General features: G+C 43.3%; 14 protein-coding genes, 2 non-coding genes and 3 pseudogenes across 80 annotated transcripts; 6 read left to right on the forward strand and 13 right to left on the reverse strand.

The window, feature by feature from the left end:
- Positions 1 to 10,293: 10,293 nt before the first annotated feature.
- On the reverse strand, positions 10,294 to 47,579 carry PLA2G4E (phospholipase A2 group IVE). Its single transcript, XM_034939536.3, has 20 exons — positions 47,484 to 47,579; positions 40,267 to 40,339; positions 34,305 to 34,441; positions 32,566 to 32,697; positions 31,514 to 31,554; positions 29,184 to 29,226; positions 27,692 to 27,755; positions 26,627 to 26,805; positions 26,440 to 26,523; positions 26,047 to 26,084; positions 23,657 to 23,792; positions 21,886 to 22,022; positions 19,276 to 19,498; positions 16,655 to 16,769; positions 15,949 to 16,086; positions 14,570 to 14,677; positions 13,734 to 13,937; positions 12,400 to 12,566; positions 10,996 to 11,179; positions 10,294 to 10,534 (listed from the first exon to the last, which is right to left on the reverse strand). The coding sequence occupies exons 1-20, from the start codon at positions 47,577 to 47,579 to the stop codon at positions 10,314 to 10,316; spliced, it is 2,520 nt and encodes an 839-aa protein (XP_034795427.1). The 3' UTR covers positions 10,294 to 10,313.
- Positions 47,580 to 94,070: 46,491 nt separating this feature from the next.
- PLA2G4D (phospholipase A2 group IVD) lies at positions 94,071 to 113,728 on the reverse strand. Its single transcript, XM_055098542.2, has 18 exons — positions 113,645 to 113,728; positions 112,717 to 112,848; positions 111,992 to 112,032; positions 111,594 to 111,636; positions 110,218 to 110,281; positions 109,700 to 109,836; positions 108,779 to 108,889; positions 108,297 to 108,334; positions 107,979 to 108,114; positions 107,495 to 107,631; positions 106,035 to 106,257; positions 98,758 to 98,875; positions 98,257 to 98,394; positions 97,926 to 98,033; positions 97,605 to 97,799; positions 97,199 to 97,365; positions 96,391 to 96,577; positions 94,071 to 95,427 (listed from the first exon to the last, which is right to left on the reverse strand). The coding sequence occupies exons 1-18, from the start codon at positions 113,726 to 113,728 to the stop codon at positions 95,201 to 95,203; spliced, it is 2,286 nt and encodes a 761-aa protein (XP_054954517.2). The 3' UTR covers positions 94,071 to 95,200.
- A 51,804-nt stretch (positions 113,729 to 165,532) lies between these two features.
- PLA2G4F (phospholipase A2 group IVF) lies at positions 165,533 to 183,197 on the reverse strand. Its single transcript, XM_003805612.7, has 20 exons — positions 183,000 to 183,197; positions 182,078 to 182,150; positions 180,884 to 181,020; positions 180,654 to 180,782; positions 180,183 to 180,223; positions 179,863 to 179,905; positions 179,197 to 179,263; positions 177,113 to 177,282; positions 176,878 to 176,991; positions 176,609 to 176,646; positions 176,218 to 176,353; positions 174,118 to 174,254; positions 173,616 to 173,838; positions 172,619 to 172,733; positions 172,266 to 172,403; positions 172,075 to 172,182; positions 170,931 to 171,125; positions 170,459 to 170,625; positions 169,020 to 169,206; positions 165,533 to 168,696 (listed from the first exon to the last, which is right to left on the reverse strand). The coding sequence occupies exons 1-20, from the start codon at positions 183,108 to 183,110 to the stop codon at positions 168,476 to 168,478; spliced, it is 2,550 nt and encodes an 849-aa protein (XP_003805660.1). The 5' UTR covers positions 183,111 to 183,197; the 3' UTR covers positions 165,533 to 168,475.
- Positions 183,198 to 185,269: 2,072 nt separating this feature from the next.
- Positions 185,270 to 234,981, reverse strand: VPS39 (VPS39 subunit of HOPS complex). 5 transcript variants are annotated; one of them, XM_063596567.1, is made up of 26 exons: positions 234,710 to 234,976; positions 226,565 to 226,630; positions 218,764 to 218,796; positions 218,194 to 218,258; positions 217,823 to 217,865; positions 215,809 to 215,903; positions 214,453 to 214,551; positions 213,966 to 214,058; positions 211,201 to 211,384; positions 205,157 to 205,277; positions 204,925 to 205,045; positions 200,441 to 200,570; positions 196,451 to 196,593; positions 194,136 to 194,279; positions 193,514 to 193,655; positions 193,304 to 193,390; positions 192,900 to 192,973; positions 192,459 to 192,557; positions 191,739 to 191,856; positions 191,101 to 191,229; positions 190,369 to 190,471; positions 190,093 to 190,138; positions 188,894 to 189,043; positions 188,594 to 188,728; positions 188,244 to 188,335; positions 185,270 to 187,461 (listed from the first exon to the last, which is right to left on the reverse strand). In XM_063596567.1, the coding sequence occupies exons 1-26, from the start codon at positions 234,780 to 234,782 to the stop codon at positions 187,323 to 187,325; spliced, it is 2,724 nt and encodes a 907-aa protein (XP_063452637.1). In that variant the 5' UTR covers positions 234,783 to 234,976; the 3' UTR covers positions 185,270 to 187,322. The 5 variants fall into 5 exon arrangements, with proteins under 5 accessions (XP_063452637.1, XP_063452639.1, XP_003805658.1 ...); XM_063596569.1 differs by having other exon boundaries at positions 185,270 to 187,391; positions 234,710 to 234,951; XM_003805610.5 differs by lacking the exon at positions 218,764 to 218,796 and having other exon boundaries at positions 185,270 to 187,391; positions 234,710 to 234,981.
- A 2,186-nt stretch (positions 234,982 to 237,167) lies between these two features.
- TMEM87A (transmembrane protein 87A) lies at positions 237,168 to 299,668 on the reverse strand. Of its 3 annotated transcripts, none has more exons than XM_055098323.2 (20): positions 299,525 to 299,668; positions 298,338 to 298,398; positions 294,546 to 294,631; positions 290,698 to 290,811; positions 287,796 to 287,849; positions 287,558 to 287,602; positions 270,637 to 270,754; positions 266,281 to 266,342; positions 264,082 to 264,265; positions 262,971 to 263,070; positions 259,866 to 259,959; positions 257,820 to 257,892; positions 255,337 to 255,441; positions 254,335 to 254,393; positions 253,441 to 253,544; positions 246,717 to 246,790; positions 246,236 to 246,297; positions 244,978 to 245,030; positions 244,456 to 244,486; positions 237,168 to 238,387 (listed from the first exon to the last, which is right to left on the reverse strand). In XM_055098323.2, the coding sequence occupies exons 1-20, from the start codon at positions 299,666 to 299,668 to the stop codon at positions 238,346 to 238,348; spliced, it is 1,665 nt and encodes a 554-aa protein (XP_054954298.1). In that variant the 3' UTR covers positions 237,168 to 238,345. The 3 variants fall into 3 exon arrangements, with proteins under 3 accessions (XP_054954298.1, XP_054954297.1, XP_008971477.1); XM_055098322.2 differs by having other exon boundaries at positions 244,978 to 245,033; XM_008973229.4 differs by lacking the exons at positions 237,168 to 238,387; positions 244,456 to 244,486; positions 244,978 to 245,030; ... (9 more) ...; positions 266,281 to 266,342; positions 270,637 to 270,754 and adding an exon at positions 277,563 to 285,586.
- Positions 299,468 to 444,598, forward strand: LOC100984344 (calpain-3). 21 transcript variants are annotated; one of them, XM_055098321.2, is made up of 46 exons: positions 299,529 to 300,776; positions 302,615 to 302,677; positions 304,740 to 304,848; positions 313,967 to 314,094; positions 319,007 to 319,189; positions 323,877 to 323,922; positions 332,811 to 332,877; positions 334,497 to 334,593; positions 336,562 to 336,742; positions 336,972 to 337,125; positions 354,167 to 354,402; positions 358,679 to 358,805; positions 359,744 to 359,823; positions 361,690 to 361,833; positions 362,960 to 363,056; positions 370,785 to 370,886; positions 372,023 to 372,266; positions 373,044 to 373,108; positions 375,431 to 375,507; positions 378,118 to 378,192; positions 380,463 to 380,576; positions 381,819 to 381,931; positions 383,741 to 383,844; positions 384,442 to 384,536; positions 416,841 to 416,910; positions 418,533 to 418,651; positions 420,119 to 420,252; positions 421,294 to 421,462; positions 424,969 to 425,052; positions 426,604 to 426,689; positions 429,148 to 429,225; positions 431,745 to 431,905; positions 433,893 to 434,062; positions 434,376 to 434,387; positions 435,048 to 435,256; positions 435,995 to 436,031; positions 438,187 to 438,204; positions 440,476 to 440,589; positions 441,569 to 441,646; positions 442,053 to 442,110; positions 442,197 to 442,261; positions 442,694 to 442,762; positions 442,854 to 442,932; positions 443,150 to 443,266; positions 443,553 to 443,611; positions 444,006 to 444,598. In XM_055098321.2, exons 1-46 carry the CDS (start codon positions 300,748 to 300,750, stop codon positions 444,030 to 444,032), a joined length of 4,743 nt encoding a protein of 1,580 aa, XP_054954296.2. In that variant the 5' UTR covers positions 299,529 to 300,747; the 3' UTR covers positions 444,033 to 444,598. The 21 variants fall into 21 exon arrangements, 20 of the variants coding, with proteins under 20 accessions (XP_063452642.1, XP_063452651.1, XP_054954296.2 ...); XM_063596572.1 differs by lacking the exons at positions 435,048 to 435,256; positions 435,995 to 436,031; positions 438,187 to 438,204; ... (7 more) ...; positions 443,553 to 443,611; positions 444,006 to 444,598 and adding an exon at positions 422,320 to 422,463 and having other exon boundaries at positions 299,468 to 299,714; positions 300,434 to 300,776; positions 434,376 to 435,040; XM_063596571.1 differs by lacking the exons at positions 435,048 to 435,256; positions 435,995 to 436,031; positions 438,187 to 438,204; ... (7 more) ...; positions 443,553 to 443,611; positions 444,006 to 444,598 and adding an exon at positions 422,320 to 422,463 and having other exon boundaries at positions 299,734 to 299,881; positions 300,434 to 300,776; positions 434,376 to 435,040.
- On the forward strand, positions 346,366 to 352,365 carry LOC129394046 (BCL2/adenovirus E1B 19 kDa protein-interacting protein 3-like; annotated as a pseudogene).
- Positions 444,599 to 445,104: 506 nt separating the features above from the next.
- Positions 445,105 to 524,334, reverse strand: ZNF106 (zinc finger protein 106). Of its 4 annotated transcripts, none has more exons than XM_008973214.5 (22): positions 524,164 to 524,334; positions 505,093 to 505,178; positions 498,892 to 498,953; positions 489,572 to 489,772; positions 482,381 to 484,564; positions 480,680 to 481,313; positions 479,206 to 479,275; positions 477,449 to 477,603; positions 476,809 to 476,869; positions 474,670 to 475,011; positions 471,652 to 472,171; positions 471,230 to 471,285; positions 469,848 to 469,993; positions 468,008 to 468,142; positions 460,648 to 460,764; positions 457,470 to 457,661; positions 456,632 to 456,694; positions 455,141 to 455,260; positions 454,552 to 454,623; positions 453,698 to 453,769; positions 450,101 to 450,247; positions 445,105 to 449,652 (listed from the first exon to the last, which is right to left on the reverse strand). In XM_008973214.5, exons 2-22 carry the CDS (start codon positions 505,144 to 505,146, stop codon positions 449,596 to 449,598), a joined length of 5,460 nt encoding a protein of 1,819 aa, XP_008971462.4. In that variant the 5' UTR covers positions 505,147 to 505,178; positions 524,164 to 524,334; the 3' UTR covers positions 445,105 to 449,595. The 4 variants fall into 4 exon arrangements, with proteins under 4 accessions (XP_008971462.4, XP_003805655.5, XP_034794466.3 ...); XM_003805607.6 differs by having other exon boundaries at positions 471,652 to 472,432; XM_034938575.3 differs by lacking the exons at positions 482,381 to 484,564; positions 489,572 to 489,772 and having other exon boundaries at positions 524,164 to 524,301.
- Positions 460,221 to 460,327, reverse strand: LOC112437379 (U6 spliceosomal RNA). Its single transcript, XR_003025998.1, has one exon. It is a non-coding gene; the product is annotated as a U6 spliceosomal RNA (small nuclear RNA).
- Positions 524,184 to 566,510, forward strand: SNAP23 (synaptosome associated protein 23). 10 transcript variants are annotated; one of them, XM_055098333.2, is made up of 10 exons: positions 524,184 to 524,479; positions 525,261 to 525,356; positions 526,023 to 526,107; positions 544,978 to 545,048; positions 546,420 to 546,461; positions 546,866 to 546,914; positions 548,697 to 548,814; positions 561,696 to 561,854; positions 563,117 to 563,261; positions 564,859 to 566,510. In XM_055098333.2, the coding sequence occupies exons 4-10, from the start codon at positions 544,992 to 544,994 to the stop codon at positions 564,922 to 564,924; spliced, it is 636 nt and encodes a 211-aa protein (XP_054954308.2). In that variant the 5' UTR covers positions 524,184 to 524,479; positions 525,261 to 525,356; positions 526,023 to 526,107; positions 544,978 to 544,991; the 3' UTR covers positions 564,925 to 566,510. The 10 variants fall into 10 exon arrangements, with proteins under 10 accessions (XP_054954308.2, XP_054954304.2, XP_054954305.2 ...); XM_055098330.2 differs by having other exon boundaries at positions 524,341 to 524,754; XM_055098332.2 differs by having other exon boundaries at positions 524,426 to 524,518.
- A 4,798-nt stretch (positions 566,511 to 571,308) lies between these two features.
- LRRC57 (leucine rich repeat containing 57) lies at positions 571,309 to 582,309 on the reverse strand. Of its 2 annotated transcripts, XM_008973181.5 has the most exons (6): positions 582,215 to 582,309; positions 581,873 to 581,978; positions 581,628 to 581,766; positions 580,783 to 581,051; positions 578,593 to 578,778; positions 571,309 to 577,625 (listed from the first exon to the last, which is right to left on the reverse strand). In XM_008973181.5, exons 2-6 carry the CDS (start codon positions 581,954 to 581,956, stop codon positions 577,584 to 577,586), a joined length of 720 nt encoding a protein of 239 aa, XP_008971429.1. In that variant the 5' UTR covers positions 581,957 to 581,978; positions 582,215 to 582,309; the 3' UTR covers positions 571,309 to 577,583. The 2 variants fall into 2 exon arrangements, with proteins under 2 accessions (XP_008971429.1, XP_054954300.1); XM_055098325.2 differs by lacking the exon at positions 582,215 to 582,309 and having other exon boundaries at positions 571,309 to 573,107; positions 581,873 to 581,972.
- A 39-nt stretch (positions 582,310 to 582,348) lies between these two features.
- On the forward strand, positions 582,349 to 602,858 carry HAUS2 (HAUS augmin like complex subunit 2). Of its 9 annotated transcripts, none has more exons than XR_004666488.2 (6): positions 582,356 to 582,487; positions 592,131 to 592,223; positions 593,269 to 593,338; positions 594,706 to 594,794; positions 595,193 to 595,325; positions 597,693 to 597,801. XR_004666488.2 is itself a non-coding variant. In XM_003805601.7 (6 exons), exons 1-6 carry the CDS (start codon positions 582,395 to 582,397, stop codon positions 600,742 to 600,744), a joined length of 708 nt encoding a protein of 235 aa, XP_003805649.1. In that variant the 5' UTR covers positions 582,356 to 582,394; the 3' UTR covers positions 600,745 to 602,858. The 9 variants fall into 9 exon arrangements, 8 of the variants coding, with proteins under 8 accessions (XP_034794481.1, XP_003805649.1, XP_034794478.1 ...); XM_003805601.7 differs by lacking the exon at positions 594,706 to 594,794 and adding an exon at positions 600,535 to 602,858; XM_055098326.2 differs by lacking the exons at positions 582,356 to 582,487; positions 592,131 to 592,223 and adding exons at positions 594,265 to 594,389; positions 600,535 to 602,858 and having other exon boundaries at positions 593,271 to 593,338.
- Positions 602,859 to 605,237: 2,379 nt separating this feature from the next.
- LOC100983804 (myosin regulatory light chain 12B-like) lies at positions 605,238 to 606,782 on the forward strand (annotated as a pseudogene).
- Positions 606,783 to 609,411: 2,629 nt separating this feature from the next.
- On the forward strand, positions 609,412 to 753,893 carry STARD9 (StAR related lipid transfer domain containing 9). 2 transcript variants are annotated; one of them, XM_063596570.1, is made up of 33 exons: positions 609,412 to 609,694; positions 617,276 to 617,345; positions 619,451 to 619,567; positions 667,621 to 667,737; positions 670,684 to 670,716; positions 670,803 to 670,864; positions 671,477 to 671,589; positions 683,790 to 683,859; positions 685,290 to 685,362; positions 693,914 to 693,981; positions 695,560 to 695,657; positions 696,048 to 696,257; positions 696,585 to 696,682; positions 698,161 to 698,238; positions 698,698 to 698,769; positions 702,078 to 702,257; positions 707,358 to 707,409; positions 707,744 to 707,881; positions 708,581 to 708,663; positions 708,789 to 708,892; positions 714,348 to 714,538; positions 715,030 to 715,501; positions 717,046 to 727,257; positions 727,443 to 727,640; positions 728,055 to 728,238; positions 728,658 to 728,795; positions 749,710 to 749,797; positions 749,960 to 750,081; positions 750,627 to 750,691; positions 750,873 to 751,075; positions 751,331 to 751,425; positions 751,648 to 751,806; positions 752,367 to 753,893. In XM_063596570.1, exons 1-33 carry the CDS (start codon positions 609,648 to 609,650, stop codon positions 752,466 to 752,468), a joined length of 14,112 nt encoding a protein of 4,703 aa, XP_063452640.1. In that variant the 5' UTR covers positions 609,412 to 609,647; the 3' UTR covers positions 752,469 to 753,893. The 2 variants fall into 2 exon arrangements, with proteins under 2 accessions (XP_063452640.1, XP_003805645.4); XM_003805597.6 differs by having other exon boundaries at positions 751,331 to 751,410.
- Positions 609,820 to 615,844, reverse strand: LOC100982004 (eukaryotic translation initiation factor 4E-binding protein 2). The gene is given in 4 exon segments (XM_034938593.3): positions 609,820 to 615,090; positions 615,092 to 615,145; positions 615,147 to 615,208; positions 615,211 to 615,844. Coding segments are annotated over 4 exon segments (360 nt in total). The 5' UTR covers positions 615,419 to 615,844; the 3' UTR covers positions 609,820 to 615,054.
- On the reverse strand, positions 741,583 to 741,683 carry LOC112437365 (small nucleolar RNA U13). The gene has a single exon (XR_003025986.1). It is a non-coding gene; the product is annotated as a small nucleolar RNA U13 (small nucleolar RNA).
- Positions 753,894 to 756,463: 2,570 nt separating the features above from the next.
- On the reverse strand, positions 756,464 to 770,064 carry CDAN1 (codanin 1). 7 transcript variants are annotated; one of them, XM_034938599.4, is made up of 28 exons: positions 769,923 to 770,064; positions 769,212 to 769,690; positions 768,785 to 768,991; positions 768,419 to 768,588; positions 768,170 to 768,283; positions 768,009 to 768,087; positions 767,133 to 767,253; positions 766,845 to 766,954; positions 765,990 to 766,079; positions 765,240 to 765,315; positions 764,528 to 764,733; positions 764,119 to 764,239; positions 763,833 to 763,979; positions 763,506 to 763,672; positions 763,034 to 763,121; positions 762,702 to 762,791; positions 762,474 to 762,528; positions 762,135 to 762,268; positions 761,929 to 762,032; positions 761,558 to 761,716; positions 761,110 to 761,173; positions 760,861 to 760,939; positions 760,527 to 760,675; positions 759,216 to 759,323; positions 759,004 to 759,067; positions 758,410 to 758,591; positions 758,065 to 758,172; positions 756,464 to 757,517 (listed from the first exon to the last, which is right to left on the reverse strand). In XM_034938599.4, the coding sequence occupies exons 1-28, from the start codon at positions 770,010 to 770,012 to the stop codon at positions 757,392 to 757,394; spliced, it is 3,687 nt and encodes a 1,228-aa protein (XP_034794490.1). In that variant the 5' UTR covers positions 770,013 to 770,064; the 3' UTR covers positions 756,464 to 757,391. The 7 variants fall into 7 exon arrangements, 6 of the variants coding, with proteins under 6 accessions (XP_034794490.1, XP_034794487.1, XP_034794486.1 ...); XM_034938596.4 differs by having other exon boundaries at positions 768,785 to 768,988; positions 769,923 to 770,057; XM_034938595.3 differs by having other exon boundaries at positions 768,785 to 768,988; positions 769,899 to 770,046.
- Positions 770,065 to 771,657: 1,593 nt separating this feature from the next.
- TTBK2 (tau tubulin kinase 2) lies at positions 771,658 to 950,861 on the reverse strand. Of its 11 annotated transcripts, XM_063596589.1 has the most exons (16): positions 949,599 to 950,263; positions 908,617 to 908,752; positions 902,687 to 902,834; positions 868,429 to 868,502; positions 857,994 to 858,134; positions 855,981 to 856,085; positions 845,072 to 845,137; positions 839,772 to 839,864; positions 838,698 to 838,823; positions 821,872 to 822,029; positions 810,620 to 810,836; positions 809,903 to 810,114; positions 808,012 to 808,600; positions 784,975 to 786,248; positions 784,508 to 784,626; positions 779,058 to 779,179 (listed from the first exon to the last, which is right to left on the reverse strand). In XM_063596589.1, exons 2-15 carry the CDS (start codon positions 908,683 to 908,685, stop codon positions 784,539 to 784,541), a joined length of 3,360 nt encoding a protein of 1,119 aa, XP_063452659.1. In that variant the 5' UTR covers positions 908,686 to 908,752; positions 949,599 to 950,263; the 3' UTR covers positions 779,058 to 779,179; positions 784,508 to 784,538. The 11 variants fall into 11 exon arrangements, with proteins under 11 accessions (XP_063452656.1, XP_034794491.3, XP_034794496.3 ...); XM_063596586.1 differs by lacking the exons at positions 784,508 to 784,626; positions 949,599 to 950,263 and adding an exon at positions 950,278 to 950,282 and having other exon boundaries at positions 771,658 to 779,179; XM_034938600.3 differs by lacking the exon at positions 784,508 to 784,626 and having other exon boundaries at positions 771,658 to 779,179; positions 949,599 to 950,260.
- LOC103786299 (keratin, type II cytoskeletal 8-like) lies at positions 827,914 to 836,402 on the reverse strand (annotated as a pseudogene).
- Positions 950,862 to 965,434: the final 14,573 nt, after the last annotated feature.

A 965,434-nucleotide genomic window follows, 5' to 3' on the forward strand; every position in this document is an offset into this window, starting at 1 on the left:
ATTTTTGTATTTTTAGTAGAGATGGGGTTTCACCATATTGGTAAGGCTGGTCTTGAACTCCTGACCTCAGATGATCCGCCTGCCTTGGCCTCCCAAAGTGTTGGGATTATAGGCGTGAGCCACCGCCCCCGGCCTGTTTCTTTTCTAGGTTAAAAGGATACTCACTTATCTAAGTTGAGATTGGGGGAAATAATCACCTTTTGTGTCCTTGATTGTAGCTTAGGAATATTTCTTAGTTGTTTTAGAGCATTTCTCAAGTGTGATCCATGGGGCCACCTGCATATATGCATTTATGAGCTGGGATGCTTGTTAAAATGCAGATTCCTGGTCTTCAGTCCAGACCTACTGAGTTAAAATATTGAGGAGAGATGGAGCTCAACAGATGCCCTAGGTGACTCTGATGTGGCCTAAGTCTGGGGAAACAGTACACCCTTCAGTACTTCTCCAACCTAACAGAAATGCGGATTCTGATTCGGTAGGTATGGGATGGGGCCCATGACTCTACATTTCTAACAGGCTCTCGGGTATTGCCAATGCTACCCATCCCTGGACCATACTTGGAGTATGAGAGAACAGGACTTTGCATCAAAAGATCTGGGTTTGAACCTTGACTATGTAAATTAATGGCTGTGTGATTTTAAATGTGATGAGTTACCTCTCTGCCCTAGTTTCCTTAAGAGCAAAATGGAAACTCCTTTGGAGTTGTTGTGTGGGTCACATAGTTGGAGGGAATTGTATGTAACTAGGGAAGTGAAAAGAAAGCCAAGGGAAAATAAAGTCAGACATCTGCCTTGTGTCAAAATAAAACAAAGATTGAAATGTAAAAAGAAAATGAAACCATTGCACTACTAGAAGAAGGTACAAGAGATTTATACAATTTGGGGGTGGAAAAGCCTTTCTAACCAACATTAAGGACAGAAATTATGAAAGCAAAGGCTGACATATTTGACAACAAAAGTAAAAGCTTCAATGTATTTTTTTAGAATACATAAAAACAAACGGATATAAATACAATCTTACCATATGATGCAGAAATCAGCTCCTTAGTATTTACCCAAATGAATTGAAAACTTATATCCACAGAAAAGCCTGCACATGGATGTTCATAGTGGCTTTATTCATAAGTGCCAAAAATTGGAAGCAACTAACATGTCCTTCAGTAAGTGAAAGGATAATCTGTGGTACATCCAGACAGTGGAATCTTATTCAGCACTAAAAAGAAATGAGCTATCAAGCCATAAAAAGACACAGAGGAAACTTAAATGCCTATTACTAAGTGAAAGAAGCCAATCCGAAAATGCTATGTACTGTACGATTTCATCTTTATGACATTCTGGAGAAGGCAAAATTATGGAGGAAGTAAAAAGGTCAGTAGTTTCTAGGTGTTAGGGAGAAGGAAGGAATGAACAGGCAGAGAACAGAGGATTTTTATGGCAGTGGCTCTACTTTTTATGGTACTATAATGATGGATACATGTCATTATATATTTGTCAAAACCCACAGAATGTACAACACCAAGAGTCAATGTAAGTGATAATGACTTGTGAATTTCAGATCAGTTTTAGGTTCACAGCAAAATGGCGCATAAAGTACAGAGAGTTCCCATATACCCCCACCCTCCCTGACACACAGCCTCCCCCACTATCAACATCCTGAACCAATGGAACATTCGTTACAATCAATAAACCTAACCTAAATAGATACATCACTAAATTAACTTAAAATAGAACTAGATATAAAACTAATATAAATGTAGAACTGAATGTAAAACTTAAGATTATAAAACTTCTAGTAGAAAACACGGGAGAAAATTGTTGTGAACTTGGGTTAGGGAAAGATTTCTTAGGTGACACCAAAAGCACAATCCTTAAAGGAAAAAAAAGTTGGTAAATTGGATTTCATTAAACTTGAGAACTTCTGACCTTTGAAAGTACTGTGAAGAGAATGAAAAGACAAGACAAGGCACAGAATATACTTGCAAATCACATATCTGATAAAGGACTTGTATCCAGAATATTTAAAAACTTCTTAAAACTTAATAGTAAAAACCCCAATTTTAAAAAATGGAAAAAAGATCTAAACAGATATTTTACAAAATAAGATGTATGGATGGCAAATAAGCACATGAAGACATGTTCAACATTGTTGTTTGTTAGGAGAATGCGAATTAAAACCACAGCAAGATACTACCACATACCTATTAGAATGTCTAAAATTAGGAAAGACTGATCATGCCAATCATTGATGAGGATGTGGAGCAACTGGAACTCTTACACATTGTTGGTCAGAATGTAAAATGGTACAACCACTTTGGAAAACAGTGTGGCAGTTTCTTAAAAAGTGGAACGTACACTTAACACATGACCCAGCAGGGGAGGAGCAGAGGGAAGGATTGCAAAAGGCACTGGAAAGCTTTTGGGGCTGAAGGGTTTATTCATTACCTTGATTGTGGTTATGGTTTCACCATTGTATACATATGTAAAAACTCATGAAATTATGTACGTTGGATCCTCCATATCTCTGTGTTCTGTATCCATGGATTCAATCAACCACAGATGGAAAATATTTGGGGAAAAAATGGATGGTTGCATCTGTACTGAACACATACAGACCTTTTTTCCTTTTCATTATTCCCTAAGCAATACAGTATAACAACTATTTTCATATCATCTACATTAATAATAAGTAATCTAGGTAGGATTTAAAGTATATGGGTTCCTGATGCATGGCGTTTTAAGTTTAAAAGAAAGTATGTGGAGGATGTGCTTAGGCTATATGCAAATACAATACCTTTTTTTTTTTTTTTTTTTTACAATACCATTTTATATAAGGAAGTTGAGCATCCATGGTTTTGGTATTCCCAGGGGTCCTGGACTCACGGATAAATGTACTTTAAATATGCACAGTTGATCATATGTTTATTACACCTTGATTAGTTGTTAAATATGGTCATACTTTTTGACTCAGGAATTTTTATCTTGAGGAAATTTATCCTGAGGGTAATTATACTGAGGAAATGATTAATGTAAATTTTTATCTAAGACGATGGTTGTCAGCATGGAGCTGTCTATCATCATGGAGGATTAGTTAAGCAAATTATGGGTTCCTATGTGGTTACTGAAAACTATGTCATTTGAGAAGAATATTAATGATGTGCAAAAATGCTCAGAATATATTTTTAAGTGGAAAAAGGCTAGATTACAAAAGTGAATGTACATGCAGCTGCTAGGGAAAACAATATGGAGGTTCTGCAACAATTTAAAAATAGAACTACTGGCCAGGTGCAGTGGCTCACGCCTGTAATCCCAGCACTTTGGAAGGCCAAGGCAGGCAGATCCCTTGAGGTAAGTAAGGAATTCAAGACCAGCCTGGCCAACATGGCAAAGCCCATCTCTACTAAAAACAACAAAAATTAGCCAGGCATCGTGGCGGGCACCTGTAATCCCAGCTACTCGGGAGTCTGAGGTAGGAGAATCACCTCAACCCGGGAGGTAGATAGAGGTCGCAGTAAGCTGAGATTGTGCTACTGCACTCCAGCCTGGGTGACAGAGCAAGACTGTCTCAAACAAAACAAAACAAAACAAAAACTACCATATGATTTACCAATCCCCAATTTGGGTATATATTTAAAAGAATTAAAAGCAAGCTCTCAAAGAGGTATTTGTCTACCCATGTTCACAGCAGCATCATTCCTAATAGCCAAGAGGTGGAAGCAAGCCAGTGTCCATCGATGGATGAATGGATAAACGAAATGTAACACACACACACACGCACACAGAGGAATATTATTCAGCCTTAAAATGGAAGAATATTCTGGTACATGCTACACCCTGGAACATGGATGAACCTTGAGGACATTATGCTGAGTGAAATAAGACAGTCACAAACAGCCAAATGCTGTATGATTCCACTCATATGAGGTTTCTAAAGTAGTCAAATTCACAGAAGCAGAAAGTAGAATGGTGGTTATCAGGGGCTGGAGGGAGGGGAATGGGGAGTTGTTCAATGGGTATAGAGTTTTAGTTTTGCAAAATGAAAGAGTTCTGGAGATCTGTTGCACAACAGTGTGAATATGCCTAAAACTGCTGAACTTTACACTTCAAATTATTAAAATGGTAAATGGTGTGCGTATTTTTTACCACACTTCTTTTAAAGTGGACGTACAGGATTTTTGTACTTTTGTTTTAAACAGTTTAAAGTATCTAAGAAAAAGATGGGAAGGAAAAACCCCCAAATAATAACGATGTCTGAGTTTTGGACTGGTAAATGATCTTAGTTTCCTCTTTATAAGCTGTAGCATTTTTCAAATGTTACACGGTAATCACGTTCCTGTTATAAAAGCAGAAAAAATTATCAGGAAGAAAAAAATGTACTGTCTTTAATCTTAAAAAAAAAAAGAAAAGAAGAGAAAGTCCTAAAAGCGCCTGGCCCAGAGGAGGCACTGGTCCCATCTTGCTTCGCTCCCTGCTTGCCTTCATGCAGTTGCAGCTTTCTTATTTATTATTTTTGTAGGCACATAGTAGGTGTGTATATTCATGGGGTAGCAGCAGCTTAATTTATTTTTGTGGGCACATAATAGGTGTGTATATTCATGGGGCAGTGGCAGCTTTCTTATTTATTGTTTTTGTGGGCACATAGTAGGTGTGCATATTCATGGGGCAGTGACAGCTTTTTTTCTTATTTATTTTGTTTTTGTGGGCACATAGTAGGTGTGCATATTCATGGGCAGTGGCAGCTTTATTTTATTGTTTTTGTGGGCATATAGTAGGTGTGCATATTCATGGGGCAGCGGCAGCTTTCTTATTTACTTTATTGTTTTTGTGGGCACATAGTAGGTGTGCATATTCATGGGGCAGCGGCAGCTTTCTTGTGCTTGCTCTACCCTCAATGAAGCCAGACAGTGGCAGATCCTCCCCGCCATAGTCATGTTGCATCTGTTTGCAAATCATTCTGCTCTTTGGTTTTCTTTCTTCAGACTAAACAGTCCCAATTGCAGTCACTCTTTCATCTGAATCCAGTTGTTTTTCAGGTCAAATCCTATCACAGGCAGTTCTACACGGGAATGCCATTAGTTGTTCGGAAATCTATTGTATTGAATGCATGCTTGAAATTAGGAAGCTGGTAATAATGGTCAGAAGATTTGCTCTAGACCATGTTCAGTGGTTGGCTTTAAATGGTGATCAAGTCCAGTGTTTTACCCTGAAAACTGGATTGCAGAGTGGTTAAAGGCCTGGGAGACTCGTGCTGAGACCAGAGGCAGTGCTGTGGCCTGGTGCTCTCACATGCTGATGGCCTTTCTCTGTGGCCACTCACCCAAGTCACTGCCACCACCCAGAGGAGGGGCTTATAGGACACACAGGTGGAGATGGCTAGGAGGTACTTGCAGGAAGTCTGCTAGCTGCGTATAAATTGTCCTTCTTTCGCAGCAGAACTCTGATTTTTAGGTGGGCATATTGCCACCCATGCAAAAAACCAAAACTTCCAGCCTCCCTGCAGTTAAGTGTGATGATGACACCAAGTTCTGGTTGGTGATATGTTAGCTGCAGGATGTATGGGACTTCCAGGAAGTCCCTTTAAGAAGGAGTTCAATCTTTTTTCTCCTTCCTTCTGGTGGCCTGGAATATGGGTGTGATAGCTGGAGCTCCAGGGCTTACCCTGGACCATGAAGCCAAGGACCACATAAGGGTGGATAAAGCAAAGAGCCAGAAGAAGCAGGGTCCCTGATGAATCGTAGGTGTGCCTTGAACTGCCTTCCTGTGGATGTCTTTTACATGAGTGTGTTTAAGCCACCATTTTTCAGAAATAAACATGCAATTCCTAACCAATAATCAATTTGTTACCAGAAATGGAGTCTGCCACAACGGAACCTAAAATGTGACATGTGCTCAGCAGACAAGGGGGAAGGTCAATATTAAGGATTCAAATATTGTAGCTGGAATTTAAAATATGGCTGCACAGTTCTTGACATGCCCTCCATCCAGAGATGGGTTCATTGTCCCCTCCCCTTGAATCTGGACTGGCTTGTGACTACTTCTGCCAATAGATTTCCATGGAAGTGGAGCTACGTAACTTCTGAGGCTAAGTCATAATGGGCCATGCTGCTGCCACTGTAACAGACACTCTTGGAACCCTGAGTGCCATTTAAGAAGACTGACCATCCTGAGTCCATCATGCTGGGGTCACCAAGGTGCTCTGATTGACACTCCTAGCTGGGATTGCCTTTCATCTTTCACAGACTTCCCAGCCCAGGCACCAGACACAGGAGTGAGAGTCGTTGGACGAGGGCCCTTCAGCCCAGGCTGTTCCCAGATCCCAACCATTGGAGTCCTCACCAGCAGTTCAGATCATCTGAGCTGTGGCCCCAAACATGGAGCAGTTATGCCCTTTTCAAATTCCTGACCCACAGAATCTGTGAGCATAATAAAATGGTGGTTAATTTATGCCATTATACATTGAGGGCTTTTGATGCTCAGCAGTAGATAACTGGAACAGCTGGTAATTCTTACTATGTTAAGATAAAAGTTTAGTTCTTTTTCACAGAGAAGAAGTCCAGACATAGGCAGTCCAGGACAAGTTTGGTCACTTTGTAGTCAGCAAGAACGCAGATTCCTTTATCCTCCCTGCTGCCTGGAATGTGGACATGATGGGTGGGGCTCCAGCAGCAATATTGGACCAGATGGTAATCTTGAGGATGACAGAAGAGAGCAGAAAGGAGCTTTGGTCTCTGATAATAGAGAAATAACTCTCTCTCTTGTTTAAGCCACTGTAATTTTAGATCTTCAGGTTATACGGCAAAAGCATTGCTAATAGGCACAGAATTGGAATTCATGGGTTTAGAACCAGGAGATTGGCTTGGCTAAAGCTAAAAGGTTAAGAATTTTCAAATTAGAAGCAGTAGTTGAAGTCCTGGGTATAAATGAGGTTGCTTAAGGAGAGTATAGAGTGAGAAGAGGAAAGAGCTAAGGAGCCTCGAGGAATGGCAGCAGTTAAAAGAGAGGCCAGAGGAAGGGCTCCCACCTTTCCAGGGGAAGAAACCCGAGACAGAAGGTGTTCAGTGAACACGACTTCTTCCCCTCTGTGGCTGGGTTGGGAGCCCTTCCTATGCCTCTTCTGGACACAGCTAACATGCAGCTTTCTCTTCATATCACAAGGGCTCTGTTTTACATGAGGGCCTCCCACATGGGACCAGAAGGAACCTCCTTAAAGTTTGGAATCAATTGTTAATTCTTCTTGTGGCCCCAGTGCCTACAACAGTGACTGGCATGTAATGGGCAGGCAGTAGTTATTTGCAAGCTGAACTGAATTGAACTGCTCTTGGCAAGGAAGTCCTGGGAAGGGAAGGTTTCCAGAAGGAGGGAGTGGTCTGCGGTGCAAACACTGAGAACAATCAAGTCAGATAAGGCCTTTACAAGACTGGTGGGTTTGGCTCAGTGCATCTGGCAATGAGGAGGCCATTGGTGACCTTGAGGAGAAGTGTTTTCGTGGGGAGGCAGCGGGGACAGGGTAACTGGTGTGTGGGAGCGGGTGGGGTGCTGGCTGCTCTTTTGGGAAGAAAGGGTGGAGACAAGGAGGGACGGGTTTCATTTATTTTGTCAATTTCATCATCTTCATCATAGGCAGAGAGCAGGGAACTGGGAAGGGAGCCTCCCCTGACTTCTGCAGGATACCATGTGCTTGCCCTGTCAGAGTTGATGACACTTTTGTCATTTCCTTAGCCAACTCATCATTTAACTTCTCATGTATGCATAACAATCTTTTCATGGTTTTCTCCCGAACCAAAATGTAAGTTCCTGGAAAGCAGAGACTGTTTACAGCTTGCTGTGCACAAAGTAGGTGTTTCGTTGGTGTTAACTGCCTCTGTTTCCTCTCAAGCAATGTTTCCTGAAATATACCTGAGCTTGGAACAGCATGGATCTGTACGAGCTGGTGCCCCACTAGTTGATGACGTGGCTTCATGAAAACAGAGGAGCACCTCACCACAAGAAGAGACCCTTGCAGTAGGAAACAAAGCTGCGTGAGAAGAGGTGGGATGGGATGGAAACGGCCTACTCACTCCCCCAGGAGTGGAGAGGAGGAAGCCTGGAGGGATGAGGGCAGGGTTATGCATATTTTGCAGCATCAGATAATGAAAGCAGATGAGTCAGCAGCATTCACCCACATGGCCATTTTATTCCATGCACAAATAATATGATGATTTTATAAACCTCGTTTCACAAACTTTTGATGAATCCAAGGCATGGCTGCCTTCGCCTTACGATAAACAAGTCCTGTCTGTTGCTTGGCTCACTCTTTGATACTGGAAGGAGAGTCTGTTGCAGTCAGAAAGAAAAGATGTCAAAGTGGAGGCAGCCAGTTGCTCTGGTGGAGGGGAGGGCTGGTGTCCCAGGTTAGCATTACCTGGGTGGGGACCAGTTTTGCAGGTCCAGAGCTCAGTTTATCAGTGGCTCAAGGGAGCACTGATTCATACGTTCCAAGCTCATGGGAGGGAGTGGCGTAAATCCAGGCCTCTCAAACTTTAATATGCACAGGAATCACGGGGGGCACCTGGGGATGGGAATCTCCTGAAAAATGCAGCTTCTAATTTAGTACAGCTGGGCTAAGGCCTGAGATTCCGCATTTCCAACCAGCTCCCCACTGCACTTTGAGCAGCAAGGATGTACATCGGAGGCCAATTTTTCTAAACTTTTGGTACCTGTCACCACTGGTTTCCTCACAACCCAAAGACTGCTTAGGGAGCATGGTGGCCCAGAAAGGGGACTCCGCCTTCCAGGGTTGCTGGGTTTCCTGCAGACCTCATGTCTTCCTGCCTTTCTGCTTTCACCTTCTATCAGCCTGGGCCTGTCAGTGGCTCCGGTTATGCATTTCCTTGGTTATGTTCCCAGCCTGAAGGGAGACCTGCTGACATTGGGCTTCTCTGTGTCCCAGGGTTTTCCCAGAGATTCATTAGGAAGCAATCTTAAAGGGCAGGCTTCTTCCTCTGATGGCTAACCTAGTCCTTTTTCACTAATTCTTCCCAGTTTCAGTCTCTGTGGGTGACTCTCCAAGAGTTGGAATGCACTGGTCACGGTGTTGACAACACAGATAAGAGGAATCACATTTAGAAATAAGTAATCCCATGTGGCAGCCAGAGAGATGGGCGGTAAGAGGCTGAGAGACGCTCTTGGAGCAGGGTCGTCAGTGAGCACCGACAGCTGGAGTGGGCAGCGCTGGATGCATCGCCTGCCTGGCCCCCAACCTCATTTACCCACAGCCTGCCTGACCTTGCTGAACTCCATCCCAGATCCTCATTTGGTGAACCTGGGCTATAGACTTAGGCTTTGCCTGGCATTTGTTTGGAGCTGGATGCTTGGGCATGGCTGTCTGGTCATGATGACATGGATCACCAGCCCTGGAGCTCTGGGTAGCTGGAGAGAGCCACTGAAACTGGCCACCTATTTGGCTTTGTTGTGGCAGAGACTAGCTTATTTCTAGGGCTCCATCTAGATCTTCTAGCTTCATGCTTCCTATTAATACTCCGATTCATAAAAATAAAAATCATGAAATATAATTGCCTATAAAAATAATGAGACCAGGGCCGGGTGCGTTGGCTCATGCCTGTAATCCCAGCACTTTGGGAGGCCGAGGCAGGTGGATCACCTGAGGTCAGGAGTTCGAGACCAGCCTGTACTAAAAATACAAAAAATTAGCTGGGCATGGTGGCGGGTGCCTCTAATCCCGGCCACTTGGGAGGCTGAGGCAAGAGAATTGCTTGAACCTGGGAGGCAGAGGTTGCAGTGAGCTGAGATCGCGCCATTGCACTCCAGCCTGGGCAACAGAGTGAGACTCCGTCTAAAAAAACCCAAAAATCACAAGACTAGAATTGCCTTAAATTTTGAAGTGTTTTTCCAGTGAAACGCCGAGTGCCTCTCAGGTCCTTCTGTGCATTTCCCTAGGCCCGCCACACGAGGTGGAGGACAGAGAGGGGAGGGCTGCCAGTCCTGGGCTCTGCCTCTGAGTCGAGGTTTCTGGGGGCCCAGCCTCTTCCCCAGGCTTTTCCTCTCCACAGACGTGTGGGAGCCTGTGGCTATGAGACCACCTTCTCTATAGGGAAGCACTTGAAGAAACTCTAGTGGGTATAAAACCCCAACAGGGCTCCTCTCTCTTTCTTTCTCAACTTTTTAAAATTTTTTACTTTTTGTTAGAAAGCCCAGGCCAACCTGCTCACACCCATCGCCAGAGAGCAGAGCTGGCTGCGTAGTAACCTGGTCAGCCCTGAGGGGTCCTGCACCTCTGATGGTAGAAGCTGACACAGAACAAGGGAGGCTCCCTGGGGCCTAGGAGGGACACTGGCCCTTCAGGCGCTTCTTCTTCTCCACTGCGAGCCGCAGAGCCTGGAGGAGAGTGTCCTTATTATTCAGGATGTTATACTCAGAGAGTTTCACCAGCTTGTCAAAGGTGGCCTCTGTGTATGTCAGCTCCTTGGTGGCATAGGGAGTTTTGGGACCATAAATGTCCACCTGGCCCTGCTCCAGCTCCTCAGGGCTTCGCTCTACACCTGCGGGCAGCAGGATGACTTGTTATAGACTCTGTCATGTTAGGTTGGAATGACTTGTTTCCACATCTCTCCCCAAGGCCCACCAACCTGCACTCACGGACACACACACCTGCATGAAAACCTGTACACACGCACACCCTCACACACGCACCTGCACACCTGCAAGCTCCTCAGGGCGTGGTGCAGGCTTGCCCATTGGAGGATTGCCCTAGCACCAAGCACAGTACTGGGCACATGGCTGAATGTCAGAAAATGTAGAATGACTGAAAGAATGGGGGATGACACTACCAGCCCATGGGGGTGAGGGAATGGGAGGCGCCCTTCTTTGTGGAAGCCAAGGTTGGCTCAGGCTGGAGCTGAGCCAGGCTTCCCCGTTAGTGCCCTTAGAGACTCTACAGATCTAAAGGCATTCCCAGGCCAAGGGCAGCGGGTGCTGGGAACTGAGCACAGAGGCAGCTCACCTGGTGCCTTGTATTTTCGGAAAGTGTCATTGATGAGTGGGAAGAAAGTCACGATGGGGGCATCGGGTTCCTGGGGGTTCTCCATCAGGTAGCATTCCTTGAGATTTTCATTCTCATCTGGCAGCTCGTATTTGGGGAAGGGGATGTTCTGCACAGTGCAGTACTCACAAGTTTGTTTCAGGGGCTGGAACAGCACAGAGGGCGTGTTTGAACATTAGGAGGAGTGGGAGTGGAGAAGAAGCACAGAGTTCTTAGCCCCAGCTTCCTGATTTCCCCAGCTAACAACTCAGCTCCCCAACTGCTTTGCCAGTGTATAGTATTTTGAGACTAAAGCCAGGTCAGGACAAAAGGCCCAAGGCAGTAGGTGGATGCACCTCCAGTTGCAAGCTGCTTCCCCAAGTAAAATGGACAAAAGCCCTTTCGATGGTGTTCGCATCCAAACACAGACTTGGGTGGATGTGGTGGGTAGCCTGGAAGGGCGGCTGGAACCAGGCTATACACAGCCAGAGCTGCCCAGGCCCCTGTGGGATGTGCATGGGCTTTGGAGCTGACAGTAGTACAGGGCTAGAAAAGACTCTGCAAGGGCGTCTCTAAAAGCATGATGTCGCAGGAAGAGCACTGCCTTAGAGTGGCAGAACCCCCTCAGTTCTGCCCCTCGTTCCTCCGCTCACTAGCTGTGTGATCTTAAGCAAGTCTCTCTGTGTCTTGGTTTCCTCATCCATAACACGAGAAATGATAGCAGTTGTGCCGTCTCCCTCCAAGAGCTGGTGTAAGGGCCAAACAAGATCACACGTAGGAAAGTGCATTGTTACCCATTTACAAACTTAGATTGTTTTCATTGTTGCCCTGTTGGTCTGTGTACACTTCACTTCACCTGGCTTCAGGGTAGAACTGTATACACATAGAACTTTCCAAAGTAAATTAAAAAAATAAAAACTTCTGGTTCTGACAAGTGCCCTCCTCTCCTCGCCAGGCTTCCCTCCCACCTGAGAGCACTTGAGTGTAATTCATGGAGGGTCATATACCCTGGGGGAAGGGAGAGTGTGATCATTTTGAAAATAGGATATTACAAGCTCTTGAATGGAATGGGCTCTACTAAGGTTATTTTTTAAAACTCATTTTTTGTAGCTGAAGAATTGCCAAATATGGCAAATGCTCCAAGGCAAGAGTAAAATTCGAATTTGCTAAGTCAACGTGGGCACCATGGTGTGAGAGCCAGCTGGCTGCCCGTGAGTTCTGGGCGTCTGACTTCCCATCATGACTGCTGCTTGGCTTCCTCTGATGCTCTGTGGGGGCTGTCCAGAGCATGCCTCTTCCCAGTTCACAGCGAGTGAGGCCACTGACTGCGGGGCCCATCTTAGGAGAGGCTGCAGCCCGTGCTCAGGAGGGAGGCTGCGCACTTGCCTTTGTCTGGGACCCAGCACAGTAGTTGAGGTGGATGATGAGGTCGGCTTTTCGCTCTGGCCTGAGGAGGGGCGGGTAGCTGGAGTTGACAAAGAACGCAGTGTCCAGCAGGCACAGGTGGTTCGCGGACTCAGTCAGCTGGTTTGGGAAACCATCTAGCACTGTGTCTGAAAGCCAAGCCTTCCCGTTACCAACACACCTGGTGCCCTGACAGCCAATGGACAGAGGCACCTGGGGGGACGGAGTGCCCTGTCTGGAGCATCCTTCGCCTCAGCCTGACCAGGACGCCCACTGAGTTCCAGTGCCCTCTGGGTGGCTGAGGAAGAACAGCGTTATCTTGGGCTTTTAGCTAGTCTTTTATGGGATATTGATACTTGTGGGGCATAAGGGGCTTAAGACCACCCCATAAATAGTGTAAACCCTGGGCCCTGAGTCAGCTGTCCCATTGGCCCCAGATGGTGAGGATGAGGCTTAACAGGCCAGGCTGAAGCAGCCATTTGCAGGCCATGGCCAATTAAAATATTAAGAAGGTGAAAGTCAATGCCTTAGGGCCTCAGCAGCAGAGGAGGCGGCACTGAGCTGATGCTGCAGGACCACAGTTTAAGGCCTGGCTCTGCTGCTTACCACTTGGGGGTTCCTGAGCTGGGCCATCCCTGCCCAGTTCCAAGCGGGCACCACTCACATTTTTTTTTTTTTTTTGAGACAGGGTCTTGCTCTATTGCCCAGGCTGGAGTGCAGTGGCGTGATCATGGCTCATTGCAGCCTTGACCTCCTGGGCTCAAATGATCCTTCTATCTCAGCCCCCAAGTAGCTGGGAATACAGGTGATCATCACCATGCCCAGCTAATTAAAAACAATTTTTTTTAAGAGATGGGGTCTCACCATATTGCCCAGGCTGGTCTCAAACTCCTGGACTCAAGAGATTCTCCAGCCTCGGCCTCCCAAAGTGCTGGTGTTACAGGTATGAGCCACTGTGCCTGGCACCACTCACATTAAAGGGCATCCCCAGAACACAACTGCAGAAAGTAAGACCCCCTGTTTCCCCACCTGTAACATGGGGCCAACTTCTACCTGCTAGGACTGTTGTACAGATTCTGTATAGAATTACTGTACAGATGCAGTGAGTTAAGTACCCACACCACTCCCTGCAGCCAGACCCATACAGTGTTCAAGACGACACCACCAAATGTGGAAAACACCATGGGGAGAGAGGTGCCTGGCCCAGTGAACATAGCCAGAGAAGTTTTCTTATTCTTTCTCCATGGCAGCCTTGACATCCACATCTTCCTCCTCCATATGGAGGCAGGCCTCAAGGAGTAGCCAGGTAGGGTTACCTTTCCACCTAGAGAACTGGCCATTCTGGAGGTAGTTGGTGTGCAGCTGCAGCCCAGACAGGAAGTTGTGAAACTCAGACACGAAGGACCGATGGGTAAGGATTTCTCGGAAAGAATTGGACAGCCACGACCCTGGGATCACTACCGTGGTCTCCAGGATGTTAGCATCACATTTGGGGATTTCAGGCAGGATCGGCTCATCTTCTGCAGGGGAGGGAGGGATGAAGGGCAGGTCATGAGAGGTGGAGTCTCCAGATTGCCTACGCGAAGCCCCACATGGTTGCCTGGCACCCAGGGGTGAGCACTGTAAAAGCAGCTCATACCTTCCTTGCTGGGCTCTCAAGGTCCTGGCACTGGGGTTAGGAGGATTCAGGTGAGAGACATGGAGTAAGCAGAGAGGTAGTAGAGAGGGAGGGGGAGCGAGACAGCTAAGAAGCGTCCTGGAGAGGACAGGGAGTTTCAAAGAGTGACCTGTGACTGCTATAGACCCTACTCTCCTCACTTCTCCTGGGTGCTGGGAGCCTTGCCTCCGGGCCTTGGCGCTAGTGTCACTCGCCTACAGTCACCCTCCCCTCCAGGCAGGGAAGACACTGTAGCCCCAGCTGCCCTCCCACGTCTTAGGCCATAGGTGACGATGCGGAAACATGTGGCAGGGGGCCTCATCCTCGGTTTGTGGTCCACACCCCGCCCCCCATCACCCAGCCATGAGGGAAAGCCAGGGGCCGCCCCCCATCACCCAGCCATGAGGGAAAGCCGGGGGTCACCCATCACCCAGCCATGAGGGAAAGCCGGGGTCACCCATCACCCAGCCATGAGGGAAAGCCGGGGTCACCCACCGATGTCCTGCACTTTCTCCCTTGTCCACCTGTGGAAAAACTCCTCCGAGGTGTGTGACAGGTTCCAGGCATCCAGCAGGTTCAGGGAGAAGATGCTGCTCCACAGGCCTGGGAGCCAGGGCCAGCGTGAGCAGCTCCACCCCGCAGCCCCAGGCCTCACACTGACATTTGATTCCCCACTCCCCCCACCCCCCCACCCCACGCAAGCCAGGCTGCTCCACAGGCGGGACAGACTTCAGACTTCCATGTCCTTCTCCCCTTCCCAGTGCAGCTCAACACAGTGACTGAGGGGCTCAGCTCTCAGCTCTTCTCTTCCCTCCCCTCAGTGCTGGGAGACGTAAAGGTGTATAAGGCACAGCCCCAGCAGGGATTTAATGCTGGCAAGTGCAGGCTTTGAGTTTAAGTCCAGCTGCTGTCAGTGAATACATCTAAAGCATTTAGGGCAGCACCTGGCACATGGCGAGCACTCAATAAATGCAAATGCTATTTGTTATTATGATTTTTAAATGTAGGCGTTAGACATTGACCCATTTGGAATCTCTATAAGGTGGGTTTTACTCTTAAGCCTAATTAACTAAGGAGAAGATGGAGGCTTCGACAGGTGAGGCAATTTGGCCAACTTTACACAGCTAGTGAGTGAGAAGCCAGAGTTCAGAGTTCAAGCCCACGTGTTTTGCCCACAGTTTTCTAAACCATATGCTCATCAGCATAGGTGTTCAGGGGAAGGAGAGGCCACCGTGGGCTGGGGGCTTCTGGGGGAAGAAGTGATGGGACTGAGTTGGATCTTGCAGGATGGGTTGGTTTGGGATAGACAGAAGGGGAAGGCACAGACAACTAATTTAAATAAGGGCGTGTTGGGGCTGTGAATGTGGGTCTGTTTCTGAAGAAGCCCTTTGACGGGCGCAGCTAAGACTCTGAAGGGAAGAACTCGAGTGGGTCCTGCATTTGGTGGGCCCAGCTCATGAAGAACCGAGGCGCTTAGGGTGGGAGGCTGGGCTAGGCTTCCCTGGTGACCCTGCCCCTTACCCTGCGGTCTCCCTGGACCCTCGGGTCCCAGGTCTGGGTTGGCCCCTGGAAGCAGGCACACTGCTGGCTGAAGCTAGATGGGAGTGGGTGGGAGTTACAGAAGCTTCCGTCTGAGTCTGCTGTTCCCAGTGTGGTGCTGAGCAGGCTGCAGGGAGACTGCTGGAGACCAGGAAATTGGGAGAGCCCCCAGACCAACTCTGGTCCCCAGTGACTTGGGACCTCTCCTAGGATGAGGCAATGCTGGCAAGTGCCCCGAGTGTCACATAATCAGGGGCCAACCCAGGGTGGCCCAGCAGGATGGCCCAGCACTGGGCAGCAGCCCCCTGTCATTCCGCCAGTTGCAAGGCAGTCACCTAGCATGTAGCAGATTCGAGACTCCGGGATCCTCTTCACCAGCCGCCCCATGAAGAACTCGGAGCCGAAGAGCTCGGAGGGGATGAAGGCCCCATACTTCTGGAGGCCCACCTCGTAGGGGGAGAACTCGAACCACTCTGCACATGAAGCAGCAGGACGGGGGTCAGTCTCAGGCCCGGGAGCCGTCCACACAGCCGGGCCCCCCTCCTGCCTGCAGCCACTGGCTCAGGCCTTGGAAAGCCTGGGACAGGGAGGCCGCAGTTCCCCCAAAGGACACATGGGGGCACCCTTGGCCAGCTTCTGCTGGTGTAGCAAGGGTCAGCTTTGCCATGCTTTGCAAGGAGGATGGCTCATTTGCACCTCAGAGCCTGTTGAATGGGACAAAAACTGACCCTGAAGCAGGGCAGCTCTCTCGAGTCTCTCTCTCTCTGGGCAGCGTAGAAATATCTTCCTTTCACAACCTTTGTCTTCCCCAGTGTCATTAAACACATGCCCAGGGAAGCTGCAGACAGTGCCTGCCGGCCTCACCCATGCAGCAGGGCAGATTGGGGTAGCAAAGGTGATTTCTCCAGCTGTGTGCACAGTCTGGATGTAGAGGTTGACAAAGATGAGTGGGATTGGGGGACCTGGAGGTGCTGGGTGCTTTTGCCCACCGAGAAGTCCCCCCCTCCACCCCACTTGTAAATCACCAGCCACTGGTGTTACCTCTGAAGTCCTGGTTGCTTACATCATCCTTGACATTGATGGTGAGGTAGATGGGCAGGGGGTTCTGGCCGCAGCTCAAAGCAGCACGCTGATCTGACAGTTTGCATTCATTTCTCTGTGGGGAAACAAAATGGTTAAAGAGAAGCAGCAGCCCAGAGGGTGAGGGAGGCAGTGCAGAATGAGAAGACAATCTGGACCCCCGCAGCCACTTCCTGGCTCCTGAGCTCACCGGGCTGCTGTATCGGCCCCAGCTGACACCAGTCAAATCACTCTGAAAGGGCACCAATGGCATAGGCACCACCCCCTCGGGCTGCCCACCACCAGACAGGGGCCGGGACTGGATCCGCAGTTTAGGAGTCTCTCAGAGTCCCAGGGTCTTGGTCTTAGGGGTCAGCAGATAAAGAGGAAGGGGTGGGAGAGGTTAGCACTGCCCCTCTTCTGCCCCATCGTCTTCCCTCTGCTAGAACTGGAGCAGCTCCATGTTTAGCATCTCCATTTTTAAAAAAAATCAGCTTGGCATGTTGAGCTCCCTCAATTGAGGGGTAAAAAGTTGGGGGAAAAGAAGTTTCCCTTCCTCCACTCCCCTGCCCTCCCCTCCCTCCCTCCCCTCCTCTTCCCTTCTTTTTTTTTTTTTTTTTTTTTTTTTTTAACAAAAGACTTAGGACTTGAACACTAGATGGTGGCTGAGGTCACTCTAATCCCCAGAGTGGGGAGCCTTTCAGATCAGCCCGGGCCACAGTCCACCTCCCAAAGTGAATCAGCCACTGCAAACGAGGCAGAATCAAGGTCTTAGAGGCCCAGGCTCTGACCCCAGGCCAAGCAGCTGACTCCTGGGTGATCAACCCTGGTCACCCAAGTGTGCAAAGGCTACAGAACCCGTGTGGAATGGCAAACACATGTATATGCCCAATGACATGTGGGTCTCCTTTGAAAGAAAACAGGGTCATAACTGGGCCCAGAGATCTGGGCATCACAGAGCCCACTGTCCTGGAAGTAAAGCTGCAGGCTCAGGGAAGAGCCAGTCCACATTCATTGTCAAGGTGGCCCAAGGGAAAGGGGCTCCTGTCCTGGCCAGAGCGCAAGAGCAGAGGCCTCTCAACAACAACCCTGCCCTTGCTTTCCTGGGAACCCAGCTCCTTCCCACCAAACCCCCCAGAATGCTGAGACTCCTGATGTCGGAAGACTCGGTGCTTCCTCCTCATCATATGCGGCACTCATGATTGTTACAATATTGTTGAAAATGTTAACTAGCACTTATTGATGTAATTCCCACTTAAGGAATAGTAAAGAGCAGGGCCTGAATTTCAAACCCATCCTGACTGAATCCCAAGGCCGATGCCCTTGGCCTCTGCCTGCTCTGCTTCATAGGGAGGACAGGTTAAGTGGGGGGTTATCACAGGGGCAGGGTGGGTGGGATCCATCAGAAGTGGCGAGGACCTGGGGTTGGAAGCCATGTCCGATTCCTTTCTGAATCCCCATTTGCCAGCACAGTTCCTGGCATGCAGGAGGTACTCAAGTAATTTAATTGGAGGAATGAGGGAAGATTGAAGATGAGGGTCCGGTCATTCTCAGGTGCTCAAACTGTCTGGCTTTCTGGAAGATGGAACCTACTATTATAAAAAATAATTGCTGCAATGACTTTCTGGCAAGTTCTGATTTGAATTCAGAACTCCCCGGACACCTTTGGAGTGGAGCAGGGAACCGTGGGCCTGGACAGAGGTGGGAAGCTCTCCTTTGGAGCCAGGCAACAACAAAAGTTGTTCATCTCGGCTTGTGCAACCTAAAGGGCACAGATGTCAGCTGAGCCCACCCTGATGTCCAGGATCGCAACACCCCTTGGAGATCCCTGTGCTGTGCCATGTGTCCAGGAAAAGGACCACCCTGTGCTGGGTCGCAGCTCTCACAGCAGCAGCCACCCAACACAGGCTGGTCCTCTTCTTGGGCACGTATTAGTCAGATCACTGGATCTCAGAATAGGAAGGAACCTCATTGGGCCCACTGGTGGCCATGAGAACGGGCCCTGCAGACCTCCAACTGTAGAGAGTGTTATTGACTGAGGACCCCAGCTGCTGTGCTCTGAAATCCACAGCTGAGTCTGTGCTGAGGCTACACTTCCTGTGACTGAGTGGGGCAGGGATACTGAGGCTGGCCCGTTCTGGGAGACGCGGGACTCCTGTGACAGCCAGCTTTGGCTGGAGGACCCTCCAAGGGCCTTGCAGACCACACGGTGGTCTGGGATGCTGCCGCCTGACCTTTCTTCCTCTCCCCACCCCTAGGGTCAGACTCGCTTCACGGCGTCACTGCTCTCCAGTCTTCCCCGGCTTCCTCCCCGTTTTTCCCTCACAGGTGTCTTGGCGTGGCTCTCAGAGGACGTGCTGCCCTAGGCAGGTTTGCCTCCAACACGAGGGTCTCAGTCATCCTCTAAAGGGTACACGGGAGACAATCCCACCACCTTCCTCCGTCATAGAGTCCGACACCTTATCGGTCTTCCAGCCCAAGGATACTCCCGCAGGTCTAACCTAATCCCCTGTGTGCAATGGAAGTCCTGACTCCCCTGAGGAAGAAAGAGAGCCAGGCATCAGCCAGGGCAGGGTGGGGCCCAGGAGAAGCCGAGCACCTACCTCGTCCCCCAGGCAGGTCTCTATCAGCAGGCCCCAGAAGTCTGTAAAGGTGACCCTGTAGCCTTCCTGGCTGCGCTGCCGGAGCTCCTCCTGGAATTTGCGGAGCTGGTCTGGGAACAGGGAGGGTAGCTTGTCCTTTACCACATGTCTCCGAGCCTCAAAGATAGCAGGCTCCAAGTTTTTGGAGGACCAGTCAGGGTCACGGTACAAGGTAGCCATGGTCCTGGAGAGAGACAGGTACAGCTGATAGGGCTGACCCGGCCCCTGTCTGATGAGTCCTGGACCCGGGCAGGAGGGAAGGTGGGCAGGCCATTGAGAACCCTAACCTGCCAGGAGGGGAACCTGGAGAGTAGGGGTGAGGCAGAGGCCTGGCAGACAGTGAGGAGCAGGGGAGGTGAACATTATTACTCATAATCACAAGTGCTACCAGTTCTCAAATGCCCACTGTGTGCCAGGCATAACAGTGGTTAAGATGAAGATTCTGGATCCAGATCTTTCTGGATCAAGCCAGGCTCTGTCGCTCACTAGCTGTGTGATCTTGGGCAAGCTACTTAATCACCGTTCCCTTCAGTTTTCCTGTCTGTGGAATGGGGAGAATTACAATAATTGTACCTGCTTCACAGAGTTCTGGTGAAGATTACATGAGTTAAGGTGATGTGGGGTAGCTAGAACAGTGCATGGCACAGAACAAATGCTGAGGCCCACATTTAAACCCAGGCTTGACTGATTACAGGTCCTGGCTGTTTCTACTCTGCCATGTTAATTCCTATAATTCTGATGTTGACTGAGGATTTATTTCCCTTTCTCTTCTTAACTTACATGTTGGTTGTCGGGGGGAGCAAAACAAAGAGGTGATCCCACTAGCTCAGTCTGCCTCTTCTTGGCCTGGATCCAGCTTTTCTGTGTCAGGACAGGAAAGGGCCCTTTTCATTCTGCGCCTGAGAATGACCTCCCTGGCAGTGCAGCTAGTCTGCGGCTGCACATTTAAGGAAACAGGGGCCTCCTCCCTCACAGGACTTGTTTTTGGGAAGGTGGGAGGTGGTCAGGAGACTTTTCAACAAAAAGCACCCTGCTCTCCATAAGCTTCACCCATTCATTTTATACTTTAAAAAAGCTTCCAGAAGCCATTGCAAATGAGTTTTTAAAAGAATACGACTTGTGCTTTCCCCAGGCCAGGGGACCCCACCCATCCCACGCCGGCTGGGCCTGAGTTCCTCCTGCTATCTGTCTATCGCATAGTAGTCCGGGAGGACGCAGGTGCCCCTCAACCTGCTGGAAGCAAGTTACCTTCTTAACCTACTACCGGGGGCAGCCATTTAGCATGGAGGTTAAGGATGTGGGCCCGGGACTAGGTTCAAATTCTACTCCACTGCTCATTAACTGAGTGTCCCTGGCAAATTACTCTGTTTCTCCAGCTGAAAAATAATGACAATGCCTCCCTCATAGTTTTTTGTGAGGAAGAAACAAGATGAGCCATAGGAAGCAGTGACTCTAGTGCTTAGCAAGAGGCAAACGTCTCCTTCTGTCTCACCTGGGCTGGCGCCTCTGCCCCCCGGGGGGTGTGTGGCACAGGAGCCCTTGGCTTTCCAAGGCCCATTCACATCCATTTGCTCACATGGGGGCTACCCAGAGCTCCTCCAGTATACAAGGCACAGCAAGGGACCTCAGGGCTCACAGGCCCACCAGTCACAGACAGGACACGGCCCTGCTTGATAGGCCACCCTGAACCAGGGCCACAGCAGGATTTTGATGGGCCCCACAAAAAATGTTTATATGTTTTTTATTTTTGTTTTTTTTAAAGACAAGTCCTCCCTATGTGGCCCAGCCTGGTCTTGAGCTCCTGGCCTCAAGCAAGCCTTCTGCCTCTGCCTCCCAAAGTGCTGGGATTACAGATGTGAGCCACCATACCTGGCCACATAAAAAATATTAAAATTTATATTTCATGCTGGCCACATAAAAAATATTAAAATTTATATTTCATGACTGTTGTATAAAGACAAATGTATTCATATTATTTATTAAAACATTTTCTTCAACCTATAAGTTTGTTAATGAAATGATCCTGATTTTAAAAGAAATTAACCTATTTTTGTGGGCCCCTAAAAGTACAGTGGGCCGCAGGCACTGTGCCTTCTGTGGGTAAGCTGACCTCACCCTGGCCTCCCTGTGGGGGAACCCAGTGCTCAGCCCCTGGACCTGCTCACCAGCAGAGGGTGAGAAGGAGGGAGCTCAGCTGCAGGGCCCTGCCCGTTGCATGTCCCCAGCAGTATGGGGTCATGTTCCTGGGTCCATACCACAGCCCCAGGGAAACAGTAACACCAGGAAAGGCCAGGGCATACAGTGTCTCTGGCATACTTAGTAGCGGGAGAGCATCTTACACCCACCGCATGAGGTCAGAGCTACTGTTATCCGCACTGTGCAGATACACAAGCCGAGCCTCCAAGGAGTCAAGCTGCGTGCCCAAGGCCACACCACTGCATGTGGGGCACTTCCCAGGCTTCAGGAGTCACTTTGTCTTTGGGTGGCGGGGAGGAGCTTCACCTGAGACCCCAGGCCAGCCTGTTCGTGGCTTGCCCTGGGCTCCACAGACAGTGGCTCATGTCTCCTTACCAGGTGGCCCCTGATAGACCAGTGATGTAGCTGGCACAGTCCAGGAGGTTCAGCTTCTGCAGCCCCAGCAGGTGGCCATACATGGAGGTCATGGATCTTGTTCCACCCCCAGTGGCCATGATGGCTATCAGCGGCACCTGGGGTTACACAGAGGCAGGCGGTTGGGGAAGGCTCCAGAAGCAAAGCTTGGGAGAAGACTTAGAATGATGGCAACTTTGAAAGAACAATGGAGGAGGCAGAGCTGGCTACAGAGGGCAGGGAGTGCGGCATTGAGCCACCTGACACCTGCCTTTCCACAGAGCAGTGGGTCTAGAGATAGACCTCAGCTCTACACCCAGAAGTTGGTGTCAGTGAAGGACTCTGAAGCCTAACACAGGCTTGGTAAATCACAGAAAGCTGTGGCTAGCAGAGTTCTTAGCACTGTTAGTCCAGCCCTCAGTTAACAGGTGATAAAACTGGGGTCCGAGGGTGGTGGGCAGCTTGTTCAAGAACCCTACTAATGTGCGATCCCTCAATGGGACAAACCAACATCTTCTGTAGCTGGATCTGAGGGAAGGCACCAGGCCTGGCACATGGTGCCTGCTCAGCAGGTACTGTACTGGCAAGGCCAAGAGTCAATGGACTGGCGATGTGGGAAGGAGCAGGGTTGCCAGCTCTGGGTCAACAGAGGTTTAAGAGGCCCCTGGAATGTTTCCCTAAAGATAGGGCCAGGTACAATGGCTCACACTTGTAATCCCAGCACTTTGGCGGGCCGAGGTGGGCAGATTGCTTAAGCCCAGGAGTTCAAGACCAGCCTGGGCAACATGTAGAAACCCCATCTCTACAAAAAAATGCAAAAATTAGCCAGGCATTGTGGCTCGTTCCTGGAGTCCCAGCTACTTGGGAGGCCGAAGTAAGAGGATTGCTTGAGCCTGGGAGGTGGAGGCTGCAGTGAGCTGTGATGGTGCCACTGCACTCCAGCCTGGGTGACAGAGCAAGACCCTGTCTCAAGAAAAAAAAAAAAAAAAAAAAAAAAAAAAAAGGAGGGAGGAAGGGGCTCTTTGTCAAGACTCACTCTGTCTGTTTTCCTTTGAATGGGGGCTGTAAGAACCTTCCATTGGCTAAAGTGCTATTACTATTACAAGTCCTCCTCAGGCACCCGCCAGGTCTCTGTCCTCACCTAGGGTCAGCCTCAGAAAGCAGGCGCTTGGAGGGCTTGCCTGCTGCCCAGGCGAGTGTGGGCCTTGGTCCACACAAGGGAGGCAACAGAGGGCTGTGACAGAGGCCCACCGTCTGCTCCCGTGGGAAGAAGGGGCGGCCTGGCCCTAGGAGTGCAAGTTGCTTCTCTCCAGCTCCCTAGCGCTGTTATTTCTGGGAGTGTGTTTACCTGTGCGGATTTGAGAGGAGAGACAATTGAGGAAAGAAGGACCTAAGGCCTTTTGGGTGGAGGTGTGGGGTGCAGGAGGTGGTACAGCTTAAAATGTTTTCCTGGCTGGGGTGAGGAGGGCATTTTATCCCTGAGTAAGGCTCCTTTAGCCACAGCAGGAATTCTTAGTGCTTGGGAGGAGGCGCTGGGGCTCTGTCCTTTCTCTCTCCATTTTGCTCTCCCCTTCGCTTGTGAATATAAAACAGAATCACTTCCAGCACAGCTCTCACCAGGGCGCCTGTACCTCAGCAGTAAAAGCATCCATGGAGGTGGCGCCTGGGGTAGGGCAGGGCCTGGGTTGGCTGGGAGGGCATGGTGCTGGAAGGACCAGCTGGGCCCAGGCTGGCCACATCCCTGATTACCCACCTCATCCTCCTGCAGGTCTTCCTCCAGCTGCAGCACCTGCTTCAGGGCCTTGGCCACCACAACCTTCCGCTTCTGCAGAAACTCCAGCTCTGCTGGGCACAGGCTGAAGCCCAGCCGCACGTCCAGTGTCTCAGGGCTGGAGGGAGAGAGGACCCTGTATTGGGCCTGCAGCCTCTACCTCCCTGGAGTAGACACAGCTTTAGGGTCCATTGGACCTAGGCTCAAAGCCTACTTCTGCCAGCGACCACTTCTGTGACCTTGGGTCTCCACTTTCCCATCTGTAAAGTGGGGCGAATCGTGCTGAACTCTCAGCACTGTCTTCAGCACTTAAAGAGATAACAAATGCAAAGCCCCCAAAGCCTTAGCTGGCACAATGCGAGCTGGTACTCAACAAAAGATAACTGTTGGCACTGTGTTAGGGACGCTTTGAGTCCTCTGTCTCCTCGGCCAGATCTGGAAAGTCCAGAAAATCTTCCCCCAGGTGGCTTCTCTAGCCCAGGGCCAGGCATGGGTGACAAAAGGCGCTGAGATCATTTTGCCAAATCCCTCTGAACAAGGCCCCACGGTATGGACTCTTCTGTGCTAGGTAAACAAACTCCCTGTTCCTATGGAGCTCACGTTATTCAATGAGCTCTTCCTGCTCCTAGAATAACAATTATCCTGTGTGTGTGTGCAATTGACAAAAACCATCCCATTCCTGATCTCATTGTGTCACCTCATAGTCTGCAGGCAGGTGGGGCAGGCACCTCTGTGACATGCCCAATGCTTGTCCTCTTTTTTTTTTTTTAATCACATCCCTGCCCCAAACAAGTCCAGGCTCCTGGCCTGGCATCCAAGACCCTGCCTGATCTTTCCAAGCTCACCTCAAACTACCCTCGAAACTTCTGGGTCAGGTCCCAGAGCTCCCAGAAGCAGTCCTGTTTCCGGGTCTTGGCACAGGCCCCTGCCTTCACCAGAAGTGTCTTCCTTTGCCCACCTCCAGCCTGTGCATCCTCTGAGGCCCAGCTCCCCAGTGACTCCAGATGAATGTACCTTGACCATTTCCAACTGAGCCTTGGCTCACTAACAAAGCCACATCTCCTTGAAGCCTGGGCCTAGGAGATTTCCATCATGTCTCCTCTTTGTCCAGCACAGGGCTGCAGACATGGCTGTTAGAAAATAATTCTTTCTTTGGCCTCAACAGGGAATGAATAATAATAATACAACAACAATAATAACAATAACATTAGCTGACGTTTGCTGAGCATCCCACTTGCCAGATGGATTACTGAGTACTTCACACGTGCTGTCTAGCTGGATCCTCAGAGCAACCCAGTGATGCACAGGATCCTTGTTATTCTCCCAATGTACAGATGAGGAAAACAGAGACTCAGTAAGGGCAAAGAGCTTTTCCAAGGGCAAATAGCTAATCAAACTGTCAATAGAAATCATGGCCACTTGATTTCTGACAATCAAGATTTCTGAAAATGATGTTGTTTTCAGCAGATGGTGCTGAGACATCTGGATATCCACATGCCAAAGAACGAGGTTGAGCCCCTCTTTTACACCATGTAGATTGATTACCTAAAAATTGATCATAGACCTAAATGTGAGAGCTAAAACTAAACAAGTCTTAGAAAAAAACATGGGAATATATTTTCAGGACTTTGGTCGGGCGCGGTGGCGCACGCTTGTAATCCCAGCACTTTGGGAAGCCGAGGAGGGTGGATCACTTGAGGTCAGGAGTTCGAGACCAGCTGGCCAATACGGTGAAACCCCGTCTCTACTGAAAATACAAAAATTAGCCAGGTGTAGAGGTGTGCATCTGTAATCCCAGCTACTGGGGAGGCTGAGGCAGGAGAATCGCTTAACCCAGGAGGCAGAGGTTGCAGTGAGCTGAGATCACACCACTGCACTCCAGCCTGGGCGACAGTGAGACTCCATTTCAAAATAAAATAAAATAAAATAAAAATTTCAGGACATTGGATTAGGCAATGATTTCTGGTTTCTTAGATATGACACCAAAAGCACAAGTGACAAGATAAAAAAACAAATTTCATCAAAAGTAAAGTCCTTTGTGCTTCAAAGGACACCAACAAGAATGTGAAAAGATAAGCCATAGAATAAGAGGAAATATTTGCAAATCATATATCTGACAAGGGATTTGTATCTGGCATATGTAAAGCACTCTTACAACTTAACAATAAAAAAACACAAATAACCCACATAAAAAGTGGGCAAAGGATCTAATAGAAATGTCTCCAAAGAAGATGATATGCCAGCCAGCCCATGGAAAGATGTTCAACATCATTAGCCATAGGGGAAATGCAAATCAAAACCACAGTGAGATACCACTGCACACCCACTGCTATGAATAAGTGAGAGGCACGGACAGAATGTGGGTACTATACCAGGGTGTAGACTTCATGTGTAATTCATAACTCTCACCCTGGGGAGGGAAAGATGAAAAGCTTGTCAGAGGTGACAATTCAGAGCCAAGTGATCCCAGATCCACACTGTCCACCCAGACCCCACTCAGCACACACGTGCACACACAGGCGCTCCATCCCTGCCTCTCTCTTCTGGACACAATCTCCCCACCATCTTCAACTCAGCCTCCATACACTCTTTGGACCACACTGTAGCTCATCAGTCTCCTGCCCCACAAGACTCCTCCATCCTGCCTGAGAGAGACCCTCACGAGTCACATTCTCTCTTGTACCTCCCCAGGCTCTCCCCACCTCCCTACCACAGGAGCTCCAGGGGAAGTAAGTCAGGGGCCCTTCCCAGACTCAGGCACTCACCACAGGCAGGGTCATCACCTGACCATCGGAAAGGCAGTCGAGGGGCTGGCTGATGGGGCCATTCTTGCGAGAGCAGCAGCAAAGCTGGAGGGATGGGTGGGTTCTGTGAGAGGGGCTGGGGAGCTCCTCTGGCACCCCCCACCTGCCCCAGTCCCCCACACCTCCCCCAGTGTCAGCCGCCTTGTACCCCACAGCTCCAATGACTCTTGGGCACTTCCACGTGCACCTGGGACTGGAAGTACTTGGGGTAGTGGAAGCAGGCAGCAGTTTGGAAGCAGGCAGAAGTTGGGCAGCAGGGTTCCAAGCAGGGCCGGACACGCTGGGTGTTCTCAAAGGATTCGTTCACCATCACCAGGAGGTCCTTCACTGGGAGAGAGGACAAGAGGGTGAGACCCCGGGAGCCTCTCACTACCCACCCGCAACTTGGTCCAGCAAAAAACCTATTTGGAGGTATCCAGGAGGAGTTTAGAATCACCTGGGGCACCAGTTCAAATTCCTCAGAGATTCTCAATCTATAGGGTAGGGCAGGGCCCAGGAACCTGCATTTTAATGAGGTTTATGAGGATGCAGACAAACATAGTCCCCAGAAAACCCTTTGAGATGCTGAGAAGGTCCTCAGGACCAGTCCTTGGCTCAGCTTTGCCAGAAGATGCCCCAAAGTAACCTGCCCACTGTAGAGGAGGCAGACCCTCAGCACACTGTCGCTTTTGATGTAGACGCCTCTTCGGTCTTCCCTCCCTCCCTCATGTCTGGTAGCCTTGCATGGGCAACATGGGGTGGGGTGGGGAGTAGGGTGGGGAGTAGGGTAGGGGTATGGTATTCATGGATCTCTTAGGTCTCTGCCAGCTATAAAGTGCTAGGACCCTCTGTGAGCTGTGGTCTGCCTAGAGGAAGGGGCATAGTTAGAGGGGCCCTGGGCTTCGGGTGCTGACCACCTCACTGACCCAGGCAATCTGAGGTCCTGGCATGGCACAGCACAGACAAGCATGGATAGAGGGGGCAGCACTGGGACCCCAGACCTGAGATACTCCAAGGTTATGTGGGTGCTTGGGCGAACACGCCCTTTACAGAGCAGGATGGGAGGCCAGGGGCTCATGACCCCTGGGGGTGAGATGATTCTGAGGGGTTTCAGCCGAGCTTTTGGTCCCCCTGAGCCCAGGGAAGCCCTGGACTAGGTGGCGTCTGATGCTGATGGGATTTGGAAGCAGCTCCCCCTTGTCCCTCAGTAGGCAGAAAAGGCAAAACAGCTCACTTTTCTCCCTCTTCCTCCGCCTCCTGGATTGTGCATGAACCTCCATGCAGGAGACTTGTCGAGACTGTAAAAAACAAAGGAGGGTCACAGAGTGTCTGAGCACCAGCCACCTCCTTGCTCTTCCAGGCTGAAGGGAGACGAGGGACCAGAGGATACATTCAGCATTGGTCTGACTGGGCTGATGCTGGGGAATGCAGAGTGTGTTGACCACATTTTCTGAACCCAATCAAGGCATGCCATCTCACTCAGAGATAGGATACTTGACCATGAAGCTGTCCCAGGATGTCTAGGACCCACGGTCACAGTTTACTGGGGGTCAGGTCCTCAGCTGCAGGTCGGGAATCTGACCTGAGGGAATGTTCAGCTCTGGGCTTTCAAAGTGAGGGCTTCCGACAAAATAGCCTTGTCAAGATGCTGAAGCAGATCATACTCCTTTGCCACACATTCCCAAAGACTCTTCTTTTTGAGGGAGAGGTCTCCTTGAACCCTGAGGCACTGGATGCATTTAATTAAAATAGCTGTACCAACAGCTGAAATATGAATTTTTGTTTTTGGCACAGGGTCTCACTCTGTCACCCAGGCTGGAGTGCAGTGTCATAATCACAGCTCACTGCAGCCTTGACCTCCTGGGCTCAAGCGATCCTCCCACCTCAGCCTCCTGAGTAGCTGGGACTACAGACACATGCTACCATGCCTGGCTAATTTTTGTATTTTTTTGTAGGGATGGAGTTTCACTATGTTGCCCAGACTTGTTTTGAACTCCCGGGCTCAAGTGATCCCCCGACCTCGGCCTCCCAAAGTGCTGGGATTATAGGCATGAGCCACCATGACTGGCTATGAAACAATTTTTAATACAGAAATTGTGCTTGTAGGCCAGGCACGGTAGCTCACACCTGTAATCCCAGCACTTTGGGAGGCTGAGGCTGGCAGATCGCTTGAGCTCAGGAGTTTGAAACCAGCCTGGGCAACATGTTGAAACCCCGTCTCTACAAAATACAAAATAATAGCTGGGGGTGGTGGTGTGCTTGAGCACGGGAGGCAGAGGTTGCAGTGATCCGAGATCGCAGCACTGCACTCCAGCCTGGGCGACAGAGTGAGACCTTGTCTCAAAAAAAAAAAAAAAAAAGGTAAACTGTGCTTGTAGAATTACTGGGGTTGTGGGGTACAGGACCAAGACTGAGTCTGAGAGGAGGCTGCACTTAGTGGGTTGTTTTATTGGGGAGGCTCTTAAGGGGAAGGGTCACTTTTGGGATATGAAGTGCTCGGCCATCGTGATGTCCCAGCTACCTCCTCCCTCTGTACAGAAGCCCCAGATCGTGCCCCAGTGCTGCCTGTGCCCCATTTGGCTGGCCTCGTTTAGTCTAACTCCTGCAGAGGTCAGGATAGGACAGAGACCAAGCTGGGCCCAGTGTTTTCTCCCTTGGTCCTGTTCCCCTGAGAGCAGCAGCCAGCCGTGGCCTCTGGAGCTACAGGAACCCAGGAAGATAATTACCACCAGCACGCCATTGGTGACGAGGGTCTCAGGTGGAGAGGGACTGAAAAACAAAAGGAGAACTCCTGGTCAATTCTAGCATTCTTGACTGGTTTCTTCTAATGGCGACAAAGGGAATAAATAGGGTCAATAACAAAATATCAGAGCCTTCTTTGTTCTCATAAAAAATACTAGCTTCGGAAACCTTAGCCTTATAGGTTGTCAGGGAGGAAACTGGCATACATTTGAAACAGAATGTCCAGGAAAAAAATAGATTTATAGGTTAAAAGAGTAGGAGAGTTCTATTTTTTTTAAAGGATAACTGTTTTTTATGTCTAACCAGATGCAAATGCATGGGGTTAGAAGAATAAATAGGTTGTAAGAAATGGCTGCAACCTGCCGGCTAGAGCCGACATAAACAGTTTTGGTAGTAAAAATGATCCATTCTCCATTCTGTGCTTTATCTAACTTATGCATTTAACAGTCTGACCCAGCCGAGAGGGTGAATGTTAAATGCTCTTGTGTTATAAATTTGAGAACATAAGCCTCCAAGGTTTCAATTAGCCTGGCAGAGTCCACAGCATCCCTTGTCAAAATTACGCCCAAGGTGACTGTGTCTCCAGATCAACTTTATTGTTGTTGTTGAGAAGGAGTCTCGCTCTGTTGCCCAGGCTGGAGTGCAATGGCACGGTCTGGGCTCACTGCAACCTCCACCTCCTGGGTTCAAGTGATTCTCCTGCCTCAGCCTCCTGAGTAGCTGGGATGACAGGTGCATGCTGCCATGCCCAACTAATTTTTTGTATTTTAGTAGAGACGGGGTTTCACCAGATCAACTCTTATTACCAAGCATGACATGTTTCATTTTGCAAGCCACTTTCTAATTCAGCCCAGGAGTTTTCCCCGCCCTCTAAAAATTCTGTCAAATCAAGAATTGGAGGGGAGAGCTTCGATTTTCTTCAATGTTAAGTAAATAAAGTTGATTTTAATTTGCCAATCAGCTGTTGATGGGAAGTAAGTTCCCTCACATAGTTTGAAGATCCCCTAGGCAGAGGATTCTCCAAGTGGCAGTTGAGGAGCCCTCTTGTCCTGTCTCCCACCTGTCATCCTCCTTCTGTTCCCACGCTCATCACAAGCATAGGCGGCTCAGCCCTGCCAGGTGAAGAAGAGGGAGGAGTGAGGAACAAGCTGCCCAGTTACAGGGCACTCTGCCTGGCCTGAGGCGGGGGTTGCCTTTCTTTCTTTCTTCCTTTCCTTCCTTTCCTTCCTACCTTCCCTCTTTGTTCTCTCCTTCCAGACCTCCAGCTCTCTGAGTCCTCAGCACAGTCATGTCTCCAGGATCCTGGATCGTTTACCTAATTGAAAATGAGTTGGGCTGGGCGCGGTGGCTCATGCCTGTAATCCCAGCACTTTGGGAGGCCGAGGCAGGTGGATCACCTAAGGTCAGGAGTTCGAGACCAACATGATGAAACCCCATCTCTACTAAAAATACAAGAATTAGCCTAGCATGGTGGTGTGTTCTTGTAATCACAGCTACTCGGGAGGCTGAGGGAGGAGAATCGCTTGAATCCAGGAGGTGGAGGTTGCAGTGAGCTGAGATCGCACCACTGTACTCTAGCCTGGATGACAGAGTGAGACAAAAGAAAGAAAGAAAGAAGGAAAGAAAAGGAAAGAAAGGAAAGAAAGGGAAAGAAAGAGAGAGGGAGAGAGGGAGAAAGGGAGAACAAGGGAGAACAAGGGAGGAAGGGAGGGAGGGAGGGAGGGAGGAAGGGAGGAAGGGAGGAAAGAAGGAGGGAGAAAGGGAGAGAGGAAGGGAGGAAGGGAGAAAGGAAGGCAGGCAGGCAGGCAAGAAAGAAGATTGGAAAGAACCCTGCAAGGTGGGCCTGAGCCTCCCATTGACGTGGTTCCAGAGTTGGCTGCAGAGTTGGCTGCTTGCGGCCAGGGTTGGGGTGTTTGTTCTAACAGTTCTGGTCAAGGAAGAGACCCCTGGGCTCTGACCTCTTTCTCAGCTGGGCCTCAACAAAGCCCCCATCGCCATGGTGGCAGGAACTCTTCCCAGAAGCCACCCTTGGGAATGCAGGGGGCCTGAGGCAGGCTATTTGGCCAGAGTACTAGATCTTTAAAGCAATGCTGAGGGCAGGAGAACTGGGTAAGTGCAGTGGGGCCCAGGCTCCTACACTATGGAGAAGCTCCTGGGTGATTCTGATGCACAGTGAAGAGTCAGGGTTAGTGCCAGGAGTGAGACTGGAAGAGGGTGAGGCAGCGAAAAGGCCGACCTGCCTCTGAAATGCTCGTTCCCAGAAGCTACTTGATGGCCAGGACCTTGGTGGGCCCCGGGGCCTGGGCCTACTCACCTCTCCTCCAGCAAGAACTCCACCTCCAGCTCTTCCATGCCCTGGTAGGGGAGGGAGGGAAGGCGGCTGTGAGTGGCGTGTGCACATCTCTGCTGACCAGAACCCTTTGCCACCCTGGGAGCCGCTGTGGACCTGCCTCCGTCCTTCCCCCACAGCTGCCTGCTGCCATGGAGTGTGCTTGTGGTCTCCTCTGCCAATCTCTGTCCCCAAGTCTTTGACATCAGGAGCATCACTGACAGCCCAGGGGAGGTCAGGGTGTGGAGCTGACCCCCAGCCCCAGCATGTGCATTCCTCTGCCCGAGAGCATCTCCTTTCTGTCACTTCCCTGGCTTCCCACCGCTCTCCTGCCTTCCCAAGGGACTCAGTGCCTGTGGCAAGGGAGCGCTGAGATATGCCTTCAGAAAGCCCACTCCTTCCTTCACTGAGTCCCTCACACCTCTTGCTGTGTACTGGAGGCAAGCCAGGGCCTCACTGCGCCTTACTTTCCCCACCAGAATGTAAGCTAGGTGAGGGCAGGGATGCTAGTTCCCAAGGGGACCCAGTGCCTAGAACGGTGCCGGCCCCTCACAGGCACTCAAGTGCTGGCAGAATGATTGAATTGACAGCATCCTGGGGGCTCCAGCTCTGACTGTCTCTGATCTGCAGATTTGCCCACCTTTACCCTCATCTGTCCTCTGTTCCTGGGGCCATCCCAGCAACAGGACTCTGAGGGAAGAAAAGGAGGGAAGGGAACCAAGACTTACTACCTCTGCATTGTGTTCTGTGAACACTGCTAGTTGCCTGAATTACGGTTTCTCATTTAAGTCCCACAGCAACCTTGTGTGGTAGGTATTATGATCACCATTTTGTAGATGAGGAAACAGAAACTTAGGGAGTTATTTTTACGGCATCACATAGTGAGTGACAGTGCTGGGATTTAAACCAGCAGCACCATCTTTTCTCGACTTGACTGTGTACACAGAGAAGACCCTGGGGAATGGCTTTGTGGGAACCAGCAGCAGCTATGAGGTTATCATGAAGCCGGAGTCTGAGGGCCTGGACCCTGCACCCACCTGCGGGTTGAGTGGAAACTTCACGTGGGTTTTCTTTCGGAAACAGAGCTTGGTGAGGTCATAGAGAACTGTCAGGAGATGGTCATCTGGTGTCACTGTGTCTTCATCACAGACACTCAACTCTAGCACGTTCTAGGGGAGAAGGAAGGATGCCAGTCTGGTTACCACGGTTGCATTGACCCCTTCCCAGAACGAGGGGCCTGACCTCTGTCCTAGCAAGGAGGTAGGTCTGGGGGATGGGAGACAGCCCAGAAGTCCCTGCTCAGACGTGACAGACATTTGTAGGGAAACGAATTAAGGAAGGCAAGTGTCTATTCCCTCCTTTCCAACTCCCTGAAGCCTTCTTGGCCTTCTGTTCTCACTTTCCTACTAGAGAATTTTGCCTCTTTTACAAGCTTGGTAGAGACCTGTGAAGTATGGAAGGATTTAGTTTCACCTGAGGGGAAGGATGGATGGGAAAGAGCAAGCAAGACCCCTGCCAGGATATAGAATGTGGCCAGCACTGGGCCCCTGGGCACTGAAGACAGCCCCTTTGGTGCTAGAAAATCCAGATTAGGGAATCGAACATCTAACACTCCAGGGAGTGATGTGGCAAAGCTTGTAGGGGTTCTGATAATTGGTGGGGTATATGAACTCTATCCTTTGACTCATTAGCCCCTAGTAAGTTCTCATGGATGGTCCCAAAGCAGCTACCTTGTCATCTGGCTGAACTCTGAGGTCAGTGTTCTCAGGTGACATGGACTAATCTCTGAGGCCTCTTGTTCCAAGGATCCTGGGGGATGTGGGTTGAGGCTGCCTCTTAAATACATCTAGTGGACATAAGGTGGTTCTGGAGATTCCCAACGGGATGTGATTGTTGACCTTGTAATTACTAGAAACACAAGTATGTCCCAGAACCAACCCAGCAGCTCCACAATCCAAAGGAAGCTCAAATTCTGATTTCAAGATGGGAGACTGAACCCACATCAAAATTCTCCTCCCTTACCAAACTCACATGTATGATAGAAAAGATATTTTAAAAATAATAAGTATAAAGCCCTTCTTGAAAAGATACGTCACGTAACAAAAATAAATAAGTATCCCTAAAACATGGAGGCAGTAAGGCGGAGCTGTCAAGCCTCAAGCACCTCCAGACTGGAGCTGATGCCACTATGATGAGGCCAAATTTGTTGTAAGGGATCTCTGCTGAGGCTGTCACAACTCAGGATGCTCAAAGGATAATTATCCCATGGGAGATGTGAACTCAACTTAGAGTCATCATATATCTGAAGAAGACCAATCCCATGGAACAACTCAACAAATAAAATACACACCCAAAGAAATGGAAATAATAAAGCAATATGAAAAGAATTTAAGAGGGAGAGAACCCTCTGGCTGGAATTAGACTGGCCTCAGACCTAGTGAATAGAATGGTTCTTCCACTCTGTGTATTCCCCTGCTTGGAGAAGGCTCTGGAAACACAATCTGTTTTGGATTAAGAGACACCTAGTTTCAGCAACAATTAGGACAAGAGAGACCAGGAGAAAAAGCTAGAAAGAGAAATAGACTCAGAGAGGGGCAAACATGAGACAGGCAGAAGGAAGTAGTGGGTGTGAGTGGGAAGACAGGTTTGTAGGACAAGAAGTAGGCAGAAAGGAAAACAAAGAGGCATAAGAACACAGAGGCAAAGAGAAGGACAAGTGGGCAAGAGGGGAGTAAAATGCAGACAGGGAAGACAGGTGCAGTCCTCCATGTCTCACCTTCACTCGGCTCTGGATCTGGAAGTTGAAGCTTTCATTCCACTCTGGATTTGGGCAGTTGGAGATGGTCCTTGTCCTCAGCTTCTTCTGAGAGGCAGTGGGCAGCCAGAGGCTCACAAAACAGTCTGTCTGGCTCACTGTCCAAGAAAGATAAGTGGAACCAATCCAGGTTCAGAGAGAACATGTGGAGTCAAAAGGGAACTTCAGGCAAGCCTCTTCCAGAGCCAGGCCCCATCTCAGCTCCAGTTCCTCTCCTCATTCATGGGTCTAACTTTCCAGAGACTCAGATCCCCAAGAAGTCACAGATTGCAGGCTGTGGGTCTCGCAGAGGGCGACCCAATCCCACTGGCCATTCTCATAGATACAGATGGCCTCCGGCTCTTATTAGAAGCACCCTTGTCTCTGAGCAAACACCTGCTGGTTTGGGACAAGGTATGGTCACACAGTTTTCCCTCCGCCAAGGTAAGATCTGGAAGACCAGTCCCCAAGGGTCCGGATTACTTCTTGTCTTAGCCCAGGGGACCAGGAAAACCAAAGTAGGGCCAAGCGCTCCCTCTGGGCTGAGGAGAAGTGAGGATGAGAAGGAACACTCTGCTGTGAGTCGGCCAAGAAGAAGGGCCCCAGTGGGCAAGGACTTGAGGGAAACTAGCTATTCAGCAAGATCTAGGAGCAGGAACCCCCATCTCCATATGGCTTAATGCCTCCACTGCATCCAGCCAGGCTCTTCATACCTATCCTGATCTGCAGCATCAGGTTATGGCCCAAGAAACCCTCCCCTCTGTGGCCACATACTTCTTTTTCATTCTAAATGAACAACCCAAGTGTGATGTTGCTGGATATGCTCTGGAGAAGGGACAGAGGCTTTGACCCCAACAAGCCCTCCCAAAATGACAGAAGGTCTCCTAAGTCTTCCACCTGGAGCAACAGAAGGGATAGGGTGAAAATAGTAGCCCAGACTGGCTCCCTGCTCTAGTCTACGTGGGAGGAGGGAGGCAGAGGGGCCATGACTGCCCCTGTCACTCTCCTGGCAGTTGGCGAGGGTGAGGCCCAGGGTACACACCAGATACATAGGAAATGGTGAAAGCCAGCAGTTTCCAGTGTCAGAGAGTCCTCTCGATGGTAAAGCTGGCAGGAGGATGGGAGTTCTACACTGGTAGGACTGATTCAAACTAGTTTTTAATTATTAATAGTCACTGATGAGAGTGGAGCCAGGGCTTTCTTCGCCCTGCGTTGTCACCACACTGAAAGGTTTATCAGAATCAACAGCCCTGATCTAAATCACAGGTGTTCCTAGCTTCTGATTTCATCCCTGAAGTCTGGTTAATCTTTGAGGCCTCATCATCCAGTGAATTGGAATTCACAGCCCTCCTGCTATGAAGAAAGGTGAGATGACACTCTCCTTTAGATGTCATGATAATCACTTAATCCAGACAAAAAGAATGATTGAAACCCAACAGAATCAAAAGAAAATGATGACCTCATCAACCTACTCTTCCCCTCTATGCTCAACCTGCTCTTCCTTATCATCACTCAGGTGTCCAGGCCAGAAACCAGAGTCATCCTTGACTCTCACATTCAGTTGATTTAACCCTTTGTCTCTCTCAGACCCCTCAACTTCTCATCTGCCCTGCCACTGCCCTGGTGTAGACCACCATAATCTCTGAGGCCACTTCCCAGATAGGCTTCCCATCTCCTGTCTTGCCCCACTCTAATCTTTTCTCCAAAGAGAAGCTCACAAGGAGCTTTTTAGATATGACCATGCCATTCCCCAGTTCGAGATCCTCCAGGGGCTCCCTTCTGCCCTCAGGAAGGAGTCCCAGCCACTCAAAGTGGCTGACCCTGCTCACTTCCCCAGCCTCAGTCTCATCTCTCCACCCTCCCTAATACCCCACCCCTGCTCTGTGTGTGCGAGCATGTGTATGTGTGCACACACGTACATTCACACACATTTACACACATACGCATTCACTCAAACTTACACACACGCACTCACAGTTTAGACTCCAGCCAAACACAGTCACTTGTATTCAAAACTGCCTTTGCACATGTAGCTCCCTCTGCCCAGAACACTCTTCCACTTTCACCCACCCTTCTCCTTGCTAGCCCCTTGGGACTTCAGTAGGAACCTCCTCTGGAAGCTTTCCCTGAGCACCCAAGTCTGGGCCAGGTACCCCAGAGCCCAGAGTCCTCTGTTCCTCTCCTGGGGAGCACCCCTATGCTGCTCTGCAACAACAGGTGGACTCATCTGTCTCCATCACACTGTGGCCACAGGATACAGGTACAGATACATCACTGCAGATACAGGTCAGAGGTCAGTGTGTCTCACTGCTCTGCTGATAGGGAGACTCACCAGGAACCTGCTCAGCCCTCTTGAACCCTTCCCTTGGCTTTTCCAGAACACTGGCCCCTCCCCCTGGGCCTGGACCACACCCTTCAGGTCTGTCTCCGGTACGCTGGGAGCCTGAAGGCAGGGTGCCAGCTCTATACCCACTGGTTCTGTAATGCGCTTCGCGCACATGATTTGATGGACCCTGTAAGAGCCCCTTCCCTCTAAAATTGTTTTCCTGTCATTCGTCCATGCCTAAAATTCTCCCATGAAGCCCATTAAATAAAAACTCAGTATTTTTGGCCTAAGGCTTAAATGTCTAGTTAAGATAAAGAAATATTCCTGGCAGAGACAAGATTGATCAGACACCCACATTCCAAGCATTAGTTTTTCAGTTCTTTTGCAGAGAGCTGCTTCCCCTGTCCACCCCCAGCAATGAATGGTTAGGCAACGGTGACCTGGTTCTGAGAATTTCATGGACAACGGGGATTTCCTAGGCACAGATAAGTTCTAATCCTTGTTCCTAGTGGAGTGACAGAGGGCTTGGTCATCTGAATGACATGTCTCCTTTCCTGGAATGTGGGTGGCAGAGATGACTCAATCATCTCTATAGATGTTCAGAACTTTGTCTCTCTAATACCTCTGGAGACACCTGTCTGATATCCCTTGGGGTGCTGGTTTCAGTTTTAATTTATCAAGAGAAACAAAAACTCCTGACAACTGGGAGGTTTCTAGGACTGATTGTCTCTCAGTCCTGGCCCAAGGCTCTTTCAGTTATCGAGGAGTCAGCCCTGAATCTGAGTATTCACTGCCATTTGGCCTCTTGGAAACTTTAGGAGACTCAGGCACAAGTTACAAGACTAAATGGAAGTGCTGTTTATTTTGGATTCAAACTAGAAGGAAAAAATTTGGGACAAGGGTAACCCAGGACCTAAAAGACTTCGGGATAGTCTTAATCTAACCCAGGCAAGGTAGCAACACAGCCCAGCCTGCAGCAACTGTGGAATCCAGACCAGACATGACTGGGGTTGGCACCCCGAGATGCCACATGTGCCTTCCGCCTTGTTCTTCAGGGGAAATGAGGAAAACGTAAGCAACAGGGGGGTTTCCAAAGAGGGCCAGGTATCGCCCAAAGGCAGCCTGTCTGCCTAAGGGGCATGTAGGGAAGGGAGGAGGCTTGTAGAGCCAGACCACAGCCTGTTTCTCTAGCTGCCTGCTCTTCCTCACACCCCGTCACCTGCTGAGTGACAGGTGTGGCAGGAAGAAGACAGAAGAAAGGACCCTGGACAGTGGGAAGTCTGAGCATGCAGGTGCAGGCATGCATGGGGGCATGCAGCCAGGTGACTGGAGAGGCTGGGACAGACACACCTCAAAAGGAGTTGGAGGGCTGGGCGTAGTGGCTCACGCCTGTAATCCCAGCATTTTGGGAGACTGAGACAGAGGATCACTTGAGCCCAGAAGTTCGAAACCAGCTTGGGCAACATGGTGAAACCCTGTCTCCACAAATAATTTTTTTTTTTTTTAAAGTTAGCCAGGTGTGGTGGCCCATGCCTGTAGTCCCAGCTACTTGGTAGGCTGAGATGGGAGGATCACCTGAGCCCAGGAGGTCGAGGCTGCAGTGAGATGAGATTGAGCCACTGCACTCCAGCCTGGGCAACAGAGTGAGACTCTGTCTCAAAATAAAATAAAATAAAAATAAAAAAGAAAAAGCAGAAGGGGTTGGAGGAAGGTAAGCACTGCTGTGGATATGTGGGAGCTGGGTTGTCCCAAGGATGAGGGTGAACTCTGCCCAAGAGTGGGAAAGTGTCTGAGTGACCACCGTGGCATGGACAAGAAAGGCAAGAGAGGTGGCCACGTCCTGGACCCAGAGGACACTCCCTGGATCCTCAAATCATTCACCGATAGGCTGGGAAAGACCCCAAGAAGCTTGAGGAAAAGTCCCTGGCCCTTTGGTTGGCCACTTGGCAGACACAGACCCAAACTGGAGGCTACTGGAGCCACTCCTGCTGGCGCAGGCTCTGGACACATTGCCCTCCAGAGGCTCTGTCTCTGGAATCCTGCTTGGTCCCTTTGCTGTCTCTGGGGCTCAGGGCCCTCCCACACTTATCCATTCACACTCAGCCCTGCATTGGAGTGACAGCTTCCTACAAGTTCCCAGACTCTCCGCACCTGCACTCTAGCACAAGCTGCATACAAGGCCTCAGGAAGTCATGCAATCTCTTCCTCAAGACCCCAGGTACCCCAACACTTTGAAGGCATCCAATCCCTCCTCTGCCTCACTTCCTGGTTCTCCATACCTGGCTTGTCTCCTCTCTTGCCACACTCTCCACACCTGGGACCAGACCCTACTTCCCTCTTAGGCAATCATTAACCTCTCGTTGCAAAATGGGCCTCCAGGGCCTCTCCTCAAGTTGCTGGGAGCATCGGGTAGTGTGTGGATGTCTGGCTACAGGTCAGCCAGGCAGGTGCTCAGGGGGTGTGGCTCCCCTCCCTCAGGACAGCCTCTCCCCAAGATCGGGCTCCCAAGGCCTCTGGATACTCAGGTCCTGCCCCTCTCAGACCCCAGGCTCTCTGTGCAGCCTTTCTTGGCCACTCCCAGTTCTCATTGTTCTCCTCTGCCTCTAAACTCCCTGGTGACAAGATGGGAACGCTGTTATTCTATAACTGCTTTGGACATAGATAGCTCCTCTTGTTAAAATGTACACTCAGTCTCAGGGCTCTGTGTCTTCTCTGCCCCTCTCAGGCCCTCCCTAGCCTTTCGGGATCCCTGTGTCGCTTGAGTCATTCCTGTGTGGTTACCAGTGAGCAGGGATGCTCCCCACCTGTGGGGCCTGGATATACAGCTTTTTCCCCCTTGGGGGCCAACTACCCCTCTGGATGGGGCCAGGGGTGGGCAGTGTGGGAGGGGCTTTCGGTTCTCCTGATCTCTTAAAATGCCACCCAAAGACAGGGGTGGGGAGGATTCTGCCCACTGAGATGCCTCCATTGGCCCCCGTGGCCTGGAAATGCAGCAGGCTCTGGGATGAGGGGGGAGGTTAGGGCTGCCAGGAAACAGCACTGCACAAACAGTGCTGCTAAGTCAAGCCACATCCACAGGCTGAACTGTAGAACTGAGTGCTGTGGGCTCTGACATGGTCCCCAGAGCCCAGTTTCAGATCTTTGTCTTGAGAAGGGGCTCTGGGAGTCACCTGGCAGCTGGCTCCACGATGCCTAAGTGCCTCTCCTTCCACTTCACCCCAACAGGCCCTAACCGAAAGGAGGAGCAAGGAGTGCTCCGTGTGGTCAAAGCGGGTGCTCTTGGAAATCGATTCCAGGAAGAGAGAGCGGGGAGGAGACAGAGGGCCAACAGAGCTCTTGGGTGCAGGCACAGACTGCGGGGCAGGTAGCGCCGAGGGAACAGCATGAACAAGGGGCCTGGAAGAGTGACAGAAACCCCAAAGTCTGAACTACAACTTGAGTACAGAACACACATGCGTGCACATACATGCACACACATACATGTATACACCATGCCCGTGCACGCGCACACACACACACATACACACACGGATCCACCTGACCATTTCTCCAGCCAGGGCCTCTTCCATCCAGATCTGGTAAGCAGAGGAGAAGGAGAGAAGTGAGGTGGATACTCACGCATATCAGCCTGCCGGACATTTTTCATCCGGATGACCCTCACTGTCAACAGGTGGCATGGAGACAGCCCCTCCTGTGGAAGGAGAGGACAGAGGACTCAGTCTTCAAGCATTACCCCAAGGCCATTGCTCCGGGGGAGACTTTCCCGCTATGCCTCCTCAGGCCGGCCCAGTTGCATTACAACAACCCCTAGGCTGGTTTTTTTTTTTTTTTTACAGAGTTTCACTCTTGTTGCCCAGGCTAGAGTGCCATGGCGCGATCTCAGCTCACTGCAACCTCTGCCTCCCAGGTTCCAGTGATTCTCCTGCCTCAGCCTCCCATGTAGCTGGGGTTACAGGTGCCTGCCACATACCCAGCTAATTTTTTGTGGTTTTAGTTGAGACAGGGTTTCACCACGTTGTCCAGGCTGGTCTTGAACTCCTTATGTCAGGTGATCCACCCACCTCGGCCTCCCAAAGTGCTGGGATTACAGGCATGAGCCACCACGCCTGGCTCCCCATGCTGTTTTGTCATTGTTTGCTGGGGTTTCTGTCTGCTCTTCAGCCTGGAAGCTCCAGAGAGCCTGGGACCCTGACTGGTTTTTCATCTTTGTACCTCCAGTACCTATAGCATGCTCATATCTAGAAGGTGCTAATACATGTTCATTAAGTGAGTGAATGAATGTTCCAGCCCCATGCACAGAATGAACGCCCACAGCAAGGGAGTCCTGAGGTGTTCTCCCTCTCCTTTCTTCACTGAATAGCTGCTTATTGGCACTCTCCTCCTACTGTCCCACATGCAGATATTTGCCCTTGCCCAGGCAAGATGGCAGCCTGCTTGGGAGGCAGGCACAGTGTGGCTGCGGGAAGGGGGGTGATAGACACTGATCACGCACGGTGACATCTACTCACTGGGAGACCACATGCCAGGGGCTCACCCCCACTGGTACTTACTTAGCTCCAGCCCAGGCCTTTGCATCTCCCTTGCCCTTTGGGCCTCTTCCCCAGGGTATCTCCCCCAGGTCTTTCTGGTCACTCTATTTTCCCTTCCCAGGAAACAGTCTGCCTCTCTCCACTCCACTGTTTCTCGCAAGAGGTCCTTGTGGAGTCTTGGCTGGTCTGCGATGACCTCTCTTTCCTGATGGCAAAAGCTCAAGTAGTCCTTGGTTTGATGACTGGCTCCTGTCAGATGCCTCTGCGGGTCATGATAACCCCAGGGGTCCAGAGCCCTGAGGTGTCCCCCTTCCCTAGCACCTTGTCCTAACAACTGGGGTGTGGGAACACCCCCAGCCCTGCTCACGCGGTGCTGATGGCTCCTCCTTCCGTCCTGCCCCTCTTCTAGTTCTGATCACCTCCTGGGGGCTCTGCCATCATCTCAAGCCCAGGTCCTCAAGGAACACCCAGAGCCCTCCCTGGGCTGCAGTGTCTGGGGCAGTGGCTGTGGTTCCTTAAGGCCCCACGTCCCTACCGAGCTGCCCCTGCACTCTGAGTCTCGCAGCAGCCACTACTCTACTTTATCCCTTTTGGACCCATTACTTCATTACTTTCTGCCTCCCAGAGGCCCTGAAACCACCTCTTCCAGCCGCACCAGCTTCTCTGGACCCTACAGCCACAGAGTGTCGCCGGATCATCCTTCCTGCCTACCGAGGGACCACAGCTCTCTCCCAGTGCCCCTCTGCCTGTTGCCCTTGGCCCCAGGCGTTAAGCCTGTGGGAGCCGCTCCCGTTTCACCCCTCTCCTGGCCAGCATCTCTTCCATGGGCTGTTTTCAGAGCTCAGGGCCTGTGTGCTCGCTGGTAGGGCTCCCTGCCTCTGTTGCTCTAAGAGTGCCAGCCCTCTGATTGTTCCTCTGAATGAATGAACCATCTTCTAGAGTATTATTTTTGAGCACCTACTGTGTGCCAGGCCCTATGCTAGATGCTGGGGGGTCAGGGGTGAATACGAGGCAGAGACAGAGGTTAAAGGCAACAGCGGCCAGTGGCTTTGATGGGGAGAGCAGGTCAAGCTGGCTACAGGCTGTTGCTTTCCAGGCTTGGGGCCTCTGGCTAGCTCCAGAAGCTTCCCCGCCATCAATCATGCTCCTGGACTCTGGAAACCTCTTCTGGTCCCTAGGGCCCCAAGGCTGCAGAGGTGAGGTGCGTTTCTACTCTGAGCCGGCACACCCGGGAAGGGGCAGCCTCGCGCCGATTCTCTTCAGGTGTCCTGGTTCTGTTCTTGGTTCATGCCTTTCCTGTTGGAACTCAGGACTTGAAGCCCCTTCGCTGAGAGTTTTACCCACGCTTAGAAGAGTCTTTGTTGTCGTCCATTCCCAGCCTGAGCCCACGGTAAATGCCTACCAACCGAATGTCTGTATTTATAGAAGCGTCTGAACCGGCACCCTCGACATGCGACCCTGAATGTTCTACTCCGTGTTGCCAGAATCACTTTATACCTTTTTAAGAGGATTCAATTCTTCTCTCTTTAAATACTATTGGGATTGGGGGCAGGAGAAACAAGATATGAAGAAAAAAAAAGTTTCTATAATCCCACCACTCAGAGACCATCTTTTTATCTTTACTTTTTTTTTTTTTTTTTTTTTGAGACAGGGTCTCACTCTGTTGCCTTGGCTAGGGAATCTTTTGATGCTGGTTCTTTCAGACTTTCCTGGGGCTTAATTCTTTTTTCTTTGGAGACGGAGCCTCACTCTGTCATATAGGCTGGAATGCAGTGGCGGGATATCTTGGCTCACTGCAACCTCTGCCTCCCAGGTTCAAGCAATTCTCCCTCCTCAGTCTCCTGAGTAGCTGGACTACAGGTGCTCACGACCATGCCCGGCTAATTTTTGTATTTTTAGTAGAGACGCAGTTTCACCATGTTGGCCAGGCTGGTCTCAAACTCCTGGTCTCAGGTGATTCTGCCTACCTCAGCCTCCCAAAGTGCTGGGTTTATAGGTTTGAGCCACTGTGCCTGGCCCCTGGGGCTTAATTCTGATCAGCAACAGAATGCTGATTCTGGGAAGGTCACGTTATTTAGCCCCTTTTAAGGTCTCTTCTCCTCTCCTGAACAGCTGCCTTAAAACCAGGACAAAAGTCAAACTCACAGTCAATTATAGGTCTGGAGATTTATTTTGTGAGATCAACTCTGAAATATTAAACATTTCATGGTCAATAACTTGCTCTAACAGCATTCTGTTGGGAGCCGGAGACTTGGGCCAAAAGCCATGCACACTGCTTCTCTTCTGGTGCCGGAGACACGGCTGTGGCCTTTGGCCAGACCTCCAAGGTGCACTCCTCCTTTCTCACTCTGCCTGAGTGCAGCATGCACCCTGGGCTGGCCTGGTGAGGAGGCAGGGTCAACTTTCACCAGGCAAGCAGTTTTGGCAAAACCTGTACCCACCGGCCCACTTTCTCAGAGGGCAACTAGAGTCCAAGCTGTGGAGGCTTCAGCCCAGGCAGGAGTCCATCCTGAGGGATATTCCACAGTGTTTCAGGGCTCTGAACCCAGGTCCGGTGGTCCTCTCGGCCATCACAATCCTTCTCCTGCCTCCAGGAGGGGGTGCCTGTGGCCCAGCCTGCCTCCTTCAATATCTACTCTGGCAGGGAAGGCGCAGCCACACTCTCTCTTGGGACCTCACTCCAGGTGTCCTGCCTTCCAGGACAAGTTCACTCCCATCATCTAACCTCAGTGCCTTCCAATGCAGGTGACCATTTCTTCCTGCTCTAACTCAGCAACAATAACAACTAGCATCTGCTGCGTGCCAGCCATGCGCAGGTGCCATGTACAGGTTCTCTGTATATTATCTTGCTTAATCCTTACAACCACCCCACGAAGCAGTTATTATTAGCCTCGTCTTTACAGATGGAGAGTCAGAGGCTAAGTCCTTTGACACAGGGCTCACAGCTAGAATCAGAGACATCCAATGCTACTTCCCAAGCCTGTGTTTCTCCCACTGAGATAATCTCAGTTTACTTGGCAAACAGGAAGACAAATGTTGCTTGCCTTCATCTCCTCTTCCTTGCTTTTCTTCTCTTTAAAACAGTTTTTCTGAGAGATTCTTCTTTTCACTCAGCACTCCCCCAAAGCCAAAAAATAACCACCAAACTCTGACAATTCTTCTATGGCCTGCACTCTTACTGGCTGTTTCTACCAACACATTCTAGGATATCCCTCTCTTTTTAAACATCTAGAGCACATCAGAGCCATAAGGGTCTTTGGAGAAGTTCCCATTTTCCAGTAGCCACAGATTGCTCCACTTGAGCCTTAGATCACACCCTCCAGCTCTCGAATTTTCAGGAGAGACCCAGTTTTCAGGAGACAACCACATTTTGCCAGCACAGAATTGAGACTGGGAAGGGGGTTTGAGAGACATCCCAGCCGGATCATGCTGGGAGGAAGGTGGCAGGAATATGGGACTTAGCTCTGGGGACCAGATGCATTCCAGGAACCAGGTCTATGAGAAATGGCCTTCTTGGGTTGCAATGAATGTACCTATTTTGCTTCTGATATAATCTGTTTGATCAGTGTTGCTAGAGATGAGCAAAAATTCATGGCCTGGAGGTAATTAATCTACAGTGGAAAGATGCAATCGAGCAAAGCACCGTGTCTCTGATGTGCGTGTGGGAACAAGAAACCAGGGAGGCTGTGGAACCCAAGTTTACAGGGTTGCTCATGGTGTGGTGAGGGCCAAAGCTTTAAGGACTCAGACAAACTCGTCCCTAGAACAGGATGCCCTGGCTGGGATTGGGTATCAGGGTGAAGAGTCAAAGTATTTAAGAACAGACATGATCAGGCACCATGCCAGCTGGGCTGCAGCCCTGGAGTAGGGACAGGCATTCATCCTTCATGGGGGCATTGGGAGGGCCCTGGGGTAAGGACCAGGGAGCACTTGAAGGCTTGGAGATCAAGGCAGGAACTGTTTGGCAAACAGCACAGAGGTATATTTAGCCACTTTGCCAATCAGTACAGCTGGGCCGGGGAGGACAGGCTGGACAGCAGTTTTCTGGGAAGCCAGGGGAGAGAGAGGGCCCCACTGCTCAGGCTGCCAACACACCGTCCCAGCCCCCTCCCCAGCCTGGATTCTGGGGTTGATCTTGCTAGGACTCCACTGCCCCCTGGGGACCTATGGGGGACTGGGGGACCTTGCCAGCTCATGTGGAAAAGAGGCAGCCCCTTGAATCTCAGGATTGGCTATGATGCAATCCAATGCTGCCCCTTCCCACCCCTACTTTTATAGATATGACTTTTGGCAGGGGTGGGGGTGGGGAACAAAATGCATGACACTGCTCTGGCAGGCCCAGCTGGGCTGTGCTCTAGCTGCTGTGCATATGCTCTTATCTAACCCTCCAACCACCGCCAAGGAAGGCATCATTATCCCTGCTTTACAGAGGGGAAGGCCGCGTTTAGAGAGATTACATCTCAAACAGGCTTACACTACCCAGGAGTGGCAGAGCCAGGACTTGGGTGCAGGTCTTCAGGGCGCATGCACTCCATCCACCTGGCTCTCACTATGAATGTACAGCACCAGCTAGCAGCTTGCTCCAGGCCACGTGCTGGACTAGTCAGTAGCAGAGACAGGAGGAAAAGCCTCAGCCTCCGCATTGGAGCTCTCCCTATACCCCAAGAATCTAGCCGTTACCACAAATCAGTCAAAAGAATACTTAATTACCAAAGGGCTCCCAGGGTCAGGCTCCTGGGTGGGAGTGGGGTCTGGGGAAGGGTCTGACAACCACATTTCAGAGGTGGTGGATCCGATGCCCATCGCTGGGCCAGACGTACCCTTAGCAAACCATCCCATGAAGTCTGGGGAGCCTGGAGAGAGGGGAAGATGGCACCTGGGGAGCCTGCAGGAACTCCCTCCCCAGGGCTTCTCAGGTCAGGCCAGGCAGGTGATGCCACCTCCTCCTCCCTAGAGAGCTGGGTGTACCCTTCAGTTCCTTGCAACACCTGTGTCAGAGCTTGGACTAGCCAGGTGCTGTCTTCCAGAACATGTGGGCCCTCCTTTAAGGAGACCATTGGGAGGGGACATGATGGGACCCTAATACATGTCCCAGCCACTCTGAGCAACATCCCAGACTAAGAGTCACCTGGGAGGAGCTACTATGGCTGTTTTCCTTTTTATCACCAGGCTAGTTGAGTGGTCAGGGCAAGAAATCCCGGCACCAACATGGACCCTCCAGGCCTGACAGGGGCAGATGCAGCTCATGGAGAGGCTCCTGAAGCCACATTTGGGGTCCTGGGCTCTTAGCTGCTTCACTGCCCCCTTTGAGGTAAACTCTGTCACCTCTGTGGAAGACCTGTCCTGGCCCAAGCTCTTGGAGGCTCAAAAAGATTGGCAGGAACAATAGGTGGCCAGACGCCCTTCCAGCCACCCAAGTGCTGTGGGGAAACCAGGGCACACCCCAGGAGGCAGTGTCTACCTGGCTGGGCAGCAGGGGCACTGGCCACCACCCACCATGGAGCTCCCTGACTTGGGCTTCTAGGAGACTGAACAGGGTCTTCATCTCTCCCACCAAGGGGCAAAGTACTTTCAGGGCATCACCCATGTCATTCAATGATTTAACTTGAGCCGGGGAGGTGGCCCTAGGGAAGGTAATGAGGAAGAAGTGCTGCCTTCGAGGAACCAACTAATGATTCTTCCCAAGGTGAGCCTACAGCAGATTGAAGCATTGAGGTCATCTCCCTATTGCCTAGATGGGGAAACTGAGGCAGAGTTGGTCTAGAGCCCTGGCAACCTGATCCATGAACCCAGAGGTCTCCCTGTGAGGCTGTGAGGAGTTGGATGGACCCACGAGCCTTGACTGTAAACCCAGGTGGGCAGCTTTGTGGCTGATGGCAACAGATTGACAATGCCACCAATTCTCACCATACACTACACCATACTCTTGCACAGCATAGAAGCTTAGGATGTTTGCAGGGTTAAATCCTGCTTGCCATTAGGGCAGGCCAAATGTGGATCCCCCTGGCATACTCTCTACCTTGGGTGCTAGCCTGGCCCCAGGATGGCCCCACGGCACTTCATGATGCCTTGAAAATCTTGAGGGTACTCTCAGCAGGGCCACCCAAGCAGGAGCCCTGGCCCCAACTGGGCTAAACCACTTCCCCCAGGTTTTAAGATGAGGCTGCCTGAGCCCAGGTCCTTGGGATGTCCAATGCCTACCAGCCCTCCCTGAGGCCCGTCTCCTGCTCTCAGCTCCCTGCCCCTCACTTCCTGGCCATGCCTCCCTGGCCAGGAAGCCCCAGCCACTGAGCACCCCTCCCTCACCTTCAAGGCACAGGTGGCCGAGGGCCTGCTGTCTTCTGCTTGGCATGGGTCTGGCAGGGAGTGGGAGACCCTGGCGTGCATCTGCCTCAGGAGCATCACGGCAGCTCTCCAGCTGGGTGGCAAGATCAGGAACTTATACTCTGACTCAGAGCTCCACCTTCCTGGCCACAGCTTGGCAGTAGCTGGGATTGCTCTGGGAGTGGTTTGAGTGGGTAGACAGATAGGGTGCATGGGCCTAGATCTCTTCATATCAAAGAAATCACAGGTCTTCAGGTCATAGAAATACAGGGACCTGCAGGGCTCTGGTCTTTGGGGTCAGCAGTCCGTAGCCCCCAGCCACTCAGAATGACCAGGTCTTCAAGGGCACAGTGGGTGGCAAGAAGAGGACACTGGACCCACATGACTGTAGGACTAGCCCGCCATAATTTGGGAAAGCTCTATCTCTTCAGCTTATAGAGGTCATGGCTCATAGATGCCCCTCTAGGAGGATGCGACCGTCGCTCCCAACTCCACTTCAGTTTCATGGCTTGGTACCCCAGGAGGTGTGGCCAGGGACCTTCATGGGGTCCCTGGCCACAACTCCCAAAGAGATCAGGGTCAGTGCTCCCAAAGCTAGAGTGTGAAGAAAGAAAATAATTGCCCAATACTTCGTGAGAAAGGGCCTGGGGCAACCATCCCCTGTCCTCCCTCCTGGGAGGCCAGGTGGAGAGAGGGTGTGTCCAGCCCCTGCCTGGTCTCAGGACAGCTTGGAGGATGCACCCGCCCCGCCCAGATGATTCCTATCTCTAGCCTGGTGGCTCACTGAGGGGCCTGACAAGGGCAGCTTTGCCTGCTCTGCTGCCTGACTCTGTACACTGGGAGTTTCCTGCCTGAGCTATTGCCTGGGGCCCCACAACCGGCTTTTCTGGCCCATAGATAGAAGTGCTTTTTTGAAATTGAGGATGAGATCTGAACATGGGACAGACTGGGCCTGAATGCAGGGATGGAACCCGGTTGGAGGTACCTGTGGGAACTCTTCACGTGCCTGGCCTTCCAGAAAGTGGAGGGGCCTTAGCCTGCTGCTCTCCTGGCTTCCTTCCTTGCCCTGCCCTCCCCTCCTCTGCCAAGGATGGGGACTCAGCACCACATCCCTCAGTAAACTCCACAAATTCAATTTAGTTCATGTACCTAGTAAGCATCTGCTGTATACATCCTACTGAGAGAGGAAATCCTAAGCTTGAAGTTGCTGACAGTCTGGCTGGAGAGCCAGATGCATCCAACCCCTCAGAGGCTCAGGGATCCAAGTTTCCCTGTGGTGAGAGGGGGCATCTTAGAAGGATCGATAACAAGCCTTCCTTCACACTTGTGAAGATCCGTGGTTTACAGCAGTAGTCCCCATCCTTTTTTAGTGCCAGGGACTGGTTTCACCGAAGTTAATTTTTCCGCGGGTGGGCGGGAGATGGTTTTGGGATGATTCAAGTGCCTTACATTTATTGTGCACTTTATTTCTATTATTATCATATTGTCATATATAATGAAATAATTATACAATTCACCATAATGTAGAATCAGTGGGAACCCTGAGCTTGTTTTCCTGCAACTAGATGGTCCCATCTGGGGGTTATGGGAGAGAGTGACAGATCATCAGGCATTAGATTTTCATAAGGAATGTGCAACCTAGATCCCTCGAGTATACAGTTCACAATAGGGTTTGTGCTCCTATGAGAATCTAATGCCACTGCTGATCTGACAGGAGGTGGGTTTCAGGTGGTAATACAAGTGATGGGGAGTGGCTCTAAATACAGATGAATCTTCACTCACTCGCCCACTGTTCACCACCTGCTGTGTGGCCTGGTTCCAAACAGGCCACGGACTGGTACTGGTCTGTGGCCAGGGGGTTGGGGGCCCCTGGTTTACAGAGCTCTGCCACACAACTAAGAACTGGCTAGGGAACACAGAAGATGGAAAATGGATTCCAGCTGGAGAGGGAAAGAATGGATCTGAAAAGGCCTTACAGAGGAGGTGGCATCTGAATTGGGCTTTAGACGAGGAATGGGATTTCAACAGCTAGTGAGCCTAGGCACCACTAGGAGGAAGAGAGAGGCATCCTAGGAGGAAGAAACAGCATGAACACAGGCAGGGAGGCCAGAAAGCAGGGCACGCTTATGTATGCAGGTGGTCTGGTGTCTGTGCAGTGAGTTGTGTGGGAAGAGATACTGGGGGTAGAGAGTGGAACACAGGGGTGGTAGAAATTGGGCAGAAAGAAGGAGGCTTTGTGAAAGAACAAATCTGGAAAACACCCAGGTAAGGCCCCTCTGCTCTCTGGAGGGCCAGGCACATGAAGAGGTCCCACAGATACCACCAACTTGGTTCTGGCCCTGCATTTGGACCCAGTCTGCCCTGTGTTCAGAGGTCACCCTTCATTCCATACTAGATTAGGGTCCAAATAATCATGACCCTAAAAGGCCATACTTTATATTTGGACATAGTCTCTAAGCAGTAGGGGGCTATTGATGGTTTTTGAGCAGGAGAGCTGAACTTTAAGAAGGCAAGGATGATTGATGTTGAAACAAGGGATCAATTAGGAGGTGAGATGTGAACCATCTGGGATAGGGGAAGTAGGGTGGAAAGTTAAGGGAGAGATAAGGCCAGAACAGGCCATACAAGCTAAGTCCAGGAGTTTCTGTGGCAACTCAACCCACAGCACTATACTGTCCTGAAAGTCATGGGGTCCCATCTGTCTCCCCATCCCTCCCACTCCCCCACCCTTCCCAGTCAGATAGGCCAGGTTGAGCCCCAAACACCAGGGCATTCCTCAAGGCCTCCTATTTGGCCTCTTCTCACCGAAGAAGCCCAGCCACAAACCCCCACTCCACCCTCATCCATTCTATGCGATGTGTGGAAAATCTAGGTCTCCAACCCATATGTTTCCTCACTGTCTATCAACTCCTCAAGAGCAGGGTCTCAACTCATTTTAGTTGAATTAAATCAAATTGAATAGGGGGCTGATGGGAGGTTGGTGGAAGTTTCTTCCCCCACATCCTCTGTGGTGCCTCTGTCCCAGGTGGGAGCCAGCGTGACCTTGAACTAAGTGGACTGATCTACTGGAAAGTATTTACCGACCGCCTGCTGGGTGCCCATCTCTGTGCTGACCACTCAGGTGGGGTCTGGAATAAAACAACCAAGAATGTATAATCTAGAAAGGGGAGGAAAGGGGGCAAAATTAAAGGGTAAATTGGCCAGTGTGGGCTCTAAGTGGGATGGGAGGGGAGCAGAGGACTGGGGGGGGTTGGAAGTGGACTGGGACAGTGAGTAAGGAGTGTCAGGCAAACAGTGACATCCCCACGCCAGGGTGCAGGTGCCAAAGCAGCAATCTTGGTACACAACTGCTGCTCCAAGTCAAGTGCTCTTTTGGCAGAGTTCCTTCTGTGTGGAAATTCTGAACTCGTCTCTGCGGCAAGGGGAGGGAACAGTTCCTTTCCACCCAGCACTGATGACCAGGGAGCCCCAGGATCCTCAGATCCCCTGGGCTACTTGGGCCCAGCCTTGCTGCTGTGTGCGCTGAGGCCTCCGACTCCAGGCCCGTCGCCAGGCTTGTTACCTGGCACTTCAGCTGGGGTGACCAGGCACTGCCTCTGCCAGCAGACTCTTGGCCTCAGGTAACCCAATATTGAAAAGCACATTCCTCCCAGAAGCCCAGTGGATGCCACTCCCCTGTGGGCCCAGCAAGGATGACTCCTCACTGTCCTCTTTCCAGGTGGTTCAGGGCCTTGTCCCTTCCTTCCCACCTCCTGCCAGCAGCACCTGTCTCCAGCCTCCTCTCTGCCTCCTGCAGCCTGTGAGCTTTAGAAACACTCCCTTCAACCTCTCGTTCTTCTGCTGAAAAGCACCTAACGCTTTTCCAGTCTTTGCCAACAAACTCTGGATTCCAATACCTTCCATAAACCAGGTAGGGCCCAGGAGCAGCTCTACGTATATACGGAATTTTAGCATAGAATAAAGGAAGTATGTGAAATCAGTCGTGAAACCATAAGAATTAAAGAGGAGCCAGGCGCAGTGGCTCACGCCTGTAATCCCAGCACTTTGGGAGGCTGAGGCGGGCGGATCACAAGGTCAGGAGATCGAGACCATCCTGGCTAACACAGTGAAACCCCATCTCCACTACACAAAAAATTAGCTGGGCATGATCGCGGGCACCTGTAGTCCCAGCTTCTCAGGAGGCTGAGGCAGGAGAATGGCATGAATCTGGGAGGCGGAGCTTGCAGTGAGCCAAGATTGCACCACTGCACTCCAGCCTGGGAGACAGAGTGAAACTCTGTCTCAAAAAAAAAAAAAAAAAGAAAAGAAAAGAAAGAAAGAGGAAAGAAACATGAAAGGTGACTCGCCAGTGAGACAGGTTTACTTAAGAGAAAACAAACCTGAGAGGGGCTTCTGGCCAAGTTAGGTCAGAGGCATACTCTCTTACAGACTAAGAGTTTTTAAGGATTCAGAGTGGGAGAGTTTATCAGAGGCTTGGACTGCTTCTGTGTCTCTTTGTTGTGCTTATCTGGGAGGGAGAGTTGTGTGTCTGTTCCCATACATCTTCCTGTAGCTGCAGGCATACCTCCCCCCACCCCCCACTGGAGTCTGCTTTTAGCTTCCCTATCTTAGTGCACCTGAAGGGAAAGGAATGTGCTTATTAAGGCCCAATGTTTTACTGGGACCCATTGTATGCAGGCGAAGTTTGGCAGTTCCAAGAGACGTTCCCCCTACCTCCCTCTGTGCCCAAGCTATCTTATCTGTGTTTTACTGCCTGCTCTTTCTGGCTGCTTGTAGTTAGAAGAGAAGTGATTTCCTTGAAATGCATGAGGCTAGAAAGGGAGCTGGAACTTAGAGTGGTGGTGTTTGTCTGAGATGACAGTGCTCCTGCTCTGTCAGAAAGGATGGACCATTCATTATTGGAAAAGCTAGCTTACCATTTGGAATAAAATCAAATTAACTTCACAAAATAAATTCCAGATAGCTTAAATATCTAACCATTAAAATAAAACTATATATAATTTAAAATGAAATGTGAGAGTACATTTATATAATGTTAGGTGGAGGAGGATCTTCCTAAACAAGGTATAAAACCTAGAAGCAAATAGGGAAATATTGCCAGTTTTGAATACACAGAAATTTTAAACTTCGGTAAAGCAAAAGATGCTATAAGCAGAGTTCCACCTCTACAATAGATCTCACGTTTCCCCTCTTAATAAATATTCATGCATAACAAAATCACTTTTAAAAAAAGATATAGAGGAGAGTCTTGCCCTACCAGGTACTAAGATAAATTACAAAGCCATACTAATACAAACAGTATATTATGGGAACAAAATGGAGGGAACAGAGACAGACCCCTGCTTTTCAAGGGAACTTAATATATGATAAAATTGGCACCACAAGTCAATGGGAAAAGAATAAACTGTTTAATGGGTGACATGGCAAAAGTGACTTACTATATAGAGTAAAAGAAAACAGCATTCCCATTTCATACCATATAAAAAGGCAGGCTGTAAAAAATTAACACAGGGAAAAACCAGGGAAATGCAAATTCATCAGAAATGCAAATAAAAATGAAAATGAGATTTTACTACAGCTACTAAATTGGAAAAAATTGAGTAAGTTGGATAATGGCAAGTGTTGGTAGGGATATGGAAACAGAGTCACCATCGTGCTCTGCTGTGGAAGAGGAGGCTATCAGGTCAGTGAGGACACTCTGTCATCACTTAGTCAAAGTAAGAATATCAGACAGCAATTCTGATTTGGATATAGAAAGATATGTATGAGGGTCGGGTGTGGTAGCTCATGCCTGTAATTCCAGCACTGTGAGAGGCCGAGGCGGGAGGATCATTTGAGGTCAGGAGTTCGAGACCAGCCTGGCCAACATGGTGAAACTCCATCTCTACTAAAAATACAAAAATTAGCTGGGCGTGGTGGTGGGTGCCTAGAATCCCAGCTACTCAGGAGGCTGAGGTAAAAGAACCGCTTGAACCCAGGAGACAGAGATTGCAGTGAGCTGAGATCACACCACTGCCCTCCAACCTGGGCGACAGAGCAAGACTCTATTTCAAAAAAGAAAGAAAGAAAGAAAGAAAGATGTGTATGAGGGCATTCACTCCACATCACTTACAGTATGAGAAATGTGGAACCAGCCCATGTGAGAGCATGGCTGGAAGCATGAATGGGGAGTGAAGGACGTGCAACCTGCTGCAGTCATTCAAAGCAACACACGAGACACACGCAGAACAACATGATGGGTCTGGGACACTCAGTGTTGACAGGAAGAGGCAGGAAACACTGGTAAATCTATCAAGGACATCTACAAAAACTTCAATATGGCTAGGGAATATATTCAAATAAAATACGCATTGAACACAGTAAAATGATTGCCTTTCTGCTGGGAGGGGATGGGGAAAGTTTTGTGGGTATGGGGAAATAGCAATCAATCAAGAAAGCTGGAAGGGGCCCCCCAGGGACCAGTGAGGATATTGGGCCATGTCTTGGAGTCCTCTGCACCTCAGGTGAGAAATTTTTTTCCCTCCAGCTTTTTCCCAGATGTTGCTGCCACTGCTCTTGTCTAAGCCATTATTTCCACTTAACTCCTATATCGCCTAACGGATCTCCCTGCTTCTACTTTTGCCTTCCTGTAAGCCACTCTCTACAGAAGAGCAAAAGTGATCTCCTGAAAACATAAGCGAGATTACGTGACTGGCCGGATTCAAGCCTGCCCCTCACTTCTGGTGGCTGACTTCAGACCTTCTCTGAAGGTCTGTGTGGTCGGGCTGCTCACGTTTGTCCTGCTTTTCCCTTCACACCCAAGCTCCAGCTACACTGGTCCTTCATGCCCAGGCTCCTTCCCATGTTGGGAATTTGGCCTGAAGTCCTTGACCCCACTCTGTTCATAGCTGCTCTGTCTCATCCATCACAGCCCTGCTCAAATGCCATTTTCTGTGGCAGCCCTCCTGGGCCACCCTCCATAATGTATGGGGCCTGGGCCACCCTCCACCTCTCATCTACCTACTTGCTTCTGTGTTGCTCTATTAACATAATTCATCATATGCTCACTAATCTTGTTTTCTTATTCTTTTTGCCTTTTTCCACCAGACTGTAACCCTTTTCAGGACATGGACATTGCCTGTCTTGTTCATCAGCTGGAAATACCTAATGCCCATCAGTAAAGGAATGGCTAAATTAGTTACGACACATTCACACACATTACACAGATGTCAACAGGAGCAAAGTGGCTCTCATTTATTGAATGTTTACAAAGTAGCAGGGACTGGTCTAAGTATTTTATATTGCCTGCGAAGCAGATACTATTATTATCTCATTTTAAAGAAGCAGAATTGAAACACAGAGAGGATAAGAAACTTGCTCAAGGTCACGATGGTAAGTGACAGAGGTGTGACACTAGTTAGTTTGGATTTAACCACTATGATCCCAGGTAGAAAGCTGCTGACCTGGAAAACTGAGATTCTGTACTGTGTTTTTATTTTATTTATTTATTTATTTATTTATTATTTTTTGAGACAGAGTCTCACTCTGTTGCCCAGGCTGGAGTGCAGTGGTGTAATCTCGGCTCACTGCAACCTCCACCTCCTGGGTTCAAGCGATTTTCCTGCCTCAGCCTTCTGAGTAGCTGGGATTACAGGAGTGAGCCACCATGCTGGGCTAATTTTTGTATTTTTTGTAGAGAAGGAGTTTCACCATGTGGGCCAGGCTGGTGTCAAACTCCTGACCTCAGGTGATCTGCCCACCTTGGCCTCCCAAAGTGCTGGGATTATAGGCATGAGCCACCGTGCCCAGCCTGTACTGTCTTTTTAAAAGGCTTCTTCTATGTGCCTATGTTTCTTGATAAATAAAATCCAATTTCCTAAAACAAATGTACAATGAAGAATATAATTTTCATGACATAAAGTAAAACAAGCCTTACAGCTTCTCTGGGTAAGATGAGATTAAAAAATCAACCATGGAAGTTAATATGTTGAGATGTCCCAGAACTTCTGGCCAACAAACTAGATGTGACTCTATTTCATGATGACAAGATAACAAAGTATAAACATTACAAGAAAGGACCTTCACTCCAATGTAGGTAATGTTTGTATTCTTAGTGTCATCAATGTATCTGGCTCATGAATATTTTCTGCCCTGCCTTATCTTTACAAAATATTAAGGGCCAGCTTAGTGCTTTTCTTTTCTTTTCTTTTTGAGACAGAGTCTCACTCTGTTGCCCAGACTGGAGTGCAGTGGCGCGATCTCAGCTCATTGCAACCTCTGCTTCCCAAGCTCAAGCGTGATTCTCCCATGTTAGCCTCCCGAGTAACTGGGATTACAGCCACACATCACCACGCCTAGCTAATTTTTGTATTTTTTTTTGTAGAGACAGGGTTTGCCATGTTGCCCAGGCCAGTCTCAAACACCTGGGCTCAAGCAATCTGCCCACCTCAGCGTCCCAAAGTACTGGGATTACAAGCATGAGCTACTGTGCCTGGCCCTTTTCATTCTCAAAGCACTTGTATCCACAGCTCAATATTTCTCTTCCTGCCATTAAAACTTGTGGCCTCTGGTTTCAGCTAGATGCCAGGCTTTATTTCCCTGCTCTGTACTCTCTTGCTCATACAGTGAGGTGCCAAAAGCCTTCTGCACACTGAGTTTACTCCTTATCACCCATCACTTTGGTAAGGATGACATTGTCATTGTCTCAAGACTGAGTATGGTATAGCAGTCTAGACTTTAATAGACCTGGGTTTGTACCTTCATTCTGTTACATATAAACTACGTGGACTTGGGTAAGTTTATCCCTCTAAGCCTGAGTTTCTCCATCTGTAAAGTGGGAAGCATAACAGTTTCTACCTCATGGGATGGTTGTCCAGAATAAATGAGGTAAAGGACTTAGCACATGACTGGCACGTGGCTGATTCACTATAAGTGATCCACAGTACAGTAACATCAGGGATACAAAGACATCATCGCTGCCCCAAGGACCTCCCAATTTAAGTTGGATGAGGCAGGAAGGTTACACAGATAGTTTCAGGACAATCACGTCATATATGAGAAGAGAGGTAAAAATAAGCTGCTCAGAGAGCTTGGCCACTCAGGGCTGGGGAGATCAGAAGAGGGCCTGGAGGAGGAAGAATTTGAACTTGCCCTTGAAGAAGGAAGGATATGGGCCTGACAAATGAAGAGGAGGGGAGAGGACATTTTTCTCAGGTGAGGTGGCATGAGTAAAGGAATGAAGGTTGGAGAAGGGATTAAGGAGGTTCATGGATATGGAGTGAAAGAATCACAATCTTTCTTTAGTCAGCAGTGGAACTCATGGCAGGTTTTTGAGCAGAGAGAGTTTAAGAAAGAGAGGAAACCCTGCTCCTACAGTAGAACAAGTGACTTTCAGCACTGTGTGGTTAGGGTGAGCTGGAAGGCCTTCATCAGCCATCATGGGGCTCCTGGAGCAAGTGGTAGCCTGCAAAACGCCCCAGATCAATGCCTATCCCTCTTTATCTGCAAGAAACAGCCACCAGGTTTAGTTTTCTCCAAATACACGATAAGCTCCCAGAGCAGGGCACACTTTGCATCAGGCTCTCCAACTATCACTGTGGGCCCCGAGAGGATGGAGCTCAGGAAAGAGAAATCTGCACGTTTGTGGAGGAGGAGGAGAAATTTGGAGCAGGGACTGTGTGAGAGGGAGATGGTGGGAGGCCAGGTGGCAGCCTTCATTCATTTCTTCACTTTGCCTCTGGCCATCCCCCATTAAGCTAAAACAGAGTCCTGCTCCTTCTGTGTTGAGGTGGTCTCACAGCCTTCTGCTTCCCCCTCAGCCCAAGTAACCATTCATTTGCCTCCTGTTGCTGTAGACTAGGTGTGTCTTTTCTGGACTTTCACATAAATGGAATCATGCAGTGTTTGCTCTTTTGTGTGTGGCCCCTTTCATTTAGCATAAGGCTTTTGAGATTGGTCCAGGTTTTTGTGTGTAACAAGAGTTTACTTTTTCATTGCTGTGTAGCATTCCATTGTAAAATTATTACAATTTGTTTATCCATTCATCAGTTGAAGGGCAAAATTTTTTCTTTTCTTTCTTCTTTTTGAGACAGAATGTTGTTCTGTTACCCAGGCTGGAGTACAGTGGCACAATCAGGGCTCACTGCAGCCTTGACCTCCCCGGCTCCAGTGATCCTCTCACTTCAGCCTCCTGAGTAGCTGGGACCACAGGCATTTGCCACCATGCCCAGCTAATTAAAAAAAAATTTGGTAGAGTCGGGGTCTCACTATGTTGCCCAGGCTGGTCTTGAACTTCTGGGCTCAAGAAATCCACCCGCCTCTTCTTCCCAAAGTGCTGGGATTACAGGTATGAGCCACCACACACAGTCACAAAGTTCCTTCCCTTCATGCTTAGCAATCATAAATAAAGGTGCTGTAAACATTTGCACACAGGTTTCTGCATAAATACACATTTTCATTTCTCTTGGCTAAATCCCCAGACATGAAATGGCTGGGTCTGATTGATGTTTTTACAGAGTGATGGCATGTCTGGGCTCCTCTAAAAATCCCAGCCTCCTGCACAGAGCCTCCTCTCTTTGGCGCTTTCCCATTTTTCCTCCTCTCATTTTCCTCTCTTCCTCTCCCTTCATCCTCCTCTTTCTCCCATTGGCTTCCCTTTTCCCTCCTCCATCCCACAGTCCTCTCCTGCCAAGCTCCTGGGTTCTCCCACAGAGAGGGTATTGTAACAGGCAGCCCTCATGTTTGCTTGGTCCAAGGCCAGCTGTCCAAGCACCCACAACTAGACTCTGCCAAGCTTCTTGACATCAGCTCCTGAGCCAGGGCACCTCTCGGAGACTCCCAGACTTCACAAGGAGAGGGAAGGGGAGGTCTTCTAGCAAGTTCAGCCCTGCAGTAATTTAGCAAGGCTGGGTTTCTCCTAGTTCCACTGTCTTAAGAACTGTGTCAGATGGTTCTAGTCTACCTGATATCATTTGGATGTTTGTCTCCTCCAAATCTCATGTTGAAATGTGATCCCCAATGTTGGAAGTGGAGCCTAGTGGGAAGTATTTGGGTCATGGGGATGGATTTCTCATGAATGGCTTGGTCCTTCTGGTGGTAATGAGTGAGTTCTCGCTCTGAGTTCATGCAAGATCTAGTTGTTAAAAAAGAGTTGACCTCCCAACACCTCCTTGCTTCCCCTCTTGCCACCCAACATGCTTGCTCCCCGTCAGCCTTCTGCCATGAGTAGAAGCTTCCTGAGGGCTCACCAGAAGCCAAGCAGATGCTGGTGTCATGCTTGTTTCGCCTGCAGAACCTCTTTTCTTTGTAAATTACCTAGTCTCAGATATTCCTTTATACAATGCAAAATGGACTAATATACTACTCCATTCACTGGTGCTCTGTGTTTTGACTGAATTGGGTTCCAGCCAAGTTCTAACAGAGAAAAATAATTCCCCATGGGCACCATTCAGTTCAAACCCCGGAGTCAAGGGTCCCTGCCCACCACCCCACAGGGAAGAGGAGGCAGAAGGGGCAGTGTCAGGCCTGGGAGGGGCATGAGCAGGAGATGCCTTCAGATCACGTCTTGGGTTTGACAAGGACAGCACAGCTGAGGAAGGCCTTGGCTCCCTACTGACTTTAGGTCAACGTCCATTTGCATTTAGGAAGGCAGTGTGGGGGTGGACAGAACACCGGGTGGGGAGACTTCTGTATATTTTCACCATCTCAGGTGAGTCTGAGAGGCAGCCGTGGTGTGGACCATCCAAGCAAGTGGCCTCAGAGGCCTTTCTCACTGCTGATTTCTGGGGCCTGGCTTGTTCCTTGCTGCCTGATGAGGCTATGCCATGCTTGGGCACAGAGAAGAGAATAAGGTGAGAGATTTGTGGGGTAAGACACAGACTAAAAATTGTGTTTGATGTCAGAAAGGAGGAACACAGCCAGGAAAGAGCTTTAAGTAACTAAAAATAGGCTGATATTTAGTGAGGGGACCGAGATTTGGGTTACGTGAAAACAGAATTTGTGGCCTGTCCTTGGCAGGATCCAGGGCAGGGGACTCCCCCACCCCTCCCCACTGCATGTGTGTGTGAGTGTGTGAGAAGTGCGTGAGTGTGAGAACAGGTATGTATGTGAGTATGCTGTGAGCATGTATGAGTGGTGTGTTGTGTAAGTGTGCGAGTGTGTGTTGTATGAGTGTGCTGTGTGAATATATTGTGTGAGTGTGTGTGTTGTGTGAGAGTACTTGGGAGCGGACACTCATGTGTTCTTGCCTTGACCTTTAGGAGGAAGAAGGCTCCTGAGCTCTTGCTGGAGAATAAAGTCCAGTTGCACCGAGATGGATTAAAGTCAGCAGCCCTGTGGTGCTGGGCCTGTGGTCCTGGAGTCCGGTTTCTGGCTGTCCCAGTGAGCCTTGGCCCTGCTTGCCCTGCCAGACAAGAATGAGTGCAAGTCTTGTAGCCAGTAAAGGCAAAATACCCTGGGAATTTTTTCAGTGCCATATTGTTGGTTTTAAGGTTTGAGTTAAAGAATTTTCACTGAGGAAACAGAGGAGTGGCTGAGCTGGCCCTTATGACACCAGGAGGGCTTCTGGGAGGGGCCCTGCCCAGCCTCTGCACTCTGTCTGGTTGGTGACTAGTGGGCTCCAGGGCCAGCATGGTGAGATACCAGGCACCTGGAGGAGGCATTGGGGCAAAGGACATCCTGGGTGGGTGGGGTGGGAGGGGCAGGTCCTTTGGGGTGACTCTGCAGTCCTGGTTTCTGTCATCTAGGCAGCACCTGGGTAAGGCTGAACACATGGATGATCAAGCACCAAAGGCAGAAGAGGGTCCTCTGGTCTGTGAGGAGCAGGAGAGGGACAAGAGCCACCACCTGGCACCCTCTCCCTGCTGCTGCCCCGCAGCCTGTGAAAGCAGCCCCTGGCCCTGGGTGGAGTGGGCCCTGGTGGGGATGGGCTCAGGCCTCCTGTCCTGTGTAGGGGAGCTGGCAGCATGGCAGAGACCCCTTGCCAAGGTGCAAATGACATTGCACCTCTCTCAACTGCTATTTCCCTCTCTGCACATGTATGTGTAGGGATTGGGTGGAGTGGGAGAGAGGAGTTCAAGTCCTTTTTCTGGTGATGTAGAAATTCAGAGGGAAGGACTCTGGGCTCCAAGAGCACAGACTTGACCCCCTGTAGTATCTGCCTTGTAGCCCTCAGCAACTGTTTGCTGCAAACAGTAACCAAAGACTCATTTGAAAGTAACCAAACATCCTGGTTTGTCCAAGACTAAAGGGTTTCCTGGGACTCACGACTTTTAGTGCTAAAACTGGAAAGTTCCAGGCAAACTGGGATGATCAGATCACTTATTTCTAATTTCCCTTGAAAGTATTTTTGGAAGTAGAGACATACCTGGTATGCCAGACCCAGAGTACTCCTAGGCTTTGTAATTATTTGAGGCAAAATAATTTGATTACTTTCTGATTTTATTTTGGAGAATATGAAGAAAATCTGTATGTGCTGATTCTGAGTACATAAGCCAGTCCTGAGGTTAAGGGTTGACTGTGTCTGTATGTGGGATGCTGGTATAGTGGACACATGACCCTAGAGTCCCTTTCCCCTTCCTCTGATAAGAAAGCACCGTTTTCCTTTAGGATCTTATGGAGCTGTCATCAGGGAATCATCCTCCTTTCTCAAAGGTGGGCCCCAACCAGTCTGGCCAGTCTCATTCTCATCCTCTTAGACTCAGTGATTGGTTCAGGAACAATTAAATCTCCTCCTCTGCCTCCTCCTCTTCTACGTCCTCTTTTTAAGGATTATATGAATATTGAGAAAGAGAGAGAAGAAGAGGTCAGCTTTGAGTTATTGGTGGCCATCTTTGTCACCATGTGGAAGGACTCAGCCTTAAAAAGTTGAGAGAAGGAGAAAAAAAGACAAAATCCTGAGGACATGAGCTGGACTGCTAGATCTAGCTATGCCTGAAGCCTATATGCCCCTTGGACTTCCCAGTTACATGAGACAATAAAGGCTTTTTATTTGCTTAAGCGTATTTGAAATCAGCTTTAGTTACTCTGCCACTTGCGGCTGAACAGAACTCCACACAGACTCCTGATGCGCCTGGCTGCCGCATCTGCAGGAGGGCTGTACTCTGGGCTCTGTGCAGGGGATCACAGGGGTGGTGCCTTTCACTGTCCCCTGAACTGAGTCCCTTATGCCTTTAAATTAGGGCATATGCCCCTCCAGGGCACATCTAGGGTGGGAGGCACATGTCTGAACATTTGCCTTCAGGAGCCCTCTTCTCGGAATCATGGGGGAAGAGATCTTCCAAGTTCCTTCTCTCATCTTCCTGTTCTTCTCGCCTCATTTCCAGGATTTGCTCTGATCTCTCATTTGTCCTTGACTGGAAGTCAACACTGTCATATGTCTACCCACCACTCACGTACATTACTGCCTTGGTGACATCCCCTGCATAGGGAAAGCCTCTCCCCATCCTGGGAGGAGCAACCAGCACCTGAAACATTACATTTCAACACCTGTAAACTGGGACAGATGAAAAGCATTGGTTATTGTCCATGCCTAGGGGCTAGAGAGTGAGGACTCACCCTCATTCTCCTGCTGGGGATGGGAGAGGCAACCATGCTTTCCCAGCAAGTAAGGCTCAGTTGAAGGAAGGGAAAGGCAGGCAGGATGGGGCAGGCCCAGGGGATGTTGCAAATCAGCCACAGGAAATGGAAATCATGTCATATGCAAGTCAGGATAAGAATTTGCAGATGAGCTCGGCACTTGGGCTTCAGGTTAACTTTTTAACCAAAGGTTAAAAACTATCCCTAGGAAGAGAGAGAGGGGAAGTGATTGGGTAAGGAGCACCCTGGGGCCTTTGACTCTGTCACCAATGTGATTTTTTAAAGCTGGGCAGTGGAGTCATAGGTATCCATTTTATTATTCTCTATACATTTTGTATATCGTATGTATTGCTTAATACTTTTTTAAAGCAACCTGAATTCATGTCTATCACTCCCAGGCATTTCTTTACTCTTTCTCTACCTAAGTGTGTGTTCCTGAGCTATACTTGGAATTATTTCACCTTTTTAAACTTTATATAAGCTAGGTAACATACAAATATCCATTCTGCTATAAACATGTTTTTTTCTGTACTTTATATTAGGCTTGTAAGATTCACCTATATTGGTAACAATAGATATGGTTCATTCATTTTCACAGTTGTGACCTATTCCACAACTTATGATTTTGTGTGATAGACATTTAAGCTGTTCCTAATGATGGCAGCGGCGGACCATCTGGAGCGGCCGCTGCCATCACCGGCCGCAGCAGGGAGGGTGCGGGGAGGAGGCCGACAGCCTCCTCTGCAGCCCACCGCCCTGGGGGCCGCGGCGATGGGGCTGGGCCAGGTCGCCCGCTGGCAGAGGAGCAGCGCAGCTGGGGAGCAGCGCGACTGGGGAGAGCAGGGCCCTGAAGTGGAACTGGGCCCAGGGCGGTGCTGCTCTTGCACAGGGAGCAGGAGCCCCCAGGGAGGGGGAACGGGGGATGCGCTTCTGGGGCCCGGGTCTGAAAGTGGGAGCGGTGCCGCTTTGGGGACCAGCCAGCGGGGCAGCCATTGCTGCCATCGCCGAGGGTGCCGGGTTCCTGTGCCTCGGGTGGAGGCTCTGCTCGGCGCTGCTCAGGGCCGCGTCCTCAGGTCCACCCTGCATCTGGGTGACCGTCTAGCCTGACACTCCCAAAGGCTGGGCCAGGGCCTGCCATCCACACCACCCTGGACCGCCCCTGGTTGCCAGGGCAATAGGAGGGAGCTCATAGCTGTGTCGCCCCTGCCCTGGACACTGGGCGGGGCCCAGCCAGGACCTGGAGCCCCTGCCCCAGGCTGCGAAGGAGGGGCGGATGGAGCTGCATGCTCCGCGGAGCTGGCGGGAGCCGGGAGCCGGGGAGCAGGCAACAGCCCAGGTTGGGGCTGTGGGCCTGGGCCTCTGTGTGCTCTTGGGGGCCCTGGGAGTCCCCCCGACCCCCCGGCCTTGCAGGCTTGGAAGTGCCTGCTCCCGTTGCCTGGCTTCTCCCCGCTGTCGGCGCCCATTCCGATCTCAGAGCACCGTGGGGCCGAGTCCAGGTGCTGTTGCAGCCTGGCCGGGGGTGCACATATTTGGGGCAGTGCTGGTATGCCAGCCCCCTGCCGCTTCAGCCCCCTCCAGACTTTGGGTGCCAACGAGCATGGGGTGGGGGGTGAGGCCAAGGTGGGGGACTGAGGGCAGCTCCGTGCTGGCCTGTAGATGCCCCTTGGCACCAGCAGCCTGGGCACCATAGGTGGCAGCAGAAGGCAGACAAGCTCCTGGGTAGAAGGGGGTGGGTCCCTGGTGAGGCCCCACCTTCAGGCCAGGCTGCCAGTCCTGCAGATCAGAATGGGAACTTGTGGTACCTTTTCCAGGCTCACCCATGGCTGCCCACGGACCAATGTGCATGCACTTCCTCCCCTCGAAGCCCTGGGCTCAGCCAGAGCAGAGCGGTCGTCAGGATGACCAGCTGCTGAGAGGAGCTTCCCACTCCAGGGCCTCCTCTCTGCTAGGAGTTGAACACTAGTAGGGACGCCCTGGCTGGGAAAAGAGCTACCTACTGCGGGTCTCCTCTGAGCTGTTCTATTGCTGGATAAATCTCCTCATCTTCTTGCTCACCTCCCACTTGTCTGTGTACCTTGTTCTTCCTGGTCACAGGACAAGAACTTGGTACCTGTCTAATGGCGGGTCTAAAAGAGCTATAACACAAACAGGGCTGAAACATGCCCCTTGCTCACTTCGTTGTGGGTGAAGAGAAGGAGAGAAGAGCTGCGGCCCTTCAGGGAACCCAAACCTGGGAGCTCATGGAGCCACGTCTGTGACTTTGTCTTCGGGGCCCTGTGGTTCCCGGCATCTCCAAGCTTCTGGGCACCACCACATTCCCTGGAGCCAGCTGTGGAAGCTGCTTGCAGTGCACCTGGAGCTGCCCACCTCACTGCAGCAGCTGGCATGTAGCCAGACCCCACGTTTGCTCACACACCCATTGCTGCTCCATGCAGTCTCCCTTGGCAGAGATCCAGGCTGGTAGTGTGAGCTGAGTGCAGCCTGCCAGGCTGAGTGGGCAGAACGAACCCAGCAGACCCAAGCAAAACTTGGGCAAAGGTGCCAATAGCCACAGGTTTCTGGCCAGAAAAGTGACACCCCAAAGATCCCATAACATTAAATTTTGCTGTTACTGTATTTCATCAGTTCCAAGGTACACATTTTTTCCCATTTTAAAATCTGTGAAATAAGAAATACTTTTTAAAAACTTATAATGTGTAATATTCTGATGTGTAATATCTAAGGTATTGGTATATCTTAGATCAGTGGTCCCCCACCGTTTTGGCACCAGGGACTGGTTTTGTAGAAGACAATTTTTCCATGGATGGTGGGGGCAGGGATGATTCAAGTGCTTTACATTTATTGTGCACTTTATTTCTATTATTATTACACTGTAATATATAATAAAATAATTATACAACTCGCCATAATATAGAATCAGTGGGAGCCCTGAACTTGTTTTCCTGCAACTAAATGGTCCCATTTGGGGGTGATGGGAGACAGTGACAGATCATCAGGCATTAGATTCTCATAAGGAGCGTGCAACCTAGATCCCTTGCATAGGCAGTTCACAATAGTGTTTGCACTCCTATGAGGATCTAACGGCATTGCTGATCTGACAGGAGGCAGAGCTCAGGCGCTAATGCTCACCAGCCTGCTGCTCACCTCCTGCTGTGTGGCCCAGTTCCTAGCAGGCCACAGACCAGTACTGGTACCGTGAGCTTTCTTAGAATTGACTATGGTAAGGGAGGATAAGAGGCTTGAAAGCAGTGTGCGGGCAAGGAGTACAATGCTACTGTGCACTTTCTTGTACATGTCATGTTTCTTTAGTGTCTATATTCCTAGGAGTATAAATTGCTGGGTTATGAGGGATATTATCACCAATTTTACTAGATATTACCAAAGTGTTCTCCAAAGTAATTGTTACTGATTCACACTTCCAATACTATGTATGAGAATTCCCATTGGGCTATATGATGGGGTATCATCTGACTTTTTGAGTTTTGCTAATCCAGTGGATATAAAATGGTATCTCATTGTGGTTTTCATAGGCATTTTCCTTATTATTAGGGATCGTGGGCATCTTTTCAAGATCTTTTACTTTCACTAATCCATGTTCTTGGGACTGACTTTTCATTGACTCCACCCACTTCCCCCACCCACTGCCTTCAAGCCTCTTACCCTAGTCAAATCTAAGCACCATCAACACTTATGAATATACAGCAGTAGTTATCCAAAGCTACAAGACTATTGATGCCCAAGTAATTACACTCTTGGAAACTCACACCGAGGAATACAAATGCTATCTGCTCAAAAATTTCATTTAAAATTTTTGATGGTGAAGAATTGAAAATCACATAATATGCTCAATATTGGTAGAAATATTAGTAAATAATTGCATATTTCTATGACTGAATTCTATGCAGTCTTGGAAAGAGAACTATAGAGAGAATGTACCAATATGGAAAAATACTTTTGTTAATGGTGTGATACTGGTATACTGATTAGCAGACTGATCAACAGAATAGAATGAATATCTCCAAATAGAACCAAGTATACATATATACATACGTATGTATGTGTACGTATATATATATATGAATACTTGAATTTGCATATGTATGTATATACACATATACTTGAATTTAGGATATAAGAAGACTGGATTATAAAGATAAATAAGTAAAAAATATTAATTTTTCTATAAAAATCATAGCCACAGAAGAAAACAAGATCACATGCAAAATAGCAATGAAAAATAAAATATATAAACCTAAGGAAAAATAAATAAGAAATTCACAGACACTATGTAGAAAGCTATAAAACTCTCCTAAGAGACATAAAACAGCTTGAAAAATTAAGATACATACCTTGTTCTTAAATGGGAAAATAAAATGATCAATTCTTCCTAAATTGATCTATTTATTTAGTACAATAACCAATTAAATTTCCAACCAGAAGTTTTGGGGGAACTTAACCAAAAGTTGTAAAATGTATGCAGAAAAATGAAAATGAAAAAATGTTCAGTGAATTTGTAAAACAGATAAAATTAAGGAGAGAAAACTAATTCTATCAATAAATGTACTTTAAAGCCACAGTATTTGGCCAGTTGTGGTGGCTTCTGCCTGTAATCCCAGCACTTTGGGAGGCCGAGGTGGAGGATTGCTTGAGGCCAGGAGTTCAAGACCAGTTTGGGTAACACAGTGAGACCCCCTCCACCATTCTACAAAACTTTAAAACACACACACACACGCACACACACACACACACGTACACACACACTACAGTATTTAAGGCCTAGAGCATCCAGAGACAAATCCAAGTGCATACAGGATATTTACATGTACAAATGACAACATTGCAAATTAACAGGGGAAGGACAGGTTATTTGATAAATTATGTTGAAAAAATAAGTTTTCTGAAAAAAATAATCATTTTGTCATTTGGGGAAAAATAAGCTGGTTCCATATCTCCTTGTATTAAAATAAATTCCAGATGTACTGGTATTGTTTTATCATTATTAGTGAGAAAGCAAGATATGAAATTGAGATGCAATAAAGGGAAATGAATGGATAATTCTGACTGTACAGTTTTCAGATATTAAGTTTCTCTATGTCAAAACACGTACACAATAATACAAGACTAATTTGTAAAAATGTTTACTAAACTTACGATGAAGGGTTAATTTTCCCAATAAACTAAAATCTCTTTCACATAAATACTGAAACGCAAACAACATAAAAACTGACAAAAGATACAAACAGGCAATTAATGGTAGTAATGTGTATGTCCGCAGTTCCAGAACTTCGCTGAACATTGGAATCATATGGAGATCTTTAAAAATAGTATTGTTGCCTGGCTCCCAGATACTCTGATGTAATTGGTATGGTGTATAACTTGGGCACTGGAATTTTTAGAAGCTCCTCTGATTATTCTAAAGTTCAAGAAAGGTTAGGAATCAATGGACTATGCAATAAGTCTATATAAAAGATTATTGCTAATAATTTAAAGACTAAATTAAAACAAAAAAGAGATGCCACGTTTCATTTATCAGATTGGCAAGGATAAAAAATTGATAAGACGTAGTGTTGGTGAGGGTGTGAGGAAGAGTCAGTAAAATGTTGGTGATAGGATGTAGATTAGAGCAAAGTTTTTGGAGGGCAATTTGGTAATCTTATGAATATGCAAACCTTGCACTGCCTTTGACTCAGCAACTGTATTTCTAGGAATTTATTTTACATAAACACTTGCTCAAATCCTCAGAGATATTTGATTTGGTATTATTCTCATAATATTTTATTTTTGTTGTTGTTATTTGCCTGTTTGGTTTAACGAGGGATAGGGCTTAGAAGTGGTGGATGGGTAAAAGGAAAAAAAAAAGTTGTTGATGAATGGAAATAGCAGTGCCTCCATTCCACTCGCACCCACCGATGTATCCATGGCATCTAGGCGTTGGATACTGGTGAGTGGAGCTGGGCAGCATCCTCCCTTATGAATCCAGTTGCATCCATAAATTTACATAGGAGCAGACGAGCCTCCTGGGGATGGGGAAAGAGGCTGGGACTCGGACTCCTTATTGAGGATTCAAGTTATTGCAGTGTATATAATGAACTAAAGAGACCTCCCCAGGAGACCCATTGAAGTCAGATGACAAGGAAGGACACTGGGAGTTCCAGAGAGGAAATATGCCCTAAAGAAGAGGGAAGTTTAGACCAGTGTCCTGAACTGAGTATTGGGGTTTACCTTATCAGAACCTAAGGCACAGAAATAATACTGAAACTCTTTCATGCTTATTCACTTTGCTACCATGGGTCTCTTTGAGGGGAACTGGCTCTGTGTGTGTGTGTGGAGGGACAGAGCTGCATCATTATCAACAGATACTTGGTCACCAGGTCCCTTTGCTGAGGGACCCTCCTCATTGCTCCTGACAGGGCAGATGCATTCTTTAGCCTGGGCAAATCAGCAGAGAGGCTTTTGTAAAGTTTCAAGTCAGCAGACAAATGATGGGGGTCTGTCTCACGGACGGGGACAATGGCCATGCGAATTCTCTGGGCTATTTGGAGGGAAATCTTGACTTCTCTGCCAACTTGACAAGGAGTGGAGAGGAATCATTGTAATTTGCATATCAATGACATATTTTCTAGGCTTTTGGGTGTTCATAGCACACTCCAAATGGTCATAGCATCAGAAATTGGAAACAACCTAGATGATATGATGCTATGTTATGTAGCCATTTTCAAAAATCTGGTTTTTAATAGCAGAGAAAAATTAATCACTATTCACTGATATGTAGAAATGACAAGTTTTACAATACGAGCTTAATTTTACATATATCAATATACGTATATATAAAGAAAATTTATTTCTAAATATATGTGCCTATAAAAAAGACTGGAAGGAAGTATATTAAGGGTTCAGGAAGTTATTTCTGGATGATGTTATTGGCAATGTTTATTTTCTCTATTACATTTTTCAAATTTTATAATGTCTATACTGAATACATATATTATTTATAATCAGAAGAACAATTTTGTAAAAAGAACATTATTATAAATAAAGTTGCTCTTTAAATAAAGCAAAAAATGCATTTAGAGACAGGGAAAGAAAGCTAACATTTATTTCATGCCTACCATGTCCCAGGCCACCATACCAGATATTTATATATGTCAGCTCTGTTAAAAGTATCTTCTCCCATGGCCATCCTCTGGGAGTAGCAGGAGGTGTAGCTTGAGGATGGGGTCAGGCAAACCCACCCAGGGAAGGAATTTTTTCTCAAGAGCTGGGAAGCCCTTTCTTCCTTCTACTAAGCAGCTGGCCATCTGCCCACCAACCAGATCCTTCTCTTTGCCTTGGGTGAAACATCCACTCATTGGGCAAGGAAGGGGGCAGAGCCGTGGCTCACTGAAAATGTGACTGAAGCAGATACTGGAGCCCAGGCCAGCAGGGGCTTGAAACTATAGAGCAAGGAAGGCAACTTCAGGTATGAAAAGGGCAGTCAAGCACCAGAAAGGGTTAGACTGATATTGTGCCTGACCTGATGGTGGAAATAGGGCCTTTCTGAGTGGGTAGATTTGACCTTGGTGTAAGAAAGAACTTAGTCACTTGGAAGGTAATAAGCTTCCATTCTTAGAATTATGCAAGGGGTTCCTGCCTGGAAGGTACAGAGGAGACTCCTACGCTGGGCAAGCGGGGGTGGCTCTGGAAACCTAATGATCTGTTCCAGTTTTGAGAGTCTGTTACTCTCCATCCCACCATGCCCCAGATTCAGAGGACAGCTTGCTCACCCTGTCAGCTGCTGGAAGCATGTGGGAGAGGCCTTCCGGAGGCCAGGCCCACCTTTGTTGCCTAAGAGGTAAGTGGCTCTGACGGTGGGAACTTTACTAGGCAGGGAGGAGGGAACAGGGAAGGGCCAGCCTGGCCTAGTGAGGGAAATATGTGAGGAAGGTGGGCCTGTGGGCACCCGTAGGTCAGGACCTGTGGGTGGCCATCCACTCGGCCTTTCTCAGAACCACCCCTGAAACTCATCTCGTGGGGCAAGTCTGATGCGAACATGGAGTCTCTTGTCCTGGGTGGCTCTCACCTGCTAATAGACACATCCTCACAAATGGTAGGTATTTAGGGAGCATGGTGATGGAGGATACAAAAAAAAAAAAAAAAAAAAAAAAAACAACCACAAACCAAAGAGGCCAGTGACAAAAAGCTTACAACAACAACAGAAGTTCACAGGCAAGACCCAAAGACCCATAAGACAAATGTAGAGGAAAGAGCAGGAGATCTGGAGTTAGAGAGACCCGAGTGCGTATCTTGGCTCTGGCACTTACTGGGGCAGCAGTCAGCAATTACTCTATCTCTCTGAAACTCACTCCTCACTTTCCTCATCTGTAAAATGGAGTTAATAGTACTGATTTCATAGGATTGTTGTAAAGATTATATATTATATATACATAAACACCATACATATACATCTGGCACACAGAATCTGGCATGTCATAAACCTTAATAAATTGTCATGGTTACTGTTATTCTTTTTGCTACAGGACAAATAAATTGGGAAGAACTAACCGTAAGTGTACTTGGACCGCAAAGAACCTCAAGGTTGGCATGGGCTGGAGAAGTCAGTGAAAGCTTTGTTCACTGATGACGGAGACTTTTGAGCACCTCCTAAATGCTAGGCACTGTGCTACAGGTTCCGAGTATCAAAATCAACATGGTGCCTGCTCTTGGGAAGCTTCTAGTGAAGTAGCTTTGAAAGAAAATAATTTCTAACCATCAACTGCGATAAGAATCAGGAAGGAAAGTAACAGGGTGCTATGAAAGACGGGAACGGATTCTGATTTGGGGAGACGTCAGGGATGACCTCCCAGAGGAAGCAGCCTTGAAGCTGAAACCTGTAGGAAAATCGGGGTTAGCTACATGTGGGCTGCGGGGAGAGTCCCCCAGGCTGAAGGTACAGCAGTGCAAGGCGTTGAGGAGTGGAAAAGGCTGGCGTGTTCAGAAACTGAGCACCTGTGTCTGGGGCACGGTGAGGAAGGAGTGATGAGGTCAGAGAGGCCTTGGAAGCCATGGTCAAGATTTGGGATTTTATCTTAAGAAACTGGATGCCACCGAAGGGTATTAAGCAAGGACAAAAAACCAAACACCGCATGTTCTCACTCACAGGTGAGAACTGAACAATGAGAACACTTGGACACAGGGTGGGGAACATCACACACTGGGGCCTGTTGTGGGGTGGGGGGAGGGGGGAGGGATAGCATTAGGAGATATACCTAGTGCTAAATGATGAGTTAATGGGTGCAGCACACCAACGTGGCACATGTATACATATGTAACAAACCTGCATGTTGTGCACATGTACCCTAAAACTTAAAGTATAATAAAAAAAAAAAAGAAAGGAAGTGATGTGAATGAGATCATCTGGCTGCTGGGTGGGGACAGAATTGGGCAGGACAGGGACAGGAAGATGTGTTGTAGTGGCTCAGATGGGAAGCAAATGGTCACTTGGGCCCGGGTAGGGGGCAGAGATGGAAGCAGTGGTGGACTCGAGAGGTATTTCTGAGCAGAACCTACACGGCATGGTGATAGATTAGATATGAGGGCATCCAGTGGGCTCCAGTGACCCGGCAGGTGAAGGTGTGGTACACAGGGCTGGTCTTGAAGGGGAGCCTGTCAAGATCCCACGTGGAGGCCGGTGGGGAGTCTCAGGGGGCTGAGCCTTGAGTTAGGGGCAAGGTTTGGAAAGGTGGCAGTTGGGGAAGGGAGACCCTCTACGACGGGAGGCAGCAGAACTGGGGAAAGAAGTAGGAATGAGCTTGCCTCACTCCACGTGGGTGGCACAGAGTAGGGCAAGCCCTGCTGGGAGGGAAGGGCATGAGCTGGGGGCCAAGAGTGTGAAACCGGGAGGATGGGGTGGGGTGGGGCCCCTGGAGTGGGCGGAGGCCTCTGCCTCCCATGAGATGCAAGAGATAGTAGGGAGCTGTTAGGTTCCCAGGCCAGCAGCCAGCCACCCAGGCAGCACCGGCACTCCACGGCAGGGCCAGGGGATGAAAAGGCATGAACAAGCAGCTGCAGAGCTTGCGCTTTCTGAGAGTATTTACTGACCACCTGCTCTGCGCTCAGAAAGATAACGGGATGTTTATGGAAAAAGTCTCTTGGCTCCCAGGACACCACTTTCTCATGGGTTGCTTCCAGCCTCACTGCCTGCTGCTTTGCATCTACTCTGATGGCTCTTCATCCTTGCCGGGCATCTGAAAGGTGGAAAATGGGAGAGCACGGACTTCTTCCCCTTCGCTTCTGTCTCTTTATCCTTTAGGGATGTCATCCAGCTCCATGGCTTAAAAACCTTCTACATTCTGCTTTATGATTTCAAACAGATTTCCTACTCAACTTGTCTCCTGAGTTCCAGACTTGTATTTTCAACGGCCCACCTGACATCTCTGCTTAGATGTGAATCTCAAGTTTAAAATGCCAAAGACAGAGGCACCCAGACCCCTCCACCCCAACCAATTTCTATCCTAGCTGAGTAAGGGGCATCTCTCAGTTACTAAGGCAAAAACTCACTAGGCATCTGTGATTCCTCCTTCCATATCCAGTCTGTCCCAAGTCGTGTAAATTCGACCTCCAGGAAACCCAGAATCCATCCACTCCTACTGTCCAATGCTACCACCCCTAACCAAGCCACCTCCATTTCTCTCTGGACCACAGCAAATGCCTTCTCACTTGGCCCGCACTTCCCCTCTGGCCCCCAGGAAATCCATGCTCCACAAAACAGACAAAGTGATGCAGGTAAAACATAAAACAGATCAAGTCAGTCCTCAGGTTAAAGCCCTCCATGGGCTCCCCCTGTCTTTTGGAACAAAATCAAAGCTGCTTTCTGCAGCATCCGGTCCATAAGGCCCGGACTTCACCTCCCAATGCTTTCTTCCTTGCTTCCCCTGCTCTCTGCTCTCCAGTCACCCTGGTTTTCTCCCTGTTTCTACAAAAGGTCAACCTTGTGTCTACCTCAGGGCCTTTGCACTTAGAATGTGCTCTTTCTGGAATACTTGCCATCAATCTTCTCATCATTCGGATCTTAGTTCAAATGTCACCCTCTTCTGATGTCCCCTCCCTGCTGCCTGTCACTCGCTGTCACATTTTGTCCTAATAGCACCAATATCAGAAATAGTCAGATATTTATTTACTGTCTCCCACATTGAAATGTAAGTTTCGTGAGAGCTGGATCTTGTCTGACCTGCTCAGTGCTCTCTCTCCCACTCCTAGAACAATACTAGGTGCATAGTGGGAGCTCAGTAAATATTTGTTCAATGAATGAAAAAATGCTTTGGATGTGGTCCCAGGTCTTCTTGAGGGAGTGTGACAAACCACATGAGAAGTTATCTAAGAACACAGGGCAGGAGATGGTAACTCCTCCACAGGGCAGGAGATGCGGTGATTCAAAGGTAATCTGATAAGCTGATATTTGCTTTAGGGTTACTGGATGACAATATGCTACTCAGTAATGGGAGCCTCCAACTGGCCCCAGAAAAGATGAAGGCCTGATCCATAGGGGTGGTCCGGAGGGAATCCTTCAAGGACCAAAATGGAGGGCAGATGAGGAGCTATTTGAAGACTGGTGAGTGTCTCAGTCCATTTTATGCTACTATAACAGAATATCTGAGACTGGGTAATTTACAAAGAACAGAAATCTATTTCTTTAAAATATGTTTTTGGCAGGTAGAGGTGGGGTGTCACTATGTTGACCAGGCTGAACTCCTGACCTCAAGTGATGATCCTGTCTTGGCCTCTCAAAATGCTGGGATAATGGGTGTGACCCACAGCACCTGACCAAGAACAGAGATTATTTCTTATAGCTCCAGAGGCTGGGAAGTCTAAGGTCAAGGGGTCCACATCTGGCAAGGGCCTTCTTGCTGTGTCATTCCATGGTGGAGGGCAGAAGGGCAAGAGAGCACAAGAGAGAGCAACAGGGTGCAGAACTCACTTTTATAACAATCCCACTCTCAGTGACTCACTCCCATGAAAACGACATGAATTCATCCATGAGGGCAGCAGCCTCATGACTGAATCCCCTCCCAAATGTCCCACCTCTCAACAGTGTTGCGTTAGGGATTAAGTTTCCAACACATGACCTTTGGGGGGCATATTCAGACCATAGCGGTGGGTCCTTGCAGTTCCCCCAAATCTGCCACATAAGTAATCGAAGATTCCACTGTTACCCCGTGTGCACACATTCCCCAAGCCTACATGTCCCCCATTCATACATATATACACACCCTCTTGCAGAGCTGGTGGTGACTCTTTTTATCATGTTCAGATATTTCACAAAGGTCTCAGGGAATGACCAATTGGCCAGTCTCTGAGAAATTCCATGGAAATTTGCAAGAATAAAACACCTATAAAAACTGACATTTCATCACAAAAATCCTAATAAATTTTGTTGCATACATATGCACAATAGAATATTATTTAGCCACTAAAATGATACGAAGTTTAGGTAGCAAGATAGAAAATATTCATGACTATAATTTTAGGCTAACCCCCCTCCCGGGCATAGATATGGTATAAATATTATGCCATATTGTTATGCACTGCATAATGATGGTTTGGTTAACAATGGACCACATATATGATGGTGGTCCTGTAAGATCAGAATATACTTTTTTTACTGTAGCCTCTCTATATTTAGATACATTTAGGTATGCAAATACTTACTGTGTTACAATTGCCTACAGTGTTCAGTACAGTAACAGGCTGTACAGGTTTGCAGCCTAGGAGCAAAAGGCTACACCATATAACCTAGGTGTGTAGTGAGCTATGCTACCTAGGTTTGTGTGCACACACTCTGTGATGTTTGCAAAATGATGAAATTGCCTAATGATGCATTTCTCAGAACATGTCCCTGTGGTTAAGCAACACATGACTGTAGTTATCATATTGGGTTAATGGGATTTACAATGTCTTTTTGTGGTCGTCTGTGTCCCAGTCATGTGGGCCTTTCTGCTCCCCCTCAAGCAGCTGGAGAAAGACCAGGGGGCCATGGGTACAGCCTCATATGTGCACTGTGACAGGCATGGGGATGACGGGGCGAAGGGGAGAAATCACGGTAAAGTCATAGTGATAACAATGACAGCGAGCCACATTGCTTCAACTTCATATGCCGCAGGCACTGTGCTAAACATGTTGTTTACTCCGCACATCATTTTCCCCATAGAGGGAGAAACTGAAGTTCAAAGAGGCTAAGGAGCTTGTCTGAGGTTACAGGGCTGGCAAATGACAGAGCAAGGGTTTGAAGCTGGTATAACTCCAGAGCCCGTGCTCTTCACCACTTGAATGAGGTCAATAATTTCACAAATATTAAGCCATTATGTTTTCATTGCTCCCAAAACCTTTCAGCTGCCACTTCTAGGTGTGAGTCAGGAGGCTGAAGATGCCAGGGCAGGCAAGGGCAGGCCATTAACCTCATTAGCAAGACAGCAGGGGAGACAGCTCACCCCAGTTCCCATCCCCCTCCAGCGTATCAACAGCAGGCCCAGCCGATGAGACACAGAGACTTCTAGAACGTAGGCAGACTCAGGAAGAGGAAGGGGAGAAGCACCTGCTCACCGGAGACTGGGAGACTGCAGAAGTTGAGCTCTTGTGGGAATGGTGGGATAGTGTGGGGCAGAGACATCAAGGGAAACCCTGGGGCGGGGCTCTTGACCCCTCTTCACATGTGACTCTGGGAAGTGCCACCAGCAGAGGTCCGAGCCTCCAGTCCACCTGGGTTAAGGGATGGAGGCTGAACTCACTTTTATAACAATCTCACTCTCTCAGTTACTCACTCCCATGATCATGACATGAATTCATCCATGCAGGCAGCGGCCTCATGACCAAATCCCCTCCTAAGGGTCCCACGTCTCAACACTGTTGCATTGGGGATTAAGTTTCCAACACATGAACGCTGGGGGACATACTCCCCCAGTATGGAGGATGGTCCCCCAATATGGAGGACCGGGTCATCCCCAAGCAGCCCTCAGTTACCTGTGTGATGGACGCTGTGGTAGGTATGAAGTGGGACCTTCTGGATCCAGACAAGGTGACTCCGTGGTTGGGGCTCAGGATGGACCCTCCAAGCCAGGGGCCAGACAGAAGGAGGCAGAGACCAGAGGGGTCCATAGGAGATGAGGGGACCTTGGCCAGTTCTCCCTGTAAGCCAGGCCTCGGCTGGCAGGAGGAAGCGAGGCTCACTCCCTGCAGAGCTCAGTCTGGTGCCACCGCTAAGACCATAGCAGCCAGAGGGGCAGAGGAATGCTGTCACCTCCCCAAATCACTGAGAGCCTCCCAGAAGCTCACACGCCCGCCCAGAGGAGAAACTGCACGAGGCAGACCCGGATCACCTGATAATTACCTTCAGATGCTGTTTGATTTCTGCAGCCCACTCAATTTACCAGATGGGAATTACGTATTCGCTCATAGGTGGGGTTTGCGAGGTAAGCCAGATCTATGTGTTCCCTCCAACTCTCTCTGACTTGCATGGAATTACACTTACGACCCTGCCAGGCCACTATGCTAGACTGCATGGTTTGAGAGCCTATGTGACAGGCACTCTGGCAGGGGCTTCACATGCATGGTCTTGTTCACTCAGCATCGTGTTGACAAATATCTTCCATCTCAGGTGCCCATGAAACTAGCTATGTGGCCTTGGGCAGGTTCCTTGACCTGTGTGTGCTTCAGTTTCTTCATCAAATGCAGATACTGATTCCTGCCTAGCAGTATCAGTGCATAGAATGCACTTGATAAAAGGTCACCACTGTTGTTAACAGTTCTTTTGAGCACAGAGGGAGGTAAGGACAGACAGGTGATGGCAGCAGGGTAAAGGGACTCCTCTGGAGAGAAAGAAATGAACAAAAACCACAACCTCTTAACTCTGCAGCAATGCAGGTGATCTTATTCCGAGTCAGGAAAGTGAGGGTAAAATTTAAGGGACCAGACCCCCCTCCCAGGAACACAGACATACCTCAGAGCCCCAAGGAGCCATAGGATAGAAAGGTGGGAGACCAGGAGTGTCCAGGTCCTGTGTATGCTCGAACTCACTGAAACTTCTTCCTGACCTGCTGCCTTCTTCACCCCTTTGTGGGCTCTGTGAGACAAACACATTAGTTCCCAGGCCAGGACAGCCTTCCGAGGCCTGGAGACTCATCCCAGCCTCCTCTCTGGGACTCAGGACAGGCTGTGTGGAGCTGAGGCTGGTCCTCAAAGTAAGGTGTTGTTGGAGCCTCCTGGGGTAATTTCAAGGGAGTTTTGTGTGAAAGGGAAGCAGTGCCATCAGACTCCTCCTGAAGCTAAGCCAGGATGAATTATTAAGGAGCTGAAGGAAGCCAGGGCTTAACTAAAGGAGCCCCACGTCTATCTCTGTGAATATTTCAAACCATCTGGACCTATTTTGTGGAGAGAAATTTCTTGCGCTGCCTGAAAGACAAGCAGGGAGCTAGCGTTATGCTCACATAGGACAGTTCTCCGTCAAGGGAGGCCTGCGTTTCAGGGCTGGGATCCACGCTCAGAGAAAGCTTCTTAGTGCTGCAGAGCTATTTTTAAAGTGCGAAACTCAATATGTCAGTGGGAGAGGGAGGGAGGGCTGGGGGTGAAATGGCTGAGGCCATCCAGGCCCCTGAAGGAGCCTCACTTTCCTGGGTGGGTGAAGCCACTCATTTGGCTCTTGCCTGACACCCCCAGATCTCTATTTTAAACCCTGAAAATAAATACCTAGCCTTGTGTTCAGAGCTGATGGTGGGGCCACAGGCCAGAATAGAATTTAATCATTTACTCTGGCTCTCTTTGGTTTAATAGATGCCATATCTGGCAGCTTAAAGGGGATGTGTCCTAGTTCCATGTTAAAAACAAAAATTAAAAAAAAATTAAGAACCCTTCTTTATGTTCTGTTTACAACTGTTTTTAACATACATTTGAAATGTTCATCTTCCTGTCTTTCTGTGTGCTGGCTCTGAGGCACCCAGCATCCTCTCTAGTTGGGAGTATCCCGCTGTCCCCCTCTCTTTCTGAGGCTGTGGTTTTCCAGTGGGTGTCTCTGGCCCAAATAGCCCTATCAGAAATGAAGCAACAGGCTGGGTGCAGTGGCTCATGCCTATAATCCCAGCACTTTGGGAGGCCAGGGCGAGTGGATCGCTTGAACCCAGGAGTTTGAGACCAGTCTGGGCAACTTAGCGAAATCCTGACTCTACTAAAAACACAAAAATTAGCTGGGCATGGCGATGTGTGCCTCTAGTCCCAGCTACTTGGGAGGCTGAGGTGAGAGGATCGCTTGAGCCCAAGAGGTTGAAGTTGCAGTGAGCTGAGATTGTGCCTCTGCACTCCAGCCTGGGCTCCAGAACAAGACCCTGTCTCAATCAATCAATAAACCAAGCAACAGCCAGACCCACACTTAGACTGACCAGTCATGTGTTTGGGTAGGAGATGGTTATAAAGCGTCATTTTTCCGTTTGTGCTATATAGGAAAAAATAGCTTGAATGGCAGTGCTAATAAGGATAAAAGGAGTTGACATTCGTCAAGCACAGACCTGGTTCCCTTACAAAGCAAAGGCAGTTTGGAATAAAACAATAAAAAGTAAACTTTGAAATAAAATAAATGGAAAATACATTGTAAAAATATCAGTTTGGAATTGACTTGAAGAGTTGCCAGATCTCTTCCCTGTACCACATTTCACAGTTTACAAAGCTTGTTGGTTTACGTTTTCCATTTCTTAGGGGACTTGTTCTGGAGGTCTTTACTAGAAGCCAGTGCTGGCAAGTGACTGGGGAAAAGGCAACTCTTCATGGAGGGAGTGTGCAGATGCCAGACATGGCTATAATATTTTACTTTTTATTTTGCCACAAGGGAGAAAGGAAGCTTGACATTGGAAGAAAAAAAGTTCTGTGGATGGAGATATGTAGATACAAAGGTGTTTGAAATCAAGCTTCCTTGAAGTCAAAGAGAAAGTTATGTGTTAAGACCCAGAATAATTTCTGATTCAAGGTGAACTTTTAGAATGTGAGAGGGAGACCTGGATTAGACTAAATATTGATAGGTGATGGTTTATTGTGCAATTAAAAAAAACACAAATTATCAGTTCTTTATCCAGTTTCCAGTGAGAATTACGTTCGTGAATAATCGGTGCAAAATAAAACCAACGCCAGCTAACATTTCACGTGGTAAACTTTGAAAGAATCGTATCTTGGGGATAAAAAACCAACCTGGCAAAAAAAAAAAAAAAACCCAAAAACAAACAAACAAACAAAAAAACAAAATTAGACTTGCTAAGCAATAGTAGCCACAAAAGAAAATACACGAAGGTCAAGCTATAATGGAAAACTAGTGAGGATTAGTGAGTGGAATAACCAAGTGTACCTCAGTATTCTCATTTTTCTACATCTTACCTTGATTGTAATTTAAAAAAATAAATACAGAGATCAGAATGGGGTCGTTCAAGATTTCTTTTGGTAGATGTGTTTTGTGCTTAGTCAAGGTGAAAGGATGCCCAGGCACTGCCATTCAGAGGTCTCTGCCCTGTCCAGGGCATCTGGGGGGCACCTGGAAGAGGTCTCTTCCTCATAGCTCTGCCCACCCCATCATGCAGGTGAGACCCAGAATGGACGCTGCTTTGAGGCAGCTGACCAGTGGGATCTGATCTGGAGCAGCTGGTGGTGGCCAGGGCTGAGAGCCAGGATGAGTGTGGAGGTGGTGGCACGCTGGAGAGTGAGCAGAGAGGGCAGCTTCGCTGGTAGACTGGGTGTGGGGCCCAGGCAGGGAGGAGCCAGGCTTCCTTTCCCTGTTCTTGGGACATCCTCTCTCCTGTTCTTTCTTCCTGCCCTTGAAGACCCTCCTGTTGCTTGGGTTATTTTTCTCTCCCATGGTCTGACTCCAGGACTTCTCCAAGCCAGGAACTATGGTGACAGATAGACAGGCAGACAGGGTGAGAAAGGGGACCCTCTCTGCAGACCCTCAGGAACTTAGTGCCAGGGGAGGGGGCTCTGAAATCAAGCTTCCTTGAAGTCAAAGAGAAAGTTATGTGTAAGACCCAGAATAACTTCCGATTCGAGGTGAACTTTTAGAATGTGAGAGGGAGACCTGGATTAGACTAAATATTGATAGGTGATGGTTTATTGTGCAATTGAAAAAAACACAAATTATCTGTTCTTTATCCAGTTTCCAGTGAGAATTACTTTCATGAATAATCAATGCAAAATAAAACCAACACCAGCTCACATTTCACATGGTAAACTTTGAAAGAGTCATATCTTGGGGATAAAAAACCAACCTGGCCAAAAAAAAAAAAAAAAAAAAAATTAGACTTGTGCACAGGGGCAGGAGCAGAGAGGAGCCCTCATGTCATTTCCGGATTGGTGTCAGGGAGTACCTGAATGTTTATCCTTTTAAAATGTTTCTAGGGGATGTCTCCAGGCCTTGTTGAGCTTAGTCTCCTGTAAAATTCACCTCCTACATATTAAAAATAAAAGCCAAACAAAGAATTTTAACCTCAGCTGAAATAACAGCTCCAACAAACATTCTTGCACTGAGCACCATGTGCCCGGAATCCCTCAAGGGCACCTGGCCACTGGTCCTGCCAAATTCCCCACTTCCCTGCCCAGCCAGGCCCTGGGTGGCCCCACAGTTGGCCACTCCTAGAATAGGCTCCACAGGACTATGTGTATTTTTTGTATTTGTTAGTTTTTTTTTCTTATTCAGTTCCTAAAATGGAAGATCTACAGGTGGATAGAACGCTCACTAAGTAAGTCCTCAGCTTCCAAAACCTAGAGGCACGCTATTACCCTACACATTTAGTTAAGGGAAAATGGAAAGGAGAAAAGGAGGGAGGGAAGGAGGAGACAGAGGAAAGAAAGAAAAGCAAGGCAAGGCCTGGAAAGATTTGCAGAAGTAATGACAGCTTTTTTCTTTTTTTTTTGGAGACATAGTCTCACTGTGTCACCCAGGCTGGAGTACAGTGGCATGATCTCAACTCACTGCAACCTCCAGGTTCCAGAGATTCTCCTACCTCAGGATCCCGAGTAGCTGGGATTACAGGCACATTTTTATATTTTTAGTAGAGATGGGATTTTGCCATGTTGGCCAAGCTGGTCTCGAACTCCTGACCTCAAGTGATCCGCCTGCCTGCACCTCCCAAAGTGTTGGGATCACAGGCGTGAGCCACCGCACCTGACCAGTAACGACAGCTTTTAATGGTGAAAAACAGAACAAGCTGAGAAGGCTACAGTGAGGACTGGAATGTTGGGCCCTGATGTGTGGCTTTGATGTGTATATGTTTGAGCTTCTCCCTTTTTTACATCCCTGGGGAAATTTTAACTTCATTCTGTTAAGCTTAAATGCTTTTATGAGAAGTATCCTAATTTAATAAAGTCTTATCTAGAAAACGTTTTATGAAAAATACCTAAGATGTATAATAGGGAGTAGAATAGAATCTGGTGGGTAAAGGTGGGCTGTATACATAATTTTAAAGAAAAGAAAAAGAGAAAAATGTATTTTCTGGAGCAAATTCAATTAAGCCAATTTAATTTCTTGATCTTCTTGATTATTTTTAATAGAATAATACTTAGCGATTTCCAGTTTTGCTGCTTATCTTCGTTGGGACCAAGTCTTTTCCACACACCATGAAATCATACCCTTTATGATGGGTTTTACCTTTTTCTTTGTGGCCGCTATCTCTTTACAAGTCTAATTTTTGCCAGGACAATTTTTTTATTCTTAAGATGTGGTTCTTTAAAAGTTTATCATGTGAAATTTTGGTTGGTTTCATTTTGCATTGGTTATTCACAAAAGTAATGCTCATTGCATTGGATAAAGGACTGATTATTTGTTTTTATTTTTTATTGCAAAAAGAAAACATAAAGAAAAGGCATTTTCCATGGTATGGTTAAAATGTCAGGAAGCTTTGTTACATTAAAATAGTTGTTTAAAATGTGGGAAAGCCTACAGATAGAAAAAAAACAAACAAAAAACATCCTTAGTTTCCAGGGGCAGGATCTTTAATAAGGAAGGATTTTCTCCAATTAGAGAGGCCCTTCATGGGAAGAAGAGTGGGGAGATCACATAGGGAAAGGGGCTATTGGACACACCAGAGATCTGAAGCCACACGGGAAGAACCATCCCACTGGGGCCTAAATTAAAATGTCCAGATTGGCTCTGGGCACATTTAACTAAATGTGTAGGGTAATAGTGTGCCTCTAGGTTTTGGAAGCTGAGGACTTACTTAGTGAGCGTTCTACCCACCTGTAGATCTTCCATTTTAGGAATTGAATAAGAAAAAAAAATTAACAAATGCAAAAAATACACATAGCAATTAATGTAGGTTGTTTACACATGATAATGTATGAGACCATCATAATGGTTATGGTCTCATATCATTAGGAGGACTCTATTCAAGAAAGGAGGATTTAACAGAGCATAGCTGGGGACAGTTAGTAGAAAAAATAAAATTGTTTCATGTTTGCCCCCGGAGTGAGCTGAGGCTCTTCAATGAACTGGTTCAGGTTGTAAAGGGCATGGAGTAGAGACCGTGCCTGGCAAGACCCCAGGGACAGCAGCTGCTGCCACCACCCTTAGGTACAAGCAGGATCTGCCCAAGGCACTTGCACTTACATTTCAGGGAGCAAAAGTCTACTTAATTTTGCTCTACAAAAGGGAGATGGGGCTTTATCAAAAGGAGCTGATTACCTTCAGCCCTGGATCCAGGTGTATCTCCTTCCAGGTCCATGGAAAACATACTGGGTGACATCAGGAAGACATGAGAGGCTAGGCTCAGTGCCTCTCCAGTGGTTCCTGATTCAAAAACGGATGGTGCCCACCCACCCAGGAGGTGCTGGGGTGCTGTGGGAGGGTGGGGCTCCCACAGCTCTTAAGAGTATTATTGGCAAGTTATCCAGTCTTTCTGAGCCTTAGTTTCTTCCTTGGTAAAACAGGGATAATAATGATACCGACTTTATAGAAGTGCGAGAACTAACGCCTGCCAAATAGTAGGGCACAATTAATGTTAGTGTCTTTTCTGCCCAATTGCCCAGTACAGAAAGTGTTGCTTCAGTAACCTAGGCGAATGCCAGGACTGATTCATAGGAATATCATAGATATATTCGCAACGTCTAAAATGATCTCGTTATAACAATGATCGTTTTTACAAAAATAAGATATATTGACTGTTTTGTATCCCATGAAGGTGAGGGGAGGGATTTTCCTAACTTTCCTTCCAGAACCCGCTATTAGGGTGATGGACTCAGCACCTTTCTGTCCTCCCCTACCCGTCTTAAGAGTTCCTTGTCACAGAGTCGGAAATGGGGATAGAGCTTGGCCCAAGTTAGAATTTCCACCACTCCAGGGGCAGAATGCAGAAAGAAGAGAAAAGTAGCGGGGGGCCTGGCGCAGCTGCTAATGCTGTGCAGAAACTCTTTGAGCTGCCACCCTGGCAGGGCCGGCCTTGGGGAATGTGCCTGAGGATGGTGGGTGAGCAAAGCCACCTGCCCCGGCACAGAGCCTGCGGGTTGTGCTCTGCAAAGCCCTCCCGGTTTCATTCCCAGAGACCGGGCGAGAAAGGGCAAGCCAGGCAGCAGACGCTGGGGGGCGCGTGGCCAGGCTACCCGGATCGTCCAGCGCGGCATGGAGTCTGTGTGTCCTCACCAGTGCTGCGTGACAGGAGCCGGGCACCACCGACGCCATAGGCTTGTCGGTGTCTCAGCACTGACACCGTGTGGCCCTGAGAAAAAGCAGTGAGGGGTCCGCTGAAAGCCTTGGAGACGGGAGGTTGTCCCATTTCCTTTCCTCGGGATGTTAATCAGCATCCCTGGGACTTTCCTGGTTATCGCTGATGGGAGAAGTCCAGGAGGGAAAGGAATGTGTCTGAGCTCAAAGGCTGAAGGCTTCAAGACTTAGAAGTCAATTCGATCAATAATGAGAAAGAATGTAATCTCAAGGTGAACTCCAGAGTAGGGAGTGAGTGTGTATCGTGACCTTGGGGGCTAGTCATCACCCCAGCCTAGACAAAGATGATGTAAAACACCTGCGTCAGGGTTGTGACATCCTCCTGACGTCGAGGAGCGACCGCCCCTTCCCGGATGATGTGGCTCGCACAGCTTACACTTTCTCCACCTCCGCTGGCCGTGCCTGCTTCAGTAAGTGGCCCTGCCATCCACCCAGTTGCGTAATGGATTAGTCAAGACTCTCTTAGTCATAGGTAGGAGCCAAACTGAACAAGCTGAGGCATAAAAAGCAATTTACTGCCTCACCTAGCTGGGCAAGAGGCCGAACTAACTCACAGGTTTGACACAAGGAAGATTCTGGGAAGTTGAAGAAGAACAGAACCTGGGATTGGCAGCGGCCAGGGCTGTTTGTCCTGCCCTTGTCTCCTCTGTCCCCCTTCACCCACTGGCCTCACTCTCTCTTTCTGTAGACAGCCCTCCTCCAGTGGTGGGGATACAGCCCCTGGCAGCCCAGGCTCAGCCACCCCAACATCAAGGGAGAAATTTTTTCAACAGGAATCTTTCTAATAGGGAAGGGCTCAGATGGGCTTGCTCAAGTTAGGTGTCTGCCCCCCGAGGCAATCCCCAGTGGCAAGGAGATGACACACTGAGATAGGCCAGTCCTGGTCACACCCTCTCTCCTAGGGCTGCTGGGCAGGAGTTGTCAACAGAGAAGAGTGACAGGAACACTTACTTGGCAGGCACAAATCACAGGTTGCTGTGCTCCACTATGCAGATGATGACACCCTCAGATTTTTTCTCTTTAGTAAACTCTTAAAACTAGACATATACACAGAAAACTGCATGAATTATGAGTGTGCAGTGTTTATTCACAAGAGCAAGGACATAGAATCAACCCAGGCACCCATCAAAAGTAGATTAAAGAAAATGTGGTGCATATACACCACGGAATACTACACAGCCATAAAAAAGAACAAAATCGTGTCCTTTGCAGTACCATGGATAAGGCTGGAGGCTGTTACCTTAATTGAATTAACACAGAAACAGAAAACTAAATACTACGTGTTCTCACTTGTAAGTGGCAGACACAAAGATGGGAAAAATAAACACTGGGAATTCCAAAAGCGGGGAGGGAGAGAGTGGGAGAAGGGTGGACAAACTGCCTATTGGGTACTATGTTCGCTACTTGGGTAGGGCCCAAACCTCAGTACCATGCGATATACCCATGTAACCCCAAACCTGTACATGTACCCCCAGAATCTAAAATTTGTTTTAAAAAAGAAAATAAATATGTATAGAAATAGCAGAATGTAAGATACCTTTAAGTTCACCTTTCAGAGATAACACTGATGATGTTATCACCATTTATTATTTTCTTTAAGGATCTCATTTCTATTTATTTATTTATATATATATATTTTTAGAGACAAGGTCTCACTCTGTTGCCCAGGTTGGAGTGCAGTGATGCAGTCATAGTTCACTGCAGCCTCAAACTCCTCAGTTCAAGTGATCCACCTGCTTTGGCCTCCCACAGCGCTGGAATTACAGGCATGAGCCAGCACACTCGGCCAAGAATCTCATTTTTTAGCCTCACTTTTAAAAAATAAAATAGAAAGTATACTGCATAAAGAAAAAAATGTGCAGCTTCATTAAGTTTCCCTTTTGAATACACCCATGTAACAAGCATCCTGATGGAGAAACAGAACGTCACCAGCATCCTAGAAACCTTCCTTGGCTTCCTTCCAATCATGGCACTCCTGTCTTCCAAAGGTAAATGCTATCCTGATTTCTGCTACTGTAATTAGTTTGATCAGTTTTGGCACTTTATACCAATGCAACTGTTCAATATTTTATTCTTCCATGCCTTGCTTCTTATATTCAACATTATGTTTATGAAACCCATCCATACTGTGTGTAATACAGAGTGTTTGTTTTCACGGCTGCATAATATTCCATTGCATGAATACTCCAAACATTATTTGCCCATTTTACTGTTGATAGACACCCTGGCCGTGAAGAGGAAAGTCCCAAGTGCCATTGGGCTGTGACAGTACTGTGAGAGACTTTACCTAGGCATTTATGTCTTTGAATTTTGCTTTGAATCATGTTCTTCTTTGAATATATGTGTAAATGCTGGCTGCTAATTAATATATAAGGTTGTCACATGAGTTTAAAAGCATTATTTCAGCCAAGCGCAGTGGTTCATGCTTGTAATCCCAGCACTTTGGGAAGCTAGGCAGAAGGATTGCTTGAGCCCAAGAGTTCAAGACCAGCCTAAGCAACATAGCAGGACTTCTATAAATAAGAGCGTATTTTGTGGAAAGGTTTACGGAGTGACGAGTATGCTCTGTGCTCTTGGGGACCACTACTCCAGGCAATTAATTGTCCTGGCAACACCGTCACTTGGCTACACAGCCCCCTGGTGGCAGCCACCTGAACTGCAATCTTACCTCAGAAAAAGTTAATTGCTGTTTTTCAAACCAGGCATTATAGCAAGTGTCACAACCCAGGACATAATTTATACTTAAACCAGTAATCATTTATGTGAATAAAAGTGCTCCATCTCCATGGCATTGTATCTAATCAGGATACAAGTCCATCTCTAAAATAATGATAAAAATTTTTTAAAGAACTACCATTTATCAAGTACTTCCTGTGTCTGGTACTGTGCCACACCCTTCACATACAGTATTCAGCGTCATCCCTCCAGCAGTGCTGCGGAGTGGCCATTGTTGTCACCTTTTAGAGACAAGGAAGCAGAGGCTTGCAGATGTTCAGGAATCATCTCAAGGTAAATGGAGCCAGGATGGCTTCTCCCACAATCATGATCTCCTCTGCCCCCTGCGATTGGAGGCACCTGGCTGTTCCACGCTCACTCAAGGTTCATTCCCACAGACCAGCCCCCACCCCGAGGAGGGCTGGAGTCAGAGAAGAGCTCACTTTTTCTCCTGCGGCTCTCTGCTGGGAGGCACGTACTTCTAGTTCCTCTTCCCTCGTCCATACCCACCAGGGGGACAAGCCGTTTTTCTGCTAGTAGAAGCCCGAGGCATTGTCTGGGGCACATTGTACTAGCGCCTGGGATTCATGTGGGTGTCTTCCCCGTCTTTCTGTGCCCAGGCAGTGTCAGGGTGGCCTGTCCTCCGCCCCTCCTTGGCTGCTCATGACCAGGTGGCAGGTAGAATAACCAACTTGCCCCACTTTGCCCAGGACCTTCTCCATTTTTGCACTGAAAATCTCCCATCTCAGGAACCCCCTTGGCTCCAAACAAGCTGCCTTTCCCCCTGGATCTTGGGAAAGTCAGGCCCAAATTGCACCACAGATTCAGCTGTCCTAGATCCTGTGAGAAGATGAGAAACTCGTTAGGCCTCCTGGCTTATGATGCACTGGCCAATCCAGCAAACCAGAGCTCTGCGTTGGGATTGAGGATTAACAGGTGCTTGTCCTGCCTGTGAAAACAGGCCTTGGCAGCATGTAGGGTAGTCCAGCATGTGACTTCTGCAGGCAGGTGGCCTGGATTCAGATCCTGGCTCCACCTCCTGCTGGCTCTGTGGCCTTGAGCAGGTTATTTCACCAACCTGACCTCAGAACCCAATGCTTAGCACAGCACATACCTCACTGTGGCTGTTGTGAAAATTCAATGTGAAAATGCAGATGCTTGGAAGCATTCAGCCCACAGGTCGTGCGCCACAAATGACAGCCCTTGCCATTCCCTTTGCTCCTTCAGCTGCCAAATTGCCTCCCAAGTTCTGATCCTAAGACTTACTTATTTTTAGTATGAAATGCTTCATAAATACAAAGGAATATATATCACACATTCATATATAAAATGTGAAGAGTAACAAAATATATACCAATGTACTCAAACCTCCTCTCCTTCAGCTTAAAATAGAATATTACTGACCAGTCATGGTGGTTCACACCTGTAATCCAGCAGGTTTGGGAGGCCAAGGCAGGAGAATCGCTGGAGCCCAAAAGTTTGAAACCGGCCTGGGCAAGATGGCAACACCCCACCTCTACAAAAAAATACAAAAATTAGCAGGTGGTGGGGGGTGGTGTGCACCTGTGATCCCAGCTACTTGGAAGGTTGAGGTGGGAGGATCGCTTGAGCCTGGGAGGCAGAGGTTTCAGTGAGCTGAGATCATGTTACTGCACTCTAGCCTGGGTGACAGTGAGACCTTGTCTAAAAAAAAAAAACAAAAGAAGAAGAAGAAGAAGGAGATTACCAAAGCTTTTGTATACCCCTCTAATCATAACCTTCCCTGTAATGATAATGAATCTGAATTTTGCCATTTCCTCACTTGAATGTATCATTTCTTCACTTTTTGTTATATGTTTACTACATACGTATGTATTGCTGATAACGTATTGTTATGTTTGAGATATCTGGGTCCTGATGCAAATGCAATCATACTTATTTTCTTTTTTCACTCAACATTGTGTTTTTGAGATTCATCCATGTTAATATATGAAGCTGTAGTTCATTATTTTTCCTTGCTGTACAGCATTCCACTGTTTGAATGTGTGGTCATTCATTGATCTACTCCCCTATGCAAACAGTGCCACCACAAACACTTTCATAGGTTTCCTGGTGCACGTGTGCACAAATTACTCTACAGTATCCATCTAACCCGAAAAGTCTTCACTGATGGCCCAGTGGCAATGGCCTGCCCTCTGGTTTGGTTTTCATCTTGACCAGAATTCTGAACCCAACACTCTCTGCTCCATTAAAATCTTTTTCTGTATTTTAAAGTAGGATTCAGGATTATGGGTGACAAAAAGCTCAACTCAAGTGATATCAGGCAAAAAAAAAAAAAGGTGGGGTAGAGAGAACTGTATTGGGATGAATGATGGAGCAGTTTAGAGGGGACTGGTTGAATCTTAGACTAAGCGCTGTCCACACAGCCCTGTGGATCTCTCGGTCACAGGGCTTGGCCACCCCTGTTTTCCTTCCATCCTTGGACAGACTCTTCCCTCGTCGGAAACAGATAGTGGCAGTCACTTCTGCCTGCAGTGCCCAGGTCTGAGTCCAGTGGGAGGGAGCATCCATCTCTGCAGCCTTAAAAAAGCCTCCTGGTGTGTCACTGGTCACCTGCTCATCCCTGTGCTAATCTCTGTGGCCGGAGGAACGCAGTCCATCCCTCGAATTAGGGTGCAGTCAGCCACTGCCCTAGACTTTCGGGCTGAGAGTGAAGTCAAGGGGATTTCTTCCCAGGGAAATAGGGGTACTGTTCCTAAAAGAAGGGTAATGACCACAGCGGGCCCAAAACAGTAAGTGTCATACAGGCGTGGTGGCTCACACCTGTAATCCCAGCACAAGGAAGCCAAGGTGAGCAGATTGCTTGAGGCCAGGAATTTGAGACCAACCTGAGCAAAATAGTGAGATCCTGTCTCTACAAAAAATAAAATTAGCTAGGTGGGGTAATGCACACCTGTAGTCCCAGGTACTCTGGAGGCTGAGGCAGGAGCATCACTTGCACCTAGGAGATCGAGGCTGCAGTGAGCTATGATCATGCTACTGCACTCCAGCCTGGAAAACAGAGTAAGAGTCTGTCTCTAACAAAAAACAAACAAAAAGTTAGTGTCCAACGCGCCCTGGGCTTGCTGTGTGACCTTGGATAAGAGACTTCACATCCCAAGTGCCCAAATCTTCATCATGGATGAGTGTGGCAGAGCTGAAGGTCCCTGAGATTCCATCTGACCTTGACCTCTGATTGTGTGGGCTCTGGCTGCCCTGTCACCCTCTTCCTTGCCACTCCTGTGCCCTTTAACATCATAGCTTGTCCAGTCCTCCAGATCTTTCCACTATAATGTCGAGTGCATACTTCTGGGATCATCTCTGTGAGCTCATTCCTCTTGCTAACAACATGGCTTCTCAGAGGTAGCCCACAGGACGACAGCTCCTCAAACCGCACCCTCTGCCAATACCGGGAGCCTCTCCAGAGCGCCTCATTGTGCTTGCCACCACCGGCCTTTCAGGCCACAGCCTTCGGAGTCTTCTGTGGATCTCCATCTTCCTTAAGCCCCTGAACCTGCTTTCTTATGGAATTTGGGCCTTTGTTTCCTCCTCTCAGAGTTCTTCTTGCTTGCTCACATCAATGAAGCCAGCTGCCGTATCGTGACCACCCCGTGGATAGGCCCATGTGGCAAGGAACTGAGGGTGGCCTAGGGACACATGGCCCACGAGGAGCTGACCCCTGCCAGCAGCCACATGCATGAGCCTGGAGACAGATTCCTCCCCAGCTGAGCCTCGGCGCAAGGTCAGTCTCGGCCAACACCTTGATTGCAGATGGCCAGTTAAGTCATGCCTCAATTCCTGACTCACAGAAACTGAGCTCCAGAAAACCATTGTCAAGAAACAGAGATAGTGGGCATCCTGATCTTGTTCCTTAGCTGTAAGGAAATGAATCTAGGATTTCACTTCACTATTCAGGATGACAGGTTTTGTTTTTTCATCAAATATATACTGTATTTGTCAATGCTCTGCAGAGAAACAGAACTGAGAGAGAGAGAGAGAGAGAGAGTGTGTGTGTGTGTGTGTGTGTGTGTGTGAAGCAACAGAGAGATATTTTGTTTTTGTTTTTGTTTTTCGAGATGGAGTTTTGCTGTTGTCACCCAGGCTAGAGTGCAATGGCGCAATCTCGGCTCACTGCAACCTCCACCTCCCGGGTTCAAGCAATTCTTCTGCCTCAGCCTCCCAAGCTGGGATTACAGGCACAAGCCACCATGCCCGGCTAATTTTTGTATTTTTAGTAAAGACGGGGTTTCACCATGTTGGCCAGGCTGGTCTTGTACTCCTGACCTCAGGTGACCCACCCACCTTGGCCTCTCAAAGCACTGGGATTATAGGCGTGAGCCACTGCACCCAGCCAAGACATGTATTGTAAGGAATTAGCTCAACATGGTGGAGGCTTGGTGAGTCCAGAGTCTGATGGGGCAGGTTGACATGCTGGAGACCGAGGGAGGAGTTGTAGTTGGGGTCCAATGGCACTCTGCCAACAGAATTCCTTCTTGCTGCGGAGAGGTCCGTTTTTGTTCTATTAAGGTCTTCAACTGATTGGTTGAGGCCAACCCACATGGTGGAAGATAATCTACTTTACTCAAAATCCACTAATTTATTTATAATTATTATTATTGTTATAGAGACAGGGTCTCACTTTATTGCCTACTCTGGTCTTGAACTCCTGGCTTCACGCGATCCTCTCCCCTCAGCCTCCCAAAGTGCCGAGATTACTGGTTTGAGCCACTGCATTCAGCCCCAAATCCAGCAATTTAAACGCTCACCTCCCTTCACAGAAACACCTAGAATACTTTTAAACCAAATCGCTGGGCACTGTAGCGCAGCCAATTTGACACATAAAATGAACCAGTACAGTTACCCTACATCAGGTTATGCAGATGCCCTAATTTATTAAGAGCTGTTCATAACTTCCGAGTTTGTGTTGAATTTTATCAAGCAATTACTTTTATATTATTGTTCTCATTTGTTTATACATTGTTTTTAAAAATTGTAAATTTTCTAATATAAAAGCATTCTTGCATAGTGGAGATAAATCCAACTTGATGAGGAAAAGGGAGCATCTCTCAGTTCATCTTGCTCGCCTTTCCCCCCGCCACAGCCTGTGGTGAGCAGAGGGCAGAACACCAGCCTTGTCCTGGGACTGGTGACAGACAGCCTGCTGTCTTCCTGTCTCTGAGCTGGCCCCAGGAGGGGCCCACAGGCTGCAGGAAGACCACTGTGTGATTTACATAGATGCCTTTGTGTGGGGGCCTGACAGCTGCTGGAGTCATGGTCCTCACCCGGGTCAGGGTGGGGCTGAGAGGGCCTCCGGGTGTTTGGGTAGTCAGGGGCTGGGGTGACAGCAGCTAGTGGGGGGCGGGTATATGAGACAGATAAACATCCACACTCACATGCCAGGTGGGGCTTTGAGCCTCAGCCCAGCCCACTTTCCTTGGCTGTCTGGCTGGCTTTATTGAAAGTTCGCCAAACGGAAAGGGTCTTTTTTTTTTCCTACCATGCCGGCTCACTCTCCAGAGCATCCGTGCCAGCAGTTGGCCAAACCCTGAGGTTGGGAGCACAGTCCTCCAGACCACCACATCTTCTGGGACGCCTGACCTCTGCAGCAGAGGTCACCAAACTGTCCAGTCCGAGGGAACAGTCCCCACAAGACTGTCCCAACTTCAGCCACCAGCCGCAAGTTCAGAGTCCCCAGGGCCACCTTCACTTCAGACCAGCTGGCTGCAAATTTGGGGGTGCTTACAACCACCCTCAGCTTCAGTAATTTTCTAGGGTGACTCACAGAACTCAGGAAAGCACTAACCTTATGATTACAGTTTTATGATCATGAAAAGATACAAATTAAAACCAGCCAAAGGAAGAGAGGCTTAGGGCAGAATCTGGGAGGGGTCCAGTTGCAAGCTTCCAGGGAGGCGTCCTCTCCCTTTGGGGTTTTGGACAGCATTGCCTCCTCTGGGCCGCAATGTGTGAGGATACGCACAGGGTGTTGTCCACCAGGAAAGTCTACCTGAGACTTTGGTGCCCAGAGACTTTACTGAGGCTTGATCAGATGCTGCCTGTGTGACCGACCTTTAGTCTCCAAAGCCCCCCAGCAAACAAAGACACTCCTGTCAGACAGGACATTCCAGGACCCAGAGGTCACCTCCCACTAGCCACGGGCAGAGACTGGACCTCTCTTTGGTGAGGTTAATTCTAAACTACGAATAGGGCACGTTACAAAGTCAGTGCCCAAAGACACAGAGAGGTGTGGCTGTCAGAAGCTCCAGTCCTGGATTTGCCACCTTTGAGGTTTGCAAGTTACTTAATCCCTGTGGACGCCTACCAGCCAGAGGCCAGCAGGAACAGCCCAGTAGCCAAGCAAATTTGAGTTAACTGGTACCCATTGCACTAAGAAGACTGTATACTAGGAGGCAGTGCAGAGTCTCAGTAAGTGTGTGTGTGTGTGTGTGTGTGTGTGGTGGGGGGGTGCTTATTGAAGGATTTGGGCGTTCGTAGGGTGACATTACAAAATGTTCAAGGAAGCAAAGTGTTGCTGTGGATTGGGTGCTGTCAGGGAGTGGGGCGAGTCTATAATTGAGGATCTTCACAATTTTTATCCAGGAGGTGGAAGAACGGGAGGGACGAAAAGCCTGGTAGAGAAACCGCAGTCTCTCACGTGAAACAGGAGAGGGCACTGTTTGGCCATTTTTGTGGTTTCACGGTGCCCTCATTTTTTGTCCATGCTCAGGCATATTTATGGAGTGGCCTTGATTCTGTCCTGCTGCGTCACGGGGGCGCGGTGACCCTGCCTGACACAGGTGCTCTGTGAAGTTTGTGTGCATCAGGCGGACACCAGGGACCTGCAGACAAGTCACAGGATGCTTTGTTCTGTTCCTTTCCCAACCCTGAGTTTCATCACTGATAACAAGGAGACGGTAATTCTACCTAACACATTAGGCAAATGTGAGAATTAAGGGGAATAATGTAAAATGCCCAGCATAAAATAAAACACAACAGCTAGTCAATTCCCATATCACTGTTAAAAAAATAAGAGTCCATGATAAAGGGAAAAAGTGAAGAATCAAAATAAAGCCAAATGCAGAAGAGGCACAGGGAAGGAAGCTGAGAGGGGACATCAGATGAGGGCAGTCCCTGAGCCAAGGTCTGTCCCGAAGCTCTCACTGCAACCCCCACCTGGGGCCAGGTGTGTGTGTGTATGTATGCGTGCACGCACCCTTGCATGAGGGAGGTAAGAAATGTGCTAGCAGCTGGCCGTGGTGGCTCACACCAGTAATCCCAGCACTTTGGGAGGCTGAGGCAGGAGGATGACTTGAGTTCAGGAGTTCAAGACCAGCCTGGGCAACATGGTGAGACCTCATCTCTACAAAAAACCATTTTTTAAATTTAGCCAAGTATGATGTTACATGCCTGTAGTCCCAGCTACTTGGGAGGCTGAAGTGGAAGGATCACTTGAGCCCAGGAAGTTGAGGATGCAGTGAGCCAGATTGCACCATTGAACTTGGCCTGGGTGACAGAGTGTGATGAGAGTCTGTCTCAAAAAAAAAAAAAAAAAAAGAAAGAAAAAGAAATGTGCCAGCAATAAACAAAAAGGTTTATATACCATAATCAAATGGAAACTGCCCCAGGAATGCAAAGTTGGTTTAATATCCAAAAACCAATTAATGCAATAGAGTACATTAATAAAATACACGACAAAACCACATGATCATGCCCATAGACACAGAAAAATCACTTGACAAAACCTAACACCCTTTCATCATAAAACACTCAATAAACTAGAAATAAAAGAGAACTTTCTCAACCTGATAAGGATGTCCAAGAAAAACCCACAGCTAAAATCACACTAAATGGTGAGAGACTTATGCTTTCTTGTCAGAGTCAGGAACAAGACAAGATGTCTGCTCTTGAAACGTGTGTTCATCATTGTACTGCTCAGGGCAATTGGGAAAAATAAATAAAAGGCATTCAGATCAGACAGGAAGAAGTAAAACCATCTCTATTTGGAGATGGCATGATCTGTCTACAGAAAATTCTAAGAAATCCGCAAAAGTATTAGAGCCGGTAAACAACTTCAGCAAGATTGCGGAATACAAGATCAACATTTAAAAATCCATTGTATTTCTATAAAATAGCAATGAATAATCTAAATGAAATTAAGAAAGTAACTCCACTTATCGAAAAGAATAAAATATTTAGGAATAAATTTAAACAAGTACAAGACTTGGATACGGAAAGCAGGAGGACAAAGAGGAGAAGGACAAGGAGAGGAGGAGGTGGAGGAGCAGGAAGAAGATGAGGAGGCAATGTGTTCAGGATGTCTTGTGATTCCTGAGGCCTGAAGCCACCTGTCAGGTCAGGCATCCCCTGTCCTTCCTGTCCCTACTCCTGATCTGCTGCCTCCGGCTTGCACTTCAAATCTATCCTGCTCAGGCATGGAAGTAATTGTGGTGTGAAAGTCTGTCTGGTTGGACCAGCTGTTCTACACACTGGCCTGGCGAAGTTATTTTCAACTCATCTCAAGCCAGCCATGAACGTAAGAGAGAAGTCTGTGTGTGCAGTTCCCTCTGGGCAGTGAGACCAGCTACAGAGGCCACCCAGGCCTGGGAGAGCCCAGAACTCCAACCAGGAAGGCCTGTGGCTGAGGCCAGCTACAGATCAGGTTATGCCTGCAGGCCCTGGAGGGTCCTGCAGCCTCTGAGCAACCTCAGGTCTGTGCCCTTGGAGGCCTCGCCTCTAGAGTCCGGTGCTTCAGCGCGGTCCTCAGGGCCTGCAGGATGGCACCCTCGCTGGTCTGCACGTTGTAGTCACTGAGCCGCAGCAGGTGCTCGAAGTCTTCCTCCTTGTAGGTCATGTTGGACAGGGTGTAGGGGCAGGTGGCCCCGGTGAGATCCACTTGGCCACCCTGGAGCTCTGCGGGGCTGCGCTGGACACCTGCCCAGGGGTAGGAGGGGTGTCAGGAGCAGGACGCCGGGGCTTCTACAGCCTGGCAGCGGCGCACAGGGAGGGCTGCCCCCGCTGGAGGGGCCCCTGCTTTCCTCCCAGCTCTCTGTGTCCTTTGCCCAGGAATGTAAATGTGGGTGGCAGGGTGCTCTTTGGATGGGTACTATTTGGTGGTAGAAAGTACAATTTCATATTTCATTGCCTTGTGGCGTGACACCCCTTAGGCTATTCAGGCAGCCCCACATGTCTCTACATCGCTTCGAGGCAAGGTGGAAACAGCCAGAAGGGGGAAGTCAACTGGGTTTGCGAATGGATTCTTAGAACTCACGGTGGAAGCAAGGGGGCAGCGAGAACTTGCTGAGAGATGAAGGTTCTTTAGAATTCTCAGATGTGGGCTGAGCATGTTCAGAGGAAAGCTGGGAGATCTAGAATGATGGTGGGAACTGGAAAGCTGGGAATATCGCACAAAGGCAGCAATGAGTTTTTCCCACCAGAAGGAAATAAAATTCTGACCAGTTGGTGAGAAGAGAAGATAGGAAGGAATGTGATGGGGGTTTAAATTTCGGGAACCCCTGAGGAGAGGCCCAGCTCCCTAAGAAGGGGCCCAGCCTGGGCTGGGGAAGGATGGTGGAGAGGCCGAGTCCCCCACAGAGCAGGAGAGCAGAGGAGCCCTGGGCAGCTGGGGGTACTAGGGCAAGTGGAAGGCCGCAGGAGCCTGGCATCATGACAAAGGGGACCCCTGCATAGCGACCCTGCAAACAGAGGGCCTGCAGGGATGTGGGCATCAGCAAGGAGGCCAGGGTGGGCTCCAAGGCCTGAGTGGGCCTGGATGGGCCTAGCCTGAAGCCTTCTCCTGGCAGACTCATTTCCCTTCCCTCTGCTGGGCAGCCGGGGGGCCCAGGGCAGGCCTCTGAGGGGCCAGGCAGCCTGGGTGCTCGGGAGGGGCTGCCTCACCGGGGGCTGAGTGGTCCTTGAAGGAGGCATTGACCAGCGGGAAGTGCAGCAGGATCGGGGCCTCGGGGCAGGCGGGGTCTGAGAAGAGGTGGCACTCCCTTGGCTGGTGCTGGTCCTGAGGGCTGGGTTCCACCCGGGGGAAGGGCAGCCCCCGGGCCCGGCAGTACAGCTCCGTCTGCTGCAGTGCCTGGTGGGGAGAAGGTGGCCCGGAGAGAACCAGCCCGGCCCAGGTCAATGCTGGGCCAGTTCCAGCCCACACCAGCTGCTTCAGTGTCAAGACAACAGCCTGGCTCTGTCCTGTTTGTGGTCGGGCCAAGCTGCAGAGTGACTCGGAGGGAGACCCAGGGGCAGTCCAAGGACTCTGGTGGTGTGCAATGTTGTTTGGTTAAAAGCTCTAGGTGGGGTCAGACCCACCCCCCAGCCCCCCAAAACCCCAATTCTGGATTGCTATTGCTGGACTGTTCAAATCCCAGAGCCGAGAGGGGACCCACATTGGCACAGCGTCTCAGGGGAGGTCTGGGGGATGGACATGGAGATGCTAGGGTCTCCTCTCAGCTCCGTCCAGCTGTTCTTTGGAGTAGGTGTGGGGAGGTCCCTCCCTGTTCACCTGTCCTGGGAGCCCAAGGCCCCTGCACCACCCCAGCCTTCCCACCTAAGGACCCTGGCAGGAGCCAGCAGATCAAGGCCTGACACCTCTCCTTCCCTTCGGGACCCAGGCGGTGTGGGGCAGGGGCTCAGTGGCCCTGCTGCTCGCCTCTGGAGCTTGGCCTGGCTGGGCAGAGGGGTTCCCCTGGGGTGACCAGGGTACCTCGAAGGGCGCAGATAGGGAGTAGTCGAAGGAGAGGATGAGGTCCAGCCTGCGGCCTGGCCGGAACATGGAGGGAGAGCTGGTGTTGATGAAGTAGCCGGCGTCCACCAGGCAGAGCCGGGGCTCCTGGGGGGTCAGCTGGCTGGGCATGGAGTCAAGCTGGCAGTCTGGTGGGAATCGCAGGATGGTCAGAGGCCACCACCCTGCCACAGGTCATCCATGTCCCCTTCTCTCCTCTGGGTCACTCCCTGAATGCCACCCAGCCCTTCCCCAGGACCTTCCAAGGGGATCGTCTCCAGGCCACACCCCAGAAGTGGATGCTGACCTCCTAGGCCTCAGCCAGTCCCTGCCACACCACCCAGAGGCCCAACCTTGTGACCTAGGGACCCCTGGCCACGGCCCTGACCTGCCCAGGTGGAGAAGTCTTTGTGGCTACAGTAGTCCTGGTGCAGCTGGAGGCCCTGGAGGAAGTTGGGGCTGCGGTGGTGGAGGGGCCTGCCTGTCAGGAAGCCTTTAAATGCCTGGGCCAGCGCCGTGCCTGGCTGCAGCCACGAGGCCTCCAGCCGCGAGGAGGTCCCCGAGGTGGTCAGGGGCTCCTTCTCTGAAGCCAGAGAAACAGAAATTGGTCCCTTCTTCCCCTTACTTCTTCCCCTCAGACACCACACACCGCAAGCATTCTAAAGGAACAGCGTCATCCCAGGCCCCTCAGTGCCCCTGCCCTTCCCACCTAAGGTCCTGGTCTTGTCCTTAATGTGCTGTTTCCAGGACTCCCCAGAACTGGTGAGGTCATACCAGGCATCCAGCAGGTTCAGGGAGAAAATGTTGCTCCAGATGGCTGAGGAACACCAAAAGAGGTCAGCCTCAGGCCCCAGCCAGCGGCCCCACCCTCAGGTGCTGATGGAAAATGGGAGTGGGGCGAGGGCTACCCCTACAATGCACCCCCCCCCGCCACCCCTCCACCTTGTCCTGAGGTTCTGCCCCACCTGAGCTACAGGATCCATGTCCATTCAGACACCTGGCCCAGGGCTGCCCAGGGCCTTCAGAGCCACCACCCTCACCTTCCAGAAAGCAGATCCGGGGCTCCGGGATCCTCCTCATCAGCCGTCCCATGAAGAACTCGGAGCCGAAGAGCTCAGGAGGGACGAAGGCCCCGTACTTCAGGAAACCGACCTCATAGGGGGAGAACTCAACCCACTCTAATGGGGTGGGAAGGAGAGGCAGGAGTGTGAGGGGAGTGGATTGCGGGAGCCCCCAGCTCTGGCCAAAGACACTGCCCCTGCCCCCAGCAGGCCTGAGCCCCGCTGTGCCTGGCACCAATGCAGCAGATGTGAGGAATGTGCAGTCCTGGACTGACCACACCCCTCCCAGCCCTTGGTCCACACCCTCAAGCACTACCCACTCTCAAGCACAGAGAGCTGCCCTGAGCCCCTCAGCACCACTGACCTTCCAAAACGTTGGGCAATCTGTGCAGAGCTTCCAGCATGAATTCTCTGGGGGCTGTCGGGGTGCAGAGGGTTTGGGGGGTGGAGTATGTGGGAGGGGAGTAGGTAGAACTGTACCCTTGAAGTCCAGTGTCTCCAGATTGTTCTCTTTGACATTGAGGCTCAAGTAGAGGGGCAGAGGGTTCTGACCCCGTTCCAGGGCGGCTCTCTGTCCTGACAGCTTCTGATCCATCACCTGGGGCCAGAGGGCATCAGGGCCTAAGTGAGGCTGGGAGTACCCTGGAGGCAGCGGCTCCGCCAGGACAGGGGCAGGATGGGGGACCAGGCTGGGGGTGAGGAGGCAGCTCCTCCCTTGGGGTCTGGGGACCATATGTGGGTCAGTTCCCACTCCTGCCCCTGTGTTCTGAACAGCCCTAGATGCAGGGTCGCTGGACAGGGCATGCAGGCTGTGTACTGTGAATCTCCAGCGAGGGCCATTCACAGGGACCACAATGCCAGCGGTGCTTCCAGGCCCATCTTCGTGGATTTAAGGGTGAAGTGGGTGTGGATACTGACACACAGACACAAGGACACATGCACACATCCACGTATTGCTTTGTAGAAAGGATGCAGCAATGCCCTTTTAGCATATACCGCAACCTATGCCAGGGGATGGACTGCCCCCTCTTCTAGGTTCACCTTAATGCAGTTCAAGTTTCAGCTCCTCCCAAATGCTTTCCTGACATCCTTGCCTCCCCCTCATCGTCCCTCTTCTTTCTTGCTTTGCATAACATGAGGTTGTACCCCATTGTTTATTCTTGCCTTCTGTTCTTAATTTCCTCCTCAATAGAGCTCCAAGCTCTGTCTTTGTTTTATTTTATTTTGAGACAGGGTCTCACTCTGTCACCCAGGCTGGAGTGCAGTGGTGCAATCTTGGATCACTGCAACCTCCGCCTCCCAGGCCCAAGTAATCCTCCCACCTCAGCCTCCCGAGTAGAGTAGCTGGGACTACAAGTTACACTTGGCTAATTTTTGTATTTTTTGTAGAGATGGAGTTACATCATGTTGCCCAGGCTGGTCTCAAATTCCTGAGCTCAAGCAATCCACCTGCCTTGGCGTCCCAAAGTGCTGGGATTACAGGCGTGAGGCACCATGCCTGGCCCAAGCTCTTTGATGGCAATGACTATAGCTTGCCTTTTGGGGGAGCCTCCACAGAGCCTCCCTGAATTGTAAGGGAACAGAAAGGCCTCATTCTATGCTGAGCTAGAATTGCAAATAGAGCTCTTCCCAAGCACCAGCAAGGCGAATGGTGGTGCCTGCCTGGAGCACCACCTTGGGAAGGATTCTGCCGCCAGAGCTGAGGTTGACGCTGTCAGCCCTGGGCTGTTTCTACTGGGCAGTATGTGTACCATGAATACGTCATCCTTCCTTTGGGCTCTCCAAGATGGAAGAGTGTCTAGTTCTAGAGGCTCCCAACCTGCCGCAGCAGCCCTTATCATCAGACTGACTCAGTGAACGTGTACACGTGAGAGCATGTGAAGCATGCGGACTTCTGGGTCTCCCCTGAGAATCAGCCTGTCAGAAGTCACTTTGGAGTTTGCCTTTTAAAAACCCTCAGATGATCCTGATGCCCAGCCAGGTGTGAGGATTCCTACCCAGCCTACCCAAGGAGGGTCCCTCTCCCACATCCATGGCAAAACTCAACACACCCAGTGTGTGTGTCCTCCTTGCTGGCAGCTCTTCTGTCCCTGACGAGAACACTCATGTGTCAACCACAGTCATCTTTCCACCCCATTTTCCAATGGTCCCCAGTATGAGTTATAGGGAATTTGCAGTATATCTCTAAATAGGGCTCAATCCCCTGCCACTGATGGTGGTGGTGTACGTACAAGTCAGTCCTTAGGTACAAATGTGTGTACGTGACCCCTTCTCAAAATCTTTTTATTTAGAAACTCTGTTGCTCTTTTGATACATATGACTAGGGAAAATGTGTCCTTTTACTACAGTTGCACAATTTATGCCCTAGGGAAAGTTCTGGAAAAAGGTCAGCACACCCCTCCATCTACTGAAACCCACCTGGTATATCTAATGGCTCACCAGTAAGCTGCGGCAGGACTCTCAGTCTCTAACCCCCCAGTTTCCAAGCAAGTAACCCCAACCCTGCAGAACACCATTCTGATGATTCGAGGGTCCCATGGGAAACACTGGAGCTTGGTGCAGTACCGGCAATGCAGACTAAAGGGAAGGAAAGTGTGTCAGCTCTTAGGAAAGGATAAGAGAACCACTCTGAGTTTCTCCTTGAGGAATAATAAGCAGCTTCTAAACAGTTCAGTACTTGCCAGCAAAAGACTGAGGAAAAAAGTTTCGAAGAGATGAGAGTTTGAGAAGCACTGATTATAGCTAGTGTATTTTACAAGTGGGTTTTTATAAAAACCTAATCAATATTAAAGATGTATGTAGACTAATATAGTCATTCTGAGCAAAGTTTCAGGGTATGATATTTATTAATATTAATGAAATTGTGATTTGTCATAAATGGAGTTATATATTCTGACATTGTAAGTGACTTTTGGTATTTTAGATTATTACATAATAGAGGTAATAAATACCTGTTTTTATCTAAAGTCTTTAAAAAATTAGAAATTGACACTAAAATTGCCTGAAGAAAACATTATTTTGTAAAGTCTACAATGAATGTTGGCTTTAAGAGGTAAGGTATGATAACCAGAAGAAAAAAATAATAAATTGAAAACCTTTCATATCGGGACAAAATTTTAAAAATAGCATAGGTGCTTTTGTTGAGACAGAGTCTCACTCTAAAGCCCAGGTTGGAATGCAGTGGGGTGATTACAGCTCACTGCAGCCTCAACCTCCCATGTTCAAGCTATCCTCCCACATTAGCCTCCTGAGTAGCTGGGACTACAGGTGTGCACCACCACGCCCAGATAATTTTTTAACTTTTTGTAGAGATGGGGTCTCACTATGTTGTCCAGTTTCATTTTTAAGAATATATAGGTGTCTAATAATACCACAAGCATTTCTATTTTTGTGAACAATTAAAAAAAGGTCTTCTAAAAATGTCTATAAAGCTTGCACATAAAACCGTGCATTAAGTCATTACTGGAGTATCCAATGGTAATTAAATAAAAGTCTGCTTTATAGCCTAGGATCAAACTGCGTTTTCTAGCACCTTGTAAAGTGAACTGTTAAAACAAGCTTCTCCCGTTCTATAGTAACTAATTGCTGCCACTCAGCAGGAAAGTCAGTTATTAAAACACAACACCATCAAAACTGAATATGAACTTAAACAGTAGATCCAAAGACTACATAGCACATAGTAATAAAATGAAAATATTTCTAGTAATTAAGTTGGCTTCATAAATTCAATGCCATTTCAATAAAAATCCCAACAACATTTATCGCAAAACATGACTAGGTGATTCTATCATATAATTAGAACAGCAGGCCAGTCATAGTGGCTCACACCTGTAATCCCAGCACTTTGGGAGGCTGAGGCAGGCAGATCACTCAAGGCCAGGAGTTCAAAGCAAGCCTGGCCAAAGCGGTGAAACACCATCTCTACTAAAAATACAAAAATTCGCCAGGTATGGTGGTGCATGCCTGTAGTCCCAGGTATGCGGAAGGCTGAGGCACAAGAATTGCTTGAACCCAGGAGGCAGAGGTTGCAGTGAGCCGATATTGTGCCACTGCACTCCAGCCTGGGTGACAGAGCAAGACTCTGAGGAAAGGAAGGGAGGGAGGGAGGGAGAGGGGAGGGGAGGGGAGAGGAAGAAGGAAGGAAGGAAGGAAGGAAGGAAGGAAGGAAGGAAGGAAGGAAGGAAGGAAACAGCAAAGGGGCAAGTACAGCCAAGAGAATTCTGAAGAACAATTCAAGTGGACCAGTAACTTGGCCTATCAGATACCAAGATTTATCACAAAACTTTAGTCAGTGTGCTGTTGGCATAGGGATAGAGAATCTGTCCTGTTGGAACAGAATAGGGCACTCAGGAAGAGTCACAGGAATATAAATATATGAAAAATATATGAAACCTGATACATGACGGAATTAGCAATGCAGATCAGTGGAGAAAAAATTCAATAGATGAGACTGGGAAAATTTGTTATTAATGTGAGAAAAAACAAAATTGGATCCCTATCCACATGATACCTGGAGATAAATTCTGGGTGGATTAAAGTCCTATTAGTAAGAAATAAATCTTTAAAAATTGTATAAGAATGTATAGGAAGATATTTTATAACTTTGGGGGAGTGAAAAGGAAGACTCCCCAAAACACAAACCATAAAGGAGAATGATAAATTAGATTATGTTGAAATTATGCATTAAAACCATTAGAACTGGTAAGGATTCACATCGAGAATACATAAAGAATTCCTACAAAACAATATGAAAAAGACAAATTAAACAGGAAAATGGAAAGGGGTTTGAATAGGTAATTCATGGAAGAGGAAGCCCAAATGATAAATATACTTAAAAACATCAACTGTCTTAACTAAAAATCAAAGAAATGCAAAACTATGATAAATGTTCCTTTCACACCCCATAGTTAAACAAAACTTTAAAAGTCTGCCCAAGATATAGAGAAAAAAGCAACTATTATACACTGGTAGTGGGAATGTGAATTAACACAACTCCTTTGGAGAATGGTTTGGCAAGAGCTAGGAAAGTTGAAGGTGCACAAACCCAGTGGCCCAACAATTTAACTACTGGGTATGTATCTTGGAGGCTTAGAGAATCTTTAATGCAGGTATACAAGGAGACTTGCACAAAATTGTTCATGCAAATAATATCATATTTTTCTTAAGGATATATATGTGAAAATATTGTGAACTGGAAAACCTAGAAGAAATAGATAAATTCCTGGACACATTCAACCTACCAAGATTGAACCATGAAGAAATAGAAAAGCTGAACAGACCAATAACAAGCAATGAGATTGAAGCAGTAATAAAATATCACCCATCAAAGAAAAGTCAAGGACCTGATGGCTTCACTGCTGAATTCCACCAAACATTTAAAGAACTAATACCAATTCTACTCAAACTATTCCAAAAAATTGAAGAGGAGGGAATACTTCCAAAGTCATTATCCAAGGCCAGAACTACATTGATACAAAAGCCAGATAAGGACACAAACAAAAAAAGAAAGCTACAGGCCAAGATCCCTGATGAACATAAATGCAAAAGTTCTCGACAAAATACTATCATACGAAATTCAGCAACACATCGAAAAGATTATTCACCATTGATCAAGTGGAATTCATCCCAGGAATGCAAGGATGGTTCAACATACACAAATCAATAAATGTGATACATCACATCAACAGATATAGTTGGGATCAGTGCCCTGGTTACATAATCAAAAATGCCTTCCCAAGTCTCACCTCGTTCTTACCTCTCCTAGGACCTTTGTTAGCTATTTTGTTATTACTAATCTTTGGCCCTTGTTTGATTAACCTCTTAGTAAAGTTTGTGTCTTTTAGATTACAATAGTTCCAGGTAAAGACAATGCTGGCACAAGGCTTCCAATCCATCCTGCCTACTGACCAGGAGAATTAAAATGTTCTGCCTATGGGCCCCTTAGATCAGGTATCCAGAGATTTTTACTCCTCTGTTGCTTGGCCAGGGCCTACGCCCATAACATAAGCAGGAAGCAGTTACAGAAGACAGATTTCTACCCTTCTGCAGCCCTGTTAAGATTAAGGAGGAGTGTCTAATCTCTGAGACAGGAATGAGGTAGGAGGCGGGGCTTGACTCGAACTAGATTGGAGACTGGCTGAAACAGGGAAGGGCTGAAAGCACCTTTCTGTAAGACATGCTCACCAGTATCATGACAGTTTACTCATTCCCTGGCAACAACCTGGAAGTTACCACCTTTTTCTAGAAATTTCTGAATAATCTACTCCTTAATTTGCATGTAATTAAAAATGGGTATAAATGTGACTGTGGAACTGTCCCTGAGCTGCTGCTCTGGACACACTGCTGATGGGTGGCCCTGCTCTGCAGGAGCAGTCACAGAGCTGTAACACTGTGCCCTTGATAAAGCTATTTTTTCTACCACCAGCTAACACTTGAATTTCTTCCTGGGGGACACCAAGAATCTCCATGGGTGGAACCCCAGTTTTGAGGCTCCCTTGCCCTGCAACATGATGATAAACCTAAATTCAGGATGGTGTTTGCCCCTGGGGCAGGAGTGAAATGAGACTGGGGAGGGTATACAAAGGGCTTTAACTGTATCTGTAACATTTCATTTCATAGGCTGGTTGGTAAGGTCATGCATATTCATTATGTCATTATGCTTTATTCAATGTCTTAGGTGTGAAGATTTTTATAATAAATAATAAAGATTGAGATTTGCATAATGAATATGTATAGCTAATAACAAATAAGGATGGTAGTTTCTAAGCAGTGTTGTACTTAACCAGTAAGAATAATATTTAAAGAAAAAAGTTGAAGGCAAATTCATTTTTGGTTAGTTTACATGATAATCATTCTTTTCAAATTCCTTCTATATAAATTTATTTTTATACCCATTAACGAATTTTTCTTCCTCCCCTCCCATGATAATCATACTTGATTAAACCCCTGACCCAAAGATAAAGATGAGTCCTTCTGCTACTAATATATTCCATACTTTGTCTTTTCATTGTTTCAAACGCTTTTGAAGCTTTGTTCAGATAGTTATGTGTGGTAAAACAACAGCGTGAAAAAATAGCTGATTTTAATAATTGTATCTGTGTAAAGTTCAGCAGTTAACTTACTAAGCTTTCTCTCAAGCAGCATTGTAATTTTTTTAAAAAATGTATGTTTAGTTTTGTCTTGATGCTGTTAGAATACTAAAGAAATATAATAGCTGACGTTTAATGCTTATTCTATGGTGAGGTATCACTGAGTATTCAGAACAGCTCTATGACTTAAGAACTATTCTTATCCCCATTGTACAGATCAGAAAATGGAGACACAGAGAGGTTAAGTAACTTGCCTAAGGACACACAGCTAGTAAGAGGTACTGGTGTTAGAACCCAGGCAATCTGGTTACAGAGTTTGTGCTTTTAACAGCACCCTGAAGATGAAGAAGAACAGTAAATTTCCTATTGCAGGATAAATAAAAACGGTTCTAGCAATCTTACCCATTCAAAACAAAAGCTTTGTTTGCTTAACTGACTTTGACATCGACTCATTCCCAGCTTTTGGGAGATCCAGAAATTTCTGTTTTATAGCAATTAATTAAAGAATCTGCTAACTCAGAAAGGCAGCATTCTAAGGTGAGGCAGACACTAAAACACTGGCTCTTCCACGCTGCAAGAAATACGCATGCGCATGTCAGCTGCTTGGGAGCTCTGCCTTCGCCCCCGCGGTGCACACACGCGTCTCCCCCACGTGCGCAGGCGACCTACCTGGCCGTGCAGCATGGACTCCAGCACTAGCGCCCACAGGTCCACAAAGGTCGTGGAGTGGCCCTGCTCAGCCCGCAGCTCCAGCTCCCGGCGGTAGCTCGCCAGGCGCTCTGGGGAAAAGACCTCCAGCTTGCTCTTGGCCAGGTGCTCCCGGGCGTATCTGATAGGTCCCTCCAGGTCCCTCTGCGACCACTCAGGGTCCCCGTACAGGTGGGCCATTGTCCTGGGAGAACAAGGGGACAGAACAGTAGGAGCCCGAGGCCCAGCATGGGGCGCTGCAACTCCTGCTTCCCACCCGGCAGCTTCTCCTGACACTTGGCTCCTGCCGCCAAGGCTCTGCCGATCTGGTAAATGGGTCTCAGAGCTTTCTCTCCTTCTAAATCAGCGCTGTCCAATATTAATACGATGTGAGCCACACACGGAATTTTAAATTTCCTAGTAACCACATTAAAAAGATATACAAGCCTGTAAAAATTAATTTTAATATTTTATTTAATTCGCTATATTCAAAAATATCATTTCAACAAGTAATAAATACAGTTATTGATGTAATTTCTATTTTTTTCAAACTAAGTCTTCCAAATTCACTGTGTATTTATAACACATCTCAATGTGGACTGGCTGCATTTCAAGTGGTCAATAAACAATGTGGCTAGTGGCTACCATAGTGGCTTACTGTACTGGACAGCCCAGTTCTGGACCCCACTCCCATCTTCATGGTCCTGTCCTGAAGCCTTTTCACACTCTGCTTGTCAACAGCTGTCACCTAAACTCCTCTGAGGCATTTCCTCTTCTTTTACTCCTCAAAGTCGCATTTCAATAAGACTCAAAGGAATGAATCTCTAACAGCGGGATGCTGCACCTCGTCATGCTGCGGGGTGAGGGCGTAGGGAGGTAATGCTAGCTTTAGGTAAAAATAGTATCTCGACCTCAATGTCTACACAGTCTTAAATGGACAATAAGGGAATCTACCTCGAGTGTGGTGAAGATTAAATGCAATAATAACAATGAAAGATAAAAAGAGCTACCAATTAGGAACTCCTGGCTGTGCTGGGCATTAAGTTAAGTGCTTTACTTGGGTGATCCCCCCACCCCAGTCCCACGCGGTGTGTGCTATGATTGTCCGTTTGGAGCTGCGTCAACTGAGAATCAGAGGAGATAAGTTGCTCAGTGTCAGCCAGCCAGTAAGTGGTGCTGCCCGGACTCAAATCCAGCTGCATCTGAGTCAGCTACCTCACAGCCTTTCAGTAACATCCGGAATGCACCTCCTGCGCCGCCTCGCTCACGGCAGGGCTTCTGTAAACGTCTGTTTCCTTCCTTGTGGGAAAGCTGCTTGGCGCCCATCAGATCACAATGCTCACACCTACTTGGCCTCCCCACACAAATTGTCCCTCTGGTGCCCACTCTGCCCCGCTATGGCCCCTGATTGTCTCTGCCATCCAGTCCCCCAGGATCCTCACCACGTAGAGCCAGAGATGCCACTGAAGTAGGTCACACAGTCTACGAGGCCCAGCTTCTGCAAGGCCAATAGGTGGCCGTAGAGCGAGGTCATGGCCCGGGCACCTCCTCCTGTGGCCATGATGCCCACAACGGGTACCTGGACCACACACAGACACAGGCTGGATTAACAAGGAAAGGGGCCAGCTGCCTCCTGTCTCACCCAGGGCCCCGCCCCGCTCCTTGTCTCCAGGGAAGGGACCGCATAGTTGGGTCCTGATAGAGTCAGGGTTAGAGCTGGGTCCAGCCCTCCTCTGGAAGCAATGGCTCTCAGCTCAGGATGGAGCTCCCAAGGGAGTTAGAACCACAAAGCCCACCCACGCTCCCATGTCTCCACACACATGCCCACTCTCCACTGACTGGAGTTTCTGGAGAGGCATAGGAATCAGGTACTCCCTTATGGCCAGTCCAGGATATCTGCACACACATCCCTCTGCACCCCCAGACCTCATCCTCCTGCAGGTCTCTGTCCAGCTGCAGGGCCTGCTTCAGGGACTTGGCCACCACCTGCTTCCTCCTGCTCAGGAAGGCCTGCTCCTCTGCACAGAGATTGAAGCCCAGGTGCACGGCCAGCTCCTCAGGGCTGTGGCAATGGAGGATCCAGGGGTCAGGGGACACCTGCATAGCTCAGCCACTGGCTGGCCAAGCCCACAATGAGCTGCCAAAGAAGCCCTCTCCTCCAATCTCAAGGACCACCTTTGTCCATAGCCCTCCCCTCCTGCATGCCCGCCTCTCACTGTCCCCACAGATGTGAATGTCCCTTACCAGCCCTCTGCCTTGAGCTGCAGCCTCACTCCTGGGGCCTGAAATCAAAGCCAGAGACTCTGCTCAGACCCTCCTAGACCCTAAGCGGCACATGGGTATCCCTGGGGACTTGGTCCCTTTCATCTTCATTCTTTTTTTTTTTTTTTTTTTTTGAGACAGAGTTTCACTCTTGTTGCTCAGGCTGGAGTGCAATGGTGCGATCTTGGCTCAATGCAACCTCCGCCTCCTGGGTTCAGGCGATTCTCCTGCCTCAGCCTCCTGAGTAGCTGGGATTACAGGCGTGCGCCACCACACCCGGCTAATTTTTGCATTTTTAGTAGAAATGGGGTTTCGCCATGTTGGCCAGGCTGTTCTCAAACTCCTGACTTCAGGTGATCCGCCTGCCTTGGCCTCCCAAAGTGCTGGGATTACAGGCTTGAGCCACAGAGCTCAGCCTTATCTTCATTCTTACTGGCATTTCCCATCCAGTTGAGGCCACTTACATTTGGAGCAGGAACATCCATAGTCACCTCCTTCCCAATGGTCAAGGGCCTCAGGGGCACAGTGAGGTACCCAGCTGAGTTGTCCCCATTCCAGCCATTGCTTGTGGAGCTCTGAAGGGAAAGCATCATTCATTCATTCATTCATTCAACAAATCCCTACTAAGTATCTAGACTACAATCCAGACAGACACACTCTCCCTGATAATACAGAATATTATAATATTGATAAGTATCATAATTATAATTATAAAATTATAAGAGCTAATATTTATGTAGTATGAAGGCATTGTTCTCACTGAATAGCATGTATAAATTTATAAAGACATGGGTAATGAACTGATGTTAGTAAGTGTTGTGAAGGAAATAAGTGGTGTGATATGACAGTTTCTAATGCAACCAAAGGTGGAGTGTGTGGGGTTTATTTGAGGTGGGGGTCAAGGAGGACCCTCTGAAGAGCCACCATTTGAGCTAAGATGTTGAGGAGGAGGAGGAGGAGGAGGAGGCAGCCTTGGAGGAAGCCACTTGGGGACAGGAGAGCACTTGGCATATTGGAAATGAGAGAGGAGACAAGGATGGCTGAGGCATCGTGCATGGGGGAAGTGTGGAACAAAATGAGGCGGCAGAGGTGGGCGGGTGCCAGGCTGTGCAGGGCCATGTGGGCACAGATGTCATGTCTTATTCTAAGGGTATCACTGGAGGGGCCGCTGGAGGATTCAGAGACTGATATGGTGCAGCAGCCCCATGCCCGCTCTGGCCACTGGTGGTCCTCTGTGTCTGCCAAGAGTGAGGTGCCTAACTAGGGGAGGCTGACAAGGCCACAGGGGCCTTGGCCCTGGTGGGCAGGGAAGGCAGGGAGGGGCCCGCTGCAGCTGGAGCTGCCCAAGCCTAGGATTGCAAACGAGGTCTAGAGCCAAGACCCACCCTCACGCGCCCGCTCAGCTCTGTCTCTAGGGCTGCCATGTAGTGGAAGTGGAAGGCAGAGGCTGTGCCCAGGAAGGATGTCTGTGTGTCCTCATAGGACCCCTTCAGCACCAGCTCCAGCTCCAGCTTGTCCTGATCTAGGGAGAGAGTAGGCGGGTTAGCATGAGAACAAGAGCCCGGAACCCCAGCTCGGACCTGGGACAGCAGCACCACCACCTGGATTCAGAGGATGCCTGGGAGGCTGGGCCATCGTCAACAGCATTCTGAAAAGGGCCCTTCCCAGCCCACGGGGCCCCACAACCCCCCATCCCGGACTCCTGCCTTCTGCAACATGCTCTCCCCCAGGTCAGGGGACCCTCCTGCCCAGCGGAGATGCGTGGCCCTCTGTGCCATGTGGGTGAGAAGAGAGAGGCAAGCTCTACCCTGCTGCTGGCCTCCTGCCCTGCGCAGGCTTCCCAGCAATCCTCCTCATCCCCACATCCAGGCAGAGTCCAGGCCTGGTTCTAAGCTGGTTTCACCTGCAACCACAGCGGTGCTCCCTGTGCTGTCCAGATGCACATCCAGGCATGACAGCTCTCGGGCCTGGGGAAGACCACATCATGGGCAGGGGCCTCTGCAGGGTAAGCTGAGGTCCCCTCAACCTCAACCCTCTGAGCCCCACTGTCCCAAATCCACCAAACACACAAGGAGTTGTGTGGGCTCAGGATGGGATTGGCTGCAGAGGCCCTTCATCCCATCGCCGATGCTCTGCCGCGGCTGAACCTGATATTCCCCAGCAGCCAGGAGGGCCCTGGCTCCACACCTCCCCTCCAGCTCTCCTGGCTTTGCCAAACTCCCGAAACCTCCTAGAGCGCCCAGCCCTCAGACACAGCTGTTTCTTCTCTTGCTTCCCTGTGGCTTGGAGCTGGAGGAGGTATTCTACCACAACTCCAAATAATCTAAGCAAGCCGCCCATCCATAGGAGGGTAGACGGGGCGTCAGACAAACCCTCAGAACATCTCCTGGCTGTCCTCTGTGGCCTAACTGGGGGACAATGACAAGGCCAGGCCCCCGTGGCCTTGCCAAGGGAGCCTCTGCATGCTGTCTGTGAAGCATACCAGCAGATGCCCGCCACCCACGCTCCACACAATCACTGAATTTGCCCACCTGCTGTGTGTCTCCATCACCTCCTAAGAGGCAGTGCCATCGGCTTGACTTTATTTTCATGTGTATTTTTAAAAGTAATACCCGCGCATCAAACAGCCCCTAGGAGCTTAAATGCTGGGCTCTAGGTGCCTTCGCACGTGACCCTGGACCCGCCTGCTCCCAGGTCTGGGCTGCTGGTCTGGGACACTGTGATAATCTAGCGCGTCGCCCGCTCGCCACCTTGCGGCCATTTCTGTCCACTGCAGCTTCGTGAGCCCGTGGTCAGGAGCGTTGACCAGGACTCTCCCCAGTCCCAAGGAGGAGCTGCCTGAGCCTCTGATCCTCCTAGGTTGGCAGTACACCGCCCTGGGAACTCCCTCTGAGCCTCGGTGACCTCAACGTGAACAACCGGAAGGTGGGCCTGGCCTACCTGATTTCTTCACCGCTTCCCAGGGAAGCACTCAGTCAATCCCTGGAACTATGAGTTCACCGCAGGTGACTAAACACCTTCCGGAAGCACCCCGAACAGCCGTGGGCCAGAACCTCCTCTCAGCAGAGCCCTGCCTCCCCTCTCTCTATGCGCCCCTTAGCTCCAGGCCCCTCCAAGACCCACAGCCCCAGGTGACCACCTGGCTGGAAGGCTAGGGGTGGTTTTACCACGAAGCCCTGCCCCTTCCTTGTCCCTGCTGGTCCACACCCCAGGCAGCTGCCCTCCCTCCCCAAGCGTCTGCTCTGGGGCCCCTCCCCTAAGCCTGGGGAAGGTGCTTACCACAAGGACTTTGTTGGTGATGAGGTTTTCTGGGCGATCTGACCTGGAAAAATCAAACCATGCAAAGGCAAACGCTTCCTGCATTGACCTCCCGCTCCCGCCCATGTGGGGTCTCCCTGGGTGATGCTGAGGACTCTGTAAGTCCTGGATTCGGTTCAGGGCAAGGGGAGATGCTTTACAGGAGGAGAGGGGAGGGGAGAGAGCAGGGAGAGAAAACATCGGCCTTCCTCTCTGTGTTTCCCTAAGAGAAGCCCCGCCCCACTCCAGACCTCTCTGGCAGGGGTAGGAGATGAGGGACAGTCAGGCTGGACTGACCACAGGGAGATCTGGGTCAGGGCCATTTCCTCAGACAGAGCCTGAGTCCTGAGACACTCCCTGGGCTGTGTGACATTACTCACGTTTCTTCCATCAGGAACTCCACATCCAGCTCCTCCTCTCCCTGAAATCAGAGAGGGTGAGCAAGTCATCAGCACATACCTGTGTCTTCAGAGTTGACACAGTTCTTTTACAGGTGTCATCTCATCCTCTCAAGCGGTCTCTAAGGGAGGCACGTTAGTACAATTATTTCCAATTTATGGATGAGGAAACTGAGGTATGGGGCCAGATGGGCTACCTGCCCACATTGCCCACAGCTAGTAAGTCTGCAGAGAACAGGTCTCCCTCCCTTGGAGGTCCCACAACTCTGGGCAAGACTGAAGGGGAAGACAAGGAGCACAGCCAAAGGAGGCATGATGTGCAGGACCCATATCTTTTTCTTGAGGAGGGCCCAGACGCCCGAACTCTGCCGTCCCCACCCCCAGGCTGCAGCAGGAAGGGAGGTGAGGCCTTCACAAAGCAGGCCTTGGCACCACCAGCAGGAGTGATGGATGCTGAGCTGTGTTTTGAGGGGTGGCCTTCCTGCCACAGGTGGCTAAAATTCCTCCACTGGGTGATTCAGTCTGTAACTGTAAAGTGAAGCCTTTTCCTTGCTTATTAAAATGCAAATATATCTGGAAGGGGTTTAGATTTTTCTGTGATTGAGTTCACCCCAGCAGCCTCCCAACAGGTGGGAGAAATAGCTACTTCCTCAGCTTGGAGTCGGAAGAAGTGGGGCCCACGGGGACTTCCCCACCCACCCACTCACCTGGGGACTCTGGGAGAAGGTTTTCCGGAGCAGCTTGCCAGGGAGGACTTCTGAGATGTCATAGAGAACCTTGAAGCAGATGTCATCCTCCGTGACTGAGTCCTCATCATAGATGCTAAGCTCCAGAACATTCTAGGAACCAGGAACAGCGACTTAGCATTTTACCTGCTCATAGTGAGAGTAGCTCACCTCTGTTGAGCCCTTACTTGATGTCTAGAGTCAGAGAAGATCATTATGCCCCCACACGTCTGCGCTTCAAAATAAAAAAAAACTGTAAAACTTAAATATAAGGAAATCTTATTCAATTTCAAATTTCCTCCTTCTAATTTTTGTTTTTATCAAACATAAAATTCTGAGCTGGGCATGGTGGCTCTTGCCTGTTATCCCAGCACTTTGGGAGGCTGAGGTGGGTGGATCACCTGATGTCAAGAGTTCGAGACCAGCCTGGCCAACATGGTGAAACCCCATCTCTACTAAAAATACAACAAATTATCTGGACATGGTGGTGGGTGCCTGTAATCCCAGCTACTCGGGAGGCTGAGGCAGGCGAATCGCTTGAACCTGGGAGGCGGAGGTTGCAGTGAGCCCAGGTCGCGCCATTCAACTCCAACCTGGGCAATAAGAGCAAGACTCTGTCTCAAAAACAAAACAAAACACATAAAAGTCTGTCAAATAATTCCCTCTTCCTCTCTCCCTGTCTGTGTCTCTCTCTCTCCCTGGCTTTTCTGGCTCCCTGAGGTGCACCCTAAGGTATGTGCTGGTGATCTTTCACGGTCTTCCACGCATTATCTCATCTCACCCCACAGTGACCCGATCAGGAGGGGGCTCTTACTGTCTCTGTTTCATAGCTGGGCTTCAAGAGGAACCCAGCTTGTGGGAGTCAGTCCCACAGCCAGTTGGTGAAAGGACCATGTTCATTCTTTCATACATTCCCTTGCACACAGCACAGACAGGCCAGGGCACAGAGACCCCCTACTGCTGAGAGTTTCTCTGACAGCCCCAGAGGAAGCATGCTCGACCCCAGGAACCCTTGCATGGGGGTCCAGCCTGTTCACAGGGGAGTGGCCAGGAGTCCCGGGCCTTCACCTTGACCTGACTTTGGATAAGGAAACGGAAGGCCTCATTCCACACAGGATGACTGGTGTCGGTGAGCGTCTTGGTCTTCAACTTCATTCCAGGTGCGGTCGACAGCTGTAGGATCACGTAAGGGTCGGCCTCACTCACTGCCAAGGTTAAGGAAGGCTTCGTGAGGGAGTACTCCCCACACCCCTCTCCATGAGCCATGCCAGTTTCCTACCAAGACCCTGGCGGTCACCACAGGTGACCCAGCCCAGCCCCAGGGCACTCATCTTGGCCCTTCCTATGGAATCTGGTCCTCCCTGCTCCCGACAGAGCACACAGGGCGGTTACTCACACAGGTCAGCCCAGCGCAGGTTCCGCGCCTCCAGGACCCTCACGGTGAGCTGCCAGCAGGTAGAGGCCTCCCCCTGAAGAGAAAATCAAACTCCAGAGTCCTTCCTGCATTCCCTCCCTTACGCCTGGAGCTGCAGCCTGGGCTGCCGACACCCCTCACCACTCTCCTGGTACTTGGTGGTGCTGACACCCCTGCCAGGCGTTCCGGGGACACCCTCTGGGGACCAAAGAGCCTTTGTCCACTTCTGTTTTGGGGGTCATGGTTCTGGGCTGCAGCAGTCAGGGAATAGCAGCCCACCCAGGGGTGGAATTTGTGGAACCTCTTCCCCTTCGGGAACAGAGCAACATGGGTAGTGGACAGAGCAAGGAAGTGAGGGCCAAGGAGTGGCAACCACAGAGGTTAGTTAGATGTCAGCCATTCCCAGAGCTCCCAGGGAGGGCAGCCCTTTGGCAAAACAAGGGTTACCTTTGGTGACCCTGCTGCCAGCACTGCCCACCCCTCAGCCCTTCCGGATGGGAAGCAGGCATATGACTTAAGGGAGGGTGAGCCTCAGCAGCCCAGTCCACAGGTGCTACCCTGGATCTCAGCTATCTGCACTGTAAGGGGTATGAATGAGGAAACTCCAAGAGCATCCAGCCATCACAGGGAGCAGTGGGTGCTGTGGGTGAAAGGCCATTGTGTATTAAGATGCTGATGAGGCCACATCAGCCACAGACAGCCCAGGTGTGAGGGAGAAGCAGCTGAGTGGGCAGAAGCTGGAGGAGAAGATGAGCCGAGAGTAGGTGGCAGGAGGGAAAGCAGATGGCCAGAGGGGCGTGGCTGAGGCCTGCTGGGGTCAGAGCACTGGGGGTGTCCCCACACCCTACTGCTGAGGTCCCCGGCACTGCCACGATCAGGAGGGCCCTGGAGTTTCTGTTCTTCCTGGGCCCTGCTGCACGGCTTTTTCTGGGCATCTGGCACAGGTTTCTTATAAGCCCCTTGGACGTGAGGTTACTCAAATCGGTTTGGCAGGGCAAATGGCATTTTTTCCTGTGGGCTGACCCCAAGGAAGGTTGTTGGCCTTGCATCCTCTTGGAAGGGAGCCTTCCCAGGAGGACCACCTATGAGGCACGTGGCCCCAGCAGAAAGAGCCCGTGTCCAGAGGGTCTGTTAGAACAGGGGCTGTCAGGAAGGAGCACTGCCTGTACCGGGGAGTGGGGCAGTGGGAGCCCCAGCCAGGAGGGGATCCTGCAGGGCCACAGGGTGGCAGGACCCCCAGGAGGCACCAAGCACATGAAGGCCTATGAAATGCTAACCCCAGGAGCCATGCAGTGTGGCGGCCCTGCTGAACAATCCAGAGACCACCTTCATTCCAGAAAAAAACCCGTGCTGGGGCTTCTGCCATTCAGCGGCTCTGCCACCAGGTTAGACTCCCCATTAGGTAAGTACGATCTTCGCAGACCCTATGTCCCTTCACCCGCTCCTCCCCGACCCTGAGGGATCCAAAAGCCAGTGCAGTGTTTGCACAGTGAACATTTGATATTGCATAGCTGGGAGACTGTTGTGATAAAACCAGAGCTGTTTCCTGCTTTGCGCTCTCCCGTGACCAGACCCACTTCCATGCATGTGGTTGGAAGTTCTCGGTGCCCACAAGGACTGGTCCCCGCTCTGCACAGATGCTGCTTGCTAGGGGCTGGCTCAGCACCCACGGGGACCTGACTCTCCACTCCCCACCAAAAACTGTAAAGGACCATGGGCCACAGCAAAGCCATATGCCTGGTGGCCCTGCCCCTGCATCTTTCCTCTCTGTGGTTCCATGCCAACGTCCTATCATTCCAGGCAGCTTCCCAGCAGAGCACACGTGACCTCCCCGAGCAAGGTAGATTTGTTTCTCTCTTCTTGGGGATTAACTCCAGTGGCACCAGCAACATGTCAACTCTATAAACCTTAAGCCTTATAGAGGTTGTCAGCAGCAGAGATTTCATGAACTTTGGGACATCTAGCTCCATTTCCTCCCCTCACTCAGATTCCACCACTGCCGGCCACAGGGAGGTGATGGCTGGGATGCTGGGGCCCTGCAGGGTATTGAGTTTGAATGTCCTGCTCCAAGACAAGACAGGGGAAGGGCAGAGGCAGCCCAGCCTCGCTCCCCTGCTCCCCGGGCCAGGCTGACACTCCACAGGTCCACAGCTTGTGGGCTGCTCTAAAGTCACTTGGGCTACTGAGAAGTGGCCCCAGTTACTCACTGTCTAGCCAGTCACCATCCCGGGTTTAAGCACTGTGGTTCATTTCTCCCTCCCATCACCGAGAGCTTCTCAACCTCAGAAAGCCCACCATTCCCCGGCAGGTTATTTTCCCTAGAGAAAAATCCCGATTCTCTCCACCTCTAAGATCATCGCTAACATGGAGTGCCCAGAACATGGTATGATTGGGACAATGATTACAATGACTGGTCTTTACGGGGGCTTAAAGGCAGACTCTGGAGCCAGGTTGTCTGGATTTAAACCCTGGCCCTGCCACTTACTTGCTGTGTGACCTTGGACAAGTCACTAAATTTCTCTGTGCCTCTGTTTCCTCATGTGTAGTGGAAATATTAATAGTTTTGACCTCACATAGTATTCTGAGGCTTAAAATGTTAATGCCTGCAGACTGCTTAGGAATAAAGTAAGCAGTTTTTGGGTAACTGCTATTGCTACTACTGTTTATTAAGTATTTGCCATGTTTTCAGGCACTGTGAATGTTGAAGATACCAGGATGAAATCACTTTTGTCAGACCCCGACAAATTAGGGCTGGGAACGCATGAAAGAGCAGAGCTCGTATTTACATGTCTGAGATGAGAGTTGTTTCCAAGGACTTCCTACAAACCCCACAGAAAACAGCTTCACATCCTTCATGCCAAAGTCCCTCTTTGACAGGAAGAGGGAAATGAGCAGACCCGCCCTGTTCCCTGCTAGCACCGGTGCCCTGTGGTGGGGCAATGCAGGAGGTCAGAGAGAAGAGGAGTGGAACACCTGGGCACAGGCCCTGGTCCGGGGGACTCAGTCCTGTGAATGCCGGCTGGAGGTGAGGCGGTTTCCAGTTGTGGGGCAGACTCAGGCTCCCAAATCGCTGACACTTAGGCTTTTGTTTTACCTGGGAGCTAGACCTAGAGCAGGCTGAGGGAAAAGGGGGAAGGGGTACAGCCTTCGCCAGGGAGATGAGTTGACAAGGTTCATCACTAGACATCCATTAGGACTGCAATAATTCAGATAAGATGCTCTCAGAAAACACACATGCCCAGTAACAGCATCTCCACCAATGAACTGACAACTCTGGCTTTGAGCTCTGGAACCAATGAACTCTGTTTCCAAGCAGTTTCTGTGAGCCTCCCCCTTTTTTCCGGTAAAAGCTTCCCTTTCCCCTTCCCTCACAATTGCCCTGGCGGCCTGTCATTCGACACATTCCGAGCCACAGTCATTTCTCATTCCAGAGTAAACACAACATAGAGATCATTTTCTCTCGTGTCTTTCTGTAGGGTGACAATACTGTACTAACCATATTACCTACTGTGTGGGTGGCAAGCCACCCAGGCGCTGAGGCAAGAGACCGAGGATACGAGCTGTTCCAGTATAATAAAATATAAAACAAGAATATTCATACCAGATATAGATCTTAGATACGATTATATATGAATATCATTAATCATTAGTTTGTAGCAATTACTCTTTAGTCCAATATTATAATAATCTTCGCTCTATAATCATAACCTAGGAAAAACCAGGCCATACAGAGATAGGAGTTGAGGGGACACAGTGAGAAGTGACCAGAAGACAAGAGTGTGAGCCTTCTGTTATGCCCAGACAGGGCCACCAGAAGGGCTCCTTGGTCTAGCGGTGACGCCAGCGTCTGGGAAGATGCCCGTTGCCAGGCGGACCATGGTCTAGCGGTAGCGAAAAGTGTCAAGGAAAAACACCTGCTACTTAGCAGACCGGGAAAGGGAGTCTCCCTTTCCCCGGGGGAGTTAGAGAAGACTCTACTCCTCCACCTCTTGTGGAGGGCCTGACATTAGTCAGGCTCACCCACAGTTATCCGGAGGCCTAACCATCTCTTTGTGATGCTGTGCTTCATTGGTCATGCTCCTAGTCTGCCTTCGTGTTCCATCCTGTACACCTGGCTCTGCCTTCTAGATAGCAGTAGTAAATTAGTGAAGGTACTAATAGTCTCTGATATGCAGAAATAATGGCGTAAGCTGTCTTTCTCTTTGTCTCCTCTCTCTCTCTGCCTCCGCTGCCAGGCAGGGAAGGGCCCCCTGTCCAGTGGACACATGACCCACGTGACCTTACCTATCATTGGAGATGACTCACACTCTTTACCCTGCCCCTTTTGCTTTGTATCCAATAAATAACGGCACAGCCAGACATTCAGGGCCACTACCGGTCTCTGTGCATTGGTGGTAGTGGTCCCCCGGGCCCAGCTGCCTTTTCTCTTATCTCTTTGTCTTGTGTCTTTATTTCTACACTCTCTCGTCACCACACACGGGGAGAGACCCACCGACCCTGTGGGGCTGGTCCCTACAGTACTGTAACTTTATTTATCCTCCCACAGCTTCAAAAGACAGTACTCCCATTTCCTCCCATTTTCTACATGAGGGAATTGAGGCTCAGAGAAGCTAACTTGCCCAAGATCACAGAGTTAGCAGGGACAGAGTTAGAATTCAAACTTCAAGGCCAGAGCTCACAACCCCTGTCTATTCTACCTTCCCAGGACTTTGCTTCTTTGGAAAAGCATGCAACTCTTCCCTCCTTGCCCCACGGATATCTAGGATATCTAGACACTAGATTTTCATAGATTTGTCTAATTTGACTAATAGATATTCATAGATTTGTCACAGATTTGACTAATATGATTACTGAGATAACCGACATTTTAACTGATATGAATCTTTTCCCCTGAGGGCATAGGGGCATCACATTCCCTTCTGAAAGCTCCTCCCATCTGAAATACCACCTTAATTGATGACTAAACCCGGAGGCTTCTGGAGGAAATTCGTCAGCTCAGTCACCTGTAGGATCCCCCGAATGCCTCCCTGTTGAGGGTCTCAGCCACTCTGAACCTTGCGCAGGGACCCCAGAGGCTCTGGGCCATCCTGCTTCCAGTGGAGAGGCCCAGGGCACACGTTTGCCAGGAAGTTTTGTGAGAGGCTCTGTGCTGCCCCGTGCCCATCTTGGGAGATGTGACCCAAGAGAGCTTAAGGGGGTTGGGTCTCCCCAGCTGGGGTCCAGAGTATCCTTGCCCATGATCCTGGGTGTTTGGCAGGAAGAGGGAAATGAGCAGACCCACCCTGTCGCCTGCTAGCACCAGTGCCCTGTGGTGGGGCAATGCAGGAGGTCAGAGAGAAGAGGAGTGGAACCCCTGGGCACAGCCCCAGGCCCTGCACCTCCCTCAGGCTGGGCTGAGTCTCCTGGACCGCACGGCAGGCATGTTCCAGAACAGGTCCCGGATGGCCAGCCTAGCCTGCCGGCCCAGGTCCCGCTCTGGGGCAGGTTCCAGGCCCCTGTTCCAGCAGAAATGAGGCTAGGCTAAACCGCTGCTGAAGCTTGCCAACCACAGGAACTGACTTGAAGGCTGGGGCTTGAGGACCTGGTCCTGGGGACTCAGTCCTGTGAATGCCAGCTGGAGGCGAGGTGCTTTCCAGGTGTGGGGCAGACTGAGGCTCCCAAATTGCTGACACTTAGGCTTTTGTTTTATCCAGGAGCTAGACCTAGAGCAGGCTGAGGGAAAAGGGGGAAGGGGCACAGCCTTCGCCAGGGAGATGAGTTTAAAGGGGGAAATATTCCAGAAACCTCCACAATGGGCCGTTCTGGGCTCAGGGCTCCTGATGGGACGGGTGATGGAGCCAGGGCCGCCAGCCCCTCCACTGGCCTGCATCCGTGGACTCCCCCACATCCAAATGTCCGCTGATGTCTGACTTGTGGGTGGATCCACCTGACCTCAGGCTGGGGCAACAGTGTGGTCCTCCACTGAGGGGTCCCTCTCATCTTCCCCCAGGGCCCCTTAGTGTCTGCCCTGCCCCAGGCTGAGCCTCTTCCAGGAGCACCAGTCTGGAGCTGCTTGTCTGGATCCAGCTCGGGCCTGGGTCTCAGGGCCACAGCTCTAGAAGCCCAGCGAGGTCTGCATATGAGGCAAAGGACCTCAGGACAGTGACCTTGACACACTTAGCCTCATTTCTGGCCACCACCTGGGGCACCGGGGGAGACCTCAGGAGCCAGCTCTGCTGGCCTTGGTCCCTGGCAGAGGATGAAAACCCTGGGCTTTGGAGAAACACATGACAGAGGGTGGGGGGGTGGCGAGCAGTTTGCAGGCCTCCTTGGCCTGGATGCAGCCCCACAGCTCTTGGGCCTAGTAAATACTTGGCAGTGGATGGGGATTTGGGCCCCCAGAGCTCCGGAGACACACAGGGTGATCCCAGGGCTCCAGCCAGTTCCGGGAAGTCTGCCGGCCTGTGGTGGTGGGGCTGTGGGCCTGGTGGGTCTCCTTTTGTGACACACCCAGCCACTGTGTTCTCCGATGTTGGTGGGGGGAGGTCCCTAAGGACACTGCCGTGGTCACTGGTGGTGGGGAGAGGAAGCTCTGCTGACCAGACTCACGTTTCCCAGCCCCCGCATCTACGGATGCTGCTCACCCACCCCACCCACTCTGCATCCCAAATCTCAGACTCCCTCGCCCTCTGGCCCAGTCTGAAATCACCCTGATTCCAGCTATCACACTTCCCAGAATGCACCCTGGCTCCAGGCCTGCCCTGACTGGTGCCCACATGCTCTGCAGACACTGTTACCTGGTAAGGGTGGCCAGGTGGTCCCCCAGGTGACAGGCTCTCCATGCTAGCCCTTCCAGCTTCACTCCAGGCCCAGCCCTTGCCAAGACGCTGGCTCTCTGGCTGAGTGGCAGCGACGGTCCCAGTGGGATAGGACCAGCATGAATCTGCCAACCTTCAATGAGCCACAATCCTATAAACAGGTTGGGGCTCCACCCCCAGGTCGCTCCTTCAGCCCTGCACCTGCCCCTCTTCCCAAGAGGCTGGGTCAACCAGCATCTCCAGAAACCTCTGGCAGGGCTCCAGGACCTGCAGGCAGAGCACCTCTTCCAGACCTGGAGTTTCAGGACAGAAGATGCAGCCAGGGGGAGGCAGACGAGTCCCAGGAGTGGTGGCAGGAAGCTGGTTCCCCTGAGGCTGAGGGCAGAGGATGGGGTGGGGGTAGAGCTGAGGAAACCCCCAGCTCCACTGGAGCCAGGCCAGCCTCTAGAGGAGAAGGGCTGAGCACCTGAGACTAGGCAAGGGGCCAGCCCTCTGGGCAGCTCTGTGCAGCAGGGAGTTCAGGGGATGAAAACAAGAGCAGTCGTGGTGACAGGCCCGGGCTAGTGCATCCTCCTCACCTGACCTGAGCAGGCTCCAGGGAGCAGCACAGGGGTCTGGACATTCCCCACCACAAGCCCCTCACCTCCATGCGGCGGGCCCTAAGAATTTAGGGGATTTCAATTAGACTTTGTAATAAATGTAAAAGAGACCAATCAGGAGATTCTTAGGTTATGAAAATTGTAGAAGAAAACTTTGTGAAGCCACCTCACAGCTTAAAGCATTCAGTGTACACATTAGCACTGAACGCTCTCCTAAAATGACAAGAATTCAGTCATTTTACCATCAATTCTGTATACAGTTGAACAGCGATGATGTTGTTTTTCAAAGCAAATGAAACTGAGTTAATGTTAAATTACTACAAGTGGATCTAAAATGCATTATTTCAGAGTTGGCCAAAACAGGAATCTAATGGTCTATGAACAAGTAAACATTATTTGGGTGGAAATATCTGTCATTTGCATGATATAAAATCTAATAAAAAAATGAATGCTGTGGTTGAGCGTGGCAGCTAACGCCTGTAATCCTGGCACTTTGGGAGGTCAAGGAGGGAGAGTTGCTTGAGGCCAGGAAATGGAGACCAGCCTGGGCAACATGTTGAGATCCCATCTCTACAAAAAAAATTTTCTAAATTAATGGGGCATGGTGGCATGTATCTATGGGCCCAGCTACTCAGGAGGCTGAGGTGGGAGAATTGTTTGAGCCCAGGAATTCAAGGCTGCAGTGAGCTATAATTGCACCTTTGCACTTCAGCCTGGGTGACAGAGTGATACACTGTCTCTTTAAAAAAAGGGGTGGAGGGGAAAGAAGTAAATGTATTATGTAGAAAACTACAAAGAACAAGTCATTTCAAGTGGGTCACAGACAAAGCAATACAGAATCACCCAGCTGGTGACTGGAAAGGCTGGGATTGTACTGTCTGTCCTGAAGCCCACCCACCAGAACTTCCCTGGTCCTTGGTGGCCTCCATTGTTTAGGCCCGTTTCAGAGGAATCCTGGGACCTTAGGAGTCCTGATTAACCTCCCTGCCCCTGTCATCCCCATACGCCCGCCGGGATCCGCTGGGGGAACCTAGGGAGGCAGAGCCGCAGCAACATGTTCCTTGAGGTGACCCTAGCCCCAGCGCCCCACTCCAGTACGGGAGGGCCAGACACCCCCTCACCCCCAGAAGACAGCTGGCTGTGCCCAGAGGAAGGCGTGGTGCTCAGTTTCCCCACCTGTGCAATGATGGTGTGGTAGATGCTGGGCCTGGTGAAAACTATGAAATTCCTAATTCAGAGATTCTTAATTTGGGTCTAGGGTCCATGGATGGGAATTAGGATACTTTTAACCGTCCCTGAAATTGTATACAAAATTATGTGACTATGTATGCATGTGTGAATGTTTCCAGAGAAGGGGTCTAGAACAGCACAGACCAGTATGTGACTATGTATGCATGTGTGAATGTTTCTAGAGAAGGGGTCTAGAACAGCACTGTCCAGTAGGAATGTTCTGGGAGCTCGGCAGATGTTGTATTAAACTTTCTAGTGGCCACACAAAAAGAGGTAAAATGATACAGGTGAAATTAATATATATTTAGCCCAATAATCTAAGGTATTATCAATTCAACATGTAATCAACATATAAAATTATTAAGGAGATATTTTACTTTTCTTCATACTAAGACTTCAAAATCCACTGTGTGTTTTAAGCTTGTAGCACATCTTAGTTCAGCCCAGCCCCATTTCTAGAGTCCAGCAGTTGCATGTGGCTAGAGCCTACCTTACCAGAGAGCTCAGGTCTATAGCTTTAATCAGATTCTCAAAAAGAGTTTGAAAAAGATGGAAAACCATTGCTCGATGCGTCACACGTGGATACCCCCTACTTGAAGAGAGCCGCAGGGTTCTGCATGGACGAGAGGAAATATTTAGGATGCTCCCATCACAGTTTCCATGAATTATGTGCCAAGACCTAGGGTTTTGACACATGGTGGAGACCCAAGGTGGGAAGGGGGAAGGACCCGGAGCAGGGAAGCACAGTGGCTGGCCTCGGACTGAAGTCCTAAAGATCTCCCCACTCCAACCCTCCAAGGGCTATGAATAGGGAGTTGTGAATAGGAATCAGACCAAGACAAAGGTCAGGACAAGAAGACAGAAGACAGGTAGAGGTGACCTGGAGGCAGTCAGCCTGGAACAGGGCTGGCAGGCACAGCGGGGCTGGGCTGAGGCCACATGCTGCTCACCCAGGCCACGGGTGGAGGGTCCTCAAAGGAGGGCCATGCCTAGAGAGCCCATCAGAGCAGACCTGACCTAAGCAGCCATGCTGGAGGAAGTCCTGGGCGCCATGTTTTCCACTCTCTCATCCCTCTCCCTTGCTGGGCATCCTTGCCACCACTGTCTCTTCTCAACGTTTGCTCTATACTCACAGAAAATGAACATCTATTTTTTCGTTTGGCACTCAATGCTCCTTTAATTTCCCCAGATTTTCTCTGGAAACCAGCCCTCCCCTACTCTCCTCCCCCTTGGTTTGGGTGCTGTTGACTCCACCTCCAGCTGCAAGAACACAGCATGTGGTCCAAAGCTGGCCAGTCAGTTCCTGGAATCTTTCTAACCAAGGCATTTGGTTCATTGGACTCAGGACTCTGGCTGGTGCAATCACAATAAATGCTGGTGCATGAAGTTCTAAGAAAGACACTTTGTCTTTCCTGCTGGGCAGAACTTGGGAGCATATGAAGCTGGGGCTGCTAAATGTATCCATCTTGCCACCATGAGAGGAAAATTTGTCAGGAAAATGGAGCCAGTAATAATAAACACCTATATAACTAATACTTCCTATGTGCCAGGCAGAGGCGGGTTTATTGTGCAGCTAATGATACTTAAGCTGAGTCTTCTCCTTGCACACACACATCCTTCCAAGGCTCCAGGGGAGCCCTAGCAGTAGGTTCGTGTGATCATATATTTTAGTAAAATTCACAGTAGTAAACGATTTTATCCACAATTGGTAAAGACTGCTGTCTTCCCATTCCTACCCCTCTGTTACCATTGGTGTGGCTATAGATATTTTTAGGATCTGGTTAAGGAGAGGTTGAGTTAGAGATATGTTTTATTTCAGTTTAGTGAGATGTATTTATGGGGTTTGCAGTCAGCTTCACATATAGTGAAGTCAACCTCATGTATAGTCAGCTTCACATATAGTGAAGTTCACTGTGATGTGGGTGTGTCCTTTGGTGCCAGAAGAATTGGATAGAGGAAGAGAAATGAGATCTGAAATATCCAGAGCCAGAAACCAATCTGAAAAATTCCTCTAATCCAACACACAACATTGTAAGTGGAAGACTTGGTTTTCCTTGACACCTGATCAAAACAGAAGTTCTCTCCTGAAAAGGGTGTTTCCCATCATGTCTTGATTGCATGTTTTCCTTTATTTGAGGGTAATTTTAAGAAATATTAATAGAATATGTATCGTGATTCCTGTGCTACAGCAGCTAGCACAACACCTACAACAGCTTATACACCAAAGAAGCTTGATGGAGGCTGCGGCAGATTCTGTTTTCCAATAATGGTTGCACCGATATCTCCTGTCCATGCTCTTCCAGCACCTTGCCACTCCCCATCAAAAAATAGAGGCCAACTCCCCTTCTCTTAAATCTGATGGGCTTGTGATTGGTAACTTACAGGATGTGAGAAAAATGACTGCTTGACTCCCAAGGTTAGATCATAAGGTGATGCAGCTCTCTTTTTTAATGGCTAGAACACTCCCCCTTAGAGCCCTGAGCCACCAGGCGAAACACCCAACTCCCCTGAGGCGGCCATACTGTGGGGAAGCCCAGCCATAAGGACAGGCCACCAGTGGGTGCTGGAGTCAGCAGTCCTAATCTCCAACTGGCCCAGCCCAGGCTCCAGACCCACGGACGAATGAGCCTTCCAATAATTTTAGCCCCAGTGGTTGGGTCATCCCTAGCCAGGGCCCTTTCTGAATTTCTCACACACAAAATATCTGTGAGCCTAATAGAGTGGTTGCTGTGTTATGCCATTACATTTTGGGTGATTTGTTACATAGCCATAGTAAGTAAAGCAGAGGTTTTCCTAAATTTGTAATGATCCTGAAATTTTATGTAACATTACCAGTAAAGAATTATGAAGCTGAAAGAAACAATCAATAATGAACTACTATTAACTATCAATAATTTTCTAAAAATTCCAATCAACCAGACTGGAGGAAAGATTGCTACCTATTTGCACCAAAGAAAGTGATATTACAAAATTGGTATTGTTATATAGCAAAGAAGAAATGAAAAAAAACAACTCACAAAATGGGTGTTGAACAAAAAGGCAATCAAGGTGTATTCAGGCAACCAGTGGAGGGAAAAGCATGGAGGTGTGTCTGGCAGCTGATTCACACAAATATCATGGTGTGTTTTTTTTGTTGTTTTTTATTTTTGATACGGAGTCTTGCTCTGTGGTCCAGGCTGGAGTGCAATGGCATGGTCTCAGCTCACTGCAACCTCCACGTCCTCGGTTCGAGCGATTCTCATGTCTCAGCCTCCCCAGTAGCTAGTATTTCAGGTGCGCACCACCATGCCTGACTAATTTTTGTATTTTTAGTAGAGACGGTGTTTCACCATGTTGGCAAGGCTGGTCAAGAACTCCTGGTCTCAAGTGATCCACCTGCCTCAGCCTCCCAAATTGTTGGGATTACATTTGTGAGCCACTGTGCTGAGCCCATATCAATGTATTTTTTTAAATTTTGTAATATTTTGGAATTTATCAACCTTTTAAAATTTTAATTTTTGCGTGATTTCTTTTTATCATTTACAAAGAATATTAACTTTTGTACCTAACTTTGTGTCAACTTGTATAACCTTCAGGCTCCATAATACACGCCCTTGTGTCACACTATTCAAAGCACTTTATATAGAGAACATCGTTGTTTTATCTACAATTGGTAAAGCTGGCTGTCTTCCTGTTTCTGCCTGTCTGCCGACATTGGTGTGGCTATGGATGTTTTTAGGATCTGGCTAAGGAGATCCCCCAAGCCCTGTCAGGTGAGGAACTTTTATTATCCTCATTCTACAAATGAGAACACGGAGGCAGGAGTTGGTTGATGAACTGCCCCCAGGTCACCCTGGGAGTGGAGCCCAGAGGCCACAGTACAGTCTCCTTCCAGAGGAAGTGCAGGCAAAAGGGAGCAGAGAGAGCCCTTGGATTGAGCCTTGCCTGAAGGAGTAGATCCAGTCCTGAGCATTTCACTTGGGTTCAGCACCTCCCCACCTACTTTAACCCCAGGAAAGAAGGGTTTGGTCACTCCCTTCCCTTTATCCTTGCTTAGAACAGCAATCGATGACAATGTCACAGAGAAGAGGAGGCAGCTGACTGACAGGGGTGTAGGAAGTATCAGGGCTGATGACCTGCTGAGTTTCCATTCCAGGCAAAAGCCCTGGAGCAGTTTGTGGGTCAGATGGCAAGATATGTAGCATGAGGCAGGCATGACACATGCTTCGGTGTTCTGCGCTGAGTACCATGGGAAGGCACAAGCGGGCCTGTACTCTTGCCTCATGAGGAAGTGGTTATTTACCCTGTTGACATGAGGGAAAGGACCATTTCCTGTCCAGGAGTGCTCAGGACCAAGCAGGAAAGGGACACCTCACCCCTGCCCTCATTCTAGGGCTACTGGAAAGGACAAGCCTTGCTGTAAGCAAGGGACAGGGCACCACCCAGCCAAGCCATTCATTCATCCCACAAATTGTTATTGAGTGTCTACCGTGTCCCAGACAGAGAGCCGTGAGGGTAAAAACAGGCCTGGTCCCCACCTCCAGTGTACAACCCACCTTCCACTCCATGTCTCTCAGCCAACGGGGTAAGTCAGTGTTCCAGAACCTGGGACATGACACTTCAGGCCCTGGAGTGCTGGGGCAGATATACAACGCAGAACAGAGTCTCTGGAATTTCAAGGTAAAGAGCCATGGAAGAGCTGTAAACAAATATTAGTCAGCTAATTAACTTAGTTTGGAGGCAGTGGTTGCAGGTCCATGAGCTTTGGGATAAGAAATAGAAACGTGTTTTGTTTTGTTTTTTCTCCCAAATTTTTGTTTGTTTTAATACAATTGAACATTTCATTCCCCCCCAACAGTAATCAAAGCAAACATTTTATCATTATTTTTGTCATATTATTCTTGGTATATCAAACTAAATTCCAGGAATGTAAGAAAATCTGACTTGGAAATATTATATAGAAAAAGGCTGAATTAACACATTACATTTTTTAGTTTTTCCTTGTAAGTATACATTGACATCTACTTATCCGATAACAGCACTGTGGTTTTGAGTGAGTTTGGTTTGGTTTGGTTTGCTTTCCTTCCAGAGGGAATGCAGTATGGCAGTATTATCTTTGGAACAAATTAAAAAGGTATTAGCAAATAACAGAAGAATTACTTCTACACATATATTTTCCATGGGCAATAAATAGATAAGTATATTATGAAAAAATATGCCTCAACTATGCTTTTTAAAATTTCTCGAGGTTTACTGGTTTGTTTTTCTTATTAAAATATAATGCACTATCACTACTATCTGTCCGGGGAAAAACAAACCCTGAGGTGTGAGTTTCCTCCTTCAGCCCATAAAATGATATCAAGGGTAAACTTGGATTGAGGTCACCCTGTTTGAGCCACCAGAGAGTTCTGTAGTATATCTGGTTATTTTACTAATGTATACACATTCTAGGTTATAGTCAAGATACTCATCAAATATTTTCCATGAAAGTTTTATATCCCAAACAGGTTCTTTGATGATTTATCATGCTACCATAGGAAATTTGAAGAAATTACAAATTGTGTAACAGAAATAGACATGCAATATAGAGGACAGAAAAGATACAGCTTGACCCTGGGTTTTTCCCTTAGAATAATTCCTTCCATAAATCAGACTTTATTTTCACATATAGACTCACCCTATAACTGGTCTTGGATCATGAAGTTAATGACATAGTTGGAAAAATCTAGGCCACACATTTTTGTGGTCTTTTATCACCCTAGACCACACAAAAAAAAACATTCTCCAAGTGGATGCTCGGGTTAGATTATGATGCTCTTACATTAAAAAACTGACTGAAGCTGAGAATGTAAAGCACACAACTATTTGCAGCAGCAATAGTCTTTCAAAAATAACTAAAACTTTTAAATACAAGGCATACAAAACAGACTATTAAGGAGAGTTTTCCAAACTATATCTAGAAATACAGGAAAATATGTATTGCCTCATAATAAAGTTAAATAAATATCATTTCTGAGTTCTATAAACACTATAAGAGGTTATCGTTTTATTGGAGAACCATGTTTTAAGACCTCCTGAGGTACCTGCTCCGACCTCTCCCAGAACCCCTCTGCCTCTCCTCACCAGGCCTTCTCCGTCTTGAGGGGATCTCCCCGCTCCCCACTCCGCCCTGTTGGCCTTATCCTATGATTTCTGTTTTCATAAAGCTTCCAAGCAATGGAAATGAGTATGCGCGTTTTAAATGTACTGTATTTGTCACTTTTATATTCTAGTTCATAATATTTTTTAAAAAATAAATTGAGACTTTCATACATTTTCAAAACATAAACCAAAACAAAACTGGGTTAAGCGTGAATAGGGCCCTCTAAAAGATTATTTCTGTAGGCTGGTTGATCTGAATAGAAGACACATCTTTCTCTAAACTCCAGTAGTGACCTGCTGACCACAGATTTGGCAAGAGAATCCTCAGTCCAGAAGTATGTTCAGAGTTTCATCCTAATGCTCTATTGCCAGGAGTTCTATGAAATTTTGCCCTCCTCTCCCCACATGGCACTGACTCATCTGAAAGGCAATAGGTTTCCTGTAAACACCCAACTCACCAACAGCTGCCAAGGGGGGCGACTGCGAGGTAATGATCTGCCTGCCCTGGGTTCAGGAGGGTGTGGGGTACACCTATGCCACCTGCAAGGCCCAGGGCCCCGGCCAGCCTGCTCCCTTCCTGCCCCTGAGGAGGCAGCACCTGAGCGCCCCGCCAGTGCGGAGGAGACTTCCCTTCTGTGTGCCACCCGGGGTGGCCCAGAGGGACTTGAGGTGAAGTCCAGAGCTGAGGGCCAAGCCCAGCCCTCCCCATCACACTCCCTCAGCACCAGCTATAGTTGATGACTTCCCTCACATGACAGGATTTGAAATGCATACGTGAATGTGCTTTTAATGTTTTGACCCTTCCTCCTATTCATTTCTCCCATCTTCAGCCAATGGCACCAACTGTTAAAGCTGGAGATGAGAGAAAGAAAGGGGCCCTCCTGGTCGGGTGCAGTGGCTCTCACCTGTAATCCCAGCACTTTGGGAGGCTGAGGCTGGCGGATCAACTGAGGTCAGGAGTTTGAGACCAACCTGGCCAACATGGCAAAACCCCGTCTCTACTAAAAATACAAAAAAAAATTAGCCAGGTGTGGTGGTGCATGCCTGTAATCCCAGCTACTCGGGAGGCTGAGGCAGGAGAATCTCTTGAGCCATAGAGGTGGAGGTTGCAGTGAGCCAAGATTGTGCCATTGCACTCCAACCTGGGCAACAGAGTGAGACTCTGTCTCAAAAAAAAAAAAAAAAGGGGGGGGGGGTCCCTCCTTCTGCCTCAAATCTCAGAGCCAACGTTCCAGAAACAAGGCTTAAAGGCTGACCACTGTGAGGAAAATGAAGACTTTTCTAAATTCCCAGAGTTTCCTTTTACAGACCATAAGCACAGCTTTGAAATGTGGGTCCTGTGAAGAGAGAGTCTTAGAGAAAGTGCCCACTCAGCATAGGATGAAAGGAGAAAGCCCCTGTACTTCCAGGAGGGAAGCAGGGAGAAGGACTCACATGTCTTCCCAGCCCAGCCCAAGCCCTTGGGGGTATTCTGCACGAACAAATCAGGTGGGTGAAATCCCTTAGCTGTGGGCTTAGCCCTGTCTCCACAGGCACATCCTGGGAAAAGTCACATCCCTGGACAGGAGCACTGTGTCCCGCATAGTAATGCCTGCCCATTGTGGGTGTGGGAAGTGACTGGGGAAGGGCCTAGGTAGGATGGGGGCCTGTGGTGGTGCCCTCTCATCTTCCTAGGCCCCCTTGTGTGACAGAAGGATCCAGAAGTGTTCCCAAGCTCCCACTGGGGGTGTGGAGGTAGCTCAGCTGAGAGCAAGAGGCCTGCCTGAAGCTGCCATGGGTGGGGTGAGGTAAGGCAGAAGCTGGGGATGGTCAGCTTGAGCCAGGGCCTGCCCCGACCTGGCCAGCGTGGAACGCAACAGCGGTCCCATCAGCTGTGGCTCTGGCTGTGCATACAAGCAGGAGTCCAAAGGCCTGGTCAGAACACCCCACATAGATCCTGGACTATAACCCTCCCAAGACCACTGAGGGTCCCACATGCTTAGCTGCCATCTCGGCTCCAAGGGTGGGGTAGAGAGAGCTCCAAAATGAGCATTTCCTAAGAGAAGCTGAGTTTAATCCAAAAGTGAACCTGAATTTTTTTATGTGAAGTGGGAAATTGTAATTCCTCCCAGCCTATTTGTAACCTCCTCCTTACACAACTGTCCAGAGGTCTGGGGACTAGGAAATAAGATGTCACAAGTTATGAAGCAGAAAAGGAATCTAAATGGGATATCTGGAAAGAGATTCACAGAGGAGGCATTTCTTAAGATGAGCCTTTAGAAAATGGGTTGGTGCTTACAGATTATTGCAACACCAATTTACAGTATTCTGTGCTATTTAAAAGTGGAGTACCACTATTAGGTATAAGCTGTTACTTCAGAGGTCATACAGCAGCGGCATTCAACCTTTTTGGCTATCTGTAAACCCCCTCCCCCCATATTCCCGCCTACCCTCTTCTCAGAGCCTCTCACCACACTCCATCCTAAGCCCTCTTCCTCACTCAGCTACTGCAAACCCCCATCTCCTCCATATCATATTGCCAGCCCTTCTCAAAAAAGCCTGAGTTGGGTCAGACGCGGTGGCTCACGCCTGTAATCCCAGCATTTTGGGAGACTGAGGCAGGCAGATCACCTGAGGTCAGGAGTTTGAGATCAGCTTGGCCAACATGGTGAAATCCCGTCTCTACTAAAAATACAAAAATTAGCCGGGCGTGGTAGCGCACACCTGTAATCCCAGCTGCTTGGGAGGCTGAGGCAGGAGAATCACTTGAACCCGGGAGGTGGAGGTTGCAGTGAGCCGAGATCATGCCACTGCACTCCAGCCTGGGTGACAGAGCAAGACTCTGTCTCAAAAACGAAAACAAAATCAAAAGCCTGAGTAGAGGAGGTCTCCAAAGCAGATGTTCCACCAGGCATGGGAGGGATTAGGCACCAACCACAGCCCCTTCACCAGGGCAGAGCAGCAGCCCAGAGGCAGAAGTCCTGGGAGTTCCATTCCTAGAAGCCTCAAAGAGCGGGAAGGAAATCAGCCCCTTTCATCAAGGGCTGCCCCTCTGAGGACACCCAGGGAGGACGGCACCAAGATCAGAGGTGTCAGAGCCAGGAGGACAGAGGCACAAGGCCCTAGAATCCTTTCTTTTGGCATTTAAAATATGGAATCAGAATCATCTTGAAGCCAGTATCAGTGACTCTATAATTCTATGTAAGCTGAAAATTCTTACTGAATACAACTCTCCCCTGTGTAGACAGGCAGGCAGGGCCTGCAATAAAATGTTAAACCAAACTAAGGCACATTTTGTTTTTAAAACCTCTCAAAGTTTTCCTTCATCTTTATACTTCTTTAAGCTTTAAGAAAAGAAAGAAAATTATAATCAACAAGGCAAAGCTCCTACTGCAAAAATAATGCATACTTTAAAGAATTTCTGGGCGGGGCGCAGTGGCTCACGCTTCTAATCCCAGCACTTTGGGAGGCCAAGGCAGGTGGATCACCTGAGGTCAGGAGTTGGTGACAAGCCTGGCCAACATGGTTAAACCCCATCTCTACTAAAAATACAAAAATTACCTTGGCCTGGTGGTGTGTGCCTATAATCCCAGATACTTGGGAGGCTGAGGCAGGAGAATTGCTTGAGCCCAGGAGGCGGAGATTGCAGAGAGCCGAGATCACCCCACTGCACTCCAGCCTGGGCAACAAGAGTGAAACTCCGTCTCAAAAAAGAGAGTATCTGGACCATAAATGTGGCAGTATTGAAATTAGCAAAGATCATTCTGAACAGAACATGCCATCTGTATACAATGAAATCAAAGACCAAGACAATGCTTTCTTTGATCTTAAAAGATTGCAGGCTGGATGCGGTGGCTCATGACTGTAATCCCAGCACTTTGGGGGGCTGAGGCGGGAGGATTGCTTGAGCCCAGGAGTTTGAGACCAGCCTGAGCAACATAGGAGACCTAGTCTCCACAAAAAATTTTTAAAAAATTAGCCAGGCATGGGAGTGCTCGCCTGTGGTCACAGCTACTCAGGAAGCTGAAGTGGCAGGATCACTCAAGCCCAGAAGGTCGAGTCTACAGTGAGCCGTGATTGCACCACTGCACTCTAGCCTGGGTGACAGAGTGAGAAAAAAAAAAAAATCACAACTTCTACAAAAAGATATTAAGTAAATTTTATTAAGAAGATGCCCTCAGTTTTCAAATAAGGGGTGGCCTTATTTGAAAATGAAGGACTGAGAGAAAAGTTAGAAGTTTGAAAGTTTGAAGTTAGTTTCAAGTTAGCTCTTTACCATTCCCACAGCTCATATGGATTCAGAAGAGCTTTTCTAGCAGGTAGAATTATTGGCTCTCAACTCCAAGATAACAGCTTTGACACACTCAGTTTCTTCAACAGCATACTTTTCAAAAATATCACATATGACTGTCATTCTGACCCAGCGGCGTCATGCCTGCCACCCTGACCACGCTGAGCTGCCCGCAGTAAGGCTGCTGTGTGGCTTGTGCTGCTGTTCCCACTGGTCTTTAAAAAGGGATGTTGGGGCCGGGCGCGGTGGCTCACGCCTGTAATCCCAGCACTTTGGGAGGCTGAGGCAGGCAGATCACGTGAGGTCAGGAGTTTGAGACCAGCCTGGCCAATATGGTGAAACCCTGTCTCTACTAAAAATACAAAAAATTAACCGGATGTGGTGGTGGGCACCTATAATCCAGTTACTTGGGAGACTGAGGCACGAGAATTGCTTGAACCTGGGAGGCGGAGGTTGCAGTGAGCCAGGATTGCGCCATTGCACTCCAGTCTGGGCAACAAGAATGAAACTCTGTCTCAAAAATAAATAAATAAATAAAATTTTTAAAGGCGACGGGTGGGCAGGCGGGGGGGTGTCGGGAGAAGACCGCTGGGTCAGAATGAGTCTCCTCTTCACAGCCTAAAATCTACTGACCCTAAAGAAACTCACAATATTTGGTGGATCCAAGGGGCTTGAAGGAATGACAATCAGAGGGACAGAGAAACAGACTTGCTCAGATCAAAAGATGCATCGTGAAAGAGCCAAGAATTCAGATCAGATTTACATACCCCGCCACACACACTTTCTCACAGACACTGTTTAGCTACCAGGAACAATGAACGTATTTAATGTATTTGCATGGGGTGGCAGTTGTGTACCTGGCCCAAGTTCAAAGAGCTGACTGTGGATAATTATCACGGAAACTGTGCACACCCACCAGCTGGAGCCATGCCGGGATGGGTCCGTCCCTTCACAGCCATCAGGAAGCTGATCAGAGGAGACGCTGAGTTGTGAACAGGGACAGGGGAGGCCACAGAGTCAAGGGGTGGAGAAGAAAGGATGGTGAATCAGAAAGCAAGACTAGCAACTCAAAACAAAATACCTGTACAGACATAATGTACCCTGAAAGAAGCCAGGCATAGAGGAGTGTGATTGTGTGATTCCGTGGATGCCAAGCTCTAGAACGAACACAGTTAATCAGTGGTGACAGAACTTAAAATTGTGGTTACCTTTGGTTGAGGGGTATTTTCTGGTAAGAGTCACAAGGGAATCTTCATACATGATGAAAATGTTCTGTATCTTCATCAAGGTGGTGGTTACAGGGGTAGAGACATGTAAGCATCCATCCAGCTGCACACCTACGGTCTTGTGCTTTTCTGTCTATGTTATACTCAATAACATTAAAAAAAAAAAAAAACAACCATTAAGAGTCTGCTGTTGGGGGTGGGAGCAAAGAGCTATAAGCAAACTGATTGATGGTTCAACTTCTAGGAGAGCTCAGTTACCATGAAAGGTAAAGGTGCAGATTAACCTGAAAATAGAATTAGTTGGAAGTTGGCAGAAGCGTAATAGTCCCACAAATCACCTGTCCAGCCTCAGCAGAAGGTTAAAGGTTTACTCTCTGGGGAGGAGCAAGCAGAAGACATGGGAGTTCACATACTGAAATGGGAGTCATCACCTTCAGACCTCTTTCCCCACTCAGCCCTGAGAATGCTGGCAGCCAGTCTTACACCTCCCCTGCTGCCACCACCACCAGTATCATCAGGCAAGAGAACAGAGGATCCCTTCCAGGGAAACACACCAACATAAAAGGAAAAACAAAAACAAACAAAAAACTACCAATACTAATAGGTGATTGCTGTACTCCAGAGTTCCAGATCCCTGCCTAATCAACCTACAATGAAGTTCCTATTCAGCCAGGTCAGACCATGTGCACAGAGCTTCCAGTGATCACTTTAGTGCCTCACTCTTAAATGTGACCAGACAACCTGGGATCACCAAACATTTGGAGAAATCCTCTAACATGATTAGTGATTAAAACTACAAACCAAATAAAGAGACACAGAAACAGAGACAATGCTGGAAGTATGAGAAAACTTTTTACAAAGCTGTAATTAATGTTGTTAAAATAAAAACTTCAGCCAAATTAAATGTAAAGGAGTTTAATTGAGCAATGAACAATTTGCAAATTGGGCAGCCCTCAGAATCACAGCAGATTCAGAGAGAGTCCAACGCAACCACGTGGTGGAAGAAGATTTATAGACAAAAATGGGAAGTGATGTGCAGAAATCAGAAGTGAGGTACAGAAATAGCTGAATTGGTTACAGCTCAGCATTTGCCATATTTGAACACAGTTTAAATGCCTGACAGTATGTGAGTGGTTGAGGTATGGCTGCTGGGATTGGCCAAGACCCAGCCACTGTTAAGGCACACACTCCCAAGGTAGGTTCTCAGTCTTGTCTACCTATTAGTTAGGTTGCAGTTCTCCCACAAGGACTCAAATATAGAAGTACAGAATCCTTCTCAAGCCATATTTAGTTCGCTTCAACAATGTCTTTACATGAAAAGACATAAAAAAGACGATGAAGATAAAAGATGATGGATCTTTGCAACAAAAAGGGTGGGGATGCCATGAAATGGAATGTTCAGAGTATAAAGAACCCTCGTACACTAAAAATATGATGGCAGAAATAAGTAAAATTAATGGAAGAATTAGATAATAGAGTTGGGAAATCTCCCTAGAAAAGCAAATCAAAAATTCAAAGAAATGGGTCAGGCACAGTGGCTCATATCCATAATCCCAGCTCTTTGGGAGGCTGAGGCAGGCAGATTGCTTGAGCCCAGGAGTTCTAGACCAGCCCGAACAACATGGTGAAACCCCATCTCTACAAAAAAAATACAAAAATTGGCTGGGCATGGAGGCATGTGCCTGTAGTCCCAGGTACTTGGAAGGCTGAGGTGGGTGGACTGCTTGAGCCCTGGAAGCAGAGGTTGCTGTGAGCCATGATGGTGCCACTGCACTTCAGCCTGGGTGACAGAGTGAGACCTTGCCTCAGAAAAAAAAAAAAGAAAAAGAAAAAAAAGAAAAAAAGAGAAAAAGAAATGAAAATAGGAGATAAGATAATACTATGTATTTAAAAGAGCATGCCAGGAAGCCTAATTTATTCTTTCTTCCCTGCTCCTCTCCCTTCTCCCCCTTTCCTCCCCACTCTTCTCCTCGTCCTCCCCCTTCTTCTCTTCCTCCCCCTCCTCCTCCTCCTTTTTTCTTCTTCTTCTCTTTAGCGATGTGGTATCACTTTGTTGCTCAGCTGGAATGCAGTAATATCTTCTTCTTGGGAGTTCCAGGAATGGATCAAAGAAATAATTAAAATTATCAAAGAAATAATGCAAGAAAAGATTGCAGAACCAGAAGACTCTCTAGATAAAAGGGGTTGCTGAGTACACAGAACACCCAGCAAACAAGTAAAACAAACAAACAAACAAACAAAAAACCCTCATCAAAGGATATTTCTCATTAAATTTTAGAAATCTGGAAATAAAAAGGTCACACACCAAGGACTAAAAATCATAATGGGATTGAACTTATTAACAGCAACATTGGAAGTTAGGAGACAATGGAAAAATGTCTTGAAATTTCTTACAGAAAATTATTTACAACTTAGAAGTTTTTTTCCCAATCAATCCGCTAGTCAAAAGTGAGAGTAGTGTATAGGCATATACAGAAATGCAAGGACTCAAATTTTTTTAGCCTTTCTCATGAGCTACCAGAACAGTGCTTTCTAGATATTAAAGTGCCATGGATCACCTGGGAACCTGTTACAATGCAAATTCTGGTTCAGCAGGTCTAGAGTGAGGCCTGAGCACTCTGACAAGCTCTCAAGTGACACCAGTGCTGCTGATCTGTAGACCACACGGTGAGAGTGAGGTACTAGAGGATACGTCTCACCAAAATGAAAGAATAAACCAACAAAAAGGAAGAAGTTGGAACCAGGAAATTGAGGATCCAACATAAAAGCAAGTTAATATCCAAAATGATGCTGAAGGGAGCTCCCAGGGCATTACCTAAAGGGAAAGCAGTCCAAATTGGGACATATAAGGAGATATTAAAAGGAGGAGGAAGTTGAAGAGGAGAAAATAATGAAACTGATGATTACCTGATATATCAAGAGGAGATTTATACTTCTGGTGGAGAGTTTAAAGACAAATTACTGATAGTAACATAGAAAACTAAGCTAATCAGGAAGTAAGGCAATTATTAATTCCAAGGAAAACTAGAATGACAGTAACCATATCATACTACATAATCACAATGTAAAAAATGAATATTGACCAAAAAATTATAACATAACAATATTGAGGCACTGAGAGAGGATAGAGCAAAAAAAAAAAACAAAAATTGAGCCCTCATCCTCCATAATAGGAGTCAATAAAAATCAAGAAATAATAGTATAAGCATGTTATTTAGAAATCTGGAGATAGGGCTGGGCACCGTGGCTCACAACTGTAATCCCAGCACTTTGGGAGGCTAAGGTGGGTGGATCTTGAAATCAGGAGCTCAAGACCAGCCTAGCCAACAAGGTAAAACCCCATCTCTACTAAAAATACAAAAATTAGCTGGGCGTGGAGGTGCACGCCTGTAATTCCAGCTACTTGGGAGGCTGAGACAGGAGAATCACTTGAACCCAGGAAGCGGAGCTTGCAGTGAGCCAAGATTGCGTCACTGCACTCCAGCCTGGGAGACAGAGCGAGAAAAAAAAAAAAAAAAGAAATCTGGAGATAAATACCGAAAGACACAACTAAAAGAGTCCTTAGCAGTTGCTGCTGGGTGAATAGGAGCGGGGGAGGAAGCTAATGTTTCTTCATTATAAGATTTGCAAAGCTGTTTGACTTTCTAAAAAATAATTACTTGGGCCGGGCATGGTGGCTCATGCCTGTAATCCCAGCACTTTGGGAGGCCAAGGTGAGTGGATCACCTGAGGTCAGGAGTTTGAGACCAGCCTGATCAACATGGAGAAACCTCGTCTCTACTAAAAACACAAAAATTAGCCAGGTGTGGTGGCACATGCCTGTAACCCCAGCTACTTGGGAGGTTGAGGCAGGAGAATCACTTGAACCCAGGAGGCGGAGGTTGCAGTGAGCTGAGATCATGCCATTGCACTCCAGCCTGGGCAACAAGAATGAAACTTCGTCTAAAAAAAAAAAATTACTTGATCAAAATATACATTTCAAATTAAATGAAAATTATTTGAAAATATGGCTGTTTTGTCATTAATAATAACTGATTTACAACACGTATACAACTAGTTGCCACTCCCCAGTGTTTGGGGCCTGCAAACCACAGCTCAGAGGCAGTTCATTCCCTTTAGATGCTCAATTCTAGGAGAAGCCATATGGGCAGGAAACACGTAGAGTACAGCAACGGCAAGTTCAAAAGATGCTTGTGAAACTTCCTGACATTCATCAGGTTTCTAGATGAGACAAGATCATGCTGTATCTACTTTTTTCAAAAGAGGAACTTTTCCCTCCCAGCTATATCCACCCAGTTAGCCAATGGACTAGTCAGGATTTTTTCAGTTGCAAGTACCAGAAACCAAACTCGAAATGGCTTAAGCAGAAAAGCAATTCATAGAGTCCCATAAAGCCCATGGGAAGCCCTGGGAAAAACCTAGGTTCAAATCCTACCTTCAAATCCTACCTTCAGTATTTACCACTGTGTGACTTAATTGCCTATAAAATGAATATGATAATAGTATCATTGTGGATATGAAATGAGTTAACATTTACTTAGTGCCTGGTGCATAGTGTATTAGTTCTCCCACTGCTATAAGGAAATACCCAAGACTGGGTAATTTATAAAGAAAAGAAATTTAATTGGCTCAAGATTCCACAGACTGTACAAGAAGCATGGCTGGGAAGGCATCAGGAAACTTACAATAATGGCAGAAGGCAAAGAGGAAACAGGCACGCCTTCACATGGCCAGACCAGGAGGAAGAGAGAGAAGGGAGACGTGCTACACATTTTTAAATAGCCAGATCTCCTGAGAACTCACTTATTATCATGAGAACAACAAGGAGGAAATCTGCCCCCATGATCCAATCAACTTTCACAAGGTCCCTCTTCCAACATTGGGATTATAACTGGACATGAGGTTTGAGTGAGGACACAAATCCAGACCATATCACACAGCTAACACTTAACACATATTATAACATTATTATTGCCGGGCGCAGTGGCTCATGCCTGTAGTCCCAGCAGTTTGGGAGGCCGAGGCGGGTGGATCATGAGGTCAGGAGATCAAGACCATCCTGGCTAACGCGGTGAAACCCCGTCTCTACTAAAAATACAAAAAAAAAAAATCAGCTGGGCGTGGTGGCAGGCGCCTGTGGTCCCAGCTACTTGGGAGGCTGAGGTAGGAGAATGACGTGAACCCGGGAGGCAGAGCTTGCAGTGAGCAGAGATCATGCCACTGCACTCCAGCCTGGGCGTCAGAGCGAGACTCCGTCTCAAAAAACACAAAACAAAAAAAGAACATTATTATTATAAGCTATTATTCAGGAATCACAGCAAATCTGGAGAATAAATTAAAAAGTTCATCCTGGACACATTGTAGCGTAACTGCAGAATACCAAAGATAAAGAAAAAATACTAAAAGTCCTCAGAAAAAAAGACATAAGTTGCCTTATGAAGGATAGACAGGCTGGAGCAGACTTCTCAACAGCAGTAACTAAAGCCAGAAGAAAGTAAAATATCTTCAAAATGCTGGGAGAAAAGAACCTGCCAACTGAGAATTTTATACTCAGCCAAACTATTATTTAAGAATGAGCATTACATGAATAATTTATTGGATCAACAAAAATGGAAGGTTTACCACTAAGAAACCACACCAGGCTCCTCTATAGATTTACTCCAGGAAGAAGGAAATAGAATAGGTTATTAAACATATGGTAAACCAAAATATTGACTATACAGATAATAATCATAATGATGACTAATATGGGGAATAAAAAATGAAGGAGGGAGGTAGAACACCAAACAGTGACAAGTGAAATGGGAAGATATGATAGAGCGAAGATTTTAAAGCACCTGGCCTTGTTCTGGAATAGGGTAAAGAAGTGGGTTAACTTTAAACTTTGTTAATTCAAGTAAACAGGTTAAAATTTAGAGATACTTACAAAAAGAATAAAATTAGAACATGTAAATTCCAAGATAATAAACAGGTTAAAATGTAGAGGTACTTACAAAAAGAATAAAATTAGAGCATGTAAATTCCAAGGGAATAAAGAAGGAGGGAAAAGAAAAGGAATCCAAAAGTTTTCAGGGAAAAAAAAAAAAACCTCAGAAAAAAAGAGTGAATAGAAAGCACAAAATAAGACAGCAGGCCAGCTGCAGTGGCTCACGCCTGTAATCCCAGCACTTTGGGAGCCCAAGGCAGGCGGATCACCTGAGGTCAGTAGTTCAAGACCAGCCTGGCCAACGTGGTAAAACCCCATCTATACTAAAACTACAAAAATTAGCCAGCCATCGTGGCGGGCACCCGTAATCCCAGCTATTCAGGAGGCTGAGGCAGGCAAATTGCTTGAACTCAGGAGGCAGAGGCTGCAGTGAGCTGAGATCGCGCCACTGCACTCCAGCCTGGGTGACAGAGCGAGACTCCATCTCCAAAAAAAAAAAAAAAAAAGATAACAGTAATAAATCCAAATATATCAATAATCATAATAAATGCTAATGGACTAAACTAATCCATTAAAAACTATAAATTTAATTTTCTGTATGCTTGAATTTCTCCTAATAAAAAAAATTTTAAAGAGAGATTGTCAATCTAGTGTTTTTTTTAAACTCCACCTGTGGCTGTTTGTAAGAGCACACTGAAAACATAAGAACACACAAAAAAGTTGAAAATAAGAGCCTGATAAAGATACACCAGGGAAACACTGATCATGAGAAAATTGGTGTACATATAGATAAAAGAGACTCTAATGTAAACATCATTAGGAATAAGGAGGATTGCTATGTAAAGATCAATGGAATAATTTGCCAGGAAGATATAACAGTTATCTACTTGCATGTATCTAAATAACATAGCCTTAAAATGCTCTGATTAAAACTTGACAAAATTAAAATGTCTTAAGCAAAACTTGACAAATCTACAATTCTACCTCTCTCATCAATGGATAAATAAAACATATAAAATATTATGGAGAATATAGAAGATTTGAACAAGACAGCGAACAAGCTTAATCTACAGGACATATACAGACCCCTACAAATACATATACAGGACATATACAGCCACAACATTTAGGGAATACACCTTCTTCTCAAACACAATGGAACATTTTTTACAAACATTGGTCATGAACAGGGTTTTATGATAAGTCTCAAAAATCTGAAAAAGGTACCATACAGATAACATTTCTTTTACCAAGGTGCAAATAAGGTAGAAATCAATCACAAAAGTATGCCTTACAAAATCCATGATTTGAGAATTATGATACACATTACCAAATGGAAACAGAATAAACTTACTTTTTTTAAAAAATGAGCCTTTTTTTCAGAACAGAAAAATTGTGAAGATAGTACAGTGTTTCCACAGACCCTGTGGCCAGTTTTCCTATTATTAACATCAAACATGAGTATATTTGCTACAATTAACCAATATTGATATGTTATTATTAACTAAATCCATCCCTTGTTCAGATTTCCTTAGTTTTTACCTAATGTCCTTTTCTTTTCCAAGATTCCATCTAGGATATGACATTTAGTAGTCACGTCTTAGGCTCCTCTTGGGTGTGATGGTTTCTCAGACTTCCCTTGTTTTTGATGACTTTGACAGTCTTGAGAAGTACCAGTCAGGTATTTTGTAAAATGTCCTTTGATTGAGATGTGTCTGATGTTTTCCTCATTATTAGACTAGAATCATGGTTTTGAGGGAGGAAGACCACAGAGGTAAAGGGCCATTTTCCTCACATCACATCAAGGGTACATGCTATCAATGTGCCTTATCAATGTTGCTGTTGACCTGATCACCTGGATGAGGTAATATTTGCCAATTTTCTCTACTGTAAAGTTACTTCTTCCTTTCCATTCTGTACTCTTTGGAAGCAAGTCACTAAGCGGAGCTCATACTTAAGGGGTGGGGAGTCATATTCTACCTCCTTTATTGAGGAGTATCTACATAAATTATTTGGAATTATTCTGCATGAAAGATTTGTCTCTTCTTTCCCATTGATTTATTTTATTAGTATTTATTTATATTAGTTTATTTATATTAGTATGGACTCATGGATATTTATTTTATGCTTTAGGTTGTAATCCAATACTACTTTATTTCTTTTAATTTTTTAAATTTTTTATTTTATTTAATTATTTAATTAAAAAAATTTTAAATTATTATTAATTTTTTTTTGAGACAGGAGTCTTGCTCTGTCACCCAGGCTGGAGTGCAGTGGCATGATCTCGGCTCACTGCAACCTCCGCCTCCCAGGTTCAAGTGATTCTCCCGCCTCAGCCTCCCAAATAGCTGGGATTACAGGTGTGTGCCACCACACCCAGGTAATTTTTTTTTTTTTTTTGTATTTTTAGTAGAGATGGGGTTTTACCATGTTGGCCAGGCTGGTCTTGAACTCCTGACCTCAAGTGATCCACCCGCCTTGACCTCCCAAAGTGCTGGGATTACAGGCATGAGCCACAGTGCCCAGTCAACTTTATTTATTTTTGTTGCTCAAATTGTTCCACCATTGGCCATTGGGGAGCATTTGTTCTTGCCTCCTGTGTCTCTTTTGACACGTATCTATTGTTTTGCTTTTTGAGCACCTCCTTGCTTTTTGATCACTTCCTTATTTTCTGGCACTACAAGATGCTTTAGGATCATCTTGTATACTGTTTCCACTCTAGAATAAACCATTTCTCCAAGAAACCCTGGTTCTTTCTTGTTGAAGAATGCTATTAGAAGCCAAGATCTGGGCACTGTGTGTGCTCATTGCTACTGGGGTGTCATTACTTCTAGGTTCTCTCAGCAAACAGAGCTAGGCTATTTGTGTGTGTGTGTGTGTGTGTGTAACACATATTTAATATATTATATATGTTTATATATGTATGTATATGACATATACTGATCTATGTATACACACATATCTATAATTATTTTTATATCTATCCATCAATATCTAAACTAAACATGGTATCTCTGACTCTAATCTAGCACCACATTGTTCATTCTAGTAATCCAAAAGTCTTCTGAAAAACTGAATTACTGCCTGGGTGTGATGGCTCATGCCTGTAATCCCAGCACTTTGGGAGGCCGAGGTGGGTGGATTGCCTGAGGTCAGGAGTTCGAGACCAGCCTGACTAACATCGTGAAATCCTGTATCTACTAAAAATACACACGCAAAAAAAACAGCCACGCATGGTGGCACACGCTTGTAGTCCCATCTACATAGGAGGCTGAGACAGGAGAATTGCTTGAACCCAGGAGGCGGAGGTTGCAGTGAGCTGAGATTGTGCCACTGCACTCCAGCCTGGGTGATAGAGCAAGACTCCATCTCAAAAAAAAAAAGAAAAAGAAAAAAAGAAAAACTGAATTAGTAATCCAAAATCTAACAACAATAAAAAATAAACTCAAGACCCAGATTACTTTATAGGCAAGTGTTACCAGGTAAAGACTAGACACCATTTTAAATGTGCATTTGAAAAACATCAAGACCTCAACAAATGGAAAAAATATGCCATGTTCCTTAGATAGAATCTTTATCTAAAGATATCAATTCTCTCCAAAAACAATCTCTATACTTAATGCAACTTTAAATAGAATCCCAAAAGGGTTTTTCATGAAACTTGATGAGCTGAATCAAAAATTTATATGGAAGATCAAAAAAATAGTAATAGCCAAGACAATACTAAAAGAACAGGAAGGAGGCTTGCCTTACTGTAAATTAATTACAGCAGCTGAGTCTTGGAGCAAGAACAGACACACAAATATAACAGAATATAGAGCCCAGAAACAATACCTACACACAGTTGGAAACTTGTTATATGATAAAAGTGGCAGTGTCGATCAGGGCAGAAAACATACTAGCTATTGAATGGTGCTAGGGAAAACATAAAATCAATTCAGACCCTATATTTTATTTTTTGAGACTGGGTCTGGCTCTGTCATAAGGCTGGAGTATAGTGGTGCAATCTTAGCTCACTACAACCTCCACCTCCCAGGCTCAAGTGATCCTTCCACTTCAGCCTCCTGAGTAGCTGGGACTACAGGTGCAAGCCACCACACCTGGCTAATTTTTATATGTTTTGTAGATACGAAGTTTTGCCATATTTCCCAGGCTAGGCTTGAACTCCTGAGCTCAAGCGATCCTCCCGCCTCAGTCTCCCAAAGCGCTGGGATTATAGGCATGAGCCACCGTGCCTGGCCAGGCCCTATATTTAAAAAGTAAAGATTAAAACTCTTAGAATAAAATATATGATATTTAGAACATCAAGATAAGGAAGGATTCTTTAAAAAAGAAACAAAACTCATAAATCATAAAGGAAAACTATTATTTATTCAATTATATTAAAATATAAAACTTTAAAATAAAAGACACCTTCCAGTGTGGAAAAAATAATTCACAGACTGAGGGAAGACATTTACAATATATTTAACCAAAAATGTATTAGAATAAAAAAAATATTTATATGTTTACAAATCAGAAAAAGACAAAGAACTGAATAGAAAAATGGGCAGAATATACAAACCAGCATATCACAGATGAGCAAACCAGCACAGACAAAAACACACCAAAAATATGCTGCATCTCACTAATATATGAGGAAATGCAAATTAAATCCACAGTGGGATACTATCTCGAACACATCAGATTTGCAAAAACTCAAAAGCCTTACAAGCTCCCTGAACTCAGCATTTTCCCTTCTCTTAAGTCATTCAAAGGCAACAGGAGAAAATAATAACAGAAACACAAACTCTACGTTTGATGAAATTTAAAAAAACATTTTAATCCCAATCCACAAATATATGTGGACTACTAAAAGCAATGAAGATCAAACAGGGGTGTGGAGGGAAAGGGATCAAGGATGCCTGCAACTTCTGAGCTCACAGACAACTACAGGGTGCCCATGCCAAAGGGAGGAACACACCTTAAATTGCAAAGCCAAAATAATGGATGGGGTGCATGGACTTGCGGCAGGAACTTCTCTGGAATTGATTTAGTTATGGGAAATATTGGGGGCGGGGCTGACTGACAAATCCCAGAAGCAAGACTCTTTAAGGAGAAGCTGTGTATTCCAATAGCTGCCTATCTCATTCGGCTGAGTAACGATAAAGCTAAAGGAACTCATGCACCCTGAAAGGACAGTTCCTGCTGCAGCACAAGCAGCCTATGCCCCTCCCTGAGACTCTTATTCTGAAATAGCTGGTGTCTGTAGTAGGGTTCTTCAGAGAAACAAATAGGATGTGTACATAGAGAGAAAGAGATTTATTATAAGGAAGCAGCTCACAATTATGGAGGCTGGCAAATCCAGAATCCGCAGCGTGGGCCAGCAGGCTGAAGACCCAGGAGAGCTAATGGTGCAGATGAGGTCCAAAGGCAGAGTCTGCTGCAGAACGGCCTCTTGCTTGGGGAGGTCAGTCTTTTCTCTCAGTTCAGGCCTTTAACTGATTGGATGAGGCGCACCTACATTATGCAGAGCAGTCTGCTTTACTCAGAGTTCACCAATTTAAATGTTAATCTCATCCCAAAACACCCTCCAAATTGACACATAACATTACCCATTACAGTGTCTTAGGTTTGGTTCCTTAGAAGCAGAGCCTGAGGCAGGGACTGGGGACACTTGTTGTACAGGGAGAATACTCCCAGGAGACAGGGAGAGAGGGAAGCAGGGAGGAAAAATAGCTAAACAAACACGTGGTCTCAGCTGCAGCCTCGCTTCAGTCTGGTCCCACAGGGACCTCTGCAGCACAAATTGCAAGACATGGTCCCACTTTGGAGCAAGGGGCCTGGCCTTCTGAGCCCCTCTGTCTGTCGGGGATTGACTACTGACGGCCTCAGGGTTGCAGGTATGAGTGAGGACTTAACCTCTCAGGTGCGATGGTTCATTGCATGTGCTTTCTTGGCTAGGTTATGATGCCCAGCAGTTCGGTCAAACACTAGCATAGATATTGCTATGAAGGTATTTTGTAGATGTGACTAATTTACAATAAGTTGACTTTAAGTAAAGGGCATTACCCTCAGTAATGTGGGTCGGCCTCGTTTAATCAGTTGAAAAGCATTAGAAGCAAAAACTGAGGTTTCTCAGAGAAGGAGGAATTCTGCCTAAAGACTGCAACTCTTGCCTGGGTTTCCAGCCTGCCAGCCTGCCCTACAAATTGCAGACTTGTCAGAGCCCACAGTCGCATGAGCCAGTTCTCTCCCTCTCTCATTGATATTGTTTCTCTGAAGAACCCTGAGTGATAAAGCAGGTGTGGGACTCTCATTCAGCCAAGCACAAATCTTTGGAGAAGGGGTTAGCTGAGGGCCATTAGCAACCAACCCTCTCAGCAGCCAGGCTGGTCAAAGGAAGCTGTGCAGGCCACCAACAGCATGTACTACGGTCCACCTCCCAAACCACTGAGATCCAATTGCTTCCCATATTAACTTCATTCAATCTAGGCACAGCTTTTCCAGGATTCTGGCTGGTCACAATTTGTAGGAACATTTACAGGAGAAGAGTTAGTAGAATGAACTACAGCCCACACCACCACAGTTTGTCTCAATCTGTCACTGATACTCATCATCTTCCTCCTCCACCACCCACTCTAGTTTCTCCTGCCTCTCAGCGAGCACTCCTGCTGCTCTCTGTGGCTCTCAGGAGTGGTGCTCCAGACCTTTATCTCAGAGGAGTCTGAAGCTCCAGTTATGCTTTACTCAGACCATGGTTGCTATATTTACCCATTTTTACATGCAAAATTTCACATAGAAAAAAGCAAACCCAGGATCACCTGAGTGCCAAACATATTCCTCCCTGCCCCCATCGTCCCACTGTATAGCAGCAGCTCTGTGTCTTCCTGATGATCAGATCAATTACCCCTGCTGGAGCTGTAACCCCTTCCTTTGCCTGCTGATCTACCAGCATGAGGAAGCCAAAGTGGCCAGGCTGCAGCCATAGCTGTAAGATTATTGGGACTCCTATGGCGTCCTCCGATAGAAGCATTTCCCGCTCCTGCCCCCAGGAACCAGGAGCTCTAGACCCACAGAGCCTAAAGTTTCTGTGAAGAGAAGCACAAATTTCCCAGGTGGGTCACTTAGAATAGTGATGAGCAGAGCCACTCCTACTCCTACCTCTTGGACCCTGGACCATCCATTCTACCTAGTGGGGACAAATGCACATGCAATGGCCATTGGCTTCAGATGTGTATTGCATCCTGAAGATAGCACACTATCCCCAAACTAGCTCCTCCATGCATCTTCAGGAGGCCATCTCGCCACTCTATTGGGCAATAGTTGCTGGTTGATGTCATATGCACCACACTGCCTCCTTACTCTAAGTTGCTGTTATGCAGAGTCATATGTAGATTAGACATTGTGTAAGTCACTGGATTGTCGTGCTTGCTGAGGTGCAGGAAGCCGGAAAGGTAATCCACATACAGAATGTGTGTCCATTTCAGTAAATATGAATTGTCCTTTTCAGGACAGAAGGGGTCCTGTATAATCAGCTTGCCATCAGCGGTCAGTTGAGCTCCTGGGTGCCTTATTGCAGACTCGGTGTCAGTCTTTGTAGCTGGCGGGTTCAACAATCAGCAGTGTCAGTAGCTAGGTCAGTCTTGGAATGGGGATCCTATGCTATTGGACCCCTGTACTGCCTCCATCTCTGCTCCATTTGGGAGCACAGACATTAAGATGGCTGAGGACAGGGCTGATTGACAACCACTGGACGATCCATCCCACTCATCTGGTTGTTCAGTCCTTCTGCGAGTGGTCAGCACTGTCATTAGCATAAACATGCTCACCCTTTGTGCCTACTCCCAAAAGGGCTCAGCTGCACTGCAGACTGGGCAGAATAGGCCGAGTGACAGGCCAGCCCTGGTACTGGTGACTAACAGCCTGCTGGACCTCCCTGCCCTAGTCCTGAGCTTGAGCTCTGCCGGCTGGCTCTGGGCCTGGCCCTGGAGGGGTCCACAGGTTGCAAGAAGTACCTTGTGCAATCCACACTGGAAGCCTGTCCTCACCCAGATCAGGGTGGAGCTGAGGGGGCCCTCAGGGTTTCAGGGCCTGGGTGTAACAGCAGCCAGTCAGATCAGGGTAGATACACACAGACACACACACACACACACACACATACACACACACATATTATCCCTGGGTCTCAGCCCAGCTCACTCTGGAGGCTGAAGGCACTCCTGTCAGCCCTGTATCTGGCTTCATTGGAAGTTTCCCAAATGCAAAGACTTTTTGTTGTTGTTGTTGTTGTTGTTGAACTCAGGCCCCTTACTTTCTCCACATTCATGCCTAAAACACAAGATGCTAAAAAAAAAAGCCAAGTGCTCAAAGGCATACGGTAGTATGGTGGCTAATTCTTTGGGTGTTGGAATTAAAAAAAAAAAAAAGCCCTGAGTTTGAGTTCAAGGTATGGCTTTATCACTTTTGACTTTAATGTTCTTGGATAAATAACAATTCTCTGAGCCTCAGTCTCTACATCTATAAAACATGAATAATATTACCTCCCTCACAGAATTGTGAGGATAAAGGAAAACACATATGTAAAATGTTTGACACAAAACAAGTATTCAACAGAGGCTATATAACAATATTATTAAAAACAAGAGTTTGTGATAAAATAGGGAACACAGACAGAAAACCCAAAATAAATGCAGAAGACAGAAAGAAATGGGAAACACCAAAGACCCTGTGGCATGCATGAAAATCAGACCTCCTTCAAAAGAACCTGCTGCAGGCTCATAGTGACCACCAGCCCCTGGCCACCCTCTGGAGCTATCACTGCATTCACACCAAGGCCACGCTTTCTTGAGTTACTCCTAGCCAAAGACAGAACGTGGTGGGGCACTAGTGTCTGCCCATTCCTGTGGGATATGGGACCCCTCTAATGGGCAACTATGGCTCCAGGACTCCCATCAGCCGGGCTGGAATTTTCTTAGAACTGCACTGAGTCTGAGGCCTTTCCTTCCATCGCCCCTTCCTTCCCTGTCTCCTTTCATAGGTGTCCAAATGGTATTACAATCTGAAGGCTCTCCTGCCCCTTTCCTTCCTCATTCACAGGTGTTTCCTTTAACAAGTCTCTGGCACAAATAATCCCATCTTGGCCTCTTTAGAGCACCTGAACTAACACAGGCCCCTTCCCTAATGCTGGGCTTTCTTAGAGGGAGGGTCCTGAGAGGATCTGTCCCAAATCTGTGTTGTGCACCACCTGGGTGAGGGCAGCCACAGTTCCAGGTTGACATGAAATTCTTAGATCATGGAGCTTGAATGGGAAATAGGAAGTGAGTGTCCTTGGGACATGCTATGATGCCTGATGGTTCATGTTCCTCTCTGTACCTGAAATCGCCCCTCAGATTAAGCAATCCCTGCCTCTTCCTGCCCCCACTCCCTAGGCTGGCTCCTCTGGCCTGCACTTCAAATTCATCCTGCTTGTGCATAAACATAATTAGTGTGAATGCTTTGTTTGGTTGAACCAGTATTCTATACAGGTCTGGGGAGGAGTTTATTGTTGGCTTCTCTGAAGCCATAAATGTAAAGGAGAGCTTTAGGTGGGATGTGGCTCCCTGGGAAGGGAGACAAGCTGCAGACGTGGCCCAAGCCTAGGAGAGCTGGGAAACTCCAGCCCAGGGAGGGCTGTGGCTGTGCCCACTTGCAGGTTGGGTTAAATCCCCAGCCCTTGCAGGGACAGAGTGTGGCCCTCAGGGTCCTGGGGGTTCTGGGTCAGATAAGGGTCTCTGGAGACTTCCCTCCACCCCTCATCCCAGGACCCAGTGCATCAGGGAAGTCCTCAAGGTCTGCAGCATGGCGCTGTGGCCGCACAGGTGCAACAAGTGGTCGTCAAAGTCTTTCACCTTGAACATCAGGTAGTACAGAGAATAGGGTGAGGAAAAGTCACAAAGGTGTAATTGGCTTCCCTGCCTCCAAGGAGAGAGGAGATTAAGAGCAGGTCACAGAAGGCTTCCACCCATCTAGTAAGCTGAGGTCTCAAGGTTGGGAACAAGCCAGGCTTCATGCTTGGAAACATAGAAATGTTGCATTTTCTGGATTCAGACACATGTAACCACATGTAACCAGCACTACAGTGTCATATAGAGTAGTTTCACTACCCTCAAAAGCTTCTGTGCTCTGCCTCTTCATCCCTCCCTCCCACCTAACCCTTGGCAATCACTGATTTTTTTTTTTTTTTACTGTCATTTAGTTTTTCCTTTTTCAGAAATGTCATACAATTGAAATCATACTCTGTACTCTTTTCAGACTGGCTTCTTTCACGTAGTAATACACATTAAGTTTCCTCCATGTCTTTTTCAAGGCTTGATTGCTTATTTCTTTTTAGCGCTGAATCATATTCCATTGTTTGGATGTACCCCAGCTTGCTCATCAATTCACTCACTGAAGGACAGCTTGATGTCTTCTAAGGTTTAGCAATTATAGCTAAAGCTGCTATAGACATTCATGTGCAGTCTTTGTAAAGAGATAAGTTTTCAACTCTTTTGGGTAAATATTCCAAAATGAAATGGAGAATATGTTTAGTTTTTTAAGAAACCTCCAGATTTGTATCCAAAGTGACTGAATCATTTTGCATTCCCACCATTAATGAATGGAAGTTCCTGTTGCTCCATGTCTTCGCCAGCATTTGGTGTCATTAGTGTTCTGGATCTAGTCATTCTCACAGATGTGTAGTACTATTTCATTGTTCCTTTAATTTGCATTTCCCTGATGATGTACGATACGGAGCATCTTTTCATATGCGTACCTGTCCTCTGTATTTCTTCTTTGGTGAGGTGTCTGTTAAGGTCTTTGGCCTATTTTTTAATAGGGTTGTTTTCTTTTTATCAAGTGTTAAGAGTACTTTGTATTTTGGATAACAGTCCTTTATTAGATATGTCTTTTGCAAATATTTTCTTCCAGTCTGTGGCTTCTCTTCTCATTCTCTTGGCAGTGTCATTTGAGGAGCAGAAATTTTTTTTTTGCTTTTTGTTTTTTGAGACAAAGTCTCAGTCTATTGCCCAGGCTGGAGTGCAGTGGCATGATCTCGGCCCACTGCAACCTCTGCCTCCCACGTTCAAGCAATTCTCCTGCCTCAGCCTCCCAAGTAGCTGGGATCACAGGCATGCGCCACCATGCCCAGCTAATTTTGTATTTTTAGTAGAGATGCGGTTTCACCATGTTAGCCAGGCTGGTCTCAAACTCCTGACCTCAGGTGATCCACCTGCCTCAGCCTCCCAAAGTGCTAGAATTACAGGTGTGCACCACCACGCCTGGCCAAGAAATGTTTTATTTTAATAAAATCCAGCTTATCAATTATTTCTTTCATGGATGTTGCCTTTGGTATTGTATCCAAAAAGTCATTGCCAAACCCTAAGTCATCTAGATTTTCTCCTGTTATCTTCTAAGAGTTCTATACTTTTACATTTTACATTTAAGTCTCTTATCCATTTTGAGATAATTTTTGTGAAGAGTATAAGGTCTGTGTCTAGCCATCATTTTTTTTTGTTGTTGCATGTGGATGTCCAGCTGCCCCAGCATCATTTGCTGAAAAGACTTGGCTTTATTGTATTGCCTTTGCTCCATTGTCAAAGATCGTATATTTATGTGAGTCTATTTCTGGGCTGTCATTCTGTTCCATTGATCTATTTGTCTCTGTGCTGTGTCTTCATCCCTTCCTCCCCCTTAACCTCTGTCACCAATATCACATTGTCTTGATTATCATAGCTTTATAGTTAGTCTTTAAGTTAGATAGTGTCAGTCTACCAACTTTGTTCTTCTTTAATGTAGTTTTGGCTACTCAGGGTTTCTTGCCTCCCCATACAAACTTTCGAATCAGTTTGTCAGTATCCACAAAATAGCTTGCTGGGATTTTGATTGGAAGTGCATTAAAACAATAGATCAAGTTGTGGAGAACTGACATCTTGACAATATTGCATCTTCCTAACCATGAATATGGAATATCTCTCCATTTACTTAGTTCTTCTTTAAATTTCTTTCATTGTGGTTTTATAGTTTTCCTCATACAGATGTTGTGCATATTTTTTAGCTTTATACCTAAGTATTCATTTGTGGGGGTGCTAAATAGTATTGTGTTTTTTAATTTCAAATTCCACTCATTCATTGCTGGTATATAGGAAAGTGATAGACTTTTGGATATTAAACTTGTGTCCTGCAACCTTGCCATAATTGCTTGTTCACTTGGAGTTTTTCTAGTACATGGTATGGAGCATGTGAATCCAATTTTATTTTATTTTACAAATAACTATCTGGTTATCACAATATCCTTATTTAAAAGTCATTTTCTTCTTCAGTGACTTATCATGTATAGTTTATACTAAATGTTCATATGTATTGCCATCTATTTTTATACTTTGTATTCTGTTCTGTTGGTTATGTGTCAGCAGCATATAATTTTAATTATAAGGCCTTTATCATGTTTTAATGTTTGATAAGGCTCATCCCCTGCCCCCCATTCACACCATAATTATTGCTTTTTCAAGAGATGGGGTCTCACTATATTTCCCAGGCTGATCTCAAACTCCTGGCCTCAAGCGATCCTCCCGCCTCAGCCTCCCAAAGTACTAGGATTATAGGTGTGAGCCACCGTGCCTGGCTCCTGCAAGTTTATCTGTTCATATAAACTTTACAATTAACTTCCCTAGCTTAAAAAAATAGTTATTTTTAATTGAATTACATTGGGGGAAATTGATGACTTTATGACATCAATTTCCCCCAATGTAATAAATATATACTTATTTTTATTATTATTATTTTTTGAAACAGAGTTTTGCTTTGTCACCCAGGCTAGAGTGCAGTGGCACAATCTCGGCTCACTGAAACCTCTGCCTCCCCAGGTTCAAGCAATTCTTGTGCCTCAGCCTCCTGAGTAGCTGGCCATCAGGCGCCTGCAACCACGCCCAGCTGATTTTTTGTATTTTAGTAGAGACAGGGTTTCGCCATGGTGGCCAGCCTGGTCTTGAACTCCTAAGCTCAGGCCATCGGCCCACCTCAACCTCCCAAAGTTCTGGGATTACAGGCACGAGCCACCACACCCGGCCTCTACTTACTTACTTATTTTATTATATTTATTTATTTATTTATTTATTTATTTATTTATTTTGAGATGGAGTCTCGCTCTGTCACCCAGGCTGGAGTGCAGTGGAGCAATCTTGGCTCACTGCAACTTCTGCCTCCTGGGTTCAAGTTATTCTCCTGCCTCAGCCTCCTGAGTAACTGGGATTACAAGCATGTGCCACCATGCCCAGCTAATTTTTTGTATTTTTAGTAAGACCGGGTTTCACCATGTTGGCCAGGCTGGTCTTGAACTCCTAACCTGCGCCTCCCGGGTTCAAGCAATTCTTGTGTCTCAGCCTCCCTAAGTGCTGGGATTACAGGCATGAACCACTGCATCCAGCCCATTTATTTATTTTAGATTCAGGGGGTATATGTATAGGTTTGTTACATGGGTATGTTGCATGATGCTGAGGTTTGGGCTTCTAACCCAAGTACTTCGCCCAAATGATATGGGATGGGACAGGGAAGTGCTGGTTAGAGAAAGGCAGGGTCCCTGGCGAGGGCTCCATCCCCATTTTGTGCTCAAATGTTGTGTTTCCCAAGACCACCCTGGCCTGCCACACTCCCATCCTGTGCCTATAAATACCCTGAGACACTAGCGGGCCAAGCAGCTGGATGTTGAGAGGAACTCAGCCATGGAAGAAGACACAAGCCACCTACAGATGGCAAAACTGAAAGAGCACACCATAACACACGCCCACTGGGGCTTCAGCTGTAAACATTCACCCCTAGACACTGCCATGTGGTCGGAACCCCACAACCTGTCTGTATGCTCCCCTAGAGATTTGAGCAGCGGGACACTAAGAAGCGAGCCACACCCCCATCACACGCCCTGCAGGGGGATAAGGGAACTTTTCCCATTTCACAAGTATTGAATAGGTAGTTGTTCAACCCTTGCCCCCTTCCTTTCTCCCTGCTTTTGGGATTCCTAGTGTTTATTGTTCCTATCTTTGTGTTCATGCATATCTTATGTTTAGCTCCCACTTATGAGTAAGAACATGCAGTGTTTGGCTTTCCGTTTGTGTTAGTTTGCTAAGGATAATGGCCTCCAGCTGCATCCAAGTTGCTGCGAAGGACATGATTTCATTCTTTTTTATTGCTGTGTAGTATTCCATAGCGTATATGTGCCACATTTTTCTTTACCCAATCCACCACTGATGGGCACCTGGGTTGATTCCATGTCTTTGCTATTGTGAATAGTGCTGTGATAAACATAAAAGTGCAGGTGTCTTTTTGGCAGAACAATTTATTTTCCTTTGGGTATATATCCAGTAATAGGATTGCTGGGTTAAATGGTAATTCTATTTTTACTCCTTTGAGAAATCTCCAAACTGCTTTCCACCAGGGCTGAATAAATTTGCACTCCCACCAACAGTGTATAAGCATTCCCTTTTCTCCACAACCTCACCATCATCTGTTATTTTTTGAGTTTTTAAGAATAGCCATGCTGACTGGTGTGAGATTAAACAGTGCTTGAAGGAAGTGTATAGCTCTAAATGCATATGTTAGAAAATAACCTGGGCTGGCTGTGGTGGCTCATGCCTGTAATCCTAGCATTTTGGGAGGTCAAGGTCATCAGATAGCTTGACCCCAGGAGTCTGAGACCATCCAGGGCAACATGGTGAAACCCTATCTCCACACACACACACACACACACACACACACACACACACACACACAAAAATATCTATATCTATCTATCTCTCTCTCTATATATATATATAAAAATTTAGCTGGGCGTGGTCGCGCACACCTCTAGTCCCAGCTACCCAGGAGGCTGAGGTGGATCACTTTAGCTCAGGAAGTCAAGGCTGCAGTAAGCCAAGATCATGCCACTGCACTCTAGCCTGAACGACAGAGCAAGACCCTGTCGAGGGGCGGCGGGGGGGGGGGAGAGAGAGAGAGAGAGAGGGAGGAAGAGAGAGAGGGAGGGAGGGAGGAAGAGAGGGAGAGATAGGAGGGGAGAAGAGGGGAGGGGAGGGTAGAGGCTGATAATTAATGATGTTGAGCATATTTTCATATATCTGTTAGCCATTTCACATGTCTTCTTTGCAGAAATTTCGTTCAAGTCCTTTACTCAGTTTAAAATCAGGTTATTTTTGTTGTTTTTGTTTTTTGCTATTGAGTTGCAGGATTTCCTTATATATTTTAGAAATTAACCCTTATCAGATATATGATTTACAAAGGCTTTCTCCCATTCTATAGGTTGCCTTTACATTCTGTTAATTGCTTCCTTTGCTATGCAGAAGTTTTTTAGTTTGATGTAGTCCTATTTATCTATTTTCAGTTTTGTTCCCTGTGCTTTTAGAGTCATATCCAATAAATTATTACCAATGCCAATGTCAAGAAATTTTCCCCTATAGTTTCTTTTAGGAGTTTTACAGTTTCATGTCTAACATTTAAGTCTTCAATTCATTTAATTTTTGTGTATAGTGTAAAGTAGTGTTCTAACTTCATTTTCATTTTCTCTTTTTTTGGCATGTGGATATCCAATTTTCCCAGCACATTTGTTTGAAGAGACTATATTTCCTCTCTGTCTCATTGCGTATTCTTGGTACCTTCGTCAAAGATCAATTGACCACATATACATATGTTTACTTCTGGGCTCTCTATTTTGTTCCATTGGTCTATATGCCTGTCTTTATGTATTTTTTAGAGTCAGACTCATGGAATTTATTTTTTAAGAGTCAGACTCATGGAAGCAGAGAGTACCATAGTAGTTGCAAGAGCTTAGGTGTGAGAGAAATGAGGAATTGTTGTTCAATGGGTATAAAGTTTCACTTTTGCTAGACAATTAAGTTCTGGAGATCTGCTGTACAACACAGTATTACAGTTAACGACATGGTATTGTAGAATTCAGAATTTGTTAGAGGGCAGATCTCACCTTAAGTGTTCTTACCACAAAAACAAAATAAAGCAGAAACAAAAACAAAACAAAGCAGAAACAAAAACAAAAGAACACCAGGAACTTTTTTAGGTGTTGACTGTGTTGACTTGATTGTGGTGATAGTATCACAGGTGTTTGCCTACGTCCAAACTCATCAAATTTTACATATTAAACATGTACAGTTCTTTGTACGTCAATTATACATCAATAAAGCTGCTTTTTAAGAAAGGAAACCACTGAGTTGAAATGGTCAGCTTCTGTCTTAAGAAGCTAGACAAAGAGCAAATTAAACTCAAAGTAATTAGAAGGAAGTAAAGAAGAACAAAATTCATTTAAATAGAAAATGGGAAAATAATGCATAAACAAAAGCAAAAGTTAGCTCTTCTTGAATATTTAATAAAATTGAGAAATCTCTTCACTAGACTGATCAAGCAGAGAGAAAACACAAGTGAGCAACATCAGAAATGAAAGGGGACATTACTCTTCATACTAAAATGAGAGACTTGACCTAGCTAGCCTCTGACGTCCCTTCCAGCTTAGTTCAACCTTCTCCCAGGGCTCCCTGCAACTCTATTTCCACTCGTGCTGAACTCACCAGGAAGGAATCTCCCAGTGGCTTCACCAGCTCTGCAGGAGCCACTCACTAGGCTTGTGATAAAGGGGGCCAGGGAAGGAGCCTCTAGTATGACTGTGACTTGGGATCCTCTGCAGGAAGAGCAGCCTCAGATTGCTGACCCCCTCCCTGGTTGGTAAACTAGGACCCATTGGTAGTAAGAAGGTTTGGGATGGGGAGCATTGGAGAAGGGCCGTGGAACTACAGACAGAGCTGAGAGCCCTGCACCATGAGGAAGTAGCTTCCTCCATGCCTCAGACCCCCCAGCGAGCAGGTTCCAGAACAGTCCTGGATGCCCAGGCTGCTCCCTAGCTGCTCTTTTGCCCACCTACCCCATTCCTGCAGCCTTGAGCTCCTCCAGCCTATAGTAGGGCACTTCCATCTGCTAATGGATAAAGTCCTCTGGGACACCTAGCAGGAAACACTAGAAGCTCAGGATGACACAGGCTGTGGTGGCAAATCCCTGGCTGTAACGGCACTCAGTGAAAGGCGATCTCTACCCCTGGGGCCCCAAATGCCTCTCGTTTCCAATTCCCCGGGGTCAGCTGGTTCCCACAGCAAGCCTCCTCTGAGAGCTCCAGTTGGGAACTGCTTGTCTAGACCCAGCTCAGGTCTAGATGCCCAAGGTCAAGACTTCAGTAGCCAGGTTCAGTCTGGGAAATAAGATGAGAAACCCAGGATAGTGACCCTGGTGACATGTAGGCCCCCTCTGTAGCCAGGATATGGGACCCCGAGGGAGACTTGAGAAGGCAGCCTGCCTCCAACAGTTCTCGCTCAGAGGAAGACACAGATCAGGAGCAGGGGCCATGAGGAGGCACCAAAGCCTGGATCAACAGGGGGCTTCTACTAAGTGTGAACCCTGCAGGTGCATCTGGGGAGCCTCTTGTCAGTGTGGTGAGGACAGAGAAGGGGGTTTGTATGAAGTGTGTAGCCGTGTAGCTGTTGATCATAGCAAGTGATCCAAAAATGTATGGCTGAGGATGGCCTGGCAGTCCCTTAAGCCTGTACTTCCTGCCTGTTTCCATGTGAAGGCACTCCTGGAAAGTGAAGGCATCGATGTGGTACACTGGGGTAAACAGACAAGTCTGCAGGTGGTTGGAGAATGACAGCAAGGCTCCTGTCTTCGGTTTGTGCTGCTCTAATAGAACACTGTAGTCTGGGTGATTTATACAGAACAGAAATGTATTTCTCAAGGTGTCAGTGGGTTGCGTGGTGAGGGCTGCTGTCTGCTTCCCATGTGGCATCCTATGGCTTTATCCTCCAGAAGGAAGAACACTGTGTCCTCACTTGGCAGAAGGGTCAGAAAGGGCAAACTTGCCTCCTGAATCCCTTCTGTAAGGTCACTAATCCCCATTCATGAGGGTGGAGGCCTCATGGTCTAATCACCTCCCAAAGTCCCCATCTGTTAATACTGTTGCACTGAGAACTAACTTTCAACATGAATTTTGGAGGGGACATCATGTTTCAAATCACAGCAGATTCTAACAGCCCAGGCCCTTCCAGCCACCTTGGGGGCTGAGGAGCTTGGCATCTCCCATTCAGGAATATGAGAGTACAGCTCTGGGCTTCAGGCCCCTCCTACCCTGACTCTGGCTCTACTCCAAGCCCAGCTCTTAACAAAGATACCTACCCCCTGGGTGGTGGCAGCAGCAGTCACACAGGATGGGAGCTTGAATCTCCCGATCTCAGCAAGGCAGGGATCTATGAAGGCATCCAGGCTCTACCCTCTGGGTGGCTCCACACCGAGTGCTTTTCCCTCAGCTCTTTGAGACCAGCCAGCACCACCAGGAGCCCCTGGCACAGCTCACAAAAGAAAAAGCAAAGGCCAGGCATGCACATGGGGAAACACAAAAGTAGACACCTCCCCCCAGGCCAGCAGGTGAGGGAGGGAGATGAGGCAGATCCATGGGCAAAGATGAGGAGCCAGTCCTGTGAAATGTCCCAGAAGGCCGGGTCCTCCCCCTGGCCTAGGTGAGGGTTAAGACCAGAGGACTGGTCACTCTGGCCACCACCACCCCAACCCCCACCAGTGTGGCAGCAATAAGGCCAGGTCTGAGCCAAGCTGCTCTGAATGCACCTGGCAGAAAGTGGGGAGTAATGAGGACTGAGTCACTTAGGAACAGCCAAGAGGCCACTCCTGGGCAGCTTAGCGCAATCAGCACCCTGTGTGAAATAATAACCACTTCTACTGAGGACTCCCAGTGTGCCGGCCACTGTACTTACCACGCTCCACACCTTATTTCAGTTCACCTTCACAGCAACCCGTGAGCAGGTCCCTGAGAGACTTGGGGAGGCCTGGCAGCTCTCAGGTTAAAAAGCTCCTTATCCTTGCACATGTCAGGTCCAATTAGTCCACCCTCTGATTCAGCTGGTGGAGAGGAAGAGTGGATGTCAGCTCAGATTGATGGTGCATTTGGGGATTGAAAAATACCTGAGTAAGCGGCTGGGCGCAGTGGCTCACGCCTGTAATCCCAGCAATTTGGGGGGCCAAGGTGGCCGGATCACCCGAGGTCAGGAGTTCAAGACCAGCCTGGCCAACATGGTGAAACCCCGTCTCTACTAAAAATACAAAAATTAGCAGGGTGTGGTGGCATGTGCCTGTAATCCCGGCTACTTGGGAGACTGAGGCAGGAGAAATCACTTGAACCCAGGGGGGCAGAGCTTGCAGTGAGCAGAGATCGCGCCACTGCACTCCAGCCTGGGTAACAGAGTGAGACTCCGTCTCAAAAAAAGAAAAAAAAATACATGAGTAATCAAAAAACTCAAATATTAATAGAATAAAATGTATAAAACAATTCATGCCTAAAATTTCTTCATTGTTTCAGATGTAGAATAATTTAACTTAAATCATTTCTTAAAAAGACAAATTCAGAAAATTTACTGTGTAATTGAAAATAATTTTTTAAAAATGTTGAGGGTGATCTTAGCCTGTTCTCTGTCTTTCACCTTGAAACAGAACTTTTCCTTTGTAACATTTTACTCATCCCCATCTTAGTTAGTTTGTGTTGCTATGAAAGGATACCTGAAGTTGGGTAATTTATAAAGAAAACAGGTTCATTTGGCTCATGGCTCTTCAAGGCAGGCTGTTCAAAGAGCATGGTGCCAGCATCTGCGTCTGCTTCCGGTGAGGGCCTCAGACGGCTTCCACTTGTGGCAGAGGGCAAGGGGAGCCTTTGTGTGCAGAGATCACAGAGTGAGAGAGAAAGCAAGAGATGGGGGAGGTGCCAGGCTCTTTTTAACAACCAGCTCTTGGAGGAACTAATAGAGTGAGAACTCACCCGGCCCCCAAGAAAGAGGGCAATAACCTATTCTTGAGGGATCTGGTCCCATAACCGAACACTTCCCATTAGGACCCATCTTCAACACTGGGGATTAAATTTCAATATGAGGTTTGGAGGACCCCCTATACCAAGCCCATCATATTAATAATAGAAAAGATATAAACATAGGTTAATAAATTCATAACCCATGATTCAAAGCAAGAAAGAGAACTCTTCATGAGTCAGAAACGCAGAGGCAGCCCTGAATGAAGGAGGTAAACGGGCAGCCCAATGGAACACACCGGCATGCTACCCGGCCCTCCACGCCAAGGCTGCTACTGTTACCCAGAGGCTGCAGCATCCCTTCAAGGCTGTGTGAATCCCCCAACAGCATAGCTTCAGCCTCCCCAGCCCCAAGTCCCACACTGCCACCTGCAGGCCAGCCATCATTGCCACGGCATGGCCAAGGACACGCAGCCAGGAGCCATCACAGCCTAGGGCATGCAAGGAACTCTCTCAGAGATGAGGTTACAACCAACAGTCACCAAATACATAAAGAAGGCAGCATCCATGAAAGAGAGGCAACAAAGAACCTACCCCCAAGGAATCCAGTCACAGAACAATCAGAAAAACGTGTTAAAATACATACGCTAACACATACACAGTGAAAGGAGTGAAGCCTATTCAGGAAATGAAAACACGTAGTTTTGGAAAAGATCCGCTTAGAGAACTTCAAATGAAAAATGTGATAGTCAAGTTAAACAGAAACCCCAAAAGATGAATCCAGGAGCGGACTGGACACAGAAGATTGTGTTCATGATCTGGAAAATCATGCTAAGAAAATCCCCTGGAATACAGCACAATGAAAAGATAGAATGCATAAGAGGAAAGTTTAGGGATACACAGCGTTGATTCAGATATTCCTACATCCAGTTAATATGAATTCCAGAAAGGGAGGATGAACAGCAGTTTTGATAAAATTGACAGGTAATTTCTTAGAGCTTCAAAAAGACATACATCCAAAAGTTGAAAGAGCTTACTGATAATTTTTTACCTTTACACTTTAGAAAAATAAAAATTAAACTTTTTGATTTTATTATTTTTTTTTGAGAGACAGAGTTTTGCTCTGTCACCCAGGCTGGAGTGCAGTGATGCAATCGTGGCTCACTGCAGCCTCGAACTCCTTCTGGGCTCAAGCAGTTCTCTTGCCTCAGCCTCCCAAATAGCTGGAACTAAGGTGTGCACCATCATGCTTAGCTAATTTTTTATAGAGAAGAAGTCTTGCTTTGTTGACCAGGTTTGTCTTTAACTCCTGGCTTCAAGTGATCCTCCTGCCTGGCTTCCCAAAGTGTTGGGATTACAGATGCGAGCCATAGAGCCTGGCCAAAGTTAAACTTTAAAAATCAAAGACAGGTCGGGTATGGTGACTCACACCTGTAATCCTATCACTTTGTAAGGCCGAGGTTAGAGGATTGTTTGAGCCCAGGAGTTGGACACCAGCCTGAGCAACATAGGGAGACCCTGTCTCTACAAAATTAAAAATAAAAATAAAAATAGCCAGGAATGGTGGCACATGCCTGTGGGCCCAGCTTCTTGGGAGGCTGAGGTGGGAGGATCGCTTGAGCTTAGGAGGTTGAGGCTGCAGTGAGCCATCATCTACCACTGCACTCCAGCCTGGGTGACAGAGTGAGACCTCATTTCAGAAAACAATAAATAAATAAAATAAAAGACAAAGTCCTAAAAGTTACAGACAAATGACCTGCAATGGGGACTCCAGCTGCCATCAGATTGCATATCAGCAATATCAAATGCAAGAAGGCATTAACATCTGAGCGTATGCAAGCGTGAACCAAGAATTCTATACTCTTCCAGGCTATTACTCATAAGTCAGGGCAAGAAAAGACAATTCTAGACATATAAGCACTCAGAATATTTACCATCCACACACCCTTCATTAAATATTCAATTTTGCACTCCACTAAAAAGAAAAGCAAACGCAAAAGAAAGAAAGGAGTTACAAGAAGCAATGACAAGCAACTAAATCAAGAAACTATATTGTAAAGTGGAAATAAAAATTTCTATTTTGCAGTTTTTAATACACTGGAAATAAGATTCCAGGTGATTAGTAGAATGTTTGGGTGCTTGGGGAGCGGCACATAGGGCAGGAAACAGGAAGCTACAAGCATGCCGGGATGCTTGTCTTGTTTGGGGAGAGACAATAGAGACTGGTGGACCTTTTAATGGGACTTTTAAAAAATAAAAGTTTAGGCTGGGTGCGGTGGCTCATGCCTGTAATCCCAGCACTTTGGGAGGCAGAGGTGGGTGGATCACTTGAGGTCAGGAGTTCAAGACCAGCCTGGCCAACATGGTGAAACCTGTCTCTATTAAAAATACAAAAATTAGCCAGGCATGGTGGTACACACGTGTAGTCCCAGCTACTCGGGAGGCTGAGGCAGGAGAATCACTTGAATGCGGGAGGCGGAGGTTGCAGTGAGGAAAGATCATGCCACTGCATTCCAGCCTGGGCGACAGAGTGAGACTGTCTCTGAATGAATGCATGAATGAATGAATGTTTAAGTAAGAAGACTTTTTTTTTTTTTGGAGACAGAGTCTCGCTCTGTCACCCAGGCTGGAGTGCAGTGGCGCGATCTCAGCTCACTGCAAGATCCATCTCCAGGGTTCACGCCATTCTCCTGGCTCAGCCTCCTGAGTAGCTGGGACTACAGGAACCCACCACCACGCCCGGCTAATTTTTTGTATTTTTAGTAGAGACGGGGTTTCAGTGTGTTAGCCAGGGTGGTCTCGATCTCCTGACCTCGTGATCCACCCGCCTCGGCCTCCCAAAGTGCTGGGATTACAGGCGTCAGCCACCGCACTTGGCCGTAAGAAGACTTAATGAGAGCTAAATTTGGAAATAAACCAAATTTCCATCAGCAGGGGAATGGATAAACACTGTGGGATATCCACATACATCCTAGTGAGTTATACTAAGGAAAGAACTACAGACACAGCAACAGGGATGACTCGCAAACGCAAAACATGTTGAGTGAGAGAAGCTGGACACAATGAGTCAAAAAGTCAACAAATTATAAGTCAAAAAAATTTTAAGTGGTTCAAGGTAATAATTTTTCGACTATACCATTCCATTTGTATGAAACTCTGGAAAAGACAAATCCATTGTGGGAGAAAGCCGATCAGTAGTCACCTGGGGCCAGGAGTGGGGAAACTGACTGGGACGGAACGCAAGATAACATTTTGGGTGATGGAAATGTTCCATATCGTGACTGTGGTGGTAGTTACACATGTATATAAATCAGAATTCATTGAACTGTGCACTTACTCTCTTGTACACTTACTGTACACTTAGAATGAATGTGTGCTATTGCATATAAATGATACGTCAATGAAATTGACAAGAGGAACCACCAGAATGGTGGAAATAGGATGCATAACATTCAAACCAGCAGAGGGGAAAAGAAAAAAATCAAACCAGAAAGCAGGAAGGCAGGGGAGAAACACGAAGCATGGCAAACAGAAAACAAGTGTGTCTCAAGCCCCAGGACTTGCTTTGAAACCCAGTGATGGTAAAATAAATGGAGAGGTTGGGGTGGGGAGTGAAAGGAGACCTGGGGCACGGCACAGTGTTTCCTGGTAACCAAGATGGAACTGAAAATCTATAGGCCCTTAGAGGACTTAAGGTGCCTCCAGGAAATTCTGGCAGTGCTCAGGGACCCGAAGAGAGGACAGGAGGACAAGGACAGCAGAAGCGCTGAGGCCAGAGGGAGGAAGGAAAAGCAAGAAGGGGCTTCAACGGTACCAACCCGAACTAGACGATGCACAAGCAAGGGCCACCTGGACCCTCCTGTGGAAGCCTCAGCCACCACGGTCTAGAGGAGCCCAGTGGGGGTGGTGGGATGACAAAGATGCCCTGCAGTAGACCAAGCAGAGCCAGGCCAGGCATCAGGCATTTAAAGCTCCCCAGGTGAATTCAATGTGCAGCCCAGGTGAGATCCATCACTCTGGGGTCAAAGGATAAAGAGCCACGAGGACTTGTGGATGCCAGCAAATCAGCCAGAGCCTCTCTCAAGAGCACCTGCCTGCCTCTCCCCACCCGGGGGGCCCCCCTTCTGGGTAGCTCCCCATCCCTTCTCTTCCTTACTCATATTTTCCTCCCCTTTGTCTTTTCCTCTTTCTCCAACTTCGCCTCCTTTTACCACTTACTTTGCCAAAGCTCCCCACCTAGTGTTGGTAGACTTTTAAAACAGTGGCCTTTATTACATATTTATCCAGATGGTCCCCAACTGAATGGTTTGACTTACAATTTTTTGACTTTCCAATGGGTTGAGATGTAACCTCATTGTAAGTCGAAAAGCAACTGTACATCTTTTTCAAAACCAAGACCTAAATCTTACTAAAGTAACTGGCTTTTTAACATAGTGAGTCATTCACCGCTTAATATTTCCTGTGCCTCAGCTTTCCTAATAGGAAAAAAAAATCAGTCCCCAGCCCTGACCTCTAGTGGTTAACAGCCTCCCTGACTCCCAGGACAGCCCCCTACAGACCCCTGTCCTTCATGGAGAAAATTCCAGGACTCCTTGCCCCGTTTGTTGGGTGTCCCTGTGGAGTTTTACAGGACAGAGGTGCTAGGGAAAGATAGATTCCTGCAGGGTATGCAGTGTGCCCTGCTTTTCTCCTCTGCAAGAATGGTTTCATCTGAAATGAAGGAAATTTCATTTAAACCCTCAGCTGATTACCACCACCAACTGAGCAATGTTAGCTGCATGGCCTGGGCTCAGAGAAGGCGGGGGTTACCCATGCCCACCAGCCACCTGCCAGTACCTGAGGCCCTTCTCCCAGTGCTGCACCATCCAAGGAATGGAAAGGATACTTGCTCTTCGATTTTCTGCAGGAGATTCTTGTGAATGCCGAGCTGCATCGAAGGAACCAGGGGGCCTGATATTTGAACCAGCCTCTGTCCTCATACTCAGTTGAGGCTGTGCTCCCAGGGCTGCTAGGTCACACAACTCCAAGAGACAAATTCACATCATCAGTTCATGTGAACAGGATCCCCTGAAGTTGTGCAGTGCACAACCTGTGCAGCCCTATGTGACAGGCTTGTGGCCCCCTTTTTCTCTCATGAGGGGCTCTGACAAGTTGATGAATGATGCCCCTGCTCCTGTGTTTCTACCCAGCTTCAAGGGAAACCATGCTTGTTCTTCTGGACAAATCCCTCCAACTCTGTCACCTTCAGGACCTTGAAGCTTATTTCCAGCCATCTCAGACAAGGGTTGGAAATGAGGTAAGGACTCAGATACCTCCTCACTGAGGAGCGACCCTGGCTGAGCAGTGGATGAAATGTGTACTCAGACACAGGTATGCAGTGTAAGAGCAGCTAGGGGACTGCCCAGCTCAAGTGGCCAAAGTGCAGCCCTGAGAAGCTGGAGCTGCTTGCTTTTATTCAGTGCAGGCACAATGCCAAAAGCCTGGAGCAAACACTGGAGGTAATTAACATTTATTGTTCCCCTTTCAGGGAAGGTCATGGGCGTAGATGATCAAAGGTCAGTTCCTGGTCAACAGAAGTAAACAAGCCTGTTTAAGATAAATTCCCCCACACTCCCTTGTACCTACTCCTTGCCCTCTGCCTCAGGGTTATAGAACAGCTGTCTTTAGCTATTCTCCTCCAAAGCTATGCAGAGCCTTCCAACCTTTCAGAAGGCCTGCTCCTTTCCCTATGGCTTCTCCCACCACTCTGACCAATCTCCTACACTTGTGGCCCCCTTTTTCTTCCCTTGCCTCATGAGGAGCTCTGACAAGTTGATGAATGATGTCCCTGCTCCTGTGTTTCTACCCAGCTTCAAGGGAAACCATGCTTGCTCTTCTGGACAAATCCCTCCAACTCTGTCACCTTCAGGACCCTGAAGCTTATTTCCAGCCATCTCAGATAAGGGTTGGGAATGAGGTAAAGACTCAGATCTCTCCTGAGGAGCAGACATTAAACTGGCCAGGTTACCTTCGGCCCCTCCCCTGGCTTCTTGCTCTGCGTGGCTCCCAGATTCAGTCTTGTTGGAGCCTCCCCATCCCCGGCTGAGATCCTCCCTGCACCTCTGGCCAATATCTGGGCCACAGCACTAGCCCAGCCTCCTGCCCCCTGCCCTTGATCTTGTCCCAGTCTCCTCCCAAACCTTATCTGAGCACAAGTGGCATTGCCTACACTTCTGTGTGAGAAGGTCCCCGCCCACTCTGCACAAGCCCACGTTTGCCTCCTTCACAAGCCTTGCTGGCCTGCGGGGACAGACGCTGGCCTCTGCAACCCTGGGGCTGCTGATCACATAGCTGAAGCAGAGACCTTGTTGTAAGCAACTTTCCATGTGTGTGTGTATGCCTTTTTCTTGGGAGAGGGTCTGTGGTTTATATCAGCTCTTCAAAAAGTCCACATGGGTTAAGAATCATGAAAGCATTGCATGCTTTTTTGTGGTTGGTGGGTGACGATCTGTCTCTTAGAATGTAGGTTCCCATTCATTTATCAAATATTTACTGAGCACCTACCATGTATCAACTGCTGCTCTAGGCACTGAGGATACAGCAGTGAACAAAACAGATGGTAGAATGACTTTCTAGGAGCCAGAGACAGCCTGAGGCTCTAATGGGCACTGAAGAAACACCACAGATTCTAAGTTGTGAACGCTGTGCAGTTCTGAGCTGTGAACCCTATGAAGGTTTTACTAACAAGTTATTGATGACAGCAGGCACAGCAGTGTTGATGACAATGGCCACAGCAGGAGCCAGATAAACTCCCAGATAAACCTCTCACTGCTGAACCAAGGGGAGGGGCCGTGGCCTGTGACAGGCAGCCGTGGTGAGGAGGCAGAGGAGAACTGAGGTGTCCCCACCTCATGCCAGCCCAAATAACTGGCTCCCCCAGCCCTCGCAACTCATGCCAGCTGGAGGGCTGCAGATCCCAGGCCAGGCCAAGACACAGGCTGGGCTCCAGTCACCCTTCCCCAACCTGGAAGCCAGAACTAGTCTTCTTTCCAGACTCAGGACAGGTGAGGCTTCCCAGCACAGGTGTTCCTGACAGCGTGTCTGTGTGAGAGAGCATGGAGCAGGGGGTGCAGCCAAGAGGGAGCCCCTGGGACAGGGGGCAGAAGGAACAAGGTCTCAAGTGCTGCTGCAGGCTCCTAGGCAGCTCAGCACTGGAGGCATATGCTGCAGAGGCTGTGGCCAGATGGAGAGGGCCTGGCCAGAACGGGATCTCCTCTTCACAAATCTGAGGGCTGCCCACACTAGAGAGGTTCTAGGTATTTGGAGAGTCCCTGGCGGGTCAGGGGAAATGGAGAAGAGGGAGAGTGAGAAACAAAATTTGCCAAGACCCATTGGATGCATCTGGGAAAGAGGCAAGAGCCCAGGCGAGGCTCCCTCTGCACTGCCCATGCCTTGGAGTAACCCACCTCCAGGAACTTGCACACCCTCCTGCCCCACATACAGGTGCACACCTCTCCCCCGATGAACAGATGCCCCTTCTAGACACACCCATTTAGCTCCTAGGAATGGTGAGACTATATTTGCCTGATGTGGCCACTACACACATCACCAGAGACTGTGGTCCAGGTTCGAAGAGCGAAGCCTGGGTAACTGGCAGGGAGACACGCGCACATCTCCCACCTGGAGCAGCCAGAATGGGACATCACCCCACAGGCTTTAGGGCGCTGGGAAGAGAAGGGTGATCTGGGAGGAGGCACGAGGAGACCAGAAGGCAGAAGGAGGGTTAGGATGATGGAGTCAGCAACATAGGCTGGCCATCCCCTCAGCCCCTCATTGTTCTTGATAGCAGTGCATCCAGGAGCTCGAGGTGGGGTTGGGGCTTGGGCCGCTCTGCAGGAAGTGTGGATGGATGCATCTCTGCTTTCCATCTCAGTGTAAGGAGGACAGCTGGCTTCTCGGTGCCCTCAGCCCCTGTTCTGTGTGGGTCTGAGGACCTGGGCCCTCTGAGGTCCTTCTGTGTCTGGGGTGGGCCCTGTGGCTCACCTGATTCTCTCCACACCCCGCTGTGAAATGAGTGCTGTTCTCTTCTGCCCTACATCCCCAAGAGCCCCTGGAGCGATCTACTGCCCATCTTCTCCAAAAACACACAAGGAGAGCCCTGCCCCAGTCCAAGCTGCAATTCTGCAAGAGCTTTCCGGGGCCTGGGGCACCTCGAGGCAGGTCCTGGAGAGAAAGGAAGCAGATCCTGCACAGAGTCCCCATCGCTCCTCCCTCTACAAGCCCTGACCATGAGCAGTGTGTCTCCTCTCTGTCACAGTCCTCCGCCTCCTGCCTTGGTCAGCCCCCTGCCCTCTCCCGAGCCTGGTGCCGGTCCAGAGCCAGCTGGAGGGCGCACTTCAAGGTCTCCACATTGTTCAGGACGTTGTATCGACTGAGGGCCACCAGCCGATCAAAGTCCTGGGGCTCATAGGTGAAGTTCATCATGCCATAGGGGGTGTCTGGCCTGTTGATGACAAAGTCCCCAAAGGCCTTCTCCTCAGCTGTTTGTCGCTCCACACCTGTGGGTGGGGGAAGCAGAGGAGAGGCCAGGATGGAGCCCTCTGTGGAACTGGCTGGAACAGCCCAGAAGTCTTCCTTGTGCAGGACACCTGGCTGGCTCCATGCGGGCCCTGCTTGGGCCACATCTCAGCTCTCAGACCCCCCAGGAGGGGCTGGCCCCATCTGAACGCTGAGACCCAGGGAGCAGAGGGCCACAGGGGCCAGCTCAGGCCCACCAGGAGGTGTGCTTAGTGACATTCTCCAGGGAAACCACCCTCAGAACAGCGTCCCATCACCATCCCAGGGCTCTGTGGGTCAGTCCCAGGCCTGGAGCTTCCCTTACCTGGGGCCAGGTGTGTGCGGAAGGTACGGTTAACAAGGGGGAAGTGCAGCACAATGGGGGAGCGGGGGTCCTCAGCCTTGGCAAACAGATAGCACTCACGGGCCTCCTCCATGTCCTCAGGGCCCACCTCGATGCTAGGGAAGGGGATTCCTCGGTCCAGGCAGTACTTCTCTGTCATCTTCAAGACCTGAGCAGGAGCAAGCCTCTGACTCTGCCTTTCCTCCACCCTGGCCACTCCCTGCCGCCCTGGACTCACACACACCCAGGCTTCAATGCCAGCTCTGTTTCTGACTAGCTGAGTGACTTCAGGGAGGTGACAGCTCCTTTCTGAGCTGGTTTCTCATGTGTAAAATAAAAAATTTTTAAACTTCCGGCCGGGCATGGTGGCTCATGCCTGTAATCCCAGCACTTTGGGAGGCCAAGGCTGGCAGATCATGAGGTCAAGAGATCAAGACCACCCTGGCCAACATGGTGAAACTCTGTCTCTACTAAAAATACAAAAATTAGCTGGGCATGGTGGTGTGTGCCTATAGTCCCAGCTACTCGGGAGGCTGAGGCAGGAGAATCATTTGATCCTAGGAGGCAGAGGTTGCAGCGAGCCAAGATTGCACCACTGCACTCCAGCCTGGTGACAGAGTGAGACTCCGTCTAAAAAAAAAAAAAAGCTCCTCATCCAGTGGTGTTGTGAAGATTAACAATAATCAATAATGATCAACAATCAATCATCCACTGCCTCAACAGCATTCCGCCATGGTCCTCCAGGAACCACCATGGTCTTCCCTTCTCTCACCCCTCTCTGCTCCCTATTAGAAGCTGATGTCAGTTTCACAAGGTTGACACGCGACAATTACAGAAGGTCCATGTCAGAAGAGGCTTCATCAATCCCCAGTCAATCCCAGGATCTCACTGGACCCAGGACAAAGAGGAGACCAAAGAAGGAAGGGCTGCTCCAGCAGCACCACCAGCACCCACATGGGAATGGGGGCGTCCGTCCACCACCCAGCAGAGTTGGAGGGACTTGCTGCAGGGCTTCTGCATCAGAGGGGACCCTCATGGCTCTGTTGTTACCATGGTAACAAAGGGGCCGCAGACTCAGGTCCAAGCTGGAGTGGGGAAATCTGTCATGAACGGGCAGAGTCTAGAACTGGGGGATCTTCTATGGATGAGGCTAGAAGATTCCTGGGGACCCTCTTTGGCCTCCTCTTCCCACGCCCACCATAATCTCAGCAATTCTCCTGCAACTGGGAGACCTGTGCTGCCAACAGCGTTCAGAAGGCAGCCCCCTCACACACAGAGTAGAACCCAGGCCGTCCACAAAGGGCAATCCCCACACACCCAGCCAGTCCCCCTCACCAGAGCCTTCTTTCCCCTCCTCTCCTCCCTCACCCTTTCTGTCCACTCACTGCAGGTGCTCCCCACATCCCTGCCTCCCAGCTCACCTCAAAAGGGGCTTCCAAGGAATAGTCAAAGGACAGAATGAGGTCCACTGCTCTCTGAGGCAGCAGAGCCAGTGGGAACGGAGAGTTGATGGCAAAGCCTCCGTCCACCAGGTACAGGCAGTCCTGCATGGGGGTGAGCTGGTTGGGGAAGGCGTCCGGGTGTGTGTCTGCAAGGAACCCATGTGTACGCACAGGGACAAATGCAGTTACTCTTGCTAGCAACTGCTTCTGTATTTGCATTCACATTTGCCTTCTGTCTGTAGAGTTCTCTCTGACAGCCATGGAGACTCCTGCCCCAAGCCCTTGGCCCTGCCTTCCAACTTCCAGCAGTATTTAGAGTCACTTTGCATCAGCCCATAGGCAGCAGGAGACCACACCTCAACCCCCAGCCCAAAGCCAGCACTGGCTCCAGTGAGCCAGAGGCGCAGGCAGGAAGGGAAGCCCCCCACCTCCCACCCAAGGCAGCACCCACCTTTCCAGGCCACGAACTCCCTGCCAGCCACATAGTCCTTGTGCAAGCAGAGACCCTGGGTGAAGTTAAAGCTCTGGGCGGAAGTGAAGCGGGAGGTGAATATGTCCAGCACAGCCTGGGAGAAGGGCCCCTGCGGGGTGAGGAGCCTCGTTCGCAGCCTCGAGGGGTTGTGCAGCTGAGGCTTCTGGCAGTCGTCTAGACAGGGGCGGGACAGTGAAATAGAGGGAGAAGTGGCATCCTCTTTTGCCCAGTGGTCCTTATAGTTCAGGGGTGCCCCTCCCCAACAGTGAGCCCTCCCCACATCCCTCCTCCTCCCTGACCCCACCTCCCAAGCCTCTGACCAATGCTTCATCGAACCACTTTGAAACGACTTTTTCTTTTGTATCCTCTATGTTTTGAAAACTGCCTATAGCATTGTATTTACTAAATAATAATTTATCTTCCACCCTTCCGAAAATAAAGTTTGAGTCTACAGCTTCCAATCAGAACTTCGTCCATTAAACACTGACTGAGCAATTACTATGCCCAGCACTGCACTAGGCATGAGGGCTGCGAAGGTGAATGGGACCTGCCCTGGCCCTCCCAGGTGCACGGCCTACTTGTGGGGGAAAGTCACATAAAGAGAGAATAAATGATGACAATGCTCCGGGGTAAGGACGACGACAGGGATGTGCACATGGTCCTAGGGGACCACGGTGGTAAGATTCTCGGGCATCCTGGAGGGATGGAGTGGAAAAGGGATGTCTGAGAAAACGACATCTGAGCTGAACTGAAGAACAGAGCAAAAGTGATCCAGGGGAGAAAAGCGGGAAGGGTGCTCTGCACCGTGGGGCCCCCATGAGCCATTTAAGGACCAGGCTGAAGAGGAGCCACTGAAGAGGGGCAGACAGAGTATCAACCCAATATCCAGTAGTCCTGCACCGAGTGGACCTAATTGGATCCCAGAACAGAGAACTCAGAGGTGTGGCTTGATCACACCTCTGGGCATCTAGACACCCTAAGCTAGAAGTCATTTCCTCAGGACTTCCCCAAATCCAGTGGGACAGCCAAGTCCTTCTCTGTCCCCTCCCTCATTCTTCTTGTCTCTGCCAGGGCCCTGTTGCTGGAATGTGGTGTGGGAGGGGCTCGGGGTCGCTACCCTCACCTGTGATATTCACACTGCCTCTGTACCACTCCAGGAAGCTGAGGCCCGAGCCGGCGGTCTTTAGGAAGATCTCATCCAGGCTGGTGGCAAAGGCGCTGCCCCACATACCTAAGGAGACAGTCAGGGCCCCACCCCACGTCAGGGCCTGGCCCCGGCACCTGCCTGTCCCCAGCCCTCCAGCCTCGACTCACCTTGCAGGTAACAGATCCGGGGTTCAGGCTGGAGCTGCAGCAATCGTCCCATGAAGAGTTCTGAGCCGAAGAGCTCGGTGGGAACATAAGCCCCGTACTTGGGGAAGCCAACCTCATAGGGCGTGAACTCGCACCACTCTAGGGGCCCGAGTGAAGGGAAAGTCACCAGGGGCTTCCCACCACGGTGCTTGTGCCCAAGCAGGAATCTTAGCCTTGACAATGACAGGAAGAAGCAGCAGCCCCGCTGTGCTCCAAGGTGCAACCACCTCCTCTGGGTACCCTGATCACCCTGGCCTCTCACCTCCTCCTCCCCACCTCCTCTACCTCCTTCCTTCGTCTCCACACCCAGGCACCTGCAAAATCTTCCCCACTCAAGTTGGTGCGGACGTTGACGCTGGTGTAAATGGGGTAAGGGTTCTGACCCTGGCGGACCGCCTCCTGTTGGTCAGACAGCTTGGCAGGGTTCTCCTGGGCAGGAAATAAGGGAGGCAGCTTGGCCTTTCAGGAGTTCCATTCCCCATCCCCGTGGCCTGGAGCCGGCACCCTGCAGGGCGTGGCGTGCCCACAAGAGAGGCTTTGGGTCGCCAAGGCTAGTGCCGTAAGGACAGCCCTCTGAGGGACAGGCTTCAGGCCGCAGCCAAGGGGAGCCCACTGTGGGTCTGTACAATTCCAGGGACTGTGGGAACACCCTCCCTCCTTCTTTACTATTCAAAACAGCGTATCAGAACACCAGGGAGTCAGGGTGACATGGTTAAAGGAATCCTTGAAAAGCCAGTCCAATTTCTTTAAAAAATAAATTACTAGAAAACATGTATTATTTACTTAGAAATGAGAAATCACTTGTGATATCCACCCACAACTGATCTCCACACACGGGGTGGTGGGGAGCAGCTCCGAATCTTATCGCCTGGAACTGCAGCTGGGTCTGAAGTTCCAGGAGCAGCCAGGCGGAGTGAGTTATGGCGGAATTGGCTGAGAAGTGGGTGTGGCGCTGGGCCTCACTTCCAGGTGTGGGCTGAAATCACTTTCAAAACATCCTGAGAACAACTAAAATCACTCTCTCTGGAAGGGGGGCCAAGGCATGGGTGTGTTTGAAAAGCTGTGCCGGTGATTCTAATATGCACCCAGAGCTGAGCGCTGCGGGCCAGGCTCCTCCTCCCCAGGGGTTAGGAGCTAGGGAGGCAAAATGGTACCAGCCCACCCTGGAGTCACACTCCTGGCCCCAGGGGAGCCGAGAGCTCAGGAACAGCTTTGTAAATCAGATCTTAGCCTGAGGGATGAGGCAGAAGCAAGGGGCGGGTGGAAGGAGTGGAGAGGAGCCTATGTATTTCCTTCTGGCTCTTCTCTCACCTCCTGGTACAGGAAATACTCAACAAGGAGGCCCCAGAGGTCGATGAGGGACACGCTGTGGCCACTGCGCTCCCGGACCCCCAGTTCCTGAGTGTAGTACTGTAGCCGCTCCGTGGACAAAGCTCCCATCTTACTGCTGCAGACGTGAACCTGGGCACGCTCAATGGGGCCCTGCAAGGCCACCTGGGACCAGGCTGGGTCCCTGTAGAGTGTGGAGATGCACCTGGGGATTGGAGGTGTGCCTGAGTCAGGGGCAGGAGAGCACAGCCACGGGAGAGAGGGGTGCAGAGTCTGTGAGTGGCCCTCCACCCCCACCACTTGCACTGCTGCCCTGCAAACAACCCAACTCAGAGGGGCGCTTGGGACTCAGCCTCTTCCTGCCCCTCCTAACACCCTTGGAGGCAGGATCCCAGCCCCTCAGGGACTCCTTAAGATCACCAGGTCACAACCCCACACTTTGTGGGGTCTCCTTTACCCTGTGCCCTGCCCCCACCTCACTTACCAGGTAGACCCAGAGACCCCACTCAGGTAGGTCACAGTGTCTAGAAGGCCGAGCTCCTGCAACCCTGCCAGGCTGCCGTACAGAGAAGACATGGCTCGGGTTCCACCCCCGGAACCCAACACAGCCACTACAGGCACCTGGGTACAATAATAACAAGGATAACGACTCCGACTACCACCATCATTTACGTATTACTGCCTATACATGTAGGACATTATTCTAAGAGTCTTACACGTATTATCTCATTGAATCCTCACAGCAACCCAATGAGAACCCCATTTTCGGCTGGGCACAGTGGCTCACGCCTGTAATCCCAGCACTTTGGGAGGCCGAGGCGGGCAGATCATGAGGTCAGGAGATCGAGACCACGGTGAAACCCCGTCTCTACTAAAACTACAAAAAAATTAGCCGGGCATGGTGGCGGGCACCTGTAGTCCCAGCTATCTGGAGGCTGAGGCAGGAGAATGGCGTGAACCCGGGAGGCGGAGCTTGCAGTGAGCTGAAATTTCGCCACTGTACTCCAGCCTGGGCGACAGAGCGAGACTCCGTCTCAAAAAAAAAAAAAAAAAAAAAAAAGAGAGAGAACCCCATTTTCCAGATGTTGAAACTGAGGCACGGGAAGGTTAAATAATGTGCCCAAGATCATACAGTTATTAAGTGATGAGCTCTCACACCTAAGCAGTATGGCTCCAGAGATAGCCCTTAACCATTCGACCTGGAAGATATAGACCTGGAAGGTACATCTGATTCCCCAAAATCAGCTACAGCAGGTTCCTCTCAACCGTGGCACTCTCGATATTCTTGACCAGGTAGCTCTTTGCTGTGGGGACTGTCCTGTGTGTTGTAGGATGTTTAGCAGCATTTCTGGCCCCCTCTACCCAGTAGAAGTCAGCAGCCTCCCTCCACCTCCCCTTTCCCCAGCAGCAACAATGAAATCGATCTCTACACATGGACGAATGTCCCCAGGGGTGCGGTGGGGAGGAACTAAATTGTCCCCCGTTGAGCACCACTGAGCTAAAGTGACAAAGGCCAGCAAGCAGCCTAGACCTGCCCCCAGGCACCAAAGGTGCCCAGAGGTTTTAAGGTCTCAGGATCGGAGGTGCCTGAGGGGTCAGAGTCCATGCTTTTGGTTGCTTAGCTTTCCCAGTAAGATTTCGCTCATTCCACTCTGGATTTTTGTTCTTTTCCCTGTTCTCTTTTCGTCTCCTGTCTTGAAAAAATGCTCCCTGGCCACTGCTCACAGAAGGCGCTGTCGCTTCAGAGTGCTGGATGAGACAGAGCAGACACCTAGCACAGACAGGGCATACATATTGCCCCAATGAACGATCTAGGCTTGTCAGCGCTGGGCCACAGTGACAGAGTCTCCTGAGGACTCAGGCAGCCTGGAGGAAGCTGGCAGCCTATTCCTGATCCCCTGTAAGTCCCTCTGTCAGCACGCCTTTCCTCCTGCCTCCCGGCCACAGGCTGGCTGTCTCTATACCCAGAGGATCCCAGGAACCCCCCAACCTCCACATCCCTTTGATCACGTTACGGACTCAACTGTCCCCCTCCAAATTCCTGTGTTGAAGCCCTAACCCCCAATGTGACAGTATTTGGAAACAGGGCCTACAAGGAGGTAATAAAGGTGAAGTGAGTAAGGGTAGGGCCTTCAACTGATAGGACTGGGGTCCTTAGAAGAGGAGGAGGAGACCCCAAGGCGCACGCTCTGCACACATGCACAGAGGAAGGGCCACATGAGGACACGGCGAGACAGCTCCACCAGGAAGAGGAGAGGGAACCCAGCAGAAACCAACCCTGATGATGACACCTTCATCTCGGACTTCCAGCCCCCAGAACTGAGAGAAAAGTCATTTCTGTCATTTAAGCCACCTAGTCTGTGGGGTTTTGTTACGGCAGCCCACATAGACCAAGACATCCAGCTTTGGCCAGGGCTGTTAGGCCCTAGTCCCATATGGGGTCCTAGCTCTGCCGATGGTGCCCACAGCTCAGGCCAACAGGCCAACCTCCTCTGGCCCCTCTTAGCCATGCTGGTCCTCTCAAGGGAAGAGGCTTGATTTGGTCCTAGAGGCTCTGGGGTCCAGCTCCTCCTCCATTCTGTACCTGGCCACTGTCCGGAGCCTCACTCAATCCCAGCACTTGCTGCAGGGCCTTGGACACGACCTGCTTCCTCCTGTCCAGAAACTTCTGCTCCCCGTCACAGAGGTCAAAGCCAAGGCGTAGGTCTAGGTCCCCGGAGCTGCCTCAAGTGGGGTGGGGTGGCGGTGGGGGGTTCTGGGTGACTGTCCAGTGGAGGAGAGCCTTGGGCCCAGCCCAGGTCTTTCACAGGAGCAGGTCCAAGGGATCCGCCCACCAGCACCAGAACCAGGGAGGGAAAAGTGTCATCCCCACCCCACGGCCTGAGCTTCTTGGGCAAGAGAATGGAGCACGTTGGGGTATGTCCCCGCACTTCTAGCCCAGCCCCAAGAGGCCTTCTGCCTGGAGTCCCACTCACCTCATTTCCACCTTCATGCTCAGAGCCACCTCCTGGCCCTGAAAGACACAGCAGCCCCAACCCTGAGTTCTCTGAGCAGGATTCTCCCAGGGAAATGGCTCCCCCACCTGCAGCCCCTGCGGCCCTGCGATCTCTGGCCCGATGTGGACATCATAACTGACCTCTGGACTGACCTGATCCAGCCACCCTCTTGGGTCCCTCCTCCAGACCTCTCTTGGTGGTCACAGAGAGCAGGCAGGGGTCCCTCTGGCACCCAGACAGAGCCTTACCTCCCCCAGGGCCACAGAACACTGTTCCTCCTGGCCTAGGGGCAGAGAGGAGAGCAGGATGCCCCCCTCGCCCAGCTTGCTGGTCTGAGCCTCCAGCTCCGCGCTGGGGCCACTCTGTGGAGAAGAAAACACCCAAGAAGCTCTCCAGCAGGGAAGAAAAGTCTCCCCCAATGTGGCCCTGGAATGCCGGTCTGGGCTGAGTTGGATCTACCGACCATCCTGGCGGCACACTCACCTGCACAGCCGCCAGCAGCTCCATCAGCTCCACGTGTAGCCTGGAGCTCAGCACTGGGTTCACGTGGAAGGTAAAGGTGGGTGGGAGGCCTGGCTCTGTGGGAGGCTGCAGGGGCAAGAGCTGTGGCTTCTCGTAGGCCCCAGGCACTGCCAGCTGGAGCTGCCTGGAGCCTGAGAGCAGAGGGCCCAGGTGGGTGCGCAGGTGAGGGGGTGGGTCTGTGTCTGTGCGGCTTATGCTGGCAGCGCCCCAGCAGCAACCCCTCCCTTCTCTTCCCCTAGGAAATGCCAGCTCCTATCGCCCTGCTCTCTCTTGAGCACTGCTCATAAAGAAAGCCTCCGGAAGGACTCTTGGGTCCTCTAGCCTGCCCTGGTCAGAACTGGGACTTGGGAAGGGTGGGAAGCACACAAATGCCTGGAGGGGAAGGCAGGGAGCGGGGAGGGAGAGGGGCCCTGCCCAGAGCCTGTGGGGCTGATGATTTGAGATGATTCTATGTTTATCATAAGAATGAGCAGTTTTCAGGCGGTGGTTTCCCGCTTGCCCCACTTCAGCCTCTTTACTCACTGTGTTGGAGGTTTGTGGCCCAAGAGAAAACCAGTAGGCTGCAAGTTGTTCTGGCCTTTGTTTCCAAGTGTAGAACGTTGGGAGAGGAAGGTTTGTAGAGGCGGGAGGAGGAAGAATGGGATGCGTGGGTACAGAGAGATGCACGTCCTGGAGAAGCGGCGGAGGGCTAGCCCAGACTGGAAGATGAGGCCCAGGCTGGGAGGAGTGAGGGGGTAGGCTTGTGGGCTCCGGAGCTCCCTGCCCAGCTTCCCAGCAGCTTTCTGGGGAGGAGGCCAGACCCCAGAGAGAAATGGCTGCACATGACATCCGGGCAGAAGGGGCCGCAGACAGCCTCCCAGGAGAAGTCCCAGCCCCTAACACAACATGGAAGCAACAGAGACCCAAAGTATGCGAGGACAGCAGACACTGAGGGATGAGAGGTCCAGAGAAGTCCCTGCCCTACAGCCCCTCCTTGCACTAGATGAGGCCCGGAGACTCGACATGACCAAGCATGGGGAGGGAATTCAAGAAAATAAGGAAAGTGATATTTTATTCATGCCAAGGCCTATGGACTGAGATGGAGACGTGCTATTCATAAGAAGAAACCATATAATCCGTGGTTGAGAGAAGCGGAGTGTCACCGACCTGGGTTTGACCCTGGCTCTACTACTTACTGGCTGTGTGCCCGTGAGCAAGTGTCTTCTTTGGGCCTCAGTCTCATGAATTAGAGGATACTGATTGTGCCTGCTTTACAGGGTTGTTAGGAGGATTATAAGACACATTAAAATGCTTAGCCCAGGGACTGCCTCAGAGTGAGCGCTCAGGGTTCCCTGGGCAGGACTCATCCTGCAGGCTCAGGCTGTCAGCACTGGAAGGGGCCTTCGCTGTCACACAGCCACTGCTGCTATCCCACATCTGGACTCCCCTGCCTGGGTGGCTGCCCTCTGTGGCACTGGGTTTGACAACCCCAGTTCTTCATTTCCCCTGTATTCTCATTCTGCCATGTGACTTCAGCTCCTCCCGCTAAAGAGGCCAACTATATACCCTGCCCTCCAGCTTTGAGTTCAACCCTGTTTTGGCCAATAACATGTTAGGTAGTGGCCAGGCTGTGACCAGGCTTAACAAGCGCTTACTCAGTTGGGCTTGCTCTCTTGTTCCTCTGCTGATGCCTTGAGAACATGCCCAGGCTAATGGGCTTGTCACAGGAGGCAGAGGAGAGACGCATGGCACAGGGCTGGGCCACCCCCGCCAAGCCCAGCCCAGCTGACCGCCAGTTGTGTGAGCCAAATAAATGCTGCTTGTATGCCACTGAGATCATGTGAGTGTTTGTTGTAGAGCAATAGTTGGGCGGATACAACCTCTTTGCTCGAACACTTCCAGGGACAGGTTGTTCACTGCCTCCAGTGAACAATCCATCCCATCGTTAGTTGGCTTTGAGCAATGAAAACTTTAAGAACTTCCTGCCCCAGACCCACCTCCTTGACATCAGTAGTTCCAACCCCAGGAGAGAAGGCAAAAGACCCAAGGCCGCTGAGCAGACTCACCGTACTCTCCCCGTGGGGCTGTCCCATCTCCCCGGAGTGTGCCCTGGATTCTCAGACAGGGGTGAGCCTGAGGAAAGCAGAGGCCTGTGGGAGCCAGACAGCCCACGGCCCCAGCCAGGATGGAGAGAGGGAGGAGTGCCTAGGGCAGGGTCTGGGAAACAGCCATGGCCCCAGCCAGGATGGAGGGAGGGAGGAGTTCCTGGGGCAGGGTCTGGGAAACAGCCCTCCCAGGACCTGGGCCTCGCGGGTAGGAATCTTTTACAGCAGCCCAAGGTCATACCTAGTCCCTCTCCCCAGACTCAGAGGAAGTGGGTGCTGGTGGGAAAGGGGGAGGAGTTGAGGGGCCATGACAGTGGCTGCTCCGGTGGTCTCAGCAGCCAGAGGCCCAAGTGAGTAACGTGCTGTGTGGGAGTAGGAGGCTGGGGTCCTGGGCTGTCCACCAAGTGCCTGGCAGCTTCTTGTCCTTCCCCTCTGGAGGTGCCTCCCTAGCATGTCTCCCCTCCGAGGAGGGCTTGGGTGTCCCCTCTGGAGGTGCCTCCCTAGCACGTCTCCCTTCTGAGGAGGGATTGGGTGTCCTTCAGAGGCAAGTGGGCCTGATGGGCCCCGTCACGGGTTCCTCACTGCCCCCCAGCCCAGAACAGCGCCAAGCTCGCCTTCCCCACTCACCACCAGAACCCCGTTGGTGATGACTTCAGATGCAGGCACCTGGCTGCAAAGGATGAGGAATACATGGAGAATACATCTGGCCCCATCATGATGGCCTCTACAATCATAATGTGACTGAAGCAGCGGGCAGAGCATGAGGAGCACAGCAGGGTTTGGGGTAGGGCGAGCCTGCCGCCCAACATGCAGATGGGTGTCAAGACCAGGCCATTGCCTCCAGGCCAGGCCTGCAAGGCCAGTGCAGGACATGGTGACTGGCACCTAGGAGCTGCCCTGACTCAAATCTCTGAGTCTCTGAGGGCGTTGGCTCTACCAGAACTCACCTCTTCTCCAGAACAAATTCCACCTGCAGCTCTTGTGAATCCTACATGGAGGGGGAGGGAGCACCAATTTTTTCAAGGCTCCAAAAGCCTCCAGAGCTGTTCCTGCCTGCCAGCCCTGCTTGGCTCCAGGGGCTAGAAGGGGAGACTGGCATTGTGGCTTGTCATGGACGTAGGAGGGCAGTGGTATCTCCATGGAGAACCTCATTTATTCCAAAATATGTGTCAGGTGCTGTTCTAGACATTGAGAACTCAGCTGTGACTGAGGCAACACACAGCCCTCAAGGAGCTCATATTTTGGTTTCATGCAAGGAAGATGTATTAGAGGGAGACCTTTATAGGGTCAGGGCTGCGGGGTGGAGGAAGGTCTGCCTTGGAGGCTTGACCTGTGCTGACCGGAGCCCCCTCTTTGGTGGCCCTGTGCTGGGCCTCCCCTCCTCCAGCTGGGCTCTCCGCCAGCACTGGTGGGCTCACCTGGTGGTTGAGTGGGAAGGTGTGTTTGTGAGGTTGGCCACACTTGAGGCTTCTCAGGTCAAACAGGAGCAGAGAGAGCTGGTCGCTGCCCAGGATGTCCTTGTCATAGAGGGTGAGCTCCAGGACGTTCTGGGGACAGGGCAGGCAGGAGGTCCGAGCATGAGGTAGGACAGGAGGGTAGCTGCCTGAGGAGTTCCCCTCCCGCAGCCTGGCCCCTGGCTGGCCCTCACCTTCACAGCACCATGGATCTGGTAGTGGAAGGTCTCATTCCACTCGGGGTCACTGCAGTTGGCCACTATCCTAGTCTGGGCAGGGCTTGGGGACGCCGTGGGCAGCCACAGTTGCACATAGCAGTCGGCTTTGGACACTGCAGGTAGGACAGGGAGGGGCCGGGGCCTCAAGCTCTCATTGCTGAAAAGGTTTCCTGGGGTAGGCTAGGGCAGAAGGGGAAGGAGCAGAGTGGGGAGGGGAAGCCACCCACGTGGCATGGTGGGGTGAGGAGGTGGAGGGAGAGCCTTGATGTCTTTCACTCCATCTTGATTCCACACACCTCCCATTCACCTGAACAGAAATCCTGCGGCAGCCAGTTGGAAAGATCCCATGGCAGCACAGACCATTAATTCCAGCTACTGCCTGATTCAGGCAGTAAAATCCCCTCCCTGTGTGGGCACTGGCATGGAAAGCTCCCTGAGAGCGCATGCTGACTTGTAGACACAGCGGGCCTCACACTGTCACCCAGGGCGGCACTCCCAGGCACAGGGAGGAGGCCGAGTCTGCACAGCTGTCCCCTCCAGCCCTGCCTGCCCTCACCTCCATGGTCAGCACCAGTCCCTCCACCTACTCCACACACACACACGCTCACACACACACTCTTGCACGCACACGTGTGTAGTACTCTCACACTGGCGCGCACACACGTATACACACACTCGTACTCAGTCACACACACTGGCACTCACTGTCATGTGTACAGACACACATACACAACACGCACACACACGTATACACACATACGCACTCACGTTCACACACACTCGCACTCACACATATATACACTTCCACTCACACTTGCACTCACACACTCCTACATGTGTATACACACTCGCAGTCACATTTGCACTCACACACTCGCTCACACTTGCACGCACGTATATACACACTCGTGTTCCCACACACTCGCACTCACGTTTACACCACATATACACGCACACACACGTATACACATGTACTCACACTTGCACTCACATACTTGCACAGATGCCTACATGTATACTCACACATGTATACACACATGCACTCTCACTTGTACTCACCCATGTATACGCTTACACACACACACTCTCTCTCTGTTTGCCAGTCTGACCTGAGCTCTGAGGAAGCCGCAGGGAAAGGACAGAGAGAAGGGTGGAGATGGGGTCACTCACGCAGGTCTGTGCCCCGGATGTTTGTGGCCCTCAGCACCTTCACCTGGAGGTCATAGTATGGGTAGGTTTCCCGCTGCAATAACAGAACTCCAGGGACTCAGTCAGCTAGTGTGAGCCTGGTCCCTCATCCCATTGTTCCCCTCGTCCCATCATGGAGCAGCAACCTGGCATAGGGTCACTGACGTCTCTGTGCTGGGGAGCAGGGAGACCTTGGCGGGTTCCAGGCATTGGGAGTTCAGCACCTTCGTGATGTGTCTGGACCCTGGAACCCATCCGGTCTGGGTTCAAATCTAAATCCAGCACGGACTCACTGAACTAACGATGGCTGTCACGCACCACACACCTGCAGCTCCCCTCAGACCCTCGCGCCCCCACTCTAGCTTGGGAGCAGCTGTGAGAGCTGTGCTAATGTTGTGCTTGAGAAGGTTAAATATTAAAAGAGAAAACTGTGACACCCCCTCCCTTGCTTGCTCCCTGACAGAGGCTCAAAGACTGTCTAGGAGGCAGCGAGCAGGTGAGTGGAAGCCGAGAGTCACCGGCCGGCCGGTACCGGTCTGACGAGTCACCGAGCAGATTGCAGCTGGGCTTAGGAGAGATAACATCAGCATGCTGCCTACTGGGAGGGAAGCTCTCCCCTCACAACCCCACCAGCTCCGTGGACTCTACAGCCAGGCTCGCGCATCCTTGGCGAAAGCCAACCCACCCCTGACAAGTGTCAAGTGAACTAACCCTCCATTTCCTAATCGGAGGGAGCTATTTTTAAGAGCCAAGGTCTAATTTAAGCTCTGCCAGGTCATCTAGAATAAACAGGTCCCACCCCAACTCAAAACCCAGGGCTGGGGCTGGTCTCAGTCTTCACAGGGCACTGCAGCTCCCAGGACTCCCCCAGTCCGGGTTTCCCAGGTAATCTCAGGTACGTTACCCGCCAGTGCCTCCACAGAGGGCCCCTCTTCTCTCTCTTCTGAAGCAGCACTGCCCCCAGAAGGGGCAGCATCTTGTCTGCCAGCCACCTTGGCCGGAGTGCCCAAAGCATGGCTGGGCAGCCCGGGCCCCAGCAGGGAACCCTGCCTGCGCTCCTCTGGTTGCACAAACTGCTGGCTCAGGTGTGACAGGCAGCACTGAGTTGGGAGGGTGGAGCTGCCTGCTCTGCAGAGGACTCAGGCTAGATGGCCTGCTGGAGGTGGAGTTTGACATGCTCCAGGAAGTGACTGGAGCTTAATTTCCCCAGGCAGGAGGCAGCTCAGTCCCTCTCCAAGAGACTCTTGGGGTCTCTGGTTAGCACTCTTGTTCCCAAACCCAGCGCCCTGGTTATCACTGGGCTGTTTGTGAAAAATAGACACCGGAGCTATTTCCAACAAGACCTCTAGGTGAAGCTGGCACAGCTGGCCCAGAGACCAGCTGGCAAGTGCAAATCAGGGAAGAGTCTCCTCCAGCTGTGGAAAAGGCCTGTAACTAGCCACCCTTCAAGTCCCACCTTCCCTGTGGCTCTTGAGCTGAAGCCTAGAAATCTCTGCTTCAGTGTTTCATCTGGGATCAAAGATGTTTCTCTCTTTATATATATTTTCTAATTATACTTTAAGTTCTACGGTACATGTGCACAATGTGCAGGTTTGTTACATATGTATACATGTGCCATGTTGGTGTGCTGCACCCATTAACTCGTCATTTACATTAGGTATTTCTCCTAATGCTATCCCTCCCCCATACCCCCCGCCCCCCGACATGCCCCGGTGTGTGATGTTCCCCGCCCTGTGTCTAAGTGTTCTCATTGTTCAATTCCCACCTATGAGTGAGAACATGCAGTGTTTGGTTTTCTGTCCTTGTGATAGTTTGCTCAGAATGATGGTTTCCAGCTTCATCCATGTCCCTACAAAGGACATGAACTCATCAAAGATGTTTCTAATCTCTCCTGACCACCCGCATTAATTCGCCAAACACCAAGAGCCTGGTGGGTGCCAGACCTGTGCTAGGCCCAGAAACGCAAAGGTGACAGAGGTGAGGCGGGCCCATCCACATCCTGGAGAAATTCAGTCTCATGACTCCCTGTGGCTTTGGCCCAGGCTCGCTTCCTGGGTCAGTGTACAGTGTCCAGGTACAGACAGGCATATGGGCAGGGGGTTATAAATAAGGACAGGCCAAACAACAAGTCTACCTATCCTTCAGCGACCAGATATACAGGCTTTAGCATTCTCTTTGGCCATTGTAGGCCTTAGGCTGCAGATGGATGTGATGTTCGCTCTTCTGTGGACCACAACCATCAAGGTGGCTGAGACAGGCACAGTCTCCAGGAAGAGTGAGGATCTCGGGGGCCGTGAACTGTGGGAGGGAGAGAATTTCTGTCCCTCAACTAAGATTCAGTCATCTCCACTCTTCCCAAGGCCTAGAGTCGCAGGCTGAAAAATACAACATCCAAAAAAGATGTGATTCAACTCCAAAATGAACCGAATGGGCAAGTTCAGACCAGAAACTCCCCCCCAAAAGGAATGTGTGACTGCCAGTGACCAGGCCCCAAAGAAGGGCCTGTTTCTGCTTTATTTGGATTGTGAAGCCAAGACTTGGCCTGGGCTCTAAGAAATGAGAGTCTGGCAGTTGGTGATAGCTGTGAATGTATGCAGGGGACCTGCGGATCCATACAAGAGGATAGGGCACAGAGCTAGCTGGGGGCAGAACCAGGCTGGGGCTCTAGCTCCTGACTGATGTGTCTTTCTGGCTGTACCATCCTCTTCTGGAAGTCATCGGCCCCACTGCACAATAAAGTCATTGCCCCTAGTGCCAGATGTGACAGAGACAACAAGGACTACATTTTCTCTTTGGAGTTGGCCAAAGTGAACCAACACTTCTCCACTTCCCAAACACCTCTGCGTCCCTCCATCCCAATTCCTTCATCATGGGCTGCAGGAAGAGGCACCAGGTGCTACTACATGATGGGGGAAAACACTTGGATCTCCCAGACGCCAGTGTGTCCCGCAGAATTCTGTAATGATGGATGTGTTCCGTACCTGTGCTGCTGACTCATCAGCCATGACCACACTGGCTGTACCACGTGGCATTTGTAATGCAAGTATTATATTCATTTTTTCTTGGTCACTAATTGGCTTATTCTTCTAAGTTCTTTGCTAAACTACTATCTTTTCATTGTTATTTTCATCAAACTCCATGGGAGGGGGAAATAAGAGACCCAGATAGGCTTGGTTTCTTGCTTTATTAGGTTTATTATAAGGAGCAGTGATGAGATCTTTATCAGTCCTCACTACAAAGCTTTCATCTCCAGCCTTCTCCATAGCTCTGTGGAGGGCAGAGAGTTGAGGGAAGGAAGAATGGAGCTTGGGAGCATGGGATCATGTATGTATACCAGGAAAGAAAACACACATTCTTTATTCTATTGCTTCAAACAAGGTTTGTGAGAATGGAAGATAACAAGCACAGCTGGCCAGGAAGGCAGGGCACACGTGGCAGGGCAAGTTCCTGCTATCCAGGGAGGCGGCCCAGAGCTTCCCTGCTGCTCCTGGAGGAAGCAGAGTCCAAGCTGGTCCAGACGAGGCCCCGGGCAGCACTGCTTCTGTGTGGGTATGGCCAGTCAGGACGTGGCGCCACACACTGCTCCTCCGAACTCTGGTGAAGGGCTGCCCAGCCTCACAGGCCTGAGCAGAGTCTCCCACATCTGCGAATGGGGCCAATGGCACTCACTGTCTCTTCAGGCCCCCACGGACGGCATGCCTGGGGAAGCCTAGTCTACTTACCATCAGCACGTTGATCTGTCACACAGCATGGAGCCATAGTTTACAAAGGACCACGGCATGTCAAGGACAGGCCACTAAAACTGTTGGTGCTGGGCACCATCACCCACCCTCACCACCATCAAAGACACTGGTGCAGTGAGACTTCGAGTCTGCAAAAACCCCGGGGAGGACAGGAGGCAGGGCCACTCTCCCTGTGTGTCATCAGCCTGCAGTGCCTGAAACTCCAGCCTGTGCACCTCTGGCAGGATCCCCCACACTGCTCCACAGGTTTGGCGGTGAGTTATTTTTAAACCAGCGTCCTGCTGTTCTTGCCCCCCGCGTCCCCTCTGCTGTGCCTAAACACCTCTCAGGAACACTTGGCAGCACGCCATTGTCAGTTCCAGGTCCACTCATCCCCTGCGTGTTGCCGGGACCCACCTTCCTGCGCTATCCCAGCACAACTCTCTAACCACACCATTGCTGAACAAAGCTGGGGAGTGACGGTCAGGGCAGGCTGTAAGGCAAGTGAATGGAAACTGGCTGGAAAAAGAGAAAGGGCCCAGAGCACAAAATCGCCACGCACAAAGACTAAGCCAGCCTGCCTGAGTGTCTGGTGAGCGAAGACGGAGCAGGCACCTCTGTGGGAACATCTATCTAGGGATCACGCATACCCCAGACAGGGCAGGCCCATCCTCAGAAGCTGCAGTCACACTCAGCCCGGCCTGAGGCAAGGGATGCAGGGCCTTGCCTAGGCAGAGAATGATGCTCTCCGAGGCATCTAGGCATGGAGTGTATGGCAAAGAGGGTCTATTTACAACATACCTGACAATCAACTAGCACTGTATTCCTAGAACTGAGACTTCCCCTTGCTTCTCATCTTACCTTGCTTAAATATTAGTTATTCCCAGAGTCAGGGAAGTGGGAGAGAAAGCCTGGGTAGGGCAGTGAGGGAAGTGATAAATGGTGAGAAAGAAAAGGAGACTGAAAACTAACAGGGCAGCTACTGAGGGGTGCAGGGCACGGCTACCATGGAGACGTAAAACACTACACAGAATGCGAGCCATCGGGTCCATGCGGCCAGAAGCTTGAGTGCTGTTCTCTCATGGAACTCTCCAGTGAGCCATGCTGAGCGGTCCTTGTGAAGTCATGTACTTAATAGAAAAGCCCTTGATGAACAACCCCATGGTTACAAACACTTGTGACAAGTTTCCTTGTTCAGGTGACTGGTGTGCAAAGGCAAGATGGTGCACATCCTCCTGACCAAGCAGGTACTGAATTCTCTGGAATTGCCCACAACATAATGGTATAAGGTATAACTAATCTCTTTTCCCATTAAAAAGCTGGCAATGCCAGACCATGAGTCTAATTAATTCAGAGTTGTTCCAGGGCACAAGATAGCCAGTAATGTTCAAATGGGGAGCCTTGTGGTGGTGGCAGCCAGGATTCCTAAGGCCAGGTGCTCCTTCACCTCTCTGGGAGAGCCAAGCTGTCCATCTGCTGGATCCCCAGGATGCTGGGCTCAAGTGTCAGCTGGGTTTACCTCTTTGGAACAGAAGTAGTGCACGACCACTCCATTGGGGTATCTTGCAAATGCACTGCAGGGAAGAAAATGGCTTGGGAGTGAGGACTGCTTCTAAGTGACCACTTCTCTGGCAGCGGCACGTCCTACAGAAGAGGCACATTGCTGGGGGGCCATTCCAAAAGCAGCCCACCCAAACCTCAAAGAACAGCCTGCCTGAGGGGCTCTGGATTTCTGTAGCCATCATCTCTGTCAAATAACCAAACAGAGGATGAGGTGCACACAGTTAAGAGTGCATGGGGTATTTTTTTATTATGCAAAACACACGGCATATTAAAGATGGGCAGTGCACCAGCCCAAAGCTCAGCCCTGGCTTCCTGAGAGCCAACAATGTTCATCAGAACAGCTTTCAGGCTAATTCTGAAAAGGACGGCGAGTTTGTCTTTCTAAAGAAAAATATTTGTCCAGCTACATAAGAGACAAATCACTCTCCTTTGAAGAAAAGGGGACTAACTAGAGTATATGTCTTAACACAGTATGAGTCTGGCTCAGGATCCTACTTGAGTCACAATGCAGTAGCTTGAAAGATCTTTTTCTTCCTTCACTGGATCTTCCTTATAAGAACTTTCTGCAGACCTACATCTCTTGGGCACCCACTGTATCAGGTTCTAGCTTCAAGAGGGGAAGAGTTTTATGGACAAGAATCCAACAGCTCCATACCATACATTGCAGGTCTTTAAATTCTCAAAGCCCACCCCCAACAGATAGAACAGGCTGCTCTCTGAAGGCTCAAGAACTAAAAGTTGTCAGGACAGCCAGCAGCCATGCTCTCCTTCTCTGTTAAAGGGCAGAAATCCATCCTGAGCGTTCTCCACCCCTGGGAACCTCCACAAAGCCCAGATGCCACACAGGTGTGAAGGAGGCTCACCTGTTCCCAATCTTCTTCTTACACACCATGCACACCTTCTCCTCTGTGATGATGCACTTCACCTGCTGGTGTAAAATCCGCTCTTCCTGGACCTGGAAGAACAGGGGGATTGAGGAAGAAGTTCTACAGTGTGGCACCCAGAAACAGGAGGCAGAGGCCAGCAACTGTGTCCTCTTTCAGTCGTCACAGATTATTCTGCTTAGAACATTGGCAATTCAGTGTCAGGCTGGCTACTGGATCAGCTTGAGCTGCACTGTACAGGCTCTGCCTTGGTCAGAAGGGAACATGTGGACATTGTCTCATACTGAAAGTTAAAAGCCCACCCTAGAGTTTGGAAGGCCCATACCTACCCTCAGGAATTCTGCATGGAGAAGGTTCTTGAGCACTTGATTGAACCGTTTCTTTTGTGCATTTTCTTCCAAGACCTTTTCCAGGAAGATGCGTATGTCATTGATCTGAGTGTTTGCTGGCAGAAGGTTGAGGGCCTAGGGACAGGAACAGAGATAGGGACTGGGTGAGGTGAACAGGAGTGAGAATGAAGAAATGTCTGCAGCCGTGGAGCTCTTGGACCCTAGTCCCTTTCCGCATTTCCTCTTCTCATTCGGTGCTCCCTGCAAACGCCCTCCATCTCCCTAGGAACAACTCCTGACCTTGGTGGTGTCCAGTTTGCTGTGGTGCAGCTCGAGGACCTGCAGAGCGGCCTGGAGGTTGGCTTTTGGCTCCAGTAGTTCCAGCTTGATTGGCCCCAGGCAGTGAATGCTGGGGGGCGACAGGTACATCCGAAGCAGGGACAGATACACCTGTCTCAGAGAGACATGAGCCACGTCAGGCTGGCAGCAACCCTCCCAGAACCCCCAGCACTGAGCATGCCTAACGATTCGAGGGGCTCGCCTACAGTAACAGCTATCACTGAGTATGTAAAACTGGTCATTTTCACCTTGTAAATTGGTAAGGTCAAACAGGCAACTGAAGATGTTAATTAAGGATTGCTTTTTCCCTGAGAGAAAAAACCAAATGCCTTGTATTCGTTTACCATTATGCCATTTACAAAACGCTACCACTGTAAAATAATTCAAAAAGATTCCTCATTTCCTTTGGCTTTAAAAGCTGAGACTCCATCACATTTCTGCAGGTGGGGATATCCTAAGGTGAGATGCTGCATTTCCTACTGGTGCCAGTACCACAGGCTTTCGCAACCTCAGTGCGCATTCGGGGCCAGATGATTCCTGGTTTGGGGGCTGTCCTGTGCATTGTTTAGCAGCATCTCTGGCCTCTACCCCCTGGATTCTGGCAGCACCCCTGTCCTCAGTCACAACAATCAAAAATGTCTCCAGACATTGAAAAGTCAATGTGTATTCAAGATATAGTACATCAGAACCATGACGGGTTCCCGCTCGACAGGCAGACCTCATAATTTATGACACAAATCAAGAGAGTAAAGAGACAGGAGTGCTATTAATAATCACAGGGATGACAAAGATATACGCCAGAACTACCTCATAATTTATGACACAAATCAAGAGAGTAAAGAGACAGGAGTGCTATTAATAATCACAGGGATGACAAAGATATACGCCAGAACTACCTCATAATTTATGACACAAATCAAGAGAGTAAAGAGACAGGAGTGCTATTAATAATCACAGGGATGACAAAGATATACGCCAGAACTACCCCAAGCACACCAGGATGAATGGTCCCCTGCTGTCCCTCAATACACACATGCAAGATCAGTCAGAGCCCTGACTCGTGCCCTGTCTTATTCTGCCACTCATATTATTGCCACCTCTGGTCAAACCAACGGGGAGAGGTATGCACACGTGCTCCCTGAGTCAGGGTCACTACTCACATCTTTGTTGCCATCTTTGTTTTGGTCATAGTGTTTATGGCAGTACCTGCAAGGGAGAGAGTGGTGAGAGCAGGTGGTGTGAGGGGGGCACATCTAAATGAGAGGCTGTGCGTGCAGCCTGCTCGAGCAGCCTAACCATAGCCAAAACTGGGGGCCAGGACGGAGGCAATTCTTGCTCCCGCAGTGGAGTATGGGGAGATGGCCTTCTTAACTCTCATCTCTCTGCAGGGCCTGCTTTTAGACTACTTAGGAGGTGGGATGTTGGGGCAAACTTACTCCTCAGCCATCCTTGTATCCTTCAAGATGTGAACATAAATGAAAAGAGCTTGTTCATGTTTCCCCATGCGCCCCAACAGGAGAGCTCGTTCTTCTAAGAGGCCTAGGAGGAAAAGGAATATAAGGAACCACTGCCGCCATCACGCGAGCACAAGGTGGGGGCTACGCTGTCAGAGGAGTGGACACGGGGCAATATAAAGGGAAGACAATAGGATTCTTATTGCTTGGGTTTTTCTTCAAGGAGAAAATAACTGAAGTTTAAAAAAGGGGGAGGGAGCTATTTTAGGAAGTACTTTATCCCATCTTTTTTGAGGTCACATATAAACTGGGTAAGAATATTCATTCAGCAGCCAAGTACTTAACAACCACCTACAACATGCTAGGTGGTTCAGGTAAGATGAGCAAATGCTTGCTCTCAGCTCTCATAAAGACAAATTATGCCAGATTACAAAAACTGCTGAACAATGAACTTGGCCAAGAACATGTTCTGAAGCAAAAAACAGGTTGCAACCTGGCTATCAATTAGCATGTGGTTCATACCCAGGAAGGAGACTTTTCTCAGTCACGGTACAAAAGTGAGTCTTCAGAGAGGACAAAACAGGAGCACTGGCCTGAAACGCCTAGTTTTTCCAGGCCCAACTTTTGTGGAGAGTTGGGGAACAATTAAAGGGGTGGATTAGTCTTTGCATGACCTTCGCTGAAGTGGCTTCTGGCCCTAAGCCAGACACTCACCATCAAAGGGAAAATCACAGATGAGCCGGCCTGGATCATAGTAGCTGGAAATCTCCAAGAACATGAGGAGCTTTTGCCGGTATTCTCCCAGCTCACCCTCTTCCTCTCCAGCTGGGACTGGGGTTTTGCCTTTAAGGGAAACCAAGCTCAAAATGAAAGGACACTGCCAGGTGGCAATGTAGGGTCATCAAGAAAAATGAAGGGAATGGGGTTCAAGGATGTCACCACATGACCAGAAAGGGCCTCCAGGGTGGCTTCCATGCTAACTTCTTTTAGTTCATAGTCTCTATGTGGCCCCAAAACATCAGCTTACGGTTAAAAAAATAAGCTGAATAGAGAAATACTCTGTGGGCAAACCTGTTTCTTATCAGTATAGCTGTCATCTTGCAGACAGGTCTGTTCCTTCCACCCTCCCCGAGGGATGACTCTGAGACACTCAGAGATGCCAGGACCCAGACAAGAGCTCCTGAGTCTCATGTGCCAGGCTTGTGTCACTTAGCTCCCCTGGCTCCTCTTCAGAACTTCTGCGCACCTGGGCAGAGAATAGGGTGGCCTGCTTACCCCCACCACATGTGGCACCTGGGTCTGTGCTCTCCTCTAGGGCCTGGGGCCAACCGGCTTCCTAAAAGAACTGGTACCTGCAGGGAAGGACAGGAGATACTCCTTCATCAGACCTTGCACCTTCTCACAGTATAGCTGGATCAGGCAGTTGTGGAACCGAGAGCCTGTCTCCTCCCAAACATGGATGATGTGTTCCTGAGGCAAGATGTAGGTCTTTGTCACTGGTATTCTCCAGGCTGTGACCTGGTCTCCCAGCCTCCCTCACATTTTTAAGGCCCAACAGGTCCCATCCAGATTATCCCCTAATCGGGCTGCAAAGATGACTAAGAGACAGCTCGTCTAAAGCCACCAGAAGTTTCACAATGCGACCCAGTAACGTGAGGAGCCATCTTCTCAATTACTAAACTCCATTTTACTAATTTTGTCCCATAATCCTCCAAACTCTCATAGCGACTCATGTAATTATGGTTAAATATCTGCATCCTGGTACTTAAGCCTATTTGATTGTCCTGTGGTCACTTTTGAGTTTCGCTTTGGAATTTTTTTTCCAAATGTGGCTTTGGAATTTTTTTTTCTAAACATTATTCTTTTATCCCTCTGTACTTTACCTAGATTTGGTAGGTAGCATTTCCAGCTTGGTCTACTGGGATCTTTTTCTTCAGAGGAAGCTGAAATAACCCTCATCCTTCCAATCCCCAAGTGACATAAATCCCAAATCTGAACAGCCCGATAACAGAACCACGCAGTCCTGGATCCTGGGTTTAAAGCTTTTTAGTGCAGACCAAAAAATACCTTACCAGATAAGGAATAGCCAGACCCTTAAAATTCTCTATTAAGAAGCCGAGGACTCGATCACGTGGCAGAGACTCCACTTCCGGGAGATCTTCAGTAAATATCTGTTAGAATGAACCCGAGTTCCAGCAGCAGAACCATCTGACTGCAGTTCCAGCAAACACACATGCATGTGAGCGCAGGGATCAAACAGACTTTAGGAGGGGAAGGGTACGAGAAGGCATCTGTAGGCAGTCAGCATGTCAGATGAGGCACAGGCCTCCTCATGCCTGTGCAAGGCTCTCTCTACCAACTACAGTGCTGGCTCACGCTTCCCAGTCCACCCTTTCTTCATGCACCAATGAAGACAGATGCATGAATCCACCCTCCTCTCCATCCACTGCTGTCTCAAGTGCAATAAGAACCAAGTGTGTACCAGATAAATCCAAGGGACTCCCGTGGCTCACCTTCAGGCCATCTTCTGGGAAGTCTCTCAGCACCCACACTGAGTAGGAGAAAATCAAATGCAGGTTTTCTGTGCCTAGAAGGAAAAGCAGGACTTGTCAGCAGTTGAGGCCCATCTTGCCTGTGGCACTGGGAAGGCAGGTGGGCAGGTTGCCCCAGAATTCATTTTCCTGAAAAGACAGCTCAAGCATGAGCCACTTGGGGTTGTTAGCCCTACTGGGCTGGCTCCATACCAGGGGGCTGTCACAGGCCAACCACCGAGGGACTTTTATGCCATTTGGAGGAATGAAATTGAGTGAACACAAGCACGGGAGGGAGGGGAGCAACCAACCAGAAACAGAAACAGAGGGAGACCAGGTCATTTGAACAGGAGCGCTTTCCCACCCCTTTCAAAAGGCGGACTTACCCAGATGCTGCAGATACTGCACTGTCCTCTCGTGGCCTTTCAGAGGGGAGTTGGCTTTCTTGGACTGGTCCACGAGCACCTGCAGAGCTGGCCACCAAGCCCAAGAACAAGGTCATGAGCCTTTTCCCCACGGGAGATTTGCCATATCTCAGTGGGTTTCCCCTGCCATGTACAAGAGCCCCTCCCAGATCCAAGGAACCACCCCCACACCTTTCTCGTGGAGCCCCTTCTTCTCATACAGGATGATAAGCTCACTGTACTTGTGAGCCTTCTTCAGCACGTGCTCGCTCTCCTCGATGTGGCAGTGATTGTTCTCCAGGCGTAGCAAGGGGGCCACCAGGGCCACATTTGTCTGCAGAAAGAGCAGGAGTTCAGTGGAAACTGCTTCCTGGGGAGCCCCACCCTTCCCTGGCCCAGGCCTGCTCTAGGCTGAAAGGCCAGGAATGTAGCACAAGCAAGAGAAAGCAGACAGCCCTCTTTCAGGACAGCAGGTAGAGGCTTTTAGAGCATTTATGGACCTTCGCACAATGTGTTTTAATGTTCTGTGGGGGAGAACATTTCTTGAAGGAAATACTGTCCCAGCTGACTTTGTAGCACTAACTGCAATCCGACCAGAGAAGATGAATCCACTGTACAATTGTGCATTGATATCTTGCCTTATCCTCTTAATTCCAAGAGACTCACAGACATCAGGAGAAGTCTATATGGTTTCCAGAATCAAAGACTTCACTCTTACTAATGGCAGGTCCCTCAGGGTCTAGCACTCCCTTTTACTTTCCCAGACTGTCAGGGTAACTGGGAATTGTGGCACCCGAGCCCTCAGGTAACTCACATGGAGATAGCACTTGAGCAGGGTGGTGTCGATGATTTGTAGCAGCTTCTTCTTGGATTTGATGGTGGGAGTGCCTTCCATGAGCGGGGAGGTGCTTGACTGGTGATCAGAGTCATTCAGCTTCTTTACCAATTGACTTCGTTTCTGCAAAGGTCAAAATGTGGGGTTAAGGCCAGGACTAAGTCTTCCTTTGTCATCTGAGCTACTGGGTAATTCTGAATACCTCCAATCAGCTCATGCCTATTGGCCTGATCTCACATTAGCATTCGATTTTTAGCACTGCCAAATTGCCACAGAGACAACAACAATTATTTATTGAATATTTACTACAGACCAGGCACCATGCCAAGCACTTTATATATACCATCTTAAACCTAAAACAAGTGCCGATAATATTATCCTTATTTTACAGGTGAGGAACCCAAGGCACAGGTGTCAGCTGCTACGTAAGGGGTAGGGCAGGATTCAAACTGGGGTCTGACTCCAAAGCCCATGTTCTTTTATTTTTTTTAAAATCAACCTTATTGAGGTATAACTTACAATAAAATCTAATCTTTTAAAGTGTACCATCAGATACATTTTGACAGATGTGTACATACATGTAACCACCTCAGTGAAGGAAGATAACATTTCTATCACTCCAGAAAGTTCCTCGTGCTGTTCCCAAACAATCCCACCCACTGATATGCTTTTGATCCCTGGAGATGAGTTTCTGCCTATCCTAGAACTTCATCCAGTATGTATCCTCTTGAGTCTGGCAGAGCCCATGGTCTTGCTCTGCCATCTCTCTGGCACAATATTACTGTCAGTTACTTCATGCATTCCCAGTGTCAGTGAAGAAGGCCAGGGAAGGACGTGTGCTCACCTTCCTACAGCTAAGACATTGGCAGTGGAGGGCCTTCCACAATGCCACTGGCTTTGGGAGATACTATGCCCAGGAATCTTTTTTACTTAGCACAGTGTGTGCAGTGTGTAGGCAGTGGCAAGTTTGTGTGCTCCTTGCAGGCTGCCAGCCCCAGGAGGGTACCCCTGGAGCCCAATGTCAAGGAAGGGCCGAGGCCACCCATGCCTGATCAGACCTGCAGGCACTCACTGACCCAGAGGCAGGGAGTGGAAAGCGGCATGACAATTTTTCCAGCAATACTTCTTTTTTTTTTTGAGACAGAGTCTCACTCTGTTGCCCAGGCTGAAGTGCAGTGGCGCAATCTCGGCTCACTTCCACCTCTGCCTCCTGAGTTCAAGCAATTCTCCTGCCTCAGCCTCCTGAATAGCTGGGATTACAGGCGTGGGCCACCACACCCAGCTAATTTTTGTATTTTTAGTAGAGACAGGGTTTTGCCATGTTGGCCAGGCTGGTTTCGAACTCCTGACCTCAGGTGATCTTCCTGTCTCAGCCTCCCAAAGTGCTGGGATTACAGGCATGACCCACCACACCCGGCCAACAGCAATACTTCTCAGTGCCTACCCTAGAGCATTCTGAAGACCCCTTACAAAGATCTGCAAAACACTTAAGAGGAAAAAATATCAATAAGGCTCTGATTCTGAATGGATACACAGGAAATAAACAATAGCCTTCTGTGACAGAAATCTAGGGTTAAGGGACTTTAATAGAGATGCTGGTTTTAGTGCTGACTTAAAAAATGTATCTGTCTATAACAGTAAATCATAAAAAATTTTAAATCTAAATACCTCCCTAAAAAACATGTTATATAAGGACATTTATTGATAAGGAAGTACTTTCTCAGTATATGGCTAAATTTTTAAAAAGTAAGCTATAAAACAATCTACAATTTGATATCCATTTGCAATAAATAAACCAAGAAGTAAATAAACAAAAGCTAATTCATAGATATACAAGTCTAGAAGGACAACACTAAAATGTTTCTTACATTCTGGTTGTAGAGTTATAGGTAATTTGTATTTCTGCTTTGTACTTTTTTGTGTGTGTTTTCCAAGTGGTTCCACATACAGGAGGCATTTTCCCCAAAACCATGTATGTTACAAAAAGTTTGTTTTAAAAAAACTTGTATGCTTCTATCAACTAAAATTTACTTTTTTTAGTTTCTATAACAGCTTTGTGTGAATTTACTAGGAATTGGGTGTGTTTATTTTTATCAAGATTTGGCAGAAAACCCCACCTCAATGGTACTATAAAGTTAGAAGTAGCAGAAAGAAACTTTACCCCAGGCAGACTTCCTACAGCATTAATTTACAGACTGCCTTGGCATTAGAGAAGGCCCTCAATTCCTTGCCACAAAGAAACAAGTACTGAAACTCCCAGGCAAACTCTTTCACGCACTCTGTACTATACCTACCTGTGTCAGGTAGTCAATCAGAGCTAAGTGAGCCTTCTCCAATTCAGCCCCGGAGAGCACAGGCAATGGGTTGGGATACTGCAACTGCTTTCTGTAGTCTGTGGGCAGCAGGTCAGGGTACAGGCCCATCACATGGGTGGGATCTATATGGAAGGTAAACATGATTCCTCTGGAAAGGAGCCCAACAATTTAGGGATAAAATAAAACAGGACTATTACTATAGCAAAATAAGTTCCAGACTGATTTAAAAAAAAAAAAGACTCTCAGTTCATAAACATTCAATGAGCTGTAGACTTATGATTTGAGCATTTTTTATACATATGTTAAAATTCACTAAAACATCACAAAAATGCCTGACTATATTCAAATACACACAGAGAATTAGAATTGAATATTTATCAAGCCTCTGAAAGTAGAGAATAAAAAATTTCTAAGGAAAAATACTGATATTGAAGTAGAAGAGATCAAGAGACTCAACAATAAAAAATTTAAGTCAAAAAAAGAAACATTACTAAAAAAAAAACACAACAGGCTAGGGAATATATTTGTAGTATATATGGCAAGAGGCTAATTTGTTGATTACAAGACTGGGCAGCATAGTAAGAACACATGTCTACAAAAAAATTTTAAATTTGCTAGGCATGGTGGCATGTGCCTGTGTCCAGCTACTTGAGAGGCTGAGGTGGGAGGATCGCTTGAGCCCAGGAGGTCGAGGCTGCAGTGAGCTGTGATCATGCCACTGTACTCCAGCATGGGCAAGAGTGGAGACCCTGTCTCAAAAAAATTTTTTAAAAGAGGGTAATATGTTGATTAAACAAATTCACATAAATTGGCAATAAAATGTAAGACTTCATTTGATAAATGACCAAAAGACAAGACCAACTGACAAGAGAATATAAATATGTGGGAAAATGTTCTGCTACATTAAGAATCAAAATGGTGCACATTAACAATGTCAAAGAGGTGACATTTTCCTTCTGCCTTAGAATTTATGGTGTTCTCACAGATGCTCGCAGATTTTTTTTTTTTTTTTTTTTTTTGAGACAGGGTTTTGCTCAGTGGCACAATCTTGGCTTCTTGTAGTCTTGACCTCCTGGCTCAAGTGATCCTCCTGCCTCACCTTCCCAAGTAGCTGGGACTACAGGCATGTACTACCCTGCCAGCTAATTATTTTTAAATTTTTTGTAAAGACAAGGTCTCACTATGTTGCCTAGGCTGGTCTTGAACTCCTGGGCTCAAGCAGTCCTCTTCTCTTTGGTCTCCCAAAATGCTGGGATTATAGGCATGAGCCACTGTACCTGGCCACTCCCAGATTGTAATAGCAAAATGCTGTAAGTAGCCAACATATCCCCTCACTGACTGGGGGCTGGTTATATAATTTACAGTGAATCAATGCTGTGGAACACTATGGTGTATGGTCAATTGGCACTTCCCATCCATTTCTACTCCTTTATAGTCCACAGGGGCTATAAAACTGAAAACTACTTTTATCAAACTCCCTAGCAGTCAGGGTTCTAAGTGAAAATCTGGTTCCACCCAGAAACAGGATATGAGATTTGGAAACTGAAAGTGAGATGGAAGCCTCCCTCTTCCAGCTCATGAGTGTGTGCAGCCAGACTCGGCATTTCCAGTGTCTGGTTATCAGCTCTGCCATTCTGTAGAGGCACCTGCCTGGATACAGAAGCCTGCACTCAGTCACCAGCTCTGTGGAAACTGAGGATACTACAGGGCTTAGGCTGTGGAAGCAGCAGCAACTTGCTGACCTCTGGATCACAGGGATGTGCCCACATCAATGTCCAGTAGTGGAACCCTGTCTTCTGCTCATTCAGCTCATCCAACAATCTGTGTGTCTATATGCAGTAAAATATACATGCCACAATATTTATCCTTTTAACCATTTGTAAGCATACAATTCAGTGGTATTAAATACATTCACACTGTTGTGCAACCGTCACACCATCCATCTCCAGGACTTTTCCATCATCTCAAATTGAAACTACCTTAATAATAAACAATTACTCCCTATTCTCCCTCCATTCCAACCCCTGGGAACCTCTATTTTACTTATAGTCTCCATGAATCTGCCTACTCTAGGTACTTCAGATAAGGGCAAGTTCTCTCTTCCAGGCTATGTGGAGTCTTGGTGGTAGGATAGCTCTAGGGACCTACCTTTGCCTTCAGAAGCAGAGGGGAGCCAAACCTCTTTCTCCACCCCTAGTAGAGTCTGGGGGTCAGACCATGACCTAATCCTGGCTAATCAGATCCCTTGATCTGGAGGAAATGATGCAAGGATGACAAGCAGCGTGGTACACACCAACATATATCATACATCCCATCCTATGTGCTCCTCTTAGGTAACATGACACTCCTCCATCAAGAGAGGAAGTCTGATGAGCTTCCTTGCCTTGAACCTGGCAGCACCCTTGTAAACCAACAGAATATAGGAAGAGTGAGAGTCACAAAAGACACTGAAGCTTCTGCCTAGGTCTCTTAAACACGCCTTCCGGAAAGAGCCAGCTGTTATGCATGAGGACACTCAAGCAGCTCTGAAGAGAGACCCCCTTGGACAAGAACTGAGGCCCCTGGCTCCAGCCAGCACCACTTTGTCAGCCATATGAGTGAGCCAGCTTGGAAGTGGATCTTCTAGCCCCGATTTCAAATGATGGTAGCCCAGGTGACATAAAACTGCAACTGCCTGAGAGATCTGAAGCAAGGACAGTGCAGCTGACCCCTTCCCAAACTCCGGACCAGCAAGTACTAACAGAGATGGATGATTACTGTTACTTTAAGCCATACAGTTTTGGGGAGATTTGTTACGTAGCATTAGACAGCTAATACACTAGCAGAGGGCAATTTTTATCAAGGATGCAACAACAGGGGAAGTGGCAGTGGCAATGGCTAAGAAGGTGGCTATGCTAGTGCAGGATGGCCCAGCCTGTCCTGGCTACAAACTGATCATTGTCTGGCTTCCTGTTTTGTTTCCAGCTGGGAGGGCCTCCAGAGCTCCCTTCGTTTCCATCTATTCCCCAGCCTAATCTCCCATCAATTTTATGAATTCTTTCAACTGTCATTACCCTAATATTCCAATAAACTCTGCTTAATTTATCCAGATTCTACTTAAACGATCCAGAGTTGGTCTCCATTGCTCACAACCAAGAATCTTGACTGATACAGGGAATTACCACAGTTCATTACTGGCCAAGGTTGAGGAATGGTGGAAAAAAGGCAAAGCAATGAAGAGGAGAAAAGAGGAGATGCTAGTATGATATAGAGTCAATCCAAGTATATATAGATAGATTGATCCAAATTAAGCAAAACTGGGATATACAGTTTTGAATATACAGTAATGAAATTCAATACTAATAACATCAAACACTTACAGAGCACTTGTTAAGTGCCACACACTGTTCAAAGCACTTCATATAATCCTTATAGCAGCACTCTAAGGTAAGTAGTAGTATGATCATCTCTTTTTTGCAGAGGAGAAAGCAGAAACACAGAGAGGTCCAGTAACTCTGCCAGACCTCAGGCAGACCCCAGGGTACCTGCTCCTCACCACTACACTCATGTCTAGAGGTTTCAGGACATTAAGAAAAGGAAGAGCTTCATGGCACTGCCCTGTGTTGGCTCTCAAAAATGATCTGCAGTTTAATCCAAGGACTTTGGTTTAGAACAGCATTCAATAAACACTAGCTGATCAAATACCCATTTGTTGAACTGAATGACTTTCTGCTACCTTTCTCTAATGGCAAGGGCATATCATACTGGAAAATTGGGAGTCCACATTTATTGAGAAGACCAGATTCATAGGATTAGGAGTATAGATATGTAACCACTGTGGTCACCCCACAGGATCCTGCTAGGTATGAGTATCAATTTAGCTGAGCCTAAACCTTCTCCATTCTCAGAAGTCTGTTATCATTTCTCCCCATACTTTTCAGGCTCCCCTCCTCCATTAGTCCCTTATATAAAGGCCTCACCACTTGTTACCTGTGCCAAGTTTAGCAAAGACCTGCATGGACTCATCAAAACGCTTCTGGCAGAAGAGGTTGAAGGCATACAAGTTCTTGATGTGATGAATTTGTTGCTGCTTTTCACTGTCAGAATCATCTTTCATTTCCTAATAACGGAGCAGAATATGTAAGAGTTCGCTCACTCAACAAATATTGTTCAGTATGTTCTTGATGTTAGAGAAGATGCTAGGAGCTACAGACGCCAAAGTGTACAAGACAAGGCCGGGCGCGGTGCCTCACGCTTGTAATCCCAGCACTTTGGGAGGCCGAGGCGGGCGGATCGCAAGGTCAGGAGATTGAGACCATCCTGGCTAACACGGTGAAACCCCGTCTCTACTAAAAATACAAAAAATTAGCTGGGCGTGGTGGCACGTGCCTGTAGTCCCAGCTACTCGGGAGGCTGAGGCAGGAGAATCACCTGAACCCAGGAGGTAGAGGTTGCAGTGGGCCAAGATCATGCCACTGCACTCCAGCCTGGGTGACAGAGTGAGACTCCATCTCAAAAAAAAAATAAAAAATAAAACAAAGTGTACAAGACAGCCACATGGTATCCGCCTTGCAGCCTGCCCTTACAGTCTAACTGTAATGCTAAGTAACTACGCAATTAAAACACAACAGGGTTTCTACGAGATGCCTAACCGGTAATCTTGAAAATTGTCATGGTCATGAAAAACAAGGAAAGATAAAATGTCACAGACCAGAGGACACTAAGGACACATGACAACTAAATGCAATCTGATTTCTGGATTTGATTCTGGAACAGAAAAAAGGACACTAATAGAAAAACTGGCCAATCTGAATAAAACCTAGAGTTTAGTTTAAAAACACAAAATAGGGTAAGAGTGATGACAAGCATGTGGGAGGGGTCCCCAATCCAGTCTGAGTCGGGGGTCCAGGATGGATTCCAAGAGGGACCTAAACTGAGACATAACGGATGAGTTGGGCCAGGCACGGTGGCTCATGCCTGTAATCCCAGCACCTTGGGAGGACAAGGTGGGCAGATCACCTCAGGTCAGGAGTTTGAGACCCAGCCTGGCCAACATAGTGAAACCCGTCTCTACTAAAAATACAAAAATTAGCTGGACATGGTGGTATGTGCCTGTAATCCCAGCTACTCAGGAGGCCAAGGCAGGAGAACTGCTTGAACCCAGGAGGCGGAGGTTGCAGTGAGCCAAGATCACGCCACTGTACTCCAGCTTGGGTGACAGAGCGAGACTCCATCTCAAACAAAAGGATGAGTTTGAGTTAGCTAAATGAGGCTGAGCAGATGACAGGGAGGGGAAGAGGAGCAGGTACTCCCCAGCAAAGGAGACAGCACATGTACAAGGCTTTAAAATGGCAGAGAGAGCACAGTGTACTCAAGGAATGAAAAACATCCGATGGGCCGGGCGCGGTAGCTCACGCCTGTAATCCCAGAACTTTGGGAGGCTGAAGCGGGCGGATCATGAGGTCAGGAAAGACCATCCTGGCCAACATGGTGAAACCCCGTCTCTACTAAAATACAAAAAATTAGCCGGGCGTGGTGGCGCATGCCTGTAGTCGCAGCTACTCAGGAGGCCGAGGCAGGGGAATCGCTTGAACCCGGGAGGCGGAGGTTGCAGCGAGCTGAGATTGCACCACTGCACTCCAGCCTGGCGACAGAGGAAGACTCTGTTTCGGGAAAAAAAAAAAACAAAAAGAAAAAAAAAACAGCCATCTGGCATAGCTGGCACGGTTGGGAAAGGTCCTATTCTCAGTAAAAGCTAAACAAATGCAGCTGCTATGAGCTTTGCTTCTTCCTCATAACCTATTTTCCCCTTATACCTCTTTAGCCAATCTTTATCAAATTTAGTTTTTTCTTTCAAAATGTCTCTCAATTTCCCCCTTTCCTTTCTTTTCCTATTACCGCCACACTAGTCCAAGCCATCATCAACATGTGGCTGTCCCTGGTCTCCGCTCTCCTGCTTGGTGCTTCAAAGGCTTCCAAAACCTGGTGCCAGCCTCCTTATCTAGCTGAGTCCCAAACACTTAGGCCATACCTTCTTCTCCAGTCAGGACAGGCTCCAAATGCGATAGACACAGGCCACACTTTACACTTCTTTAACTTCCTCTCCATCTGGAATGTTCCATTTCCTGCTCTTGATCCTAATCTAACATATTCTTAAACGGTCAACTCAAGTGTCCAGCCGTAGGATGCCTTTTCCAGCCCACAGCGAACTGTCCCTCTCTGACACTTGGCTCTAGGACTTATCAATGCCAAAGTTTAGTTTGTAATTTCCCTCTGAAAGTTCCATTATGTTTGCGTATCTATTTAAATAAAAGATAGGTTCTTCCTGGACTAACATGATGTCAATCAACCTTTTTTTGTCATAAAAAGGGCAGAGCACAAAGTAAGTATGAGCCTAGAAAAGAGAAGGAAAAATGGGAACCCACTTCCATTTTCTTTACCTGAGATTAAACAACCTGAACTAGGAAGATCACTGAAAAGACTCTGAGACCTTCCTGCTAAGAAAAATAGACTAAAGAGTTTCATACTGCATAACCTTTTTATCAAAAACTAAATACATTACTTCCATATGTTAAATATATGTAAAAGATTAAACATATGTATTTAATCATTAAATATATATTTTAAACGTATACTAAATATGTTTATATTTTAAATATATATGTAAAAGAGTAAGGTCATGATAAATACAAAATTTAGGATAACGATTACAACTGGAGGAGAGGCAGAGGGATGGGATGGGAAGGATTATAAAAAGTTATAAAAGTTATGGTTCTTGGGTAGGATGGTGAGTTCATGGGTATTCACTGTATTATTTTTAAAAATGAAAATAAAATAATATAGGACAATGCATGAGTAGAAAAAAAAACAGTAAGATGCTGAAATTCGGTGCTCTAAGAAAGCAATCATCTTTATGGAATATTAACTATGTCTTACTATTAAGATCAGATTTTTATTTTAAATCCAGAACATATATGTCCAAAGTAAATGTTCTTCACGAGTAGCCACCATAGGTAACTAAAAGTATCTGCATTCTAAAAAAGTGCTCTCCTTTTAGAAATAGTTTACAGGATACTCTAGAAATTCAGTTTTATTACTATTATCTTCATAAACATCTCTTCTTTAAAGTATCACTATCTGAGGCTGGGCATAGTAGTTCACATCTATAGTCCCAGCACTTTGGGAGGCTGAGACAGGAGGATCACTTGAGCTCAGGAGTTTAAGACCAGCCTGGGCAACAAAGTGAGACCCTGTCTCTACAAAAAATAAACAAATTAGCTGGGTGTGGTGGTACATGCTTGTGGTCCCAGCAACACAGGAGGCTGAGGTGGGCTGATCACTTGAGACCAGGAGGTCAAGACTGCAGTGAGCCAAGACTGCATCACTGCACTCCAGTCTGGGTGACAGAGTGAGACCCTGTCTTAAAAAAAAAAAAAAAAAAAAAAACCTCAAAAAACCCCCAAATACATAAAGTAGCAATATCTGGTTTAACAACTAGGTTAGGCTCAGAATGACTTTTGGTTGTTTCCTACAAGCAAATCCACCCCCTACAGATGACAATAATCATCACTGACGATGTTTAAAAGAACAAGACACAGACTCTGACATCAACATTGGAACAAGAGGTGGTCACTATTTTGCTGTGAACAAGATCCCTTGCAAACATTACAGTAAGCATCATAAATATAAGACTGCAGCCTGGCTGAATACAACAACTTGAAGTAGTTTCAGAATATCAAAAGAAAGCCTACTTATCCAAACATAGGAGTCTACTGTGGAAAGGAATTTTGAGGGGTCCTCTAGTTGTTGCATTCAACTTGACTATAACAGTATATTTATGATTGCTACTAAACTTTAATGTCTCCATTATCTTTAATTTTTCATGACCATACAATATATTAAATTATTTTATTCTCCCATTAATTTTTTTTTTTGTTTTTTGAGACAGAGTCTCGCTATGTCACCCAAGCTGGAGTGCAGTGGCATGATCTTGGCTCACTGCAACCTCTACCTCCTGGGTTCAAGCAATTCTCCTGCCTCAGCTTCCTGAGTGGCTGGGATTACAGGTTCCTGCCACCATGCCCAGCTAATTTTTGTATTTTTAGTGGAGACAGGGTTTTGTCATGTTGGCCAAGCTGGTCTCGAACTCCTGACCTCAGGTGATCTGCTCGCCTTGGCCTCCCAAAATGCTGGGATTACAGGCGTGAGCCACCGCTCCCGGACTCTCACCTTAATTCTACAAGGTACTATTACTAGAATTGATATTCATTCTACATTTGACAGATAAAGTGAAAAAGTAAAATCACTTAGAGTTACATAGATATTTTACGGTGGAGTCAGACCTAGTATTCAAGGCCCTGGACTTTCAGCTATGTGCTTATTCTACTAACCCAAAATAAATATGAACATTGAAACCCAAATCACCTACTTTCAAGAACAATAAGGAAGGAAGACTAGTCAGGAACAAGACTTACTGCGAGCTGCAGAGCCAATTCAAACTGCTTGTCCTGGAGAAGTTGTTGGATTTGGGTTGCCATGGGGACAGGGATGAGTCTCCAAACAAAATGATTGCTGGCCACATAGATAATGTTTGATCTGGAAGCAAGAGTAAGAATATTAGCAAAAGATCACAGGCTTTGTGATGACACAGGTGACTTTACAACTTTGGGATAATATACAGCCATAGCAAAAAAAGAAATTCCTTACCCTCCTGAGGTAATGAAACGGGGCCTTTGCAATTCAATGCTTTGGACCAGAAGCCTCGGTTCAAATGTTCGGATCTCAACATATCGAGGCAACACTGCAATGATGTAGGGAGGCTGGTGCTCTGTGAAAGAGAACATACACAGCAGTTGTTCCGGTCTAAGGCTTTGGGTTTATGGAGTGTTTCAGCTGCCCATTCTAAGATACATTTAAATGGATCTCCAAAAAGTCCCCTAGTCAAATATCAAGCCAGGATCTTACACTGTGATTCAGAAACAAAGAAAAAAAAAATTGGCCTGTAATCCCAGCAACTTGAGAGGTTGAGGTGGGAAGGTCACGTAGGCCGGAAGTTTGAGACTGACCTAGGCATCTTAGTGAGACACTGCCTCAACAAAAACATTTATTAAAAAATTAGTCAGGTGTGGTGGCACACACCTGTAGTCCCAGCTACTCAGGAGGCTGAGGTGGGAAGATCATTTAAGCCCAGGAGTTTGAGGCTGCAATGAGCCATAACTGCACCACTGCACTCCAGCATGGGTGACAGAGTGAGATCCTGACTCTAAAAAAAAGAAAAATAAAAAAAAATTGCTTTGCTTGAGTTATGATCAGAGAAATCTCTTGCACAAAAAAGACACATCAGCTGTGCTGACAGTCACCTGATCCCACTCCTGCCTTATTCCCCAAAGAACTGGATAAAAGTTTCACTTGCTCCTTTTTCATCAGTCACAAAGCCAGGCCAGACAAAGGCCAGTTGCAGCTGCCCATAACAATGCATCAGTGGGAGAACCAGGTAACAGAACCTCTTCTTTCATTCTCTTAGAAAGGTGGCGGGAGGGGGAAAGGCCGGGTGCAGTGGCTCACGCCTGTAATCCTAGCACTTTGGGAGGCTGAGGCAGGTGGATCACGAGGTCAGGAGATCGAGACCATCCTGGCTAACATGGTGAAACCCTGTCTCTACTAAAAAAAAAAAAAATACAAAAAAATTAGCCGGGCGTGGTGGCAGGCGCCTGTAGTCCCAGCTACTCGGGAGGCTGAGGCAGGAGAATGGCGTGAACCCGGAAGACGGAGCTTGCAGTGAGCCGAGATGCACCACTGCACTCCAGCCTGGGCGACAGAGCAAGACTCCATCTCAATAAATAAATAAATAAATAAAATAAAAAATAAAAAAAAAAAAGAAATAAAAAAGGTAGGGGGAAGGTAAATTCTATTTTCCCTAAAATTACTCTAAGGGAAGAGTTCCACATTTCTAGCCAATGTTGTTTCTGCTAGAGATTTTCACAGAGAAAAGGTGTGATGCTCCACCTGATGGCTGCTATGGTTTGGCTATTTTTATTCCCTCCCCATCTTATGCATTGGACACTTAATCCTCAGTGCAAAAGTGTTGGGAGGTGGGGCCTAATGGGAGGTGTTTAGGTGGTGAGGCTCCAGCCTCATCAATAGATTAATGCACTATAAAAAGGGCTTGTGGAGTGGGTTCTCTCTCTTCTGCCATGTGAGAATGCAGAGCTCATCTTTCTCTTACCCTTCTCCTTCCACCATGTGAAGGAGCATCAAGAAGGCCCTTACCAGACACCAGATGCCGGCACCCTGATCTGGGACTTCCAAGTCTCCAAAACTGTGAGGAAACAAATTTCTGGTTTTTATAAATTACCTAGTCTGTGGTATTCTGTTATAGCTGCACAAATGAACTAAGACATGGCTTAATGGTACACAGAGAAGGTGGCTGGATGGACTTCTCAGTGAAGGCATTTCTATTTGATACTTGCTGTCGAGTCTTAAAATTGTTTTCCTCTATTATATCTAAAAAAAAACCTTTCATTCATCTATCCATGACCCCAAATTTACCCTTCTGATCCAGTACAAATTATTGGGTTATACTCCTTTTCTTCACTCTTCCTCTCTCTTTTGAAAATAACTTTTAATATATCCACTATATTTTTCTGTACTTTTTGACAAGCATGTGACAGTCCAAAGCTTAAAATGCTGGATGAAGCAGAACAATTCCACACAGTGCTAAAGAAGTCAGCATGCAAAAAGCAGACTGACAAAACCATAAAATCATTGCAAATCAAGTCTTCCAATATTTGAGAAGTTGTATGGTGAAGGAGATTTAACATAAATGGAGGGAATTTAGAAAATAAGCAACACAAAACATATCTTTAAAAACACAAATCTCAGAACAAGACTGAATAAGGATCTGCTTTACCTTACACTGAACTGTAAGATAAATTTATTGTTTGTATACTATATGAAACATAATTTCACTAACTTAGAGATAATAGAAATATTTTCTATGACTATATTCTGTGCTATATCAAGAATCAGTAAAGAACTACAGTGAGATATCACCTCATACGCCTTTAGGATGGCTACTATTAAAAAAATGAAAATAACAAGTGTTGACAAGAATATGGAAAAATTGGAACCCTTGTGCACTGTTGGTGGGACTGTAAAATGGTGCGGCCGCTATGGAAAACAGTATGGTGGTTCCTCAGAAAATTAAAAATAGAATCACCATATGGTCCAGGAATCCCATTTCTGGGTACATATTCAGAACAGTTGAAAATCAGGATTTCAAGGAGATATTTGCACACACATGTTCGTAGCAGCATTATTCACAGCAGCCAATGGTGAAAGTAACCCAAGTATCCACGAACAGATGGATGGATAAACAAAATGTGGTGTATACATACAGTGGAATATTATTACTTTTTTAAGTAATTATTTTATTACCTTTTTAAGTGGAATATATATTACCTTTTTAAGGTTCAGCCTTAAAAAGGAAGGCATGAACCTTGAGGACATTATGCTAAATTAAACAAGGCAGTCACAGAAAGACAAATACTGTATGATTTCCCTTATATGAGGTATCTAGAAGATGTCAAATTCATAGAAGCAGAAAGGAGAATGGTGGCTTCAGGGACTGGAGGGAGAAGAACTGAGGAGTTGTTAATGGGTATAGAGTTTCAGTTTTGCAACATAAAAAAGTTCTGAAGATCTATTGTACCACAATGTTAACATACGTAATACCACTTAACTGTACACTTAAAAATGGTTCAGGTGGTAAATTGTATGTTATGTGTTTTTTACATTTAAAAATAAAAATGTTTTTAAAAGTAAAAAAATTAGTAAAAAGCAAACCACTAGATGCATAATTACCACATAGAAATTTAACTTCAAAATATATATTCATAAAAATAATTTCTTAGTGTGTCTAATTTGCTAATATTTCTAATTATCCTTTTTTTTTTTTTTTTGAGACAGAGTCTCTCTCTATAGGCCCGGCTGGAATGCAGTGAGTGGTGTGATCACGGCTTACTGCCGCCTCCATCTCCCAGCCTCAAGCAATCCTCCCACCTCAGCCACCCAAGTCCTGGGAATATATGTGTACAGCACGATGCCCAGCTAATTTCTTAAATGTATTTTTTGTAGAGACAGGGTCTCACTATGTTGCCCAGGCTGGTCTCAAACTCCTGGGCTCAAGCAGTCCTCCTGCCTCAGCCTCCCAATGTGCTGGGATTACAGGCATGAGTCGCTGCACTAGTTTAATTATCCATTTCCTGATAAAAAGTTTTTCCTATTATATTTGCAATTTATACTATCAATGAATAGTACAATAAAATTTCAAAGCTATGAGGGAACTCAGAAATGAGTAACTTGAGAACTAAGTTATATTTCTATCATTTTGAATGCTACTGCTATTATGCTGATATTTTTCATCTTACCAGAAAAATGAAATTAAAAGCATATTGTTTTATATTGAATTTTTTATTTTCTTTTTATGCTGGCCTCATTTTGAAAAGTTAGTACAATTTTCTTTAGTGCTAACTTGTATAACATATGTAAAATTTCTCCTTTTAAAATCTGTCTCACTTGAATACGTTCTCATTTAATTAAAAAGGTAATCTATAACAGAAACCCCTTTGGTTGTCATATCTTTTGTTGACAATAGAGATGGTCTGGATCTCTTTATATCTCCAAAAGTTGGGAGACTGGCTGGTGTACAGCAGGCATATAAATAATGACTGACCAGGATAATGATGCAATTATTCAGCAAGCATTTTCTTACACGCTGTGATGTTTCAGGCACTGTACTATGTAGTAAGGACTCAAAGTAGATCAAGACATGCATCCAGACCTCACAGAGCTCCTACAGGAACAGAGGAGACAGATCGCTCACGTGTGACAAGTTGCTGTGACAGAGATACCTGAAAGGGTTACGGAAGCACCAAGAAGTGACTAATTCTGCCTGTGGGTCAAAGGAGACCTCACAGGGCAAGTGCCTCAAAACTTTCTTCAGCAGTAAGACACAGACATGGTTTTAAGAAGCACTGATGAAGGCCCCAGGCACTAACGAAGGTTGGAAGACAGGAACTCTCATCCTGGGAAATCAGAAACACGCTTGACTTTTACATGCCTCTTAAACTCATCTGCCAAAGTTCCTCTTCTGAAGGGAAAACAAGGTCGCCTAGAACATCGGGAAAGCCTCTCATAAAGCCCCATAAGCCCCTCAAACTTGTGACTATCCATAATCCTGGGCCTTTTAAAATACTGACCTTTTGATTTCTCTTCCTTCTAGTCTACTTATCTCTAACCACAACCAGAACAATCACCCTAGAACATGATGTGTTTTTTTTTTTTTTTTTGAGACGGGAGTCTCGCTCTGTCACCCACGCTGGAGTGCAGTGGCGCAATCTCGGCTCACCGCAACTTCCCCCTCCCTTCAAGCAGTTCTCCTGCCTCAACCTCCCAAGTAGCTGGGACCACAGGCACACACTGCCACACTCAGCTAGTTTTTGTTTTTTTTTTTTCGTGTTTGAGACGGGGTTTCACCATGTTGCCCAGGCTGATTGTGAACTCCTGAGCTTAGGCAATCTGCCTGCCTCAGCCTCCCAAAGTGCTAGGATTACAGGCGTGAGCCACTGCGCCCGGCCGGAACATGATGCTTTTATCAAGACATTCTACCATTCAGGAATCTACTGGCCTCCCAGACCTTCTCACGGACATCTACCAACTGGCCCTATTTCACTGCTCTGTAATTCAGACCACCTGTATCAAGTCAGGCTCTGTAATACCCTCTCCCAAATCGGCATGTCTTTCTTTGGACTTCTACTCATTTATCGGGCTTTCTGCCTAGATTGAATGGAAATTTTTCTTCAAGCCAAGTTCCAAACTCCCTGCCTGACCTAGTCCATAGTCCAGTCTTACCTATGTAATGAAACTTCTTCCTAATTAAACAACAAACTTCCCTTTCTCTGAACTACTGAATTTTAACTCATCCAATTTAACACCTTAAGCAGTGCCTTGTTTTGTCTCTTTATCCAAGACTGTAACCCTTGTCTCCAGAGACAGGGGTCTTTAAAGACAGAAAGCATGTCAGTGCGTCCCACTTCACAGCAGTAACTATTTTAGTAATGCTCACTCTTCCGACTGAAAATAAAATGGGGCAAGAGTGGTTATATGCTTCTAGGCAATTCCATTGTGGAGAGCTGGGAACCTGAAGCAAGCATAAGAACAGAAGCACCTAATGCGTAGAATAGAGGCTGACACCTAAATCACCTAAATGTTGTCTGTGCCTCTAAGCTACAAAAAAAAAAAAAAAAAAAGCAACAATAGAAAAACCCTTCAACATGGAATTACTATATCAAAAACCCTTCAATATGGAATTACTCATACTATAGGAATACACAAGGAATTTCCACTAATTTCCAAATGTAGTCCATTTGGCAGAGGACACAATCAAAGCTCTTAAAAAAAGGAGGAAGAAAAAAACTAAGAAGTAAAAAATAGCAGTAGATAATCACTTCCTAAAATAAACATTTCTGTTTATATGTTTTCCCCCTCTGGAGTAAAACTCAGCTTCTTGCAAGAACTAGACTATCCCATTTTTAATGACCCTAAAATGTCATCTACTTATAAGAAGGGGAACTGAAAGTGAATGACACAATGTAAATCAGTCTGCTAAAGCTACGAATGGGACTCCGTTCTGCAGGAATGGCACACAACCTCAACCCAAAGTGGGAAACAGCAGCTACTGTTGGTCTCACCCATGGCCACTGGTATGTCCGTCCAGTTCAGGGCACATTTCTGTGTGCAGATCCCTTCCTCATTGAGTACCACGGTGAGATCATCCTGGCCCACAGCCACTTTTCCATCTGCCAGAGGTGCAACTAAGGGCTCCAGCTGTTTTCCTGTTGGAAAGAGCTCTTTGATGGACCCCTTTCCATCCACCTATAGGAAGAAACAGAGTGAGTCACCTAGCATTCCCCAGCCAGAGGTAGGAACACAGGAAAAATCCAGATAGAACCCGAAACCTAGAGAAGCCAATAATATTCCTTGTTTGACATAAGAAAATGTTACAGAGTTTATTATAATAACCGTTGTTATCACAATGTAAAACCCGTTCTCTAATGCAAAGGAAAGCATCTAGCCTGGCAACTGACAATGCCAGGTGCTGGCAAGAATGCACAGCAACTAGAACTCGCATTCACTGCTGGTGGGAATGCAAAATGGTGCAGCTGTTTTGTTTGTTGGTTTCTTACAAAGTTTAAGATACACTTGCCATATGCCCCTTAAAGATACACTTACCATATGCCCCAGCAATCCCATTCCCAGGCATTTGCCCAGGAATGCCAATGTATGTTTACACAAACACTTGTATGCAAATGTCTTAGATGCTTATTCAAAATTGCTAAAAATTGAAAACAACTTTTTTTTTTTTTTTTTTTTGGAGACAGTCTTGCTCTGTCGCCCAGGCTGGAGTGCAGTGGCACAATCTCAGCTCACTGCAACCTCCGCCTCCTGGGTTCAAACAATCCTCCTGCCTCAGCCTCCTGAGTAGCTGGAACTACAGGCGTGTGCCACCACGCCAGGCTAATTTTTTTTTTTGTATTTTTAGTAGAGATGGGGTTTCACCGTGTTAGCCAGGATGGTCTCAATCTCCTGACCTCGTGATCCACCCGCCACGGCCTCCCAAAGTGCTGGGATTAAAGGTGTGAGCCACTGCGCCTGGCCGAAATCAACTTTGTCCATCAACTGATGAATGGATAAACAAACACCTTGCCATAGACTACTATTCAGCCATGAAAAAGAATAAACTGTTAACACACACAACAACATGGATAAATCTCCAGTGCATTCTGCTAAGTGAAAGAAGCCAGACTCAAAAGCCTACATATTGTGTCATTCAATTTATATGACATTCTGGAAAAGGCAAAGCTATAGGAGATGAAGAACAGATGAGTGGTTACCAGAGGTCTAGGAACAGAAGGAGAGGCTGACTTCAATATGAGGGAATTTTGGGGGGTGATGGTAGTGTTGTGAATCTCGATTGTGGCATTAGTCACATAAATCTAAGCATTTGTCAAAACACAGAACTGTACACCAAAAAGAATAAATTTTACTGTATGTAAATAAGTAATTTCTGAATAGCCTGGTCCTAAAGCAAGGTTTCCCACCCTGAAGGTGATGTCAGCATCCAAAGCAGTCAGAGAACTGAGAGCCTTAAGTCCAGCTTTTGCTCAGTTCCCTTATTCCTTGTGCGCTCTCTCACCATCTGTAGGCCTACTTGCTATTGAGTCAGTGGCACAGCAGTGACTCCTCCAGGAGTCTGCAACTCTGATGCTGATAAAATTAGGATATTCAAATGACACAAAGATGGAACAAATATATTAACAAGATAACAATGGGGCCAGGCATGGTGGCTGTAATCTCAGCACTTTGGGAGGCTGAGGCAGGAGGGCTGCTTGAGCCCAGGAGTTTAAGACCAGCCTATGCAACATATTGTGACCCCATCTCTACAAAAATACAAAAAAAAAATACAAAAATTAGCTGAGCATGGTGGTAGGCATCTGGGCTACCTGGGAGGCTGAGGTGGGAGGATTGCTTGAGCCCAGGAGATGGAGGTTGCAGTGAGCCAAGATCCTGCCACTGCACTCCAGCCTGGGTGACAGAGGGGTACCCTGTCTCAAATAAAATAAAATAAAATAAAATAACCAATGAAGAGCTCAACCAGTGGAAGATAGAGAGAAAGGCTTCTAGAATTGCCATGTCTGAATTACAAGGGGTGTGAAGCTAAGAGATTTAGATTATTCAATGAAATGAACAGTGTATCAATCTTTTCTACATATAGTATGCATATTGGAGAAAAACAATGTCATGGATATTTACAACTTATGTTAAGAGAAAACACAGGTCATAAAACAATTGTATAGCATTGTATTTTTACAAATAGGATGGAAGTTCATATACCAAGAAGTTGGCAGTGACTATTTCTGAGTGGGGGGACTATGGTTGATTTGCACTTCCTTTATCTCCTGATCTATATTTTCTGTAATAAACACGTGTAAAAACACGTGGCTTTTGAAATTTAAAAAAATAGTGAGAATCACTTTTAGTACAAATATACAAAAAGATTTGACGGCAGGAGAGGAAACTCAAAGTCTTAAAAATACTTAAGTTTATACTAAAATTAGTTTAAAATTCCTAAGCACTGAAGCCTTAGGATAGCAGTCCATGATGATCCACTGGACAGAGGCAAACAGCCTTCATTATCTGTCCCAATAGTAAAATACACACTGTGGATCATCATTACGTAAAGAACTGAGCGTTGACTCTTGGACTGACTTAAGTTACAAAGATATCCTATTTGTGAAAAATGCTGAGCATGAATGATAACTACACATACAAATAACAAATCCTGTTATGCCAAAAGCTCTACTTAAAGTGGTCGCTTGACCTGGAGTTCGGAGCAGATAGATAATCATCTTCCCCAAGATAAACTAATGATATTTGCAAAATAATAAGATTTTACCCTTATTAGGTAGTAGTCTCTCTTGAAACCCACACAGATAGAATTTTCACACCACGCCATGGACTTGGGCACATCTGGCACACTAAAGTCCCCCTGAAAAAAGAGAGCAAGGATCTGAATGAAATAAATATTTTTTTAAAAAATCATGACTTTCCTGTTATTCTGCAACCTCCATTCTGCAAAACAACCCTCACCCTCATCGGGCACAATTCTACAGGCACAAGGCCAGGAAACTACCCTTAATAAAAATACAAGTCCATGAACTGGACAACGTACATTTGGAAAAGGTGAAAACCCACTTTGAAATAAACCAATCTATAAAAACACTGTAGAATCATATTACAAGTAGGCATCAACAAGCTCTCATGCACTTCATACCAGAGTATTCATTTGCGTAGAATGACAAGACTGGAGTCCTGAACTTCACTAGAACCGAGCCACTGCAGCAGCTCCCACCCAACCATGGACCAAGGAACAGTGGACTTACCTGCAATTCATGAAATTCCCTGTCCTTCCAGAAATAGAGCTGCAGCTTCTTTTTTACTGCCACACACATCCGTAACACCTCCTCACCGGTCTCTGTGTGCTGGGAGGAGACATGCAGAGCAAATGAAAATACAATGACTCTCTCTAACTGAGTGATAACTAAATTAGAGATTGTCTACCTTGAAATTGCTACTAATCTGAAAATTCCCTGTAACACAGTCATCCTGCCAGGAAAGCTGAGCAGAACACCATTCTCTAAGATGCGCTAAGCAACAAGTGACTGAGGAACACTTCCTCCCGAAGGGTTGCCAGCCAAAGACCACAGCACCAGCAAATCACATGGACATTCACAATTCAGAGGAGAAAATCCTGGGGCAGTCCTTCCCCTATATAACTCCTCCCTCCTTTTTGCTCTTAAATGTTTCTTGCTCCTGGCTGTCAATGCATGCTGGGTCAAGGGTGACCATGTGCCAGTGACATCAAGCCCACTTTTAAGCCTTTAAAGAGCAAGGAAAAGAGTATTCCTAAGCATAAAATGATGCAGTGTCAATGTAGAACATAAATGCTAAAAAATGGTAAGTTGAGTAGAGAGAGGGGTGAGGCAGATTCTGAAGAATGCAAGAATGATAAATTGGCAAAAATAAAGAGAGATATCTTTTCTGAACAACGAAAAGTCCCTAATGACAAAGACCTCAGTGATATGTTTAGAACAAGAGTCCATTTAATGTCTTATAATTATCTTCATGATATTGTTACAGTCTTGCTTTCCCAATAATGGTTTGTCCAGGATGAGAGTTTTTGTCCTCGGTTAGCTGCCTCTTGCCAATAGTATTAGATTCTCATTAACCCACGCACAGGGAATGCAAACGCTTCAACTTCACACTATGCACCAATAGAGAAATTTCTCTAACACAATTAAATATTCTCTTTGGGCCGGGTGCAGTGGCTTATGCCTGTAATCCCAGCACTTTGGGAGGCCAAGGTCACCTAAGGTCAGGAGTTCGAGACTAGCCTGGCCAACATGGTGAAACCCCATCTCTAATTTAAAAAAATACAAAAAATAGCCGGACGTGGTGGTGCACACCTGTAGTCCCAGCTACACAGGAGGCTGAGGCAAGAGAATCACTTGAGCCCAAGAGGCAGGGGTTGCAGTGAGCCGAGATCGTGCCACTACACTCTAGCCTGGGCGACAGAACAAGACTCTATCTCAGGAAAAAAATAAATAAATAAATAATCTTTGGAGTCTCTGTTGGGTATGGATCATCAGTGTCATTCTTCCCATCTAATGGTAGGAATGATGTAGGAAAGACTGTATTGATTAAAGCATAAAGCCAAATTTCATCTTGGGTAAACTTACCTGGAGGTCACAAGTAAACAGTGATGCTCCCTTTGCCTTTGAAACCGTAGTGATTTGTTGAAATGTCAATAGGTCATGGACATAAATGTTATTTTCTGTTTGGGAGGAGGTATAACATCAGGATCAATGATCATAATTCTCTAGCATAGCCACTATCGAGGCAAAAAAAGTAACTGTGTTAACATCTAGAAGAAGCAAATGGCAGATGTTGGTTGAAGATGTCCCTTCAGTTTCACTAGGATGATTCATTCTCACCTATAACCAGTACAAAGCATTTAAGAGGTCACTTGGTCTTCTAAACTTGGATATTTTCTTCCTTAAACATTTGAGCTTGGCCTGGCATGGTGGCTCACACCTGTCATCCCAGCACTTTGGGAGGCTGAGACAGGCAGATCACTTGAGGTCAAGAGTTTGAGACCAGCCTGGGTAACACAGTGAAACCCTGTCTCTACTAAAAATACAAAAATCAGCTGGGCATGGTGGTGGGTGCCTGTAATCCCAGCTACTCAGGGAGTTGAAGCAGGAGAATCCCTTGACCCAGGGGGTCAGAAGTTGCAGTGAGCCAGGGCTGCACCACTACACTCCAGCCTGGGAGACAGAGTGAGACTCCGTCTCAAAAAAAAAAAAAAAAAAAAATTGGGGCTGACTTGAGTAAAAGAGATCTTTCACTTCCAAAACACTCTTTTTTTTTTTTTTTTTTTTTTTTTTTGAGGCACGGTCTCACTCTGTTGCCCAGGCTAGAGTGCATCAACAAAAGGGGCATGATCTCAGCTCACTACAGCCTTAACCTCCTTGAGACTCAAGTGATCCTCCTACCTCAGCCTCCTGAGTAGCTAGGACTACAGGCATGCACCACCACACCTGGCTAATTTTGTTTATTTTTTGTGGAGATGAGGTCTCCCTGTGTTGCCCAGGCTGGTCTCAAACTCCTGGACTCAAGTGATCCTCCTGCCTTAGCCTCCCAAAGTGCTGGGATTACTGGTGTGAGCCACTGCACCCAGTCCAAAGCACTCTTATACTCTGTCCATTTCAAGTCTGAAATATTATGATGCAGTATTTATACAAGAAATGGCTTTCAAAGCTACTCACATTAGGAGGCTCCAATTAGAAAAGGGAAATCCCCTGTGCATTTTCTACTAACCCATGGCAATGATTTCTTTCCTAGCAAAGCAATCAAAATAATCATTTTACCTGGGCCTCATATCTAGTTTTAGTCATGAAGATTAAGTTACCTCAGATGTTTATCTGTGGACCCAGGAACAACATTTAACATGATTTTACTCTTTGGGCCCCAGGGTCAACAGCGCAAAGTGTGAGATCAGCTGCTAGTCCCCTGCATGTCCAGAAAAGGCCTCACTGGCTGCTTTCTATGAAACCATGGTTTTTCACATGAGGGCCTCAAAAGTGTAGCCCTGCTCTGTCTCTTACCTGATATCCTGCCAATCTCCACCACATATCCTTAGTCTGGCCACAATAAACAATTTGCCACAAACTGCCACATCTCAAGGCCTTTGTTCTAGTTGTTCCCTGTGTTTGTGATACGCTGCTGGCCTCTTTTCCTACTGAAAGTCTAGTTATCTACTAGACAATATAGTCCCTCCCATTACCAAGATTCCACAACACTTTTTATAAATTTTCACTGTTAACTTACCACATCGTATCGTGATTACTTCCTGTCATTTAGTCTTCATAATCAGAATGTAAGTCTCAAAGATAGCAACCATGTCTCACTGAACTTGGTATCCCGAATGTCTAGTCCAGACTTTGCATAGAATAGGCTCAATAAATATTTGATCAATGAACGAATGAATGAATAAAGTGAGACTCCTTGGAGAGAAGAGTTCGAGTCTATAGAGGATGCTGCTGCCTTTATTAACCATGTACCCTGTTATACCAGGTTTGGAACACGTCAGTTCATTGTTAAGTAACCACTATCAAATTAACCATGAAAGGATTAATTAGGTCATATCTTTTCTTGTTAGATACAGGATACAAATGCAACTCCTTTTCTTACCTAACAAGCTGACCAGAATCTTAAACTGGGAAACCACATGGATCTGGAAAATAGCAAATCATGAGACCCAATTAAACATTTCTGACAAGGTTTAGCAAATGTTCATTCAGTAACAGTACTAAAAAGGGACCACGGAGCCTATCCAGTTACAGGGATCTCACTGATTTTTCTGGGCATTATAATTTCTGTGATTATCATTTCTGCTTGTGAGAGAGAATCTCAGGCACATGATATATGAGCAGACACTCCTGCATAAATGGAAGGTCAAAGAGAAGAGGATTCAGAGTTAATAAATAACATTACCAAAGTTCTAGTCTGACAGGGTCTCATGTAAGTCAAATATTCTTGTAAGGACTGCCATCACTGCTTACCTGCTGAATCTTTTTGGAGAAGTTCTTATTGGATTTCTCTAGTGTCACTTCAAATCTGTTGCAACCTATGGAAAAGAAATAAACATTGGTAGTTCCAAATACAGGGATACATAGAAAAACCACTACTAGAAAAATACTGCTCCATACTGCTCTCATACATAAATCTTTAGAAGTTCCTGAAAGACTAAAAATCAGAGATCTAAATAGCCAGCTCTCTTACAAGCACTATAAGATGCTTTCAACTCCAATTTTAGAGCAGAGCGTTTCATGCACCTTCACTCGGCATCAGCAGAAAGGATCACACAAAGTTCACTGAAGCGGCAAGGTACTCGTGAGTCTGAAGATCTTATCTTGCAAAATCAGTACCTTGGCAAAGTGTTCCACAAGGAAGGGTGTAAAAAGTAACAGTCAAATATAAGAGCCCAAGCCATGAAACCCAGCCCAAAGCATCCTTAGATCTAGACCAACTAATTTCCAGCAACTATTCTAACTAAGTTCTGTATCACGGAGACAGAGCAAACACTCAAACCCATCTCCAGAGCTAAAGCAATTCAATGCGTCTACACTTACTGCCACTTTCAGGTGATGCTACATCTGCTGGCACTGTTACAAAAAAGTGGAAGAAAGTTATATACCATAAAAACATGTGAATTCAGCCTTGCTGGGGATGACAAAAATATTCAGCCTCAAAAGTCACCAATGAGTCAAAAAGAGAATAATTATCATCATCATCATCAGAGCAGCTATCATGAAGCAATAACTACATACTGGGTTCTGGGTTTAAAAATTTATATATTTTTTTTCTGTAAACTCACAACTACTCCCAAGAAGTAGGTATTATTATTCCAAGCTCATATTTGAGGGGCATGAGGGGTAAAGCAGTTAGGTAACAGCCAGTGAGGGAGCCTACAAGCAAATCCAGGCTGACTCTAAAGCCTGTGCTCTGAACCCACGCCCTGCTACCTGCCTTCTACTTCATGGACAGGATGCTCGCACTGCTGACCTGAGTTCTTCCCCACAGCTAGCTCTGCCCTTGCCCTCTGGAAATCAGGGAGACTCTTTGGGGCAGCCATAAGAACTCATGCCACCAAAGCTGGTCTTACTTCTTCCATGTGTCCCTCAGCAGAGGGGATAAAGAAAGGGCCCTAAAGTTGCAGGGAGTGTGCCCTGGTATTCTGCTGTTACATTTCATGAGAAAAAAAAACAATTCAGACACTTCCTACACTTGAAAGCGTCCTATTATTGCATTTAATACTTCTCTTTTCTTGTTTTTTTGTTTTGTTTTGTTTTGAGACAGAGTCTCATTCTGTTGCCCAGGCCGGAGTGCAGTAGTGCAATCTCAGCTCACTGCAACATCCACCTCCCGGGTTCAAGCAATTCTCGTGCCCTCAGCCTCTGGAGTAGCTGGGATTACAGGCATGTGCCACCATGCCCGGCTAATTTTTGTATTTTTAGTAGAGACAGGGTTTCACCATGCTGGCCAGGCTGGCCTTGAACTCTCGACCTCAGGTGATCCACCCACCTCGGCCTTCCAAAGTGCTGGGATTACAGGAGTGAGCCACTGCCCCCGGCCTATAATTCTCTTTACAAATAGAATTTTCTAAGGCAGAGATTCTTAAACTTTTTTGTCTCAAAATCTTGATAATCTTAAAAATTACTGAGGACCTCAAAGAACTTTTTTGGGGGTTATATACATGAATATTTATGTTAGAAATTTAAATACATACATTTAAAAACATGTATGTATTTAAAAATAACAATAATAACCCCATAAGTAAGAACCCACATCTGCTTCTGCATTTAATCTGTTTTGATAATTTAATTTGTTTTGGTTGAAGTATATGACAAAAAATCTGTCCTCATATAGATACATAGTTGAAAAGGGAAAAGTACTTTAATAGATTTTTCAGATTCTTCTTTGATACTACACCAACACTTAACAAATGTAATTTCTTGTAAAGCGAAATCTCACACCTGTCAATGAACTTTTCATTTCCTGTTACGTCAAAAAACATTGGTCTACCTTACACTTTGAATGTATTTTTTACTCATACATGATTTTAAAACTTCATGCATTAGTCATTTGGAAAATACTGGTTCACTGAGTTATGCAGATTTTCCAATCCAGACCTACATTTCATTATAGGATGTTAAAAAATGACACTCATTATTATCACACCCAATCTCATCAGAAAAAAACTTTAATTATGGAGAAGCTGTCACACTCAGGGGAGTGAACACAAGTTTTCCATAATTCTATTTTTTTTCTTAAAAGCTCTAACTTTATCATTCACAACAAATACTGCCAGTTGTTTACCTTAAAGTAACAGATTCCCTTTGTTCATAAAAAAAAAAAAAAGCCAAATATCTAAATGGTCTGAAAAAACCACAACCTGTCATTCTTTCAAACAAAAATAATACTCCCTGAAAAAAGTAGCCAGTTTAGCTCGTAACTCAATCACATAAGCATTTTTCCCTTGAGACAGCTATCGGACTTCACACCCTAGCACACAGCAGAAGTGCTTTATGTGTACTTCCCATTATATCATATGAGATTACTAAAAAGATATGTTGCCAAAAGTCAAAATACAATAAAAATAACTTGTACTGCCTAACCAAGAACATTTTTAAGTGAAACTAGCTTTAAAAAAAAACAAAAACAAAAACAAACTGGCCAGGTGTGGTGGCTCACGCCTGTAATCCCAGCACTTTGGGAGGCCGAGAAACCTCCCAGGTGTAGATCACCTGAGGTCAGGAGTTAAAGACCAGACTGGCCAATATGGTGAAATCCTGTCTCTACTGAAAATACAAAAATTAGCCAGGCATGGTGGTGGGCGCCTGTAATCCCAGTTACTCAGGAGGCTGAGGCATGAGAATTGCTTGAACCTGGGAGGGGGAGGTTGCAGTGAGCCGAGATTATGCCATTGCATTCCAGCTTAGAAGACAAGTGTGAAATTCCGTCTCAAAAAAAAAAAAAAAGAAAAAGAAAAGAAAAAATAAATAAATAAATAAAACCCATCACTTGAGGCAAGGAGTTTGGGGCCACCCTGGGCAAGAAGAGACACTTCATCTTTACAAGAAGTGAAAAAACTATCTGGGCATGCTGGTGCGTGCCGGTAGTCCTAGCTGCTTGAGAGGCTGAGGCGGGAGGATCGCCTGAGCCTAGGAGTTATAGGTTGCAGTGAGTCATGATTGCGCCACTGCACTCTAGTTTGAGTGACAGAATGAGACCATCTCAAAAAAACAAACAAAACCCACTGTGAGCACATGGTGAGAATTACACAATGACCATCAGTACAGCTTGGTACCACTGTTTTTCTCGTTTTTTTTTAAAAGTCTCTATTTGAAGTTAGGTACTACTGTTCTGATTTGTGTTCAGGTGCTAACCAGTTTTAATTACCATTCCTTTTGCACCATCATTGTAAATGTCAATACAGTGGAAAAAAAAAAAAAACGAAATGTTTTAGTGTTTCTGCAAACTTGGTTTTGTCCTTGTAGGTCCTCTGAAAGGATCTTGAGGATCCCCAAGGGTCTAGAGACCACACTTTCAGAACACTGCTCTAGGATGACAGCATGACTGAAATAAACCTAGAGTTGTAAAGGCCTCAGACATGAACAAATCTAAGCCCTCTCAGTTCAAAATAAGAGTAGACTGGGCTGGGCACAGTCGCTCATGCCTGTAATCCCAGCACTTTGGGAGGTCGAGGCGGGCGGATCACTTGAGGTCAGGAATTCCAGACCAGCCTGGCCAACATGGTGAAACCCTGTCTCTAAAATAGTACAAAAATTAACTGGGCATGATGGCACGCATCTGTAGTCCCGGAACTTTGGGAGGCTGAGGTGGGCAGATCACTTGAGCCCAGGAATTCAAGTCCAGCCTGGGCAATCTGGCGAAACCCCATCTCTACAAAAGATACAAAAATGGCTCAGCCCAAAATCTCCTTAAGCTGATAAGCAACTTCAGCAAAGTCTCAGGATACAAAATCAATATGCAAAAATCACAAGCATTCTTATACACCAATAACAGACAAACAGAGAGCCAAATCATGAGTGAACTCCCATTCACAATTGCTTCAAAGAGAATAAAATACCTAGGAATCCAACTTACAAGGGATGTGAAGGACCTCTTCAAGGAGAACTACAAACCACTGCTCAACGAAATAAAAGAGGACACAAATGGAAGAACATTCCATGATCATGGATAGGAAGAATCATATTGTGAAAATGGCCATACTGCCCAAGGTAATTTAGAGATTCAATGCCATCCTCATCAAGCTACTAATGACTGTCTTCACAGAATTGGAAAAAACTACTTTAAAGTTCATATGAAACCAAAAAAGAGCCCACATTGCCAAGTCAATCCTAAGCAAAAAGAACAAAGCTGGAGGCGTCACGCTGCCTGACTTCAAACTATACTACAAGGCTACAGTAACCAAAACAGCATGGTACTGGAACCAAAACAGAGATATAGACGAATGGAACAGAACAGAGGCCTCAAAAATAATACCACACATCTACAACCATCTGATCTTTGACAAACCTGACAAAAACTAGAAATGGGGAAAGGATTCCCTATTTAATAAATGGTGCTGGGAAAACTGGCTAGGCATATGTAGAAAGCTGAAACTGGATCCCTTCCTTACACCTTATACAAAAATTAATTCAAGATAGATTAAAGACTTAAACGTCAGACCTAAAACCATAAAAACCCTAGAAGAAAACCTAGGCAATACCATTCAGGACATAGGCATGGGCAAGGACTTCATGTCTAAAACACCAAAAGCAATGGCAACAAAAGCCAAAATTGACAAATGGGATCTAATTAAACTAAAGAGTTTCTTCTGCACAGCAAAAGAAACTACCATCAGAGTGAACAGGCAACCTACAGAATGGGAGAACATTTTTGCAATCTACTCATCTGACAAAGGGCTAATATCTAGAATCTACAAAGAAATCAAACTTACAAGAAAAAAACAAACAACCCTATCAAAAAATAGGCGAAGGATATGAACAGACACTTCTCAAAAGAAGACATTTATGCAGCCAACAGACACATGAAAAAATGCTCATCATCATCATCACTGGCCATCAGAGAAATGCAAATCAAAACCACAATGAGATACCATCTCACACCAGTTAGAATGGCAATCATTAAAAAGTCAGGAAACAACAGGTGCTGGAGAGGATGTAGAGAAACAGGAACGCTTTTACACTGTTGGTGGGACTGTAAACTAGTTCAACCATTGTGGAAGACAGTGTGGCAATTCCTCAAGGATCTAGAACTAGAAATACCAGTTGACCCAGCCATCCCATTACTGAGTATATACCCAAAGGATTATAAATCATGCTAGTATAAAGACACATGCACACGTATGTTTAATGCAGCACTGTTCACAAGAGCAAAGACTTGGAACCAACCCAAATGTCCATCAATGATAGACTGGATTAAGAAAATGTGGCACATACACACCATGGAATACTATGCAGCCATAAAAAAGGATGAGTTCATGTCCTTTGTAGGGACATGGGTGAAGCTGGAAACCATCATTCTCAGCAAACTACTGCAAGGACAAAAAAACCAAACACTGCATGTTCTCACTCATAGGTGGGAATTGAACAATGAGAACACTTGGACACAGGAAGGGGAACATCACACACTGGGGGCCTGTCATGGGGTGGGGGGAGGGGGGAGGGAAAGCATTAGGAGATATACCTAATGTAAATGACGAGTTAATGGGTGCAGCACACCAACATGGCACATGTATACATATGTAACAAACCTGCATGTTGTGCACTTGTACCCTAGAACTTAAAGTATAATAAAAAAAAAGTGGAAAAAAAAAACCTAAAAAAAAAAAAAGAAAAAAATCTAAGTAATGCTAAAAAAAAAAGATACAAAAATGGGTTGGGCATGGTGGTGTGTGCCTGTGGTCCCATCTACCTGGGAGGCTGAGGTGGGAGGATGGCTTGAACCCAGGAGGTTGAGGCTGCAGTGAGCCAAGATAGCGCCACTACACTCCAGCCTAGGCGACACAGCAAGACCCTGTCTCAAAAAATAAAGGAGCAGAATGAAGCCTAGAGATGTCTATTGAGGAATGTTTATACTCATATTTTAGAATCAACCAATTAAAAACACATTTATTGAATAATTACTAGGCTAGACATATCAGAGGATAAAAATGTCACTGGCTCAACTGAGCTCCAGGGAAATGACTCAGATCAGATCAGAGCCTACGATCCCTACCCCTAGTCTTTTCTTGACCCTATTATCCCCTCCCTTTCCTCAGAAAGACAGTCTACCCAAAGACCTATTTAGGCTTGAAATATCTCAAATCTGGAAACCAAATTAACCCTAGAACTAATTCACACAGGCCCAGGTCTATTTCTGGCCCACACCAGGCCAGATCTGGGCCAGAACTAAACTGTTCACCAAGAGTATAGGGAAAAATGGCATTTCTTGAAGAAAAGTTTCAAATCAGAATTTGATTTCCTAATTGTCTATATTTAATCTACCTATGGCGAAACCAAGGCCCAGGAACATTAACTAATTTGTCAAAGGTGACATGATAAAATGATCACAGGGTTCCAAGCCAGATTAACACTAATATTACCAGTTCAGGTCTATACTGTGTTGAGACTTCATTTATAAAGTCTTGTTTTCAATTTCTGATCACCACTTACATCTGAAAGCAAAGCAGAGAGTCAAAAAACAATTGTTGAATGCTGAATAAGATAAGCATTTTTAGCTTTAAAATTAAAATGTGAGCTTAATTTTAAAATTATAGACCAGGCAAATATCACAGAACGCAAATATTTTGGCTCCGAGAACTAAAAAAAGAAATTTTTTTTTGAGACAAGGTCTGTTGCTGAGGCTGGAGAGCAATGGTGTGATCATAGCTCACTGCAGCCTCAACCTCCTGGGCTCAAGCGATCCTCTCACCTCAGCCTCCAGAGCAGCTGGAATTATAAGCACGTGCCACCACATCCAGCTAATTTTTTGTAGACAGGGTGTTGCTGTGTTGCCCAGGCTGGCCTCTAACTCCTGGCCTCAATCATTCCTCCTACTTCAGTCTCCCAAAGTGCTGGGATTATAGGCATGAGCCACTTCACAGGCCATGAGAATTAAAAATTTAAAACATTAAAACAAAGATCAACAATGTACTGCTCCAGGGCCTAACTGAGGCCTTTGCATGTTTTTGTAAATAAAGTTTTATTGGAACATAGCCACACCTATTCATTACATATTGCCTACAGCTGCTTTCATGTTACAAAGGCAGAGTTAAGTAGTAACAACACTGCAAAGCCTAAAATATTTATTCTTTGGACCTTTTCAGAACAAGTTTGCTGACCCTGATTTAGAGGACAGTTGAAAAACTTAGAAACGAAATAAATTATCTATTTTGTTCTCTGGTTTCTTTTCTTACCCTGCCGCAGAAACTGACCGGGATATCTTCTCTTTCCCGAGTGCACTAGTAAGGTGCTTTTTCCCCCAGTGTTACCCTTGCTCCAGGTTCCACAAGAAAGCTCTATTTATCTTAAGCTATCTCTTAAGCTATTCACCAGAGAAATATATATTATATTGAAGGGTATGAAATTAACTGCAGATTTCTGTAGAGTGGCTCCAGGGCATAATACCTAAACACATCTATTCTCCATAAAGAGAGCACAGAAATGAAAACAAGGAAGGGCAGTGAGGTACTTTCTGCCCCAATAAAAAACACTCTTTAACAGAATACATTTCAAATACTTTAGTTATTACTCTACATTACTGACAGTCACATTTGATTAGAACTTCAGTTTTCACAGTTTCTTCGAGCCTATTATTGCATCTGCCCCAACAACTTTGTGGGGCAGAGAGTTTATAGAAAACTGATGTTGGAAAGAACTTGCTCACAGTCACGCAGCCAGGGGGAAGTGCACATGAAGGCAAACCCTGGTCCTCTCTTCTTGTTTTACCCCTCATAAGCCAACAAGATATTTTAAATCAATGTTGCCTAATTTTTTTTCCTACCACCACACCATATATACAGGAAGCTTATGCCCATTAGTAGTATTTCTTATTATTGGTAGTGAGTCTCAAAGAAAAGAGGAGGAAAACAACCACCTCCTCTTTTCTTAGAGACTCACTACCAGTAATAAGTAATTCAGTAATAAGTAAACCAGCAATTCATCCTCACCTCCCAAATGCAGGTAGGGCAATACAATTTGGAGGAGAAAAACCCTAGGCATTCTCAAGTCTTCTCCCCATTTTCCCACTGTGCTCCCTCTAACCTTCAATCTCTCTTTTAATGGTCCAGGAATAACTGATTTCACAGTTGTATACTAGCTGACTATTAAAACTTATTTTTTTGCATGAGCAATGTGCACTTACCAACGTCCTTCCGAATCCTATAGAGAAGAAGATGTCCTTGTTTGGTTCCCACAAGAAGCCATTCCTCTGGGGAAAAACAAAAACAAAAACAAAAAAAACAGCTTTGAGAAAGGTCAATCAGCTTGAGTATAACCCTATTTTTTTTAGCTGGGGCTTGTAATCAGAAATCAATGTGTCAAGAAAATGAGTTGCTTTTGATAGCAGGTGTTTTGCAAAGCTAAGGAATGTTTATACTCATGTTTGAAAATCAACCATTTAAAAACACATTTATTGAATAATTACTAGGCTAGACATATCAGAGGATAAAAATGTCCTGGCTCAATTGTTTTAATGTTAAACTAATAAAAAAGATAGAAGGGCTTTGTATTTTTAAGATTAAAGTATTATGATTTTTATTTTTTGTTATATATACTTTTATTAAGATATATATCTTTAGATATATATTTTTTAATTCTGCTAAAAAGAATATGATGAAAGTTTATAAAATCACAAAATGGAAGTACAAATGTGAAACCAGGTATCCAACCTCAGAAATAATAGCTAAGAGGCATCCTTCAAATGCTTTTACTTTCAGGAAAATAAATGACATAACATAATAAGCTTACAGAATTCATTATCTCAAAAGATAGTCTAGTAGAAAATATTTAATAACAAGTGTTGATGAGAATATAAAGAAATTAGAATCCTCATACACTGCTGGCAGGAATGTAAAATGGGAGAGCCACTTTGGAAAAGTCTAGCAGCTCCTCAAAAGGCTAAACAGAGTTACCCTGGGACCCAGCAATTCCACTCCTGGGTACACTCCCAACAGAAATGAAAACATATTCTACACAAAAACTTGTACGCAAATGTTCACAGCAGTATTATCTGTAATAGCTAAAAGATGGAAACAAACCAAATGTCCACCAACTGATGAACGGATAAACAAAATGTGGCATGTCTATATAATGGAATATTAGCTAACAATGAAAAGAAAGGAAGTATGGACCTGAAAACATGATGCTAACTGAAGGAAGCCAGACAAAAGGCCACATGATTCCATTTATATGAAATGTCCAGAGTAGGCAAATCCACAGAGGTAGAAAGATTAGTGGTTGCCCAGGGCTGGTGGGCTTGGGGGAAAATGGAAAGTAAATACTAATGAGTACTGAGTTTCTTCTGAAAGTGATGAATATGTTCTAAAATTTAATGTGGTGATAGTTGCACAACTCTGTGAATGTACTAAAAACCATTTAACTGTACACTTTTTTTTAACTTTTATTTTTTTAAGATAGGGTTCTACTCTGTTGCCCAGGCTAGAGAACAGTGGTGTGATCATGGCTCACTGCAGCCTCCACCTCCCTAGCTCAAGTGATCCTCCCACCTCAGCCTCCTGAGTGGCGAGAAATACAGGCGTGCATCACCACGTTCAGCTATTTTTTAAAAAATGTTTATAGAGATGAGGGCTCACAATATTGCCCAATCTGGTCTCCAACTCTTGACCGCAAGCAATGCCCCTTCAGCTTCCCAAAGTGTTGGGATTACAGGGGTGAGCGACTGTGCCCAGCCAAATTGTACATTTTAAAAGATGGTCTAGGCTAGTGGTTCTTAAACTTTAGTGTATCACAATTATTTGAGAGTTTGTTAAAATACAGAATGCTAGGCTCTACCCCGGAGCATCTGATTTAGTAGGTTTAAAAGTAGGCCCAGGAATTTTCATTTCTAACAACTTCCCAGATGATGCTGATGCTGGTGGTTCAAGGACCACATTTTGGGAGGCACTGGTCTAGGTAAAAAGAGGCTCAGAAAGAGTTTAAATAATTACCCTGACAGACCCATATTACATCATTCAAGGAAGGTAAGCATGTACAGATACTTCCTTAGCTTTTTGAGAACATAAAGGTCACTCATTCCTTTCATAAACTCTCTTGATTCTTGACCTCTGTAAAATAAAATCTTGGATAATGGTACAAATAGATAACTTTTATTGAGCATGTATTGTGTTCCAGGAAATGCTAAACGCATCTGTTATTTCACTAATCCTCACAACTATCCCTTGAAGTAAGTCCTTTTTTCAAATCCCCATTTTATAGATGAGGAAGTTGAGGCCTAGGGAATATATAACTTTTCCAGAGTCACACATGTGGCAAGCAGCAGAGTTGGGATCCCAACCCCAATTTGTCTTGATTCCCAACCACACGCTGTGATGTACTTACTAAGGCACCCATGTCAAAAAAATGGGTGTCAGCCAAAGGTTGTCTGAATGGCAGTAGTTATATTTATAAAAACAGGTCAGCACCTACATTCCTTATCCAAAGGATCAATAGTATTTCTCCAGGATGATGTTCTTAGTCATCCAGAAAAACAGAGTGATTCTATTTTCTTTAATTTGGGGTCTTAAAGGAAAGGCAGGTCACACACACACAAAAAAATGTTGAAATCAGAAATAACAGCAGCTCTAATGAAGGCTGGAGATTTATGCTGCAGCAGAACATGAAAAAATAAAAGAATTCATTTTGCAATATTTGTTTTGTAAAAGATACTATATTTAGAACTTTATAGATGTCATGATATCAAGCAATTTAGCAATACTAAAGTTGATTTTTAGGCCACCCACTGATATTTCAGATATAAATAAAATGAAGTGGAAATTTTTTAAAAATCCACTCAGAACATACATAAAAATCTATAACCAAAACAAAAGGCCAACATAATGTTCATCATCTTCCCCATCCTTCTCTCTCCACTCTGTCCCCCAAATCCCTGCCAGTTCCTGCTTTTCTTTATCTCTTTTAATAGCCTCAGCTTCCTCCCAAGTTGGCCAGGGTCTATCAATTTTACCTGTAATGGTACCTCATGACAGCCTCCTCCTATAGAGTCTCTCTGGGGACCCCTGTGACACCTTCAACTGGTCTCATTCACTCCATGCATTCTCTCGCATTTGCTGTCAGTTATCGTAGAGCAGATCTCTGATGCTGTCACACTGGGGCTTAAAAAATCCTGTGAAGCTACACTACCAAAATATGAAGTCAAATTCCTAAACATGACATTCAAGAGTCTATTTTCCATTTTTATTGAAATGTTTCTTGCCAATAGATTTTTTAATTTACTTTTTTTTTTCTTGTGAACCCAAACTAAGACATGCCAAAACATTTTAAAAAATCAAATGTCTAGGGGCCGGGCATGGAGGCCGAAGTGGGCGAATCACTGGAGGTCAGGAGTTTGAGACTAGCCTGGCCAACATAGTGAAACCCCGTCTCTACTAAAAAATATAAAAATTAGGCCGAGTGTGGTTGGCTCATGCCTGTAATCCCAGCACTTTGGAAGGCCAAGGCGGGCAGATCACCTGAGGTCAGGAGTTCAAGACCAGTCTGGCCAACACAGTGGAAGCCCATCTCTACTAAAAATACAAAAAAAATTAGCCAGGCATGGTGGTGTGTGTGCCTGTAATCCCAGCTACTCAGGAGACTGAGGCAAGAGAACTGCATGAACCCCGGAGGGAGAGGTTGCAGTGAGCTGAGATTGTACCACTGCACTCCAGCCTGGGTGACGGGGCAGGACTCTGTCTCAAAAAAAAAAAAAATTAGCCAGGTGTGGTGGTGAGCACCTGTAATCCCAGGTACTCGGGAGGCTGAGACAGGAGAACCACTTGAACCCCGGCGGCGGAGGTTGCAGTGAGTGGAGATTGTGTGCCATTGCACTCCAGCCTGGGTGACAAGTGTGAAATTCTGCCTCAAAAAAAAAATTAATTAATTAAAAAAATAAAATGTCTATTCTACTGGTCATAAAAGGGAATCAATCCGATGGATTAAATTCTCTGAAAACTTTTATATCAACCTGATTGATTACATGTGCCATCAGCCAGAGGACCTGTCCCATGTTAGGTCCTCCACTCTCTAGGACACGTTATTTAACAAAGCTGTGCACAACACAGAGGATGACAAGCCTGCAGAGCACGCGCAGCATGGGATGGACAGTGCCTTCTGAGACTCAATACAGTAACACACAACAGAAAGTGAGACATACTAAGCAAACACAAAACACACACATAAGCAAAGCAGTATCAGCCCTAAAAAACTCCTGACGGCCTAACCCTGAGCCACAAGGTTGGACTTAATTCCTCCTGAGAAGGAGGGCTAGGCCCTATTGCTCATAATTACCCTAATGGAGCTCCTTCCAACAGTGCAATGCAGTCCAACTTCATGTAATAAATTCCATTTCTGGCCCAATGCTGGCCACTGCAGGGAACACAAAGATGAGTAAGATAGTAGTCACTTCCCTTCATTGGGTAACATGGCAAATAACAGTACTTCTCATCTGGGCATAAGCCCCCAATTAGCTGCATTAGAATCACCTGGATTTACTAAAAATGCACATTCCTGGGCCCTGCACATGGAGATTCAGATTCAATGGTTTTGAGGTGGTACCCTGAAATTTACATTTTAAAATTTAATCTTGTTGGCTGGGCAAAGTGGCTCATGCCTGTAATCCCAGCACTTTGGGAGGCCGAGGTGGGCGGATCACCTCAGGTCAGGCATTTGAGACCAGCCTGGCCAACATGACGAAACCCCGTCTCTACTAAAACTACAAAAATAAGCCAGGTATGGTGGTGGGTGGCAGTAATCCTAGCTACTCGGGAGGCTGAGGCATGACAGTGGCTTGTACCTGGGAGGCGGAGGTTGCAGTGAGCTGAGATTGCACCACTGCACTCCAGCCTGGGCAACAGAGCGAGACTCAGTCTCAAAAAATAATAATTAAATTAAATTAAATTAAATTAAATTAAATTTTGTTATTTGTTTTTATGAAACATTTATGTAGTTCCAAAGCTAAAACGATGAAAAGTCTAGTTTCTATCATTGTCCATTTTATCCTCTCTTCTCCCTTCTGCTATGGGCATCATTTTAGTAATTTTTGACTTATCTTTCCATTGTTTCTCTGGAAAATATAGGTATGTATGTATATATAGACATACAGATACTCATATATACACGTGAAGTCTGCATTTTTTACAGGCTTTGAATATACATTCAAGTTTGAGAACCAGGCTCTAGAAGCAGACATGATTTACAGGACATGTGACCTTGGAAAAATTTCTTAAATTTTCTAAGCCTTAGGTCCTTCTTCTGTAAAATGGAGTCTTATTTTATAAAAGCCTAATACAGATTAGCATTTAACAACTGCAAGCTATTACTATTCATATTAACATTATTCATTAAATATATATTTAATGAATACCCATTGAGTCAGGAAACGTTTTAGGTACTGCAGATATAGCAATGCAGAAAACAAAGATACTGCCCTGAGGGAGCTTATATTCTAACGTGGAGTGAGAGAGGCAATAATAATTAAATATATAAAATAACAGTAGATGGTGACCCATGATTAGAAGATAAGGCTAAGAAAACAGCACATTGGTGGATGTGGCAATCTCTTTTATATAGGATACACAGGGAAGGTTTTGCTGATTTGGGTGACATTTCAGCAGAGAACTGAGTGAAATGAGGAATGAACCATATATACAAAGGCAAGTGAGTGCCAGGCCAAGGAAACAGCAAATGTAAAGGCCCTGAGGTGGGTATGTGCTTTGTGCATTGATGGAACAAGGAAGGCTGTGTGGGACTGGTACCAGAAAGGAGTGAGAGGTAAGTACACAGAAGACAGGGAAGAAACCAGGGCCTGATCATGTCAGATGTTGCCAGACAGGGTGAAAACTTTGGAACTTATTCTAGTTGTGATGTGATACCATGAGAGGGTTTTGAGCAGAGGATGGAATCAGATTTAGGTTTTCAAAGTTCACTCTACCTGGTAGATAAAAAATTGAAAATGGCACACTGGCAAATATAGGGTGATCAATGAGAAGACTACTACAGTAATTCAGGTGACAGATGATGGTGCCTTCAAGAGTAGTAATCATCAAGATAGAGAGAAATGACTGGATTTCAGATTTATTCTAGGGGTAGAACACACAAGATTTGCTGATAGATGGGATACAGTGTAAAACAGAATGAAAGAAGTCAAGAACGATTCCAAAGCTTTTGGCTTTAGTCAAAGAGGTAAATAGAAATGCCACTTGCTGAGATGTAAGATACAGGAGGACAGGCATGTTCGAGGGGAGAGGAATCAAGGACGGTTTTGGCTATGCTACTAGACATCCAAATGAAGATGCTGAAAAGGCAGCAGGATTATACAACTTTGGAGTTTAGAAAGAAATCATCCTCATCATGTTCTCTCCTGATTTCTATTTCCCAGGAGACAGAGTATGTTGTCTCTAAGACATTTACACCTCAAATATTATTTGGCCCTGTGTGACCTGCCTCTGGAAGTTCCTGGACGAACTTTCCATCCAAAGGCACAATGTAGTTAAAAAGGGGTAATGACTAGAAAGAGCAATAATTACTGCTGCTCAAATCTGGAAATAAAGCACTTTTGAAGCAGGAGGCAGTTAATGGCCTCTTGTAACCTAATATGTACCTAAGCACCTTAGGAAGCAAAGAGCATTTCTCCTGTTCGGTGGGTGATCAAGGAAGGCCAAAAGCTACCTATTGTTTCAAAACTGTGTTCCTGAAAACCACAGGTGCAAGGAATCTTTACTGTGACAAAGTGGAGTTGGTGAGAGTCTAGGAGCACTATGTGCTAATGGTCCAACAGGAGATCAGAGTCAAGGATTCTGACGAGCTAAGTCAAGTGTAGCAACAGCTGCATTAATCCCTTTCAGAAACATATGTCCTTAGCTGAGTTGGGTACCCCCTCATCCATGTTGCAATAATAGGCAGCATATGTCTCTAGTATTATAATCTGTTCACGTGTATTTGTCCCCCAATGTGTGTCCTAGGAGCACAGGCACTGTTTCTTATTCATCATTGTATTACTGTCCCAAGCAAAGAGAATGGCCCGTGTAGGCACCTAATAAGTATATCTGATGAAGCAATGGGGGAATTAATCCTTTCATGCAGTGTCAGGTCTTCCATTTAAAAACTTTTTCTCCTCCTCTATTTAAATGTTTAATGAGAGCATTTAACGACAGAAATTGGTTTTCTTGAGATGTCTGGAGAAGTAGGATTCTCCTCTTAACCCAAAGGACTAGAACTGCTTACTGTGGAGGTATGATTTTAAAGAGACCCAGAGCTGCTAAAGGAGGAAGGGTGCATATTAATATGAAAATTCTTCGTGAAAGAACCCTACAGAAGTCATGAAGAACTCTGCAAGGATGACTCGGTGACACTGTGAACAGCTGACGCACATGGTATCAGACACCACCAAGATTCCATAAGGCACATCATGGTTACCTATCTAGCTCAGTATAAGATCTGATTAAGGGATCTGAATCATATTTTTATGGTCCTTGATTTCTAGGACCTAAACATTAAGAGGAAAGTTAGAAATGATTTCCTTGGTCTTTGGCGGCTGGTATCAAACCAGTCACTCATGGATAAGAGCACAATGTTCACCGTTATCCCTGAAACCTTCATTTGTATTTCAGAGCACACAAGAGATGTCTGTCCCGGCCTTCTGCACTAGTCAATCCCAAAAGGACTATGCTAGTTTTTATGGGTTAGGTTTCAAGACAGTCTGGAAACTCTTCCGCCTACAGTTAGGTAACTTGGACACTTTGGATATAAGGTAATCAACCGCTTGGCTAGATTCAAAGGTTAGCTAACTACATGAGTTTCCTACAGGAATAAGAAATGAACGAATGATCACTAAGGGGGAAAAAAAGCATATGGTGTTAACTTGTTCAATGCCCCCAAAACCAGGGTTGACTTTCATCTAGAAAACAACACAAACATCTGGAAAACTTCAAGCCCCTGGCAGGCTGAGAACTTCTTACTGCTTTGACCCTCTAAAATGAAGTCTTCGTGGGAATCAAAATGGGCCAAAGCTGAGCACAACTAAAAAGGAAAGCTCATCCTCCCACTCTGCACAGAGAGCAAAAGCAAGGGGAACTCCCCTAAATGACTGGATCACTGGGATCACCCAAGTAGCCCCACAGACATCGATGTCTATAGCCGGTGGTCATCTCTCTGCCTTCTCTCATCCCAAGCCCCTCTCGTGTAGCATCCAACCGAAGCCCCCACGGATGGACGCCTGTCCACTTCCCCGGCCTCAGAAAAGATCCGGACCGCTCCTGTGCTGACTCCGCCTCGGCCCCGCGGCCCCTCGGCTCACCCCAGGCAGCCAGACAGTCGATTTGCAGAGGCAGCTTTTCTAGGATCGGCACTGGCTCGAAAGCGTCGTGCATGGCGGCAAGCGGAGAGTTGCCACCGCCGTCTCGCCCAGAGTGTTCCGGGCCAAGCTGGGGTCCGGAACGAGGCTGGGCTAAGGGTAGACCGGGATCCGGCCAGGAGCCCCCCGGCTACAGGTCCTTCAACAACACAGCCATCGTCAACCCCGGACTTCCTGCTAGTTAGGCCCGCCTTTTCCGCAGCCGAAGTCCCGCCCCTTCCTCCCGGTGCGCTCTCAAGGAATTGCTTTGTTGCTGAGTTGCCATCGTCACTCTGGACCCATAGCTACTCCATCCCGAGTAGCCATAGGCTTACCGTAGAAGGAACAAACTCTTAATCTTAGAACTGTTTTAGGCAGTGGGCGTGATGGTTAAAAACTCGGCCTTTGGCGTCAGACCTCAGACGGAGATCTACCAATTAGGAAATTAGCTGTGATTTAGAAAATTTAGTATTTCGATGCCATACTTTGCTAATCTGCAAAATTTTTGTAAATACCTGTGACCTAGTGTCGTGAGTGCTTAGCAACACCTGACACACACTAAGCTCTCAATAAGTGGTAGCTTTAGTATTACCATTATATCCCAATTAGTACAAGCACCTTACCTTAATGCTTTCATGGTTGTTCTAGGCCAGTGGTTCTGAAAGTGGTTCTAGACCAGCAACAGCAGCAGTAGCAGCAGCACCTGTGAACTTGTTAGAAATGCAAAGTTTCAGGCCCATTCCAGTTCTACTGAATCTGAAACTCGAAGGGAACAGCAACCTATGTTTTAATAAACCCCAAGGTGAGTCCATGCACTTAAAAGCTTGAGAACCACCATTTTAGGCTAGGGTTGTTCAGCGATAGCACTACCGGCATTTAGTACAGGATAATTTCTTGTTGGGGGAGGGGGCATGTTCTGTACAATGTAAGATGTTTAACAGCATCCCTAACCTCCACCCACCACACCAGATGCCAGTTATCTTCCCCACAGAGGTATAAAAATGTCTCTTTGCTGTATGTCCTCTGGGAGGCAAAATTACCCTGAGAACCACCATTTGAGGCCAAGGCTTTTCAAATTTAATGTGCATACAAATCACCTAGAGACATTGTTAAAATGCCTCTTTTGATTCAGTAGGACCAGAGTAAGACCCTCAGTTGAGCACCAAAAATCTCCCAGATGTTGCTGGTCCCTGGATCACATTTTGAGTAGCAAGAGTTTAGGCAAGAGATGATTCACTAACTCTTGGAAGTCAGTGAAATAAGCCTCCTTTTAATTTGATGACCACATTCCTACCAATTCAACTTTCCAAAGCTGTGTCTTACATCCTAATATTCCTTTAGGAAGGTGTCATGGCTTTTCCTCCTATAGGACCTGGGACCTGTACTGTCTGCGGTTACCTTAGTATTCCCCTTGAAGACTTAAAAAACAACAAAGTTTGGGCTGCAAGAATGATCTATATCTGGTAATTTCCCCCTAGGAAAACATCATAGGTCAAAAAATTAAGCATTTGGGTTTAAAGCAAAAATGTAAAAGAAAAAGGGTAAGTCTGTGATATGAAGTCAAAAAAACTGGTCCTGGTCATTTTATTTTTACACAATATCAGTTTCTTCATATGTAAATTAGGAATACTTGTCCCATCTTTACTAAATGCTGTTCTGATAATCAAGTGAAAAAGTACATTCAAGTAGTCAAAAACATGAAAATTGCTAAACAAATCCTGTGTTATAGCTGATTTTCACCATAGAAGCTGATCACCTTCTTAAAAATTTAGAATTACCAGCTGTTGTGCTGGAAGGTCTAGTACCTTTTCGTTCAGGCCCAAAACCCTAAGGTTTATATTGTTTTACAGATTACTGCAAAGCTATCAATTTCTTCTGAACCTAAGAAATGACACACTATATCTATTCCCAGTAATACAGAAAGCTGTAAGTAGAATTATCAGGGCCCAGGCTATAGAATTTGAACTATACACTCCTGCTTAACACAATGGGGTTTTTTTTTTCCTAGTCTCAAGTCAACATCAAAGCAGCCTAAAAAAATAATTTGACCAACTATCCTGCTGCATTACAACTATTATTCATCTGCTAAGTTTTAATATGCAATAGCAGCATGCAACAATACCACCAGCTTTTGGCTAATGACTTAGCATGAGAATATAGTCAGTTCTTCAGATTGCTGTTCCTCAGAGATACTTCCTAGGAAACTTTTTTTAAAATCACCATAGCAAAGAGTTGTAGAGAAACTACCTAAGGGTTAACACTTTCACTGCAGTATGAGTTAGTGAAGATTGTGGTCATGTGGTCATTGGTTTTAACAGAAAATAAGACAATCTAGAATAAAAGCCATAGAAAGAAATTTTTCATGAGTTTGACAGAAAGAGTCTTTAGAAAAAGTTTGAAAAAAATGAGAAAAATACATTAATTTTGTTAAATTTTTTTATATTAAAAAGTGGCATGAACTTTTTATGTAGAACAAAAATCTTGGGAAGGCAAAATTGGATAAAACCATTAAAACAGAAATAGAGTGCTTCAAATGAATCCCATCACCTTGTGATGTCCCTTATTAACAGTCTCTAAACCAATACCAGATACCAGAACAGTCCATCCTAAAGAACGAGCAGCAGTCCAGGGCCTCCACGCTACTTCATGCAATAACTGTTTAAATTAAGCCAGCAGGACCTGTTTCCTTTGTATAAGCTACAACTTCTGAAGCATTACAGTTCCTCTAGCACGGTGCTCAATCACAGCACTTGGAGCACCTCTCTGCATAAAGGCAAACAAAACATTGCCTAAGGACCCTGCAATGCCACCCTTGGAGGCTTACAAAACAGTAGTTAAAAGTTTTGGAGTGTGCACCACATTGCCAGCAATGGGATGTGTCACAATAGCAGATGTCAAAAGAGTTAAGCTAATATTTCTCTTTAAAGTACATCTGAAATAGAAAAATCTTTAATATACACCATTTGTAAACAAAATTGCACTTGATTTTGCTTTTTTAAATGATCTGAATCATACTGTAACAGTTTCTCTTTTTTTTTTTTTTTCTTTTGATCATTGATAGAACTATGGCTCCTTAACTCAGAAGGGCCCTTTTTTCTCAAAACAACCTCTGCAAGATGTAACCTTGACTTCCCAGGAAAATGAAAGGTAGTTAACAATTTCCCCCATCACCTATGTAACTCCCTAAATAAATAAAAATTACAGGCAGTTGCTCCTGGAGATTACATATTATGGTGTTGATGACAATCTTTTAGAAGACGTTAAACTTTTTAGTTTGTCAGATTTAAAAAATGAAACATTACAGAAAGTTCAGGAACAACACACTTAAGTTGCATGAACATCCATGTCAGAGTCTGGGAGGAAAGGGGGCAGCAGTGTTGTAAATAAGAAGCTCGTAGATTTTTCTCATCTTATGAACTTGTTTTCAGTAAGATGTTCTCTTTGTTCTGACACCTCTCGCCAACTCCAATGCCCAAAGATCAAGGAACAGATCAGGATGTCATTGCTTCCTTTAATCCCATGGAGCCGTACAGAAAACTGACACAGATGCTGATCTCTTCCCTGATGGTAGCCATCTTTAACTGCAAATCTTCCCATTCCTTACTCCATTTTGGACCTTTCAAAGTGTGTGATCATTCGTTCCTAGGGAAAAAAAAAAGGTTGAAGTATATTAGGTTAAAATGATCTATATTCCAAATATCTTCTATACAGACTATCCAAGCAAACATCTTCCACGAGTACTTTATGTTAATTAAATGTTTAGAGAAATGGTTCCTAAACATTTATGAAGATTTTGAACATACAGATGTCCAGACCTCACCCAAGAACAACTAAATCAAAAGCTCTAGGCTTCTGGACAGAAAATCAGCACTCAGAAGGAAATGTATAGAGTCAGTTAAGATGACTAAACAAATATTTACATAAGATTAGGCTTTAATAAAAATGTGTAGCTCCTCTAATTCAGGAATTTAACTTGAAGACCCAGTGAAGGATGAGGGCAAAGACGTGCACCTAGTTAGCACTTTGCACTTTAGAATGGTTAGGAGGGTTGATTTGTTATGTGTTTTTTACTACACTTTTTAAAAATCATGCAAAAAATAAAATTACATTTAATTTAATATAGTATTTACAGTATCCCATTTCAATTAAAATAATTAATGTACTACCCTTAAATTTCCCTTCTTAGGCAATTTTATACCTTAGAGTTAATTTTCATTTTTCTTTTGCTTCATTTGCCAAGTACCTCTCACTATTGTATCACAAACTGACAGAACTACAAATCCTTTTTGAACATAATCAATCACATCAGATAATCTATAGATGTTTCCCTTTTTCTTAAAAATATCCTTTCCGATGCTCTCTGTTCTCCACTCCATCCAAGCCTGGTGCCCAGCTGCCAACCTGAGAATTTCTTACATCATACTGGGCATTTTTCTTGTCTCTGTGTTGGACCCTTTATTTCCTAGATCCCAAGTCTTTTTCCTAGCTTCCTCATTTTTGTGGAGAACATTTTCCACTACTTTCTTCAGAAACTGCATATAGAACATCAATTATTTTACTTCTTGTGTGACTAGAAACATCTTTATTTTACCCTCATAATGATAGTTTAGTTGAGTACAGAATTCTAGGTTGAAAATGATTTTCCTCAGAATTCAAAGGCTTTGTTCTGGCTTCCAAAGATGTTGTTGAAGAGCCTTATGCCATTTTGATTCCTGGTCCATCATGTAAATTGTTTCTCCTGTAATTCATTTAAGGTCTTTTTCAGTTTTAAGGGAAAAAAAGGCCTTGGAGAAAGTGATGTCAGCAAGATGACAGAACAGGAAGCCCTGGACCCTCCTTCCCTCTACAGACACACTGATTCAATAATACATGGAAAAATTCCCTTTGTGGGAAATCCAGAAACCAGTTGAGGGTCTTCTGCACTATAGGAAAGCATGAAACCAGCTGAATCAAAGTCGGCAGAAAAACCTGAGGCACCCTCTTGCCATAATTCTTCCCTTCCCATGGACCCAGCACAGTACCACATGATAGAGAGAAAACCCTCAGCTCCCAGCTTCCTTTTGCAGAGGGAAGGAAATGACTGGAATGTACATCCAACATTCTGACTTTTCTGGAACCTGCACGAGAGACTGTTTTCTGTCTTGCCTGAGTCCGAGAGCTAAAAACAAAGGGCCCAGGTTGGAAGTTGCTGAAATCAAAGTGGAAGTTTGGACTAGCAAGCATGAGCTCACTACAGCCGCTCCCCCAGCTCAGTGCAGAGTAAGCAGGTAGAATCCCCAACATCCCCAAATCCTAGCTTTTCCCTAGGGAGGAGAGATGGACTGTGAAAATGTTCCAACTTTGTAAGAGGTTACCTGAGGGAATGGTTTCTGTAGGGAATGGTTTGAAGCACAGATGGGACCAGTATATTTTAGGTGCCTGGGGCCAGTATGAACAAAAAAAGAGCTGGGCTATGCCACTGGCTCCAGGAGACCCATGATACAGCAGATAAACACACAAGGGAGCAAGAGATTATAAATTCCCGGGGAGGGAAAAACCCAGCAAATCCCTCTGACTGGGAATACATATGCAGAAGTCCAGAAAAGACATAATACAGAGTGGGTTAGAGAGGCTATCAGAATGATTGATGAGGGTGTTCTCCTGTACAATGCCAGTCCATGAACACTGGAAAGGTAACTGTTTTTTTTCTAATGCACTGAAACCAACACAAAGAATTAAGGAAAATGGAGAATCAGCGAAACATGGCCCAAACAAAGGAAGAAGATAAATCTCTGGAAACCAACCCCAGTGAAACAGAGGTATAGGAATTATTTGAAAGAGAATGCAAAACAACTATCATGAAGATGTTCAACGAACTCAGGAGAACAATGCATGAACAAAGTAAGAATTTCAATAAAAATATACAAAACATTTTTAAAAATATGCCAAGAAACTGGATAACCTAGAACAAAATATATAATTCCTAGAAGTATACAATCTACCAAGACTGAATCATCAAGGAATAGAAAATCCGGGGCGGGGGGGGGGGGGGGACGGACACACACAACCTGGTAAGACCTACAACAAGAAGATTCCATCAGTAATCAAAAACATCCCAACAAAAAAACAGCCCAGGACCAGATGGCTTCTTTAGTTGAGTCCTACCAGGTACTTAAAGACAAAGTAACACTAATCCTTCTTAAACTCTTTCAAAAAAATTAAAGACGAAAACATTTATTTGGAAGGAACTTCCAAACTTATTCTATGAGGCCAGCATTACCCTAATGCCAAAGCCAAAGACATGACAAGAAGAGAAACGACAGGCCAATATCCCTGATGAGCAGACGCAAAAATCTTCAATGAAACAATGGAAAACAGAATTTAACGGCACGTTGAAAGAATCATATACTATGACCAAGTGGAACAAAATAGAAAGCCCAGAAATAAAACTACACATATATGGTCAACTGATCTTCGAAAAGAGAGACAACACTACACAGTGGGGAAACTGACAGTTTCCTCAACAAATGGTGCTGGAAAAACTAGATATTCACATGAGAAAGAATGAAAGTAACTCATCTTCACTATACACAAAAATCAACTCAAAATAGATTAAAGACTTAGACAAGTCAAAATAGATTAAAGAATTAGACATAAGATTTGAAACCACAAAACTCCTAGAAGACAACCTAAGTTTCTTGAAATTGGTCTTGGCAGTGATTTCTTGTCTAAGACACCAAAAGCACAAAACAAGAGCAAAACAGACGAATGGGACTACATCAAACTAAAAAGCTTCTGCACAGCAAGGGAAGCACACAACAGAATGAAAGGCAACCTACAGAATTGGAGAAAATATTTGCATACTACATACAGTCACGTATACTTCATGATAGGGATACATTCTGAGAACTGCGTCATTAGGCAATTTCATAGCTGTGTGAACTTCACAGAATATACTTACACAAATCTAGATGTTATATAGCCTACTACATACCTCGGCTATATGTATAAGCCTATTGCTCTAGGCTAAAAACCTGTACAGCATGTTACTGTACTGAATACCAAAGGCAACTGGAATACAATGGTAAGTATTTGGGTATCTAAAGTTATCTAAACATTGAAAAGGTACAGTAAAAATTCAGTATTGGCCAGGTGCGGTGGCTCACGCCTGTAATCCCAGCATTTTGGGAGGCTGAGGTGGGCGGATCATGAGGTCAGGAGACCGAGACCATCCTGGCTAACACGGTGAAACCCCGTCTCTACTAAAAAAATGCAAAAAATTTGCCGGGCGTGGTGGTGGGCGCCTGTAGTCCCAGCTACTTGGGAGGCTGAGGCAGGAGAATGGCGTGAACCCGGAGGTTCTTATGGGACCACTGTCATATATGTGGTCCGTTGCTGACTGAAATGTGGCATAGGACTGTATCTGATAAGGGTTAATATCCAAAATATATAAGAAACCCCTACAATTCAACAGCAAAAAATCAACTAACTTGATTAAAAACTGGGCCAGGGACTGGAAGAGACATTTCTCAAAAGAGGGCTTCCAAATGGCTGACAGGTATATAAAAAAAATGCTCATCATCACTAATCATCAGAGAAATACAAACCAAAACCACAAGGTGTCACATCACACCTGTTAGGATGGCCATTATCAAAAAACAAAAAATAACAAATGTGGGCAAAGAAAGAAATTGGAACCCCTGTGCATTGCTGGTGGAAATGTAAAATGGTGCAATCACTATGGAAAACAGTATGAAAGCTCCTCAAAAAAATTAAAAAATAACTACCATATAATCCAGTAATCCCACTTCTGCATATATACCTAAAAGAAATGAAGCAGGATCTCAAAGAGAAATGTGCACTCCCATGTTCACTGCAACATTATTCACAACAGCCAAGGTATGGAAATAACCCGTGTCCACTGACAGATAAATGGATGAAGATAACATGTTACATATATACAATGGAACACTTGTCAACCTTAAAAAGGAAGGAAATTCTGACATGTGCTACAACTTAGATAAATCTTGAAGACATTATGCTAAGTGAAATAAGCAAGCCACAGGAGGACAAATGCTGCATGATTCCACTTATATGAGTTATCTAAAATAGAACTCAAAGGCAGAAATAGAATGGTGGATGCCAGGCGCTGAGGGAGGGGGAAAGCAAGAGTTGCTATTCAACAGGTATAAAATTTCATTTAAATGAGATGAAAATGTTCTAGAGATCTGATGTACAACATTGTGCTTATACGTAACAATACTGTAACATACACTAAAGGAGTTAAGAGAGTAGATCTCATTGTTATGTTTTCTTACCACAAAAAAGCCTTATGTATACCTGGAAAATCTTGCACAGTGTTTTCACAGAGGAAAATATGAACAGATGGCTGAACTCAGTGCCACCAAATTACTATAGCAAACTTGCATTCCCATGAAGGGCACAATCAGGTTTCAATTAATCAGCCTTCTCTGCTTATAGCAGCTCATGGAGAGCTGAAGTACAAGGGAAGCCTTAAAGGCAAATAATTAGCAGAGGAAGACCTCAAGAGGGAGATGTGGGAACAGCAGAATATACCACAGAAAGCAAAGTGCTATGTAGATAGGTTCAAATCTGAATGGTAGAGTTCTCAATTATTTCAACACATAGAACAGCTAAGGAATTTGATTCTGTACATGCTGTGTCAAAGATCATGTCAGTGGGAAATGAACAAAACATTTTTAGCAGCCAATTCAACACAATGAATCAGAATCAGACAAAATGCTTCCAAAAGGCTTCCTGAAAAAAAACAAAACAAAAACAAACAAACAAAAACTCTAAAATGACCTAATATTCAGAACGTATCCAGAACTAGTTTCCGTGAACTCAGGCCACAATTCTTTTTCTTTTCTTTTTTTTTTTTTTTTGAGATGGGGTCTCACTCTTTTGCCCAGGCTGGAGTGGCGTGATCTCAGCTCACTGCAACCTCTGCCTCCAGGGCTCAAGTGATCCTCCCACTTCACCTCCCAAGTAGCTGAGACTACAGGTGTATGCCACCATCTCCAGCTAATTTTTGTATGTTTTGTAGAGATGGGGTTTCACCACGTTGCCCAGGCTGGTCTCAAGCTCCTGACCTCAACTGATCCTCCTGCCTAGGCCTCCCAAAGTGCTGGGATTACAGGCATGAGCCACTATACCTGGCCCACAATCCTAACATAAGACTTCATGTGAAGCCTTCTAGATTAACTGTATGGAGGCAAACTAAAAGATTAAAAACATAAATATTAGAGGTACTAATTATAATCCTTACTATCTGAAGAAGGTAGTGACAAAAATATTATTAAATAGTAGGTAACAATTTAGATTTTGTTTTGGTCTACTATATTCCTTTCTCAATATTTTTCCTTATTATTTTTGCCAATATTAGATTAGAGTTAAATTTGCATTTCTTACAGACAAAAGAACTAGATGGTGGAGAGTACTGTATTTACTACCCAATTTAAACAAAAACATTCTGAAGTCTGACCATATAACTTTGAAAGGTGAAACATGTATAGACAGATGCAAAGAAAGGAAGATTCTTGAATGTTTGAACTCTATTAGTATTTCTATTCTTATCCTTTTCAACTATATAAACTATAGTTTTCAGGCCACTACTGAGTCAAATAAAGAGAATCTCCATGAACAGACGATTCATGACTTTCTATTTAGTCACCATATACATAATTTATGCACGTGAATTGAGTACCAACCTCATCTGAATCCAGAAGGGCTGGAAGTGCTCTGCAAAGAGAGAGAAATACTAAATTGAACAATGTAAAATAAAGCCATAAATGGTTCATAAAAGACAATGGAATAATGCAATTAAAAGCTTTATAATTATCTAAGATTTGCATTTTATTAATGGCCCTTTTAGGAAAAATAAACAGCAAATTCAATAAGCAACAGTTACAGAAATTGTATAAAAAAAAAACACGTATTTTGCAATGCAACAGGACCAATGTTTCATTAAAATTATAGCCCTGGAAAGGAACTAAAAATTTCAAAAGGAGTATCCCATTCATTTTAAGATCTACTACATAGCTAAATCTTTCTAAGCAGAAATGTCATCTGAATGAATAAACCCAATTAATTTTGTTTGCGGATTATTCCTATTCTTTTAATTATTTTTCAGTATCTTGTATTTTCATGAATATAACTTGCTCATTTAAAATAATAACAAAGTAGTACTAACTTTGAAATAGGATTCTTGTGGTAATCATTCAAAAACTTACACATCTGTCACAGAAGAAGGAACATTCTCTTCTACCCACTTCAGATCATCTTCCTGCTGGGAACATACAAATACCACTCATTACTAAAATGCACCACATAATACATCTCAAGTAAGGACATGAAGGTCTTAAAACTTGTCTTTCATAATTCTGTAGTCATACATTCACAAATGGGACTGCTGACAGAAAAGTCAAATATTTTAATTTTTAAAAACATTTTTAAAAATCCCTTTGACCAACATCTCCCCAGTTCTCCCATGGCCCCTGGTAACCAGCACTCAACCCTCTGCTTCTAGGAATTCAACTTTTTTAGATTCGACGTAAGTGAGATCATGTGGTATTTGTCTTTCTGTGCCTGGCTTATTTTGCTTAACATAGTATCTTCCAGGCTTCTTCACGCTGTTGCGAATGACAAGATTTCCTTCTCTTCTGAATCTAAATAGTATTCCATTGTATATCAAAATACACATTTTCCTTATCCATTCATCTACTGATGGACATGCAGGTTGATTCTGTATCTTGGCTACTGTGATTAATGCTGCAATGAACATGACAGTGCAAGTATCTCTTTAACATACTGATTTCATTTCCTTTAGGTATATACCCAGTGACATGAATCCTGGATCATAAAGTAGTTCTATTTTTAATTTTGAGGAAGCTCCATACTATTTTCCATAATGGCTATACTAACTCACATTCCTATCAACAGTGTACAAGGGTTCCCTTTTTTCCATGTCCTTGCCAACACTTGTTATTTCTTCATTTTGATAAATGCCATTCAAACAGGTGTGAGGTGTTATCTCACTGTGGTTTTCATTTGCATTTCCCTGAGGATTAGTAATGATAAAAATTTTTTCATATACTTGTTGGCCATTTGTAGGTGTTATGTTAAGAAATGTATATTCAGGTCCATTGCCCATTTTTAAACTGGGCTATTCGTTTTCTTGCTACTGAGTTCCTTATATAAATTGGGTATTAACCCCTTAACAGATGCAATGTTTGCAAATGTTTTCTCCCACTCTGTAGGTTGTCTTTTCACTTCGTTAATTGTTTCCTTTGCTGGGCAGAAGCTTTATAGTTTGATGTACTCTCACTTCTCTATTTTTGCTTTGTTCCCTGTGCTTTTGGGGTCATATACAAAAAAAAATCATTGCCAAGACCAATGTCACAGAATTTTCCTCCTGTTTTCTTCTAGTAGTTCTACTAAGGGTTGGAAGATGGGACAAAGAACAAAGACAAATGGAAAAGTCATACTTACTGCTTTGTTAACTTTACTATTTCCATTGGGTTCTTGTTTGGTACTTCTCATTTTCATTCCTTCTGTAGAAGAAAATAAATATACACTGTTTAACTTTGTGAACAGACCAACAATGTTGGCAAAACGGATTCAGAACTTTTTCTTTTTTTAAATTTAAAGCCCCAAAGTTACTTATCATAGTTTTATTTTAAGCTTCCTAATACTTGTGAAGTATACAACAGATGCTTCTCCATCTTTATATGTAAGCTGGGAAGTTCAAAGCAAAATTTTTAGCTCACTTCTAGCAAGTAAAATGGATACTTAATGTGCAATTACTTACTGAATTTACCATGCCTTCATCTTAAGATTCACACCCTTATTTTCTTAACCCTAACTTCATCCCATACCAAATATAGGAACAACACAGTTATAAAATAATAAACAATGTACTTACAGAAAAATAATATTTAAAGTACTAATAAGAGGTGAATTTTATTATTACCAAAGCTTTCTTTCAGCATAGGCTCCTTTTGTTCATCCTCCTCCTCTTCCTCAGACAATGGTGAAAAGGCAAACCTAACAGAACCAAAGTGAACAGAAGGAAAAAATTAGAAAACTTCAAAAACTGCTATACCAGTTGCATTTTACAAAACTAATTATTGAAACTGCAATTATAGTAATTCATTAAATCAGTTTAATAATAATATTTCTTCCCCTTCAGAAAGCTCTTTATTGCCTATATTACCAAGGGAGAAGCAGGACAGTATCATATTTATGAGTGCAGGCTCAGCTGAATACTACCTGTGACATCAGACTAGTTACTTAATCTCTCTGTACCCAGTTTCCTCAACTGTAAATAAGGGGACAATAGAACATTACTCATAGGGGTGTTTTGTAAAAGTAAGTCATTACAAATAAAGTGCTTAGAACAATACCTGTCACATTCAGTAGACAGTCAACAAATGTTCATTCATAAGGATATGTATCAAATAGAGTTAAGTAAATTCTCATCTAATTTAAAATCGCAGCCTTCAAATTGGGAGTTAAGAGAAGGGAGGCCTATTCCAGGTAATTTAAAATTTCAGTTTACAAGTGGGAAGCTCAGAAGATGAAGGTCTGATCTGGTATATCTCAGATGCCTTTCCTTAACAACTTCCAAGAGATTCAGCAAAGCAGCTCCCAGACATGTAATTCCTAGAATGCTTTAGCTTTTATTTATTTGTTTTATTTTTTATTTATTTATTTATTTTTTGAGATGGAGTCTCGCTCTGTCGTCCAGGCTGGAGTGCAGTGGCATGATCTCACCTCACTGCAAGTTCCGCCTCCCGGGTTCACGCCATTCTCCTGCCTCAGCTTCCCGAATAGCTGGGACTACAGGCGCCCACCACCACGCCTGGCCAATTTTTTGCATTTTTTTATTAAAAATACAAAAATTAGCTGGGCGTGGAGGTGCACGCCTGTAATTCCAGCTACTTGGGAGGCTGAGACAGCCTCAGGTGATCCGCCTGCCTCAGCCGCCCGCCACGGCCTCCCAAAGTGCTGGGATTAAAGGTGTGAGCCACCGCGCCTGGCCGAAAACAACTTTGTCCATCAACTGATGAGAATCCCTTGACCCCGGGGAACAGAAGTTGCAGTGAGCCAAGATTGCACCACTGCACTCCAGCCTGGGCAACACAGCGAGACTCTGTCAAGAACAGAAAGGAGAGACAGAGAGAGAGAGAGAGAGAGACAGAGAAAGAGAGAAAGAGAGGAAAAGGCAACAGCATTCCTACATATTTGGAAAAGCTGTAAATATTTTTAAAAGTTGCATTCGTAAGAGTCACAAATTTAAATCAGAAGTTACAAAACATAATTCAAAGACTAAAAAATGGAGAGATGCCATACTCAAGGAATTATCAAAAATATATATATAATCTCCCTAATTTATTAATTCAATTAAGTCCCAATCAAAATCTTAATAGGTTTTCCTAGAATTAAGCAATCTAAAATTTTTATTAAAAAACAAAAGCTGGGTGTAGTGACATGTACCAGTAGTCTCAGCTACTGAGAAGGCTGAGGTAGGAGGATCCCTTGAGCCCAGAAGTTTGAGTCTAGCCTAGGCAACATAGCAAGACCCCATCTAAAATAAAAAAATTTTTTAAATAAAGGGCAAAAATTCAACACCAAAGGCTTTTTAAAAATTTTTTTGAGACAGGGTCTTGCTCTGTTGCCCAGGCTGCAGTGCAGTGGTATGACCACGGCTCACTGCAGCCTCGACATCCCAGGTTCAAGTGATCCTCCCACCTCAGCCTCCCAAGTAGCTGGGATTACAGGCATGCACTACCATGCCCAGCTAACCTAAAACAATTTTTTTTGTAGAAATGGGATCTTGCTATATTGCCAGGGGTGGTCTCAAACTCCTGGGCTCAAGCAATCCTCCCGGCCAGACCTCCCAAAGTGCTGGAATGACAGGTGTGAGCCATCAGGCCTGGCCAAATGTTTTTTTTTTTTTTTTTTGAGAAAGAGTTTCACTCGTTGTCCAGACTGGAGTGCAATGGCGCGATCTCAGCTCACAGCAACCTCCCCCTCCTGGGGTTCAAGCACTCCTGCCTCAGTCTCCCAAATAGCTGGGATTACAGGCATGTGCCATCATGCCCAACTAATTTGGTATTTTTAGTAGAGACAGGGTTTTTCTAGTTGGTCAGACTGGTCTCGAACTCCTGACCTCAGGTGATCTGTCCGCTTCAGCCTCCCAAAGTGCTGGGATTATAGGCATGAGCCATGGTGCCTGGCCCAAAGGCTATTTTTAAAAGAGCCAGGTAGTATGCAGCTGAGCCTGCACTTATAAATATGATTAGGGGTTCAGGCCCTCCAGATACCACAGTTTATCAGAAACCTAGGGTAATTCAGACAGTGTGCTACTGATGCAGGACCAGAACAGAAGAGAGTAGAGAGCCTAGAATCAAGTAATTCTTGGTGGATGAACATCTTGATTGTGATTTTTTTTTTTTTTGAGACAGAGTTTCGCTCTTGTTGCCCAGGCTGGAGTGCAATGGTGTGATCTCAGCTCGCTGCAACCTCCGCCTCCCGGGTTCAAGCAATTCTGCTGTCTCAGCCTCCCAAGTAGCTGGGATGACAGGCGCCTGCCACCACGCCTGGCTAATTTTTGTTATTTTTAGTAGAGATGAGGTTTCATCATGTTGGTCCAGCTGGTCTCGAACTCCTGACCTCAGGTTGTCCACCCGCCTCAGCCTCCCAAAGTGCTGGGATTACAGGCATGAGCCATAGCGCCCGGCCTGATTGTGAAATTTTAAAAAAGTCATTAGAGAATAATTTTTTGAAATCACCTTAGGCTAGATAAGAATTTGTCAAAATAAGATGCAAAATGTACAATCCTTGAAGGGAAAAACTACTCCATATTTCTGAGATTTTGTATGATTAAAAACAGCATAAAAAATCATAAGATTATTAACTGGCAGAAAATATATGCAATACTTAGAACAAACAAAATATTGGCATACAAAATATATCAGAAATTCCTACAAATTGGGCCTGGTATGGTGGCTCACGCCTGTAATCCCAGCGTTTTGGGAGGCCAAGGCAGGCAGATCGCTTGAGCTCAGGAGTTTATAACAAGCCTGGGCAACATGGCAAAACCCCACCTCTACAAAAAATACAAAGATTAGCCCAGTGTGGTGGTGCACACCTGTGGTCCCAGCTACTCAGGAGGCTGAGGTGGGAGGATCATTTGAGCCCAGGAGGTGGAGGTTGTAGTGGGCCAAGGTTGCTCCACTACACTCCAGCCTTGGCTTCAGAGCGAGACCCCATCTCAAAATAAATAAATTCCTACGAATCAATACATAAGTGATTGTTACAGTCTGAATGTCTGTCCCCTCCAAAACTCATGTTGAAACCTAATTCCCAGGGTGATAGTGTTGGGAGTTGGGCCTAATGGAAGGCATTTAGGTCATGAGGGCTCCACCCTCATGAATGAATTAATGCTGTTACATAAAGGGTTTTCTGGAGTGAGCTCTCCCTTTTGCCCTTCCACCTTCTGTCATGTGACGACCCAGTAAGAAGGCCCTCACCAGATGCTGACACTGCGAGCCAACAAATTTCTGTTCATTATAAACAAACAGTCTGTGGTAGTTTGTTATAGCAGCTGAAAATGGATAGAGACAATGATCAATAAGCCAATAAAAAATAAGCTAAAGATCCAACCTTAAATGCAAAAAGTAACAATATTAATTCTCATCCACCAAATCTGCAGAAATTAAATAAAATGATGGGACATAAAACAAGGGAAGAAGAAAAAACCTCTCTCATACCATTGTTGTTAAATATGCAATTTCTTTCAGGTTTTTTTTGGAAACGTAATCTGGAAATACTTTAAAAATTACAATCTACACATATCCTTCAACCTAGCAAATCCAAGCCCACTCATTAAATATTTCTTGAGCATGTGCCAGTGTGTAGTGAGAAACTAACCTTCATTGACTAATGTGAGGTGATCCCGACACCCATAACATGTCCTGTCTTTATTTGCCTGGGGACTTCGGCTGACAGTGTAACAGTATGGTTTATGATAGGGGCTTTGGGCCATGCCATATCAGCTCTGACCTCCAGAGGAAATGGTATTAGCATGACTGCCAGGAGGGGTTGGAAACTAAAAGTCAGCAACAGAGACAGTACGTGATTGAGCCCCAGTAAAAACTCTGGACATTGAAAGCTCAAATGGGTTTCCCACATTGGCAACAGTCTGTGCATACTGTCACATATTTGGCTGGGAGGAGGTAACACTGTCCAATAAAAATCTTGAGTGCTGAACATTAATGGGCTTTCCCGGACAGAAACAATGTGTTACTACATTTTTGTTGCTGGGGAAAAGAACTGACTTGATGTACTTCCTCAGAAGAGAGACCGAACACCAGGAAAGAAAATACAGATTTCCCCAGACTCTACCTGCCATCACCATTTTGTTGTAATACACCTTAACTGTGAGTATAACTGCACGCTGCAACCCATGAGGCCTTCTAGTAAATCACTGAACATCAGGATGGTCTTGAGGACCCTGACACACCTCAAACTGGAAATATCCCAAATGCCCATTAATAAGAGAATATGTTAATTTAACTGTACTACACATGTCCCATATTTATGCTATCCATGAAAATGAATGAGTTCAGTTAAACCTGTTACACTGGAAGGAATCTCCACAATGTACTGTTACAAGACTAATGTAAGATTCCATACGTGAACAGGGAAAAGACACATTATAATATGCACTTAACACTGAAGTCACGGAGAAAGGGGGCAATGTTTTAAAAGAAAAGGGGGAAAAAAAGAAGAGGGAAGGTAACGCAAAAATTTTTTAATGACTGAGGAAGGGAAAATATTTAAATACAAATATAGCTAGTGAGTAACCAGTAGATCAACAGACGGATATAAAAGAAGGGTCTCCAGAATGTAAAAGTTCTTTCTCAATAGTGTGATTTCAGATCTCCTTTATTTTCTTTCATTACTTTTCTCTATTCTGACTTTTTTTGATAAACACATATAAAGTGCATAGTTTGAAATGACAGCAAGGCCATTTTCATGGAGTAAAAGGATTTCACCTATTTTCTATTTCAATCTTTCATTGGGTCTGGTTATAAAATTAGTCATTTATACCATGCTACCCTTTTCCTTCTTTGGTGGTATGGGTGTTTAATATAAGCTCTTAACCATCTAAATGCAAATGAGGGGGGGGGGAAAGGCATAATCACAAAATAACGCTAGGCAGTTCCTAAATGACTGAAATTTGCCTATAGTTGGACAAATCAGATTTACACATACATTTTTAATTTCAAAGTTGGTTATGTAAGTTTTAATTTTACGCTTTCTATCATTACAAAGTGAGCTGGGCTGCTGGTTACAGAAATTTTCTTTCCTTCTAGACACTAGACAGGAGAGACTCAGTGTAAGTGACACAATTATATCTTCTGTTTTCTTTGAGACAGAGTCTCACTCTGTCACCCAGGCTGGAGTGCAGTGGCGCCATCTCGCCTCACTGCAACCTCCGCCTCCGGGTTCAAGCGATTCTTGTGCCTCAGCCTCTCGAGTAGCTGGGATTAGAGGTGTGCACTGCCATGCTCAGTTAATTTTTGTATTTTTAGTAGAGGTGGGGTTTTGCCATGTTGGCCAAAACCATGTTGGCTCAAACTCCTGGATTCATGTGATCTGCCCACCTTGGCCTCCCAAAGTGCTGGGATTACAGGCATGAGCCACCGTGCCTGGTTGACACAATAGATTATATATCTATCTCCCTTGTTTACTATACAAATACTTACAGTTATACTTGGTTTTATGGTGCTTCATTTTACTGTGCTTCCCAGATTTTGCAGCAACCCTATGTCAAGGAAGTCTACTGGTGCCATTTTCCAACAGTAATGTGCTCACTTTGTGTGTCAGCATTTCTTTTTTGAGAGGGAGTCTCGCTCTGTCACCTATGCTGTGCAGTGGCATGATCTCGGCTCAGTGCAACCTCTGCCTCCCAGGTTCAAGCGATTCTCCTGCCTCAGTTGCCCAAGTAGCTGGGATTACAGGCATCCACCTCCACACTCAGTTAATTTTCGTATTTTTAGTAGAGACGGGGTTCCGCCACGGTGGTCAGGCTGGTCTCGAACTCCTGACCTCAGGTGATCCAACTGCCTCGGCCTCCCAAAGTGCTGGAATTACAGGCGTGAGCCACCACGCCCAGCCCCTGTGTCGGTATTTTTTTTTTTTTTTTGGCAATAAAGGGTTTTTAAATTAACGTGCATATATTTTTTAGACATAATGCTATTGCACACATAGTAGACTACAGAATAGTGTAAACATAACTTTGATATGCACTGGAAAAAACAAAATATGTATGTAACTCAATATCTGCTTTATCATGATGGTCTGAAACCAAACTTGCAATTTATTTCCATAGTATGCCTGTGTATTTATCACAAAATGTCAGAGCTGAAAGGAACTTCATGTTGCTGGGTTTAATTCTCCCTCAGTATATAGAAAGGAAACTAAGGCCAGAGAGGTGGAGAGGCCGCATGCCAAAAATCATGAAGTTAAGAGGAGAGCTGAGATAGGAACCAAGTTCTTCTGATTCCAGGCCCAGTGTTCCTTCCACTATATGACACAGCCCTGATATTGTCCCCCAATGCACCACCCCTAATTGATGACATGGTCATCTCATGTTAGCAGAGTAAACAGAAGAGTCCAAGAACCTCTGGTTGTTTGCAGATGGTCGCCAGAGAACCATGATGACAAAGAGGATCATGGAGAACAGCAAGCGCCAGATGGCATCGTCTACCCACAGCTCCCGCCAGTCCTACAATACAGGGGAGAAGTACAACATTTATACACGTTATCTTAACCCCTTGTTCATAAAGCCTTTGGCATAGAACAAAAATCACTTATTTGTTCATTCAAGTTATGTTTACTAAGAGCCTGCTACGTGCTCAGTACTGTGGTAAGTGTGGGGAAACAAAGTGAATGAATGTAGTTTTTGCCCTTGTAGTGCTTACTGTTGTTAAAGAAAATGCATCAACGGAACAGAGTATTTGTCAAAGCTTCATCATCCCTCTGAGAAGCTTTAAGAAAGGGTTTTATACAGGGTTAAGAGAAAGTTACCTTACACAGTGTAAGAGAAAGTTACATTAGGTTGGTATACTTTATAATTTTCATTTTCATTATTTATTGAACAAAATAAGAGCCTTAGCTGCTTCTGAAGAAATTCTACTGTCACAGTCGTTGAGCTCAGATCTTAAGGATGTGGCTTCTATTCAGATTAGTATTATTTACACATATGGTACTTAATATTTAGTACTCTGGACTTCTTAAGATTTTTAGTTAAAGTAAGACTGGGTTATAGCACACTGTAGTTATAACTTACAAAATTCTCTCCCAAAACTGGGAGAATACAGTCAGAAAAAACAAACAAAAAACTACTATACCAAGCACAGAATACTTAGGGGGAGGGAAGTATCACAACCCTCAGAGTAGAGACCTAGCTCTAATTTTTTATAAGGTATATAACTTAGAAGAACCTTACCACTGTCATCAACATCATTAGTTGTTTATAAGACAGTACATTATTCATAAATGTGCTTATAACTCACCGACTGACATGTCACTATTCTGAACTTCATGGTTGTCCAGATGATAAACACAATGGATGCTAACAGTAAATGAAAAACCAGGTCAGAGTATGAATGCTGGTTTACATCCCCAATTACATTCCCCCATTTCCGGTTAAGTGGAATCCCACACACCCCAAACCCCCAAATACATCACAACTCTATCAGTTATTTTAACAAATGTATTCAATACAAATGTACTGTATACCTGCTATCAGCAAGGCTCATGATACATACTCTGGCCAATCCTTTCTCTATTTAAAGAATAATTTGGTAATAATTTTATTTGCCACCTGGCTACATCAGTAACCAGTGTGGTTGGAAAATAAGGTATTGGAAATATAGCTCTTTCCAGCATTATCAATATAATTTTTTTCTCCTTTTATCCTTAGTATAGTAATGCTAATTTTTCTTTGGCTGGTCAGATGAAAAAAAAATGGCTGATAAAATGACTGTAACACAAACAGAAGAGCTAGTTCCAATCATAAATCAGACCTCACTATTCCTGGTACAAGGGTCAGGAGGTAGGCAAATTAGCCTAGTTTGGTTACAGTCCACCTAATGTCAATTTTTTACATATGCTTGCTGACATATGTAAAAGCACTATAATAGCAATGCACCCTAAAATTCTACAACTATTTAATAAAACTAAACAAACATGTGGTAATGTCTTCTAAAAGGAGCACTCTCTGGCACTTAAGCTAACTAACCTCAAGAAAAAGAATGCCTCAAGAAAGAATGCAAATAGAAGAGGGATAAATGAAGAGCTGAAATATGAGGTTGATTTCCAGCTACTGTACATAAAATAAATGGTTCTCAACTTTTGAAAAACCATAGATCCTTCTGAGAATTTGACAAGAGCTAAGAACCCTTTTCCAAGTGAAATATACAAAACTTTCTATGCCCACCCATGGCCTTTCAGGTTAAGAATGTCCATTCTAAACAGATCACATTTGAACTCCAAGAAGAAAGTCCCAGACTTACCTGCCACTGCCAAAATAAGCGTGTTGGTGAAATGCCGATACAAAGAGAGTTTTACAATGTTCCTCCGAAGTTTTAATAGCTTCATTGTTTGAGTCAGGCTAATAAATATGTGTTTGCAGGTCAAGGAATTCAACATTCAGGAAAAAACAGTAAGCTAGCCAATTAGTTTTCAGGTTTCTTTAAGGATCTGGGGTCATGCCAATAAACTTATAGATCTCTCAGAGGCCTTATAGCTCTCTTATTCTCACTTAATCTCACAAACACATCAAGATGAATAAGAAAGTCATCATTTTATTTTCTTTTCCTTTTTTTTTGTGAGGCAAGGTCTAGCCCAGGCTAGAGTGCAGTGGCACAATCACGGCTCACTGCAGCCTTGACCACTGAAGCTCAAGCGATCCTCCCACCTCAGCCTCCCAAGCAGCTGGGACTACAGGCATGTGCCACCATGCCTGGCTAATTTTTAAATTTTTTTGTAGAGATAAGGTCTCGCTATGTTGCTCAGGCTGGTCTTAAACTCCTGACCTCAACTGATCCTCCTGCCTTGGCCTCCCAAAGTGCTGGCATTACAGGCACGAGCCACCATACCTGGCCGGAAGTCATCATTTTCAATGAGACATTAAAGAGAAGACAGAACCAGAATAAAGTAAGAATGTACAAAATCACAAGAGAAAAAATATAAAAAAGAGAAAGGAAGAGGCTTTCTAGAGAAACAAAAAAAAAGACAGAAAATAAATAGAAAGAGAAATGGCAGAAGATAAAGTGAACATGAGTAACAGGCAAGGGACAAAGAGTTAACATCATCTTCTCTCTCCCTTTAAGGTGGGTAGCTCTGTTCTCATCTGTCCAGCAAATCTAGTTGAGGGTCATAATTATACTCGTGCCTATAATCTCCCAGAGATCTACACTCAGTCCCCTCATGCCATCTTAAGGAACGTGCCATCAGTTGCCTGCACTACCCTGAATTAAGAGGACCTTACAATTGGTTGAGAAGCTCATATGGTTTGCTTCCAAAAGCAATGACTCTCCATTTTCAGAACATTATTCTCAAGTAGAAGTTGCCAGAGAAAAACAGGAGGGGAACCGGTGACTACTAAAAATGGTATCTGCTCTCACGTTCAATGTTCTTTTCTTTTTGAGACAGGGTCTCACTCTGTCACTCAGGCTGGAGTGCAGCGGTGCGATCTCGGCTCACTGCAACCTCCGCTTCCAGGGCTCAAGCAATTCTCCTGCCTCAGGCTCCCGAGCAGCTGGGACTACAGGTGCAAGCCACCATGCCTGACGAATTTTTGTATTTTTTGTAGAGATAGGGCTTCGCCATGTTGCCCAGGCTGGTCTCAAACTCCTGAGCTTAAAGCAATCTGCCCATCTCAGCCTCCCAAAGTGCTGGGGTTACAGGCATGAGCCACTGCACCTGGCTCAATTTTCAGAATGAGAAGCAGATACAAAAATAAGGGATTTGGCACTTGCTCTGCCCTTACAGAGCCTTAGCTGTTACCTAGTCATTGGGTTATCTTACTGTACAATCCATTCCCACCTCCCTCTTCTCTCAACGCTTGCAGAGGTTCACAAAACACTTGGAAAGATACTAATCTAGAAAAGCTTTGGCTATTTAGACCAAGGACACTTTAACTGAAAACTCTTATACAGCAACCCACTCAAATTCACAAAACAATTTTGTTTACATTCACAGTTTTTCAACAGTCACAATCTATCAGGTCAGTAATAATGAAAACTGCTAATAGGACCAAATATATAAAAACCAAAACAAATTCAATATAAGATAAAGTCCAAAAACTTGAATCCTTTAGCCATCAGGCCAAGCCCCTAATATATAAATTTAATTTTAAAGAGCAGGAGAAAAAGATTGCTCAAATAGAAGCTTCTTTGTTATCTGCTGGTTGACTCTGCCTGTAAATGAATCAATTATTTATTCTGAAGGGTGGAAATCTTCAAACAATTCCAAGCCAGCTTTTGAATGAGGCAAGAAAACACTCACTCCATAAGGGTTAAAACCTGCTGAACATACACAGAGTTTCAGAAAAGTCAAAGCACCTTACATAGTTTCTGAAATCAAATTTTAAGGATCAAAATCTTTTCATAAGTTTCAAAGCATTTAAGAATTGCTAGAGGCTAAAAGGCAGAGCAGGACCAGCACAGACAGTGATTCTAACACTAAATGATTAGGAACACAAACAACAAGTGCAAAATCAAGATGAAATGCTCACTTAAAAGAAAAAAGCCAAAAGATTTTATCTTGAGCTCGGTCCACAGTCACCAATTTCCAATTTGATTTTTAAAATTAAAAAAAAAAAAACAAAAAAAAATGCTTACCTGAACCCTCAGGTTGTTAAGACTTAGCATGCACTGTTCCCCACACTAAGGAGTAATCAACAAAACTGATAAAAACTCTTTGCAGAAAGATCAATGGAAACCCATCTCCAAGGGGAGAAAATGGACCGTCATCAAACAAGCCAATGAGAAGGATATCCACCAGCACAAGGCAGTGTCTAGGAAAGCCAAGGGGATAAAGGCCAAGGAAGCAAGATCAGTCTGGGCCTGCAGACAAAGAAAAAGAAGTGGTGAAAAACAGATGTCTAGAGAGGCACAGAGAAGAAACCACCACGATTCTGCATTTACATAATCACTGGAAAGTTTTTGCATTGAACTGAAAGAAAATAAAAAGAACATTTGACACCTAATCATTCTTCCCTTCTTATAAACCATCATGTAGAATATACAGCTATAAGCATTTCACATAAATTGTCATTTACAATCTCGAAACATACTGCTAAGTACGAGTTTTTCATATATAAAGATCCATGTTAACAAGTGACCATATTCCAAAAAAGTTCTAATGTTTATAAGCCCCATCCTTAATCTATCATTTCCTATTATTGCAATTTTGGCTACAAGTCTGAAAAGACTTTTCTCGTATTTAAAAAAAATTACTGCATCATATACAAAGAATTATTAATTTCTAAAATTATAATATTTTACAAATAAGAGCTCACCCCAAAATAAAATGTAAGGCAATTATCTGTCTGAAAAACTATGCTGCATGTTTCCAGGAGTTTATATAGAGTATGTTTTTTATATAACCCTAATTACCCAATCAACAGACATTACTGAAAGGATATCCATAAAATAACACAGGCGTCAATTGCTGAGAGGGCCAGGTTTACTATCAGAGTCAAGGGATAAGAAAAATACTATAGCAACAGCAGAAGAAAGAAAATGAAATTGACAGGGGGTTAAAGTTGCTAAAAGTCTAAGAGAATTACACACAGAGGACAGTGTGATTTGAAAAGCAAATGTGCATCCACAAAGTGTTTGATTTAAGAGGCAATTTATTGCAAAACATATTGAGCCGTTTTCTTGTGGGCAAAGCCAAGTTTATAGTTTTTACAATATTGAATCTAATAGGTTGCTGTGGAGTCTGACTTTTTTTAAAAAATAAGAAAATTAATTGAAATGGCCTAGAGAAGCTTACACTTCTTCGCATTAATCCAGTGGTAACATAAATTTCTTTTCTTCTCTTTTTTAAGGAAGAGGTATCACTCTGTTGCTGGAGTGTAATGGCATGATCATGGCTCACCGCAGCCTGAACTCAATCAGTCCTTCCACCTCAGCCTCCCAAGTAGCCAGAACTACAGGCGCCCACCACTGCTCCCAGCCATAAATTTCTTTATCACTTAGATTCTTTGGTTTCCTTCCCTGGCAAAGGGAATAATTATACAATTCTCAAAAATGGTGTGAAACTTCATTAGCTGCATTTTTTTTTCTTTTTTTTTTCTTTTTTTGAGACGGAGTCTTGCTCTGTCGCCCAGGCTGGAGTGCAGTGGCACGATCTTGGCTCACTGCAAGCTCCGCCTCCCGAGTTCACACCATTCTCCTGCCTCAGTCTCCCAAGTAGCTGGGACTACAGGCACCTGCCACCACGCCCAGCTAATTTTTTGTATTTTTTTTTTTTTTTTTAGTAGAGACAGGGTTTCACCATGTTAGCCAGGATGGTCTTGATCTTCTGACCTAGTGATCCGCCCGCCTCGGCCTCCCAAAATACTGGGATTACAGGCATGATTACGCACCCAGCCTCATTAGCTGCATTTTAAGGAAGTTTTTGAAACTGAAATGTTGATTAAGAAACAACAGTTACTTTAGATTAGATTAACTAGTAAGTGTATGACTCCAAAGTCTGCCATTTACACAAGAATTTCAGTCTGGATTTCAGTCTGGATTCCATCGATTAGAAAAAGAAAAAAAAATGCAAGTCTACTGCTTGGGAGGAAGAACTAAAACAATTAGCAATTTGGAGACAGGTGGAAAAGCATTCATTCCGGGCACACACTAAATTTACAAAGCTCTAATAGATTAAAAAGAGAACATGAACTATACATATATTTTGAAAATCAGAGCCCAAAAGTGACTTAAAGCAAACAGAAAGAAGCCCACAGACATTTCCAATCCACACCGTCAAGATGTAAACAATATAATTGAACTGACCACAGAAAATGAGATTAAGCAGTACTAACCCCAGTAACTCTGAGGACCCCTTCCATGCCAGAGAACAAAAGATAGAGGGCTCCTGCTACTACAACCTTATGAAGAGTGACTCCAAGGCGTGGCCTAAAGAGGAAGCAAGGAGATATTTGAGTACGTATGGGACAAATCCCGAAACAAGCTAAGTAACAGGAACTTGTGTTAATTAATATAGGCCAACAATTTAAAGCAATAAATAATATACACTTGATTCACCTAAGAGAAAAAAACTAAGACCTTATGGTCTTAAAACAAGATAGGGAACACTACAACTTAAGATCTTGTGTCTGGTTACCACATTTTAAAAAATGTTTCCTCAGAGAGTTTTGAAACATATTCACAAGTAGTATAATGCACCCTTATAAACCCTTCACCGAGGCCCAACAACCACCAACCTATGGTCAGTTCTGTCCCATGCATACCCCATCCCCTTTCCACCCTTTCATATTCTCTTGATGCAAATCCTAGACAGTATAACTTTGATATATTTCAGTATGTGTTTTTAATAAATGAGGACCTTATTTTTCTTTGGTATTTCAATGGCTACAAAAGGGCTTTTCTTTTTTTCCCCTAAAGAAACAGGGTCTCACTCTATCGCCCACGCTGAAGTGCAGTGGCCCAGTCACTGGAGCCATGAACTCCTGGGCTCAAGCGACCCTCCCGCCTCAGCCTCCTGAGTAGCTGAGGACTACAGGCACGTCCCACTACACCAGGCTAATTTTTTTTTTTTTTTGATGTTTTGTAGAGACAAGGTCTCACTGTGTTGCCCAGGCTGGTCTAGAACTCCTAGGCTTTAGCGATTCTCCTGCATTGGCCTCCCCAAGGGCTGGGATTACAGGCATGAGCCACTGTGCCTGGCCCACAAAAGAAACTTTTAAAAAACATCACCAAAATACCACCATCAAATCTAAAAATTCTAACGATTCCTTAATATAATCAAATATCCTATTACGGTTCATTAAACAGTATATTTGCAAGCTCGAAACCTAATATATGAAAAGTCTTCTGAGCAACTTCTGTTTGAAGGAGAAAAAGTCTTAACTCCTTGAGATTCAAAATCCTACACAACCAGAATCCACATGTTAACAAAATCCTTAGGTGATTCCTTAGTGTAGTGTAGTTTAAGATGTGCTGCCTTAAATCATGTCTGCATAGGCCTTACCAATATTTGTTCTTATATTTTTTGTTATACATTGGGGAAAACTCCATATGAGCAGGGAATTTTCTCCCCATTCATCTTGGAAACCTAGAATACTTCCTGGCATATAGGAGGCACTCAAATAATTGTTAAATAAATAAGTTTTAAGAATTAAAATTCCCCATATCTCTAATCCCATTTAAAGCAAAACTCCTTTAATTGAATAAACAAACTTAAAACAACTAACCTTAATCCTACTTAAAGCACTATAAAGTGATGCTATAGCATTACTTAATCCCACTTAAAGCAAAATTCCTTTAAATAATTGTCTAAACAATTATTCTAATTCCTCTCCTCTTATACTCTCTGGAACTCTCCCCAATTAGGCTTTTGTCCCTATCACTTCACCAAAACTATCACTATGACCCTCCATATAGGTAAACTCAATGGCCAATTCTCACTTGACCTATCAGGATCTCTTGACACAATCACTTCCTCCTTGAAACACATTCTTCAGTTTTCTACCCACCTCACTGGTCTCTCCTCAATTTCTTCTGCTAACTACTTCATCTTACAGACTTCTAAATAATATTAAATATTCAAGGGCCCAGCCCTTGGACCTCTTCTCTATATATACTCACTTCCTTGGTGACCAAATCCAGTCTCATAACTTTATTTATTTATTTATTTAACTTTGGAGATGGAGTCTCGTTCTGTTACCCAGGCTAGAGTGCAGTGGCATGATCTTGGCTCACTGCAATCTCCGCCTCCAGGGTTCAAGCGATTCTCTTGCCTCAGCCTTCCAAGTAGCTGGGACTACAGGTGCATGCCACCACAGCCGGCTAATTTTTTGTATTTTAGCAGACACAGGGTTTCACTGTGTTGTCCAGGCTGGTCTTGAACTCCTGACCTCAGGCAATCTGCCCGCCTTGGCCTCCCAAAGTGTGAGGATTATGGCATAAGCCACCGCGCCTGGCCCTCATGACTTTAAATAATATCTTTATCTTCATGACTCCCAAACTTTTATCTCTGCCCCAACCTCTCCCCTTTGTTTCCCCTACTTAGTTATCTAATTCAACTCCAATCTTGCCCCTGCTCCACACTTATTTCACCTAAGGTCTTCCTGAACTCAGTAAATCTTCAATTCCATCCTGCCATTTTATCAGATCAAAACAATTGGCATCATCCTTAATTCCTCTTCTCTTTCCTATCATACATCTGATCCATCAGCAAATTCCACTGGTTCCAACTTCAAAATATATATAGAATCTGATCTCAATTCAGCATCTCTTCCCTTGGGTATACATATAGCTCCCTCACCTCCTTGAAGTCTCTGCTTAAATGTCATTAAGTGAAGCCCTCCTTGATCACCCTATGTACAACTGCAAGCTCTAGCTCCTGCATTACCTGCTCCACTGCACTTTCCACTGACATATTAAAATATTTTACTCACTTAAATTTTGTCTTTGTCCCCTCCCTCCACAAATGTAAGCTCAAAATCTTCTGTTTACTTGCTATATCCCCAGGGCCTAGAACAATGCCTCAAAGAATGCCTATAGAAGACACTCCTCAATAAAAATAAAATTTTTTGGATAGAAAAATATTTTCAGACAGTTACAGCAAGAATGCGTTTCCCATAAAAAATCTAATTTGCAAAAAATATTTTGGAAGTATGGAAATATATTTGGAAGTATGGAATACATTTGGATTTGGAAGTATGGAATACATTTGGATTTGGAAGTATGGAATATATTTGGAAGTATGGAATATATTTGGAAGTATGGAAAATGAAACACATTTTCCCAACATTTACAATGCTACAAAATTTCAAATACCTTTCTTGTTTCAGAATTATTTATTTTATCAACTATTTCAGAACTACTACATTGGGAGCATGCAATACTGTTTTAATTTAATCAGCATTTTAATTTGCTCTTCCATACAGGAAGTTAATACTTACTTGACGATGCCATATCCCAGACTGACTATGATGACCAGGGTTCGAGCCAGTGAGCGTTTCACTGCTGAAAGCAGCTCTGCAAGGATCAAAGCACCCTGGACTATGAAAAAGAAGGGAAGAAATAGCACCATAATCTAGGTTTGGCAACAGGCCAGATGCCAAAACTAGACTGCTGCTTTCTACACTCTTCAGAATAAGCATTGATATTAGTACTGCTAAAATAGAGTACTTCTTCCACAGTTTTTACAGTATACAAGCTGATGCCACTCACAATCTTACTCATGTCTATGTATGGCAATCTGGGTGCACTCAACTCAGCTCCCTCCCCCACCTGCCCCCAAATTCACTAAAACTTTAACAGAATACCTCACCCTATATGGACAGTTTGTAGCATCAAGACAATTTCCCCCATTTTTAAAAACTGTGAAATACAGCTACACATAGAAAAGCACAAAACACACTCGTGTACACACTTGTTGGCATGTACAGCTTAACTTTTTTCAGATCTACTATTTTCAAGACCTTTCAAAGACCAGGGAAAATCTTATCAGTTTATCTCACAATAATAATTATGACTAAATTAAATGGTCTGACAAGAAAAAACTGAAGCAATCACAAAAAACTACAGTATAAAACAACTTGTCATTACCAGTTCACCTTACTAAAACCATAAGCACTCTCCTATTTTCTTGATATGACTATATTTTATCAGTTAGATGCACTTTCCCACCACATTTTGAGGTTTTTTAAATCAAGGTGTGTCTTACAATCAGTGACATTTTACAATTAAATTGACAGCTTTACTTTCTTTCTTAGATGTATAATGGTGCCTTTGAAATCAACGGAAATTGAGATTTGATGTTAATAATCATTCCCAAAATGGCCACTACTGTTGTGACTTTTGTGAGCATATTTCAGTAAAATTACTCTTACATCACTGAACTCATAAGATTAAAAACAAAAGTCAGAATCATAGTGATTCTGCTTAAGATACTGTAATAATTAAGTAATTGAAAAGTTAAGCCTATGTAGTGACTGCTGACCTTAGGAATATTTTCATACATCTCACCTTCCAACCACTCGAACTGGCAAAGATTTTCTGGTTACTTACCAGATTCTCCTTTGTATCGGATATTCTGAAATTCTGCATAGAAGACAGCTTTCTCAAGCATTCCCAGGAAGATGACAGCACCAATCCAAAACTGAATTCTCAGGAGATCTCTCCAGTAGCAGGCAGACCATGCCAGCCACAGAACACCAAACAGGACATATACAATACACATCACCATGAAAAACTGTTATCAAATTGGGTAAAAGATAAAAAGGAGAATTAGGGCCAAGAGCCAAGTCTGTAGATTTAGAATCAATATATACTTTTTTTTTTTTAAGAGATCGGGATTTGCTATGTTGCCTAGGATGGTCTTGAACTTCTGGTCTCAAGCGATCCTCCCATCTCTGCCTCCCAAAGTGTTGGGATTACAGGCATAAGCCACAGCGCCTGTCCTGAATCAATATACAGTCTTAACAAGTTACAAAAATATATTATACCTTCTAGTTAAGAAATAATTCTTCCTTTGGAGCTTAACACTAACTAATATGAAAGCATTAGCTTGTCTTGAGCAGAGAAGACTACATATGAACTTGTCCTCAAGAGCGAATGCTCTCATATGTGTATATATATGTGTGTGTGTGTGTGTATATATGTATGTATCACATATGTATACCATATAAAAGGTGCTTTTATACACACACACACATATATGGTATATATAGAAAGCACTCAGCCTGCTCTCCTATAGTAAAAGAGCTTTTTCTGGTCAGGCGTGGTAATTCACACCTGCAATAGTGCTTTGGGAAGCAGAGGCAGGAGGATTGCTTGAGGTCATGAGTTCAAGGCCAGTCTAGGCAACATAGCAAGACTCTGTCCCTACAAAAAATAAAAATTAGGCCAGGCATGGTGGCTCATGCCTGTAATACCAGCAATTTGGGAGGCAGAGATGGGCAGATTACTTGAGGTCAGGAGTTCAAGACCAGCCTGGCCAAAACATGGTGAAACCCCGTCTCTACTAAAAATACAAAAATTAGCCAGGCATGGTGGTGCGCACCTGTAGTCCCAGCTACTCAGGAGGCTGAGGCAGGAGAATCGCTTGAACCCAAGAGCTGGAGGTTGCAGTGAGCCGAGATCGTGCCATTCCACTCCAGTCTGGGTGACAGAGTGAGACTACATTTCAAGATAAAAAATAATAAAATAAAATAAAAATTAGCCAGGCATAGTGGCACACGCCTGTTGTCCTAGCTGCTTGGGAGGCTGAGGTGGAGGGTAGCTTCAGCCTGGAGTTTAAGGCTGCAGTGAGCCATTATCCATTATCATGCCACTGCACTCCAGCCTGGGAGACAGAGTGAGACTCTCTTTTTTTTTTTTTTTTTAAAGAAGGAGCTATTTCAGCTCACGATCTAAAATTATATAGATGAAGACAACACTGAAGAAGAAAAATGGCATGATGATTAGGATACATCTAGAGGCAAGGAAACACAACAAAATAGGAAAACTATTAAAGGGAAAGGAAGAAGAGAATAATCATGAACAAAGAAAACTGAAAATATATTAAGGATATTCTGAGACACAGATGTATGCACACATACATACATACACACACAAAATGAAGAGAAGGGAGCTTCATCATTTTGTTAATTTTTTGTTTTTGAGACAGTTTCACTCTGTCACCCAGGCTGGAGTGCAGTGGCACGATCTCAGCTCACAGCAGCCTCTGTCTCCTGGGTTCAAGCAATTCTGCTTTAGCCTCCCGAGTAGCTGGGACTACAGGCGCCTACCACCACGCCCAGCTAATTTTTGTATTTTTAGTAGAGATGGGGTTTCACCATGTTGGCCAGGCTGGTCTCAAACTCCTGACCTCAAGTGATCTGCCCACCTCAGCTTCCCAAAATGTTGGGATTACAGGCATGAGCCAGGGCACCCAGCCTCTTTTAGTTAATGTAAGTGGGATCAGAAATGATAGAGTTGTAGTAAAAAGTGCCCCACTATGCATCCTAGAGAGAATGTGAGATGATCTTTGAGGTATTTCCACAGGTCACTGACCCCTTCATTGTATGGATAAGAAAATGAGGCACACAAGGGTATACTGACTCTCTCAAAGTCCCAGTCTAATAAGAAATAAATCCAGGACTACAAGCAACATTTTCTGAATTGCATAGGAACAATTCATTAAAAAGAATACTGCCACAAAACATGGGACAATCTTTGAACCCAAAACCATCCAACACTGAGGTTAAATAATATAAAGTCACTTACAATCATCAAGGGATAGTCTTCAAGTGTGAGGTATTCATAGGGACCCTTCACTTCAACAGTCACTGCCAAAACAGAGTCCTCAGAATTAATTTACAGGATGCAGAAATTAAACAAAAATATTGCCTAATATTTGTTTAATGAAATTAGTAAGAATTTCATTGGGTCATTTACTTTTAGGCACTTCAATCCTGGTCAATATTACATTATATTTGTACAGCACTTGGAAAGTCATTAAGTGTTCTCATAGTTCATGCTGTGTCCTGCACAGGTTTCCATGCCTCCACCATAGTCTGAAGTGGGAAGGCTCTTTTGTTTCCATATTCACATCTTAAAAAAGACTAGATTGAATATTTCCTCCACACAGCCTTCTCTGGCTGCCCATCTGGAACAACTCTACACATACTCTAAATTCTAAACATACTTCATATATACTTTTCCTTACAACACATCAGTAAAATATGCCTTACAGGACTTCCTTTTTACATATTGCCATCTTCTTTGTTTTCTATCTTTCCTCACCTGTACTTTCCTATTGCTTTACTATTTTTTCATGGACTCAAATTTTCTTTTATTGCTACATTCATTTATCATTTTCGGAATGAAGGCATTGGAAAAAAACTTAAAAATTTAAATTAACTCACACAAAAAAATATACCATCCCTCATACAAGATTGAAATCTAGCTTCACAATCAGGTACCCTAGATGCTCACTCCAAAATAAAAATAACTCAAAAGTTCAGATGCTTCAAGGCAAAGCTCCATCCAATAAACATAGAATTGAACTTCCCCAAAACCTGCTAGTTAACATTTTTCGAAGAACTTGTTAATAACAAAGTGTTTAATGAGACAGATAAAGTTACAGTAATAACATAAATCTGAAAGACATATTTGCCTTAGTAAAGCAAACATTGACTAATTTTAAGATTATCTGTAATTTAAAAAACTATTTCAAGATGGACTATTTTATTATTGTATTGATAAAATAATTTGGATAAATTCTAGGCATAATTAATAAATAAAAATCTGACTTGAGTGGTGATCATCCCTAGAGACAGACTAATAACTGTTCATTCAACAAAAATTCCCTACTAGCTTCTGATATACCATTATTTAAAGTAAACTACATCCAATACTTACATGAAAAAAAGAGCATTCCATAAGAGCAATTATAAAAATTTCAGAGCAGAACGATTATTAAATCTATACCTTCCTAATTCAATAAAAGAGTAAACAAAATAATTAGTAAATACTTGGATCATATTCTTTGCTTACTCTATGCCTTGGTCAGCAAAATACAGCACATGGGCCAAATCTAGCCACCAGTTTTTTCTGTTAATAAAGTATTATTGGAACACAGCCACATCCACTCATTTACATATTGTCTACAGCTGCCTCTGCACCACCTCGCAGAGTTGGGTAGTTATAATAGAGAAAATATTTACTACCTGACTCTTTAAGAAAAAAATCTGCTACCCCTGCTCTATGCTAAAGTATACATTTACTAAGCACTTATTATTTGACAGGCCTATGGAAAACACAGCAGACAGCAACATGAGTAAGATGTTTTCTGCCATCAAATGGGTAACCACCTTGCAGGGGAGAGGGAGTTGACAAGCTACATAGAGAACTATCCCTCTCAGCCAGACTAGAAGGATAAGTAGAGAACTATCCCTCTCAGCCAGACTAGAAGGATAAGTATGTATTTTCCAGAACAAAGTAAAAAGCCTTCTAGGTAGAGGAAATAACATGAACAAAACAGCTGTGAAAATGTGTGGTATATTTAAAGAACAAATATAGTCTGAGACTGCATATAATACCATATAGTAGTGGTGTTTTGACATAAGGCAGCAAAAGGTAAACTGGGACCAGTTGTAAAGAGTTTTATAAACCTTGCGGCAAAATGTAGACATTTTATAGGCAATGGGGAGCCATTAAAGGTTTCAATGAAGGGAAGAAAAATGATAAAACTGTATTAGTGATGATGTATCTTCTCCATTCCAAAAAAAGACGGGTATTTTTAAAATGAAAAAACAAGGCCAGGTGCGGCAGCTCACACCTGTAATCCCAGCACATTGTGAGGCCAAGGCGGGCAGATTACTTGAAGTCAGGAGTTCAAGACCAGCCTGGCCAACATGGTGAAACTAAAAATACAATCTACTAAATAAAAATCCAGTAGATTTAATAATTTAGCAGATAAATAATAATTTAGTAGGTTGTAAAAACACAATCTACTAAAAATACAAAAATTAGCTAGGTGTGATGGTGCAGGCCAGTAATCCCAGCTACTTGGGAGGCTGAGGCAGCAGAATCACTTGAACCCAGGAGGCAGAGGTTGCAATGAGTCAAGATCACGCCCCTGCACTCCAGCCTGGGTGACAAGAGTGAGACTCTATCTCAAAAAGAAAAAGAAAAAAACAAAAAAGGATATAAGCTCAAAAACAAGACAGACATTTCCAAGAATCAAAACAGAAACTCAAAACAGTGCACGAGGCTGACTCCATGATCATGTTGGGCTCTTGGGCCAAAAGCAGGTTATGGTAGTTGGAAGTGCTGTCCCTATGGGATCTATGGTAGTTGGAAGTACACTACCAATGTACTACGGTAGTACATGGGATCATTGAAGCTAGTAGGTTTCAAAGAAAAAGAAGAGGGACCAGAGCCAGGCTGGATGCATGAAGAAGCTGAAGTAGGGTGGAATACAGCTTCTCTTCCAACCTTTTCAAAGAAAGAAGGTTGCAAATGAACACTGGAAACTGTGCCTTGAGACTATAATCCATTAGAAAGTCATGGGCCTAAAGAGACAGGAGGATACACATGTATGAGTGAGGGGGAGAGGGGCAGGGAGAGAGGGAGACGGAGGGAGGGAGGAGGAGGAAGAGAAAGAGAGAGAGAGAGACAGAGAGAATATGCGTGTGTGTGTCAAAACGAAGTAGTGGTATCCCAGAAGTTCAACAATGATTTAATGTTAGAAGATCAGTTAATTTAATGTATGACATTAACTTATTAAATGAGAAAGCCCATATGATCATTTAAATCGGTACAATTAAACTATTTGATAAAGCTAAGTATTCATTCTTAACATTTTTTTAAAAAAAGGAAACTATTCTCATTAAACTAGGAATAGAAAGGAACATCTTTAACCAAATGAAGAATATTTCAAAAGTTCTACAGTAAACATAGTACTTAATGGTGAAATATACCAATACAGCCAGTAAAGTCAGGAGCGAAGTAACGGTGGCTGCCATCATTGTTTCTATTCCATATTCTGCTTAAGAAAGCAGGGTAGGAAAGGGCCAGGCACGGCGGCTCACCCCTGTAATCCCAGCCCTTTGGGAGGCCAAGGCAGGCGGATCACAAGGTCAGGAGATCGAAACCATCCTGGCTAACACGGTGAAACCCCGTCTCCACTAAAAAATACAAAAAAATTAGCTGGGTGTGGTGGCGGGCGCCTGTAGTCCCAGCTACTTCGGAGACTGAGGCAGGAGAATGGCGTGAACCCAGGAGGCGGAGCTTGCAGTGAGCCGAGATTGCACCACTGCACTCTACCCTGGGCGACAGAGCGAGATTCCGTCTCAAAAATAAATAAATAAATAAATAAATAAATAAATAAATAAATAAATAAATGGAAAGCAGGGGAGGAAAGGAAATTGCAAAAACACAAAGAAGAAACAAGGGGGAAACCACAGGAAATAAGACCAGTTAGGAAGTTCTTGCAAATTCCAGGTAAAAGATGATGACTCTATGAACTAGGCAGCAACCTTGGAAAGGAGAACACTTAAATTCTTGAGACATTAAAAACTACCAATGTTAATTAATTTTTTTTTTTTTTTTTTTTTTTTTGAGAACAAGAACGAAAGTTCTTGTTGCCCAGGCTGGAGTGGAATGGCGCGATCTCGGCTCACCACAACCTCCATCTCCCGGGTTCAAGTGATTCTCCTGCCTCAGCCTCCCGAGTAGCTGGGATTACAGGCATGTGCCACCACACCGAGCTAATTTTGTATTTTTAGTAGAGACGGGGTTTCTCCATGTTGGTCAGGCTGGTCTTAAAACTCCCGACCTCATGTGATCTGCCTGCCACGGCCTCCCAAAGTGCTAGGATTACAGGCATGAGCCACTGCGCCCGGCCAATGTTAATTAATTTAAAATTTCCTTATCTCTGGCTTGGTGACCAAGTTTTGACAATTCTAGTTCAGAATACTGAAAACATGTTACTAACTAAAAATTTTAAAAGCAGGAGTGTCAAATGAAGGAAATAGAAATCTGATACCTGTAATACCTAATAAAAAAGCATATGTAAAGTACATGAATGACATAACCAGATAATAACATAACCATTAAAAAAAAAACTGAACTTACTGGTAAAAAGATTACTCAGTGAATTTTCTTTTGATGATTCCTTTGAGGATGAAATGCCAATATGTACAATAAAAATGTATGGTGCATCTTGCCAAGTTTGCAATGGTTCATGCATTGCCTAGAAAGGGAAAAGGGCATCACATCTGTAAATCTTAAGAATTAAGAGCACAAATTAATAATACAATATGCAAATTTTGCTCCAGAATGTGCCCAGAAATATGGTAAAGTCCTTCTCTTTCATTCATTGAAACATTAGGCACAACAAACCAAACAAGCCTAGTGCATAAAGTAGGCTAGATTATGAATTACTAAAAGGCAAGATACCATGTCTTGTACACAAAAATCACATTTAACATATTTTTTTAATGAGGAAATCCCCAACTAAAATCACTAACTTAATCTCTGTTTAACTAAGCCATACTAGGATACTAGTTTGTGTTTTATGCAGACATTACAAAGGAATTTAAATAATTATTTAAATCACCTTAAACAAAACTTAAGGATGGTATCGTAAAATGAATTCTAATCACCAATTCCTGAATCTAATCCCTTTGTTCAACATGCTTCCCAAGAATATCAGAATTTCTGCTGACATGGTCTCACATTTATATCAAAAATTTAACCTTGAGCTAGTCTATGTGGTAAGCAAGAGTCACTACCCCTCAAAGTCAAGGAAGACAAATTAACAGTCTCCAAGTCCTTGATTTTGAGGGGTAGTGACTCTTGCTTTGCACATAGAATAGAGTCTTCACAAACAGAAGACTAAGACACAATGATAAAGAGGAACACAGAAAATAACTGGTTTCTCCTTCCTTGGAATTGCAATTTACTACCATCTGGTCTTAAAAGGAGAAACGTTTATCCAGAGATCTCTGGGTAAGCTTCTATGATCTGTGAACCCCCCAAAATGAATAGCTGATTTTTTATGTTTATGCATTTTCCTGTGGAGCCATAGTTCTCCTCAAATGGTTAAAATATCCTACAACCAAGAAAAGGCTTAGTTCAAAAATTATATTCCATGATAAAAATCCATGTCAAACAAAGCAGACTAAACAATTCTCCAGATATCCATTTACTAGGTTATCTTAGTAAAATTTAAGAATATAAATGCCTTCCTAATTAATACACTGATTTATCTCCACCTAATAGTCTCTGACGAGACTCACGACCAATTTGTGAGAAAACTTTGCAGCTTCAAAGTTATGGGTAATACATGTCTGCTTAGCCATAATTACAAAACCTTTCCTGAACTTACTCATCAACCTATAAAATGCTGGTGTAATAACCTGCTCTATTAATTATATATGTCTTAAAACCACCTCTTACAAATTCTAAAATAAATTGATCAACTCTCATATTCCAGGATTTGAGAAAGTTTATATTTAACTCTGGAATGCAGAGATTCTGACCCTGTAAAAATAACATTTATATGCCAGATAACTCTGTTAAGCATATGACATTTATTACTTTTTTTTTTTTTTTTTTGAGGCAGAGTCTCGCTCCATCGCCCAGGCAGGAGTACAGTAGTGCAGTCTCGGCTCACTGTGACGTCCGCCTCCCGGGTTCAAGCAATTCTCCTGCCTCAGCCTCCCAAGGAGCTGGGATTATAGGCGCATGACACCACACCCAGCTAATTTTTTTTTTTTGTATTTTTGGTAGAGATGGGGTTTCGCCATGTTGGCCAGCCTGGTCTCGAACTCCTGATCTCAGGTGATCCACCCACCTTGGCCTCCCTAAGTGCTAGGATTAAGGTGTGAGCTACCACGCCCCGGCCCATTTACTACATTTTTACATCCTCACAGCAGCCCTATCAGATAGGTATTATTATTAACTCCTTTGTAAACTAAGGTAAATTTTACACAACATAAAATTCACAATTTTAATGCGTATAAATCAATGGTATGTGGTACAAGCACAATGATGTGCAAATATCACCTCTATCTAGTTCCAAAACATTTTCATCAACCGAAATGGAGACCCTGTACTCATTAAGCAGTAGCTCCCCATTTCTTCCTCCTCTCACCACTTGCAACTACTTATTTACTTCCTGTCTCCATGGAGTCATCTATTATGGTCATTTCATATAAACGTGTCTAGCTTCTCTCACTTAACATAATGTTTTCAGGGTTCATCTATATTGCTGTATGTATCAGTGCTTCATTTATTTTTTTCTTTTTGAGTTGAAGGAATTGGCAAATATTTTATTGATCATGGTTAACTGTTTTCTAAGTACTGAGATCCAAGTTTTGTTTTTTTTTTTTATACCTTAAGTTCTAGGGTACATGTGCACAACGTGCAGGTTTGTTACATAGGTATGCATGTGCCATGTTGGTTTGTTGCACCCATTAACTCGTCATTTACATTAGGTATTTCTCCTAATTGTATCCCTCACCCAGCCCCCGACCCGAGGACAGGCCCCATTGTGTGATGTTCCCCACCCTGTGTCCAAGTGTTCTCATTGTTCAATTCCCACCTATGAGTGAGAACATGTGGTGTGTGGTTTTCTGTCCTCAAGAGTTTGCTCAGAATGATGCTTTCCAGCTTCATCCATGTCCCTACAAAGGACATGAGCTCATCCTTTTTTATGGCTGCACAGTATTCCATGGTGTATATGTGCCACATTATCTTAATCCAGTCTATCATTGATGGACATTTGGGTTGGTTCCAAGTCTTTGCTATTGCAAACAGTGCTGCAATAAACATACGTGTGCATGTGTCTTTATACTAGCATGATTTATAATCATTTGGGTGTATACCCAGTAATGGGATGGCTGGGTCAACTGGTATTTCTAGTTCTAGATCCTTGAGGAATTGCCATACTGTCTTCCACAATGGCTGAACTAGTTTACACCCCCACCAACAGTGTAAAAGTGTTCCTATTTCTCCACATCCTCTCCAGCACCTGTTGTTTCCTGACTTTTTACTGATCACCATTCTAACTGGCATGAGATGGTATCTCATTGTGGTTTTGATTTGCATTTCTCTGATGACCAGTGATGATGAGCATTTTTTCATGTGTCTGTTGGCTGCATAAATGTCTTCTTCTGAAAAGTGTCTGTTCATATCCTTTGTCCACTTTTTGATGGGGTTGATTTTTTCTTGTAAATTTGTTTAAGTTCTTCGTAGATTCTGGATATTAGCCCTTTGTCGGATGGGTGAATTGTAAAAATTTTCTCCTATTCTGCAGGTTGCCTGTTCACTCTGATGGTAGTTTCTTTTGCTGTGCAGAAGCTCTTTAATTAGATCTATCTATTTTGGCTTTTGTTGCCATTGCTTTTGGTGTTTCAGTCATGAAGTCCTTCCCTATGCCTATGTCCTGAATGGTATTGCCTAGGTTTTCTTCTAGGGATTTTATGGTTTTAGGTCTAACATTTAAGTCTTTAATCCATCTTGAATTAATTTTTATATGAGGTGTAAGGAAGGGATCCAGTTTCAGTTTTCTACATATGGCTATCCAGTTTTCCCAGCACCATTTATTAAATAGGGAATCCTTTTCCCATTTCTTGTTTTTGTCAGGTTTGTCAAAGATCAGATGGTTGTAAATGTGTGGTGTTATTTCTGAGGCCTCTGTTCTGTTCCATTGGTCTATATGTCTGTTTTGGTACCAGTACCATGCTGTTTTGGTTACTGTAGCCTTGTAGTATAGTTTGAAGTCAGGTAGCATGATGCCTCCAACTTTGTTCTCTTTGCTTAGGATTGTCTTGGCAATGTGGGCTCTTTTTTGGTTCCATATGAACTTCAAAGTATTTTTTCCAATTCTGTGAAGAAAGTCATTGGTAGCTTGACGGGGATGGCATTGAATCTATAAATTACCTTGGGCAGTAAGGCCATTTTCACAATATTGATTCTTCCTATCCATGAGCACGGAATGTTCTTCCATTTGTTTGTGTCCTCTTTTATTTCTTTGAGCAGTGGTTTGTAGTTCTCCTTGAAGAGGTTCTTCACATCCCTTGTAAATTGGATTCCTAGGTATTTTATTCTCTTTGTAGCAATTGTGAATGGGACTTCACTCATGATTTGGCTGTTTGTTATTGGTGTACAGGAATGCTTGTGATTTTTGCATATTGATTTTGTATCCTGAGACTTTGCTGAAGTTGCTTATCAGCTTAAGGAGATTTTGGGCTGAGATGATGGGGTTTTCTAAATATACAATCATGTCATCTGCAAACAGGGACAATTTGACTTCCTCTTTTCCTAATTGAATACACTTTCTTTCTTTCTCTTGCCTGATTGCCCTGGCCATTACTTCCAACACTATGTTGAACAGGAGTAGTGAGAGAGGACATCCCTGTCTTCTGCCAGTTTTCAAAGGGAATGCTTCCAGTTTTTGCCCATTCAGTATGATATTGGCTGTGGGTTTGTCATAAATAGCTCTTATTATTTTGACATACGTTCCATCAATACTTAGTTTATTGAGAGTTTTTAGCATGAAGGGCTGTTGAATTTTGTCAAAGGCCTTTTCCACATCTATTGAGATAATCATGTGATTTTTTTGTCTTTGGTTCTGTTTATGTGATGGATTACGTTTATTGATTTGCATATGTTGAACCACCCTTGCATCCCAGGGATGAAGCCAACTTGATCTTGGTGGACATGCTTTTTGATGTGCTGCTGGATTCGGTTTGCAAGTATTTTATTGAGGATTTTCGCATCGATGTTCATCAGGGATAGTGGTCTAAAACTCTTTTTTTTGTTGTGTCTCTGCCAGGCTTTGGTATCAGGATGATGCTGGCCTCATAAAATGAGTTAGGGAGGATTCCCTCTTTTTCTATTGATTGGAATAGTTTCAGAAGGAATGGTACCAGCTCCTCTTTGTACCTCTGGTAGAATTCGGCTGTGAATCCATCTGGTCCTGGACTTATTTTAATTGGTAGGCTATTAATTACTGCCTCAATTTCAGAACCTGTTATTGATCTATTCAGAGATTCAACTTCTTCCTAGTTTAGTCTTGGGAGGGTCTATGTGTCCAGGAATTTATCCATTTCTTCTAGATTTTCTAGTTTATTTGTGTGGAGATGTTTATAGTATTCTCTGATGGTAGTTTGTATTTCTGTGGGATCAGTAGTGATATCCCCTTTATCATCTTTTATTGTATCTATTTGATTCTTCTCTCTTTTCTTCTTTATTAGTCTTGCTAGAGGTCTATTTGGTTGATCTTTTCAAAAAACCAGTTCCTGGATTCATTGATTCTTTTGAAAGGTTTTTTGTGTCTCTAAGTCCATCAGTTCTGCTCTCATCTTAGTTATTTCTTGTCTTCTAGTAGCTTTTGAATTTGTCTGCTCTTGCTTCTCTAGCTCTTTTAATTGTGATGTTAGGGTGTTGATTTTAGATCTTTCCTGCTTTCTCTTGTGGGCATTTAGTGCTATAAATTTCCCTCTACACACTGCTTTAAATGTGTCCCAGAGATTCTGGTATGTTGTGTCTTTGTTCTCATTGGTTTCAAAGAACATCTTTATTTCTGCTTTCATTTCGTTATTTATCCAGCAGTCATTCAGAAGCAGCTTGTTCAGTTTCCATGTATTTGTGCGGTTTTGAGTGAGCTTCTTAATGCTGAGTTCTAATTTGATTGCACTGTCGTCTGAGAGACGGTTGTGACTTCTTTTACATTTGTTGATGAGTGCTTTACTTCCAACTATGTGGTCAATTTTGGAATAAGTGTGATGTGGTGCTGAGAAGAATGTACATTCTGCTGATTTGGGGTGGAAAGTTCTGTAGATGTCTATTAGGTCTGCTCGGTGCAGAACTGAGTTCAAGTCCTGGATATCCTTGTTAACCTTCTGTCTCGTTGATCTAATATTGACAGTGGGGTGTTAAAGTCTCCCATTATTATTGTGTGCGAGTCTAAGTCTCTTTGTAGGTCTCTAAGGACTTGCTTTACGAATCTGGGTGCTCCTGTATTGGGTGCATATATATTTAGGATAGTTAGCTCTTCTTGTTGAATTGACCCCTTTACCATTATGTAATGGCCTTGTCTCTTTTGATCTTTGTTGGTTTAAAGTCTGCTTTATCAGAGACTAGAATTGCAACCCCTGCTTTTTCTTTTGCTTTCCATTTGCTTGGTAAATCTTCCTCCATCCCTTTATTTTGAACCTATGTTTGTCTCTGCACATGAGATGGGTATCCTGAATACAGCACACCAATGGGTCTTGACTCTTTATCCAATTTGCCAGTCTGTGTCTTTTAATTGGGGCATTTAGCCCGTCTACATTTAAGGTTAATATTGTTATGTGTGAATTTGATCCTGTCATTATGATACTAGTGAGTTATTTTGCCCGTTGGTTGATGCAGTTTCTTCCTAGCATCGATGGTCTTTACAATTTGGCATGTTTTTGCAGTGGCTGGTACTGGTTGTTCCTTTCCACGTTTAGTGCTTCCTTCCGGAACTCTTGTAGGGCAGGCCTGGTGGTGACAAAATCTCTCAGCATTTGCTTGTCTGTAAAGGATTTTATTTCTCCTTCACTTATGAAGCTTAGTTTGGCTGGATATGAAATTCTGGATTGAAAATTATTTAAGAATGTTGAATATTGGCCCCCACTAACAGATTCTCTGTTAGTCTGATGGCCTTCCCTTTGTGGGTAACCCGACCTTTCTCTCTGGCTGCCCTTAACATTTTTTTCCTTCATTTCAACCTTGGTGAATCTGACAATTATGTGTCTTGGGGTTGCTCTTCTTGAGGAGTATCTTTGTGGTGTTCTCTGTATTTCCTGAATTTGAATGTTGGCCTACCTTGCTAGGTGGGGGAAGTTCTCCTAGATAATATCCTGAAGAGTGTTGTCCAGCTTGGTTCCATTCTCCCCATCACTTTCAGGTACACCAATCAGATGTAGCTTTGGCCTTTTCACACAGTCCCATATTTCTTGGAGGCTTTGTTCATTTCTTTTTACTCTTTTTTTCTCTAAACTTCTCTTCTCGCTTCATTTCATTCATTTGATTTTCAATCACTGATACCCTTTCTTCCACTTGATCGAATCAGCTACTGAAGCTTATGCATGCATCACATAGTTCTTGTGCCATGGTTTTCAGCTCCATCAGGTCATTTAAGGTCTTCTCTACACTGTTTATTCTAGATAGCCATTCATCTACTCTTTTGTCAAGGTTTTTAGCTTCCTTGTGATGGGTTTGAACATCCTCCTTTAGCTCAGAGAGGTTTGTTATTACCGACCTTCTGAAGCCTACTTCTCACAACTCGTCAAATTCATTCTCTGTCCAGCTTTGTTCCGTTGCTCGCGGGGAGCTGCAATCCTTTGGAGGAGAAGAGGTGCTGTGGTTTTTAGAATTTTCAGCTTTTCTGCTCTGGTTTCTCCCCATCTTTGTGGTTTTATCTACCTTTGGTCTTTGATGTTGGTGACCTACAGATGGGGTTTTGGTGTGGATGTCCTTTTTATTGATGTTGATGCTATTCTTTTCTGTTTGTTAGTTTTCCTTCTAAGAGTCAGGTCCCTCAGCTGCAGGTCTGTTGGAGTTTGCTGGAGGTCCACTCCACACCCTGTTCGCCTGGTTATCACCAGAGGAGGCTGCAGAACAGCAAATATTGTTGCCTGATCCTTCCTCTGGAAGCTTCGTCTCAGAGGGACACCCAGCTGTATGAAGTGTCAGTTGGCCCCTACTGGGAGGTGTCTCCCAGTTAGGCTACATGGGGGTCAGGGACCCACTTGAGGAGGCAGTCTGTCCATTCTCAGAGCTCAAACACTGTGCTGGGAGAACCATTGCTCTCTTCAGAGCTGTCAGACAGGGACGTTTAAGTCTTCAGAAGTTTCTGCTGCCTTTTGCTCAGCTATGCCCTGCCCCCAGAGGTGGAGTCTACAGAGGCAGGCAGGCCTCACTGAGCTGTGGTGGGCTCCACCCAATTCGAACTTCCTGGCCGCTTTTTTACCTACTCAAGCCTCAGCAATGGCGATGCCCCTTCCCCAGCCTGGCTGCCACCTTGCAGTTCGATTTGGGACTGCTGCACTAGCAGTGAGCAAGGCTCCGTGGGCGTGGGACCCGCTGAGCCTGGTATGGAATATAATCTCCTGGTGTGCCGTTTGCTAAGACTGTTGGAAAAATGCAGTATTAAGGCGGGAGTGTCCCAATTTTCCCGGTACAGTCTGTCACAGCTTCCCTTGGCTAGGAAAGGGAAATCCCCCGACCCCTTGCGCTTCCTGGGTGAGGCGATGTCCCGCCCTGCTTCGGCTTGCCCTCCGTGGGCTGCACCCACTGTCCAACCAGTCCCAGTGAGATGAACCAGGTACCTCAGTTGGAAATGCAGAAATCACCCGTCTTCTGTGTCGATCATGCTGGGAGCTGTAGACGGAGCTGTTCCTATTTGGCCATCTTGGAATCCAGCTCCCATTCATTTTTACAGATGAATGATATTCCATTTTATGAACATACAACATTTTACTTTTTCATTCCTGCTTGTAGTTTGAGATTTGTGAGCCTCTCAATCTTTCTGAAATTCATACTTTCATCAAATTTGGGAAGTTTTTGGGCATTATTCCTTCAAATATTCTTCCCATACCTTTCTCCCTCTCTTCTCCCTCTGATGAATTCCTATTATGTGGATGTTGATACACTTGAGGGTGTCCCATAGGTCTCTCAGGCTCGTCTTCATTCTTTTTATCATTTTTATCTCTATGTTCTCCTGGTTTCCTTTAGTTTCTTCATCCATGGTTTTTTTATTTTTAGCTCTTTGAGTATATTTAAGACAGTTCACTTAAAATCTTTGGTCTGGTAAGTCTAATGCTGAGGCTTCCTCTTCAAAGCATGTATATTTTTTTAATCCTGTAAATATGCCATACGTTGTTTCTGTGCATGCTTCATAATTTTCCACTGAAAACTGAATGTTATAAAGTGGCAACTCTGGAAACCACAATCTGCCCCCTCCTTGGGGTTTGTTAGCTGGTAATAATAATATGGGTTATGTCTCTTTTGCTTAATAAGTTTTCTAAACCATTTTTGTAAAGTCTGCATTCTTAGACCTGTGTGGCTACTGGAATCTATATTCCTTTAGCTTAGTGGTCAGCTAGTGTTTTGACAAAGAGTTCTTAAACACCAGGAGCCAAAGACGAAAAAGAACAGAATATCCTCCCAATCTTTGCACCCTGGTGCAATCCTTCAATGCTTAGCTGGGCCAATTAAAGCCATTCCTTATTCTTCACTTTTTGCTTGTACAGAGCCTGAAGGTCAGCCAGAATGAAAGCTTAGGGTCATCTAAGGTCTTTTCTGATCGTATGTCCAGCCCTGAGAATATATATGGCTTTCTTCATAGCTCAATATACACAGAAGCCTTAAAAAGCCTTGTTCTCCCACAAACCTCCTTTCTGGACCCTTTCTTTCTCATGCTTGACAGTCTCTCTATTGCTTATCCCCACTGTTATCCCCTTCCCTATGCACATAATACTTCTGCATTCAAATGCTTTTGGCAAACAACCCAGGAAGCCACTCCAGCCCTGGGAACACTCTAAATTGGGGAAAACAAAGTTAAGTCCTGGCAAGGTTCCTTCAGGGAGCCTCCAGGCAGGTGAAAACACACAATGGCAAGTCTTTAAGAAAAAGGTCTGTATTAGTTCCCCTGGCACCAGCAACCTGCACCACGACTGCGGGTTGCCATCTTCCTGCCTCTGAACTGGGAAGGAGGGTATGGTAAACAAATTACAATATCACTGCACTTTCTTAATGTAATGTAGCAGCTTCTTTCTTTGTTGAACTTTTTCCTTATTAAGTTTTGGTTAGATTTCAAAGTTCTGTGAAAGTTGAATGTGATAGTTTTCATCAGCTTACTAGTTGCTTTTGTGGAGGCATGGAGACCTGGACCTCACTACTCCACAATTCTTGGTAATATCATTCCTATTAGCTCCATTTTATTATGTAAGAAACTGAAGCACAATAACATTTCCAAGGGAAATATTAAGTTGTGAAGTTGGGATTTCAAAATCTAGGACATCTGACCCGAGAGCCTGGGCTCTTAACTACCATCTCAACTATTAATTATTTTGTTCTCCATAACAAAACTATTTTTTTCTTTTTTTTTTTTTTCTCTTTTTCACAGTCTACCACTAGCTTGTGAACAGAATTGTTTTTAAAGCACTGTCTTCATGGTATGATCTCAAAATTGTAAGTGCCCTTCAAAAGAACTTTTTAACCCCATGAGTAAGGTAATTAAAGCTACAAGTGACAATCCAGTTACTGATGCTGTCAGACAGACAGCCTACAACAGTAGTTTTGTTCCCAAAACATTGTCTTTGATTAAGCACTGCATTGTCAAAAATACAATTGTTACAAAACTAAACATACTCTTACCATACAATCTAGCAATCATGCTCCTTGATAGTTACCCAAATGAGTTGAAAACTTATGTCCACATAAAAGCCTGGACACAAATGTTTACAACAGTTTTATCTATAATTGTTATAACTTGAAAGCAATCAAGATGTCCTTCAATAGATGAATGGATAAACTGTGATATATCCAAACAATGGAATATGATTCAGCACTAAAAAGAAATGAACTATCAAGCCACTAGAAGACATGGAGGAAACTTAAATGCATATTACTAAGTGAAAGAAGCCAATCTAAAGAGGTCACGTATTTGTACAATTCCAACTAGATGACATTCTGGAAAAGGCAAAACTATGAAGATAGTAAAAAGATCAGTGATTGCCAGGAGTTCAAGGGGAAGGGAGAGATGAACAGGCAGAGCACAGAGGATTTTTAGGCACTGAAACTATTCTGCATGATACTACAAAGGTGAAGATGTCTTTACACATTTATCAAAATTCGTACAATGTACAATGCAGAGTGAACCTTAAACTATAGACTTTGATAATAACATGTCAACGTGGTTCATCAATTTTAACAGTGTGCCACAGTGGTGCAGTATGTTGACAATGGGGGAGGCTAAGTGTACAGGTATAGACACAGCATGTGGGAGGTCTCTTTTTTTTTTTTTTTTTTTTTTGAGACAGAGTCTTGCTTTATTGCTTAGACTGGAGTACAGTGGCATGATCATGGCTCACTGCAGCCTTGACCTCCTGGGCTCAAGTGATCCTCACTTCAGCCTCCCCTGTAGCGGTGACTATAGGCATGCACAACCATGCTGGGTAAATTGGGGTTTTTTTTTTTTTTTTTTTTCTTTTGAGACGGAGTCTCGCTCTGTCGCCCAGGCTGGAGTGCAGTGGCGCGATCTTGGCTCGCCACAACCTCCACCTCCCAGGTTCAAGCCATTCTCCTGCCTCAGCCTCCCAAGTAGCTAGGATTACAGGCATGTGCCACCATGCACAGCTAATTTTATATTTTTAGTAGAAATGGTTTTCTCCACATTGGTCAGGTTGGTCTTGAACTCCTGACCTCAGGTGATCTGTCTGCCTGGGCCTCCTAAAGTGCTGGGATTACAGATGTGAGCCACCGCACCCAGCCAACTTTTGCTTTTTGTAGAGATAGGGTCTCAAATGTTTTCCAGGCTGCTCTTGAACTCCTGGGTTCAAGTGATCCTCCCACCTTGGCTTCTGAAGTGCTGCAATTATAGGCATAAGCCACTGCACTGGCCTCTCTGTACCTTTTACTCAATTCTGTTGTGAACCTAAAACTGCTCTAAACAATAAACTCTATTAATTTTTTAAAATTATGTTAAATGTATCACATTATTGCTTAAATCCAAAAAACTGAGTTAATCAAAATATTAAAGTGTTCTCTTTTATCAATATTTCTTAGAAGGGACATGCAGAGGACCTTTCTTCCATAAACATATAGATTTTTGTTTTTTTTTTTTTTAGATGGAGTCTTGCTCTGTTGCCCAGGCTGGAGTGCAACGGAATGATCTTGGCTCAATGTAATCTCCACCTCCTGGGTTCAAGGGATCCTCCCACCTCAGCCTCCCAAGTAGCTGGGATTATAGGCGTGCGCCACCACACCCAGCCAATTTTTTTTGTGTGTGTGTATTTTTAGTAGAGATGAGGTTTCACCATGTTTGCCAGGCTGATCTCGAACTCCTGACATCAGGTGATCCACCCACCTTGGCCTCCCAAAGTGCTGGGATCACAGGTGTGAGCCACCACACCTGGCCCATAAACATATATGTTTAATCAGAGCTTTAATGAAATAGGATGGAGGTACTGAATTTGTGAGTATCCTTTTTGCTTTTTTGAGACAGAGTCTCATTTTGTCACCCAGGCTAGAGTGCAGTGGTGCAATCATGGCTCACTACAACCTCTGCTTTTTGGGCTCAAGTGATTCTCAGGCCTCATGCACCCAAGTAGCTGGGATTACAGGTGTACCCCACCACACCAAGCTAATTTTTGCATTTTTAGTAGAGATAGGGTTTTGCCATGTTGACCAGACTGGTCTCAAACCCTGGCTTCAAGTGATTCACCCACCTTGGGCCTTAAAAAGTGCTGAGATTACCACTGAACCCAGCCTGTGAATATTCTTTAAATAGGATTATAAGGTATTTGCCTTGGACCAAATTTTCAGGAAGAAAGATCAAAAGATAGATAATTCTTTCATTTCTTTTGACTATATTTTGACTAAGTATTCCTAAATATTACTTGTGGTATTCAACAGGCTCACCTTTCAGCCAGTTTTAATCACTGTAACAAGACTCAAGCCTTGAGTAGAACTCAAAGTATGCTGTGCACAGAAGACAACTGAAGAAAGCACAAGTGCCAATATCCATATAAATGAAGGTTCACCTTTGACAATAATTTTTTTGCTGTTGTTTTTGTTTTAGAGACAAGGTATGGCTCTATCGCCTCGAGTGAAGTGGTGTGACTTTGGCTCACTGCAACCTCTGCCTCCCAGACTCAAGCCATCCTCCCACTTCAGTCTCCCAAGTAGCGGGGACTACAGGTGCATGTGCCACCTTCTGGCTAATTTTTCCATTTTTTGTAGAGACGAGGTTTCACCATATTGCCCAGGGTGGTCTCAAACTCGTGAGCTCTAGCGATCTGCCTGCTGTGGCCTCCCAAGGTGCTGGGGTTACAGGCGTGAGCCACAGCGCCTGGCTTAACAATAACTTTTTAAATACAATTTACAAGAACAAATTGTTGCTTAACTAGACAAACTGCATAAAATCTATTTTAAATGATGACAGCCATTGTTTTTGTGAGGAAAGATGGAAACTCACTGCTATGGTTTAGATATCTGTCCTCTCAAATTTCATATTGAAATTTGATCCCCAATGTTTGAGGTGAATTCTAGAGAGAGGTGTTTGGGTCATGGGAGCCAATCCCTAATGAATGGCTTGGTGCCACTGTCCTTTCAGTAATGAGTTCTCCCTCTACTGGTTCCTTGATTACTAAAAAAAAATCCCACTACCTCCTCTCCTCCTCCTGCCTCTTTCCTTCTTCCTCTCTTGCCATGTGATCTGCACACACAGGCTCCCCCCTTCACCTTCCACCATGAGTAGAAACAGCCTGAAGCCCTCACTAGAAACAGATGCCGGCACCATGCTTCTTTCATAGCCCACAGAACAGTGAGCCAAATAAACCTCTTTTCTTTGTAAATTACCCAGCTCCAGGTGTCCTTTCATAGCAACATAAACAAAGACACTCACTCTCACTTTCTTGGGGCCATAAATTGCTATGAAAAAGCACCTTTAAACTGTGCATACATGTGGATCTAGCAATTCTACCTCCAGGAATTTAGCCTAAAGATTATAAATGTACACAGAAATATAGCTAGACATTATGAACATAACTTTATCCATAATAGGGGAAATTTGGGAACAACCCCAATGTTCATCAATTGGGAGTTATTAAAATCATAATAAAATGGAACACTAAGCAGCCATAAAAAGGTGAAGTAGTATTCAATGTACCAATTTGGTAATAAAAAGAAAAAATTATACAATGGTATATAATATGATCTTATTTTGGTTAATATGCATGTGCTCTGTGTAATCACACCAAACTGCTAAAACTATTATAACATAAAATTACAAAGGATTGTTACTTTTAAGTTATAGAAATAAAAACTTATCCCAATATACAATTCTTCTGAGATCAGAAAATAAAGACTTAAAAGCAAATGTAGTTAAAATATTAATCACAACACTGCATAAAATTCCAAGATAATGAAACTCATAAATGTTCAAGAACAGATAATTGAACAAATTGCAATGTACTCATACAATAAGACACTATACAAGCATTTAAGTAACAATGCAATACAATATTTACCAAACTGACGACATGTCCATGTTATATTGCTAAGCTACAAAAAAAAGTCATACAATACATACTCTAAGATTCCCTTTTTAAAATAATATAAACATGCCCATATACAAAAGACTAGGAAGATAAATATATCACTGCATGGTATTATAGATTACTATTTTCTTCATTTATGTATATCGTCTCCATTTTCATAGTGAATATATACCTATTAGTAAGAGAAAATCCAATGAATATCTTTTTTCTTTTTTTTTTGAGGTGGAATCTCACTGGTTGCCCAGGCCGGAGTGCAGTAGCGTGATCTCAGCTCACTGCAGCCTCCACCTCCCAAGTTCACGCGATTCTCCTGCCTCAGCCTCCTGAGTAGCTTGGATTACAGGTGCCCGCCACCATGAGCAACTAATTTTTGTATTTTTAGTAAAGACAAAGTTTCACCACATTGGCCAAGCTGGTCTCGAACTCCCAACCTCAAGTCATCTGCCTACCTTGGCCTCCCAAAGTGTTGGCATTACAGGTGTGAGCCACTGCACCCAGTCCTAATGGCTATCTTTTGTTTAAAAAAATTAACAAAGACTGTCATGCCTAACTTACATTCAGTTAAAATTCTGTACAAATAAAACTAGGGTTTAGGTAGTGAGAACACTTTCAGAATGGCAGAATAAGAAGCTCTGAAAATCTACTCATCCATAAAAGCAACGAAAACACTGGCAAAAACTATCAAAATCAACTTTTGGAACTTTGGAAATTATTAAAGTCTTTCAACAATCCAAGAAATGTTTCTTCAAGAAAGGCATCTGAATCTAGGAAAGAAAAGCAAGCTTGAGATGTCTGTGTTCACCCTAATCCCATTCCTCTCTCCCAAGTTCCTTAAAACCAAAGTCCCTGAAACTGTTAACAGCTGATAAAAACAACAGCTTAGCAGCCACTAGGCAAAGGGGGTAGGGGAAGCAAACACAGAGTTTCACTCTGTTGCCTAGGCTGGAGTGCAGTGGTGTGATCTCGGCTCATTGCAGCCTCCACCTTCTGGGTTCAAGTGATTCTCCTGCTTCAGCCTCCCAAGTAGCTGGGATTACAGGCGTGCACCACCACACCTGCCTAATTTTTGTATTTTTGGTAGAGACGGGGTTTCACCATGTTGGCCAGGCTGGTGTCAAACTCCTGGCCCTCAAGTGATCTGCCCACCTAGGCCTCCCAAAGGAAAAAATACATTTGGAGGTCCCTAAAAGAATGATCACCTGAGCTGTCTGGCAAATTGCTGAAAAGCTCCATTCTCAGGGCTTGTCTTTATCTGACCTGACTCAGAGATCACCCAGTGTCAACAACCCTGTACTCAAAGCATTTGTCAAAAACATTGAACAGCAATCCTTCAAGATCACAGCTGCCTGAGGTGACCTTACCAACTGAGGCTATTAAGAGGCTGATTGGAAACTTAAAAGGAAAAATTGGAGAATGAGATGTCCATAGGAATTTTGGAAAGCTCCAAAATATTCCTGGAAATCTAGAAGGCCATATGTGCAGGGCTGTGCACACATGCCCAGGGCTGTGCACAGGTCCAGGAGAGACCTGAGGAGGCCCTAATCATTCACTGGCTGATCTTAAGGTTCTGTGCAAGCAGGAAGTAAAAGTTGAGACAGTGTGTAAACTATGAAAGAAGCCAGACACAAGGCCATGTATTATATGATTCCAGTTACATAAAATGTCCAGAAAAGGCAAATACAGAGAAAGAAAATAGATTACTGATGGTCAGAGGCTGGGGGCAGGAGAAATGGGGAGTGACTGATGAGTATGGGGCTACTTTTGGGGATGAACAATTCTGGAATTAGACAGCGATTGGTGCTTGCACAACTTGAGAATACTAAAAACCACTCAATTATATGCTTTAACAACTTTAATAACAACTTTTAGGCTGGGTGCAGTGGCTCACGCCTATAATCCTAGCACTTTGGGAGGCTGAAGTGAGACGATTACTTGAGCCTAGGAGTTCTATACCAGCCTGGGCAACATGGTGAGACCCAACCCCCACAAAACATTTTTAAAAATTAGCCAGGCATGGTGGTATGTACCTGTGGCCCCAGTTACTTGGAGTCTGAGGCAGGAGGATCACTTGAGCCCAAGACATCAAGGCTGCAGGGAGCCATGTTCATACCACTGTTCTCCAGCATGGGCAAGAGTGAGACCTTATCTCAGAAAACGAAACAAAACATAACTTCTGTAATATGTATATTATACCTTCATAAAGTTGTTATAAAACTTAAAACTTTAATCAGCTTTGTAAAAGCCATAACCCAACATTGATAGCTGTCATCCTTCCTCTAAATTTTTAACTGGCGATGTTTTGAGGAATTAATTATGAATTTGAAAATAGTATCCATACAATGCATATTTATGAAAACTTAAGGCATATTTATAGCTTTAGACCTTATTTCAATTTTTCCAAACTCTCTTTCAATTATATTTTATCACAGATAATTTTAGATGAAGTTTAAGAGTTCTTATTTTTAATAAGTTTCTTCCTGTTTACAGATATTTATGGGGGGATAATTATAAAAGCAATACAGGTGTACAGTAGAAAATTCAGAAAACACAAAGAAACTAAAAATCACTCATAGTATCATCCAGAGATCCAACCATTTTTAACATTTTGGTCTATAGCTTCCAGATTTAACTTTCTTTTCACATATTAGCATAGTATGGGAGAACAATTCAAAAATACACAAATATAAGAAAACTAAAATATGTGTTCAATGCCCCAAATCCCCAAATATACTTACGGTTTTGTCTCCAATAAAGGTAAGGTTTGTTCCATTCTCCTTAGCCTTTAAACATTAAAAAAATAATAATAATTAATTCAGAACTTCTTGTTTTTAGCTGCCCAAGTTCCTGTAGCCACTGGGGAAGCCTGCTCCCCAGGTGCAGCACTCCCTCCTTAGAGATGCAGTGAGCACAGGTATCTCCTGCACCACCAAAGTTTTTACTGCACTCTCAGAAATATATAATGAAAACAATTACCTCCTGTTTTTCTCCTAAAAGAGGCAGTCGATGCATAAAATCTCCAGAAAAGCTCTATAAAAGAAATACAAAACAAAACATTAAAGGTGTATAAATACTAGAAGAAAAGTGTAGCTCAAAATACAAAGAAATGGTTAAAACAAAACACCACACCCTAACTCGTAAATATAATAACACAGCATCAATAGACAAAACATTTCCAATTAACCACAAACAAGTGAATAAAACCCTGCTGGGAACTAGAAAATAGTATCAAACCAAAATGGCCAATCAATTTTTCTATCAGAATAATAAACATCTAAGAATGACAAAGCTTTAGATATAGGATGTATGCTTAGGATAGAAGAATCTTAGCTCATTTCCCCTCATTCTACAGATGAGTAAAATGTGGCTCAAAACTACAAAGCTTTAGACAAAGAAATAGGATTTAAACCTAATATTCTTTTTTTTTTTTTTTTTTGAGACAGAGTCTTGCTCTGTTGCACAGGCTGGAGTGCAGTGGTGTGATCTCGGCTCACTGCAAGCTCCGCCTCCCAGGTTCACGCCATTCTCCTGCCTCAGCCTCCCAAGTAGCTGGGACTACAGGTGCCCGCCACCATGCCCGGCTAATTGTTTTTGTATTTTTAGTAGAGATGGGGTTTCACCGTGTTAGCCAGGATGGTCTCAATCTCCTGACCTCATGATCCGCCCACATCGGCCTCCCGAAGTGCTGGGACTACAGGCGTGAGCCACCGTGCCCAGCCTAAACCTAATATTCTTGATGCTTAGGTCTGCTGTCCCTTCCACCATACTACATTTTTTATGCCTGTAAAAAACTACACTAATTATCTTTCTTACCAGTTATCAGTAGATGAGGCATTCTCTTTCCTGAGTAATGAGACTGTGTAATTCAACTCTGTTACATTAGACTGGAGGAGGAGAGGAAACCTTACCAATAAGCCAAGACCCTGGAAAGATTATAGCACATCTAAAAGTAGTCAGCCTCCAGCAACTAGATGCATCAGGTAGCTTTCCATAATCAAATCCAAGAAAGACCAACCAATCCTCCTAGTCTAAGGGATAAATTTGGAAAACCAACAGAAAACATACAAACTACACAACATCACATTGCTTCTAGCTTTCTCTACCATTCTTTCACCATCTTAAAGCTATTTTCTTTTCCCTCCAAGACCATAAAATCTAATTTATAATAAAAGCGGAACTCTTCCTTCAATTACCAATTACTTCATCTGCTCATCAATTATCCATTTTTTTTTTTTTTTTTTTTTGAGGCCAAGTTTCACTCTCGTCGCCCAGGCTGGAGTGCATTGACACTATGTCAGCCTCCTGGGTTCAAATGATTCTCCCACTTCAGCCTCCCGAGTAGCTGGGATTACAGGCACCCGCCACCATGCCCGGCTAATTTTTTTGTAGAGACAGGGTTTCACCATGTTGGCCAGGCTGGTCTTGAACTCCTGACCTCAGGTGATCCGCCCACCTCGGCCTCCCAAAGTGCTGGGATTACAGACCTGAGCCACCGCGTCTGGCCTCAATTACCAATGACTAAATTTGTCTTCTTAATAATAAACTTTACTTCTAGTAATTTGACAGTTCAAGGCAAGTTGCTAAATATTCCAAAATAATTTTTAAATATAGTAAGGACAAGTATAGATGATAATTACTATAACTATTTTCAACACATATAAAATTTTTCTATCAAAAAACTGAGATTACTATTTCTAAGACAACAAAATTTGATATCAGAATCTCCACTTACATGATTACATATGTGTAAGCACGAAAAATGTATGATTATTCACATCTCCCTCTTTCTACAAAATTAAGGTGTGAAATTGAACTCTAAGACAATGATGATACCCTTCTGATTTCAGATCTATAGAAGTAAATTTTAAAAACCCTGATTTTTCTGGGAACATATTAATTAGATGAGGACACCAGAGAATTAAAAATGTGACGTTTTAAATGTCCATCAACAGATGAATGGAAAAACAAAATGTGGTACATACATACAATAGAACATCATTTAGCCTTAAAAAGGAATGAAATTCTGATAATGCTATAACATGGATGAACCTTAAAAACATTATGCTAAGTGGAAGAAGTCAGACAAAAAAGAACAAAAGTTGTATGATTCTATTTATATGAGGTATCTAGAATAGTCAAATTTATGGAAAGTAGAAGAGTGGTTACCATGGTCTTGGGGTTGGAAGGTGGGGAATTTTTGTTTAATAGGTATGATGTTTCAGTTTGGGATGATAAAAGTACTAGAGATGGGGCTCAGCCCGGTGGCTCACACCTGTAATCCTGGCATTTTGGGAGGCCAAGGTGGGTGGATCACTTCAGGTCAAGAGCTCAAGACCAGCCTGGCTAACATGGTGAAATCCTGTCTCTACAGAAAATACAAAAAAAATCAGCCAGGCGTAATGGTGTGAATCTGTAGCCCTAGCCACTTGGGAGGCTGAGGTGAAAGAACTGCTTAGATCCGGGAGGTGGAGACTGCAGTGAGCCGAGATTGTGCCACTGCACTCCAGCCTGGGGGACAGAGCGAGAATCTGCCTTGGGGAAAAAAAAAGTACTGGAGATGGGTCGATGGCTGCACAGCAATGTGAATATATTTAATGCCACTGTATTATACACTTAGAAATGGTTAAAATGGTAAATTTTATGTAGTGTATATTTTACCACAATAAAAAAAATGGGGGTTTGCTTTTTACACACAAAGGAAAGTACAACCTCTCTTTGATGAGTATGTATAAGTGGCTGACTATGTACCTATCAGAACATGCTTCCACTTACTTCTGCCAAAAGAAATACTTGAGGAGTCAGAAGTGGATATAGCCAAAAATATATACATTCCAATTTTTGCCTATTCTATTTATCTCCAATCACTTTCAAAGATTACCTGTGTTTTAAAGAGTTCACTGCAGTTCTGGAACAATTTTGATGATGTTTGATATTTCCCAGACAAGCCTCTTTTTTCCTTAAGTTTTTCCAAATACAACTCTACTTCTTCTGCCTGGAAAAAGAGATAATACAGAGTAGTTAACTCACCTTCCAAAAAATAAGATACTAAGAGCACAGCACAACAAATAGTTCACCTGTAGTACAGATACAATTTTGAGTTTGCTATTTCAAAAATGAACAGCATCAGATAAAGGCTCTACATAAAAGTATCTAAGAATCAAACACTATTAGACTCAAGGACTATTAGACTCTAGTCTTTGGCTCACAGGGCATAGTTCTACTAACAATTCTGAGTAGACTGGGAAACTGCCAGAGTGTAGAGGGTTTTGTCACATTAAAATATACTTAAAAGATTTACTTGACCAAATTAACAACATCAACAAAAAGATATTCATGCTCATAAGCTAAGATAGAGCAGAAAATTGTTGCAAGCACAGAACTAGGATAATCTTCTTAAAAATGCAAATTGAGAGATACAAACAGAATGGAAAAGGTCTGAAAAATTCAACTCAGAACTATATATGTGTGTGTGTGTGTGTATATATATATATTTTTTTTTTTTAACTTTTATTTTAGGTTCCGGTATACATACGCAACTTTGTTATATAGGTAAACTGAACTCACAGGGGACTGTTTTACAGATTATTTCATCACCCAGGTACTGCCTAGTACTCAAGAGTTATTTTTTCTGATCCTCTCCCTCCTCCCACCCTCCACCCTCAAGTAGGCCCAGTGTCTGCCGTTCCCCTCTTTGTGATCATGTGTTCTCATCATTCACCTCCCACTTATAAGTGAAAACGTGGTATTTCGCTTTCTGTTCCTGTGTTAGTTTGCTAAGGTTAATGGCCTCCAGCTCCTTCTGTGTTCTTGCAAAGGAAATGATCTCATTCTTTTTTATGGCTGCATATGTATCACATTCTTTTTTATGGCCGCATATGTACCACATTTTATTTATCCAGTTTACCATTGATGAGCATTTAGGTTGATTCCATGTCTTTGCTATTGTAAATAGTGCTGCAGTGAACATATATGTGCATATGTCTTTACGGTAGAATGATTTATATTACTTTGGATATATACCCAGTAATGGGATTCCTGGGTCAAATGGTAATTCTGTTTTTAGCTCTTTGAGGAATTGCCACAGTGCTTTCCACAGTGGTTGAACTAATTTACACTCCCACTAACAATGTATAAGCATTCCCTTTTCTCCACAACTTTGCCAGCATCTATTATCCTTGACTTTTTAATAATAACCATTCTGATGTGAGATGGTATCTCATTGTGATTTTGATTTGCATTTCTCTAATAATCAATGATACTGAGCTTTTTTTTTTCATATGCTTGTTGGCTGTATATCTTCTTTTGAAAAGTGTCTGTTCATGTCCTTTACCCACTTTTCTATGGGGTTGTTTTTTGCATATAAATTTGTTTAAGTTCCTTATAGAGGCTGGATATTAGACCTTTGTTGGATGCATAGTTTGCAAATATTTTCTCCCATTCTGTAGGCTGTCTACTCTATTGATAGTTTCTTTTGCTGTGCAGAAGCTCTTAAGCTTAATTAGATCCCATTTGTCAATTTTTGCTTTTGTTGCAATTGCTTTTGGCATCTTCATCATGAAATCTTTGCCACTTCCCGTGTCCAGAATGGTATTGCCTAGGTTGTCTTCCAGGGTTTTTATCGTTTTGGGTTTTACATTTAAGTCTTTAATCTATCTTGAGTTGATTTTTGAATATGGCGTGAGGAAGGGGTCCAGTTTCAATCTGCATATGGCCAGCACGCTACCGCAACACTATCTACTAAATAGGGAGTCCTTTCCCCATTGCTTGTTTTTGTCAGCTTTGTTAAATATCAGATGGTAGTAGGTGTGCGGCCTTATTTCTGGGCTGTCTTCTCTGTTTCATTGGTCTTTGTGTCTGTTTTGGTTACTGTAGCCCTGTAGTACAGTTTGAAGTCAGGTAATGTGATGCTTCCAGCTTTGTTCTTTGAGCAATATATTTTCAACGCTCAAGTATTCTAGATTATGGCAATTCTCAAAAGTGTGGCCGTTGAACCATAGTCAAAACTATTTTCATGGCTGAGCACAATGGCTCACGCCTGTAATCCCAGCACTTTGGGAGACTGAGGCAGGTGGATCACCTGAGGTCAGGAGTTTGAGACCTGCCTGGCCAACATGGCAAAACCCCATCTTTACTAAAAATACAAAAATTAGCCAGGTGTGGTGGCAGACACCTGTAATCCCAGCTACTTGGGAGGCTGAGGCTGGAGAATCACTTGAACCCGGGAGGCAGAGGTTGCGGTGAGCTGAGATCGCGCCACTGCACTCCAGCCTGGGCGACAGAGTGAGACTCCGTCTCAAAAAAAAAAAAAAACTATTTTCATAATAATAATAGTATGCTATTTGACTTGTAATGATATTACAAAAGCAATAGTGGGTAAAACTGTTGCCCCTTATCAGGAACTAAGGCAGTGGCATTTAATTGTACTAGCAGTCATATTCTTCATAGCCACAAACTGGCAGTTTTTAATAATGCCAGTTTTATGTAAGAATATCCTAGATAAAGCAGTAAAAATTATTAATGTTATTAAATCTGGACCTTTTGAGTACCTGACTTTTTAAATAATCTAGGTGACAAAATGGAAAGTATGCAAAATACAATAAATTATTGTCTTGAGATAAAGCACTCTGCAATTGCTTTGACTTGTGAGTTAAACTAATCATTTTTTCCACGAAACACCATATTTACTTGAAAGAATGACTGAAAAACTACCATTACTCAGACTTGGTTATTTGAGAGATATTTCTCTGGAAATGGGCAACGGAGGCTGTCCCCTCAAGGAAGACAACTGACAGTATTCACTGCCAAAATAAAATTTGAGATTTCAAGCAAAAACTGGAATTTTGAAGAACTTGTATCTGCTACTATGAATTTAACGGCTTCCAAAACTTAAGAACCTACTGATGAGATGAAGAGGGCAGGGTATAGTTATAAACAATGTAATTTTTAGCTAAGTGTGAAATGAGTTAATATTTATAAAAATGTATATAATTCAGTCAACTGCTATTTTCTAAATGACCAATAAATGATGCTACAAGATCACACACAGGTAAAAGATACATTCATATCAGTGGATTTCTTATCAGAGTACAAAAAAAGTTCATTAATATTTCAGATTCCACATTGCAACTAACCGTTAAAAACTTCCACTTGTTGAGTTTTGGTATAGAATCAAAAAAGAATATCCTCAGTTATCTGAAAAGGCCATTAAAATACCATTCCTTTTCCCAACTATATATCTGTATGAGGTCATTATTTTCTACATGTACTTAAGCCAAATTATTGCAACAGACTGAGTGAAGGAGGGAATATAAGAATCCAGTGATCTTCTGTTATGCCAGATAATAAACAAATTTACAAAAATACAAAACAATCCTACTCTTCTATGTGGTTTTCTGGGAAAAAGTTATTTATATTAACATGTAATAAGTTTATTATTGCTACTTTAAAATAAATTAATAAATATTTTTATATTTTCTCAGTTGTAATTTCTAATAGCATAACCCACATGCTCAAAGGCTTTCTGGAATCCACAATAATTTTTACAAATATAAGAGTTCTGAAACCAAAAAGTTTGAGAATTGATGGTCTGCAAATTGGGAAGCATGCATTCTAGTTTCAGCTCTCCTCCTCCGTAGCTACATGATACTCTTTCCTCTATGAAATTAAGAGACTGGAACCAGATAATCACTAAGTTCCAAGAAAACTCTGTAATTTTATGTTCCTTACCTTGAAGTTATAGATTTCATTGTAACAATCAGCGCTTTTCAGATACCAGGTTATATTCAAAGACAGGTCACAAGGTTCTCCATCAACTACAAAAGAAGAAATCTTTGTTAACAAAAGATAATTCCCCAACAAAGCATTTTTCCTAAACTGTTAACCTCCATCCTATTTATTTCGTACCCTAAACTGAGATACTCAAAGACCATCCTTTCTCCAAACATAAGGTATTGAAATAATACATGCAAAAAGAGCTGGATATTAAGATAAAAGTATTGTTGTTCATAGAAAAATAGCAGGTAAGCAGTTTTTAACCTCTGGAAACTGTGGATCTATTTTTATGCCATAAAGTCTTAACTTCTGGATCTCTATTGAGAAAAACCTGGGAGTGATAAAGCACTCCTAAATTCAAGCCAGTCTTCTATTATTTAAGTATTTATTGAGCAGGCTAGGTGCGGTAGCTCACACCTATAACCCCAGAAGTTTGGGAGGCCAAGGCAGGGGGATCGCTTGAGCCCAGGAGCTCAAGACCACCCTAGGCAACATAGTGAGAACTCATCTCTACAAAAAATGATTAAAAAGCTAGGCGTGGTGGTACATGCTTGTAGTCCCAGCTACTCAGGCAAGGGAGGCAGGAGGATCACTTGAGCCCAGGAGGTCAAGTCTGCAGTGAGCCATGATGGTACCACTGCACTCCAGCCTGGGCGACAGAGCGAGACCCTGTCTCAAAAAACATAAATAAATAAATAAATAAATAAATAGCACAAGTATTACAAAGGTATAATGGCACACTGTTAGGCTAAAGAGGGAAACGAGTGGAAACAAATTATTAAGACCCTTCAAAAGGCTAGTTGAAGAGCAATAATAAAATTAGGAATGCATGTCACAGGGCAATATTCACAACTGTTAAATGGTGTTAAATGATGATATACATAATAGTTCCACTGAGAGCAAAATTGCTATCTCAGACCTTGAAAGATATCAAGATAGAACAGAAAGAGCAATGAACGAAAAGCAAACATGGCTGTGGAAGGTAGAAATAGCAAAAGCAAAGATAAGAGTATCAGATTTTTTTTTCAAAGCCTACCTTAAAAGAGGCCTCAAGGAAGCTCATGTTATCATGGAAGCTTCATAAAGCTCATTAAACACAGTTTGGAACACAGTATTCTAATGGATCAAGACATTATTCTGAAGACTTGGGAGGGTAAATCTGACTATATGACTGATTAGCTGGAGGAAGTCAGTATTCGCTTTTATCTTTGATTCTAGCTATGAAAGGAAAAATATACTAAAGACTCCCTACTTTATACAATGTGACAAAAATAAACATGACTGCATTTAGGAATCTACTTTTCGTTCATAACAAAAGACGCAACCTAATTATAAGCTTCCTTTTTTCTTTCTTTTAAACTGTTTTCTCAAACTAATTTTTAAATGACCAACACATTTTCAAAGGACTCTATTAGAATGTTCAAAAATTTGACCTGTTGGATAGAATTTATGGAAATGATAAAAAGCAATCGGGCTATGAACTATTCAAAATAATCCATACAGGGAAAGGATTAACTAAGAAAAAGCCAGTAAGAACACATCCCCCAAACAGGAAACTTGTAAGGAAATTTGGAAGCAAAAATACTGCTGTTTATGTTAAAAGACAATATTTAGAACTTTAAATGAAAGGCTTTAAGAGACAATAAAAATGGTCCCAGCTATTCCATGGAAAGCTATATACCATCCCCCAAAAAGTACAAAATCAAAGACAACTGGTAAATATGAGAAAGCACAGAAATAACAAAGAAAAAGATAATGTAAATATTAAAGTGTCTCAGGCCGGGCACGGTGGCTCACACCTGTAATCCCAGAACTTTGGGAGGCCAAGGCAGGCAGATAACTTGAGGTCGGGAGTTCGAGACCAGCCTGGCCAATATGGTGAAACCCCATCTCTGCTAAAAATACAAAAATTAGCCGGCGTGGTGGCACGCGCCTATAGTCCCAGCTACTCGGGAGGCTGAGGCAGGAGAATCGCTTGAACCCAGGAAGCAGAGGTTACAGTGAGCCGAGATCGTGCCACTGCATTCCAGCCTGGGCGTCACAGCAAAACTCCGTCTCAAAAAACAACAACAAAAAATAAAGTGCCTCAAATCCTCCAAAAACAATGAAATATAAACACTTCAAAATACGCAGTTGGGGCTGGGCATAGAGACTCATGCCTGTAAACCCAGCTACTCAGGAGGCTGAGGCAGGAGAATCGCTTGAACCTGGGAGGTGGAGGTTGCAGTAAGCCAAGATTGTACCACTGCACTCCAGTCTGGGTGACAGAGTGAGACACCATCTTAAAAAAAATGCAGTTGGTTTAACTTGGCAAAACACCACTAGATCAAACTACAAGTGAAAAAAAGACTGGACCTAATAAAAGAATAGAACAGCAAACAGGCTGTCAAGCTATTCCAAAAGACAAGGGTTACTAGGTTACCCAGTAAACCAATCTCACAAGGCCAGTGTCAGAGTAGATTTGATCTAAATCAAATGTAAGTCATTGGTCAGGAGACTGATTACATATTCATGGATACAGTATATATTCTTCAGAGAAATTCTACCTGCTGTTTTCACTCCCACTAGAATGTAAGCTCGACGAAGGAAGAACATTTTTCTATTACTTCCCCACAGTCTATGCAATAAGTAATAATTACTCACTAAACAATTGAAAAGAATAAAATTATCCAACTATGACTTAAAATTTTGCACTTCCGTGGAGACAGTATGCATAGAATCACACATCTATCATCAGGATTTTTATCCCTCATCTAGAAATAAAGCTGCCCACGATCAATCGTTCTCTAAATTAAAGCCGGTTTCAGAACTAAAAGGAAGCTTTTATTGAACACACAATGGGATACTTTAGATTCAGATACAGTCATTTTTCCACTAGACAAACTAGTTTTGTTCTACATAATCCCTATTTCTTGATAATATCTGAGCTTCCTCTTCCAAGGCAGTAAAATACTCCTTTTGTAAATAAAAGATCTACTAAATATATTCCTTCATAGCCAACGGCCTGACAAACCTAGGTCATGTTTGCAGTAAACATTTAACAAGCACACAAGAGTAAAACCTCTTTAATCCACACAGAACAGATTAAAACCATCATGCAGGGAATCAACCCCAACATAATCACAGTCATGCACTACATAACATTTCAGTAAATGAAAGACTACATATACAACGGGGATCCCATAAAATTGTAATATCGTATTTGTACTCTACTTTCCTATGTTTAGATATACAAAAACTTACCGTTGTGTTACAACCACCTATAGTATTCAGTACAGTAACATGTTATACAGGTTTATAGTCTAGGAGCAATAGGCTGTACCATACAGACTAGGCGTGTAGTGCCATCCAGTTTTAAGTATACTCTATGATGTTTGCATAATGACAAAATCACCTAAGGATGCTTTTCTCAGAAAGTATCAAATGTAAATGTAATTCGACTGAGATGTGACTGAATAGTCAATGTAGTATATACAGCATATATATTTATACATTATATATACTAATATATAATGTCTACATAGTGTATATATGCAATGTAAACACCAGAAAAAAAAGAGAAGAAAATAAAGTTCACACAAGTACTTTGAAGATGATTCAGTAAAAGGACCTTAGTAATACTAAAAATATTTATACCTAGATAATGCCAGACTATTAGATTTCAGAACTTATAAAATAGGTAATTTAAAACATTACCTATAAATTTTTAAAATTCAAATTAAAACTTCATGAAATTCAAAAACTCACACTTCAGGAAGATAGTGGTATTTCTGAAGAGGATCTTTCCAAAACTAAAATAATTTTTCCCCTGCAAACATAAAGGAAAGATAATTAGCCTCAGATGGCTTCAATTACCAAAGCATCATATAACTAAGACTGCTAGAAATTCCAACTTAACTTAAATCTTTATGGGACGTACCCCTTAATCAGTTCATTCCCTTTACTCACCAATCACTGCTCAGAATAACCAATCATTTTTTCTAATGAACTATTCTGTGTGCAAATAACTAGAGTTTTATTTTCAAATCTAAAAAGACTTAACTATTAACCATTTTAGTAACAAGTAAAAACCTAATTGAACACCTGAAAATCTTCACCACTGAACAAAAGTATAACGTTTACCATAATAAAAGCCCAAATAAGATTTGGACATTACAATCAGTGAGCAGAGCAGAATGAAACAAAAAGGCCAACGTAGGTTTAATGGGGCTTATGCTTTTCAGCATTTCCTCCCTGCATCTGGTTTTTGTCTGCTCACAGGACTATATCTGTTACTGAAATTAGGTTTAAAATGGGTAAGGGGCAGAAAGGGTCAACCCATGTAGTTAATTATCCAAATGAAAGACTAGCCTTACCACATTAAATTTTAAGTACTATTTCTTCCATTTTAACCATTCCCATGTTAAAACACATTTCTTAAATCTCTATGCTTTCTAGCCACACAGTAAAGCTTAGAATAGCCATTCCAAAGTTGAAGCGAAGTCGAACCATCTCGTAAGCAGAATTACCCAGGGACCAAGAAGTGCAGAGGAAGAAAAAGAAAGAAAGAAATGAAGACTCCTATTTACATATCTTTCTTATCCAACCCGGGGACACTGGATTCTGTGAAACATCTGAAAGATAAACAACTCTCCGTTTGTACATCAAGTTTACATCTCAAGTCAGGCACTGAAAGTTCTGTTTTTCTGATAAGAAGCCGCTCCACCACTCCTTTCTGTTGCTGAAGTGGCCCTTACATTCCCGCCAGCCTAATCACAGAAGTGCGCGGCTTTCCACTCCAGGGAGGTGGGTCCCAGTTGGCTAGCCACACAGACCATTCCAGCAACCCCACCCCTTTTGAAGAGACTTTTGCGGAACCTTCATGGACCCCTTGGGCCGCCGTAGCCCCACCCCTCGCTCCTCTAGGTTCAGACGTTAGTGAAGTGAATACTCACCGACGGTATCGGAATGTGCCATTTGGACCGGTCGGCAGCAGCTACGGTTGCCGGTCCCGCACTGAAAAACGACAGTGGTGACGGGTGAGCTCCCAGAAGCAGAAGAATGACAGGCAACACCTGAAGCCACGCAGCCGCCGCCATCTTCACAGCCGTGGAGTGCCTACCGAAAGCATTTCACCCTTTTCCGGTTCGTCCCGCCTTCTTCCGGCTCTGCTCTAAGGGCGGGATTATCCGGGTCCTGGAAACGTCGCGGGGCTTGTTTGCTGTGCGGCGTAGCGGCGTCTCTCTCAGACAGTCGTCTGTGCGCCGTGAGACTTTGGACCTACTGCGCAGGCGTCATCCGGTTGGAACCTGGTCAGCTGGGTTAGAGAGATCGCTACATGCCAGCCTGGCCTGAGTCTTTTCTGTCTCCCAGCCGTTAAAGGTTTTAGGACCAGGCAGGCACCCCGTGCAGGATTTGGCTCTCTACTTCCGCTCGCCCCAGCCCTTCATCCCTTCTAAGTCAGTGTCAGACTTTGGGGCCAGAAAGTCTGGAAAAGCCCTAAGCCTGGCTGCCCAAGTGGCGTCTAGTAGTGAGTTCTCCGGTTTGGGTGGTATTTAAGCAAAGGCTGGAATTCGGCGGTGGTGGAGTACACGCGATTCCTAGACTGGGTAGTGTAACAACCTTCAAAGGCCCCTTCTAGCCCTGAAGAGTACGATGCTGCAGTACAATCTGGCTGGAGACCTAGCCTCCAGCAAAGACCCGGCCGGCACTTCCCACTCTTAACCGAAAACGGAGACAGGGTCAGTTTTCAAAATCTGTGGCGTGACCCCGCCACTGAGATGGATCTGCAGATGCTTCGTCCCAGTCAGGGAGGCCGTCTCGGCATTTCCAGGTTCTTAACGCTCTTGGTTTTTACCCTCTAGGACTCATTGCGTACACGCCCTCACCGCCGCCCAGTTTCGGTTCCTAACAAAAGCACGTTCCTCATCAGCCACCCATAATCAAGACAAATTTGCCAAATAAATCATTGTAGAAACGCTAGTTTGGGCCTGAAAAATTCCAGGAGCAAGATACAAGATTTGTCACTCCATGAGAATCTGGAGGGGACTCCCTTCCAAGAAACTTGACGATGAAGTACTGGTTGTAATTTTAGAAAGACACCCAATCGGCTTTTTTAAAAGATCGCCCAGGGCCCTTGTCCTGAGAGCTGGGAGCTGGTCGGAGTGACAGAGAAGCCATGGAAGCAGCTGTGAAAGAGGAAATAAGGTAAAGGCCAAGTGCTTCTGTAGCGAGTGACCCCAGGGTCCCTAGAAACAGGGAATAGTGTTTTAATTGCATTTCTTATTTGCGTATTTGGTATTTGCTGACCTTTATCTTTTCTCTCAGTTCGCGGGAAGTTAGTTGATATTAATAGCCTCTCATAAAATACTTTCAGGATGGTTAAATAGGCCGGGTGCAGTGGCTCACGCAGGTAATCCCACAGCACTTTGGGAGGCCAAGGTGGGAGGATCGCTTGAGTTCAGGAGTTCGAGACCCCCTCCCCGCCCCCTCGGAGTCCCAGCTACTTGGGAGACCACTGGGAGGATGGATTTGGAGGCTGCAGTGGAGCTGTGATCTTGCCACTGCTTGGGCAACAAAGTGAGACCCTGTCTCCAAAAAAAAAGGATGGTTAAATAACATTAACAGTGGAAAAGTTGCAATCAGAACTCTTAACATGTGAATTTCAGGCATGTTGCTTTCCAAATTCATCTATAATCACCCCTTCCTATATCATCCCAGAGTTAATTCTTCGAAGCTGTAAAGAGGAAACAAAAGATTCTCCAATCTTTGTATACTTGATTAAAATAAACTGGGCCGGTTCGCTCATGCCTGTAATCCCAGCACTTTGGGAGGCCTATAGGTGGGCAGATTGCTTGAACCCAGGAGTTCAAGACCAGCCTGGGCAACATGCTGAATCCCTGTCTCTACAAAAATTTTAAAGTTAGCCAGACGTGGTGATGTGGGCCTGTAGTCCCAGCTACTCAGGAGGCTGAGGCAGGAAGATAGCCTGAGCCCAGGAGGCAGCAGTTGCAGCAAGCCAAGATCGTGCCACTTCACTCCAACGTAGGAGGCAGAGCGAGATCCTGTCTCAAAAGAAATTTTTTTAATAAATTAAAATAAACGGACAAAGACTGAGTTCAGTGAAGGACAAACAGTTTTTTAGTATGGCCAAGTATATCTGCCTGGGCTTGTTTTCATAATATTTCGACGTTTGTGTTCAGTCATAGCTTTCTACATAATCATGGACATGCTGACTACAGATGCATTCGGCCACACTAGTGCATGAAAGCCGGTGTAATTTTTTTTTTCTCCTTATAATCTGTAGTTGTTTTAATCAGATGGAGGCTAGTTTAAATACATATACTCAAACTTCAATATACATATATCTCATTCATGTTTTATCCCAGAAACAGCTCTTCTGGAAACTTGGTTTTAAAAAACATGGCCCCTAGTTTGTCACCTCATCTTAAAAAGCAAGAAATTCCCCTTCTACGTCTGTTCTGTTCTTATTCTAGCACCTTGCACCTCTATTAAAGCATTTGTCAGCTTGTATTGTGATTGCTGGTAAAACCCTAACTGATAGCTTGAACACAGTTCATATCTTCCTCAGAGCCCAGCTCTCAGGAAGAATATTCTGAAAATATTTTGTTGAATAAATCGGTGGGTGGGTTATGGTTCTTAGTTTGTCTGGTTGGTTGGTTTTGGTTTGTTCGTTTTGGGATGCTGTTTTGGTTTTCCTCCTTCAGATTTTACTTTTGCAGTCATAGCCTTCAGTCATTATTTCAAAAGAATAGGTCTCATAAGTGACAGTGATCTTTTCCCATTACTTTTGGAGTAATCCCAGAACCTGATGTTTTGTTGTTTACCTCAGAGGATTTACAAAAGGCTATTGTTCTGCAACATAATGTGCTATTATGTTACACTGTGGCCGTGACACAATTTTGCATTGCAGAATAGACTCCAAAGGTTTATTTTGCATGTTCATACTGTCGTTAGAGAAGGTACAAAAGTTGGATTCACAAGCCCTGTGTGAAATAAATTTCTCAAAATGTCTTTTTATTTAGTGTTGAAGATGAAGCTGTAGATAAAAACATTTTCAGAGACTGTAACAAGATCGCATTTTACAGGTAAGGAAAATAAATATAGTAACTAGATCAAAACATCTCTGACAGTATTTCAAAATTGATGCTTATTAAATTTTTGGAACTGATAGACTTTCCAAGGAAAGGATAATTTAATAATTAAGGAAATCATCAGACAGGAGACTCACTTTTAACTTTATACATTTACTCCTGAAGTATTTAAATTTTTCAATAAACAGCTATTTTATTTTAAAAGCCAAAATATTTTTAAACTAGTTTTAAATTTTGACGCTTTGAATAGATAATACTTTTACATGGTTCAAAAATAATATAAAGAGCTATACATTGAAAAATGTTGCTTCCACTCCTGTCCCCTTCTACCCATTCCTCATCTTGTCCCGAGTAACCAAATTTCTTCATTTCTTATTTATCCTTCCAGTATTTTTTTGTAAATACATGTATTTTTATATTACTGCTTTTCTCTTTTTTTAATCACCCCTTTTTATACCAAATAGGTTTTTTTTCCTGCTTTATAGTTTGTTCTGAGGAGAAATTCATATGAGTGCATGGAGATTGTTTCTCCTTTTTACAGCTGCATAATATTCCATGGGGTAGATATACTATTAATATAATTTATTCAGTCTGTCTCTTATTGCTAGACCCTTGGGTTGTTTTTAATCTTTTGCTAAAATAGCACTACCACAATGAAGAGCTATACATAGGTCATTTTCTACACATGCAGGTGTATTTATAGGATACCTTTCTAGGAGTGAGATTACTGGGTCAAAGAGTAAATGCATTTGAAATGTGTTAACTATTACCAGATTTCCCTCCATAGGAATTATACCATTTGTACTCCTATCAACATTATATAAGATTGCCTGGCTGGGCAAGGTGGCTCACACCTGTAATCCCAGCACTTTGGGAGGCCAAGGCAGGCGGATCACCTGAGGTTGGGAGTTTGAGACCAGCCTGACCAACATGCACAAACCCCGTCTCTACTAAAAATACAAAATTAGCCAGGCATGGTGGCGCATGCCTGTAATCCCAGCTACTTGGGAGGCTGAGGCAGGAGAATTGCTTGAACCTAGGAGGCAGAGATTGTGGTGAGCCGAGATCGTGCCATTGCACTCCAGCCTGGGCAACAAGAGTGAAACTCCGTCTAAAAAAAAAAAAGATTGCCTGTTTCTCCAGAGATACAAAAAATATGCCTTTAAAATCTTCATTTTATTTTATTTTTATTCATTTTTTGAGACGGAGTCTCCCTCTGTCACCCAGGCTGGAGTGCAGTGGCGCAATCACTGCCCACCACAACCTCCACCTCCTGGGTTCAAGCGATTCTTCTGCCTCAGCTTCCCGACTAGCTGGGATTACAGGCATGCACCACCACGCCCGGCTAATTTTTTGTATTTTTAGTAGAGAGGGGGTTTCACCATGTTGGTCAGGCTAGTCTTGAACTCCTGACCTCAGATGATCCATCCACCTCGGCCTCCCAAAGTACTGGGATTACAGGCATGAGCCACCACGCCTGGCCATAATCTTCATTTGAACAACAAAAAAAAACAGTCTTTACATGATCTTGAAACTGAAATAATCAAAAATTGTATTATACAGTATAGCTTTCTAACATATTCCCTCTCTGTTTAATAGGAAGAAAAGCGTATTATGTTAATTCTGAACAGGTATCTAGAGGGAAGTCTACAGTGAATGCCTGGTAACCTTGTTAAACCACTAGATTATATTTAATATCCACTAGAAATTATTTAGTTACTATTAAAGTCCATTTTATGGAAAGAGGGAGGGAAATTAACAAGTTCACAAATGTCATCTATGAAAATTGCCCCACCATCTCAAGAAAGACAAGATGTCATCCTTTGAGCAACGTTATAATAATCAATTGTATTAGTATTCTTACTAATACTCATCTTATTAGCATTCTAATAATAAAGTTCCTGATTAGCACTTTATTATAGTACTAATACTGTTTGTGCCCTGAAATTCACTGAATATCATAGTGAATTTTAATGACTTCCACATGATAATATAGTCTTTTGGATACTGACAATCACAAATAATTATTAAGCATCTGCATACTCCGTATCTATAGGCGTCAGAAACAGTGGCTTTCCAAGAAGTCCACCTATCAGGCATTACTGGACTCAGTCACAACAGATGAAGACAGCACCAGGTTCCAAATCATCAATGAAGCAAGTAAGGTGAGATGGAAGTATTTTCTACAGAGAATAATTTGTTTCTGTATTTATTGGGCCTGAATGAAGTAAATTTCTACAAAAGCCAATTAAAGCTATGTATGCTTCAAAAATAAACCTCTTTAGAAAAGGAATATCAGCCTTTTAGTGATTAGTGGCTTACGCCTGTAATCCCAGCACTCTGGGAGGCAGAAGCGGGCAGATTGCTCGAGCCCAGGAGTTCGAGACCAGCCTGGGTAACATGGCGAAAACCCATCTCTATAAAAAGTACAAAAAATTATCCAGGCACAGTGGTGTATGCCTGTAGTCCCAGCTACTCAGGAGGCTGAGGTGGGAGGATCTCTTGAGCCCGGGAGGTCGAGGCTGCAGTGAGCTATGATAGTGCCACTGCACTTCAGCCTGGGTGACACAGCAAGATCCTCCCTCAAAAAAGAACAAAGAAAGAAAGAAAATGAATGTCATCTTTTCGTATCTATACTAATAATATTGTAATAGGTATATGAATATAAGTATATAGATTGCCTGTGTATCAGATGTTTTCCTAAATGTCTTACAAATATTATTTCCTTTTGTTTAGTCTTCGTAACACATCTAAGAGGTACATTATATTATCCCAATTTTCAGATAAGGAAAATGAAGTCTGGAAAATCACTTGCCCAAAGTCTCACATTTAGTAACCAAAATTTTCTCCTGCATCTGTCAGACGCTGTCACCCACGTGCTTTCTAACACTATTACACAATGCCCATTTGCATGTGTAGCCTGAGCAAGGTACAAATTCAGGGTATGTCCAAATCTCAAAATGCAGGTGGGCCAGGGGGAACAGGCAAAAGGACTATGCAGTTGAAAACCCAAGTAACAAGTGTTCCCTCACCTGAGCTGCTTCACTAGAGGTTACCATAGTTTTTGCCTAGTGAGAGGGTTAGGGAAGTATATCTTAAGTGCTTTATCTCACCCGTGAAGTTGTCATGTTACTTTAGATGGGCCAGTCATAGAGGAAGCACTATGGGCTGTGCTAGGAAGTGTGACTGTGCACTACTGCCTGATGCCCTCAACCTGACCTTCACTTTCAGATCCTCCCTGCATTCTAAAGGCATCCTAAGTTTCTAAGGCCTCTGAGACCAATCTGACTTAACTGGTAATTCATATCACTGAAAGACAGTTAAGGCCATTAGGTCTGGGTCCCATAACTGCTTGTATAATAACGGCACCAACTCACTAACAAGTCCCAGTTCTGGGAAGCTGACATTCGTGGCAAAGCTGTGAACTATGTGACTACTATAGTTCCTGCCCTGCAGCGCTGTACTGATATTCGTGGGTTCTCCATAATAATTGTAAGGCCTTTAATTTAGAAATGGGTCCAAACTTTATTCCCAGACAGAAAGAACAATTGTACAGTAAGGAAAACTACCTTCATTATGGAGTTTTAGAGATTTTAGTCATATGGAATCTTCATCCATAACTTTCTTGCCCAAATTCAAAATATGAGCTAGAATCATATCAACAGTTCTGTGTTCTTTATCCCCATCCCCTGTCCTCAACTTCTACAACATAGTTATTGTGGCAGTACATTTAGCTCATCTCTCTTAGCTGCACAGATGGGGCAGTTAGCCTTTCTCCAAAATCTAGTGCTGATTCTTACACCACCCATTTTTCTGGAGTAATTTTCCTCCTTGCCTAGTGTGTTTGATACATTTGAGTTCTCAGCTCATGGTACCCCCAAAGCCATAGGTCCTCTAATGCTGATTCAGGTCTCCCTTTATATTCTTATTTATATATGTTTTTTATATATCCTTTTGTAGCCTAGTTTGGTAACTGTTCATGGAGAAAAAAATGGGGCAGCACTAATTTCCTTCCTGGAGAGCCAACCACTGTTTGCATGTGGTCTAATAGCCTGACACCCGGCCAGACCCTTCTATTCAGGGTCAGCAGAAGCAGTTGGCTCCAGGAAATGCATCAAGTCCATCAGAGGCCTTCCAGGAGTCTTTAGGCCTTGGCCAGATGTCAAGAACCTTTCTGTCACGTTTTTCTTCTCATTGTCTCATTTTCTTTCCTGTTTCCATTGTGTCTAACCTGAGAGAGTTGTAGTTGTCCATAGTCAGAGCAAGAATCCCTATCCATTCTTGAGGATGCTTAGTATATTGAGCACCTGGTCATGAAGACGTGCTGAGGTAAAGTAAATGAGGCAAAATCACCCGGAATATCAGTGGTGAGCCGAAATGAAAATTCTCAACACAGCGTGATACCAGTTTGCGGTGGACACCCACATATGCCATTTCACGTTACTGTAGATCAGTTTCTCTTTTTGGATCCTGAAAAAGTGAGGGACAACGCTCTTCAGGTCAGGTGCCAGGACCAGAGCCCAACAACTCTGGATGCCTTCAAAGGCAAAGAAACCACAGTCCAGGAGGAGACACAGGATCTCAGCACAAGACAGCACCTGGCTCAAAAGGAAGCTGAGGAGCCTGATAAACAAGGACAAATTACCTGGGACATCAGCAACGTAGCTCCCAAGACTGAGAACTTTGAGGACCTCTTGGAACAAACTCCATGCTCAGGTATTAGAAATATGAGAACCACATAGGGAATCTGCATGCCCTGATCTCAGGCAAATGTATGCAAATACATATTTCGGGAGATCACCCTGAAATTCTGCGCTGAACTCCATTTTAATGTCCTCCTTGTCATGTGGTGTTGAGATGACTAGTAGGTACATAAGGTTTCATGCCCTCTGTCAGTCTGTTAGGGACAACAAAGGTGATGGTGATCACTAATGTTGCCTGCATCTTATATGCAGCTCATTGCATAGTGAAAGAGCCTCTATTAGGCCAGGCGTGGTGGCTCACGCCTATAATCCCAGCACTTTGGGAGGCCAAAGCAGGCAGATCACTTGAGGCCAGGAGTTTGAGACCAGCTATGGCCAACATGGCAAAACCCCATCTCTACTAAAAATACAAAAATTAGCCAGGCAGGGTGATGCATGCCTGTAATCCCAGCTACTCCAAAGGCTGAGACATGAGAATCACTTGACCCTGGGAGGCAGAGGTTGCAGTGAGCCAAGATGGTGCCACTGCACTGCTGCCTGGGCAACACAGACACTGTCCAAAAAAAATTGACCTAAAACATGACAAAGACAGCATGGAAAAAGAAAATTACAGATTAACTTACTTATGAACATAAATTTAAAAATTGTGAAGGCTGTACTAATAAAGTGAATCCTTCAGGATAGTAGAAAATAATTATTGTGACCGAGAGGTTATACATATACATTGATTAAATTGCCAAGCTGCAAAAGTCTTGAGAAACAGTCTCTTTTAAATTCCTGTTTAGGCCAGGTGCAGTGGCTCATGCCTTTAATCCCAGCACTTTGGGAGGCCCAGGCAGATGGATCTCCTGAGGTCAGGGGTTTGAGACCAGACTGATCAACATGGTGAAACCCCATCTCTACTAAAAATACAAAAATAAGGCCGAGTGCGGTGGCTAACACCTATAATCCCAGCACTTTGGTAGGCTGAGGTGGGCAGATCACGAGGTCAGGAGTTCAAGACCAGCCTGACCAACATGGTAAAACCCGTCTCTACTAAAAATAACAAAAATTAGCCAGGCATGGTGGCATGTGCCTGTAGTCCCAGCTACTCAGGAGGCTGAGGCAGGAGAATTGCTTGAACCTGGCAGTCAGAGGTTGCAGTGAGCCAAGATTGTGCCACTGCACCCTCAGCCTGGGCAACACAGTGAGACTCTTGTCTCAAAAAAAAAATTTTTTAATAACAAAGAACTTCTATTAAAAATGGTTTCTGGGATAAGATGGGTGTTTCAAGGAGATTGCACATTAAGATATGGTATGAGTGTGATCTGAAGTTTTAAAATAAGCTGCATACATCCACTTATTCAGAATGATAGCTTTTTATTTCAGGTCAAGAGGGACAGCCCAGAGTCTAAGAGGATCATATTCAGCTCACAGCTGCAGTTCTCAAATTACACTGATCAGGCAGATTCTGACAAATCCAACACTCTTGGTGCCTGCCTGCCCCTACACCTTTAAAACCCTTAAAGCAGTAACTTTGGAGTTGTCAAGATTTGTTAATTTTTGAATTTCTCCCTCTCAATTCCCTTCCCCAATCTGCTCCTTAATAAACAACCAGGAAGCAGAACCAAGCTTCATTCAACATTGGGTTAGGCTGCCATAACCAAATATCACAGGCTGGGCAGCTTACACAACAGATGTTTATTTCTCGCAGTTCTGAAGGCTGTAAATTCCAAGATCAAGGTGCTAGCAGCTTCACTGTCTGGTGAGGGCTCTCTTCTTGGTTTGTAGATGGCTGCCTTCTTCTTGTGCCCTCGCATAGTGGAGAGAGAGTGTGTATACAAGCTCTCCCATCTTTTCTTATAAGGGCACTAATCCATTCCTGAGGACTTCCTCAACCTCGTTACCTCATCTAAACCTAATTACCTCCCAAGGGCTTCATCTCTGAATACCATCATATTGTGGGTTAGGGCTTTAATAGGAAATTTTGGGAAGACACCATTCAGTCCATAGCAAACATGATGTTCCAGGACATAGATCTGTTCCAAAACAAGCTAGAATGTTGACCTTTGTGTTGTGGCAAGGTCGGAACGTCCAGGCTTTGGAGAAAAGCTGGTTGCATGTTCAGATGCATAAGTTTTCTCACATAGGGTCCTAATATAGTGTTGTGCTTATTCCTGATGACAGAATAATCAGGTAGATATTTAGTAAAGAAGTTTCCAGAAAATAGAAAGTGATCAGGAAAGTGTTGACTGCTTTCGTAGAACTCAGTTGTTGTTGTTGTTGTTTTCCTACTACTATCAGTTTTCTATCTTCAGTGAAAATTTGGTCTGGATTGAGAAAGAGAGATCTAGTCTTGTGATCTAGGCAAAGGAAAATGTATGCTGTCTTGTGAGTCTGGCTTAAATAGCATTGCTAGCAAGGATGTCTGGAGCAATCTACTTTATATTGCTAATTATGATGCTTTCTCATGATATAGGTGACCATTTGGCAACACGTTTATTTTCTTTTGCAGCCTGTTTGCAAGGTTTCACCAGAGACAACACTTCCAGCAGCTTCTCCGAGGATGCAGGAATATCTCTGAGCACCTCTGTGAAGTTACCCCTTGCCTCTTCATCTAAGCCTAAAGAAAATGAAGCTTTGCCCAACCAGCCACCTTCTCAGCAGATGAGGCACAACTACCGCTTGTTAGCCAGTACTGTGTCTGCAGAAATGGCCAGGAACAGGCAGCTAATTTGGGAACTGGCCAGACAATCAGAAGCACACCTGGACAGGCCAGTTGTCCTTGGGGAACAGGCCAGTGCCCAGCGTGAGGTTGCCAGTATTCTTTGTAGAAAATCAGTGCTTGCAATAAACCAACTGGCTGCAACTGTAGAAGGGACGATTAGTGTCCTACAGCAATTTAAGGAACTATTAGACCATTCTCTGGATCCCGGGAGGTCTTGATCACAGCTGGTAGAGGTGGCCGCTCACTGTTCTATGTCTTTTAGGTTAACAGTTCTTTACATAACAGTGAAGAGTCCTGGTGCCTCAGGAAAAGCAAGATCAACCTACCAAGGAAGAGTTGATGGAGTCATAATTTTCCTACTTAACACCCACTGCAAATTTAAATATGTGTTCTAGGGCTGTTTGTTAATTCTATTATGGTCTTTACTAATTGTGATTCCCAGTTCTGGGCGAATAAAAAGTTTTTGTTTTAATGTAATTGTGATCAACACTATGCTTGAAGACATAGACAAAGCTATTTCTACCACCATGATGTTTACAAAATATCTGGTATTTTCGCCTATATGGCCATTAAAAAAACTAGATTTGTGGATAACAAACCACCAAGTTTTAATTGTTTTTATTTAATAAGGGAGAAATAAGACAGAAAAAGAGAATTAATACTCTTTTTCCCAGACTGAGAGGTGGGCTTCTAAGTAAAGGTATATGAAAAACTGAGTAGAGGCTTGTAGTACTAAAATGAACCTCCAAAATTTATTCTTTTCTCTGAGGATTTATCTCAGCTTCTCTGTGTAATTGGATATTAACACATCTTAAATTTTTTAAAGAGATGGGGTCTCACTGTGTTGCTCAGGCTGGAGTGCAGTGGTTACTCACAGGTGCAGTCATGGCACACTGTAACCTCAAACTACTAGGCTCAAGCAATCCTCTTGCCTCAGCCCCACTGAGTAGCTGGGGCTATATGCATGTACCACCCACTGGCATGTCTTAAATACTTCTAAGGGAGCAAAACACATGCTCTCTCACCTCATTTTAACTATCCATTTAAAATTATTAGATGTATGTTCATTTTACATAAATTGACCTGGCTACAATTGAGTGTAACTACTTATATTATCTAAGGATTAATACTAGATTCTCAATTTAAGCAGTCCAGCATCTCTAACTTCTTAATGTATTTTTTCATTGTCATTTCCAATCATCACTAACAGGAGGAAGAGATTTGATAGTTTATTTGTATATTATTTTATTTATAAATATCCAGCAGGTCCTAGCAAATAGGAAAGGAATATCTACAAATGTTTACTGTTTTAGGTAGAAGAATATAACAGTCATGTCCAAACTTTTTGAAAGAGCAAGGATGTAGTGGAAGGATTGGGAAAGAACTGGCAGTTAAGCCTCAGGGAAGTGGCTTTTAAACTGTCATCCACAGAGCCCTGAGGTTTCAACAGAGGTGACTTAGGACTCAATACAGGGAAGGCAGGGGACTCTAAGGTGGGACACTGAGCCATTCCCCACTGTCTTTAACCCAAGTGGCTTTACTTATTGGACTTCTGGGAGTCTGCTGATATTTAAAAAAAAGAAAGAAAGAAAAAACACATGAGCCCAGATCATAGGAGGAAATGCATACTAAGGTCTAAGGAAAGTAGAGCCTGGACCAAGAAAGCTATGTTGGTGATAATAAGAGATAAGGCACAGTGGCTCATACCTGTAATCATAGCACTCTGGGAGGCTGAGGCAGGAGGATCACTGGAGGTCAGGAGTTTGAGACCAGCCTGGTCAACATGGTGAAACCCCATCTCTATTAAAAATACAAAAATTAGCCTGGTGTGATGGCATGCACCTGTAATTCCAGCTACTCAGGAGGCTGAGGCACAAGAATCTCTTGAACCTAGGAGGCAGAGGTTGCAGTGAGCCAAGATTGCGCCACTGCACTCCAGCCTGGGTGACAAAGCAAGACTCCATCTCAAAATAAATAAATACATAAATTTAAAGAAAGAATGACTGTAAATATTGCTAAATTTCAGAGTGATTTTTGCTAAAATTAGATTGCTAAATTAAAATGAGGATTAACTCTGATTTATACATGAAGTCATTGTAGTGAAAACAGGGTTATTGCTCTCTTTTCCCCCCTGGGCTGCAGCCTCAGGAACAGAACATACAGATCAGTCTTTGGTTTAAACAAAAATTAGGTTTTTTTTTTTTTTGTAGAGAAAGCTGTTTTACTAAAAATGGGACAATCTCTGAGTGAATAACTAAATGTAAATTGTTAATCATATATAGGCAGACCACCTATATGCCCCCTGCTTAGGAAGTTCTTGCCCATTTTTGCCTACTCAAAGTCTTACTAATTCCTAAAGGCCCTGCTTAAATCTCTATTCCTCTAGAGAAATGTCCAGAACTTCTAACCCTACAGTCATCATTAATAACCCTTCTTAATCTCTTGCCTTTCTGTTTTAAAACTTATCACAGAATGCTCTGTGTTAGCTTTGCATCTCTTTTATCTCCTCCAATTTCAGCCTCCCCAAAAGTTCAATCATTGCAATAATAGATGCCAAATAAATGTTAATTGAATGGAATTTGAGAGAGCAGTGGAAACACATGTTTAAATAGTGAGAAAATACATAATCTAACAGAATTTGAACTTTGTACTTGGACATATTTCCAAATGTTAAAATTTTGATTGTACACTAAAAGTAGTTTAAATACATAAAAGAACATTAAACATGCAAGCAGTAATTACAGTATGATCACTATTGCATCATAACCCTGCCTTAGAATATCTAGAAAAGGATCCACAGCCATAGCACTGTTTACTTGTTCACTGTTCATTATCATGTTACAGTTTAACTGCCCTGATTGCTTCCCTGTTTTCGCAAGAGGCAAAGTTCCAGTAACATCATGTTTTTGGTGCTGGCTTGGTATTCTTCATATTTCTTATCTTTTACTTGCACCACATTGTACCCATTCTAAGCTATGTCACACAACTTACCGAGTTTAGCTGTCATTTAACAGACATAATAGTAACAACACAGGCACCCAGTAGTAACCAAAATTTGGCATCATACTTCGTGAGGAAATAGCAATTGACTAGTGTGGCATGGCCCACCAGTTGAAAACCATGGTCTTAAAATATTTTTCTAGGTGCTCATTTTGTAGCCTGAGTCCTGTCATTTCTGTTCTCCTAGAGCTTCTTGTTCTGTGTTTTATTTTTCAAATTCTGTATTATCTTCATGGTTCTACATTGTTTCCGTGTCCCACGGTAGGCAGAATTTTACTTAGGTTCCCCAGCCTCTTGTAAAAGTTCCCCGGGTCTATTTTCCCAGCTGTGAAAAATCGATTCCAGTTTGATTTTAGTGCACCAAGCCTCCTTTCATCCACCACTAGAGAACTCCAATGATCATCATTTTATTCTGTACTGTTTTCTCTTCTGTAGCCTGCCACCCTTCATCTTTCATCCAGCTGGAATCTAGTTACTCTGCTTTTAACAGGCAAACTCTTATTCTTAATGTATCTGTAGTTTATCATAGATACAGTAGCCACATGTCCCAATCTTCCAAGGCAAGTTTCAGTTTATGCCTGTCTTTCAGTGTAATTATTAATAGAGACTTCTTTCACTCTGAAGATCCTGGTTTGACAATTGTATGTTCACCTAGCCACAGAACACATAGAAGATATTTCTTGTTGCTGCTGTAGCTATAGCCAAGCAAGTACATACATAAACTGGGGAGCTTTTTTTTTTAATTGCCATTTTTCTCCAATTTGCTTGGCCTATCATAATTGAAACAAATACTTTCCTAATTATTGCAATTGGTGCAAAATTGGCCATCACTTGGGTAACCTGTTGAAGGTAATCTCTTGTATCTGTTTCCAGGTTCCTCTCCTGGCTGAAATTTATGGTATAGAAGGAAACATTTTCAGGCTTAAAATTAATGAAGAGACTCCTCTAAAACCCAGATTTGAAGTTCCTGATGTCCTCACAAGCAAGCCAAGCACTGTAAGGTAAGCCAAGGAGCGAGGTATTTTAGAGACACGCTTGATATATTCTTTTATCATATCTTGAGTAATAAATTTTGTTATGTGCACTTCTTATTTTGGCTGCTCAAAACTACAGTCATTTAGGTTGGTGTAAAAGTAATTGTGGTTTTTGCCATTACTTTTAATGTATTCAGTTATTTGGGGATAAGTCTATCCATTTTCCTTATTATCCATTCTGTTTTTTCTTCATCCACCATTTGATTCATCAGGATTTATTTAACGGGGAGAAGCAGAACTTTGATCCCTGCTCTCCTTCTCACAAAGAAAGTGGTTTTATTAGCCAGACTATGGGAGCAAGTAGAAGGAAAGCTACTTATTACTCACTCAGATTAGCAGCAGGGCTCCAGAGATCTAATACGCTAGCCAAACTCCCATACTTACTGTAATTTATACTATTGGACGGACTCACTTAATTAAGGTTATTCTCAGAAGTCTAACATGTAATTTTACTTAGTGTCAAGGTAAATTAATAATCAGTGTCTAGGTGAAAAACAATCTTTGGGGACTAAAGCATTTTCAAGTACCTGCAAAACTTTAATCTGTTCTCATAACACTTTCCAGTGATATTTCAACTCAGTTTTGCCGGTTGGTTTCCATTATATTGTCATATTATTTCACTAAAGGAATATCAGATTATGCCAGATGCTTTCATTTTTACTATATCATTACTGTAGTTTTATGTAGATTATTTTTTCCATGAAAATCTTATAAAAGGTCAATACATTATAATGAGAAATGAATTCAGTTATGATAGAATCATCAAAAGTTTAAAATATATCTATTCACTGAGCCACACTATATGCCAATAACTTAGTAAACATAATTTTTTTAATTTAATTTTTTCTTTTAATAGAGACAGAGTCTTGCTGTGTTACCCCAGCTGGTATCAAACTCCTGGCCTCAAATGATTCTCCCTCCTCTTCCTCCCAAAGTGTTGGGGTTATCGGCATGAGCCACCATGCCTGCCCTAAATAAGAACTTAAAAGAGACTGTTTCTCAAGGCTTTTGCAGTTTGACAATTGAATCAATGCATACATATAACCTCCTGGCCACAGTATGTTATTTTCTACTATCCTGAAGGATAGTACAGCCTTCACAATTTTTACACTTGTGTTCATAAGTAAGTTAATCTGTAATTTTCTCTTTCCGTGCTGTCTTTGCCATGTTTTAGGGTCCAGGTGATAATTCACTTGGTATGGTAAATATGATATTAATTCTGCTTCTGTACTGAGTTCTTTCTAGAGGGCCTTTGGCTACTGTAGTAACTGGAAAGCTAAAAACTACATTTCTTCATTTCCCAGACTCCCTTGTAGCCACAGGTTCTGATATAATTCAGTTTCCACCAATCAGATGCACTTAAAAAAACCTTGATTTCAGAACTGAGTTCCCCGTTTTGCTTATATGGATTTGGCACCTGTAGAGTGGCTCTAAGGCCATTAGTTAAGGCCATGATTTACACATCTCTGAATCATAGCTAAGGTGGCATGATCCTAGAGCCCAGCAGTTGTCATAGTGACTTCTGATAACTCAACTTCCTGATTCTAGCTAAGATAGAAGGTCAGTTGGCCATACAGTTACACAGTATTGTTCTAGGGGGTCATTCCTGGACATGCAGCCTGGAACCTACTACCTCAACCCTTCCCGTGATGTTGTAAGCAACAAATTATCCATATGAAGTCATTTATTTTCTGCTTAAAATAGCCAGAGTTGTTTTTGTTTTCTACAATTGAGCCTTGGTTGATAAAGTAGTTGGTATTATAAATGAATATAAGCAACAGCCTCTCAAGGATGGGAGTATGAGATTGGCTGGCTGACCTAGCTGGATTTGGAGGCAGTGAGGATGTATTTACCTATAGAGGATGGGATACTACTGTTACAGGCTGAATTGTGTTATCCCAAAATTCAGGTGTTGAGCCCTAACCTCTAGTACCTCAGAATGTGACTATATTTTGAGATAGGGTCTTTAAAGCAGTAAATAAGTTAAAATGGGATGATTAGGGTAGGCTCTAATCCATTATACCTGGGTGCCCTTGTAAGAAGAGGAGATTAGGACACAGATGCAGGCACAGAGGGACAACCACGTGAAGACATAGTGATAAGGCAGCCATCTGCAAGCCCAGGAAATAGGCCTCACAAGAAACTCAACTTTCTGACACCTTGATCTTTGACTTCTAGCCTCAAAAATTATGAGAAAATAAATTTCTGTTGTTCAAGCTACCCAGTTTCTGATATTTTCTTATGGCAGCCCTGCCAAACTAATAGAACTAATAATAGACCACAAAATTCTGTGGCAATGTTACTTAAATGACCACTGGTGGTCAACTAAAATAAAGTGGCCCATTGAAAGCAGACCAAGAGGTAGGGCCGTACTGCATTCTGATTATCATGCAGAATTCAGAGCTCTGAGGTGGCTTGGCTGCTACAACTTCACTGAAGAGTTTAAAGAAAGAAAACAATAGTCTCAGGGCTTTAAATTCTTAGCTCAAGGTATTGTCAGAAGAGTGTTAATTTTCTGTGACAATCCTAAAAGTCCTCATATCTTCTGTAGCTGCAGGTACATATAGCTGAAAATCAGATGCAGAGTTTGATATTGCGGGTCACTGAATTAGTCCATAAGTTAATTTCAGGCATTAACTGGGAAAACGTAGGACTCCTCAAAATTGAATAGCAGGCTGAGTGCAGTGGTTCACACCTGTAATCCCAATACTTTGGGAGGCCAAGGCAGGAGGATTGCTTGAGGTTAAGGGTTGTAGACCAGACTGGACAACAAAGTAAGACTGCATCTCTATAAAAAATTAAAAAACTAACCAGGCATGGTAGCACACACCTGTTGTCCTAGCTACTCAGGAGGCTGTGGTGAAAGGATCACTTGACCCCAGTGGTTTAAGGCTGCAGTTAACTATGATCGCACCACTGCACTCCAGCCTGGGTGATGGAGCAAGACCCTGTCTCTAAAAAAATAAACAATTTTTTTTAAAAATTGAATAACAATATTTGGGAAGAGTTGGGTAATTCTAAATAGTCAAACCTCAAAATTTCACTGGCCCTCCCATTTCAGCAGAAGCAACCCCTCCTATAAAGGCAGGTGAAGCTGATCCTGCCTTGCTTGGATACCCTGTATTGACCTCACCTAAAATATACATGCACGGGGATTCCAATTCTCCTGTGCCCGACCCCTACCACCCTTCACTGCCTCCAGACCCATCATCAGAGTCAGATCCCAACATGCCCAGAGAGCCAATTACAGTCAAAGCCGGGGGAGAAGGCTTGCATGCCTGAAAAATTATAAGACTATATAATGGCAAAAAAAAAAAAACTGGGAAATATGAATGGAAATGGTTTCTGAGGAATTCCTAGACCAGAAAGAAGGAACTTAATTGTAGATCAGGCTAAATTTATTGACTCAGGTACACATACCAGATAATGTAGATTTGATATGCTAGCTTGGGCAACTGAGAATGGCTCTAATTGATGGCATAGTTGGTTAATTATAATCTGAACTCAGCTATGGATTCTTCTGAATGAAGCTGAGATATCAGGAATTCCTTGGCATGGTGTAGAGGAAATGATCCACAGACTTAGAGAGATAAAGATGTTGAAGTGGATTTGTTTCATGCAACCAGCTCATCTAGCCCCTCTGGATTCTGTTCCCCACGAGAATCCAGAACATACCCCCTTCACTGAGAAACTGATGAGGGAGCACTTGGAAAGCATTGTAGTGAACATCTTCCTTTTGTGGGCTGGAGATAATGGTGGGAAATGATGCCGTTAAAATGGTCTCCCTGATTTCAGTGGAGATAATGAGACTCCAGGTAGCAGAGGCAGAGTAGAAACATTTAGTTGTCAGAGACAAGGTGAACATAATTCCATTATGTGTGGTAGGACCCATGTAGTACTCAAAATGGTTTAACACTTGGGGCAGTAAGCAATTTATGGTGGGGTGCATTAGACTGACATATATGAACTACAGTCCTACTTAATGGAATCATCAGAAGAACTCTGTCTGGGTTCAATGGATAGTGAGAGACAGCCTCTCAGCTGTCTCCAGAGTTAATTTCCAGATCCTAAGCGTGTTGCTTGAAGAGAAGGCATAGAATCCATGGAGGACTGAAAAGACATCATAAGAACACAAACTGTCTCTTTTTACCTTCCTGAAAGAGTCCTGTGAACATTTACTGGGGACACTGTGCACTGAAGAAAGGGAAATATCTAGCTTTGAGGGATTTTAAGTGCTGTGTCTGAGCTTACATAATTCTTGTGGATCTAAAACATCCTAACAGTGTACCTGTGAAATTGGAGGCTGGTGGGAATCAGGCAATAAATAGGTAAATAAAAATTTGACCTGGTTCCATCTCACTGTGGACCCAATCTGTGTTATTTCCTCAGTTTCTGAGTATGTGTTTGGAATGAGAAAGAAAAACAATAGTTAGATTTTACACACCAAAATCTAGAAAGTTACTAGACCTTCCAGACCAAGGTGATGATGATGACAACGATGATAGCTAACATTTACTGTGTGTTTTTTTTTTTAATGTGTCTGGCACTGTGTCAAGAGCTTTACACATGTGATCTCATTTAATTCTCTCCCAAAACTTTGTTGTTGCTTTTGTTATTTTCACTTTACAGATAAGGAAACCAAGACCTAGAAAAGTTGGATAACTTTGTTATCCGAAGTTATAACGTATATGATAGAGTTATGCTCAATTTAAGCTCTTTGGCATCAAAGCCAATGCTCTCATTAACTTTTCTCTGTTGCCTTATCTATGGCTATGTCATATGAATATTGATTTACTAATTAATTACTTGGAAGTACAAATCACATAGGGCCATGTAAACCTATAGCAGCTCGTTTTTCTCTTCCTGTTTTGTTTTCTAGGCTGATTTCATGCTCTGGGGACACAGGCAGTCTGATATTGGCAGATGGAAAAGGAGACCTGAAGTGCCATATCACAGCAAACCCATTCAAGGTAGACTTGGTGTCTGAAGAAGAGGTTGTGATTAGCATAAATTCCCTGGGCCAATTATACTTTGAGCATCTACAGATTCTTCACAAACAAAGGTATTCTTATGCATTACTTGACACATAAAGACCTTAACATAACCTGATTAATGAATATCGTTGCCTAAATAGATAACATAGCACCATAGAAAATTGGTTTGCCTTATTTGCTCTAGTATTGTTCTGAGAAATTTTACCTTTTCACCTGTGAAGGTGAATACAAGCTTTATGACAAAAATAATTCCCAAACTTTTGTAAATGTTACACTCTTAACATGTCCTGTGTGTAACTGATGGCATTCTCTACCCTGCACACCCTTCTATAAAAGCACTCTGTTGACCTGACAAATGTTAATGTGAACTAGCATACCTTCGTAATTTCACTTCACTCCCTTGCAATAACACAAATTACCCTAGACTTGAATAGTTGTCCAGGAATTTTCTGGGACCATCTGCTTGATCAAAGCTGTTTGTGTGGGCTGCTCACATGAATTAGGAGGTGGTGGTAAGGAGGAGATTCTTCTTCCATTCTTATGAACACTGTTTTTAAATCTTTTAGTCTATAGTTCTTTCTATTTTTATCATGATAATAAACATATTATATGATCTGCAGAAAGCATTCAACATTCATTATTCCAACATAGTCATTTTCCTGAGTTTCAACTCATTTCTGTTTTAAAATTTTGATATTAAAAATATCTCATTTTCTCATCGCAGAACTAATACTTGTTCATCATAGGCAGATTAGAAAATATTGAAAAGAAGAAAATTTAAAATCCCCATAATCTCTCCACCTACTCTCTTAGTGCCTTATGAATAGTCAAGTACTTGTTTAACTGAAAAATACTAAAAATAGCAGAACAAATGTCTGTGTACCCACTACTCATGTTCTTTATATGTAAAGCCTTTTTTCTAGCCAGGCACAGTGGCTCACGCCTGTAATCATAACACTTTTGCCGAGGTGGCAAATCAGTTGAGCCCAGGAATTTGAAGCCAGCCTGGGCAACATGGTGAAACCCTGTCCTACAAAAAATACAAAAAAATTAGCTGAGTTTAATAGCACATGCCTGTAGTCCCAGTTACTTGGGAGGCTGAGGTAGGAGGATCACTTGAGCCCAGGAGGTCAAGACTGCAGTGAGCTACGACTGTGCCACTGCACTCCAGCCTGGGCAACAGAGCAGGATTCTGTCTCAAAACAAACAAACAAAAAACGCTTTTTTTTCTTTTGTAAACCCCCATGATTTTGTTCTGTTTTCTTTTAAACATTATTTTCTTTCCTATCTAAGTTGATCCTTTTATTACTTATGTAGAAGAGGCACATGGTACAAAGGAGTATATATTAATACACATTTCTATGTAATAATAGTAAAGAATCTCCTTCCCCCTGTGTCCTCTAGCTGCCCACTTTCCATCGTTGAAAGTAATGTGTTCTGGTCGGGTGTGGTGGCTCATGCCTGTAACCCCAGCACTTTGGGAGGCCGAGGCGGGTGGATCACCTGAGGTCAGGAGTTCGAGACCAGCCTGGCCAACATGGTGAAACCCTGTCTCTAGTAAAAATACAAAAATTTAGCCAGGTATAGTGGCACATGCCTGTAGTCCCAGCTACTCAAGAGGCTGAGGCAGAAGAATCTCTTGAACCCAGGAGGTGGAGGTTGCAGTGAGCTGAGATCATACCATTGCACTCCAGCCTGGGCAGCAGAGCAAGACTCTGTCTCAAAAAAAAAAAAAAAAAAAAAAAAGTAATGTGTTTCCAGTTTTTTGTGTATCCTTTCAGAAACAATTTATGTATACACGTTTTATATATATTCTTTGACTTTTCCTTTCCTGACACAAATGGCGCCACCTTTACACATTATTCTACACCTTGCTTTTTTCTGTTAACAATGTGATAATTCTTAATTTCTTTAAAGCAGCTACATAATTTCTGTTGTATGGCTGTACCATGATTCACTGAGTAAATTCTCTATTGAGGGATTTAAAGTTGTTTCTAATCTTGTTTTACAACTAGTTAGTTTACTAATAACCTTGAATATGTGTCATTGTGCATATGTACAAGTATATTTATAGTATAGAGTCATAAAAGGATAGTTGTTGATCAGATGGTTTGTGCATTTGTAGTTTTTTTTTTTTTTTTTTTTGAGATGGAGTCTCGCTCTGTCACCCAGGCTGGAGTGCAGTGGCATGATCTTGGCTCACTGCAAGCTCTGCCTCCTGGGTTCATGCCATTCTCCCACCTTAGCCTCCCGAGTAGCTGGGACTACAGCGCCCACCACCATGCCCGGCTAATTTTGTTTTTGTATTTTTAGTAGAGATGGGATTTCACTGTGTTAGTCAGGATGATCTGGATCTCCTGACCTCGTGATCCGCCCGCCTCAGCCTCCCAAAGTGCTGCGATTGCAGGCATGAGCAACCGCGCCCCGCCTGTAGTTTTCATAGGTATTGCCAAATTGCCTTCCATAGAGGTTGTACTGGTAGCTATAGTTCCATGATTTACATTTATATTTATAATTATATTTGTGTTAGGAAAATCAGATGATCTAACTGGAAAAAATTTTAAGTTAGATTTTAACCTCATAACATTAACAAAAATCAATTGCAGATGAATAAAAATTAAACATAAAAAGACATAAAAATAGAAGAAAATATAAAACAATATTTCTGTAATTGTGAGAGTGTGACATAAACTGAAGAGCCATAAGGAAAAGATTGATGGATTTGATTACTTACACATTTTAAGCTTTGATTCTACTCAGAAAGCAACACAAGAAAAAAAAAGCTTTATTATAGACACACACACACACACACACACACACACACACACACACACGCAGCGTGAACAAAATTAAAAGTCAAGGACTTCCAGTTTCCCGTCTGGCATGTAAGGAGCTTAGAAGTCACTACTCCATCCTAACAATGACTAAGAAGCTCAACAAATCAGTTTTTGCCTTATATAGTTTGATGCTCTGTTAGACTCATACACGCATTAAAGATTGTTACGTTGAGCTGGGCACAATGGCTCATGGCTATAATACCAGCCCTTTGGGAGGCTGAGGCAGGCAGATCATCTGAGGTCAGGAGTTTGAGACCAGTCTGGCCAACATGCTGAAACCCTGTCTCTACTAAAAATACAAAAAAATTAGCTAGGCGTGGTGGCATGTGCCTGTCGTTCCAGCTACTTGGGAGGTTGAGGTGGGAGAATCACTTGAACCTGGGAGGTGGAGGTTTCAGTGAGCCGAGATCATACCATTGCTCCAGGCGGGGCAACAAGAGCAAAACTCCATCTCAAAAAAAAAAAAAAAAAAAAAAAAAAAGATTGTTATGTCTGCTTAGAGTATTGATCCCTTTATCATTATGTAATATCCCTTTTTATCCCCCCAAATTTTCCTTGCTCTGAAATCTCTTCTGTCTGAAATTAATATATCTACTCTTACTCTCTTTTGATTGGTGTTAGCATAGTATATCTTACCTTCAGAGGTAACCAGTTTACTAAATTTTGTGTTAATCACTTCCTTGGGTTTGATTTGGTTTGGTTTAGTTTAGTTTTGTATTGTTTTAAGATGGAATTTCACTCTTGTTGCCCAGGCTGGAGTGCAGTGGTGCGATCTCGGCTCACTGCAACCTCCGCCTCCCAGGTTCAAGCAATTCTCCTGCCTCAGCCTCCCAAGTAGCTGGGATTACAGGTGCCCACCACCATGTCCAGCTAATTTTTGTATTTTTAGTAGAGACAGGGTTTCACCATGTTGGCCAGGCTGGTCTCGAGCTCCTGACCTCAGGTGATCTACCCGCATCGGCCTCCCAAAGTGCCCATATTACAGGTGTGAGCTGCCGCACCCAGCCTCCTTGGGGTTTTTAATTGCATTCCCACATATGTATGAATTCCCAAACAACATATTATTTGGATTCGTCTTTTCTAAAAAAACTTTTATGTAATAAAAGTATGCTGTATATATTCTTTTGTAATGTATTTTTCACTCAAATATTTTTTTTCTTTTTCCTTTTTTTTTTTTTTGGAAGATATGGTCTCACTATGTTGCCCATTAAATGTATAAAAGTTAGCCTACATCATTCATGCTCTTAGAAATACAAACTGAAATGCATTTATTTTTTCTACAATTTTAGATTGGCAAAAACTGAAAGATTGATAAAGTCCAGCAATGTTAAGAATGTGGGGAACTGAGCACTGAAATACAACTATGGGTGGAAGAATAAATTGTCACAATCATTCTGAAAGACTGTACATTATAGTGCTGTGTTCTGGGAGTGAGGAGAGTTACACCGAGTGTAGGGAGCTATGTTCTACCTTGCTTACTTAGATTTTGTTGAAATATTATGAGCATGTTTAACATTTATAATAAAAAATGATAAAAGTATTTTTTAAAGAGTTAACAAAATACTTCTACATTAAGAAATGAAGCTATTAGATTAATGTTCATCATTACTGTCCAATTTTATAAACTCATTTTTAAATTGTTTTTTATTGTTTAAAGATGAGATCTCACTATGGTACCCAGGCTGACATCGAACTCCTGGGCTCAAGTGACCCTCTAGCCTCAGCCTCCCAAGTAGCTGGGATTATAGGCAGGCACCACTGCACCTGGCTTCATTTTTATTTTTATAATGATGTTATATTTAATACATTAAAGGATATAACTGAGGTCTCAAAAGTTGGAAATGAAAAATCTTTATCATTGAACAAAATTCTGTCAGTTTTGCCATTGAGTGAAACAACTTTATTTATGTTAAAACAGAGCTGCTAAAGAAAATGAGGAGGAGACATCAGTGGACACCTCTCAGGTAATCTAGATTGATCCATTTATTGTTATCTTTTTCACCATCATCATCATGATAGGGCATATAAGGAATTCTCTTTCTTCCTTCTACAGAAGGGTGCTTGTTAAATGATCTACTGCATATAAATAGGACCACCTGTTTCTTTGGCTCACCTTGTCATCTCGTTGATTCATTCATTCATTTATTCATTCCTTCATTCATTCATAAAAAACAGATGCTTCCTGAGTGCCTGCTTTTTGCCAGGCATTATTGCTAGGCAAGGAGAATCAGCCTTGAATAAAACAAATCCCAAACATGTTCTCATGGAAATTAGAATCTATTGGGAAAGATAGACATTGAGTAAGTAATTACAAGCATGAGGAGTGTTACAAAATGGTGCTGTAGGAGAATACAAGGGACCTGGCCAAGATGAGGGTCAGGAAAGACCTTCTGAGGGAAATAATGTTAAAGCCGAAACTGATGTATACACAAGTCAAAAAGTTGTATATACACAAGTCAAAAAGTTGGGAAAAGAATGTTCCAGGTAGAGGGAACTGCATATTCAAAGATGTGGAGGTAGGATGGAGCATATTCCATTTGAAGAAATGGAATATGTATGCAATATATATTTATTTCATCTGGACAAAGGAAAGCAAAGGGGAGGGTGGTATGTAACGAGGCTAGAAAGACACGCAGGGCAGTGCTGTGGAAAGATTTGTAATAATTATTTTATCTAACAATTATTTGTTAAGTACCTCCTATATCCCAGGCACTGTTCATGGAATTGGTGAGACATCATTGAAAAATATAAGTCCCCCATTTATCATGGAGCTTACCTTCTTCCAAGCCATGTTAACCTTTCTGAGTTTCTCCTAAGAGCAAAGGAAAACTCTGGAACGGTTCTAAGTAGCAGAGATGCATGGTCTTATTTCTATTTTTAAAAGATTGTTTTGTTGAATTGTGAAGAATGGACACTCCAGAAATCTTCTGTCTCTTCATCCCCAATCACATGTATCTTCAAAAGAGCACTTTTCACAATATTGATTCTTCCTATCCATGAGGATGGAATGTTTTATCATTTGTGTTCTCGCTTATTTCCTTGAGCCGTGGTTTGTAGTTCTCCTTGAAGAGGCCCTTCACATCCCTTGTTAGCTGTATTCCTAGGTATTTTATTCCCTTTGTAGCAATTGTGAATGGGAGTTCATTCATGATTTGGCTCTCTGATTGTCTAGTGTGGATGTAAAGGCATGCTTGTGATTTTTGCACATTGATTTTGTATCCTCAGACTTTGCTGAAGTTGCTTATCAGTTTAAGGATTTTTTGGGGGCTGAGGTGATGGGGTTTTCTAAATATAAAATCATGTCGTCTACAAACAGAGACAATTTGACTTCCTCTCTTCCTATTTGAATACTCTTTATTTCTTCCTCTTGCCTGATTGCCTTGGCCAGAACTTCCAATTACTGTGTTGAATAGGAGTGGTGAGAGAGGACATCCTTGTCTTGTGCCGGTTTTCAAAGGGAATGCTTCCAGCTTTTGCCCATTCAGTGTGATATTGGCTGTGGGTTCGTCATAAGTAGCTCTTATTATTTTGAGATATGTTCCATCAATATGTAGTTTATTGAGAGTTTTTAACATGAAGGATGTTGAATTTTATCAAAGGCCTTTCCCGCATCTATTGAGATAATCATGTGGTTTTTGTCTTTGGTTCTGTTTATGTGATGGATTACGTTTATTGATTTGCGTATGTTGAACCAGCCTTGCCCCAGAGATGAAGCTGACTTGATCGTGGTGGATAAATTTTTTGATGTGCTGCTGGATTCGGTTTGCCAGTATTTTATTGAGGATTTTCACATTGATGTTTATCAGGGATATTGGCCTGAAGTTTTCTTACTGCCCAAAATAATTTATAGATTCAATGCTATTCCCATCAAACTACCATTGACATTCTTCACAGAATTAGAAACAACTACCTTAAATTTCATATGGAATCAAAGAAGATCCCGTATAGCCAAGACAATCCTAAGCAAAAAGAACAGATCTGGAGGCATCACATTACCTGACTTCAAGCTATACTACAAGGCTACAGTAACCAAAACAGCATGGTGCTGGTACCAAAACAGACATATAGACCGGTGGAACAGAACAGAGACCTCAGAAATAACCAAATAACACCACACATCTACAACCATCTGATCTTTGAGAAACCTGACAAAAACAAGCAATGTGGAAAGGATCTCCTATTCAATAAATGGTGCTGAGAGAACTGGCTAGCCATATGCAGAAAACTGAAACTGGATCCCTTCCATATACCTTATACAAAAATTAACTCAAGATGAATTAAAGACTTAAATGTAAAACCCAAAACCATAAAAACCCTAGAAGAAAACCTAGACAATACCATTCAGGACATAGGCGTGGGCAAAGACTTCATGATGAAAGCGCCAAAAGCAAATGCAATAAAAACCAAAATTGACAGATGGTATCTAATTAAACTAAAGAGCTTCTGCACAGCAACAGAAACGATCATCAGAGTAAACAGGCAACCTACAGAATGGGTGAAAATTTTTGCAATCTACCCTAAGTGCTAATATCCAGAATTTACAAGGAACCTAAGCAAATTTACAATAAAAAAAAAACCCCATCAAAACATAGGCAAAGGATATGAACAGACACTTCTCAAAAGAAGACATTTATATGGCCAACAAACATGAAAAAAAGCTCAACATCACTGATCATCAGAGAAACGCAAATCAAAACCACGATGAGATACCATCTCACACCAGTCAGAATGATGATTATTAAAAAGTCAAAAAACAATAGATGCTGGCGAGGCTTTGGAGAAATAGGAATGCTTTTACACTCTTGGTGGAAATGTAAATTAGTCCATTGTGGAAGATGGTATAGTGAGTCCTCAAGGGTCTAGAACCAGAAATACCATTTGGCCCAGCAGTCCCATTACTTGGTATATACCCAAAGGAATATAAATCATTCTACTATAAAGACACATGCACATGTATGTTTATTGCAGCACTATTTACAATAGCAAAGACATGAAACCAACCCAAGTGCCCATCAGTGATAGACTGGATAAAGAAAATATGGGACTGGGTGTGTGGCTCATGCCTGTAATCCCAGCACTTTAGGAGGCCGAGGCAGGTGGATCACCTGAGGTTGGGAGTTCAAGACCTGCCTGACCAACATGGAGAAACCCTGTCTGTACTAAAAATACAAAATTAGCTGGGTGTGGTAGTGCATGCCTGTAATCCCAGCTACTAGGGAGGCTGAAGCAGGAGAATCACATGAACCTGGGAGGTGGAGGTTGCAGTGAGCCAAGATGATGCCATTGCACTCCAGCCTGGGCAACAAGAGCGAAACTCCATCTCACAAAAAAAGAAAGAAAGAAAGAAAGAAAATGTGGTATGCTGTGGCTGGCAAGATGGCTGAATAGGAACAGCTCCGGCCTGCAGCTGCCAGCAAGATCAACACAGAAGGCAGGTGATTTCTGAATTTCCAACTGAAGTGCCTGACTCATCTCATTGGGACTGGTTAGAGAGTGGGTGCAGCCCATGGAGGGCGAGCCGAAGCAGGGTGGGGCATTGCCTCACCCGGGAAGCACAAGGGATCAGGGAACTCCCTCCCTTAGCCAAGGGAAACCATGAGAGACTGCGCTGTGAGGAATGGTGCATTCTGGCCCAGATACTACACTTCTCCCATGGTCTTGGTAACCCACAGACCAGGAGATTCCCTCAGGTGCCTACACCACCAGGGCTGCACAAAACTGGGTGGCTGTTTGGGCAGACACCGAGCTAGCTGCAGGGGTTTTTTTTTCATACCCCAGTGGCGCCTGGAACACCAGCGAGACAGAACTCTTCACTCCCCTGGAAAGGGGACTGAAGCCAGGGAGCCAAGTGGTCTAGCTCAGTGGATCCCACCCCCACAGAACCCAGCAAGCTAAGATCCACTGAGTTGAAATTCTCACTGCCACCACAGCAGTCTGAAGTTGGCCTGGGATGCTCAATCTTGGTGGGACGAGGGGGATCCACCATCACTGAGGCTTGAGTAGGCGGTTTTCTCCTCACAGTCTAAACAGAGGCACCTGGAATTTTGAACTGGGTGGAGCCCACCACAGTTTTGCAAAGCTGCTATAGCCAGACTGCCTCTCTAGATTCCTCCTCCCTGGGCAGGGCATCTCTGAAAGAAAGGCAGCAGCCCCAATCAGGGGCTTATAGATAAAACTCCCATCTCCCTGGGACAGAGCACCTGGGGGAAGGGACAACTGTGGGTGCAGCTTCAGCAGACTTAAACATTCGTGCCTGCCAGCTCTGAAGAAAGCAGCGGGTCTCCCAGCACAGTGCTCGAGCTCTGCTAAGGGACAGACTGCCTCCTCAAGTGGGTCCCTGACCCCCATGCCTCCTGACTAGGAGACACCTCCCAGCAGGGGTTGACAGACACCTCATACAGGAGAGCTCCGGCTGGCATCTTGCGGGTGCCCCTCTGGGACTAAGCTTCCAGAGGAAGGAACAGGCAGCAATCTTTGCTGTTCTGCAGCCTCTGCTGGTAATACTCAGTCAAACAGTGTCTGGAATGGACCTCCGGCAAACTTCAGCAGACCTGCAGCAGAGGGGCCTGACTGTTAGAACGAAAACTAACACGGAAAGGAATAGCATCAACATCAACAAAAAGGACGTCCACACAAAAACCCTATCCGAAGGTCACCAGCATCAAAGAGCAAAGGTAGATAAATCCATGAAGGTGAGGAAAAACCAGCGCAAAAGGCTGAAAATTCCAAAAACCAGAACGCCTCTTCTCCTCCAAAGGATCACAGCTTCTCACCAGCAAGTGAACAAAATTGGACGGAGAATGAGTTTGACAAATTGACAGAAAGTAGGCTTCAGAAGGTGGGTAATAACAAACTCCTCCAAGCTAAAGGAGTATGTTCTAACCCAATGCAAGGAAGCTAAGAACCTTGAAAAAAGGTTAGAGGAATTGCTAACTAGAATAACCAGTTTAGAGAAGAACATAAATGACCTGATGGAGCTGAAAAACACAGCATGAGAACTTCATGAGGCATGCACAAGTATCAATAGCCAAACTGATCAAGTGGAAGAAAGGATATCAGAGATTGAAGATCAACTTAATGGAATAAAGAGTGAAGACAAGATTAGAGAAAAAAAAATCAAAAGGAATGAACAAAACCTCCAAGATATATGGGACTATGTGAAAAGGCCAAACCTACCTTTGATTGATACACCTGAAAGTGACAGGGAGAATGGAACCAAGTTGGAAAACACTCTTCAGGATATTATCCAGGAGAATTTCCCCAACATGGCAAGATGGACCAACATTCAAATTCAGGAAATACAGAGAACACCACAAAGATACTACTCCTCAAGAAGAGCAATCCCAAGACAATCATCAGCCTGACCAAAGTTGAAATGAAGGAAAAAAATGTTAAGGGCAGCCATAGAGAAAGGTCAGGTTACCCACAAAGGGAAGCCCATCAGACTAACACCGGATCTCTCTGCAGAAGCCCTACAAGCCAGAAGAGAGTGGGGGCCAATATTCAACATTCTTAAAGAAAATAATTTTCAATCCAGAATTTCATATCCAGCCAAACTAAGCTTCATAAGCAAAGGAGAAAGAAAATCCTTTACAGACAAGCAAATGCTGAGAGATTTTGTCACCACCAGGCCTTCCTTGCAAGAGCTCCTGAAGGAAGCACTAAATATGGAAAGGAAAAATCAGTCCTAGCCACTGCAAAAACATACCAAATTGTAAAGACCATTGACACAATGAAGAAACTACTTTAACTAATGGGCAAAATAACCAGCTAGTATCATAATGACAGGATCAAATTCACACATAACAATATTAACCTTAAATGTAAACGGGCTAAATATCCCAATTAAAAGACATAGACTGGCAAATTGGATAAAGAGTCAAGACCCACCAGTGTGCTGTGTTCAGGAGACCCATCTCACGTGCAGAGACACCCATAGGCTCAAAATAAAGGGAGGGAGGAATATTTACCAAGCAAAAAAAAAAAAAAAAAAGCAGGGGTTGAAATCTTAGTCTCTGATAAAACAGACTTTAAATCAACAAAGATCAAAAGAGACAAAAAAGGGCATTACATAATAGTAAAGGGATCAATGCAACAAGAAGAGCTAACTATCCTAAATATATATGCACCCCATACAGGAGCACCCAGATTCATAAAGCAAGTTCTTAGAGACCTACAAAGAGACTTAGACTTCCACACAATAATAGTGGGAGACTTTAACACCCCATTGTCAATATTAGACAGATTAACGAGACAGAAAATTAACAAGGATACTCAGGACTTGAACTCAGCACTGGACCAAGCAGACCTAATAAACATCTGCAGAACTCTCCACCCTAAATCAATAGAATGTACATTCTTCTCAGCACCACCTCGCACTTACTCTAAAATTGACCACGTAATTGGAAGTAAAACACTCCTCAGCAAATGGAAAATAACGGAAATCATAACAAACAGTCTTTCAGACCACAGTGCAATCAAATTGGAACTCAGGATTAAGAAACCTCACTCAAAACTGCACAACTACATGGAAACTGAACAACCTGCTCCTGAATGACTACTGGGTAAATGACGAAATGAAGGCAGAAATAAACAAGTTCTTTGAAACCAATGAGAACAAAAACGCAATGTACCAGAATCTCTGGGACACAGCCAAAGCAGTGTTTAGAGGGAAATTTGTAGCACTAAATGCCCATGGAATACAACTTACAAGGGATGTAAAGGACCTCTTCAAGGAGAACTACAAACCACTGCTTAAGGAAATAAGAGAGGACACAAACAAATGGAAACATTCCATGCTCATGGATAGTAAGAATCAATATTGTGAAAATGGCCATACTGCCCAAAGTGATTTATAGATTCAATGCTATCCCCATCAAGCTACCATTGACTTTCTTCACAAAATTAGAAAAAACTACTTTAAATTTCACATGGAACCAAAAAAGAGTCCATATAGCCAAGACAATCCTAAGCAGAAAGAACAAAGCTGGAGGTATCACTCTACCTGACTTCAAATTATACTACAAGGATACAGTAACCAAAACAGCATGGTACTGGTACCAAAACAGATATGTAGACCAATGGAACAGAACAGAGGCCTCAGAAATAATGCCACACATCTACAACCACCTGATCTTTGACAACCTGACAAAAGCAATGGGGAAAAGATTTCCTATTTAATAAATGGTGCTGGGAAAACTGTCTAGCCATGTGCAGAAAACTGAAACTGGACCCCTTCCTTACACCTTATACAAAAATTAACTCAAGATGAATTAAAGACTTAAACATAAGATCTAAAACCTTAAAAACCCTAGAAGAAAACCTAGGCAATACCATTCAGGACATAAGCAATGGGCAAAGACTTCATGACTAAAACATCAAAAGTAATAGCAACAAAAGCCAAAATTGACAAATGGGATCTGATTAAACTAAAGAGCTTCTGCACAGCGAAAGAAACTATCATCAGAGTGAACAAGCAACCTACAGAATGGGAGAAAATTTTTGCAATCTGTCCATCTGATAAAGGGCTAATATCCAGAATCTACAAGGAACTTAAAATTACAAGAAAAAAACAACCCCATCAAAAAGTGGACAAAGGTTATGAACAGACACCTCTCAAAAGAAGACATTTATGTGGCCAACAAACAAAAAAAGCTCATCATCACTGGTCATTAGAGAAATGCAAATCAAAACCACAATGAGATACCATCTCACACCAGTTAGAATGGCAATGATTAAAAAGTCAGGAAACAACAGATGCTGGAGAGGATGTGGAGAAATATGAATGCTTTTACACTGTTGGTGGGAGTGTAAATTAGTTCAACCATTGTGGAAGACTGTGGTGATTCCTCAAGGATCTAGAACCAGAAATACCATCGGACCCAGCCATCCCATTACTGGGTATATTTCTAAAGAATTATAAATCATTCTATAAAGACACATTCACACATATGTTTATTGCAGCACTGTTCACATTAGCAAAGACTTGGAACCAACTCAAATGCCTATCAGTGATAGACTGGATAAAGAAAATGTGGCACATACACACCATGAAATACTATGCAGCCATAAAAAAGGATGAGTTCATGTCCTTTGCAGAGACATGGATGAAGCTAGAAACCATCATTCTCAGCAAACTAACACAGGAACAGAAAACCAAACACCACATGTTCTCACTCATAAGTGGGAGTTGAACAATGAGAACACATGGACACAGGGAGGGGAACATCACACACCGGGGTCTGTTGGGGGATGGGGGGCTAGGGGAGAGATAGCATTAGGAGTAATACCTAATGTAGATGATGGGTTGATGGGTGCAGCAAACCACCACGTCTATTTTTTTTTTTTTTTTGAGACAGAGTCTCGCTGTGTCGCCCAGGCTGGAGTGCGGTGGTGTGATACTGGCTCACTGCAACCTCCACCTCCCAGGTTCAAGCAATTCTTCTGCCTCAGCCTCCTGAGTAGCTGGGACTACAGGTGCCAGCCACCACACCCGGCTAATTTTTGTATTTTTAGTAGTTCAATAGTTGCACAGCAATGTGAATGTACTTAAAGCCACTGAACCTGAACTTTACACTTGAAAATAGTTAAAATGGTAAATTTTATGTTGTGTATATTTTACCACAATTAAAAACATATTTATGTCAGCTATGGCCCATAAAGATTATTACTGACATGTATATAGAACACAGATTTGATTTGTTAAAGGTACTGACGTCGCACACTGGTCTTCTAAAAGATGAACTCACTTTCTCAGTCTTTTAAAAAAATAATCCAAATAAAATGAACTATTGTGGTAAACACATTTGTTGCAGTTTGTAAACTCAGTTTGCTCCCTTTTTTGTACCAACAGGAAAATCAAGAAGATCTGGGCCTGTGGGAAGAGAAATTTGGAAAATTTGTGGATATCAAAGCTAATGGTAAAATTGAAACTGGTATAATATTAAAACAGATCATTCTAAAAATGGCTACATAATTCTATCAAAAAGCCCCTTGATCTCTGGCACCTAAAACAGGTGACTTTAACAGAAGAACAGAAATCCCAGATCAGATTTGCTATCCTTCAGTAATGCATTGCATCAGAGAAATAGCAATTATTTGCCTTTTGTAGGAAGTGTAAAAGAAATATAGGCCACACGGAGCTTATGGTCTCATACAGGGTCATGGGTCAGCACACTGCTTGCACTGTTCATTAGATAAGACAGCTACAAATTCCACATTAAATTTTTATGAGAGCGAAGTGATGAGAAACCCAAGTTCTAGAGCCACTCCGTTGCAACATTTCAAGCCAATGGTTCTCAACCTTTTCTAGGCCTCCCCATCATTCGCATGGGTATCACATGCACATCTGTCACATTTCTCACCAGGCTTAGTGATGGAATTGGGGTAGAGGGGCGAGTTTGTCTCTTTAGGAGATATCTTTCAGGTACTTGGGGCTTATGCAGTTAGAAAAATACTCACTTTCCTCTTTCCTCCTCCCTATTCTGTAGAATAACAAACCCTTTCTAACACCTTTAAAATTCCCATTCTAGCCATCATTATCTATAGCATAGTATAATGATGAGGGCTGACAGAATGCCCCAAATTAAAAGTGGGGGCATGGGTTCTCAGGCCCTCCTTTCTGTAACATCATCATCTTTTTATCTTTTTTTTTTTTTTTTTTTTTTTTGAGGCAGGTTCTCACTCTGTCACCCAGGCTGGAGTGCAGTGGCATGATCATGGCTTACTGCACCCTTGAACTCCTGGCCTCGAGTGATGCACCTGCCTCGGCCTCCCAAAGTGCTGGGATTACAGGCATGAGCCACCATACCCGGCCATGTCATAATCTTTTTCACCTTCTCTGTAGCATCCCTTTTCCACAAGCTCCTACAAATAAGGACCATTTGATGTCAAATACTTTAACCTGAGCATAAATTAAAGTCCACGTTATACCTCCTAGTCATTTGCATTTTTCCCATAGCTCTAAAATAATTGTTAAAGACTTCGTCTTTGGTTAAAGGAAATTTATATAATCACAGAGGAGGAGTATTTTGAGGAACCAGTTATGGCCCTCCTGGTGCCCTTGACATTTGCATTCCCTGTAGGTAGTCACAGACGAGGCTGGCAGTAAGAATGATCAGGCACAAGACAATCAGTCATTTCATCTAGTGTAGACTGAAAGTGCACAATATCCTTTGCTTCCTAAAGCAAAGAAATATGTGATAAGGAAAATTTCGATTAGGAAAAAATTTAAAACTTTGTAATCATGTTTTATATAGAGACGAGATTTACTGTGAAGAGGACACAGAGAGCTTCATCACACAGCTAAGGCAACAGAACTAATACGTGACCAGAACTTTGCCTTACACATTTTTGTATCCCCACAACACCTGAATATAATATCTCACAGAGGGTCAGTACACAGCATTTGCTAATTGATGTAGGTGAGCCCAGGTCTCTCAGCCTTTAGTCTAGTCATCTCTCTGCACTCAGAATTAACTGAATCTCCTTAAGTGAGTGTTCTTTTCAGAAACAAAACTCAGTATCCTGGTCTCTACAGGCCCTTCTTCTATTGGTTTGGATTTCTCCTTGCATGGATTTGAGCATCTTTATGGGATCCCACAACATGCAGAATCACACCAACTTAAAAATACTGGGTAAGTGAAAACAAGAATTCTTATGGGAGTCTCTGGTTTCTGTATTGAGATGATCTGAAAACATTTGTGAGCTGTCTGAGCCAGTGCTAATATGTGCCAGGCCTTTTCCTCCTTTATATTGCTTGTGGATCTTTAAGAACCCTCCTTGAATGATCACTCAGAGCAGTGGTTTTCCTTTTTTTTTGAGACGGAGTCTTGCTCTGTCACCCAGGCTGGAGTGCAGTGGCACAATCTTGGCTCACTGCAAGCTCCACCTCCCGGGTTCAAGAGATTCTCCTGTCTCAGCCTCCTGAGTAGCTGAGACTACAGGCACCTGTCACCACGCCTGGCTAATTTATTTTGTATTTTTAGTAGAGACAGGGTTTTACCATGTTGGCCAGGCTGGTCTTGAACTCCTGACCTTGTGATTCACCCACCTCAGCATCCCAAAGTGCTGGTATTACAGCAGTGAGCCACCGTGCCTGGCCGGTTTTCCAGTTTTATTTATTTTTTTAATGGTAAAATTAGATAACTGTAAAAACTATAATACTGAACCTAGAAATATAGAGGAAGTAAAATTATGGAGCTGCTGTGATCAGAGTAGAGGGAAGATCTTTATCCTCGGGTTTCACTTTTACCTCTCAAGGCCTTTTGTGGAGCCTTGGGAGAATATATTGTGAAAAATCACTGACCCAGAAAAAGGCTTTTACCAAAATGGGAGAGTGAGCCAGAGAATGGAAAAATGTGGTATCTCATATCACCTTTAGTTTCCTCAGGGATATCATGTCAGGCTAACACTATTGACAAATAGATGCCCGAGGCATCAGACTAAGAGGAAACAAAACCAAAGAGAAACAGAGTCTGATAAGATTGCCAGGTTCAGGTGCTGTTTACTTTCAGGTAGGCACAGTGACAAGTCCAGCAGAAACTGTGCTGCTCTCACACTGATTTGAGCTCTGTGCTCCCACCCCCAATTCAGTTCCCCATCTTCCCCTGCTAAGCACTGTGGAAGCCTGTTGGACACAATTTTTTTTTTTTTTTTTTGAGACAGAGTCTCGCATTGTCGCCCAGGCTGGAGTGCGGTGGCGTGATCTCGGCTCACTGCAACCTCTGCCTCCCGGGTTCAAGCGATTCTCCTGCCTCAGCCTCCCTAGTAGCTGAGACTACAGGTGTGCGCCACTACGCCCAGCTAATTTTTGTATTTTTAATAGCGTCAGGCTTTCACAGTGTTGGCCAGGATGGTCTCGATCTCTTGACCTCATGATCCACCTGCTTCAGCCTCCCAAAATGCTGGGATTATAGGCATGAGCCACCGGCACCCAGCCTGGACACAATTCTTTTAACCGCAGAGAAGTACTCACAAAATTCATCAGTGGGTACTTGCTGTGTGCTTGCTATTGTGGAGTATTCATAGGAGAGAGTCCTCCACTCAAAGGATATTTAGGCTGGGCACAGTGGCTCACACCTGTAATCCCAGCACTTTGGGAGGCCGAGGTGGGTAGATCACTTGAGGTCAGGAGTTTGAGACCAGCCTTGCCAACATGGTGAAACCGCATCTCTACCAAAAAATACAAAAATTAACTGGGTATAGTGGCACGCACCTGTATTCCCCGCTACTTGGGAGGCTGAGGTGGGAGAACTGCTGAACCTGGAAGGTAGAGTTTGCAGTGAGCCAAGATCGCACCACTGCACTCCAGCCTGGGTGACAGAGTGAGACCCTATCTGGAAAAAAGAAAAAGGAGATATTTAGAAAAGATGTCTAAGATGTGATCGTATGTGCTAATGTCACAGGAAGTGGTGCCAAAGGAGTCAAGGGAAGAGGACCACGTTCACCTAAGTTGGGTCAGGAAATCTTTAGGGAAGTGGCAAGAGTTGAGCCTCCAAAGATGCATGGGACCTAAGTGTTTAGAGAGAAGAGTAGAGCTGTTCTATTTATTAATATTAATAATATATTTGTGATGGTAATTGATGATAATCTTTGTGTTTCAGTGATGGAGATGCTTACCGTCTTTATAACCTGGATGTCTATGGATACCAAATATATGATAAAATGGGCATTTATGGTTCAGTACCTTATCTCCTGGCCCACAAACTGGGCAGAACTATAGGTATTTTCTGGCTGAATGCCTCGGAAACACTGGTGGAGATCAATACAGAGCCTGCAGTAGAGGTGAGCTATTTATCATGGCTACATGTCATACTTAAAGAAGAAACTAAACCACTGCAGTGGAGTTATAGCTCTTATCTTTGTAGTGGCACTTCTCTGCCAACAAAAGCTTTACAGTGTAATCAGTGAATATCAGTAGTATCTACTAAAGGATCAGACTGTTACTTATATGTGGCTGGATGTTGCAGGTTAGAGGGAAATTTCTCAAATTTTTATTCCATTCTTTTTCCAGTACACACTGACCCAGATGGGCCCAGTTGCTGCTAAACAAAAGGTCAGATCTCGCACTCATGTGCACTGGATGTCAGAGAGTGGCATCATTGATGTTTTTCTGCTGACAGGACCTACACCTTCTGATGTCTTCAAACAGTACTCACACCTTACAGGTATTTGCACAAAGAAGTGCCAGTTTCTTGTTCTGTTATATATCCAATGTCCCATGTGTCATCACGGTAAGTTAATATTTGTTGTATACTATGTAGAGTTTATAACTTACCCAAGCATTTTAATTAGCAAGCATTTCTGTTCTCATCCTCATCCCATTCAGTTCAGTAAAACATTGCACTGGGTCTAGAATGCTCTACTGTCTAATTCCTAATACTTGCCATCTGCTTTCCTTGAAGCTTTTAGCCCCTGGGCTATCTCTACCTTTATCTCAGATGACCAGTATCCCAACTTCAACTTTTCTATGTTTTCTTCTCCATTAAAATATGCAACTGGCTTTAGCATTAGAGCATTTTATTTTAAAAGAATGCAAGCTTTTCTCTAAGATCAGAAACAAGACAAGGCATTGCATTTTCACCACTATTATTCAACATTGTACGGAATTTCTAGCCAGAGAAATTAGGCAAGAAAAATAAATAAAAGATATCAAAATTGGAAAAGAATAAATAAGATTATAGGAGATGATATGATCCTATATATAGAAAATCCCAAAGAATCCACAAAAAAATTACTAGAGGGAGGGAGGAGCCAAGATGGCCGAATAGGAACAGCTCCGGTCTACAGCTCCCAGCGTGAGCGACGCAGAAGATGGGTGATTTCTGCATTTCCATCTGAGGTACCGGGTTCATCTCACTAGGGAGTGCCAGACAGTGGGCGCAGGCCAGTGGGTGCGCGTGCCGTGCGCGAGCCGAAGCAGGGCGAGGCATTGCCTCACCTGGGAAGCGCAACGGGTCAGGGAGTTCCCTTTCCGAGTCAAAGAAAGGGGTGACGGACGCACCTGGAAAACTCGGGTCACTCCCACCCGAATATTGCGCGTTTCAGACCGGCTTAAAAAACGGCGCACCACGAGACTATATCCCACACCTGGCTCAGAGGATCCTACGCCCTCGGAATCTCGCTGATTGCTAGCACAGCAGTCTGAGATCAAACTGCAAGGCGGCAGCGAGGCTGGGGGAGGGGCGCCCGCCATTGCCCAGGCTTGCTTAGGTAAACAAAGCAGCCAGGAAGCTCGAACTGGGTGGAGCCCACCACAGCTCAAGGAGGCCTGCCTGCCTCTGTAGGCTCCACCTCTGGGGGCAGGGCACAGACAAACAAAAAGACAGCAGTAACCTCTGCAGACTTAAATGTCCCTGTCTGACAGCTTTGAAGAGAGCAGTGGTTCTCCCAGCACGCAGCTGGAGATCTGAGAACGGGCAGACTGCCTCCTCAAGTGGGTCCCTAACCCCTGACCCCCGAGCAGCCTAACTGGGAGGCACCCCCCAGCAGGGGCACACTGACACCTCACACGGCAGGGTATTCCAACAGACCTGCAGCTGAGGGTCCTGTCTGTTAGAAGGAAAACTAACAAACAGAAAGGACATCCACACCGAAAACCCATCTGTACATCACCATCATCAAAGACCAAAAGTAGATAAAACCACAAAGATGGGGAGAAAACAGAACAGAAAAACAGGAAACTCTAAAATGCAGAGCGCCTCTCCTCCTCCAAAGGAACGCAGTTCCTCACCAGCAACGGAACAAAGCTGGATGGAGAATGATTTTGACGAGCTGAGATAAGAAGGCTTCAGACGATCAAATTACTCTGAGCTACGGGAGGACATTCAAACCAAAGGCAAAGAAGTTGAAAACTTTGAAAAAAATTTAGAAGAATGTATAACTAGAATAACCAATACAGAGAAGTGCTTAAAGGAGCTGATGGAGCTGAAAACCAAGGCTCGAGAACTACGTGAAGAATGCAGAAGCCTCAGGAGCCGATGCGATCAACTGGAAGAAAGGGTATCAGCAATGGAAGATGAAATGAATGAAACGAAGCGAGAAGGGAAGTCTAGAGAAAAAAGAATAAAAAGAAATGAGCAAAGCCTCCAAGAAATATGGGACTATGTGAAAAGACCAAATCTACGTCTGATTGGTGTACCTGAAAGTGATGCGGAGAATGAAACCAAGTTGGAAAACACTCTGCAGGATATTATCCAGGAGAACTTCCCCAATCTAGCAAGGCAGGCCAACGTTCAGATTCAGGAAATACAGAGAACGCCACAAAGATACTCCTCGAGAAGAGCAACTCCAAGACACATAATTGTCAGATTCACCAAAGTTGAAATGAAGGAAAAAATGTTAAGGGCAGCCAGACAGAAAGGTCGGGTTACCCTCAAAGGGAAGCCCATCAGACTAACAGCGGATCTCTCGGCAGAAACCCTACAAGCCAGAAGAGGGTGGGGGCCAATATTCAACATTCTTAAAGAAAAGAATTTTCAACCCAGAATTTCATATCCAGCCAAACTAAGCTTCATAAGTGAAGGAGAAATAAAATACTTTACAGACAAGCAAATGCTGACTGATTTTGTCACCACCAGGCCTGCCCTAAAAGAGCTCCTGAAGGAAGCGCTAAATATGGAAAGGACCAACCGGTACCAGCCGCTGCAAAATCATGCCAAAATGTAAAGACCATCAAGACTAGGAAGAAACTGCATCAACTAACGAGCAAAATCACCAGCTAACATCATAATGACAGGATCAAATTCACACATAACAATATTAACTTTAAATGTAAATGGACTAAATTCTCCAATTAAAAGACACAGACTGGCAAGTTGGATAAAGAGTCAAGACCCATCAGTGTGCTGTATTCAGGAAACCCATCTCACGTGCAGAGACACACATAGGCTCAAAATAAAAGGATGGAGGAAGATCTACCAAGCAAATGGAAAACAAAAAAAGGCAGGGGTTGCAATCCTAGTCTCTGATAAAACAGACTTTAAACCAACAAAGATCAAAAGAGACAAAGAAGGCCATTACATAATGGTAAAGGGATCAATTCAACAAGAGGAGCTAACTATCCTAAATATTTATGCACCCAATACAGGAGCACCCAGATTGATAAAGCAAGTCCTGAGTGACCTACAAAGAGACTTAGACTCCCACACATTAATAATGGGAGACTTTAACACCCCACTGTCAACATTAGACAGATCAACGAGACAGAAAGTCAACAAGGATACCCAGGAATTGAACTCAGCTCTGCACCAAGCGGACCTAATAGACATCTACAGAACTCTCCACCCCAAATCAACAGAATATACATTTTTTTCAGCACCACACCACACCTATTCCAAAATTGACCACATAGTTGGAAGTAAAGCTCTCCTCAGCAAATGTAAAAGAACAGAAATTATAACAAACTATCTCTCAGACCACAGTGCAATCAAACTAGAACTCAGGATTAAGAATCTCACTCAAAGCCGCTCAACTACATGGAAACTGAACAACCTGCTCCTGAATGACTGCTGGGTACATAACGAAATGAAGGCAGAAATAAAGATGTTCTTTGAAACCAACGAGAACAAAGACACAACATACCAGAATCTCTGGGACGCATTCAAAGCAGTGTGCAGAGGGAAATTTATAGCACTAAATGCCCACAAGCGAAAGCAGGAAAGATCCAAAATTGACACCCTAACATCACAATTAAAAGAACTAGAAAAGCAAGAGCAAACACATTCAAAAGCTAGCAGAAGGCAAGAAATAACTAAAATCAGAGCAGAACTGAAGGAAATAGAGACACAAAAAACCCTTCAAAAAATTAATGAATCCAGGAGCTGGTTTTTTGAAAGGATCAACAAAATTGATAGACCGCTAGCAAGACTAATAAAGAAAAAAAGAGAGAAGAATCAAATAGACGCAATAAAAAATGATAAAGGGGATATCACCACCGATCCCACAGAAATACAAACTACCATCAGAGAATACTACAAACACCTCTACGCAAATAAACTAGAAAATCTAGAAGAAATGGATACATTCCTCGACACATACACTCTCCCAAGACTAAACCAGGAAGAAGTTGAATCTCTGAATAGACCAATAACAGGAGCTGAAATTGTGGCAATAATCAATAGTTTACCAACCAAAAAGAGTCCAGGACCAGATGGATTCACAGCCGAATTCTACCAGAGGTACAAGGAGGAACTGGTACCATTCCTTCTGAAACTATTCCAATCAATAGAAAAAGAGGGAATCCTCCCTAACTCATTTTATGAGGCCAGCATCATTCTGATACCAAAGCCTGGCAGAGACACAACCAAAAAAGAGAATTTTAGACCAATATCCTTGATGAACATTGATGCAAAAATCCTCAATAAAATACTGGCAAACCGAATCCAGCAGCACATCAAAAAGCTTATCCACCATGATCAAGTGGGCTTCATCCCTGGGATGCAAGGCTGGTTCAACATACGCAAATCAATAAATGTAATCCAGCATATAAACAGAGCCAAAGACAAAAACCACATGATTATCTCAATAGATGCAGAAAAAGCCTTTGACAAAATTCAACAACCCTTCATGCTAAAAACTCTCAATAAATTAGGTATTGATGGGACATATTTCAAAATAATAAGAGCTATCTATGACAAACCCACAGCCAATATCATACTGAATGGGCAAAAACTGGAAGCATTCCCTTTGAAAACTGGCACAAGACAGGGATGCCCTCTCTCACCGCTCCTATTCAACATAGTGTTGGAAGTTCTGGCCAGGGCAATCAGGCAGGAGAAGGAAATAAAGGGTATTCAATTAGGAAAAGAGGAAGTCAAATTGTCCCTGTTTGCAGACGACATGATTGTTTATCTAGAAAACCCCATCGTTTCAGCCCAAAATCTCCTTAAGCTGATAAGCAACTTCAGCAAAGTCTCAGGATACAAAATCAATGTACAAAAATCACAAGCATTCTTATACACCAACAACAGACAAACAGAGAGCCAAATCATGAGTGAACTCCCATTCACAATTGCTTCAAAGAGAATAAAATACCTAGGAATCCAACTTACAAGGGATGTGAAGCACCTCTTCAAGGAGAACTACAAACCACTGCTCAAGGAAATAAAAGAGGATACAAACAAATGGAAGAACATTCCTTGCTCATGGGTAGGAAGAATCAATATCGTGAAAATGGCCATACTGCCCAAGGTAATTTACAGATTCAATGCCATCCCCATCAAGCTACCAATGACTTTCTTCACAGAATTGGAAAAAACTACTTCAAAGTTCATATGGAACCAAAAGAGAGCCCGCATCGCCAAGTCAATCCTAAGCCAAAAGAACAAAGCTGGAGGCATCACACTACCTGACTTCAAACTATACTACAAGGCTACAGTAACCAAAACAGCATGGTACTGGTACCAAAACAGAAATATAGATCAATGGAACAGAACAGAGCCCTCAGAAATAACGCCGCTTACCTACAACTATCTGATCTTTGACAAACCTGAGAAAAACAAGCAATGGGGAAAGGATTCCCTATTTAATAAATGGTGCTGGGAAAACTGGCTAGCCATATGTAGAAAGCTGAAACTGGATCCCTTCCTTACACCTTATACAAAAATCAATTCAAGATGGATTAAAGATTTAAACGTTAGACCTAAAACCATAAAAACCCTAGAAGAAAACCTAGGCATTACCATTCAGGACATAGGCGTGGGCAAGGACTTCATGTCCAAAACACCAAAAGCAATGGCAACAAAAGACAAAATTGACAAATGGGATCTAATTAAACTAAAGAGCTTCTGCACAGCAAAAGAAACTACCATCAGAGCGAATAGGCAACCTACAACATGGGAGAAAATTTTCGCAACCTACTCATCTGACAAAGGGCTAATATCCAGAATCTACAGTGAACTCAAACAAATTTACAAGAAAAAAACAAACAACCCCATCAAAAAGTGGGCGAAGGACATGAACAGGCACTTCTCAAAAGAAGACATTTATGCAGCCAAAAAACACATGAAAAAATGCTCATCATCACTGGCCATCAGAGAAATGCAAATCAAAACCACTATGAGATATCATCTCACCCCAGTTAGAATGGCAATCATTAAAAAGTCAGGAAACAACAGGTGCTGGAGAGGATGTGGAGAAATAGGAACACTTTTACACTGTTGGTGGGACTGTAAACTAGTTCAACCATTGTGGAAGTCAGTGTGGCGATTCCTCAGGGATCTAGAACTAGAAATACCATTTGACCCAGCCATCCCATTACTGGGTATATACCCAAATGACTATAAATCATGCTGCTATAAAGACACATGCACACGTATGTTTATTGCGGCATTATTCACAATAGCAAAGACTTGGAACCAACCCAAATGTCCAACAATGATAGACTGGATTAAGAAAATGTGGCACATATACACCATGGAATACTATGCAGCCATAAAAAATGATGAGTTCATATCCTTTGTAGGGACATGGATGAAATTGGAAACCATCATTCTCAGTAAACTATCGCAAGAACAAAAAACCAAACACCGCATATTCTCACTCATAGGTGGGAATTGAACAATGAGATCACATGGACACAGGAAGGGGAATATCATACTCTGGGGACTGTGGTGGGGAGGGGGGAGGGGGGAGGGATAGCATTGGGAGATATACCTAATGCTAGATGACGAGTTAGTGGGTGCAGCGCACCAGCATGGCACATGTATACATATGTAACTAACCTGCACAATGTGCACATGTACCCTAAAACTTAAAGTATAATAAAAAATAAATAAAATTAAAAAATAAATAAATAAATAAATAAATAAATAAATAAATTACTAGAGGTAGTAAATTCAGCAAAGTTGCAGGGTACAAGATCAATATATTAATCCACTCTCACACTGCTATGAAGAAATACCTGAAACTGGGCAATTTATAAAGAAAATAAGTTTAATTGGCTCATGGTCCTGCAGGCTGTACAGGAAACATGGCTGGGGAGGCCTCAGGAAACTTAACAATTATGATGGAAGGCAAAGGGGAAGCAGGCACATCTTACCTGGTCAGAGCAGGAGGAATAAAGAGAGGGAGGAGGTGCCACACACTTTTAAACAACCAGATCTTGTGAGAAATCACTATCACAAGAACAGCAAGGGACAAATCCGCCTCCATGATCCAGTCATCTCCCACCAGGCTCCTCTTCCAACATTGGGGATTACAATTCGACATGAGATTTGGGTGGGAACACAAATCCAAACCATATCAATCAATAACGAAAAAAAAATTAGTTCTGTTTCTATATACCTGCAATGAACAATCCAAAAAAATTTAAGAAAACAGTTCCATTTACAATAATATCCAAAAGAATAAAATACCTAGGAATACACTTAACAAAGGAGGTGAAAGACTTGTACACTGAAAACTATAAAACATTCCTGATAGAAATTAAAGAATGCCTAAATATATGGAAAGACATCCCATGTTCATAGGTTGGAAGGCAATGTTAAGATGGCAGTAATACAGAAAGTGATTCACAGATTCACTGCAATCCCTATCAAAATTCCAATGGCTTCTTTTGCAGAAATGGAAAAGCTGATCTTCCATAGAATTGCACAGGGACCTGAATAGCCAAAACAATCCTTAAAAAGAGAAACAAAGTTGAAAAATTTATACTTCTTATATGATTTGGCTGTTTCCCCACCCAAATCTCATCATGAATTCCCCTGTTGTGGGAGAGACCCGGTGGGAGGTAATTGAATCATGGGGGCAGATCTTTCTCGTACTGTTCTCGTGATAGTGAATGAGTCTCATGAGATGTGATGGTTATAAAAAGGGGATTTTCCCTGCACAAGCACTCTCTTTGCCTGCTGCTATTCACAGAAGATGTGACATGCTCCTCCTTGCCTTCGGCCAGAATTGTGAGGCTTCCCCAGACATGTAGAACTGTAAGTTCCACAATTAAACTTCTTTCTTTTGTAGATTGCCCAGTCTTGGGTTTGTCTTAAGCAGAGTGAAAATCGAATACAACTTCTCAATTTCAAACTTACTTCAAAGCTATGGCAATCAAAAGAACATGCCACTGCCCAGGCACGGTGGCCCACGCCTGTAATCCCGCACTTTGGGAGGCTGAAGTGGGTGGATCACTTGAGGTCAGGAGTTTGAGACCAGCCTGACCAACATGGCGAAAACCTGTCTCTACTAAAAATACAAAAATTGGCCAGGCATGGTGGTGGGCACCTGTAATCCAGCTACTCGGGAGGCTGAGGCAGAAGAATCGATTGAACCCACAAGGCGAGGTGGAGGTTGCAGTGAGCCAAGATCATGCCACTGCACTCCAGCCTGGGTGACAAAGCAAGACTCCGTCTCAAAAAAAAAAAAAAAAAAAAGAACATGCTACTGGAATAAGGATAGACATATATATAGACCAGTGAAATAGAATTGAGAATCTAGAAGTAAACCCATATGCTTATGGCCACCCAAAACACTGGGATTACAGGCACAAGCCACAGTGCTTTGTCCATGTCACCATTATAATTTCAATAAAGGTTCATGACCATTCGATGAAGAAGAAATAGTCTCTTGAGCATATGGTGTGAGACAGTTGGATATCTACTTGCAAAAGAATGAAGTTGGACTCCTATATTCAAAAATATGTTATATGTGTATCATATACAAAAAACTAACTCAAAATGGTTCAACTATATAAGAGCTAAAACCATAAGACTCTCAGAAGAAAACAGGTAAATCTTCATGAACTTGGATTTGGCAGTGGATTCTTAGATATGACAACAAAATCATGAGCAACAATGACAAGAAACACATGTTAGAATTCACTAACATTAAAAACTTTTGTGCATCAAAGAACATAAAGTGAAAAAGCAACCTACAGAATGGGAGAAAATGTTTGCAGATTGTATATCTGGTATGGGTCTCTTATCCAGAATACTTGAAGAACTTTCTACAACTGAGCAACAAAAAGACAGGCTGAGCACTGGGCCCATATCCCTCATGCTCGTCTGCCACTGAGGGCGCATGCAGCCTCTAGACCACAACCAAACAGTGACCCAGACTGCTACAGCCACCTTCTGGCACCATATCACAGAGCAGGGACCCCAGGCTGTAGGGAAAGAGCTTGCAGGGCTCCTGGATAGAACTGTACTTTAGCAATGATAGGAAGGGGAACAGTGCTCCAACATCAGTTTCTGTTTATAATGGTGACATGCGCTGGGCACAGTGGCTCACGCCTGTAATCCCAGTGCTTTGGGAAGCCTCCAAAGTGCTTCCTTGAATTCAAGTAATCCTCTGCCTTGCTTCCCAGAGAAAGGCTGCAGTGAGCACTGTTCATGCTGCTGCTCTCCCGCCTAGGCAACAGAGCGAGACCCTATCTCTAAAAACAACAACAACAACAAAATTAATGTAATAGTGACATGGAAAAAATACAGCTGGATGCTTAAAATGAATTTGGACAGAGTAGCTCCAAAAGCTCCAAAAGCCTACCTCTTTTACAGACATTGGAGAAAAATAGCTCTCAGTCTGAGGAAGATACTGAGAAAAGGAAAGAAGTTGAAAGCATCTTGAAGAAAAACTCAGATTGGATATGGAATTGGACAAGTTGGCCAGAAAATATTCCCCACAAGGAGTTCCTCTTTAAAGCACCTGAAGCACGTAGCTACCCAGCATGGAATTTAAAGCCTGATGAGGAAAGGGGGCATTTTCTCAGCAGAATTTCCAAAGGGTTTTGCTGCTGTCTCATCTGGTGGCCATGGGATTGGGGATCTATATTGGAAGGCATCTGACAACTTCTACCAGCACCTTTTGATGAATAATTTGAATCCAGCTTTGTGCGTATAGTGGGGATTTCTATCTGAGCTTGTGACACAGCTAACTCAGGAGCTGTTATGGTCCTTGGGTGGCTGTTCCACTTGTTTTTATTTGTTCTGTAAATACTGCTTTCCTAATTTAGTAAAATGAAAGAATAGACACTAAAATCACAGTGACCTATACTTATACCTATAGAATCAGTTAATAAGGGTATCAGACTGATTAATATCTACTGTAACAATTTGGCAGTGAGTTTTCTTTGGATATTAGTATAAATATGTAAGTATCGTTTTAATATATTAGTCATGATATAGTATTTTAAAAATTATCTGTAACCTGAATTCCGTTAAAACACTTTATATTCCAAAAGAATGAATGACAGTGATATTAAAATCACTACATTAAAGGGTTTGCCCAGAATAAATATTGTGGCCTTACTTACACTACTGTGGAAAATATTATGTTTAATTTAAATAAATGCAGGTTGTCTACTAAGACTACACTTAACTATGGTAATTGTTCTTAATAAATAGAGAACAAGTTACAGCTACAAATGCCACCATACACTTCATACACCAAATTGTTCTCACTTTTGCAGCATAAGGACTTCAACCTCCAACTATTAGGTAATCAACTTGGATAATGTGTCTGTCAAAGGCACGTACTCAGTATCTTTTCCTCTTTATCACTCTGGATTGCTAAATTTAATCCTATCCTTTGTGCTCAACTTTTTTGTGCTGTTAAAATCAGCTTTATCCTAAGCATATCTGTATCTACTTTAAAAGATTGGAAATGGAAAAAAATAAATATTTGCCATATCCTTTAAAAAAAGAAAAGAAGCCATACTTTAAAAGACTAGAAATGGAAAATAAATAAATAAATCTTTACCAAATTCTTAAACAACAAAAAGATAAACAACCCAATTCTAAAATGAGCAAAGGATTTAAAGAGATAGTTCTCCAAAGAAGATAAATAAGTGAACAACAAACACATGAAAATATGCTCAGCATTGTTAGTCATTAGGAAAATGCAAATCAAAACCACAGTAAAATATCACTTCACACCCACTAGGATGGCTAAATCCAAAAAAATGGAAAAGCATAAGTGTTTACAAGGATGCAGAGAAATTGGAGCATTGCTGGTGGAAATGTAAAATGGTTCAGCCATTGCAGAAAAGTTTGGCATTTCCTCAAAAAGTTAAACATAGAATTACCATATGACTCAGTATGATGGTTAATTTTATGTGTCAATTTGACTAGGTCGTGGTACCCAGGTATTCAAACACCAGTCTAGATGTCTCTGTCAAAGTATTTTTTAATGAGATTAACATTTAAGTCAGTAAACTTTGAGGAAAGCAGATTACTCTCCATAATGAGAGTGGGCCTCATCCAGTAGTTGAAGGCCTTGGAGAAAAAGACTAAGGTTCCTGGGGAAAACAGAATGTCTCCAGCCTGCCTTCAGGCTCAAGCTGCAACATCAACTCCTCCCTGGTTTTCTAGTATGCCAGTATCTCCTGCAAAACTCAGACTTGCCAGCCCCTACAATCACACGAGCCAGTTACTTTAAATAAATAAGTATTTGTATCTCTCTCTGTGTATGTATACATATTTATAAATATATAAATATATTCAATATAAATCCTATTAATTCTGTTTCTCTGAAAAACCCTGTGTTCTCTGAAGAACCCTAACTGATACACCCAGCAATTCTACTCCTAGATATATGCACAAGGGAATTGAAAGCAGGGACTCAACAGATACATGTATGCCAATGATCACTGTAGCATTATTCACAATTGTACGGTCCAGCCCTACGGGGCTTAGTGGGTGTTGTCCCCATGTGCGGAGATGAGAGATTGTAAGAAATAAAGACACAAGACAAAGAGATAAAGAGAAAACAGCTGGGCCCGGGGGACCACTACCACCAAGACGCGGAGACTGGTAGTGGTCCTGAATGGCTGGGCGCGCTGATATTTATTGCATACAAGACAGGGGGGGCAGGGTAAGGAAGGTGAGTCGTCCAAGTGATTGATAAGGTCAAGCAAGTCACGTGATCATGGGACGGGGGCCCTTCCCTTTTAGGCAGCCGAAGCAGAGAGGGAAGGCAGCATTTTCTTCTATGCGTTTTCTTCTATGCACTTGTAAGAAAGATCAAGGACTTTAAGACTTTCACTATTTATTCTACTGCTATCTACTATGAACTTCAAAGAGAAACATGAAAGTGGACGAGGAACGTGACCATTGAAGCACAGCACTACAGGGAGGGGTTTAAGCCTCCAGATGACTGCGGGCAGACCTGGATAATATCCAGCCTCCCACAGGAAGCTGGTGGAGCAGAGTGTTCCCTAACTCCTCCAAGGAAAGGAGACCCCCTTTCACTATCTGCTAATTAACGGGGCCTTCCCAGGCACTGGTGTTACCGCTTGACCAAGGAGCCCTCAAGCGGCCCTTATGCGGGCGTGACAGAGGGATCACCTCTTGCCTTCTAGGTCACTTCTCACAATGTCCCTTGAGTACCTGACCCTATACCCGCTGGTTATTCTAGGTTATATTAGTAATGCAACAAAGAGTAATATTAAAAGCTAATGATTAATAATGTTTACGCTAATGATTGATAATTGTCCATGATCATCTCTATATCTAATTTGTATTATAACTATTCTTTATTCTAACTATTTTCTTTATTATACTGCTACAGTTTGTGCCTTCAGTCTCTTGCCTCGGCACCTGGGTAATCCTTCGCCCACACATGATAGCCAAAAGGTAGAAACAATCCAAGTGCACATCAAAGATGAACACATAAACAAAATGTGGTATATACATGTAACAGAATATTATTCAGCTATAAAAAGAAATGAAGTTCTGATACATGCTGCAACATGGATGAACCTTGAAAATATGGAAAATGAAATAAGACAGACACGAAAGAACAAGTATTATATAATCCACTTATATGAAGTAGCTATGATATGCAAATTTGTCAAGACAGAGATGAGAGGGGGCTGAGAGGTGTGAGTGATAGGGAGTTACTGCTTAATGATTACAGAGTTTCTGCTTGGGGTGATGTAAAGGTTTTAGAAATAGTGGTAATGCTTGTACTACATGGTGAATGTAATTAATGCCATTGAATTGGACACTTGGAAATGGTTAAAATGGCAAATTTTGCTATATATATTTTAACACAATTTTTAAGAATCAATAATGTAATATGCCATAAAAACCCTCATTAAATTGTGCATTTTAGATGGGTAAATTGCATGGTACGTGAATTCAGTAAAGCTGTTAAAAACAAAAGTATTACAGCATCATTTCTGCTGCATTCAGTTGTTAAAAGCAAGCTAAGTCTAGCCCATGTTCAGTTCCAATTGTGATGGGAGGAATGACAATTTATGGATATGGGCACCCATGCAGGAATAAGTGCTATCAAAGCCCACCTGCAGCTACATTCAACATTGTTATTAGTGAGAATGCTGGTTTATGATAAAGCACTTCCAAAATACTGGATCTCCCACCATGTTCAAAGACAGTAAAGATTATTTGTTGACTCCTGCTGAGGGTTTAGCTCAATCATATACCATACCCTCCTCCGTCTCCCATCCAATCTAGTTATATCACAATTTTTGGTTAAATCAATATTCAATGTTTACATTTTTCACATGCTCAAGGGTGTCTGATACTTTATCCAGTCTACTTCTTTCCCTGGAGACTTTCTTCCCTACCAGAGCTCTTCATCTTCCTCCTCCCATCTGGACCATTGTTCTCTAGGTTCCCTGCACAGCTTTCATCTCAGAACTTACCTTTGCTGTTTTCTGGTGTTGTATCCCTCCTTTCTTCAGTTCCCTGTTTTTCTCTTTTCTGGTTTATTCCCTTGCTGTGTTTATTTGTTTGTAGCATCTTCTGGTAGTTTCCTAAGAACGTTTGCATTGGAGGTACTCTTTTTGCTTCCTTGCAGGTATGAAACCATCTTTTTTCCTACCTTTACCTTTGACTGATAATTTGCCTGGCAAGACTGAATATTCTTTCTCTCAGAATTTGAAGGCATTTCTTTTACTGTCTTCTACCTTCTTGCTCCAAAACCATTCTTAATTCTATTCCTTTGTTCCTCTGTATATAATCTATCTTTTCTCTCTGAAATACCTTCTCTTTATCACTAACATTCCAAATTTCCAGTATTCTGAAATTTTGTAATAAAATCCCTTGATGGAGATCTTTTGTTTGTTTGTTTGAGTCAGGGTTTTGCTCTGTGTCCAGGTTGGAGTGCAGTGGTGTGATCATGGTTCACTGCAGCCTCAAGCTCCTGGGCTCAAGCAATCATCACACCTCAGAATCCTGAGTAGATGGGACTTAACAGGCATGTGCCACCATGCCCAACTAATTTTTTCATTTTTTATATAGGCAGGGTCTCCCTAGGTTACCCAGGCTGGTTTTAAAACCCTAGGCTCAAGGGATCCTCCCACCTCAGCTTCCCAAAGTGCTTTACAGGGATTACAGGTGTGAGCCACCGTGCCTGGCCCTAGGTCTTTTAAAATAATTATTGTTCTGGATGTTAGATGTGGACCCCTTCAATCCTGAGAATTGTGTCCTTCAGTTCTGAGAAACTGTTTTGTATTATTCCTTAGATTAATTTTTCCCTTCCTTTTTTTCTTTCTACTCTACGGATTTTATAATCTCCTTTTCCTTTTTTGCCTAGTTTTTGAGCAATTTTCTCAATTTTATCTTCTAGGCTTTCCATTTATGCTATCATGTTTCTGCTTTCAAGGAGCTCTTTCTTATCCTCTGATGGTTCCTTGGTTTTTGTTTTCATTTTATGCAAAGCAATGGCAAAACATTTATTATCCTGAAATGTGTACATCCTATTTTTTTCAAGTAGCAAATTTGCTGGTAACATAATTTATTTAACCTGTTTCAGTCAGACAAACTCATGATCAATGCTGCTCTGTATAATTTCAAGTCTGATGAGCCTCTTAAGTTTTTCATTTTTTTGTTTTTAAACAAAAAACACTCTGTTGCCCAGGCTGGAGTGCAGTGGCGTGACCATGGCTCACTGCAGCCTCTAGCTCCTGGGCTCAAGCGATTCTTCCGCTTTAGCCTCCTGAGTAGCTGGGACTGTGGGCATGTGCTACATGCCCAGCTAATTCTTTTTATTTATTTATTTTAATTTTTTTGTTGAGATGGGGTCTTGCTGTGTTGCCCAGGTTAGTCTTGAACTCCTGGTCTCAAGCAATCCTCCTGCCTTAGCCTTCCAAAGCACTGAGATCTTCTAAGTATTTTTACCCCACTTCTAAAACTTGATGAGGAATTCAAAATAGCACACCACATTAAATGACATTTATTGTTTTATAAATTGTATACAGGTTGAGTATTCCATGCTTGGGACTCTAGAGTGTTTCAGTTTTGGGATTATTTTGAATATTTTCATTAAACTTACTGGTTGAGCATCCCAATCTGAAAATCCAAAGCCCAAAATGCTCCAATGAGCATTTCCTTTGAGTGTCATGTTGGTGTTCAAAAAGTTTCAGATTTTAGAGGCCAGATGTGGTAGCTTATGACTGTAATCCCAGCACTTTGGGGAGCCAAGATGGGCGATCACCTAAGGTCAGGAGTTTGAGACCAGCTTGGTCAACATGGTGAAACCCTCTCTCTACTAAAAGTACAAAAATTAGCTGGGCATGGTGGCATGCACCTGTAGTCCCGGCTACTCGGGAGGCTGAGGCAGGAAAATCGCTTGAACCCAGAGGCGGAGGTTGCAGTGAGCTGAGATCGTGCCACTGTACTCCAGCCTGGGCGACAGAGCTAAACTCCATCTTAAAAATAAATTAATTAATTAATTTTAAAAAAAGTTTCAGATTTTAAAGTATTTCAGATTTTGGATTTTCAAATTAGGGATACTCAACCTACACTTGTTTTATGCTATCCTAGTCTTGTTTAAGGGTATAATACCTTATTTCATCTCTCTAGAGATACTAATGATAATGTTTTGATATTTACTTTGGTTCCTTGCATTGTTCCTGTTTTCTTGGAGATCCTTTTCTGTTTCCTTATTTGAGTCACTGTCTCTGATTTTGGAGACTTTGCTCAAATGTGAGTTTTGAGACACAGTCTCACTCTGTTGCCCAGGCTGGAGTACAGTGGTGCAATCTCGGCTCACTGCAACCTCCACCTCCTGGGTTCAAGCAGTTCTCCTGCCTCAGCCTCCCAAGTAGTGGGGACTACAGGTGCCCGCCACCACACCTGGATAATTTTTGTATTTTTAGTAGAGACGGGGTTTCACCGTGTTGGCCAGGCTGGTCTCAAACTCCTGACTTCAAGTGATCCACCCACCCCGGCCTCCCAAAGTGCTGGGATTACAGGTGTGAGCCACCACACGTGCCTCCATTCATATTTCATGGTGAGGCTCTGTGTGCCTAGATGAGGCTTCCACTCTAGTTTTGAGAGTGGGCATGTCTACTGGTGTTTGGGAGCAGGGTGAGCTCTTCTGTCAATAGCCTCCTCAATACCACTCTGGGGAGAGCTTCCCTGGCTTTGGCCAACAGTTACCACCCTGCTCCTGCCTGCCACCTGCCAAATTTTTGTTGAAATTACTCCACTCCCATTCTCTTTGTTTTTGTGGCTTTCTTCCTTTTTTCTTTTCTTTACTCAGATTTTAGTGTGACTTTAGGAGGGGAAGGAGATACATGCAAGTGGTTGACCAGAAGTCCTTCACGTTATCAGTAAACATTTTGATAATAATTTACTGAAACTTCTTCCCAACTTCAGTTTCTTTACCTTCAAGTGAGTCCCAATGCTGCACCCTGACTTAATTTTTCTAAAATATAGGTCTGCTAAGATTACATCTTGCCAGACTTTTGATGGCTTCTCATAAGACAAGATTCAGAATTCCTAACCTTGATTACAGGACCCTTGACAATCTGACCCTATTCAGCTTCATCTTCTACTGGTCTCTCTCACAGTGATACCCTTGAATATTTATTTTTCTGTAAGCCTGTCATGTACTTCCTTGCCTCTGTGTTTTTTCTGTTCCCTGTGCCCGGAATGCTGTATCTATTCTTCCTGTCTGGTATATTCCTACTAAGTCTACAAGGTCCAAACCAGGTTTTATCTCCTCTGTGAAGCCTTTCAAGACCCTATACTTCACCACAGGCAGAATTTATTAACCTCTCTGTGTTCTGGTAGCACTAAACTGATGCTTAACCTGGCAGTTATACCTCAGGGCAGAGCACTTTATTTACACTCCTGCCTCATTAGCCAGGTTGTCACTTCCTTAAAGGCAAGGACTGTGCTTTCTTCTCCTTGATATTCTAAGCATAAGCTCAGTGCTGAATACTCTGTAGACATTCAGGAAATGTTTATCAAATGAATAATGGTCATTGCCATGGCAGTTGACTCAGTTGTCATCTCCCTCTTTTAGGCACACAAGCCATGCCCCCTCTTTTCTCTTTGGGATACCACCAGTGCCGCTGGAACTATGAAGATGAGCAGGATGTAAAAGCAGTGGATGCAGGGTTTGATGAGCATGACATTCCTTATGATGCCATGTGGCTGGACATAGAGCACACTGAGGGCAAGAGGTACTTCACCTGGGACAAAAACAGATTCCCAAAGCCCAAGAGGATGCAAGAGCTGCTCAGGAGCAAAAAGCGTAAGGTAAAATAAGCCAACATTTCTGAACCTTTTAATTACAGAGTTTTAAAAAATGTTTTAAACTTGCCTTGGCACATCAGTGGTGGAGAAACATCTGATAAAAAATGGCTGTGAAAATAGTAGATTCAAATATAATTGTCACTGTGATAAGAGAGAAAGTGAATGGTAAAAAGGTGATGACCCCATCCATTCCTGGCTTAGTTATCTAGGTCACCATAATGAAGAAGGGGTCTAGCATTTTCAGTTCTGTTTGTTGTGGCCACCCTGTAGTAATGTGATCCCCCCACTCAAAATTTAGTTTCCATGTCTCAATTGGTGACACCACACTTGCACTAAGAGTATATTAAAATGTTTATTACTCATATAATGAGGCTTTCTGGGGAGAGCAGGGGTGGCTCCCAAGCTGGTTTGAAAATGACTTGAGAGAACTGAGAAAGGAGATTGGCTCAGCTTTTATGGTGGTTAGCAGGTGGGGACAGGGCAAGGGCTCTTGCACGCAGGCTGAGGCTTAGATAGTTTGAACCCCCTGCTGGCACCAAAGGAGGGAGCACTAGAGCTTTCTTTGTCAGCTTGTCCAGATACGGGCCGAAGGGTAAGGGGGGAGTAGCAGGGCTTGAAAATGCTTAAAAGTCAAATATCAAATATGGTATCAAATTCTTTATTACACTGTTTTTCCTGCATGCTTCCCTGGTGGACTCCACCTGTCAATCTGGCCAAGAAAAGAACAGAAATAGAAAATGGGGAGGGAGAGAAGCCACTGGAACATGTATAATGCTGCTTTCCAGCTCCAGGAGTGGTGGTGGTGGTAATAGCAATAATGAAAAGATGGAAGGAGAGAAGAAAATGGAGAGAGGAGAAGGGGGGCGAAACCCTATGTGTATCATGTGAGTGAATAAAGTCCCTCTCCTTGAAAGTAAGGTTGACTTTTCAACCCATTCCTTTGACCTCCCCACCAGGCTTTTCAGACAGCCAGAGCCCATCCAGTTAACTCCTAATTTCCCAATTAATAAATAGTTACCATATATCAAGCTGTTATGGGCTAGACAATATGATAAAACACATTATTCCATCCAGCGATGACAAAACTATAAGGTAGGTCTTGTTACCCCATATTTTAGATGAAGAAGCTGAGGCTTAGACTGGTTTCAAAATTTACACAAAGGCACACAGTGAATAAATAGCATGGCAAGAATCTGAACCATGGTCTGCCTGACTCCAGATCTTCTGTCCTTAATAAGTAGTTATTTACTGAGGCCTTGAACCTTCAAGATGCTATGGTAGTGCTGAAGGGTATACAGAGATGAGCTCCTTGTGGTCTTACAGTGAGTGAAGAAAAGGCAAGTATCCAACTACAATACAGGAAAGTAACATAAGGGCCAAAGAAAGGTCAGGGTAGGGGCAGGCCAAGAAAGAGAAGATTGTATCCTCAAGACTTAAGCAGGGCTTTGTTCCAGAGGTGCATTTTATTTTATTTATTTATTTTTTATTTAAATTTTTTTTTTGGGACAGAGTCTCACTCTGTCACCCAGGCTGTAGTGCTATGGTGCGATCTCAGCTCATTGCATCCTCCATCTCCTGGGTTCATGCAATTCTCCTGCCTCAGCCTCCTGAGTATCTAGAATTACAGGCATGTGCCACCATGGCCAGCTAATTTTTGTATTTTTAGTAGAGATGGGGTTTCACCATGTTGGCCAGGCTGGTCTTGAACTCCTGACTTCAGGTGATCCGCCCACCTGAGGCTCCCAAAGTGCTGGGGTTACAGGCGTGAGCCATCATATCTGGCCTAGAGGTGCATTTTAGATGAGCCCTGAAGCATGTCCCTAACTAATGAGTAAGCAGGGAGAGGGAAGAGGGCAATGCAGCCAGAGGAAGGAGCATTAGGGGTGTTCGGAAAGCAGTGCACAGGCAAGTTTGACAGCCAGGCATGGGAGGGTTCTAATAGTGGAGGATCTGACCAGAAAGGTTAGGACCTTTGTGTAAACTGCTTTGTATGCATTTGGAAACATTACAAGTTTTTGAATAAGGGGTTAATATCCAGAATATATAACAAATTCCTACAACTCAGCAACAACAAAAAAAAAACAGTTAAAAAGTGGGCAAAGAACTTGAATAGACATCTCTCCAAAGAAGATACACAAATAGCCAACAAGCACAAGAAAAGATGCTCAACACCAGTAATCATTAGGGAAATGCAAACCAAGACCACAGTGAAATCCTATTTTACATAATTAAGATGACTACTATTTAAAAAAAAAACAAAATAACAAGTGTTGGCAAGGATGTAGAGAAATTGGAATCTTTGTGCACCGTTGGTAGGAATGCAAAATGGTACAGCTGTTATGGAAAACAATATGATAGTTCCTCAAAAATTTAAAAATGGAATTACTGTATGATCCAGCAATTCCACTTGTGGGTATATACCCAAAGGAACTGGAAGCAGGAACCTGAAAAGATATTTATACACCCATGTTTATAGCAGCATTAGTCACAGTAGTCAAAAGGTCAAAGCAACCCAAGCTGCTTGGGTTGCAACTCCATTGACAGACGAATATGTAAACAAAATGTGGTATATACGTACAACAGAATATTATTCAGCCTTTAAAACGAAGGAAATTCTAATAGATACTACAGCATGGATGAACCTTGAGGATAAATGCTAAGTGAAATAAGCCAGTAACAAAAAGACAAATACCGTGTGATTCCACTAATTTGAAGTAATTGGAGTAGTCATATTCATAGAGACAGAAAGTATTATAGAATGGTAGTTGCTGGAGCCAGGAGGAGGGAATGAGAAATCATCATTTAATGAGTATAAAGGTTTAGTTTTGCAACATGAGAGAGTTCTGGAGATTGACTACACAACATTATGACTGTACATACTTAACAGTACTAAACTGCACACTTAAAAATGGTTAAGATAGTAAATTTTATGTTATGTGTATTTTACCACAATTTAAAAATTAAGGCTGGGTGCGGTGGCTCACACCTGTAATCCCAGCACTTTGGGAGGCCGAGGTGAGCAGATCACCTGAGGTCAGGAGTTCGAGATCAGCCTGGCCAACATAATGAAACCCTATCTCTATTAAAAATACAAAAAAAAAAAAATTAGTCCAGCATAGTGGCGGGCACCTGTAATCCCAGCTACTTGGGAGGCTGAGGCAGGAGAATCGCTGGAACCCAGGAGGCGGAGGTTGCAATGAGCCGAGATCGTGCCACTGCACTCCAGCCTGGGCGACAGAGCGAGACTCTGTCTCAAAAAACAAACAAACAAAAAAATTTAAGAAAATGTTTGAGCAATGAAGAATTAAACTTTAATATTCAGGACTGATTAGAATAGAGATGAGGAAGGAGGATTAGATGGTGTTCTGGCCAATTAAAGTGTTATTGAGGCCCTAGACTGGTGGAAGTGATGGTATTGTAAAGTCACGGAGAGATGCTAGAGACACAACGCTGTGGCTTACAACTTTTCTCAAATCTCCTTCCTAATATGCCTGCACCACTGGGCTTGGGGACTTTGTTTTTAACATGTTATTCTCTTAGTTTCTTTAATGTTTGCGTATATCAATGTTATCTGAGCGTCTAAATGTCTAGGGAGCAGGTACCCTGCCTACTTAGTTCTGTATGTATAGTATGCAGCACTCAGCATCATGGACAGATAGACACTTAATGCTATTTAAAGAACATCTATTGGTTAGGCAGCAATAATTATAAAAGAGCATCGGCCTGGTTTTTTTGTTTTTGTTTTTTTCTTTTTTAGAGATGGGGTCTTGTTCTGTCACCCAAGCTGGATTGCAGTATCATGATCATGGCTCACTGTAGCCACGACCTCCCCAGCTCAAACAGTCCTCCTGCCTCAGCCTCCTGAGTAGCTGGGACCACAGGTGGACACCACCACACCCAGCTAATTTTTAAATTTTTTTGTGGAGACAGTGTTCCACTATGTTGCCCAGGCTGGTCTCAAACTCCTGGCCTTAAGCAGTCCTCCCACCTTGGCCTCCCAATGTGTTGGGATTGCAGGTGTGAGCCGCTGTGCCTGGCCAGCATTGGCCCAGTTTTGGTATCAGTTGAAATTCTCATAAGCACATGAAAGGTTATAGGGTTTTACTGGTGTCTGAAATATTTACTTTTTGTTTTTGTTTTTGTTTTTTTGTCTGAAATATTTCAATACTAGTTGTAGTTGTTTGTAAAAATTGAACCCCCAAACTATGGCGAAAACATATACGTGAACATTTGTCTTACATAAAACTGATGAGACCTCCAAACCTTCATGTCCTGACAGCTTGTGGTCATCAGTGATCCCCACATCAAGATTGATCCTGACTACTCAGTATATGTGAAAGCCAAAGATCAGGGCTTCTTTGTGAAGAATCAGGAAGGGGAAGACTTTGAAGGGGTGTGTTGGCCAGGTATGAAATCACTTTATACACTTATTATTTCCACATGTTCTGTCCCAATTAATGAAGGCTGCATGGTCATCATTCTGCTCCCTTGTAGATGTCTCTTGCTCCTCTAGCTACATTTTAAGCATATAATTTAATGAAGAGATAGGTTTGCCTTCTTTTGTATCTTTTATAATACCTGGTACTATATGCTTTGTATGTATTTATCAATCAATAATTGAATGAATGAAAAATAAACAAGCAAACCTCAGTGGCATGCTGTTTCTCCAAGCAAACAGAGATAAAAAGTCGGGGAATAAGAAAAGCAGAGGAGGAGAAAGAAAAAAAGGGGGTCCTGCAAGCTCTCTCCTTGTGATTGCTCTTCACCCTTTTAGCCCACAGTTTTGACTTCCCAGGCTTTCATGAGTGACCTCAGCCACCCTGATGACTATGGATTCTTCATTTCAAAAGTTATTAAAAGTTATTAATTTAAAGCCTTGGTAGAAACTCCCCAAGGACAAAAGGAAAATACGTTGTTTAGAAATAAAAAGTCAGCACTATCTATCATAAATCCATGCACTGTAGAGAAACCCCGTGCCTTTCTTTTTTTCCCTTTACATCCCTTGAACACAATTCTCTGTTCTCTTTAAGAACCAAGAGATCACTGCAGGATATTTGCCATCCTTCCTTGGGCTATCTTAGGCCATCAGTGAGGGACAGGCTCTATCATGATACTTGTGCATTGGCATTCCCCTGGGCTTCTGGTATTGAAAGATCTAGTGATTGTCACTGGAGCCCAGCATTACCTTCCTTCACTTCTCAACAGACCATGCTTCTGTCAGCCAACTTTCGTGTTTATGTAAGGTGCCCATTTCCCAGCTCTCACATCTGATATCTTCTTTACAATGCATCTTACTGTGAGGACCACTGTTCTTGACAGGCTATCTACTGTTCTGCCTCCACAGGTCTCTCCTCTTACCTGGATTTCACCAATCCCAAGGTCAGAGAGTGGTATTCAAGTCTTTTTGCTTTCCCTGTTTATCAGGTTGGTTTTTATTCCTTTGTTCTTTTCTAGTTACCTGAAAGAGTGAAAGAAGTGGAAAAAGTGATTGAATAAAGCTATTCTTTTTCATTGAGTAGCTTTTGATATATAATGCTTTTATTAAAAGGCAAGTATGGCCACCACATTACAGACTCTGGGGGTGCTGGGAGAGGTGCCATATGCATAAGCAAATGCACAAAACCTGTGATTTTGACCTCTATTATAATAGACTCTATGATATATCAAAGTACTTTATAGCAGAGGTTTATTATATTTCCAAATTGCTCTATATATTTTATATAAAATTGTATTCCATAACTGTTATTTAAATATGATACATGTGAAAATATCTTACAACATATTTGTCATTAAAAGTGAAGTATGATTTTTAAATAATCTGATAAGAACCACAGAGGAAACTGGAGAGGCCACATCTGGAGAACTGTTTTCAACCAATTATGATGATATTAATGATGGCAGTGTTGATGATGATGATACCTAATGCAAATGGAGTACTTGCTGTGTGCCAAGCACTGTGCTAAGGGTGACTTCATGTGCATCATACCATTTGTCTTCATAATAACCCTCTGAAGTTGGAACTATAACTAAATCTAACCCCATAGATGAGGAAATTGAGACATAGAGAAGCTTAAAAACTTGCCAAGGTCATGCATCTAGTAAGTGGTGGAACCAAAATTTGAACTCAGGTCTGTTTGTCCCCTAAGCCCAGCTTTTAACCACTAAACTGTAGTTTCTGGCATCAAGTATTAGGGCACTAATAAACAACTTAGTACAGGGATAGACAAGCGTTGGGCCAAATCTGGCCATGCCTATTCATTTCCCTATTTGTGGCTGCTTTTGTACTACTATGGCAGAGTTGAATAATTGAAAAAGAGACCTCATGGCCTGCAAAGTTGAAAATATTTACTATCTGGACCTTTACCAAAAATGTTTGCCAATCCCTGCTTTAGATGGTTCTAAAGGAAAGATATGGTAGTTAAATATTTGGAAATCATTTACCCCCTTATACATAGAAGAACACACATGTTTAGAAATAAAGATTCAAAAAAAAAAAAAAAAAAAAACAAGCCACCTCCAGGAATTTGAGAGACTTTCTTGTGGGTGAGGTGACAGATGTATTCTGTGGGGTCTCAGAAGGTAAGCTAGGTAGGCTCTGCGAGGGGAATGTTATATACAAGGAGCAGGATTTTTGAAAAATAATAGAATGAGCTGCCTGAGGGACTCCCTGTCTTTTTACCTATTCAGTCAAACGCCAAAAGATAAGTGATTCTAGAAAAGACCAGGGATTCTACAATACCATGTTAACTAGATGACTCAACTGTCCCTTCCCACTCTAAACTGAACAATTCTGTGTAGGATACAAACTATAGATCATGTTAACAAACAGGTATATTGGCTGTCAAGTCTTTCAAAGTATTAGAGAGAAGGTAGAATCTTGTCATGTTCAGCTATAGTTGCCCTTAGTTAAGAGTTGTAGCATCTGATGAATGAGAAGGAGCCCAATTGTGAACATTCACAACCTTTCCCATAGGAGTCCTGCAGGGAGGTCTTGGAATGAATTTGCCAGGCAATATATATTTCACAGACAACACAGGGCAGCATTCTTTTATTCAGCAGCAAATATTTATTGAGGTCTGTCTATGGGCCAGGTACTATTCTAGATGTTTGGGATTTATTAATGAACAAAACAGACAAAATGTTGTTCCCTGTGGAACTTATACTCTAGCAGTGGAGCAGAGGACAGAGCATAGATAATAAACATAATTTTTAAAATGAGGTAGCAATGGTGACAGCTATTATATAGACATCATCAATGTAGGAGTGTCATGACCAAGGTTTACTTCCTAGGGATCTACGGACATCCTCTTCCTTTGGAATGACATGAATGAGCCTTCTGTCTTTAGAGGGCCAGAGCAAACCATGCAGAAGAATGCCATTCATCATGGCAATTGGGAGCACAGAGAGCTCCACAACATCTACGGTTTTTATCATGTAAGACATCCAAAAAGAATTAAACTGGGCTTGTGTGACCCACCTTTTGGCTGAAAGTCATTTGCTTTGTGATATAATGGCTATTCTCTACTGTTCATTTCTCTTTGTGTGTCTTTTCTGACAACTGCAATGAGTCTTAGGTAGTAGCCAATACAAGACTTTTTATTATTTCTCCCTTTGCTTCTTTTCTTTTCATGATGAACTTGATGAACTTTTAAATATTATGAAATTAATTATAACATAAAGCTTCTGCCTTGATAGGAGCCATTAATAAGTGGCACTCACTGGCCACTACCTCAAACTTTTATTGATGCGAGCAGTATGTAAATATGTGAAGGAAGGTAATTAAAAGAAGTGTTTTAAGATTTCACAGATATCTAAATACAGCAAATCTTATATTCACACTGGAGGAGCAATATTTAGAACACAGACACACAGCTTCAATAAGTATATTTTAAAAATGTAAAGCCTTCCTTAAGTACTTAGCTTCCTCAATAAAGGTGGTAAAATTATCTTTCATTTGCCAACTACATCCAAAAGACGTGGCAGACACTTGACCTCATGTATACCCATGGTTCTTTGTTATTTTCAAATTGTGGCTGTATTCCTGTGGCCCTCTTACCTATTGGTATTTTCCAATGGGATCTTTTGGCTAAATATAAGCATAGTTTTCAGATTGTATGTGTTTGCCTCTTTAACAGCCTGTTGCAGTAACTGTAGACTGCTTTAGTTAGTGAGCTGTCTTATATAGGTCAGGACCAGTCATTTAACCTCTCTGAAGCTCAGTTTTTCCTACCAATGAAAACTGTCTGTCTCAGAGGTTGTTACGGAGATTATATGAGAAAATTATATTAAATGCCTAGCAATAGTAAGCACCAAAGAAATGCTAGATGATTGTTTATTATTATTTCGTTGCTATTGTTAACCAAAGAAAATTTTCCATTCTTTTAATAGGGGAATTTAGAGTAATTTCATTATACCATGAAAATTATTTGATGGATTTATTTTAATATTTTCCATTTCATGCTCCTGCCTACTGTTTGCTTTTTATATGTTAGATAGCTTATTGGGGATGTCTGTACAAATCCAATCATCTCTTTGAAATTTTTCTTGTTTGGTGATATAGCAAATGGCTACTGCAGAAGGACTGATAAAACGATCTAAAGGGAAGGAGAGACCCTTTGTTCTTACACGTTCTTTCTTTGCTGGATCACAAAAGTATGGTAAGGAATGGCTCATATCAGACTTAAAAACACATTAGCAACTTTTTTTTTAACCATTTATAGAATGTGATGTTACTGTGCTGATGCCTTCCTTTTCCTTTTTTTTTTTTTTTTCATTTGTTTGTTTGAAACAGAGTCTCGCTTTGTCACCCAGGCTGGAGTGCAGTGGCACAGTCATGACTCACTGCAGCATTGACCACCTGGGCTCAAGCAATCCTCCCACCGAAGCCTCATGAGTAGCTGGGATTACAGGTGCACACCACCACACCCAGCTAATTTATATATGTATATGTATTTTTTGGTAGAGACAGGGTTTCACCATGTTGCCCAGGCTAGTCTCGAACTCCTGGACTCAAGCAATCTGCCCACCTTGGCCTCCCAAAGTGTTGTGATTACAGGTGTGAACCACCACACTCAGCTGATGCCTTCCTTTTCAATAGCCATTGGTCAGGCCTTTGATTGTAGACAGTGGTATGCCCTAAAGTGTGGATTTTGTCCTATAAGACAGAATAAACAAATTTTAGTCATTTGATACTTGTTTCTCACTGAAGAAATGGCCACTTCGTTGTTGGGAGAGTAACTTCTAAGTATTCAGTTTGCTGGGATAGTCATCTTTGGTCCTGTCTCTTTGATTTATCAAAGCCAGGGAGATACACCTCTAACACATTCCATTAACCAACTGTTCCACTTAGCAATGTGGCTTAAAATAGACCTGGCTGTTGCGTGTGGTCAGGGTCATCTATAACTGGATGCAGTTTACCAGCTAATGCAGATCTGGTTCAACTTAACAACCCTGTGGCAGGAAGGCTATTTTAAGTCCCCTGGCCTTGCATAAGCAATGGAGAGCTTAGATCCTAGTTTAAAGAATCCAGCCCTTACTATACTGTGGACATTATTAAGCCTCCCACTCCACCCCTGAAAACCTGGCCCTGTGGCATTCTGGAAAGGGCCAAAATATTACAATCTCAGGCAAAGATTCATGTACAGAGGTATTCAACACAGTGGTAGTCCTTGAAACAAAAGTAAGAAAGAAAATCTAAATACATAACAATAAGGGAATAGTTATAAAAGTATGGTATAGCAACATGATAGATTATCGTGAGGCTATTTATGTTTAAAAATTTTTTTTCTTTTTTTAATTTTCATAAGGCTATTTTAAATGGTAGCTTTAATTGCATGAAAAAATGTTTTTGATATGATAAATAAAAAAAGGAACACCTAAGTGTTTATAATATTAACCTAATTTTGTATTGATATGTATTAGATGTACATATTTTCAGGATATGTGTGATAATTTGATATGTTCATATAATCAAATCAGAGTAATTGGGATATCTATCACCTTGAATATGTATCTTTTCTTTATACTAGGAACATTTGAATTATTCTCTTTTAGCTTTTTTAAAATGCACACAATCAAGGCTAACTATAGTCACCTTACTGATCTATCAAACATCAAGTCTTATTTCTTATTTCAATTTTATAAAAGATTAATGGAAGATAGTAATTTAAATAAATAAGCAGGTAGATAGGTAGGCAGACAGTTAAATATAAGAAAATGTAATACCTTGGTGATTTTGAGTGATTTTCATCTTTTTCTTTTATCTAACTTTATTTTACAAATTGTCTACAAGTATCATTTTTAATCACAAAAAAAAGTATTTTTAATGAAAACATTTACCAGCAACAGTTAAAAAAAGATAACAGAAGATTTAAATATTAGGTTATTGTTGATCTCTTATGTTGGTCCATTGCTTAGCCTGCAGTACTCTGTGTGAAGCTATCAGCTTTGCTTCACTGTGTAGCAAGACATTACAGGAAACACTACTTTGTTAAGTCATATGCGATGATCAATAGCCATAGAGAACTTCTGACTAAACAATAGTATGAGACATGAAAATATCTGCATGTTTATGTGAGCTTTCTTTCTTGATGAGAATGTCTCCATACGGATTTCAGAATCATTATGTAAATACGTACATATCTCGCTTGAAGTCAAGAGGAAATTAGAATACTTTTTTAAAAGAACAATCCCTGGAAAATATTTTTTTTGAGCCAGGCACAGTGGCTCAAACCTGTAACCCCAGCACTTTGGGAGGCCGAGGCGGGTGGATCACCTGAGGTCAGGAGTTCAAGACTAGCCTGATCAACATGGTGAAACCCTGTCTCTACTAAAAAAAAAAAAAAAAAAAAAAAAAAATAGCTGCGTGGTAGCGCGCACCTGTAATCCCAGCTACTAGGGAGGCTGAGGCAGGAGAATCGCTTGAACCTGGGAGGCAGGGGTTGCAGTGAGCAGAGATCGTGCCATTGCACTCCAGCCTGGGCAACAAGAGCAAAACTCTGTCTCAAAAAATATATATATATATATTTTTTTTTTGGTCACGAGCAGTGGCTCATGTCTGTAATCCCAGTACTTTTCTGAGGCAGGTGGGCAGATCACTAGAGGTTAGGAGTTGGAGACCAGCCTGGGCAACATGGTGAAACCCTGTCTCTACTAAAAATACGAAAATGAGCCAGGCATAGTGGCACATGCCTGTAGTCCCAGCTATTCAGGAGGCTGAGGCAGGAGAATTTCTTGCAACTGGGAAGTGGAAGTTGCAGTGAGCCAAGATTGCACCATTGCAGTCCAGCCTGGGCCACAGAGTGAAACTCCATCTCAAAAAAAAAAAGAAGAATTTTTTTTTTTCCTGGCCGTAGGGTAGCCTAAAATTTCTATGAAAGATTAAAACAAAAATAGCTACCAAAACTATTTTGGTAGAAGATAGACAAAAATGCTTCAGGAGTAGTATATATTTCATAAAATAAGACTTTCCCTTTTATGGCTGTCTTTGGTGGTATATAATCTCTCATCACAAACTCTTAGCAACTCTTCAGTAAATAAGAACAAGAACACTGGCTTAGGCATCAGAGTGCCTGGGCTCAAATCCTGCCTCTACCACTTAATAACTGTGTAACTCTGGGTAGATTATGCATCCATTGCTTGCTATACTTCCCTCATCTATAAAATTGAGTTTATAATAGTGTTTATCTGATAGGATTGTTGTGATTATTAAGTAGGATAATACCAGCAAACTATTCGGCATAACACCTGGCTCAGTATGGGTTAAATAAATGTTAATTATTGTTATTGCTACTGTTATTATGTCTGCCCTTTAAGGCCTGTAACACTTCTCTCAAATTTTTTAGGGTTTTCTTTGGAAGCAGGGGCTGGTGGAGGTGGGAGGAAATAGGTACATAGATCAATGGAACAGAGTAGAGAATCCAGAGTATCCAACACATATGTGATCAATTGCTTTGCAACAAAGTTTCCAAGGCAATTTAATGGAGAAATTATAATTTCTTTTCAGTAAATGGTTCTGAAACAACTGGATATCTGTGTGGGGGAAAAAATGAAACTACACCCCTACCTCATACCATATTCAAAATTAAACTAAAAAATTAACTCATTTTAAAAGCTAAAAATACAACCTAACTTCTGGAAAAAACATAGAATAAAATCTTTTTTTTTTTTTTTGAGATGGAGTCTCACTCTGTTGCCCAGGCTGGAATGCAATGGCATCATCTCAGATCACTGCAACCTCCACCTCCCGGGTTCAAGTGATTCTCCTGCCTCAGCCTCCTGAGTGGCTGGGATTACAGGTGCCCACCACCACAGCTGGCTAACTTTTACATTTTTAGTAGAGACAGGGTTTCACCATGTTGGGCAGTCCGGTCTTAAACTCTTGACCTCAAGTGATCTGCCCTCCTCGGCTTCCCAAAGTGCTGGGATTACAGGCGTGAGCCACTGCACCTGGCCAGTAGAAAATCTGTATGGCTTTGAAACAGACAAACATTTCTTAGAAAGAACACAAAAAGCATGAATCATAAAAGAAAAAAATGACAAATTAGACTTTATCAAAATTTAAAAATGTCTGCCCTTTCAAAGACATTGGTAAGAAAATGAAATGGCAAGCCACCGACTGAGGAAAAAAATATTTTAAATATACATATACAGATATATCTGCCAAAATACTTGTATCCAGAATATATAAAGAACTTTTACTACTCAATAATAATAAGAAAGACAACCTACTTTAAGAGTTGGTTTTCTGAAAAAAAAAAAATAATAATAACAAAATAGATAGACTGCTAGCTAGACTAATAAAGAAGAAAAGAGAGAAAATCCAAATAAACACAATTAGGAATTACAAAGGAGAAAATCTAGGAGAAATGGATAAATTCCTGGACACATATACCCTCCTAAGACTGAACCAAGAAGAAATTGAATCCCTGAAAAGACTAATAACGAGCTCCAAAATTGAATGAGTAGTAAAAAGCCTACCAACCAAAAATAGCCCAGGACCAGACAGATTCACATCCCAGTTTTACCAGATGTACAAAGGAGAGCTGATACCATTTCTACTGACACTATTTCAAAAAATTGAGGAGGAAGGACTCCTCCCTAACTCATTCTATAATGCCAGCATCATCCTGATGCCAAAACCTGGCAGAGACACAAAAAAGAGAAAATTTCAAGCCAGTATCCTCGATGAACATTGATGCAAAAATCCTCAACAAAATACTGGCAGACTGAATTCAGCAGCACATCAAAAAGCTTATCCACCATGATCAAGAAGGCTTTATCATTGGAATGCAAGGTTGGTTTAACATACCCAAGTCAATAAATGTGATTCATCACATAAACAGAACTAAAGACAAAAACCACATGATCATCTCAATAGATGCAGAAAAAGCTTTCAATAAAATTCAGCATCCCTTCTTGTTAAAAACTCTCAGCAAACTAGGTACTGAAGGAACATACCTCAAAATAATAAGAGTCATATTTGACAAATCCACAGCCCACATCATACTAAATGGGCAAAAGCTGGAAGCATTCCCCTTGAAAACTGGCACAATACAAGGATGCCATCTGTCACCACTCCTATTCAAAATGATATTGGAAGAAGTCCTGGCCAGAGCAGTCAGGCAAGAGAAAGAAAGAAAGTGCATCCAGATAGAAAGAGAGGAAGTCAAACTATTCCTATTTGCAGATGACATGACTCTGTCTAGGAAACCCCATAGTCTCAGCCCAAAAGCTCCTTAAGCTAATAAACAACTTCAGCAAAGTCTCAGGATACAAAATCAACATATAATAATCATTAGCATTTCTATACACCAACAACAGTCAAGCCTAGAGCCAAATCAGGAGCATAGTCCCATTCACAATTGCCTCAAAAAGAAGAAAATACCTAGGAATACAGCTAACCAGCGACGTGAAAGATCTCTACAATGAGAACTACAAAATGCTGCTCAAAGAAATCAGAGATGACACAAGCAAATAGAAAAACATTCCATGCTCATGGATAGGAAAAATCAATATTGTTGAAATGGCCATACTGCCCAAAGCAATTTATAGATTCCATGCTATTCCTGTCAAACTACCAATGACATTGCTCACAAAACTAGAAAAAACTATTTTAAAATTCATATTGAACCAAAAAAAAAGAAAAAAAAAAAAAGAGCCTGAATAACCAAGGCAGTCCTAAGCAAAAAGAACAAAGCAGGAGGCAATATGCTACCCAACCTCAAACTACTACAAGGCTGCAGTAACCAAAACAACATGATACTGGCACAAAAACAGGCATGTAGACCAATGGAACAGAATAGAGGGCCCAGAAATAAGGTTGCACACCTACAACCATCTGATCTTTGACAAAGCTGACAAAAACAAGCAATGGGGAAAGGACTCCCTGTTCAATAAGTGGTGCTGGGACAACTGGCAAGCCATATGCAGAAGATTGAAACTGGACTCCTTTCATATACCGTATACAAAATTAACTCAAGATGGATTGAAGACTTAACAGTAAAACCCAAAACTATATAAAAACCCTGGAAGACAACCTAGGCATTACCATTCTGGACATGGGAATAGGCAAAGATTTCATGATGAGGATACCAAAAACAATTGCAACAAAAGCAAAATTGACAAATGGGATCTAATTAAACTAAACAGCTTCTGCACAGCTAAAGAAACTGTCAATAGAGTTAATAGACAATCTACAGAACGGGAGAAAATATTTACAAACTATGCATCTGACAAAGGTCTAATATCCAGCATCTATAAGGAACTTGAGCAAATTTAAGAGAAAAAACAAACAGCCCCATTAAAAAGTGGGCAAAGAACATGAACAGACACTTTTCAAAAGAAGACATACATGTGGCCAACAAGCATATGGAAAAAAGCTCAACATCACTGATAATAGAAAAAAGCATATCAAAACCACAATGAAATACCACCTCACACCATTCAGAATGGCTATTATTAAAAAGTGAAAAGGTAACAGATGCTGGCAAGGTTGCAGAGAAAGGACAATGCTTATACACTGCTGGTAGGAGTGTAAAATAGTTCAACCATTGTGGAAAGCAATGTGGTGTTTCCTCAAATAACTAAAAACAGAACTACCATTTGACCCAGCAATCCCATTACTAGGTATATACCCAAAGGAATACAAATCATTCTGTCATAAAGACACATGCGTGTGTATGTTTACTGCAGCACCTGTTCACAATAGCAAAGACATGGAATAAACTTAAATGCCTATCAGTGGTAAACTGGATAAAGAAAATGTGGTACGTATACACCATGGAATACTATGCAGCCATAAAAAGGAATGAGATATCTTGCCTGTGATCTGGTCTTTGATATTTTTTCTTTTTTATTAAATTTATTTTTATATATATGAATGAGATCATGCCCTGTGCAGGAACATGGATGGAGTTGGAGGCCATTATCCTTAGCAAACTAATGCAGAAACAGAAAACCAAATACCACATGTTCTCACTTAGGAGTGGGAACTAAATGATGAGAACACGTGGACACATAGAGGGGAACAACAGACACTGGGGCCTACCTGAGAATAGAGGGTGGGAAGAGGAAGAGGATCAGGAAAAATAACTAATGGGTATTAGGTTTAACATCAGGGAGACAAAATGACAAAATGATCTGTACAACAAACTCCTGTGACACACGAGTTTACCGACATAACACACCTGTGCATGTACCCCTGAACTTAAATATTTTTTTTAAATGAGCAAAAGATTTCTATAGACACTTTTCAAAAGAAGATACATGAAGAGGCTGGGCATGGTGGCTCACGCCTATAATTTCAGCACTTTGGGAAGCCAAGGCAGGTGGATCACTTGAGGCTAGGAGTTCAAGACCAGCCTGGCCAACATGGTGAAACCCCTCTCTGCTAAAAATACAAAATTTAGCCAGGAGTGATGGTGCACATTTGTAATCCCAGCTACTTGGGAGGCTGAGGCTGGAGACTCACTTGAACCCTGGGAGGCAAAGGTTGCAATGAGCCGAGATCACGGCACTGCACTCCAGCCTGGGCAAGTGAGAACATGACTCCATCTAAAAAAAAAAAAAACCACATGTATTATATGCAAGTTATATCTTAAAGTTGATTTTTCAAAGGGTTCCTCCTCTATCAGACCTAAATTATACTTAAAAAATGAGTGCAATTTCAGAATATTTTCCTAGAATGTTTGTTTTGTAGATTTTAATAACTTTTCACATTAGAAAATTGATACTTTTCATTGTAGAAAATTAGAATTTATTTATGTTAAGGCGAGAAATTGGTTTTCCTTTTCATTAAGTTGTCTTTTACAAATAAGGAATCTACATAGGAAATTGAACGCATGGGTTGATTTGTGATTTTAATACATTGTTGCTGGTGACCAAAGGTGCCGTGTGGACGGGCGACAATACAGCAGAATGGAGCAACTTGAAAATTTCTATCCCAATGTTACTCACTCTCAGCATTACTGGGATCTCTTTTTGCGGAGGTAAGATGAGTCCTTTGAGGCTTGAAGTGCAAGGAAATAAAAAATGAGGGTGTTTTCATCAAAGCTGGTTACAAATCCCTTCTCATTAGCTGTTGTGGGCAGACATAAATGTGGGAAAGAAAAAATGTGAGAAAGTGAAGAGGAGCGGATTAGAGAGGAGAGTGAAAGGCATGCCTCAGAGCTATTTCTATCTGGTCTCTGTTGAGGACATGAAATCAAGTCGTCAGAAAGGGAGCCAGAGCCATTTTCTTATCACTTCCTTCCTAGACGCTCTTGATAACTAAGTTTCTCTTCCTGACAGCTATCTTTTCTTCTTGAAAGTGAGAAAAATAGAACTACAAGGAATTTAGCAAATCAGAAAGCCTTACAGAAATTCTTTTTACTCAGCAGATTTAAAATTCTGTGGCATATTTTAACTGTACTAAAACAAAAACATATGCTCTTGAGAAAGATGAATTTAGTTAAAATAAGATTTTCCGATGGACTATCTTCCCTGCATCCTAAGAATTCTCTGTAGATGAGCGATCTCAATATGGAAGGGGCTCAAGATGGCTGCAGTTCCAGCTGCTCCTTGTTTCCTGTAGGAGTAGAAGCAAATTAATATCATTCTTTTGATGCATGTGTTTTTATTGCATTGGTCCATGTACAATACAAGGAATATGTATATACCGCTCAGTGGCCCAGCATGGAATTCTATTCTGATAATCAGAACCTCTACTTCTGATTATCTGCTTCTCTTCAGTTCTTTCTGTTTTTATCTTAGTTCAGCTGTTGCTTCCAAAGGAAATCAGTTGCCAACCACCCCCCTTCAACACACACACACACAGTTATTTAATCAGGCAGACATTTTTCAGTGTCTGGGTTACCTGGTTTGGGGAACATACAGGAATATTGATCTTGAAATAAAGCTTCTGACCTTTCGACAAGAAAGTAATATTCTAAGAGCCCATTGTCAGATCCCCAAACAGGCTGAATTATGTAGTAAGGGGGTCACCTGTTTGAGGCCACGGCTCTATCCTGTCATTTGAAGTGCATATACTGCGCTTTTCTCCTGTCGGTCTTCAAGACCTTAATTTCCCTGTGTGCATCATTTATCCAAAGCTTGGTTGCCTCACTTGGCCTTCTTTTGCTTCCAGCTGACATAGGCGGGTTCATTGGGAATCCAGAGACAGAGCTGCTAGTGCGTTGGTACCAGGCCGGAGCCTACCAGCCCTTCTTCCGTGGCCATGCCACCATGAACACCAAGCGACGAGAGCCTTGGCTCTTTGGGGAGGAACACACCCGACTCATCCGAGAAGCCATCAGAGAGCGCTATGGCCTCCTGCCATATTGGTATTCTCTGTTCTACCATGCACACGTGGCTTCCCAACCTGTCATGAGGTAAAAAAGCTTCATCCATTCAGGGACCCCAGCAACCAATCTGTAATAGAAGATCTCAGTGATTAAAGAATGCAGTAATTACAGTGATTTCAAGAGAAAGGTGAAGAAAAGCTACATGTTTAATCAAGTTTCAATAAGCTTATTGAGCAGCGCGGTGAACAGGGTGCTGGCTGTTGGGGACACAGAAGATAAAAACTGCTACTGCTTTGTGACTAAAGTGTGAATATTTGATAGGAGACAGAATAGAGATATTTCAAAGAAAAAGGAAGTGGCTTTGTAATAAAATTCATTCAGTATTTAACCTATCAGTATCTTCTCATGAAGAATAACTTATTTTGCCAGGCTTAGGCTTGAATCATATGAAAAAGAGTCTTGGCTCTTTGGCACGTTCCCATTTCCTTTGAATAGTTATAGAACTGAAAATAGGCCAGGCTTGGTGGCTCACACCTGTAATCCCAGCACTTTGGGAGGATCATCTGAGGTCTGGAGTTCGAGACCAGCCTGACCAATATGGTGAAACCCTGTCTCTAAAAATACAAAAATTAGCTGGGCATGGTGGTGTGTGCCTGTAATCCCAGCTACTTGGGAGACGGAGGCAGGAGAATCGGTTGAACCCAAGAGGTGGAGACTGCAGTGAGCCAAGATAGCACCACTGCATTCCAGCCTGGGCAACAAAGCGAGATCCATCTAAAAAAAAAAAAAAAAACTAAAAATATAAGTGATTGATTGCAATAAGATGTCTATAATGTTAAAACAATAATTTTTTTCTTTCCCCAGGCCTCTGTGGGTAGAGTTCCCTGATGAACTAAAGACTTTTGATATGGAAGATGAATACATGCTGGGTGAGCATTTCTGTTTTTTTTTTTTTTTTTGAGACGGAGTCTCACTCTGTCACCTAGGCTGGAGTGCAGAGATGCTATCTCGGCTCACTGCAACCTCCGCCTCCCGGTTTCAAGAAATTGTCTGCCTCAGCCTCCTGAGCAGCTGGGATTACAGGTGCCCACCACCATGCCCGGCTAATTTTTGTATTTTTAGTAGAGACAGGGTTTCATCATCTTGGCCAGGCTGGTCTTGAACTCCTGACCTCATGATCCACCCACCTCAGCCTCCCAAAGTGCTGGGATTACAGGCGTGAGCCACTGGGCCTGGCCAAGCATTTCTTGATTGATTACAGTCATAAAAAGTGTAATTATGTTTTTATTATATTTTCTAATATAAGAGCAATAAAAAAAGTTCCTAATTCCAAGAAAGACAAAAAATAAAAATATAGGAAATTCCTTCACCAAGATTTCTAATGCATTATTAGTAGGATCATACCTCCATTCTGTTGTGATGTAGCATTTCTCATAATATTGTTCTTGCTGACTTATTTGTGGATGTCGTTTAGGATTCTTGTTCTGGGTTCACTCCTCTAATCCTGTGAGATCACTTGGGGGAAGGGAAGTAGAAAAAAACAGCCCAGGTGGTGATAGTAAAAAACCAGAAGAGCTTATTTCGTATGCAATAATAGGGTTTTTCTTTGGTTGACCTCTTCTTTAACAAAGATTAACTATCAAATCCAGAACATAGAATTTTACCAGCTTAGTAGCAGGGCTCAAGAAGCCAGGCTAAATATACTGTTCCCCAAAGGGTGAATTTCATTTCTGAGTTCTATTTTTTTTTTTTTTTAAATGGAGCCTCATTTTGTCACCCAGGCTGGAGTGCAGTGGTGTAATCTTGGCTCACTGCAACCTCTGCCTCTGGGGCTCAAGCAATCCTCCCACCTCAGCCTCCCGAGTAGCTGGGTCACAGGCATGTGCCACTATGCCTGGCTAATTTTTTCTATTTTTAGTAGAGATGGGGTTTCGTCTTGCTGCCCAGGCTAATCTCGAACTCCTGACCTCAGGTGATCCACCCACCTCGGCCTTCCAAAGTGCTGGGATTACAGGTGTGAGCCACCAAGCCCAGCCCCATTTCTGAGTTCTTTTAAGTCTCCACTCATCATTAGGTCTCAGTTTAATAGTCACTGCCTTGGAGAAACTTCCCTGACCACTCCTGGTTTCCTTATACCTTATTCTACCTAGTAAAAATCAGCCCCTCTTATTATGTAACTTTCATTCCATTTTGTAATTTGGTCTCTTTTGGTATTTGTCTTAATTCTAATTAATTTGTAATTATTTTTTAATATTTGTTTTCACTAACTGTAAACTCCGTAAGGTCAGGAGCCATGCTTGTCTTATTGGCCACTATATCCCCAGAGCCTAGCATGGTGCCCGGCATGCAGTAGGCACTCGAAATAAGTATTTATTGAATAAAAGAGCAAAGTAGTAAGTGGGTGAATTTTACATACGTGTTGTGCCAAAGTCAAAGCCAATTTAATAATCCAGGTTGCCTTTAAGAAAACTAGAGGCCAGGCATGGTGGCTCATGCCTGTAATCCCAACACTGTGGGAGGCCGAATATGAGATCGCTTAAATTGAGGAGTTTGAGATTAGCCTGGGCAATATAGCAAGACCCTGTCTCTACAAAAAATTTAAAAATTAGCTGGGCACATTGGGTGTGTACCTGTCGTCCTAGCTACTCAGGGGCTGAGGCTGGAGGATTACATGAGCCCAGGAGTTAGAGGTTGCAGTAAGCTGTGATTGCACTGCTGCACTCCCACTTGGGGAACAGAGTGAGACCCTGTCTCCTGTCTCTAAGGAAAAAGAAAAAAGAAAAAGAAAACTGCAGCCTCTCTGATGATAACTCCAAGCAAGAGGGTCGGAGCACCCACACTGACCACACTTCTGGATAATAGTTGTGGGCTCCCCATCTTCAGCGTCACTGACAGCAAACAGTGAAGCACTTGGAAAGGAGCAATGGGGGTGCTTTGGCTACTGACACACTAGCAGTTAGACACAAAATGAGACCGATGGACTGTGTCAGAGTCCCTTCCTATAATCTCAGTATACCCAGAGTGCATTAATGACAGGCGATGACCTTTTTGAGCTCACCTCTTTGAGCGCCTGCCCTCTTTCTATCAGTGCATCTCTCTGACAAATCATTGGTTCAAGTCAGTCTCTGCCTCTCTGAAGTTCACAGCTGGGAGGTCTGTAACACCATGATAGCTAGCACTCAGTTAAAGAGAAAGGAGATTTTTAGACCTCTTATAATGATACTCAACTTTATTTCCTCTCCATTACTTAGGGAGTGCATTATTGGTTCATCCAGTCACAGAACCAAAAGCCACCACAGTTGATGTGTTTCTTCCAGGATCAAATGAGGTAAGAGTAATAATAAACAGCCACATATCTGATATGTCTCATATCTCTCATCCCTTCTTTTCTTTTAGGAAAGAGATTTCTTCATCATGTGTTTGTGAACACACCCCAGATGACTATAGCAAGTAATTATTATAATAAGTCATGACCACTGTCCTCAGAGGTCAAGAAACTTAATGGAGGAGAGGAGGGAGAAAGATGAATTGGTGAGGATTCCAAGGAGGATCAGAATGATTTTTAATCTTCACACTTTGACTAGTAAAAGTGAGTCCTGATAAACACACCGAGGCTTGGGGTAGGAAGAAATCTTCAGTCTGCTATGAGGTATCAAACTCTGGGGGAAAGCAGATATGAAGTGACTTTGCTCTTTGGTCTGGCTCTATCTGAAGCCTGAGTTTTTGGTACCAAAAGCTGGTCTCAATACACTCACTGAAGTGAGTAAAAAGTAAAAATAGTGACTCCCCTCCCAAATTCCTCTGCTCTTTTATTAGTTATTGTCACTAATTACTGTCCCAGGTATAAAATATCATCCTAGACCTGCTGGAGCCCAGGGCACAGAACCCAGGCAGGGCACTGGGGAGAGGACGGAATACCAGCGGTCTGCAGGCAGAGAGCCATGGGTAATAAGAGCAGCCTCCAGAGACAGGCCACAGATAAATCCAGAGGGGCCAGGAGAAGAGCTGGAGCAAAACTCAGGTCACCAGACTAAGGGAGAAGGGTGTGGAAGGGAGAGCAGGAAGGAGACAGACCCTAGAGAGCATCCTTGAGCACTGGAGCATGCCACAGGGTTCAGCAGGCAGGGGAAGAGCCACGCAGGTATGGAGCTGGCATGGGACTGCCAGGCCACATAGTCATGGACTGTCAAGGCAAGTGGCAAGGTAGCTGAGCCAGGCCACGCTCGCTGCTCAGTACTGTCAGGTGCTGGGCTGGCAACCCCATGAAACCACATCCAGCGCCGTGCTCTCCCTCAACATAGCTTTACGTGTTTGGTGGTGGTTTTAGTTTCTTGAGGCTTCTGTAACAAATTACCACAAACCTAGTGGCTTAAAACAACAAAACTTTATTCTCTCACAATTCTGGAGGCTTGAAGTCTGAAATCAAGGTGTCATCAGGGGTGGTTTCTTCTGGAGGCCCTGAGGGAGAATCTGTTCATGTCTCCCTGTTAGCTTCTGGAGGTTGCCAGCAACCCTGGGCTTCCTTGGTTTGTAGCCACGTCACTGCAGTCTCGCCTATCTTCACGTTGCCTTTTCCTCTGTGTGTCTCTGTCTATCTCTTATAAGGACACTTGTGGTCACATTGAAGGCCCACCTGGATAATCTGGGATAACCTTCTTGTCTCAGGATCTTTAACTTAATCAAACCTGTGACCATAGAAGGTAATATTCATTCCTTCCAGGGATTGTGACGTGAGTACATCTTTTTGAGGGGCGACGGTTCCATCTACTATGCTTGTCATTATTGACAGAACAGTAACCAGGCTTCTCTCCAGAATGTTCATGAACTATGGTCTGTTCTCTTGGTTTCTCCAGTTATTTGGAGTTCTGAAGATGAGGACTCTTTACTAAGGTTCCCCTGCCAAGTAGAAACCTGAGGAAAAGGTTAAATGCAACAACTGCTGAGTAAATGCCCTGCCAGATATTTTTGCTGAGAATTTCTCAAGTTGATTCCAGCAAAGTGGTAGGTTCCCATTAAGAGGAACTGGCTCCCTTTCCGACTTAGTCACAGAGTTTTATTCGTGATCTATCATCATTCCAAACACGTCGTTGTGAGTGTGTATTATGTTCCTTCAGCACTATTTCCTGGACTGTTCTGTGATTGTTTCTCTTGCTTCACAAACCTGCCGTATAAAGGATGTGGTAATCCCTGGAGGTGAACTTGCAAAATAGACTCCAGGGCTGCCAGAAAGTGTACTGAGCTAGAAGAAAGAAAAAGATGTTTGTTTTCATTCTGCTTCTGATGATATCTTAAGAATTTATCCCATCAAATTACTTTAGAGGCCTTATTGGTACTTCAGCAACTAAACCCCCTTGATAGATAACAACCTTATCTTTGAATTGTGCTTTGTTTAAAAAAAAAAAAAAAGATACTATAATAGTCATTCAAGTTTCCATTTTTTTCCTCCCAGATATGTTTCCTTCTCTGATGCTTCCTTTTCTCCTGCCTCTTTTGTAATTGATTTTTCTGCAATGTGCTTGTCTTCTTTGTTGTTTTTTTTTTCTTTTCTCCATCACCTCTTTCACTACTAGAAGCATTAAGTTTTTATAAGCCAAATGGACTATAAGATCCATGAGGGACAGGAACTATGTCTTTTCTGTTCAGTCGTGTATATTCAGCACCTGGCACAGTGCTGGGCACATGGTAGATTGTTCAGTCGGTAGCTTTTGGATGAATAGAAAACAAATGGCCTTTTAGTTAAATTAATCAGCCATAGTCCTTTGGGATCTTCCTAAAAGCACATATTCTTCCTAACTTCTACCCAATATATTTTTTAAGTTATATTTATTTTAGCTTTCTGGTTATTTGAAATCCAGGTAAGTGGATATTTTGCTGACTAATGAAATGGTGAGCAGAGTTGCTTATGTACTCTTTTTTACTAGACTCCGTTACTTTCTAGGTCTGGTATGACTATAAGACATTTGCTCATTGGGAAGGAGGGTGTACTGTAAAGATCCCAGTGGCCTTGGACACTGTAAGTTATTTTCAGACTACTATTTTTATCTATCGTGCTCTATTGGTCAGCTAGGGCTGCCATGACAAAATACCACAGACTGGGTGGTTTTACCCAACAGAAACTTATTTTCTCGAAGTTTTGGAGGCTGGAAGTTCCAGATCAAGGTGCCAGCCGATTCCGTTCCTGGTGAGGGACCTTTTCCTGGCCTATAGACTGCTACCTTCTTGCTGTGCCTACACATGGCAGAGAGAGATAAAGAGAAGGTGCTGTCTCAGTTTTCTTCTTAGAAGGACACTGTTCCTATTGTTTCAGGACCCCATCCTTATGACCACATTTTTAACCTTAGTTAACTCCATAAAGGCCCGATCTCCAAATATCTCAGGCTTGGGGATTCAGCATATGAATTTGGGGGAGATACAAACATTCAGTCCATAATGTGTTCCTCTGTAAAAAGAACCAAGGATGCTAGTGTTCTGCACAATAGCGCATACGCATAGAGACAGAAGGTAGGTCCGGGGGTGCCTAGTGCTGGGGCAGAGGAGGGTTAAGGAGTCATGGGGAATGACTGTAAACTGGTCCAGGGTTTCTTTTTGGGGTGATGAAAATGCTTTAAAATTGAGTGTGGTGATGGTTGCATGACTCTGAATATGCTGAAAACTGTTTAATTGTATACTTTAAATTGGTGAGTTGTATGGTATATGAATTCTATCAAAGCTGTAAAATGTGAGCAAAAAAGAGTTAAAAATCACATCTACTCTGATTTCACAGAACGAGACATCAGAGACAAACACACCTCTTCCCCGTATGTTTACATTTGTGTGTCTAAGAAGAACAAAAACACTGAAAACAGAAAACATGGTAGTCACCATATGTGCCATCTGGAATGTCATTCTACAGGATTAAGGCAAAAAACAGGAGTTTTCAGTTGTAATCCTGGGCCCAGGGGAATGCATCAGTTATGATGTTAAAATCAAAGTGGTCCATCCAGGCCATCTTGAGTTTCTAAAGGGAACTTTCTTTCTACACCTGAATTGCAACCACTGCCACACTACTACAGGCCCAAAGTAGTGTGAAGATTAATAAATAGATACTGATATTATTTTGTAAACCATCAGCAGCAATATGAACCCCATTATTTAAAAAAATAGTTTCAGATACCAACTTTCAGATCTAGAAGAGAACTTAACAATTATCTACTCTAATCCCTCACACAGGTAAAAAACCCTGAGATTCAGAGAAGTTAAATTATTTGTCCAGGAACACAGCAAACTTGTGGCAGAATTGAGACAAGCCCCCAGGTGCATTCCCTTGGGCTGGACTCCCCATTCCGGAACCTATTTCACTCTAACTTATGGCCTTGTTCTTTGAAAAAAAAAAAAAGAAGAGAGAGATTGGCCAGTGGGGGAGGGGCATATGTGGGGAGATGGAAGTGCTTCACTTCTCGGTGCCAAGGCAAGTTAAGCAGAGGTGGGACATCTGAACTACGGAGTCCTCAGTCTCAACTTCATGTATGTTCTTGTACTCTCCTGCATGCTCATTCTTGAGTCAGAGCAAAGCACAAGCCCTTCTCTGACACAGGCAGCTTCCTTACAGGAGGCGGGAAACCTACCCAGGCATTGCTACCTGGAGTGCCATTCCAGAAGACTCATAGTTATGGGCCTGTTGTTAGGGTCTCTTAAAGTACCGTTGGTAGTCTCTAATATAAGAGCAGCAGTTTCACAGATTTACCCTCAGAATTGAGTCAGTCATCCAGGTAATCCATAGAAACAGGGAGCAAGAGGGGACAGGCTGCAGTGAGTGAGGACAAAAGTCATCTGCCCAAACCAAGAAACCACCATCAGTTATACATACACACATACACAGACTTCTGGGCCCACTCACACAGACAGAAAACTTCACTCTTTAGCAGGGTTCTAGAAATAAGCATGTATATACTACACTGATAGGAAAATTTAAAATACAAAATAGGAAAAGCCACTTATAGGTTGGGCAGAAAGGAATTCATCACTTAAGAGGAAAAAACAGCAAAGACAGATGTAGATAACAAACCAATGAAGGGTGGGAAGTTTCCCTAATAATTAAAAAATGGACCATTCTTCAGCGTTAGAGCTCTTTTCCTTTTAATGCCAGGACCCCCCCATATTTGCCATCTCTGTGCCCCAAAATTTATTTTGCCTACAAATCCGTACTTGTAGAGTGTGAATTTTATAAAATGAAATATTTTTAAATTCTACCTTGAAATTTTCTTATATGAATACTGCTTCCCTGAGCATGCTGCTCTGTTACAGATTCCAGTGTTTCAGCGAGGTGGAAGTGTGATACCAATAAAGACAACTGTAGGAAAATCCACAGGCTGGATGACTGAATCCTCCTATGGACTCCGGGTTGCTCTAAGCACTAAGGTATTTGGTAAATCTGTTACCCATTTTGTTTCTACTCTTTCTTTACAGTGATAGCCTTTTGAGTGTGTGACACTACGTAAAAGTGGTGAGCTCCTGACATTTATCTAGAAATCAAGGTTTGAATTATTTCTGAATCATTGTTCAGCTTGTTTGCCTTCCTTGGAATTGTTCTTAAGGGAACTCTTGAGATCTAGAAATGACAGAAATGTTCCTCTTGGGCACTGTGAGTGTTGGTGCTCTTCAACTTGACATTGATTACTACTGGAGTGAATGCTTTTTGGGCCGTAGACAGCCTTCCCACATGGATTAGCCCTGAAACCCAGTCTCCCATAAAATGGTACCCATGTCTATGCACCATTTCAGAGATCCCAATCCCAACCAGTGATTTCTTATCAGGTAGCTCCAACAACGAAAACCCCCTTGGGCAAAGCCTGGGAGGATCCAGAAATGATGTGTCCTTTTCAGAAGATTTTTTAAGCCTAGTGAGGCCTGTAGCAGATTCCTCTCCTGTCCATTTGTTCAAACCTAGTACAGGGCCAAACACCAACCCTTACTCTTACTATATTAATACTTACTTGCATTGATATCAATATTATAAAATAATTCAGTTGTAGGGTTTTTTTTTCCCTGTCTTTTTCACTTAGGCATGTGTTCTTGGGCCAAACTATGGGCCCCAGACCCATGTGAGGCCCCAGAATAAATACAAAAGACTAGCGATCCATAGCATATCAGGCGTTGTCAATAATAGTAAACTGCCACGTGGAGTGCTGCAACATTGTTTGACATGTAAAAGGGGTCCTCCTACTAAAAATAAAAATAAAATTTAAAAAAGGAAGCAGATACCATTCTCTAAGTGGAGGGTCTTCTAAAGATAGTTGATCTCATCTATTATGTATTAATTTTTTTTAACATCGTTGTCATTCAGTGAACTTTCTTGGCCTTGCTGTCACATTCTGGTGGAGTATTTTCAGGGAATCCACTTATACCACTGAACATACTTCACAGTTTAAATTCTTTGAACAAAGCCTAACTCTTTGTGCTTCTCTTATGTGACTTTCCTATTGTTTTACTATCTACTCAGGAGTGATTGGCTATTGAATATGTTAGGTATTTGTACGACTACTTTATATAGCTTGAATTTTTCACAAACTTTTTACTCTGTTGTTACCCTTTAGGAGCTGACATTCTTTTCCTGTAAAGCTATCATATAAGCACATTCTGTCTCTGTGATTCATTCTCCAGGGTTCTTCAGTGGGTGAGTTATATCTTGATGATGGCCATTCATTCCAATACCTCCACCAGAAGCAATTTTTGCACAGGAAGTTTTCATTCTGTTCCAGTGTTCTGATCAATAGGTAATGGCAGCTAAAGAAACTGTTTGTTTTCTTAAGTAAATCACACTATCCGTTCGGCATCCTCAAATGCACAGGTATGTTTTAAGGTACTATTTAAAGAAATGAATGGTGAAGGCCGTTTCTGGAATATTTTTTTCTTTTCTTTTCTTTTTTTTTTTTGAGACAGAATCTCACTCACTGTGTCGCTCAGACTAGAGTGCAGTGGCGTGATCTCAGCTCACTGCAACCTCCACCTCCTGGGTTCAAGTGATTTCTCCTGCCTCAGCCTCCCAAGTAGCTGGAACTACAGGCATGCACAAACACACCTGGCTAATTTTTGTATTTTTAGTAGAGACAGGGTTTCACCATGTTAGCTAGGCTGGTCTCAAACTCCCGACCTCAGGTGATCCACCCACCTCAGCCTCCCAAAGTGCTGGGATTACAGGTGTGAGCCACCATGCCGGGCCCATTTCTGGAGTATTTTTCAACCTCTCTACCATGAACGATCCTCCCTTATTGTCTTCACTTTCCTTTCCCCCACTTTTTTTTTTTTGAGATGGAGTTTCACTCTTATTGCCCAGGCTGGAGTGCAGTGGCACGATCTCGGCTCACCGCAACCTCTGCCTCCGAGGTTCAAGCGAGTCTCCTGCCTCAGCCTCCCAAGTAGCTGGGATTACAGGCATGCGCCACCACACCCGGCTAATTTTGTATTTTTAGTAGAGACAGGGTTTCTCCATGTTGGTCAGCCTGGTCTCGAACTCCCGACCTCAGGTGATCTGCCCACTTGAGCCTCCCAAAGTGCTGGGATTACAGGCGTGAGCCACTGCGCCCGTCTCCCCAACTTTCTAAAAAATGAAAAAGGACTTAATTTAAGTTCCCACTAATTCCATTCATTCATCCATTCACCAGTTCACTAAATATCTGATTTATTACAATTTGATTATAATATCCAAGTCACATTTGTAACTTATGTGTTCTTCAGTTATTTTTCAAATAACTTGTTAAAAAGAGCTGATTTGGCCACCAGTTAGCTGTTCCTTGGTACACAGAGTCGTCTTTTTTTTTTTTTTTTTTGAGACAGAGTTTTACTCTTGTCACCCAGGCTGGAGTGCAGCGGCATGATCTCAGCTCACTGCAACCTCAGCCTCCCTTGTTCAAGCAATTCTCCTGCCTCAGCCTCCTGAGTAGCTGGGATTACAGACGCCCACCACCACGCCTGGCTAATTTTTTGTATTTTTTTAGTAGAGACGGGGTTTCATCATGTTGGGCAGGCTGGTCTCGAACTCCTGACCTCAGGTGATCTGCCCACGTTGGCCTCCCAAAGCGCTGGGATTACAGGTGTGAGCCACCATGTCCAGCGAGTCATCTTTTATTATTATTATTATTATTTTGAGACGGAGTCTCACTGTATCACCCAGTCTGGAGTGCAGTGGTGAGATCTCAGCTCACTGCAACCTCTACCTCCCAGGTTCGGGGGATTCCTGTGTCTCAGCCTCCCAAGTAGCTGGGACTACAGGCACCCACCACCACTCCTGGCTAATTTTTGTATTTTTAGTAGAGACGGGATTTTGCCATGTTGCCCAGGCTGGTCTTGAACTCCTGGCCTCAAGTGATCTGCCCACCTCAGCCTCCCAAAGTGCTGGGATTACAGGTGTGAGCCACCGTGCCTGGGTCTCTTATTATCTCTTCATCCTAGTAAATATGACTCCTATATGGATCATGCCTCCAAGGGACAGATGGGAGAGGAACTCACAAGGCTGGAGATGTTGAGCTGGTGGCCACTTCAAACCCCCATCCCTCTCCTTTTAATACTGTTTGTATCTATTCCAGTTCTGCTGACCAGAGGGGTCGTTATCCCAGCAAGTGTGTGGTGGAAAAGATCTTGGTCTTAGGCTTCAGGAAGGAGCCGTCTTCTGTGACTACCCACTCATCTGGTGAGAAAGCAGTCCATTCTTACCTCACCATTTGTTTTTATAAACAGAAGTATCTGCAGTAAGATGATTAGTCCCCAAACAGACATAATATGCTGAGCCTGAGTGTGTGCTTTCAGGTAGAGGTGAAATATACTAGTCTGTAGAATAAATGAGGCCATCTTGCTTCTCTTCATGAATTGATCTTTCTGCTCACTTTTAATGTTTTTCTAAGGAAACTTATTTGGGGCTTGAAATAATATCATAGCTTCTCTGAATATTTGTTTAAACTATAGCTGCCTGAAGACCTGGAGAATCCTACGCATGTGTTTGGAGTTTATGAAAGGGCAGGGTGGGACTTATATCCTTCCTTGCTTCCTAAAGTTCTTGGACAAATTTATTTGTTCCTTACAGTTTCTTTTCAACCAATCTTGTGGTCAAAACAATGAAGTTTTCCACGTTTCTAAAACTTCATGGAAGTTCATGGGTAAAAGTGCTATTAATTTGGAGTGGGGTATAAGGTTTTATGATACAATGAGAAAACATTTCAGATTTGGAGAAAAGACTTTTCCCTTCTAGAGATTCATCAAAATTTCCCTCTTTTATTGTCTTGCTATTTAGATGGTAAAGATCAGCCTGTGGCTTTTACGTTTTGTGCCAAAACATCCACCCTGAGCCTGGAGAAGCTCTCACTCAACATTGCCACTGACTGGGAGGTCCGCATCATATGACAAAGAACTGCCCCTGGTGATGTGAGCAGGGACCTGCCTGCCCCTTTCAACCTTTCCCCTCACCTTTTTTGAGATTTTTGCTGCAATCTGTTTGCCTTCCCTGAATCAAAATAATCTTTCATTCGTCACCATTGTACTAATGAACAATAGATTTCATGTTTTAAAATTTCAGATTTTACATGTTAAGATGTACTAACAATATTCCTTGTATCAAACATCTCCTTTTCTCCCTGATACATAGCCCTGAGACATTTATAGCATTCAGGAGTCTTCTATTGCTTCCATTCCTTCAGCAGGGCTGCATGGGTCTGTTTTAACGTGGGCCAAGCCTACCTGGGCAGCCCATTTGCCAGGGCTTGCCTCAGGCCATGCAGCACTGGCGCTCTGGCTGCAGCAGCTGAGTTGCTCAAGGCCATTGTCCAAGTGGACAGCAGCCTCTGGTACTCCCCCCAGTTATCTTCCACCCACGTGGACTGGGCGGAGCAGCCCTCTTCTGTGTGCACTGCATACGCTGCAGCCGTGGGAGTTATTCTCCCCTAGAGATCGACTTGGCAGCACGAAGGATTCTTTTCTCTTCATGCTTCTCAGGCTCAATAGTTTCTAATTAATCTTAAAATCCATGTCTTTTACATTGTTTTTTAAATTAAGTGCTGTTTACTAACCAAATAATATTTATAACATGAGTAAGCTATAATTAATAACAATGAAATAAATACCCATGTACCCACCACTGGACTTCAGAAGTAGAACTCATGACTGGGACTAGGATGAGGCAAGGGAGACCCTGGCCTTGGGCACAAAATGTAAGGGATGCCAAAAAATACAGTAATCCAAGTAAGTAATATTTCAATCCAATATTTTTAAAAATCAGAATTAGTGCAAAAAAAACCATGATGAACAAAATATTAAAATTTAAAATAAAGACAGGATTAGTATTACTGAGTTTTCCTTTTGTCCCAGGCTCTAATATGGCTTGGCATGGGGCAGAACATTACAACATACCAGTCGTGTCATGGTGCCCAAGGCTCCACAGACCTCAGTGGCTACCTGCTGCCTGCCACAGCATCTGTTTTAGCAGCCTCAACTCCTCAGCACTCCTCAGCACACACCTCTTCTTATCAGGCTTCCTCCACTTAGCAACTTGCTAACGGCCACCTCTGTGCCTTCTGATCCCTGGGCGCCAATATCCTCCTGCCCTTACCATCCTTCCAGGCCCAACTTAAATCCCACTTTCCCATGAAGCCTAACTGCGTGAACACCCCTACCCCCATACCCATTAGCAGTGATTTTGCCCTTCCCCGTAATGCTGTCCCACTTATAACTGTGCTCTACTTAGCATTCTCAGGGATCATACCTTAATGTTTTCAGTATGTCTGCGTTCTCCTACTAGATTGTATGTCCCTCAAGAGCATGTTCTATTTCTCTTCTATCTGACAGAGCACTATTATACCTGACTTTCAGTAACTGTTAGCTGTGATTAGTTAGCTGGTGGATTTAATTGATTAAAAAATTACAATTGAATGTATTTCCATCTGATTTACTTTTCTGGTACAAGATTCTTCCCAAAGGCAATCAACATTGTGCATTTCCTTGTGGACACATTTCATAGTATGAGTTGAGATTTGAGCTCTGCACCATATGTAAGCTCACAGAGACCTGCACAGATTCTTTGCTCCTATTTCTGTAAGTTTTGCAGTTGAGAAGAAAGGAGCAAGCTTATATTAGCTGAAGCCATGGTGCCTATCTTCAAATTTCCCTTGCCAACCTAAAATAAAACTTAGCCAGAAGACTGGGTGCTCCTCCGTAATATAAATGATAGTTTTTAATAGCATTTACAGTTGAATAAGAACTATCTTCAGGTCAACATTTATTGCACGTCTAGTCTTCCATTTAAAATATTGTTGGAGGAATGGAGCAGTAACTAGTAGAGTAAGTTAATGAGGAACTGCTCTGTTTTGACCCAAATCTATATTGAAACATTTGGCTAGAGACAAGTGGAGACAGCCTGGGTGTTTTTAATGGTTTTCTGCTCTTATTGCTTCTCACACTTTACCTACCTCTCATTTCTGAATTTGTGTACCAGAGAGCAACATGGGGCTGAGTTGGCCTACAGGTATTGTTACTTTTTTGTGGCTAATTCTTAATATGGTTTCATAGGAAACTGGATTTTATATAAGAAATTTTATTCATTTCAACAGGGTTCCTAAAAAAGCTCTAAAATGAATGCATAGTGTGTCTTTCCTTCAAGATGTAAATGTCAAGGAATGAGTTGGTAAATCAGTTTAAAAACACAAACTACCCAACAGAAAAATGTAAGTATAATCTTTCAGAGTGGCAATCTGGCAACAATATAAAAAATATTTTAATTTTAATAAAAATATGTGGGGGTCTCACTATGTTGCCCAGGCTAGTCTTGAACTCCCGGACTCAAATGATCCTCCTGCCTTGACCTCCCAAAGGGCTGGGGCTATAGGCATGAGCCACTGTGCCTGGCCTTACCTCCTCTGTTGGAACAGTTGGCAACATTGGAATGGGATCTTTTGATTACATGGTAATTTTTTTACTTTTGAGCATTGTATTAGGATCATGTAGAAGAATTTTCTTGGTTTTAAGAAAAATACAGTTCTGGAGTTTGGTCTGTGTGCAGAATTCCTTCACTTTGTCACATCCTTTTCACTATCAAGGCATCAAAATGATAAGCAGCAGAAACACAGTCAAAGCACCATAAACACTGGGAGTTGAATAGTTTTTAGCTAATTAACCACTCTGCCTGAAAGCCTTAGTAATGAGATTCCCAGGATTTCCACCTACCAAACCCTCGAAGGGCTACTCTAGACTAAAATAACTTCTCAGGCCATGGGGTAGAAAGCCATCAGCAGCTCCACTGGAAACAGGCTATCATATTAGCCACTGACAATGGAGGCCATATAGCTAGCATTCTAGGAGAAATAGCAGAGACATTGGCATCTTATATCAGATCTGCTTGTCTCATGACAAGCCTTGCTAAAGGCTATAGTGCCACACCAAGACTTGCCAGAATTAGACAGCTGCTACTGCTTTTTTTTTTTAATTGAGACAGAATCTCGCTCTGTCACCCAGGATGGAGTGCAATGGCACGATCTCGGCTAACTGCAACCTCTGCTTTCCGGGTTCAAGTGATTCTTCTGCCTCAGCATCCTGAGTAACCGGGATTACAGGCATGCGCCACCAGGCCCAGCTAATTTTTGTATTTTTAGTAGAGATAGGTTTTCACCATGTTGGCCAGGCTGACCTCGAACTCCTGACCTCATGTAATCCACCTGCCTCTGCCTCCCAAAGTGCAACAGCTGCTTCTTGACAGTTGTTTCCACCCAGGCCGACGGTATTAGATTGCTGTCCAATCAGAGCCAGGGAAAGGGGAGCCTGACTATTTACATGCAAGGATACAGAGATCTTATACCTAATTCACATCAATTAAATCTTAGTCAAGCATTTACTTCCAAGGAAATCAAGAGACCTGGAGTCTAGTTTGCTTCTACAGTGAACTGGCTGAGTGATCTTGGCCATGGCATTTGACCTCTCTGGGCTTTGTTAAAGAAAAGAGATAATCTCTAGCCTGGGTGCAGTGGCTCACGCCTGTAATCCCAGCACTTTGGGAGGCCGAGGCAGGGGTTTCACTTGAGCTCAGGAGTTCGAGACCAACCTGGCCAACGTGGTGAAGCCCCATCTCTACTAAAAATACAAAAATTAGCAGGGCATGGTGGCACATGCCTGTAATCTCAGCTGTTCAGGAGACTGAGGCAGGAGAATCACTTGAACCCAGGAGGCGGAAGTTGCAGTGAGCTAAGATTGCACCAGTGCACTCCAGCCTGGTGACAGAGAGAGACTCCATCTAAAAAAAAAAAAAGAGAGATAATCTCTAAAATTTTGTGAGTTTTCTGATACTTAACTTTCAAAATACAGCAGATATCTCAAGTTTCCTCAGTTGTAAAATGGACTTAGTGAAACTTGCAGAGTTTTTCTACAAATTTAAAATATCTTATGTGTACAGAAAGGGAAAAATAGTAACATTGCCAGGGAGAAACCCAGTAAACATCACTTTAGGCAAGTGATCAAAGTTGACATCACCTGTAATAAAACCTATCAATATCATGCGCCCCCAAATATGGTTTGAGGAGGTAGCCATGTCACATCTGTGACAGTCTTCCCCTAAATCCATAACCTCAGTCTAATCATGTGAAAAATATCAGAGAAACCCAAATTTAGGGTCATTCTACAAAAACCTGACAAGTACTCTTCAGAAGTGTCACGGTCATGAGAGACAAAGACTGTGGAATGATCAGAGACTGGAGGACACTATCTTTGCAACTCTTTTGTAAGTCTTTGCAACTCTTTTGTAAGTCTAAAATTATTTTAAAATAAAAAGTTGTTTAAAGGTCTCTGTGAAGTGGCTAGCTCCCAGTAGGCACTTAATGAATGAGAGGTATTATAATGATAAGCAAAGACATTGCTTCCATTAGTGTTAGTAATCAAAGAAATGCTTCTTGGTGGAAAAGACAGAGCCATTAGTTGGCAGTGCTGTGCAGCAGAAACCATTCCAGCCACAGATATTACATGACCGTGGGTGAAATATGTTATAAAAACTAGTTCTTTATCCTTGAAGGGGCTTCTGGGAATTGAAATGTGCAGCTGTTTATGTGTTCATTATCTGCCCTTTGTTCATGGGCTCGAGTTGGACTTCTCCCTGATAGCATTGGTTTCCACAGCTGTGCCATTGAATAAACCTTGAGTTTGGACCTGTTCATCTGAGAGAATGTTTTATCCACAACAACTGACAGAGCAAAATGAATGGCACCTTGCCCTTTCTGTGTTTGATATGCCCACCCTGCTCTGACAAGAGGCTCACTGCTGTCACACACTTCTGTTAGTTACTCACAGATGGTGCTGGCTGAGACAGCTGAGGAAAGAAAGCTCAGTGGGTATGTGGCCCAAGACAGCTCCTTCGCCTGGAGCAGATCAGCAGAGAAACTTTGATTGCACTGGCAAAGCCAGAAGTGTAAGAAATTTCTCTTTGCATAGGAAAATTTCATTCACCAGATATATAACACGTATTTATTAAGGGCCTTCTAAACCTGAGAGGGAAATGGGAACCCACTTCCCAGCTCCACGGTCTTATGGGCAAACGGGAAGTTAAATAAGCAAAAACAATACAGTGTGGGTCAGTGCTCTGAATTTCAGGGTGGGATAGAATGCTAGGCTGGGACCCAAACTTATGACAGTGGGGGAAAGAAACCCCACCTTTGCTGTCTATGCCACTGGTGACTTTGAGGGTGGAAGTCAGTCTTTTTGTTGCAGGCAGATAGGCCAGCTTCTGATTGGAGATGCTGCGTACCACATGAGCCTGGGCAGATTATACCTATTCCTGTGCTGTCCACATAGCAGATATTCAGTTAATGCCCATTGAGTGAATGCTGATTTGCGTCAGCGAGTAAATGTAGCATTCGACCTGATCTAACTCCAAAGTAATATTAAATTCAGGTCTTCTCTAACAACACCATTTATTGAGTGCTTAAGAAAATCCTGGCACTGTGTTAAATGTATTACATAAATTATTTAATTGTTACAAAAACCTAATAACAGAATGACTGTAATTGTACCTATTTTATAGGTGAGAAATCTGAGACAGAAAGGAAGAAATAACTCACCTAAAATTACACAGGCACAGCCAGTAAGGGGCCAACCTAGACTTTGAACCGAGGTGGTCAGTCACCAGAGACCACTGTCCTCTATTCTGCCTCTCCAAGACTAGTAAAAAGCCCTGGGCATTTTCTTGGAGGGACAGATGGCTAGGCTGATGGTTCCTGCAAGCCCAGACATAGAGTTCTTCAAAGCCGCAATCCCAGGGATCAGGAGGCTGATAGTACTCCCTATTTTACCTGTCACTTCCCACCTTCTTCCATAGCCTCTAATCTTGGATTATTGAGACTGGTCGCATGGGAACAGGCATGACTGCAGCCTAGGACATGCCTCCACTCTGCCATACTTGAAATGTGCTCATCTCCTTACAGCCCAGGGAGCAGCTATTGTGGGTAGAAGACAAGGTGGAGGCCAGGCAGGCACTTCCCTTCCCCAGAGCCACTTATGCTCTCATCTAAGAGCCCTGAAACCAGGTGTGACATCCCAGGGGTTGACAGACAGTCTGGTTCAGTATCTAATTCCAACTTCTGTCTCAGATGCCTGATGTGGCATGGCTGAATGAGTCAACATATAACCTGTACAGTAAGTCCTCACTTAACATCATTGATAGGTGCTTGTAAACTGTGACTTTAACCAAAACATACCGTGTGCTGTAGGGACTTAACTCTTGTTTATATCAGTTAGCCTGGTTTCACTATACAGTACATCATTTTGCTTAAAGTCACAGCTTACAAGAACCTATCGATGATGTTAAGTGAGGATTTTCTCTGCTCAGGTGCACTTTTTTTTTTTTTTAAGACGGAGTCTCATTCTGTCACCTGGGCTGGAGTGCAGTGGCGTGATCTGGGTTCACTACAACCTCTGCCTCCTGGGTTCAAGCGATTCTTCTGTCTCAGCCTCCCAAGTAGCTGGGATTACAGGCACCCGCCGCCACACCCAGCTTATTTTTGTATTTTTAGTAGAGACGGGGTTTCACTATTGTTGGCCATGCTGGTCTCGAACTCCTGATCTCATGTGATCCACCCTCCTCGGCCTCCCAAAGTGCAGAGATTAGAGACGTGAGCCACATGGCCCGGCAGGACCACTTTTTAGCAGATTCAGTCCCAGTGTTTATTTTGCGGATGGGGAGAGACAAGAGGTGGCAAGGTCAAGTATGCAGGTAGAGACAGGGATTTTCTCAAATGAGGACTCTGCTGAGTAGCATTTTCCATGCAGACATTTCCAATGAGCACTGACCCAAGAACATTCTAAAAAAGATACCAAATCTAACATTGAATAATGTTCTGATATCCTAAAATTTTAGGACTAAAAATCATGTTCTCTAAAATTCACAGAATATTTTTGTAGAATTCAGTACCTCCCGTTCACCCTAACTAGCTTTTTTGCAATATTGTTTTCCATTCATTTGATGGCCAGTAGTTGGGTGGTCTGTATAACTGCCTACTCAATAACATGTCAGCAGTTCTCAGCTTCTTTCCAGTGTTCACCTTACTCAGATACTCCCTTTTCATTTTCTGGCAACACCAGCACTTCATGGCAACAGAAATGTCCCTAGCCAGGTTCTCCTCTCTCTACCATGCAGTCTCTCTTGCTCTCATACTCACAGTGTTTCTTCACATCTATTTTTAGTTTTCCTGGCTCAAGCATCTTCAGGCCACTGAAACACAACCCTCACTCTCTTTCTCTCTCCCTCTGGCATGCATGCTGCTGGTAGGAGACCCCAGGTCAACATTGCTTCAGAAATCCTTTAGCACTCATTTCTCAGGAGAACTTATGGCTTCAGAATCACAGCTCGGTTTTTAAGATGGACATAACCTGTACGACCTTCTGATGGGCTTTCAACTTCGAACTGGATGTGGACACTTTTCTCTCAGATGACAGAATTACTCCAACTTCCCCTTTGCAGTTGCTTCCTTTCCTTGAAGATAGCTGTATCTTATTTTCTTTGAAAAGCTTTTTCTTCCAAAGCCACTTGCCATGCCGACCGTCATTAGCGCATCTGTGGCTCCAAGGACAGCGGCTGAGCCCCGGTCCCCAGGGCCAGTTCCTCACCCGGCCCAGAGCAAGGCCACCGAGGCTGGGGGTGGAAACCCAAGTGGCATCTATTCAGCCATCATCAGCCGCAATTTTCCTATTATCGGAGTGAAAGAGAAGACATTCGAGCAACTTCACAAGAAATGTCTAGAAAAGAAAGTTCTTTATGTGGACCCTGAGTTCCCACCGGATGAGACCTCTCTCTTTTATAGCCAGAAGTTCCCCATCCAGTTCGTCTGGAAGAGACCTCCGGTGAGTAGCTTCCTGCTTGCTGGCTGGGTTTTCCCCCCACGGAGGAGTCCTCCCACTCAGCACCTCCGGCAGCTCAGCTGTGCACATGGGCACTGGGGGAAGGATCCTGGCAGCAGCTCTGCTGGGCTCTGTCTTTAAGTGTGAAGCAGGGAGGAGAGGAACAGGTCTCAGATATTTCACCAAATCTCAGCAAAATCCAGAGGGAGAGCGCAGGAGATGGGGCTGATTCTTATGCTCTGGTTCTTTCTCTCTGAAAAAAAAAAAAAAAAAAAAAAATATTGCTTTTTATAAAAGTGGGTGGAACTCAGTTTAATTCATCCTGTAAAAATAAATATTCCTTTCTCAGAACAAATTCCAGACAGCCCAGATCTACCTGTTCGTTTTAAATATCTTTCATCTTTGTAAGATTATTTCAGTTTCTCTGGCTAAAATCATGATGTTATTCTTCTTTAATTTACCAGTGGCCATATCTTTCTGAAACACAGAAACTCTAGAAAGAGAAGAGTCGTAGGCAAGGAATATTTTTTCATGCATAAAATGTTGGGGTTAGAGAGAGACCTAGCAATCGCTTTTGTCCACCTACCTCACCTCATAAGTGAGGAGTCAAGGCACACTAGAGTGAAATATATCTAGTGGGCACATGACAGAGCCCGGATTAAAACTTTCTGTTTTAGGAAACTCTCCCAGCCTCTGGGTTTCATTTATAGTGATCACCAGGAGGGAAATCACATTCCCCTGGCTCACCTCTCTGATCATCCCTCCAGTGTGACTCTTGGTCTTAATTCAAGAAATATTTATTGAGCATCTACTAGTGCCAGCACTGGGCAAGCAACTGCGGGGACAGCAGTGAGTAAGAAAGACCAAACTTCCAGCTGTCTTGAACCTAGGGTCCTGAAGGGAAGATGGGCATTGAACAAGAGTGACATTGTCAGGAGACGATGTTCTGGGTGCCACGGGATCATGTGGCAAGGCGAGCTAACCTGGTCCAGGGAGACAAACCCTCCCTGAGGAAATGATGACAAGCTGAGACCCAATACTATTCATTAGCCATGGTTTTCTTTAACCTAAGGTGGGCCAGGCATGGTGGCTCACGCCTATAATCCCAGCATTTTGGGAGGCCCAGGCTGGAGGATTGCTTGAGCCCAAGAGTTCGAGACCAGCCTGGGCAACAGGGCGAAAACCTATCTCTTTTGTACTGAAAATTCAAAAAATTATCCAGGCATGGTGGCACATGCCTGTGGTCCTAGCTACTCGGAGGCTGAGGTGGGAAGATCACCTGAACTCGGGGAGTCGAGGCAGCAGTGAGCCGAGATCACGCCACTGCACTCCAGGCTGGGTGACAGGAGTGAGACTCAGTCTCAAACAACAACAATAACAACAACAAACCTGAGGTGGAGTACTAGACAACCCTGTATATTCCATAGGGGCTCTTCTTGGTTCTATGGTAAGGCCCATAACTGTCCTGAAGGCCTTCAGTTTAGAAGATAACACTGCTCTGCTATCAGAGTAGTTGGACATGTCACAACCCCCTGCTGAAATATCTTCAGTGACATCCCTCTCTTGGCCCCCACTGCCTTCAGGACAAGTCCAAACTCCTTAGCCAAGCCATAGGCCCTTCTCAGCTGGTCGCTGCCTACCTGTCCAGGCCCATCTCCATCCTCTTTCCCCAGATCCTGACACACCAGCAGTGCTTGGACATTTAGGTGCTCTGTAGTTCCAAGTCTTCTCACACAGGAGGCCTTTGCTCATGCTGTCTGTCTGCCTGACATGCCTTTTTTGTTCCTATCTGAACCTCTGCTCAGGTGTCACTTCCTTCAATCTTTCTCATGACTGATTTCCTCTCACTGAGAGCAGAGATCCTTCCTGTTCATCTTTGAGGCCCCCTCACCAAGCTCAGGCCAGTCCCATAGTGGGTACTCAGCTGATGCTGGTGAATGAAAACCCACGCCCAAGGGCCTTGACCAGTGAGACAGGATAGGGCCTGTGTTCCCAGGCAGGGAGTTCCTAAAAGCCCTTTCTTGGGCCAGACATGGTGGTTCATCCCTGTAATCCTAGCACTTTGGGAGGCAGAGGTGGGAGCATCAATTGAGCTCAGGAGTTGGAGACCAGCCTGGGCAACATAGTGAGACCCTATCTCTATAAAAAAAAGTTTAAAAAAAAAAAGCTCTTTCTCAGAATGGGGAAAATTAAAACCTACAAATACTGTTTTCAGTGAAATCATTGGTGGACTTGAGTCTTCAAGCGAGACTTACAAATTAATAAAAATTCTTTAAGGGCCTGTTATGCTCTAGGTACTAGATTGGGCAGTGTCCATGTTTGAAATGAGGGGTGCAGAAGACTTGTCTGTTCTAAATTGTGCCCCCACCACCACCATCACCAACAACAAAGATCCTGGATTTTCCACTGTTTGAGTCACTAAAGGACCAGATAACAAAGGCCACTCTTGGATAAAATGCCCACATGTTCCCCTGGGGTTAAGATCACAGGAACACTGCCCATTGGGTTCACTAGCATAAATGAGAAATATAAAATTAGAGATGGTCAGAGTTGGAATGATTCTTGGAGAGATGCTCCAGTGTCCTTGCTTTACAGGTGAAGTGATTAAGGCCCAGAAAGGGCAAATGACTTATCTACAGCCACACAAGTTGACTTGAAACTGAAAAACTGAAATGACTCCAGAACTTTCTGACTGTAAAGCACTTCTTGGAGACATCAGTTCTCCATAAACTTCTTCAGATGTAGTGACCTTTGCCAGCCCTATGCAGTCAGAAAAGACTGTGTCCTATCAGGAGAAGCACCACGCAGGCGAGTAAAGGCCTTCCTGCTTTTACTGTCTAAGGCACAGAACCTTTGGAAACCAATCTGAATTTTTTTTCAACCATCAAGTATTATTTATTATAATTACAGTGATAATGATAATAATGATAAAGGGAGAATTATTCCTGGCCAACTATAATTCTAGTTAAAATAGCATGCTGCACTTTCAGCCTTTCCCTCTTAAAAGAAAACAGGCTCTGGCCAACTGTTCCCAGCACACCTGTAATCTCCTCTCTCACTCACCAGTGCTACCTCACAGACTTTCTTCCTCTACTTGGGAGCATCATGCATTGAGTTTCCAGGGCAAACAATCTGATACCTCTAGACTTTCCTTATATGATCTATTTCTAGGATCAGAAAGCAAACAAATTATTCAACACTTCTCAACTGTTAAGGCAAGTTTTCTTGATGACAGATCCCAGGGCAGAATAGAATGGCTTCTAGAACAGGGCTTCTGGGATGCTGGTGCCCAGTATACTAGGGATAGGTTGGGGATGGGAGGGCAGGTCGTGTTTCATTCCATGGGGTGGAAGATTCAATTGCACCACACTCCTGGCCTGTCTCCTTCCCATGGTGGGTTTGTAAAGAGAACTTGACCTGTAAAGCCCAGTTCTTGGCTTCCGTCTTTCTCTGGGAAGCAAGCTGCCTGCAAGAAGCATGGCTTCTGCTCTCTGCCCTCCTTGCAGTAAGTTTTCTGGAGGCAAGTCCCCATGGGGAGTCATGCAGGAGTCCCTGGGCCACCTGGTAATATGTGGTTAACAGTAAAGATAATCGCTAATCTTGAGTGAGAACTCACCACATGCCAGTAACTAAATGCTTTCCATATGTTAATTCATTTAATCTTCACAACAATCCTGTGAGGAAGTATCATTATTGTCCCACTTTACAAAGGAGGGAACTGAGTCTCAGAGGGATTAAATAACTCGCGCCAGATCTCCCAGTTAGTGAAGGTTGGAGCTGGGATTTAAACCCACACAATCTGGTTCTAGAGCCCCAAATCTATCTAATTCTGAGATTTAGATGTCAATATCCATTTTTATTAAACAATAAATGTGGGATTTTGGACTCCCACCTGCCCTGCACTTTTGTAGTATTCCTTTATTGGCTCAAAACTCATGCATGGAAGTAAGGTGTCATTTATTGGGCCTCCTCAAGACACAACAGGCATTGAGTGACACCCCAGGGGTTGCCCCTGAAAGCAGCAGCCTCTATAAGTTGGAGATGGAATGGCACAGTGGCTAAGAGCCCAGGCTTTGAGGTCAGATAACCTAAGTTCAAGTCTGGGCCTGCTACCTAACACTTAGGTAATCTTGGTCACATACTTGCCCTCATTTTGCCACGGGTTCTGCATGTGAAAAATGGAGAACAACCATAATTGAAGAACCCATCTCTTAATTAATTGAGGATTAAATGAGTTAATGCAGGCTAAAGGCTTAAGGCCAGCACATGGTTGAGTGCTCAGTAAACATAGACTACTCTTATTACTGCCTACAAGCAGCTATGCAGTCTCTTAAAAGTGGCAACATCATAAACATTTTTCCAGCTTAATTTGTGCCTATGACCAGTCAAGATATTAACCACAGCAATGTATTTGAGTACTTCATGCCTGGTCTAAATGCATCCATCCATCTCAGCATGAGGATGTGTGTGTGAATGCTGCCCTCATGGGCAGGGGACTGCTTGTCCTTTAGGGCAATTCTAGTTATCTACATCAAATATAAAATGTACGTTTGGTTGTGAAAATCTGAGTGTATCATAGAGCCAGGAAGGAGACTACAAAAGAGGGATCACACTTGGCTGGGAAACTTGGCACCTTGCTCAGTGATTGGCTTTAAAGGCTCACTGAGACCAAGTTGGTGAGCAAGGGCTTCGTTTTTCCCATCTGCATGTGCCTCAGTCATGCCAGGTGGAGAGTTCTTAAGCTACTTCTCTCTGATCTCCTGCAATTCCCAAAGAAGGGGCAACCTAGATCCCTGCTTCTTTTGGAGGGATGAGAAGTGAAGGGCCAGTTGCAGGACCTTGTGATGAAAAGGTATCTTGTCCTCTCCTCACCCTTGGTAACTTGGGATCCCAGAATTGCTCCACGGTGCCCTGCCCTGCAGCATCAGCTCAGCTGGCCAGGGCTTCCAGCAGTGGACCCTGACAACAATGAGGTTCCTGGGCTCCTCCTGTCTCTGGTGCTAGGTGGAGTCACCTTTCTGTAAATTCCATGTTATTCCAGACCCACCCTAACCTAGAGCTTGGAGAAGGAAGGGCCCACCCTATTTAGCAGCTGGATTAACCCAGACTTCAGGTTAAACTTCCCTCCATCAGCATGGTCTCAGTGTTTCTTGGCTCTGCTAGGAGAGGTTATTTCTGCTTGGGCCTCCAGTTCACAGCCCTGAATCGGAGTCAAAACTGCATCAGTGATATACAGCCACCTCCAGCTTAACCTCCAGCTCTTTCCCTAGGAAATCCGTTCTCCCTTCCTCCACTGTCCTCCAAGCTCCTTGGGCTGATAGCTGGGCCTTGCAGTTTCTCATCGCAACCTTCTGCTTAGCTCTCTCCTCTATTTGCTGTTGGGAGTTGGGGGAGCTTGCCACCTTCCCACTTAACTCCAGATCCGGTGCCTTCTCACTTGCTGGTGGTGGCTGGAGCTCCAGCTATGGGTCTTTTCCCCTCACCTTTTCCCCTCACCTCTTTCCCTCAACTCCTGTCCCCACCTCTCTGTCATTACAGGGCCCCACCCGTTCCCAGCTCAGAGCTGGGTCTCCACTTCAGCCACATTTCTCTGGTGTTTGCCTTTCTTCCTGCCAGGTATTACTATCATACCCATATCCATCTGTGCTTTGCCCAGTAGTCCAACCTCACCCTTAGCCCCGCTCTTCTTCACTCCTGGGGCCAGCTAGTGCCCTCCACCAACACCTGGACCTGTGGACACCTCTTTCCCAGACAGACAGCAGCAGCCCCTTAGTCCTCTGAATAGATGACTTTATTCCTTGTATTCTGGTACACAGAAATCTCTTGAATTAGGCTTATTTTAAGAATGGAGTTTAGGTAAGTTTCCCAAGCTATAATTAATCATGAACCTTATTTTCCCAAGTCTAGAAGATTCTCAATACTAGTACTTTCTTGATCTTATCAGAGGGTGTCCATGGAAGGTCATGACCATCACCCAGCTGAGTGCAGTAGAAGGAAGCTTTCTAATGTAAGTTGCATCACAGTTTCAGAGATGTGAGAGAAATTCAGAAATGTGAGGGAAATTGTGAAATGTAAAACGTGAGGGAGAAAAGCATTCAGAATGGAAAAATAAGACAAAGAGTCCCTTCCCATCTAACTCACAACCCTGCCATCCCCAACCTATTCCTTTTCCCAGGCTCTTTCTTTCTTCCGTGCTGTCTATCGACATGGACCCAGCCACACCGGCTGGTTTTTGCTGCTTTCTGTATGACCTGGTCTCTTGCCCCTTCCCAAGGTCCTCATCGTCCAGGCAGAACCAACTTCTTCCTTGTGCCAGGGCTGTTACACCAGGAGAAAAAAAAGTATGACATTCTTCAGGGTAGATCTTCTTACTACTGTGGAATTATTGTCAAGTCTTTAAATTTATTTCGCCAAATGTGCTCCCTTTCTGAACCCTTAACATGGCAGAAACATCTTCTCTCTTCTCGAGGAAAACCTGTAAGAAAAAATTAGAAAGATTATTATAATTACAGAATTACAATAATCTCTGGGGTGGGGGAAGGAGAATTAAGTATGATTGTTTTCGAGGAAGAAAAGAAAGAAAAACACCTACCCGTTTACTTACAAGAGGGAGGAGAGCTAGAACTGAAAGGAAAATGGAGTGGAGGAAGCAACAGGGCTTGTGACGACCCCTAACCTGGTGTTCTTCCTCTCCACGACCCGACCCTCACAGAATTCTTTTTTTTTTTTCTTTTTTTTCTTTTTTTTCTGAGACAGGGTCTCGCTCTGTTGCCCAGGCTGGAGTGCAGTGTCTCCAGCTCAGCTCACTGCAACCTCCACCTCCCAGGTTCAACCAATCCTCCCACCTTGACCTCTCTAGTTGCTGGGACTACAGGCATGCGCCACCACGCCTGGCTAATTTTTGTATTTTTAGTAGAGATGGGGTTTCACCATATTGACCAGGCTGGTCTCAAACTCCTGACCCGAGCGATCCACCGCCTCAGCCTCCCAAAGTGCTGGGATTATAGGCATGAGGCTCTGCACCTGGCCTCCCTCACAGAATTCTTTCCAAGTGCTTGTGAAACTTCTGAGGCAAGTGACTTGGTAGAGGGTGGAGGTTCCTATTTTGGTTTACACAAGCAGGGGTGAGCCAACACTCAGAGTGTGGAAAGCACAGGAGTGTGGGGAGAGAGAAGCACACAGAAAGGAGCTGCTAGGAACCGGCTGAACTGTGGTGGGAGTGAGGAGGCTCTGCCCTCTCAGAGGCTATGGAGTGGTGTTCAAGACTAATTCACAAGGAAGCCTGGTGCCTCAGCTAACACTGGGTGGCATTCTGCTGAAGAGGAGCTGACACATACTTTTCTATTTTCATTCAATCTTCAAGTTTAAACAATCACCATCAGAACTTTCAGAAGTGTATTATATACTCCAGAACACCAGGAATATAGTATAAAAGCTGCTATTTTTAAAATACCCCAGAGATATAGGACCAAAAATGGGAACTACTTTCAGCCTTTCCAGATGGATGGCTTTCTTTCCTGATATAAAGGTTTTAAAGAGAAAAGGATGGCTCCATCTCCTTGAGTAACCTACAGCTTGTAACTTTCACAGTCTGAACACTCATCCTTATTTCTAACTAGAATGTTTCCAGGTGAAAATGTAATATATTTTCTCTGGCTGTGACCCAAAAGACAGTGAAATAGAGTCAGCTGATTTTCCCTGTATGGTAACCCTCCCTATTTTTTTCTTTTTTTTTTTAAACAGAGATAGGGGTCTCACTATGTTGTCCACACTGGACTTGAACTCCTGGGTTTAAGTGATCCTCCTGTCTCAGACTCTGAGTAGCTGGGACTACAGGCATATCCTGTTTTTGAATCATGTCATCCCTCTTTTAGTTAATTCAGATCAGTCACAAAATTGTTCCAACTTTATGCCATGGGCATGGCTTTTCCAACATGGAGGACGTCAGTGCTATAAACCTTACACAGCCAATCCTTGTTATTTGCAGATGCCATATTTGCAAATTCACCTACTCGCTAAGGTTTGTCTCCCCAAAATTAGTACTTGAGGTGTTTTTGCAGTCATTTGTGGGCATACACAGAGCTGTGAAAAATCTGAGTCACCCCACATGCCTGTTCCCAGCTCAGGTCAAACAAGGCAACACCCAGCCTTCTTGTTTCAGCTTTGATACTGTAAAGAATGTCCTTTTCATGACGTCTTTAGTGCCATGTTTTTCTCATTTCTGTGCTTTTTATTGGTGACCTCCAAGCATAGTGCTGAAATGCTGTCTAGCGTTCTAGGAGGCTGTGGTGTGCCTCATGGAGGAAATACGTGTGTCAGATAAGCTTTGTTCACACACAAGTTATAGTCAGTTGGCTGTGAGTTCAATGTTATTGAATCATCAATCAATAAACAATAATTTAATGAATCAATATTAAATAAGGTGTCTTTAAGCAGAAACATCATAAAATAAGGCTCTGTATTGATTGGTTGATGAAAATGTGACCAGAGACTCATAGGACTCTAACTCTGTAGTTCCCCTAGGAGCAATGGTTCAGTATTTACTAATACAGTGTTCTCAGCAATATTATAAAACATAACTACCAAGAATAATGAGTATTGACTGTACTTCATTTTCTCTGTATTCTTAAATATTACAGCTTGAAACAATGCTCTATTAAGAATGTGGGCTGGGCGTGGTGGCTCACACCTGCAGTCCCAGCATTTTGGGAGGCCAAGGCGGGTGGATCACTTGAGCCCAGGAGTTCAAGACCAGCTTGGGCAACATGGTGAAACCCTATCTCTACTAAAAATACAAAGATTAGCCAGGTATGGTGGTTCGTGCCTATAGTCCTAGCTGTAAGAGTTAAAAAGAAAGAGGAAAGAAACATGAAAAATGGCTCAATAAAGACAGGTTTATTTTGGAGAATAAACCTGAGAGGGGCTTCTGGCCGATTTCTGTCAGGAGTACTCTCTCTTACAGACTAAGTGTATTTAAGGGTTCAGGGTGAGAGAGCCTATCACAGGCTTGAAATGCTTCTGTGTGGAGGAGAAGTTCATTGTGGGTTTGGAATGTCTCTGGTCGGAGGGGAGGTTATCTTGGGGCTGGCTTGTCTCTGGTCAGGGAGAGAGTTTATCTTACGGTTGGAATGTTTCTGGTTGGAGATGTCATTTGTGGTTTATGGTCATACTGACATTAGCCATTAGGCTGATGCCCTTTGGGTTGGATTTAGGCAGTTTTTGATCAAGGGGCACTTTAAAATGGTGGTGCTTGTCCAAGATGGTGATGCTCCTGCTCTGTCACTAACTACTTGGGAGGCTGAGGTGGGAGGATCACTTGAGCTACGGAGGTTGAGGCTGCAGTGAGCCAAAATTGCGCCACTGCATTCCAGCCTGAGTGACACAGTAAGACCATCTCAAAAAGAAGAAAAAAAAAAAGAATGTGATCAGTATGAAGTATTGCAGCATGTTTTAATCCATTGCAGTCATTCTTCTTTTTCATGTTCAAATTGTTCCATCTTTGGACAGTAGGAGCCCCTGTATGTTGCCTGTATCATTTCATGTTGCTCCATTAATCTTTTATCCCTATCTTGTTTTCTGGCCACAACAGAATGTGCCACGCCCATCTTGTACATTTGTTGCCCCACAACTGGAATGAATCATTTCTTCAAGAAACCCAGTTCCTTTGGTCTGAAAGGGAGGGAAAGAAAGGGCATAAGATTGAGAGGACAGATGGCCACCAACTTCCTAGGACCCAGCACTTGGCCATTGCATCAGCACTTTCTTTCTTCTTTTTTTTTTTTTTTTTTTTTTTTTTTTTTGAGACAGAGTCTTTACTCTCGTTGCCCAGGCTGGAGTGCAATAGCGCGATCTTGGCTTACTGCAACCTCCATCTCCTGGGTTCAATTGATTTTCCTGCCTCAGCCTCCCAAGTAGCTGAGATTACAGGTGCCCGGCACCACGCTTGGCTAATTTTTGTATTTTTAGTAGAGATGGGGTTTCACCATGTTGGCCAGGCTGGTCTCGAACTCCTGACCTCAGGTGATCCACCTGCCTCAGCCTCCCAAGGTGCTGAGATTACGGCGTGAGCCACCGTGCCTGGTCTCACATCAGCACTTTCAAGTTGGAAGCTTTCTGTCCATACCAGACGGTCTCTTGCTCTAATGACCTCGTCCATGTGCCCCACTGCCTCTAAAATTAATACTGACTCCTGTGTATCTTCTCAGCCAGGAGTCATTTGACCTGTGTTACTCAGTTCTGAAAAGAAGAAATCCTAGGTTGGCACAAAAAAAAAAGTTACTCCATGCCAGCATGAGAAGAGAGGGAGGGGGCTGAATCACAGAAAAACCTAGGCTGTGGCAGGAAGCTCTCTGCTCCTAGTGCCTAGGACCCAGTTGTTTCTTCTCCCAGGAAAATTATATATCTTTCCAATGAAGCTGGCTCAGCGAGTGGTCTGCTTGTGATCTGCTTTAAGAGTGTTACCTTCTGTCAGACAGTTTACAGAGAAGTGAGGTCACTGTCCTAGCCACAGAGAGGAAGAGCTGGGGGCATTGTGCAGAGTGGATAAAACAGCTAGAGTTAGAACCAAACAGACCCGGTCTGAACACTGACTCGGCCACTAGCAAGTCACATAAGTAAGTCACATTTTTTAAGTTTCGCTTTTCTCTTCTGTAATGAGGATAAGGATATTCCCATCATAGGGCTGTTTTGAGTGGCATTCAGCGTCCTAGTAGGTGTGCAAGGTAAGGTAGCAATTACTATTAGCATAGGCAGCAAAGGGTAGGAGCATAACACAATGATGTTATGACTTCATAACATCAGAGCACATAACATCAGAGCACAGGCTCTGAGGTCAGGCAAACTTCATTCAAATCCCAGCTCCACCGATTAACGATGTGACCTCAGGCAAATTATTGACCATTCCGAGGTCTCAGTTTCTGCATCTGTGAGAAGAAAATGAAAATTCCTACTTTCATAGAGTTGTTGTAAGGATTAAATGAGATTCTATACATAACATAATACAATGAGTCAATAAATAATGATGATAGTAACTGAAAGGCAAAACGAGGTACCCATTTGAGAGCCAGCCTTCTGTCTACTCAACAGAGAATCATGATAGTGTCATCACGGGGGTAGGGGGGATGGGGAAGGTGCATATGTTTCAGTGAAAGTGACAATTATATAAGTAACTTTTAGGAGCAACTTCTGTTATATTCTACAAGACAGCAGCTCCTCCTTGGGGTCATTATGGGGACAGAGCTGTAGACATTATGGTGAACAAATTAAAGTGACTCAGCAGTTTAATGCTGACAATGAGAGGGGCTGGGACAGAAATGGCCAAGAAATACAAGAAAAGATGCATTTTCCTAATTATAAATAAGGCAAAGCATCTTTTTTGTACACTTGTCTATTTCTCGATCATCTGTATTTCACTGTACATGAAACACCTGCTAATGCCTTTTGCTGATTTTTCTACTGAGTTGTCTTTTTCAATTTGAATTGTAGGCATTCTTTATATATCCTGGATACTAATCCTTTCTTGGTTAGATGTGTTACAGATATCTTCTCCCACCTTGTGACTTGCCTCTTCACTCTCTTAAGAATACTTTTTTAGGCCGGGCATGGTGGCTCATGCCTGTAATCCCAGCACTTTGGGAGGCCGAGGTGGGCAGATCACCTGAGGTCAGGAGTTCGAGACCAGCCCGGCCAATATGCCGAAACCACATCTCTACTAAAAATACAAAAATTAGCTGGACATAGTGGCGGGAGCCTGTAATCCCAACTACTCGGGAGGCTGAGGCAGGAGAATCGCTTGAACCCAGGAGACAGAGGTTGCAATGAGCCAAAATCCTACTACTGCACTCTAGCCTGGGTGACAGAGCAAGACTCCATCTTAAAAAAATTTTTAAAAAATCTTAAAAATTCAAAAAAAAAGGCTGTTGGGATTTTTATTGCAGTTACATTGAATCAATATGGGAAGAATACACATCTTGACAATATTGAGTCTTCCTATCCATGAAGCAGGGATGTTTCTCCATTTAAATAGGTGTCTTTTAATAAAAGTTTTATAATTTTCTCAGTGACATCTTTAACATTTTTTTTTTCTTTGAGATGGAGTTTCGTTCTTGTTGCCCAGGCTGGAGTACAATGGTGCACTCTCGGCTCACTGCAAACATCACCTCCCAGGTTCAAGCAATTCTCCTGCCTCAGCCTCCCAAGTAGCTGGGATTATAGGCATGCACCATAATGCCTGGCTAATTTTGTATTTTTAGTAAAGACAGAATTTCACCATGTTGGTCAGGCTAGTCTCAAACTCTTGACCTCAGGTGACCCCCCACCCTTGGCCTCCCAAAGTGCTGGGATCACAGGTGTGAACCACTGCGCCCAGCCTGCCTTGAACATCTTTTGTCAGATTTATTCCTAGGCATCTTTTAACAAAAATGGTTAAACAAAAGTCACTTTTTTTGTTGTTTTTTTTGAGTCAGGGTCTCATTCTTTCACCCAGGTGGTGGCTCACACGTGTAATCCCAACACTTTGGGAGGCCGAAGCAGGCGGATTACCTGAAGTCAGGACTTCAAGACTAGCCTGGCCAACATGGTGAAACCTCGTCTCTACTAAAAATACAAAAATTAGCCAGGCATGATGGTGGGTGCCTGTAATCCCAGCTACTTGGGAGGCTGAGGCAGGAGAATCAGTTGAACCCAGGAGGCGGAGGTTGCAGTGAGCCGAGATCGTGCCACTGCACTCCAGCTTGGGTGACAGAGGGACACTCCATCTCAACAACAAAAAAAATTATTTTAAGCTATTATTTACCCTGTAATGCCAAAGTCATGGTTTCGACCAGCCACGGTGGCTCACACCTGCAATCCCAGCACTTTGGGAGGCTGAAACGGGCAGATCACCTGAGGTCAGGAGTTCAAGACCAGCCTAGCCAATATGGTGAAACCCTATCTCTATTAAAAATACAAAAATTAGCCAGGCATGGTGGTGTCTGGGTGCCTGTAATCCCAGATATTTGGGAGGCTGAGGCGGGAGAATTGCTTGAACCCAGAAGGTGGAGGTTGCAGTGAGCCGAGATCATGCCACCGCACTCCAGCCTGGGTGACAGAGCAAGACCCTATCTCAAAAATAAATAAATAAATAAGTAAAGTCATTGGTTTTCAACTTTAGTGGACATAAGACTCTCCTGGTGAGCCTATTCAAAATGCAGAGTCCCAGACCCCTACCAAATCCTCAGGTCTGGGATGGGCCCTGGGAATCTGTATTTTCAACTGGCAGACCAGATGATTCTGATGCATGAAGTTCAAAGATCACACTTTGAGAAGCACAGAGTAGACAAAGGCCATCAGGCGTTCATGAGCAGACAGGGAGACTGGGTGTCCTCCTAGCGGGCAAGCTGCCAGGCCTGAGTTTCCTCCCATGTCAGCTCCCTGCTCTTACATTAGAGCTGCCTATTTAAGCACAGTGAAAGTTGAAAAGGCTGGGCTTTCTTATGAATATAATTCCCACATGACACACATTCATCTGCTTTCCCCATCCACCACATTCTCTGCCCTAAAGGTCCTGAATTTGCAACAATGGATATCTGCTCACTGCCACTGGGACCTACTCTAACAGGGACTTCCATCTGCAGTCAAGTTACCTACCCTCTGCATCATTTTCACAGATGAGAGTCCCTAAATGACTGGTCAAGGTCTTTGAGGGGTGGGCCAGGGACATCAGCAGTGTGAAGGCGTCATTACCCCCAAACAATGGCATGGAGCAGATTCCTCCTATGCATTCAGTAGCCTGTATAGGATTAGTATATCAGAAGGCCCCATGCTATAGCCCTTTGATCACCAGTGTCAAAGGCATGAACATCTTTTGCTGAGACAAAGTAAGCCTCTCTGTAACTATAGTAATATTTTCTTTTTAGAGGAAGAATCCCAGCAAGGGGTGATGAAGGTGCCCTAAAGGTCCTCAGACCACTGCAGTCTGTCCTGAGGCTGTCCTTGGAACTATCTCTCCCCTCCCTGGCTCCCTCTCACAGAGTTGCCCCTAGACCACGGGCTCAGGGGCCTCCAGTCAAAGCTGCTGACTCTGACCATGCATGGTGCTGCTGAGGTTGGAAGAGCTATATAGGCTCCAGGCCATTCACAAGAGGATTAGGCGTGGACTGAGGGTGCAGTGGGAAAGAGGCAGCAGGGAAGGCCCAGCTCTACTCCCAGAGCATTCGCCATGCCCTACCTGCTGTCAGGATTCTTCTGTGACTGTGTGATCCAAGAGAGGGACAGGAGAAATGGAGAGGGCACCATCGCACAGCCCCTCAAGTTTGAGGGGCAGGATTTTGTTGTTCTCAAAGATGTCTGGCCCAGAAGTGCCTCTTTGAAGATTGTGTGTTCCTAGCAGGTGTTCAGGCCCTGGCCTCCCATGAGCTGAGCCACAAAACCAAGATTTAGGCCATCACATGGAAAAGGCCAAAGGTAGGGATGGAGGGGATGGGACTTCAGGAGCCAGCTCTTGGGGAACAAGAAGCCAAGTGGTCCAGAGCCTGAGGCCATGGATCCCTCCTCTGGACAATTGACTTATCAAGGGTCTCTTTATCCAAAATATCTTTCTGCTCCTTCCTGAAACTGGAGATGTTATTTTCTATTCCTGAGCTAGAGATTATTATAATACTTTATGGGTAAATATTTTTAGGGAGCTAATGCATTGTAATCGAATATCATGTCTCTCTTTTTTTTTCTTTTGAGAGAGAGACTTGCTCTGTCACCCAGGCTGGAGTGCAGTGGCTTGATTATAGCTCACTGCAGCCTCAACCCCCCAGGCCCAAACAGTGATCCCACTTCACACCTCAGCCTTCCAAGTAGCTGGGACCCCAGGCATGTGCCACCACATTTTTATTTGTTTAAATAAAAATTTACTTATTTATTTATTTATTTATAGAGATGGGGCCTCACTATGTTGCCCAGGCTGGTCTCAAACCCCTCGGCTCAAGCAGTCCTCCTGCCTAGGCCTCCCAAAGTGCTGGGACTACAGGCAAGATCCATTTCACCTGGTCTCATGTCTCTTTTTCAGAGCAGATGTTTTGGGGTGGGAGAGTAGAGTGGTTAGAAGTACTAAGGCTCACAGTTTCAGGGAGAGTTCTGTGGAAGGTGGTAAACAGTAAAGAAATGGAAGGATGGAGACCTGCCTTCTTAATCTTTCACCTAAGGCTTGTTCATTCATGCGCTGTCGCTTCTGTTTAAACAAAAAGGTCCGTGCTGAGCAGCCAGACTCCTTACGGGATGAAGCAGTTTGTGTCAGGCTACCTTATGGCGCAACCGAGAAGCCCCTTGTGTCAACTCGAGTAGGTGAAAGTGCTTGGGAGTGTGTAGCACAAGGCCCTTCTTCCTGCTTGGAGAGGCTCAGAGCTCCAAAAAGGGTTCACTGCATTTAGAGCAGGCAAGAAACTCTCTAGACCAGTAGGCTCTGAGGAGGGCATATACAGCCCAGTAGATCTGCAAGATGATCCATTGGAGTGGATGAAAAAACTATTAGAAGTATTTATATCTATTTTTTAAATAAACTGTAAATTTCAGAATGGTTTTAGATTTACAGGAAAAAATTGTGAAGATGGTACAGCGTTCTCATATACCTTGCAGCCATTTCTTCCTATTACCAACATCTTGCATTAGTACAGTACATTTGCTACAATTAAATTAGCCAGTGTTAATATATTATTATTAGCTGAAGTCCATACTTTTCCTTAGTTTTCTGTCTGATGTCCTTTTTCTGTTCCAAGATCCCACCCAAGATATGACATTACATTTAGTAGTAACGTCTCCTTAGCCTTCTCTTGGCTGTGACAGTATCTCTGCCTTCTCTGGTGTTTTATGACCTTCACAGTTTTTTAAAGAGTACTGGTCAGGTATTCTGTGACATAATGACCCTCAATTGGCATTTGCCTGCGGTTTTTCTCCTTATGGGCTTAAGGGTTTGGGGGAGGAAGACCACAGGGTAAAGTGCCGTTTTTGTCACATTATATATCAAGGATGCGGGCAATAAACATGCCTTCTCATTGTGGTGTTGACCTTGGTCATGTGGCTGAAGTAGTGCTTGTCAGGTTTCTTTACTGTGAGGTTACTTCTTCCCCTCTTTTCATACTATACTCTGGAAGCAAGACACTAAGCATAAGCCCATACTTAAGCAAGGGGGAATTGTGCTCCACCCTCTTGAGGGCAGAGGATCTGCGTCAATTATTGGGAATCATTCTGCATGGGAGCTTTGTCTATTCTCCCCATTTGTTTATTTATTCAGTCACTTGTTTATATCAATATGGACTCATGGATCTTGATTTTTAAGTCGTAATCCAATACTGCTTTATTTTGTTGCTTAGGTTGTCCCAGCTTTCTTCACTGGGAGCTCTCAGTTGGCTCCTGTGTCTATTTAACATACCCTAATTGTTTGTGGGGTTTTTTTTTCCTTGAGCACTTTCTTACTTTCTGGCACTACCAGCTCATAATGTGTATCTCCTGCCCCAATCCTAGAATCAGTCATTTCTCCAAGGAGCACTGGTTTCTTTTATTGAAAAAGGTATTAGATATCAAGATCTGGTTGCTAAGTCTGCTCATTGCTACCGGAGTGTGATTGCTTCTGTTCCTCTCAGCTTGTAGAGAAAGGAGATACGTGTGTGTACTAAGCCAGCTATATACACATATCTATAATATTTCTATGTATAACCATCTCACATATCTGTAAATATTTCTATATAAAGCCATTTGTATCTACTAAGCTAAACATGAGTTCACACTGACATAACTAAATATTTTTTGGCTTAGTGTGTTAATATAAAAGGAATATTTTTAAATTTCAAATTCCAGTTGTTCATTGCTGGTATATAGAAAACTAATTGGTGTTTATATACTAACTTGGAATCTTGCAACTGAGCTATACTCACTTATTAGTTCCCAGTGGATTTTTTTGGGTTATTTGTTTGGAATTTTCTACATAGACAATTGTGTCATCTGTAAATAAAGATAGTTTTTTTTTGTTTCCAATATTTATATCTTTCATTTCTTTTTCTTATCTTGTTGCATTAGCTAGGACTTCCAGTAGGACACTGAATAGGAGTGGTACAGGAGGACATCTTGCTTTGTTCCTAGTCTTAAGGGGAAAGCATCTAGTTTCTCACCCTTAAGTATGAAGTTAGCTGTTATTATTTTTGAAAGCGGATGATCATTACCAAGTTGAGGACATTCTCCTCTCTTCCTAGTTAGCTGAGAGGTTTTTTTAAATCGTGAATGGGTGTCAGATTTTGTCAAGGGCATTTTCTCCATCAATTAATATGGTTATATAATTGCTTTTCTTAGCCTGTTGATGTGGTAAATTACATTAATTGATTTTTGAATGTTGAACAAACCTTGTACCTCAAATAAATCCCACTTGGTCACGGTGTCTGTTTATACATTGTTGTATTTGAGTTGCTCATATTTTGTTGAGGATTTTGCGTCTATGTTCATAACAGATATTGGTCTGTAGTTTTCCTTTATTAGAGTATCTTTTACTGGCTTGCATATTAGGATAATGCTGGCCTGATAGAATGAGTTAGGAAGTGTTCCCTCTGCTTCTATTTTATGGAAGATATTGTGGAAAATTCATATTATTTCTTCCTTGAATATTTGGTAGAATTCATTAGTGAAACCATCTGGTTCTGGTGCCTTCTTTTTTGGAGGGTTATTAATTATTGACTCAATATTCTTGATAGGTATAGTGCTATTCAGATTATCTAATCCTCGAATGAATTTTGGTAGCTTTTGTCATTCAAGAAATTTGTCAATTTCACCTGTTATCAAATTTGTGAGCATGGAGCTGTCCATATATTCCCTTATTATCCCTTTAATGTCCAAAAGTTCAGTAGTGATTGCAGGAGTCTGTCCTGCAGACCCCAGCTCGTGCGACGGATGAATAACATACCAAGACACCAATATTTAGTGAAAGAGCAGCTAGGGGTCCAAGCCGCTCACAGACACTAAGGAAGGTGCTGTGAAGAGTCAGCAGCCACGGCCCTGACTAGCTAGCCCTGTGGGCATTTATTTAGCACAGTTTTAATGACAAAGGCTTTGAGTCAACACACCTGTGGGTAATTAATCTGGTTGCCCCCACCCCGGGGGGAGCTATCCTGCCATGAGTGATCAAAAGTTAGTTTTAGGACCACATGAGTAAACAAGCTCTTTAGATAAACTCCTCTACATTCCTATGTATCTGTGCCCTAAGCTATTAAGTGGATTCGGCTGCCTTCAGCCAAACACTTTATGCAAACCTCTAGGCCTTCCAAGAGAGTTTGTGTTTATATCCTATAAATTCATCTTAAAAATTTTCCCACCAGCCTGACTGAACTCCCAAAAGTGATAACCTCTCCTTCATTTTTAATATTAGTAATTTGTGTTTTTTATTTTTCTTGTTTAGCATGGCTAAAGGTTTATCAATTCTATTGATCTTTCCAAAGAACCATTTTTGTTTTCATTGACTTTCTATTGTTTTCTTGTTTTTTATTTCATTCATTTCTGCTCTGATTTTTTATTGTTTCTTTTCTTCTGCTTGCTTTAGGCTTAAATATCTCTTCTATAGTGTACTAAGATGGAATATTGCTTATTGATTTTTCTTTTCTTTCTTTTCTAACTTATGCATTTAATGCTGTAACTTTCCCTTTAAACACTGCTTTTGTTGCATCCCACAAATTTTGATGTTATATTTTTATTTTCACTTAGTTAAAAACATTTTGTAAGTTCTTTTGAAATTTCTTCTTTGACCCTTGTGTTATTTAGAACTGTGTTGTTTGGTTTCCAAATAATTTGGGATTTTTCAACTATCTTTTTGTTATTGATTTCGAGTATCATTCCACTGTGGTCTGTGAAGACACTGTAGGCTTTCTATTCTTTTAAATTGGTTGCCGGACGCAGTGGCGCACCCCTATAATCCTAGCACTTTGGGAAGCTGAAGCAGGTGGATCATGAGGTCAGGAGTTCGAGACCAGCCTGACCAACATGATGAAACCCCGTCTCTACTAAAAATACAAAAATTAGCCAGGCATGGTGGCATGCATCTGTAATCCCAGCTACTCAGGAGGCTGAGGCAGGAAAATCGCTTGAACCGGGAGGTAGAGGTTGCAGTGAGCCAAGATCGCACCACTGCACTCCAGCCTGGGTGACAGAGAGGGACTCTGTCTCAAAAAAAAAAAATTGGTTAAGGTGTGTTTTATGGCTCAGAATGTGTTCTATCTTACTGACTTGTTACCTATGAATTTGAGAAAATGGTTTGTTCTGCTATTGTTGGATGTAGAATTCTATTAATGTCAATTTGATCCAGTTGGTTGATAGTGTTGTTCAGGTCAACAATATCCTTATTGCTTTTCTGCCTGCCTGCTTGATCTATAATTACTGAAAGAGAGTGTTGACATCACCAACTATAATACTGGATTTGTCTATTTCTCCTTTCAGTTCTATCACTCTTTGCCTCATGTATTTTGACACTGTTGTTAGGTGCACACACATTTAAGATTGTATGTCTTCTTGGAAAATTGACCAGTTGACCTTTTCATCTATATGTAATGCCTCTCCTTATCTCTGATAATTGTCCTTGTTCTGAAGTCTGCTGTTTCTGAAATTAATACAACTCCAACTTTCTTTTGATTATTGTTAGCATGATATATCCTTCTTTATCTATGAGTTTTTATATTTAAAGTGGGTTTCTTGGCCAGGCTTTTGGCTCACGCCTGTAATCCCAGCACTTTGGGAGGCCAAGGCGGGCACATCACCTGAGGTCAGGAGTTTGAGACCAGCCTGGCCAACATGGTGAAACCCCATCTCTACTAAAAATACAAAATTAGCCGAGCATGATGGTGCATGCTTGTAACCGCAGCTACTCAGGATGCTGAGATGGGAGAATTGCTTGAAACCGAGAGGCGGAGACTGTGCCATTGCACTCCAGCCTGGGCGACAAGAGCGAAACTCTGTCTCAAAAAAATAAATAAATAAAGTGGGTTTCTTGCAGACAACATATAGTCGAGTCTTGTTTTTATCCACTTTCACAGCCTTTGTCTTTTAATTGGTGTATTTTGATCATTCACATGTAAGTGATTATAATATAGTTAGATTACTACCTACATGTTTATAACTGATTTCCATTTATTGCATTTGTTCTTGTCCCTGCCCCTTTTTCTGGCTTCTCTGATTTAAGTGAAAGTTTTATATTTTATCCTATTTTATCCTTTTACTTCTTCTTTTTTGTCTTTTTTTTTTTTTTTTTTTTTTTGAGACAGGGTCTGGCTTCTGTCAGCCAGGCTGGAGTGCAGTGGTATGATGTTGGCTCACTGCAACCTCTGCCTCTTGGGCTCAAGCAATCCTCCTATCTCAGCCTCCTGAGTAGCTGGGACTACAGGTGCATGCCACAATGCCAAACTAATATGTTTGTATGTGTGTGTGGGTGTGTGTGTATGTGTGTATGTATATATATGTATGTGTATATATATATGTATGTATATGTGTGTGTATATATATATATGGCCCCATTCTTCTCAGCTTCATGGAGTCTTGGCATTCCTGTGACACAGTTCAAACGGGGTCTCTCCCCCCACCTTCCCCATATATATATATATATATTTTTTTTTTTTTTTGGTAAAGATGGGGTTTTGCCATGTTGCCCAGGCTGGCCTCAAACTCCTGAGCTTAAGCAGTCTGCCCACCTTGGCCTCCCAAAGTGCTGGGATTACAGGTGTGAACCACGGCACCCGGCCTTATCTCCTCTCTTGGTGTATCAATTATATTTATTTTTTCAATTCTAGTGGTCATGCTAGAGTTTCCAATATACGTTTTCAACCAAGTCCACCCTCAAATAACACTATACCATTTAGTTTGTACTCTAGGTACTTTATAACAGAGAACAAAGTATTACCATTTCCTTCCTTTCTTTGCTTATGACATTACTGTCATTTGTTTCTCTTATCTGTATGCTATAATTGCCCAATACATTATTTTTATTATGATTTAACTAAGCTACCCTTTAGATTAAGAATTTAAAATCAAGATTTTATTTTATCTTCATTTATTTATTTCATCTCCAGTGCTCTTCCTTTCTTTATGTGGGTCCAAGTTCCTGACCTATATCATTTTTCTTCTCCCTAAAGAACTTCTTTTAACATTTCTTGCATGGCAGGTCTGCTGGCAATGAATTTCCTCTACTTTTGTTTGTCTGATTAAGCTGCAGAATAACAATATTAATAATATCACTACCAAAATAATTCCTGAAAACAGTTTACAGTCTTTCCATAGGCTTTCTTCTTTCTCCTTTCATTTAAAATGGTTTTAAATAGTTGTTCATTGCCCGAACACTATAGGCAATACATTACATACTTTACATCCTCCCTTTAATCAACATGTACTTTGTTGGGTTTTTGTTTTTTCTGAGACAGAGTCTCACTCTGTCGCCCAAGCTGGAGTGCAGTGGTGCGATCTTGGCTCACTGCAACCTCTGCCTTCAGGCTCAAGCAATTCTCCTGCCTCAGCCTCCCGAGTAGCTGGGACTACAGGCATGAGCCACCATGCCTGGCTAATTTTTGTATTTTTAGTAGAGACGAGGTTTCGTCATGTTGGCCAGGCTGGTCTCGAACTCCTGGCCTCGTGATCCGCCCACCTTAGCCTCCCAAAATGCTGTGATTACAGGTGTGAGTCATTGCACCCGGCCATCATGTAATTTTAAATCTACAAATAACGAAATACTGACTACTTATTCTCAGTCCTTATGTTAGCGTCCTATACCTGGTTGTCTGAAGGTTATTCTCTAGTATATTCCTCAGGAAGAGCTCATGGGAACAATATTCCCTGAATTCTTATGTATTAGAAAAGTTTGCCCACATCCCTTATTCTTGAAATGAATAAAGGAAGTCATATTGTATATAAATCCTTGGTTCACATTTTCTTTCCTTGAGCATCTTAAATATACTGCTCCAATTTCTTCTGGCATAAAAAGGCCTTGCTACTGGAAAGTCTGATAATAATCTAATGTTTTCCCCTTAAAAGTCACTTGTTCTTTCTCCCTAGATGTCCAAACAATGTTTTTTTTTTTTCTTTGAATCCCAGTAATTTTCTAGAATGTATATTCATGTTGGTCATTCTGGGTCAATATTCAATTTGCCCTTTCAATCAATATGTAGTATTAAATATGTGTTTTTATTTAAGGAAAGATATTTTCAAATTATAGTGGGGTTTTTTGTTTTTGTTTTTGTTTTTTTGAGACAGAGCCTCACTCTGTCGCCCAGGCTGGAATGCAGTGGCGCAATCTTGGCTCACAGCAACCTCTGCCTCCCGGGTTCAAGCAATTCTCTCACCTCAGCCTCCCAAGTAGCTGGGACTATAGGCATGCGCCACCATGTCCAACTAATCCTTTTATTTTTTATAGAGACGGGGTCTCACTATGTTGCCCAGTGGTCTCGAACTCCTGGCCTCAAATGATCCTCCCACCTTGGCCTCTCAAAGTGCTGGGATTACAGGTGTAGGCCACCACACCTGGAAAATATTATTATTTCTTATGGTTCATATTTCTTAGTATCTTCATAACATTCAAGGTTCATATTTCTTTATGGTTTTGGTTTTTGTCCTTAGGATATATTCCAAAAGGGATAGACAGCCAAAATGTTACATTTTAAGTGACTTGAAGTAATTATTTTTCTGTGAATGGTTATGCAGTTAGGTCCCTTTGCTTCGGTTTGCTTTCAGCTTTTACAGATGGCTTTTTAAAATAATTTTTTCTTTAATTTTGGCTCTTAATTATTTAAAACTTTACATGATTCCTAAGTCAAAACTATTTTTAAACAGTTATATTCAGAGTTCTACTTCCATCCCTATTTCTACCACCTTATTCCTTCCCTCCCCATATAGGTAAACGTTTTTGAAAACGATTGTTTTGGTTTATCCTTCCATTGCACTCAGAGTTGCAGATGGGACGCATGCTGTGGGGTGTAGCATAAGCAAGACTTTCCATCTACTAGGGGGATACACCCCTGAGTGCAGGAGCTTCAGCTCACTTGGGTATATTGGGTTGTTGTGATGGGGGTTGGGGGAAGGTGGAGAGAGAGACCCTGTTTGAACTGTGTCACAGGAATGCCAAGACTCCATGAAGCTGAGAAGAATGGGGCTAAAACCAGATCACTAGCCTGGCGCGGTGGCTTGCGCCTGTAATCCCAGCACTTTGGGAGGCCAAGGCTAGCAGATCACTTGAGGTCAGGAGTTCGAGACCAGCCTGGCCAACATGGCGAAACCCCATCTCTCTCTACTAAGAATATGAAAACCACCCAGGCATGGTGGCACACATCTGTAGTCCCAGCTACTCAGGAGGCTGAGGCAGGAGAATTGCTTGAACCTGGGAGGCGGAGTTTGCAGTGAGCCGAGATCGTGCCACTGTACTCCAGCCTGTGTCGCCCACTGCACTCCAGCCTGGCGACACAGTGAGACTCTGTCTCAAAAACAATACAAAACACTGAATCTATATTTTATTTATTTTTATTAATTTATTATTATTATTATTATTATTATTTTGATTCTCCTGTCTCAGCCTCCCAAGTAGCTGAGATTACCTGTCACCACGCCTGGCTAATTTTTGTATTTTTAGTAGAGACAGGGTTTCACTATGTTGGCCAGGCTGGTCTCGAACTCCTGACCTCAAGTGATCCACCCGCCTTGGCCTCCCAAAGTGCTGAGATTACAGGTGTGAGCCACCGCGCCCAGCCGACACTGCCCTAACTCTCAAGGTGCATCCTTACTCGGATAGTATGACAGTGTGGGAAGCAGCATGGGACAATGTAAAAAGGAGGCATGTTTCTGGCTTCTGCTACTTACTAGCTGTGTGTCTTTGCACGAGTTTCTTAACCTCTCTGGGCCTTAGTTTCCTTATCTGAAAAATAACAATGATAGTATTCTCTTCACAGGGCCAAATGGAATACTATCAGGAACACTACATAATGGAACTCAATAAATAATAGCTACTGCAGCCGGGCGCGGTGGCTCACATCTGTAATCCTAGCACTTTGGGAGGCCGAGGCGGGTGGATCACAAGGTCAAGAGATGGAGACCATCCTGGCCAACATGGTGAAACCGTATCTCTACTAAAGATACAAAAATTAGCTGGGCATGGTGGCGCATGCCTGTAGTCCCAGCTACTCGAGAGGATGAGGCAGGAGAATCGCTTGAACCCCGGAGGCAGAGGTTTCAGTGAGCCAAGATTGCACCAGTGCACTGCAGCCTGGCGACAGAGTGAGACTCCGTCTCAAAAAAATACCTATCTATCTATCTGTCTATCTACTGTTATTCTTACCTGGTCATTTCCTTTTTGTTTCACAGGAAATTTGCGAGAATCCCCGATTTATCATTGATGGAGCCAACAGAACTGACATCTGTCAAGGAGAGCTAGGTAGGAAAGTGCCTCAGGTCAGATCCTGCCAGATGATCAAGGGGTGATTACAAGGTGTGATCCCCTTCCAGGAGGTAAAGGGACAATCTGTGCTTGCTTCCAGTAACTTTTTGGAAGATTTTTTATAACAGTTGCTTTATGGTCGTTTATCTACATGCTGGCGATTGCTTCATTTCCTCCTACATGCCTCTTTAGCACTCTGCCATGCATCACAGGGGGTATCTGCATCCTGTGGCCTCCTCTCCAGTATCTCAAGGACACTTACATACCCCACTCAGCATGACAAAAGCCCTGCTTTTCACTGTATCGTCTTTCTTGGAAGACAGCTCTGTGACTGTGCACCAAGCATGCCCCTTGGGCATGGAGATTCTAGATACACACACAAAAGGCATCGCCAAGGAAAGCACTTGTAACTGGAACCCTTGTTTAAATTGCCCCAGCATAGCTCCATCTTAAAAGAGTCTTTCCACAAAGATGGCATCCGCCATGTGGATGAGCATCCAATTTTCTCTTTGATTGGTTAGCTTGACTGCTCCATCTGATCTTCCTCTCTCTCGACCTCTTGTTCAGAAAGTATTGTCTTTGGTGTGGACTATAAGCAAGCTCTGTGAAGTAAAATTGGAGAGAACATCAACAGAAACAATTTAAATTTGAGGAAAAGGGGGCACCTAAGACCAAAGGAATTTGGCTTATTTCATTCCAGAAGGGGAGGCTGAGAATAAATCAGATGAATATCTGGGTTCCCGCACCTGGGGGAAGGCTTCCTGCAGAGCCCTGGACATAATAATCTGGGACCTTCAAACCAATAACCTCTTTCCAAGGAAAGACTGGCTGCTTCCAAGGAGGGTAGGGGAGAGTGGCTGCAGGCAGCTCTCAGTCTCCCCTGCACACTCTCAGTTGCATTTCACTTAACCCATCCTCCTTAGAAGGCAGCTCTGTGACCAGGTACACCCCCTATTATATATATATATACACACACACACACACACACACACACAGAGAGAGAGAGAGAAAGAAAGAGAGCAAAGTGTTACCTCCAACTACATACAGTACTCTGTCAGAAAAGAAGTTCAGAGAATAAGAAAACGTCCCGAGCTCATTCTGTTGCCAGCAATGTCTTACTGCCCCCTATAGACGGGTTCCAGGGCAGCTGCCTACCTGGCCTTCCTTCTAATACAAATCATCTTGGTGGATGGTTCTCTGATGCTCAGTCTTCGCTGAAGTCAGAAGAGGAATTGGACTCACATTGCAAAGGCACAGGGCAGGGCAGATTTCCTACAGGTGTTAGGAAGAACAACCCAGTTATGATCACCTACTGCTCTGTCTCCATTGAGGCCTAAAAAGGAAGTGAGTTTATACTGCAGTTGGAGGAACTGCCTGCAGCCTTGAGGAAAATGTCTAGTCACAAGGGAGTAAGTTACCTGTTGATCATATTGTCAAGGAATTCCCGTCCAACTCTCCTTCCCTGGGTTGACACCTCTGTAAGGTCAGATCTGGAAGTAGGAGAGTGGGCACCAAGGGAGTCCCCGTTCAGGGAAGTGGAGTGGCTGGCTGGGATTGGGGCTTTTTCTTCCCAGGAGGAGCAGGAGTGCTCACGATCTGTGCCCTGTGTCTGCCTGCAGGGGACTGCTGGTTTCTCGCAGCCATTGCCTGCCTGACCCTGAACCAGCACCTTCTTTTCCGAGTCATACCCCATGATCAAAGTTTCATCGAAAACTACGCAGGGATCTTCCACTTCCAGGTGAGGTAATGAGAGTGTAGTTAAGAGGGCCAGCTGCAGGCCACCCACCGCTGGTCTCCTGGCCTTGACTTCCCAGAAGCTGGAGGAAACTTCCCACCCATCTACCCGCAGCGGCAACAGTTGGCATGGACCCCCTTAAGGCTTCAAGCCTGGGAGGAAGCAGTTGCTTATCTCTGGCTCCCTAATCCCTCCCCCACCACCTTCCACTATGTCCCAGAAAGACAGGAAGACATCCTGTTTACTGTGGGTCTATTTTTGTCTTTGCAGCTGTCTGGCTGCTGTTATTGCCTGCAGCCCTTCTCAAGTAGGTCCCTAAGATATTAGCACTGTGACACCACAGGACCCTTCAGGTTGTACAGGAACCCCTGTCCAGGGCTCCTGTATACTTCTTCCTCTCTAAGGCATGGCGGTACCAAGGCTATCACTCCTCTCTTCCAAGCCCTGGAAGAAGAGTCTGCTTAACCTGGGGATCAGGCTTCTTGTTTGCCCTAGAACTGAATCTGATGGTTCTAGAATCCATCCAGCTACTGGAAATTTTCTGGGTCCCAGTCACCTTGGCATAGAGCTGGTGCTAGAGCAGAACCAAACTGAATTCTACCTGTGAGGGTCTCGTAGGTTCTGGGATGCTGGGGAGTCAGCCTGTCTCCAGCTTCAAAGGCTCCCTCATGTCCCAGGATGACCCACATTATCAGTTCTTGCTCCCCTGGTCTTGCACCTCAGCACGGAAAGCCTCAGAAAAGGTCTGTCTCCAGGCTCAGACTCCCCCTCCTGCTGCCTTGGGAACATGGCATATTTAAAGGGTCTCAGATCTAAAGGGCCTTAAATACAAATATCACATAGATTTCTGTTCTCATTTCAATGAGGGAGAAAGTGCCATTGAAAAGGAGACTAAACCACATTTGGCCCTTTTCAGTTCAAACTGATTCATTCAAAAAAGAGCGACATCCAAACTTGAAATGATTGAACAATGTTCCTGCTACAGCTAGAATAGATTCTGGGTCACTTTGTTCCTCCATTTCAATCCTTGTTCTTCAGTTTGGCATCAAGAAATACCTAAATCAGTACAGTGCCTTCACTGCATAGTTCCCAATCCTGGCCACATTGAATCAGCTGGGGGCACCTGAGAGTGCTGACACCCAGGCCCTGCCCCAGACCTGCTGAGCAGGAGAATGAAAATCTTACATCCTAAGACACTCATGGAGCACCTACTCTACCCATTACTGGGCTGGACTCTGTGGAAGACATGAAGTATATGTAACTCACTTCCAGCTCTCAAAAAGCACCCAGTCCAGTTAGAGACAGATTCACACACCCCAAACACAAAATAGGATGAACAGGCACCCAGATGCAGAGTCCAGGAAATGATGCTGCTTTGGGATTCAAGAACCCCCTGAGGAATGTGGAGGAAGGACACATTTCCTAACAGTAATTTGAGTATGTGACTCTGTGCGTGACGCTTCTGTGCAGTTCTGGCGCTATGGAGAGTGGGTGGACGTGGTTATTGATGACTGCCTGCCAACGTACAACAATCAACTGGTTTTCACCAAGTCCAACCACCGCAATGAGTTCTGGAGCGCTCTGCTGGAGAAGGCTTATGCTAAGTAAGCAACGCTTTAGAATGTGAGGTGGGGCTAGAGGTGAGAAAGTGGGTTGCAAAATCCAGCCGAGACCTCACTCACAGGAAGAGGCATGTGCCTCTATACATGCATATGTATGGGCATGCAAGTCCAACTGTGACCCAAAGTTAGAGATCAGTTCCAGGCAACAACAGCTCTAACTAAAAACATTAAATTTAAGAGTAGAAATGAAGATTTGCATAGAAGACCTTTAGCTTTAGCTTACCATAGCGAGTTCTTTCATTGCGCCTCCATGGTGGCATTGCAAGTCTTGGATCAGAGCATTGTATCTCTGGAGCTCAGATCCCAGGGTCTTGCTTGGCTCAACCTCATGTGCTTATAGCAGATTTATAAAGTCATGTTGTCTCTCAACTTAAAAGCTCCACCCCAGATGCTAATAATGGATTTTTTAAATTTTTTTGAAACAAGGTCTCACTCTGTAATGCAGGCTGGAGTGCAGTGGTGCAGTCACGGCTCACTGCAGCATTGACCTCCTGGGTTCAAGGTGCTCCTCCCACCTCAGCCTCCCAAGTAGCTGGGACTACATGCGGGCATCACCATGCCCAGTTAATTTTTGTATTTTTTTGTAGAGACAGGGTTTTGCCATGTTGCCCAGACTGGTCTCGAACTCTTGGGCTCATGCAATCCACCAGCCTTGGCCTCCCGAAGCGCTGGGATTGCCAGTGTGAGCCACCACACCGGCAGCTGCTAATGGCTTTAATGCAGCCCTTCCTCAACGTTCAGGATGTAGTGGAAAGAGCTCTCAGGAAGTGGGGATAGCTGGGTTTCAATCCCAGTGCTTCTGGCTCTCTGTGGTCTTGGGTAGGTCACTTAGCCTCTTGAGCTCAGTTTCTTCATTATGAAGAAAGGGAATCATTGTTTCCATCCCATGAGCTCATAGGGTTAATGTGGAATTGATGAAAGAACATCACAGCATCCAAGAGGTAAAGTTCTGGTGGCAGTGGTACCTGGGTTTTGTTCCCTGGAACTCTGTGACCCCAAATTGGTCTTCATCCTCTCTCTAAGGCTCCATGGTTCCTACGAAGCTCTGAAAGGTGGGAACACCACAGAGGCCATGGAGGACTTCACAGGAGGGGTGACAGAGTTTTTTGAGATCAGGGATGCTCCTAGTGACATGTACAAGATCATGAAGAAAGCCATCGAGAGAGGCTCCCTCATGGGCTGCTCCATTGATGTAAGTCTGGGGTGTGGGGCACAGGGCGGGGAGCTCCAAGTGTCAGGAAGCCTTTTACCCAATGAAGGGCAGCATAGAGCTTTTCTGTGGGACAGAGCGAATGTTTTGTTTGAGGAAGCAGGAACTGGCTCTCAACTTTGAGGACTGGGAATTTCTCAAGGGAGAACAGTTCTTTGGGATTTTCAATAAAGACACTGGTCAAGGACATTTCAAGCCCTGGAATGTCAGTGGAAATCAGTCCAGAGGCCTGTGTCAGTGGAGGCCTCCCTTGCTGGTGCTCCTCAGTCTCAGCACGCTCCCATTAACCTGGCCACGTACTTGGCTGTGGACCTGAGCCCACCATTTCCCTAAGAAAGCCTCCCAATCACTGGGCTTTCACCACACCTCCCCGCTTGAGACGTGGGCTTTGTGTTGTTACCTGGGAGAAGCTAAGCCTGCAGCGCCTTTCAGTGCAAAGAAATGCTATGAACTGAGACAGAAGCCAAGGGTAGGGAGATGGCCGCCCATGGCCAGACCTCCTTCAGGGGGCATGCCTTCCCTGAGGGCTGCTCAGTATATTGATATGATAATCTTAGTGGTTTCCATTGGGGAGGATGGGGCCCAAGCTGAATTCCTGCCCCTTCTTCTCCCAACACGCCCGATGGACAACTTGGAAGGTCAGTTAGCACACAACACCATGGATGAACTTTTTTTTCTGTATCACTTTTCTCCGTCTTTCCTCCATTCGTGCTCTGTTGATCTCTCCTCTCTCCCTTTGTCTGTCCCACCTCTTCCTCCTCTCTCCTTCCCTTTCCACCCTTCTGTGTTTGTTCTCTCCCTCTCCTGGGTTGTTCCCTACATTCTCCGTCGGGCCTCAGGATGGCACAAACATGACCTATGGAACCTCTCCTTCTGGTCTGAACATGGGGGAGTTGATTGCACGGATGGTGAGGAATATGGATAACTCGCTGCTCCAGGACTCAGACCTCGACCCCAGAGGCTCAGATGAAAGACCAACCCGGGTGTGTACGCCTCTGATTATCAGGACTGACCATCCCTCCAACCCACATGACCCCGCCCTATTAGTGTCAGACTCCCCTCAGCAGCCAGGGCCTTACCCACACACCCCCACCTGGCACCTTCCAAGGGTCTGGGTTGAAATAACTTGCTCAGCCAAGGCTCCTGAAGAGGGTGCCAGAACCAGGATTTTGGAGGGAATCTCTGTTGGAGTTTCTGCATATTCCGTGGTCCAGGCAGTTCCTCTCATAATGAACTATCAGACAGAATTAGCAAAGATACTTGATTTATTTTGAAATATTTTTCCTTTTCTAATGTATTCATTTATTCATTCAACACTTATTTTTGAGCTCCTACTATGTTCCAGTCACTCCTCTAGCAAACAAAGCAAATTCTCTCCTCTTTTTCAATATTTGTGGAAAAAGCAAGGTCTCCCTCTTGTAGAGTTTATGTTCTAGTACTTCCATAAGTTATACCTGCTCACTGGAGAATACTGAGCCATACAGAAAAACACAGAGGAAAATTTCACTTATATTTTTCCCCATGTAAAGATAACCACTCTTAACATCAAGTATATGTCCTTCCAGGATTTCTCTATGCACACACTGAATCTATATTTTTATTTTTAAAATATTGTCATATTGTATGTACCTCTTTGCAGCCTGCTTTTTTCGGTTAGTTTGATTTTTTTTTTTTTTTGGAAACCAAGTCTCGCTCTGTTCCCTAGGCTGGAGTACAGTGGTGCCATCTCGGTTCACTGCAACCTCTGCCTCCAAAGTTAAACTAATTCTCCTGCCTCAGCCTCCCGACATAGCTGGGATTACAGGCACACACCACCACACCTGGCTAATTTTTGTATTTTTAGTAGAGACGGGGTTTCACCATGTTGGCTGGAATGGTCTTGAACTCCTGACCTCAAGTGATCCACCTGCCTCAGCCTCCCAAAGTGCTGGGATTACAGGTGTAAGCCACCACACCCGGCCTAGTTTGATATTCTTAATGTGCCCAAAGTATTCTCCTGTAACATTTTTTAATAGCTACACAATATTCAAACACGCAGATATGTTATAATTTATTTACCCAATACCCTATTATTGGAAAGTTGCGTTCTTTTTTTCTTTGTTTTGTTTTGCTACTATTCTAAAATGCTATAACGAACATCCCAATAGATACATCTTTGTATACATCCACGGTGACTTCCATAGGACAGATTCTCAGCAGTAGAATTGCTGGGTTGAATGATATGCTTAGGTAATGACAGAAGAGTCATTTCAAGCAGCTTCCCAGGTCTAGAACTAAGGATTAATGAGTCTCCCGCCCCCTCCCAGTCTACTCAGCATGATCTGGATCATGAGGACTGAGATCTGGAAGAGGCTGAGATGCCAAAAGCCCTGGCTCCACCCACACCCCTCACCCTGAAAACAGCTCTAGGAATTCCGCGGCCTAGCAAGGCTCCAGGAAGCTCCTTTTAAAGCTGTTACGTTAGTAGGCACATGGAAGCCATAGAGAGCCTATCCAGGGCTCATGGGACTTTAGTGATCCTGCCCTTCTGCCAAGGATCCCCCACGGCTGCAACTTGGAAATTTCTGCAAATGGAAGAGCTACCCCTTAGGCACGGTCATGTCTGAGCTGGGATCTCCTCGGGCCTTCTTAGAATTCTCTCCCTGGGCACTGGGACTCTTGATTTCTTGAATATTATGTTCTAGGTGGGTGTGGAGAAGGTGAGGGGATGTAAAGAAAAAGGCTAGACTTGGCCAGGCGCAGTGGCTCATGCCTGTAATCCCAGCACTTTGGGAGGCTGAGGCGGGTGGATCACCTGTGGTCAGGAGTTCGAGACCAGCCTGGCTAACATGGTGAAACCCCGTTTCTACTAAAAATACAAAAAATTAGCTGGGCATGGTGGCACGTGCCTGTAATCCCAGCTACTCGGGAGGCTGAGGCAGGAGAATCTCTGGAACACGGGAGGCAGAGGTTGCAGTGAGCCGAGATCGCGCCACTGCACTCCAGCCTGGGTGACACAGCAAGACTCTGTCTCAAAAAACAAAAAAGAAAGAAAAAAAGAAAAAGCTAGACTTACATGTGTCACTTAACCCCTTTTCTCAACCTCTTTCTCTTCCAGGAATAGTCAACCCTGGATGGCTTTAGGGGAAGGGGGATCCTGAAGCCCAGGGCAGCCTCCAACTCTACCCCTTCCTCCTTTGAAGGATACTAAGGGGTCCAGAAAGGAGGGGCAGGGGCACTGTTACCCACCCCACATCCCAGTATCCACATTGCTCTCTGATGGTCAGGACAGAGCCTTCTCAGGGAGACCAGCTTGTCTGGAGCTGTGTCTCTTGACACTCTTAAAGGGCCAGTGAAGGTCCGTTCGTGGTCGTGAGGCACACTTTCAGGGAGGAGAGTGGTCTGTGTCTTCACAGAGCCCAGAAAATGAACTAGTATGGACTTTGCCTCCAAGCAGCAGAACTTCTGTTCCCCCGCCCCTAATGGGTTCTCTGGTTACTGCTCTACAGACAATCATTCCGGTACAGTATGAGACAAGAATGGCCTGCGGGCTGGTCAGAGGTCACGCCTACTCTGTCACGGGGCTGGATGAGGTGAGCCTGGTGGGGTTTGGTGGGGCAAGGGCACCCTCCTGGGTTAACCTCCTGAAGTCAGGACTTAGCTATTGGGGCCCCTTCCCTGTCTGCAGAGCTTGCCTCCAATCAGGACATTCAGTTCAAGGTCCAAGCCACGCCTGGGAGCAGAGGGGCCTGTGAAACTGGTAGAGGTGGATCCTGCCACAGTTGGTGCATGGTTTATCTTTGCCTTTCTTGCTAAAGATGGCAATTTTTCCAACATTTCCAATGAACAAATTGAAATATCACTTAACTTTGCTTTTACAAATTTGGTTTCATGTGTTCTTGAGCTTCCTGTTCTCTCATGTTCAGATAGCTACAGTTGTCTCTGGGTAGCCACAGGGACCGGTTCCAGAAGCCCCAACGGTAACAAAATCTGCAGATGCTCAAGTCCCTTCTGTAAAATGGAGTCGTATTTGCATATAACCTACGCACATCGTCCTGTATACTTTAAGTCATCTCAGGATTACTTATGATACCTAACACAATGGAAATGCTATGTAAATAGTTATTACACTGCATTGGGTTTTTTTGGTATTATTTTCTATTGTTGTATTATTATTTTTTCTTTTTTTGAATATTTTTGATCCACGATTGGTTATATGCCGAAGCCATGGATACGAGAGGCTGACTGTTCTGTTTTGCTCCTTCTGGGACTTCTGGGTTTTCCTGGACCATGTCTGAGACAGGAACGTTGTAAGACCTGTTGCACACAGTTGGGCAGGTTGTGCCCTGTACAGAGGGATGGGCTGAGAGGGGCAGTTGCCTGCATCAGCCCACTGCAGCAGACTGGAGGAAGTCTGCTTGTTTGTAGTTCCTCAGTCAGCAGGGGCCTTTTGTCTTTCTTTCTTTCCTTCTTTTTCCTTTTTTTTTTTTTTTTTTTTTTTGAGATGGAGTCTCACTCTGTCGCCCAGGCTGGAGTGCAGTGGCACAGTCTCGGCTCACTGCAATGTCCACCTCCTGGATTCAAGCGATTCTTCTGCTTCAGCCTCCTGAGTAGCTGGGATTACAGGCGCGTGCCACCATGCCCAGCTAATTTTTGTATTTTTCGTAGAGATGGGGGTTTCTCCATGTTGATCAGGCTGGTCTCGAACTCCTAACCTCGTGATCCGCCCGCCTCGGCCTCCCAAAGTGCTGGGATTACAGGCTTGAGCTACCACGCCTGGCCAGCAGGGGCCTTTTTTCTAATTTATATGAAGACACCTAATTTATATTGTTAGCAGGGCCCCACTCTTTATGCCCCACCTCCTCCCCCGAAGCTCATAACGGCAGGATGTTCCTGAGAAAATTGCCTCTTAGAAGATAGAGAGGAGATGGCCAAGCCCTAAGTTAGGCAGACTCAGGAGGAAAGGTCTGACCCACCCCCTGCCATTCCCCAGCACACTTGTGATTAATCTCCTTGGCCAGAGCCAGGCAGAACACCCTCGCGTAAGGGATTTGCCCCCCAGCCCCGTCCCAGCCCTCAGCAAGACAGAAGATTCCCTTTCCAGACAGGCTGCAGAGCATGAGAGCTCTTTCTCTGTGCTTAAGGTCCTGTTCAAAGGTGAGAAAGTGAAGCTGGTGCGGCTGCGGAATCCCTGGGGCCAGGTGGAGTGGAACGGTTCTTGGAGTGATAGGTAGGTGAGGGGACCCCACAGGATTGGCGGTGGCGGGGAACAGGGCCCAGGACAAGGCTGTGTTGGGAACTGAGCCATGAGAGTATTGAAGATGCTTGGTATAAAATCACCCTCAAAACCAATGATCTGCAGAGAAGAGGGGCACAGGTGTTGGCTCCAGGGAAGGGCCAGGAGTGGAAGCGGGGTGCTGGGGACCCAGAGAGGTTGCTGACAACCATTGGCTGGAAAGGAAGGATTCCAGAAAGCGTGGGGAAGGTCCAGGCAGGAAAAGCGTATGAATGCAGGGTTCTGGGCTAGACAAGTGACTTCCCTTCTTGGAGTCTTGTGTTGCCTTTCCTGTGAAATGGGAACAGTATTATTAGCACTTACCTTGTGGGCTGATATGAGGAGTAAATGGGACTGTTTTTGGCAAGTGCTGAGCCATTGCTAAGATTCCCTTACCCGTGCTGTCTCTGTATAAAGGCACAAGGGCCCTTTGAAAGAATTTTACTGCTTATCATTGAAAGGAATAGACTGGGGGCAACAAAAATAACAAACATGCGAAGTTATTATGAAGGCTCCAGCACATTTGCAAAACCTCCATGGTCCCACTGGTTCCTGATTACCTCCACTGAATGAGAGGCAATTCATTACTGAATGAGCCATAAGCGCCTCTTATTTCGAGAGTGGGATGGCAGGACTCAGTAGAGGAGAAGGACCGCACCCAAGCAGCCTGGGCCCCTCGGCTCCTGTGCTTATGTACTGCTGGGTACTTCTTAGCCCAGCATGTAATTACTGGTTCGTTCAGTCATTCGTTTAGCAAATGTTTCTTGGGCACCTACTACATAGGAGGCACAGGTCAAGGCACTGGGGATATTCTGTGAACCCATAGCCTCCCTTGATACACTGTGATTAGGGGCTGATCCTCATGTCCTGACTGCCTCCTGCAGACATTCACATGCCTTCCTTCACCTATGCACGCTACACCTATCCTTACTTCCTCAGTGCTGACTTCTGCCAGGCCCTAGGCTACCCGCCTGGGGATGTAGAAATGTAGAAATGAACACAGACACTTGGGCCCTGTGCCTGTGGGTTTAAGGTCCGGGGAAGGACAGGCAAGCACACACCAATAATTGAGATGAGTGCCACAGTAAGGATCACAAAGAGGGGGCCTCTGCACCTAGTTTGGGTGGGAGGGGAGGCGTAGAGAAAGGTTACGTGGAGGGAGTGACATTGGAACTGTGCTCTGTGCTCTGGGAAGGCCCTCAGTGACTCCTCAGTTGTCTACTTCACTGGCCCAAGTCACCTGCAGGGACCCTTGCTGTATTCTCCAGCCTCAGAGCTTGGTGTGCAGCCCTGCCCTGCTTACCATGATGCTGCCATCACAGGGGCTGGAGACAAGTGGACCCAACGCTGTTCACTCAAGGAGATTCCCTTTGCTGCATCCCTCCTCCTGGTCTCAGGAATCTCCATGTCCCCTGCAGTGCTCTCTGACTGACTCCAAGTGCTTCCTCCACCCCTTACCTTTCCAGGGAGCACCCAGTTTAGTTGAATTCTCCTCAGTGAGCCTGAAACACACATGCACTTTATTGCCCCCATAGTGAGGAGAGAGAGTGTGAAAACTGCCCAGCCTTTAGAAGCACAATGCTTGGTTATTTCCCGGCACAGGAAAGGAGATGTTTACAGACTTGGCCTTTTTCCTTAGTAAATCAGAGTCTCTTATTATATGACAGACACTATGCTAACAGCTTTGCATGCATTATTGCATCTGCCCATCCCAGCCCTGTGAACAGGTGACATAATCATTTTCCTTTTGCAGTTGAGGAAGCAGAGTCTGACAGAGGTTAAGTGACCTGCCCAAGGTTGCATAGCTAGCACTATTATTAAATGGAACTCCCAGTTTGTCTATGTCCAGAACCCTTTTTTTTTTTTTTTTTTTTGAGACGGAGTCTCACTCTGCCACCCAGGCTGGAGTGCAATGGCGCGATCTTGGCTCACTGCAACCTCCGCCTCCCGGGTTCAAGTGATTCTTCTGCCTTAGCCTCCTGAGTAGCTGAGACTATAGGTGCCCGCCACCACGCCCAGCTAATTTTTGTATTTTTAATAGGACGGGGTTTCACCATATTGGCCAGGCTGGTCTCGAAATCCTGACCTTGTGATCCGCCCACCTCGGCCTCCCAAAGTGCTGGGATTACAGGTGTGAGCCATTGCGAGCGGCCCAGAACTCAATTCTTAACCTTTAAAGTATGATGAGGAGAAGGATCAAGCCCTCACCAGCCCATTTAAGGAGTTTAGGCTCAGTCTTGAGGATGTGAGAAGTCATTGCTATTGGGTTTCACACTGAGGTTAACAGGTGAAGTCAGCATTTTGGTAGTTCACAGCAGCTGCAACTCTTTGTATTTCTCTGATACCTCCTGTCCCAACCTACATCAGGCCTTCCCTTCTTCCTGCTTCCTTAATTCCTCCATTTTCCCACCAGATGGAAGGACTGGAGCTTTGTGGACAAAGATGAGAAGGCCCGTCTGCAGCACCAGGTCACTGAGGATGGAGAGTTCTGGTGAGTCCAGAACCCAGGAAGACCCAGAAGGGTAAGGGTGGGGAAGAGAGGGGAAATCTCAGACCTCAGTCCCCAGCTGAGGTTATCAGATTCCAGCCCTTGGGAGATCTGGGCTGTGTTCTCCTCCAGCCCAAGGCCCAGCAAGGATGAGGTTCTGAGAGGAGCCTTCCAGGCCACAGGGACAACTGAGCCCAGGACCAGGCCAACATGACATGGCTCTTGCCTCCTGTTGCCCCTCCGCCACACACTCTATTCCAGCCACAGGCACCCTGGCCTTAGCACAATTCTTTTCTGAGCCTAGGAAGCTCCACTTACCCTGATCTTCCAACGTCAACCTCACCCTCTCTCAGGTTGTTTCTATTCAGGCTTCAAGTCTCAGCTTAAGGAGAGCCCCCTAAGTTCCCCGAGGACTGGGATTAATTTATGATGCTCATCACCCTTAAAATTGTTTGCTTAAGCCGGGCGCGGTGGCTCACGCCTGTAATCCCAGCACTTTGGGAGGCCGAGGCGAACGGATCACGAGGTCAGGAGATTGAGAACATCTTGGCTAACACGGTGAAACCCTGTCTGTACTAAAAATACAAAAAAAAAGTAGCCGGGCGTGGCAGCGTGCGCCTGTAGTCCTAGCTGCTGGGGAGGCTGAGGCAGGAGAATCACTTGAACCTGGGAGGCAGAGGTTACAGTGAGCCCAGATTGCGCCACTGCACTCCAGCCTGGGCGACAAGAGCGACTCTGTCTTGGAAAAAAAAAAAAAAAATGTTGTCTTAGTATAATGTCAAGGGAAAGGTTTTTTGTGTTTTTATTACTTTATTTTTTATTTAAAAACTATAATAGAGACAGGCCTCGCTATATTTCTCGGGCTGGTCTCAAACTCCTGGGCTCAAGCGGTCCTCCCACCTTGGCCTCCCAAAATGCTGGCATGTGGGCCTGGGCAACATATGGGACCCCAACTCTACAAAAAATGTTAAAATTAGCCAGATGTGGTGGCGTGTGCCTGTAGTCCCAGCTACTTGGGAGGCTGAAGCAGGGGGTCACTTGAGCCCAGGAGGTTGAGGCTGCAGTGAACTATGATTGTACCACTGCAGTCCATCCTGGGCAACAGAGCAAGACACTGTCTTAAAAAAAAAGTGCTGGGATTACAGATGTAAGCCACCACACCTGGCCTTCTATTTTTTATGGATATATCATAGCTATATATATTTTGGGGGTACATATGTACCCATATTTTGGGGGTACATATGATATTTTGATACACATATACAATGTGTAATGATCAAATTAGGGTAATTGAGATACCGTCATCTCAAATATGTATCTTTGTGTTGGGAACATTACAATTCTTTTCCTCTAGTTATTTTGAAAGATATATAGGCTGGGCGTGGTGGCTTATGCCTGTAATCCCAGCACCTTGGGAGGCTGAGGCGGGCAGATCACTTGAGGTCAGAAGTTCAAGACCAGCCTGGTCAACATGGTGAAACCCCATCTCTACAAAAATACAAAAATTAGCCAGGTGTGGTGGTGTGCACCTGTAATCCCAGCTGCTCAGCTGGCTGAGGCAGGAGAATCCCTTGACCTCAGGAGGTGGAGGTTGCAGTGAGCCAAGATCATGCCACTGCACTCTAGCCTGGGCAACAGAGCGAGACTCTGTCTCAAAAAAAAAAAAAAAAAAAAAACACACACACACACACATGTATATATACACACATATATATACACACATCTGTATATATATGTGTGTGTGTATATACACACACACACTATACTATAAATTCTTGTTTAGCTATGTTTGTCTTACTGTGCTATTGAGCATTAGAGCTTTTTTTTTTTTTTGAGACAGAGTCTCACTTTGTCGCCCAGGCTGGCATACAATGGCGCAATATCGGCTCACTGCAACCTCTGCCTCCTGGGTGCAAGTGATTCTCCTGCCTCAGCCTCCCAAGTAACTAGGATTACAAGTGCCCACCATAACGCTCAGCTAATTTTTGTATTTTCAGTAGAGATGGGGTTTCACCATGTTGGCCAGGCTGTTCTCAAACTCCTAGCCTCAGGTGATCCACCTGCCTCAGCCTCCCAAAGTGCTGGGATTACAGGCGTGAGCCACAGCACCCTGGTGAGCACTAGAGCTTATTTCTTCTATCTAACTGTATTTTTGTATCCATTAGCCACCCTCTTTTCATCCTCCCCTCTCCTTCCCTTCCCACCCTCTGGTAACCACTGTCTGCTCTCTACTTCCATGACATATGCTTTGTTTTAGCTCTCACATATGAGTGAGAGCATGCGACATTTATCTTTCTGGCCCTGGCGCATTTTTGAATCATTGTTAGAAAAGATGATGGTTTGGAGTAGATACATCAGAAGTGACAGCGTTTGCCCTAAAAAGGAAAGACAGGCTCCTCTGGGACCCTGACCAAGTTCCTGTGAACTATTTTATTATTGTGCTGTGTTAGTCCTGGGGTCTTCCGTTCCCAGCCCTCCTCACCTGTTCCCATATGGGTCTCTCTCTTCTTCCAACCTCTCAGGATGTCCTATGAGGATTTCATCTACCATTTCACAAAGTTGGAGATCTGCAACCTCACGGCCGATGCTCTGCAGTCTGACAAGCTTCAGACCTGGACAGTGTCTGTGAACGAGGGCCGCTGGGTACGGGGTTGCTCTGCCGGAGGCTGCCGCAACTTCCCAGGTGGGAGATGCTCTTGATGGGGGGAGGGTCTAAGCCGAACAAGTTCCAGGCAGAAGAAGCCTAACTAGTGCTTATTAAGTCTCTCTGTTCCAGACGTCCACTATCTTATTAAACCTTCCCTGTTTTACTGAGAAGGAAACCACCATGCTGAGAAGTTTGCAATAGGGAGCTGGTAGCGACTTTGAAGCAGGAAACTGTGGGAACAATGCAGATGCTGCTTGACTTACGATGAGGTTATGTCCAGATAAGCCCATCCATCTTTGAAAATACCCTAAGTGAAAAGTGCATTTAATATGCCTAACCCACCAAACATCATAGCTTAGCCTGGCCTACCTTAAACATGCTCGGAACACTGACGTTAGCCTAAAGTTGGGCAAAATCACTTAACTCAAAGCCTATTTTACAAGAAAGTGTTGAATATCTCATGTAACTTACTTAATACTGTACTAAAAGTGAAAAACAGAATGGTTGTACGGGTACTCAAAATCCAGTTTCTACTGAATGTGCATCTCTTTCACATTGTAAAGTTAAAAAATTGTAGCCGAACCATCCTAAGTCAGGGACTGTGAGTACTGTGTCAGTAACAGTAAGGGCAGTATTGGAGAACCAAGTTAGCAGCTGCTGCAATAGTTCAAGTCAGAGATGATGAAAAGCTAGACCAAGTCAGTAGCAGCAGAGATGGAGGGGAGAGAGCAGATTTAGGGAGAGCATATTGGGTGATGTAGGGAAGGAAGAAGAATGATGTCAAGATTCCCAGTTGGGGACCTGACAACATTGCAACATAAGACACACAAGAAGATCGGGTGGGTGGCTCATGCCTATAATCCCAGCACTTTGGGAGGCAGAGCCAGGAGGATCACTTGAGCCCAGGAGTTCAAGACCAGCACAGGCAACATAGTGACACCTCATCGTTACAAAAAATAAAAAAAAAATGAGGTGGGAGGATTGCTTGAGCTCAGGAGGTTGAGGCTACAATAAACTATGATCATGCCACTGCACTCCTGCCTGGGTGACAGAGTGAGACCCTGCCTCAAAAAAAAAAAGACACACAAGATAAAAATATCAGGGTGTTGTTTGTTTTTGGTGGAGTTAATTGTGGGGTTATAGGGAAAGGAATTTAGCTTGGGACATGGAAAGTTTGAGGTTCCTGTAGAGTGTCCCAGTGAAGATTTGTAATAGAGCATCGGATGCGCATATTAGATGGCACTTGGTGATATGATAAGAACTCAAAAAATATTTGAGGAATAAAGGAAAGAAGAGGCCAGACGTGGTGGCTTATGCCTGTAATCCCAGCACTTTGGGAGGCTGAGGCAGGCGGATCACTTGTGGTCAGGAGTTCAAGACCAGCTTGGCTAACATGGTGAAAACCCATCTCTACTAAAAATACAAAAATTAACCAGGGATGGTGGTGGGTGCCTGTAATCCCAGCTACTTGGGAGGCTCAGTCAGAAGAATCGCTTGAACCCAGGAGGCGGAGGCTGCAGTGAGCTGAGATCGTGCCACTGCACTCTAGCCTGGGCAACAGAGCCAGACTCCGTCTCAAAAAAAAAAAAAGTGAGAGAGATTGAGGCTGGGATATATGGCTCAGGCATCATGCGCGTGTAGGGGGCAGTTAAAAAGCAGAAGTAAGAAAGATTGCCTAGGGAGGCAGGACGGGTGAGGTGAGAGGAGAAGAGGCCCAGGACCAGATTCTAGTCACCAACAGCGTTTAAGGGGCAGGTAAGGAAAACAAAACCATCAGCAAAGACTGAGAATGAAAGCCCAGAGAGGAAGGAAAAGCCACACATCCAATCAGTACAGCTCCATCTGAATAAAGGTAGCGCCCCCCTCCCCCAAATCATTAGACAAATGCCTGAATCGTGTTTTCTGTTGATATTTCCTAAGCACCTAGATGTAGGGAATAGAAATAAATGGCTCCCTCTGTCTCATCCCCTTCCTGCCCTCTGAGAGGCAGCTATGAATGCATGCTTCCTTTCTGGGGGTGCAGATACTTTCTGGACCAACCCTCAGTACCGTCTGAAGCTCCTGGAGGAGGACGATGACCCTGATGACTCGGAGGTGATTTGCAGCTTCCTGGTGGCCCTGATGCAGAAGAACCGGCGGAAGGACCGGAAGCTAGGGGCCAGTCTCTTCACCATTGGCTTCGCCATCTACGAGGTGTGCAGTCCTGATTGGCTCCAGCCCAGGAAACATACCTTCCCAGCGAGGAAGCTTCCAGGGGCTTCTAGAGGGGCCCTCTGGCTTCCTCAACACCCAGTGACCCACAGAGCTCCTGGTATCAGGACCACTTGTGTTTGTAACAAGCAAAAAATACCAGGGGGGGCATTAGAGAGGCAGTGGAGCGGGCCTGGCAGAACAGGTGCCTGGGGGTCAGGCTTCCGCATGCGGGCTGCAGTTGCTGGCATTGCCTTCCGCAGGCTCCTCATCCTCATTCACACCTGAAGCATCTTCCTTTCTGTTTCTTCTCAAGGTTCCCAAAGAGGTATAGCAGCAGCAGCGGCCAGCAGTTGTGTGCAGCACTACCCAGGGGGCCCCGAGTCTGTCTGTGGCTCGTCGAGAAGCTTCCTGGTTGGGTTTGTGGGCAGGACTGTGATAGGAGAGGGCCTTGCCTGTGTTATTTCCACTGCAGAGCAGGTGCCTCAGGGCATTGCATGACCCATGACTACCACCCCCAGGATGTGCACTTTCTCCCTCGCACCAGACACTCTGCACGTCACACACACGCCTTTGCACACTCACCCTCCTCCACGCTTACAGCCACACACACAGTCACACAGACGCGTTCTGAGGGTGGCTGCCCGCTTGGGATGGAGGAATCACTTCCCTCAGAACCCAGCCAAGTCCTCTAGGCCTCCTTGGGGGTCCTTCCAGCCTGAGGGGCTTCGGAGCTGAGGAGCAGCTGTTCTGGTAAGTGTCCCTGAGTGTGGGGATGACACATTTGCCATTCACTCTGAATCACAACAGAAAAGGAAGAGGAAGTGAGGTAGGGAGGCTATTTAAGCCTTGGGAGTCGGAAGTAGGGAGGTTGAAACTGTGACATGGGTGACCAGGGAGTTGGGAAGGGACCCTTGGAGGCGGCTGTGGCAGGACAGGACGTCCCTCCCGAGGGGCTCATGTGCCCTGGGCTCTCCCTGTCTCTCAGATGCATGGGAACAAGCAGCACCTGCAGAAGGACTTCTTCCTGTACAACGCCTCCAAGGCCAGGAGCAAAACCTACATCAACATGCGGGAGGTGTCCCAGCGCTTCCGCCTGCCTCCCAGCGAGTACGTCATCGTGCCCTCCACCTACGAGCCCCACCAGGAGGGGGAATTCATCCTCCGGGTCTTCTCTGAAAAGAGGAACCTCTCCGAGTGAGTGCTGGCCCAGCTTTCCCACCTGTTTCTAAAAGCTCACATGGCCCACTCCAGAGGTTGAAGGCATGAGGCAGCTAGACACGTCTCCTCCAGGGTCCTTCTGCTGCTCCTGAGCCACTGGCCACATTACCCCCATTCATTCATTCATCCATTCTGCGATATTTATTGAGCACCTACTATGTTCCAGGCACTCTCCTAGGCACTAAGGATAGAGTAGTGAAGTAAACAGAAAGAAATCCCTGCCTTCATGGAGCTTAATATTCTAACATGAGACAATAATGGATAGGAAAAACATATGTAGCATGTTAGATTTGGAGAGGCGATATGGAGCAAAAATAAAGTAGGGAAGAGGGATAGGAGGTGTTGGGGATGCTTGAAATTTTAGGTTAGCATGGCCAGGAAAGCCACATCCTGTCCCTGGCCACCACAGACGAGCTCATAGCCCCTGCCACTCTGATCTCTGTCCTTGGAAGATGCACCAGGTCCATGGGTAGGTGGCTGGGTCATGCCTTTGTGGGGCTCTGAGCAATACTAACAAGAACCTGCGTGCCTGGGCTTGGCTGTCGGGGATGGTGCTGACATGGGGCTGGTTCCTGGGGTTGGGGTGTTCCAGGGGTTCTCTAGAGGCTGGTTCTGGCTTGGCTGCCAGGAAGCCGTGCACCAGAGCAAACCCTCCACGGGCCTCCTGCTTGCTTCTGGTGACACTGAGACCCCACATGTCTGTATTCCTCACAGGGAAGTTGAAAATACCATCTCCGTGGATCGGCCAGTGGTGAGTGGTTTAGATCTTCTGTGCGAAAAGTCCAGAGGGTCCCCTTCCCTGACCATGCAGGGGACAGATGGTACAGGGGAGAATGGGCACTGGCAGAGGGAATGGGAGTCTGGGCTGTGCTGAGCAGTCCCTCCTTGGCACTGCAAATCCTACTTTGGCATGGCCAGAAGTAATCGGCCTTATGCACCGGGGGCCATTGAGGCAGTTCAGGGGCTGGGAAATATGGAAGAGGGTCCTGGAAAGGAGAAGCAATTTGAACAATCAGAGGGAGGGAACAAGGCCACAGGAAGGGATGACAAGAGCCGCAGCGAACACTGGATTCTGAGACTGGATAACGTTGGATTTCACACATAGAGAAAAGAAAGTAAGCTGGTGCTGGACCTGGTGTTGACACTTGGATCCTCCACTTACCAGCGGGGTGACCTGGACAATTTCTGTAATCCCTCTCACTCAGTTTCCTACTCAGTAAAATGGGGATGATAATGTGCCTTGCAAGGCTTTTGTGAGGCTTCATCAATGAGGTGATGTATGTGAAGTGTCTGGCACAGCATGGGCACTCAAACAGAGGTGCTTTTTCACACTTTACACCTTACAAGGTACTTTTCACATGTGTCATCGCGATACTTGCAAGGTTTCTGAGAGGTAGATGGGGTTATAATCCCTGGTGTTCAAGAAAGGAAGCAGAGGCTCAATGGGGTTGAATGACTTCTCTGAGTTCACAGAGCTCAGTAAGTGGCAGGGTTGGAACTCACATTCAGACTCTCTGACTCCAGACTTAGGTTTTTCCGCACCTCCACGCTGAGGCCAGCCCCAGGCAGTGAGAAGCCCAAAGTCCGAAGCACAGAGTGCTGTGTGTTGGGCTCTGTGTGTTGAGGAGTCTTGTGACTGCCTTGGGGCTTTGGGCTGTAGTCAGCTGACAGTCCTTTGTGCTCTGTGGGGATGACGTAGGCCAATGAGAGGACAAATGCCCCTCTGAACTGTCTTCTGGGCAGTGACAGTCATGGTCATAATCCTGACCCTGAGCCAGTGCCAGGTCTCCAAGTGCCTTCTGAATGACCACAGGCGATTGGTTTTAGTGGTAGGTGTGTGGGGATCTGTTCTGGTCATCTGGATGCTGGTCATCGGTGTGCAGTATTGATCAGGACCTGCCAACCCAAAAGTTTATGGGAGCTGGCACGTCACGTGAGTAGAGCAGGCAGGTGCAGGGGTTTTGATGTCCCTGCACTGACACGGTTGTCTGCAGTTCTCAACTGACATTTGGCTCCAGTGTCGAGGGTCAACAGGAATGTTGGGGCGTGGGGCAATCTGGAAGACACAGGGAGCAGGGCCCTTGGCTCAGCTGATAGTTGCCGCAGGGATTACAGGCCCAGGGCAGCCTGCCACAGCTGGGGCTTTTACCAAAGAAAATCTCCCTATGTTAAATGCTTGCTCAAAAATTTTAAAAAAATATTCTATAAGTCAAAATCCATTGTCAGGTCAGTTTGAGAGAGCCATGTTTTTGGTGTTGTAGTAACCAATTTCATTTTTTATTATTTATTTATTTGTCTGTTTATTTTTGAGACGGAATTTCGCTCTTGTCACCCAGGCTGGAGTGCAATGGCATGATCTCAGCTCACTGCAACCTCCGCCTCCCGGGTTCAAGCAATTCTCCTGCCTCAGCCTCCTGAGTAGCTGAGATTACAGGTGCCCACCATCACGCCTGGATAATTTTTGTATTTTTTAGTCGAGATGGGGTTTCACCATGTTGGCCAGGATAGTCCTGAACTACTGACCTCAGATAATCCGCCCACCTCAGCCTCCCAAAGTGCTGGGATTACAGGCATGAGCCAGCACACCCGGCCACCAATTTCATTTTTTAAAAAAGGAAGAAAGAAAACCTTAGCCAGAAGATCTTTTTCCTTGCCATATGCAGTAAGAGTAGATTATAAAAACAAAGTCAGAGCAGTCACTGGTGTCTGGGCATGGAGGAGAAAGAAGAATTCTCTTCTCCCTTCACCCTCCATGCCCCTTTTTGGCTCCATGTGATTCAGATTTCTGGACCCTGGAGCCCCACCCCAAGCTAAAGACCAGGATACAGGGAAGCCAAAAGCCACTGGCGGTTCTGAGAACTTACTTTTCACTTATTCTGCATTTACTGTTTCCTTTTCTTACGCAGAAAAAGAAAAAAACCAAGGTAGGTGTGTGGGTAGAGAGCATGAAGTGTGTGTACTCATGCATATGTGTGTATGTGCATGCGTGTGAAGTGTGCATGTGTGAGCTCATATGCATCCATGCACCAGACTTGCCTCTTCCTCCCCCTCCTTCCCTGAGCTTCTGCTGGGGCCGAGCGTGCAGTAATGACAACTACAATATGCTGGGGGAAGGCTACGTGCCAAGCACTCTTTTAGGTGCTTTCCATGATTAATTCCTTCCTCACAACAGCCCTATGAGATTAGTACTATAACTATCCCCATTTTCAGAGGGAGAAAAGGTACAGACTTGACTAACTTGCCCAAGGCCACACAGCTAGGGAGGGGCAGAGCCAGTACTTAGAGCCAGGCAGTGTGGGTCCAGAGTCCGTGTCCTGAACCACAAGAGGCCATCATACACCATCAGATTTGGTGCTAGCATTTCTGGTGGTGCCTGGTGGTGATGGATCCATCACAGGGGTCCTCCAGGTACTGGTGCTGGCCCAGACCAGAGCTGACACTCATCAGGCACTACCACATTCCAGGCACTGTGCTTGGGGTCAATCCCTCTCTTTCCCCCCCGCCAATTATAACAGTATCTACAAAGTAGGTGCTGTTATTTTTCCCCTTTCACAGGTGAGATAGACTCAAAGAAGTGAACTTGCCCAAGGAACAGAACTAATGAGTGGGGAAAATGGAACTGGAAACCATGTCTGTTTACTCCAAAACCTGTGTTTCTTGCCCTCTTTCTCTGGTGCCAGCCCCTACACTTCAAGGCCTGTGTTGTCCAGACCCACACTCGGGCCTGCCAGTGTGTGCCTGGCAGGGATGCTCCATGGCCACACCATATCCATCCTACACATCCCCCCTCAGACTGTGACCTCCATTTGCTCTGGGATCCCCACAAGCTTCAGCTGCTTGAGCAAGACACTGCTTAGAAGGCAGAGCAAGCCAAGGCCTCTGGGGCCTGCTGGGAGCCAAAGCTGGGGAGCCGTTTCCACGGGTCTATCTGCTTGAGCTGTCCTAGATGAGCAGCATGGAAGGGCAGTGGTGCCTGAGTCCAGGTGGGCTACTTTTCTGCTCCGAGAGGCTCTGCCTGCCCAGTTGTTCTCTGCATTGCAGCCTCAATCCCCACAGCCTTGCCTTCCCCCGGCTTTCCCTACAGGTGCACCGCATCCACAGTGTTGGCACCATGCAGCAGCCGCTCTCTGTCCTTTTCATATCCTTGTCACTTGCACGAGCATGTCTTGAAAATATTCCTTGTTTGTGTAGCATCTTAAATGTTTTTGCAGTATGATTTTGCATTCAGTATCTCATTTGATCCCCACAAGAGCCCTATGAAGAGGGAAAGCAGATTTTACCATTAAAGGATGAGTAAACTGAGGCCAGAGAGGATATTTCTTTTTTTTTTTGAGACAGAGTCTCACTCTGTCACCCAGGCTGGAGTGCAGTGGCTTGATCTTGGCTCGCTGCAAGCTCCGCCTCCCATGTTCACACCATTTTCCTGCCTCAGCCTCCCAAGTAGCTGGGACTACAGGCACCCACCACCACGCCCAGCTAATTTTTTTGTATCTTTAGCAGAGATGGGGTTTCACCCAGTTAGCCAGGATGGTCTCGATCTCCTGACCTTGTGATCTGCCTGCCTCGGCCTCCTAAAGTGCTGGGATTACAGGCGTGAGCCACTGTGCCCGGCCAGAGAGGATATTTCTTATATGAGGGGCAGGGCTGGGATTCCAGCCCAGTGTTCTGATGGCTCACCCACTGACCATGCCACTAATCCGTGTCCTTTTTCAAGCTATACTTTGCAGGGTTGTAGAGGTTCCTTTGAGGTGCCTCAGTAGCTGCCATGGTGATGTGGGGTGCTGAGGGCAAAGAGCTCTGTTCTCATTAATCAGAGAAGCTTGTGTTTTTATATACACCATGTTTCTGCAGGAAATTTAATTTGAACAGTGTTTCCATCTGGAAAAAAAAGAGTCTACAAAATACTTGACAATCACTGCACTAGATCATGCTGCTTTTAGCATTCTTAGCATTTCACATGCTGAGCTCTCAATACTCTACCATGAGGAGGGATGGAGTGGGTATGAAAAGATAAAGAACTGAAGTCACACGGCTTGTCAGTGGCAGAGATAGAGCTTGAACCGTGGTTGAAGAGCTCCCGCCTATTCCTTTCCTCTTCTCACTGGATAAAGCTGCTCCAAGAGAGGTGCTGCCTCAGTGTGCCTGTTCAGACTGTAATCCTCCCTTCCTTCCTGCCTTCTCCCTCCTCTCTCCAGCCCATCATCTTCGTTTCAGACAGAGCAAACAGCAACAAGGAGCTGGGTGTGGACCAGGAGTCAGAGGAGGGCAAAGGCAAAACAAGCCCTGATAAGCAAAAGCAGTCCCCACAGGTGTCTGGGCATGTGGCATGGGTGGGGTGGCCAGCACGCTACAGGGGCTTCCTATGCGCTTGGGATACACAGGGGCTGGAGGCTTCCCAGGAGTTTGTCTTGAACATCTGGAGGTTTGAATTTGTCCCACTGACCTTTTCTTTCGCAAGTTCCCCTGAAATTTGGGCTGCTGCTTGGGTGAATATCCCAGGATGGGGGTTCCATTCTAGGAGTGGACTGGCAGGCTGAGCCTCCCATGGAGCTGATCCAGCCAGGATACAGAGAAGGGGAGGCAAAGACTGAGACAGAACCAGCTTGAGAGCGGAGGCGCAACTCTTGTCTCCTGGTGGCCTTGAGCATTTCACAATAGGGGGATAAAGGATAGGAGCAGAAAAGTGGGGCTGACATCAGAAATGGGGTCCTCTAGAGCTCACGGGAGGGTGTTAGATTGGAGTGGGAGCTTAGTAGAGGTGAGCCTTAGAGGCAGAAGTCTCCAGACCAATCCAGGGCCCCTCTTCTATCCGGGGGAACCTCTTCTATCCAGGGCCCCTCTTCTGTCTGGGAGCCCCTCTTCTATCCGGGGCCTCATGCAGTGGGGCCTAGGGGAGGTTCTCTGAGGACTTGGCCTTGATGACAGGGTGGCTGGAGGAATCAGAACGGCCAGACCTTCTTTGACCTGCGGGCACCTTTAGTTGGAATGGTCAGGCCTGGGATGGTGGAGGGGGCTCTTGCAGGTGGGGACTGGGGTGGCGGGGAGGAGGCTGTATGGCCGCCATATCTCCTTTGGCTGGGGGCGTCAGGGCTGGAGAGGTGTGAAGAGTCCCTGAGGCCTCGATGCATCTCACTCCAGCTCACCAGGTCTGCATTTGCCCCTGTCCCCAGCTCCTGCTGCCACCTCCGGCCGTTTTAGGCACTTGGCTCCCTTGGCCCAGAGGAGCTTGCCTCACAGGCCTGTGCACCTCTGACCCCTGTGAACCAGTTTTCCTTTGTGCCTCCACAGCCACAGCCTGGCAGCTCTGACCAGGAAAGTGAGGAACAGCAACAATTCCGGAACATTTTCAAGCAGATAGCAGGAGATGTGAGTACCTCCAAGCCCAGGACGCCCACAGGTGCTTCCTTCTCTCCTGGATTAACTGCTCAGATTACCAATTATTTCGTTATTGTTTGGTAGAGGTCACTTTGGACTTCGGTGGAGCCAGGGGATGTGTGCGTAGCACACAAATCCACAAGCCCTTGAGTTTTGGACTGCCACGTCTGCTGGGGGGCTCAGAGGCCTTTTTGCTCTGAGCTGCCCACGGTGGTCCTGATAGCTGAGGTGCAGTATCTGGCCCCCTGTCTTCCTCAGAAAAGCCCCAGCTTCCCATGACATAATAGCACCGACAGGGATTTTACAAACACGGCCAGGTGGAATTTGTTTTGCAAAGTGTCTGCGCCAGGAGCTGCTGTACTCCTGAACCATGACCCTCCTCTCCCTTCCTCCTCAGGACATGGAGATCTGTGCAGATGAGCTCAAGAAGGTCCTTAACACAGTCGTGAACAAACGTGAGTTGCTCAAACCAGATGGGGGTGGGGTGGGTGGGGAGTCCCGTTGTCTCAAAGCAGCTCCTCACTCTTCTCCATCCCCCCAGACAAGGACCTGAAGACACACGGGTTCACACTGGAGTCCTGCCGTAGCATGATTGCGCTCATGGATGTATCCTTTCTGCCGCCCCTTCCCGACCCTCTGTCATCAGCCCACGGGGGCCAAGGCAACATACAGGGTGCCCAGTCAGGCAAAGGGCTCTAATTTGTGCCCAGGGAAACTTAAGGAGACCCTGATTCAGAACATCTTGGATACTCCTCTGAAAGGGGTTGTTAGAGGCGGAAGGGGAGGATGTTGGGTTGTAACTGCCCTAACCCCTGTGCTTCTCTCAGGCCTGGGATCCTGCCCAAGCAAAAGTGGTCCTTAGGAGAGCGGCTCCTGGGTTACAGAGTAGGCGCAATCTCTGACTGGTGGTGGAGTGGAGGGGAGGGTTAAATACTACAACAGGGCAGTGGGTAGGACAGCCCGGAGTCTCCTAGACCCTCCCTCCAAATCCAGGGGGATTTTGCTGTGTGCTGTGTAGCCCTGACCTCCCTCCTCCAGACAGATGGCTCTGGAAAGCTCAACCTGCAGGAGTTCCACCACCTCTGGAACAAGATTAAGGCCTGGCAGGTGGGAAGAGAAAATGAAGTGTGGGAGTCAAGAATGGGGTTGATTTGGAGATTCAGTGTGGGACCTCCATCCTCAAATTTTCTATTGCCAGAAAATTTTCAAACACTATGACACAGACCAGTCCGGCACCATCAACAGCTACGAGATGCGAAATGCAGTCAACGACGCAGGTGCTGAGAAGGAAGGGGTGGCAGGGATGTGGACCCAAGACGGTGGGAGCAGGAATGGGAGGGGACTAGGCTACTAGGGCCCCACTAGAGAAAGGAGAGGGAAAGGGCTTCTCACTTTCCCTTCCCAGGTCACAGAGGGGCCGAGAGGCAGGGAAAATAGAAGGCAGGCCCAAGGCCTCCAGCTCCACGTCCACCTCTAACATGGTCCCCTCCACAGGATTCCACCTCAACAACCAGCTCTATGACATCATTACCATGCGGTACGCAGACAAACACATGAACATCGACTTCGACAGTTTCATCTGCTGCTTCGTTAGGCTGGAGGGCATGTTCAGTAAGTGGGAGAGGGGGGCTGCCCTCTGCTCTCTTGCAGGGGCAGTTGTGGCAACAGGCATCTCACCTGATAATCTCCAGTCTGCTCCATCCAGGCTGAACAAGGGCCAGTGACCTCTTTAGGCCCAGAATGGGATGGCAAAGGGAGGGTTACTGGTGATTCTCTGCCTGCAGATCTTTGTGCTGATGAGGGACAGCACTGGGCACATGGTCCTCTGAGGGGAAGTTACAGTAGTAGAGGTGGAGTGCGCCTGTAACTGGCCTCTGGCCTGTGCATTCTTTCACAGGAGCTTTTCATGCATTTGACAAGGATGGAGATGGTATCATCAAGCTCAACGTTCTGGAGGTAAAGCATAGGCACAGCACATTCCCCCTACACATTAAAACTCAAGGTGGAGGGGTCAACGGGGCGGACTGGACCCAGGGTGTGCTCCTCATTTCCACACAGTGGTGGAGGGAAGGGATAGGAAGAGAACATGGAGGGAGGCTCAGCAGGCTCCCAGGACACATGCACTTGAGGCCCAAAAGGACCTCTGCTCCCCCAGTCACTTGATGCGGGAAAACATGCACCTTCTTAGGGAAGATCTAGGAGAAAGGAAACAGTAAGCCACTGCTTCTTGGAAAATCTTCTGGGGGTCTGACCTGCTGGGACTGTTCCCTTTCCTCTTGCCCCGTAAGATTCCTAGGGCGGGGGGGTCACTCTTTTCTGATCTACATTCTGATCTTGGGACTTCTTTCAGTGGCTGCAGCTCACCATGTATGCCTGAACCAGGCTGGCCTCATCCAAAGCCATGCAGGATCACTCAGGATTTCAGTTTCACCTTCTATTTCCAAAGCCACTTACCTCAAAGGACCCAGCAGCTACACCCCTACAGGCTTCCAGGCACCTCATCAGTCATGTTCCTCCTCCATTTTACCCCCTACCCATCCTTGATCGGTCATGCCTAGCCTGACCCTTTAGTAAAGCAATGAGGTAGGAAGAACAAACCCTTGTCCCTTTGCCATGTGGAGGAAAGTGCCTGCCTCTGGTCCAAGCCGCCTCGGTTCTGAAGCGAGTGCTCCTGCTTACCTTGCTCTAGGCTGTCTGCAGAAGCACCTGCCGGTGGCACTCAGCACCTCCTTGTGCTAGAGCCCTCCATCACCTTCACGCTGTCCCACCATGGGCCAGGAACCAAACCAGCACTGGGTTCTACCTCGTTATTATTTTAGGAGAGGCCTGCTGTGGGGTAAACTAACTCAGTGGAATAGGGCTGGTTACTTTGGGCTGTCCAACTCATAAGTTTGGCTGCATTTTGAAAAAAGCTGATCTAAATAAAGGCATGTGTATGGCTGGTCCCCTTGTGTTTTGTTGTCTCACATTTAGATATCAGCCATGCATGACTGAATGGCTTCCAATCATATACTCACCTATCACCTACAAGAGAACAATGAAAAACACACACAAAAACAAAATCTTGAATTTTGTAATCATGCCTATTGCTATTTCTTGAGCATAAGAATGGCTCAGATACTTTCCAAGACATAAAAGGAAGGCAGAGGAATAGTTGTTGCTGTAAAAGACATCAAGAATAAATGGTCATGTACAACGGGAGGGGCCGGTTACCTGAATAATGGAGTGGAGATTGAGCTATCCTAGCTCCTCTGCTCACTAACTGACCTGTCGCATGACCGTGGACAAAAGCCTGAACGCAGCTGTTTGTTTGCTAAACTTCTCTGGACCATGGCCTGCGGCATATCTATAGGCATCCTGTGTTTTCCACCCAGTTTCCTTCTTCCTCGCTAAGCCAACGTGGAAAGGGCTGGCCGTGAATATGCAGACAAGGTAACAAAAGTAAACCGTCAATTAGTAAAAGTACTTTATTTTCCTCTTGTATTTGCTTTATATCTTGCTTTACAAAGTTACGAAGTTCACAGCTTTATACCAAAATGTAAGAAGGCTATTTGCTTATAAACATTTTTGCAGTCAGGTGTCATCTGATTTCATTCTTCTAATCCATATTCAATATTTAAAAAATCAGAAACCAAGGGTGCTGGAGCAGCTCTAGGGCATATATTTCTCTTAAATAGGAGAAAGATTTTCAACAGCTTTTCCTCCTTGACCCCCTCCTTTCCCAATTTATTTGGGTCACTACCTTGAATTTAGAGTGAATCTGGGAAATGTAGTCACCAGGTAACCCAGCAGGGCCATATACTTGGGCTTGGAGGTGAGGTTAGAGGTTACTGTCTAATACAGTAGGTCTGGTTTCTATGAGGAGCTCATATCCACTTGCATAAGGAAACCTAGTCTATCCCAAATCACCTCCACCACAACTTCTATTCCTGTCTATTAGACCACTTCTCTTAAACCCGAGGAACCTGATGATTTGGGGGCAGGGATAAAACCATTATTTTATAAATGTGGCAGGTATGGCCTTCGTAATTCTAGAAGCTCCCGTTTAGGTAACAGAAACAAAATTTAGATGTAAGCATAAACTGCAGTTATTTGAGCAAACCAGAGCATATGTGCTGTTCAAATCCCACTTCACAATATACTTCAATCTCACCTCCAATGAATTCTCTTCCATAAAATAAACCATTCCACTAAGTATATACCTACTCCCACCAAATCATCCACATGCCTCATCACTAAAGTTGTCCCTTGTATAATCTACCAGAAAAAAGACAAAATAAAACCTGTGTTAAGCAAATAATCACTTAAACAGTAATAATACTGCCTCTAAATTAAAGGTAAGTCAGGAGCTGAACACTCAACTGTTAACTCTTCTGGGGAAGAAAAAAATTTTTCCCACAAAAGCAGGAGTGCAGTAGTAAGTAATGAGTTTCTCTCAGATTCAAGTAACATCAGGTCAAGATAACCTTTGCTGTTAGAGTTTTGTTCACATGGTGTGGAACTGCTTTATAAACTGAGTAGAGACATATGCCAAAATTATTTTTAACCTAATTAAAAACTTTCACAGAAAACTTGAAGTGACTGATACTTTATCACAATGAACTGCCATTTAAACACTAGCATAGGTACACAAAAAGATTTATACTATGGTTTTCTTGGCTTTAAGCCATTAGAATTAGACAAAAGCAACCGAGAGTAACATTCTAAAAGTGGCTCCAACTACTTTAAAGACATGAGTCAGTTTTTGTCAGGTCATTTCATGGTTTCCTTCCTTCACAAAGCCACTAAATGCCAGAGTCAACACAGATCCCTGAGCCAGAGCTCTTCTCTGAGGGGAAACAGGGTTATAATCAGTCACAACATTGTGGAAGACATTAAAAAAAGGCAAAGTTCTGCATAATTTTCAAGACTCTTGTAAGTAGTAACACACAGCCATAAGCAGCCAAAATGCTTATGGTCCCTTTATTTCTTAATAGAGGGCTAGAACGGTTCATTTTGGGTAACACACTAATCTGGTGTAAAAAGAATTTCATGTGTTCTTGAAACAAAGGCATACTGCCACTGCTTCAAAAAAAGCCTTTGTGAAATGAAGAAAAATATGACAAACACAGGTTCCCACACATACACATACATACAAAGGAACCTGCACACTTGCACACACACAGGCAGGTATAGGCACACAGTTCCACCAAAGCGAAGTCCAAATCAGAGTTCTTACCGATTCTACCAGTCTGTAATACTCTCAGAAGTTCCCACAACTGCCCAACACCTCACCTACCCGCTTCCTGCTGCACAAAGGCTCCTTCACGCTCATCTTTTCGATACATCGTCAGGCAGGGCAGAAGGGCACTACGCCGCAGAGCATTCAAGGCTCTCTCAGCACACTGCCAGCCAGCGTGAAAATGCGGCTTCACTACAGCCCAGAGAAAAGGGCCAGGTTTAGTCATCGATCCAAATGCATTTTCCCGGGAAATGACCATTCCCAAACCCACAGAACAGTTTGGCTTCTCTGGATATCCTTATAGGAAATAGGGGTGAGAGGTGGGAAAAGCTTCTCAATCTCATACAGAAACAGCACAAATATTTAATACACCTTTTGCAACAAGATCTTCTCTGTTCTCCATTAAGCATCATGTAGATCTCACTAGTGTGGTTAACAAAATGGCTTTCCCCAAGGACAGAAGTCAAGAGCTTGTGGGGCCATATATTATCTAGTACTAGGCCATTCATTATCTCCTAGATTAACTTTTTTTTTTTTTTTTTTTTTTTTTTTTGAGGTGGAGTTTCACTCTTGTCGCCCAGGCTGGAGTGCAGTGGTATGATCTTGGCTCACTGCAACTTCTACCACCAGGGTTCAAGTGATTCTCCTGTCTCAGCCTCCTGAGTAGCTGAGACTACAGGCACATACCACCACACCCAGCTAATTTTTGTATTTTTAATAGAGACGGGGTTTCACTATGTTGGCCAGGCTGGTCTCGAATGCCTGACCTTGAGTGATCCACCCGCCTCGGCCTCCCAAAGTGCTGGGATTACAGGTGTGAGCCACCAGGCCCGGCCTCCTAGATTAATTCTTGACATTTTTTGGATCAAGTAAGAACCACTGGAGCCTTTCCTGGAAAAAAGAACACATACTCAGTCTCACACACAATTTCTGGGGGCTCACAGACCCTCTTGAAGCCTATCCATGAACCCCCTGGTGAAGTCCCCCTGCCCGATAGCCTGAGGGAAGACGTGAGTGGATGTATGTGCACTAACAGGGGCGAAGACAGACCTGGATGCTCTGCAATCCCAGAGAGCATGAGGCACCATGTCCCAAAGCTTGGTATGTGGCCCTGGGCTCCTCCCCCTAATTTTCTCTCTCTGAAGAAGCTTTCTGAGTTGTTCTTTTTTTTTGAGACGGAGTCTCACTCTGTCACCAGGCTGGAGTGCAGTGGCGCGATCTCGGCTTACTGCAATCTCTGCCTCTCGGGTTCAAGCGATTCTCCTGCCTCAGCCTCCTGAGCAGCTGGGATTACGGGCGCCCACCACGCCCGGCTTTTTGTATTTTTAGTAGAGACGGGGTTTTGCCATGTTGGCCAGGCTGGTCTCCAACTCCTAGCCTCAGGTGATCTGCCTGCCTCAGCCTCCCAAAGTGCTGGGATTACAGGCGTGAGCCACCACGCCCGGCCACTTTCTGAGTTTTGAGGATCCAGAAACAAAAGGCTGGAAAGCAACACTTCCACAGGTTTAGTGATGAGTCCGGAGAAAATCCAAAAACAAAGCCCCACTGAGGGTTTGTGAATTTGGCTGTTCTCAGTGGCCAGGCAGAGTCTCTGCTCCACTCTTCTTTCCCAGCTAGCAGGGAAGTGAAGGCAAAGAACTGTCTCAGAAACAAGTCTCAAGGAAGTCTCCTTGAGGTCCTGAAAACTGTATTCAGATGCTTTATTCTAACCCCCTCTCCCCCACCATCTTAGGTGCTGCAGGGGGGTGGAAAACACCCCGTGAGCCCAGAGGAATACTCGATGGCTGCCATCAGTCTAGGCACAGCCATACAGTGGGAGAGATGGAGGCTGGCAACTGAACAAACCAAAAGGGTTCAAACCAACATTAGGCTTGCAGGGTCAGACACTAGAAAGGAAGATAAAGGTACACCTCCAGTTCAACAGCCTGACAGGATCTGTAGCACGTAGTGCCCAGGTTCAACAGCAGATGTAAAGGTAGACGTTAGGTCTACGCACTGCCTCACACTGAGCTTTCTATCCACATTTACAGAGGTTTACTAGGAAGTGGTGTCTGTAAGGACTTGTCACTATGTGATTTGCTTTCTGAATTCCTAAAAGATAGTCAGCAGAGCAGCCACTGTTTGTCAAAAATCTACTGTGTCCTTTAGCACTTAAAGCCAGCTCTATCTATAAAGCAAGAAAACAGTGACACACACTGCATATAATTGTTAAGAAAGAAAACTATTTGCTTCCAGTTTAAATACCCAGCTATTACAAATGGAGAAATGAAAACTGATCCTGCAAGTCTAGCACTTAAACAAACTTGTACTTAAAAGCCTGACTATAGGTTTAAACCATCATAAGAACATAAATTAAAAATTGCAAACTGAAATCAATAAAATATACATATGATTAGGGTCAAACTGGGTAACCAATTAGGATCTGTATCTTTAATAAACATCTGGAGAACGCAAGTAGCATATATCACTATATGCCATGCTGTCCCAGAGAAGTATGGTTCCTTAACATCTGTCTAAATCTATTTAAAACCTCCAGCAAGAACTTAAAAGTGTAATTTATCATCCCATAGAGCTGCCCAGACTTATGCTAGGGGTATGCCTGGCTAGTAACCACTTTCTCCTTCCTTGCTTCACAAGAAAGGGAAGAGAGTGGCCTGTGTGGGGGGCCAATGTGAAAATAGTTCAACTAATGACTTCCCAACGTGGGAGGCAAAAAACTTCATGAATCAATTTTGCTGTCATCTTCAGCATGTCGTTCAATATGTCCTGCAGCATCCTAGGAATGAAGGGAAAAGGGCCCATGAGAGAGAAGTCGATAGTAAGACAGGAGAAAGTCAAAGCCAAGGAAAGCCACGTGGGTCCATTCCACCTAGGATCCAGACAGGAAAGGCAGTTAGGAGCCAGCACTTTGCTAACTTACGTGAAACCATGTACTTAAAGGTGAGTTGTTGTCTCAGCACAAGAGCACTGTAATAAATCTCCAGGTTCAGTTACTGGATTTGAAACATCTGAAAACATTCTCTTTAGGCCCTTTCTCAAAAATGACCTAATTCTTCATTTGCAACTTCATTAAGCTACCCCCCAAATCTCTGAATCATAAAAATAAAAAACCCTAGGCCCTCCCTATATATGGCAATTCTCTCTCAATAATAAAAAAGGTTTGCTAGCCCCTGCTCTGAGCAGTCTACTGAATCCCAGGCAAACCTCAAGTCCCACTAATGTACCTGTTTGGATCCTTTCCTAGCAGTGAAAAAAGCATCGCAGTTCTTCCAGCGACATTTCAGAGTCTGGAAGTTGGGATTAGTGTGGTCGGTCAGCAAGTGTTGTTTTAAATGATCTACAACGCCAAATATCAGAGAGCAACCATGCCACTGGAGAGAAAGAAAATGAGGAGACTCGGTGAAAAAGGGTGCAGTGAACGTGAATCAGAACAGCCCCCACCTGGATCCCATAAGCACTATGGAAGTAAAAAGCCAGCCCCTTATTTCAAATTTATTCTTGGCTAGAAAAGACAACAAAGCCAAGGCAACCAAAATATCAGTATAATGAGGAACCTTGAAAATACTGGAAAAATCTTTTGATATTTTGAGAGGGAACAGCACTAATGTAGCAATTACAACTTCTTAAATCAGGAAAAGGCCAGCAAATATTTATGGGTAAATTACCATAAAATTCTGTTTAAACTGTATTTTTTGATGTTGCCATCATAAAATTGAGTTTCTATCTTAGGTTATTCAATACAAAAGGCAAATACCTTTCCTATAATACCGAAAGGGCTTTTTTTTTTTTTTTTTTTTTTTTTGAGATGGAGTTTCACTCCTGTTGCCCAGGCTGGAGTGCAGTGGCACGATCTCGGCTCACTGCAACCTCTGCCCCCTGCCCCCCGGGTTGAAGCAGTTCTGCTGCCTCGGCCTCCCAAGTAGTTGGGATTACAGGCGTGCACCACCACGCCCAGTTAATTTTGTTTTTTTTTTTTTTTTTTTTTTTTTTAGTAAAGACAGGGTTTCACCATGTTGGTCAGGCTGGTCTCAAACTCCCAACCTCAAGTGATCCGCCCATCTTGGCCTCCCAAAGTGCTGGGATTACAGGCATGAGCCACCGCACCCCGCCCAAAAGGGCTATTTTTAACAATTCTAAGAACTGTTGATGTAAATGTGAAAATAGAAATGTCTGATAAAGAAAACTACATTTGTGGAAATACTTATTGTAGAATAAATACTGTGTTTGCCATGGAAGTGCCTGACTTTACTGACAACCTTTGTCACTTGAATCTCAATTTTATGAATACCTACTTATTTTTTTAAGCTATAATTTTACTTATAAACGTGGCTTAATTTCATGTATTAGAAAGCATAAGCTAGTGTCTTATGCTTCCTAAGTGGTGGCTCAGTGGGATTACACCCTGTAATCCCAGCACTTTGGGAGGCCGAGGTGGGTGGTTCACTTCAGCCCAGGAGCTCGAGACCAGCCTGGGCAACATAGTGAGACCCTTTCTCTACCAAAAAAAAAAAAAAAAAAAAATACAGGCCAGGCATGGTGGCTCACACCTGTAATCCTAGCACTTTGGGACGCCGAGGCGGGCGGATCACCTGAGGTCAGGAGTTCAAGACCAGCCTGGCCAACATGGTGAAACCTGACTCTCCTAAAAATACAAAAATTAGCCAGGTGTGTGGCATGTGCCTGTAATCTCAGCTATCCAGGAGGCTGAGGCAGGAGAATCGCTGGAACTTGGGAGGTGGAGGCTGCAGTGAGCCAAGATTGCGCCACTGCACTCCAGCCTGGGTGACAGAGTGAGACTCTGTCTCAGAAAAAAAATAAATAATAAAAATAATACAAAAATTAGCTGGGCATAGTGGCACATGCCTGTAGTCCCAGCTACCAGGGAGGCCGAGGTAGGATGATTGCTGGAGCCTGGGAGGTTGAAGCTGCAGTGACTGTTGTGACCACACCACTGCACTCCCGCCTGAGTAACATAACAAGACCCTGTCTCAAAAAAAAAAGAAAAGAAAAACAAGGAAGCACAAAGACTCTCTGACTTGGCTTTTCCCTACAGGCTTCTTGGTAAAGTCTTGTGATTCTAATTCGAACACATGTTTATTTCTTAAAAGTAATGCAGGCCGGGCACGGTGGCTCATGCCTGTCATCCCAGCACTTTGGGAGGCCGAGGCAGGTGGTTCACAAGGTCAGGAGTTCAAGACCAGCCTGGCCAACATGGTGAAACCCTGTCTCTACTAAAAATACAAAAATTAGCCAGGTGTGGTGGCGGGCGCCTGTGTTCCCAGCTACTAGGGAGGCTGAGGCAGGAGAATCGCTTGAACCCCGGAGGCAGAGGATGCAGTGAGCCGAGATTGCGCCATTGCACTCCAGCTTGGGCAACAGAGTGAGATTTTGTCTCAAAAAAACAAAACAAAACATAACAAAACAAAAAAAGTAATGCAAAGTTAAGTTTTTCCTCTGTCAGTACTACTCCATCCTTCTCTCTATAAAGCCAGAGGTATCTTCCCCATTTCTTTCTATAGATTAACTCTATTTGTGTACTCTGGATCCTGTCGTTCAGTAGTGCCTCCTTATCCATGGTTTCACTTTCTGAGGTTTTAGTTACCTGTGGTTAACTGATCTTCAAAAATATTAATTGGAAAATTCCCAAAATAAACAATTCTTGAGTTTTAAATTGCACATTATTCTGAGCAGTGTGATGAAATCTCCTGCCATCCCACTCCATCTCGCCCAGATGTGAACTGTCCCTCTGTCCAACATATCTACGTTATATTCGCTACCGCCTGTTAGTCACTTAGCCCTCTTGATTATTACATCAAAAAAACATAGACCATATCCCCCTTGGATAAAGAGGAACTGTACTAGATTCTGCTTGCCTTCACTGAGAAAATTAAAAAGCAAAGATAGTAATATGTAAAGAGCTAAAAAGTCACTAAGCTGTGGGCAAGCGTAAAGTCGAATTTTAAAATGGAGAGTGTCAAGTTCACGCCATCAATGCTGAAAAGGATCTTAGGGTTTTAGGGAAAAGCTACCATTATTAGAACTGACGAAAAAAAAATTAAGGCTTATAAGAAATAGTGTGAAAATTTTAAGGGTTAATCATCAGTCCTAACCCCAAAATAAAAACCACACAATTCAGCCTGATGAACTAAGGTTTAGAACTTAGAAGACCTTAAATTTTTTTTATTTGCCTATTCCTCAAAAACCAATGAGGACACAAACCAAACCATTAACACTAGTAATCTCTGATGAGCGGGAGTAGAGGGGGCAGTGCCATTACCAAAATAAGCACTTCCACTTTTTTTTTTTTTTGAGACAGAGTCTCCCTGTCGCCCAGGCTGGAGTGCAGTGGCGCGATCTCAGCTCACTGAAGGCTCCGCCCCCCGGGGTTCACACCATTCTCCTGCCTCAGCCTCCCGAGTAGCTGGGACTACAGGCGCCCACTACCTCGCCCGGCTAATTTTTTGTATTTTTAGTAGAGACGGGGTTTCACTGTGTTAGCCAGGATGGTCTCGATCTCCTGACCTCGTGATCCACCCGCCTCGGCCTCCCAAAGTGCTGGGATTACAGGCGTGAGCCACCGCGCCCGGCAGCACTTCCACTTTTTATTTCATATATTTCTGTACTGTTGTTTTCTAAGCATGTATTGATTTTATAATAAAACAAAACCACCACCGAGGAGACAACCTGTGATCTACAGTGTAAGGCATAAAGTAGATGCTAAAATATAAAAATGCTACACTGATGATAATGAAGATCTATCAATTAGCCTAGGGTGAAGCAACCTCTAGAAGTCCAGTGACAGGAAGAGTTTCACTCCTTACCCAACAGCGGTAATTCTGCATCAGATTAAGCCTCACGGCCTGAATACTGCCATCATAACAGCCAGTGTAAATCTGGAGAAAGAGAGGTTTATAATATCAGACCAAAATACATACAAACTACAAAACACCCTCAAAACAAGAGTCACAAGCTCCTTGCGGCAGCTACAAGAAAACAAACACCTAAATCAAAACCAGCTCCAGAGTAGGAGAATGGGAAAGTATTTTCCAGATCTTCTAGTCTAGGTATTTTGCAGCTGTGCTCCTTAGAAAGCCACTTGGGACCAGGGCAGAGAGGAGTGGCAGGGCTCAGAGGCACCCACTTGTCCTTTATACTTTAACTGGGGTAGCCCTGGTTTCTATCGGGTGCTCTATGTTAGGCACCTGTATTTCCCTGGAAAAGAAAGGATTCTGCTACTCAGAGTCTGAAAAACATCCATTCTGGTTCAACTCCATAACTTAAAAATAAAATAAACAAGGCTTAGCAGGGTTACGTGAGTTGGTTTCTACTTTTAGATCTGCTGTAACCATGCCACACTGGCCAAATCTCCTGACTCCATTCCAGTGTTCCATTCAGATCATGTCTCTGGAAAAGGCACCACTCAATTTTTTGAAGCATCTTAAATTTACCTTCTATTAAACTGTAGTTGATACTACCATTTTTATTGTAATAATTTTGGCTATTAATAGACAATGGAATATTCAACACTGTCCCCTGGTTACTTCCCTATTATGCCAAGAGATGGGAAGGTACACTTAACAATGAGGCATATCAGAAGCAGATGTCACTTTTGGAAGTGACAAGAATTTTTTAGCAAACACATTCAAAAGCAAATATCTTACATGACAACACTCACCATGCTTTTATGGATGGTCATACACATAATCATGTCTTTGTGTCCTCCATAAACTTGTAATCGATCATGAGACTTAGGTAGAAAAAAAAAAAAGAGAGAGAATTGAAGTTATTTATACCTTGCGTTTAATAAGTACAGTCCCTAAAGGCCTTTGGCAGGTTTAAAACCACACCTGAGGCACCAAGTGGAAGCACTAGTAGCATTCTAACAGAAATATACTCTAATGGCAATTTTTCTTTTACATTCTACTACTCAAGGAGGGAGGTGGTAATTAGAAGTAATAAAATCAATTTTGTTAGAATCAGAGTTTCAAACTTGAAACTGCACACAAGGAGAACTAGACAGGTTTTAAGAGACTGGAGTTGCTCTCCAGAAATTAAGTTTTGACACCCATGACCCAGATCAAGTATCTTAGAGCAGTTTCTGAAAGCTGCAGTCCACAGGCCAGCTGTTTCATAATTATCTAGAATGCTTGTGAAAATACAGATTCCTGGGTTCCATCCCACCTTACTGTATCAAAAATCAACACTAAACCCAAATAGACAATCTCCCCAAATCATTCAAGCAAAATACTGAATCTAAATTCTACCTGTAATTCATAGACACGAACAAATTTATCCAGGCAAGCAGTCACCATCACTTTTCCTAGGATATTCACCACAGTCACTGCATGATTGTGACCTTTATAGATCCGCACGAGCTCACCAGTCTATGTCAGAAGAGAAGTAAGAGTCACCAGACTGACTTTTGAGACTCCTTCCTGGTTATAATTCTGTAATTCTAAGAGGCATAATTCTGAGGATACTGTACACATATAATTAATACAATTAATTGTATTAACTGTACAAATACAGTTAATACAACTGTATTAACTTTAATAGCAGAAGTATCCCACAATCATTTATTACATATACAAAATATATGGATTGTATCCTGATGGAAAGACTCCTATTAGTCATGGAAAGAAAGCGGCCAAAACTCTATCTGTATTTATAGCTTTCCAAGTACTTTTACTTTTTTCATTTCACTGGATCTAGACCACAAGTCTATCAGTTGGGAATTATTCTGAGGTTATGGACCAGGAACTGAGCTTCAAAAAGCTGCCTCTATGACCTGAGAACAGTCTCTCAGCTGTTTCTGTTGTTCATTTTTTTAAGAGATGGGGTCTCACAGGCTGGGCGCAGTGGCTCACACCTATAATTCCAAAACTTTGGGAGGCCGAGGTGGGCACATTACTTGAGCTCAGGAGTTCAAGACCAGCCTGGGCAACATGGCAAGACCCCATCTCTACAAAAAATATTAAAAAATTAGCCAGGCATGGAGGCTCACGCCATTAGTCCCAGCTACTTGGGGGGCTGAGGTGGGAGGATCCCTTGAGCCTAGGAGGTTGAGGCTGCAGTGAGTCAACATCGCACTACTGCACTCCAGCCTGGGTGACAAAGTGAGACCCCTATCTCAAAAAAAAAAAGAAAGAAAGAAATGGGGTCTCACTTGGTCACCCAGGGTGGAGTGCAGTGGTGCAATCATAGCTCACTGCAGCCTTGAACTCCTGGGCCCAAATAATCCTCCCACCTCAGCCTCCTGAGTAGCTGGAATTACAGGACGCACTGCCATGCCCAGCTAATTTAAAAACAAAATTTTTTTAAGAGATGGGGCCACTATTTTGCCTAGGCTGGTCTCAAACTCCTGGCCTCAAGTGATCTTCCCACCTCAGCCTTCTGAGTAGCTGGCATTACAGGTGACAGCCATTGGGCCCAGCTCTCAGCTGTTTTTACTAGTTCTATTTTAACCACATATCATATCTACTTTCTGGAAGCCTCAGCTGCTCAGTTTATTTCAAGTTTAAATGAGGCATTCAAACTAAACCTTACATAAAGCCTGTCTGTCCACCATTAAAAACTTTGATGAGGTAGAATTTCTAAGTTACACAATATTATCCAAGAGCATATGCATAGGGATGATTACGAATCCCTTCGGTGGATAAAGGGCTTAATTTAAATTGCAAGAGGTTTAAGAAAACCATCAAGCTTTAACCATTATTTTATTCACAGTTTCTTTACACAACACCAACACAGCTTACGTGAATGTTGTGGGCATGGACTGACTGATCACTGGAGCCACTGAACACGAGATCATTCACCACCTTAAAGAAAAAATTAAACAAGTCAGATTCTGTATACGGTTCTTAATTTTCTCTATAACTTGTAATACACATTGGCAAATTCTAATTTCCATCCTATTTTGAGATGAGCACGATGAACTAGGTATAAAAGTTTCTCAGATGAATTTTCTCAGCTGAAACTTACACCCCCCCTACCAAGCATGCTAATGAACTGACAATGTATTATTAGGTTTGTTACCTTTCCAGAATGATTATGAAGCAGCCTAGAAGGGCATTCGAGTATACCCACACTATAACAAAATACACTCGTTGTTTCTCAAATGAAAGTGCATCACTTGGTGATGTTGGTGTAAAGAAAAGGTTTGCAATCTCCTTGCTCTTTCCAAGGTGGTGTTTCTAAATGATGCATGAGACAACACGGGAAATGCCATTTAAAACCCTTCTTTGTTTTGTTTTGCTTTGCTTGAGTCAAGGTCTCACTCTGTTGCCCATGCTAGAGTACAGTGGCACAATCATGGCTCACAGCAGCCTCGATCTTTGGTGCTCAAGTGATTCTCCCTCCTCAGCCTCATAAGTAGTACAGGTGCACACCACAACATCCCACTAATTTTTGTATTTTTTTTGTAGAGATGGAGTTTTGCCATGTTGCCCTGGCTGGTCTCAACCTTCTGAGCTCAAGCGATCCCCCTGCCTCACCCTCCCAAAGTGCTGGGACTACAGACGTGAGCCACCCCGCCTGGCCTCAAAACCCTTCTATTTGTGCCAGACAACTCCTATTCTCTTGCACTGTACTTGCCTTCATGCAAAGAATGGTTTTGCTATGGCCCTCCAGAGTTCTGAGGAGCAGTCCATTCCGGGCATCGCGTACACTAATTGTGCAGTCATAAGACCCCACGACCAGCAGTTTTCGGGCACCTTCCTGAGCTGTAGCAAGACAGCTGACTGCCCGAGGGCCATGGCATTCAAAGATCTCAAGTCGTTTGTTGTTCTGGAAAATAAGCCAAGATTACAGCTAAGAACAACTTAGCTGGAAAACTTCAACTAACCAACATCATTACCTTGGTACAAACTCATTTCTGTCACCTGTACTCAAATTTTCATACCCACTCTGCAGCCTTAATTTATCCATCTCTGCTATTTCCCACTCCAACCCTTTTTACTGAACCTCCCCCATCCCCTGATCTGAGGAGGGCAAACGCTTACATTATAAACTCATTTATAACTTCAACCCACACCATTTCCATCCTAATTAGAAACTGGTTCTCTTTTTATGCTTTCTTTCACCACCTGTAAGTTAATAATAATGAAGGGTGAACCTTTTTTTTCAAACTCTAGTGCATATTCCCTGACACCGACTCAGGAACTATTTCTGTCATCCAAAATTTAGGCAATCTACGTGTCATGCTGTTTCCAAAAATCTCTATTTAGAATTACCTTCCTAGGTAATTTCAGTAAGTCTCAAATTCTCCACTTTTTTTTTTTTGAGACGGAGTCTCGCTCTGTCGCCCAGGCTGCAGTGCAATGGCGCCATCTCAGCTCACTCCAACCTCCGCTTCCTGGGTTCAAGTGATTCTCCTGCCGCAGCCTCCTGAGTAGCTGGGATTACAGGCGCCCACTACCACACGTGGCTAATTTTTGTATTTTTGTAAAGACAGGGTTTCACCATGTTGGCCAGGATGGTCTTGAACTCCTAACCTCAGGTGATCTGCCCGCCTCAGCCTCCCATTACAGGCGTGAGCCACCACACCTGGCCTAAATTCTCCACCTTACTATGATGTTCTTCTGGCACTTGGTTCCATGTCATCTCTCACAACATCATTTAGTAGACTATAGAAGCCTAATTATATCAGAGTGGCAGGGTCACATCCTGAATCCCAAAACATTCTTTTATCTCAGATTTTAGACTTCTTTCCTTCATCCCCCAGCCAACCCTGTTCATTAAGCCTCCCACTTCCACAAAAGTTCTTTAGGTGCATGCCTGGAGTAAGGCTCCTAAAACTAAGCAGAAAACAACAGCTGGGAGCCTACATTGCTGAGCAATGATTTCAACAGTCTTGAAGTGCTAGGGAGACAGACTGAATGGAGGTCAGGACCCAAAGGTGGACCGGCCCTGGTAAACAGTCCCGGCTCTCTGTTGTGACTCCAGAAGCACTACATTCTAAGAGTATGGGCAACCTAGGAAAAAGCCCAGCCCTCATCTTCAAAATTCACATCTATGCAGAGATTCTCAAATGTCTGTCTCTAGGACCATCTTCTCCAGGGCTTTTCAATCCTTTAAAGAACTTTTCCATTTGAATTTCTTGTCATCATCTCATCATTTTGCCTCAAGATTGTCTTGCTCCTTACTTCTGTCTACTACTTAAAAAAAAAAAAGAGAGACAGGGTCTCACTCCGTCAGCCAGTCTTGAGTACAGTGGTGTGATTATAGCTCACTGCAGCCTTGAAGTCCTGGCCCCAAGCAATCCACCTGCCTCAGCTTCCTGAGTAGCTGGGACTCCAGGCGTGTGCCACCATACTTAGCTTTTTTTTTTTTTTTTTTTTGAGAAACAGAGGTCTTGCTTTGTTGCCCAGGCTGGTCTCGAACTTCTGGGCTCAAGCAATCCTCCTACCTCAGTCTCCCAAAGTGCTGGGATTATAGGCATGAGCCACCATACCCAGCCACTTCTGTCTACTTCTGATAATCTCACGAAAGAGAAGATAATTAGGCAATTATCACGTTTTAGCCTTTAAAATATTTTAAATTTACTTTCCTCTCCATTTCTATTGCCCTAATCCAATTTAATCAGACTTAGAACTTGTCTGCATCTAAAATGCAAAAATCTTCACTAATTGCCCTTCTGTGATGTATCATATCAAACAGACCAAATCACTTGGCACTTGATTATATACATGCTAAATTCTTCTCACTTGATCTTAAGTTTCCTGTAGGCAGAAACCATGACATATTTCAATGCACACCTTCTGTTAGTTCCAGCTAGCATGCAGCCTATGAATGACACTGTAATAGTACCATTCTAACACATGGTTACAAGATGACCAGAGGATATGGTGCCACAACTAATTAGCAATCAAACCTATCAATTCTACCTCTTAGACTATATATTTCCTCCATTCCCTTCTCTTCATCCTGTTTAACCTTTTTCATGTCAGCTTCCACTACAAAACCTCCTAAATGGTCTCCCTGCCTTTGCTAATACCAATCTTTCCCAATCTTATCAACTCCAGTGACTTTTTCTAAAATATAATGGGATCATGTCTCTCATACTTTACAGCCTGTAAGATGAAGTCCAACTACCTTAACAAAGCACACAGGGCCATCAAAAACTAAACCTTATCCTGGGGCCTAGCACATAACAGATGCTCAATAAAGGCTAGGTCAACAAATGAATTTATCTCTGGGTTAGGAAAGAATGAAGCCATATGGGCATTACAGCAAACCTCTTAGTTCACCTCACAGATGGGCCGCCCTCATGAAACCCTAAACCAGTGCCAAACCACACCAATGTCATACTCAACGGAATTTAAGTTCATTTTTCTTCATTTTTTAAAAAATATGTAATGCTTCATGAATTTGCGTGTCATCCTTGTGCAGGGACCATGCTAATCTTCTCTGTATCATTCCAATTTTAGTGTATGTGCTGTCAAAGTGAGCACTTAAGTTCATTTTTTATGATGTCATTCTTAAATTGAGACAGACTAGTTTAATCCATGACTCATTATTTGGCCCCAAATCTTCAGACTTGGTTTAATTTAGTGGAGTTACATTTTGGTCCTGGAACATTTGAGTAGAAGCAGAGAGAATGGAGGATCTTGTTTCACTTACATTAGAAGATAACTGTGTTTGAGTAGTGGCTAATTCTGCTGCTTCCTCACAGAAGAAAATAGGAAAATCCCTGCCTGCTACTTCTTCCCACACATGCTCACACTATTTTCAAGTGCATGGGAAGTAAGCCTTTTCTCCTCCAACCACTAACCTTTATGTTGAAGGTGACCACAGTGCCATTTGCCAGTCCCGCATAGAGGATTCGCCATCTACTGTGGAGGCAGAGGACCCGGTCTTCCAGCTGTAACTGCTCCACACACTCTCGGCTCTGATAAAAGCACACAACCTTTAATCAGCAGAGGGTACTGGCAAATGAGATGTCAAAAACAATTCCTCCAGAAAGCAGACTTTAAAATGACTCTTATGCGGAAGAAAGTGTGACATCCTCTATTTTGTAGGGGACTATCTTAGATCTGTTTCTCCTTTGAAATATGAGGCCTAAGACTTCCAAGCTGTAGGTAATATGAAAAATAAACATAAATTCTAGTAATGTTACCCATGTTTCTAACTTAGAATGTAGAAATTCTTCAAAGGGTACTATAAGTTGGGTCTTAGCCTCTTAAATTAAGAGGTCAAATATAAAAGACAAAGTTCTATTTTGACATCTAAAGAGGAAAATCAGGATTATAGTTACATATTTGATAAATGCACTAATCAAATATGTGGTTTTCTGCACATGATTCTCTATTTCAATACCTCCCAAACGTCTCCTTCAAACTGGTGCCAGGTTAGCTGGGCTAAATTACTCAAGAGGCTTTTAAAATACATAGAACCCAAGCTCCAACCCCATCCCTGAGACTCTTAATTCAGTGGGCTCTAGAACCTGTGTTTTAAAAAATTTCCCTAGTAATTCAGATGCACATGCAGATTTAATACCCACTGTTTGATCTGACCTTCAAAAAACGATTTCTTTTTGAGACAGAGTCCTGCTGTGTCGCCCAGGCTGGAGTGCAGTGGTGCGATCTCGGCTCACTGCAAGCTCCACCTCCCGGGTTCACACCATTCTCCTGCCTCAGCCTCCCGAGTAGCTGGGACTACAGGCGCCCGCCACCACGCCCGGCTAATTTTTTGTATTTTTTTAGTAGAGACGGGGTTTCATCGTATTAGCCAGGATGGTCTCGATCTCCTGAACTCGTGATCTGTCCGCCTTGGCCTCCCTTACATGCATGAGCCACTGTGCCTGGCCAGAAAATGATTTCTACCAATTTCCTCCAACCAGATTGTACTAGCAAATCTCTTTATCTAGAACCAAGAATTGGGACAGGACATAGTAAATTCAAAATTTGTTGTTGAGGCCGGACGCAGTGGCTCATGCCTGTAATCCTACACTTTGGGAAGCCGAGGCGGGTGAATCACGAGGTCAGGAGATTGAGACCATCCTGGCTAACACGGTGAAACCCTGTTTCTACTAAAACTACAAAAATTAGCTGGGCATGGTGGTGCGTGCTTGTAGTCCCAGCTACTTGGGAGGCTGAGGCAGGAGAATTGCTTGAACCACGGAGGCAGAGGTTGCAGCGAGCAGAGATCACGTCACCACACTCCAGCCTGGGCGACACAGCGAGACCCCGTCTCAATTAAAAAAAAAAAAAAATTTGTTGTTGAATGATACTGAAGACCCAGGTGTAGCTTTTTAAGTGGGCTTGGCTGTAGATATTAAAATCAAGATGGTTACAATTGGGTAGGATGAGAAAAGCTGTGGCTTGTCAAATCCATTGATCTCCTCTCCCAACCTTCTTTCATACCTAAAAGTGTCAGTCACTTAAATTATTCAATTTCTCCCCTGAAAAAATTACAAACATAAGTGCCATATATGAAATTGTAAGATACAGCAAAAGACAGTAAATATGCCTAAATATTAAGATTCATGCTGCTTCCCGTTAATCCTATGAGATCTTTTGTAACTTTATAGGGGAAATTGAACATTACATAGCAATAAAAAAAGAACAAACTATTGGCACAAGTACCAATACAGATGAATTTTCAAACATTATGGTGAGCTAAAGCTAGACATAAAAGAACACATGTGGTACAGTTATACTGATATGACAGCCAAGCACAGAGAAAAGTAATCTATGACAGTAGTCAAAATAGTGATTAGCTTTAGAAGAAGGTTATGCCCAGGGAGGCATTTGAGGGAAGCTTCAGGGCCATGAAATGGTCTATGTTTTGATCTTTGTGGTAGTTATACAAACAAATATCTGCAGAAAAATTCATCAAGCTGTATACTTAAAATCTGTGTGCTTTACTGTATGAAGTTATGTCTCAATGTCAAAAAATGGTTACAAAATCTTTTTCACTAGTGTACGGTCCTGCTATGCCAAAGACTACACGTTAGAACCCTTAATACTGAAAAGCCTTTTAAAAGAGTTTTTGCTAATATTGTGAGTAAAAATGGTATTCCTTGTACTTTGGTTTTAATTTGCATTTATTTGCAAGATTGTATTTTTTTCAGTTATTTGTATTTCTTTTTAAGAGACTTGCTTGTTTTTTGTCAATGTATGTTTAGGGATTTATTTATGTATTTGTTTTTTGAAAGACAAGGTCTCGCTCTGCCTCCTGGCTAGAGTGCAGTGACGTGATTACTGCTCACTGCAGCCTTGACCTCCGAGGCTCAAGGAATCCTCCCACCTCAGCCTCCCGAGTAGCTGGAACTACAGGCGTGGGCCATCGCGCATGCCTAGTTAATTTTTAAATTTTTTTTGGAGAGATGAGGTCTCGCCATGTTGCCTAGGCTGTTCTTGAACTCCTGGGCTCAAGCGATCCTCCCAACTTGGCCTCCTAAAGTGTTAAGATTATAGGCATGAACCACTGCACCTGGCTATAGGAATTTAAAGGTGTAAGCCCCTTACAACATATACCAAACCTATGTTTGTCCTATCTTAAGTTACAGCTTTTCCCCCTGGTTTTATGTAAGACTATTTCTTGCCAAAATATGCTTAGAATTTTTTTTTACAAGTTTGTATAATTTTTTACAGGTTTGTACAAGTTGCCTAGCTAGGCTTGAACTCCTGGCCTCAAATGATCCTCCCACCTCAAAATCCCAAAGCACTAGAATTACAGGCATGAGCCACTGTGCCCAGCCTCTTTTTCTAGTTTCTTGGATTTTAAAGCTTTCTTCTTTTCTAATAGAAGCAATTAAAACTACGAATGTCCCTTTTAGCAGTGCTTTAGCTGCATCCTACAAATGATACGTTGAATTTTCATTTAGTTAGGTATTTTCTAATTTCCCTTGTGATTCCTTCTTTGAACCACAATGATTTAGAAGTATCTTATTTTCATCTCCCTATATTTGGGGATTTCTTAGATTTCTGTTACTGCTTTCTAATAAATGTCATTGTGGTTAGAGAACATACTCTGTATGATTTTGGTGCTTTTAAATTGATTGAAATTTATTTAATAGCCCAGCATGTGGTCCTGGTGAATGTTCTATGTGCACATTCTTGAAAAAAAAGTGTATTCTGCAATTTTGAGTGGAATGTCCTATAAATGTTAATTGGATCTTGATCGTTAACGATGTTGTACGGTTCTTTTTTTTTTTTTTGAAATGAAGTTTTTCTCTGTTGCCCAGGCTGGAGTACAGTGGCGCAATCTCAGCTCACTGCAACCTCCACCTCCCAGGTTCAAGTGATTCTCCTGCCTCAGCTTCCTGAGTAGCTGGGATTACAGGCACGTACCACCAGGCCCAGCTAATTTTTTTGTATTTTTATTTTTGTTTACTTATTTTTTGAGACGGAGTTTACTTATTTTTTTAGACGCACCACACCCAGCTAATTTTTGTATTTTTAGTAGAGATAGGTTTCACCACGTTGTTCAGGCTGGTCTCAAACTCCTGACCTCAGGTGATATGCCCACCTTGGCCTCCCAAAGTGCTGGGATTACAGGCATTAAGCCACCACAGCCAGCCTAATTTTTTTGTATTTTTAGTAGAGATGCGGTTTCGCCATGTTGGCTAGGCTGGTCTCGAACTCCTGACCTCAAGTGATCCACCCGCCTCAGCCTCCCAAAGTGCTGGGATTACAGGCATGAGCCACCACACCCGGCCAGTGTTGTACAGTTCTTGTATATCCTTCATAGTTTTTTATTTAGTAGTCTATCAATTACTGAGAAAGGGTTGTTAATGTCCCCAACTATAATTGTAAATTTGTCTACTTCTCCTTTCAGTTCTATCAGTTATTGTTTCACGTATTTTAGAGCTCTGTTATTAGGTACCTGTACTTATAATTGTTATATCTTTCGGGTGTGCTGACTCATCATTATGGGATAGCCTCCTTTCTCCAGTAGTATTCCTTGTCTTTTTCATTTTTTAAAGGGACAGCGTCTCACTCTGTCACCCAGGCTGGAGTGCAGTGGCATTGTCATAGCTCACTATAACCTCAAATTACTCAGCTCAAATGATCCTCCCACCTCAGCCTCCCAAGTAGCTAGGACTACAGGTACACATAACCATGCTTGCCTCATTTTTTTATTTTTTGTGGAGACGGGATCTCATTATGTTACCGAGGCTGGTCTGGAACTTATAGTCTCAAGTGATCCTCCCACCTCAGCCTCCCAAAGTAGGATACAGGCATGAGCTGCAGTGCCCAGTCACGTGTCTTAAAGTCTGCTTGCTCGATATTAACATAACCACTCCAGCTCTGTTACTATTTGCATAGTATATCTTCTTCCATTCTTATTCTTTTACTTTCAACCTATTTTGTCTTTACATTTAAAGTATGTCTCTTTGCCTGGGCATGGTGGTGCATGCCTGTAATCCCAGCACTGTGGGAGACCAAAGCAGGAGGACTGCTTGTGCCCAGGAGCTTTAGAATAGCCTACGCAACATAGCGAGACCCTATTTCTAAAAAAAAAAAAAAAAAATTTTAATTGGCAAACCATAGTGACATGTGCCTGTAATCCCAATTTACTCGGGAGGCTGAGGCGGAAGGATCACTTGAGCCCAGGAGTTCGAGGCTGCAATGAGTTATGATCACGCCACTGCACTCTAGCCAGGGTGACAGGCCAAGACCTTGTCTCAAAAATAAAAGTGTGTCTCTTGTAGACAACAAAGATTTTGATGCTACTTTTGTATCCAGCCAATTTCTGTCTTTTGATTTTAGTGTCAGTTCACTCACATTTCATATAATTATTAAATATGGGTAAATTTAGGTCTCCAATTTGCTATTTGCTTTCTATTTGTCTCATTTTTATTCTTCTATTTCTCCTTCTACCTTCTCTTGTATTAAGTATTTTTTTTTTATTTTTTTATTTTTTTTGAGACGGAGTCTCGCTCTTTCGCCCAGGCTGGAGTGCAGTGGCGCTATCTTGTCTCACTGCAAGCTCCGCCTCCCGGGTTCACACCATTCTCCTGCCTCAGCCTTCCGAGTAGCTGGGACTACAGGCGCCTGCCACCACACCCGGCTAATTTTTTGTATTTTTAGTAGAGACGGGGTTTCACCGTGTTAGCCAGGGTGGTCCCGATCTCCTGACCTCGTGATCCGCCCGCCTCGGCCTCCCAAAGTGTTGGGATTGCAGGCGTTAGCCACCGCGCCCAGCCTTAAGTATATTTTTAGCTCACCATTTTAATTCCTCAATTGACTTTCTAAGCTCAATTTCTTTACATTGTTCTTTTTTTTTTTTTTTTTTTTTTTTTTCTATTTTTTTTGAGACAGAGTCTTGCTCTGTCACCCAGGCTGGAGTGCAGTGGCATGATCTTGGCTGACTGAAATCTCTGCCTCCTGGGTTCAAGTGATTCTCCAGCCTCAGCCTCCCGAGTAGCTGAGATTACAGGTGTGCGTCACCACACCCGACTAATTTTCATATTTTCAGTAGAGACAGGGTTTCACCAGGTTGGCCAGGCTGGTCTCAAACTCCTGACCTCATGATCCTCTTTGCATTATTCTTTTAGTAATTACTCTAGGGCAGTATTTCTCAAAGTGCGGTCCCCAAACCATCTGCACCAGTATCACCTAATAACTTATTAGAAATGTAAATTCTTTTTGTTTTGGTTAATTTTTATGCTTTTTTGAGGCAGGTTCTTGTTCTGTCACCCAGGCTGTAGTGAAGTGACACAAGCACAGCTCACTATAACCTTGAACTCCTGGGCTCAAGCAATCCTCCCACCTCAGCCTCCCGAACAGCTAGGACTATAGGTGTGCGCCACCACACCCAGCTGATTTTTATTTTTTATAGAGACAGGGTCTTGCTATGTTGCCCAGGTTGGTCTTGAGCTCCTGGCCTCAAGCAATCCTCCTGCTCTGGCCTCCCAAAGTGCTGGGATTACAGACATGAACCATAGTACCTCGCCTAGAAATGTAAATTTGGGAGCTTGATCCCAAGCCTACTGGATCAGAAACTCTGGGAAGGGCTGCGTGTGGTGGCTCACGCTTGTAATCTCAGCACTTTGGGAGGCCAAGGTGGGAGGACTGCCTGACCTCAGGAGTTCAAAACCAGCCTGAGCAACATGGTGAGACCCTGTCCCTTAAAAAACAAAAAACAAACAAACAAAAAACACCTCTGGGAGTGGGGACCAGTAATATGTGTTTTAACAAGCTGTGCAGGTCAGTGTGATGCACACTAAAGTTGTGAGCCAGTGCCTCTAGGGATTATATTTTTAAAATTCTAACAAGCTAGTTCAAATTATTACTTATTCCCAGTAAAATATAAGATCCTTGTCCTAGCACAGCTCCATTCCCTCCCCCTTATGTTCCTGTTATCACATATATTCCACCTATGTTATAAACTTAATGATAGTCATAAATTCTGCTTCACATATCTCCATCTTTTAAAGAAATTAAAAACATATTGTATATAATTTTAAATGTAATTTTCTCATTTCTTTCAGTGCATTTAAGTTTAAAAAACTCTCAGAGGAGATGTCCATTTCTAATTCTGTAGATTTAAAAAGTTTATACATTTTGCTCTTTTTTTTTTTTTTTTCCTGAGACGGAGCTTCGCTCTTGTTGCCAAGGCTGGAGTGCAGTGGCACAATCTCAGCTCACTGCAACCTCCACCTCCTGGGTTCAAGCGATTCTCCTGCCTCAGCCTCCCAAGTAGCTGCAATTACAGGCATGCACCACCATGCCTGGCTAATTTTGTATTTTTAGTAGAGACAGGGTTTCTCCATGTTGGTCAGGCTGGTCTCAAACTCCCAACCTCAGGTGAATCCACCCGCCTCTGCCTCCCAAAGTGCTGGGATTAGAGGCGTGAGCCACTGCGCCCGGCCTACATTTTTCTCTTTATTCTATCTAGGATTAGTTTTGACATATGATATGCATAACATTTATGGCAAAGACCAAGGAAGGTATATTATTAATAGTTGGAAGTGAAAAAATACTGGTGGAGAGAGACAGAAAATATGGTTTATGTCTAAGTCTCATATCTTCCTAAGGCTACAACAATGTGCTAAACATTGTTTAGAAGCAAAAAGGAGATGGTGGGTAGAATGAAGCGTCTGCCACAGTGTCTCCACTCCACACAGTAAATACAAAGGCGACTCAATATGAACCACTTTGGATTTCTCTGGACCCACCTACCTTAACATTATAGCAGCGGATGGTATGGTCACTGGACCCGGTGTAAAGGGCAGCATTCTTCCCAGAGGTCTGAGTAACCAGGAGGCAGTTAACTTTGGAGGTATGACCCTCAAAGACACCAATACATTTCCGACTCTAAAGTTTAAGCACAGACCAGATTATTACTTATGAGATATAGGAGGATTAGATAATATATTTCCTCAACAAAAAGATGCTAAAACATTCAGTTAACTGCTGTATCCTCGTGTCTAAAACAGCACCTGGTACACAAAAGATGCTCAGTAAATGTATGTTCACCAAGTGCCTAGCAAACAGTCACAGGCAATGAGGTATCTGAAAGCATATGTTAGTTGAGCCATACCAAAAAATACTTATGGCAACACTGTAAGACAGCCAGAATTTTAATTAACGTTTAGGGCAAAGCTTTCTGACATATGAACCAAGGACCTAGCAAATCCAAACTGTAGCTAATTTCCCACAAAAGATGAGCATTTGATAAGCAGTTTGTGAGAATGCACCATGGTATTCAAAAACATGTCAGGTGCTATCACAGGTCTAGTGGTTCTGGTGTTGTTTCTTTTTTTTTTTTTTTTGACAGAGTCTCGCTCTGTCGCCCAGGCTGGAGTGCAGTGGCGCGATCTCAGCTCACTGCAAGCTCTGTCTCCTGGGTTCACGCCATTCTCCTGCCTCAGCCTCCCGAGTAGCTGGGACTACAGGTGCCCGCCACCACGCCCGGCTAATTTTTTGTATTTTTAGTAGAGATGGGGTTTCACCACGTTAGCCAGGATGGTCTCAATCTCCTGACCTCATGATCTGCCCACCTTGGCCTCCCAAAGTGCTGGGATTACAGGTGTGAGCCACTGTGCCCGGCCACTGGTGGTGTTTCTTATGGGTACATTCCAAATGTTATCTCAGTGCACATACTGAGATCTATTTAGAATGTACATATATACATACGCATACATATTTTGATATCCTGTTCCCCTAGATCTTACACTTTTACATCCTGGTAGCACTGCTTCCTTTTTTCAGTCATACGTGTTAATCCTCACATCATTAAGCTAAAGGAATCTACATACCTGTTGCCTATATAGCAAACACATTTTCCTGGTCCATCATCTAACTTTTTAATTTTCACTGACTCTAGCAATTTTAAATATTTTCATGGTGTTCATTCAGACATCATGTTCTTCAAATTTCTTAAGCCTTCATTGTTCATAAACATAATTAGTTTATTAACAAATTCAAATTCAAAACTCAAAAGTTCATTCTTTCAAGAGTAATAAGCATCAGATAATACTAAGTGTGAGGCAGCGGAAAAGTGTTGCTCTCCTTAATAACTTGAACTCTGTAATCAATCACTTGTCAGGGAAAATACCTCCTCCAGTACTTCCCCATATTCACTTCATCCCTCCTCTATTATGTAGCTGCTATGCAAGTGACCCCATTACCAACTCCAGCGTTGGGACCTGAACAGTCCAAGACCACTGGTGTAATCCCAACCCCCTTTGCCACAGGCAAAGGTGATCGTTCAGGGAATAAAACACAGGACCCTTCTGTGCTGGTGGGAGGGAAAAAGAGACTCCAGTGGCTCCTGACATTTACCCTGTAAGCAGGAGGGGAACTAGCTTTCAGGAAGAGGTGATACCAGAGAAGGCAGAGTAGTGAGACAAAAAGAAATTAAGTCCCCAGTGACCTTGCTGGGCTACTGGATTAAATGCATCTAAAGTCAATCTCAGGCTTCAGACAGCCAACAAATTCCCTTTATTGTTTAAAAAAGTATAAACTGGATTTTCCAAAACCTGCAACCAAAAACATTCTACATGTTCTATCAACTTACCACCAGATTATAAACCCGAACAGTTTTATCTGCTGAACAGGTATATAGCAAGTTCCCAAATATCTGAATTGCATTTACGGCAGCTTGGTGTCCCTCAAAGCTTCCTTCTGTGGGTTCATCATCATCTCCTGGCTCTGAAGATATTTCTGGAAAACAAGAATAGGTTTCAGAGACATGTCTGCTAGAGTCTGAAAAGATACTCAAAAATCAGAACTATTATACAGTACAGTAGCCCCTAGATTAAACCAAAAGTAGATCTCTTAAATCTTAGTTCCCCTATCAGACTACTACAATTTTCAATACCCATCTTCACTATGAAGACTGCATAATAAGCAAAGGCAGAGAAGGCCTTTCACTTAGGAAAAAGACAGATAATTATATAATGAGCTTTTGGGCCAGGCGTGGTGACTCACACCTGTAATCCCAGCACTTTGGGAGGCCAAAATGGACAGATCACCTGAGGTCAGGAGTTGGAGACCAGCCTAGCCAACATGGTGAAACCCCATCTCTACTAAAAATACAAAAATTAGCCAAGCGTGGTGGTGTGTGCCTGTAGTCCCAGTTATTTGGGGAGGCTGAGGCAAGAGAATCACTTGAACCCAGAGGCAGAGGTTGCAGTGAGTCAAGATTATACCACTGGACTCCAGCCTGGGCGACAAAGACTCCGTCTCAAAAAAAAAAAAAAAAAAGAAAAAGAGCTTTGAGTGATACTTGGAAGGTACCCAATCTCTCCCACACTTCCAAAATGTTATTTCTTTGAGTAACGTAGTATTCCTTAAGCAGTTCCTTCTGAAAGCAAATATCCTTAGAGCCAATGAAACCTTAATACTAATTAGTTGAACAGATAAGGGAGCCGGATAAGACAGATGAGAAAGGCCAGGCATGGTGGCTCACGCCTGTAATCCCAGCACTTTGGGAGGCCAAGACAGGAGGATCACTTGAGGCCAGGAGTTCGAGACCAGCCTGGCCAACATGACAAAACCCTGTCTCTACTAAAAATACAAAAAAAAAATTTGCCAGGAGTGATGGCGCGTACCTGTGGTCCCAGCTATTTGGGAGGCTGAGGCAGGAGAACTGCTTGAACCTCGGAGGTGGAAGTTGCAGTGAGTAGAGATAGCGCCACTGCACTCCAGCCCAGGTGACAGAGCAAGACTCTGTTACAATCAGTCAATCAATCAGATAGATGAGAATAAGAATGTGAAAGACCAGGATTTGAGGTTTTAAGAATATCGGAACTGTTGATCAAGGCAATCCTCTTGGTGATAAACCCCTCCCCATTCTCCTATTCTATAAATATATTTAAGTAGGTTTAAATCCTGGCTTTAATATTTACAAGGCTTTTAATTCTGTGGTTAACTTAAATAAAACTGAACAGCAAATACCTGAAGAATTCTTTGATCCTTTTATGGAGGAGATCACAGTCTGAGTTTCTGCCACACTACAAAATAATAGCAAAAGTGTTCTCAGCATCTGTGTGAACAAGGCAGGTAGTAAAAGTAAAAATTTCCTGACTCAAAGGATTTTTCTAAACAATGGACAAAGTAGCAATGATATAAGAGATTAGTTTTTCCATCTGAAATTTCTTAATGAAGGGAAATAAAAGCAGAGCGAATATTTATAACACAGTCAAAAGAGAAAGCAGAAAATCTCTACTGCTGAGCCTTAATTTTTCCATATCCACAATCCCTACTGCATTCACATAAAGTTTGGTTTTTAAAGAAATTCTGATTCATAATTTAAAATTCTATTTAAAAAAATAAAGTTGGTGAAAGTTGTTCTGACTGGACCAATACAATATTCTTACCTTACAGGGATGCCATCTTTATAGCGAGTGCCAATTTCACTGGTAGAGCTAACTTCATCACACCCAGAACGAGACGTTTCTAGTGGGTTTTGCTCTGTAGAGTTCCAAATATCCTTTTTAGATGGGCTGTCTGGTTTCTCTTCTCCTGATTCTGAAGAATCAATGGCTACTACTTCTAACTGAGGATTAGGAATTTCTAGGACTTCCAGAGACGAGTCACTATCTGGCTCATCTCTGACACTCTCCTGCTCCCTACCAGTCCTGCTGTCTTCCCAAGTGGAGGTTGTTACTTTCCCCCCTTTAATTAACTTTGCAGCTTTTACTTTCCTTACAGGTTTAACAGTCAAAACATCCTGTTCAGTGTCACTATTCTCAGGAACATGGGCAGCCCGTAGACTTTTCTTCTTCCGAAGTTTCTTCTTTTTCTTGCTTCCCCTAGTCTCAGCTGATGTCAAAGTGGATTCTGCCTGTTGTTCAGGCTGGTCAGCTGGAGAGTGGGGTTCCTTCTCCAAAGGGGTTTCTGAAGCAAAAGACAATCTTAGAAAAGAACTGGTACAGGCTTCAGACCCACTATTGCCTTTGGTTGGCTCTTCCCCTTCTTTATTTATGCTAGAAAGACCAGCTGATTGGGAAGAGGGAGAGTTTTCTCTGTTTCTGGTATTTCTTTGCTCCACAGAAAACTTCAGTTCTTGGCTAGGCTCATGGAAACTTTCTGTTGACTCTGATAAGGACAATCTAGCAGTGATGACTGGATAAACTGGACAACTGTCACTGATCTCTCCTGAATTGAGAGGAAAAAAATTATTGCATCCTTTTTGTGTCTGCTGCAATTTATCACTGACTGAAACTCTACCAAATATTTCAATGATATGTTCAGAAAACCATGACTGTTTCAGCTGGTATCTCACCCCTCAGTTTCCCATCACCTACATACACTCCTATGACAACACTTACTACCCTCTGCCTTGCGTGAATCTCACAGACACTGTGTGTCTTATTCCCTACAAAAGCTCCTTGTGGGGAGGGATTGTTTCTATCAATCTTTTTTCTTGTTTTAAATGTCCACACATTTAACATTGTGGTTTATTCTTAGTAGACACTTAAATGTCTACTTAGCTGAAGTCCTTTTACTTTTATTTCTTTGAAGTTTTCATTATCCACACCCATCCAATTTAGATACACCTTAGTAGTTAAAAAAATTTGCTGACTTAGAAATGTCAGTTTCCTTTGACTTAGTTACTTCATGTTTAGGAATTAAAAGTGATGAAATAATCACAGATGTACTCAAAGACATATACAATGCAGTGTTATACAGAATATGAAAAAAGTTAGAAAACTAAATATTCAAAAAAGATTCACCACATAAATTATTGTTTATCCAGATTATGCAACTTGTAATATAAAATACTTTAGATAAATTATTTTTACGAAAGAAAAATCGTTATATATTAAATGGAAAAAGTCAGGTTATATATGACTGCTCCTTTGTACAAGTTCTACATGTAAACACAAAAATATGATTTAAGAAAGATTGAAATAATATGTAATATGAAAAATAATAGTACCAAAATATTTCATGTAATCCATAAATATATACACCTACTATGTACCCACAAAAATTTAAAATAATTTTTAAAAATATGCTAGGGGCTGGGCAAGGTGGCTCATGTCTGTAATCCCAGCACTTTGGAAGGCCGAGGCGGTCGGACCACTTGAGGTCAGGAGTTCAAGACCAGCTTGGCCAACATGGTGAAACCCTGTCTCTATTAAAAATACATAAATTAGCTGGGCATGGTGGTGGGCGCCTATAATCCCAGCTATTCGGGAGGCTGAGACAGGACAATCACTTGAACCTGGGAGGCAGAGGTTGCCGTGAGCCAAGAGCATGCCATTGCACACCAGCCTGGGCAACAAAAAGCGAAACTGTCTCAAAAAAAAAAAAAAAAAAAAAATATATATATATATATATATACACACATATATATATATGCTAAGCCACGCGCAGTGGCTCACACCTGTAATCCGAGCACTTTGGGAGGCCAAGGTGGGTGGATCACTTGAGCCCAGGAGATCAAGACCAGCCTGGGCAACATGGTGAATCCCCATCTCTACATAAAAAAAAAAAAAAAAATACAAAAATTAGCCGGGCATGGTGGCAGGCATCTGTAGTCCTAGCTCCTCTGGAGGGTGAGACGGGAGGATCACCTGAGCCCAGGAGGTCAAGCCTGTGGTGAGCTGTGATTATGCCACCATACTCCAGCCTGAGTGTCAGAGTGAGACTCTGTCTCAATAAATAAATAAGCTATACATTTGATACTAACATCTAGATTAATATTGCAACATAGTACTGGTAGTAAAATCTAGAGTAATTTTTTAAACTTTTTGCTTTTGCTCAGGAAACCACACAATGCCAGTTTGTTGGACTTAATTTTCAAATACAGCACCACTGTGGTAATGCAAACTTCTAACAGGATTTTACATAGCTTAGACGTATTCTCAAATGATAACCAGGTAAGTGTTATTTTTTGAAAAGAGTGAAAAACCTGGCTATTTCTCAACAGCAAGTTCTTAGTAGATGATTCCAACCCCCATCATGGCCACCTGCCTCTCAAGCTTATATTAATCCTGGTTTGTATTTGAGATTATATAGACAGTAAGTGCAAAGAAATTCAGAGGATAGACCTTATTCAGAAAATTGGCTGAATTAACTTCAACCCCATTTATTTCACACGAAACAAATTTTGTACTTATCCTAATAAATGGAACCTTGTGGGTACTAATACAAAGTCAACTCTAACCCTAGATTAGAGGAAATGAAAGAAAATGACTGATATTTAAATTACATTCTCTAAAATATTTTAAAAGAATCCTCCTGTATATATGAAGAGAATTCCAGTGACAAATTAGTTGTACTTGCTCATTTTAGTTTTAATGAGCAAGTATGGCTTATATCACTCATATAAAAATGCCCCAGTCTCACTACTGGGATGCCCTTAACCCAGAGAAAAGCTTACATACTATTAGCTTCCAGTAATTCCTTGGACACATTGCAGGCAGAGCTTGGTGGCACAGCATTCACATTCTCATCTTGTTCAGGAGACATGGGCTCTTGTTTAATCTGAACTGATGAGTCTGGAGCAGGGACACTGCCATGGGTTTGGAAAGTAGGAGACGTGGTTATTTGAAGAGAGGCTCCGGTGGGTGATGGAGACACATGGGAAGATGGAGGCTCCAGAAAAAGTGGGAAAAAGGGAGTGGGCAGCAGTGCGGCATCAATGGATGTTTGAGATCTACTGTTCCTTCGTTCTCGTGTGAGGCTACAGGGAACCTGGTCTGGGTGCTCAGAAGGTTCATATGTTTCTAGAATGGGAAACATACATACATAGAAATGCAAAAACGTTATCTGAAAAGTCATTTGCGTCTGAGCCAATTTGTATTTTTAAACATTAGAAAAGAATTATAAATAAGTATATTAGTATAGTCCCTCATAATTCTCCGAAACATGGAGAATATAATCTCTACAACCACCAAGGATACAGAGAGAATAGGCATCAACATTCTTTTTTTTTTTTTTTTTTTTTTTTTGAGATAGGGTCTCGCTTTGTCACCCAGGCTGCAGTGCAGTGGTGCAAACACTGCTCACTGCAGCCTTGACCTCCTGGACTCAAGCAATTCTCCTGCCTCAGCCTCCCAAGCAGTTGGGATTATAGGCACATGCCACTATGCCCAGCCATTATTGTTATTATTTTTTTGAGACAGAGTCTCACTCTGTCGCCCAGGCTGGAGTGCAGTGGCGCAATCTCGGCTCACTGCAACCTCCACCTCCCAGGTCCAAGCGATTCTCCTGCCTCAGCGTCCTGAGTAGCTGGGATTACAGGAGCATGCCACCATGCCCAGCTAATTTTTGTATTTTTAGTAGAGATGGGGTTTCACCATGTTGGTCAGGCTGGAATTATTATTATTACTAATAATAATTATCAATAATTTTTGTATTTATTTGTAGAGACAGGGTTTCACCACATTGCCCAGGCTGGTCTCAAACTTCTGGGCTCAAGGAATCCACCTGCCTCAGACTCCCAAAGTGCTGGGATTACAGGCATGAGGCACTGTGCCTAGCAACATTCCAATTTTTCAAATTTTAAATGACTTATCCAAAGTTATATAGGCTACTAATGGAAGGGTGAAGATTTGAACCCAGGCCTTTTGATTCCTAATCAAAACTCTTTCCATAACATATTGTCTGTTGCTAAACATTTTTGGGATGCACAGTTTACAGACCTTTCTATAGAAGGAAGAAACTGGCCAGGCGTGGTGGTTCAGGCCTGTAATCCCAACCATTTGGGAGGTCGAGTTAGGAGGACTGCTTGAGCCCAGGAGTTTGGGACTATCCTGGGAAACACTGGGAGATTCCATCTCTATAAAAGCATTTTTTAATTTTTATAACTTTTTATAATTTTATATAACTTTTTATAACCTTTAAATTTTTACAATTTTAAATTATAATTTTATAAAATTAAAAGTTAAAAATTTTAATAACCAGGCATGGTGACACACGTCTGTAGTCCCAGCTACTGGGGGGAGTGAGGTGGGAAAATCGCTTGAGCCCAGGAGGTCGAGGCTGCAGTGAGCCATGATTGTGCCACTGCGCTCCAGCCTGAGTGACAGAGCAAGACACTGTCTCAAAAAAAAAACAAACAAAAAAAAGGATGAAACCAAGGAGACAGGAGAGAAATAACATGACATTTTCATGACTACTTTTCATCCCCTCAAAGAGAACAAAAAGGCCTGGTGCAGTGGCTCACTCCTGTAATCCCAGAACTTTGGGAGGCTGAGGCAGGCGGATCACCTGAGGTCAGGAGTTTGAGACCAGTCTGGCCAACATGGCAAAACCCTGTAACCCTGTCTCTACTAAAAATACAAAAATTAGCTGGGGGTGGGGTGGGCACCTGTAATTCCAGCTAATCAAATACTGAGGCACGAGTATCACTTGAACCTGGGAGGCAGAGGTTGCAGTGAGCAGAGATTGCACCACTGCACTCCAGCCTGGGAAATAGAGCAAGACTCTGTCTCCAAAAAAAAAAAAAAAAAAAAAAAGCAGAGAAAACAAAAAAGTAACACGCTATAGAGGGCCCAATCCATCAGATGCCCTCTGAATACCTTGTAATCCCTGTAGAATCTGTATTCTATGGGTCCTCAGTGCACTCATCTCCATAGTTATCTAAAAATAAAGTATTTTATTAAGCATTTTGAAATCCAACTTATAAGGTCCTCTAGGTCTCCCCATTTTTCTTCTATGTCCTGACCAAAAATCAGAGTGTCTTGACTGCTCTGTGACCCAGCCAGCCGCAGGTTTTCTCCAGCAGGCTTGAACCCTACCTGGGGCCTTGAAGATTCCCAGGAACTGATAAAAGTATCTAGGTTGTTGCCCAAAACACTGAAAGAAATTGGCCCTGGCCCTGAGCCAAATTCCTTAAACCCTCATATAAACTCCACATCCCGCCCCCTGGCTGTGGATATACCTAGGGAGAACACCCCTTTCTTGCTGACCCTTGTGGGGACTGCTGCAGCCTACTCTGTAAGTAAGCTCTCCTAATAAATGCTTTGGACTCATCACCCTGGCATTTAGTGCTTCTTTCTTTGGAATCCTAACTGTCCCCCATTAGGCACAGTCTGGGGCACTTCCCTTGTGGAAACTCCCCTGCCATTGCCTTTGGGGTGACTCCAGACATGGGTTTGGCAGCACAAAACATGATTTCAGAGATGATCCATTTTTATTAAATCCTCCACATGCCGTTACCTGCTGCTTGAGCATAAGTAGCCTCTGAACTTCCACATAAGCTGTCTGAAGGGCTGCACGGGCTTGCAGAAGATTGTTATCCATGCACTGCAATGACTTACTAAGTTCTTCCTCCCTTAAAGAAATATTCAGCAGCTGGTCAACCTGAGAACGTTCTGCCAAAAGAAACCATAAGGTTCAGGTTAATACGAGAGATTTCCCTCTCATCACACAGCTCAGAAGACTAAACTATACCCATTATTTAGGATAAGACTTTATGTTCTCCTCAGTAGGTCATTGGAAATTCATAAAACATTTAGTCAAGCACAATGATATCAAAGCTAGGAACCAAAAGTGAGAACTGCTAAGATGGAGGTGTCTCATAAGCTCCAGTGTACCATCACATCATTCTGTCTCATCTAATCACCGCCTTCTACCACCACCTTTCCAGGTGAAATCTGTCCCATGCAAACCACCTGTTCTAGGTCTCGTTTCCCATTCTTCCTTTATCTACCACTGTCTTCACACAGGACTTTTGCTTAGATTGGACTCTGGACCTAGACTGCTTGCACTCTCTTTCCAATCCATATTTAGTCTGTTAGTTGACTTAAAAATTGTTTTTATTAGAGAAGACTTCCTGAAGAAAATACAGCTTTGAAATAGTACATTTAACTTAGTTTGAATAAAATGTTCTGTGTATGTATTTACCATCATTGTGTTTGTCTGTTTCCTATTCAATATGCCAGGACCTCTCCCTTAAGCTCCACACCCACATATCCAACTACTGACTATGATATTTCTAGCTAGGTTATCTCAAAGGTCCTTTAAGTCAAAGAATCCCTGAGGGAATTCATCATCTTTATTCTCAATCTGCTCCTCTCATGGAGTTTTCTAGCTCTACATATGCTCCATCTGGTTGGCCCAGCCAGAAATGTGGGTTGTCCTTGACTCCTCCCTTATCCATCACATCCACTCACTCAAGCCTCATCCAATCACTTCCAGGACTAGCCCTTATACTAGAACTGGGTTAGAGTCAAGGAAAAGCAAGAATCACAGAAATACATCAATGAGGGAGCAATGTTAATAACTTCTTTCCATAATTCACTTTAGAAAAGCAACCAAGGAAGGGAGTGTGGAGGTGGGGCAGGGGGGAAGCAACCAAGATGCCTCAAAAACTGAAAGTGAGAGAAATGGCTATACATGACCAAGAGGGCCAACACGTTTCATCCCACTGAAAAGGCTCAAGGAAACTTCCTGGCTTTATATTGTCCAAGTGGTATACTAACCTTGGCTTACAAGTCTATGTGACATCATATATTTCTTCTACAGTTGTAACTGGATGTATTAGGAAATCAAACTTTTCTTTCCTCTTAAGCAAGGCAACAAAAATGTCCAAAAAAAGTAAATGGACAATCAGTGTTTGATAAATGACAAGCTATGCTCTGTGTCAAGCTGCACAAACGCTGAACTGCTACAAGAACCTCTTGGGGCTGGGCACGGTGGCTCACATCTATAATCCTAACACTTTGGGAGGCCAAGGTGAGAGGATCACTGGAGCCCAGGAGTTTGAGTCCAGCCTGGGCAATATAGCTAGACCCTGTCTCTACAAAAAAATAAAAAGAATTAATGTAGTGTCACATACCAGTAGTCCTAGCTACTCGGGAGGCTGAGAGAAGAGGATTGCTTGAGCCGAAGAGTTGGAGGTTACCAAAAACCCGCCCCCCCAAAAAAAACCAAAAAACACCAACTTCTTTCTTCCAAAATATTCTGCACCATACCTTTTTTTCCTTTAATTTTCCTTCTTTTATTTTTTCTCTCAAGACTTGGGAGTTCAGGAGAAGATCCATCCTGGAGGGATAAAGAAAACTGAATAAAATCCAATGTGTAAAAGCCATTATCCAAGAGGAGAAAAAGGAATCAATTCTAAGATAGCCATACACTGTTCTTCACTATTGCTACCATCTCTAACATGATCGTAGAAGTCTCACGCACGTGGTACCAACACAAACTTTAGTTGAATAAACGTATCTGATTTTAAAAAAAAGAATCCAGGGTGAAGTGCCTCCTAGCATCCTAGAGGTAGGAAAGCCCATGGAGGTCAGGCAAAGCATTTCATCTTGGTGTAGTAAGGCACAAGTAGAAGTATAGACAAAGCCAGTAAAATAAATATATCTGATTTATAACTTGGCATAGTTTCTACTTTAAATTTCAGCAAGAAAACCTTTACAACAAAAAGCTTAACAGTCCATGAGACAAACTCTTTGTCATAGGACAATCCCTCAGCTTGAAGTGTATTTTAAGTCATCCAGTAACATCCACTACATATAGCATCTAGCTCAAAGGAGCAGAATTGCAATTTGAAGCAAGTCTAAAATTCATGACCTTAACTACTATGCTTATCACCTCAGTATTAAATGAGAGAAGCCCAGCACAGTGACACATGCTTACAGTCCCCGCTACTTGGGAGGCTGAGGCAGGAGGACTGCTTGAGTCCAGGAGTTCCAGAGCAGTATGGACAACATTGTGAGACCTCATCTCTAATATAAATTTTAAAATATTATAAAATAAATAAATAAATAATGAAGAGAAGAACCCATTTTTTTTCACATTGCCAGATCCCAGACTGTATCACTACCAGCAACTCTTTCTTTTCAGAAAGGGATACTGAGAGGGTTAAGCCAATATTAGCGGCAGAAATGCCGGAAGAGCAGAAGTGGTATCAATGAAATAAAAGACTCTTAAAGGCCAGGCTGGGTAACTGAAGGACGAAGGACAGAGTTACACAGACTAAAAATATTTCTATACTCTGCTCATATATATGCACTCTAATAGTATTAAAACCATCTTAGTGTTAAGCCTATCACTCCTGAATCCAACAATCATCCATGCCCTACAAGTAGAACGCCTTTCTTCAGTAGCAGTGCAGAACGCATCTATGAAAACAGATTGGGTTACAGCTGAAGATGTGACTTATCCTTGGTCAAGTGATACAAAGAATCATTGGCTTGGACACTGGTTTTAGATATGACTTCATATTTTCCTGGTACTGTACATTCATATTAGATTACATTTAATTTAGCAGAATTACTCAGTGTAAGAAACCAGTAGGATGAAAGTAAGAACCTCACAATTCTTCTAGAAGTTGAGAGAATCACAATCCCAGATACCCAAGAAAAACAGTTGAACTTTTTTCATAAGCAACCAACTTGCCACATGGGATGTTCTACAAAAAGCAGAGGGAATTATACTCACTCCAGTGGCTCTTCGTTTCTTTCTAATACTTTGGCCATCATTTTGTTCAGCACCAGAGGTACAGCTACTATCTGTGGCTGCATCCGCTAAACTGGAGATCGCAAGGGCTGAGGATGCACTTGATGACAGACAGTTTCCCTCTCCATTACTCTCCTGGGAATTCTGATTCTCTGAAGGTGGTATAGACCTCTCCTGGCTGTTCAAGTCTTTTGCCAAATGCATCAAAGGTATTATATGGTCAGAGGATAACTGTGCACTATGTCGCCTTTGGGTAGCAACATTTTCAGCCCTTTCACCTGTTCGGAGGGAGGCAGCCCGAGGTGTCACTTCTTGTTTGAGGTGCATGGTTGCTTTCTGGCTCTGTCCAGCCCTCAATGAGTTACTAGGTAAAACCATCTGCTGGGGCTCATTTTCTTTGCCTGTACCTTCCTCACTGAAGAAGCTATACACAGAAGGAGCTCTGTCCATGATCACGCTGCTCTCAGAAAGGCTTCGCTTTCTTGCCAAGCCAGGGGACGAGGAAATGGAAACACCTTCCCACTGGAATCCTTCTAGACTGGACAGATCAGGTTCCCCATCCAAATCTAAGGCTTCTTGTTCATTTTGAACAAGGGGTACCATTTCTATGCCAAACCTTAAGGAAGAAAGAAAAAATGAAAACATAAATTGTATATGGTTGTTGGGAGGGGCATTATTTTTTAATGTGCCAGGCTCTCTCAAGCACTGAAGTTATAAAAAGTAAGGTGGCTCTTGTCTTCAAGGAGCTCACAGTCTAGTCAGTGGTACAGATATAAATATATTACGTTGTCACAAGTACCAGATTAGAGGTTTGTATACAGCTATAATAATATATTTGAGGGAGTAAAAATTGAGTTTTGTTTCATATGGAGCGCTAAATCTATAATAATACATACAGCATATAATTTTTAAAAGCGAACAAACCAAAACAACAAAAAAAACCCTTTTACTGAGCACTTACAAGTGCTTTATACTTACAATTTCAAGTGCTACTCACAAGGTGTGGGAAAGGAAAGTGGGGGGAAATAAATCCATTATTTCAACAAGTACAGAAATGCCCCTGAAGCCTGGAGAACTGTATCATCATGCAGCAGAGTTATGACTTTGAAGTAGCAAACTTACGTTGAACACTGTTTTACCATTCAGAAAAGTCTAGTACCTCAACATAAGATGAAGAGCCAAAATATTACACAAGTGCTTAATTAAGAGAAAGCATGTGGTAGTCATAAACATAATGCCCAGAGTACATACAGAAAAGTTAACTATTCGTAGGTTCTAAGTAAAAGGTAATGAGAACAGTTGTATTTAAGTTATAGCACGCATTCCAAAATTAAGATCTAGAAAAAGACACAGATCTATAGCTCTACATTTTTATGCTGTCATTTTCTACCCCTATAAAGTGACGGATTTTACCCCTGTAAAGCGATGACTTTTTTCCTACACCACCATCTTGTTTCTCAAGTAGGTGTGCTTCCATTTTAACCTGCACTCTCTGCTAGGAAATACTTTATTCCATCTGTCATAGAGTATCAGTCACTATTTGATATTAAATCAAGACATCTACAACAGATATTGTTGGCAAACATTTAATTAAATGAAACACGTAGAATTCTCTTGATCAGGGTCAAAGGGTTACTTAAAAAGAAAGTGAGGAAAAAAAAGACACCGAAAAGCAGCACACACCTGGGTAAGCCTTTGCCCAGCTCTTGCTTTTTCTTGGTTACTTGCTGAATGACCTGTTCCCAGTTGACATTTCTCCGAGATGCATTTAGAATCTGCCGTAGGGTTGGCTTGAGCCCAGACTCCTTCTCTGTCTCACTCTTTCGGTGACCGCTAATATTGCGAATGCGGCGGGCACTATTGAGGTTTGGCTCAGGAAGGTGTACTCCAGTTTTGCTCTTCAAACTAATGTGCCGGGTTAGGTCCCTCTGAAGTGAGGCAGGAAAGCCAAGCTTACTTAGTTCAGGCAGGAGAGGGCCCGAGGGCTGACTGATGTCACTTTTTTGAAGCTCTGCATCCAAGCTAGTACTCTCAAAGCCTTCTGTTTCATAAGATACATGAGATTTAATAGAGTCATCAACCTGTGCATCTTCTAGAGAGGTTTTCAAGTCTAGCAATAAGCCAGGGTGTGGACTGGCTGCAGATGTCATTTGTAATTCAGATTCTTTCTGGCGAACTGTGGGATTACATGGGGAAGTGGATAGCTCTCTAGAAGTCTTCAGGATGCGGTCATCCTCCTCTTTCTCATCAGCAGTTCGAGTGCTGCCGGATAACAATTCTGTAGTTGCAGAACCTAGGGTTCCAATTTTTGTTCCATGCTTTTCCGTGTCAGATGTCTCTCCATCACTTTCATCTTCTAGTGCGTGCACTTGAAACTCAATTTTCAAAGACCCTTTTTCAGATTCTTCTACATTTCTACTTGCTTTTGCATAGTTCCTGGTACTTTTAGAAGTGCTAAGAAGTGGATTTTGCAATGACTCATGACACTGTAGCACCTCTTTGGCCTTTCGTAAAGTATCATTTAAATTATCACCAGATTGCTTTTGAGAGCCAAATGTACTTTTATTCCCTTTTAAAACATGAGGACATGAACTACGCAGTTTGGATATGTAAGGACCATGGTTATCTTCTGCAGTGGGCTTGTTCGAGGGATTTGAGTGTTCTCCAGGGGGAAAAAAATTTGTTTTGGTGTTTTTTGAGATATTCTTTGGATCTTGCTTTTGAGACAATGATTTAGTGGCTGGACATGGAAGGAGTGGGGATTTCAATGATGGCATTTTATTTGGTGTATGCTCTTGTTCAGGTTTTTCTGCAGTGGGGCACTGTCTCACCACCTCGAAGGAAGCAGCGGAATCAGAAGAGGCCTTGTGATTAAGAGATCCAGTATGTATTTCTTTTTGTGTTTTCTGTGTTGGGGAATTAGGTGTTTCATCAGTTTGGGGCTCCTGTATTCCTGTAGTTATCAAGCTAAAATCAAAGAGAGGTTTCTCTATCATTTCTGACTTGTTACCAGTGATGTCTTTCAATCCCGACTGTAAATCCAGAGTCTTCTGAGAAGGGTAAGGCGTCCAGCGACGAGGCTTTTCCCTTACCGCACTGCCATTCTTTCCACTAACTTTGGAAGTAGCAGTGTCTGCTTGTTTAGTGGTTTGGCTTTCCAGCTGCTCAAAATTGAAGTCGAGTAAGCCTTCTGAAGGAAATTTATCACTTGTAAATCCTTCAGAAGGACCTCTATATGTGGCAACTGTACCAAGTTTGTCATTTTCTTGCCGCTGCCAATTGTATCTGTCGTGACTGTATTTGTTTGACTTATTAGATTTCTTGTTCCATAGCATAGTCATGTCTTCCATTTGACAGTTAGAATTTCTGTTTCTGCCTGGTTGAAATTTGTCTCCAGGGCCACTGTAATTCCAATTATTTGTACTACGTACACTGGATTTCCAGTTTCCGTTACTGTTGTTCATATGCCAACTGGAAAAGCCACCTGTTCCTTCAGAAAGCCAACTGGAATTCCTTCCTGTACCATTATGATTCCAATCTACTGCTCCACTATTTGAAAGCCAACCACCTCCAGAATTACTATGGTTGTGAAACCAAGTCGAGGAGCCTCCTGCAACACCCTTATGCCACCCAGAACGTCCTCTTGGTCCACCACCATTCCTCAAAGAATGTGGAAAGCTGTTTTTCCTAGTATTATTAAAGCCATCTTTTTCCCATTTCCAATCCCGCTGTGGAGGTCCACGATGATGCCATGCAGGCTGACTGTAACTCTCTCTGTCTTGGTAAGGAATTCGGTCTTCTCGTCTCCATTGGGGTCGTCTGTCATCAGAGTTTATTTCTTGGTTGCTATTGGAAGGTTCATCTTGTCTGGAAGAAAAACAGTTTTTCATTAGCGATTTAAAGGAATTCCTATGCTACCTTGAAAGGCATAACCCACCAAACTTCCCTTGTACTTTCCTCCCGTTACTTAGAATATGTAACCGAGTCTAGTTTTATATCTAATAGTGGTTGTTTTCATATCTTTAAATGATATATTTAACGGTATATTCCTCAACTTATTAATTTAAAAATTAAACATTTTAAATTATTTAAATTTCAAGTAATTACAACCATCTCCCCCATCACTCAGAAATATTAAAAATTTGGCACATTTGGCCAGGTGTGGTGGCTCACATCTATAATTCCAGTACTTTGGGAGGCCGAGGCAGGCAGATCACTTTAGGTCAGGAGTTCAAGACCAACATGGCCAACATGGAGAAACCCCATCTCTACTAAAAATACAAAAATTAGCCAGGCGTAGTGGAGCACGCCTGTAACCCCAGCTACTCGGGAGGCTGAGGAATGAGAATCACTTGAATCCAGGAGGCGGAGGTTGCAGTGAGCTGAGATCATGCCATTACACTCCAGCCTGGGTAACAGAGTGAGACTGTCTCAAAAAAACAAACAAAAATTTGGCACATTTATATTCCCTCCCTTTCTTGGTCTTGTTTTTCTTGGCATGTTCTGAGATTTTGTCCCTATCATCCAATTATTATTTTTGTATTATGCAGGTTTTTTGGAAAAAGAACAAGTATATTTTATAGCTATAGTTATCTTTTTTTTTTTTTTTTTTTTTTTTGAGGCAGAGTCTTGCACTGTTGGCCAGGCTGGAGTGCAGTGGCACAATCTCAGGTCACTGCAACCTCTGTCTCTCAGGCTCAAGCAATTCTCCTGCCTCAGACTCCCGACTAGCTGGGATTACAGGCATGCGCCACCACACCCGGCTAATTTTTGTATTTTTAGTAGAGACGGGGTTTCACCATGTTGGCCAGGCTGATCTCAAACTCCTGACCTCAGGTAATCCACCCACCGCGGCCTCCCAAAGTGCTGGGATTACAGGGCTACAGGCTTGAGCCACTGCGCCCGGCCTAGTTATCATTAGTACAATTTTATGTTTAGCTGCCCTTAATACCATGATTTTTCCAGTTGTAGGTTCTTTCTGAAAAACTCCATTTCTTAACCTATTTTAAATAAGATGATACTTTGCATGGTTATTTTTATTAATAAACACTTTGTCCAGTACCCATTCAATAACTGTTAGTGGTATAAGAAGACTTTTATGTACAGTTCCAGTTTGTGAAGGGCTTAGAACCTAGCTGAGACAGTAAGGTCACAAACAGGAGGAAAATAGCATATACCAAACAAGTAGTAACCATAATATGTGCTATAAGGAGCTTCATGAGCCAGAGGTTTTTAAAAAGAAACTATAGCTGTTTCATGTTCATGTCAGACGAGGAGTCCACAGAAACACGAATAAGCTTCAGTAAGCATCACAGCAATAGGTGTAAAAACCATTTTCTTCTACAAACTGCCTGTGGTGTGCATGGGCATGGTGCTTAGCATGTGGTAAGTGCTCAAAATACTGAGTACTGCTAGCTAAAATTTACTGAGTACCTGAGTGTCAGGCATTTAATGCTAAGCACCTTATATAGATTATCTCACTTAGTTTTTATAATCCTGAGGCAAGTATTTTTTTTTTTTTTTTGGAGATGGAGTCTCGCTTTGTTGCCCAGGCTGGAGTGCAATGGCACGATCTTGGCTCACTGCAACCTCCGCCTCTCTAGTTCAAGCGATTCTCCTGCCTCAGCCTCCTGAGTAGCTGGGATTACAGGCTCCCGCCACCACGCCTGGCTAATTTTTGTATTTTTAGTAGAGACAGGGTTCCACCATGTTGGCCAGGCTGGTCTTGAACTCCTGACCTTGTGATCCGCCCGCCTCAGCCTCCCAAAGTGCTGGGATTACAGGCATGGCATGTATTCTTATTATTCCTACTTCATAGATGAGAAATTGAGCAGTAGAGAGGTTACATAACTTGCCTAGAATAAGACAGCCAGAAAGCAGTAGAGCAGAGATTTAAACCTTGGCAGTCTGACTCCAGCCAGAGTCTATACTCTTAACCACAGGCCTTCAGAGAATCAACATCTCAAAACAAAGTTTCCACATTTAAGTTCCTTCCTCTGACCTTGACTTAAAAATCTTAAACTCAATACTGACTTTAATTGGCTTTAAAGGCTTTCAATGTCTATGATATTTTGGACACAAATTTGAACTTCTTCCTTTTTCACAAGACGGAATTTAAAAGTCTATTTAGAAGTTCAAACATCCACTCATATTACATAAATTACAATCATTTCTAAACAGGAGACTCTTTAGAAAGTAACAAGCATTATTACATGCAGTAGCAGAATTTTTTTATAACCATTAACCAAATTGCCTTTATCTTTTGATTCTATGCAATATGCAACTTCTGGCATCCAAGGAGACCACTGACTCAGCTATACTGATATGATCAGAAATGGGAGAATTGGGGGATAAATAAATCACAAAGTAGAATTCCTAGATCATCATGAATTGGCTAGATTCAGAAGATAGGAGCATTCAGCTAAACCCATAGACCAGAAAGAATAATCTAAGTTAAAAATTCATGAAGGAAAAAAGAAAAAAAAAAACCTCCTGAAGAAGTAGATGATTTTGGTCAGGTGTGGTGGCTCATGCCTGTAATCTCAGCACTTTGGGAGGCCAAGGTGGGTGGATCACTTGAGCCCAGAAGTTCGAGGCCAGCCTGGGTGACATGGCTAAACCGCATCTCTACCAAAAATAAAAATTAAAAAAAAAAAATTAGCCACACATGGTGGCGATGCATGCCTGTAGTTCCAGCTTCTCGGGAGGTTGAGGTGGGAGGACTGTTGGAGCCTAGGAAGTTGAGGCTGCAGTGAGGTGTCATCGTGCCACTGCACTCAAGCCTGGGTGACAGACTGACACCCTGTCTCAAAAAAAAAAAAGAAGTAGATGATATTATAAATAGGTCACCAAGGAGGCACATCAAAAGACTCAAAAAATAGTAACTATGATACAAATGTCTAATCTATTCTGACTTAATGTTTAATTATTTACACAGATAAAGCTAATAATGGCACTAGTATGTAAGAACAAAATAGAAGTCTCCCAGAGGCTCCAACTGCCTAAAGCAGGATAAAGTAAACTGCAACTATATTAAAAGTAATGAAAATGTCATTTGAAGGACTAAGCTACTAAATGATTTAAGAACCATGTGGTTTGAGTGTCCCGTATCTGAAATGCTTGGGACCAGAAAGGTTTTGCATTTCAAACTGCTTTGGATTTTGGAATATTTTTGCATATACATAATGGGATATTACGGGAATGGGACCCAAGTCTAAACATAAAATTCATTTATGTTTCACATACACCTTTTATACACAGTCTGATGATAATTTTAGGTAATATTTTGAATAATTTTGTAAAATGAAATGAGGTGTGGAATTTTCCACTGGTGGCATCATGTTGGCACTCAAATGTTTTGGATTTTGGTGCATTTTCAGACTTTGGATTAGGGATGCTCACCCTTTATTGATATTTTAAGATGAAGAAAGTCTCCTTCAAGGACTTGTTCAAAAAACTATTTTTTAATTTTAATTTTTTGTTGTTGTTATTACATAGATAAGGGCTTCCTATGTTGCCCAGGCTGGTCTTGAAGCCCTGGCCTCGTCTCCTCATGCACCAGGACAATAGGCCTGAGCCACCGTGCCTCCTGGGAAAAAAACTTTTAACATATAGAGTAAAAACGACTTCCTTTTTATAGTCAAGCCTCTGACTAAAAAGGAGGTACAGATCAGGTATAACTAGTATTCAAAGAAGAATCTTTAAATTTTTATTTTAGAATCTGAAATGATTCTCTTCATGTTCTGGGACTTAAAAAATTATCCCACCTCATAAGTGCTTCTCTCTCTCTTTCCCTCACATTGAAAATTTCTACCTCATTAATTAAACTCTTTTTAACAAATTTTATAATTAAACTCTTTAGACCAGAAAGCAGTAGGGTAAAAACATAAACGCCTAATACCTGAATGTATAAATGTAGGTATGAAATTATGCAGTACAAATTAGAAAATTTATATTGCTTAAATTATCTTGACACTTATCAAAAAAAATTTATTCAAGAAAGCACTGTGGTAGTCACTGGGGATTCAAAGACAAAAAGATAAATCAAATTTGGCAGAAGCACCGCATTAATTCACACCAGTCAAAAAATATTTTCCTAAGAAATGTTATCTGGCAGTAAGACTATACTATATACTATAGACTACACTGTTATTTTGGCGATACGACTATACTATATACTATACAATTTATACAATGAAGCTTATATTCTAACACCTTTCCACTGGAAAATTTAAACGCCAAATAAAAACTTATTGGTATTCAAAAGATTTGGATACTGGCCAGGTACGGTGGCTCACGCCTGTAATTCCAGCACTTTGGGAGGCTGAGGTGGGCAGATTGCTTGAGGTCAGGAGTTTGAGACCAGCCTGGCTAATGGGGTTAAACCTCGTCTCTACTAAAAATGCAAAAAAAATTAGCCAGGCATGGTGGCAGGCATCTGTAATCCCAGCTACTCAGGAGGCTGAGGCAGGAGAATTGCTTGAACCCAGAAGGCAGAGGTTACAGTGAGCCAAGATCACACCACTGCACTCCAGTCTGGGTGGGTGACAGAGTGAGACTCCATCTTAAAAAAAAAAAAAAAAAAAAGATTTGGATACCAATAAAGCCATTCTCAACATAGTTACCAACATGTCAAAAATTTCAGATATGTAGCTACAGCTTATGTAGGAACAATACTAAGTTTGCTTTTTTAAGAAGATATTACAGTAGTTCAAGAAAACATTCCATTGCCCTTTGATTAATAAGACAACAACCTCAAGTTAAACTTTATACCTAAGTTTAAATGCTATGGGCTGACCAGGACAAAGATATAAAATATATTCTCTGCTGTGTTCTGTTATAGATAGGCTTTTTTAAAAAAAATCAATTACTTACCGACTTTGTTCTTTCCTTTGTTTTATTAACTGAACGAGTTCCTTGTCAAAATAATCTTCTTCCTCTTCCTCTCCTTTTCCATCATCTTCTCTTTCCTGGGCATCAACGTTATCTTTGTGCAACTGGCCAGAAATGTGCTTTGCATATGCAGAAAGACCCACTTCTGTGACCCCGCACACTCGGCACTCATGACTAATGTCCCTAGGGAAAGAGGGAGATGAGGGACATTCAATTCTCCCCACTGGCATGGCACACTCACCGGATCTGTTATTGTTTCCTCTGAAGGACACTGCACACTTTGGCACAGTGAAAAATTAGTGCTAATTAATTTCAATGCTCCTTTCATCACTTTTAATAAGTTTGTTTATAAGTTACTTTTGAAATGAGTTTAAGATTCTTTTCCAGCAATCAAGAGGCAATAGACTTCAGATAAATGTCGTTTAGGAGGAGAAATCTTCTTGAATTGCTGTACTTAAAATCTTGTCAGAGGAAACATGGTGAAAGGGGAGGCAGGGCAGGGGGCTCAGAGCAAGCAGAAGTTGCTCTGGAGCACACCCATGGTGCCAGCTGCACTCAGAAGGCCTGGTGACAGCGCTTACATTTAATCTTCAGTCTAGAGCTTTCTTCCAGTGAAAGTTAAGGGGTGGAAACAAGAGTAGGTGGCGCAGCCAATCCCAAGTGGGTAACTAAATCGGAACAGCTGGAGCTCTGCCTGGAATGTGAGGATTCCGGACCCCAGAAGTAGTCCAGGCAAACTTTTTTGGTCTGGATGATACATGTGATCTACATTCTGCTTCAGAAGGGCTTATTTTAAAGGGAATGGAAAGCATTTCAGTTGTAGGAAGTTAACAGCTGTGCCAAGCAAATGTGTTTTCTCAAGTTTCAGAAAATGCTACAGTTGAGAGAGATGCAAAACCAGGTTTTTAGTTAAACTAGGCAGACTTTTTTGCTTTGTTTTGTTTTTTTACTTTACATACTTCATGCAAATCTCACTTAGCCAGTCTTCAGAAGCCAGTCTTGAATCAGTGTCCACAGCTGTAGCAGATCAATAATTTAACTGCTTTTTAGCTTCTGGAAAGCCCTTGACTGGGTCAGCTGACTATGCAGTCATTTATGAGAAACATCTGAACACCATAGTTACAAGACAGCAGTATCCATTCAACAATCCAAATTGGCTTAACTCTGTATCATGTGTCTTGGATTTAGACTAGTTATATTTTTGCACTTCCTATGCCAATCTATTAAAAAAAAAACCAACAACCCAAAAAGACATGCCATCTTTGTCCAGACAGAACACATACACACACGTGCACCTCTGTTCCATCTTTCCCTCACAAATACTTAACTAGACATAGGCAGAACTTACATCAACCAGAAGAGACCCTCAAAACTGGGCACTTCATTTACTAGAGGACAGTTACTGTTACAGATCACCTGAATATTCATTCAAGGAAAAAAAAAAAAAAAAAAAGGCCGGGCTTGGTGGGGCTCACGCCTGTAATCCCAGCACTTGGGGAGGCCAAGGCGGGCAGATCATGAGGTCAGCAGTTTGAGACCAGCCTGACCAAAATGGTGAAACCCCATCACTACTAAAAATACAAAAATTAGCCTGGTGTGGTGGTGTGCACCTGTATTCCCAGCTATTCGGGAGGCTGAGGCAGGAGAATCGCTTGAACCCGGGAGGCAAAGGTTGCAGTGAGCCGAGATTACACCACTGCACTCCAGCCTGGGTGATAGAGCCAGACTCCATCTCAAAAAAACAAAAGAAAAAAAAAAAACACCTTACCAAAAAACAGCTAAATTCTAGGCGTGCTGTTTTTTGGTAAGGAGTTTTCTTTTTTTTTTTTAATGAATATTCAGGTGACCTGTAACAGAAACTGTCTTCTAGTAAATACTTAGCATAGACACTCTTGTTTAGGGTGACAAAGTTTAAACACTCAAACAATGCCCAGTAAGTTTAAAAAAACAACACTGTTCCTTATTTTGTAAGGATCATGGAGAAGAGCTCAGAAAAACTGAGAAAATTTGCAAGTTTTCACTCTTTTTTGACTTTGTAACCTCAAATACTGACATTTTTAAGATTCATTTTAATGTGCTCTGACCAGGTTTCCTAAAAATATCAATACCTGATTACCCAGAATATCAATATTCTAATTCCACAGGTACTTAAATACATTATTTTTACTGAGGGTTTTCAACTGCACTTACTACATTTATACACTTAAAGAATAATCTTCGGCCAGGCGTGGTGGCTCACACCTGTAATTCCAGCACTTTGGGAGGCTGAGGCAGATGGATCACCTGAGGTCAGGAGTTTGAGACCACCCGGGCCAAACTGGTAAAACCCCGTCTCTACTAAAAATACAAAAATTAGACGGGCATGGTGGCGGGCACCTGTAATCCCAGCTACTCAAGAGGCTGAGGCAGGAGAATCGCTTGAACCCAGGAGGCAGAGGTTGTAGTGAGCTGAGATCGCACCACTGCACTCCAGCCTGGGCAACAGAGTGAGACTCCGTCTCAAAAAGAAAAGAAAAAAAGAAAAAAGAATAATCCTCAACTTTCTCCAGTTTACCAGGGATACCGATACTTTTCTCTCAAGCAATTAAATTGATGGTAGCTCATTCCAACTGAACGTTAATAACAAGCTGTTTCTCAAAGCAACACACAAAGAAGTTAATTATATAAATCTATCACAATGGGCAGCATCAGAACAGTCTGAGGACTATAACAAATCTACAATATCTCGGGCCGGGCGCGGTGGCTCACGCCTGTAATCCCAGCACTTTGGGAGGCCGAGGCGGGCGGATCACAAGGTCAGGAGATCGAGACCATCCTGGCTAACACGGTGAAACCCCGTCTCTACTAAAAATACAAAAAATTAGCCGGGCGTGGTAGCGGGCGCCTGTAGTCCCAGCTACTCGGGAGGCTGAGGCAGGAGAATGGCGTGAACCCGGGAGGCGGAGCTTGCAGTGAGCTGAGATCGCGCCGCTGCACTCCAGCCTGGGCGACAGAGCGAGACTCCGTCTCAAAAAAAAAAAAAAAAAAAAAAAATCTACAATATCTCATTTACACTATAAACATTCCAATCAACTCAATTTTCCAGTTAGAAAATCTTTTTGTTGGCCAGGCGCAGTGGTTCAAGCCTGTAATCCCAGCACTTTGGGAGGCTGAGGTGGGTGGATCACGAGGTCAGGAGTTCAAGACTAGGCTGGCCAATACGGTGAAACCCCATTTCTACTAAAAAAAAAAATACAAAAATTAGCCGGGCATGGTGGCACGCGCCTGTAATCCCAGCTACTCAGGAGGCTGAGGCAGGAGAATCGCTTGAACCTGGGAGGTGGAGGTTGCAGTGAGCCGAGATCACTCCACTGCACTCCAGCCTGGGTGACAGAGTGAGACTTGGCCTCAAAAAAAAAAAAAAGAAAATATATTTGTCTTAAAACTCTCTAAAACTATGGAAAATATCTTAGCCTACTTTTCTACCTAAAAGCTCATAGAATGCTAAACTGAATATTGCAGTACCAGGGACATCTTTCTATTGGGGACTTTAGTATAATCCCTAAAAAGTATTTTAAAATAAAATCCATGATTTTATCCTTACTTCTAAAATGCAGAGAATCTGTCTAATGCTCAAACTATCAAAACCCTTCGCTCTTAAAAGACACAACTAGAAAGCAATACTGACTTTCCAAAATATTAAGGAATGTTGTATAAAGTAGGCAGAACTTAACTGTTAAAAATAAACATCCATAATCGTAAACCCACACACCCTGCAACCCCCAAAGCACAAACATATGTTGGATTCTTAACAGTGGAACATTTTCAAACCATTTTGCAATCCTAGTGAGAAAGAATATAACCATAGTTCCAAAATTATTTGACAGAGAACAAATCAGAGACCCTGCCCAGAAGGGCATACGCAGTAAGTGCAGTATAAAAGTTAACACTAGCCAGGTGCCAACGCCTGTAATCCCAGCACTTTGGGAGGCCAAGGCGGGCAGATCACCTGAGGTCAGGAGTTCAAGACCAGCCTGACCAACATGGAGAAACCCCGTTTCTACTAAAAATACAAAATTAGCTGGGTGTGGTGGCGCATGCCTGTAATCCCAACTACTCGGGAGGCTGAGGCAGGAGAATCGCTTGAACCCGGGAGATGGAGGTTGCGGTGAGCCGAGATTGCACCATTGCACTCTAGCCTGGGCAACAAGAGCAAAACTCCGTTCAAAAAAAAAAAATTAACACTAAAAATAATTTTTCAAAAACCAAATCCCTAACATTTTTCTTATAAATAAAATCCAGTTTAAAATAGAAACTTTGCAAGAAACTTCAAAAAAAAACTTTATAAGAAACTTCAAAAAGTGTGTAGGGGTAATATGGTTACCTCCACACACATCTGCGTTTTCAGGAGATGTGGTTATACTACCCTGTTCTTTCTCTATGTAGCCACATCTTCTGAAAATTCAAGTGTGTGTGGAGTAAGCATATTACCTCTATTACCTCTGTTCTCTAGACAACAGGCATTCATGCTTCAACACAGTGTTTGGGAAACCATGTTTTAAAAGCCTAATAGCAAATTAATCTTTTAATGAGGTTACTTGATAATTGTTTATTAACAATCAGTTAAAATACTTACTATACTGTGTGAATAAATAAAATAATCATGGGGGAAATGTACAGCTTTGCTCCTTGGCTAGCAAAGGCAATAATTTTCCTTAGGGCATTTAAAGGAGGGCCTAAATTAGCTTCATCCTGTTACCACACAATTTCCTCTCATGTGTGAAACACAAAGTCTTAAGATACTCTCTCCATAAGCTTTTCTTTATTAAGCTTGCTCTAACTACCCGACAACAGCTGCTGAATAAATAAAGGTTTGTGCCTTTTTAATAGTCTCTATCTGGAGATGTTACTTACGGCCCACACATCTGAAGAAGTATATTAGGAAAAAATAGGGAAATGTTTCACATGTCCACAGCCATGAACCAAGTAAGACCAGTTACTTATTGCTTATTCAAGCTTGCTGCAAAGCCTAAGTAACACATACTTTGCAATTCTTAACCAGATCACAACCAAAAACTGTAGACACAACTATAAAGAGAAAAAGAAAGTCTCAGTGTCAGAAACCCAGCAGTTAAAAATGAAATCCAGAGGAAATAATCACAAACTCAGGATAACAGGGTAAAGAAATAATGACTGATAATTATTTGTCCCTATGGTACAAGCTGGTGAAGACCGTCCTTACAGTAAATGCTCCAAGTCAGTAAACAATTTTTGAGATTTTATGGGGTTTTCTATAATTTCGTAAGCTGTTTTTTCTTGCTGTTTGTCTTCTCTCTTATATGTAACATAATTTGTTACAGGTCAGGAACACTATATCCAATATGTGAGTAAATAAGTACTAAAGGCTATCCTCTGAAGAAAATGAGTTTGGGTGCGAAACCTGACATTCCCATTGGCAGCTCAGGGAGGCTTTTAGGGCCTTTTTCCTAATTATTTTACTGTGATCCAAATAATTTAAAATGGTAGATAAAATCTCCACAGCACAGTGTAGTTGCATGGGTGGAAAAGAACACATTACAGAACAAAACATAAATGACAATGTGGTTCGTTAAGTTAACATCACAAAACAAAATGTGTATCTATAAATATTAATGTATAGGCCAGGCGCGGTGGCTCACGCCTGTAATCCCAGCACTTTGGGAGGCCGAGGCAGGTGGATAACCTGAGGTCAGGAGTTCGAGACCAGCCTGGTCAACATGGCGAAACCCAGTTTCTACTAAAAAGAGAAAAAATTAGCCAGCATGGTTGCACGTGCCTGTAATCCCAGCTACTTGGGAGGCTCAGGCAGGAGAATCGCTTGAACCAGGGAGGCAGAGGTTGCAGTGAGCCGAGATCACACCATTGCACTCCAGCTTGGGGTCTCAATAAATAAATAAATAAGTATGTAAATACATAGAAAGAGGTCTGGATAGGATACACACCAACCATTGAGTCTCCTCTAAGAGAGAAATAGGATTTAGAGGGGAAAGGGGGGTGGAGAGAAGACTTTTACTTTTTAAACAACTTTTTATGATTCTGTATTGATTATAAACATGAGTCTTATGTGACCAGACTTGGTTTTGTTTTGACAGGGTCTCACTGCCACCCAGGCTGGAGTGCAGTGGCACAATCATAGCTCACTGCAGCCTCAAACTCCTGGGCTCAAGGGATCCTCCTGCCTCAGCCTCCTTAGTAGCTGGACTACAGGTGCAACCCACCACACCTGGCTTTTTTTTGTTTTGTTTTTTGTTATTTTTTGTAGAGACAGGGGTCCCACTATGTTGCCCAGGTTGGTCTCGAACTCCTGGGCTCAAGTGATCCTCCTGTCTTAGCCTCTCAAAGTGCTGGGATTACAGGCACGAGCACCGCGGCCGGCCCAAACTTTTAAAAATGTTTTAAATGGATGATTAGTGACGTCTGAAATAAATGAGGCATTAATCTTTGAATGCAATGGGCTTCTCTCCTACAGACTAGATTTACTGACCTCGTTTGTTTGGTTTAATGATATAGTGCATATGGGTAGGGTGGCAGGTAAGTCATCCATAATAAAATGAACTCTAGAAGGAAGTCTGTTGAAAATGGGATTTTTAAGTAAAATACTCCACATAATCAAAAGTTGACTGCATTTCATAGATTTTGAATGTTAATGACGTAGAGATCGTATATATTCAAGGTATTATGATAAGGCCTTCTGGCCATGCAGAGTGGCTCATGCCTGTAGTCCCACCACTTTGGAAGGCAGAGGTAGGAGGATCAGCTAGAGCCCAGGAATTCAAGACCACCCTGAGCAACAGAGTGGAACCCTGTCTTTACAAAAAATAAAGGCCAAATGAAAGACAGAGAGGAACCCTGTCTTTACAAAAAATAAAAGCCAAAAATAAAAGCCAAAAAGGTGTGCTGGCACACACCTGTAGTCCCAGCTACACAGTAAGCTGAGGTGGGAGGATTGTTTGAGCCCAGGAGTTCGAGGTTGCAGTCAGCTGTGATCGTGCCACGGCACCCCAGCCTGGTGACAGAGTGAGTGAGACCCTGTCTCAAAAAAGTATATATTAAAAATAATAAGGGCTCCCCATACTAAAATTGAGTGAGTGACAGTCTCCTTTATATTGCTGCTAAGACCTAACCTTCACACAATAAGAGACTGGGGGCAGGGAAAAATTCCACTAATAGGCTAAAGAGATGCTGAAAGTTTAATAACACATTAATTTGCCAACAGAATCTTAAACTGTAGGTCATAAAAAAATAAATTTCAAATGACCTAGGTTGACATCCTGATCAAAACTTGTAACTATTGGCTAGGCATGGTGGCTCACGCCTGTAATCCCAGCACTTTGGGAGGCCGAGGCGGGCAGATCACAAGGTCAGGAGTTCAAGATCAGTCTGACCAACATGGTGAAAACCTGTCTCTACTAAAATTACTAAAATTAGCCGGATGTGGTGACGCACGCCTGTAATCCCAGCTACTCAGGAGGGTGAAGCAGGAGAATCGCTTGAACCCGGGAGGCGGAGGGTTCAGTGAGCTGAGATGGCACCACTGCACTCTAACCTGGGCAACAGAGTGAGACTCCGTCTCAAAAAAAAAAAAAAAAAAAAAACACAAACTTGTAACTATTATTCATGGGATAAGATATAATTCCTATTTCCTAGGTTCCCAATGTTCCTCCATCTATCTTGTTTCCAAACTTCAAATTGACAGAAGTCAAATACATCAAAATAAATCACAAATAGACCAAAGACATGGAATATACACACATGCTACTTTTTTTTTTTTTTTTTTTGAGACAGGGTCTGGCTCTGTCACCAGGCTGGAGTGTGGTGGTGTGATCTTGGCTCACTGCAACCTCCACCTCCCAGGCTCAAGCATCCTCCCACCTCAGGCTGATGAGTAGCTGGGACTACAGGCACACACCACTATGCCCAGCTAATTTTGGGGGTTTTTTGTGGGGCAGGGGATAGAGACAGGTGATATGGTTTGGCTGTGTCCCCACCCAAATCTCACCTTGAATTGCAATAATCCTCACATGTCAAGGGTAGGGCCAGGTGGAGATAACTGAATCATAGGGGCAGTTTCCCCCATACTGTTCTCATGGTAGTGAATAAGTCTCAGGAGATCTGATGGTTTTATAAATGGGAATTCCCCTGCACAAGCTCTCTTGCCTGCTGCCATCTAAGACGTAACTCTGCTCCTCATTCACCTTCTGCCATGATTGTGAGGCCTCCCTAGCTACGTGGAACTGTGAGTCAATTAAACCTCTCTTCTTTATAAATTACCCAGTCTCGGGTATGTCTTTATTAGCAGTGTGAGAATAGACTAATACAATGGGGTTTCCCCATGTTGTCCAGGTTGGTCTTGAACTCCTGGGCTCAAGCAATCTGCCTGGCTCAGTTTTCCAAAATGCTGGGATTACAGGCATCAGCCACTGCACCTGGCCTACATTTCATTTTTTAAAGGTGTCCACTTATTAGATTTCCTTTCCTTAAACATCTCAAGCTTCAAATCACAGAATAGCATTCTTCTTTTTTTTTGAGACAGGGTCTCACTGTGTCACCCAGGCTGGAGGGCAGTGGCGCAATCACAGCTCACTGTAGCCTGGACCTACCTAAGCTCAAGTGATCCTCCCAACCTTAGCCTCCTAAATAGCTGGGACCACAGCTATTAGCTGTCACACCCACCTAATTTCTTTATTTGTAGAGACAAGGTCTTTCTACGTTGCCCAGGCTGGTCTCAAACTCCTGGGCTCAAGTAATCCTTCCACCCTGGGCTCCCAAAGTGTTGGGATTACAGGCGTGAGCCACTGCACCTGGCCAGCATTCTTAAATACATTTAAGGTTTATATTCCAATTCTGTTTATACCAATGAGATTCAGTGCTATTTAGCAGACTTTGGGATGTCTCAGACAATTCCAGCAATACTAAACGTTTATGGCATGCAATAATTTGTAACACTGCTGAAGTAAAAATACAAAATGTCCTAGTTGCAAGGCTAGCACGTAGGAATGAGAAAGCTTACTAATGAGAGAGTTAGCTCATCCCAACTCACCTTTGTTGCAATCTACTTGATAGGGCTGCTGTGAATTCACACATTTGAGATGCCCAAAGGTATCAGAGTTTATCCCTTTTGAATGCCAAAAATCTACTACACTTGGTATTAATTCTAAAAGGTTGTTCTACGCCATAAGGCAACATTTGCTTATGACGGATTACTGCAAAACAAACTGACGGGCACCATCATCACTCAGATCCACCCACATTCACAAACTTATGGAAGAGAGCCGTTCCCATACCTGCCCTTGAGGTTCTCAAGTTCCCTGTGATGCAACATGCTCCGCATGTGTTCGTCCATCTCCTTCAAAATAAAAGAAAGTAGATTAAAACTAAGCAGGATTGCTTTGAAAAAAAAAAAAAACTCCTCTGTTCCTACTCAATCAAAAATTGGGGCTCAAACTCCTTACGTCAAAATGTGTTTTTGGTTATTCTCAATTTAATACTGAAATCAGTTCCTTAATAATTAACTGTGTTTTTTTAATATATTTCATGTTTAAATAAAAAGAATTCTTAAAAAGACATATTTAAGTGGCTTTCCAAAAAGATTAGAAAGTATTATCTTTAGGAAGCAAAACACTTAAGAGTAAACTAAGTAGGTTAAATTCTATCCCATTATAAAGAATTTACTAAAGTTCATTTAAAAAAAAAAAACTTTCAAATCACTCAACTTTTCAACTATTTGGCTTCTTTTATCCACAGTTTCTCAAGAGTAAGCTACAACTCTCACTTTACCCATGTCTTGGACAGGGCCTAGCATATCGTCATCAATAAGCATTTGTTGAATGAATATAGATGGATACATCAATTCTAGATAGGAGTTACAAACATAACAGAGCCTCTCTATGCTAGATAAGAAAGTTTTAAAAAAAATACTTTGAACATAGCAGCTTAATCAATCCTTTATCTTCACTGTCCACTCCCTCACTTCCCCAGTGGATTTGTTTGGTTCCAATGAAAAGTTTGAACATTTATAGTAGGTTCCCTTCTTCCCATCCTTAGAGGGAAGAAAATATGTGGGAAAGCTGCCACTTAAAAACATGCACACGGCTGGGCACGGTGGCTCACACCTGTAATCCCAGCACTTTGGGAGGCCGAGGTGGGCAGATCACGAAGTCAGGAGATCGAGACCATCCTGGCCAACATGATGAAACCCCGTCTCTACTAAAAATACAAAAATTAGCTGGGCGTGGCGGTGCGTGCCTATAGTCCCAGCTACTCAGGAGGCTGAGGCAGGAGAATCGCTTGAACCCGGGAGGCAGAGGCTGCAGTGAGCCGAGATTGTGCCACTGTACTCCAGCCTGGCGACAGAATGAGACTCCGTCTCAAAAAAAGAAAAAAGAAAAAAACATGCACACATGTACACATACACGTACACAAAACTCAAAAAGCTATAAATGTCTATCCCTTTGTCACTCTACAGTATACACAGCCAGTATGCCATAATTAAAGAATGGCTGTTCACATATATAATAATAAAGGGCTACTACACTTGTTGTGTTATTGCTATTTACTGCATTCCGTGTGAAGTCCCTCAAACATTTTCTCACTTGAACTGCAAAATACTGCTGAGGGAGTATGATTAACTTCATGCTGAAGAATGCAGAGAAGTTAACTCGTTCATTCACCAAATATTTATCAAGTTCTTATTATATGCCAAGAATAGAGCTAGGCATTGAAGGTTAAGTGTGAAAATATTCAGTCTTGGCCGGGCACAGTGGCTCATGCCTGTAATCCCAGTATTTTGGGAGGCTGAGGCGGGCGGATCATGAGGTCAGGAGTTTGATACCAGCCTAGCTAACATGGTGAAACCCCATCTCTACTAAAAATACAAAATACAAAAAAAAAAAAAAACCACTAACTGGGCTGGTGGTGAACGCCTGTAATCCCAGCTACTTGGGAGGCTAAGGCAGGAGAATCGCTTGAACCCGGGAAGGCGGAGGTTGCAGTGAGCTGGGATCACGCCACTGCACTCCAGCCTGGGCAACAAGAGTGAGACTCTGTCTCAAAAAACAAACAAACAAACAAAATATTTAGTCTTGCCCTCTCGGAGTGACAAATAATCAAGTGGTCAAAGTGGGATTCAAACCCAGGCAGATCTGACACCAAAGCTAATGCTTCAAACACCATGTCACACTGTAAGCATTTGGTGCATTGAGATTTTTCATTATATACAGTTCATTTGTCAAAAACAATACAACACAACCCACTGTTACTTAAAGTTATCTACTATAGTGTGATAAACAGGGTTGTGATTCAAAACGCCTCTTTTTTTTTTTTTTTTTTTTTTGAGACGGAGTCTCGCTCTATCGCCTAGGCTGGAGAGCAGTGGCTCGATCTCGGCTCACGACAACCTCTGCCTCCAGGGTTTCAAGAGATTCTCCTGCCTCAGCCTCCTGAGTAGCCTCGATTACAGGCATGCGCCACTATGCCCAGCTAATTTTTTGTATTTTTAGTAGAGATGGGGTTTCACCATGTTGGCCAGGCTGGTCTCAAACTCCTGACCTCAGGTGATCCACCTGCCTCAGCCTCCCAAAGTTCTGGGATTACAGGCATGAGCCACTGTGCCCAGCCAAAACACTGCTTTTAAATGGCAATTTTACTGAAGATGACCATCGTTTCCTTCCTAGCTCTACAGATGCTTCATAAGGAGAGAGTAGGCCAGGTGCGGTGGCTCACGCCTAAAATCCCAGCACTTTGGGAGGCCTAGGTGGGTGGATCAAAAGGTCAGGAGTTGGAGACCAGCCTGACCAACATGGTGATGATACCCCGTCTCTACTAAAAGTACAAAAATTAGCCGGGCATGGCAGCGCGTGCCTGTAATCCCAGCTACTCAGAAGGCTGAGGCAGGAGAATCGCTTGAACCCAGGAGGTGGAGGTTGCAGTGAGCCAAGATCGCGCCATTGCACTCCAGCCTGGAGACAGAGCAAGACTCCATCTCAAAAAAAATAAAAAATAAAAAAATAAGGAGAGAGTAGCTTTACACATTACCTCTTCTAGCCACAACTGACTGGCCGCTAACTAAAATTAACACTTGTGGACCTGAAAACTAAGACAAGTTAGTGACAGAATAGAATGAAAATCCATTAATATACACATCTTCGGTGGGGCACGGTGGCTCACGCCTATAATCCCAGCACTTTGGGAGACGGAGGCAGGTGGATCACCTGAGGTCAGGAGTTCGAGACCAGCCTGACCAACATGGTGAAACCCCGTCTCTACTAAAAATACAAATTAGCTGGGCATGGTGGTGCATGCCTGTAATCCCAGCTACTCAGGAGGCTGAAGCAGGAGGATCACTTGAACCCAGGAGGTGGAGGTTGCAGTGAGCCGAGGTCACGCCATTGCACTCCAGCCTGGGCGACAAGAGCAAAACGCCATCTAAAAAAAAAAATCTTCTCAAGTCCTGTTATTCAATGCTTCCTGTTATTCAATTCTTCCTTGATTTAGATGCTTACCAATATGCCTAATCTCCTTTACTTGAGCTAAATTTAAGTGAGTTCTGTTCCTTACAACAAAACCATTCCTGACCAAAACAGCATTCACTGAAATGGGTTTGTCTGACAAAAAAACTGATTCTTCTTACTATAAAAATGTTATCACCCACTAATAGTTTTAATGTGACTTTTGTTTTTTTTAAAACACTTCACTAATCTTGTCCTAAATTTACATGCAAAACCTTCTCCCACCCTGCTCCAAGGAATGAATGCAAACATTGAGACAACTGAGCTTTCAAAAATCATTAGAAAAAATTCAGCCAGACAGGGTGGCTCACACCTGTAAGCCCAGTACTTTGGGAGGTCGAGGTGGAAGGATCACTTGAGCCTAGGAGTTCAAGATCAGTGTGGGCAACCTAATAAGACATCATCCCTACAAAAAAAAATTTTTAATTAAAAAATAGCTGAACGTAGTGGCACATGCCTGTAGTCCCAGCTACTCAGGAGGCTGAGACGGGAGCATCACCTGAGCCTGGGACACAGAGGTTGCAGTGAGCTGAGATGGCTCCACTGCACTCCAGCCTAGACAGCAGGGTAAGACCCTGTCTCAAAATGAAACAAAACAACAACAAAAAAAAAAAAAGAAAAAAAAGAAAGAAAGAAAAGAAAAAAGATCCACAGGCACAGGATTAAGGTAATAGCCCCAAATGCATTCCTTCTCATGTATTAGGCTTCTATTTAGGCCTTGTATATTAATCAGTACTATATTTTTAAAGGCTGGGTTGGTTGGAGGGGAGGGGGGACTCATGGTTAAACACATGTGGAAAACATTGAATAATACAAAAAATATGACCAGGTGTAGTGGCTCACACTTGAGGCCAGGAGTTCAAGACCAGCTGGGCAACATAGTAAGACTCCATCTCTATTATACACATATATTTAACTCCAGGGCTTCTCAGTATTTTATGTTAATGGGCCTCAGGATACTCAGGGATACCTTACACAGCTTTTCCCCATACTCAAGTCACTTAGAACCTTTTCTCCTTCATAGTTTATTTGGAGAAACCAGAGTTACACTAGTTTGGGAAATTGGAGACAAGCACGGCTTCAACACCCATTGTTCATAGTCCTATCTGAAAATAAGTATCAGTTATCCCTTCCAACTAACCCATTTTGTTACTTTCTTAAGTCATACCACTCACTTAAAGCAGGCCATTCCCTTGCTTTAAAAAAAAATAAAAAGGCAAAAAATAAAAATAAAAACTACAACCAGCTTTTCCTTTTTTTTAAAAAAAGGAAAATAAATAAAAACTACAATCAGCTTTTCCTAGGGCAGGAGTAGATAATTCCAGCTCTTCATTTAACTTCATTATGATCATGGAAAAGTATGAAAAGATAAAAGTATGTTTGAAACCAGAGTAGAAGAGCCAGAAAGATTTAAAATGGCAAAATCACAAAATCATGGTATCACAAGATAGGGCTGCTATTCTATGAAACTCTGATATCACAACTCTGAGCAGCAGCCTTTCCATCTCACATCTTCTCCCTACCTCTGTCCAACGTGAAAGTAGTCATAAGGAATTCTGACTTATTGACAATTTGTATAAACCTTCATCAAATTTTTAAAACTAGAAGAGCATTCTTCTATTTTTGTAAATAGTAGCAGGTATATTATTAAACATGATTTTTAAATCTCACTAATTTTTCCATCACTAACAGAAATCTAGATAGAAAAAAAATAGTATCCACCCAAGTCTACTTGGTGGATCATAATCGACCCTTCAGTCTGGCATCCAACACTGTTTATCAACTGTCTTCACTTACTTACAAATTACAGTCCTGCTATTACCAAGGCAAAACTGTTTTAATCAGATGAGCCTTCTTGCCAACTCCTAGAACTGTCATACTCCATTCTATTTGTCTCTGTACATGTTGTTCTCCTACCTAAAATATCTCTTCCTCATTTCTCTTAAACCATCATTACTCTAGACACTTTTCAAAGTTTACCACTTCCACTCACACTTCCCTGGCTAACCTAGCCCATGATCCTCCCAGTTCTCTGCATTTCCAGTGACAATCAAGAGCATCTTAAAAGCAAAGAGAATAAATTCCTCAGTATTTAAACTAGCAGCACTACTCTGAAAGCAAATGATAAAGGCAGGTAAAGGCAAAAAGTGACACAAATTGCAGCCAATTTTAGGTCCTAAAAAGATGTTTTGGCCAGGCACAGTGGCTCATGCCTGTAATCCTAGCACTTTGACAGGCCCGAGGCAGGTGAAAAACCTGTGGTCAGGAGTTCAAGACCAGCCTGGGCAACATGGTGAAACCCTGTCTCTACTAAAAATACAAAAATCAGCCACACCCGGCAGCACACGCCTGTAATCCCAGTTACTTGGGAGGCTGAGGCAGGAGACTCACTTGAACTGGGGAGGCAGAGGTTGCAGTGAGCTGAGATTGCGCCACTGCACTCCAGCCTAGGCAACACAGTTAAGTCTCCATTTCAAAAAAAAAGTTTTACTTTGAACAACATCCCCACCTTGTGGACATCTAGGATATTGTTAATACCATTTCTGCTGTGCTGCACTTCTCACAAGCATAGGCATAAACAGATTGTAGGTACATATAATAGATGCTATATCCTTAGCTAATCAAAAAGTACATGATTTTAAAATTGCAGAAAGCAGTATGACTTCAAATAACCTTGGAATTTTAAGGTATCTTCCCTATAACTGGTTACTAAATTTCTGTGTCATCTAGTTTTGAATACGCTCAAATTCTGGATGGACAGAAGTTTAATAATACAGGTACTGGCTTTAGGAGGCAGTAACGAGAAAGAAACCAGTGGAATGAGACTATGGTTTAGGAAAGAAAAGAAGCATAAATAAGACATTGTCAAAGCTTTTCCTATTAATAACATATGTCTATTAATATTAATAACATCTATTAATAACATGTCTCTCTAAAAAATAGTCATAAAGCCTCAGATTCTCCCTCTTCCATTATTACCTTTTTTGAGCTGTACACGATGTGGCATAATATGCATTTTCGTTCTCGTACCATAGTGACCAGATCTGAAGCACTCAACGTCACACCTGCAATGAGGAAGTAACATTTAGTAACCTTTTCTCCTCAGTACCTTCTTACATTCATCTTCACATAACCAAAATTACAAGTCTTATCTTCCTCACCTCCACCTTGCTCCTCCCCCAGATCTTTCCGTTTCCAGGTGCATAGGGTAAACATTTTGGGAGCCATCCTTGATCCTTCTTTTTCACCCCATATCCACCCTCATTAGGAAATTGTCAGACCTACCTTGCTATATAGCCAAATTCCAACACTTCTCACCACCCAGCACATCTATCATCCCACACGGCATTACCCTACTACTGAAACGACTCCTTCCTTCCTTCTGCTCTTGTCCTCTCACAGCTGATTCTCAAAACAGTGTTTTGAGAGTAGCCAAAGATTCTTAGAATAAGATTCTTTTAAAGTTTAATTCAGAATGGACAGGCGCAGTGGCTCACGCCTGTAATCCCAGCATTTTGGGAGGCCGACACGGGCAGATCACAAGGTCAGGAGTTAGAGACCAGCCTGGCCAACATGGTGAAACCCCGTCTCTACTCAAAATACATAAATTAGCTGGGTGTGGTGGCAGGTGCCTGTAATACCAGCTACGCAGGAGGCTAAGGCAGAATTGCTTGAACCCAGGAGCGGAGGTTGCAGTGAGCCAAGATTGCACCACGGCACTCTAGCCTGGGCGACAAAGCAAGACTCCGTCTTAAAAAAAAAAAAAAAAAAAAAAAAAAAAAAAAAAAAAAAAACAAGTTTAAGTTAGAACACATACAGGTTGAAAATTCCAAATCTAAAAATCTGAAATCTGAAATCTGAAATGATCCAAAACCGGAAACTTTTTGGGTGTCAACATGATGCTCAAAGGAAATGCCCACTGGAGCAGTTTAGATTTGGAATGTTCCGATTTGGGATGTTCAGCCAGTAAGTATGCAAATATTCCAAGATCCGAAAAAATCTGAACTCCACAACACTTTTGGTCCCAAGCATTTCGGATAAAGGAACTCAACCTGTATGTAATTCCTCTGCTCAGAATTTCCCAATGGCGTCCATCTCACTCACAGAAAACCTAGTCTTTGCCATGGCTACAATATCTGTTTCTCTCTTCCTCTCCGAATCATTCGCATGCCCTCCCGTTCTTCCTATATCATTCTAGTGCACTCGCATTCCCCTCGTTGCTATTCTTTGTTCACATCACAGATCCTCCCACCTTAGCACCTCTACATTTTCTGTTCTCTGCCTGGAATATTCTTCCTTAAAAAGTCCTTATGGTTCCCGTGGCTCATTCATTTCCATCAGGTATCTAAAATATTGCCTTATGGGAGAGGCCCTGCCTAACCCTCTACATAATATTGCACTTTCTGACACCCCACCTCTCCACATAGTTCCAGTTTTTCTATTCCCCTATTAACCTGCTTAATTTTTTATAGCACTGTGGTAGATCATGTTTCCATAGAAGGCCTCAACAATATCTGCTACCCCATGTGCTCTTTTGCAATGTGATCTTGCCACCATCCATGAAAAGGTGGATGGAGTCTGTTTCCCCTCCCTGTGAACTATTTTGATCAATAAAATGTGGCAGAAGTGATGCTGTATAACTTAAGAGGCTGGGCTTTCAGAAATCTGTACCTTCTGCCTCTGCCCACTTGTTACACTCCCTCTTGAAAGCCAGCCACCGTGCTGCGAGAAGCCAAAGCCACAGGGAAAGGCCAGGTAAAAAAAGAACTGAGGCCCCCACTGAGTACCCAAACAACAAGCAGGACCAACCGACAGCCAGAAGCATGAGCCATCTTGGGGGCTCCAGGTCCAGCCACCAATGAGAGACCCCCAAGTGAGACCAATACATACACCATCCAGATAAGCCCTCTTCAACCCAGAGAATTGTGAGACACAATACAAGAGTTGTTTTAAGCCAGGAAATTTTGGAATAGTTTATGAACAAGTGATATCTGGAACATTATCTTTTACTACCTGACATAGTATGTATTTGTTATTCTCTGTCTCTGCCAATTAAAATTTAAATTCCGTGAGAAAAAGGACTTTGCATATTTTGTTCACTAGTATAGTTCGGTCTAGCACTTAGAACAGTATATGACATATCATAAGGAATTCAAAAGTATTTGTTGATTATTCCAAATGGAACTATCCATCTTGGGTTACTAAATGTGAGTTTAGTAACTGAGCTGAGTAAATAGTAGGGTTTGAGGCCAGGCACAGTGGCTCACACCTGTAATCACAGCACTTTGGGAGGCTGAGGTGGTAGGATCACTTGAGGACAGGAGTTCAACACCAGTCTGGGCAACATAGTGTCTCTACAAAAAATGAAAGAATTCGCTGGGTACTATGGCTCATGCCTGTAATCCCAGCTACTTGGGAGGCACAGCAAGGAGGATTCCTTGAGCCCAGGAGTTTGAGGTTATAATGAGCTATGATTGTGCCACTGTACTTCACCCTGGGCAAGAGTGACGCTCTCTATTAAAAAAAAAAAAAAAAAAGAAAGAAAGAAAGAAAGAAAATACCAGGGGTTTAGATTAAGACTCAACAATGGTTTACTCTTTCATAATCCTCTAGCACTAGCACACTTTCCTCAAGTCCCTGCTAGAGATGCTCTATATGAAATTTTAAATCTACTCCCCAAGCAGCATTTTTCCTTCTTCTACAGAAAACATCAGGCTCTAATAGATCTGCTTCTTCATTTGGGGTACATTCCTTAGGAGATTTTAAAACTGCAACATAATGAGGTTACAAACTACCATAGTTTAATCTGTAACTCCTAGATAATATGGCAGAAGGATCAATGAAAGAGGCCTAAGGTTCTCCACTCCTCTGATTACTCGGCAGTTTTCTTGCCATGCAACCCACTTCATAATATTACTGAATGCCTAAATAATTTTATTCAATAACAAAGTTCAGGCCAGGCATGGTGGCTCATGCCTATAATCCCAGCACTTTGGGAGGCCAAGGTGGGTGGATAACTTGAGGTCAGGAGTTCAAGACCAGCCTGGCCAACATGTCTCTATTAAAAATACAAAAATTAGCTGGGTATGGTGGCACGTGCCTGTAATCCCAGCTACTTGGGAGGCTGAGGCAGGAGAATCGCTTGAACCCAGGAGGCAGAGGTTGCAGTGAGCCGAGATGACGCCCCTGCACTCTAGCCTGGGAGACACAGCGAGACTCTGTCTCAAAAAATAAAAATAAAAAATAAAATTCAAAACACTAAAGTAAGATTATGGGGTAAAAATATAAACACTTAAGAAACCTGAATGTCAATTAGCTACCAAAACAAAGAAATATACCTTTGTGGATAGATACAGTATTATTTATACTTTCCATATTACTAATAATCTCTTAAATCTCAAACAGAAATGTGAAGTGCTATAGCATACTACTTCTAACTGCTTTATAATGTAACATCTACTTCAACTTTAATTACTACTTACATGTGTTATTTTGTTACTTCATTCAACAAACATTTATTGAGCACTAAGCACTATTCTAAGGGTTGGAGAAATTGGTAAAGATACGTCCAGAAATGTTTTAAATTGTGCTTCCAATTATTAACCACCAAAGCAAAACAGGAACAAGAAACTTAGGAGCAATAAAGTCAGTAAAAGAGTGTGACTCTCTGGTAGAAATTATAGCAGTTACTGTGAAATTTTTATATATTTACTTGGTTGAAAACCAAGCACTAAAATACAAACTGTGCTTTTATTTGACAAAGCCAACAACATCAACCCCTAGTAAATGGATAAAAAAAATAAAGCCATACAGTATAATAGAAATACTCTATATCAACCTTTTAACCAAAGTCTCCCTCTTTTTATTTTTTCCTTTCACAAGCTCATTTCTAATCTGCATGTATTAAGAATACTCATTTTCATTTTCTTAAAAAATCAAAATATAACTGCCAGCAAAGTATTCAATCGATAAGGAAGATTTAGTATTTAAACCCTGAGGTGACATGATTCCAGGCAAAGTAACTTTAGTTTATATATTCTTAAATTGGGTAAATACATAAATTCCATTAAGCTTTCTGAAATACTGTAATTAGCCCAGTCTTCCAGATGGGAACCACTGCTCTTTTTAAAGGCCTTGACAAGGACTAGAAGCCAAGGAAATACAAACCATCCAACTCTGTGATCTCAACCAAGGTGACTGAGAAGTGACAAACTACAAGTAAGTAAATAAGGAATCCAAACCTACTGCCATCCTCACTTTAGTCACCTTACACTGGTTTTCACCATGTTGGCCAGCTGATCAAGAACTGACCTCAGGTGATCCACCAGCCTCGGCCTCCCAAAGTGCTGGGATTACAGGTGTGAGCCACCATGCCCAGCTTCATCTCATTGTTAACAGTACATTTAGTAATCTTTATCCATTTTGTATATGTATATATTCATAAAGTGGATCATCATAAAGGTCTTCATCCTCAGTCTTCACATTGAGTACACCGAGGAGGAAGCAGGGGAGGGGTTGGTCTTGCTGTCTAAGGGGTAGCAGAGGCAGAGAAAAATCTGTGTATAAGTGGACCTGCGAACCGCAAACCTGTGCAGTTCAAGGGTCAACTGTATACTTTCTCTTCCTTAAGATTTCCTTAATAATAATATCTTTTCTCTAGCTTACTTTAAGGATACAGTATACAACATATATATACTGTATATGTGTTAATTAACTCATGTTATCAGTAAGGCTGCTAGTCAACAATAAACTATTAGTAGTTAAGTTTTGGGGGAGTCAAAAGCTATAGATGGATTATTGACTTCACAGGGTATCGGTGCCCCCAACCCTTGAGCTGTTCAAGGGTCAACTGTATTTTTCTTTATCAGTCTATCTATGCGTTTGTTAATATTATTAATCTTTTCAAAGAACCAGTTTTGTCTATTGTCTTTTTCTATTTCTTAATTTCTACTGCTGTCTTTATTACCTTTCATTTTACATACATTGGGTTTATTTTGTTCTTCATTTACTAGCTTCTTAAGGTAGAACTTGAGGTCAAGTCTTTAGGCCTTTTTTCTTTTCCAATAAATATATTTAAACCCACAAACTTCTCTGTAAGCACTGCTTTAGTGGCATCCCACATTTTTTAGTACTTTTTAATAAACATTTTATTTTAGAATTGTTTTAGATTTATAGAAAAGTGGCAAAGATAAGAGATAGTATAGTTTCCATATACCCCACGTCTAGTTTCCCATATTAACATCTTTCATTTGGCCAGATCAGTAGCTCACATCTGTAATCCCAGCACTTTGGGAGGATGGCTTGAAGCCAGGAATTCAAGACCAGGCTGGTCAACACAGCAAAATTCATGTATCCACAAAAAAATTAAAAATTATCCAGGTTGCTCAGGTGTGGTGGCTCATGCCTGTAATCCCAACACTTTGGGAGGCTGAGGCAGGTGGATCACCTGAGGTCAGGAGTTCCAAGACCAGCGTGACCAACATGGTGAAACCCCATCTCTACTAAAAAGAAAAAAATTAGCTGGGCTTGATGGCAAGCATCTGTAATCCCAGCTACTCGGGAGGCTGAGGCAGGAGAGTCACTTGAACCTGAGATGTGGAGGTTGCAGTGAGCCAAAATCGGGCCACTGCACTCCAGCCTGAGCAACAAGAGTGAAAGCCTCAAAAAAAAACCAAAAAACAAAAAACAAAAAACTTACATTAGTGTGTTACATTTGTCACAATTAACAAACCAATATTGATACACTGTTATTTATTTATTTATTATTTATTTGAGACAGAGTCTCACTCTGTTGCCCAGGCTGGAGTGCAGTGGTGCTATCTCAGCTCACTGCAACCTCTGTAACCTCCGCCTGAAACTACGTCTCAAAAAAAAAAACAAAAATCTTACATCAGAATGTTACATTGGTCACAATTAACAAACCAATATTGATACATTGTTATTTATTTTATTTTTTGAGACAGAGTCTCACTCTGTTGTCCAGGCTGGAATGCAATGGCACAATCTTGGCTCACTGCAACCTCCGCCTCCTGGGTTCAAGCAATTCTCCTGCCACAGCCTCCCAAGTAGCTGGGACTACAGGCACCCGCCACCACGCCCCGCTAATTTTTGTATTTTTAGTAGAGATGGAGTTTCACAATATTGGCCAGGTTGGTCTCAAACTCCTGACCTTGTGATCCACCCGCCTCGGCCTCCCAAAGTGTTGGGATTACAGGCATGAGCAACCGTGCCCAGCCTGATACACTGTTATTATGGAAGCCATATTTTATTCAGATGTCCTCTCTTTTTTTTTTTTTTTTTTTTTTGAGACGCAGTCTTGCTCTGTCTCCCAGGCAGGAGTGGAGTCGCATGATCTCAGCTCACGGCAACCTCTGCCTCCCAAGTTCAAGCAATTCTCCTGCCTCAGCCTCCCGAGTAGCTTTACAGGCACCTGCCACCACGCCCAGCTAACTTTTGTGTTTTTAGTAGAGACGGGGTTTCACCATGTTGGCCAGGCTGGTCTGGAACTCCTGACCTCAGGCAATCTGCCCCCCTTGGCCTCTGAAAGTGCTGGGATTACAGGTGTAAGCCACCATGCCCAGCCCAGATGTCCTCATTCTTTACCTCCTACCTTTTTTCTCTTCCAGCATGTCATAGAGGATACCACATTACATTTAGTCATCATTTCTCCTTTGGCTCCCCTTGGCCATGACAGTTATCCCACAAATTTTGATGTTGTATTTTCATTATCATTCAGTTCAAAGTACTTTCTAATTTCTCTTGTAATTTCTTCTTTGACTCACAGATTATTTAGAAGATTCACTGAATTTCCAAATACTTGTGGCCTTTTACACATCTTGGTTTCTAATTTAATCTTATTAAGAGGCTAGGAGCTATGACTCACGTCTATAATCCCAGTACTTTGGGAGGCCGAGGTGGGTGGATCACCTGAGGTCAGGAGTTCGAGACCAGCCTGGCCAACATGGTGAAACCCCGTCTCTACTAAAAACACAAAAATTAGCTGGGCGTGGTGGTGGGCACCTGTAATCCCAGCTATTTGGGAGGTTGAGGCAGGAGAATCGCTTGAACCCGGGAGGCAGAGGTTGCGGTGAGCTGAGATCATGCCATTGCACTCCAGCCTAGGCTACGAGATCGAAACTGTCTCAAAAAAAAAATAATTAATAGTAATTTTATTACAGTCAAAGAACACATACTATATTATTTTAATCCTTTCAACTATACTGAGAATTACAGCCTAGCATCTGGTTTATATATACACTTGGGGAAAAAAAGTATATTCTGCAGTTGTTGTGTGGAAATCATTTATATTGATTTTTTTTTAAAGACAGGGTCTCAGCCAGGCACAGTGGCTCACGCCTGTAATCCTAGCACTTTGGGAGGCCAAGGCGGGCAGATCACCAGAGGTCAGGAGTTTGAGACCAGCGTGGCCAACATGGCAAATCCCCATCTCTACTAATAATATAAAAATTAGCCTGGTGTGGTGGCAGGAGCCTATAATTCCAGCTACTTGGGAGGCTGAGGCAGGGGAATCGCTTGAACCTGGGGAGTAGAGGTGGCAGTGAGCCGAGATAGTGCCACTTCATTCCAGCCTCAGCAAAAGGGCAAAACTCCGTCTCAATAAATAAATAAATAAATAAAAATAAAGACACAGTCCCACTCTGTCACCCAGGCTGGAGTGCCATGACACAAACATGGCTCACTGCAGCCTCACCCTCCTAGGTTCAAGCAATCTTTCCTACATCAGCCTCCCAAGTAGCTGGGACCATGGGCACATGCCACCACGCTGGGCTAATGGTTTTATTTTGAACAGATTGGGTCTCTTCATGTCAGCCAGGCTAGTCTTGAACTGCAGGGCTCAAGCAATCTTCCCACCTCGGCCTCCCAAAATCTATACTAATTTTTGTTGTTGTTATCATTGAAAGAAGAATGTTCAAATCTCTCTGATAGTGAATTGTCTATTTATTCCTTTAGTTGTATCCATTTTTGCTTCATGTATTTTGAAGCGCTGATATCAGGCACAAGCATAGTTATAACTGTTACATCTTTCTCATGAACTGACCTTTTATTGTTATGAAATGATCCCTTTAACTCTGGTGATACTTTTTATATTGAAGTCTATTTTATCTGACATAAATATAACCACTCTAGGCTTCTTATGCTACTTTGTATGATCTTTTTCCATGCATTTGCTTTTAGCCATTTTGTCTTTATGCATTAAATCAGTGTATATTTCATTAAAGTCAATGAAGTTATTAATATAGTTGAATTAGATCTACTATTTTATTATTTATAGCTCCTCTATTTTTGTTCAGTTATACCTGTTTCTGTCTTGTTTGGATTATTCACTTTCATTTTTCTACTAGTTTTTTTTTAGCAACACTTCTTTGCATGATTATATTTTCCCCCCAGTGGTTGCTTTTAGGAATTCCAACATATATCTTTACCATTATACTCTTTACTGTGTTAAAAAGTACCACTGGCCGGGCATGGTGGCTCACGCCTGAAATCCTAGCACTTTGGGAGGCCAAGGCAGGAGGATCACCTGAGTTCAGGAGTTTGAGACCAGCCTGGCCAACAAGGTGAAACCATGTCTCTACTGAAAATACAAAAATTAGCTGGGCGTGGTGGCAGGCGCCTGTACTCCCAGCTACTTGGGAGGCTAAGGCAGGAGAATCACTTGAACCCAGGAGGCAGAGGTTGCAGTGAACAGAGATGGCGCCACTGCACTCCAGCCTGAATGACAAGAATGAAACTGTCTCAAAAAAAAAAAAAGTACCACTACAGGTAATATGTAAAAACCCTGCAACCATATAGGCCCATTTACCCTCACCCATCATCCCATGCTTTATGGGATATGTTTTATATCTACCATAAGAAATGAACCCCCGGCCGGGCGCGGTGGCTCACGCCTGTAATCCCAGCACTTTGGGAGGCCGAGGCGGGCGGATCATGAGGTCAGGAGATCGAGACCATCCTGGCTAACACGGTGAAACCCCGTCTCTACTAAAAATACAAAAAATTAGCCGGGCGTGGTAGCGGGCGCCTGTAGTCCCAGCTACTCGGGAGGCTGAGGCAGGAGAATGGCGTGAACCCGGGAGGCGGAGCTTGCAGTGAGCCGAGATCGCGCCACTGCACTCCAGCCTGGGCGACAGAGCGAGACTCCGTCTCAAAAAAAAAAAGAAAAAAAAGAAATGAACCCCCAAGATGATGCTTTTTTGTGCTATAGTAATTTTTTTAAGAAATGAAAAAGAAAGTTTTAAAATATCTACCCAAATATTTACAAGTTCTAACCTTCATTGTTTTCTGAAGATTCAACTTTCCATCTGGTGTTATTTCCCTACAGCCTGAAGAAGTTCTTTTAGCATTTCTTATAGTGCAGATCTACTAGCAATGAATTATCTGACAATGTCTTTATTTCATATTGTTGGTTTTTTTTTTTTTTTTTTTTTTTTGAGACAGAGTCTTGCTCTGTCACCCAGGCTGGAGTGCAGTGTTGCCACCTCAGCTCACTGTAACCTCCACCTCCTGGGTTCTAGCGATTCTCCCGCTTCAGCCTCCCAAGTACCTGGGATTACAGGCACCAGCTAATCGTGCCTGGCTAATTTTTTTGTATTTTTAGTAGAGATGGGGTTTCACCATGTTGGCCAGGCTGGTCTCAAACTCCTGACCTCTGGTCATCACCCGCATCAACCTCCCAAAGTGTTGGGATTACAGGAGTGAGCCACTACACCCGGTCCCATATTCTTTCTTGAAGGCTATTCTGCTGAATCTGAAATTCTGGGCTGACATGTTTTTTCCTTCAGCACTTTAAAGATTCTCTATTCACTTCTGACCTCCACTGTTTCTGATGATTCGTCAGTGGTAAACAGAATTCTCTCTCTGTATCTAATGTGTTGTTTTCTTTGCTGTTTTCTAGATTTTTACTTTTGTCTGTCAATAGTTTATAAGGCACCCACCAAATTTGGGGAATTTTCAGCCATTAAATTTTTAAATATATTTTTCTTCCTCATTGTTTTTCTTCTCCCTCCCAGTTTTCAATTAAATGTGCTGGGTTTTTAAAATATTGATCCCAGGTCACTGAGGATGTATTTCTTTTTCCCTCCCACTCTTTCTTCAACTTTAATTTCAAGGATACTTTCCTCTGTCATCTCCATTCTTCCATTAAGCCCCATTCAGTTTAAATTTTTATTTCAGATATCATATTTTTCAGTTCTAGAATGTCTATTTAGTTATCTTAGTTTCACACTCATTCTTTATGAATACATTTTCCTTTATATCATTTTTATTTCCTTTACTAACGCATAGTTATAAAAGTTTAAAATCATTTCCTGCTAATCCCAACATTTAAGCATTTTAAGGTCACTCTCTAGAGTGTCATTTAGCTTGAGAATAGGTTACGTTTTCCTGCTTCTTTGTATATGAGTAGTTTTGGAATATATCCTGGATATTTTGAATGTTGTATTACAGCAACTCTGGAGTCCTTTATATTCCTCCAAAGAGTATTGACTTTTGTTTTTTTACTTTTGTTTTCATAGTATCTAACTTGGTTAACTCAAACTACAAATCTGTCTCTTAGGCAGTAGATGAAATCTCCAGTTTTTTTGTTTTTGTTTTTTTTTTTTGAGAGGGAGTCTCACTCTGTCACCCAGGCTGGAGTGCAGTGGCACGATCTTGGCTCACTGCAAGCTCCACCTCCCGGGTTCAAGCAATTCTCCTGCCTCAGCCTCCTCAGTAGCTGGGATTACAGGCATGTACCACCACGCCTGGCTAATTTTTTTGTATTTTTAGTAGAGACGGGGTTTCACCATATTGGCCAGGCTGGTCTTGAACTCCTGACCTTGTGATCCACCCACCTCAACCTCCCAAAGTGCTGGGATTACAGGCGTGAGCCACCGCGCCCGGCGAAATCCTCAGTTATTTCATCCTCAGCTGGGCTTCTTTGGAGTCTGCTCCACATATGCATAATTCAGCAGTCTGCCAAGGTTTGGGCAGAGTTTATTCACAGAGTCTGATGCTTCTCCTCTCTCTCTGCTTTCCAGGATTCTCCTCTCACTTCCCAACAGCTGTAGTTGCTTGAGCTTTACCTTCTGGTTCTTCAGGCCACAAAGACTAAAGTTTACTATTGGAATTTTAAGCACCCTACATGACATAGATCAGGGCCTGCCCTAAAGTTAGAAGACATGAAAATGGGAAATTACTCCAAGCAGTCCCATTCTTGTGTTAACTACCCTCTAGAATCTGCCTGGTTTTTTTCTAACTCTCCAGTAGATTTTACTGGTTTTATGTATTTCCATCCAGATGTAATAATAGCTGTTATCTGTGGGGGCGTTGGCCAGGAGGAGCTTACTCAGCCTATGACCAGAACAGGACTCTCATGTTTGCACTTTTGAGAGCCATCAGCCTCTTCTAATGGCTCCAAGCAATGCTCAAGCAGGACAGACTGATCAAAGAAGACATATCCTCCATCATGCGATGGAGTAGGAGGCCCTAGGTTTAGTGACAAAGTCTGCTGGGACCTGGGTGACTCTTGAATAGCAGCTGTTCATGAGGTGGCTCGGCATTCCAGCCTACCTCAATTTTATGGTGCCTCCATCTAAACATACACATACATGGTTTGCTCAACCATACACTGAAAAAACTATTCTCATGCATGCTTATGTTTTATGCCTTTGTCCCTATTAAAAGCCCTTCAAAGGCATCCAATTATGTAAGATATAAATCAAAATATTTAAAAGGTCTTACAAGGCCCGCTTGACACAACCCTTTCTGATGTGTATTACATAGGTTTGAGCTACTTTCTTGTTGATCTCTGTGATGAGACAAAATGACATTTTCAGTTCTTCCCACCTACCACACTCCTCCCACCTTAGGGCTTTTTCATATGCTGGTCCCTCTCCCTGGAAAGCTCTTACTCCTTTTCATCTAGTTAATTACTCATCCTTCAATCTCAGTCCAAATGTCAGTTGCCTAGGAAAGCACTCCCTCATCTCCCAGACTAGGTCATACCCCTCACTGTGCACTGCTCTTCTGAAACCCTATCTCTTCTTTATAACACTTATCCCAATTGTGGCTATTTCTGAGGCACACTGTAGAGCAGCAATTCTCAATCACATCAGACCCAACTCTTTTTTCCTAAAACATATCATTGTGGAAATTTTCATTCATACATAAAAATAGAAGGCTTATTATAACAATCCCCGGTGTTCTGATCAGCCAGTTTCCCCAATTGTCACCATACAATTTTTTCTTTAAAGATATTTGTACCCCCTTTTATTGTAAATATTTTGTAATAGCCTTCTTATCCTTCCTGAAATAAAATGCAGAGCTACTGTAACTTACTTACACATGTAAAACTTCAAATATCAATATAATGTGCTAACTATAATAAAAATGAAAAATTAAAGGAAAGTGAGTTATAAAGTAACACGTATATCAACATATAAATGCTCAGACATGACTATATTAGAAGAATAAAACTATAAATATGACTACTACAAAATCAGACTAATATAGACAGGCATGTGATATTGTTGATAAAAAATACCATGAATAGGCTAGGCATGGCGGCTCACGCCTGTAATCCCAGTACTTTGGGAGGCTGAGGCAGTTCAAGACCAGCTTGGCCAACATAGTGAAATACCATCTCTACTAAACACAAAAATTAGCCAGGCGTGGTGATGCGTGCCCATAGTCCCACATACTCAGGAAGCTTAGGCACGAGAATTGCTTGAACCCGGGAGGCAGAGGTTGCAGTGAGCCAAGATCATGCCACTGTACTCCAGCCTGGGTGACAGAGTGAGACTCTGTCTCAAAACAAACAAACACAAACAGCATTGCTGTCTGCAATATAATTTCCCAAAATAGTGACCAACTCAATAATCTTTCTGAACTAAAGAAAGCACAGTCCCTTGATTTACACATTAACTATGCTTCAGGCAAAAAATACTCTGTGTTGACCAGGCGCGGTAGCTCACGCCTGTAATCCCAGCACCTGGGAAGCGGAGGCGGGCGGATCACTAGAGTCCAGGAGTTCAAGACCAGTCTGGCCAACATGGCAAAACCCCGTTTCTACAAAAAAAAATTAGCTGGGCTTGCATGCCTGTAATCCCAGCTACTCAGGTGGCTGAGACACAAGAATCACTTGAACCCAGGAGGCAGAGGTTGCAGTGAGCCAAGATCATGCCACTGCACTCCAGCCTGGGGGGTCAGAGTGAGACCTTACCTCAGAAAAAAAAAAACAACAAAAAAATACTGTATGTTTATGTTAAACAAATTTGGTTTGAGGCTCAGATAATTATAAACAGATTTTTCACCTACATGAACATCTTCTGGGACATTAGAAAGTGATGCAAGATTTATGTGTTCTCACCACAAAAACTTATAAGTAATACATATGTTAATTAGTTTCATCTAGCTATTCCACAAGGTACAGCAGGTCCTCAAAAAATGCTGTTTCATTCAGTATCATGCTGTTATAACATTAATGAGAAAAAATAAATTATTTCCAGCTGAGGCCACTGTCTATGAAGACTTTGTATGTTCTCCTTATTCCTTCACGGGTTTCTTCCAGGTCTCCAGTTTCCTCCCACACCCCGAAGTAAGTGCCTGATAGGTGAACCGGGTGTCTAAACAGTCCCAGTCTCAGTGAGTGTGGGTGTGTGTGTGTGAGTACACCCTGGGATGGAATGGCGTCCTGTCCAGGGTTGGTTTCTACCTTGTAAGCTTAGCTTCTTAGGATAGGCTCTGACCACCTGAACACTGAACTGGAATAAAGACGTTGGAAAATAAAAGAATGGATAAATAAAAATTATTATAAAATAAAAGTGTGTGACGTATGCACAACAATAAACAATGTGGTACGAAAGCACCCACCTGTCATATTTGTTGATTTTTAACCACATGGTAGTAGCCAGTGCTCCTTAAAATTTTCACTTTGGAAATATTTATTCCTTGATTTAGCCCACCACCAGTGGGACTGTGGTCACCCATTGATTTGCCAAAAATTAGGCAAATATCCTATTTTTATTACTCTTTCTTTTTTTTTTTTTTTTGAGACGGAGTCTCGCTCTGTCGCCAGGCTGGAGTGTGGTGGCATGATCTGAGCTCACTGCAACCTCCACCTCCCGGGTTCAATCGATTCTCCTGCCTCAGCCTCCCGAGTAGCTGGGACTACAGGCACATGTACCACCACACCCAGCTAACTTTTGTATTTTTTAGTAGAGATAGGGTTTCACTATGTTGACCAGGATGGCTAGATCCCTTGACCTCGTGATCCGCCCACCTCAGCCTCCCAAAGTGCTGGGACTACAGGCGTGAGCCACCGCGCCCAGCCCTTCTTTTTTTTTTCTTCCAGAGACAGGGGTTTGTTCTATCACCTGGGGTAGAGTGCAGGGGCATGATCATAGCTCACTGCAGCTTTGAACTCCTGGGCTCAAGTGATCCTTCCACCTCAGCCTCCCAAGTAGCTGGGATTACAGGTATACCCTACTATACTTGGTCAATTTTTAAAAATTTTTTGTAGAGACAGGGTCGCGCTTTGAAGCCCAGGCTGATCTTGAACTCCCAGTTTCAAGTGTCCTCCACCTTGGCCTCCCAAAGTGCTAGGATTACAGTTATGAGCCACCATGCCCAGGCTACTCTTTTCTACATCTACGTATAGCTCACATTTATTTCAATGTTTAGTATTAGAAGTGTTTGGGGGTCTTCGTTTAGAAGTTTGGTGATGTTCTTGTGACCAGAAATATGCCATAGGAACTTAACTCTTTTTTATATCAATTAGCCTGTGGCAAAATTAGTTTTGTTATTATGCTGTTTTGCTTAGAGTCACAGTTTCCAAGATCCTATTGATGTTAAGTGAGGACTTGTTATATAAATATGTCAAGGCACCATATTGTACACAATAAATACATATATTTTATTGCCAATTAAAAAATTAATTTTTTTGGCCAGGCACGGTGGCTCACGCCTGTAATCCCAGCACTTTGGGAGGCTGAGGTGGGTGGATCACCAGGTCAGGCATTCGAGACCAGCCTGGCCAACATAGTGAAACCCCATCTCTACTAAAAATACAAAAAATTAGCCGGGCATGGTGGCAGGTGCCTGTAATCCCAGCTACTCGGGAGGCTGAGGCAGAAGAATCGCTTGAACCTGGGAGGCAGAGGTTGCAGTGAGCAGAGATCGTGCCATCGCACTCCAGCCTGGGCAACAAGAGTGAAACTCCATCTTTAAAAAAATAAAATAAAATAAAATAAAAAAGCTTATAGGGAAAATATGGCCTGGATGCAGTGGCAGCACACTTATAATCCTAGCACTTTGGGAGGCTGAGGCAACAGAATCACTTGAGGCCAGGAGTTCAACACCATTCTGGGCGACACAGTGACACCTCCTCTTCACACACACAAAAAATTTATTAATTAGCTGGGCATGGTGGCACGCACCTGTAGTCCCAGCTACTAAGAAGGCTGAGGTGGGAAGAGGATTGCCGGGGCCCAGGAGTTTGAGGGTGTAGTGAGCCATGATCATGCCACTGTACTTCAGCCTAGGTGACTGAGCAAGACCCTGTCTCAAAAAAAAAAAAAAAAAGCTTTTAGGAAAAATTATTACTACCCCCTCCTGTTTCCTAGCCACCGCCACTTCCAGTCAGCCACTCTTGTGAGTTTCTTATTTGTTTTCCAGAGATATTTTTCAATTTTTTTGCATGAAAATACAAAACATAAAATTTACCATCTTAACCATTTAAGTGTAGTTTAGTGGTATTAAATACATTCATAATGTTGTACAACCAACACTACCATCCGTCTCCATAACTACTTGCATCTTGCGTAACTGAAACTTTATATCCATTAAACAATAACTCATTTCCCCCTCCCTCAACCCCTAGCAACCACCATTCTATTTTCTGTCTCTATGATTTTGACTATCCTCCACAGAGGATATTCTATGCATATACGGTTGTCCCTCGATATCCATGGGGGATTGGTTCCAGGATCCCCCTCAATACCAAAATCTGAGAATGCTAAAGACCCTTACATGAAATGGCACAGTATATGCATGTAACCTACACATACCTTCCGTATACTTTAAATCATCTCTAGATTACATACAAGAGCTAATACAATGCCTACAGATAACTTCATTTATGTGGATGCAATGTAGTATGTACTCAGCATGTAGCAAATTCAAGTTTTGCTTTTCAGAAATTTGTGAATTTTTTTTCCCCAAATATTATCCATCCAAAGTTGGTAGAATCCATGGATGCAGAACCCATGGACCGATATGGAGGAACAATTGTATATGCAATACATAATATTTTTATAAAACCACAGTGGTTGCAAAATGCACACCCTCTTTTGCACCTTTTCTTTCTCACTATATGGGAGGTCACTCAATATTAGCACATATAGAGCTGGCTCATTCTTTCTAGCAAATTCATACATTTATTTAACCAATCCTTCACTGATGAAGACCTGGGAGCTTCTTGATAGTTTCTTTCAGATTAAAACATGCACAAACATGCACACACACACACACACACACACACACACACACAGACTGTAGAGTTTCCACTAGTGATTTCACATGCTAGAGGTCCAAGGAGAGCATTCATATGTAACTTGTCTGCCCAGGTGCTCTTATTCATTGGGTACACAAATTAATCCTAAACTCTCCACTAAGATACTCCCAATTACAAAACACACAATACATAGACTTCTCACTGAGCCATTCCTGGTCCCAGAACCAAGTCGTCTAGCATCTACCATTCCTCTCAACTCTTGTAGAGCAGCCTTCAGACTACACGTGCACTAATCTAGATGTACAATAATCACTATTCATAGTCTTTCCTTTTTAAATATCTTCCTTTTAATCAAAACAATTGAGGCCGGGCACTGTGGCTCACACCTGTAATCCCAGCAAGTTGGGAGGCTGAGGTGGGTGGATCACCTAAGGTCAGGAGTTCAAGACCAGCCCGGCCAACATGGTGAAACCCCGTCTCTATTAAAAATACAAAACGTTAGCCAGGCATGGTGGTGGGCACCTGTAATCCCAGCTACTCGGGAGGCTGAGACAGGAGAATCACCTGAACCCAAGAAGCGGAGGTTGCAGTGAGCTGGGATTGCGCCACTGCACTCCAGCCTGGGCGACAAAGCCAGGCTCTCTCTAAAAACACACACACACACACAAAATAGGTTCTGAACTAGCCTGATCAGATTCGTTCACACCCTCTACCTCCTGCCAGGCCATTTTTTATTATTTTTTAATTTTTTTTTTTTTGAGATGGAGTTTCGTTTTTGGAGTACAATGGCGCAATCCTGGCTCACTGCAACCTCCGCCTCCCAGGTTCAAGTGATTCTCCTGCCTCAACCTCCCAAGTAGCTGGAATTACAGGCATGCGCCATCATGCCCAGCTAATTTTGTATTTCCAGTAGAGACGGTGTTTCTCCATGTCGGTCAGCCTGGTCTCAAACTCCTGACCTCAGGTGATCCGCCCGCCTCGGCCTCCCAAAGTGCTGGGATTACAGGCGTGAGCCATCACGCCTGGCCCCTTCCAGGCCATTTTAAAGTTCTCCTCAAAAACCATCTAGTATTTCTAATTAAAGGGCTCCTACTATCTTCTAGACTCAAGAGTTAACTCTAGGCACGGCGCGGTATTTGGCAAATGTGTAGTAGATACTAAATAAATTCTAGTTGCATCTGAAAATTGTCTTTCATTATTTCATTCACGACCAAACTTGAGAACGGGGCTTAAAGCAAATTTTAAGATTTCCCATGCTATTTACAACAGTACTAAGCTCTTAATAAGCACTCAAAAGTTATCTGTGGGCCGGGCGTGGTGGCTCAAGCCTGTAATCCCAGCACTTTCAGAGGCCAAGGTGGGTGGATCACCTAAGGTCAGGAGTTGGAGACTAGCCTGGCCAACATGGTGAGACCTCGTCTCTACTAAAAATACAAAAATTAGCCGGGCGTGGTGGTGGTGCACGCCTGCAATCCCAGCTACTCGGGAGGCTGAGGCAGGAGAATCTCTTGAAACTGGAAGGCGGAGGTTGCAGTGAGCCAAGATCCCGCCACTGCACTCCAGCCTGGGCGAAAGAGCGAAACTCCGTCCTAAAAAAGATAATAATAATAAAAATAAATAAAAATACAAAAAATTAGCCAGGTATGGTGGTGGGTGCCTGTAATCCCAGCTACTGGGTAGGCTGAGGCAGGAAAATTGCTTGAATCCAGGAGGCGGAGGTTGCAGTGAGCTAAGATCGCGCCACTGCACCCCAGCCTGGCAACAAGAGCGAAACTTCGTCTCAAAAAAAAAAAAAAAAAAGAAGTTATTTGTGCTTTGAATAAACTGGATATAAACCATTATGGTGGATACAGCACTTATTTGCTAGGTAAGAGAACTTCGCTTACCTAGGATGACAGTCTCAAGTTGCTAAAAGCCACGGATATCTCAAACTTCTCAATAAGATGGCTTAATCTTACTCTCAAAGATGATTACACAACAAATTGAAAGGGGAAGAGGGTGTAAAGCATTTCCTCTCCACAATTATACACCGAGATTCGGACTAAATATTAAACGGACACAGTAAGCTCTTGTTACTATTTGTTATTAGTTGTTACTATCAAGACGCATCCCACAAGGAGAGAAACGAAAGGAGGAAAAAGAACGGAGGTTGTCAGTCGCGAGAGGTTGAAATGTGTCCCTGGCCTGAGACCTACGGGCTTTAAGGACCAGGGTCTTTGGACTCCCTGCCCAACTGGGGACGAAGGAGGTCAGTGGCTTCCCCTAAAGGTCAAGGCTTTGGAGCCACGTTTCCTTCTGGGGCTGGGAGCAGAGCTGGAACGCCCCCGCGAAAATCCGTACCCCGAAGCCAGCAGCACCGCCTGCCCATAAACCCGCGCCGGCTCTGGGAGAGTGGACCACCAGGTTGCCCCTGAGCCGCAGCCTGCAGGAGTAGAAACCCGGTGGTGTCTTGCAGCCCCACAACCTCCCTAAGGGGCAGACCACCAGGACCCTTGGGCTCCGATACGCTCAACGCAGGCCGGCCCGTCGATACTCACATTCACAGCCAACCCCTCTTACTCCATCAGGCCGCCGAGGGCCAGGCGAGGGAGCTCCCTGACGCCTCAGACGCCCCCTTCAGTTTTGGGTCCGGGAGCCTGCTCCGGACCCGCTCCCCGCCGGGCCCCGCCACAGCCGCCGCCAACGCGCAGGCGCACACCGAAGCCGTCACGCTCGCTTTTTTTTCCTTTGCCGTCCGCAGTTCTCAATAATCTAGCTTTATTTGAACACAAGAGAGTGAACAACGGACACACAGGAAGAGGTTTTTCTCAAAAAGAATGGAGGAAGAACAAAGGCAGGCCCGCTTGCGGGAGAGTCAGTACGCAGCGTTGGACGCTATGAACAGCCTCCCTGGTCCCTTTTTCATTCTCCTTGTTTCTCCTTGTTCTTTCCCGGCCTCCCTGTAGCTCCTACTCTCTTCCTTGGTGTCCCGCCATTTCCTTTAGTCAGTGGCAACTGTTGGGGCTACATTTTGAAAACACTCCTTCCTTGTAAAACTTTCTGAAGTTTAATGGAAGGTGCAAGAGCTTTAGAACAGCCAGACCTGAGTTTCAGATCTTGGACTAGCTACGAATAATTTGTGACTTTGGGTAAATTACAATTCTTCTTGGAACCTCAGGTTCTTGAGTTAAAATTAGGATAATGTTATCTCACAGGGTGTTGCTAGGATTAAATAACATAGGTCAAGTGTTTATCTATGAATGCTGCCTATCACAGAGCAGACATTCCATAATACTGACTTTATTCTTACTCATGCCTAAGGTATTTATAATATTTTTTAAGTAGAGACGGGGTTTCACCATGTTGCCCAGGCTGGTCTCAAACTCCTTGGCTCAAGTGATCTGCCTGCCTTGGCCTTCCAAAGTGCTGGGATTGCAGGTGTCAGCCACTGCGCCCAGCCTACATTTATTATTTATTTATTTATTTATTTTGAGACGGAGTCTTGCTCTGTCGTTCAGGCTCTAGTGCAGAGCCGCTCTCTTGGTTCACTGCAACCTCCACCTTCCGGGTTCAAGCGATAATCCTGCCTCAGCCTCCCAAGTAGCTGGAATTACAGACGTGCACTACCACGCCCAACTAATTTTTGTATTTTTAGTGGAGACGGGGTTTCGCCATATTGGCCAGGCAGGTCTCAAACTCCTGACTTCAAATGATCTGCCCACCTCGGCTTCCCTAAGTGCTGGGATTACAGGTATGAGCTACCGCGCCCGGCCGCCTATATTTATTATTAAACTTAGCCCATACCCATTCCCTCAGAAACCTAATTTTAGTGACTAAGACTATCAGATAAATGAAATGACATTCAGGTTGATAATTATGTGGAGTGTCCCTCCTATGTTATTGAGATTATAACATCTCTGTTTAACAAGACCTTCAACGTCTCAAATAAAAGTAAGCAGCGGTGGGGCACAGTGGCTCACGCCTGTAATCCCAGCACTTTGGGAGGCCGAGGTGGGCAGATCATGAGGTCCAGAGATCGAGACCATCCTGGCCAACATGGTGAAACCCCTTCTCTACTAAAAATACAAAAATTAGCTGGGCGTGGTGGTGCGTGCCTGTAGTCCCAGCTACTCGGAAGGCTGAGGAAGGAGAATCGCTTGAACCCGGGAGTCGGAGGTTGCAGTGAGCCGAGACCTCGCCACTGCACTCCAGCCTAGCGACAGAGCGAGACTGCGTCTCAAAAAAAAAAAAAAAAAAAGAGAGAAAAAAGAAAGGAAGCGGCTATATTAATCTCTTCTATGTAAATCCAGATTTGTTCTAGAGGTTTAGGAAACTTCCAATTCCGTGTTTGTGACATCACAAGTCCTTGAAACACTCAAGGGTTGTGGTACGCTGCTCATTCTATTCTCCTTCAAAGGCATGCAATGGAAGAACTATTTTACCCTATAAACTCTGGGCCATCATTCAAGGAAAAGCCTGTAGAAGACCACAGTCAGATATTGGTGAGTGCCAAGGTAACGCTAGATTATGGTTTCTCAACTTCGGGATTACTGACATTTTGGAACATATACTTTTTTGTCAGGGGTATCCTGTGCATTATAAGATGTTTAGCAGCAGACTGGGAGCAGTGGCTCACACATGTAATCCTGTAACTTTGGGAGGTCAAGGGAGGCAGATCGCTTGAGTCCAGGAGTTTGAGACCAGCCTGGGTGACATGGTGAAACCGTGTCTCTACAAAAAATGCAGAAATTAGCCGGCAGTGGTGGTGCACACCTGTATTCCCAGCTACTCAGGAGGCTGAGGTGGGAGGATTTGAGCTGCAAAGGTAGAGGTTGCAGTGAGCTGACATCACACCATTGCACTCCAGCCTGAGCAACAGAACAAGACCTTCTCTCTCTCTCTCTCTATATATATATATACATATATGTGTGTGCGTGTGTGTGTGTATGTATGTTTAGCAGCACTGCTGGACACGATGCTAGTAGTACCCACCCCCGTTTCCCTGTCATCACAATAAAGCATCTCCAGACATTGCCAAATATCCCCCAGAGGACAAAATCGTCCCTGGTTGAGAACCACGGAATTATATCAATGACCATCACAACCCTAAATGAACTAATGAACTCAACCATACATTTTCTCCACCTCTGCCCTCAACAAGTGACTGCTGCTTGAGAAATTTACACAGGAGGGCAGAAAATGATGAGTTCATTTTTGCCCATATTAAAAAGGCCCTAAATATTGCTTACCAGTCCTACAACATTCTTCTGTCAACTTGTTGTATTACTTTCTACAATATTCCAAATCTTCTCAGCTTTCCTTTAAACTCCCAATACCACCTCCTTTTCTATCAGAAGATGACCCCATCTTCAACTTCACAGAGAAAACAAGTCAGCAAATGAGAACTTTAACTTCCTGTTACTAAACATACAGAAACATACTTCCTCTCATAATTGGGGAAATGTCTCCTCTCTCTCTCTTTCTCCCTCCCTGCCCTCTTCCAAAACCATTATTCTCACCAGTGTTTCGAACTGCCTCTAAACTGCCTCTATTCTTACCCTTTCAATATCTTTGCCTACTGACTATCCCTTCTCTTCCTTTATTCAACCATTTTTTTCTCAGTTGAATCTTCCCTACCATGCTCAAGTTTCTCCTGTCTTAATTCTAACAAAAATCAAAAAAAACAAAAACAAAAAATCTTGATCCTTCATCATTCTCCCTCCTTCCTCCCTGTCAAGGCCAAACTTTCCAAAAGCATTCTACAACTTGTCCCCATCTCTACATCTCCCCCACCTCCAAACTACTAAGTTGTTTTTTTCAACCCCAGCATTCCAACAAACAGCTTTCACTGAGATAATCAGTGACCTCTGTGTTATGAAATTTAAAAAAACATTTCTCAGGCTTCATCTTCCTTGATCCCTTAGGAATAGACTACTTCCTCCTTGAAGTACTTTTTTTTTTTTTTTTTTTTTTGAGATGGAGTCTGGCACTGTCGCCAGTGATAGACATTATGATAGTAATGTAGCTGGGATTACAGACACCCGCCACCACACCCAGCTATTTTTTCTATTTTTTTTTTTGTGGGGGGGGCGGAATTTCACTCTTGTTGCCCAGCCTGGAGTGCAATGGCATGATCTTGGCCCACTGCAACCTCCGCCTCCCAGGTTCAAGCGATTCTCCTGCCTCAGCCTCCCGACTAGCTGGGATTACAGGCGCCTGCCACCATGCCCGGCTAATTTTTTGTATTTTTAGTAGAGATGGGGTTTCTCTATGTTGGCCAGGCTGGTCTGGAACTCCTGACCTCGTGATCTGCCCGCTTCAGCCTCCCAAAGTGCTGGGATTGATTACAGGCGTGAGCCACCATGCCTGGTGAAGCACTTTCTTTTCTTGATTTCCAGCAGTTTATTTTATTCTTAGAGGTGCATGGAAGGGTTCCTGCAGCAAATAGTTTACGATAATCCTCCATCTGCTTAAAACTCTTCAATAGCTTTCAGTGCCCATAGTACAAAGTGGTCTAAAATTCCAAGGCCTTCCAAGATCTAGCGATTGTTGGCCTTCTAAAGCTTTCTTTCCTCTACACTCGGGGATGTACGATTAGCACTAAGCCTCTAACAAGGATGAACTACTAGAAATTTCCAGAAGGCGTTATGCTGTTCTCGACATAAGCTGTTCCCCAGAGCCTGGAAAACTCTAGCTCTTTCTCTGCCGGATTTCCGGGGGAACTCCTACTTATCCTTCATGACTCAAGTCACTTCCTCCGGGAACCCTTCCAGACACCCCTAAGAATAAAACGCTTTGTTCATTATCAGCCAAAGGCGCCTCAGATTTTCTCTGTGCTATGCACTGTATTCTATCCACTATAATTTGTTTACATATCTATATCTTAGTCTAGACATATTGAAAGGCGATGAAGAGCAGGGAAAGCATTGTATTCGCTTTCTTTTCTTCAGCGTTCATCCAGCACAGTGCCTGGCATACGGTTTGCCCTCAGTAAATGTTTATTGCATGAACACCTCCCAGCTTCGGGCAGGACTGAAATCTATCCGGTTAACTAGTGAATTCCCAGACTCTCCGTCTGCGTGGCAGGGACATTTAAACCCCCAGCACCGTGATTGGCTCCAGCTGCAGGGGTGTGTCTGTGTTCGCGGCGAACGGGAAGTGAGCAGGCGCGCGGGCTCGGCGCGCGCAGGCGCGACTAGGGTGCAGCGCCAGGTCCGGTGTTGGGGTGTCCGAGTTGCGGCCGGAGAGGAGTGGCCTCACCCGCTTGGTGAGTCTCCAGGAGTGGGACGGAGGGAGCTGGCCGTGATGAAGTCTGAGACTATGTCCTGAGAAGAAAGAGTGTATCGTATTGGTTGAAAAGTTGGTGGGGTCGGGCTTAAGCGGAGGAGGGGGCGCTCTGGCCCTTACTCGGCAGATGGGCCCGGAGAGAGGACGGGAGGTGCCGGGAGAACATCGAGGGGCCAGTGGAGGAAGGGTAGCTGGATGGTGATTCTCTGGACCCTTCCTCGAAATTAAAGAGATCACTTTCCGCCCCTCACCCTTACTGTGTTGCCGTAGTTGACATTAATAGACTGCCTGTATGGTGACCACAGTGATCAGATAGCTCTGAGATAATGGCTTGAGGAAGGACTCTGAGGTTCCTGGTATTGGATAGCCCTTGCTCTCTAGAAAGGTTCAGCCTTACCTCGCGGCATTACTGCACAAATTAGAGGATCAGGAAAAGAATGAATTTCACAATTCGGGATTGGAGTGGTGGGGGGAAAATGTACTGTAAAGTGTAGTTTCATCTCGTCCTTTTTTTCTTCTTTAATCATTAGTCACCACAATGTTAGGAAAGGCAGTTGATGGTAGGAGGAAACGTAAAGACATAAAAGTGGGAGAGGAAAAAAAAGTCAAGAAGGGAGTATCATTTTGCCTTTTGCTATTTGTCATCTCCTGGAATGGAGTCTGTATTAGTCCGTTCTCACACTGCTATAAAGAAGTACCCGAGGCCGGGCTTGTGGCTCACGCCTGTAATCCCAGCACTTTGGGAGGTCGAGGAGAGAGGATCATATGAGATCAGGAGTTCGAGACCAGCCTGGCCAACATGATGAAATCCCATCTCTACTAAAAATACAAAAATTAGCCAGGCGTGGTGGTATATGCTTGTAATCCCAGCTACTCCGGAGGCTGAGGCAGGAGAATCGCTTGAACCTGGGAAACAGAGGTTGCACTGAACCGAGATCGTGCCACTGAGCTTCAGCCTGGGAGACAGAGTCAGGCTCCAACTCAAAAAAAAACAAAAAGCAAAAGAAATACTCGAGACTGGGTAATTTATAAAGGAAGGAAGTTTAATTGACTTTCAGTTCTGCATGGCTGGGGAGGCCTCAGGAAACTTACAATCATGGTGGAAGGCAAAGGAGAAGCCAAGCACCTTCTTCACAGGATGGCAGGAGACAGACAGTGAAGGGGAAAAAGCCCCTTATTAAACCAGTATCATGAGAACAGCATGGGGGAAACCACCCCCATAATCCAATTACCTCTCACCAGATTCGAGATGAGATTATGAATAGCTAAACTGTATCATTCTGCCCCTGGCCCCTTTCTTTCTTTCTTTTTTTTTTTTTGAGATGGAGTCTCACACTCTGTCACCCAGGCTGGAGTGCAGTGGCGCGATCTTGGCTTACTACAACCTCCAACACTTCAAGCGATTCTCCTGCCTCACACTCCTGAGTAGCTGCGACTACAAATGTGTGCCACCAAACCTGGCTAATTTTTTTTTTTTTTTTTTTTTTTTTTTGAGATGGGGTCTTGCTCTGTTGCTCAGGCTGGAGTGCAGTGGCGCGATCTTGGCTCACTGCGACCTCCGCCCCCCAGGGTCAAGCAATTCTTCTGCTTCAGCCTCCCAAGTAGCTGGGATTACAGGCACCTGCCACCAGGCCCGGCTAATTTTTGTATTTTTAGTAGAGATGGGGTTTTGCCATGTTGGCCAGGCTGGTCTCAAACTCCTGACCTCAGGTTATCCACCGGCCTCCGCCTCCCAAAGTGCTGGGATTATAGGCGTGAGCCACCGCGCCTGGCTAATTTTTGCATTTTTTAATAGAGACAGGGTTTCACTCTATTGGCCAGGCTGGTCTCAAACGCCTGACCTCATGATCCACCCACCTCATCCTCCCAAGGTGCTGGGATTACAGGCATGAGCCACCTGGCCCAGCTTCCCTGGCCCCTTTCAAATCTCATGTCCTCACAGTTCAAAACACAATCATGCCTTCCCAACAGGCCTCCAAAGTCTTAACTCATTCCAGTATTAACCCAAAAGTCCAAGTCCAAAGTCTCATCTAAGACAAGGCAAGTCCCTTTTGCCTAGGAGCCTGTAAAATCAAAAGCAAGTTAGTTACTTCTAAAGATGCTATGGTGGAATAGGCATTGGTAAATGCTCCCATTCCAAATGGGAGAAATTGGCCAAAACAAAGGGGCTACCGGCCCTATGCAAGTCCAAAATCCGGTGGGACAGCCATTACGTCTTAAAGCTTATTTTAATCTCCTTTGACTCCATGTCTCACATCTAGGGCACGCTGATGCCAAGGGTGGGCTCCCAAGGCCTTGAGCAGTTCTGACCCTGTGGCTTTGCAGGGTTCAGGCCCAGAGGCTGCTCTGCTGGGCTGGCATTGAGTGCCTGCGGCTTTTCCAGGTTCATAGTGTAAGCTGTTTGTAGACCTGCCATTCTGGAGTCTGGAGAATGGTGGCCCTCTTCTCACAGCTCCACTAGGCAGTGCCCCAGTGGGGATTCTGGGGGGTGGGCAGTGTCCAATCCCACGTTTCCTTTCTGCAGTGCCCTAGCAGAGGTTCTCCATGAGGTCTCTTCCACTGCAGCAGACTTTGGCCTGGACATCCAGGTATTTCCATACATCCTCTGAAATCTAGACAGAGGTTCCCAAACCTCAATTCTTGACTTCTGTGCACCTGCAGGCCCAGCTACCACTTGGAAGCTACCAAGGTTTGGGGCTTGCACCCTCTGAAGCAACAGCCCAAGCTTTACCTTGACCCCTTTTAGCCAGGAGCTGGAGCAGCTGGGACTCAGGGCCCCAAGTTCTGAGGCTGCCCACGAAACCATTTTTTCTTCCTAGGCCTCAGGTCTTGTGATGGGAGGGGCTGCCATGAAGATCTCTGATATGCCCTGGAGACATTTTTCCCATTGTTTTGGTGATTAACATTCAGCTCCTTGTTACTTACGCAAATTTCTGCAGCTGGCTTAAATTTCTTCTCTTTGCTTTATAAATTACTTGGTGGTCTCAGCTCAGTGATCCGGTGATCTGAGTGATCTCAGGAAAAGAAAGAAATATTAGCAAATAAGAGAAACACCTTACATTGCCATACTCCTTTGACAGGTCATGTGAAAGTAATTTAAGTGATCATATCACTTAGCCTGCAGCTTGAATATTTGTCTCAGGCTAGGTTTTACTTTAGGTGCTTGTAGTATGTGTTTATGCACTAGAAAGTTAGTGTTATCATAGTTCCAGCATAAGGATGACTTACTGTGCCAATAAACAGTGGAATTCCTATATGATCTTGATATTTGTTTCTTGTACACTGAATGAACTTAGGTACAATACACACAAGCCCACTTAACTAAAGGTCACATCTTTTTTTTTTTTTTTTTTGACAGAGTTTCAGTCTTGTTGCCCAGGCTGGAGTCTCGATCTAGGGTCACCTCAATCTCCGCCTCCCGGGTTCAAGCGATTCTCCTGCCTCAGCCTCCCGAGTAGCTGGGATTACAGGCATGCACCACCATGCCTGGCTAATTTTGTATTTTTAGTAGAGACGGGGTTTCTCCATGTTAGTGAGGCTGGTCTCGAGCTCCCGACCTCAGGTGATCCGCTCGCCTCAGCCTCCCAAAGTGTTGGGATTACAGGCGTGAGCCACCGCTCCCCGTCTAAGGTCACATCTTTTCTAATCATTTAGAACACAACCTAGAACCAGAAAGAAAGTAAACAAAAACAGGCCTGTACTCATGGGACAGCTGTGGAGTCTTCACCTATGAGTCATACCACCATCATAATTTTTGCCGTTTAGAGTACTGTTGTTATTTTACTTCATGTTTAATGGGTTTTTTAAAAAAACATTGCCCACTTCCAAAGTGATAATCTGTGAAATCATGGTTTTTATGTATTTTATAGCTTTTTTAGCATCCATTATAATAAATACATAACTATTAAATATATAACTCTTTCATATGTAACAGTTAAAATCATATTCTTGCTTGGCACTTTGGAAGATACTGCTTTGGGCCTAATCAGCTCATTTTTAAAATGAAGATTGAACTAAAGCTTATGGGCTTGAAAATTCTGTGATCTCTATGATGGTGTTCGTTATCATAACACAATTCTAGCGAAGTTTACTAGTTCCACCAGATGAAAGTAGATTAGGGCCGGGCAGTGGTTCATGCCTGTAATTCCACCACTTTGGGAGTCTGAGGCAGGAGGATCGCTTGAGCCCAGGAGTTTGAGACCAGCCTGGGCAACATGCCAAGACTGTCTCTACAAAAATTTTTTAAAAAACTAGCTGGGCCTGGTGCCCAGTGCCTGTGGTCCCAGCTACTCAGAAGGCTGAGGTGGAGGATCGCTTGAGCCTGGGAGGTCAAGGCTCCTGTAGATTAAAATGACAAAAAGGAAAAAGAGGATGTTTGCTCTTTGATATCAGCTGCCTTTTTTTTTTCTGAATTCAGGCTTTCCCCCGCCCCTGCCCCAATTTGGTTCCTTTATCTGCAACACTCTGGACATCTGTTTTTGAGCTATGTTTGTACTCCACATTGTGTATATATTAGCATGTATAATATTATAATGTTGCTTATCTCCAAGAGTGCTGAACTTTTTATTCCATTACTATATTTTGTTTCCAGATCTGTAGGTTGACAGACGGGCAGATGACAAGGACTGCTCTTTTTTTTCCCCCTTTTTTTTTTTTTTTTTTTTGAGACAGAGTATTACTCTTGTTGCCCAAGCTGGAGTGCAATGGTGTGATCTTGGCTCACCGCAACCTCTGCCTCCTGGGTTCAAGTGATTCTCCTGCCTCAGCCTCCTGAGTAGCTGGGATTACAGGCATGCGCCACCATGCCTGGCTAATTTTTTGTGTTTTTAGGAGAAACGAGGTTTCACCATGTTAGCCAGGCTGGTCTCAAACTCCTGACCTCAGATGATCTGCCTGCGTTGACCTCCCAAAGTGCTGGGATTACAGGCATGAGCCACCTCACCCGGCCAGGACTGCTCTTTTCTTTGCTGTGGTAGGTAGAAACTTGAAACAGAAGGATCCAGTGCCTCTAACAATTAGAGGAAGTGGATTATGGAGCCAGGAAACAAAATGTACCGTGTTTTTTTAAATAGTAAGAGTAGAAGAAGCCCATTTGTATTCATTTAGATTCACTGACATTTTGGTTTGGGTTTCAATTTAGGTTGTATTGCTACTAAAGTATTTAAATCACTGATTCCTATGTTTTTCCAGAATTCTCTCTTCTTGTTGCTTTCTGTAAGTTCTGTAACTTAGATGTAAAGTTTGTTTAAATTTATTTTGACAGTGTTTTGGAAATTGAAATTACTTTCAATGGCCTTTCAATACTTACAAAACTCAAGCCAGGTGTGGTGGTATATCTGTAGTCCCAGCTACCTGGGAGGCTGAAGTGGGAGCATCAGTTGAGGTCAGGAGTTCAAGACCAACCTAGGCAGCATAGCAAAATAAATTTCAAACTTCTTGGTATAGTATACAAAGCTCTTCACAATATGTGTTCTGTCTTGAAAGCCATCCCCTGCCCTCCATACATACACACACACATTATATTCCTGCCTCACCACTGAAGCCTTACATTGTGGCTTTTTCTTCCTTTTTGATAATTTAATTTAAAATCATAATTTTTTGGACTTGATCATACTTGGATTTTGACCCACACAAATGAGAATCAGGGTGTTTGTGTTTTTTTGTTTGTTTGTTTTTTAAGACAGTCTTGCTGTGTCACCAAGGCTGGGGTGCAGTGGCATGATCATAGCTCGCTGCAGCCTCAAACTGCTGAGCTCAAGTGATCCCCCTGCTTCAGCCTCCTGAGTAGCTGGGACTACAGGTGCACGCCACCAGGCCTGGCTGATTTTTTTGTTGTTGTTTAATTTTGTGTAGAGATGGGGGACTTGCTTTATTACCCAGGCTGGTCTCAAACTCCTGGCTTTAAGCAATCCTTTTGCTTTGGCCTCCTAATGTGCTGAGATTGTAAGCATGAGCCATCATGCCTGGCCAAAATCATGAGAGATATTTCATAATTATTATGAAAAGTTATAATAGTTTTATTGAGCACCATGTGCCAGGCACTGCTCTAAATACTGTGCTTGAATTAGCTCAATCCATGTAACAACACTTAAAGTAAGCATTATTCTCATTTAATGAGGAAACTGAAGCACAGAAAAGTTAACAGTAATCAGGATTTGAAACCATTATGCCTTCAGATATTGGGCACATAACCACTATACTATGTTGTCTTTTGTATAAGCAAGAATGCCACTCTTTTCTGTTGGGGGTATCCTTTTCCAGGGACATGAGTGCTTATATTCTCTCTCTTTTTTTTTTTTTTTTTGAGACGGAGTCTCACTCTGTCGCCTAGGCTGGAGTGCAGTGGCGCGATCTCGGCTGACTGCAAGCTCTGCCTCCCAGGTTCACGCCATTCTCCTGCCTCAGCCTCCTGAGTAGCTGGGACTACAGGCGCCCACTACCACGCCCGGCTAATTTTCTGCTTTTTAGTAGAGATGGGGTTTCACCTTGTTAGCCAGGGTGGTCTCAATCTCCTGACCTCGTGATCCACCTGCCTCAGCCTCCCAAAGTGCTGGGATTACAGGCGTGAGCCACTGCGCCCGGCAGAGTGCTTATATTCGCTGTCTGTAGCTTCTGACTCTTAATATCGGAATATTTGAAAAACTAACCAGAAAGCATCTAAGTGGCTGGGTGTGGTGTCTCACGCCTTCTGGCATTTTGGGAGTCTAAGACAGAAGGATTGCTTGAGGCCAGGAGTTCAAGACCAGCCTGGGCAACATAGTGAGCCACCCTATATCTGCCTAAATAAATAAATAAATAAATAAAGCATCTAAGTGAACTTAATCAGAGCTAAACTATGTGGATGGTTTCGGTGAATATTTCATTCAGGCAGGGTGAATCCTTGCCAATTAATCTCACCCCGTACTTGGTATCTCCCTGGCAGATACCACACTTATGCCTGCCACATTGTCTCTTACTGGGTAGATTGCCAGCTTCTGGCTCTTGAGCCCCGTTCTTATCTTTCACATAGAACATCCCCTTTCTGTTCACATAACCATTCTCATTGATAGGGTTAATAAAATTGATTACAATCAAACCTACATCTACCTCCCCAGTATTACTCCTGGGTCACTTAGAGTAGAATTGTAGAAGTTCCTAATTTGACAGGGACTTGAAGACCAGGCGTTGGACATCAAGCAATTAAGTTACCATAGGTGCTTCTGTAAAACTGAAGTTTAATTTTTTTTGTAATTAGAGTCAGGGTCTTGCTACGTTGCCCAGGTTACATTTAAACTCCTGGGCTCAGGTGATCCTCCTGCCTCAGCTTCCTGAGTAGCTGGGACTATAGGCCTGAAAATGTAATTTTGGTTTTCTTTTTGGTTCCTGATTTTTAGTGGGACTTTCCCATTTGTTAATATGATTTCTGTCTTGAATCTTGTGCTTCAGTGTACTTTGAAACCAAGCTGATTTTTGTTTGTTTTTTTTTTTGTGTTGTTGTTTTTTAAGATGGAGTCTCGCTCTGTCACTGAGGCTGGAGTGCAGCGGTGCGATCTCGGCTAACTGCAACCTCCGCCTCCCGGGTTCAAGTGATTCTCTTGCCTTAGCCTCCTGGGTAGCTGGGATTACAGGTGCCGGCCACCACGCCCGGCTAATTTTTTTTTTTTGAGATGGCGTCTCACTCCGTTGCCCAGGCTGGAGTACAGTGGCACAATCTCGACTCACTGCAACCTCTGCCTCCTGGTTCAAGTGATTTTCCTGCCTCAGCCTCCCAAGTAGCTAGGATTACAGGCACATGCCACCACGCCCGGCTAATTTTTGTATTTTTAGTAGAGACGGGGTTTTGCCATGTTGGCCAGGCTGGTCTCGAACCCATGACCTCAAGTGATCTGCCCTCCTCAGCCCCCCAAAGTGCTAGGATTACAGGTGTGAGCCACCATACCCAGCCTTTGGTATTTTTTAGTAGAGTCGGGGTTTTTCCATGTTGGCCAGTCTGGTCTCAAACTCCTGACCTCAGGTGATCCACCCACCTTGGCCTCCCAAAGTGCTGGGATTACAAATGTGAGCCACTGCGCCTGGCCTGAAACCAAGCTGTTTAGTAGATATGATTCTGTGATGTACTTAGTATATTTGCATTTGAGTTATAGACTTTGTATGGTAAAAAGAAAAGAGTTTTTAAAAAGAGAAAAAAATATGTATGTATATTTGCATAGTTTTGGGGCCTATATATAAAAATGGTTAAAGTTGTTTGTGTAGAAGGAGATAGAAAGGAAAGCCGAGAGAGGAAGTAAAAGGAGGAAGCCATCCTTAACATAAAGGAGACCCTTGCCAGGCAAAGTGGCTCATACATGTAATCCCAGCACTTTGGGAGGCTGAGCCAGGAGCATCACTTGAGCCCAGGAGTTTGAGACCAGCCTGGGCAACATAGTGAGACCCTGCATCTACAAAAAAAAAAATAATATAATAAAAGGGCCAGGTGTAGTGGTGGGCACCTGTAATCCCAGCTACTCGGGAGACTGAGGAAGGAGAATCACTTGAACCCTGGGGCAGAGGTTGCAGTGATCTAAGATTGCACCACTGCACTCCAGCCTGGGCAACAGAGCAAGACTCCGTCTCAAATAAAATAAAATAAAGTAAAATAACATAAAATAAAAAGTGAGACTCTGTCTCAAAAAAGAGGTTATATATAGCCTATACTTTATATCATCAACTTTAATATTCAAATTTAGCCTTGCAGATGGAACTATTAATATTTAGTAGCTATTACTTTCAGCTACATTTACATAAATGTGACTCATATTCAACATTGTTACTTTCCTTTTGTTTTGCCTACTATTTATTTCCACTTCAGTAAAAATATTAAAATAATGGCTAACATTGAACACCGGCCATGTGCAAGGCATTGTACTAAGTACTTTGTGTAGATCATCTCTTTTTAATCTTCACAAAAAAAACAAAACTATAAAATAGAATGTTATCCTTGTTTTACAAATACAGAAACCGAGTTTTAGTGGTGTTAGGTAATTTCCTTGGGGTCACACAACAAATACATTGTGAGGCTGGAATTTGTATGCTGGAATTCCCACTCACCCACTATGCTATCCTGCTATAAACAGAAGTTTCCTCTTGCTGCGGATGCATTGGTTACCATGGAAGTAGACTTCTATCAAGCCAAAGAGAATGCTGAACTTAAAAGTACAGTAATAAACCCTTTGAGTGTAACTCATTGAGTAGCTTTATTGTGATTAATTTTCAGAGAAGGAATAAGGCAGGAAACTAATTTGGTAGAATATTTTAGCTGCAAAGTCCTTGTTTACCAGTATAAAAAGAATTATCTTATAAAATCATTCTTTGCAAGACCCTGTGAAATTGACGGTGATTTTTTTTTTTCTTTTTTTTTCAGACAGTCTTGCTCTGTTGCCCAGGCTGGAGTGCAGTGAGTCTTGGCTCACTGCAGCCTCTGCCTCCCAGGCTCAAGCCACAGATGTGCACTACTGCACTCGGCTAATTTTTGTGTTTTCTTTTTAGTAGAGCTGGGGTTTCACCAAATTGGCCAGTCTGGTCTTGAACTACTGGCCTCAAGCGATCCGCCCACCTCTGCCTCCCACAGTGCTGGGATTACAGGCATGAGCCACCACGCCTGGCCTGATGGTGATTTAAAGTGCTCTTTCTTCATTACTTCTTGAGTAGCTCACCAGTTTTACAAATGAAGCCACATGGATCTTCCAAGGCCTTATTTAAATTCCAGGGCCTTTTTTCTGTGTATTTCTTTCCAAGAAGCTCATTTACTTTTCCTTTCTTCTTTTCTTCTCTTTTCTTTTACTTCCTTTCTGCTTGCTTTTTTTTTTTTTTTTGAGACGGAGTCTTGCTGTTGCCCAGGCTGAAGTACAGTGGCATGATCTCGGCTCACTGCGACCTTTGCCTCTTGGGTTCAAGCAACTCTCCTGTCTCAGCCTCCTGAGTAGCCGGGATTATAGGTGTGCATCACCACGCCTGGCTAATTTTTGTATTTTTAGTAGAGACGGGGTTTCACCATGTTGGCCAGGCTGGTCTTGAACTCCTGACCTTAGGTGATCTGCCCACCTTGGCCTTCCAGAGTGCTGGGATTACAGGCGTGAGCCACCGCACCTGGCCTCTTGCTTGCTTGTTTCCTTATCTCCTCCCTTCCTCCCTCCCTCCCTTCCATTTCTTTTCCTTTTTTCTTTTCTTTTCTTTTTTTTTCTTTTTTATTTTTTTTGAGACAGAGTCTTGCTCTTGTCACTCAGGCCGGAGTGTAGTGGCATGATCTCGACTAACTGCAACCTCTCCCTCCCGGGTTCAAATGATTCTCCTGCCTCAGCCTCCCGAGTAGCTGGGACTACAGGCGCCCACCACCACGCCTGGCTAATTTTTGTATTTTTAGTAGAGATGGGGTTTCACCATTTTGGCAATGGCTGGTCTTGAACTCCTGACCTTGTGATCCTCCCACCTCGGCCTCCCAAAGTGCTGGGATTATAGGCGTGAGCCACTGTGACCGGCCCATTTCTTTTCTTTCTTTGGGGTCTTGCTCTGTCAGGCAGGCTGGAGTGTAGTGGGGATCATGGCTCACTGCAGCCCTGAACTCCCAGGCTCAAGTGAACCTCCTAACTCAGTCTCCCAAGTAGCTGGGACTACAGGCACTGGTCACCACACCTGGCTATTTTTGTTGTTACTTTTTGTGGAGACAGAGTCTTGTTGTGTTGCCTAGGCTGGTCTCAAACTAGCCTCAAGCCGTTTTCCTACCTCAGCCCTCAAAAGTGCCAGAGTTACAGGCATGAGCCGCTGTGCCTAGCCAATAGACTTCTTTTCATTTTCTAAATTAATGTAGATTATTTTCAGCTTCTGAAATACTAGAAGACAGTTGAAAACCATGATTACTGTGGTCTATTTCTCCTTCAATTTAACTGTCTTCTTTGAGTCTGTAGAAGAGATAAAATTTCATGGTCTTATAGAAAGCATCTGAAATTTTGAAATGAGCCATCATATAGGATTGCTTGGCCTATTTTCTAATATTCAGCAGCTCTCATATGATCTATTGTTTGTTAAGGGGGCAGTGGATACAGTCAACAGAAAAAACTTTTTTTTTTTTTTTTTTGGAAACAGGGTCTTGCTCTGTTGCCCAGGCTAGAGCACAGTGGTGCCATCTCGGCTCACTGTACCCTCTGCCTCCCAGGTTCAAGTGATTCTTGTGCCTCAGCCTCCTGAGTAGCTGGGACTACAGGCATGCGCCCCATGCCCAGCTAATTTTTTGATTATTTGTAGAGACCGGGGTCTCACTATGTTGCCCAGGCTGGTCTTGAACTCCTGGCCTCAAGCAGTCCTCCTGCCTTGGCCTCCCAAAGTACTGGGATTACAGACGTGTGCCACCACTCCCAGCTCCAGAAAGACTCTTTATCAGAACATGAATTATACTTAATTTGCGAGTAGATCCCGACTTGAATAATCAATCTGCTCTTTACTGACACAGCCGCCTTGGGTAAGTTACCTAAACTGAGCCTTAGTTTCTCCATCTGTAAAATAGTATAATGAAGATAATGATGTAGATAAATACTTAGTAGGGTATCTGATGCCTGAGGGGTACTCAGTGAACTTTTCTTTCCTTGCCTAGGTTTAAATTAGAAAAGAAAAAGGTCAAATTAGGAGTCTTTTAGTAAGCCCAAGTGAACCATAGCATGAGAAATAGGGTGTAAAAGCACTGAGAAAAATCTTGCATTTTCCTCTGAAAGGCACACAATTAGCATAGTATAAGTTCCCAGCAGCACTGGGAAAATGACACAAGTATTTAATAGATTAGATTAAATCTGAGAAAAGTACGTTTAATGGCATCTTTGTATCAACTGATGTTTTATTTTTCATCCCACCCCACCAGTTCTCTTTTCTGTAATATTCTGGGTAACCTTTTCCTGATTCCGTAAGGAAAATGTCTGCAGAGAATAATAAATATGAGTAAGGCTATGTAGCTAATTATAGGTTACATTCTCTCTGACTCGTCTCAGCAAACTTACAAAGACCAATAAGAACTTGAGGAGTATTATTCCTTGTCTGTCTTTGTCCTTCCCCTTACAATTCTACTTTGACTCTGTTACTTTCATATACAGTTGACCCTTGAACAACATGGGCTTGAACTGCGTGGGTCCACTTATAGGTACATTTTTTTTCAGTAAATACAATCAGCCCTCCATATCAGCAGGTTCCACATCTACAACCAAATGCAGATAGAAAATATGGTATTCAGCCAGGTACGGTAGCTCATCCCTGTAATTCCAGAACTTTGGGAGGCTGAGGTGGGAGGATTGCTTAACCCCAAAAGTTTCAGAAGTTTGAGACCAGCCTGGATAACATAGTGAGACCCTGTCTCTATAAAACAGCTTAAAAATTAGCCGGGCATGATGCATGCACCTGTAGTCCCAGCTATTCAGGGGGCTAAATGGGAGGATTGCTTGAGCCTGGGAGGGCAAGGCTGTAGTGAACCTGATTGCACCACTGCTCTCCAACCTGGATGACAGAGTGAAGCCTTGCCTCAAAAAGAAAAAAAGAAAGAAAGAAAATAAAATAAAATACGGTATTCATGCATGCAAAACTCCCGTCTACAGAGGGCTGACTTTTATATCTGCAGGTTCCTCAGGGCCAATTGGTATCCACAGGCAGTCCTGAATCCAACCCTCTGAGGGACGGCCACACTAATCTTGTGCTCAAAACCCTCAAGAATACAGAGTAATCTTAGGCAGCTGCATCCTGGCGTCAGCATGCCAAACTTGGGAGTAGATATCTGTTACTTGTCTTGCGTGTTGTCTGGTCACGGAAGAAAAAAATATTAAGCAGAACTTCGAGTTCACATGGAAAGGATGTGTCCTTCAGAATGACCTCATTGCGATGTCAGGGGTGATTCCTCACGTTATCCATCTCCCAGTTATATCTGCTTTCTTTTTTCTTTTAAAGAAGGCAGCACAGAGGTCAGGAGTGCATTCACTCCTAACTCTGGAGTTTTGCTTTTTTTTTCCTAGGAAGCTAGCAAAGACTGACTTGTAATTGGCAATAATCACCTCTAGGAATAGAATTACAAAATTACATAATTTGTGATATTTGGGCTTTCTTACCCCAGAATGTCTCCCGACCCACAGGATACTATATCTGAAAACCTCACTAAGGGTGCCTTTTCCAGGCACTAATGGATTAGTGTATATTATTTTTCATATTTTCTTCTCTGTCGGGCATTGAGGAGTTAGTTACACATGACAGGAATAGATAACTTCAGAGCATTACTGCCTGGGGAGGGCAGGCTTTGGAGAGGTATCTCGGTTGGGGCTTTAGGAAGTGATGGAAAAGCATGAGGCTCCCTGGGCAGACGTGGGGTATTATAGAAAGGAGAGGTGTGCAAAAGTGTGGAGGTGAGAGGGTACAAAAAATAATCTCCATTTACTTTTTGTAGTTGCAAATAGGAAAGAGTGACAAAAGAGGAACAGTAGCATGGACATGTGTATGTATGATAAAGCTTAAGACTCAAACAATTAGCAAATTAATAAAATACCTGGTTCCTTTTATGCTTGTATCTAATGAATGATATCTTTATATCTTGATTATATCTTAGTGTGGAAACTTTTTGCCTGAAGCACAGTCTATGGCAAGCAAGATAGTAACTTAAATTTGGAACTTAAAATACTTTTTTTCATGAGCACTAATGGCTTTAATCAAGGCTCAAAATCTTTTTTTTTTTTTTTTTTAGACGGAGTCTCGCTCTGTCACCCAGGCTGGAGTGCGGTGGCACAGTCTTGGCTCACTGCAACCTCTGCCTCCCGGGTTCAAGCAATTCTCCTGCCTCAGCCTCCCGAGTAGCTGGGATTACAGGCGCTCACCACCACTCCCGGCTAATTTTTGTATTTTTAGTAGAAACGGGGTTTCACCATGTCGATCAAGCTGGCCTCGATCTCCTAATCCCGTGATCCATCTGCCTTGGCCTCCCAAAGTATTGGGATTACAGGCGTGAGCCACTGCGCCTGGCCCTCAAAATCTTAAACCATAAAACAGCTATGACAGTAGAATTATAAACAAGGCCGGGCGCGGTGGCTCAGGCCTGTAATCTCGGCACTTTGGGAGGCTGAGGTGGATAGATCACCTGAGGTCTGGAGTCCGAGATCAGCCTGGCCAACATGGTGAAACCCCATCTCTACTAAAAATACAGAAATTAGTGGGGCGTGGTGGTGCATGCCTGTAATCCCAGCTCCTTGGGAGGCTGAGGCAGGAGAATTGCTTGAACCCAGGAGGCAGAAGTTGCAGTGAGTCAGGGTTACACCACTGCACTCCAGCCTGGGCAACAGAGTGAGACTCCATCTCAAAAAAATAAAAAAAATAACATGATAGTAGTGGTTCAATTAAAAACTGAAAAGATTTAAATTTTTTTGTTTGTTTGTTTTTTGAGATAGGGTCTTTCTCTGTCACCCAGGCCGGAGTGCAGTGCCATGATCTTGACTTATTTCAGCCTCAACCTCCTGGACTCAAGCAATCCGCCCACCCCAACCTCCCCGGTAGCTGGGACTACAGGTGTGCGCCACCATGCCTGGCTAATTTTTGTATATTTGGTAGAGATGGGGTTTTGCCATGTTGCCCAGGCTGAACTCCAACTCCTGAGCTCAAGCCATCCACTCACCTCAGCCTCCCAAAGTGCTAGGATTCCAGTCATGAGCTACCACGCCCAGCCAAAAATGACTGAAAAGATTTATATGTGATCATATCATACACTTGCAATAGCAGTTTTTGGTTTGTGGCTCAGTGATTCTTTGCGAGCTTTGTGCTACTGTTACATGCAGCTTTGTTTCTAAGAGCCACGTAAATACTTTGAGAGTACACCCTGTTTTTCTACTTATTTGTTCATTCAGCTATTTTTGGAGTATCTACCATCAGATCCTATTAGGTGTTAGAGATACAAAGATAAAATCTCTGCCTTCCAAGAATTCAGTCCAGTGCATTCTTGGGGAATTAAGTTTTCTGCTTATCAAAGAGTATATCCATGGCAAGGTTTCTCACCTCAAATTGACATTTTGGGTCAGATTTTTCTTTGCTGGAGGGCTTTCCTGAAGAGTGTTGTAGGATGTTAAGCAGTTTCCCTGCCTCTACCTACTAGATGCCATTAACCAGCCCCATCACCTGGCCCAAGTTGTGACAATCAAGCAACTCCAGACATTGCCAGATTCCTGGGGTCAAATCTGTAATAAGAACCAGAGTTTATCTGTGTCATTGACCGTGAGTTTTGATAAATGAGTTTTGAGAAAATTCATACAAAGCTAGCAAATGTAACAAAGAACCTAGATCCGTTGCACAATGCTTGTTATTACTCCACATGACTTCTCAAAGAGGAATTAGATAACAGCCGTGCTGAGTAACACCTACAAAATGTTTTATTTTTTAGCTTGGATGTCTATGAGATCTCCTTCTGAGTTACTGTGTTTAGGAGAATAATTGTTTGGTTTCTTAGGGACTCCACTAATACAACAAAACAATATAAGCCACTGGAGGGGAAGAGTCTAATGCATAATAAAAACCTTAGTCTTTTCCGAGCTGTTTGTACCAGCATTTCCCTTTTCTTGTTAAGAGTGAAAGTATTTTCTCCAGTGAGTATCCTGGACAACTGGCATATTTAGAAATGTTTCCTGTGTTCTTCAGGCACATAACTTCAAATTTTGTTACTTTACTAAATTGGACTTTTCTTCACCTACTGCTTTTCCATGTTCAGACAACACATGAAGAACATTGAACAACCAAAAATTCACTTTAATAGTCTTTTAATGCTTGTCTTCCAGTAATGCCTTGCTTCTCTAAGTAGAGGATCCACTTTCCTGTTGGAAAGAGTACTTCCCTAGAAGTCCTAAAATCTGTATTTTAGGTTCACCCTTGGCACTCTTATTAAACATTCATTTAGCCTCTCTCTGTCTTGATTTCTTTACTTGTGGTAGACTAATAGATATAGAAAGAGGTTCTTTTATCCTGTTTTCCTGATAAGTTCCTAAATTCCATAAATCTACACTTATTGCTCACACAAACTTTTATATATCCTTATTCTTATACAATATCCACATTTCCATTTCTGTGCCTAATAGAGTTTTGATTCATCATGGATAATCTGTCATCAGAAGAAATTCAACAGAGAGCTCACCAGATTACTGATGAGGTAAATGTTTTACCTAAAATAAGTAAATAATTCTATTTCAGTTTTCATATTGGAGGGGTGAGAGAGCCTTCTTAGGGACCATTTTGGCCTCTTCCTAGTCCATTAATATCAAAGAACACATTTGCTCCTTAGTGCCATTGCTGGTTTTTATTTTCTTTTTAACTCACCAGAAAACTAAAGTGAAAACAATTTGTATGATTTTTATTTTTTAGGTAATTATTAATATTACTTACATGTAACAAAGATACTCTACTATGTATTTGAGAAATGCTAGACTTCTATTTAACAATTTCCTAATATCTGTAATTTACTTAGATTTCTACCTACATTAAATTTTTATGACTTTATAAAATTTTTATTCCCATGAACTTCACCATCCAAATATTCTCTTTTTAAAAAAAAACTTTTTCTTTCAACATCACACTGGAAGTCCTTACACATTTTCTCTTAAGGAGCGCCTGAAAATAACTAAAAATGTAGTGATCAACTTACTTTTTTTTTTTTTTTTTTTTTTTTGAGACGGAGTCTCACTCTATTGCCCAGGCTGGAGTATAGCGATGCGATCTCGGCTTACTGCAACCTCTGCCTCCTGTGTTCAAGCGATTCTCCTGCCTCAGCCTCCTGAGTAGCTGGGATTATAGGTGTGTGCCACCACGCCCAGCTAATTTTTGTATTTTTAGTAGAGATGGGGTTTCACCTTGTTGGGCAGGCTGGTCTCGAACTTCTGACCTCGTGATCTGCCCACCTCAGCCTCCCAAAGTGCTGGGATTATAGGCTTGAACCACCACACCCAGCCATTGTTTTGTTTTAAAGGGAAGGATAGGCTGGCAATTCTTTTTGTTTTTTCCTTTAATGGAAACAGTCTCACTATGTTGTCTGGGCTGGTCTTGAGCTCCGGTACTCAAGAAATCCTCCTGCCTCGGCCTCCCAAAGTGCTGGGATTATAGGCATGAGCCACTGTGCCTGGCCTGAGCTGGCAATTTTTTTTTTTTTTTTTTTTTTTTTTGAGACGGAGTCTCGCTCTGTCGCCCAGGCTGGAGTGCAGTGGCGCGATCTCGGCTCACTGCAAGCTCCGCCTCCCGGGTTCCCGCCATTCTCCTGCCTCAGCCTCCCGAGTAGCTGGGACTACAGGCGCCCGCTACCACGCCCGGCTAATTTTTTGTATTTTTAGTAGAGACGGGGTTTCACCGTGTTAGCCAGGATGGTCTCGATCTCCTGACCTCGTGATCCGCCCGCCTCGGCCTCCCAAAGTGCTGGGATTACAGGCGAGCTGGCAATTTTTAAAGATAGAATAGCATCATGAATTTGGCCTGTGATCAGATTTTTTTTTCTACATATTTTGGAATGCTAAAATTCTGTGTTTTTTCCTAGTCTCTGGAAAGTACGAGGAGAATCCTGGGTTTAGCCATTGAGGTAAGAAAATGTTAGTCATCAACTTAAGTATAGAAATTTATAGGAAAGATCCTAATACTTCTGGCTGGAATTAGTATTAAAGGGTAATGTATCAATATGCTTTATTATTTGAAATTAACAGTTTCTGAAATGTCAAACCATGCACTAATGGGAATTTTCTGTTTTTCCCTTTGACAGTATTGGAATATGACAGGGAAGATGAATTCACTATGAGTTTGTGACTTAATTATTTTGGGGGGCTGCTATGTTAAAGTGTGTTAGTTTAAGAATACTAGTTCTGTCTGTAGCTCTAATCCTCTGAGAGCTTGGGTTTCTAAATTATTCTGTGTTGCTCTTGTAGGTTTTGTTTCTGTTGTTTTTGGTTTGTTTGGTTGTACTATCAGCTTTCTCCCCCCTTGTCTTAGTCTCAGGATGCAGGAATCAAGACCATCACTATGCTGGATGAACAAAAGGGTAAGTTAAATTATTTAGCAGAAATTCTTAATTTGACTATGATGCCAAAAAGCCCTATCAAATTAGCCACATACAAATTTCAGCCTTTGGGAGAGCCTTCCCTTTGTAAAATAAGAATGTTATGTTTACTTCTTGTCTTCTGATTTGAATTATGTATCATGTTCACTGTCTATTTGGGATGGCAGGCAACAATGCCCAATTGTATATACCAAGTATGTGTTAGGCCAGCATGGCTTATTTTGTGTATTGGTTATATGTGCCTTAGGCATTATGATAGTAACATAGCTGGGATTACAGGCACCCGCCACCACACCCAACTATGTTTTTCTTTTTTTTTTTTTGGGTGGGGGATGGAGTTTTGCTATTTTTATCTAGTTTTTGGGGGTGGGGGGTGAAGTTTCGCTCTTGTTGCCCAGGCTGGAGTGCAATGGCGTGATCTGGGCTCACTGCAACCTCCTCCTCCTGGGTTCAAGTGATTCTCCTGCCTCAGCTTCCTGAGTAGCTGAGATTACTGGCGCCCACCACCACACCCGGCTAAATTTTTGTATTTTTAGTAGAGACGGGGTTTTACCATGTTGGCCAGGCTGGTCTCAAACTCCTAACCTCAGGTGATCCACCCGCCTTGACCTCCCAAAGTGCTGGGATTACAGGTGTGAGCCATCGTGCTGGGCCTTTTTTTTTTTTTTTTTTTTTAATTTTTATTTTTTGAGACAGAGTCTTACTCTGTCACCCAGGCTCGAGTGCAGTGGTGCAATCGCGGCTTACTCCAGGATCCTCTACCTCCCACGTTCAAGTGATTCTCCTGGCTCAGCCTCCTGAGTTGCTGGGATTACAGGTGTCCGCCATCACACCCAGCTAATTTTTTGTGTTTTTAGTAGAGACAGGGTTTCACCATGTTGGCCAGGTTGATGTCGAACTCTTGACTTCAAGAGTCACTTGATCCGCCCACGTCGGCCTCCCGAAGTGCTGGGATTATAGGCGTGAGCCACCGGGTCTGGCCAGACATTGTGATATTCTTACATCATCCTCAGAAATCAAGTTCTAAAACAGATCTAGATTCAGGTATGCTTGGAAACACTTGAGTTGAGTTGGCCCTGAGTAATCAGGTCTAGTTTTTATTACTCTTATAATAGCCCTCAGGTTTTGAACCTATTATAGAAATGATGGGGATTTGACCTGGTCAAAGTACCCTTAACTTGGTTGTAAGGATGATCTCTAAATAACCGTCCCTTGGTCCTACTATACAAGATTCTTTTTTTTTTTTTTGAGCGGGAGTCCCACTCTGTCATCCAGGCTGGAGTTCAGTGGTGCAATCACAGCTCACTGCAACCTCCAACTGCCGGGTTCAAGCAATTCTCCTGCCTCAGCCTCCCAGGTAGCTAGGATTATGGCACCCATCACCACACCCAGCTAATTTTTGTATTTTTATTAGAGATGGGGTTTCACCATGTTGGCCAGGCTGGTCTTGAACTCCTGACCTCAGGTCATCGCCCTCCTCGGCCTCCCAAAGTGCTGGGATCACAGGCGTGAGCCACCATACCCAGCCATATACAAGCTTTTTAGAACAAATTTTTCCACAGCAAGAGGCTAGGTGCCTCCGGATCAGTACGTGAAAGATTGTTATCATGTTGAATCGCTTCTAATACCTTTTGACACTGACATACTCACTGTGGGGAGTTATTGGTAGATTCAAGGTTGAAGTTTGCTGTTCCATAATAATAGCATTTTCTGGTTGACACTGTGAATGGAACACAAAGTGTTAATTTCACAACTTATTCTTAGAACAACTAAACCGCATAGAAGAAGGCTTGGACCAAATAAATAAGGACATGAGAGAGACAGAGAAGACTTTAACAGAACTCAACAAATGCTGTGGCCTTTGTGTCTGCCCATGTAATAGGTGAGTTGATAAATTAAGATGGTTTCAAAATAAATAATGAGAGTACCCCACCTTCTCCCACCAGCTAAGGTCAGAAGTATGACTGGGCTTAATGAGGAACTCTATTAGATAAATCTAAGTTGTCTCTCCTTCAGGCAGATTAAGCTTTTTGTGTAAGTACTGCGTGTTCACTGAAAACTGTGACTTACATTTGACCAATCCTGGGATCAAGTCCAATTTCAATTTGTAGTAATACATGAAAAGGTTAGGAAGTATAGGGAAATGTATATCTGGATGATGGAGAGCAGGATGGAGTTATTTTCTTTTCCTTTCAAAGGAGGAGTATTAACAAAATATATATTTTGTGGTAGGCACATGAGGGATGGCCAAAAGAGTAGAAGAGTTGGGAAAGAATGGCAAAACATAAAAGATACATAAATCTAATGTTAGATTATATGATAGTGACCAAGCCTAAATCTAATGTTAGATTATATGATAGTGACCAAGGCTAGGTATACAGAACTGATAAAGGTTGGGTTGGAGAGCATCTTATAGAAGAGGTAGGATGTGGATTGGGCTTTGAGTGATTAGAAGGATTTGGATGAACAGGGAGGAACAGTGAGGGCATTTCCTATGAAAGGTTCAAAATAAAGATTAACAAGGAGCTTGACTTAACTGAGCTGTGTGACTCATGTAGATGAGAAGTGGAAAGTAAGATATAAGTAGGTAGTAGAGGAACTTGAATGCCAAACTAAGGAGTTGACAGATTGGAGTGGAGTATAAAAAGAAACGACAGTATCTGGAGATTGAATGACTGTACTCACTGCTGAAAGTTTTGTTTTGTTTTTTTTCTGAGACAGGGTCTCTGTTACTGAGGCTGGAATGCAGTGGCGTGATCACAGCTCACTGCAGCCTCTCTTTCCTGGGCACAAGAGATCCTCCCACCTTGGCCTCCCAAAGTGCTAGGATTACAGGCATGAGCCACTGCACACAGCCAAAGTATTCTTTTTTTTTTGAGATGGAGTCTCACTCTGTTACCAGGCTGGAATGCAGTGACGCAGTCTCAGCTCACTGCAACCTCCGTCTCCTGGGTTCAAGTGATTTCTCCTGCCTCAGCCTCCCGAGTACCTGGGACTACAGGCGCATGCCACCACACCCAGCTAATTTTTGTATTTTTAGTAGAGACGGGGTTTCACTATGTTGGCCAGGATGGTCTTGATCTCTTGACCTCATGATCCGCCCGCCTTAGCCTCCTCAAGTGCTGGGATTACAGGTGTGAGCCACCACACCCGGCCTCAATGTATTCATTTTTAAAGAGGTTCTTAGACATTAGTATTTCATCCAGTTCTCAGCTGGTCTTGTAAACCAACAGTGGTTATATTTTTATATTTTCAGATAAGTGTTTTTATGTAACAACATTTTTATGCCATTTCTGTTATAGAAAGTAGAGATTAATTGCTTGTCAGTCAACTTTAGTGTTTGTTTTGGCCATGAGGAGTTAAGGTTTGACAGTGTTCTTCCTAGTCTTATCCATTGGCTTCCTATTCTAACACAAGTCTGTTGACCTGTTTACACCTTGGTTGACCAACTGAAAGTTCTGTATTTTTTGAGACGGAGTCTCGCTCTGTCACCCAGGCTGGAGTGCAGTGGTGTGATCTCGGCTTACTGCAACTTCCACCTCACGGGTTCAAGTGATTCTCCTGCCTCAGCCTCCCAAGTAGCTGGGATTACAAATGTGTGCCACCATACTCAGCTAATTTTTATATTTTTAGTAGAGACAGGGTTTCGCCGTGTTGGCCAGGCTGGTCTCAAACTCCTAACCTCAGGTGATCTGCCCGCCTCTGCCTCCCAAAGTGTGGGGATTACAGGTGTGAGCCACCGCTCCCGGCCAAAAGTTCATATTTTAATAACTATGACTTGTCAATCAGAGTTTAGCAGATTACTTTAAGCAAACAAGTTAAAATGTACAGATTATTTGATACAAACTCTTAGCTATGTTTTACAAACATAATTGTACCTTTCTCTTGTGTTCCATGTACCTTCTTGGAAGAGTACAGAAGAGAGGAAGTAGATGAATTTTCTTGAGATCAGATGTTAGGAGAACAAGGAGAAAGAAGTCTCCCCTAAAATCTTAGAGGAAGATCAGCTCTAAGTCACGTGTTGATAAACAGGAAGAGCACTGAATTAGACCTAAGATGGTCTAATATCACAGAAAGTGGGAAATGCAGCTACAGAGTATTAATTTTATGTCTCTTTGTGTATCCCAGCCAAGCATAGGCAAGCTTTTCTTGAAGACTGGTGGGAAACAAGGTAGGGTATGGTCCTGAATCAGCATTCTTCAGCCTCTAACCTCAGTAGAACCCTTTCTCAGTGGATCAAGAGAAGGCATTACTTTTTTAGAGATGGCCTCTCCCTCTGTCTCCCGGGCTTGAATGCAGTGGTGCCACCATAGCTCACTGTAGCCTCAAACATCTGGGCTCAAGCAATCCACCCACCTCAGCCTCCCAAGTAGCTAGGATTACAGGTGTGTGCCACCATGCCCAGCTAATTTTTGAAATTTTTTGTAGAGGCAGGGGTCTTGCTGTGTTGCCCAGGCTTGTATCAAACTCCTGGCCTCAAGAAATCCTCCCACTTCAGCCTCCCAAAGCCCTGGGATTACAGGCTTGAGCCACTGCACCCAACTGGCACTTCTTTCTTTTTTTTTTTTCTTGCACTTCTTGAGAGATGGAATCAAGGGGCTGCTGTAACAAAAGAGTTCCCTTAAGAGAAGAAAGTATTATCTCAGTTAAAGATGTCTGATTGTAATTGTCTTTCTTCCACCTATTTTTTCTTACACCATTGAGACCTTGGCCAGTATGATATCTCTTATCCTCAGCTCTGTTCCTATCATTCTTGCCTGTGTCTTGATCTTTCTAATCTGCTAGTCTGTGTTTCAGTTAGGCTCGTCACATGAATAACCATAACATGAGCTTCTTAAAGGTAGACATGAGATCTTAGTCTTATGTATAAGGCCTAGTCTTCATACCAGCAGTAGCAGTAACAACCCAGGTCAGGTCCAGAGTTCCTTATTTGCCATTTGGAAATACTTTTTCTTTTCTTTCTTTTTTTTTTTTTTCTCAAGACAGGGTCTCGCTCTGTTACCCAGGCTGGAGTGCAGTGGCACAGTCATGGCTCACTGCAGCCTCAACCTATCCTCCAGCGTCAGCCTCCTGAGTAGCTGGGATTTACAGGCACATGCCACCACACCCAGCTAATTTTGTATCTTTTGTAGAGACAAGGTTTCACCATGTTGGCCAGGCTGGTCTCAAACCCTTGGGCTCAGGCAGTCTACCCACCTTGGCCTCCAGAAGTGCTGGGATTGCAGGCATGAGCCATTAAGCCCTGCTGGCCATTCAGAAATCTAAAAAACTCTGAAAGCTAAAGTTTTGTTTTATTTTTGCTGTAATGGTGCCACAACTCATTAGGGTATAAAATGTAACCTGAACTGAAGCTATGTTTAGTCTTTATTACTTGCTGTAAATATTAATTGGTTTCACTACAGAAATACTCTTTTTGAGTCAGGGTCTCACTCTGTCACCCAGGTTGGAGTACAGTGGTATGATCTTGGCTCACTGCAGCCTCGACCTCCTAGGTTCAAGTGATCCCCCCACCTCAGCCTCATGAGTAGCTGGGACTACAGGTGCATGTCACCATGCCTGGTTTGTTTTTAAAAACTTTTGTTTCTTCTTTTTTTTTTTTTTTTTTTGAGACGGAGTCTCACTCTGTTGCCCAGGCTAGAGTGCAGTGATGCAGTCTCAGTTCACTGCAACCTCTGCCTCCTAGGTTCAACCGATTCTCCTGCCTCAGCCTCCCAAATAGCTGGGATTACTGGTGCCTGCCACCACGCCCAGCTAATTTTTGTATTTTTAGTAGAGACGGGGTTTCACCATGTTGGCCAGGCTGGTCTTGAACTCCTGACCTCAGGTGATCCGCTTGCCTCGGCCTCCCAAAGTGCTGGGATTACAAGCATGAGCCACCATGCCTGACCCTGTTTCTTTTCTTTTCTTTTCTTTTTTTGAGACAGAGTTTTACGTTGTCACCCAGACTGGAGTGCAGTGGTGCAATCTCGGCTCACTGCAACCTTCACTTCCTGGGTTCAATCGATTCTCATGCCTCAACCACCCAAGTAGCTGGGATTAGAGGCATGTACCAACACCTTGCTAACTATTGTATTTTTAGTAGAGATGGGGTTTTGCCATGTTGGCCAGGATGGTCTTGAACTCCTGACCTCAAGTGATCCACCCACCTCGGCTTCCCAACGTGCTGGGGTTACAGGCATGAGCCACTGCACCTGGACTTTAAAAAGTTTTTGTAGAGATGAGGTCTCACTATGTTGCTCAGGCTGGTCTCAAACTCCTAAGCTCAAGCAATCCTCCCACATTGGCCTCCCAAAGTGCTGGTGTTACAGAAATGAGCCACCACACCCAACGTCACTACAGAAATATTAATGTATTTAATTATGTGGTACTGTCCAAAACATCTTGTCCCCAATGGATTGGGGTAACAGTTGTGGGCCTGTGCATTAATTTAAGGTACTATTCTGAACATGTTAATTTAATCCTTAAACAGTAGCCTTAATATGAGATAGATGTTTTTTACTATTATCATTTTGCATCCAGGCTACACTATGTAGTGGAAGAGCTGGGATTCAAAACCAGGCAGAACCCCCTTGCTTTTTTTTTTTTTTTTTTGAGACAGAGTCTCGCTGTATCACCAGGCTGGAGTACAGTGGTGTGATCTCAGCTCACTGCAACCCCTGCCTCCCAGGTTCAAGTGATTCTCCTGCCTCAGCCTCCCGAGTAGCTGGGATTACAGGCGTGCACCACCACGCCTGGCTAATTTTTGTATTTTTAGTAGAGATGAGGTTTCACCATGTTGGTCAGGCTGGTCTCGAACTCCTGACCACGTGATCCATCCACCTTGGCCTCCCAAAGTGCTGGGATTACAGGCATGAGCCACCGCGCCCAGCCCACAAATCCTTTTTTAAAATCACATATCTTAGGCAGTAATTGATAAATTGTAATTCTAATTAACAAGAATTTGAAAGCAGACAGATTTAAAATGGGAAGTCTCAGAATAGTAAACTGCTTGATGTCCCAGTTTAAACATTCTTTTTTTTTATTTTTATTTTTTTGAGATGGTGTCTCGCTCTGTTGCCCAGGCTGGAGTGCAGTGGCACGATCTCGGCTCACTGCAAGCTCCGCCTCCCGGGTTCACGCCATTCTCCTGCCTCAGCCTCTCGGGTAGCTGGGACTACAGGCGCCCGCCACCACACCTGGCTAATTTTTTGTATTTTTAGTAGAGACGGGGTTTCACCGTGTTAGCCAGGATGGTCTCGATTTCCTGACCTTGTGATCTGCCCGCCTTGGCCTCCCAAAGTGTTGGGATTACAGGCGTGAGCCACCGCACCTGGCCTTAAACATTCTTAGATAAGGTATTCTTCTGTCTTAACTTGCCTGTTTTATAAAGTCTAACAATGGCACATAGTTTGAAGACAAATTGGCATTTCTGGACCACTTACTAGAGAAGTTCTAAATTGGCACTACAGGTTTACTGCTATTCCGATCTTAAGTCATACCGAGGTGTAAAAATTCAGCTCCGACTAATTAAAATGAATATTGAATTATATTTCATTCAGTAGTTTAGTGCTTCTTCCATCCTGCTCACTGGAGACACAAATATGAGTAAGGCATACCTCTGGCCCTGCCTGTTTTATATATCATGACATGATTTTTTATACCTCACATAGTATTGGATATACAGTAGTTACTCAATAAACACTTGTTGATTTGAGTGTCCTTGAGAAACTTGTTGGCTGGTGGGAGAGTTTGATGTGTAAAAAGATTTTTTAAAATTACAATGAAAAAATATATAAGAAAATAAAATACATAATAGAAGTAATTAAGAGAAATCTTAATCACTAAGAGGAAGGAGTCTCAAAGCACTCCATGGCCTTCTCTCATATTGTCTAATTTTAGGAAAGAATATCATCACCCAAAATTCTGAGGAAAAATGAAATGTGCTCTGGTTTAAATAGTTTTCTTATTTTTCTTTTTATCTAGATTCTCAGATGTTGGTAGTTTCTATGAAACCAGGCAGGAAATTGAATGCATTATGTTTTTAAAACTTTAAACCTGCTTCTGTTCTGTTTGACTGGCATTTACTATTTTCTGCATTTCATTCTCTCACCTAATCTCTTCCTTTCTAATCTGCTTACTAAAAATGAAGATTTAACATCAGAAGCCGGGCTCAGTAACTGATCAAAGGGAACTTTAAGATGCAGTCTTGTGGCGCAGTTTGGGCTGCTAACCTGCTATCTAAAGGTGATGCTTCAAATGGCTTTTCTGTGCATGTGCATGGATTTTGTGAATGGTGAAAACTGTCTCTAAACTGTGTGGTGGTGTGTAGTGTAAAGTGAATTTGTTCTTGATGGGTGCTATCTCACAAAAGATGGACTTGACAAAAGGACCTTAATTTATAATACCATCCTTTGACAAATGTCTCTGATAACTAAGTTTTTGCTAAATAACATTTAAGATTACCAAAATAACAATACTCCTGGAGTTTCTTAAGAAATTTAAAATAGGTTGATCTTTGAGACAGCTGCTGCAGTCTAGTTCTGATAAAAGGTAAGGGAAGTCATGCTAAATGCTTCTCTGTCTTCATAGACTTTGATTTTAGCATCCTGTCTTCCATTAAGTTTCCCTACTTTTTTCTGGTTCTTGAGTCAAGATTTCCTCTATTAAAGTTTTGCTTCTAATGATTAGGATTACCCATGATTTAGGCCACTACCATATTAAGGAATCAATTGCCAGTCTAGTCGTCTCAAATCCTATTTGGAACAAAGTGGGATATAAAATTTTAAATGCTACCATATCTGGTATCTTCTTTCCTTAAATAAGGGTTTCCCCTCTACATATGTTATAAACTATTCTATAATTCCTGTTACATCATGTGTTAACTTGCTGTGATTTCATGTTGAATTAATATAGAACTAACTAATCTTAATTTTTCATGGGAGGTAAGTTTTGTCAGCTTACTGTTTATTATTGTGTCTGACTCTTAAGTTTAGATCTTTATGAGAATTATGAACATGATTAAATGTTAAAAAATTAAGTATTTGATTTCTACCCTTTGTTTCCTGCCCTCCTTTTTTCTTCTTTCCTTAGTTTGACTATCCAAAGCATACACACACTCACATTCACTCTCTATTATTAGTTAATATTTATTTGGTCCCTTTTCTCCTTGATGTGAAATAGTCACAGCTAATATTTAGTTTTATTTTTGCTATTTTTAATTCAGTTAAAACTAATATTGATGCAACCAAAACTAAAAAAAAAAAAAAAAAAGAAATTATTGTTTTTGTGCTCATACCTTGATATTTACAGTTTTATGCTTGATACCAGCTTCCTGAATTGACTAAGGGATATTTCAGATTCTTACTTAAAACTTGCCTTTTTTTTTTTTTTTTTTTTTTGAGACAGAGTCTCGCTCTGTCCCCCAGGCTAGAGTATAGTGGCTCAGTCTCAGCTCACTGCAACCTCCGCCTCCCAGGTTCAAGCGATTCTCCTGCCTCAGCCTCACGAGTAACTGGGATTACAAGCGTGTGCCACCACACCCAGCTAATTTTTTGTATTTTTAGTACAGAATGGGTTTCACCATGTTGGTCAGACTGGTCTTGAACTCCTGACCTCAAGTAATTCACCCGCCTTGGCCTCCCAAAATGCTGAAATTACAGGTGTGAGCCACACACCCGAAAACTTGCCATTTTTGAATGAGACGTTTAAGTGGGGAAAAAAAAAAAGGTTCCAGTTAAAGACTATTAGACCACTCAGAACTAACAGTCAGTTGTAAATCTAAGTTTCTAGATGGAGTTCTGAACTTCATTAAAATTTATCACAAATTTACTTAGGCATTTTATCATGAAGACTAATTTCTTCCCAGAGGGGCTGTACATTTTATTTTCAAGAGTCCTGTCACAGATTAAAACTACTCTTTCTTACTGTAGACTAAAACAACCTGGTCCTAGTAATCTTTCATGTCACGATATTCCAACTACATTCATCTACCTGTAGATCTCAAAGCTAAGAAATGGTAATGGACCAAAAAGTAAACATGCCAGTTGGTAATCCGTGCACTTACAGGCATGAACTGTTGACTAAAGGTCAGGTTGAAGTTGAAGCCAATGAATGAAAATATTTATCCAGTGATTTACAAAGCAGTTTTATGTCTGTTATCAACAGAACATTTTACAGCCCTGCTAAACATTAAGTATTGTTATTATCCTAGTTTTACGTACAAAGAAAGGGATGCTCTGACACTGAAGTTTGCTCAAGATTCTGTAGCTTCTGAATGACATGCCTAGGATTGGGATTTCATTATTTTACTCCAAATGCTGTTACTTTTTTGTTTTTTGTTTTTTGTTTGTTTGTTTGTTTTTAGATGGAGTCTCACTCTGTCCCTCAGGCTGGAGTACAGTGGCATGATCTCGGCTCACTGCAACCTCCGCCTTCCGAGTTCAAGTGATTCTCTTGCCTCAGCCTCCCAAGTAGCTAGGATTACAGGCACCTGCCACTGCGCCTGGCTAGTTTTTTGTATTTTTAGTAGAGACGGGGTTTCACCATCTTGGCCAGGCTGGTCTTGAACTCCTGACCTCACGATCCACCCACCTCGGCCTCCCAAAGTGCTGGGATTACAGGTGTGAGCCACCGCGCCTGGCTTTTTTTTGTTTTGTTTTAATCCTGACATGTCCCTTTGCTTCTTCCAGATTAATTATTTAGTGCTCCAATATATAGACTACTAGAGTCTATAATAGACTACCAGAGTAATCTAAAGTACTCCTCCTGGATCGCTAAATGTCCCACTGACCTTATATAAAACAACAACAAACGATTCCCAGGCTATACCCCATGTGTATTGGAGTAGAATCTTCAGAGTGCAGCCTACTATCTATGTGTTCTACAGCAGGGGCCCTCAACCCCCCCAGCCATGGACCACTATTGGTCCATGGCCTGTTAACAGAAACTGGTCCTCATAGCAGGAGGTGAGCATTATTGCCTGAGCTCTGCCTCCTCTCAGATCAGCAGTGGCAGTACATTCTCATAGGAGCAAGAACCCTATTGTGAACTGTGCATGTGAGAGATCTAGTTGTACACTCCTTATGAGAATCTAACTAATGCCTGATGATCTGAGGTGGAACAATTTCATCCCCAAAGCATCCCCTGGTCCCCATTCGTGGAAAAATAGTCTTCCATGAAACTGGTTCCCCAGTGCCAAAAAGGTTGGGGACTGCTGAGGTCGCTCTGATACTCAGTCAAGTTTGGAAGGTATTACTTTTAAAGCATCTAAGACCCTTTGGAAGGAAAGTAAATTAGTTTAAAAACATATTTCTATTTGTGAACATTTTTTATTTTATTAACTTAGATAAGCAGCTATCTGACAATGCCTTAAAAACAGGTTCCAACTTGGTGGAGGAAACTCCAGGGTGATGGCCAGTAACAGGGTCTTGAGCAACCAAAAGGCATTACCTAGAGTGGACATGCTGAATGAGACACACTGAACTGTCACACCACCTCTTCATAAACACGCAGAACATACTATAACTGCAAGAAAAACAAGTAGTTTTTTTTCCCATCCCATTTGAAGGTAAACATGCCAACACAATGCAAAGCTGTAAAAAAATTCAAAGTCAGCCGAGCGCGGTAGCTCACTTCTGTAATCCCAGCACTTTGGGAGGCTGAGGCAGGTGGATCACGAGGTCAGGAGATCGAGACCATCCTGGCTAACACGGTGAAACCCCGTCTCTACTAAAAATACAAAAAATTAGCTGGGCGTGGTGGCAGGCGCCTGTAGTCCCAGCTATTTGGGAGGCTGAGGCAGGAGAAGGGTGTGAACCCGGGAGGCGGAGCTTGCAGTGAGCTGAGATCGTGCCACTGCACTCCAGCCTGGGCGATACAGCGAGACTCCATCTCAAAAAAAAAAAAAAAAAAAATTTCAAAGTCAGCTTTTTGTGTCTTTTCCCCTTGTTACAGAAAGAATATCTTCAAAGATCCAGTCTTCTTTTTTTTTTTTTTTTTTTTTGAGACAGAGTCTCACTCTGTCACCAAGGCTGCAGTGCAGTGGCACGATCTGGGCTCACTGCAACCTCTGCCTCCCAGGTTCAAGTGATTTTTCTGCCTCTGCCTCCTGAGTTGCGGGGACTGCATTTGAGCGCCACCACACCCAGCTAAGTTTTGTATTTTTAGTAGAGACAGGGTTTCACCATGTTGGCCAGGCTGGTGTCGAACTCCTGACTTCGTGATCTGCCTGCCTCGGCCTCCCAAAGTGCTGGTATTACAGGTGTGAACCACCGCACCCGGCCAAGATCCAGTCATTTTAAAGACAGCAGAGTTTGATAACCAATCTGATTCTTTGTTTATAGACTATGCTTCAATTAAAAATCATTCACATGATCATTTTTAAACAATTCATTTGCATTTTATGCCCTTATATCTAATTGTGGAAAGAAGAATTCTCATAAGTGTAAAGAATTTTTTCAAATATTGCCTCTTAATCTTGGGAAGGAGGTTGGAATGCATATATATCCCTTAATAGACCAGAACCCAAGGTCATGTCCCAGTCCACTCCTCTTTTTGTGCTGTCAGAAACATAATATCTCATTAGTTACTTTGGAATTTCAACCTTCTCTCTTGCACCTGTTCCACAATCCGAAATTCTAATAAAAGCCCCACTTCTATTACTTCTGTTAATATTTGTGGTTATTAACTTTCTGATAAACTAATATATTGCTTTTGTTTTATTTACTAGCACTTACTCTGCTCTAGAATTTTGCCTGGGACCTTTCTTATTATTAACAAAGAAAGAATACATGTGAATATTTATTTTAAAAATATATATCCTACCTTGTTCCAAGAAAAATTTAACATGGCTTCTTAATAAATAAATGGGTTAATTAATAAAAACAGCATAGAAACATAATTATGATAACTTAAAGTGGTACCATGAAACACACTTGGAGAACTAGCTCTTCAGTGTTCATAAATTTGCCTTTGCAATGCCTCTCACAAAAAAAAATTAGTAGTATCCTTTCTGTAATGTTAATGATAAAGTCTAAGATTCAATTCTAGGTTTGCCGAAAATGAATCCTCACATGCCTATTAAGGAAGAAGTCACTTTTTTCATAAAATCTCTTCCCTACCTTTTTAATTTTTGCAATTTTAAAACTTCCTTATTAATGTAAAATGTAGAATAAATCAGAGACCAATATTTGAGCAACATACTATTTCGTTTTTGTTTATAGAAAAGTGAAAACTAAAATTGAATGAAAGCTTGACTTTAGCCAAATAATCAAGAAAAGTTTTGTGTCACTTTTCCGTAACAGCCATTTTTTTTTCCTGTAATAGCCACTTTTTCTTTCTTTTTAAGACACTTAGACTTATGATTTTTTTTTTTTTTTGAGATGGAGTGTCTCGCTCTGTTGCCCAGGCTGGAGTGCAGTGGTGTGATCTTGGCTCCTTGCAACCTCCGCCTCCTGGGTTCAAGCGATTCTCCTGCCTCAGCCTCCCCAGTAGCTGGGATTATAGGCACGTGCTGCCACACCCAGCTAATTTTTGTATTTTTAGTAAAGATGGGGTTTCACCATGTTGCCCAGGCTGGTCTTGAACTCCTGACCTCAGGTGATCCACCCACCTTGGCCTCCCAAAGTGCTGGGATTACCGGTGTGAGATACTGTGCCCGGCCTTGATCATTTTTTTAAAGAGGAAACTCTTAAATGAAAAACTCCTACACTACAGGATTTATGAATGACCGCTTGTGTGGTCAAGATACTTATTTGTCCGCTGATTGTCCAATTTGGAAATTATTCATGCCTTTCTTTCCTGATGGCTGGTTTGTTTGTAAGAAACCATTGTTTAAAATTTCATGGAAAATTCTAATAAAAACTGATTAGCTGGAACTACGCTGGTTCAAATTCAGTCTTCTTATTTTAAAATTTTATTTATTTATTTAAGATTAGGTCTCACTCTGTCACCCAGGCTGGAGTGCAGTGGCACTATCATGGCTCACTGCAGCCTCGACCTTCTGGGCTCAAGCAGTCCTCCCACCTCAGCCTCTCGAGTAGCTGGGACCACAGGCGTGTGCCACCACACCCAGCTAATGTTTGTATTTTTTTATAGAGATGGCATTTTGAGGCAGGGAGCAGTGGCTCACGAGCCTGTAGTCCCAGCACTTTGGGAGGCCGAGGTGGATGGATCACTTGAGGTCAGGAGTTTGAGAGATGGGTTTTTGCCGTGTTGCCCTGGCTGATCTTAAACTCCTGAGCTCAAGCGATCCACCCGCCTTGGCCTCCCAAAGTGCTGGGAGTACAGGCGTGAGCCACTGCACCCAGCGTCAGCCTTCTTATTCTGTCATCCCTTGTCAACCTCTGAGATGCCTTCAAGGAACCTCTTAAGGTATCCCAGAACACCTTTTCTAAGGGACCTTTTTTTAAGTAATGTGCATTAACCTCTTTTCTAGATAGTGCTGGATACACTTGGAAGAGAAAAGCAAAACGATAGTGCCAGAGGCTAAGGGAACCTGAAAAATCAAATAGTTGCCTTTTGCTACTTGTTAACAGCCTAGTGAAGATTTGGTAGAAGTAGTATTTGGACCTTTTTAAAATTTTTTTTAGTGTCAATGGGTTTACATAATTCATCTATTTCCTATTCCATATTGCCATGGAGCATAGTATAGATCATCTAGACTTAGCTGTATGCAGCTTTTCTACTAGAGTTATTAGTGTCATCCTCAAGGTAACAGGCACTAATAATTAGAACTCTCCGTCTTCTTTTTTTTGGTATCTCCCTACACTCCTGACTCTTATATAGAACAAAGAACTTTGAGTCTGGCAAGGCTTATAAGACAACATGGGGAGATGGTGGAGAAAACTCACCTTGCAATGTAGTATCTAAACAGCCAGGCCCGGTGACAAATGGTCAGCTTCAGCAACCAACAACAGGAGCAGCCAGTGGTGGATACATTAAACGGTATGCCAACTCCTCCTGATATTCCTGTACCTTTCTTAATGAATGGTTCACTTAGGAGATGAGTTTAGCAGTACATGACCCCTAACTAATAAAACAAATAAAAATTGTATTTATTCCATTTTTAAAATGCATTTAAAAATCTGCCCACTGACAAAATGTGGGGTTTTTTTGTTTGTTTGTTGTTTTGTTTTGAGACAGAGTCTTGCTGTGTTGCCCAGGCTGGAGTGCAGTGGCGTGATCTCAGTTCACTGCAACCTCTGCCTCCCAGGTTCAAGTTATTCTCCTGCCTCAGCCTTCCGAGTAGCTGGGACTACAGGCGTGCGCCACCACGCCCAGCTAATTTTTGTATTTTTAGTAGAGACAGGGTTTCACCATGTTGACCAGGCTGGTCTTGGACTCCTGACCTCAGGTGATCCACCTGCCTCGGCCTCCCAAAGTGCTGGGATTACAGGCATAAGCTACCACACCCGGCCAGACAAAATGTTGACTGTGGTGGTTGACCTTGGGTGATGGAATTAACTTTTCTTTATACTTTTCAGTACTTTCCAAATTATTGAACTAGACATATTTTACTTTTATATGTAGAAAAAATATGTTTTAAAATGTGTCATCTAGAACAAGGGTCAGCTAGATTCCTGTAAGAAGATCTGTAACGAGCCAGAGAGTTAATATTTCAGACTTTTCAGGCCATACAGTCCCTTGCAATTACTCAACTCTGTTGTAGGGTTAAAGCAGGCATAAACAATATGTAAACAAATGAGCACAGCTGTGTTTGAATAACACTTGATTTACAAAATCATATGGTGGCCAGATTTGGTCCTTGGGCCGTAGTTTTCCAACCTCTCTTTTAGGGCAGTGCTTCTTTAGATAGACTTAACTGTGCATTAGAACCACTTGAGGGGCTTATTAAACCGTAGGTTTCTGGGATGCACTTACAGTTTCTGATTGAGTAGGTCTGGAGTGGAGTGTGAGAATTAGCATGTTCTCATGTCTAACAGCTTCCCAGGTGATGCTGGGAATTACGCTTTGAGAAACACTGTTTCAGAGTTTCTTTCTTTTCTTACATTACTTTAAGACACTGTGCTCTCTTTGATGAGTCTCCCAGTTTTTATTATAGAATGTTTCCCAGGAATGGTAACCTATATTCTTTTGGATCTTATACTTGCTGAGAGTCATTTTGGTTACTTACTTTTGTGAAAAGTAAATCCAGACTTTATTTAAATTCAACAAAACCTATGGAATTAACTGTCTTCTTGTGATAGCATAACTAATGATGCCAGAGAAGATGAAATGGAAGAGAACCTGACTCAAGTGGGCAGTATCCTGGGAAATCTAAAAGACATGGCCCTGAACATAGGCAATGAGATTGATGCTCAAAATCCACAAATAAAACGAATCACAGACAAGGTAAAAGGTTTTTATTGCCACAAGAAAATGAGACACCCAGTTCAGTGTTTCAGTAATAGACATCTGTGCTAGATACTGTGGGGGACACGGTAGAATAAGCTCCTGTCCTCATAGGTCTTAATTCTGATGAGGTGGTGGTTCTAACACATAAAACAAGAGCCAAGTCCTCCCTGTCATGGCAGTTGGTGCATTTTGAAACCAGAGTTTTGGAATGTAGTAGTTTTACTTAAACCTTCACACATGAAGCTTAGTATCTACTTTAGCTTTTGAGTGTGTTTTTTTCTCTCCCAAATGAGTAAGTTTTATTTTGTTAACTAATTTTTTAATTGAGAATGGGGTCTTGCTCTGTCGCCTAGGGTAGTGTGGTGGTACAATCACAGCTCCCTGCAGCCTGCCTCCTAGGCTAAAGCGTTCCTCCCACATCAGCCTATTTTGTTAACTAAAAATAAATTAAGTTCCTGAATCCTCATCTCATGAAAGAGTCCGTAGGTGAAAATCTGTTCTGCAGAATAGTTCTTATGGAGTGGACACACGAAATAGAGTCATGTGAGTGAAAGAAAGTTGTGATTCTTTTTTTTCCCCCTTAACTTTACATGATATAAAGATAGTGAAAGCGAAATTGTTTTCAGTGTTTTGATGTGTCACATGTAAAGTCATACCTTGGCCAGCCGTGGTAGCTCACACCTGTAATCTCAACACTTTGAGAGGCGGAGGCAGGAGGATTGCTTGAGCTCAGGAGTTTGAGACCAGAGCAAGACCTCGACTCTACTAAAAAAATTTAAAAATTGACCAGGCATGGTGGCATGTGCCTATTGTCCCAGTTACTCGGGAGGCTGAGGCAGAAGGATTGCTTGAGTGTAGGAGTTGAAGGCTGCAGTGAGCTGTGATTGCACCATTGCATTCCAGCCTGGGCAACAGAGTGAGACCCTTTCTCAAAAAGAAAGGAAAAAAAGAAAGTCATACCTCATTAAAATCTCAGTGAACTTTAGGGTGAGTTTTTAAGCTTGGCTCTCTGTTAAATCACTTTTGATGGATTTAATTGAAACAGTGGTTCACAAGATGCTTTAAATGCTGCAGTCTGGGTTTAGGCTATATTTACCTGTCATTTTAATTCAGATGTTGGTGAGGATGGTAATAGATTCGTTTCAAAGATCTTTGGAAAGGTTATTTCAGTCTCTCCAGGTTAGACTTAGGGTGTCTGAATCCAGATGAGATTCTATGATTCAGTTCAGAGGACTCACACAAGGTCCAGATCTTTAACAGAGAAGAGCACTCTTTCATATTTCATTGCATCAAAAAATGCCATTGATTACAGGATGCATCCCAGTTTCAGGCATGTTAAACTATGAAAAAATGTGTTACAGAATTTATGAAATATTGGCAAGGTCTTATATGTTACACCTTTGTCATGTTTATATACCAGGGGTTTTCCAAATGAATTTCATATTCTGTTACTTCTTGCCCAACATGAGTTTTGTAATGTAACTTCACGTGGTTTCTTGGATTTTCTCGGTGTGTCAGTTACTCCAAGTGTAAAAAGTTTAATTTTTATTAGAGTTACTTACCTTGTAAAGCTGATATCTTTCTTGTTTTTCAGGCTGACACCAACAGAGATCGTATTGATATTGCCAATGCCAGAGCAAAGAAACTCATTGACAGCTAAAGCTACTGCTGTTCTTCTTTATCATTTATTCACTTCTGTAGCTCCTCCTTGAAAGTTATTACCTTTTCAGAGTTTAAGTTTTCGGTTCCACGCTCTTCTAATTGGGAGATAATATGGAAGAAGGGCCAGAGCAGTTACAGCCCTCCTTCTTTTTTGTTTTCTGTTGAGGGCCGACTGCTGCTCTGCCTTCCTTCTAGTATTTTCTTTCTCAATTCATACGCTTAGATTGGTTTTCATATGTCATGTTTAGTGTTTTCATCCTCCTCATATACTTCAGCAGGTTCTTTTGCTTTCAAGATTTGGAAGCATTGCCAAAGACAGCCATGAAGAAGGAAGCTGTAGAGGTGTTTTTTGTTGTTGTTTATTTTTGCTTTTGTGGTTGAGGGAAGGACAAGAGATAAGAGGTTGTTACCTCAGTAAAAACCTTCAGGCCACAAAGCAAAAAGTTGCATAGCCACAGCGAAGATCTAGTTGGATATAGTTTTTGATTTAAGTTGCAGTTATAGCCAATTTAGGCTAATGCTTGGTTTTGGAGCTTTTATACACAACGTTTTTGTTAGGCATCACAGTTTTGCAACCTCTGCTCCAAAGAGAAAAATAGAATGAGTTTTCTTTCTTTCTTTTTTTTTTTTCTGGAGTCAGAGTCTCGCTCTCTTGTCCAGGCTGGAGTGCAATAGCGCGATCTGGGCTCACTGCAACCTCCGCCTCCCTGGTTCAAGCAATTCTCCTGCCTTGCCTCCTGAGTAGCTGGGATTACAGGCGTGTGTCACCACGCTCGGCTAATTTTTGTATTTGTAGTAGAGACAGGGTTTCACCATGTCAAGCTGGTCTTGGACTCCTGACATCGTGATCCACCCGCGTTGGCCTCCCAAAGTACTGGGATTACAGGCGTGAGCCACTGTGCCCGGCTGAGTTTTCTTAAAGTGAGCTTAATTTCTGAACTCTTAGCGATTCATATATGTACATAAATCTGTGATCCCATTTCTTATTGCACCATTCAGGAACACTTTATATAAATGAGTGGCTTTTTATTTCATATTATTAGTAGTATCATGGTTCCATTACAGGCCTATTAACGTCATACATTGTCATTAGTCTTTGAAGAAAAAATATGTAAATATATATGTGTAACATGAGAATTTCTCTCTAAAGCAGGGCTTAAAATTTTTTGGAAAAGTTTGACAAAGTATACCACATGAATTCAGATTTACCTCAATGCTAAGAATTATGTTTAGTTAGGAAAAAGGAAAGTCATTTTGACCTCAGGTAGAAAAATAGATTGCTTTGAGTTTTATGTAGCTTTAGACTTTAAAAAGTTAGAATTTATTCTGTAACTAAAAATTATTTGAAAAAATTATGCCTCTGGTTTAATTATTGGTGATTATACACTGTCTTTCTCTTACCCTTGTGTATTGAACTATGTCCATAATCAAGTTCATGTGGATCCTGAAAAGTGTTATGAACATCTGATTGGTATTTGTCACATTTATTTTAAAATTAGCATCTGAACACTTCAAAGCTGTCAGTGTGTATTGGTTTCACCAATAACCACTGCTTGATCCTTACAATTAAATTTTTTAACTAACTAATGGTATTGTTCTTTCAAATAGGTAACATGTTTCTATGACTGTTATTTGGGGGAAAATAGTTTCATCAGCTCTCATTTAACAAATTAATAAAGCAAAGATCCATACATCAAGAAACACTACAGCAGGATGCTTGCTGCCTTTAGCATCTTTCCAGTATTTATTGAAAATATTGATGGGACTTAAACTTACCTTGCTAAAAATTTATTGTGAGGTTCATTTTAATCATTACTAGTCTTACTCACTTGAGCTTAAATACACTAGTGACTGGAAGGGTAATGGTTCTGTGTGAGAACTACAACTCACTGGAGAAGATACAGTTAATGTGGGAGCTTTCAAAGGCTAAAGAGGAAAATATTTAAATAAAGTGAGATGCAACTACACCCTCTGTAGTAGAAATGCTCCATGTCAAAATGAGTGGTTTGGCAGGGATGGTAAATATGTAAAGTAAGAAGGTGTAAAACGGAGGATTGTGCTTTACCTAAATGCCTTTCCTAAAACCATTTACCATAAAAAAAAATTTTAGCACTGTTCTGGATAAAGGAAATAGTTCTGAGAATACCAGCATGCTACACTCACAGTATGATTGGTTAGAAGCATGGGCTGAGGCATTATCTGAATTTTCACTCTAGCTGAAGTGACTGTAAGATCATTTCTGTGCCTTAATTTGTCTGTAAATGCAGATTAATACAAGCATACCTCAGATACTGAGGGTTCAGTTCTAGACCACTACCATAAAGCTAGTATTGCAATGAAGTGAGGCACATGAATTTTGGTTTCCCAGTGCATATAAAAGTTCTGTTTACACTATTCTGTAGTTTATTAAATGTGCAATAGCATTATGTCTTTAAAAAGCAATGTATATACCTTAATTTAAAATACTTTACCATGGGCCAGGTGCAGTGGCTCACGCCTGTAATCCTAGCACTTTGAGAGGCCAAGGCAGATGGATCACTTGAGGTCAGGAGTTTGAGACCAGCCTGGCCAACATGGTGAAACCACATCTCTACTAAACATACAATTAGCTGGGTGTGGTGGCATGTGCCTGTAATTCCTCTACTGAAGTCTCTTTTTTGTTTGTTTTGTTTTGTTTTTTTGAGAAGGAGTCTTGCTCTGTCATCCAGGCTGGAGTGCAGTGGCGTGATCTGGGCTCACTGCAACCTCCACCTCTCGGGTTCAAGCGATTCTCCTGCCTCAGCCTCCTGAGTAGCTGGGATTACAGGCAGGCACCACCGTGCCCAGCTAATTTTTGTATCTTTAGTAGAGACAGGGTTTCACCATGTTGGTCAGGCTGGTCTCGAACTCCTGACCTTGTGATCCACCCGCCTCAGCCTCCGAAAGTGCTGGGGTTACAGGCGTAAGCCACCACACCCGGCCTCCTCCACTGAAGTCTTCAAACGCCCAGTCATCCATGAGGGTTGGAATCAACTTCTTCCAAACCCGTGTTAATGTTGGTATCTTGACCTCCTTTCATGAATCATGAATGTCCTTAACGGCATCCTTTCCAGAGGGTTTTCAGTTTACTTTGCCCATATCCATGAGAGGAATCACTATGGCAGCTATACCTTTATGAAATTTATTTCTTAAGCAATAAGACTTGAAAGCTGAAATGACTCTTTGATCCAAGGGCTGTAGAATGGATATATTAGCAAGCATGAAAACAACACAACATTAATCTTGTACATCTTCATCAGAGCTCTTGGGTGACCATATGCTCTGATGCTCACTATCAATAAGCAGTAAGATTTTGAAAACAATACTTTTTTTTCTGAGCAGTACTTCTTAACAGTGGGTTTAAAATATTCAGTAAATCATGCTGTAAACAGATGTGTTATCATCCAGGTTTCATTGTTCCATTTATAGAGCACAGGTAGAGTAGACTTAGCATGATTCTTAAGGCCCCTATATTTTCAAAATGGTAAATGAGCAATGCCTTCAGCTTGAAGTCACCAGCTCTATTAGCCTCTAACAAGAGAGTCAGCCTGTCTTTTGAAACAAGCTAGGCATTGACTTCTCTCTAGCTATGGGAGTCCTAAATGGTGTCATTTTCCAATAGAAGGCAGTTTCATCTACATTGAAAAATCTATTGTTTACTGTAGCCACCATCATCATTATCTGGATAACTTGCTGCAGCTTCTCCATCAGCACTTGCTGCTTTATCTTACACTTTTATGTTAACAGATACAGCTTCTTCCCTTAAACCTCATGAACCAACCTTGGGTAACTTCCAACTTTTCTTCTGCAGCTTCCTCACCTCTCAGCCTTTATAGCATTGAAGGGAGTTAGGGCCTTGTGTTTACTGGAGTAGCACTTTTAACTTCCTTCAAGAACTTTTCCTTTGCATTCACCACTTGGTTAACCGGCGTAAGAGGCCTAGCCTTTAGCCTGTCTTGGCTTTTTTTTTTTTTTTTTTTTTTTTTTTGAGACAGAGTCTTGCTCTGTCGTCCAGGCTGGAGTACAATGGTGCGATCTCAGCTCACTGCAACCTCTCTCCCCCGAGTAGCTGGGACTGCAGGTGTGTGCCACCATGTCTGGCTAGTTTTTGTATTTTTAGTAGAGACAGGGTTTTGCCATGTTGGCGAGGCTGGTTCGAACTCCTGACCTCAGGTGATCCGCCCACCTCGGCCTCCCAAAGTGCAGGGATTACAGGTGTGAGCCAACGCGCCCGGCTATGACTCTTCTTTTCACTTGAACTTAAAGGCCATTGCAGGGCTATATATTGGCCTAATTTCAATATTCTGTCTCAGATTAGGGAGGCCCAAGGAGAGGAAAGTGATAAGGAATGGCTAGTTGTTGGAGCAGTCAGAACACACATTTCTCAATTAAGTCTGCCATCTTATGGCTTGGGCAAGAAGATGAGACCGTTTCTACAAAAAAATTTTAAAATTAGCCAGGTGTGGTGGTGCATATCTATAGTCCCAGCTACTCAGGAGGCTGAGATGGGATGATCGCTTGAGCCTAGGCGGTTGAGGCTGCAGCGAGCCATGATTGCGCCACTACACTCCAGCATGGGTGACAGAGCGAGACCCTGTCAAAAAAGTTTGCCATCTTATATTGGCATGGTTTGTGGCATCCCAAAACAGTTAAAATAGTACCATCGGTGATCACAGATCACCATAACATATCATAATAATGAAAAAGTTTGAAATATTGTGAGAATTTTCAAAATGTGAGACAAATAAAGTGAGCACATGCTGTTGGAAAGATGGCACTGATAGACTTGCTCGATGTAGGGTTGCTACAAACTGTCTATTTGTGAAAAAACTTAATGGAGTGCAGTAAAATGAGGTATGCCTATAATTCCTACATAGCATTGTATTGCATAGAGTGGTAACACAGGTAAAGCACTTAGAACAGTTCCTGGCTAATGTAAGAGCTTAATAAGCAATAGCTGCTATTCTCTCTAAAGTGGAGCTCTTTCTGGTCAAGCATCTCTGTGAATTTGATGAAAGACAACATAGCCTCTCCCCAGAGAAACAGGCACACAAATGCAAATCATGCATAAGTGAGGTCCATAAATGGAGGTCTTGAAAGCCCGTCCATGGAACCCAGGTTGAAACTTTCCCACAGCTTCTGCTATTGAGAAAAAAGAGGTGAGGCCATAGAAATTAGACTCCATCATGCATTAGAAATGGCTGTTCACTTAAAGCCCTTTCTGATTTTCTCCCATAACATTGTCTGGAAACTTGATTCACTTTTGAAAGGTAGTAAATGGTTAACACAAGCTCTGGAGTCTGACCACCTGGGATCAAATTTTGGTTCATTCATTTACTTCTAGTTGTGTGGCCTTGAGCATAATACTGACCTATAACTAAAGAGGTAAAAAATTGTATCCCCCACTGAGCTTGTTTTTTAACACTAAGCTCCCTCTTCAAGTTTCCAGTCTTATAACCATAATGATCTGTGTCCCCTATAGCCATGCCTATTTCTTTCCTTCAGTTTTAATTCATCTTTTGTTTCTATACTCTAAACCTTTCCATTTCATGTGTGGATTATGAGTCTGTCCTTAACTTAAACATCTATGGCCCAGACATCCTGAACTCAGTTGCACTTAGAATTAGCTTTTTAAAGACATACACTGTAGTCCCAGCTACTTGGGAGGCTGAGGCGGGAGGATCACTTGGGCTCAGGTGTTCAGGACCAGCCTGGGCAGCATAGTGAGATCCCATCTCTCTCTCTCTCTCTCTCTCTCTCTCTCTCTCTCTCTCTCTCTCTCTCTCTCTCACACACACACACACACACACACACGCACACATGGCCAAGAGGTATGTGAAAAAAATCTCAACACTGCTAATCATCATGGAAATGCAAATAAAACCTACAATGAGATGATCTCATTCCAGTTATCATGGCTATTATCAAAAGTGAGAAAATGCTGGCAAGGATGCTGAGAAAAGAGAACTAATTCCCACTTGGTGGCAATGTGAATGAGTGCAGCTACTATGGAAAACAAATATGGAGATCTCTCAGAAAACTAAAAATGGAATTACCATACTATCCAGCAATCATACTACTGGGTATTTATTGAAAGGAAAGGAAATCAATATATTAAAGGGATACCTGCACTCCCATGGTTATTGCAGCACTATTCATGATAGCAAAGATAATGGAATCAACCTAAGGGTCCATCAACAGATGAATGGATAAGGGAAATGTGTATATACACAGTGGAATACTATTCAGCCATAAAAAGAATGAAATCCTATTGTTTGCAGTGACATGAATACACTGGAGGTGTATCCAAGGAACTGGAGGTCATTGTGTTAAGTGAAATAATCCAGGCACAGAAAGACAAATATTGCATGTTCTTACTCATGTGAGCTAAAAAATTTATTTCATGGAGGTAGAGAGTAGAATGATAGTTACCAGAGGCTGGGTAGGGGGTGTACAGGGTGGGGCGATGAAGGAAGGTAGGTTAATGGGTAGATACAAACATACAGTTAGATAGAAGGAATAAGTTTTAATGCTTGATAGTATAGTACGGTGACTATACTTAATGTAAGTTTCAAAATGGCTAGAAGATTTGAAATGTTCCCAACACAAACAAATGATAAATGTTTGAGATAATGAATAACATAAATATCCTGACTTGATCATTATACATTCTATGCATGTCTCAGAATATCACAAGTACCCCATAAATATGAACAAATATATATCAAAAAAATAGTAAAGTGAAAAAGGAAAACAAAGTTGCTTATCTAAGTGCTGTTTTCTTTAGGTCACTCTTACCAAAACTTAAGGTTATCCCAATTACATTCCTAATCAGATTTTATTTCTCAGATTGATATTCAAGTTTCTCATCTAGTCATTTAAAAATTTATTTTTTCCATAAAGTAAAAGCAAGTTTATTAAAAAAGTAAAGGAATAAAAGAATGGCTACTCCATAGGCAGAGCAGCCTATTTTTTATTATTTTTTTGGAGCCACAATCTCACATTGTTGTCCAGGCTGGCCTCAAACTCCTAGGTTCAAGGGATCCTCCAGCCTCAGGCCTCCTCAATAGCTGGGACTATAGATGCCTGCCTCTGCCTGGCTCCATTTTTTTATCCTTTTAATGTAGTGTCCACTCCAAGCCTTCTATTTCTGTACAACTTGTAAAATTCTACTTTCATGCCTTATAGATGAGATAAATGGCATGATTTACTGAGTGCTTACTCTGTCATGGCCACTATGCTAAGTGCTTTTATATAGTTTTTTGCAACATACCTGAGAGGTAGGAGCTATTCCCTATATTTACAAGTGAGACGAAATTGCTCAAATTCATAAAGCTAATAAATGACGGACTCTGTATTCAAACCTGGATCTTTCTGACGCCAGGGCCCATAATTTTAATATACTACATTGCCTTCCAAACCAAGCTGTAAAAAAGTTGGGTGACTTGGGCCAGATGTGGTGGCTCACACCTGTAATCCCAGCACTTTGGGAGGTAAGGCAGGATTGCTTGAGCCCAGGAGTTTGGGGCCAGCCTGGGGAACACAGGAAGACCCCGTCTTTCTAAAAAATTAAAAATTAGCTGAGTGTGGTGGCAGATAACCTGTAGCTCCAGCTACTTAAGAGGCTGAGGTGGGAGGAGATAGCTTGAGCCCAGGAGATCAAGGCATTTGTGAGCTGTGATCATGCCACTGCACTTCAGCCTGGGCAATAGAGCAAGACCCTGTCTCAAAAAATACATATAGGCTGGGCGTGGTGGCTAACACCTGTAATCCCAGCACTATGGGAAGCCAAGGCAGGGGGATCACCTGAGGCCAGGAGTCTGAGATAAGCCTGGCTAACATAGTGAAACCCCATCTTTACTAAAAATACAAAAATTAGCTGGGCGTGGTGGTGGGCACCTGTAATCCCAGCTACTCAGGAGGCTGAGGCAGGAGAATTGCTAGAACTCAGGAGGTGGAGGTTGCAGTGACCCGAGATTGTGCCACTGCATTCCAACCTGGGCGAAACAGACAGCCTCTGTCTCCAAAAAAAAAAAAAAAAAAAAAAAAAAAGACTTAAAAGCCAGGCAGTGGCTCACACCTGTAATCTCAATACTTTGGGAGGCCAAGATGGGAGGATCACTTGAGTCCAGTTTAAGACTAGCCCAGGCAACACAGCAAGATCTGTTGCAAAAAAAGAAAAAAAAAAAAATTAGGTGACTTGGACTAGTGGCTAGATTCAAATCTGGGTCTTTAGACCACAAGCCGGTTTACTTGATTAGCTCATATTTAAATCTAAATCTTGTTTGCTGTAACTTTGGGCATATTACTGTATATAGCCCTTGCCCTCAAAGAGTTAGTCTATCATGAAAGATAAATATAGAATGTGAGAAGTGCTATAGTAACAGATGGGTGAGCAGTTAATTCGGCTTAGACGCAGGAAAGAGGCTTAGACATACAGAATGAGCATATTAATTAAGAGAGGGCAGGCTGGGCACGTTAGCTCACGCCTGTAATTCCCAGCATTTTGGGAGGCCAAGGCAGGTGGATCAACTGAGGTCAGGAGTTTGAGACCAGCCTGACCAACATGGTGAAACCCCGTCTCTACTAAAAATACAAAAATTAGCCAGGTGTGGTGGCACCTGCCTGTAATCCCAGCTACTCAGGAGGCTGAGGCAGGAGAATCACTTGAACCCGGGAGGCGGAGGTTGCAGTGAGCCAAGATTGCGCCATTGTACTCCAGCGTGGGCAAGAGTGAGCCTCTGGACCAAAAAAAAAAAAAAGGGCATTCCCAACTGAGTGAACAACACAGTTGGCCCTAAGTATCCATGGGTTCCACATCTGTGGATTCAACTGCAGATCAGAAATATTTGAGCGGGAAAATGCCTCAAATTTCTAAAAAACAAAACCTTAATTTAGCATGCATCAAATACTATGTTGAATCTATGCAAATGAAGTTATGTGTAGGCATATTAGGTATTATAAGTAATCTAGAGATAATTTAAAGTATCAGGAAGATACTATGTCATTTTGTATAAGGGACTTGAGCATCATGGACTTGGTATCCATGGAGGTATTGAAACCAATCCTCCATGGACACTGAGGGACAAGCTGTATAAAGGAGGTCAGAAAAGACTGCACTGTGGGTTTAGAGAGAATAATCTGATATGGGTGGGCAGGCAAATGAGAGTGAAGAAAGGGCAATAAGTCTAGGCCCAAATTGTGAAGGGTGGTAGTTGTAGATTCTGATAAGAGTATGGATTAAACTCCAATTAATAATTAAATGGGAACATTTAAATTGTTAAATGTATAAGTTCTGGCCAGGCGTGGTGGCTCACGCCTGTAATCCCAGCCCTTTGGGAGACCAAGGCGGGTGGATCACCTGAGGTCAGGAGTTCGAGACTAGCCTGGCCAACATGGTGAAACCCCATCTCTACTAAAATACAAAAAATTAGCAGGGCGTGGTGGCGTGCGCCTGTAGTACCAGCTACTCAGGAGGCTGAGGCAGGAGAATTGCTTGAACCTGGGAGGCAGAGGTTGCAATGAGCTGAGATCGCACCACTGCACTCCAGCCTGGGTGAAAGAGTGACACTCCGTCTCAAAAAAAAAAAAAAAAATGTATAAGTTCTGATTTATTAGATGAGAAGTACTGATAAAACACAGAAATGTTAATTGTTCAGTAGATCAATAAGATTAATAAACATTAAAATTTAGAAAAAACAAAACTCCTAAACTGATATGGATAAACTAGTACCCCTTTCAAAGTGAGAAATAGAAAATGACATATGGGAGGCTGGGTGTGTTGGCTCCCACCTGTAATCCCAGCACTTTGGGAGGCTGAGGTGGGTGGATCACCTGAAGCCAGGAGTTCAAGACCAGTCTGGCCAACACGGTGAAACCCTGTCTCTACTAAAAATACAAAAATGAGCTGGGTGTGGTGGTGCCTGCCTGTAATCCCAATTACTCAGGAGAATGAGGCACAAGAATCAGTTGAACCTGGTAGGTGGAGGTTGCAGTGAGCCAAGATAGTGCTACTGCGCTCCAGTCTGGAATGAAATTCTGTCTCAAAAAAGAAAGTAACATATGGGAAAAAGAGAACACCTAGACCAGATTTACGTCAGAAAGATTTTGTCGTGGAGGTTAAATAGTAGGTTTGTGTGATCTCTTGACTTAATGGATAAGCTAGGTTTAACCATTATTGAGAACTGTTGATATATAGTTAGTAATAGCTTTGTGACTAAGATAAAATCAGAAAATGACCAAAATGGTAGCTTTCTAAATGTTGATGTTAGTGGTAGTCTGAAATCCTCTACCTTTGTACCTTCAGATTCTTTTTTTTTTTTTTTTTTTTGAGATGGAGTCTGGCTCTGTCACCCAGGCTGGAGTGCAGTGGCAAGATCTCCACTCACTGCAAGCTCCGCCTCCTGGGTTCACGCCATTCTCCTGCCTCAGCCTCCCATGTAGCTGAGACTACAGGCGCCCGCCACTACGCCTGGCTAATTTTTTGTATTTTTAGTAGTGACAGGGTTTCACCGTGTTAGCCAGGATGGTCTCGATCTCCTGACCTCGTGATCTGCCCGCCTCGGCCTCCCAAAGTGCTGGGATTACAGGCGTGAGCCACCGTGCCCAGCCTTTTTTTTTTTTTTGAGACACAGTCTCACTCTATTGCCCAGGCTGGAGTTCAATGGCACCCTCACTGCAAGCTCCGCCTCCCGGTTTCAAGCAATTCTCCTGCCTCAGCCTCCTGAGTATCTGGGATTACAGGCACGTGCCACCACACCCAGCTAATTTTTGTATTTTTAGTAGAGATGGGGTATCACCACATTGGTCAGGCTGGTCTTGAACTCCTGACCTCGTGATCCACCCACCTCAGCCTCCCAAAGTGCTGGGATTACAGGCGTGAGCCACCGCGCCCAACCTCAGATTCTCTTAATAAGCATAGTTCTAGTATCACAAAATGTTTATGTCACATGAAGGCATTTCACTACTCATACAATCTGAACATAAGCATGAAACATGTCTTCCTAATCTATTTGTAGGTTAAAGTTCTCCTGTCCTCCTCCTTTAAAGGATTAACCTTGCTTCCAGCCAAAGTTCATTAAAAAATTCTTTATTTAGTATATTCTGTCACTCAGAGAGTAAGCTTGATAAACATAGGTTGTTTTAAAATATTATAGTAATGGTTTATTGATAGGTAATTTGGTTAGTAGAGTTATAAATACAAAAAGGGAAATGTTACCAGAAATAAGACATTATTTCTAACAAATCTTCAAGAAAATCTTGACTTCAAGATAAAGTCCCTTTTATCTTACAAGTGTTGCATATACAGTTTTGGCTCTTCAGAGCCCTCTACCAATAAGGCACCTGCAATAGTAAATAATTTGCTACCGCAGCCTTAGAGAGCAGTTCTTAGAGGTCTGCTGGTGCTTCTCTTGACAAAGCACACTTTTTTTTTGTTTCCCCCGAGACAGAGTCTTGCTCTGTTGCCCAGAGTCAGAGTGCAATGGCATGATCTCGGCTCACTGCAACCTCTGCCTCCTGGGTTCAAGCAATTCTCCTGCCTCAGCCTCCCAAGTAGCTGGGATTACAGGTACCCACCACCACGCCCAGCTAATTTTTGTATTTTCAGTAGAGACAGGGTTTCACCATGTTGGCCAGGCTGGTCTCGAACTCCTAACCTCGTGATCTGCCTGCCTTGGCCTCCCAATGTGCTGGGATTACAGGCGTGAGTCGCCGTGCCCAGCCAACAAAGCGTACTTTAAAAAAAAAAAAATTATTTTTTATTTTTTTAATTTGAGACAGAGTCTCACTCTGTCACCCACGCTGGAGTACAGTGGCATAATCTCGGCTCACTGCAACCTCCACCTCCTGGGTTCAAGCGATTCACCTGCCTCAGCCTCCCAAGTAGCTGGGATTATAAGCATGCACCAACACACCCAGCTAATTTTTGTATTTTTAGTAGAGACAGGGTTTCCTCATGTTGGCCACGCTAGTCTTGAACTCCTGGCCTCAAGTGAGCCACCCGCCTTGGCCTCCCAAAGTGCTGGGATTATAGGCATGAGCCACCATGCCCAGGCCAAAGTGCACTTTTAATCAAGACAAACAGTCACACATTTATGTACATCCTAAAGTCCTAGTATAAAAACTGCGACTGAACTGATGGACTAGAATAAAAATAATAAATCCTTAGATCCATGCCAGCCTCTCACAAATTATCTGAATTTCATAAAAATATGAAGTGTTAACACAGAGATGGAATGGCAACAGACTTTATGAAAGCTCACACAGTGAAACTAAACAAAATCTCAAGCTGTGGTGTGCAGCTATTCTGTTACCAGGCAGCACCCCCTCACCATATAAATAGCAGCTAGCTACTGGTTTCTTAAAGCCAAACTAATGATGGTTTTGAAGAGAACCTTGTCTATTGCCCTACTCATGACTCAAAACGGAAGACTTTTCCTGTCTCCTGATCCTTTTTCTTTTAGCTTATTTGAGAAGAGCCCTGAAATGAGAAAAGATCATTGAGTGAAATATAATCTCCTGAAGTATCATCTCCTTACTGTAGATACCCCTAACAACAACAGGAGGCTTTGACTCAGCCACATTCCAACAGAGGTTCTAAGTCAGTATCCTGTAAGGTTTCCATAGTCCTGGAGAACTTCACGCAAACTTCTTCTTGGTGGCTGTGAACCTCTCCATGTACTAAAAAACATGAAAGAATACATAAGGGGTATTTTGGCATGAATAAATAAATATAAGCCTAACTATTTTTTTTTTTCATTTTGGTTTTTATTGCATGTGGTTTTTCATTTCCTACAAAATATAACTGCTGTAAATGCAAAATGAATTACATAGTTTTGGCCAGGTGCAGAGGCTCACACTTGCAATCTCAACACTTTGGGAGGCCAAGGTAGGTGGATCGCTTGAGCCTAGGAGTTTCAGACCAGCCTGAGCAATCTACCAAAAATAGAAAAATGAGGCATGGTAGCGCCTGTAGTCTCAGCTAATCAGGAGGTTGAGATGGGAGGATCACTTGAGCTGAGATCCTGCCACTGCACTCCAGCCAGGTGACAGAGCGAGACCTTGCCTCCAAAAAAAATAAATAAATAAAGCACATAGGGCCGGGCGCGGTGGCTTACACCTGTAATCCCAGCACCTTGGGAGGCTGCGGCGGGCAGATCACTTCAGCCCAGGAGTTTGAGACCAGCTTGGCGAACAAGGCAAAACCCCATCTCTGCAAAAATTAGCAAGGCATACTGGCACACGACTGTGATCCCAGCTACTAGGGGGGCTGAGGGATGAGAATCGCTTGAGCCCAGGAGGTGAAGGCTGCGCCAGTGAGCTGAGATTGCGCCACTGCACTCCAGCCTGGGCGACAGAGTGAGACCCTGTCTCTCACACACACACACATACACACACACACACACTATATATATATATATATATATATCAAAAGACAAAGATGAAGACAAAGATGCTTTACAATAAGCTGTCTATAGAGAAAAAGTCATCTTGGTACAATACCATTCAGCCAATGCTTTGAATCTACTTCCAAAATGGGGAAAAACAAATCCTGTTGACATGAGCTTTTTAAACATTTCTGTGGATTACTTCACCACTGTCTTCTCTGGGGTAGTGACTAGAAATGCAGAAGTACATTAATTCATACCTTATCATAGCCTTCCAGTTCTCGAAGTTTCTTTATTTCAAAAAGATTGCCTTCCACAGCAAGCAGACAGATCTGGGAATCACTGAGGATGCTCTGGGGAAGCATGCTGAGCTCAAGACAATTCTCTTCCAGGCGAAGAATTTTAAGGCGTGGACAGCAAGATATCTTCACTGAGATCTGAGATATCTATTGAAAAACCACAAAAGAATAACAGGAAAAAGTATAAGCACTATACTGGTTACTTTTAGTACATTGAAACAAAACAAAAATCTTTACTTGACTATTTGTTCTAGTTTTCCCCTCTTTTACCACCTCCATTTTCTCACTGCCTACTCACTGCAGAAGCCTCTGTTATCTAGCTTCTGTTACTACGCCCCCACTTAAAAAAAATTCTTTTATGAAGGTCACCCGTGGCTTTTTGGGAACAAAATTTTCTGATGATAAAAGCACTGTATGTTCATTATAGAAAATTTGAGAATCACAGGTTTAAAGAAAAAAGTTTACCTGGAATCCACCACCCAGAAATAACCACCATAAACATTTTGGTACATTTACTGCCAATGTTTTATGTGTACATAGATACTGACCACTTTACTACCAAATTCAAGGATCCATTGTCCTCAGTCCCTATTGCATTTAACTGTACTATCTATCCCTTCCTTAAAACCCCTTATTTTTGTCCTTTTTGGTTTTTCTTCCTATCTTTTGGATTATTCCTTACTTCTCTTGTTTTTATGGGCATTTTTCAAGTAGCTGTCCCTAATACTTCATATGTCATCTTCTCTCTAAACTTTTTCTAGAAAGCTCATTCATTAAAGTCCATCACTTTTGTTATGACCTCAAGATCTGTATCTATACTCTTACCTCTATTCTGCTCCCATGTTTCCAACTTTCAGTAAGATATTTCCATTTACAAGATTCACCACAGACAACTCAGCATGTCCATTCTCAATAGCACTACTGTTCCTTTAGGCCCTCAAGCTCAATACCAAGCAATTGTCTTTGACTCACCCCTTTTGCCATTTAAATACTAAAAGTCACCAAATTATTTGATTCTGCCCAGTATCATCTCAGATCATCACTTATTAGAAATCATGGGAACTTTAATAAGTTCAATAACTAGCAATGCAAGTTCTCAGACCTCATCCCAGACCTACTGGATCAGACACACTGAGGGTAGGGGGCTAGTGATCTCTTTAAACAAGCTTTTCTGGTTAATTCTGATGCATACTAAACTTAGAGAACCACTGAATAAAGGTACTGGCAGAGGTGAATGTGGAGCAAATCCTCAACTAATACTTGCTGCTTAATTGATTCAGTTTTTTTTTTTTCCCCCAAGAAGCTCTACAACATACAAGAATATCCACTTAAGGTAAAAAAACATGAGGCCAATTCCTCAAAGACAGACTGAATTTCATCATGATGTAAAATCACTACAATCTAGAAAAGTAATAACCACATGCAGCTTCTGGCTACTTTAATGGACCATGCAGATCTAGAAATACAGACACTAGAAAACTAAAGGCCATCCAGTCTCACAGTGTTTAATATTTCATCACTTGTGCCTTCATGCCTAGACAAGAATCTTTGGATTGGTTTTCCAGACAAATAAATATTAATTGAAAAGCTTCCAAAGTAATGGAAACAAATTCCAAATATTATAATTAAAGCTGTACAACAGTGAAATGGGCTATCTGCAGAAAGCCTATCACTTAATATTCTTCAGCAAAAGGAGACACACTTTGTAACAAAGATGTCAAAACCCCACACAAAAGGAAAAACAAAACTGAATTACCTCTGACGCCCGACTCTGAGAACCTCAGTTTAGGCCTCATTTCCACATTATATCCCTGACATAGCTCCTGGCTAGCTGGTTAGGGTCATATATTTGAGGAGGATCTGAAGAATTCTTCAAGATTTGTGAGACAGTAGTTTAACTTTTGAAATGATCTCTCCCTGTTACCTACCCCACCCTCCCCAAAACACCTACACAACTAACACATCCAGTGTCTCAACTAATTCCATGGCACTTTGGGCCTTGAAATTAGTTCAGCCTATAGAAGAAACCTCTCATTTAGCCTCTGATACTTAGCTCTATGATGGCAGTTTAGGAAACAAGAGGTTAACAGGTATCAGGAGACCTTAAAGCCACACATATGCTGTAGGAAAAAAAACCTTAAAGCTCTAGACCTGATTCTGGTTGAGGTTGAGTTCGATGACTTGCAGCTCTCCCACTGAGTCAGGTATACTTCGAATCTGGTTCTTAGAGAGATCCATCACATCTAGGTGCCGTAGGCTACAAAGTTGGGGAGGTAATGCTCCCAGTTGGTTCCCAGAGAGGCTCAGGGTCTTGAGGGCAGAGAGTTGCCCAAAGGTAGACGGCAGCTCTCTAAGGTGATTGTTGTTTAGGCTTAGCGTCTCTAGTTTTTTCAGATTGCATATCTCATCAGGCAGAACAGCTGGCAAAGAAAAATTTTTTTAAAACCTGAATCTGATAGAGCTGAAAACAACTTTGATGAAGTTTATAAAGACTATATGGCAGCCTGCTTCGCCTCTTGTTAATATATGTAAAACTCCCACATGTGCCATTTTTAGATATTGCATTTTACCAACATAGTCTTTAGAAGGTGAGGGTGCCATCAAAATGCCGGAGAGCATTTGTGTGTATAATGGGCTCCTTTTGTAAAGGGGCCCAAGGCACAATCCGACAGCAATTTTGTGATATTAGGAAGATCCTCCCCTTCTCATCCATCCCCCATTCCAAGTTAGGTAGCTTTGTTTACATTACATCCCCAAAATGTTCTTCTCTTTCAAGTCCAAATTAACCCAGTAACAATCATTATAACACCCAATCATTATAAGGCTTATTTTAGATGTAATTACAAGAAGTAGAAAGAAGGCTTCAAGGATTCCGGCATTCGCAACTTGAGCCCTCCTGCACGGTTTCATAACAAAAACAAAAATCAGCTTGTAAGAGAAAACCACCCCTGGTAACAGCTGATCACTAGCAAAAGCCTCCCTGGCAAGAGCCATACTCAGTTTGTTGTTGTTCAGGGAGAGGCTCTTCAGCAGAGTGAACTTTCCTATCAGCAAAGGCGGTAGGCTTTCGATCTTGTTGTTAGACAAGTCGATTGTCCTGAGATTGCTCGTCAGCTTCTGCAAGTCTGCGGGGAACTGGAGAAAGGAGTTCACAGCGTGGGGAATCCCGCACCGACTAAGTTCGCCGCCCCCGCCGTCCCTCTCCCTTTAAGTTCCCTGGTCGTGTCCCTCCCAGTCTCACCTCGGTCAGCCCTCGGTCCTTAAGCTGAAAGACACCAGTTTTCTGCGCCGTTTCCACATGAGCGCGGAGCGCACTGTTTCCCATCCTAGCGCCGCGGCTCAGGTCCCTACGGGAAGGAAGCGCTGCTGTCACCGCCCAGTCCACCCGGTCGGCCTCCCGGCTGGGGCTCCTGCCCCAGCTCTCAACTCCCGCCGATCCCTGGCTCCTGGGGCCCGACCCAAGAGCGACAAGGAAGAAACGGAAGAACACACAGCCCGACCACCAAGCCCTGCCGCCTTTGCAGCTCTGCGGAGGCCAGGCGCCTCTGGGAGCCTACGGAAGATCAGGGAGCCCCGGACTCGCCTCCCACCGCTCAGCTGCCGAAAGGCTCCGCAGGTGAAGACCCAGGACCCGCAGTAGCCGGGATGCGCTCCCCGGCTTAGTCCCGGGCGGGAACGCCCTGTGACGTCATCGAGCCGCGCCGTGCGTTCGCCCTGCGATCCCGCTCACTCTTGGCGCCTTCGCGGGAGGTGCGTCCGAGCCATGGCCGCTGCCAACCCGTGGGACCCGGCGTCCGCGCCTAACGGCGCTGGGCTAGTGCTAGGCCACTTCATAGCTTCGGGGATGGTCAATCAGGTACGTGGGGGTGGCGGTGGTGTCATCAAGGGGGTGCCCACGGTGGCAACAATATGGCTGTGAGTTGGTGCTGCTGGCTGTGTGAGTGGTGAGGGTCCTGGTTGGGGTCTGTACTAGAGCCCCTTCCAGGCAACAGCCGCGAACGTTCTGCCGTGGGTGCTTGGAAAGCGGGGATCTGAGTAGATGGTGTTTAGGGTAGACTGTGTTTTGAGTGTCTGTAGGGTAAATTTGTCCCAGTCCAGTTTGTGGGAGATTAGACTGTTACCAGCCTTTTTTTCATCCAGTGATACTGCGTCTAGACTGTAGTGTAAAGGCGGGGATGGGAAATACGGGTCGTTCTGTCCCCTTGCGGAACAAGCATTCCCAACAACGCTCGTTTGTGGGAAGTGTTGAATCGTATTTGGGGCGGGAGGCGCTGGGTAGAGAAGAGCGCCGGAAGCTCTTTTTTGACATTTTTATGTTATTTATTTATTTATTTATTTATTTATTTATTTATTTATATGAGACAGAGTCTCGCTCTAACGCCCAGGCTGGAGTGCAGTGGCGCGGTCTCGGCTCACTGCAACCTCCGCCTTCCTGGTTCAAGCGATTCTCCTGCCTCAGCCTCTGGAGTAGCTGGGACTACAGGCGCCCACCACCACACCCAGCTAATTCTTTTTTGTATGTTTAGTAGAGACGGGGTTTCACCTTGTTAGCCAGGATGGTCCCGATCTCCTGACCTCGTGATCCACCCGCCTCGGCCTCCCAAAGTGCTGGGATTACAGGCGTGAGCCACCGCGCCCGGCCTTGGCATCTTTAAAGGCAAAAAAAAAAAAAAAAAAGCCTTGGCTAAAAAGATAAGACCTTGGAACGTGAATGGAGGAAGAGATTAATTTTGAGAAGGAGAGAAAAGAGACATTAACCCAAGGAGTCACGGAGTGGCAGTTTTAGTTTGGGCAAGAGGAGCATGTCGGAGGAAGGAGCCAACAGAGGGAGAAATTGAACATGTGAGGAAATAATGGAATGCAGTGACAGGAGGGCATGGGGCAAGTGGGATCAAGGGCATTGAGAAAAATGGGGAAATAAATTTTGATATATAGAGGAAGTTGAGGAATTTCACTAAAAAGAAAACAGAAAAGTTAAACTGATCTGTAAAAATCAGCACATATTAGCCGGCATGGTGGCGTACACCTGTAGTCCCAACTACTCCGCGGACCACATGGGTCCTGGAGGCTCAGATGGGAAGATGGCTTGAGCTTAAGAGATGGAGGTTGCAGTGAGATGCGATCGGGCCACTGCACTTAGCCTGGGCGACAGAGTGAGACCCTGTCTCAGGGAAAAAAAAAAAAAAAAAAAAAAAAGCACTACAAACATGATGGAAGATTTATGGAAAATACATAACTTTTTATGGTCAGAAGAGCCATTAGAGACTCTAATACCTTACAGTATTTTTTAATTTAAGAAACTAAGGCTTAGACCAAGAAACTTGCCCATGGTCACTAGACTGTTAAAGGAGAATTAGATCTTAGTACTCTCCCTTTTGACACATTGTATCCTCTCTCAAGATGAACTGTTATAAGAGGCTGTGATACTGTATTAAAAGATTTTAAGCTTTTGTTGAACACCCATCGTGTGGGTGATGGGGAGATTCAGGTGGTCCTAGTTGACAAACTTTACCAGGAGTGACCACAGCACTCTACAGTGTAATCCTTCCTCCCTTCTCTCCTGTGTTTTCTTCTTTTTTGAGACGGAGTCTCGCTCTGTTGCCCAGGCTGGAGTGCAGTGGCACAGTCTTGGCTCACTGCAAGCACCACCTCCTGGGTTCATGCCATTCTCCTGCCTCAGCCTCATGAGTAGCTGGGACTACAGGTGCTCACCACCTCGCCCGGCTAATTTTTGTATTTTTAGTAGAAATGGGGTTTCACCATGTTAGCCAGGATGGTCTCGATCTCCTGACCTCGTGATCTGCCTGCCTCTGCCTCCCAAAGTGCTGGGATTACAGGCGTGAGCCACCGCACCCGGCCCTCTCCTGTATTTTTTCTTTTCTTTTTTTTTTCTGAGACATAGTCTCCCTCTGTTGCCCAGGCTGGAGTGCAGTGGTGTGATCTTGGCTCACTGTACCCTCTGCCACCTGGGTTCAATCAATTCTCGTGCTCCCGAGTAGCTGGGACTACAGGCACCTGCCATCACACCTGCTAATTTTCATATTTTCAGTAGAGACGGGGTTTCACCATTTTGGCCAGGGTAGTCTCAAACTCCTGACCTCAGGTGATCTGCCTGTCTCGGCCTCCCAAAGTACTGGGAGCTGAACCCGGCCTTTTTCTTCTTATCAGGTTACCTAGTACTCTCACTTGTATTGTCCAGTTCTCCTGTCACAAAATAGTTTGGCAAACTCATAATAGAAAACATTTTTGAGGGCTCACTCCTGTAATCCCAACACTTTGGGAGGCCGAGGCGGGTGGATCACCTGAGGTCAGGAGTTTGAGATCAGCCGGGCCAACATGGTGAAACCCAGTCTCTACTACAAATACAAAAATCAGCCGGGTATAGTGGTAGGTGCCTGTAATCCCAGCTACTCGGGAAGCCGAGACATGAGAATCGCTTGAGCCCTGGAGGTGGAGATTGCAGTGAGCAAAGATCGTGCCACTGCACTCCAGCCTGGGTGACACAGTAAGACCCTGTCTCAAAAAAAAACAACCCCCCAACTTTTGGTACTTGGTATCCCTCTAAAGAGCATTGGTAGGAAATACAAATGCCTAAACCAAATGAGTAAGGCACTGGTGACAGAATTTCAGGCATTGATGGGTGAACTCTTTTTTGGGGATGGTGGTTGTCTTGGGGGTGTCTACTGTCTCTCAAGTAACATTAATTAGACAGTTACTGGTTTTACCTACAGTTAACATGTCCCACTCCATAGCTCCTTAAGATCCCACTCCATAGCTCCTTAAGACTTCTGACAACCTTACTACACAGCTAGTCCCAATGAGGGAGCTATTTACAGACTTGTAGGTTGGTTTTACTTTAAGCAAACTTTATACATAAAAACTTTTGTCTCTTTTTTTTGTTTTTTTTGTTTTTTTCCCTGAGACAGAGTCTCACTCTGTTGCCCAGGCTGGAGTACAGTGGCACAATCTTGGCTCACTGCAACCTCCGCGTCCTTGGTTCAAGCAATTCTCCTGCCTCAGCTTCCTGAGTACCTGAGATTACAGGCGCGCACCACCACGCCCGGCTAATTTTTTTTATTTTTAGTAGAGATGGGGTTTCACCATATTGGTCAGGCTGGTCTCGAACTCCTGACCTCAAATGATCCACCCGCCTCGGCCTCCCAAAGTGCCGGGATTACAGGCATGAGCCACTACACCCAGCCAAAAACCTTTTCTTATTAGAAGGATTTAGCATTGATTCTTTCAAAATGATTTGTCACGTCATCCCTTCAAACAGCCCATCCCTTTAATGCACATCATTTTTTGTGCATTAAAAATTAAGACTATTGAGTTCCTGCTGGCAAGGATTTTTAAAAAATTGAGTGATTCCTTAAATTGTGATTTGATACAACTCTTCTAGAAAACATAGCTTGTTTGAAGTTTTGTTTCAATCTGTTAGAGAGTGATTTGGTGAAAGAAAGGTAGGGCTGTCTGTAGGATAATGGGGTGTTGCTTTAGTTTATTCCCCTAGGGACTGCTTTAGTGGCCTTACATTCTAGATATTTTTCCAGCAAGTGTGAGTGAGTCATGGAGTCTTGACCAAAGCTTGATCATTGCTTATTGGCAATTAATAAGATCACGGTCTGGATCTACCAAAAAACCCACAGAATCTACTAATTCTATTTTCTTAACTTGTGTCCTACTCTCCTCTACACCTCTTCTCCCATTTGAGAGCCCCTGCTCTTAAATTCTCTGCTATACTACCTCCCTTTTAATGTCCCTCAGCTAGAATTCAGTATGAAAAGGAAGGGATAGGAAAAAGAAGAAAGAGTGCCCACAAATTACAAGTTTATACATACATATATGGTATATAATGTTACCAGGATTTTTTTTTTTTTTTTTTTTTTTTTTGAGATGGAGTTTCGCTCTTACTGCCCAGGGTGGAGTGCAATGGCACGATCTCAGCTCACCACAACCTCCGCCTCCCGGGTTCAAGCAATGCTCCTGCCTCAGCCTCCCAAGTAGCTGAGATTACAGGCACATACCACCACGCCCGGCTAATTTTTGTATTTTTAGTAGAGACGGGGTTTCACCATGTTGGTCAGGCTGGTCTCGAACTCCTGACCTCGTGATCCACCTGCCTCGGCCTCCCAAAGTGCTGGGATTACAGGCCAGGATTTTTATATTAAGTATAAAGGTTCTGGATTTGAGCTTCTTCTTGTGCCTAGCCACGGAATAAACAGAAATACCCTGAATAGACTCCTTTTTCTCAGGATCCTTTCATTTTCAGGGTTCTTTTGCCCTTTGGGGCATGTAATAGCAATATATAGTAACAATAGCTAAAGGAAAAGACTTTTCTGTATTCCCCAATCCCTGATAATTTTTTCTTTTTTTTTTTTTTAAATGTGTTAAACTAAGTCTCAATCCTCAAATAGTTGTACTTCCTATTTATTATGGAAAATAAGCCTCCACCTCCCTAAGTGCAGGGATTACAGGTGAGAGCCACTGCACCTGACCCTCTTTCTTTCTTCTCTCTTTTTTTGTTATCTGCTTCTTAAACATTCTTATTTTTCCTCTGGTTTCTCTTGCATGTTCTTAGCTAAGCACCATTACTCTATTGTTGAACCCGACGGTTTACTAGTTTGCCAGATATACAACTAAGATTAGTGTGTAAGCATGGAGAGAGGGAGATATACCAGTGAACAGGTTGGTTACAATGTGATAAATTGTAGAAAATATTTTACTTTCATTTACCTCCTGAGAGAAACAAAAAAAAAAGGGTCAGCTGATATGATGGAAGGGCAGTGGATTAGATGTGTTCTCACTTCCATCCTGGCACACACTGGCAGTGTGAAGTTGGAGTAATACTTTCCTGTTCCTCAATTTTGCCATCAGTAAAATATCTTGTGTTATCTACTTCAGTGAATGGCATAACTCTGTCCACTCACCTGAAGCAAAATCCTTAGAATATTAACTGGATTTTATCCCTTACCATATCAACTAAAATTTGTCAATTCCATCTTTGCAGGAACTCCCATCTTTTCTTCCTTTCTTTTTTAACTGTTACTGACCTAGTCCACATTCTCATCCTTACCTGGAATACTGTAGCAGCCACCTGTTTAAATATCCAACATCTCCAGTCTATTTCTCCACTAGTGTTTTTTCTTTATGTTAGCTAGTTACCAGGGTTTTCCTTCTTTTTTTTTTTATTGTGGTAAAATACATATAACATAAAATTTACTATTTTAACTGTCTTAAAATGTACAATTCAGTGGCATTTACTATACTCAATATTGTGCAACTATTTTCAAAAACATCTTTATCACTCCAGATGTAAACTCTGTACTATTCCCTATTCCCTCTTCATTAGTGTTTTTATTTTGTTTGTTTTGTAGGTGTACTTTTTTTTTTTTTTTAAGAGAGAGTCTCTCTGTGTTGTTCAGGCTGGAGTGCAGTAGTGCGCTCACAGCTTACTGCAGCCTCAGCCTCCTGGGCTCAAGTGATTCTCCCATCTCAGCCTCCCTAGTAGCTGGGATTACAGGCATATGTCATCATGCCTGGCTAATTTTTGTATTTTTAGTAGACACAGGGTTTCACCATGTTGGCCAGGCTGGTCTCCAACTTCTGATCTCAGGCGATCTACCCACCTCGGCCTCCCAAAGTGCTGGGATTACAGGTGTGAGCCACCACACCCAGCCAGTTTTATTTTTCATACTGCCCCAGTTAAATATCCCCACCTTCCCTGCCGCCGCTGAGACAGGGTCTCACTCTGTTGCCCAGGCTGGAGTTGCAGTAGCATGATCACAGCTCACTACAGCCTCAATCTCCCAGGCTCAAGGGATCTTCCCACCCCAGCCTCCCAAGTAGCTGGGACTATAGGCACATGTCACCATGCCTGGCTAATTTTTTTTTTTTTTGAGACAGAGTCTCTCTCTGTCATCAGGCTGGAGTGCAATGGCGTGATCTCTGCTCACTGCAACCTCCGCCTCCTGGGTTCAAGTGATTCTCCTGCCACAGCCTCCCGAGTAGCTGGGACTACAGGCACGCCACCACACCCAGCTAATTTTTGTATTTTTAGTAGAGATGGGGTTTCACCATGTTGGCCAGGATGGTCTCGATCTCCTGACCTCATGATCTGCCCACCTCGGCCTCCCAAAGTGCTGGGATTACAGCCGTGAGCCACCGTGCCCGGCTGCCTGGCTAATTTTTTTAATTTTTTGTAGAGACAGGGTCTCCCTGTGTTGTGCAGGCTGGTCTCAAACTCCTGGGCTCAAGCAGTTCTCCTGCTTTAGCCTTCCAGAGTGCTGGGATTACAGGTGTGAGCCATCATGCCAGCCTGTATTTCTAAATAAGTATTATGTATGATTATATTACTTCTTCACCAGAAAATGTTCAGTTGCTCCCATTTTCTGCAGTATGATTGTTGAGCATAGCACTCAGGATCATCTATGATTATGTTGGAGACTATGTTTTCAGCTACATCTTACCCCTCTTTTCACATATATGCTAACACTGGTGGTTATTGAGCATTTGTAATGTTTTTGATCTTTCTATCTAGAATACCTTTTTCTTCCCATCCATTATGAGTCTCATGAGGGTAGAGAGCTTGTTTCACTCATATTTGAATATTTCGTTGCCTAACTCAGTAAGTGTTCATAAAATTGATTATTTTTGGACAGTAAACTTTTACTATGAAGAGCCAGAGAGTAAATATGTAAGGCTTTGTGGGCCATATGGTTGCAGCTACACAACTAGGTGGTTGTATAAAAGCAGCCAGAGATAGAGTGTAAATGGATGAGAGAAGTCGTGTTCCAATAAAACTTTATTTCTGGACCATGAAATTTGAATTTCAAATCATTTTCTTTTCTTTTTTAAGATGGAGTTTCGCTCTGTCACCCAGGCTGGAGTGCAGTGGCGCGATCTCGGCTCACTGCAGCCTCTGCCTCCCAGGTTCAAGCAATTCTCCTGCCTCAGCCTCCCGAACTAGCTGACTAGCTGGGACTACAGGCGCCTGCCACCACGCCTGGCTAATTTTTTTTTTTTTTTTTTTTTGAATAGAGACAGAGTTTCACCATGTTGGCCAGGCTGGTCTCAAACTCCTGACCTCAGGTAATCCACTTGCCATGGCCTCCCAAAATGTTGGGATTACAGGTGTGAGCCACTGCGCCCAGGCTTTTTTTTTTTTTTGAGACAGGGTCTCACTCTGTCGCCCAGACTAGAGTGCAGTGGCAATCTCAGTTCACCACAACCTTGTCTCCTAAGCTCAAGCAATTCTCCTGCCTCAGCCTCCCAAGTAGCTGGGATTACAGGTATGCACCACTCCTGCCTGGCTAATTTTTGTATTTTTAGTAGAGATGGGGTTTCACCATGTTGTCCAGGCTGGTCTTGAACTCCTGACCTCAAATGATCTACCCACCTCAGCCTCCAAAGTTCGGGATTACGGGCATGAGCCACTGTGCCCAGCCTGTTATAAAATATTGTCTTTGATTTTCTTTTTCCCAACAATTTGAAAATATAAAAACCATGCCTGGTTCACAGGCTGTACAAAAACAGGTAATGGGCTGCATTTATTTCATGGACTATAGTTTTCCAGTCCCTGGCCTATCTGATCTCTAAAGTTCTTTGGCCTGGACGCGGTGGCTCACGCCTGTAATCTGGGCACTCTGGGAGGCTGAGGCGGGTGGATCACCTGAGGTCAGCAGTTCTAGACCAGCCAGGCCAAAATGGTGAAACCCCAACTGTACTAAAAATTCAAAAAAAAAAAAAAAATTAGCTGGGCATGGTGGCAGTAATCCCAAAAACTCCCAGCTACTTGGGAAGCTGTAATCCCAGCTATTTGGGAAGCTAAGGCAGGAGAATCAGTTGAATGCAAGAGGCAGAGGTTGCAGTGAGCAGAGATGTTGCCATTGTGCTCCAGCCTGGGTGACAAGAGCGAAACTCAGTCGGTGGCTCACGCCTGTAATCGCAGCATTTTGGGAGGCCTAGGTGGGCAGATCATGAGGTCAGGAGATCGAGACCATCCTGGCTAACACAGTGAAATCCCGTCTCTACTAAAAAATACAAAAAAATTAGCCGGGCATGGTGATGGGCGCCTGTAGTCCCAGCTACTCAGGAGGCTGAGGCAGGAGAATGGCATGAACCCAGGAGGCAGAGCTTGCAGTGAGCCGAGATTGCGCCACTGCACTCCAACCTGTGCGACAGAGTGAGACTCCATCTAAAAATATATATATTATATATAATATATATTTTATATATATTATATATTTTATATATTATATATTTTATATATAATATAATATATTTTATATATAATATAATATATTTTATATATAATATAATATATATTATATATTTTATATTATATATAATATATTTTTTATATTTTATATATTTTATATATTATATATACATTATATATAATACATCATATATACATTATATATAATACATCATATATACATTATATATAATACATTATATATACATTATATATAATGTATTATATATACATTATATATAATATATTATATATACATTATATATAATATATTATATATACATTATATATAATATATTATATATACATTATATATAATATATTATATATACATTATATATAATATATTATATATAATGTATATTATATATACATAATATATTATATATACATTATATATTATACATACATTATATATTATATATACATTATATTATATATTATATATACATTATATATTATATATACATTATATATTATATATTATATATACATTATATATTATATATTATATATACATTATATATTATATATTATATATACATTATATATTATATATATTATATATATGAAGTTCTTTGCTGTGCTAGCATTCTAGAAAGCAAGATGATAGAGAAAATTATGGATGAAGTCTAGGAATGCACAAGATAATACTCAATTCTGAGATAATGTGCATGGACTCATGGAATGAAAGGATGAAAAAGAAGGGGTAACCTTTTTAAAAGAATAATTATGCCTGGATACAAATAATCCTTTAACTAAAAGATGAGAATGTGAACATACACAGTATGAATGACTTGTAGCCAACTGAGGTCATTTAACGAATCAGATAAATAATTCCATGAAGGCGAAAAGTATTTGATTTCAACCCCGGAAGCTCTGAGAGACTGGGCCTGAGTCATTTGGAAAGGTAGAGGTGATTCTCCAACAAATTTAGCCTTTGAATCCTTTGATAAACTATCAGTAATACAAATCTATTTTGTATGGTACCTTAGGAAATAATACAAAGGGAGTGTGTTGTTTGTTTCTCTTATTTTTTTTTTAATATTTGAGCAAGTGATTTGTGATGGTGAAGGTTCTAAAACAGGAATTACACATTGCTACTATTTTACTTTGTACTTCATGTTCAAAGGCAGTGTTGAACATAATATTTTCTCATATTTTAGACTATGGGCATGCTATTCCAATGTACCTAGAAACTTTTTGTGACATTCTGCTACTTTCCTTGTTCATTTACCAATAGGAGATGTTAAACATGTCTAAGAAAACAGTTTCTTGTTTTGTGAACTTCACCAGACTACAGCAGATCACAAATATTCAAGCTGAAATCTACCAGGTAAATCATGTTGTTTCCACTTTCTTTTTTTTTTTTTTTGAGACGGAGTCTTGCTCTGTCACGCAGGCTGGAGGCTGGAGGCTGGAGTGCAGTGGCACAATCTCGGCTCACTGCAAACTCCGCCTCCCAGGTTCAAGCCATTCTTCTGCCTCAGCCTCATGAGTAGGTGGGACTACAGGCGCCCGCCACCATGCCCGGCTAATTTTTTGTATTTTTAGTAGAGATGGGGTTTCACCATGTTAGCCAGGATGGTCTCGATCTCCTGACCCCATGATCTGCCCGCCTTGGCCTCCCAAAGTGCTGGGATTACAGGTGTGAGCCACTGCGCCCGGCCTGAACTTTTCACTTTCTACTCCTAGTATAGGAAAACAAAAACAAAAGTTGGCCAGATGTAGTGGCTCACACCTATAATCCTCGCACTTTGGGAGGCCAAGGTGGGAGGACTGCTTGAGCCCAGGAGTTTGAGACCAGTGTGGGCAACACAGGGAGATCCTGTCTCTACAAAAAATTTTAAAAGTAACCAGACATGGTGGCACACACCTGTAGTCCCAGCTACTTGGGAGGCTGAGCTGGGAGGATCACTTGAGCCTAGGAAATCGGGGCTGCAGTGAGCCATGTTTGGGCCATTGCACTCCAGCCTGGGTGACAGACGGAGACCCTGTCTCAAAAACAAAAAAACTTTATTGGTTCAAACAGCAATTCCTTTGAACTTAGAACAGTGTCTAGCACATAACTAGCTAGCTACATGTTTACTTACTAATAGCAGTTACGGTAATAGTAGTAAGAGTAGCAGCAGCAGGGCAAGAACAGCAAAATGAAAAACTTCAGTAAATCCCCTGGACTCTTTTTTTTTTTTTTTGAGACAGAGTCTTACTCTGTCACCCATACTGGAGTGCAGTGGCACAATCTCGGCTCACTACATCCTGACCTCAGGTGATCCACCTGCCTCAGCCTCCCAAAGTGCTGGGATTACAGGAGTGAGCCACCGCACCTGGCCATGGACACTTTGTGATTGAGCTAAATGTTACTTTTGTTCCTCATGTAGAAAAACCTGGAAATTGAACTCCTGAAACTAGAAAAAGATACAGCAGATGTTGTTCATCCTTTCTTTTTGGGTAAGTGGTTTGGTTAAGTGGATAATCACTGGAATTTCAACTTTTTCTTGGATTACTGTAAATAAGCACCAGTCAGTCAAATTATGATACACCATCGTTTTTCCAGGTGTTGTCCCAAATCTAATGAAATCTTCTATTTCTATGCTGAAATAGAAGTTCTGTTGGCTTGAGTAGTATAAATAGCATAAAAAGTCACCAAATTGGCTCTTCAAAGTCAGGAGAACTTGAAAGACAAAGTCTGAGGAACTTTTCAGATTAAAAGAGACTAAAGGGACATGACAACTAAAGCACTGTATGATCATGGATCGATTTTTTATTTTAATGAGATGAGGTCTTCCTATGTTGCCTAGGGTAGTCCTGAATGGCTCAAGCAGTCCTCCCAAATCACCCTCCCAAGTAGCTGGGATCACAGGTACATACCACCATGGCTGGCAATGTTTTGAATATTTGATGAGAAAATGTTCTTGTGGCCAGGCGTGGAGAGTCACGCCTGTAAACCCAGCACTTTGGGAGGCCAAGGTGGGTGGATTGCTTGAGCCCGGGAGTTCAAGACCAGCCAACATGGTGAAACCCTATCTCTACAAAAAAAATACAAAAACTAGCCAGGCATTGTAGCATGTACCTGTAGTGCCAGTTACATGAAAGGCTGAGGCAGAAGGATTGTTTGAGCCTGGGAGGTCGAGGCTGCAATGAGTTGTGATCGTAGCACTCCACTCCAGCCTGGGTGACAGAGTGAGACCCTGTCTCAAAAATTAAAATTCTTTTTGCTGTAAAGGACATTATTGGGATACTTAGTGATGTTTAAATATGGACTGTATTAAATATTGGTAGTATTGTATTAATGTTATTTTTTGAATTTGATAATGTGCTGTAGTTATATAGGAGAATGTTCCTGTTCTTGGGAAATACATGCTAACGTTTTACAGGTAAAAAATATCATGCTGTCTGCAGCTTACTCTAAAGTGGATCAGCAAAAATTAGAGAGAGAGAGAGAGGAGAGAGAGAAAGAAGATAAAAAGAAAATGTAGCCAAATGTTAATAATCGGTGAATGTAAGTAAAATGTATGTGTGAGTTCACCAAGCTTTTTTTGAAACTTTTCTGCAAATCTGAATTTTTCCAAAGAAGAATTTTAGAGAAAGGTCAATTGGCAGCCATTAACTGAATGGGGAAAATAATGAGATAATCAGAAATAGCTTGTAGGATGACTTTTTTTTTTTTTTTTTAAGAGTGTCACTCTGTAACCCGGGCTGAAGTACAGGTCGCTGTAACTTCAACACGTGGTTTCAACTGATTCTCTCAAGTAGCTAGGACTACTGGCATGTGCCACCATGCCCAGCTAATTTTTGTTTTTTCAATTTTTTTGTAGAGATGAGGTCTTGCTATGTTGCCCAGGCTGGTCTCGAACTCATGGCCTCAATTCTCCCGGTTCAGTCTCCCAAAACACTGCGATTACAGGTATGAGCTAGAGCACCAGCTAAGGTGACTCTTTTTCGATGGTCTTTTATAGACTATTAGAGTCAGGGATAGGAAAAAAGACTTTGTGTTAAGAATATAGCTCTGGCTATAAGAACTGAATAAGAGGTAGAGATGAGAAACACAGAGAAAGAATTTAGCACTAGATTTGGTTATCACTAGGAAAAGAGATAATAGAAATATATTAGATATACAAAAACCGACTAAGAGAAAGTTGTTGAAAATGAAATTGGTATTGGTATTAAAGACAGCAAAAAGGAGACAGGAGGGTAATGATAGGATGAATTTTTGACATTGGTAGTGTCAAACCAAGGCAAAGAAGAAATTATTCTGTTATTTGTCCTATTGCTAACTATAATTACTGTTTTTAATTTGTATAGCTCAGAAGTGTCATACTCTGCAAAGCATGAATAATCATTTGGAAGCAGTGCTGAAAGAGAAGAGATCCCTTAGGCAAAGACTGTTGAAACCCATGTGCCAGGAAAACTTACCTATTGAAGCTGTTTATCACAGGTTAGACTGAAAAGTAGAAATTAACAGTTACACCTGTTTTCTGAGTTTACTTTTTGTTTTGCAGTTACTTTGTAGCAGAATTCATAAAACAATTAGTGATTGTATTTGTTAACATTATTAATGGTGATATATTAAATCAGAAAGAAAATCTTTGCTTTTAAACCATTATACCTATGGCAAAAAGGAAGAACTTGGCCATCGTGTTTTGGGAATTATAAATTATGAGTTTAATGAAAGAAATTAGATCCATAACATGTAACAATAAAAACTGTTTGTATGTGAAGTAAATTCATTGTTGTAAAGTAAATTCATTGTTGAGTTAATGTTGCCTATATGTAAAAATTCTATTGGCGGGGTTTAACTGGGGCAGATGAAAACACTATCAACTAAGGGAGGAAGAAACCTGGATTCTGTTCTCATCTCTACTGTTTATATGCCTCAAAGCCTTGAGCAAATGATTTACATTTTTGCCTTAGTTTCCCAATAAATAGAATAGAGATGAGTTCTATTGCCCTCTTCCTCACAGAGTATTACAAGTATCAAATTGAAGATGTAGATTATGACTAATGATAAATACTGGCCTGGGCAACATGGCGAAACCCTGTTTCTACAAAAAAAAAAAATATAAAAATTAGCAACACATGATGGAACACACCTGTATTCCTGAGCTGGGAGGGTGACCTGAGCCCAGGAGGTCAAGTCTGCAGTGAGCTGTGATTGCACTAGCCTGGGTGACAGAGTGAGACCCTGTCTCAAATAAATACGAAGCAAGCATCTGGGGATCTCATTGCTAACTTTCTCCGCCAGTGCCTCACTAGCTTAAGCAAATCAGTATCTTAAGTGTCAGAGTTTTTATTTTGTAGGAAAATAATAGATATACAAAAACTTATTCTTCCAAAAAAACAAAACAAGGCTGGGCACAGTGGCTCATGCCTGTAATCCCAACACTTTGGGAGGCCGAGGTGGCTGATCACTTGAGGCCAGGAGTTCAAGACCAGCCTGGCCAACATGGTGAAACCCCATCTCTACCAAAACATACGAAATATGCTGGGCATGGTGGCACATGCCTGTAATACCAGCTACTGGTGAGGCTGAGGCAGGAAAATCACTTGAACCCAGGAGGCAGAGGTTGCAATGACCTGAGATTGTGCCACTGCACTCCAGCCTGGGCAACAGGGTGAGACTCTGTCTCAAAACAGAAAACAAAACCCCTTTCTTGTGGCTATATTCAGTATCTGTTTAGTACATTATCATTACCCTTAATGTATATATTGTACTACATCTAAGAACTAGGCAATGATTTGAAAGCATTTTTGCAAGTGCAGAGATTCAAAGTAGCTTTCTATGTAGGCTATTTCAATGAAGTACATTTATCCTTATTGTCTTCATTCTTCACAGAGAATGAGTAAGTTGAAATGGAATGAGGCCAGGCGTCATGGCTCACGCCTGTAATCCCAGTAATTTGGGAGGCCAAGATGGGTGGATCACTTGAGGCCAGCAGGGAGTTTGAGACCAGCTTGGCCAACATGACAAAACCCTGTGTCTACTAAAAATACAAAAATTAACTGAATGTAGTGGTGCACGCCTGTGATCTCAGCTACTCAGGAGGCTGAGGCACAAGAATCACTTGAACCCAGGAGGCAGAGATTACAGTGAGCCGAGATTGTGCCACTGCACTCCAGCCTGGGCAACAGAGTCAGACTCTGTCTCAAAAAAAAAAAAAAAAAAAAAAAAAAGAAATGGGGCTGGGCAAGGTGGCTCATGCCTGTAATCCCAGCACTTTGGGAGGCCGAGGCTGGTGGATCACAAGGTCAGGAGATCGAGACCATCCTGGCCAACATAATGAACCCCTTCTACTAAAAATACAAAAATTAGCCAGGCGTGGTGGTGGGCGCCTGTAATCCCAGCTACTCGGGAGGCTGAGGCAAGAGAATTGCTTGAACCCAGGAGGCAGAGGTTGCAGTGAGCCGAGATTGCACCACTGTGCTCCAGCCTGGTGACATAGCAAGACTCCATCTCAAAAAAAAAAAAAAAAAAAAAAAAAAAAAAAGAAAATGGAATGGGTTTTTTTTTTTATCTAGGGAGAAAATGATTAACATTGAGGTTTCTCTAACATTAAGTTGGATTCCAGATAGGATTACTGTTGTCTCTTTCCATTTTTTTATTTGGATGACAAGTTGCTTAAAGTAAAAGAGAAGGACCTTTTTTTAATCACTAATATTTCTATGAATGCAGGAAGGTTGTTATTGGCTCTCTAGGTTGATTGTAATTCTTATCTCAAATTAAAAGTCCTGATTAAAGGAAAAGAAAAGGAACGTAAAACAATTAAACTTAAAAAAATGGTTGACTTTTTTCTTTCTCTTTCAGATATATGGTACATTTGCTGGAGTTGGCTGTGACTTTCATTGAGAGATTAGAAACCCACCTTGAAACAATTAGAAATATTCCTCATTTAGCTGCAAATCTAAAGAAAATGGTGAGTATTAATATAGCAATCTTTAGTTATTTTTTACTAGAAACTTAGAGTTGTGCTCTCCCAGTTTAGCTTTTTAATAGCTAATATTACGAGCTAGTTAATTTTTAAATCAAGAAGTATTTTCTTGGCCTGGCATGGTAGTTCACACCTGTAATCCCTGCACTTTGGGAGGCCACAACGGGTGGATCACTTGAGGTCAGGAGTTGGAGACCAGCCTGGCCAACATGGTGAAACTCCATCTCTACTGAAAATACAAAAATTAGCCGGCATGGTGGTGCGTGCCTGTAATTCCAGCTACCCGGGAGGCTGAGGCAGGAGAATTGCTTGAACCTGGGAGGCAGAAGTTGCAGTGAGCTGAGATCGTGCCAGTGCACTCCATCCTGGGCGACAGCAAGACTCCATCTCCCATTAAAAAAAAAAAAAAAAAGAAGAAGAAGAAGTGTTTATTTATTTAGACCTTGGATTTAACATTTTCTTTTTTATATAATTTTTATTTAGAAGCCATTTTAAATTATTTTATTCCAACATTTAATAAACATGTGTTGGCTTCATTGTGCCGTGGCTATGCTACATGTATTGTGAAAGATAGATATGACCAATCCCTGCCTTCAAATTCTCAACGTTTGGTGAGACAGCTGTAAAATATACATTTTCTACTTATAGGATTATATTTGCATAATGAATGCAGCAAAGAATTACAAAGAGATGCCATCTATTGAGCATAGAAAAGGGAGGAATTACTTCCAGTTTAGGAGGATTCTGAGTAGGATAGGGATAGGAAGACTTCAATAAAGTTTTTGTTTTGTTTTTTAAATAGAGACGAGTTCTCACTATGTTACCTAGGCTGGTTTCGAACTCCTAAGCTCAAGTGAGGCACCCGCCTCAGCCTCTTAAAGTGCTGAGATCACAGGCATGAGCCACCATGTCCAGCTTTTCAGTAAAGATTTATTTAGGTGTTAGCAGTAAGCTGAATCTTTATTTATTTATTTATTTTCTGATACGGAGTTTCACTCTTGTTGCCCAGGCTGGAGTGCAATGGCACAATCTCGGCTCAGTGCAACCTCCGCCTCTTGGGTTCAAGCGATTCTCCTGCCTCAGCCTCCCAAGTAGCTGGGATTACAGGCGCCCACCACCACGCCTGGCTAATAGTTTGTATTTTTAGTAGAGACGGGGTTTTGCCATGTTGGCCAGGCTGGTCTCCAACTCCTGACCTCAGGTGATCCACCTGCCTCAGCCTCCCAAAGTGTTGGGATTAAAGGCCTGAGCCACCGCACTTGCCAAAGTAAGCTGAATCTTAAGGAATAAGTGAAATTCGGACATGCATCAGAAAGAATAGTTTGGCCAAAAGGAGCAATGTGAGGAAAGACATAAAAGTCAAAGAACCCAGAGAGTATGGGGGAAAAGTGATACTCCACTTTGGCTGATGCGTAAAGGTATTGAGGAGATTAGCTCAGGGTTAGTTTATGCAGTGCCTTAAAAACCAGACTAATAACCTTAGACTTTACTGTCTGAGTATTGGGGAGCCATTGAATGTGTGTGTGTGTGTGTGTGTGTGTTTTCTTTTTTTAGTGAAGGGTGCAGAGGAGTGACTTGATTAGAACTGCCTTAATTATGGAGAAAATATTGGATAGAGCAGACTGAGCCTTGCTACTCTTAAGTATGGGCAGAGAGTATCAACATCACTTGGAAGCTTGTTATAAATACAAAACTACAGACATCATGCACCCTAGAACTTCAGAATCAGAATCTACGTTTTAACAAGTTCCTCAGGTGATTCCTGTGCACATTAAAGTTTGATCAGCTCTGGATTAGAAGACTAGGCAGAGAAACCAAAGGCAGAAAAACCTGGAGACTAATTACCATCATTCAGATAAAAGATTTAAAGCATAGGAATACAGAAGATAATTTTTTTAGATTTTGGAGGTCACATTTTTAGAACTTGGCTATGAATTGGACAAGGGACACATCAACAATAATGAAGTTTCTAGTCTGGGTGACTTGAAGGTGAGTAGTATCAAGTGTGGGTTAAAGAAGTTAGTAAGTGGGCTGGGCGCAATGGCTCACGCCTGTAATCCCAGCACTTTGGGAGGCTGAGGTGGGTGGATCACGAGGTGAGGAGATCACGACCATCCTGGCTAACATGGTGAAACCCCGTCTCTACTAAAAATACAAAAAATTAGCTGGGCGTGGTGGCACGTGCCTGTAGTCCCACCTACCTGGGAGGATGAGGCAGAAGAATCGCCTGAACCCAGGAGACGGAGGTTGCAGTGAGCTGAGATTGCGCCACTGCACTCCAGTCTGGCAACAGAGTGAGACACCATCTCAAAAAAAAAAAAAAAAAGAGGTTAGTAAGTTTATTTTTTGACACATCTTGCACATGTAGTAAATGGTCAATCATTTTTGAACTGTAGTTAGACTGAGTTTGAGATATTGAAGGTACATCCAGATAGAGATTACCAGTAGTCTTAAATGTGGGCCTGAATTTTAGGAAGGAAGTTAGGTTTAGCAATATAAATTGAGGGTCATCTGCATTGAGTGATTATTGAAGACAAAAGAGGTGAGCTCACAAAGAGTAGGTTTGTACTGTAAGAAGTGGGAAAGCACAGTTTTAAGGAGCTTTTGAAGTAAGGGGCTGGAAAAAGATCATGTGTTAACCTTTGGTATCAGTTACTGATGATATAATGAATTAATAAGAGACATAATTTCTCCTGTTTCCCTTTTCAAATGTTACAGAACCAGGCTTTAGCAAAGATGGATATATTGGTGACTGAGACAGAAGAACTGGCAGAGAATATACTCAAGTGGCGTAAACAACAAAACGAAGTTTCGTCTTGTATCCCCAAAATATTAGCTGAAGAAAGTTATCTTTATAAACATGATATTATAATGCCTCCTTTACCTTTTACTTCTAAAGTTCATGTCCAAACTATTAATGCCAAGTAGTCATCAACTTTATTTTTGCTTAATTATGTGTAGTCATATGAAGTCTATTTCTAGTTGACTGTAACATGGGTATTAATAGTCTTTGCTGCTGGTAATACTGAAAGAACCTGCTTTATATTGGAGTATCAAGATCTCAGGTTCATTAAGACCAAACTGACTTTTCCTTTGTTTTTCATATATTTTTATTCTACCTTTCAGTAAAACTAGAGAAGCTAAAAAATGGCCATGACAATTTATTAATATAAGTGAATTAACCATTTCTCAGGTGGGAAATTCTCTTTTTTTAAAAATGTGTGTTTATGGTCTGGTGTGGTGGCTCACACCTGTAATCCTAACACTTGGGGAGGCTGAGGTGGACAGATCACTTAAACCCAGGAGTTCAAGACCAGCCTGGGTAACATGGTGAAATCCCATATCTACAAAATAAACAAAAAATTAGCCGACCATGGTGGTGCATGCCTGTAGTCCCAGCTATTCGGGAGGCTGAGGTAAGAGGATCACCTAAGCCTGTGAGGTCATGGTTGCAATGAGTCATGATCACGCCACTGCGCTACAGCCTGGGAGACACAGTAAGACCCTGTCTCAAAAAAAAGAAGTGTGTTTCTGGCCAGGCACGGTGGCTCACGCCTGTAATCCCAGCACTTTGGGAGGCCTAGGTGGGCAGATCATGAGGTCAGGAGTTCGAGACCAGCCCGGCCAACATGGCGAAACACCTGTCTCTACTAAAAATACAAAAATTAGGCCGGGCGCAGTGGCTCACACCTGTAATCCCAACACTTTGGGAGGCCAACCCAGATGGGTGGATCACCTGAGGTCAGGAGTTTGAGACCAGCCTGGACAACATGGTGAAACCCCATCTCTGGTAGAAATATAAAAAATTAACCAGGCATGGTGGTGGACGCCTGTAATCCCAGCTACTTGGGAGGCTGAGGCAGAATAATCGCTTGAACCCAGGAGGCAGAGGTTGCAGTGAGCCAAGATCGTGCCACACTGCACTCCAACCTGGGTGACGGAGCAAGACTCCATCTCCAAAAAAATAAAAAATATAGAAATTAGCCAGGCATGGTAGCATGTGCCTGTAATCCCAGCTACTCAGGAGGTTGAGGCAGGAGAATCGCTTGAACCCAGGAGGCAGAGGTTGCAGTGAGCCCAGATCGTGCCACCGCACTCTAGCCTGGGCAACAGAGCAAGACTCTGTCTTCAAAAAAAAAAAAAAGGTGTTTCTGAATTAGAAGGGTCTTCTTGAATCTGAAAATGTCTATGATGATTATTCCTGTGGGAATGTCACTAAGTATGCAGAAAAGAGTAACACAGCCAGCCTGACTTATCCTTTGAAAGGCCTGATTATAAGGTTTGTCCTCAGCTGTTGCATCTGGGAACTTAGATATCAGAAGGTATCTTAGTCTATTCTGCTGTCATAACAGAATTACACAAACTAAGTATTTTATAATGAACAGAAGTTTATTTGGTTGACAGGTGTGGAGGCTAGGCAGTCCAAGAACATGGCGCCAGCATCTAGTGAGGGTCTTGCCATGGCAGAAGGCACCACATGGCAAGTGAGCATGAGAAAGATATATGGGTCTAAACTTAGCCTTTTATCATGAGCCCACTCTCGAGATAGCAGCACTAATTCATTAATGAGGGCAAAGCCCTCCTTACCTAATTACTTTTTAAAGGTCTCATAACACTTTTACAATGTCAATTAAATTTCCAACACTTGAACTTTGGGGGACATATTTAAACCTTAACAGGAGGGCTCCACTCACTGAAAAGAGTCGTTCATGGTAGCTAACCTGTGGTTTGTGCTGAAAACCTGCTTTCTTCCTGGGAGTCTAGAATTTTGGTACATGGTAGGTAGAAGGTACCTACGTGACCAGCCCCCAGTAAAAACCCTGGGCACTGTATCTCTAACAAGCTTCCCTGGTAAACAACATTTCTCACATGTTGTCACAATTCAGTTGCTGGTGGAATGAAACAACACATATGTGTGACTCCACTGTTAGAGGACTCTGGAAGCTTATACCTGGTTTTCCCCAGACTTTGCCTCTGTACCTTTTCTCTTTGCTGTTTTGCTTCATATGCTTTTGCTGTAATAAATCATAGCTGTGTGATGATATGCTGAGTCTTGTGAATTCTCCTACCAAATCATGGAACCTGGAGGTAGTCTTGGAGACCCTGACACACAAAGCAGTTCCTAAGTGTTTACTGGTAGCTGTAGGAATAGGCAAAGAAGAAACAGCAAAGAAAAAGGCACATTGTGGTATACCTTTGGAGGTTTACCTTGCAAAATGCTCAGCTATTTTACCTATCAGAGGTTATTGTGCATATAATAGAGAGTGATATACTAACAACTGCCTCAGGATATACTCTTTTTAATCAGTATTGTAACTAACCTTGGCTTATTTTACTTTTAGACTTGGGGTTCTGTTTTGCTTTAAAACATGTACATCAGTTTTGTTTTTTGTTTTTTTCTTTTCTTTCTTTTTTTTTTTTTTAAGACAGGATCTCACTCTGTCACCCAGGTTGCTGAGAGTGTGGTGTGGCCCGATCTTGACCTCACTGCAGCCTTGACCTCTCAGGCTCAAGTGATCCTCCCACCTCAGCCTCCCAAGTAGCTGGGACTATAGGCACGCGCCACCACGCCTGGCTAATCTTTGTATTTTCTGTAGAGACAGAGTTTTGCCATGTTGTTGAGGCTGGTCTCGAACTCCTGGGTTCAAACGACCCTCCCGCCTCAGCCTCCCAAAGTGCTGGGAGTACAGGTGTTAGCCACTGTGCCTGGCCTCATTGCACTCCTTAACACAAGAAGCCTTCAACAATGATAAGTAAAGTAGTTGTTTATAAGGAAGCAGGATCATTACCAAAATAAATCCTGCTAAAACAACAGGAATCATGTTTTAAAGCCTAGTTTGCTAATTTTTGCTAGTAGGATAAGAGTGATCGTAATATCTCGAACATTACATAGACACTTAAAACCTTTAGTTGTATTTCATCAAAAATCTGTTCATACCCCACGTTGGTTTCAAAACATACTATGCTTTTTCTTCGTGTTATTTCCTATATTCATTTTTGTGTGTATGTCACAAATATTGATATGCCTGGTTGTTTATTTTTGTTTTCTATTACGCCTTTTTCAAAATATAAAAATAAACTTGTAATTTCTAACTAAAATTTTTTAGTCCTAGTCTGAATTTAAAGTGATAGAAAGGACTGATGCACTGTTTAACTTATACAGTATAGGCATATAGGCTCTCAGAATCAAAAGAGCTTGAGGTAAGTTAAGCCTGAGGTCTACTTCAAAGAGAAAAGCTAATTTAATACTCTTCCAGAGTCAATCGGTGCTGATTAATTTTTCTTTAATTATTCAACTTTTAGATGTGTGGATACTAAAAAAAAATTAGCTCTGCATGCCTTTTGTTGTTGTTGTTGTTGTTGTTGTTGTTGTTTAGATGGTCTTGCTCTCACCCAGGCTGGAGTGCAGTGGCACAATCATAGCCTACTGCACTCTGAACCTCCTGGGCTCAATGGATCCTTCCACCTCAGCCTCCCAAGTAGCTGGGACTGCAACTGTGCCCTACCACACCCAGCTAACTTTTAAATTTTTTTGTTGAGATGAGGTCTCGTCGTGTTGCCCAGGCTGGTCTTGAACTCCTGGGTTCAAGCAATCTTGGCCACCCAAAGTGCTGGGATTATAGGTGTTAGCCCCTTGCACCTAGCCTGAATGTCTGTGTTTCCTACTTACACTAGAAGAGGTGTGTGAGATTTGCAAATTTATTGCCAGCATAACAGTGATGCCAGTTTGTGAAGACTATTCTGGAGGAATTGAGATGCTGCCTGGTTTTCCCAGCATTTTTCTTATTTTCTTTCTTTCTCTATGTGACTCTACCAGTCTGACCCCTGATTTATCCTTTGAAACCCTCAATGAAGTCAGGAACAGTCTGAGGAATAGCAGAACCTAAAAGATTTCTTGACATGCAAAATCTATAATAGAGTTGAGATTTTAATAAGACTGTAATTAGTGTATTGTGGGATTTCTTCACATATCTGTAAAACACATGAATTTACATAAAAGATTTATCTCACAATTTGGGGAATCCACTAATTGAGTTTACTAAAAAAATTATGCATTAGACCCTTGAACAATATAAGCTTGAAGTGCATATGCAATTTTTTTTTTTTTTTTGAGACAGGGTCTCACTGTCACCAGGCTGGAGTGCAGTAGTGTCATCTCAGCTCACTGCAACCTCCGCCTCCTGGGTTTGAGCAATTCTCCTGCCTCGGCCTCCCAAGTAGCTGGGATTACAGGTGCACACCACCATGCCCGGCTAATTTTTGTATTTTTAGTAGAGACAGGGTTTCACCATGTTGGCCAGGATGGTCTCGATCTTTTGACCTCATGATCCACCCACCTCGGCCTCCCAAAATGCTGGGATTACAGGAGTGAGCCACTGTGCCCAGCCACAATTTTTTTTTTCAATAAATATATTGGAAATTTGGAGCTTTGTGACAGCTTGAAAAATTCACAGGTCAGGCACAGTGGCTCACGCCTGTAATCCAGCACTTTGGGAGGCGGAGGCGGGTGGATCACCTGAGGCTGGGAGTTCAAGACCAGCCTGAGCAACATGGAGAAACCCCGTCTCTACTAAAATTACAAAATTAACTAGGAATGGTGGCACATGCCTGTAATCCCAGCTGCTTGGGAGGCTGAGGCAGGAGAATTGTTTGAACGCAGGAGGCGGAGGTTGCAGTGAGCTGAGACGGTGCCATTGCACTCTAGCCTGGGCAACAAAAGCAAAACTCTGTCTCAAAAAAAAAAAAAAGAAAAAGAAAAATTCACAGATGAACTGTGTGGCCTACAGATATCTTGAATGCAAAAAATATATATAGATACAAGTCTATCATTTACTACCACAAAACACACAAATCAATTAAAAGTTAAATTTTATGAAAACATACAGACTGTACGTGTAAGCAAATTTAAAATGCAGTATTAAATCATAACTCCATAGCCGCCACTGTCCGGCCACAGCCCCACACTCTTCACTGTCGCTCGTCATCTCGCACAGGGTGGCTCCAGTTACGGTGTTTGGCGCCAGAATTAAACCACCACCATGTCGAGCAAAAAGGCAAAGACGAAGACCACCAAGAAATGCCCTCAGTGCACAATATCCAATGTGTTTGCCATGTTTGACCAGTCACAGATTCAGGAGTTCAAAGAGGCCTTCAACATGATTGATTAGAACAGAGATGGTTTCATCAACAAGGAAGATTTGCATGATATGCTTGCTTCTCTAGGGAAGAATCCCACTGATGCATACCTTGATGCCACGATGAATGAGGCACCAGGGCCCATTAATTTCACTATGTTTGGTGAGAAGTTAAATGGCACAGATCTGAAGATGTCATCAGAAATGCTTCTGCTTGCTTTGATGAAGAAGCAACAGGCACCATTCAGGAAGATTACCTGAGAGAGCTGATGACAACCATGGGGGATCAGTTTACAGATGAGGAAGTGGATGAGCTGCACAGAGAAGCACCTATTGACAAAAAGGGAAATTTCAATTACATCGAGTTCACAAGCATCCTGAAACATGGAGTAAAAGACAAAGATGACTGAAAAGAACTTTAGCTAAAACCTTCCAATTACATTGTCTTACTCTGTTTTATTTCTCACACACTTCCCCCACCCTCATAGAACCTGTTGCATGCAACTTAGTTTCACAGCTTTGCCTTTTTTTTAAATGTATTTATTCCAGACCTGTCTGCCACTTAGCACTTGTATAATCAGACTGGAAATGGGGTTGATGCCATAAATTGTATTGAAAAAGAGATCGCCAATAAAAATCAACAAATGTGAAAGCCCCCCCAAAACATAACTCTATAAACTAGTACGTACTGTACTACTGTAATTTTGTAACTGCCTCCTGTTTTAGTGAGTCAAGTATTGCCAGCATCTGCTTAAAACTCTGTGATGCTAATCATCATAGCAGTTCCTCTCTTCAGTAAACTGTGTATCACAATAAAAAGTGATCTCTTGAGGTTCTTGGGTGTTTTTCGCCGTATTCAGTGCAATATCATAAGCCTTGAATAACATCAGGGGACCAGTACCAAGTGCCACTAGTGATGCTGGAAGTGCTCCCAAGAAGCAGAGAAAAGTCATGACATTACAAGAAAAAGCTGAATTGCTTGATATGTACTATAGATCTGAAGCTGTGGTTGCCTCCATTTCATGATAAATGAATCCATTGTAAGGACCATTGTAAAATTTAAAAAAATTGTGCAGCCATGACCACAACTACACCAGGACGCACAAAAACCTTGAGCTTTTTGTGAAATACCTTTTTATAGTTTATTTTTATTTTTTAATTTCTGTAGAGATGAGGTCTCACCATTTTGCCCAGGCTGGTCTCAAACTACTAGGCTCAAGCAATACTCCTACCTTGGCCTCCCAAAGTGCTGGGATTACAGGCGTGAGCCACCGTGCCCAGCCCTGAAATGTCTTTTTATCTCATATTGAAAATGCAGCTTTTGGCAAGGTGCAGTGACTCATGCCTGTAATCCCAGCACTTTGGGAAGCCGAGGTGGGCAGATCACCTGAGGTCAGGAGTTTGAGACCAGCCTGGCCAACATGGTGAAACCCCATCTCTACTGAAAATACAAAAATTAACCAGGCATGGTGGTGCACACCTGTAATCCCAGCTACTCGGGAGGCTGAGGCAGAAGAATCGCTTGAACCCAGGAGGCAGAGGTTGCAGTGAGCTGAGATCGTGCCACTGCACCCCAGCCTGGGCAACAGAGCAAGACTCTGTCTCAAACAACAACAACAACAACAACAAAACAACCAAAAACACACAACAACAAACAGAAAATGAAGCTTTTATGTGGGTACAGGATTGCTATAAGAAAAACATACCTGGCCAGCGTGGTGGCTCACGCCTCTAATCCCAACACTTTGGGAAGCAGAGGTGGTCAGATTGCCTGAAGTCAGGAGTTCAAGACCAGTCTGGCCAACATGGTGAAACCCCGTCTCTACTAAAAATACAAAAAAATTAGCTGGGTGTGGTGGCACACGCCTGTAATCCCAGCTACTCGGGAGGCTGAGGCAGGGGAATTGCTTGAACCAGAGAGTTGAAGGTTGCAGTAAGCCAAGATCGCGCCACTGCACTCCAGCCTGGGCGACAGAGTGAGATTCCATCTCAAAAAAAAAAAAAAAGAAAGAAAAGAAAAAAAAGAAAAAAAGGAAAACATACCTATCTATATACCTATATACTCTTAATATGATTTGAGAACAAGCAAAGTCATTATATGACAACTTGAAGCAAAAGGAAGGTGAACGATCCAAACAATTTTATGCCAGTAAGGGATGATTTGATACATTTGGAAAGGTTTGGTTTAAAATATGTCAAGATAACAAGAGAAGCAGCTTCTGCTGACCAAGAGGGAGCAAATGAGTTCCTAGACACCATTAAGGAAATCATTGAGAAGAAAGGGTATCTGCCTGAACAGCTTTTCGGTGCATATGCCAGTTCCCTATTCTGGAAAAATAAATGCCACAAAGGACATTTATTAGTAAGGAAGAGAAGCAAGTACCAGGATTTAAGGCAGGAAGGGATACGCTAATATTTTGTGCAAATGCAGTTGGGTTTATGATCAGCACTGCCCTTATCTATATGGCTGCTAACCCTCAAGCCTTGAAGGGAAAAGATAAACACCAGCCACCTGTCTTTTGGTTGTACAAGAAGACCTGGACAATAACCCTTTATCTGAATTGGTTCCATCTATGCTTTGTCCCTGATGTCAGGAAGTACCTTGCCAGTAAGGGATTGCCTTCTATTTTTTAATTTTATTTTTTTTAGACAGGGTTTTGCTCTGTCGCCCAGGCTGAAGTACAGTGGCGCGATCCAGGCTCACTGCAGCCTCCGCCTCCCGGGTTCAAGTAATTCTCCTGCCTCGGCCTCCCGGGTAGCTGGAATTACAGGCGCACACCAACAGGCCCGGCTAAGTTTCGTTATTTTGAGTACAGACGGGGTTTCACCAGGTTGGTCAGGCTGAACTCGAACCCCTGACCTCAGGTGATCTCGCCTCAGCCTCCCAAAGTGCTGGAATTACAGACGTGAGCCACTGCACCCGGCCTGCCTCGAAAATTTAACCACAGAATTGACAGTTCAAGCGAACGCAGAGAATAAAAGTATTTAGCAAATTACTTTGCAAACTTTCGGACCAAAAGTTGATTTACTTGACTTTACATAGCACGGACACCGAGTGGAAGAACAAAAACTATTTCTGGGTAAGCGAGGCCAGGAACAACAGACTTAGCACTGCGTCCTCGCGGCCCACTCGGCTCAGGATTGGCTGAAGCTGGGCCGGCACTGCTGGGCCCGGTGCGGCACGCGCATGGGTGGGGGCGTCCCAAGAGGCTGTAGGGCGGAGCGAGGCGGGGCGAGCCCGGGCGTCCTCCCGCCCACCGACTAGCCAAGGCTCGGCGGGCACCACCCGGCTCGGGATGCAGCGCGTGCTTGGGCGGGGGCGACCCGGGAGTCTTCGGGTGGAACGAGGCGGGGCGAGCCCTGGCATCCTCCCGCCCACCAGGCTAAAGACTGGCCGAGCGTCCACAGAGGCCCGCCTCCTCTGCCTGCGGCGCGTGTTTGGGCGGGGGCGAGTCGGGAGGCTTTAAGGAGGATTGAGGGGAGGCGGGGCCGGGAGTTCTCCCGCCCACCGGGCTCAGGATTGGCCGAAGCTAGGCAGGCACCGCCCCGCTCGAGCGGCAGCTCGCGTCCGCGCGGCGGCGTCCCCAGAGGCGCGTGGGGCGGGCGGGGCTGGGTTTGGGCTGTGTCTGGGCTTAGGGCGGGGGCCTGGGATGCTGCGGCTGAGCTGACCCGCTGGACTTGGGTTGTGGCAGACGGATGGCGAACGTGCAGGTCGCCGTGCGGGTCCGGCCGCTCAGCAAGAGGTGAGTCTCGGCGGGAGAGGGCGCCTGAGGCTTCACAGGAGCTGAAAAGAGCGGGAGGTCCGCGTCTCCCGCTGCAGAGATTCTGGCGCGCAGAAATCGGTGACAAAGTGACCCGGGGGGGGGGGTCGGGGTCCGGAACCCACGGAGGCCTGGCGGGACGGGACCTCAGTCGAGCTTTCGCGTTGTGTCCTGGGTATAGCGGTTCCCGGACGGCCGCGGGAGGGCTGCCCTGGGTGAGCGTCGCTGGCGTCCTGCCAGCAGGAGTTTCGAGGGACCGCGGCTCGAGGCTTGCTGCATCGGGTTGGGCCTTTGAGAAAGGCTGGGAGAGGGATGAGCATTCTCCTCTCTCTTTCTGGGGGCTTGGGAGTACCCATGAGGACTGAGGCTGAATGGTGTGTGTTCCTGGGTGCGCGTGGGTTTCTCTGCGAAGATGTGGAGAAAGCAGAAGGTGAGGGCGTGAGGGGGAAATTGAGGCCCACACAGGTCGCGGTTTCTTTCTGTGCTCGACAGCTGATTTAATCCAGAACGGAACTGTTAAGTAGGGGAAGTTGTTCCAACCTCTTCTTTCTCTCAGAGCCCTCAGTGCCCGTTTTCTCGTGGCTTATTTTGATCCCGCACCTCTCATCTCAGCCCTTGAGACATCCAGTGTGCAGCCACGAACTTTTTTCTCTTTGTCACCAGATGAAGTGTTTTTTAAAGATCAATTAGAGTTTGTTGACAGGTGGAGAGAGTTTAAAGAGCCTTCTATGTAGTAAGACCGCCAAGAGCAAAGGACTTAGACTGTAAGGGACTAACTAGAGGTTAAGTTTTGGTGGGGAAAGGGTGGTTGGTGTGGAGGGAAGTGAGTGGTGGGAGGTAAATCTGGCAGAGGGTGCTTTGGGGACCAGGAGGCACATGTTGGAATTATTTGGCAAGTTAAAAAATCTCTGGGACATAAGATAGCTTGATAATTGGGCAGAAGGATCAAGAAAGACATTGTCTCCCATAATAAAATTTGGTACTAGTGTGGATTATGCTCATCCTCATATAGAAATGATTGGCTTTGAAAAGTCTTGTAATTGACAGACTAATGAGAAGAGCAATGAGATAGAAAGAAACAAAAAGTTAAAGAGAATAGGAAGAAGGCAAAAGAGGTACACTGAAGAAAGAGAGAAGGCAGATGCCTGAACTGCTGCGTTTTGATTGGTAAATGGCTTGTGACACCTGGCTTCTTCATAACTGGATGTGGTAGCTCAGGGCTGGGGGGGTTTTATAAGTGCAGATGCTATGCTGGAGGTAGTCTCTGGTATATTCTGTATTTGTGAAACTGTTCTTTTAGGGTTCTCAGGATAACAGTATTGACCACTCCTAACATTCAGTAACTTCTCAGTTCCTTGGACACTAGGAATTTCTTTTTTCTTTTTTTTTTTTGAGATGGAGTCTCGCTCTGTCGCCCAGGCTGGAGTTGAGTGGCGCGATCTCGGCTCACTGCAAGCTCCGCCTCCCGGGTTCACGCCATTCTCCTGCCTCAGCCTCCCCAGCAGCTGGGACTACAGGCACCCGCCACCATGCCCGGCTAATTTTTTGTATTTTTAGTAGAGATGGGGTTTCACCGTGTTAGCCAGGATGGTCTCGATCTCCTGACCTCGTGATCTGCCCGCCTTGGCCTCCCAAAGTGCTGGGATTAGAGGTGTGAGCCACCGCGCCCAGCCGGACACTAGGAATTTATAATAGCATGAATTAGATTAAGAAAATGATGCTGAAATTGGTTTACTTGCAGCCACAGTAGAGAATAACATATCAAACAAAAGTGAAGGGAAAATGAAAGCACGATTTATTTACTTTCAGCTCAAGTTAAGAGCCTTGAGCAGCAAGTGGTAGGATGTCAAGACTGTAGATACCCAGGTGTGAACAGATTGTAGCAGGCTGAAGATTCAGGAGCAGATACAGATAAACCCAGTGTGGCCCCAGCCAAGAGGTCCGGATCACTTCCCTCTTCTCACAGAATCCTGCAGAGATGGCAGCTGTTCTTCAGGGGGTGTTATATGGTCTTCATTGAGGCTTATCTGAATGTCGGGAATCTGGTGATTATGTGGTTTGTTCCAACCTTCAAATAAGTCATTGGCACACACTCAGTTGACAGTCATTGGATCTGATGTGCTTGGGAAGAAATCTTACAGATGATCTGGCCCAAGCTTCTATTTTTTGTTTTTCCAGATGACAGAATGGTTTGGCTTAAGTTCTAAAAGTAGTAAGAGCCAAGATTTGATTCATTAGACCTACTGCTCTTTCTGAGATTACAGAAAAGTTGCATTTGTGTCTCAAGTGCCTATTTATTCAGTAGGACTAGAGTTGACGCTCTTTTTTTTTTTTTTTTTTTTTTGGAGATGGAGTCTCACTCTGTCACCCAGGCTGGAGTGCAATGGCGCGATCTCAGCTCACTGAAACCTCCGCCTCCTGGGTTCAAGCGATTCTCCTGCCCCAGCCTCCTGAGTAACTGGGATTACAGGTGCCTGCCACCATACCTAGCTGATTTTTGTATTTTTAGTAGAGACAGGGTTTCACCATGTTGGCCAGGCTGGTCTCGAACTCCTGACCTCACCTGCCATGGCCTCCCAAAGTGCTGAGATTATAGGCATGAGCCACCACACCCAGCCTGACCCTCAATAAAATGATACTGCTGTATAGGAAATGGTTTTGATGTCCTCCCCTCTACCTCACAGTTTCCCATAATCAGAAATTGCATATCTCATTATGAAGTTGCTGCCCTTTGTCTACTCCAATTAACCATTATGAGAACACATCTGATCTGCCAATACTGTAGGCTCTAGAAGACTATTTGCCCTGTCAAAACTTACTCTTTACCCACTGTATAGCTTTGTTTTTTTTTTTTTTTAAAGTTTTTCCAAGAATATGTAAAATGAGATTTGGAGTTTAAAATCAGAACAGGGATACATTAAACAAACAAAAGATACTTTTCTGATTATCAATTTTTGAGACTCAAAGCATCCCCAAAACATTGGAGATCCAGCTTATTCCTGAGAGACATCAACCATCACAAAAGGTTTTCACTCTGAACTATTCACATTTTTGTAGCAGAAAACAGAACAAAGTTCTGCAGACATCCTTCCTCTCTTCTTTCTAAAATGTGTTCACAAACAGGGTCTTTTCATACTTCAAAAGGAAAACAAACAGGTTTCTTTCTTGGCCAAATAGCTTGTTACTCTCACCCTGGGATCTGATTTCTTACTAAGAAAGTTCAGGGCACCAAATCCAACCAGAAATTCCCAGGACACCAATGGCTACTTAACTATGAGGGGATGGATGCTTTAATCTTTCTATGAGGGGAGTCATTCTCCTGGGATTATTATGCCCATCAGTAGTCCCAGGAGAGGTAGGTGGGAAGGAGGGTGAATGCAAAAGCTAAAGGGTTAGAGAAAAGAATGAGGCTTTCATGAACAACCCATAACAAGGCAGAATGGTCGTTTTACAAACCAACCACTACAGACTCCAAACATGCACACCCAAAACTAGAGGGGAAAATAAAGAGCTCCTGGGGGATGAGAGGAGACAAAAGATGGTCCCATAGAACAGCAGACTCGCCTGTGAACATTTCTCACCTTCCTAACATTGGAAGATGTTTAATTAAAAAGTTGCTGTTCAAAATGGTACTGAAAACATATCTAAAAATAGGTCTGTAGTCATCTTAAAAATAAAAGGTCACTTCTCAGATAAGAGGAGTGACAGATATTCTCAGATACTAACACTTGAGCTGTCTTTGATGTAAATTTGTAAAATGGCCAGGTAGAGAAAAAGGAAGGAAAGGAAGGAGAGAGGAAGACAGTGAGGGAGGTAGGGAGGGAAATTCAGAGTACGATAGGAAAGGCAAGAAAACTGGAAGAACACATTTTTTAAGCCCATGCTGATCTATCCCAGCAGCCAAACAAAGCAGATCCACAAAGGAAAAAAAATGCAGTTCTTTTCTAAGAACATTCTGAAAATCAACTTCAAACTCAAAACATAAGAAACTGCAATCTGAGAACAACTATCACAGTGCTCACTGGACTTAAAAATGACTACTGAGACTGGGTACTCAAATGGGTCAACACTCTTCAGAGGTCATTCTTAGGCATTATCTGACACAATACTATGATCAGGCATTACCCACCAAGTGGAGGCTAAAGTGCCTCTATTACTTGGTATGGACCTGCTCTAGGAGCAGACAAAATCACTTCACTTTCTTGAAGTACAAGAGGACTCTGCCAGCAACAAGATGCAAGCAGGGAGGAATGGCAGAAGAAGAGCAAGACTGGTTATCAAGGGCTCTCTTCTGATGTACAGAGTTAAAAATACCTGCACAAATGTGCTAAGTAAAAGAATGGGAAGATGAACTATAATATCAAAGACAGAAGACATTCCTCCCAGAGGAAAGAAGGGAAGAGGACCTCAAAACAGTGTCACAGGATAATGCTACCAGAGTTGCACAAACTGTGCTCTGTCCCAAGGGACAAATACCTCAAGGTAAAAGGAAAAGCAGCTCTCTTTTTTATCATTCCCCCCTGCTAGTTTTAAAGACCCCAAGCCCAGAATCCTGCAACACTGAACCATAGGTGGGATACAAAGGAACATGAATGGTGTTAGGCCCCCCAAGCCTCTGTATCCCTTCCTCAGACTTCCCCATTTCTTCCCAAGCACAACAACAACAAGCCAGGCAGTTGTAGGTTGGTATTTGATTTGGGACAAAATTGAGGGGTATGAGGGTGGCTCTCAATAAAAAAAACAACTAGAAGGCCCGGCGTGGTGGCTCACGCCTGTAATCCCAGCACTTTGGGAGCCCAAGGCAGGAGGATCACAAGGTCAGGAGTTCGAGACCAGCCTGGCCAATATGGTGAAACCCCGTCTCAGGTAAAAAATACAAAAAGCCCGGCGTGGTGGCGGCCACCTGTAGTCCCAGCTACTCAGGAGGCTGAGGCAGGAGAATCGCTTGAACCCGGGAGGCAGAGGTTGCAGTGAGCAGAGATCATGCCACTGCACTCCACTCCAGCCTGGGCGACAGAGCAAGACTTTGTCTAAAAAAAAAAAAAAAAAAAACTAGAGTTTAACTGTTTTCCTCTAAGGACTGCTTAGCGCTACAGAAATACACCAAGGGCCTTCAATCTAACTTGTTTAACTGGGAAGGGGAACAGGAGACAGGGAGAAGAAATGGTCAGATGAAGCTCATCTTCCCATCATTTGGCACCCAGAGGAAGAGTGGGAGACGGAGACTGTAATGGGGACTGCTGGTATTGCCTCTTGTGTCTTTTCACTGTTGATCCTATTGGCCAAATCAGGTGCACACAGGTACCAGTGTTGCTGCTTTTCTTCTAATCCTTGCAGGAGAGTCAGATGTCCATCTCCAACTGAGCATCACCCCCCAGCTGCATGTTTCCTGTCATGATTGTTCAAGTTGTTCAAATTATTGACTTCTACTTGTGGAGTCTTCAATTAAGGTGCCAGGGCTAGTGACTCCCGGGATATTGGGCAGATGGCAGGTGCGGTCTGAGCCATGGGAGAACTGCGAAGATCCAACAGAAACTTTCTATCATAAATGATTTGAGTTTCTCCTGGTGTGGTGGAGAAGAGCGTCCCCTCGGGCGTGGTGCAATAGTCATGAGGTAGCTGCGCGGCGTCGCTGATGGCCACGGTGTGGGTGGGGAAGGCGCGGCTCTGGCTGGGCTGGTGGCCGCTGCCGGCGGAGGAGGACATGGCTGTGGACGCGGGCTCTGGGCTTTGTGTGGCGGGTAGGCGGCGGCGCCGGGTCGGTCTGCTCCAGCTCCTAGGGCGGGTGGAAAAGCGAGCTCTGCGCACTCCTCGCTCGCTTCCTCTAGTTCCCTCGTCTGTCTCCGCCCCTGCCGCCACCCGATCCTCGGGCCTCGCCAGCAGCCTCAGCAGCAGCAGCAGCGGCGGCGAAGACCACAATGACAGGAAACCTACATAGCTTTTTTTGTTTTTTGTTTTCAAGTCTGTAAAATAGGGATAACTACTTCAATGGTTTTTATGAACATTTGATAAAAGAATACATTACAACAATCTTTATTCCTCAGACCCCTGTGCTTGGCTGTCTGGTTTTTAAACGTTTTACAAGGGGCCAGGCAGTGTGGTTTATGCCTGTAATCCCAGCACTTTGGGAGACTGAGGCAGGAGAATCGCATGAACCCAGGAGTTCAATACCAATCTGTGTCGTCAACAACAACAACAACAACAAAATTAGCTGGGCATGGTAGCAAGTGCTTGTAATCCTGGCTACTTGGGAAGTTGAGGTGGAAGAAATGCTTAAGCCCAGGAAATTGAGGCTGCAGTGAGCTATGATTGCACCACTGCACCCCAGCCTGGGCAGCAGAGTGAGATCCTGTCTCTAAATAAATCAATAAACAAAATTAAATCTAAAGACCCCTGTCTCACTGTGCTTCTCCTACCCCCAGTCCTCTAGGTCATAGCCTGGGAAGCCTGAGGAAGGATAAAAAATAAGACTGAAGGTATTGTCTCAACTTTCAGGTTCTAGGCTAGGAGTAATTTAATTGATAACTTTTATTGTTTGTAGTGGAGGATGTTCTAATTAATTCTCATCTGTTAACATTTTGGTCATGAGTACTTTAGCTGTGGCTTTTCATATTATGAAAAAGGATAGGTATCAGGTATGTGGGTCATCTGAATTAAGCCCATTAAAGTGAGTGTAGAGATTGTTTAGTTGTTAGCAGTATTACCACATAACTGCAACATAGGAAGATTCTTGAGGAGCTTGGCCCTGCTTCTGATTTAAGAAGATATAAAGAAAGGATTTGAGAAATATATTCTCAGGGTCTCAGCAGAGAGGATTCCAATACTTTTTTTTTGTCAATATCCATGCCCAAAATGCTGGAGAAAATGAGAGATGATGCCGTGTTATATGCTGGGCCAAGGATGCTCTCTAGAGTTTCTTTTCTTTTGAGAGATGAGATCTTGCTCTGTCACTCAGGCTGGGGTGCAGCATCGTGATCATAACTTGCTGCAGCCTTGAACTCCTGGGCTCAAGCAGTCCTCCTGCCTCTCAGTCTTGCAAGTAGTTGGGATTGTATGTGTGAGCCACTGCTCCCCGCACTCTCTAGGGTTTCTAAGCCTGACTTCTAAGGTATAATTCAGAGCCTAGGCTTCCTGGTCAGACAAATATGAGTTTAAATCCTAGCTCTGCCACTGATAGCTGTGTGACCTTGGACAAGTTACATAATTTCTCTCAGCTTTAGTCCTCTGCCTGTAAAAATGATATGTTAGCAAGCTATGTCAGGAGGGTACGTAGGAGGATAGCGTAAGATGAAGAACAATATGTAGTGCCCGTAATAAAGTGCCTTACACATAGAGGGTACTAAATGTGAATGTGAGCTGTTGCAGAGCCAAATTGTAAAGATCCAGGGAAGCATGCCAGCTAGGGGACTGCTTGATGTGACGCTTATAGCCATTTATGGAGACAGATGCTTCTCTTAAGGGTACAGCAGTAGGGAAATATTTTGTCCCACTAGCACTGGTTTTAGCCTCTTTTTTCTTGATTTTAAAAACAACATTTCTTCTGAGCTTGGGTCTTGTTTCTAGGGAGACCAAAGAAGGGGGAAGAATTATTGTGGAAGTTGATGGCAAAGTGGCAAAAATCAGGAATTTAAAGGTAAGCCTGAAATTGTTTTTCATTTTCTTTCCACTGAGGAGCTAATATTGTTACAGGGGCTTCCAGGATGAAGGTGTATATGTGAATGTGTTTAGAGTTGGGGAGGAAGGGGTATATAAGAGGAATAGGGGGAGGAGCTTATGCCAATCATAAAGCAAATTAAGAAATCAAGAAAGAAGTGCAGGGCATTTGGCTGCTGCAGCCTAAGTTTTATCAGATAGGGTGCATCTGTTTTGGAAATTAGTTGGTAGATGTTTTGAAAGTAAACTTGGGATGTTTTGGGGGCAATAGTTAACTTAAATCGTGCTGCAGGCAATCCATATTCTATTTAACTCACCTGACCACCAGTTAAACTTTGTCCTTATCTTTTCAGTTGATACCACTTTATCTAGAGACATTATTAGGCATTGTAGTATGCATCTGGTAATGCAGGGTTTCTTTTAGCTATACTGAGATCCACGTAACATCTTTCAGATCCCAGAAGGGAGTCAGTCACTAGCCTGGGTTTTGTTACAGATTCTCTTTCACAGATCTTACTGAACTTAGAGTCATAATTGGACAGACATTTGGAACTTCCTTCCATACCCCTCAGTCTCCCTTAGGGCTAATTTTTCTCCATCCTGTTCCTCCATTTGCCAGGCAAACAGAAGACGGAGGGGTTTCTTTCTTTCTGGGCCTTGGGGAGTGGGGAGAGACTAGGGAAGCTGACCATGTGACTTTTGCTATAGTCAGCTTGCAGGTGGTACTCAGCATTCCTGAGAGCTGAGGAAACTGGCAAAACAGAGTTATTTGGACCCCAGTCTTCACAGTCATGCCTGCTCTCTTGTTACTCCTGTGATGTGATGTGTTTCCTCTTGTCATTAGTTCTCTGCTAAAAAACAATGGGGACCTACCAGACTTTCAACAGGGCTCCCCAGGGACAAAGGACCTTTTATTCTCTGCTGTCTCTTATTTATATTGCTGTTGCCTAATCACTTCAGCTGCTTTGTTGTAAGATTCTCATGTTTTTGGTTCTTAAGAATAAGTCTCAGCCAAGATCAAACTTTAATCTGCCTTCTGCACACCTCCCTGGCTGCTGACTTCTCTGTGGTCAGTTATCCAGGAAGAATCTCTTAATCATTCTGGCAGCCTCATTCTTCTGTAGTTTATGATGGCTAGTGGCAGGGTTATCTTTCCCTGTCCAGAGTGTATAAGATAAGGCATTTCTGTGAATAATGCTGTTCTCCTCAGTACCTGGAGGTCAGTGCAAGGCCAAGCTCTGGTTCTACTCTCATCTACCTTGAGCAGCTAGATTGCTTCTGACTCTTCTGTCCAATGTGGTGTCTAAATGGGGGTTGAATATTCCAGGAACCTCAGTGAAAGCCCCAGGTTGATGAAGCCTGTCAGGCACCGTGGCCAGACTACTCACGCACTCCCAGTATCCTCTGCAGAAATACTTAGAAAAGAAATAATATAGGTTGAACGTCTTAATTTGAAAATTTGAAATCTGAAATCCTTCAAAATCTGAAGCTTTTTGAATGCTGACATGACACCATGAGTGGAAAGTTTCACAGCTGGCTTCATGTGATGGGTTGCAGCCAAAACTATTTCATGAACAAAATTATTAAAAATATTGTATAAAATTACCTTCAAGCTATGTTTATAAAGTGTATATGAAACATAAAAGGATTTCATGTTTAGACTTGGATTCATCCCCAAGATATTATGTATATGCAAATATTCCAAAATCCAAAAAAATCTGAAATCCAAAAAATTCCGAAACAGTTCTGGTCCCAAGCATTTCAAAGAAGGGACATTCAACCTGTAGTGATAAGAAGATGCCCAGAGCGGGAGAGGCTTTCTCTCCCAAGCTTTACCACATCTCATATAGTTGGTTCATATGTAGGCAGATATATGATAGAATGACAGACAAATTTAGTTATCTGTGCTTTATTTGTATCTAATAAGATGGAGAGAAAGATTACCTTTTCTTTTTCAGGAAGATAATATAAACAGTCTCATGACCAGTCCAAGTCTCTCTAGCTATGGTAGAGGGTGATCAAGTGCCACTGGCCAGATTCTAATATTATGATAGAAAAGACACTGGATCCTATGTTTGATTTTAGGTGGACAATCGACCAGATGGCTTTGGGGACTCCCGGGAGAAGGTTATGGCATTTGGCTTTGATTACTGCTACTGGTCAGTCAACCCAGAGGATCCCCAGTATGCATCTCAAGATGTGGTAATATCATTTATCATTTTTCTTTCACCTCAGTTCTTTTTTTATGTATAATATTTAAGATGTTTATTATAAAGATACTTTGCAAGGTTAGTATAGCACAGTTGTACAGATTGGAAGTACTCTAATTGGTACTTTAAGAAAATTTTGAAATAACTAACAGATTTTCAAAAAGAAGAAACTTCAATACATCAAGAAACCATTGGCCTTTTCAAGTAACCATTTTCATGGTAGGTAACAAAAGAAGCTTATTTCAAATGCGGTAATATCGTGTATTTCCTCATTTCCTCATAACTGGATAATCATTGGGAAATTAACATGAAATCTGAGTCCTGGCTATTTCTTATGATACTTTTGTCTGAAACTAATGATGTTTTGGTCTGAGAAATGGTAGTGAGAGGTATCACTTCCAGAAAGAACAAAGAAGGTGGGAAAAGACTGCTTGAACAGGACATCAGAGTTGGCTAGTGTCCATTTAGGCTTGAGCCTCCTCATGATTCAGGTGGGTATAAGTTAGCTCAGGTAGTGTTCTGCTCCTATGATAGGTGAACAGCCATGTATTATGTGCAGCACAAGGGAATTATAGAGGTTAGTATCTTCTTTGAACCTTAGGCTTGTACTTGTCCTCCTAGGCAGAGTGGAAAAGGGCTAGACAGCTAGTCAGCCAGCCTGCAAGGTAGGTAGGAGGCAGGTGAATCTTATCGATCTGCTGTTTCAGCAGCCAAGGCTTTGCCAGCTGAGCCTGTTGGTCACCCGTCGTGTGTCTTGTGGTTCTGCTTAGCTCTCGGTCAAGTTTCCAAGGCAGCAGGAGGTCTGGCCAGTGGGTCTACAGGACTTCTCTTTTTCTCTGAAGCAGCAGTGTTGTCTTGGTTTGATCACTGTTAAAGGCCATGTACTCAGACCCCATCATGGCCAGCAAGCCTTGCCTCATTCACTTCTATGGCCACAGACAGTAGCCCTTGCCCCAGCAGCTATCAGGGTACTTTGCAAAAGTCCAAACCTAAAATTGGAAAAGCCATTTACTTGGCCTTTCATGGTTCATTATCATCATACCACATGTGAAAGAAAAGACTATGGGAATATATCCTTGGGAAATACTACTGGAAATAGAAATATTTTTGGGGAAACCTGGACAGTCATTGCCTAGGATTCTATATAACTTTGAATAAAAAGTCAAACTATGTTTTCTGACAAATATTTCAGTCTTTCATAAAACTTTTTTTTTTTTTGGTGGGGGGCCGGGGGGCAGAGATGATCTTGTTCTGTTGCCCAGGCTGGAATGCAGTGGCATGATCTCAGCTCACTTCAGCCTCTTTCTTCTGGGCTGAAAGTGATCTTCCCACCACAGCCTCCTGAGTAGCTGGGACTACAGGTGTGTGCCCCCATGCCCAGCTAATTTTTGTATTTTTTGTAGAGACAGGTTTTCATCATGTTGCCCAGGCTGGTCTTTAACTCCTCAGCTCAAGCAATTATCCTACCTTGGCCTACCAAAGTGCTGGAATTATAGGCATGAGTAACTGCACTCAGCTATAAAGCTTTTAATAATTATGTCAAAGGAACAACATTATCAAGTCTGAGTGACTCAGAGGAGACAGTACTGATTTTCTGCTATTGTAGACTTCTGAAGATGATTGAATATTTCTAAATCACAGATGTAGATATTTCTAAATTTAAATATTTCTAAATTACCCCATTCTTCCCTTCTGAAAGGAACACACAGAAATAAGACCCTAGACCACTGTGGGATTTGCTGTCTGTTATATAAGCATCTCACCTTTGTAGTCCTAATGTGTTTGCTGTTAATGCTCAGTACAAAAGAGCAGTGTGGACATTACCTGCCCTCCACTGAGTCTTCTCTGTCCTTTTGAATATGAGGACAGGGGCAGGTCTAGGCTTGTCTTGTGGCCCTTGATTTATTTATTTATTTATTTATTTTATTATTTTTTGGGGGGTTGGAGTTTCGCTCTTGTTGCCCAGCCTGGAGTGCAATGGCACCATCTCGGCTCACCACAACTTCTCCTCCTGGGTTCAAGCGATTCTCCTGCCTCAGCCTTCTGAGTAGCTGGGATTACAGGCATGTGCCACCATGCCTGGCTAATTTTGTATTTTTAATAGAGACGAGGTTTCTCCGTGTTGGTCAGGCTGATCTCGAACTCCCGACCTCAGGTGATCCGCTCACCTCAGCCTCCCAAAGTGCTGGGATTACAGGCATGAGTCACCATGCCAGGCTGGCCCTTGATTTTTTATCCCAGCACTCAAGTGTGTATGAGGCATCTGGTTACTAGTGTTTGTAACCATTCCCTTGAGCTCCTCCAAGAAGAACCAGCAAAGTAACTAACTTTGAGTAAGAAAGATGGGACTCCTATAACAGTCCACAGTTGTGACTATATTTGTGGCATAGAAGACAGTGGCCTTTCCGTTAGCGGAAAGTATGAGCATTCTGATAGCTGTTTGAGACCTCCCTGGCCATGGCATACATGTGGCTGTTCTGTACATAATAGGAATTAACTATTTTGTATAACATTTGATAAATCAGTCATCTTGGAGGGGGTGTGTGAATGTGTTAAAATTTTATATGTTTGTGTGTGTGTGTGTGTGTGTGTGTGTGTATTAGTATCATTAAGCTTGAGTATGAGTTTGGTTGTGAGTCTCGTATTTTACATTTATGTGTCTTAACTGTATAAAAATCTAGTGAAAGCCCAAAAGGCCATAGAGGAGGGAAATTCATAAATATGATTCTTCTTTTGCCTGATTTGAAATTTAATGGAAAGATCAAATGAGATCCAGACAGGAAGCCTGTGCAGAGAGATAAACCAGTGTCTCCTGAGGTTTCTTCTGGCTTGTTTATTAATTGTCTGAGTCCTTCATTGGTCCCAAGAGGAGTTAGGATAGGAAAGAGAAGGAAGGGAACCTCTGTCACAAGCTGGAGTGGAGCCAGAGGTCCCAGAGTGGTGGCAGGACTCATATCTACATGATACAATCAGAGGGCCTCATTGCTTTAACACAGAAATTGGAGCTCAGATTTAACCCTAATCACTATGGCTCTGAGGCCACCACGGACGGGTAAGAAAGGTGGAATCCATACAATCTTAGGACTTGGGGTGGAAAAGAATTTGGATGTAATCCAGTTTATCCTCTTCACAGCGTTTTTTTTTTTGGAGTGGGGGGCGGGGGGGTGTGGACAGTCTTAGTCACCCAGGCTGGAGTGCAGTGGCTCAATCTTGGCTCGCTGCAACCTCCGCCTCCTGGATTCCAGCGATTCTTGTGCCTCAGCCTCCTGAGTAGCTGGGACTACAAGCGTGCGCCACCATGCTCAACTGATTTTTGTATTTTTAGTAGAGACAGGGTTTCACCATGTTGGCTAGGCTGGTATCGAACTCCTGACCTCAAGTAATCCACCTGCCTTGGCCTCCCAAAGTGCTGGGATTACAGGTGTGAGCCACTGCATCCAGCTCTCCACAGCATTAGTGATCAGATTTTGAGAGGAGGGGTCAGTCTATTGAAGTATAATTTAGATATAGTGAAAGATTTACCTTTTTTTCTTTTTTAACAATTATTTATTATTATTTTTAATAGAGATAGGGTCTTGCTGTATTGTCTAGGCTGGTCTTGAACTCCTGGGCTCAAGTGATCCTCCCGCCTTGGCTTCCCAAAGTGTTGGGATTATAGGCATGAGTCACCACGCTTGGCCAAATTCACCTTTTTATTGTACAGTAACACATTCAGGTGTGTAACTGACACTACAATCAATATACAAAATAGTCTATCATCCCAAAAATTGCTTCATGCTCTTTTATAGTCTGTTTCCCCAGGCCCTCACAATTACTGATCTGTTTTCTGTCCCTACAGTTTTATCAGTTCCAGAACGTCATAAAAATGGAATCAAACAGTATGTAGTTGTTTGAATCTGGCTTCTTTCACTTTGCGTGATGTATTTGAGATTCATCTTTTTTTTTTTTTTTTTAAATGGAGTTTCGCTCTTGTTGCCTAGGCTGGGGAGGGCAGTGGTGCGATCATGGCTCACTGCAACCTCCACCTTCCGGTTTCAAGTGATTCTCTGGCCTCAGCCTCCTGAGTAGCTGGGATTACAGGCGCCTGCCACCACGCCCAGCTAATTTTTGTATTTTTAGTAGAGATGGGGTTTCACTATGTTGGCCAGGCTGGTCTCAAACTCCTGACCTTGTGATCCACCTGCCTTGGCCTCCCAAAGTGCTGGGATTACAGGCGTGAGCCACCACGCCTGGCCAAGATTCATCTTTACTGTTGTGTGTGTCACATCTTCTAACCTTGATTCTTTTTTTGTTGTTGTTGTTGAGACCGGGTCTCACTCTGTCACTCAGGCTGGAGTAGGGTGGCACAGTCACAGCTCACTGCAGCCTCAACCTCCCGAACTTAAGTGATCCTCCCACCTCAGCCTCCTGAGTAGCTGGGACTACAGATATGTGTGCCACCATGCTCAGCTAAGTTTTGTAGTTTTTGTAGAGATGTGGTCTCGCTGTGTTGTTCAGGCTGGTCTCAAACTCCTGGGCTCAAATGATCTGCCTGCCTTGGCCTCCCAAAGTGCTGGGATTACAGGTGTGAGCCACCACACCTGACCTTGATTCATATTTATTTAAATTATCTGCTCTCCCAAAAGGACTCTCATGACTTTGGAAGCATGGATTCTAACTATAAAGGATACAGTGTGTCTTTCATCCCTAGGTTTCTTCTTATTACAAAGGAAGGACTGCTCAGAAATATGGCATTGATTTCAGATATCAAAATATCTGAGGGAACTATCTAAATTTCCCTTAGTGGATATGGAGGGAGTATCTAAATATCTAACTTTAGGGGGATTTAGAGCAGCATCTTAAGAAGCTATTCAGAGGTAGATGTTGACAAGAATGTCACCTGATCAGTGTTGGTGCTTGTGTTAGTCTATTTTGTGTTATAAAGGAATACCTGAGGCATAGTAATTTATAAAGAAAAGAGGTTTATTTGGCTCACAATTCTGCAGGCTTTACAGAAAGTATTGTGCAGTATCTGCTGTTGCTGAGGGTTCAGAGAGCATCCAGTTGTAACAGAAGGGGAAGGAGACAGTCATGTCACAGCGAGAGAGAGAGAGCGAGAGGTGGGAGGGAGGCCACTCTCTTAAACAGTCAGCTCCAGTGTGAACTAATAGAGCGAGAACGCACTCATTACTGTGGGGAGGGTACCAGGCCATTCATGAGGGATCTGTCCCCATGAACCAAACACTTCTCAGCAGGCCCCAGCTCCAACACTGGGGGTCACATTTCAACATGAGATTTGGAGGGGACAGATACACAAACTGTATCAGTGCTGCCTTGTCATAGCCTCTTAGTATGTTAGAGTTTGAAAAGAACTTGTTAGTCATCTAGGCCAGAGTTTGTTGACCTCAGCGCTGTTGACATTTTGACCATATAATTCTTTGTTGTGGGGGTCTGTACTGTGCATTGTGGAATGTTTAGCAGCATTCCTGGCCTCTACCCACTTGATGCCAGTAGCAATCCCCCAACTGTGACAATAAAAAACATGTCCAGGCTGAGCGCAGTGGCTCACGCCTGTAATCCTAGCACTTTGGGAGACCAAGGCAGGTGGATCACCTGAGGTCAGGAGTTCAAGACCAGCCTGGCCAACGTGGCGAAACCCTGTCTCTACTAAAGATACAAAAAATAGCCAGGCATGGTGGTGCATGCCTGTAATCCCAGCTACTTGGGAGGCTGAGGCAGGAGAATTGCTTTAACCCGGGAAGTGGTGGTTGCAGTAAGCCGAGATCGCACCACTGCCCTCCAGCCAGGGCAACAGAGCAAGAGTCCATCTTAAAAAAAAAAAAAAGAAGAAAAAGTCTGGACATTAGGCACTAATCTAGGCCAACCCTCATATGTTACAGATCTGGCCATGTAATTTATGGCATTATACAGGTGGTTAGTGCTCAAGCTGGAACAGACCCAGGCTTCCTTGTGGTGGTCTTTTTATTGCATTGTATCATTCTCTGTCTTTTTATATTTACAGCCTCAAAAGATAGGTTCAAAGTTAAAATTCCTTAGTGCTTTGGCACTCTTCCTGGTCCTTAGTGGTGAAATGCCTGAGTAAATAGATCAGTTGTCACCAACTAGGGACTACTAGAGGACAAGTCAGCTACTGCAAGTTCTGCTGAGAAGCAGCTTTATTTGTTAAATGCCTATTGATAGCCAGATACATTTGTAAATGTTTATCACTTCATTCACGTTCTATGAGATCTATATTATTTACTCCATTTTGTAGATAAGGAAACTGAGGCACAGAACGTTTATTAGACTTGCCAGTAAGTGGTGGAGCAAGAATTCAAATTCAAGACTGTTTAACTCTAAATTTTATGTCATTTCCACTAAACCTCACTGACTCTCAAAAAAAATACCATTTAGCCTACTAGTGATCTGATCATCTCTTTATGTATATTTGATATAATTTCTTAAATACCCTAAAAGGTAGAGGATTTTATCCCCCTTTTATAGTGGAGGAAATTTAGGCTTAGAGAAGTTATATGATCTGCCAAAGTTACACAGTAAGATGTGAGTTCTAGATTTGAACACAGGATCATCTGACTGCAAAGTTCATATTCAACGCTATGCTGCAGTACAAAAGGAAAATGAAGGATATGGGAAAAGGAAGAGATGGAAAACTGGAGAAGGGGAGAGAAAAGACTATAGTGAATGGGATGTGGTTGGGGATTATAGCACCTGTCTTGTCCATTACCCCTTGACCCTGGTGTCAGCTTCCTGTTTTTTTTCTTTTTCTTTTTTCTTTTTTTTATTTTTTGAGACAGAGTCTCACTCTGTCACTCAGGCTGGAGTGCGGTGGTGCGATCTTAGCTCACTGCAACCTCTGCCTTCCGGTTTCTAGCAATTCTCCTGCCTCCGCCTCCCGAGTAGCTGGGATTACAGGTGTGTGCCACCACACCCGGCTAATTTTTGTATTTGTAGTAGAGACTGGTTTCTCCATGTTGGCCAGGCTCCTCTCGAACTCCTGATCTCAAGTGATCTGCCCACCTCGGCCTCCCAAAGTGCTGGGATTACAGGCGTGAGCCACCACACCCGGCCAGCTTTCCATTCTTAAGGCAAGTCATTATTGGTCTAAATGCTGTTTTCAGTATTTGTTAATATTTGGACTTGCAGCAGAAGCTTTTCTTCAAAATTGGCCTGTATTTTTTCTGGCTTGAATCTGTATTAAAGTCAATTTGCTTCTCTGAAATTAAACCTGGGCTTGAATTCAGGCAGTCAGTTATTGGCTAGCTTACTTTGGGCAAGTTGCTTATCCTCTTTGCTTTCTAGTTTCTTCAGCTCTAAAATAGAGATCATATATGCCTCAAAGAGTTATTGTGAGGAGGAAATGAAATAATTAAAGTGCCCAGCCCAGTACTTGGCACCTCGGCGTCAAATGAGTTGATGAGTGCTCTGCCTTGGGTCCCCACCGTGATTACCATTATCATACATAGTACAAGAGAAGCAAGGCTCATGATATTTTTCTGAGTTGAACTAGATTTGGAAACCTCTTTTCTGAATCTGGTTATGATCCCTTCTGGGACCATCCTGCTCCATTTGGAAAACTAACTTCCCTCCCTTCCTCCTGGTGAGGAACATCTGTTGGAGCAGGAATCCTCTGCTCCAGCGTATTGTGTTTGGGTGACTGTGTGTTTGTAAAACTTTCCATGAGGAGTATTAGCTCAGCTTTACCCACCAGAGCCTGAAAGTGGCTGTTTAAAACAAATGCAGACTGAGTCAACAAAAATCATGTCTATGAACAAAAAGCTAACCGCTCTTCATGGAAAGAATTGCTCCTATTCTTCTGGAAATCTTTATTTTAAAATGGTCTGTTATTTAGCTAAAACACTTGTAGCATTTCCAGACCAAAAAAAAATCACGTTGAGTGAGCAGGAGATTTTTGTCTGAATTCAAAACAACCACTGTCTCCAAAATTGAAGTATTTTAGTAGTAATATGGTTGTGCTTCTTTTTTTTTTTTTTTTTTTTTTGAGACAGAGTCTCACTCTGTTGCCCAGGCTGGAGTGCAGTGGTGCAATCTCGGTTCACTGCAAGCCTGCAAGCTCTGCCTCCCGGGTCCACGCCATTCTCCTGCCTCAGCCTCCTGAGTAGCTGGGACTACAGGCGCCCGCCACCACGCCCAGCTAACTTTTTTTTTTTGTATTTTTAGTAGAGATGGGGTTTCACCGTGTTAGCCAGGATGGTCTTGATCTCCTGACCTCATGATCCGCCCGCCTTGGCCTCCCAAATTTCTGGGATTACAGGCGTGAGCCACCGCGTGGTTGTGCTTCTTGTTGTTTTAATATTTGTTTGGTCTCCACAATATACTGAACACCAAACAACACACAGAATACATCATTACTTATGTCAAGGAGCCCTGAGAGAGAGTGAGCAAGTGAGAGTGAGAGAGACAGACAGACGGAGAAAAGAGAGTGTGCTATACATTCTTTGGTGAATATCTTTTCCAATTCTGGACTTCAGTGTGAGGATGTCAGGAACCTGGAGAGGCTTCAGAGGGAAACCACACATACTCCCCCAAATGATTACAGAGCTGGACTGCAGGAACCAAGAGGAGCCACTATTAGTGTAGTATACCTCATGGACATTCCACATGCGATTATTCAATAAAGGAATGTTGATCCTGCGATGAGAAGGCAGAGATGATAATGCTCCATAAGTACTGAACATGAGGAGTTTTTTTCTGGAACATGAGAACCAGCTGGTCTTTGTTTTCATTAGGATAAAAGAGATTTCAGTTAAATTGCAGAAAATTGTACGTAATTAGGACACGAAGAGTAACTTGTACAGAATTTTTGAATCCTGATACATAGTAGCTAAATAGCTTGACTTTAGAATTCCAGAATATTAATACTGGAAGAAATGTTAAGAGACCATTCAAGATACTTACTTTCAGATTGAAGGTCTAGAGAGACAAAATAACAGTTACAAGTTTTTTTGTTTGTTTTCTTTTTGGCCAGTCCAGAATTGTTCTTGATGTGGCTGGGAAATCCTGTTGTTTATTCTAATGGTAGGGGCCATGGACTGCAACACAATGGTCCTAGCATAACAGGTAATGTGCCACTAGCAGAATCTCAAGGAAAGATCTTGTTCTTTAGATCTAACCTGTCCCTGGCTCTGTAGTCAACTGGGATGAGGAAATTGCCCTATTGCCATCTAGTAGTATGGGGAAGTATTCCATACCTGTTGTTATGAGTTCTCTAATGTGACCAGGTGTGATTAGATACTGCTGCCATAAAAGCAGCATTTCTGTTTGGGAAACCCCAACCCATTACAAAATGATAACAAGTGATCTGTTATCTGCTGCCTCAGAAAGTACTCAGGATGAGCTGGAGAGATGGAGTGTGACCTTCACTTCTTTTATGCCTTACTTTTCTTGTATCTGCTGAACTTGGAGTGTGAATGAAGGTTTTGGGGAAGGTGGAAGAATGACTGAAACTGAGGAGGGACCTTTGAGGGGCTAGAGGAGAGGGAAACACGAGGAACAAACTAAGGTGAGGAGGAATGTGAGAGCTCACAGAGGGGTGGGCACTGTTAGGATTGTGTCACTTTTTTACAGCAGGTATCTCCATTTTAGGGATAGGAACAGGCTCAGATTTGTTGCATTATTGCTTAAGGTCATACAACCAAGTGATGGAAGCAGCAATCAAACCTTGACTATGTGACTCCATGGTCCAAGCTCTCGCACACTATACCACATACGACTCTATTCCTATATTTCCAGTGCTGCACATCTTCCATTATCAATCAATGGCTATTAGATTAATTATTCAATTAAAGGTTCAATGGATGACTGACAAGATAGGACTCTGCCTTCTTGAATTTTGCTGCCTGTTTTGGGAAGGCCTCATAGTTTGCCTAAGTTAAAGAACCACAGATGCCAATCAGTTTCTTTGTGCATCCCCTTTTTCTGATGCATGTATGTGCTAGGGGAGCTGGGGAGTATGTGGATTCAAAGCAGCATTTTCTCATGAATATTTGCAGAGCTTTGTACATTCCATCACTAGTGCTGGTTTTTTTCCAACCAAGATGGAGACAGAAGTCGAAGGGAGAGAAGTTTATAAGAAAAAGCCTTTTTGTGCAGTAATCAGATGGGGCTCTGCAGAGCTGAGTGGAAGAAGGGAGGGGTTACCATGAGTGTTTCAGTATGTCCCTCTGCCAGCAGCACAGCTGTTTGGTTCCATAAGCATGTCTGTGAGCTGGATTTTAATCTAACTTGTTTTTTCCGTCTTTAGAAACTTGACTGTGAATCTTTAAAGAGTAATTTTCAGACTCGTAGAAACATCTGAAAGACAGAGATTCTTGACAATGTTTGCTGCTCATGGCACATGACTATGCAAAAATGAACAGTGGAAACTAGAGAAATCTTTTAAAATGCCAAAGCTTACGTGGATTTTTCCCCCTGTAAGACAAGGGTAATGGAAATTCCTTGTGGTAGCTACAGCCCTTGAGATCCAGGCTGGAGAGAGAGGTTATCTGTAGGGGAGACATGCCCAAAGCTTGATAGTCATTTGCAGATGACCAAGGGCAGCCTAAGCATAAATGGAGAGTTCCTAAGACAGTTGTCCTTGATGTTACCCCATTTTTCTCTTGCTTGGATCTGCAATGCTGAAAATTCCTTATACTCACCCTTTGCACCTTAAACTGGGGTTTGTCCTGGGTTTAAAGCGATTGTCAATTAATTGCTTGAGGAAGAGAAGTATGATGATGGTGATGATTACTTTGAGAGTCTTTGGACAAAATGATTTGCAAAATCATCTAAACGAGAGGATATAAAATGAACAGCAGCCCTTTGAGCAAAAGATCTGTGTGTCCACCACAGTAGACAGGCATGCACAGGCAGACTGCTAACAGGTGCTAAATTTTCTTCCCACATACTTGCACAGTAAGCCTGTGTCCAAGTACCCTCTTAACCCCATTTCTGTAGTCCTCTGTTTGGGGGAGCCAGTGTAGCTGACCAACAAAAGGCTCCTTCTAAATACAACATTCAGAAAAGGGTTCAGAGAAAGTTTTGGGAAAAAATGGTTTCTATTTCTGTGCTCAGCAGAAAGCAGATAACGGCATAAATGAAAATGTCAGCTAATTGATTAGCTTATTAAAATATTTTGCTTAAAGGCAATGTAAGATAATTGCAAAATATTCAAACAGTACAGAAGACTATAATGGTAAAACTAGAAAAGCCTTCCCTTTCTATACCTCCCACTCATCTTATTCTCTAAACGTAACCATTGTTTACAATTCTTTTGGTATCCTTCTAGATAGCATCTATTTCTTATTTTTCAAAGGAGTTAGCATATTAAGGAAATTGATTCATCTGTCGTAGATACTACAAACATTTTCCCTGTTTATACTTTTGTTTTGATTCTGTTTACGATTGTGTGTGTGTGTGTGTGTATATATTTTGTTTGTTTGAGACAAGGTCTCGTTCTGTTTCTCAGCCTGGAGTGTAGTGTCGTGATCATGGCTCACTTTAGCCTCAACTTCCCCAGCCTAAGCAGTCCTCTTACCTCAGTCTCCCATGTAGCCGGGACCTTAAGTGTGTACCACTACTCTTGGATAATTTTGTAATGCCAAGCTGGTCTTGAATTCCTGGGCTCCACCTTGGCCTCCCAAAGTGTTGGGATTATAGGCATAAGCCACCGCACCTGGTGCATGCATATATATGTATATTTATTTTTTTTTTGAGATGGATTCTCGCTGTGTCACCCAGGCTGGAGTGCAGTGGTGCGGTCTCAGCTCACTGCAACCTCTGCCTCCTGTGTTCAAGCGATTCTCGTGCCCCAGCCTCCCAGGTAGCTGGGATTACAGGTGCCTGCCACCATGCCTGGCTAATTTTTGTTTGTTTGTTTTTTTAAATAGAGTCTCGCTCTGTTGCCCAGACTGGAGCACAGTGGCACGATCTCGGCTCACTGCAGCCTCCACCTCCTGAGTTCAAGCAATTCTCCGCCTCAGCCTCCCAACTAGCTGGGACTACAGGCACCTGCCACCATGCCCAGCTAATTTTTGTATTTTTTAGTAGAGACAGAGTTTCACCATGTTGGCCAGGCTGGTCTCGAACTCCTGACCTCAGGTGATCTGCCCGCCTTAGCCTCCCAAAATGCTGGGATTTCAGGCGTGAGCCACAGTGCCCAGCCAATTTTTGTATTTTTAATAAAGATGTGATTTCACCATGTTGGCCAGGCTAGTCTCGAATCCTGACCTCAGGTGATCTGCCTGCCTCAGCCTCCCAAAGTGCTGGGATTACAGGTATGAGCCACTGCTCCCAGCCTATGTGTGTGTGTGTTTGTATATATATGTGTGTGTGTGTGTGTGTGTGTGTATGTGTTTGAGACGGAGTCTTGCTCTGTCGCCAAGGCTGGAGTGCAGTGATGCGATCTCGGCTCACTGCAAGCTCCACCTTCCGAGTTCACGCCATTCTCCTGCCTCAGTCTCCTGGGTAGCTGGGACTACAGGCGCCTGCCACCACGCCTGGCTAATTTTTTGTATTTTTAGTAGAGACGGGGTTTCACCATGTTAGCCAGGATGGTCTCGATCTCCTGACCTCGTGATCTGCCTGCCTCAGCCTCCCAAAGTGCTGGGATTACAGGTGTGAGCCACCGTGCCCGGCCCAGCCTATATTTTTAATGTAGTCAAATTTATCAACCTTTCTCTGTGGTTTCATGGTGTGTTAGGCTTCGAAAGGCTTTCTCACTCTGAGATTATAAATGTATTCATCATGTTTTTTTTTTTTTTTTCCTGGCATGGTAATGAATTTTTAAAATATTTACATATTTAATCTATTTGAAATTCTTTGGCATAAAAAATGAGGTAGGGCTTCAGCTTTATATTTTTTCCCCAGATAACTATCCAGTTGTCTGAATACTATTAGTTCATCTATTTTTTATTGATATACATATTTTGGGGGTACATTTGATATTTTGATACAATCTGTCATGATCAAATCAGGGTAGTTAGGATAGCCATCGCCTCAAACATTTATCTTTGTGTTGGGAGTGTTATAATTCTTCTCTTCAAGCTATATTGAAATATACAATAAAGTATCATTAGTTGTAATTTTCTTACTGTATTATTGTATACTAGAGCTTACTTCTTCTAACACAGTACCGTTTATTGAACACCCATTCTTTCTCCACTGAAGTGAAAGGCTACTTTTATCAGTTAATAAATTGCTATATATATTTGGGGTCTCTGTTTTTTTTGTTGTTGTTGTTGTTTTGTTTTGTTTGGAAACCGAGTCTCACTCTGTCATCCAGGCTGGAGTGCAGTGGCACAATCTCAGCTCACTGCAACCTCCGCCTCCCAGGTTCAAATGATTCTCCTGCCTCAGCCTCCCAAGTAGCTGGGATTACAGGCCCCCACCACCATGCCTGGCTAATTTTTGTATTTTTAGTAGAATCAGGGTTTCACCATGTTGGCCAGGCTGGCCTCAAACTCCTGACCTCAGGTGCTCCACCTGCCTTGGCTTCCCAAAGTGCTGGGATTATGTGAGCCACCGTGCCCAGCGTATACTTGGGGATCTCTTTTAAAACTCTGTTTTGTTTCCTCAACTGTATTTTTGTGCCTGAACCATACTGTTTCAGAAAGTTTCAAATATACATGAAAACACCATCTTGTTTCACTACTTTTTAATATTGGTGAGGGCTTGTTCTTTTTCAGACTGTCCTAGTTATTTTGGTTATTGCCCTTCCCCAAAATGCCATATATTTCTCTGCTTTTGCTTATACTGGCTCCTCTTCCTAGTGTATATTAATATATCTCACCTCTCCAGTTTCTATCATACAAAATACTGCTTGTTCTTTAAGGTTCAGTTAAAATGATACTTCTTCCTTGAAGTCACCATCTCTTGGATTCTTATAGTATCTTGTTACTCCCTTGTGATACATTCTGTTTACTAACTAAAGTTAATGCTCTTTGGATACAAGGCTTATCTATTTTATTAGTCTGAGTGATCCTTGAAGGCAGACTAGGTCTCATCTATCTTTGAACATGCCACGTTTCCTAGCACAGTGACCATTCATTCATTCATTCATTCAGTAAGCATTTAGGAAGCAACACATGGGGTTTAGTGCTGTGAGGAATACAGAGTAGTAGATGTGATTCCTGCCCTCAAAAGGCTTACAGTCTTATTGGGATTACCAGGCTTTAGGTATGTAAAGATTATCAAGAATAACAAGCATTTAAGTGTTATAATCGTACTTAGAGTAAGTACTTAAGGAATCCAGAGGAATAACATATCCAAAGTTTGTTTTGAATGAGTTCAGGGAAGGTCATTTTGGTTGGAGGGAACAGCTTAAAGACTCTAAGGCAGGAATGTACACCATGTGTTTGAGGGGATCAGGTGGTGCTAGTCTGAATGAAACTAAGAGGATATAGTCACAGTGCCCATCTTTCCAAGTGTTTCAGGAGGCCAGACTCCTATATTTCACCTCTAAGCTGGTCCAGACTCCTAGAGGAGATGAAGACCAAACAGTTTCTCTGGTACAATGACAAAGTGGTTTCAGAAGCGTACTGGATACTTAGTTGAGTCCAGCCTATATAGGACATGTCATCACTCCCATTCCAGGAAGCAAGAAAGGCAGGATGGGTGCTTTCCCTTTAGATAATTTGGAGGAGCTATGAGGACTTTTAACCTGAGGAGAGGAAGCAGTGTATACTGGATACAAGGTTATAGGTTACAGAAAAAGCATTCTTCACTCAACAAACATTTATCTATTATATGCCAGGGATGGGCTAGGTGCTGGGTAAACAAATGGGGGGTGCGTGTGCATGTGTGTGTGTGAGAGAGAGGGTTTTGCTTTGTTTGTTTCTTTCTTTCTTTTTTTTTTTTGAGACCAAGTTTCACTCTTGTTGCCCAGGCTGGAGTGCAACGGCACGATCTTGGCTCACTGCAACCTCCGCCTCCCGGGTTCAAGCGGTTCTCCTGCCTCAGCCTCCCGAGTAGCTGGGATTATAGGCATGCACCACCATGCCCAGCTAATTTTGTATTTTTAGTAAAGATGGGGTCTCTCCATGTTGATCAGGCTGGTCTCGAACTCCTGACCTCAGGTGATCTGCCCACCTTGGCCTCCCAAAGTGTTGGGATTACAGGCATGAGCCACAGTGCCAGCCTGCTTCGTTTCTTTATCTCAGTTGATATATCTGTTTTTCTTTCTTTTTTTTTTAGTATTTATTGATCATTCTTGGGTGTTTCTCCGAGAGGGGGATTTGGCAGGGTCATAGGACAATAGTGGAGGGAAGGTCAGCAGATAAACATGTGAACAGAGGTCTCTGGTTTTCCTAGGCAGAGGGCCCTGCCACCTTCAGCAGTGTTTGTGTCCCTGGGTACTTGAGATTAGGGAGTGGTGATGACTCTTAACGAGTATGCTGCCTTCAAGCATCTGTTTAACAAAGCACATCTTGCACCGCCCTTAATCCATTTAACCCTTAGTGGACACAGCACATGTTTCAGAGAGCACGGGTTGGGGGTAAGGTTATAGATTAACAGCATCCCAAGGCAGAAGAATTTTTCTTAGTACAGAACAAAATGGAGTCTCCTATGTCTACTTCTTTCTACACAGACACAGTAACAATCTGATCTCTCTCTCTTTTCCCCACATTTCCCCCTTTTCTATTCGACAAAACCGCCATCGTCATCATGGCCCATTCTCAATGAGCTATTGGGTACACCTCCCAGACGGGGTGGCGGCCGGGCAGAGGGGCTCCTCACTTCCCAGATGGGGCGGCCGGGCAGAGGCGCCCCCCAACCTCCCAGACGGGGCGGCGGCCGGGCGGGGGCTGCCCCCCACCTCCTGGACGGGGCGGCTGGCCAGGCGGGGGCTGCCCCCCCACCTCCCGGATATATCTGTTTTTCTACAGGAGGGTTTTCTGAGCAAAACTCTCCATTGTCGGTCTGTTAATATATTCTTTATTTCACCTATCAGTGCAAAGATGGACAGTGTGTTTGATTTATATTCCACAAACCCTATAGCATTAAGTCTAGTGTCAGCAGATGATCTGCAAAAAATTTACATTTTGCTCTATGGACTCTAGAGCCTATTTTACTTTATTTTATTTATTTATTTATTTTGAGACAGTCTTGCTCTGTCACCTGGGCTGGAGTGCAGTAGTGCGATCTCAGTTCACTGCAACCTCTGCCTCCGGGTTCAGGTGATTCTCCTGCCTCAGCCTTCTGAGTAGCTGGGACTACAGGTGTGTGTCACCACGCCCGGCTCATTTTTATATTTTTAGTAGAGACAGTGTTTCACCATGTTGGCCAGGCTTAGGTCTTGAACTCCTAATGTCAAGTGATCCACCCACCTCAGCCTCCCAAAGTGATTACAGGCATTAGCTGCTGCACCCAGCCTAGAGCAAATTTTAATTTAGTGTTTGTTTCCTACACCAAAGGCAGACAGAGTCTTTGTCAGGCATGGCAATAGTATGCTCTGGCTTCTAGAACATGGCTGGGTGACTTTATCTCTTAAAGCCAAAGCCAGAAATTGATAATTTACTATGAAATATTTTGGGGCGTTTCCAGTTGCAGGTTTTGATATACCTGGCTAAGTTATGTTCAAGGTAGAGGGATCGTGACTGCAAGTTGTCCAGGTTCTTGGTGTTTTGAAGCAGGAATTGGACAAAATGCCCAGTAAAGCAAAGAAAGAATGAAACAACGAGAGAATGAAAGCAGGGATTTATTAAAAATGAAAGTACACTCCACAGTATGGGAGCAGGCTGAGCACTGACTCAAGGGATCAGATACAGAATCTCCTTGGGTGCAAATACCCTCTAGAAGTTTTCCCATTGGCCACTGCATGCTCACCTCATGTAAATGAAGTGGTAGCTTGCAATCTGTCTGATTGGTTGCAGAAAGCAGCCAACCAGAGCCTGAAGTGAAGTTACAAAAGTCACACTGCTGTGCAAACAGAGGTTAGGGTGAAGTTACAAAGTCATACTTCTATGGTAAACGAAGAAGACTCGGCCAGCAATCAGCCTGATTGGTTGTAGACAGCAACCATTCAGAGCTGTGGAGTGAAGTTACAAAGTTGCAAATGAAGCCAAGACCCCCAACTCCTTCATCCCACCCCTTTTGTTACTTTTGTTACTTAGGCGTGGAAAGTCTAGGGTTTTCCTTTCAGTTTAGTTCTGGGAAGTTGGCGTGAGAGCCTTAGGTTCCCTGCCTCTAGACCCTATTCTCCTGCCTCATATCCAGTATGGATCCTTGCTGCTACTTGCTGCTCTTTCTGAACTGCATTTTTTGGGACTGGAGTTTGGCCTCATATATTCTTTTCCAGGATAAAGTTAGAGGTGGTTGTTACAATATGTTGGCTCCAATTATTCTGTGATTTACATATATTTACACAAGCCCACTTTCCAGTAAAAATAGACTTTTTATTTATTTATTTTCGAGACAGAGTCTTGCTCTGTTGCCTAGGCTGGAGTGCAGCCTGCCTCAGCCTCCTGAGTAGCTGGGACTACAGGCACGTGCTACCACACCTGACTAATTTTTGTATTTTTAGTAAATATTGGGTTTCCCCATGCAAGCCCAGCTGGACTCGAACTCCTGACCCTGTGATCCTCTCAGCCTCCCAAAGTGCTGGGATTACAGGCATGAGCCACCGTGCCAGCCAAAAATAGACATTTTAGAATTGTGAGCAGGTGTGGAGGTGAAGAGGAAACAATTTGTGTCTTTGTTCTTGTAATCGCCAGATTACAAGGTTCTTGCCTGCTGCCCCATAGAGCCAATTTACCGAGACAGTGGAATCACAATAAAGAGTTGAATAAACACAGAGCCAGCTAAGCAAAAGCCCAGAGTTTATTACTCAAATCAGTCTCCCCAAATATGTGGAGACGTGGGTTTTTAAAGGATAGTTTTGCAGGCAGGGGGCTAGGGAATGGGGAATATTGATTGATTGGGTCTGGGATGAAATCATAGGGGGTCAAAGCTTGTCTTCTTGTGCTGAGTCAGTTTTTGGGTGGGAGGGCCACAGGACCAGATGAGCCAGTTTTGTAAGGTCTGGGTGGCACCAGCTGGTCATCAGAATACAGGGTCTGAAAAATACTTCAATTCCTATCTTTGGTTCAAAGAACCAAAGGAAAAATACTTCAATTCCTATCTATAGGAGCAATTGAGGAGGTTAAGAATCTTGTGATCCCTGACTGCATGACTCCTGCACCGTAATTTCTAGTCTTGTGGCTAATGTGTTAGTTTTACAAAGGTGGTCTGGTCCCCATACAAGGAGGGGGTTTGTTTGGGGAAGGGGCTGTTACCTGTTTCAAAGTTAAACTATAAATTCCTTCCTTAGTTAGCTTGACCTGTGCCCAGGAGTGAACAAGGTAGCCTGGAGGTTAGAAGTAAGATGGAGTTGGTTAGGTCAGATTTCTTTCACTGCCATAACTTCCTATGTCAGATTTTTCACTGTCATGATTTTTGCAAAGGCAATTTCAGTCTGTCTGCTTCTACTTGTTTGATCCACGCTTCTCTTACCTGTCCCTTAAATCAACGTCAAATTTGATGTTTTTATTTGTGGAAGCTCATAAGGTCATATAATATGTGATTATTCTACCTCGTTCATTCATTCAGCATGCATTTACATAAAAATATGCCAAGAATTGTGCTAGGCACTGGAAATAACCAATAAGAACCAACATTGTATTTGCCCTTTAAAAAATAATAGTTCTTGACAGAGACAGATACTAAAGAGAGAATTACTCCACAGTGTGGTAAATGTTATCATATTTTAACCAAGGATTTGAAAAAACGTGAAGAGGGAGGAAGATTGTTTTTGTCAGGGGAGGAAATCTAGTTCATAGTATGATTGCTTTATTCAGGATCAAATTGATTTTTTTTTTTTTTTTTTTGAGACAGGATCTCTCTCTGTCCCCCAGGCTGGAGTGGAATGCAGTGGTGTGATCTTAGCTCACTGCAGCCTTGATCTCCTGGGCTCAAGCAATCCTCCCAACTTAGCCTCCTGAGTAACTAAGACTACAAACATGTGCCACCACACCTGGCTAATTTTTTATTTTTTGTAGAAACAAGGTCTCACTATGTTGCTCAGGCTGGTCTCTAACTCCTGGGCTCAAGTGATGGGATTACAGGTGTGAGCCATCGCACCTGACCTGGATTGAATGGAATTTAAATCCATATATTCTGTTCCAAAGATGAGAAGGACATTTCTTCTTAAAACTTGAGGGTGCTGTTTCATGTACATAAATTTAACCTCACAGCTTGGTGAGTTTCCAAAAAGATCAAAGACTTCTCAAAGCATCATATGAATTATTCACTAGTCCTAACATGGAGCTCTCTCCTGAGTTTTATTCTGGATGCCATTTAATCTTATAATAAAATAGGTATATGAATCATTTGGTTGAGGCTGGCTACTTAGCATATTAACTTGATGTATGGTCATTATAGAGGGGCTGGATTCAGATGTTTGAACTACAGCAAAAACCTTTCTGCAGGAAAGGCAGAGTTGACAGTTTCTTATTTTTCAAGTATGAGGCAAAGGAACATGAGCTATTTATAGACTCACTTCCCCAACAGACTGAACACAATAGAAGCCTGAAATCAAATGGTGACCAGATGTGCCCAGGCATCCCCCAAGTCTAGGTGTCAAAATTATAAAAGACAGAGCCCCTGGGGAATTGGTTTCAGGGCAGAAGCAGTGTACTTAAGCCCATAAGATCACCATCTGTATACAAATAGCCCCTTAAACAGCTGGTCCTCAGGAGTGGAAGAGGTAAACAACAGTGTGTTCAAACTCACTTTTCTTGCTTCTCTTCCTAGAAGTGGGGGATAATCCCTTTGTCAATAACTTTATTTCCCAATTCTTGTCTCTCTAGTTAGGCAGTTAGAAAAGATACAGCGGCGTTCTGGGGATATGCGCTGAATTGGTGTCCGAGGAAGATTAATGCAGCTTCCATGCAGTTGGTGGAGATCATGGTTCTGCTGAGATGAGAAGACATCTGACAGGGATGGAAACCCATAATTACTTTTCTTTCTTTACTATTCCTCCCCTGTTAAACTAATTTCATCTTGTTTGTGGTGGTGTTGTGGCGATGTGTAAAGCACAAACATGTCGTGGTCTCTGGCTGGTATTGCTTTTCCTTTTCTCCCACATCAGAGATTTTAAGAAAATACAAACAACTTCCTCTTTCCATAAACATCTGGAAACATTCCCATGGAGTTTAGATTCAATTTCAGGGCTTGGAAAAGTTGTACTTCATTTTGGAAAATGTTCAAACCAGCTTGCTTCAGTGGGAAGGGAGAAAAGAAAATAGCACTTTTTGAGAACCTACAGTCTTCCAGGTACTGTATTGAGTACTTATCACCTTCACAACAACCCTGTAAAGTGGGTTAGTACTCTGTTTTACAGATGTGCTTACTGAGGTTCAGATATGAAGTCCAGTTTAGTCCATTCTACTGTCTCACCACATCCTGCTACCTTTGCACTCCTTCTCTGTGCTAACCTCTAATATTTGGAGTATGACATGAATTAGCTGACAATTGGAAAATATTGGACTGTTAAATCTTGCATTTACTATAGGAAAAGACCAAGGGTCATGAATATAGAACATGTGTTTTCAAGCCTCTCTATTGGCCCCTCTCTCTGAGATGTGGAGAACACCACCTATTTTTAGTTTTGTTTTTTGAAACAGGGTCTGACTCTGTTGCCCAGGCTGGAGTGCAGTGGTGTGATCTCAGGTCACTGCAACCTTTACCTCCTGGGCTCAAGCCATCTTCCCACCTCAGCCTCCCAAGTACCTGGGAACACAGGTGCGCACCACTACACCCAGCTAATTTTTGTATTTTTTTTTTTTTTTTTAAAGATGGAGTTTTTCCAAGTTGCCTAGGCTGGTCTCGAACTCCTGGGCTCAGGTGGTCCTCCCACCTCAGCCTCCCAAAGTGCTGGGCTTACAGGTGTAAGCCACTGCGCCCAGCCTATTTTTAGTTTTGTATCCAGAGTAAGTGCTTGTATACATGTACAGTCAGGGTGCTTTCTTCTGAATCCCCTGAGTAGACCTAACTGACCCAGCTACTCTCTAAGGCACAAAAAATAGCTCACCCATGATAGCAAATGGATGCTTCATTTCACCCATTCTGACCCAGAGGCTGGGTTTTGAAGTGTACTTCATTGATTGATTGATTGACAAGGTCTCACTCTGTCTCCCAGGCTGGAGTGCAGTGGCGTGATCATAGCTCACTGCAGCCTCTATCTCCCGGGCTCAAGTGATCCTCCCACCTTAGCTTCCTGAGTAGCTGGGACTACAGGCATGTGCCACATCCTCCACATGGAGGAGTCTAAAGTCTGTGCACAACCCTGTAACCATTGTGCTCTTTTTCCTTCCCAGCACAACCCTGCAATTTTCTGGTGCTTTTTTTTTTTTTTTTTAAGATGGAGTCTCTCTCTGTCACCCAGGCTGGAGTACAGTGGTGCGATCTCAGTTCACTACAACCTTCGCCTCCTGGGTTCAAGCAATTCTCCTACCTCATTCTCCTGAGTAGCTGGGACTACAGGCATGCGCCACCATGCCCGGCTAATTTTTGTATTTTTAGTAGAGATGGGGTTTCACCATGTTGGCCAGGCTGATCTCAAACTCCTGACCTCAAGTGATCTGCCCACCTCACCCTCCCAAAGTGCTGGGATGACAGGCGTGAGCCACTGTGCCCACCCTCCTGATGCCTCTTTTTCTGAGTAGATTCTTTCTCATCTGTGGAGTACCCTAGGAATTCCAGTTTCATATTAGAGAGGGAAAGAATAAATACAGGACCTCCAGACTGAATCTGGGAGAATCTTAATATATTATACACACACACACTTATACACACACACACACATACACACACAAATATATATTTGAATATAATTAAATCCTATATTGTTTTACAGGTTTTTCCTAAATCCCACCTGCTTCCAAGTATTTATTTTCTAGCAAGTATTTATTTACCCCCTGTGATCAGTATCTTCCACATAGAAGTACTTACACAGTAGGGAGGATGAATCTCTTAGGCATTTGTCAGCTCCGTTAGGATTTTTAGAGGTTTACTATGTTTTATTGAAAACCAGCCTCAAGTTCCTGATTGACTGTCCAGGTTTGTGTCAGTATATTTCTTAGTTGTCACTAACAAGTAATTGTGGAGCTGAGTGCTCACCCCCACCCCCCGCAGGTCTCTTTTCCATTATCTTATTTTTTGTTTTTTTGCATACACTTTGGTAAGTTGCTGAGACAACCTTGAGAAACACCTTTGTCCAGGGATATGGGCTAAGGCTGGAGTCAGGCTTTGTTTGCTTGGTTGAAGTGACTTGCTATGAAGGGCTGAGGTATAAGAAGTGCCACAGACCAGTGTGGTTAGAGATCTCGTGACTCTGGCATGCAGCACTGCCCTTCTGCAAGCTAGTCTTTAGGATTGGAGGAGGGTAGTGTGGTTTGAGGGGAGTGTGGCTTGAGGGAAGACAGGACCCTGCCAGCCGGATACGTGAGGTGGATGCTGTTCAGATGAACACATAACTAATCTCTTCAACCAGACCCTGGATTGCCAAGAATGATATGGGCTTCAGCTGGGCTGGCTGAACCCAACAATGAAACCGGAATTGTCTCAGAGGCTCAGCTCCCTTGCTTCTCTTACATTAAGATTGGTCTCTAGAGACCCATTTAGACTAAACAGTATTAAAAACAGGAAATTTGCTCCTAGCAGCCTGATTGCAGGAAAAGTTTTTCCACATAGGCAAGAATGAATGTTAAGAACAAAAACTCCATCCTCCAGGCTTGTTTTCTTATATAAAATTATTAGCAACCAAAAAAACTTGAAGCATCTTTGACATATTGGACTACCTCTCAGAGTGCTGACAGGACCCAATACGAAAAGGTGATAAAGAGCTCTTGTGAACACAATCAAAAATATGAAAACGGTGCTTTGTGGAAGATACTGACCTGGTAATGTTTATCTTGCCTGAAGATCAAATATGTGGAAATTAATGCAGAAAGGATTGGGGGAAACCTAAAGAACAGCTATAATTTAATTTTAGTCAACACTCATTTATTGTGACTATTCTGGATTCAGTCCATAGATTATGTATTCATGTATTCAGTCAGTGTTAACCGAGCATGCACTGTGCGTTGTTGCTGGGTGCCATGTCCCAGCTTCAGCCTTAGATGTGTGAGATCCTCTTTCCTTTTTGGTACCTCAGGGGCTTGCTAGGGTTTTCTTATGACAGTTCAGGGCATCCCTAGATCTAGAGACCAAACTCCTGGGACTGCTGCTCTTTTGAATGATTTTGCTGCTGAGGATAGTGGGGGGCGGGAAGGGGAATATATTGGAAGAAGAGAAAGGGGACAAAGAGAAAACTAAAAGCTAGAAAGGAAATGCTTTTTTTCTTCTGTGATGTCATTCTGCCCAAATAAGTCGAGTGTTGAAGAAGGCTTCTAAGCCCTCAGAACGTGACCCAAGTCCTCTCTCTAACCCTGGCTTCTATTCATAACCCTAATGTGGCTCAGTCAGTGTGTCATGAACACCCTTCTGCAGAAGAGACGGTATGGTCAAAAGATTCTTTAGTAGATCTGTGTCATTTGTTTGCTTGTGAGGAAACAACTATTTTTAAAACTTTTTTTTTTTTTTGAGATGGAGTCTTGCTCTGTCACCAGGCTGGGGTACAGTGGCACCATCTTGACTCACTGCAACCACTGCCTTCCAGGTTCAAGCAATTCTCCTGCTGCAGCCTCCTGAGTAGCTGGGACTACAGGCACGTGCCACCACGCCCAGCTAATTTTTGTATTTTTAATAGAGATCGGGTTTCACCATGTTGGCCAGGCTAGTCTTGAACTCCTGACCTCGTGATCTGCCTGCCTTGGCCTCCCAAAGTGCTGGGATTACAGGTGTGAGCCACCGTGCCCAGCCCTGAAATTTTAATTTAAGTGAAGGTGACAGTGGTTTCTGGCTAACTAGTTAATCAGAAATGTATTTGAATAATGGCTGGGTGTGGTGGCTCATGCCTGCAATCCCAACACTTTGGGAGGCTGAGGCAGATGGATCACTTGAGGTCAGGAGTTCCAGACCAGCCTGGCCCACATGGCAAAACCCTGTCTCTACTAAAAATTCAAAAATTAGCTGAGCATGGTGGTGGGCTCCTGTAATCCCAGCTACTCGGGAGGCTGAGGCAGGAGAATCACTTGAACCCAGGAGGTGGAGGTTGCAGTAAGCTTAGATCGTGGCACTGAACTCCAGCCTGGGCGACAGAATGAGGCACTATCTCCAAGAAATAAAATAAAAAATAAAGAAATGTGTTTGAATAAGAGTCTCATTTTGTGATCATTTAGGTAAAAGCGGCATAACCATTGCTTTATGATAGTCATTTTTGCTGCTTGCTGAACATTCATTGCCCTTCATCTTCTGCTGCTAGGATTTCACCTCCCAGCCCCACTTGGTTAGGTGGGGCCATGTGATTGGTTCTAGCCAGTGGGTTATTAGCAGAAATAATGTCTGAGCCTTTGATTGCTGGGATATGACCCTCTAAAGCCCTCTTTCCTTTCGGCAGCATGATCAGCAACATTGGAGATGGGTTGTTCTCTCAGTTGGGCCCTAGAGAAGCTGTAACAATCAGTGTCCCCTACTGACTCCTGTGTAGCATGAGCCAGAAATAAACTTCATTGTTTAAACCACTATGCTTTTGGGGTTTGCTGCAATAGCCAGACTTATACTTTCTTTTTCTTTTTCTTTTCTTTTTTTTAGACAGAGTCTCACTCTTGTCGCCCAGGCTGGAGTGCAGTGGCACAATCTTGGCTCACTGCAACCTCCGTCGCCCGGGTTCAAGCTTCTCCTGCCTCAGCCTTCTGAGTAGCTGGGATTACAGGCACCCGCCACCACGCCCAACTTATTTTTGTACTTTTAGTAGAGACGGGGTTTCGCCATGTTGGCCAGGCTGGTCTTGAACTCCTGACCTCAGGTGATCCGCTCATCTCAGCCTCCCAAAGTGCTGGGATTACAGGCGTGAGCTACTGTGCCTGGCCCAAACTGATTCTTTCTTAACTGATAGATTACTCACTGTTAAGTTTGTTGAATGGCTTTAACTTTGATATAATATCAGTCACAGTAAGAAAATGGGTCAAGGTGATCTGTATATGTACTTTCATTTTATTTTCAATGATAAATTATTTTAATGAATTTCCAAGGATTGAAAGTACCCAGGACTCTCTTAGTCTTGCTTTTTTCCCCCTTTTTCTATGGAAACCCACAAATCTATTCTATTTTTTGAAGTTGGCTCTAAAAAGGACTTTTGCCCTACAGCAGGGCTTGGCAAACTATGATCTGTGGGCCAAATCTTGCTACCACCTGTTTTAGAAAGTAAAGATTTTTTGAAATATAGCCATGTCCATTAGTTTATGTAATATTTGTGGATGGTTTTGTATACTACAAAGATGGAGTTGAGTAGTTGTGACAGAAACATTATGATCCACAAAGCTGAAAATACTTGCTATCTGGCTCTTGATAGAAAAAGTTTGCCAGTGTCTGCCTTGTAGGATCCTTAATTATTAGGAATGGAAATGTTCCCAGAGGATTTGCCTCAATTGTTGGAGACATTCTCGTTCTTGGAAATTCCACCTGATGGAAGGAAAGCCTTCTTTTGGATCTTTAGTCCAGCATCACCTTTTAAATATACTATCCTTTAGACAGAGACACAGCTTACCCTTCTTGGGTTTTGCCTATGACTAGATAAAGACTCCCTCAACCTTGATAATCATGCCATCTTTTATACTGCGACCCTCATTGTCCTTGTCCAGGCCAGCTGCTGGGCAGACTGCTAACATGTCCACTTCTCATACAACTGCTCTTCAGTGTGTCTACTTTATGCTTGTTGCTGTTGGCTGTTAAACTTGCCATTGTATTAGGGCTTTTTCAGGATACAAGGACGAGGAGTGATTAGGTTATCTCACATTGTGGGTCATTAAGGCTATGTGGGGAAATAAACTGGAAACTGTCAGCAGTCACACAGCCAAGCCACATGACACTGGAATATTATTTATTACTGCTCAGAATTCAACAGTAACTATAAGAGACTAATGGTACCTCTCTCCTCTCAAGAACTCCCCAAAAGAGTTGATCAGTTAATCTTTGGCATACCCTTATTAACATTATTATGATTATTATTAGAGACAGGGTCTCACTCTGTCGTCCAGGCTGGAGTGCAGTGGCACAATCATGGCTCACTGCAGCCTCAATCTCCTGGGCTCAAGTGATCATCCTGTCTCAGGGCCTAGCCTCCTGAAGTAGCTAGAACTACAAGCATGTTCCACCACACCTGGCTAATCTTTATATTTTTTGTAGAGACAGGGTCTCTCTATATTGCCCAAGCTGGTTTCAAACTCCTAGCCTCAAGTGATCCTCCAACCTTGGGCTCCCAAAATGGTGGCATTACAGGCCGGAGCCACCTCGCCTGGCCCCTTATTAGCATTCTTATTTGGGTCATCTGTGAGCTGACAGTGAGCACCTAAGAGCATGAGTCTTAGGCTCATGCTAAAAATGCTTACCTTTTCTTGGGAATCGAGTCAGTGAGGCTCTGGAAAGAAGTGACATAAAACATGGTAAATTATGATAAAGGAATCATTTGTGGTTGTCTTTTTAGAAGAGGCTGTGGGAATGGCAAGAACTTAGAGTCTATTCCAATAAAGCTATCTTTTATCATTTCTCACAGGATTCTAATGAATCCATCTTTTTGTAGGGAGGAGGGAAGTGTTAGAGCTAGATGTCCATTTGTCTGTTAGGATAGCCACATAAGGAATCTATCAGATCTCACATGCCACTCGGACAGTTGTCCATGGGAACATTCTTTAGCAAAAAGAAGCACTGACAGAAATAGCAAAATCCAGCCGGTTGCAGTGGTGCATGCCCATAATCCTATCAATTGGGAGGCCGAGGTGGGCGGATTACCTGAGGTCAGAAGTTTGAGACCAGCCTGGCCAACATGGTGAAACCCCGTCTCTACTAAAAGTACAAAAATTGGCAGGGTGTGGTTGCACATGCCTGTAATCCCAGCTACTCAGGAGGCTGAGGCAGGAGAATTGCTTGAACCTGGGAGGCAGAGGTTGCAGTCAGCCAAGATCCTGCCACTGCATTCCAGCCTGGGCAACAGAGCGAGACTATGTCTCAGAGGAAAAAAAAAAAAAAAAAGCAACATCTGTATAAAGAAAAGAAAATTTTTTTGATTATCTCAAAGCTCACTTTTTCTGGTTCCCTCAGGAACTAGGGTCTTATGCTGGGAATATGGATTTATGTTTCTGTATGCATTTATGTATATCTGTCGTGTATAATGAGTATATGTATCTGTTATCTCTATATAAACTCCTCCTATTTGTTATTTTCTTTTTCTTTTCTTTCCTTTTTTTTTTTAACTTTTCAGAAAATGAAGCACTAGACAGGGACTTAGGGGACTGGCCTAGGGACAGAGAGATTTCCATTTTTGCATTTTTACCTTCCAATAAAGATAATAAAAGAGTAGCATTTAGCAAAGAGGGGATATTTTAGGGTCTGATACCAGAGAGACCCTAAACTTTCAACTTTGGTACCCCAACCCCTTCTAGGTGAAAGATGGTTAAGCATAGTGATTAAAAAGTATGGTTTATTTCCCAGATTCATAATTTACTGGCCATAATCCTGAGCAAGTCCATTTATATTTGTGTGCCTCAGTTATCTATAAAATGAGGATAATAATAATACCTGAGAGGAGTTGTGAGGACTATATTAGTAAATAAATGTAAAGCACTTATAATAGTGCTTAGCAGATAATAAGTGCTGTCTGTTGTCATTATTGACTTCTCTGATACCATATCAAGAATTTGTCGGCTGGGCGAGATGGCTCACACTTGTAATCCCAGCACTTTGGGAGGTTGAGGCGGGTGGATCATCTGAGGTCAGGAGTTTGAGAGCAGCCTGGCCAACATGACAAAACCCCATCTCTACTAAAAATATAGAAGTTAGCTGGGTGTGGTGGCTTGCGTCAGTAATCCCAGCTACTCGGGAGGTTGAGGGAGGAGGATCACTTGAACCCAGGAGGCAGAGGCTGCAGTGAGCTGAGATCATGTCACTGCACTCCAGCCTAGGCGACAGAGCGAGACTCCGTCTCAAAAAACAAAAACAAAAAACAGCAGTTCATAAAGATATATAGTCAAGGATTTTTTTTTTTTTCCCCAGGAGTCTTGCTCTGTCATCCAGGCTGGAGTGCAGTGACACCATCTTGGCTCACTGCCATCTCTGTCTCCTGGGTTCAAGTGATTCTCCTGCCTCAACCTCCGGAGTAGCTAGGAGTATAGGCGCCCACCATCATGCTGGCTAATTTTTTTGTATTTTTAGTAGAGACAACGTTTCACTATGTTGGCCAGTCTGGTCTCAAACTCCTGACCTCAAGTGATCCGATGCCTCCGCCTCCCAAAGTGCTGGGATTACAGGCATGAGCCACCACACCCAGCCGTGGTCAAGGATGTTTACTGGAAACATTGTTAGTAAGGATAAGATAGTAGAAACAAAGTGATTGCTCATAATAGTTGAATCAGTTTTGGTATATTCATAGGATGAAATACATTGCATCTTCCTTGGAAGTATTTCCATGAAATGGTATTGACTGAAAAAGAATATGACAGCATCCCGTTTTTTAGTTAAAAAATTATTTAATAACATCCCATTTTTTAAAAAAGATGTTAAAAAACATCCCATATATATATATGGGTTATATATAAAACCCATATTATATATATATATAAATGTGTGTGTTTATGATTATGACTATGGGAGGAACAAGAAAGGATGCCTAATGTTAACATGTTATCTGGGAGTGAGAATTAACATAGGAGGAAAGAGAGAAGGGAGATGAAAAGGAGATTAAAAAAAAAAAAAGAAAAGGAGATAAAGCGTTCCCACCTCAGCATGAATGCTGTCTCAATTATTTTAAATAGTATTTTGCGTAACTGTGGCTGTATGTGTACACATGAAAAAGAAGAGTTATATGCATAGCTAATAGATACAGTCTTTATGTCCATGATATATTATGTGATAAAAAGCAGGTTGATGTATATTGTATGTATCTATTTCAGTAAAAATAAAACAAAGACCACAAAAATCCTTGTATATGTGGAGAAAGGTATGGAAGGAAACACATCAGGCCACTATTTGAGTACTTCAATGAGTAGGATTGGGGTGAGCTTTTTCTCAAACATTGTATTTTTTTTTTTTTCGCTTGGTATAAGAAGTGAGCATTGTTTGTAATTTGAAAAACAGCAAAGAAAAAATGTAATTGTGTTCTACTCATTTAATAATGGCCATGTGGGTGAAACTTGTGCAAATGAAAAGGTTAATATGTGCAATGAAAAGGTTAATAATAGGCAAAAAGACTCCAGAAATGATTTATGTGCAAATGAAAGGTTAATAATGGGCAAAAGACTCCAAAAACGATCAACAAATGGGAGTGGGATCAGATTTTATTACTTTTGGCCAAAGGCCATTTCAAAATATTAGTAAGACTGTTATTCAGAAATACTGAAGGGGAGACATGGTAAAGTTTCTTCCACTGTAAAGTGAAACAACGGAAAGTAAGGAACCTTGAGGAACAATTTTAAATTGTAGAGTAATAGCTTAGTGTTCAACAGATAAGATTTGCCTTTCCTGATAACTCTGCCAACAGAGTTATTTTGTTAGCGGCAGAATATCACAGTGGTTCAGAGCAAGAGCTTTGTTTAGAAGTACCTACTACTAGCTGTGTGCCTTCAGTTTTCTCGTAGGAAAGTTAGAGAAGGGCCGGGTGCAGTGGCCCACACCTGTAATCCCAGCACTTTGGGAGGCCGAGGTGGGCGGATCACCAGGTCAGGAGATCGAGACCATCCTGGATAACACGGTGAAACCCCATCTCTACTAAAAATACAAAAAATTAGCTGGGTGTAGTGGCGGGCGCCTGTGGTCCCAGCTACTTGGGAGGCTGAGGCAGGAGAATGGCACGAACCCAGGAGGCAGAGGTTGCAGTGAGCTGAGATCGCGTCACTGCACTCTAGCCTGGGTGACAGAGCGAGACTCCATCTCAAAAAAAAAAAAAAAAAACAAAAAGTTAGAGAATAACAGTAACTACTTCATAAATGTATTGTAAGAATTAAATGAGTTAATCTTTAAGGTGCTAAGAAGTAATCTAATACAAAAATAATTCCTGAGTTAAGTGTTATTAGCTATATGGATCTAAAATGCTGGTTTTGAATAGAACACTTCTAATGAAGTATTCATTGTGTAAAAGAATCCTAACAATTCACCTTACACAGTAAGAGCCGTGCCCAGCACAGTGTTTTGCTTTAGTACATGCTTTACAAATACTGGTGGAATAAATAATTTTCATTCCTTTCACATAATTTTATTAGAGTGTCTGATTAGTTCAACATTATTTCACATATTTTGATTAATATAGGATTTCAGAAATTAATACCAGTCAAATTAATGTTTGACTTCAGAAAATCAGGAGGAAAAGAACATTTATAGGGTGATAACTATTACCTATAATAATTTTTTTTTCTTTGGAGACAGAGTTTTGCTCTTGTTGTCCAGGCTGGAGTGCAGTGGCACGATGTTGGCTCACTGCAACCTACTCCTCCCAGGTTCAAGGGATTCTCCTGCCTCAGTCTCCCGAGTAGCTGGGACTAGGTGATAATAGTTATCACCCTAGTTGGAATTGGATTCAAGAATGAAAGAGACTCCTGTGTACATAAATATACACAGCTTTCAATGGGGGGAATGTGAGTATGCTAACTTGTGCTTTCAACAGTCATTACACATTATCACAACTTTATATAGAAAAGGAATCTAAACAATTTTGTTTATTGTACTACCATTTGATTTTTAAATTCTCTTTCACTGTTGTTTTCATTCCTTCGTTTTTGTTTAAATTTTTATTTTGTTCTTTTCTTTTCTTTTCTAGAGACAGGGTCTTGCTCTTTTGTTCAGGCTGGAGTGCAGTGGCACGATTATAGCCCACTGCAGCCTCAACGTCCCAGGCTCAAGCGATACTTCCACCTCAGCCTCAGCCTCCAGAGTAGCTGGGAATGCCAGCATGCACTATCACACTCTGCTAATTTTTTTATTTTTTGTACATACGGGGTCCCACTATCTTATTGAGGTTAGTCTGAAACTCCTGGGCTCAAGTGATCCTCCTGCCTGGCCTCTCAAGGTGCTGAGATTATAGGCATGAGCCACTGTGCCTAGCCCATTCCTTCATTTAGTACACACTTTATGTACTTAGTAGTATACTTTTATTATGTACTTCTTTAATATACACTTTTATTTACTATTTATTTATGATTTACAGGGCCTTGCTGTCTCCCAGGCTGGAGTGCAGTGGTGTGATCATAGCTCACTGCATTCTTGACCTCCTGAGCTCAATTGATCCTCTTGCCTCAGCCTCCTGAGTAGCTGGGAGTACAGGTGTGCGCCACCACACCCGGCTAATTTTTGTATTTTTTGTAGAGATGGGGTCTCCCTATGTTGCCCAGGTTGGTCGTGAACTCCTGTGCTCAAGTGATACTCCTGCTTCAGTCTCCCAAAGTGCTAGGATTACAGGCATGAGCCGCCACACCCTGCCACTATACACTTTTATTTGTGTTGATTTTGTTAATTTATATTGGGTTAGATAATCATCCATTTCATCTAGGTTTCCAAATTTATGGTGCTAGAGTATATCACTATGCATGAATGTCCTCTTCTAATTTAAAAAATACTTGAAAAAAAAGTTGTCTTTTTTTATTTTTATTTTTTATTTATTTTTTGAGACGGAATCTTGCTCTGTCGCCAGGCTGGAGTGCAGTGGTGTGATCTCGGCTCACTGCAACCTCTGCCTCCTGGGTTCAAGCGATTCTCCTGCCGCAGCCTCCCGAGTAGCTGGGACTACAGGAGTGCACCAGCACGCCTGGCTAATTTTTGTATTTTTAGTAGAGATGGGGTTTCCCCATGTTGGCCAGGATGGTCTCGATCTCTTGACCTTGTGATCCACCTGCCTCGGCCTTTCAAAGTGCTGGGATTACAAGTGTGAGCCATCGCGCCCGGCCAACAGTTTTGTCTTTTATATATGGTTCTTTTTTCTTGTCCCCAGATATTTTTTTAAATCTTTTCCTATCTTAATCTGGCACTATCTATTTCATTGTTTTTCCAAAGAAATTGCTTTTGTAAATATTTATTCTTTATAACACATTTTGTTTTCTAGTCTGTTAATTTCAGTTTTTACTTTTATTTCAGTTTTTACTCTTTAATTTCAGTTTTTCACTCTTCCTAATTTTGTTGAATTTTTAAAAATTTAAATTTACATATGGTAAAGTTTACTTTTTTGGTGTACATTTCCATGAATATTTACACATGCATAGATTCTTGTAATCACCACAGACAGGACACAGAATGATTTGAACAACTCCAGGAATTCCCAAGTGCTGCCCCTTTGTATTCACACTATCCTCCCACCCTAACCCCTGGCAACCACTGATATGCTTTTTGTTCCTATAGTTTTGCTTTTTCCAGAATCTCATACATAGGCTTACTGTAGTATGTAACCTTTTAAGACTGGATTTTCAGCCTGGGCAACAAAGTGAGACATCTCTACAAAAAATTTAAAAAAAAAATTAGCCGGGCATGGTGGCACACATCTGTAGTCCCAGCTACTTGAGTAGCTGAGGTGGAAGGGGAGGGGTTTTAGGTTGCAGTGAGCCAAGATCGCGCCACTGCACTCCAGCCTGGGTGACAGCGCAAGACTGTCTCAAAAAAAAAAAAAAAAAAAAAATTCTCGTAAGGAACATGCAGCCTAGAACCCTCTCAGGCACCTGTGCAGTTTAATAGGGTTCACACTCTTGTGAAAATCTAATGCCTCTGCTGATCTGACAGGAGGCAGAGCTCAGGCAATGAAGTGAGCAATGGGAGAGTAGCTGTAAATACAGATGAAGCTTTACTTGCTCCTCGCCTGCCTGCCCACCACTCACCTCCTGCCGTGTGGCCTGGTTCCTGGTTGGGGACCCCTGACTGAAGCTTTACCCAATTTCTTTTGGTTTATTTTGCTTTTTTTCCCACTCATTCCTTAAGATGAATATACTGTTGAGCTAATCAATGGCTAACTTGCCCTAAGGCTTGAGGTTGGGGTTGAATAAACGAGAGGCTATTAATCAGATCAGCAGGAGGGGTTTCCTCCAGTAGGATTGTTTTGTTCTGGCATCTTTTAACTTTAAAGCTTCCCTTAAGCTGGTTTCTCTTCATGATTCTCCTTCCAGGTGACCACCTCTTTCCCTTGGCCCTTTGGGCCCAGCGGTGGTGAATTTCCATTTTTGTTGGTTCTAGGTTACTGGACTACTCTTTGTGGTTTCCTGCTTCTCACAGTTGACCTAAAAGGAAGAAGCTGAGGCAGAATAAGCAGAAAGTTTGTTTGGGCCAAGCTTGAGCATTGCAACCTGGGAGCAGAGGTTCAAGTTGCCCTGAATATACACTGCAATTAGCAGCAGTTATAAGTAGATTTTTTTTTTTTCGAGACTATGTCTCTACAGAAAATTTAAAAATTAGCTGGGCATGGTGGCTCGCACCTGTATTCCCAGCTACTCCAGAGGCTGAGGCAGGAGGGTTGTTTGAGCCTGGGAGGTCAAGGCTGCAGTGAGCTGTGATCACACCACTTCATTCCAGTCTGGGTAACAGAGTGAGACCTGTCTCAAAAAAAAAAAAAATTTCAGGAAATTAAAGTGTTAATTGCTACTATCTAATCCTTAGACTTCATTCAGGATTCACTGATTGTCCTGGTAAGATCCTTACAGCAAAAAGATTAAGTTCAGCATCACTTGTTGCATTTAGTTATCTTAACTCTAGTCTAATTCAGTCTGGAATAGGTCCTCAGTTTTTCCCTGATGTTCATGATCTTAACACTTACGAAGATTACAGGCCAATTATTTTGTAGAATGTCCCTTTTATTTTATTTTATTTTATTTTATTTTATTTTGGAGACAGAGTTTCCCTGTGTCGCCCAGGCTGGAGTGCAGTGGCACAATCTTGGCTCACTGCAACCTCCACCTCCAAGGTTCCAGCAGTTCTCCTGCCTCAGCTTCCTGTGTAGCTGGGATTATAGGTGCCTGCCACCATGCCTGGTTAATTTTGTATTTTTAGTAGAGATGGGGTTTCACCATGTTGGCCAGGCTGGTCTCGGAACTCCTGACCTCAAGTGATCCACCCGCCTCAGCCTCCCGAAGTGCTGGGATTATAGGGGTGAGCCACCACCTGGTATACATGTCCCTTAATTTGGATTGTCCGGTGTCTCCTCATGATTACATTCAGATTATGTATCCTTGATACCAGTATCACTGAATTTACTTTGATTGCTTGATTAAGGTGGTGTCTGCCAGATTTTTTTCACTGTAAAGTTACTCTTTCTCTTCTTTGTAATTAATAAATATTTTGTATTTAATAAATATTTTGTAGGAAGTACTTTGAAACTATGTATTCCAGCCCTCATCAGACTTTCAAATTATTTTTATCTGTGATCCATGGTTATATTATATATTATATCTTTGATTCATGGTTTCTCATTTTATACAGTGGATTACAACCTGTTACTATCATTGCTTATTATGTTAAAAGAAAAATTTTAGACAAATTTAACAGAGCTTAATTGAGCAAAGAAGAATTTACAAATAAGGCAGCCCCTAGAACTACAATAGGTTCAGATACAGCCTGAGGCTGCCACATGGTTTTGGACAGAAAAAGGAAAGTGACATACAGAAAACAGAGGGATGAAGTACAGAAACAGCTGGATTGGTTACAGCTCATTTTCTTCATTTGAACACAGTTTGAACAGTTGGCTGTCTGTGATTGGTTGAAACTTGGCTACTTGTTAAAAAGTAGGTTACAGTCTGTTTATACATTTAGTTAGGTTATAATCACTATGTATGGAGAAACCCTTAGGGCAAACTTAAAATCTGCAAGGAGACAGCTTTAGGCTAAACTTAACAATTGTGATGCTCATTTTGTTCCTGTTAGTGGAAAATGATATTTAGAAACCAAGTTCTGGGTGCTAGATGTGATTATTTCTGTTGGGGTATCACTGTTTTCAGGTCCTCTTGGTAAAGTTAGACAAAGCTAGGGAATATATATTTGCATATACATTTTCATATATATACACATACATTTATCTATTTCTTTTTCAATCTATATTGAAGCCTATGAGTTCTCACTGATTCTGATCTAATACCATACAATTCATTCTTTTTTGTTTCCTTGACTCTACATTAAAGGAAAATAATTCATTCTTGCTTTCTTCCTCTCCTAATTTATAACTCCTTTATCTGATGATGAGGCTGGCTGTGGTGGTGTGCAACTGTAGTCCTAGCTACTTGGAGGCCACGGCAACTCCTTGAGCCCAGGAATTCAAAGCTGTAGTGGGCTGTGATTGTACCACTGCACTCCAGCCTGGGAGACAGAGTGAGACCCTTAAAAACAAAAAACAAAGAAAAAGAATAATGAAAAATGAAAGCCAAGTTTCTCATTATCACCTGTAGCTCGCTCGCTCGCTCGCTCTCTCTCTCTCTCTCTCTCTCTCTCTCTCTCTCTCTCTCTCTCTCTCTCTCTCTCTCTCTCTCTCTCTCTCTCTCTCTGTCTCTCTCTTTTTTTAGAGACAGGGTCTCACTTTGTTGCTTACCCTGGAGCGCAGCTACATGATCATAGCTGATTGCAACCTTGAACTCCTGGGCTCAAGTGATCCTCCCACCTCAGACTCTTGATTAGCTGGGACTTCAGGCATGAGCCACTGCCCAGCGGATGTCTCTCCGTTTTGGATCCATACTTCCTTGTTCAAATAAAACTAACCTGAAGGAAGGGGTGGGGCAGAGAGATTTGTTTGACTGTCTCTGTGGTTACTTGCCTGGGTATGTGTTGTTCCTGAGATGGGAGATCTTTAGTTGTAACCATGAACTTTCCAAGGTTGACAGCGAGGTATTAAGAGATGACAAATGGAAGTACAAAGATTTTTCAGAGGGAGTCATGTGACATGGTTGTTCTCCTGTTTTGTCCAGAGCTCTGATGTTCTGAAGGATTGAAATGAAAAGGATACATTTTATATTTTATGGTGATACAGTCCTAGGGTCAACCTCACTTAAGAGAGGCCTTTATCTGGGGACATTATGTGGGGCTTCAAGGTAGGGACCTCTCTCAAAGTGTGCTTTGAAATAAGTATAGCTTAAGATGCAGATCAGGGCCAGGCGTGGTAGCTCACGCCTGTAATCCCAGCACTTTGGGAGGCGGAGGCAGGCAGATCACCTGAGGTCGGGAGTTTGAAACCAGCCAGACCAACATGGAGAATCCCCACCTCTACTAAAAATACAAAAATTAGCTGGGTGCAGTGGCTGTAATCCCAGCTACCTGGGAGGCTGAGGCAGGAGAATTCCTTGAACCTGGGAGGCAGAGGTTGCAGTGAGCTGAGATTGTGCCATTGCACTCCAGCCTGGGCAACAAGAGCGAAACTCTGTCTCAAAAAAAAAAAAAGATGCCGATCAAATGCCAACACTGCTATGAATATTTCCCTCACTACCTCAGGCCACAGTCATGTTTCTTTCTCCAAATATAATATTTATGTCTCCTCTTTATTCATATTCTACTATGTACTGGTATTGAACTGTTTACTGACTCTATGGTCTATCTCTCCAACTATATGATAAGTTTGTTGTGGACTGAAGACAGTGTTTGAAAGGTTTTTCAAACCTCTCTCAGTGTCCTATGTGGTGCTGGGTTCCTGTTAGGAACTCAATAAATACTTTCTTCCAAGATTAAGAGAATTCTAGTTCTGGGACTTGGATGGTTCAAGACTCATTTCTTTCAAAATAATGACTCTTCTTTCTTTCCGTTGGGTATGGCATAGATTTCATTTGGCTTTGTTCGTGTTTACCTTCATTTCAAAATTTCTGTTGTAGTCTCTCCCTCCTCTTGTTCTTTGGGAACTGTTTAAATACCAATTTTCATGGTATGCATTGCATGGATAAATGTAAAATGTGGACGAACATGGGAAATAAATCTCTGTATTTCACAGCATAAAATGGAGAAGGCAAATAGGAAATCTAGACTCATTTGTCAAAGTTACATATAGGCTGTTGCCTGGAAAAATCTGCAATTTATCAGGGATAGTATCTGGTCCACACTTGGGCCAGGGCCCAAATTATGTCAGTTAACTTCTAGCTAGGCTTACAATGGGAATAGATGCATCTATAAACATTTATATTGGGTAGAGACCCAAAGATGAATGGCCTGTAGTGGGATTGAAGGAACAGCCCAGAATTTACCTGACATTTATGAAGAGTGGACAGTATTTCCTGAAACTGTGGGTTTATGTTTGCAAAGCTGGCACAGATGACACTTTCCCTTGTTAGACTGTTCACACTTTGGGTAAGCTACTGCCAAGTGGACAGTGGCTTATGTAAGGCTTGGATGCCTTGTGAGTGGAGCTATAGTATGCTTTCCCATGCTATATATATATTGGGAAATTAAATAGAAAATTTTAATTACTAATTAAAATGAAAAATATTAAGTTGTCTAAGCATAAACAGAAAAACACTATTTATGTCTATAATATAACAAAACAAGGTTCAGCTTAGTATCCTCATTATATTTAGGTATTCTTAATTACTGTATTTACATCAGAATTTAAGATCTTGAAGGAACATTAGATATATTATCTAGAAATAAAACAAAAGTCTGAAAGAGTAATTTCACCACCAAAATGTTAAGAATGTATTATCTCTGAATAGTGGGATCATGTTTGTTTATCACCATTTTCTGTTGTCTTTTTTTTTTTTTTTGAGACAGAGTCTCCCTCTGTCATCCAGGCTGGAGTGCAGTGACGCAATCTTGGCTCGCTGCAACCTCCGCCTCCCAGGTTCAAGTGATTCTTCTGCCCAAGCCTCCCAAGTAGCTGGGACTACAGGCATGCGCCACCACACCCAGCTAATTTTTGTATTTTTCATAGAGACAGGGTTTCACCATGTTGGCCAGACTGGTCTCGAACTCCTGACCTCAGGTGATTCACCTGCCCTGGCCTCCCTAAGTTCTGGGTTTACAGGCGTGAGAGAATAATTTTCATAGTGAATACACAAATACTGACTTGTCAATAAAGATGTTATCTGTTACTGCATTTAGTAGCAATTTTTCTAAAAAGGAATAAAGTTTTCTAATATAATTCTTTTATTTTGACAATGGAGTTACAGACCCATAGAGATAAGTAATATTTAAAATTCATTTAAACAGAATACATCACAGACATTTAAAGCTATTTTCTTTTTGATACAGTCTCATTCTGTCACCCAGGCTGGAGTATGGTGGCACAGTCTTGGCCCACTGCAACCTCTGCCTCCCATGTTCAAACGATTCTCCTGCCTCAGCCTCCCAAGTAGCTGGGATTACAGATGTGTTCCACCACACCCGGCTAACTTTTGTATTTTTAGTAGAGATGGGGTTTCACCATGTTGGCCAGGCTAGTCTCGTATTTCTGATCTCAAGTGGTCCACCCACCTCAGCCCCCCAAAGTGCTGGGATTACAGGCATGAGCCACCACCCCCAGCCTTAAAGCTATTTTCTGTTTTTGGAGACAGAGTCTCACTCTGTCGCCCAGACTAGAGTGCAGTGGCGCGATCTCGGCTCACTGCAACCTCTGCCTCCCAGGCTCAAGCAGTTCTCTTGTCTCAGCCTTCCAAGTAGCTGGGATTACAGACGCACGCCACCACTCCCGGCTAATTTTTATATTTTAGTAGAGATGGGCTTTCACCATGTTGGCCAGGCTGGTCTCGAACTCCTGACCTCAGGTGATCCACCCACCTTGGCCTCCCAAAGTGCTGGGTTTACAGGCATGAGCCACCATGCCTGGCTGCTATTTTCTTCTTCCTATTTTTTTTTTTTTTTTAGTTAGATTAAGAAAAACTAATGAAGAACTTCTTTTCTGTGTGAAAATTTTAGTTTTTAATAGCAATTTCAGTTTGTAATAGACATGCATGAAACTTTTCTGTGGGAAGGTATTAAGGGCTGAGGACTACATGTATTTTGTTGAATAACTAACCTCCCTCTCAGTGGAATGATTTTCGTATTTATAAAAGAAAAAGAATGACCCCTAAGCCCTAACAAAACCTTCAAGACATGAAGAAAGAGTTTTTATTATTATTATTTTATTTATTTATCTTTTTGAGACGGAGTCTAGTTCTGTCGCCCAGGCTGGAGCACAGTGGTGCGATATCGGCTCACTGCAGCCTGTGCCTCCTAAGTTCGAGTTATTCTCCTGCCTCAGCTTCCCAAGTAACTGGCATTACAGGCACCTGCCACCACGCCTGGCTATTTGTTGTATTTTTTAGTAGAGACAGGGTTTCACCACGTTGGCCAGGCTGGTCTTGGAACTGCTGACCTCAGGTGATCTGCCTGCCTCCGCCTCCCAAAGTGCTGGGATTACAGGCATGAGCCGTCACACCTGGCAAGGTTTTAATTCTTCTTCTTCTTCCTCTTCCTCCTCCTCTTCCTCCCCTTCTTCCTCTTCCTCCTCTTCCTCTTCTTCCTCTTCTTCCTCCTCTTCCTCCTCTTCCTCCTCCTCTTCTTCGTCCTCCTCCTCTTCTTCGTCCTCCTCCTCCTCTTCTTCTTCTTCTTTCTCCTCTTCCTCCTCTTCCTCCTCTTCCTCCTCCTCTTCCTCTTCCTCTTCTTTTTTTTTTTTTCTGTGGTAGGGGAAAGAGTTTCATTCTTGTTGCCCAGGCTGGAGCGCAGTGGCGCGATTTCGGCTCACTGCAGCCTCCGCCTCCCGGGTTCTAATGATTCTCTTTTCTCAGCCTCCTGAGTAGCTGGGATTACAGGCATGCGCCACCACGCTCGGCTAATTTTGTATTTTTTTTTTTTTTAGTAGAGACGGGGTTTCACCGTGTTGGTCAGGCTGGCCTTGAACTCCTGACCCCAGGTGATCCACCCACCTCGGCCTCCCAAAGTGCTGAGATTACAGGTGTGAGCCACCACGCCTGGCCATCTTTAATTTAATGGTTTATGAGAGGGTTTTTGATATCAGTTTTTTTTTTCAGGTCAGTGTCTCGCTCTGTCACCCCAGGTAGATGGAGTGCAGTGGTGTGATGTCGGCTCACTGCAACTTCTACCTCCGTGGCTAAAGCGATCCTTCAACTTCAGCCTCCCAAGTAGCTGAGGCCTCTCAGTCTCCCAAAGTGCTGGTATTACAAGTGTGTACCACCGTGCTTGGCCAATTGTTTTCTGGGAGGCCAAGGTGGGTGGATCGCTTTGAGTCCAGGAGTTTGACACCAGCCTGGGCAACATGGCAAAACCCCATCTCTACAAAAAATACAAAAATTAGCTGGGCATGGGGACATGTGCCTGTAGTCCCAGCTACTTGGGAGGCTAAGGTGGGAGGATTGCTTGAGCCTGGGAAGTTGAGGCTGCAGTAAGCTGTGATTGTGCCACTGTACTCTAGCCTGGGCAGCAGAGGGAAACCTTGTTTCAGAAAAAGAAAAAAAATTATGGGTACATAGTAGGTATATATATTTATGAGGTACATGAGATATTTTGATACAGGCATACAATGCATAGTAATCACATCAGGGTAAATGGGATATCCATCACCTCAAGCATTTATCCTTTCTTTGTGTTACAAACATTCCAGTTATGCTCTTAAAGTTATTTTGAAATATACAATAAATTTTTGTTGGCTGTAGTAATCACATTATGCTATCAAATACTGGATCTTACTCATTTTGTCTAACTTTTTTTGTACCCATTAACCATCCCCCTTCCCCTCTACCGCCACTGCCCTTCCCAGCCTCTGGTAACCATCATTCTACTCTCTGTTTTCATGAGTTCAAGTGTTTTAATTTTTAGCTCCTACAAGTTTGTCTTTCTGTGCCTGGTTTATTTCACTTAATGTAGTGTGTTCCAGTTCTATCCATGTTTTTGTAAATGACAGGGTTTCACTGTTTCTATGGCTGAGTAGTACTCCATTTTGTATATGTACCACATTTTGTTTATGTTTGTCTCTTGATGGACATTTAGGTTGCTTCCAAATCCTCACTATTGTGAATAGTACTGCAATAAACATGGGAGTGCAGATACCTTTTTGACATACTGATTTCATTTTCTTTGGATAAATACCCAGTAGTGGGATTGCTGGATCATATGGTAATTTTATCTTTAGTGTTTTTTTTTGAGGAACCTCCATACTGTTCTCCATAGTGGCTGTACTAATTTACATTCCCACCAATAGTGTATAAGGGTTCCCTTTTCTCCACATCCTCACCAGCATTCATTATTGCCTGTCTTTTGGATAAAAGCCATTTCTCCTGGGGTGAGATGATAACTCATTGTAGTTTCAATTTGGATTTCTCTGATGATCAGTGATGTTGAACACCTTTTCATATATCTGTCATTTGTATGTCTTCTTTTGAAAAGTGTTTATTCAGATCTTTTGCCTATTTTAAAATTGAATTTTTAGATTTTTTATTGAATTTTTTGCATTCCTTATGTATTCTCATTATTAATCCTTTGTCAGATGGATAGTTTGCAGATATATTTGCCTGTTCTGTGGGTTGTCACTTCACTTGGTTGATTGTTTCCTTTGCTATGCAGAAGCTTTTTAACTTGATGTGATCCCATTCATCCATTTTTGCTTTAGTTGCCTGTGTTTCTGGTGTATTATTCAAGAAATCTATGCCCAGACCTATGTCCTGGAGAGTATTCTCAGTGTTAATGTTTAGTAGTTTCATAGTTTGAGGTCTTAGATTTAAGTCCTTAATCCATTTTGATTTGATTTTTATATAAGGTGAGAGATAGGGGTCAAGTTTCATTCTTCTGCATGTGGGTATCCAGTTTTCCCAGCACCATTTGTTGAAGAGACTGTCTTCTCCCCAGTGTATGTTTTGGCACCTTTGTCAAAAATGAGTTCACTGTGGTGTGTGGATGTCTTTCTGGGTTCACTATTTTGTTCCATTGGTCTGCGTGTCTGTTTTTATGCCAGTACCATGCTGTTTTGGCTACTGTAGCTCTGTAGTATAATTTGAAGTACGGTAATATGATTCCCTCAGTTTTGTTCTTTTTGCTCAGAATGGCTTTGGCTATTCTGGGTCTTCTGTGGTTCAATAAAAATTTTAGGGTTGTTTTTTCTATTTCTGTGAAGAATGTCATTGGTATTTTGGTAGAGATTGCAAGTATTTCTCATACTACCCCAGTTAAATTTCTTTTTTTTCCTCAAGACAGTCTCTTGCTCTGTTATCCAGGCTGGAGTGCAGGGGCGTGATCATTGCTCACTGTAGCCTTGACCTCCTGGGTGCAAGCAATCCTCCCACCTCAGCCTCCCAAGTAGCCAGGACTATAGGTATACACCACTACACCCTGCTAATTTTGTTTATTTTTTGTAGAGACAAGGTCTCACCATGTTGCCAGGCTGATCTTCAACTCTTGCACTCAAGGGATCTTCTTCCTCAGCCTCCTAAAGTGCTGGGATTACAGGCCTGAACCACTGTGCCTGGCCTATAGTTTTCATTGTAGAAGTCTTTCACTTTGGTTAAGACTATTCCTAGGTATCTTATTTGTAGCTATTGTAAATGGGATTGCATTCTTGATTTCTTTTTCAGATTGTTCTCTGTTAGCATATAGAAATGCTACTGATTTTTATATGTTGATTTTGTATCTTGCAAGTTTACTGAATTTGTTTATGAGTTCTAACAGGTTTTTGGTGGAGTCTTTAGGTTTTCCCAAATATATCATCTGCAAACAGGGATAATTTGACTTCTTCCTTTCCAATTTGAATGCTTTTTCTTTCTTTCTCTTGTCCGATTGCTCTAGCTAGGACTTCTACATTGAATAACCGTGGTGAAAATGGGCATTGTTGTCTTATTCCAGATCCTAGAGGGAAAGGCTTTCAGTTTTTTCCTGTTCAGTCTGATACTAGCTGTGGATCCCTTCTTGTATATGGCTTTTATTGTGTTGAGGTATGTTCCTTGTGTACCCAGTTTCTCAAGGTTTTTTTTTTTTCTCATAAAAAGGATGTTGAATTTTATCAAATGCTTTTTCAACAATAGTTGAAATGATCATATGGTTTTTGTCCTTCATTCTGTTGACATGATGTATCACATTCATTGATTTGCATATGTTGAGCCATCCTTGCATCCCTAGGATAAATTCCACTTGGTCACGATAAATGATCTTTTTTTTCTTTTCTTTTTTTTTTTTTGTGAGACTGAGTCTCGCTCTGTCGCCCAGGCTGGAGTGCAGTGGTGCAATCTTGGCTTACCGCAACCTCCATCTTCTGGGTTCAAGTGATTCTCCTGCCTCAGCCTCCCGAGTAGCTGGGACTACAGATGCGTGCCACTACACCCAGCTAATTTTTTGTATTTTTAGTAGAGACTGGGATTCACCACGTTAGCCAGGATAGTCTCGATCTCCTGACGTTGTGATCTCCCTGCCTCGGGCTCCCAAAGTGCTGAGATTACAGATATGAACCACCACACCCAGCCTGAATGATCTTTTTCACATGTTGTTGAATTTGGTTTGCTGGTATTTTGTTGAAGATTTTTGCATCAATGTTCATCAGGGATATTGGCCTGTAATTTTCTTTTTTTGATGTATCTTTATGTGGTTTTGGTATCAGGGTAATACTGGCCTTAAAAGATGAGTTTGCAAGTATTCCCTTTTTCATTTTTTTGGAGTAGTTTTAGTAGGATTGGTATTAGTTATTTAAATGTTTGGTAAAATTCAGCAGTGAAGCTGTCAGGTTCTGGGCTTTTCTTTGCTGGGAGATTTTTATTACAGCTTTATTACTTGTTACTGTTCTATTCAGGTTTTGGATTTCTTCATGGTTCAATTTTGGTAAATTGCATGTGTCTAGGAATTTATCCATTTCTTTCTAGGTTTCCCAATTTATTGGTATATAGTCATAGTAGTCTCTAATGGGCCTTTGGATTTCTGCAGTGTCAGTTGTAATGCTTCCTTTTTCATCTCTGATTTTATTTATGTGAGTCTTCTCTTTTTTTCTTCATCTGTCTAAAGGCTTATCGATTTTATCTTTTCAAAATACCAACTTTTCATTTTTATTGATCTTTTGTATTGCTTTTTTCATTTCAATTTCATTTATTTCTGCTCTTTTTTTCTTCTGCTCATTTTGTGTTTGATTCGCTCTTGCTTTTCTAGCTCTTTTTTTTTTTTTAATTAAAAAAATAGAAATGGAGTCTTACTATATTGCAAGAGTTGACAGAGCTTGAGCCCAGGCTAGTCTTGAACTCCTGGGCTCAAGTGATCTTCTTGCCTTGGCCTCCCAAAGTGCTGGGATTACAGACATGGGCCACCATGCCTGGCCACTTTTCTAGTTTTTAAGATGCATTATTAGGTTATTTGAAGTTTTTCTACTTTTTTGATATAGATGCTTATTGCTGTAAACTTTTCTCTTAGTAGTACTTTCACTGTATCCCATTTGTTTCTTCTGTTTCCGTATCCATTTGTTTCAAGAAATTTACGCCAGGCATGGGGCTTACGCCTGTAGTCCTAGTACTTTGTGACGCCAAGTTGGGCAGACTGCCTGAGCTCAGGAGTTCAAGACCAGCCTGGGAAACATGGTGAAACCCTGTCTCTACTAAAATACAAAAAAAGCCAGGCGTGGTGGTGCACGCCAGTAGTCTCAGCTACTTGGGATACCAGGGCATGAGAATTGCTTGAACTCAGGAGGTAGAGGTTGCAGTGAGCTGAGATGACGCCATTGTACTCTAGTCTGGGTGACAGAGCGAGATTCCGTCTCCAAAAAAAAAAAAGAAATTTTAAAATTTTCTTCTTATTTTGTTTAGTGGCTTAGTGGTCATTCAGGAGCATATTGTTTAATTTCCATGTGTGTGTATGGTTTCCAAAATTCCTCTTGTTATTGATTTCTAATTTTATTCCATTGTGGTCATAGAAGATAGTTGATATGATTTCAGCTTTTTGGAATTGTTTTATTATTTATTTTTATTTATTTTTTCCTTAACCCACCTTCCGGGAAGATTTTTTTTTAAATTCTTTAAGATGTGTTTTGTGGCCGAACATATGGTCTATTCTTGAGAATGATCCATGTGCTGAGGAGAAGAATGTGTATTCTGCAGCCATTGGTTGAAATGTTCTGTAAATATCTATTAGTTCCATTTGGTTTACAGTGCAGATTAAGTCCAACATTTCTTTGTTGATTTTCTGTCTGAATGATCTTTCCAATGCTGAAAGTGGGGTGTTGAAGTCTCCAGCTATTACGGTATTGAGGTCTCTCTCTCTTTAGCTCTAATAATATTTGCTTTATATATATCTGGGTGATCCAGTGTTGGGTGCATATATATTTATAATTGTTACATCCTTTTGCTGAATTGACCCCTTTCTGATTATATAATGACCTTTGTCTCTTTTAAGTTTTTGTCTTGAAATCTATTTTGTCTGATACACATGTAGCTACTTCTCTTTTTTGGTTTCCATTTGCACAGGTTATCTTTTTCTCTCCCTTTGTTTTCAGTGTATATGTGTCTTTATACACGAAATGTGTTTCCTGTAGGCAACAGATTGTTGGGTCTTGTTTTTTAAATCCATTTAACTCTGTCTTTTGATTGGAGAGTTTAGTCCCTTTACGTTCAAAGTTATTATTGATGAGTAAGGACTTCTCCCATTTTGTTATTTGTTTTCTGGTTGTTTTGTGGTCTTTTCTTCCCTCTTTCTTTTCTTCCTGTCTTCCTGTTTTGTGAAGGTGATTTTCTCTGGTGACATGTTTTAATTTCTTTTTATTTTTTGTGTATCTTTTGTAGGTTTTTTGATTTGAGGTTACCATGAGGCTTGCAAATAACCCATTCGTTTAAACTGATGACAACTTAACACTGATTATTAAAACAAATAAACTAACAAAGAGAAAACTAATAAAAATGTCTGTAATCCTAACTACTCAAGAGGCCAAGGCGAGATGATCCCTTGAGCCCAGGAGTTCGAAGCTGCAGTAAGCTATGACTGTGCCACTGCACTTCAGCCTAGCTGACAGGATAAGACCATGTCTCAAGAAAAAAATAAATAAAGAACCAGACACAGTGGCGCACACCTGTAATCCCAGCACTTTGGGAGGCTGAAGTACGTGGATCACTTGAGTCCAGGAGTTCAGTACCAGCCTGGGCAACATGGGGAGACCTGTCTCTACAAAAATACAAAAAAATTAGCTGGGCATGGTGATGCACACCTGTAGTTCCAGCTGCTGGGGAGGCCAAGGTAGGGAGATCGTTTGAGCCCAGGAGGTCAGGGCTGTGGTAAGCCAAGATTGTGCCACTGCACTCCAGCCTGGGGGACAGAGCAAGACCCTGTCTCAAAAAAAAAAAAAAAAGAACAGGGAGTGTAGTCTTGAGTTAGCAGCTCCTATCTTTGTCCCTAATTACGTGTATTACTTTGTTTAATCTTCACAACAAACCTGTATTACAGATACAAAAATAAACATTTTATACCTAAAGAAACTGAAGCTTACAAAGTTTAAGTAACTTGCCCAAGATCACACAGCTTTGAAGTATAAGAACACACTACACCTTGGAATCGTATCAGAGGAGTCACAGAATTGAAGGGAAAGTTGAAAAATGGGCAGGAAGGCATGGGATGCTAAGCAGCAGGGACCCCAGGCAGAACCATATCACAGAATCATCTGATTTGAGCACGCACTTGGCACTTCTACCACTGTATGTCCAGCAGCAGTGCTATTGGATCCTTGATGCCAGCATGGACAATTTATTAACTATTCTTTATTTTTATGTCTTTCTTTCAAAATTCAAATGATAATCTAGTTGTCAAGTGACATCTAGTTGTCCGGCCCCGTTTCTTTCTTTCTTTTTTTTTTTTGAGATGGAGTCTCACTCTGTCGCCTAGGCTGGAGGGCAGTGGCACGATCTCAGCTCATTGCACTTCCGCTTCCTGGGTTCAAGCGATTCTCCTGCCTCCGCTTCCCAAGTAGCTGGGATTATAGGTGCCCACCACCATGCCTGGGTTATTTTTTGTATTTTTAGTAGAGACAGCGTTTCGCCATGTTGGCTGGGCCTGTCTCGAACTCCTGACCTCAGGTGATCCACCCACCTCATCCTCCCAAAGTGCTGGAATTACAGGCGTGAGCCACCGTGCCTGGCCCTGTCTGGCCTCATTTCATGTGCTAGTGTTGTCCTAGGTGGAGAGGAATATCTGGCCTGTTTGGCTTCTATAGTAGAGCATTGAGCTGTGCTTCCCACCAAGAATGACACAACCAAAGATTCAAAGGAAGAGTATTTTGATGCTGGGCAACAATACAAAGGGTAAATATCCACTGTACCAGCCGTGGGTATGCAGATGCCCACGTAGCATTCTGCTGAAGACTGGCTGAACTAGGAAGCTGTGCCTTCCCCGTAAAGCTGGCTATTTTTTCCTGAGACCAGAGTCTGCCTAACAGAGCTCAGTAGGACTTCCAAGCAGTATACCAAGTACAGGAGTTTTCACATGAGGACCTCTGCCTATTTCTGATTCACTAAAGCAGGGGTAAATGACCAGCAGAACCAGCCAGCTCTTAGGGTCAATCTGAGGAGGGAGTGTGTAGAAAATAAATGCACGTGGAAAACACCTCCCTAACTTCTGGTCTTACTGATCTTCAGTATGGTATCCTAAGACCCTGAATTTGTATGTTATTGGGCAATATTTCACTGCAGCTTTACCTGATTAACCATATTAAACGTTTTCTTATGAGAGATACAGAATTATTTTGCTTGCATATCTTTGCTCTTCTACACTCTCTTTGCCTTAAGTTTAGAGACCATATTACTTTTGTATCTTATCTTCAGAGTCTAGTATTGTGTCTACATACACTAGGCACTTAAAAAATTTGACCGGCTGAATGAATGAATTTTCCTTAGCTATCTTTTTATGAAGCTAAATTGATTCTTATGAAATGGTAGTGAATTAATAGTCATGTATGTTTGAAATATTTTATATTTTTTTAGATTAGAAAATAATTCTAAATCTGTTATGAGAAGAAGGACCACAGTGATATTTCCTCTGCTTTTGTTGTTACAGGTTTTCCAGGATTTAGGGATGGAAGTACTGTCTGGAGTTGCCAAAGGCTATAACATATGCCTTTTTGCTTATGGACAGACAGGCTCTGGGAAGACATATACCATGCTGGGGACCCCAGTGAGTATTACGATGATATATATTCCTAATGCCACAGCAAGCCTGAACCTTGCATTGTCCTTACTACTGTGAGACAGAATATGATTTCTGTAGTCAGTCAACTTTAAAGAAGATTGAATGAGCCTTCTTCTGTTTTAAGAATGAGTTTTTCGGCTGGGCGCAGTGGCTCACGCCTGTAATCCCAGCACTTTGGGAGGACAAGGTGGGAACCCGGGAGGCGGAGCTTGCTGTGAACTGAGATAGTGCCATTGCACTCCAGCCTGGGCAACAAGAGCAAAACTCCATCTCAAAAAAAAAAAAATTGAGTTTTTCAGCATTTAATTGGAAGGTAACCTTTGAATAATTAACCCCTATTTATTTGTTTATTTATTTATTTTTGAGACGCAGTCTTGCTCTGTCGCCAAGGCTGGAGTGCAGTGGCGCAATTTCAGTTCACTGCAAGCTCCGCCTCCCGGGTTCACGCTATTCTCCTGCCTCAGCCTCCCGAGTAGCTGGGACTACAGACGCCCGCCACCACGCTTGGCTAAGTTTTTGTATTTTTAGTAGAGACGGGGTTTCACCGTGTTAGCCAGGATGGTCTCAATCTCCTGACCTTGTGATCTGCCCGCCTCGCCTCCCAAAGTGCTGGGATTACAGGCATGAGCCACTGTGCTGGGCCTTAACCCCTCTTTATTAAACCCTGAAGAGCCTTAGAATTTTACAGCTCCCGTTGACAAAGCAGTTCTTGTCAGTCCTGCTGAATTTCTCCTTATCTCCAGGTTCATTATTTGAATCTGTTTTGCACCTTTGTTGTAGACAAGACCTGGACTAAATCTTAAGCGCAGCTAGAGCTGTGCAGAGATTTGATTATTGTGGCCAAGCTCCAAGCCTACATGTGTTACATCTGTGTGTTGGAAGAAAGCAGGAGAACTAGCTCCTGAGTCAGGGGCTTTCAAAATTATGCAGGATTTAATGAGAGGCTTCCTTTATCACAGAAAATCAGGAGGGCAGAGTTCCTTAAGAATACCTTTTTGTTTTGGGTTTAGAAATATCCTGGTCGGGGTGCCAGGTGTAGTAGCTCACACCTATAATCTCAACACTTTGGGGTGGCTGAGGCAGAAAGATCTCTTAAGCCCAGGAATTTGAGAACAGTCTAGGCAACATAGGGAGACTCCATCTCTACAAAAAATACAAAAGTTAGCTGGGTGTGGGGGCACATGCCTGTGGTCCCAGCTACTTAGGAGGCTGAGGTGGGAGGATGGCTTCAGGCTGAGAGGTTGAGGCTGCAGTGATCAGCCATGATCTTGCCACTGTACTCCACCCTGGGCAACAGAGTAAGAGACCCTGTCTCAGCCGGGTGGGGTGGCTCATTCCTGTAATACCAGCACTTTGGGAGGCTGAGGCGGGCAGATCACAAGGTCAGGAGTTCAAGGCCAGCCTGGCCAATATGGTGAAACAAAGTCTTTACTAAAAATACAAAAATTAGCCAGACATGGTGGCGTGCGCCTGTAATCCCAGCTACTTGGGAGGCTGAGGCATGAGAATCGCTTGAACCCGGGAGGGAGAGGTTGCAGTGAGCTGAGATTGTGCCATTGCACTCCAGCCTGGGAAATGGGGTGAGACTTCGTCTCAAAAAAAAAAATAAATAAATAAAAAGAGACCCTGTCTCTAAAAGTATATATGTCCTGTTAGGTGGGTAACAAATAAACACTACACAGGGACATTCTATAGGACATGATTCCTCTTAGATGATTTTCCCTGATGCCTTGGGCCTAGCTCATTGCTCGCTTTGTCCTCTGTTTAGTGTGATTTCATAGTATTTGACATTAAAAGAAGAATTGGAGCTGGGCGTGTTGGCTCACACCTATAATCCCAGTACTTTGGGAGGCTGAGGCAGGCGGATCACCTGAGCTCAGGAGTTCAAGACCAGCCTGGCCAACGTGGTGAAACCCCATCTCTACTAAAAATACAAAAATTAGCCAAGTGTGGTGGTGGGCGCCTGTACTCCCATCTACTCGGGAAGCTGAGGCAGGAGAATTGCTTGAACTCGGGAGATGGAGGTTGCAGTGAGCCGAGATCATGGCATTGCACTCCAGCCTGGGCAACAAGAGTGAAACTCCATTTCAAAAAAATAATAATTAAAAAAAAAAGAAATTGGCCACTAAACGAAAAGTATAAAGCCCTTAACCGAGTACAGGTTAGCACCGGATACAAGATGGGAAAAGAAACTACCTCTTTCTAAATGTATTTTGTTGTTGTTGTTGTTGTTTTTGTTGTTTTGTTTTGTTTTTGAGATGGGGTCTCACTCTGTTACCCAAGCTGGAGTGCAGTGGCACGATCTCAGCTCATTGCAGCCTCTGCCTCCTGGGTTCAAGTGATCCTCCCACCTTAGCCTCCCGATTAGCTGAGACCATAGGCACACGCCACCATGCCTGGCTAATTTTTTTGTATTTTTAGTAGAGACAGGGTCTCCGCAGGTTGCCCAGGCTTGTCTCTAACTCCTGAGCTCAAGTGATCCACCCACCTCGGCCTCCCAAAGTGCTGGGATTACAGGGGTGAGCCACCACACCTGGTCTAAATGTGTATTTTGAATACTCATATACTCTAGTCCGCCTGTAAGGACTGGAGGTATAGGGGGCTAGGAGGAACATTGGTAAAGTGTTTTTATCCAAGAATAATGTAATCTTCATTGCATAAAAGCAGGTATTTGGGTTTGCTGGCTTCTCCTCTTTTCCTTCTTATGGTGATACATATGCCTCTCATTTGGTACATTTCTCCCATGAGTGTCTCTCAGAGCACTGGCACATAAAAGTCTTCTATATTCCCCAGTGAAACTGCCTGAAGTGAAGGGTCTAGCACAAGGAGTCCATGCACTCATCCCCCATGCTGAGGATGGTTCCTGGGTATTCTGTGGGGGAGAGCATCATCTTGAGTAAACAATAATGCTTTCCTTCTTCTGTTCTCCAGGCCTCTGTTGGGTTGACACCACGGATATGTGAGGTATAGACTATCTTTTGGCTGGATCCTCTCAAAGTAGGTCTCTGTACAATTCCTACAATGAAACCCCAACCCTCTGGTTTGTGCAGGGTCTCTTCGTCAGGGAGAAAGACTGTGCCTCACTGCCTTCCTCCTGTAGGATAAAAGTAAGGTAAGAACCTGCCAAGCTCTGGGACCTACAGTAGTTCTTCTTCCACTCCAAATTCTACCATGTTCAGCTGTCCTCTCTTTGCTTCCAGAGTCACCACAGGGATGGAGAAAAGCCACAGAAGAAATATCTTGCAGTACAAGAGCTGAGAAAGATACTTAGGCCCTTGGTTGTAGAAAACTTAATTTCCTACCCATAGACTTAACAAGCAGGTCTTTTCTTCTGTGGCCCAACTTACCCTGGCTGTCTAGTAGCCCTTGAGATGCCTTCACAGAACAATAGAGCTCAAGGGTCATGTTTGAAATTCACTCAAGAAACAACCTCTGTGGCTGGGTGCGGTGAATCTGGGAGGCGGAGGTTGCAGTGAGCCAAGATTGTGCCACTGCACTCCAACCTGTGAGACAGAGCGAGACTCTGTCTCAAAAATAAAAAATACAAAAAACTCTATTGTATATGTATGGAAAGAGAATCAAGGGGGAACCTTGGCTTGATCAATGCCTTAAAGTGTCAGAAGTGGAGCTGGAACAAGAACTAAGACCTCCTGATTTTTAGCTCAATGTTGTTTCTACTTTTTTTCAAAATATAATTATGTTGCCTTTTTCTACTTATCTCTAGTTTTCTAGAAATCTATAATGAACGGGTGCGGGATCTGTTGAAGCAATCTGGTCAAAAAAAGTCCTATACCCTGCGGGTCAGGGAGCATCCAGAGATGGGGCCCTATGTACAAGGTGAGCTACTGTGGTCCTGGAGATCTGAAACCAAACTGAAGCCTGGGAAGCTCTCCTAATGTTCCCTAATTCATTGAACATAGGTGTAATGAACACTTATCGTGTGCCAGCTACTGTACTAGACACTGAATATGTATTGATAAATAGAGAAGACGTGGTCCTGCCCTCAGGCAAGCTTACAATCTAGTGGGTGTGAGTCAGGAAAGAAACAATTACAAGTAGTGATAAAGGTTAATAAATAAATGGATGTCAATGGCAAAGAACGTTGGAAAGTGTTGGTGGCCCACCTGTATGGGGTGATCAGGAAGAGCTTCTCTGAGGAGGAAACGTTTAAGCTGAGACCTGAAAGGAGTATAGTCGTGTGAAGAATGACGTAACGTGGTGAGAAGTGTTTCAGGAAGAGGGAGTGGAATGGACTAGAGCCCTGGGAGAAGGCTTGATGTTTTCAAGGGGCCAGTGTGGCTAAAGCATGGTGAATGAGAGGGAAAACTGTAGGGAATGTGGTGGGGTCTGCAGGCGCCCAATATGGCATGGCCTCTACTGGTTCCCTGTTAAACCAGTCCCCTTTCTCTTCCATTGGTGGTGGTAGTCAGACATCAGACATGGGGTAGGATTTGATGTGTTTCCTAACCAAGTACTGGTGTTTGGTGCTTGGTACCATCTGTCTTATATCATTAAGGTAGGTCCTGCTATTAAGTAGCAACAGTTGGGTTCTTTTATAGGCGAAGTTTTTACCTTTCCAGGCCACTTATAAGAAGTAATATATGGCCCAGGTGCAGTGGCTTACGCCTGTAATCCCAATGCTTTGGGAGGCTGAGATGGGTGAATTTGCTGGAGGTCAGGAGTTCGAGACCAGCCTGGCCAACATGGTGAAACCTTATCTCTACTAAAAATACAAAAGATTAGCTGGGCGTGGTGGCACATACCTGTAATCCCAGCTACTCAGGAGGCTGAGGCAGGATAATCGCTTAAACCTGGGAGGCAGAGGTTGCAATGAGTCGAGATTGCGCAACTGCACTCCAGCCTGTGCGACAGAGCGAGACGCCATCTCAAAAAAAAAAAGTAATATATATTTTATGTTCCTGTAGCAGTATGCTAGTTTATTTTTTATTTTTATTTTTTTAGCCACAAGGTCTTATTCTGTCACCCAAGCTGGAATGCAGTGATGCAAACATAGCTCACTGCAACCTGAACTCCTGGGCTCAAGTGATCCTTCCGCCCCAGTCTCCCAGGTAGCTAGGGCTACAGGTGTGCATCTAGGCAGCGGATTTTTAAACTTGCTGTAGAGATGGGATCTCACTATGTTGCCCAGGCTGGTCTTGAACTCCTGGCCTCAAGTGATCTTCCCACCTCAGCTTCCTAAAGTACTAGGATTATAGATGTGAGCCAGCGTGCCTGGCTGTAGTATGCTAATTTAAATCCTGATAAGGAGTGGGACATGAACCATCAAGAGCTGGTCTTTTCTCTGGTCAGGGCATGGCAAATGGATGATGCAATAGGTATGCTAGTGACTGATTCTGCTACCTGTGTCTTTTCCCAAATGTTTAATCATAAATAGCAGCCTAGAAACAACAACAAAAACACCATTTCCTTTGCTAGGAACCAGTTTAAGTTTGCTCTGTAAAACTCTGTGGGTATACATATCTGTGTAAAGCAATACTTTCAAGGCAGACCATGAGTTGATGCAGCGGTGTCAAACTTCTCATCTTAAAAGTCTGTGTGTGGGCTGGGTGCAGTCGCTCACGCCTGTGATCCCAGCACTTTGGGAGGCTGAGGCGGGCAGAACATGAGGTCAGGAGATTGAGACCATCCTGGCCAACATGGTGAAACCCTGTCTCTACTAAAAATTCAAAAAAATTAGCCGGGCGTGTGGCACACACCTATAGTCCCAGCTACTCGCGAGGCTGAGGCAGGAGAATCGCTTGAACCTGGAGGCGGAGGTTGCAGTGAGCCAAGATCGCGCCACTGCACTCCAGCCTGGCAACAGAGCAAGACTCCGTCTCAAAAAAAAAAAAAAAAAAAAAGTCTGTGTGTGTATGTGTGGGAGGAGTAACCAGAGGAGACCTCAGACATAGTTCAGATATCCGCATTATACAGAAAACAATGAAATCTGGAGAAAGTTAAGGGTTGTTCCCAAAGTCACACAGTTAGAGTTGGGACAGAATTGAAACTGGGAAACTTGGATTGCATTGGAAGAGAAGAATGGAACAGAATCCTGTATATCAAGAACCTGGAAGGAGACCTAGGTTCCTAGATGATTTGATTGGTATAGTACCTGCAACTCAGAAAATATGACTCTTGCAAGGTCATACAGCTTGGGTCATATGTCCAATGTCAATGACAGGATCAGGACTCAAATCTCAGGGTTCATGGTGCAAAGTTCAGGAGACTTTTGGATACCTTTATGGAGTGAATCCTTGAAGGGAGGGAGGTAGGAAATACTACATTCTAAACCAGTAAAAAATCTCTTAGACTGTGTTACAAGTTTCTTGAAGCCACTCTGGACTTTCGTAAACCATTACAAATACAGGTGGACATTTCGTTGTTTTGTTTTTTTTTAATTATACTTTAAGTACTAGGGTACATGTGCACAATGTGCAGGTTTGTTACATATGTATACATGTGCCATGTTGGTGTGCTGCACCCATTAACTCTTCATTTACATCGGGTATATCTCCTAATGCTTTCCCTCCCCCCACCCCACAACAGGCCCCTGTGTGTGATGTTCCCCTTCCTGTGTCCAAGTGTTCTCATTGTTCAATTCACAGGTGGACATTTCTTTTTTCTTTTCTTTTCTTTTTTTTGAGACAGAGTTTTGCACTTATTGCCCAGGCTGGAGTGCAATGGCGCGACCTCGGCTCACCACAACCTCCACCTCCCAGGTTCAAGCGATTCTCTTGCCTCAGCCTCCCGAGTAGCTGGGATTACAGGCATGAGCCACCACACCTGGCTAATTTTTTATTTTTAGTAGAGATGGGGTTTCTTCCATGTTGGTCAGGCTGGTGTTGAACTCCTGACCTAGGTGATCCACCTGCCTCGGCCTCCCAAAGTGCTGAGATTACAGGCATGAGCCACCGCGCCCGGCCGACATTTCTTAATGAAGGAGCAATGAGCTGAAATAGTATAGGACCAGTCTTGGAAGCTAGGACCCTGAGTAGTGACACTGAACTATGTTATTCTCATCATCACCCTCTGATGAGATCTTAGTAAACTTTTTTAAAAAAATGTTTTCTTTCTTTATTGATATATATATCTTATCTATCTGCCTGTCCATCTGTCTTAAGGCTTATCCATTCTGTGAACATGACTTTAAAGTGGAAAGTGGTTTCTGGCATGAAACCAATTCTACAGAAATTTATTGAGCACCTACAAGATGCCTATACTATTCCAGGTGCCATGGGAAATATGAAAATATAAGCCCTTAAAGAACTTGCAGTTCCAGTTCAGAATTGTGAGATGGACCTTGATAGCTACCTAAATCCAAAGAAAGGAAAGGAGTAGCCTTTCCATTAAAAAGTTTATTAATTAGATGAGAGATTAAGTTGAAATCTGAAATGCACAAGGGCCTGCACAAAGCACACATAAGAGGCCAGTGGTTATAGGATCCAAACTGATATCTAAGTGAGACAAAGACAATATTGTATTTTTACTGTGGCCTTTATTTTAATATAAAGGTACAGGTGCAAACCAAGAGGTAGGTAGTTGGAACTTGAGAAAAATTCTGTATTTCCTGTGTACTCAATCTATAAGTCACAGGAGTTTCCCCCCAACCCCAACCATTTAGTTCTTGTGCCTTTTTTTTCTTGCCTTTCTGCATAAACTAGGACCTCTAGTACAATAGTAAATAAAAATGGTGACAGTCTTGTTCTCAGAGGAAGGCTTCACCATTTTACCATTAAGTAATATATTTGCAATAGTGATTGTTTTTAATAGATATTCTATATGCTTCTCAAACTGTGGTGAAGGACCAGTTTTTTTTTTGTGGTGGTGTTTTTGTTTTTGGATCAGAGTCTCACACTGTCATCCAGGCTGGAGTGCAGTCGCACGATCGTGACTCACTGCAGCCTCAAACTCCTGGACTCAGGCAGTCCTCCTACCTCAGCCTCCCAAGTAGCTGATACTACAGACATGTGCCATCATGCCCAGCTAATTGTTTTTTATTTTTTCTTTTAGAGATGGAGTCTAGCTATGTTGCCCAGGCTAGAAGAACCAGTTTTTTTTTTTTTTTAAATTCCAATCTTTGGTATACTAATACATTTATAAAATAAAATAAGGATGAATTACTAGAAAAAATGAAAGGAATATCTTAATTACAAGCCCCAAATCTTCTTTACTAGATTCAACAGATATAAAATTACTTTATCAAAGTTACCCTTTTATTGTTTTTGGTTTTGTTTTTTTGAGACGGAGTCTTGCTTTGTCACCCAGGCTGGAGCGCAGTGGTAGGATCTCAGCTCACTGCAACCTCTGCCTCCCAAGTTCAAGTAATTCTGCTGCCTCAGCCTTCTGAGTAGCTGGGATTACAGGCATGCACCACCATGCCTGGCTAATTTTTGTATTTTTAGTAGAGACGGGGTTTCACCATATTGGTCAGGCTGGTCTCGAACTCCTGACCTCAGGTGATCCACCTGCCTTGGCCTCCCAAAGTGTTGGGATTACAGGCGTGAGCCACTGTGCCTGGCCCCTCGTTTTTTTTTTAAAAAAAAACAGAGTCTCGCTCTGTCGCCCAGGCTGGAGTGGCACGATCTTGGGTCACTGCAACGTCTGCCTCCCGGGTTCAAGCGATTCTCCTGCCTCAGCCTCCTGACTAGCTGGGACTACAGATGTGCGCCACCACGCCCAGCTGATTTTTATATTTTAGTAGAGGTGGGATTTCACCATGTTGGCCAAGATGTCAAACTCCTGACCTTGTGATCCGCCTGCCTTGGCCTCCTCTTTTGTAGTATATTTATTTATAGCTATAAATTTCCTTGTAAGCATGACTTTAGCTGTATTGCACCAGTTTTAATGTGTAGTATTTTCATCATTAATCAGTTTAAAATATATATAATTTCCAATATGATTTCTTTTGACTCATGGATTTAGAAGTGTGTTTATTTTTTAACACTCAGGGATTTTCTAGTTGTATTTTTGTTATAGGTATCTAGTTTAATACTACTGAGTTCAGAGAACATGCTCCACATAATTTCACCTAAAACAACATGTATACAGACATGCTTTGGATATATTGCAAGTTTGATTCCAGACCACCACAATAAATTATCACAATAAAGCAAAAATCAAAATAAAAACACAAATGTTTTGGTTTCCCAGTGCATATAAAAGTTATATTTATGCTATATTTTATTAAGTACGAAGTAGCATTATGTATTAAAAATGTACATACTTGGCCGGGCATGGCGGCTCATGCCTGTAATCCCAGCACTTTGGGAGGCCGAGGCAGGCAGATCACAAGGTCAGGAGATCGAGACCATCCTGGTTAACATGGTGAAACCCCGTCTCTACTGAAAATACAAAAAATTAGCTGGGCGTGGTGGTGGGCACCTGTAGTCCCAGCTATTCGGGAGGCTGAGGCAGGAGAATGGCGTGAACCCGGGAGGTGGAGATTGCAGTGAGCCAAGATCACGCCACTGCACTCCAGCCTGGGTGACAGAGTGAGACTCCGTCTAAAAAAAAAAATGTACATACCTTAATTTAAAAATACTTTATTGCTAAAAAATGCTAGTGGTTACCTGAGCCTTCAGTGAGTCATAATCTCTTTGCTGGTGCAGGATTTTTTCTTAGTGATCATGGCTGCTGACTGATCAGGATAGTGATTGCTGAAGGTTGGGATGGCTGTGGCAATTTCTTAAAACAACTTATGGAGTTTGTTACATCAATTGACTCTTCCTTTCATGAAAAATTTTTCTATAGTGTGAAATGCTGTTTGATAGCATTTTACTCACAATAGAACTTATTTCAGAGTTGGAGTCAATCCTCTTAAATCCTGACACTCCTTTATCAACTAAGTTTATATAATATTCTGTTTCATTTTTTTGTCATTTCACACAGCATCTTCACCAGGAGTAGGTTCCATCTCAAGAAACCACTTTTTCTGCTCATCCATAAGAAGCAACTCATCATCCATTCAAATTTGATCCTGAGATTGTGGCAATTCAGTCACATCTTCAGGTTCCACTTCTCATTCTACTTCTCTTGATAGTTCCACCACTCTGGAATTACTTCCTCTACCAAAGTCTTGAACCCCTTAAAGTCATTCATGAGGGTTGGAACCAACTTATTCCAAACCCCTCGATGTTGATATTTTGAGCTCCTCTCATGAGTCATGAATGTCCTTAATGCCATCTAAAACGGTGAATTCTTTCTGGAAAGTTTTCAATAGACTTTGCCCAGATCCATCAGAGGAATCACTGTGACAACTATAGCTTTATGAAATGTATTTCTTAAATTATCAGACTTCAAAGTTGAAATGATTCCTTGGTCCATGGGCCATAGAACAGATGTTATGTTAGCAAGCATGAAAACAACATTAGCCTTCTTGTACGTCTCCATCAGAGCCCTTGGGTGACCAGGCACACTGTCAATGAGCAGTAATATTTTAAAAATAATCTTTTTTTTCTGAGCAGTAGTTCTCAACAGTGGGCTTACTGTAAGCAGATATGCTGTCATCCAGGCTTTATGGTTCCATTTATAGGGCACAGGCAGAGTAGATTTAGCATGATTCTTAAGGGCCCTAGGATTTTTTTTTTTTTTTTTTTTTGAGAGAGGGAGGGTCTCGCTCTGTCACGCAGTCTGGAGTGCAGTGGCATGATCACAGCTCACTGCAGCCTCAACTTCCCAGGCTCATGTGATTCATTTTCCCACCCATGCGCTACCATACCTGGCTAATTTTTTGTGTATTTTGTGGAGACAGGGTTTCACCATGTTGCCCAGGCTGGTCTTGAACTTGTGGGCTCAAGAGATCCACCTGCCTTGGCCTCCCAAAGTTCTGGGAGTACAGCTGTGAGCCACCGCGCCCAGCCTGGCCTTAGGATTTTCAGAGTGATAATGGCTTCAATTTAAAGTCATGGTGGCTCATGCCTGTAATCCCATCACTTTGGGAGGTTGAGGTGGGTGGATCACCTGAGGTCAGGAGTTCGAGACCAGCCTTGCCAACGTGGTGAAACCCCCATATCTACTAAAAATACAAAAATTAGCCAGACATGGTGGCTGGTGCCTGTAATTCCAGCTACTCGGGAGGCTAAGGCAGGAGAATCACTTGAACCCAGAAGGCAGAGGTTGCAGTGAGCCGAGATTGTGCCACTGCACTCTGACCTGGTGAACAAGAGTGACACTCCGTCTCAACAACAACAACAACAATAATAATAATGATAATAATGATAATAATAATAATAAAATAAAGTCACCAGTTGCATTAGCCCCTAACAGGAGAATCGGCCTGTCCTTTGAAGCTTTGAAACCAGACATTGGCTGCTGCTTTCTAGCTATAAAAACCCTAGATGACACCTTTTTCCAATGGAAGCCTGATTTGTCTACATTGAAATTCTGTTGTTTAGTGTAGCTACCTTCATTATCTTAGCTTTAGCTATATCTTTTGAATAACTTATTACAGCTTCTCCGTCAGCACTTGCTTGCTTCACCTTGCACTTAAATGTTACTGAGAAGCTTCTTTCCTTAAACCTCATGAACCAACCTCTGCCAGCTCCAACTTTTCTTCTGCAGCTTCTTCACTTCTCTTAGCCTTCATAGCATTGAAGGGAATCAGGGCTTTGCTCTGGATTAGTCTCTGGCTTAGGAGAATGTTGTGATGGTTTGATCTTCTAACCATACTGTAAAAACTTTCTTCATATCAGCAAGAAGGCTGTTTTGTTTTCTTATCGTTCATGTGTTCACAGAGTAGCACTTTTAATTTCCTTCAAGAACTTTTCCTTTGCATTCACAGCCTGGCCAACTGTTGGGCGCAAGAGGCCTAGCTTTCAGCCTTTCTTGGCTTTCGACATGCCTTCCTTGCTAAACTTCAGCGTTTCTAGCTTTTGATTTAAAATGAGAGACTCTTTCACTTGGACACTTAAAGGCCATTGTAGGGTTATTAATTGGCCGCATTTCAATATTGTTGTGTCTCAGGGAATAGGGAGGCCTGAGTAGAGGAAGAAAGGTAGGGGAAAGGTTGGTTGGTGGAGCAGTCAGAACATATACATTTATCAATTAAGTTCGCTTTTCTATACGATTCTTGGTGTACCAACACAATTATAATAGTAACATCAAAGATTACTGGTCACAGATCATCATAACAGGTATAATAATAATGAAAAAGTTTCAAATATGTATAGCACAGTTTGATTTGTAGCCTAGCACATTGGCCAGTTTTTGTAAATTTTCCATGTGTGCTTGAAGAGAATGTGTATTATACAATTGTTGGGCATAGTGTTTATATATTACTATTTATCAGGTTTGATACTTGTTCAAATCTTCTGTACCCCTATTGATTTTATTTTTCCACTTGTTTTAACAGATACTAAGAAAGGCAAGTTAAACTTTCCTACTATGAGTATGGATGCCTTTTTCTCCTTTTAATTCTGCCAATTTTTGTTTTATATATTTTGAGGCTTTATTATTACATGCATACAAAATTAGAATTGTTAAAACTTCCTGGTTCATTGAACACTTTTTTCATTGTGAAGGATTTTTCTTTATCTCTAATAATGCTTTTACTTTAAAGTCTACTTTGTCAGGCATTAACAAAACTAGCTTTCTTTGGGTTAGTGTTTGTATTTTTATCTTCTTTTCTACTTTTACTTTCAGTTTTCTGTGTATGTTTCAGATGTGTTTTTTATTTTAAAAAATTTTCCTTTTGCTTTGTTTTACCTTTGTTTCATCACAGTTTTGGTCTTTTAATTTGATATTGTGGTCTGCTTGTATTTAATGTAATCACTAATTTTATTTGGGTTTAAATCTGTTATTTTGTGTTTTCTCTTTACTTTTCCTGTTTTATGTTCCTTTTTCTTTACTTTGTCTTTTGGTTTGATAACTTTAAAAAATTATTCCATATTCCTTCTCCACTAGCTTATTATTTACACATTGTCTTACTATTTTGGTGGTTACTCCAGAGATTACAACATAGACCATTGACTTATCAAAGTCTAATATTTACTGGTTGTTCTGCTTCTTCCAAGACAATAAACCTTTTGGACCTTATAAGACTTGAACTCAGTTTGTCCCTTCTTGACTTAAATGCCATTTTTAGGGCTCTTAATTTTTAAAGAATATCCTACCTTTTATCTCTGAGTGCCTTCTACTTCAAGAATAATCTTGTTTTCCCTCTAGTGTGGATCTGCTATTGACAAGTTCTCTTTTGGCTTTTTGTTGTTTGTTTGAGATGGAGTCTTGCTCTGTCACCCAGGTTAGAGTGCAGTGGCGCTATCTCGGCTCACTGCAACCTCCGCCTCCTGGGTTTGAGCAATTCTCCTGCCTCAGCTTCCCGAGTAGCTGGGATTACAGGCACATGCTACCGTGCCCAGCTAATTTTTGTACTCTTAGTAGAGATGGGGTTTCACCATGTTGGCCAGGCTGATCTTGAACTCCTGACCGAAAGTAATCCACTGGCCTCGGCCTCCCAAAGTGCTGGGATTACAGGCATGAGCCCCCATACCCAGCCTGCTTTTCTTGTTCTTGAAGGTAAAGTTCACTGAGTACAGAATTTTAAATTGATGGTTATTTTCTTTTAGTCATTAAAAATTATACCATTCTCTTCTGCTTTCCACTGTTTTTGCTGAGAAATCATCTCTTAGTCTAATTTTTTCAATATTTTTCCTTTTGTCTTTGAACAGTTTATTATGGTCTACTTATGGGTAGATTTAGGTTTTTAAAAAGTCATGCTGGGATTCTTGAATTGTGCTTTTGTATCTTTTTATCAGTTTTGGAAAGTTCTTAGCCATTACCTTTCCCTTTTTACCCCCCTTCCCTCCACTACCATTACCTCTTATAATATTCCTTCTATCCCATTCTTTCCTCTTCTTTTGGGACTCTAATTACAGGTATATTAGGCCTATTCCCTGTATACTCTGTGAGTCTTACCATTTCTTCCATATTTAATTAATTAATTTATTTATTAGACATGAAGTCTTGCTAATGTTGCCCAGACTGGTTTTGGACTCCTGGGCTTAAGGGATCCTCCTGCCTCAGCCTCCCAAGTAGCTGAGATTACAGGTGTGCACACCTAGCCTCCATTTTTTTTTCTTTGAGATGGAGCCTCGCTGTGTTGCCCAGGCTGGAGTGCAATGGCGCAATCTCAGCTCACTGCAACCTCCACCTCCCGGGTTCAAGCGATTCTCTTGCCTCAGCCTCCCGAGTAGTTGGGATTACAGTCGCGCACCACCACAGCTGGCTGATTTTTGTATTTTCATGAGAGACGGGGTTTCACCATGTTGGTCAGGCTGGTCTTGAACTCCTGACCTCATGATCCGCCCGCCTCAGCCTCCCAAAGTGTTGGGATTACAGCTGTGAGCCACTGCACCCGGCTCCCTCCATATTTTTAATCTTTTGTCTCTCTTTTCTAAATTTTGAGTATGTTTCTGATCTATCTTCCTGCTCACTCATTCTTTCTTCATCTATGTCTAACCTGCTATTAAACTTTATATTGAGTTTTTATTTTCACTTACATTATTATTTCTCAGATATCCATTTTATTATTTCATTATAGTTTCCAAGTTTACAATCTTGTCTTTAAACTCCTTGAAAATAGTAAGCAGAGTTACTTTTTTTTTTTTTTGAAACGAAGTTTTGCTCTTATCGCCCAGGCTGGGGTGCAATGGTGAGATCTCAGCTCACTGCAACCTCTGCCTCCTAGGTCCAAGTGATTCTCCTGCCCCAGCCTCCTGAGTAGCTTGGACTATAGGCTCCCGTTACCATGTCCAACTAATTTTTTGTATTTTTAGTCGAGGTGGGGTTTCACCGTCTTGGCCAGGCTGGTCTTGGAACTCCTGACCTCATGATCTACCTGCCTTGGGCTCCCAAAGTACTGGGATTACAGGCATGAGGCACCGAGCCTGGCCTTTTTTTTTTTTTTTTTTTTGAGACGGAGTTTTGTTCTTGTTGCCGAGGCTGGAGTGCAATGGCGCGATCTCGACTCTCCACAACCTCCGCCTCCCAGGTTCAAGGGATTCTCCTGTCTCAGCCTCCCGAGTAGCTGGGATTACAGGCATGCACCAACACACCCAGCTAATTTTGCATTTTTAGCAGAGACAGGGTTTCTCCATGTTCGCCAGGCTAGTCTCAAACTCCTGACCTCAGGCCCGCCCGCCTCGGCCTCCCAAAGTGCTGGGATTACAGGCATGAACCACAGTGCCCAGCCTTCAGGGTTACTTTTAAGTCGGCCTGGTAGCTTCAGTATCTGGGCCTTTCTTGGATTGCTTTCTATTGACTATTATTTTTGTTGGTTTCATTTATGTTACTTTGTTATTTTGGGTGTAATTGTATTTAGCAATAAGCCCATGAAGTTACTTTGTTTTTGAATCTCTAATACAGAGATTCTCTAGAACAGTTGGGAAGGCCTTTGGGACTTGGTCAGTAACCAGCCATGAAGATTTACTTTTATGCCCGTAGGCTCCTCTTCACCTATCTAAAGCCTCCCCATTCTATAGTGGCTAAATTTAAGTCTCACTTCTGTGGAACCTGTCCTGACCACGCCTCTGATCTCCTCATCATGTATCATCTTTCCAACTCCTGTGGCACTTGGCCATATTGTCTTGTATAGTGTAACTTACCATGATTGTAAACTGTGGGAGGACAGAGATGAGTGTAGTATGTATTTTGTATGCCAAACCGAGTCTGCCACCTTGTGGGGAAAACAACACTGGCCTACCTCAGGGACTTCGTGAGGGCCAAATGAGAACAGTTCTTATAACCTATATAGCAGAATTGTAAGGAATTATAGTTGTTGTTAGCATATGGTCTATATGACTTATAGACCATAATCTCTGTGAGGACAGAGACCTGTATTCCTAGAGTCTATCATATACCTGACAAGAGGTTTCCAATAAATATTTCTTGATTTAATTTATTATCTGAATGAATTTGGCCAGATTCCCTCATTTTTGTCTATTAAACAATATGAAATAGGAATGATAAAGACTTACAAGAAAAGGTTAAAGTTTACCAAAAATTTCATTTAATTTCTTTTTTCCGTTTCACAAATCCGATAGGTTTATCTCAACATGTAGTTACCAATTATAAGCAAGTAATCCAACTCTTGGAGGAGGGAATTGCAAACAGGTAACAGGTTTGTTTGTTTCTGTCATTCTTTTATCCTCACACTCCTATCCTGTATTCCCATTTCCCTTTGGGGAGTGTATAATGACACTTAAAATTGTCTCTGTGTGTAGAGATGTTCACAACCAGGAGGCTCTTCCCAGAACAATAATGTTCACAGAGTAAGGGGTGGTGACTAAGATTTAGTCTCTTCTCACTAGTAATGAAGCTGGAATCTGTTCTGGACATAATATTAGGCAGTAAGCCCAAGGAAGTTACTCTATATTTTGTTTAGAGCTTCTAAATTTGGAAGAAAGGATTCTTACCTGCATTGTCCTCTCCTCAGGTTTGATAGATATAAGGATGAATGTAGTGTAAAAGGTTCATAAAAACATTTTTTTCTAGTTTTGCATACTTATAAGGTAGCCCCTCAAAAGACTGTTTTGAATCTGCTATGAATAACTAGGTGCTGTAGATTCCCCTAAAAGCTATTGTAAATTGTAATAACATTCCATGTTGTAAGTTACTATGAAATACCTAGAATATTACTAGTAAATGTCCCTAAAAAAGGCTTTTTTTTCTGGGGTAAAAAGGTCTTTAGAGCCTTCTATTTATCCTGTTAATAGCAGGACCAAGTTAATTGAACATAAAGGAATAAATTTAAATTTAACATTCTCCTGAGCTTCATTGAACTCTCCTGGAGACACTTACTTCTGGTCTTCAGGGTACCCTGAGCTCCATGATTTTTCAGTGTCAGGCTTGAATCATGAGACTAGCCTCTAGATTTTGCCCCTTTTCTTCAATTCTCCAGATCCTCTGAGAACAGAGCTCAGTGAGATGCTCTTAGATAAAGGAAAACCTCTCCTGACTTTAAGGGTTAACACTGTAATGGATTTCTAAGGGAGACTGTGAATTCCGCCTGGCTTAAGCATGATATTGATGTGATTTAAGATCTCATTTCCAAGATCTTTCTGACACTGTAGAATTAATATTCTGTGTTTAATCAAAACTTACCTTCTCTGTCTTTGAGGTATCTTCTCTAGCAAGCTTTCTACATCCACTTGTCTTATTAAAATGACTCCAAGAATAAAATAAAATAAAGTGAAAGAATAAAATAAAATGGGTCTATCTTGGGCATGTTCTTCCAGGATGATGACGCTCTAGTCTTCATTTCCCTTTTCACTTGAATTTTTGCTTCTATTGCTTAAAAAAAAAAAGTTTCAGTGTAGTTTAGTATGAAGCTACACTCTGTTTTATGCTCAGATATCAGCATCTAGAGTGCTGCTTCTGCCCTCTTTGGACTATTCTCTTCATGATACTGGACTAAATATGTGTGTTTTATGATTCTCATCGGTGAACCTCAGCACTAACATTTCTTGTATTCTGTATGGATCCTTAAGAATCCACCATGTGTAAACAATCCTCGTCCTAACAGTTTTTCCTTGTATACACAGAATCACAGCAGCCACCCATGTTCATGAGGCCAGCAGCAGGTCCCACGCCATTTTCACGATCCACTACACGCAGGTTGGTAACTCCTTATGTTTGGTGAGATTTCTTCCTCTCCTTGTACCTTTAAACCACTTTCTTGTCTTCCTTCCTATTTCTTTTTTTGTTTGTTGGTTTTTGAGACAGGGTCTCAGTCTGTTGCCCAGACTGGAGTGCAGTGGCGCGATCTCGGCTCACCTGAACCTCTGCCTCCCAGGCTCAAGCAATTCTCCTGCCTCAGCCTCCCGAATAGCTGGGATTACAGGAGACGCCACCATGCCCGGCTAATTATTTTTTAATTTTTAGTAAAGACGGGGTTTCACCATGTTGGCCAGACTGGTCTCAAACTCCTGACCTCAAATGATCCACCTGGCTCGGCCTGCCTAGGTGCTGGCATTACAGATGTGAGCTATCGTTCCCGGCCCTGTTTCTTTTCCTTTCCTCCTACTCTCATATTTATAGGTCCTCTGATAGAACCTAATATTGTAAACCGGATTTACACACAATCCGTTAAGCTATACACCTAGAATGGGTAGAAGCATTTTATAAAGACTAATCAAAATATCTTCTGCTTATATTTATTTTTAACATTTTAAAATGCTTTCACATCTGTGTGATCAGTATGGACATTTAAAACAAAAGGTTGAAAAGAAAATAAGCATTAAAATGAAATATTGGAAGATTCACTTCCATTGTGATGGAATGAGGAGGTCAAGTCATATCCCCAAAAAGCAACTATAAAGCTGGACAAAATCCTTTCTGTGGTCTGAAAATAGATTAAAGGAATGTAACAAAGTGAGAAGTACCACACCCAAAATAAAATGATGACTAAAAACTTCCTAAATTTGTTGAAAATCATTTATAGATCTAAGAAGCTCAAAGGACTCCAAGTAAAATAAACACAAAGAGATCCACACCTAGACACATCATATTTAAACTGTTGAAAGACAAAGAGAAAATCTTAAAAACAGCTAGAGAAAAGTGACTCATACAGTAGAACAATTATGTGATGAATGGCTGACTTCTCATCAGAAGCATTGAACCCTAGAAGTCAGGGGGCTGAGATAATATAAAAAACTGGCAATAAGAACATTCCCAGATTGGAAAAATAAAAAGTAGAATTTATTGCCAGCAGACTTACCTGACAAGAAAACTAAATGAAATCTTCTAGGCTGAAAGAAAGTGATATTAGAAAGTATCTTAAATCTATAGGAGACAGTGAAATATCTGGGAATGGTAAATGTGTGAGTAAATATTAAAAAAACCTACATTCTTTCTCATTTCTTCTCCTAATGTCAACAAAAGAATAAGATTACATAAAACCACAATTATAACAATGCATTTTTGTACATTGTCATATATGAAAATAACAGCACAAGGGAAGTGAAAGGAGATATATTTAAGTAGAGTTACTATATTTTACAGGAATTAAGTTAGTATTATTTTGAAGTAGATCATAAATAAAGATATAGTAATCTGTAGAGCAAGTACTAAGAAAATAGCTCAAAAATACAATTTTAAAAATCAACATTTCTTCTGCCTCCTCTGGGCAGAAAAAACAACAGAAATTAAAATGATGCATATTAATGAAAATACCTAACAGTTAAAGGCAGTGGAGGAAGAACAGAGGAACAAAGGAGATATGAGACACAGAAAAAAGAAAAATCAGACATGGATGGTTCTGAGCACATCAATAATTATTAAATACATTAAGTGTGAATTGCCTAAGGTACAAATTTTCAGATTGCATAAAAGCAAGACCCAACTACATGCTGTCTATAAGAAACACACCTTAGAACCACAGACACAGGTTGAAAGTAAAAGGATGGAAAAAGATATACCATAATAATAGTAACCGTAAGTCCTAGCCAGAGTAATGAGACAAGAGAAATAAAGGGCATCCAGATCAGTAAAGAGGAAGTCAAACTGTTGCTGTTCGCCGACAACATGATTGTATACCTAGAAAACCCTAAAGACTTATCCAAAGAGCTCCTGGAACTGGTAAATGAATTCAGCGAAGTTTCAAGATACAAAATTAATGTACATGAATCAGTAGCTGTGCTATACACCAGCAGCAGACAAGCTGAGAATCAAATCAAGAACTCAACATTTTTTACAATAGCTGAAAAAAAAAATACTTAGGAATACACTTAACCAAGGAGGTGAAAGACCTCTACAAGAAGAACTACAAAACACCGCTGAAAGAAATCATATATGACACGAACAAATGGAAACATATCTCATGCTCATGGATGGGTAGAATCAGTATTGTGAAAATGGCCATACTGCCTAAAGCAGTCTACAAATTCAATGCAATCCCCATCAAAATACCACCATCATTCTTCACAGAACTAGAAAAGACAGCCCTAAAATTCATATGGAACCAAAAAAGAGCCCACATAGCCAAAGCAAGACTAAGCAAAAAGAACAAATCTGGGCCAGGCGCAGTGGCTCATGCCTGTAATCCCAGCACTTTGGGAGGCCGAGGCAGGCGGATCACTTGGGGTCAGGAGTTTGAGACCAGCCTGGCCAACATGGTAAAACCCCTCTCTACTAAAAATAGAAAAAATTAGCTGGGCGTGATGGCAGGCATCTGTAATCCCAGCTACTCAGGAGGCTGAGGCAGGAGAATTGCTTGAACCTGGGAGGCAGAGGTTGCAGTGAGCTGAGATCACACCGCTGCACTCCAGCCTGGGCAACAGAGTGAGACTTCGTCTCAAAAACAACAACAAAACCAAATCTGGATGCATTACATTACCCAACTTCAAACTATACTATAAGGCCAATAGTTACCAAAACAGCATGGTACTGGGACAAAAACAGGCATATAGACCAATAGAACAGAATAGAAAATGCAGACATAAAGCCAAATACTTGCAGTCAACCAATCTTTGACAAAGCAAACAAAAACATAAAGTGGGGAAAGGACACCCTATTCAACAAATGGTGCTGGGATAATTGGCAAGCCACATGTAAGAGAATGACTCTGGATCCTCATCTCCCACATTATACAAAAATCAACTCAAGATAGATCAAAGACTTAAATATAAGACCTGAAACCATAAAAATTCTAGAAGATAACATTGGAAAAATCCTTCTAGACACTGGCTTAGGCAAAGACTTCATGAGCAAGAATCCAAAAGCAAATGCAACAAAAACAAAGATAAATAGATAGGACTTAAATAAAACAAAAATCTTCTGCACAGCAAAAGAAATAATCAGCAAACAGCCCACAGAGTGGGAGAAAATATTTGCAATCTATGCATCCTACGAAGGACTAATATCCAGACTCTACAAGGAACTCAAATAAATCAGCAAGAAAAAAACAGTCCCATCAAAAAGTGGGCTAAGGACATGAATAAACAGTTCTCAAAAGAAGATATACAAATGGCAACAAACATAGGAAAAAAAAATGCACAACATCACTGATTATCAGGGAAATGCAAATCAAAATCACAATGCAATACCACCTTCCTCCTGCAAGAATGGCCATAATCAAAAAATCCAAAAAGATGCTGGGTCAGTGGCTCACGCCTGTAATCCCAGCACTTCGGGAGTCTGAGGCAGGTGGATCACCTGAGGTCAGGTGTTCGAGACCAGCCTGGCCCACATGGTGAAATGCTGTATCTACTAAAAATAAAAAAATTTGCTGTTGCGCTCCTGTAGTCCCAGCTACTCACGAGGCTGAAGCTGGAGAATTGCTTGAACCTGGGAGGCAGAGGTTGCAGTGAGCTGAGATCATGCCACTGCACTCCAGCCATCTCCAAAAAAAAAAAAAAAAAAAGATGTTGGCGTGGATATGGTGAAAAGGGAACGCTTTTACACTGTTGATGGGAATATAAACTAGTATCACCATTATGGAAAACAGTGTGGAGATTCCTTAAAGAACTACAAGTAGATTTACCCAGAGGGAAAGAAGTCGTTATATGAAAAAGATACTTGCACATGCATGTTTTAGCAGCACAATTCACATTTGCAAAAATACAGAACCAGCCCAAATGTGCGTCAGTCAATGAGTGGATAAAGAAAATGTGGTGTATGTATACTGTGGAATACTACTCAGCCGTGAAAAGGCACCAAATAATGGCATTTGCAGCAACCTGGATGGAATTGGAGACCATTATTCTAAGTTAAGTATCTCAGGAATGGAAAACCAAATGTATCTTCTCACTCATAAATGGGAGCTAAACTATGAGGACACAAAGGCATAAGAATGATACAAAGGCATAAGGACACATAGGCATAAGGACGCAACAGCATAAGAATGAACTTTGGGGACTTGTGGGAAAGGGGGGTGAGGGATAAAAGACTACACATTGGGTACAGGGTACACTGTTTGGGTGATGGGTGCACCAGTATTTCAGAAATCACCATTAAAGAACTTATTCATGTAACCAGACACCATCTGTTCCTCCAAAACCTATTGAAATTTTTAAAAAAGTAAGCATAAGAGAGCTGGAGTGGTATTTTAATGTCAGGCAAAAAATAGGTTTTAAGGCTGCGCGTGGTGGCTCAAGCCTGTAATCCCAGCACTTTGGGAAGCCGAGGTGGATGGATCGCCTGACGTTAGGAGTTTGAGACCAGCCTGGCCAACATGGTGAAACCCCGTCTCTACTAAAAATACAAAAAAAATTAGCCAGGCATGGTGATGAGCGCTTGTAGTCCCAGCTACTCAGAAGGCTGAGGCAGGAGAATCACTTGAATCCAGGAGGCAGAAGTTGCAGTGAGCTGAGATTGTACCATCACACTCCAGCCTGGGCAAGAAGAGTGAGATTCCATCTCAAAAAAAAAAAAAAAAAAAAAAAAAAAGGTTTTAAGACAAATACTAGAGACAGGAATATTTCATAATGATAAAGGGTCAGTCAGTACATTGAAGAAATACAACATTTATAAATGTATGCACCCTGAACAACCAAACCTCAAAATACATGAAAACACTGATGGAATTGAAAGATTAAAATAGACAGTTCAACAATGGTTGGATATTTCAGTACCTAATTTCCAGTAGTAGGTAGATAACCAAACAGAAATCAGTGAGGAAATAGAAGATTTGAGCAACATTATCAAACTATGTGACCTAACTGACATTTTCAGAACACTTCATCCAACATCACAGAATACACATATTTTCAAGTGCACACGGAGCATTCTCTGAGATAAACCCTATGCTTCCTGAAGCTAAAGTAACCAAGATAGTGTGGTGTTAGTGTTAAGATAAATAGATTACTGGAAAAGCATAGAGTCCAAAATAGACTCACACATATATAGGCAACTGATTTTTAATAAAGTTGCAAAGGCAATTCAGTGGAGAAAATATGTTTTCAGCAAATGGTGGGAGAACAATTGGATGTCTATATGAAAAAAAGAACTTTGATCTATATTTTGCACTTTATCGAAAAGTTAACTCATATTGAATCATAGCTCTAAATGGGAACCCTGAAACTATTAAACTTTAGAAGATAACTTAGGAGAACCTTTGTGATTCTTGATTAGGCGAAGGTTTTATAGATATGGCACTAAAAACACAAATTGAACAAAAGTACAAATTGAAATCTGGAGTTAATCACAATTTCAAACTTTTGTACTTTTATAATTTTTTTTGAGACAGGGTCACACTCTGTCACCCAGGCTAGAGTGCAGTGGCACAATCATGGCTCACTGCAGCCTCAACCTCCCGGGCTCAAGTGATCCTCCCACCTCAGCCTCCCAAGTAGCTGGGACTTACAGGTGTGTGTGTGTGTGTGTGTGTGTACACTTACAGTGTACAAAATAACTTTTGTATTTTTTTTGTAGAGACAAGGTCTCGTTATGTTGCCCAGGCTGGTCTTAAATCCCTAGGCTCAAGTGATCCTCCTGTCTCAGCCTCCCAAAATGCTGGGATTACAGGCATGACCCACCATGCCTGGCCTTTTGCACTTTTTTTTTTTTTTTAATGAGACTGATTCTTGCTCTGTCACCCAGGCTGGAGCACAGTGGCACGATCTTGACTCATTGCAACCTCCACCTCCCGGGTTCAAGTGATTCTCCTGCCTCAGCCACCTAAGTAGCTGGGATTACAGGCACGCATTACCATGCCTGGCTAATTTTTGTATTTTTAGTAGAGTCGGGGTTTCACCATGTTGGCCAGGCTGGTCTCGAACTCCTGATCTCAAGCAATCCAGTTTGCCTCTGCCTCCCAAAGTGCTGGGATTACAGGCATAAGCCACCGTGCCTGGCCCCTTTTGCACTTTTAAAGACATTATTAGGAGAATAAAAAGAAAAGCAGGCCAGGTGTGGTGGTTCATGCCTGTAATCCCACCACTTTGGGAGGCCAAGGTGGGCGGATCACTTGAGGTCGGGGGTCGAGACCAGCCTAGCCAAGATGGTGAAAACCCTGTCTCTACTAAAAATACAAAAATTAGCCAGGCTTCGTGGCTTGCACCTGTAATCCCAGCTGCTCAGGAGGCTGAGGCAGGAGAATTGCTTGAACCCAGCAGGCAGAGGTTGCAGTGAGCCAAGATCGTGCCACTGCACTTCAGCCTGGGTGACAGAGCAAGACTCCCTCGAAAGAAAGAGAGAAAAGAAGAAGGAAAGAAGGAAAAGCAACAGATAGGTAGAACTTATTTGCTAAACATACATCTGATGGAGGAATTATATCCAGAATATATAAAGAACTCTAAACACCGTAAGAAAACAACTCAAAACAACGGCAAAAATTTTGAACTGACATTTCACTAAACAAAATATGCTAGTGACAATTAGGGAGTTGAAAAAATTCTCAGCATCCTTGTTCATTAGGGGAATACAAATTAGAACCAAATGAGATACCACTACCCACCTTTTAACATGGCTAAAATTATACTAAATATCAGCAAGTTGTGTAAGAGCAGGAGTTTTCATACACTGCTGTGCTGGTGGGAATGTAAATGGTATAGCAACTTTGGAAAAGAGTTTATCAGGGTTTTCTTTGTTTGTTTTTGTTTTGTTTGTTTGTGAAGGAGTCTCACTCTGTTGCCCAGGCTGGAGGGGCAGTGGCGCGATCTTGGCTCACTGCAGCCTCCGCCTCCCGGCTTCATGCCATTTTCCTCCTCAGCCTCCTGAGTAGCTGGGACTACAGGTGCCCGCCACCACGCTTGGCTAATTTTTGTATTTTTAGTAGAGACGAGGTTTCACCATTTTGGCCAGGAAGGTCTCAATTTCCTGACCTCATGATCCACCTGCGTCCACCTCCCAAAGTGCTGGTATTACAGGCGTGAGTCATCGTGCCCAGCCTAGCAGTTTCTTAAAAAGTTAAATGTATACCTACCATATGACCCAGCAATTCTACTCTTAGGTGTTTATCCAAGAGAAATGTCCACAGAAAGATGCGCACAAATATCCATAACTGTTATTTGTAATTACCCCAAAATAGAAACAACCGGCACATCCATCAAAAGGCAAATGGATAACTGTGGTATATCCACACAATGGAATAATAGCAGTAAAAATGAATGAACTTCTGATGCATGCCTTAACATGGATAAATCTCAAAATAATTATGTACAGTGAAAAGAGCTAGATGTACGATTCTATTTATATGAAACATTCTGAAAAGGTAGACTTACAGACATAGAAAGTTAAGTGATTGCTTCAAGCTGGGGATGGGAACAGAATGACTGCAAAGACTTGAGGGATTTGGGGATTATTTGAAATGTCCTGAAACTACATTCGGTTCATGATGTATGATATTAACAATTTCTGGTCGGTGCAGTGGCTCATGCCTGTAATCCCAACACTTTGGGAGGCCGAGGCAGGCAGATCACCTGAGGTCAGGAGTTCAAGACCAGCCTGGCCAACATGGTGAAACCCTGTCTCTGCTAAAAATACAAAATTAGCCAGGCCTGGTGGTTCATGCCTGTAATCCCAGCTACTTGGGAGGCGGAGGCAGGAGAATCACTTGAACTTGGGAGGCCAGAGGTTGCAGTGGGCCGAGATCGTGCCATTGCACTCCAGCCTGGGTAACAAGAGCAAAACTCTGGCTCAAAAAACAAACAAACAAAACAAAAAAAACCAAGAAACAAAAATTAACAATTTCTAAAACAAAATAACAAAACCGACATTGAATCGGGGTTGGGGGCAGAGTAGTTTCTTCTTGGGGGCTGGATGGCGCTAAATAGAACTTACAGGGCAGAGTTTCTACCCTGGCAAGTTAAGGTGCTGTGACTGAGGTTAGGAAGAGACCATCAGTGGCCACCCACATGCTGTGGCTCTCTGCTAATAAGAGTCAGAGCCCCCTGGGAGGGAGTTGAGCATTTGCGTGGTAAATTGTACTGAAATTTCCTGATGCCACTGAAAGTTGTGCTCAGCAAACTTCATGGAAGTTTATGTACTTAGTCTGTAAGTTCTGCTGGTGTTTTTTGTTTTGTTTTGTTTTGTTTTAAGTGATGATCCAGGGCCCTATTGATTTTATCTGTCAGATATTGAGAGCTCACCTGGTTTACATCACATTAGAATACAGATTTGTTGAGTGAATTGGATAAAAATCCAAAATATCACCTTGGTTAGAAGAGTTCTAAGGGGAAAACAATACAAATCATTCCAAATGACAGGCTTTAAATGTTTTCTCCTCTAGGCAATCCTGGAGAACAACCTCCCTTCTGAAATGGCTAGCAAGATCAACCTTGTGGACCTAGCAGGCAGGTAATTAGGATTTTAAAGCTAAGGGGAATTACTTTTTCTTGCCTGTTTTACAGGGAATAAGCTGTTCCAATCTTTTTCACATTTCAGTCATCCTGAGAATATTACAAAAGAAAAAAGCTCTTTGAATGCTAGGTTAAGAAGTTATTTTCTAGCGGCCGAAAAGTTCCTCTACATCAGGGATTCTCAATCTTGGTTGTACATTAAATCACCTGAGGACCTTTTCTTTTTTGAGACAGTCTTACTCTGTTGCCCAGGCTCCAGGCTGGAGTGCAGTGGTATGATCATGGCTCATTGTAACCCTGAACTACTGGGCTCAAGTGACCCTCCTGCCTCAGCCTCTGGAGTAGCTGGGACTACAGGCACATGACACCACATCTGGCTTTCTTTCTTTCTTTCTTTTTTTTTTTTTTTTTTTTTTTAGTGGAGACAACATCTCATTATGTTGCCCTGGCTGGCCTCGCACTCCTGGCCTTGGGTGATTCATCTGCCTCAGTCTCCCAAAGTGCTGGGATTACAAGTGTGAGCCACTGCACCTGGCCACCTGAGGACCTTTTAAAACTCCCCATACCTACATCTCAGATCAATCAGATTATTAGGAGGTTGGTGGGAGTGCAAGCATCAGGATATTGTTAAAGCTGCCCAGGTGATTCTAATGTATAGGAAAGATTAAAAAACCACTGCTCTCAGTGAAGGTAACTGAATTAGTACAACTTTTCTCTTTGATTTAATATTGATTTTATTTTTTCTTTAATATTGATTTTTATGCAGTTCTTTACTTAAAAAAAAAAGTTTTACTTTGTGGTGCACATCTATAGTCCCAGCTATTCAGGAGGCTGAGGTGGGAGGATCACTTGAGCCCAGGAGTTTGAAGCCATCCTGGGCAACATAACAACATAGCTCAACCCCATCTCTAAAGAAAAAAAGTTTTAAAAATCTTGAAAGGTTGAGAAGATACTGCCTTGTAGGTATTAGAAGGGAGCATGAATTATAGTTACATATGTATTTAGAAAGAGGTAGTCTTGAGGGGGATAATGTGATCACAAGAAAGGGTAAGATGAAATAAGGCAAATTTTCTTATTTTAAAACATAATATGGTACAGTATTCCCTTAAGAACTAAGTGCTGTTTGAAAGAAACTATTATCAGCCAATTGGAAGTGTGAATTTTTAATATTTCCCATTTACTTAAAAAAGAAATTCAAAACTGTTGTCAGCTAACGGCACAAATACCATAAAACTATAAATATAGGAATTTAAAACAATAGAGAAGTGAATATACCAAAAAGCCGTGCTAATATCATTACTGTAAATGAGCATTACATTTAGCATAAAGTGTTCTGACAGTCAAAATAAAAACAGAAACATAATGAGTTATTTGATTTTTATTGCCTGAGAAGCAGAAAAAGTCCAGTTCATTACAAAATGGTAACATTTTCTTCTGGAACTGAATTCTAAAAGGAATTTATTACGTGAGTCTTTTACAGCATGATATACAGAATAACGGATAGTATTTTTCAACAGCATTGTAAAGATAGTGTCTTATTTGCTTCTGTTTTTGTTTTTCATTGACTGTGTTTTAGTGAAAGAGCAGATCCCAGTTACTGTAAGGACCGCATTGCTGAAGGAGCCAATATCAACAAGTCCCTTGTGACTCTAGGAATTGTCATCTCCACCTTAGGTATTTTGCTGATAGATAATGGGAGTGGGAGGGAGACTTCAGAAAATAACTCATGTTTTCATTTTGTCACAATAGGGTAGACACAGGGTTCCTTTTGATAAGGTTACCTTCTCGTTTGGGGCATGAAAAGTTGATATTTGTCCTTGGTTTTAGAGTAGAATGCTGTCCTACGACCATCATTTCTCAAAGAGGGGAGTCTAAAAAATTATGTGACTCAAACATTCCATATCATGAGTCTAAAGTCTTTAGGAATACCTAAAATACCCTATTGTATGCAGAAGGAATTAGGAAATATGATACTTAAGTCTGTGTTCTCCAACCATTGTTTTGTTTTAATATATTTGCTTCATAATTCCTTCTTTCTTCCATTTTCTTTTTTCATCTTTTAAGCCCAGAACTCCCAAGTTTTCAGCAGCTGCCAGAGCCTCAACAGCTCAGTCAGCAATGGTGGTGACAGTGTGATCTTTAGCTCTCCTTCTGGGACCAGCAGTGGAGGGGCACCCTCCCGAAGGCAGTCTTATATCCCATACCGAGACTCTGTGTTGACCTGGCTGCTGAAGGACAGCCTTGGAGGCAACTCTAAAACCATCATGGTTGCCAGTGAGTGGGATGCCAGAGCTGGATCTGTGTTGGGACTGGTACTCTATCTCAGAGAAAGGGCCATGGCCCCAGTGAGTGGGATGCCAGAGCTGGATCTGTGTTGGGACTGGTACTCTATCTCAGAGAAAGGGCCATGGCCCCTGAGTGGGATGCCAGAGCTGGATCTGTGTTGGGACTGGTACTCTATCTCAGAGAAAGGGCCATGACCACCTAGGTTTCTCATTTCATCAGGGGTCTTATACAGCATGGGCAGTAGTAACAAGGCAAGTGATTAAGGGCTGGGATGGATGGGCTGGCATGTTTTTAAACTTTCTCCTTCTACCTCAGCGGTGTCTCCTGCACACACTAGCTACAGTGAGACCATGAGCACACTGAGATATGCATCCAGTGCCAAAAACATTATCAACAAGCCACGAGTAAATGAGGTGAGACCTTTTCAGAAGTCCTGGTCTGGTATAGTTTACACAAAGCTTTTCTTATTTTTTTTTTCTCTCATGATTTCTTTCTCTTTGTACTCACCTCAACTTTCCAGACTTGTCCTCCAGATGATGAGGGAGTAGAATTCTTTCTTGTACTGTCATCTCCTTCTTTCCTATCTCTACTGCCTTCATTCAGTAACCTTTTATGAATGACTTATTTCAGATACTTCTCTAAGACCATTCCTCTTAAGATTTCTTAGTTTACCATTACTACTCTAAGAAAGGTCATTTATTTTTTATTTTATTATTTTATTTTTAGAGACAGGGTCTCACTCTGTCACCCAGGCTGGAGCGCAGTGGTGCAATAATGGCTCACTCTAAGAAAGTTCATTTAAAAAGTTTGTGTTTACTGCTTTTATTTTGAATTTATGTTGATTTATTCCTGTGTTTTTGTATTTGTTTGCCTGTTTTGAGAAGGGGTCTTGCTCTGTTGCCCAGGCTGGAGTGCAGCGGCACTATTGTGGCTCACTGCAGCTTCAACCTCCAGGGCTTAAGTGATTCTCCCACCTCAGCCTTCTAAGTAGCTGGGACCACAGGTGCCTGCCACCATGTTAGGCTGGTTTTCAAAAAAAATTTTTGTAGAAACAAGGTCCCACAATATTGCCCAGGCTGGTCTCAAACTCCTGGACTTAAATGATCCTCCCACCTCAGCCTCCCAAAATGCTGGGGTTACAGGTGTGGGCCAAAGTGCCCAGTCTTATGCCTGTGTTTTTTAATGCAAGTTGTCTGTGTTTTATTTTTCTCTATGCAAATTGCAGTGACTTCTCTGTTTAGATTAAAAGGAGAGTGTATGAATTCATTGGTTTTTGTTTATCCTTTAATGTTTTTTCTTTTTATTGTTTTTCTCCTCTGCCCACACAGAACTATTCATTGGTTTTTGAAAGGTAAATGAGAATTTTCCAAACGTTCCTTCACAATTTCAGTGAGAAGTTCCAGAGCAGGGATCATAGCTGGTGGCCAGACACACACTACACACACTACACACACACACACCCCCCCATACGTAGACTGTTTTAAAAAGGCAACGTAATTAGGCAGTATAGGCTTAGTCACAATACAGGAAGGTTAGTACCTTCTTACCTATACATGCCCTGGCTTTTGTGTTACCTGCTTGACCTCTAGGGAAATGATTCTCAAACTTTAGTGTGTATCCGAATCACCTGGAGGGTTTGTTAGAATACTGCTGGGCCCCACTCCTTCAGAGTTTCTGATTTAGTTGGTCTGGGGTGGGCCAAACTGTGCGTTTCTAACAAGTTCTTAGGTGAAGTGGATGCTGCGGGTCCTGGGACCACAACTTGAGAATGACTGCTGTAGAGACCACTCCAAAGGAGTAATCTACCTCTTCCAAGCCAATTGCAACTAGCATTTCACAGCTGAGTGGGACTTGATAACAATCAGTGGTGATGGAGTTCTCTGTGTTTCAGGATGCAAACGTAAAACTGATTAGAGAACTCAGAGAAGAGATTGAAAGACTGAAAGCCCTGCTGCTGAGCTTTGAACTGGTATGCAGACAGTCAGAACCTTTCCATACTTAAGTGAAATTCTCCTTCTGAGCCTCTTTTCTTCTCCATAGAGTCTGGGCCCTGCTGCATTCTATGTTCTCAATTGACTCTCTTACGGCAGAGACAGGAGCAAAGACAAAACAGAGATTTCTCTGATTTCTCAGTGTAGCTTCAGATGGTGTGGGCATTTTTTCACTTTATCATCTCTTGTCTTGTGCCTGGATGGTCCTTGCCCTGTGTGGGCAGGTACGGAGAATGGGGCCCTCCAGGAAAATTTCTTTGTATTTTCCATCTTTGTACCAATAAGAGCCCAAATACTTAGGCTCCTGATTTATTTCTTATTTTAATAATAAAGTTTTTCCTTTATCTGCATCTTATCCTCCTCCACAAGTGTAAGGGTGGGACCTACCTGAAGTTCATACCAGGAAAATATCAAAGCACATCTCTATCTTTGTGCAGAGAAACTTCGGTTCATTGAGTGATGAAAAGGATGAAAACCTGAAGGAGCTGGTTCTCCAAAATGAATTGAAGGTGGGTGTGTTGGGTGGACTCAGTTGTTCTTTACATCACCTGGGAGCTCCCTCCATTATTCCGGAGCTAGGTAGGGTTGCTCCCTTGGCAGGGCAGAGAAGAGCTGTCTTATTTAAATACAATGTTTGTTTCCTTTAAGCCTTGACCGGGGGATGTTTGCCTAGGGGAACTGTTAATGGCTTTCTGACTTTCTGTATTGTTCTCTCAGGGATTCGTAAGTCCTTTGGATAGTGAGAGTAGCCTGGGGGCAAAAGACTGTTTTCTTGTCTAAATCAGTCAACCAAGATGTATTCATTGTTTGAGGATCAAATAGGTGCTCAGCATGATGCTGCAAGAGGTACAGAGAGGTCCCTGCCCTCAAATGGTTTGCAGTCTAGTTGGAAACACATTTAGAGAATGGTGTGTTTCATGAACCATGTGATTTAGATGAAAGAGTCTAGGGAAGGAAGAAATCATTATGGTTTGGGATTTTCAGAGCAGACATCATATGTTGGTGCTGGAAGGCAGAGAACTGACCTTGAACTAGCCCTTGAAGGTTTGCTAGGGTTGTTACATAGGGAGAAGGGGTAAGGCATTGGGTGAGGGAGGGATAACATAAGCAAAGCCTTGAAACTGGGAGAAGGAAGGGGTGTGAGAGGCCATGTGGAAGCACACACCGTGAGGAAGACTAAGCTGGTTAGAATGGGTGTTCATGGTAGAGGGTAGTGCAGGTAAGGTTAGGGCACGTTTAGAAGGTTTGAACTTGGTGTAAACAGGATTAATAGCTTCTTGAATCAGGTTGGTGACATAATAAAGGAGTATCTTTGGAAAATTAATTTGATAGTTGTATGCAGGATGAATTGAAAGGTGGGAAGACTAGAAGCAGGGGACCAACCAGGAAAGAGACTGCTGTAACCCAGTGAGGGCAAGGACAAGACATTTTGGAAAAGTAGAATAAATGGTGATTCCCAGAGACATTTTTTTTTTATTAATTTTATTTTTTTTGAGAGGGAGTCTCACTCTGTCACCCAGGCTGGAGTGCAGTGTTGTGATCTCAGCTCACTGCAACCTCCGCCTTCCAGGTTCAAGTGATTCTCCTGCCTAAGCCTCCCCAGTAGCTGGGACTACAGATGTGCACCACCACACCTGCCTAATTTCTGCGTTTTTAGTAGAGACGGGGTTTCACCACATTGGCCAGGCTGGTCTTGAACTCCTGGCCTCAGGTAATCCACCCGCCTTGGCCTCCCAAAGTGCTGGGATTACAGGCATGAACCACTGTACCTGGCCCCCAGAGATATTTAAAAGGAAGAAATGGTGGGCAGTTTTTTTTGTTGACGGATTAGATTTATTTTTATTTTTTTATGTTTTTTTTTTTGAGACGGAGTCTCACCCTGTCACCCAGGCTGGAGTGCAATGGTGCGATCTCAGCTCACTGCAACCTCTGCCTCCCAGGTTCAAGCAATTCTCCTGCCTCAGCCTCCTAAGTAGCTGGGATTACAGGCTCACGCCACCACGCCCGACTAATTTTTGTATCTTTAGTAGAGATGGGGTTTCACCGTGTTGGCCAGGCTGGTCTCGAACTCCTGACCTCGTGATCCACCCACCTCGGCCTCTCAAAGTGCTGGGATTACAGGCGTGAGCCACCGCACTTGGCCTATTTTTTTATTATTTTGGGACGGAGTTTCGCTCTTGTCATCCAGGCTGGAGTGCAATGGTGTGATCTCGGCTCGCTGTAACCTCTGCCTGCTGGGTTCAAGCAATTCTCCAGCCTCAGCCTCCCGAGTTGGGATTACAGGCACCCACTGCCACGCCAGGCTAATTTTTTGTATTTTCAGTAGAGAGGGGTTTCACCATGTTGGCCAGGCTGGTCTTAAACTCCTGATCTCAGGTGATCCGCTTGCCTCAGCCTCCCAAAGTGCTGGGATTACAGGCGTGAGCCACCACACCTGGCAGACAGGTTAGATTTAAATCCTACAACCAAATGTTTCAATTTCCAATATTCTGTTGCATCATCCTTATATGTTATTAAAGTATCCTGGCCATGTTAACATTTTGTCACCCTTAGTAAACCTCAAGAGTAAATCACACGTCTAGAAGTTTCTCTAAAAAATTCCTCCTTCAGTCATGTATTCTGATTTTTTGTTCAGAAAATATCATCCCTCTATACTAAGAGATGAAGTAGCTGAGCCAAAATCATTCCAAACTCATTAGCATTCTTGCATTATGCAGGCCAGCTGAGCTGGACTTGAACCTGCCCCTTGTTGGCTGTATGATCTTAGGCAGTGTAGGAGTAGGTGATGAAAGCTGGCCAGAGGGGCAGCTGTGCCAGGTTGGCTGAACTGTAAGCCAGAGTGCCCTGCCACTCACCAATGCCAGGGGTCCCTATCCAACCCAGCCCTTTACAGGTACCCTGTAGTTTCCTGGTTTCCAAACTTCAACTCAATGATTATTAAAATAATGTTTCTAGGGTACATAAAGCACTTGTACCTAAACCTGGCATAATTTTTTTTAACTATTCCCTTTATGAGAGAAGCACTTAGCTAAATCTATTTTTTTTTTTTTTTTCTGAGCTTCCTCAGTTCTTCCATTCCCAGGATAAGCTCAATGCTTAGGCATCAGTTTCCACTAAAAGAAGAAAAAGTACCCTACATTTATCACTGTGCATGTCCCTAAAGTGGTCTTAGCTTAAGGCCTCTAAGCCTGGGTACATTTACTTTTAAAACTCTGTTCCTGGTACACAGTAAGCACTCAGTATTCTACTGTTATTATTGTTTTTATTGTCTTATTACATGATCTTCCAGACAAGTTCCATATAGTCTTAGTTCCACCTGAGGAGATTCCTCTCAGTGCTTTGTGGTTCTGTGAGCCGTGTGCAAGCTTATATTATAACTCAAAGTACTGTACTTTGGGAAAGAAGTGTGTAGGTCATAAAAGGGTTCCCAAGTATGGATCATGTAAAACTGGGGTGGGGAAAGGGACATTATAAACATAGATGTCTAACATCCCAATTAATTTTTAAAGAATAACTTGAAAATAACATTTTTTTTCTAATTATAAAAACAATACATGCTCATTGCAGAAAACTTTAAAAATAACATTTATTGAGGGGGCTTCTGTTTATACAAGTAACACTTGCTTATTGAAGAAAACTTGGAAAACACAGCTTGCAGTTGGAGGAGGTACAAGGGCTTCTGTGGGGCTTTGAATAGTATCCGGGAGGATCATAAGAAAGCAGTACCCTGGGGAAATAGGAATAGATTGTAATGACTTCTGACCTTTAGTCTGTTCCCCATGCTGAGTGTCTCAGATCACCTCCTATACCTCTGCAGATAGACCAGCTGACTAAAGACTGGACCCAGAAGTGGAATGATTGGCAGGCCCTCATGGAGCATTACAGTGTGGACATCAACAGGAGGAGGGCTGGGGTGGTCATCGACTCCAGCCTGCCACACTTGATGGCCTTGGAGGATGATGTGCTCAGCACAGGTGTTGTGCTCTATCATCTCAAGGTGAGGAGGCTGGTGTATCCTTTTCTTCCTAAGCCACTGGTTCCAGAGGTCAAGGAGGGAAAAGCTAGGAGCAGCAGCCATGTTACTGTGAATTGAAATCAAGACAGATGCTACAGAGCTGCCTTCAGGTTTGCTCTCAGGAAATGTCTACCTGACAAATTGTGATCTGTTTTGCCTTCGTATGTATAGAGCAGAAGACTGGAAATCAGAACAATTGTTTTTCAACTGCTGCTACTGTTGTTCTTATGTAACTTACTTTTGTTCTCTTTGCCTTAATTGACTCATTTTAAAGTGAGAATGATGCTTATCATATTCCTTTTCTGGCTTAGTGAAGCATAGGGGTATAGTCATGGAGAGTGAAACCCTAACCTCCAGATAACCATTAGTGCTCCTAAACTCTACAAATACAGACTGCTCAAAGGTGGCTTTCAGGTTGGGCGCGGTGGCTCACACCTGTAATCTCAGCACTTTGGGAGGCCGAGGCGGGCAGATCACTTGAGGTCAGGAGTTCGAGACCATCCTGACCAACATGGTGAAACCCCACCTCTACTAAAAATACAAAAATTAGCCGGGCGTGGTGGTGGGAGCCTGTAATCCCAGCTACTCGGGAGGCTGAGGCGGGAGAATCACTTGAACCCAGGAGGTGGAGGTTGCAGTGAGCTGAGATCACGCCACTGCGCTCCAGCCTGGGTGACAAAGTAAGACTCTGTCTCAAAAATAAATAAATAAAAATAATGTTTAAAAAAAAAGGTGGCTTTCAGAGACTAAAGGGAATTCAGAAGATTTGAAAGTTTTCTTCTGACACTTCCCCACTTCATTCAACCCCAAATAAACAGTACACTTCCCACTTCTCCATCACTACATTTACCTGGAAAAGGAGACAGAGAAAGTAGGTAAAGGAAGCTTAAAGCATAGGGAGGGTCCAAAGAGCTAGAGTGGTGTGATGGTGGGGGAAGAGGGGATGACAGGCATCCATCTAGAAAAAGATTAAAGTTAAAGCTTCCAAACAGCACCTGGCCCACCTGGCTCTGTGTCACCTGGAGGCCAGTCCTCATTTCTGATTGAAGTGGTTTTGAGAGTTAGTGACCTATGGTAGATAGAGTCTTTTATCTTGTTCTCATCAATGTGTTCTACTGTGGGAGGACAGTTCCTTTTGACAGCAGAACGTACTTCCCATGCTCAAAATCCCTGTGCTCACTGAAAATCTAGTTTTCATTCTCATAATTATCCCCAGCTGACGTTTAAAAAGAACAAAGAGTTTCTGGGGAGTATGTAATGCTGCTGTTATCCCTGGAGAAATTGGACTCCTTCTTAGGGCTGCAGGGCATATGGAAGTGAGATGTTAGCAAAGCTCATCGGTGTTCTTAGGATAAGCCCTTTGGGAAGTTGTCAGAGACTGAGCTGCTCAGACAGAAAATTTAAAGTAGCTTATTTTCTGGTATACAGGGTATAAATTTTCTTAGTGAAAGTGCCTGAGGCAGAAGTGGCTGGCAACTTTTACCTTAGCAAGAAAACTAAACACCAAATGGCTGTATAGATCCTCCCATTAGTCAGAAGCACAGAGAGAGGTTGGAGGTCAGGAAGAGACCAGATTGATTAAAATGGTCACTATTTGAGTAGAACTGATCTGATATATGGATTGGATGTGGAGTGAATAGATGAAGCTAGAAATCAAGTAGTAGAGCTTAGGGTCGCAGCAGAGGGTTAAAGGACATGACTATTAGATTGAGTCGTAGACATGGAGATGAATGATGAACTCATCTGAAGATAGGATTGCTGATTTTTTTTTTTTTTTTTTTTTTTTTTTTTGAGACGGAGTCTTGCTGTGTCACCCAGGCTGGAGTGCAGTGGCGCAATCTTGGCTCACTGCAACCTCAACCTCCTGGGCTGAAGTGATTCTCCTGCCTAAGCCTCCTGCATAGCTGGGATTACAGGCATGCGCCACTGTTGGGAATGATGCTTAAAATTTTAAGGAAATTGAACACTTAAAGGATTTTTAGTAAAGCAATTTTACTTTTGTGCAGAGGGGTGCTTCTCCTTGGCCAGTTGCCATGAGAACACATCTGAACAAAGGGGCATGAGAGCCTTTATTTCTGACACAAGTCCTGCTCCTGTACCCTTTCTCCTTCCCCATTGGCTGGGGTTGGGTCGTACATTCTAAACTAATCCTGGTTGGCTAAACATCTGAACCTTTTTGGATAAGGTGGGCACATAAGGGAGAGGGGGGAAGGGGTGTCTGCAATGAGCTAGAGAGCTAGTTTTTTTTTAAATAAGGAAAGGAATGTGAGCTGGTACTGATAACGCTGGTACTGTGGCATGTCTGGGCATGTAATAAAGGCAGAAAGGAAGAAAAAAGAGAAAAAGGAAAAAAAGGGGTGGGGGGTTACTATGAATTGAAGAATAAAGGATTGATCAGGCTATTTGAAGAGAAACTTCATCATATCCCACAACCACCATGCCCGGCTAATTTTTGTGTTTTTAGTAGAGACGGGGATTCACCATGTTGGCCAGGCTGGTCTTGAATTCCTAACCTCAAGTGATCCACCCATCTTGGTCTCCTAAAGTTCTGGGACTACAGGCATGAGCCCTCACGCCCCACTGGATTGCTGATTTTCATTGCTTAGTCAGTGCATAGTGAGGATTTTACTCCCTTCCTTGTGCATTTCTGGTGGACCTGGGTGATGAGATTTTAATCTACTTCTAATCCTGGCATTTCTGCATTTTATGTACTTTTCCCACCTTTTGTTTGTTTAGCTATTGACTTAGGTAATAGTACTAACAGTAATGGCCCAAGATTCTGTTTGTTGTTGTTTGTTTGTTTGTCTGTCACTAAGTTGGTTACAGACCTAGAACTAGTCCCTGGCAACTCGGAAGCTGTTTTTCCCTGGGTCACCTTGGGGAAGTGTCTTGGGTGGGAAGAGGACAGAGGGAAGGACAGGGAGAGCCCAGGTTACTGATATGCTGGACTTCATCCTCATAATTGCCTTTGTGCCACTAACTCTCCCTACATAATGAGGCAGGGTGGGCAGTGAACACATATGCCAGCCAGCTCAGTCCTCATCTGAGATGCCATCACCTTTTGTTGGTAATTTCTACCCTGCAAATCTAGAAGTTATGATGTGCCGTAGCCTTTATCTTTTTGGAAGGGCTGTCCCTGAACGCACATGAAAAGTTTCGACCTTTTTCCCTTGAACTGCCCTCTGATTCTGTTTGACAGTGTTTGTGGAGGCTAGCATCTGTTGACTTCTGTGGTCCTCAGTGCCTGAGCAGGAAAGGCTGGCTCTGGCTGTTTGTGTGTTTGCAGAGAGGAGGGACAGAGGGGGATGCAGTGCGGACAGAGCCTCATTCATTATAGCTAGGATTCTTCCTTCTCGCAAGCTATTTTGGAGGAGTGTCAGGGACCTCCCTCCTCTGGCTGCTGACAGTGAAGCCTAGTGGGGAATTCTCTGGTCTCCCTAAAAACATTACTGGGCCAGACGTGGTGGCTCATGCCTATAATCCCAGCACTTTGGGAGGCTGAGGTAGGCAGATCACCTGAGGTCAGGAGTTCGAGACAACCCTGGACAACATGGCGAAACCCTGTCTCTACTAAAAATACAAAAATTAGCTGGGCATGGTGGCACGTGCCCGTATTCCCAGCTACTCGGGAGGCTGAGGCAGGAGAATCGCTTGAACCTGGGAGGCAGAGGTTGCGGTGAGCCAAGATCGTGCCACTGCACTCCAGCCTGGGTAACAGAGTGAGACTCCATCTCAAAAAAAAAAAAAAAAAAAAAAAATTACTGGTTGGGTGCGGTGGCTCACGCTTATAATCCCAGCACTTTGGGAGGCCAAGGCTAGCGGATCGCCTAAGGTCAGGAGTTCAAGACGAGCCTGGCCAACATGGTGAAACCCTGTCTCTACTAAAAATATAAAAATTAGCCGGGCGTGGTGGCAGGCACCTGTAGTCCCAGCTAGTCGGGAGGCTGAGGCAAGGGAATCGCTTGAACCTGGGAGGCGAAGGTTGCAGTGAGCTGAGATTGCACCACTGCACTCCAGCCTGGGCATCAAAGCGAGACTCTGTCTCAAAAAAACAAAACAAAATAAACAAAAAGACATTCATTACTGGGGAGGTGTTATGAAGTCGGAAAAGCTGCAGGGGCTTAGGATCCAGAGAGACCTGATTTCTAGTTATAGCTCTTCTATTTGGTATGTGGGTTTCTCAGGCAGTTTATCCCCTGTGAGCTTCAGATTCCTCATCAATCAATAAAAAGGAGATGTTAATACCTGTATTTTGAGTTGTTAAAGGATAAAGTAATATGATTTGTATAAAGTACTCAGCATAATGCCTAGGACATATTGAATAGTCAATATATGATAAAGATATGTCTAAAATTTAGCATCCCGGTTGCCATGTTGCTGCCTTTTCCTAACACAGCTATGTGGGTCTTAAGCAAATTTGCCATAATCCGAGGTCTAAAAGGCCTTGTCTTCAACTAATCCACTGATTCATTTGTACTAACTCCAGTTTCCCCCTCCTCTCTTACACTCTCTTCCAGTTCTTTTTTATTCTAGAGGTGCTTTTCTCCTATTTGTGCTTTTGCCCTTCTTAGCATCTGGTGTCTGTTAAACTTCATCTGCGGACCAAGAAGGTAAAAATCCTGTGTTTCCATAAATCTTCACAAAATGCTTGTTTGATTGAGACTTACTGGATCAAACTTGGACCACATCAACCTTTGCCCCTTAGGGAAAAGCCATACTTTTGCATCTACTTTCTCAGACTAGAGAATTTTTCTGACCAATGGCTGTAACTATTCCCTAACTTTAGGCTATGGGACAGAAAGGAGTTTGCCCACATTTGCTGGACTTTGCAAATAGCTTGGGCTGCTTTGTGGTATATTTTTTAGCTCTACCATCTCAGGGGCTTCCTGGGCTGTAGAGTGAGTGGGCAGAGGGTCAGAACAGCCGGGACCAAAGTTGAGAAGTGGTACAGACCAGGCTGGGATGGGATGAGAAGTGGTACAGATGAGGCTGGGAAGACAGAATATTCTAATGTGGACTCTCCTGTAGGGCAAGGCTCTGTCCCTTTTAATTCTCATTAAAATGGCTTTTTTCCCCCTTTAGGAAGGGACAACAAAAATAGGAAGGATTGACTCAGACCAGGAACAGGACATTGGTAAGTGGCAGAGTATATGAGTCCAGCATTTTGGGGCTAGTATTTGTGCCTGAAAGGTTTCTTCAGAGGACTCTGATGATGCTCTGAGAAGAAGGGAATCATTGGCGTATTCAGGGCCTGCTTCTCTTTCTGCTGCTAGGTTTCAGGTCTGGGACGTCATAGGGGGAGACCCACGCAGTGGGAGGGTTTCAGGTCTGGGTGGTTTCAGGTCAGCTCTTCCTTTTATTATGGTATGAGGTCTTCCAGATTTTGGATTCTGATCTCACAGAAAGAAATGGAGAGGGTGTTTCCCTGCATCGTCCTCCCACCCAAGTGACCACCACCTCTTTTGTAGTCCTGCAGGGTCAGTGGATTGAGAGAGACCACTGCACTATCACCAGTGCCTGTGGTGTAGTTGTTCTCCGACCTGCCCGTGGGGCCCGCTGTACAGTCAATGGCCGGGAGGTCACTGCCTCCTGCCGTCTGACTCAAGGTAGGACTGTCTGTAGCCCTGTTTATCCCAAGATGAGTGATGGACCAGCTCCAGTTTCATGGGCCCAAAGAGCTCAGTGAAGCAGGCTTTAAAAATGGATCACCCAGCCTCTGCACCCTGAAGTCTGAAGATTTTCTAATATGATCCTATTCCCATAAACAAGCCTTAATTCCAAAGTCTTGGAGTGAAGAATGACTGTATGAAATTTGTACCTGTGTTCATTAGCTCTGTCTCCCTAGGAAAGTCTCTGAGCCTCAACTTTCCTCATCTATAAAATGGGGATAATAATAGGATCATTGTGAGGATTGAATGAACCTTATAGTTCTTAACAGTGTGCTTTGCACTCCATAAACACTCATTATCATTATTACTTTAATTACCGCTACTGTTATTAATCTATGCAAATTCTGTCTGTTCTTTTGAGACTGAGCTGAGATTCCTCCTCTTCCATCAAGTGTTCCCTGACTACTCCACCTGGAACTCAACTTCCTTTCCCTTGGAATAGTAGAGTTCTTCCTGTCTGTCTTATTAATTCAAGATGTACGCTGTGAGATGCAGAATTAATACGTATCTTATCAACTCAGCAAAATTATCAGTTATCGAGGGCATGACTTTGTCTCACAGAGCAGTGCCGTACACATAGTATGTACTCCAAAACATGAGCTGTTGATTGAATTCTCATTTGTCTCTGTGCTGCAGGAGCTGTCATAACCCTGGGGAAGGCACAGAAGTTCCGATTCAACCACCCAGCAGAGGCTGCTGTCCTGCGGCAGCGAAGGCAGGTTAGCAGGGCTGTGTTTTCTAGGTTATTGCTGGCCTCCCTGTTTCCACTTTTTAGATGAAAAGCCAAGCTGGGAGAGGTGGAGGCGATGACAGCAGCCTCACTGTGCTTTCTTCCTTGTTCAAGGTTGGAGAGGCTGCTGCTGGTCGTGGCTCATTGGAGTGGCTGGATTTGGATGGAGATCTCGCTGCCTCCCGGCTGGGTCTCTCCCCTTTGCTTTGGAAGGAAAGGTAAGAAATAGCTGCTTATACTGATGTGGAACCTACTGGGTTCGCTTCTTAGTCCATGACAGCATGGATCAGGGTGGGGGTGGGGGGTGATTAATGTAGCAGCCAAGGTCTGAATGAGCCCTTGTCTGAATCAACTTGGGCAAGTCGTTTGATGATGCTGAACTAGCTGCTAAGTTCGTAGTTGGCAGGGAATTGGTCTTGGCCCTTGTTCATTTCCTCTTTGGTATTTCAACTTTTTTCATCACTGAAAGAGGTACATTATTTGATGTTCCTGTGGCCACTTTTCTCTCTCCACAAAATTTAGCTGTGCTGTGTTTGTGGACATCTTTGTTCTGAGCTTACCTTCCTATATACTCCTTTAAGTTCTGGCCTGTGTGTGAGCTCATAGTATATGTCACGTAGTGTATGTGAGCTCATAGCTTCCAGAACATATGGCTTTCTCTGAGTTTTTAAAGATAGTGTGTGACTGAGAAGGCTTTCTTTCTCATAACCAAGAATCCAGAACTGTGCATAGAGGGGCAGAAACTATAGGAACAATATGAAAATATCTTTTGGTTCTACCCTCTCATACCCACTTTGCCTGCATTGTAACTATGAAACATTGAGTCAGAGTTTTATATAGGATTGATGGCAACTACTTTTCTACTCCATACTTCATCCGTTTCTACATAAAACACCCTTCCCAGATCCAGAAGCCTTGCAGATTTGGTACTGGGAGTCCTTCTATTCCTGTACGTCAAAGTGACCTCTGCCTTAGAGATTTCCTTTAGAAAATTTCAGCAGGGGACTTGGTGCCTGTGACATCACTGGTGTTGGGAGGCTGCCAAACACCTTGAGCACAGGGTCTCAGTAGAGTTATGATGGCCCGTAGTTTGTTCAGAAGGATCCAGCAGTTCTTTCCTCAGGCCAGCAGCATTTGATGGCAGATGAAGACAATCTTATGTCTGACCTTGGCAGTGAGGAATGTTGGATACAGGAGCAGAAGTGCTCTGATCAGGGCTGGGCACGGTGGCTCCTGCCTGTAATCCCAGCACTTTGGGAGGCCAAGGTGGGTGGATCACAAGGTTAGGAGATCAAGACCATCCTGGCTAACATGGTGAAACCCCGTCTCTACTAAAAAAAAAAAAAAAAAAAAAAAAAAAAAAAAAATTAGCTGGGCATGGTAGCACACGCCTGTAGTCCTAGCCACTCAGGAGGCTGAGGCAGGAGAATCACTTGAACCCAGGAGACAGAGGTTGCAGTGAGCCGACATTGCGCCACTGCACTCCAGCCTGGGCGACAGGGCGAGACTCCGTCTCAAAAAAAGAAAAACAAACAATGCTCTGATTCAGGAAGCATGAACAGCAGGCAAGTCCTCATAGGAGAGCTGCTCAGTGAAGGATGCTACAACAGAAATTGAGTGAAGGATGATCCTAGTGTTGAGTAACAGAGCTCTATGGGATGGAGAATAAGGTAGAAGAGGTGACACAAGGTGGACTCAGGACTTAGACTGGAGCTTTTGCTTTGTCAGAGTGACTTTCCTTTTTTGTAGTGAAGTCATGAAAGTAGCTCCTGTTTTTTAGGTAAGGTTTGTGTTGGGAAGACTCTTTGAAGATCTGTTTTTCCCAGAGTTCAGAGGTTTACAGAAAATAACACTGCAACTTAAATAGCTGAGAATGGAAGAGATGCATTGCAGCAGACAAAACTGATTCACGTCCTGGCTGTACTACAGAAAAGCTGTGTGACCTTAGGCAAGTCAATGAACCTCTGAGCCTGTTTCCCTACCTCTAAAGAGACGATACTGCCATCTGTTTTCCAGGGATGATTGAAAGAGCGAGTATATATGCACGGTGCAGACACACCCCACAGCCCCTATTGCTGCCAGCAAGGCTGCCTCCCTTTCTCTTTCTTGTCCTCCTGTCTCAACCCAGCTGACCTATCCACCCCAGAGTACATCATGGTGTTGTGCTCTTCTCTTGCCTTTTTAAAGTCTTCTATGGCTCTCTAGCCCCACAGGCACTGACATGAGCTTTCAGACACACAAGAATGTGTCCTTTCATTCAGAGAAGACAGGAATTTCAGAATCAAGGCCTCTCCCACCCACTGTCTCCACTCTTGAGCACCAGCTCTAGGAGCCTGTAGGCTGGGCTGGTCCTGCCCAGCTACTGTAGCCAGCATCTGTACCAATCCCTGGTGGAGGTGGTGTGGTGTGGTGCTCAAGTCTGTGATTGGGCAAAGGGACCAGGGAGAGGAACCTGCACGACTAGAGAAAAATATAAATTGTCAGCTGGGCTCCCAGTCTGGATTTGTGGTTGTGTGTCTACGAGTCTCTGCCTCTGCTCTTGGATGTGGTTGGCTCCAAAGCCTCTCTTTATTCCAGGCTTCCTTTCCCTCATTTATCTCTGGAGCAGCATTCATGAGGAGCCTGCAAAGCTGGAGCTAGCTCCAGAGCCAGGGGAAATTGGCCAGTCTGCCTTCCTTTTCTCCTTGCAGCAGTAATCTGGACCAGAGGGGAATTTGTCTTTGAATACCATTGCCTGTGTTCTTGGCATTTTCCCATTTGGAATTTTAGGGGGTTAACCTTAAGCGCCTAGAGCCTGGGAGACACTGTTGCTGCTTCCGCTGCCACCACTGCTGCCACTGCGGCTTTAGTAAGTAGATGCCGCTGCAATCTGCTGCAGAAGCTGCCAGACCCCGAGGCTGGGGGACAGCTGTGAGAGAAGAAGCAGGAGAGTACAGTGGAGTCCTCCCAAGCAGGTGTCTAGGCAGCAGCTGGGGGATACTGGAGCCACCAGAGATGAAGGGCAATTACCTGATAAAGACAGAGGTCCCTTGGCTGGCAGGTAAATGAAGACTTGCCCTTTGTAATCTAGCCAGACATGTAGTATAAGGTTGCTATTTTCTTTTTCACCTGCTTTCTGGGAACTTGACAAAATGTGCTTAGCAGAGGGACCATTCTGTGCGCCCTCTTGAGTGAATGTGCTGCATCTATAGAGATGACAGCAGACAGCCTCTCCTTGCAGGTCCTATGGCTATGCAGGAAACAATATCATAGCTGTCACTTTCTTAGGTGAAGGGTAAGGAGCACCCCTTCTAGGGAGAAGCAGATTGTAAATCTGAAGGTTGAGGAGAAAGCCAGACAAGGAGACTGAGTAATCTCAGGGAGTTCAGATAAAGATCCTGTCTCAGCCTCTTGCATCTGGTGGTCTGTGGGTCTTAGCTGGGTTTGTCTAGGATGGGCTCATGTTTGTAATTCAGCCATTTCTATAGTCAGACAAAATTTGGAGCAGTAATACAAGCATGATACATATGGATGTATGTTTCTTGTTAACTGCTTTCTCTATTTGTTTGGCATTAACAGGTTTCTATTCCAGTTGCTATCCTGAGCCTCCACATAACAGAGAGTAACCTTCCTCTTTCTGTATGCTCCACTGTGTATATTTGGCCTTTTGCCCACAGCAATCAGTGCCAGTCTTCTGAGCACACTCACTCAAGTGTCTGGACCTGTCCTAGTCCTTGGACCTGTTGCAGATTGAATGACCTCATAGCCTTCTTCCCTGGGAAGAGACTGTGGTTGTGTCAGCTCCCACTCCCATTCCCCCGGGCTATTCCACCTATCACTCTTCACCCATCCATCTTTTACTATCCTCCAAAGGCTGCGTTATGAAATCTTAATTTCTTCCAAGGCAGGGGCGGCAAACGTTTTCTGTAAAAGGCCAGATAGTATTTTAGGCTTTGTGGGCCATATGGTCTGTGCTGCAACTACTCAATTTTGCCAGGGTGGTGCAAAAGCAGCCCTAGACAGTACGTAAATAAATGGGTGTGATTGTGTTCTAATAAAACTTTATTAATAAAAACAGGCAGCAGACCAGATTTGGACTCATAGGCTTTCATTCGTGGACCTCTTCTGTGATACCCGTGTGATTTCATTCTGCTCTACAAAGTGGTGGATCTCCTAAAAAGTGGTTCCCTTACAGCGTACGGGTCATACTGCCTGAGATATAGTTCCAGCATCAAACCAATAAGCTTCTCCAAGCTTCCAAGTCATGACATCCTGGGGTTGTGGGGAAGGCTAGATAAAGCAGGCTTGATTCTAACTTTTTTGTTAGCCTCTGGCAGAATCTGACTCTTCCCAGCCACTCCCATTCTGTGCCCATCTTGGGGTGCCCATACAGTTGGCTCCTTTAAAAACTTAAATGACAGGGATGAAGATAACCTGCAGAAAAAGCATTTGAGGTCCTTACGTGACCCCCAGGGAAAGGTCAGCAAGTAGGTAGAAGCTGTCAGTTTTCAGAGTAAGCCTCTGAGTCATCTGTGGTCATATAGGAACCTGGTGGCAGAGTAAGGCATGACTAAAATCTAGAATTTTTTAGGTCGGGCGTGGTGGCTCATGCCTGTAGTCCTAGCACTTTGGGAGGCTGAGGCGGGGAGATCACTTGAGGTAAGGAGTTCGAGACCAGCCTGGCCAACATGGTAAAATCCTGTCTCTACTAAAAATACAAAAATTAGCTGGGCGTGGTGGCATATGTCTGTAATCCCAGCTACTTGGGAGGCTGAGGCAGGAGAATCGCTTGAACCCAGGAGGCGGAGGTTGCAGTCAGCCAAGATCATGCCACTGCACTCCAGTCTGGGTGACAGAGTGAGACCCTGTCTCGAAAAAAGAAAAAATCTAAAATTTTTTGTAAGCTTTTTATTATGGAAGACTTCAAATACAGCACAAATTATCAACTTATGGCTAATCTTAGTTCATTTATATCCACACTCACTCTCCCTCATTCCCTCTCACTGGATCTAGACAAATTCTTGACATATTTCACCAGTAAATGCTTCAGTATATATCTTTGAAAGGTGTGGTAGAGTCTAAAACTCTTGAATCCTATTCCAGGGCTCATTCACTGAAAACAGCTCTCGAGTGGAGACCAGCTCTCCTTTGGGTCACACACACAGGGGCGTGGTGTGTGTATAAATTATCAGCTGCCTTTTGCTACCAGATCACAGAGGATTTCTGTTTCAGGGAATGGAGGTGCAGTAACAATCTCTGAATATGTAGGAGAGAGTTTTATGCCCACAGTGTTTCTGGAGCTTCTGCTTTACTGAGTATTTCCAACATATTTTTAGCAGACACCTTTTTGTTCTTTTTAAAGGACCAAACTTCTGAATTTAGCTAAAATGTTTTTGTGTCTTTTTAAAAAGAACAACTTTCCTGGTGATTTTCCTTAACTAAAATGGATTTGTGTTTCTGCTAACCCCACAACTCTAAGACTATGCCAGTTTAATGACCATTCTCCCCTCCTGCACTGTGACATCGTAAGCTGCCTGTGACACCAGGCCTGTTTGTCCAAGGTTGCCAGAAGTCCAAAGCACTCTCTACCCTGTTGATTGCAGGGGCTCTCTTGGAAGGCCTTACACTGCTATCAGTTTGTCCTGAGCTTGGTTTGCATTTCCCCTTGGGTAACCTTAGCCGCTTCTGTGACAGGAGAGCGCTTGAAGAGCAATGTGACGAGGACCATCAGCCACCGAGGGATGGAGAGACATCCCACAGGGCCCAGATTCAGCAGCAGCAGAGCTACGTAGAGGATTTGAGGCATCAAATCCTAGCAGAAGAGATTCGAGCTGAGAAGGAACTGGAATTTGACCAAGCTTGGATTAGCCAGCAGATTAAAGAAAGTAGGTGTCCACCACTTAATGTGTCTGCCTCACCTCCTTATTCTTTCATTTTCATGCTTCCTCAGCCTTCTGTAATCTCTCTTTTGTTTTCTTTGTGATATGATGGAATCTTTGGTATTAGGTGTTCTCTTTTCTTTTAGACACCAGAGATTCTTATAAGAAGAGGGCTGGAAGCAAGAATAAGGACGCTAATTTCCTTATTGTCCTCAGAATTACGGACCTCCTACTTACTGCTCCTCATTTGGTCATGTATCCATACCCTACCGCCTGCCCTAGCATGTGCCCACTGCTGTGCCGAGTCCTGAGGGTCTTCATTCCCTTACCTTGTGGTAAGGGAGCCCTGTAGCCCTGCAGCCCTCATCCTGCCACATCACCTTGGCCAGCTCTTTCACTCCACACAGGTCCAGCCATGGCTGGAGGTGTCTGAGTCAAGGCAGCCACAAGCAGGGAAGGAGATGCTGAAATTCTCTCTGGGTGTTTTTGGTTCCCAGACCAGCAGTGTCTGCTCAGAGAAGAGACCTGGCTGGCCAGCTTGCAACAGCAGCAGCAAGAAGACCAGGTAGCAGAGAAAGAACTTGAGGCATCTGTGGCACTTGATGCTTGGCTTCAGACAGATCCTGAGATTCAGCCATCCCCATTTGTCCAAAGTCAGAAAAGGGTGGTGCACCTGCAGCTCCTGCGGAGACACACTCTTCGGGCAGCAGAGCGGAATGTCCGGCGGAAAAAGGTCTCATTCCAGCTAGAGAGAATCATCAAAAAGCAGAGGCTGCTGGAGGCCCAGAAGAGACTGGAGAAGCTCACGACATTGTGCTGGCTCCAGGATGACAGCACCCAGGAGCCCCCATACCAGGTCCTCAGCCCTGATGCCACAGTCCCACGGCCTCGATGTAGAAGCAAATTGACGAGTTGCAGTTCTTTGAGCCCCCAAAGACTCTGCAGCAAGCACATGCCCCAGCTACACAGGTACAGCCAGTAGTTGTCACTGGGAAGCACTCGGTTAAAGTTTACAACCTTCTTGCCCAGGTAGTTTTCTGTTTTTCCCCATGCCTCATTTCCTCAGTCTGTGAAATGGAAGAATGTGTGTATTCCTCTCTTCCTCATGACTTTTTCCATCTTCTGGTTACTCTTCTTTCTGTGTATATCGTTTTAGATTCAGGCCTTTCCCATCTTCCTTACCCCCTGAGTAGCAATTCTTGCTTCTTTGGTAACATCTTAGGAGTAAGGATCTCGGCCTCATTTTTCATCTGTTCCTTAGACCTGGGCTATCCATATACGTTTCCTTGTATGTCACACCTCAATCTTGTCATGCCTGTAACCAGACTTCTTGACTCCTACACCACCTCCCTCCCTCTCCCTCCTCGACCTGCCACATCAAGTGAGCTTTCTCACCCCACCTCCCACCTGGTGACTGAGCTATCTTTTTGACTCCCAGGTTCAAGTTGGGACCTTCCTTGTTTCTTTTCTCCATTACTTCTTACATGCCATCAAGGCAGGGCTGTATTATCTCCCAGACTCCTTGGAGCAAGGGTTTGTGTCTTATACCTCTTTGTATCCTCAGGACCTAGCACAGGTTCTTGTCCATAGGACGTTCACAATTAACGTCTGTTAGTGTTGTGTTTGCTCACCTCTCTGGTCTTTAAAGTACCAGGTGGGCTTTTTAAAAAAACTTTATTATGAAAAAATTTTAAACATATGCCAAGTTGGAAGAATAGTATATGTATCACTGATATTATTCAGCAATTATTAGGCTTTACACACTTGCCTACCTTCCCATTTTCTGAAGTTTTTTAAAGCAATTTCTAGACACCATGTCACTTTAGTTCTACATTTCTAAGTATATACTTCTAAAAAAAAAATGGACTTTTCTTGTAACCACAATGTTATTGTGACAGCTACCAAAATTAAGATTATTTGATGTATTCTAAAACCTAGGCCATATTCAAATTTCTCTGCTGCCCAAAACTATTTACAGTTTTCTTTTTTCTCTCTCTTTTTTCTCTAACATGGTTCAGCATTGAAACCGTTGGTTTTTCAAATCAAGATCCAAGTAGGATTTACACACTGCATTTGTTTGTTGTTTCTCAGGTTTCTTTTAATCATTCTTCTTGTTTTATTTGTAATCATTATTTTTATTTCTTCATATTATTGATAATTATAGTTCTGTAGAATGTGTATCACTCTATAGATTTATCTTTTGGTTCCTCATAATACCATTTAAATTGTTCCTCTATTCCTCATATTGCCTATTAATAGGAAGCTTTCCCTACAAGTGTGATTAGCGTCAGTTCAGTTTTTTAACAAGATGAAGAAATTGAGGAACAGAGTGGGCCTGGAGCCTCTTGGAGAACTAGGATTAGAGTCCACAATTTCCTTTTATACCTAGAGAGCTTTTCTCTGGGTCTGAAGTCGATAGGAGACAGTGACACTGGCCTTGTTTTTAACCTCCTTCTGTCCACAGGAAGTAGTACCTCTCACATCTTCTGAGATAGCTTTCCTTGTCTTCACAGCATTTTCCTAAGTTGGGATCCCTCTACCACATTGCCACCTAGGCCTGACCCTACACACCAAACATCAGAGAAAACATCATCAGAAGAGCATTTGCCACAGGCTGCTTCCTACCCTGCAAGGACAGGGTGCCTCCGCAAGAACGGCCTGCATTCCTCAGGTCATGGGCAGCCCTGCACAGCCAGAGCAGCCTTGGCCAGGAAGGGAGCCTCAGCTCCAGACGCTTGCCTCACCATTAGTCCCAACTCTGTTGGCATCCAGGAAATGGAGATGGGGGTTAAGCAGCCCCATCAGATGGTGAGCCAGGGCTTAGCATCTCTGAGGAAATCAGCTAACAAACTAAAGCCAAGGCATGAGCCAAAGATCTTCACCTCTACTACCCAGACCAGAGGGGCGAAGGGACTAGCAGACCCTAGCCACACACAAGCTGGGTGGCGAAAAGAAGGGAACCTTGGGACCCACAAGGCTGCTAAGGGAGCCAGTTGCAATTCCTTGTATCCTCATGGACCCAGGCAGACTGCTGGGCACGGAAAGGCAGTCAAGACTTTTTGGACAGAATACAAACCACCTTCTCCAAGCAGGACATCAAAAAGGCATCAGAGGGTTCTGGCAACTAGGGTCAGAAATATTACCAAAAAGTCCTCTCACTTGCCTCTTGGCAGTCCTTTGAAAAGACAACAAAATACAAGGGACCCAGACACCATGGTCCCACCCACAGATTTCAGCCCAGTAATGGATCATTCAAGAGAAAAAAACAATGATTTATCTGACACAGATAGCAACTACTCAGTGGATTCTCTCTCATGTGTCTATGCCAAAGCCCTGATAGAGCCACTGAAGCCAGAGGAGAGGAAATGGGATTTCCCAGAGCCAGAGAACTCTGAAAGTGATGACAGCCAACTATCTGAGGACTCACTGGCTGAGAAGAGGTACCAAAGCCCCAAAAACAGGCTAGGGGGCAATCGTCCCACCAACAATCGTGGCCAACCCAGGACCAGAACTAGAGCTTCTGTGAGGGGCTTCACTGCAGCCTCAGACAGTGACCTACTTGCTCAAACTCACAGGAGCTTCTCCTTGGATAGCCTGATTGATGCAGAGGAAGAACTGGGGGAAGATCAGCAAGAAGAACCTTTCCTTGGTTCAGCTGACGAGATACCCACAGAGACTTTTTGGCACCTGGAGGACTCTAGTCTGCCTGTAATGGACCAAGAGGCAATATGCAGGCTTGGTCCCATCAACTACAGAACAGCAGCTAGGCTGGATGCCGTCCTGCCAATGAGCAGTTCGTTTTACCTTGATCCTCAGTTCCAACCCCATTGTGAGCTCCAACCCCATTGTGAGCTCCAACCCCATTGTGAGCTCCAACACCATTGTGAGCAGGCTGAATCACAGGTAGAGCCAAGCTACTCTGAACAAGCCGACTCTCTCCAAGGCATGCAGCTTTCAAGAGAGAGCCCACTGATGTCCATGGATTCCTGGTTTTCCTGTGACTCTAAGATCAACCCCAGCAGCCCCCCAGGAATAGTGGGTTCTTTATGTCCAAGTCCTGATATGCAGGAATTTCACCCCTGTAAGGGGGAGAGGCCTGGTTACTGGCCAAATACTGAGGAACTAAAGCCATCAGATGCAGAAACGGTTCTGCCATATAGCTCCAAACTGCACCAAGGCAGTACTGAGCTCCTCTGCAGTGCAAGAGATGAGCACACAGCCTCTGCTGCTGATACATCTAGGCTGTCTCTCTGGGGAATTCAAAGGCTTATTCAACCAGGAGCTGATGGCACCTTTCAGGGCAGATGTATCCCTGACATGACCCAGCAGGGCAGCTCTGAAGCATCCCACAATTCTAGTGTATCAAAAGTGCTGGCTGCCTCTGCCACCACCTTGACTCATGTAGGCAGCACCCATGAAAGGGATTGGTCTGCCCTTCAGCAAAAGTACCTCCTTGAACTCTCTTGTCCTGTTTTGGAGGCCATAGGAGCACCCAAGCCAGCTTACCCCTACCTTGAGGAAGACTCTGGTTCCCTGGCCCAAGCTTCTAGCAAAGGAGGAGATACTCTATTGCCAGTTGGCCCTAGGGTATCTAGCAATCTGAATCTCAACAACTTTCCAATCCATCTGTCCAGAATCAGGCGTTTGAGGGCAGAGAAAGAACAGGACAGTTTAAATGCCAAATTAGAAGGTGTTTCAGATTTCTTTAGCACTAGTGAGAAAGAGGCGAGTTATGACGAAACTTATTCGGCAGACTTAGAATCATTGTCTGCTTCTCGATCTACAAATGCACAGGTCTTTGCAGCAGAGAACGCGATGCCAGATTCCATGACAGAAGCATGTGAAGTCAAGCAGAACAACTTGGAAGAATGCCTTCAGAGTTGCAGGAAACCTGGACTGATGACTTCCTCTGATGAGGATTTTTTCCAGAAGAACGCTTGTCACAGTAATGTCACTACAGCCACCAAAGCAGACCACTGGTCCCAAGGCTGGGCTCCTCTCAGGAAAAATAGTGCAGTCCAGCCAGGGCAATTAAGTCCCGACAGCCACTACCCACTAGAGGAAGAGAAGACAGATTGCCAGGAGAGCTCTAAGGAAGCAGTTAGAAGACACATAAATGTTTCCTTTGCCCTTCCTTCAGGTCCAGAGCTATACCTTCACTCTGCTCCCTGGAATCCATTGTCATCTTCCCTGCAGCCCCCACTCTTGGAAACATTCTATGTGACCAAAAGCAGGGATGCCCTGACAGAAACTGCCTTAGAGATTCCAGCTTGCAGAGAAGTAAGGGTACCTTCCCCACCCCCCAGGGAAGCCTGGGGCTTTGGTCACAACCACCAAGCTCTCCAAGGTGCTTATTTGAAGAATAATTTGCCAGTGCTGTTACAAAACCAGAATTCTAAGATTGCCTCATCTCAGCAGGTCACAGCTGAGATACCAGTTGATCTGAATACCAGGGAAGTCATCAGAGAATCAGGTAAATGCCCTGGAAATATTACAGAAGAAAGCCATGATTCAGTTTATTCTTCTGTTACTCAGAACAGACATTTTCTCCCCTCTACCAGCACAAAAGTATGTGAATTTGAAAACCAAGTTGTAATTTTAAATAAAAGACACAGTTTTCCAGCACTTGAGGGAGGAGAGGTCACTGCTCAGTCCTGTTGCAGTGCTTCCTCAGACAGCACTGAGTCTGGGAAGTCTCTCCTCTTTCGTGAATCTGAGGCACAAGAGGAAGAAGAGCTGGATCAGAATACAGTTCTGAGGCAGACCATCACTGTAAGCCTTGAGAAAGACATGCCAGGGGAAAGTGCTGTTTCTTTGAAATCCAGATCAGTAGATCGTAGAGTAAGCAGCCCAGTGATGGTGGCCCAGGATGGTGGCCCAACCCCTAAGTGGGAAGGGAAAAATGAAACTGGGCTTCTTGAAAAAGGTCTTCGTCCCAAAGATAGCTCAGAAGAGTTTAAGCTTCCAGGTACAAAGCCTGCATATGAAAGGTTCCAGTTAGTTGCATGCACTCAGGAAAGAAACCCCAGTGAATGCAAGTCACAAGAAATGTTAAATCCCAACAGAGAACCTTCTGGAAAGAAACAGAATAAAAGAGTTAATAATACTGATGAAATGGCTAGGCTAATTAGGAGTGTAATGCAGCTGGAAAATGGCATCTTAGAAATTGAATCTAAGCAGAATAAGCAGGTTCATGCTTCCCACACACCAGGTACCGATAAGGAGTTGGTGTTCCAGGACCAGAAGGAGCAGGAGAAGACTGACCATGCCTTTAGGCCAGACAGCTCTGGAAACCCTTTGCCCTCTAAGGATCAGCCATCTTCTCCAAGACAGACAGATGATACTGTCTTTAGGGATAGTGAAGCTGGAGCAATGGAGGTTAACAGCACTGGGAACCATCCCCAGGTCCAGAAAATCACCCCAAACCCCTTCAGGTCAAGGGAAGGTGTACGAGAGAGTGAACCTGTGAGAGAGCACACCCACCCAGCTGGATCGGACAGAACTGCCAGGGATATTTGTGATTCTTTAGGGAAACACACAACTTGCAGAGAGTTCACCAACACTTCTCTTCACCCACAGAGAATGAAAGCATTGGCTAGAGCTCTGCCATTGCAACCCAGGCTAGAGAGGTCTTCTAAGAATAACGGCCAGTTTGTAAAAGCATCAGCAAGTCTCAAAGGGCAGCCTTGGGGCTTAGGAAGTCTTGAGGAATTGGAGACTGTGAAAGGTTTTCAGGAAAGCCAAGTAGCTGAACACGTAAGTAGTTCCAACCAAGAAGAGCCAAAAGCTCAAGGTAAAGTTGAAGAAATGCCTATGCAAAGGGGAGGCAGCCTTCAGGAAGAAAATAAAGTGACTCAGAAATTTCCTAGTCTCAGCCAGCTTTGTAGGGACACGTTTTTCAGGCAGGAAACTGTCAGCCCATTACTAAGCCGGACAGAATTCTGTACAGCTCCTCTTCACCAAGACCTGAGTAATACCTTGCCCTTGAATTCTCCAAGGTGGCCAAGAACGTGTCTTCATGTACCTGTTGCTCTAGGCATCTCTTCACTTGACTGTGTGCTGGATCTCACAATGTTGAAAATTCATAACAGTCCCTTGGTAACTGGAGTAGAGCATCAGGACCAGAGTACGGAGACCAGAAGCCACAGCCCCGAAGGAAATGTTAGAGGGCGTTCCTCTGAGGCACACACTGCCTGGTGTGGGTCTGTGCGATCCATGGCCATGGGATCTCATAGTCAATCTGGTGTACCAGAGAGCATTCCTCTGGGGACAGAGGACAGGATCTCAGCAAGCACCAGCCCCCAAGACCATGGAAAGGACCTCAGAATCACCTTGCTGGGTTTCAGTACCAGTGAAGATTTTGCTTCTGAAGCCGAGGTGGCTGTACAAAAAGAAATAAGAGTCAGTTCACTGAACAAGGTCTCTAGCCAGCCTGAAAAGAGGGTCAGCTTCTCCTTGGAAGAGGATAATGACCAAGCCAGCAAGCCAAGGCAGAAGGCAGAGAAGGAGACTGAGGACGTCGGACTGACCAGCGGTGTTTCCTTAGCACCTGTTTCCCTGCCGAGGGTGCCCAGTCCAGAGCCTAGGCTGTTGGAGCCCTCTGACCATGCATCCATGTGCCTGGCCATCTTGGAGGAGATCAGACAGGCAACGGCCCACAGAAAGCAGCTTCATGACTTAGTGGCCAGGGGCACAGTCCTTTCTTACTGTGAAACTTTACTAGAACCGGAATGTTCTTCAAGGGTTGCTGGCAGGCCTCAGTGTAAACAAATAGACCAGTCATCATCAGACCAGACCAGGAATGAGGGTGAAGCACCAGGATTTCATGTGGCATCTCTATCTGCTGAAGCAGGGCAGATAGATCTGTTACCTGATGAGAGGAAAGTCCAGGCCACATCTCTGTCTGCAGACAGCTTTCAATCTCTGCCCAATACGGAAACTGACAGAGAGCCATGGGATCCTGTGCAGGCTTTCTCCCATGTTGCTCCTGCTCAAGACAGGAAACATCGTACTGGAGAACTGAGGCAGTTCGCAGGAGCAAGTGAACCATTTATATGTCACTCTAGTTCTTCTGAAATCATAGAGAAAAAGAAAGATGCAACCAGAACACCTTCCTCAGCTGATCCTTTGGCCCCAGACAGTCTTCGTTCTTCAGCACCTGTGGAGGAGGTCAGGAGGGTAGTATCAAAGAAGGTAGTGGCTGCCTTATCTTCTCAGGCCCCTTGTGATGATCCTAGAGTGACTCTGCATGAGCTAAGTCAGTCAGTTCCGCAGGAGACTGCAGAGGGCATACCCCCTGGCAGTCAGGACAGCAGCCCAGAGCATCAGGAACCCAGAACTCTAGACACCACATATGGAGAAGTTTCAGATAATTTGTTAGTGACTGCACAGGGAGAAAAAACAGCCCATTTTGAAAGTCAGTCTGTGACCTGTGATGTTCAGAATTCTACAAGTGCCTCAGGGCCTAAGCAAGACCATGTCCAATGCCCTGAGGCTTCTACTGGCTTTGAAGAAGGTAGGGCAAGTCCCAAACAAGATACCATTCTGCCTGGAGCTCTGACAAGGGTTGCACTGGAAGCTCCCACACAACAGTGTGTGCAGTGTAAGGAGAGTGTTGGGTCTGGGTTGACAGAAGTCTGCAGGGCTGGCAGCAAACATTCCAGGCCAATTCCACTGCCAGATCAAAGACCAAGCGCAAATCCTGAGGGAATTGGGGAGGAAGCCCCATGTAGACACCCAAGGGAAGCTTTAGATGGCCCTGTCTTCTCAAGGAACCCTGAAGGCAGCAGGACTCTCAGCCCGTCTAGAGGGAAAGAGAGCAGAACTCTTCCTTGCCGACAGCCATGCAGTTCTCAACCTGTTGCTACTCATGCTTATTCCTCCCATTCCTCTACTTTACTGTGTTTTAGAGATGGTGACCTAGGGAAGGAGCCTTTCAAGGCTGCCCCACATACTGTCCACCCACCCTGTGTAGTACCTTCCAGGGCCTATGAAATGGATGAGACAGGAGAGATCTCCTCTAGGGGACCTGATGTGCACTTGACACATGGCCTTGAGCCCAAAGATGTTAACAGGGAATTTAGGCTAACAGAGAGCAGCACTTGTGAGCCTTCTACTGTGGCTGCTGTCCTATCTCGAGCTCAAGGCTGCAGATCCCCTTCTGCTCCTGACGTGAGGACAGGTTCCTTCAGCCACTCAGCTACTGATGGAAGCGTAGGGTTAATAGGGGTTCCTGAGAAAAAGGTTGCTGAGAAGCAAGCAAGCACAGAACTTGAGGCTGCATCTTTCCCTGCATGCATGTACTCTGAGCCTCTGAGGCATTTTAGGGACAGCTCTGTAGGTGACCAGAATGCACAGGTGTGTCAAACCAATCCAGAACCACCTGCAACAACTCAGGGACCACACACCCCGGATTTAAGTGAAGGGTCTGCTGAGAGCAAGTTGGTGGCAGAGCCACAGCATGAATGTTTAGAAAATACCACTAGATGTTTTTTGGAAAAGCCACAATTTTCCACTGAGTTGAGGGATCACAATCGCTTGGATTCCCAAGCCAAGTTTGTAGCAAGGTTAAAACATACCTGCAGCCCCCAGGAAGACAGTCCCTGGCAGGAAGAAGAGCAGCACAGAGACCAGGCTTCAGGTGGTGGAGAAGGCTTCGCCCAGGGTGTGAATCCCCTTCCTGATGAAGATGGCTTAGATGGCTGTCAGATTTTAGATGCTGGGAGAGAGGAGGTGGCTGTGGCCAAGCCTCCTGTGTCCAAGATTTTATCACAGGGCTTCAAAGACCCAGCCACTGTGTCCTTGAGGCAAAATGAAACATCACAGCCTGCTGCTCAGAGGACTGGCCACCTCTACACTGGCAGAGAGCAGCCAGCACTTCCTGTGACTACAATCTTCTCTGGCCCCAAACACTCCAGGTCCTCCCCCACACCACAGTTCTCAGTTGTCAGCTCTTCTCGTTCTCTTCAGGAGCTGAACTTGAGTGTGGAGCCACCTTCCCCTACAGACGAAGATACACAGGGGCCTAACAGATTGTGGAACCCACATCTCAGGGGCTATTCCTCAGGAAAGTCAGTGGCAAGAACATCTCTGCAGGCTGAGGACAGCAATCAGAAAGCCTCATCTTGCTTGGATGATGGGACTACCGATCACAGGCACCTGAAGCCTGCCACCCCTCCTTATCCAATGCCTTCCACACTCTCACACATGCCAACCCCTGATTTCACGACCAGCTGGATGTCTGGTACTTTGGAACAAGCCCAACAGGGAAAGCGAGAGAAACTGGGTGTCCAGGTTAGGCCAGAAAATTGGTGCTCTCAGATGGACAAAGGAATGCTGCACTTTGGCTCCAGTGACATCAGTCCCTATGCGCTGCCGTGGCGTCCGGAGGAGCCTGCACGTATCAGCTGGAAGCAATATATGTCTGGCAGTGCAGTCGATGTTTCCTGCAGCCAGAAGCCCCAGGGGCTGACACTATCAAATGTGGCCCGGTGCTCCAGCATGGACAATGGCCTAGAAGACCAGAACTCCCCTTTCCACTCCCACCTCAGCACTTACGCCAATATTTGTGATCTGTCAACCACACACAGCAGCACTGAGAATGCCCAAGGTTCAAATGAGGCCTGGGAAGTATTCCGAGGGAGTTCTTCAATTGCCTTAGGAGACCCCCACATCCCGACGAGCCCTGAAGGAGTAGCCCCCACTTTGGGTCATGACAGAAGGCCTCAGTTCAGGGGCCCTTCTGGTGAAGCAGACTGTCTGAGGAGTAAGCCCCCCTTGGCCGAAGGAAGTGCTGCAGGTCCAGTGGATGAGATTATGCTGCTGTATCCATCAGAGGCAGGCTGCCCTGTGGGACAGACCAGGACGAACACATTCGAACAGGGCACACAGACCCTCGGCAACAGGCGCCACTGGAGCAGCACTGACATCTCCTTTGCTCAGCCTGAAGCCAGTGCAGTATCAGCCTTTGATCTGGCCTCATGGACCAGCATGCACAATCTGTCTCTCCACCTCTCACAGCTCCTGCACAGTACCTCAGAGCTGCTTGGGAGTCTCTCCCAGCCAGATGTGGCCAGAAGGGAGCAGAACACCAAGAGGGACATCCCAGATAAAGCCCCACAGGCCCTGATGATGGATGGCTCTACTCAGACCACTGTGGATGAGGGCAGCCAGACTGACCTCACCTTACCCACCCTGTGCCTCCAGACTTCAGAGGCTGAACCTCAGGGAGCCAATGTGATCCTTGAAGGGCTAGGCTCAGATACCTCGACTGTGTCTCAAGAAGAGGGAGATGTGCCAGGGGTACCTCAGAAGAGAGAGGCAGAGGAAACAGCACAGAAAATGGCTCAGCTCCTGTATCTTCAGGAAGAAAGCACTCCCTACAAGCCCCAGAGCCCTTCAATACCCTCATCCCACTTGAGGTTTCAGAAAGCCCCCGTTGGGCAGCATCTTCCTTCTGTGAGCCCCTTAGTTTCTGATGCTTTCCTGCCTCCCAGCTCCCAGCCAGAGGAGTCACATTGCTTAGTTGTCAGCAGTCCCAGTCCCAGCTCCCCTCATTCCCCAGGGCTCTTTCCCAGTACTTTCGAGTATCCTGGGGACTCCAGGGTCCAGAAGAAGCTGGGCCCCACAAGTGCTTTGTTGGTGGACAGGGCCTCCTCCCCAATCCTCACTCTTAGTGCCAGCACCCAAGAGCCGGGTCTTTCCCCAGGCTCTTTGACCCTCTCAGCCCCTTCAGCTCACCCTGTTGAAGGCCACCAGAAGCTTGACTCCAGCCCAGACCCTGTTGATGCCCCAAGGACTCCAATGGATAATTATTCCCAAACCACTGACGAGTTAGGTGGCTCCCAGAGAGGTAGAAGTTCCTTACAAAGGAGTAATGGGAGGTCCTTCCTTGAGTTGCACTCCCCACACAGCCCACAGCAGAGTCCAAAACTCCAATTTAGTTTCTTAGGGCAGCACCCTCAGCAGCTTCAGCCCAGGACAACTATCGGGGTCCAAAGCAGACTGCTGCCACCACCACTGAGGCACAGGAGCCAAAGGCTGGGCAACAGCTTTGTGCCTGAGAAGGTGGCTTCCCCGGAGCATTGCCCACTGAGCGGTAGGGAGCCAAGTCAGTGGCAGAGCAGGACAGAAAATGGAGGTGAGAGTTCAGCATCTCCAGGGGAACCACAATGCACTCTGGACCGACCTTCTTCATGGGGAGGCCTCCAGCACCTCAGCCCCTGCCCTGTCTCTGAGTTGACTGATACTGCAGGGCTCCGAGGTTCCGCCTTGGGCCTCCCTCAGGCCTGCCAACCTGAGGAGTTATTGTGCTTCAGTTGCCAGATGTGCATGGCCCCTGAGCACCAGCACCACAGTCTGAGGGACCTCCCGGTGCATAACAAATTTAGTAACTGGTGTGGGGTTCAGAAGGGCTCACCTGGGGTGTTGGACATGACTGAGGAGGAGCTGGGGGCCAGCGGTGATCTCAGCTCTGAAAAGCAGGAACAGAGTCCCCCACAACCTCCTAATGACCACAGCCAGGATTCTGAGTGGTCCAAGAGGGAGCAGATCCCCCTGCAAGTTGGGGCCCAGAACCTCTCACTCAGCGTGGAGCTCACAGAAGCGAAACTGCACCACGGCTTTGGGGAGACCGATGCCCTGCTCCAGGTGCTGCAGAGTGGGACAGGGGAGGCGCTTGCTGCTGATGAACCTGTGACACCCACCTGGAAGGAGCTCTATGCACGGTAAGGACGCCCAGCCTGGAGTCGGGAGGGGAAGGGGTGGGCTGTGAGGAAAGAGAACCCAAGAAAGCTAATAGCTTGCTGTTTCCTCTGCCCTGGTTCATCTCTGGGATCTTCCAGGGGTCAGAGATAGATCTTAAAGTGAAGGACATTCAGGGCCAGCTTCAGCGAATCGTGTTTTGCCTCAGGCAAAAAAAGGCCATTGAGACCCTCAGGAGAGAGCGGGCTGAGCGACTTGGGAACTTCTGCCGGACGCGAAGCCTTAGCCCTCAGAAACAACTGAGCCTCCTGCCCAACAAAGATCTCTTCATCTGGGATCTTGACTTGCCCAGCAGACGCCGAGAATACCTGCAGCAACTGAGGAAGGATGTTGTGGAGACCACCAGGTAGTGTGGACCGAGAACCCTGCTGGGAGCAGGCTCTGTTGGGGGAGGGGAGTATGGGGAGCAGGAGCTGAAGTTTTAGCATCCTGGAGGGTTCTCTATAGGAGACAGGGTAAATGGAAAGAGGACATAGAAGGGAATGGAATGAGGGAGGGGGTGGGCAGAGAGAAGGCACAGGAAATGATGGACAGAAGGGCTCTGACATGCTATGCAAGTCTGCAGGCCTGGGTCTCAAGGTGGCTTGGTTCTCTCTGTCCAGCAACCTCTCCTGAGGCTAAAAAATCATACTTTAAAACCCTGTGGGCAAATGGAGGTTGGGTCTTTTAAGAAGGTGGTATCACCCAAGCTAGCCTTGGATGGACAGACCAGGACTGTCACCCACCCACCATGTTCTTTCCACCCCGTGATCTTCCTCAGGAGCCCAGAGTCAGTGTCAAGGTCAGCTCACACACCCTCTGACATAGAGTTGATGCTGCAAGACTACCAGCAGGCCCATGAGGAGGCCAAGGTGGAGATTGCCCGGGCCCGAGACCAACTGCGGGAGCGGACTGAACAAGAGAAGCTGAGAATCCACCAGCAGATCATTTCCCAGCTATTGAAGGTGTGGAGTGGGGCATGCCTCTGATTTCAGGATAGGCCTGGACCTCAGACTGGTACACCTTCACCGTGGCCGCCTCTGAGTCTTGGGACATACATAACATTTGGAGGAGGCTGTGGGACCCCTGTTGTCAACTCAAAGCTGGGCTCACTGTCTTTTTACATCATCACACCAGCTCCTTTCCCCAGGCCACGGCCTGGGAGGAAGAGGCTTTGGTGTGAGGTGCAGGGTGTGGGGAAATACGAGCAGTGGTGGCTTTAAGGAAGCCAGGGCATGTGAGGCTAAGTCAGGGAGGCCCTGGGAGGTGGGTGAAGGAGCAGTAGAGGTGAGCAGGGAAGGGGTGGCTTTGGGTAGGAAAAGGCATGGCCTGGGGAAAGTGAGGGTGCATCAGAAGCTGGTTAATGGTGATTTGTCCTTCCCAGGAAGAGGATAAACTACATACCTTGGCCAATTCCAGCTCCCTGTGCACCAGCTCTAATGGAAGCCTCTCGTCTGGCATGACCTCTGGCTATAATAGCAGCCCAGCCTTGTCAGGCCAGCTCCAGTTCCCAGAGAATATGGTGAGTAGGCAGATGTTGGGAATGAGCCAGGGGCCTGGACTGCCAAGGCAAGAGTTTGAGCAGAACGCTGTGCCTCCTGGAGTTTGGGCAAGACGCTGTGCCTCCTGGAGGCCACTGCTGACATGAGCCCTTCTTATGTGCAGGCCTTTGGTTTTCCATTTAGTTCTGCCCCCTGCTCCTTCTGTTCATTCATTCAACAAATGTTTATTCCGTGGGTATTATTTTAGGATACAGCGGTGAGCAAAACTGTTCTTGTCCTTAGACTGTTTGAGGGATAAATATTAAACAATTGATTTTATTGTTTAGTTATTGTTGCAGTAAATTGTTTGAAGGAGGGTTGCTAAACCAGCATAAAACCAGGGGTCTGACTTAGTCTAGAAGGTCATAGAGATACTCCGAACAGAATGTGTTTAAACTGAGACTAAAAGGATAAGAGGTAGTTAATGCAGTAAAAGCTTATTGGTGCTGTTATTGGGAGAGATGTGGGCCTAGCAAGTGAGGCCTTGAGGAAGAAGAGTTTGAGGAACTCAATGAAGGTTAGTGTGGTTGGAATGTAAAGAGCGAGACGGGAAAATGACATGAGAAGGGACTAGAAAATCATGTGGACTATAATGAGAGTTCTGGCCCCTTTCTAATCCATCTCATTGTGTTACTTCCCAAAAGTGAAAAGGCTGCTGAAAGTAATAGAAAACTTTTAAGTAGGGGAGTAGAATGACTGGATAGTAAGAAAAGGAGGCAGGAGCAGCTGTGGGAGACCTACTAGATGACCACGGCAGAGCTGAGAGAGATGATTGCTTGCTTTAGGGCACTGCTAGTGAAGACGAACAGAGGAGGATGTAATGGAGAGAGAGATCTGCAGGAGTTGGTGACTGGTTGGGTGTTAGAGGAAGGAAGAGTGGGGAGTTGAGAACAGCACACACTTGACTTGAGCAGCTGAAAGGCGGTCATGTGAACAACGACAAGGAACACTGGAGGGAGAACCAGGTTTTGTGTGGGAGATGATGAGTTCAGGTTTGTACTTACTGAGTTGAAGGTGCCTGTGAGAAATCCAGATGGAGCAGTTGGAAATATAGAGCTCATAGGTAAGATCTGGCTGGGGATGAATATTTGAAATTCATTTTACAAATACAACGTCATTTAACAAAATAATGTTTAAACAGTAGCAAAGGACATCCAATGTCAGGCACATGTTTGAGTCTCCTATTTGCTTTCCCCAGAAGCAGTCATTTACCCCAGTTTGGTGTATATTTCCAGGGATGATGTATATACATCTTTTTGTAAAGCAGATGAATGGGAGTATACTGTACTCACTTTCTCACTTTGCTTTTTCTTTTAAAAATATCTTTGGGATATCATTGCATATCAGTAAATCTAGTGCTGACTTCTTTTAATTAGTTATTTTAAGAGCCAGGGTTTTGCCATGTTGCCCAGGTTAGTCTCAAACTCCTGGGCTCAAGCTATCTGCCCACCTCAGCCTCCTAAAACGCTGGGATTACAGGTGTTAGCTACCATGCCTGGCCTTCTTTTTAACAGCTGAATAGTGTTTCTTTTTTTCTCTTTTATTGCATGTTTTAAAGTTTGATGTTTTATATAGATAATATATTCATATAGTAGAAAGGGCACAAATATATACACATACACGTTGAGCATCCGTAATCCAAATATCAGAAATTCAAAATACTCCAAAGTCTAAAACGTTTTGAGCACTGTGACACCGGAAGTGGAAAATTCTACACCTGACCTCATGTGACACATTGAGTTGAAACACAGTCAAAACTTGGTTTCATACACAAAATTATTTAAAACACTATATGAAATTACCTTCAGGTCGTGTGTATAAGGTATATATCCAACATAAATTTTGTATTTTGACATGGATCCTATCCCCTCATATCTCCTTATGCATATGCAAATTCTCCAGAATCTGAAAAAATTCAAAATCCAAAACACTTCTGGTCCCACACATTTTGGAGAAGGGGTACGCAACCTGTAAAAGGGATACAGGGAAATACCCATCCCCGCCCTCAGTGTACCTAGTTCCTCTCCCTCACCCGACCCAAGGAAAGCAGTGTTGTTTCTTGGAAGGTATCCTCCTAGGGGTCTTTATGCATAAAAAATAAAGCATATTATGCCACTGTCCTATACCTTATATATTTTTTTCACTCAGTATAATTTGGAACTCTATTTGAATATGCAGAGAACTTTCTCATTTTTTTCATTGCTGCACAGCATTCCATTGTAGAGTTGCACCGTCATTTAACCAGTATTCTAACTTGGGTTGCTTTCAGACTTTTGCTGTTATCAGCAATACTACAGTGAATAACTTTATTCATGTATCATTTTGTACATAGGCAAATATATTTGTGGGATAAATTCCCAGAAGGGCACTTGTACAAAGAGTATATACATTTAAATTTTTGATAGGTACTATTTTCTCTCACAGATGAGCTAATTTATACTCCCACCAATAATAGCTGAGAGTTTACCTTTTCCCACACTCTCACCAACGTGTTATCAAATGTTTAGATTTTGTGCTGAAAATTGTATCTCATTTTTCTCATATGCTTAAATATTTGTATTTCCTTTTTCATGAGCCATCTGTTCATATCCTTTGCTCATTTCTCTTTTTCTCTTACCAATTTGGAGAGTTCTTTATATTTTAGTAAGAATAGCCCTTTGACTGATATGAACTAGAAATATTTTTTTCCCAGTGCTTCCTTCTCTTTTGACTTTGCTTATTTTGTTTGAGGCCATGCAAGCAGATATATTTGTCAGTTTTCCTTTTATGGTATCTAGGTTATAAATAATAACTAGAAACACATTCTTCAATCCAAAATTATAAAGAATTTCTTCCATGGTTTCTTCTAGAACTTCTGTGGTTTTATTTTTCATATTTAAATCTTTGTTCCTTTTGGAGTCATTTTCATATGAGGTATGGATCCGATTGTGTTCTTTCCAGATGGCTATCTAGTTGTCCCTGTAATGCTTGTTAGACAGGTTATCTTTGCCTCACCAGTTTAAGGGGTCCCCTTTCCTTATACCAAGGCTTAGAATAGATTCTACCCTGCGGTAGTGTTAGTCCACCACTACCCTCATTGCTCTTCTCTTTCTGAGTTTACCAGAGTATTCTTTCTTGTTTATTAAAAAAAAAATTGTCTTATTTTATTATAATTGACACATAATGTAAATATTTATGAGGTACACTGTGATGTTTCAATCCACGTATGCATTGCATAATGATCAACTCAGGCAATTAGCACATCCATCACTTTAAACATTTATCATTTCTTTGTGGTGATAACATAAAACCCTTTCTAGCCAACTTGAAATATACATTACATTGTTATTAGCTATAGTCACCCTATTGTGTAATAGAACACCAGAACTTATTCTTCCTTTCTAACTTTGTACCTGTTGACCAACCACTCCCCATTCCCTCTTCCTGATCCCCTCCCCAGCCTCTAGTAACCACTATTCTACTTTCTTCTTCTATGAGATCAACTTTTTTCTTTTCTTTTCTTTTCTTTTTTTTTTTTTGAGATGGAGTCTTGCTCTGTCACCAGGCTGGAGTGCAGTGGCGCAATCTCAGCTCACTGCAAGCTCCGCCTCCCGGGTTCACGCCATTCTCCTGCCTCAGCCTCCTGAGTAGCTGGGACTACAGGTGCCCGCCACCACGCCCAGCTAATTTTTTGTGTTTTTAGTAGAGATGGGGTTTCACTATGTTAGCCAGGATGGTCTCGATTTCCTTACCTCGTGATCTGCCCGCCTTGGCCTCCCAAAATGCTTGGATTACAGACGTGAGCCACCACGCCTGGCTAACTTTTTTATTTTCATTATTTATTTATTTTTGAGGCAGAATTTCACTCTATTGCCCAAGCTGGAGTGCAGTGGTGCAAACTTGGCTCACTGCAACCTCCGTCTCCGGGGTTCAAGCGATTCTCATGCCTCAGCTTCCCAAGTAGCTAGAATTACAAGCGCCCACCACCACCACACCCAACTAATTTTTGTATTTTTAGGAGAGATGGGTTTTCACCATGTTAGCTAGGCTGGTCTCAAACTCCCGACCTCAGGCGATCCACCTGCCTCGGCCTCTCAAAGCGTTGGGGTTACAGGCGTGTGAGATCAACTTTTTTAGATTCCGCATATGAGTAAGATCACGTGGTGGTTGTCTGTTTATGCCTGGTGTCTTCCACTTAGTATAATGTCCCTGGGTTCATCCACGTTGCCACAAATGACAGAATTTTATTCTGTTTTATGGCTGAATAGTATTCCATTGTGTATATATGCCACATTTTCTTTGCCCATTCATCTGTAAACATTTAGGTTGATTTCATCTCTTGGTTATTGTGAGTAGTGCTGCAATAAATATGGGAGTGTAGATATCTCTTTGACATACTGATTTCATTTTCACTGGCTATATACCTAGTGGTGGAATTGCTGGATCATATGGTAGTTCTGCTTTAGTTTTTTGAGAAACCTTCATACTGTTTGCCATAATGGCGGTATAAATTTACATTTCTACCAGCAGTGTATAAGAGTTCCCCTTTGTCAACATCCTTACCAGCATTTGTTGTTTTTTGTCTTTTTATTATAGTCATTTAGATGGAGCGAAGTGATATTTCATTGTAGTTTTGATTTGGATTTCCCTAAAAACTAGTGATGTTGAGCATTTTTTTCATATACCTGTTGGCCATTTTAATGTCTTTTTTTGAGAAATGTGAAATCAGGTTTTTGCCCATTTTAAAGTTGAATTCTTTGGGATTTTTTGCTATTATTTGAATTCCTTATGTATTCTGGATATTAACCTTTGTCATATGCATAGTTTGCAAATACATTCTCCCATTCTGTGGGGTGTCTCTTCACTCTTTTTTCCTTAGCTGTGCAGAATCTTTTTAGTTCGATGTAACCTCATTTGTCTATTTTTGCTTTTGTTACTTGTGCTCTTGAGGTCTTGTCCAAAAATTCCTTTCCCAGTCCAATGTCATAAAGCATTTCTCCTATGTTGTCTTCTTGTAGTTTCATATTTTCTGGTGTAAGATTTAAGTTTTTGATCCTTTTTGTATATGGTAAGAGATAGGGGTCTAGTTTCTTGCTTTGGTATGTGGATATCCAGTTTTCTCAGCATCATTTATCACAGAGATTGTGCTTTCTCCCTTGTGTGTTCTTAGTGTGTTTGTCAAAAATCAGTTGGCTATAAATGTGCGGATTTCTGTGTTCTTTGTTCTGTTCCTTTAGTCTGTGTGTCAGTTTTTATGCCAGTACCATGCTGTTTTGATTACTATAGCTTGGTAGTATTTTTTGAAGTCAGGTACTGTGATGCCTCCAGCTTTGTTTTGCTCAGAATTTCTTTGGCTGTTTGGGGTCTTTTGTGGGTCCATATGAATTTTAGGATTATTTTTTCTATGAAGAATGTTATTCGTATTTTGATAGAGATTGCATTGAATCTGTAGATTGCTTTGGGTGATATGGACATTTTAACAATATTCTTCCAATCCATGAACATGGGATATATTTCCACTGATTCATGTCATCTTTAATTTCTTTCATCCGTGTTTTACGGTTTTCGTTGTAGAGATCTTTCACCTCTTTGGTTAAATTTATTCCTAGGGACTTTATTTTTTTGTAGCTATTGTAAATGGGATTGTGTTCTTGCTTTCCTTTTCAGATAGTTTGCTTTTGGTCTATAGAAACACTACTGATTTTTGTATGTTGATTGATAAATAAAAGTAAAATTCTAAGCCTCCAACTGAGTGAACAGACCTCCTCTCAGCCAGGGAGACCCCAGAGAAACCTTAAAAGTTGAGTGCATGACCAACAGAAGATGTTGAAATAAATGCCCTGGCCAGGCACGGTGGCTCACGCCTGTAATCCCAGCACTTTGGGAGGCTGAGGCAGGCTGATCACAAAGTCAGGAGTGCGAGACCAGCCTGGCCAACATAGTGAAACCCCATCTCTACTAAAAATACAAAAAATTAGCCAGGCGTGGTGGCATGCACCTGTAATCCTAGCTTCCTGGGAGGCTGAGGCAGGAGAATTGCTTGAACCCTGGAGGGTGGAGGTTGCAGTGACCCGAGATCATCATTGCACTCCAGTGCAGGTGACAGTGTGAGACTCTGACTCAAAGAAAAAAAAAAAAAAAGCTGAATGCATGACCATGACCTGATGGGAGGTTGGACACACCTGCTTATATCCCCTTCCTCGTTAACAGATATTAGGCATTCTTCCCTAAGGCCTAAACAGAAACCAGCCCTTTCAGCAGACTCCACACTGATAATGTCAGTTACTAGTTTATCTTCCCAGTTATAGAACAAAGACGATTAAAATTTTTTGTTTGTTTGTTTTTTTAGTCAGAGTCCTGCTCTGTCGCCCAAGCTGGAGTGCAGTGGCACAATCTCAGTTCACTGCAACCTCTGCCTCCCGGGTTCAAATGATTCTCCTGCCTCAGCCTCCTGAGCAGCTGGGATTACAGGCACACACCACCATGCCTAGCTAATTTTTGTATTTTTAGTAGAGACGGGGTTTCGCTATGTTGGCCAGGCTGGTCTCCAACTCCTGACCTCATGATCTGCCCACCTCGGCCTCCCAAAGTGTTGGGATTACAGGCATGAGCCACCGCGCCCGGCCTGTTGTTATTATTTTTAATAGTTTTGTCTTTTATTCTTCATAGCAAAGATAGGAGTTGTCTATCTATCACAGTTATAATATTAGAGTTTTCTAAATTTGTCTGTGTACTTAGTTTTACCAGTGAGTTTTATACCTTCAGATGTTTGCTTGTTACACATTAGCATCCTTTTCTTTCAGATTGAAGAAGTGCCTTTAGCAGTTGTTATATAAGACAGGTCTGGTGTTGATGAATTTCCCCAATTTTCATTTGTCTGGGAAAGTCTCTCATCTCTTCTTCATGTCTGAAGGATAGTTTTACTGGATGAAGTATTCTTGGTTGATGTTTTTTTCCTTCAGCACTTTGACTGTCATCCCACTCCCTCCTAGCCTGTAAAGTTTTTGCCGAGAAGTCTGCTGCCAGACCTATTGGAGCTCCTTTACTTGTTATTTGCTTGTTTTCTTTTTTAAAAATTACAGTTTAATTTAAGTGTTTTGTAGAAATGGGAGTCTCACTATGTTGCCCAGGCTGGTCTTGAACTTCTGGCCTCAAGCATTCCTCCTACCATAGTCTCCTAAAGTGTTGGGATTACAAGCATAAGCCACCACACCTAGCCTATTTGCTTCTCTTCTCTTGCTGGTTTAATGACCTTTTCTTTGTCCTTGACCTTTGAGAATTTGATTATTATATGCCTTGGAGTAGTCTTATTTCGTTAAATTTAATTGGGAACTTTTTACCTTTCCATACCTCAATATTTATATCTTTCTCTAGGTTTGGAAAGTTCCCTGTTATTATTGCTTTGAATAAACTTTCAACTCCCCTCCGTTCTTATTCTGCACTCCCTCTTGAATGCCAGTGACTCGTACATTTGTTTTTTTTTGTTTTTTTAGATGGAGTCTTGCACTGTTCACCCAGGCTGGAGTGCAGTGGCACAATCCCTGCCCACTGCAGCCTCCGCCTCCAGGATTCAAGCAATTCTCCTGCCTCAGCCTCCCAAGTAGCTGAGATTATAGGCGCCAGCCACCATGCCTGGCTGATTTTTTTTTTTTTTTTTTGTATTTTTAGTAGAGACAGGGTTTCACCATGTTGGTCAGGCTGGTCTTGAACTCCTGACCTCATGATCCACCCACCTCAGCCTCCCAAAATACTAGGATTACAGGCGTGGGCCACCGCGCCTGGCCACATTTGTTCTTTTGTCACTATCGCACAGATTCTTTAAGCTTTCTTTTGTTCTTTTTCATTCTTTTTTTCTTTCCTCCTCTGTATTTTCAAATATCCTGTCTTTGAGCTCACAGATTTATTCTTCTGCTTTATAATTTCTGCTGTTGAGACAGCATTTTAATGCATTTTTGTTTGTTCAGTGTATTTCACCTCCAGGATTTCTGTTTGATTTTTTAAAGATTATTATTATTATTTACTTATTTATTTATTTTGAGATGGAGTTTCACTCTTGTCGCCCAGGCTGGAGTGCAGTGGCGTGATCTTGGCTCACGGCAACCTCCGCCTCCCGGGTTCAAGCGATTCTCCTGCCTCAGCCTCCCAAGTAGCTGGGATTACAGGCACCTGCCACAGCGCCCGGCTAATTTTTTTTGTATTTTTAGTAGAGATGGGGTTTTACCATGTTGGTCAGGCTGGTCTCGAACTCCTGACCTCAGGTGATCTGCCTTCCTCGGCCTCCCAAAGTGCTGGGATTACAGGCGTGAGCTACCGCGCCTGGCCAAGATTATTTTAATCTCTTTGTAAAGTTTCTCTCATAGATTTCTGAATTATTTCTCTGTGTTTTCTTGAAGTTTATTGGGCTACCTCAAAACAACTATTTTGAATTCCCTGTCTTAGATTATACTTCTCAATCTCTTCAGGATGGATCACTGGCACCTTATTTAGTTGGTTTGGTTGGTTAATGTTCTTGATGCTTTCCAATGTGTGTCAATATCTGGGCATTGAAGAAATTGATATTTATTCCAATTTTTGCAATCTGGCCTTGTTTGTACCTGTCTTTCAGAGAGCCTTCCAGGAATTCAAAGGAGCCTGACTGTTGAGTTCCCTAAGCCTGTGGTCACTGTAGCCATCTTAGCGCTAGAGGGCACTGTAAGCCTATGTAGCTGGGGCTCTGTTACAGACTCCAATGTCCCTGGCCCAGATGGACCTGAGTAAGACCCAGGGAGAGTTCCCCACCTCATGTGGTAATGCTGGCCAGGGCCCTGAACCAGGTGCTGGTTTTGTTGTTGTGGGCTTGGTACTGGGTTCCAAGGAAAAGTTTCATGCATAATTCGGTCTCCTTCCCTAAAGTAGATGGTGTCTTTCTCTGTACCATGTTGCCTACAGTTGGAGGGAAAGGTGATGTGGGCAGTCCTGTGGCTGCCACAGCTGATGCTATGCAGGGCTACACCTGAAGCCTATGGCCTCTTGGACCAGGGTGGAAATGGGTCATGCCCAAGGCCCAGGCTGCTACCATGCTGAAATTTATTTGGGGCCCAGTGATGTGAGAATCACATTCATCCTGATGGGGTGGGGAATTCCTTTCTGGTGCTTAGTGTGGGTCCACAATCTTTGTCCGTGGGCACAGGCCTGGAATTAGGCTGTGAGGTTTTTTCTGGTTCTGTGTATTACTGTGGCAGTCTTAGTACTGGGCTCTAAGGCAAAGTCCCATGTCCACTAACCTCTCCTTCTGCCATGTGGGCGGTGTCTCTCATCACTACCTAGGGTTGGGGAAGGGTTGGTACAGATAATATGAGACTGTCCTTCCTATTATCTTTAATGCATCTTCTTCTCCTTGTAAAATCTAGTACTTTTATCTATCAACTGTTTTTCCTAGCTCTAGCGAAGATATTTTCTTGTGTAGATAGTTGTTCAAATTGATGTTTCTGTGGGGAACTATCACTGACGGGTCCTATTCTGCCATCTTGCTGTGCCTCTGTGTTACTGATCTGTTGTTTCTTTTTTTGAGATGGAGTCTTGCTCTGTCACTCAGACTGGAGTGCTGTGGCGCCATCTTGACTCACTGCAACCTCCGCCTCCCAGGTTCAAGCGATTCTTCCTGGCTCAGCACTCCGAGTACCTGGGACTACAGGCATGCATCACCCTCCATGCCTGGCTAATTTTTCTTGTATTTTTAATAGAGATGGGGTTTTCAGTGTTGGCCAGGCTGGTCTCAAACTCTTGACCTCAGGTGATTTGCCCACCTCAGCTGAACAAAGTGCTGGGATTACAGGCATGAGCTACTGCACCCAGCCTGTTGTTTGTTTGTTTATTTTTTATTTTTTGAGATGGAGTCTCACTCTCTCACTCGGGCTGGAGTGCAGGGGCGTGATCTCAGCTTACTGCAACCCCCACCTCCTGGGTTCAAGCGATTCTCTTGTCTCAGCCTGTTGAGTAGCTGGGATTACAGGCGCCCGCCCCCATGCCTGGCTAATTTTTGTGTTTTTAGTAGAGATGGGGTTTCACCATGTTGGCCAGGCTTTTCTCAAACTCCTAACCTCGAGTGATCTGCCTACCTCAGCCTCCCAAAGTGCTGGGATTACAGGCGTGAGCCACCGCACCCGTCCTGTTGTTTATTTTTTATATGAAATTTAGGATCACCTTGTCTAGTTCAATTGCAAGAACTTGTTATTATTTTTAATAGGATCATGTGGATTGACTTAGGGAGAAACCACGTCTTATGCTATAGAACTTTCTAACCAAAAATGTACTAGGTTCAAGCTTTCTTTTTATGTTTTTAAAGTTTTCTTCATATGTCTCTCACATTTCTTGTCAGATTTATTTCTAAGTATTTTAAGTTTTTTGTTACTCTTGTAAATAGTTTTTTTCCTTCCTTTATATCTTCTGATTATTTTGTGTGTATTAAAGCTATAGATTTCTGTGAATTAATTTTGCATCTATTTTTTTGGTTAATTCTCTAGACCTGCACTACTAATTTAGTAGCTGCTAATACATGTACCTATCTTAATTTTTTTTTTTTTGAGACAGTGTCTCGCTCTGTTGCCCAGGCTGGAGTGCAGTGGCATGATCTCGGCTCACTGCAACCTTCGCCTCAATCTTTAAGCGATTCTCCTGCCTCAGCCTCCCGAATAGCTGGGATTACAGGCGCCTGCCACCATGCCCGGCTAATTTTTGTATTTTTAGTAGAGATTGGGTTTCACCATGCTGGCCAGGCTGGTCTCGAACCCCTGACCTCAGGTGATCCACCCATCTCGGCCTCCCAAAGTGCTGGGATTACAGGCGTGAGCCACCACACCTGGCTTCTTTATAGCTTTTGAGCTGAGATAGATATATTTTTGCAATACTAAGGAAATATCCAACTATTCCTACTTTATAGCATATTCTCATCCAGAATGGGTATTTCAGAGTCTTTGGAGATGATTTCATTCATTCATCCATCCATCTATCTATTTTGGGGCTAATATTGAACTATTCTTGCATTCCTGGAATCCTATAATATATATTTATGATTCTGATATACTATTCTTTTAATGTGTTGTTGGAGTCCAGTTATATTTTAGAATTTTGCATCAATATTTGAATTTTTCTGTGATTTTTGCTTTCACAATATATTCTTTAGGTTTTGTTATTACTTTATACTCCTTTAATAGGAAAGAAAGGTGGTAGTTTTCTTTTTCAAGGTTTATGAATAGTTAAAAAAGTAATAAAAACTTTATACCTATTAAGTTGGCAAAATTTAGGAAGCCAGATGATGCCAGATTTTGGCAGGACTTTGAGGATATTGGAACCATTACAGGTTCCTATGACTCAGCAATGTTTGCATAGGTTATGAGAGAACATGTAAGGAATTGTTTATTAAGGCATTATTTGAAGTGGCAATGAGTTGGAGGACATTTGCAAATCCATCACTGAGAAGAATGGATAGGTAAAATGTGGTAGTTGCACACATGAAATATTAATACTATGCAAGAATCGAAATCAGCAGATTAAACACCTAGGCAGAATACTGAGTGAAAAACTTTTTTTTTTTTTTTTTTTTTTTTTTGAGACAGAGTCTTGCTGTGTCGCCAAGGCTGGAGTGCAGTGGCACGATCTCGGCTCACTCCAGCCTCCGACTCCTGGGCTCAAGAAATTCTCCTGCCTCAGCCTCCCCAGTAGCTGGGACTACAGGTGCCTGCCACCATGCCCAGCTTATTTTTTTGTATTTTTAGTGGAGACGGACTTTTACTATGTTGACCAGGCTGGTCTTGAACTCCTGACCTCATGATCCGCCCATAAGATGAGATATATTACTATTTGTGAATTAAACAACATATACAGTATATAAATACAACATACACAACAATCACTTTTTGCAAGAACACATACAAACAAAAAGATATACTCTAAGCACATCAGAATGATTTGGATGGGAGAGTGAAATGGGGATGAAAAGTAAAAAAAATTTGAGAGCCAGACACGGTGGCTCACACCTGTAATCTCAGCACTTTGGGAGGCTGAGGCAGGAGGATTGCTTGAGCCCAGGAGTTTGAGTCCAGACAGGGCAACATAAGAAAAAAAAAAAAAAGCCAGGCGTGGTGCTGCACACTTGTAGTCCTAGCTACTCAGGAGGCTGTGGTGGGAGGATTGCTTGAGCCTGGGAAGTCGAGGCTGTGGTGAGCTGTGACCATGCTGCTGCACTCCAGCCTGGGTGACACAGCAAGACCCTGTTTCAAAAAAAAAATTTCTTTTGAATCATCTTTTAAAGTTTGATATAATAATCCTTTTAAATTGACAAGGCTTGGTGTTTCAGCAGGGGATTAGTTATTTGAAAAACTTCTTCAATGGAAGATGGTCTGTTAAGATCAGGGGTTAGCAAACAATGGCCCTTTGGCCAGATCTGGCCTGCTTCCTGTTTTTGTAAATAAAGTTTTACCGGAATACAGTCATGCCCATTCATGTACATGTCTTCTATGGTTGTGTTCCCACTACAGTGGCAGAGAGTTGAGTAGCTGCAGCTACTCAAATGGCCCACAAAGCCTTAAATATTCAGTATCTAGCTCCCCACAGAAAAAGTTTTGCCAGCCTTTGGTTTAGATATTTCATCTCTCCTGGAGCCACTTTTGATTCTAACTTATTCATTTCTGTGTATGTTGTTATCAATTTCTTTTTCCTATTGTGATAGTTTCTCAGTCTTTTCTTGCTTCGTGGTTAGTAATTTTTTGGAATGTATTTATCTGCTGTTTCTTTTTTTTCTTTTTTTTTTCATGTAAGACAGGTAATGTGCTGACGTAACAAGGTTTGAGAGAGGCACTTCTGAGACATGTATGTGAAAACCCAATCGTCATGCTTACGAACTACAAAAGGATCGTGTCTGTGGTTTTCTTATGGTTGGATTGAAGTTATGCGTTTTTGGCAAAAAAATACCATAGAAGTGATTTGCCCTTCTCAAGGTTGACAGATTAGGCAAAGAAAAATACAGGATGCTAGTTAAATTCAAATTTTAGACAACAAATAGTTTTATAGTATAAGTATGTCTCATGCAATACCTTATTCTCGGTGCATTGTATCAGAGGTTACCGGATACCGACATGTCCTGTTTCTGGTGATGTGAACTTTGATGTTAAGGTGGTGGTTGGGGGTCTCTCCACTGAATGTTGCTATATTGTCCTTTATGATTAATGAACATGGCTGAATGTGGTGGCTGACGCCTGTAATCCCAGTGCTTTGGAAAGCTGAGGCAGGAGGATCACTTGAGTCCAGTATTTTGAGATCAGCCTAGGCAACATAGTGATACGCCATCTCTACACACACACACACAAAAGCTATGTTGGTGGTGCATGCCTGTGGTCCCAGCTACTTGGGAGGCTGAGGTGGGAGGATCGCTTGAGCCTGGAGGGGAATGGAGGCTGCAGTGAGCCATGATTACATCATTGGCCTTGGACAGAGGGAGACCCTGTCTCAAAAAATCTTGGAGACTAGCTGGGCAAGGTGGCTCATGCCTGTAATCCCAGCACTTTGGGAGACAGAGGCGGGCGGATCACGAGGTCAGGAGTTCAGGAACAGCCTGGTCAGCATGGTGAAACCCCGTCTCCACTGAAAATACAAAAATTAGCCAGGCATGGTGGCACACGCCTGTAGACCCGGCTACACAGAAGGCTGAGACAGGAGAATAGCTTGAACCCGGGAGGCGGGGTTTGCATTGAGCTGAGATGGCGCCACTGCACTCCAGCCTGGGTGACAGAGCAAGACTCCATGCCCCACAGCACCCCCCAAAAAAAATCTTGGAGATGATGGAAAATCCTGTTTTTCCTCAAACTTTCATCCACTGATTTTAGTGTCTACTGGTGTATCTTACCTGTAAAAATTATTACTGTGATATTTTAGGGAATTTTGTATTTCCCTCATTTATTCTACATTTATTAATTGGAACTTTAAGAAAGTGCAGTCCCTTCTTCTGCCACTTAATTTATTCAACTATTTAATTTTTTTCAGTTTGGAATCATATTCTTTGGGGCGTAATTCAATACAGTACTGTCATTATTAATTTCATTGTTCAACTTGTTCCGGCTTTAATTATTTGGAGTTCTTTCAGCTTGGGTCTTGTGTCCTTTTGACATGCCCTGTCTTTTTTTTTTTTTTTTTTTTTGAGACAGGGTCTTGCTGTGTTGCCCAGCCTTGAGTGCAGTGACACAATCATGGCTCACTGCAGCCTCGACCTCCCTGGGCGCCGGTGATCCTCCCACCTCAGCCTCCTGAGTACCTGGAGTACAGGTGTGCACCACCATGCCCGGCTACTTTTGTATTTTTGTTTTCTAGAGATGGGGTTTTACCATGTTGCCCAGGCTGGTGTTGAACTCCTGGGCTCAAGGGATCTGCCCGCCTGAGCCTCCCAAAGTGTTGGATTACAGACGTGAGCCACCGTGCCTGGCCCTTGAGCACTTCTTTAATGGATTTTTTTATTGTTATAATCCATTGGCTTTAGTATATTCATAGAGTTGTGTATCCATCACCAATTTTAGGACATTTTCATTACCCCCCTAGTTATTCCCTAAATTCACCATTCCCCAGCCCTTGGCAACCACGAATCTACTTTCTGTCCCCATGGATTTGCCTATTCTGGACATTTCATATAAATGGAATTATACAATATATGATCCTTTTTGATGGCTTCTTTCTCCTAGCGGAATGTTTTCAGGATTGTGTTAGTTTCTTAGAATTGCTGTAACAAATTACCACTCACAGAGTGGCTTCAAACCACAGACATTTATGCTCTCATAGTTCTGTAGGCTAGAAGTCCAGAATGTTGGTGTTAGCAGCACCATACTCCCTCAGAAAGCTCCTGGGAGAAGGATCTGCTCCAAGCCTCTTTCCAGGCTTCTGATGGGTTACCAGCAATCCTTGGCATTCACTCCCATTTCTATCTCTGTCTTCACATGACATTCTTGCTCTCACTTGTGCTCTCTCTCTCTGTGTGTGTCTGTCTCCCTGTCTGTTTGTCCCCGTGTTTTCACATAGCCTTCTTTTTTTTTTTAATTTAACTTTTTTTAAGAGACAGAGTCTCTGTCACCTGGACTGGACTGCTGTGGTGCAATCACAGCTCATTCTTACCTGCAACACCTGACCTCAAGTGATCCTCCCGCCTCAGCCTCTCAAAGTGCTGGAATTACCATCGTAAGCTACCACATAACTTTTTTTTTTTTTTTTTTTTGAGACAGTCTTGCTCTGTTACCCAGGCTGGAGTGCAGTGGCACGATCTCGGCTCACTGCAACCTCTGCCTCCTGGGTTCAAGCAATTCTCCTGCCTCAGCCTCCCAGGTAGCTGGGATTACAGGCATCCGCCACCACGCCCCGCTAATTTTTTGTATTTTTAGTAGAGACGGTGTTTCACCATGTTGGCCAGGCTGGTCTCCAACTCCTGACCTCAGGTGATCCACTCACTTCAGCCTCCCAAAGTGCTGGGATTACAGGCGTGAGCCACTGCACCCAGCTCCACATAGCCTTCTTATAAGGACATTAGTCATTGGATTTAGGGACCACTCTAATCCAGTACTATCTTATATTAACTTGGTTACATCTGCAAGGACCTTATTTTCAAATTAGGTCAAATTCACAGATACTGGGAAAATACTTCAACATATTTTCAGTGGAGACAGTGATTTAACCCACAACAAGGGGTCCTTCATGTTGTAAAATATATGAGAGCTTCATTCGTTTTTATGGCCGAGTAATACTCCATTATATGAATAAACCACATTTTATTTATCCATTCTTCAGTTGATGGACATTTAGGTTGTTTTGTGCTTTTTGCCTACTAATGAATATTGCTGCTATGAACATCCCTGTAAAGCTTTTGTATGGATATGTTTTCATTTCTCTTGGGTATGTATCTAGAGTTGAGTTGCAGGATCATAGAGGAACTGCCAGACTGTTTTTCACAGTGGCTGTCCTATTTTACCTTCCCACGAGCAGTATATGAGCAGTGTGTTTCTCTCCGTCCTCACCAACAGTTGCTATGACCTATTTTTGATTATAGCTGTCCTAGTGGATCCGAAGTAGTACCTTATGTGGCTTCAGTTCCATTGCCTTGATGGCTAATGGTGTTGAGCATCTTATATATATATATAAATAATATAATATATATAATATATATAATATATAAATATTATAATATATATAAATATATATAATATATATAAATATATATATTATATATAAAATATATAATATATAAAAATATATATTATATATAAATATATATTATATAATATATAATATATATTATATATAAATATATATATTATATATAAATATATATAAATATATATATAATATATATATATAAATGTGCCTTTGCCCATTTATATATCTTCTTTGGAGAAATATCTAGTCAGATATTTTGTCTATTTTAAGATTCGGTTATTTGTCTTTTTAAGTGTCCCTTAGCAAATATATAATTCACAGAAAATGTCCTCCCATTCTTTGTGTCTGTTCACTGTCTTGATATAGTGCCCTTTGAAGCCAAAAGTTTAATTTTGATGATGTCCAGTTTATTTTTTATTGTTGTTCCTTGTGCTTTGGTTTCATATCTAAGAAACGAGTGCCTAATCCAGGATCACAAAGATTATGCCTATGTTTTCTCCTAAGAGTTTTATGCTTTTAGCTTCCACATTGCATTCTTTGGCCCATTTTGAGTAAATTCTTACATACGGTGAGAGCTAGGGGTTGAATTTCATTCTTTTCCATATGGATATCCAGTTCTCCCAACAACATTTGTTTAAAAGATTATTATTTCCCCCATTGAATTGTCTTGGCACCCTTGTCAAAGATCAGTTGACTATAGACATATGGCTTTATTTCTGGACTCCTAATTCTATTCCATTGATCTACATATCTATCCTTATGCCAGTACCACACTTTTTGCGTGTGTGTGACAGGGTCTCGCTATCTTGCCCAGGCTGGTCTCAAACTCCTGGCCTCAAGCGATCCTCCCACTAAGTAGCCGCCCCAAGTGCTAGGATGACAGGTGTGAGCTGTTGCACCCAGCCTCACACTGTCTTCTTTGCTGTAGTTTTGTAGTACCTTTAGAAGTCAGGAGGTATGCATCTTCCAACTTTGTTCTTTTTCAAGATTACTTTGACTATTCTGGGTTTCTCAGATTTCCATATGAATTTTAGGATCAGCTTGTCAATTTCTGCAAAGAAGTCAGCTGGGATTTTCATTGGGATTACTTTGATGGGTAGATCAATTGGGGGAGCATTGCTATCTTAATATTAAGTCTTTAGCTCTGTGAATATGGGATGTCATTGTGTTTATTTAGGTTTAATTTCAACAATGTTTCGAAGTTTTCAGAGTATAAGTTTTATGCTTATTTTATTAAACTTATTCGTAAGTATTTTATTCCTGTTGACAGTATTATAAATGGAATTGTTTTCACTTCATTTTCAGTTTCTTCATTGCTATTATGCAGAAATAAAATTGATTTTTATATATCGTTCTTGTCTCCTATACCCTTGCTGAATTCATTTATTAGTTCTGATGGTTTTTTAAAATAGATTCCTTAAGATATTCTATATGCAAGATCATGTCATCTGCCTTTTTTGTTTTTGTCTTGCCAGTTGTGCTGGCTAGAATCTCCAGTACACTGTTTATTAGATGTGGTGAGAGCCGATGTCCTTGTCTTACTCCTGATATGAAGAGGAAGGTATCCATCTTTCACCATTAAGTATGATGTTAGCTGTGCATGTTTTATAGCTGACCTTTATCAGGTTGAGGAAATTCCCTTATATTCCTAGTTTTTTGAATATTTTTATCATGAAAAGGTACTGGATTTAGTCAAATACTTTTTTCTGGTGTCTACTGAGATAATCTTACGGGTTTTTTTTCATTTATTAATATAGTGCATTGCATTGATTTTTGTATGTTGAGCCAGCCCTGTGTTTCTGTGATAAATCCTACTTGCTCGTGATATATGATCTTTTTTATGTGTTGCTAGATTTCAGTTTACTTGTATTTTGTTGAGGATTTGTGTGTGTGTATTCATAAGGGATATTACTCTATAGTTTACTTGTGATGTCTTTGCCCAGTTTTTGTGTCAGGGTAATTCTGGCCCTATAGAATGAGTTGGCAAGTGTTCCCTCCTGATTTTTGGAAGAATCTGGGAAGGATTGGTATTAATTCCTTAAACGTTTGGTAGATTTTACTAATGAAGCTATCTTGAAATTTTCTTTGATCACTAATTTAGTATCTTAAATTTGTAAATAAAATATGCACTAATATATATATATATATTTTTTTTGAGATGGTGTCTTGCTCTGTCCCCCAGGCTGGAGGGCAGTGGTGCAATCTCAGCTCACTGCAAGCTCCGCTTCCTGGGTTCACGCCATTCTCCTGCCTCAGCCTCCCGAGTAGCTGGGACTACAGGCGCCCTCCACCATGCCCGGCTAATTTTTTTGTATTCTTTTAGTGGAGACAGGGGTTTCACCATGTTAGCCAGGATGGTCTCGATCTCCTGACCTCGTGATCCACCCGCCTCGGCCTACCAAAGTGCTGGGATTACAGGCGTGAGCCACCCCGCCCGGCCTGTACTAAGATGTTTTATTTCTCCTTGAGTCAGTTTAACTTTTGAGTCAGTAATTTACATTATTGAATTTGTTGGCATATAGTTCATAGTATTAATTCATTTATTTTTATTTCTTTTCATGGATGTTTTTAAAGCTAAAAATTTCCCTCTGAGCATTGCTTCAGCCATTTTCCATAGCTTGTGACATGTATTTTCATTTTTAATATAATTTTGCATTTTCTGTTTGTATTTCTTCCTTGATTCAATTGTTGAGAATTTCTTAAACCATTTGTGAGGCCAAGTACAGTGGCTCATGTTTCAAACTCCTGGACTCAAGGGATTCTCCCGCCCAGCCTCCCAGGCAACTGTACTACAGGCACAGTTATCTTTTGAATTATATTTTCTTGTAATACTGTTATACTCCTCCATCTCCCAGTATATCTTTGATCCATAAAGCATAAAGGATCCATTTTGGTATGTCTGTGAAATGGGTCTCTGATGCAATCTTTTTTTTTTTTTTCAGATGGCTGCCCGTTTGTCTCAGCAGTACTTATTGATTAATTTATGGATATTTATTTTTGGAAGTCAGTATCCAATAATTTTTGGATATTTATTTTTGTACAGCACTGGGAACAGATTAGGTTACTTAGGAATATATTATGGAGTGAGAAAATAGGGCCTAGGCCTGAATTTTGAAAGAATCCCAAAATGTCAACAGTTGAAGAGGATGAATCAACAAAAAAAAAACCACTCAGAGAGATGAGAAGCCGGGGCCTCTGGAAGTGATTCTGTCAGTGAAAGGGAGAGACTGGCCGAGTCAAAGCTTGCTGAGAGACTCAGGAAGTGTAGGACAGAAGTTATTTACAAGATCCAGCCACACGGACACCGTGGACCTTGGTGACTGCTGTTTGGAGGAGTGACGAGGGCAAATGTTAGAATAGGGTGGGTTCAGAAGTCAGTGAGAAGTGGGAGATGGCAAACAGCGAGACTGGTTGCAAGAAGCTTATCTGTGAAGGGCAGGAGAGTGAAGAGGAGGGTTTTAAAGATGAGAGAAGCTGGGCACAGGGGCTCACGCCTGTAATCCCAAAACTTTGGGAGGCCGCAGAGGGGAGGATCACTTGAGCCCAGGAGTCTAAGACCAACATGGGCAACAGGGTGAGATCCTGTCTTTACAAATTTTTTTTTTTTTTTTTGAGATGGAGTCTCTCTCTGTTGTGCCCAGGCCGGAGTGCAGTGGCACAATCTCGGCTCACTGCAACCTCTACCTCCTGGGCTCAAGCGATTCTCTCAAGTAGCTGGGATTACAGGCGCCCGCCACCACGCCTGGCTGATTTTTTGTATTGTTAGTAGAGATGGGGTTTCACCATGTTGGTCAGGCTGGTCTGGAGCTCCTGACCTCAGGTGATCTACCGCCTTGGCCTCCCAAAGTGTTGGGATTACAGGCATGAGCCACCGCCCAGCCCCCAAATTTTTTTTTAAAATTAGCCAAGTGTTGTAGCTAATAGGAAAGATCCAGTGAAGAGGAAGAGGTGGGGGCAACAAGTGAAGAGACTGGTGATCAGTAGTGAAAGGCTTCTGACAGGGCAGCATGAGAGCTAAGCCAGAGGCAGAAGGGCCTGCTGTCTGTGACAGCAGGTGAGAAGGAGATGAGGGTGGATAGAGAACTGTCTTTGTTTCCTCCTTTATTGTGATCAGAGTAGCAGTAGGTTAAAGGTGATGATGGAGGTAGGATGGTGGGTGCCTGTGAGTTCCAGCAGAGGTCAAGGGTCCTATTGTTGAGGAGCTTGCTGAGGTGGAGGTGTGGTGACCACATTGCAGATCCAGAGGGTCACCCCATCTAATCCCCAGTTAGGACCTTTAGCTTGGCTGCTGCACCTGGGGTGGGGGTCAAGCGTTCAGCTTTTCATAGCCCATTACTTTTCCTCCCATCCCATCTTCCACATTTATTACCCCGTTAAACCCCCTCTAGCCATGGCCTCATTCCTGTTGCCCGGCTGGTGCAGAGAGCCTCTCATGCACTGATCCCTGGTACCCCCTAGCTTGGAAGCTGGCAGAGCACCCCATACTCTCAGGCCCTGGTTGTTTTGATCCCTGTTGGAACTCTCCTGTAAGCAGCCTCTGCCTGTGGCTTAGAGGGGGAGCAGAGATCGTCTAGATACCTATTTCTATTGCTGTGGTCTTCTTGGGGGGACATCCAGCCTCTTGTATTCCCATCTGGGAAGACCTTTGCAGTTGAGTCATCCCACTGGAAGCTGTGAGATGCAGTTCAGAGGCAGAGGAGATAATTCTGTGCTTGCCTTCTGGCTCTGTCCTGAGTATCCTCTCTTCTGCAGGGGCACAGAAACTTGCCTGATTCCAGGGATGTATGGATAGGGGATGAGCGAGGAGGCCATTCTGCAGTGAGGAAGAACTCCGCCTACAGTGAGTTGCGGGGAGTGTTGGGCATAGCCAGCTGCCTGGTTTGGAGACTTGGGGGCTGATGGCTGCTAGATCTTAGTGAGTCACTGGTCTGTGGGAGAGCTGTTGCTGTCCTGAGGCCCTGATGTTCAGTGCTATCACAGGGCCTCCACCTATTTCTTGTAGGCCGCAGAGCCTCCCTGGGCAGTTGCTGCTGTTCACCATCCAGTCTGTCCAGCTTGGGGACCTGCTTTTCCTCCTCCTACCAGGATTTGGCCAAGCATGTCGTGGACACTTCTATGGCTGATGTGAGTAACTGCTCCCACCCATCCCCACCATTCCTTTACCCAGACCTCTGCTGGGTGTGCAGGAAGAGAAAGTAGGAAAAAAGCTGGGCAGATGAGGAGCCCAAGGCTTGTGGGCATCTTCAGTGGTTCTTCATCTTGAGAAAAGGGGAATTCGGGTCAGGCGCAGTAGCTCATGCCTATAATCCCAACATTTTGGGAGGCCGAAGTGGGAGGATCACTTGAGGTCAGGAGTTCGAGACCAGCCTGGGAAGCATAGCAAGACCCTGTCTCTACAAAAAAATAAAAAACATTAGGCCAGGCATGGTAGCTCACACCTGTAGTCTCAGCACTTTGGGAGGCTGAGGTGGGAGGATCGCTTAAGCCCAGGAGGTTAACGCTGCAGTGAGCCGTGATTACGCCACTCCACTCCAGCCTGGGTGACAGAGCTAGACCCTGTCTCGAAAAAAAAGAAAAGGGGAATTTAGCAGATGCAGGCCAGACTGACTAACCCAGGGGCTTAGTTTTTACTGTGCCTCCTAATTTGGGTGTGGCCATTGTGTCCCCAGGTAATGGCTGCTTGTTCGGATAATTTGCACAACCTCTTCAGCTGCCAGGCAACTGCTGGCTGGAAGTAAGTTTGTGTAGGGTCCTTTGTACAGTGTCTGTCTTGGTAAGCTTGTCACCCTGCTTGGCTTCTCTCCTCCTTTCCCTTACCTGGATTCCTCAAGTCTTCACTCTGAGCCCCTCCTTTGTGACCCTTAGAGCCCATTTTTGACCCCTTTCTATTTTCTGTGCTTGGTGTCTCCCCCCAGCTATCAGGGTGAGGAGCAGGCGGTGCAGCTTTACTACAAGGTGTTTTCTTCCACTCGGCATGGCTTCCTAGGGGCAGGTGTGGTGTCCCAGCCGCTGTCTCGTGTGTGGGCGGCTGTCAGTGACCCCACTCTGTGGCCCCTGTATTACAAGCCCATCCAGACAGCAAGGCTGCATCAGCGAGTGACCGACAGCATCAGCCTGGGTGAGCCCAGGGAAGGAAGGCTTCCATGGGGCCTAGTTTCTGGTGTGCCCAGTGGGGTCTTGCTGGGGGATAGAGGTGGAGGGTTGGAGGCAGCCCTCTTCGGAGGCCAGGTACTCAGGTTACCTTGATTGCTCAGCCTAGGTTGAGCTAGGTGTCAAGTGATGGGGTGTTGGGGGGAGGGCTCCCTGACCAGGAAGGCTTTAGGACTAGGTCTGTCCATGGGCCTCCTGACCTTCCTTATCCCTGTCCCTCCAGTGTACTTGGTGTGCAACACCACCCTGTGCGCACTGAAGCAGCCACGGGATTTCTGTTGTGTCTGCGTGGAAGCCAAAGAGGTGCCTGCCTTGGTGGTAAAGACGTTGTGGGAAGAACTTGGGCTGAAGTGTCGTGAGAAACAATCTATGTGGGCCTCAGGTCCTCTAGGGGAAGGAGGGCAAATTGGGGCTGGAGCCAGGGTAGGGGTGGCTTGAAGGCTGGCCCAGTGTTGCCTTTCACCATACTGTCTACACGGGAGCCTGTTCCTGTTTTGTCCACACTACACAGGCAGGACTCCCATTTCCCTCTGTCCCCAGGGTCACCTGTCTGTCATGGCAGCCCAGTCTGTGTATGATACATCCATGCCAAGACCCAGCAGAAAAATGGTTCGCGGGGAGATCCTGCCCAGTGCCTGGATCTTGCAGCCCGTCACTGTGGAAGGGAAGGAAGTCACCAGAGTCATCTACTTGGCCCAGGTGATAAATCCTTTGCAGCTGGCCTCACAGCACAGGCTGACTTGGTCCCACAGCCCCCTGGGATTTTTCTGTCTCGCTTTTGAACACCCTCCAGTGCCCAGGCCCTTTGGCCTGAGACCTGGAGACTTGAGGGCTTCCTGGGCTTGCAGTAAGGGGAGTCAGTGGGGAACTGGAGAGAAGGGAATGAGACAGGAGTTTATCAATCTTTTCTGAAGCTGCTGTTACCGAAAACCTAGTGACCTGCATCCTGTGGGTGATCCCAGTGTCCTTAGGAGATAGATGAGTCATTGTGAGGCAAAAGCAGCAGCCTCGGCAGAGCGGAGTGATGACCTGTTGGGTTCACCTCTCCCCTCCCAGTCCCTTGACTTGTACTTTGTCACTAGGAGGTGAACGCCAATACTTAGATCTGGATGGCAGAGCCCAGGGGCCTGTAAACACCAAGCCACAATCTGAGGTGCTTCTCCCATCACCACAGGCTGAGGGGACTCCATGGGACTGGAGTACGCCTGGCATTCTCTCAAATCTATTTGCACCTTAAATTCTTCTCTCTCTGCTTTCAGGTGGAACTTGGTGCTCCAGGCTTCCCACCTCAGCTCCTGAGCTCTTTCATCAAACAGCAGCCACTGGTTATAGCCAGACTGGCTTCCTTCCTTGGTAGCTAGCATCTCACCGTCAAGATGGTGCTGCTGAGATGCAGGCCCAGGCTGCTCAAGAGAGACACTGTGGCAGCTCCTTGTTACTTTCCATACCACAGTGCAGGAAAAGCTGATGCTACCTGCTGTGGCCAATTGGGGCAGACAGCACTGGCCCAGGGATGCTAGCAAAGCCCAGTCAGTACTTGGTCACAGCTGGCACCAGTGCAGAGCAAACGGCCTGAGCTCCTGGCCCAGACTATCCAGAGTGAATGCAGCTCCGCTCACCTTTTGGATTTCTCACCTTTCTTTCCTGTTTCTGGGACTCTGAGGCAGACAGGACACTTAAGGACCAGGACTGGGCACAGCCAGCAGAGCCGGGGACTGCAGTGCTTTGGCAAGGTGCTTCCGCAGGCTGGTAGGGAAGCAGGCAGCCACTGGCCAAGACTCTGCTCTGAATCTACCTCCTCTAGCATTCAGCTCTACTGTGTGATGGGACGTTAAAAATACCAAAACAGAAAGAGGGTTTAAAAAACAGCTGCACAAACCAGAACACCGATTCAGAATCTTTTCTCCCTCTTGAGTTTTTGCAAAATACTTTATTATTGATTTTTGCTTTTTTTCTCCCTTTCCCTCCCAGGAGAAGACATTTGGGTCTTGGCCTGAGTCAGGGGTGTTGAGCGATGATGCTCTGATATGGAGCTGTCACTCTAGAGCTCGGTCAGATGGAAGACACTATAGAACCAGGTTGGACAGATTTGGGGTCAGGGTTGGGGGCTGAGTTCTTTTGAGGACTGGTTGGAGTGGCAGCCAGATGGTGGCTGCTGACAAGGCAAGAGGAATTTCAGAGATTAAACATTGTCCTTTGAGGAAGGGAGAGGAGGTGAATGAACTCCCAGAGGAGGTGAGTGGCTTGTTGGGAGGAAGCTCAGTTCCAGAACTTACCTCAGTGCACTTGGGAGGGGTGGAGTCCTGAGCATTCCATGATTTCTGCCCGGGCCCCACCTATCCTAGGATGGGGTGGGATGGAGAGTGGGTTCAGTTTTCTTGTACTTTAGCCTGGCTGAACATGAACTTTGTGTTTACCTGGAAGTGGTAGGGGTGGGAGAGATTCTCATCTTTAGTTCTGGTGCCCAAAATCTTTGGTAGATGGAGGGTAACTGGGGATTCAGAAGATGTGGTAAAAGGTATATTTCTGTAGTGTGGCAGAGATGTATTTTTCTAAAGTGTTTGCAGGGCATTTTTCCCTCTTACCTCAGATTAAGTTATTTATATATTGTTGATTGAAGGTTTTTTAAAATTGCTTTTAAACTTCTATTTCTCGGGTAAATTTTTTGGTGACATGATATATTTAACACCCTATTTATATACTCCTACCTCTTTTCATATAAATCTCTTACTAAGACTACTGACCAAAAAAGAACATTTTAAAATTAAAAGTCCTCTGTGTACTTTATCTAGTGAAGAGTAGATGAAATCCTGCACCGGGATAGCCTAAGTGTGTGATTCGAGCTTGGCAGATTAGCTGGAGATCACCCTGGCAATACCCACTCATAGCTGTTTCAAAGATTCAGTTTACATGTATGTACAGTTTCCCATGAACTTGGCATTGCTTTGCAGGGTAAACAGCAACCAGGTAAGTTGCTCAACTATAGCCCAAGTAAGAACTAAAGGGGAGAATCCAGAACAGTCACTGCCACACCTAACAGTGACCACAGTGCCCTGGGGCTTCTGAGGCAGAGCCACCTATGGGAATCTGAGTCAGGGGATAACCAGGAGGTGACCCTGTCCGCCTTAATAGAGAAGCCAGCCGGGCATGGTGGCTCATGCCTGTCATCCCAGGACGTTGGGAGGCTGAGGCGGGTGGATCACCTGAGGTCAGGAGTTTGAGACCAGCCTGGCCAACATGGTGAAACCCTGTCTCTACTAAAAATACAAAAAATTAGCCAGGCGTGGTGGCATGTGCCTGTAATCCCAGCTACTCGGGAGGCTGAGGCACAAGAATTGCTTGAACCTGGGAGGGGGAGGTTTCAGTGAGCCGAGCCGAGATTGTGTCACTGCACTCCAGCCTGGGCAACAGAGTGAGACTCTGTCTCAAAAAAAAAAAAAAAAAAAAAAAAAGCAACATCAGACCTGACTGAATCAGCAAGCGAAAGATTGAGAGGGATCTTGTAGCAAAAAGCAAAAGTGGAGTCAGATTTTGGATTCATGGTGTGGTTCTCATACTTTCGCATACATCAGAATCACCTGAACGCTTTCTCATGCCCCAGGATGGGCCCTACTCCAAGTTACTGGTTTGGTAGCCCCGGGGAAGGACCAGAGAATTTGTGTTAACAAGAAGTCCCAGGGGACCCTGAAGTTTGCTGGTCTGGGGACCACATTTTATAAACAGCTGGCTTTGACAATTAGCAGACATACAGAATCTAGTTCACTGACCCACTAGCTGCCTGTCTCCATAATCCTTAGAGTAGCCTTTAAGGCTCACACAGGCCAGCAGGAAGTTTCCTTCATCGGGAACATGTTAAATTTCCATTCAGATTCCCAAGAACTTGTTTTTAACTCAGTGGGCCTTAAGCCAGGCCTGGGTTATGGCCCAGCCCTTCAGTCTTAGCATCCTTAGGGGTTTCAGGTTTTCCTCTCCTGCCCATTCCATGTCACACACCTCAGCTGGGTCCTCTGGAACAAGTCAAGGAGTAGCCACAAGCCTGACGCTGACCCTAAGCTTCCTGGGTGGGGGCAGTGCTGTGGTTTAATCACACCCAGTGCTGGTCTCTGGGCATAGAAAGCTTTTTTTTTTTTTTTTTTTTTTTTTGGAGACAGACAGGGTATCGCTCTGTAGCCCAGGCTGGACTGCAGTGGTGTGATCATGGCTCACTGTAGCCTTGACCTCCTGGGCTCAAGTGATCCTCTGACCTCAGCCTCCCAAATAGCTATGACCACAGGCATGGACCACCACTCCTCACCAATTTTGTATTTTTTAAAGATGAGGCTTCCCCATGTTGCCCCGGCTGCTTCAAACTCCTGAGCACAAGTGATCCTCCCGCCTTGACCTCCCAAAGTGCTGGGATTACAGGTGTGAGCCACTGTGTCCGGCCGAGAAAGCATTCCTTAAAGCTTTTTTGGTTCCTAGGCATTCAGAACAAATTGGATTTAAAGGATAAAGATAAAGGCCTTTGAAAATGAAGAGATCAGGGGAAAATGGTTCAGATATAGAAACTTGTTAAAGGAGTAGCTGAGCTGAGGAGAAGGGAAAGGCATGGTGTTTGGGAGAAGTATGATCACAAGGTGGTGACTGAGGAAAACTCCCATTTTTTACTTTCTAGGTTGATGGGATTTCCTGGCTCTACCATGGTCACACAAGTGGACCCCTTTAGGTCCTCCTGAGGATTATATTATCAGTCCAACTCCTGGTTATTAATGCACATGATCACAGTAGTGCTTTTTTTTTTCCCCCCCTCAAAGAGATGGGGGTCTCACTCTTGCTCAGGCTGGAGTGCAGTGGCACAATCATAGTTCACTGTAACCTCTAACTCCTGGACTCAAGCAGTCCTCTCTCTCGGCTTCCCAAAGCACTGGGATTACAGGTGTGAACCTGTCAAAATCAGTGGCTCATTTATAGAGCTTGATACAGCTGTAATCGAGAAGCAATGCTTTTGCTCTGAGAAACTCCAAGCCAAATCAAACACCTTAGCCTTAAGCATAACAAGAACACTGCCCCACCATGTGGTTCAGTAGGGAATATCTTGTGTGTGGAAACTACATTATCCTAACCCTTTCTCCCACAAATATAAGCGAGTTACACAGGAGAAGTCAGTACCACTGGCGATAAATTAAATTAATAGATATTGCCACCAGAGACTAGCCCTCTAGAGTGGAATATACAGGCATTTCTAAGAGCCAAGGTAGCTCACCTTGTAATGCACAGAGCAAAGCCACAATTACAGCACTCCACCTACAGCCCACCCGAGACTGCAGCCTTCTAAAGGGAGAAGACAGGTGACAATGATTAGACATCAAGCCCTTGGTAAAGAAAACCAGTTTATTTTAAAAAGCTCTAAATGCCCTGTGCTTGGTCCCTGGTCAGGGAGAGGTCTCAAGAGGTTACTACCTGCACAGGGGCTGAAGGTACAGGGGGAAAGTCAGGTTTCAGTTGGTTGAGTCCTACCTTATCTGTTTGTTAGGCTTTTTCTAGAAAGTCTCGCTCTGTTACCCAGACTGGAGTGCAGTCGTGCGACCTCGGCTCACTGCAACCTCCACCTCCAGGTTCAAGCAGGTCTCCTGCCTCATACTCCTGAGTAGCTGGGATTACAGGCACACACCACCATGCCCAGCTAATAATTTTTTTATTTTTAGTAGAGACGGGGTTTTGCTATGTTGGCCAGGCTGGTCTTGAATTCCTGACCTCAGGCAGTCCGCCGACCTCGGGCCTCTCAAAGTGCTGGGATTACAGGCATGAGCCACCAGACCCGGCCTGTGTTAGGCATTTATAAGGAGATGGCAGTCCAGCTCCTGGTGATAAGAAAATGTAGACTCCCAAGATTCATGTTTTAACTTTCTTCATAAGTTAAGCAGAAGTCATTTGCCTCTGTCATGAATTCCAAGACTACAAAGTTTTAAGAGATGCTGGGATAGCAAATGAGGCTTGAATTCTGTGTTGACAAGCCCACACACCTCATTTCATTTAGCATCCAAGAGATAAACAAACACCACCTCTTCTACTCCAGGACTGGCATCTCTGGGCTTTTCTGCCATAATCCCGAATCAGGCCAACTCTCCTTCCTCTAGGATTCGCGTGGTGGGATGCCAGGCAGCAACACCCTTAGAGCAGGAAGTCTGACTGTAGACCCAGCTACACCCCAACCAGTGAGGGTCTGCATTGGGCACTTGGGCCTCCTCGTGAGGCGGGGGTCCAGGGTTCTGGTGCGATGCCCAAGGCAGGGCCACTTCTCAGCCCTAGCTCTGGGCCAGCACAGTGCCCCGGTTTGGCTGCACCAACTCACAAGCTCTTAGCTGGGGTTCTGGCAGGTGGGGCTCGGCTAGAAACAGATTAGACAGTGTTGCTAATTCTTCAGCAAAGTCCTGGAATACATGGAAAGATGAGGGAAAAGGCAGCATGTAATAATTCTCAATGGCTCATCCTTTTTCACTAAAGACCACAACCTGGCTGGCTACATTATTTTTTCTCAACTGCCCTCCACACTGAAATGGACATGAAACCTTGTCTGTTTACATGAAACCTTGTCTGTTTGTTAGTACTCTGGGAGGCTGAAGTTATGGCAGGGAGCGAACTCTGATGGAGGCACAGGCTTGACCAGTTTTTGAGTACTGCTGAGTGCATCTACTTCATCTTGAAATTATTATTCCCATTAAAATCCAGGTTATTCTAATTTTAAAAACCCATATAATGGGCTGTGCTGCTTTCCAACTAACTGCCTGCCTTTCGTCCGTCTTCCCACTAACACAGTCCCTCATATAATAACTACTCAAATCGGGACAATTTCAGGGTGGCCCTGAAGACTCTTGACAAAAATCCACTTAGTTTGGCCCCATCACTTGCTTCCTTTCAGGACAGATGGGATATGTAACACCTGTTCTCTCTCCACCTAAAAGACAGGAGACTCCTTACCCCTGGCCACAGGGCCTGGTGGAGGCTGCCCAGGCAGGCCTCTATCTCCATCCGTCCCATCAGACCCTTCTCCACCAGCTCCCGGAGCAAGAATAGCAGCAAGTCCCACTGCAAAACACACCGAGGTCAGGGTTGCTAGGAGGACGGCAGAGTGACCCTGATGACAGAGATTGAGATCTCAAAGGGCAGAGCTGCTGGGAAGAGACTTGAGATGGATAAGTGGAGCCCATTTCTGTGTGGAACAGGAAGGGGAAATAAAGGATGCAGAGCAGCTCATAGTTTGGGGCAAGGGTGGTGGATGTTCAGAGTGTGACTGCAGAGGGCTTCTTGTTCCGTCTGACTCACCTCCCTTGGCCTTGTGTCTGCCAGAAGCCCCACATTTCTTGGGCTCAGCAGCAGCTGCAGCGGAACCGGCCCCTGAAAGTCTTCCTTCCACAAGGAAAGCAGCATGTGCAGAAGCCTTCGAGCCTGCCCTCTCTCCAGCCTGTACTGTGCCGGGGGCCCTAGGATAGGAATTTGATCTGCAACTGTGGAAAGAGGAAAGCCAACCTTTAAAAGATGGGGGCAGGCCGGGTGCGGTGACTCACACCTATAATCCCAACACTTTGGGAGGCTGAGATGGGCAGATCAGGGGTTCGAGACCAGTCTGGCCAACATAGTGAAACCCCATCTCTATTAAAAATACCAAAATTAGCCAGGCGTGGTGGAAGGCACCTGTAGTCCCAGTTACTTGGCCGAGGCAGAATTGCTTGAACCCGGGAGGCAGAGGTTGCAGTTAGCTAAGATTGTGCCACTGCACTCCAGCCTGGGCAACAGAACAAGATTCCGTCTCAAAAAAAAAAAGGGACAGAAGAGGGCTCTGTTTCTAATCTTGCTTGTACCCAACCCTGAGATTTGGGGGATCAGGCAAGAGAGGGATTTGATGGAAAGGAACCATACCGAGGAGGGAAGCTAACTCCACAGAGCACTTTGCCAGATGCTGCTCAGCAGGTGGGCACAGGAACTGCGGTTGGGGGGGGTGGAAAGAGAGACCATAGGTATCACCATGCTTACTGCTGCGAGAACTGGCCCTGAGCCAGTGTGGCTCTGGTTATCAGGTCTCACACAAGGACACAGAAAAAAGCCCTCCGGTGGCAGATGCCACAGCTCACCTGGCGGCACCGCAGCGTCTGGCCCAGCTGGCCTAGGAGCTGTTCCAGATGCTCTGGGGAGACTCCCTCGTCAGGGTCCCGTGGCCCCACGGCCAAGGAGAGCACGTCCTGTGAAGAGCAGGGGGAGAGATCACCTTGCGCTGGGGGCCAGGATGCCACAGAGAATTTGGCTTGGGACAGGGATCAGCCAGTGGAGAGAGGCAGAAGAATGGGCCCCGGGATATGGTGAGTAAAGCCAAGTTGCCCCTAGACCTGGGACTTGGGCAGGATAATACAGCCAGGGGAAGCAACCATGTGGACAACAAAAGAAGGAACAGATGGAGGTCAGCTGAGGGACAGTAGGCTGCCATAGCATGGGAAACGTCACTCAACTTGGGACCAAACTGTAGCTAACCAACTCCCATAGGGCATCTTATTCTTGAAGCATGTAAGGAAACCGGCCTATCAGATACCGTCTTAGTAGCGTCTGTCTCTCAAGCCTCTCTCTTCATCTTCTCTGGAGAGCTGAGCTTTCAATACAGAAATCCTCTGCATATTGACAACCAGTATCAAATGGCCACTAAGCCTCTTCCTCTCCCTCCTACATAATCTCCATTTTTTAGTCATTGTACCTTATAGTCCCTATTCCAATCTCTATTCCTAGATCATTACCCTAGACCAGAACCAGACAGTAAATATTTTAGGCTTTGCAGGCCATAAAGTCTGTGTCCCAACTATGCAACTCTGCTGTTCAGTAGTTGCACAAAAGCAGCCATAGGCAGCTCGTACACAAATTAATATGGCTGCATTCCACTAAAACTTCACTCACAAAACAAGGGGCTGGCTCGCTTCAGTCCATGGGCTGTTTCTTGACTCCTGCTCTAGACAGTCTTTGAGTTTTAAAATAAAGTTAGGAGAACTGATGGTTTATTCTTACTGCCTGTAACTAAACAAGCATCACCTCCCACATAGAACATTTCTGAAATTGTCTCCAAATACTGGGGCGACTGCCTCCTAGAGACTCATTTGCTATCAAGCCATTCACCACCCCACTCTCATCACCATCTGCATAATAAGCATTTAGTCAAAAATGTCCTAGCTGCCCTTTTCCCCTTTTGGATGATTAAAAAGTCAGAGTGACAATTAGGAAAACCATTCAGTTCAGCTCTGCCCTACCTAACCCCCATTCAGTAATGAGTGAAATGGGGACTAGCTGGACAGCACAGACAGCTTCTACATAAAAATCCTGGAGCTGATGTGAGAAAGGAAAAACCAGGAACAGAGCAGGGGAGAGGGAGCAGGGAAGCCAAAGGGAGTAGGGTAGCCGTGTACTTTTATCTCGGAGATGAGGTGGGAGGGGAGGGGAGCATGGTGCTCACAGGCGCGGGAGCAGCCCCTCCGCTCCCCCCGGGCAGCAGGTTCAGGACCCTGGGCTCGAAGTGTGCGACTCACTGCTGCTTTCACCTCCCTCCTGATCAGTGCTGTGGGGCAGAGGGAGAATGGGAAAGGAATCACGGGAGGGCCCTGCACAGGCTCACCATGCTAACCCATGCCTCTTGCTGTTTCCTACTGGCTCTCAGTCCCATCGCCCACAAGATGCCTCTGACTCTCTGCCAGTCCACTTTTTAAACACTTGATTCAGCCACTCCCCCATCCAGGACCTTACCTGTGATGTTGGCTGACAGCCAAGCACAGGCTTTCTCTGTTGCAAGCCCCACAGCAATGTTCTCTGCACTGCTCAGAACCTGCGAAACAGAACTACAGAGTCAGGGGCTAGGGGAGGGCCGGGTGCAACAAAGGATGCCAGAGTCGAGCACTGACCCCGCCCCCACACACCCTCCCGCAGCCTCAGACTACTCCGTGCACCTCCCCACAACTGCCTGGCCTGCTAGCTGCAGGCCTCCCTCACACGTACGGCTGCCGGGGTCTCCTCTGGAAGCAGCGCCCGCACAGCCCCAGGGCTCTTCCTTTGACAGAACCTAAAAGGGGACAGATGGGGTCAGTGATCTCTGGGTATTTCAGCCTGGCTGCAGAAGTAAATGCCCCGAGTGCACCAAGCCCCTGACCTGGGAGGCTGTACCTTGGAAGGAGGCACCGTTTGCCCTCCCACCCCACCCCAGGTGCCAGAGAAAAGAGAAGCCCAACCGCCAGCCCCACAGCATCACACACGCTCCCAAACCTAGGTTTGGCTTTTGTGCCACAGAAGGCCTACAGCCAGTGCAGGGCTTATAGAGAATGGGCGCAGGGAGAAGAAAAAAGGAGGCATGAAGAGAAGAAAGGGAAAAAAGAGTAAGTGTGAAGGAGGAAAGAAAGGACGGAGAAAGCCAAGAGGAGAGTGGATCAAATGGACCAGCGCTGCTTACTCCCGCCCCAGGGCCAATGCCTGGGCCCCGTGGGGGCACAGCTGGGAACACAAGATCTCCAACAGCTGGGCTGGGTCTCCCCCTTCCTCTCCCTGTGTCACCAGCTGCTCTTGGAGAAGTGACTCTGCCTGGCGCACCAGATCTGCCACCAGTGTAGCCCTGCAGCAGGGACAGCAAGGTTGGGGATGGTTGGAGGGTTAATCAGAAAGAGGCTGCAAATTTAAGGGAATTTGGTCAGAAATTTGCTTCAAAATGTGTCAGCCATTTCAGCCCCACACCCACCCTCTGGCTGACCTTCTCAGTTTAGCAACTGAGGAAAAAGGGGAAAAAATGGTAGGGCGATGAGACCAGGATCCTTAACCCACTCTTACTTGATATGTTTGACACAGTTTGATCCAATTCTTTCTGCCACAAACTCTACGGTCCGGCGCAAGGAGGGCGGCTGGTTGTGGAAAAAGGCCTGGGCGAGCTGTGCCTTGGGGGAGGAGGGAGAGGCAGCAAGGCTTCCTCCAGCCTCCCTGTCCCCGCCCCCAAGCCCCCCTCATTTTCCCCACGGCTGTCTCCGCCCTGCCCTTACCTGCAGCCCCTGGCTGGTCTGGGAAGGCTGGGCTCCCAGGCTGGTGGTAGTGGTGGGGGTGATTTTCCTCATGAAGCCCCCACTCCGTCCACTACTGCCTGACACCCACGAAGCGAGCAGTTTCCGGAGCTCTCCTGTATCAGTGAAGTCCAAGTTCTCAGTTCCAGAACCCTCTCCCCTCCCTAAGTATCATGGACTTTATTTGTGGAGTCAAGAGGCTCAGATACCCAGGAATGACTATGAACGGAGCAATATCCAAGGGAGCTGGGCCAAGGGGGTGCCTTTTGGGTACTCATGGAGGGACAGACCAAGGACCGTCCAGGGAAGACCGGTGCTCACCGATGTAGGGGCAGCAGGTGTAGAGCAGCTGCTGGTCCACCACAGGCGCATTGTCCTGGGGAGAAAAGGTTGGTGTCAGCAGGCTGCCCCTCTCCCAGCGCACCCAGAAAGCAGGCAGTTGGCAGGGCCTTTACAAGGGTTACATCTGCCCCTGGCTGGGCCTCCCCAGGCAGCCCACTTCCTTTATTCCTGAGTTTCCCATGGCTCTGGCTGGACCCTAACACTCACCAAGCCATGCTCTGGGGCTACTGTGTCCACCTCAAAGGCATATGAGGGACCCTCTTCCAGAAAGAACAAGTCCTCAGGGACTGTGGGAATCTGGCAAGACAGTCACAATTCAGGTCAACTTCAGAGACCCCCACCCACCCCACCCCACCTCCTGCACGGTCCCAGGGTGTAGGCGCCAGCTTCAAAGCAGCCACCTCTGAGATGATGGGAATCCCCAGGCCTTTCCTGAACCTTCGTCTTCCAGCCCTTGCCTCATTCGCACTCAGACATTTGCCCACTCCCCATCTTCAGCTGCAGAACCTCTCTCCAATCTGGACCCTCACTCTGCCCACCTGGAAAAGCCAGCCCAGGACAGCAAGTAGCAGCAGCTTGTTCAGGAAACACATCTTCCCCTCACTCTCCTGCGACAACACCAAGCTCCTGAAACATCAATGGGCAGTACACGGGTTTGAGCAGAAAGGGGAAGGGAATGGAGGCAAACGCCGTCACTGGAAACTGGCTTGCAAAAGCAGAACTAAAAGGGACTGGGGCCATGTTGGCAAGCAGGATCCCCCCAGCCCCGCCTCCTGCATGGGGACTGTCTCTCAGCGGGGCCACCTCAGGAACAGCATGAGGCCAATGAAAGTGCAGATGATTTCCCACTGTACCTCAGGGGAGCCAATCGTGCCTCTCCCAGGGCTCAGTTATGGCCAGGGCACCACACACACAGTGCAGACTGCTCGACCCTCTTTATTAATAGCAGGCTTGACCAATGTCCCCTGAGTCCCGAATCCTTTCATCAAGCCTTAGCCTTGTTCCACTCACCGGTGCAGGCGCAGTAGGAGAGTGAAGATGTCCCGGTAATATTCCAGCAAGGGAACAACATGGTCAGCAAAGGAGAGAAACTCCACCAGCCAGGGCACGGTGAGCACCGCCCGGCGGGCCTGCAGCCCTCGCTGCAGCAGAGTCCGCACATCCAGGACCGGAGGGACCTGGGAGGGCCAGACCTCAGTCAGGGGGCAGGTCCCTAGGAAGGGCTGGGAGATGCCCTTTAACCTGCCCGGTTTCCAGAATAGCCAAGGAAACCAGTCAGCTTCAGTGCCTGGCCGGTCCTCCCTGCTCCCTCCTCACCAGAATCCCCCGCCCATTCACCTGACTCCTGAGGGCCAGAATGGAGTCCTGAAGCTCACCGGTCGGGGGAGGTTCAGGCCCCCGGTATGGCAGGAAAGCCACAAAGCCCAGGAATTTAGCCAAAAGTCTCAGGCTAAGAAGCACCACAGCAAATTGCTTCCGCTCACCCTGCATGGAATCAAGGGAAGTAAAAGGTCTAAGCATGAGGCTTCCAGAACAATTCCCGATCTGTTACAAAGTTTTTCTTGAACATACTCCCTTCCCTCCTGGGTCAGACCCCATTATTTCCCTTGTTCTGTTTTCAGACCTGCCAGTCTACGTCTGACTCCCCGTCTTCATCACTGGGCTCATGCTGGGGCAGGGCAAGACCATTGAGCTCCCGGATCTTCAAGCTCAGACTGTCCATGAGATGCTGGTTAAACTGGAAGCTGAGAAGAAGGGGTGGGTGGGGCATAAGCACTGGAAGAGGTACAGGAAAAGCCAGAATCGAGAAGGGGCACTCCAGAGAGAAGGGAGCAGCAGGACAGACAGGGAGGCCCAGGAGCAATGAAATCACCCACGTGGGTGACAGAATGAGAAGTGCAATGAAGCCAGCAAGTTGGAGCTGGAAGGAGCCTATCTCCAGGCAAAGGAGACTGGAGAACTATTTACCCTTTTGGGAAGCCAAACCTTTCCTGGCCTCTGCCCCATTCCTTGCAAGACACAGGGGAGCCTACCTGCTGGCACTAAGGATGAAGTCCCTAAAGAAGCCTTGACAGCCTGGGAAGGTGGGGGGTGGGCAGGGCCCCCCACTGCTCTGAGGAGCCATAAGCCGTTCCTGTAGGCGCCACAACCGCCCCAGCTTGTCAGCTCCCAGCACACTCAACACATCTGGGGCCTCGCCCAAGACAGTGCCCCCAGCACCACCAGGGCTCTGACACATCTGGGGTGGAAGAGGAAGGAGAGAAATTAAAAAATCAGTAAGTGGGAGGGAAGGACTGAACAAAAAATAAGGAGAAAGTAATGAACATTTAAGGAATGCCAACTGTGTCAAGCGCTTTAGATAGATTTTCTGAGATGTGAATTACATTATTGTTTCACAGGTGAAGAAACTGAAACTCCAAGGTTAAGCATGTGCCTAGGGTCACTAGAGCTAGGATCTGAAACAAAGCTTGACTACTTACTAAGCCTGGGCTCTTTACCACAGCACAAATCAGGGAAGGCAGCAGCAGGCTAGAGGAGCTGCAGGGCCCGGGATGTGTCAAAGAGAGTGCCCTGGCTTTTCTGTGGCCACTGGAGTTTCAGCCACTCCGCGAGGAGTAGAACTCTTGTTCAAATTCCAGCCCAGGACCTGCCAGGCTGTCTGCCCTATCCCAAAGTGCAGCCGTTAAGTGGCTGCCTGTGATGCCTGCTGTTTAATGTGGATTAATCTCTTGCTGGGGCTGTTACCTGGAGTAGTTGTTTTTGGAAAAGCCGAACAAAGTGGCTGTGGCTGCAGGCTGCGGAGAGCTGACCCATCATGGCCCTGAGGAATAGAAGGCAGGAATGAAGGGTGTGGAAAGGAGGGAGAGGGAGAAAGATCTGAGAGAAGCAGCCAACCCCTGGACTTCCCAGCCGTTTACCAGGGACTTGAGCAGACCTCAGCCAGAGCCAGCCTGCAAAGGGACACTCCCTCAGCACCAAGGTCCTCCGAGGCTAGAAGTGCACTTAACCAAACAAGAAATCATGCGACCGCACCCCCCAACCGTCTTCAGCCACACTAACAGGCGGCGGGTTTCATGAGCAATGTGAAGGGAGATGACTGGACTGAGGTTCGCGTTCTGAACCCAGGCATCTACCTACACAGTGACCAGACTTGCCCAAATTAGAGGATGGAGAAGATGGAGGCTGGATGTGTCTAACCAGTGACTTGGGCCAAAAAAACCCTCAAGCAACCTGGGTTAAGAGCTTTGGACTTTCTAAGCAATTGCCACTACAGAACAAGGATAAGACACCTGTGAGTGGAAGGAGCTGGAGAGACACATCCCTTTCGAGTAGAGGCAGAGTTATCAATAACTAAAGAGATTTCGGAGGATAGAAGAAAACAGCTAATGGCTGGTAGGAGCGGGGAAAAGCCTTCCCTCCTCCTCCCTCCTGCCACCGAGCAAGCACTGAGCTACTCAATGCCAGGAACAAGAAAGACAAGGTCTGAGCACCCACCTGATTCTGCTGCCCAAGCCCTTCTCAAAATCCCAGCCAGGCTCCTCATGGTGATCTTCCCACTCTCGCAGCACCTCATAAAACACATCCCTGATGCATAAGAACGCCTGATCAGCTGAGGCACTCACTCCCACCAGTGCCTTCCTGCCCCTGGAAGAACTATCCATAGCCCACCCACCACCTTTTTTTTTTTTTTTTTTTTTTTTTGGAGATGGAGTCTTGCTCTTGTCACTTAGGCTGGAGTGCAATGACGCGATCTCAGCTCACTGCAACCTCCGCCCCGCCTGGGTTCAAGCGATTCTCCTGCCTCAGCCTCCAGAGTAGCTGGGATTACAAGTGCCCACCACCACGCCTGGCTAATTTTTGTATTTTTAGTAGAGACGGAGTTTCACCATGTTGGCCCGGCTGGTCTCAAACTCCTGACCTCAGGTGATCCGCCCCTCGGCCTCCTGAAGTGCTAGGATTACAGGCTTGAGCCACCACACCCGGCCAGCAGCCCCATTTTTTAATTTCTCCAGAGTTCTCTATATGATGACAGTAGTGCTACAGACCAGCAGCACATTACAGGCTTCATGTACTTCTGTGGGCAGTGACAGTTCATCCTGGCACACTCTTGCCTGAGAACCCTGAGACTAAAACCATACACCTGTGAGATGGCTGGCTAAGCGCCGGGGTTCACAGGTGCACACGAGAATGAAGCCAGGTGGTCCCTATGATGGCCGGCAGGAAGGACCTGGGGGGGACTAACCCACCACCTGTTAGTGCCAAACTCCTAATTTCTATGAAACCAAACAGCTGCCTATTCCAGAAAAATGTCATCTCATTCCCTCCCCAAAAAGTCCCTTTTCTTATCACCTCTGTTTCTTAAAAGTATGAAAGGCTCGGTCACTGGAGAAGTTGGCACGATTATCAGTCTCTGGCTGAAAGGAGACAGCTTGAGTAGAGGGAGGCATCACCAGAGAGACCTAAAATACAGCAGGAACGTTAGGAACTGCAGGGTCATGCTGAGAAAACTTCTCCCTCTTATTCTTGCCCAGAGTTAGCTCACATTACACTGAAGTGTCGTCAGCAGGGTTGCCTGAATTTATGAAAGCTAGGAAGGGTTAGGTCCAGGCTAGTGGGCAACTAAGCTGGGGTTACTACCTTGGCAACACTGCCCTCATAGGCAGCTCGAAGGCGGCCTTGCAGAGCTGGTGAGAAGCACAGCAGCCGCTCATTCTCAGCCAGCAGCTTCAAGGTCCCTTTGTCCAGGTTGGAAAGAACCCTGCAGGGACAAGAGCACCTATGACTGAGACCAGAACACAGACTGCAAGTAGGAAGCAAGCACCTGCACACCACAGAGGATCTCTAAGGCATGGCGCAGGTATGCAAGCCCAGATATGTACTGCAAGGTCTAGGGCCAAGGATCAAAGATAATGAAAGTCAAGGGGAGGATATGAGACTTTACAGAGCAAGGACCAAGACAGCAGGACAGGAACATTACCCAGAAACCAAAGCTCAGCTGCCAAGACCACAGGGGTCCATTTCTTTTTCTTTTTCTTGAGATGGGGGTCTCTGTCACCCAGGCTGGGCTGGGTGTCACCCAGGCTGCAGTGGCGTGATCTCACTACAGCCTGGACCTCCCAGGCTCAGGTGATCCTTCCACCTCAGCCTCCTAAGTAGCTGGGATTATAGGCGCACTCCACCACACCCGGCCTTTTTTTTTTTTTTTTTTTTTTTTTTGGTAGAGATGGGATTTTGTCATGTTGCCCAGGCTGGTCTAAAACTCCTGGGCCTAAGTCACTGTCCTGCCTCGGCCTCTCAAAGTGGTGGGAATGCAGGCGTGAGCCACCACACCTGGCCCCATCTCAATTCTTTCAGGGACTACATTCATAGCCTTAACACAAAATTAAAGATTATAGGTAGGAGAAGGTCCAGGACCACTGCCCCTGTGTTAAGCACCAGCATATATCCCAAGCAGCCAGAGAGCTAAGCAGATGATGAGAATGAGGCCCAAATGCCTCAGCCAGGGAAACTCACTGAAAGTGACACTCCAAAACCTGCACTGCAAAGAAGACACAATCGTGGATGCTTTGGAACAGTGGACTTTCCAGGGAATCTAGAAGGACAGTACCAAGCTGTCAGTTAAGAACGGTCCCGTTTCTAGACCCCATGTCTCAAAAGGAGGCTTGCTCACTGACCTAGGACAGCTGGACTTAGTTCAGGGTCACTGTCCTTGGCAGTCACCATCCTCCGGGCAGTGAGGAGCTGAAAGACGAAGAAAAGCTCCAAGAAGAGGTTTGGTACCAGGTTCTCTAGATAGATACAAAAAGAAAGCCCATGGTATGGGCACCATTTGGAGCCAAGGCTCAGTTCCAAGTGCCTTACCAATTCTCTTACCCATAAGTTCTACAAGTGTCTCCACTCCAGCTCCCTCTGCTCTCACTCACCAGCAATGCACGAGGAGTAAACAAGGGCTACAAGCTCCAGGCGCTGGCGGGAAGACACTCTGGCAGGGTCCGCAGGTTCATCTGTGAGGCTTCCTGTCCGTCTGGGGAGGGGCGACCCCAATTCTGGGGTGGGACAGGTGGGGGTAGGTGACTGCTGCAGCTGCTTAGAGCTATGGAATAAAGAAATTTCATGAGCAGTCAGCTTGGCTTCCCTGCTACGGCCACACTCAGGTCACTCCAGAGAAGATACCAACAGCCCAGGAGACAAACCCAGAGTCCCCAAGAGGGAAATCAATTTCAGGGAAAACCCCTGAAGATCCCCCACAGCGAGGAAACCCGATATCCCCAGGAGCGGCCAGGCCATACCGCTCCTTCCTGAGCATCTCTCGCTCCTCTTGCAGACTTCTGCACCCTGGGGGAAGGCCAAGGCCCCAAGGGCTAGTGTCCAGGACTGAGGGTTGGGAACTGGGGACACAGCTGATTGGGGGTGAGGTGAAGCAGGTCTTGGGCTTGGAGAGTGACCGCTCTTCGCTCACCGGAGTTGGGTTGATCCTGCGAGAAGGCTTCGTCCTGCTGAGAGTAGCCACAGGTTTTTCTCAAATTCCTATCTTCAAACATCTCCCCTCCACCACCGCAACAGCTAGACCTCTCGCCAAAAAACCCCACAAAAACCCTCACCATCACCCCCAGCCTTCTACCCATCCTGGCGCTCCACTGCAGAGCGCCGAGCTCGAATGACTGACTCCCCAGAGCCTTCGTGGTACCCATCTCCTGCATGAGAGCTGAGTCTCACCCTGTAGGGCCGGGGGAAACCGAGCCTACGGGAGGGAACTCCTCCAGGTTGCTGAGGTTTGGCGGATCAGACAGCGTGAGGCTGGGGCGGCTGGGGCTGCCAGAGCCCCTAAGCCTCCGGCCCCCGGCTCCGGGCAGGCTCTCCCCGCTGACACCCTCCTCCAGGCCGCGGCCTCCACGCTCGCGGGCCGGCCCCGGGCCCCGCCTCCTGCCCCCGCGGCGGGCCACAGGGGCCTCGGCAGCGGTGCTCAGGGCCTCGGTCGGAGGGAAAAGCTGGCTGCGCGCCCCGCGGCTACCCCGCGGCGGGCCTCCCGGCCTCCCTGGCAAGGCTGCCGAGGCGCCCGGGGTCTTGGCGGGGGTCGGGGGCCCCTGCGGGAGGACGCGGCTGCTCTGCTCCCTCAGGAAGTTCAACAGGAACGGTACGAATTCTTTCCGCAGGGCCCGGAGTGAGCTCAGCGCGGCCGCCTCCCCAGCGTTATCCTAGGGCAGAAGCACAGGTGGAGGGGCGAGAGGGTCAGCCGCCGGCCCGCGGGCCGTGAGCAGCCGGGGCCGTAGGGCGCGCCTCGGGTGGGCGGCCCGGGCAGCGGCGCCCAGTTAGAGTGCACTCGGCCCGGCTGGCAGCTAGGCGCCCTAGAGGAAGGGGACTGGAGGGCTGGACTCCACTGCGGGAACCGGCTTCGAGTCAGACCTGGGGGCGTGTCACCGCTGTTACCTCCGAACCCGGGGTGCTGCGCGCGATCCACCGCACGACGGCTGCGACCGACACCTCTTCTCGCAGCAGCGACTCCAAAACGGCCGCCATCCCGGTCGGGGCGCTCTGGGACGACTGCGCAGGCGCCGGCGCGCCGCGGGCGGCCAGGGAGGGGCGGGGCCGGCGGCGGGGAACGACCGTTGGGTCGCGGGATGGGGAGGGACCCGGCTGGCGGGGCGGGGCGGGGCGGGGCGGGGCGGAGCCGGCTGTTGCCCAGACCCACGGTCAAGGCCTCGCTGGGTCCTCAACCCTGGCCGAGAGGCCGGTTGTTAGGAGGTGAAATGTGGATCACAGCGCCTGGGGAGGCCCACCTTGGCTGCCCGCCCTGGAGCGACCTGAAGGGAGGGATTCGAGCTGGGAGTGGGTCTGCCGCGGGTCGGACGCCCTTCTAGGGAGACCCAGGACCCGGGAGAGAGGTAGAGGGGAGCAGAGACAGCCACCAGCTTCTATCTTCTGCTCTAAGCACATTCTTTCACGAGTTTAAGTTTCCTAGATCCAACTGGCACCACCCCAGAGAAATTATAATCTAATCTTTCATTTTGACTTTGTTCTTCTCAAAGGCCGATTTTTCAATCCCTTGGCCGAGCAGTACCCATCGGCTTTTCAGCGCTCACCATCAACTGACCATTTAGGAAAGAATTATTTCTAGGAGGTTCTTAATAATCCCCAAGCCACAACCCTTAAAGTGCCTCGGGCCACCCTGCACACAGAATTGCTTGTATGTAGCTTTATTTACTTAAGTGGGTTTACATGAGGTTAATATTTCAACTGCTTTGCAGTTTAGATGTCAGTAAGCATATCATGATTAGCTTCTGGGAGCTTGAGGTTTGTTTTTTTGGGTTTGGTGTTTTTTGTTTTTGTTTTGTTTTGTTTTATTGAGACAGGGTCTTGCTCTGTTGCCCAGGCTGGAGTGCAGTGGCGTGAGCACGGCTCACTGCAGCCTTGGCCTCCTGGGCTCAAGCAATCCTCCCGACTCAGCCTCCCTAGGGCTATAGCCTAGCTAATGTTTTGGCGGGGAGAGGGCAGCAGATCCAAAGTGCTGGGATTATAGGCGTGGGCCACCACGCCCGGCCTGAGTAATTTCTTAATCTCCTTTATTTAATTTTATTTTGAGATGGAGTCTCGCTCTGTCACCCCCAGGGCTGGAATGCAGTGGGAGGCAGAGGTGGGCGGATCACGAGGTCGAGAGATGGAGACCATCCTGGCCAACATGGTGAAACCGTGTCTCTACTAAAAATACAAAAATTAACTGGGCGTGGTGGCACGCGCCTGTAGTCCTAGCTACTCGGGAGGCTGAGGCAGGAGAATCGCTTGAACCTGGGAGGCGGAGGTTGCAGTGATCCAAGATCACGCCACTGCACTCCAGCCTGGGTGACAGAGCGAGACTCCATCTCAAAAACAAAACAAAACAAAAAAACCTGAGAGAGCATTTTGAAGGTTGCTGCTCAGTGACAAATCAAGCAAGGGAATCCAAGCGGAGAAAAACAGATGGCACGAACATTCCATGTCAAACCAAACCAGGAGGGGTGAGGCAGTGCCCTTGTGAATGCCTCCTGAGAGTTCCTCTGGTTCAAAGGAAGGTTACAGGCGGAAGGATGAGGGTGGGGGTGCAGGAATCTCTCTAGTGGTAGAAGGGGTATTTCCTATGGAGAAGGAAAAAGTACCTCCAGCCAGACAGAATAATGGACTAAAAAGGAGCTTTTAATATTTTAATTTTATTACAGGAAAACATCTCCTAACTGCAGGGACACTTAACACCTAGCTTCTATTCAGTCCTGGGCTGCTTTTTCTAGGGAACTTCTAGATGTGGTACTGCATTTACAGTAACACTATCTGCTCCCCGTTGATCTTGTAACATCTGGTGTATTCAATAACTTTATTAAATTAGAAAAATATTTTCCACTTTTGAAATCCAGACCATCACACAAACAGAACTAGATTTTGCATGCGGAATGAATATTTTATTACTAGGTTATAAAAATAAAATACAAAATAATTTTAAAACAGAACTTAAAACACTGTACAAAGCTTTAATATGATACAAATGGGAAAATTAAATAAATAATTATACTTTTATGTACAGGTGGCCTATACAAAAGCACTCCATGTTTCTGCCGATACTCTGTCCTTGGTTGCCTGAGCAAAATTGTATAAAGGGAGCTGCTTGGAGGGGAAAGGAACACAATAAAACGCCTCTGGAGGTATTTCAAAGAGTAGTTTCTCATCTCTCTGATTTCAGGAAGAGGAGAAGAGAGGGAGAGAAAAGTGGAATTATTAAAGTCATCTAACTCATTGGTCTTGTTCAACAAGAAAGAATTCTGGTTTGTGGCTGAATCTGATTTAACAGCTGCCAATAGCTCATTACTTCTAAGATGTATATCTAATTCAAAACTAGATGCTCCCCCCTCCCTCTTTTTTCCCTAAAAGCTGGGAACTTGTAAGTAAATGGCCTAGTGAAATAGACACTGGCTATTTTAGAAAAAGGGTCAGAAGGTAGACCAGGAACTATGTATCAAGGAGAAGTAAGCGAGGCTCAAGCCCAGGCCACCTAGGCTGTGTTTATTCAGTCCACCCAATCCAATGTCAAAGCCCCAAGTGGGCCAGTGTTACCTTTATCTTCCCATCTTTGTATTTCTGAAAGCTTTGTCACCTCAGTGGACTACTTTGGCTGATGAACAGTTCAAAGAGAAGATTGTTTTGGAAAAAGTCCCAAGGGCTTTCCCCTTCCTGGGTAGCTCCCTATAAGTCAAATTCAAGTTCTGGTAGCCTTGTTTACCCCTTGTAGGCGAGTGAAGAATGCCCACACAGAGTCCAGATGTGGTGAAATGCTGGGCATTGATTCCTCAGGATTTAAACTGCATATTATTAGAGAAAAAGAGCATCATATGGCAAGGGTAGTCTATATAAAAACTTGGTTTACTCAATGTTTTTAATTAGGCGAGTGAACACTTATGTACATAATATTAAATAATATTAAACTAATAAAAAGAGAGGTAAAATTCCTATCCATTGTTATTGTAAAATTATATCATCAGCAAATTCTATAGTCACATGGGCTCAAAGATCTGCCTCATCCAATCTTGTTCCCTAGGTCAAGGAACCCAGAGCCAGGGTACCTGGGAGGCATGGTCAGCATCGCCAGTGTACATATATTCTGTGCCCATACTACCACTAACGCTTCCAGCTGAAGAGGAGGCAGAAAACCGTTACATTGCACAGGGCCATGAAAGGAAAGGCTTCACTACTTTTACATGTTACCTTAAGACCAAAGATCCAGCAAAGTCTAAGGAAATATGCTAATCATTATTGTGTAATGTTACTTTTTTGCTATTCAGTGTCTTGAGATTGTGTGGAAATTCAAGGTGACCTGATCTTGTCACATACTTTAATTTTCTGATCCAAATTTGCTGAAAGGGAATAATTAAACATCAAGCTTAAATATTTTTTTAAGTAGGAGCAGACAATCACAACTGAATTAGAAGACGTCTTAATGGGCATAGACTTTATTTTTGTTTTACTTTTTTTTTTTTTTTTTTTTTGAGACGGAGTCTCACTCTGTCGCCCAGGCTGGAGTGCAGTGGGGCGATCTTGGCTTACTGTAATCTTCTGCCTCCCAGGTTCAAGCGATTCTCCTGCCTCAGCCTCCTGAGCAGCTGGGACTACAGGCGCCCGCCACCATGCCCGGCTAATTTTTTGTATTTTCAGTAGAGACGGGGTTTCACCCTGTTAGCCAGGATGGTCTCGATCTCCTCACCTCGTGATCTGCCCGCCTCGGCCTCCCAAAGAGCTGGGATTACAGGCATGAGCCAATGCGCCTGGCCTTGTTTTACTTTTTAAAATTTCCGTGAGCTGCTCTAGAAAACTAAAGGACCAAAACTTTACTGTCATAATTCCATCTTCAGTCAGGGATTTCTCAGAATTGAGGTGTGCAGCATCCAGATTCCCCTTTATGTGGATAGGGATCCCTGTGCCATGTCTTGCACTTACCTAAGAACTATAGGAATTCTCCATGTACCTCCTACAGTTTTTCTAGCAGTGTTGGGCAATGGATTCTAAAGGTTCCTGAGACTTTGTTAAATTTCTCATAATTCCAGAGGGAAGGCCAAAATATTGAGAATACTCAATGACAGGATGAGTTTCCACTCTACTTCCTTGTCCTCAAGGCACACACCAGAGTTCCACTGGGTGAGGACAGGGAAGTAGGATGTCCCAACACCCTCTGAGGGTTTTCATGCATTAATCCCGCCATATGGGCTGATGGTTGGAACTGCCTTTAGTTCTCTAAGTAAAGGTCTAAAAATGCACCTGTGGTTTCTGAACTTGGGTATACGCTGATACATAAGGACTACCATAGAAGTTACATGCCTTAATCCTGTAATACTTTTGTGTGGTATCATTCTGCTAATATATTGTCCACAGGGCCAAACCCCAAGTTACACAGTGCAACAGTACTTGTCAACCACTCCATCTCCTCAGTGACACAGGTGCTAAAGTACCTCTCCCCTGAGGCAAAGTCCCGACACATCTGTGGTAAGTGCACATAAACAGAAATGGGCAGATTTTGAAAGTGAATGCAAACAACTTAATTCCAAAATACATAAACATGACAGAAGTGGTTCTCTAACATATGCCATGTTTGATCAATATAAAGAATGTTTTTAAAATATAAAAGACTTTGATCTCCAAGACTAAATCTAGACTTATCTGCAAATAAATAAATTTTCAAACAGCCAGGGGAAAATGCATTTTTTTCACCGAGTCTCACTAAATCGTTCTGAATTCTGGATCCTGCTTCTCGTATCACCAATTCCTAATGTTAGGAATGTAGAACTGTCTGCTCTTGGGGAAAAAAAAAAATCTGTTTTTAATTCAAAGCTCTTGGGTATAGAAAAACTAATTATGGTTTTAGCTATCTGTGTCTGGGTTTATAAAACATGCACCAATGTACACTTTCTCCTTGTAGATTGAATGCAACTATAGAAATATTAGCATAAAAATATGTGGCCTGGAAGGAATCTCTGAAGATACTGAAGAACCTCAAGTTCCCTACATGGCTAGGAGCCAAGGGAAGGAGACACTGTACACCTAGAGCGCTGAATTAGCAGCTGAGGTTTTAGTATTTGAAAGCAAATAATATAAAGCGAGTAATGTCTACAGTGGGTCTCAGTTACCATTTGGCTACTTATTTAGGACTCGATTAACTTGGCAACTTTTACAAAAAACATTCACATCACAACATGCAACTTAAAAAACAGTTAATGTAACTATGCCACTGTCAGCAAGGCCAGCTTGCATACCAGAGTTAAGAATGAGAGTGTCTGTCTGCCTAGGGCTTAACATTCAAAGATATTTATAATCTGTGTTTTAAGGTTAAATTTTATATGACCCAGTTTTCCTTCTTTGTTCACTATACACTAAAACGCCTCTACGCTGTGCAAGAAATCACTATGTGTGATTTTACTATTTCAACCAATCCATAGACCCTGGGGATTTGGCAGCAGAATTCAGGAGAAATGCTACCTAAAGTGATTGAGCTGTTGCTAATTCTACCTTCTGTTCCACTCAAGTACCTCCAGGGACTAACAAGGCAAGAGCAACTGTGACTGACTAGGTAACCAGCTATTCTGTTGTGACAGAAGAAACCAGGTAATACTTGATTTTCAAAAGATAATTTTAACTGCTGCCCTATACTACTTTTAGTATAGTTTGGCTTGACCTTCATAGCCATGTCCCTCATCTTAGATAGAATAACCAAATTGGTTTAAAATTACTTGATCTATGTCACTGAAACCTGAAATATGCCATCACTAAGAGAACCCCCAAATAAAAAATAAAGAACTAAAAAACACAACCAAACCAAATCAAACCAAAAACCTCATTCTCTATATCATACTTTAAAACTAAAATAAAAATCCCTGTGTCACAGGTGCTTGCTCAGGGCTGCCAACTTCTATTTTTCACCTGAGAGACATCTAAAAGCACAAACTATGCTTGTAAAAACCAAAAAGTAAATCTCTACATAGGACAATACTTATAAGCAGACCTATTGATACCACTTATATATAATTAGTCTGTTTTCTTTAGAAAGTATCAGAGCAGAAACGTCTTTGGTTAATTCTTTCCTCTACATGCAAAATAAAATATTCTTAAACGATGAGACTGTTTATCTCTGGATCTTGATGAGTTTGTCAATGCCATTTAGAAAAGGGGACAACACACTAGAAAAGTTGAGAAAAAAATGGAAGGAACCAAGAAAGAGAGGAAACATTCAGTTGCCACATTCCCATCACTGTCAGTTCCAATTGCCAGCAGAGAAATGCCAATAAGAAATAAAATCACACACACGTACCACAGTTGTAGCTTCATCAGCTTTTCCAATGATTACTACTAGCATATTTCTGACTAAAGGGGTCAGGATTTAAAGCTAGCTACTTTTAGCACAATTTAGCTAATGCAACAGAAATATGACAATTTCTTCATGATTCCCCTGACCCCCTGCAAAAAAAGTGAGATGAAAAGAGGAAAGTAGAATGGCAATTTTTAAGAAATGTTTTAAAAATCTGTCAGACTCATCATTATCATCCCAGTTTATCCACTCTAACTATAAGGAGAGAACTATGTGATTAACATGACAAATCTCTGAACCAGTATTACAAGCATGTCCCTGTAATTTTTTCCCTATTAAAATCTTTTTGAAATGAAAATTAAATAACCTATCTTGGCTTGTTAAATACTGCCCACCCTTGCATTGTACACAGGGAAGGCAAGAAGACTCTGAGGTGTCACATGCCAAGAACATAGTTTCAGAAAATGAAGATAGGCAAGGCCCAAGTGTACATGAGGCACACAATAGAAAAGGAATTTCGCCATCTGTGATCTCAAAATTACAAATGGAGAATAACAAAGAATGACTCTATATAAGGATATGTCTCTCTATATATTTATAAATATTTATATAATTTACCATGAAGACATGCAAGTAGTGTTATAGCAACTATTATACAATATAATACAGAAGGACTGATCTTCCAATATTACAGTTGCTTTAGATAAACAGCGAATATGTCTTATCTATTGCATTCCTCTGGAGTGTTTGAAACTGGAGAGAAATTAAGATTCCACACTATGCTACATTTCTTATAAGAGACGTTATATGCCTCAATAGTGTTTTGAGTTTGTTTTTTTAAAAAGCTCAACACAGATAAAGAGAACAAGAGAAGTTCAGTGCAGCTTCAGGGCAGCTTTGATGCAGCATTAGAAGATGTTCACTTGGGGAGGAAATGTATTTCTTTCTTTTTTTTTTTGTTTCCCAATTCAACTGTATTAGGTTTGGCAGCAAACACAAGGTCAAACAGAAAGCACATATGTTTGCTAGAAGGCAAATTTCAACAGCAAGCAGACCAATTTACCTGACCTTAATAAGGTCTTTACAACACAAAACACCTAGAGAGTATAAAAACAGCCCATTTTAAAAGTCTGGTAGACTTTCATTTGCCTGATTCCTATTAGAAGAGTGAGATTAGAACAAATATCTTCCTCTTTACAGCTTCGTAAATTGAGATTGTATGAAATTCAGGCCAAGAAGCCCAAATGTTGAACTAAAACACAGGAGAAGCAGGTAATAAAACATTAAAAAAGAAATATTTGCCTAAATTTATTTCCCCAGATATTAATTCCTTATTGGCTAAATGTATAAAATACAAAGTTTGAGGATTCTAAGCCTCAATAATATATCTAATTTATTTCTAAATCTCAAGTCACAGTCCAAAGCATTGTGCTTCCCTCGTACCATCTTGGAGGCTGATATTACCAACAGTTGGAACCCAGAAGACTTAAGGAAGCAGTCTACTCTGGTCGGTTTTCCTTCTACTCAAGTTTCTAAAGGAGGACACTTAACAGAGACGAAAGGGCATCTTCTATCTTGAAGGCTATTACCCCACACTTTCTTTCTCTCCCTAAACACTAAAGCCTGCAAAATAGCTCTAGTTAGACTTTTCTTTCCTTTACCTAACTTTCTTATTTTTCATAATAAAAATGTAGTATGTTAAGAACAGTTGCTCTAAAAAAAAAAAATCAGGGGGACCTAAAAAAAAGTAATTGGATTTGATAGTACAACTAGGACCATAAAATAAAAGCAGAGAGATTGAATCAGATGAGACATACAAAACTTTAAAAAAAAAAAATCTGAACTCCAGGGAGGGTACTAGGAATGAGGCAAAGTAAAGGTGTTCATTCTCAATACACGAAATAAACACACAAGCCAAATATACATGAGTACTGGCTCCCTGGCAACAGACTTCTTATATAATCTAATATCTGATCAATGACTCTTCAGGGTGGGAAAGTTTTGAATGAAAATATCAAACAAGAAGTTTCACTTTTGCTATATAATCTTTGAATTGAGGCTTGAAAAAATTAGGCAACCCCCCTAAAATTCCATTCTATCTCCTATCCTCAACTCTTTTGTTTCAAAGGCAGCTTAAAAAATGAGAGCTCATTTTAATGAGTTTCTCCCCCTTGGATTTTTGCTCTATTTTTCCTTCTTGTACAAAGACATTGATTCCTAATCTACTTGCTGCCTGCCTTAGGTAATTCCTTATCATGTATTTATGTCTTCTTATAAATAATTGATCATGTTACTTTCTTTTGCAAGAGAAGATCAACACTGATTTTTTTACATAGACAGTACAGGGACACACATGCATCAGGTTTAGGAGGAAGATCTCACACCTTTCAAAGAGATGCAGCCTGGCTCCTATCTGCTGAGTTTACTGGCTGGCTTACTCTTCCCTTGGGGGGTTTTAGTGCTGGCTGAGTGGTGGTGGAGGCTGCCGGATCCTTTCAGGCCATTCTTGCTGGGTTTGCAATGCTCCTGTCGGCAGGGCCTCCTGGAGGAGGAAGATCCTGAGTGGCTGGGAGGTGACCTGCTTCTCCCCAGATGTGGGGACGAACTCCTCTGGTCATGGTGGGGCCGTCCAGCCCTAGATGGTGAGGAACTAGACGTGCGAGGCAAGGATGAGCTTCGAGGAGAGGCACTGGGACTCCTGCGAGGGACAACTGGACTCTTGGGTGGTGTTTTTGGATTGTGAGGAGATCCTGGACTCTTGCACTGAGTAGTGCTCCGGGGTTTCTGAGATCCATTTTGAAGAATTTGGGCCAGGCGGGAGAAAAGGTCTGAGTCGGAGTTACTACTCCCTAGGACTTTATATCTGCGTAGCCTTAAAAGAACAGAGAAAATATATTTTAATTTTAATTCATTTCAAGTGTGCCTAAAAAATCACAATGTCCCAAAATCATAATGTGAATGTGTAGAAATCAGAAAATAGACTAACAGGATACAGGGTTACTCTGTCATATACTAGTTGTATGACCCTGGACAAATTCTTCAATCTCTCCCTGCTTTCAATGGGAATACTGTCTATCTCACAGGGTCACTGAACAGACCAAGGGCGGTGACCCAAGTACGTAGATGAACATCTGCCATGAAGAAGCCCTTAAATGGTATTCGTTCCCTTCCTCCTATGCCATGTTTATTCTGCTAATTTTCAGATGAATTTAACTAATTGTCTCTAGCATGTTAGCACATAAGACAGAGAGTAAACCATATTGTGTAAGGATGTTAGGACAGGAATCCTACAAACACGAAATCCCACAATGTAAGTGTTTTTTTTTTTTAATTTTCTTTTTTCTGCCAAGGATCTGTCACCCCTAAGTCTTCAACATGAACTACACTCAGCAACAGGAGGAACTACAGATAAATGTACATTCCACTCATTTAATAATTTACAAGAGAAAAGAGTAGTCATTGGTTTCTGTGGACCTCAGTTTCTATTCCTGTCAATAGTCTGGGATTAAGGAGGGTGGAGGCTGGAACTGACTGCCCACCCCATACTGGCAACTGAGCTTGGGCCTCAGATTTTTTTTTTTTTTTTAAACAGGGTCTTGCTCTGTTACTCAGGCTGAAGTGCAGTGGGATGATCACAGCTCACTGCAGTCTCGACCTCCTGGGCTCATGCAATCCTCCCACCTCAGCCTCCTGAGTAGCTGGGATGACAGGTGTGCACCTGTAGTGCATGCCTGGCTAGTTTTTGTATTTTGTGTAGAGACGGTTTTGCCATATTGCCCAGGCTGGTGTCAAACTCCTGAGCTCCAGCGATCCTCCTGTCTCAGCCTCCCAAAGTGCTGGGATTACAAGCATGAACCGTAGTGCCCCGGCCCTTGGGCCTCAGAATTCTTAGAGTATTCATATGAATAGCAAATGTCTTCTTTGTCCTAAATGTCTTTCTGGTTTGGCCTAAGAATCAAAGAAAATGGAACATATAAAAGTGTTTTTATAAACTACAAAGCAGTGGTCCCCAACCTTTTTAGCACCAAGGAGCAGTTTCGTGGAAGACAATTTTTCCACGACGGGGGGAGGAGGGGCAAGGATGGTTTCAGGATGAAAGTGTTCCACCCCAGATCATCAGGCATTAATTAGATTCTCATAAGGAGCGTACAACCTAGATCTCTCCCATGTGCAGTTCACAACAGGGTTCACGCTCCTATGGGAATCTGATGCCGCTGCTGATCTGATAGGAGGCGGAGCTCAGGCGGTAATGCCTCCTGCCATGCAGCCCTGGGGTGGGGAGGGCCTGCTATAAAGCAGTCTACAATATATTTTAGTGGCAATGCCAAATTATGTAGTGAGAAGGACCCTAGGGCCCCTCTAATAATAAAACTATGGTAATGGAAAGTATACAGCAAAGGAACAGACAAATGAATGGAACAGAGCATTGAATCCAAAAAGATCCCCATGTTTCTATGGGAAATTAGTATTGCGATATCACTAACTACTTGGAAAAAAACTTCACATCATATATAATGATACACTTTAGATCGACAGTAAATTTATACACAAAGCACAAAACTATAAGGGTACTGGAAATTACTACTACCTTTTAAAAAATATTAGGGTTGAAGGACCTTCCTATGCATGATATAAAACACAATTAATAAAAAATGTTCAGTTCCATGAACACTAAACTTTTCTATCAAACCAAAGGCACTACAACCCAAGTTAAAATTCAGACTAGGATAAAATATCTTCAATATAATTTGCAGAGAAGGGGGTTAGTTACAGAAAGTAACCCAGGGCACGGTGGCTCACACCTGTAATCCCAGCACTTTGGGGGGTTGAGGTGGGTGGATAGCTTGAGGTCAGGAGTTCGAGATCAGCCTGGCCAACATGGCGAAACCCCATCTCTACTAAAATATAAAAAATTAGCTGGGTGTGGTGGCAGGTGCCTATAATCCCAGCTACTCGGGACACTGAGGCAGGAGAATCGCTTGAACTTGAGAGGCAGAGGTTGCAGTGAGCCGGGATCGCACCACTGCACTCCTGCCTGGGCGACAGAGCAAGATTCCATCTCAAAAGAAAAAAAAAAAGTAACCCAATAGAATGTTCTGACATGAACACAGACAACAACTCATAGAAGGATCCTCCCACCTCAGCCTCCCAAGTAGCTGGGAATACAGCTGTGTAGCACCCGTGCCTGGCTAATTCTTGTAGAGATGAGGTTTCACCATGTTGCCCAGGCTGGTCTCAAACTCCTGAGCTCAAGCAATCTGCCTGCCTCAGCCTCCCAAAGTGCTGGGATTACAGGTGTGAGCCACCACATTTGGCCCTGGAAAGCACTCTTCACTGGTTTACCACCTCCCAATATTTTCCCCTCTTCCTCAAAATATAAACATTCTGTGGTCAAATATATCATGATAATATTTAAATAAAAAGTATAGCATGCAGTATATACTAAAGCAGTATCTTTACTATGTATGGTTGTATATACCATCAGACCTAGGGAAATCTATAGGATTTTTTTGGTTTAATTCATTATAATCAAGATAAACAGCACTGTTACCAGGGTCCATTTATCAAATCATGGACAACGTATTCTTCACTAGCATTTGACATCATAATGGCATTATGGGACACAATGGGATTCTGACTGAACAACGCTAGAAAATTGCTGATCATCAAAATGCAACTGGAGACAAGACATAATCTTTATTACATGCTAAGCAATGTACCAAGTCCTAGATGATTGTGGCTTTGTTTCATTCTCCCAAAACTATTAAGCAAATATTTTGCCCATTCCATAGATGAGGAAATGGAGGTTCTTACTGCTAGAAAGTGGGAGAGCCAAAAATTAACCTGGATCAGAGAAGATTCTGGGAAGACAGTAGAGTAGGAAGCACTAGGAATCTGTCTCCCCACCTAGGCAACTGCACTGGCAGAATCTGTCTGATGTAATTATCTTGGAAATCTGGAGTCTACCAAAGGCTTGCAACTTCCAGGAGAAGGCTTGGACTGTCAATTACAGTTAATTTTAGTCTATTTCAGATCTTAGCACAGTTAACAGCTACCCATCCCCCATTCCCGGCCCCATGGCAGGCAGCTGTGCACTTATTTCTGGAGCAGTGTGCACACAGCTTACAAGAACCAGGTGGGCAAAAAGAACCCTGTCCTCCAATTACTGGGGATCTGTGCTCTGATTACTCATTGCTGCTTCTGATCACAGAAGAGCAGAGAAAGAGGTAGGTAGTAACTCTTACATTTTTCCCCATTGTTACAAACTGGTTCTCCTCTGGCTGAAGTGACTGCTAGGGGATTAAAAGGGCCAGTCCTCTTTTTTCTTCTTCCCTCATTTTTCTTTTTTCCCTTCTTCGGAGCCAGATATTAAAGACTTGTATATTCAAAACCAACCACATATACTGGGGAAATCAGAAAGCTACTATGCTTAGCCAGGAAAAAGTACAGGCTTAGAAAAGGTCTGAGACCTTAGGTTTACATCTCAGGCTGGTCCTCAGCACAGAGACAGTCTACAACCATCAAAAAAACAAACAAATTAGCTAGGTGTGCTGGCATGCACCTGTAGTTCCAGATACTCAGGAGGCTGAGGCAGGAGGATCACTTGAGCCCAGGAGTTAGAGGCTGCAATAAGTCATGATTATTCCACTGCACTCCAGCCTGGGTGACAGAGTGAGACCCTGTCTCAAAAATAAAAAGAAACAAAAACAACCCACAGCAAATCCCGAAGAAAGGGGAAAATCTTATTTTCAGAGTTACCACATTATTAGATTCAAATATCCAATTTTCAACAAAAAAAATAAAAAAACATACACAGAAACAGGAAAGTATGGTCCATTCCAAGGAGAAAAAAATATATCAACAGAAATTGTACCTGAAAAAGACCTGATAGCAAAGCTACTAGACAAAGACTTTGAAACAACTGTCTTAAGGATGCTTGAAGAACTAAAGAGACACGGAGAAAGTCAAGAAAACAATGTATGAACAAAATGGAAATATAAATAAGAGACAGAAAACCTAACAAGAACCAAAAAAAATTTGGAACTAGAAAGTACAATCACTAAAATAAAAAATTCACTAGACGGATTCGAAAGCAGATTTGAGCAGGCAGAAGAAAAAATCAGCAAACTGGAAGACAGGACAATGGAAAGTATTGAGTCTGAGGTACAGAAAAAAAAAGGAGTAAAGAAAAGTAAACAGAGAATAAAGGGCCTGTGGGGCCATCAAGCAGACTTGCATGCACATTGTGGGAGTTCCAGAAGGAGAAAAGAGAAAGAGGCAGAGAGAATACTTTAAAAAAAGGAAAAAAGGCTGCAAACTCCCCAAAAGTCATAAGAGACATGAATATACAACATCCCAGAAGCTCAACAAACTCGAAGTAGGATGAACTCAGAGACCCACAATGAGACACATTATAATTAAACTGTCAAAAGACAAAGACAGAGAATCTTGAGATTCTCAAAAAAATTATCAGAACACTTCTCATCAGAAACATTGAGGCTGGAAGTACTTTAGTACTTTAAAGTACTTCTTTTAAAATACTAAAATAAATGTCAACTAAGAATCCTATATCTGGCAAAACTGTCCTTCAAAAATGAGGGAGTAATTAAGACATTCTCAGATAAAAGCTAAGGGAGTTTGTTACCACCAGACCTGTTCTTGCAAGAAATGCTAAAGGGAGTCCTGTAGGTTGAAATGAAAGGACGCCACACAGGAACTTGAAGCCATATGAATAAATAAAGATCTTAATAAAGGCAAACACATGGACAGTTAAAATTCCACATTTTGTTTTTTACATAATTTAAGAGATTAATGCATTTTAAAAATTATTAGTTTATGTGTTTGAACACACAATGTATAAAGATGTAATTTTGTAACATCAACAGCTGAAAGGAGTGGAGATGGAGACTGAAAGGAGCAGAGTTTCTGCATGATATTGAAGTTAAGCTGATATAAATCCAAATGAAAGTGTTATAACTTTAGAATATTAAGTGTAACACAACAATGTGAATGTACTTAATACCACTGAACTGTACACTTAAAAATGATTAAGATACAGCTGGGCACAGTGGCTCAAGCCTGTAATCCCAGCACTTTGGGAGGCCAAGGCAGGTGGATCACTTGGGGCCAGGAGTTTGAGACCAGCCTGCCCAACATAGCGAAACCCTGTCTCTAGTTTAAAAAAATAAAATAAAATAACCTGGCGTGGTGGCAGGTGCCTGTAATCCTAGCTACTTGGGTAGCTGAGGCAGAAGAGAATCTCTTGAACCCGGGATGCAGAGGTTGCAGTGAGCTGAGATTGAGTCACTCCACTCCAGCCTGCGTGACAGAGAGAGACTCTATCTCAAAAACAAACGAAACAAAAGATGCTAAATTTTATGTTATGTGTAAGTCAGGCAGCAAGCTTAAGGGAAATGCAACATACTTTGTTTGGTTTCCTTTTCTTCCATAAACTGATCAGGGGTAGGTAGAGTATGCTAAATTTTTTCCAATAAATTGGAAAAAATCTGATTACTTCTACTGCACTAGGCTGTAAGGCCTGGGAAAGGCAGGAAAGAAAGATACTGAGAAGGGGGCAATACAGAAATGTTGCCATTGGTGGACTACAATAAAGCAGATATAGAAATGGTGTTACACACTTAACACAGGGAGAGCACACAGCATTACCTGGCTTCTACTCCAGGCCTCGTGGGTGGCTTTCCTGGTGGTGGCCGAGGAAAGAACTGAGACGAAGTTGAGCTATTGACCTGATCTGTGTTGACCCATGAAACTGGCCTTGGAATTTTGCTCTTTCTAGACTGGGAGATGATGGGTGACAGAAAGCTATCTTCAGCTGACCTACTCAGGTGAGAATCTACTGTCAGTCTTGAAAAGGGAGTGAGTACTTCCTCCTCACAAAAGGGAGCAGGAACAGTAGCTAGTTTCTCCTCTAGCAATTTATCAGAGGCACTTGAGAGGTCGCCAAGGAAGGACTTGAATTGTCTTTTTTCCACCAGAAGCTTGACTAGGTCTGGCTGATAGGCTTTCTTTTGGAGGAGCTTTTCTTTTGCAGAAACTGGAGAGGATGATTCCAAAGTTGAGTCTATCTCTTGTGCTAAAACAGGGATTCGGCTGTGTCTAGTTACAAAGGATGACCTAACCATATCCTTCCGGGTTGGGGCACCATGTTCATTCTCTGAAACACAATGAAATAGTTCTCCATTTCTAGGGGTGATTTTCTCTCTCTTGCCCTCTTGGTGCAAAAAAGTAGAGAGGTCTCCTTGATGACCTGGCAAGTCTTCACGCATGATGTCATCATCCTTAGATATCTTATTTTTTTGCATTTCTGCCACTTGGCCTATCTGACCTTCAACATGTGGGTCAATGTCTCTGGAAGAAATTTCTGAAGTTCCAACTGTCAGAAGCTTCATTATCTCATTATTTTTGTCTTGATTTGGCACCACACTAAAAGTCTGTGTTTTTGTCACATCAAGAGGTTCAGTAGTAGCTGAGTGATCCTTTTCCACAATTACCAAATCTCCTGGGAGAGAGGAGATCTCAATACAATGCTGCCCTCTACTTAACTTCTCATCTTCATTATCTGACTCTAAAAGGATGCTTTTCTCTTCAGTTTCCCCAGGGAGATTTTCAAATTCTCTCACAACCAGTCTGTTATGATCAGGAAGTTCTTTTGGTCCCAGGTCTTGAGATTTGTTACTTTCTCTAATGTTGGGTAACATGTCATGACCAATGTGATCTATCTGAAGCCCCAAATCTGTTCTGCTTCCTCCACTAGGAGGTTCACCCTCTGTCACAACCAAGCCAGAGAAGTTTTCCCTTGGAGAGTAAAGTTCCACAGTGGGCTCCATGGGCTGAAGATCTTTCTTCTCTGGCTGCTGACCACAGTGAAAGCTTCCTGAAGTTGACTGTGTAGATGCCACAGAAGGTCTAGGAATTGTAATCTGGAGAAGGGGAAGAAAAAATTAAAATGCAATTATGTAAAATATCAACAAAGATGCATGCTTTGAGATTTAACACCTCAACTTCTAATTTATAGGAAGAACACAGATGTTGACCAGGTCTGCCCAACTTATAAGAAAAATGAACAATTCTGAATAACAATGAATGACACTCAAGCTACCCTACTCAGAAACTGTGCAGAACAGTCTCTCCCTGTAGGTTTATCCCTGCCCCTTCTTTGGTGTGCTGTATGCCCTGGAAGACTAATTTCTACAGACTGCACCACCTGGGTTTCCTGGCTTTCTGATTTGTGGTTAGATCTGCTCAATGGATGGCACCAACAGGCAATCAGAGGGTTAGAGGAAAGAGGGGGCTGGGTAATGATTCTCCTTGCTTCCCCACTGAGGACTGTGGCACTAGTGACAGCTACATTCCACTATCCCGGCCACAGCTCCCTTCTTATGGCCTCTCTCTCAGCTACTACCCTCGCCAAGTTCTGTGAACACCCACTTCTACTCCCCTTTCAGGACTCATGGTAGGAATGGCTCCCTCTGTTGCTGGTCCCACTGGCTCTCTTAACTCTGCCCATACGTCTGTAAAAAATTCCTTACATTAAATTCTCTCCAAGTCCCTTTGAGTATGCCATCTATTTCCTGCCAGAATCCAGATACAGGATTACAGGAAAAAATTATTGGCAAATAATTGTTCATTGAAAAACTCCAAATTTGCATGCATTTTGTTGTTTTCCATAAATTCTATTAAATACTAGGATTATATCTTCCTACAAGTAAAGACATACAAAGGTATTTACTAATGTTTCATGATTTCTCTAATGTTTTCTTTTTTTTTTTTTTGAGACACGGTCACTGTGTCACCCAGACTGAAGTGTAGTGGTGTGATCTTGGCTTACTGCAACCTCTGCTTTCCAGGCTCAAGTGATCCTCCCACCTCAGCCTCCCGAGTAGCTGGGACTACAGCATGCACCACCACATCTGGCTAATTTTTGCATTTTTGTAGAGATGGGGTGTCACCTGTTGCCCAGGCTGGTCTCAAACTCCTGAGCTCAAGTGATCCATCTGCCTTGGCCTCCCAAAGAGCTTGGATTAAAGGTGTAAGCCACCATACCTGGCCAATTTTTTATTTTATTTTATTTTTTTATGAGATGTTGTCTTGCTCTGTCGCCCAGGCTGGAGTGCAATGGTGCAATCTTGGCTCACTGCAACCTCTGCCTCCTGGGTTTACGTGATTCTCCCTGCCTCACCCTCCCAAGTATCTGAGATTACAGGTGCCCACCACTATGCCCAGCTAATTTCTGTATTTTTAGTAGAGACGGGGTTTCACCACGTTGGTCAGGTTGGTCTCGAACTCCCGACCTTAGGTGATCCACCCACCTCGGCCTCCCAAAGTGCTGGGATTACAGGTGTGAGCCACCGCACCCAGCCCACACCTGACCAATTTTTAAAGATCAAGCGGGCTGGGTGCGGTGGCTCACGCCTGTAATCCCAGCACTTTGGGAGGCCGAGGTGGGCAGACCACCTGAGGTCGGGAGTTCGAGACCAGCCTGGCCAACATGGTGAAACCCCGTCTCTACTAAAAATACAAAATAAGCTGGGCGTGGTGGCACATGCCTGTAATCCCAGCTACTCAGGAGGCTGAGGCAGGAGAATCGCTTGAACCCGAGAGGCAGAGGTTGTGGTGAGCCGAGATTGTGCCATTGCACTCCAGCCTGGGCAATAAGAGTGAAGCTCCATCTCAGAAAAAAAAAAAAAAAAAAAAAAAATCAAGCCTATGAGAAGTGAAAATCTACCCCCCTTCCACTGAGGTAATTTTAATTCTATATGAATAAGATTCAATATCTAATAAGAATGTCCTTCCTTAAGATACCTAAAGTTTTTATTATTTTCACGTCACCTAAAGTGACATGTAAGTAGGCTGAAAATAACTATATAAACTAATAAAGAAAAACAGTCTTTTTGAGAAATCAAGTAAGTTCAAATCACTTAATGAGACCCATTAAGTTCTAGGAAAACTACAGAAATTGGTCTGAATACAATGCAAAATGAATTTGGATTAGTCATAGGAGATTTAGTTTAGAGTCGATCTCTAGTCCAAAGACACCAAGAAACCATGTGGTTCCAGGGTCAGCTAAGATGTTCAGATCTATTTCACTTTGTGTCAGGAATACTATTAGTTGGACATGGATCTGTAAAGCTCATGGACATGTAAAGCTTGTCCTAAGTCCAGCCCAGGAAAAAAACACCTAACTAATGTCCTGGAATAGCTCCCAAATGCAACCAGGGTCCTGAGGATCCTTCAGGCTAATCCAAGACAGGCAATTTGGGTTTAGAGCTAAACTCTTAGAATAAGCACAAATCTAAAATGACCTTGGGAAAAAGCATTAGGTTCTATTGGTACTGTTTTCCTTCAGGAAGTTATCTCATATTTCTGTTTTAATTATTCTAAAATATATTTAGACAGATGGCAGTTTTCTAGTATATTTTGAAAGTGATGTTGAAATCTAAAATTTATAGTAATTCACTTTTCAAAATTTACTTCTTAGTAAATGCACCCAAAAGTGACCATGATAAGAAAAGCAAGTGTAAGAAATTATATTAAATGTCAAATACCAAGGGAGATGATAACCTATATTCAAAATCGGGCCAGGTGTGGTGGCTCTTGCCTATAATCCCAGCGCTTTGGGGGGCCGAGGCAGGCGGATCTCCTGAGGTCAGGAGTTTGAGACCAGACTGGCCAACATGGTGAAACCCTGTCTCTACTAAAAATACAAAAAATTAGCCAGGTATGGTGGTGGGCGCCTGTAATCCCAGCTTCTCGGGAAGCTGAGGTGGGAAAATTGCTTGAACCTGGGAGGCAGAGGATGCAGTGAACCAAGATCATGCCACTGTACTCCAGCCTGTGTGACACAGCCAGATTGCTGGACCCTGTCTGAAAAACAAAAACAAAAAAAACCAGTCACCTAATTATTATATGTAATTCTAAGTACATTAGTCAAAATGAACACAGCAGTGCCATAAAAATAATACTCCAGGCCAAGCGCGGTGGCTCACGCCTGTAATCCCAGCACTTTGGGAGGCTGAGGTGGGCGGATCATCTGAGGTCAGGAGTTCAAGACCAGCCTGGCCAACATGGTGAAACCCTGTCTCTACTAAAAATACAAAAATTAGCTGGGGGTGATGGCGGGTGCCTGTAATACCAGCTACTCTGGAGGCTGAGGCAGGAGAATGGCTTGAACCTGGGAGGCAGAGGTTGCAGTGAGCCAAGATCGTGCCACTGCACTCGAGCCTGGGCAACAGAGCGATACTCTGTCTCAAAACAAAACAAACAAACAAAAAACTCCATTGGTCTTCTGAGATTGAAGCTAGGGTTAATTTCTACAGTTCTGAGATTAACTCATTTTAGATTCAGGATATAAATGTGCACATACATATGGTATAAAAAAAAGAGTGGCAATTTTATACATAGAAAATATATATGAGCCAAGCATGGTGGCCTGTACCTGTAATCCCAGCTACTCAAGAGGCTGAGGCAGAAGATTGCTTGAGCCCAGGAGTTTCAGACCAGCCTGGGCAACATAGCAATACCCCGCCTCAAAAAAAAACAAAAAAAACAAAAAAACAAAACACCAAAGCAACAACAATAAAAATATATATGAATCACCAGATGGGAGAATTTTTCTTGAAAAGATTCTGAGCAATTATGATAAACTGTTCATAAACTACTCTCATATAATATTTCCATAGTACTTTAAATTTCATATTTCCCAGATCATTTTTACAAACCCCATTTCATAGCTTCTTTATATTTTAATCGGGTACTATTATCATTTTTAAATTATTAATATTATTTTTAGAGACAGAGTCTTGCTCTGTCACCCAGGCTAGGTGCAGTGGTGCAATCACAGCTCACTGCAGCCTCTAACTCCTGGGCTCAAGCAATCCCTCCACCTCAGACTCCCAAGTAGCTGAGACTACAGGCATGTAGCACCACACCAGCTAATTAAAAAAAATTTTTTTGCACAGACAGGGTCTCACTATGTTGCCCAGGCTGGTCTTGAACTCCTGGGCTCAAGAGATCTTCCTGACTAGGCCTCCCAAAGTGCTGGGATTACAGATATGAGCCACTGTGCCCGGTTAGAGTACTATTACTAATACAAATTCACAAATGAGGAAAAACACAGCCAAGAAGTCATACATAGGACTTCAGGATTTTGAAAGTTGTGCACAGCACAGTACAGCCTACTGACATGTACTACATACTCTCAAAGTCGGGGAAACTGAGTCTGCAATAACATTATCTGACAAAATAAAAGGAGAAAACCTAAGATCAGTAGTTGAGTATAGAGAAGAGAAAGCTAATTCTAAGTGTAGCTGCAAAGAGCTTCCTTAAACTATAAAGACATAAAAGCAGTTCTCATACTTGGGGCGCTCTACAAATGGACCAAATAAATAATCTGCCAGTAAGCCACATGCATCTTTTATATCTTTAATTTCCATAATTCACAAACATTTCATTATGGCATTAATCCAATCATTTCCTTTCTTCTGTTCTGTAATTGTATCATGTACATCTTTCTAAAGAATTAGAAAAGGATCTCAATATTTTCCATTTCTTTCATAATTTCTTAGTTCTATTAGTGCCTAGTACTGTTTGACCAAAATTAGTGTCTTACTTAATAGTTCAGGTAAAGCAGCCTCACTATTTTTCAGTCACCCCATGTTTCAAACTAGCCACTAGTGAGAAACAATGAGCTGCAAACCAACTACCATTTGCATTTTAACTTACAGATTATCCTTTTACTTTTCTCTCATTCAAGGATTGTAATGTTACTAAGATAATAAAAACTGTGAAATTCAACATCCATTCCAAATAGCCTTTCTTCCAAATGAAAAGAATGTGGTATATGAAATTTCTATGTCTCATTTTTGTTTGTTGACAAAGACAAATAATTGAGCAGAGATATACATAGAATAATGTATTGGTACCTAATACAGCCTGGCCTATTAAGAAGTTAAATTTTAGCCATTCAAATTCTACCATAGACCTTTTTTGTCTAAAGCAGCTTTATATAATACTTTATAGAAATGTTGAAAATTATAGGCTGGGCGCGGTGGCTCATGCCTGTAATCCCAGCACTTTGGGAGGCCGAGGCAGGCAGATCACCTGAGGTCAGGAGTTCAAGACCAGCCTGACCAACATGCAGAAACCCCGTCTCTACTAAAAATACAAAATTAGCCAGGCGTGGTGGCACATGCCTGTAATCCCAGCTACTTGGGAGGCTGCGGCAGGAGAATCACTTGAACCCATGAGGCGGAGGTTGTGGCGAGCCGAGATCATGCCATTGCACTCCAGCCTGGGTGACAAAGTGAGATTCCATCTCAAAAAAAAAAAAAAAGAAGAAGCCCAAGAAGGTAGCATGGAGGCACCCAGCCTCTGCCGCCCCGTTACCCAAGCCCAGATTGGGCTGGAGTCAGGAGGGACTTCCTGCTGCGGGAAAAAGGTAAGCAGAACAGCCTCATCAGCCCTCACTGCCACTGCAAACACCTACAATCCTTACTACAAGAGAAACCAACAGTCCTCGCGAGCCTGGAGCCTGGAGCCTAGTTTGGAGAGCTGCTAAAAATTCACACAGCTGCTTTGCTCCAGATTAGGAGAACAAGGTAAGCATTCCCGCCCACCCATGAGCCAAGCTGCCACAGCTTAGTGCCACCCTAAGGCCAGAGCTACTTCTGGAGTGTACCCTGTTCCGGGGGCCAGAAGCCACTGCACCTCTCCAGCCCTTGGACTCCATCTTCATTCCCTCAAGCTCACACAGGTGGCTGGTGGCTACAATGTCATGACCCTGACTGCTTGGAGCCTGGGCTCAGGATCAGCTGTGATTTGAGTCCTGCACAGCAGGAAAACTAACCCCTGCCATGCACACTTCCAGGTAGAGAAACAGTCTGGCAGTCCCACATAGGGCAGACACACCCTTGAGCAGGAGAGGCTTCCAAACCCCTGAGGAGCTGACCCACCTTCAGGTCAGTGTATTTGCCAGCACTCAGGGACAGCTGGCTCAGGCCAGCTCCTGGCAGATACACCCCCAGGCCAGCTGAGCGGCTGCACACCTGTGCCTTGGACCTGAGAAACAGCCTGCTGAGCCTGCCCCTGGCAGGTGTGCCTCCCAGCCCAGCCCAGCAGCCATGAGCCCATGTCCCTGGCCAGAGTAACAGTACTGTGGCTCCAACCCCAGTGAGCCAGACTCCAAACTGGCTGACCCACTTGTGTGCACATGCAGACCCTGACCTGAGAAGCAGCCTGGTGAGACCATACCCAGAAAAACCATGCCAACACTGCCACAAACTCTCACCTTAGGCCACCGAGACACTTGCAAACATCACCAGCATGGGTTACAGCTGAAGAAATTGCATGAAGACTACATTATTGCATCCACCTAGCATCAAAGCGAAGGCACCACACCCAACTGATACCCCAAGACCCAAGTCTTTCCCTGTGAAATCTACTCCATAAAATTTGGAGAGTCAACTGTTCTACCAGATGCATAGAAATCAACATAGGGACACATCAAACATGAAAAAGCAAGGAAATACGACACCACCCAAGGAATGATAATTCTCCAGTAAAAGACCCCAATCATAAGGAATTATACAAAATCCCAGAAAAAAATCTAAATAATAATTTTAAAGAAACTCAGTGACATATAAGAGAATAAAGATAGACAATTCAGTTAAATCAGAAAAACAATTCATGATTTCAATGAGAAATTCAACAGAAATAGATATCATAAAAAAGAACCAAAGAAACCTTGGCACTAAAGAATTAAATGGGCCGGGTGTGGTGGCTCACGCCTATAATCCCAGCACTTTAGGAGGCCGAGGTGGGCAGATAACTTGAGGTCAGGAGTTTGAGACCAGCCTGGGCAACATGGTGAAACCCCATCTCTACTAAAAATACAAAAATTAGCCAGGTGTGGTGGTGGGCACCTGTAATCCCAGCTACTCAGGAGGCTGAGGCAGAAGAATTGCTTGAACCAGGAGGCAGAGGTTGCAGTGAGCTGAGATCATGCCACTGCACTCCAGCCTGGGTGGCAGAGCCAGCCTCCATCTCAAAAAAAAAAAAAAAAAAAAAAAAGAATTCAATGAATGAAATAAAAAATACAATTGAGAGCTTCAACAACAGACTAGACCAGGCAGAATTTCTAAATTTGAAGACAGGTCTTTTGAATAACTCAGGCAGACAAAAATAAAATTTTTTAATGAAGAAAACCTACAGGATCTACTAGATTTTCTGTATTTTATTTGTTTGCTTAACAAATAAAATAACTAGGAATAAATTTAACCAAAGAAGTGAAAGATCTCTACAAGTAAAACCAGAAAATACTAATGAAAGAAACTGAAGAGGACATACAATAAAATGGAAAGGTATCTCATGCTCTTGTATTGGAAGAATTAATATTGCTAAATTAATAGTGTTTAAATGCCTATAGTATCTGAAGTGCTACAGATTCAATGCAATCCCTATCAAAATACCAATGACATTTTTTGCAGAAATAGAAAAACAATCCGACCCCAAATAGCTAAAGCAATCCTAAGCAAAAATACAAAAGAAAACAAAACAAAAGTTGGAGGTATAACACTACCTAATTTCAAATTATACTACAAAGCTATAGTAACCAAAACAGCATGGTACTGGCATAAAAATAGACACACAGACCAACAGAACAGATCAGAGAATCCAGAAATAGATCCATTTATCTACAGCCAACTGAGTTTGACAAAGGCACCACAGCATTCACTGGGGAAAGAACAGCCTCTTCAATAAATGATGCTGGGAAAACTGGATATCCACATGCAGAACAATGAAACTAGACCCCCATCTCTCACCTTATATAAAAATCAGCTCAAAATGGATTAAAGACCTAAATGCAAGGCCTGAAACTACAAAACTACTAGAAGAAAACATAGGGTAAATGTTTCAGAACACTGGTCTAGGAAAATACTTTATGAATAAGACCTCAAAAGCACAGGCAACAAAAAAATAAATTGGATTATATCAAACTAAAAACCTTCTTCACAGCAAAGGAAACAGTCAATAGAGTGAAAAGATAACCTATGAAATGGAAGAAAATATCTACAAACTATTCATCTAATGGGATGATAGCAAAGGAAAACCTTCTTCACAGCAAAGGAAACAGTCAATAGAGTGAAAAGATAACCTACAAAATGGAAGAAAATATCTACAAACTATTCATCTAACAGGATTAATATCCAGAATATTTAAGAAACTCAAACATCTCAACAGCCAAAAAAAAAAAAAAAAAAAAGGAAAGAAAAACATCTCATTAGAAAATGGGCAAATGGTCTACACAGACATTTCTCAAAAGAAGATATACAAATGGCCAACAAATACATGAAAAAATGTTCAGTATCACTAGTCATCAGGGAAATGCAAATAAAAACCACAATGAGATATTGTATCACCCCAGTAAAAATGGCTATCATCAAAAAGACAAAAAAATAACAAATGCTGGCAAGGATGCAGAGAAAAGAGAACTCTCAAATACAGTGTTGGTGGGTGATATGGTTTGGCTGTGTCCCCACCCAAATCTCATCTTGAATTCCCACATGTTGTGGGAGGGACCCAGTGGGAGGTAACTGAATCATGGGGGCAGGTCTTTCTCATGCTGTTCTCGTGATAGTGAGTAAGTCTCATGAGATCTGATGGTTATTATAAGGGGGAGTTTTCCTGCACAAGCTCTCTTTGCCTGCTGCCATCCATGTAAGATGTGACTTGCTCCTCCTTGCCTTCCACCATGATTGTAAGGCCTCCCCAGCCATGTGGAACTGTAAGTCCAATTAAACCTCTTTCTTTTGTAAATTGCTCAGTCTTGGGTATGTCTTTATCAGCAGTATGAAAACAGAGTAATACAGTGGGAATGTAAACTAGTACAGTTACTACTATGGAGAAAAGTATGTAGGTTCCTCAAAAAACTACAAATAGAACTACCATACAATTCAGCAATCCCACTACTGGGAAGATCAGTATATTGAAGAGATGTCTGCACACTCACGTTTACTGCATCACTGTTCACAATAGCCAAGATATGGAATCAACCCAAGTGTACAACAACAGATGAGTGGATAAAGAAAATGTGGTATATTGGCCGGGCACGGTGGCTCATGCCTGTAATCCCAGAACTTTGAAAGGCCAAGGCAGGTGGATCACCTGAGGTCAGAGTTTGAGACCAGCCTGGCCAACATGGTGAAACCCCGTCTCCACAAAAAATACAACAATTAGCCAGGCATGGTGGCATGTGCCTGTAGTCCCAGCTACTCAGGAGGCTGAGGCAGGAGCATTGCTTGAACCCGGGAGGTGGTGGCTGCACTGAGCCAAGATCACCACCACTGTACTCCAGCCTGGGTGACAGAGTGAGATGCTGTCTCAAAAAATAAATAAATAAATAAATAAAATAAAATGTGGTATAAACAAACAATGGAATACTATTCAGCCATAAAAAATAAAATCCTGTCATTCATGGCAACATGGATGGCACTGGAGGCTGTTATGTTAAATGAAATAAGCCAGGCAAAGAAAGACAAATACCGCATGTTCTCACTAATATATGAGGAAGCTAAAAAAAAGTTGATTTTACATAAGTAAAAAGTAGAAGAGAGGTTATTAGAGGCTGGAAAGAGTAGCCGGAATGGGGAGATAGGGAAAGATTTGTTAAAGGATACAAAATTACAGCTAGAGAGAAGGAATAACTTCTAGTGTTCCATAGCACTATAGGATGATTACAGTTAACAATTTTATATATATATATATATATATATATTTTTTTTTTTTTTTTTTTTTTTTTTTTTTTTTTTTTTTGAGACAGCGTCTTACTCTGTCACCCAGGCTGGAGCGCAGAGTGCGATCTTTGCTCACTGCAACCTCCGCCTCCTGGGTTCAAGCAGTTCTCCTGCCTCAGCCTCCCAAGTAGCTGGGATTACAAGCATGCCCCATCACGCCCATCTAATTTTTGTGTTTTTAGTAGACACAGGGTTTCACCATGTTAGCCAGGTTGGTCTCGAACTCCTGACCTCAGGTAATCCACCTGCCTCAGCCTTCCAAAGTGCTGGGATTACAGGCATGAGCCACTGCGTCTGGCCCAATAATATATATTTTCAAATAGATAGAAGAAAGGATATCGAATGCTCCCAACACAAAGAAATGATAAACGTTTGAGATGATGTAGATGCTAGTTACACTGATCTAGTCACTATACATTGTATGTGCCAAAACATCACTATGTACCTCATACCATATGTATGATTATTATGTGCCAATTATAACTTTTTTAAGAGGCCATACATGGTATCTCCCACTTTGGCCAATGTGGATTGAGGTGAGGGTGGATGGGGAAGAGTGGGGAAGGCAGCAGTCTTTGCCACAAAGGTGGGCAAAACTAAAAACCTAAAGCCTCAAAACCTACGTGAATGAAAAGTAAAAGCTGCTTTTGTCCTTACCTTGTCATCCCACTCCCCAGACAAGTCACTCATTATTGATAGTTTAATGTGTCTTTAAAGGGGTTTCCAATTATAAAAATTTTGTGGGACTACTAAAAATCATAAGCCACAATTCATATCCAAAGAATAGAAGCCCAGAAAAGATGGACTAAAACAAAAATATTTTTTGGCAGGCCTGTAATTACATATTATATACATGGCTACAGGATTAAACAGTCACTTTTCTAGCCCCTTCATGCAGTATTGAAAGACACCTTAGGGATTCTGTCCTAAGATGGCGGAATAGGAACAGCTCCAGTCTGCAGCTCCCAGCATGACTGACGCAGAAGACAGGTGATTTCTGCATTTCCAACTGAGGTACCTGGTTCATCTCACTGGGACTGGTTGGAGAGTGGGTCCAGCCCATGGAGGGCAAGCCAAAGCAGGGCAGGGCATCGCCTCACCCGGGAAGCATAGGGGTTTGGGGGATTTCCCTTCCCTAGCCAAGGGAAGCCGTGACAGACGGTACCTGGAAAAATGGGACACTCTCGCCCAAATACTGCGCTTTTCCAAAGGCCTTAGCAAACGGCACACCAGGAGATTACATCCTGCGCCAGGCTCAGCGGGTCCCACGCCCACGGAGCCTTGCTCACTGCTAGCGCAGCAGTCTGAGATCAACTTGTGAGGCAGCAGCCTGGCAGGGGGAGCAGCGTCTGCCATTGCTGAGGCTTGAGTAGGTAAACAAAGCAGCCAGGGAAGCTCGAACTGGGCAGAGCCCACCGCAGCTCAGCAAGGCCTGCTGCCTCTGTAGACTCCACCTCTGGGGGCAGAGCATAGCTGAACAAAAGGCAGCAGAAACTTTTGCAAACTTAAACATCCCTGTCTGACAGCTCTGAAGAGAGCAGTGTTTCTCCCAGTATGGAGTTTGAGCTCGGAGAATGGACAGACTGCCTCAAGTGGGTCCCTGATGCCCGTGTAGCCTAATTGGGAGACACCTCCCAGTAGGGGCTGAGTGTCACCTCATACAGCCGGGTGCCCCTCTGAGACGAAGCTTCCAGAGGAAGGATCAGGCAGCAATATTTGCTGTTCTGCAATATTTGCTGTTCTGCAGCCTCTGCTGGTGATACCCAGGAAAACAGGGTCTGGAGTGGACCTCCAGCAAACTCCAACAGACCTGCAGCTGAAGGATCTGACTGTTAGAAGGAAAACTAACAAACAGAAAGGACATCCACACCAAAACCCCATCTGTAGGCCACCATCATCAAAGACCAAAGGTAGATAAAACCACAAAGATGGGGAGAAACCAGAGCAGAAAAGCTGAAAATTCTAAAAACCAGAGCACCTCTTCTCCTCCAAAGGATTGCAGCTCCTCGCCATCAACGGAACAAAGCTGGACGGAGAATGAATTTGACAAGTTGACAGAAGTAGGCTTCAGAAGGTCACTAATAACAAACTTCTCCGAGCTAAAGGAGGATGTTCGAACCCATCGCAAGGAAGCTAAAAACCTTGAAAAAAGATTAGACGAATGGCTAACTAGAATAAACAGCATAGAGAAGACCTTAAATGACCTGATGGAGCTGAAAACCATGGCACGAGAACTACATGATGCATGCACAAGCTTCAGTAGCCGATTCGATCATGTGGAAGAAAGGGTATCAGTGATTGAAGATCAAATTAATGAAATGAAGCGAGAAGAGAAGTTTAGAGAAAAAAGAGTAAAAAGAAATGAACAAAGCCTCCAAGAAATATCGGACTATGTGAAAAGACCAAATCTACATTTGATTGGTGTACCTGAAAGTGATGGGGAGAACGGAACCAAGCTGCAAAACACTCTGCAGGATATTATCTTGGAGAACTTCCCCAATCTAGCAAGGCAGGCCAACATTCAAATTCAGGAAATACAGAGAACACCACAAAGATACTCCATGAGAAGAGCAACTCCAAGACACAAAATTGTCAGATTCACCAAGGTTGAACTGAAGGAAAAAATGTTAAGGGCAGCCAGAGAGAAAGGGTCAGGTTACCCACAGAGGGAAGCCCATCAGACTAACAGCAGATCTCTTGGCAGAAACTCTACAAGCCAGAAGACAGTGGGGGCCAATATTCAACATTCTTAAAGAAAAGAATTTTCAACCCAGAATTTCATATCCAGCCAAACTAAGCTTCATAAGTGAAGGAGAAATAAAATCCTTTACAGACAAGCAAATGTTGAGAGATTTTGTCACCTCCAGGCCTGCCCTAAAAGAGCTCCTGAAGGAAGCACTAAACATGGAAAGGAACAACCGGTACCAGCCACTGCAAAAACATGCCTAATTGTAAAGACCATCGATGCTAGGAAGAAACTGCATCAACTAACTGGCAAAATAACCAGCTAACATCATAATGACAGGATCAAATGCACACATAACAATATTAATCTTAAATGTAAATGAGCTAAATGCCCCAATTAAAAGACACAGACTGGCAAATTGGATAAAGAGTCAAGACCCATCAGTGTGCTGTATTCAGGAGACCTATCTCCCGTGCAGAGACACACATAGGCTCAAAATAAAGGGATGAAGGAAGATCTACCAAGCAAATAGAAAGCAAAAAAAAAAAAAAAAAAAAAAAGCAAGGGTTGCAATCCTAGTCTCTGATAAAACAGACTTTAAACCAACAAAGATCAAAAGAGACAAAGAAGGTCATTACACAATGGTAAAGGGATCAATTCAATAAGAAGAGCTAACTATCCTAAATATATATGCACCCAATACAGGAGCACCCAGATTCATAAAGCAAGTCCTTAGAGACCTACAAAGAGACTTAGACTCCCACACAATAATAATGGGAGACTTTAACACCCCACTGTCAACATTAGACAGATCAACCAGACAGAAGGTTAACAAGGATATCCAGGACTTGAACTCAGCTCTGCACCAAGCAGACCTAATAGACATCTACAGAACTCTCCACCCCAAATCAACAGAATATACATTCTTCTCAGCACCACATCATACTTATTCCAAAGTTGACCACACAGTTGGAAGTAGAGCACTCCTCAGCAAATGTAAAAGAACAGAAATTATAACAAACTGTCTCTCAGACCACAGTGCAATCAAATTAGAACTCAGGATTAAGAAACTCACTCAAAACTGCACAACTACATAGAAACTGAACAACCTGCTCCTGAATGACTACTGGGTAAATAACAAAATGAAGGAAGAAATAAAGATCTTCTTTGAAACCAGTGAGAACAAAGACACAACGTGACACAATCTCTGGGACACATTTAAAGCAGTGTGTAGAGGGAAATTTATAGTACTAAATGCCCACAAGAGAAAGCAGGAAAGATCTAAAATTGACACCCTAACATCACAATTAAAAGAACTAGAGAAGCAAGAGCAAACACATTCAAAAGCTAGCAGAAGGCAAGAACTGAAGGAGACAGAGACACAAAAAAACCCTTCAAAAAATCAATGAATCCAGGAGCTGGTTTTTTTATAAGATCAACAAAATTGATAGACCGCTAGCAAGACTAATAAAAAAGAAAAGAAAGAAGAATCAAATAGATGCAATAAAAATGATAAAGGGGATATCACCACCATCCAACAGAAATACAAACTACCATCAGAGAATACTATAAACACCTCTATGCAAATAAACTAGAAAATCTAGAAGAAATGGATAAATTCCGGGACACATACACCCTCCCAAGACTAAACCAGGAAGAAGTTGAATCTCTGAATACACCAATAACAGGCTCTGAAATTGAGGCAATAATTAATAGCCTACCAACCAAAAGAAGTCCAGGACCAGACGGATTCATAGCCATATTCTACCAGAGGTACAAAGAGGAGCTGGTACCATTCTTTCTGAAACTATTCCAATCAATAGAAAAAGAGGGCACCCTCCCTAACTCATTTTATGAGGCCAGCATCATCCTGATACCAAAGCCTGGCAGAAACACAACAAAAAAAGAGAATTTTAGACCAATATCCCTGATGAACATTGATGCACAAATCCTCAATAAAATACCGGCAAACCGAATCCAGCAGCACGTCAAAAAGCTTATCCACCACGATCAAGTTGGCTTCATCCCTGGGATGTAAGGCTGGTTCAAAATATGCAAATCAATAAACATAATTCATCACATAAACAGAACCAATGACAAAAACCATATGTTTATCTCACAGATGCAGAAAAGGCTTTCAACAAAATTCAACAGCCCTTCGTGCTAAAAACTCTCAATAAACTAGGTATCGATGGAACGTATCTCAAAATAATAAGAGTTATTTATGACAAAACCACAGCCAATATCATACTGAATGGGCAAAAACTGGAAGCATTCCCTTTGAAAACTGGCACAAGACAGGGATGTCCTCTCTCACCACTCCTATTTAACATAGTGTTGGAAGTTCTGGCCAGGGCAATCAGGCAAGAGAAAGAAATAAAGGGTATTCAATCAGGAAAAGAGGAAGTCAAATTGTCCCTGTTTACAGATGACATAATTGTATATTTAGAAAACCCCATCATCTCAGCCCAAAATCTTCTTAAGCTGATAAGCAACTTCAGCAAAGTCTCAGGATACAAAATCAATGTGCAAAAATCACAAGCATTCTTATACAACAATAACAGACAAACAGAGAGCCAAATCATGAGTGAACTCCCATTCACAACTGCTACAAAGAGAATAAAATACCTAGGAATCCAACTTACAAGGGATATGAAGGACCTCTTCAAGGAGAACTACAAACCACTGCTCAATGAAATAAAAGAGGATACAAACAAATGGAAGAACATTCCATGTTCATGGATAGGAAGAATCAGTATCATGAAAATGGCCATACTGCCCAAGGTAATTTATAGATTCAATGCCATCCCCATCAAGCTACCAATGACTTTCTTCACAGAATTGGAAAAAAACTGCTTTAAAGTTCATATGGAACCAAAAAAGAGCCCGCATCACCAAGACAATCCTAAGCCAAAAGAACAAAGCTGGAGGCATCATACTACCTGACTTCAAACTGTACTACAAGGCTACAGTAACCAAAACAGCATGGTACTGGTACCAAAACAGATATATAGACCAATGGAACAGAGCAGAGGCCTCAGAAATAACACCACACATCTACAACCATCTGATCTTTGACAAACCCGACAAAAACAAGAAACGGGGAAAGGATTCCCTATTTAATAAATGGTGCTGGGAAAACTGGCTAGCCATATGTAGAAAGTTGAAACTGGATCCCTTCCATACACCTTATACAAAAATTAATTCGAGATGGATTAAAGACTTACATGTTAGACCTAAAACCATAAAAACCCTAGAAGAAAACCTAGGCAATACCATTCAGGACATAGGCATGGGCAAGGACTTCATGACTAAAACACCAAAAGCAATGGCAACAAAAGCCAAAATTGACAAATGGGATTTAATTAAAACTAAAGAGCTCCTGCACAGCAAAAGAAACTACCATCAGAGTGAACAGGCAACTTATAGAATGGGAGAACATTTTTGCAATCTACTCATCTGACAAAGGGCTAATATCCAAAATCTACAAAGAACTTAAACAAATTTACAAGACAAAAACAACCCCAACAAAAAGTGGGCAAAGGATATGAACAGACACTTCTCAAAAGAAGACATTTATGCAGCCAACAGCCACATGAAAAAATGCTCACCATCACTGGCCATCAGAGAAATGCAAATCAAAACCACAATGAGATACCATCTCACACCAGTTAGAATGTCGATCATTAAAAAGTCAGGAAACAACAGGTGCTGGAGAGGATGTGGAGAAATAGGAACACTTTTACACTGTTGGTGGGAGTGTAAACTAGTTCAACCATTGTAGAAGACAGTAGAACTAGAAATACCATTTGACCCAGCAATGCCATTACTGGGTATATACCCAAAGGATTATAAATCATGCTACTATAAAGACACATATACATGTATGTTTATTGTGGCACTATTCACAACAGCAGACTTGGAACCCAAATGTCCATCAATGATAGACTGGATTAAGAAAATGTGGCACATATACACCACGGAATACTATGCAGCTATAAAAAGGATGAGTTCATGTCCTTTGCAGGGACATGGATGCAGCTGGAAACCATCATTCTGAGCAAACTATCACAAGGACAAAAAACCAAACACCACATGTTCTCACTCACAGGTGGGAATTGAACAATGAGAATACTTGGACACAGGGTGGGGAACATCACACACCAGGGCCTGTCGTGGGGTGGGGGGCAGGGGGAGGCATCGCAGAAATACCTAATGTAAATGATGAGTTGATGGGTGCAGCACACCAACATGGCACATGTAAACCTATGTAACAAACCTGCACGTCATGCACACGTATCCTAGAACTTAAAGTATAATAATAATAATAATAATAAAGACAACTTAGGGATAAATCTAGTCCAACTTCTACAACACAAAATTTCTATCACAGCACCTATAACACTTAAACTGTTTCTTTACTAGATTGAAGACCCTTGAAAGCAGTGAGGTGACTAACTGGGCTTTGTATTCTTGGTACTTAGCATAGTACCCAACTCACAGTAGACACTCAACAAATGTTGCACACATGAGTATATCAACCATTGCATGCTGAGGTTCCACAAAAATCTCCCAAGTGATATTCCAGTCTGTACTCAAGCACTTCACAAATGGGCTTTCTTTACTTTCCAGTGCAGTCCATCCAATCTCTGATCCTTTCTGACTGTACATAGGTTGAAGTATAATATCAAATACAATTCCAGAGACGTAATCTCATAGGAAAAAAAACTTTCCTATGATTATAATGACCAAATTTTCCAGATCAAAAATAGGAATTCATGGTCAGACAGAGGACATTTGGCCAATCCCCAGTCAATATACATACATTCAACCCTCCTGCAAAATCCATTTTAAGAAGTTAAACAGATGGTAACCAACCCAAAAAGCCTTCACCTTTTCACATTATTAAAGCACACCTCTATTAATACACGTGTGGATCATTCCTGTGTCAATGGAGGCTCTGAATAACTCCATGAGCTTTCACACAGTCACTGTAGTTTATACAAGGGATCCAAATAAGCAAAGCATGCTTTGCCAGGAAAGCCACATGGAACTATTTCTTTTTTTCTTTCCTTTTTTTTTTTGACACGGAGTCTTGCTCTGTCGCCCAGGCTGTTGTGCAGTGGTGCAATCTCGGCTCACTGCAACCTCCGGCTCCCAGGTTTTTAAGCAATTCTCTGCCTCAGCCTCCGGAGTAGCCGGGATTATAGGTGCTGCCACCACGCCTGGCTCATTTTTTGTATTTTTAGTATATATGGGGTTTCACCAACTTGGCCAGGCTGGTCTTGAACTCCTGACCTCGTGATCCGCCAGCCTTGGCCTCCTAAAGTGCTGGGATTACAGGCGTGAGCCACCACGCCCGGCCTGAAGCATTCCTTAACCTTCCCAGAAAGATTTTTAATTACCATGCTAAAAAAAAATTAGTTGAGAAAATAAAGATATCCAAAATTCCACTCCTAAGTCCTAGACAGATATGTCTGTGTCCCCATTCCTGTAAACAGCCCCACTACAAATCACTTCAGGTTGTTTAAGTTAACTGTTTAGATGTAAATTTTCATTGCCAACCTGACAGGTTGGTGCCAACTTGTTATCCCTGAAGTATAGTGTAAAGCCTGGAACTTAGCAGATACTTCACAGGTATGAAGAAATAAACATAATTAAGGCAATACAACTAACTGCTAATTTAAATTTTATTAGTGCTGGTATTGGTAGTCCTGTAAATACAGTCAGAGGAATTCTCTCAATAGATGTTGGCTAACAGATTATTAAAAATACTGCTACTCTTCTTCTTTTGGTACTGTTCCTTCTTTGTGCATTATTTTAAACCCCCTTTCCTTTTCTCGATCTCTAAGAAACAAGCCAACTAGGAAAGTCTTTCAGTATGCTGGCAATGCCCTGGTGTAGGGACAGAAGACTGGTGTAAGGTGTAATCTCCTGGCATGAGGGACGGAACACCAAGTCTAGTCTACCAGCGTCTGACTCTTCATGGATTCTCCCTGTCCTGAGGCTTAGTGCCCTTGGTACGAAAAGAGAAAATAATATTCCCTCTGCTTGTTCCATGGAGTTGCAGTTAAGATCAAATAGGGAAGTATTCTGTAAAGTATAAACGTAAGGTAATATGGTAGACAGCCTCTAAAATGGTTCCCAATGACCCAGAGGTGTCTCCTGGTATTCACACCCTCATATAGACCCTCATATATTGTACAGCGTTGGTCTTTGTAACTAATAGAATATGGCAGAAGTGATGGTATGTCCCTTCTGACAGATTAGAAAAGACACTGTGGCTTCCATCTCGGTGGGGATGCATTCTCTTCACCTCTCTTCCCCCATTTCTGTCTCTTTCTCACCTCACTCACTGGGAAAGCCAGATGTCATGTCAACTATGGAGAGGCCCAAATGGCGAGGAACTAGAGCCTCTGGCTAACAGCCAGTAAGGAACTGAGGCCTGCCAACAGTCATGTGAGTGAGCTTGGAAGTGGATCTTCCCTTTCCAGCCAAACTTTTAAATTAACCCTGACTGAGAGCTTGACAACCACCTCATGAGAGACCACACATGAGCTAGAACCACTGAACTAAGCCACTCTTGCATTTGTAGCTCCAAGAAATTGTGTGAAATAATGACTGTTGTTTAACGATGCTAAATTTGGGCTAATTTGTTACACAGCAATGGCAATGGATAACATATGGGTGATGTTACTAGTGCCCAGCCACATTTACACTGTTTCTAAAGGTAATATTAAAATGAAGCACTGGCTGGGTACAGTGGCTCATGTCTATAATCCCAAGATTATAGACAGGCTGAGGTAGGTGAATCTCTGGACCCCAGCAGTTTGAGCCCAGTCTGGGCAATACAGTGGGACCCCATCTTGCAAAAGATTGAAAAATTAGCCAGGTTTAGGAGCTCACACCTGTAATCCCAGCACTTTGGGAGGCCAATGTGGGAGGACCACTTGAACACAGGAATTTGAGACCAGTCTGGGCAACATGGAAAAACCCTGTCTCTACAAAACAACAACAACAACAACAGCCCCATTACAAATCACTTCAGGTTGTTTAAGGTAACTGTTTAGATATAAGTTTTCATTGCCAACCTGACAGGTTGGTGCCAACTTGCTATCCCTGAAATATAGCAAAATTAGCTGGGTGTGGTGACTCATGCCTGTAGTCCTAGTGACTTGGGACGCTGGCATGGGAGGATCACTGGAGCCCAGGAGCTCAAGGTTACAGTAAGGTATGATCATTCCACTGTGCTACAGCCTGGGTGACTGAGGAAGACCTTGCCTCTAAAATAGAAACAAAAAACTGAGAAATAAGTATACAATTGATGCAGCTGACATTTCATTAGAGACTTTCAATTAATACAAAAAAATTAGCCGGGCTTGGTGGTGGGCACCTGTAATTCCAGCTACTTGGGAGGCTGAGGCAGGAGAATCACTTGAACCCAGAAGGCGGAGGTTGCAGTGAGCCGAGATCAACCACTGCACTCCAACCTGGGCAACAGAGTGAGACTGTGTCTCAGTAAAGAAAGAAAGAAAGAAAGAAAAATAATTCAAAGATATCTAAAAATAAGGTCAAACATCACATACATGAACACAAGCCTATCAACAACTTGTCAGAGAAAACACTGCAGTAGTGTAAGAGAACCATGAGCACAATCTTTGTAAATAGGACAGCATCGAGAGAGGGCAAAAAATACCAGGAGAAATGGAGCAAAGGTTTTAGAAAGCCTCCATGAAGGGAGGCACACCAGAATGCTGCTGGAAACATGCTAGAGCAAAAGTTAGTACACAGCATAATAGAGTTAAAGAACAAAGTGAACCTGGGAAGGTGGAAAGAGTGGATGAATGGAAAGAGGAAAGGTGGGTTGGGAGAAAGGATGGAGCAGGGAGGGAGGGAGGTAGTAGTTACCTACCTCTAGCCCACATGATAGCTTTGTACAATTTGGAAAAGAATTCCCTTCCAAAAGGAAACAGCCCTGTGCCAAGATGCACAGTTTGGAAAGCAAAGTCTGGGGTAGATTTCAGCCCTAATTTATTTCCTGGCTAGATTCCTTTATGCTGCAAACAACCTGCCTAACTATACAAAGCAGTCCCGGGAAAGAGGGACCTGCTAACTAACTCTGGTGAAGAAGCAGGCAGGCCTTTAATTCCCTATTTTGGAGCACAGGCAAATTTCTCAGAACTGTACACAAAATGTATTTTCACTGGTATCTTTTCCCACTGTTTTGCACTTGATGTGGAATCGTGTTCTAATAGAAAACATTTCAGTTTGGGGAACAATGCTGTTTCTGGTGAGTTGGGGGAGGGGGACTGCTAGATGATTATGGAATTTAAGGAAACCTGGTAGCTCTTATCACATAAGGACAGATGTACCTGTGGGTGCCTAAGATTTGTGTCCACAGTTACTTATTTAGCCTGGGGGCTTTTCATGGCTTTGCTTGGCCATCTCTGGCTTTTCTGGGGCTCCTCCTCACACAGTCACCAGGGGCACCACTGCTTACTGGTAACAGGATAACAGGCTTCTCCAGCTGAATGCCCAAAACTGAAAATAAACAATAGTCGTTCCTCAAAAGTTTCCTTTGCAGAAGACCTGTATCATAAATGCCGCCTCTACCTGCTTGTTAAAATGAGGATTCCTGAGCACGCTCTTCCCCAGACCTGCTAAAACAAAAGTTCTGGAAGTGAGGCCTGGGACTCTGCATTTTGAACAGTGGCCATCAATGTTAGAAAATTACCGTTTAACAGGAATATGAAGTATGAGAAATTCCTGGGTGGACTTTATGAAAGAGAAAGGGAATTAAAGGCTCAGGCCTCCCAACAGTGTACAGTGTAAAGAACAAACCATGAAGGGTTAAATAGATGCCTTCCTCAGTAAATGTATAGTAAAAATTGCTAGGAACTTCAAAAAATTGTAGCATATATAAACACACATAGATAGCTAGCGCTTGTAGTCTAATCAAAAATGTTATTCTAAAATTAGGTTATAATGACATTTCATGTATTGAGTTTGATATAATAAAAGAAGACCTCACTTTTTGAAAAATTTCATATTGGAGGGTTGACTATAGAACTTAGTACAAAATCACTCCCTGGGCCATCTGCAAAATTTAGGCCTGTACTGAAGTATCTTAGTTGATCAACTGTTAGTCCTTTCTTAATAGCACCTTGAGTGGATAACAGAGAATAATAATAAAAACAAATTTCTTACCGCTGTAAGGGGTCCTTCTGCCTGCGCCTCCATTAGACTTGTGGGCGTCGCTGCAATAAACTGACTAGCAGCTCCAGGCTGGAGTTCCAGCCTATCTGTATATTGTTCTGAAGCAGCAGTAGGAGGACCCTCTGCAGAAAGTGCTAAGACCACACCTGAGGTTTCCTTCTTTAAATTATCATTTTCTGCCCAAGGACCTAACTGGAGCTTTTCATCTTGAGGTGATGCCTCCAGGACTTGAAGTACTTCAGGCTCCTCATCAGAAGGACTTCCAGTTGTTTTATGTCCTACAGCCTCATTTGTCCTAAAATCCTGAAGGTCCTGCTCCTTGTCCACAATCACCCATTCTTTGGAATCAATTTCTTGCTTGCAAGAGCTCAGGTTAACAGCTATAAATCCATTGCTGCCACCACCATCTGCCTGCTCAGGGGTGTTGGCAGAAGCAGGCTTGGAGGCATCTGGAAGATATTCTTCATCATAGTGCCAGATGTGGTCAGTACGGGACACAGCAGGAACGCAAGGCTTATGCAGCAGAGCAGGGAGAATAGATTCTTTTCCTGCACTGGTATCTTTCTGCATTTTCTCCAGGCTTAAGGAAATGGAAAGAAGTTACTCAACTGTCCTAAGGAAACATTTATTATATAATATATAAGCTCCATAAAGAACTAATATGGACACAAAGATGAGAGAAAAAAAGATGGATAAAACACAAGGAAAGTTTCACAGCATTGATAATGCTCTTCTCTACCTGCCACATCCTGCTTTGGAAGATGGAGCTCAGTTCTTTCCTCAGCAAGGCCCTTTTTAGTTCCCTTATTTTGTCAAATCAACTTTTTATTGAACTGAGCTTTTATCCCTATTGTATGTTGATATTTATTCTCAATATGAGCCACAACTCAAAATGTATAAACCAATGCCCCATCCATCCTTTCGATCGTGTGAGCGTGTAGACATGTGCTTACATAACATAGCTATGAATGATTACCATGTGAGGAAGAACCAACTATGTGAAGGATTGTTTAAAATGGACGCCAGATTGGAGTAGGCCAGAAGTGGCTGAATTGTCTTGGGAAACAGTAATTACCATCTTAGTCAAATTCACAGTCCCTCTAACCTAATATTTCATTACCAATAGTAGCCACTAGAGATGCACCATTGAAGGGCATGACTACTATTAAAGGAAATTAGGTCTTAATGCTGCGAATACTACTGAAGTTTCTATAATTCATAAATATATCCCACACTTTTTTCATTTCTGTCTTCTGTTATCAAAATTTGTTGTAGGGATAATGTGCCTCAAAACCATGCACTACAATCTTTACCTATGTATATAGATCTCTCAAGTTTCACCTTCCTTTCTCTCTAGGTAGATTGCGAACTCTCGAGGGCAAGCATGATATACTTATTGGTATCTGTTTTCCTACAGTATCTTACTCCTAGAAGGTCTTCACTAAAGTGAATTGAACTCACCGTCCCTTGTGTATAAATTACTTTTTCCCCTCCTTTATGTATTCCCCTCATCTCTGCCTAATGCCATCTTTATCATGCCCTCTCCAACACTACACTGTTGTGTGGAAGAGATTACTTTCTAAACAAAGTTACTGTAAAAATGTTCATTTAACTTGTACCTAGTGTTAGGAAGTCATCAGCTCTTACTGCTCAGCTTCCAAAGCCAAAGGATATGCTATAGAATTTATAATAATTAAGAATCAGGATAATAATAAAAACATGGATGAAAATTGGAGCTGAATAGACTCAGTGTTACAAAAATGCAAGGATTTCTTATTTGAAAGACTTTATGTAACAGAAATATACAATAATAATAACAACAACGACAACAATAATAATGGTACCTTAGAAGCTTTAAAAAGAAAAATACACTATTTTATACCAGGTCTCAAGGAACTTGTCAGTGTCTGGCTTTGGCTCCAGGGTCAGACGTTTTTCCAGCTCAAAGCTGTGAATGGAACGTAACTTTCGCACCAATGGAATATCTCTGTCTGGCTGAGTAATCTCTGAGCGGACACGAATTGGTGACCCAAGGCTTGGAGCATTGAGAAGACCATTTGCCTGGCCATGGCTGTTCTCCTCTTCAGTAGCAGCCTATCCAAAATATAAAATAAAATCATGAAAAACATTCTAGGCAACACACATGAGAGGAATCATTGAAGCCTTTCAAAATAATTTAAATAAATGATTAGATGTGTTTTCAGATGATTAGGATACTTTGGCTAGTTTACTTCATTACATTCTTATCTATTAACTCTTTATTAAATGTGTTTTCTTAATTTATACTCAGTTTCAGTATTATTTTAGGTTTTTAAAATTCACATGTTGAAATTCTAACTCCCAATGTGAGGGTATTAGGAGGTGGGCCCCTTGGGAGGTAATTAGGTCAAGAAGGCAGAGCCCTCATGAATGAGAGTGGTGTCCTTACAAAAGAGGCCCAAAAGAGATCCCTTTCCCCATCTACCACATGAGGACTCAGCAAGGAGGAGCCACAAAACAGCCCTCACCAGATACCAAATCTGCCTAGCCTTCCTTCTTGGACTTCCCAGCCTTCTGAACTGTAAGAAATAAATTTCTGTTGTTTATAAGGTACTCATACCTTACAAATTCCAAGCTTTATCTTGTTTTTGTTGGCATCCATCTCTTCCCAAACATCCTTCTCCTGGGGACGGGGGTGTCCCAGAGATCCAGGCAATTTATCTGGTGACACACCAACAGGGATGCCATTTTCTCCATCGCTAAGTTGTTCATCTGGAAATACCTCATCTGTATTTTCTCGAAGCAAGTCTCCAGGGATGGGAGTAGCATTGGCAATTCTACATATGAAGGGAGAAAAAAGAGGCAAGAATCAAAAATTACTATGAGACTATCTTACATCATTTTATTTCTTCATTTAAATGAACTCCACACATAATTAAGAGAGTTAAAAAAAAAAAAAAAAGCACCTTGAAAACTTAGGTTGGCCGGGCATGGTGGCTTATGCCTGTAATCCCAGCACTTTGGGAGGCTGAGGCAGTCAGATCACTTGAGGTCAGGAGTTCAAGACCAGCCTGGCCAACATGGTGAAACCCTGTCTCTACTAAAAATACAAAAATTAGCTGGGCGTGGTGGTGGGCACCTGTAATCCCAGCTACTTATGAGGCTGAGGCAGGAGAATTGCTTGAGTCTAGGAGGCGGAGGTTACAGTGAGCCAAGATTGCGCCACTGCACTCCAGCCTGGGTGAGAGAGTGAGACTCCAGCTCAAAAAACAAAACAAAACAAAAACAAAAGAAAAAGAAAAAAAAAAACTTAGGTCATGCCAATCCTACAAAATAAAACTTTAAAATTTTGATCAATTAGAATTTTCAAGCTGATTTTAAAATACAAAATCTAAAACAATAACACCCTAATTTGACAATCACTTTAAAAGTAAAAAGCATTTCATCTATTTTCATAGAAGTCTCTGTCAATTATAACAACATTTTTTTTCTTTTTTTGAGACAGAGTTTCACTCTTGTCGCCCAGGCTGGAGTGCAGTGGCGCGATCTCGGCTCACTGCAACCTCCACCTCTCAGATTCAAGCGATTCTCCTGCCTCAGCCTCCTGAGTAGCTGGGATTACAGGCGCCCACCACCACACCGGGCTATTTTTTGTATTTTTAGTAGAGAAAGGGTTTCGCCATGTTGGGCAGGGTGGTCTCAAACTCCTGACCTCAGGTGATTTGCCTGCCTCGGCCTCCCAAAGTGCTGGGATTACAGGTGTGAGCCACGGCGCCCGGCGTGTTAGAGAATTTTTAAAAATTCTAAATAGGAAAATGTTAAGTGCTGTTGAACTCCAAATAAAATACAGAGATGAATCTCCAAATTAACATTTCATTTGGGAAGCAAGAATTACAATTTGGGGCACACGCATAGACTGAGTGGGTCTCTGGTATATCTAAAGACCAAAGGAGAGGTTGGGGGTTTTATTAGAGAGATGTCATATACTGTTTTGAAAGAAAGTTCATTGGCACCAGAGAAGCTTTTGGGAGCTGGCAGGCTCTGACTGGTGAGTGACAGAGGTATGTAAATTTAGTCTAGGAGTCACAGCAGGCCATTTCAGCAGCTGGGCTTGTGAGAAATTAAATTCTTGGAGCAGGTGCTATGTGCCCCAAGTACTTTCTCCCTGGCCTCTTGATTGATTTAGTTGACTATGACAAGAATGACCTAATTTGTATAATCAACTTTCACAGTGCCATAATGAAATAAACAGGTGTCAGATCAATCAGCTATGTTATTTTTTTACAGTGTGAAATGTGTATTACTTTTTCACTTGCAGATTTTTTTTTTTTTTTTTTTTTTGAGACAGAGTCAAGCTCTGTCTCTCAGGCTGGGGTGCAGTGGCATAATCTCTGCTCACTGCAACCTCCGCCCCCGGGGTTCAAGCGATTCTCCTGCCTCGGCCTCCCAAATAGCTAGGATTACAGGCATGCACCACCATGCCCAGCTAATTTTTTATATTTTTAGTAGAGATGGGGTTTTGCCATGTTGGCCAGGCTGGTCTCGAACTCCTGGCCCCAAGTGATCCACCCACCTTGGCCTCCCAAAGTGCTGGGATTACAGGTGTGAGCCATCGTGCCCGGCCACTTGCAGACTTTTTACTAAGCACCTACTACATGCAAGGCCCTAGCAACACAAAGAGGAAGGAAATTGTTGCCCTAGAGGGGAAACTAGACTTTCTGTAATTATACAGTTGATATAGTTCAGCATGAACTGACCTGGGGGAAAAAATAGCAAATATTAATTGGTATTTGTCTATATATTTCTTTCAAAGTAATTCCAGGTCTTATTTACATGGTTGGTCATCGCTCCCTTAGACCCTCCCATGAGAGGCTTTTCTAGTTCACAGTTATCCTTCACCAAGTGAAAAGGCTCCTGCCAGTTCTGTAACTCTATATTCTAGGGTTTTTTTTTTTTTTTTAATATTGCTGACTGAACACAATACTTAGCACACAATGAAACCTCCTCTTAGAAGTGACCTGGAATGTCTCAAAGTAGAAAAATTAGTCTTCAGTACATTATACTGACTCCTGTAATTACTGTGAGTGGCAACATCCTCTCAGTGAGCCACTTTAAGGGTCACAGTTAGATCCTGGCACTGGTGTCACGAGTATTTCATATGCTCTGAGAAGACCAGTGATTTTTCAGGGACTTGTTCCACCTGACTTGGTAACCGATGACCTTCACCACTACCTTTGCCTAAATGGGTCAATGCTAGAATGAACCTCTTTATCAACAATTTACAAGGATATAATCTAGAAAAGCACTGATAATGGCTCCCAGAAAAAAAAGAAAGAAAGAAAAAAAACTTACAACCTAGTAAAGTAGTATCTGTAGTTCTGACAATGGAAGCATATTTAAAAGGTAGTTTGGCCTAAAATAGTTCAAATAGTTCAAATCAATAGTTCAGATTTATTATAGAGATAATTAAAGATCAGAAATAAACTGGCTACTAACAGATTTTTCAGATATTAGTTCAATATAATTTATTGATACAAGAGTCATAATGGACACTAACATACATGTACTACATGGTAATCCAAATGTTTATTGAAAGAATTCCCTCTATTCCTGAGGAAAGAGAAAGGGAAATAGATGAATATTTGAACTCAAGAAGCTTAGTCTATTATCGTCACCTTTTTTCCATTTTAATCACTCAGTATTCTTTCAAGTCCCTTTTTCCCTTATGTCTAGCCATTATTCTGCTTTTTTTCCAACTACCTCAATTCCTTTGCATTTCCTTCTTTCACACCTCAGGAAAACAAACCACACCTCCATCTCTGAATACACTTCTACTTTCATTCAATCCTACTTTTTCTCTTATCTCTGATGCTTCAATATGATACCACACACTCCAAGGACCTCGTCCATCTTCTCCACACAGGCTCTCTTTTATAGGACTCAGGTTCCTCTCCCACCCAGACCGTCCCTCTGCATTTATTCTCCATTCCTTTCTACTTCCCTGGTTATTGTTTCTTTTCCTAAACTCTGATCCAAATCTGGAGTATGCAATATGGAAAGAAATAATTCCTTCCCAGGAAAATTATATCATGTTCAGGAATATGAATGAGTGAGAAAGTATACATAAGAGTGTTATTAGCACATGGTCTGTGTTTCCAGGCAAGGTATTATATAACTGAAGCAGATTAAGGGAATAAGTAAGAAAATGTGCGGAAGAACTGAAGAGATATGAGAAAAAATAGTAAGAACGAACATCCTTTTCATATTTCATTCCCCATAATCTAAGGCAAACTAGTGCTTGTGGGCCAAATCTGGCCGGCTTACCTACCTATTTTTTTTTTTAATAGACTTATTGGAACACAGTCAGTCTCGTCTGTTTACACGTTGGCCATGGCAGCTTTTGCACTATAACAGCAATGACAGTAGTGACAGAGACAGCATAGCTCACAGATATTTATCTGACCCTTTATAGATAAAGCTTGCTGGCTCATGATTTAAAGCGTCCTCTTACCTTCTAAACTTTTATTCTCCCTCTACGAAGAAATTCAGGGTTCTGGGACATACACTATAAATTTTTCTCTTTAACACTGATTCTCCAGGTATTCTACCATATCATTTGCAAACAGAAAAAAATCAGAGGTTGGCAAACTTTTTCTTAGAGGGCAGACAGTAATGGTTAGGCCTGTGGGCAAGATTCACTGATGGATGCTACAATTAATAGGAAAAGTATGACAAGAAACACAGTGCTGACATAGTTGCAAATATCTTCCCACAAGATTATTTCTTACAAAGAGAAAAACAGTAACTTTATAGTAGAAAGAACTGGCCACTGTAACCAAATTGTCAACATAAGTATCATCAGTAATGAGACATACTGACATTATGTACCTCCTTGTTTAATGCCATAGGTTTTCCTCTGATCTTTGCTCTAAAGTTATCTCATAGATTCTGATAAGTAGTGTTTACATTATCATTTTTTTCTATAACTTTCAGTTTTTATTTTCCTTTTCACCCAAGAGTACAGTCATGTATCGCTTAACAATGGGGATACATTCTAACAAATGCCATTGTTAAGCAATTTCATCATTATCCAAATGATCACAGCGTACTTAAAAAAACTATATTGTATAGCCTATTACGTGCCTAGGCTATATGGTATAACCTATTGCTCCTAGGTTACAAACCTGTACAGCATGTCACTGTTCTGAATACTGGAGGCAAGTGTAACACAATGGTTAAGTATTTGGGTATTATAACATTATCTAAACATAGAAAAGGTAGAGTAAAACTACAGTATTGTAATCTTATAGGACCACTGTCATATATGCGGTGTATCACTGATTGCGATGTCATTACACGGCACATGACTGCACTTTAATAGGTTCTTAAATTTCCAGTAAAAGGGCCTTTGATATTTTAATTTTGTTGGTAATTTCTAGTTTTCTTGCAGTGTGATCAGATAACGTAATACTTCTACTTTATGGAACTACTTACATGTTTGTTTGTGACCTAATACCTGATCAATTTTTGTGAATGTTCCAGGGGCCCCTGGGCAGGAGGTATAGTCTCTATCATCAAGGTATAGAGTTCAGAAAACATACGTATGATCTACCTTACTATGATCACGCTGTTTAAGTCTTCTATCTTCCTATTCTCTGTTCACTTGATCTGTCTTAAACTGAGGGTGGTACATTAACATCTCCAACTATGAGTGTGTTTTTATGTCTCCTTGAATATCCTGCAGTTGTTGTTTCCCAAAGGTGAGTGTCATGATTCTGGTGACTAAATATTAATAAATTTTGTATCCCACTTGTGAATTGTGGCATTTGGCATTAAAAAGTGCCCTTCCATCTTTTCTAAGTTTTTTGTTTTGGCTTGAATTCTACATCATCTGTTATTAGGATCACTTCTCTTTTCTATCTTTCTGATATATCTTTGTCCATCTCTTTCTTACTTTTTTTAGGTGTGTGTCTCTTATACACAGCATATGAATATAGCTATATAACCCAAACTGAAAATCTTTTCCTTTTAATAGGTGAGTTAACCCCATGTATATTTATTGCTGTGACTGATCTGTTTGGTCTTAAGTCTGCTGTAGTATTTTACTTCCTTAAATTGTATTTGAGCTTTGTAACATGATGTAATAGGATATACATAGACAGTAAAATGGTCATTACAGGGAAGCAGATTAAGCTATCTATCAACTCACAGTTCCTTTTTTTGTGACAAAGAGCAGCTAAAATCTACTTATTTAACAAAAATCTCTAATACAATTTTATTTTTATTTAAGATATGTCCAAGACTTCTGAAAATACAATTTTATAAAGGTTATTCCTTATGCTGTCCATTAGATCTCCACATTTGTTCATCCCACATATCTGCTATTTTATATCCTTTGACCTACATCTCCCCATTTCCTTTCCTTCCTCCCTCCTTGAACCCCCTGTGGTAACCACTGTATCATTCTCAATCTCTGTGTATTTGAGTGCTTTAAATATATATACGTGTGTGTGTGTGTGTGTGTGTGTATATATATGTTTTTTGTTCACATATAAATGAGATCATGCAACATTTTTATTTCTGTCTGGCTTATTTCACTAAGCATGTCTTTTAGTTTCACCTATGCTGTGGCAAATGATAGGATCTCCTTCTTTTTAAAAGCTGAATAAGGTCGGGTGTAGCGGCTCATGCCTGTAATCCCAGCGCTTTGGGAGGTTGAGGCAGGTGGATCACCTGAGGTCAGGAGTTCGAGACCAGCATGGTAAACATGGTGAAACCCCATATCTAATAAAAATACAAAAATTAGCCAGCTGTGGTGACGCAGGCCTGTAATCCCAGCTACTCAGGAGGCTGAGGCAGGAGAATCCCTTGAATCCAGGAGGCGGAGGTTGCAGTGAGCAGAGATCATGTCATTGCACTCCAGCCTGAGCAACAGGGCAAGAATCAGTCTCAAAAAAATAAATATAGAAAAATAAAAAGCTGAATAATAGTCCATTATGTGTGTGTGTGTAAGTATTTATACATCATCTATATTCCATTGTGTGTGTATATATATACACAAATACATACAATACACACACACACACACACATATACATTTTCTTTATCAATTTGTCCATCAGTGGGTATTTAGGTTGTTCCTGTATCTCGGCTATCGTAAATACTGCTGCAGTGAACACGAGAGTGCAGATACCTTATTTGGTCAACTAATTTTCAACAAGGGCACCAAAAGGACACAGTGGGGTCCAATAAATGGTGCTCTTCAATAAATGGTGCCGGAAAAACTGGATTTCCACATGCAAAGGAATTGGACCCCTATTTTACACAATACACAAAAATCAACTAAAAATGTATAAAAGACCTATATGTTAAGACCTGAGACTATAAAACTCCTAGAAGAGAACATAGGAGGAAAGCTTTGTCATAGTATTTTATTATTATGTGCACAGTATCTTGCTATATTTGCTATATTTCTTCCTCTACAAGATGTATTCTTTGTCTATTTTTTTTTTTTTTTTTGAGTCAGGATCTCACTCTGCTGCCCAGGGTGGAGTATAGTGGTGCGATCTCAGGTCACTGCAACCTCCATTTCCTGGACTCAAGCCATTCTCCAGCCTCAGCCTTCGGAGTAGCTGGGACTATAGGTGCACAACACCACACACAGCTAATTTTTGTATTTTTTGTAGAGACAGGGTTTCACCATGTTGCCCAGGATGGTCTCAAACTCCTGAGCTCAAAGTGATCTGTCCACCTTGGCCTCCCAAAGTGCTGGAATTACAGGCATGAGCCACTGTGCCTGGCCCGTACTTTAATTTATAAATAATTTGGGGGGGGTGGGTATTTCAGAAGGTTTGCCTTTTTGTTCTAATGCTTATCTTTGGACATAAACCTTTTTAAATGCTCTTAGTTCTCTGTGAGTTTTTGTTTGTTTGTTTGTTTTGTGACGGAGTCTCACGTTGTTGCCCAGGCTGGAATGCAGTGGCATGATCTCAGCTCACTGCAACCTCTGCCTCACAGGTTCAAGCAATTCTCCTGCCTCAGCCTCCCGAGTAGCTGGGACTACAGGTGTGCGCCATCATGCCCAGCTAATTTTTGTGTGTTTTTTTTGTTTGTTTGTTTGTTTTGAGATGGAGTCTCACTCTGTCACCCAGGCTGGAGTGCAGTGGCTCGATCTCAGCTCACTGCAAGCTCCACCTCCCGGGTTCACGCCATTCTCCCGCCTCAGCCTCCCGAGTAGCTAGGGCTATAGGCACCTGCCACCATGCCTGGCTAATTTTGTTTTTGTATTTTTAGTAGAGATGGGGTTTCACTGTGTTAGCCAGGATGGTCTCGATCTGACCTCATGATCCGCCCGCCTTGGCCTCCCAAAGTGCTGGGATTACAGGCGTGAGCCACGGTGCCTGGCCAATTTTTGTATTTTTCAGTAGAAACGGGGTTTCACCATATCAGACAGGCTGGTCTCGAACTCCTGACCTTGTGACTCGCCTGCCTCAGCCTCCCAAACTGCTGGGATTACAAGTATGAGCCATCACACCCAGCCAGTTCTCTGTTTTTAAATCTAAGCTTCTACTATTTGGTTTCTCAGTTTTAACATATTATTTTGTTTTTCTTCTTCAGGGACTCCAACAACCTGACTGTTATTTCTTCTCTGCCTTCAATTTGCATTACCTTCTCTCTAACTCTTTTGAATTATCTCATTTTCATTCTCTCAGGGTTTTTTCTTTGTCCTTATTCAATGACTTCTATTAAATTTTCACTTATGTCTATTCTCCTTTGTGCACTTTTTAATATATTCTTCAATTATGAGATAATTTTGTCTTTGCCTTCTATTTCTTTCCTGAGTTCAATCAATTATGATTTCATTTCTTCCTCTCCCAATAAGGTCTGAACCTCAGCCCTTGGGCAGGGGTGGGACAGTTCTTGCTTGGATGTTTAATCTCACTCAGTCCTAGGCATCATGGCTGGACTTTGTATCTGCTATTCCTGTACCTATATTCTTTACATTTATCTTTATTTCTTATTAATCAATCCTATGTTATTCCAATTCCCTATTACTGACTATAGTTAACAATATCTTGTGTAGGCTGGGAGTGGTGGCTCGTGCCTGTGATCTCAGTACTTTGGGAGGCCGAGGCAGGTGGATCACCTGAGGTCAGGAGTTCGAGGCCAGCCTGCCCAGCATGGTGAAACCCCCTCTCTACTAAAAATACACAAATTAGCATGGTGGCACATGCCTGTAATTCCAGCTACTCGGAAGGCTGAGGCAGGAGAATCGCTTGAACCTGAGAGGCGGAGGTTGCAGTGAGCCGAGATCACGCCACTGCACTCCAGCCTGGACAGTGATAGAGTGAGACTCTGTAGCAAACAAACAAACAAAAATACTAGTGTATATTTCAAAATAGGTAGAAGGTCTGAAATGTTCCCAACACAAAGAAATGATAAATGTTTGAGGTAATGGATATCCTAATGACCCTGATTTGATCACAACACATTGCATGCATGTATTAAAATATTGCATGTATCCCATATATATGTATAATTATTGTGTAGCCATAAATAATTCTTTGATTTTTTTTCCCTATTCAAATTACTGTGTAGTTTCTGTCTCCTGACTGGACCCAAATTGATACATCTTTTTTCCTCCGCCACTCCACTAATGAAGGACACTTCTCCCTTTTTTTTCTTTTGAATTATGCATATTTTTACTTCCCTGAAATTCATCATCTGATCTATCAGGACACTTTTTAGTATTTTCCTTATTAGCATGGGTTTAGTCTTTCTAGCACTGGTTTTATTTACTTATTTATTTTTTGGGATCGAAAGACAGCTGGAGTATGGCACTGGTTTTAGATCAACCTTACATCCCATTGCTAATTTTCATCTTCCCCACAGTTTTTCTTCATCTGTCTTCATAAAGTCTTCTGGCAGGGGTAGGTGAGGCAAGAGCATGAAAGATACTGCACTAGGATTTGTGGTCTCATTTTTTTCTCTCTTTTTATTTACAGTTATTTTGAAGCTTAGGCATCTTCTACAAGTTACGCTGAGGACATGGTTTTTCTGTGTAGCTTTAGTTTTCCTTCTTTGTTATTCTGTGTTATTTTGGAGAAAATATTGGAAGATGGGAACATAAACTGCCTTCATTGTCTTTAGGTCCCTGAAGTGCTATCACCTGGATTTTTGCAAGTTTGAGACTTATTTCTAACAACAATCAAAGGGGAAGGACAAAAACACTAGAACAAAATTTCTGGACTGGCTCCAGCTCTGCCACTAATATTTACCTAAAGTTGGATTTACTTCAGTGTTAGGATTATTTCCTCACTTGTAAGATAGGGTGGCTGGACCTAGGGCAGTGGATCCCAAACTCTGATAAGCATGAGAAATACTTGATGCATATGGACTTCTGTGCCCCACTTCTAGGCATTCTGATTCAGTAGGTCTAGGGTAGGTCCCAGGAATAGGCGTTTTTTAAACACATCCGTGGTGATTCTGGGTCTAGTCAGGGTCTCACATTTAGGAATGCTTAGACATGATAGTCAGTGATACTATCCAGTTATGTGAGTCTATGAAAACTCTTCCGATGATTCAACAAGTTCTAGTGATCCCATCTTTCAATATAAAAATCACAGCTGGGCACAAGGGTGCATGTCTGTAGCCCAGAGAGGCTGAGGTAGGAGGATTGCTTCAGCCCAGGAATTTGAGGCCATAGTGCACTATGACTGTGCCTATAAATAGCCACTGCACTCCAGCTTGGGTAACACAGCCAGACTCCATCTCTTAAAAAAAAAAAATCAGGCCGGCGCAGTGGCTCACGCCTGTAATCCCAGCACTTTTGGAGAACGAGACAGGCAGATCACTTGAGGTCAGGAGTTTGAGACCAGACTGACCAGCATAGTGAAACCCCGTCTCTACTAAAAATACAAAATTAGCCGGGCGTGGTGGCAAAGGCCTGTAATCCCAGCTACTTGGGAGGCTGAGGCAGGAAAATCGCTTGAACCCAGGAGGCAGAGCTGAGATTGCGCCACTGCACTCCAGCCTGGGCAACAAGAATGAAACTCCATGTTTAAAAAAAAAAAAAAAAATCAAAGCAATGGATGAGTGGTATAATGTCCCAATTAACTTAAATTGTATGATAATTTGTCCCTATTCACTTTCTTTTCCCCAGAGACGGGTCCCACTCTGTTGCATAGGCTAGAGTGTAGGGCACAATCATAGCCCACTGCAGCCTCTAACTCCCGGGCTCAAGTGATCCTTCTGCCTCAGCATTTTGGGTATTTACCTTTTTTTTTTTTGACCAAAAAGTTTGAAACAACCAAAGCAGGTAAAAAATTAGAAAAAAAAAAAGACAAATAAAAAAACAAAATAAAAGACAAAAGGAACTCTATTTAATACACGTAGAGGAAAAAACATTAACAATAAAAAACTAAGATCACGGAAATAGATCATAACCTTTTCTTAATACATTATGAAGGTTAAATCACTTTAAGAGGAACATGTTACATGCTTTGTTCCCACTAAACTTTGGCACAGTATAGTTAGATATAACTGTGGCACATTCTTTTCAGGGTTCCATATGTTATTTGGAAACACAACTAATGCTGGTCCTCATTTTGAAGAATACCCATTATAAATTTGATATCAACAAGTCACATAAGCTCTAAGCTCTAAGCTCCCATTTCACAGTATAATCTATTAGTACTATCTAAAGCAAGTAATTCCAAAGGCGTACATAAGAGCAATGTTAATTCGAGGAGATCCACAGGCTTTCCCTGATGTCTTAGCATTTGGTCATCTGAGGGAATCTGGATGAAGTAAATTTTTGCAAATATAATACATCCAGGAAAGACACCACCAAATGATCTGTTTAGGACATACCCAATTGCAGCAGGGGTCAAGCGAGTGTGCAACTGAGGGGTGGTAGAAGTAGTGGTGGTTGTTAGGGAGCCATCATTTCCAGTCTTCTCCCAGTCAAAAGGGTCACTCTCAATTACTCCAAAAGTCTTGATGCTATTGTCAAACACGGATGTAAGAAGCTAAACCACAAAGAAAAAAACTAGAGTAAGTGAACAGTAAACATAGTCACTTTATTCTATAAGAGAAAGCACACCAGACTCATAAAATGATTTTGTAATGTGATTTTCTTTAAAAACTGATGGCTCAAATTGCGAAATTTGAATAGGAACTATATGTAGATGATGACAGTGAATTAATGTTGATTTTTCTCCGTTGTGTAGAATGTTTGTTTTCGAGGGATACATAATGAAGCATCATATCTATAACCTACTCTCAGATGGTTGGCTAAAGGATGTGTGTTGTGTGTAAGTGTATATGTTTGTGCATTCAATTGAACCATCTATTTTATCATTTATTTGTCAAAACAAAACAAAACAAGGACTTTTTATATGTTTCAACCTAAAAAAGTAGCCAGTGTTAACAGGTAACGTGTCTAGGTAAGGGGAATATAGAAGTTCATTGTGCTTTCCTTCATTTTTTTTTTTTGCAGGTTTAAAAAATTCTTAAAATATGGGTGTGCATGTTTGTGTGTCTCCATATATAAATTATCAAAAAACTGCTTGATTTATATTCTGTTAGTTTGATTTATATCCTGTATAATTTCATTTTTTGTCTTTCAATTCCTAAAGTTTGATGTGATCTTAAGAAGGGTCTCATAAAAGGCCTCTATTGTTTCTGTCGTAGGCAACATTTCCAATTTTATGATTATAGCTTTATTCTCTCCTCATCATTTCTGGAACTCTGTTACTATCCTATCCTCTGAGATTCATCTTGTACATTTCCTGCCCCAGACCTGAAATCAGCACTTCTTTGGAGGATTTTGCGCAGGTCTGATTTAGGCTTTAAAAATATTACTTCACCAGCCTGGTGAACATGGTGAAACCCTGTCTCTATTAAAAATACAAACATTAGCCGGGTGTGGTGGTACACGCCTGTAATCCCAGCTACTCAGGAGGCTGAGGCATGAGAATTGCTTGAACCTGGGAGGCGGAGGCTGCAGTGAGACAAGACACTCCAACCTGGGTGACGGAATGAGAATCTTTCTCCAAAAAAAAAAAAAAAAAAAAAAAAAAAAAGATTACTTCAGCTATTAAGTGGTCAATAAATGGACTTGGAACAGATGACCAGTTAAGAGATTACTGTCAGCTGAACCAGCATGGTAACAGTAAAGGTGATAAGAACTGCACATGGATTTCTGTCCTGAGCCACTGGGTCAGTGCAGTGACATGGAAAGCAGTGAGTTTAGGGAGGAAAAGGAAATGCAGATATAAATTTGGGTGTCATCAGCATATAGATATCAAGAGATACTGGCCACGCACGGTGGCTCATGCCTGTAATCCCAGCACTTTGGGAGGCTGAGGTGGGCGGATCACTTGAGGTCAGGGGTTCAAGACCAGCCTGGCCAACATGGTGAAACTCTATCTCTACTAAAAATACAAAAATAAGCAAGGTGTGGTGGCAGGTGCCTGTAGTCCCGGCCACTCGGGAGGCTGAGGCACAAGAATTGCTTGAGCCTGGCAGAGACTGCAGTGAGCCAAGATTGTGCCACTGCACTCCAGCCTGGGTGACAGAGCGAGACTCGGGTCTCAAAAAAAAGAGAGAGAGAGAGAGATATTATTTAAAGCCATAGAACCAGCTGGTATTATTGAGGAAGAATAGAGAGCAAAAGATGAAGGGCTATAGCCTAGAGTACTCCAATACTTAGGTGAAAGAAGAGAAAGACTCAGCAAAGGAAACAAAAAAGGAGTGGCCAGTGAGGCAGGAAAACCACGAGTCTGGTATTCTAGACTAAAGTGAAGAAACCATTTCACTAAGGAGGATGATCAAATGTTATCAGTTGTAAATGTATAGTTATTTCTGTATTTAATTAATTTCTCTCTCTTTCAACCCAGACTATATGCTCCAAGATGCTGATATTAATCTGAGCTTACTCATCATTGTGTCTCCAGGATCTCATACATTACCTTATTCATAACATTCCTAAAAACATTCCAATAATACATGTTAATTTGTAATAATATTTACTGACTCACATGATTTAATCTTTCATTTAAGTTCCAAAAGGAAGAATTGTAAATACAGAAAAAGAAACTAAAAAGATAAAGGGAACTGGAAAAGACATAGTTACAAAATCTGAGAAATTTTATTTGGGTCCTATTTTTGTTCATGTAAGTCACCTACGTTATAGCTTAGACTTCTCCAAATGTCAGAGGTAGAGGGCTGTAGAAAACACAAAGGAGGAAATAAAGATGGACTGGAACCTAGGGAATTGAAGTGCCAGACCTTTGACCCTCTCTCCTAACTCTGAAATCAAGGTTCTCATAGGTTCTCACAGAGTGAGATGCATGCTTCCTGGAAGGTGGAATCCCCGTACAGGGGAGCCTTGCTATGTGAGCACTTAGACTGCCACTGCTAAATTCTCTGTCTGTACTGTGCTGCAACAGGAATGATCCTAAATGGTTTTTATGTCAGATGTCCTTTTATCATGGAATTATTTTCTTACATCTGTCACAGTATTGTATGTCTTAGAAAATGTATTCTATGGCACTGGACCTCAAATTAGAAACAGTTTGTTACTACGATGGTGATATTAGACACCAGCAGCAGGAGGCAGAAAGATGGAGGACACAGAACAAAAGAAATAGGAAAGCTAAAAGCACTGAGGCACTTAAAGGCACCCTAGTGGGAACAAATGGTCAGACTGGGGAGAGCTCTGCAGATATTTTAGAGAAAAACATTTCTAATCTAGCAAAATAATTTTCTAATTCGGGAGCAGGGTGGCGCTAAATCCTAACCTTCCTCAGATTGGAATAGTAGAAACAGGACAAGTCAAGGACTTACTTTTTTTGGTAACTGAATGTGTTACATCACATTTGGTTATGATAAATAATAAAAACAGAAAACTCTTAATTCAGTGAGTCAAATAGATTTGAGAATAAAAATTACCTTGTAAGTCATCTATATAGTATATACAGTATATGTAGTGTGTGAACACATGTCTGTGTATATATATATGTGTGTGCCTGTTAAATCTGAATAGTCCTCATGCCTTTTTTATTTTTTATTATTTTTATTTTTATTTATTTATTTTTGAGACGGAGTCTCACTTTCTTGCCCAGGCTGGAGTGCAATGGTGCGATCTCGGCTCACTGCAACCTTCGCCTCCCGGGTTCAAGTGACTCTCCTGCCTCAGCCTCCTGGGTAGCTGGGACTACAGGCACACGCCACCATGCCCAGCTAATTTTTGTATCTTTAGTAGAGACGGGGTTTCACCATGTTGGCCAGGATGGTCTGAAACTCCTGACCTCAGGTGATCCACCCACCTCGGCCTCCCTAAGTGCTGGGATTATAGGCATCAGACACCATGCCCAGCCTCTCATTCTTTTTTATATCCCAATGTCACTGGGGAACAAAGCACTTTCCCATCAGAACAGGGACTCACTGTGGCAGTAATTCTCAAACTGGAAAGGGAGAAGGGAAAAATCTGAAAAAAATCTTCCAAATGATTCCAACGCTTCCCTCTAAAAGGCATGTCCCATATCTCTTCATTGGTAATCTCTGAAAATCTAGTATACATCTGACTCCTTATTTTACTTAATAATACATTCTTAGAAAATACAAATTCACCTATATTTAGAGTCTAAGTTTCTCAAACTAGGGTAACATGTACCCCCAGGGGATGCAGCCATATGCCAGAGAGAATTTAAAGTCATTTGACAATGTGGCACAGCTTCCTCGAGTATTTTACACAGAGGTATGACATTTATTACAATATTTTATAATACAATGAACACAAAGAAGTTGGAAGGCAAAATTTAAATGAACCTTTAAGATAAATCAGGAGAATACAAAGAAATTTTGGACTTATGGTTGATACTGTAAGGCTATTCCCAGACTTCTTGAGAAATATGCTTATACTTGGCTGCCAGAGGAGTAACTGGTGAAACAGTGTGAGAAACACCAGAAGCAATCATCTTCGGGAAAGTGAATCTTCTGTAAATGGATGTAGGGAAGAGAAGCAGTTAAGTGAAGGGGAAGTTGTTTGAAGAGGAGGAAAAGAGGAGGGACAACTTGAAGAAGGTAATGAACAGGCAAAAATGCTACACAGGTTGAGCATCCCAAATCTGAAAATTGAAAATCCAAAATATTCCAAAACACAATTTTGGGTGCTGAAGTGATGCTCAAATGAAATGCTGAGTGGGGCATTTCGGATTTTCGATTTGGGTTGCTCAACCAATATAATGCAAAATATTACAAAATCCTAAAAAATCTGAAATCCACTGGGCGTGGTGGCTCAGGCCTGTTATTCTAGCACTTTGGGAGGCCAAGGCGAGCGGATCACGAGGTCAGGAGATCGAGACCATCCTCGCTAACATGGTGAAACCCCGTCTCTACTAAAAATATGAAAAAATTAGCCAGGTGTGGTGGCGGGCACCTGTAGTCCCAGCTACTCGGGAGGCTGAGGCAGGAAAATGGTGTGAACCTGGGACGCAGAGCTTGCAGTGAGTGGAGATCATGCTGCTGCACTCCAGCCTGGGCGACAGAGTGAGACTCCGTCTCAAAAAACAAACAATCTGAAATCCAAAACACTTCAAATAAGGGATATTCAACCTGTATTACTTTTGTTTGTTTGTTTTTGAGACGGAGTCTCACTCTGTTGCCCAGGCTGGAGTGCAGTGGTGTGATCTCAGCTCACTGCAACCTCTGCCTCCTGGGTTCAAGAGATTCTCCTGCCTCACTTCCCAAGTAGCTGACACTATAGACATGTGCCACCACGCCCAGCTAAATTTTTTTGTATTTTTAGTAGAGACAGGGTTTTGCCATGTCAGCCAGGCTGGTCTTGAACTCCTGACCTCAAGTGATCCTCCTGTCTCGGCCTCTCAAAGTGCTGGGATTACAGGCGTGAGCCACCGCACCCGGCCCTGCATTACTTTTTATTTGGCCACTGTGTGGATTATTTGTGTCAATCCCTCTTCTACTTGCACTTATGAATAAGAAGCAGTCCATTTTAAATCTGATGGGATATTCAATACAATGATTTTTCAAAAGCAAATTATTCAAGATACAAAGTAATAAAAGTCAATTACAGCCTAGGCAACATGGTGAAACCCTATCTCTACCAAAAATACATAAAATTAGCCAGGTGTGGTGGTGTACACTTCTGGTCTCAACTACTTGGGAGGCTGAGGTGGGAGGATTACTTGAGCCCGGGGAGGCAGGGTTTGCAGTGAGCCAAGATCACACCACTGCACTCCAGCCTGGGTGACAGAGTGAGACCCTGTCTCAAAATAAATAAATAAATAATAAAAGTCAATTACTATGTCAGGATAATGAGATTCTGAATAATCTGGATTTTCTATTTTTCTGTAATTCTAAAACTTTTATAATGACCACATATTACTTTTAATAACTAGAAAAAATTAACCAACAAAAATATATTATTCTAAAATAAATTGATTATATACCTATATGCAGCCTACATAGATGCTTGGTGCCAGCTCCTACTACCTAAAATACCCTTATTCTTTATGGCAATCAGTCATCTGACATACACACAATGCCTTAGGGAAGCACTCCTCTCATCCTTAGCACAAAATGCAATCAATAACTGTATCATATTTACCTCCATATGAAATCCCAGTTTGCCCTTTCAAAGAGAGTGTAGACCAAGTCCAGCTTTTGCAAAACCAACAATTATTTGTAAGGTGATATTAAGAACTCACTAAGAATCCTGATTCCTGAATTCTCAGTTAATAAATGGTAAATTAGTGGATCAATAAAGCACTTAAGCAGGAGAGTACAATGGCAATGTTGGCTTGGATGATTGAAAGGCAGATTATTTAGAGCAAAAGAAATTGCCCCACTTCAGTGATAAGTAGTTGCAATAGAGGGAAAGAAATGCATAGTCTTTTTTTTTGGCAGAGCTAGCCGGGGTTTATTTTGGAAAAAAAAAAAAAAAGCAATTGAATTGTTTTATAGCTGGAGGCATGGGCAAGGGGGGGTCCCCAGGTAGTAAACTCCCTCACGGATGGGCTGAGGGCTAGGGCTGAGCCTCGGGTGGGTCTCCCGTTCCCTGTGTTCCCCTGCACAGTGGCCTCCCTCCTAGGCTCTGCGGCAGCCGCAGGAGGGACAGGCTGGGAGGGGCTTCATTCGGGCAGGACGTCGGAGGACTCAGACACTAGCTTCCCATCACGGGTTTCGATCTTCTTCACGACCACGGCCCTGGAGGAGCTGGTGTGGCTGAAGGAGCTGGAGCCCATGCCAGAGCCAAAGCTGGAGCCCAGGCCGTAGCTGAGGCCAGGGCTTGTGAGGCCCCCATAGGCCAAGCTCTGACCACCTGCATAGCTGCTGGTGGTCTTCATATGGATACTCATGTTCTGCATCCCAGACTCCAGCCAGCTCTCCTCGCCCTCCAACAGCTTCCTGTAGGTGGCGATCTTGATATCCAGGGCCAGCTTAACGTTCATCAGCTCCTGGTACTCACGCAGCTGCCGTGCCATGTCTTGACTGGCTAGCTGCAGGGCGGCCTCCAGCTCAGACAGCTTGGCATTGGCATCCTTAATGGCTAGCTCCCCATGCTGCTCGGTATCTGCGTGGCAGCCTCCAGGGAAGCCCTCTGGCCTTTGAGACCCTCAGTCTCAGCTTGGAGCCGGCTGATGTTCCGGTTCATCTAGGAGATCTCAGTCTTTGCACACCACAGGTCATCCCCATGCTTCTGACCCAGTGTCTGCAGCTCCTTATACTTGATCTAGTACATGCTCTCAGCCTCAGCCTGGCTGCAGTTCGCAATCTCCTCGTACGGCACCTTGACCTCAGGGATGATGCTGTCCATGTCCAGGAAGCGGCTGTTGTCCATGAACAGCACCACAGATGTATCCGAGATTTGGGACTGCAGCTCCCGATCTCCTCTTCATACAGCTGCCTGAGGAAGCTGATCTTGGCAGTCAGCCCTTTCAGGGAAGACTCCAGCTCCATCTTGTTCATGTAAGCTTCATCTGCATACTCCTTGATGAGCACAAATTCATTCTCCATCTCTGTACATTTACTGATCTCAACCTCATACTTGTTCCTGAAGTCCTCCACCAGCCCATGCATGTTGCCAAGCTCCGCCTCCAGCTTCAGCTTCTCCTGGCCCAGAGTCTCCAGCTGCCACTTAAGGTTGTTGATGTAGCTCTCGAACATGTTGTCCATGTTGCTCCGAGCCATCTTCTGCTGCTGCACGAGGCTCCACTTGGTCTCAAGCATCTTGTTCTGCTGCTCCAGGAACCGCACCTTGTCTATGAAGGAGAAAAACTTGTTGTTGAGGGTCTTGATCTGCTTCTCCTCCTGGGTGCGCACGGCCTGGATGTTGGGGTCCACCTCCAGGTTAAGAGGGCTCAGCAGGCTTTGGTTGACAGTGACGGTGGTGATGCCTCCACTGGCCCCACCATATCCTGCACCCAGGCCACCCCGGAAGCTGCTGCTGCCCATTTGGGAGAAGCTCGAGGAGCTGATGCAGGCACCAGGCCCACTCGTGTAGGAGAGGCTGTTAAAGGCCTGGGGGCCAGAGGTGGACACCTTGTAGGACTTCTGGGTCACCCTGATGGACATGGTGGAGGCAGGCGGGCCGAACCAGACGGAATCCCAAAAGGAGTGGAGAAGCTGCTTCTTGGTCTGCACACAGTCTTTACTTCTCTGCTCTTCTTGGGGATTTTAGCAACATTGGTAAAGAAAAAAATTTAACTGCACCCATCCTCTAACAAACTAAACCAGCAAAAATAAAATAAAATAAAATAAAGAGAATGAGTTGAAGAAGCTGCAACCTTTACCTGTTTTCACCATTAAGTCGGGTGTCACATAGCAATGGGGATACATTCTGAGAAATGTGTCGACAGGCATTTCATTGTGCAAGCATCATACAGTGTACTGTGATGGTTAATACTGAGTGTCAAATTGACTGGATTGAAGGATACAAAGTATTGATCCTGGGTGTGTCTGTGAGGGTGTTGCCAAAGGAGATTAACATTTGAATCAGTGGGCTGGGGAAGGCAGACCCATCCTTAATCTGGTGGGCACCATCTAATCAGATGCCAGTGAATATAAAGCAGGCAGAAAAATGTGAAAAGGTGAGGCTGGCGTAGCCTCCCAGCCTACATCTTTCTCTGATGCTGGATGCTTCCTGTCCTCCAACATCAGACTCCAAGTTCTTCAGTTTTGGGACTCAGATTGGCTCTCCCTGCTCCTCAGCCTGCAGATGGCCTATTGTGGGACCCTGTGATCATGTGAGTTAATACTTAATAAATTCCCCTTTATATATATATATATCTCTATTCCATTAGTTTTGTCTCTCTAGAGAACCCTCACTAATACATGTACTTACACAAAGCTAGATGGTATAGCCTATTACACACCTAGGCTATATAGTATAGCCTATTGCTACTAGGCTACCTATCTGTGTAGCGTGTTATTGTACTGAATACTGTAGGCAATTGTTATGCAATGGTAAGTATTTGTGTATGTAAACATATCTAAATATAGAAAAGGTATAGTAAAAACACAGTATTATAAGCTTATGGGACCACTGTCGTATATGCAATCCATCATTGATTGAAATATCATTATGTGGCACATGACTGTATATTAAGATACTGGAGATTCAGAAGTGCCCCCCGTGGTTGGCTGCCCCAGGACCTGAGGCAGGGTAAGGCAGCATGGTCACTTACTCAGCCAAAAGTGCTGGATGATATCAGTCTTCCCTTTCAGGGGCTCAGTCAGTCCAAAAGGTAAACTGCCTGGAAATATAGTACACTAAGGCTTTTCAGTGCCTCCTCACAAGGCCAATAAAAAAGGTAAACAACATGTTCTTATTGCTGTGACAGGACAAAGCAGCAAAGAGGAAATAAAAGAAGTTCTATTAACATAGAAGGTAATGCTGAGTGAAGAAAAATGAGATGATTTTAGGCAGGGTGTGGTGGCTCACATCTGTAATCCCAGTACTTTGGTAGGCCAAGGCGGGCCGATCACCTGAGGTCAGGAGTTCGAGACCTGGCCAACGTGGTGAAACCCCATCTCTACTAAAAACATAAAAATTAGCCAGATGTGGTGGTGCACACCTGTGGTCCTAGCTACTTGGGAGGCTGAGATGAGAGGATTGCTTTAACCCAGGAGGTGGAGGTTTCAGTGAGCCAAAATTGTACCACTGTACTCCAGCGAGGAGGGCAAAAAAAAAAAAAAAAAAAAAAAAGAGAGAGAGATGATTTGCAGCATCACTGTGGTACATGTAAAACTACTTACATTTCTTACATTTACATGATACTTTAAAATTTATAAATTATTATCATAATTACCTCATTAAAAATATTAACAATGACCAGTTGCCATGGCTCACACCTGTGATCCCGGCACTTTGGGAGACTGAGGTGGGCGGATCACCTGAGGTCAGGAGTTCGAGACCAGCCTGACCAACATGGTGAAACCCCATGTCTACTAAAAATACAAAATTAGCTGGGCGTGGTAGCACATGCCTGTAATCCCAGCTACTTGGGAGGCTGAGGCAGAATTGCTTGAACCCAGGAGGTAGAGGTTGCAGTGAGCTGAGATCACGCCATTGCACTCCAGCCTGGGTGACAAGAGCAAAACTCCATCTTAAAAAAAAAAAAAAAATCTTAACAACAATGCTGTGAAGTCAGTATTTCCACCATTTCACAGACTAGAAAACTGAGATCTAGAAAGGTTATCCAAACGGTGTGTGGCAAAGCATCAATTTAAACAGGTCTTCTAAGTATGGTGCTATTTCTACTAAAGAAGAGTTACAGCCAGTCAGCAGGCAAGGTAAAAACAGCATATAGTTGAAATTATTCTTGAAAGTGCCTTAAAATGTCCATAAAGTACAGAATACTACCATTTCTCAATAGGTGCAACAGAGCCAGTTTTTCCTCCAGCTCTAGAATAGACATCTTTTCCTCAGATGAATGTGGATAAAGTAAGCTGGCTGCAGACAGCAGTCACATTTGTACCAAAAAAAGTACTTTGCTTTCAACTACTGGACTCATACTGGTGCAGCCTGATTTGGGGCCACTGAACTGCTGTCAACAAGAAGACTGAGAGAACAGCAGATGCCTGAGGGCACTAAATCATTACCCTCACCATAAAGCATGACTAAGCCAAAGGACAGGCAGAATCACAGATGTTAAGATTTTTCTACCTCCTGAACACACAGCTGAATTTAAGAGAGTCATGTAAACATAGTGTGACTCTATTGTATTCTATAGCTACATCAAATATCCACTCCTTGTTTCAGACATACATTGACTGCCTACTGTCCTAGGTGCTGGGAATACAAATGTTAACAAAACACAGTCCTGTCTTTGGGTGGTTTACATTCAATAGAAGCAATAATCAAGCAGATTTAATTAAATTTTTCACTTTTATTAAATGCCTATCATTGTGCTATGTTCTTGAGAAAATTGAGATAAATGTACAAGGCCCTGGCTCTTAAGGAGCTTATATAATAAAGAGACAAAACAAAGTACTGCTGCTCTAAGAGTTGAACTGAAGAAATTACTCCAGTATGGAATATGGAAGGAATTGAAGGAATCAGAGGAGGCTGCGGAGAAACTGACATCTGAGTTGGGCTTTCAATTTCACAAGACAAGCAGTGTTATGAAACAGAGGCACATTCCAGGTAGGGCACACTGGGAGAAGAGCTGGTAGTCTCATCTGACTGCATCGAGGGGTCTAATATGACTAGATCACATAAGTACAATGGGGAATGAAAGGAGATAAGGCGTAATGGGGCAGAGGCAAGAATTCTCCCATTTCCCTCCATCTCTATTACTTCTCTCAAGTCAAGGCCATCATCATCTTGCCTCCTGGCCACAAGGGAATACTCTATCTCCTAGCCTCCCCTGCAGTTAGAATTGGGCCAGCGTGATTGAGTTCTGACTACTGGGCATACACCAGTGTTGTAGATCACTTCCAGGCCTGGCTGTAAAACCCCTAAGCCATCATCCACACTATTCCCTTTCCTGATAATAGTAAAAGGCCATGTATTAAAGACAGCAGTGTCAATATATGGGCAGAGCCTGGATTTTCAAGTTACTCTTAAGAGTTGCCTAGGAGAGCTGTACAACTTGACTAATGTATTATATGATCAAGAACCTTTATGGTGTTAAGACACTGATTTTTAGGCCAGGCATGGTGGCTCATGCCTGTAATCCCAGCACTTTGGGAGGCCAAGGTGGGTGGATCACTTGAGGCTAGGAGTTTGAGAGACCAGCCTGGCCAACATGGCAAAACCCTGTCTCTACAAAAAAATACAAAAATTGGCTGGGCATGGTGGCATGTGCCTGTGGTCCCAGCTACTTGGAAGGCTGAGGCAGAGAATCACTTGAATCCAGGAGGCAGAGGTTGCAGTGAGCCGAGATCACACCACTGCACTCCAGCCTGGGCAACAGAGCAAGACTATGTCTCAAAAAACAAAACAAAACAAAATACACTGATTTAAAAAAATTTATTTCTTTCCAAGGCACAGCTCAGCTTATCTCAGTACCTTCCCAACTAGTCTCTGATTCTCCTTTGTTTCATTTGGATGCACATAACTGCAAAAGTAATCCTCTTAAAGCACAAATTGGATCACCATGCTCCTGTTTATAACACTTCCAACGCTTTGTGTTGTACTTAGAATAAAAATCCAAACTCCTTAAAAAGGCCTACAAGGCCCTGCATTATCTGGTTTCTGACTTTTTCCAACCTCACCTCAACCTGTTCTCTCTCCTTATTTATTGTCTGACCATACTTGTCTTCTTTCAGTCCTTTCTCCCATTAGGGCCCATGCATGTACATGTTCTTCCCTTGGCTTGTAACATTCTACCTCTTATTTTTGCTCTTCACATGGCCAACACAATCCCATCTTTTGGGGCTTGGCTTACAATCAAGCTTCTCTAACCTGTAACCCAGGATGGCTTTGAATGTGACCCAACACAAATTTGTAAACTTTCTTAAAACATTATGAGATTTTTTTGCGATATTTTTTTTTTTGGCTCATCAGCTATCATTACTGTTAGTGTATTTTATGTGTAGCCCAAGACAATTCTTCTTCTTCCAGTGTGGCCCAGGGAAGCCAAAAGATTGGACACCCCTGGGCCTTACATGGTAGCTTTAGAAAGAGACCTTCCTTGACCACTCTATTTGATCGGAGGTTCCCCCTTGTTTTCAGCTCAACCTTGTAGCATCTATGCCCTCAGAAAAATTTAATTCAGATGTTATCAGAGTCAGAGGATCCTACAACTGCTCTATGTCCCCCAAAGCAAGAGGCAAATCTACTGCATTTTGATGTAATCTACATTTAAATAGTCCCATTCCTAAACCTGGAAAGTATATTAAGAAGATTAATGAAGCTTGCTTAGCTTTGCATTTCCTCTCTATCCTATCCTCTGATATTAGCAGCGTTGTAGCAGTGGGTGAACTGGTTGAGATACACATTTTAGTTTCAGGCTCACCAACGGTGTGTATATTTATGGATTCCATTAGTCTTCTCAACTTGCTAAGTGATGCTTCACAAATTTGAACACTCTAATAAAGATATTTGTGTTACCAGGATCATGTGATCCTATTAATTATTATTATTATTTTTGAGATGGAGTCTCACCCTGTCACTCAGGCTGGAGTGAAGTGGCACAATTATGGCTCACTGCAGCCTTGATTCACTCAAGTAACCCTCCCATCTCCGTTTCCCAAGTAGCCGGGACTACAGGTGCATGCTACCACACCTGGCTAATTTTTTTTGTTGTTTGTTGTTTGTTGTTGTTGTTGTTTTGTTTTTTGTAGAAACAGGGTGTTACTATGTTGCCCAGGCTGGTCTCAAACTCCTGGCCTCAAGTGATACTCCTGCCTCAATTGCCCAAGGTGCTGAGATTACAAGCATGAACCACTGTGCTTGGCCCACTCTGTCTCTTATAGTTGTTATAATATTCAGAATCTAACAAAAACAATATTTATAGGAACATATCTGCTTTAATCTTGTTTATAATTCTGATATCTTCACATTTATTTTAACAGACAGAAAACAGTATTTATGCACTTATAGGGTTAATTTTTCTTGTATTCTCTGTGTAGGAGACTGTTGATCCAAAGTAAAGACTTAATTAAATTTGCCTAACATTTGTTGAAAATTTAGGTGCCAGGTGTAATATGGGGTTAAAAAAATAAGACATGGCTGTTTCTCCAGGATTTAAAAGCTAGTTAGGAAAACAGACTCATACATAAATACTAAGTACAGATAAACTTGATGTAATTTCCCAAAATAATATAATACTTCTCAAAAGCAAATTTCGACCTTTATTGTAAAGTGAGAGACACATGAAAGATTCCTGGTAGAAAACAAAATAGCTACTCTCTCTAGGTCCACAACTGATGTCAAAGTGAACAGCAGCAGCTATTGGATGAGGTGTTGGCCATGTGCAACGTGTTGAAGTAATAATATTCTATGGCAAGATATTCCAATTTTTAAAGATTTATAAAATATACACAAAGTGAAAGTGGCTCTGTAAAACTGCATCATTTGACACTTTGATTATAACAAAAAAACTGACTTTGGTCTTAGCTCAGAATAGACAAAGCTGGAAACATATCATTGCTATTTGACCTTTGATGTAGCTAGGGAAGCAGTCATATTTAATATGGATATGCTTTTTGCTTGTTGCTGGAGGAGGTTTATTGTTTTTTTTAACTTTATTGGTTGTCCCATGACAAACCTAAAATTTTGAAAGAAAAGACCAGGTATGGTGGCTTCATGCTGGCTATCTCAGCACTTTGTGAGGCCAAGGCAGAAGGATTGCTTGAGGCCAGTTTGAGACCTGCTTGGGCAACATAGGGAAACCTCATCTCTGCTTTAAAAAAAAAAAAAAAAAAAAAAAAAGCCAGGCATGGTGCACACTTGTAGATCAAGCTACTCAGGAGGCTAAAGTGGGAGGATCACTTGAGTCTTGGAGGTTGAAGCTGCAGTGAGCCATGTTTGCATCAACTGCACTCTAGCCTTGCTGACAGACTGAGACCCCGTCTCAAAAAATTTTTTTAAATAAAGAAAATAAAATCTTGAAAGAACAGTAAGTAAAATCAAGTTCAGGAATGAATCTCAAACTGTAAAATTAATCACAGGGACAGCATGAATTCACGAGACCATTCAGATTAAAAGTAGAGTTATTTTTCTCAAGATGAAGACTGAGTAGAGAAACAAGAGGCAGAAGCTGCAAAGCTCAGGCTTTTGAAACCTGATGTCACATTGATACTAGTCATTAGAACACACCCATCACTTACATAACATCTTTTTTCAATTATCCTTCTCCTGTCCACCTGCCCTCTGTTCTCACTCACTGCTTATGAAAGATCACAGCAGGAAAGAGCTGGATTATTTACAGAATCTGTGAAACAAAGTAATGTTATGCCTGTTCTCTTTCTTTCAAAAATGGAAAATTACCAAACTTTGTTTTGTTATTAAGTGATAGAAAAGCCCTTAGGAGAATGTCCAACTGAAAAACTTGAGAACAATAATTTGTTAGTTTAAAATAATCATGAAGTTTCAAACTTCAGCTGGTAAATATGATAGTCTTCTTTAGATATAGGTTTAAGAAGAGAATGTGATCAAAGTTTTTTACTGTCCTAAATTCCCCTAAGCAAATTTTGTCAACATGAACAGGCACTTCTCAAAAGAAGACATTTATGCAGCCAAAAAACACATGAAAAAATGCTCATCATCACTGGCCATCAGAGAAATGCAAATCAAAACCACTATGAGATATCATCTCACCCCAGTTAGAATGGCAATCATTAAAAAGTCAGGAAACAACAGGTGCTGGAGAGGATGTGGAGAAATAGGAACACTTTTACACTGTTGGTGGGACTGTAAACTAGTTCAACCATTGTGGAAGTCAGTGTGGCGATTCCTCAGGGATCTAGAACTAGAAATACCATTTGACCCAGCCATCCCATTACTGGGTATATACCCAAATGACTATAAATCATGCTGCTATAAAGACACATGCACACGTATGTTTATTGCGGCATTATTCACAATAGCAAAGACTTGGAACCAACCCAAATGTCCAACAATGATAGACTGGATTAAGAAAATGTGGCACATATACACCATGGAATACTATGCAGCCATAAAAAATGATGAGTTCATATCCTTTGTAGGGACATGGATGAAATTGGAAACCATCATTCTCAGTAAACTATCGCAAGAACAAAAAACCAAACACCGCATATTCTCACTCATAGGTGGGAATTGAACAATGAGATCACATGGACACAGGAAGGGGAATATCATACTCTGGGGACTGTGGTGGGGAGGGGGGAGGGGGGAGGGATAGCATTGGGAGATATACCTAATGCTAGATGACGAGTTGGTGGGTGCAGCGCACCAGCATGGCACATGTATACATATGTAACTAACCTGCACAATGTGCACATGTACCCTAAAACTTAAAGTATAATAAAAAATAAATAAAATTAAAAAATAAAAAAAATAAAAAAAATAAAAAAAAAAAAAAAAAAAAAAAAAAAAAAAAAAAAGAAACTATTAGCACTCAAGATGGGAAAGTTGGAACATTTTTCAGCTCCTCTTGAATCTAGTCTTACAGGTATAATTTCATTGCTTTAAGTAATGTGAACTCTATACATTTCAGAAAATACATACAAAAGACAAATATAAGAACACATTCCAAAACAACTCACACACAGTGTATTTTCTCAATTTGTTAGACAGTCCCTATTGCTTACAATACAAATTGGCATATGCATGAGAAGACAAGCTCACCAATTTAAGGTCTCTAAGGACTCAAGGCTGTATGTTGCCTCTTTGCTTTATATCCTGTTTGTATCTTATACAAAAGCAGCAATTTCACAGAACAATAATTACTATATGCAAATACATTTACTGTGCTATAGATACTTCTTAGTCTTTTGACTGCACAACACTGACAACACTGTAGAATTTAACTACCATTAACATGCAGTAAAGTCTATGTATTGTCCTTTGTAAATAAGAATGATATACTAATACATATTCTTATTAATCTATGTGTGGCCGCATTTATGTTTTCAGTGGTAGCAATTATTCGGTATTAAGCCCTGACCAAATTCTCCCTGAGAGCAACAGAATCTTCTGAAATACCGCTGGTTGGGGTTAGGGATGTAATTTGTAGTAAACCTAGTCGACCCTTCTAAGGCTCATTAACTGATGCTCTAAGGAAATGATTCTCTGACCACAGGCAAAATGGAGCCAATTTTCACTGACCGCTGTCCCATAGCATATTAACATATGATATGCTGCCCTAAAGCCCTTGACAGATGCATTACCTAGTTGGACATTTCCTTCTGGTCAACAAATTAGCTATAGAATTTACATAATTTCAACTGTCAGCAGTTCTATACGCCGAATGAATCATGCAGGAATAGTAAAATCTGTTGCAAGATGAATAAACCTAAAACTCGAATGAAGTTAAGTCCATCCAGAGGGACGAAACACATAACACACACGCTGACACTCTCATCATAAGTTAATTTCACCATGTTTCTCAGGATGTATTAAAACAGTCTTATTCTAAGGACCTCCCCTACTCATTTATAACACCTTCAAAGCTACAATGAGTGAAAGCAGAGACTAAGAGAGAAAATAACTAACCCACAGAACTCACAAAGATGGTTACCTGGTAGTCTGGTTTTGTAAAATAATCCAAAGAAGAGATATGGTCTAGAAAGATGCTGAATTCTGGAGGGAGATGTTTCAACATGAGCCTGTGGTCATATCTCTCCTTAATAGAGCCTACTTGCTCCTGGGAAGTAAAGAGAAAAAGAGCTACAGTCAATTTCTCTTGGTGGTTAGGTATTAAGAGCCCCTCAGTAACCGTCTCAAGGGTATGTACTAGGGAATGAGATAGTGGGTAATTAAGTATAAAGCAAGAACTGAGCTCTTACTAACAGCTTAATGTACAGTGTTTTAAAGCGGAAAAAAACTATAATGCAGAACGAAACAAGTAGCACAGAGTTCTGCATCAGTGTATCGATAGTCCCCAGAAAAAATAATTTATTTATTTAGTTTCCTGAGACAGGGTCTTGCTCTGTCACCCAGGCTGAAGTGCAATGGCATGATCACAACTCACTGCAGCCTCGACCTTTGAGACTCAAGTGATCCTCCTGCCTCAGCTTCCCAAATAGCTGGGACTATAGGCACATGCCACCATGCCCAGCTAATTTTTAAAAATTTTTTGTAAAGATTGGGGTCTCACTATGTTATCCAGCCTGGTCTCGAATTTTTGGGCTCAAGTGATCCTCTTGCCTCAGCCTCCCAAGGTGCTAGGATCATAGATGTGAGCCATTGCACCCATCTCAAAATAATTTATCTTAAATCTGATCTACTTTTCTTTATCAACACATGTGTTTACAGTTTTCTAAATCAAACAATATAATATGACAATCAAAAACTAAAAGCTTACTTGACTTACAAAAACAAAGGGGAGAACTAATAAAATTAAAAGCTAAGAGGGAGGGCTATAAATTAATCAGAAGCAATTAGTATCTATTCTCCATGTACACAGAAAAATCTCATAACATTAATTTGATCTCTAATGTCAGCTCACACAGAAAAATACATATATTGGGATACAGTGAAAATGCTTGTAGATTTTAAGTCTTATACATAAGTATATTTTCAACAAAAATGTTTATTCAGCAGAAATTTTTATTTCTTCTACCAAAATTGACATCTCCATTCCCAAACTTACCTTGTCCTTTATTTTTCTCCAGGGCAGCTGACCAACCACAAACTCCACCAACATGTAGAATAAGGACCAAAGGTCATCATGTCTTCCCATTTCCTTCATAAACAAAACAGAATCCAGTCACATAACATTATTACTTGTGAGTACATTACATTGTTCAAGGTCTAACCATTTTGTTTCACCTTATTAGGCTAAAAATGTAAATTTATTTCCCAAAAAATTATATGGTAAACACATATATATATAAATTTACATAGCTATACAGCAATCTATATGGCAGAATATACAAATTGAAAAACTTTTTGAAACAAAGGACACTCCAAAACATAGAAATGGTGGAAGTAATATAACAGCCCATTAGTTAATGTGTTCATTTAGAAGAAAGAAAACTCTTAAAAGCTATTTTTTAAAAGGTAGAAATAAGGGAAGCAAGCTGATGCTGAAGTTTTGGCTGCTGTGGGGGCATCTGTCATGAGTTTATCAACCAGGAAGGGGACAGGCATAAAGGCCTTGGGCCTACATAGGACATGAGTTGTAACTGAGATACACCCCACCCCCACCATATAGCTAGGGCCCTAAAAGGGTTACATCCGTAGTGCAGTATTTGGTGTGTACATTATACTGTAATTGTTTTCTGTAAAACTTAATTGCTATCAAAAGAAAAAAATGAGTTTTAAAAAAATTGTCCTGGGAATTTGTTACCACAGGCCTGTCCCTCATTTAGATTTGGGGGTTAAATATATACCCATGTGGTCTGAAAAACCAAGCCTAGAAATTAACTTGAAATTAACTTCTGGGTGATCATGCCCTGAAGGAATGACAGAAGCAAATTTATCCTCTCAGGACAAATACATCCCTAAATTCAGACCTCATAGAAGTGCTATAGAAAAAGCCTCACCGAAATATGTTCATTATTCAAATTTATAAAGTATATTAATAAGCTAATGTCAAAAGAAGCTACAAAGAGTAGAAAAAAGTATCCCAGGATTTCAGAAATAGAATTATAGGATACGAAGAGTGTTTAAAATGTTAAAATGAAAAATGGAATCAGTCATCAGAAAAGAACCATAAAAACAAACCAAAACCCAACCAGATTTGAAAAATGATTAAAAAGAACATCTAGAAATAAAAAGCGCAATTATAGAAATTAAAAACTCAATGGGCAGGCTTAAAAGCTGACCAAACACAGCAGAAAAAAATCAATTGGAAAACAGATCTGAAGAAATTATCTAGAATGCAGCACAGAGACACAAAGAATTAGAGAATCCAGTAGTGAACTTAAGAGGCAGCACAAAGGACTATAAGAAAATCTAAGAAAGTCTAATGTATCAATTTGGTGATCTGGGAAAAAGAGTATAAAGAGAAAGGGAAAAAGGGAATATAAGAATCTTCCAGAATCAAGGAAAGACATGAACATTTTGGTTAGGAAACACATCAAATCCCAAACAGATAAATATTTAAAAACCCACACCTAGGCACATTTGAATGCAGGACTCCAAAGACAGAGAAGATACCAAAAGTATTCAAATAAAAAGGACAAATTGGCTAGGCACAGTTGCTCATGCCTGTAATCCCAGCACTTTGGGAGGCCAAGACAGGTGAATTGCTTGAGCTCAGGAGTTCAAGACTAGCCTGGGCAACATGGCAAAGCACCGTCTCTACAAAAAATACAAAAATTAGCCAGGTGTGGTGGTGAATGCCTGTGGTCCCAGCTACACAGGAGGCTGAGGTGGGAGGGCTGCTTGAGCCCAGGAGGTTGAGACTGCAGTGAGCCGAGACCATACCAGTATACTCCAGCCTGGGCAACAGAGCAAGACTCTCCCAAAAAATAAAAAATAAAATAAAACTTTTAAAAGGACAAATTAAGGCCGAGCGCGGTGGCTCACACCTGTAATCCTAGCACTTTGGGAGGCTGAAGCTGGTGGATTGCCTGAGCTCAGGAGTTCGAGACCAGCCTGGGCAACACAGTGAAACCCCGTCTCTATTAAAAAATAAAAAAATTAGCTGGGCGTGGCAGCATATGCCTGTAATCCCAGCTACTCGGGAGGCTGAGGCAGGAGAATTGCTAGAACCCAGGAGGCGGAGGTTGCAGTTAGCCAAGATCACGCCATTGCAGTCCAGCCTGGGCGAGGGAGGGCGAGAGAGCAGGACTCCGTCTCTTAAAAAAAAAAAAGTAACAACAATTAAATAAAGTAACAAAGATGTTCTCAACAGTGACCCAAGAAGCAGAAGAAAGTAATTTTTTCAAAGTATTGAGATAAATATTAACAAGATTAAAATGTAAAACAACAATAAGACAGTATGACAGAGTTCAAGTGTTTTTTTGTTTTGTTTGTTTTTTGAGACAGAGTCTCGTTGTCGTCAGCCCAGGCTGGAGTGCAATGGGGCACTATCGGCTCACTGGAACCTCCGCCTCCCAGGTTCCAGCAATTCTCCTGCCTCAGCCTCCCGAGTAGCTGAGATTACAGGCGCCCGCCACCACACCCAGCTAATTTTTATATTTTTAGTAGAGACGGGGTTTTACCATGTTGGCCAGGCTCAAGTGTTTTTAAAAGTCCTTGTATTATTTAAGAATTATTTATGTTAAAACTTTAAGATTTGGCAAGGCATGGTGGCTCATGCATGTAATCCCAGCACTTTCGGGGGCCAAGGCTAGAAGACTGCTTGAGGCCAGGAGTTTGAGACCAGCTTGGGCAACATAGCAAGACTGTTAATATGAAAAATTAAAAAATTAGCCAGGTACAGTGGTGTGCACTTGTGGTCCTAGCTACTGAGAAGGCTGAAGTGAGAAGATTGCTTGAGCCCAGGAGTTCAAGGTTATAGTAAGCTATGATCCTGCCACTACACTCCAGCCTGGGCAACAGAACAAGACCCTGTCTCTAAAAAGTAAAGTTTAAGGAACCAGAAAAAGAGAAATAGAGTGTATTATTTTTAGATATTATCAAATCAGGGTTTCAGAGTATGGAAAAAAGAAGCATGTTAGAATTAGCTGGGAAACCTTTTAAGATTAGACAAGCAACTCTGGAAGTTCCAAGAGCTGCACTCCTGCATCACCTCACAAACTAACAATCGTTGTGAACTATGTTACTGAGTAAAAGCATTCTACCCCTCAGGTGTGCTGGGAGCAGAAAAGAGGGTTAAGAACCACTGTTATATACTATCAAATTCCTCTACAAGGTTAGATGAGTAACAAAGAAGCAAGTTATCAAAGTAACTGTTAGAGGACACTGTGCTGGAAAGGCTTTTAGAAGAAATTGCCACTGTCTAAATTAAAACAGTAAAAGTACATAATCTCTATTAGCTATTTTGAAAATGCTTATGTAGCTATTAGAATCTCTGAAAATACTTATGTTTATCTTAAAAATAATGTATTTTCACAGATTCCAATGTTGACATAATTCTTTAATAAAATTAATTGGAAAACCTAGTATTTCTAAACTTTTGTAAGAATCTATCAGGAAAAGAAGAGAGCTTCTTTTCAAGACAAAGTAAATAAGTAAATGACTAGATATCATGAAATAAAGCAACACTGAATCAAACCAAATGAGTTTAAATGCTTGGCAGAGTGCTACACACCGAGAAAAATAGCTTTACTATTTTCAATTTATAATCACGCCATAAGAAGCCAAATTAACTGCAGCATAGCATTTAGGACCACAGTATACTCTTCCTATCATATATTGGTCAAGTTCTCATTTTGGCTTATCAGAACAGGAACAAGGTAAAGAAAAGAATCAACAAGAAATACTTTTCTCCCTATTTTATCAAGGAATCACTTGCTCAGTTTCCCAACTCCACGCAAAAAAGTTAAAGGACTGATAATCCATAAAAATGCCCAGTTTTCCTACTCATAAAGTTCGGGATGAAGGGGAAAAGGTCAGCGCAGAACAAAGGGACCAAAGTAAGGGGGTGAGGGGCGATATTTTAAAAATTTAACCCAAGAGGAAAGGGATAATTTACTAAAACGAACATTTTAAAATTGTCTGCACTTGAAATCTTCATGAAAACAAAAGGTTTGGTGGGGAGAGGGATATCACAGATTAGATACATATTACAGATAAAATGATGACTCTCACATTTCATTGGGTATTGAGAGTATTATATTCCCAAATAATTTCTTGAAATAGTACACAGATGTTCAATCTCTTCCAAATTCTCTCTCTATATATATTTAAAAATATATATATATTAAAAAATATATATATATTTAAAAATATATATATATTAAAAAATATATATATATTTAAAAATATATATATATTAAAAAAAATATATATATATATTTGAGACGGAGTCTTGCTCTGTCTCAAATTTGGAAGAGATGTTCAATCTCTTCCAAATTCTCCCTCTATATATATAAAAATATATATATTAAAAAATAAATATATATATATATACGTATATTTTTTTTGAGACAGAGTCTTGCTCTGTTGCCCAGGCTGGAGTGCAGTGGTGCAATCTCAGCTTACCACAACCTTCGCCTCCCAGGTTCGAGTGATTCTTTTGCCTCAGCCTCCTGAGTAGCTGGGACTACAGGTACACGCCACCATGCCCAGCTAATTTTTGTATTTTTAGTAGAGATGGGGTTTCAATATGCTGGTCAGGCTGGTCTCAAACTCCTGACCTTGTGATCTGCCCACCTCGGCCTCCCAAACTTCTATATTAAATTTGTTAATACTTATATCTAATTAAGGACACAGATTTCCCAAAGACATAAATATACTTAGCTATTGTCTTTTCTGGCAAATCCAATTTTATTTTCCAAGCAACTGCACATATCTATTATCCACGATACACTATACCGTGCATTAGTATTATCAATTCCATTATCATTAGTGCCACACAAGAATGAATTAGGATGAACATTCCAAGCAACTTTGTAGCTATTAAAGGGATCCTCAACTCTCAAGCACTTTCCACATCTTTGTACTTTGTAAAGAAGTCAATCTCACCTTGGGAGGCTGAGGCAGGCGATCATGAGGCCAGGAGTTTGAGACCAGCCTGGCCAACATGGTGAAACACTTTCTCTACTAAAAATACAAAAAATTAGCTGGGCGTGGTGGCGGGCACCTGTAATTCCAGCTACTCGGGAGGCTGAGGCAGGAGAATCACTTGAACCCGGGAGGCAGAGGTTGTGGTGAGCCAAGATCGGGCCACTGCACTCCAGCCCGGGCGACAGTGCAAGACTCTGTCTCCATATATATATATATATATATATATAAAATAATAAAATAAAAAAGAAGTCAATCTGATTTAAGCTATTAGCATACTTATACAGATATGACTCTAGTTCAGATACCTACCCTGTTCCGATGTGCGTTGATTGATGCATAACGAACTGTCCCTCGAAAACCTGCCACAGCTCGAGGCTACAACGAAGCCATGCAAAGAATAATAAATGAGCTTCAAACAGCAATACATTCAGCACACTTGAACCATGAAGTAAATGGAAGAAACATGTCCTTTATTGTCACAATAAAACACTATTTAATTTCTAACTTTTAACTATGAAATTACAAGAAACTAGAGAGATTATCTCTAAATCACATCTTTAAAAAAAAACTGATAAAATTTTAATTTTCAGTCCAGTTTTTTCCTACCTACATTTTAAAATACAGAGGCATTTATGACATCCATACAATTCTCTATATTAGAAAACATTAAATGCTTTCATATACCCATAATCATGGTAAGTATCATAGTATATACATTAATATTCAGGTTCTAATACAAATAAATATATTTAGATGGTGAGGAATCACTAAGTAAACCTGAGATACCAAGCTCTTCATATCTTGGCTACTTCATTCAAACTCAATTCAAAGGTGGTGGCAACTTGTACCCTACCTCCATATGCAATTCATGTATTAAAAATTCAAGTTATCGGATGCTTAGTATGTGCCACATACTAGAAATAACACCAACATGAAAAATACATGATCCTAGTCCTCAGAGAACTCAACTTAGAATAAAGATCAAGCTTTTTACTTAGCCTATAAGACTTTTCATGATCTGGCATTTGTCTCCTTCCACAATGGATTTACCATGGTTTCTTTCATGACCAATTTTGGTTTTAGCTCAAAACAGTGCACACGATTCTCTCCAGCTGGAATGCCAGCTCCCTGAATCCTTCCAATGGCTAGCTCTTCTACTCCATTTTAAGGCTTCTGCTCACATGTCCTTCCTGAGAGAAACTTTCCTTAATCATCCTAATCTAAAATACTGCTCCCCCTATCTGTGGTGCCACTCTATTCTTTTACTCTGCTTTCTTTCTTTCTTATAACACCTTTACTACCCCCAAATCAATTTTATTTATATTCTTATTCTGTTTATTGCCCATTTGTTTAGATTTTAATTTTTTTAAGAGATGAGGTCTCTCTCTGTAGCCCAGGCTATAGTGCAGTGGTGTAATCATAGTTCACAGCAGCCTCAAATTCCTGGGCTCAAGTGATCCTCCTGCCTCAGCCTCCCAAGTAGCTGGAACTACTGGAATGTGCCACTACATAGGGCTAATCTATTTTAATTTGTTTACTGCCTGTCTTCTTTTAGTCCATAGAATATAAACTCTGTGCGGGTGAGGTCTTTGTCTTGCTCATTTTACAAATATAGATATAGGCTCTGAGAAGTATATAACTTGTCTAAGGACACAAAAATTAGTAAATAGTAAAACCAGGCATTAACTAAGGTCTTTCAACATTGTCTCCATTCGGCCAGGCGTGGTGGCTCACGCCTGTAATCCCAGCACTTTGGGAGGCTGAGGCGGGCAGATCACAAGGTCAGAAGATAGAGACCATCCTGGCTAACACGGTGAAACCCCATCTCTACTAAAAATACAAAAAAATTAGCCGGGTGTGGTGGCAGGTGCCTGTGGTCCCAGCTACTCGGGAGGCAGAGGCAGGAGAATGGCGTGAACCCGGGAGACGGAGCTTAAAGTGAGCGGAGATCGCGCCACTGCACTCCAGCCGGGGCGACAGAACGAGACTCCGTCTCAAAAAACAAACAAACAAAAAATCTGAAATCCAAAACACTTCAAATAAGGGATATTCAACCTGTATTACTTTTGTTTGTTTGTTTTTGAAACGGAGTCTCGCTCTGTCAACCAGGCTGGAGTGCAGTGGTGCGATCTCGGCTTGCGGTGAGCCAAGATTGCGCCACTGCACTCCAGCCTGGGCGACAGAGCGAGACTCCGTCTCAAAAAAAAAAACAAAAAACAAAACAAACAAACAAACATTGTCTCCATTCTACTGCTCCACAAGAATCAAGTCAGTACCCTGACGATTCGTGGGTGGCACTGTAGCTCAATATGACAACTGCCAAACTTGAAAATGATCATAGACACACTTTTCATTAGTATAATTTTTGGGTTTTTTTTTCTTAAGTAGCCTCAAATTTTTCTCAATTAACATGTATTACTTTTGTAGTCAGAAAAGATAGTAAACGTTATTTTAAAAATCCTGGCCGGGCGCAGTGGCTCACGCCTGTAACCCAGCACTTTGGGAGGCTGAGGCGGGCAGATCACAAGGTCAAGAGATGGACACCATCCTGACCAACATGGTGAAACCCCATCTCTACTAAAAATACAAAAATTAGCCAGGCGACAGAGTGAGACTCTGTCTCAAAAAAAAAAAAAAAAAAAGTCCTTACCAGAATAATTTGGTTGTATGTTATTGCACAGGATAAACAATCTATGTGTTCTTCCTCCACTTGCTCATTTTTATAATCTATGTTTAATCAAGTTAGCCATTTCATTTCTTCCTTCATTAAATACTCTCTTTCCCTTTACTTTTGTTTGGTTTTTAAGACAACTATTTTAAAATATTCTGTATTTAATGGCAAGTCTCAGTAATTAAAATTTCCTGCAATCTTTAAAAAAATCCCCATTATTTTCTTAGCTGTCATTCATTGACAATCATAGTCAGTGGATCTCAATATTTTCCTAAGACATCATGATTAACAGGAATACCTAATATTCTCCATTTGATTGATGGAACTAAGGTTGGAGAGTTCTCTTTTTAGAAGAAAAATGTCTAAGAGAATATATGAAAGTCTACTATGAATCTTTTTCGGTAAATAACGTTTCAGAGGTTGTACTTTTATTCATTACCTGACATGACCCTTCAGCTAACATAGAATTTTTTTGTGTTGTGTAATTTTGCCCAATTATTTTCATTCCAGTAACTGTCAGAATGAAAATCTCCAGACTTATTATCACATTCTGCAGCCTAGTCCACAGTTGATTGGGCATCTAGACTTCTCCCTGATGGATTCTAGCCAAGACAAGCCCAGGAGACTTTTTCTACTTAAGAGTTTCCCCTGCCTGGCTCTGACCTTACTTCTGCCATAGAAAGACTGAAACAGAGAAAACAGAAATCAGCTGTTTAGAGAAATCTTGACATAAGTAGTCAAAGAAATAATACCAGTTTGCATATCTCATCTAATTCTAATAAGAAAAAGAAATAATGTCAGATCAAGGAAATTCAATGACCTTATTTAATGTAGTAAAGACAACTCAAACCCAATTGGGGAAAAACAGTCACATATGCAAATGATTCCAATTTAAAGCAGATTATAATGAATATCATTAGTGAAGCACAATGAAATATAAACACTCGGGACAGGTAAGGATTAGTTCCATGTAGTAGGAGAGAGGAAGGACAAGTCTTAGGAATAGGCAGCATTTTACTGGGTCTTGAAACAAATAATCTCTTGAAACTTCCTCAATTGATGGCACTTCAGCAATATTTATCAAAATTGTAAATGCATATATTCACTTTGTCTCACAATTTCACTTCTGGAAATCTATCTCACAGATATACTTGCATTTGTGCAAAAATAGTGGATGTACAAAGTCAGTCACTACCATCAGTGTTTGTGACAGCAAAAGATTTTGTGCAACCTAAATGTCTGCCAATAGGAGACACTGATTAAATAAATTATAGTATGCCCAAATAATGGAATACACTCTGAAGCTGCAAAAAAAAAAGGGGGGGGTTGGGCCAGGCACAGTAGTTCATGGCTATAATTCCAGAATTTGGGGAGTGTAAGGCAGGAGGCTCACTTGAGGCCAGGAGTTCAAGACCAACCTGGGCAACATCACAGTGAGACCCCCGTCTCTAAAAAAAAAAAAAAAAAAAAAAAAAAAAGAATTAAAGAATTAGCTGGGCATGGTGGCACACACCTATAGCCCCAGCTACCAGCTACTTGGGAGGCTGAGATGGGAGAATCCCCCAGCTATTTAGGAGGATGTGGCAGGAGGACTGCTGAGCCATGGCTGTAGTGAGCTGTGATCGTGCCACTCCACTCCAGCTTGGGTGACAGAGCGAGACCTTGTCTAAAAGAAAAAAAAAAAAAGAATAAGGAAGTTCTATATACCAACATGGAAAGATCGTCTACATACACTGACAAGTGAAAAAAAGAAAGGTATAGAATGTATATCATGCTACCTTTTGAATCAAAAAGGGAAAATTAAGAATGTTCATTTGTATTTGTTGTATGTGAATAAAGAAATTCTGGAAGAATATATTAAAGAAACTAATAACAGTACAGCTACCTAAAGGTGAATGTAGGGAGTAGGGGTAAGAATCAGAGACAGTATAGGAAATGAGTAGATTTGGAATAGGCAGAGGTGAAATGGAGATTTATTTCACTGTTAACTTTTTAATTTATTTTCAAGTCAGGTTTAATTTGCTTTACTTTTAATTATTGAGGTATCATTTACTTACAGTAAAATTCATACTTTATGTATACAGTTCTATGAGTTTTGACTGACATAAAGTCATATAACTACCATCACAACTAAGATATCAAATATTTCCATCACTCCAATAAGTTTCCTTAATGCCCCTTTGAGTCAATCCCTCCCACCCCTAGTCTCTGACAACCAATGATTTCTGTCCCTTGTCAGCACTTAGCATTGTCTGGTTTTTGTTTTAACCATTCTAACTGGTAGGCAGTGGTATCTTGCCAGGGTTTTTGTTTTTTGTTTTTTGTTTTTTGAGACAGAGTCTCACTCTGTCTCCAGGCTGGAGTGCGGTGGCGTGATCTCGGCTCACTGCAAGCTCCACCTCCCGGGTTCACCCCATTCTCCTGCCTCAGCCTCCCAAGTAGCTGGGACTACAGGGTGCCCGCCACCACACCCAGCTAATTTTTTGTATTTTTAGTAGAGACGGAGTTCCACCGTGTTAGCCAGGATGGTCTCAATCTTCTGATCTCGTGATCTGCCTGCCTCGGCCTCCCAAAGTGCTGGGATTACAGGTGTGAGCCACCGTGCCCAGCCTCTTGCCAGGGTTTTAATTTGCATTTCCCTAATAACTAATGATATTGACCATCTCTTAACATGCTTATTTGCCATTTGTATCTCTTCTTTGATAAAATGTCTATTCAAATCTTTAGCCCATTTTTATTGTGTTGTTTTCTTTTTATTGAGTTGTATGAGTTGTTTACAGATCTTGGATATAAAACCTTTATCAGATGTGCGTTCTGCAAATATTTTTCCCCATCTGTGACTTGTCTTTTCATTTGCTTAACAGTGTCTTTCAAAGAGTATAAGTGTTTAATTTTGATATATTTTTAATTCTTTAATTTTTGCATCACATGAATATATTATCTATTTGAAATTTATATTTAAAAACATTTTGAAAGAAAAAGAAAGTAAAAAAGTGAAAGTATTTAACAATCTATGAGCATATTTTATTAGATACCTAGATATTCAAATGAAAACAAAAAAGAAAAAATAAACCGGGCCTTGAAGGGCTGACAGAATTACAACAGAAAAAATGAGATGCATTTTAAGTAAAAAGAACATGGTGAACAATGCAAAGAGGGAGGAAAGTACTGTTGGTGTTAGAGAAACAAATCTGATATGACTGCAGCAGACCATGAGAGAAAAAAAAACAGAAAAATAGGGTGAAGTCAGATTAAGGAAGGACTTAAATGTCAAATTAAGGTCTTCTTTAATTTGGTTTATAACAGTAGGTAATTGGAATTCATAAAATATTTTTAAGCTGGAAAGTAACAATTGAGAAAATGCTCTGGATGGATGCTGACTCTGGTGGAAGTATAACAGATAGCCTGAAAGGAGAAGACAGAGAGATGAGTGAGGAAACTATTTTAACAATTAAAACAAGAAACAACAAAATCAGTACAAGGACAGAAGCAGTGTGAATGTAAAGGAGGGAATGTATGTTAGAGATGGGATGAACTCCTAGGAGAATAAATCAAGAAAGAAGAGAATGACTCTAGGAATGAGCCCTGGCCTATTGCTAACAAAAGGGAAAGGATCAGGGGAAAAAATGCAAGGAGAACTATGTAATACAACTACTCCCAATGGAATTAAGAAAATATCTCAAATTCAGCTAAATTCTGAAATACTAACAGAGAAAAAAGACTTTAAACATTTTTCTTATGTAAGTTACTACAATCCTAGGCACTGGAAGTTTCAGGTGAATGGTTAGGAAGGGAGCAACGAGAAAACATGTCACTCCAAGAGCTTAGACACAAAGGGCCAGTGTGAGATGCCAGCTGAAGGGCTGAAACTGGGGAATGCCTTAAAAGCAGGATACATACAAAAAATGAACAGGCAGATTCAAATCATTAGGTAAACAGAAGTTCAACTATGAAATTATGAATCAAAGTGTTGCATATATATATAGTTTAGGACTTCTTTGCCCCTCACAACCCTACTTAATGTAACTAATACATCTTAAAGGTGATAAAGAGTAGAGGCTGTCAAAACCAACTTCGTAAACACCACACTGGTATAACAGATACACTCCATCATTCCCTCTGTAATGCCTTCTGACTGATGGTCCTATACCACAAGATTGGTAAATAAATATACATTTATGTTTTGAGGAAGTTCCTTCGTGGTGATAGAATAGCTTTGTATCTGGATTATGGTGTTGATGTCTTAGTCCATTTGTATTGCTACAAAACAAGCTTGCCCAACATGTGGCCCAGGATGGCTTTGAACACAACACAACACAAATTCATAAACTTTCCTAAAACATTATTTTTTGTGTGTGATTTTTTTTTTTTTAGCTCATCAGCTATTGTTAGTATATTTTATGTGTGGCCCAAGACAATTCTTCTTCTTCCAATGTGGCCCAGGGAAGCCAAAAGATTGGGCATCCTTGCTATAAAGGAATACCTGAGGCTGAAAATTTATAAAGAAAAGAGGTCTGTTTGGTTCACAGTTCTGCATGCAGGTTGTACAAGAAACATGGCACCAGCATCTGCTTCTGGTGAGGGCTTCAGGCTGCTTCCATTCATGGTAGAAGGCAAAGCAGAGGAGGCATGTGCAGAGGTCACATGGTGTGAAAGGAAGCAAGAAGGTGGGGAAGGTGCCAGGCTCTTTTTAACAACCAGCTCTCATAAGAACTAACAGACTGAGAACTCACGACCGCTCCGCTCCCAAGGGAGGGGAGTGATCTATTCATGCGTGATCCATCCCACGACCCAAACCCTGCCCATTAGGCCTCACTTCCATCACTGGAATCAAATTTCAACATCAGATTTGGATGGGACAAATATTCAAACTATAGCAGTTGGTTATATGAATCTATACATGTGATAAAATTTCATATACCACCCCTCCCCCACCAAAACGTGCATGTTGAACCTGGTAAAATCTAAGTCTGTACTTGAGTTAATAATATTATACCAACATCAATTTCCCAGTTTTGACAATGTACTATGATTATGTAAGGTATTATCACTGGAGGAAGCTGGATGAAGGTACACGGTAACTGTACTATTTTTGTAACTTCTTATGAGTCTTAACTACTTGAAAACAAAAAGACTTAGAAAACAAAGAAAAATATAAAAAATGCTTAAAGTAATCTGTCATGATTCTTCATCCTTAATGAATCTTTTCAATTAACAGACCAACTACTATTACATATTGATCAGCCAACAGGGTATTTACTGTGATAATAAAACAGTATCTGTTATGATGAGAACTCGTAGACACAAAGGGAACGATGTACACTGGGGCCTACTTCAGGATGGAGGGTGGGAGGAAAGAAAGGAGCAGAAAAAATAACTACTGGGTACTAGGCTTAGTACCCGGCTGATGAAATAATCTATATAACAAACCCCCATGGCATGAGTTTACCTATATAACAAACTTGCACATGTGCCCCAAACCCAAAATAGAAATGAAAAATAATAATAAAAAATGACAACAATATACATCAAATCAGGGGAAAAAGCAAATAATAATAATAATAAAATAATAAAAAAGCAGAGGAGGCCAGGTACGGTGGCTCACACCTGTAATTTTAGAACTTTGAGAAGCTGAGGCAGGAAGATCACCTGAGCCCAGTAGTTTGAGGCTACAATGGGTTTGATTTTACCACTGCACTCCCGCCTGTGCAACAGAACAAGACCCTGTCTCTTTAAATAATAATAATAAATGTAAAAAGCAGAGGGAAAGGAATATGAGAGGGAAGAGGGAGAGAGGCACTGGATAAAAAAATTAGAAGTAGATTGGGTTAAATTTATAAGCTAAACATGAAGGCCTGTCATGGCAGCTATCTGCATCTGCTCCCTAACTCCAAAACAAGTACCCTCAAGATCTGCAGAAGACAGAAGAAAGAAAACAAAGAAATTAGTTAACACAAAATATAGACTGGAGAGTATGTCAAGGGCTGCACTAGCTAATATGATAGCCACTTAAAATTAATTGAATTTAAAATTCAGTTCCTGGGCCTGAGTTCAGGTGTGGTGGCTCATGCCTGTAATCCCAGCACTTCAGGAGGCCAAAGAGGGTGGATCCCTTGACGTGAGGAGTTCGAGACCAGCCTGGCCAACATGGTGAAACCCCATGTCTACTAAAAACGCAAAAAGAAATTAGCTGGGTGTGGTGGCGGGCGCCTGTAGTCCCAGCTACTGGGGAGGCTGAGGCAAGAGAATCACTTGAACCTAGGAGGCGGAGGTAGCAGTGAGTCGAGATGGCGCCATCGCACTCTGGCCTGGGCGACAGAGCGAGACTCCATCTCGAAAAAATAAAATAAAATAAAATAAAATTCAGTTCCTCATTTGCTCTGGCTACAATCCAAGTGCTCTATAGCCACATGTAGCTAGTGGCTACCATATAAGACAGTACAGATACAGAACATTGCTATCATCATAGTAAGCTGTATTTGTCAGTGCTGCTTGAGGAAGAAAAAGGGATATGATCAGGAAAGGACCCACAGCATGCTTCTAAGACGGTAACATGCCATTTCTTAACCTAGATGGAGGCCAGTGATGTTTTGTTATTCTTCCTTAATTTTTTAATGTTTTTTACACTCTTTTGGAATATATATATATATAGCAAGACAAAATAAACAAAATCAAAATACAGATTTCTGCAGATAACATGACGGTATACTTAGACAGTCCAAAAACCAATTCAAGTTTCCTAGCAATAAATAAATAATTGTACATATGAAACAAATCTACAATGGGAACTTTTGATTTTACATTAGTAGAATATGAGAAAATTATTTCAACCACAATCCAAAAAAGTATGACATTAACTTTTATTTTTATATTTATTTTTTATTTTATATTTATTATTAATTTCATCAAACCAAAACTTTAAAGAAGGAGACAGATCCCAAAACAGACAGGAGCTGAGACCAAATAAGACTTGGTCTCATTTGAATCCCATACGGAGACCAAATAAGTCCATTTACGATATTGACAGAGTGACATCAATGCCTTACGGTTTTATTGCTAAATTAAGTTTGGCCTAAAACTGCCTCTGTACATGTTTTATGGCTGGCCTAGAGGTACTGATGGTAACCTAACTTGATGTGTAAATAGACTGTAAACTACTCTTGTAACAAATAGCCAAGTCTCAGCCAACCACATCAGCCAACTGTTCAAAACAGATTCAAATAAAGCAAATGCCCAGCTATAACCAATCCAGCTGTTTCTGTACCTCACATTTTCTGTACTCATTTTACTTTTTATGTTCATACATGTTATCTGACCATGTGACAGCCCCGGAGTCATTCTGAACCTATTCTTATTCTCGGGGCTACCTGATTCATGAATCATTCTTTGCTCAACTAAACTCTGTTCAATTTAGTTTGCCTAATGTTTTCTTTTTAACAAACCTAAAAGCCCTATCAAAAATAGAGGTTGTGGTAAAGGGAACTGGGAGGAAATTCACTGAACATACAGCTTAGAGAATAGCTGGGCAGGAGAGAACTAGGGGGAAAAGATAGCTGAAGGACCTGACGTCAGAACAATGATCAAACACTGACTTCAGAAATGATTCCATTTTAGAAGCCACAATTTGATTAAATTAGTCAAGGTATTTATGCCCCCAAGATATTGTCATAAACAATAAAGTAACTGGCCTGCAATTAGTGAAGTTCAACAGCTGGATGTGGCCAAGGAAAGAGCAGAAGTGAGCCTTACTGGTACCACTACAATCACAGTGTAATTGTGGTCATACCCAAAGACACACCTCCCTGAAGAGCAACAGCAGAGTCTTAATATTGTGTGTATGGTTGGCAGGGAGGGAGGAAGAACGGAATAGATTCCACTAAAATGATCCTGTCAGACACTAAACAAAAAATAACAACAAGCCCTAGAAGGGGGAGACCAGTACCCAGAGTTGCTGTAATATATTACCTAAAATGCCCAGTTTCCAACAAAAAATCATGAGGCATGCAAAGAAACAGGAAAGTATGACTTACACATAGGGGGAAAAAGGCAGGCAACAGAAACTGCCTGTGAGAGTGACCAGATATTGGATTTAACAGAAAAAGATTTCAAAGTAGCCATTATAGATATGTTTTCAGAAATAAAGGACAGCTTGATTAAACAAGTAAAAGAAAATGTGATGACAGTGTGGCACCAAATAGAGAATATCAGTGAAGTGGATATTTGGGAGTGGATTAAAAAGTACAATAACCGAAATAGAATTATAGTATGTAGAAAGGGTCTCATACTGCAAAAATGACCCCTAATCTCAAAGGGTCAATGTGTGTTCTTACTATAAGACCACTCTAAATCTCCCTCTAATATACATTTTTTGAAGCCACAAATTACAACAATAAAATTTATTGTCATTCTATAATTTAATCATTAAATGTATATGCCACTTCTTAGATAACATCCATTAGGATAAATAATTAGCATTGTTTAAAAAGTGTGATACTATAAATACCAGGGTAATTATCAAATATTTGATAATAATATGAAAAATCTTACTGGTCTGACGTCACCACAGGAATTGGTAAATTGTCGAGCCAAGCCAAAGTCAAGCATGTAACATTTCCTACATGTACTAGGAAAGCGACCCATAGCGAAGTTCGACTAGAAAAATAAAGAAGGAAAATATATACATTCTTATAATACTTAGTCCTTACATTTTATCATTCTTACATTTTAAGTCTTCTTCTATTTAAGCTCTATATAACACACATGTTCCAAATATACTATTCTAGTAAATGATGTTTAGTGGTATTAAAATATGATTTAGTTTTGGGTTCTGTTAGTGCCTAATATCAGGTAAACTTTGAGCAAAAAAGGATGTAAATGACTAAGGTTACACACAAGACAACATTAACTAGACTTGGAACTCTAAGTTCTTGAAATTCTAGTCTAAGTTAATGCTTAAATGACAACCCAATCCCTACTTTTTAAAATAGGAGAAATCAGAGATGGACCAAAAAAAAAAAAACCCTATAGAAATTTAAAAGAATTTCCTATAAGCAGCCAGGTGCGGTGACTCACACCTATACTCCCAGCATTTTGGGAGGCCGAGGTGGGTGGATCACGAGGTCAGGAGTTTGAGACCATCCTGACCAACATGGTGAAACCCCGTTTCTACTAAAAAAAAAAAAAAAAAAAAAAAAAATTAACCGGGTGCGGTGGCGCGCGCCTGTTATTCCAGCTACTCAGGAAGCTGAGGCAGGAGAATTGCTTGAATCCAGGAGGCGGAGATTATAGTGAGTCGAGATTGCGCCACGGCACTCCAGCCTGGGTGACAGAGTGAGACTCTGTCACAAAAAAAAAAAAAAAAGATTTTCCTATAAGCATCATAAAGCTGAATTTCACTAAGTCCAAAATTAAAATACAATTTATAGAAACATTTCAAAACAGACTTAAGGAAAATACACTTTGTATTCTTCCCCTAATGAAAATCAATGTGATATTAAATGACCACAAATGCAAAGATGAGTATGTAAGTAAGAGGACTTGTGATGGTAAAAGCCAAATTGTTACCAGAATTGTTAGTTTTTTTTGTTTTGTTTTAATATTGTTCTACTTATGGGCTTTCTGGTAAAAATAGAAACTCTTCCAAGTACCATAGTTCTCAAATAATGATGCATAGAAATAGACTGACTCTACTACGTTAAATTTAGTTAGCATTTTCATGTAAGCTAATTTTAGAAGTCAAGTAACAACTGACGGTTATACTTTTCAACTGTACCAACATATGATACATTTATAGTAAATATGGTATATCAGAAATGGGTCATTTCACCTAATGAACAATCAAACACCAAAAAGGACAAAAAAGCCTATTTCACACTTATGGAAATGACAATTTCTAAGACAAACAGATTAGCAAATAAAAACCCCACTATATTTCCACAGTAGCAGTCAGGAGAAAAATAAGGTCTTTCACAACTGATGATTTCTTATAATTTTTGACTTAACAAATACTTCAAGAACACAGTATGAACAACTAAAAGCAACATATATAGTTTTTTAACCAATATATCTATAAAAGAAACCAGGGAATAATGCCAATTTAGGCATAAGGTTAAGTAACTGGCAATGTTAGCACACATAATAATAGTCAAACATAAAGCTTTTTAAGAGACAGGGTCTCACTATGCTGCCCAGGCTGGAATGCAGTGGCTATCCACAGGAGCGATCATAGCTCACTGTACTCTCCCTCTCCTGTACTCAAGGAATCCTCCTGCTTCAGCCTCCTGAGTAGCTGGGACTATGGGCATGTGCCACTGCCCCAGTCTCAGTTTTTATTTTCACTGTATGAGAAAAACTCCTGAAAATAAGTTGTAGTTGTAATTATCACTTTAAAAAATTAACAGGTAAGTTATATTTTTGCTTCCAGGTCTCTATTGGAATGAAAATATTACCTTGTATTTTACCACAGCAAATACACAAAGCTACATTTGTAATTTATTGTGTCCCATCATAACATTAAAAGTATCAAACTCATTCTGTGCTCTGGATAGAAAAGGTCCCTACCGGTTTGATGTCTCGATGCAAGAATCCCACAGAATGAATGCTTTCAATAGACTCCAAAATCTGTCTACCCAGCCGGAGAGTAGTACTAATGGTGAATGTGCCTCGGGACTGGCTACGGCGAAGATCTGCCAGATTCCGACCCTATGGAAATCAAATAAACACTTTCAAATACAGTACTAAAACTATAGTATAAGAGAAGACTGGGAAACTACTCACTTACCATTAAAAGATGTTTTCAGCAAAATAGCAAGAATTTTTTTTTTTTGAGAGGGAGTTCACTCTTGTTGCCCAGGCTGGAGTGCAATGGTGCGATCTCGGCTCACTGCAACCTCCACCTCCCGGGTTCAAGCGATTCTCCTGCTTCAGCCTCCCGAGCAGCTGGGGTTACAGGTGCATGCCATCATGCCCAGCAAATTTTTCTATTTTTAGTAGAGACAGGGTTTCACCATGTTGGTCAGGCTGGTCTCGAACTCCTGACCTCAGGTGATCCACCTGTCTCAGCCTCCCGAAGTGCTGGGATTACAGGCATGAACCACTGCACCCAGCCAATAGCAAGAATTTTACCCAAATTGTGATCCTCTCACTCAACAGATCTCTTAATCATATGAATGTTTCAGACAAGTTTTAGAAAAACCAGATTTTTAGCATATCATGTTTCTGATTCATGTTTCCCTTTATCTCTGAAGTCATAACAAAAAAGTCTTGATTATTTAAAATATAAGTAATCAAATATATAATTTATATTATTTACATTTATATTTATTTATTTAAAATATGTGATCAGGCCAGGAGGAGTGGCTCATGCCTGTAATCCCAGCACTTTGGCAGGCTGAGGTGGGCGGATCACGAGGTCAGGAGATTGAGACTATCCTGGCTAACACGGTGAAACCCTGTCTCTACCAAAAATACAAAAATTTAGCCGGGTGTGGTGGTACGCGCCTGTAGTCCCAGCTACTCGGGAGGCTGAGGCAGAAGAATCACTTGAACCAGGGAGGCGGAGGTTGCAGTGAGCCAAGATCACGCCACCGCACTACAGCCTGGGCAACTGAGCGAGACTCCATCTCAAAAAAAAAAATGTACATATATATGTGTGTGTGTGTGTGTGTGTGTGTGATCAAGTATATAGAATGCATATACATACAAAGGGCACTAATTCCTCATTACTGCCTAACATATATTCTCATACAAGCTACTTAACTTTCTTCAATCAGTTTCCTCATAAAAACAAGCTAATAAAACCTACCTCACAGAGCTCTGTGAGGATTAAACAAGACTTATATTTAAAGTTTTTTTGTGTGTGTTTTGTTTTTTAAATAGAGATGGAGTCTCGCTATGTTGATCAGGCTGGTCTCAAACTCCTTGTCTCCCATCTCAGCCTCCTGACATGCTGGGATTACAGGTGTGAGCCACCATGCCTGGCCTCATATAAAGTTTTTAGAATACTGTGTGGTACACAACAGGTACTCAACATATGCTAACTATTGTTATTATGACCAAACATTATATGACAAACATTCAATTTACTTGTAGAAGTATATAAAAGCAATGAATACATCCAGCGTCTGCCATTCATGATTGCACTGAAGCTTCACAGTACCCTAAATAGAAGCTGTTCCTGTGTCTGTTTTACAGATAAGGAAACTGAGGTTCAAAGAGGTTAAATAATGTTAATCTGTTAATGTAAAGCTGTTTTCCAAATCTAACTCTGACCCCAAAGTGCTCTTCTTTTACAGTCCTCTTTCACAGAGCTTTTCTACAGACTTTTTCATGATGCTGCTCCACCAGGGTTCCTTGCTGCTTAGGTAACAAACCAGTAATCTGAAAAGGACAGCAGGACCATGGCCCTGCAGCACTACCTCCCAAAGACTGGCTCTCCTATCGCAAGGGGATTTAAATATCCCAATCTATTCCCACAATTTTATAATATATCTTTAGGGGTACTATGTGACTAATATCATCACTTCATCTAAAGACAATTGATTCACTTTTGAAAAGTAATAAACTCTTAGATTAATATCATTCAAAATAAAATATGAAGTACTCCTCAAGTAACAGTTTAAAAGTTACAGTAAAGTCAGGATCCTTTCATACTTCGTACCTTCTTTTTTAAATGCAGCTTTCTCATAATATAAATTAATTGGGATTTACCATAGTTATTATTTTTAATGGAAATTTGTTGTTCCCTGCACCTGTAGCAAACGTTAAATAAGTGACAATCTACAGCAGTGAACTGTATAACCACATGAGAGTACCTAATAATTTTTATTAGCATTCCAATAGTTTTTTCTTCAAAAATCAAAATTGTGATGCCGAAAATATACCTAAAATTGAAATTTTATTTGTAAACAGCTTTCTCCACAAAAACTTTCAAAAGGAAATCAATTAAATTTTATTTATGACATTAGTAATACTTTAAAAGATTTAAATATTTTAAAATATAAGCCTAACATATCAACTCACAAAATCTGAGAAGGTAAACACAAAACTGATAAGAGTATGGGGTAAAGTGTTATTAACATGGTAAAAACATGCAGGTACGCACTAAATTATACTTTAAATACTGCTAATGAATTATTATTTGTTACAAAGAAAAACTGAAAACACCCTATACAATAGTCCATGGTTATACATGGTTTTACTTTATCCATGGTTTTACTTTGCTGGTTTCAGTTACCCACAGTCAACCGTGGTCCGAATATATTAAATGGAATATGCCAGAAATAAGCAGTTAATACGTTTTACTTTACAGGCCATTCTGAGTAGTGTGATGAAATCTCATACCATCCTGCTCCGTCAGGCCCAGGACGTGAATCACCCCTTTAGTCCAGCGTATCCACATGTTGTTACCTGCCCATTAATCACTTAGTGGCCCAATCAGTTACCCAGATGTCCAGGGTTCAGTATGATCTGTGGTTTTAGGCATCCACTTGGGGCCTTAGAAAGTATCTCCTCAGATAAGGGGGTACTATTGTAAGTACATTAATAAGTGAATAGTTACATAAATAATGGTACAGTCATCTTACTGACTGATATGCAGTCATTCAAAAAACGAAGAATCAAGAACTTATGAACACAAAGAAGAAAACACCAGACACTGGGGTCTACTGGAGGGGGAGGATTGAAGGAGGGAGAGGAGCAGAAAAGATAACTAGTGGGTACTGAGCTTAATACCTGGGTGATGTAATATTACATACAAAAAAAAACCCATGACACATGTTTATCTATGTAACAAACCTTCACATGTACCCCCAAACCTAAAATAAAAATCTTTTAAATAAAATAAAATGTCACAAGCCACCACATTTTGTAAAAAAAAAAAAAAAAAAAAAAAAAGGAAGAGGACTATATATAGTAATGTGGAATGAACAAAAGAAGCAAGTTCATTTCTCTATAAATTTACAAGATCTCAATAAAAATGCAAGTGAATTGCTAAATTGAAGACATGAAACATACCCAAAAGGAGAAAAGATAATATAATGAACCTTCATGTATCTACTGGTCACCCAGAATTAATAATTATCAATTCATGGCCAGTCTTGTTTCATCTATTATTCACCTCCCCATCCATATCCTCTCCCCTCCCACCCACATGTACTGAATTATTTTCATGTAAATTCTAACCATATAATTTCATCTATATACATTAAAAATTGTCGGCCAGGTGTGGTGGCTCACATCTATAATCCCAACACTTTGGGAAGCCAAGGCAGGAGGATCACTTGAGCCCAGGAGTTCAAGACCAGCCTGGGCAACATACTGAGACCTCATCACTACAAAATATTAAAAAGTTAGGGCCAGGCATGGTGGCTCACATCTGTAATCCCAGCACTTTAAGAGGCCAAGGCAGGCGGATCACGAGATCAAGATATCGAGACCATCCTGGCCAACATGGTAAAACCCCGTCTCTACTAAAAATACAAAAATTAGCTGGGCGTGGTGGCAGCGCGTGCCTATAGTCCAGGCTACTCGGGAGGCTGAGGCAGGAGAATCACTTAAACCCGGGAGGTGGAGGTTGCAGTGAGCCGAGATCTTGCCATTGCACTGCAGCCTGGGCGACAGAGAGAGACTCTGTCTCAAAAAAACAAAACAAAACAAAACAAAATTAGCTGGGCATGGTAGCAGACACTTGCAGTCCCAGCTACTCAGGAAGGTGTGGTAAGAGGATCACTTGACCCCAGGAGGTAGAGGCGGAAGCGAGCTGTGATCACTCCACTGTGCTCCAACCAGAGCAAGACCCCATCTCAAAAAAAAAAAAAAAGGGGGGGGGTGTATAAAAGGAAAGAGATAAAAATGTAAGTAGAAGTTATTAGCAATTATATCATTGTAAATTTGAATTAGAAACATCGATATGAACCATGGCATAATTTCTCATTTTTAAAGATGTATTTCTTAAATCCATCCACTTGAAAAGAATTAAAAATAATGACTAACTCACTTTCAACAGACACCCACATCATCTAGAATTTGGTCTCTAAACATCATTTCCCATTAAAAGGAGCCAAGGCTTAACAGAGAAATGGCTGATTCCAGATCTGGAGTATGAAATATACAGAATGAGTCTGGTACTCAGTGTGGCACCAAAAAATAAGGATGCTATCAAAGACTGCTGCAGCCTAGTCCTAACAAAATGAATCCAGATCCAACATGAAAGAAGCCCCTGTAGCAAAAGATGAGACAATTTGAATATTAAAAAAACCGTAGGCCAGGTACCTGTAATCCTAGCACTTTGGGGGTTTGAGATTAGCCTGGCCAACATGGGGAAACCCCATCTCTACTAAAAATAAAAAAATTCGCTGGGTATGGTGGCATGAGCCTGTAATCCTAGCTACTTGGGAGGTTGAGGCAGGAGAATCGCTAGAACCCAGGAGGTAGAGGTTGCAGGGAGCCAAGATCGTGCCACTGCACTCCAGACTGGGCAACAGAGTGAGACTCCATCTCAAAAAAATAAAACTGCAATAATTGAAAGACATCAAACATGTTAAATCCATGAATTTATGGATTTATTATATAGTTATATATTTATTATGTGTTTATATTAGGGAACCAATTCATTATTCTAAAAACTGATAAATAAAATAATCAAGTAGTAGTCCTGCCTTTCCTATATAAAATATACTTGAGGATAACCTAATAGTGAATGTAGTGGTTTTGAAGAAGAATTCTAGTTAACAAAATAAGAATAAAATGATAGAACACTGTATTTGCAACCCCCATTAAAATAATGGATGATGATTACAAATGGGTTGATAAAACCATCAGGAGAAAAACCACTGGTAACTTTAAAATGGATGGATCAGACTGACAATGCTGAACTCACTGACCAATCTTAACCTCAATGAAAGACAGACAACCAGATACTGCCGCCTGATGTGATTCAAGAGGAAGCATACAACCCACCTCTGTAGTATCCTTGCAAAGTAAAACTGGAATCTTATATAATCATCAATTTATAGAAAATACAGGGGACAGAAATACATATTAAAGACAACCACAGGGAAACAACCAGCAAAATCCAGAATATGGTAATGTGTGCATGTCAAATTCCTCCATTTTTATCAACAACAATAAACACAATGAAAAGAAAATTGCAAGAAAATAAAAGACAGAGGGTGAACCAATTGATTAAAAGAGGCTTAAGAGATAAGCAATGTGTGAACCCTATTTGGAACTCAATTCAAATAAACCAAATGTAAAAAAAAAAAAATTATTAAAGAGATGGACGATCATTGAAACTGAAGATTGGTTTGATATTTGTGTTATTATTAAGGAATTATTATTAGGTATTGTGGTTACTTTAAGAAAAAAAGAGTTCTTGTCTTCTAGAAATGTATATATAGATAAAATATGCCTTGGATTAGCTATTAATTTCGGGAGGGACAGGAGAAAGAGAAAATACTTGAAACAAGATCAGCCATATACTGATAGTTGTTGAAGTTGGGTAATGAGTAGATGGGTGTAAATTATACTATTCTCTCTACTTTGTGTATGCTTAATTTTTCCCATAATAAAAAGCTTTTAAAAGGTAATAGGTGTTAGGCAATCTAGATCTACAGTTGTACTGGTTACAGCACTTGAAAAAATGTTTTGCACCTCTGTAGTTGATGTACTTATCACAATATATCACACTTTGGTTATACTAAAGATGCTCATATAAAGCTTCAGTGGTGACAAAATATTAGGTGAGACCTGGCCAAGGTCTTGTAAGGGGAATTCAGAAAAAAAAAATGTGTACAACTGCTTGAGCTCTGTAAGATTTTAAAAAACATTTTAATGGCAAATAGAATTTCTACAACAGAGATAAGGTTGTTCCTTAAAAATTTTTAAGGCAGATATTATGTAATTGAATCAGCAGGAGGAAAAGAACAAGTTTATCTTAAGAATAATGAATTTAAGGTTTTTAGAATAAATTAGGACTCTCTGTGGGAAGCTGAATACATGGAGGAGACCCAGTAGTTATCTTCCATATGTCAAATAAGAGAAAATATGCTCTAGCGGTTATACCAGCTTTAGCCTAATCCCAAATCAAGTCAGCCACAAACTGTACAGATGGGAGTTTAAATGGGTTAACTTTCTTGTGACAGGAAAAAAATATAGCATGCAATTCAAATGGAAAAGTTCTTAGACAAATCCATAGGAACTTGCCAAAGGCCACAAAGGTCATCATTGCCTAATATACACCAGTCTCTTAGGTTTCCCAGTACCAGGAGCCTTCCCATTTACAGAAAGTCAGATTTAGGTAAGTACAAGAATGAAAATGAATATATGCTAAGACTCAGAAAGACTCTGCAGACTAAAGAAAAAAAGCTGCTTTATGTAATTCTCCAGTCAATAGTAACCTGAGACAAAAAAGTTTTCTCTTATTACTGCCTAAAGAATACTGGGTTCAGGCTTCCACCAAGCTTTAATACCCATCAAGTAGGCTAGTACCAGACAAATCACAAACCTCCTTGAGACTCAGCTTCTCCATGTGCAAAAGAGGGATAAAACTTGTTCTCTCCTCCCCATGGGGGTATAATGAGGATCAAATAAGATGATAAATCCAGATGAAAACTATAAAATGTCACACAAAAAGTTATATTATTACTAGCCAAAATGAGAGAAAGCAGGATCCAAATTAATGATCTAAAAAGGTTCAGAGGCTGGGCGCGGTGGCTTATGTCTAGAATCCCAGGGCTTTGGGAGACCGAGGTGGGCAGATCACCTTAGGTCAGGGGTTCAAGACCAGCCTGGCCAACATGGTGAAACCGTCTCTACTAAAAATACAAAAATTAGACAGGTGTGGCGGCGTGCACCTGCAGTCCCAGCTACACCGGAGGCTGAGGCAGGAGAATCACTTGAACCTGGGAGGCGAAGGTTGCAGTGAGCTGAGATCACGCCACTGCACTCCAGCCTGGGTGACAAAGCGAGACTCCATCTCAAAAAAAAAAAAAAAGAAAAAGAAAAAGGCCAGGCATGGTGGCTTACGCCTGTAATCCCAGCACTTTGGGAGGCCAAGGTAGGTAGATCACTTGAGGTCAGGAGTTCGAGACCAGCCTGGGCAAAATGGTGAAACCCAGTCTCTAATTAAAAACATAAAAATTAGCCAAGTGTGGTGGCGTGTGCCTGTAATCCCAACTACTTGAGAGACTGAGGCACAATAATCACTTGAACCCAGGAGGTGGAAGTTGTAGTGAGCCGAGATTGCGCCACTGCACTCCTGCCCGGTGACAGAGTGAGACTCTGTCTCAAAAAAAAAAAAAAAAAAGGTTCAGGGATAGCTGCTTAAGGAAATAAAACTAGGCTGGCTCAAGAGTTAGTGAATCACACGACTCAGAAAGACCTTAAGATTATAGTCTACAGAGGTTAGTATCTTTAAATCTAAATGAAATCTGAAGGATGGCTGAGGGAAACAAGAAAAGCCTCCTGATGAGAAAAGGAAGCATTTAGGCCAGGATCTATGTCTCTAGCATCACTGTTATTTAAATAACTTGAAAGAAAATAAAGAAACCTGCTGGGCGCGGTGGCTCACACCTGTAATCCCAGCACTTTGGGAGGCTGAGGCAGGCGGATCGCCTGAGGTTAGGAGTTTAATGCCAGCCTGGCCAGCATGGTGAAACCCTGTCTCTACTAAAAATACAAAAAGTAGCGAGGCGTGGTGGCGACTACCTGTAATCCCAGCTATTCCAGAAGCTGAGGCAGGAGAATCGCTTGAACCCGGGAGGCGGAGGTTGCAGTGAGCCGAGATCGCGCCATTGCACTCAGCCTGGGTGATAGAGCGAGACTCTGTCTCAAAAAATAAAATAAAATAAAATAAAATAAAATAAAATAAAATAAAATAAAGGAACCAAATGCCCAAAACAACGTTTGCTTAAGATGAAAAGAAATACTGAGAATTCTAGATCTAGGCAGCAAGATCAAGATGAACCATGGTTTTTAAACTTTGAGGGTGACTATAGTTCAGGGTGGCTGTGTGTGTGTGTGTGTGTGTGTGTGTGTGTTTTCAGGGTCAGAGGTAGTGTCAGAAAAAATAGAAAGGTTTCCCTCTTCTCCCCACTATAGCCATTATTCCAATATTCCTTTTCTGAATTTCTTTCCTCTGCTCCCTCGACCTAACTCCACTACCATCTAAAGAACAGGGAACAGGCTGGGGGCAGTGGCTCACACCTGTAATCCTAACGCTTTGGGAAGCCAAGGCAGGCAGACCACCTGAGGTCAGGAGTTCAACGCCAGCCTGGCCAACATGATGAAATCCCATCTCTACTAAAAATACAGAAATTAGCCGGGCATGGTGGAGCACAGCTGTACTCCCAGCTACTTGGGAGGCTGAGGCAGAAGAATCGCTTGAACCTGGGACACGGAGGTTTCAGTGAGCCAAGATTGCACTACTACACTCCAGCCTGGGTGACAGACCAAGACTCCGTCTCAAAAAAAAAATATATAGGGAACAGAGTTATGTTACTGATGAAAAGAAAAAGAAAAAGGAATGGCATTTCTCCTCTATCTCAACTACTGCTTAAAGTTTCAAGTAGACAAGACTTGCTATGGTTTTTTTCTTTTTCAATATTTATTTTAGGTTCGGGGGTATATGTGCAGGTTTGATACATGGGCAAATTGTGTGTTGCTGGGGTTTGGTGTGGAAACGATTTTGTCACACAGGTAGTGAGCATAGTATCCAATAGGTAGTTTTTCGACCCTCATCCTCCTTCTTTGCTCCACCCTCAAAGTAGGCCCTGGTGTCTATTGTCCCCCTCTTTGTATCCATGTGTACTCAATGTTTAGCTCCCACTTATCAGTATTTGGTTTTGTATTCCTGCATTAATTTGCTTAGGATAATGGCCTCCAGCTGCATCCATGTTGCTGCAAAGAACATGATTTCATTCATTTTTATAGCTGTGTAGTATTTCATGGTATACACGTACCACATTTTCTTTATCCAGTTCACCATTGATGGGCATGTAAGGTTAATTCCACTTGTTTGCTATTGTGAATAGTGCTGCAATGAACACATAAGTGCATGTGTCTTTCTGGTAGAATGATTTTATTCCTTTGGGTATATACCCTGTAATGGGATTGCTAGGTTGAATGGTAGTTCTGTTTTAAGTCCTCTGAGAAATCTCTAGACTGCTTTCCACAGTAGCTGAACTAATTTATATTCCCACCAGCAGTGTATAAGTGTTTCCTTTTCACCACCATCTCACCAGCATCTGTTATTTTCTGACTTTTTAATAATAGTCATTCTGACTGGTGTGAGCTGGTGTCTTACTGTGGTTTTGATTTGCATTTCTCTAAAGATGAGTGATGTTGAACATTCTTTCATATGCTTTTTGGCCATATATATGTCTTATTTTGAGACATATTTTGGTGTGGAAGTGGGGTAATCTTGGAAGTAGGTTCCTGATAAAAAGGATGAGCTGGGACCCCTTCTTCACCTTCCTTGCTCATGTGCATACTTACTTGCACTTCCAACTTCTACTATGGAATGATGCAGCAAGAAGTCCCTTGCAAGATGTGGGTCCCTAGATCTTGGATTTTCCAACCTCCAGAATGGTAAGAAATAAATCTCTGTTCTTTATGCATTACTCAGTCTTGGGTATTCTGCAGCAGCACAAAACAGACTAAGACAATACTTTAGAATACAAATGGAAAACTGGAACCCCTAAGGTAATGAAGGGTGGAAGGGGCAAGATTCACATTATATACCCTCATCCATGCAGGGATCGAAAACTGCAAAGATGACAATCAGTAAAGATACAGGTCAACTCAAATAGCGGACAAAGACAATTATTTCATTTTTGGAAAATCTGTATCAAGTCTGTTTAAATACAGTTCCATCTGCATAGTATAAAACATTCTCACATGGTACTAAGATTGTTGTTACTTTTTATTCATATTCACTGTAATTGTATACTTTGATCAAAACTGAAGAATTTAAAGATACGTTTTCAAGGTAACCTACCTGCAACTGCATGACCACATAGTTGAATCGATCATTCCTCCCACAGCCAATAAATCTACAAACATGGTCTTTCCCTGGATAAAAAAAGAAAACAGTGGAAAAGAATATACTATGGTTTCTCTTAAAAAATTAATAATTTGCTTTTCTGTATAGTGTTTTATGATTGAATATAAAATACATCTTGAGAACCTTAAGGATAGAAAACTTATATTATTCAAATTTTCTACCTATCTCTTCTCCTCCCAGGCACTGTACTATTCCTTTGTGTGGTCAAATAAATGATTATTTGAATGAATAAATAAACAATATATGAATGAGGAAACAAATGTATGGTAACTTATTTAGGGAGGAAAAGATTAAGTGGTCAATTCAGATCAACCTGCCCAGATACAATACATATGAAGCCACAGAAGAGCAATAAAAAAGAACTATGTTAGGAATATAAACCCTGAATTTCAGATATGTTATGGTACTCATTGTTATGACTTCAGCAAGACAAACAATCTTTCTGGGCCTCACTGATGTGGATTAGCTCAGTGATTTTCAACCTGAGTTCCATCTGAGAAACCCAAAAATGTGCTGGCTGGGGCATAGAGGGGAGCAGGGGTACAGCGGAAATCTCATTAAAGAAAAGCATGCAAAGACCCCCCCAAAAGAATTGAGCCACATATATTGGTTAGTGTTTTTCAACCCTGGCTACTTATGAAAACCAGCCGGAAAACTTTATTTTTGTTTTTTGACACCACTGACCCGAAGGCAGTGGAAAACTTTTTAAAGATTCCTCAGTTCTATATTGATTCAGAATCTGTGGAGAAAGATAAAGAATATGAGCTTTTCAAAAGTTCGTTGTTATTTTTTATTTTTTTGAGACAGGGTCTCACTTTGTTGCCCAGGCTGAAGTGCAGTGGCAAGATCTTGGCTCACTGCAACCTCTGCCTCCTGGAGGGCTCAACTGATCCTCCCACCTCAGCCTCCCGAGTAGCTGGGACTAGAGGTGTGTGCCACCACACCTGGCTGATTTTTGTGTTTTTTGTAGAGATGGGGTTTTACCATGTTGCCCAGGCTGGTCTCAAACTCCGGGGCTCAAGCGATCTGCCCGCCTCAGCCTCCCAAAGTGCTGAGATTACAGGCATAAGCCACTGCACCGGGCCTCCAAAGTTCTTTAAATGATCCTAAAGCAGGTAGGGCATGGATAGATATTTGAAAACTACTGCAGGGTAATGAGAAGTATCGAAAAGATTTTAAGATAAAGAATAACATACTAAAACACTGTGGCGGCAATGAGGCGGGTAGACCACAAGGGTGTCAATTCTAGCGGAGAAGGTCACTCTGGGGGATAGTTATAATATCCACGAGAAAGAATAAGGGGATTAGAGATAGATAAAATAAGATAAATCTGACCAATATTAAAGATGTAGTTTTTTACTAGAATTGGCAAAATTAAATGAAAAGTTGTACCAAAATATGAGAATATAGTAGGCTGTATAGATTTTAAGGGATAGTAAAATGTTGAATTTTAGGACAATCAAGTGAATTCAGTAGACATTGTAAGTTCAGGCATGGTGCTAAGACCAAAAGGCAGAGCTCCAGATGTACATTGAGGAACCATTAGTTCATGGACAATACGTGGAAGATTGACAAGTAAAAGAATGTAATATAAGAGGAAAAGAAACTTAAGCACATAATTTGGAAAATGAAACATTAATTATTATTATTATTTTAAAGACAGGGTCTCAATATCTTGCCCAGGCTGGTCTCAAACTCTGGGCTTAAGCAATCCTCCCACCTCAGCCTCCCAAAGTGCTGGGATTACAGGCATGAGCCACCATGCCTGCCCTAGAAAAGGCAACATTCAAAGCATGAGCAAAAATAAGAGTCCCTCAAGGAAATAGAGGAATAGCCTGAAAGATAGGAGGAAACTGAGAGAGCCGTATCACAGAAACCAAGGGAGAAGAACACTTCATGAGGGCAGAAGTGGACATTGACAAGTACATAGAAAGGCTGAGAAATACTAACATAAACCGGAAGTCATTAGTGAGTCAAGGGGCAGAAGCCAGTTTATAATGGGTTAAAGAGTAAAGAGAATATGAAATATGAGGGCAGACAGTCTTTGAAGGAGCTTGCTTGAAAGTAAGGAAGAGTAACAGGCCAAAGCTTGAAGACGAAGATTTGGTAGACTGAAGAAACACTAAAAAAAATTTGCCTCCTAACTGACTTAAAACATAAATACAATTAAGACTCAGCAAAGCCAGGTGCAGTGGCTTTGCCTATAATCCCAGCTACTTGGGAAGCTAAGGTGGGAGGATTGTGTGAGGCCAGGAGTTTGAGACCAGCCTGGGCAACATAGCAAGACCCCTTCCCCTAAAAAAAAAAAAAAAAGACTCATTTTTTTGCACCTGTGTTATCAACCAGTTACAAGACTGTTCTCTCATTCTCTATGTTTTTGTTTATAAAGGGGGTATAAGCTAGCAAGAATGGGTGCAATGGAGAACACAATAATTCACAATGTACACAGTACATGTTGATCACTTAACATGTATTTTACATATATTTGCAAAACAGTGTTATCTATTACATTGTAGTAAGAATGAAAGAATAAAATGATGGTCATTAGCAACTTACTCTTGTCCTCTAGCTTCAAAGAAACAATAAAAAATAAGTTAAATAGTGTTTTCCTTGTATTATCCATCCCTTAAGACTACTTTTCTGTCATGTACAGGGACCGTATCTATCTTGTTCTGGTACTAAAAACACTTTTGCAAAAACTGTAACAGTGAGAGACATCCAACATAGCTGACTCTATCTTGCTTCTAACATCACAAGCTAACTGCCTTTGCTCATCCCTACACACAGGCCAAGCTGGCTATGGGAGGAATTTAGTTTACAGTTTAACTTTAAAGCAAGGATGACAATGGCCCCTTCTCAAAACAAACCCACTCTCTGGCGACAGAAACTGCTTTTATAAAACTAATGAAAGGCCAAAAACAGGATTACGGTAGGGGCCTGAATTCTGTTAAGGTTTAGGTATAAATAATAACTAGTCATTGTTTCCTAACTTGCCTTTTTGTAATTGCCTACTACTCAGGAGTCACTAGCTGGTGGTGATAAGATTTGTAACTTCTGGCTGGGCGCAGTGGCTCACGCCTGTAATCCCAGCACTTTGGGAGGCTGAGGCGGGCAGATCATGAGTTCAGGAGTTTGAGACCAGGCTGGCCAATATGGTGAAACCCCATCTCTACTAAAGATACAAAAATTAGCCGGGCATGGTAGCGCATGCCTGTAGTCCCAGCTACTCAAGAGGCTGAGGCAGAAGAATCGCTTGAACCCGGGAGGAGGAGGCTGCAGTGAGCCAAGATTGCACCGCTGCACTCCAGCCTGGGCGACAGAGAGAGACTTGGTCTCAAAAAAAAAAAAAAAAAAAAAAAAAAAAAAAGATTTGTAACTTCCCAATTGCCCCTACTGATAACATTGCTATTGTGAAACCTAAGACTGGTGTTTGAGATATTTTTTAGTGGACCAACTGACACCACCCAGGCGTCCCCCACCCAGGGAATGACTCAGCACATGAAGATAGTTTCAATAGCCCTGTGATTTCATCCCCAACTCAAACAATCAGCAGTGCCCATTCCCTAGCCCCCTGCCCACCAAACTATCCTTAAAAACCCAGTTGTCAAATTCTCAGGGAGGCAGATTTGAGAAATATCACACATCATCCTCAATGAGCCACACTGCAATTATTAAACTCGCTGCTGCAACACCAGTCTCAGTGTATTGGCTTTTTCTGTGCAGCAGGCAAGAAGAACCTGCTAGGCTGTAACAGTACCTGGCACAATACCCACAATACCTGGCACAGTAAAGAGTGATTTAAATGCTCAATGAATATGTGTAAATAAATGAATAGAATAATGGCTAATAAAACATGCATAATATGGGCCAAGAGTAGTGGCTCATGCCTGTAATCCCAACACTTTGGAAGGCTGAGGTGGGAGGATTATTTCAGTCCAGGAGTTACCAGCCTGGACAACATGGCAAGGCCCCATCTCTACAAAAAATACAAAAATTAGCCAGGTGTGGGGGCACATGCCTGTAGTCTCAGCTACTCAGGAAGCTGCAGTGGAAGGCTCAGTTGAGTCTGGGAGGTCAAGGCTGCACTGAGCTGTGATCATGCCACTGACTCCAGCCTGGGTGACAGAGTGAGACCCTGTCTCTAAATACATAAATAAATAAGCATGATATGCACACATAATATGCAAGCATTTTATGCCAGTCTCTATATCAAGCATGTTACATGCATTTAATCCTGCCAATAATGTAGGTATTATTATATTCTCCATTTTTCAAATACAGAAATAGAGGCCTAGGGAGGTTACTTTGTCCAAAATTACAACCAGAACATGAAGCAGTTTAATTCCAGAGCCTTTGCTCTTAACCATTATGCCCAGAAATGACAGAAACAGATTTTAAAATCATGTAACACCTTGTCTATAAGTATTAAAACTAAAAGGGAAAGAAAGACTGTGACAGAACAGAAACAGGACGACCTACTATATGCCAAGCACTAAACTAGGCACTAGAAATACAAGATAAATTAAGTAAGATCCATGCCCTCAAAGAGTTCACAGCCAAGATATGTAAACAAAAAAAGTAATACAGTATGAGTTCTATAATATTATACATAAACTGCTATGGATATAAAGAAGATTCAAAAATTTGGCTTATGAGGCTTCACATGAGCATTAAATCACTAGATTTTACAAGTTTTTGAGAAGAGTATTCTAAAAGGTCACCCACAAAGTCATAAAGGATCTAAGTACATGTGATAAATAATTAATAGAGCTGACAGGCTAGAGGACTTGATATGAGTTAAGGTGGGCTGAGGTGGGAAGTATGATCAGACAAGAAAAGTAAGCTAAAACCTTATATGCCACTGTGGTATACAGTTGTCCCTTGGTATCCATGGAGGACTGGTTCCAAGACCTCCCTTGGATACCAAAATCCACCAATGCTCAAGTCTCTGATAAAAAATGGGGTACCTGCCAGGCGCAGTAGCTCACGCCTGTAATCCCTGCACTTTGGGAGGCCGAGGTGGGTGGATCACCTGAGGTCAGGAGTTCAAGACCAGCCTGGCCAACCTGGTGAAACCCCATCGCAGTGGGCACCTATAATCCCAGCTACTCAGGAGGCTAAGGCAGGAGAATCACTTGAACCTGGGAGGCAGGGGTTGCAGTGGGCCGAGATCGCACAATTGCACTCCAGCCTGGGCGACAGAGCAAGGCTGCAGCTCAAAAAAAAAAAAAAAAAAAAAGATGGGGTACTATTTTCCATGTAACCTAGGCACATCCTCCCATATACAGTCAGGCTTTGCAAAACAACAGGGATATGTTCTGAGAAATGCATCCTTGGGTGATTTAGTCACTGTGCAAACATCATAGGGTGTGCTTACAAAAACCTAGATGGTATAGCCTACTACATGCCTAGGCCTATATGGTACAGCCTATTGCTGCTAGGCTAGAAACCTGTATGGCATGTTACTGTATTGCATACTATAGACAGTTATACCACAATGGTTAAGTATTTATGTACCTAAACATGCAAAAGGTACACTAAAAACATAGTATTATAATCTTATAGGACCACTGTCTGTCACTGAACAAAATGCTGTTGTGTGATGCATGACTGTATATAATCTCTAGATTACTTATGATACCTAATACAATGTAAATGCTATGCAAATAGTTGCCATACTGATTGTTTAGGAAATAATTACAGGGAAAAAAAAAGTCTATACATATTTAGTACAGACGCAATATTTTTTTCCTAATTTTTTTTCTTTTTTCTTTCTTTTTTTTTTTGAGACAGTCTGCTCTGTCACCCAGGCTGGAGTGCAGTGGACTGATCTCATCTCACTGTAACCTCTGCCTCCCAGGTTCAAGCAATTCTCGTGCCTCAGCCTCCCAAGAAGCTGGGATTACAGGCGTGCACCACCATGCCCGGCTAATTTTTGTATTTTTAGTAGAGACAGGCTGATGGCCAGGCTGGTCTCAAACTCCTGATCTCAAATAATACCCCCACCTAGGCCTCCCAAAGTGCTGAGATTACAGATGTGAGCCACCATGCCCAGCCTTTTTCCTAATAGTTTCAATCTGTGGTTGGTTGCATTCACAGATGTGGAATGCATGGATGTGGAACCCACTGACAGGAACAACCAACTATAATATGAAATATATTTAGTCTCTGTCCCTGGTACTTGTCACCTGGTTTCTAAAACTTGTGGAATTTTCTGAGTGATAGAAATGTCTTTGTTATTACTCTTTTGATAACATCTGAGTTTATGTTAATCAGGTAACTTGGACGAAGCCCCTATATAATCAGGACAGGGCCAGTCACCAGAAAGACAAAGTGCTTAGAGGAGAGGACTGGAACTTTCAGCCTCACCCACCAACCTCCAGGAAAGGTGAGTGGGAGGGGCTAGAGATTAAGCTCTATAAAGACTCTTGAACAATGAGATGTGTGAGCTTCTGGTTTGCTGAATAAGTGGAAGGGCTGGGGGGGTGGCCTACCCAGAGAGGGCACAGAAGCTCCCCACTCCCCCATACCTCACACTTATCCATCTCTTCATCCAGCTGTTCATCTGTATCTTTTGCAATATCCTTTTTAATAAGCTGGTAAACATGTTTCCCTGAGTTCTGTGAGCCATCCTAGCACGTTAATCAAACCCAAGGAGGGGGGAATCAAGGGAGCCCCAGGTTGCAGCCAGTCAGAAGTACAGTTTAAGCCATTCTAATGGTGTGCAGTGGTATCTCACTGTGCATTCTCCTAATGTTTAGTCATGTTAAACATCTTTTCATGAACTGATTTAACACTCTATATCTTCTTTGAAGTACCTGTAAAAGTTTATTAAATATTTTTAATTGTTTGTTTTCTTATTGTTGAGTTTTCAGAGTGCTTTATATATTCTGAAAATAAGTCCTTTGCAGGTGATTTGCAAATATTTTTCTTCCACTCTGTAACTTGTCTTTTCATTCTCTTCATAATGTCTTTTGGAAGCAAAGTTTTTAATTTAATGAAATCCAAATTATCAATTTTTAAATTTTATGACTCATGCTTTTGTTGTCATTTGACAAGCTTCTTGCCTAAACTCAAGTTACAAAGATCTTCTCCATGTTTTCTTCTAAAAGTTACACAGCTTTATATCTCACATTTAGATGTGTGGCACATCTTAAGTAAATTTTTGCATAATGTGTGTAGTTTAGGCGGAGGTTCATTACTTTTGTAAAAGGATGCCTGATAGTTCCAACACCAAGACTATTCGTTTTCCACCGAATTGCCTTTGCAACTTTGTAGATTATTATTGGCCTTCTTTGTGTGGGTCAGCCTATGTCCAAAATCTCTATTTTATTCCACTTGATCTATATGTCTATCCCTTTGCCAATACCACAGTCTTGATTATCCTAGTTCTGTACTAAGTTTTAAAATCATATAGTTTCTTTGCTTATATTTTATATTTTTAGACAGGATCTCACTTTGTCACCTAGGTTGGAGTATGGTGGCACAATCATAGTGCACTCAAACTCCTGGGCTCTGGCAATCCTCCCATTTCAGCCTCTCGAGCAGCGGGGGACTACAGACATGTACAACCATGTTGAGTTTATTTTTTTTTTCTTAGTTTATAGAGATGCGGGTCTCACTATGTATTTTTTTAATTGACAGAAATTATACATTTTTATTGTATAAACATGATGTTTTGAAGACATGTATACACGATGGAATGGCTCAAACTAATAACATGCCTCACAAAGACAACATTTTTAATAAGAATACTTAAAATCTATTCTCTATGTGATTTGATTTTTTTTCCAACATTCTTCTTCTTTTTCAACATTGTTTTGGCTACTCTAGGTCCTTTGCCCTTCTATATTAACTTTAGAATCAGCTTCTCTATAACTATAAAAAGTACTGCTGGGATTTTTATTATTATTTCATTAAATCTATAGATCAATTGGGGAGAATCAACATCTTTACTATAGTGAACCTTCCAATTAATGAATATGGTATGCCTCTCCATTTATTTAAATCTTCTTTTATTTCTTTAATCAGGGTTTTATAGTTTTCAACATACAGAATATATACATATACTTTTTTTTTTTTTTGAGACAGAGTTTCACTCTTGTTGCCCAGGCTGGAGTACAATGGTGCGATCTCAGCTCACCACAACCTCCACCTCCCGGGTTAAAGCGATTATCCTGCCTCAGCCTCCCAGGTAGCTGGGATTACAGGAATGCACCACCATGCTCGGCTAATTTTGTATTTTTAGTAGAGATGGGGTTTCTCCATGTTGGTCAGGCTGGTCTCGAACTCCTGATCTCAGGTGATCCGCCCACCTAAGCCTCCCAAAGTGCTGGGATCACAGGCATGAGCCACTGTGCCCAGCCCAGATCCGGCATATACTTTGTTACATTTATACACTATGTATTTCTTTTGGAGTTACTGAACTTTTTAAAATTCAGTTCTCAATTGTTCATTGCTAGTACACAGAAATATGGTTGCTTTTTGTGGCCTGATCTTGTATCACTTGCTAAACTCACTTATTCTAGGAAGTTTTTATGATTCTTGGGATTTTCTATATAGACAATCATGTCATCCACAAACAGGAACAGTTTTATTTCCTCCTTTTCAGTCTGTATGTCATTATTTCTTTATATATCTTTGCTGCACCAAACTCGGTCTCATTCTGGATTGCTGATGACACAAATGTAAGATGTTTTGATATTATCTCATAGGTCACTGAGGCTCTGTTTTTTTTTTTTTACATGTTTTTTCTTTGTTGTTCAGATTAGATCATTTCTACTGATCTGTTTTCAAGTTCACTGAATCTTTCATCTATCATGTCCATTCTGCTATTGAGCCCATTCAGTGAGTTTTTTATGTCTGTAATTGTACATCTTGGGTCTAAATATTCCATTTAGTTGTTCTTTATATCTTCTATTCCCTTGCTAAGATTGTCTATCTTCCTGCTCATTCTTGTAGCAAAGTCATAATGGCTGATTTAAAGTCTTTTTAATATAATTTTAACATCTGTATGATCCTAGCATTGGCATCTATGTTCTATCTTTTTCTATATGAATTCAGATTTGTCTGATTCTTTCTAAGCTGAGTGATTTTAGGTTGTATTCTGGACATTTTGAATATTATGTTATGAGACTCTAGGTCTTATTCAAGTTCCACCAAGAATGTTGGTATTTTTGCTTTAGCCAGTAATTGACCCAGTTGAGTTCATGCTTCAAGTTCTGACTGGCCTTCTGTAGGTTGTATTTCTAATGTCAATTCAGTTTTCAAAGCCTTTGCAGTTATATTTAATGTGTTCCATAAGTACCCCACGTGGTTTCCCATTTGGGATGTGGGCAGTGGTCTATCCCATAATTCAATTCTCAAAGTCCATATATGCTGTTTAGGATTGGACCCATGCATGCACAGATTGGAGGTCAGCTCAGGAGTCCAAAAGCAACTTTAGGTGGTCAGTGTCCCAAGTTCTTCCCTCTTCTACAATCTTTCATTTCACTGGGGCTCCCCTTTTCCAGTCTTCCAGCAGAACTCTGGGGCTTTACTAACACCACTCTGCAGAGTACTTCCCATGACTGTGCTCACATCAGGCAGGGCCAAGCAACAGAATGGCAGAGGGAGAAAAAAAGCAGTGGGGATTTGCCCAACTCTCTTCAGACCACAGTTCCTCCAATCTGAGAAGAAGGATCCTCTCCCTCTATTTTAGGCTCTTGCCTGCCCCCATTGAGGCCACTGCAGCCACTGTCAAGGACTGTTTGAGGCCTGGGTATAAGAGAATAAAGAAAAGAAAAAAAGAGAGAAAGATGTAGGATTTCCATGCTTTCTCTGGGCATTAGGAGACCCCTTTCCTCCTCCTTGAGTCAGAACTAGAAGACTTCTCTCGACGCATTTTCTGTCCATGTCAATGCTCACTTCCAAGTTGCAGGATACATTAAGTTCAGGCTGGGGTATACTGGAAGAAAAAAATGGTAAACTCACTGCTGGTTCAATGGTACTTTGAATTTTGGTCTTCTTCCCCAGTCTGTCTCCTACAATTTACTTTTCAGAGTCCTCAAATAGCCACTCCAAGAATTTTGCCCAGGTTTTTAGCTGCATTCAGTGGGAGAGACAGGTGAAGTGCGCTTACTCCATCTTATCTGGAACCAGAACCTGGACTACTGTTTTTCTTAACAAACTTTGTAGAACTCATTATTTTAAACTACTTGTATAACCTGGATCTTAATTAAAAATTAAAAATAAATCCTGTAATAATCTTACTGAGGAAGAGGGAAAAAGCAAGTTAGTAGAATCACAATTTTTTTAAAGCATATACACTTGTGGACATTGTATCTATGTGAAAAAAAGTGAGGTTCTTAATTGTACTTTGCTTCTTGTCTTTGAATCTTGTATGACCTGTGGACTTTTATAAATATTAGGACTATTATACATTTTTTAAAAGAAGAAAAAAAAAGCAGGAATTACCCAAAGTGTGAGAAAAAAGAAGCAGTTTTCAGGTGAGAGGCTGTAAGCCTTAAGAAACTGAAAATATGGCCAGGCGCGGTGGCTCATGCCTGTAATCCCAACACTTTGGGAGGCTGAGGAGGGTGGATCACGAGGTCAGGAAATTGAGACCATCCTGGCTAACACAGTGAGACCCCGTCTCTACTAAAAATACAAAAAAAAAAAAAAATTAGCTGGTCGTGGTGGTGGGCGCCTGTAGTCCCAGCTACTTGGGAGGCTGAGGCAGGAGAATGGCATGAACCCGGGAGGCGGAGCTTGCAGTGAGCGGAGATCATGCCACTGCACTCCAGCCTCGGCGACAGAGCAAGACTCTGTCTCAGAAAAAAAAAAAAAAAAGAAAGAAAAGAAACTGAAAATAGTTCAGGATGACCAGCACTCTGGGTATAAGCCCAACATTTTCGACAGAAAAAGCAGAAGAAGCAGGCAGGGGTCGGTTCAGTGTTTTGTATGCCATGTTACAGTGTGTGGACTTTACATGAGAAAAAGAAGATTATGAATAGTTTCTACTAAAGGCTGGGGAGTGACATAACTGTTTAGTATGTTAGAAGGATCACTCTTGCAGCAAAACATTCAGGTGAATAGAAAATAAATCTTAGTGACTGAATTTAAGGGACACAGTGAATTGCAGAACAGCATATATAGTTTGATTCCATATGTTGTTGTGGAAGGTGGGTAATGGAGGGGGATTTTATATATACATACATATATAAACATATGGATGATTATATATTATTTTAGATATATGATTTTCTATATGTGTGCGTATATATGTGTATATATATCTCTATACATAGATATATAGAGCTGATTATAATATGCATAGAACATTTCTGGAAGATACACAGGAAACCGGTAACAGTAGATAACAGTGGAGAAGAAAGTGAGGGGCTTAAAGGAAGTAGGCTTAAAGCTTCTCACTTTATTCTGTTGTGTTGATTTTCAAGTTTCTTATTGTGACCATTTACACTCTTAAAAATGTTTATTAGTGAAATGGAGGAAGGGTTTATGCACGAACTAGATATTAGTTATATATGAATGATACTAAAACAAGATAAAGTATCAACGAGCCTAACATTCAGTAGCACTGTTCTACCATATCGTTAGCACTCAAACAAGTAGTATAGATGTCCCGACACATAAGATATTACCAACTTTTTTTTTTTTTTGAGATGGAGTCTTACTCTGTCACCCAGGCGGGAGTGCAGTCACGCGATCTCAGCTCACTGCAACCTCCGCCTCCCAGGTTCAAGTGATTCTCCTGCCTTAGCCACCTGAGTAGCTAGACTACAGGTATGCACCACCGGGCCCAGCTAATTTTTGTATTGTTAGTAGAGACGGGGTTTTACCATGTTGGCCAGACTGGTCTTGAACTCCTGACCTCAAGTGATCCACCCACCTCAACCTCCCAAAGTGCTGGGATTACAGGCGTGAGCCACTGCACCCAGCCATTACCAACTATGTATACATTAAGTTCACAACACAAAATAGCTTTTAATTACATTACAATACAATGGGTATAAAGGGAAAAAGTAAAATATCTTCTCCTTTTCTGACTCCTCTGATTCTAATCACCTCAGGGGCTTCTTGAGTTATATGTGATTCCAAATGTTCTTTGTGCATATGGAGCATATATAAATATGTACGTGTGTTTTCAGGCAAAGACACACATATTCTATTCCATTTCAAGGAAACAGACCTCTGCTCCTTAAAATAATCTAGACCTATTCTCTACATGTCATTTTTCTAAATGAAAGCAGAGTAACGAGTAAACGAATCCCCAAGCCTACAGATAATGTTACATCTTCCAAGGAGAAAAATGTGAAAATGAACGTATTCAACAGATAGTTCTCAGAGACCTCCATACACCCTTTGGTGGAACAATGAACATCAACAAGGACAAACAAAAAGTTACTTTAGGAGAAGAAAAATGCAGAGGATGAAATAAACAAAAGAGTAGATTATATGTTTACATAAGGTTAAAGGATAGAATGAAGGGTAAGGAGGTATCCCTAATCTTTCAGGTCCCAGTATGTAACTATTATGCCCTCCCACAAAAGGTCCCTGTGGAGCAATTTTCACAGTCTTCTATACTGGATAAACCAGTTGTCTAATCCAGAAATTACATATTTCTTCTATGCTTATGACTGCGAAAAAGGAGCAGTCATACTTTGCAGCAGTAGCTGGAGACTTCAGGGAAGTCTCCAGGGAAGGCAGAACAGGTGCAGTTCCTCTCCTATAACAGTAACAGTAACAGTTACTTCTCCTGTAACAGTAACCAACTCTCAGCTTGTGCTCTGTAGCCTAAAAGGCAAAAATAAAATCCAGGACCAGTATTTCAGGGTAAAAAAAAAAATCCCTGAAAATCAAAACAAAAGCATTTCCTCTTCATGACCTATAAAGAAAAATGTAGTTTTCCCTGAATTTATATGAGGCAAGACAAATTAATTCCCAAATATCTCAACTGAGAATAAAATTGTTTCATTATCAAACAATGACATTTATTCTGTTATTTTTTGGTATTAGTTGGACCTCCACTCACTTTAGATGATGGAAAGGAGAAAAATTTAAAATAATTAAATAATCCTTCAATTAATTACCTTCTCATCCAAGGGAAAAAACAGAAAAACATCAGTTCTACTCAGGATGGTACACTGAAAAATGAAAAAGTACAAGAGATGATGCTGATCACTCGCAGCATAAAGAGCTAAGATGGAAAAGAAGGGCCAAATAACTTTCTATTCATCACTGACTTAAGTAGTGATTTTTAAATATAACCAACATCGTCAGATTGAACATACTATGGAGCGAACACACATAAGAATAAACAAGCACTCCTGTAATCCCAGCTACTCAGGAGGCTGAGGCAGAAGAATTACTTGAACCTGGGAGGTGGAGGTTGCAGGGAGCCGAGATGGCACCACTGCACTCCAGCCTGGGCAACAGTTCAAGGCTCCGTCTCAAAAAAAAAAAAAGAATAAATGAGAAATCAGATCTACAGAATATTTTTATTTATTTATTTACTTAGACACGGGGTCTCACTCTGTCACCCAGGTTGGAAAACAGTGGCATAATTATGGCTCACTGCAGCCTTGATCTCCTGGGCTCAAGTGATCCTCCTACCTTAGCCTCTCAAGTAGCTGGGTCCACCAGCGCACATGATTACAGCTGGCTAATTTTTTTATTTTTTGTAGAGACAGGGTCTCTCGCTATGCTGCCCAGGCTGATCTCATACTCCTGGGCCTCAAGTGATCCTCCTGCCTTGGCCTCCCAAAGTGCTAGGATTAGAGGCATGAGTTACTGCACCTGGCCTACAGAATACTTTTAAAAGAAAAACATTTTGTTATGCTCAAGTAAATATTTATATACAATTAGAAGCCAGTAAATGATGTATAAACTTTTAAAGATCCTAAGAAGATTTCCTTTGATAAAAAGATACACTAAATATAAATACAGCAAGTCCTCATTTAATGTCATTGAGAGGTTCTGGGCTTTAAGCAAAACAACATGTAACGTAATTCAGTCCTTGAAAAACCTTATTGAGTTCAAAGTCATTCTGTCATAACATTGGTGAGGAAAAACAATTGGTTTTGTTATACGTTGTTTTGCTTAAAGTTGCAGTTTCCAAGAACCTACTGAGACTTAAGTGAGGACTTACTGTAATAGGAATTTTACAATATTCTGAATTCCTAAAACATTAGACCAACCTATATGCAAGAGAAAAAAAAAAAACCCTCAAATCCTTAAACCAAATGAAAATTTTCTGGAAGATCCAAGGGACTGGCTTCCATTATAATAAAGAGTTGACTGTCTATATGACACGGTCTTGGGACTCGGAGCCTTAGTCATCCAAAGGTAACTGTCAACGAGTATTTATAGCACTCTTCAGCAAATTATTACAGAACCTCAGTATTTATTTTTCTTACTCAGAAAAAAAATCAACAATAAAGTTTATGAAGTAAACAACCAGAAATGGAATAGGTATGTTATCCTATCTTCCCACATCAATTTACAAATGTATGCTATAATTGAATATAAAGATACTTTGTGCTGTTATTTTGCCACTAAGCATAATATAAAAGTCAAGTTTAAATATACATAATCTCTGCTTTTTAAGAGGCCTACAATTTAAAAGAGAATACAAATTTATTTCTTTATTTATTTTTGAGATGGAGTCTCACTCTGTTACCCAGGCTGGAGTCCAATGGCGCAATCTCGGCTCACAGCAACCTCAGGCCTCTCGGGTTCAAGTGATTCTCCTGCCTCAGCCTCCTGAAAATTTATTTTTTTAAATATCATAACACAAGTTGAAAAGTGCACAAGATAATAAGGCAAAATACAGTCCTTATTAAAACCTATTGAGAGAAGTGTGTTAGCTCAATAGCAATTAGTACCCTAGTGGTCATACTGTGGTCTCAATTGTTTCCCAATACAAGGAAACAGAGTTACTAGGAGAAACAAGGCTCCTGATTCTGAATATGGCACAGAAAAAGTTTAAGGAACATCTGAAATACTCTGCTGTGCCAGAAAACAAGGATGACATCAAAGAATACTGGAGTTATACAAGAAGAACACAGAAGCCAATGCAAAAGAGCTTCTACTGGTGAAAGATACGAAATTTAAGCTTCAAAAGGATAATGATTTCAATGGTTTGAAATAAAATACAGAAAAAGGCATGAGTTCATAATGATACTCAAAACAAAAAACAAATCACTGGTCATATAAGGCCACAACTTATTTATTTATTATTTATTGATTGATTTATTTACAGACGGAGTCTTGCTGTCGCCCAGGCTGGAGTGCAGTGGTGCCATCTCGGCTCACTGCAGGCTCCGCCTCCCGGGTTCACGCCATTCTCCTGCCTCAGCCTCCCGAGCAGCTGGGACTACAGGCGCCCGCCACCTCGCCCGGCTAATTTTTTTGTATTTTTAGTACAGATGGGGTTTCACCGTGTTAGCCAGGATGGTCTCGATCTCCTGACCTTGTGATCTGCCCACCTCAGCCTCCCAAAGTGCTAGGATTACAGGCGTGAGCCACCATGCCCAGCCAAGACCACAACTTATTATTCTGAAAATTGATAAACAAAAGAGAAGAAAACTCAATCCCTTTATCCTGTCCTTCCTATACTAACTATATTTCAAGGGAAACAAATGATGGAATAACATTCTACTTTGTAGAATAATTCCAGTTAAGGAATTTAGAAGGAATCAGAGAATTAGGAAAACCACCATTTTGCAACCCCTAATGAAAACAATGAATGTAGGTGATAAATTCTTCCCAACAATAATAACAGCATGAATCTCATTAATCCTCTAGATCTAATTAGGAGTTCACAAGAAATATGAAGGATGGAAGAACACATTAAAAGTCACCACAAGGATGCAATCACCCATATCCAGATTTTGGACTATTTTATCAAACTAAGAACTTCATTCCTCCAACAAAAAAAAAATGTGAAGGCAAGGGAAAAAAAAAAGTAGGTGAGAACAAACTGTGACATGGCAACAAAATATAATGCAATGTGCCTGCCTTGTATATAAATCCTAATTTGAACAAAGCCACCTGTAAAATGATATTTTTGAGACAATGGGAGAAATTAAATACTGGATAGATATGAGATGGTATTGTAAAATAACGGTCAATTTTGTTAGGTTTTCAATACCACTGTGTTCACATTATTAAGAAAAGAATCACTTTGGGAGGCCGAAACAAAAAGATCATTTGAGGCCAGCAGTTCAAGTTCTCAACATAGTGAGACCTTGTCTCTACTTAAAAAAAAATTTTTTTTATGAAAAAAGAAAAAGAATCCCCTAATGTAAACTGTGGACTTCAGTTAATAAAAATCTAATGCCAGGCGTGGTGGCTCACACCTGTGATCCCAACACTTTGGGAGACTGAGGCGGGGGATCACCTCAGGTCAGGCATTCAAGACCAGCCTGGCCAACATGGCAAAACCCTGCCTCTACTAAAACTATAAAAATAAGCCGGATGTGGTGGCACACACCTGTAATCCCAGCTATTCAGGAAACTGAGGAAGGAGAATCTCTTGAACCTTGGAGGCAGAGGTTGCAGTGAGCTGAGATCACGCCACTGCACTCCAGCCTGGGCAACAGAGTTAGACTCTGTCTCACACACACACAAAAAAATCTATCAATATTGGTTCATCAGTTGTAACAACTGTATCACAAGAATGCAAGATGTTAATAATAGGGAAAACTGGATGGGAAGTCTGTATACAGGAACTTTGTACTTTCTACTCAATTTTGTGTAAACCTAAAACAGTTCTAAAAAGTAAAGTCCAGGGCCAGGTGCAGTGGCTCATGCCTGTAATCTCAGCACTTTGGGAGGCCAAGGCAGGAGGATTGTGTGAGGCCAGGAGTTCAAGACCAGCCTGGGCAATATAGCAAAACCCCATATCTACAAAAATTTTTTTTAAAAATTAGTTGTGCATAGTGGCATGTACCTGAAGTCCCAGCTTCTGAAGAGGCTGAGACAGAAGGATTGCCTGAGCCCAGGAGTTCAAGACTGCAGTTAGCCATGATTGTGCCACTGTACTCCAGCCTAAGCAACAGAATGAGAACCTGTCTAAAATAAAGAAAAAAAAAAAAAAAAGTCCATTCATTAAAAGAAAGAAAAACTGAGAACGTGGGTTTCCTCTCCAACGAGTCTCTAATCCATTCTTAAAACTGGTCACCTGAGGAAATTCTACAGCCTATTATTTTACTTTTCAACAATACAGATCCCTCAAATTTCCCTAATGCTTAACACAGCTACTTCTAATACGTTCTTACATAAAAACTTTCATACAATTTTTTTTTTTTTGGCAATGGATAAGTGGCAAAAACTTTCTATGCTCTAGTAAGTACAAGTTAATGGGGCCAGGCTCTGTGGCTCACATCTGTAATCCCAGTAATTTGGGAGGCTGAGGCAGATGGATCACCTGAGATCACGAGTTCAAGACCAGCCTGGCCAACATGGTGAAATTCTGTCTCTACTAAAAATACAAAAATTAGCCAGGCATGGTGGCACATGCCTGTCGTCCCAGCTACTAGGGAGGCTGAGGCACAAGGATCACTTGAACCTGGGAGGTGGAGGCAGCAGTGAGCCGAGCTCACAGTCCAGCGACAGAGCAAGACCTTGTCTCAAAAAAAAAACCCGAAACAACAACAACAACAACAACAAAACCAAAGTTAATGGATTCACAAAATCACCAATCATCAACTAAGCTCTCACAGGCAAAGTAATGTCTGCCAAATTTTGATACATCTCCAAACACCCCCTACCCCATCTCCACAGATTCTCTGACTAGAAACTAGGAACACAAATCTATAAAACAAAGCATATTTACCTATAAAGAATATTTTCAGTACAAAAACAAAGGAGCCCCCATTTGTTAGACAGAGATACATACTCAAAAAATTATATGATGTCTATAATTTATTTTAAAGTACTCCAGAAACGTGGGGAAAAAATGTTGAAGGGGTAGGATATATTTGCAACAATACTGGCCAAAATGCTGATACTTATTAAGACTGAGCTGAGTTTTGGATACATGAATGTTCATTATATAATTCTATTTTGGTACATATTTAAATTTTTCATAATAAAAAATTAGAGTAAGGGACTTCATTTCCAGTTCCACAAGTGAGGAACATGGAAGCTGCCATGCCATTCTATCAACAAGTACAAAGCCGAACAAGTGAAAAAATCACCAACTCTTCTTAGAGCAAACTGCTGCCTCCAAAATTGGAAAGAGAGATGGGCAGACACAGAGAGTTATGACATACCAGAGCAGAATCATACACGGGAACCAGTGCCAGAGTAGAAAAACCTGAATTGCAACTGACAGATTGCTGGAGGCTAGGTGTCAACAAGCCCAATACTTTAAAACTTCAGGGGTACCTAGTCATAGGTATGTTCCCTGAAATTTACAGAAATATTAGACAGAAGTCATGCTTTTGTGAGTTTTATCTCCAGGAGTTCAACTAGTTTTTTACAGTATATATAGGAGAAAAATTTCCTCATGCTTCCAGCAGGGAGAAGAGAAAAGGAACCATTTTTAAATATGCCACAGCATTCTGTTCTTCCTAACAAGGTCTGCCCTCAGGAGAAATAAGTTAACTACACCTAACCTGCTGGAGTTTGTTTTATTTATTTATTTTTTATTTAATTTTAATTTAAATTTTTGTATTTTATCAGGCAGGGTGTTACTCTGTTGCCCAGGCTGGAGTGCAGTGGCATAATCACAGCTCACTGCAGCCTTGACCTTCTGGGCTCAAGTGATCTTCCCACCTCTCAGCCTCCTGAGTAGCTGGGACTACAGGTGCACACCACCATGCCCAGATAATTTTTTGTATGTTTTGTATAGGTGGGATTTCACCACATTGCCCAGGCTGATCTCAATCTCCTGGGCTCAAGCAATCCACCCACCTCAGCCTCCCAAAGTGCTGGGATTACAGGCATGAGCAGTGCACCATACCTGGCCTGGGGTTTTATTGAAGCTTAATTGATCTGGCGGAGAGGAAATACCCAAATGCAACCCATTCTAACTATCCTGTCTCACCTAATGGGGTGCGGGGGGACTAGAAGCACTTAGGAGGTGCTTCACAGTCCAGAAGTATAGGCACACTAAAAAACTGAGAACTAATAATAGGACTATGGAATGTCTCCCCTCTCTCCACCCATTACCACATTACTAACAGTCTATTTTTGGCATTTGCTTTTATGCAGTACATTATGTCTAGCCATCAAGAAAAATATACAAGGAATACTAGAAGGCAAAAAAACACAATTTGAATAGAAAAAGGAAATAAATATCAGAACCAAACATGGCAGGGATGTTGAAACAATCAGATCAGGAATTTAAAACAACACTGATTAATATGCTGAGGGCTCTAATGGATAAGGTAGACAGCATGCAAGAAGAGGTGGGTAATGTAAGCAGAGATGAAAATCCTAAGAAAGAACGAAAAGAAAACACTAAAGATCAAGAACACTGTAACAGAAATGATGAATGCCTTTTATAGGCTTATTAGTAGACTGGACACAGCTGAGAAAAAAAAAAAGTATCTGAGCTTGAGGATGTATCTACAGAAACCTCCAAAAGAGAAAATCAAAGAGGACAAAGACAAAAAAAGAAAACAAAGAAACAGAAGAAAGGATTAAGGAACAACTATAAAAGACATAACACAACCATACACAAAGGGAACACCAGAAAGGAAAGAGAGAAAGGAACAGGTAACTATATGAATCAATGACTAAGAATTTCCCCAAGTTAATATCAAACACCAAACCACAAATCCAGGAAATTCAGAAAACGCCAAGTGGGATAAATGCAAAACAAACAAACAAAAAACCCCAAAAACCTACATCTAAACATACTATTTTCTAGCTATCAAAAATCAAAGATAAAGAAACAATTCTGACTCTGAAGAAGCAGTTTGAAAAAAAAGAAAAAATTCTGAATGAAGCTAGAGGGAAAAGAAAAACAAGCCTTACCTATAGAGGAACAACAACAACAACAACAAAAATTAGCCAGGCACAGTAGCTCATCCCTGTATCCCAACACTTTGGGAAGTCAAGGGGGTTGGATCGCTTGAGCCCAGGAGCTCAAGACCAACTGAACTCCTTGAGCCCAGGAGTTCAGTTCAGGCAACAGTGAGACCCCATCTCCACAAAAAATTAAACCTTAGCTGGGGTATTCTTTCTTTTTTTTTTTTTTTTTTTTTTGAGATGGCATTTAGTGCTACACTAAATGCCTTTACACTCCCGTTGCCCAGGCTGGAGTGTAATGGCGGATCTCGGCTCACTGCAACCTCCGCTTTCCAGGTTCAAGCGATTCTCCTGCCTCAGCCTCCCAAGTGCACCACCATGCCTGGCTAACTTTTTGTATTTTTAGTAGAGATGGGGTTTCACCATGTTGGCCAGGCTGGTCTTGAAGTCCTGACCTCAGGTGATCCACCCACTTCAGCCTCCCAAAGTGCTGGGATTACAGGGATGAGCCACTGAGCCTGGCCTAAAGCTGGGTATTCTTATATCAGACAAAACAGAATTTAAACCAACAACAATCAAGAAGGACAAAGAAGGGCATTACATAATGATAACAGGTTCAATGCAGTAAGACTTAACTATCCTAAATACATATGCACCCAATATTGAAGCATCCAAATTCATAAAACAAGTTCTTCTTGACCTATGAAAAGACTTAGCCCCACAATAATAGTGGGAGACTTCAACAGCCCATTGACAGCATTAGACAAATCATCAAGGCAGAAAACTAACAAAGAAATTCTGGACTTAAACTCGACACTCAACCAATTAGACCTAATAGACATCTACAGAATACTCCACCCAATAACCACAGAATATACATTCTTCTTATCTGCACATGGAACATATTCTAAGATTGGCCACATGCTAGGTCATACAGCAAGTCTCAATAAATTCAAAAAATCAAAACCTAGCACTCTCAGACCACAGTGCAATAAAAATAGAAATCAATACCAAAAAGATCTATCAAAACTACAAAAATACATGGAAGTTAACCCAGTCCTGAATAACTCACGTGTGAACAATGAAATTAAGGCAGAAATAAAAAAAATCATTGAAATTAATAAAAATAGAGACACAACTTACCAAAATTTGGGATGCAGTTAAAGCAATGTTAAGAGGAAAGTTTGCAGCACTAAATGCCTTTATCAAGAAGTCAGAAAGATCTCAAATTAACAATCTAATATCTTGCATAGAATAGAAAAAAAAAGAGAACAAACTAATCCCAAAGCTAGCAAAAGAAAATAATAAAATCAGAGAAGAATTGAACAAAATTGAGACACAAAAATCCATACAAATGATCAATGAAATAAAGACCTAATTTGTCAAAAGAATAAACAAGATTGACAGCACTAGCTACATTACCAAAGGGGGGAAAAGAGAAGATCCAAATAAGCACAATCAGAAATGACAAGGATGATAACTGATCCCACGGAAGTACAAAAGATCCTCCGAAGTTATTATGAACACCTCTAAGCACACAAACTAGAAAATCTAGAGGACATGGATACATTCCTGGAAACACACAAACTCCTAATATTAAACCAGGAAGAAAGTGAAAACCTGAACAGACCAACAACAAGATTCAAAATTGAATCAGTAATAAAAAACCTACCAACCAAAAAAAGCTCTGAACCAGACAGATTCACAGCCCAATTCTACCAGCTGCACAAAGAACTGGTATCAATCCGACTGAAACTATTTTTTTAAAAAAATGAGGATGAGTGGCTCCTCCCTAATTCATTCTATGAAACCTGCATTAGCCTGATACCAAAATTTGGCAGAAACACAATAAAAAGAGAAAACTTCAGGCCAATATCCATGATGAAACAGACACAAAAATCCTCAACAAAATACTAGCAAACCAAATCCAGCAGCACATCCAAAAGTTAATTCACCATGATCAAGTAGGCTTTATTCTTGGGATGCACAGTTGGTTCAACACATGCAAATAAAAAAATGTGATTCACCACATAAACAGAATTAAAAACAAAAACCATATAGTCATCTCAATTAGATGCAGAAAAAATTTTTCAATAAAATCCAACATTCCTTCATGATAAATACCCTCAACAGACTAGGCATCAGAAGAACATATCTCAAAATAATAGCCATCTATGGCCAGGCGCGGTGGCTCACACCTGTAATCCCAGCACTTTGGGAGGCGGAAGCAGGCAGATCACCTGAAGTCGGGAGTTCCAGATCAGCCTGACCAACATGAAGAAACCCTGTCTCTACTAAAAATACAAAATTAGCCAGGCGTGGTGGCACATGCCTGTAATCCCAGCTACTCGGGAGGCTGAAGCTGGAGAATCGCTTGAACCAAGGAGGCAGAGGTTGCAGTAATCTGAGATCGCACCATTACACTCCAGCCTGGGCAACAAGAGCAAAACTCTGTTGCAAAAATAAACAAATAAATTAATTAATTAATAAAAATAATAGCCATCTATGACAAACCCACAGCCAACATCATACTGAATGGGTAAAAGCTAGAATCATTTCCCATGAGAACTGGAATAAGACAAGGATGCCTACTCTTACCACTCCTACTCAACATAGTATTGGAAATCCCAGCAAGAGGAATCAGGCAACAGAAAGAAATAAAAAGCATCCAAATAGGAAAAGAAGAAGTCAAACTATCTCTCTTCACTAACAACATGATTCTACACCTAGAACACCCTAAAGATTCCACCAAAAGGCCCCTAGAACTGATAAACTTCAGTGAAGTTTCAGTATACAAAACCAACGTACAAAAATCAGTAGCATTTCTATAGACCAATAATGTTCTAGCTGAGAGTCAAATCAAGAACACAAGCCTGTTTAAATAGCCACCAAAAAAAGAATGAAAAATAAATGAAACACCTAGGAATACAGCTAAGCAAGAAGGTAAAAGATCTCTACGAGGAGAACTATAAAACATTGCTGAAAGAAATCAGGAATGACATAAATAAATGTTAAAACATTCCATGCTCATGGACTGGAAGAATCAGTATTGTTAAAATGGCCATACTACCAAAAGCAATTTGCAGATTCAACACTACTCCTATCAAACTACCAATGTCATTTTTCACAGAATTAGAAAAAAAAATTCTAAAATTCTAAAATTCATATGGAACCAAAAAAGAACCCAAATATCCAAAGCAGTCTTAAGCAAAAAAGAACAAAGCATCACATTACCCAACTTAAAACTATAGTATAAAGCAACAATACAAACAAAACAGCATGGTACTGGCACAAAAACAGACACACAGACCAATGGAACAGGTTAGAGAACCCAGAAATAAAACCACACACCTATAACCAACTGATCTTTGACAAAAGTCAACAAGAGCAAGAAATGTGGAAAGGCCTCCCTATTCAATAAATGGTGCTGGGATAACTTGCTGGCCATATGCAGAAAATTGAAACTAGACCCCTATCTTTCACCACATACAAAAATTAACTCAAGATGAATTAAAGACTTAAATGTAAGCCTTCAAAGTAAAAAATCCTACAAGAAAACCTAGGAAATACCTTTGTTGACATTGGCCTTGGCAAAGGCATTTTGGCTAAGTCCCCAGAAGTAACTGCAACGATAACAAAAATTGACAGGTGGGACCTATTTGAACTAAAGAACTTCCACAAAGCAACCTAGAAACTACCAACAGAGGAAATAGACAACCTACAGAATGGGAGAAATTATTTGCAAACTATGTATCCTCCAAAGGTCTAATAATCAGAATTTATAAGAAACTTAAACAAATGAACAATAAAAAACAAATCACCCTATTTTAAAACAGGCAAAGGACAAAGTGAAATATTAAAGTGTTCAGAGAAGGCCAGGCGTGGTGGCTAACGCCTATAATCCCAGCACTTTGGGAGGCCAAAGCAGGCAGATCACCTGAAGTCAGGAGTTCAAAACCAGCCTGATCAACATGGAAAAACCCCATATCTGCTAAAAATACAAAATTAGCCAGGCATGGTGGCACATGCCTGTAATTGCAAATACTCGGGAGGCTGAGGCAGGAGAATCCCTTGAACCCGGGAGGCGAAGCTTGCAGTGAGCTGAGATAGCGCCACTGCATCCCAGCCTAGGCAATAAGAACGAAACTCCGTCTCAAAAAAAAAGAAAAAAAAAGTGTTCAGAGAAAAACTCACCAACCTAGATTCTGTACCCTCCAAAATTATCCTTCAAAAATCAAGGAGAAATAGACTTTCTCAGACAAAAATTGAGGTAATTTTTTGGCAGTAGACTTCTCTTACAAGACATGTTAAAAGTTCTTTGGAGAGAAGGAAAGTAATATAGGGTAGAAACCCAGATGTGAAGAAGGAAAAAGTGAAGGCAACATAATAAATTATTTTTCTTATGCTTAATTGATCTAAGAGATAACAGTTTGCTCAAAATAACAATAGCAACGATGTACTTAATTATGTATGCTTATGTATATATTTTGTGCACATAAATATATATACATGCTTATGTATGCTGAATATATATGATGACTACAATGATATAAAGGACAGGAGGGAGAAATTAGGAACATTTTATTACAAGAAAATATCTTCACATTACCTTTGAAGTGGTATAATGTTATTTGAAAGTGGACTTGGATTAGTTATAAATCTGTATTGCAAAATCTAGGGCAATCACTAAAAAAAGTAAAAACAGAAGTATAATTGATATGTTAAGAAAGGAGAGAAGGCCAGGCACAGTGGCTGTAATCCCAGTACTATGGACGGTCGAGGTGGGTCAATTGATGGAGGTCAGGAGTTAGACCAGCCTGGCCAACATGAAACCAGCCTAGCCAACATGGTGAAACCCTGTCTCTACTAAAAACACAAAAATTAGATGGGCACAGTGGCACGCATCTATAGTCTCAACTACTTGGGAGGCTGAGGTGGGAGGATCACTTGAGCCCAGGAGGCAGAGGTTGTAGTGAGCCGAGACTGCGTCACTGGCACTCCAGCCTGGGCAACAGAGTGAGACTCTATCTAAAAACAAAAACTACAAAAGACAGAAAAAGAGTGGAAGACAAAAATAATAATAATAATAATAATAAAAAACCAACAACAGGCTGGGCACAGTCGTGCACACCCTTGTAATCCCAGCACTTTGTGAGGCTGAGGCAGGAGGATCACCTGAGGCCAGGAGTTGGGGGCCGGTCGGGGCAACATAGCAAGACTCTGTATCCATCAACTTTTTAAAAATTAGCTAGGCATGGCAGCACAGACCTGTAGTCCCAGTTACTCAGGAAGCCAAAGCAAGAGGATCACTTGAGCCCAGGAGTTCAAAGCTGCAGTTAGCTATGATCACACTGCTGCACTCTAGCCTGGGTGACAGAGTGAGACTCCATTTCAAAAAAGAAAAGAAAAGAAACAAAGAACAAGACAACAGATAGAAAACAATTAACAAAAATGGTAGATATTAATCTACCTATACAAACAATCACTTCAAACATCAATGGTCTAAATGTACCAAATAAAAGAGACTGGACAGACTAAATCAAAAAACAAAACCCAATTGTATGTTGTCTACAACAAACTCACTTTAAGTATGTAAATACAAATAAAGTAAATGGATGTAAATTATATACCATACTAATACTCAAAAGAAAGTAAATATTGCTATATTAATTTGACAGAGCAGGCTGTATGTCAAGAAAAATGAACAAGTATAAAGAAGGGCATCATAGCCAAGCACAGTAGCTTGCACCTGTAACCCCAGCTATTCAGGAGGCTGAGGCAGGAGGATCACTGAAGTCAGGGGTTCAGGACCAGCCTGAACAACCTAGTGAGTACATCTCCAAGAAAATTAATAATAATAGTAATAATAATAAAAGAAGAGTATTACATAATGATAAAGGGGTCAATTCTCTAAGAGGCCATATACTATGTGTCTCCTAATATCTAGAAACATGCATGCATCTAACAACAGAGCTTCAAACTACATGAGGTAAAAAACAATAGAACTGTAAGGAGAAAGATGAATGCACTATTATAGCTGGTGACTTCAAAACTCTTCTATCAGAAATGAACAGATCCAGCAGCCGGAAAATCAGTAAAGACATAGCTGAACTAAACAATATCATCAATTAACTAGATATAACTGACATCTATAGACTACTTAAACCAATGACAGCAGAATACACATTCTCACGCTCACACAGAATATTCACGAAGACAGATCACATTCTGAGTGCTATAAAACATACCCTAACAAACTTAAAAAAATAGAAATCATACCATGTCTGCTCTCAGAACACAGTGGAATTAAACTAGAGATCATATTAGAAAGACAACTGGAAAAATTCTGAAATACATGGAGATTAATACAATGCACTTCTAAATAACACAGGAGTCAAAGAACTATCATAAGAAGTTTTAAACTATTTCACACTAAATAAAAATAAAAACATAACATCAAAATTTCTGGGATGCACTGAAAAAGGTGCTTGAAGGGGAATTTATAGCACTGAGTGCATGTATTAGAAAAGAAAGATCTAGGCCGGGCGCAGTGGCTCATGCCTGTAATCCCAGCACTTTGAGAGGCCGAGGCGGGCGGATCACGAGGTCAGGAGATCGAGACCATCCTGGCTAACACGGTGAAACCCCGTCTCTACTAAAAATACAAAAAATTAGCCGGGCATGGTGGCAGGCGCCTGTAGTCCCAGCTACTAGGGAGGCTGAGGCAAGAGAATGGCGTGAACCTGGGAGGCGGAGCTTGCAGTGAGCCGAGACATCGCACCACTGCACTCCAGCCTGGGTGACAGAGGGAGACTCCGTCTCAAAAAAAAAAAAAAAAGAAAAGAAAAGAAAAGAAAGATCTAAAATCAATAACCAAAGTTTTTACTTTAGGAAACTAGAAAACAGAAAGCAAATTAAAGCAGAAGAGAAGAATTAATAAAAATTAGAGCAGAAATCAATCAAATTAAACATAGAAAATCAATAGAGAAAATTCAAAATATTTGCAAAAGACCTATATGATAAAAGACTGATATCCAAATATTTGAAGAATTCTAAAAACTCAACAGTAAGAAAACAAATAACCTGATTTTAAAATGGGCCAAAAACTTCTGACACCCCACCAAAGAAGATATACAGATGGCAAATAAGCACATGAAAAAGCGCTCCATATCACACATCACTAGATAAATGCAAATTAATGACAATGAGATGTCACTACACACCTATTTGATGGCCAAAATCCAGAACACTGACAATACCAAATGCTGGTGAGGATGTGGAACAACAGGAACTCTCATTCATTGCTGATGAGAACACAAAATGATACAGCCACTTTGGAAGAAAATTTGGCAGTTACTTATAAAACTAAACATACTCTTATTATCAAATCCAGCAATAATGCTCTTTGGTATTTACCCAAACAAGTAGAAAACTTATATCCACACAAAAATCTGCACAGCAACCAAGATATCCCTCAGTAGGCGAATGGATAAATGAACTGTGGTACCTCTAGACAATGGAATATTATTAAATGTTAAAAAGAAATGACCTATCAAGCCATGAAAAGATGTGGAGGAAACTTAAGTGCATATTACTAAGTGAAAGAAGCCAATAGTGTATGATTCTAAATGTATGACATCTGGAGAAGGTAAAATTAAAGAGAAAGTAAAAATATTAGTCATTACCAGAGTTTAGGAGGCAGGGAAACAGTGCACAGAGGATTTTTAGGGCAGTAAAAACAGAGAGAGATGGTTCCTGACATACGATGGTTCAACTTACAATTTTTCAACTTAAATGGGTTTATCAGGACATAAACCCATCATAAGTTGAGGAGCACCTATATACACATAATGGTGGATATATGTCATTACACATTCGTCCAGACCCACAGAATGTTCAGTAAGAGTGAACCCTATTGTAAACTATGGGATCTGGGTGATAATGATGTATCAATGTAGGTTCATCAATTGTAACAAATGTACAGCTGTGGGGATGATGATAGTGAGGGAGTACATGCATGTGTGAGGGCAGGCAATATATAGGATACCTCTATACTTTCCTCTCAATTTTGCTGTGAACCTAAAACTGCTCTTTTTAAAAAAGTCTTTTAAAAATTAGGGAAAAAAGTAAATTTAATATTTGCCTGTCTCAGGCTGGGTGTGGTGGTTCACACCTTTAATCCCAACATTCTGGGAGGCCGAGGCAAGAGGACTGCTTGAGCCCAGGAATTTGAGACCAGCCTGGGCAACAAAGCCAGACTCTACATCTCTACAAAAAAAAAAAAAAAAAATTAGCTGAGTGTGGTGGCACACACCTGTGGTCCCAGCTACTCTGGAGGCTGAGGCCAGAGGACTGGTTGAGCCACAAGATCGAGGCTGCAGTGAGCTGTGTTTGGGCCACTGCACTACAGCCTGGACGACAGAGTGAGACCTTGTCTCAAAAATAAATAAATAAATAAATAAAAGATGTGCCTGTCTTACTTCAGGATTCTACACGTGTACCAAATTCTATTAAGACTAGAATGGAGGTTTAAAAGTTTTGCTGAGCCATGGAGGGAGGCGGCGGCGGCGGCGGCTCGGGTGGCTGCGCTGGGAGGTGGCGATGAGAGGCTCGCACGCCTCCAGCCCGGCCCCGGCCCCCCGGGACGGAGAGCCGAGCAGCCCCGGCTCTGGGCTACGGACTATGGGCGAGTAGCTCTGACCACCCGGCGAAGCATGCCGCCTGCCTTGGCCTCCCAAAGTGCCGAGATTGCAGCCTCTGCCCGGCCGCCACCCCGTCTGGGAAGTGAGGAGCGTCTCTGCCTGGCCGCCCATCATCTGGGACGTGAGGAGCCCCTCTGCCTGGCTACCCAGCCTGGAAAGTGAGGAGCGTCTCTGCCCGGCCGCCATCCCATCTAGGAAGTGAGGAGCGCCTCTTCCCAGCCACCATCCCATCTAGGAAGTGAGGAGCGTCTCTGCCCAGCCGCCCATCGTCTGAGATGTGGGGAGCGCCTCTGCCCCGCCGCCCCGTCTGGGAAGTGAGGAGCGCCTCTACCCGGCCGCGACCCCGTCTGGGAGGTGAGGAGCGTCTCTGCCCAGCCGCCCCGTCTGAGAAGTGAGGAGACCCTCCGCCTGGCAACCACCCCATATGAGAAGTGAGGAGCCCCTCCGCCCGGCAGCCACCCCGTCTGGGAAGTGAGGAGCGTCTCTGCCCGGCAGCCACCCCATCCAGGAGGGAGGTGGGGGTCAGCCCCCACCAGGCCAGCCGCCCCGTCCGGGAGGGAGGTGGGGGGGTCAGCCCCCCGCCCAGCCAGCCGCCCCGTCCGGGAGGGAGGTGGGGGGGGTCAGCCCCCCGCCCGGCCAGCCGCCCCGTCCGGGAGGGAGGTGGGGGGGTCAGCCCCCCGCCTGGCCAGCCACCCCGTCCGGGAGGGAGGTGGGGGGGTCAGCCCCCTGCCCGGCCAGCCGCCCCGTCTGGGAGGTGAGGGGCGCCTCTGCCTGGCCTCCCCTACTGGGAAGTGAGGAGCCCCTCTGCCCAGCCAGCCGCGCCGTCCGGGAAGGAGGTGGGGGGGGTCAGCCCCCCGCCCGGCCAGCCACCCCGTCCGGGAGGGAGGTGGGGGGGTCAGCCCCCCGCCTGGCCAGCCGCCCCATCTGGGAGGGAGGTGGGGGAGTCAGCCCCCCACCCGGCCAGTCGCCCCGTCCGGGAGGGAGGTGGGGGGGTCAGCCCCCTGCCAGGCCAGCCGCCCCGACCGGGAGGGAGGTGGGGGGGTCAGCCCCCCGCCCGGCCAGCCGCCCCGACCGGGAGGGAGGTGGGGGGGTCAGCCCCCCGCCCGGCCAGCTGCCCCGTCCGGGAGGTGAGGGGCGCCTCTGCCCGGCCGCCCCTACTGGGAAGTGAGGAGCCCCTCTGCCCGGCCAGCCGCCCCATCCGGGAGGGAGGTGGGGGGGTCAGCCCCCTGCCCGGCCAGCCGCCCCGTCCGGGAGGTGAGGGGTGCCTCTGCCCGGCCGCCCCTACTGGGAAGTGAGGAGCCCCTCTGCCCGGCCAGCCGCCCCGTCCGGGAAGGAGGTGGGGGGGTCAGCCCCCCGCCCAGCCAGCCGCCCCATCCGGGAGGGAGGTGGGGGGGTCAGCCCCCAGCCTGGCCCGCCGCCCTGTCCGGGAGGGAGGTGGGGGGATCAGCCCCCCGTCCGGCCGGCCGCCCCGTCCGGGAGGTGAGGGGCGCCTCTGCCCGGCCGCCCCTACTGGGAAGTGAGGAGCCCCTCTGCCCGGCCAGCCGCCCCGTCCGGGAGGGAGGTCGGGGGGGTCAGCCCCCCTGCCCGGCCAGCCGCCCCGTCCGGGAGGTGAGGGGCGCCTCTGCCCGGCCGTCCCTACTGGGAAGTGAGGAGCCCCTCTGCCCGGCCAGCCGCCCGGTCCGGGAAGGAGGTGGGGGGGTCAGCCCCCCGCCCGGCCAGCCGCCCCGTCCGGGAGGTGAGGGGCGCCTCTGCCCGGCCGCCCCTACTGGGAAGTGAGGAGCCCCTCTGCCCGGCCACCACCCCGTCTGGGAGGTGTAAAAAAAAAAAAAAAAAAAAAAGACTAGAATGGAAATCTAACTTTTTTAGAAGTACTGATGGTTCCTGAGGAACCATCATTTTACTGTAGAAATTACTAGTGATCAGATTTGAAATCAAAGGAGAGAAGTGTTTTTTCTCTTACAATGGCACTGCAAATCTATACTTTTTTATTTGAGACAGGGTCTGGCTCCATTGCCCAGGCTAGAGTACAATGGCGCCTTCTTGGCTCACTGCAACCTCCGCCTTCTGGGCTCAAGCGATTCTCATACCTCAGCCTCCAGGGTAGCTGAGATGACAGGCGCACGCCACCACGCTTGGCTAAATTTTGAATTTTTTAGTAGAGATGGGGTTTTACCATGTCGCCCAGACTGGTCTCAAATTCCCGACCTCAGGCGATCCACCCACCTTGGCCTCCCGAAGTGCTGGGATTACAGGCATGAGCCACCACGCCTGGCCTAAACTATACTTATTAAAAAGAAAAAAAAAAAAAACCTGGTGTGTTGAGATACAGCACAAGAGATCATGAAAACTGAGAAAAAAACAACAAAATAATTTTGTAATAAAAAAAGAAAATGGAGAAGTGAAGATAGGTAGATATCATTACAAAACATTCATTTAAAGTTGAAGAAAAAGGAATCTAACAGATTAGAATGGCAATGACCACCTTTGCAGTTTCAACGCAAATAAACTGAAAAACAAAGGATGAAGATAGTAGAGCTGCAAATGGAGAGGGCGAAGAGACACACATAAATGTTTATTCAGAGATGTATCTCTGAAAAATGCTGTGAATAAAAGGATAGGCCTAATAAATTTTAGGGCTATACTTATTAGGAATACTTTAGAGAATAATAATAATAAGGTACAGAAGTACTATCTAATAGGCTTATAAATAGATAATTTAGTTTATAAGTAGCTAAAACATTCAAATACATTTGTAAAAACCAAGTAAAATTCAAGAGTCTTGGCCAGGTGTAGTGGCTCACACCTGTAATCCCAACACTTTGGAAAGCCAGGACAGGAGGACTGTCTGAAGTCTGGAGTTACTCGCCTGGCCAACATGGTGAAACCCCATCTCTACTAAAAATACAAAAAATTAGCTGGGCATGGTGGCACCCACCCGTAGTCCCAGCTACTTGGGAGGCTGAGGCAGGAGAATCACTTGAACCCAGGAGGCGGAGGTTGCAGTGAGCCGATATTGTGCCACTGCACTCCAGCCTGGGCAACAGAGCAAGACTCTATCACAAAAAAAAATAATAATAATAATAAAATTCGAGAGTCTAGCTTGATTCATTAGAGAATTGCAGGTTACATCCAGAATATTTCTGAAAACTTTGAAAAGAGAGTAATCTGACACAGCAGCATGGGGGAAGGTCACTCAGAAAATATGGGGTGAAATGCTAAGGGCTTCACACTTTAGGGTCAAAGAGAAAGGAAAATACTAGTAATGAGAGTTTTGCCTGAACTGAGAAAATCTAGGGTTGTTAAGTACAGAAAAGACTACGAGAAAGAAAATTGAGAACTGAGGGAATGTGAGAACAGACAATATGTGAATTTTGAGAAGAGGAATTGGTTTATTAAAAGGAACAAAATTAGGGGTGGGGTAATTCATCATAAAATATCTTTTCATCTTGTTAAAAAAAAAAATTGCGGCCAGGTGCAGTGGCTCATGTCTGTAATCCCAGTACTTTGGGAGACTGAGGTGGGCAGATCATGAGGTCAAGAGATCGAGACCATCCTGGCCAACATGGTGAAACCCCATCTCTACTAAAAATACAAAAATTAGCTGGGTGTGGTGGTATGTGCCTGTAGTCCCAGCTACTCAGGAGTCTGAGGCAGGAGAATCGCTTGAACCCCAGAGGTGGAGGCTGCAGTGAGCCGAGATCGTGCCACTGTACTCCAGTGTGGTGACAGAACAAGACTCCGTCTCAAAAAAAAAAAAAAAAAAAAAAAAAAAATCCTTATCCCAGCTATCAAAAATTGAACATCAATTTAAAAATCAACAAATCCTATAAAGGGTTAGCATCTGGTTAAATACCTTTTCCTTACATTCAGCCTTTTCATTGGGATCATTCAGTAAGAAGTCATTAGGCCAACATGACAGCAAGAGCAGCTCCATGAAAATGTTATCAGAACGGTCCAGATTACAAAGCACCCTCAACAAAATGAAGCTGTGAGGAATAAGTATGCAGAAGGCATAAGTTAGGAAGCCAAGAGAAGAGAGTCAAGGACTACCTCACTGAAATAGGGACCAGAAGATTAAAAATCAATTTATTTTTGGAAAATGAAGGGTTCTTAAGAATGGGATGTCATGTGGTTATAAGCAGATAGGAAAAATATTTTAGTTAATAACGTGAAAAATAAAATACAAGAAAAGGAGACAGCTAGCATCCAAGGGTCTCTAACTCATTCATAAAAGGTACTAAACTGATCTTCAAGTTTTATCAAATAGAATCCTGAGTAAACCATACACAAAATAAGCAGGAGAACCTCCTGAAGGGGTGGCAAAGCTGTATCCTGCCTCACCTGGAAGCATCTCCTTGGAGCCAAGAAGGAGAAAGGTGAAGTGGCACTATCCACACCAAGCTGATGCTGACATACCCTTCATGGGCTTGGCTGATAGTAAAACAGGTATCCTGGGATCTCTGCAACCCAGGAAGATGTAGCTCTGGCTGTACCTGTTTGTAGCCTCTACACCACTGAGTTGAGAACAACAACTCAAGAGAAATGTGGAGAAAATAGAAAAGGTCAGAAAAAGAAAGAGCCATCCTTTTACCTATTCTTTCTTCTCCAATTATTTATTTTTCCAGTATTGACAATAGGTGTTAATCTATCCACTGTTTTCCTGATTTACCATGTTGTGGAGATGCTAAGTTTGAGCTAAAAATTACTATAAAAACAGATCTATAATTTTACTGGCATCATTCTCTAATCAAATGAGCCAACTGGTAGAGAAACTTGGATACACTTGGGGCAAAGGAAAATGATCATCCCTATTTAATTTTGTTTCAGATCAAACATTTAAACATCAGTAATATCAGAGAGTATGTCATTAAGCTGAGAATACAAAGGTGAACACAAACTAGCAATATATTCAGGGTTTTATACCACTGGATTCATGTCAGAAAAAAAATTATTCATTCTTGTAATAAAAACAAATAGGGCCCAAGTAGTAAAACGGACTTCAAAAATGACGACAGGGCCAGAAACAGTTATTCTCTGAAACTGAAGCTAATATGAATCAACATATAATCAACAGTATTATTTTTAATCCATCCTGCAGTGTGATTTGAAGGCAGCTTCCTTACTGTGATTAAAACATATTTAACATCCAAAGACATGAGTAGAGACAACTCAGAGGTATCTGTTATTGGTAGTTTAAAAAAGAAAGGCAAATAGCAGACTTATGATAATACTTTCCGAAGCAGTAAAAATTCTGCTAATTCACACTCTCTTATCCTTACTCCATGAAAAAGAACTCCCAAAGCCCAATTATTCTAAGTAATTACATACTTCTACTACTACTAACTCGTTATAAAATTTCCAAGAGAAAAATGCTCAGCGTATTTATACCCGGCTGACACCAGTACATTCAATTAGTACTTAAAGAATGTAATTAAGGTTCAGGAAGATACAAATAAATTATAAATTATCATACAAATCATAAATTGTATATTCTACAAACGGCTTACCTTGCAGCTTTTTCAAAACAGCAACTTCCATTTTCAGAACTTGTTTTGGTTGTTGAGCTGATTCCACCTTCAGTGCAACATTTTCCCTGGTGAGCATGTCCAAGGCATCGTAAATTTCTCCAAAGCCCCCACCCCCAATCTTTCTCAACTGCACAGAAAATAAGAACACACACACTCTAAATTACTAGAAGATTCTAACTTGAAAGCAATTGATCTCCTATATTTAGAAAATGTATAATTTTATAATCTGTTTTTTGATAAAATATTTAAATATTGTTAAATTAACTATGTATATGCCAAGAAGAAAACATATGCCTGAAAATAACATCAAAACCTTTCCCCACAGGTTTATCCACAACAAAGTAATGAAATTATTTCACTCACAAACAATTTTAAAATTTGGTCAACAGCCAGCATCAGAAATGTCACCAACAATACAGTATTTGAAAGAATCACTTCCCACAAATGCCAGTCTACAACCAGATTTGTTGTTTTAATTTTAAGGAAGACTTTTTAAACTTTTTAAACTATGAAATCCTGGCTGAGTGCAGTGGCTCACACCTGTAAACCTAGCACTTTGGGAGGCCAAGGCGGGCGGCTCACTTGAAGTCAGGAGTTCGAGACCAGTCTGGCCAACATGGTGAAACCCCCATCTCTACTAAAAAATACAAAAATTAGCCAGGCGTGGTGGTACATGCCTGTAATCCCAGCTACTTAGGAGGCTGAGGCAGGAGAATTGCTTGAACCCAGGAGGCAGAGGCAGAAGTAAGCCAAGATCCTGCCACTGCATTCCAACCTGGGTGACAGAGAGAGACTCCATCTCAAAAACGAAAAAAACAAAAAACACTACAAAATCACCCAGCCCTCTCACCACCACTTACCATTCTCTCTGAGGTACCTAACAGGGTCCACAGAACAGGCAGAGAACTCTAGTACCAAACTATCCCAGAATTCACTATACATCTATTTATTCAAATAACAGTAAAAAAAATCAATTTAAGCAAGTTCAACAAGCACTATTCTCTCTGATAAAATAAATATGTTAGCTTAACTGGGGAATATCAGGATGCTGGTGTGAGTATCATAAGCAAGTTCTGAAGAGTCAGTGGCAAGTGCACCTGTAGTGTCTGAAAGCTGGGTTGTGGGGGTAGATACTTCAAGCTAGATACAGCAATTTTTTTCCATTTCCTGAAACTAGGTTGTCTCCTTATCACATTATCCAACATCCAGGATGTGATATAATGTAGGAAGTCATCATAGGCACAGGGTCCTAAATCATAACCAGCTCAAGACACCCCAGCTCCATGTTCTACCTCTTTCTCCACTTGATCTTCACTGATTACTATATCTAGGTTAATTTCTTTATCTTCTGAATTTCTACAGTAATTATTTAATCATTCAATTAATCACTTTACCAGGCCATACCTCAGATAGCACTTGTATTATTGCCTTGTATTTTTTAAATTAAAGACCTGTCCATGAAATAACTTGTTTTCAAACTGTCATGTTGCTTAACTTTCCATTGTCAATGCCCTATCCTGCTACAGAGAAACTAAGCCTCTTCAAAGAGATGGCCATTTGTTCTATTCTATTTCCTTGTGTCCCCCATAGCATTTGGCAAAGTGCTAACTTATAAATATAATCCTATATTTATTACTTTGCACATGTGAGCCATAATCCTTCTTTTTTTTTTATTTTTTTAATTTTTTTATTTTTTGAGTTGGTAGTCTCACACTGTTGCCAGGGCTGGAGTGCAGTGGCATGATCTTGGCCCACTGCAACCTCCGCCTCCTGGGTTCAAGCAATTCTCCTGCCTCAGCCTCCCCAGTAGCTGGGATTACAGGTGTGCACCACCACGCTTGGCTAATTTTTGTATTTTTAGTAAAGATGGGGTCTCACCATGTTGGCCAGGCTGGTCTCAAACTCCTGATCACAGGTGATCCACCCACCTCTGCCTCCCAAAGTGCTGGGATTCCAGGCGTGAGACACCACACCCGGCCGATCCTGCTTTATTTTCATTTGGTGATGGGAAAGGAATACTACTTGAAACTACAGGATGAGTTCATGATTTTTTTAAAGTTCCAGAAGTGGCTGGGCGCGGTGGCTCACACCTGTAATCCCAGCACTTTGGGAGGCCGAGGCGGGCGGATCATGAAGTCAGGAGTTTGAGAGCAGCCTGACCAACATCGTGAAACCCCGTCTCTACTAAAATTATAAAAATTAGCCGGGCGTGGTGGCATGTGCCTGTAATCCCAGCTACTCAGGAGGCTGAGACAGGAGAATCGCTTGAACCTGGGAGGCAGAGGTTGCAGTGAGCCAAGATCACACCATTGCACTCCAGCCTGGGCGAAAGTGTGAGACTCTGCCTCAAAACAAAACAAAACAAAATTGATACTTATGATTCTTTATATTTTGTCCATTAAATAAAACCTAGTGTAGGTTTAAAAACTCATAAACAGTACCAAACAGATTCCTTTCTAACTAAGGACTGGTAGAGGTAGCTTCATGTTTTACCTCACAAAAAACCTTACCAAATGACAGAATAAAACATCTAGGCTGAAGTAAATGTTCTTGCTTCTTAGTCTATTTCTATTCCTATAATGCCATTTAAACATTAATACAGCATTTTTTAATTGGCCTGACAAAGCCCTAAGAAATTATCAAGGTTTATGAGGCAAAGAGACAGAGGCAGTTTAGTATGATTGGGGTACACAGATTACAAGAAGAATAGAGGTAAGGTCTGTGGAAGATCGTATTTTCCAACGATAGGCACAACAATATCATCCATTCCTGCTCTTCTTCAATGTGAAGAAAACCTTTCACACTGATGAAAACAATGTGACCTTGCTACTCCCCCACCAAGAGGTAGAGTCCATTTTCCCCTTAACTGTTTTCATCAACAGAATAGGGCAAAGTGACACTGTGCCAGCTTTGAGGATTGCCCTTAACCAGCCTGGGAGCTTCCATTTCCTGTCTCTTGAAAGCTAGCTACCATGTAAGAAATGGGACCATCTGGCCAGGCACAGTGGCTCACATCTGTAATCCCAGCACTTTGGGAGGTCGAGTCAGGTGAATCACCTGAGGTCGGGAGTTCCAGACCAGACTGGCCAACATGGCAAAATCCCGTCTCTACTAAAAATACAAAAATTAGCCAGTGTGATGGCGTGTGCCTGTAATCCCAGCTACTTGGGAGGCTGAGGCAGGAGAGTCGCTTGAACCCGGGAGGCGCAGGCTGCAGTGAGCTGAGATCACGCCTCTGCACTCCAGCCTGGGCGACAGAGCAAGACTCCGTCTCAAAAAAAAAAAAAAAAAAAAAAGAAATGGGACCATCCTGAGAAGCCACAGCCACATGGAGATGCCCTAGAAAATGAGCCACCAGGTTGGGGGTTGGGGGTTGGGGGTGAAGAGCTAAGGACCTCAAGATACCAGACAAGTGAGTGAAGAAACCATATATAAATGGATCCTCTAACCAAAACAATCTTCCTAGTGCCAAATGGTTAAGAGACAAATCACCCAGGCAAACTCTTCCCAAATTCCTACGTCACAAAACTGTAAGCAAAATAAGCCTCTAAATTTTGATGTAGTTTGTTATATAACAATAAATAACTAAAACACCATCCATAACAGTGAGCTTGTCATTTTTTTTTTAACTAAAAATGCCACTATGCCCTCCCAAATTTTGGAGATAAGTTGCTCAGATATATTAGTTCTAATTAGCAGGACAAGGGAACCATGCCAATCAAGAGTTTCACTTGTCACCTTTTGATATGTCCACTGGAGAACAAACCAGCCTTAACACAGTGCTTACTATAATCCTCTCACCAAAGCAACACTCATGTCTGACTTACATAAAAGATTAGCAACTGCTGAATCTCCCTGCACTAGTCCATGATAATGACATAGTTTTCTTATATTTGGTCAAGTAAATTTTCCAAGCCTACTGACTTACCTAATCAGTAAAACACATTGTACCATACAAATAAAAAATAAAAATTCTATTTCTAAAGGGTCTTCTTTTTCCAATCTGTTCATAGATTAAGGAAACCATTAAAATAGCTTTGTGAAACCTACTAATGGAAAAAAACTTTGGTGGACTGTGTAGCAATAAAAAAATATTTAAATATATCCCAAACAAAAATAGTTCCTTTAAGAAACAAGCAGTATTAGAGAGATGGCAGATTCCAGGTCTAGGAAAAGAAAGCCATTGAAAGACGATTAGGATCCTGTCAAAAGAACTCAGGAGACAATGTGAAGTGTGTCCCCTTAGTCAAATAAGACAATTTAAACATTTATAAGGATAACTACCATTCACTGAAACACATCAAATTTGTTTAAATCCATGAATTCTTAATTATACTAAAAAACAAATCTAATTGATCACTTTTGGAGAATGGCAAGAAACCAATTCATTGTTTTGAAAACTGGTAAATTAAAAAAGAGAAGCAAGTATTTATCTTGTTTTCCTAATCAAATTGTACCTCAAGATAATCAAATAATTGATGATAAAAAACTTGTCCTTATAGATACATTTCAACTAATAAATGAATTATGGAATATCACCAATCTGCAATCCCTAAGTAATAGACCTAGGTAATGATCATCAATAGTGTTAACACCACAAAAAAGATAGACAGATGGACAATAAGATATTATATGCCTCCTAGTGAAGGCTCACAATAACATTTATGAAAAAAAGATGTCCCCATCTCAAAACAAATCTAAAGTCAGATCTAATCAAGCCTGTAGATACAACTACCAATTTACATGAAATACACAAGACAGAGAAATGTGTTAACCCCAAATGGAAGCAAACAGCAAAATCCAAACCATGGGAAAGTCTACAGACAAATCACCTAATTTCTTCAGTAAATAAATTGTAAGGAAAAAAAAAGAGCAATAAAGAGGAAGGAACCTAGAAATGAAAAGTAATGGCAACTAATTACAATATCCAGGTTTTATTTGGATCTTGATTCAGGCTATTCAAAATACTTTACAATCAGGAGAATGTAAAAACTAAAACTGTATTTGGTAATATTAAGAAATGATTACTTTTTTTAGTACTACTACAGTATTTTATAACAGTAGAAAGTAGCTGAAAAATACTACATGCTAACAGACAAAATGATACACAATCTTGGGGGAGGAGTCAGCAGGGAAGAAATGATTATTTTTAAGGTATGATAATGGTATTATGATTATGTTTTTAAAAGTAAGTCCTTATTTTTTAGAGATACATACTGAAGTATACACAGAAGAAATGCTAAGGTTAAATATCGCTTCAAAATATTCTGGGAGAGAGATGAAACAAAATCATACATTGATGACTATTTAACTTGAGTCATGAGAATATGGAGGTTCATTATATAAGTCTCTATTTTTTATGTATACTTACAATTTTCCTTAATAAAAAAAAAAAAAAGAGAGCAGCTCATTGTACTTCCTTTTTTTTTCCGGGGTTCACGCCATTCTCCTGCCTCAACCTCCCAAGTAGCTGGGACTACAGGCGCCCGCACCACGCCCAGCTAATTTTTTTGCTTTTTTTTTTTTAGTAGAGATGGGGTTTCATCCTGTTAGCCAGGATGGTCTTGATCTCCTGACCTCGTGATCCGCCCGCCTCGGCCTCCCAAAGTGCTGGGATTATAGGCGAGAGCCACTGCGCCCGGCCAGCTCATTGTACTTTCAAACACTGTATTTTTTTCATCTGTTCAAAAATTTAGTACTATACGAAGCAAGAGTAAGAATTAGGGTATAAACAGAGCTTAATCATAGAAAAATAACTGTAAATAACTGCTTTAGGCATATAAGTAATGTATGTAATATTTCCTAATGAAATGCTATTTTTATCAGGATACCAAAAATTACCCCCCGATATGTATACACACACACACACACACACACACACTCTCTCTCTCTCTGAGATGTACACTCACCACTTTCCATCTTTCTTTCACTAGGATTCCAACACTCAGGATATCCGGCTGCTCTCCTCCCCCGCTCATTGCAATACACTGATATGGTAGAACAGCTACACAGGCATCCAGTTCCCAAGGGTGGTTTCCATTTAACCTAAAACAACAACAACAAAAAATAGTAGCAGTATTTAGGGTTAACTAATCAACACAATAACATTCCAGCATCAGGAAGCACTACTAATACTATACACTAATTAGGCTATTTTGTTGGGAAGAAGGGGAAAAAGACCCAGAAATGTTTGATGCGTATTTTTAAAACCACGCATCTTTCTATTACAGATGCCCAGTGAAATAGCTAGGCATTACAAAGACACCATTAAAACACAGATATTATTTATAATAACTGAGATTGTTAGATTATAGGGCAAGCATGATGTCAATGGCACTTGAACTAGGTAGACAACTATTCTGAGAACAATATACTGCTGAAAAGACATAGTACTTAATTTACAACTGCTTATAGTTTGTAACTTAGAGCTTAATATCATTAGAGCTAATAATATTTTAATGTTACAAAATGCACAGGAAATAAATACTAACAAATAAAAGGGTTGTTGACCAAACCTCATTCAAGGACATTGTAAGAAAAAGAGGATACTAATAAGATGAACAGCATACCTGTAGAAAATGAAGATATAGCAGAAAAATATGGCCTAAAGGAGATGAAAACTGTAACCAGTCCAGGAATGAGAAAGATACTGATACAGAGTGACTTTCCAGATACATTGTTTAGTGAAAAAGGCAAGACAGTAAAGGGTTTATAGTGTGCTGTACTTTGTAGAAAAAGCAGATAAATGTTGAGTATATTTAAGTATCTGCTTTTGTTTTTTAAAAAGAAAGAAAGAAGAAATAAGCCAAAACTTAATGAAAATGATGGATTCTTTATAGCAGGAGTCAGCGAACTTTTTCAATACAGGTCTAGAGAGTAAATATTTCAGTCTCTAGGCCACATACTGTATTCTCTGTCATAGCTACTCAATTCTGCCACTGCAGCACAAAAGCCATACACAATTATGTAAACGAATGAGTATGGCTGTGCTCCAACAAAATCTTATTTACAAAAAAAAAAAAAAAAAGTGGGCCAAATTTGGCCTGCAGACTGTTTACCAACCTTTACTCAATAGCAAAAAAAACAAGCCAGGAGTGGTAGCTCACACCTGTAATCCCAGCATCTTGGGAGGCTAAGGCAAGAGGGTTGCTTGAGCCCGGGAGTTTGAGACCAGCCTAGCCAACATAGGGAGATCCCGTCTCTACAACAAATTTAAAAATTAGGCAGATGTGGTTGCATGTACTCGTAATCCCAGCTACTCAGGAGTCTGAGCGGGGAGGATCACATGAGCCTGGAAGGTTGAGGTTGCAGTGAGCTGTGAAGGTGCCACTGCATTCCAGCCTGGGTGACAGAAGAAGATACTGTCTCAAAAAAAAAAAAGAAAAGAAAAGAAAAGAAAAAAAGGATGGAAGGGATAAGAAAGAAAGCCAGACTTCTGTGAATGCATCTCGTGATATAGTTTTGATTTTTGAACCATGTAAATGTTTTACATATGATTAAAAAAAAGTTCTAAACTCCAAATTCCAGAAAGGACCGTAACAACAAGTAATCATCAGAACTGGTGTTAAACCCATCCTAAGCCCATCAAAGGAAGCTTTGAATGAATGATATCACTTCAGCAAGTCACCAGTCAGCAACAGCCACAATTCATAACCACATTTACATAATAAAAGGTCAATCAATTCCTAAATACTCCTACTTCACCAATCCCTGAACTCCATAATTCCTCAAATCCTATTTAAGACCAGCAGTTTCTTTTCTTTTCTTTTTTCTTTTGAAACAAAGTCTTGCTCTGTCACCCAGGTTGGAGTGCAGTGGTGCAATCATAGCTCATTATATCCTTGAACTCCTGGGCTCAAGCAATCTTCCCATCTCAGCCTCCCAAGGAGCTGGGACTACAGGCACGCACTACCATACCTGGATAACATTGTTTGTTTGTTTATTTTTAATAGACAGGGTCTCACTATGTTGCCCAGGCTGGTCTCAGATTCATGGCCTTGAGTGATCCTCCCACCTCAGCCTCCCAAAACGGTGGGATCATAAGCATGAACCACTGCACCTGGTCGGGCAGTTTGTTTCATTCACAGAAATTATGTCCTACAATTATGGCTCTCCCTTGTATATCGCACAATAAATTTAGCATTTTGTTCAGAAAATGAATGATGGAATGTTCAAGAGACAAAAATTTTTAAAAAACACTAAAAATAAAGGACAATCTCTAAAAATTCAAAACAAACTGAAACCAGTAATCTACTGCAATCTGTTCCCCAAAAACCTATGGAACTAAAAAAATTAAAAAAAAAACAAAACCATAGCATCCATTGCATACTGAGTTTGTGCCATAGTCACACAGAAAACAATTACTTCAGCTGGGCATGGTGGCTCATACCTGTAATCCCAGCACTTTGGGAGGCCAAGACAGGCAGATCTCTTGAGGTCAGGAGTTCGAGACCAGCCTGGGCATTATGGCAAGACCCTGTCTCTACTAAAAATACAAAAATTAGGCAAGGCGTGGTGGCAGGTGCCTATAGTCCTAGCTACACAGGAGGCTGAGGCAGGAGAATGGCGTGAACCCGGGAGGCGGAGCTTGCAGTGAGCCAAGATTGTGCCACTGCACTCCAGCCTGGATGACGGAGTGAGCCTCCGTCTCAAAAAAAAAAAAATCAACATTTTCCACAGAATTTAAATAAGACTCAAATTTCAAAAAAAAAAAAAAAAAAAACTTTTAATGTTGAGCATACAATCCAAAATTACCAAGCACACAAAGAACCAAGAATATCTCAATTTACATACGAAAGCACAATCAATAGATGCAAATGCCAAGATGACACAGATTTAGGACTTATCAGGAAAAATATTCCAAAAAATAAAGGTGAACACCCTAGAAATGAATAGAAAGATATAAAGTCTCAGTAAAGAAATGAGACATAAAGAAAGAAATTAAAATTTTAGGCCAGGCGCGGTGGCTCATGCCTGTAATCATAGCACTTTGGGAGGCTGAGGCAGGCAGATCACAAGGTCAGGAGTTCGAGACCAGCCTGGCCAACATGGTGAAACCCCATCTCTACTAAAAATACAAAAATTAGCGGGCGTGGTAGTAGGTGCCTGTAATCCCAGCTACTCGGGAAGCTGAGGCAGGAGAATCGCTTGAACCCAGGAGGTGGAGGTTGCAATGAGCCAAGATCACACCATTGCACTCCAGCCTAGGCAACAGAACGAGACTCTGTCTCAAAAATAAAAATAAAAAATTTAGAAGTGAAAAATACAGTAAATGAAATTTTAAAATTTCACTGGATGGGGTCAATAGAAAAATGGCAGTGTCAGAGTAAAGAGTCAGTAAACTGGAAGATAAATCTATAGCAATTACGCAATGTGAAGATAAAAGATTTTTATAAATGAATATAGACCCCAGGGACTAGTGGGACAATACCAAAAATTCTAATATTTGTGCCATTAGAGTCGAAAAAGAAGAGGTAACAGTTTAGGACAGAAAAAAGTAAAAAATAGCTAAAACTTCACAAATTTTGTGAAGGAAAAAAACAACAGATTGAGGAAGCTGACTGAATACAATAAGCACAACACACACACACACAAAAACAACTCTTAAACATATCATAACCAAACTGCTGAAAATTAAACAGAAAAAAATATATACTTAAAAATAACTAGAAAACAGCCAGGCACGGCGGCTCACACCTATAATCCCAGCACTTCGTAAGGCCGAGGCAGGCAGATCACCTGAGGTCAGGAGTTTGAGACCAGCCTGGCTAGCATGGTGAAACCTCATCTCTACTTAAAATACAAAAAATATATATATATATTAGTCAGGTGTGGTGGTGCATGTCTGTAATCCCAGATACTCAGGAGTCTGAGGCAGAAGAATCACTTGGACCCAGGAGTTGGAGGTTGCAGTGAGCCAAGATGGCGCCATTGCACTCCAGCCTGCACAACACAGTGAGACTTCATCTCAAAATAATAATAACAATAATAATGATAACTAGATAAAAATAATATATTACTTATAGGGTAACAATGATTTGACTGACTGCGGATTTCTCATCAGAAATCATAAAGGCCAGCAAGAAATAGAAACACATATTTAAAGTACTAAAAGTAAAGAACTGTCAACCCACAATTCTATATCCAGAGAAAATATCCTTCAGAGATAAGGACATTCTCAGATAAAGGAAAATTAAGACTATGTGTTGTCAGCAGACCTGCTCTTAAAGAATTGTCAAGGAAAGTTCTTCTGAGAAAAGGGTAATTATAATACAGAAAAATCTGGAATAACAGCAGTGGAGGAAGAGCAATAGAAATCCAGGGAAGTATAAGAGCCTGATTTTCTCCTCTTGAGTTCTCAAAAATATGCTTGCAAGTTAAAGGCAAAAATTAAAAACTGGCTGAAGGGATTTCCAATGTAAACAGATATAACACTACTCCAAAAAAAAGGTAGAGGGCTGGGCGCGGTGGCTCACACCTGTAATCCCAACACTTTGGGAGGCTGAGGCAGGTGGATCACCTGAGGTCAGGAGTTCGAGACCAGCCTGACCAACATGGAGAAACCCCGTCTCTTCTAAAAATACAAAATTAGCCAGGTGTGGTGACACATGCCTGTAATCCCAGCTACTCGGGAGGCTGAGGCAGGAGAATTGAACCCAGAAGGTGGAGGTTGCGGTGAGCCGAAATCGTGCCATTGCACTACAGCCTGGGCGACAAGAGCGAAACTCCATCTCAAAAAAAAAAAAAAAGTAGAATGGTAAAGGGACTCATGTAAAGGGACTCAAGATTGCGGTTAGGTTTCTGCGTTATTTTAGGTAATGTAATATTCATATTATGTAATATTTATATAACATATTTAATATTTAATGTAATAACTCTAAGTAGATGGTAAAAAGTAGATATATCGTAAGCCCTATAGCAACCACTTTAAAAACTACACAAAGAGATATCAGGAAAAGCAAAAAAAGTAAAAATAAAGTGGAATACCAAAACATGTTAAGATAATCCAAAAGTAGGCAGAAAGAAACAGAAGAACAAAAATAAAAGGACAAACATAAAACAAATAATAGAATGGTTGACCTGAATCCAAACTTACCTGTAATTACCTTAAGTATAAATGGCATAAACACACCACTGAAAAGACAGAGATTAGCAGGATAAATATGATTCTATAAGAAACTCACTTCAAAAATAATATGTAGGTTAAAGTGAATATACTTAAATACCACTGAAAATAATAACAATAATAATACTATTATTATGTAGGTTAAAAGAAAGGGGAAAAAAGTATACCATGCAAATATTAACAAAAGAAAAGCTGGAGTATCTATTATAATATCTGACAGTGTTGACTTTAGGGCAAAGAAAATCACTGGAGATAAAAAGAGATACAGAACCATGGAAGAGCCAATTTACAAAGAAATTATAAACATGTATGCACCTTAAAAAGACCATCAAAACACATGAAATAAAAATTAATGAACTGAAAGGAGAAACAGACAAATCCGTGGTTATAACTGGAGTAGACAAATCCATAGCTATAACTGAAGACTTCACTCTTTTCCCAAATAAATAACTAGACAGAAAATTGTCAAGAATACAGAAGCTAAAACAGTACCATTAGGATATAATTGTAAAATATATTTGGTTGTGATATTGTGGCTTATATTAATAACAAGAAATATAAATATTTGGTCTTTGTCCCTGGTTCTTGTTCAGTGCTCATAAAGCCCTTGTAATTTCTGAAGTGACTGGGGTGATAGGAGCATCTTTTGGTATAATATTTGGTTTTTATACTCGGTTCCTGAAACAGCTCCAGATAGATAAAAGATGACAGGAGTGAATTTTGTTATTCATAACAAGCCCCTTTCAACCACATCTGGGATTTTGTTAATGAGGTGACTTTAGGAAACCTTTAAAGATAGACGGCTGGTTGCCAGGGGAACCAACCCTGTGATTAGAGGGCTGGAACTTTCGGCCCCACTCACAAGCTCTGGGGAGGAGACAGATGCTGAAGGTTGAGTAGATTTCCAATGGCTAATGGTTTAATCAATCAGGCCTTAATGAAGTCTCCATTAAAAACACAAAAGGACAAGTTTTGGAAACTAATAAGTGTCAGGCCTCTGAGCCCAAGCTAAGCCATCATATCCCCTGTGACCTGCACATATACATCCAGATGGCCTGAAGCAACTGAAGATCCACAAAAGAAGTGAAAATAGCCTTAGCTGATGACATTCCACCATTGTGATTTGTTTCTCCCCCACCCTTAATAAGGTTCTTTGTAATCTCCCCCACCCTTAAGAACATTCTTTGTAATTCTTCCCACCCTTGAGAATGTACTTTGTGAGATCTATCCCCTGCCCACAAAACATTGCTCCTAACTCCACCACCTATCCCAAAACCTATAAGAACTAATGATAATCCCACCACCCTTGCTGACTCTCTTTTCGGACTCAGCCCACCTGCACCTAGGTGAAATAAACAGCCTTGTTGCTCACACAAAGGCTGTTTGGTGGTCTCTTCACACGGACACGTGAGACATTTGGTGCCGAAGACCTGGGTCAGCAGGACTCCTTCGGGAGACCAGTCCCCTGTCCTCACCCTCACTCCGTGAAGAGATCTACCTATGATCTCAGGTCCTCAGACCAACCAGCCCAAGGAACATCTCACCAATTTTAAATCGGGTAAGCAGCCTCTTTTTACTCTCCAACCTCTCTCACTACCCCTCAACCTCTTTCTCCTTTCAATCTTGGCGTCACCCTTCAATCTCTCCTTCTCTTAATTTCAATTCCTTTCATTTCTGGTAGAGACAAAGGAGACACATTTTATCCGTGGACCCAAAACTCCGGCACCAGTCACGGACTCAGGAAGGCAGCCTTCCCTTGGTGTTTAATCATTGCAGGGACACCTGCCTGATTATTCACCCACGTTTCAGAGGTGTCTGACCATGCAGGGCCACCTGCCTTGGTCCTTCACCCTTAGCAGCAAGCACCGCCTTTCTGGGGGGCAAGTACCCCCCAACCCCTTCTTTTGGTGTCTCTACCCCTTCTCCACTTTCCTGGGGGGCAAGCACTCCCCACCCCTTCTCTCCATGTCTCTACCCTTCTCTTTAAACTTGCCTCCTTCACTATGGGCAACCTTCCACCCTCCATTCCTCCTTCTTCTCCCTTAGCCTGTGTTCTCAAGAACTTAAAACCTCTTCAACTCTCACCTGACCTAAAATCTAAGCGTTTTATTTCCTTCTGCAATACCGCTTGGCCCCAATACAAACTCGACAGTAGTTCCAAGTGGCCAGAGAATGGCACTTTTGCTTTGTCTATCCTGCAAGATCTAGATAATGTTTGTCAAAAAATGGGCAAATGGTCTGAGGTGCCTGACGTCCAGGCAATCTTTTACACATTGGTCCCTCCCTAGTATTTGTTCCCAATGAGACTCATTCCAAATCTTTCTTCTTTCTGTCCTATCTGTTCCTTCAGTCTCCACCCCAAGCTCTGAGTCCTCTGAATCCTTCTTTTCTACAGACTCATCTGACCTCTCCCCTTCTCCCCAGGCTGCTCCTCGCCAGGCCAAGCCAGGTCCCAATTCTTCAGCTTCTGCTCCCCCACCCTATAACCCTTCTATCACCTCCCCTCCCCACACCCAGTCTGGCTTACGGTTTTGTTCTGCGACTCGCCCTCTCCCACCTGCCCAACAATTTCCTCTTAAAGAGGTGGCTGGAGCTAAAGGCATACTCAAGGTTAATGCTCCTTTTTTCTTTATCTGACCTCTCCCAAATCAGTTAGCATTTAGGCTCTTTTTCATCAAATACAAAAACCCAGGCCAGTTCATGGCCCGTTTGGCAGCAACTCTTAGACGCTTTACCGCCCTAGACCCAGGCAGGCCAGAGGCTGCCTTATTCTTAATATGCATTTTATTACCCAATCCGCTCCCGACATTAGAAAAACTCCAAAAATTAGATTCCGGCCCTCAAACCCCACAACAGGACCTAATTAACCTCACCTTCAAGGTGTACAGTAATAGAGAAGAGTTGCAACTACATGACTCTGCTGTGAGAGAAAACCCCAGCCATATCTCCAGCACACAAAAACTTCAAAACGCCTAAGCCACAGCGGTCAGGCGTTCCTTCAGGACTTCCTCCCCCAGGATCTTGCTTCAAGTGCCGGAAATCTGGCCACTAGGCCAAGGAATGCCCACAGCCTGGGATTCCTCTTAAGTCGTGTCCCATCTGTGAGGGACGCCACTGGAAATTGGACTGTCCAACTGGCCCAAGGCTCTGACTTACTCCTTCCCAGATCTTCTTGGCTTAGCAGCTGAAGACACACTGCCCAATCTCCTTGGAAGCCTCAGATGCTTTGGGTAACTCTTACAATGGAGGGTAAGTCCGTCCCCTTCTTAATCAATACGGATGCTACCCACTCCACATTACCTTCTTTTCAAGGGCCTGTTTCCCTTGCCTTCATAAGTGTTGTGGGTATTGACAGCCAGGCTTCTAAACCTCTTTATACTCCCCAACACTGGTGCCAACTTGGAAAACATTCTTTAATGCACTCCTTTTTGGTTATCCCCACCTGCCCAGCTCCCTTATTAGGTCGAGACATTTTAACTAAATTATCTGCTTCCCTGACTATTCCCGGGCTATAGCCACACCTCATTGCTGCCTTTTTCCCCAGTTCAAAGCCTCCTTCACATCCTCTCCTTGTATCTCCCCACCTTAATCCACAAGTATAGGATACCTCTACTCCCTCCTTGGCAATAAATGATGCACCCCTTACCATCCCATTAAAACCTAATCACCCTTACCCCGCTCAACGCCAATATCCCATCCCACAGCACACTTTAAAAGGATTAAAGCCTGTTATCACTTGCCTGTTACAGCATGGCCTTTTAAAGCCTATAAACTCTCCTTATAATTCCCCCATTTTACCTGTCCAAAAACTGGACCAGTCTTACAGGTTAGTCCAGGATCTGCGCCTTATCAACCAAATTGTTTTGCCTATCCACCCCGCGGTGCCAAACCCATACACTCTCCTATCCTAAATACCTCCCTCCACAACCCATTATTCTGTTCTAGATCTCAAACATGCTTTTTTTTTTTTTTTTACTATTCCTTTGCACCCTTCATCACAGTCTCTCTTCACTTTCACTTAGACTGACCCTGACACCCATCAGGCTCAGCAAATTATCTGGGCTGTACTGCTGCAAAGCTTCACAGACAGCCCCCATTACTTCAGTCAAGCCCAAATTTCTTCCTCATCTGTTACCTACCTCGGCATAATTCTCATGAAAACACACGTGCTCTCCCTGCTGATCGTGTCCAGCTAATCTCCCAAACCCCAATCCCTTCTATGAAATAACAACTCCTTTCCTTCCTAGGCATGGTTAGTGCGGTCAGAATTCTTACACAAGAGCCGGGACTGCACCCTGTCGCCTTTCTGTCCAAACAACTTGACCTTACTGTTTTAGCCTACCCCTCATCTCTGCGTGCAGTGGCCACCACTGCTTTAATACTTTTAGAGGCCCTCAAAATCACAAACTATGCTCAGCTCACTCTCTACAGTTCTCATAACTTCCAAAATCTATTTTCTTCCTCCCACCTGACACATATACTTTCTGCTCCCCAGCTCCTTCAGCTATACTCACACTTCGTCGAGTCTCCCACAATTACCATTATTCCTGGCCCGGACTTCAATCCATCCTCCCACATTATTCCTGATACCACACCTGACCCCCGTGACTGTATCTCTCTGATACACCTGACATTCACTCCATTTCCCCATATTTCCTTCTTTCCTGTTCCTCACCCAGAACACACTTGGTTTATCGATGGCAGTTACACCAGGCCTAATCGCCACTCACAAGCAAAGGCAGGCTATGCTATAGTAGCTTCCACATCTATCATTGAGGCTACTGCTCTGCCCCCTCCACTACCTCTCAGCAAGCCGAACTCGTTGCCTTAACTCGGGCCCTCACTCTTGCAAAGGGACTATGCATCAATATTTATACTGACCCCATATCCTGCACCACCATGCTTTTATGGGCTGAAAGGTTTCCTCACTACACAAGGGTCCTCCATCATTGATGTCTCTTTAATAGAAACTCTTCTCAAGGCCTCTTTACTTCCAAAGGAAGCTGGAGTCATTCACTGCAACGGCCATCAAAAGGCATCAGATCCCATCGCTCAGGGCAACACTTATGCTGATAAGGTAGCTAAAGAAGCAGCTAGCGTTCCAACTTCTGTCCCTCATGGCCAGTTTTTCTCCTTCTCATTGGTCACTCCTATTTACTCTCCTACTGAAGTTTCCACCTATCAATCTCTTCTCACACAAGACAAATGGTCCTTGGACCAAGGACAATATCTCTTTCCAGCCTCACAGGCCCATTCTATTCTGTCTTCATTTCATAATCTCTTCCATGTAGGTTATAAGCCACTAGCCCACCTCTTAGAACCTCTCATTTCCTTTCCATCATGGAAATCTATCCTCAAGGAAATCACTTCTCAGTGTTCCATCTGCTATTCTACCACTCCTCAGGGATTATTCAGGCCCCCTCCCTTCCCTACACATCAAGCTCAGGGATTTGCCCCTGCCCAGGACTGGCAAATTGACCTTACTCACATGTCTTGAGTCAGGAAACTAAAATACCTCTTGGTCTGGGTAGACACTTTAACTGGATGGATAGAGGCCTTTCCCACAGGATCTGAGAAGGCCACCGCGGTCATTTCTTCCCTTCTGTTAGACATAATTCCTCAGTTTGGCCTTCCCACCTCTATACAGTCCAATAACAAACCGGCCTTTATTAGTCAAATCACCCAAGCAGTTTCTCAGGCTCTTGGTATTCAGTGGAATCTTCATACCCCTTACCGTCCTCAATCTTCAGGAAAGGTAAAACGGACTAATGGTCTTTTCCCAAAAACTCTCCAACCAAGCAAGTAATTACGCTAAACCCCCTTGGGCAATCTCTAATTGGATGTCTTGGGTCCTCCCAATTCTTAGTCCTTTAATATCTATGTTTCTCCTTCTTTTATTCGGACCTTGTATCTTCCGTTTAGTTTCTCAATTGATACAAAACCGCATCCAGGCCATCACCAATCATTCTATACGACAAATGCTCCTTCTAACAACCCCACAATATCACTCCTTACCCCAATATCTTCCTTCAACTTAATCTCTCCCACTCTAGGTTCCCACGCCACCCCAATCCCACTTAAAGCAGCCCTGAGAAACATTGCCCATTATCTCTCCATACCACCCCCAAAATTTTTCGCCACTCCAACACTTCACTATTTTGTTGTATTTTTCTTATTAATATAAGAAGACAGGAATGTCAGGCCTCTGAGCCTCTATGCCACCATATCTCCTGTGACCTGCACGTATATATCCAGATGGCCTGAAGCAACTGAAGATCCACAAAAGAAGTGAAAATTGCCTTAGATGATGACATTCCACCATTGTGATTTGTTTCTCCCCCACCCTTAAGAAGGTTCTTTGTAATTCTCCCCACCCTTGAGAATGTACTTTGTGAGATCCACCCCCTGCCTGCAAAACATTGCTCCTAACTCCACCGCCTATCCCAAAACCTGTAAGAACTAATGATAATCCCACAACCCTTGCTGACTCTCTTTTCGGACTCAGCCTACCTGCACCCAGGTGAAATAAACAGCCTTGTTGCTCACACAAACCTGTTTGGTGGCCTCTTCACACGGACATGAGACAATAAGCATATCCATATGTTGTGAGGGTAGTGTATCCTAACTTCATGAGGAAAGAAACTCCTGCTCTGAGGATCCTTCCAGACTTTGCCCTATGTATCTCTTCACCTGTATCCTCATTTATATCCTTATTAGATAATAAACCAGTAAGCATAAATGAAGTGTTTTCCTGAGTTCTGAGAGCCATTCTAGCAAATTGCACTTCTCTGTCATTTGCCAGAAGTATTCAGTATAGTAGTAAGAACAGTTTATTTTTTCCTATCTTACAGTTTGGTGTCAGAGAATTGGTATTCATTTCCAAATTCCTGGCAGTGCTTGGAATTTCCTAAGTGATATGAATGCCTTTGTTATGCTAATGAAGTGACTCCAAGCTTCAGGATGGGGGCTGTCACCTGAAAGCATATGACTACATGACTAGAACCTTCATCTCCACCTCCCAACTTCCAGGAAAAGAGTTACTAGTGATTGAGTTCAATCACATGGCCAATGATTTAATCAACCATGCCTACGTAATAAGCTCTTTTTGTTTGTTTGTTTTTTGAGATGGAGTCTCACTCTTTTTGCCCAGGATGGAGTGCACTGGCGCAATCTTGGCTCACTGCAACCTCTGCCTCCCGGGTTCAAGCGATTCTCCTGCCTCAGCCTTGTGAGTAGCTGGGATTACAGGTGTGTGCCACCACGCCCGGCTAATTTTTTTGTATTTTTGGTAGAGACGGGGGTTTTACCATGTTTGGCCAGGCTGGTCTTGAACTCCTGACCTCAGGTGATCCACCCACCTCGGCCTCCCAAAGTGCTGGGATTACAGGCGTGAGCCACCATGCCCGACTTTTTTTTTTTTTTTTTTTTTTTTTAAGAGATGGGGTCTCACTGTCGCCCCGGCTGGAGTGCAGTGGTGCAAACATAGCTCATTGCAGCCTCAAACTCCTGGGCTCAAGCAGTACTCCCATCTCAGTTTCCCAAGTAGCTAGACTACATGCATGTGCCACCACACCCAGCTCATTTTACTTTTTGTAGAGACAGGGTCTGGGTATGTTGCCCAAGCTGGTCTTGAACTCCTAGACTCAAGCGATCCTCCCACCTCAGTCTCCTAAAGTGCTGGGATTACAGGCATGAGCCACTGTGCCCAGCCCTGTATATTAAAAACTCTGTAAATCTTAAATTCAGCTGGATAAAAAAGAAAAAAAAAAACAAAAAAAAACTCTGAACTACAAGGCTCAGGGAGCTTCCTGGTTGGCGAACATACTGATGTACCAAGAGGGTGGTGCACCCTGGCTCCACAAGTAGAGAAGCTCCCGTGCTTGGGAGCCTTACAAACTTATCATATAGTCCTCTTCATCTGATTGTTCATTTGTATCCTTTATAATAAAAAGGTAATTTTAAGTATAGCACTTTCATGAACTCTGTGAGTCATTCTAAGCAAATTATTAAACCCAAGGGGATTGTGGGAAGGCCCAAACTTATACTCAACCAGGGAAAATTTGAGTGGCTTGTGGCTCCAGTCTGAAGTGAAGGCAGCTTTGTGGGACTGAGCCCTGTAACCTGTGAGGTCTGCATTAACTTGAAGCAATTAGTGACAGAATTAAAGCGAATTATAGGACACCCAGATGATGTCAGTGAACTTAATCAAAAACAACCATCAAACAACTGGAACTGACATTTACAGAACACTCCACCCAACAAAAGTGGAATACGCATTCAAACTCACAAGGAACGTACACCAAAAGACTATATAATATCCCAGGTCACAAAACAAATTTTGCAAATTTAAAAGAACAGAAATCATACATACTATGCTCTCTGATAACAAGCTAGTATATTCTAGCTTAATGTTATTAAGCTAGAAATCAATAACCGCAAGATAACAAGAATACAAACACTTGGAAATTAAACTATAACAACAGGGCAAGGTGCCTGATTTTTATATAAATAACACTTTATTGGAACTAAGCCATGCTCATTCATTTATATGTTGTGTATGGCTGATTTTATACTACTAGAGCAGAGTTAAATAACTGCAACACAGACAGTATTACACTTAGGCCTAACATATTTATTATTTGGACCTTTAATAAAATGTTTGGCTGGGCACGGGGGCTCACACCTGTAGTCCCAGCATTTTGGGAGGCCGAGGCAGGTGGATAGATTGAGCTCAGGGGTTCAAGACCAACCTAAGCAACATGGCAAGACACTGTCTCCACAAAAAATATAAAAATTAGCCAGGTGTGTGGCACTCATCTGTGGTCCCAGCTACTCAGAAGGCTGAGGTGGGAGGATCTCTTGAGCCAGGAAGTTGAGGCTGCAGTGACCTGTGATTGTAAGACTGCACTCTAGCCTGGATGACAGAGCAAGACCCTGTCTCAAAAAAAAAAAAAAAAAAAAAAAAAAGAAGCCGGGCACGGTGGCTCACGCCTGTAATTTCAGCACTTTGGGAAGCTGAGGCAGGCGGATCACCTGAGGTCAGGAGTTCAAGACCAGCCTGGTCAACATGGTAAAACCCTGTCTCTACTAAAAATACAAAAATTAGCCAGGCGTGGTGGTGTGTGCCTGCAATCCCAGCTACCTGGGAGGCTGAGGCAGGAGAAATCTCTGGAACCCGGGAGGCGGAGGATGCAGTCAGCCAAGATCATGCCACTGCATTCCAGCCTGGGTGACAGAGCAAGACTCTGTCTCAAAAAAAAAAAAAAAGAAAGAAAGAAAGAAAAAAAAACAAAATGTTTGCCAATGCCTGTTCCAAATAAGCCATGGTTAAAGACAAAGTCCCCAGGCAAATTAGAAAATATTTGAATTGAACAAAAAGGAAAATAAAACATATGATATGCAGCTAAAGCAATGGTTAGAGGAAAAACTATAGCACTGAAAGCTTATATGAAAAATGAGGACAGGTGCAGTGGCTTAGGCCTATAATCCCAACACTTTGGGAGGCCAAGGCAGGAGGACTTGAGGCTAGGAGTTCAAGACCAGCCTGGGCAACCTATCAAGACCTTGTTACTACAAAAATTTTTTTAAAAAACTTAACTGCATGTGGGGGGTGCCTGTAGTCCTAGCTACTCAAGAGGCTGAGGCGGGAGGATAATTTAAGCACAGAAGGTTGAGGCTCCAATGAGGTATGATCACTCCATTGCACTCCAGCCTAGGTGACAGAGATGCTGTCTCTTAAAATATATATATAATATTAAAATAATTTTTAAATTGAAAATAAGCATGAAAGTTTCAAATTAAAACTATAAGCTTCCACCTAGGGGGAAAAGACAAACCCAAAACAAGCAGAGGAAACAAAAGACAAAATAATAACAATGAAATTAAAACCAGAAACGTCATAGAAAAAAAAAAATCAATGAGACCAAAAGCCAGCTCTTTATAAAGATCAATAGAATTTATAACCTTTTAGGAAATCTGGGAAAAAAGAACTCACAAATAATCAATATTAGGAATGAAACAGGGGTTATCACTATAGACTCCACAGACATAAATATATAATTAGGAAACATAATGAACAACATTATACACAGAAGTGAACACAGACAACCATCAAAAACTACAAACTACCACAATTCACCCAAGGTGAAAGGGACCTCCTTAATAGTCCTACTAAAAAAATATGAGCATGATATGGTTTGGCTGTGTCCCTACCCAAATCTCATCTTGTAGTTCCCATAATCCCCTATATGTCATGGGAGGGATCTAGTGGGAGGTAACTGAATCATGAGGGCGGTTACTGCCATGATGCTGTTCTCATGATGGTGAGTGAGTCTCACGAGATCTGATGGTTTTATAAAAGGCAGTTCCCCTGCACACGCTCTCTTGCCTGCTGCCATGTAAGACGTGCCTTTGTTCCTCCTTTGCCTTTCACTATGATTGTGAGGCTTCCCCAGTCATATGGAACTATGAGTCCATTAAACCTCTTTTTCTTTACAAATTACCCAGTCTCAGGTAAGTCTTTATTAGCAGTGTGAGAATGGACTAATACAGGCCTAGATTTTTTTTCCAATGGCAAATTCTACTAAACATTTAAAGAAAAAATGAAACAAATTTTATACAATCTCTCCAAAAAAGAAGAGGAAAAAACACTTCCCATCTCATTTTATGAGTCCAGCATTAACTTGATATTAAAACTAGTCAAAGGATGGGCATTGTAGCTCATGTTTGTAATCTTAGTACTGTGGGAGGCGAAGGCGGGTGGATTTCTTGAGCCCAGGAGTTTGAGACCAGCCTAGGCAATATGGTGAAACCCTATCTCTACAAAAAATACTAAAAATTAGCTGGACATGGTGATGCACACCTGTAGCCTCAGCTACTCAGGAGGCTAAAGTGGGAAGATCACCTGAGCCCAGGAAAGTCAAGGTTGCAGTAAGCCAAGATACCATCACTGCACTCCAGGCTGGGCAGCAGAGTGAGAGCTGTCTCAAAAAGAAAACAAAAAATAAGAGACCCATATCCCTTATAAACACAAACATGAAAATTCCTCATAAAGTAGTAGCAAACTGAATCCAGCAATACATAAAACGAATAATACACCACAATCCGGTATGGTTTATCCTGGGGATGCAAGGCTGACTCAATATTCAAAAATCAATTCATGCAGTACAGCAGATTAATAGTCTAAAAATGAAAACCACATGACCTATCATTTAATACAGGAGAAGCATTTGACAAAATTCAATATTCATTCATGGTATAAATCTCTCAGCAAACTAGGAATAGAAGAGAATTTTCTAAACCTAATAAAGGGCATCTAAAAAAACAAAGTTCACACAAACTGTCAGTTTTAACACAATTCCAATTGAAATCTAAGCAGAATGTTTCATATAAATAAGCTGACTCTAAAATCTACGTGGATAAGCAAAAATTACCCAAAATCTTTATTAAAAAATAAAGTTGGAGGAAACACACTACATGATTTTAAGTCTTACTGTATAAAGCTACAGTAATCAGATCAGTGAGCTATCTGCAAAAGGACAGAAATATAAACACATGAAACAGAAAAACAGTCCATTGAGGGTACAGGGTAGGAAGTGGGTCAGGATCAACAAACTACCTATTGGATACTATGTGTATTACCTGGGTGACAAAATAATCTGTACACCAAACCACTAAGACACACATTTACCCATGGAACAAATCTACACATGTACCCCTTGGACCTAAAATAAAAGTTAGAGAGAAAAAAAATAGAATGTATACATCAAAAAGATTTTTTTTTTTTTTTTTTGAGATGGAGTCTCGCTCTGTCACCCAGACTGGAGTGCAGTGGCAGGATCTCAGCTCACTGCAAGTTCCGCCTCCCGGGTTCACGCCATTCTCCTGCCTCAGCCTCCCAAGTAGCTGGGATTACAGGCGCCTGCCACCACGCCCGGCTAATTTTTTGTATTTTTAGTAGAGACGGGGTTTCACCGTGTTAGACAGGATGGCCTCGATCTCCTGACCTTGTGATCTGCCCACCTCAGCCTCCGAAAGTGCTGGGATTACAGGTGTGAGCCACCACACCTGGCCATCAAAAAGATTCCATTACCACTATCTAATCCCAGAACATTTTCACCATCCCAAAACAAAACCCCATACCCATTAGCAGTCACTCCCCATTCCCTTCGTCTCTCAGCCCCTGGAAATCACTAAATCTTTCTGTCTGTATGGATTTGCCTATTCTGGGCCAAATGATATTTGACAAAGATGCAAAGGCAATTCAACACAGAAAAGACAGGCCGGGTGTGGTGGCTCACATCTGTAATCCCAACACTTTGGGAGGCCGAGGCCTCAAGTGGATAACCTGAGGTGAGGAGTTCGAGATCACCCTGACCAACATGGAGAAACCCTGTCTCTACTAAAAATACAAAATTAGCCGGGTATGGTGGCACATGCCTGTAATCCCAGCTACTCGGGAGGCTGAGGCACGAGAATTGCTTGAACCCGGGAGGCAGAGGTTGCAGTGAGCTGAGATCGTGCCATTACACTCCAGCCTGGTGACAGAGCAAAACTCTGTCTCAAAACAATAATAATAATAGTAATAATAATAATACAGAAAAGATAGTCTTCTCAACAAATTATGTTGAAACAATTGTATTTCCATATGTAAAAAACAGAACCCCTGTCTAAATCTCACACTTTACACAAAATGTAACTCATAATGTATCACAGACCTAAATGTAAATATACAACTTTTAGGGCAGGCATGGTGGCTCACACCTGTAATCCCAGCACTTTGGGAGGCTGAGGAAGGACTATAGCTGGAGGCCAGGAGTTTAAGAACAGCCTAAGCAACATAGCAAGACCCCATTTCTACAAAAGATTAAAATAAAAATAATTAGCCAGGCATGGTGGTACGTGCCTGTAGTCCCAGCTACTGGGAGGCTAAGGCAAGAGGATCACTTAGACGCCAGGAAGTCAATGGCTGCAGTGAGCCATGATCACACCACTGCACTCCAGCATGGGCAATAGAGTGAGACCCTGTCTCCAAAAAAATAAAATAAATAAATAAAACTAGAAGATTTACCATGTAATAGGTTTACTATTATTAAAATTTTTTTAATTTTTCAGTTTTAGATTTTTTTTTTTTTGAGACATTCTTGCTCTTGTCGCCCAGGCTGGAGTACAGTGGCACGATCTCATTTCACTGCAAACTCCGCCTCCCGAGTTCAAGCGATTCTCCTGCCTCAGCCTCCCGGGTACCTGGGATTACAGGCGCCTGCCACCACACCTGGCTAATTTTTGTATTTTTAGTAGAGACAGAGTTTCGCCACGTTGGCCAGGCTGGTCTTGAACTCTTGACCTCGTGATTCACCCGCCTCGGCCTCCCAAAGTGCTGGGATTACAGGTGTGAGCCACTGCAGCTGGCCACTTTTAGTTTTTAATATAGTAACTATCAATAGATATAAATCTATGTTAAAGAAAAAGAATATTTAGAGTACCAATAATTTTTAAGATTAGTAAGACGTCCTGAGAGTTTGGGAATGGCTAGATTATGTAATAGAGATCTATAATCATTTTTTTTTACTATTAATAACCTTGATTTATGGTATATATTTGAATGAGTGAACACTTTTTAATACTCTACTATCTGAAATTTTACCAATCATTCTTTCAATAAACAAACATTTGACAAGAACCCCGACAATAGCTGAAGGAAATACGAGATGAGTAAGTCATGCTCCCTAGCCTTTTAGACAGGGTGGTAAAAAGATCTGATCTCCAGGGCAGCCTGACACATTAAGTTGAGAAGGATCCTGAAGCAAAGTCTGGGCTAAAAGGAAAGGATGCCATTATTGATTAGCCGGTCTTGGAAGGACAATAGCAACATTCATCCATTCGACAAGTATTTATTGAGAACATATGATGTGTTTTAGGCATTTTTCTTTGAATAAATTCACAAGGAAAACCCATACAAGACAGGAGACAATGATAACAATTTGCAAGTTGGACAGAAGATGTACAAGAGGTAACTTATTTAATGAATCTGAGAAAACTGAACTTATACCAGTAGTGGTACACACACACACACACACACACACACACACACACACGGAACTTCCAATCAGCCTCACTACTCTTAAAAAAAGAGATAACCATCCAGGCGCAGTGGCTCATGGCAGTAATCCTAGCACTTTGGGAGGCCAAGGCAGGCAGATCCATTGAGCCCAAGAGTTTGAAATCAGCCTGGAAAACTTGGTGAAACTCCATATCTATAAAAAGTATAAAGAATTAGCCAGGTGTGATGGTGCGTGCCTGTTGTCCCAGCTACTTAGGAGGCTGAGCCAGGGATGTCGAGGCTAACTGCTTATGACGGCCTTCTCAAGTAAATGGGTAAGGGGATGACAAACAACTCCTCAAATGAGTAATCAAGGTTCAAGTTGTCATGATAATGGTCGTTTAAACCACTCATTTTGCCATAACTGATCCATGACCAGACCAAACAGAAAATACTGTACTTCTGGCCAGGTGCAGTGGCTGATACCTGTAATCCAGCACTTTGGGAGGCTGAGGCAGGAAGATCACCTGAGATCAGGAGTTCGGGACCAACGTGGCAAAACTCCGTCTCTAAAGAAAATACAAAAAATAGCCAGTTACGGTAGCATGCACCTGTAGTCCCAGCTACTCGGGAGGCAGAGGTTGCAGAGAGCCAATCGTGCCACTGCACTCCAGCCTGGGCGGCAGAGTGAGACTCTGTCTCAAAAAAAAAAAAAAAAAAGAAAAAAAGAAAAAAAAAGCATTGACAGAGTCATAATAACTTAAACTCTAAGTACTGGCCTAACCAAAATTAAACTGAGTACTGGCCTAAACTCTGACTACTGGCCTAACCAAAATTAAGATATAACATTATTGGAAAAATAAAAGGATCTAACTGTGCATGTGTAGTAGGAATGAGATGGGCAGTGAAAAAGTTAAATCATCTTCCATAGTGGAAAGCTGGTAGATAATGACTACAACTGAAAAATTAATCAGCAGTAACACAAGCATCTTAGTTTGAGATGTGGAGGTAAATACCAAAAGTACTGAAAGTGAATACTTCCCAAAGGATGAAAATGGGACACAGTGGAGAGCCAGAAGACTCCTTTTTTAATAACAACTTGTATATAACCATTAAACTTTTAAAATTATGTGCTGTTAAAACTCTAATAATAAAAACTAAATTTAAAAAGCAATTTGTAGAATTTTTTTTGGCAGGGGAGAGAGAGAGGGTCTCGCCCTGTCACCCAGGCTGGAGTGCTGTGGTGTGATCTCAGCTCTCTGAAAACTCCACCTCCTGGGCTAAAGCATTCCTCCTACCTCAGCCTCCTGAGAAGCTGCAACCACAGGCACATGTCACCTTGCCTGGCTAATTTTTTTTCATATTTTTTTTTGTAGAGATGGGTTTTACTATGTTGCCCAGGCTGGTCTCAAACTCATGAGCTCAAGTGATCTGCCTGCCTCAGACTCCCAAAGTGCTGGGATTACAGGTGAGAGCCACTGTGTCTGGCCAATTTATAAAACATTTAAACATAAAAAGTTTCTCACACCTGTAATCCCAGGACTTTTGGAAACCGGGGTAGGCGGATCACTTGAGGTCAGGAGTTCAAGACCAGCCTGGCCAACATGGTGAAACCCCATCTCAACTAAAAATACAAAAATTAGCCAGGTGTGGCCGGGCACGGTGGCTCATGCCTGTAATCCCAGCACTTTGGGAGGCCGAGGCAGGCGGATCACGAGGTCAGGAGATCGAGACCATCTTGGCCAACATGGTTAAACCCTGTCTCTACTAAAATACAAAGAAATTAGCCGGACGTGGTGGTACGTGCCTGTAATCCCAGCTACCTGGGAGGCTGAGGCAGGGGAATCACTTGAACCCAGGAGGCGGAGGTTGCAGTGAGCTGAGATCTGCCACTGCACTCCAGCCTAGTGACAGAGCAAGACTCCATACAAAAAAAGAAAAAAATTAGCCAGGTGTGCTGGTGGGCGCCTGTAGTTCCCAGCTACTCAGGAGGCTGAGGCAGAAGAATCGCTTGAATCCAGGAGGCGGAGGTTGCAGTGAGCCAAGATCACGCCACTGCACTCCAGCCTGGGCAACAAGAGCGAAACTCCATCTCAAGAAAAAAGAAAAGAAAAGTGCACTCTAGCCTGGGTGACAGAGCAAGACTCTGTCTCAAAAAATAAATAAATAAATAAATAAAACTTTTATTTTCTCTTTTTTCAGATGGAGTTTCACTCTTGTTGCCCAGGCTGGAGTACAATGGCATGATCTCGGCTCACTGCAACCTCCACCGCCCGGGTTCAAGCAATTCTCCTGCCTCAGCCTCCTGAGTAGCTGGGATTACAGGCACCCACCACCACGCCCGGCCAATTTTTGTGTTTTTGGTCGAGACGGGGTTTCACCATGTTGGTCAGGCTTGTCTCAAAACTCCTGACCTCATGATCTGCCTGCCTCAGCCTCCCAAAGTGCTGGGATTACAGGCATGAGCCGCCGCACCCAGCCTAGAAAAGTTCTTTATGTTTTAAATTAAAAACATAAAACAGTACATATGTATGATCCCATTTCTATTAAAAATGTGTACACATAAATAAATTATGCACAGAAAAAACCTGAACTGAAATTTACCAAGTATTAACAGTAGTTATAGGGCTGGGCATGGTGGCTCATGCCTTTAATCCCAGGAATTTAGGAGGCTGACACAGGCCGATCACTTGAGGTCACTAGTTTGAAAATAGCCTGGCCAACACAGCAGCAAAACCCCGTCTCTACTAAAAATACAAAAATTAGCTGGGCATGGTGGTGCGTGCCTGTAGTCCCAGCTACTCGGGAGACTGAGTCAGGAGAATCGCTTGAACCCGGGAGGCGGAGGTTGCAGCAGTGAGCCGAGATTGTGGCACAGCACTCCATGGGAAACAGAGCCAGACTCCACCCCCCCACCAAAAAAAAACAGTAGTTATTTCTATGTAGTATGGTTATTTTCTGGTGGATGGGGGAATTCCTCTTTTGTAAATTTACTACAGAAAACATGTATTTTTACAATTAGAAGGAAAACTTTTTAAAAGTTAAAATATTTAACTCTCCCATACATGGTCAAATGATTTTCAACAAGAGTCCCAAGATCACTCAATGGGGAAAGGAAAGTCTTTTCAACAAATGGTGTTGGGGAAACTGGATATCCACATGTAAAAGAAAAAAGATGGACTCCTACCTCATACCATATACAAAAACATACTCAAAATGAAGCAAGGAACTAAACCTAAGAGCTAAAATTATAAAATTATTAGAGGAAGGCCGGGCACAGTGGCTCACACCTGTGATCCCAGCACTTTGGGAGGCCGAGGCAGGTGGATCACCTGAGGTCAGGAGTTCAAGACCAGCCCGGCCAACATGGTGAAACCCCATCTCTACTAAAAATACAAAAAATTAGCCGGGCGTGGTGGTGCGTGCCTGTAATCCCAGCTACTCGGAAGGCTGAGGCAGGAAAATTACTTGACCCTGGGAGGCGGAGGTTGCAGTGAGCTGAGATCACACCATTGCACTCCAGCCTGGGCGACACAGCAAGACTCCGTCTTGAAAAAAAAAAAATTATTAGAGGAAAACATAGGGGTAATGTATTCAGACAATGGATTTGACAATAATTTCTTGGATATAATACCAAAACAAAACAAAACAAAAAATAAATTTGGACTTCATCAAAATTAAAAACTTTTGGCCAGGCACAGTAGCATGTGCCTGTAGTCCCAGCTACTTGGGAGGCTGAGGTGGGAGGATCTCTTGAGCCCAGAAGTTCAAGTCCAGCTGGGCAAAATAGTGAGACCTCGTCTCTAAAAAAAAAAAAAGAATTTAATTAAAAAAAATTTAAAACTTTTGTGCATCAAAGAATACTATCAACAGAGTGAAAAGACAACCCACAAAATGGGAAAAAATATTTACAAATCATATATCTGATAAGGGATTAACATCTAGAATACATAAAGAACTCCTAAAACTCAATCAACAACAAAATAACAACCTGGAAGAAATGAACAAAGGACTTGAACAGACACTTGTCCAAAGAAGATATACAAATGGTCAATAAACATGAAAAGATAGCCCCAACATCACTAATCATTAGGGGAAATGCAAATCAAAACCACAATGAGGGCCAGGGGCGGTGGCTCATGCTTGTAATCCCAGCACTTTGGGAGGCTGAGGCCGGCAGATCACCTGAGATCAGGAGTTCGAGACCATCCTGGCCAACATGGTGAAACCCCATCTCTACTAAAAATACAAAAATTAGCCAGGCGTGGTAGAGCACGTCTGTAGTCCCAGCTACTAGGGAGGCTGAGGCAAGAGAACTGCCTGAACCCAGGAGGGAGAGGTTGCAGTGAGCCAAGATCGCGCCATTGCCCTCCAGCATGGGCAACAGAGCGAGACTTCATCTCCAAAAAAAAAACAAAACCAACCACCGCCAGGCGCGGTTGCTCACGCCTGTAATCCCAGCATTTCGGGAGGCCGAGGTGGGTGGATCACCTGAGGTCTGGAGTTTGAGACCAGCCTGACCAACATGGTGAAACCCCATCTCTACTAAAAATACAAAATTAGCCGGGCATGATGGCAGGTGCCTCTAATCCCAGCTACTTGGGAGGCTGAGGCAGGAGAATCTCTTGAACCCAGGAGGCGGAGATTGCGGTGAGCCGAGATTGTGCCATTGCACTCCAGCCTGGGCAAGAAGAGTAAAACTCCGTCTTATGTATATTAAAAAAAAACCACAATGAGACACCAGTTCACTTCCATTAATATGGCCATTATAAAAAATAAATATGGCAGGTGCCGGTAAGGATGTGAAAAAATTAGAGCCATTCTGCATTGCTGGTGGGAATATAATATGGGACAGTTACTGTGAAAAACAGTGCGGCAGTTCCGCAAATAATCAAACAGGGCCAGGCGCAGTGGCTCAAGCCTGTAATCCCAGCACTTTGCAGGGCCGAGGTGGGAGAATTGCTTGAGCTCAGAAGTTTGAGACCAGCCTGGGCAACGTGGCAAAACTGTCTCTACAAAATATACAAATATTAGCAAGGCATGGTGCCATGCACCTGTAATCCCAGCTACTCGGGAGGCAGGAGAATCACTGGAACCCAGAAGGTGGATGTTACAGAGAAGAGAGATCGCGCCATTGCACTCCAGCCTGGGCAACAGAGTGACACTCTGTTTCTCAAAAAAAAAAAAAAAAAAAAAAAAAGAAAGAAAGAAAGAAAGGGAATTCTTTTTTATTTTTTTTTATTTGAGACAGTCTCGCTCTGTTGCCCAGGCTCTGTCGCCCATGAGCCACCATGCCCGGCTGGGAATTCTTACCCATGCTAAAATGCAGATAAACCTTAAAGACATCACACTAAGTGAAATGATTCAGCACAAATGGATGAATATTATATGATTCCACTTATAATAGGTATCTAGAGTAATCAATTCAGAGACAGAAAGTAGAATGATGGTTACCAAGGGCCATGGTGAGGAGGTATGGAAAATTAGTGTTTAATGGGTATGGAGTTTCCATTTAGAAAAATGAAAAAGTCCTACAGATAGATGGTAATGATGGTTTCAGAACAATGGAAATGTACTTAAGGCCACTGAACTGTACACTTAAAAATGCTTAAAAAGAAAATCTTATGTATATTTTACCATAATAAAAAGAAGTTTAAATTTTAAATAAGACTACTAGGCACTCCTCAGATGTAACTATAAAAGCCAAATAATTTTCACTATCTCACTCTAAATTACCAGTGGAAAAATCATGTGACAAATGGGTGGAGTCCTTCAGTACACTGAAATAAATCTAAGAATAGACTTGTCCCAATTAGGAACCGAACACTAGAAGAAAGACCAGGAATTCTATAAGACACCCAGGTTTGGCTGACTGCTTCTAAAAATGGCTCTCAATGACCCTCATCTCCTGCTATTGATCCTTTCCCTTAAGTGTGGGCTGTATCTAGTGACTTACCGCTAATGAACAGAATACAGCAAAAGTGATAGGATGTTACTTCCCAGATAGGTTATGAAAGACTGTGACATCTATCTTGCTCACATTCTCTCTCTCTGGCTCTTTCCACTTACTTGCTCTGATTAAGCGAGCTGCCATATCACCCTATAGAAAGGCCCACATAGCAAAGAATTGAGGCAGCTTCTGCTAGAATATTACATGATTCTGCTTATAATAGACCAATAGCTAGCAAGGAACTGAGGCTCTCAAACAAACTACAGGAATTGAATCCTGCCAACAATCATCAGAATGAGCTTGGAAATAGAACCCTCCCAAGCTGGGTCTTGTGATTGCTGCAGCATACCTTGATTGCAGCCTATGACTGACCCTGAAACAGAGTATCCACCCGAGTCATACCCAGAATCTTGACCCACAGACATCGTGAGATAATAAATGTTGTTTTAAAACACTAAGTTTTGAATAATTTGTTATGCAGCAATAGATAACTATATACCAGGCTTCACTGGTAATGGGGTGATAGTTTCTCAAAGTTATGCACGACCACAGGTTCCTTTTTTGTTCTAGATTATGGATTATACCTGAAAAATTAATAACTTAGCTACAGTACCAATATTGCCAAGAATTATTTTATATTTATTTTTTCAGTAAGATTTACAATAAAAAAAAAATCTTGGTGCAAGAACACTAGATACTGTAAGACAGAAATTAAATAAATTCCTCCTTGGTAATATCCTTAATGACCTAACATAGGAAGTAAATCGCATGCTAATGAATTCGGACAAAGATGCTAACTCTGGAGGTGTTGCCAAACAGACCCAAAGAAGATCAAAATATGGACAGAACATACTAAATGGAGATTCAACTTGTAAATGTAGAATAACGTGGTGAAAAGTCATTCGAAAAAATTTGCTGGGTAGAAAAAGACTAAGAAAATAGCCAACAAATTAATAAGTAAACACTGACAATCCCCTAGATTATAAACTCCTTGAAGATGAAGACCCATATCATAATGATTATCCTCTGCCATAACCAAGTATTGAGCTTTGCAATTAATCAATAGATATTTGGCGAAGTTAATTAAAGGGCTCAAAATGAGACATCAAACTGTATATAATTTTTTTTTTTTTTTTTGATGCAGGGTCTTACTCTGTTGCCCAAGCTGTAGGGCAGTGGTACAATCTCGGCTCACTGCAACCTCAGCCTTCTGGGCTCAAGTGATCCTCCCACCTCAGCTTCCCAAGTAGCTGGGACTACAGAAACATGCCACCATGCCCGCCTAATTTTTGTATTTTTTGTAGACACAGGATTTCGCCATGTTGGCCAGGCTGGTCTCGAACTCCTGGACTCAAGTGCTATCCGCCCATCTTGGCCTCCTAAAGTGCTAGGATTACAGGCCTGTGCCACCACACTTGGCCCCAAACTGTATGTAATTTAAGTCATATAGATTCACATATACAAATAGAGTAAAAAAGATAAAGTAGAACAAAAATAAGAATGATAAGAGGCACAAAGGGAAGTTTTTTGTTTTGTTTTGAGACAGGGCCTCACTCTGTCACCCAAGCTGGAATACTGTGGCATAATCCCAGCTCATTGCAGCCTTGACCTCCTGGGCTCAGATGATCTCCCCGTCTCAGCCTCCCAGGTAGCTGGGACCACAGGCACACACCTAGCTAAATTTTTGGAGATACAGGTTTTGCCATATTGCCCAGGCTGGTCTCAAACTCCTGAATTCAAGAGATCTTCCCAACTCGGCTTCCCAAAGTGCTGGGGTTACAGGCATGAGCCACCATGCCCAGCCAGGAAATATCTTTTAAATTGTATAGGAACTCCAAGAAACATAAGCCAGACCAAACAAGACTTAATGAAAAGAACTCCCTAAAAGAGTATTATCTGAGATATTAACATAACACTAAAGTTTATTGTCTTCTAACTCCAGGAACTCCTCACAAAATAGAGATTAAGACCAGACCACTGTACCTAGATTCAAATTCTGGCTATTGGGCCCATTAATTAACTTCTCTGTACCTCAATTTCCTCATCTATTAAAAAAAAGGGTAATGACAATCACTAAGCATTAAAAGTGCTAAGATATATGTAAAGTATTTATTCATCACAGTGCCTAATATACTGACTGTGCTCAATAAAACTGGCTGGGCATGGTGGCTCACACCTGTAATCCCAGCACTTTGGGAGGCCAACACAGGCCGATCACCTGAGGTCGGGAGTTCGAGACCAGCCTGACCAACATGGAGAAACCCTGTCTCTACTAAAAATACAAAATTAGCTGGGCGTGGTAGTGCATGCCTGTAATCCCAGCTATTCGGGAGGCTGAGGCAGGAGAATCACTTGAACCTGGGAGGTGGAGGTTGTGGTGAGCCAGGATCACACCATTGCACTTCAGCCTAGGCAACAAGAGCGAAACTCCATCTCAAAAAAAAAAAGTAGTCATTACTTATGTAATTCTGCATGTTTCCTAAACAACAGAAGAGAAACAGTCACATTCACAGACATAATACTGTCCAAAACAGTTCCTGTACCACTTGAATATTAAAGAAAATTATCATATTTGCACGGAGGCCCAGAATTGAAACCTATTATACAAATACTACTTATCAAATTCATATAAAAATATTTTTGTCAGCAAAAGAAAATTACCATACTAATATGATTACAAATTAAATTATACCATTTGCATTGTTATAATTTTGCTTTTAAAGTTATTAGTAATAGAAAAACCCCTATCTTTCACCATATACAAAAATCAAATCAAAATGGATTAAAGACTTCTTGAATCTAAGACCTGAAACTATGAAACTACTAGAAGAAAACACTGGGGAAACACACCAGTACACTGGTCTGGGCAAAGATTTCTTGTGTAAAATCTCAAAAGCACAGGCAAGCAAGGCAAAAATAGATAATTGGGATTATATCGAACTAAAAAGCTTCTGCACAGCAAAGGAAACAATCAACAAAGTAGACAACCCACAGAATGGGAGAAAATATTTGCAAACTATCCATCTGACAAGGAGTTAACCAGAATATACAAGGAGTGCAAACAACTCAACAGCAAAAAAAGTTAAATAATCTGATTTTTAAATGGGCAAAAGATCTGAATGGACATTTCTCAAAAAAAAAAGACATTCGGGCCAAGAGCAGTGGCTCATGCCTATAATCTCAGCATTCTGGGAGGCCAAAGCAGAAGGATCACTTGAGCCCAGGAGTTTGAGGCCAGCCTGGGCAACACAATGAGACCCTGTCTCATTAAAAGAAAAAAAAAAGAAATACAAATGGCCAACAGATATATGAAAAAATGCTTAATATCACTAATCATCAGAGAAATGTAAATCAAAACCTCACAAAATAGAGATTAATATGATATCATCTCACCCCAGTTAAAATGGCTTATATGAAAAAGGCAATAACAAATGCTGGCAAGGATATGGAGAAAGGGAAACCCTCATACACTGCTGGTAGGAATGGAAATTAGTACAGCCACTATGGAGGCGCTATAGAGGTTCCTCAAAAAAACTAAAAATAGAACTTCCATATTATCCAGCAATTCCACTATTGGGTATATATCCAAAAGAAAGGAAATCAATATAGCAAAGAGATATCTGCACTCCCATGTTTATTGCAGCACTATTAGCAACAGCCAAAATGGAATCAACCTAAGTGTCTATCCAGATGAATGGATAAAGAAAATGTGGTATACACTATGTGTATACACATTCAAAAGAATGAAATGCTGTTATTTGCAGTAACATGGATGGAAATGAAGGCCATTACATTAAGTGAAATAAGCCAAGTACAGAAAGATAAATGTTGTATGTTTTCACTCATATGCCAGAGCTAAAAGAGTAATCTCATGAAGATAGAGAGTAGATTGGTGGTTACCAGAGGCTGAAAAGGGGAGGGGAAGGGGGAAGAAATGGGAAAAAAAGAATATAAATATATTTATTGTTACTAAACTGTACATATAAAATGGTAAAGATGGTAAATCTCATTTGCACGTTTTACCTCAATTAAAAAAATTTTTTGGCTGGGCATGGTGGCTCACAACTGTAAATTCAGCACTTTCAGAGGCCAAGGCAGATGGACTTGAGCCCAGGAGTATGAGACCAGCCTGGGCAACATGGCAAAACCCCATCTCTACAAAAAAAAAATTAATAATAATAACAATAATTCGCCTGGCATGGTGGCATGTGCCTGTGGTCCCTGCTACTCAGGAGGCTGAGGTGGGAAGATTCCTTGAGCCCAAGAGGCAGAAGTTGTGGTGAGCCAAAATCATGCCACTGCACTCCAGCCTAGATGACAAAGTGAGACCCTGTCTCAAAAAAACAAAGCTTTTAAAATAATAGAATTAGTTGATCAAAAAGGGAATAAAAATAAACCAATGCCACCTACTATTTTTAGACTGGCGAAAGTACAGATTAGGAGAGGCAAGGTGGCTCACACCTGTAATCCCAGAACTTTGGGAAGTTGAGGTGGGAAGACTGCCTGAGGCCAGGAGTTCAAGACCAGCCTAGGCAACATAAGATGCCGTCTGTAAAAATTTTAAAAATTAGTCAGGTGTGGTGGTGTGCATCTATAGTCCTAGCTATTCAGAAGGCTGAAGCCGGAGTATTGCTTGAGCCTAGGAGTTCAAAGCTGCAGTGAGCCATGATTGTGCCACTGCATTCCAGTCTGGGTAACAGAACAAGACCCTGTCTCAAAAAAAAAAAAAAAAAAAAAAGTATAGATTAGTTCTCAAATATGTTTTAACTTGAAGCAAATTTTGAGTACTCACCCATATAAAGGAAGCATTATCATAGTTAATATCAAAGAAGAAAGTATTTAAATTAAAAAGTGAGGACTTTTGTACACCTCTAGTAGGAATATACTTTGTTGTTGCTTGTTGTTGCTTGCTAATCGTCCAGTGTACATGCCAAGGGAATGTACTTTGAAAATGGTATTGTACTGTATTATAAAAGAAAGCTGAAGATAATGCATACCCTGTGACTCAGCAACTCCTTTACTAGGTATACACCCTAGAAATACTTTTTCCCCATGTACACCAGCAAACAGGTACAAGAATGTTCATAGTCACATTGTCCATAAATGGTAAAAACTACAAACAACCCAAATGTCCAGCAAGAGAAGAATGGATAAATTATAGTATATTCGTCCTGTATATATATTCATATAGCAGCTTCTTACTGTTGCTGTAACAAATATGACAAATTTAGTGGCAAAAACAACACAAATTTATAATCTAATAGCTCTAGAGGTCAGAAGTCTGTGCTTCTACTGGGCTAAAGCTCTAGGGAGAATTTATTTCCTTACCTTTTCTAGCTTCTAGAACCCACCTGAATTCTGTTTTGTTGTTGCTGTTGCTTTGCTTTGTTTTGTTTTTTAAGAGACAGGGTCTCACTATGTTCTCCAGGCTGGAGCACAGTAGCTAGCTATTCACAGGCTCAATTCTTACACACTACAAAGTCCTGCGCCTAAGCGATCCTCCTGCCTCGCCTTCCAAATAGCTGGGAATACAAGTGCACCACCAGGCCCAGCTTGCCTGAATTATTTGGTTTATGGCCTCATCCCCCACCTTCAAAGTCAGTAGTATAGCATCTTCAAATCTCTCTCTGACTTTTGCTTCCATTGTCACATCTCCTTATCGCTCTCTGACAAAGTATATGCCTCCCTCTTATGAGCACCCCCTTGTGATTACATCAGACCCACCCAGATAATCAAGGAAAATCCTCCTCTCGCAAGAGCCTTAATTTAATCATATATGCAAAGTCTCTTCTGCCACATAAGTTAACATATTCATGTGCTGGGGATTATGACATGAACATTTTGGGGGGCCATTATTGCACTTACCGCAAAACTACGCTAAAAAGAAAATGAAGAAAATATTGCTATACTGAACTACATGAATGAATCTCACAAACAACACTGAAAAAAATTAAGCAAGACAAAATAATATACACAATATGAGCCCTTTTACATAAAGTCCAAAAATAAGCAAAACTAAACTACGTTAAATGGAGATGCAAACATAGATAGTAAGTCTATAAAGAAAAGCAAAAATATTATTATCACAAATATCATAAGAATGGCTACCTTTGGGGTAAAGAAAGCAGGTGAAAGCCAGGCAGCTTACACCTGTAGTAATCACAGCTACTAGGGAGGCTGAGGATCACTTGAGCCCAGAAGTTTGAGACCAGCCTAACCAACACAGGGAGATCCCATCTCAACAAAACAATACAAAACAAAACAAAAAAGGCAGGTGAGATCAGGAATGGGATTCTGAGATGCTGACAACATTTTATTTATTGAACACTGGCTTTATAATTATTCCTTAAACTGCACATGTATGTTTTATATACACCATGATTAATATATCTTATAAAAAGAACAGTAACAGATAATAGTTATATAAACCAGAAACAGAGAAAGCCAGACATAGAATAGATTAGGCAACAATAATCTAGCAGTGTGAGAGAGAGTAGAAGAGTGCCCCATCTACACACACACACAAAAAAAAGCCAGCTAACCTGTGAGTTGAGCATGAAGCAGAAATATAGGTTTGTAATAAAGAAACAACCTTAGAAGCATGCACACAATTTACGTCCTCCTAATAGAGTACACATTTCTTGAGGTCAAGAGCATCTACTCATTCACTTCTACTCATCTAGCATCTAGCCTAATACCTACCATTGAACCTTTCACTAAATGAAATATCTTTCACCTCCCATACAGCTGAATGAAACTAAATAGTCCTCTGGCAAATAACTGGACAGTTGATTTGAAAATTTAACATATGCTCATTCAATAAATTGTCATGAATACAGGGAAGAGAAAAAAGCAGCATAATGCATAGCTTTGCCCTCAATGAGTTAATAATCAGGAGAAGAAAAGTTATTATTTCAAAAAATAATTACTTCCAAAATAGTCTTTGAATGAGAACACATAATACAAAAACAGAAATTAACAGTAACTATCTGGATGTAAAAGGTAAAAAAATAGGGGCCCGGCGCAGTGGCTCATGCCTGTAATCCCAGCACTTTGGGAGGCCGAGACAGGCAGATCACGAGGTGAGGAGTTCGAGACCAGCCTGGCCAACATGGTGAAACCCTGTCTCTACCAAAAATATAAAAATTAGCCAGGCATGGTGGCAGGTGCCTGTAATCCCAGCTACTTGGGAGGCTGAAACAGGAGAATTGCTTGAACCCAGGAGGCGGAGGATGCAGTGAGCTGAGATTGTGCCATTGCACTCCAGCCTCGGTGACAAGAGTGAAACTCCGTCTCAAAAAAAAAAAAAACGGTGAAAAAATAGAAAAAGTTAACCTACATCAATTTGTAAGGGCCAAATGCATACAAAAAATTGAACGGGGAGGTTAATACTAGCTAGGATTGTCATACAAAGTTTCTTACAAAAGGTGGATACGATTTGTAGAAGACGTCTGGTCGATTGCAAAATAGCCACACATTTCTCCCATTCCCGTACATATATTCCTTTGCAATGTGTCCTTGATACTTTGCAATGTGTCCTTGATACATATCCCATCGAGAGGTAGGACTGTGCTGGGCACTGTGGCACATGCCTATAATCCCAGCTACTAGAGAGGCTGAGGCAGGAAGATTGCTTGAGCCCAGTAGTTTAAATCCAGCCTGGGCAACATAGCAAGACCTTGTCTCTAACAAAAGAGGTAGAACATTCCTTTGGTTCCTTTCTCCTTCTCTGAAACTGGGGTTGGCCATGTGATTTGTTTTGGCCAATGGGACATTAGCAAACATGACCCAGAATCCTGAAAAGTACTTATACACTGGACTTGCCCTCTTTTGCTACTTTTGGAGCCCAGACTCATGAGAAGAAACTCAAGCTAGCCAACTGCCTCATATAAATGAGAACAAACAAGACCAAAACAAGTACTATTCAGCTGAGCCTAAACTGCCAACCCACAGAACAGTTAACTAATAAATAATTATTGTTTTAGCCTCTAAATTTTGAGGTGCTTTGTTTCAAGGCAAAAGTTAACTAAGGAGGTATGCAAAGGCACAGAAGAGGAAATAAGCATAACATACAAGTGCATGGGAAAATAAATGATAAGATTAATCTACATCAGGGGTGTCCAATCTTTTGGCTTCTCTGGGCCACAGTGGAAGAACTGTCTTAGACCACACATGAAATATACTAACATTAACGATAGCTGATGAGTTAAATACACACACACACACACACACACACACACACACTACAAAAGCTCATAATGTCTTAAGAAAGTTTACAAATTTGTGTTGGGCCACATTCAAAGCCATCCTGGGCCACGTGTGGCCCACGGGCCGCAGGTTGGACAAGCTTGGTCTACGTGAAAAGGGTGCTTATTGGGAGAAAGAATACATAGGCCTGAAAGGTAAACTGAGTTCAAACTGCAAAAACCAGGCTAGGAAGAGGACAGACATCATTCTGTTTCAGTCGGCAAGGTGGCACAGGGTGGGCCTGAAGGCACCCCTTCAGGAGCTGGAGGATGATATAATGTAAGAGGAAAAAGAGTCCATTTAGAAGACTATTACCATCACTATTATCTCTCAGGCTAAAGTAATAAACTCCTACATTTAGGAGGGAAACTAGATAATTCATCAAATAGCAGTTTTATAACTGTCATATAGTTTATATAAGATTCTACTCTTTGGCCAGGCCTGATGGCTCACACATGTAATCCCAGCACTTTGGGAGGCCCCAAGGTGGGTGGATCACCTGAGGTCAGGAGTTCAAGACCAGTCTGGCCAACATGATGAAACCCCATCTCTACTAAAAATGCAAAAAAATTAGCTGGGCCTGGTGGCGGGTGCCTGTAGTTCCAGCTACTCGGGAGGCTGAGGCAGGAGAATTGCTTGAACCCGGGAGGCGGAGGTTGCAGGGAGCTGAGATTGCGAGATCGCGCCATTGCACTCCAGCCTGGGTGACAAGAGCAAAACTCCATCTCAAAAAAAAAAAAGTATCTAAATTGTTACGTTTTAAAATAAAACAAGATCATGTGTAGAAACAAGTTTACAAAGAGTACACACCAGCTAAATTTTTCAAGGCATCTAATATACTAATAAGCAACAGAAATAAGGTGCAAGGATAGGAAAAACCCAATGGGATTTTGTTTTTGTTTTTGTTTTTATCCCATAGATCTTAGCAAGAGCGCCTCTCAAGAGTTAGTAAAAAGAAATGAAGATTTGTAAAGAACCCCATTTGCTGATGGCAAAAGAAGAGAAGGTAAGTTTATTCACCACTCACACTTCAACTTTTCTTTATCAACTTTCAGGGGAGGTAAATTATACTTTGGGCAACCTGAAATCTCTCTGAGCTCAATAAATCTAAGTAAAATATCGATTGAGAGAGGCTGGACGTGGTGGCTCACACCTGTAATCCCAGCACTTTGGTAGGCTGAGGCGGGCGGATCACGAGGTCAGAAGATCGAGACCATCCTGGTTAACACGGTGAAACCCCGTCTCTACTAAAAATACAAAAATTAGCCAGGCGTGGTGGTGGGCGCCTGTAGTCCCAGCTACTCAGGAGGCTGAGGCAGGAGAATGGCGTGAACCCGGGAGGCAGAGCTTGCAGTGAGCCGAGATCACGCCACTGCACTCCAGCCTGGGCGACAGAGCGAGACTCCGTCTCAAAAAAAAAAAGTAAAGAGAAGCTTTACAGGTCAGTATGGTTACAATTACTGACAACAAAAGTGCAAACAACCTAGTTTTCCTCTCCCTGGCTACCATACTAGCAACACATAAACAAATTCTTCCCTTATAGGAAGTACAGTATAACTTACATGACCAGATTGTTAAGGAAAACACTACACATTCCTTGGGTAAACAAAATCATTCCTCGGGTAAAATCTACTATAACCAAATCAACCGAGCAAAGCATTATGTCTATGATCTTCCCACTAACACAAAGAAAAATCAATACAGAACCTTTTCTGTATCTTCACTGCAATAACATTTTAAGTATATTAACTTCCTTTTTTTTTTTTGAGATGGAGTTTTGCTCTGTCACCCAGGCTGGAGTGCAATGGTGCTGTCTCGACTCACTGCAACCTCCACCTCCCGGATTCAAGCGATTCTCCTGCCTCAGCCTCCCAAGTAGCTGGGACTACAGGTGCGTGCCACCATACCCGGCTAATTTTTGTATTTTTTAGTAGAGACAGGGTTTCACCATATTGGCCAGGCTAGTCTCAAACTCTTGACCTCGTGATCTGCCCGCCTCAGCCTCCCAAAGTGCTAGGATTATAGGCATGAGCCACCACGCCTGGCCTTAACTTCCTTTTTCAAAAACAGCAAAACTGGCCAGCCACAGTATAATATAATATATCCTAATATATTATATCCTAATCACTTGTACATTTAATGAATCACCGATAAGCTGCTGGACCCTAGCTACAGAGACACTATAGCCATCTACTTGGAACACCTCTTTCTTGTAACCATGGCTTGTACTCTGGCTTCTGGTAACACAGTCCTAAGTTCTCATGGTTCAAACAGAGAGTGTAAAAACATAACATAGGAACTCTGTCAGTATTCAAGTAATTGAGGCTTGGGAGAATCCAAAGTAGAAACCCATATTGGAGGGAGAGCGGGGACTCTTTAGGACAAAACTCTTCCAAGTGTTCTTGTGTTCTGAAAGAATTTGTCTAAAGCTGTTTCATGGGTTGTGTGGACATTTAATTTCAAATAGTCTTTTAAATTTAAAAACATTTATTTTGTCATTATTTATTTAATTATTTAACTAATTATAGGGATAATATATCCACTAGCCTCTGACTCTGGTGAAGTATGTAGAATGAACTGTGGCTGATGAAACAGAAACTTCTTCCCTGAACCCACCTCTTGACTGTTAGGTCTGTTAAATGCTCATGTCTGCATCTTCCCTTCATAATACTTGGAACACTTGTAATTCCTTCTCCTGCAAATCTCTGCTTCCACTATTTGTAAGCTCCAAAAGTGAGTAGACTATTTGTCTTGCTGGCTGTTAAATCTCCAACCCCTAGCACAGTAACATGGTAGATGCTCAGCAAGTATTTAATCAAGGAATGAGGCTACTGTTAGACAGTAATCCCCCTTATCCATGGTTTCACTTTCTGCAGTTTCAGTTACCCGTGGTCAACCACAGTCCAAAAATATTAAATGGAGAATTTCAGAAATAAACAATTCATACGTTTTAAATTGTATATTGTTTTGAGTATGGTGATGAAATCTCAAGCTGTTCAGCTCTGTTGCACCTAGGACGTGAACCATCCCTTTGTCCAGCACGTATCCGCACCGTCTGTGCTGCCTTACTGTTTGTCACTTAGTAGCCATCTTGGTTGTTAGATCACTGTCTCAGTACAGCAGTGCTTGTGTTCAAGTAACTAACTCTTATTTTACTTAATAATGGCCCTAAAACACAAGAGTAGTGATGCTGGCATATTACGATAACTGTTCTATTTTATTAGCTATTGTTATTACTCCCTTACTATGCTTAATTTATAAACTGTATCATAGCTATGTATGTATAGGAAAAGCATAATTATCTATAGGGTAAGGTACTATCTGAGGTTTCAGGCATCCACTGGGGGTCTTGGAATGTATGCCCCTTAGATGGGGATGACTACAGTAGTTTAAAGTTTCACAGAGACCAAAGTAAGGTGGTAGCAATGGAAATAAAATGCAGAGGGCTAGGCATTGTGCCTCATGCCTATAATTCCTGCACTTTGGGAGGCTAAGGTGGGAGGATTGCTTGAATTCAGGAGTTCAAGACCAGCCTGGGCAACATAGTGGGACCCCACCTATACAAAAAATTTTAAAATTAGCCAGGTGTGGTGGCACATGCCCGTAGTCCCAGCTACCCAGGAGGCTAAGGGGGGAGGATTGCCTGATCCCAGGAGGTCAAGGCTGCAGTGAGCTACGATCATGGCACTCCAGCCTGGGCAACAGAGCAAGACCCTGTCTCCAAAAAAAGAAAGAAAGCAGAGGTTTTGTGTGGGTAAGATCCAGGAGAAATAGGGAGCAAAAAGAAAAAAGAAAAGAGAGAGAGAGAATGTGTGTTTTGATCCTGTATGACTAAATGATAATGCCTTTATTTATAGAATTAAGGAAGTTAAAAAGAGAACTGACTATTATCTTGGATATGTTGAATTTTTTAAGTGCTAGGGAAGTCCAGCAGAAATGAAGTCCTAATCTAGTTTATTATCTACCATATAATTTAGCCTCCAGATGATTTTTCTTAAATCAAATTTCCATGAGAGGCAAGGCTCACATTTTTTTCTTTGGTTATTCATTTTTTCCTATTTTCCTCCCCTCATCTTTGCCTTATTGGTCATTGAAAAATGTTTTTTGTTTTTGTTTTTGAGACAGAGTCTCACTCTGTCAGCCAGGCTGGAGTGCAGTGGCACAGTGTCAGCTCACTGCAACCACCGCCTCCGGGTTCAAGCAATTCTCCTGCCTCAGCCTCCCAAGTAGCTGAGATTACAGGTGCATGCCACCACATCCTACTAATTTTTCTATTTTTAGTTGGGATGTGGTTTCGCCACGTTGGCCAGACTTGTCTCCAACTCCTGACCTCAAGTGATTCAATTACCTACCTTGGCCTCCCAAAGTGCTAGGATTACAGGCGTGAGCCACCACACCCGGCTGAAAAATGGTGATAAAACTTTTAGATATTTTTGAAACTGAAGCACTTGGAGGATCAAGAAATTTAAAAAGACTTTACAAACTTCATCTATAATATATAACGTGGAAAATTCAATGTTGGAAAAATATGAACAAAATATAGTCTTTCAATGATCATATGGCCAGAACAAGATGAGGGAAACTGCAACTCCATTTTTTTAAAGGCAACTACTTTGAAACTGCAGAAAGAAAAAGACAAATATAAAAATATTAATTATAAAACCATTTTGGTAAAAACATATATAATGGCAAATATGTTTTCTAATTCAAACATTTTAAAATGCGGATTCTTGTTTTCAATAAAGATGTTAATTCTCTGTTTAAAAAAATAATGATTCTGAAAACATGGTTAAATCTCGATAGCTTACCAAAGGAAGCTAAGAAGCTACTTAGTAACTTCCACTCTTTAGGAGGCACTATTACATCCCAGATTCTTTTCAAAGGACACTTATGTTTTTCACATTGGGAAGCTTTACCCTAACTGAAGTGAAAGCAAATTCCTATATACAATAAAAAACAGCTATAAACACTCCAAAACACCAAGGATTATATAGACAAAGGTTAAAAAAAAAAATCACAGGAAAAAAAATCCAAAATGTTCACAAAAGTTTGTAAGTACTATATGTTCACTTAAGCATCAAGAATAAAGTCACATGACATTAATGAAAATATACTAAGAAGTCTATTTAAAAATAACCTACTGAAAAGATGAAACTATCTAGCAAAATTGACATTCATATTATGTTATAATATAATTTCAATCTGTATTATAAACCTATAATCAAGGATCACCAGACTTTAATGAAGCAGTTTTGAGTAGTAATATGTGTTGTCCTTATGCTCAAAATTTAGTTCTAAAAAACTGAATTTTTTCATATGAACTTAAAGGCTCTTTCACCAAATATAGATGTATGATATTTAACTTGAAAGCTTTCAGTACTTTCAGCATAAAAGGTTCTATCCACTGAAGCCTGGGGAAAAAACTTCCACTACCACACATTGTTTACAATATGCTGGATGACAAAAAAAAAGACTAGGAAATAAAACTGAATAAAATGTATTTAATTTCAAAAATCCATAAATACTGAAGGTATATTGCAATATTACTAATCAAACAGAAATAGCTCCAGCTACATTTTGAGTGTCTCTCAAAAACCTCAATAAGAGCAAAAAATGAATACATGACTAGAGTAATTTTGAGTAGCATACCCTCAAACTGAAAACACTGTTTGCTATATATTTATAAAAGAATATTTCCTATAGGATTTTTTTTAAGTGCAGAAAGAAGTAAGCTATAGCTATATTTTCCATAATTCTCAAAGACTTTTTATTTTACTGATCAACACAGTCCTTACTAGATCAATAATGATCCTAAACACTTTCCCTTGTCATAGATTTGTATTTATTTATTTATTTATTTTAAGAGATTGGGTCTTGCTCTGTCACCCAGCCTGGAGTGCAGTGGAGCGATCACAGATCACAGCAGCCTCAACCTCCGATCCACCCCCTCAGTCTCCCTAGTAGCTGGAACCACAGGTGTGAGCCACCATACCCGGCTAAATTTTTGTTTGTTTTTTGTAGAGACAGGATCTCCCTGTGTTACCTAGGCTGGTCTCAAACTCCTGGGCTCAAGCGATCCTCCTGCCTTGGCCTCCCAAAGTGCTGGGATTACAGGCATGAGTTTTTTTTTTTTTTTTAAGCAGCAAACATTTATTATCTCACACAGTTTCTCAGGATTCGAATCTGAAAGTGTCTTAGGTAGGTGGTTCTGGCTCAGAGTCTCTCATGAGTTGCAATCAAGCAGTCATCTGGATATGTTACTTTTTAAAGTTATAAAGCATATAAAAAAGTGGCTGCCCCCCACCAAAGTGAAATTTAAATTCCATGATCACAGCTAACTCGGATCTGTAATATTCATTTACTTTGAAAAACCAATAACTTATCATTGCCACATTTTTAGTGCACTTTTTAGAAGTAAAATACCCTCAAAAATGGTCTAAATTATGCAAACTTCCCTTCTAGTATTACATTTAAAGATATTTGAAGCCCCACATAATTGAGTTCAATTTGCTAAAGCAAATGAGGTCTAACCTCTTGAAGATTTCCTGAAGTATTAAAATAATCAACACTTAAAATCAAAAGAAGATACAACAATCTAAAGTCATATATAATGCAATAGAGAATTTACTAAATTATGTATTAACCATAGTACAAGATAATGAGCAAGATATATTATTCTCAGCCCCCTAACCAATGTACAAATTTGCATCAACTTGATATTATATATTAAATTAATGAAGTTATGGACTTTAATTTCTTCTGTGTCTAAAACTGGAAGAGGGAAAAAAGCATTTCCTAACATTCTATCATAAAAGAAAAATGTTAAGAGAAACTTTCCTTTAAAACCATGCTTCATATGTCCCCTTCGGTGTCTTGATAAAATGTTATCATACAGGAAAACATAAGGTTCTAAATCTAAGATTTCCTTCAATGTTTTCAATTTGCATAGATCACAATATAACACACACATTATTTGAAACATTTTTTGACTTCAGACAAATGCCTCAAGATTAATCATATTAAGCTGTATTTGTCATTATTACTGCTTCTTTATTTAAAAAAAAAGGAAATAAAGCAAGCAATACATAGCATTCAATTCCCTTGATAAGTTAAAATCATTTCCCCCTTCTACCCCCAAATGAACGTTATTCTATTCCATTTAGCCAAAGGTACACAGCCAACACATCTTTGTGGTATACTGTGGCAAATCAGGGTTTAGATACCAATGCAACTCTTATCAATGGCTCAGAATCAAACATTGTAACAAAACACACTGAGTGGATCCTCCCTCTGCGTGTGTGTCTACATGTGCCCATTCATAACATGACCCTCCTACACACACAGAAACTCAATTTCTACTGAATTACAAAACATCTTCACATTATTAGAAGTGTATAATAAAACTGTCCTCTTTAATGTTCAAAGAAAGAATAATTTCTAAAGCAATGAGAGAGAAGAGTTAATACCAGGATTACTGCTACCCATCAACTTTAATTCAAAGCAAAGTACAACTCAATGTCGTTTTTACCTCTACTGTAGCCTCGATGGATACAAAATTAACTTCACTGCAGAATAAAGTATCCTGGCATCCCAATGGATTATTTACTTCTCCGATCTGACAGAACATATTCGTGAGTCTTTTGTCCCTCCCACAGCATCCCAGGGTGTCAACATCATCTCTGCCACAGCAAATGACGAGCAAATCCCTCATATCATTACTTCAGCACCCTAAGTACAAGAAAGTCGCGGCCTTCACTGTCGTTACAACACAGCAAACAGATTCAGTAGTCCCATGTTCCTTTCCATTATAGTTGGGGAGGCGGGGTGGGAAATAAGCGCTCAGATTTCCTAGGAATCCTTCGTGTTCGGTGCTGGTACCAGAAGTGGCATGGGTACAAGTGATATGTGGGTCACCCACAGAGAGAGACGCAGAACGAAGCTTCGTGACCCTCCAAGTTCAGTGAAGACACCCAAAGCCTGGGGCAAAACGGGGCGGCAGCCTTCGGGGAAATCGGGCAGAACCAGAACGATCTCCGAGATGGAGAGTGACGGGGTCTGGCACGAGCCCCGGGCTTGCAGCGACCTGAAAGTCCCCGGTACCCCTCCCCTCCTCAGCAGGCTCGGTCACTCGGCGAGGGGTGCGGCCGGAGGAGGGGGTCGAGACCGGGGGAGGGCGGCGCCCTGGGGGGTCGGGGGGTGTGTCCTACCTGGGCCGTGGCGGACGCAGGGGTTTCTGGAGGAGGGCTCTGGTCCAGCTCAGGACCGGGACCGGCGGGGGTTAACCCTCGGCAGGCGGGACCGCCACTGCCTGCCCATCCCCCACCGCCGACTGCGGCGGGACCCGAGCGCGGCTTCCAGGGCCGGCCGGCTGGGTTGTCCCCTGGGGTACCGTCCGCGTTTACTGGCGGCGGCGGCGGCTGCTGCTGCTGTTACTGCTGCTGCCGGCTCCCCCAAGCCGCTGCTCTTGTGCCAGCACCTGCTCCCCCTCCTGCTGCCGCCGCCGCCTCGTCCCCACCGCTCCCATCGCCGCTGCGGCGACTACTGCAGCGCCCGCTGACCCGACCCGACGTTATTCTCCCCCCTCGTAACCCGACACAGCCTAGCCCACCTGCCCTGCCAGCGCGCACGCCCACCTCTCCGCTACAGGTGCTGATTGGAGAGTGCGTTCCAAACTCGCAGCGTCGGTTGGCTAGTCCCATTGCCTATCACGAAGGGGGCGGAGAGTCGGGCAGAAACCGTCTCCGCCCCCCACCGGAGAATTGCCGCTATCTTCAGGTTTGCCTGAGAGGGCGAATTACCGGGAAAGGAGCATCACAATGGCAGCGCGCATGCGCCTAGGAATTCTGGGCCTCGTAGTTCCAGCCATAGCCGCAACTCCCCGCCTGTCCCAAGGAGAGAAGTAGGGCTTCCGAGACAAGTAGTTTGCGCACATAGGTGTTCTCCTAGCGTGACAGTTAAATTGGTTATAAAGGGATGGTTGGGACCCCATGGTTGGGCTTTTCGGAATAAAATCGGAAATGCTTTGTCACGATACGAAATTACACACTGAGGCAGTCGCGATGAAGGGCCCAAATCGTGAGGCCCTGCAAGCCTTAAGGATCCATCCTCTTCCTCAGCATCAGCGCTGACAGGATCCCGCAAATTGGCGCCGTCCCCAGAACCGCCTAACGTGAAGCTAATAATCTTTGGGGGACTGGGGAAGAGCCTTAGGTGTGACGAGGAAAGGAGATGGGCACTTCCATAAACGAATGTCAACTTGGAGACCGGAGTGTCCTTACGGTTTCACAACCCAAGAACAAGATTTCATTCCCTTTGTGAAACACCAACAGCTAAAGACTCAATGGCCAGCCCCGGTGCACACCAGTATGCGATGCTGAGCAAGTGTATGCGGGAGGTGCTTAAAGACTTTCAAAGAAAAGCGAGGAGGGCGGAGCAAGGACGCTGTGCAGGATGCGTTTCTATTTAGTGTTGTGTCAGTCGCTTTGGCGAAGGAAAACCTTAAGATTAAGCACCTCTCCCATCTTTGCCCACCAATGTACAGTAGAGAAAACACATGAAAAACGCTAAACAGCTTTCCTAAGGTTATAAACTAATCAGTGGCAAAACCAAAACTCAGATCTCTCATATGCCCCACATCTAATGTCCTTTCTACTTAAGAATCACAATGATCCCCAGGGGTCTGCCATGAATGGAAAGAATGTAATGAATTATGAACTTCATTTTTACTTTAAATCCTTTTCTTCACTCAAGTGACATTGTCATTAAAGCTGATTAAGAATATAGAAAGGTAAATGACTAATCCTATATTCAATCTTGGAACTGTTCCTATAGAATCTGTTTCTTCTTGCTCAGGAAGTGCCACAGTCTCTTGCCAGTCTTTTTAAAAACAGCAGGCATCTCTACTGTCTGTCATGTCCAGATCCTTGGATTGAAAGCAGGACAAAATGTACATTAAAGGCAAGTGATGATGTAGCTCATCTTGTTCTATGCAAACATAAAGATGTTGCCAAATTGTTTTTTATTTCTACTGATTAAAACCACATGTTACTTTTTCTATTACTATGTCTAATAGAGTACTTCATTCATTTCAGAGTATTGACCAATCACATAATTTGAATAAGAAAACATTAGGGTCTCTGTAAATATTTTTCTTTAAAATTAAAGAAGTTTATAGGGGCCAGGCACAGTGGCTAATGCCTGCAATCCCAGCACTTTGAGAGGCTGACGTGGGAGGATCACTTCAGTCCAGGAGTTCAAGACCAAACTGGGCAATGTAAGGAGACATAAGGAGACTCCTTCTGCACACACACACACACACACAAAATTATCATGGAAACATGGATTAAAAAATTTTTTTAATTAGCCGGGCATGGTGTCATGCCCCTGTAGTCTCAGCTATTCGGGAGGCTGAGGCAGGAGGATCAGTTGAGCCCAGGAGTTCAAGACCAGCCTGGGCAACATAACAATACATTGTCTCTACACACAAAAAATTTTTAGTTAGCCAGCCCTGTCTCTACTAAAAATACAAAAATTAGCCAGGTGTGGTGGCATGCACCTGTAGTCCCAGCCACTTGGGAGGCTGAGGCAGGAGGATTGCTTGAGCCCTGGATGTCAAGGCTGCAGTGAGCTATTATCGCATCACTGCACTCCAGTCTGGGCAACAGAGATACCCTGTCTTTAAAAAAGAAAAAAAAAAGTTTCTAGGGAAAAAATGTCCAGATTCATTGAAATTAGGCTTAGCAATAAAAGCCTCCCCTTTTCTCCAGTCTTTTCCATTTTAGAATTATTGAGCTGTCCCCAGAGATACTCTTTCAGTCAGGCTAAATGTCAATGTAATATGTTATTCAAGAGCTGGTACTGGAGTTTAGGAATCCCCTTTGAGTTACAGATATAGATAGATCTCAAGTATATATATAAAACTCAAATATATATGCATGTATCTCTTTTAAGAAATAAACTGAGCGTAGTGGCTCACACTTGTAATCCCAGCACTTTGGGAGGCCAAGGCAGGAGGATCTGTTGAGCCCTGGAGTTGGAGACCAGCCCTAGCAACATAGTGAGACTCTGTCTCTACAAAATATATATTTTTAATTAGCTGGCCCCTGTAGTCCCAGCTACCCAGGAGGCTGAGGCGGGAGGATTGCGTGAGCCCAGGAGGTCGAGGCTGCAGTGAGCTATGATTGCATCACTGCACTCCAGCCTGGGTGACAACGCAAGACTCTGTCTCTAATACATAAATGTGGTAGCCAGCCTTCCAGATGGCCCCCAGTGATCCCTACCTCACTTACTCTCATTCTTATTTATTCCTTTCCATACTGAATTGGACTGACCTGTGTAACCAATAGGATTTTCCAGAAATTATGGTGTGGGAATACCAAGGCCAGGTTATAACAGACATTGTAGCTTCTGCCTTATGCCTTCTTGGATCACTTATTTAGAGAGAAGCCAGTTGTCCTCTCCTGAAGATACTCTAGCAGTCCCATGCAGTGGTCCCCTGGCAAGGAACTGAAGCATCACATCAATAATCAGCACCAGTTTGCCGTCTATGTTAGTGAGCCATTCTTAGAAATGAATCCTCCAGCCCCAGTCAAGCCTTCAGATGACTGAAAGACCAGCTGGCTTCTTAACCACCACCTTGTGAGACACTCCAAGCCAGAACCACCCAGCTAAGCCACTTCTAAAATGTGTTTACTATATCACAGAAACTAGGTGATATAGTAAATATTTACTATTGCTTTAAGCACTAATTTTTGGGATAATTGGTCATGCAGCAAGAGATAACGAATACAGTAAGACTTGGGAAAATAAGAGAGAGGAATAACTCAAGTCTAAGGATGTGTCCCTGGATAAGTCTAAAGGAATCAGACAGACTCTAGGATCAGTCTTACAGCATATTCAAAGATACAATGTCCAAAGTTCAGACATTAAAATGTCCCCACACAGGACATAAAGCCCCTTTCAACACAGCTTCTTTTCTCCTAGCATGAAACAAATAACATATTGAAGAATCTCTTTCTTCTTTTCCTTTCCTTCCATTTATGTCCTCTTCTGCCTATCTTTAGGAACCACTTTGTAACCTTCTTCCCATAATCCAAACAGAAAAGGATCTAGATGTGTCATTTACATCACATTGTTATTAGGACAGCACCACAGTGTGAATCAGTGTGCAACTCAAGGAAAAGAGACCTCTGCCCTTTTCTCTTTCTATCTCTCTATTTAGAAACAAATCTCAGAGTTGCACATGAGAGGTGGGTAAATATATGTTACATTAATTATATCTCAATAAATCTCTTTTTTAAACTCATTACACAGTGCTTTGAAACATGAAACTCAATAGTGAACTGCTGCTCAAGCATTTCTGCAAACCAGCAAGCAGCCCTGTTTTTCAGTTTTTCAGCAAATAAGTTTCTATTTGAATGTTACTTAATCCACTAACAAAATCCCCATAAACAAATTTTTTTGTTTCTTTCTGAGACAGAGTCTTGCTGTGTCACCCAGGCTGGAGTGCAGTGGGCGCAATCTCGGCTCACTGCAAGCTCTGCCTCCCGGGTTCACGCCATTCTCCTGCCTCAGCCTCCCAAGTAGCTGGGACTACAGGCGCCCGCCACCATGCCCGGCTAATTTTTTTATATTTTTAGTAGAGATGGGGTTTCACCGTGTTAGCCAGGATGGTCTCAATCTCCTGACCTCATGATCCGCCTGCCTTGGCCTCCCAAAGTGCTGGAATTACAAGCGTGAGCCACCACACCCGGCCCCCATAAACAAGTTTTTATAGAGCCTACTAATGCCATCTACTCTGATAGGCACTGGGAAAGCAAATTTGAATAAATTCAGTCCTGTCCCTCAGGGTTTCACAATGTAATGATTAGCAAACATGCAAATCTTATTACAATACATTGTAATAACTGCTATAAGAGAGGTATACAGCATATAAAGATACTCAAAGGCCAAATCCTTGGGGTTCTCTGAGAGCTTCATTTCTTTAAGTCAGTATCAGCTGCATTCTGATTTCAACAGAAAGGCATTCACATCAAATATATTCACTACCTCAAGTGTTTGTGTTTTTGAAACTTTGTTTTTTTGTTTTGTTTTGTTTTGTTTTGTTTTGTTTTAGTGAAAAGCTTACTTTTAAGTAAAAGGCTTGATTTTTTTTTTTTTTTTTTTTGAGATGGAGTCTCACCCTGTCACCCAGGCTGGAGGGCAGTGGCACAATCTTGGCTCACTGCAACCTTCACCTCCCAGGTTCAAGCAATTCTCCCGCCTTAGCCTCCCAAGTAGCTGGGATTACAGTCGCCTGCCAGCACGCCAGAATAATTTTTGTATTTTTCGTAAAGACGGGGTTTCACCATGTTGGCCAGGTTGGTCTTGAACTCCTGACCTCAAGTGATCCATCCTCCTCAGCCTCTCAAAGTGCTGGGATTACAGGCGTGAGCCGTTGCGCCCAGCCTTGATTTATTTTCTTTTTTTTTTTTAAACAGAGTCTTGCTCTGTCACTCAGGCTGGAGTGCAATGGCACCGTCTTGGCTCACTGCAACCTCCACCTCCCGGGTTCAAGTGATTCTCCTGCCTCAGCCTCCCAGGTAGCTGGGACCACAGGTATGTGCCACCACACCTGGCTAATTTTTGTATTTTTAGTAGAGACAGGGTTTCACTATGTTGGCCAGGCTGGTCTCGAACTCCTGATCTCGTGATCCATCTGCCTCAGCCTCCCAAAGTGCTGGGATTACAGGCATGAGCCACTGCACCAGGCCCTGATTTCTAATTAAAGAAATTTCAAGCAAAAAGAATTAGGTAAGAGAAAATGGTGTTGAGGGGGCAAGGCAAAAAACTCTCAATTTGGGAGATATGAGTTTATCGCCTTTTAACCTATTGATATCAATTTGTGTTTAATGATGATGATTAAAATAGACCGTAATATCAGAAAAGATTGACATTGATTAGACCTAGTAAAGTGAGAAAAGAAACTAAAAGAGTTTACGTTCACAAAGTAATTCTAATTGTGGTTATTTCTTGATCTGCTTCCTGTTTAGGCCTTTTATGAAACACAGAATAATTATATCATTAACTGTTAACTTTTTGCAAGTTTTATTAGAAGAGCGAATTATAGCTACACATATTTGCTCATATTTTTGTTGCAAGGTCATATATATATATAATTTTTTTTTTCAGAGACGGAGTTTTGCTCTTGTTGGCCAAGCTGGAGTGCAATGGTGCGATCTCAGCTCACCACAACCTCCGCCTCCCGGGTTCAAGTGATTCTCCGGCCTCAGCCTCCCTAGTAGCTGGGATTACAGGTGGCTGCCAGCACACCCAGCTAATTTTTTTTGTATTTTTAGTAGAGACGGGGTTTCATCATGTTAACCAGGCTGGTCTCGAACTCCTGACCTCAGGTGATCCGCTGGCCTCGGCCTCCCAAAGTGCTGGGATTACAGGTGTGAGCCACTGCGCCCGGCCCCATTAATATATTATTGTTGTATACTCATATTTTTAAAATGAGAAAGTAGTGGGGTGATATTATGATTGTGCCTGTGACAGTCTGGAAAAAGTTCAGTGACTTTCAGTCTAGTTCAGGAACCTGCCACTCCACTCCAAACACTGGACAGCTTTCTGTGATTTTCAGGCTCTTCTGGCAGGATCATTAACTGGCTAGCAATGCTAATAGCGCGCCCTAGCGATAACAGTGTTCCACTGCAAGGTGTATTGAAGCAAAACTGGTCTTCTATTTTTGACATTAATCAAAGCCGACTAGCCAGTGGCTAAAGATTTTAATCATTTTTAAAGACCTGATTATGCTCATGAAAAAGATAATCTTTTTTTTTTTGAGACAGAGTCTCACTCTGTCGCCCAGGCTGGAGTGCAGCGGCACGATCTCGGCTCACTGCAACCTCTGCCTTCTGTGTTCAAGTGATTCTCCTGCCTCAGCTTCCCGAGTAACTGGGATTACAGGCATGAACCACCATGCTCAGCTAATTTTTGTATTTTTAGTAGAGACGGGTTTCCACCATCTTGGCCAGGCTGGTCTTGAACTCCTGACCTCAGGTGATTCACCTGCCTCGGCCCCCCAAAGTGCTAGGATTACAGGCATGAGCCACTGTGCCGGGCCAAAGATGATCTTAAAATATTTTTCCGGTGGTGTTATTTGGGAATTGTATGTTCTACAAAATAAAATATATTCATAGATGGCAGATAAAAATTTCCAGAAATGTATTGAGCACCTACATCAAGGCTACCATAGGATATCCTATGGAGGATTAAAAATATATAAGATGTGGTTCCTATATATGCTATTTTGAATTATAATTTTTGTACATCTTATTTTTATAGAATGTAGAGGGATAATTTCTTATACTGTGTATTCCCCATACCTTCTTCACTCTGTAAATATTAAGTACACTCAGTAGGTATTTTAAAATAATTAATGCAAAAAGTTAAATACTAATAAGTACAAAAATACAAGTGATGTCACATTGTATTACCTTTCAAACAAGTGCTATCAACACCTCTGGGTTTGCCTTTTTCTGCATTTTTCTGTATTAAGATGCTTTCAAAGAAAAGAAATGGTATCACTCTGTTGCCCAGGCTGGAGTGCAATGGTGCCAGTATAGCTCTCTGTAACCTTGAACACCTGAGCTCAAGCAATTCTCCCACCTCAGCCTCTTCAGTAGCTAGAACTACAGCAGTGTACCAACTCATCTTTTTTATTATTATTATTTTGTAGGGCCAGGGCTAGCACTATATTGCGCAGTCTGGTCTTGAACCGCTGGCCTCATGGTATCTTCTCACCTTAGCCTCCCAAAGCACTAGGATTTCAGGTTTGAACCACTGCACCCAGCAAAATGCTTTTTTATTTTCCTCAACTCTTATCCAGAAACACAACAAGGGTGATTGTTAAAACAACAAAGAAAATCCTTCAGTGTGGAGACCTCAGAATAGACAGAAGAGAGAACAATCCTAGGAAATTTACCTTGGGAGTGGTAACAGCAGTATGGAACTAGAAACCGGACTTTTTGCGTTCCTGGGTCAGTCTGTCTGATAAACTGCATTCAAATAGAGTCCCTGCTTATTCTTAGCACGGCATCTCACTGTGTGCTCGCATGTTAAGCTTGCTCTAAACAAGTCAGGGTTGCAAGTCTGTGGGGGAATATCCAGATCCAGTTGGAGATGAGTTCTAGCCTTGCAGAAGGACAGTATACTTATTCCTCTTTTCTTTTTTTTTTCAGACAGAGTTTCGCTCTTGTCGCCCAGGCTGGAGTGCAACCTCCTCTGCTCACTGCAACCTCCACTTCCTGGGTTCAAGCAATTCTCCTGCCTCAGTAGGAGGCAGTAGCTGGGATTATAGGTGCCCGCCACCAAGCTCAGCTAATTTTATTTGTATTTTTAGTAGAGATAGGGTTTCATCATGTTGGCCAGGCTGGCTGGTCTCAAAACTCCTGACCTCAGGTGATCCGCCCATCTCGGCCTCCCAAAGTGCTGGGATTACAGGTGTGAGCCACCTCGCCTGGCCTCCTCTTTTCTTAGTGAACTGAAACTTCGTTTTTTTGCTCACACAGATTTTGAAAAAATTCGTTGCTGGGAAAATAAAAACAACTGGAAAAAATAAAAATTTTAAACTTTGAATTCTAGTTGCATGTAATAGGAAGTTGAGAATGAACTCAAGTACATTTTATATATGATAAAGGTGACATCTCAGATAGTTGGGACAAAGATGGACCCTCTTAGAAATAGTGTCCAGAGAACCAGATTAGATGGTTAAAAATAATAATAAAATTGAACCACAAACAGGAATAAACTCCAAATGGATCAGAGATCTAAATATAAAAAGTGAAATCATACAAGTACTAGAAGAAAACATGGATGAATTCCTTTAAACCTGGGTGTGAGAAGAGGCTTTCTAATTATAATTCAACATCCAGATGTAATTTTTGAAAAGATTGAAAAATTTAACTACAAAACATTGAAAGAACTTTTATGGAATTAAAACTATAAAGTCAAAATCAGTGAGATAAAATATTTAAAATATATTTCACAGATAAAGAGCTAATATCTTGGATATATTAAAAATGCTTAAAAATCAAGGGAAAATAGAATTTAAAACAATAGAAAAATGGGCAAAAAATATAACGTAGCTACTATACGGCTAAAATTATAAAGACTAACAGCATCCAATGTTTGTGAGGACGTGGAGCAACCACAGCTCTCATACATTGTTGGTGGGAATGTAAATGGTACATTCATGTTGAAAAAAAGATCTGGACGTTTCTTTCAAACTAAACATATATCTATCCTATGAATCAGCAGTTTGACTTCAAGATATGTACCCAAAAGAAATGAAAACATATTTTCACAAAAAGACTAACTCAAGAATGTTCAAAGTAGTTTTATTTATAATATCCCAAAATAGGAAACAGCTCAGGTCCGAAAGAGAACAGACTACAGACTGTACTATGTTCCTAAGTGGAATATCACTCAACACTAAAAATAAACTAATACACAAAACAACATGGATGAATCTCAAAAACAATATGCTGAATGAAATAAACCTTGCCAAAGCATCATATTATATGATTCTATTTATGTGAGGAAGTCTTATGGAAAAGAGAACATACTGGATTATTCCAGTTATATAAAACTCTAGCACAAGACACACTAATCTATGATAGAAAAAAATCAGAACAATGGTTGCCTCTGAGCAGACAGGGGCTGGTATTAGCTGGTAAGAGTATAGAGAGTAATGATAATGTTCTATATCTTAATAGGGTTTTGGGTTACATAGGTGCCTGCATTTGTCAAAATTCCATGAATGTACACTTAAGATTTGTGCATTTCATTGAATGTACATTTTATATCAAAATTAAAAACTGGCCAGGCACAGTGGCTTACATGCCTTTCCCAGCACTTTGGGAGGTCAAGGCAGGAGCGTTGCTTGGGCCCAAGAGTTCAAGACCAGCCTGGGCAATATAGTGAGAACGCTTCTCTACAAAAATAGAAACAAACTAGTTGGGTATAGTGGCATGCACCTGTAGTCCCAGCCACTTGGGAGGCTGAGGTGAGAGGATTGTGCCCAGATGATTGGGGCTGAAGTGAGGTGTGATCGCACCACTGCACTGCAGCCTGTGCAACAGAGTGAGACCCTGTCTCAAAAAAAAAAAAAGAAAAAAAAAGAAAAAGGAAAAGAAAAAACCTGCAAAAAATATTGAGTTCTAGTTAATTATATGCATGCAAAATACATTGGGGGGCATATGTATTAATTATTGCAATTGACTTTGAATTTCCTCCAAAAAATAAGAGGGATTGATGAATGAATAGAGGGATGGATAGGTGGATAGATATACAATAAAGCAAGTATAGCAAATTATTATTGGTAGAATCTTGGTGGTGGTATATGGATGGTCACTATAAAGTTCTTTCAACTTTGCTGTATGTTTAAAAATATTCATAATAGACCAGTTTTATGGCTTATGCCTGTAATCTCAGCACTTTGGGAGGCTATCATGGGAGGATCACTTGAGACCAGGAGTTCAAGACCAGCCCGGGCAACACAGTAAGACCCCATATCTACAAAAAATTTAAAAATAATAAAAAATTAGCCTTTCATAGTGTTGCATGCCTGTGGTCCTATCTACTTGGGAGGCGGAAGCGGGAGGATCACTTGAGCCCAGGAGTTCAAGGTTACAATGAGCTGTGCTTACACCACTGCACTCGAGCCTGGGCAACAGAGTAAGACTCTGTCTATAAAAAAAGAAGAGAAAAGAAAATATTCATAATAAAATATTGGAAAAAAATATTTCACAACCATGTTAAGGAGCCATCTTGGAAACCAGTCCTCTGATCAACATCTACTTAGGATCCAGCAGGGCTGCAAATGCATGGAGTGTTCAGTTCTACCCAGGGCTGAGGGCAGTGCACACCACCTTTCTGTGCTGATGTAACAAATGAACACCAACCTAGTGGCTTAAACAACACAACATTTTTATCTTACAGCCTTGTTGGTCAGGAAGTCCAACATGGGTCTTACTGGGCTTAAATGAAGGAATTGGTAGGGCTGCCTTCCTTCTTAGAGGCACAAGGAGAGAATTTGATCCCTTGCCTTTTCCAGCTTCTAGAGGCTGCCCATATTCCCCAGCTGATGGCCCACTTTCTCCATCTTCAAAGTCAGCAGCAACAGTGGGCCAAGTCCTCATGGTACGTCTCTCTGACCCAGGCTTCTGCAAGCCTCTTCTCCTTTTAAGAATCCGTGTGATTAGCTGGGCGTGGTGGCTCACGCCTGTAATCCCAGCACTTTGGGAGGCCAAGGCCGGTGGATCACGAGGTCAGAAGTTTGAGACCAGCCTGACCAACATGGTGAAACCCCATCTCTAAAAATACAAAAATTAGCCAGGCCTGATGGTGCGCGCCTGTAATCCCAGCTACTCAGGAGGCTGAGGCAGGAGAATCGCTTGAACCTGGGAGGCAGAGGTTGCCGTGAGCCGAGATTGCGCCACTGCACTCCAGCCTGGGCGACAGAGCAAGACTCCATCTCAGAAAAAAAAAAAAAAAAAATCCATGTGATTAATTTGGGCCCACTTGGATAATCCAGAAAACTCTCCATCTGAAGGTTTGCACACATAATCACATCTATAAAGTCCCTTTTGCCATGTAAGGTAAACATGTTCACAGGTTACAGGGTAGAACATGAACATCCTGTAGAGGCAAGTGGACATTGTTGTGTGCCTGCCAGAGGGAGCGTCAAAAAGCAACATTCCTCCAGGAAGTAAAGCTTGAGTTCAACTCTTAAATTTTCTTGCATCTTTTAATTTGCATTCATAATATTATTCATTTATATATCCTTGCTTTTGTCATTTCTGCATTATTTATTTCTATGTTAGAACTTGGGGATTTCTTCAAGAAATGGCTGTAAATCTCCTATGGTTTGTGTTATCTTTGCTAAGAATTATAACAAAACATTTGAAAAATTCAAATCAGGCTTTGATATGGTTTGGCTCTGTGTCACCACCCAAATCTCACCTCAAACTGTAATCCCCATATCCCCACGTGTCAAGGGTGGGAGCAGGTGGGGGCAATTGGATCATGAGGGTGGTTCCCACCATGCTGTTCTCGTGATAGTGAGTGAGTTCTCACGAGATCAGGTGGTTTTATAAGCATCTGGCATTTCCCCTGCTTGCACTCACTCTGTCCTCCCGCCTTGTGAAGAAGGTGCCTCCTGCTTCTCCTTTGCCTTCTGCCATGATTGTAAGTTTCCTGAGGCTTCCCCAGCAATGTGGAACTGTGAGTCAATTAAACCTCTTTCCTTTGTAAATTACCCAGTCTCAGGTATTTCTTCAGAGCAGTGTGAGAAGGGATTAATACAGGCTTATTTTGATGCTCCTTTAATTGTTGGTTTGACCTTGTGCCATTTCATACACTGGACACTAATTGTGTTGGTCTTTTGCAAATTATAAATCCCACTCTGCAGGAGCAAATTTATTAACTTTTACATGCCACCTAGCCTAGAGTCATGCACAGACAATAATTAGGAGAAAATAAAAATAAAAACTAGGCTGGGGGGCGGTGGCTCATGCCTGCAATCCCACTAGTTTGGGAGGCTGAGACAGACGGATCAATTGAGCTTAAGAGTTTGAGACCAGCTTGGGCAACATGGCAAAACCCCAGCTCTACAAAAAATACAAAAATTAACCAGGTATGGTGGTGCACGCCTGTAGTCCCAGCTACTTGGGAGGCTGAGGTGGGAGGATCTCTCGAGCCTGGAGGCAGAGGCTGCAGTGAGTCAAGATTGTGTCACTGCACTCCAGCCTGGGAGACAGATTGAGACTTGTCTCTAATAAATAAATAAATAGTAAACATAGAGATTTCCCTATCTTTCAACCATGTTAACTCACCTAAGCATTAATCCCTCATAGACCATAAAACTGAGTTTCAAAACAATAGTAGCTGCTGTTCAAAATAGCTCCAGTATTTCTCTCTCTCTCATTTGATTCCAGCCCTAATTAGAATCAATGACTTTGATGGATGAAATCCACAAGGAAGTACATAGGAAGCAAGAAGCCAAGAGGGCAAGATTGGAACCTGGATAAAAGCCAACATTTAAAAGGAAGATGGAAGGACAGGATTGAGGAGAGGCCATTGGGTAGGACAGTCTGACCTGTGTGAAAAGTTTTCCTGCTGAGCTCCCAGATCCTCTTTCCTTGCCTCTTACTTCACTGTGTTTACTTTTACTCAGAGGCTCCTCCTGGAAGGATCTCAGAACATTTTGGGTTATTCTCAGCTACCCCTTGCCTATTCTTTCCTGACAGGAAAAATTCTAGTCCACTCCAACTACAAATGTCAGGAGGAGGATTTGGTAGACCATTTTCTTTTTTTTTCTGATTTTATTTATTTGTTTGTTTAATAGAAAATATATTCATATACTGCAACATTCTAAAGGTCAAAAGGTATTAAAAAGAGTATATTGTGAGGCAGGAAGACTGCTTGTGCCCAGGAGTTCGAGACCAGCCTGGGCAACATAGTGAGGCCTTGTCTCTACAAAAATTAATATTAAAATAAAATTAACTAGACATAGTCCTAGATACTCGGGAGGCTGAGGTGGGAGGATTGCTTGAGCCTAAGAGGTCAAGGCTGCAGTGAGCTGTGATCATGTCACTGCACTCCAGCCTGGGCGACAGAGTGAGACCCTGTCTCGAAAAATATATATATATATTTATATTTATATATATAGTGAAGAGTAAGCCTCCTTTCCATCCACGTCTCCCATGGATGTTCCCTGACTTTTATTACTGGTTTCTTATACATGGTATGGGAGCCAGAGATAACCTCCAACCTCTCTTTTAGCTCTTAGTGTGCTCTTCAGCTGGATCTAAAAACCACATTGACCTGAGGTTAACCAGAGAAAAGTATACAAATTTTATTAGTTTTACATGTGTATTGCCTCCAGTTCCGTCTCTGGTGATAAGGACTGTTTTCTCACCCTGGTGTAGAGAGGATCCCCTTCTCAGAAGAATCTTGATTTCTTGCTGCATGCAAAGTTCAAATGGTATTAAAACATTCAAACAAAAGGCATTAAAACATTCAAAAGGTATGAAAAGAGTATATTGTGAGGCAGGAGGGTCACTTCAGCCCAGGAGTTCAAGACCAGCCTGGGAAACATAGTGAGACGCCATCTCTACAAAAAATTTAAAAACTAGTCAGGCATGATGGTGTGCACCTGTATTCCCAACTACTTGGGAGGCTGAGGGGGGAGGATCCCTTGAGCCCAGAGTTCAAGGTTACAGTGAGCTATGATCTCACCACTGTACTCCAGCCTGGGTGACCTAGCAAAACCCTGTCTCTAAAAAAATAATAATAATAAGGCCGGGCACGGTGGCTCACGCATGTAATCCTAGCACTTTGGGAGGCCGAGGTGGGCAGATCACTTGAGGTCAGGAGTTCGAGACCAGCCTGGGCAACATAGTGAAATGCCATCTCTACTAAAAAATACAAAACTTAGCTGGGCATGGTGGTGCGTGTCTGTAGTCCCAGCTTCTTGGGAGGCTGAGGCAGGAGAATCACTTGAACCCAGGAGGTGGAGGTTGCAGTGAGCTAAGATTGTGCCACTGCACTCCAGCCTGGGCGACAGAGTGAGATCCTGGTCTCAAAAATAAATAAATAAAATAAAAATAATAAAATGGGTAATTATTATTAACTAAAGTCCATAGTTTGTCCAAATATCCTTAGTTTTTACCTAGTGTCCTTTTTCTGTTCTGGGATCTCATCCAGGGTACCACCTCACATCTATGACTTGGCTATGACTTGGACAGCTTTGAGGAATATTGTTAAGTATGTTGTAGCTTGTCTCTCTATTGGAATGTGATGTTTTTCTTATTATTAGACTGGAGTTAAGGGTTTTAGGGAGGAAAACCACATAAAGTACCATTTCATCATATCATATCAAGGTTACATACCATCAGCGTGATTCTATCACTACTGATATTTACCTTGCTCACCTGGTTGAGGTAATGTTTGTTAGGTTTCTTCACTGTAAAGTTACCCTTTTTTCTCCGTTTCATATTGTATTCTTTGGAAGGAAGTCACTGTAGTCCATACTTTGGCCAGGCGTGGTGGCTTTTAGGGAGGCCGAGGCGGGTGAATCGCTTGAGCTCAGGAGTTCGAGACCAGCCTGGGCAACTGGTAAAACCCTGACTGTACAAAAAAATACAAAAAATTAGCTGGGCATGGTGGCACATGCCTGCAGTTCCAGCTAATTGGGGGTCTGAGGTGGGAGGATCCCTTGAGCCCAGGAGGTTGAGGCTGCAGGACGTTGAGATCACGTCACTGTACTTCAGCCTGGGCAACAAAGTGAGACCCTGTCTTAAAAAAAAAAAAAAAAAAAGC

The sequence above is a fragment of the Pan paniscus genome, chromosome 16 (genome assembly GCF_029289425.2).
Source record: "Pan paniscus chromosome 16, NHGRI_mPanPan1-v2.0_pri, whole genome shotgun sequence".
Classification (NCBI taxonomy): Eukaryota; Metazoa; Chordata; class Mammalia; order Primates; family Hominidae; genus Pan; species Pan paniscus.

Bases quoted from the DNA above. Each gene is read 5' to 3' on its own strand.
- PLA2G4E (XM_034939536.3), bottom strand. From the start codon at position 47,579: ATGCTCCTGAGGCAGATGCACGCCAGGGTCTCCCACTCCCTGCCAGAC. The intron at 34,442-40,266 runs GTGAGTATCCAC...TTTCTTGGACAG, and splicing joins TGTCCGGCAGGCTGATATGC to TGAGCCAGACAGACTGTTTT. The intron at 29,227-31,513 runs GTGAGTAGGCCC...TTTGTTTTTCAG, and splicing joins GAGTTCTTGCTGGAGGAGAG to TCCCTCTCCACCTGAGACCC.
- PLA2G4D (XM_055098542.2), bottom strand. From the start codon at position 113,728: ATGCTTCCTCTGGGGCTGTCAGAGAAACTCTCAGCAGTAGGGGGTCTC. The intron at 109,837-110,217 runs GTGAAACCAGCT...CTCTCTCCCTAG, and splicing joins GAGCACCGCTGTGGTTGCAG to ATCAGGACAAGCTGGAGCTG. The intron at 98,876-106,034 runs GTAGGTCGCCTG...CTCTGGCCCCAG, and splicing joins AGTCCATGCTGCACGGCCAG to GTGATGGATCAGAAGCTGTC.
- PLA2G4F (XM_003805612.7), bottom strand. From the start codon at position 183,110: ATGCTTTGGGCACTCCGGCCAAGGTGGCTGGCAGACAAGATGCTGCCC. The intron at 181,021-182,077 runs GTGAGTGACCCC...TCCTACCTGCAG, and splicing joins CATCCGGGGCACAGACCTGC to TGTCCAAAGCCGACTGCTAT. The intron at 180,783-180,883 runs GTGAGGGCCAGC...CCCTGTCCCCAG, and splicing joins AGATCCATGGTGCTGTGAAG to AACGTCCTGGAGCTCACCCT.
- VPS39 (XM_063596567.1), bottom strand. From the start codon at position 234,782: ATGCACGACGCTTTCGAGCCAGTGCCGATCCTAGAAAAGCTGCCTCTG. The intron at 226,631-234,709 runs GTGAGCCGAGGG...GTTTTTCCCCAG, and splicing joins CGACTGTCTGGCTGCCTGGG to AGGAATGGCTTCTTGTGGGA. The intron at 188,336-188,593 runs GTAGGTATGGGC...CTGTTCTTCCAG, and splicing joins TCCATGCAGAATTCCTGAGG to GTCCAGGAAGAGCGGATTTT.
- TMEM87A (XM_055098322.2), bottom strand. From the start codon at position 299,668: ATGGCGGCGGCTGCGTGGCTTCAGGTGTTGCCTGTCATTCTTCTGCTT. The intron at 264,266-266,280 runs GTAAGTGACTTT...ATTTGATAACAG, and splicing joins AAGACTATCCCTTGATGATT to TTTTTCATGGTGATGTGTAT. The intron at 238,388-244,455 runs GTTGGTACTCAA...TTTTTTCCCTAG, and splicing joins CCCTTCTGGATTCAGATGAG to GAACGAATGATCACACACTT.
- LOC100984344 (XM_055098321.2), top strand. From the start codon at position 300,748: ATGGAAGCAGCTGTGAAAGAGGAAATAAG. The intron at 381,932-383,740 runs GTAATGGCAGCT...TATCTATTCCAG, and splicing joins TCCAGTGTTCTGATCAATAG to TTCTGCTGACCAGAGGGGTC. The intron at 442,763-442,853 runs GTGGGAAGAGAA...TTCTATTGCCAG, and splicing joins ACAAGATTAAGGCCTGGCAG to AAAATTTTCAAACACTATGA.
- ZNF106 (XM_003805607.6), bottom strand. From the start codon at position 505,146: ATGGTACGAGAACGAAAATGCATATTATGCCACATCGTGTACAGCTCA. The intron at 476,870-477,448 runs GTAACGGCATGT...CTTTATTTTTAG, and splicing joins TACTTATGCTCAAGCAGCAG to ATAACTATGGAGATGAGTGC. The intron at 472,433-474,669 runs GTATGTAAGCTT...CTCTCAATTCAG, and splicing joins GGAATTACTGGAAGCTAATA to GAGAGATCAGTGACAGTTGT.
- SNAP23 (XM_055098333.2), top strand. From the start codon at position 544,992: ATGGATAATCTGTCATCAGAAGAAATTCAACAGAGAGCTCACCAGATT. The intron at 548,815-561,695 runs GTGAGTTGATAA...ACTCTTATATAG, and splicing joins TGTGTCTGCCCATGTAATAG to AACAAAGAACTTTGAGTCTG. The intron at 561,855-563,116 runs GTATGCCAACTC...TTCTTGTGATAG, and splicing joins AGTGGTGGATACATTAAACG to CATAACTAATGATGCCAGAG.
- LRRC57 (XM_008973181.5), bottom strand. From the start codon at position 581,956: ATGGGAAACAGTGCGCTCCGCGCTCATGTGGAAACGGCGCAGAAAACT. The intron at 581,767-581,872 runs GTGAGACTGGGA...TCCTTTCTCCAG, and splicing joins AGGACCGAGGGCTGACCGAG to TTCCCCGCAGACTTGCAGAA. The intron at 578,779-580,782 runs GTCTAGAGCTTT...GTTTTTCAATAG, and splicing joins TCAACCTCAACCAGAATCAG to ATATCTCAGATCTCAGTGAA.
- HAUS2 (XM_003805601.7), top strand. From the start codon at position 582,395: ATGGCCGCTGCCAACCCGTGGGACCCGGCGTCCGCGCCTAACGGCGCT. The intron at 595,326-597,692 runs GTTAGACTGAAA...TTTCTCTTTCAG, and splicing joins ATTGAAGCTGTTTATCACAG to ATATATGGTACATTTGCTGG. The intron at 597,802-600,534 runs GTGAGTATTAAT...CAAATGTTACAG, and splicing joins CTGCAAATCTAAAGAAAATG to AACCAGGCTTTAGCAAAGAT.
- STARD9 (XM_063596570.1), top strand. From the start codon at position 609,648: ATGGCGAACGTGCAGGTCGCCGTGCGGGTCCGGCCGCTCAGCAAGAG. The intron at 683,860-685,289 runs GTAACAGGTTTG...TTGTATACACAG, and splicing joins GAGGAGGGAATTGCAAACAG to AATCACAGCAGCCACCCATG. The intron at 695,658-696,047 runs GTATTTTGCTGA...TCATCTTTTAAG, and splicing joins AATTGTCATCTCCACCTTAG to CCCAGAACTCCCAAGTTTTC.
- CDAN1 (XM_034938594.3), bottom strand. From the start codon at position 770,012: ATGGCGGCCGTTTTGGAGTCGCTGCTGCGAGAAGAGGTGTCGGTCGCA. The intron at 769,691-769,898 runs GTCTGACTCGAA...CTTCTGCCCTAG, and splicing joins CAGCGGTGACACGCCCCCAG to GATAACGCTGGGGAGGCGGC. The intron at 768,992-769,211 runs GTGAGACTCAGC...GGCTACTCTCAG, and splicing joins GTTTCCCCCGGCCCTACAGG to CAGGACGAAGCCTTCTCGCA.
- TTBK2 (XM_063596586.1), bottom strand. From the start codon at position 908,685: ATGAGCGGGGGAGGAGAGCAGCCGGATATCCTGAGTGTTGGAATCCTA. The intron at 902,835-908,616 runs GTGAGTGTACAT...TTTTCTGTGCAG, and splicing joins TGAAAGAAAGATGGAAAGTG to TTGAGAAAGATTGGGGGTGG. The intron at 868,503-902,686 runs GTAAGCCGTTTG...TTTTTTATCCAG, and splicing joins TGTTTTGAAAAAGCTGCAAG to GGAAAGACCATGTTTGTAGA.